At 43.7% G+C, this 927611-nt stretch overlaps 45 protein-coding genes, 2 long non-coding RNA genes and 2 other non-coding genes across 102 annotated transcripts in view; 30 read left to right on the forward strand and 19 right to left on the reverse strand.

Moving 5' to 3' along the window:
• Positions 1 to 42756, forward strand: part of rbms3 (RNA binding motif, single stranded interacting protein) — a 146025-nt gene extending 103269 nt beyond the window's left edge. For 5 of the 6 annotated variants that reach the window (XM_085900734.1, XM_085900738.1, XM_085900737.1 and 2 more), the window contains 9 exons: positions 1604 to 1683; positions 17033 to 17139; positions 19607 to 19650; positions 20531 to 20627; positions 23429 to 23479; positions 30847 to 30957; positions 34722 to 34823; positions 36467 to 36608; positions 37379 to 42756. In XM_085900734.1, coding sequence (XP_085756860.1) covers positions 1604 to 1683; positions 17033 to 17139; positions 19607 to 19650; positions 20531 to 20627; positions 23429 to 23479; positions 30847 to 30957; positions 34722 to 34823; positions 36467 to 36589 — 715 coding nt within the window. In that variant the 3' untranslated portion in view covers positions 36590 to 36608; positions 37379 to 42756. The remainder of the gene's footprint in view (positions 1 to 1603; positions 1684 to 17032; positions 17140 to 19606; positions 19651 to 20530; positions 20628 to 23428; positions 23480 to 30846; positions 30958 to 34721; positions 34824 to 36466; positions 36609 to 37378) is intronic. The other variant, XM_085900733.1, reaches the window with a different exon arrangement.
• An 11128-nt stretch (positions 42757 to 53884) lies between these two features.
• On the forward strand, positions 53885 to 64531 carry tgfbr2b (transforming growth factor beta receptor 2b). Its single transcript, XM_085901198.1, has 7 exons — positions 53885 to 54192; positions 55937 to 56078; positions 56317 to 56507; positions 57912 to 58684; positions 58826 to 58967; positions 62018 to 62142; positions 63494 to 64531. Exons 1-7 carry the CDS (start codon positions 54120 to 54122, stop codon positions 63671 to 63673), a joined length of 1626 nt encoding a protein of 541 aa, XP_085757324.1. The 5' UTR covers positions 53885 to 54119; the 3' UTR covers positions 63674 to 64531.
• Positions 64532 to 69358: 4827 nt separating this feature from the next.
• On the forward strand, positions 69359 to 93277 carry stt3b (STT3 oligosaccharyltransferase complex catalytic subunit B). Its single transcript, XM_085900623.1, has 16 exons — positions 69359 to 69858; positions 77287 to 77395; positions 78932 to 79219; positions 79988 to 80053; positions 80795 to 80894; positions 81183 to 81281; positions 81850 to 81996; positions 84021 to 84069; positions 84499 to 84653; positions 86140 to 86351; positions 86933 to 87120; positions 88095 to 88266; positions 88928 to 89101; positions 89849 to 89962; positions 90866 to 91072; positions 91224 to 93277. The coding sequence occupies exons 1-16, from the start codon at positions 69599 to 69601 to the stop codon at positions 91296 to 91298; spliced, it is 2415 nt and encodes an 804-aa protein (XP_085756749.1). The 5' UTR covers positions 69359 to 69598; the 3' UTR covers positions 91299 to 93277.
• A 2656-nt stretch (positions 93278 to 95933) lies between these two features.
• Positions 95934 to 97322, reverse strand: rplp1 (ribosomal protein lateral stalk subunit P1). The gene is made up of 4 exons (XM_085900214.1): positions 97099 to 97322; positions 96477 to 96551; positions 96287 to 96404; positions 95934 to 96194 (listed from the first exon to the last, which is right to left on the reverse strand). Exons 1-4 carry the CDS (start codon positions 97168 to 97170, stop codon positions 96112 to 96114), a joined length of 348 nt encoding a protein of 115 aa, XP_085756340.1. The 5' UTR covers positions 97171 to 97322; the 3' UTR covers positions 95934 to 96111.
• On the forward strand, positions 96434 to 191741 carry trps1 (trichorhinophalangeal syndrome I). 8 transcript variants are annotated; one of them, XM_085900204.1, is made up of 21 exons: positions 96434 to 100798; positions 100871 to 101018; positions 101143 to 101186; positions 104638 to 104710; positions 105344 to 105439; positions 106175 to 106586; positions 107140 to 107230; positions 107521 to 107631; positions 107817 to 107907; positions 118972 to 119044; positions 139033 to 139104; positions 155290 to 155698; positions 166253 to 166882; positions 167275 to 167390; positions 168290 to 168809; positions 168913 to 169127; positions 169226 to 169400; positions 169477 to 169705; positions 169811 to 170510; positions 188668 to 188790; positions 190016 to 191741. In XM_085900204.1, the coding sequence occupies exons 12-21, from the start codon at positions 155686 to 155688 to the stop codon at positions 191441 to 191443; spliced, it is 4149 nt and encodes a 1382-aa protein (XP_085756330.1). In that variant the 5' UTR covers positions 96434 to 100798; positions 100871 to 101018; positions 101143 to 101186; positions 104638 to 104710; positions 105344 to 105439; positions 106175 to 106586; positions 107140 to 107230; positions 107521 to 107631; positions 107817 to 107907; positions 118972 to 119044; positions 139033 to 139104; positions 155290 to 155685; the 3' UTR covers positions 191444 to 191741. The 8 variants fall into 8 exon arrangements, with proteins under 8 accessions (XP_085756330.1, XP_085756332.1, XP_085756335.1 ...); XM_085900206.1 differs by lacking the exon at positions 107521 to 107631; XM_085900208.1 differs by lacking the exons at positions 96434 to 100798; positions 100871 to 101018; positions 101143 to 101186; ... (6 more) ...; positions 118972 to 119044; positions 139033 to 139104 and adding exons at positions 144991 to 145225; positions 153878 to 153921.
• On the reverse strand, positions 97723 to 103658 carry clptm1l (CLPTM1 like). The gene is made up of 18 exons (XM_085900213.1): positions 103385 to 103658; positions 101991 to 102864; positions 101827 to 101921; positions 101546 to 101735; positions 101296 to 101471; positions 101140 to 101218; positions 100936 to 101053; positions 100777 to 100871; positions 100609 to 100693; positions 100401 to 100504; positions 100162 to 100227; positions 100014 to 100064; positions 99864 to 99946; positions 99762 to 99796; positions 99633 to 99688; positions 99504 to 99548; positions 98368 to 98483; positions 97723 to 98290 (listed from the first exon to the last, which is right to left on the reverse strand). Exons 2-18 carry the CDS (start codon positions 102153 to 102155, stop codon positions 98206 to 98208), a joined length of 1644 nt encoding a protein of 547 aa, XP_085756339.1. The 5' UTR covers positions 102156 to 102864; positions 103385 to 103658; the 3' UTR covers positions 97723 to 98205.
• Positions 103996 to 104067, reverse strand: trnah-gug (transfer RNA histidin (anticodon GUG)). Its single transcript has one exon. It is a non-coding gene; the product is annotated as a tRNA-His (tRNA).
• On the forward strand, positions 105076 to 105147 carry trnah-gug (transfer RNA histidin (anticodon GUG)). The gene has a single exon. It is a non-coding gene; the product is annotated as a tRNA-His (tRNA).
• Positions 191742 to 195311: 3570 nt separating the features above from the next.
• Positions 195312 to 375654, forward strand: csmd3b (CUB and Sushi multiple domains 3b). 7 transcript variants are annotated; one of them, XM_085900612.1, is made up of 76 exons: positions 195312 to 195459; positions 195867 to 195937; positions 204704 to 204756; positions 211716 to 211868; positions 266257 to 266479; positions 279057 to 279169; positions 291248 to 291445; positions 305996 to 306070; positions 306140 to 306203; positions 313617 to 313729; positions 318302 to 318379; positions 321232 to 321319; positions 321403 to 321527; positions 326118 to 326239; positions 329827 to 329930; positions 330047 to 330159; positions 334493 to 334675; positions 334842 to 335168; positions 335649 to 335843; positions 336425 to 336563; positions 336686 to 336873; positions 337002 to 337190; positions 338422 to 338538; positions 338605 to 338820; positions 340031 to 340219; positions 342267 to 342367; positions 342496 to 342564; positions 342642 to 342798; positions 343382 to 343573; positions 344584 to 344710; positions 344776 to 344978; positions 345056 to 345247; positions 345314 to 345452; positions 345652 to 345839; positions 345905 to 346023; positions 346109 to 346184; positions 346282 to 346398; positions 348397 to 348510; positions 348612 to 348707; positions 348816 to 349019; positions 349094 to 349218; positions 349656 to 349752; positions 350875 to 350979; positions 351129 to 351247; positions 351714 to 351783; positions 352291 to 352407; positions 352654 to 352863; positions 353456 to 353644; positions 354275 to 354452; positions 355998 to 356143; positions 358334 to 358414; positions 359043 to 359156; positions 359231 to 359419; positions 359542 to 359700; positions 360894 to 361082; positions 361459 to 361644; positions 361714 to 361908; positions 361990 to 362163; positions 363636 to 363809; positions 365145 to 365330; positions 365718 to 365903; positions 366288 to 366461; positions 367845 to 368027; positions 368090 to 368266; positions 369545 to 369724; positions 369804 to 369977; positions 370050 to 370223; positions 371620 to 371693; positions 371808 to 371919; positions 372001 to 372180; positions 372502 to 372561; positions 373045 to 373203; positions 373292 to 373428; positions 373622 to 373712; positions 373786 to 373921; positions 374098 to 375654. In XM_085900612.1, exons 4-76 carry the CDS (start codon positions 211844 to 211846, stop codon positions 374255 to 374257), a joined length of 10638 nt encoding a protein of 3545 aa, XP_085756738.1. In that variant the 5' UTR covers positions 195312 to 195459; positions 195867 to 195937; positions 204704 to 204756; positions 211716 to 211843; the 3' UTR covers positions 374258 to 375654. The 7 variants fall into 7 exon arrangements, with proteins under 7 accessions (XP_085756738.1, XP_085756734.1, XP_085756735.1 ...); XM_085900608.1 differs by having other exon boundaries at positions 305996 to 306203; positions 365145 to 365318; XM_085900609.1 differs by having other exon boundaries at positions 305996 to 306203; positions 365145 to 365318; positions 373622 to 373709.
• A 750-nt stretch (positions 375655 to 376404) lies between these two features.
• Positions 376405 to 455295, forward strand: LOC147040683 (teashirt homolog 1-like). Of its 5 annotated transcripts, XR_015063002.1 has the most exons (6): positions 376405 to 376683; positions 376829 to 376900; positions 378185 to 378335; positions 430425 to 430531; positions 452336 to 452563; positions 455058 to 455295. XR_015063002.1 is itself a non-coding variant. In XM_085901356.1 (4 exons), the coding sequence occupies exons 2-4, from the start codon at positions 376865 to 376867 to the stop codon at positions 448314 to 448316; spliced, it is 3390 nt and encodes a 1129-aa protein (XP_085757482.1). In that variant the 5' UTR covers positions 376405 to 376683; positions 376829 to 376864; the 3' UTR covers positions 448317 to 449949. The 5 variants fall into 5 exon arrangements, 3 of the variants coding, with proteins under 3 accessions (XP_085757482.1, XP_085757484.1, XP_085757483.1); XM_085901356.1 differs by lacking the exons at positions 430425 to 430531; positions 452336 to 452563; positions 455058 to 455295 and adding an exon at positions 445114 to 449949; XR_015063001.1 differs by lacking the exons at positions 378185 to 378335; positions 430425 to 430531; positions 452336 to 452563; positions 455058 to 455295 and adding an exon at positions 377694 to 377861 and having other exon boundaries at positions 376417 to 376683.
• A 421-nt stretch (positions 455296 to 455716) lies between these two features.
• Positions 455717 to 457056, forward strand: LOC147040684 (uncharacterized). Its single transcript, XR_015063003.1, has 3 exons — positions 455717 to 455795; positions 456111 to 456273; positions 456362 to 457056. It is a non-coding gene; the product is annotated as an uncharacterized LOC147040684 (long non-coding RNA).
• A 2310-nt stretch (positions 457057 to 459366) lies between these two features.
• On the reverse strand, positions 459367 to 472841 carry LOC147040685 (zinc finger protein 516-like). 2 transcript variants are annotated; one of them, XM_085900440.1, is made up of 7 exons: positions 472004 to 472841; positions 469170 to 469283; positions 467683 to 467897; positions 461477 to 462782; positions 460140 to 461195; positions 460003 to 460067; positions 459367 to 459899 (listed from the first exon to the last, which is right to left on the reverse strand). In XM_085900440.1, the coding sequence occupies exons 4-7, from the start codon at positions 462648 to 462650 to the stop codon at positions 459870 to 459872; spliced, it is 2325 nt and encodes a 774-aa protein (XP_085756566.1). In that variant the 5' UTR covers positions 462651 to 462782; positions 467683 to 467897; positions 469170 to 469283; positions 472004 to 472841; the 3' UTR covers positions 459367 to 459869. The 2 variants fall into 2 exon arrangements, with proteins under 2 accessions (XP_085756566.1, XP_085756567.1); XM_085900441.1 differs by having other exon boundaries at positions 461477 to 465942.
• LOC147040686 (relaxin-3 receptor 1-like) lies at positions 467404 to 471971 on the forward strand. The gene is made up of 3 exons (XM_085900442.1): positions 467404 to 468853; positions 469152 to 469327; positions 470014 to 471971. The coding sequence occupies exon 3, from the start codon at positions 470051 to 470053 to the stop codon at positions 471257 to 471259; it is 1209 nt and encodes a 402-aa protein (XP_085756568.1). The 5' UTR covers positions 467404 to 468853; positions 469152 to 469327; positions 470014 to 470050; the 3' UTR covers positions 471260 to 471971.
• Positions 472842 to 472985: 144 nt separating the features above from the next.
• On the reverse strand, positions 472986 to 487047 carry syngap1a (synaptic Ras GTPase activating protein 1a). Its single transcript, XM_085900439.1, has 19 exons — positions 486948 to 487047; positions 483059 to 483147; positions 482815 to 482936; positions 481717 to 481870; positions 481385 to 481483; positions 481074 to 481313; positions 480675 to 481010; positions 480464 to 480608; positions 480240 to 480384; positions 479924 to 480160; positions 479537 to 479738; positions 479277 to 479467; positions 478400 to 478604; positions 477766 to 478347; positions 476962 to 477462; positions 476408 to 476554; positions 476139 to 476350; positions 475795 to 475867; positions 472986 to 475137 (listed from the first exon to the last, which is right to left on the reverse strand). Exons 1-19 carry the CDS (start codon positions 487045 to 487047, stop codon positions 475111 to 475113), a joined length of 3807 nt encoding a protein of 1268 aa, XP_085756565.1. The 3' UTR covers positions 472986 to 475110.
• A 4185-nt stretch (positions 487048 to 491232) lies between these two features.
• Positions 491233 to 493383, reverse strand: vps72a (vacuolar protein sorting 72 homolog a). Its single transcript, XM_085901519.1, has 6 exons — positions 493007 to 493383; positions 492614 to 492766; positions 492384 to 492510; positions 492105 to 492281; positions 491876 to 492020; positions 491233 to 491791 (listed from the first exon to the last, which is right to left on the reverse strand). The coding sequence occupies exons 1-6, from the start codon at positions 493130 to 493132 to the stop codon at positions 491422 to 491424; spliced, it is 1098 nt and encodes a 365-aa protein (XP_085757645.1). The 5' UTR covers positions 493133 to 493383; the 3' UTR covers positions 491233 to 491421.
• A 225-nt stretch (positions 493384 to 493608) lies between these two features.
• Positions 493609 to 495921, reverse strand: LOC147040689 (leucine-rich repeat and immunoglobulin-like domain-containing nogo receptor-interacting protein 1). The gene is made up of 2 exons (XM_085901518.1): positions 495891 to 495921; positions 493609 to 495548 (listed from the first exon to the last, which is right to left on the reverse strand). Exon 2 carries the CDS (start codon positions 495537 to 495539, stop codon positions 493746 to 493748), a length of 1794 nt encoding a protein of 597 aa, XP_085757644.1. The 5' UTR covers positions 495540 to 495548; positions 495891 to 495921; the 3' UTR covers positions 493609 to 493745.
• Positions 495922 to 497038: 1117 nt separating this feature from the next.
• LOC147040690 (polyamine-transporter SLC45A4-like) lies at positions 497039 to 514459 on the reverse strand. Of its 3 annotated transcripts, XM_085900461.1 has the most exons (17): positions 514366 to 514459; positions 513456 to 513582; positions 512888 to 512943; positions 506401 to 507397; positions 503078 to 503266; positions 502039 to 502218; positions 501773 to 501963; positions 501530 to 501716; positions 501039 to 501461; positions 500683 to 500954; positions 500448 to 500609; positions 500287 to 500386; positions 500138 to 500218; positions 499946 to 500076; positions 499814 to 499882; positions 499575 to 499726; positions 497039 to 499456 (listed from the first exon to the last, which is right to left on the reverse strand). In XM_085900461.1, exons 4-17 carry the CDS (start codon positions 506684 to 506686, stop codon positions 499285 to 499287), a joined length of 2595 nt encoding a protein of 864 aa, XP_085756587.1. In that variant the 5' UTR covers positions 506687 to 507397; positions 512888 to 512943; positions 513456 to 513582; positions 514366 to 514459; the 3' UTR covers positions 497039 to 499284. The 3 variants fall into 3 exon arrangements, with proteins under 3 accessions (XP_085756587.1, XP_085756586.1, XP_085756589.1); XM_085900460.1 differs by lacking the exon at positions 514366 to 514459 and having other exon boundaries at positions 513456 to 513667; XM_085900463.1 differs by lacking the exons at positions 512888 to 512943; positions 513456 to 513582; positions 514366 to 514459 and adding an exon at positions 511644 to 512812.
• A 320-nt stretch (positions 514460 to 514779) lies between these two features.
• On the reverse strand, positions 514780 to 524864 carry dennd3a (DENN/MADD domain containing 3a). The gene is made up of 30 exons (XM_085900459.1): positions 524685 to 524864; positions 523337 to 523430; positions 523097 to 523252; positions 522880 to 523015; positions 522680 to 522795; positions 522470 to 522600; positions 522288 to 522399; positions 522057 to 522176; positions 521849 to 521947; positions 521659 to 521778; positions 521483 to 521598; positions 521261 to 521416; positions 521090 to 521186; positions 520905 to 521008; positions 520527 to 520732; positions 520297 to 520456; positions 520077 to 520233; positions 519790 to 520006; positions 519198 to 519277; positions 518954 to 519133; positions 518718 to 518888; positions 518484 to 518613; positions 518246 to 518353; positions 517353 to 517450; positions 516649 to 516803; positions 516488 to 516554; positions 516298 to 516370; positions 516099 to 516217; positions 515883 to 516020; positions 514780 to 515772 (listed from the first exon to the last, which is right to left on the reverse strand). The coding sequence occupies exons 2-30, from the start codon at positions 523415 to 523417 to the stop codon at positions 515578 to 515580; spliced, it is 3798 nt and encodes a 1265-aa protein (XP_085756585.1). The 5' UTR covers positions 523418 to 523430; positions 524685 to 524864; the 3' UTR covers positions 514780 to 515577.
• A 188-nt stretch (positions 524865 to 525052) lies between these two features.
• Positions 525053 to 528313, reverse strand: LOC147040692 (digestive cysteine proteinase 2). Its single transcript, XM_085901487.1, has 11 exons — positions 528133 to 528313; positions 527568 to 527627; positions 527406 to 527498; positions 527040 to 527212; positions 526688 to 526949; positions 526421 to 526616; positions 526150 to 526343; positions 525998 to 526089; positions 525757 to 525918; positions 525501 to 525690; positions 525053 to 525430 (listed from the first exon to the last, which is right to left on the reverse strand). The coding sequence occupies exons 1-11, from the start codon at positions 528179 to 528181 to the stop codon at positions 525243 to 525245; spliced, it is 1659 nt and encodes a 552-aa protein (XP_085757613.1). The 5' UTR covers positions 528182 to 528313; the 3' UTR covers positions 525053 to 525242.
• A 154-nt stretch (positions 528314 to 528467) lies between these two features.
• Positions 528468 to 534863, reverse strand: sh3bp5a (SH3-domain binding protein 5a (BTK-associated)). The gene is made up of 9 exons (XM_085900931.1): positions 534460 to 534863; positions 534035 to 534097; positions 532637 to 532765; positions 530797 to 530961; positions 530502 to 530632; positions 530248 to 530290; positions 529629 to 529833; positions 529271 to 529555; positions 528468 to 529178 (listed from the first exon to the last, which is right to left on the reverse strand). Exons 1-9 carry the CDS (start codon positions 534538 to 534540, stop codon positions 529006 to 529008), a joined length of 1275 nt encoding a protein of 424 aa, XP_085757057.1. The 5' UTR covers positions 534541 to 534863; the 3' UTR covers positions 528468 to 529005.
• An 805-nt stretch (positions 534864 to 535668) lies between these two features.
• On the forward strand, positions 535669 to 539825 carry mturn (maturin, neural progenitor differentiation regulator homolog (Xenopus)). Its single transcript, XM_085900933.1, has 3 exons — positions 535669 to 536041; positions 537861 to 537983; positions 538717 to 539825. The coding sequence occupies exons 1-3, from the start codon at positions 535883 to 535885 to the stop codon at positions 538822 to 538824; spliced, it is 390 nt and encodes a 129-aa protein (XP_085757059.1). The 5' UTR covers positions 535669 to 535882; the 3' UTR covers positions 538825 to 539825.
• Positions 539826 to 540553: 728 nt separating this feature from the next.
• LOC147040695 (E3 ubiquitin-protein ligase ZNRF2-like) lies at positions 540554 to 544303 on the forward strand. Its single transcript, XM_085900932.1, has 4 exons — positions 540554 to 541368; positions 542563 to 542658; positions 542980 to 543085; positions 543460 to 544303. Exons 1-4 carry the CDS (start codon positions 541041 to 541043, stop codon positions 543515 to 543517), a joined length of 588 nt encoding a protein of 195 aa, XP_085757058.1. The 5' UTR covers positions 540554 to 541040; the 3' UTR covers positions 543518 to 544303.
• A 530-nt stretch (positions 544304 to 544833) lies between these two features.
• Positions 544834 to 545903, forward strand: txnl4a (thioredoxin-like 4A). The gene is made up of 4 exons (XM_085900904.1): positions 544834 to 544970; positions 545174 to 545355; positions 545462 to 545565; positions 545649 to 545903. The coding sequence occupies exons 2-4, from the start codon at positions 545203 to 545205 to the stop codon at positions 545818 to 545820; spliced, it is 429 nt and encodes a 142-aa protein (XP_085757030.1). The 5' UTR covers positions 544834 to 544970; positions 545174 to 545202; the 3' UTR covers positions 545821 to 545903.
• Positions 545904 to 548347: 2444 nt separating this feature from the next.
• LOC147040697 (uncharacterized) lies at positions 548348 to 562284 on the reverse strand. The gene is made up of 6 exons (XR_015062892.1): positions 562234 to 562284; positions 560890 to 561013; positions 558815 to 558922; positions 558594 to 558726; positions 557058 to 557160; positions 548348 to 548438 (listed from the first exon to the last, which is right to left on the reverse strand). It is a non-coding gene; the product is annotated as an uncharacterized LOC147040697 (long non-coding RNA).
• Positions 555605 to 562882, forward strand: fam49al (family with sequence similarity 49 member A, like). 2 transcript variants are annotated; one of them, XM_085900677.1, is made up of 11 exons: positions 555605 to 555760; positions 556866 to 556945; positions 558636 to 558757; positions 558821 to 558926; positions 559584 to 559720; positions 559779 to 559856; positions 559990 to 560106; positions 560182 to 560261; positions 560358 to 560484; positions 560925 to 560995; positions 561252 to 562882. In XM_085900677.1, the coding sequence occupies exons 2-11, from the start codon at positions 556876 to 556878 to the stop codon at positions 561313 to 561315; spliced, it is 972 nt and encodes a 323-aa protein (XP_085756803.1). In that variant the 5' UTR covers positions 555605 to 555760; positions 556866 to 556875; the 3' UTR covers positions 561316 to 562882. The 2 variants fall into 2 exon arrangements, with proteins under 2 accessions (XP_085756803.1, XP_085756802.1); XM_085900676.1 differs by lacking the exon at positions 556866 to 556945 and adding an exon at positions 557584 to 557663.
• A 4824-nt stretch (positions 562883 to 567706) lies between these two features.
• On the reverse strand, positions 567707 to 582360 carry trit1 (tRNA isopentenyltransferase 1). 5 transcript variants are annotated; one of them, XM_085900822.1, is made up of 13 exons: positions 582191 to 582330; positions 581378 to 581478; positions 581260 to 581314; positions 577106 to 577248; positions 576471 to 576567; positions 576233 to 576378; positions 575682 to 575824; positions 575448 to 575559; positions 574041 to 574153; positions 573896 to 573973; positions 569815 to 569924; positions 569177 to 569294; positions 567711 to 568752 (listed from the first exon to the last, which is right to left on the reverse strand). In XM_085900822.1, exons 3-13 carry the CDS (start codon positions 581302 to 581304, stop codon positions 568643 to 568645), a joined length of 1215 nt encoding a protein of 404 aa, XP_085756948.1. In that variant the 5' UTR covers positions 581305 to 581314; positions 581378 to 581478; positions 582191 to 582330; the 3' UTR covers positions 567711 to 568642. The 5 variants fall into 5 exon arrangements, with proteins under 5 accessions (XP_085756946.1, XP_085756948.1, XP_085756949.1 ...); XM_085900823.1 differs by having other exon boundaries at positions 581378 to 581475; positions 582191 to 582274; XM_085900821.1 differs by having other exon boundaries at positions 581260 to 581478.
• Positions 582361 to 583413: 1053 nt separating this feature from the next.
• myclb (MYCL proto-oncogene, bHLH transcription factor b) lies at positions 583414 to 588031 on the reverse strand. The gene is made up of 3 exons (XM_085901352.1): positions 587763 to 588031; positions 586553 to 587239; positions 583414 to 585203 (listed from the first exon to the last, which is right to left on the reverse strand). Exons 2-3 carry the CDS (start codon positions 587190 to 587192, stop codon positions 584440 to 584442), a joined length of 1404 nt encoding a protein of 467 aa, XP_085757478.1. The 5' UTR covers positions 587193 to 587239; positions 587763 to 588031; the 3' UTR covers positions 583414 to 584439.
• An 8132-nt stretch (positions 588032 to 596163) lies between these two features.
• Positions 596164 to 608136, forward strand: mfsd2ab (MFSD2 lysolipid transporter A, lysophospholipid b). Of its 2 annotated transcripts, XM_085901013.1 has the most exons (16): positions 596164 to 596245; positions 596435 to 599448; positions 599617 to 599734; positions 601304 to 601429; positions 601792 to 601916; positions 603879 to 604002; positions 604076 to 604154; positions 604255 to 604424; positions 604500 to 604590; positions 604675 to 604793; positions 604872 to 604955; positions 605695 to 605778; positions 605855 to 605967; positions 606035 to 606178; positions 606534 to 606710; positions 606796 to 608136. In XM_085901013.1, exons 2-16 carry the CDS (start codon positions 599435 to 599437, stop codon positions 606845 to 606847), a joined length of 1620 nt encoding a protein of 539 aa, XP_085757139.1. In that variant the 5' UTR covers positions 596164 to 596245; positions 596435 to 599434; the 3' UTR covers positions 606848 to 608136. The 2 variants fall into 2 exon arrangements, with proteins under 2 accessions (XP_085757139.1, XP_085757138.1); XM_085901012.1 differs by lacking the exons at positions 596164 to 596245; positions 596435 to 599448; positions 599617 to 599734 and adding an exon at positions 599769 to 601002.
• A 475-nt stretch (positions 608137 to 608611) lies between these two features.
• Positions 608612 to 611973, forward strand: yars1 (tyrosyl-tRNA synthetase 1). 2 transcript variants are annotated; one of them, XM_085901192.1, is made up of 14 exons: positions 608612 to 608760; positions 609115 to 609188; positions 609251 to 609397; positions 609469 to 609644; positions 609734 to 609863; positions 609929 to 610009; positions 610114 to 610206; positions 610279 to 610414; positions 610487 to 610572; positions 610633 to 610765; positions 610832 to 610941; positions 611016 to 611209; positions 611300 to 611441; positions 611540 to 611973. In XM_085901192.1, exons 2-14 carry the CDS (start codon positions 609132 to 609134, stop codon positions 611648 to 611650), a joined length of 1596 nt encoding a protein of 531 aa, XP_085757318.1. In that variant the 5' UTR covers positions 608612 to 608760; positions 609115 to 609131; the 3' UTR covers positions 611651 to 611973. The 2 variants fall into 2 exon arrangements, with proteins under 2 accessions (XP_085757318.1, XP_085757319.1); XM_085901193.1 differs by having other exon boundaries at positions 610835 to 610941.
• Positions 611970 to 625317, reverse strand: nhsl3 (NHS like 3). The gene is made up of 10 exons (XM_085901191.1): positions 625277 to 625317; positions 624713 to 625051; positions 616455 to 616625; positions 616215 to 616258; positions 616019 to 616139; positions 615847 to 615954; positions 615636 to 615769; positions 615411 to 615569; positions 612644 to 615350; positions 611970 to 612570 (listed from the first exon to the last, which is right to left on the reverse strand). Exons 2-10 carry the CDS (start codon positions 624942 to 624944, stop codon positions 612530 to 612532), a joined length of 3717 nt encoding a protein of 1238 aa, XP_085757317.1. The 5' UTR covers positions 624945 to 625051; positions 625277 to 625317; the 3' UTR covers positions 611970 to 612529.
• Positions 625318 to 627245: 1928 nt separating this feature from the next.
• On the forward strand, positions 627246 to 631151 carry sync (syncoilin, intermediate filament protein). The gene is made up of 6 exons (XM_085900899.1): positions 627246 to 627303; positions 627571 to 628578; positions 628641 to 628852; positions 628919 to 629126; positions 629189 to 629313; positions 629369 to 631151. The coding sequence occupies exons 2-6, from the start codon at positions 627625 to 627627 to the stop codon at positions 629415 to 629417; spliced, it is 1548 nt and encodes a 515-aa protein (XP_085757025.1). The 5' UTR covers positions 627246 to 627303; positions 627571 to 627624; the 3' UTR covers positions 629418 to 631151.
• On the reverse strand, positions 629819 to 634693 carry LOC147040705 (sodium-dependent neutral amino acid transporter B(0)AT3-like). Its single transcript, XM_085900898.1, has 12 exons — positions 634423 to 634693; positions 634034 to 634174; positions 633828 to 633965; positions 633446 to 633627; positions 633268 to 633378; positions 633079 to 633191; positions 632878 to 633006; positions 632345 to 632501; positions 632021 to 632225; positions 631774 to 631933; positions 631396 to 631558; positions 629819 to 631314 (listed from the first exon to the last, which is right to left on the reverse strand). The coding sequence occupies exons 1-12, from the start codon at positions 634556 to 634558 to the stop codon at positions 631102 to 631104; spliced, it is 1848 nt and encodes a 615-aa protein (XP_085757024.1). The 5' UTR covers positions 634559 to 634693; the 3' UTR covers positions 629819 to 631101.
• Positions 634694 to 635421: 728 nt separating this feature from the next.
• Positions 635422 to 639176, reverse strand: LOC147040706 (sodium-dependent neutral amino acid transporter B(0)AT3-like). 2 transcript variants are annotated; one of them, XM_085900960.1, is made up of 13 exons: positions 639115 to 639176; positions 638576 to 638670; positions 638330 to 638483; positions 638117 to 638257; positions 637921 to 638052; positions 637659 to 637840; positions 637487 to 637597; positions 637305 to 637417; positions 636927 to 637221; positions 636578 to 636782; positions 636359 to 636518; positions 636131 to 636293; positions 635422 to 636058 (listed from the first exon to the last, which is right to left on the reverse strand). In XM_085900960.1, exons 2-13 carry the CDS (start codon positions 638618 to 638620, stop codon positions 635861 to 635863), a joined length of 1899 nt encoding a protein of 632 aa, XP_085757086.1. In that variant the 5' UTR covers positions 638621 to 638670; positions 639115 to 639176; the 3' UTR covers positions 635422 to 635860. The 2 variants fall into 2 exon arrangements, with proteins under 2 accessions (XP_085757086.1, XP_085757087.1); XM_085900961.1 differs by having other exon boundaries at positions 638117 to 638274.
• A 1114-nt stretch (positions 639177 to 640290) lies between these two features.
• trappc9 (trafficking protein particle complex subunit 9) lies at positions 640291 to 694869 on the forward strand. 3 transcript variants are annotated; one of them, XM_085901039.1, is made up of 23 exons: positions 640291 to 640421; positions 641027 to 641625; positions 642149 to 642294; positions 642378 to 642503; positions 643078 to 643104; positions 643807 to 643928; positions 644551 to 644676; positions 644749 to 644965; positions 646315 to 646458; positions 648411 to 648537; positions 648991 to 649136; positions 650931 to 651016; positions 651773 to 651899; positions 651971 to 652103; positions 653551 to 653714; positions 655369 to 655521; positions 658598 to 658716; positions 665942 to 666084; positions 669020 to 669130; positions 675003 to 675155; positions 676046 to 676137; positions 694082 to 694305; positions 694469 to 694869. In XM_085901039.1, exons 2-23 carry the CDS (start codon positions 641042 to 641044, stop codon positions 694646 to 694648), a joined length of 3450 nt encoding a protein of 1149 aa, XP_085757165.1. In that variant the 5' UTR covers positions 640291 to 640421; positions 641027 to 641041; the 3' UTR covers positions 694649 to 694869. The 3 variants fall into 3 exon arrangements, with proteins under 3 accessions (XP_085757165.1, XP_085757167.1, XP_085757166.1); XM_085901040.1 differs by lacking the exon at positions 640291 to 640421 and adding an exon at positions 640549 to 640697; XM_085901041.1 differs by lacking the exon at positions 643078 to 643104.
• Positions 694870 to 698150: 3281 nt separating this feature from the next.
• On the forward strand, positions 698151 to 709453 carry kcnk9 (potassium channel, subfamily K, member 9). Its single transcript, XM_085900903.1, has 2 exons — positions 698151 to 698775; positions 707417 to 709453. Exons 1-2 carry the CDS (start codon positions 698184 to 698186, stop codon positions 708304 to 708306), a joined length of 1482 nt encoding a protein of 493 aa, XP_085757029.1. The 5' UTR covers positions 698151 to 698183; the 3' UTR covers positions 708307 to 709453.
• Positions 709454 to 711445: 1992 nt separating this feature from the next.
• col22a1 (collagen, type XXII, alpha 1) lies at positions 711446 to 735049 on the forward strand. Of its 3 annotated transcripts, XM_085901282.1 has the most exons (65): positions 711446 to 711688; positions 715281 to 715424; positions 715487 to 716053; positions 718079 to 718159; positions 719856 to 719967; positions 720158 to 720281; positions 720506 to 720781; positions 720858 to 720938; positions 721121 to 721237; positions 721325 to 721369; positions 721449 to 721511; positions 721665 to 721703; positions 722421 to 722474; positions 722587 to 722640; positions 722717 to 722770; positions 722976 to 723029; positions 723098 to 723142; positions 724024 to 724077; positions 724150 to 724203; positions 724458 to 724493; positions 724567 to 724596; positions 724656 to 724709; positions 724815 to 724868; positions 725768 to 725821; positions 726056 to 726109; positions 726208 to 726261; positions 726334 to 726387; positions 726482 to 726535; positions 726658 to 726702; positions 726785 to 726847; positions 726929 to 726982; positions 727065 to 727106; positions 727178 to 727210; positions 727315 to 727368; positions 727577 to 727630; positions 727733 to 727786; positions 727856 to 727909; positions 727986 to 728039; positions 728139 to 728243; positions 728738 to 728782; positions 728983 to 729060; positions 729141 to 729176; positions 729308 to 729361; positions 729445 to 729489; positions 729567 to 729602; positions 729679 to 729792; positions 730054 to 730107; positions 730197 to 730250; positions 730325 to 730378; positions 730470 to 730523; positions 730678 to 730731; positions 730830 to 730883; positions 730961 to 731014; positions 731092 to 731136; positions 731308 to 731361; positions 731826 to 731879; positions 731989 to 732042; positions 732149 to 732220; positions 732284 to 732319; positions 732409 to 732453; positions 732515 to 732694; positions 732766 to 732832; positions 732903 to 733085; positions 733151 to 733228; positions 733641 to 735049. In XM_085901282.1, exons 2-65 carry the CDS (start codon positions 715334 to 715336, stop codon positions 733832 to 733834), a joined length of 4869 nt encoding a protein of 1622 aa, XP_085757408.1. In that variant the 5' UTR covers positions 711446 to 711688; positions 715281 to 715333; the 3' UTR covers positions 733835 to 735049. The 3 variants fall into 3 exon arrangements, with proteins under 3 accessions (XP_085757408.1, XP_085757409.1, XP_085757410.1); XM_085901283.1 differs by lacking the exon at positions 722421 to 722474; XM_085901284.1 differs by lacking the exons at positions 721325 to 721369; positions 721449 to 721511; positions 721665 to 721703; positions 722421 to 722474.
• A 418-nt stretch (positions 735050 to 735467) lies between these two features.
• Positions 735468 to 746567, reverse strand: col9a1c (collagen, type IX, alpha 1c). The gene is made up of 38 exons (XM_085901528.1): positions 746539 to 746567; positions 745667 to 745737; positions 744946 to 745017; positions 744593 to 744722; positions 742722 to 743118; positions 742560 to 742640; positions 741666 to 741683; positions 741381 to 741470; positions 741257 to 741292; positions 740680 to 740751; positions 740557 to 740601; positions 740437 to 740472; positions 739576 to 739599; positions 739447 to 739500; positions 739266 to 739337; positions 738955 to 738993; positions 738765 to 738821; positions 738621 to 738674; positions 738483 to 738536; positions 738352 to 738405; positions 738234 to 738287; positions 738114 to 738167; positions 737985 to 738038; positions 737839 to 737892; positions 737721 to 737774; positions 737609 to 737653; positions 737495 to 737548; positions 737368 to 737421; positions 737252 to 737305; positions 737101 to 737172; positions 736998 to 737033; positions 736881 to 736925; positions 736784 to 736816; positions 736571 to 736717; positions 736434 to 736488; positions 736171 to 736365; positions 736023 to 736109; positions 735468 to 735954 (listed from the first exon to the last, which is right to left on the reverse strand). The coding sequence occupies exons 1-38, from the start codon at positions 746565 to 746567 to the stop codon at positions 735749 to 735751; spliced, it is 2838 nt and encodes a 945-aa protein (XP_085757654.1). The 3' UTR covers positions 735468 to 735748.
• A 2225-nt stretch (positions 746568 to 748792) lies between these two features.
• Positions 748793 to 761164, forward strand: fam135b (family with sequence similarity 135 member B). 3 transcript variants are annotated; one of them, XM_085901360.1, is made up of 20 exons: positions 748793 to 748845; positions 750519 to 750615; positions 751028 to 751107; positions 752933 to 753075; positions 753823 to 753893; positions 753964 to 754137; positions 754209 to 754335; positions 755481 to 755640; positions 755708 to 755757; positions 755830 to 755985; positions 756555 to 756628; positions 756707 to 756861; positions 756923 to 758327; positions 758401 to 758567; positions 758650 to 758741; positions 758819 to 758916; positions 759097 to 759248; positions 759344 to 759454; positions 759520 to 759633; positions 759720 to 761164. In XM_085901360.1, the coding sequence occupies exons 2-20, from the start codon at positions 750539 to 750541 to the stop codon at positions 759923 to 759925; spliced, it is 3612 nt and encodes a 1203-aa protein (XP_085757486.1). In that variant the 5' UTR covers positions 748793 to 748845; positions 750519 to 750538; the 3' UTR covers positions 759926 to 761164. The 3 variants fall into 3 exon arrangements, with proteins under 3 accessions (XP_085757486.1, XP_085757485.1, XP_085757489.1); XM_085901359.1 differs by lacking the exon at positions 748793 to 748845 and having other exon boundaries at positions 750406 to 750615; XM_085901363.1 differs by lacking the exons at positions 748793 to 748845; positions 750519 to 750615; positions 751028 to 751107 and adding an exon at positions 751783 to 752326 and having other exon boundaries at positions 752389 to 753075.
• A 1806-nt stretch (positions 761165 to 762970) lies between these two features.
• On the forward strand, positions 762971 to 764331 carry LOC147040712 (mediator of RNA polymerase II transcription subunit 30). 2 transcript variants are annotated; one of them, XM_085900901.1, is made up of 5 exons: positions 762971 to 763140; positions 763373 to 763609; positions 763680 to 763838; positions 763936 to 764025; positions 764103 to 764331. In XM_085900901.1, the coding sequence occupies exons 2-5, from the start codon at positions 763385 to 763387 to the stop codon at positions 764193 to 764195; spliced, it is 567 nt and encodes a 188-aa protein (XP_085757027.1). In that variant the 5' UTR covers positions 762971 to 763140; positions 763373 to 763384; the 3' UTR covers positions 764196 to 764331. The 2 variants fall into 2 exon arrangements, with proteins under 2 accessions (XP_085757027.1, XP_085757026.1); XM_085900900.1 differs by having other exon boundaries at positions 762973 to 763140; positions 764100 to 764331.
• A 479-nt stretch (positions 764332 to 764810) lies between these two features.
• ext1c (exostoses (multiple) 1c) lies at positions 764811 to 792029 on the reverse strand. Of its 3 annotated transcripts, XM_085901094.1 has the most exons (14): positions 791947 to 792029; positions 791715 to 791815; positions 791020 to 791114; positions 785735 to 787144; positions 770844 to 770937; positions 768894 to 769001; positions 768186 to 768305; positions 766739 to 766871; positions 766543 to 766661; positions 766375 to 766470; positions 765978 to 766064; positions 765742 to 765902; positions 765390 to 765561; positions 764811 to 765322 (listed from the first exon to the last, which is right to left on the reverse strand). In XM_085901094.1, exons 4-14 carry the CDS (start codon positions 786685 to 786687, stop codon positions 765137 to 765139), a joined length of 2229 nt encoding a protein of 742 aa, XP_085757220.1. In that variant the 5' UTR covers positions 786688 to 787144; positions 791020 to 791114; positions 791715 to 791815; positions 791947 to 792029; the 3' UTR covers positions 764811 to 765136. The 3 variants fall into 3 exon arrangements, with proteins under 3 accessions (XP_085757220.1, XP_085757219.1, XP_085757221.1); XM_085901093.1 differs by lacking the exon at positions 791947 to 792029 and having other exon boundaries at positions 791715 to 791892; XM_085901095.1 differs by lacking the exons at positions 791020 to 791114; positions 791947 to 792029 and having other exon boundaries at positions 791715 to 791892.
• A 381-nt stretch (positions 792030 to 792410) lies between these two features.
• LOC147040714 (putative thiopurine S-methyltransferase) lies at positions 792411 to 794798 on the forward strand. 2 transcript variants are annotated; one of them, XM_085901097.1, is made up of 9 exons: positions 792411 to 792716; positions 792811 to 792922; positions 793068 to 793160; positions 793264 to 793396; positions 793458 to 793510; positions 793587 to 793661; positions 793733 to 793818; positions 793958 to 794002; positions 794697 to 794798. In XM_085901097.1, the coding sequence occupies exons 2-9, from the start codon at positions 792816 to 792818 to the stop codon at positions 794765 to 794767; spliced, it is 663 nt and encodes a 220-aa protein (XP_085757223.1). In that variant the 5' UTR covers positions 792411 to 792716; positions 792811 to 792815; the 3' UTR covers positions 794768 to 794798. The 2 variants fall into 2 exon arrangements, with proteins under 2 accessions (XP_085757223.1, XP_085757222.1); XM_085901096.1 differs by having other exon boundaries at positions 792418 to 792716; positions 794073 to 794798.
• Positions 794799 to 795814: 1016 nt separating this feature from the next.
• Positions 795815 to 811225, forward strand: sdc2 (syndecan 2). Its single transcript, XM_085901038.1, has 5 exons — positions 795815 to 796198; positions 807885 to 807999; positions 808093 to 808265; positions 809150 to 809282; positions 809781 to 811225. The coding sequence occupies exons 1-5, from the start codon at positions 796139 to 796141 to the stop codon at positions 809942 to 809944; spliced, it is 645 nt and encodes a 214-aa protein (XP_085757164.1). The 5' UTR covers positions 795815 to 796138; the 3' UTR covers positions 809945 to 811225.
• A 37978-nt stretch (positions 811226 to 849203) lies between these two features.
• On the forward strand, positions 849204 to 871471 carry angpt1 (angiopoietin 1). The gene is made up of 9 exons (XM_085900796.1): positions 849204 to 849554; positions 858256 to 858411; positions 858509 to 858630; positions 858838 to 859070; positions 862825 to 862940; positions 863729 to 863830; positions 865340 to 865506; positions 868435 to 868565; positions 869974 to 871471. Exons 1-9 carry the CDS (start codon positions 849204 to 849206, stop codon positions 870135 to 870137), a joined length of 1542 nt encoding a protein of 513 aa, XP_085756922.1. The 3' UTR covers positions 870138 to 871471.
• A 2592-nt stretch (positions 871472 to 874063) lies between these two features.
• On the forward strand, positions 874064 to 876457 carry abrab (actin binding Rho activating protein b). Its single transcript, XM_085900782.1, has 2 exons — positions 874064 to 874905; positions 875324 to 876457. The coding sequence occupies exons 1-2, from the start codon at positions 874157 to 874159 to the stop codon at positions 875805 to 875807; spliced, it is 1233 nt and encodes a 410-aa protein (XP_085756908.1). The 5' UTR covers positions 874064 to 874156; the 3' UTR covers positions 875808 to 876457.
• On the forward strand, positions 876317 to 877423 carry LOC147040718 (zymogen granule membrane protein 16-like). Of its 3 annotated transcripts, none has more exons than XM_085901522.1 (5): positions 876317 to 876457; positions 876546 to 876569; positions 876634 to 876686; positions 876759 to 876891; positions 877016 to 877423. In XM_085901522.1, exons 3-5 carry the CDS (start codon positions 876635 to 876637, stop codon positions 877353 to 877355), a joined length of 525 nt encoding a protein of 174 aa, XP_085757648.1. In that variant the 5' UTR covers positions 876317 to 876457; positions 876546 to 876569; position 876634; the 3' UTR covers positions 877356 to 877423. The 3 variants fall into 3 exon arrangements, with proteins under 3 accessions (XP_085757648.1, XP_085757649.1, XP_085757647.1); XM_085901521.1 differs by having other exon boundaries at positions 876351 to 876457; positions 876529 to 876569; XM_085901523.1 differs by lacking the exon at positions 876546 to 876569 and having other exon boundaries at positions 876325 to 876457.
• A 238-nt stretch (positions 877424 to 877661) lies between these two features.
• Positions 877662 to 878773, forward strand: LOC147040719 (zymogen granule membrane protein 16-like). Of its 4 annotated transcripts, XM_085900953.1 has the most exons (5): positions 877689 to 877811; positions 877890 to 877930; positions 878003 to 878055; positions 878176 to 878308; positions 878377 to 878773. In XM_085900953.1, the coding sequence occupies exons 3-5, from the start codon at positions 878004 to 878006 to the stop codon at positions 878705 to 878707; spliced, it is 516 nt and encodes a 171-aa protein (XP_085757079.1). In that variant the 5' UTR covers positions 877689 to 877811; positions 877890 to 877930; position 878003; the 3' UTR covers positions 878708 to 878773. The 4 variants fall into 4 exon arrangements, with proteins under 4 accessions (XP_085757078.1, XP_085757081.1, XP_085757079.1 ...); XM_085900952.1 differs by lacking the exon at positions 878003 to 878055 and having other exon boundaries at positions 877662 to 877811; XM_085900955.1 differs by lacking the exon at positions 878003 to 878055 and having other exon boundaries at positions 877662 to 877811; positions 878193 to 878308.
• A 199-nt stretch (positions 878774 to 878972) lies between these two features.
• Positions 878973 to 880150, forward strand: LOC147040720 (zymogen granule membrane protein 16-like). The gene is made up of 5 exons (XM_085900911.1): positions 878973 to 879106; positions 879203 to 879243; positions 879317 to 879369; positions 879451 to 879583; positions 879706 to 880150. Exons 3-5 carry the CDS (start codon positions 879318 to 879320, stop codon positions 880034 to 880036), a joined length of 516 nt encoding a protein of 171 aa, XP_085757037.1. The 5' UTR covers positions 878973 to 879106; positions 879203 to 879243; position 879317; the 3' UTR covers positions 880037 to 880150.
• An 885-nt stretch (positions 880151 to 881035) lies between these two features.
• LOC147040721 (zymogen granule membrane protein 16-like) lies at positions 881036 to 882776 on the forward strand. The gene is made up of 5 exons (XM_085901554.1): positions 881036 to 881234; positions 881335 to 881374; positions 881472 to 881524; positions 881838 to 881964; positions 882042 to 882776. Exons 3-5 carry the CDS (start codon positions 881473 to 881475, stop codon positions 882349 to 882351), a joined length of 489 nt encoding a protein of 162 aa, XP_085757680.1. The 5' UTR covers positions 881036 to 881234; positions 881335 to 881374; position 881472; the 3' UTR covers positions 882352 to 882776.
• A 271-nt stretch (positions 882777 to 883047) lies between these two features.
• samd12 (sterile alpha motif domain containing 12) lies at positions 883048 to 913628 on the forward strand. Of its 6 annotated transcripts, XM_085901441.1 has the most exons (7): positions 883055 to 883073; positions 883182 to 883221; positions 888158 to 888366; positions 891554 to 891683; positions 894388 to 894528; positions 899288 to 899362; positions 912012 to 913628. In XM_085901441.1, exons 2-7 carry the CDS (start codon positions 883209 to 883211, stop codon positions 912041 to 912043), a joined length of 600 nt encoding a protein of 199 aa, XP_085757567.1. In that variant the 5' UTR covers positions 883055 to 883073; positions 883182 to 883208; the 3' UTR covers positions 912044 to 913628. The 6 variants fall into 6 exon arrangements, with proteins under 6 accessions (XP_085757566.1, XP_085757567.1, XP_085757565.1 ...); XM_085901440.1 differs by having other exon boundaries at positions 883048 to 883221; XM_085901439.1 differs by lacking the exons at positions 883055 to 883073; positions 883182 to 883221 and adding an exon at positions 883328 to 883815.
• The last annotated feature ends 13983 nt before the right edge of the window (positions 913629 to 927611 follow it).

A 927611-nucleotide genomic window follows, 5' to 3' on the forward strand; every position in this document is an offset into this window, starting at 1 on the left:
AAAGGGAATTTATTTTTATAAAATGGGGGAAAACTCCAGCACATAAATCATTGCTTTATAAGAACGTCTCTCTCCAGACACAAGCAACACAAAGAGAGACTGTTCAATGTTAAGATTTCAATTCCGGGCGCAAAATGGATACAAACGAGAGTACATAAACCATAATCACGGCTCAATCGTGACTTTATTTATTCCTGTGAAATACTGATGACCTCCCTTTTGCTATTGCCATTATGTTCTCATCAATTTTCTTACTTTGTGATCCCAACCAGGAAGCGCTAAGACTGATAACTGTCATTCAAATCTTATCAAACCATATCCGCCATTGTTTTTTGACATGCTAACTGAATCTGACTCAATGCTGCTAAAAGTGCATTCGAGGACAATGAAAGGACTTTGAGCATTTGGAGGTTGCCCTAGTATCATCTTAAGTGACATTACAATGGCACGAAATAATGGATGGCGCTGATAAGCTAAAGACAGACCACGCCAGCAAGTGTGAAAGACGACATATTGGAAATGGAGAGAAAGAGCTGTAGCAAAATGGCAGATGATGTACACCAGAGCAGAGAAACAAAAGGGAAGAGCGGTGAGGCAAAGAAAGGAGGGCAAGGACTGAGCGGTGAAACGGTAAGAGATGTTGGAAATAAGCAAGGTTGAAAGACAGCGAGGAATGAGAGAGCCGTCAAAAGGAAGAGGTTCAGACGGGCCGGGAGTAAGATGGATGGGACGGAGAGAGCGATAAAGAAGCTCTGTTAAAAAGAAAAAGAGGGATGACGGGAGAGATATGAGAGAAAGAGGACAGAGAAGTGGGCGGCTGACAGAATGATAAGAGTATTCTCGGTGGTGAGAGCGAATAAAGCACGGGAATCTACAAAGCAATAAATTTTGCAAAAGTATATTACCATGAATGGCTCACTCCTGCTTGAATTTGGAGGCTCTCGTTTTCTGTTTGGCAGGGGTAATCTTAAAAAAAAAAAAAAAAAAAAAAAAACATTCTCCGATTAAACCCCAAGTTTCTCTATGAACTTCTCACTTGGTGAATCAAACCCAATTGGTTGTAATCTCTGCTAATCTCTCAGATCATTTTAGATGAAACGCTTTGGATGTAACTTTTTCTGCAAGGGAAACCAAAGTAGCACGAAGAAGTAGTAATTGCTCTTCTTATTGTTTTGCTCAGGCACTCCCTTGACAACGGCCAAGTTGAACTTACAATTAAGCCACTGTGGTGATTGCAAAGAAGACAATTCTACACATTTATTCTGCTCAATTCATGATCGATGAGCATTTTGGCTTTGACCTGCAGCCAATGCTCACTTAGTTTGTCGCTTGTTGCGTAATGGAACGGTGGCAGTCCAAAGACAATGAGCGGGGTTCCTGAACGGCGCACTGTGCTCTGCTTCGTGCCGATCGATCCTGTTCAGGGTCACAGCTAACTGGGAAGACACCTTGGACTTGGTGCCAGCCAATCAATGACCACCTACAAAACACCATTTGAGTGTTGAATGTATCTAACATGCAATTATTTTACACTCTGTATGAAAATGACAAGATGTGTTCAGTGAAAATATTTCTTTTTTTTAACGCGTCCTTTTCATTACAGGATGGAGTCCACAGAGAAATGTGAAGTAGTGATCCAGCACTTCAATGGAAAATACCTGAAGACCCCACCAGGAATTCCAAGTGAGACTTTTCTACCTGACCTATTTGCCCCTTCATTCTAATTGACTTATGATCATTCCTCATGTCCGATTGGTTGGACGGCATTCTAGATGGCTGGTGTCATCAGCTGCGTGGCTCTTTAAATAGCTGAAGATACCTTCTATCATTCCTCTCATCTTTTCTCTGTCACATCTCTCTTCTTCTTTGGTTTTGCTACTTCTGTAGACTGCAACTTTTCAAATGTGAGCGAGAGAGAGAAAGAGAGAGAGAGAGAGAGAGAGAGAGAGAGAGAGAGAGAGAGAGAGAGAGAGAGAGAGAGAAAGAGAGAGAGAGAGAGAGAGAGCACTTAATATTCCCCCTCATGCCTTTGTGATGTTCTTTGCAATCTTCCTAAGAGCTTGCACTCTTTTCTCCCCTGCTTACCATTGCCATGTCCTCTCTCAAGCTGAGCAAGGGAAGAGCAGACAAGAGAAAAAAAAAAGAAGGTTGAAAGCTCAAATATGCCTACCTTTGGGTACTTTTTCTGTGTGTGTGTGAAGTTGCCTTCTCTGTTCAAAGTCATCATTACTACTCAATATGCTGGAAACAAAATGACAACAATGATGGACCAAGCGAAGACGGAGTCAAGGTAGAAAAAGAAAGAATCAGAGGCCAAGGCCTCAAGCAAGGGATAAAAAGTGCTGCCTAAGCAGTTTTGCTGCCAGCTACCGCTGTGCTTAAAGTCTCTTGTGCGTCCCAGCATGAAGTGGCAGCCACACAAGGCCTCAGCGAGGAGCTCTCCTTCACCCCTGGGGCAATTTCATTAACAATACTCACAGGTCGCTCCAACCAGTATCACAGAAACACAGCCATAAATTGCTTTCCACTCGCCAGTCATATCTATCCGCCAGTCTGGATTTCAAATCTTCATATATGCTCAGCCGCTGCATAGCCAGCAGCTATTAAAGGCAAGGTGAGTAGTTACATTGAAGTTGAGCCATAATAGGAAACCTTTAAAGCTGTAATATCACACTGACCTTCGCCTTTAAGGCTCCATCTGTCAGCGGCTCAGACTTTATGATTGGTAATGGATGCTTCCGATACGTGACTACCTTGATTTAAGGAAGCCGTTTGGCCGAATTACAATTATTGTCACTGACATTGGTTTGTTTTTTATTTGGGGTTACAAGGTTCCTGGCAAAGTAAATGCAATTCACTTTATTGTGTCTCCTGGTGTGTTGGTTGACATCCCACTGTGACTGGACTACCAATCGTTTTGTCGAGAGTATTGCGCAAGTGGCATCGCCGCAATGTAATTTGCACCTTCAGCTTGTTCCTATTTGGAACACACATACTGTATACTGCATTTGTTTTGGCACTGGTGGTATTTCCCCAGGGTCCCTTGCTCCACAAGGCAGCTTCTTCATCCATTGTCCATTGCAAGTCCTGAGAAGGCCGTAGCAGCAAGGCACCGACATGCGTGCGTGCGTGCGTGTGTGCATGTTTAAACTTGTGTGACAGCCATGACCGCTGGTCTGGACCAGCATGGAAACCGCACCAGCATAAATACAGTCATGCTCGGCTAACGTTGACTCCGCTGGAATGTCAATGTGGCTCATGCTGTAATATAAATGCTTTTCCCACCATTTAGCATTTGAAATAGCAAAAAGTAGATGCAGAACTGCTGCACGCACACGTTTGATTTGAAATCAATCAAATAGTTATAATATGAGCTCACAGCTGAAATTGTGTGCAGTCAGCAAAATACTGGATGTGGGATTTTCACTGTTGCAATTTGGTGGTCTGAGGGTGGATCAGCCATTAGACTGATTGATTGACAGGTCTCATCAATGAATGTGTGGAGATCCAGTTATTGATTAGCTTATATTTAAACGCCACTGCTAAAAAAAAAAAGGGTCTCTTCTAAATAGTTGCTTATGCATTCAAGTTGAACGTCGCTCACGTGTAGGCGCATGGAATCAGCTATCCAGGTCAGGTTTGTTCACTGATGCCTGGTTGATATGAGGGCTGCGTCGCTGTCTGACCGACCGGCCCAGGGCCCCACGCCGGCAGCTCTTCTCCGCTCTGCTCTGCCCACGTCTGATTTGGATTCCGAGAGGGGGACATGATCGATAGCCATGATGGAGCGCTACAGCTGTTTAGCAATTCCGTGCAATGCGGCAGCCGCTGTCGCCGTTGTCCAACCATAATCGTGCATCTACTTGCCCACAGACAGATTCAATCTCTTGAGCATGTATGCTCCTAATACCGGCTCGCTTGCATTGTAAGCTCTACGCTTGGAGATTGATGGTCTCATGCAGACGGAACAATCTCTGTTTAGAAAAATGATCCATTTGTTATTTTAAGGTGAGCGCAAAGAGTTATTCTTGTTTTTCCGAGCATGCGGATTTACTCAATAGAGAAAATAAATGAAATCTCTGAAATGTGACTACAGCAATAAACCACAGTGAAGTGAGACCAACAGGGACACATTATGATTTACATTGCAACCCTGAGCAATGGGAAAGTCAAAGGAAGTGCAGATAAAAGTGATTTAATCCGCCTGCTCCGCTGAGCCTGATTAAAGCCTGTCATCCCACAATGCATTAAACAGTTTAGAGACGACACCTTATGGTTAATGTAATTCAAACCGGAGATACATTAGCCGTTGCCGTGTTTTGGCAGGTGAGTAATCGCTCCTACATCTCCTACCATTGTTGGACAATGTTGGCGGAGAGGAAATTGAAAACATTTGATATGCTCTATAGGTGTTGCTGTCAACAGTCAAGCAACAGCTAAACTAGGTGTGCTTTAAGAACAACTCCAAAAACAAATATATACGTACGTAAAAGAAATACATTAATTCAATACATATATATATATATATATATATATATATATATATATATATATATATATATATATCGATATAAAATAAACAAAGCATGGTTTTCAAATCATCTCATTTAATATAATTAATCCATTCCGTATTCATTTCCTTGTGGATTATTGCCACACTTAACCTCCATGGATAAAATATTGGAATGAATAGCGTCCTTTCAAGCATTTCCCCAGGTTTTAGCGCTCTCCCATTAAGAGTCGGGGGACGTGGGAAGTTATTATTGGCAACCCCGGTAAGTCAGACGGCTTCCTGAAAAACGATCAATTTCCCTTGATGCACTTTCTCATTATAACCTTATCTCGGCCGCAGACAATAATCTGGATTTGTCACGCTTTGTTTGTTTCACCGCGGAAGTATATCAGTCGTGAATTAGCCAAGAGAAGAGAAGAAAGAAGGGAAAAATTGAGCGGCCATGTGAGGATGTGTCACTCAAATGTGAAAACTTTTCACCACAGAATGTCAGGAGAGGAGATGCTTTGCTAGCTTTTGCCTCGTATGATGGACTTTGCTCTCCGCTCATCCACATCTAATGAAGAGAAAGGCAGGATGAAAGTGAGCGAAAGATACATAAAGTCGAGTAAATGAGAAAGATGGTGCGTTGGGGCGGACCGAGATGAATAAACGTGACGGGACTGGAGAGGAAGGCCGGCGAGAACAGATGGGAAAGGGCAACGAGGGGGGAAGAAGTGATGGGCGCTGTTGCCAAACAGAGGAGAAAGTTGGATCGAGCCGTGCTTTCGCAAGGTTACGTTTGAGGAAACTTTAGGCCCCTTACATCTGCAGCAGTCGAGATGAAAAGCGTGACATTGACTTTTCAGCTGCTTCCCGAGCTTGACCCGTGTGCCGCTGGCCCAGCTGTCCGCCGCCGTTGATCCCCTTTATCTCTCCGTCTGCTGTAGCAATTCTCTTAGCACCTTTTGTTGTCCTAGCTTTTCCTTCTCATCTGTCGCTCCCTCTCTTATCTTCTGCTGCGGTTGTCTCTTGCATCACGACTGATTTTGAAATATTCACTCTCTCCATTTTGGAACCCAAAATAATGTCTTTATGTCACCTTAAATTATTAGGATTGTTATTATCATCTAAAATTAAGCCTTTTTTTTTTTTTTTACCATAACTAAATGTCCATGACTGGCGGTATATTTCATAGTAACTTGCTCACTTTCTGAAAAGTTTGCAATAACAAAAGTTTCTTGTGGAAGGAGGGCAAAATATTCACTGACTTGATACAAAGGTGTCATGTAATAAGAGTAGCGCTGCAAGTGAATGAAACAACTGCCGTGGCCTGAAGCTTTTCTCGCTATTGAGACGTTGAGTGCCCTCAATTTCGACGCGAGCAACACAAGCAACCGGAGGCTGCTCTTATTTCTCAACAACTTACATTTTCTTTTTCTCTTACTTTTACTCAGTTTTCAAGAAGCTGTTAGACTTTCAAGTGATGCAGTTATAAGGTCGGGTCGAGTGCAACAAGGCCACGGAATGTAGAATGTCCATCAATTCATAATAAATCGGATTAATAATGCATTCTTTTGCAAATGTAGCTGTGTATAAGGCTTGTTGAATGAATGTGAGTCAGGCCGAGATGGTCTTCCGTGCTATTTGAGCACATTAGAGGTTACGTGGAAGGCAAAGATAGTAAACAGTATGCCATTGGTCAGAGTTCATTATATTATTGAAACTATTGAGATATTTTCAGACAATTGCACCTGTCAAACTTGTCACAAAGTTTTATCTGGAGCGCCTTGTATTGTTCCATTTCTTTGTTTTATGACCACTCATAGACACAGATACAATTTGATATACAGTTATTACTCTGAAGATGTAAACTTTTTTATATGTGTATATATATAAAGCTAGGAAAAATAATGACCTCAAGACAGATTGTATCCTGTCGTGTGTATGAGGAAAAAAAAAAAAAAAAAGGCAGGTATCAGTTACACTTGGCCATGTCAATGTCAGTGTGCGGGGATGCAGAGGGCAGTGAGATAAATCAAGCTGCTTCCTCCCCAAAAATAGCGTGCAAACCTCCATTAGAACGGGACACAGGAGGTGTGGGAACAAGCAGAGGTCACGCTAGTCAGCCGAGTTATTTCCGTCGCATCAACAGACCTGCAGGAACGGACAGCCATTCATTCATCCGACACTCTGCCAGCAGGGTAGGAGGCAAACACACACACACACACACAGGCAGAAAGGTGTGTATGAACCAAACCATGAGGCGAGGAAGTTTCACATATGAGGACGGAAATGACACCTGCTTTGTCAACGTTTTGTTTTCTTATCACCTGAGGCTATTTTTGTCATTTTCTCTCCCCACTCTCTCAGCACAGCTGCAGGTCTGCTTGCACTAAATCTAGTATAGCGTGGCTGAATAATTGATGTGCACTTTTATCAGATTACAAATTGCAAACTAGGACTACAATAAGAAGCAGAAAAGGCAATATATCTGATACTGCTTCAGCATAATATAAGCAGGGAGGACTAGTTTAAGCACATCTGTGGCCTAATTCTTTGTAGTGGGCGCTGCAAAATTTGCGCCGTAGGTTCGACCAATATTGAGCATTTGGTAGGTTGGAGGATCTGACAGTGGACGGGCTGCGCCACTGTGGGGGCTTTTACGGCCGATTTTGCTCACTGCTAATTATAGCGCTTGCTTCCTGTCATTCCCTTTAACCGCTTTAAATCTCCAATATGTTATTGATAAGTAGCATCACGGAGACTGAGGTATTCTTTCCCTTGTTTTCGCTCAGCTCGTGGAGGCTGCTGTTGGATAAAGCGTATGTGGCTCTAGTTATCATCAAAGCTCCCCCCCCATCCATCCCTGATGTAGATGGCATTGCAAAAAGCAGAGAAAATCTAAAAATCCCAGCAGCAGAAGAAAAATATTTGTCCCTTGCTACTTGCTTTGTAGTGCTTTCACACACACCCACACATCAATAGTCCATTAGAAGTGTGTTGCTTTCATTACCTCCGGTTTGGCCCTAAGACAGCCTTCAGAGTGAAGTACAGCAGAGCCGAGCTGGCCCAGTTTGCAGCATATAGCCGGAGAAGTCTGGTAATTGCCACTACTGTGTTCTCTCGCTTGTGCGCCAGGTGCAAAGTAGGAATCTGTGCAGTCCCCAATCAGGCACCAGTTAAGGGTGCAAAGCCAGGTCAAAATATATTTGCGACACAATATTCATTTATGTTGTGATTTTCGTCACTTTTGGAAAACAATGCCAGTGGCAAAATAATACATGGGTGACATATTGGATGTTCTTTGGCAGTCATATTGCATCGAGATGTAAAGTAGGCATGACTCCATGCTAGTCGAATTGTTCAATTGAAATGTCTCGCCAGTGATATTCAACACTTGGCGGTGCCCTAATTACATTTGACTCTTCTCTTCCCCAAACACGCAGTTTTGATTTCAAAGCCGTTCAACAGAGCCTGTCCTGATCCTGTTACGCATGCACAAACAGATTTAAGAGCAACATGGAGCCAGTCATTTCTTTTTAGCCACAGACATAATCTAGCCACAGATTCATCTAGATCAATTTTTCAGGATGTCTTATTTGTTGAGTGAGCTGCCGGCTCCGGGTAGGAGGGGCTGAGGAGCCATGTAGTCAGGGTGTATCCAATTTCATGCTGCAAAGTAAATGGCCTTGGAGATCAAGGATTATACAGCAGATTTCCAAGTCCAGCTGCTATTGATTCACGCTGCCCCTGGTGAACTCCTCATTGTAGCTTCTTCATGTAAGCTTTTAAATGCCGCCACCCACCCCACTTGAGAGCCGCAGCGCCACGGTAAATGACCCTTTTGTCCTCCTTCCTGTCCACCATTCAAACTATTTCCTTCATCGATATTTTAGCCAGCATAGGCAATATTAATTTGATGTGCTGTAGTAGCCGAGTAGAATTCTTGGCACCCCTCTGTGCTTTCATGCGCTCTCTCCTTCTCCCTTTCCAGTCTCAGGCAGCGAATTAGCGAATTGTGTCGTCCTGTTATTCAGCCATCTGTTCTTCAACGTCTGACCTTGGATGGACTTTCTATGTTCCTACATGGGAACTCAAACGATACTGTATTGGGTCCAAAAAGTGGGTTGGATGGATGGATGGATGGATGGATGGATGGATGGATGGATGGATGGATGGATGGATGGATGGATGGATGGATGGATGGATGGATGGATGGATGGATGGATAGTTCAGATTTAAACTGCCAACTGCTGGTCACAGTAAAATGTAACTTTGAGGTAATCCCTTCCTACCTACCTTCTATTTATAGTTGAGTTCATTTTTTTTCAATCAACAATTCCCCCCCACACAAAATCGGTAACAAAACACTGGATAAAAGGGATTCCGGCGAGTGTTGAGATCTAGTAACGGGAAATTGGCGTATAATTGGGTAAAATCAACCGTGGGGAGTGTTAGATATTTGCTCGAAAGGAGAAAGCATGTCCAAATCCTCACTGTTCCCACAGCCATTACAAACAAGAGTGGATTAGCCAAGAGACCCCTGCTGAGACAGTGAATGGGAAAGATGAGAGGAGACCGTTCCTCTTCAGCATTATCTAAATAACAGGCCGGGGAATTCAATAAGTACCGGCCTCATCAGACCTCATCAGCTCCCCCAATTAGGCTGCTCGTCGCGGCGGCTGCCGGGTCGGTTGCCGTTGGTGACAGATGAGAGCCGATTCCACCGTGTGCTCGATCGCATTCAGATGTGGGAGTGTAGGATTATGAAACGCAAGCCCGCTTTCGCCATTCCCGGCCGGGCTCGTCCACAGACAAGCCTTCAACTTTGCAGGAAGACGCAGAAGCTACACTTGGGCTCGGGGTTTGGAAAGCTACGAGATATCGACGTTGCCCTCCCGCATTAGCGCTCAGTGTTTTCCCAAGGGTCAGGACACGTGGAGAACATGGCTCTCCCATATTGATTAGCATCCATTAATGCCGGCTGAGAAAAACAAAGCCTTTCATTACGTCTGAGAAATTCAGGCAGACTTAAAATAAGCTTTTCTATCCGTAAAACCTGCCCTGATTTGTATTTTTATTGTGATGCGTGGCCGCTAAAGCTGATGAATAAATAAATGCTACCGAAATCCTGGAATGGAAATGGACAGCCAGGTTGTCTTAATATAGTCAAACAAATAACGGGAGTATAAAAGGGGACATTGTGAGATTTTGCCCTAATCTCCCGCATGACTATGTTACTATCGTCTTTAAATTTAAATCCAGAAAGTAGAAACCGTGTAGCCACAGGTGCTTCTGATCAACCGGCGAAACTCGTGATATTGTGGAATTAAGATGGCCGACTTGGCATAACGCATCGTGTTTCCTGAGACTGACGTGCAAATATGGGATGGCCGTGTAATCATCTGGTGATGAATGTCTGACACTAGAGCTATGTGGATTTTGGAAAGTGAGCTTGGTGTCAAGTTTCTTTTTTTTTTTTTTTTTTTTTTTTTTTTTAGAACAAAGAGAATACCTTAAAATGAATAAATGATTACTCTTGAGGATTTCTAATGCACTGTTTGAAGTTGCATCTTCTATCTGACAAAAGGAGGACAAAATGGATGCTTCCAACGTCTTGACACCTCATGACGTTATTCCCACCTCCTTGTTTCTCTGTTGATGATCCCAACTCTTTTTGTCATTTAAGGGTGGAACCTCCAGGTTTGAACACGATGTGTTCCGGAACGCTCCTCTATTTGTTCCGATTTTGAAAAAAAATTTCTTCTTCGCTCAATAAAATGCTGTTTGAGGCTATGTTTACACTGGGTTCCCTGCGGGCACGGAAGCACTCTGGATAAAAGTCACAAGAGACCGCTCGGGATGTGATGGGCCAACATGACAAGCTGTGATTACTGTGTGTGCCCGGACCTTTGCTTAAATTGTCATAACATCTGCCACGCCAGTCACGGTGTGGATAAGAAACCTTGTCGGCATTTGCGGACGTAACTCGAGCTGACAGTACGTAATAGGGTGGAACACACTTTGGAGATGGTCCATCTTGGGACAGGGAGTATATTTATTCTTCTAAAGCTAAGCCACATGTTTAATTGACTGATAATGTCTGTTTATAAAGCTTTATGTCAAATGTCTGAATGGGAGAGGGCCATGCTCTCTCTTGACTCCTTTGCATGTTTTACAAAAGATGGATTGATGAATTGGTTTTGGACAGGAAACGATTATCAAAGACTAATGAGTGCTAGTCTAGCTTTGGCAGCAAGGCGGCTTTCTGTGTAGCGATGCAATTTATTACAAGAATGGCTTATTGACAGGTTGCGCCAAAATGTTTTTGTCGCGGCCAAAATTCATTTGTGGTGGGCCCGCCGCAGATGAATGTGAAACTTTGCACCCAAAATGCTTGATTAAATGATGTCATTGATCACGGCAAATCAAAGATGTGCATGAAATGCAAACTATTGATACGATCCAGATCAGTGAAGTCTGTGTTTCTCCTTTTGGAAGATGTATCTGCAACTGGTGGTCTCCACTGCCAGCTGGGACAGTGTGAGTGCAGCCAAGCAAATCTTGCGGCTCGCCACAAAGTCACCTGATCCCCAATCAGCCATCGATCCCCGATCCTTTGAATAAAGGGGTGGGTGACCTGTGCGCACACATCCAGAATGTTCCCATTTGGATATTCGGCTTCCCGTCTCGGTAAATCAACGACACGGTCGGTCGGCATTGACCGTCAATCAGCAGTATCATAATTGATCTGACCGTTTGTGCGGCTTCAGCTTCTGACTCTGGTGTATTGATCACCTCTGGATTTTGTTTTGCAGGATCTTTATTGGAAATTCATTTATCAGAGTGTAATTTCATTTTCTTTACTGTCTTTATCATTCTTACTGGACGCACAATGGAAGGAAACTGAGTTAGCCCTTTGTTTCTTTGATCCTGCTGCTTCTTCCATTCATTTTTCAAGCATATTTCCTGCCTGTTGAGCTGTCATAATCAATTTACAGGCAGTGGTAGCCTAAAGGTTAAGGTTAAGTGAAAAGTCATTTTAAATCCCTGGACCAGCACTGATAATAAATGGGAAGCACGGTACCATTTAGATAGGCCCCTAAAATCAAATTTTTCGTTTGATTTCCTCTTTGGCCAACAATAGTGGGCTGTTTGAAATGCACCTTGGGTGTGAATTTGCGTAACTCTTTAAAGGTCAAGCAGCGGTGCCCCGAAAATAGCACGGATGACGGGCAAAGGCTAGTCTTTAAATGCACCCGTGGAGCCGACCAATCGGCTCCCTTATCCCGGTTCTCATTGTCTCATCAAGACGCCTTATCCCACTTGACTTTCTCGCCAGCCGGGATTTGAACCCTGAACCTCAAAACAGACGTGTTGGATCCAAATAAAAAAATGAATCAGTGTCAAGCTCATTTTTTATGGTTTACCTGCAAAGCTGATTTATTCTGTTTCTGCAACAATGCCATCAATAATCTGATAAATGTTTGCTGTGGGTCAGGTGGATGGGCAGTTCCACTGAATTTCAATCTGTATGATTCATCTCTGTAGATGGGAGGTTTCGCAGGTCACCGGAGGCGTCGGCACTGTTATAATACTGGGCTAACAGGGACAGGGTTACTTTCAGCGTCAGCCCACACAGACAGTGACACAGACAGAAGAGAAGCCCACAGGCGGAGTCTGTTCACCGCAGCTAAAAGTGTCGGAGAACAAAAAAAATACAGACTTCAATATTGCACTTTTCGACCAAAGAAAAACAAGAGCAGTCGCGTGAAATTGGTGTTATGGCGTCATTTAAAAGAAATGTCGTTTCTTGAATAGTTAAATTGAGTCTTTTTTAGAGGAACTTGACAGTGTACACGTGTGGAAGGGAAGCCAAGAATTCTGCTGTTAAGAAATATTAAAATGTATTCGTGTGACACCTTTCAAGGATTAATCCCGGGTTTATTGGAAAAGCTCCACCAGATTCATGTTTAAATGCTGGATGTGAATTTTGTTGTGTTTTTTTTTAACCGGGATGTTATTTTGACTCCACTACACCAATAGTGTTTTCATTCTCATAGTATGCTAATGTTGAGCCAAGTACATTGTGGTTACGTGTAATTGGCGCACTGGGCAGCTGTGTAATTTGACTGAATGTTAGTGTTATGGGCCACCGTGTGTGGCGCTAGCCATAAGTTATGCCCCCTTTTAAAAAGAGGAACTGACAACAGAAAAGCATAAAACTACACCAAACTGCTCGCTTTAATTAAATGGCGTTGGCACATTCTACTCGAAATGTTCATTTGTGCATCAAATTTTCCGGATCGGTGGCCATGAGCATTCACATAACTCTTGTTTGTGTGTGATCGCCATGGGAGTGTGACATGCTGAATGAGCAAAAATCCAGTTGAACACACATGGAACAGATAGTCACCAAGTGTTTTTTTTTATTTTTTTTTATACTATATGGCTCTGGTTGGACGGACGGATGCAATTGTGGGAGACAGAAAAGAGACTTCAGTATAGATGGATTAGCACGTCAGCGGTAACCTACATCGCATCACTCTTCAAGTGTTGCAACAGCTCATCGATCAGGCCTCTGCCACCCACGTTCACGGCTCTTCCCTGGCTGTAATCCATAATATCATCTCAGGCTTGAAGTGCTCGCTCGGTGTGCTTTAGGGGCCCTCTATGGGAAATGTGGAGTAATGGCAGATCAATACGCCGCCCGTCGTTTTGATTGGTCGGCAGGCGACGCTTATATTGGAGAAAAACCGCACAAGCCAACATGGGATTTGAACCGAGATCTTTTCGCCATACTCTCAGCATCTGTGGTTGACAATGTCTTATCCCACTTTGTTTTTGCATTCCATTTATCAGGCCTTGTCAGCGAGTCACATGCGCGCCATGCCATCCCCGTCAGCAAAACCTCTTGCGGACTCTTTTAATTTCCATGCTGAAGGATGCGAGGACAGTGCGGCCCTTGTGAGCAGTATGGACTGTGATCTGTCAGAGGTGCACCTTTAGGGCTCCGGCCGGCTGTTGTCTTCTTTTCTTCCCTACTTGGGAACTCAGATAACTGCATTTTTACATTGCGACAGAATGATGGCAGCGCTTTCATTTTTTCAAATGTCTTAAGACAAGGTGGTACCTCGGGATGAAAATGTCAAATGACAAATTGAGTGAACTTAGTACACGTTCATCCTATGCGTACAGAAATATAAATATGTCACTCTCCAAGTAACTGGAAACAATTTCCTGTTTGTCTTTACGAGACCGCTTGATGTTTGCTAGAATTGGGACAGCAGCTGCCGTGTTAGTCAGAAGAGCGAGTATGCGACGTTCTGTGCTGTACAATCCCGCCTCTGTTTCTAAACCAGAAAGTCATGGGTTTTGTTTTTTTTCCCCTTCCTTTGTTCATTGCAGCAATCTAAAAATGCAGAAAATATTGCCACAGAAGCGGATGTCTAAATAAACAGGTCGTAATTCTTCGAAGCAAGCCCGTGTGTTTCATCTTGTTGTGTCTTGGAGAACAATGCTGTCTGCACAGTAATTTGCCATTCAAAGAGTGGACTTGGCATGGTTGCCATGTGCAATTTATTAATCCGGCTCCGGGGCACTAACGATTGTGCTTCTCCAACACTGCCAGGCAGGAAATGCTGCCGCTGCTATTTCAAGCTATTTCAATTTAATTGTGATTTTTTTTTTTAATGAATCATGTTGACTATTTGCCGTCCGAGTGGTTTAGTATATTGATTCTGTAAGGGATATTGGCTGTAATAAAAACACATTAGACACTTAGCAAGTGTACCGTCGTTTATTGTTAGTGGTTTTGGTTTAAAAGGCCGCCGTGCGTGACCGCTTTGGTGTAAGCTACTTGCATGATTAGAAGCTATTTCTTGAAATGTGTTGTTTCTCCTTTCTTCTTCTATTGTCTTCCTGTCAGCCCTGCCCAGCCCGTCCCCGCCTCTCCTTCTTTTCCCATAAATAGTGCCGTCCCAATGTGGACAGACAGGTCAAGCTGGCTGATGGGAATCAGACTGTTGTTGATCCAATTAGAGATACCCCGCCCGGAGCAGCCTCAGAGAACATCTGAATTCCAATAAAACAATGTCTTCTCCTTTCTTCCTTATCCTTGTGCTCTCCAACACACCCTTGCAATAAAAACGGCTCAAGATGTCCAAGCGGAGATGCTTAACTGGTGTAAATTTGAGCCAAGGAGCGGTAGACACATTTAACGGAACATTTCACTGAGCTAAATTGTTTGTTTTTAACTTAAGAGCCTCGAAGAACTGATGTGAGCAAATGTGAGAAGTCAAGTGATACCTGGATTTCCTCTGCTTGGAAATTAATCGAGTAATCAAGTACATTCCTTATTGAAAAATAACCTTCAAAAATGATTTTGCCTTAGTTAAAAAAAAAAAAACAGCGCTAAGAAGTAAAATTTGCAACGTTTTCATTTCAAAGACTAATCTTTAGTACATCTGCACGTATTTATTGACGCAATTTACTGTGAGCTAAAGTGTCTGTTAATGAGCAAAAATCCATTGCTGTCTCTTCAGTATTGAACCATGTGTTGTTTTGCATGGCTTCATCTCAGCGCACACACACAAGCGCATCTGCATGTGTTATCTTTGGTATCAACTTGAAAACTGTTTTTTTCTCTCTTGACAACCTTGTTAGTGGGTGTTGTTGACATTTTTGCAGATTGATTCTTAGCTCAACCTTTTAAACAGCCACAATGCACGTGTGAAATACATTACATGGACAAAGGTAATGAGACATGCCTCTTAATCAATTCCTTAATTAATCAGGGGTTAGACAAACCGTCTCAGATCTTCCCGAATCCTAATTATTGACTCTAACAAGACATTGAGGATGATTATATGTCCAACTTTGTGAGTGTTGTCGCATTATGAAGCTTCACTCCAACTACTGTAGAAACTTGATCAGGGTTAACCCATTTAAATCGATGGCTTGCAGCAGTTCCATAAAGTCTTCGCTAGCTGAAATGACATCAGAAAAAATGAAATCATCCACAAATCACGTTAGCTCATTAATGCCCAAATAATTTCATTAAGCTGCACCAGTCCCTTGTCATGTGCTCTCATGGCTTTTATTGGTGATTTATTGTCCTCAATTTATCGAGCATCATTTTTAGTTTTTTTTTTTTTTGCTTCAGAAATGTGATACATTATGACTATCAATGCCTTGTAACATCTGCGAGCGGAGATTAAAGTGTCAGCAGTTCTTTTTGTTGGTGTCATCTGTGGCACAAGCACAATAAAATGTCTCCTGGCAGCCGTGTCACCTGGCCGGCCAGCGGCGGCGTTGTCACGAGTCGCCAGGCTCGTAATGCGAATGTGATGACAGGAGAGCTGTCAGGTCCCTTACAGGCCAACAGGTGCACGGCAGCACTGTTTGGATAAGATCACTGACTCAATGTGTGCTGGCCTCGAGCTCAGGTGCTCCCTCCCATCTAGTGGTCTAAATCATCTAGTAAAAGAGATGCAGCAAAAACCTTTCCTCGCTGAAGTATATTGGAAAGTCTTGACCAAATGTTTATTATCGTGCTTGTGGTTTGCAGTTGTATACAATTTGACTGCATCATAGGTGTGTTTGGTTTTTTTAACTCAACTGAGGAAGAGAAAATTTGAAAAACAATCAAATACTATACTGTATTTTTTCATAATGCGTAAAAATGCTATTTGAGGATATTTATTTATTTACTCAAAATTTTAATATTGATTTACTTTGTCACGCACATCCTTCCAAAGCTGAAAAAAAGATATACCATCATTAAAAAAAGTAAGGATTTAATACTTTATTTGGGAAAACGGGCTGAATTAAATGTCTATATTAAAAAGATCTATTGCATTTAATCATTGAAAAAGGTTCTACAGAAACCTTTGCTTTGGTCTTTATTTACTCGACATATGGAAGGCCCTTTAGGCTGCAGATACAATGAGCAATTGTGATGAATCATGACCATTTCTAATCACTGCGCAAATCATTTCTTTTGTTTAATGCCGAGTAATTGTACAGGGTAGATGGAAACATTGTTTTGTTTGAATCGCGTAACATGCTCATTTCACATTAATGACGCAGCCCAGTCAGATGATTGCTATGATGGCTTCTCAGCGAGGGAGGAAGAAAAGGCACAACATTTCAAATAAAAGACACCGTGGCTCTTTAAGTCAAACACAAAGGGATTACAGCAAACGGGAACGCCTTGTCGAAATAAGCTTCCTCTGACAGATCGCTCCCACATAACCATCTCAGAGGTATTTACAGGAGCGATTACTATATTATTTCAACAATAGCCGCCAATGCGCTTTCATGCGCTGCCAGCCAGCTTGGGATGGGCTCGGCTGAGCCTGCCAACATCAGCCATCTGGGAATTTTGCCTGAGAGCTCCACACGAGGCCAGAGAGGAGGAGGAAGAGATTTGGAGTGCAGTTCAAAGGGCCACGCTGGGGTCACAGGATGCCGTGGTCCGTCCTCTCTAACGCGCCTTTGTCCTCTCTCTCTCTCTCTCTCTTTCTGCTCCTGCAGCTCCCACTGAGCCGTTGCTGTGTAAATTTGCCGACGGAGGCCAAAAGAAGCGGCAGAGTCAGAGCAAGTACCCTCAGAATGGGAGGCCATGGCACAGAGAAGGCGAGGTGAGTGTCACATAAGTGTGTTTGACAGTTGTGATGAAACAGCAAGGTAGGGACTTGGGGAGATGATTTCTCCTTCCAAAAAAAAAAACCCCAGCAGGCTCTTTGAATGTGTACGCACGTGTCTATCCATCACATGCTTAGCAGCCCTCTAACACCTATAAACCGCTGAAGCGTGTTTAAGGTAAATCACATGGCAAGCTTCCGGGTCTATACATCGACAGGGTCAGATTCGTCCAGGCAGTGTGCAATCAGGCAGTGTGCAATCAGACACCCAGCAGTGCCCAAATGGGAAGAAAAATAAGCACGCTGTCATTTTTCTGTATTTATCCTCCACCCTTTCTGTCATCCGTGAGATGAAAACAGCTTCTTACTGTCTGACCCCAGTTTATTTGCTACAGATTTGTTCTGCCACATATAATTTACCACAGAAAAAAAAAAAAAAGCTGACAGTGGATGTCTTGTTTACGTACCTCAGTAAAATGCTGACACCTCCAAAAAAAAGGACAATGTGATCAATTTGTGGTTTTACAAAGCTTTCCATGAGTTGACTTGGGATTCTTATGCACTGGCAGAGCTAGAAGGGGGGAAGCGGGGGCACTCACCCCCCAGGTGCCAGGCCAGATCGTTGATAGCTAAAAATCGAGCTACTTCACTTTATGACCACAATTATCAGGATTTTCGCTTGTATCACAATATTACTCGAGGTAATGTGTCCAAACTTTTTTTGTCCAAACTATTTCAAACCAATGCTAAAGTGTTTGCCACATTTTGAGCTGACTCAAAGTTCTAAATTCAAATTCATTTGAACTTTTAAAGTGCCTTTACAACTGCAGCACTTTATCCAGTTGTTAGTCATTCCCGCTTGAGGCTCCCGACCAATCTGTGTCTGCTTCTTGAGGGCTAAAGTCGGGGATAGCAGCTGCACATCAGCTCTAATTCCCTGCTTGCCCTCCGCTACAGGAACGAGTGGACTCAAACTCTGGCTGTGGCGCTCTCCAAAAAATTGCCCATTAAACGAAATAAAGTAAATTTGTCAAGGTTAATACCGTTGTGTTGAATTCATTCATCACCTGTCTTCTGATTTGTTTCGAAGCTGTCCTTACTTGATTGACAGTGGTTTAAAGAATTGCCTCACGCAGTTACACAGGCAAAGTAAAACATCAAACACTCCTGACTACCTTAACAGGAATTGAGTCCCTTTTTTTTTCTCAACAGTTCACTTGTGAAAGTTTTGGGGGTCAAACAGCAGCATACGCAGCCTGTCATGGTTCCTCCCTTTATCCTCATTGCGGCAGGCAGCAGAGCCAGAAGCTGACTGCATCAGTAATCCCTCATTGGCCATGCTGAGTCCCTGGTCAGGAGATGCTTTGCTGTGGAATTCATCAGCACATCAAACCAAGGGCAGCACTTAAGGGAGGCTTCGTGTGCGCCAGACAGCTGCTCGTGTTCTCCCATCGCTATTAGTGAGCATGTGAACACACAAGAAGCAGAAAGATACGCATGGATTGCGAATTTCGGAGCTGAAGGCGGGACGCTTCGTAATAATGCCTTCTATGTTGTCTGCAAAGTACTGGAAATGCACACTTATGTGTTCTTACCGTTCAGTCAAGATCCCCTCCCTCGCTTGTGGAATTGGTCCTGGTTGGCTAATCCCGCCCCCTCGCTACCATCAGACACTATTCCCTAAACCACCAGAGCTGAGTGCAAGGGAACCTCGAAAAGAAAAAGGCCAAAAGATTTGGACCGAAAAAATGGTTGAAAAAAACGTGCGCGAGTTCACGTGTGTTGTGTGCGTGTTTATGTTGATGAAATGTGCCGTCCTCAGCAACCTCTGGTTAAAAAGAAATCGGATTAGCTCTCCTCTGGGAGAGAAGCTTCAGGAATGCAGATGACGGATTGCGTTGCGCAGGTTTCTCAACCGGCCTCACAGAGAGCCTTGCATACACAAACACACACACGTTTTTGTTAGCCACCCAAGGGCATTTTATCATTTCATTCATAAAAAGTGAGAATAGAAAAAGAAATCAATTAATTAAAAACAAGTATATAGATATAGATATTTGAGGTATTTCAAAGACCTGTACAAAGCAGTCTGTTCCTACTTTGGTCCCACTCGGTCAAAGATTTGCGTGAAATGAATCATGCAGCAGAATGTGCAGCAAGTCTTGCGAAGTGTAGCAGCCGCTGCTGATATGTTGCTTTGATGCTCACGCAACTATTTTGGGGCTTTTTTTTTTCTTGTGCAACAGACCGCTTGCTTTTGACAAACATATCGTTTCTATACAGAATCCAAATGGTCAGAAGATAGCGTGTGTGAAAGAGCTCCTGATTGAAAAGACAAAAGAGTAATTGACCATAATGATGAAATCATCCAGTGCAGCGCTCAGTTTCAGTGGGCCTTGTTGTCATCTATTTGTGATCCATTTGTCACTTATCCTTTGTGTTTATTCTTTGTCCTCTCTTCTAGACTGGCATGGCGTTAACATATGATCCTGCTGCAATGCAGAATGGGTAAGAGTCTGACCTTGGCATCTTTTAATACACTCACGTCTTGCCAAATGGGAGCCAAATCAATACTCCTGCCATACATAAAGATTAATGTAGTGCCTCCAACTCCTTGTTTGATTAAGGTAATCAATACCAAGCTGTAATATAAGTTTTTCTTTGAAAGGGTCAGCTAAAGAATGGCAGAGGGGCACGAAAGGAGAATGTCTTTAAATAGGTTTGCATCGTGCGTGTTCTCACTTTGTCACCCTGCCAAGATATAATGGTCTTGGATAAATGAATGTCCCAGCAACATGTTGAAATGTTCCCTATCACACTCTCAACCAGAAAGAGTGTACTGAGGCTTTCTTTTTTTTATTATTACTGGCTCCAAAGAGGGCCACAAAATACAGTAGAGTCTTCAGGTTAGGTGAATGGAGACTGCTGGACTAGAATCACAAAGTCTCAGAATCTTAGGAATGAAATAAAGCAGCATATCAGTCCCCCACCCCCCTCCCCACCCTTCTCTGAAGCTAAAGTCAAACCTTGTCTCCTTTAAATGCATGGATTTTTCTCCAAGCTTGCTCCTTAATCCAGACAGCCACAGCATGGTGCTATGTAGGCTTGGGTGTTAAAGAAAAAAATCTTTATACAATGACAAAGCTCCATTTCATGTAGGAAGAAAAAAAAATCTGTGGCAAACACCATAAGGCACTTCAAGGGACTGTGTGAAGTGTCGGTAATATAAAATATGTTGACAAAATCCAGGGTTAAACTACACTGTGTGTGTTTCCAGCCAGAAATACTGATTTATAATCCAGTTTGCCAAGTTTATTTGAACCTTGCAGATCATGTTTGTTTTTGTGGTGCTGCACTCTTCTTCACATCCCCCTTTGACTCTTCTCAGGTTCTACTCCTCGCCTTACAGCATCGCCACCAACCGCATGATCGCACAGACCTCCATCACGCCCTTCATCGCTGCTTCGCCCGTTTCCACATATCAGGTGGGCCACTGCATGATGGAAAATGGATGTGAAATTGCCGGGCCTTTATTTGTCTGTGGAGATAGAAAAGGGAAAAGGGGACAGGTTGCAAAACAGCGTGCGTTCTCTGATCATTTCTTTGCCTGCTCCAGCTGTGCACAATGACATCTGTTTCATAGGCGGAAGGCACAACAGGCGTCGAAAGAAAAAAAAAAGGATAGAAAAGGACCGATCAAGTAGCGTGGAAAAACAAACTCTCCTCCCATCTCGTTGCCTGACCTCTTCCGCAGTCTCTAAGTTAATACTGTGAAGGATTTATTCATTTTGTAAAGCAGTAAAATTGCTAGCACTTCCACGGTGAAGCTCCATATTCCTCATCGCTGTGATCTGTGAGGGTAATGAAACAGAACAGAACAGGATCGTGAAAATTGCCTCGCTAAGATGTCAGGAGTGTTAACCGTTTTCTGTCAGCCCACATTTCACGCAACAGCCTGAGCAAAATCTAAACATCCAGCGCCATTGCCACCATCGCTTAACATTAGTATGCCACAAAGAGAAGGGGATGAAGGACAGATGGAGAGAAAGGAAAGGAAAGTCAGCCGGGGTAGCTGCAATGGCGGGAGCTCCGGTGCTGGAAGTCGGCGGGATGGTGTTGCTGAAGGTTGCTGCGCCCCTCCGTCTTTGCGGCGGCTCACTTGATTAAAACCCGTCAAGGGTCTGCCGTGGAAGGATGGGGAGACGGGAGGGGGAGGAGAAAAGTGGGCCAGTGCGCGCGCGTCTGTAATCTGCCATCGGAAGGCTTCCCAAATTGATTTATCAAAAACAATGGCCGGGCTTTTGAGGAATATTAATCCTTCCGCCACCTAGCCAGTGATTTTGCCCTTCAGCCAGTCACGGCGGGTCCTTCATCTTCTGAAAAGCCAGACAGAAAGGAAAGACAAAGACATTTCAAGCTGCAGCACAAGATCAATGATATTCTGTAATGATTAGTTTAAGGAGTACACAAATGCACATTTTTTCATCTGTCATCCATCCATCCTTCCATTTATACCTTTCACATGTTCAATGAAAGGAAAAAGAAATGGTGGAAGAACCTTCATCCATGGACACAACCTCACCTGGAACATGGTCAAATGAAATCAAATGACTCACTTACTGTAAATGTAATCATATCAAACATAAATCATTGATCCCCATCACAAGAAAAGCAGACATGTCACGCTAGCACATAATCAATCCATCTTTATTTGTACATCACTTTTCATAACAGGTGGCTAGCGAAGATGAGCTACGATCATTCAATTTTAAAAGACACGAGCCATCTCGTGACCTAAATAGATGAGTCAGCTAGATATTGAATCAATTCTCGCCGTCCCCAGCCACCGCAGACGATGAAATCCTCATCATTGTCATCAGCATTAATCTCGGAAATTAGCCTTGAATAAAAACATTATTGTCAATATGGCAGCCTAATTTATATTCGGGAGATATCGCAGGAATGAATAAATGCAGTCAGTCATTTGGGGAACAATTGTGTTTTGTGGTGTGTTCATAAGCACAGTGATGCCATTAATAGTCCATGCATTGTGTTTCCCTCCCAAAAATGAAGTGTCATTGCCCCTGCCGGTGACACATATGCTTTCATCTAAGTGATACAAGTGTTTTTCCTTCAAGCACTTTATCAGCGACATGTTGCCACAGGCATTGTTATTTTATTTTTATACATCAATCCTTTGAACAGCAAACAATACTTTATAATCTCCTCCTCACCCGTAAGCGCCTCAATTTCTGACACTAAATTTCCCCCCACTCCCTGCCACAATTTTCTGTAAGGAGCTATTACTCAACAGGGTCATTGATAAGCCTTTTCTTTTACAAGCTGCTTTTTATTGACCTCAAGTGATTGAATGCGGACATGTAGAAAGCCAATCTTGGAGTGCACATTTGCAGATCGCCTGACTATCAAAGGAAGATTGCATGGAAGTGCATAACCTGATACGTCCATCCGCTGCTGAGAATGTATCTAAAGCCTTAGAGCTGTAAAAATCAATCAATTCATCGACAAATAATTGATGAGCAAAACAATCGAGTCATCGTTTAAAGCCTTAGAGTGGTGAAATCCTCTCAACAGTAATTATTCATTAACAGTATTTTTTTTTTTTTATTTATTCTCAGCTGCCTGACATATTTTGTCAGAAATATACCAACATTTTCATTTTAAAATGAACTCTGCCTGCCTTAGGTAGAGCCGTGGAGAACAAACATTGCCTCTCTAAATAAATAGATTTGGCTTAATTTTGTTGAGCATCATGCTTGTTTAGATGCCAGTCCAAATCACGATTTTGGGTTGACTCAGAGGATTTATTTTTCTTAGAGCAGATTATTCTATGTTTGTCTTTGTTTAATCAAATCATCATTTTAGCAGGATCAGTGGCCAGCCTGTGTGTTTGTCTGCTCCAAGCTGTCTAATTCTCTGCAGTGCATCTAAAAATGGGCTTGTTGCTGTCACTGGCCATATACCTACGTATGCGTGTTGTGATGCTTGGCATTTCTTGAAAACCTTATCCAGAAAAGAAGCAAATTGTTTTTTCCCATCATGGCGTGTGTTCCCCACCTACCATGACTTCATTTGGAATTAATGGCATTATCATAAAAGAGAAAGGCTCTAATTAATGAAGTCTATGCACAAGTCGCAGCGTTCATAATAATGAGGTATATTGTCTCAACCACCTGATTTAAACTATTAAGCATTGTTTAACATCCAATCCCCAGAAATTATGTGCATGTCACTTGAGGTACTTACTGTATGTTGTTCTCTCTAGGTCCAGAGTACATCATGGATGCCTCATCACCAATATGTTATGCAACCTACAGTAAGTCATCAATTATTCATTTGTATTCAGTAGCTGCCCATCAATGGCCACTGGGGTCAATTCAAAGGAACATTTACCATACGTTCAACTCTGGGTCAATAGTGTAAGGTCATTTTGAGGTCACGCATCGCTAAGCCCCAGTGCACGAGGCAAGGTTGGTAATGGTGAAGAAAAGAAGACATCAGCGGCAAAGCATTTTAGCTTTAATTGATCCTCGCGGCATAAGTGTTGTTGTTTAGCTCAATAAAGGTTTTAAATCCTTCTGCCAGAGGCTTTGCTTGGGGCTTTTTGTGTCCCCTAAAGCACATCTAGAGCACTTTGTTCTCCTCTTCTCTCAGTTCATTCATTGAATGTGAGTGGGAATCAGTAATAGCTTCACGTTTGATTCCTTAATATGCTCTTAACTCTACCACAGAAAATGATTAGCATAATAGATGCCTTTGTTAAAGCGCAGTGTGGAGCAGTATTGAAGGAAATGCTCCTCAGAGGAGCTCTCGGCTACTCAACTTCTACCTGAGTCACCCCTCTTTGAGTTCCTTGATTTTAAGTACAGATGCAAACAATCACACTTCAGAGAGCCCCACTCTGCCAATAAACTTTTAGCAGTGTGAACATAAACGTCGTGTGGCTCATTTTGAAGGACCTCCCTTATCAACTGCAGTCTTTTGTCCAAGCAGTAGTGCAGGATCGTTTGGTTTTGGCACACACTTTGTCAGTCTGCAGTGTAGATGTTCAAGGTTAGGGTTACTTACTCTGGCAAAGAACAATGACGCTTTGGGATTATTTCTACATACATGATGTCAAAACGAATGTATGTAGTCGTGATTCCGTTGTCAAAATGAAAAAGAAAAATGCACCACAATTTCGGCCTGTTTTTAGTTGGTCTAAATTCTAGTCTCCAGTCATGCTTACCAGATCAGATGACATGTTTTCTGTGTAAAAATGGTTTTCTTACTTTCAGGACTTGCTTTTTAAACCTGGGTATCGATTAAATGTGTCAGTCGAATTTAATGTTAGCAAGGCGTCAGAGAAAATGGGTTGCTGGTCCAGCACTAACTCCATGAGTGCTTTCAAGCAGTCACATGATGCTGCCTGCTGTGGTCATTTACCACTCAGACCTATCCTTCTCACTCCCACTCCTGCTGTGGGACAGTGAACATGTAATCTGGACCCAGCGTGTCACCAAAGCGGCCGACATACTCTCAGCAGCCGCTGCCCTCCAATCCACTCTCTCTCTACCTTCAATGCGGATGAACTCCTGACTTCTTTGTCTTAACTCACTCTGCCTCCGCTGCGTCAGAGCGTCTAAGCCTGCTTGCATCATACTCTGTTTTTTTTGGGGGGGGACAATTGTGGTCAGCAGAGAGCTACTGTTGCAAAATGTGCTTGTTTTGAAGATTGGAATAGCACTTACATGACCCAGATGATTTGCGTCAAGGACAGACTATCGGTGTGTCGGAATCACGTTAAAGTGGCTTTTTCCTCTAAGCACTAGAAAGAGCCCATGTATCTCCAAATTTGGAAAATCACAACAACTCTACTCATGTGCACGAGACCAAAAATACAACCAAAATGATTTCTAGGTCAGGTCTCAACAGTTGCCACCCTGGGACCCACATTTGTTTGTGACTGCAATAGAATAGGAGAAGAACAATGAAACTGCCTCTGAAAATACATGTACGGTAAATTTTGAAGGGTTTTATAGGTGAAGTTTACCTACAATAATATTGCATATTTTATGTGGGAACTTGCACTGCTCTTAAAATCAAAATACGGATGCATGTATTTTTTTATGAGCTATCAACGACCTACCCAAAATGGGGTGCGGCCCACTTTTGGGTCCCGACCCACATGTTGAGAGTCCCTAGCGATGCAGTGCAATTTATCAGCCACTCAGCAATGAATAAAAAAAAGAAAAACCACCCTCCATTGATTGATTACGTCGTCATTTTTATTGTTGTGTTGATGCATTACCATATGCGTGATTCATAACATGCCAGTTATTCCCATCCAGCCTGTTTGACTGTCTGTTGTCCATCATCCAACAATATGTCATGAGACCTCCTGAAAGCATTGGCATGTTGCATCTTCACACTTTTGTGCCAGCAGGAAAACAGCCATGTGTCCATATCCGTCCCCATGGCCACTCCCCCATTGTGTTTCTATGACTTAGCCGACACCAAACGGCTGCTAGGCGCTCACCCTGGCCATTGGTGCATGATAGCTAGCAAGCTGTCTCGCTTTATGGCCCGGGCTTTACAGTATGTCTGCTCCCAGCCCCCTGAACTGTGAAAGGCCCCTTCCGCACAAAGCTTGCCAGCATCTCATTGAATCACAGCAAATTAGCCAAGCATTGGAGCTCGCTCACAGGGCTACTCAAAGTACTAGGAGGCAAAAGCCTGAAATACAATCGTTAGACCAATATTTAAAGGTCTTTGTTTTCCTTTCATCATAATGAATAAATTATCTCAGCCCAAATAAGCATAACTTGCTTTCATTAAACGTGTCTATTAAATTAAGCTTAGCAGGTTGGTTGTTTACCCGAAGGAAGGAAGGAAAGGAAATGAATTAAAAACCTTGCTAATTAGCTTCTGCTCAGGTTCTATTGTATTGTGTTAAATGTTGTTGTTTAAATAAAAATAACAAAAGGTAGATTAGGTTTTGTTTATAACTACTGGAAACATTGTTGTTGTTTTTTTAATGATTGTTTTAAATTGGCATTTTTGTTTTGACAAATCTATCCACATTATATAGGCGGTAGTAACTGTAACGATAAGATTCAATTCTTCATTGTGTGACTTTTGGGACACTCCACTTCTTGCAACATGTATTTTGTTATTGTTGTTGTCAGTCAGCAGAACTTGCAAGCAAAGAGAAGCAAAAGACAAATAGAGTACACAAAACACACGTATTGCTTGAAAGGAGGGCTAAATCTCCCTTACATACAGATCAGCAGTCACACACAAATTCTCCGACTTCCAAAGAGCAAAGCGTAGCCACAACACCAACCAAGCGCAGCATTGCTGTCTTTCCCCATGACTTAGCCAGACCCCGTTTTTTTTCTCTCTCTCTCTCTCTCTCTCTCTCTCTCTCTCTCTCTCTTCCCCTTCTCTAAGAAGCGTTTGTGCTAAGAATGTGCATTTGCTGGAGTGCATCGGCCCTTACATGCCGTAGGTGAAGTATTGAATTCCTCTCTGTTGCGCCCGCCCGCCCCGACCAGTTCTCGGTGCCAGTTAGATGCTTGCCGGGGCCTCTTGGAATCCGACCGTAACTATCTCCTCTAATCAGACGGGGAGAATCAGTGCACTGTGAGAGACCCCTCTCGGTGCTTGACATTAAAAACACACTGCGGGTATAGAGGGAGGAACATTGTCAATCTGCTATTGAGGATTTGACTGCCGTCTCCTCTGCTTCTCTGTCATCACGATTTCAAGTGCAGCTATTGCATGACTATAAATAAATAAGCTCAGCGCTATAATCTTGATCATCTTGCTCATTCCACACATTGTGACCAAGATCTGACACAATACCAAAAAAGGGCATGAGTGGGAGCCATCCATCATTTCATTGTTCATTTTGCACGCCTTAAGACTTATTGTGTTTAGCTCCGCCCAAAAACTCTGCATGGTTCAATTACCCTTCTATAAAATCACGATTGCCTTCTTGTGTCTGAATCTGCTTTTTGTCTCTATATGGAAGTTGGAGAACTTACTGAAGAGAGCCCGTGGAGAAATAGATCCTCCTGCAGAAATGACAAATAGTGTTACACGCTTCATCTTACATGCATAACACCTTGATCCTCTCACACGTACACATGACTATGCATCCATCCAAATGGCGTCTTCTCCCCAGTAAGAGGGCTTTGATAATTACCTCATTACCATGAGTACTTTGGTTTGATTGATGGAATGTGTTTGAACACAAACTATCACAGTTAAGCTCAAATTGCTTACAACTACAATATGTCAGCGTAATTGGAATTGGAGCCAGCAGTACGTTACAATTGACAATGTTGAGCGAGAGATAAAAAGACGGAATTTTAAATTCATTCCCTGAGATATTGCCCATGTTGGACCAATAAATGAATCAATGGGTGGCGACTGATCCGTCATCTCTTTCAATTTTTTTTTTTTTCATCTGCTGAGGACAAATACCTGGACAGTCGTCAAACATCGAGTTGAATCCTTTCTGGGTGTTTGCCAGTTCCATTTGTAATACTTTTCATCTCTGTTTTCTCCCCCTAAAGAACACTCATGCCAAATAAATAATCGTTTATCGAGAAGAGCGAAAAGCTATTTTCCAAAACATGATTAAAGACCTATTTAAAAAGGATTGCTTCTTCATTGTCCGCGGACTGTATTGGCCTTTCTTTGAGCAAGTTCAGACTGAGCCAATGATGTTTTTTATTAATCTGATCAAATTAGTCATTGTAAAATGTGTCGGTCTGCTTCAAATGTGCTTTTTCTTCCAAAAAATCCAATTGAATTTACGGCGTTTTGAAAATACAGTTTGCTGTATGCGGAAGGTCTCGCTTGATGTCATTATTGACCCTGGCTTATTGTTACTCTTAGATGTTTCTCCACAAAAAAGATTTTGTTGTCTCACCTTGACCAAAAGCTAAAAAATCCACCAAAGGCAAAATCCCCATAAAAGGGAATTAAAATACATACCATACCTATTGTATAAGTGTCCACAAATGATCTATTTGCCATCTTTTTGACTTTTGCAGGCCACCTTCTAAGCAGCTATTTGATGTGAACCCTCAATTTCTCAAGTGTCACTGGAGGTATTTGGAAAGAACTCGTGTGTGTCTCCTACTACGTTGCTAGTCGTGGAACAGCCATTTGTTCCGAGGGTGGGATTCATGCTGCGGATTAGAGTGAAAAGCCCCCCAACATGCTGCTTCTTTTTTCCGGACTTACATGAATAGAAATGTGCCTGAGGGTGGATTCTCTGTCCACAGTCAGCAGACAAAGGTGGTTATGAGCCATTTCTTTTTTTTAACACTGCATGAATAAAACACACAAAGGATGTGAATGTACACACACACACACACACAAGTTGGCAAATATGAACCTTTCAGGTCGACAACGTTGTACTCTTGGCATCCAATCTGGCAAAATATTGAATCATCAATCAGTTAGAGTTAAAGACTTACGTATATGTGACTGAGATGGGGGAATAATAAGTAAAATTTGGTTCTGAGTAACTCATATGATGATCGTGCCACCTTTACACGCACACGGAACATGCTGACATCCGCCGACATGGGGCTCTGAACTGAACTCTGAAAAAGTCATTCCGAAAAAAAGTGTTGAGAGAAGTCGGGGTTCTCTTTCATGTAGATTACATGTGACGCATTGTTTGACTAAGACTCTTTGTGGTCATGTTTGACGTTTGGGAGGATTTGACTGTAACGCATTCCTGGTGTGTGTTGTGAAATCTTTTCTGGCTGTGCAACCTCTGCGGGTCAATTTTGAGATTGTTTTTAACTGTCTGAACACTCGTGTCCGGTGTGAGATTCTCTCTTGCCTCAGGCCATTGAGCCGAGTGTGAGGAAATGATCATCTCTAGCAAGCAGCAAGATGCCAATGAACATTTGAAGCCATGATAGAGTACATACGCCCAAGGCGTCATGTTGGATGTGTTCACCTACAGCGAAGGAGCAGATAGATCAAAATTATTGGATGCGGGAACGCTCACCTCCAGCATTTTAGATAGGGATCAAATAGGATCGAATATCTATGGAGAACAAGACTTTATTTATTTTTTTAGTTCACCGCTCTCATATTTTCTCGAGAATTGTAGTTATGAGCTTCTTGCATAGATATATATATATTTTTCCATTTGCTGTCCTTTAATCATATTTGCAAGATAATGGTAATTAGACTACAAGATCGTGCAGAGATGTACTTATTATGATTTTATAGACAAACAATACTAAGGAGAGTTGGGGGGCGTCGTGAAATATTGTCTTCCTCCTAGGAGGGCATGAGAGAAAATAATTGAGAAGCACATCTCTAAGTAACATCCGGTGAGTCTTTTTCCCAAGGTGTGGGTAGATCTTGTGCTCATAAATGAATCAGTCAGGCAAAACACCTGCTGTGTGTGTGACATTTATCTGCTCTATTGAGCGTGCGTGCAAAGCATCTGATACTGATCAGCAATCCATCAGTCCTTGAAAACGCTTCTCACTTTTAATTGGCGGCCATTAACGAAAACACTGCGGGTTGTAAAATTTCTTATTTACTGTACATTGTGCTAGGTGGTTGAGTGTATCAGTTCTGTTGGCCCGCTATCCTGGTGATCAATATCATCTTAATCGTGACAGCACTCCCCGATAGGCACACAAAAAGATGGAGCTTGGCATTCATGTCAGTCTTTAATTTTCTTTGATAGTCTGTCTGTTCAGGGACGTAAAACCGTACAGACACATGCACGCACACAAAGTGACACCCCCCCCCACCACCAGCATTTTTGCTCTGGCTCGCTCAGACACTCCCTCTCACAAACAGGGAAAATCGAAATCACAAATCGGATTAACTCTACCCTGACACGCCGGTGAATTAAGCCCTTCCGTTGCTCTCCCATCGCCATTATGAAGGCATTGTCAGCGGCTGAATCGGTTACAGGTGCTACTTCCTCCCTCCCTCCCTTTCCAGCTCTCCATCTTGACTTTCTTGTGCTGCCCGTAATCACTGATGCACAAATCAAAACAAGAAGTAAATAGGAAGATGATTTAGTTTTGTTTATGGTTGTACAGTGTTTCAAATATACCGCCGGGTACGAGTCCTTCAATAGCTTCTATGAGGCTTTTTACAGGGGACCTGGAAAATCTGATAATCATAGGTGTCAAACTCGAGGCCCGGATCCAGCCCACCAGTGTGCAATAAAGCATACGTGTTTTACATCACATCATTTTCTATATTTAATTATTCTACACGTTTACTCAAGCGTAAGTTAGTGAAGCTCCAAAACTCCGTTGTAAACCGAGGCCCCCCTTGTGCGTCGTGACACTCTGCTGAAAATCCTTCATTGTGTTAAATTTCCCCACACACAAAGTGAGAAGCGACACAAGCTGAGCTGTGGAAAATGCCTTGAAGGGTTTATGTTCCTCACGGAGCATCAGAGTTTGGAATGAAGAACTCTGATGACAGGGAAAGAAAGAGCAACATGTTTCCCTTGTGTTGGTTGGCAGTGTGAAAGCTTCCAGCATTCTCACCCATCCATTAGGGAAAACCTGCCGAGCATCCAAGAAAAGAAAGCTGCTTGGCAATCAATGAGCCACAGCGGCTAGTATTATTTATGCATCTGCAGTACCTTTTCTTTCTTTCTTTGTAATTCAATTGTTTGTTTTTTTGATCCAGGGTGCAGTGATCACGCCAGCCATGGACCACACTATGTCCATGCAGCCTGCCAGCATGATGGGTCCCCTCACCCAACAGATGAACCATCTGTCCCTCGGCACTACAGGAAGTGTGAGTACCTTTTGCTTGTGGACTGATACTCTTCATTTATATGATTAGATTAGATAATTCTATTTCATTTCAATCCTTGTGCAAAATATGTCAATATTGGTTGACATTGTCAGAGAGGTAGCACAGGCCTTAACGTTTAACCGCAATGTGCGACGTGTCAGCGGCGTGCGTGTTGGTCCTGTCAAGAATGACCAAGCCTCCACGTAATCTGCCCCAGCTGCGCTAACAGCCAGGATTAGACATACTCTAGGCTAATCCACAATGATGGCTTTTGATATCTGATCATTTGTACAAGAGGTACAAGGTAAAAGCTGTCTTGAATTTTCTTTCTGTCTGCTTATTATTTCTCCATCGGTCAACTGCACACACATAAAACACGTGATAGTCGCAGTGGCTAGTTGAGTTAAATGAAGTGGACTTGATGTTGGAAAAAAGAAATAGATGCATGCATGTAATCTGGGGGGGGGGGGGTCATCCAGCAACCTGGTTGGTTTCCATATAAGGCAAGCACGGCCGATGCAGTTATCTGGAAAACACACGCAGTGGTGTAAACTAAATCAGTTTATCATTGAACCGTAGAGCTTGGTGAAAATGCGGTTTAACTGTGAAGGCCAGTGACCTCGTAAGGAGGCGCCACACCTCAGAATACTCTTGGCTGATCGGCAAACTCCGCCTGTGTACGGTTGCGGCTGGACAAAAGAATCCAACGTCCCTGGTTTGGTGCTTTCCGAGAAATGTGTCTTGTTGACAATCAGCTTGGATGTTTGGTCTGTTGTGAAGGAGAAGTTGGGAAAACTTCACCTTGTGCTGAGAAAGTGTGACTCAGTCTATTGGTCATTGCGTTGGAATTTGTTTTCGTTTTTTACCCACCACAAGAAAAGGCTGTGAAAATGAAAATATCAGATGCATTGCAAACGACGCCACCACTTACGTATTGAACAGAATATGGACGTACGCTGATTGTCATGATTTATGTGTCATTTGGGGTCAGAAAATTGAATTTCTAACGTATCGCATTGTCTTCTCTTGGTATGGTGAAGCACTTTAAAGTGTCAAATATCAACATACAGCATAAGTAAAGTCATTATGGAGATGTTTTATTCAACAACCACAGAACGACCATTTTTTTTTTTTATCTTTATAATAAACAGCATTGGTTTCAATGTCATTTGTTCTGATTTCCTCCCTGAATATGTTCGCAGGAGGCTTTATTACTTTGAAACAATCAAAGAACATTGTAGCCCGAGCGTCTGTTAGTGTTTTCACAGCTCACTAAATCTCATATAGATGCAAAACGGCGCTCCCCGGTTGGTGTCAGGTCGCGCTGAATCAAATAGTTGTCAAAACACAACCTGCATGTGTTTAAAGCACTTCACTGTCACAAGCAGTATAGCCTCAACCAACAGCAGCATTTACCAAAGCACCTTAGGCGCGCTAGTTATGGATGACATAGACGTGCCATCCGTAGTTCTTGGTGATTTATGATTCTCTTGCTCATTTATTTGCCACCAGCCAGGTCTCAACACTTAGCGAGAGTCTATCAGTCATGCGTTCCGATGACACACGGATGGCGCATATTAGCTTTTTCCTCTTTTCTTTGGCTTTGCATGCGTCTTTGAGTGGAGGCGGGCGGGCGGCAGTGTTTGACATGACAAGAGGTGACCTTCACTCCGCCGTGTCTATCTATCTGTCCTTTTTCTGTCATCCTATATACGAGCCATGTTTCTGTTGTCATGGTGACAGTGGTAATTGACAGCTTCAATGTCCGTCCACAGAAGACAGATTTGTGAGAGGCACCGGCCATTCCTTTATTGATGGAAAATCGCAGATTCCACTTTTGTAAGCTTTCTCTACAATCTTCTTGATGGTTTCTTCAGGCCCAAGTGTTAATTGGAACTATGTTGTCAAATGTACAGATTCTTATATTATATGATATTATATGATATTATTAGCGCTGCTTAAATAGCTTAACTAATGCTTATGGTTAAAGAGAAAATTTTATTGAATCTTCTTGTTCAAGCAAAATTGAATTCAATATGGAGTTCTGCAGCCAAGCCAAATATAACATTTCAAATGGACAGTCTCCTTTTGACAGGTACATTCCAATATTGCTAATTATCTCTTTCTTCACTTCATTTGCTTTCATGCAGCCTTCAGAAGTGAGTCGGCTGAATGGGTAAATGGGAAGGAGAAGATAAAAAAAAAAAAGAGAGGGAAAAATTGGTATGCATGATTCTGATTTGCCAAGGAGAAGGTCACTTGAACAATTTCATAGGCTCTTTTAGATGATGGCAGGATGAGAGGAAGTGACAGGAAGGTGCACGAGAAGAAGGCTCGTGGTAATGTGTCACCAAGTCTGGCTTTTTCACCTCAGCCCTTTGTGAGCGGGACAATCCAGACAGTGAGATAACCTTAAAGTCACCGAGAGTCACTCTGGCATAACAACTTCCCATCTCGGGGCATCCTCCTGGCCGTGTATAGCAGCTACGTTGGGGAGGGGGGAGGGGGTTAATCATCCATGCCTATGGCCTTTAGCTTCTCTCATTAGCAGCGAGCGGTGGAGCCATACCCGATCCATTAGCAACAGCGCTTGTAATGACACTTCACCGGCACCACCGGGCCTGCAGCCAAATAATGCTATTACTACATCCTACATTGGACTGCTGTCACATATTCTAACCACCAGTAAGGGGGAGGGGGGTGGCTGGGAGAATGAAGCAAGGACTTACACTTCCTTTTTCTGGGCTGGAGTGTGGAGGTGAAGAGGAAGCCCGTTGGCTTTTATCTGATTCCACATCCGTTTGCACTGTATTGCAGCAGCATTATCATCTATGATATGATGCATTGGTGGGGGAGGTCCATCATAAAAAATATGCAGATAAGTCATATGCAGGCATGTTGTCATTAAAATAGCCGGACAAATAAGGCCTGAGTGTTCTTTCATGTTGCATGTGAAAGTGTAACCCAACCTGTGTCACATCTGTAAAACGTCCATCATGGTGCGAGCTAAGAGCCACTTAAAAGGGGCATGGGGAAAGCGTGACTAAAGGAATGGACGCCACAAGTAAGGGGGCCTTCCCTTTCTTCTCTTTTTGCTCCTCCTTTCATTCCCTGTAGCGGCCTCACTTGTGGCCTTGCACATTTGCCTGCCTGTGAAGTCTTGATGATACAGCGGGACATTTCCTTCTCCTCCTCCTCCTCCTTTTTTGCTAGTTTACCTCACATGCTCCTCTCTTTGGCTCTCATGTAGAGTGCTCTGGTATTCTTTTGGCGCCCTCCAAAGGACATTGGGTGAACAAAATGAGTTTTTGAAGACCAACATTTTACACCAAGTAACACACAAAACTCTGAATAAACCATCCTTATGACGCACAATAAAAAAGCAGTCATCCAAATTCAGACAGCAGTTTTATCATTACATTAATATATATTGCACATAACACATAAATATCAATAAAAAGTAATGATTACAACAAAATCATCTATGACAAAGCACCTTTACATTCCGCATTTCCTTGTCTCTGGTCATTTCTTTGTGACAATTGTCTGTGCAAATTAAAATAGGACTTGAATGCAGCTCACCCAAATCTACCTCGGCAATTGTGGCTATAAAATAATAACAAAGACGACAGAGACTCTCCACCCTTCACTTTTCAGCCACAATTATGTATAAAACTAAAAATCTAGTCCTCTTGACTGTTAAGATCATTTCTGAAATGATTGTTTGCAGGGATGCTAATGCATGTCATTTGTGTGTGTTTCAGTATATGACTGCCGCCGCTGCCGCCGCCGCCGCAGCAGCGCCTATGCAAGGGACCTACATTCCCCAGTACACTCCTGTGCCTCCAACAGCCGTCCCTGTCGAAGTAAGACTTCCAGGCAGCGTGTGCTTAGAATCAATAATCGCCAGACAATTTACCAAAAGACTTACTTCATTACTCCTGACAGCCCAATCACTTACGCTCCCATAACATTAACCATTTGTGAACCAACTCACAAATAGCCTCTTAACAAACAATTTTTTTTTAAAGCATACTTTCAATTGCTCTTCTTTTACAAATAAATGCGCTGGCCCACTACCAATAAATATAAATAAAAAAGCACAAGCAAAGCAAGCTGACTCAGAGGTTTTACGAGAAACCCTCTATTGCCGTAACTTTAAAATTGTCCAGGATGTTATTACCTTACTCAGCATGCTGACTAAGGCAAAAAAAAAAAAAACTTTTACCTGATGTCCTCCTTTGCCTGGACTTTGAAATAACGTAGTATTCATTCATTTGGCTGGCATGCAATGTTCCAATGCATCTCTAGGATCATTTCAGGTTTCTTTGAAATTGCAAAAATTCAATGACAACCTTTTTTGCTCAGCAAGACATAAATCTGACTGTCATCCGCACGGCAGTGGAAGGAAATGTCATGTTTTCAGAGGATGGAATTTAGAGGCAGTAAATAAAATTGCTATCTCGGGATATCATCTCCAAAACATGCTCACCCTACTTCCTAGTATTTTCCATTGAAGTAGCTTCTGGAGCATATGACAAATCATGAACGCGGAATGTCTGGCAGCTGACACTGTGGTCATATTTAGATGGACTATCAGTCGTGTGTCAGATGACAGGAGCTCGAGTGAGATGCAGTGCGGCCGCCGCTGTCTCCCTCCCCCCCCCCCCCCCACACACACACACACACACACGCACACACGCTCTGGCATCGTTGGTAGCCGAAACACACGCACATCTATCAGCCGCAGCGCTGTGGCTAGCCCCGCAAGCACAGACAATGACAGTTTCCCCTTGACGGACACATTAGTTTCTCCTCTCTTCTCATGCAGAAGCGGGAAGGCGGCAGAGAGATGTAGTCGTAGTGTCGCCTCAGGCCCCTGTTTAGCGTTTCCATCTTCCTCGCCAGTGTCCACTCAGTGGCCCGGCGGATATCAATGCATCATGTGGTGTCTGGAGGTCTGATATATAGACAGCTTGCAGTATCCTTGAGAGCTTGTTAAAAGTGATTGACATGATGCGGCCAAGCATAGTTCCAAGCTAAAACAGGTTGTTGTGAACAACTGCTTTGTGCATATATTAAAAAGAAAATCTGACGGCTCACTCGCTAGCCGCAAAAATAAACGGCCGCATTCTGTGTGTTATTTGTTTTCTCAATAATGCTATGCACACAGGTGCGTCTGCACTGTACGTTTTTCAATTATGAGCGCACTGTCTGTTTGTCATCCCAATTTCCTTATTAGCTTCATTATTAGATAAATGACATTTGGAAATGGAAATGTTGTTCACTGCTTAAATGAACTGGCTTGCTCTGTAAATGAAATGTTCAAATTCAAGACAGCCTGATACCTGATTATGAACCACCCAACCAAATTGGGAAGCTCTATTGCCACTTGAATCCCATATTTATTATCAAGGCTGCCTATGTGATTATCTCTCCTATTTTACGTATAGTGTGCATGGGGAGCTTGTATTTGAAGTTGACCCTTGACCTCAATGTGGGTTCTCAGGGAGTGGTGACGGATGCCTCCCCCCAGACTCCCTCATCACAGGAAGTGACTGGCCAGCAACAACAGATCCAAGTGGACGGTGGCGCCGACCACGTTTCTGCTTACTCGTACCAGTCCAAGTAAGTCCAAAATGGAAAGAAAGGTCAGTTATGTTTGTTGTTTCCGACCGCTACGCGACTCAATCGGCAGACTATAATATAGTGGGCTTGTGGAATGCATGTGACTATGACACAAGAAATGGTTGAAATTTTATTTTGTCCTTTTAAACTGAGAATACAGTCTAAAGCCTTTTAATTTGCTTGTCTTATTTATTTATTGTGACTATAAAAAGAAATGGCTTTTATTTGAATAGGTTGAACAGCACTATGGAATGTGATTTTAATACGTTCCCAAATGCATGTCATACATAAATTGTGTCCTTGCTGACAACTGACGTTTTTGTTGCACTATAAAACCTGATGAGTTAGTTCATTTCAAATGGTCTGAGGATTGCAACGATTCATTTAGTTGAATACATTAATTAACTCAAATTACAATCATACAATAATGCAGATATTGATTTTTCGACTTCATTATGACTCAAAATAAATTGACTTTCATTTGCATAGCTCTATTTGAACTTTGAGGTACATCTTCACATAGCGATGACACATGGTCAGGAGCAACTTGGGTTTAAGTATCCTGCTTGAAGACATTTCAACATGCTTCGGTTCGGACTTTTGTGACACGTGAAGGTTACGAGTTGAGACTTCCTTGCTACTTGCGTGCCTCTGGCAGTGGCAGCATTTGGAACTTTTCTGATTCTGTTCAGACTGCCTCAGCCTGGAAGGTCATCTTTATTGCTTTTTCTTTTGCTCTATTTTGATTGCAACTGTATCTTTTCTCTCTCCATGTGTTCTCCTTTCCCATCAGATAGCAACGGCCTGAGAGAATGTTCCTGTGACAGCGTTGCCTTGAGACATAAGGTGGCTGCACTGTGAATGTGAGGGGGGAATGTAGGGGAAGGAAGGAAAAAAAAAAAAAGAAAAAGGAGATTGCTTCCAGATTGCCCAGGCACCAAAAAGAGACACTTTTTTTCATTTTCTACCTGGTCAACTAGGAAAAAAAAAAAAACAAGGAAGCATTGGATGCTGAGAAAAAGGGTTTGGGATATTGTGGGGGCACAGTGCAAAGAAATGAAATTTTACGTGTGAAAACCTGCCCAAAGGGCTGGGCTGAAGGAAGGTAGGTAGGTAGGAAATTTTCTCAAAGAAAATTCTCATCCAATTTAACAAACAAAAAAAAGCAAAAACAACAAAAAATACAGAAAAAGACAAAAAAAAAGGTTGAATGTGAAGTTTATTTTGTAATTAGAAAGAGGGAGTCATGTTTGAGATACACACAGAGATTGTCTTCCTCAGATACTAAGCTAAACGTTGTTTTCAATATTTTTTATGTTCTAGTGTTAAATTTTACTTTTCTAGATATATTTGAGGGAAAAAAAGTGTTGGTTTGTTTTTGTTTTTTTGTTGTTTCTTTCTTGAATCTTCATGGCCTTAATTTTAAGGGCGCCAGTGACTTTTTTTGCAAGTTCAAGTCTGACGTCTGGTTGGGGGCGGAGTCGGGGGGCAACACACAACAGAAACATAAGCGAATCAGTATTTTGGACCACTTGGAAGGTTTGAGAAACTGGATGTGTCATTTAAAGAGGAAACAGAATCTATCACATAAGCTGTACAGATTTAATAGAGAAGAGCTTTTTTTCTTTTCTTTCTTTTCTTCACAAGAAGAATGCTTTGATAATGATTATGTCAGATGTAACAATGTGTTAAAAGAACTAAATGCCTGTTGCGGAAAGACTTGAGCTCTGAAGAGATTTTTTCACCATGAGGAAGTAAAAAAAAAAAAAAAAAAAAGAAAACTATAAGGAAACGTCCTGCGTCTCAGATGCAGTCTGTCAGCAAAACCGCTGAACTCGCTTTTTTTTTAATGGTCATCATTATTATTTACCAAGCAATGTTGCTGTCAATGACATTACAGCTTTTTATCTGCCACATTTTACATTTTTTTATGAGCTTTAAGATGTTTTTAGCCCGCTTTGCTTGTCACACTGCGAATCTTAAAAAAAAAAAAAAAAACCACGAGAAAAAAAATGTATAAAACGTACAAAAATATTTAAAAAAAAAATGGCAGTGAAACAAAAACAGTAGAGTATAGGAGCTTATGGTTGAGATCAATCAGTGCAAAAGCAATAGAGGAAATTGTTGACAATTTCTGTAGTCTTTCCTAGTTGTGGATCAAATGCAGCCCATGGACGGCCATTTTTATACCAAAGATGAAGATACACTCTGAACCAGAGGTTGTTGTTTTGTTTTGTTTTTCCCCCGTCTCATTTTTATTTTTTGTTGGTTGTTGTTGATGTTAATGATGTTGTTGATGTTGATATTGCCGTTGTTCTTGTTGTTGATGTTGTTGCTCTTGTTGTTGTTGTTTTTTTTTACCTTGACGGCCGGACCAGTCCTTAAGGATCCTTCATAAGACATGCACACACACACACACACACACTCACATGTCAACTCGTACTTTGATGCATGACGTGGCACCAGTGGCAGTTTTCTTATTTTCTTTTCATTTTAATGTCATATTTTTGATCAAACAGCCTGAGTGAAATGTACTTTTTTTTTTTGAATATCACACAGGGGAAATTTGTGTCAACTGATTAAGGAATGTTGCTCTTGTCCTCTGGTTTTTGCTCTCAATCAACTCTCTCTTTGTATACAAAATTATTAACTTGCCTGTCGTGTTTTAGACACTTCGAAGTGATTTCTAACCAAAATAAAACAAATGAGGGTTATTAGGTCAATTATATTTGAAAGATGAATTTCAGCCATTGAAAGCCCACTGTTCACATATTTATCATCATATGTTGTTATCTTAACTGCTGTTAAACGGTAAGTAGGTACCATTAACCTAACCTGGCTGCCCAGTACGATGAGGCTAAAACGAAAAGAGGAATAACAGAATGTCGATATCACTTACGGCCTTCACCCGACTCTTCTTGGGTAGCACAACCAAACCACAGGTCATCTCATTGAATCATCATCATGTCTGGTGGGCATTCTTGCCCATGTTAAAGCAGCCTTGCACCCCCAAAACGTATTTGTCCCTGCTTCACTGGCACCACTAATGTGCCATAGGCCATGGCAGGTTCTTATTTTCCCTTGACTGTCATTCCCTCCCTTGTGCCCCATCTCATGCCCTCTATGAGTTTTTTGATTTTATTTGGTAGTGCAGAAGCAGAACCACAAACCAATTTCAGTCATCTTCCCAATGAGGCTTGACGGCTTCAATTTGTCTCCCTGTAGGACAATAGTATCCACTCCTGTGTCCCTCAAGATAACAATTTCTTCCAGAAAAAGCTTTGTGTTTGGTGATGATTGTAATTAAGCTGCACTCGGTCACCCAACCCTTCAAATCCGAAGTCCAGTGTTGTGCACTTTATTTTGGGAACTGATAGCAATGGAAAAATCAAGAAATGAAATCAGAGGTCCTTGATTGGGTTGAAGTCTGGGGGACAGTCCATCCACCAGCACATGATTTGACATTGGATCTGAGAATCTCCTCCTGGGACCGAACAGCAATTGGTGTTCTCCACGGCTTTTCCAGACTCGCTCTTGTCTGTGTTATATTCTGTGGCAGCCTGCTCCCGTTTGCAAAGCAAACAGGGCACCGTGGCGAATCTGCTCTATCTGATGTTCTCTGAGAAATGCCCATCAGACAGCTTGGTGCCAGGCTGTGAGCACAAGCCCCACTTGTGGATTTTGGATGAATACACCAACCCTCATGGAGTCTGTTCCTGACCGTTTGAGCAGACGCGTGCACTTTAGTGGACTACAGGGAGTCATTGGCAGTGATCAAGAGATCCAGGTCCTTCTATTCTGCTACGTTGTTGCCTTCCTGGTCTGCTAGCTTGGTAGCTCCTCCACACACGTGATGACAGTGCGCTAAAAGCCACAGCTAACCTGGCCCAAGCACATCAAAATGGGCCACAGGTGGAAGGGTGCTACTTGCGGCTCCTTTGCACAACATTAGGCGGTGAACTTAATTCACCATTGTGCGATAGCATTCGAACTGGATTTAATCCAGGTTGACTTGGACTGTGATGGTTGTGTTTTACTTATGTTCTCACAATCAAACTGTGCATTTAGTGCCTTTTAACTGAGCTTTCATATCATTCTGTATTTAAGAAGTAAAGCACATTAAGGAGCTTGCTTGAAAACTGTAACCTAACATTATCGCTTCGATATGGTGCTAAAGAATTGGCTGTCACTGGCTTGTGCCTTCAACCTCGTTTCATATTTGCCCCGCCCCACATTTGAAACAATCACCATTTTATTTTCCCCCGTGCTGACTTTTAATCGCTCCAGAGGTCAAACCCACAAGATCTCTCACGACAGTCAACCTCGTAACGTTAAGTCAAATCGACCTGCGCTGTCTTGAGTTTAACCTGCCACTCAAGCATCCATAGCTGGGCTTTACATCTTCTGAACTCCCCGGTCCCACTTTTATTTCCTTCCTGTCATTTCTTCATCCCCTGCACGCGCGAGGAGTCGTTTTACAAAGCAATTGCGTTTCTCAACGTGGGTACGGCCAAGGCGTAGCTATAAAGTTCTCCTGACATTAATTATCCAAATAGAAGTCATAATACAGAATGTGCACGTTGGCGAGTATAGCGATTCCCAGAAATGGCCTGAGATTCAATAGTAATGGAATTATGAGAGAGGGAAGAAAAACACCACAAATAGGAAGACATGCATCATTTTTGCTAATGGAGAATCAATGCGGGGAAAGAGGCATGAGTTTGCTCCTAGTGCACATTTATTATAGTTCCCCATAGATCTGAAATATGAGCGAGCTAAACAAACAGAAATGGAGTTTTCTTAATGGCGCGCCATCCGGGTGCTTGCTGCAAATTGTGTCTCATTTACATCCGTTTGTGGCCTCATCCTAAAGGCACTATCAGCATCATTGGTGCATCAATTGAACCCTGGAGTCGCTGGCTGGCTTCTCTTTGAAATGTGTACAGTCACTGCCCTCTGCAGGTGGACTATTTTGCACTCAAGGTAGTGTGGATGTGTCCAAAAATAATCGAATTGCAATTGTTTTTCTTGTATGTCAGGCCACGGGTTAGTCTTACACGAAAATAAAAATAAAATTAACTGCTGGAAGGCTGCCACCACACATGATGGTGTCAGGGAAGGGAAAAAAAACAAAAACAATCTACTGTGGCTTTAGCCATATTGTACTGAGCAGCCAGGACAATGACAGCATTTTTGCAGTTCAATGTTGATTGTGACCCTTTTTAATTTTCCTGGTACTCTAATGTGGTGACAAGTTAAAAAACAACAACACAAATATCAATCATCATGGTGCTTTTCAGTCCAAGTATATTTAAGGGGGGGGTGAATTTTGTCAGTTTGTTGACAATATCCTGCAGTAATGACCCTCATTTGTTTGTCACATCGAGCCTTTTCGTATTTTAAAAACGATACTACCGGAAACATGCAGTAAACGTTGGCAAATTTAGGACAGCTCGAACGTGATGTTCTGCACATGTATATACTGAGATATTTGATTAGAACAAAAAAATGACAAAAAAGAAAAAAAGGTGTTGTATCATCCTGTTTTCCCCTCACAGTTTTAGAATGATGTGCTATTTTTTTTTCCCAGTCTGTCACTCCTCTCACAGAATCTCTTCAGCTCTCCTTAAGTGTGTTAAGTGCGTCACTCTCAATGCACACGAGGCTGCTCCTATTGGTTCACTTACTTTCACCATCGGGTGGAAGCGAGAGACGTGGTTCAATAACTCATCACATGCCAGGCTAATACACACACATAATGCAGCAAGAAAATTGCTCCGAGTGCCCTGGCCAAAACTCACACACACACACACACACACACACACACACACACACACACACACACACACACACACACACACACACACAAACAAAACCCAGCAAGAACAGGGACCTCCTGCTTTTTAATTGATGCTTCGGTTGACTTTTGATGAAAGCTATTGATTGGCCACACAGGGCTCGGAGCGCAGTCATGAGTTAAATCAGCTCCTTGAGAAATACACCATGCATCAATCACTAGGAAAAAGGCTGACCAGGTTGTTGTTGTTATGAAGCGCCATAGGTAGAAGAGAAGAAAAAAAGAGAAAACTGCTACTTGGACAGCAGAGCGACTTTTCTTTTCTGTTGCTTTCTATTGCTTTTTTTTTTTTTTTTTTTTAATTTGTAATTTTTTTACTTCACTTGTCTTCAGCACCAGTCAGGCAGGCAGGCAGGACGTGTTCACGCCTCGCACATGCTGCTCAGTGTGTGTGATCTTTGAGAAGCTACGTGTACATCTGTGGATGTGAACTTGGATTTAATGAGTCTTTTTTTCCCTCTCTCTCTGATGAAGCTTTCAATTAAAAAAAAAACTGTCAAAAAGCACCAAAGACTGCTGTTATCATTCAATTTGCATAATGTGGGTATTTATGGAAGCATTCATTATGCAAACAACTTCCGTCGTTCTCATTTCAGAGGACCACCACGCGTTTGGAAGATGCTATCTTTTCCATATTTGCGATGGAAGCCCTGTTATTATGGGTGTGCTTGATGGCACCTGCTACACGCTTGACCTTGTATCTCAACATCCGGCTCATAATTACAGCCTTGGCAAATGGAGCACCCCCCCCCTTGATGGGATTACCCCCGATCACAGCTCAAGCGTACTTGATTGGGCGTAAAGTGGTCATAATCAAAGATGGAGGAGCATCCCGGTGGTTGGGGAGCCAATCGATGGCAATCAATCTTCCTCTTGGCTCTTATTTAAGCCCAATCAATGGGCGTCCTTGTCACCACCCGGAGACGCCTGTACAGTCGATACGGGCGGATGCGGTCGCCGCTTGCCTGAGAGCTTCTTCCCCCAGCAAGATGAAAGTAATGAGGGGGCCCTCTTTCAGATGAAGGACATCTTAATAGGGAACAATTGACTCCTTGGAATGGATTGAATGAATGTGGACATGCTCTCAAACGTGTCAGACGTATCTTGAGCCAGCCCAATAGTGATGCCTTGGTCACGAACCATCTGGTTCTTAGAGCTCTTTGAAGCCAAACAACCTCCTCGAGGTATATGCGTACATATGTAGTACTTGAGACAAGAAATGTGAAGCAACTGCAATTTAAACACTTTCAAGTGTATCAAGGTAACATATCGTCTTTTATTAGAGATGCACGCCTCTAATAAATCCATCTCTACATAGATATATACTAGATATAGATATTTCTAATACGATAGTGAATACTGAAGTCCCATTGAAAATAAACAGATCACACCTCATCTAATAAGATACGTCTTGACGGTCTTTTGAATTTTCTCTCTTTTAAATGTATGAAACACGTTCTGTTCAAGAGCCTATAAAATGCTTCGATCAGCAAGAGCCCGTATCCGTCAGTTTCCTGCCCTTGTCAAGTCCTCCTAATCTTTCCATATCCCTCTCTTGCCGTCTTCTCAACGACATGGCTTTAGAATGTGAGATAAGGCAGTGAAATTCCACAAATTCCGTCTCACTTCTTTGGAGCCTAATAGCTGTTTTATCAGGTTATAGAGATGTAGCAGAGCAGAGCACCACAAGGGTGCAGCATACCAACACTGATGTTATCTTTGGGTCTAGCACCCGCACACACACTTCAACCACAGCTGGATACAGATCAAGGACATCTCCACCAGGGAAACTTCAACGTCAAGCGTTTGCCATCTGCTGAATGCTTCCATTGATTGAGAAGGAAATTCCCAAGAATGTGTACATACGTATAGCCTCCTTGCTGTACAAATACGACAATCCACTTGTACGTGTGTAGGATTAACAAACCCAGAACCTGGTGTTAAACACCGAGCGGATGGCAAATCTTGGCTGAAGCTTTTACTAGTATATGAAGACAACTACATCCCATACTAGTCTGAGCTTGTTGCTTAGAATATTTATTATTCATGCACCTGTAATGTACCGTATACAGCACTTTTTTGGATTCAATCAACAATCTGCGGTAGTCAGCAAGCAAACAGACACCTGGTGCTCCCTTATTAGCTTAGACAGCACTAAAAGAGTCATCATTAACCAAAGTGCATTGCCGTGCTCGAAATAGAAATGAAACGTGTTTTCAGGACTTGTTTACGAGGCACCTCGTTTATGATATTTCAAGTATATCTGCAGAACTAAATGCTCTCCATTTTCAGTCTTTCAAAACATTTCTGTGACCCTTTCTAGCCTCGTGCACATCAACAATATTTGACCAAATATTCAGAGAGCCCCTTTGTGCAAGGCTCGCAAGGTTCACATCGGGCAATGCTTTTTCAGAGCAAAAAAAAATGATATGCTTTCACAGATAAAATTAATGCTTGCAAAAATTGCAGGTCTGGCCAACAGTCAATTTTACCAGAGCATATTGATTTATAGCGCTTACGCTCTCAAACACACAAACACTCCAAAACAAATGAATCATGCCAGCTGTTGGTAGATAAGTAAAATAAGTCAATGGAGATATGTATATGTACTATACGCAAATATGTATATATGTATACTATATGTATGTATGTATATATGTATACTATAAGTGGTACATACTTTCTATCTTAAAGGCCAGCTCTGTCCATCTGTTAGCACTGCCATAAGGGAGAGAAGAGTAATGATCATTCCAAGGTACCATGACTGACACGTAGTATTTGTGAAGTTTTTCTTGAAGTGGAGAGTTTTTCTGCTTGTCTGTCCGTCTCCACTTCTCAAGATGACAAACGATCAACACACGTCGTGGCCCGCATCAACAATGCATTGCCTGTGGCAACGGACTCCATCAAGTCTCAGCTCCATTCACCATTTTCCCCCACCTTGTGTTGCAAGGATCAGGAGCACGACCAAGTGCATATTGAATGTTATACTGACATTAGTGGAACAATTGTTTCCCAGGAGGCAGCACGGGATCCAGCTATTGTTGTTCCCCAGAGTGTGCCAAAAGCCCCGTGAGGTGAGAATGAAAGCGACACCTCATGACTTTGACGTTAATGTCCCACTTTCTGTCAGCCACTGCTTTGTAACCGATTGGTGTTGCTCAAAAGATATTGTTTGAAATGTGCCCATGCACACTCCATTTTTGTCTATTCTTTACAGAATTGTCTTCTGAAGCTGAGTACATTTTTTAGTGGTTGAACTAAAAAAAAAAACAATAGCAAACATGATGCTACTATTCTAGCAGATCCACATCCACTGACCTTTTGTCTCTTTCCCATCAAGCCGAAACGCTAACAGGAAATGATAAAAAAAAATCGTTAGCATTGTTTCTAAATTTGAAATTGATAGGTGAGGGAGCACCATGAATGTATCCTACAGGAAATGAAGTTACTTTGGATGGTCAAGGTTTGGCTTTTTAAAAAAAAAAGATTAATTTGATTGATTTGCATTATTGCTTTTGAACAAAACATCAAAATGACTCAATATGTTAGCTGCTTGTGTGAATTTCATTCCTCTCAATAAATTGGATGGAGTCCATCAGATCTTGAGGAGTGAGTTGCAAATAGTTCACCGCCACCATCGGGGGAAAAGTGATGTGAGCTACGGCAACAATAAGAAGCCAGTAAATAGTTCCGTAATAAAACACGGGAGACTCAACATGCTCCGGGGGCTGACCCGGCACGCCGCTCGTGCAGATTTGTGAAACTGTGAAGGGAACACTGCTATAGATTTGTAAGGCCATAAAATAAAATAAAAAGCTCTAGCCTCTGGAAAATCTAATGGCCTCCGAGCGTGAGCTCCATGTGCTAAATCAGGCAAAGAGACAGGGAAGAAAAGATGAGGACGCATCTGTACTTTTAAACTCCTTGGCCTGTCCGTCAAAAGTTGGTTCAAAATATTGGCTCATTAAAATTACAATCAGGAGATATTTTAAGCTGTTCAAGAAAATATATGCAAATGATCATGATGTTTGTTTTTGATGTTCAATGTTGTTTCCACTTTTGTCATCGGCATTGTTCCTCGTGTCGATCAATCAGTGCCCACCGGCCACACAGACAAATTTTTCTTTGACTTTTCTTTGTTACTTTTCGTCTTGTTTGTTTATTCTTTGGTATGAGTCTTCCTTGTGCCTTTTGTTTTCTTTCCCTTTTTTTTTTTTTTTTTTGTTTCTTTTCAAGGTTCATGCTTCCTGCGTCCGTCCTACACTTTGGGTTTTCCATTTTTGTTCCAACCTCATCACATAATCCTGCTTCACTTTCTGTTAACCAGGGCATGCGACCAACAACAAAAAGTTGCCAACTAATTTAGCAACAAAAGTCAAAACTCGTTCAAGCCAACTTGGACTACCAAAACACTTCAATAACAATGCGCAAACATGAATACATCAAATTATCAGCATTTATTTCAATATTTCTTTTTGTTGTCATGTTATTCGATGCATATACCTTGACCAATATGATTTCTAATAACGTTAATGAGTATATCCAGTGTTATTGAAAGTATGATTTCTCTGCCTCCATTTTTTTGCCCTAAAATAACACATTGTATTTGTTTCTATTCTCCATATCAGGTTTGATGTTTTGACAGCATGGTAAGAGAATGGCGCCTATATGACAGAAGTCATGCCCTCCCTTGCAGGAATAACAATGGCCATCAAGCAGGCAGGGGGAAAGACCCTACTATAAATACATTACAAGGGCCACTTGGCTGTCCTGGATTTCAGACTCTCCCAAAGCAGTGTCAAGTGTAAGCAAAGGAAATACTCAATGATGTGTGGCACATGTGCAGCACACACATATTTACATACATAAATAGTGTACTCACAGCTGAAATGGATAGCTCTCAAACTGGCTTTTGGAATCTCTCCAGAGTTATGGCGCATGACACGTGTTATGTCTGCGGCAGACCAAAATCGTGCTCCACTACAAAAGAAATCCAAGAGGGGCTTGAACTTTCGTAAGTACTTCCATGTCATTTATTAATGCTGCATGCGTGTCAGCGTCTTTCCATGTATATGCCCGGTTGAGGCCCAACTAGTGAGCCATAAATGTGTTTACAAATGGACGCCATTGAAATGTTGGAAAGAGAAATGTTGGTCTTCCTGAAGAAAACCAAATTGTTAAGGTAATGCCTTAGCTTTTAGTGTCTTGGCTCTGCATCATATTCTGAAGCCATGGAAAGTGTGTGTGTGCGTGTGCGCCGTCTTAGTAAAAACCAAACAGAATCGGTTGGGTTACCATGGTATCAGCTGGACAACAGGGGTACACAGTAGGGAAGATTAAGATGTGCAAACTGGAGCTGGCTCACGCCGTTCCAGAACATTCCTTTTTCCAGGGAAGTATAGAAAACTTCAAGAGGGATTGAAATAAACAAGAGCCAAAAGGGAGAGGCATGGAAAGAGTAGTGGTGATATAACATATGTATGTCTGGACACCATTGGCAGCTGCTCCCCAAGACATCTGGAGACCTCATTAGGCAACAAAAAATGGCCTCACCCTTGAGTGTCTATTATAGTTGATAGAAATACAATCACTGCGCTGATAAGAAGACAGCAAGGGAGTCTGAGATCGTACATCATATTATTTTACAGCATTTCTATTTATTTGATCAACCCAGAGTCCAGAGCAGAATGTTGTTTATGGCAAATGCACTGATTGGATGTTTTGCTAAACTCAGACTGAAAATTCTTTTTGGCCTATATATATATATATATATATTGTTTTGTTTTTCAAGGGAGGTTTATAGTCGTCTAAACTATTCTTTTGAAATACCTTACATAGTTGGGCATTCCACTTTCCTCTTTTAGTGCACTATAAATTCCAGTCTCCAGCACAATAGGCCCACAGAAAAAAGAAAAAAAAAAAAACCCTAGCCTGTAATTTTCTGGTTGATCTCAGGTGATCAAACTGTGGCCAGAAGTACCAGTGGCAGTTTTCCTGTGCATACAATACAACAACAAGCAGCTGCCACCATCATTGTTCTTGCCCTCGGGCCAGCGCTCCGTCCGATCACGCAACAGAGCGGGGGTCAATCGGGAAATCTCATCTTGATAACGACAGCTAGAGCAGCACGTATCCACTGCGCGCACCCTCTTTTCCTTATCAGATTGGAAAGGTGGAGCTGCCGCCAGCGAGGTCTCGGTGGAGGCAAAGGAAACTTCACCTGGCTTCGCAGCTGCACTTGAAACAAAGAGCTTACACAGCAACCTGAGGTATATTCAGTAAGTTGAGCCAGAATAGCATTGCCTTTTAATGAAGCTGGATCACGCTGGCTGCGTTTAAAAAATACAACTGCAGGAAGGTGTATTTCCCCCGCAGAATTGGAGGAAAAGGTCCAGCATGCGGCAAAAGCCCTGTTTTAGTGGGACACGAGTTCTCTATTGAGAATGAGTGCCGTATATTAACTCAGCAAAACAACTTTGACATTTGTTTTTTCTTTGTCACAATTTTTAACCGTCCCCAGGTGCCTTAAGACAAATGAAAACTGCTAGGTCAAAACATACCCAATTTCCCGCCCCTTCTTTTTTTCCTAATAGGGCACTGCCCCAACTCACGACTGGCTCCGTTTAAGGTCAGTTGGGGATACAGTGACCATTTTGAAGTAGTTCATTTGCAGGCCGATTTATATCACATGTCATTTTTTTTTATTATTCTTTAATTGTATTTATTTCTATTTCTTATGTTTCTTTCCAGTATGAACATTGTAAAAATGGATGATTCCGATTAGACTCGTTGATGAAAAGCAATCCGAAACTCCTAAAGCTGTGTTTTTCCGCAACTATCTATATCATCCCGTTATCAGGAGAGGTTGATGGGAGTGCTCTCCTTAAGGACTTTCCTCTTCTTTGCAAGGGAGCTGGCAGTGGCTCTATTTGGATAAACACACTCAGATCTGGCAGAGCGAGATAGTGCCGACTTTACACGTAATTCACTGGCTTTGATGAATACGTGTGAAATTGATGCCTTTGTGCAAATGGGAAAAACAGATCACATTTGGAACACATCGTTGCTTTATGTCGTTTGTTTTGCTTCATGACATTCGCTAACCGAGAATTTCAGCACACAATGATTCGAATTTTGAAATCAAACTGCAAATCTGAGTAAAATAAATCATTTTCTTAAATACTCGAATGGAGTGGACCAAGGATATTGATCACTATCCTTTCTTTGGTTAATGTTAGTTGTAGGATTCAATGCTGCATTTGTGGTTCTTATCAGTGTTGGGTCACGGTGGTATTTCCTGTCTCTAACAAGAGCAGAAGGTGGCACAGGATGAGAGCTACTTCCTTTGTTGGCACACCCAACACGCAGCCACTGGACGCATCCACTCGCCTCTGCAGTGCACAGTGACAGCTTGCCCGACGTTTGATTTCATTGTGCCGAGGTCAAACGGACTTAGCTCAAAGAAGTTCTACTACCATCACTGATGTTGTTTCTGTCTGGATGGATGGATCTTTACACTGGTTTATATTCTTTTTGCAAAGGGCAGACTGGGTGGGGCTGCTGTGACATTGTATATTCCACTTTTTTTTTTTTTTTTTGAAACTGTATATATATGATTCATCTCAATCTTGAGCACACGTGCCCCATTGGTGGATCTCATGGTAGAAAATGTGCAGATGTGGTCCAAATGAATACATGCAGCTGTTGCAAGCAAGCAGGGAGGGCTCGCGCATCAAACACTGGGATGCTGTATATTTATTAGAAGTGGCTTCCTTGGGGAACCGTGATCACTGGGTTTGCTCTGCAAATGTATTTGGACCACGGCTGCTTGTGTGTATTTTGCGAGATGACTTGTTTTTGAAGCCGCCCATTCTTGCTCCCATAATGAGTCAAGTGGAAATGGACATTTGCCTACGGTATACAGTCATTAGTCAGAAAATGCAAATGTGGATGATAAAATGGACTTATTTACTTATGTGTTTACTTATTTATTTGTGTTGGTTTGCTCCTTTTTTTTTTCTAAAAAAATAATATTATTTGATTTAATTTAATTTAAACCAGGTCATATTTTGGATGTACTTTTTCTCCAGAGTAGCCCTGATTTCTGTGATTAATACTGTTATAAAAACTGCCTGTTTATTTCTGGCAATTACAGAGTGCAAAATTGCAGCTGTGATTATTTTCCTGCAGATGTAACATTTGTAACTCTGCCTCATTGCTTACCTCTATTGAAGCATTTTATTGAGAGTAAGTAATAATTACATTTTCTTTTTGCAAAAAAAAAAAAAAAATCTTCTCTCTGTAATTTGGGTTTTGTCAATGGTATGATCATGGTCTTCGTCGTCTGCTGGCCACAGACCAATGAGAGAACATGCTTGTTAGTGTGTGGTACTTTTGAACAGATGCCAATCATCAACTTTTGATGGAAAGAAAAAATGAATAATTGTTTTGGAGATTTGAATTGAATCAATCAATCTTGGGCAGGAAATTTGAAGTGCACATTCACATGAACTTGAGTGAGAAACAGGATGCTTTCCTATTACACAAAACGGTGCTGGGAATACTTGCTCACCATGTTGGGCCGCTTTCCATAACAGGGTTTGGCAAAGTCGTGCCCATTAATCATGTTCACTTGTCCCCAAACAATAGCGCCAAAACTGTTGTGATCTTGTAGCTTGTAACCTTTTGCAACTTTGAATATTAACTTTTCCTTCTTTGTCAAGTTATGCGAGGAGTTAGAAGACAGAGAGAGTTTGTCGCTGTTAGAATAAACCATTGTTTATCAGGAAAAGCACACTAATTCACTGTGTGGGTGATATTGTGTAAGACCGGCTAACTGCCCTTTTAAGAATGTTCTGTGTGTTGGAACAAAAAATACAAAGTCCGTAGAGATAATTCTTCTTATATGGCGCATAGATAGACAACAACGTGGATGGACGTGAGTCAGTCCATCTGTTTGTTTTCTGTGCTTCCAGAGATCAAATGCAAATTCATCTTTCTCCGTGTGTTTTCTTATCGGTACTCTTTTGTAGAAAGCTCGCAATTTGTAAAAGTTTTGACATCCGTTTGAAAGAAAGACTAAAAAAAAGAAAATAGTGACAAATAATCCTTTGTCACTCTCAAACATTTAATTATCTACACGCGTATTGGAGGCGATAAAACCGTTTCCTAATACTGTCGCTGAGGTGACATTATCCTCAAGAAAATTACAAAGAAAAGGGAAATGATATTTTTGTGCCAATATGGTGGAGGGATTTGAGAACTTTGCTGAAACAAATAGGGTGGAAGTAACTCCAAAATCAAGTGAAGTTGTTGCCATCCTTCCAGGAGGGAACTTAAAAGGGAAGCAAGTTGGTCAAATGTAATCACGTAGTACTTGTTTGCCATCAGAATTATCTCAAGGCGTGTGTCCAGAGATTTGTCATCAAGTTTCTCTGTTTGCTTTTGCACTCAAGCAAAGAAGCTTAGTGGGAATGCCAAGCACCTGCTATTGAACATAATACCACTCAGGATGTTTGTCTCGCTTTTGTTTATCTGTGTTTGTGCAATGAGGTGGAAACAAATTTCAAAGGCACAACGACGGGAAAGACAGAGAAAGGCATTTGAGAAGCAACCATATAAAGGTGCTGAGTGAGTGAGTCAGTCAGTGTTGCATGTTTGTTGTTGTAACCGAGCACATGAAGCTAATAAGTGAGTTAGTTTGAGTTTTGAGCTGAGCGAGAAGGAGGTGGTTGTGATTTTATGACATCCCCCCGCATTGAGGGAATAGTTGTTTTGGGCTCAGAGTGCAGCCGGATCTCCACCTTGTGGCTTGGACACCATCTTGCAGTACCTGGCAGACACGCTACAGCGCGCAGGACACGCACACACCCTACGGCCCACACACGCATTCCCTAGCAACTCATGGAGAAACAGTCCAAAAAGTCATTTTCATGTGCTCACCAGAATCAATAGAAAAGTTGTTTCATAAAAAACGAGTGAGCCAGCACTGGGTGGGAGAAAGGGGAGGACGTCCTGTGTGGGGAGTTATAAGCTCTAGGGTCACAAGGTCATGACTGAAAGATGACATCAGTGCTCAAGTATGCAGAGCAACAACAACAACAAAAAAACACACCTACGCAATAATGGCGGAAAAAATATGAGGGTCATAATAGACTTAACCCCCGTGTGTCTTTAATAAAAGTATGAGATAAGAAGATCACAAAACTCCCTTGGGAAGTGTTTCCATTAGTATGTTTGCCATAAATCCCAATCTGGTTTGTGTTTGCCCAGCGGTGTGAATCAGACGCATGACGATAGCTGCCTCAGTCTTGCGTCACAAAAATGTAGCCCACCACTGAGTCAACAGAGGGAGGGGGAAAAAAAAAAAAACAAGACAAACCAGTCCAAACTTTTCATTTTAGATGCTTGTAGAGGGAGATCAATTTAAACACGCAATGGTGACCAACTGGCAGCGGGTTGCCCCAACGACCACCAGCAGCCCGAGGGAGGGCCTCTTCTAAAAATAGATCACCAGTCATGAGCCAAAGCCATTAGAAGGATGATGTAAAAGTGAGCAATTGAAAATGGACACTTGCAGAGATTTATGGAAGAAAAATGGCTGCATATTGGTTATAGTTTCTCCCCTATGAGAAATGAATAATATCGTTTGTCAATATAGTATCATGTAGATCTCAGTTTTAAAAAGGCTAATAACAAGTATTGTTTGTCTTTCTCAAGTTATTATTCTCCTAACATTATTAAGGCTGGTTATTCTGGATTCAATATTACCGCAAAAAGGTAAAGAAAAAAATGCGCTGATTAGGATTAACTCTCAAACTAATCCTTTGCCGCTCACTGAAGTGAGGTCTTGCAAGGTATGATGAGTTCACGCATGATGTGCACATCTTACTGGAAGCCACTGATTTAAATTCCAAAGTTTTTAAAGGTCAAATTCCATACTGTATGACCGTAAATTATAAATTGGTGCTGTAAATGGAATGGCATTCTGCTTCATCAAATCAAAAAATAATTGGGAACACTTTGACTGCAGGTTTACGTCCTCAAGCAAGATTCTTATTAACCAAAGGGGGGGAAAAAAGGCCACCACTTCAATTTTAGAAACACGCATTTTGCACAAATTCACACATTTCCCTCCATATTCAAATGGCATTTTTGTGCGCTCCTATGCACCGCCCCGCCCGCCCTTCCCTGGTATTTGCCCCCCCACCCCTCCAATTTATCATTTAATCTGCCCATCCTCATTTAACGCTTCCAAAAAATACAGTTTACATTGAACCACTACACTTCTCTATTTAGGAAGTAATTGGAGGGGTAAAATAAAATGAAAAACTTTAGCCCCAGTTATTTGCAAACATGTCATTTCAAGTCTTCGCCTCTTAATGATATGCTTCAAGACTTTTGGGAGCAAGCAACATGAGCATGACTAAAGGAAGAGGAAAAGAAAAAAAAAAAAAAAAGTCCAACCCCTCAGAAGATTTCCTGTTTCATGAAGTGCTGGTACAGTGAGTCATATAGAGAACGTCCGTCCTACCAACTTGTGTTTACTCTCTGACTGCAGCTGCAGCTGAAGGGAGCAACAAGCTGGGGAGCGAAGAAAGTTCCATCAAATCTGGATATTAACAAAGCTTCGGCTAATTCATGAGAAAGAGAGGGGAGCATTGTCCGTTTCTTCATGGAGCTACTTCGCTTTTCCGCTTTCTGGTGTGGAGCGATACTCTTTGGTAGTATTGTGCTCGAGCAAGCGGGTGAGTTGAACTTTTACTGTAAAAAAAAAAAAAAAAGTTTTTGTCACTGACACTTTCGTGCTCTTTGTCACTTTTTGAGAAATTCAAAGGGTGACTTTTTCCGCAGATGTTTGAAGCGCGCTGTTTTCTCTTTGTAAGTTTTTGTTGATGACTAAAGTTTAAGACGGCTTGAAATGGTCAATGGTTTTTTTTCTGTTTATTTTGTTGGGGGATCGTCTTTTAAAACAACGGTGGGGCGGACTCGTACACGCGCAGACAGATATGTCCATCTTTGGTGCGCTTCTTTGGTGCGCTCTGGCCACTCAGGTATTATTTACAGGTCGAGCCTGAGATGAAAAAGACTCTTGAGTCTTGTGCATTCATCTGTGTCATTCCCGGCTGGCAGCTCCTAATCCGCCCGCCCTGCAATTAGATGAAGCCACGGGTGACAATTACTACCATTCACCCTTTCTAAAGCCACCCCGATGGGTTGAAATGCCATTTTTGTTTTTGCACTAATCATCAAACCAGCCCAGTGTCAAAAGTTGCGTCATCATGAGAAGACAAAGCAGCGAGATCTTGCAGGAAGAGCATGCATGGGTTGGTTGTCTGTGCGCTGCAGGTTCCAAACCTTAGGGCGCTAAGCCCAACCAGCCCGAGTACTGACAAAGAGGGCTTTTGTGGCAGAGCACTCAGTCCCTCCCTCACACTACCTTTCCCTCTTACCAGTGTGAAGTCAGGCATGTCCAAACAGACAATGAGCGTCAATCTTCGCAGCAAGCGGCTCGGCTCAAGATGGCTCAACAATCATAGTGCACACTGATTTACTATATATATGAATATGAGGACGTGTGTGTGTTTGTTTACATTTTTATTCTAGTGCATTAAAAATATTTCTTATTTGTTCCCCTACCGTGAAAAGTGTCAAAATGAATTGAATAAATTCAATTCAATTGAATTTCCCTTTTTTTTTTTTGTGGTGCTGCACAAAATAGAAACTTGTTAGCATTTTTTTAAATGAAATATTTTCTTGTTTTGGAGGCGCAGCAATAGTACATGACCAGCTACATGGCGCAGTCACAAATAGGTCGCCAATATGCTAGCAAAATAGAAATAACAAAATACACAATGAATCTTTCGCCAACATTAACGGCAGAAGTTAAGCGATCAAATTGATCGTTTCCACGGACTATTTGTCTTTTGACAAGTACATTCATGGAGACATTTTGACTCGACTGACTGACTTTTACTTTCTGACTGGTATGCATGACAAATGAGTGCGAAGATGTCTGCTTTGTTCTTGGCTGTCTGGGTTTTGTCTCCACGATAATGATGGAAGCCTCAGGCACTCCGCCGCAATGGTGTCTGTCTGCTGGCAAAGTCAAGTCAGAACAAGAGCAAAGGTGCTGGATGCGACTGCGTACTCCTCGGTTTCCTTAAAGTCAAGTCGAGTTTCCTTAAAGACATTTAAATGTCGGGAGGAATGTAGCTTTTTTTTTTAAATTACCTCTAATCTAGGGTTGTCACTAGATGAATTGAATAATCAGATACAATTTGATTTGCATTATTTGCAAGTGTATTATTTTTGTCTTCCCCAATCACTGTATACTAACCAGTTATTTTTGTTTATTTGGTATTATTTAGTGATTAAAAAACAATTTAGCATGATCACCCAAGAAAGATTGATGGTCATGACTTTCCAAAGTAAAAGCAGATATTTGCAAATGTCTTCTTTTAACGGACCGAATTGTTTGTTTGTTCCCAGATTCGTATATAATGAAGGTAAGAAGACTATGCAAGTTTTGCGACGTACAAGCAACCATCTGCACGGGTCAAGGAAGCTGCAAGGTGGAGTGTGACATCACCTCCATCTGCACCCATGACGACGACGTGTGCGTCGCTATTTGGTAAGGCTCCTTCCTCGCGGAGCTGAGGTCATGACAGCCCCATCGCAAATACAACATACAGTCAAATACCATCTGGTTAATATTGGAGTCATTCATTTGACCTTTGAACTGTCTACAAACAAGAGCAATAAAGATGACTGTTGCAGACTAAATTTGCCCATGCTCATATTGACAATAGTATCTGAAAAAACGTGCACATTAAAAGGCATCTTTTTTTTTTTTGGTGTCTAATCACAAGGAGGAAGAAAGACGACAATGTCACATTTGACACCGTCTGCCACAACCCGGCTGAGAAGTTGTACGGCCTGGTCCTGGACGACTACAACAACAGCAAGTGTGAGATGAAAGAAAGGAAAGGCATGGGTTCAACCTTCTTCATGTGCTCCTGTTCGGAGGACGAGTGCAACGAAAGGATCATCTTTAACACTTGTAAGTTACAATTTTAATTCATACCACAATTGATTAGGTTTGTCCTTTTTCTTTTTCCCCTCCAAGGCTAGCCATAGAAAACAGTGCACAACCCCCACAGGAAGTTGGAATTTGCTTTCGCCGATCTTTCACAACTCAGTCTGCTTACGTCACAGTTGACCCAGTATTCTAATATCAGTACCTGTCAGTACAGACGTGCACCGCGTTTTCCTCCAACTAAATAATTTCCAAACGCTTGGTTTTAGTAACTTTCAAGATAGCCTTGCAAGAGGTAGCATAGAAATCAAATATTTGTAATGTCGGTCAAATATTTAGTCATACTGTAAACTGTATGGCATTTTCACTTCTTTGCATGGATAGTGACGAATACTAATGTCAGCGGCAAAATTCATTTTTTCCCCACCAAGTGTGATGAAATATGGCTTTTCTGCATTCGTAGTCAGGTACAGTAACAGGTTTGTTTGAAGGAATAGCTTCGCTATGAAAATCCAAACAAACCGTCTGGGGGCCGTGTTGAGGATTTCAGACATGTGGTTTCCTGTTTAGAAAAAAAAAAAAAAAAAACGAGCTAAGCAGGGAGCTTGCCGAGGCAAGCAACGAGATGCCCTCCCCAATACTTCCTCCTCCTCCCTTATTTACACAGCTTCTTTCTGTGCCTCATAACAAAACTTGCTTCTAAACTAAGATTCACTGGTTTGGGTTTGAACAAAATTGGAAAGAACATTTCCGTGTGTTATGTCTGGCGATAACATTTTTAAAGTCGTCTATTTAGTAAGTGCACCATAAAAACGGGGCAATTATAAAAGTTGCCTTTTTTGTCCTCGCCATAGCTAAGCTCCCAGACAGAAGACTTTCCAAATGTTAAGCCTCAGACATAAACCATGAAGAGATACAATATGCGGTTGACTGGGTCATGGTTTGGAGCACTTTGCCTCTGCGGCGGGCGCAAGCCCTAACTTTAGCTCCCTGAGACATTCCTCAGGGAAGGGGCACGGCACGTTCCTCCTCTCTTACTGACAACAAGAATGAGAGGAGTTTTATCATCTATGCAGACAGTTGGAGGATACTGCTTGGAAAGATGTTTTGAGAGCAACAATGACACTCAAGGATGTAAAAAGAAAAAAAGCTCTACAATAATAACAGCAGCAGCAAAATCCACTTGTTTTTATCGAGCTCAGGAGGCAGCCGTATTGCAGTTGCTCAGGGCCCAATCGCAGCTCTTCTCTTGTCTGAATTTGGTCATCAGAATACAGTGTTTGGACTAGTGGCGCCGCTAAGAACACATTATTGGAAAAAAACATTTTTGACTCGACTTCCCCTTTAATGGAGGTGTTACTTCAAGGTTAACTTAATGTTGAAACTTTTTAGTTCTAATGACTAATTCATCTTCTTTTTGTTTCTCAGACATAGATTCCCAGGTTGCTGTCATCATAGTGAGCCTGGTTCCTCTTCTGGTCATGGCCATTTTGGTCATTACTTCTTTCTACTGCTATCGAGTGTACCGCCAGCGGCGAGCAAACGCAAAACGCAAGAAAGGTACCCCTCTGGACTTCAGTGACGCTCACGCCATCATGGGGGACGACGAAGGTTCCGACAGCAGCTCAACGCACGCCAACAATCTCAACCACAACACCGAGTTGTTGCCCATTGAACTGGATATCCAGGTGGGGAAAGGTCGCTTTGCCGAAGTCTACAAAGCCAAACTCAAGCAGGGATCCTCCGTCAGCGACGAGCAGGGTTTCGAGACGGTGGCGGTCAAAATTTTCTCCTACGAGGAATACGCCTCCTGGAAGAACGAGAAGGACATTTTCTCAGATGCCGACTTGAGGCACGAAAACGTGCTCCACTTCCTGACAGCGGAGGAGAGGAAGGTCCAGAGACAGTACTGGCTGATCACAGCGTACCAACCAAGAGGCAACCTCCAAGAATACCTCAGCCACCATATTATCAGCTGGCACGACTTGTGGTTACTGGGAGGATCGCTTGCCAGTGGACTGGCTCATCTTCACAGTGATCATTCGCCGGGCGGCCGCTATAAGGTGCCCATTGCGCACAGGGACATTAAGAGCTCCAACATACTGGTGAAGAGCGACCTGACCTGCTGCCTGTGTGACTTTGGTCTGGCGCTGCGTCTGGACAATTCCCTGTCTGTGGATGAGCTTGCAAACAGTGGACAGGTAATGTTAAATTGAAATGGACCTAAGGACCCTTTGTGGCAGTTCCATAAAATACATCAACATCATGCATTTTCACCAAATGTCATCCTATGAACATTTTCAACACTTCTAATACTTTGGTTATTGATGTTTTGTTCTAAGGTGGGAACAGCCAGGTACATGGCACCGGAGGTCTTGGAGTCCAGGATCAACCTGGAAAACATTGAGTGCTTTAAACAGGCTGACGTCTACTCCATGGCACTTGTACTGTGGGAGATGATTTCCAGGTGCAGCGCTATTGGGGGTAAGATATCGCCACACACTGATAAGACTGCGATTGCATTTGGTTTGGTCACCTTTTTTATGATTGCAAAAGGCGCAAGTGTAACCTTATCGCTATCAGTAACCAAGCACAAATAATGTCCACATATACAACTTGCTTCATTTAGTGGATGTTGTTGATACAAGAGAGAACAAAAGGCACACTTCAGGATTCAAGTCGATGCTGCTCATGTGCCCGTTACGTGTGTTTGTCATCCAGTTGCAAAAACAAGGTCAAATAATAGAAATGGGTGATTATCTGAGGGCAAGCTATTACAGCACTATTTCATGTCAACCTTAGGTCATTTGTTTTCACTTCCGTTTCAAAGTCTCCGGGGGCTTCCGACCGTTCCTGTCTCCATTCTGTCAAGGCGGAGATTGAAAGCTAGCTTGGGCATGAACGTGTCTGCTTGAGCTCTTTTTCCTGTTTTGCCCCCACCCCGGGGGTTCCTTGAAATTGCCCCAAATGCCAAAGTGTCCCACGATCCCACTTGTTTTTCCTTCTCCTTGGTACGTGAATATGTGCATGAGCGCTCTGTGGGTATACTTTGAAAATAAAATCCCCCATTTCCTGTTTTTTTTTTTTTTTGCAAAAGCCCGGGCCCAAGACTGACTGTTATAGTGTCAACTTAACTACTGTGTAAGTTTCAATGTTTTGATTTGCGGATGCCATGTCTCTGCAGACAGAATTTATGTCCGTCGTGACTGACCAGATGCTCTGGGCTATATTAAAAATCTCTCTCGCTCCGTATCTTTTCTTTCTTACTTCCTGTCTAACTCTGCTGCATTTAGGACTGGCAGTACATTTATAGGGTAGCCACATTATTTGTGTTCCCATTTAAACACAACATGGAATACGGCTGTCATTCTGTGCTACTAAATTTGACAGCTTCTCTATATTTCCTCGTGCATCTTTGCACGCCGTCCGTCTCTTAAGTACTTCCTGCCCCGAGGCATCGGATAATGACTCCCCCACTGCATGGAAACACTCTAGAGAGCTTTATTCACGCCAACTCGGTATGTCGAGAGGGACGAGACAAAAGTTTTCCAGCGTGATGGAAAGCAGAATAAGAATTGGTGGCAGACTCGGGCAGCTTGCTAGTTTTATACGCACGTTTTGAGGGGCCGTTAACACTTAAAAGTAGTAAAAATGTGTATTGTAACTAACAGATGTCTACTGACTCATTCTCACAATTAACAAACATGTCCGGCCATGTTTTTGTTTGACGCCGTCATGTCCCAAACAGTTCTCATAAATTGTCTCAGGAGGCGTGAGTCACAAGACTTTAAGTGAATAGCATCTTTCCTGAGATCTTCTGTGGTTCTCAGAGTAAAAAACATAATTAAATCTCGCTAATAGTTCTTAAAATGTATTTTGTCTAGACTGAAAAATGGCAGATTTGATGTTCACTTTTTTTTTTTTTTAAGCTACAAAGTTCAACACGAGTGAGTCATTTGCGTGAGCAGACATGAGTATGAACCTGTGTACATCCCCCCCCCCCTCCCTCACCCCCGCCTGTCCATGTTGTGTGTCTGTGGGCGACAGATGTCGGATCAGTTCTCTGAGTCTCTGTGGCAGGCAGCCACATGGCCATCCTGTCCCAGTTCGCACGTCTTTGGTGTGATCTGAGATCTGCCAGGCGTGAAGGACGCTGTCGTCTCATGACAGCACCAGTCAACTGTTTGTTTTATTTTTTTATTTTGCAAAGGTTCAGTCGAAAAAGGATTGTAGCACTCAAGCAATACGCTAAAACCTTTGCAAGTGTAAAAAGAAGTTCATCTTTATTCATAAACTTCTAAGATGATATTCTAAATTTTTGAATACACAACTTGACAAAATGTAATGTTCCATGGTGATGTTGGCCAAAAGTATCAAATTGTAAGTCAACCAACATTCTTCTTCCCAGAAGTGCATCCACCCAGAGTTAACGCCTTATTGCTCACTCTTGAAGTCTTGCATCACATCATTTAATTTATTTTATTTGTCATTTTTAGGCATAGTCATCACAAAATAATGACGCCCTTAATCCCAAGAGGCAATCAAATTTCACGGCTTTGCTGACACTACTTGAAAAAAGGATCCCAGGAATTGACAGATTCAAATATAATTCCGTTGACTGCAATGCAATTATTTTTTTCTCTCCCGTAAGCTGAAGCAATATAATGTGCCACTATGAATTTATTTATCCTGTTGACCCTGAAGGAACGTTTCTTGTGAGACATTTTTGTATTTATTGTTCCTGAAATGAAATATCCGCCTTTGTACAGAGGAAGCGTTTGAGCATGATGAACACGAGAGACTCAAATGCTGGAGTGGAAGCCTTTTTTTTTTTTTTTTTATTTCCTACAAAATGTCTGCTATATAATTTAGCTGGTACGGATTTAGAGCTTGGAGGGAAAAAAAAAAGCATCTGCTGGCGTTCCTCCGACGGGTGGGGCACGGACGGAGGGAGGGAGAGAGGGATAATGGCGGAGTACGAGTTGAGCGTGAGGGAGACAGCAGACAGCCAAATGCCTGGAGTCCCAGGAGGGAGAGACTGGAGGAGAGGAGGAGAGGTTAGGGCAGCTGCTTTCCAGATGTCAGGGCCACAGCGCTTGCTTGGCGGATTGGTATGTCTTTTGTTTTTGAGCTCACTTGGTTGAGATGAACTGGGTTCTTGTCTTAAGGTAACGGCCAGGGTGATGCCACATAAAGTGACCTCTATTTCCATAGATGCAGTGTGCTTCCACATGAAATGGCGCCTCAGCCACCGCAGTGTAATGAAAGTCAGCGGAGGAGTTGGATTAGCCGATGACTCACACAGACGTTGGGAAACAAGCAATGTTATTGTCATCCTATAATGAAGTCCGCCTTATATCGTATCACTCGCCACTTTTTCAGCGCTGAATACTTTCTCTTATGTCCAAAATCAACCGGACAGTCAAATCAAAGTTAACGGTGCTGTAAAGATTTCACATCCATTCCTTGCTGATGTTTTATTGTTGTAATTTAGATTGTTTTAAATTTTTTGTTTCTTTTATTTGTCCACACAGAGGTGAAAGAGTATGAGCCTCCTTTTGGAAATTTAAGGGAGCACCCATGTGTAGAGAGCATGAAGGACAGCGTGCTCCGCGACAGAGGAAGACCTGAGATTCCAAACAGCTGGCTCAACCACACCGTAAGGGACAGACATCAATTATTTGGCTTGGCATATTTCACGGGGGGCAGTGCCCTTTAACCCCCCCATAGCTCCGCCAGTGTATTCATGCAACAGTGAGGTTAAGTTCCGAAACAATCATTTCTATATTGAGTTTACTCCAAAATATTCTTTCCACTGTGTGTGTGTGTGTGTGTGTGTATGTGTATGTGTATGTGTATGTGTGTGTGTGTGTGTGTGTGTGTGTGTGTGTGTGTGTGTGTGTGTGTGTGTGTGTGTGTGTGTGTGTGTGTGTGTGTGTGTGTGTGTGTGTGTGTGTGTGTGTGTGTGTGTGTGTGTGTGTGTGTGTGAATCTTACCCATCACTGTTATTTAATATACTAACATTAGTTTATGGGTGGTGTTATTTGACTTAAAACATGAAGGATGAGTAACCACGCAACATCACAATTTTCTCCGACTTCCGTCATGTCTGATGAGATGTGATATTATCAATGACAAGAAGTATCCCTGACAAAGCCGGACTGCAATTTGAGGGCTTTTCCAGACACTTCCTTCAGACATGGCTGCATGTCAGCATACCACAATTCTACTACTGTAAGTTTAGCTGCCTTCCAGTTGGTGTGGGACTGTGGGCGGATAGGAATTGCATTGAGAGTCCCCAGACAAGACGAGCGAGCCAGGGCGGGAGGGAGGGAGGGGAAAGTTGCTATGCGAGGGAGCAACAGATGGCGCAAGCCGGGACATTTCACTGAAGGATTGTGTGTTCTGGCCGGATATTGAAGCGTTAGCAGTTAAGTCTGCAGCCATATTACTTACTCCGTCCGCGGTGCTTTCCCCTGCCCATTAGGATTGTTTACATTCCTCGCGTGGCTAATATGACACAAGCTACTGATGCAATCAACTGTGCCTGATACTGGCACTGCGTCCAAGTGCCTTCCCAAAAATCCCCTCACAAGCACCTACCCAAATGTTCTTGGCCCCGCTTGATGCCACGAAACTAATCCGTGCCTGCTTTAGCAAAAATGAATGCAAGTGTCTTGATGTTTGAGTATTGGTCCACAATTGTCTAGAGATGGGGAAAGTGAGTGGATGTTTGACACAGGATGTCTCCTGGCACTATCCACTACTCCTTATTGTAAAATATTTCTTATTTTATTCCACAAATGTTTTCTTGGTCACATTGGATGTTACAATGCTTACAAATGGCATTGCAGTGTTTGCCGTTATTTCCTGTGGGATTTTTTATTTTATTTTTATCAGAGCGAGTATGAAGTCCTGCAAAAACGGTGTGCCCCTGTACACATCCACGGAAATTGGGTGTAAGACACCCACGCACATTTGGACTGACTCCACGTGTGCTCAATCCGCAGGGCATCCAGCTGGTTTGTTCCGCCATCGACGACTGCTGGGACCATGACCCGGAAGCCCGCCTGACAGCCCAGTGTATGGTCGAACGCTTCGAAGACATGGAGTATTTGGACAAGCTCTCCGACTGCTCCGACTCGGAAGAGAAAATCCCAGAAGAAATCATCGTGGTGGATGAGAAGTAGAACTCAAAACACACCGCCCCCCCCTCTCGGGTGACACAAAGGCAAACTGGAAAAATCTGAGTTTAACTCCAAAGACAGATGGACTTTTTGGACTCTTATCTCATATACAGGTTTCACAAAACAAACAAACAGGGATCTCACCGATAAATATAAAGCTTTTAACCAAATACTTTTGCACTTTATCTATGCACACTAAATGAGCAGTGCCTGTAATGTCAGGAGAAATACATTTCAGGCAAGGAATGTTGATTTAGATTGCTAACGACACTAATGTCCCATGTAACTTATATTGACATGGCAGTGACGCATGTTGAAAGAACCCATAGCAATTATTTGTGTTAAAAGCCACTTTGAAACCAAAAAAACAAATCAGCCTCAAAGATTCAAAACTGTCTGCACGTGTGAGTGTGTGTGCACGTGTGTGTGTGGGTGTGTGTCTGTGCATGTGTGTCATCTACAGTAAATGAGGAAGTCTGCTTAATCATTGGCAGACATTAAAAGGGAATAAGGTATGTACAGTCTGTAAAAGTCAAACCTAAAAGTTTCATCCTGCTGCCTGTAAAAAGATGTCTTATTTGTTTTGTTTTTTCTTTTTTGACAGAAACAGGGAATTTACATCCCAAAAATCTATATCCAAGTCATTTGTTTTGTACAGTATAAAAGTATTCAAATATAATTACCATAGGAGATATTAAGTGACGTTCTTGAGGTTTTCATGGGTTTGTCAGCTGGTTTGAGCAAGCCAGTGAAAGATGGACTGTAGTCTATATATTACGCAAGCAATGACAAAAGTATGTTGCTTTGCTTTTTTCATTTGATATCAACTCTGAACCTATATGCATAAACTTGGAAAATGTGCCTTCTCTGTTTTATTTTCCCCCATCTTTGGTCAAATTTCCCAGGAATTCTCTTTGTTTACACTTTGAATGTCAAATTTAGCGTAGAGCAGCTTTGTTGCTCTTTTTCTTCTCTTGTCGTCTCGTCCTGCCTCCGTTAGACATTAGCAGGATCTAAGCCAAAGAATCTCGCATCACAGTTGGTCATTTTCATCTCTGTATCGTTATGATCTTCTGGATTAAACCCTTTTAATCTGTCCCCAGGCTGTTTGGTCCTTTCTGCTAACCTGTAGGAGTGCCCAAATCCTTGATGACTATTATCTGAATCAAACGAGAAGCTCCTAATTATTGCACATTGAGCCCCCAGTGGTAGATTTCTAATAACATGATACAATATTTGATCTAGCTTCAAATGTGTAGTAGCGAGCTAGGCAATGGCCAGAAACCATGGCAACAATAGAGATCCTTTTTTTCCATTACGTGGCAAGCTGTTAAGGTCAAATTCCTCCCTGTTAGACATTTCAAGGATTTCTAAAATGATACTTCCTTTGACTATTCAATACTGTTGCATGTTTGTGTGTGCTTTTTTTCTCGAACCTTTAGACGGAGATATGACCTGGTGAGTTTGTTAGTCAGTATATTGCCTGGAGGGTAAATCATCCATAGCAGATTTTCTATTGGCTCGCTGCTTGTTTGCACGGTGTGCAGTGCCGAGCCACAATAGATCAATTGGACCGTCGTGCACGGATTAATTATTTACCGCTGGCCTTCCGTTATAAATGGATTGCCACACTTGTGTCACAGCCAGGTAGCAGTTGTCATGATTGTTAATGATGCAGTAATAGAATGCAAATTATGCACAGCTTTTATTTATTTATTCATCCATCAATTTTCTATTCCCCCTTATTGTAGCGCCATGGGTGAGCTAGAGCCTCCCTACTGTACATATTTGTATTTGTTAGCATGAATCAAAATACTTTGCACCTATTTTGCGCAAAACACAAATGGCTAGGAGATCTTTTCTAATTAGGAAACATTCCAGTTGGTCAGACAATGGCACTGTCCTCCATCTGAACTGGAAAAAATGAAATATCTTTCTACCAGAAGGGGGCGATGTTGCACTATTGGACACACCCGATGCAGATTGGAGCGATGCAGTCAATGTGCTTGTTGGAATGTGTGCACTCATTGAACAACCATAAGGTACTTGGGGTGTTCTTTGCCATTGTGCCATACGCCACTCAGCAAAAAAAATAAAAATAAAAGTGCATTGAAGCATCTTACTTGGCTTCGTAAACCGTGAAATTTTACTCTGTTGTATGAGCCAACAGCAGGTAAAGTATTTGGCCAAAACCGGCACAACTTGTATGTAAATGTGTGTTTAGAAATGTTTGTATTGAATGTTATGAAAGTGAACCTAATGTTGAGCATATGCTCTTCTAACCCTGAGGCAGACATATAATAATAATCAGAGGGAAATGCTCTCCTGGCACTCATTGTTCATTCCTGTTGCAGGTTGCCATGGGGATGCAGCATACATCAATTAAATGCATTGTGTGGCATAAGCAATAAAAAAAAAAGTCCATGCTTCAATGAAGACTTCCTCCTCAGGTGCAGTAAAAGTGTTTTCATGTGTGGCCCAGTCGGTTCTGCATTTTTTTAAAGGGTGGGGTGCATGTTTGGGGATTTTGCCCTTGTAGCAGTTGATTGTCACAGCTGAATGTACTTTCTCTGCATCATCCCATATTCAGCACAGTGTAACTTTATTTAGGAGATGTGAAAGGTGCTCTGTCACATGAGCGATTGAGGGCAACCTGGAAGACGATCGATGAGACCCGAGCAGTGACTAAGTGGTCACTCTACCTCCAATGCTTGATGTTTTTGGGGAGGTCTGAAAAGAGTTGACACACACATCGATTTTTGGATGAAAGTGATAGAATGAAGGAACCTTCTTTTACTTATGTCGGGCTGGTGGTTAAGAAATGTTCTTGTCTGTAAGGGAGAATTGATTGATCGATTTATCGGTCTGTCTGACTGACAATCTATCCATGTGCTATCATCCATCCATCCATCCATCCATCCATCCATCCATCCATCCATCCATCCATCCATCCATCCATCCATCCATCCATCCATCCATCCATCCATCCATCCATCCATCCACCAGTCTTTTGGTCCATCCCTCCTTTCATTCTTCATCCGTCAGCCATTTCATTTCTTTCCATCGACCCGACCATCCGTTCTCCATCCATCTCGAGCGCTGGGCGAGTTCCTCGTCGTACACGGCCTGATTGTTTTTGTGATCACTGCAGAATAAAGTGCGCAGTCCCAGTGCCGCCGTTGAACATTCATCTGTTGTCGTGGGTATTGATAAAAGCTCAAATAAGCCTCTCAAGAAAGTATCAAGAGGTGTGCCAGTGGCATTTAGATGTAAGTTTTGTCACATCTGTAGTTTGACGTCACCTTCATTCAAAAGTTCATGGGAAGGATTCTTGAAGCAAGTAAAATGTTGATAAGGTGCTGTGAAGATGTTAAATAGAATGTGAGTGTGTGACATTTTGCTCGCAGGCAGTTCAATATCTCCACTTCACTTCTCTTTGCTTATCTCTCTACCTCTTGTCAATACAAAGTGAGACATCCCATCAGACAGTCTGTGAGGCTCCATCTCGTGAAATGTTTGGAACCTTCGTATGCACAGTAGCATGCAAAAGGCCAATATTCACACTGACAGATACTATAATTGGATCCCCCACCCCTTTCTTGTGATGAATGTATTTGGAAGCAAAGTAAGAAATCAAAAGGCAGATTCCATATGGGAAAACTGTCATCGTGTCAGTTGTCGTCGTCTCAAAGAAGCACTAATTCATCATGTGCTTTGCAAAGATGACTAAAAACGTAAATCAAAGCTTGATGGATTAATACATAATGGCCATTGACTGGGCTATTTTACATTCCGTGCGCTGACGTAAAAATAAAACGGGGTTGCCCTGCAGATCGCTCATGTACTTATCTTACTTAACTTATCAAGATAAGCAGCAGCCTGAGCATATAAAGTGAAAGATAGAAAGAAACCAATTTGAGATGAGCTTGTCTTGACATAATAAAGTGCAACAAGCCCGTTTCTTTCTTGGGCCTTACTGTGCCATGTTCACATCAGGATTGAACAACTTCCCCGAGCCCCATTGACTGTCGGAGAAATGAGGCGTGCGCCGAGTGAAATGGGCTGTCACTGATGAGAGCGCACAGGTAAGCATTCTGAAGAATGAGTGGTGCCTCATTATTCCCTCTTTGCATGTGTTTAACCCGCCAGCGCCATTAAAACCTAACTACAAATTATTTTGTGGCAGGACAGACCGTTAAAATGTCATGTACAGTCAATGGAACCAAGTGGCGAAACAATCAATTGTCTCCATCGAGTCTACTTTTTTACTCTACTGTGAGATGACGTTTTGTGTTCAAACCTTTTATGAATTGAAGACATTTTGAGCAAATGCTGTCTACAAATATAGGTTGAAGCTCCAGAGCAAGGTCCAATGAGTATTCCTTGCCAAGTACTGTGCTTTTCCCCTTTCCCCAGGATGGCCTTTGGCAGAGTAGAGCAGTATAAACACCTTGGAATGCCAAGAAGAAAATTGGCTGATGTGTCATGTTATTGGGGCGCAAAAGCAATGCAAATATTCAAGTCTTTTGTGTCGAGACGGCTGTCTTGCCCATTCATTTCATCTGCGTTTGGCATTTTGAAAATAGGTACTTAAAGCAACTCGTCACATGCAAACATGTCTTTTTTCCCATCCCATTTCTACTTACAATATGTTGTCTGTCCGTGTCTACCCTTTGTTTCTGTGATATGATCGTGAACCCCAAACTTGTACTCTTCAAGATGACCCTCAATTCTCATAATAATCATCATCCGCCTTTCATCTACCCATCCCTGTATAAAGCGTGTGATCATCGTTTTATCTCCCCATTCCCTCTCCAGACTATTGCTCCCAATCCACAATTCCGTTAAGACGACTCTAACTTCACTGCGATTTTCTCAACATGAATATTTCATTTTAATGTGAAATCATTTCGTTTTGGGGGGAAGTGGGCTGGCTGTAAATATTATTGCTGCAAAGGAAAGATGGGTGATCGTATTGAAAGATGAATGGCGTTTTTGCCCCATCACAATGTTGCATTTTGAAACCAACCAGCGTGTTAATAGTGGATCACAACTCGTTGTATGCGCATTAAGCAAGGCGTAAGCATAAGCGCACTAAGCGGCTGCATTGGGCTTTGTGACCACGAGAGGGCGCCCAAACGTCGCGAGAGTAATCGTTTTCATACGAACGTCACAATTGTACGTACAATCTTGCGTACAAGTATAGTAGAGCCCTTGCCAGGAGTCAAATGTTGGCTCTTCCATTTTAAAACAACACAATATCCCTTCCCAATTTCAGCATTTATTTTCAATGCTTAAGAAAAAAAGCCCCATTGTTCATCATGGCCTTTGAACTCTTTGATATGTATACTGTAATCCAATGAACGCTGTTCCATGAGGTGACACGAGCATTTCTATTGACATGACTGCACGTGATGCTATTAGTTTCTTTTTAATCAATCTTGCATGTGCATAAATACCACAAAAACATGCACATTATTTTCTATCCTTAGCAGACAGCGCCAGATTGACACCAATTCAAAAAGCTCAAAGTTGGCTGTCAACGCTGAATTTGACTCGGTTTCAAGTGGTGTGTTGTTTCTGTCAGTCAACTCAACGCTGTTCTCCCATTGGTGGAAGGGCAGGTAGTCCCGCCTTCTCCTACCTGTCAATTTGTAACAGGCCGCGACAGCTTCCGGTAACCCCGCCCATCGCATCTCTTCTTCCTCTTTCCACCGGTGCTGTGGAGCGTCGTGCTGGTTCACTCTTGCGGTTTCGGTGCATCGCGGGATGTAACCGCTACCAGTCCAAATCTTATCCGAAAAGCTTTCGAAATTGCTGGCAAGGCAGCAAACCAAGGGAACTTACATCAGGACGGAGCGGAAGAAGATAGGCTAGTTTTGGCTGGAGGGGGGGACTCTAGCAAACCAACTGACACCGCACGCAGAAATGGCGGAGCACCACGCAGTCAGCGACGGCAAGCACAAAGCGTCCGCTAATGCCGGCAGCTCGGTGCACGGGAACAGCCGAGCCGGCGCCGCGGGTGCAACGGGCGGCAGAGGAGGCCTGTCGGGCGGACTGACACAGCCGGCGGGGTGGCAGTCGTTACTTTCGTTCAGCATTCTTTTTCTGGCCTGCCTGGCCGGATTCAGCTCCAGACTTTTCGCCGTCATTCGCTTCGAGAGCATCATCCACGAGTTCGACCCATGGTAAGATGATGATTATCAGTATTATTGCAATACCCAACGTAGTTGCATTGTCCTGTTTGAATGGCTAAGACTGCTCGTTGTCATGCTGTCTGAAGGAAGCATTTCCTTATGTTTTTTTTGTTTTGTTTCCGATAATAATGTCACGGTCCGGACCGGGCGTCCAAGGAACGTTGACATTTAAACATGACGCTTGGAGTCTTATTTAGCTAGCCGGTCTAGTTGACTACTTGTCTCCCTCCTCGTGCTGATTTGGCAGTCTTCTCCCACACTCGTGGTCCCACTGGGACTCAAATAGGAGGTGAGAAATGAATGAGGCTTTGCTTTGTAGCCTTCGAGACTTTTAATGCAATCATAGTATGACGTTGCACAATGTGGAGAGAAATGGCTTCGACCGCTGTGATTGATAGCCAGCGGGGTTCACTCTTATCTTCTAAGTCGTTGGTAATTAGACTGTGCAATGATAAGAAAGCATCATGGAATGGATCGAGGCTTTCGTTGACGTTCCAGCTTGGTGCTCGTCACCACTGCGGACGGTTTGTAACCCGGAAGCACATTGATTCACAATCTTCAGTCTCATTTAGTCACGTGGATCCTGCACTGATCGGACTTCCTCTTTGCGCTCACAACCTCAGTTACGCTAACAGTTCAACTCGTTTTAAAATACTAATGAAACAAGTCACAGCTATCAACAGCTTAATTAAGGGGGAAAGATATGGCTATAATTACTTGGACAAATGCAGAGCTGTAACTATCAGATCACATTTTAATTTCCATCCCCATATTAAAAAACAAACAAACAAAAAACAGCATGAGCAGAAAATGCACAAACATTAAGATCCAATAACTGGTTTCATGCATAATGTGGTACAAAATAGGCTTAAAGGTTGGTCGTTGTTTACCAAAGCCAAGGCAGGGCTTTGCATATGTTTTATTTTGGTTTAACACAAATAGCGTTGTTTCTTAAGAGGCGGGGCCTTGTGCGTGACCTCAGAAAGTGCATGTGTCTCTGAGCACCAGATTTGACCTACTGTGCTGGACTTTGTGACCTTTGAAACATCCCACTAGGACATGTTTCACTGTAGGCAATGGTTTAACTATTTATATTTCTCATGTGAACTGAAGTAACACATAACACACTTTAAAAGTCATCAATTGTGTAATCATCACTTTTTTTTTCTGATATGCTACTATGACTCCTCATTAAGTTTGACTTCAGGTTCTGCGGTCTTCCTCGCTTTGCCCTCATTGGTATGGGTATCCTTTTGAAAGATTAACAGCGGACAGGCTAAGTATGTTGTTAACGTGATGAGAGTCTGATTATTTTTACTTAGTGCTTGGAATTTGCCCCAGGCAATGACCTTAACATTGTTTCTGAGTGTTAAATAGTGCTCAGAGGCTGCTTTCTCTCATTAGAGCCTAGCCACGTAGCATCTGGCTGGTCACACGAGTGTTTTGCCATTGTGCATTTGAGAAACACACTTACACATTGGATTTGCTGCTCGCAGCCAACGCAAAGTCGTGTTCCCCGACTCCAAAACAAAGAAATTGCAAATGGAATATGGTTGGTTTAGATATTTTTGTCAGGTAAGTGGATTACTCATCACATAAGCGAGAAGCACAGCCCCACAGTTTTGACTTTGTGTGACACATTTCGGAATTTGACAGGGTTTACGCTTGTCGCGCAGAATGGCTGTTTCATTGATTCTTGGGGAAAAGCGAAGCGCTGCTATTGGGTTTGACTGGGACCTCTGTCACGTGCCGCATTTTTCATTAACAGTGTCACATTCATTTTGTTGAAGCCTTTTACTAAAATGTATTGAATTAATTTCCCCTCCAAACTCACTCGTGCATACTAAAACAAGGTGACGGGAGCAATTGATTGCACTTTCGGTCTTTTGCCGTGTCTATACTTGTGCATGGAAGATTCTTGAATATGATCTCATTGTTAACGCAGCGTCATGTATTTCTTAAAATAAATCCCCGCTATGCTATGCGCAGGGCTTCGGGGTGGAAGTGTTGGTAGAATGAAAAGCTTGAACGTTGGCATACTGACAGGTGTCAGCATGCAGCTCCGTGGGAGCCCACAACTACATTTGCAACAAAGAAAGATGGGGGAGAGAAATTGCGGAAGGATGCAAGGCGATGCAGAGGGAGAGAAGGATTTAATACCTGTCACGCATCCAATCTGAGGGAGCTTCTATAGATGGAGCCATAGAGATTTCATTGTTTCATGGCTTTTTTCTTGTCGTGCATCTTTGCTTTGTTATGACGCTAGGCGCATTTTTATCTGCCCGTGTGCCCTGTGTAAAAAAAAAAAAAAAAAAAAGTGTCTGTGGCTAAGAGATTTCTTTCAAAAGTGCCCATAAAATAGACACTGCTGAAGACTGGATTGATTTTTCAAGCAGCTGGCTATGTCTTGAAAAAGTTATTTCACCACATCTCAAAGTAATTTTGCTTGCAGTTTCTGCTATTGAGTTTGTTTAAACTTGTGTCAGAGCATGTTAAAAGCTTCTCTGGCTGGCTAGCTTAGCATAGCTTGAAGCTTGCATCTCTTATCAACACAGTAATGATGGAGTGTTGGTTGCATAGTCTTGTTATTATTGTGTACGAAAAATAAAGGGAACGTGAGCTTGACTGCTGGCCGGATAATTGTTTTCCTCCCGCCGGCGGAATTAATGGCCGCTGGAGTCACTTGATGAGGTAAGGGACCTTGGCTTGTATAAAAAATGTTGCTTAGTTGGGACAAAAGTTAATGTACAACAACTTGAGCAAACGTAAATGGTATTTGCAGACAATAGAATAATTAATAGATCATTGCTTCTAAAAATATTAATTAGTGAGTCACATGAATGTGTCCTAATCTTTTTTTTTTTTTAGTCTCAATCAAAATTCAAAAGAACCAAAGACTTCCAAATGAATGTGAATGAATACAGTAGACGTCAGTGGCGTCCATTAAACGGAGAGTGACTGGTGTTGTCAGATAAACTTGAGCACGTCCAGCGCTCTGATGCTCATTTGCAAAGGGGAATGGAGCTATTAAGACTTTGATTCAGACGCCGGGCGGCTGCTTTCAGTTGCACCCATTGGATCGCTCGCAGCTACCAATTACTATTTGTAACATGAAGTGCGTTATTAAAATGAACTGTGTGTCAATGGTGACCGACATGCAGAAGCTCATTAAAACACCTTATTATTACAGCGGTTGTTATTGTCCACTTTAATTGCTCTTTTGTTTGCCTCAGCCGAGAGGATTCCACGCTACTTGAAACCAACAGTAATTGGTATTCATAGGGGTCGGCTACCACAATATAAAAAGGGGCCCGGATCTCCAAATGCTATTAACGTGAACTTAGCTGACTCTTCAAGATAGCTGGAGTCTTTTAATGGAGTTAACGTGGCGTTAGTATTGGTCAAGAAGAAACCATTATTTGCACGCAGGGTCAAACCAGTAACTGAATCATAACAGTGCGATTTTGTCCAGTCAATTTGAAATCATGTCCTGTTTTTAGAAAAAGGGATAAAACAAAATGGCACAGAGCAATTTCCCAATTTTTTTTGGGGGGGGGGAGGTTTGCTCTGTGCCATTTTGGCAAAAGGGATAAAACAAAATGGCACAGAGCAATTTCCCATTTTTTTGTCTTTTAAAAGGTTTTGCCTTAATAGCTTGTGACAAGCGTTCTGTGTCTACTTCAGTGACAAACTAAATTTGTGGCACAATTGTCACTTTTGGCTCCAATTTGATCCAGAGCCCCAAAGTGCGTACTCATCTGTCTCTTTCTCCCTTTCAATGGTCTCATCCAAGCCTCCAAAATACAAGACCTACATGGATGAAGCAAATGGAATTTCTCTGGAGTGAAAATTGAAGTGACAAGGCATTCACAAGATGGCAATGTCGCGGTTCACTAAGATGGCTTTCATGCAGCCGGCGCAGCGGTCCCTCCCGGTCAATGCTGCAACCGTAATCACCTTGTGATTGACTGGCCATCAGTCCAAGGGTGTGGTGCACTTCTCACCTCAAGTCACCTCATGTCATTTTTGCCATTCAGCCATATGCTAGTTTGGCTAAATAAATCAAGGAATTGTCCTCTTTGTTCTGAGACTTTCCAAGTGTCATTTTTTGCAGGGCTATAGGACCAAATTGGGTCATGTCACTGTAACTCATGGCACATTTGAAGATGCATAGAGAATTGATATAAAATCCAACCAGTGTGACTCAGTTAGGACCTTTTAAAAACTCTCCACTGCATGCGTTATGTCGCAGAGGAACTCAATTCTCCGGGTGCCGAGATTAATTTGGGTTTCCTCTGCCTGAGGACGAGCGTAGTATCATCCGTTTAGCCACGAGCCATCCTTCATCCATGCCACCAAAGCCCTTAAGTGTGAAAACTCCCCCCATAACCGGGACGATATAATTGGATGAATATCCAATGCTTGATTTAGAACAGGAACTTGGTTGCCCCCACACACTAAACAAATCAGTGTCCTTTTTCCGTTACTAAATTATGCATGCCGTCGCAGTTATAGGAGTGTAACTTTGTGTTATCTGTATTCTGCTTGGTCGCTCATTAATTTACGTGGATAACGGCTGCTACATCAAACGAGCGCCGCTTTGGGGGTTTCGTGCCGTGGGTCCACGGTTTTTGTCGTCTGTCTTCCGCTCCCCCAAAAGAAAAAAACAATGACCCAGCATGGTTTTCATTACCCTCATTTGTTTTTAGTACTAGAAATTCCTCATGCGCTAATCAAGGTAGTTGACCAAATTGTTCTGGTTGGTTGGCAGGTTATTTCGTATGGATTGTCAAATTACTTTTAAGTGCGCTTCCATAATCGGACATGAAATCATATCTGAATCAGGAGGTGGCAAACTACTCTCACCCCCTGCTTGTTTTTACAAATATGGACATATGTTAATTCTTGGTAGTTGTTAAACAAGTGGAACGAAATAAAAGTGGCCTTGTAACGGAGTTATTGTCAGATGTTCCATTATTTTTATGGCCAAAAGCCATCACGTACTTAGCCTCTGCAAACGCTGCACTCACTTTATAAAGATTCTTGCTTATGTATGGCATGAAGTTTGCCATTCCAGATGCTAGCGCAAACTCAACTGGTCCCTCCACTCCGGCAAATGCACTATTGTCACTTTGATGTAACTCATTACCATCCCGATGTCTACTCTGGAAAACCTGGCAACTACTCCAGCTTTATAACCAACAATGTTTTTCAAACGCAAAGATTGATAGTGAACTTTGTGTCCAACAATGGTGTTCATTGTATTGGATAAGCAAGTGTACCATTCATTTGCCGCAACATTGACTATTAATGCCTCTTGGCCGCACAATCAGGGAAGTTGTTTACATTCAGCTAAGAGTCTTTCCACGTCTCAGTCACTACCTGCGTGACCTATTATCAAGGGTTCTCAGTTCTGCCCACCCAGGATTAGCGATACCCAAATGGCAAGTCTCTTCATACGGCTGGCTATTGAGGCCTTGCATGGGCATTCACTTGATTTACCACATCATCTTAATGATGAAGCTGCAAAGATGTCAGTGTCTTGTTCAATCCATTGGGATGGAGACATATTACACGCGGTCGGTCTCTTAGTGACTTTGCAGTATATAGCGAAGCCATTATGATCAACGCAGGAAAAATAACCACCTATTTTTTTTTTAACACACTTATCAATTGTATGGCCGACAGCTATAAGTGTCCGCTGCTGTACTTTGCTTTATCATCCCCTTTTATGGCCTATTCATTTCCGGAAGATGTATTCTATTTATAAGGAGTTGGGAAAAGGTTTTTTTTTGTTTTGCTTTCCCACCGCAAGTAAATGTTTGGATGTATCAGTTCTGTCCAAGAACAAGATGGGCACCCTGCGCAGGTATCAGATCATTGTGTGGGGCAGGAATGGTCAAATCACTGTCAATAAGAAGAAGATGCAGACCTCAAGTCTAATGACACATGGTGATAGATTAGTGAAAGAACGTTTTAAATAGGCAACAGTGTCATTGAATAGGCATATGAGAGCCTTTGTTTGCAATGTAAAAAATAGCCACCCACCAAAACTGTTTTGTGTCAGTAATTAATCAAAATGTGTGCGATTTAATGCCGTTGTTCCTCCAGTGGCTTATCCTATTTTTGCAATCGCATTTTTTGGGGTGGGATAGAAGCCATTCTTTCATAATCCATTTCCTTTGATTCATATGCCACCGTTTGAATTTATTTGTTTTGTTTTGGGTCTTAGCATTTAATTTTCTTCTTTTGATCGGATTGGCCACAATTTTTCATTTCAAAGAAACCCCCACACAATGTGTCTTGGAACACACCATTTGATTTAACTCTGTTCAGAACATAAATTGGTCCATTTTATAAACATAGTTGCCAAAATGAATTGTGTCTTATTGGAATTTTAATTGACTTTACTCAAGCAAACGTTGATTCTTTTTGGGAGATAATTGGTATAGATTTGCACAGAATGAAGACTAAACAAGGAGCTAAATTTAGCCTGGAACTTTCAGATTACATACCTCCAGAGCATTTAATCAAACATGCCAGCATTTATATTTAGGCTAATGCTCTTTGATATATTTCAAATGAGACTGAAGTGTTTTGGAATCATCGTTTGGGGGATATTTATGGTTTGAACTCATAGTTCTAAAACCGTTTGAGGGGGTTGCAAACAATATATATATTTTTTTTACTATTACCAGTCGTTCATCCTCAGCGGAATTATGTGGAGTTGCAGTTTTGTGCAAACCAGCAGATATTGACACGACTTAGTATTTAATCTGAATCTATCTGGTGTTTGTGCCGTCTGGTTCTTACACATCTGTTGCAAATAAATTCTGTCCATCAGGCATATTCACAAGGAGGATTCAAGCTGACATCCAGTATGTGATTATGGATGCCTATGTGTTTGCTAATAGGATTAAGGATGTGCCCCTTGAATAGTCAACAGTACTATATGGAATCTGAATAGGGTTCGCATCAAAAATAATTTGTTTTTTTTCAGTGTTTGCCTCTGTGTTTTTTATTGTCCTGTAGATTATTGAAATGGTTTAATTTGGTTTGCTGCAACCCTGGCACATGGTTGATTGCAGTTTGAATTATTTGTACACAGCTTTATTCAGCATAATTCTGCAGGGTTTCTGCATTTGGCTGCAATCATTTTTTTTTTCTGTTTTAACTTAGGCTGACCTTAGCAGTTGGCATCACCGCTAAGGCTCAGAGTCAATTGAAGCCTTATCTTCCCTCTTTTTCACAAGGCAAAGCATCTGCTGCTTCCCCATTGTTTCTACTCTCACAAAAGCCATCCTTCTTTGGAAAAGTGTTTTTAGTCCGTCAGCTCACATAGCAATTTGGCAAGCTGCGACGAGGACGAAAATGCGGTGCAGTCACTCTTAACCTTCATCTTTTTTTGTGTCTCCTCAGGTTCAACTACAGATCAACACATCATCTCACAACCAATGGCTTCTACGAGTTTCTTAACTGGTTTGATGAAAGAGCCTGGTACCCGTTGGGAAGGATCGTAGGTGGCACGGTACGTTTTTTTCCTCCGTTGCAAAATGAGGTCGTGCTCCTCATCGCACATTTCTGCTTTTCTGCTAGATTGCCTCTCTAGGTAATAAGAACACATTTTAGCCAGGAAAATAATGAAACCTTTATTGCAATTTCTTCTTTTTTTTTTTTTTTAACGCAGTATCATTTTGAGGCTCACACAAGATGCTCTCTTTGGTCTCACTTACAGATGCTGCATTGAAGTGGATCAAATGCATGTTTAATTATTATTTTACAAATGTCTTTAACAGCGAGTTGGACTCCAATTGCCTTTCATCTGGCTCCTTTTTTGTCACATGCAAAAATATTTCAACGAATGATATGATTTGTAGCAGAGGTTTTCGAGGTGCTGTGGTCTAAGTCGTGCACCATGGCAACATTTCTTCGAATCTGATGCGTCTTAAATGTTGCGAGTTTTACTCCCCTTTGAAGCAGCAGGCTTTCAACATATTTTACAGACTGCCGTTGTTTTGGCTCATTAATAGCCCAGCAGAGTCTGTCAGTCATAGTCGTGTCGTGGCTGGTCATTGCCACAATATTTTCACTTCTGTTGTATCCAATTATAGTAATTCGATTCATAAACAAATTGCACAGCCTGTAATTCCGTCACACTTTTGGCCTTAATGCTCTTTGTTAAATCCCAAATCCCCCATGTCAGTCATGTGACAGTTCTCGACTTTTTTTGCAGATACCATTATCATCGCAACGCCTACTTTAACTGATGATAAAGGGCAGCCGCTTAAAAAAAATGACAGATAATGTTTGCTCATTGTGTTCCGTAATTCACAAAAGCAGCGAGGAATAGCAAAACCTGTCGTCTGCTTATACTCATCGTCAGAGGCTGATGATTGTGAGTTTAGACCTCGTGCACGGTGGTGGGATATGCTAAATACTATTCCAACAGCAATTTCGCCTCTCGCTGACATTGACTCGGCCAATAGGAAAACACCAGGAAATGGTATCAGTGTCACATTAGCGGTTACGTAAGCTAGCTAAATCTAACCTTGCACGCAAATGTGCAGTAATAACTCACTTTCAAATCTGTAACAGGAGCAATATAATTCTGTGCCCTTTATACCACTGCATTATATCAAACTGCTGCCTGCTGGCTTTTTATTTGTATGTTTTAATTTATTTAGATTCCGACCGTTCTCATGAATTGTGTATGCTAACATTAAGGCTCCAAGCACCATTTAGCTTTTATCAGTTAACGTGACAGTCGACTTTCTTTTGAGCCCAGTCCATCTTATTTCCATTTCACTACCAGCCGTCATGCAGGGGAGAAACTGCCAGACATGCCTTCTCCTGACACCAAAGATAAGAAAGAAGTGCTTCTTGAATGTAATGGTCCAAACAAAGCACAATAGAAGCTATAAAGCAAACATTGTTATGATGAAGACCATGACACAAGTGCGTCTTTGGCGAAAGCTTTTTTCTTGCTTCTTATTTTGTTTTTGAAATGAGCAACTCATCATTTCCTCATCATTCAAATGTTTCTTTTCCCATCCTATCTGCCCAGGTCTATCCCGGATTAATGGTGACGGCAGGACTCATCCACTACGTGCTCAACTTGCTTCACATCACGGTCCACATTCGAGACGTGTGCGTTTTTCTGGCGCCGGTGTTCAGCGGTCTCACGGCCATCTCCACCTTCTTGCTGACGCGGGAGCTGTGGAACCAGGGCGCAGGGCTGCTGGCGGCCTGCTTCATCGCCATCGTCCCCGGCTACATCTCCCGCTCGGTGGCCGGCTCCTTTGACAATGAGGGCATTGCCATCTTTGCCCTCCAGTTCACTTACTATCTCTGGGTATGTATGCGCCGTTGGATTTTTCATCTTTCACAGTCCTTTGTTCATGTTGGGTCGACACAGGCAGAAAAAGTGGGCCCCCGTTTTATGTTGTACGGTCTCAGATGATGAATTATAGATCAGCAGTCTTAAAAGGCATGGAGGGTTTCCATGCTGACAGACAGTAATGGCAGACATGAGCAAAAGGAGAGCTTTGGCCAAGCGCATAATCCTCATATTACGTCTGCTGTGTTTCTCCTCTTTTTCTGAATACATTTCATTAATTTGATGCCAATTAAAATGACTGTTCCAAATGATATGTGAATGCTAACTGTTGTCATTGAGTTGAAATATCAAAGGAGAAAGGCGCTAGTTAATATATCTTGCCGCAGGAGAGCCATTCATTGGACATAATGCAATCATCTTGGTGGGACTCACCTTTCACGAACGCTACTTTATTACCTTTCTTTTTTTTTTCTAAATACCTCTAACAGGGCTCGAGATTAGGAGCGCAGGGACCGAATGAGATTATATTAGAAGCACCTATTTTTGGATGTGGAGTTTGCACACGCAGCCCACAGCACTGATTAGGGAAAAAATGCCCAAATTGTAACATAGAAAAATCAAGCATCAACAATCTTGCCTTCAACATGTATAACTCTTTTCTGATGGTTTTATGATCAGAAATGTGAAGAATGTGACAGCAACCTGAGATGTATATTAAACAAATGTATGACTATTGGATATATCTTCACTCCGTCCATGAATGAACTGCTTGTTTTTCCCCAGGTGAAATCTGTAAAGACGGGCTCTGTGTTCTGGACCATTGGCTGTTGCCTCTGCTATTTTTATATGGTAAGTGTCGTTGCACACAAACGGTGACACTGCTGACATTTTGATGTTTCACCCCATGGCTACAGCTGCTATTTGTTTTATTCCATGCCGTCCTTCTGCTGATGTTTGTGTAAGCGGAGAAACTGAGAGTCTATTGAATTGTTAAGTACAGGTTGTTTTTAAGCTCATTGAATTCAGAATGACAATTGCCGGTTGTCCTTTTTATTTTTACCCTCTGAAGAAAGATTTACCGCATGTGATATTGCTCTTTCCTTCCATCGTGCTCAATCTGAATTGGTAATTTGGATTTTATCTGCAGCCCCCCTACTCTTGTTGATACAGTCGTCCTAGCAACAACAACAAAAAAGCTTTTTGGTCGTGAGGCTAAAGTAAAGCATCATCCCGCATTCAATAAGTTTTTTTTTTTTTTTTTTTTTTTTTTTCTTTTTTTTTTACAATCCTGTTTTGCTTTTAACACTGGGTGTAACCGAATGTGACAAGTGCGAGAGATGCATGTCGATAAAAAGAGGTCCTCGATCTTGATATCATCCTCATCGGGAAGGGCGAGATAAGGAAAAGGATCAAAGCGACAGGCTTGGGCTGATGGGGGGAAGCCACCAGAAGTATTCTCGTTGCTGTGCAACCTCTTTTTCTTTCCAGTCGGAAGTGTGCGAGGTTGGAGAAGCATTATGCCCGAATCGCTCTTGCCGACATGCTCGTTCTTCCAGTAATGTGTTTTCAATATATGTACTACTCTTGTAGGTCTCGGCATGGGGAGGCTACGTGTTCATCATCAACCTGATTCCCCTCCACGTGTTCGTGCTGCTGCTGATGCAACGTTACAGCCGAAGAGTCTACATCGGTATGGCGCACGCGTTTGTCGGGACTGATTTGATGTTTACACTTCAATTGGATTTTGAATGTAAATGCATGCAAATACAAATCTCCTCCTCTTATACAACCTACCCAACAGCTGCTCAAAATTCTAATTGAAGATGAAAAAAGATGCTTTGCTTAAAGTGGGGCGGATAATGAACATGGGGGGGGGGGTGCAAGTAGACAAGGTGGAAATATCCAACATTGATATCCCTTTGAGAGTTTGAGCTTGTAATATTCCCCCCCCCCCCCCCCCCCCCCGGTCTCTCTACAGCCTACAGCACATTCTACATTGTCGGTCTCGTGCTATCGATGCAGATTCCGTTTGTGGGCTTCCAGCCGATCAGGACCAGCGAGCATATGGCTGCTGCCGGTAAGTCAGATGTGACCCATGTGATTTACGAGTCCCTAATAATGTGAACTTAAGTTTTTTTTTTTCCCAACTACCACCGCTGCAGTATACTAGTGTATATCTTTTTGTTTGTCTTACTTTGCACACAAACGGCGTTAAACGATTCAACACCTTAAATATCTGCCGCTCACAGCTTTTGGCTTCCCGCTTGCTCCGAGAGACCAAGTATCTTTTATGTTTGCCTGCGTAGCAGCTGCTCCGAACATCTGCTGGTAGCACTTAGAAGAGCGAGTGAGCCATGGAATTGTTGGGACGGTGCCCCCCGTGGCAGCGAAAAGGTGGGATGGAATTTTAGCAGCGTGGCTGCTTTCCAAGACAAGAACGGGGTGATGCACGTTGTCAAAGGAGGTGCTGAAAGCGCTGGAAAGAACTGCTTCATTTCTTTTATATCAAATTCACCAGATGCTTCAAAGGGGGGCAAATTGAAGCACAGTGAATAAAATAAGAAAGACCGATTCAGTGAAAACAAAGAGTGCCATGAATGACAAGAGATTCACTATTGAGTCTTTTTTTTTCTTTTTTCTTTCAGGTGTGTTTGCACTTCTCCAAGCGTACGCCTTCTTGCAGTACTTGAGAGACAGACTGACCAGGCAAGAATTCCAAACACTCTTCTTCCTCGGCGTTTCTCTGGCCGCTGGCGTGGTCTTCCTCACCGTGATCTATCTCACATACACGGGTACGTATGCATTTTTCTTTCATATTTAGATGGTCATTTTTTGCACAGCTTCTTTATCCTCCGCTCTGTTACACTCGGTAATTATACGATTAAAGATTTCATGTAATTACACGTGCGAGCAATTTCAATATTATTCCTGGTAAATGTCTTTGCTTTCTAATCGAATGAATCTGATCTATTGCTCTTTACAATACTTGCCGTAATGTCCTCTTATGCACACAGTGTCATTTTTGCACAAGTCCCATGGCAGATTAGATTAATAAGCGTCTTCTCAAATAGGTCAATGAACTGATCCGGCCGGGATCCTTGCATCAAATAGACTTGCCCTGAGGCTTCGTTTATTTCATGCCACATTAAAGCTCTCATGCGATTGTGAGGCCAAGCAGTCGTGTATATGGATTGCATTTTTAGCTAATATCACAATGTAAACAAAGTGAGCAGGTCATTTTTCAAGTAACTAACATTCTTAGTAAAAGAGAAGTGAAATGCAAATGTACATGGAGAATACTACAGGCCCCTTCACGTAAAAGTCAAAAGAATGTTTTCCTCTTATTGTTGGCGTATTGTACTGAGCAGCTAGCTAGCTACCTGTATGTCACAAGGAATTCTTTTTCTGGTTGTCATCACATTTTTCAGCGATATTCTTTTGTGGTTGGCATGACAAAAGAATAGAGGGAGAAAGGAAAAAAAACTCCCAACTCTCAAAGTTGATGTCTTCCGAGGTTTTGGTGATTCCTCTCAGAATGTGTCAGGGTCTTTTTTTGCTTTTCTCATTTTCCTGGTTAATATTTTCTTGTGTTGTGCATCTCCGCTGTGGTTTTATGACTAGCTAAGCCGCCTACATTTCATGCTTTCTTTGTCATTTATTGATTCCATTTAGATTTTCCCCCAGTATTTCCGAGCTGTAATTTTTGCTGCGGGATGGAGTGGATTTTTTTTTTTTTTTGCAAAATCACATTTCATTCCATTTGTACGAATTAGAGTTGATTTAGCATTTCGGGAGCACTTCTTAGTAAAACTCTGTTTAACATCATACCAAATCAAAGTCCCAGTAAGGCGATGAATGGAATAAATTTACAAGCGCACTCAAATAGTATCCATAAAACGCATTTGATGAGTCTGCCGATCATCATTAAGGGGCGATTTATGTCGTCAAGTCGCTGATAATCAATAGCTAGTTCTACTGAGGTGTACTGTGGAAACAAATGAGTCGCCACTGAAAAACGGGCAACATTGCATTTCTAAATATTCAGCTGAGCTCATTTGTCTCGTGTCGACTGTGCACGTGTACGACGATGAGAGGCCCCCCGAGCAACAATTCAAAGCTGTAATGTATTCCAGATCAAAGCTGAAAATATGGATGCATATATATGTGTCTCATTTGCAGCTTAAATGCTTCCTCTTATGTTTATAAATAAGAGAATTGCAGTCATTAAGTTGTCAGGATACTACTGTAGACACATTCTGATAATCACACGAGCGCTGCATTTTCTGGAGCCCTTTTTCTCAGCCTTTGATTGGTCCGTCCTTTAATATTTTTATAGCCAGCACAAAATGTCTTGCAGGGAATTATAACGGCACAATGGGATAGTTTGATGGTTTAAAGTAGTCTGCGCGTAAAGGGTGTTCCTTTAAAAATTGAAGCACAATTCTAGTGTATTTTCACTGAAGGTGTTGAATATACACAGTTATTTTGTCAGTGTCTAAAAATGGCAGAGATTGCGTTTTCTGCTCTTGGAGAGACTTTTGGAATGGAAGCTGGCTACACAATAGAGCCAAACTCGAGCTGATAGAAGTCATATTTGGCCACAGGGCCGGCCGGCCGGCCGACCGGCCACCCACCAGCCAAATTGGCATTCGTAAAAAAAGACATTCGCAATCTCCCGTGTCAGCCTTGACTCGACTTGACTGATCTGGCTGGCGTGTCTCTCGCCCTGTGTCAGCTGAGAAGAGATTGATTGCACAATAGAGGATATATTGAATATGATTGTTAATGATTTTATTTTTTTTCAATCTATTTTTAGGATACATTGCTCCGTGGAGCGGGCGTTTCTACTCACTATGGGACACTGGGTGAGTTGTACTGAACAAAAGGCTCATCACTGTACCATGTCGCACAGAGGTTTAAACTCTGCGACAGAACAATTTCTTGCCCCCACATAGCAGCATGTGTCCTGTGATCTCCAAAAGACAAACGCGTGTGTGGCAATCCGTTCTCCCATGTTTGCTAATTGAAGTGGTATAGGACTTGTCCTTAGTAGGCTGATAGAAATTCTTTTTGTGGCTGGCTGTCTTTTCTTCCCCCACTATGCTAATCACTAAACGCTTGAAAGGGAAAATATTCCAAGTTTCAGGCTGTAATGAATGAACCGATAGCATAAAACACCAAAGAAAGAGAGAGCATAACTCATCTGTGGTGATATGGCTTCATCCTACCTTATTATTCTGTAGAATTTATTGTATAATCTGTCAAAATGCTCATCTCTGTCCTTTCCCCCTTAGCTATGCCAAGATCCACATCCCCATCATAGCGTCGGTGTCGGAGCATCAGCCGACCACGTGGGTCTCCTTCTTCTTCGACCTTCACATCCTCGTGTGCACGTTCCCGGCAGGCCTCTGGTTCTGCATCAAGAACATAAATGACGAACGGGTGTTTGGTAAGAATCAAGGGCATGCAATGTACCCGCTATGTTTTCAAGAGGTGTGCGCTAACCAACTGCAATCTATCTATCATTTGGGGCATGTTTTACCACTCAGTGGATAGTCACAAGATGAATGAGCCTCATTTGGTCCTGGCATAAGACACTAAATTCTTCAAGTCCCTCGAAGGGAATAGATTTGGGGACAGCGCTGTTCACTTTGAAGTCGTTGGCAGACATCCAGGGTGTGATATCATGAAGTCAGTTTGATGGGGTGGAAAGGAAGGCCAAGGATGTTTTGTTGTTATTTGTAACCAGTTGTAACTGTAAATGTGGCCAGTGTGATTCTGAACAGAAGGGGACCCAACATTAAGCCTTGAGGGACGCCATGTGTAACCGGGTGGACCTATATGCATGCAGGAAAAATGCTGTCCGTGCCAATGTTATGACGTGAGCAAAAGCTGAATTATGGAAACGAAAGGCTGAATTGAATGGAGCGCTAAAGTCTCTCTGAAGCCAAATGTGCTGCTGCAGAAAGTGAATGCTGACAGTTTGATTTTCATTCAGCAGTCTTAATGAAGTGCCAAGTCGCTGTCATTCAGATAAGAAAACACTCACATTTATCTTTTAAAAAAAGGATGTTGAGTGTGGGAAGAAGAAATATTGTTCAATGACTGTCCATCAACACCCACCCCCCCCAAATCCCTCAACGATTAAACATTTACATATTGTGAAATCTAGTGATTGTCTGTCTGGGTGTCGCAGTCACCTTCAGCTCTCTTGCATTGTTGCTGACTAATTTGAAACAGATTGTGCCAAAAGATAAAGGAAGTATGGAATCCACGTATGGCATGGGAATAGCTGAATACATTTTCAATAATAGAGAGAATTTTCTGCTCCGGCAATCTGATCATTGAATCTTTACAACGATGACGGTCCTATTGTTGGCTGGCTGCTGTTTCACCAGCAGCCAGTTGGCGGTCTCGGTGCGACAAACAATGACTGTCTGTCTTGTTAATGGAATTGGGTGAATCACTCCATTTTCACTGATTGAATCAACTGAGGTGATTTTAAGGCAATTATGTGTTATTTTTGACTGCGTCTGAAGGACAACAGAACTAAAGTCACCAAATTATTACAAGCTTTCAAGATGAAAGATGAGAACTGTCCAGATGAAGAGCAGAGAACCTTTAAGCAATAGCAAAGTCCTTCAGCAGTCTGGTTCTCCGACAACTTACTCAGCCAATTATTGCTATTGATTAGCCACTCACTTGTTGAGCCAGGTCTGCGCTTTTCAAGGACGGAAAGCTAGCTATAAAGGCATTTTCTATTCAGGGCGTGCAATGTGGAGAATTAGAAAACTGATTAGCTGAGTCTGGGGCTACTTTTTCACTTTATTCATGGGATTCCCTTTACTCATTCTTTTTTTTTTTTTTGACATCCCTCATATATTTTCAGTCTTATTCTATGAGTCCCCAGGTTTTTGTTTTTCTTCTTCTTGCAGTTGCCCTGTATGCCATCAGTGCGGTGTACTTCGCCGGGGTGATGGTGCGTCTCATGCTGACACTTACTCCGGTGGTGTGCATGCTGTCAGCAGTAGCTTTCTCCAGCGTCTTTGAACACTACATGGGAGATGACACCAAGCGGGAGAAACCCCCCGCCGAAGATAGCAGTGATGAGGATGACAAGAGGAATTCTGGCAATCTCTATGATAAGGTTGGGTACAATCATGGTCCATTTTTTTCTTGTTGACTTGTATTATAACATACTGGGGTGGATTTACTTTGCAAAAAAAAAATTAAAAATCTGCTGTGATGCATAACATACTTGAAAGGCAAAAATTGAAGTGTAAATCCAGCCCTCGATTCAAAGTCACTGCGATCTCTCTATTGTTGTTTGTGAACTTGGCTCGACACCCATAGTGGTGCTTTCGTGCTCAAAAGGAAGCCTGGCAGACAGTCAGCTTTCATCTCCACATCCCACAAAAAGATTTCAAGCCGTTTCAGCTAACCTGTGATTCATCCAGCTATTTGATACTTTTTATTCATTTCCAAGCTTGATCCCCTTTATTGTTTGTTTACAAATGTCAGCCAAAACATTGAGTGCAACCACCACATGTGCCTAATATTTTTCAAATGAGTATCCTCGCCACAACATCCAGACCACTGGCAAAAGCCTGAAACATACTAACAGTGGAATTCTTTGTCTCACATTTGTACAATAGGTACGCCTACACCAATATTGCATGATTTGATCAAACACGAGCACTCTTCAAGACAGTTTGCATATGTCTTCAGGCTGGCAAGGTGCGCAAGCATGTGTCAGAGCAAGAGAAAGCAGAAGAAGGCTTGGGTCCAAACATCAAGTCCATCGTGACCATGCTGATGTTAATGCTCCTGATGATGTTTGCCGTCCACTGCACGTGGGTCACCAGCAATGCCTACTCCAGCCCCAGCGTGGTACTCGCCTCGTACAACCACGACGGGTAGGAGTTGCGCGCTCACTCACACACACACACCTGCTGTAATTTGATAATGGCTGTGAAATTAGCATAAGGAGAGAGTCCAAATCAAGAGTGGTTCACAGTAGCATGGCTCCACAAAGAGCAGCGAGCTGGGGAGTGCATGCATATTTCATCCATTTGGTGAAATATTGATGATGTGCATGACAGCCAAAGCTTTGATATGGCTACTTATTTTCCACTTTCTAGGTCACGACGTAAATGTGTTTGTGTTAAGGATATGCCGCAGTTATCGCCCGTCTTCAGAGAGTAGCGTCACGCTCATTACTGACTTTCTAAATAGACTCGGCGAGACATGATCAAATTGTCGGCTTTATTTATTTTTTCCCCTAAATTCTGAATTTGTCCCAGTCCAGCTACTGTTAAATTTATGTGGTGCTTTATGTTCACAATAGTGGCCGCTGCGCAAATATTTGGCAGCTGCATTGCTAGCTTGAATAAATGAAGCGTCGCATATTGCATCTCAAATAGACGCTGCGCTCTCCCTAACTCCCTCCCTCCCTCCCTCCCTCCCTCGGCAGGACAAAAGAACGACAGGTGGTGCCACTAGGTGGCTGCGATTCCCACTCTGACATGTGATCCACCCAAGTGTCGGTCGGTGGGTGCATGTCATTACTACAGCAAACACCATCTGCAAGGCAGACTCGCTGGTGTTTGTTGGAGTTACAAGAAAAGCTGCTGCTATAAATTCCAGAACGGTGAATTGAATCAATTGATTGGATATCTCTTTTTCAAATCCTTAGCATTTCAGTTTTGTCACCAGCTAACAAAGATGGACTTTTCTTTCTGCCCTTAGCTGTAATTAACACAGGCCTTGCATTGTCTCCACTTGACAAATTCATTTATGACAGGAAGGAGGGGGAAACATGCTAAAGCATCCCCGCATTGATTTAACTACTTCCCTGTAACGCCTTATTTATTGGTCTTTGTGTTGTCAGGTCACGTAACATCCTGGATGACTTCAGGGAGGCGTACTACTGGCTGAGGCAGAATACTGATGAGCACGCGCGCGTCATGTCGTGGTGGGATTACGGTTATCAAATTGCCGGGATGGCCAACAGGACGACGCTGGTCGATAATAACACGTGGAACAACAGTCATATCGCGCTGGTAAGCTATTTATTTTAATTGACTGTCAGACTCGGCTTTTTTTTTTTTTTTTTTTTTTTAATTAAACTGCCAATTCTAACTGTTCTCTCCTTCTAGGCTCGGTATTAGGCATTTAATTTAAGGACACTGCAGTTAATTGGTGTCGCATACTGTAGGAGGTGTTGATTTGTCTCTGTGCTGCATTTAAAAATGTTTTACTGTCAAGCTCCATCTGCTCTTTGACTGCCCTTGCTGCCCGTTGGCTCCTCATTTGTTCTTGGGAAATATAATCACGGCGCATTTGAGGGCGTAATTGGCTACTCCTCGGTGTTGCATTTTATTTGCGCTTTCTTTCATCTCCAACTGTGACAGTGGAGAGGCACTTCTCCCGCACTTTACATGCGGCCAACTTCCTAGATTAAAAGTCGGAATTTGTCCAGCACGCTTTTGAATGTCTTTGTCTGCATCTCTTCCATTTTGGAGGGATGAGGGACTGGTAGCAAGATTAGGAATATATATACGCTGTTAGATTCACATTAATGTTTCATCTATTTTATATTGCTCCATATTTTTAGTCGAGGGATTTTTTTCCCTAAATTCTCCCGACACTAGCGTAAATTAGCTGCGGTGCGACCGGGTTCTATTGGAAATGTATTCAAGGGATAATTTTGCCACACTTTAGGTGGGGAAAGCCATGTCTTCCAATGAAAGCGCGGCCTACAAAATCATGAGGTCCCTGGACGTGGACTACGTGCTGATTATTTTCGGCGGCGTCATCGGCTACTCGGGCGACGACATCAACAAGTTTCTATGGATGGTGCGGATAGCCGAGGGCGAGCACCCAAAGGACATCAGGGTAAGTGATAAGTAAATAATCCGAGATCAAAATATTGAGTCCAGCAGGTTTCAACACAGCCAGTAATGGAGCGCAGAATGACTCGCAACGCATTAACACCTGACCACAACAATGATGGCGAACTGAAGACTTATCAGTTACGCAACGGCAATCTATTTAAATGCCCCCCCCCCGGAGCTCCATCGCCGTAATGATTTTTTGGAGCAAGGTGCAAGCACATCAGTAACTCCTATCGACTGCTGGCTGCCAATGCGAGCTGAATACCAAGAAGGTTTTATCTCTGATGTAGTATTCATAGTTTGTTGTGAACAGTTGTGTCAAACATTTGAAACGGTGGCATGAATTGATCTTAAATTGCCGCTGTCCAACGGTGGACAGTAAATGTCGCTTTTATGTCAAAAGGTCCGATTGGGGCCGAAAGAAAACAAAAAAGTCACTCCGCTTGAATATTTATGGTCTTTGGGAAAGAAACTCTATTGGTTGAAGTTGTGTAGTGTTTCCACCAAATGGCTTTTCCAGCTACTTAACCGTCTACACAGCTCAGGATCAGGATCCTTTCAACTAAGCACCCAGTCTGGATGTTTCCATTAAACACGCTCCAACAAAGCTCAAGTGCAGCTTCACTCCCAAGTGTAATCCTTGACATTCCAAGACTGACTCCTAATAAGTTTTCATTTTCAAGTCGGTGTACTAAACAGTGAAAAGCAAAAGTTCCAATCGTGAATTTGCTGTCCTGTTTTCTTGCAGGAGAGCGACTACTTCACCCCTCAGGGAGAGTTCAGAGTGGACAAGGCGGGTTCTCCCACTCTGCTCAACTGCCTCATGTACAAGATGTCCTACTATCGATTTGGTGAAATGCAGGTGAGCTGAGCTGAGCAGTGAGTTGAAGCTAATGACCGCTTCATTTGGCGCTGTAACTACAACACGTCGAGCGAGTTGCACATCTTCAGGGCACGCCGGCCGGGTCTTGTTAGAATCCACAATAAGTTCCACCTGCCGCTCCGATCCACTTCAGGGGCTGGGATAATGAACGGGAAGTTGACACAGGTCTTGTTATCTCCCAACAACGGTGTGCTATGGCACTTTGTAGACAGTAACAAGCAACCGCCAACGCCACCGCGCTAAAGAAGTCTGACTGGCGCTCGCTCGCTAGCAGGTACCTCGGGAGTCCCCGCGGTGGCTAGGAGGATTTCAAGGGTTATCAGATGCTTTGTGCCGTGGTACTAGATGGATGGCTTGGTCCTTCTTGAGCTGATCCGACCGCTCTAACTGCTGCCTCGGGGTCAACACAGTCGGTTGCACATCTCGCCTATTATGGGAAATTGAAATAGAAGATAACAAATAGCTTGTTTTACTGTGTTATTTAAAAGCCTGGAATATTCCTGGATGGATGGATGGATGGATGGATGGATGGATGGATGGATGGATGGATGGATGGATGGATGGATGGATGGATGGACAAAGCTACTCCTGTAATACTTTTCAGGCCAATCCCTCACAGCACACGGCATTGTTTTTCTACCAAAATCAGATATTGCCTAGCAACCTGCAGCTTCCACAGTTTTTCTCTTTAGTCGGCAAAATGACCCTTAAACCTTTTTCAAGTTGCCCGAAGGTTTGCAAACTGTTGTGCTAGATTCCGCTAAATCTTACATTTGCTTCTCAAGAGAGACAGGTTGCCTAATAAGTATTTTTTTTTTTCTTTTCCATTTTTGTTCTGGGAAATTGTGTTTCTTCTGACATTTTGCTACGCCTCTCCCGCAGTTGGACTTTCGAACGCCCCCGGGCTTCGACCGGACACGTAACGCCGAGATTGGCAACAAGGATATCAAATTCAAGCACCTGGAGGAGGCCTTCACCTCAGAGCACTGGCTGGTCAGGATCTACAAGGTCAAAAACCTTGGCAACAGGGAGCCCATCGACCGCAAGCTTCGCAGCATCGTGCCCAAACAGAAGTACACCTCCAAAAAGGTACAAACAGCTTGTGCGTGCGTGCGTGCATCTATGGAGGTCATTCATTTGTAGTCAAGCTTTGTTTATTTAGTCGTATTATTTAAGTGGGAGGGAGGTTCAGCGGCGTAATCCACCTGACGTGCCTGCCTGCCTGCCTGTTGTCTTTCAGAGTGCCAAGAGGAAGCGTGGCTACGTGAAGAACAAGCTGCTCCTGAAGAAAGGAAAGAAAGTACAAAAAAAGTAACCCAGACGAACTCTCCTCCTAGGAAAACAAATAGAATGCGAAGAAACCTCTGACAAACAATGAAGAAGAGCACCCGGGTGAGGATTTTTTGTGGCACTTGGGCTCAACCGTTTCTCATAAAGAGCACCCCCGTGTGGCCAGGAAGGTGAAGTGTCAAATTCTGGTTTTCCCAGAGAGCCGTTGTCCATTTTATCTCGCGGGGGGGGGACATTTTGTCTTGCTTCTTTTCTCCACTCTTTTTGATTTTGCTATTAATTTTTTTTAACTTTGTACTTGAATGTGTGGCGTGGCATCGGGCTGCTCTGTTGTTTTTTGTCGATTAAAACTGTTGTGCTACACGAACCATGTGATTATCAGTGCGCGTGGTGGGGCAAAGGTTTAGAAGTGGGTTAGGGGGAGGCGTCGAAGCGTTTTGCACCAAAGAGCCATCGACGTGACCTTGCTCCGTGGCACATGTGAACTCCTGAAAAAGTGAGGAAGCGCTCAGGCCTCGTTCCTGACACGTGTACACGTCAACGTATGCGGTATGGAGGGACGTCACATACCTTCACAATCATTTTCACCACCATCATCATCACTCACTCTTCCTTTTCTGATCATTTCAAAAACAATTGGCCTAAAATGTCATTGTTATGTAAAAATCATGTCAAAGGAGTATAATATATTGGATTCTTGTGATTAGTTTGTTTGTTTGTTTGTTTTAATATGGAGTTTTTTTCTCAAATTTTCTTTGGAGTGTTTTATGGATGTTTTTTGTATGGCAGCAAATAGATCAGTGAATGCAATAATTCTTGTACAGAGGGCCTTGAGATTTTGTTAATGGATGGAATGAATGTGTTTTTACAATGCCGCCCATTCCCCCCCCCTTATAAATATTCTAGATTGTACATTTTTGCTGCTAGGGCTTCAAAGAGGCAAGCAACAATATGTAAAAAGTAGGGTTGTTAATAAATTAGCCCTCCCTTCCTGCAGAGGGAGCTCTAGTTGGGTAAGCAAGCCCTAGTGCCTCGTCACTGACTCAGTCTTCCGTCATTTGGTCGTCGTTTAGAAACAGTTGCCTTGTAAAGCGCACGGAAGGGGCTAACTACTGAAACTATTGATACGGAGACTATGTAAAGAGTTTCATCGTTCAGTTTATGCCTTGCCTTGCTCTTCCCATCTCATAGGGAAACACATCACCCCTTTAATGGTTTCCACTCCAGAGCTGTGTCCTGTTGCGTTGGCTCGTCTGCTCACTGGTGTGTAAATGTGTTGCTGTTCTGGGCCACACTGGGAGAAAAATCAAGACCATTTGGCAAAGACAAGTCAACATTTTACAGTTGTCATTTTACACACAGTGGTAGTTCAGTACAAACCTCCGCTTGTAAAATTGCATCAGTGGTAAGAAGAAACTAAAATAAATCAACAGTGGTCATTTTGGATAACAGTACAACTTAATACTGTATTCATAATTTCACTTTTTTTTTTTTCCTGAGCAGTGTGGCGCTTAATAGTCTATTCCTGAAATATCTTCTTAAAGGTGGGAATGACACTCGCGCAAGTATCCTATTGATGTCTTAAATCTCATTATTATGTTTACTGTGATGAGCAATTTTAAAGCAAAAAAAAAAAGTCTTGGTTGAACATTTTCTTTCAATCAGTGATAGAGGTCAGAATTCAATTAGCCAAAGGGTTTTCCATTGTAAAAGTCAACTTTCTTGACTAAATGCACATCTGTCTGCTTCAATATAATGTAACAATGACACAGTTCTGACTGACAGTAAGCTTTTTTTTTTTTTTCTTCCCCCCAAAGACACTGAACTGCGTTGACACTTCATTGTGTTGCCATGTCTGATTTCTGATTCTCGAAGTGCACGCCTCCCTCCACTGTCGTATAGATATGATCATTGTCACATCTGCATCACTGTTGTTGGTAAAAAATGTATTTTTTGTTGTTGTGTAATTTTTTTTTTTTTTTTTTTTTTTTTTTTTTTTTTTTTTTACATTTTCTTTCCTCACTGGGGTTTCTTATCACATCTTGTTTGGCTTTCAGACCATCACCTCGCTTCCTCTTTATAGTTTGCTTTCAAAGGAAGCGTTCAGACTAAGCCTTAATGTGATGTGAGTTGCTTACCCTACTGGGTTTTTTTGTTTTTGTTTTTTTAAGTAACCAAAATTTCCTTCACTACTGCTGTTTTCATTTTTTTGTCTCAGTGCTGTTTGTTCTTGACACTCTTTGATTTTCTTCCGGGTTATTTGTTTGACGCAGTCCTCCTCGGCTCTTTTCCGCCCGCCCGCCCGTTCAGCATCTACACTGTTGCTCTGTTTGTTCAGTCATCTTTAAATATACACTTAAATTAAATCATCTGTGTTGTCATTGTGGTCTTCCCTCTGAACATTTGCAACAGCAGCGTTTCTCCAAATATTTCCTTCCAGGTTTGTCCACTGGGCGGCAGCATTAATCCTCGAATGACGGAACACAGACTGGGAATAGGAGAATTGGCTGTAATGGAACGGTCACCCGTCTTGTCTGCGGGCACCATGAGTTCGAGTCCCGCATATGCTTGTCGGTGATTCAAATAAAAATAAGATAAAGCGTGGTGTTTGGTTTTTACAAAAATATAATAAAGTACTCAGGTTTCAAATGATCTCTTTTAGAATGACTACAATTGTTAAAACACACATGACTTATTACTTTAAGGTAAAAAAAAAAACTTTTACCTAACTATTTTGCAGTAAGGCTGTAAATAGTGGATTCAAAGTGCCACAATTAAATCCTACATCCATCTTCAACACCGTTTATTCTGTTGAGCGTGTGTGTGTGCGTGTTGCTGGAGCCAGGCAGATTTCACCCTAAACTGGCCACCGAAGGGGAATCAATCCCACGATGCCCTCACACAAGTCACGCGAACCATCAGTGACTTTCATTAAATGCATTCAATATTGCTATAAAAAAAAAAAAAAGAACGTGACATTTGTTTACGCTTCGAAAGAGTGACATCCTGTACCACCACTGTGTGGCCGTCAATGGTAGTGCATCTCTAACACTGCAATAATATACTGTACATAAAATACAATTATACACAATATATATATTTGTAATGGTTTAAGCATGTGCTTCATACTTTGACCACGAGAGGGCGACATAGCGATTCAAAACACTCGCCCTCACCCCCACTTTCTGATTGGCTGGTTGATCCGTGACGTCACACGGACACTCCATTAGGTACACCGCCATTTTCAGGTGTACCTAATAACAGGCCACTTCATTAGGGAAAAATCCTGGTCAAAGCTTAAGTGAAAGTGAAAAGTGCCACACCCGCCCTCACCCCCACTTTCTGATTGGCTGGTTGAGCTGTGACGTCACCCGGACACAGGTGTACCTAATCACTTCATTAGGGAAAAAGTTTAAGTGAAAGTGAAAAGTGCCACACCCGCCCTCACCCCCACTTTCTGATTGGCTGGTTGATCTGTGACGTCACACGGACACTCCATTAGGTACACCGCCATTTTCAGGTGTACCTAATAACAGGCCACTTCATTAGGGAAAAATCATACTCAAAGCTTAAGTGAAAGTGAAAAGTGCCACACCCGCCCTCACCCACACTTTCTGATTGGCTGGTTGATCTGTGACGTCACACGGACACAGGTGTACCTAATCACTTCATTAGGGAAAAAGTTTAAGCGAAAGTGAAAAGTACCACACCCGCCCTCACCCCCACTTTCTGATTGGCTGGTTGAGCTGTGACGTCACACTGACACAGGTGTACTTAATCACTTCATTAGGGAAAATGTTTAAGTGAAAGTGAAAAGTGCCACACCCGCCCTCACCCCCACTTTCTGATTGGCTGGTTGAGCTGTGACGTCACACTGACACAGGTGTACCTAATCACTTCATTAGGGAAAAAGTTTAAGTGAAAGTGAAAAGTGCCACACCCGCCCTCACCCCCACTTTCTGATTGGCTGGTTGATCTGTGACGTCACACGGACACTCCATTAGGTACACCGCCATTTTCAGGTGTACCTAATAACAGGCCACTTCATTAGGGAAAAATCATGGTCAAAGCTTAAGTGAAAAGTGCCACACCCGCCCTCACCCCCACTTTCTGATTGGCTGGTTGATCTGTGACGTCACACGGACACAGGTGTACCTAATCACTTCATTAGGGAAAAAGTTTAAGTGAAAGTGAAAAGTGCCACACCCGCCCTCACCCCCACTTTCTGATTGGCTGGTTGATCTGTGACGTCACACGGACACTCCATTAGGTACACCGCCATTTTCAGGTGTACCTAATAACAGGTCACTTCATTAGGAAAAAAATCATGGTCAAGTGTCACACCCGCCCTCACCCCCACTTTCTGATAGGCTGTTTCATCTGTGACGTCACTCGGACACCCATTAGGTACACCACCATTTTTGGGCATTCCTAACGTCACGTCTATATGTAATAGGTTTTGCAGCAGTGTCGCAACACCTTCCATATCATAAGGCAGTGGAGGGGCTGTGAATTGTCTCAATACTAAAATTGCAAGTTGTCTTCACTTTTCAAAAACTAGTGATGTTTCTAGAAATCTTTTAAAAAATGTGATTACTAGTTTTTTATTTCAAAACTAGTTATCCATAAACTATGACCGATGAATTTGACACCCCTGATATTAAATGCTAAGTGAGCAACATCAGACCATTCTTTGCACACCTCTGCATTACAATGCAAGGTGTTGAAATGTGAAAATATAATTATTGTCCTAGTACACATTAGTTACTTTTAGCTAGGCCTTGAAACACACACAAGATTTTTTTGCACATTTTATTGTTTTTAGAAAAACAGCCTGTTTAATCAAAAAGACCGAAGCCCATGTCGTCATCAGACTCTTCAGACTCCTCCTTCTTCTCTTCTTTCTTCTCTTCTGCCTTAGCTTTGGGGTTAACAGACAAATGAACACATTGATGATGAACCCTGAAAAGTGAAGTCCCCACATTGGTTATTATTAATATTATTTTTTTTTACCTGGGGCATCTCCAGCAGAGGCAACAGCTGCTCCGGCAGCAGGGGCTCCTCCGGCAGGTGCGCCACCTCCAGCACCGACATTGCAGATCAGGCTGGCGATGTCAATGTTGGACAGCGCCTACGGGACGCAAAATGCAGCTAAGTTTTTGGTCCTTGTCATTTAGGTGTGGAAATGGCACTTTTACATTACCTTGGCAAAGAGACAGGGCCAGAAAGGCTCCACGGTCACGCCAGCAGCCTTGATCAGGGCATTCAGCTTGTCCTCCTACATACAAAAAGATTATACATCAGTTATGCATTCATATAAGGCACTTCACATTAGTTAAGTTTTAATTTGTAAAAAATCTCAAAATAGGGATTCAAATTAGCTGGACAGGTTTTGAGTAGGGTTGGATTTTACTGGCAACAAAAGTTAAGGTTTGCATTATTACAACATGACTTATTGTAACATGCAACTGAATGTTTGGCGCGCTATTTTGAAACAATTCCACTCTTTGCATTTTGAACTAAGAGCCATCGGAGTGCATTTTTAATCCGTTTATTATTTACTCTAATAATAGTAAATCTTAAAATTCCCGCGTACATACTGTTGACCGTGATCACTCGTGTCCTGCCAAGAGTTAGCCTAGCATTTGCGATAGCAGCTCGACTAATATCTACTAAAAATGTCAAAAGGCAAATAACTATAAATATCGTTTTCCAGCCTTTCCACTCAAAACGTAACTTGAAGTGTGGTCATTGTGCAGCAACTGGAAGCCTAAAAATCAACCCGATTGGTGGCGAGGCTAAAAGGTGGTACGGGAGGGACTTACGGTGACAGTGACTTCATCGTCGTGGAGGATGAGAGCCGAATAAATACAAGCTAGCTCGGATACAGAAGCCATCGTATTAATATGTTTTCACGTTTAGGGTGTCGGATGCCTAACTTAAATGGTGCTAGTCGCCGGATTCCAGGCCTTAGCTTCGGGTGAAGGACCGAGCACCTTAGGCACGTCAACTTCCTGTTAATGGAGAAAGGGACGGTTGAGGGCGTCAATTTGTTTTATATAGTCTGCGTCGCGGGGAGATGACGTCATGACGCAAGGCCAGTGACGACTGACGTCGTCCACACGGGCTTCCGGTGGTTTTTGTTTTTCCGTCGTTCTTTAAACAAATTCAGACGTGCCAAAAATACTTCAGTTAAAAGTACAGTTATATCTTACTACATATAGGCAACAAAAGGTTAAAGCCAGTTTCTGGTTTAGAATTGTTTAAAAAAAAAAAATTACATCTTTGTTTTGATGTGTGTATACAATGTGCAATACAATATACATGTATTTTATTATATTTGACCATTTCCATACATTATTACACTAGCACGAATAAAAAACATCCAAATCAGTTTACATATTCAGTCAGTTTATTTAATCTCAAATAATAATACCAATTAAACCATAAAAAAAAAAAAATCTGCAACTACAGAGAAACCCTGAAATTTGAGAGAATGTTTCTGAAAGTCGCACATTAGCACAATGGAAAGGAATCTAAATGTGACAAATGTGTGATAATACTTTGTCCGTCCATTTCAGTGCCCATTTAAAAACATCCAACAGAGCGACTCTGCTACACGCAAATAAGCTGCATAAACGTTCCAAAAAATTCCTCTCACATTTGGCACTAACACGTTCCATATGTTAAATACTTGTGCAAAATGGAATTAAGTGGTCGCCTGATAGGAATAGGACAAAGCAAACAAAAGATTTATCGAAAATGTCTGCTGGATGCAACAGAGATGAGTCATCTAAAAAAAATTACAAAATTGTCCTCTTAAATCCTCCCAAGAATGATTCGCTCAATATTTGAGGGGAATCCAGTTAAAACCACGTTTACAATCACATAAGGATATTAATGTTACTTCACTTGAATGCCTCATTTTTTTTTTAGTCCTTATGAGATTTCCTTTTGGGATTGTCGTCGTAGGAAATTCCATATTCGTTGACTCTCGTCTTGTCCACTGGGTAGAGCCTGCGGAAGGGTGAGAGCTTTCGCTGAAATGTTGCGCTTGCGTGTGTGCGTGCGTGCGCGAGTAAATGTGTGCTTACCATCGCTGGTAAAGGTAAATGAGAAAGACCGCGTCGTCTCGAAAACAGGCCAGTCGGTGGGATGTCGGCATGGTGATAATGAAGGCAAACACGTCGTCGATGAAGGTGTTGAATGCCTGCCGATATCATTTGATTAAAACAAAAAAAGAAATGACACACTTGCATACATCCTTGTAAAACAGCACTGTCAATTTTAGAATGCCTGCACACTTAAAATCAAATGCGTCAAAGCTAGAATGTTTCAAATGCCAATACTATGGACTTTGGAATTGATTCTGTTGAATTGACTTTACTTTCATAAGTGACTAATCTTTGTACTATTATCTCTTTTACTTATATGTCTCCTACAAAAAAAGAAATCAGACGTTTCAACCATTTTTTCATCTTTATAATAATAATACATTTTATTTGTATGGCGCCTTTCACGGCACTCAAGGTCGCCGAACACACATAAAATCGACACAATTAAAAGAAAAGATGTCTAAAAGCAAAGAGACCTCTTGAGCAGAGCAATAAAATTAGACAAATGCCTGCCTAAACAGGTGGGTTTTGAGGTGAGATTTAAAAAGTTCGATGGAGTCAATGTTTCTGATGTCCGGGGGGAGGGAATTCCAGAGGCGAGGGGCAGAGCAACTGAAGGCTCTGGCCCCCATAGTTGACAGATGAAATGAGGGGACATTGAGGGTGATACTGGAGGCAGACCTGAGAGACCGGGTAGGACTGTGTACATGAAGGAGGTCTGACAGGTCTGGAGGAGCAAGGTTATGGATGGCCTTGAATGTGTGAAGGAGAATTTTATAATCAATGCGCTGTTTTATGGGGAGCCAGTGAAGTTGGTGTAGAACGGGAGTGATATGATGGTAGACAGTGGTTCCAGTGACAATGCGAGCAGTAGCGTTCTGGACCAGTTGCAATTTATGGAGGAGTTTTTGTGGGAGACCAAAAAGGATGGAGTTGCAGTAATCTAAGCGAGAGGTGACAAGTGAGTGGACTAAGATAGCAGCGCTGGATGGGGTGAGTGATGAGCGGAGGCGATTAATGTTACGGAGGTGAAAATAAGCGGAACGGATAGTGTTGTTTATGTGGGAGCTGAATGATAGGTTGCAATCAATTTTATGTCAAAACATTAAAGTCACCTTGTACATGAAAGCCTTCCAGGGCAGATGGGCCACTGATTTCAACTGTTAAATAAAGTTAAAAAAAAAAAAATGTTTTAAATACATATTCATTGATGACAATTGACTGTTAAATAGCTGCAAGCTCACCTTATAGTTGACAAACAGCTGAGGAAGCATGAAGAGGAAGCCAAAGGCATAGACACCTAAAATAAATGACAACAAAAACGATTGAGTTCTGAAGTTGAGCAATAAAAGCAGTTGGCGGTCCAAACCTACCATTAACCAGACTGTTAATGAGCCACGAGTACCAACTACGACGGACACAAACAAGACACGCCATTAGTGAGCACTTCAGCCAACGCTTATGAACTTACCAACCTTTTATATCGCAGGAATATTAGGGCGTAAAGCGCTCCTCCCAAGCACAGCGGGTAGAGAAGGTACGAGAGGTACTTCATGGCCTTACGGGGGGAATCATCACATTCATTAGATTGCAAAACACAAGAGCAAAAATACTTGCGGGGTTACCTGAGTGTCGTATTCTTCTGTTCTTCTCTCTGACTCGTCTAACTTGCCAAACTGCAGAGGAAAAAAATAAAATACTTTGTGTGCAGCCCAGTAGCGTTGCTTGGGGAACACGGCTGTAGTCAATGTTTGTTTGTGGCCCTGAACCTACCAGGAACGTGGGTTTCCCTCCTTTCCAGAGTACCTGAATCTTCAAGGCCTTCTTCACTTTCCACACCTACAACAAACCTCCTCTTAGTCCGAGTTGTACAAGTTAGACGAGCAATGAAATCATCTGGATGCTATTCGTTTTTAAGGGGATGGTAGTTTTCGCTTCATGTACAATTGAAACTCCTAATATAGGAAATGACTTGAAGTTTTGCGCAATTACAACCAAATGGGCCAGCTCACCTCAATAACTGAGCCGATGCCGGCGGGGATGAGGACCAGCAGACTGGTTTGCTCGTCAAACAGGTAAAGGAAGATGATGATGGTGCTGAAGCATCGCCACAGCACTGGCAAAGGAATTTAGTATTATTTTTAGGTATTTTTTTAGAGGCGTGTACGTGTGCCTGTGTGTGGGGGGAGGGGCATTTTGAATATACAATAGTTGTCCTACCAGCTTTGCTTGACATCCCCACCATGCTTTTCTTCTCTTTCCAGAAGCTGATGTCATTCTTGAAGGCCAAGAAGTCAAAAAGCAACTGGCGACAATGGGGAGGAGGACATCTTTTTGACTCTTCTATCCATTTGATTGACCTTAATCCAAAACAAGCACGAGACTCACGTGGAAGGCGGCTACTAAGAAGGTCAAAGCCAGGAAGTACAGGTTGGTGTCGGTGAAGATTCCTTTAATCTCATCTGCATCTTTCTCTGTAAAGCCTGCAAAGGGCAAAAGGCAACGTGAAACGGTGGCACGGGACCAAAGTGATTCTGAGGCTCGTACCAAACTGTTGCAGGGAGTAGACCGCATCCTGCATGTGGATCCAGAACCGGAGTCTTCCCAAGGAGATGGCGTCATAGGAGATGGTAAGAGGAAGTACCCGGCTGGTACTGTTTATCTCCTATTAACACAACATGAGGTGGCAAAATTTCATGCTGCTTTACTTGTCATTGCATATGAAATAATTTTTGTGTGTAACTTTTTTACCAGGAGATCCTTGACGCGGTTGCTGAGCTCATCAACAAAGAGCAGAGGTAGGTAAACCAGCTTCTTGCCATTTTGAAACCTGAAAATAACAACATCTCAATAGATATGGATAGGATAGATACACCTGTAAAGATAAAAAGGTTTGCGGAGCCTCACGCTCGGAGGTAGCGGCGCACGTCACTCGGAACGTGTTCCTTGTCGAAAACAAAATGGTCGCCCACGATGTTTAGCGTCAGGCGAGAGCGCCAGTGCGAGACAGGCTGGTCGGACACGCCTCTTTTTGCTTCTTCTTCTTTGCGTTGTTTGGTCTGGCGGGCTTCTCCCGTCATATCCTGCGAGATGGCAAAGCAAATAAGCAGCTTTGTCCATCCAGAACCGTCGTTAAGCACGCTCAAGGGCACCTCACCTCAATTTGGTCCTCTCGGGATATGAGGGAGATTTCGGGTGGCTTGGGCACCATGTAGGCGGTGAGATGGGCCACCAGGTGCACCTCCTGCGGGTCCTGCCAGGGGGTGACTCCAGCCTGGTGGACAAACACCAGCGCATACAGAGTGCCGTTGTTGCGCGTCTTCTTGGGTAACGAGACGTTCACAGTCCTGTGGAAGAGACCGACACTTATAATGTGGGTTCTCTGTGAAAGCAAAAGTTGCTAAAGCATGGGCTGTTATATAATGATGTCAGCCGGACCTCTCAAACTTTTCGTTGATATTAAAACTCTCCTCTTTGTGAATGAGGGTGTGCCCTCCTTCTGCGTTGGGCCGGAGGGCTGTGTAGATGCTCATCTGGAAGATGCACACAAATGGCATTAAATCACAAAATCAGGTCTTCTTATGGCATCATGCTTTCCTGACCTGGAGCTCAGGGTTTCCTGCAAGGAAAGGTGTGATGCAGCCGGCGCCGCCGGGGGGCTCGCATGGGGTGGTGTACACAATGCCGTACATCACCCAGCAGGTGTGCGCAACGTACACCACGAACACACCCACCACCAGGGTGGTGAATGACGATTTCAGAAACATAGTGGCGGGGCGGTTCAGCGTCTCCTCGGCTAGCTGCAGGGCTGGCCCATCCCAATCTGGATGCCAATAAGCAGCAACTACAACAACAAGGACATTTGGCGAACGTGCTCATCTGGTTTTATCATTGTTGGTGCAGCATTAATCGGATCATCTTTATGTGTGGCAGAATTGAACCGAGGGTTAAGGGACTGAGAAAACATACACCTTTTCAGATTTGACAAATTTGTAGTGGCAGAAACTTTGATTGCTACAGTCTTTGTAAATTTCTGTTTCATTTTGGCAAGTTGAAGCACCACTGCCAAGCTTTGATGTGTGTCTTTGAGTCAGGCTTGTAAGTTTGTACTCGTGCCTATCTAAATAAATACGAAGTACATATACCTGAACATTAATTAATATTTCTACTTTGTTGTTTTACTTGTGCCACCACCTCTGGCGGCTGGGAGAGATGAAATGCATCTCATTTTTAAATGGAGCTCAGGGTTTCCTGCAAGGAAAGGTGTGATGCAGCCGGCGCCGCCGGGGGGCTCGCATGGGGTGGTGTACACAATGCCGTACATCACCCAGCAGGTGTGCGCAACGTACACCACGAACACACCCACCACCAGGGTGGTGAATGACGATTTCAGAAACATAGTGGCGGGGCGGTTCAGCGTCTCCTCGGCTAGCTGCAGGGCTGGCCCATCCCAATCTGGATGCCAATAAGCAGCAACTACAACAACAAGGACATTTGGCGAACGTGCTCATCTGGTTTTATCATTGTTGGTGCAGCATTAATCGGATCATCTTTATGTGTGGCAGAATTGAACCGAGGGTTAAGTGACTGAGAAAACATACACCTTTTCAGATTTGACAAATTTGTAGTGGCAGAAACTTTGATTGCTACAGTCTTTGTAAATTTCTGTTTCATTTTGGCAAGTTGAAGCACCACTGCCAAGCTTTGATGTGTGTCTTTGAGTCAGGCTTGTAAGTTTGTACTCGTGCCTATCTAAATAAATACGAAGTACATATACCTGAACATTAATTAATATTTCTACTTTGTTGTTTTACTTGTGCCACCACCTCTGGTGGCTGGGAGAGATGAAATGCATCTCATTTTTAAAACAAGTACAAGGTAGTATAATATTTGTAAGTGTTTCAAATTCCTTCGTCCAACTGGGCTATTATTTGCCCTCATGCTGGTTCTACACGTAAATATTGATAAGGCATACATGGTTTTGATTCAAACTAACCGGTGTAGAAAGTGTCAGGCTGCCAGTAACCGAGTGACGGGACTCTTGCGACTCTCTCGCTGCAGTCGTTCGCGGCTGTCTCATTCAACGCGACGAGATCATCCTCTCGGCCACTGGTCCAAATATTATGTACGCGAGACCCCTTTCAGCCGCATCGCAATTCAGGGAACAACAAAAAAAAAAAAAATCACATTTGCTGTCGCTTAATGTGAGGTGGATTTACAATACTTCCGTTACGCACTTCCTGGTTTGGGATTTGGACGGGATTTGGACGGCTTGGTTAACGCGAGAAATAGCGGGAATACAAATTCGCTTATGAACGGTAACCTAGAGGCACTTGCATTTTGTCACTGTTGCCTCAAAATGCGACGGAAGGTAGTCTTTTGGCAATCTCTGCTTTTTTGCAATTTTTATTTTTTCCCGTGTCAACATGCAGTATTTGAATTATGGAAGTACCGCGGTGTACAATTTACGCCAATATGCTGTCCCAAACTGCATGTATTCTCATAATGCATTGATTGTATGTCCTTTAAAATACTTCAGGAGTCGTTGTGTGAAGTGATGGAAAATTGATTGAAAATGTTGCTTTTTTATATTGAATTACACGAAAATGCCGTGACCCGGATTCGAACCGGGGTTGCTGCGGCCACAACGCAGAGTACTAACCACTATACGATCACGGCGTGTGTTCGTTAGTCGGAACAAATGTGTAAACTTACATATGACGTCATCAGCCCTGCAACTTACCCAAAATAAGCTTTTAAAATAGGAGCACTGGTTGGAGGCCAGTTTCAACTTTTTAACCCTACTTAATGCTTTAAAACAGTGACTTTTTTTTGAGGGGGGTGTATTTCACATGCATACTGGTATTTTACATACATACTGTATTTTTTCAAATTCTTTTTTTTTTTATGATACATTTTTTATTACCATGTAGCCTTATGCTGGAGCCCAATTGGACTCCCAGCGGCCCGGGCGCCCACGCCCAGTGCCTGGGCAGGCTCCTGGCTTGACTTTTTGGTCTCCAATCTGTCACGCTTCTCATTTACCCATCTCCATTCAGCCCTTATTCTGCAGTCTTGTTTCCCCATGATTAAACAATGGCGCCACCCTGGCGAGTCCACACTATTCTTTTTAATGCTTCCCGTCTGTCCCTCCACCGCGCTGCTCTCCCGCCCGTCTATCGAAATCTTTAACCTCTCGCCATCCGTCTTGCCTTGTCGCCTTCATTATTTCTCTCCTTCTCTGTGCAGCCTCCTGTTCCCTGTCGCCTTGTGATTGAACGAGCTGAGAAGTTAGTTGAATACCCTTCTGCTGTCCTCCAAGGTAACACACTCACATCGGCACACTTGACCTGGCCCACACACAACTATCTATTCATCGACCAAACATGTTGAAGTGAATTGAGATACTTCATTTAATCTTGAAATGAAGTTCCTCAATTGCCACTGGTATCACAAGATGGTTACATTTTCAACTAATCACTAATCATCTTGTGGCACGTTGGTGATGTTTAGACAAAGATAGTGCTTTTCTGCCATCATGTGGCATCTTTTATTTAGAGAAAGGTATTGCTTTGCTGCCCTCTTGTGGCATACTCAGGCAACAATTAGTCTTTTAAGGTGGGTGTCAATGAACAGCTGATGACGTCATATGTAAGTTCACACATTTTTTCTCACAGTCAGACATATGCCGTGATCGTATAGTGGTTAGTACTCTGCGTTGTGGCCGCAGCAACCCCGGTTCGAATCCGGGTCATGGCATTTTCGTGCAATTCAATATAATTTGTGCTGTTTGCAGCAGGGCTCGGTCACTGTCTTCTGTAAATCAATTCTTAATGCAATAATCAAATCACACTTTATTTGTACATTTGGTGTTAGAAGTGGGGTCAAAAACTCAAGTTCTTGCCATGTCCGTTCTCAACAGTAATTAATCATGCACAATGTTTGTGTCTTGAAGTTTCCCACCTCAGGCTCCATCCTGAAGGACCAGTACCGGTGTGGTGGACATGAAAGGAATTCTGGGAAGTCATCTCACACTATGGATGGAAGGGGGGTAAGTGGAATGGCATGCGAAGCGCATCCCCATCGCCAGAGTGAAAGGAAGCTTTCATCCCTTATCCTCCATCAGCTGCCCGTCTTTTTGTCCGCGTGCCCTCCAGTTTCTTCCTGCCCTCGCCCGCTCATAGTTTTCCTCTTTGATTTTTTTGAATGTATATTTCTTGCTCTCATTTGCATTCCCCTTTTCCTTTTCATTTGGTCCCTCCCCCACTCACCTTATTTTGTCCATCCACTCAGCTTTTCCCCTCCTCCCTTCCGCTCGACTCATCCTTCTCTTTTCCCTTCACTGCATGAACATGAAATGATCAAAGTGCCCATTCTGGCCATGACAGTTCCATTTTACCAGGGCACAGCAAGTCCACTCGACACATGCTCACACGTGCAAAGGAGCGAGGCAAGTCGCAATCTGCTTGTAATCTCTTTGAAAAGAAGAGCGGAAATCCAATGTGAACCGGCATCAAACGTTCACGCTTTAAGATGCTCGCAGGGGATCCATTTAGCACAAAAATACATGTATGAAGTATATTCATAAGTCACAGCGGTGATCGCTGAAAACGTACGCGGTGACCTTCCGACAGACACCAACATGTGGGAATTAGTATGCATGCCCACTCAGTAGTACTGCACCACTTTGAAACTCAGCATGTGTGCTTTCTTCACAAGATGTGAGTTGTGCGCCCACCCCACCCCCACCTCCTTCACCTCCTCCCTATTCTGTTCTTTCTTTCAGGTGTTTGCACTATCTTTCACCCCCATCCATCCATCCATCCATCTGTCCATCTGTTCATCCATCCGTGCTCTCTTCATCAAGCTTCACACGAGTGACAAAAGGCTCTTTGACGCAGAGAAAATGACCCGCATCAGATTGGGAAGAGAAGGAAAAATTGAACACATTCAAACGCTGTAGTTCATACTCTATCCTTATTTGCACTCGTGTCCCTCTGCCTTTTTTATTAGACTTCAGACTTATCTTAACCAGACAATTTCAGCAACCCTCACAGATTTGTAAGAGCTGCTCTTCTACTATTTTGCCAGGGAGGGGCGCTGTGGCGCCGTAAAGCAAAAGTATTGACACACCTGCAGTGAGCACTTCCTTGACACAGGTGGATTACAAAGTGGGACGGACACAAGAGTCCTAAAAGGTGACAACGCAGTTTGGAAAAGTGTCACTCTGGAAAAGTGTCACTTTTGCTTTTTACTGGCTTAGGATATGAGATGTGTGTGTGATGGCGCTCTCTTTTGTGCATTCTGTTCAGACAATATATAGTTGCAAATATTTGCTCTCCTTAATGAGCCAGATGGCCAGGCGTTCATTTAGGGGAGATAGATCAATAGTCACTGCTTGGTGGCCCAAATGCGTGTCATCCGTCCACGGCAAACAGGCAGGCCTTTGCTTTGCAGCTGACAAGAGTGTGATTGATGCGGCCTTAGCTCGCGAGCCCGCTTGACGGTGACAGAGTGACTGACAAGCCGGCTTGACAAAGTGACAAAGGCGGCCATGCAGCGTTCATCATTGCCCCGAGCGGGCTTTTGGAGAAGCTTTACTACCCGCCCTGAAATACACACTAGAGTTGTTGTTGTCTTTCTTTTGTTCGCTTTTGACCCATTATGGGACTCACGAGATATTTGCAAAATAAGTTAACGCTGGCAACTCTGCAGAAACTTCCTGTATTCAAACTGTGTTGTCATTTTCAGTCAACAGCAAGTGACAAGATGGCCGCCCCCTGAGATAGATAAAAATTGATGGATTTTGCAGGAACAGTTTTGACTCAACTTCCCTTTTAAGGTAACAAAACAAGCGGTTCAGAAAATGAATGAATGAATGAATAGTTACTTTGCGACTCGGAACAACTTAAAGCGTTCAATAAAGAATACATTTATTCCTGGATTTAGATGCCAACATGCGATAAAGTTGAGCTTGGCCGCATAGGCATACTAGCACACATACACAGTCTGTGAGCGTGCAGTGATGTGTTGCACATTCAAGCGAGAAGTGTGTTATTGTCACCTCGGGCCCCAACAGCATTAACGCGACCCCCCCCCCCCACCCCCCCACTGACATTCGCACACACTAAGAGGTGGTAGCAGGCTCCATTGCCCTCCATTGCAGGTGTGTGTTGCCTGATAAACTTTATCAGCTCAGTGCTTGCTGCTCTTGGTGAAGAAAAGGCAAAAGTGTGTGTGCAGGTGAGTGTGAAGCTTATTCACTTCTGCCTTTTATGCCTGGACTGTTTAGGATGTGCGAGAGTGTACTTAATGTAACCATTTCGTGTTTTCTCTTTTTCCACCTTGGGTGCACATTTTGTTTCCATGACAACTCATCCAGATACAAAAAAAACAAAAGCAAAGTCTTTGTATTCAATCTTTCACAGAGATGCACAAGAAAAAAAAAAAAAAAAGATGTGACAGGACACCACAGCATGGATCTCCTGAAAAGGATGTCGGCCTCCCACCTGCTTGAAGGTAGGTGTCCGAGTGTCTCTGATTGCACCGTGTGAGGGCATCCGCCTTTAGTTGCCGAGTGGAACGGCAAAGATAGACTGAGCCATATTAAAATGGACCCAAATGTACAGTAAAGGATCCGGTGGGTCATAATCAGGACAATGTAAGCACACTCTTGTAAGTAGCTGTTAAATGATGAGGATCATATGTGCTATGTGCTTTCCAGCTCTTCCAAGATGTTGATATCCACTGGATGGCACTGTTGACAAAAGCACAAACTCAGGAGCAAGCTCCTTCCTCCCTTTCTGCTGCCTCCATGCTTACATTAGCCATCTAATGCCACAACGTTGCAATGCGCTCTTATTAGAAAAGCAGACACGCAATCCATACAGACTGAGCCTAAGCGGCGAGTGGAAAGTCGACGTGAGGCAGGGCCGGACTTGATGCAACAAATTCAACTCATCGTATAATATGCCCGGCATCTGCCCACGAGTCCAATATACCGTATGTTCCTCTTGTAAAGTCACTCCATCATTTTAGCACTTGAGTACTTGACAGGAGAGGGTGATGGCACTTTTGTTTGACGGAGGCGGCCATCAGACCGAAACCAGATGCTTATCAAACATTGTGCACAAACTGATCAGCTCCGGGGCAGACAAGCGGTTTGCTCGTCTGCTTCACAATTCTGAAATTATGGAGATATTATAGTTGTATTAAAAAACAAAAAGATACTTTATGCAGTAGTGCTAGATGCTGTATGGAAATATAAACAGTTGATGGGATAGAAGCCTGCTAGCATATCTAGAGTAGCTTGCAAATTGATGCATTTGTCATTGCCCATATCAGAAAAGCCTCAAGACACTCAAGCAGAAGTAAATATTATTTTCTTTGTGGCTAAGATTCAGCACCCAGGTAATGGATTTCATTCCATTATGCAGCTGCACCTTAATGTTGTGTGACAAATCATGCTTCTCAAAAATCTGATGAAAGACACCCGTCAACGTAATTCATGTTTTCCCGCGCATTTTCCAGGCCTGGTTAATAACGAAACCCCCCTCGTCACAAGTCGAGAGTGGACGCGGCGTAATGTTGTTGTGGCGCCACAAAACCCCGAGGAGAGCCGCGCTGGCGGGGCGGCCCGGCCCGCTGCTGTGTACAACGTTGAGAGAGAGAGAAAAAAAAAAAAACGTCGTCTCGACAGCGAATGTGTGGCGCGAGATCAGAAAGGTTGCGGTTTGCGCTCAGAGGGCGTGTTGCATGCTGAGTAAGATGCTTGAAAAACAACATATCCATTCATTGACTCACCCAGACCAATATAAACAAGTGCCGACTGCCACTTTGATCAATAATTTATCTTGTCGGCAAACACCAGTAAAAAGATGTTAAGCTGATAAATACGTGTTTACCTCCATGGAGGGTGTTTTCCAACCCACGAGTGTAATTCGGCAGCTCGGTTATCGTCTGCTTTCGTAAGTGGAAGTGTTGTGGACCTCACTTTCCTTTGAAGGCCTTCCTGCGTTTGCGTTTCTTCTCTCTTTGCGTCATTACTCAGGTCGCATAAAGTGGCTTTCCGGCCTTTATCTCAAAACGTGCCAATCCTTGGGAAGCTCCCAAGTTTTTTTTTGTTTTTTTTTGGCTTGTCCTTGTTGTTACTTTGCTAATTTTGTCAGTAGGCTTAGTTGGATGCGTAATAAATGAGAAGAGTTCCCTCCTCAGTTGAGGACAGCAGAGATGGCTATACATCAACAACATTTCAAGAGTGTTCATCTCTTTCAACGAGCCAGCGCATCAATTTTGCTCTTTTTTTTTTTTTTTTTTTTCCAGGCGTAGCTGACAGTTAAAACACGGCCGCGTTCGCTGCCAAGGAACTAAAAATTGCCGCAAGTCACCAGAGCAGCGCGAGTAAATCATAAATTCATGAAGACGTCACAAACATTTTAGAATAAGTTCGACAGAAAATTGTCGAGTTTGGCATTTATTTGCCGAGGGCGTTGTGAGTGGCCGCCAGAAGTGGTGAAAGCGCCCACAGTCTATAATTACGTAGGTGTGCAAAAAGTGCTGGTTCAGTTCCTGTACATAAAGAAGAAGATATATAAAAGCCCAAGATTCCAAGGACATTTATCTGCTGTCCTTCGTGGTGGTTGAAATAAAAATGAACATTTAAGTAAAGAGCAAATACCTGGAGATATATTTAAGTACAGTGACAAAGTATTTGTACATGTCGCTTCAGTAAGACGGTTTGTTCTGTACTGAAAGTCGCATCTGATTTGCCAGATGGTTTGCCTCGTGGCGGTCGTGTCCAACATGGCCGCCGCTGACGGTGACACCAACTGCCAAATATTCTGTAATCCTGCTTCAAACGAAGACATGAAGCTCCCAGACAAAAGCGGCTTCGACTGCTAAGATCCTTTTTCCTGTGTTGTGTCAGCTATACCGACGTTTGTGCATTTTTAAAGATATATTTTAAGATGGTTTCCTTATGCCATCGAAAGCAAATGCATTATGTCTATTACACTGCCCCCTGGTGGCCAAGACCTACACACATGAAGGATCAACGCAATGTCTATTGATTTGAAGCAAAAATCTTTACATTGAATTTAATGTCGTATGTGTCACGTCTCGTACCCAGCCGTTCCACCATGTGTCTGTTGTCATGGTTTCGGTCTGTGTGCTCGCCCCTCCCCTCCTGTGTGCCCCTGATTAGTTTGATTATTCTCACCTGCCTCTTGTTACCTGTCATGTATATAAGTCCTGTCTGCCCCTCATGCCCCGTCGGATCATTGTCTTTTTGTTGCGGTTGTTTTGTTGTCGTGTCGTCTTCATGTCTTTTTTGGTCCCTGTCGTTTTCAAGTCTGTTTTCGGTTAGTCAGTCATGTTATCGTTTTAAGTCATGTCAGTTTGCAGAGTCTGTCTTTGGTTCCTCCAATAAACCCTGGTCCAAGCTGCACTTGGTCGCCCTGCTCCATTCCAACCGTGACAGTATGTTTTTACCAAGTAGCGATGGTTAGAATGTGATTAGTCACTTAGTTACTTAGGTAAAAGGACCCCTCTTGAATTCCGATTAGACGTCGCGGTATCGGCGGTAAATCCATAAACGTCATCCTCGGCTAATCTGATCTGTTCTTTTCTGAAAGCGCGTAACGGAATGAATTGTAGCGGCGGCGACATCTCGCATGTACAAGCTCCAGTCTTGCCCTTCAGAGCCGCTTGCTATTTGTCATGTTTCGACACATGGCGACCGCTCAGACATTTGTTTCCTGGAATAATATTCCTGGATCATATATGAAGGTGGTAAATTCCGACTCCCGACTCATCAAAGAAGCTCCGGATAATACCAAGCTGGCTCTTTGATCCCGCCGCCGTCTTCCCGTCGACTCGGCGAGCGTTTCGCACTCGCCTCGCTGGATTGCTCGCTGTCCCGCCGAGCTCTTTCAATTCATTTCCATATACGGCGAAGACATCAAACGCCTTGCAAAGTGCACGGCTGATTGCAACGGGAACTTTCAGGTTGAGCTAGTCTGTTTTAGTGTATAAACCTACCACAGTCTTCATCTGGGAGTCCAACAGGTGAGAGCCATGGGACAGATTCGATACTTTGGCACCAGAGCAAATTTTGAGCGACTTGTCGTCACGTCTAATAAGGTCACGATAGGCATCTTTCGTGGCTAGTTGGAGGCATCCCAGTGAGCGGGTCACCTTCAAGGTTCTTATTGGAGAGAAAACTCGCTGAGGTGTCACGGAAGTCTATTTTCCACTCCAAGTGGTGGAGCTGATTGAAAGTTTTGGACTTACCCGAGACCAATTAGCAATCAGCGCACAGCCCGTTTGACCCGTCAATCACTCGGGAGAGCTCGGCGAGGAAGCTCCCCTCGCACATATGGAGGTCAGGGTCAGGTGACTGTACGAGATCCCGGTCCCTTGAGAAATCCACGTCCTCCAACCGAGCGCAAACTTTTCTCGGATGAGACTCAAGGTCATTCATCACTGACTTCCTGTGCTTTTTTTTTCTCCCCAGTCTTCGTCGTGGTCGGTAATGTTGGCATCAAGTCATGTATTTCTTCGCCTGGTGTCATCGTGCGACTCATAAGGAAACTGACTCACATGGATGTGGATGACAAATATCACGAATTTGTAGCAAATGTAAAAGCGTGACTCACTGCTGTTTATTAAAGAGCCAATCTTACCGTCCTCGTGTAGCCCGGAAGCCCAACATCAGTTTCATTTTAACTTTGCGGATTTCCTCTTTGAGCTGAGGCATAGAGTAAAATAAATGTCGTGTCTTACTGGATTTTTTTTAGCTGCTTGAAAGAGGATTAATCATAGATGTGAAGCCCGTCTGAGTGTAACCAGAAGTTATCTTTACCACAAATCTTTTTGAGTCACTTCAGATAAAACAGACCACAGTCAATGTCAAGGCAAGCACTTGTACACATGCAAACACTTTTTTTCGACAAAAATATGTGTTTGCCATTTTTGCAAATCATTACAAAAAGAAAAAAGATGAGCATTAGGACAACGTTGAAGTAACAAGAACAGATATGATACAGCAGCCTGCCGAAGCAACGTCAATGTGGCGGCCATATTGGGCAGGGCAAGTTCCCATCAGAAGCTACTCAAATCAGTCCGAGCCTGACCGAAAATAACGCCGAGTCCATATTTGGAGGTCACAATTGACGAGCCGCCACGACCCCGTTTGGGCCAGATTTTTCCTCGACTCGAATCATCATCATCCTTCTCCCCGTTTATGTTCTTGGAAGCAGTCACCCACATTGTCCGTGGTAGCAGGTCGCATCTGTGAGTGCGTGCGTGCGTGTGAGCGAGCAGTCTAGACGCGGTTTCCTTTGCCGTGTTTGTCTTTCTCGTCTTGCCAGCTGATCTATTCGGCCAGGAATGTTAGCGCTCGCCTTTCCGTTAGCAGGCGTGATGCTCCTCGTCTTTTGGCCCCCTCCATCCGTTCTTGTCTCCTCCCGTTCTTATCTGTGCCTGACTTTTAACCAAGCATGTGGACTTTTTCCCCTCGTCTCAGTTTCCCTTCTCGGCGGGGAAGGAGACGTGCAATTTGTCTTTGTGTGAAATGGTCACAAATGCAGATTTCTGATCTCCGCTGAGCACATTTTTCTCTTTCCTCATCGTGCAAGCATCTCTCGCCTTCTTCCCCTGCAGAGTCATCATTCATTGAGTGTCTTCTGGCAAGAGACCAGCACACCTTAGCATGCGTAATTAGCTGTGAAAGAAAATTCCTCATTTCAGCACGTGCAAGGAGCATGTGTTTTTGCCACTGGTTGACTTTCACAACTTTGCTCTTCCTCTGGGCATTTTTTTCTTTGCCCGAAAAATGCCTCGATGAGGTCACGGTGAATTGCAGCCTATCTATCCCCTGAGGCGAGTTACACCCCGGACTGATCGCCAGCCAATCGCAGGGCGCCGGAACCTATCAGTATCAATATTTTGCGTCCGGCAGTCACTCATTGCCACCAGCGAGCCATCCAAAAAGACCGCACCATCTGCTTAACTTATCAGCAGCCCGGCTAGCCGTTGCCGCGGCAACCCAAGCAAACAGCCAAAAGGAGGAGCGCGATGCTGCCAAAGAGCTCGAATGACTCCCTGTTTTCTCTCCATCTCCTTTAAGCCTGTCGTCCTTTTCCTCACTCACTTTATTTCTCTTCCCTCTGTCACGCGTCTGTCGTCGCTTCTAAAAATGGACTCTTGATCAATGAATTAATCAATTAAGCGCTTGGACTGGAGACCCTCGCTCTCCTTTAAATCTTAATTCGCCTTCCATCCATCCATCCATTTTCTGCCGTGCTTGTTCTCGTGTCAGCATATTTCTTTTTTTTTTTTTTTTATGGCCATTCCCATTGGCTTGATAGGACTCTCAGCCGGAATTGGTACTGGCCATTTTTAACCGCTGTCACAATGGATCCAAATGAAACTACTGATGCAGAGTGTGATGTTTTCACTTTGCTGGAAGGTGTCAAGGTCTCCTGATAGATCCAAATTACATTTTCCAGTGTGTGCGTGTGTGTGTGTGCCAGCATCGCATCAGCATGTTTTGCATAATTTTCACGTACGCCCGGGCACCGCTGCCCTTGCCCAGGGCGGCAAACACGTACGTGACCGTGCGTGAGTGCGTGCATGCGCGCGTGTGGCGGTGATGGATGTTTTAGGGGAGCAGGTTAATCTCTTGCTAATGTAGATGAATCGTCCACCGTCCAGATTAGAGCAAAAGTAAACACACCCAATGCAGTACGGCTAAGAACGTGACACTTGCTGCAGATAGAACCTTGTTAAGAGAAAAATGACTCGTCAATTGACTAGTTCATCTTCATTCGTACAAAATCTGGACTTTATTGTTATAAAATTCACATCTCTGCTTGTAAACACTGTGCGTGATTCTCTTAAAAGAACTACATGAAATTTCTTTTTAATGATTTTCTTATGAGTATAATGTTGTCGTCAAGACACGGACTCAACTATCAGTCCAGAGTGCATCACATCAAAATGCAAAAGCCGAGGTCACGAGTTCTTATTTGAACTTATGCAAATTGTCTTATGAAATATTGAAGGCGAGGCATGAAACTCCAAACCTCCCGAAAGACTTTTTTTTGGCAATTTGGTTGGCAAGCGCGTCTTGAGGAGACACACACACACGCGGGCGTACACACAAGTAGTTTATATTCACCAAGAATAGCTTAAGGAGAGAGGACAAGATCAGAGACACACGCAACTTTTGATTATTCTCTTAGGTCTTTAATTTGTTTCTGCTTTTTTGCTTTCACGTTTGATAAAAGACGGATTATATTTGCTTGTGGTCGTGTGACTGAGAAGAAACCGAAGGAGCTTTTGAGAAAATCACTTTAGGGACGGAACCTAAAATGTTTCCTTCAAAATGACATTGTTGTGAGTTTAGATGTTTCATTTCAACAAAAGTAGTGCTTCGCCACCACTTCCCAACTTCTAAATGCAATTGTAAAAAACCTTTGGCATCATGTGACACCATGACTCACCCCTAACGCTAACTTCGGTAACCCTAAAACGGGTTTAAATTGAAGGGGGTCAAGGTGGCCATTTAAGTTAGGCAGTAAAGTGTTGATTCTTACTGTTAATCATGAAACTTTTTTTTTTTCCTTCGGCCGGCGAGATGTGATTCTCAGATCATGACTCGCAGCTTCTTTGTCTCATTTTGAGCTTTTATTTTGGCTGTGTGCTAGCTGAGGAGCCTTCCATGCCATTTCATTTCTCTGTCTGGAGAGATTTGAACATTTCTATTTCATCTTTCATCGCAGACGCTCAACCCAAAAGAACAACGCAACAACCTTAGTGACCTTTTGTTCCGCCGCACCGGCGACTTTTTTTTCCTCCATCCCTATTTTACTTTTGCAAGACTTTTTTATTTCGCTTCATTTTGTCGCTGCCTTTTTTAAATTTCTCCATTTGAATGCAAGATGAATACCATGCTTCGTCTTCTGCCACATTCAAACCTGAACGTCTTATAAAGATGATGTGAATTATTGATCGGATTTCACTTTTCAAGTGAGTTTCTTGTCCTTTCTTACAATATTACTGCTGTTCATTTTATTGCAGTGTATTTTCTATGAATTTAGGGGACATGTTCTTCCATGTTTCTGAGTCTCCCTCCGCTTCTCCTTCTGTCAATAAATAATGAGATGAATTTCATGAACACATTCAAAGCAGATACACTCAGTGCCTTTTCATTTATTGCAGCTGCTGCTGCTGTTTTTTTTTTTTCCTTTAAAAAAAAAAAAAAAAAAAAATCCAACATCCTTGCTCTAAATTCTATCCAGGCGGCAGTAGGCAATGTCACACTTCACACGTGTCCCAAAATTATTACTCAGTGCCGACGCAGCTTGGTAGCAGCAGTCTCAATAATGCAACAAGGTTGGACATCATCGGTAGCGTCTCTCCTGGGATTTATGCGCTTGCGCAGAAGCAAAAGAAAAAACAACAGCAGCAGGCTTCAGCAAGAAATTGACTTTTCGGCGCAGGTCATTAGATTCAAACCAATTTATGTCCTATGGAAAATCCTGAAAATGGTTGTAACCTTCAATGTGATTAGAATGAATTGTAATTCTCACCAAATTTGAACTTCTTTCAACAAACCAGCTACTGCAGTGCATTCTGGAATTAAAAAAATTTTTTTGCACTGGTGTATAATTGAAGGCTCCCCAATCTTCTGCATTTTGTGTACAAATGAACACTGCCTACTGGTTTGATGATATTGTTCAAAATGAATTTGTATTCCATCCTTGTCAAAAATGTTTTTATTTTAAATAATTGAGCTTAAGCATAAAAATGTCCTTGTATCCCTGACAAATCCCCCTCTGGCTGCTTCTGCTGTGACCACAAGTTCAACTTCCTTTTCAGCACCACTGACAAAGTGGCTGAAGGATTTACGTCCCCCCCCCCCCCCCCCAAAAGTGGGAATAACCTTGTTCCTAACCTTGTTTTGATGTTTTTCGAAAGCTCCGGGAGAGGTGAGGAGCTTAAGATCACAACCCTTACATGAGCAGAGATCATTGGAAAGTTTATTTATTTTTTTAGTCCATTGCTTGCGACGCCAAGGGCCAACAATCCGGAAGCATTTCAAAAGAAAATGTGGAAGGCCTTTCATACTTTTTTGCGATATCCAAGCAGTAGAAGGCTTTGCTTACGGTTCTGGGCCAGACTTGGCCCTCAGGCCCCACTTTCCCCTCCAGTGGCGTACGAGGAAGGCCCGTGTGCGAGCGCAAGCAATAATGTTGTGTTTAGGGCCAGTTAATTTGGTTGGCAAAGAGAGAACGCACGTATAAATATCCCCACGCTCGGGACAGCCTGACGCAGTTTGACAAAAATTATAGTTATGGCCGCGCTCGCATCTTGACAGAATGAGTCAGTTCCGCGCAGGAGTTACGGTTATTGGGGGAGGTGAAGCGAGGACACCGTGCAGCGTACGCCCGTACACACACCAAACTGATTTGGAACACACGTTAAATTATCTTCACACAGACGCTGTGAGGGAACAGAATATTTTACGGCGGACACAGAGATGCGATGTTGCCACTCAGCACTAATCAATACGTTCCTGGCAGCTTTGAAACGCATTGCGAGTCGCAAGTGGAGGCTGCTCGGAGACACGCAAGTTCCCTTGGAAATCTATTTCCATCATTGTACACACTTGATACTTATGCCAATATTTCCCAATGGATATCAAGGATGTGTGTAACAGGTGTTGATTTTTCTCTTGAATAGTTGTGTTAGTGTCTCTAGCCTCATTGAACCCTTTCTCTAATTGACTGACTGCGTGTGAGTTCTCCGTGAGTCATTGGACCCTGGCATCGAGGCCAATTGTGCAACATTTGACGCATGCACTACACTCGGTTAAATGAAGGAGCTCCAGCAAAAAACAATCATGTGCCAAAGGTGGAGCTGGAATGTGGATTAGATGAGTAATAGTTCTAAATGTATCATTTCCAGCCCTAACCACCTCCTGCGTTCCTGCTCTTCTTCAATTCACATCAAACATTGTGTTCCTAGTGAAATGGTGTTTTTTTGTTTTTTTTGTTTTTTTTTGTTGCTGTTTACAGGCAAGTTTCAACTTTGACCTGCACGCCTTCAGTGTGCTACCACGTTGTGCTGCAACAAACCCGGCAGAAATGAAGTTGGCTGGAAGCGATGCTGCTTAATTAAGAGCACAAAGGAGTGACAGAGAAGGTCCCTTACCAAGCGGCCGTAATAGCTGTTTCCAAGACAGCCCAAAGAATATATGTCTGGAAGTGTTGTTGTGAGCTTTGTTTGGATGTGTTTAGAAGAGAAGCATTTGTTAAAATTACCGTAGCATTGATGCTAGTGGCATCGTGGAAATTGTGGGCTCAACTATTCCATCCAGAAATGCTTCCTGAACAAAAAAAAGGTGGAAACATGGTGGTTTATGCAGAATTATATAGATTCTTATATATATTAAGATATATTCATTTGAACAGGTGTAAAACAAACACAAATGTTGAGTAAAAGTTTGCACACCCCTGGTTTATAGGCTGCTGTTGAACAAAATTGTAGAGGCCGTAAGTACAGGGTGTCCTAAAAGTCACGATAGACTTTTTTTTGTACTTCATTTAAGTTACCGCTTTGGACAGAAGTGAGGTCATCAGCATTTGATAGCGTACGCTTTGCTGCTCTTTTTGGAAGCATATCATTCCCTCGCCTCGCCCATGGCGCGCCAATTGGAGCAGTTTTGCAAAATTGCTACCTGACAGACTTTTTCTGTCCCCGACAGCAAGAGTTTGAGGAGTTTCCATCTTGTGTCCCATCCATGCCTACTAACTTGTGACGAGTACAAAAAACTTCATTTCTCCGTAGGCGGGCGACGAGTCGCAGCCATTCCGGGAAAAACATAAAACAAAACGTCCCCTTAAATTGCCACGATTAATCAGGACGAGAGGCCAAATGTATCCGCGCATCACAGGTGAATGAGCTCTAACATGGGAGCCAGTGTCTGTGGATGGAATCTTCCATTCATTTATTTTTGATTTTTTTTTGACGAGCACTGAGTCACGACTCTGACACATACAGTGGCTAATGTGTGTGAGTGGGTGGATGGAAACAAAGTGAAGCTCTGAAATATCAACAAGTTGCCACCAGGCCGGCAGATTTTGGCATCCAAATGACTGATGCCACTTGAGAACAGCACACATGAATTATTCATGGTGTGGAAAAAAAAAAAAAAAAAGGCCCCCCTCCCACCCAGACCCTGCAAAAAAGTTCCGCAAGTTCCCCACCACATTTAATCCATCGCACATGACTGATGTCCCGCTTTAGAACGGCGATCGCTCACTGAGTGTGAATTTATTTTTCATTAAAGCGCCTGGCCGCCCCCGCAGGGGTCATCCATTACGGCACCATACGTATGTCTGCAATGCAAATGTTGGGGGGCTAAAAAGCCGGCGCTCACATTTATTACATTTGTTCCTGTGTGGCCTCAGTTCATTTGTCTGGTCAGATCAACGCTGCAGATTTATCAATGTAGAAAGTTCTACTTTTTAGTCATTTCTCATGTTTGTCTTTCTCTCTTTTTTTTTTGGTGCATAGCTATTTTGAAGCGCAAGGATTTCAGCTGGCCGCATCGGGTCATCTGTCTGTCCAAGCCAATCGGCAACCAAAGGTAAGGATGATGATCAAAAGTTAGAGTGATCCAGGTTTTGTTCAAATTCCCACACAAACACAAAATATCCCCTTTTTCCCTTAATAATAACAAATACCACCTAAATTACAATTTCATATGACTTTTTCCCCCCTCTGTAAAACTGTGACTCCCCCATTATATATTGCAATGTTATTTGGTTAAAAAAAATATTCTCCTCCTTCATAGATATAATTTTATAAATGTGATAATGAGAAATAGTTAATTAGCTCATAAAGAAAGTATTTGAATGCATCCCTTGTAAATTACTCGTGTGTTTGATATTAGTTCTTCATCTAATGAGTAAGTCATTAGGAACATGATAATGGACTACGTATATATCATGAGAGTGAGTGAGGGAGATGGTGTGTGTGTGTGTGTGTGTGTGTATGTGTGTGTGTGTGTTGCTCCATATTAAAACCTACTTGGATCCCTTACAGTTTATTACCATGAATATTTTATTGTCTTTTGACAGAAGCAGTTGTAACAAAACCTTTATTGTGTGCCTCTTATAGCGACTAATGGCTTCCCCTTATGCACGTCTGTGTGTGCGTGTCTTCAGATACTGGCTCGTGGACAGAAACAACAACTCCCCAAAGTAAAGGAGACAAATCGAATAGCAAAAAAAAATAAAAATAGAGGAAGAAATAATCACACACATATTCATAGTACACAGACACCCTTTATCCCTCCATTAGTGTTACACATCCATAGATATATGACAGCTGTGGAAAAGTCTGGGAAGTAGTGTGCGTGTGTGTGTGTGTGTGTGTGTGTGTGTGTGTGTGTGTGTGTGTGTGTGTGTGTGTGTGTGTGTGTGTGTGTGAGCGGAACGTGTCAGCTCACTAGAGCGTTACCATGGCTCCTCATGGCTCCAGTCCCTTTGCCTCCACTGAATGCCCCAACTCAAATAAATACGCCTCTGTCTTGTGGCACTGACAATTCTTGAGGAGAAAAAGGAGGAAAACTTAAGACATATTGGCCTTTACAGTTTAAAAAAAAAAAAGTGGATTTTGCTTATTTTCTGTCGTTTTTTTGCGTATACCTCAGTTTAGCAAGCGTGCGAGATGAATGCCGATGGCTTGCTCTACGGAAATGGTATCAGTGGTGCATTATACTGTATTTGATGAAGCAGCATGTGGCTCATTGCGCCAGATTATTTGTTCCAATTAATTGATCACAAAGGAGCTCAATGTTTATTTGCAATGTGTGACTTCTTGCAGCTCATAGTATTTCCCATTGAAATTGGAATTCTTTCTTTCTATTTTTGGACTTGATTAGATGGAATGCATGCCTATAGCTTCACCCCCACACCGGGGATTACCGGGCAGATCCCGTCAAATTGGCGCAAACCTAAACAAGGCCGGGTCACTTTCCCAATTCCGAGGCCGGTGGGGGAAGAACACCAACGTCGACGGGGAACACACACATTGACGATGGGCCAAGGAGCGACGGAACTGTTGCCGTCGCGCTTAGCCGGCTGGCGCAAACACGCCGACGCTGGCGTGCGCCGAAGCAGGGAGGAAGGCACGCTGTGGCTTTTCCATATTTATGATAGCCGCCTCCCTCCGGGGGATCGTTCCACTTTAATTGTACGTGCGAGGAACGACGCGCCGTTAGCTGCATGGAAGCGTGTCCAGTTCACGTGTGTGGTCCTCCACGTGTGCGTGATGATGCTGGAGTCCAACTGGAGCTGCTTGATTTGATGTACTTCTCGTCAAATCCTGTGCTGGAGCAAATAGAAACGGACTTCTTCCACTTGTTCAGATTGGGCACTTATGTAGCTTCAAAACTTTAACGTTGAATTTTCCTTTGAGTTCCGATCATGCGTTCTGCTCTTCCATTTAGTTCACATAAACCAATAGAAAAAAATTGTTTACCCCCCCCCCCAAAAAAAAGAAGATTATTCTTCTATTTTTTATTTTATTTTTTATAAAAGCAGATCCCTTGTAATTATTTCTCCCAAAACATATTTTCGGTGCTCTTGCATGATATTTTCACCACCACAGCCGCTTTGCAATGTGGACTCCACTCTTTTTATTGCTTCACTGCTGTGATTTGTGCATTTTTCAAATGGCTTTCTACATCAAATCTAATAAGAACAAGACCGAGAGTGAGCAATGCTTAAAAAAAAAAAAAAAACGGGAGGGGGAAAAAAAAGTCAGAGTAAGAAGCCACAAAATGATTTACTGTCTGTTCCGAAGATTTAACCGCAGAATTGATGATATATTAATGTGGTGCTGTGTTTTTATATGGCTGCAGTAAACAGTGGGAGACACACAGTTGTCTTTTTAGTTTTAATATCACAAGGGACTCAAAGTTGTGCGGCCTAAATGTATGCCAGGCGCTATACCGGGTCTTCCCATGAAACATTGAGCTACCTCCAGACGATTGTTTACGGCTACTTAGCCACATGCTGCTTCACCTCATACCTTTGATGACATGTTGTATGTTATTTGTGTATACATGTTCTATTGGTATTGTGGTCAGAATGTAATCCCTCCCTCCTGCATGCACTCACTTGGCCTCTTTTGGTTTTATTATTCACATCAATAATTGGCAGCGCCCTGACCCGAATGTGCTTAATGACACCACGCAGAGTCGAAACACGATCACACAGAGATAAGAGAAGGACATCTGAATGCTAATTAGCACTATTTTATTTCTTTAAAATCTGGATTGGGGTATTTGAATCAAATTTGAAGGTCACTCACAACTAGTGCACTTTGTTGTTACTGTTACTATTCTGTTAAAAAACCTAGAAAACAGATTAGTGAATGGAGTGAGGTTCCCCCTAGGTTAGCAAAATGAGCACATTTTAATTCGATTTCAATAATTCCCTGAAGTGAAGAGTGAGCGAGGCTCAATGTTTGTATCTGGAGAACATGTGTTGAGCACAAAGCTCCTGAGCTATTCCCACAAAACATTCTACGATAAAGTCGAGTCAGTCCTTTTTTTTTTTTTTCTTCATTCATTTTTTTCGCCGCAACATAAATTTCTCCCTCCTTCATCTTCCCACTCAGTGCCTCTGTAGTGGTTTCGACTCGCCGACACCTGGAATCTCTCGTCAGTGTTCCGAAGATGGCTCGCTCGCTCGCTCGCTAACGTCCGCTTAATGGGAATTGTATGCAAATGATGCCCCCAGTCACCCTTCACGCCGCCTGACAGCAGGAGGTGTGTACACCATCTTTGTAGAAAGCCGCCGGGCTAATTCATGGCGCGCTCATAGCTCGTTAACATTCTTTTGGGGAAGGGAAATCATTTGCGTTTCTTCCTGAAAAGTTGGTGATGATCATGTGGAACTCAGACCAAGTTGGCCCGTCATGTGGGCGTCCATCGGTCAAATCAGGTGACTGGTCTGTCAGTCGGCCTATTACTGGAGACTGTTGGCTTCATTGGATATTTTCGGTTATTTTCCTCCACTTTTCCAATCCCTGTATGTTTGTGTGTTTCATGTGTGTGTGTGTGTGTGTTTATGACCAGGTATTTTCTGTGCTGGAACTGCTTGTTAAAGCATTTTCGAAAAAACAGGTGCAGTTTGTCTGAATGACTTCTCTGTTTTCCGCACCAGTCACCCCCTTAAACCTGTGTGTGTGCGCGTGCGTGTGCTTGTGCGGGTGCAAGCTTCTAATGAGCACAACCTCAGCCGTCACGTTTGACAGCCGGCTTCCTGACAACACACCTAAAAAAACACACTGGTGCAGCACGTGTGTGCACACACACACGTGTAGATTTTAAGAAGCGCATGTGTGTTTGTTGGTAGGAGTAAACACTCACTTTGGAAAAGGACACAGCCGACAGATGAAAACATGACGTCTCCAAAGTGTCAACATTTTAGTGGGCGCCCTTTTCTGATTGATTGTCGTGTTTGGCAAAGTGACGGAATGAGACGATGGGAGGGAAGCTCAAAGCGCCAGATAAAGACCCCTTTCACACTTTGCTTTCCTCGTCAAAACAAGTCGTACTGGCAATCCAACGTGTTAGCGAGCATTGTGATCGGTCCGGTCGAGAAGTTCTGGGTTCGAATCTCTGTGTGGACCTTTTCCACGTTTCCACGAATTCTTTCGTCCCTCCAAAACGAATGTGTTAAAGGCAAATGGCTTCAACATTTTTCTCTGTTAAAGAAGCAATTAGAATAGGCGGATTCAAAACCAGCAAAATCAAAAATCTGCATACATCACTAGTGTTCCAGATTGGCTCATTGTGAATTAAAAAAAATCAAATGAATACCTCACACAGATGGGGGACGACAGTCTGTTTGATTAGAACTGCCCATCTGCTTGAGCTAGAACAAATAAAGAGCCTGGTCACACGCACCATGCACGTTTGTATGATGGAAGCGACACAGCAGCCGTCGCTGTTTGGCGGAGAGAGAAGAACAGCAAGCCAGTTTGTGTGGATTTATTTGGAAGCCAAAGTGCGTTGTCAATATTTTGCAGCGCTTTTTGATTTACACGCCGCGCACCCCCCTGCTCCAACAATAATTAATAATTGCCGCTTTGCGACAACATTGTATCGGGCCCGCCTCCATAAAACTAATGCGGCATAATACAACAGGCCATGCAGTAAATCCTCCCTAATGGCGTTCATACTGCGCCGTCACTTTTTGAAAAGAAGATGACGATTTATTTCTGCAGATTTTTTTTTTTCCCCGTGTGTAGCTATTGTGATTTACGGAAGGTTTTGCATGCACCCGCCGATTTTCCCTTCCCGATTTTTTGTTTTGTTTTCCTTCACCACGATACATCGGAGCTGGGGCGAGTGCCTGTCAGTCAACTGGACAAAACACAATGGGACATCCTGGTCTCCGGCCAGATCCCATAACGTTAAACGATGCTGATCAATAACAAATGCCCTGTTGACATCATTTATTTGATACCGTTCCTCACATAAACTGGAATGGAATTGATTTGTTTATCGACTGAAACAAGTTGAAGAAGATGACAGGGCCGCTCTAATGGTTGTAGAATTCATTAGGTATCATTTTATTGCGTCTGACCCTAGTTGTTTCCCAATGGAGCTAATAAAGTTGATCCTGTACAAAGAGCCGCGTTAATTGAGCTGAGTCGCACCAACACACGCCGACGGAGATCAATCCCAGATTCCGTCTGCGGACGTCTACACCGGGACTATACACGCTTCAATTGTAATCGATCCGAGTCGCATGTGTTTGTCATTGATCCAGCCATCCATGTAAATGTCCATGAGAGGAATGCTGTTTTGTAATTTGACGCCCGTAACATTAGCATAACCGTACTAGCAGACCATGTTTGCGATTTATTCACAAAAGGCATCCACGCCAGTGAATGATGCCGCGCTGTGCTCCGATTGAGTGTGGAAGCATAAATGTGAATTATGGCCCGTGCTAGTTTGTGTTTGTATGCATTGAATCACAACGTCAATGACTTCTGGTGAGTCACAGCCATAAACATAGGCATGACTATAAAGCCTTGAAAAATATGAACTTGTGTGAGTGCTATTGATTTATTTCTGATTTTCATATGATTGCCCCCGCAGTAGTATAAATGCATGTGATGGGATGACACACATACACGGACAGAAAACTCCAGAGGGGAGACTTGAGCCGCATGTACGCTGACCTTTTACAACAGCATGGTCTTCCTCATGCTTGTGTGTGTGTGTGTGTGTGTGTGTGTGTGTGTGTGTGTGTGTGTGTGTGTGTGTGTGTGTGTGTGTGTGTGTGTGTGTGTGTGTGTGTGTGTGTGAGAGAAGGTCAATGAGAAGTAAAGTGCAGGATTCATGTCGGCAAGCGTGCAGTTTTTTTGTACTTTTGAAGGTTGGAGCGTTTGGAGTCCCGCTTGCTGTTTTAACAACGCTAATAATTTGTGCGGCGGATGACAAGGGCACACTTAGGTGAGATCATTCAAGAAACTCCCAGGGATCATTTTCACATTTTATCCTCGTTGTGTACGCGGTATATCATACGGGGAAATATTTAATAATGCTCACGTCCAGCTCAAACTTTTTTTTTTTTTAAGCAAAGAGCGTAGCAGCTGCTGGAAGTATAGGCCAGAATGTCAAAGTGTGAAAAACGAAGACAATCATAGTATTTTGTGCCTTAAAAAAGGCAATAGTTGCATTTTTATTCCAATGTAATTGAATGCCTCGTCCTGTCGCCGGCATTCACAAAAAGGCGACACACACCATGTCAGATTGATTTTTTTATTTTCTTTAACCTCAACTTTTATTCGATTGTTGAATCGTCTCATCTTAATAGGAAATTCCGCTGCACTTTCTGCGGCATGCGACAGGGGCGAACATGCCGGCTGTTTATCAAGAAGGGAGAGGGGGTAGAAACGCTCCCACCAAATATGCTGAGCCAACCATTTTCACTTCAGATGATAGACTCCTCTACTGAATACGTGTGTGTGTGTGTGTGTGTGTGTGTGTGTGTGTGTGTGTGTGTGTGTGTGTGTGTGTGTGTGTGTGTGTGTGCTCTTCATACGTGACCTCAATCTAGTTGCTGCTTGCCTTAGAATGCTGTCGTTATTTGTCCTCCAACTTGTTGACATCCCTGGAAAACAGACACCAACTACTAGAATGACTTCTTATTGACACGGGAGAGCAAATCATAGTAATCCCCAGAAATGATTGCCTGGAGACATGTGGGTGACCGTGGAGAACTGACGCTTGCTTTTGTTTTCTTTTTTCTTGTAGCTTTTTATGTTTTTCTTGCTGTTGAGTGAATTGGTAAGAGGGATGATAGATATTTTAGTTAGTGATTTAAACTTTTACACAATCATTTTATGAATTACCTTTATATTGTGGTTTGTGTAATGATTTTATTTATTTATTTATTTATTTATTTATTTATTTATTTATTTATTTATTTATTTATTTATTTATTTATTTGTTTATCTATTTATTTAAAAAGCTGCAAAAAAAAACAACAATTGTGAACAGTATAGGTGAGTCTGGATTGTGCACTTTATTCCATTTGTACTTGCAAATCAAATTTTAGCGAGCAAGCAAATAGCGATCCCCCAACCCCCCCACCCGTCCTTAGTGTAAGAAAAAGGCACCTAAACATTTGAATGATTTACGCCATTTATGTTACGCCGTCCAACTTTGAGTCAAAAGTGTAATGAGTCAATGTGTTGAGTGTGTCGGTATATCACCGAGTCGCCTGCCTGCCTGTGGCACCCAATTTAATCATTGCCCCACTTCACATGCCCTGCTGATGCTGCTGCTGCGCGTGCGTGCGTTTGTGCGAGAGAGTGTGCATGTGTGCACGTGTGCACGGAGAGCAGATTAATTGTGTTTTCATTGTCTCGGTGTCAACCACTCACGGTGGGCTACTTGTTTGCATATTGTTAATTTCCCCCTCTCACTGCACTGGCTCCTGCTGTGCAGCTCGGCGAGTGTCTGTGTGAGCAAGAGAGAGAGAAGTGTGTGTGTGAATAATTCTCTTGCACTTTATTGTTGACGAGGTGTACAAATGTTGGGGAAGCACCATAGTGCTAAAATGCATGAAAATCCGTACTTTCTTGTCCATCTCCTTTGGAGTGCTAAATGATGCACGCACGCAGGCAGGCCTTGGTCAGCTGTCCCTTCCAGGCTCCCCATGTAAAGCGTCGCACGTCGTTCCCAAGGCTCTTTGACTTGGACCTCGGAGGCCACCGTCGAGGCAATTAGGCGGTCACTCCGTGCGATTAAATGTCACTCTGCCTGCTACTGGCCTCATTAAATCAGACCATCATTCAGAGACTACACTGTGCTCTTAATGCCGAGGACTCGGGCTGGATTTATGCTGCAGTTCTAATTTAGTGTCTATATCAGAATGAAAGGGCGAGACTGTTGATTTTTTTTTTTTTGTCGTAGTGTTGCGTCCAATCAAGGAAATTTGGAAACATTACATTTGCTGGATTTTAGTCATATCATAACAATTTGGACTGAGGCCATTATTGTGGATTTAATGTGTTGCCTTGTATCTATGTGACCATCGTCTCTTACTTGTGACTTGCATATATATATTTATATAAGGATTATATTTGGACCAGCAACAAATCAGCCGTTGTTGTTTTGTTGACATTTCAACATGCTCCCTCCGTTTGTTTGTATGCATGAGTGCATGTGTGCTCTGGTTGGCAAAATATGATTCATAAAGTTTGTTCATAAACTACATTACTCACTAGAGTCTCCCCCACCACCACACACACACACACACACACACAAACACAGGAGGAGGTGAGGATGAGGAGGAAAGAAAGTCTTATCTTCAAACACTGTGGCTTCCACTCCTATGAGATTCTTGTGGTGTGTGTGTGTGTTTGTGTTTGTGTGTGTGTGTGTGTGTTCTCTTTCAGATGTGGTTTTGTCGGAACAGAACAACAAGCCTTTTTTAAGCTCCATACAGAAACTCTTCAAATCCTCAAATGGATTGATAATTACAAACAGGACACAAATTATATACTATATATGTATATGAATATCTGTGTGTCATGGGGCTCGAGCTGAACATGTTTTATGAATTTAGAAGGAGAAATAATTACAAAGGGCCCACAGATATAGTCGGATTTGCATGGCGGGGAGGAGAAAAACATGAAAGATGTGAAAAATAGCGGCGACTGCGAGATGCTCAAATATTCTTGGAAAGGGAACAAATCAACAACATCTCAGACTGAAAGGAAAGTATGATGCTTGGGTTTCCACCTCCCAGCTTGCATGGCCTGTAAAACAATCATCAATTGCTGTCCCTGATCGGACGTATCAAGTTTGTTGCCACAAACATTTTGTAGGAAATGTTGCCAAAAATGGCACAAACCAGAAAATCAGTCTCACTCTGCCACGCTGAAGAAAACTACAATTCAGCTCAAGTACAAATTTGCATACCGCTGCCAAAAATTATGGAAGTATTGGAATATCCATTCCAGGCCAGTAGATCCATACCTTTTTTTTTTTTCCTTTTTTAAAAAACAATTAGACAGTTAAACTAAGCAGATATTCTGAAGATGAATGCACGTGAAGCAGCAAACGTCTCTTTGCTGTGTGGAAACTATCAACAGACATGACTTGGTGCATGGGAAATAAGGAAGTCACCTAACTGGCAGTATAGAATTGATTACATTTTGGACTTGCATTGAAATGGATTGGGTAGCCTGTGGAGCTTCCAAATCTCTGCACTGGGGGCAGCAGGTGCACACACACACACACACACACACACACACACACACACACACACACACACACACACACATACACACACACACACACACACACACACACACACTTGCCCCCCCCCTACTTTGTTGTACGCAACACAAAGACATCCATCTAGTGTGTTCGAGGTCCTTAAGGCTTTAACTCGTTTGCTGTGATGGAGTGTTGCACACCTCTGTGGCTCCCTGGATTTTTTTTCCCCCCCCGCTCTCTCTCTCCTCCCTTCATTTTTATGTTCCTCCTCGCCGCTTACTTTGTCACGCACTTGCTCTCCGTCTCACACATTCCGTCTCCCCCTTTTTGTCATACCGTGGTCACGAACCCTTAAATGACACTCGTCATGATGTCGTGAGATTGAAATCATTTGTCTTCTCCCTCAAGTAAATACCACCAAATGTCAAGTGATTGTAATTACATTCAAGAGAAAATAAAAGATTGACTGCATAACCCATTTTAACTGTTGCTAACCAAAACAGCAGCACCTACCATCATTTAAGATTCGACATTATGTTGGGTAACATTATATTTAGCAGTGTTACTAGTTTTTAGAGATTGCTTCATTTGATCTTTATTTCTATTTTTGTAGACATCATTATGGTGTTTCTTTGCTGAAATATTCACCCAAACAAAAATACAAATATTCTGTAATAGGGACCACTGAACGTTGCTTTTGTTCATTTAGAAACTTACCGTAATTCAGTGAAAGAGGAATGAATATTGTAAAAAAAAAAAGATGTTTATTTAAGGTTTTCATTCCAATTGTTTGCTCTTTGCCCTGTGGCAATGCTCTGATTTACATCACTTGTGTTTGTGTGTTGAGAGTGAAAATTGAAACCATTTAATATGTAGACAGCATATTGACAATATGTAGATGGCACGGGGGGAAACTTTTTTTTTTTTCTCACGTCAGAGTAGAGCTTTAAAAAAGTCAAAACGCATCGAGCGGCCAGCACTCAGCGTCTTTCAAGCCTCCTCTGTTGTTTTTATTGTGTTCTCCTTCTCTTTAAATCCACTTGGTTTCATACGCTTGTCATCTCAAGTGCGCTTCTAAATCCCTTTTCTATCTCCGCCTTGGCTTCTTTATGTTGCCACCTTATCCTAAAGCCACATCATCAAACTGGTATGTTAATGAAAATTGATTTTTTTCCCTCTAGGCTGGAGGAGAGATCTCCTTGCCACATTTCTTCTGTGCTGTCTCAGCACAAAAATAAATGTTGGCACATTTTAGAAAAAATATATATTCATTTCACATGTTGTAAATTCATCATCTTGAGACCAATTTATTTCTCTACAGACATGATTTAATGTGTTAAGTAAAAATACTAAAATTAAATGAAATATTAGTTACAGTCAGTAAGCTCTGGAGTGGGGAAAAACTATATGATAAAACAGTCAAAGTGGCCATTAACATATAACAAAATAAACTTGAAAATATGTCCATAAATATTAGTCTTGCACATCACATTGGATGCCTTTAACTCAACAAAACCATAAAAAAGAAAAATTAAAACAAGGCAGCATTTGACCCATGAGCTTTGAATACATTGACATTTTGAAAAATAATAATTTAATACACTTAACACTGTAGGGGGAGCCCTAGATTAGAAAAAAATGACAATTTCTAATCATGAAGGCAGAAATATTTGCCCTTTATGACACTGGATTATTTTCATCCATAATTACAACGGTTGCCTTGAATATTAACGATTTAATTAACTGTTAATGGATTTAAAAAGTCTGAATTAATATAACTTAAAGTGTGATGGCCAACTAAAACACACCCAACAATTGATCAAGTCAAGTTTTGAAAAAGCAGAAGACACATGCACAAACAATCCATCTCTGCACAGCCACACACTGATTGGCAAATCTAAACCTTGAGATTGTTGCGATACAGCAAATTTATTTGATGTGAATGTATACTGTACTGTATGTGTGTGTGACCACTGAGTGGGGCGAATGGTTTGAGTGGTGGTAGGGAGTGGGGGGGGGGGGGGGGGGGGGGTAGGGAGGATCCGGCATGGCGCGCTAGTCATTTCCCTTCTAGACTCAACATCACATACACACGCACACAAGCATTGGAATATCATTACGGTAAGAGGTGCAGTGAGCGGGGCCCCTGACACAAGTGGCCCTTTGTTCCAATGTAGACACACACACTACACACAAACACACACACACGCAGTCAGGCAGGCCTTCCATATCGCCAATATATAATTGCAGCTATTACATGTGACTCAAATATAACTTTACATGTCTTTTTTTTTTTTTCCTCTTCCTGTCCAAGTGCTCCATGTTGAACAAGAAGCATTTGAATGTTTGTGTGCCATGGCATAATGCTGTATAAACATTACCTCAACTAACGAGCGAGCGGTAACTGCGTGAACGTGTGTGTGTGTGTGTGTGTGTGTGTGTGTGTGTGTGTGTGTGTGCGCGTCTTTAACGTCACCATTTGTACAGACGGCCTTTTGTTCGCATTACTTTTGCTTGAGACTCGTAGTATTGCTGTTACTTTCCCCGTTTAAGATGCTTTTAAGTGTCATCTTCCTAATTTTACAAAAAACGACCGTATTTCTGCAGATTGTGGGTCGCTCATTTTCTTAAACCGCCAAATTGCGAACAAGTTAACTATAATTGCTCAAAAGCAAACATCCAAATGAATTAACAGCAAACAAGCTACGGAACCGACTAGCTCCCCCAAAAAAGCAAAGACACAATTTCATTAACCACAAATTCGATAACTAGCTGCAGACAACGTAAAGAATAAAATGGAGGCCTTGCGTGGACGACAATCGCCGTCTGTGTTGAGGAGTGTCGGTGGCAACCGGTAGCGGCGAAGTATGACGCTTTCCTCCACACTGACATGCACTTGTATGTTATGATGTCAAACATAATTGCACTTTTCTCTGCAACATGCATGTGCGTGTATTCCCTCGCTCACTGCTTTTCTCCTTGGCTGTGCTTTTGTACTATGCGCACCGGATGGAAAAATGAGTCTCCTCAGGACAGCCTGGACCTCCGCCGAGGCCAAACAAGCATATCAAGAGATGTTCTGTATTGTAAAATTCTAAAATTGAACATAAATTCCTCAAATTATTCATTTACCCACATACATGTAGACCAAAAAAATCCCCCAAACTAGCTAATAAATAACAGTTTGTTAATAAATAAGATAAAGACGAAAACTGCACTCCTGCTGGCGTTTGAAAGCACACAAGAAGAAGACAAAGTGATTAGTGATTTGCTGACTATTGATTAGTTAAGTGTTTGAAACATCTCTTTTCTTTTAGCCATGACTTTATGGAGCGAATATCATTGCTCACCTGCCACGCTCCATAAATTGTCTCAGGAGAGCTTTTTGCCTCTTATTGCACAATACACCACACTCTCATTTCATATTGTGGAAGTGACAACCCTGATGAATTTGTGTAGTTTTTTCCTGTGTGCACGTTGAGTTCACAGAAAAATAGAAAGACATTTTTTAAAAATAATACCCCAAATGGATGGATTGCAACATTTTAAAAATATGTATAAGCAATTGAAATATAATGGTTGATTTTTATATATTGTAATTCTCTGCGGTGCTTGTCTTCAGGTTGCTGATGGTAACCGGCTCCGATCATTTTGTTTTGAGTGCATTTGGGTTTCAATAAGGAGACTGGAATTTAGTTGGCATGGGTTTAAAAAAAATCTATACATTTTCACTAGGATACACATTTTCAAGCAATCTGCCCTCAGAGGAATGAAACAGCGTTCATTCCTTTATTGAGACAAGCACTGTAATTAGTGATAAGTAATCATGGCGCTCCTGTTATTCAGGATAAACAGCCGTTGCTTGTAATTAGCCCGTCAACTAACCCCCACAAGCACCCTCCATGGCACTTCTGCTTGTTCACTACTCATCATCATCACCATCATCACCATCAACCATTAGGATTCCGCTCTCTATGCTGCACTTACAGAAACTTCCACGCAGAGTCCATTAGCGAGGCATAAAAGCACTCTGACTAATTAGGAACACACATCCGTTGTGCGTTAGGATGGACGGGAAGAAAAAAAAAAATGTTGTTCTTATAAAGCCATCTCGAAGTTAATGCAAGTTTTTTTTTATTTAAAAGAAGGTGAAAGTAAAACATTTTCTTAAAATCTTGCTAATCAATATTTGCAGTTTGCTTGGACTGATAATAACAGAAGATGCTTCCCTACAAAAGTATTGGCACAGTGCGACAATCCCTCTGACGTGCATTCCCTCATATATATATTTGTAATCATATTTGTTCTGTTTAATGGTGACTGTCTGCCAACTCAAATCGATTATTTCCTATTTTGCAAATCCCAGTATGTGGAGGACTGACATTGGAAGGTCCCTGGGAATGGAATAGCAATTGAAAAATAATATAGAAGGGAACAGCCTTATCTAATCCAATTAGGTTTTATTCGGTAATTCTTACCTCGGAGCCTTTCATCCTTTTGCTTCTTATGGCTCTTACGTCTCATCTCTCTCTCTCTCTCTCCTCATCTCTCTATTATCCAATCATGCATTTGTGTGAACCTCTTAACCCTCTGGAGGAAGGCACAAAGGCTGGAATATTGGCTTTCTGCGGCTAATTGGATAGACAATTGGCTTTTTTCCTCCGCCTTCCACCCTCTGGTTTTATTGGTGCCTCGTATGGATGTAATATGTTTGTAAATTCCAGTTTACTGAATACTCATCACGTCAAGGTGTGTATGCAATTTACAGCATCCATTCGTCATCTTCCAAAGTGACTTTAATTAAAATGAGCTCTAGTCGCCTTGTAACATTAAATTGAATATTCCATGAGGTGACAAGGTCGGCCTGTGATTTGGTTGACATTTAGCTCGATTACTGAATAGGAGTCTCGGTCCAAAATTGGCTCTGGTCGGATTGGACGCCGCCTATATCCACCCAAAAACTCCCACTTGGCAGGGGAAGCTTTTGGCCTTTTTTTTTTTTTTTTTTTTTGGGGATATTGTGCGGTTGAGAGAAGTCAAAACTTGTGGCGGCAGTCTGGTGCCAGACACGGCTGTAATGGGAAAAAATGTTCCCTCAGAAAGAGACCATTAATCACTGTTTACACAGGACATCTGAAATTATGAGATGAGGAATTTTGACGAAAACTAGCCATCGACACTGCTTTTTTTCCTTTGAGACTATATCATTAAACTAAATAAACTGTCATCCGTAGAGTGGGTATCTTGCCAAAACGCCCTCGCCTGCTCACTTCATCATCATTGTGCGAGTTTAATTAGCAGTGGTGTTGGTGACGTTTTCAAACCAGAACCCCCCCCCCCTTTTTTTTTTTTTTTTAGTCATCACATGAGGACAAAAATAATAGCACTTCTCGAAATCCTTTGTCGCCGCCTTTAGTTTGACATACGTAAGCTAAAGGTCTCCCAGGTTTGAAAGTGATTGTGAAGTATCGTGACCATGAAAGAGTGAAATAAGAAGCACTCTGTTTCTTTCAAATACTGTATCAGGGCGGAGGGAAGGCATTAAACGTATCACGTGACCATCGGCGCTCCACATAAATCCTCGTTATGGTCACCCTGGAATTTTATTAGAACTCTCATGCGAGGTCGGCAGTGCCTTTCGGGAGGAAGAGTAGCGCTTGGCAGCCGCGCGGGAGAAAACAGAAAATGCAAAGTCATGACGCTGCTATAAAGAACGGCGGTGGCAGTCAGTGATGCATGGCGTGCCATGACTCAGCAGGAGCCATCACGAGCAAACGTGTGATGTCGCGCACCAATGGACCCGCGGGGACTAAAGGTCAGAGCATAAGTAACTCGGAGAAAAGCTGCAGACAGCAAGAAGGGGAAAGCGAGAAGCGAGGTCCAAAAATGGAACAGAACAAATGGCCTCCGAAACCCGAACCTTAACCCAAACCCTTTGGCTTCCGTCTTAAGCGTGAAAGTTTTTTTTTTTTTTTTCTTAGTACTTGACCTTTTAATAAGCAGTCACCCCAACTTCATCTTCTTTCGTTTTTATTTGCTGCCAATATGACCTTGTCCTCTCAAGGGTCCCCGCCCCCGTATTTTCGTTTTTTCTTAAATTTTTCCATTCCTCATCTCGATTGACCTTCCTCAATTTGTTGCCTGGAGCCTAAAAGCATCACGGGATTCCCGAAATGCGCCGGCGGCCGCTCCATTCTCGTAGGTGATGCTACCTCAGACGTCTTTGTCTGATAAATCCTTGTCATTTTTTTTGGGGGGGGGAGGGCGAGGGTCCATTTTACCATCCTACTTATATTTCTTTATTTCCTCTCACTTGTCTCGTTTGCCGTTCTGGCTCCTTCCCTCCTCACATTACCTTTCCGCTTAGCGGGCCGCCCCCTCCTCCTTCTTGTCTATTTCCCTCTCCGTATGCTCAGAAGTAATTCTCTCCTCTCCATACCTCTCCGAGTCTTATTCATCATTGTCGCTGTCTTTCAACTAGAGAATACATGGTGACATTTGAAAGTACAAGAAAGGAAAATTCAAGAAGGAAAAAGTGTTTGTGTCAGTATAGTTTGTGCATGCATTTTGGTTTTTTTTTGCGGAGCTGGAGCCGATTAATGGCGTTTCCATTCATTTTGACGTAGCAATATGATTTGAGATTGTGTTTTCGGTCAACAGCTTTTTTGCGGAGCAAATGAAACTCCAAAGTAACTGCGCCGCTGTGTTATTTTAACTTCTGCTCGTGCTTGTATGACAGTTGTAGTTGAACTTCAAAACTTCTGAAGCCAAAAGTGGTCTGAAGGGAATGACAGGAACGAGACTATAGAGCGCAGCGCTTTTCGGGCGGGGACGATTGATAAATGGACTTCATACGCCGTCGCATGAACTAAGATGATGAATGGCCAAGCTTTACAAGGCAGCAGCAACATGTGTGTGGAACACACCCGTCAGCTTTGCCATAAAAAGCTTGAAGGTTTAATCCATGTAGCCGCAATGCGTGGTTGTTATTATTATTATTTTTTGGGGTATGATCTGCACTATCATCTTTCTTGAAAGTGTGGGATGATTCATAACCACTAATATGATAATATACTGCAATCTGGGTCTTAGTATGCATGACAATATCACATCATCACAGATGTGTGGCATTCAAGCACAATGGATTCATTTGTGTAATGGGGCCGGCCGGTTTGTATTGCAAAAGCGCAGCTGCAAACAGCACATTTCAAAGTCTCATCACTCGCGCCGGGAAAATGTCAGGACTTGACGTACAGACAGATTTGGGAGTGGCAAAGTTATTGTTGTTTTCAGATCATTCAATTGTGCCCAGTGAATCTCATCTGAGTCACAAACTCATTGATATTCCAGGATTATGATACTCCCCGGATAGATAAGCGCATTTCCTGCACTGCCGCCAGATTACCACATTACGTTATGCTCCAATTAGCACTCACGGTGGTGCGTCTTCCACTTTATGATAAATAAACATCTTCCTCCAAGAGCCGCCGCTTTCGTATCTGGAAAAAAAAGCTGTAAATATCTCAGTTCGTAGATGTTGTTATGGAAGTTAATGTGGAATCCATTGCTAACCAAAACAGCAGCATGGACTAAAGCTGTTCATTAAAGTGTGAAGACAGGAAAGATGATCTTGACCGAGCCACCGTTATGACCGACATGCCGTTAGAAATAAATAGATTGACTTTGCGGACGAGACCAAAAGAAAAATGTGAGCCTTTTCCGGGAACTGAATCATATTGTTCAGTTCTAATTGAGGAAAATGTGACGCCGCCGTCATTGCGTAAGCGAGATGAGCCGGGATGCCAAGTTCTGCTCTGGAGGGCGGATTGTAACCCTTTGCCCATCGACCCTCTGGATTGGATTCCCACTGCGGTTTTGATAGCAGCCTGTAAAAAAAAAAAAAAGAGGCGGGCGGTGGCGTGTAGACAGTTGGCACCAGCAAGACAACAAGACGACACGTCGGAGCGGGAGACATTGTGGCTTTTCTCTTCTCATGGATATATAATCACTTTAAAGAGGATGTTTTTTTCCCCCCGCAGTTTTGGCTTTGATGCGCAATCAGATTTGGGGCCGCACTGTAATTCCGTGTCTTTGTCTGCCCCGCTAAAGTCTCCCTGTCACCCGCGTTTGATGTGGAGGCACGCTGGCACATTGTTCTGGCTATTGTGCCAAGTGGAGGGGAGGGGAGAGAGGGAGGAGGCAGGCTGGGGACGGAGATAGATGAAGGGCAGGCTTGATGTGGCACGGAGGCCCTCAGTCAACTTGGCCCAATCTGGTTGTAATTGACTGCCACACGGGCGGGCAGATCTGGGATTCAGCCACAGAGAGAGAGAGACAATGTTCTGGAATGACCTCCTCCAAACTTTTCAATGGCTCCACAAATTCACCTTTTTTCTTTTTATTCCAAATCACTGACCCAGTAGATGTCAGTCTCGCTCGTGACACACATTTTGGCTCGTCACAAAACAAAATCAACCAAGTTATCTATCGTTTGTAAGATGGGGTCGCGATCATTTTTGGGGGGTGCCAATTAGCGTCAGGGCTCGATCCCTCGTCTGCACGGTATCGTCATCCGAAATACCAAACGTCCATGTTTCTAATTATTTCCCCCGTTTTATTTTCGTTTCCATTGTCCTCGTCTTATCTCGTCTCTGTCTGTTTATCTTCAGCGGTGACTGAAGTTCCTCTGGGAGCTTTTTATGGGTAAAAGATTTTTGGACCACGCTCAGTGATGATCTCACTGTTATTATCAGTTGAAGCGGAGCAGGCAGCGAAAACAAACAGCTCAGCCTATTACGTTTCAAATGGTATAACTGGAAATGCATGGTGGCAGGCGACCACAATGCATTCCGCACGACATCGTCCCCATTTTCTCACGCATCCCAACTGCGGCGGAGACACACTGATGTTGATTTGATTTGCTTTCTTAATCTATTCTCATTGGAAGCAGAAGCTTCAGATCCTGAAGAGGAACGTGTACAAATCCAAAACGTAACTTGCATTTGAATTGAGCTGGTGCCGGACACACAGTTGATATCACAACCCGGATGCATATCGCAAGTGTCTCTATTCATTCCAATGAGCCCTCATTCGCTTGAAAATAAGATGTCGCATCGAAAGGCAAGTGTGGGGAAAATGTCACCTGTTACAATCAGCACTAAGTATGTCATTTGTGCGGATGTGTGTGTGCGTCCAACGGTTCGATGGAACATTGCAAATGGGAAGTAGCGAGTGTGCAGAACGAAGATAAAAGTCCATGTTGAGGCGGCAAAGAAGAAGGAGCAAAAACAATGACGGCCAAACCCAAAGAGCATAAATGAGCCAGAATGGTGAGCGAGCGTGAGAGAGAGAGAGAGAGAGAGAGAGAGAGAGAGAGAGAGAGAGAGAGAGAGAGAGAGAGAGAGAGAGAGAGAGAGAGAGAGAGAGAGAGAGAGAGAGAGATAAAGGACAGGAGTAAGAAAGAAAGAATCAAAGCGGGCTGAGGCGGGAGATGATTGATGGAGCCAAAAAGCCGATTTCTTGCTTCATCTGATCTGCATTACTTTGCAATCAGCGCACACACACACTGCAATCAGTGCACACACACACACTGCAATCAAGGTGCAGGTTACTGATCAGACACTGTCATCAACTACACACTCTACATACTTATAGTTTGCACACACACACACACACACACACAGTTTGATAGGGTGGAATAAGATCATCCTCGCATTCTTCTTGAAAGATAGAAACATTTCCCCTCAAATAATTTAGGATGTGAGATGATATGCCACACAAAGATAGAAAGACAAGGACACAGTCTAATGGGATAACGGTATGCATTGCATTTCTATTGTGCATGATGTACGTTTCTTTTTTTCGATAACTATCCCAACGATAAACTCGGTGTCATTAAATGACCACCATTCCCTGACTTGGACCCTAACGAGATCTACGAGGATGGGCGGCATCCCACGCATCTTCACATGAGGATGCAAATGGGAAATGGCACGCTACATTTGTTGTCTTTTAACATTTCATAATCATTCAACCTTAATCAATCAAAAGTGTGTTTTGAAGGCGGCCAACGCTCCTCCCGTAATGGCCTCCCTCAAGTGGCATTTCAACAATCAAGCAAGCAAGCAAGCAAGCAAGCAAGCAAGCAAGCAAGCAGGCAAGCAGGCAGTTGATGTATTGATGCAATGAGGTGCGGCAAATGGAGGGAGCGTCATTCACAAGTTGACTTCAGAGCCCAGCCAGGCATCAAAGAGGCTTTCAAAGCAAAACAGGCGCTTTTGCTTAAGGAAGGAAAGGAAAAAAAAATTGGATGTGAGCGTAATGGCAGTCGCGGAGATCATTAGACCTCGCGGGATTTCTTTTTTTTTTTTTCTCTCTCCGTTGGACAGAATGATTTTTTTGTTACAGTGATAGAAAGAAGCCATTTAGCTAATGCCAAGCCTCGTGTGAAAATAAGACGTTTAGGTCTTTGGCGTGGCTTCTGATGGGGAAAAAACGCCTCTTTGCTCCCAAATATTTTCCCACCCACAAGCAGGGACGAGACAGACGGCGGTGACCCGTAGACGCGGAACGTCTGCACCGGCCCGCCGCCGTTTACAAAAACATCCACTTTCACACCCTGTTTTCAAAATATCAGCATCATAATATACAAAAGACCAACATGGCACATTCCCTTTTCTGCTTCACGATATTATGATCTATTACAAAAGTGGATTTTCCACACAAATGTTTGTCTTGCAAAAGTTAGCCTGCTTGAAAGTATTTCTTTATTTCGTTATGAGTGAATGTAAGTGTTTCTTCTTCTTTCTTCCCATTAGCCCAAGATGGATCCGGCTCATAAAAGAGAAACAAGCAATGGAGCCCCACTCATTTCAACAGTCAGCAAAATGGTAAGTCATCGTTTTTTTTTATGCTCCTCTGCTTTGCATAGTAAAACCCGGTTTGCTTGGGAAAGAGTGTAAAAAGGGGGCTGGCGAGTCACGTCTTCGCTCAGGTGAGGCGACGTCGCTTTTGCTCTGACGTGAAAGATGAAAAATCAATGACGATTCGACGCGGCTGATCGTTTAACAAGGAACAGGTGGCGGGACGTGATTGCAGGCGAGGAGCTGATTGGTTTCGGGGCGCAAAAAGCGGGCCAGATGACAAGGACTGATGCGGCACAGGTGCTTGGGGAGGGGGGCTAGGAAAACACTGCTGGGTTAAATAGACCACAGCTGTGTCCTGATTCAGGGGGTTCACCCGTCCAAGGATCCCAACTATGCTTACTCCATCTTCCTTCAAATGTGTCCTGCAAAGGTTGTGCCAGTTTATCTTTCAAATGAAAGCTGCAATTCAAGATGTTTGTGAATTGCGACATCAGTTGTGTCATTTGCGTGTCCTCTTCCTGCGTCCTTCTGCAAGGAAGACCCCAGGTGCTTTCAAATGTGGCCTCCAAAAGACGCTTAGTACACAGCTCATTGTTTTGTACAGCGCAAGATCATTCCATCCATCCATCCATCCATCCATCCATCCATCCATCCATCCATCCATCCATCCATCCATCCATCCATCCATCCATCCATCCATCCATCCATCTTCTTCCACTTATCCGGGGTCAGGTCGCGATCATTCAATTTGTTTATTCCCAGCTCGAGTGCTTCAATGTTGCCTCTGCTCGTCATCCCACGTGAATAGACACACAAAAAAAAAATCCTCTGAGCAAGCTTCTCTACCTCTGGTTTGACTTCCCCACAAATAAAAAACCGAGGTCATCTGATGAGATTTGTTCTGTGATTATTGTCGTTGCATTCCCCGCATTGGATGCAAATGAGAGCGTACAGTTCAACCGGAGCTGAGAAAAAGATTTTTTTTATATATGCAGGACAAAATGTGTTCAATTCTCATGAGACTTGAGTTGTATGCACATAAAAATAAAAAAAAAGAAAGAAAAATGTTGCGGGTCTTTGTGGTTCGTTGCGGCGTTGGGGAGAAAAGAGACAAAAACAACCAAAATGGAAGGGCGCACAGTTAAAGTAACCTCATCAAAGGATAAAAAACGGAGTCAGATAGAGACACTTTCAAATTGTTTTTTTTTTTTTTACAATGCGGCAGACAAACATTGAAGAGATTTTGGCCCAACTTGAAGCTACCGCTGTAATTGTATCATATGAGAAAATGTCTCGTATATTTGGGAGAGGAATTTTCTGTTGTTGTCATTGGTGGCCTGAGCTAAACGTAGGCACAAGTGTTTCCTGTGTGTGCAACCGCACCCCGAGTGGGAAAAGGGAAGGGCTGCGGGGTACACACATCATTTTGCAATTACGGCTCTAATTTGTCCCCCCCGTTTGTATTTTGATGGGCAATTACATTGTCAGGTGTCGTTTATGCCGCGCACTGTACAGCGCAGACTTTCTCACACGCACGCACGCTCCCACACAATTACGTGTTGTCGTGGGAGGTTAATTATATACTCTAGATACGCTCTATTTTTTATTTTTTTTTAGCTTTTTTTTTGCTGTCGCATGACGTGATGTTGAAGCCCAAGAAAAGCTTGCTTGAATTTGTTGTGATCTGACCTGCTCAGCTCAGAAAACAAAAGTCATTTGGAGAGGACAATTTTATATTTTGTTCAGCATTAAATGTTTATCATCATATCAGAACTCAGGCCAAATCCTCAGATTGTGTCAGAGGCGTTGAGGTGTGGCGTATAAGAGCAAAGGTAGCCATGTACAAAATTGGTTCGGCCGGCTCGCTGCTCGCGCCCGGCCTGGCGTGGAGACTATCGTGCGCATCGGCGTCGCCGCCGACCTCGCCACCTCTCTGGGTTTTCGTGAGGTTCTGCCTGCTGAGCTCGATTTGGCCGGGTGTGCATTCCGAGTGCCAATTTAAGAACGTCATTTGTTCCGCGTCTCCATTTTCCATAGTGCGCCGTTGGGCCGGCCAGCCGGCTGTGTTTAGATGTGTGAGGTCGGCGTGTGCATGTGAACCGAGCTTATTATTCATTGACTTGACATGCAGTGTATGCCCCAGTGTATTCATCCTCTTACAATTTGACTTTAGATTCCCGGAATGCTGGCTTGCCATATAAAATTCTATACTACTCTTGATGCGCTCTCGACATCATGCCAAGAAGGCATTCTCAAATAAATGACACAAAATATAATCTTTGTGTTTTGGAATTTAGCGCACACTGAAAATCGTGATTTTTGTAGGTCACACTTCAGATAAAAAAAAAAAAAAAAAACTAACAATGTCCTTCAAATGAAATTTATAATGCCATTAAGTCATCACAATAAAAACACCACAATTATTTTTGTTTTAAATTCGATTGCTGGATACCAAGTGCGGTTGCAAATTTCTTTTTTTTTGCCAAAGACTTGGTGGCCATTTCTATGTCTCCAATACAGTGATTTATGGACATGTTGGGAACTTTTGACCTGAGCTATGTGATTCCAAGCCGCAAATATTTGACAGAGGTCACCTTGCCTCACCTGCATGAGAAAAGAATGTGAGCGCCGGAGTGGGTGTGGAAGCTTGATGGCTCATTTTATGATGTGAAATTGTTAACGTGTCAATATGAATATATGAAAAATCACAAATATCTAAAAAGCACAGATAAGGCATGTTTGTGATACCAAAAAAGCAGATCTATTGCCCCACATAGATGTAGCTCACAAAGCGATCCTTCTTCTCTGTAATCAGCCCGTCATGATTTCGGACCGTTAGACTCAGCGTGCTAATTAGCGAATCGCAGTCACAAACGACGCATCGCACGCGCGATTTCAAGCTCTCAAACAAAATTGGCGTGACGCGCCGTAAGCATGTTGCTCTGATTAAGCGTGTTTGTTTTTCGAAATGAGGCCGCGGGGGCCAACGGGACGATGTCAAACGAGCCGCGACTGATTACTTACACAATAGAACTTCAACTTGAGCGCGTCCAATAGTCATCCGTGAAGGCAAACACATCTGGAAATATGCGCAGGAATAACAAAAAAAAGCTCTCATAGTAAACGTGTTGAGTTTGAAAGACTGGAGTTGAACAAACTATAATGTCTTCAATGTCTTCTGCGTAATACTATTGTATATTAAATTCAAATAAATCCAGTTCACAATGAACAAATGGTAGCTGAACTCCAAATCTTATGTTTAATGTTTAAAAATGATACTTGTAAAAACAACAGATCAATCCATGAATTAAAAAATACAATTCAAAAGTCAATCAAAGCAGTAAGTCGGATCTATCAAAGTTTTTTCTTCCTCAACAGTAACATCCAACACACACACACATCTCCCCCCTCACTTTATGAGATAACTCCTCCAAACCCTTTAAGCTACTTTGCCATATAAATTCTGTTTTATTGGAAGTGTCCTGGGCAGAGAAAGCAGTGAGAAAAGCAGAGAGATAGCCAGCCGTAAAGTAAGAAAAATATGGATTTCTTTTCCACCCCCGCGTTTGTGTGTTTTTGCTTTTTACAGAGGTTTCAAACATTCAGATACTCTTCGGGAGGTATTTAATTTGATCTGTCTGCTCATGATGGATGACTTGGAAATTGAAACGTCATTGCCGCATTTGTCACAAGAGACATTATGTGTGAATAAATCCACGTTCCTCTGGGGCGACATTGTGCAGTGTTAAAAAAAACAAAAAAAAACAAATCAGCACAATCTCATCGAGATAAATATTGGATTATTTCCTGACGCACGATAAATATTCTCCCTTATTCACGAGCAAAATTTGCTGATATTAACATTAAAAAGTCAAATTTTGTCGTCGTTTGAACTGTAAAGCTCAAAAGACGAGTTCCGTATATTTGGAACAGAACGTTTCAAAAGTGATCTTGCGCAATGATCCACATGCTGCTTCACCGCGGCAAACATACTATTATCCGATCACACGAGCGACCTCAAACTAAATCAAAATGACTTTGCACAATGACAAGCACTGAGGTCGATGCCATTGATGTATTTCCTCCCGAGCGATAATGACGCGAAGACCCAAAAATCTCCAAACGGGAAATGATTTGCTTTGCTGTGGTTTACCGCGCAGAGACAAAAAAAATCCCAATTATTTGTTTTGATACCACATGTTCTATGTTGCTTTGTAACATCAAGCCAGAAATAAAATACAATCTTTGATTGATTGGCCCTGTTTTGCAATCAGATTGTCTCGCAGTATGGCACCAGTGGCATTACGTAACGCCGATGGCGCTACTAATGGCCGAGGCCGTTAAAAGCGGAGACTCCCCGCCATGCTGAAGGCCCTGCTCCAAACACACAAACACCTTCCATGATCTCATCTGTCTGTCACCCCACGGAGTTAAAAGCTTCCGTTCTTGTAATTTTGTAAAGGTTTAATTGTCATCTTTACATGACGTAGGTTCCACATTCCTGTTTCTTTCCTTACTACACGCCACCCAACCTTCATCTCTAAAAGAATTTTGGGATCACCAAAAAGAACCAAATGTCACTACGCAGTATTATTTATTTATTTTTTTGTAAAAAGGCTTAGGCTGGTATGATGGGCCCCCCTTCTGCCTCAGAGATCACTTTCATATGATTGAATAGCTGGTATTGACAAAGTCTCTAACAATGTTATCTTATCTTCTTGTCATTTATCTTTGCTTAAAATCCATTTGCCGATGAATATTTTCATCACGCCGACCCATTTGGCCCACGGTTATTTGCTTAGCGATACCAGATAAGAGTTATTAATATGTATGCTGCCTGCTCTCTGATCAGTGTTTGAGGGCAAACCGTGTTTGGCTTCAATTATGTACACTTTTATAAAGTTACATTGCCCGAGGTTGAGATTAAAGGGATGCGATTATCCCGCTGCAATTTTGATGACATAATTTGCATGTGGCTTGATTTCATATTTCTCTTATCTTTTACTTATAATACTGTGCAAAAGTAACTTTGGTAAAGACCAAGTCTTTCTCGAAGGTATTGTGAATAATCTAAAAATAATCATGAGAGTACCTAGCAAAAGGTTTGGGCACTTTATTGTGGGGGTCACTTCAAGCTATTTGCAAAAAAGGACAGACTTTTTTTTCTTCTCAGTGCAACCTTGAAGTGATACAGTTGGGTTGTCATCGGTGCAGGGTCCAATGATTTTGCATGACTTTGTCCCACACGAACGTGCGTGTCCCTTTAAGAGTCGTCTTCAGATTGCTCCTTGTTGATATTAATAGAGCTGCAGCGCTGTCTTCCTCCGATGACGTCACAGCTCCGACAAAAACAGCAGAGATGTCCTGTCACAGCAAAAGCTGCAACACCGACACACCGATCTAAAAATAACACCCAAAACGTCAACAACAACAACAACAACAACAAACTGGGAGCCGCTCCTCTTTTGTTGGGTCGGGTAACAGGATACTCAATGTAAGCCCCCAACTCAACCTACTTGACGTGTTCTGCAGCGATCAAACTCTTTATTAAAAAAAAAAAAAAAGAAAAGAGTAAAAAAAAACGAGTCGTCCTGCACGCCATCATCATACAAGCAAAAACTACAAAGAAAGAGACATGCAGCCTTTTGTTGTTGTTGTTGTCGTCCCTTTGGCAGTCCTCCGGAGCTCGCCTCCATCTTTTGCACGGAGCTAAAAAGAAGCAAATGTTCTCGTTTGCAGGATCAACAGGTAAGAAACACACTTCAAACTGCAAGTGCAAAGCTCGGGCATCAAGTCTCGCTGTGATCGCCGCTTTTACTGCAACCGGCGGCCGCCTGGTGACTAACGGCGAGCCGCTGGATGAGGGAGGGAGGAAGGGAAGTCAAAAGAGAGAGAGGAGGCGGAGGGAGGAGGAGGAAGAGGAGGAGGAAAGGAAGATCTTTGAATTCACATGGCAGCTCACATTTTCGCTCGGGACAGCAATCCAAAGTTCGTGAGCGAAGGGGGCTTCTGGTTCGGAAGGAGGGGGTACGACTCGGGCTACTGCCGCTGAAGTGAGCCGGGGAGCCCGCAGCGAGAGCAGACGAGACACGGCGGCGGGCGGGCGCTCGCTCGGACAGACGCGGTTGCGGTCGTCTGACAACTAGTAGGTTTTTTCTTCTTGTCTATCTTGTGCTTGTCTTTCAAGCGACTTGTTGCAATGGATCCTCCCTCCTCCAAGTGCGCTCTTTGCGTTCATTGATGACTTTTTTGGCGTGCGTAAAGTGGCTGCAAAGTGTCGGAAGCGGCGCTTGCACGAATCAAAGCACTTGTTTTGCACCTCTTTCATTGTTTCTATCCTCCCCCTACGCCTCCATTTCCTCTTATCAGCTTTGAAAGTGAAACTTCTAATGGACCGATCATGTTTATTGCAACTTTGCATGATGGATGCCCAGAAGCCTTTTTTTTTTTTTGCAATCAACTTTGCTCACAGCCCCCCCCCCCTTCACTACTGCCACCTTCACTAATCTACCCCCCTCTTTTTCTTCTTCCCCTGTGGTAAGAAAGTGTGATGTTCCTTTGAGATAAGGGAGCCCGGGGTAGGCATGACAACTCTGTGGGGAGAGCCGAGTATGCGAGGCCAGCACAATGAGGCACACACTGCGAGCAAGGTTTTTTTTTTTTTTTTAAACACAGTCCTTCCACAGTTCTCCAGCCACCGTTTCACCCCCTTTTTTGCCCGAAAAGAAAAACAGAATTGCACATGTGCGCCCACTTGTATAACATCGATAACCTTCAGAAGTTTTTCCAAAGTTTACTGTAGCCCTCACTGTAACCCTGGAGGAAAGAAAGAGATTTTTTGTTTGGATGTGAAATGTGAAGAAAAAAGTTTTGTTTTTCCGCGTAATTGGACAGCAGTAGTAAGCATTTATGATGTGAAGTTTGAAAGTTTTGACTCAAGTTTCAGCAGCTTAATTACTGATGCATGCAGAACCCCAGTGTCTAATGAAAAGCATGTATAGCCATCCACATTTTGTGATCTTTCATTTTGCTAAGCCCAAAAAAAGTTGTTTTTCAAATGCTACATATTTGTGAGTTAACTTTGTGTCGTTGAAAAAAAGTTATAAACCATGTGTTCCATTTTTAAAATTTCCTGAATTTCAAAATTTGAACATGCAGGTGGAGAAAAAGTGATCAAGCATGTTGCAGCAACTCGGGTTCTTAAAAAGTTTGGATTTCCACATTTTGTGGGTTTCTTTTGTACATTGTCTAAAAAGCCACGGAAAGTCTTTTGTGTAGTGTGTTTATTTTTATCTGCCAGTGAAAATAAGCATCCATGGGTTACTGCGAAACATTTTGAAGTATGTTTCAGCATGCATTAAGACTGTAATTACGGCATTCAATTATGTCTGACGATCAAGAAATGTCGACTAGTTTTATCTTTTTATTTGCAAGAAACAATTCACAACTTTGCAGAGGAGGAAATCAATTGTTTGGGTAACCTGAATTCAGAATAATTAGCAGAAAAAAAGGCTTGTAGTTTGATACATAAAGAAAATTTTTTTTTAGTGCAGCTCAGCTACTTTCTACGTTTTCAAATGGACGTATCTCCATCTTGAAAAAAATACATGCTCTTCATTGAATATTGACAAAATATTGTCACTTCATTGATTATCATGAGAAAAAAATCTGTGCGCTCTGAAATGCCACCAAATAGACTTCCTTATAGATCCTCAGGGCTCCGCGCTCAGTCAACTGTTTTTCTTTTTTTTTTTAAATAGATTTTGGCAATTTTAGCTTCAACTTCTCTCACCTTTCAGAGCATCCTGGTAAAATTCCACCACCCTGAAAGTATCTTTTAATGATGTCAAATATGGGCTTATTCCTTCCAGACACTAGATATCGTCTCACGGCCTTGTTCGAAGCCACTATTAAACCTCAAACCAGTTGATGACCTCTTAAATAGAACGTCTGCTTATAAAACACTTTCCCGTATGTGCGTGTGTGTGTGTGTGTGTGTGTGTGTGTGTGTGTGTGTGTGTGTGTGTGTGTGTGTGTGTTTGGGAGCGAACGCGGCACTTTAGCCTGTTTGTGTGTGTGTGTGGAGACAACCACGGATTACTCATATGGCTGCAAGATGTGAAGCCTCTGCGGTGCAACCGGGCCGAGGAGAAAGTTTCCTGGTCGCGTGGGAGAAAAGAGCCAGGGCCTCGGACTCGGGAGCGAGGGGAGGAAGTCGCGAGCGCTTGGAATGCATCTCGCCATGGTTTTATTGATGGTTTGACGCGCTGTACGACACGGAGGAACAACTGTAGTGATTTTGCGGGCTGCCGCGCGTTTGTCTTTTGGTGGCTTCCGAGCAGCTCGGCGTTACAGGGGGAGGACGATGGGGAGCGAAAGTAGACATTAGTCCTGGCCCGTGCAACGTTTGAGGCTAAATGGCGCCGACCGCGAGCCTGTAGTGCCTCATGAAGTACGACACTAGGTAATTCGCCTCTGACAGGTCTGTACTTAAACCAGTTTGTCGTTTATGTAGAAATTGCTTGAAACTTCCCATCGGGGCTTTGCCTACTTTTTCCGCAGGAGACTCCATTTGAAATTGCAGTATTGTGCTATATTTCAATCGACATTTTTGGAGGGATCATATGTGGAGCTGTGTTGGATTGCGCAGTATCTTTAATGATTGGCAGTACGCAGTGTAAAATGTTGTCAATTTTTGGGTCATTTTCTGTACCACATCTTTGAAATAAAAAAACCTTTTTTTTTCCCCCAAAAAAGAAAAGAGCACAGTCTGAGCATGGATAAAACAAAGCCAAAATAATTCTTTTAAAAGGATAGTATTTTTAAGTAAACCCCCCAAAATTTGAATGATAGTTTTATACTTAAATATGATTTGAAGAAAAAAACAAAAAAACAAAAACTGGTCACTCAACTTCAGTATGCGTAGAACTTAACTTGCTCAGTCAGCACAATCTGTTTGTTGTCAAGTAGCAAAAGATCTGGCTTTCATCTCCGTATGGCAAAATATTTTTTGGATTGTGACAATATGAAATGTTCACCACTAATAACTCGTACCCATCTCTGGTGCTGCTGATTGTGATGAAGCTTCTCAGAAGAGGACGAGCCGGCCATTTCTTACGCCAGGCAAATGGAATGACTGTGATGTTCTGCTATTGTTTCACGTTTGAATTAGTGACGAAAATGCGGTTCTTCTTTTGTGTATTTTGCTTCTCTGATAGCAAGCCACCTCTCGGGGCCTTATTTCATTTATTTTTAAATCGTATGATTAAGCAGATACTTCAATTATTTTTGCTTTGTAGAAGTTCCTGTGAGGCTTCATTGGTTATTCCAATTTTATCACAGTTCTGTTTGATTATCTGGGTAATTATACAGTTGATTTTATTTTTTTTGGGAGGTGGGAGGCTGGTAGAAGCATCAAATCCGTCGAGCTGAACCAACAAATGAATTGTAATTATTGTCATCCTTTTCTGCTGATGTTCAATTTATATTTACGGCTGTCGACAACCTGTCTGTTGCTGTTTTATTTATCTTGATTCAACACGGCGCGTGAAGCTCATGAAAGAAAGCAGCCGTTTGTCTCTCGGCTGGCTTATTTTCAGAAAGTGCATGGATTGTGTAGCTTGTGTGGTTGTTGCTATGTAGGCGCCAACGCTAAGAATCCCGAAGCCGCCCTCTGGAGTTTGTCACCGAGCTTCTTTGGTTTATTTTAGGCTTTGAACGTCACACCGCACATGTTCTTAGTTTACGGAGAAAGTATTATTCTTATTATTTTTAACTCCTTTTGTCGGACATCCCGAATGTTTTTTTTTTTTCATTTTCTCCCTTCTAGTTGCTGCTTTGATCACACAGAGAGTAAACAATCGTGTTGTCAGAAGAGCCAAGAAGCTGATAAAAGTGGCGGCTGAGTGGATGTAGGCGTTTACAAGTGGCAGGTGACAGCAAATGGCTTCCGAACTACTACATAAAAGTCACTCGAATGGCTTTTTCTCTTTTTCAGACTGTAACCGATCTCCGTATTTGTAGATGGCTTAATATTTACGTAAATAACATTCTTGCACTAATTGACACACACAAAGCAAATTGAGTTATGACCTCTTTTCCTCTTTATTGACTTTCAGACAGATGATATCAAATTATGAATTCGACGTGAAATAGAAGGATCCCTTTGTCCTCTTTCGATGGGTCCCGTTCATGGGAAAAACCCAAAAAGGATCCCAAGTCAATTTTCACTAAGTCGCCAATTGTCAAGACTAAAGAGCCGCAAGCCATTTTATTGCCTGTTAACCCGGCGCACATTTCTTGGCCAACTTCTTTTCGACTCTTGTCTGTTGTAACTCACCAGCGCGTGTTTTTCTTTCTTCTTAGTGCGGGTTCCGTCCCAGGCTAAAAAGTCCTCTCCGCTAGGCGTCAAAGCCCGTGCCGTCGTTCAAAGCCATCAATGCACAATTAAGATATTCATGCTTTGGTGTTAGGAGTTCGCTCACATTACAAGACTCGCCGCTTTCCCATGAGTGCAGCGCTAATTTCCTCTGTTTTCTTTCCCACATTAAGCCATCAGACATAGAGACAGAGAAATTAGCTTTGGAAAATGTGACCGAGGCAGGCGCAAGTGGCTTGAATGCCATCGAAGTTGTACGGTTTCTTTTTGTTGGAATCCGACAAGGCCGATGAGGGAAAAGTACTCAGCTATTTTTCCTCCCGCAAGTGCTGGTGTGTTTCTTTTGTATGTATCTGTTTTTGGTACATCCGTCCGCCATGATTCTCCAGTTTACAGGTGGCGTCATCGGTACCTGCTCAGGAAGGGGATTCCTTTCAGCTGCTTTTTAAATCATCGCTAAGCGCTCGGCTCCATTAGCGTTGTCGTCTGGCGACAAAAACATCTGGCGACCCTTTCAACGTAGTTTCTGAAACTGTCCAGGTCAGCCATATTCTGTCTACAGAACAACAGGCCCTTCTATGTTGATTTGAAATGACAGGGTTTTTTTTTTGGATCCTCTTAGCTTGCCTCTGGTCCAGCTTGACATTTTGACAAAAACCCTGAGAGAAAATTCAAAAAGGCAGAAGTTGGAGCGGATGCCCTCAGGCCCTTCTCTCCAAGGAATGTGAACTTTGGCGAAAGTTGGTGGCCCACTAACTTTACATCAAAAGTAGATTATCAAATTGGAAAATCTTCCAGTGTAGATTTGATATCATTTACGGCGACGCCAAAGTTTAGTCTGAAACTGATCCAGATTGCTCGTTTGGTGGCGATGTTAAAATTCCATCAAATAGTACAAATAAGTAAAGACGGCCATAATAACCAATTGATTTTGGATCATGTATTTATTTGATGATATTGAGGCTAGTGAGCCCAAACGATCAGAAACGCTTTGGAGAGAGACGGAACAAACGTCCTTCCTCCTCTGAGATGCCGAGCTTCAGCTACGCTGTGGCTCCACTGCTCAATTCCACTCTGGCATTGAAATAAAAAGTTCAGAACGTTCAGAGCGATGCCATTAAGAAACTATTTCAGAGATGAATTGATCTTTAATGGCCACCCAATTTTTTTTTTTTTTAAACTTAACACGCCACTTATGCCGGCTCCTAATGACTCAAGGGAAGCAAAGTTTCTTGTTGACCTACTGAAAGTTGGCTAATTTGTCGAAAAGCAACGTCGGTGGAAACTTTGTGACAGGACAGAGGGCCGTCTTTCTTCCGTTCGCGCAGAAGAACAGCTCCTAATGTGGCCAATTACCAATCACTCAGTTATGTAAGCATTAGCCGCACTCAACGCTAAGAACAACAGCGACACTCATTGCTGTTTTGTGCGCGGCCTCCACTCAACCACATTCATTATTCAACTGGCTGTGACGATTATTATTATTATTTTTTTTTAAAAGCTGTCGATAATCTCAGCCCGAACGTGGGGAATTTATTTTATGTGCATTCCCAACTAAAATGCCGCTTGAGTAGTTGTGTCAGAATGTGATTAAGGTGGCTCCCCCTATTCTTTTTTTTTTTTTTTTTTTTTTAAATGGAAATGAAGGGGGGCACACATCTGGGGGTCTTTGTGGTAGCAAGACCAGGCGGTGGGTGTCCGAGGCCCACGCTCAGGGAGAGCGTTTGGGAAAAGAGGGAGGGATGAAGAAGCCTTTCTTTTATTAAGGAAAGTGTCGAGAAGTAAAAGACAGGAAGTGGATAGTGGACATCCAAGCTGGCAGTGGAAGGACCACGTTTGTGTACACAAACATTAAAACCATTAGGGAAAAGGACAAATCCCGGCTGAGGTGAAAAGGACGGAGGGGCACAGGGACCAGCCAGGAGCTCATTAGCATAAACAAGAGTGAGAGGAAGAGGAGGAAAGACGGGGGGGCTCACTCGCTTTAGTTGAAAACTTTACGGTTGACAGTTAAATTTACTCATGAGTGTGTGTGTGTGTGTGTGTGTGTGTGTGTGTGTGTGTGTGTGTGGAAGAGGAATTGCGCGGCGAGGGGTGCAACATGGCTTTTAGGCTTTTCACACACACAAAGTTGTCCTCTCGCTTGTCTGCCGAGGACGATTTTGCTTCATTTGATATTTACTGCATTGAAGGCGGGGGTTGAGCGGGTTGAAGTAGATTCAAACAAAACCAAACGAGGCCATTGTGACCTGCAAACTAATTCCTTGTGGCTTAGCGTATTTCTCTCCCCAAATACTCAAGTGAAGTCTGAACAAAGTGCAACATTGGAGAAAAGTTGATATTCATTCATGCGCTAGATCTTTCTTTGTTCTTTTTATTGAACGGCTAATTCCTGCATTGCAAATTTGAGTGTTCCGCCATTTTAATTTCTGAATACGGATGGAGAAAATGTGCAAAGGAAGCGTCGCGGGCAGGAGGAAACGGCATCAGAGCGCGTCTAAACCGTAGCGCCATTAGAAGTCTCTGCAGATGATTATGCAAATGTAATCTGCTTAATAAGCACGTCCGACCAAGCATCCATTACTGTTATTTGCGGCCCACTCTGCCTCCCCCCCAAAAATTCCTTTGAATAGACCCAGCTCGCTTAAATTCAGTGCCGGGGACGCTCAAATGGAATTAGTCAGGGTGGCGCGCGATAATATCCTATGGCAGCTGCATGGGCTGCACCTGTTTTGCTCTTTTTGCCCGATTTGCGGAAATGCTTGCGCTGGAAACGCAACATCGCTTATAAATAGTTCTGTCTGATTAGTTCTTCTGCAGAATGAAATGAAACAGGGACTTTACCCGTTTGAAAATGATCCGGTAATTGGGCTGGCTGACTTGGTCCAAATGACCCAATTTGACCTGACGGTCAGCCGATGCGCACCGATCGTGTCTGAATGGGACGAGACAGACAAACACTCCAGACAATTTCTGACACCCACTTCTGAAATTGACACCGTAGAAAAAACAAAACAAAACAAAACAGTCTGGCTTCCCGATAGTGGAGAAACGGCACTCGGCTCGCCCCTGCAAGCCAATATAAAAGTCAACATTGTGGCTCGGCAAACGTTCCGCTGCGCGTGTGCACGTTAAGTTTGTCCAGATACATTTCCCGTCAGTCGGAGAGGGTGGTGAGGGGTGGGGTGGGATGGGGGGGGGTTCTGCCCCTGCAGGAAACGTCCGCTTCTGCGGGAGTGGAAAAGTCTACGTGTTTGTGTGTTTACACAGGCGGCGAGAAGTTGCGCTACATGGCCTTCTTTCTTTTCCTTCTATGCACGGCCCGGCGTGCTAGTGATGTCATGCTTGAGATTAGCCAGACGCCTGTGTGTGTGTGTGTGTGTGTGTGTGTGTGTGTGTGTGTGTGTGTGTGTGTGTGTGTGTGTGTGTGTGTGTGTGTGTGTATGTGTGTGTTGAACTTGCAAAGCGTTTTGTATACCTGGTCAGGTTTGGCACATGGCACATCTTGTTTGTGTTCCTTTGGCTTGACTGAGGTTTGTTTTCCATCATTTCTGAAAAGGGGAGAAAAAAAAAAAAAAGACAGACGAGGCGAGAGTCAACAATCAACATGTTGATTTATGCCCGCTACAAGTTCCTTCCATGACGCCTACGATTACTGCTAAAAAAAAAAAGTTCCCTGTAATTTGTTTTATTTCATTTTTGAAAGTATGATGCTGAGATACCTGTTGATTTATGCAGCTGGATGAATACGCGCTGTGTTTTGTCCAGGCCGCTGTGAATTGGAAAGCTGCCTGGGCAGCCACGGGCACAAGCAGACATCTTTTGGCTATTCTTGTTTCAGCAAAGCTGCGTCAACTCGTCAAACAAAATTCCATCAATCTGATTCCGTTTTATTTTTTAAATTTTTGATCCTATCTGAAAGCAACACATCAGATTGCATTCATTATTTTGCGCTTGTTTTGAGCCTAACTAGCGTCCATCTATTTTCAGTTCAATAGCAGGCCGGGCTGCGGCGTCCGATGGAATGTTTGAATTGAATGTGAAATATGTTGCATTCTACTCCAGCCTCTAATTGATGGAACCTGGTGCTAAAAATGTTATAAAACTCCAATTCTGACCACATTGCCATTTTAATAGGTGTTGTTGACCAAATCAACAAAAAGTTGAATGTGAGGAATGTCGAACAAAAGTGAGGAGGTAGCAAGCTGACGTGTTGTCTTTTATTGACTTTTTTTGAAAGGGATCCAAACAAAAATCTTCCCGTGACTAATTATCTATTTTCTGCCGTGCTGCCTATCCCAGTCTACAAAAAGCAAGATACACCCTGAACTGATTGCCAGAGACTTCATTCCACCTAACATTTTTTCTTTTTAATTTCTTCCGGCTTCTGATTGCCAGTAATGTTTTTTTTCTTTTTAGATTACGGGTGCTTGCATGAGGTTGGAGATGTGTTGTGCACGCAGGTGAGCAAAGGGGCCTTTCCTGTATAATCGTGTGCGTCAGGCCGTCATGAATGGTGCGTTTGAGACAGAGCGGAGTGTGGAGTTCCTCCGGGCCGGACCAAATTGGAAACAGAAAAACAAACATCCCCCCCGACCCACCACCAAGTCAAGTCACCCCCCCCCCCCCCCCCCCCCCCGTCTGCCGGCTAGCGGCCCGACCCGTCTGGGACAATGTAACGGCCTATAGTCGGACCGGACCACACACGGCTGCGGAGCGCAGGGGGTGTTCCAAGACATCTGTATGTCTGCGCGTGTGCGTGTGCGAGCACGAGCACGAGCACGAGCGTGTCCCGAGTGGGAAAAACAGGCGGCAATCGGGCCAAGTTTGTCGGGAGCTCGCTGACGGATTGATGGGAAAGACAGCGATGGAAAGAGATTTGAAAAGTTGATGGAAGAAAGAACGCCAGTGGAAAGGATGGAGATAAGTCACGGTGAAGAAGGCGGATGAAGAGAAAAACAGAGCAACTGTGATTGAGTCAATGAATGAGGAGCCGCGAGACCCGGGCCGGGCTCCGTGGGGAAAATATTTGTCCATGGGAAAGAAAGTACACCTCTTTTCCTGTTGTGAGAACTTCAATTTTTTTTTCTTCTTCTTCATAAAAGTCACTATTGGCTAAATTATGTTATTATGCGGTCAAGCTCGTAATAACTGGACGCGTTTGGATTTGTACGAAATGTCATCACACAGCAGCTCAAATAGTTGACGGGATTGAATTAGATCGGAATTGCCGTCACTTGCCAGTTTCTGATTGGCCGATATCGCCGATTTCTGAAGTCTACTTTTGTGCTGCTCCTTTGGCGGCCCAAAAGACACCCGCAGTGCACTTTCTTGATGGGAAGGTTTGAAAATGACTCATAATTTCTGTAATGACTCATAATGCGCTTGACTTTTCTCGCCAGCAATCTTGGGTTTCTCCTCCAAAACGCCCCGTATCCGTTTCCACATAATGACTCGCCGCTGCCCTTGTTTTCGACCGTCCAGACAAAAGTTGGATGGATGTGATACTGTCAAAACTAACTCAACATTTATATTGGCTCACCTGCCCATTTAAAAGGTGCCGTTGGCATCTACCAGTTTGGATGAAGCAAAAATGTCACAGGTCACCATATTTCAATGGCGCCTGGATCTCATTTGTGGGATAGATTCGATCGATCTATCCGTCAACGCTGCAGCCGCATTGGCAGCGTGGCACAAAACATTTTTTTTCTTGTGCCGCAGCACGAGACTCAATTTGGGAGTGTAAGGGAGGGAAAATTGTTCCCTGAAAAATTTGGACAAGACATCCTGACGTATAATATAAACTTATTTGTCCTTCTTTCTTGTTCCAGGAGCTTCAGAGGGCTTTTCTTCTTTTTTTTTGTGTGTCTCCCACCCAAAAATTGACGAGGATCTAAACCAGAACTTAGACTGGACGCGCCATCTGTTTTAAAACTTCTCCCGTGGATCTACAACGCGCTCCACCGAACTGCGGCGGTGGACCAGAGCGAGCAGATGCTCCAGTATGTGGAGTTTAAGACCCTCCTAAAGTCCCCCCCCCTCCCCAAAAAAGTTGAGAGCTGAAAGTTTGGCTGCCATGGACCTACGTGGAGTTATGTGGGCCTGCTGAGAAAAGAGCACTTGGAATTTTTTGATTTTTTTTTTTTTTTTTTTTCCGGAGCGGAACCTCCAGGGCCCAACTGAGCCACTTGAACAGAACCGATGCCCAGGCATGTTTTTATAACCTGATGACCAGCAGAGGTGAGACTTTTAAATACTCCTACAATACCGTGCATAATAATCTGATGAATGATTGAAATAAAAAAATACCCTCCATTTTTAATTCCCAGAAGATTCAATATGCAAATAAATTGCTATCTGCGCGTATGTCATTAAAGTGGGGTCATAACCAATATAAACGATGCTATTATTTATATGAAGCATTATGATTGATAAACATGTCAGTAACGTTGCTCGGTATAATGAAAGGTTTTGTGATCAAAGTTTCAAACCCTGGTGGAGGTTTGCCCCAGAAGCAAGGTAAGGCAAAAATAAAAGACAGCAAGAATTTGGATGACTTTTTCTGTCATTGTGTGTTTAGATAAATGATTAGGACAAGCCTGAACATATGGGACAAGGCCTTTTAAGCACGTGAGTGTGTGTGCGTGCGTGCGTGCGTGCGTGTTTGTATGTTTTTCATTATGCGGTCCGGCGGCTTTTGCTCGGTGATGTTATTCAGCAGGGCGGGTTGCTTTCAACCGCTTGATGCTTTTAGCTGTGGTTTGCGTGCGTGCGTGCGCGCGGGCGTGCGTGCGCTTATGTCTGACTGCGACTGTCTACATTGGTGCGTGTGCGCACATTTGTGCGAGTGCGCACATGCGCGCGTTCGCGTCGCTTCGCTTTTGCTTGCCTGTGTTGTGGTGCTGCCACGACTTTGATGTTGCCAGTACGAGTCGGATTTGGAACATGTTTTTGTGCAATGCTCGAAAAAAACAAAAAAAAACAAAAACAAAGGAATGTCAAGTGGAGACAATTCGATGGAACCGAAAAGTCATTGAAAACGCCCGCACGTTTCTGACGTAATAGCACTGTAAGTGCGACATGATCTTATGTCTGTTGACTCTTGCTGAATATTTTTGTGATTGTTTTTTTTTTTTTTGCCAACATTACATCACAGTGAACATAAGTTACACAAATACACAGTTCAGTCATGCTCTGATTTAGTGGCTCGGTTAAACAAACTATCCTATTAACCTAAATTGTATTGTAGCTCTTTTGTTTTCCATCAATGCATCCTGGGAAATGTCGAGGTCTGGTTATGCACTTTGCATCTTGATGTGTATTCGTGTAGCAACCATTGGCATCACTCAAAATTGGACCATTTTGAAGCCCACATTTTTGTCAGTCCCATTATATTAACCCTCACCTCCATGCTCAATCGTACAGGAAACAATTATTTTCCTGGCACAGGCATCTTAAGTTATGCAGACAAAGATGGATAAAGGCGTTGTCACCAGACGTCACCGCAATTAATGACATCATTTGTTAGTTTGCTAATGATCGACTTGTTCAAAGGACGCAGAGTCAATCAAAGCGTGGAAATGACAGATGAGCCTTTGGCATGATGTGAATTGTCCACATGATTTCATAATTGATTCAGTCACTTGGATGGAGTAAGCGTTAACGTGACTTCGGAGTCACTTGCGCACTTTGGGGTGGGTGGGGCGTCTTCATCAGGAGACGAGAGCTCACACAAATTAAGCGTGACAAGAATAATTCACTGTCATTAAGAGTAAACTGCAAAATCAACCATACCCCGTTGACTTTCTGGGAATTTTGGAGTACCACGAGACCATTTTGTTTTTCTTCTATGCCATGTTTGTGAAGTGTAGAAATAAGTCGCAAAAAACGTGACCTTGTGCTTCGCTGTTGTTGTGCTATCAAGATTCTTTTATTTGTGGCCAACCTGCTAAAATTTTCATTCTATTTTTCTGACATGCACAACAAGATAATCATTCAGAGATGAGCTAATTTCTCTCCCTGCCGGAAGAGCCGTTCATCAGACAAAAGCAAGGCCATGGGGTCCAACCTATATTTTCCATTTGTCTGCGTTTGTTCCAAAGCAGGCCGGTCTAAAACGCCTTAATCAGATTAGGTTTGAAAGCAGCCACATTGCCAACGGGCACGCAAACCCAAAACCTCTGCCCCACTGCAAGCTGCATTTGCCTCACGAGCAATTACACTATGTGTCGCTACTCGCTCTCGAGCTGAGCCCAGATCCAAACTCACCTGCTCATACGAGCGCCGCGCCGCCACAGGGCGTGTTGTCTTTTTGTTTTCGCGTTTTGGCGAGCACGGCGTGCCGTGGCCAAGCGAGCAAGTGTTAACAAGCTCCGTGCACACTATATTTATTTAATCCATATGCCGGTGAGCCGCCATACAGCTGCTGCTGCTGCTGCTGCTGCTGCGAGCGCGTCTGGGAGCAAATTATTGCAAAGTCAGCGCAGAGACTGTCGGTTTTCCTAAAGGAATTAAACGTTTAAGCCATATTAGTTACACTTTTTTTTTTTTTTAAAATACCGTCTGCCCTTGTGATCTGAGATGATTGAAGACGTTTGGCAGAGAGCTTTCAATTATTTAATTGTTTTTTTTCTTCTTTTTCTCACTGAAGTCACCTAAGAGATTCAATGCCATTGTTGTCTGTAGCAGAATAACGGCGATGTCGGCAAAAACACTCCGCTTGGAGTCACGCTGTTGTCGTTTGGGTTCTAAACCTCGCAATGCACTCCATTTTGCCTCAAGACGCGATGAATCAATTCCACACAGTCGCTTAATCCGGGGCGTCTAGCTCCGTAAATGGCCGAACACGTTGCCATGTTGTTGAATGTGGCGGCTGCCTGCTCGCCTCCAGTCCGCCGGCTGCCAAAGTTGGGTGGTGGAAGTTACTGGAAGTTTGGATTGCTAGTTTGGAATATAGCATGGAAACACATATCTGCCTTTGAAGAGCCACGCCACAGCCAGCCAGCCAGTCATTCACTGCAGATTGCTTTTTTTTCTCTCTCTCTCTAAATTTATGACCTTACTCTGCTATATTAAAGACGTAATCATGCCAGAACAAGCTAAATATCAGCTGTCTTTATGGGCTTGTGTATAGGCCTCTATTGGAATATTAAATTTGGTACCAATGGATAATTGGGCTAATGTCGAATGTGAGTGTGCAAGTGCGGTAATCTCTATGGCAGGTTCCTTGCCATTAGCGCACCGCCGAACAAGGCAGCAATTCATTCAGCAGATTTAACTGTGTGTGTGTGTGCACGTGTGTGTGTCTGGATGACAGGTTTCTAAATGCAGAGTGTGTGTTGTTTTTGGAGAATTGTTTCCGTGCGCCTGTCTGCACCATATGGCCCTATGTGGAAAAAGGCCTCTTTAGGGGTTTGTGTGTGCACGTGTGTGTGTGTGTGTGTGTGTGTGTGTGTGTGTGTGTGTGTGTGTGTGTGTGTGTGTGTGTGTGTGTGTGTGTGTGTGTGTGTGTGTGTGTGAGTGAGTCTGTTGTGTGCGCGCACAGCGGTCGGGTCTGCCCAGAGTTGAAGCTGTAAAAACAAAAACGTCTTGTGGAGAAAAAAAAAAAAAGAAGAGAGACTGCGCTCTAAGCAGTGATGTCAGACGCTACCTGGCTCACTTTCACTCGTCACCTAAAAAGAAATGCGGGAATTGACGCCATTGCTGAAGATGCTGATTTCAGTACTGTTATCGCTTCTTTGCTGAACCTCAGACAATCAAGATTTTTGTTCAAATCTGAATCCATGTTGCATTACGCCCCGAGTGAGAGCATTGATGTCGTTGGCAACAATATTGAAATATCATATCTCCGGTTTCGATGCAATTCCGACCCCTACTGTCCTCCACTTGCTGAATATGTATTTCCAAGCCCGCTTTATCCTGCCCAATAGTGTTTCTTACTTGTTTTTGGCTTGTTCTGAAATTATCACTTCTTCTTTTTCCTCCCACGTACTTTTCTGGTGTTTTCTTTGTGTCCGTTTTCCTTGCGTCTTTGGGTTTACTTTGGCGTAACCGTCGGCGTAGCGGCCGCCAGTGCCAAGACCTGCGAACAATCAACGTCTCACACATGCAGAAACACTTCAACGCACTCCTCGGCTATCGTTATGGAAGAAGAGCTATGTAAGAAACTTGAAAGTTACAACACCTTCTTTAAACTTTGAGTCGAAAACAAACTCTGGTTAGCTGAATTAGTTAAGTGAACAAAGCAGCCATAGAGCTACTTGTTACTCGAGTGATTATAAACCTCAGACTATGAGGTCAAAGCAGGCGGGCAAAAGCCAGCGCTTTGACGCAAAATCCTTACAGAAGTGGCTCACTAACTCAATTTATATTGTAACAGCTGCAAGAATGGCCTTTTTGTTTCTAATGGCCGCTCTCGTTGGTTTGGTTTCAACATGTTCCGTCTAATGTACAACATCTGTTGGAAGAACAGCCTCTCGTTTTGGTGGCTCCATCAAGTTTCCGTAATGGAGTGCGCTCCCCCCTGCCCCGGCCCAAAAAGAAAAAAAGGTGGGCTTAGACCTCGTTATCATGATCACAGAAAAAGAAATTCTTTATTCACTGGAGGGCGAACCATTATTGAAACACATTGCTGTCAAAATGCAAAGTATGTACCTCCCACTTTTCTGATCTTTTTATCCACACACAAAAAAAAAAGGTCTCATAAAATATGGACTTGCTCTAAGGGTTGCATATTGTCTATGGTCAAGAAGCCCCAGGCATAAGTTAGCAAACCCTGGTCTAGAGGGATGGATGAAAAAAAAAGAAGGAACTTTCAATGTTTTTGCGGCCTCCTTAATGATTTAAAACCCGCAAGCCAGCAAATGATCTCGCACTGACTGTCAAATCAAGTCAGGTAAAGTCCTAGACGTCCTCTGCGAACCCCCGCGGACTTGAATTGGCGCCCGCTCGTAAGATGTCTGATTGGATCTCCCATGCAAATGAAGACCGGGGAGGGAGCAAGTCAATTGTGCTTATCGCCCGTTGATTAAAAAAAAGGAGAAAAGCGCATGGGCGCTCCAGGCAAAAGCCCAATCGCCTGGGGGGCTTTTGATACATTTTTCAGCCCAGTGTAAAAAGTCAAATCAAAAGTCCTGTTGGTGCTTGAAGCCACGATACTAACGGTTAGCCGCCTTTCTTTTAAGCGTCACGTCATTAGCGTTTCATTTGATTTGCGCCACGCAGAAGAGCAACATCCATCTCCTCTGACCTCGACAAACTTTTCAGCATCCCCGCTTATAAACTATAGATTGGCCGATAACAAGTTTCTCAGCACTTGATTAACGTCGGCCGGCGGCCTTCTCCCGGCGTGAACTCTCTCTCTCTCTCTGGGCCGGCGTTGCGCGCCCACGTCCAAACATTTACATTTGCGCTTTCAAGTGCTGTTTATATATGGCCTTATCTGCTATCGCTGGGACGGACGGGGACGCTCGGTGAATCAAACCTCCCTTCGTCGCATTGACATCAACACAGTTGCTATGTCCATAATAGGACAGAGGGAGTCAACGCGGCGAGTGCCACATAGACACAGGGAAGGGAGGCGGATCATTTGCCACCACAGTGTTTTGTGGTGAGCTGACGCATGGAACTTTTCTTTTCTGCCTATGGTGCTTCCAAACAGTCAATGAGAAACATTTGAGAGTTCATTTGCCATCCCGACCCGACTCGGAGACATCCCGACCCCTCGGCATCTCCGTCTGTCCAAAACAAGACAAAAAGGAGAACTCCGGGGGTCTGCAATGTGTCACGCCGGTGCGTGATGGGCCTGGAATTTGACACTCGGTATCTGCTTATCTGTCTGAGAGCGAGCGAGCGAGCGAGCGACCGAGGGAGTCATGGGCCTTCGGTGTGGATGTGTAGTCTGATTGTTATCACGCCGTTTGACTCCCATCTGCTTTTAAGGCAATGAATTCACATCTCGCCTTCCTTCTTGTCTTGCGAGCCCGCCCCCCCCCCCCCCCTCGTTCTCATCTCTGCTTTTAATTTGGCCTCCTTCCCGCTCGCTTTTATCTGACTGTTTCCTCTTCCGAGACTGTCACAAGGCCCTGTTGTGTTCTTTTTTTTTTTAATCTCGAGATTTTATGTAATTAGTGGTGAGACACCAAGACCGAATGCTGAAGTGCAGGTTTGGTGAGAATGATTGTTACCTGAGCCAAAAAAATGAACCGTGAGAGCTTTTATTGTGTCAAGCTGTAGCAAGGATGCATGTTCCTCGGCCCACCTGCGCATCTGAACTTTGTTTTGCGGTCGCCCAACTCAAACACGTAACAGCACTCGACCGACGAGTGATTGACAGTCGCCATTTTATTTTCATTCAGCAATTGACGCACGTGTATCTTCGACACGATACGCCCGACGCTCTTGGCATTTTGACTGGTTCCCCAATGACTCATCCGACTGTCAGCTTTCCAAAATCACGACAAAAGGGAAAGCCTCAGCCAGCACGCCCATCTTATCGTTTCATTTCATTTTTTTTCTAGGTGTGTGATTCATCAACGGCGTGCGAGATCAGTGGAGAATCAGGGCGAGGAATAAAAGGCAAATGGGAGAGGTTCTCAACAAAAGATAGTCCATGAAAAGATTAAGGGTGTAGTAACTGCTGATGTCAGCAGTGAAATCTCGTGCCTTTGTGTGTGTGCGCAATTTTGTATTTTTTTTTTTTCCCCCCATATCTTTGGGTGTACCGGCACTTAAGACGGGCGTGAGAGCAACAGATTGCATTCCTTCGCCATCAAAGATTGTCTAGCTTTGCCTTCATTATGTCTCCACACCTGAATCTATTTTAAATGAGCAACTGGAGTCATTTGAGTTTCATTTTGATTGATGGTCAAAAGGCGACAATAGGTCAAATAAGAAGCACAGTTTGGTCTGTGTGTGCATGCTTTTTTTATATAGACTTCCCTTTTTGAACAAAGCCATGTTTTTTTGGGTTTTTTTTTATGCCCCGTATTGTCATAACTGTTACTCTTTTGGTCAGAGTTTCATCGACTTGTTTTTGCACCAATCTTTTTGTGTGCTGTTTAGTTCCTGCGGGCGGGTCACAGTTCTTGATAAGCATCAGCTCTCGGGTGCATGCGTGTCGACGTGTTTTTCAACATTTTTGTCTTTTTTTTTTTTGAAGGACAGAGGAAATGAAAGCTCAGACTGAGGCCTCCAAGGCTTTTTGAACTATCTCTGTGTCCTCATGTATGTTTGCTGTATTCTTCAAAAAGTGTGCCAGGAAGTGATCCCAGCCTATTGCTACTACATTCACTGTTTTCTATTTGTGTGTTTTGTTGACGTTGTGTTTCTTCTGGCCTTTTGGGAGTGCTTAAGGGGATCACTTTTAAATACTACCAGTTATTAACACTGAGTTGTTAATGCAGGCACATTACAAAGGCTACAATGATCAATTGCAATCCTGCAGAATCCAATGAGAGGAAATGAATCCGGCCCGATCGATCCTTATTGGATGTTGTGTTGTTGCGCAATTTGCGTCCACCCTCAAATGATCACATCATTGCATGTTAACATTTTTTTTTGTCTATTTGAAATGAATTTATTCCCAGTTATTCCATTAGCGGAGGTCAGAGCATGTTTAACCAAGAGCTAATTCATCCACGCATACACCAACGAGAGTTTACGAGCGTGTGCGAGTGCGAGACATCCATATGGGTTGGACTATTGCTTGGCCTGTTTAGCCATAATTAATTACACCCGCTCATTGTGTTAGTCAGAGCTTTCCACACAGTTACCTCGAAGGTTGAATACCCTAAAGGTGCCACGAATTTCAATTTTGATAAATTACCGAAAGGATCAAGTATTATTACTATTATTATGAGTTTCAGTCCATCTGTTAGACGAGAACAAGGGCCGAGCGAACACGGTTAGCAACTCAGGCTAACCACGAGAGAAATGCATTTTATGAAAAAAAAAAGAGACGTGACCACACATGCTATATTTGATGACATTCACACACTCAGACAGCGTATGCTCTAAAGACCGTAGTGGGGGAAGCTTTGTCTGTGCTTTAGTGCATGTGTGTGTGTTTTGCAAAGTCAAAATCCAGACAAGAGTCCAGACTATTCAGTCTTATAAACTCTCAGGTCACAGATTATTGAAATAACAGAAGAGATGCATTGTCTGCACTCGTGCCTTGTGTTTCTGAAATACTCCCAAGTTGCTGAGGATAGTGATCTTTTGTGCGAGTGTTTATTGTGTACACACCGCATCTGACTTTTTGGACCGATACACAGTCATGGTAATGGCCGCTTCAGAGCTGTATTGTACATTAATGCTGATTTCATGCAGATCAATTGTGTCAATCAAGTGTTACCTTAAAACAGTACCTGTACCTTTCCGAGGTTAGTATCCGGACAAGCCAGACAGAGCAAAGTGAAATTGGCAGAACCGAAAGCGTGCCGAATGTTTGCGGGTGTGTGTGTGACGGATTAATTGAGAGCAATGGATGAAGGGTGGAGTGATATGAAGCGGGTCCATTGACAAAAGAAGCACAACTAGCGAGAGAGCAATTTAGTGGTTGAGTTTGATTCGAAAGGTCTTGAAAGTGCCCTCATTAGGCTTGACATTTATGATGACACTTTTGACACGCTGTTACTTCACGGTGCGGAGTTCCCGACCGACTCCACTAACTGGATGTCTCTGTATTTGTGTGCTCCTCGGAGGGGTACGCTTGTGCTGCGGAAGAACTTAGATGGTTCGCTTGGCTGGCTGGGTTGGGTTGGGTGCGTGGTTTTCCAAGAGATCAGTTGGTTCGCTCATTCACCGCCGTAGATGTTTGTATACATTTTTTTGTACACACCCAAGGCTCTTGAGTTTAAATAGCACAAGTCATATGTTTAAAAAAAAAAAAAAAACAACCTCGCTCGTGTCTGATTCCCATTACAGCTTGGCTTGGTTTCAGGAACGCATATGTTTTGTCTGTCTGGGCATGAAAGCGTACGCATTCATACACAGCGGCTTTTATTAACTTTTTGCTTCAAAGAGCGCTAAGTTGAAGTGACAAGCCAACGTAGCCACAAAGTCCCATCATTTGGGCATCATGTAATCACGCGTGACAATGACGTCTAAATAACTGCTTTGTACTTTTGCAGTCCAAGCTTTTTCCATGGCCAAAAGGTAGTTCCAGAAGCGGGGCGACACCTGTTCAGAAGTGCATTCTTGAAACAGGGCGGCTGTGAAGGCTAACGTGCCTGCCTGACTTTTTGGGTTGGAAGCAATTGTCGCTGTCCAATTTCAAGTGATGTGTCTGAGCGAAGCTTTGCATCTTGGTTAGGAGCTAAGTTTAGCTCGGGTTGTTAGTGGAAAAGAAGTCGGCAATTCAAATATAATGTAAAATGAGTTTTAGATTGTAATTTGCACATTTTTGAACAGGCAACAAAACAGCCTTGTTAACTGTATTTCTTTTTTTTTTTTTTGCTTTATCCTGCATGTTACTTAATAGTGCCATTTTTAATGACCGCCCTCAAATCTTTAGTCATAATTTTCTTCAGTTTGGTTCCCCTACTTTGTCACCAATCGGGGAAGTTGTAACGCTCATGTCAGCGTATCCCTCAGCGGTCGTCTCCAGGTCATTATCATCAATTTTAGATAATGGTCCCACCGGCTAATTCACGATGATGGAAACGATTAAGCGTCACATTCATCCTACCTGTCATATCGCGGGGGCGCTTAGCTTTGTTTTTTTTGTTTTTTTCAGAGGTGGGTTGGGTAATTGTAGCGAGGAGCAGTCGCTGACTGATATGCAGTGAAGTCGGTATGTTGTGGTGGCTTGCACCTAATTGCACTTGATCGTAATGGTTCCAGCCTGTGCATACAGCCTGCAGCCTGCGGATCGGCACAATCCAGTCTGAGTTCTGACCCTGATGTCAGGACCCAGAGCCACAATTACATTTTGGATATGTATCTTTCAACATTTGTTTTGTGTCGCATATACCTTCTAAAATCCGAGCCTTCCCGTAATTGGCACGCAAGAGGGACGTTAGCGACCAATTGCTTATGATTAAATTCACAGTTTTATGACCCTCATCTTAATGGACGTCCGTCGAGCGGCAGATGGAAACACACTTTGGCCACTCGTGAGCTCCTTTAAGTCGGGACTTTTTGCGTCATCGCTTCACCACAACGATGTCGTTTTCCACTTTGTGTGTGTGCATGTGTGTATGTGTGATGAATTCTGACTTGGGTGTGGTAAGCATCAGATGAGATTTTCCTCTGCTCCCTGCACTCTATCTCACACACACACACGCACACACACGCTCACACACACGTGCAGACTCTGTGCCAGGCTTGGTTGAGGCGTGGGCCCCGGCAGACATAAATTACTTTATTTTAATAGTTGCGTGGCTAAGAAAGAGAGGAGAAGACTGTTATACAGTCTTTTTGTCTGTATCTCTCTTTGATTACATTGACCCATTTTGCAATATGGGAGCTTATGTATAATTCAGCCTGCAGTCCATTCGTATGCATGCGTCTTGGTGGTGGTGGCTTTTCTTGTCACGTGCAAACATAATCACACTTTGGCTTAGCTGCTGTTTTTGATTAGTTACACAGATATATCTGAGAAAGGCTTTAGTATGACACATTGGTGGAGTTGGCCATTATTATTTTTTTAAGTTGGTTGGAGATGATTTGTCCATACCGTTCCTATTTCTGTCCTGTTGTGTCGTGCATGTTTTGCACAGTATGGTATTGTTTGTTCCCCACCCTTGTTGTCCACAAATAGAAGTAACACGCTACTTTGTTCCATTTTCTCAGCGATGGTAAGGAAGAAGAATCCCCCTATCCGCAGTGTGGGAGGCGAGGAGGAGGAGGAGGAGGAAGAGGGGAGGAGGCCGGCGGGCGAGGAGGAGGAGGACGGCGAGGAAGACGAGGGGCGCGTGGGAGCCGAGGCCGACCGAATAAGTCGCCCCTCCGAGCCCGAGGAGCGGGTTCGGGGCGATGAGGAGCCCGACGAGGAGGAGGAGGAGGAGGAGGAAGGAGAAAGTGAGTGCATTTCCTCGTCTCTCTCGCCCTCATCCGTCGGCAACAAGGAGCGAGGCGGGAGGAGGGGAGGAGGCGGCGGAGGTAGGCCTTCGCGAGGAGGACTCAAAGCGGCCGAGTCGGATCCCGAAGACAAAGCGGGCAAAGGCCATCACCCCGGTTCGGACGCCGGCAGGGCGGAGTCGGCCCCGGACACACCGCCGCTCTCCTCCAGCCCCTCCCCCAAGCTGCAGGACTTCAAGTGCAATGTGTGCGGTTACGGTTACTATGGCAACGACCCCTCCGACCTGGTGAAGCACTTTAGGAAGTATCACCTCGGCCTGCACAACCGCACACGGCAGGACGCTGCCCTCGACACACACATCCTGGCTCTCCACAACATGGCGCCCCCGCACACACCTCTAGGTAACTCCTAGCTTGGCTCGTTTTGCACCCTCTTTGTGCCGAGTGCTCGTAAACGACACAAAGTAGAAAGTAAAACAGTGTGTCCGTGGGGTTTGTCGATGGAAGGCTACTTGATTGAAAATGTCCCCCCTCCCAAAACAGGGCCGCCTTCCCTGCCACATCCGAGGCATCGCGAACATTCATTTATTCACCTGTGACTTTTCAGACACAACTCACAGAAGCGGGACACTCCCCTCCCCGACACAAATTAAAGGCATGGCATTTAACTTTAAGCGACATGAATCCAACCGCTATTTGGCATTTTCCACAACTCACATTTTTGTTCCTGGCCGTCCGAGTCCCACAACCTTTGCAGTTCTGACTCCTCCGTCCATCCTTGTTTGTTGTCACAGTCGCGCAGGGAGGAGAAGGGCCAAGGAACCAAACCAAAGAGTCTGGCGGGGGCAGGCCGGAGCTCCACCATCAGCAACACAGGACCGTGATGATGAACGGCACTTATGACATCCAGGTGAGTACACCTGAACAAAGCCAAGTTAGATTTATCATGTGTGCAGGAAATTTCCTTCCCGTCTGTAGTGGCACAAACGCACCTTCACAGAGTTATAAATAGAAAATCCAGGCCTGTTTATGAAGAAAAAGTTGTACATTAATAAAAAAAAAAAAAAGAAATGAAAGGAATCTCTTTTCTTTTTCCCTTGTTGTTTCTTCTCGCACTCTGGCTCTCTCCCGCACGTGTTTGGAAAGTTCCATGCTGTCATTTGCTAAGACGGGATTCCCGGTGAGCCAGTGAGATTTTAGCGGATGATAGCGATAGGCGGAAAAAAAATGTCAAGGTCTGATGAAGGGTTACTTAAGGAGCCTTTGAAACACCGGTCGATGCCGTGAAGCAGCTGTCAGACACATTTAACACAGCTTTTACGTTTTTTTTTTTTATAGTATCAGATAAAGTTCTCGATTCTAATGCTACGCTCAGTTTTGCCATGTAAGAAAACACGTTTGGTTAAAAAAAAAAACAAATCCTTCGGGTCGAGCAAAAAACATGATGTCATATTTCTGGCTTTTAAATTCCAAATCCTAACACTACATCTGGATTTTCCAAGAGGCTTTCTTTTGCATTGACAAATTGCCGCCGCCGGACGGACCGCCTAGCGTCCGCCTGAGACGGCAGATCTGCTCGGAGATAAATCCACGTCGTACGGTAGTAATGTCATTGTAAGCCCCTGCGCTCCCGATCCGGCCTGCAGCAGCACGTTATAATCACCTACAGTCTACGGGGCCAGCCTAATAAAAAACAGATGGGCGTCAGGTTTCCTTGCCTCATCCCGTGGAAATATATCTTAGCGCTTCGCTTAGTTAAAGTTGCAGCAGCATTTCATTGCATGTACAACGTGCTTTTTCTTTCAACAGGTGACGTTGGCCGGCACGCTGATCGGAATCGGCCGCAAGACCTCCGATTGTCAGGGCAACACAAAGTACTTCCGCTGCAAATTCTGCAACTTCACCTATATGGGGAGCAATTCGGTAGAACTGGAGCAGCACTTCCTGTCCTCGCATCCCAACAAAGTCAAGACGCCGCCGGCCACGCCCCTCCTGAACAACGACAGCCAGAGCAAAGGGAGGAGTCCGATAGTGGACGGGGCCGAGCGAGTGGCGGTCAGAACGGAGGACGACTCCCTGGTGGGGTATTCCGTCCCCGTCCGGGCCGATTCGGCGGGCTGGCCGATGGAGGCGGCGGCGCAGGCGTACTACTGGTGCAAGTTCTGCAGCTGGAGCTGCGAGTGGTCTGGGGGCTCGGCCAAGCTCTTGGAGCACTTTGAGCAGCGGCACAGGATGAACACGGCGAGCCCCAACGACTCCAGAAGGGAAGGCGAAAGAGACCGCGCCTCGGCCAAAAACCGCACCGATCTGTCCTCCGCCGCCAACCAAGGTAATTTCAATCAAAATTCAAAAATGGTACTGTAGACCCCTGAATCACACGCCAGTCCAATCAAGCTCTTGATGGGCCGCCAATCAATGGTCTTGTTTTCCAGGCGACCCGAACAGCGGTGACGCCGAGGCCGTGGTCACCAGCTACAACTGCCAGCTGTGCGACTTCCGCTACTCCATGGCGCACGCCGCCGACGTGATCGTGGTGGCGCCGTTATTGCTGCATTACCAGCACAATCACTCCATCCATCGATGTTGCATCCAGCACTGCATCTACTGTCCGCAGGGCCTCTGTCAGCCGCACAAGCACTTAGGAGAGGTGAGTTCTCAAAATGGGTGATGGCGTCTTTAGGATCAGAACGCACACGGTTCTTCCATTTTCAAATACTTACCGGCAATCGCCCCCTCTCTGAACAGGTGTCCCATCCCTTTGCGTGCCGGAAGCCCACCTGTCCAAAATGTTGTGCCAAATTCCCGCCGTCCAGCAAACAACAAGACGCGGGCGGGTCCACGCCTCCCCCTCATCCCCGAAGCGACCCTAGTGTGACGTCAGCTTCGACGGTTCATCCTGCCTACCCCGTTGCTTCACAAGGTAATTCGTTTGAGTAACTCCGAATCGAGTAGAATAAGCGGGAAGGTAAACGATGAATGTGATGGCGCGTCCTCAGGCGTCACCCACCTGTGCGACCAGTGCGCCTTCGCCACCGCCGACATCGACGTGCTGCTGCAGCACTACGACGGCTGCCACAGCCTGATCAACCTGAAGGGGGCGCCGGCGCACGTTAAGGCCGAGGTACAGGATGGCGGCGGGCCGGGCAAAGAGGCGGGCCGGGAGTATTCGTGTACCAAGTGTCACTTCATCACCGAGGTGGAGGAGGAGTTCTTCAGACACTACAGGTGAACTCATGATGTCACGTCTGGGTATTGATGAATTCTTCACAGTGCATTGCTGCTTAGTGTGAATTTTCTCATGATTTTTTGTTTATCTGTGGATCTGTGCAGACGTGTCCACGCGTGCTGCCGCTGTCGCCACTGCGACTTCACGGCGCCCGATTCCTCGGCGCTCCTCGACCATTTCAACTCGGCCCACTGTCAAGACGCCTCGCTGTCGGCGACCTTGCTGACACCGTCCCTGACGCCGTCGGCCAACGGCTGCTCGGCGCCCTCCACCTTGGCCATCAAGGAGGAGAGCAAGGGGGATCTTCGGCTCCTCTACTCGCTGGCGCCGCCCGAGGGACGTCTGGCCGAGGGGGGCCGCGAGGAAATGGTCAAGAGCGAGGGCGGCGAGGAGAAGGAGAGAGAGCGCGAGAAAGGCTGGGTGCTCGGTGAGACGAGAGGCGGCGAGCAGGCCCACGGTCTCCTGTGGGTGCCCAAGGAGCGCATGGGACCCGAGCCCTCCCTATTCCCCTCACCGTTATCCGTGGCCTTCGTTTCCACCAACCACGAGGCGACCTCGCAGCAGAAGCGCGGCGGCGGCGTGGCCTCGCCCAGCATGGTCTACCTTGGAGATACCAAGTCGTTTTTGGCCGACGCAAAGCTCTACGGCGGAGGAGGGCGGCCGGGCGGAGGAGCCGCCCCCGGCGGTGGGGAGAAAATCAGCCAGATGCCATCTCAGTCTCAGCAGTACGCAGGAGGAGGGAGCGGAGGAGCTCAGGAAGTGAAAGGAGGAGCTGCTAAAGAGGAATCCCAGTCGCTGCTACGGGTAAGGTGCAACACAAGCACACCCCCCCCCCCTCCAAAAAACAGTCCTTTTATACTCCTGTCCATCATGCCACACACTCATTTCAACCCCCCCCACCTTTCTACTTAAACAGTTTAATTGTAGCGTGCTCGCTCCATGGCTGCACTGTCCACATAGCAACACATCCAACCTGCACTTAACCCTGGTCATTTAAATTCCCCAATATTTCAATTCAAATGTTTTTTTCTAAATGACTAAATGTATTCTTAAAAATGTACCATACATTCAGATTATTTACAGCAATAATGCCTATTTGTTATATGTTTTCAATATTCAAATTTTATTATTGCTTCATGGTATATCTATTTTTTCTTTCTTTCAAAGTGACCAAATAAGGTTCCTTACCCAAAGAGCAAAATTTGCTTCCTTGCATCACCCCCGCAGTGATTATCTTGGATTTAGTACACCATCATCCCCAATTGGACAATGTCACGCGGTCGCCTTAGTGATGACGCAAAGGTAAACTTTGACAGTTCCCATGGCAACCCGCCCGTCAAGTTCCACTTTTCCAGATGGGGTGGGTTGGTTTGGAAGGGGGCTCTCGATTCGCAAGTGATGTCATAGGCTGGCAGTCGTGAGATTAGCGGTCACAAATCTTATTGGCTATGATTGCATGTATTTTGCGTGTGGGTGGATGGATATGAAGTCATTGCACCGACACGTCTCCATCCTAATGGCAAAAGTGAGTGTGTGTGTGTGAATGGAGCTCGTGGGGTGCCTGAGAACATATCACTGTGTACGAATACACTGTACTGGCTCGCTTATTATGAAGTGTGTGTGCCCGTCCGCGCGTGTGTGCGTGCGGGATGCGTTGGCAACCACTTGGCAGACAGACAGGCAGGCAGGGTGTGTCGGCAAGGAGCTTTACTCATTTTCTCGGGTGGGGCAAAAAGAAAGGGAAGAACATTTAGATGAGAAGAATCGAGGCGAGTCGTTAAAGAGAGAAAAATTAACCCATTCGGAGGTATTTTTCTCTTGGTGACACTGACTATTTTTGCCGTTTTATATTTTGAGATGATACTCTTAAATCCAAAGAAACTGTGAAACTTAATATGGTAATATTACAATCCACTCTCAGTATGATGTAAATCTTTTTTTTTTTTGCAAACTCAAATAATAAATATGGTTTCCTTCAATGTCAATCACAACTTTTATTTTATTTAGTAAGTGTACTCGTTTGTTTGTGTGTGTATGAAGGCGGCAAAACAAACACTGCGAACGTAACATTAATTTAATCGTGCAGTAAGTGATCATACTTTATTGCTTTTAGCTTCAACACAATATTTACTCTACGTTTCCATGGCGTTCACACACACAAAAGCACACTTCACGCCGCATACGCATTCATGCAGAGCCGCTGTTGACTCATCATTTTGACTCATCGTCGTCAGGCAGGGCAAAGGAACGGCATGAATATTGCATTATTTTGAATATTTTGTTTCTTTGCTCAAACCTCCCCCCAAAATAATACCAATCGCCATGGCAACACCCAGGAAACTACCACCAAGCTTGACATGCACGTATTTTTCTTCTTTCTATCATGCGCTACTGTCAAATGATGTTATTTTTGCACGAGGGAGGGAGGGAAGGAAGGAGGGAGGGGGAGCCTTGGATCAAGCTCAACTGCAAAGAAAGGCCGATAATGATGCATGACAAGATGAAAAGCAGCAAAAGTCATATTTCATTGAAACATGCAAACATTTTTTTTCCGCACGTCCCTGCGCACGTCTCATACGTTTATTCCCCAGTCGCCGCATCGACCCACCTCTTTCTTCCATTTCCTCAGCTCACCTGACAGAGCCAAATCAATAATCGGCAACGACAAGTCCCAGCAAAGAAGAAAAGGCTTAGAGGGCCGGATGCTGGCTGGTGAAACATTACGTCGTCGAGACAGTCCGCCTCCAATTGCGTCGTGATTTATTACACCCACTGTGACTTTCTGCTTCTTTGACTGACTCAATCATTTGTTTCCAGTAGACACGTTAGCAAAGAGCAGCGACAACTTTCATACAAGCCCCATTGTCTTGAAGATTTAGGCATCATTAAGTCAAAATTTGATTCCTGCCAGAAAGGGGTTCAGCAACATCTACCCAGATACGTGGCTGCCTGTGCTTTCGGCACATCAGAGGGAACTTTCATTAAAGTTCTTTTCGTTTACATTTCTGCCTGACAAAGCTAATTATGTAAAAAAAAAAAAAAAAAAAAGACAGACACCGAGTTGTATTTTACATAAAGTTCTCATTACTTTGCGTTCCATTTCCCCTCCTCTGTGTTGCATAAATCCATGTGTGTGTATCCATCTGCGCGACTGAGCCTTCCTCCGCTTGTGTACTTAATTATGTGCGTTGTGTCCTCGCATTTGCATTCCATCTGCGCGTGTGTGTGTTTTGTAAGGAAATTAAAGCTTGAATTGAAGTTATTTTCCGTGCTGATAATTTAACATCCCCTTATATCCGCTACAGGAAATTGTGGAGCTTATGCCTGTCTGTGTTTGTGTGTCTGTGTGTGTACGTGTTTAACGTCTATACTCAAGTGATTTAGCTCCAAATGATGCAAATTTACAGTATTTCAAAAGTTAAAAGTCTCTTCAATCCAGAGTGGCTGCAAATTGTCACAACCTTGGCTTGTCCTAAAGTGACAGTTGTTAACTTCACCATTCTGTAATAAGGCTCAAACAAAACCATGCGTTTTATTTTATCAGCAATGTAAATTGACTTTAAAACCCGCGGGACTTGGCTCTTGTCTGCTTTTTACTCTTGCTTCTTCCCAGCAGGTTGCTATGGTGATGCTTTCAGTTTTGCCCAGTCCTTGAGCGAACCTCTTGTTTGCCGCAGGGCAGCTTGGAAATGGTGTTTCGGTGGCTACGCTCGGTGGCTACAGTTGTGCTCCGAGTTTCCTTTGCTAGGTCTATTCTCGGGCCTTTTGTTCAGCTGGTCCCTTGCTTGCCCTCCGCGGCGCTGCTGGGAATACCTCCTTTCGGGAAACACATTAAACTTAGCATCTCTTCTGACTCGTCCTATTTATGAGGCATATACCGCAGTTGTCGGGAGCCCAACTTTTTCTGAAACGGCGTCTAATTACAACGTGGCGGTTCGCATCTCACAGTATCGGTCGTGGAGTAGAATGAGTTTGACGTGCGTCTAACACCCGTGTCACGTCGCCGCTGGCGCCCGGCCCGAGAGCCACGACGGAGGCCCGGGCCGGGCGCCATGACACAGATGTTCCGCCCCGGCCGCCGGCGCGCCGACCAGGTGTTTTTCATCGCGTCGCCACGGCAACGCTCAAACACAGCGGTCACTTTAGCTCCTTGCTGTAATTTAGGCGTTTACATCAATTACTGTTACAATCAGCTACAGTGCACATGTGTTCTTTTAGTACGGCTTTCATTTTTTTTTTGTGCCCTCGCCTCAGCGTTGTTCGTCCCTCGCTCTCTTTCTTTGTGTGTAGGGCAGGAGCGCTTCACCACAGGCTTGTGTGTGTGTGTGTGCGTGTGTGTTTCACACATGGAACCAATATTGAGGCCAGATGTTCATTTTGCTACAACAAGACCTCTACACGCAATATTAGCCAGCTCCACACACACATGCGCAGGCGCTACATGGCATGCTGGCAGCACTTGTGTAATTAGGAAGCTGATTGGTTCGATTAAATGTCCATCTGACCCCTGACCGATAGCTAATTTGACACCCCCCGATCCTGCCTTTCCACCGTATTTTCTCTTGACAAGACGTCCTTTTGCACAATTTGTTGCGAGGTAACATTCCAGAAATTGATTCTTTTAGCAAGGTTTTTTTTGTTTTTTTTTTACCTTTTTATGTTGAAATGTAGCAATAAATACCTCCACTTTCCGCATTTGCATGGGCTGTCACGACATAATTGGGAAAACAACCGCAGTGCTCGCTAAAAAAAAAAAGCTGTGTCAGCTACAAATTATCGCTCATCTGCTGTCTTGCAGCCCTCAAAGGGTTTGTCACAAATTGCTACGAAGATGAGACTTTTGATCTGGGAAAAAAAAAAAAACCACAACAATGCAGGCTCAAGCCATCATGTTGACACGCTGATCCACTTCTCTTGGGCCGCACCCTGACCCCCCACGTGTGTTTGTGAGCGAGCGATACCATGGCAACCCTGGCCATTCAAGGCCCGCTTGGCAAGGTTGCAGCACTGCCCTGGTCACATGCACATGCACTCCCATTTTCACTCTAGCGCACGCTAAGAGGCGCGCACATTTGATACGATGTGAAAGCTTTTTCTCCCCTCGGCGTTTTCCCGAACTAGTACTCCTGCCCCCTCCTCCTCCGCATCCCCTGTGAGGTCTTCACTCATTAGGAATTCTTGCCTGTGTGAGAAGTGTGTTTATGAATTCTGCTCCATGGGCGCGATGCAGCTTGTATACCCTGATTCTCCCCAAAGACCATTTCGCTTTTTTCTTCTCCCACTTTCTATTCTCTTCGGCGCAACAGGATCACACGTTTTTTTTGTTTTTTTTTACATGAAATATATTGTATTGCGCTTCAGAGGCATGCACTGAGGGAATTTATGAAGGATGGAATCTTCTCGCATTGAAAGAATTGATGAAAGCTGTTGAAGTTATTCCAGGTGCACAGAATGGTTGTTTGGTGACATTGGAAAAGGATCGTGGACAAAGTTGATTCTTCACCAATGCTAGGAAAGAAATTTGCATTTTTTTCTTTTTATGAAGAGTAAACTGCTTAATAAAATTGCGGCCATTCGATATTTTCAGAGTATGAGCTCGGTTCATTTGGACGCCGATCATTGGTAAATATTTTTTTTGTTTGTCTTTGATGAAAAAGATATGAGCGTGTTGCCATCTGTGGGCTGTGCGTGAATAATGACGCGTTTAGTCGTTAGAATGGCGCCTTAGCTTGCTCCCGATTTTGCGTCGTTTTTCAAAGCCTTGTCATCGCCGCAGATGTTTGGCGTCGGAGCTACAGACGCATACAAACACACGCTGATCTACACTTTGCGCAAACGTTCATGCGGTGAAATCCCGGAGCTCCAGCTATCCCGTTCCTTAACGGCCCAGGTGCAATGGAACCATGGCTACGTGCCCTTTATGCTCTGCGAGTGTGTGTGTATTCATAACTACTGTGCTTGCATGTCCTTGAACATTTCTTTTTCAAATTGTTGCGGCCCGCCCAGATATCTTGACAGACCAAGTTTGGCTGCGCCTCTTAAAGTCTTTATGTTCCCCATTAGTGGAATCCATAGCGATGCTATTCTTTCATTATTCTATTGGAGGTGCTTTGTCTTGCACTACACGTTGAGATAAAACGCTTCTAAATAGGCACGACCCCCCCCCCCCATTTGCCCTCGTAAGAAGAGCCGCATTATTCCTTTAATCTCCATGGCTCAGTGATCAAGAACAAGTCTCTCAGCCTTAAGTCTTTTTAGCGTTACTGTTAGAATACATATCGTGGCTGTTCAATGACAAGCTCGTATGTCACATTGTTTTTTTTTTTTTCCCCTCTCTAAAGAGTAACTGTCTGAGCTACATCCATGCAGATATTGTAGAAATTATAATTGTTTCTAGTGTACCTTTCCAGACTTTTAAGGACACTGTTGCGTAACTCTGCAGCATTGTATGCCATGGAACAATGCCTTTGAAACGGAATAGAACTCAGTCTTCAAAATAAAGTGAATTTTGGACGAGGTATGACTCAACTTTTTTAAAAGGCACTCTAAGTATTCAAGAAATAATGGAAGAATGCAAAAAAAATCATCATAACGGTGCGGCGGAAACTGTGAGGCCTCTGAGCATGGCGTGCAAAGCACATGTGGAGGATCATGGTTCTCCAAAGCCCTCTGTTTTGCACCAGCGCCAGGATGCCAGTGTTCTATTAGCTGGAGACCACCGCCAGTGAGGCGCTAATCAAACAACGATGGGAGAAGACAATAAAGACAGAAGGAAGATGGGGGAGGGGAGGGCGAGCGAGCAAACGGGGCAACACAGAGCCATAGTGTGAGTGAGTTGGCAGCCGCTGCCAAGTTGTGAGTGGGGTTAAGCATCACCACAAGAACAACCTAATAAGGTCGGAAACACGCTAGGCAAGCTTTCACTTAGTGACTCGCTTCTGCCCTCCTGCGAGCAAAAACGAACGCTTTTGCCGTTGTTTGGCCTTTGACGGCCAGCATTTGCAAGTCGGGACGCTTCCCACCCCTACGCAATCATCGCCCAGTCACTCAGCGCTAAGACGCTCCAGATGTGAAGCAGCCTCACCTGGTGCGCTTCCAAAGCAAAATTTGACGGATTGAGGCACAAAAATGTCCCCTCAAAACTTCTTTGTCTTACTCCAAAAGCAAAGTGGAAAACATTCATTTCTCATTCAGCGTGGTTAAGGCAGAGCTGACATTTGTAAACAGATTTAAAGCGGTTTGAGGTGATGCACCGCGAGGTTCCCCATGATTCCCTCCAATCTGTTTAAACGTTATTAAGGCTCACATCTTGTACCTGTTAGGCCTCGTAATAAGGCGCAAATCACATTGTATGGGCTCAGCCAATAAGTCCTGATCCACTTTTGGCACTCGCGGTCCACCAGTTCATTTATTTTTCCCTTTGTAATCACGTTTGGTCACGCAAATGCCTCTGCGTCAGTGCGGCCGTGCGTTTCTGCATCTGTTTGTCCGTCCGATCCATAGATTCCCTCGAATCTATTTTTAGCGTTTTTCCCAGCGGGATTCCTTCTAAAATGCGTCTCTGTATTTGAATGCGAGGGAGGTCCAAAAAAGGTCGCGGTGAAAGAATCACTTTTGAGCCGCTCGCAAGGAAGACTAAGTGAGGAATGAAAGCGGACAACCCTGCCTGCTAAGTAACCGGAGAAGCCCAAAAAATGAAACTTCCAGACAGTAAAATAAAATCACACAAATAGTCTCCTGTCTCTTGACATGAAGCCTTGTGGAAAACCAAATGAATAATGGGAGATGGAGGATAAGTTTCCCCCGAGCGCCACAGCTAGCTTTCTCTCCGGCAAAGACCATAGATGAAAAGCTGATAGGAAGAATGACGGGGACTTGTTGCACTTTTTTTTGTTGTTGCCGACATTAACATGAGTCTCTCCTGATGTAAGACACATGTTCTGGTCTCGGCGGCGTGTCGGCGGCTTTTTAAACCAACTTTATCACTCCATCAGCCTGCAGACAAGGAAGCGATTCATCGAGCGTGTTAATAAAACCTTTTGGAATGTCAGACATCAGTTGATTTGCTCTATAGATCTATATTCCTTTTTTAAATTTAGGGCAGTTTTTCCAGAATCGGGATCTGCCATGTTGAATTTTCAAATAATCCACCAGTTAATATTTAATAGAGTGTAATTCCAAATAAAGGATTTCCGCCCTTGATAGATGTCTCCTTTCATCTGTGGTGGAGCAAATACAGTACATGCCCCGGGCAGATGAAAACAAAATTGTATCCGCCTGATGTGAATTGATAGAAAAAGCCAAGCATTAGGGGGGATTTTCACCCTGTATTCCAACTTCTTCTACAGCAAAATGAAGTTCTTACGGTTTGGGCGCCATAGCAACTACAACCTGTTTATTGTCGCTTGACTAAACTACAGTAAAATTGGGCTTTATTTGGGATTAGACATTTTTTTCTTTGCAGTTATTAACATTCTAAATTTGGCTTTCTCGAGCTTGCTTTTAAATCTTATTTAAAGCAGGAACAGAGCAAGCTAGCTGTGAAGATGAAGTCGTAAAGGAAGCATAAAAAATAAACCGCGTTCCAAAAACATTTGAGTAGCTGTTTCTGAAACTATTCCGTCCTTTCAAAGCCCATTCAATAGGACAGCTAGAACATTTTCTTTGTAAGAGAATGCCTGATTTCCATCTTTTTTCATAATTAGGACATAAACAATCCAGGCAAGCAACAAAAGTAGCACCAGTGGCATTTTGTATTGCTTTGATTTTATCTGATGATCCTCTTAGAGGCTGTTTAAATGCTGCCAGATGTTCTCTTAGCACCTGGTAATTTATTTTAATACGCGGCTGATATTCACAAAAATCCCACTTCTCTGTCCTACCCTGTTTGGAATGTTCTTCTCCATTTCACAGAGAGCGGACAAAAGATCGTCTCGCTATAAATTCACCAATCGATGAAAGAATCACAAATATTGTCGGCCGCAGTCACCTTAAGTGTAGCTACAATAGTGGAACGCTTGCATTGAACTCACACAAAGTTTCATCTCCATTTAGATTCTTTGGCCGGTGTGTGTGTGTGTGTGTGTGTGTGTGTGTGTGTGTGTGTGTGTGTGTGTGTGTGTGTGTGTGTGTGTGTGTGTGCGCGCGCGCGTGGTCATCCGTAGAGTTGGATTAAGTCAAGTGTGTGCGAGTTCTTGATAGTATGTTAGGGCTAGCAGATGGACTTTTGGGAAATGAACGCATTTTACTTATTGATACCATTTGATTAAAAGGCATTTGTAGCTGTCTTTTGTGTATTTGAGTGTGCGTGTGTGTGTGTGTTTAGGTATAATGACAAATAGAATAGAGGGGATCGGAGCAATCAGGTTTGAATGATTACTATGGGAGCGAGGGAGCGAAAGAGCGAGTGAGAGGCTTTGGGCTTGGCTAATTCTAACGCGGCGATACAATAACAAGAATATTGCATCAGTTGTCTATCAGATCTTTTATTTATCATTCTTGAACCGCAGCGCCTCATTTCATTCCGTCCCCATCTCCCTCCATCATTTGCTGCCTTTCAGTCTTGTCAAGGCGGCCGCATCAGTGCCAATAATTACAGCCTTTGTTTGCGATACGGCCTTGGCAGCGTACCCCCCCCCCCCTCTCCCTTCCTCGCTCAGCCGTATAAACTCTTCGGGAGAGAGGGAGAAAGTTTCGAGTCGCAAGCCAGCAAAAACGTCATTGCTATTTAGTGCATCCTTTATGTTGTCAACGCTTTTATGACCCTTCTTCGTCATTTACTGTAACTGCAAGCTTTTTTTTTTTTTTCCCCTCACAGAGGTTGGATGCGATGTTATGTTGGAGTTTATTATAGTGAAAAGTGTTTTCATTAATAGTAACAATTGAGATTCTCTTTGAGATGGTGTGGGGATGCCAAGAGACGCAAAGTCGAGATTCGAAAGCAAACCTGGATGAAGGCGATAAATTCTCACTTTATGGTGAAAAATATAAACAAAATCAAATCTCAACCGGGTAGTTTTCCTTGAAATAAATTGTGTTTGTCATTTGGACTCATTAGATCACCGGAGGTATTTTGGGGGGATTACAAGTGATTTTGAAATGGGACTCCCCAGAAGAGTGTCTGTGCACGAGTTTGTGTGTTGTAAAAAAAAAAAAGACAAGGAGTGTCTACATATGTTCCAGCACAGATTCCAGCCTCATAAATCACTTCAACTGGTGTTCAACAGTCAATCTCTTTCTCTTCCGCACTCTCTCTCTCTCTCTTTTTTTTTTTGTCGTTCTCACTGCCAACAGGGAGATTTGTGCTCTGTGTCTGTCGTACAGGATTAGTGAACAGACAAAGAGAACAGAAGGAAAGAATGAGGGAGGGAAGGAAAGTTAAGAGGGGAAGGAGAGAAAAATACGATTCCCCGAAATCATACTGCTGCCTCCATTTTGTGTGTTATCTGTTCTCATGTGCCCGGATGTCATCCAGATGTGCAGTGAGCTACTTTTGCTCTGCAAGTCCTGTGGAGTCGTAGTCCGGCAATTTATTGCCGCGTCGCTTGAGAGCCAACAAGCTAACCCTAACACTTGTCTGTTCGCGTCTAGAATGTGCAACTCCTCATTTTTATTCGAACACATTTGTAATTGTCACAGCAAATTTGAAATAACAATCAATCCATTTTTTGGGGCAAAGTCAGAGTTGTCGTTTGAAATCTAGCTTTATGTCTTCAGCCACTAGAGGGTGCATCATCATTATTTAGAAAGTGGTGACTGAAGCCACTTTGGCGCTGCCTACGAAAGCTGTCAAAGTTCTATTTTCAGAAGTTCTATCAGATGATGAGACCTGTGTTCTGTTACGGCTCGAATGCAAACCTCGGTGAGAAGACGCGAAGCCACACAGAGGAAATTGAATGTGTGTTCTTTACATTTGCAGCGCCGTGTGGTTACTTTTAATATCATCCCGTCTGCCCTCTGTTACGTTTCTGTGGGTCAGCTTGTGTTCCAAGTGATGGCTATCTGTCCTCTTTGCTCCTCGCCAACCTGCAGTGGCCCCCATTGTTTGTGTTTGTTTCCTCCGTGTGGAAGAGATGAGAGAGGTGATATCGCAAGAGGATAAAATCATGAAAGTAAAGCATTAGAAATAAGGGATGAATCACAGCTTTTCCAGTCGGTCTCTCGTTCGGAAAGGAAATCGGACTACTTTTATCAGTCACCTGGAAAATAACCAATCAATTCTGAGTCATTAGTTTGGGTGATTTTTGCAATGTCGCCCACCAAGGGCATCATTTGGATTCAAAGTTTGTAGCGTCTTTGACACCGGCCAATTCAGCTGGCGTTTTCCCGGCTCGCCGTCAAGAACTTTTTACCGTTGAGCCTCTCGGCAACAACGCAACTCGGGTCGCTACGTATCGGGCCCATGTGACCCACCTCTCGCCATACCTTCTGTTCATTCTCATGACAACAACATCTCTTTGAAGAGTCTCTGTGATCACACGCGTGTGCTTGCATTTCATTATTCCAAGTGTGTTTCCGAAGGATGGAAATGAGCCCGTTCTCATCTCGGATTCCCAGCCATCCGCTCTGTTCGTCGCATGATATCAGCCCCCGAGAACAAAAATTGTGCAATCATTTGCTCATCGCCTTTTGCGGTCCAGCTCTCCGTCAAGTTGACTGGGTGTTCTCCGTGCATCTCAAGTCCTTTTTCTCGATTGTTTGTTCTGAGCTTTAAAAGGAGATGCGGGGGAATTCAAAAATGGAGATTTTCCTGACTCTGAGTGACTGGCCACAATTGCTTATTTATTCCACTGTTGAGCGTTTAACACCAGTGACCGGTCCATTGTGTACTCGCTTTCTCGACCCAAATCAACTGGGCCAGACTCCATCCAGCTCACCAAATACTTGAATAATAAAAAGCTTTGTAGAAAATGGATGATGGATGGATGCAACATGGATTTGTTTACGTACGGCATGTTAGCTGCTGTTTTTAGTACACCGCGATGCCTTTGACATAAACTGTAGGCGTTTTCGAATTTGTTGTCTGCTTCGACGATAACACTTTAATGGTTTCACAATTTGAAATACTTGACTCAACGCAATCAGATCAAAGCCCACGCAACGGCATTCTGTAAATATCTGTTGACTGATTTATTTTTTTAAAGTTCCAGAGAGAGGAGGTCAGTGACAGAGTGAGTTAGCAGATTGCAGAGATGAAGGAACGTTACAGAAGCTGTCTAAAAGTAGCGCGCTTCCGTTCCGCCACTTTGGGTCTGATTGACGCCTTTGACGCAATGCCGTTGACGGTGGCAGGGCCCCGCTTGACGCGAGGCCAGGTTTGATGCTTGGATATGTTTGGCTCCAAGCCTCGCGCCAAGACGCTCGCTCAAGTCCAATTAAGGCCTCGGACGTAAAAAGACGGCTCGTACTTCGGTGCCAGATTTGGACGCCCGTTTGAGTCGGCGTGAGGTGCGGCGTGACGATCTGTCAACGTTCTCGTAGCGTTGTCTGAATAACATATCGGGTTGTCATGAGTGGCTTTTTTCCATGTGGCTTACGCCCACTAGACACGCACGCGTATGCCTTCCTCCGAGGCTCGCTGATCCGTTTGCGGGATCGTCAACAGCACGAGCGTTGGGGCGGGAGCTTCAAGAGTAATTCCGATATTGACGAGCGAGGCTCCATCTCCACCCAGAGGCTCCTAATAAGTGGAAAATGTCAGATAAGCCCCAGGTGGGTTGCCCACTTAGTATCAGTGGTGCCTCAGTGCTGACATCGACTAGGAGCTGTGCTCGCTTATGCGTTAAATATGCAAAGGCTACACATGCGTTGCAGTGTAGGGACGGCGACATTTTTAAAGCCTCTTTGCAGTTGAGTATCTTGCGGAAACGTACCCCCAAAATAGTAATTCTATCAAATCTTATGTTTAATTCCAGACTTCTCTGAAAAACCCTCAAAGCTGCCTCAAATTTGGGTTTAAAAAGGTGAATTAAGTTTGAAAATGATTGGTAAACATCAAGGCCTCGCTCAAATGGAAAGCTTTGGGTCACATTTGGGTCGAAAAAGGTGAATTATGTTCAAAAAATGATTTCTGTAGACAATAGGCCTCAAGGTCTCGCTAAAATTGAAAAGCACTTTGATGCTTTTTCTTATTTAGCTGTTTGGTAAGACCACAACAAATGGACGATTGTAATTTAGGCTCATGTATTGCATCGACTTGGTCTCAAGGAATACGGCCCCGCATCTTCCTCGCCCAAGGCCGACTTACATCCAAATCCAAAGTCAAAAGAAGCAATTTTAAGCAGTCTTCTTGTCACGCGGGACCCTCGTAAACCGCTCGCGCACTTTCCAAGCGAGCGTCCGTGTACTGCCAGAGTTTCTCGCGGCAACAAGCCCGCACGCCATAAATAATAATACAACCTCACCGTGAGAGGCTTGCACACATCGAATGTACCGCTCATTCTTTTTTAGCAAAAAGCGAGAAAAAAACGTGTTCTCTCATTATACAGCTGAGAGTATTTTCCATTTGTTTTGTCAGAACTTTGATGTGTTAGCGCTAATGAGCTAGCTAGCCTTATCATTTGTCCTTTTGGCTTCAATTTGATGGAGCACGTCGATACGGGTGAACTACTTAGCGGGCCGCGCAGGCCCGGAGTGTCGCTCGTCTTCGGCGCTCACCCCGGTTTTTAAATTAAAAATATATCAGATGGTTGCATATCCTGGAATGTCGGCCATTGAAAAAGAACACAAATTAGGAATGGCCATGCAAAAATGTTTCTGGCGTGGTAGTTTGGTTTGCGGTGGCCGTTTGTGCTCACGCTGCACTTTCTCTGCTTGTTATTCATCTTGACCTCCTTGCCCACTCACTTTTGCTCATTTCCCGCTACCGTGACCCTTGGCACCCTCACGCCCACCCTCGCTCGCACACTGATGTACTGTTGGAAAATACTGACTTTACCACGGGACCATTTCAGTCAGTGCGTAGCCTTATTTGATTTCTGCTACCAATAAAAGTATCCACAAACAGCAACTTTGGCTGTTAGCTGCTGTATATTCTTTGAAATGTTTGTTCACTCTGTGTGGTCAATTTATAATAAGTTTCACTTTTGGAATAACATCGATTTTTTTTTTCTCTCTATTGTAATTCATCAAAATGGTACTTGTAGCTCAACTTTATGTTGAACTAAAATGAGTTAAGACTGGTTAGCACCATTTTGACTGGATATTTTAATGATCAAATAATTGATTATTAGATGCTTCCAATGAACCGACACATAATAATAATAATGTAGGGAATCATTCAAAGATAGGGTCCAATAGTGCAATAAAATATAAACAAAGATGATCAACAAATAAAGATGGTCCTAACTGTCAGTTTTGTTTCAAAATGTGCATCCCTTTCTTTTTTTTTTTTTGCCATCCGACCTCCTCCCCCTTTGCGCCTCCTCCGTCTTGCTGGTAGCACTAATTGGAGAGATAAAGTCGTTTCAAGGTTTAATACTATAAAGGGCCATCCATTACACGCTTTTGGTCGCATGCCTCGTTCCTTCCCGTCGTCACTGGCTTCTCGTCTTCACCATCCTTTTTTGTTTAACAGTTTGGGCCCCCGCCCTTCCCATCTGCATCCCTCGTTTGCACCACAATTAGGCAAATCTTTGCTTGTCCAAGGACGTTTGGAAATGAAGATGTACAACTGGCGCGGCGGCGTGCGCACCTTGTTAAACGTGCCACCGTGTCAAACAATTAGCGTCGCAGATGTTAGCGTCAGGCTGGGATGAGCTTAATACGTGGCGGCGTTCGCAGCAGTCTTAGTCGGCTTGTCGGGTCAGTTTGTAATTTTCTCTGACAACTTCATCACGACCATTTTTTTTCCCCTGGCACAATCTCCTCATACGTAGTAGCGGCTATTTGCTGGACCCAAATAGTCACGTGACGGTGGGCAGTGTGGGAATGGACCGGATGGCCTCTTCTCAGATAAACAAGAAAAATAGAGAACCAGACAGTTAATTAGTTGTTTAATGCCAGTGGATCAGGCTGCAGGTATTAAGGGCGTGCATGCAATAACTTCCTCGCTGCTCATCTTGCTCGTTCTGCTTTGGGCAGAAGGTTGCGCTGGCCTGGATAAGTAAAGCGTGTTCATGTCCACCTACAGGGGCCTTCTTCCCAGGAGGAAATATGCAAAGTACATTTCTCACCAATCTGGACAGCTAAAAGTGGGTCACTGTTCTCCTGACACCATTTTGTTGAAGGGAGGGAAGGAGGGAGGGTGATAGTGGGGGGGGGGGGTGTCGCACGTGCAGAAATTTGATACAGGAATCCGATTGACCACTATTAATGGAAAAGTATTTAATTGTTCTGCCTGATTTCTGACGTTGCACTGAGTTAGCATGTTTTTTTTCCCCCTAAGAATTCTGACATCAGTTTGGAAATCCATATGCTGGCATTTATGGCCTTTATAAGATTGTTAACATTTTAGCAAAACAGTCCCATGCAGATGAGGTGATCACGTTAGTGCTCAGGTTTTAGCTGCTCCCATTGGCTGCCACCCCAAAAAAAAAAAAAAAAAAAAAAGAATCAAGTGCGTTTGCTCAGATGCTCTTTTGAAACCCCATTAAACACTTCCTGGAGCTCGCCTGGCCGGCGGTGGCCTCCTCATCAACCGACCTGGGCCTCACTTTTGAAAACCCTCTTCCGTATAGCGCCACACAGCCTTTATTGTCTTGCAAAGAGATTTACTCTTAAGCTCCAAAGAGAGAGGAGTAGGGGATGGGCTGAATGTGCTGCAGTGATAGCGTTTGCGTTTCCAGTCCAAAGCCTGCTGGTGCGCTCTCTTACTATAAGCTTGCTTATGTGTAATGGAGCGCACGCTGCAGCGGGACAAACACAAAAAACCTCAAGCTCCACTTGCTTGTTAACAAGTTTTTGTATTGTATCAGTATTTTGGTCTTCTGTGTCATTGTTTTGTAAGAAACCAAGACTCGGTTCATTCCTGGAGAGATGTGATTCCGCAAGCTAACGACGGACAGTGACATTTTTTCTCCACGCCACTGTGCCTGGCATGTGAAGAAATTGACAATAAAGCGGACTTTGATAATGTCATCTGAGCTGATAACCGGTCAGCGGAATTTATCGCCCTGCAGCCGATGATTCATGTCATTTTTTTCACGGCGAGAGATGGGAGCTGTCTCGGCATGCTAGTATTCGCCGTGCTCCTCTGTTGTTAAACGGCCTCCTCGTGTCTTTACTATTGAAGGTGGCTTTGTGTATCGTCTGCTTTGACATCTGTTGGTCCTCCAAAGCGCTCGCTTGCTCCTGCCAAACAAGCGGGATCACCTTTACATCCATTCAACACCAACCTGATGATTCCATCTCCTTCGTACAGTAGCTTGAGTGGAAGCATATGCCGGACACACACGCAGTTGATGGTTGGTAGCATGATTTACAAGTGTAAGATGGCTCCCAGATGCACTTTGCGGTGACTTAGTACCTTGTTGACGCCATGTACGCATTTTCTTCCTGCACGCAATGAAGAGGCTGATCCAGCATCTGGGATATGTGACTCGTCATGACGGAATTTCGTTTTAATTGAGCCGGCGAGTAGTGTTGCTCGTAGATTAAATAATGCTTGATTGAAAGCAAGTCGTCGCGATCTATGCTCCAGAGAAGACTCTGTAAGTGAATCAAATGTAATTTCATTCTGCAAGAAAAGCCTCTTTTTTCAAATCTATGGGAGAGAGACTGCCGGGCGCCCTGATCTCTTTTTTGTGGATTATGACCTTATTTTGCGTAGAGCAAAGCTCCAACTCTTTCTGGCAATGTGCTCTTGTAGTCTGCAATTATATTAGAAGTCAATGACTAAATAGTGTTTTTGAAAAGTCAAAAGTTCTGTTTTGAATTTGGCAACAAGTGTCTTTGCAGACGAGAAGCGTGCTCGAGTGTGGACGTTTCTACCAAAGTGGACGATATTTGTTTTTTTATCTCGTCCGCACCGAAACAAAACGCCCATATGGTCAGTGCGATGATTAGTGTTTGTACGTGCATCTGTTGTCTTGCCTTTCTATATTTGCAGAGCACAAAATCTGGTTCCTGTCTTTATGGATAAATTTTGATTCTGTGCATGTGTGGCGGGCGTCTGTCCCCCCCCCCGTCCATTGTCCCATAAGGAGGAGGGGCAGCTGTGCGGACATATGCGAGTAATTTGGCTCGCTCGGAGAGAAGCTCAATTCTGATGACAGACACATTGTTGGGCTTGTGGAAGACTACGCACACACGCACACACATAGTGGAAGAGGAAGTGTACATCAATCAATCACCTGGCTCTGTCTCGCTACATGTGGTGACCGTATGGTGCACGCTCACACAACACGCAGAGTCCGTTGCCAGCCAGAGGATTTGGATCCGTTCACGGTCCCGTGTCAGAAAGCAACACATGCACCATAAAGAACCCCAATATTAGCCATGTGCTGTTTATTCCATACAACATGTTTTGGAACAGGATGTTTAATCATCCCCACATTGACTCGGAAACGGCTCAACGGAGGATAAATAAACATCTTTGCTTGCAAATATTTGAACTGTCTGATAGTTTGTCAGTCAGCAGAAACCTGAAGGAAAGCGCGGCAAAGCGCCGCTTTAAATCTTGGCTTGGCAAAAAAACGTCATGTCCCATCTTTAAAAGATTGTTGCTGAACAGTAGTAACATTAAACAACCGATAGGAGACGATCAATCGTTTTTAGTAGGCAGCTGTTTTGGGGTATTTGCCGACCAGAGCGGGCTGTTATCATGTGATCGTGTCCTTAAAAATCATTTGCATTCCTACTCCACCGATGCAAAGTTTCCAGTGGGGAGAAAATAAACCTGAAAATGTAGCAGTGGCGTCCGTGCCCATCGGACCCGTCTGCTTTGTAGCTGGCGCCTCTCGGCAGATCTGTTCACGCCTCCATCTGCAACAGCGCCGAGAGTCCACGACATCCCCTAGTGAAGTGATGGCGCTTTTGTGAATTTTTTTTATTTATTTTTTCCCTGCACCGGCTGCTTAGAAGCCCCTACTCCCCAAAAGTATGCTAAACTCTCCAGTCTGTCAGGAGCATAAAGCGGGAAGATGGCGCCGTTGAAAGGAGAAGGTCCCGGCGGATAGTCGACAGGAGGAGAATGCCAAAGATGGCAGGCGCAAAGATGGCAGGCACAAAGATACAGGAATGGCAACATCATGGAGCTAGCTTGCCTTGACTTACATTTGGCTCAACTTCATATACAAACCAACATTTTAATCTTCGTTACCACATGCAGATATTTCATGTGTGATTTATAACAGTTTTTTAAATCATATATATGTTTTTTAATTTTTTAATACACTAAAATTTGAGAACCCACCATTTGTGTCCAAACAAGAATCTAGAAGAGGTATCTGGAAGAGGAAAGAAGTGGTGTATAAATCAAGAAATAAATCTTTTACATTTTTACGGCAGCCATAAAACTTTAAATCACTCTCCTGCAAAATGACAAAAGCGGAGTTATCCCACTCTAGTTCTCCATGGCAATTGCTCTTCATAAAAGCAATTTTCTTTTTCTTTACATACTTAACACTGCTATTTTTCACTTTTCAAAATAAAAAAAATGGCAACGTGCGTGACAGCGATGAGTGCTTTTTCAATTCATTTCCGTTCTGCAAAATTGATCCGAGGTGTCGGGCGAATTAGATGCAAGCCAACCTACCACTGTATTCTCTACAGTCTTTGACGCTTTTAAAAAAAAAGTCAATATAAACTAAAATTGCAAGTGGAGATTGATGGAGCGGCATAAAAGCCAGTGAATTGCTTAGCCGGGTGCGGGAGAGAAGATGAGGCAACGGCGTCGTAAAGGTGGCCACCTGGGGGACCCACGGCAAACTTAATGGCTGTGATGGAGAACGTTGCCATCCATACCCATTGGCCTGTTTGTGTCCTCTGATGTCAATCTTGTGTTTTCTTTGTCGTCCTCCAGCGGCGGCGAGGCAGCGGGGTCTTTTGCGCCAACTGTCTGACCACCAAGACGTCGCTGTGGAGGAAGAACGCCAACGGCGGCTACGTCTGCAACGCCTGCGGCCTCTATCAGAAGCTGCACTCGGTAAATTTCCTCACTCAATTTCATGAATATGAAAAACAGTCAACTACTTCAATGGAGTTTGATACTTTGACAACTTGGTCTATTTGAATTTGATGATTTTGGTCAGTCCTGGTGGAAAGGGGGCTCAGCGGCGTACGGTACCCAGAGGAACCATCCTGTACTTGGCGGCGGAAACGGGCTCGGGTTGCCCGAGGCTCCCGAAAAGCGCGCATCTGTTCACTCTACAAATTGCGCTCTCTGTTGCACTGCGACTCCTGCCGCGGAAACATAATATTGTGGAGAGTATATTTGATTTGGCTGCCGGGGTGTCGCAGTCGGCTTCCTCGGGAGCGCCGAGCTTTGCTACGTGAACCGAGCCGCTCGCTCTCTCGGTCGGTCGGCCGGCCGTCTTCAGCCTGGGGAAAGACGACGGAAATCCCAAACTTAATTAGACGGCATGAATTACAGATGAGATAACGACACCCGGGTTCCGGAATCAGCCGGCTTCGGAGCGCCGATCACCTCAGACGTGCTCGTGTGGAGTTTGGAGTCATTTCACGCATGGGTACATGTTTGCATATTGACTTTTTAAGCTGGCCTTGTTCAAGCGCAAGGTGCTTCCAGTGTAATAAATCGCATTGTTGATTTCATAAAGGCGCCGCCTGCTTGACAATTACAGTTTGTAGCTCAAATCGCGGCCCGGGCAAGCCAAGATGGGTCACGGGGGGATTTTTAGTGGGTCGCAATAAAAATGCAGATCCTTCAAATTTCTGCCATTCAAAATAGATTCCAGGATGGAAACCCCGCCACCTGATTGGTCCCTCCCTTTCGTCCGGTCGCTACGGCGGCCATATTTTACATGGCGCGGTAAAAGTTTTATTTGCTCGACACACATTATTAGCGAGGATCGCTGCTAGTAAAAACGCTGGCGTAGTGAGAGTGCACAGAGAGAATTATGAATATGGAGTCGTGCGCGCGAGCGGGAGGGAGCGTGTCACCGTTTGTCTTCACTCTGTCGACCTTTCGTCGCCTCGCTTTGCTCACTTTTGAAATGGAAACACTTTTTAGTGACGCCGTGAATCACGTCTGTCTTTGCTCACGCAACACTGACGAGCCTCCTTTGACTCTGCATGCATTTTCATTCAAGGTATTTTGGGGTCATTGAAGACTCTACATTGTCAATAGGTGAATTTGTAGAAGAAACCGGATGCAAGCCACACGCTAACGTTTTGTTTTGCCTTTGCAGACGCCCAGACCTCTAAACATCATCAAGCAGAATAACGGCGAGCAAATCATCCGCCGACGCACCCGCAAGCGCCTCAACCCGGACACGCTGCCGCCCGAAAACCCCGCCCCCAAGCAGCAGCGCCCCACCGCCGAGGAGCGGGTCAACGGCGACGAGTCGGACAGGAGCTGCGCGTCGGTCAAGAGCCAGCAGCAGCAGCCGTCGCCGCGCTCGCGTTCGCCGCGCTCCACGCAGGTCTTCCTGGCCAACCAGACGCTGGAGATCCACCGCCGCATGCCGCCGCTGTTGCTCCCGTCGCACCCCGCCCCCTCCGAGGTGGCCGACGTGCTGGCCAAAGTCGAAGCGGGCAAAGTCGGCTCCGGCGCCAGCTCGGAAAGAGGAAGTCCCATCGAGAAGTACATGCGGCCCTCCAAACCGTCCAGTTACTCTCCGCCGGGCTCGCCCATTGAGAAGTACCAGTACCCCCTGTTCCCCGTGCCGCTCCCCCTCACGCTCTCGCCGGACTTGACGCCCGAATCTGACTGGCTGCGCTTTTGGACCAAATACAAGATGGCCGCCGCCTCCGGAATGGGCAACCTGGGCACCGTGACGGGGCTGGCCAACAACGCGCACTACCTGGCTGCCATGGTGGCTCCGGTGCAGCAGCACCACCCGCAGAGCTACGCCGTGCCTTACTGCGCCTCGCCGTACTCGCCGCTCCCACCTCCGCCCGCCCCGGCTCAATACCCGCCCCCGCCTCTCCACCCTCAAACCTCGTCGTCATCCATGGAGAGCGACGCGCCTCTGGACCTCGCCATACGGCAACGGGACGATTGCGCGGAAAAGAGGAAGCGGGAGTCGCCTTCATCCGAAAGCCTGAAAGTTCAGGACGAGGAAAGCGCCGCTCGGTGGGAGGTGGAAGACGGGAACTCGGCCACCCGCGCCACCGCGGACGTCGCCACGCAAGACGAGCCCAGCAACCGTTGCCTGCACTGCGGTATCTACTTCCTGGATGAAGTCATGTACGCGCTGCACATGAGTTGCCATGGCGATCAGGGACCATTCCAGTGCGGTTTCTGTCTTCACGTTTGCGCCGACCGCTACGACTTCACCACGCACATACAGCGCGGCTTACACCACTGCACTGACAAAACAACGCCGGGGAAGGATCACAACGACGTTGACAGCGCCGTGACGCCGAAGAATTTGGATTCGGAGCCTGAAAATACAGGTTTGGATCCGGAGCGTCCGGATCTGACGCCCGAGGATCAGGCGGCAGAATTAACTGGCGAGGAAAAAGATGAAAGCGGTGAAGGCGCCAAAAAAGATATTTCCTGCGACAACTTCACAGAGGCAATTGAGGAAGGTAGCAAGATGGCGTCTAAGGGCAGCAAGATGACGACTGACGGTGGCAAAGAACCCGAGAAGGGGGACACAGAGGCTCATTGATGCCCCGCAAAAACATTACGCACGCTTCCCAAGGCGAGCCATAGTGCACCTCAGAAATAATAAAAAATAAATGCATCCCAATGCTGGAATAAAAATCACCCTGCAAAGTGCTGCTGGGATGGGAGAAAATGATGAGTGGACAGAAATCATGTTGATGGTATCAGAGCTGCTTCACAGCTGTTAAAGCGGTACAACCGGTCGGTCGCTGTATGTTCTCCCACTCTGCTGTGGAAAAACCAAATCAGATTTGGACTCAGTGAAAATGAGTCATGCAAAGTGAGAAAGAGTGTCTTCTGCTTTTGGGTTGGGGGGGGGGGGGGGGGGGGGGCGACGCAAGAATATTTGTTCTGGCGTGGACGCAGCTATCTGCAAACCAGTCAAAAGCACTCCGAAACGGTGCCAACCCTGAACCCAAGTGTTCTCCGTGTCCCATATGGACAGAAGCAAGTGAGTTTATTTTGTACTTTCTCCGTGCCATGATACTAGCTGCGTGCCTGGCTGCCTTTGCCTGCCTGATAATAGAACAAAACAAAACAATCTATTAACCTGCTTAACGTTTGTATCCAACAATAAAAATAGTAATAATAATAATAATGTTCTATTACAAAAAACATGCAATTTCATATACTGTTCTTATATGATGTTATTTTGTAAAGATTTTTTTTTTTTCAGGACTCGGTACTACAAAATTAGTGTTTGTGTGTGTGTGCGTATTTTAGGTTTTCCTTTATGGAAATGGTACATGGAAAATGCGTGTGTGTGTGTGAGTGAGGGTCAAGGGCGCGTCCGTCCCCAATCATGGATGTAAACAAAATGAAGGTTTGCTATTTCAGTCCTCAGGGGTCACGCGTGTTGCACACCAGCCCGCCTGCTTTGGATTTTTATTGTCGGATTGTTTTTGTGATGATTTTTGAACATGTACATTATGTAGCTTATGTTACGTTCTCACGTGGGGAGGGGGTCCTCGATTTACGACAAGTTCCATTATTATGGCGGCTAAGTAACTGAACATTTTTTCTCGCAGTATTACGACTTCAGGCATGTAAAATTGCTGTAGGCTTTTTTTTTTAAATGTAAAATTATGACATAATTCTCATGCAATTATAATTGTTATGCTTGCAAAATTCCCCAATTCATTCAGGTAATCTGCAAAAGTAAACAATTACAAAAAGTAAACAAGTGACTCTTTGCAATATTACGATTAAGAGCATATAAAATGATGCCTTGTAAAATTAACATACTTTTTCTTGTTAAATGGCTGTATTCATAAGGAAATGAAATTTCTTCTCAAAAGATGACTGTAAAAATGTGGCTTTTCCACTTCAAATTGAGAGAAAATAATGTCTGAACAAGATTAGGCCTTTTCTAATGAAATTACAATTATTTTTTGTCATTTTATTTGTAATTTATTCACAAATTTTGTACATAAAATATTTCAATAAATTAAATGACGTATCGACGACATGTGAGAGCACAACTTTCATAAAAGTAAAAACATATTTTTCGGAAATTTCCACCATTATGTTTATAATGGGAATCTATCACTTGCCTATGCTAGCGCACTTGTAAAGTCATTCTCATGCCGCAGCACACATTTGTAACCTTGTCATATATCGGGACCATCGTAAACCAAGGACCCTCTATCTAGTTCAGGTTCTCATCCCATTTGTTTTTAATTAGGTCAACTTATTAAGTGTTTAACATTTGGGTTATAATCAGTAGTCAGTGTGCTACAGGTTACCTCCTCAGTAGTGTTACTGATACATTTTTACTGTGCAATCATTTCACAGGAATCCCCCCCCACCCCCACGCATCCCCCTGCTTTATTTTGTTCTTGCATTTATCATTCTTGTCTCGGTTATTTATCAGCAGAATATTTTTCTACTTCTCAACAGTTTACATTCAAAGTCATGACATAACCAGGTTGGGAAAAAATGTCACCTGCCTTGCTGCCTTAGTTTAAAAAAAAAAAAAAGGTCTAAAATGAAGGAAAAAGAAGCCTTAGAATAATATTTTTCTATCATTGAATGAATTCCCGCCTAGTGCCTGCTCATGCTTTTTTCTACTCACGTTTGACTCTTCGGCTGGATTTGCACCACAGGTCCAAGTGCACAATTCCAAGGACGCAAATAAGCAATCATAATACAAATTCAAAATATTCAACATTGCACTCTGCGCACCTGGTGATTTATGAGGGTAACTTTTGCAATTTTTGCTTTCATAATGGACACACCTCTAATGTAACCTTCTATATGTTTCAATTTCCATGGGGCATTTTTTATGTGTTTTAATGTGTTGTTTTGCCAGCATGCCTCATATTGCAATTCAGCAAAACAAGTCCAAATTGTGCAACTTGAAGTATGCGGTGTCAATCCAGCCTCTGTCTGAAAAAGGTACGTCAAAGTAAAAAGAAATGCCAAGTCAATTAAGTAGGAAATCCTTTCAAAAAATCTATGCTTAAGGTCATATTGGTCATATTTCTCCCAGTAGAAGTCCAAATTTGGAATTATTGACGTTTTTCAAATAAACACAACTTAAATGCTTGTTGTTGATTATCAAGTCTTTATATTTCCATGCAATTTAAAAACTTGAGACATTTTCTTTCGACTAGCACACACAATTGTGCAAAAAGTGCATACCAGTACACAGACCTGGGCATCAAGGATAATAAATTAGTCCTACTAAATTGTAAATGAAGCAGTTAGGAACAAGTCAAGGTTGCACTGTGCTTGCTGCTCGGAGGTCACATGGGCTAAAAAAATAGCTTGAGTCCAAAGTTCATCAGAAAAAAATGCAAAAAATAAAATAAAAAAAAATCCTATCATGTAAAAATATAAAAAAAAAACATTTTTTTTTTTTTTACTCAAAGAATAGTTTCAACCGTGGAAAGTGAATGTGTACTTTTTTTTTAATGCGGACGGTCAAAATAGTTATGTTTACATTTTGGAAATGTAGCAAAAGAAATGAAGTGATGGGGAAAGACTGGAGGGCCTCTTTAGTTTTTTTGTTTTTTTTATCAGCTTGCGCTCTTGGTTTTTGACTCTGCCCACTTTGGTCCTTAAAGACATTGGGAGTTACGTCCGAGTTCAAACGACTTGAATCAATGGCAAATGTTTCTTCTTCAGTCTGCGTCGATAAAATTCACACGAATGGCATTTCACGTCAACGTTTACATCAAGGCCTTCCTTTAACAGTTTGGGCTTTGTGCGTTTAGATATTAAGTTGCAATGTAGCTACATTTCATGGTAAGGGGGCAACACAAATGTCGCTTAGCATGCGGCCTACGGTACGATCATGTTCAAGAAAGGAGCTTAAAGGCCAGTTTGGTCCAAATCATGCATGGGTAAATGTACATTTAATCATTTTTTGTAGAAATGTTGTCTCAATTGTTTTTTCTTAATATAAAATGGGATTATTTTGTTTTTTTTAAAAGGTAGTTTTTCTGTCATGTCTTATTTTATTTCTTTTATCTTTCTGAATGCTATTTGTTAGGTTTGCAAAATTTGTATTTTGATGACATTGGGGTGGGGAGGGGTTGGACGGCCAAGAAAAAAATTGTTACGCAGCTAAACTTGAAAAAAATATTGAAAATGATAATAATTAATAAAAGTAACAAATATCCTGCAAATGTCTTGTCTCTTGTCATCTGGGTTTGTGTCAGATTTGAGCATATTTGATTGATTCCTAATGTAACAAGGTTGTACACTAAAACACTGTTTTGCGCAAGTTTCCATATGTGACAGGTAAGCACAGAGTAAAAATAAATGCATTACATCTATGTGAGAACGACACCTGAGTTGTGCTGCGGCGTTTGCCGTGTTTTGGGAGAAACATTACGTGATTATTCCACAAGGGGGCAGCACTGAACACGCCAGTGCAACTCACTCCCGACCTCAGGTGGAGGAGGAAAATAAAAACCTCATGTGCAAGCAATCTCCCGCTGATGATGTGTCATCACAAACTTTTGCAACAAAAAATGGAATCAGCCCGTTTCGACGGAAGTATAACTTTAGACGGTATGTGTGCAAATGTTTGCTTTCCTTGCAAGACTGCTTTTGTAATGAGCAATATATTTATAATTTCAAAGCAAAGTTGTGCGTTGAAAAAAACAGTACAGTAGGCCGTTTTGCATGCAAGCGCCCCCCAAATTCAATAACGCAAATACATTATTTCTATTAAAACGTAGAAAATATGCAATGCTCACTGAAAATAAAATCATTTCATTGTGCTTATTTATTGGGTTGGGTAATTAATTTATTGCATAATTCATCATAAAATTGTGCGTTGAAACTGACAGTTGGTCATGTTGCATACGAGCACGCCAAAATTAAACAATTATTTTCATGAAAGCGTAGAAAATATGCAATGCTCACTGAAAATAGTCATTTCTTTGTGCTTATTTATTGGATTGTGTGCTTTTAAGGTGCATGGAGAGGAATTGTAGGGCTTGATAAATGGATACCTGCATGGCCACTATCGGGACGTCACCAAAAAGTAAGTGGCTCTTTTTTTTTTTGGGGTACGAAAGCGTGCAACTGCAAATGTGGAATAAGCAATGTCGTTCGACATGCAACTTGAAATGTCAACATAGCCCCCCGTGCAGAATGTTTCCTCCCCCCACATTGACGTTGATCACATCACAGTTGATAAATCACTTTTACTTTCAACGCCCCGGGGTTGGGAACTTTGACAATCAACGTAGTCGGTGTCATCATCTCATGTTTAGCATTATCTATTAATCTGTGTGTTTATTATATGAACATTGATGAGAGTTTATTAACTCTGCGCCTGGAGTGAAATTAAGAGGCAACGGGGTATCATTTGGATGTGTGCGTGTGATGATGATGATTTAGCGCAGATAGATGTCAGACTGGAATGCTAAGCAGCCCGGTGTCTTTGCACAGAGGTCATCACAGAGCGTTGGATGTGCATGTAATTATGATGACGCTGCAAATTAATAAGCAACATCAATGAAAATGATGCTATTGCAAAAAAAGAGAATCATATTTGTGCTGTAGTACCTATAAACAGTTGGAAATGTGTCCAAGCTGGAAACTTGTATTGAAAAAAAATCGAATAAAATCCCCCTATAATAATAATAATAATAATAATAATAATAATAGTAATGATTATTATTATTATTATTATTTCAATGACAAACAACCCAAATAAGTATTTCATTAGTGATAGTGAATCATAAATCTGCATATTTATTGTTATTTTTTAAATCGATGGCACCAAATATTAGTAAATGCTCTCAGTCTGCTTTGGGAGCAAGGTAAAATCAATAGTTGAGAATGAGATGACGACAGGCTTTACTTCTCCTCACTCGCCTCTTACTCCATCCATTATTGAGTATCCCTTCAGGTCAAACAACACCCCCTCGTCTCCTTATCCTTCGGTCTTTCATCCCCAAGTCTGCTTCTCTGTGCCATCCTCCATCTTTGTTTCAAGCCTCCTTCCAAATGTATGATGGAACGTATGTTTCATTTTATGTTGGAACTTTTTATAACCGTTCCCCGGAGGTTTTATTGAAATTGATTACTTTCTTTGTCTTCCCCTCATCTTAATTTTGAGGGCTTTCACATTGCTTGAAAATTCACCAAATTATGCAGGGTGCGGGAAGAGAACATTTTTAAAGAAAGATGAAGTTCACAAGCCTTTTTAGGGTCAATTTCAACCACACATATTCAAGAGAAAATAATTCATAGCTTCTAATACTTGAGAAAGTAGTTGAAGGATCTCTTGCATTAATGACCCCCCCCCCCCTCTCTGAGAGCACTGAGCAGACAACCGAGCACCCATTTTGTTAGCACTGTGAGATAAATCCAGCTTCCCCGCCCTCAAAAACAAATATCCTCGGTCTCCGAGCCATTTAAAAAGTTTCACGATGGGTGGACACATAATTGATCATCCTTTAGGCCACATTGCAAACACACTTCCAAAATAATATAGTCCCCCAATCCCCCCTTTGTCGTACAACTCCAATAATTTGGAAATACTGCTTTTATTCCCAACAAAATGCAACTTTATTCGAATGACATTTGTGTGCACGTAGCCCCTTGTGCACATGTAATTTGACACATTATACATTTCTTGCCTGCCAGGCTACTTATTACCTGACAAGTCACTGTGTAGATCAGGGATGGGCAAACTTTTTGTCTTGGGAGGCCACATTGACTTTTAAAATTTGACAGACGGGCCAGGTCAGCACAAGATACAATACATATAAAAAAACAACAACTGCATTTGTTAACAGTACATATCAAACATAAACAGAAAAAAACATTGAAGTATTAACATACTTTTTTAGTGAGAACAGTGTTGTTGATCACCCATTTTAGCTAGTGCCCCGAAGTCTGGTGGTGATTCTGTTGTGGCAATTCTCAGAACAGATCTGAGGTGTTCATCACTCATCTGGGATCTGTGGGGTGCTTTATTGGTGTTCATCACACTAAAAGTCTGTTCACACACATATGTAGAGCCAAACAACACCAGCATCCTCTGTGCCATCTTCTTAATGTTTGAAAATTTGGCTGTACATAATGAAGCATAAAACTCATCCAGTTTCAGGGCGTTGAACTTGTCCTTTAACACCATGTCACATTGGAGATCAATCAGTTCCAACTGCAACTCCTGTGGCACCGTTTCCGGGTCGTGTGAGAAGGGACATGACACCAGCTGAAGTGCCCTGTCAATTTTTCCAAAATCACGAAACCGACGGCAAAATTCCTCATGCAGGTCATCCATTGATTTCCCATATTTTTTCACATGGTGCGGGACCTCTTTTAACGTAGCCAGTGTGGGGAACACAAAACGGTCGCCCCCTGGTGTTGAAATGCCTGTCATTACGAGTCAAAATGAAATAAATGCAATCATTCACATCAAATCTTAATTCAGTACCAATCTTCGGCGGGCCGGATTAAAAAGACCAACGGGCCGGATGTGGCCCGCGGGCCGTAGTTTGCCCACCCCTGGTGTAGATACTACTTGGTTACCACGGCAACGCACACCATGCCTGCACCAAAGGAATCAATGGGGGTGGTCGATGATTAGTGTGTGCAATGTTTTGATCAAATAAGGAGTGTGAGACGCATTTTCATATCAAACGGTGGTGCCTTGTCGTGCTTGTGAACTCAAAAACGTTTAATGTCACTCCCAGTTGAAGTTTATTGTCAGTCTAAAGATAAAAAAAAAAAAAAGGCAATTACAAGTTTTTGCTAACAAAAAAACACGAGACATGCCACCAGTGTCGCTATGTTGTAAAAGCAGTGGCTAATGTCATACCAACAGTGAAGCAGCACAAGTTGACAGACAATACTAACAGGGATATATTCTTTATCTGATTGATAATACTGTATTTGTTGCTCAAATATTGACATATATATTCTGTCAATTACATACTATTTATGCGTAATCAAGTTTGCATTTATTTGCACCTTCATTGATTTCTATAAACAGAGACATTTTATCAAAACATGTCTTTAGAAAGCCACAAAATCTAATATTACCATGATTACAGCTTGCAGAGAACAAACACACACACATTTAGCCACACAAGAAAATGTAAAGCCCTCCATCTCGCGCAATCAATAGCAGCCCGACACTGCCTCATAACCTTTAAATATGAGCAAATAAGTCTGCGACACAAGGACACGCACACATGGCGCCTCCTTGTAATCAATAGCCATAGATCAAAACCCACGCTCACACATGAACACACCAGGTGTGATTCTATACATTCTGAACAGACAGTCATTTTCCACCATGATGTGATTGATGACCACATTGACGTCGCATATGGGCCATCTAACCCACTGAATCGATTTGTTGTGTGCGTCGGGCTGTGTATGTGTGTGTGTGTTTGTACGTTTGCGTTTGACCTTTTGCCAGTGATTAGCATTCTTGCGTGTTGGGAATAATCATCGCGCTGTCAATCACGTGTAGCCGCGTCAACGTGAATGGCAGAGATATTTGATTTTTGTTCTTAGCCGGATGTTAACTTGTAATAATTAAAGAGTTCTTTTTTTAAATATGAATTCTGACTAAATAAATTCGGTGCAGTCCAAATACATCTGATCGGTAAAAATCGGCAGTATCGAGAGACCACGTGGGACTGCACTCTAAATTTGCACTTGTGTGAAAATTTTTAATCACGTCCCAAATATGAGGAATAAACTCTATCTGCGCTTAAGTAATTGTGGCCATCATTTGGATTATCGGTGCATGTTATCGACCTAGGCGGGCTCATCTGGTTCTCATCTGAGACGCGTAATGGATCTATTCTCCTCCTAATGTGTCACAAATAGAAAATCTATGTGCGTCATAAATATCGAAGCTGGACTGTGTGTGTGTGTGTGTGTCATATGTATGCGTGCTTGTACTGTATGTCGGCATTAAATTTATATTTGATCATTTATAGCTCGGCATGGCTGTTGTGCTTGTTTCATAATTAATGCGCGTGGAAGGATGTCGTCGTTAAAGCTTCCTTGAATGTTTGCATCCCAGCGGAGCGATAGAAGTGCTTATAAGGGAAAGCGATGTCTTTGGTTAGTTGCAGCCAATGCCCCGTGAGCGTCCCCATTTTATGTGGCTGTCAAAGGTGGGACTTGATTAAACCGTTGGCACTCATTCACGCGCATAACCGCATGTGACCTGTACATCAGGACCGGCTTCTTCTTAGCTTACCGTGCTAGTAGATGATCTGAGAAAAGTCCTTTAGTAGGACAGCTCCAGTGAAAACATGCCCATTTGTGGTCTTGCAATTTCCCTAATGAGTGAACATCTTGGACAAGAAGCCCGAGTGTTCTTGGACCGGCTCGTGTCGTAAATCACTTGTGTTCTTGCTGACACGGAAGATTATTTATGCCGCTTGGTCGCTCGGCCACACCTGATTCTGCAAAACGGGCCGCCACAGTGTGGCCGTTAGGCGGCCATCGGGCCTAATGGGCGTGACACGGCGCACTTGACCCGTGTTTACTCGCCGATGCCCGTCACCCATCGACGACCACCCTAAAGCCCGTGCTGCCATTTTGCGAGGCGCCAAAGCGCACTCGGCACTTTGGCTTTGAATTTCCTACTTGGGAACTTGTTGCTAAACAGAAAGCATCCAGCAGATTGAACAAACCAATTGACAATGGATCAGAGAAACGGCGTGGCACGAGGTCAGACTTGTAAAATGTCAGATTTATTGTTGTCTTTGGAGTTGACACCAAAATGCTATACTGCATCCGGCGTCATGCCTCAAGTACGTGTGTGCGTCATTGGCAATAATAAACACATTAGTTGCCCTAATGATCCCTCGATGCTGCCCCAACCTGAGCCGTCCCCCGTCAGGAGCCTGACGCATAATCATAAGTGCACATGCACGTCCTGCCACCAGCGCAACACATAAAAATCTCACTTTAATCATCTCCCCTGCCTCGCTCCCAACTGTGGGAAACAAGCAGTAGCAGCCCACGTGGCCTTCCCCTTTTTCCTGCCCTCATTAAATATGGAGCATCCGAGGGAGCCGTAACGCGCAAGGACGCGTCGCCGCCGCTCGCCGCCTTCCTTGTATATGTCATCCGGATTTAAGCGCGCTCTGTTCTCGCGTCCCGGCTAAGAATTTGCGACACCTTGCCAGTGTAGCATAGCTTCAAATAAATCCGACACGGTAACACAACACGTCTTGCGATCAAATCCGGCGTAAGCCATCACCGCAAAGCTTCGGTCGTGTGTCGAGACACCTGAGCAAAGGAACCGTGGTCGCAATTAAAAACAGCTTAAATGAAAAATGATGTCAGGGATTGGCCCTTTTTGCCTGCGGCAGCGATAATGAGGTCTGAAATGTACCATTTGTGGGGCATCGGTGACGTAATTATCAAACATGATCCTTGGGGTCAAAGACGGATACTGAACTGAGCCACGCACCAGCACCGAGGTTTGATTAATTTACAAAGTGTCCCGTAGATGCTCGTCGGTACCATCACGTCCTTCCTTGTAAGCGGGCCTCTTAATTGACCCGTGCTCATTAGCCCATCTGAACCCGAGCCCTCCACTCTGGAGGTCGCGAGAGGCGCTGTCCGCTAGGACGCCGGAGTTCCTCAATTAGAAATCAGAGTGAGACTTCCAGGCTTTGATGCATCAAAAATCTGCCCCGAGCAGGATGGTCATCTTCTTAGCATCCCGCTTGCACGGTGAATGGCACCGATGGGACAGAGTCGTGCTCGATTTCTATCTCCTCGTTCTCCTTTTAGTTTGCACTCTGAAAACAACAGAGCGGTCGGGTGCGTTCACCTCATCTTGACTCGGCGGCCTTCGCTATCACTGAAGGAGTAAATGGCGCTGAATGTGCATTCTGAGAGCCTCGCTTAGCTTTAAATAAAAAGACTTTCTAATAGTTTTGGGCTTTGCCAAGGTAACTACACGCTCGGCTGCACAGTCACCATAAGCGGAAAATAGACGAGCCCGAGATGACACGCGCACTGGCGCGCCGGCGCACACTTAAAAGGGACAAAGAAACAATTTCCAGCCACTTCTGATGAGACAGCGTAAACTTTAACTGATATCTCGGTGCTGAGAAATAATACAAATGCTTGTATTTCCATAAATAGCTGGAGGCTGTTTACTTACTCAACTGCAGATGGGTGAGGCAGGAGATGCTTATTAGCATCAAATGCATTTTGAGGATAACATTAAATAGCAGCTCCCCTGAAACCAAAACGTGGGATGCCTTGCTTCCGCAGGTGCTGCTGTTTTGGTTGGCAACAGAATTCCAATGGGCTGAGCAGATTTGAATGGTGTGTGAGTCCCAAATAGTGTTACAAATCTTTGAAAGCGCAGCTGCTCATTTGAGGGAAGTCTTTGTTTTCTCAAGAGGACGTTGCTCCGCGCATCTCGAATTTTCAATCGTTTTCCTCAACGAGGAGGCGGCCATATCGTTTCCAACGTCCGAGCGAACATTTGCTAGATGGCCATTGAGCGCCTGTTCTCCGGGCGGCGTTTGTTGAATAATTCAGCGCGTCTATCAGTCAAGCATTTTGGTAAATATGACGCGGCGGCGGCGGCTCTGTCATCTAACGGAATGATGCGCGCAATATTCATTTGTTGCCGGCGCGGCATCATAATCACCTCATCTCCCTGCCCTCCCTCCACCACCACCACCGAGAACTGAGCCATGGCGGCCTCTCGTCGGCCGCTGTTTGTTGTTTAATAGCGGCGTCCTGGTGCGTGCGTATGCATGCGTATGCATGAGGCCATCCGCTGCTGTCTATTACACCCTCTGCTGCCTTTGTGTGTGTGGGGAAATCAGCCACAAAGTCATTTCAGATTACACCCCCCACCCCCTCAAAAAAAAGCACTCGTTTTCTGTACTTCATTTCTCGATCTGATTTGCATTAAGCCTCACTTGAAAGTGACATGGAGTGAAGAGCACTGCTTGCAGCTCATGCATGTAGTATAACAAATGATATATTCAGCAATTAAAACAAATCAAACCTTCCCCAAGCTTTACTTTATATGCATAGTTGACTTTCTTTAGAACTAACAGTCATTTAAAATAAAAGGTAGTTTGTTGCTGTCCAACTGCTGCTGTATCTTCACTTTTGTTATTTCTCTCCCAACGAAAAAAAGTTCCCTTTGCCAGCCAAAAGGATCATATTGCATCCCCACATCTTGAAGTGAATTATACATTGCGCTTCTAAAAGGAAATCGCGGTTCTCAAAGACAACGCGCAGGGTGAGACACTGCGATGCGTCACAGGCCGCCTTTAATAATGCACAGCGTCGATTCCCTCCGAGTCGCCCGTCACCAGTAACAATGTTGATTGTTTCATCTGTGCAGACAACAAGATGTCCTCACATGGCTTGTTTTGCCAAGTGCTTAGAGGTGATTAACTATAAAGCAGCCTGGTTAGAGGACATCAACTGGATTTATTACGATTTGACATTGGTGGCTTTTGCGCTCTATCTGGAAATATTGTGTTTTTCAAATGATGCCTTGTATTGTCACGTAGCGCCTGTTTGTTGCTTGTTTGCTCCAGCGCTGCTTATGCCTCATGGATCATTTAAATACAATATTGCAACATGCGTCACTGACAAATTGCTGGCAAACGAGTCCCCGAGCTCCTCTCGGCTTCCTCGTTTGTGTTTGTTGTGTAGCTGTGTGTATATTGTGGAGAAGTCTCAGCGGAATATGTGCACATGGGTCATATGGAAATGTTCACGTTTGTGTCAGACCGAGGGCCGAGAGGTCACTTGTAGGGTCTACACGCATGATGATGGTGTGCATCATTAAAAGCTGACAGGAAGTCGAGCGGGGAGAGAACTCTGCGGCAAACATAAACAGCAGCACCTACAGATGGTGCATTTTGATCAAATTATTATAAGAACCATTTTGTAAAAATGCAGTTTGCCTTCTTAAGTGCTTCCTCAAACTAGTGCATCGACAGATTTTTTTTTTTTTGCGTGAGAAGGCAAGTGTGCCGCGAAGAGCCTCTGCCTGGGGGGGCGGGGGAGCAAGAAATGGAGTTTGTCGTCACGGGAATCAAAACGGCGAGATGAAAGCATGGCGGCACAAAAGGAAACATGTTTGAACTTGCCGTGATTATTCCGCATGCAAAATTATTGCAACGGCTCATCATCTATACATGCATATTGGATCACAACCAAATGGAAAGATACAGAGAGACTGCTGCTCTATTTGCATTGATGCTAAATTCCTCATCTTGTCGCATTTGGGTTCGTCGAAGGTTTGTTGAGAGGATTGACGAACTGCGTGTTTCATTGATATGCCATAAGACTGGGAACCAAACGAAACGAAGGAGGAATTCTTTCCTCCGTACTTTGCCTTCATTTAACATGACGTCCCGTAGCCCGCAGGAATCATTTGTATATTCAGAAACAATTCCTCATCTTTTTGTACAAACAAATCAGTCTGGATGAGCACGTTGGAAGCACTAGCCGGTTCTCCACTATACTCATCCGAAATCTTAACGAGCACATTTTGTGTTGGCGGACTCATTAAAAGCTATTAGTGTCATCCGGAGACCCCGAGCGAGCAAATTTGAGTCTCTCGGTCCTGGCAGTCAGGTGGCTTCCAACATACCAATGCTTTTGACCCCAAATGAGAATATTTGGAGACCCCCAGGCTCATTACAGCGTATTAGTACCTCTGTCGTGTTGAAGGGAAAGAAGCGCTTTGCTTTCGGGGCGATTATCACACCTGTGCAGTGCAGATCACCATTTTCCTCTAACGTGCCTATTGTATCTTTTTTTGCAGGTCCGAGTTCCCTCTCGTGAGGCTCGGAGACAAACGACGCCAGAGCTAATAAGGTGAGCCAAGCTATATTTGGATCTAAAACTTCCCAACGGCGTCAAACAAAATCCGCCACTATCTTGTCTTTATCATCCCGGTTGGACTATTTTGCCGCCACCCGTCATTTTGTGTTTAATTTTGCCGGCAAAAGGCTTCACCTCATAGGTCAGTGGAAAGTGGGATAATTATCTTTTCTTCCAAGCGTCCTCTCTCATCCTCTTCCTTTTGGCTGCAACTTCCTTTCTCTGATTATCTGTGTCGACACTCTTCCTCTTTCATCCCCTCGTGCTCCCTCGTTTTCTTCCCAACCCTATGTGTGGTTTTTTTTCATCTTCCATTAATCACAATGTCATCCTCCTATAGAAAATGTAGTTAACAGACAGATGACTGCAATCAGCTCTGGTTCAGCCTCGGGTCACCCGCTACATATCTACAGTGTATTATGAGTCTCTGTGTGTGTGTGTGTGTGTGTGTGTGTGTGTGTGTGTGTGTGCGCACGCGCGTCGGCACTTTTGTGTCTTTTAGTAAGGCCGTGATTGACGTGGGATCTTTCATGAGATGCAATGCAGTCTTATTAAATTCCACAGGAGATTGCACCAATCTGCATATATCAGGAATATTGTAAGTGTTTGTGTTCTGATAAATCAACCTCTTCAAATGATCCAAGACTTAGTGTATACAGATTCAAATGATTCTGGACAAGGGGAGGGACAGAAAAATAAGAATGAGCCTCAAAGCTAAGACAAACAGAAGATATAGGGATATATATATATATTTTTTTGCAAGCCGTTAGTTTATTGTGTACAGCAGGTGTTCCACAGGGATCAATTCTATGTCCCTGATATATTTCGTAAGGCTTTTAGAAGCAAGGGTTTTCTCTTGAGTGTCAATGACGAATAACAAGTTCTAAAATTCTAAATGTCACAATTTTAGGATGCTAAAATGATTGATTCGCACTGCACAGAAATAAGTATTACTCTGGTAGATCCCATGTGAAGGAAGGATGAGGAAGCAAGGCAAGGAAGGAGAAGACGTGTGGAAGTGGAGATGAAGGGAGCATGGGCTGAGGGTGTTGCAGGCATACAAACAAGGAGAGAGGTGCTTTGCAGCCCAGATGGGTGATGGGAAACTATCAGGGCAAATGTGGCCTATTTGAGCGTAGATGAAGTCATTTGCGACCGCGCCACACTCTTGGCTTCATAGCGACAAGCGCTGCAACACAAAGGGCCAGTGGGGATAATGGGAAAGCCGGGATTTCATCTGCACCACCGACAAGGATAAGACAAATGGCTGGATAGATGTGCTTTGCTGTAATGGAGCCTCACTGCTGACAAAGTGGCAAAGTTGGACTTCATTTTTTTTTTTTTTCTCAAAAACTCAGCTGAAACATGTCAAATGTATTGCTCGTTTTACCGAACACTACTAAATATCGTTAATAAATTTCATGAAGCTCAAACTCTGTGCTGCCATTAATTAGTCATTATAATTCCACAAAAGAGCTTCTGCTAAATTGAATTTGTTGTTCGCACTGAAAACATGTTTTAAAAAAAAAACTTATAGATTAATTCATGTGACAAGTTTTATCGCATTTAAATGCTTTTCAAACTACCATTGCTGACTCTTCATATAACACTTCATTGTTTTTTTGTTTTGTTTTTTTTCCTTCTCCCTCTTTCAAAAATGTCCCTCAATATGATTAACAATTGCAAATTTTTACCATTCAAATTCCAGCCCTGTTTTCCGGCCTTTGCGGCTATTTTCATGAAGTGGTATGTCGCGAACGTATTTGCATGTGACATTTCCTCTCTTCCTCTCAGCTCTCCTTCCTCGCTGACACCTCGGCGTTGACACATGACACCAGGCAGCCCGGCACGTACGACCTTGTGCCTCCTCTTCCATCCACTCTTCCCTTCTGTTGCACATTTTCAGCTCTGCAGTTTTCAATTACGCCGCTGACATACAGTATGTGTCATGTCATCTTCTCTCTCCTCACGTGCCCATTCCGCTCCCTTCTTGCTTCTTCTTTTCCATTCTGTCCCCTTCACGACTTTCACCCTCCTATTTTGAGTTGTCCTGCGGAGGTGAACCAAGCCTCATTGGTTGAATAACAATTAACAGAAAAAAATAGTTGCATGTCTAAAATATGATTTCCACGAGTCGCACCTGCACGAAAGCGGCTACACGAATGAGCAAGTAGACAACACAGTAAATCAAAGACACTGACCACACTATTGCTGAAGTCGGCGTTTATGGGATGCACTTTATTTTCCAAAGCGGCTCGCTTAATATGGACATCAATCACGGAACAAGCGCTTTAAGCCCTTTAAATCCCCGCCAGCGCGTGGCGTTTCAGCAGAGCCAGTCACGTGACTTTGTCAAAGCTCATGTGCATCCAATAAGCAACAAAGTGTGCGCTCGCCTGATTGTTTGTCCTCCGGAGTTCCTCCTTTGTTCCAAAGTTGAACTGACAAGGCATGCGTGGGGAGCTTAGCGAGGCTACATGCTGCTAATTATCAGGTTAAAGCTTTTAATTTGAGGCTTTTAGTAGTGGGCTTTGAGTGATCAAAAGCATTATTATCTGGCTTGAACTGCCAAGTCGCTGCGCCGATTGTTAATTCTGTTCGGGCGCACGCACAGTCACGACCTGCAAGCTAATTGCTGCCGGAGTGAGTTGAAGAGATGACACCGTTTTACCTTTCCTGTCTCGGAATAACCTGCGTTGGCGATACCAATGTCATCGTCAGCAGACCTCATTTCAAATATTTTGGGGGGGTTTCTTGTCCACCTGTAGGGATAGCGCGATGGAAAACAAGATGCGTGACGTGAAAATCCAATGCCGGTCTACTTACGGAGAAGTTATCGTGCAACAGAATGTCTTATTTTTTTGCATTTAACGGTTCGTTATCTCATTTCAGAGCACTGCGCCTTATGTGATTCCTCTGCTTGGTGAAATTTTCTGACGTTAGTCACTGAACTCATAGCCTGATGCTAAAGCTGCTGCGGCCGAAGTATTCCTGCTGTTTTTAGTCGTGTGTCGTTACTAGGACGACCGGCCCAGCGGCTTGGCGTGGAGTGTTAAAGACCACTCAGCGCTCACGGGAAAATAGATTGCCTTCCCATCGCCTCACCTGTGTCTGCCTCAGTACACCGGGGCCCGCTGTAGACCTTTATTTGTCCCCTAGGGCCAATTCATTCTTCTCTCTTAGCAATAAAAGTGGTCAGCGCCAGGCACGCACGCACACACATACATACAGAAGATACAGGCAGCAAGAAGCAAGCAGGGAGACGGTGGCAGGCGCAAAAGAATTTATTAGTTTTGACAGATGGTTGTCTGAGACGAGAAGCACAGTGCAGGAACTTAAATTCAAAGTGCAAGGGATCATGGGTACTGTCAGATGGAATAATACTCACGACAAATAAACGCCTCCCCGCAAATAACCGCCTCCCTTTTCCCCATCAGAGAAACAACAGGTAGTAAGTGTAATTCTTGTAGACCGAGCGCAGCTAAATGCCATCGCTAACCAAAACGGCAGCACCTACCGAGGCGCCTCAAACAGTCTCTCGGTACATTTACTCGTAGAGTTTTAGCCCGTCTCGTAAACTAGTTCTTTTCGACACCGGCTTAATTGCAATATAGCGGTAACATTGTTGAACAGAATCTGAATGTGAATAAACAAACACCCTGCAATGCTCCGATACTAATGAACAAAACTAATTAGAATGACTGCCGCTTGGCTTTTGTGAGCATTAGAGTGCGAGTCCACTCATTAAAACCCAATTTGGATAAAGCTGTGTGGAGTGTTTGAGATATTATAAAACTCCCTGAAATGATTAGGAATCATGAAAAATGGATTTTTAATTGCCATGGCAAAAAAAAACTCTGATAGCTAACGCAGATAAAAGGCTTCTCTGAAATCGAATTGGCCCTCGATAGATCTATCACGGACACTATCGGGTTATTTCACTTATTTGTATGACTATATTGTCATCCATCTTGTTTTGTGACTGCGGTATTTTAGCAATGTCAAAGTGACCTTGCAAAATATAGTTTTTGAAACTAAATCCAGTGGAGGAAGTGATAAAGGTTTTCAGCCTTTGAGAAATGTCAAAGATCAAGCCCACTTCATAATACGAAACTTCATAAAACACATCTTTTTTTATGGCTCCCGTTTATGAGAGCCTCATTTTAATCAGCTTCGAGACCTTCGCAGTAACAAAGCAGCGTCCACCTTGCGGAAAGTGGTTTTGTATGTTTTTACTGCTGTCATATACGGTGATCATAATAACCCTTGTGAAATTGATATTTATTATTTGATCAATTGACCAAATGGTTCCTCCATGGCTATTTGCAGTCTGGTTGTGTCCTCCTCCCACCTCCGCCGCTGCCTGCTTCTGGCCTTGGTCTGCCTTTCACAGTTCCGACCGTGCGCGGATTAGGGCTGGCTGAGCGGTCATAGCATGAGAAGTCTAATCCATCATTAAGAGACAAGAGGAGTTTGGCAGGATTTGAGAGAAGACGACCTGAAATGTAGCGTGACGTGCCAAGAGCGACATGCAAATGGAGAGCATCCGCTGCAAAGGGGTGTACAACCAAACATTTAGAATCCATTTCAGAATGAAAAACAGGATTTCAGCTTCTACCGTCATTTAGGAAATACGGCCTCAGCAAACTTACATAAATTGTAGACATGATACGTGATTCAGAGTGAAATGTAGCCACCGTCACATTATTATTATTATTTTTTTGTCACAGTCGTGCTGTTGTAAACAGAAATTGTAGCGGAGGAAAGGATGTCCTGTTAGCCTTGTTTATGGCGATAATAAAGCATCGGTTTGCCTTGTTTATGGGCCGCAAACTCGACAAAGGTTAGACGGATTTTGGAAGCCCCTTCAACACCCCTGCGGTTGTGTGTGCGCGTTTGTGCATATGTCTTTGGGGCGTCCGTGAGAGTATTGTGCATGTGGGCCGTGTCACAGTGTGGCCTTTAGAGAAAGGTCGGTCTGTTCGGAAGAGGAATAGAAAGATCACGCCACGGCAGGCACACATGAAGTAGCCCCAGTGACATAGATCCGGCGCAAACGACAAAGAAACGGGAAATTGCGCTATAATTCTCCGTACTGCTTTGTGAGGTGGCGGAGGGAGGGGAAAATATGGACCTGCAAATCCGCCCGGTCAGACCGAATCATATTTCTGTAGCACTCCTTTTGTTGTCCGGAGATGAGGCTTGGTGGTGTCACTCGGATACATGTCAAAAATTCATTGCTACTGCCCCCCTCCCTCCCCTTTCCTACTGCCTCCATCCTGTTTCTTGCTCATTAATAGTCTCCTCTCTTCTTTGCCACATCACTCCATTCCAGCTCATTTCTTAGTCAGATGGGGCTTTGCGAGGCAGAAGGTCACGGAAATATCTCTTGCATACACACAGTCATTCTCGCTCACTCACTCGCTCACTCTCACTGGTGGATTCCCCCCATTTTTTTTTTTTACCCACCCAGATGCTCACATTATTCAATGTCCCCACTCCCTCCCTCCATCCCCTTTGTCTCAACAGCAGTCTTTTCTGAATGCACAGCATTTTTTTAAATTTCTCTCTCTGATTTCAGAGTCCAGAGGAACACGCCGTGATGCCTTTGAGCAAAGCATTTCGCTCCACATGCTCGCTATGAGATAATTCATTCCGGGTGGATGGCGGCTAACTTTTTCTAATTTCATGGCTAAATCAATAGAAGCAGTGATGGCCTTCTCTTGAACAAAAGTTCAGTTGATGGCAAATTATATATGGCAGCCATGTTGATACAGTAGGAGGTATTTGGTCGTTTAAAAAAAACAAAACTATAAATAAATATATATATATATATTGAACCAAATGATTGCGCCATACACAAGTTCTCTCCAACTTTGTCTCTTGGGTGCTAAACTACAAACACGCTCATTTTTCCGATGAAACAATAAACCCTGGGAGTTGTTTGCTGCCTGGCTTCGCTTGCCCTCCCTCCCTCCCTCCCTCCCTCCCTCCCTCCCTCCCTCACGGTGGACATATGTACCTGCAGCAGAGCACCGTCTCCTCCGTAATGGGAAGCTGATTATTAGAAGAAGTGAGGCCTCACTGTGACTTCCCAGTGCGTCTCGTCTCTATGCGTAATGTTGTTTATTCACCGCCGCCGCTGCCGTCGCCATCACTCATTAGCAAACATTTTGCAAACCGCCGCTTGTGGTCTTTCACAGCATGTTTGCAAATGGAACATTATGGCCATAAAAGGCCTTCTCCGACTTTGATATTTGGCTTCAGATCCACTGCCACCTCCTATTTAAAGATGGCAAATGTACTTATGCACTTTGGTCAGAATATGAGAAAGATAAAAACAAATTGTCAGAACACTTCACTGTTTTTTTTTTCCCAGAATGGGTGAAAAGAGAATAACATAAATGACAATAATGTTGAAGTACACGTTATGTAATAATGAAATTAAAAAGTAATTAAAAAAGTCCTGTATGTTCCGAGTGCCATGTTAAAGGAGTAGCTAGGGTTGGCCGCCAGCTGAAAGACGCTCGCCCTTACGGCGAACAGCGGCTTGATGGATCGTTCCAGTACAAGTCCGACCACGGCAAGCCCGTCTAAGCAATTAACAGCTAGACTGGATATCTACAGTTTCGTATTGCCAGAGCAGAAAGAACATTTTCGATAGCGATAATTACATTCTTACTACCCACGAGCGTATCTGTAATTCACTTGCAAAGATCCACCACTGAATTGTAACTGTCTGTAATGAGAAAAGTCATACGCATGAATTGTAAAATAGACTTTGTAATTCAGTTTTTACTTTGAAAAATTCAATAACATCTATCTGTCGTGTCACAATTAGGTTACCGATATCACCAATGACAATGCCAACAACTCGAAATGTAATTGAGACTAGAAAGATGTTAGCTGTACTGAACAGAGTTTTCACATATGAAATCTGCTTGCTCCAACAGGTAGGTAAGAGTCCTTATGGCAAGGACGCCAAAGAAATGGAACATCTCAATGATCCGAAGAAGGATCCAAGGATCCGGAGAATGATCCAGATTGCTATTGGCACTGGCGGACGTTAAAAAGGGATCAGATGATAGCAGCGGCTCAACGTTACGGCAAGTCCATTTAACGATTCATTTTTGATGTATGTATGTAAAAAATAAGAGTGGGTAATTGTGTCAAAAACAAAATATCTTGTAGAATTGGTATATTATTCTGCATCCACACACTCCCTGTGCATTGTTTTGAATGACAACAAAAATATTTTGCTAGCTTTAAACCAGCAAGAAATGATATGACACTTAGTATATGGATCAGTGCATGAAGCGCATGCAGCGGAGCCATAACACCAATCCCTCAGATGGTTACTTTTTTGCCTCATTTGCCTTTTTGTAGCCTCCGTGAACAGTACCCGATTGTTATGTGCTCGCTCAGCAACGCTCGCCCATTTGCATCGGCCCGCCGCTCACTTTTTCTGTCACGTCCGGCCACACGCGTGAAAGTGACCTCGCCTTGATCAAACAGCCGATGCGTTCTTCCGTTTGCTGACACAGCCTCTGTCCTATGTCGCTATTGTGTACTCTTTGACATGCGACACAATATATTGTCAATAAATCATCTGATAGCGCGGATGATCACCCCCCCACCTTTAGTATGCACTAGCTAAATAATAGATAAATGAATAAGATAGGCGAGGTAGTTGTTGTCTCAGCAAAGTGCTAAGTCCTTCACGTATCTGATCCGACTTCCAGGGATTAGAAATCCAATCCACAAATAAACTTTGTGTGGCTGGCGGGAGTGTCAGGTAAATTAGCAGCATTGCGGCGACATGCTTTTGAACATTTTATTGTGGTTCATACTGCTGAGAGATTTATTTAGGAAATAGGTGGCTCATAGAATATACTTGGTCATTTATTTCCCGCTTGATGGGTGGGCAGGCAGTCCGGAGTCCCATTTAGTTCTATACAAACAATAAAAAAGTCAATTTTCCATTGGATAGCACCCATTAAAAAAAAAAACATTGATTGTTGTTACTTTTTAGTGTTGGACACTGTTTTTATTTTACTGTATCTAGCACAAAACAGCTGACAAAGCAGAGTTAGAAAATAAGTCCATTCGCATTGGCGCGAACAATATTGAAAAAAAACCAAGATATTTCAATGTGTTTTCTTATTCTTAATGTTGCGATTGCGATTCATTCTGCAATCTTTTTTTCAAGGTCTTTTTACCATTTATTTTGATATGCACAAGCGATACAATGTTTTCGTTTCCACACTTCTTCCCATTTTACAAATTGAAAAAATTAAGAGACCCTCTCTGAAGCCAAATAGTACAAAATGACCATGGCAGCTAATATTCCATTTCTATTCTGATCATTTTTCACCATCTTCTTCCCTTGAAAAGAATGTTCCTTGGTACTAGTCTCACTTGGTCTCCATGCTCGCCGTGTAGTTTAGCACTTGGTCATCTTGCGATGAAGGCGATACAAAGCTAATTGCCGCAGTAGTGCTATCACACAAGTATTGCGTGGCGTATCTTAGCAACAGGCGACTCTGCCATTTCCATGCCGCGCTTTTAAACTCTCTTCTTCCTGGAAATGGCTTCTTAAATGTTGTCTCCTCACCAAAACGAGCAAATGCAAATCGCAAATGTGCGCGGCCGAGCGGCCAAGCTAATTGGCTTCGGCTGAGAGCGGCGAGACAATAGCTGGCGATGTGCAGAAAAATGGAAAGTCACACAAGGTGATGAACAAGCACACAGCATCCCTTAAAATTGAGGTGACGCTCGGCCGGGCCTCAACACTTACAATCGATGGGGGCGGAAATCTATTGTCGCCTGACGATTCGATTCCAGGGTCTATGATTCGATGAGTATCCTGAATATCGATGGGTTTTGAATCAATGCATTTTTTCTTCTTGCGTGACTTCTTAATTTAAAAAGACTAGTTTATGTTGCAACTGTTGGATTCGATGAACAAATGTTAGGGTCACAGTGGAGTTTTGTTCCCCCCCAGCCTTAGTCTCATTGACCTCAAATTTGAACTGTAATGTGAGTAACTCACTTTGACTTCATTAGCAGAAATTTTATCTGTTTAATTAGCAAGTCCAAGTACAAAATGACAAATGTATCAAGCTCAGGAGAGATGGACTTGCTTCCTGTGTAAATTTTATTCACGCTCCCACAATTTCCATTGCACTCATTTTCACACTCAGTGTATCATGTTTGTTTTGTGTGCATCAGGAGGAGCTGGTCGGCCTCATCTCTGTGAAATCAGGGTGGCGTGCTCAAGCACCTGTAGTCGGAAACTAATTCCACACACACTCGCCCGTACACACACACATGCACACTCGGTCTTGATCCGCCGACGCGGCCTCTCAGGCACTCTTTGGCGCGAGGCGGCAGAAGGGCAAGAAAGAGCGAGCGAGCTAGCTAGAAGTGAATTTGTCGTTGAAGTGTTTTTTCTGGTTTTCCTCCAGCAGGCTTCATTCTCCATCACGCGCGCACACTTGTAAACAGTCTTTGCTTTTTTCTCGCACACACACACACACACACACACACAAGTCATCAGGTGGAAATGACTTTGAGATTGTCTTTTCCACAAACACCCCAACTGGCGCCGAAAGCAAATATTTTTCTGACGGTCACAGTTAGGCTTCATTTATTGTACTCTGAGCTCCTATTTTATTGAAATTCTAACATTAGTATGTGGCGTGCATTTGCCCAAGTAGCCCCTGGTAATATGAGAAAACATTTATCATGCACCGCAAACATCGTCATACAATTACAGAGAAACAATGTTCACGTATTTTCAAACGTAGAAGAGTCGGTCGGGGCCACCCTCGATAAACATTGACATTCATTGCACCGATCAACTTTGGAAAAACAGCCGTCCCGCCATCTAAATCTCCCAGACTCAAACTGGGAAATCAACGTTTGAGCATCCCTCTGTGGGGTCGTGGTCGTCTCATATAGACGAGTGCATCCTGATCAGTGCTGAGTGTGCTCGGACCGTAAAACTCGTGCTGTTCACTTGCCTCGGCGGTGCCATTAACACGTGACGGCATTTAATGGCACGCACGCGAGGCCGCCGGCTTTGAAGGCGCTCAAATGACTCCGCTCCAGCAGTCGTCCAACGGAATGCCTCCGTTTGTTCAGGCAGCACGCGGCGGAATCCGACTTTCCGATCTGCTTACGGAATGACAAGGACGTATCTGGTGTGCTTGAGGTATTACTGCAGACGCTCCGGTCTGTTTCTTAAATCCTGCAGATGGAGAAAACGAGGGGGAGGAAGGAAGCGAGGGTGGAGATAGGGCGGGGCGAGAGGGGGGGGTCTTATAGAAGCGACACGGTGAAAGTGAAGACGAGAGAGGTGTTTTTAGCGAAATGAAATTGTTCCTGGGAGTGACTGGGCCTGTGCGCTCCAACCTAATGGTGATGGATGGCGCTCGGCTGCAATACAATACAATGCGTGGCGCACTTGCGCTCTGCACTCCCGTGGCCCTATAGACGGCTTGTAATGCACACTTTGTGATGATGCGAGCGGAGGCTACAGTAAATCAAAGTGTTCTAATGGCATGGGGGATGCGGCCAAATCTCTCTCGGTGCATATCTCGGACATACTTTGCCCAGCTATTGCCGTTGAATGCCACAGCTGTTGAGTTAGAGTGATATCTAATCCGAGATTTGGAACTTGTTGATATTCTCGAAGTCACCGTTATAATGAAGTCAGCCGACTTTGCGCAAAAGGCGGGGTTGCGCGTCAATCATAGGGCGCATAAATATCGAGCATTCATCCTGTCAAAAGCGTATTTTTGCTCTGCCTCACAAGCTAGTCCATTGTGTGTAATTCACAAGATTGGAATCTTGTATGTCAAAGCACTCATAAAATTAGCTCTCAATTATATTTCATGTCGGCAGTATTTTCAACCTTGATGAATTTATTCCCATTATTTCCCATGGGAAGAAAAAAAAGAAACGTTTAGCAATTATGCCAAATGAAATGTCGTAAACTTGGTATGTCAGAAGTACGATGATGAGAATTTGAAAAGAGGAAAGCGTCTTGGCAGGCATGTCAGCCAGCGCATGTCCACTGGGTTACCTGTGAAGACATTCTCTGTCTGTCTGGCTCCAGATCTCCCTTTCTAATTCTCTCTCCCCAGTGCGCCGTTTCTCCCTCAATCTTGCCCTCGTTTGCTCTCGTCAGTACCTTAGATTCTCCTTGACATTTTTCCCATAATCCTTCACGACCAGGAAGTTAAGCCCTGCGGGGGCTGGGCTGACATTTAGGAACTGCTCTCCGCGCTGGATAGCTGAACTCTGGATTTTCATGCAACACACACACACATACAGTCACACCATCTCTACATACCGACTTAATCCGCTGCTTAAATATGAACCCATAGTAGACTTGTGCTCGGAATGCAATTTGTATTTAATTTTTTAATATTAGCTATGAAAGTCTGTTCTGTGCAAAGATGTTATTCTGCTGCGCCCAAAGAACACTTTAGCAGTCTGGCATTTTTCCACCTATAGCTATTTCTAACGTGTAAAGAAATCTCACAGTTGTTTCACCGAAGCGAGGATTACACTTTACAATTTTCCAAGGCGTTTCGTAATTCCAACCCACGCCGTAAGAATCAATAACAAGTGAAATACTTACGCTCGACATTGTGTTTGTCACAGTTCCACTTAGACAAGCAGATTAGTACTACAGCGACAGCTGGAAAGTTGCCTGGAAACTTTTTCAAAATGGATAAATGTTTAACTCTCTGTAGCCTATATCGTATATTTAAAATCAATCTCTGTCCAAGAGACTTTTTTTTGCTGTGTCTGAAAGTCATCTCTGGATTTTAGATCACTTAGCAAAGAAAATAATGGAGAAGAAGAAATGCGCATAATTAATGGTTTACCAGTCCTGCTAAATTCATCAGTTAATGCTATTTGCCTGTTTTTCTTCTTCTTGTTGCATGTGTTCCCAAACATAAAACATATTTCAATCATTGTCATTGAAATGAATTGGCAGATAAGTCATGAATCTGAATGATAATAAAAAATTCGTTGTGCAATATCGCAATGGGCAAAGGCTTTAATAAAAATACGTATCGCCGGTGCCCTACTTTCAACTGTCAAAACAAATCAAGAAGACAAGGACATTTCTGCTCCCTAACAACAAAGGAACACATTTCTGCTTAAGCTTGTTTTTCATTTTAGCCATTTGTAGTCCGATTTCGGCAGTTTTGAGGTGAATATAAACACGGTGGCTCAACATAAGACGACGACGTGCCGTCGTCGGATTAGCTAGCAAATGCTAGTGATAGCGGTGTATGCATTTTATCATTTCAAGTTAACAATAAGTAGGCTGCACACTGGCAGCACCAACGCTGCAGTGGGATCTTGTAGAGACCTGTCTAGTTCCGATTCAATTTTCAGTTTCATTTGAAAGTGGTAATAGTTGTGAAAATCAGTGACGGTGCCATCTGACTGTTTGTTTTCACCTTACAAGACGGCAAAAGCTATCCGGTGTCGCCTTGGTCCTATCTGAAAAGTCGCAACAGCATCCTTCACATCGTAAGAGTCGCAGTCGTAATTCTGCAAGAAGATTGTTGATTTCACACCAAATTGTCCGATCATTAGATGACCGGTCGGAAGCTTCCAATCATCGGTGGTGCCTCCACTGCCCGACTGACAACGCTCAGCGGGTCTGGAAAGACAGTTGAAATTGTGCCTGATATGGGCTTAATTTGCCCAGTGTTTGCCCGTCTTAATTAAAAAACAGGTTTTAAGCCTTTTTGGGCTTGATGGATTCCCTTGCGCCTCGCCTCATTCTCTCTCTGCCTTTTCTATTCTATCGATTCTTCCCTCCTTCCAAATTCCCAACAGCTTTCTGCTTTTACTCGTAAAGGTTTATTAGAAGCCTTTCTGAGTGTGTGTGTGTGTGTGTTTGTGTGCATTCCAGCCCTGATTATCTCCCTGCCTATCTTTCTCCCCCACCCTGTTCCTGATAACAGCCCGCGGTCATGAAAAGTTTTACAGATGTCAGTTGGCAGTCCTTGTCGGCGGGGTTTGCGCATGCCGCATAAGTGTGTACGGGTGCGCGCTGGCAGACCTTGAGACCCGTCAGCAAGTCCGCGTGTCAAAAGAGGACACTGGCATCCTGCCCTCTCGTCCATATCCACATTTCTCCGACACAAAGAATCGGCAATGGCGAGCAAGCTAACGTGGTAGTGGCCGCACCTGAGCTCCCTTTCTGCCGGCAGTCACACCCTGCCGAGTCGGTCAATTCGAGGCCGTTTATGAACACGCTTAAAGCACGAACCAGAATCGCGTGCCGGAACCGTAGGGCTTTTTTAGATGGTCAAACTGTTCCCTCCCATGCCATTTTGACACCGGAAGGCCAGATGGTGTTTATATCCTGAAAGCACTGCAAAGATATAATTTGTCTTGGCATTTCCGCCTCCAAACAAATTTCTGAATCTGTTTTTTTTTTGTGACTCAAGTCATATAGTGTATATTTTGAGTCAAATTGTATAACGTACGATCATTTCTCGTGACGTAGTGCTGAAGCAAAGTGGACTATTGGATGCATTGGTGAAAATCTACTCCAATGAATCGGTGCAGTGTAGAACATAAAGCAAGGTGATAAGGTCTTTCTAGTTTGACCAAAGGTTTAAAATCCTCCCAGCATGCTTGCGAGGTTAGAGTGACATGAAAATGTCACCTCGCCCTTCTGCCTTTACATCCTAAATGCCGTTTCGAGCCTTTTTTTCCCCGCTGCTCCCAAGTTGAAATTTTCTCCGCTGAAGAAATGAGACAAATGAAATGAGTTGATTTAAAAAAAAAAAAAAAAAAAAGCCTGAGCTGCATTCCAAACGCATTCATAACGGTCGATACCAAGTTCACTTTAAGTCGATTTAAATCAAATCGCTTCAACGGTACTCATGAAATTGAATTTTGGGAAAAATAAAAAACGGGATGAGTGCGGCTATGTTAACGCGCCGCTAAGTGGACATTTCAACAACATGTTCCATTCCCTTTAGTTTTCCCCGACGACTCAGACATCATGTGGCATTCACATGGTGATGTGACCTTCCCGTAAGAATGCGACAGTTGCCTCGCGGGGGGGTGCGTCGTCATCACTGTCCCTATTCTAATGAATCACTTTTGTTTACCCTGCATGCTTTCACCTCCCATATGCCTTTTCTCAACCTGTTCCGTCACGTCGTCTCCTCCGGTCGTCAATGTGGCCGCTGGGAGAGCAGATGGCAGTGATCCATATAAAGCCGGTTAAAGCAGCAGATTTCTTAACGAGGACGGACGTATATATACACGCTCAGGGAAAGAGTGACGAACAGGCTCGGCGCGAGAAAGGGGATTATCAACGCGCTCGCAGCTCTGTCGCGCGACGTTGGGAAAGTTAATACCTCGGGGAATCGTCTCGCTTTCAACATTCTCCTCTACTGTCTGCCCTTTTAAAATATGCAGCACGGTAGACATACGTGTGGGAATGTTCTGGACCATGTAACTCGTGATGGCTTCCATCATTCATTAGTACATTCCTGAAAGTGCATTTTATCTTCAAAATGTTAAGCCCCGAAGACGAGGAAAGATGAAAATCAAGTTCGATTGCTTTCCTACCTCCCAATTCGATGTCCTTGAAATAAAAATTTAGTTCATTGCTTGGCCCCGAGTATAAAGAAAATGAGCGCAACATGTCTTTTTTTTTTCCTGTTCTCATTTAATTAAGGTGCTCTCGCTACGTTTTATATTTTGAATGGAAAGCCCACGGCATCCTTGGAATTGAATTGATGCAACCATAGCGATTCCGATCTTTCATGTTCGCAGTCGGCGGCCGGGATTTACAGTGCGGTCCCAAGGGACGTCGATAAATCAAGTGCCGCGTGTCCTTTGGATCTGGTATGTTATCGGCCCAAGCTGTTTGCTCAGAATTTGGTTCAACTGCACTCAAAGGGCGGGTCATACGATTACTTATTGTACAGTGGCTGGCCATGCTTTGAGTCAAGCATGTAGCAACTTCAAAAAGGTTTGACACAGGAGGCGAACGTTTAATATTTTGTTTTCTGAAATGGGCCTCTTTTTTGAAAGCTTGATAAAAGCCATCTCCCGAGTACTGCCTGCCGCCTGGCTTTAAAAGCAAGGATGTGTGGCGGGGGGAGATTATGTATACAAAATATATCTGGCCACTTTCCAATCTGGCATCCGCCAACGCCGCCGCTGCTGCTGATTTAGCTGCAGGAGGAGGCCATGGCCAGGAGTTACAGCCTGGCGACAGGTTGACAGCGCTGTCACCAAAAGAGCGGCTGAAGGACATCGCTCGGCACAGCCGAGAGTTTGACTAACGCTCTTTGCTCCAGCGCTGCCAGCAAAGCCCGGGCTCAGTCCAAATTTGAGAGTCCGGGCGCCGCTTTGACGCTGCCAGCCCTGCTGCAGACTGAGCGCTTGGACAAGGAGGGAAGGAAAGGACTGCAAGGACGCGATAGAACACCATTGCACACGTTAAATGTCTTGGGACGTCACGCCTTTCCTTAAGACACAACAGTGACCGTTTTTAAACCCTTTGTCTTGTCCCTTTACCTGCTGTCTCCTTTACACGTTTACCCTTCAATTTTTAATCCCCCTAAAAAATGGTAATCTAGTTTGCACACACACACACACACACACACACACACACACACACACACACACACACACACACACACACACACACACACACACACACATAAGGGGAAAAAAGAAACTTTGGAGATAAGTCTGCCCCTTCTCGGAGAGCTGAAATTGCTCTCAGTTGGGAGCGGCTTACTTTGAGGATGTGGCATGTTGGCAGTGTGAAACCAATAAGAATCCATTCCATTGAATTCCCCTCCCGGCGCCTTTCTCTTTGCAGCAAGACCCGCAACGCATGTTCTTGGTTTCCAACACGCTCACCTTGTGTGTCAAACAGCGAGGCGAGAGAAGATAAGGTGCTGATCAAAGCACATCAATGACCGTGATGTCACCAATTTCAAATCTCAGTCAAAATTGGACTTTTCTGGAGGAAAGTTCTTCATGAGTATAGCATGACTCTATGGTAAACATGTTGTTGGAGTGGTCCATCTTCTGAATAACCACCCTTAAATTCAAGTTCTGTGGGTTAAGGTTAGGGGGCTGCTGTTTTGGTTTGCAACAGATTTCAGCTCAATAGTCAACTCTCCAAATGTCTGGGAAATATAGCATTTTCAGTGACCCTAACAGGCGTGATTTTGGCTAACCTTTGTTGAAATGTAATAAAACGCATGCCACTCATCAATGAAGATGATTGTGTATCGGTTTTTAAAGATACCCGTTGAAGACAATTGTGTAAAGCCAAGTCTTTGTGCTGTCCATCAATGTCCTCTAGAAATGGCTTGAAATTATTTTCTTTATTTGTATCGAGCACTTTATTTGAAGCTGAGCCGCCTGATGGGGGGGTTAATTGGCTAGGCGAACGCCGTCGCTACATTAGAAAGTGAGTGGAATACATCTAAGGGCTTTTTAATGGCTCAAATTATCACTGTCGATCGTGAGAATAATGAGGCGTGAACACTTGGAATCTGGTAGAATTTGTCTGAATCAATTGTATTGTCAGGGGCTTCAATGAATATAGCACCGTTCCGTCTCACTTGCACCGAAACAGAAAACGGACCGGACACTTTGAATCGTCGGCCGCATGGCAGGAAGGATGACTCAAACGGCAGATAAGATAAGGAGAACAAATGCAAACAAAAGGTGACTATTAAGAAAGTCGCACATTAGCGGGATACCGAGTAAATGATGCTAGACCCACCGAGGCAAAAAGGAGTAGATTTTATTTCGGCATTGGAGTTTGCTCTCGCAGAATTGAGCTTCATCGTGTACAACCGCCGGGCAGCGCTTTTAGGGTAAAGCAATGAGCGGCGGCCTCTGTTAGTTCACAAACGAGCGATTTGCGCACCTCGTGTACATATTTCATCCTCTATATGGCTTGTTGCACTCCAAGATTAAAAGTCAGAGCCATTGTACCACAAAAGCCATTAGAAATGTGTGCAATCAGCAACTCGGATTGCCTCTCGGAATTCCTGTTGCACACTGGGTCCGCACAGGGTGGCAATTCGCCACCTCCGCTTGTTGCATCTCATCACTTTCAACTTCTACATGGCCCATTACAAGAAAAAATAAGAAAAAGTAAAGCACCTCTCGCATCTGGACCTTGCGCTACTCTTCGACCGTATGTAATCTAATCCGCTTCCTGCATAGCAATGACATCATTTAAATTCCACGCGCATTGATTGGGAGCAGCAGAGTTGTTTGAAATAAAATGTTCCAAAGAAAAGCTTTCCTCTCATCTCCATGGCCTTTGAGCTATGATGCGAGGAGGAAAAATGTTCTGTTTGAGGAATAATGGAAGCCTTGTAATGTATGCTTAATCTGATGCAATTATATTGTCGCTTACCAATGATGGTCAGAGCAGCAGGAATGTAATGAAATGACAGATTTAGCAGGAGGTCTTGTTCCGTTTTGCTTTATTTGGTGCCTGAGAAGAGGCAATAGTTGTGGCAGGACTACACAGCTAGTCCCAGTGCAATGAGCATCTGACAGTTCCTGACCGGGACGAGGTTTGCCTTGCTGGAGCAAATCTTATGAGGTGAAAAATGGAGCATTTTGTGACGTAACTTTATGTTTCTTGTTTTGCCTTTGCATGGCATTATTCTAATCGAGAGTGCTTGGCGGGTATTCGCGGCAACTTTGTTTTGAAGGATTTGGCTGCAGGTACCTAGTGTTTAATTAGTCTCAACATGTACGGTGGAGTTTTTCCTCCAGGTGAATAAGCGTGACTAACTCTGGATCCATCATTGCACTGCCCACGTTGTATTCTTTTTTATTGCTAGGCCCAGTTTGTAATTACCTGTCAGCAAGGCGTTGACGATTTAGGCGACATTGGTTTGTCTGTGGACACGACTAGGCTAAAGGTTTTCGATTTATCATTCTGTCATTTGTTGAAGTGGTCATTAATCATCCTCAGATCAGGGTTTTATCTTTTGAGTTAAAATGTGGTCAAGGTCAAGGTTGCAATAGCCCTTACTTTAAAGCCACGGGAATCAATGGAGGCCGTTACGGAAACCGACCACATTGGACCTACATGGAAAGATTTGTGCTCTCCTTTATACTCATTTAGCTCATTTTTTTTTTGGGGGGGGGGGCGTATGGAAAACAAGACTCGTGACAAGACGGACAAGATGGAAACAGACAACCAAAAGAAAAAAGTTCATTCCTACGGGAAATCTAGAGCTTCCAATTAATTTAGCTCAGAGATAAAATGGAGGTTGTCCCTAGAGGAAAAAGAAAACATTGCAGTAGCCAACCCAAAATAACATCAAGCGTGTATTCCAGTTTAGGCGAGCCTGCTCACTTTCTCAGGCGTCAATCACAGCGCCATTTCCTGTCAGCTGTCACATGACATATTCATCAGCAAGCACATCTGGGCATGAATTTTAAGGAGATTATTTCAACTTTGTACTGTGGTCGTTTCCTCTCTGTCCATTTCTGAACTTTAAGTTGGAGAACCAGCTCAAATTGCTACTAGTTCATTTGGGATCTCACTCTATTGAAAAATATAATTGATTTCTCGGCTATGAATCGAAATTATTTTGGAAGGCGCAGATGGCAAATCAACTTCCTTCTCCTTGAGGGATTGCCTGTGCTGGTAAGTGAATCACCATTTTGTGGCCATTTGTCTTTCTGAAAGGGGTACGCTGCAAAAATAAAATCGTTTGTTTACAAAAGTTAGCAGCTCTATCGCTCGATGACTCTCATCGTATCTCCGGCGCTGATACTCAGAACAACACAGGCTAGTAACAAAAGATTTCCACGCCAAGTGGGCTTGGAAATTAAACCTCGGGTCTAACCCAGTTAAATAGCCACTTAAAGCCGAGCCAAAGTCACAAAGCGTAATGTATCCAGGAGAAATGGCGGGCGGCTGTCCGGTTTTAAAATGCCTCTGTCCTTTCATGTGGCCCCATCTAATCTGGCCAGCCAACAACTGAGCAGAAGAGCTGCTTGAAGTCTGGGATTCAATGTCGGCCTCTGTGGTGTAGCAACCCCTGCCCTCCCTTCAAGTGCTGGCAACTGCTTTGTTCAGTCAGTCTAGGCTGGTTCAGAGGTTCTCTGCGAGGGCTTAGTGGCAGAATAGCGCTTCAAAAACAGCTACCCGGAGGAAAGGAACAGCCCAGATAAAATCTCGTTTTTATCGTGCAGATTTCTCTCAGACTGAGCGGGGTTTTGACGTCAGTGTGTTTTCTTAAGTAGCGCTCCCTTGACATATTCGGGCTTTGATTGCTTCTCCCTACACTTGCTCTGTTTCGGATATCTGCGTAATCCACATCTTCTATTATTAAATGTCTTTCACCTTCGTTGTAAATGCGCATCGTTACAGTAAAGGAATGGATTATGGCCGTCAAGATTTAAATTCGGCGATGGATGTCTCGTTACTCCGACCTGGCGGATTAAGCGGAAAAGCGAGGCCAAACTGCCGCTGTTTGCTCAGTCGGAACGGGATGCAAGGATTTGCGCATAACAACGTATACATTTGTTTCCATTTCAAGATTAAAGGTTTGACCCGACCACAAAGAGTTGGCGCCCAAATAATCTGGGCCAATCGGGTATTGGGCTCACTTTCTGGTCGGCGTGGTGGTTTTTGTCGGCGATTGCCGCTCCCATCTCTGCTCCCTGCGACACTTCTTAACTCTTTTAGCTGAATTGCAACCGAGTTCAACTGTCATTTTCACTTTGATTCCCCTCAAACTCGACTCTTAGAGGAGCGTGGATTGAGGACTAACCGTGGAGTGGTAGCAAGGAACATGTTGACCGTGTCCCGCAAATGTCGTTGCATCTTGTTAATCCATCGCCTGCTGACCTTTGCCTACTGCTGATGGCCTTCCAATCATTAAATGATTCAAGATGGCGCAATAGGGATCAGCTCACCGGCTGACTCACGCTCCGACACGGAAGCGAAGGATTGCACATTTGAGTAGCTTTGATTTGCGCGAGTCATCGTCACTCTTCCCAGGTTGGCTGCGATTCTGCGGCGCATCTGGTGCTGTCATCATGGCTAAATTTAGCGCAGGAAAATTTGCTGTCAATAATGCTCATTCTTTGTCCCCTTTGCAAAATGTTCGTTTTTCTGGTTGTCGTTTCAAAGCGCATTGGTTTTCTTCATTAAATTGAAAGCAATAAATTAGACCATCCCAAACACACACATACACACACAGAGCCCTGATTCAACCTTTCCACTCCCACATTCACAAACACTTGTTATTTATGAGTTTGCGGCTGACAGCTTGTACGTTGGAGCTGGATTAACAGCCGACTGCTACCAAAGGGCTGAGATGGAGACAAACTGCTACAAATTATTTCCTGGATTAAGTGATTGAACCTTTAGATTAGAGCCTCCTCCACGGCCTCCACCTGGGTCTACTCCTTCACTTTACTCCTGTGGGCATTATGTGGGACTTAAAAGTGCGATAAACAGGCTTGGAAGGGACGGACCAAAAGAGAGAGAGCGAAAATTGGACTTCAGTCCAGAATGGCTGAACTAACATTTGGTCACGTCTTGATTGGAAATTAGGAGAAACACACGTAGCACATTGCTTCCATTTTGAATAGCTCAATTAGCATTAGCACACAAGCCAACATCCTCGCCAGGAAACTTTTGCAGTCGATGGGCTTTTCGAGACAAGCGTGGTAAATCTTTCAAGAGCAAATATTTGTCAAGTTTCTTATCGCAACCTTCAAGGTTTCTCCGTGACATCAGAGAGGTCTGCCGCTGACAAAATATATTTGGCAGAAAAGCAGTCTGGGTTCCCAAGACATTCTGTAGTATTTCATCTGAAATGTAATCCTGAAATTTGACGTCAAAATGACACTTTGGGTCTCGTTGGATTTGAAAACGGCCCGTTCAAATCCCGCACCTCATATCATCTATTTCATTCCGGATATTGAGCCTAATGACATCCCTTCCCTCCACCTCATCAAATTGCGTCTGAGTATCTTTTATCACGCCGGAGCAAGTGATATTGTCTCGACGTGTAAAAGCCATCAGTCAAACGTGTGTGTGTGTCAACGGTAGCCCCCGGCATCTTGCTGAAAAGTCGATGACGTTGCCTCTGTTTGTGCAATGAGCCTTTCCGCACTGACACACACACACACACGAATACACCCCAACAATCTGTCTGTGGACGTACCCTCCCCGCGAGCGACAACGGTTGTAAACAGGCAGCTGGGGACAAACAAACACTTGTCTGCCTTGTTGTGTGTGTTTGTTGGAGAGCGTGCGCGCCATTGTTGCTGTTTGCAAAACGGGAAGCGACCAAACCCCCGCAAACATCTTGTCTGTTGGCTCATCTGTTAGCTTTGCCTAAAAAAGCCACAACGCTTTATTCTGCATGGGTTGGTTAGCCTCAGAAACAATCCCGAGATTCATTTATTATCCGTTTAGTTCGACAAAATAAGTTGAGACACACAGGCGAGGAATGAGTTGAAATTTTATTAGCTTCTCCAATATCCTGCTTTTTTTTCTGGCCTTGCTTCCATTTTGTACTCGTTTTAAAATTAATTTGCTAAATGCAGAGCTGGCCTACGAACCAGTGGACTGCCTTTGTTGAAAACCTTGGCAAAAGTCCAACACGACTTTTTTTTTTTATGCACTCCGACTCATTTTTCTGGCAAAGTCTCGCCTTGCGTCCGAGTGTACATAACTCGATGCGAGTCAACGGAGAGGTCGGGGCAAACCACGAACTGCTCGTTTATGCTATGCGTTTTTTTTTCGTATCAAGAGCTGAAATGTTTGGTTTTAAAAAGCGATCCTTGACCCGACTTCTAATCTCTCTCTTCTAACACATAGACGGCCTCTTTCTCCTACCATGCCTGCCTGCCCACCCCGCCAAATTTTGGAATGCCTGTTGAAAAGAGGCAAACAACTGTCGCTCCCGCTTTGTCTCGGCGACCCGCCGCTTGTCAAGAGAAGCGGCATGTCGAAAACACCTTCCGCGCGCCGTAGCCATTTCACATTTGTTTTTGTCAGCGCTCCAATGCCTTCTAGCAGCAAATGTTCCTGCTTGTGTTCCTTTCCTCTTATTGAGGATCATGTTTCACTTGTCTCCATGGCACCAAAGCTTTTGGCAAGCATTTTCCCGCTAGTATAGTATAGATGAAGTTCGTGTGGCAAATTAGAAGTAGGGTTTTTTTTTGTCCATTCAATATTTGTCCATAAATATTTGCTCTCCATGTCCCACGCAAACAATATTAAATATGCATAGAAGAAAATTTTGCTGCTCTCCTTGATGCTTATCTAGCTAGCTAACCTGCTAATGATTGCAACAATTGCAACAGTCTCTCTAATATCGTCGATTTTTGACTTTTTTCCTCTTTGATCTGTACATTTGCCGTAGACATCTTTATACTAGTGAAGGGACAGATCTTCTCTTCCTTTTGCCTTGAGCCTTTACCCGCCGCAGACTTCAATTTTTGCTCGGGTTCCCTTCGCAGACACGGCAAATGACATCGAATTTAGGGCGATAACAAATAAATGTTCCATCTTGACAGCTACAAAGCCGAGGAGTCGTTGGACCGGAATGGGAATGTATCAAAGCCGAGCCGATCGCCGGTACTGAAGCAATTGCAACCCTAATGGCGGCAAATAAATGGGCTGTTGCGAGAGAAGAGTTCATAAATTTCAACTCATTTGATGCACTTGGTGTAGCGCTCCCTAAAGTAACAGCTTCTGTCAGCAGCTTGACTTTAAACAAGTTTGGAGCACCCAAGCAGACGCATCCACGGCCATCTTTATCCGACTCGTTATATCTTGCTCTCCCTTCGAGTCCGAAAGCCTCACGCCCGCCCGTCCGCTGCTTCTCATGCTTCTCATTTTGTTTTAATTGCCTCGTTTCTCTCTGCCTACCATCTCCCCACTCCTCGTCTCATTCGATATTATTCACCCGAGCTCGGTGTCTGCAACCTCCCAGCACTCCCTTCTTGCCAATCCCCCTCCAGCGTCTCTCATCTCTCTCTCTCTCTCTCTCTCTCTCTCTCTCTCTCTCTCTCCTCTCTCTCTCTCTCTCTCTCTCTCTCTCTCTCTCTCTCTCTCTCTCTCTCTCTCTTTCTCTCTCTCTCTCTCTCTTTCTCTCTCTCTTTCTCTCTCTCTTTCTGTGTCTCTCTTTACTGGGACAAGAACCTCACACATGGCTTATTGATTTCTCCGAGCAGCAACAAGCAGCACACGTTAGAGGGAGAAGAGGGCGGCCGGCGAAATCTTTCCACTGGAAGTCTTCAGAAAGCAAAAAGACATAGGTTGCATGTTGGCACCAGACGGAGGGGGAAAAGACACTATGCAGATGAAAAAGCGAGGCGATAGAGTGAAGCGGCTTGGAAGGTTGTTGCAGGAGAGGGTGTAGGGAGTGCGCCTGTAGATGGTAGGAGAGAGCTTCATGAAGCCAAGCGTGCGCACACACAGTCGCAAACACACAAACGTCCATTAACCCCCTCACATTTGCGTCGATACACCTGTTTGGATATCACTTGATGAAATTCTCTCGTTTGAATCCGCCTGCATAGATTTCACTAAAGATGCATGTATTGCTGCATACATGAATGAATCAAAAGCAGCATAATTTAGCTCTTGAATGATTATACCCGGGTGAGAAATTGACTCTTAACTTGATTGGTTTAACCATTGATGCCTGCAAATGTTCTATTTACTGTTTCAAGTTTGATCCGTCTACTTAGCTTTGGAGTTGAACACCTGAGGAGAGCCAAGTCCCGAAATGAAAGCAATTTAATCGTGTAGAGCCGAGGCTCGTTTCAGTATCCCGACTTTGAAACCTTTTCGAAAACGGTAAAAAGTGACCTTTTGCTGAAGGCTTTGAATGAGGTGCAAAGTAGCGCCATCTGCTGGACAGACTTTAAAGTCTCTCTTGCATTTATGATGTTGTCTTGCAGTTCCTAAGCTCCGCCTTAATCAAATACCACTCGACGTAACCTCGAAACATTGTAAACCAAGACCCGCTTGTATGCAGGTGACAGATTAGGGAGGAAAAGACCAACACACAAAGCAAATTGCTCGATTTTAATTCTTGTTCCTGTCATGAAGGAGCACATTTATCTGGATAATGCAGTCTTTAATCCCCGTCATTAAAACTCACCTTGTTACCCGAAAGGCTCTGTCGACTCCACTCTGAAATCCTTAATCGGTGGTTGGCGAGAACCAAAATACTATCATGACGCTGTGACCTTGCACGACAGGCACATGCCATGCAGCGAGTAACGGATGTGATGGGCTGCAATGCAAAATTTATGCATCATATCATATCATATCCTATCACCATATCATTCAGAATTCTACAAATTCTCTGTCATTTCTTTGGTGCTAGTTGCTAGATAAAATATATCTAATATGTCCACTGTGTAGTTTGAATGTTCTGACGAAGTGCTGCATCTGTGAGTGAAAATACTAAAGTCTTTGGGGGGGGCTTCTTTTTTGCTTCAGTCTTTTTCTTGTGCCGTTTGACTCGGCATACTTATATTGCTGCATCGCTTCCCCGGCCCATCCCCTGACCAGTAGTCCCACCCACCCACGCACGCTGCTGGGGAGCTTAATTCGCTGCCACCAACTCCCCAACTCCTTCTTCTATTGACTTGATTCCACGAGACCAGCAGAAACAGCAGCGGAGGAAGAGGAGGGTAACCGAGTGGTTCGTGTGCTCCGGCTCAAACGGCGCACACCGGTGTTCCTTTCCCCCCTCCTACTTCGGTTTTAATCACGGAGCTGCTCGGGCTGTGACTCGCGTACGACTGACGCGCGTGACTTAGGACGCGGGAGCTTCCGAGGAGCACTTGAAGGCAGCATCTCGCACCAGCCCGCCGCACTCGCAGGAGGAAGACGAGGCAGAAGGATGGAGCGGGATACGGCTCCTCTGCTTTGAGACGACCGGGATTTCTTTCCATTTCTTTTTTCAATCCTGGGGGAACATAACTTGAACATAACACGGCAAGACTATTTTTATTTGTTGGTGGGGGGCAAGAAAGAGTGCGGCTGATTGTTTTGCGCCACAGCGAGGACCAGGATGCAACAATTCCCGCATCCGCACATGAAGAGAAGAGTGGAAGAGGCTGTGAGGAGGTGAAAAACTGAAAAAAAAAAAAAGATTTATTTTTTGGGGGAAGGAGGGGGAATACCAAGCATCCAGGGAGCTTGGATGCATCCCAAAGGAGTAAAAATGTGGATTTGACATGCCAAGTCCCCCTTAACATTGATGGCTGATTTACAAGTCACTTCTCCTCTCGCCGTCGAGCGCCATATGATGGATTTATTTAGTCTATGTTAGACGGAGGAGGAGTAGGAGGAAGGAGCAAAGTCGCGCATCCCCCTCTCCCCACCCTCGGCCCCTATCCGCTCTCCTTCCCGATCTCGCCCGTCCCTCGCACCCCCCCCCTCCTCCCCTCCCTTCCCCGTGTTCTGGATGTGAAGCAGCATGCGGCCCGGTGAGAGCTCAGAGGGCTCCCGCTCACCTCGCCGCGGAGGATGCGTCGGAGCCCGCACTAGCGGCACGGAACGCCGTCTGATGGAAGGAGGAGGAGGAGGAGGACGTGTCGGAGGACGACAACGGATGACTGAAGGAGGGATGACGGCGCGCCGTCTCCTGTGGATCGTCGTCCTCGGCTCGCTCTGCACGCACGCGCAAGGTACGTGCATTCAGGGTCGTGGCACTGGTTGAGCACCCCCCCCCCCCCCCTCCATCCATCCCTCCTTCACATGGCCAGCATCCTCCTCCTTGGCCGTTTCTTTGATATGTATGCATGAAGTGTGAGGAATCGGTGAAGAGCTACTGAGCTGTAGCTTCTTCTCCTCTGCTCGTTTTTCTGCCTGCCTCCCGCCCTCCCTCCTTCCCGCCGAGGCTTCGCCTCAATACAGCCATTGAGCCGGTAGCCGATAAATATTCTCGCAGTAGCTCTTGGGCTGTGGCGGCGTGAACGTGAGCTGATTATTCCAAATTGTGTGTGTGCGCAAGTGTGCGTGTGTTGTTTATAGCAATCATCTCCCAGCCTTCCTTACACAGCACTTTTTGCTCCCATAGATAAAACTCACCCTATTTCAGTTTAAATTTGTTATATAATGAAGAGGGTGCCCCCCCCCCCCCTTCTGCCCCCCCTTCCTCTCCCAATTGGAATCATATGTTAAGATATTGACTATGCCGCGTCACATCCTTTGGTTTTGATGACGAGGAAGATGCAAAGTGGTTGTGTGGGTTAAAGAATGGACGGACACCTTGGCCCGACTTTCAGAACTTGCCAGTAGTGGGTGAAAGAAGAAGAAGAGGAGGAGGAGGAGGAGGAGGAGGAGCTTGTACAGGACGTGGGTAGCTAAAAGCTGGATGCCGCTGAGGAGTGTTTGTCACTGTCAGGGCCAAGTGGAGGGCGATCGTTTGGAAACAGAGTCCAAAAAAATTTCCCTCGGCAAAAGAGCAACATCTGCACGAGCACCTGCACCAGTAGGGGAAAAGGCTTCAGTTTAAGTACCTGACTTTTTGCTAAATGGCCATAATAAGACAAGGACGACTCCCTTGAATTCTGCGTCATAGCATCACATCGTATCTCGAGATGGTAGTTCAATCTTGGCTTCATGGCAATGCAGTGCGACAGGATTCCCTCAAACCTGTGAGATCTAATTTGGAGCTGTATTTGAGCATGCCACTATGCCCCTCACACCCTTCCAGAGCTGACTGGAAAGAGCAAGTAGGGGGGCAAAAAAAAGCCTCGGGGCAGATTCAAATTAAGATGAATAAAATGTCAAAGGTAAATAGAGACGTTGGCCAAGCAGCCAAGCAAATAAAAGCCATTAAAAGGCTGAACAAAGAAGAGGTAAATAATGAAAAGCGTTGATAGTTGATGACATTTGCTGACATTTTGGAGAGATTGCGACGCTTTGGCAGGAGTAACCCAATGGAATGGATAGGCAGCTATACGGAGGTGTTATTCTCTCTCCAACCACAATGGGGGCACTCATGCATACCACCCCTTAAAGCTAAACAACCCTAATTTGGATCGGAACCAAAAAATTGAGTGCTTCCTCCTTACATTATCCCGTTGCCAAGCAAACTAACTGTAATAAACCCGTGCAGTGAAAAAAAATCTACGAGAGTAAACTCAAGTGCTTTTGGCTCTCCACCAAGGTTTTCCTTCACAGATTCACAACGTGTGACGTTTCAAATGGAAATGGTCAACTAGTTCACGGTTGCCAACAACCTAACCAATTCAACTGGCTTTGCTAATGAACAATCACAACGAATAATCCCCAATCCAAAATGTCAACATTTCCAAGGCCTACTTGCTGTAAAAGTCATTTTTGTCGAAACCATCTTTCAAATAGCATAGCCATGACATCGAATACGTTTTTAATCAAAGCGTTTATCCCGTTTCTATTTTTAACATTTTACTGTGTAAAGTGTCTAAATTCAAATTATTCATCCATAAGAGATTTTTTATTTTATTTATAACATGTAAAGGAGGTTCCTGTGAACAGAGACGAGGTTTAGTCGTTTAAAGGTGAATTATTTTTACCTTCTTTCCGCCTCCCACCTCCTCCAGAGGCTTAATTTAAACAACGCTATGTCACACTTAAACACCGGGGAAGCCAACCCCCGCATCTTTCAGCGTATTCTAGTCTTGTCCAAAGATGGTTTAAACAAACAAAAAAAACAAAAAAAATCATTTTGCCGTGATTACTATTCACGTGGTTCAAAAAGAGCATTTCAATCCATATTGACGCGGCGTGAACGCTTTGTTCTTTCCAAACGATTGAAACGTAGCCGTCATCCGCGGCCGGGTAATTGAATGCAAGTCCTCGCTGTTAAATTGGACGGGCTGTCAGGTGCGGTGAAGCTTTTTTTCTTTCCCCTAAGCCGTCACCGGATATCGTAGATGGATCGGCGCCCCGCGCGCGCTTATGAATCATTGATTGATGTCAACCATTAGCATGCCATTGCTAATCATTTACCTTATTTTACTTTATTGGTTCGGGGGCACTGTAATAACTTCAGTCGGTAATGTATTGTCATTCTGTTTTATGAGCCGACACCGAGGCCAAACATGATCATACTTTTTGTGTTCTTGCGGACACACTTTGACACACATATAAGCATCTACTTAATTCTGTGGCTTATGGCTGCTCTTCAAGCATCAAGAGAGTTCTTGCTTTCCCATGTCGGCGAGCACGAAGGGTCCCACCCACCCAGCCTGACTGTGAAAATCTGTTTTGTAAACCACTGCAATGAGTCAAATATCCCCGCAGATGCTGGTGTTGCAGCTCTCGGGATTTGAGAGGCTTTTGAGGAGAAGGGAATCTTAGATTAGGCGCTGAATCTTGGCTTGATTATGAAGAAGTTGGAAGTTACACGCTTAGGCCTCTCGCAGTCCAACCAAGTGGATGGTGTCGATGATTCTGATGTTGATGAGTCGGTGTCACTCATGACTCACTCAAAAGCTCAAAAGTTGGAGGTGTCACATAAGCAAATATTAAATAGTATAATCAGTCACTCTTGCGTGACATGTTTCTTTAAATAAGATTGTTTTCTCCTCTTTTAGGTCAGAAACTGGTGTTGCTGAAATACCTCATGTTCTATTGCTGATTACTTAGGGACGGAAACACAATCCTATGCAGGCTCAGGAACTGCTTTGAAAAGGGCCGGCAGGGAAGGTGCCGTGGTGAATCCAAAAATTGGCTCAGTTTTGCTTTTAAACATCATTCAGCATTACTTAAATTAACTTTACTTGCTCAGTCGCAACTTGCAAAAGACGTTGCTGATGGAGAACATTTTTCTTCCACGTGCACGTTGTAATTTTCTTATTGGATTAGGATCTTTCCAGATAAAGATCGAAATTAAATTAACCCCTGTAGCCTTAAAAATATATATGAAAAAATCCTATCTAGGATTCTTTGGATGATGGCCTCCTTTTGATATCAGGGATGAGAGCGCGTGGCACCTGGAATCAGTCCATTTACTTTCTCTTTGAGGCAGAGCGTTGGTTTTCGGGCTGCTCGCGTGGTATTTTTCTCTCTTCGGAAGATGGATACTCACCATCTGGCCTCGTCTTGTTGTGTGTTGCTTTGACTAAAAAAAAAAAAAAAAAAAAAAAAAAGCACTAGCTTATCACTGCAAGTTCCGTGTTTATTTAGGACCTGAGGGCCAGGCGGTGAGAAGGCTCTATTGGAGTCGATTTTTATTCTCCTTCCAATGAGTTTGTTTCTTTTAGGGGGTATCAACATGTCCAAAAACGAACCGATTTTCCCAAGCCAGTTTATTGTAGTGAAAATGGATGCCGTGTATTCTTCACTGATGGACATGAAATTTAAGTCTGCTTTCAAAATAGGACTTTTCTGTTATACCTCAGACATCATTTGCATGAATTTATTGTCCATAATCTTTTTTGGAAGGAGACTGGTTCATGGCATGACTACTTTAAAACAAAATGGCAGACTGCTACCAAATTTTATGTTTATGAGACTCGCTAAATTTTGTATTAAAATGTCAATTTTTTGGTGAGCTTTCTTCCAAGGACTTATGCCTTTGGCCACACAGTGTTTGCCCAAGCACTATTAGTGTAATGCTAATTCCTCTTAGTGAATACAAAGAAGACTTCCTCCAAGAGCCATTGTGAAACGGTACAGAGTGAACAGGGTCAGCGAGAGTCCGCCGTATGAATATATTTTTTAAAGCCCCTGTCACATTTTTGCCTTCAAGATGGCAATGTTTGGGTTTGAGTAGGATCGTCCAAAGAAAAGAAAAAAAGAATGTTACTTAGAGCAAACCTTAAGGGACGGCAGACGAACACCGACTCTGTGATGCAAAATTAACACAGACAGTTTCATATCCAGCTGGTGCCTCCTCTCGACTTGTGCGTGCGTGAAGGTATTTTGGGTTCCTCGCTTAGTAGAAACGGAGCTTCGGATGGTGGCAGGTATTTCCTTGAAGATGGTGATGCAAGTGGAATAGGAAGTCGGATGGGGAGCGTCGGTCAAAGGTCGGATCCCAGTCGACAGCCGGCGCGTGTTGCTGTCAGCGTGTCCTTGAGTAAGACATCCCCTGGCCTTAATGATGCTGTGCTCTAGCCTCTCTCCAGCCCGCTCGGGGAAATACATGACAAGAATTTGGACAAGACATAGTTCAGACTCATTCTGATATTAATATCAGTGCATCTAGAAGCAAGAATAAGTAAAGCTTACATGCGTGCATCCTTTGCTGCCATCAGCTTTCCAGTTTTGTGTTCTTATGCCATGTGTGTGTGTGTGTGTGTGTGTGTGTGTGTGTGTGTGTGTGTGTGTGTGTGTGTGTGTGTGTGTGTGTGCGTGTGTGTGTGCGTGTGCGTGCGTGCGCGCAGGCTTGGTGCCCCCGCAGGCCCTGTCAGGCTGTTGGGAGGTGGACTCAGCTCACAGCTTGAGGGTGCCGCTTTCACCTTCTTACCTAACATCCTCTCTGTCTTCTTTGCCCATCCGAGTCAGGACACAGGGATAATAAGATGCTATATAATAAGATTAAGACTCAACTGTGAATAATTGTATTGGCAGGAATGAACAAATGTGACCTGATCAGAATGTGACAAAAGGAGATCATCCTTTGTAGCCACATTTTCGGATTTTACCGAGTTAATCTTGATGTTAAAGATTTATTAGTATACAAAGACAAAATCAATGTGTCATTATCATAGCAGATGGCCATTAAACTCTCCACGCCATGCATCATCGCTTAGGAATATCTAGCAATAATTTTATCGTTGGAGCGTGAAAAATAAATATGCAATATTTAGATTCAAAATAAGCTGAACTAACAAGCAGAAGGTCAGACAATTATGTTATTAACATCAGTGAACAGCTGCTTCATTATGACCTAAATGCAATTTTTGCAACTTGGTTCTGTGCACGGATGTCCCAAAGCTGCCCCCTCGACCCCCAATGTTGTCAGCCCTCAGCCCCTCCCCTCCCTCACCTGCTCACTTGTGGGTCAGCAGGTCAGACGGCAAGCAGATGCTTTCACTGCATGACTCCAACCAATCCGGCGCTTACACGCTTCCTCTTGTTTACTCATTTCACACACAAGCTCACGCTTTCACGCAGGAGTCGAAGCTAATTGTTTAATGGCACGTTGTAGGCTTTTTACATTGCCGTTGGTGCCTCCGGGTTTGTTTTCTCAAGCAAACAATTGTCATGATTGAAATGTGTTGATGTCGTTGGCAAAGCTGAGCCCGCCGTCCACTTTTTTTTCTTTGTCTTCCTTTCAGTGCCAGTGGTGCTTCACGTTTGATGGGATTGTGTGCGAAAAAAGACAAACAAACAACAAAAGCAGAAAAAAAAGGCTCTTTCGATTCCAATGCAAGCCAAAAGATTTAGTCTCCCTCCTGCTTATTAGAAAGCTCCAATCAAACACTTCCGTTCCTGAGCCAGCTTGTGTTTTCATTTTGTACGGCAATTACATTTGTACTTTGAAGGCTTTCAGCACATCGGTAGACACTGTTCCAATCGTAAACGCTTTGTGAAAGCCAGCTAGCAAGTGGCAAACATAACTTCTTGACAAAACTTTCCAAACTTGCTTGGCAAAAGTTTTTAAGCAACTAAAAATGTTAACCATGTATTCCGGCAATTTTGTTTCTTTTCTTTCTGCGGCCTCCTTATAAAAAAGCAAAATCATTAATATCACAGAGGCCTTAAAAGCACCCCCCCCCCCCCCTTTATATTCTGTCTAGATAAAATAGGTTGGCTTTGCCGCAACAAAAAAAAAGTACATTTATTCTACTCGGCACATTAGGCGGCCCTAATTCATCTCCAGGTAAATCATGAAATCCTAAATGTCAAAGCCACTTTGGCGTCACCGCCACAATCTGGTGGAGGTAATTTACTGTATATTCTCAAACAACACAGAGGAAATAAAAAGGCTTTTGCGTCTGCTCCAACAATCCCAAATACCTGCTCGCGGCTCAGCTCAAATGACTTTGCCGGATCAAAAGACGGCGGGCGATAAGGAAGGGGGGGAATAAAAGGATTTGAGTCGGACGTGGAATCCATTCAAGCCGGCCGAGCGCCGGACTCGCCTCGTGTCACTTGGATCGCATCAGCACGTTTTATCTTACCTGTACAGGTTAAGTCTCTTTTTTGCCTCCTCAATCAAGCCACTCTCATTTGCTCTTTCATGTAAATGCATGTCTTACATAAAAAGAGCAAAACCTATTAAGTATAAGAGTTCTTAAAAGCCAGCTACAGCCTTTTTTTGTATAGTGCCACTTAATGAAGCATTTGAGTGTAATTTGTTCCTGACAAAAATCCATTTTAAAGGAGACATCATTGCATTTTATCATCATTTAAAAGTTCCCAGAGGTCTCGAAAACAAATGTGTGTCTTTCATCAAAATATGAGCCCAACGTGATTGACGTGCGCGGTAATGAGGCCAGGAAAGCTATAGCTTAGAATGTAAGGTACTTTATCGCTTTGTTTGTTTCACAGTGCTCTTGGTTAGAGGCAATTTCATTAAGGGTACTTCTCAAGAGACCACATGCTGGATCTCATCGCTTTCATCTCAACAGAACACAATTTCGGGGACATTTCCGTGAATGAAATGCTTCCAGTGAGCTTAGCAATTTGGGGCTCCATACACCCAGGTGACAAATCTTCTTGGAAAGTCTATGTACAGAACTTTTTTTTTTTTCTTTAATTTGCCAAGTCAAATCAATGTTCACATTTCACTTGTGCTGTATAAAGAATAATTGATGTTGACAGTCTGAGCTTTTGTTTCTCGCTTTGAGCAGCCGACGTTTTTTTTTCAGGCAGGCAACCAGCCGCATTTTAACAAGTGCATCACTCCGCTGGGTTATTTCGGCCTAGCAAGAGAACATAGCAAATCTCCCGTTAATTATAACCTGAGCATCCCTGACTTGTCCTTTTTTTTTTTTGCACGCCAGACTCCCTCAGGTAAATGCATGTAACGCCGCGTGTGTGTGTGACGGGCCTTTTGTCTTGCGGGGATGAAACAGCTGGGTGCGCCTTGCTAATTAACTCGAAAACCTCATGATTACCGGTAGCTACTGACAGAAGGAGGGAGAAGAAGGAAGCCCAAGTGGGACATTTCACTTGGACAAATGTTTATTTACAGCTGACCACGTACGCCTCCCAAGCGCAAATTTATCCACCCCCACATTTTCAACACATAAAGAAGATGAATGAAACGAGAGGAGTTGAAACAAGACGACAAAACAACAAATGGAACATAATTAAGACCGTTTGAGATGTTTGTTTTTCCATAACTGACAATCCAATTATGTGCAGCAATTTTCTTGTGTCTCACAAAACTGGTACATAATGGGGGGAAAAAAAGGTTCCCTCACAAAACAAAGACAATCATTTCTGGCAAGAAAGGGACAAACATGAGACTGGCGAGCAAAAAAACCAAAAAAAAAAACCAACTGGGATGGAGACAGCTTTGTTGTTTCTCCGCAGGCGAAAGGCCACCTCTGCCACGCCGCTCTATCCAGTGTGCGTGTGCTCTTATACTTGTGTGTATGTGTGCTTCCCTGACAAGCATGTTACGTCGGGTTTATCACAACGGCTCGCCTTGGTTGACCTTACAAGCGTCTCAGAAGTCCGCCCTGAAAGGTCACGGAAATCAGTGGGGATATGAACACACAACGCGACTTTTACATACTCTGACGTTTTCATCCTATTCCGTGCATATCGTCTGAATTTGAATGGCGTGCATTTAAAAAATAAAATCTCATTCAGTTGATTGATTCATTGATTTCAGTTTTTGATGATGTGGCACATGTGTTGTTTAAACACAGCTATCACTTATGAATGTCAGGTGTAATCATATTGAGTCACAAATCCAATAAACTGCCTTCACTTATGATTGAAAGAGAATAATCAGCCTTCACACACTTGCGCTTTTTTTTTTTTCCTCTTTCTATTTGTCTGGGTCTAAGCAGCTGGCTATTTATACGAGTGTGTGTAATGGTGTGGTCACGGAGCGTTGATTTTCATGTCACACGCCAGCGTTTTTGTTCTCCACTCAATTACGACACGTGCCCACGGGGCGTCTGTCGGGCAGCCGGAAGACCGCCGGTTTGATTCCCGCCACCGTTCGGGTATCTCGAAGGAAATATTGAACTCCCCGGTTGCTCTCAGTTTCATGTCATCATTTTAAATCTCTCCATTGTGGCTTCTTTTTTTTCCCCTTTCGTTCTGCCCAGTCTTCCCTGGTGGCTTCTCGCCCGAGAACTGTTTTAGTAATTCCTTTCTTTGCTTTCCACACTCAAGCTATTTAATTGCCACTTTGGCCCGAGTTTGACACAACACAATTGCTCACAATAACAATAACGTCAAGTCATTGAAAACCCCCACATAAAAAAAAAACAAAAAAAATCCCAAACACCGTTCCGTATCATTTTTTAAGCTTGAGAGCAATGTCACTGGAGACTTAAGAAAAGTGCTGAATTAGAAGCGTTTCCCCAACGCAAACAAGCAATTGTGTACAAAAAGGCATAAGTCATTTTTAAATTGCGGTTTCCCACCGAGCGGAATCATCATTCAAGAAGCTTAATTAGCGTGTGCGAAACTGGACTTAATGCATCTTGAATAAATTGACCAAAACTGCAGTGAGCAAAGAGAAGTCAAGGATGAGCGATGATATGAAACATATGAATTCATTCACTGCCAGCCCAGTTACGAACTGAACTTTGACGTCTATAGCTGTCAATGGCGGTGAACGAGCCGAACGCAAAATAGTTCTTTTATTTTAAGTGTGCCACTTTGTCGGGTTGCCCTGTACTATCTCCTCTCTTTCTTACTTTTACTTAAAGGTTAATAGTTAAGAAGCAGCCACTTTATGGTCGGCTCCCATTGCACGGCCCAACTGGGATTTGCCTGGCGGCTGGCGTGCACCTTTTGTTTTTTTCTTCTCATTGTGCACTCTGATGCCTTTCAGAAGTTCTTTCTGGATGAAATATTGTACTTTAGTTTTTATGACACTCTTACTTTAACTTTACCGGCCTCGTCTACTCCCACTGCACTTAGCGATCGCCTACACAGAATGCCTTTCAACGGTCCCCAGACACTTTGGGGACCCTGAACTTTTATTCCGGCGAGGTTTTCGCATGTAGGAGGAGAGCTCGGGGAAGCTTCCTTTCAGTGGTCAAACACCTTCAGAAAAAGCAACAAGTACGTCTCGCGATCAGATGCTTCAATCGAGCCGTGGTTCACTTCCTATCTGGAATTTTAACTTTCAATTTCAATGTAGTATGAAATAGCATGGCAAATCAAAACATAAATTAGACAGATCACACTGGAGTCAGTCACATTTTCTCTTCTATTTGTTTAAATGATAGATACTAAAATGTCATCGTGTCATGCAAACACAGTACTCATTGATTCATTTTTCCGTCGTCAACTTTAATGGAAGCCCTTCGGATGGTAACACAATGCAATTATGAGGTGGTGACAGATTCCCGCATTTTATTTGAGCTTTTTTTTTTTTTATCCAGCCCGCACTTAAGAGGCGTTATTGCGATGTGAGAACATTCCCTTTCCAGCTTTTTCTTCACACTGGCGTGACGTGACGCACAACTCCTTTCAAAATGACCACTTGAACTGCGTTAAACCAACTCCACCCTAAGTACGCTTCGTGCATGCCATAGTCATGTTATTATCGCCGTTAAACTTGGAGAGGCAATCCTTTTAGAGAGTCGTAAGCACTCTGCATTAATCAGGTGCATAATAATAGGAACACTATCAGACTGCTCTTAGTTGGATTTGGAAAGCTCCCCGGCGATGGCTGCCTTTCTGACAGTTGCGAGGAAGCCGCAGCACCTGGACTCGGTATCTGTGCACGGAGCAGCGCTAATGTATAGTGATCCCTTGGCTAAGCCCTTTATCGCGGCAATTAGCCGAATGTGTCTTAACGGCCCGAGGAGAAAAGGGCTTTAAGAAGGGCTGGCCAATGTTGGAGAGAAGCCCAAATGGTGGACGGCCATCAAAAAGGCTTTTCAGCGGACGTCAGGGATTTTGATACCAGAGACGCGTCAACATGGCTTTCGCCAGATAGGTCACATCCGCCGGGTGCTGATCTCTCGTTGAAATGTGGATGTCATCAAATCAAACATTTGGCATTTCATGATTCCTACTTTGTTCATGGACAGTTTGGTTTGGGAACCAAATGTTTCTTTTCAATGTTTCAGGCCCCATCGTCTTTTTAATTCTTCTTCTACTGCGATTGCGTAGATTAGTGATAGACAAGGGCCAGTTACATTTGCTTGTTTCCATAGCAACCCCGTTGCCTTATGTTACATACAAGTAGACCCTTAAGTGGACCACAAGTTAGCACTTGTGCACTTTGCTTTTTCACTATTCCCTCCATCCCGACTGCGCTCGGCAACTGCGGGGCATGGTGACTTGTGTCGCTAGCTACTTTGGAATCGGTAAGCCTCCCGAAGCTCTTTAGAAAAGACGTCAGAGAATGAAGTGGAATTATTAAGCTCCGTCGTTCCAGTCGCACCTCAATCAGAGTCGCTCACGGCGGCGCTGGCAAAAAGCCCGTCGGGCTTTGGGCGTTTTGGCTCAAGGTCGTTTTGACGCGGTCAGACCGGTTACCGTCCATTTGCGAGATGGCTCGGCCGCCTCGCCGGCCGTGACGGCGTGACAGTTTAACCGGTGTGAGCGGGATGGCGGCGCCGTGACTCATGGGAGCGCAAACAGCTTTGAAGATGATGTGGAATCATTCGCGTACAAACAGTCATGCTGCGGTGTTGGATTCAGCCTGGGGGTGCGCATTGATAAAACTCTTGCCAGCCAGCCTGATATGTGCAAGGGAATACACCCATCACATTTCTGTAAATATTTTATTACGTCTTTTTATCGGACAGCGCTGAAAAAATGACAGTTTGCTGCCGTGTAAAGTCGGCAATTTATAGCCGCTGTCAAGTTACTGTCCACTTGAAATACTCAAAACAAGGCCTTGAATGTCCAGGCTGATTGTACACCACGCAATTGAAAATGTCCCAATTTTTTTTTTTTTTTGCCATGGCCTGCTATTTTAAGAGGCTGACGAAATGTAACCTCACATTGGCGTTTGTGTGTGACTGGTTAGAGTACATAAGTGTGTTTACTCGTGATGTCGCAAAAGCTCTAATGCCCCGTCTTCAATCTGACAGCGTCTATGCAAATTGTCCTCGGGGACACGCTGTCTCGCTTTCTCGCACACATAAACACACATTTGTTTTTTACACGCCACTTCATGAAAGCAAGTCAGCCTGAATGAAACGCATGGTAGCATTTGGATCTGAACAATGCTTTCAAAGCATCCCCCCCATTTGGATGAAAAATAAATGAGAAAAAAATTAGTACAAAATAGCTCAAACTGACAGTTCCAATAGGCAACATGTCATCATGGAAACTCTGTAAAAAATCATGTGAAATGTCCCGAAAGTTGACTACTTCCCAGAATATGTCCTTGTGTGAATTTAGCCGAAACATCACATCACCATTTTCAGCCCGCGTTGGGTGCTCAGGTACTGTGATAAATGCAAAACCCAAACATTGCAGCAGCATATAAATGAATCAGGCAGTACATTGTCACTAAAATGGAGCGGAGAGATGGGGAACAAGGGTCATACATAGAAAGTAAGGAGAAATCGAGAACAAGCACAAAAAAAGACAATCATAGAGAGGCAGGGGGGGGGGGGGCAGAACGGCTCTTATCAGTGTGTTGCAGGAGGCCGAAAGACGCAACTGGGGAGTGTGTGCATGCGCGCGCAACTGTGTTATTGGAGTGACTTTGGTCAAGTTTAAAAAAAGTGCAAAGTCCAGCTGAGGGAGGGACGCAGGGCCGTGGCAAACATTCTCCTCCTCAGTACGCAGGTGTATTGTCCGTGGCCGTGCATTCGTCAACATCCCTTGAAGATTGGGTCGGTCGGGGGCCGGGGAAGATTCAAAGTCAGACAGCCTCGGAAAAAATCGATGCGGGCCGCTCTCTGTAGACTCCTGTAGCTCTTTGCATCAAATGAGCCAATGAAGCCACTTACAACGCATGAAAAACTTGCCCGCCTTTTATTTCATTAGGCTTACTGTAGCCAAAGCTTTGTGTGATGGCATCTACTCTCCTTTTGTAGTTACTCGAAGGTTGAGCAACTTAAATGCTTGAAAGGTCCGCGATTTTTATCCGTACAAGAGGATTTACAAGCGGATTTATGACAAAAAAGGCCACTTTAAATACGGAGGTAATAAAAATGGTGTGCACGGCTTCTTTTTGGTCGTTTTTTCTCCAGCGCGGTGGTTTCTTTCAGATCAAATTAAAGGAGAAGGCTACACCCATAAATCAGGAATAGGGCAGTTTACTGGAGTTATTTTATTATTGTGACAAATCAAATCTACATGTGAACTCAACATCTAATTAGGATTCATTGAAAGAAGGAAAAGTGTCATCTAAAATCACTTGAATATTTGCTGGCAGGAGAATCACCACCAGACAAACCTATTGCACAAATGCCAAAACCCTTCATGTCAATCATGAGAAAAAAAAAAAAAACATCTCCCCAAGCTAAATACAAGTGCGGTTGTGAGCTTGTTTCATTTTAATGAAGTGATCTGGATTGACAGGGGACTTTTTAAAAATAAGTCTGCGGACAGTAATTATACAAACAAGATGAAAGAATGCCGCTTTGGAAATGTTCCATTTATAGAAGCATATGCAGATGATTTGCTGCTATTTTCATGACTTTTATTTTTAAAGTGCAATAATTTGGAAAAACTGCATTGTGCAGTGCGTACCCCTTGATTGTCCCAGTTACTTCTTCAATCATGTCTGCGTGAGACTCAGATGTGATGTTGACGGTTTCATTCACAGTCTTAGCCACCCGCCTGCCTTTTGATGAGCTTACACACACACACACACACACACACACACACACACACACACACACACACACACACACACACACACACACACACACACACCATCGGCGGTCACTCGAGACGAGTATGACAGTCTTCTTCTCAGGGTTGTCTACTTGTGGGTCCGCAGGTGGGCGTAGAGCCCGATCCGGGATCCACATATTTTTGTGCAGTATGGGCAGGAGAAAGTGGTGATGGATTGTGGGTGTGCTGGAGCCAGTTTTTGTCTTTCCTTACGGAGTTGTCGTTTGGTTTCTGCGACACGGCGGAGTTCCTTTTCGTGATGTGCTGCACCTTCTTGCACCGCTGCCCTCCAGAGGTTCCTGTTCAAGGCGATGCGCTCCCAGTCCTGAGATGTTATTTGGAATTTCTTGAGATTGGTCTTGAGGTTGTCCTTGAAACGTTTCTTTTGCCCACCCGGGGCTCGCGGACCTCTCTCCAGCTGGGAGTATAACATCTGTTTGGGGAGGCGGGTGTCAGCCATGCGGATGAGATGTCCTGTCCATCGGAGTTGGTGCTGCATTATTAAAGTGGTGATGCTCGGTATCCTGGCTTCCTCCAAAATGCTGATGTTTGTGCGTCTGTCCTCCCATTTAATCCTGAGTATTTTCCTCAAGGTTCTCTGGTGGTGTTGCTCAAGAGCTCTTAGGTGCCTGCTGTAGGTTGTCCATGATTCTGCCCCATAAAGTAAGGTGGGGAGAACCACAGCTTTGTAAACCAGGAGCTTGGTGTCAACCCGGAGGTCTCTGTCTTCAAAGACTCTTTTCCGGAGTCTGGCATACGCTCGACTGGCATAGCTCAGGCGATGGTTGACCTCAGAGTCAATGTCCGCCTTGGAGGAGAGAAGGCTGCCGAGGTAGGGGAAGTGGTGGACATATTCAAGTGCAGTGTTGTCCACATTTATGATGGGCAAAGTAGATGGCTGGTTGGGTGGGGGTTGATGTAGCACCTGGGTCTTCTTGGTGTGCACGGTCAGACCCAGGGCTCTGTATGCCTTAGCAAAGGAGTTCAGGATGCCCTGGAGGTCTTCTGCAGAGTGTGCTACAATGGCATTATCATCTGCATACTGGAGCTCCATGACCGTGGTGGTTCTGATCTTGGTTTTGGCTTTGAACCTGTTAAGGTTGAAGAGCCTGCCATCAGTTCTGTACCAAATTGGGATTCCGTGTGGTAGTTCTTTGTCAATGAGATGGAGTATGGTGGCAATGAAGATAGAGAACAGGGTGGGTGCAATGATGCATCCCTGTTTGACCCCTGTCTCTACAGTGAAAGGCTCAGTCAAAGAGCTGTTGTTGAGCACTGTGGCTGTCATTCCGTCATGTAATAATCGCAGTATTCTGACGTATTTATCTGGGCAACCATACCTCAGAAGGATGCTCCAGAGGGTCTGGCGATCCACCGTGTCAAAGGCCTTTGTCAGGTCTATAAAAGCCATGAACAAAGGCTGTTTATGTTCACGGCATTTCTCCTGGAGTTGGCGTGCTGTAAAGATCATGTCTGCAGTGCCTCTAGATGGGCGAAAACCGCACTGCGATTCTGGGAGAACCTCCTCAGACAATGGCAGTAGGCGATTGGCAAGAACACGAGCAAGTACTTTGCCAACTGTTGAAAGGAGCGAGATGCCCCGATAGTTCCCACAGTCCGCTTTGTCCCCTTTCTTGAAAATGGGAACTATCAGAGCGTCCCTGTGCTCCGAGGGCAGTACTTCTTTTTCCCAGACCTTCAAAAGGAGGGAATGGAGGTGGCGCTGGAGCTCTGGTCCACCTTCCTTTAGGACCTCGGCTGGGATCCCATCTGGCCCAGAGGCCTTGTTGTTCTTCAGGCTCCTGATGGCGTCTTGGACCTCTGCTAATGTGGGAGGTTCACCCATGTCTTCCCTGATGGGTCTCTGAGGGATATGACTGAGAAGATCTGGCTGAATTGTGCTGTCACGGTTGAGGAGTTCCTGAAAGTGCTCTCTCCACCGGTTGTTTATGGGCTCATTGCCCTTCAACAGCTCCTGCCCGTCTTTAGAGCGTAGGGGGTTTTGGCCGCGATGGCTTGGCCCGTAGACAGCCTTAGTAGCGCTGAAAAAGCCTCTGGTGTCACCAGAGTCTGCCAAACTCTGGATTTCCAGTGCCCTTTCAGTCCACCAGGTGTTTTTAAGTTGTCTGACCCGGCTCTGGACGTCAGCCTTAGCTCTGGAGTGAGCTTGTCTCTTTGCTTTGCAGGTGATGTCATTTTGCCAGACACGAAAGGCTTCCCTTTTCTTGGAGATGAGCTGTTCTATCTCTGTGTCATTCTCATCAAACCAGTCCTGATGCTTTCTGGGCTTGTGTCCAAGAGTGGCACTGCAGGTATCAAGGATGGAAGACTTGAGCAGGCTCCAGTGTTCTTCAATGTCGTCAGGGTATTCCTGATTGAGGCTTTCTCCAAGAGAGGTCTGAAACAGCTGCAGGGCGGAAGTTTGGTTCAGGGTCTCAAGATTTAGTCTCGGCCGGCTCAACTTCTTTTGCAGTCTCCTCTTCCTCTTGAGTCTGATGGACATTGTGGATCGTATCAGGCGGTGATCTGTCCAGCAGGCCTCTGAATCTATCATGGCTTTTGTGATGCTCACGTCGCGCTGATCCCTGGCTCTGACAATGACATAGTCAATAAGATGCCATTGTTTAGAGCGAGGGTGTCTCCATGAGCCCTTGAGTTTGTTCTTCTGGCGAAAGATGGTATTGGTGATGGTAAGGTCGTATTGAGCACATTTGCTAAGAAGCAAAACCCCGTTGGAGTTGATGTTTCCAATGCCTTCCTTTCCAATGGTGCCCTTCCAGAGGTGGTGGTCACGGCCCACTCTGGCATTGAAATCTCCCAATATAATAATTTTGTCCTCCTTGGGGATTTTTGACAATACCTCATCCAGACAGGCATAGAAGGCCTCTTTTTCTTCCTCATTTGAAACGAGGGTAGGTGCATAAGCACTAAGAACTGTTGCCGTCTGGTTGTTAGCCAGCACCAGACGGAGGGTCATCAGGCGCTCACTGATTCCCACCGGGAGTTCAGAGAGATGACTGATCAGTTGGTTCTTGATGGCAAAGCCAACCCCATGGATCCTAGGCTCATCTGTGGCCTTTCCTTTCCAGAAGAAAGTGTATCCACCCTTTTCTTCCTTCAGATGACCTTCCTCTGCACATCGGGTTTCTGAAAGAGCAGCTATGTCAATCCGGCATCTTCTCAGTTCCATGGCAATGATGGCAGTTCTCCTCTCCGGCCTGTCTCTGGTTACACTGTCCATTAGTGTGCGCACATTCCATGCTCCAAAATTCATGTTTCTGTGTTTTTCACCGCATATTGGTGATCCCTCTGAACGCGGTAATCCAGTCGGGAGGTTTGAGGCAGGCTATGTTTAGGGCACCTTTTCTAGCCCCTTCCCCGTCAGGGGTGAGCAGAGTGGATCCTAAAAAGGGCTGCTCAGTCGTGGATGCAGCTACCCAAGAGCTCTTTCTGCCTCGGTCCAAGAGCCCAACGATCATCTAACATCCACCGCCTGATGTGCCAGTTTGTGACTAGGGGCTTCCAGACTTCACAATCCTGCCCCCGTTGCCACTCACTGGTCGCCACAGGACTTTAATCTGGGATGTAAAATGGATTCCCTGAAAAAGACGCCTGTGCGTGACTTTGTTTAACGTGGGGAGACTGGTGCACAGACAGTCACCACACTGTCCTTGACAGATTGGGGTCAGAATCCAGTGGCAAGGAGACCAAGACGACTGGTGACCCTTTTCTGCTGTAGCCTTCATCCGCCTTCCCAGCCGTTGTGACGCCTCCCCTTAGGTCAGCCATCATCCTCCGCCTGGTCCGCCGTTGAGGTCTTCACTATTTACCCAAAGCTGGGGCTGTTTACCCACAGCAGGGACAGTGGCTGATGGGCAGTAGGGCGTGTCCACACACCGGTGGGCCTACATGCCACATCTCTGGGGCCCACTGCTGCTCCGAGATCCTGCACAACTTAGCCTGGGACCGCAAGGTGCCAGTTACCGTGTGTGGCCACGAGGAGGCGTGTGCAAGTCTTGGCAATGGAGAGGCTATGTACCGGCGGAGGAGGCTTACGCACTCGGCTCCTCTTTTCACCCCCGGAAACAGAGGGCTAGCCGGTGGCGGTAGCTGAAAGCAGAAAAGTGGCAAGCAGAAGCAGCATACAGCATGCACAAACTACAGGCACTACTACTCCAACACTACTGCACTGACGCATCACATGCCCTGTGTACAAACACACACACACACACACACACACACACACACACAGCTAATTAAGAGCATCATTAACGTTGGCTCATGTAGCTCTGCTTCACAACTAAAAGCTTTTTTTTTGGGGGGTGGAGAAAATGCTAGTTTGACTTGCTGTACCTGTTCCTGTTTTATTTAATTTCCTGATAAAGTCCTAAGATAAAATCTTCACGCCAATCTTTTGGCTTCACTGCGTCATAGCTCACTCGATTCAGCTTGTTGCTGCCTATTTACATCATCAGTCCAAAAGATCTCCACTTCACTCCTGCTGCTTTTGATCAGAAAATAAAGTGCAATTACAATGAGTATCATAGGGGGAAGCTCGCCTCGGATAAGACGACCTCTATACGATTTTTCTCACGCAGAGCTTGCCCTGAGGGTTGCAGAAGCCAAAGATGTTGGCTCACTAGGTGGCTGTTGAAAGGGAAGCACTCAAAAAAGACTTTAGTGCAGTGATTATTTTCTGTTTTTTGATTGGGCATGGCTTCCCAGTAGGTTACTATTGTAAAACGATTGCAATCAAGTTTTGATATACAGTTAAATCCATTATGAAATATCTGGATTTGTTTTTTGGGGGCCACTGAGACTTCATTGAAAAATCAATACACGTTATCACCCTCATTCTAAAATAAATCCATATTGCTGTATCCAAAAGTTGAAAGTGGAAGTTGCTAATGGTTTTTGTTTTGATCAGATTACAAGGCCGTTGATTTAACAGCCGCTGGGTTTATTTGGAAAAATACTTTCCTTTGCCGCACGAGTCAGTGGATTTTAATTGAGTTGAGAACAAAAGCAAAACATTTTGATTAGCAGCTTGAGCGAACTTTAGCACATTTGCGGTGGCTAAAGTTGCAGCAAAGACCGAGTCAGCAGTCAAACAAAAGCATATAAGGATCACGCTCCATCCCTGCGGCCGTGCTCCACCACTGATGCGTTTCCTTGCAGCCGTGTGTGTGTGCGTGTGTGTGTTTTGAACCCTCAGGTATCAGCTAGCCTAGTTTTAGGTGAAGCGCGCACACAAACTTGAGATAGCATCCACCTCCTGAGGGCCAATGTTTCGCTGACCACATGAGTTGTTTTCTTTTCATGCAACGAGTGTGTGTGTGTGTGTGTGTGTGTGTGGGTGTGTGTGTGTGTGTGTGTGTGTGTGTGTGTATGTCTCGGGCCTGTGCTATTTTTAGTGTGTTTGCATATGCACATGTGGCTTCTATACGGCTGCAAAAACTGATTTGAAAATTGTAGCCAAGGCAGTAAAGTCTGCCTGTTTTTTTTTTTTTTTGCATTCAAACAGAAGGATTTTTTTCATCTTGGCATCATGTTTATTTTGCTGCACTGTTTGTGTTTCCGTCTTTGTGTGTCTTCAAAGTGAAACGCTGCCCCCCTCTCTCATTATTTGCTAGCCTGCGTGTGTGTGTTTGCCATTGTGTGTATGTGTGTGTGGGCGCTTTAAACAAAGAAATATGGCCGCCAAGTCAATCCTGTTGACCTCACTCAGTTATTCCTCATCTCAATTGTCCTTTTTTTTTTTCTTTTCGGCAGAACTCTTAACGCCGACACATCGGCCCCTACTCACGTGCATCTTTGATTTAGTCAGAACACGATAAAGCCCTTCATTCGCGTTACCGTCAAATTTACATGGAAGGACGGCATCATGTGACTATTAATGCTTCTCGACTTGTTTGTGTTCCAGCCCTCGGTCATTTTGTTTTGGTTTATCCAATGACTTGCGTTCCCGAAGACTAGTTGTCGGCGCTGGCGGTTCCGCCGCCTCTCTCATCTCGGTGACCTGGATTCGCAATCTCTTGCCCCCTCGTTGGTGCTTGCCAGGTGGCGCTGTTAGCACTTTGCGTCCAATACGCGCCTACGCACGTCTCCTCGCTGCGTAATCGTGAGCATATCGTCATGAATCATGTTTGTAGTCTGTGCACCCCGCCCCCCCTTTTTTTCTCTCTGTCCTCAATTTCAGGGCCAACCATTTGCTATTCTTTTTTCCTCCCTTTTGTCTGTTCTTTCTCCTATATGTGCGTCACTCTCACCAGGTGTAGTTTGTCTTGCGCCCGAGGCTAGTTTGTGTGTTAAGAGCGAGAGTGCGAGCGAGAGGATGCCCTACTTCCAGCAGTAAAAACTACAGGAGGGGAATAAAATAAACTGCAATCAAGGCAATAACAATAAAATCCTGATGCGAGAAACTGTAAAGAAAATAAAAGAAAAGGTTGCGCGTGCGTCAATGAGCGTGGTTGTAATCATAATTATGAAGGACGAGGCTCTTCCTCCCTCCCTCCTACCCTTCGCCGCTGCTGCAGAATCACTCGAAAGACAGCTAGCGTTGCTGCAGCGACTCCAGCGACGTTTGCGGTATGATACGGAGGTTCTGTTGAGGTTATGATGTTCCCCGACCCAACTCATTGACATCCCACTTCCATAGAAAAAAAAATCCCTTCAGCCGCTTGCATTACATTGCAATTGAAGAAGGCGGTAGAATGGAATTGGTCGAAGGCTTCCCAAAATGACGTCTTTGAGCTAGCCGATCGCTTTTTATCGTAATTCATTAATAAGGCATGGTGCAAAGGGGGCCCGTTTCCCTGCCTGCCTGCCCGAGGGAACGGGAAGCGGCCAATGGACGAGACCCTTAATTAAATAGTGGGCTTGTTGTCCAATCACCAGGGGTGTCGTTTGGCCTCGGCGTTTGCCGGCTTATGCGTCGGCCGACTTGCGGTCAGCTTGTAATGAGCCAGCGAGGAAAGAGATTAGCTTGAGCGTACTGCCGACATCACAAAAGGCCAAGCGAGCATAAAGCTTGTGTTGGATTTCAGGAGTTGAATGTTGGTCTTGGTCCATGTTAGGCTTCCATTTTGAAGATGTGGCTTTCCCAAGGTGCTGTGTACCTTCTGCACTCTGCCGCATGATGTAACCAAGAGAAATGGCTCACACATCAGAATATCATCTTGTTTACTCGTCCGGCTCCATCATCGCCTGCCTCGTTTTCAAGCGAGACAACGCCTCGCAACGAACCCCCCCCACACACACACTCCTTCCTTCCTCCAATATCTCTCAGCTTCGTTACTTTCTCTTACCCCCCCCCCCCCCCCCCCCCTTCCTTCTCGCCGCCACTCTTGGAGATGCAGGGGGGGGGGGGGGGATTGAAGGGAAGATGAGATTGAAAAGAGGATGAAATCCAGTAAAAGGGGAGATCTAAGACTGTGGGGGGTGGCGGGCATTAAAAAGAGGTGGGGAGGGAGAGGGGATGGCAACGTGAGAAGTCGATCAAAGGAAAGAGGACTCAGGAGAGGAGCTGAATTAAATAGGAGGATTCAATCGAATTAGCATTGAATGGAAACACGGAAAAAGACGGCGGGGGCCTCGGAGGAGCGTATGTGAATTGACTGCTTCATAAAAAAAAAAAGAGCATCTGCAGTCAACAAGGTCTACCATGGATTATTTACACTGGCCACAACAATATTGCATCACTTCAAATTCCTCAGACCCAAAGGTTGGAGGAAAAATGTCCTTTTAAATTATTAGAAAATTGTATTGATGTCTAATATTGACTAATATTAACAAATGAGCCATATCTTAGCCAGTCAAGGCAAAATTTGTGATTGAAACTCATTCAATCGTGCAGGTGTTGTCGCCGATAGGTTTATTTACCAAAACTGTGACAAACCTTCCTCGCCTCCTCCGTGACTCTGTTTTCATAAACACAGCAGGTATCCTTTCTTAAATCTGCAGACGATGATGCTGGCAAGAGCGCCCGTGTCGCGCAGACGCCACATTTCGCTTCAACCTTGCCCGGCTGTCGTACATCTCAAATTCACTGGCAGCTGCCGTGCCTTCGCCGGCCAAGTTTGCAAAGCCGAGGTAGCTGGCGGAGCAACAGTAAAAAAATAAATTAAAAAAAGACACCCGATGTTTGCCAAGCCTAGATTTGGTGACGTCTGCGAAAACTCCCTAAGACGCAACACTTTCACTATCGACAAGTGGGTATTAATTAAAGTGCACGGTGAGGGATTTTACTCCACGATTTAGGGATTGACTGCAGCGGCTCGCTTGTGCTAAGAATTAGCCAGACAAAACCACGTTCATGATGCCGCCGCTGCCGCGCACATTGTTGATATTGATTCAGTCCAAACTTGTTTGCTGTCTACAGCAAGTGCCAAGTAGTCCAAAACGTACTTGACTGGGCCAAAAAGGATTTGTCTGTCTTTACTTGCTCAACTAAACAGGCCCAGTAAATATGTGCGTCAAATATTTCAATGTACTTTTTGTGAGGTGTTTGCAATGAGATTTACAATTTATATATGGGGATATCATCAATCTTCTCACTGAAAAGGGAATTGGGGAATTAGTTTGTGACCGACTTTTTGATGCCATTCCAAGCCCTTTCTCCTAATTAACAATTTCAAATGTACAAGAGTCCATTACTATTCATGAAAGACATGGGCCTGAGAGATAGATAACTAGGGGACAGGAAATAAGACTCGTTGTGACAAGACAGGACCACAGATGTCGAAGAAGTAGACGGTTGGCCTCGCCGCAACATCCACCGCACTTGTTACGTGTTTAAATTAGATGAGAAAATGTCACGGGCTGTCCAGGGATCGCCTTGACGCTAGGTGGAACTTTTCCTTATTTTGGCGCGAGAAACCGACTCAACCGGGGAAATGTCAGCAGTATCTTCCGCGATAATTGTCTCGTGATTCGGAAGACATCTCCTTCATTGACTTCCTCGGATTTTGTGGGACGGTAATGCAAAATGCTACGGCGGAATTTCTGAGGCAATGTTGGGATAACGTTTAGAACAATCGCGTAATTGCGTTAATTTCTTTTGACAGTTGCCGGCAAATAAAACTAATTGTAATATGACATGTTATTATAGAAATGTGAAGCAAAAGTCAATTTCAGCAAGCTGCCTACTTCCAACAAAAGCAAGCGAAGGACCAGTCACACTTTGTTTGCGTAAAAAGCCTTCACAGGCTTCCAATTAATGCCAAACTGCTGATTATTAATTACATCACTGACTGAATCGCTAATGAAATAAAGCTTGTTATAAATTAGCCCACACGCTGTCCCTGAACATTTACCAAGACTTTGTTTTTGTTATTTTATCAGGTTTGAACATTTTAGTGCTCACCTCAGCCTTTTGTATGACGGGCGAGGCTATTTTTAGTCTCCATTAGAGGCTTTTTCTCTAGAAACCATTTGGGGAAACAAACACAGATGAATCGTCGTAATTAGCGATTCGCTTCAATTATTTCTGGTCTTAGATGTCCTTTCAGCTTTTTTAAAAGTTATTTTTTCTATCTCCCTTGACTGTCAAATTTAAATTGGCACAAATATTGACCACCTCGCTTTGTCATATTGAGGAAGACACATAATGACCATTTGCTAACCAAAACAGCCGCACCTTTTGTGGTAAACAAGTTCCTTATATTAGTGGGCCTTTTTGCCCATATTATTGTCACAATTGCTTTCATTATAAAATTGATTTTAAAAATGCCCCCAAGTCTAACATCCTTGCTAAAAAATAGCTTTGGGCACCTCTGAAGACTTAATTCTAACCCTTGACATTTACCCGTAGGAGTGACTCACGCTGGTGAAAAAGACACACACACACACACACACACACACACACACACACACACACACACACACACACACACACACACACACACACACACACACACACACACACACACACACACACAGTAGCAAAGAAATGCGCAAATGGGGTCTTTGCAAGGCCTTGTGGTTTTAACGCGAGCTGTCAGATCTGCCACATTGTTGTGACTCGCAACGCGGAATATTGCCGCCAGCGTGTCTCCTTGTGTACGTCAAAAATAACGCTTTTGTATACGTACTGTAGCATCATTTTGTGTGTGCGTGTGTGTAATGTGCATATCTGACAGGATCAAACAACACAAATATGTTACGGCAATGTGTCAAATGTATAAAATCAAAAACGGAGAACATGCGGATGAGCTTGTTTGCTCTTTTCATTGGTTGTTTTGGCAACCCCCCCCCTACTCGGGATGCTCACAAGGCTGGATGCAAGGCCGATTAAATCACATTTGTTTCAAAGGGAATCGAAGTCAGCGTGCGCAATCTCGAGAGGCGATCGCACAAACGTTCCAATAATCGCTCCCATCTTTGTCCTCCTCTGTGTTCCGGTTTCCCGTCTTTTCTCCATCTGCCTGCTCCACAATCTGATCTGATCCGGGTCCTTCCCCGTGACCACCTCCCTGCTGGAGCGCGGCGGTTAGGAATAAAACAGATAAATAAAATATCTTCCGTCCCCGCGGGGCGAGACGTCATCTGATTCTCGACGACGCTTCGGTTGTGATAGTGTAGCTTCGGAAAAGGCTTGTAAGCGCTTCCCGTCGGAATAAAACATGCACCGCAAAATTACGTCGCAATCGTTTGCGTGAATGGGGCTTTTGAATTGCTTGTATCCAAATAGTTCTGTCTCTTGAGTGTGAAATTGTCAGACCTCGTTCAGATTTTTTATATTTCCGTATGATCATTTCCAGATTGTGTCGTGCAAAATGGTCCATTTTCTATACAGAGGCACTATTAGCTCCGAGCCAAACGCTCGGCAGAGCCGCAGTGTTGTTGGATGCACGCAGCCCTTTGCCATCGTAAGCTCCTTTCACAATGTCTCCAGATGCCAGCTTGTTTCCGCCTTTCGCTATAATCGGCACAGACAGGCCGTGAAGGCGACATAGTCGTCCCATTAATAGCTAAGCCCAACCCTGAGAGGTAGAAGCGGAGCCAAGCGAGTTGTGGCATTATCCCACTTTGCAAAAAAAAGAAAATGCTTTCTGATGTGGAAATTCTCTTTGTGTAAGACTTTTTGGCATACACGGATGGGGGGAAGGGGCGGGGTTGTAATTGCCTGCTAGCAAAAAATGCTTGATGGCCAGCATTTCCTGTTGTGTGCTTCCATTTTGGAACATTTACAAGAACAGAAGTCTTGACCTGGGTTGCTCGTTGGTCTTTTGGGGACATCAGAGATTGCAGTAATGGATGTCGGCGTCCATATCACTCACCGCCTCACGCTATCTGTGTGCTACTTTAGCTCTCGCTGAAACCGTCAGTTGTCGTCCGCTCTCCTTCATATTCACTCACCGTTTTACCTCTCAGTCTGCTGTCAATTGCAGCCATTTACACGTCTAGCGCCTCATGCCGCTGTGGGCAACCTAGCGTGCTCTTCTCACATGTAGCTACATGTGAAATGTGTGTGTGTCTCTACCATGCGAGGGGTGGGAAATTAAAGGCGCTCGTGTGGATCCAAACTCACTCTCGCAGCCTCGCCGATAATTGCATTAAGTCTCTATTTGAATATACGCTCATCACGCAGTGTAATTCTGCCCGTTGCGCCGTGTCCTCGCATGTAATTGAAATGAGTGCGTAATGAATGCATATCTGAATTAGAAGCCCCCTCACTTCATTGACTTGACTGGAGCAAACAACCGACCCCGAAAGCCACCGATACCAGTACTTGGATTTTACTACATTTGCGTATGAAATGGAAACGTACAAGTCATGATATTCTGTGTTTTTCAGTAAAATGACAATAGTTTATTTCAGTCACATGCTGTATTAAGAGGCATTTTATGTAATATAGAAACAATTGGAGCACAACATTATAATAAAAATAAAGAGAAAATAACCTTTGATATCGAATCCCTTTGGTCCACTTTCCTCTAAAACTCTTGTTCCACATTGTGTTGTTTGACACCGCTGGAACAAATAATGCCATTATCTCATTTTCCAAAGGCTTTGGCTAATTGGCATCAGTGGAAAAGTTGAACGTTTTAATGAGAGACTTTCATTAGCATTAGCTCCTCAAAAGGAGCACTTAGCGACGCGCACCCGGTGTCGGAATGTGTGCTCATTACTATTTGTGTTTGGGGGTTTTTTTTTTCCACCAGCTAAATGTCACTTGTGTCATTTGAGAGTGGTATTTAGACTTCAAACAAAGACATTGAAATGGCTCCCGGCGTACTATTATTCCCATGTGTACTTTTATTATTAGCTGCTAGCCTGCACTTTAACCCCATTTAATTTTTAATGCTCTCGGAACATTACATTTCTGACAAATTGTGGCAATAGTTTTCCATGCTTTCAGATCAACACGTTAAGTTAAATTGCTCTGCAAAGCACCTTCCGGTGCACTCGGAGCTTTTGTTTCCAGCTGAGCAAGCAGCATCTTGCGGGCCAAGCCTCGGCAGGATGCTCGACGCACTCCAAACAGGTGTTCTCCGCAGGTGGGCTTTCTGACGTGATTAAGTTAACTATGCAAATTGGCTAATTAAACAAATAATCACCCCATCATCTCGTCCTGTAAGCCATTACGGTCAGTGCGCGGCGCCGTCCAAGTTTTCATTTAAATGCAAGAGGAAGGAAGGAAGGATGAGTGTACAAAGTGGAGGGGAAGATGATGGATGGGAGGAAGCGCTGATGAAGGCGAGGGAGAAATGCATGTGTGCATGGGGGAGGCTGCAGCTAGCTAACCTTTTCTCTCTCTTGCTCTCGTTGCCACTTTCGGCTTAATCAAAATGTCGCAGGACGTGTGGACAGCCGATACTACATTTAAAGCAACAGCTGCATACAGTGCAACCCCTCCCCTTGTCAGTTTGTACCGACTTGAAGAAAAAAAAAAAAGCAACTACCTCAAAGGAGCTCAAATATAAAAAAAAAAAAGTCATTTCTTTTTTTAACCTTTCAAATTTTGCAAGGTTTGCTAGTTGGCTGGCTAATCTAGAATTCAGTATAAAAATGATGGTAAAGGTTTCACCTTGATTTTCCGCTGTTAGCCTTATGCTGCCATGGCTATGAAATTCTGAATCTAAAAATGCGTCGTAATGATTTGGCCAGCCGACAGCAAGGCCCCGATTACATCTTGGCTCTCTCATTAACCTGCCTGTAGACATGCCTTTCTTCTGCCACCGGCATCGGCTGGTTTCATGTTATCACTCGGCAGCGAGCGCAACAACATGCTAATTAGCCAGCAGCCGCGGCCTTCTGTTTGGTGTGCGCGTTAACATGCGTGTCGCACATATTGCCGCTTTGGAAGAAAAAAAAATGTCTACGCGCTTGTCACTTTCCATAAATTCCTCTCCCCACTTGTTTCTCCTTCTCTCTCGCTCTCTTTAATACCATTATTGGAACCATCAGACAGAGTGGTGGCATTTACTGGCCCTGACGTTGGCCCACTCAGACAGGCTCGCTAGCTGTCGCCCATGCGCGTACGCTCGTATACGGGCAGCCTGCCCGCCGCGTGCTAAGTTAATGAGATTGGCGAGTTGCCACGTTGCCAATATCAGCCCAAGCCTGCGCACTTTGGCCTTTTTTCCCCCCTTCCTCTTTCTGAAATGCGCACAAAGGGGAGATTTACGCCTCGGGACGTGAAATCGGAAACAGCCAAAAAGACACGGTTGTCTTACAAGGAGCAGAAAAAGAGGCAGATGAGAGAGGAGAATGGAAGCCGCACCTGGCAACAATTTAGCGCGGCTCGGAACGCATGCAAGCGGATGATTGACAATGTTATGAGGGTCGAGCGACGTTATTTTGTGTACATATAAATTTGGGTGAATTAAGATTCAAGGTCGGAGTAAGCGCCGGGTATTAAATTGGGAATGGGTTGATCTTGTGGTCTAAATGTTGTGTTAGCCATGTGATTGATTTTACTACTTGGACGGCCTGTTGGATGAATTTGTCCGCTGCCTGAATGCGTTGCAGCAAACAAACATTTGGAGCAGGCGAGCTCGAGACTAAGCTAGGGATGAGGATTGATTTGACTCGTGTCTGAGTAAATGTCGGTCATCTGCTCTCCAAGCGTGTTGCGGTAAAAATGGGGAAGTCAAATGTTGACTAAATGGACAAATATTTAGTTGACCGGCTGAACAGCTTGTCGTCAAAACGGAAAATAAAAATGAAAGCAATTTGACTAAATGGCCCAAAATATTGCTGCTAAAACGGGTTAGCTATTTTTCAATTTAAAGCACGAGCACAAGACCCCGCCCCCTCCTCCAAATGCCTTCTCCGTGCTTGAAAGTACTTTAAATTGTTGATGAAGCGGCGGCGACCCGCGAGGTTCTGAAAGTTTAATTGCTAGTGAAATACCAAAAACCCAAATCATCCAAAGATAACCCAATTGTTGTGATCTGTTTTTGGAGTTTGTTGTCTAAAAAAAAACATGTGCTCTTACGTGCGTGTTTTGTCATCGAGGCTTGCCGGCTTGCTTTCTTCCGCCAGTGTTTCTCATCCTTGTACTCACTCGTTCATTATTCCATGAATGATGGACGGCATCAATGTTTTACTGAGTAGGGGTGGGGGGGAGAGATGCCACAAAGCGACAGAATTTGGTTCAATTTGGAGCGCCAGCCAAGCGAAAGTGTCCGTACGTTTTAAGATTTGCATAAATAAGTTCATCTTCAGGAAGCGACGGCTCGGGAATTTCAAGCTTTTCTTCTTTTGTCAGTTGTTTGTGGTTGTTTAATATTACATGAATCATACTTTTGATTTCTTTGCAGTTGTGTCAGAATAGCAGTCGACTCTGTACACAGGAGCATGCAGTCAGGCGCTGTCCATGGTGCTGAAACGACACTGATTTCAGTTGGATTGTTTTATGCTTGACATTGATGGAATTTGTTTGTTTGTGATGTGTCTAGTAAATGAATTATTTGATTGGTTTAAAGACATGAAATGAATTATGCGTAAAATAAAAAATAAAAATAGGGCCAGTCTCACTCAATCGAACTATGCATTGAAAAGTGAGATCTAATCAATGTTCTGAAATATAGATATATGTATTATATATATATATATATATATATATATATATATATATATATATATATATATATATATATATATATATATATATATAAAACACCACGTTGTGTGCATTTTTTTAAACTGTATCAATCACTTGCATATAATGTATTTATGTTTCCGCTTTTTCAGCTCTCGGAGGTCATTTGAAACGTAACAAGTACGGAGGAGTAAGTGCGTCTAGTTGTTTCTTAAAAAGATGCGCTCACACTATTGGCCAGTCAGCGACTTGCGACAAAAGGTTAAGCGTGAGCAAAATCCCTCATGTGCCAGCACGCTCCTGATTTACAACTGTGGCTTTTTGATGTTTGCATGCTGAGTTGACATTTGTCCCGACAATAAGTCAAGCTACTTGACATTTATCATGGTAACGCGCCTCAACACTTGTAAAAAGTCAAACACTGTGACCTTAAAGGTACGTTTAAGACTCGCCGAGCACAGAAGCCAATATGATGATCTAGTTTGGGCATCGTATATTTGCACTGACATGCAAATGAACTCTTAATGATCTTTCATCCCGTGGCGCATTTTTCTGCCATTTCTCCCAATTTGTACACTTCCATCATCGCCTCGTTGTGCTGGCGAGTCAAAAGCATAATTAGGTTGACAATGCGCTCTGCATAATCTTTTTCTTACTTTTTTTTCTTTTTTCTCTCCACCACACTGTGATTTAATATCTAGTTCTGCCGCCTAAAAGCTGGCAACGAGCTGAAAAGTGGAAGGCGGCAGGGAGGCTGGAAATGCTTTCCCAAAAAGTCAAAAGCGGTTGCCAGATTGGATGCTCACATAGTTACAAACAATTTGTGTGTCTTATTGCAATTTTGATTTGGTTTGGTTTTATTTGCCTGTTGTTTCGTTAGCAACATAACGTTTTGTTTTGGTGTACTATCACCTGAAATAATGACACTTATTCACTTTTTTTTTTCCTTCTGTCAAAAGATAGTGAGTGATAAATTATACACAGCTATAATGAACAGTTAACTAAAAAAAAAAGAAGTAAGCTATAATTAATCATCGATCAAAGTGTTCCTTGGCTCCTTAGCGACGGCGTAATTAATCGTCGCGCCACTTTGAGTCCATCGGCAGCCATCGATTTATCAATACATACTGTACACGTGCACAAGAGCCCGCCACGAAAGTGACGGATGACCAAGTGGAGACTCTTTCAAGGTTATGATTAATTTGTAAGAAGCCGAGCCCCGGAGACAAGCGCTGACATAATGAAAATGAACAATTGGCCAGACGGATTCCAGAATTGTGTCTAAAATATATCTTTTGTTGATGCCATACTGGAGGCAATATTTCTTTGAAATGTTTAAGTACTCTACATATTTGTGCAGAATGGCGAAAATAAAATCACGTTTACACCGTGGCAGACTTCTTCACTCTAACAAATTGTCATTTGAGCGTTAGATGCAAGCTTCAAAATCTAATATTGGCCCGTAAAGTGGTGGGCTTTATGAGGTTCGCTTCCTTCCCGCTGAGCTAAAGCATGCATGCTGAGCACGGGCGGGCGTATTTGACAGCCAGATTTTCCGCCCCCCTTCTTTTTTTTTTTTTTCAAATGATTGAAAAAAGAAAAAAGCAAGAACAGGAAGGGAATCCAATCATTTGTCTTGGCAGCCTTGCTCTCGAGAAATGTTTCTGTTTATCCATCGAGAAGAGCGAAATTGAATATATGAGCAGTTTGCGACATAATTTTTTTATTCAACAACTGGAAAATGTTTCATGAGATACATTTTGCTGTGTGTCACGCTGCATTTTAAGTTCCAAATTTGGACTCCATTCTGCTGAGATGAGGGGAAATGGTGACATTTATTACAAAGGAAGTCAATCTATGGAAGTCACACGCATCCATTTCGGAATCTGGGCTGCCAAGGTAGCCATGGTGATTCGGTCCATGAATGTGCGTTAATTAGCCTTAAGTGGTTTTCCAATCTGCACAATTGTGACCTCTCAATTGTTGTACTTGTCCAAGTGTAATTCAGTGTGACATTTTCTTTACGATTGCTCTCTGTTTGAGTTCACTTGCCTCGTCATCATTACCAAAAGCTATACTTGACGTTGACCCAGTTTGTGACACAACAAAATGTACCCTAATAATTCTTAAACAACTTTGTTAAGGTGATGGATGTCTTATAAAATGAACAGAGACCAATTGTGATTGTGAGTCATGGAATCAGTAAATTGTTCCTAGTGCAAAATAGGAAGCGGGGGAAAAAAAAAAAAAAAAAGCTGACTTGGATCCAGCATATTTAGGGCAGCGAGATTGTTGTATTTCTAATGACTGTTCAGCTCCTAATGGAGCCTCCTTTTGTTTTTAAAGTAAGGCTCTGTCTGCGAACAGCATGATGAGAGAAAGTGTGTGTGTGTGTGTGTGTGTGTGTGTGTGTGTGTGTGTGTGTGTGTGTGTGTGTGTGTGTGTGTGTGTGTGTGTGTGTGTGTGTGTGTGTGTGTGTGTGTGTGTGTGTGTGTGTGTGTGTGTGTGTGTGTGTGTGTGTGTGTGTGTGTGTGTGTGTGTGTGTGTGTGTGTGTGTGTGTGTGTGTGTGTGTGTGTGTGTGTGTGTGTGTGTGTGAGTGAGTGATTAAAGCAGCTACGCCCGCCATTAAAAAAGAAAAGGCAAGGCAAGATTGTGGGTTTTTAATACCTTTGCTTGTTTGAATGTGCGCTTTTTGGGGTAAATAACCACTTGGATGAACCTCACCGCAGCCTCCGCTTGACGCTCCCACAGAAGCTGACGAAGGAACGCTCGCTAACTTGTCCTCCCTTGGCTGCAAATGAAGATTTCCCCGCTTTGATTGAGTCTCGCTCACTCGGCTAGCCCACTTTGCACAATTTTCAAGACTTTTTGGCTCTTTTGAATGAAAATGGGTCATTGATTTGTAGTCTCTTATCAAATTAGCCTGTCCTTATCACCAAGATGGTGACAAAGCGCTGCTTTTGTCCTAATGCATCTCCTCAATACAATTCAACATAGTAGTTCCTTGTTACCAAAGCACTATTTTTGTCCAAGTGAAGCACCTCAATAGGTCAAGTTCCCTTCAATATAGTTCCTAGGCACCAAGAAAGTAGCCAAATACTTGAACTTGAACCCAAAATGAGCGGATAATGGAGAATAAGATTCAACAATTAACAATATTTTTACAGCAGCGTTTGGGAGGTTTTTCCCGAGTGATAGACTCGTCGTTGATGACGTAAGCAAACTCCTTACACAACACAGGTGCATAATAGGTCGAGTGTTACCATGGTGACATACCTTCACGAGTTTCCTCAGTAACATGCTCGCAACATCTTCCTTACAAACCAAACAAGAGGCTGTTGTTTTTTGCGCTTCAGGTCTCATTAGCGAGGTCTGCATCAATGGCACTGGAGTAATCAATAGCGCCCCCTTCAGACGACACCTATCAACATCTCATTACCTGCGCCTGTTGCCAATCACAAAGGCTTTAGTGCACTTGTCACTTCCTTGTATGGCTGTGCATGATGGAGGGCCACTTTAAAGATCTTTGACGGATGAAAGCAATCAATCAAAAACTCGAGAGACAATTCTCCCCTATATAACACAGCCGTGTTCCCTTTGAACACTAAATGCCCCTAAAAATGATGCCCGACCACAAGTACCTCTCTGTTCACCCACTTTCAAATGAAGTACTTAAAAAAAAAAAAAAAAAGTTGGTTGGCAAAGTTCAGCATTGAGCCAGCTGCCATTACCGTTAAGGCCAGCATGCTGATAAAAGCGCACATTATGGCTTATTATTATTCAAATGAGGAGTGTTTTTGCTCAATTTCTCTGCCTGCTGCTCGTTAGCCCTAAATTTAACTATGAGGGTATCTTTTCAATATGACAACGTGGAATTAGACAGAATGGCTGCATCATGCACAAATGAAGCCTGGACACAATTTAAATGGCTTGATATTATCCATGTGTGACTTTACGGTGACTTTTCCCTCCAAAATTGAAGTCCAGCTATTTTTTTCACTGTATCAGTTTTTGGGATAACATGTCCGCCGAGTATTTGCAGGTGACATTTCCTTCTTTCACCGACACGACTGCAGTGCTGAATCTCAATTTCAACTTTCCTGCGTCAATCTACTTTTTTACCACGATCCCATTTCGTGTGCTGTTCCCTTGTTTTATCCCTCTCCCTTATTTTTTTTTTTTTACCTTGCCCCTCATTTTTATTCACATCAACTCCCCCCCTGGCCCCTCACTAGTGACTGACAGCCCTAGAAATTGATTTTCAGCCCAGTGTGTTCCCTCTGTCTCACTCTCTCTAGGCATTCCCCTTATTTAGCCTCCACCACTCCAGGGTATAGTGTCGACCACCACCCGTTTGACGGAAGCCGTCTAATTCTTGGTTTGACAAGCCCTGAGGGACATTTCAAACGCGTTTGGTTCCCTGTTGGTGATACCTCTTTTTTCTTTTTTTCGGTTTGACCTTTGACTGCCTGTCTTACTTTTATTCTGTCTTTGAAAAAAATCTCAAAAAAGGGAGCTTCGCATCCATCCAGGGGCGTAGCTAGAATTCTTTTTTCAGTGGGGTGGCCAGGGTGACCCTAATATTTTTCTAACCCCCTCTGTAACCAAGAAGTTGATCATACCATCCACAGTCAGGGTGCTAATTCAGAAACTGGCCCAGGGTGGCCCTTGGCCACCACGTAGCTCCGCCCCTGCATCCGTAAACACCCAACTCATTCAACCACTGTACTTTACTCTGATCTTATCCCCGATAGGTCGATGTTACCGGTGCGACGTGACAGGATTGGTGCTCCACTGGCCGAAATGTACTTATTCATCAGAAATTACAAAGTGCGACCAAATAGCCCCTTCAAAGAGGCAGACAAACAGGAGGAAGATGACGTGAATGGATTGGACATGGACACCGATGTTACGGTGGTTGAGCAAAAGATCGGTTTCATCACCAAATGAGCGTATTGATCACAGGATACCTCCCTCTGCCCCTGTGGAAAATGACAAGCCCGATAATTGATTTTCCTGCATTGTGACAAGCTTAAGACATTCTATTCGTCTTGCTGTAAAGGTTTTAGTTACCAAGACAACTGAAAATGAAAGAGCTCCACATTTTTTAGAGCATAGCCAAACTAGCAAACGGTCTTAACGTTAAAGTCTGAAACAAAATGAATCTGAATACTTTGGGACTTTTCCCAATGAAAACAAAACACATATATAAGATTTAAAGTTGTATGTTATTTTTGTCCAATATCAATGGAAATGTCGCAGTTGGATTCTTTTTCCTGTTCTGTATTACTCATGAATGAGAGAATCGATGGTTGTGGCGCTGAAAAAAAAGTTCAATTCCATTTCTCTGTGATCAAGTGGCATCTAAGACTGTAGTCGAGCATAATGGAAGTGCTGGAAATATACCTCCTTACTTACTGCCTGTGCCAGGTCACCTGCTGTTTCACTTTCCACTCCAATCTCAAGGCGACCGACACTGTCAAGTCAAGTCAAGTTTATTTGTATAGCCCTAAATCACAAGCAGTCTCAAAGGGCTTCACATAGACAATCAATTGACAATTATTCTCAAAGCATCCCCTGATCTTGGGCTCCCAAAAGGGCAAGGAAAAACTCAAAAAACCCTACCAGGGGAAAAATGATAAACCTTGCCACCTGGCAGTGGCTTGCTAGAGCGTGAAGTGTGTTTTGAAGATTTTAACATTTTAATACTAACAAAACATCTTTCTCCAAGTCAGGGCTCTTCAAGTGTACATGTTTACTTGTCACTATCTGAGCTATTCCAGAAGACTTTCTGACTATGGAGAAGTCATTAAATCCTCTCCATTCACCAGCAAGATTTCTGTCTTTAAGCAGCTTTTTTTTTTTTCTTGCTGAGTGGGCATGCTCTTTTCCAGCAAAGCCTTCCCATTCTTCATTAGCTCGCTTGCTTTCTTAGCACCGCCGTGCTCACCCAATTTCTTCCCCGAGTCTTTGACAGTTTGCCAATTAGTGTCTGCGTAAATCCTGCGTAGAAAACTAGTTTGGCCGTTATCTCTTTGACCATCGAGAAACGTCATTTAAGTCCACGAAAAAAACATTTTACGGCTCCTTTAGTGAACACTGCATCGTTTTTTATCGTCTACTTAAAAGGTGTGCTGATCTCAAACCTGAAATGACGCAACACCGCCATCTACAGAGATCTATTTGTCATGACAGTGTTTCATTTCTTATACAAAGCCATCGGAAACATATATTAGTTATACAAATATATTTGCATTGTCTTATATAGTTGTCAAGGTTTGAATTCCAGTTGACAAATATAAATGTCCACAGACCAATGTTTTTTTGTTTGTTTTTGCGGGTGTTAGCCATCGTGCGATGTGATCTAGGGCTCGAAAACAAGGTCGATTGAGGTTAGCGATGGCAAAATGAAGAAACGACGCCATGAGTGATGGGTTCAAGCGGTTGAGGACGCCGGGGAATGATTATACACTCTGGCCGCTTATTTGTAGCTTTGCTTGTGCGTCTTTTATTTTGGTTTGTGCTGTTTGTGTGTTTGTGTTGAGGAGGACTGTCAGTTTCGGTCTGGCAGTCAGCATAATTAGAAATCTCTTTTACCGCTGTGTACTCTTTATTTTCGCACTCTCTCTCTCTCTCTCTCTCTCTCTCTCTCTCTCTCTCTCTCTCTCTCTCTCTCTCTCCCTCTCCATCTTGCATCTTTCCTACCTCCCCCACATATTGCCGCCACCCACATCTCCTGGCTCTGAGTGATGACTTTTAAATAATCTTCCTTTTTTTTTTTTTTCTTCCCCTCTCTCTCTTCTCTCTATCATGGTGAGTAACGTCAGAGAGCGGCAAATGGGAGAAGAAAAAAAAAGAAACACTCCTTTTCTCTGTTTGCTCTGCAGTTCGTTTGTCCCCTTTTCACCCGCCGATCCGATTTAATGACTCCACTTCATCTCAGACCAAGACATCCTCTAATCTATTAAGTTCAGATGAAGCCCTGATGGACTTGTCAGCGAATCTGCCCGAGCGTTACGTTAAACACAGCCAGGGGGGAAGGGGGCAAAGCTAGTCTGCTGGTGTCCACGTTTGGATTTTCATCCATTTTTATTTTGACTGAATGGTGACCAGTATTTCCAAATGCGTCTATTCTGACTAGAATGTAGCGCTCCACATTTTCCTCTCGCAGTAGTGCCACCATAAAAATGAGAAAATATTAACCTCTGGGTTAATATCTTCGGGGAAAATATTAACCTCAGGGGCCTTTTCTCAATGTTTACGTATTGTTCAGCCTCGTGAGATAAAACACCTCTCTGAGAAACAAAATGTGCATCTGAGTCAATGGAAGCAAGGAAACATTTTTGCACATTTGTCTAAACCCCAAATCTCATCTGTTTCCATTCTTAGCATTGTCAATTAAGCGGCAGGAAACTAAAAGTGTTTTTTTTCTGGTCTCTCTTGCAGGTTTTATCTACACTTGCGGCGGCACCCTCAAGGGGCGAAACGGGAGCGTGGAGTCGCCGGGGTTCCCCTACGGCTACCCCAACGGGGCCAACTGCACTTGGGTCATTATCGGGGAAGAAGGCAGTCGCATCCAACTCATCTTCTTATCCTTTGCGATCGAAGAGGAGTACGACTTTTTGTCATTGTACGATGGCCACCCTCATCCGGCCAATTTCAGGACCAGGTAGGCCAACCGTCATTTGGATTTGAACTTTTGTGTCATTCAATCAAAAGCAAAAGCTGACACACAGCGAACGTCAGTGAAACGGCTCCGCCTAGCAAAAGAACGCAGATGCCGGCATTGCATCTGTTATTTTCCACAAAGTTCATTGGTAGGTTACGCCAACGTTAAAAAACCCACAAATGTATATCAGATCTGAATCCAGCACACAGTTATGGCAACACCTGTGTCACCTCCCCCAGGCAATAAAGTCCACAGTTATAATGTCAACATGAGTCAGCAGAATCCCAAAAATCTCCAGGGTTCACGCAAAGGTCTGATTTATTTACTGAGATTAGGCAAGATGAGGAGGAAGCGATTTTAGGTCATCAAAAGATGCAAATGAGTCCTCCAGATAGTTGCTGGAAAGCAGTCCTCTTACCATGGGACGCTTTGGCTGCCATCCCTTAGAAGCCTGACGCAATCAGCATTCTCAAACAAAAACGCCTTTATTGTTCAAATGCCGTGTGAAGACGGCAAAAAAAAAGCAACGGTGAACGTGGGATTCGGGTTTGGGATGCCCAGGGAGGAGAGAAAGCGGGAAAGCTGAAGTAAAAAGACGTCCTGGGTTGACTCGGGACTGCCTCGACAGCTTGCAATTGCGACGGGAAGTCAGTCAGCTCGGAGAGCTTCGTGTGTTCTATGTAGCTGCCTTGCGTTATAATCCGTAAACAAACACAGTGCGGCATTGCCTCTGACTCACAGACGTCATGGCTCGTAATCAGCCCTTGGCAGTACATCGAGCTGGCGTCCAAATGCCATCTGTGTCATTATTGCGCAATAATTGCAACTGTTGGAAAAAAGTTGTCACTGTTTCACTCTTCGGTTCCAAAGTTTAGAATTTTGTCATTGAATGAATGAAATTTTAATTAGCGGGATATTCAAAGAGTGAATATTTGGCACCAATCTGAAAAAAAAAGGTATCGATGTCACGTTGGACATATTTATTAAACAAGCCAAACTTAAGTTTGTTCATATTTCAAAGACACGCTCAAGCTAATCAGCACTGCATCTATTTATGAGTTAACGACTTCAATGGCAACAATTTGTTCTAATTACAAGTTTTCATAATTAATTAAAGGGCACCTCGCTTGTGCCGCATGTTCCGTAGAGCAGTTCCAAGTTGGCCCGCTGACAGCCGCTGGTGTTGTGCACAAAAAAAAAAAGTCTGTTTGGCCCGCAGTATGGCAACATTTAGCCACTTTGGATGACAAACGCTGATTGAAGGACGAGGCGACTCAGCCTTGTTATGTTTATGTGCTCGTTTTTATTTTGAGTGTGTGTGCGTAAGTTGGAAAAGTTACAGCGAGTTAGCGATGCGTGTATTCATGCGACTCCGGGAAAAGTTGCTCATCGTATACCGAGCCTCTCGTGGGATTGACAGACGGGCCGACGCTTCCGCTCAGGTTTAATGCTAATTCAACCTGACACGTTTGCATCAAGTTCTCGCTTTTTTTATTTTCTTGTGCCCCCTTTCGTCATTCCCTCAATTCAGTTCCGCATCTGATGTCTTCCCGGTTATTATTCGATGTGACTGGTTACGTTTATGCGCGTATGCGTGCTTTAAAGACTGGCCCTATTTATTTTTGCACGAGAACAAACTCAATACGTTCAAGGCTCCTCCCGGGGCCTTCGATGCAAAGCAGGGAGGGAGGGAGGGGTTGTGTCGTTGCTTCGATCCGCCGCGATCCGCCGCGTCTCAGCCTGGAATCTTTGGAAATGTGTTTACAGCGTCTGCTATACGAATGTCGTACACATGCGTCGAGCGTATTGCAAAGTCAATAAAGCGGGCTTTTCAGCGGCTGCTGAAATGAAGGAGGCAAACAATATTAGGAAATGTAATCTCCAAGTGGAAAGATGAGGAAAGGAAAAAATCATTCAAACGGTGAATGACTTATTTTACAAAGAAGGCATATCTAGTGAGTGAACTTGGTTGCTGATGATGTGTGGAAAGTCAAATTGTTTGCAAAATAGTTCACTTACTGTTGTCAGCACCCCCCAAAATGTCTGCTATTTCAATAATTCACCCCGAGATTTTACTGCGGCAAGCATTTTGTGTGTGGGTTTTTGAAAGCGCACTTCTGTTTGTCGTCAGTTCATTATTGGCGCCGCCGTTAGATGTTCTGCGAATGCAATATGATGCCATGCTAGCAATGAGGAGCACAATTGAGGTCAGATGAGGCGGGGAAAAAAACAATCGGAAGAAGTTAGAAGCCCTTAGAAAAGCAATCAATGCAAGGGTATATGTGGCGGAGTGTCGGGCATCCGTCTCGAGGCGGGTCAGCCGGGTGAACGACAAGGTTACTTGGGGCTAAAGATGAGCTTGTTGGAGAGGGCCAAGAGGTCGCTGCACTCGCCCGCTAAGTTAAGATGTCGTGATCCATGTTTCCAATTGCAATTGTGCTGGCTGTGACTCCGTTGAGGGGATTTACAAAAAAAAATGCAATAGAAAGTTATTGTATTTGAGGTGAAGAAGGTGAGCAGAGTTGAGGCTGCTTGTCTCGTGTGATTTATTCAGGGTATTTTCACACAATGGCCTCTTAATGGGAATATAATGTTTGCTGTTTATTTTGATTCCAAGCGTCCGCAGTTTAATGAGATTCGGTACGAGTGCAGAGAATTTCACCTTTACTAACGTCATCACGCTCACTTTGTCTTTAAACACGGAGGCTCTTGTCATATTTTGCACTTTAAGCACAGTTTTACTTGAGCACATTTGTATGATCTGTCACCATCCAAAGCGATCTTTGGCCGTTCCACTTCTGACCTGCTTTGTTGTGTGTAATCTTCTGCAATGCCCCCTTTTACACTCAATAAGTCACTTATATTTTCTCCTGCAGGGGGACACGCGGGGGTCACACAACACACAACACAGGACAATGTAGCCCAAAAAAAAAAAACATTCAAAGGGATAAACACAGGAAACGCTAGCATATAAATACAAAGGTCATGAAAACATTTTTGATGCTGGCGCAATATATTTTAGCGGGGATGCCATTGGGTGTGCATGTAGGTGTACACTAAATGGGTGTGTGTGTGGAGTTCCAATGGAGGTGTGTTTACCCCTGAGGTTGTCATATTTCATCTCCTGCCGCATCAGTTCTGCCCTGTAGGAGGGTAAGAGGTGTGTTTGTGTGTGTGTGTTTGTTTTGTTGTGCAGCTCTTTTGTGTTTGTGAATAACGTTGCCTATAGGGTACAAAGATGGAAGCGATAAGAGGCTGCCTTATTTTTTTAATGTTATATATTTTCTATGTATGGGTGATTTAACTCGACCCCTTGTTGCCGCTACCTTGACGATTATGTGCTTAAATATGCCACCAATAGAAGTTGCACTGGCGGAGCTAGGATTTTTTTTCTTAGGTGAATCTTATCCCCCCCCTCCAAATTAACTGTATGCTTCTTCAAAAAATCTGGGAAAAATTGGAAAATCATCTGGCATATTTCAGTGCCCACCGCGCCCCCCCCCTTTAGCTCAAGCCTGAGCAAGTCATCCTTGTACAATGTAATTCCCTGTAAAAAGCTGGAGTAACCATCATGCATTTAATACCAGTAAGTGGATTTTGAGACTATTACAAGGTGAACTAAGGACATTTGGCTTCTCTATCAGCATTTCAGTTGATGTGTTGTAATTGATGTGTAGGAAGATGCAGCTGACTATTTTTGAGGGGGTGGGGGGGGGGCAGGCTTTCACGGCTTTCAAGTTTGGAAGCTTCTAACGGCCATTTAGGAAATGGCTTTTTACATTTTCTTTGAGCGGGCAGCTTCTTGTCACTGGATTTGCTGTAAAAATGAGTAACAGTATTAGGGCATGTCAGGCTTTTGGTTTGGTGTCTGTTATCTAGCATCATCCAGTCTGTCTCTGTCTGTACATGTAATGGACTCCTTCGTCTCTCTTCTCAAATATTACTTCAGTAAGCGCGTCTGTGTCGACTCATTTTGTCAACGTCATTTACTCGCCGCCGATAACCGGGCTCTCGTTCCGTTCAGCCTCAGATTACAATTGTAATCTCCAAAGAACACTGCGGCATTCGGGCAAAGAGTGAAAAATACAGCTAGCGTTGTGTCATTGTCCTTCTTTTTGACGTTTATTAAAAATGGACTCCCGGCTGGTTCTCGCACTTTGCCCGAATCAATCTTGACTTTTACAATGGGAAGAATCATACGACTACCCCAAATGATTTCAGATCGATTTTATGAGCTGACTTTGATGGCATGCTAAAAAAGACAAAATGTAAATCTAGTTAAGTTTTAAGATATTCATGTCTGTCCGTCAGGTTTTTGTGCAACTCTTTTTCCTGACAAGTGTGAAGGGTTTTGATTGTTCAAACATAAAATCCAACAAAAAGGCTAAAATTAGGAATTATGAATCTCTAATAAAAGCGCATAATGTTCCTGGGTGGTGAATCATGAACGGCACATCTTAAGAGTTTTTGGCAGTGCTCGCAGAAAGACAAAAATAAGTACCCACTGCTCCACTTTTCATAAATATGGATCGGCGCCTTTACATAATGGAGCAGGGACCGAGCAAACACTTGTTGGGCGATTGGTCGTACGAGCTCGACGTCTCTGTCGTATTGACGTCGGACTATCTTTGCGACAAGATACCGGCGGGTTTGTCGACTTAAGCGGGGATTGTTTAGAACGGCGGGCCACCGAGAGCCAGCCAGCCAATATGTCTTGGATGACTTTCCCCCGTCTGGTAAATACACTCGGCAGTGTGTCTTTTTGTGCGCATTTTTGGTGTGTGCGGAGCGTTCCAGTAATCCCAGCGGCTAAACTGGTAATCCCCTCAAGCTTCCCATTAGCCTCTTGACGCTCACAACCTCCTTGCGGGTGGTCACCCAGGTGTCAGGCGTGCTCTTTCCCTTGGGAGGGATCACTTTGATGAGCCACAGAGCTGGCCTCTACCCCTCACCCCCCCCCCACCCTTCTCTTTACCGGGGGGATGAGAGCGGATGTTTGGCAAGCCTTCTGACAATTGCAGCCTGGAATCGAAGCAAGCGACAAGGGCCAAAAGACCAAAAATGAGAAAACCGAGAATGGCGCTCAGTTTAAAGTCCAGAGAAGATGATGCGAGGCAGTGGGTGGCCGGGGGTTCTCGTATTAGAAAATGGCAGTGCGGAGGTCATCATTCAATGTCTTTGCAGAAGTCACTTTGTTTTATTTATGAATCGCAGAGTACTCCAAGTATGAATCAAAACAAATTGACAGACCGCATTGCTCTAATGCCATTAGTCATCCTGTTGAAAAAAACATGGCAGGCTTCTGGGGGGGAAAAAAATCCACATTTTTTTTAATTGGAAGGCGACATTTTTTTCCTCTCCATTCAGTGTTTGGTTGTGCAGTCTTTTCTTGAGCCTCACGCCCACCTGACTTCCCACAGGATGTTTAGCGGTGAGCCGCGTAGGCAGGGATCGACGCGCCTGTCTCGTTATTGAAAGACAACATCGTTGACGCCTGAAGTTCTCCTGCATTGATGCCGATGTGGAATTCTTTCCTCGGAGCGTGACTCACAAAAACGGGGTGACTCAATCGTACGGAAGGCTTGCGGGATTCTCGACTGTCCACCATCTGGACTCTTCGATCGTTTTGTTCTGTTCTTTTTGGCTTTGGAGTTTTGGGTGAGCTGGAGGACACGTACCTTGTAGTTTTCCAGCACCTCAACATTCTGTTTGATATTTTCTCTTGTTCTGTGGTTGATTTTTTTTTTTTTATCACAACAGATGAGATCATTGAAATGGAACTGAAAATGTAATTATTTTAAAAAAGGGGTCTGGCTGTGTTCTGCCTTGAGGTTTATGCCCATTTTATCTCAGTGGCACTTAATTGAGTCTTCTGACTTTGACTCGTGCTTATTTTTGTGACCGTTTTGTATATGGGGGCTTCCAACAAGGACAGATAAACATCATTGGACATTGAAAACAGAAGTGAAGTTGAATCAGTTCAACCATGGATTTTTGCTGTTAGCAAAAATATCGCTTACATTTGGCAACTTCTTCTTTTCTAATGCCGTGCAACGATGTCACTAAATCTTGGAAAAGCTCAAGCTCCCTAATGCCGCCCTCATTAGCAAGGAGAAGTTTTTAGTAAAGCATTGCTCTTAAAGCATCGTTAATCGCTCAGGTGTGCGCACATATTTACGAGACCGGCCGTGTTTAAAGATTTTGTGTCGGCGGCCTAATGACGTTGAAACGTTGCCACGGCAGAGGCGAACGATGGAGCGGACGTTCGGTCGGGGAGAAAAAAAGCAGAACGGGAACAATGCGTGTTACTCCCTGCTCCGGTGCTTTGCTCCATTATCCTCGCAGACACAAATACAAGAATTCAATTAAAAAGAGCGTGTAGTGACCTTAACACATGGCCACGGTCCCTTTGTTGACGTATCAATTAATCACCGTCTGTCACTTGACCATTATAGACTGTGTTTCCTCACTGGACCGTGGCCTACTTTTGTGGTTGGTGTGCGGCTTTGTAATGACCATTGTTATCCCCAAACTCTTCAAATGTTAGCGCCACACTAATAAGTCTTTTCAAGTGTATGAGTGTGTGTGTGCGTGTATTACAATTAGTATGCAGCAGCGGTTGCCAGCCTGGTGTTTTTAAACATTAAAACTAGATGACAAAATGTGGCCCGAATGCCTTGGCTAAAACAGAGCACACTTTGCCTCAATCATACAAAATAAGCCCATAACAAATATTTTAGCAAGCACTAAAAATATGCAAATATGGAACAGCGGAAAGTAGCGTTAATGTTGTTTTTATGCATTGATGGGATCAGGGGACCTAATGGCAAATGTACAGACAAATCAGGGCAGAGTTATTATTTATTATTGTTTATTTATATTCAGTTGTGCCAGGCGTGCTCTGGCGTAGCTAGGGTGAGGGATACAAGGGCACTGACCCTCCCCCCAAATATGCTCCCCACGGCTCGGTACCAGATAATCCAAAAACATGGCAGGTGTGCCTTGGCTTTGACGGGAAAGAGCACTTTTGCCAACAGTATGGCCTCATCCGGTGCTGCGTTGATAGCGGGATCCATCACATCTGTTCCCAGTCCCCCAGTAGGCATGCGATGAGGGGTGCAGATATCACGCGAGGGTTGAGGCCAAAACCCATCACTCTCGTAATCATCCCATCATTCAGTGACCCCTGGAGAGCTTTGCGGTTGTGGAACGGGAGCACGGCCATGCGTTTTATTCCTTTTATTTTGCCACCTGTATGTCCGAGCACGCCGCGAATGTCACTGCTTTTATTTAATGGTCGTGTTAATGGCGTGTTTCGCAAACAGCAAGCCCCCGGGAGCACCTTTGACTGGCAAGACTTTAGTAGAAATACATAATACTTGTCGTCTTTTTTTTTTTTTTTTTTTTTTTTTACTTGCAACAAGCATTTTTGTGCCACCAACATTGTTCCCAGTGGTTTGGGTTAAATAAGGCCACTGGGGAATATCTTGCTTGTCTGAATCCGTTGCCATCATCATTAATGTTCTGTGGTTCCCGTTCCTCCATGTCGCTGTTCTTTTCCACCTTATCCGAACTTGACTCTACCTTTTTTGGGACATTCTGACAACCTTGGTAGAGGCTGGAAAGCACAAAGTAACTGAACTTACTTCCGACCACTGCCAAATGTTGAAAAAGCACAACAGCAAGTGTTCAGTTGTGGCCGTATGTGGCGGGAGTTGCGGCCGGCGTGACCATTCATCACGCTGAACGTTGTAAAAGCGTCCACTCGGATTTGCTCCACTTTGCGCCGCGCCGCCGCCTGAAACCGGACTTGGAAGGACATCCTAAGTAAAAGTGATTCATGATGCCAAGTCGGTGAATATATACCGCCGCCTTCCCGATGAAGCTATCTGCCATTTCCAAGGTCGATGTTTACATTTCCATGCAGTATTTTAGATTAGAATGCTGTCCGGAACTTAGATTTAGTGTTTGCTTTTAAGACACGCCGCCGTCGTCTGACTTGTAACTTTATCCGTATGGATGTGTGTCTATGTCATGTTCGGCGATGTGTAAAGGGGCCTTTGGGCGTGCGTTTACTTGTGTGTTTAGTGTGTTGATGTGTTTTCTGCAGGCAAAACAGCGTCACATGATAGACATGCAAAGTCATTGGCGGTGGAGTGCTTGACTTTGGAATGATTTTTTTTTCTTGGCTAACTTTTTGTCAGATTTCCTACCCAATTGTCATGTGGTCAACTTTGTGACCTCCCACGTGTGCTCGGCGCACGCGTTTAATCCCCGGCTGGCCGGCCGGCCATCATATTTCTTCTTTGGCTGGCTCTCTCGCTCTCTCTCAGCATGGCATCTAATCTCCGCTTTCCAACGTTATCGCACTAACGACTGTACCTTTAAGTCGCTGTCAGGCCTGACACCTTCCCTTTGAATGCCAGTGGAGGCATGCAATCTGTCTCTGCCTATCTGACCAACACAGGTGTGTGTGTACGTGTGTGTGTGCACCAGCATGCATGTCCGTTTGTGTTAGTCCCTTTTCCTTATGTGGGTGCGTGTGTGTGTCCCTTTCACCGAGTGTGCCGATGTGTGTACCCTTCCCCAATGCCCGTCAAGTGTAATAGTAAGTGATGGGATAGCCAGAAGCCTAAACAAGCTTTAGTTTGGGGAGTGCGGTGGGGAGGGGGGGGGGGGGGAGAGGGGGGTCAGCAGTCACTATCTATCCAACTGTCTAAAAGAGAGAGAGGAAAAGACCGGGTGCGGGAAGACAGAGAGAGGTACACAACATTTATTATTAAAGAGTGCAGGGCTGTTGTTTACGGATGTTGTTGAAAATACCGCCAGGAAAATCAAGTTTGCTCAAGGAGGCATGTCACAACGGTCCCAGAAGAGGGAGGGGGTGAGCGGGGCAGGGGGGGGGGACCTGTTGATTTTGAAGCTCGGCAGTCATTTTATTTCAGCACGGCATAAGGGCAAATGTATAAAAGTCAGCGGCGGTGTCGTGGGTGCACGGAGAGCGCCATTTTCTATGTGGACTCCATCAAATCCATCCGTGCGCGTTCCTTCCATGAGCAGGTGACATTTTGCAGAAATACTCATTGCAAGGGAGACTAAATGGAAAAAAGGGCTAGCCACCTGTCTTGTTTGCTGTTACTTGAAGTGGAACAACAGTTTTCACAAGATAGCTGGCAAAAGCCTGCCTGATATGCAAATTCATTTTAAGTTGAACAATTTAGCTCCGTCCATGTAGCTTGCCTATTTTTTTAATTGACTATTTCTAGAAATGTGTTCCATCAATCTATCATAACGTCCAACCTCAGCATCTAAATGTTAAAATTAAGAGGCATTGTTTTTTAGATCGATTTTTTTTTTTTTTTTAAAGCAACTAAAGATGCATAGAAAACGCATTTCCTGACAAGAAAAGGCTGCCTTGGTGTTTAGCTTGCATCACGACTTGTCAGTCTGAGTCACAGCGTGTTCCTGTCTGAACCTCTGGGGCTGACAGCGAGGTTAATCTGCTATTCAACCCCCCACGTCAGAGTGCCTCGCTTCCTGGGGTGAGGGGAGGGGGGGGGGCAGTCCACCGAATTCCGAACCTGCGAGGAATTGGCTGTCGGTGCTAAGAGTTGGTGTGACTGCCATTTATGTGGACTATTGTGGGATCTCCACCATGTTTGCAACAAGTTAGCCATCATTGGAGAGTATTTTTCATCTGAACACAAATGGTGCAGCAACACAGGTAGACAGAAAATATTTACTGAATGGCCAATCACCAGAGCCAAGAACCTTGATGTGGCTTGGCGAGTGATTAATTTACTTGACACCGAGGACTCGCCGTCGATCGTAAACACGTCCTGAAAAATGCCTGTGCATTTGTGTGTGACTGCATGTGTGAATATACGTGTGTATGTGTGTGTGCGTATACATGTCACAGAGACTAGTGCTGTTAATCAATCACATGACTCCAGACCCTGAACTTTGCACGTGACTGGGAACATGAATCAAGCTGCAGTCAGGAGAAAAAGTATCTATGGAATGGAATAAAATGTTCTGAACTAATAATTAAGAGAGATTCATGGCTTTTCATCCTCCTTGCACATAGAATAAAAGTTACAAAATGTGAATGTCCGCAGTGAAGAACATGATCGAAAAATGAATGTGTTTGCCCTTGACTCAGCAGCCAACCTGAACAATTCTAACCCCTGGACCTCATCTCCTCCTCAGTGTGCGACTGCGCGCGTGCGCTCGTGTCAACCAGAGTTTATCTGATGATTATATGAATGCTAACGAGATGCCGCATGATGAAACGCGGCGAAATAACAGAAGCAGACGTTTGTGAACTCAGATAAAAACATCATTAACGGCCTTAACGAGGGAAGCGCGCGTGAACGTGCGCGTCTGTGGAGCTGGTGAATTAATGTGAGGTGATGGCTAACGATAAGAAAAGATGTTTGAATGGAAAGGACTTGAGTGATAATAATGTTGATAAAAAAAAAAATTCGGAGATTTTTTTTCCAAAATTGGACGACAGTAGCGCAGTGGGCCCAAGCGTTCAAGGTAGACAGTAAAGCACAGATGTTGGGATGAGAACTTGATTGGACTTTTTGGAAATCCATTCACAAATAAGTGGATCCTTCATGGTAACTCAGCGTTCCTCCAATTTCACTTCATGTTGGTATCATGACTGACACAGTGCCCACCTTTGTGTTCTTCACTCAAGGACGCCACTTAGCGGCTGGCTCAGTTGTCATGGTTACGATGTAAACATACTAACAAAACAGCTACAAGTGGGCCGGGTGGGGTGGAGCAACTCGGTTCCACCGAGTCTGATTTATGTCCGCCGGCAACCCTGCACGCCTGACTTGTCATAAAGCCTCCTGATTAAACGGCATATTCAGGAGCGTTGGACAACCGGGCTGTGACCTACGTCTCGCTATCGTGCGTATCGATCTCATTTTGATGTAGTTTCAAACACAGCCATCTCCGGTGAGGACATTATGTTTACTTTTAATATATTTCAATGTGGATAAGTGCAAAATGCTAGCTTGATGCTCATGTGAAATGCAAAACTCAGTTGTTAAATGAGTAATCGGGCCTTTTTAACAAATACTGTGGTGGTTGTGCTTATAATAGACACGGGTTGGAAACAAGTTCAAGAGTTTCTGCAGCCAGGTCTCTTTCATATTGATCTTCATATTTTACATTCTTAAAAAAAACAAAAACCTTGATACCAATAAATCTATGCTAGAAAAGTGTCTTTGCACAAACAGAGGATGGCAGTTGTTTTCCAGAGTGCAGAAAAGACAGAGGAGACTTTCACTCATGTTTGTCGAAGAAATAAATAAATGGACATGTGGTCTAAAAGATGAAAAGGCATGATTGAAGAGAGTGTTAGGTGCAAGGATAGGTCGGCAACAACAAAGCCAACTGTCAGAACATGTTGAAAAGGGAATTTTCCAAGACGGCTCTTTAGAGCCAAGTGCTTTTTGCAATGGGATCCCTTTTTGGCCTATTTGGCAGCAATAGCGAAAGTTTCTTTTTAGTTCACAGAGGTATTATTTATTATCTATTATTGCCTTGTGCATTTTTGGGTATCGGCACATTGTATCTAAAAATTGTAGAATTTCCTTTTTTATAATGTTTCAGTCAATTAAAACAAAAAGTATGACTTTACGACCCAAGCTAACCGCTGTGGAGATCCATATTAAAGAGTGAAGTCTTTTTCCACACTTTTTATGCACGTAGTTAACACATCCCTTTTCTTATAGCTCTGAAGACAATATTGAAAAATCAATCAAAGTAATTGGGGGAAAAAGTTATGTAGTTGGCTGCCTCCTTTCAGAAAATCCACCATTGCCTTTGTGCTTCCTCTTGGATGTTTTCCTGTTTATACATCAAGCAACGCCATGATGTCACAAGTCCATGAGCTTTAATCTTGTCGCATGATTTATTTAAAAGCCCACTCCACTGAGCTTCCACCCCCCCAACCCCCAGCGCTTCCTCCTTTTTTAAAATGTAGATGTTCTTTGAAATAATGGGCTGAGGGGAGCAAACACAAATAGTGGTGTAATCAAACCGGCCCAGTATAAATAGGAAGATGATTTCCTAGAAGACAATTTGCATGTGCGCCTATTGTTGTTCAACACCGTCTATACTCTTGGTACGGTTACCAATTTTCGACTCGATGATTAAAAACCTCTTAATAAGATGCTAAATGCATTCGTGTGTAATTATGTGCCTTTTCTTCCTTTCTTTTTCTTTTTGTTACAGCAGCTGAAAATGTACTTGATTTATCTTATATCTATTATATGTTATTTATGTTTGATATTTTTTAATTAATAATGTTTTTATTTACTATTTATATGATATATATTAAGTTCCCAGCCGACAATGCACGTGTTTCTAATTTGAGAGTAATAGAATGACACAAATAGTATTGGTAGGCTTACCATTGGTAGAATTTTACATTCGATCAAATAAAATCTGATAATGAAATCAAATAAAGGCCAATAAAATTCAGGTTGTGCTTTGCTGACTATGATCAGAAATGATGACAGTGTTGTTGATGTATTTTCTTTCTTTGCCTGCGTAGGTTAACCGGGTTCCAGGTGCCTCCTCCGGTCACTAGCACCGGGAATGTCTTCTCTTTGAGGCTGACGAGCGACTTTGCCGTCTCCGCACACGGCTTCAAGCTCATCTACGAAGGTCAGAACGTGTCACCGTGTGTGTGTGTGTGTTTGCAGCAACAGGGCTGGGAAAAAAAAATGAGGCACAGCTCGCCTCGATTTGAATAAGTAAAAAATTCTCACAGTTGTTTTCAGTCGAGGCAAGGTTGTGATGGGCGCTCGTATTTTTTCCGTGTTGAATCTGAAGGAGAGTGATAAGAAGAGAATTGTATTTTACAAGCTGCAGAAAAAAGAAAAAAAAAGCCTCAACGTGAGACTCGGAGTGAGTTACAAAATGTCCCTGAAGGCACCGCGTTGCTCTTCGACCAATGCTATATGCGGGCCTCCCTTTTCCCCCCAAGTCCACCATCTTTGAAGGACCTCAGAGAAAGTTCTCAAGGAATTTGACATGTTCACTTTTCAGCTTGTCAGTGGTGACACTTTAATTCCTTCTCCACAGCGAGCTGCTGTCAAGCCCGGCCCGCCTTGTTTGAGCGATGGCGTCGGGTGGTAAAAGTACCACGGTGTGACCCAAAAAGTGGGACATTTTCAAGATGAACCCACTTACCGAAGACTCTTTGTTTCAGATGTATAGGCGAGGAACAAAAAAAAAAAAAAAAAAGACAACTCAGTGCCAGGCCTCCATTTTTGTAGTCAGTGAAAATAGACGGTTTCGAAAGTTGAGCACAGAGCGTGCAAATTAAGCCTGTTCCAAGTGCAATTTCAAAACCGGCCAGCCGACTGACAGATGAATCGATTTAAACTCTGGTTGCTCTCCAAAACGACTGATTTTGTGGGACTCCATTTTTTCGTTGGCCTGGAAAGTAATTTAGGTCATGGCCCATTTTTTTTTTCTGTACTGCCGTGTGGCGCTTACTTCGAAAAATGCCACTGATCAATTTTCCCTCTTCCCATATTGTCCACATTAACTCGTCCTTTTTTGGGGGGGGGGCTTTTACCGGCAGGTAACCAACTCGACGTGATTCTCTCAGATGAAAGCCCAGATAGAAACAAAATAAATACATAAATAAAAATAGCTGAAGCAATGGCTAAAATTAGCACTCATTATGCACCGTCATCACCATGTCGAGATCAAATTTAGATTCGGAAGAACTTTGATGTGGAAGTTAGCGTAAAACGTGTCGGGATGATGCAACTATCTAAACAAGGTGGAAGACGTGATCATGTGAACTCCCGGGGAATGTTATCGTGTGGAAGATTCCTCGATGCTCTCTTCCAATGCATGGAATTTCAGATTAAGAATGAGATTTTCTTGCTTTGATGTCATTGTGGGATATCTCCACACCCGCACTTTTCCCTGTGAAGACCGCCAGACTATCATTAATTCATGGGGCAGCACACATGCACGCTGCATTTGTATGTATGTGTGTGTGTGTGTGTGTGTGTGTGTGTGTGTGTGTGTGTGTGTGTGTGTGTGTGTGTGTGTGTGTGTGTGTGTGTGTGTGTGTGTGTGTGTGTGTGTGTGTGTGTGTGTGTGTGTGTGTGTGTGTGTGTGTGTGTGTGTGTGTGTGTGTGTGTGTGTGTGTGTGTGTGTGTGTGAGAGAAAGGGACTGATGTATTATTTAGCATCATGTCAGAGGCGGTTTGATATTGTGCTGATGAGAAGGAATCACAGATGATCGCGCGGACACCATGTTGAATAATTATTCTTTTTGTTTCCGCTCTTTTCTTTCACATTGTTCACTTAAGTCCATTTAGAATGGCGGTGGCCGCGTTCTGATCACGTGCCAGGGCGGCCAGGACGCCTGCTTTGGGTGTTCCATCTTGGTTGGATCAAAAGTCAGATCATGTGGGAATGTTCGGAATTGCTAATTTTGTTTTGGTTGTGTTATTTGGACTAAATTTGTTCATTATTATGCCCAATAAGCATCCCTAGTTTTGAATGATTGAAAGTTATAATGAGCACTCGCCCTCTGTTTTGGTGACGGGATATTTTCAGCTCTTTGCGAATCACAATTAAATTGACTGAAGTTGTAAGTTTGAGAACTCAATAGGAGAATTAGAAACTCAAAAACAGGAAATCCAACCCATCTGTTTGGTTTGTTTAAATAGTCAATAGGACCGGCTGCGTATTTGCCGATGAAATAAATAATGCTAAACCAAAAACAAGTCAAGCAAAAAACGTTTTGAATGAAAAATCAAAGTTTAATAAATGACATCATAAACTTCCTAGATGTTGAATAGTCAAATGAAAACAATTGTGAGATGCTACCTGGAACTCCAAATATCACCAAGATTTAAAAGCATACTGGGTGTGTAATTTTAAGTGTTGTCATGCTCCTCGTGCAAGCGTGATCAAGTCGCAATATCAGTTGTAGTGACACCGCTGGAGTGTGAGCTGACAAAGGCACTCAGTCATGTAATGGATGTGGCCTTTTCACTGACAGGGAGCCTGTTTTTGTTTACCCACCAAAAAGGAAAAAAAGCAAACATGTCTGATGTTGCCATTGTGGACTTTTGACTGTTTAATATTCAGCTTGGGCTTAAGATGCACATCCCATTCAAAGGAGCTTTTCTTTTCTCAAGAAGATGAAACGGAACAGTCAGCCAAAAATTGGGCTAAAAAAATTGGGACGAAAGAAACACTACCGGTGAATAAAAAGTCATCTATGGCGGCAAGCTTTCTGTAATTAAACATGTAGCCCTGCTTTGCCGCCATACTTGACCTTCTGTGTTAATTATAAAAAGTAAATGTGATCCTATGCGGCTGATGAACAAAGGTGATGCATACGCTATCATGTAGATGACCTGTGACCTTTCAAGTGTGCTTAGAGTTACTGTGGCCGATCATAAAACCTTCATTAACTCTGGAGATAGTCTTAATTTGACTTTTAACATTATTAACTGTCATCCGAGTACAGTGCCCCATCTCGTAATATGATAAATGCCTACAAGGCACTACTGGCGGTGCCAACGCACTGCTTTTGTCTAAATGATGTTTTCTCACATTGGGAATGGGTGTTTAACTGATGTAAATACCTAAACATGTTTTTCTGTATGTGTGTGGCAATTTTAGACCTAACATATGTTTTGCCACCACAGGAGACACGTTTTGTTTTATCCCCCCCCCCCCCCCCCCTACTTGTTTCACATCTATTTCTCTCATCCCTTATCCCCCCCCCCACACACACACACACTGTTACATGCGGCACACCAGCAAATACGCATAAGGGCTGTGCACATGTACACTAGCGTGGCTCGGGTCATGCATTTCAAATGAGGGAGAAAATGTCAGCACTGTCCCCGGAGACAAAAAGGGGGAGGTGTAAAGCCCTGGATTTGAATGCGGAGGCGTGTGTCCGGAACGGAAATACATGTACGCCGCATATTTCCCAGGTTAATCCGTCCAGGTGGAAAGTACACCTTCGACTTGCGCCAACTGGATTGCTATTGTTTTAAGGATTATTAATTGTCGTGCAACTATTAACAGACGTTGCTCAATGGTGTATTATTACATCATAAAAAGTCCGGCCAATGACAGGGTGTCCGTGTGACGATGTAATAATATCCTCAGTAAATGAATCTTGACTTGACAGGACACTGATGAAGTCTCATCGCCAAAACAATGACCAATATCTAATTTCTTTGAGCCTGACAAAAAATGTCCCAAAACGTGGTTATCGGTGGTATTTTAATTAAAGTGTAGCGAGTGGCACAAAAGAAGTTTGATGTGCGCCAGATGATATATTGACCTCACCTGACTCCTTTTTGTCTGGGAATCATAGTCGACTTGAAAATGATTCGTTGATGCCAAATTCAGCCATATATCCAAGCTTTTAATTTCCATCTATGAACGTAATGTTTGAAGTTTTGACGAGCGTGTGTTTGCATGTAATGCTTGTATTTGCCACTCAGCTCTCCGGGGAGGTTGGCGTGACGTCGGATTTAATAAGTCACACTGCAGTAAGCGCGCCTATTAGATACCCACACAGATTGACACGCGCATACTAAAGCTAGCCAAGCAACGCATGCACTGATGGTGTTAGCGCAAAAAAACATATAGCATGTTTCCTCAAATTGCCGCCCTACTTTAATAGATAGTGCCAGGGTAAGTTGTATAATGGGGTGTTAACCACAGGAAAACAATAGTTGCAAGAAGCAGATGCAGTATGCGTGGTCTTCTAACAAACACAATCGTCACATGCAATGGTTACGTGCTGCAGTCATTTCAAATAGTATATTTGAGCTAATGAGCCACCAAGACATTATGTGATCACAATTTGAAGGCTGCTCTGCTAAAATTCCATTGCAGGTCCTAACATAAATGACGTAAATGGTAACATACTATAAATCCCATTTGCAAACTCCTCCCATTTGCTTCAAACCAGTACTAGAACTTTCGAGAAAGTCTTCACCAGTGGAAGAGATTTTTGCAAAGACAGCACACATGCCGGGCGTGTCCCCACTGCCCCTTACGTGTACACGGCGTACTACTTAAAAATTCATCCATCACTTAGCAGCATTAACCTTGCGCAGGCTTCCACTCCTACGTCAACACACTTGCTGTCACTTTCTTTGAGGACAAGTCAAAGATCCGTCTGAAGTGGCTGCTGAAAGGGAGGCTTTAAAAAAGAAGGAAAAAGCCCCCCTCTGGCGACCCCTAGGGGCATCAATGTTCATTACCGCATTCACGTCAAGCTGAGAGACACTATGTCAGTTCTTGGCATGAGAATTACAGGAAAGGTCATAAAGTTCAAGGTGTATGTTCCAAATTTGTAAATGGTAGCTGAAATTTCAACTGGGAGACAGATGAAGCTCATCTCATGAGATCTCAAGACCTACAATGGATTCATGGTCTGGACAATGTGAAGAATTACATTGGAGAAGAAAATGAAGCTAAACCAAGAGGACTTGGACTATATAGAAACATCTACCTCATCTAGTTCTACCAATAGCAGTGCAGAGTAGTTGAGGTCAAACAGTCAGCCCAGGTTGTCCACGGTCACCAATCTGATTCTTCCTGGAACATGAAGACCACCACAGGGATGAACAGGAATGGAACACAACTGGATGCCCTTGACTTTGCACTCAGATAGCCTCTACCAGAGGCGAGATAAGAACATCAGTAGAGACAAGGCTGTGGATCAATACAAAGAAGATCATGAAGATCAACGCCAGTGCCAGAATACCAGTCACGGTCAGTGGAGGCGGACTCATTTGGTCTACCTTGGAAGATAAGACAGAGACATCAGAGTCACCATTGGCAAGGCAACTGTTGTCATGCGGAACATCTACTGTGACTGGGTGGATCAGTTCTTCAACAGACCTTTTGGATTGGACAAGGTATTGTTAGTCTGCAGAGTGAATCTAACACGGTTATCGTATTTAGACAAAAGTTCCACCTTCTCATTGTCCCAAGGCGAAGATACTATGAGGCTCACTTTGACCAGCTCAAGGTTAAGCTACAGAGCATCTTCTCCACGGCACTGAACGTAATAGTGACGATGAAGCCTTGACACTAAAAGCGAAGAAGACATTGAAAGACAAAAGAAGAAAGCGCATATGCGTGTGCACGTGTGTTCAGCGAGCGAAGAAGTGTTGCGCGCTATCGATCAGCTCTGGAGGGCCGCATTCATTTACTCAGCTCTGTTCAATGTCACATATGGCATCTGATCTTTTTTTGGAAATCCCTTTCTCTCAGCCTCTCCGCTTCACTGTGCTGTTGAGTCTCTTAATGGATATCGATTCAATTTTCAGGACATACTGTAGCTTTCGATCTGCCTTGGCTAACCCCGTCCGCCTCTGCTTTCACTATGCGAGGTGACGCCGTCTTTCCAGATGGCACCAATTTCAAAGTGCGTGCGTGCGTGTGTGTGCGTGCGCATGTCTTGCACAAAACGATTTCCTATTGGACGCCGGCTCCGTCCCTCTGGGCCTAACGAGCCGTTATTGATCGAGCCAATTAGCATTTCTCGCCTTTTAATTAATACCCGTGCCTGATATTCACGAGTGCACAAGGCGAGTTTTAATTCACGCCAAGGTGAAGAATGCTCTTTTGTTGTCACTGCCCTCTGAGCAGTGATTCAATATTGATATCTCGTCCTCACTAGTAAAACAATTCAGTGCATTAGAGGAAGGATTGTCACGGTAATATTTTTTTTTTCCCCATGACTGCCTTCCACTGGTGGACGAACTAACTAACCCATATTTGGAATTGGTTGCTTAGCAGCCAACCGTGAATTATTATGTATTTCGCGCTGGTTAGCCTTTTGTTCTTCCAAAGTCGCTAGCTATTAGATGCGCCTTGTGACATCACAGCCATGGCATTTTTCAGTTTACCGTGTGTATTTTTTAAATTGGTTATTTTGCAGCACAGTATATTCCAGGAATCAGAATAATGTTTTTAGACTAGTGGGAGTGCATTTAACATATGACATTTTTTGACTTTCCCTTTAATAGTGAATGAATAAGTTGCAATGGAGAAAATGAATCAAAGCTTAGCAAGGTCTTCAAAAGACCACAATGCCCTTAAATTGTGTCGACCTGACTGAAAACAGCAACATGCCCCTTTTTTAAAATTCCTTTTAGCCTTTTATGTAGCAAGGCTTTTTGCAGTAGGCTCAGCACTAACCTGCTCTTTATCTGGTTGCCCAGAATGGAGCTGAAATGGCCTGGAGTTGCTTACCAACTTCTCAGCTAACCCCGTGTCTAATTGTTCACACGGCACACGAATAACGTGAAGGCATGGATGCTATAAAGCCAGACTCCCCCTCACTGCAGGGATGAACGTGCATTTGCTGCGTAATAAAGATCCAGCGAGACGTTGCTTCCCAGTCCTGTAGCGTTTGATCTCCTCGAGCATTAGCAACACGCTAGTTCTGAAAAAAATGCATCTTCATGGCTGCCAGATGTAGTCGGATGCAATTGCCCCCCCCCCCCCCCCCCCCCCGCTGTTGATGCCTCCATAAATAATGTTAATTGCTTTTAATCACACCGGCGCTGAAGTGGCTGGGACCGTTGCTTTATTAGAGATGTTCATCACTGTCCTTGTGAGGTTGCGCTGGGATGTTGAGTGAAAGTAAGTTGCTGACGTTGCAGCTTTTCCAAAACTTATATGGAGCTTAAGCAGAACTGTACCGCCATGGATGAAAATATGTAATGTGGATCTGTGGACTTGTCACTCTTTTGTTTGACATTTCCCCAGCATGATCATCTTTAAACTGCTTACTTTGACCATGCTTTTGTGGATGTGTCGAATTCCATATTTTTGTTAAACAGCAACTGGCTCATGGCCACATTTATGATCCAATTTCAAAGCCACACATTCAATCATACCATTATCTCATGGCATGTGTGTTTATGTGCACGGCCGTATATTTATGTATGCGTGCTTTCAGCCGCCATCAAAAGAAAAAGAATTTGCTTCCGAGCGCACGTCTGAATGACAGACAGCTCAGCGGATACGTTATTAAAAGTGAAGGCAGACAGACGTCCTCCCGCTGTCAATACTGCTAATATCGCACAAATATTACAGCTGAGCGCATGAATCATCTGAAAGGGAAGAAAAAAAAGCTTTCTGATGGATCTTTTCAATCGGTTTTAGATGGATGTATATTGAAACAAAAGAGGTGGGATTACTTTATATCATCGATGGATGTCACTCAGCTATTCACACTTAAAGTCATTTTATAGACACCTCATATTTCCATATGGGAACTCGTACAATTTTGCGCAGTTTACAAGAAAATGTAAAGACTGCGACGTATTTGTACACCTCCAGTGGCGGAGCAGGAGGAAGGGGTCAGGTGCTTTGGGAAGCCTTTGAAAGTGAGGAGGACTACTTTGAACTTGATGCATGGTGGGATGAGAAGAGCGTGAAGGTTCTCGGGGGCGATAGGAGGGACAGGCCTCTGGAGTGGAAATGGAAATATATTGAAGTTTTCTGCCGGGTTTGGAGCATGAGCCTTAAACATTTGACAACATTGCAAAATAACTGCTAACGTTTTGAAGACATAAAAATCGCAAAGATTTTTGTTCTAGAGAATCCACTGGATGTTTTTTCTCATGCAAAGATTGAGTCAAAGACTGAGCGAGAAGAGGACCGCTCCTCATGTGAATATCTCTCCAAATTTGAAAGATTTTTCACGGAAAATGCCTTTGAATGTTATTTTTGCCAGATTCATCCATCGTATGTATCTTTTGTGCACTCCTTGAGCTGTTCTGTTAAGGTAGAAAAACAAAGATGGCTCCTCTTTAATCCAAGATGGTGCTGACAGACATTTTTTTTGTGTGTGTGTCATCCATTTCAGTAAAAGCATAAAAGCGTCTGACGGTTCTTCCATCATTCCTTTATTATTATTAGTATTTTTTTTTTTCTAGCCGTAACTGTAATTGCTTATCGAGGGAGAAATAAAATTCCAGGTAAATGCTTCCCGGAGTGGAGGTTAGATGACTGTATCCCGGCCGGCCGGCCTCTCCGTATCTGCGTGCGTGCGACGAATGCAGATCAGTCTACAGATGGGCCATAAAAAGCAGCAGCTTGTAATGAAGCGAATGAGACCGGAATGATCGTTATGGCGGACCAAAGGGGGGAGGCGCAAGGGGTGAGAAAGAGCGAGGCAGAGATGGAAAGACGGATCGAGTAATTAGGGAGGAAGAAAAGGTGAGGATAAATAATTGAGGGCGCCCGGCAGTAAACCGGCGAGAGTCTGGCACGACCGCTGGCGACCCAATCGAGTGTCGTGATGGAACTATGAAATGTCGGCAAACTCGGGCAGGCCGATCAAAGACAACTTTACTTTCACAATGTAAAATAGTCAGCCTTTGTTGCGGAATTTTACGCGATTGTTATTTGACCACATTGTGCCGCCACATGCTGTTGCTGCCCAGGTCTGCTAGGTTACAATATAGATAAATGTTCATTAGCCTAATGCTAACATATAATGGGAAAGTCCATAGACAAGCTACTGGAAGACACATGGAGCAGCAATGCACGCAACGGCGACTAGCTACTGCTGCAAGTTGTCATTTATTATAGCTCCACCTCTGAACTAAAGATGCTCAACTCTCAATTCAAACTTACCACAAGGTCAAAATGTAAACACCCCCTCAAAAGTATTGATTTAAAAATTACACACGATAGAGGGCATAAAAGATGAAGAGCAATAAAGCGAGGGTTCACATGCAATCGGGTAGAGCAAACGATTGGAACGAGGGAATGTAATTCAAAGGAAGCCGGGATGAAAAAGTGATGAAAGCAACGTGGCAATATCATGTGTGCGCGTTGTATTAAATGTGTCTGTGATAGGACGACAAAGCGCAGCGGGCATCCACACGCCACGAGGTACACAATCAATAGGCCGGCAGGTCACAACCCGACGTCCAATCACGGTGGGGCCGCCACAATGATGGATGACCCTGCCTTTCTATGTGTGTTGAGATAAACCGGGGGTCCTCAGCGAAGGCGTTCCCGCAAAAAGACTCTACCGGGAAGCGAACTAATGACATAAAAGTATGTTCATTTCCTTTCTGTTTTTTACTGGTTCGTCTGGAGCCGAGACTCGTTTGGAGGCAGATTTATCCCGCCATTAAGTCAATTATGTCCTCGTTTTCTCCTTTCCCCCCAAAAAAAGTTTTAAGCGCCGCGGCCCTCATTAGCCGAGTAATGGATGCTATTCATATCGAGGAAGCTTTTTTCGAGAAAGAAAGAAAGAAAGAAAGAAAGAAAGAGGGACGTCTCACGGCGAGTGATGAGCGTTTCTCCGGCAACAATAGCGAGGCGTCTCAGAGTTAAATGAGCGATCTAGAAGTCGTTAATTGGCGTGATAGCGATCAATCGTCGCCGCCCACCGGCTCCTCGGCGGGGGTTCCCTGTATTTACATCTATTAGCATGTAATTAAACATCTGTTACAGAGTGATTAACCATTGACATAGGCATTAATAATAAAGAACAAAACATTTATAGCAAGAGGGCCTCATTAGGATATCTGAACTCCAATAAAAACGATGTATGGAATGATGAAAAAGCCTTAACACAATAGGATACAAGTTTTCGCTTTACGTAGGGTAGTAACTTGACTTTGACGTAGTGGCTGGGGCTAGCAGGTATGAGGTTAACGTTGGCAACATAGTTGCCCTTAACCAGTCTCGGCGATCATCCTCCTTTCTTTCCTCCTTCCCAGCCGCCCCTCAATCATCCTCCCCCCTCCAAACCTCCCTAAATCCTATCTGTCTGCACGCTTTCATCCTTGTATCAATCACGCGGAAACTGGAAGAGCAGAGCCGGTCCCCGGTCTCCCATCAGCATCCTGCTTTATGGCTCGGAGCATGCTCTGCTCCCACCTCTCGCTCTCCCATTCACATATAGAGTAAATGTGTATACAGTACACATCTGCCAGCAACATATGCACATGGGCAAATTCATCTTGAGGGAGAAAAGTCATTAACTTTAAAGGCAGCATGGCTGCAGCTAATCATTTCCATCTAATTTGGAGTTTTGGGGAATATATATATATATATATATATATATATATATATATATATATATATATATATATATATATATATACAGTGATCCCTCCTACTTCGCGGGGGTTACGTTCCAGACCCAACCGCGAAATGGGAATTTCCGCGAAATAGAAACTAGATTTTTTTGAGCTATTCTTGGAAGATATTCTATTTTTATCGCTGACATCAACCAGCTCGCTGCTAGGGGACTTTCATATCAATGGACTGTGCGCTCCGCATTCATGCCTTAGCGACGAGACTAACAGTGTATTGCTATGTCCAGATGAAGGCCACCGCCGGTGGAGAGTGTTATATCTTTACTATTTTCCAGGTTCTGATGTAGCAAGCATGGTTCGGACAACGACGTGATGGGTACTGCTTTATTCCTTTCATCACAGTCAGTTCACTGGCCGTACATCGCGACACTGAACGTCCCCGAAGCTCCCCCTCCCACATCCGGGGTTTTCCCACTACGGAACATGAGTTAGTCCAAAATATACAACAGCGAGAACGCCCTGAAGTCACATGTGACGATAAAGTATACTGTACTGACTCTTTAATTTATTCATTTCACTTTTAAACGTAAGCTATCATTATTAAAGGAAAATGAAGAAACTCAAGTGGCCGCGAAACCTCGTGAAATGATGAAATTTCTGCGATAAAATAATTCATTTCCGCATTTTTGAAAACCCGCGATATAGCGAAGCCGCGATAGTTGAAGCCGCGAAGTAGGAGGGATTACTGTATATATATATATATATATATATATATATATACAGCCTGCATTGCGCAACCCATAGTTGTTTATCTGGAAACAGTTTCTTCCCCCCCCCCCCCATCTTGATGACATCTGACATCTTTGACTTGCGCCGAGGGATCCCGCTTTTCATAATGGTGCCTGCTCTCAGGAGACCGTTTTTCTTTCAACATGTCCTGCACCTTGACAGAGCTGAAAAACTTGTCAAGGAAGCGGAAGACGAGTCAGTTCCGTTCCGTCCCAGCGACCGCGCTTTCCTCGGCGTCTGATTCTAAAAAAAAGTTGAATAGTGTTTCTTGGCATCTGCCCGCCACGACCGGAGAGCACGCAAATGCTCTCGCAGGACGCGACGGTCTGTGCTGGCAGAGACGACGGCGCACGGAGGCAAACATCTGCTCGACTTCACGGGCCTCGTCTCCCGTTGGCATTGTGTGAAAGTCTGGCTTCCCACGGGGCCTCACGCATGGCGTTCATCAAAACAATCAAGCTAAATCGCTACTTAGCATTGTAATCTTGATTTAGAATTGCTTAACATAGTCTTGTGCGACTCTCGCTGTTAAGAAATAAGAATTTAGGAATTCAGTGACAACTTATTGAAGCTTTTTCAGTCAAGTTGTAGCGGACTGCAAATGTTTCAATGTGGATATGGAAAACTGGACCAGGACCAATATTTTCAGAAAAAACAAAATGCCCGTTAGTTTTGCCTTTCGGAGTGAAATAAAGCTTCGCACTCCTCGGAGTTCCACTCCAGTCATCAACCACTCGCTAATTGAAATCTATAAGCGCTCCGATGGGATGCATTGTGCTTTTCTATGATCATAAATTTGCAGCTGTAGTGACGCTCCGCACGGTTAACCCGACTGACCCCCCTCTCTTCTGTTCTCCGCCCACAGAGCTGCACAGTACATCCTGCGGGAACCCCGGCGTCCCGCCAAAAGCGGTGCTAAGCGGCGGCGGGCGCTTTGCCGTGGGGGACAGCGTGCGTTACGCTTGCGTGTCCGGCTACGTCCTGGATGGCCACGCCACGCTCACCTGTGTGCTCAATGCCGGGAACACTGCCGTGTGGGACTTCCCCGCTCCCATATGTCGAGGTACATGCCGTGCCGCCGCTTGATGTGCTGTAGCTTCACTGAATGTTTTGAGGAGAAAGGCCTGGCACATGCATGTGCATGCGTATGTGTGAGCGAAGGGATCTCGGAATGTTGTTGCGTTCTTTGTTCATCATGTCACAAATCCATCTTTTGGACCATATACACTATTCCCACCCCCTAATTTGAACCCCATCCAACATTGAATCTCCAACGAACCTTGGACACCCAAGCATCAAGCCTAACCCTTAAATTCTTGCCTCAACCCCCAACTATGGATCATCCCAAAATATAAACCCTTAATCCCAACCGTTGACCCTATGTCCCGACCCCTATTCTCCTATCTAGTCCTGAACATGAAGACCTAATCTCTAAACATAACCATGATCCCCAAACTCCTAGACCCTTAAAAATCTCAACTCCCAAAGCAAAAATGTTGTTTTAACTTCAAGCTTTCTAGAAACTGGACCATAATATAAACGTAGCATGTACAAAATCGAGGTACCATACTAGTATCTGCACTTTCATTAGATGTTGTTTTGGATTAAATGAGTCAACAACCAACCCCCAAAAACCAAATAGAAGGCATATATCACTTCCTGGACTCATGCTGCGCCACCTCACTAGCAAGTTTTGTCAACACAAAACGACGGTGGCACACAAACACAACCTCGTTAGAATGTGATAAAAAGTGACTGGTGATGACTGAGAGGCAGACGTCAAACCAAATACTCCCCATGACTCACCAGACAGCCCCTCGCCACAAACGCGACTCAAACGTGGCTTTTGCGAAAGAATCGCAGCGTGAAACGGATTCATGTTTTGACTTTTGACGCCCCCTCTTCCCTCCTATCCTGGAAATGAGTCCGTTAATTGCTCGGATTCATATGAAGAACACAGTGGGTGTCAATCACGGAGACGCGGTGCAAGTCTCGGCAATAGCGGGGGGTCCTGAGGGGGGGTGCGCGTGGTTGCCAACATGATCAAAGAAACCAAAATGGAAGCCGCGCCAGAGACGTCGCTGGTGGCAGAATGGCTTGGACTCGCATTGCGTCTTCCATACAGCCGCCATTTTACCTTTGGTAATTGAAGAAATCTAAGATTGGCTGAGAAGGGTAAAAGAGTTCATTGGCGTTTTGTCTAATAGGGAACATTCACTCTCAATTATCTATATCTGTGTTCTATAACGCTGGTCCTCATTAAGGTCAGGGCTGATTTGGAGCGAGAGGCGGGATGCACTCAGGACTCGTTAGAATTCACGCAGACAAACAACAAATGACACTCAAATTCACTTGGACAATTTAGAGCATGGGGTGTGTTAATTTGCCGCCTCAAAACAAAATGGATGACTTTCTATTTGTATTCATGCATCGGGCCAATACCAGCCTTATTTCAATGCATCGGGTTTCCACCACGTCAGCCGATACCGGTAACCGATACCAAGGTGAAGAACTAACTAACTAACTTCATATAATTTAATGTTCTATTAAAGACACATGATCTCAGTATTGATTTACGCAGCCGATTAGCAATAATATTGTAACCTTTTCCACCGCTCTGCATGATGATAGAAAATGGTGAGTGGAGGGGAAGGGGGATGCTGGGAAGCAGGAAAAGCCACTTGTCACTGGCGGATTAGTAATGTCTCTGTCACTCTTGTCAGCGAGGCTAAGAGGGGTTAAGATAGCACCGTGAACGCGGGGCAGCAGGCTGCAGCCTTTCCTCCCCCCCACACACACAAATTTTGTCATACTTAATTCAAGTTATGAGCAGTGAAACTCGGGTAATCCGTTTTAGAATGAATCATTTGAGCATATTTGTTTTGTGCACGCTTGGATGGCAGCTCACTCTTTAATTTGGAGCCAATTGAAAGGTTGTTTTGGGCTCAAGGAACTTTGTTGAAGTGCGGGGAGGAGTTCCTAGTGCTTTGATGCCATCCTACAGCAATAAGCACAAAGAATGAAATATTAAAGATAATTCGTCAACGTACATGTTTTTAATATCCGTCAGTTTTTCAATGAGATCAGATACATATTTTTACTTGGATCATTGTACCTATTTGTATGGGGAGAAAACACCTTCAAAAGTGTCCTTAATATTTATCTGAGCTCATGACTATTATACTCTTAATGTCTGCTTTAGTGCTTCTCAGTCGGCACACAAAGGCCGGGCCGCTCTGTAAAGTCCGCGGCTTTGGTTCTGGCTGCTGATGCGGGTTGCTATGGCGGCGGCTACTAATGAGATGATGTGCAGCAGCTGGATTCCTTTCACACAACCTGTTCATCAAACGGACGCTTGCAGCCTGCTGCTTCGTCTGTGTTTTTTTTTTTTTTTTACCCTTACAATAACAGACTACAATGGTGTATTAAATAAAGGTGGTCGGGGAAGTCGATGGGCTATGGCTTTGAAATTCCTGAACGCACTTTAGATGCTACATCACTCACTCACTTTTTGTCTGTGGCTATTCTGGTGCAAAAATTAAAAAAAGGGATGTCGATCCGAATAATCCTGTAAAGGGCATGCAATCATCCGCACTTGTTGCTTGATGGAGCGAAGGAAAAAAAAGAAAACAGGTGCTATACCATCACTTGGACTGAATGGAAAATCAATGCCATTATTTGCAAGTTAATGATCAAGAATTAGCAGAATACAGAAGAAAATCTATTAGAAAATATTACAAATCTCCTACCGAGTGATGGACTACCACCTCCACGGGTAAAATTATTTCTTAAATTAGACTCAGGGTTCCATGCACCCCATGGCTCCGCCTTTCGTTTTCAATTAATACCGCCATTGGCCCAGCAGGTGAGGGAGGCGGTGAGGAGTGACTTATGTGCATGAGGTACCACTTTATTAATAAAATCGAAAAGGATTTTCTGACTATTTCACACAAAATGCTGCCACTCTGGGCTAACCCTGTTTGGTATATGCACAAGCTTTTAAGTAGTCTAATTATTGCCTTGCCTCCTTGTGGATGTAAAACTCTGCTGAGTCAAGCGGCTGGAGTAGACGAGCACACTCAACCTACCGAGCAGACATCTGGAGCTCACACACACACGAATACCCAACACACACAGTCGCTACATACCCAAGTCCATCAATTATGACACGTGTCCATTATGTTTGAACGAGGTACGCGATATATTAGCTCCCCCCAAGTCCGCCTCGCTTCTTCTCGCTTTACTGCGTCTCTCCGTAATAGTCCCTTTTATCTGATTTTCAATTCCTGTTTAACGAGACATACATTATAATATCCTGTTCACACTGTTGAATATTCATAAAGGCCTCCCACTTAACAGACAGCCAGCTGCTTTTACGCAGAAATACGGCAATAACATGAGCTAATTCTTCCGTTTGAACTCACTTGTCGTATATTCTCGGCGTAAACATTATGATATCCTGACTCCTTTCCTCCCCTGCTGGAATTTTGCAAATGGTTTTATTTATGTGGCAGGTAGATAGCGAGCCGAGTTCATTTATAAGAACAATTTAAGTGCATGTGGAATTGTGTTTAGAAGTCCATTATTCACACTAATCACAGTCCCTTCCTTACCCGCCTGGCCCTCCCCGCCCCTCCGTCTTCTTGCCTCGTCTCCCGCAGATCAATGTAGTGTCTTGTAGTGACACTTGAAGTGGTCTTATCTCTCTCCTGCAGACCTGCTCACTGCTTCCTACTCTACACACACACACACACACACACACACACACACACACACACACACACACACACACACACACACACACACACACACACACACACACACGCAAGCCACATATTTCATTTCATAGTTCATCCCCTCTAATGTTCTCGTCTCTCATTACTGGGGAAACGGATGCAGCCTTAACAATCGGAGGAGGGAGGGATAAGGATGAGCTTAAGCCCCGCCGTATTTGAATGTTGGGCCCTTGGAAGGTGAACATAACAGTCAATTTGAGCAGGCTTTTAAAATTCATTCACCCATTAAGTAATTATGAATTGTAAAACTTTTAAATGACCAACAGGTAATGTTGAAGTACTTTTTGTATCGCTAATTATGTTAGAAGTGCCATCTTAATAACAAGATTGCATTAAAGCTCTGGCTAAAAGGAAAGTAGTAAGAAAGGGTTTCATCCAGGTGTGCTCCAGGGCTCTATCCCGGGTCCCCTGCTCATCGTCATTCACCTTCATTCACTTTCTGTCAATTCAATATTCCTTGTTGTTGCTGCACAGTTGACAGCCACATGACCTGCAAGCCAGACTTCTAATGTCTCCAATTATTTTCCCTAGATTCTTGTAGAGTTGCCTGTTTGCATCTGTTTAACAATTGTTTGTACGGGCCTCAAGGCTGTAATGGTGTTTGAAAAAAAATAATGCTTAAGTCCCCCCCCCCCAAAGAAAAAGCCTCGACTCCCTCATTTCTATTCAATCACAAATATGCAGCTTGTAGAACTCAATTTGTTTTTAAAAAGAAGACATGCTGGATGGACAATCAATAATCTGAAACAAACACATTTTGCCAATAAAGGCAATCATATTTACACAGTAGCAAGCGCCAGAGTGAAGGCGACAACCAATTAAGGGTGTTTTTAGCGTAATCGCACTGGAAGGCAGGCTGTGCTAAAACGCTCTTCATTTATTGATACGACCCGCTCGTTTGTCTATTTATGGAGGTGCACGTGGTGACAAGCTTGTAAAAGAGCACAATTGCGCGCTACAATGATGGGGACGGCTCGGCTGCTTTAACTGGAGCGCGACGTCACCTGATGCTCCGCCTGATACAGTCCAAATCACCGTCGCTTCACTACGAAACTTTTCAACTTAATTAAACACAAATTAATTTCCTGTTGCATAAAATCATAGGAGTAGCATTCGGGTCCAAGTTGTGCTCGCTTCTACTGTGACACAAAAGTAATAAGTCCAAATATGACCTGAAGTCTCATTTACTGTCAACAAATGTCATTGTGTTTTGACAAAAATATTGACTTCCGAAATATAATCATGCAGAATACCTAATTGATCAAAGCAGACTAACTTGAAGCTCCACACCTGACTTCAGCATAGTAGTTCCCCTCCACAAGAAGGCGCCAAAGCACTACCTTTACACTAGACAAGGTTTTGATCTTCAGTGGGCGAGGAAGACTGTTTTATTATTTTTTTAAATGACTTAAAAAACATGTTATGTCTAATGAGGATTTTGAAATCAGTATCTCGATTTTAATGTCAGGTGCTGTTGGATTAGTGGGTGGATTTAATTCAAAATAAACAAGGCATAATCATTTGTAGAAATGTCTCGTTGTATATGCTGTTTGTTGTTATGCAAGTTTTTGACAAATTTATCAGGATCTTGCATTTGACTTATGACATCACCGTGTCAGTGGGAAAAAAAAGTTTCAGTCGGTGGACTTTATTGGGCTTTGGCGGTGGCGTGTGCAGAAGGCTTATGTCAGGTGAGCTTTACTTAACTCTAATGTGATTGAATTAAAAATGTGTTTACCGCCATGGCTCTTTCTCCGCGACGGGATGCTGACGCTGCAAAGGGGAGCCACAATGCGGACACAACACACATTTTTGTTCACACACACACACACCAAATCACTAACGCAAGCTCAAGCGGAGTATAGTAGCGCTGCTGGAGTCAGCAGGGACTCATTTAGTCACTAAATGATTCAGGATGTTCACTTCCCCATGTGTGTCCTGCGTGAATACAAATGTGTGTAAGCGGTGCAGTGCACGGACAACATGACATACTTTAAGGGACAAAATTGTATTTAGGAGCAAGTTGGAGCTTTAAGATTAGGTTTTGCTCCATCAGCGGAACATTAAAAATGAAATGTGGTGTCCAATCACAAATGTCTTTTCAACAATGGGAGCAGCTAACTCGATTCTTAATATAAAATAGAGAAGCGTTGCGATTCATGCCGGGAGCGAGATGAGGAAGACTTTGTAGGAGCAACATGAAAAGCTTTTTAAGATCGTTAAAATGGAATAGTGACTACTCACTTTTTATCTGCACGTTTTAAATGACGTCTGACAACGCTAGAGTTGTAAAAAAAAAAAAAAAAAAAAAAAAAAAAAACACATTCCACCTTTAAATTTGACTGACCTCCACTAAGGAGCCTGACCTCAACTCAAACCACCAAGCAGGTCTTCAAACTGTACCTAACTTTGCTGCAAAACTTTCAGACAGTGCAGGTCCCATTTTACATCTCCCAGTAAATTTGTAATTATACAAAAGTGAATAATCAGCAAAGCAAGGTCACAGCTCCACCGAGCATTTACCTTGTGACGTGTCTGATGATAATCTCGCTCAATTATTCTTAAATGACAATAACGAGCAATGTGTCATGCATTGCGGTTTTGGAAGTGACATTTCACAAGTGTACTATTTGAATGTTTTGAGTTAATGAACCTCAATGCACCTCGGTGTGCGTGACGGTCGTCGTGTTTTTTTAGCATGCAAACTTTTTCCTGCCCTGGGGAGGGGAACCCCTGGCTGATTGACAGCCTTATCCCCAGTTGTCATGGAAATGATGATGGATGTGTTTGTTTGTTTTTTCGGGGAGGATGGGGGGGGGGGGGGGGAGGTTACCGCCGAGACCACTGCTGTGGCGCTACATCTGCATGCATAATGCCCTTTTTAGCATAAATAGACGAGGCAGCGCGGTGAGACGACATGTTGCTCGTGCGCTATACAGATTAGATGGAAATTTCCGTTAAGTAGGACGCATTGCACGGGAAATGCGCACGTAGTCGTCAAAGCGAAAGACGAAGCGCTTGTTGAAATTTCTGCTTGGCGGAGGTCTGCATTGTGGACTTTGTGATCAAATCAAAATTGCAGGGGAACCAGTCTATTTTTATATATTTTGCCAAGACACCTATTTTCTATGATTTTCCACTAAATTCCCACGCGGCCTGCTCTGACATCACACAGTCAGGTGTGTGAATGCACATTTTCTGATTATTTTCACATTTCTCCTTCCATCCTAGAACATCAATAAATGAAGTGGCGCACAAGTGCTCTTTTCACATATATTCAAGTCATTTATATTCATTTCCCATGGACCGGCTACACATGCGGCATAAAAGTAATCTCACAAACGTACATTCCCCGAGGAGCAACAGTGCGCACGCGTGCTATTTTTGTTTATATTGGACGTTTAGCTCAACTAGCATGAAGGCGCAACGGTGACACGAGAACAATAACCACACACTGTTGCAGGTGAGCCTTTTGTTTGTGTGCACGAGTGCTTCACCCACAGGGAGGCAGACAATCAAGCTGTTCACCTATGCATGGCATTGCAATATTCGGATATTCTATTTCCAGGAAATAGTCAGTGGCGAGCAAAGGGAGGCTAGTTAAGTGGAAACTGCATACTCTGCATCATTATACTTTATTTTTAACCTGTTCGAATGTATGCATTGGTGATAAAATATCAAAAGGGGTTGCTTCATGTCCATTCGCAGGATGTCAAAATATTTTGATCTCTGGTAGGCCATTAAATTTTTAAACTTACATGTATTGAATATTAGAAGTGCATTGCCCCCCCAGCGGACCGCTTTGGCGTCATCAATAATTCAAAATGCGCAGTAACTCGTTGACGTGCGCGCCGGCCTAGCTGCTAACACACTAACGGATCACGCAGGGTCAAATTCTGCATGCGCACCGAGTTGAAAATGAGCTTGTTTTTCTCTACAGGAATGGAGAGGCAGCAAGGAAATAGAGACAAATTTAAAAAAAAGAAAACAAAATGAATGCAATTGGCCTTTCTGTCATGACTCAACAACATGAATAGGAGATGGTGGGTGGTTTACAAATTGGGAAAAATTGATAGAAAAGCCAAAGTAGCGCACTTCTGACTGCGTGATTCTATTATTCATGTTTTTTAAAGAGTTATTTCGTTTTGGGTCAGTAACCTCATGATGTGTGTCAGCCATATTTGCGTCACTGTATATGTTTGTTGCATGATGCCAAATCTCTTCTTCACAACTCTGCGACGGACTCGTGTGTTGGCGTCAACGACAGCGCGCAGCTGTCTCGTTTGGCTTAAGTCATCGCTCGCTTCGTCAGACGTCTTATTAGCCTTCTCATCCGCTATGTCAATTGCGGATTGTGAACAAGCATCCTGCGAGTAAACAACAAGCCGGCTCAGCGCAGACCATCTGGGATTGCTATCTTTAATTTACCTCCTCAAACAATCTTCAATCCTCTTTTGCACTGTGACTATCTGCATCTCAGTTATTCATCTGTCTTCTCATCTACCTTTTGTCTTCCCAACAATCCTCCCGCCCCTCCATCACCGTCTTGATCATCGTCTTTATTCAATATCCATTCGTCTTATTTTACGTTCATTCTCCGGTGGGCCGCCCGCTCGCCCACCCGCTTCCACTGTGACTTCTAATTGGTTTTGCCTTGCCTCTAGCCCCCAACTTTTGAAATCATCCGTCATCATCCCCCCTTTTCTTCCCCTGTCATAAAGAATCTCCCTCGTTGGTTGGAAGTTAGCTTCGAGTGGAGCCAGGTTCTGCGTTTGGGTCTGCCGCAAGGGCTCTGTTGACGCGTGAGTGACGAGGATGGAGTGTGACTTTGTTAGTGTGCGCTCCTGAAGTGGAGAGATACCAAAGCAAAAGAAACATAACATTAACGCAGGCCTTGTTTGATTACAGAGTTCCAATCAATGTGCCCACATTTGTTGGTAGATGAAAAAAAAAGCTTGGCAATTTAGTTTAATATCTCATGTATTGTAGATACATACAATTGAATACTAACATTGGAGCAACACATGGTGACACACAATCTAACCATACTAACAGATCCATATGCTTTGTCCTCTGCAAAAACAAAACAAAAAAGAAACCAACTAAGCAGTTTACGGAGTTACTTACAGAAGTTGTGAAAAGCTTTTTGTTTATGCATGACTGCATGATGCTGCCCCCGGTGGACACAACAGATGGAGCAGCAATGAATTAATCAGGATGCTCAAGCTGTTTAACCCTAAAAGTCTATTATTATGATATATTTTTTCATAAATGAGAAGATTATAGAGTTCCTAAATTCCAAATTGAAAATACACCAGTCAAAATAATATTTTTTGGGGTGGTGGCATCACCTGAATAATGGACTTTACATTCATGTCAATGAAGACAGATGACAAGAAAGATGACAGAGCAGATGAAACTCTTCAGACACAAATTTAGTGAGAAACCAACACTATGCGAGAGAGTAGGACAGGATAGGAGCCCTGCCCTGGATTCGTTTAAAAATAAATACAAAAAATATCTATCTAAGATAAAATAAGCATGCTAAAAGTAGTTTGTTTTCTTCCTGCCATATAGGTCAGGTTCAATAAACTTGTCAAAAAAATAAAGCAACAAAAAAAATTAAAAGCTGCCTTATCGCTTTGGTTGGTTGTCACTTCCCCCGCTTTTTATTTTCGCCCGTGAACAAACAATTGGACGAGACATATTAAAGTTGACCTTGTTTTGGTTTCTCATCTCTGATGACTCTCTCTTCTGTCCATCATCTGGTGGCGTTTCATCCCAGTCTTGACAGGATTACAAGATAGCCTCCTTGTAGGAAATGCCACCACAATCAATGTCCACCGGTGAAGCACTCAGTTAGGACTTTTAACCATTGCAAAGTCCTTGAAACATATGTCAGCTTCTCAATTGCTTCTTTTCATCTATCAACAAGTCGAGGGAAATTGTAGCCAGAAAAGCTGGGAGGTATTTTAGTGCCATCTCTAACCAAGCACAAATGAGTCATTTCACATTGTGACTTTTATCCGCATCTTTATGGGTGCACTGATGAAATAAAATTAGGCATTATATGTGAGCTTGTTGTGTTTTAATGGCACCTTACAGCCTGTATAAACCCGAGGTAGTCTTGAAGGAATTGCCAGGATATGGACAATTAAAAGTTTTTTTTTTGTACGTTGTGAGACGTGTGGCATTTATCTATCAAATCCTTTGTGACAGCATCTTATTAAGGCGGCTGTAAGAGCTGACAGCAATCTGCTAAAAATTCTCACGTTGGAAACGCAAGTGACACTTCTCACAGCGCGGCGTCTTAATTTTTTTTCTTCCTAAGCGCTTTCTTGTCGCGCGTGACCTTTTTTGATGCGACAAACGCTTTCTTCTCCTTCTTCTTCTCTTGCGCTAAAAGTTAATGGGACCCCGGGGATGTTACTTGTAACAATCCACAATGCTTCATGTGGTGATTAACATGGTGGTCTGTGTGATTTTGCTTTTATGATAACCTTCACTGGACACTTTGCACCTGGTCGGTTTGAAGAAATTCAAAGTTGACCCCCCCCCACACACAAATTACATATATTAAAAATAATGTCTTATTAATATTATTATTTTTATTTTTCGAGTTGTTTTTTTTCTGTGATGAAGAAGAATGTGAATTTGATTACCTGCTTGTAAACCCGTGGACCCTTTTTTTGTCAGGGCCGTGATGCGTTCAACTCCCAGGTTGCCGCTATTTGTTTTAGATGTCGCAGATGACATTTAACATTCACCGATAACGGGGGTCTCGCCAAAGTGGTGTTACATCCGCATCCGCCAATGCACCTTAAATGCGTGTGAATAATAGCAAGGGAGATGTGTAGAACGAATGAGCGGGAGAGGCAATCAATCACAACTTTGAGGAGTTAGTCGTCAGGCTGGATCATTTAGAAACTCTTCACAACACCCAAATGAGAAAACGGAGTGGGTGTTTGATTCATTCATCTTGATCCCGCTCCAGATTTAGACAGACACCGTCTTGTCTCTTTTGCTTTGTTTACCCTTAACTTGTACCCCTGCCGCTGATCGTTCTTCTTGGCTGAGATAATTTCCAAAGCAACGGGGGCGGCGTTCGCTCAACGACGGCGAGAGAAATGAAGCGTCGTCGGGACGCACGCAAAATGATTGATTTGTCAACCGCGGTCTCTCTCGTCGGATCGTTTACTCGAGAGGAACGTGCAGACGCAAAACAAAAAGATTCCGGCGGTGGTTGGTGTCTTGCTGTGAGGTGTTAATCACGGGCCCGTTTCACGCAGGGGACCCCTCAAAAGTGGCGCATCTCAGATACTTTGACTTCAGGTTCCTACAGAGCCTTAAAAAGTCATTGAGTCATTCATTCTAAAAAAAAAAAAAGCCTTCAATGACATTGTGTTCTTAAAAAGGGGGTTAAACAATATCAATAGTTGGGGAATGAACTATAGCGGCATAATGACATGCGGATTGGAAATTGAATGTAATCGCGGGTCAAACGCTCGCACTGTCGGAATTAAAAACGCCATCCATTATGGACGTTGTTAGGCATCTCCTCCGTATGATGGAGCGTTCCATGGCGCTTCTGCCTTAATTGGACTAAATGTCGGGCAAGTTAGTTGAGTGGCAGGCAGCAGCTGCTCCTTGATTTGTGGGCAGATGGTGGGCGGCACTGAAGGTCACCGTGTCGACTCTATTTACGCAATGTTGTCACTTTTTCTGATGGTCTATATGTAGAGCCGCCGAGCGAGGGACGACGACTGACAGTAAAACACTCTGACCAGGGTAAATATAGGTATTTAGAAAAGTCACCTGACTATAATACAAAACCTGACTGTAATACAAAAAGGCCAAGGTGGGCTAAGAGAAATTAGCATTGGTTGGGAAGAGGGAGTAAAAGTCCAGATGGCGTCAGATGGCATCAGGTTTCTCGCACAGTATCAATCCAAGTGGAAATGGATTCCCCTCGGAGGAAAGTGAGGCAGACGTCTTTCGTGGAAGTGCTGATGGGCAATGTTGGAAAGCTTCAACGAGCTACTGTTAAGGAATGACCTATGAAGCGTTGTTATTGAAAATGGAGGAAAGTAAAATGATATGGGGAGGTGTGTGGGGGGTGGTCTTTCTACAAATTGTGTCTGGAGGCGTTTGAGATGTTTACTCAACTGCAGATGGGACGCGAGTGAGCAGTTATATTACATTTTATGTCAGGTGAAGTAGAAAAATGAAAAGGGTTGTTATGGAGAAATTCACTGCACATATAGAGTCCATTTAATTGTTCCCAGCAGGTAAACCCGGGAGCAAGCGGTACTGGTCGAGACTGACTGATGGCTATACATGGGGCAGTACCACACACTATAGAAGGCGACCTTGATGGATGGCTGGCTGGATGTAGATAAAGAGCAGTCAGGGAAGAATGGATGAAGCCTGAAGTGGGGAACAGGAAGGGGAAAAAAAGCATATGATGTAGACGGGTCGTAATCCCTTCATACTGACAGCGGCTGATTGAACCCGCGGTGTTTTTGGAATTTGTGTGCCGGAGGGGATCGGAGATTTCACTCGATGCAAACAAGAGCTGGAGTTATAGAGGTTGTGGTAGAAGAGGTAAAAAAAAAGTATTAAAAGCAATCAGCAGCAAGAAGAGCAAAGAGGAGGAGATCTCCGGAAAGCATGCAGCGAGACGGAGAGGGATAAAGAAGAAATACGCCGATGACTGGGATATTGATGACAGCGCAGCGGGGGGTTTATGGTAAACGCAGGCGGGGATAAGCAAGTTAAGAAGCAGGGATCAAAGCCACCAATGCCTCATGAGAAGGAGTGGAGGAGAAGAAAAGACCAGTGTGAAGATCTCCGCTGGGATTCATTGTTGGCCATTGGTCACCGGGTCCCCATTTGTCGTACAAGTCCGTCGTATTAAGCAATGTGAGCGGTGAAAGGGAGGTTTAAAAACAAAATGAAAAGGATTATGGAGAAATGCTGTGAAATATAGCACAGAAAAATAGCACTCATCAATGTACGTTGATGTAAACATGGCCTATTGACACTCGGGTGCTGCTGTTTTGGTTAGCAACTGTATTTGTACACTTTGAAGATGCCTAATTGTTTACACACATGTAGTAGAGAATTTATTCCTGAGCTCTTCTGAATTCTGCAGACCAGATGAACAGCACCAGCTAAGGCATGTCGAAAAAAATTGGTCCACATTGTATTAAAGCTTACGTTGGGTGGAAAATATTCTACTAGACTGCAGGAAAAGGTAAAGAAAGGACTGAAGTGTAGCTCGCTGATGTGATCTGAAACGACACACACGTGAACACACAGAAGTCCATCTTGCGGGTCAATGCTTAGGTGCCGAAACACAAGTTGGGCCTCCCCAGGTTGCCGTGTGCAGCACGAGTATATCACTAAAGTGCAACCGGGCGGCAAAGAAACGCGCTTGCTGATAGATGAACTCTCCGTTGGCCTCTGCCATGAAACCACAGCGGTAAAGTCAGTTCCGCCATTTCCCGCGTGCCCTACGGGTATGTGATAACACAAACACAATACCTAAGGGGATGCTTCCTCTTTCGACAAACCACAGTGATGTCCGTACAGAATGCGGCGGGAGACGGCGCCGGTGTCAGACATTTTCTCACCTTCTGCAAATTGCCAGGTCGCTCCCCCACCTATGCGCAGCTATTTCGAGGGACTTTGAGGCCAAAGGTGTGAAGGCAGCTTACAAATGTTTGTCCTTAAGCAGCCAGGCTATCACGGCGACACCCCCCGGGTGGATGACATTGACAGTTCTGTCTTAAAATAATTCCTTTTAAACATGACCTTTTACGGTGCTTCTTTGATGGTAGGAAACAACATGGAAACAGCATGAACAATAAACACATTTGTTACTTTACATGACTTCAATATTTCCCGTTCCTTTCATCACACATCTTGTTTTGCTTTCACCGACTCGCTCCCGAGATCCCCGCTTCTATTCCTGGCTGGTTCTGTGGCGTACTTCACGTCTACTGTGCGAGTGTGCATGCCTGATGCGGTGACTGTGTTTCGGCTTTTTTGGGGCGGGGCGTTGCCACCCTGAAGGCGGCACCCCCTGCGGCTACCTGGAGGGTGGCGCGCTTCGCTGTCAAAGAACCCATCAGCAATTGCAGTTGGAAGCTTGATTGTTTCTGCTGGGAAACTGCACTTGCCGGTCGGTGTCTGTGTCCTTTGTAAGAATGTGTTGTCGACCCAATTTGTCTTGTGTCTATTCATAAATTATACAGTTATAATTTATATTCACAGTTGAAAAGGGTTTTGACATTGCATCTTTTTCCACTGGGGCACCAAATTAAGCAGCAATTGCAAACTACTAACATCTGATGCCCCAGCGGAGCAAAAAGGTCCAATGGCATATGATGTTTCCCCTCCAACCCCGTCCTCTGTATAAATTATATGTTTATAATTTATGCCGTGTGCACAGCGCCGATCCATGTGTCTTTATCTGTTACGCAGCAAATCAGGCAATAGTCGCCAATTGAGGAGAGAGGGCGTCAAATGTCGACCACGGGAACTGCAGCCTAACCTCTCGCACAAATCTTTAATTTCTGATCATTAACAATTGGCAACTCCATTTTTAACATCAACACGTATTGGGAGAGAGAAGCTGGGGCGTTGGGCTGTCTTGCCTGCTTGGTGTAGTGGAAATCAGTTTCCCATTCCATTTTTTTTTCCGAATTGACCCACCCGTCAAAAGAAAAAAAAAAAAAAGTCTGCCCTTCAGTCCCTCCTCCTCCTCTCCCTAACCCAGGTTTTTCTATTTGTCACTCTGATTTGATTGACAGCTGAGGACACATGTGGGGGCACTGTGCGGGGCGGCAGTGGGGTGGTGACCAGTCCCGGTTACCCCGGCAACTATGGTAACCAGGCCGACTGTACTTGGATCCTATTGGCCGAACCCGGAGACACCATCTCTGTCGTCTTTACAGACTTCCACACTGAGGAGAAATATGACTACCTGGAGGTGGAGGGATCAGAGCCCCCAACCATCTGGTGAGTTCCGCTCATTATCCTGTTTGGATGGCAAGATGTTGTATGACAAATGTCCATTTGAGTTCCTTCAAGGTTAAGACTTGAGAATTGATGAACACTGTTTTTAATTGGATTGTTTATTTATTCACGTTTTCTGTACCGATATTTTCCGTATTTATGATCATGCGTTAAAGTGAGGTAGCGATAGCCTACGGCAGAGCTCCTCCAGGGACCCCTTACAGGGAAGAGAGTTTTTCCAGGGCCCTTTTAATCCAAATGCCAATTGAGCATAAATACCAGGTGCACCACTAAATGTCATGGGAATTATAATAATTTAGCCGCTTATTAGTCAAGAAACCAGAGCATAATGTACTACAATTTATATCGGAACTACATTTGCTTTATTTTGATGCGCAAGAAAGGCTGTGAGATCATTTGATGTCCGATTTGATAGGTCGCAGTCTAATTGGGCCAAAGCTAAGGAAGGGAGGAGTCTTGGTTTAAGGGAGCCGGCTGTAAAGCATTAGCATCTCCCGACCTTGCAGCCAGCGACCACGTTTCAGCCTTATAACAGACTCAATCCCGTGGTCCCGCGCAATCATTTCCTCAAGAAGGTTAGCTTACGCCAACTATGTGTCAAAGTCCACACCGATCTGTCTGAATGGACTACGGTGCACAACTGAAATCCCCCGTCGCATTTATTTTGCAAAAATGAATATTTCAACTCCATTCCGATGTGGAATAAACTAACAATGTCTCCCTGGAGACGTCAGCACATCCCGTCCGCTGTTTAACCTGAGTCACTTCTGTCTTTTGAAAAGATCCTGTCAAAACAACATTTATGTGTGCAAACCAATTTTTGAAAGCTTTTCATAAAGTAAATGTCTCTACGGCATTCACAGAAGGAGAGACTACAATATTTTGATCAATAGTGGCCCGGGTTCACCGTGTATACAACATTACCACCCATCATGCCCCCCCCCCCCGATCAATTACACACTAATAGCCTGCACTGTGATTAGATCCACATTGGTTACAACCTCAGCTAATCAATACCCTAATTTGCCAAAATCGATGAGCAGTTGGGGGCTATGAAATATTGTTTTGAGTCAACCACTTGACAATACACAAAGGCCATTTTGTGTCAAGGAAATCAGGCTGCTAGATGGGATCCGATAATAATGGACTCGGCAACATGTGCCTCATCGCCCAAGGTTAAATGTGGAATCCTCATTCAAGTAATTGTCAACGATTGTGTGTGTTTGGTTAGGAGGCAGTGAGGGAAGAAGCCGCCATGTTAGTCGGAGGACCTTGTGCAACATTCTTGCGTGCACCTCACGCAAACAGCTGTCGCCATCATGTCATGAATCTTTTTTGTGCGACGGCCGTCTTCACACACTACAATTAGTTAATGTTTGTCCTTTGTGTCCCCTGCAAAAACTGCTGAAGCCTCATGTTGACAAAGTGGCTCTGTTGACTCGGCTCTTCCCATTAGCCAGACCGGAATTATTTAAATAAAAAAAATAAAAAATAAAAAATAGCCCCCAAAGGCAATTTGATTTAGCAACATGAAATTAGTTAGCTGTGGTTATTGTGTGGAGGGCCACAAAAAAGTCTCAAGACACCATGGCTAAAAAGATACACCGTCTGCCGTTTTGCCATTTTGACATTATAATTGCTATTTCTACGGAAACTAATCGTAGAGATTATGTCCAACTGCTATCAAATATTTGGCAAAATCGTCAAATGGGTTTTTTTTGCTTTGAATGTGTTTACAATAAAAACAATTCTAAACGTTAACAAGAAAGCTTTATATTATATATTTTTTTTCAATCAAGTTTGCATGATTCAAACACACAACAACCTTTGCATTGTGGTCGTAACGGGATTTTCTCGAAACTAGGTCAGTTTGCCGCTAAACTCCTTGTTTACTAATTTTCCACTGGCAAATTGCGGGGGGGATGAAGGCAGACGCGAAAATGTTCACTTTCTGCCGGCAATTAACATGCAATGGTAATGGCGGCCGCCGCTAATACCGCAAATCGGTACCGAGAGTAAGGTGTTTATCAGACAGCAGCAGTCTTTTGCGCACACAAACGGCCTATTTACATCCACGCACTTGATCTGGCAGCCTCCCTCTCACGCTCATCTAATCAGTATGCAGCGAGTGGGTACTCGTGCCTGCGAGAGGAGTATATCAATATGAGCTAAGTGCCTGTAATCCTAGCCTAACATTACGCACACAGACACACACACACACACAAATGCAAGTGTTGCATTTTGTTGTTTCACAATCAGTTGTCCTTGAAAATGTGTTATCTGCCAGGAAGTAGCCTGCTGTTTAGTGATCTTTATGCGCTTCTACCGCACTTGACAGCACATCACCTTACGCGCGATGCTGCTGTCTGGCCACATGTCGGGCTTCTATGATAGATTTTTTTTTTTTTTTAAGATTTGTTATTAGCATCCTTAGAAATGTGCAGAGTCAGGTTGGAGCTGAAGCCAGTGAAATGTCAAGCGTCGAGGAGTCGGATTGATGCTCCTTGTAAATTATTCCGTTTGCCATCATAAAACTTTTATTTTGAAACATTGTTAGCTGCCATACCAGTGTAGAGAATTCAATGACTGTATAAGACTAAAATGACACAAATCAAGAACATGACTTGCAAATTGGCCCACGTGTTTTTGTTGTTTTTATTCTCCGACCCCTAAAAATGAACTAGCCTAACTGCAAAACATATCAATCTATCGGGAATCCATTAGCGGGACTATTGGCCAAATGACTGTAAACAGACTTAGACTGAGACTATTTTTCCCGGCGGGTTAGAGGCTCCCTGCGACCTTCACATTTACCAAAGCCACCTTCTGCCATGCCGGCGAGTCGCAATCGAGGAGACCATTATGTAGTAATGCGCGAGGTGATGCATCGCCGAGGAAGAGGTGCTTGCAGACCGGCAGAAGGGGCGGGGTGCCCAATTGGGGTCCCCTGGGAGCTAGCTGAAGCTAAAAAGACACAAGAAACTCGTCAAACACAAGAATACCGCAATTAGATTACAAGCGTGTAAGCAATTAAGCGCTAATCCGCCGCCATGCGACTTGAATGTAGCTTCTGTACAGGATTAGCACGTGTGAAATTAGGCACAGAATGGGGGCAAAGGCGACCCATATTCTACTCTGGGTTCTATCTTCAGCTATTAATCTGCCAAACGGTGTAAACATGACACAAGCGTTGGGAAGACTTGACATGTTGCCTATAGGCAAACACACACTTAAATACCCGCTGTGCACAATTGCATTGAAATGGTGCATTGAAATGAATCAGGCTCCGATATGCTTCAAAACAGCTCAATCAAATTTTTCATTGAAAAAAAAAAAAGGAAAGAATCAAAGTCAGGTGTATAATTAGATTAGTATATGTTAATTTGATTGTGTGTGTGTGTGCAAAGAGAGTCACAATCAAAGCACATTAAGAGAAACAAAATAGGTCACTCCTGCTATGGCGGAACTTTTTGTTCTTCACCAGCATCTCTTGTCATCATTACTATGGTGACTTGAACATGTTTTTGAAAAGATTTTGCTTGGGCGGATGGTTTGAATGGAGATGCAGCTATTTCTATGCGGTGACAAAACAAAGTGACGCTCGCCGTTGGGTTTAATCAATGTACCATTGAACTGTTGTCGTGGTGTTTGGTGAATCTGTCGAGAACCAAAGCAGCCACAGCAGAAATGGCCGCTGCTGTCTTTTTTCTTCTTTCTACCCCCTGTAGTAGCTTTCAAGTTTCTCCACCCGATCGCAATATACTTTTGAAGCTCCTATTCGTTCCTCGAACTCACCAAGCATTTCTGTCAATAGTCCACCCTAAAATAAACCATAGTCGATATTGGTATTGTGTATATCTGTGGTCTACGTCCTAGAGCAATATTTAATTAAAAAAAATAGATAAAAGAAAGAAAAAGTGAAATTGCCAAATTGGTCTGCGCCAAAACTGCAATGTGAAGAAATAAAGTGGAAAATAAAAAGTCTGCGTATGTACTTGGATGCTTCTTTTTAGTGTCCTGCCAAAACATTTTTAATGGGTCTCTTGCATCCATTTGTGTCTCAGTGGGGTAATTATCTCATTAAAATAGTGATTTAAAAATAAATAATACAACTACTTTATTGACCCCTTGAGAACAAACCCATACATTTCCAAAGATTTGAAGATAAAAGTATGGAACGGTCCATCAATAGACCGATATATTTATGTTGTTAATTATGATGCATTATTGTATACTCACACCAGGTGTTAGCATGTTAACACGATTAATTCTCATTAGAAATTGCACCAGGGCAATATGTACTGTTTGAAAGTATCTGCAAACACTTTGCCAATTCAGATTGATGACTTGCTACATGCACGCGTGCAGGGCAGATGTCAAACACTTTTGCATCATGTTAGCATCCCAAATTGATAGGTGGCATCTGTTAGCATATTAGCACTTTGATTGTCTTTGTTGCCGTATGAAAGTGCCTTTGCAGGGTTCTGTGTGAAAGGCACATGCAGAGACACCGTGTGAAAGGCCACGCAGACGCACCGTTTGGGTGTTTTATCTCCACAATGTGCAAGTTGATACTCATTCGTCGTTTTATGTTCTCGTCGTACGCTTTGATATGCTCTCGCGTGCCATAGTGTTTTATGTCCTTTGTCTTTCATGAGACCATTTAGAGAAGATAAAGGGGGGGGGGGGTCCCGTTGTGAGCGCTGATTACCCTCTGCCCACTTGAGATTGATAGCAAGTGACACACGTGCGCACACACACACATCCGTCTGCTGTCTGTGCAAACTGATTGATGACGGTTCCACCCAGACTACGTTCGGCCCGGCGGCATACTTTCACCGAGTGCGTACACTCGTCGGTGTGCGCCAGTGTGAAAGTGCGTACGGCAGTTCCCACCTGTCTTAATTAGCCGGGCCTATTAAGACAGATTGCCTGATTAAAAAGCATTCCCCCAACTGTCTAATGGGCGCTCGCACTGTGCAAGCACGTGTGCTAGCCATGTTCCATGTAGTTTGGCCAAACGGTGGAGTCAGAGGTGAATTCTTAATGATTGACAGGTAAACTAGTCCAAAAAGGACAAGGACACACTTTGTTGTGTCATCATAGTTTTGTGTTTGCCATGCTTTAAACTGCTCAATTAGTTCCATTGCATTGTTTGAGTTCTCCTGTTTGAACAAGTGTGTGGTACATTGTTCTTGTCTTTTATTAATATGCTGAAGTCCTAGTAGAAAAGTCGTGTCCAAATGTAGTCCACCCCCGTCTTTGGAAATGTCACAAAGCTCGTCTTCTGTGACACCCCTGAAGTGCTTTATCAGCCATCACTGTAAATTTGGAGAGTGCGTCCGCCGTCGCCAACGCAAACCATGAGCGCAGATTAATGATTTAATAATGCTTTTGTCCTCGTGGCGGAAGTGAAGTCGAGTCCACTTAGAGTCTCCTCATGTTAGGTTTGAGAGCTCCGCTGTGGAGAATGTACTCATGAGGATTTATTCTGATTTATACAATGAAACCGAAGCAGTCAATAGAAAGCAAAATTTCTCATGCTTAGCCTCCGTGCAAGTTGGCCAAGCTTAAATAATGTAACTTGACTTGAATCAGCCTAGCTTGGGGTGACTTAGCCCTCCAGCTCGCCAAGCCTTAGAAATTTTACTTCAGCGACATCTTATGCTTCACTTTCTTTTGGAATCATATTGTCACTTTGCTTCAGGTAACCTAATATTATTACTGTTAGCGTGGCTTCAGGTATTCTAGTTTCAGCTAACTGTGATTGATTAGTTAATTTTGGTTAGTGTTCATTTAATTGGATTTCTTTAGTCAGCTTGGGTTCAAGCTCAGTTCCTTTTGCTCAGCTTCAGATGGCTTTTTGCTTTATTCTACTCACCTTAATTGAGCTCATCTTCAATTACGGTTCACACTGCAACTTTTTAGTCAGCACACACGATGCTCTATAGATTTATGATTTAATTCCTCTTTTATTATTAGAAGGTCTTAGATATGCTTACACCTCAACTTTATATGATGCACTGCTAGTAATAATGTCACTGCCAAAATGAAGCGACTTATTTGGAATACAGAGTATATTTGTTGGCCACCCGTCACAATTATAACTCAGGATGCGCAACAAGCGGCCGTGTTAATCCATCACAAACGTCCGCGAGTCCCCCGGGAGTCTGGTGGCTTTGTCTGTTGTTTATTATAAATTCACTGCAGTAATGTTTTACTGCCGGTGCCTTTAAAAAAGTTACCACGCTAAATAAGTACACTATTAGTTTTAATCTAGTGTGTATTCACAATCATTTAGTGGCAGTCAACGCAATGCTAAATTTAAACAATTATTTTAAATATTAACCTCACTGTATTATATGTTCTCGTGTACAACAAGGTGGTCAATTCCATTATTTCTTTGTGGGGAAAAAAGTACTAATCAATTGCTTTAAGATGAATGCCTTGTACAACTCTTAGCAGCCTCCATTTTCTGGACTACAAGTAGATGGCACTCAAGGTATTGTGGTCCATTGTGCAGGGTGTCTAGTTATTTATGGGATTGTGATATTAATGCAAAATGAAGGTTAAGCACAGCTCACGAGAAGGCGGCCCACTTGACATACTACAAGCTAACAATGTAAAAGCTCTGTGTGGAAAACAAATCACATTTCACTGTGTTGATTCAACTATAAATCATGTATGTTCACTGGCGGGGGAACGGGGGGGTGTCGGGGCACTGCCCCCCCCCTCCCCAAGGGCAGATTATTTGGGTATTTTCTGATTTTCTTTCCCCGGATTGGTTGGGTTTCTTTTTTTTTGTGTGTGGATATATTACATGGTTGATATATCCTTGCTGCCACCCCTCCGTTAAGAAAAAAAAAAGCAACCTCCGCCAGTGTCTATATTTGCGTTTAGTGTAGGTAGTTTCGAGGGCGTCGTCAGCCGGGCCGCTAACTGTACTAACCACTGTGATATTGGCTAGGTCAAATCCTCTCGCCGCTGGGGAAAGCTGTGCAAGAACTATGAAAACGAATGATCATTTGCTCCTTCGTTATGTGCCATTGAGACATTCAGAGCATACTGCGTATAATAATAATAATGACACTAATAATGATGATAATCATCATAATAATCACTTCATGTCACAGCAGGAAAGCCGCACAATTAGACAGTCAGCGTCTGAATGTACGTGCTATAATCCCGGATTTACCAGATTGCAATCCAATCATCGTATTTTGAGTCGTGGTGAAGCAGCATGTGGCTCATTGCATCAGGCTATTCTTGCACACTGTGTTCCGAGCGTGTTGTGAGACCCTTTTAAAAGCTGCCGCTGTCGTTCTGTGACTTTTTGGCGTCTTCCTTGGTGTTTATGGCAGTGTTATAGAAATGTGTTTTTGTTGTGTGTTGCAGGTTGTCAGGCAGCAATGTACCGTCACCTGTCATAAGCAACAAAAACTGGCTGCGCTTGCATTTTGTTACTGACAACAACCACCGGTACCGTGGTTTCAGCGCACACTATCAAGGTGAGTGAGCACACACAAAATATTGGATCACCCTGTCACCAATTTGCCAGTATAAGTATTTGTACATACAAAATCTCGACTCTAATGTAAGACCATTGAATTTTCCAAGTTGTTGTTATGGTTTTTTGAAAGGTTATTATAAAACAGATACAACAAGCACGCCAGTGGAAACATCATAAATCTCTCTTTCATATTTACAACCAGCCAACCATCACTGCGTTCGATACGTGTATTATTAATATCCGCGAGTAGCGGCTAGTGGCTAATATGTGACAGATTTATGATCCCCAGTGAGAATATTCCAAATCTTATATTATCTCTTCATTTTTTAGACATTTCAAACTTACGTGTACCCAGATGGTCTCAATGTAAAGTCATTTATTATTATATTTTAATTATAATGATTCCCCAATGCGAAGCTCTTATATGGTTGTTATGATCGCATATGGCGCCTCACATATCTGTCAGTGTTTAATTAAGTTGATTCAAATCAGCAGTGGTTTGGCTAATGATGTGGAACCAAGTTAAAATAGGGGATAGTGATTGATTTTATTTATATAATTTATTTTTTTTTTTTTTCATTTTTTTCATATTTTCATTTATCAGCAAACCTTGTTATTCTTGTAGAAATCCTTAACATTCTTCGACTTTTTAATTAACTAAACATGAACAAAAACAAATTTTCCACAAGCCTGGCGAAAATCGGTATTTTTTAACGTTTTACCATTTACGATTCTCCCTCCCGATTGGCTGACTGACAAGCTGACCGCCTCCCCTCAGGGTCGGCCTAATTGATCCTGATTGATTGCCTAATTCCGTTTTAAAAGGTTAATCAGGGTTGTTAATGAAGGGTTGCGGTTAGAAAAAGTTCCTTGATTAATCAGCCGCCGGTTCCTTAACGAGCTAACGAGAGCTGTCAGTCATCCCCACTGCAAAAATATTATGATTATTGATTAGAAGGCTTCATACACTCACATCCACTTTATTACTGCATAAAAGAAAATGTCAAACTATTTTCCGTGTAGATGGTAATCAGCATTTTCTGACTAGCTGTCGAAACAAGCGCCACAATTACAAAAGCAAAATTGCTGATAGCGAATCGGAACCCAACGTGTTTGCTGTTACTTGTAAATGATCTAAATTTCCATTGCCTCGCCCTTCAGTCCCTCCCTCCACGTCGGTAGTCAAGGTTAGTTCAGTTAAGCAACACAAAACAATCCCAATATTTCTTTATTTTCCCCACTGCCCGGAGAGACAACATGAGCAAACATACTTTGGCAGGCAGGCGTCGCTTTCCTAAGACGCTCGCTCACTCGCTCGTTCCGAGACCTCCCGGCGAGGCTTTGGCACTGCCAGCGAGATGGTCAGGCGTTCTTTGTGCGACTCTCTGTTTTAGTGTGTGCCTGTTTGTTGAGCCACAGGAGGTCAGCCAATTGGCTCGCATATCCATCTAATTGTGCTTCGGCTTTCCGAATTACGAAGCGGTGAATTAGACAAGAGTGGGGAAACGGTGACATTCAGCCAGGCTAGCTTGGCTTTGTCTTAATATTTGCCCTGCTGTTGTCAACTAGTGTCTAATGAGCATATGCACCGATGCCGTGATAGATGCTCAAATCACTCACGGCCAAAGAGACGTCATTTTAAATGCCATTCGGCGCTTAATTGATGAGAGGACATTCGCACCCCGGTCGCAATAATAATCATATGATGGTGCTATTTATGATGATGTTTGGTTGTCGTGGTGTAGAAATGATGCTTGGCTGTTGTTAATTATAATACATTGTCGATTGGTATGAAGTCTACTACTCAATATTGATCAAATACATCCAAAAATAATAGAATGCTCCATGTATTAAATGTGGTTATAAGATTCTGATTGACATCCATTTTTTCCAGTGGTGAATGAGGTACTAGCCCTTAGGATCATGCAGTGCAGCTTGTACAGCCAGCATTCCATCACCACACACAAATAAGCAAAGTGAATAATGTGCTCTTAGGCCTTGGCCTTGTCAATTACTATTCCATCTCGAAGGCTTGAATCCCTTTGAATAATAGCCTTCTTTCAGTCAGCCTTAATAATGCGCCGCACAAGGGAGGTCCTTGACACGCATGTCACATTCTACCTAAGGCATGAAGCGTGGAGCAGGTTACATGTGGTGCTTTGATGTCCTTCGGCCTGGGGTGGTCATGTGTCACGCGGGAGAAAGGAAAACATGTCCCACTGGTCATGGGACTGCATTGGTGATGCTGTTATTATTATTATTATTATTTGTAGACATAGATATGTATTATACTGTTTAATAAATACAATCATTTCAAATAATATAATGCAATTCATAAATGTATTGGAAAAATTCATTTTAAAATGTTTTAATTACTGTATTTAGCCTCCTGCTAGTGCGAACATGAGAAGAGATGTCCAGGCGGTAATTTCGTATAATCAAGGAGACGTCTCGAGATTTTGCAACTCCCCATCTCACCAGTATGATTTCAAAGACCTTTTGAGTTTTGTTTTTTTAATTATTGGTGTTTTAAAACAATAATTGTTGCCTTGCTTGGATATTGGTGAATTAGCATTTGAGGCCTCAGGGCAATTACACAAAGGGAAAAGGAGAAGAAAAAAAAAAGCTATTAAGCGTGGATTAATTACGGCCCAGGTTTGATCTTTTATTCATGTACGGATCACATCCAAGCGAATGCACCATCGACTGTGTATGAAGATGCATTATTCGCAGGCGATGGTGGTGGCTGCGGCTTTTACTCATTCCCACCGGTAAAAGGAATAAAAGAACATGAATTCCATTAAAGGTGGAATAGCGGCGCACTGCTGGAAGTTGTCAACATGCTCACAAAAATAAATGGCGACAGAAATTTTTCAGTTCAGGTTCCCTGGAAATAGGTCAACATTTGGCATTACTGCTGGAGGGAGCAGGAGAACCTCCAGGAACGACTCGCACACATTTGAGACCTTTTTGAGGGACTTTGAAAGCATAAAGTCTGTTTTTTACTCGTGGACTTGCCAGCGCTTTTAAAACTTTATAAAAGCCATATGCAAATTCAAAGGTAAAAAAAAAAAAAAATCTGTAATTTGGTCCCTGTTCAGCAACATTAACATCAGTGAAAGTGAAATTTTAACGGTGCCAGCGGAACTAAAAGTTTGGCAGAGCTTCCGGCAATTTTCTCGTTCTACCTGTAAACTTCCCAGTTTTAAAAACGAGAACTTTAACCTCCTGGAAATCTCCCGTGTCTAAACCGGTTAGGCGGACTTAAAAGACGAGCGACTTCCATGCGTTGCCGTGCAGTCAGATGCAATAACATCTGAGAAAAAGAAAAACTGGGGTCCTTTGAGGATGTCTTGTGTTAAATACGGCATACTTACCAATTGAAATAAAAAAAAAAAAGCCATTTCAAAGGCGACTTGTATGTCAATCTAGCACTTCTAGTATGTGCCGTGCGATTTTGCAAGTGCCAGGTGCCAACGATGGCGTTTCCTGCCCAAAGGCGCCAGCCACCAATCACGGCGCTTTCCTTGCCGCCGTCCCTCGGCATGACCTATTCATGAGATTCTGTGTCTGCGGGGTGTTACGATCCACTCATAATGAACAGACGACGGCGCAATCCTTCAACCCGTCGCCATGGCAAGGGTCCACAACGACTATCAGTCACTCAAAAAAGGGCAGCACAAAATGGCAAAAATGGAGTTGGCGTTCTCCTATTTTGAAAATTTTTTTTTCCTTCGCCGTGGCAGATAGTAATTGCCATTCTCACGTGGCCACATTAGAACATACACTAAGCTGAAATGTTGTGTTTAAACGGTGCTTGTTTGTGTGTCTGCCTAAATAAGCTCCTCAGAGAACGTGGTGATCTAATCATAAAAGCTCGGCGTTGTTAAAATGTGACTTTCCTCCAAATAAAACGATTCAGCCCTCTGGGTGCCCCCTTTGCTATTACGCTCTTCTAACGTGGTCTATTAATAAATAAAAATCGAACCTAAATTCTCCTTAAGAAGCACCAAGCTAATATTAGACGGCGGACCAGCTTTTTGCCTCACGAAATTTGACGGTTGCTCGAATTCAATCCATTTTTTATTTTTTCACTTGCTTAGTTCTATACATCTTGCCCTCCATCTGCCGTGAGAACGTCGCCATGGGGATGTTTAACTTTGATGCATATTCGCGCAGGTTTTAAGATGCACACTAAACACGGCCAATGAATTAGCTGGGACGGATACAAATTGAATTGGTTTGCAGATGAATATGAAATAATATTGTTTCTATATAGTGGTCAATTCTAATAACTCTATTTTTTTTTCTTACCTGACTTGCTTTTGTTGTTACGCGAATGCGGCACCCTGATATGAAATTGATGTTTATTTATTTGCCTCTCATTTTCTGCTTAGCTTGCGTTCTTCCCTCTCTCAGCATTGCAAGTGGAGGAGAAGCGTCCGCTTTTTACCCCCCCCCCCCTTCCTGGCTTGTCTCTTACGTCCTTATTATGATTCTTATTCATACCTCTTTATCCAATCTGTTCTGATTTCTTTCTTCTCTCTCTGTCTTTTGTTCTCTTCTGCAGTGAAGCGCTCAGTAGATTTTAAGTCGCGGGGCGTTAAATTGTTCCCTGGCAAAGACTCCGGCGGCAAGTTTTCAATCTGTGAGTTCCCATCTTAATGTCACTGTGGCTAATGAACTAACATGTGCTGATTGCCTTGCTTCTTCATGTCTCTGTCTTCCTTTTGCTTGCTTTTTGCTTAAAAAACAAACAAACAAAAAATGGCTTTTCAACACTTGAGTGCCTCAGATCAATCCAATTCATCCAAGCTTATCTGAAGCACAAATATGTTGAAAATCCTTTTGAAGAATGACTTATTTTGCCTGTTTTGTTCCTTGCATCTGGATTTTCTCAGTTTAGCATGTCTTCCTCTAATCATGAGCCTGATCAATTTTTGGCTGGCCTATTTCGAACTTTTCAATTCTCCTCCCTCCGTCGGTGTGTCGTCTTTGTTCGCAGAATGCTACTGACACAGGCTTCTCCATTTACATTTAAATTCCGCTCCTTTGTCTATAGCCGAGAAACATCATGCGCCTTAATCACTAACTTGTAAAATCAGGACATATGAATTCATGGAGGTCTTAAATTAGCAAGGACCACAAATGCAAAGTAGATATTATTTTTAATTATTGGGGCTTGCAATATTTTCTTTGTTCTGACACCTGGATTGAAATAAATCCTGCCCACTGGTCAGCCTCATCGTATACGAGGGCGAGATGATCACATTGTGGGCCGCGAATGCTTCACAGGGCATCTGACAGTGGTTAGATGCGTTGATATGATTCCATGTGGAGTAAAAGCCACATGGTTAGCTTTCCTTTTTTATTGTTATAAGTGACTTGCCAGTCATTGAAGCTGTCAGCGGTCACGATAATCACATATACTGCTCTAGAGTGCTTTCACACATTTCTTTTTCAACTCCCTCCCTGTACTTTCTCTGTCAGACATGCTGTTTTGAGATGTATTTTTTGCACGTAACCACGACGATGCACACTATTATTTTTGCCCTTTTGCTTCATTGACGCTCATTTGGGGTCCCGCGGCCATGCGCGGACACACTCGTACCGTCGTGCGCATCGTTCCAGATGCATGAATACGAGCCAGCGCTACAAGAGTGCGCTCGCCGGCGCTTTTTTGCCTAATTGGATTCAGAGTCCCGTCGTGATCTATTTAGGAATCCAATGTTTGCTCAAAGAGCACAATGTTGTCATTAAATAAGAATGAGCAATGTACTTCGAGAAATATATACAGACGCGCTGCATTTCTGCAAATACTGTCCTGGAGCGGTTATTTACTCAACACCAGGTGGGTGGAAGCAACCATGAGTGAAGATGCATTTATTTGGCTCAATAATCTGCTATTGCAGTTTCCCAAGTGAACTGAAAAGTTAACAAAAGTGACTTTAATGGAGAAATGAAACAAAAGTTGGTGAAAGCACCACAACTTTTTGGAATGACTCCATGTCAGTCGACTGGAAAGCGAATTTTAGCTCCGCGCTTGAATTTCTTATTGAAGTTGCTGCTGTTTTGGTTAGCAACCTTACTGCATTGGCGCAAAAGTTACTTCAAATTATTAATCGGAAGTTCACCATCGTTTTCTTGTCCCGAATATGCCCGATGCCGGTTGAGTTAGTCAACACATTCGTGTTCCTAACAGGTCGCCCAGTCACACTTCCACAGATGGCACTGCCATGATCGCTTCAGATGTTCATTTTCTCCTTTCTGACTAGCTTAGCGATCAAAGTGAGTATGCACGCGTGTCGGGCGTAACCCGGCATTTGCCTCAACGTACGTATGCGCCTCCGTGGCGCCGTTTACGCGCCTATAAGTTAGTCCCTCCGGGGTGCGCCGTTCGAATAGTCCAGATGGCCAAATTAGCCGCTCCAGCAAAGCAACAAACTAGCCCGTCGGCAAAACAACACGCGCGAATCCACTGCCACCTGCTGAGTGTACACTGATGCATTTTTTGCGCTGGCCACGATACCCCAAACAAAGAAATGCCTGCTTGTAATGTTAATGTCAATTCTGCCATGTTAAGTATTTGGAACATGGATTGTGTAGCAGCCAAATTAGGAACATCGTCGCTATGCCAACGCAAATTGCGGCTGATGATTGCAAACAACCCTGGCAGCTATGACTCCCGACGTATTGTGTTTCTTTGACGAGTAAAAACGAGAAAAAAAATGGTCGGACCTTCTGTCTTGGAAACTTTTGACAAGTAAAGTCGCTACCGGGCTTCCCTCCCAAAGCTGCGGGGTACCAGAAGACAAACATTCATATTGTGAATAATAAGATCTAACATCATGAATAATAGAGTTTGTAATTTATCTTCGGTTCAATGGTAACCTATTTCCGCGGATTTAGGAACTCATTAAGTATTATTTTCAACAAGTTATTCAAATGATCTTCAAGTGTGTAAGAAGGCCAACTTCCTGAAGCCCTTCCTGAAGGGACAACGTGTGTTACTGTAGCGCAAACATGACACACCATGGGGTTGTTACTTATTCACGCATTGATGATATTCCAAAGATTTAACGGGGAGAGAAAAAACAAGTTTTGCACTTTAATCTCTCATTCTTGCCTTGACGCGGAAAACGTATTCTCCCGGCGGACAATTGTTTTTGTTGAAACTTTAAGGATTTTGTGTTTAATTTTTTAGCACTAAACTACCTGCTGGTGTACTTTGAGCAGTTACTTTTTGTTTCTGTGTAAGTCGTGCCAACGAGTAATATTAGGGCTACACCCACGAGAGGCCAGACCTCAGCCGAGTCTGAAAAACTGGGTAGAATTTGAAATTCACTTTTCAGATCGCGTCTCCTTTAATCTATGTGATATATTGGGAGAATGTTTTTCCATTTGTATGTTTAGCCACCTGCTTGTCTGTGCATGAAGTGTGTATTTTTAAACTAGCCGCTTCTGACTCTTGTGTCCCTGCTTATCCGTGTGTCCTTGTAGTAAATGAAGGCGGTGTGCGCCAGGCGTCAAACTCCTGCCCTGACCCTGGAGAACCTGAAAATGGTAAACGCCATGGCAACGACTTCAGGTATTGTCTGCACTACACATTGGTCTGTTGTTGTTCCTCAAAACCTTTTCTGCTAACTTGTCTGTTTTTTCTTTTCCACTTAGCATCAGCAGCCTGGTGCAGTTCACCTGTGACGAAGACTATGTCCTCCAAGGCAGCAAGAGCATCAGCTGCCAGCGAGTGGCCGAGGTCTTCGCGGCTTGGAGTGACCACAGGCCTGTGTGCAAAGGTAAAAAAAAAATAATAATAATTACATGGTTGATGTACTTTCTGGCAATTTGGCATTGACGTTCGGGTATTGTCTTTCCATCACAACCAAACTGTAAATAGACAATTTGGGCAAAACCTTGTTTGGCCAAACATACTCCAGTTTTAGGTTTTTTCGGGCTGGCCCGCACTCGCATACAAAAGCCACGCGATGCGAGACGAAGACAGAGGGCATCCGTCACTGTAAATGCCAAAGTCGTTTGTCAACGTTGGCCTTGGGATGGGCTTCAGACTCGGGGGCACGAGACATACCACGAGACGGAAGACAAAATTTATGGGGTGCACGTCCCTTTGTGGGAGAATGAAAGAAATTATTTCATCACTTGACTCATAATAAATCAGGCGGATGCTCAAAGAATGAGGAAAGCATAATTGGAGATATGGAGAGACTTGAACAGTTGGATTCTTATTTTTAGGTCAGGGATTGTTGGACAGGTCGACCTAAACGTTTCGCTATCACGACCCCCCTCAGTTTCGGATTGGCTCACACAACAATCAACCCTATTATCAAAGTCATTATTAGAGATATTAGACTTCTTACGATTGGCAATTGAAGATGGTTAACGCCTGTTAGGGAATCATCATCACCCAAAGATGAAATAATGAGCGTTTAAACGCCTACCATTAAGTCTGGGACGTGACAATTGGTTAAGAGCGCTCCCTCCCGGGAAGCCACCAAATTTAAGAATGTTGCGTAACAGTGATTTGTTTGCAATAAAGCAGCGGCATTATGAGCAACTGCACAGCGGGCAACTTTGTTTGACATGACAGAGTGCTCCGTGCCGCTCCTCCGGTTGTTGCTTAGTAACAAGGCCATTATGTTCTCGGCCTCGCCGTGCGATGTACACCACGGGAATAATATACTCCGGGTAACGCTTAACCGCATATAATGTTAAGTGGCCGTACTCATTCACATTATAATGTGTATGGTGTTTGTCATATTTATGCGGCGTATGAAGAAGGGGTTCAACGGTGCCACGAAATTCAAGGATCCGTACTTAGCGTGGTTTCCAGGTCAGGTTTGAGTTCCCACGAAGGCATCCAAGGACCTTTTTACTTGAATATTTGACATTAGAAATCTCTTTTTTAAAAATATGCAGGTGTGATGCTAATAGTCTTTGTGATTAGCTAATACATCTAGCAAGCGGGTTTGTCGAGATTATGCCGCCATTGGAAAATTCCAGCAGCCTCGCCAACTGCTCTATTGTACCGCAAACGCACGTAATTCCTTTTGGCAATTTTAGTCGAGGCGAGGCGTGTTGAGCTTAAATTGGTGCAAACATGACTGCATTTGAAAAAGAAAAAAAATATAGAAAGGGAATTGTGGGCGGATTATGCTGTCAGCGAAGGTAGCATCACGGTGGGCTCCGGTGAATGTAAATGTCGCATCAGCTCTTCTTTGTCGCAGAAGAAGCTGAATGGAGCCAAACAGGCATTTCATCTTTAAGTCACTTGTACTGCAAAAAGAATGTTTTTTTTTTCCTTCACCTTCCTGTTACATTTATTTGTTTACCGCATTTTCACTATCAAAGAAATGCGGTCAGAGAATCATCTCAACTCAGCAAGACCTAGTTCCTGGCTAGAAAATGGCAGCAAAGCACATTTTTATTCCATTGGCCAGGACACAAAATCAGCAAATTAGCGAGTTATCAAACAGGCGATTGAGCGTGACATCGGGATCACTGTAATGGCAAAAACAATGCAATTAACTCAAAGCCGCTAAGTTCAATAACATCTGAGGATTGACCTTTTCTGTCCGCGGCACTTCGTGTGTAAAAAGGAAGCAATCTGTCGGCAAAGCATCCGGCCAGCTTTTTATAATACGCTCATTCGTGATAATAAAGTCAGCGGGCTAAATAAATAAATAAAAAATGTAAAGCAAAATAAATGGAGAGGAATCGTAATGATCATTTAGTCGCTGTGAAACTCGGCGAAATTAAACAAGGCAGATTGTCCTTCTGTCCACCCTGACTATACTTTTTCAAGACAGACAGACCAAGAGTCCATGTGGCTTGTTGATGAATGGACAGATGGTGAGGCCAGCGAGCCAGAACGATGCGCGTGTGCGTGCGCGCATTTGTGTTTGTTCGATCTCCTTCAATCACCAACCTGAATGAAGGATGCCTCATTGTCCACGTATGTGTAAAAAAAAAAAAAAAGAAATGAATCACTGTCTCTTAAGTTTTTGGTAGGCGCCGAGCCATTTACAGTTGACGCTCGGGATGCCTTGCCAACTTAATGATGTCATCAATCAGCCGCCAAACCGATTGGTCCATCCCTACTTATGTCGGGACGCTTCACAGTGCTCGTTTGGGAGTGCCGCTGTCTAACATAAAAAAAGAAACAAAAAGCTTTAGATATTGGACTTGAAACTTTTCATCATTTACAGAAAAGGAAAATGTAGCATGGCCAATTTAAAAGAAGGAGCTGTAGATGTCGATGATATTAGCCTCGTAGATTGCAGACTTAAAAGTGTATCATCATTTAAAACATGACACGTTTTCTGCGGGGGAAAAAGTCCCAAACACTCGCAAGGACACTCTCGTAATTAAAACCCCCGAAGCGTTTTTTTCCCCATTTTCTTTCTTTTTTTTATGCGTCCTAAAAATAAAAGATGCCCTCCAAAGCTTTTTATCATGAAGATGAGCCTACCTGCCGGCTTTACCTATCATATCCTTGAAATAAAATCCCCCCGGCCTTAAATAATGCATTCCCATTAATTACACTTTGTTCCACTGGTGTTGAAATTGCCATCCTAAAAGAACATTTTACAGGTGTTGATTCATGTCCTGTATACTACATTTAAAAGCTGAGATGGAATGTCACTAAATTTCATGATCGACCCCACATGAGATACACCTAAAGTGAAGGCCCAGAATAATTTAAATGGTGCCGTTGCTGTCACAGTAGCTGTTTGAATGCACAAGTGAGAAAGATACGGTCCAATAAATCCATTGTGCTTCAGTTGTTTCACGACACGATAAATCGATTGCGTGCAATCGAGCGCATTTAGAATGATGATGATCATTTGGGCCAACGAGCCTAACAGAACTTGATTCCCAATCAGCTCTGTGACCAGTTTATATCTCCGAAGTGTGTTTGTTCCAGGACCACCCAGTAACCTTGAAGGTCGAAACCCCTGGAGAATGTCTTTTGTGCTAGCATGAAGAACTCAAGAAAAAAAACAACAATTGTGGATTCCTGCGATAATAGACAAAGATGAAGACTAGTCATGAAAGAGTGTTAATTCTTTTTTATGCTGTTGCTATGGCAACACAGTGCCCCAATCACCTTATTGTGTGCCAATGTTGTGACCATCCATTCAGGCCGCCCTGATTGAGCTGTCAAAGTGTACACATGCATACTTTGTCACATGCAGATGTGCACGCACACACACACATTACATGCCGGTATGGGTGTATAGATTGCGGCGAGCCAAACACGAGAAGGTTGAGAGAAGATGCATTGTGTATGAGCGGCACAATCAGTCAAGGGTTACTTGTGGAGAAGCTGAGGGGCTGAGGGTCACCACGACACACCGGGGGGCTATAGATCGTCTTAAAGGGTCTCTTACTTGTTCCATGGAACACTTCATGGACACGCATTCTTTGAAAAAACACCCTGTGGGATGATTCAGTGCAGCGGTCTATTTTTCTTTTTTTCAGCTGTCAAAAAGTTGCAGGGACCCAAACCCTTAGGTTGCGTTCAAATAGTAATGTACACTATACAACAAATGTGTATATATATTTTTAAATGTATGTCTTTGCATATTGTGTATTTTTATTCAGCACATTTTCTGTCTTCGAAATTAATATGAATGAATATTCTCAGGCACTGCCCAACTTGCCCAAAATTCCCCACCGCCACTGGTTGCTTTTTCTCTCGTGTGATCCAAATGTTTTAAATACAAGGTTTTTTTTGTTTTGCTGTTACCGTGCCATGTAAAGAGAATCATTTAACCACAATATATCTGTGCAAGGCATCCATTGAGAATTTGAGATTAGCATTGGCAAAGATGTCTTGTTTTTTTTTGTGCGTGGTGCCTGTTTCACTAGCCGTGTGCCGTGTGAACAAACTAATTAAGGAACAAACGCCGCTTCAAACCAAGCAGAAAATTACCTCCCGACTCGACCCGGGACGAACCAAGGACGGCGCGAGTTGCGCTTCTTGATGGTCACACTATACGCCACCTAAATGAGACTTTATTTGCTGTGTTAACGACGAGTGTGTATTATTATGTCATCTGGCTGTAAATGAAAACGTGGAAGTTATTGTGTCCTAACTGTGAATTGTTATGTGAATTCAACCACTAATGCGGTCCACTCATTTGTTTTATTTTACGCTTGCGTGAGATCGACTTGATGCGGATACCTATCAGTCAGTAGCGCCATTCCGGCTAATCCCGTGCTATTCCGCAGCCGATCGTCTCCAATTAAGTGCGAGAGATGTCGGTGACCTTATCGATATCTTCTACCTGACCCCTCGGCTTGTGTACTCTGCAATGTTCAGTCAGATAAAAGTTTGAGAATCTCTTTTTGTTGTGGTTTGACAGTCAAGACGTGCGGCAGTAACCTTCAGGGACCCTCGGGGACCTTCACCTCGCCCAACTTCCCCATTCAGTACGAGAGCAACGCGCAGTGCGTTTGGATCATCACGGCATCCAATCCCAATAAAGTAAGTTGCTCTTTATTGACTTGGAATATCTCTCATCTGGGGTTTTACGATTTCATGCAATCTTTGTGGAATTAATGGTGGTTTTATTTGAAATGATTCAATTATACATTGAGGTTCACTGGTACAGAAACTTGTCGGTCCGAGTTAGCATCCACTGTAACTTTAATGCACATTACAAGCATGTACACGCTGACATGCTTTGAATCATTGAAAATGTTACTCGATTATAATTGACGAGGATTATGCGCTTATCGTAGACATGGAGTGCGGCTCTGCGATTGGTCGGCCTCGCGGAGCCGCCTGGATGAAAGAAAGCTGATTGGTCAGTTTGATGTCCCGAGAGGAACGTCGATTGCTATTTGCAGAGTGTGTGTGTGTGTGTGTGTGTGTGTGTGTGTGTGTGTGTGTGTGTGTGTGTGTGTGTGTGTGTGTGTGTGTGTGTGTGTGTGTGTGTGTGTGTGTGTGTGTGTGTGTGTGTGTGTGTGTGTGTGTGTGTGTGTGTGTGTGTGTGTGTGTGTGTGTGTGGATACATTTACTTTTATTTTATCTTACGTTTTTGGTCTTATTTGATTGCATCTGAATTCGATTTGCTAATGTAGTTTATCAAGAAAAATTGTGATAATTTTGTCAGTAGGGGGAAAAAATAGCAGCCGTTAACTTGACGACTAATAGTTTCATCACGAGCTGTCATTCCAGTTCCGTGCGTGAACGACAATAAAAATGGCCACGTTTTAATACAATCCCCGAAGCAGCCTGCGATAAGGGATGACGCGTGAGTGACAAATCCTTTAATTTCACTCCTAATATCCTTCGGTCTTCATTTATTTTTTACATCCTGGCAGGTTTTTTTTTTTAACGTTTTTTTTCCTCGTATTCGTATTAGACTCGTGCGATTTGCCACGTGAATTAAAGATTCATCGTTCCAAAACGTGATATGTAAATGTTCCATATTGCTCATGGATTTTGTGTCAGCGCCATCAGTCATCGTTTTCCCGCCGGGGGTTCAATTCGAAGAAGATTCCAGAAAGGTTTTAATGCCAAAGTAGCGCATCAATCAATCTGGTGAGTGGGGTACTTATCCGACATGTTTAAAGTTCTGAAAGTTCAAAAACAATCCCCTAACTTTTAAGTCACCTGAATCCTGTCTGTACTCATTAACCATGTGACTAAATTATGATCCAATCAGAATGTGTTGTACAATTGGATGTGTATATATAATCCTTTTGGTGATTAAAGCTTATGAATAATATTTTTAGTTGAATTATTTTACATTTTTGAAAGTTTTGTGTCGATTTAATTTTACCACTAATCATATATCACTAATAATGACATTGTCATTATTTGGCATTGATTATTGTGTGATATCAATGTCTTTGTTGAAGTCATATGTTTGTTTGGTATGATGTGATCTAGTTTAAATTTAGATGAATTGTTTTTATAGTATATAAAGTGAAGATGACCTCAGCCAATTATCCGAAAGATACATTACAGTAGCAGACGTACAGATTTCAACATGTTTTAATCCAAGCAGAGCAAGTTTAATAGCTGGGAGCGTATTTGCAATGACTTGCTCCTAATGAGCACACTGATGGGTGAAGGAGGAGCAGCTTGTGGAGGATATTGGATCTCCTCAGAAGGAAATAAAAAATGAACACCAACATCATCCAAAGACGACGGTAGAAGAAGAGAAAGGTGGTCGTGACCCGCACCGGGCTTGGAAATTGTCCCTTCTGAATTCTCCTCACTTTCTTCATTAAGGAGCCCAAAAGGATCAAATTACTAAGAGAGGAAGTGTCGGGTGTTCCACTCATGCGTCCATCTGCGAGGATGAGGAGCGGCAGGTTTTCTTCACGCCGACCCGTCCTCTCTGGTTTCTTTCCGTGGGTGCTTTGTCTCTCCCCTCGGCTGGGGTTAAGTGTTAATGGCCTTCTATGGCTCTCTGACGTTATTGCTTCATTTAGTTTGAGCGGAATGAGCCTTTAGAGCCAATTCATTCCCCCTCTTCTCATTTAACCTTGGGGATGGCGGCGCAGTAAGGCCGTTAGCAATGGCGCCTCCTTCCTCTTCATTCTTCTTCATCCTCCCCCCTTCTCATTTGCTCTATTTCATTGGCTCCCTTCATGGTCCCTCATCTGCCCCCGCGGCCGCCATTTTGAATATTCACTTAATGGCAACGCTGCGCACAGTTTTCGACTCAAATGGCCAAAGTAGATTCAATCAAAAGTTACTAACTAACTAATGTTCTGATTGTCAATTGGACTGCGATACTCCAACGATAATAATCGACGTGGCATCCCGAGAATCATCCCGCCCAAATTTCCACCTACCCGCTTTGCATCACTTCCTCTACCCTCACTTATTTAAAAAAAAAAAAAAAAATGTTTTACCATCACAACCAAAGGTGGCGCTTCATCATGCAGAAATCCAATTCTGCCGGCTCATTGGCCAGCAACCGTAGACGGACTGGCGAGAAGCGGCAGCGGACCGTCGAGGACGGTGAAGGGAAAGACGAATGCTCGCATGGCCTCCGACCGATTAGAGGCCAGCAGAAATATGTCCAAGCGCGCTACACCCAAAAGAATTCGTTACGTGTGCCTTAAAAGTCGGAGCTACAGATTTCACTTTTGTCTTTTCATCCTGTCGCACTTCTCGTTGCTCAAGGTTTTGTACACGCTTTCAAGTAAACAGACTCAACCTTAGTATTTTGATAATGCTTTTGAGGTCATCTCCACGAGTAAGAGACTCGAGATGTAGCCATTTGTCTGCATACTAATTGCTGCTGAAGCTATGTTGGAAAATGAAAACAAAAAAACAGCCCACTGATTGGTGAAAAGACCATCATCACCATTAAGAAGGCAAATTAGCAAACGCTAAAGCTGGAAGCGTGTTGGCATTGAGGTCACGTCAATATCTCGACTCTTTTAACAGCAGATTGAAGCCAGCGAGATGCTTGTGAAGTCCACGAGTGGGATATTGAATCTGGAAATCTGGAAAAATTCCCCTCCAGCAAGAGAGCGGAAGGAAAGAGAGAGAGAGCCAGAGAGCCAGAGAGATAGAACAAGAGAGCAGGCGAGCTTTCAATCTCTCCCCGAGGGTGAACTCAAGTTTGAAATATTCTTACGCAGTTCTCGGCGAGCATCAAAGATGTGCTCATTATTATACACCCACCCCCCTTTCCTCCCGCCTCCCTTTCTTCCCCCTAGTGACCATCATCTTTCTCCTTCTCGGGTTTCCTGTTCTTGTCTCTTCGTGGTCTCACATAAAACAGAAAGTGTTGGTTGAATAATTCTCGATCAGAGTCTTGCTAGATTTGTGCTTCTCTTCACCTTGATACATTTGTGAACTCTTTGGAGCAGTAAAATTCCCGAGAGATCTTGGGCCTTTCTTTTTTAATTATTCAATGATATGAGCCTGTGCTTTATTTTTGTGCCGGTATGATTTTTTTTTTTTCAACCATGGTTGCATATTTGGAGTGGCACGGTGTATTAGTGGGTATCATGTCTGCCTCGCACTTCTGAGGTACAAGGTTCGATTCCCGTTTTTCTGCGGCCTTCCTGTTGGCATACTCTTTTTCCTGTATGCTGCAGGTGATCCAGATTAACTTTGAGGAGTTTGACTTGGAGATCGCTTACGACACGCTGACCATCGGAGACGGCGGGGAGGTGGGGGATCCGACCACCATCCTTCAGGTGTAAGTAGCATCGCTTCATTTCCCGCTGGGGGAACGCCATTACGAGCGGCGATGATGACAGTGTTGGAAATGAGCCTTTCATTTGCAATTAGACTAAAATGTCACGTCTTTGGCAGTCTGTCGGGCAGTTTCGTCCCCGACCTGATCGTTAGCATGACCCACCAGATGTGGCTCCACTTGCAGTCGGACGAGAGCGTGGGCTCCATCGGCTTTAAGATCAACTACAAAGGTGTGTGCGTGCTCGTGTGGAGACGCCATCAAAATGTACACAAAAGATAATCAAACAAATGTGCATGCTCTCAAGTACGCAACCTCTCGAATGTACATCTCGGTGAGTGAAGAGCTTGTGAAGTACGAATCCTCACGGGTAAAAGCCCTCAGCGATATGCATCCTCACGTTTTCATTTTGCCTCATATTGTGTTGTTTTCCAGAAAATAACTTGACCCTATTTTCTTTGATGTTTCATTCTTTTGTTTTATTCTTGCTTCTCGGGCTCTCTCGGTCACTCCCTCCGTCTGATTCGTTGCCTTTTCTTCCTCCCCATGTTTCCATTCATCTATTATTAATGCCAAGTTCACCCACCTGGTAACACTTGGTCTCTGCTGCCAGCTGCAATGCACACACACACACACACACACACACACCCACACACACCGCTATAGATATGAAGCAGCACTGCAACATTATTGACATCACATTTGCATTAAAGATTCAGTGAGTTTGTGCCCGCAATATGAATACACCAATTCGGGCTGCACGGTCCAAACATGGCTCCATTCCATCGCTGAGATTTGTTTCTCCTCTGCAGCGGATATGAATCCACCCGAGCACATGTATAAATTTGCATTTCAGAATTTCAGCAGCCCCAATAGCATAAAAAGTCAAAGTGTTGTCGGATAAAGCCATCAAATATTATTTTGGGCTTGAGGTAGTATTCCTCTTTGAATTAGTTAATATGTAATATTTTGAACAGATAAAAAGTATTACTACACCGTAATTCTCGGGGATGTTCCCCCATTTTCCCGAGTCTTAATTCCGTCTCGTCTGAGATTTTATTTTACGTTCTTCATCTGCTGTTTTATGGCTTTTAATATGATTTTTTTTTATTAGCACCAGAGTTGTCCAGTGTTTTTTTTTAACAGGGTATGGTGACAGTCCTGGTGCAGGCTGAGCGTTCTTTCTCATTTTTATTTTTTTGGGTGCTTTAACAATACGGTTCGCCCATAGAAAGACTTTGAGGAATAGGCAGTTCACAAAAGTTTCTCTGATTGCGTTTAATGTGTGGGCAGGCTCTCTATAGACTCAAGCATGTAACTCCATAATCTCTCTTTAAGGAAAAATTTAGGAGCTTAACGTTATTGCTGACTCGTCCAAACAAATAAGAATGATGCCCCGTCGTATCGTTTTAATAACAAGGAGGATCAGTCTGCGAGAGACCAACAGGATCTAATTTAATTTGGCACTTGGCGTATAATTTGGAGGACAACAAATCTTTTATGAGCATTGCTGAGCTCATTAAGAGACGCTTGTCACCTGTAAAATACAGACGAGGGAAAAAAAAAAAAAAAAAGTTGCTCGTTAATGCTTTTGGGTCCTTCGGCCCCCCCACAAAAGTGCCATAGCGTAGGTCGCTAATTATGAGTATCTTAAAAAGCACTCTTGGTTGATAGCGAGAGACCATGAAATATGACTTTATAAAATATTCAGTCATGGCATGCCTATAAATTTGACGAAGTTTACAGTCGATAAGACTCCCATTGGACATCTGCGTTTGTGCTGTCGAGGTAACCCGCGAAGGACGAACCAGCTTACTTCATCACAAAAGCGTCAACAGGATCTTTTTTTTATTTTTTTAGCTCATGAATTATTGACCTGTGCTGATAAACTAACAGGAAGCAACCGTGTTCCTGCTGCTGCATACAACATTAATTTCTATTTCCCTTCTCTCTGACGATGATCTCATGTTGTATTTCTGGCTTGCTAGTGATTTTCGCTTGCGTCGTCGCCACTTTGCTTATAACATTGGCTTCTTTTGAGGACAGTCAGAAAGCAGAACAAGTCGGACCAGTTTTAAGTACAGTCGCCAAGGTCAAAATGATCTCTGCTCTCACATCTTTGCAAAAATGACTCTCATCTGTAAAATAGACTCTCAAATTGTAGAGCAATTGTTTTAAAGGCGTCAGGGAGTGTCCGGTGTTCAACTTCACAACTTTGTCCAGGTGTCATTGCGCTTCCTTTACAGCTTTGATACTATCAAAGATCATTATAATAAATCCCACAAAACAGCCCCATTGTAAGCTCCACCAAAATGCCGCACCGAACCTTGTAAAGACAACTGAGTGCCCTTTTGCACATAATTATATCTCAATAACACCCGACGCGGGAGAAATGAATGGGTGTTAAACGTAAGCGCCGCGTCTGCCTGTTCCCCATTTACACAGCTGTTATCTCCCTTTTCTTGAGGCTCTGATATGACCTCAAAAGCTGGAAACATTCGCACAGAATAAAGTCGTGGCAGAAGTGAGTGCTGGCTGTTAACCTTCAGCAATGTTTTTAGTTATATATCATTAATAATTCAAGAAATTCCTGTTTGGTGCTGTTAATACAGAATTGCGCCGATAAATCACTGCTTTTCACAAGCCATTTCAAAGTGGAGATTTCCTACCACCCCTTTATTTTTATTATTTCTTACCTAATCTCTTAATGCATCCTGGTCTTTGTTTCGAGCATGTAAAAGCCCAGAAACGGGCGGTTTATTGCACGGAGTAAAAGCTCAGAGCACGCAAGAACGCCATGCTTTTAGCATTCTAGCAGCCAGATCAATTTTACAATGGTCACAAAAGCAACCTGTCCTATTTTTTTCTCCCCCTTTCCCCAAATCTCATTATCCTCCCAAAATCTATTACCCTTCCCTCTTGGATCTTTAAGTGTCATCGCATGGCGTATCCGCGTGAACAATTCGGCCCTGGCGTGATGGAATATTTATACGAGTGGCGAGAGGAGAGCGGCCTGTGCAATCCCCTGACACGTTGTTGTGGAAAAAAATGCGCCTACTGTACATGCGCGTCGTAAAGACGCCTTGTTCCACACGCCGCATACACACAATGGCTGTCGTACTGTAGAATTATTCCTACAAAAGTCATTTGTTCTCCGGTCTTGTGCGTCGGGCGCAGTGATTGGTGGAGTCGGCGCCTCTCATAAAGACGGTGTCATGACGGAAATTAATGCAATATATCACAAAGCACACAAACACACACAGAAGTGTACATACAGCAAAAAAGGCAACCTCCCCCCTCCCATCCGGTAAATAATAGTGAAAGCAGCAACAAGAACCAAAGGGCCAAATAGATTCCCCACAAATGCCATTCGCCAACTTTAAAAAAAAAAAAAAAAAAGACTTATGGCGACACGGTGGCATTTTACGCAGACTCAAACGGGGATCCGTCTAACCTTATCGCCAGACGGCCCACGGTAATTCCTTTGAAACGCTGCGCGGGAAGTGATGGATTCGAACCCGGAGTCGTTTGTCTGACGCAGCAAACGCAGACGGCGTTCTTTCCGCGCCGGGAGAGCGGCGCAGTTTAATGTGACGGGGTTTATATGTCTGCCTCGCAGTTGAGAGGATTCAGGGTTGAGTCCCACGTTGTAAAAACATTTGACTAATGAGGACTTCAGTAAAAAAATAGATGAATTGTGGTTTTATAGTTAACGCCAAACTACGGCCCATTTGCTTCCTGTAGACTTTTGCAGTCTACAATTTGACTCGTGCTCCAAACTAGCATTATCAATTCACCCCTTATACATTAGTTGGAGGGTTAACAAGAAAATGGCTCAAATCTGGCCAGGTTTTATGGAGCCCATATCCTCCTCTTTATTGGATTTAGCATTGACTTTGCTCTATATTGCCTGAGGCAACAACATTGCAATATTTTTTTTCCGCAGCCATTTTTCTCTCGATCCTCAATAATGTCTACATTGCGATGTTTTTTTTTTCTTTAGTTTTTTGGTGTTACTTTTCTCACAGAAATGCACAGTGTTTTTTAACAAGCAGCCTGGGCAGCTGCTTGTGCAAAAGGAGACTCACGGTGAGTCACAATCTAAGCGCCACGTCTTAACGAATGTGAGGTGTGCCACCTCGTTAAAAATAGAAAACGATGAGGCGCAGGCTTCTTTATGTTATCGTTTTTTTTTTGTTTTTTTTAAAGCAGGTCTCCTGTGAGGAGCAAAATCCACAAACGCCTCAGCCCATCTCTTCTCCCTATTGGTTTGTGTATGTGTGTGTCCCACAGCCATGTCCCAAAAGATTTTTAAAGGATGTATTTCTTGTTCCAATTTAAAACAGTTTCCAGGTATTTTTGTCAAAAAAAGCCCAGAGGATAAAGAATTATAGCACATCATTTCATCCAACTACAGTGATCCCCTGTTCATCGAGGGAGTTAGGAAAATCCATTATCTAAAGAGACCGTATTTAAAAAACTGCTTGTTTCTATCCGAGATGTGAAAAAGTATATTTCCCTTTCAAAAATGAAATACAAATGCAAGAACATCAACGTCTTTCCAGAAATAGACAAGGAAAGCTGCGGCGATCCCGGGACGCCCCTTTATGGAATAAGGGAGGGCGACAGCTTCCTGAATGGCGGCGTCCTGCGCTTCGAGTGCCAGTTTGGGTTTGAGCTGATTGGGGAGAGAAGCATCTCCTGCCAGGACAACAACCAGTGGTCGGCAAACATTCCGATATGCATTTGTGAGTTTTCCCCAACTCTCGGCGCCTGCTGCGACGCTGATAACATTCTATCTGACCAGTCGCCATGGCGACCAAGTTTGCCACGGCTCGGAGCAGATGATGACCGGCGATGATGTGGGCATGAATATTTAACAGGAAGCTGCTTTGTGTTCTCCCCCAACTCAAGTCCCGTGCATGTCCAACTTCACGGCTCCTTCTGGAACCGTCCTCTCGCCCGACTATCCGGAAGGCTACGGCAACAACATGAACTGCGTCTGGCTCATCCAGTCGGAACCGGGTTCGCGCATCCACTTGGCGTTCAACGACTTTGACCTGGAGGCGCCCTACGACGCGCTCACGGTGAAAGACGGCGAGACGGGCGACACCGCCGTCGTCGGCAGGTTCTCGGGCGCCGAGAGTCCCTCTCACCTGACGTCCAACACCAACACGCTGAGGTTGGAGTTCCAAGCGGACCACTCCATGTCGGGGAGAGGCTTCAACATCACCTATAGCAGTATGTCACGCTTCTTCTCCCTTTCTGTCTATCATCTCTGATGTTTTTTGCCAACCTTCCTCCAGTTCCCTACGTCCAACTCGTAAACACCGGTGTACCATTTGATTATTTCCGGGCCGCTGAGCTCATCATTTACTTCCCCTTTTCGGGACCGGAGCAACTTATAATACGATGAAGTGGACCATATACCCCAAGGCGGGCACGCTCGCATGATTTTTATCAGCGACCCGATTTGCTTTGCTATCGTCCGCCCGAGCAAGCGAGTAGGCATTCGAGTAAAATCCTAAAAAGGACAAACTGGAATATGGAGCGGATAGATTACAAGGGCACATATTTTTCAAGGCCGACGCTTCCAAGTCGTGAAGCTGAATTTAATCAAAGTGAAGATGCCTGTAAAATATGAGTTTTATCCCGTCTAATGACATTTCCAACCGCAGTCCAATTCCATCTATGTCCCCTTGTAACTTTTCACCCCTAAAGCGTTTGGCCACAACGAGTGCCCGGACCCTGGCATTCCAATCAATGCCCGCCGCTTCGGAGACAGCTTCCAGCTGGGCAGCTCCATTTCTGTGGTGTGCGAGGATGGCTTTATCAAAACCCAAGGAACCGAGACCATCTCCTGCCAGCTGGAGAGAGGAAAGGTCATGTGGAGCGGGCCTATCCCCAAATGTGAAGGTAAAATGTTGACTCACAATCGTATGACCTTGAAAAAGTATTTTTTGAATTTTATGAATGTTCTGAACTTCTGTTTTATTGCCACCTGCATTGACGCCACGACAGCGTCTTCAGCCGACAACTTAACTAGTTTGCACCAAGTCAACAGTGCTTGTGTTCTTCATCAGTGTGTTTTTCCTCACATGCATAACTGATCTGAAAACGCCATGCCGCAGAGTGAGCAGTTTGGGAAAACCCGCAAGCTGCGGGCGCCGCCGAGATGAATATTTGGATTTGGGCTTTAGTCAGATTGGGTCCATCCGTCACTCGCTCCCCCAGCACGAGTTAGTGTTACGAAACAAAGCAACTCCGCCGCTATCCATCTGCTGCCGAGCTGCCGCTCGGGTAGGTGGGTAGTTGTGTCCAAATCCAGGAGAGACTGCGTGGAAATCTGTCCAGCACTAGAGGGATGGGAATGAGCTTCTGTCCATTGCTGCATCGAACAGTTGGCGTGGTTCATAGGCAGCGTGTAGTGCTCCCAACTGGGCCGGCAGCTGGGATGACCTCACAACTTATGGCTATTGTCCCGTTTCTTCCTCCAGCTCCATGCGGTGGACATTATTCAGCCCCCAACGGAGTGATTCTGTCCCCGGGGTGGCCCGGTTATTACAAGGATTCCCTCAGTTGCGAATGGGTGATTGAGTCCGAACCCGGGCGATCCATCAAAATCACCTTTGACAAGTGAGTGGCTTTAAAAACAAAAAAAAACACTAGCACACCGTGTTGCCTTACTGTTTTTTTTAACACTATGCAAATAATTGCGTCAAAATGTCAACAACTGCACTGTCAATCTTTCCCCGCAGATTCCAGACAGAACTGGGTTACGACTTCCTGGAGATCCACGACGGCCCCAACCTCCTTTCTCCGCTGGTGGGCTCCTTCAATGGGACCCAGGTGCCGCAGTTCCTCTTTAGCAGCACCAACTTCCTCTACCTGCTCTTCACCACCGACAATAGCCGCTCCAATGCCGGCTTCAAGATATTATACGAGAGTAAGTATGGAAAAACCTTTGCTTGACCTCACAGTAGGTGTTTGGAATCACATCTCGAACCCGCCAGATGTCCTTTCTAACCTTGATAGCTTCCGTCAGCATTCACCGCGGATTATTTTGTGTTCCAGGCGTCACGGTGGACAGCTACTCGTGCCTGGACCCCGGAATTCCCGTCAACGGGATCCGCTACGGTCAGGACTTCTCCATCGGGTCCACGGTGTCGTTCGGTTGCGATTCGGGCTATAGGCTGAGCCACGAGGAGCCTCTTGTGTGCGAGAAGAACCACTGGTGGAGCCACGCTTTACCAACTTGCGACGGTAAGAAACTTTTATTTTATGATGATACAAATAGTGATAATGTGGTAAATTATGTTGCTATGTTCTTAGAAACCTGTTCCTAGAATTCTATTGTAATGACTGAAAATCAGCAGATCCCCGAAGCCGTGTTTAAAAAACGTTTCTTTCCAGCTCTCTCGCACATTCCATGTGAGCTGATTGATGCAGTAAGACTCTTTGTCTTGACACTAATGCGACGTTGAGGTTTTTTTTGTTTTTATTTTTTTGCCGGAATAAAGAAAGCAACGACAGACATAGGAACTGACAGCAGATGTTGAAGCCGAACCAGCGGGAAAAGGAACAAAAAAAGAAAAAAAGACAATCAGAATCCAAATTTCTCACCCAGCTCAGCATCCAATATTCAGAGCTTCCTGGCAGCAAAGTATAAATAAGTAATGTTGCAGTTCAATGCGGACGCGTGAGCTAGTGTCAGAGCACAAGTGTCAAGTGTCTGTGCCTTTTTTGTGCGATGCGGACTCAATCTCACAACTTGCTCAAATTTGGGATTTTTTTTAGCAGTTGATAGTTTTCTGATTGTGTGAAAAGAAAAAATACAGGATTGTGTTGGAACATGCTGTAGCTTTGTTTGCAGTCTAAGCATGTTTTCAATATCCTGGCAAGATTGTTTGCGGCACCGTCTCCCGGAAGTCTGCGATAATCTGTGACCCCTCCGCAAGGTCCTTCTTCCAACTGCTACTTCCCGACCTTATGGCGTAGCGGTGATGGCGGCCAAACTTCTCTGCCGCCATTGCAGTTTTTGAGGATAACGGTATTTCCGCTGGGGCTTTATTGCCACGGCAATGATGAGGCGACTTGTCCGACTGTAAGACGGAGCAAGCGGAGCGAGCCGCAATGGAGCCGCGGCCCATATGCTACATTAGTATGCGTAAAGCCGGCAACACATCTTTTTCGCAAGAGCCCTCCGTCTCAACTCGGGAGCGCCGCTCGATGCATAACAATGTGCCTGGTTGAATGCCCGTGGGGTCATCTCGGGGTCAATCTGCCTCGTAAAACCATAAATAAAATCACTTGGCCTTGAAGTCAACATAAAATGGATTGTAACCACTAATGACAAGTAACAATTACATTGTTACCGTACTGATTTTTCATGTATATGATCTGTACTTGACTATTTGTTTTTCTCTCAACTGGACATACATTGCTACACCTGAAGAATCAACGGTCAAGATATTTCTGTCATTCTTTCTACTAGCACTGTGCGGAGGTGACGTCCGAGGCCCCTGGGGCACCATCCTGAGTCCCGGCTATCCGGACAGCTACCCGTCCTCCCTCAACTGCACCTGGACTGTGGAAGTCAGCCACGGCAAAGGCAAGAGTCACTCGAGTGTTTTGCGTTTGCCAAAAAACGAACTTTCTGTCTCTGTGCGTCCGACAGGCGTCCAGTTTCAGTTCAACTCCTTCCACCTGGAGGACCAGCACGACTACCTGCTGGTCACGGAGAACGGGAGTTTCCTCCAGCCCCTGGCCCGCCTGACCGGCAACGAGTTGCCTGGCAACATCAACGCCGGTCTCTATGGCAACTTTAAAGCCCAATTACGATTCATCTCCGACTTCTCCATTTCCTACGAGGGCTTCAACATAACGTTTACGGGTAAAGTCTCTCAATAGATGCCGTTTCAAAACTTTTGTATTGGGTTTTACTAATTTCTTGTTAAAGTATGTCAAGTCATTTGTAGCGCAATTCTGAGTGCCTGCAAGCAAGCGATGTCTCCGAAGAGACTTGGATGGGATACGGCAACCCAAATGTGTTAAAAGTTTGGCTCGCGGTTGAGGGAAAATAAATGCGATGGGAGTCCGTTGACGGGATTAGAAACAAACAAGAAAAACAAAAGGGACGACGGCTGAGTGGAGCATCTGGCAATACACATGGCCAGATGTCGTATTAGGATGCGGTCCATTCAGATTTTGGAGTAGTCCAAACTTCTAGGGGAAGGAAGATTTAGCTCGATGTGAAAATATTTCTTGGCTCTCAAGCACATTTTGACCAATCGGCAGCCTGGAAAAGCAAAAGGCCACTATGAGTAGCGAAAACAGAAGGCAGATCCAGTCATCCATTTATGCACATGAGGCTTTGTGAGTAAACTGGAGCCTATCCCAGCTAACTTTGCCAGAGAGGCGGGCGGGGTACACCTTTGACTGGTTGTCAGCCAACCGCAGAAACCTGATCCAAATGCAGTCTAATTAGGTCCAGAGTGAATTCTCACAGCATATTGAAGTGTATCGCATGTATGAATTATGTGGCTTGATGTCATGTTGAAAACGTTTGAAAATCACTATAGAATAAGAAAACCTCAAAAACAAACAGCAGCGATGTTCTTGTGTTTGCTGTCATTTCTATATCTGTCGGCACTTGAGGAGATTTCCCTGCTGTCCAGACGGCGTCGACTGAATGTTCCTTCACTGCTGGTGTCGCAAGACATCTGACTTGCCTTTTGCTAGCACGTTCTCATATGGCGACTGGCTGAAATGTTTTTTACAGTGTTCCCCTGCGATGCTTTGCAATTAAGTTGCCGCAAACACATGCTATTAAAAATGTTCCTTTTTTTCTCTCTTTCGTGAAAATCCCGTTGCATCTTTGAGATCTGAAGTTTCTAACATTTCGCACCGTAATTATGTTCTTTCAGAGAACAGATACCATCACCAAAGTAATTTATAGCCGTTAATTGTCAGGAACAGTAAAATAAAAACAACATTCATGCAAGAGCTGCTGTCAGCCACAGCTCACACCCAGACACTCGCACACAGATTCTCTAACATCACGTACCAAAAATATACATAACGTATTGCGTCTTTTTCCACAGAGTACACGCTGGAGCCATGCGAGGATCCCGGGATGCCGCGCTTCGGTCGGAGAAACGGTTACAACTTCGGCATCGGAGACACACTGTCGTTCTCCTGCAATATGGGCTACCGCCTGGAGGGGGCGCCGGAGCTGATCTGCCTGGGCGGTGGCCGAAGAATGTGGAGCGGCCCGCTACCGAGATGCGTCGGTATGTGCGCAGCGTTCAATTTTAATTTCATTTCATTTTGGTTTTTAATAGTGGAAAATCAAAAACACAACCATGCAAGTTACAGCTTGGTGCGATTTCTGTGAGGCGGCCGGCGTATGGCTTGGCCTTGGGCAGCTCGTGGAGCGAACCAAAACATGCAGCTTTAATGGCCTCCAAGAAAAACGAAAAGGCTGTTAGGGTTAGGACTTTTGACTTTGTGAGCGCAGCAGACGTCTTTACATCACTCAACATCTATTTTAATGAAGTAATAGACTCTGTTCTCAGCAGTTCTCCTGGACAGAATCCAATTTTCGCACGCCTCCGCAGCGGCCGCCGAGCCCGTTTGCTTTTTTTGGCCAGTTTCCGCGATTGCGTTCAACCTCGGGACCCAATCAGCGAGATGTCTACTGTTAGGGATTACAGAGCATGTTCTCGGAGCAAAGACTGTGGATGTTGGCCGTAGATCAGTGAAGATATGCTGGCAATGTGCACACTGCCAAAGCTGTCTTGGAGATGAAGGGAAAAATACAAATACAAGTAAAAAAAAATAATAATCACAGTCTTGCCTCAGCAAGGGATCAGCATAATGGAAGTGTGTGTTTACATAGAGCAAGCACCTGTAACTAAAAAGTGTGAAAGAAATATCCAATTATTGCATACATAATACTCAATTGGCTCATGTATGCTTATTTATGTTTTTCTCTTAGAAGCTTACAGACATTGCAGTAGCACCACAATCTGCAGCCAAGAAGGTTGAAAATGAAATTGGATAATGTCCCCAAATAATAGCAACCAATGAAGAGGGGAAAAAAAAAGAATAAATACAGATCGCAAAATGATTGCTGCCCAAAAGTCACAAGTTTACAAATAGCGTGAAGCAATGGAAAAAAATATTGTGAAAAAATCGAAAGATAGTATCTTAATGGCCAAAGCTAGGTGTCGAGTCATTTTTTATTTTTTGATTATTGTTGAAGAATGAAGTCTTAGTCCGTAAAGTTTCACGCAGTTAAAAGAAAACAGCCTCATTCCGGAGCGGTTCGTGCTTTGCCGCGCCCGTTTGTGGCGACACATAATACAAAGTGACGGCATTGCGTGCCTCTTTTCGTCCGCTATATTTAGTCCCTGTTGCATGGCTGTGTGGTGGCGCGGTCAAATAATTGCGCCTCCAATGAGGCGTTGCTAATTTCCAGTTCTTTTTGTTGTCGTTTTTCCTCGAGTGCTTTGTAAAGTAAAATCGAAACAAATGGATCCATCTATCTATGTTTTTTAGGAGTGCTACAGATTTGTCTTGGCATGTTTATTCCCAAGTAGGTCAAGCGGAGAGAAGTGGTGTGTTTTTAGACAGCATTAAAAGTTCCATTGGCTCTTTCTTTGCCCTCCTATTGTTCCCTGCAATTTCCCACACATTACTTTCCACTTAGCAAGGAAGAGGGGGAACGAAAAGGGGAAAACAGTGAGAGTGATTGAAGTTGGTGAGGGTGAAATAGCATTATTCATAAAGAGGCCGAGCAGAAGGGATGGAGCGTGAGAGGCGGGGCAGAGAGGTAATTTTCTAAATGGAACGTCGCAACGTGATTTATTGACGATATGACAGCTGTAATACGACTATTACACCGGTAGCGACATAGAGGCGGGCTTTGGGGGGGGGGGGGGGGGTAGTAACATGAGACATGCTGATAGATGGTGGAAAGTGGGGTGGTGGGGTGCATCTTTTCCCAGTCGAGCTGGAATTACCCATCGGGATTGCCTCGGTGTCTCATTTTGTCAGAATGGAGGTGGTAGATTGCTGACGACACAGCACTTATGCCCGGTTATTGAATTAGGTGTGCACTAATTCACATCAGGAAGGTTCAATTGTTTATGGGGGTGGAAGGTGATGGGGATCTTCTTGGAAAAGAAAAATGGATTGGGAAATGATACTCTTTGCACGCACCGCCATTTTGCGATTCAGCATTGGCAAATATGCTAACGTCTTTAGGACATTATTTAATACTATTTATTTTACTTGATTATTGTCAAACGTTTAAAAGCAAATGTTTTCATTTAGCCGAGTGTGGCTCCTCTGTCATGAACAACGAAGGAATCCTGCTCTCGCCCAACTACCCGATGAACTACGACAACAACCACGAGTGCATCTACAGCATCCAGGTGAATAGCGGCTGATAAATAATAAATAGCACAGATTTCAGCACAGAATTATTTTTAAGCAGTAAAAAAAAAGAAAAAATAATCAAGAATGCTAACCTCTGCCATTTAATTCTGTGTCACTAAATCAGGTTCAGGCTGGGAAAGGCATCAACATTTCTGCCCGGACGTTTCACCTGGCCCAGGGGGACATACTCAAAGTATGGAGATGTGTATAATACTGACAAAAATAATAATCTGCCCTCACCTTGTCATCTACGCTTTTGTCAAAAATCAGATTCACGACGGCAAGGACAACACAGCCCACGTCCTGGGGGCGTTCACCGGCACGTCCATGCTGGGCCTGACACTCATCTCCACCTCCAACCACCTGTGGCTGGAGTTTTACAGTGACCCCGAAGCCACGGGGGAGGGGTTCAAACTGGTCTACTCCAGTGAGTTGACGTCACTTTCCTTTCATATCCGGACGCTTTAGCCGGGTCGTGCGGCCTCATAAATTGCCAGACGAGCATGGAGCATGTTGGTAAGATGGATGGTGGCACGGGGTACTCTGGGTGAAGAATAACAAAAAGTGGTCAAAGGACATTTAAGGAGGTTTATTCTGCGCTGTGAAACAACTCAGAGGAAACGACTTCTTCCAGGAGTTACTCTCTTTTAACTTTCCGTGGACTCGTATGGCTTACAGAAATCTTTTGCTCAGCTAAACATTTCAAATCATACTTTTCTCCATTTAAATGATCTTCATAGATATTGGCTTGGGTCTCGCCAGGATAAACGCAATTTATATACCGCTTCATATCCTGCTCTGGAAATGGTTGAGCGCAAAAAAATAACAATCTTCTTAATATTACCATGGAAACAGCTCAGACTGTTTAACATCAAATGAGAAATGATTCATACATGCTTGAGTGTGTATCAACACCATGTTTACTAAATCTCAATGAGATCTTCAAAATATGATCCCGAAGAACGTCAGCCTCGCTGATGCTGTTTGTGTCCGTCCGATTTCGGTTGCAGGTTTTGAGTTGTCTCACTGCGAGGACCCCGGCGTGCCGCAGTTTGGCTTCAAGGTCAATGACCAAGGGCATTTCTCCGGCAGCAGCATCACGTACCGATGTGAACCCGGTTACACCCTGCACGGGGCCACCATGCTCAAGTGCATGACGGGCGAGAGAAGAGCCTGGGATAACCCACTTCCTTCCTGTATCGGTACGTCACCACGGCAACCGACCGATGCAACCGATTGATTTTGTTACTTTCGGCTAGTCTGTCATTTATTCATGCCGAGCAGAACTGCCAGGACCCGACGCATGGAATTGCTACTAATGAGAGTTTTATTTACAGATGGCTTTGTGGATTTCCCGGGATATTATCATCCGCTCTAAAAAAGCAGATTCATTCCAAAGATTTTATCAAGCTTTTTCCCCAAACCAATCTATTTGTTTCTTTGCAGTTTTTCCCCTCCGATAATGCGAATACAGTTAGATAAAATCATACTTTTATTTATCTGTCTTGAAGCAAAATTGTTTCGTCAGTTACTCCGACTCGGGTTGCCAGTTCATCTCGACTGCAGCAACAAAAGTTGGGGCAACAGCTTTAGCTATAGCAAATTCTTGGAAAACAGATGGCCGCAATAAGCACAACATGAAACGTAAAAGTTTAAAGAACCTTTTCTCTTCCTTCATCCGCCTGCCCTCAACGCTCTTGATTTGAAATTCAGCTTAATAAGCCTCCGTCCCTCCTCGCTATCAATAATGGAACGCTCATAAAACCGAGGACCGATATTCTGCGACTTTATTTTTTAGCAGTCGCATACTATGACTACAGCGAACCCCTCCCATCTTAATGTTATATTGCTTTTTTTTTTATTACCCCCTTCTGTCTTTAACACCCCCCAAACCTTTGATTTTCTACTTTCTTTTTTTTTTTTTTCAAGTAAGAAGTGGACTCTTAAAATTGCTCCTCATATTCAAGCTAATATATTACACTGAGGGAGGGACGCCGCCGGGAAATGGGAACAGAGGCGCAGAGGGAAAGTGAAGATGGGATGGGAATTGTGGAAATATAGAACGGCCAGATTGTGAGGTGCAGTTCATATTTTGTCATATGTGTGTTGCTTTGCTCCTGGAGAAACATGATCTAGTTTTGCAGTTTCTTTATGCTAAATTGTGAGAAATAGTAAGAATCTGACTTTGAATTCTGAATCGTGTTTACGTTAGCCGAGTGTGGCGGACGTTTCAAAGACGAGTCCACGGGAAGGATCCTTTCTCCCGGTTATCCGTTTCCTTATGACAACAACCTGCGGTGCACCTGGACCATTGAGGTGGACTCTGGAAACATTGTTAGGTAACAAAAAGACCACGGCCAACAAAATACTCTTGAATATCTTCACCTTATTTTCTTTTCCGTAGCCTTCAGTTCCTGGCGTTTGACACTGAGGCCAGCCACGACATGTTACGGGTTTGGGACGGACCTCCCACCAATGAAATGTCTCTGGCGGAACTTAGCGGGTCACTGTTGCCCGAGGGCATCCACTCCACGCTCAACATTGTCACTGTTCAGTTTGAGACAGACTTTTACATCAGCAAGTCGGGATTTGCCATTCAGTTTTCTAGTGAGTAATTAAAACTGAGTACCCCAATTAGGGAGGATGTTGTTTGGGTTTTAACCGATGCGCCCGCCCCCGCGTAGGCTCGGTGGCAACCGCCTGCAGGGACCCGGGGGTGCCCATGAATGGCACCCGCAGCGGCGACGGCCGGGAGCCAGGGGATTCGGTGTCCTTTCAGTGCGATCCGGGATACGAACTCCAGGGGGACGACAAAATCACCTGCATACAAGTCGACAACAGATACTACTGGCAGCCCAGTCCTCCTGTCTGCATCGGTGAGAAGAGTTAGCTTCAAACGAAAGACGTCAAGGAGGGTGATTGAGTATCTATCGCTGTTTCAGCTCCCTGTGGAGGCAACCTGACCGGCTCCAACGGCTTTATCCTGTCCCCAAACTTTCCACATCCTTACCCGCACTCCAAGGACTGCGACTGGCTCATCGCCGTCAATCCTGATTACGTCCTGTCGCTGGCTTTCATCAGGTAGCGATTTCGCTTGAAAAGTTCACCCATCTTTTGTTTTATTGGCGTACTTTACGGGTATCCTCTGGAGAGTGCAAATACAGCAATCGTGCAAGTTTTTTCCCAGAGTTTAAAGAGCACCAAAGTCGGTGAGATTTATACCAGAGAAATAATAATAGCCTAACCTTAGCACGCCTCTCCTAAATCTCCACCTGGCCAGTTTCAACATTGAGCCAAACTACGACTTCCTTTACATCTACGACGGGCCGGACAGCAACAGCCCATTGATCGGCAGCTTCCAAGACAGCAAACTGCCCGAGAGAATCGAGAGCAGCTCCAATACCATGCACTTGGCCTTCCGAAGCGACGGCTCCGTGTCCTATGCCGGCTTTCACCTGGAATACAAAGGTAAAAGCATCTCCTCATCATATTGAGCAAGTGGTAAGGAATTCATTTGTCATCTCGCCATCCAGCCAAGTTGAGAGAGTCCTGCTTTGACCCGGGAGTGGTGCTGAATGGGACCAGACTGGGATCTGACTATAAACTGGGTTCGACCGTAACCTTCTACTGTGAAGCTGGATATGTTCTGCAGGTACGTGATTGGTTGAGTGGAACTGAGAATTTGATGAATGGACTAAATTGGTTCGCTTGGTTTGGGTTTTTTATTGTGTCCTCAGGGTTACTCAACTCTAACCTGCAGCATGGGAGACGACGGCAGGCCCGGATGGAACAGAGCCTTACCGAGTTGTCAGGGTACAGATGGCCGTTCTGTTAAAGACACATCAAAAGGAGATTTCTCCGTTTCAAAGATTCAAGTTGAATTCTTCCTCCGTAACCTTCTTTTATCCAGCTCCCTGCGGAAGTCGCTCCACGGGATCAGAGGGAACCGTTTTGTCTCCAAACTTCCCTCGCAACTACACTACCGGCCAAACCTGCGTCTACTCCATAGCTGTGCCGCGTGAATTCGGTGCGTAGCTGAGAAGATTTCGTGGAATTAAAATTCATATTTGAGGGTCTTAAAATCCAAATATGATTCAGGTCTTCAGTCAACATAAGCCCAAAATAATTGCTCGTCAGTTGTTGGCTAGCACTAATGAATTGTGTGATCGCAATTTTTGTCCTTCCTTATAACTTCATTTTAACAAGCATTTAGATCAAACCTTTGAATGTTTTTACCTTGACTGGGGGAAAAAAAGCCGCGGGACTATAATAGCGGATCAAAAGATGCTGGCTGTCCAGTCATTTCCTTCCAGGTCGGGGTTAATCAGTGAAGCGACGCCGAAAGATGAATCAGCTTTCTCTCTGATCTGCTCGGCTTTTGTGTTACAACACGCCTGTTAATGGTGGCGGCGCTCTTCCATTCTGGCACCTTTAGTAGAGCCACGTCGAAACCATTAAGTCATTGAGCCAACACGCATCCTTGTTTTATGCTTGAGAGCAAACCCTGTCGTCAATATGCAGGATATTAATGTGCGACTTTCATCGTGTACCAATCTCAAGGCTGATGTATATATCACCATCGCCGGCAATATGCTGTCTGACAGCATATTAGCTAAGCTGCTCTGACGTGCAGCCGGTAATTATTTGAGACGGGGTTCAATTGTGCCCAGCGGCGCTGTGTTTAAATAGCAGCTCTCCCAGAGACCATCAACAGTTGCCCGTCTCATTCCATTTAGCGAGCGGCGTACGTCACGTCGCCTCCGTGACGACACTTGCATTTTCTCGGCCTCCGTATTCAAGGCCTGATCCGCCCTCGCAGCCGGCAGCGGCTTGTTTTTCACGTTGCTGTCGTCGCTCATTAACAAGAAAGAGCAATTTGTGCTCGAGAAGGTTACGCCTTGAAATGATGACACTGAAAATGAATGGAAACCCTCATTGACCTTTCTTACCTTGGTCAGTCGGCCTTCACTTGTATTTTTTTTTTTTTTTTTAAGATGCTGCAAACAGTTCAGCTAATTTTGCATCTTGTGCATTTCAAATAAGCAGTAGGTTGTTAACAATCCATCCAAAGTGAAAAACTAGTCTTGCTACGTCTTCGCAGCCCTCCTCAGGTATCATTAAGGATGTCGTTGGCTCGCTCGCTGCGGCTTCACATCCAGCGGTAGATTTTGCAGGTATTATATGCGAGTCCTGGGTGTAATTCCCATTCCACTGCGGCACCTTTCATCATACACCAAGGCGGAGAAGAAGCGCTGTCCTTTTAGACGTTAGCTGGTAATTAATGACCAAGTGCCAGCGGCTCCTGCAGCCCAGATTGATTTTAAAACCAACGCTAAGCCTCCTGATGGCTCTACTGGGCCAAGGCGGCTCGCCATGCATCATTCACAGGGTACCGTGGGTCTTCTCTAGTCTTTGCTTGTAAGAATTCAACTTTTTATCAAATTATGGATGGATACATAGCAAGAATAATTAGCTCTTTCATGAGTCAGGCGTTATTCCAGTTATATTTCAAATTTATTCTTGTAAAAGAATGGTTTTCTTCTTTTAAAATGCTAACTTTCTTAGTTCCGTTTTATTGCGGTAAAATAACGACACTGAGCGTAAAGTACAGTCGAGATTTTGTACTCACAAATTCACATTTTTGTGTTTTTTGAGAACCTATCCTCCGTTATTTGCTAATAACTCATTTATTTTTGTGATCGGGTCAAAGTCGTGTCTCATGTAAAAATATTTACTTGGCATCTTGGTGCTGGGGTAATATGTCAAAGTGAGGTTGAGCAGGTCGTTGAGTCAGGCCATAGCCCTGTCTTGTAAATTGTTGCTGTGTTGGCATCTTTTGGCAATTTAAGCTTTTTTTGTGTGTTGTGTTTGCAAGGGCACAAGGTGGTGTGTATTTGCTGGTGTTCAAGGTTGCCACCAATGGGATTTTACCTTGCAGGTTTATTGTATCCTTGTCGATCCGAACACGCATTCATGTGATTCCCTTCTGTTTTTTTCTCCCCCTTTCCCGTCATCCCTCTTTCAGTCCTCTTTGGTCAGTTTGTGCTTTTCCAGACATCTCTAAACGATGTGGTGGAGATCTATGACGGGCCTACTCAGCAGAGCACGCTGCTGTCATCTCTCTCCGGGTCCCACTCCGGTAAGGACTGATGGATGAGTATGCTGATGGATGAAAATGTTGCTGCGGCGAGGGCAAGGGGCGTCGGCGTTGGAAACGAATGAAATGTTATCTCGTTCCAGGAGAGTCGCTGCCGCTGAGTTCGGGCAATCAGATCACCGTTAAGTTTACGACCGTGGGGCCGGAAACGGCGAAAGGCTTCCACTTTGTCTACCAAGGTCAGCCTATCAAACCAAGCACTCTGTCAATGATGTGATTTTATGTTTCCCGTAGATTATCGAATCAATCAAAAATAATGTATGGTCTCCTTGTTTTTTTTCCACCAGCCGTGCCCCGGACCAGCTCCACGCAGTGCAGCTCGGTCCCGGAGCCACGGTTTGGACACCGCTTGGGCAACGACTTTGCGGTGGGCTCTCTGGTCCAGTTTGAGTGCAACCCCGGCTACGTGCTGCACGGCTCCACCGGCATACGCTGTGAGAGCGTGCCCGATAACCTGGCACAGTGGAACGACAGTCTGCCCACTTGTATCGGTACATAAGCAGCCCCCCAAAAAAATTCTCTCAAAGTGAAATAAATGAAGACAATTTTTTCTTCTCCTCGTCAGTTCCCTGCGGTGGTGTGTTGAGTTCCCGTCACGGCACCATCCTTTCGCCCGGCTACCCGGAACCGTACGACAACAACCAGAACTGCGTGTGGAAGGTGTCGGTCCCCGAAGGCGCCGGAATCCAAGTAATTCACCTTGCGTATCATTGTCTTAAAAGATGAGCAATCGGGCACGCCGGGGGGAAGATAAGAGATTAATAGGCGGGATGACGGACAGATAGATGGAAGGATAGATGGACGGACAGACCGTAAGCAAGCAAAGGAGCATCCCGGCATGAGCTGATAGCTTCTCACGCAAAACAGATAACGGCTGATTGCGTGGGAAGCCGAAGCACTCTCGAGACAATGCGGAGATAACTGTGCCTTTCACGCGTGACAAATTAGGAGACTTTGTGTCGGGCAGACATGAATTGCATCACATTATTCCACCGTTTTTTTGTTATTATTTATTAATCGTATTTATTTTGGTTATGTGTAAATTGTCAACCTAAATAAATGTCCACTTTTTTATGCATTTTCTCGTAAAATTGTGACTGTGGTGACAAGAGGAAATTTCTGTTCAGGTTCAGGTTGTGAGTTTCGCAACGGAGCACAACTGGGACTCTTTGGATTTCTACGACGGCGCCGACAACCATGCGCCGAGGCTGGGAAGTTACTCTGGTAATAATAATAATCCATCATGCTAATGTTAACCATCACCCTGGTACATTACTTTGATCTTACCTTGTAACAGAATCAGTGGTTATTTTTAATGATGTTGCAATGTTGGCCAATGCCTCCAAAATATGGAGGGGCAGGAAAGACTTCATTAATGAGTGACTGATATTTTCAGTCGGTGGTGAACATCAAGGGTGTTCAATTCATTTTCATCACGTGCCATTTCAATGAAATCATATGACTGTACACATGCGACCGTATCATTATGGATTATTTGTGCATAAAATTGCCCTATTTCTGCCAAATGGACTTTTCTATTAACTTTAGATTCTTTTCATTTGTAGATTTACTTGATCCTTTTGGTATCCTGTTTTCATCTTGCGTTTAATATCGACACCTAACTACCTTTGCAACCTGTGCCAAAAATCTGCCATGGATTTAGCCCATTTTTTTTTCATTTGGCCAATTAAATGTACTGCAATTGTACATCTTTTAATGAAATCCTTCCAAATACTCATTATTTATCGAAAAACTCACACCGTTAATTATGCTGCGTCATCCATTATTTATCGAAGTAGGAAAAAATATCTTTATATATTTATAATGTTCTGTCATGGTAATAAATGAGCTTTCCAGTGGAAAGGGAAAAGGAACAGCAGGGAAGCTAATTAATTTCCCTCAATCGCACCAGCCAATCACATCCATCAGCCCACCAGAAGAATAGCAGCAACAACAAAAAAAGCAGGGAAGCACTAACATTACCCGTCAAACTGCTTGGAAAATATCACAGAGCAATATTAACACGGATACGCGGCGATGACATTTTAGCATTGAGTAGCTTAGTGGAGGTTAGTGTTCCGTAACATGAAAGGACGTCACAAGCAGGAACACGGTGAACTGTGACAGCTCGGCTTCAGACGTTTTCTTATTTTGCAACTAGGTCAGGCCAGCATTTCTGCTTTCAAATAAAACATTGGCATCAGGGAAAAAAGGGATCCCCCTTGCATCTTTCTCCAAAGACAGGTTCTGGGGGGTGCTTTGTTGTGTTTGCTGTCGGATGGTCATCAGTGTGACCAGGTGTCTCTTTCTTCTTTCATTCTTTCTCTCTTTCTGTTTTTTTCCCAGGCACCACCATCCCGCCACTGCTTAACAGCACATCCAACAACCTCTACCTCAGCTTCAGCTCCGACATCAGCGTCTCTGCCGCCGGCTTTCACCTCGAATATACAGGTAACAGCCCATCATGACATAAAGGGGCACAGGCGGAACTGCCCCACCAGATATTTGGAGTTAGATGTTCCTCATCACTCGTGAAAAAAGATCATGACTATCCACCTAAAATGTCTTTTTTTCGCATTTGCACAAAATGGCTTTTCCAGCTATCGGTCTGGAGTCGTGTCCCGAGCCCCAGACTCCAAACTACGGAATAAGACAAGGGGATCGTTTTATGGTGGGCGATGTGGTGCAATTTGCCTGTGAGCACGGATATTCTCTTCAGGTAAGCCAACACTGACTTTTTCTTTCATTTGTCTCACTTCCCTCCCCCCCAGTAGTTCAAATTCATTCTTGTAAAATAGCAGCTTTATTCCCATAAAACAAAGACATCATCCTCATAACTTTACAAGACAAGGAGATTTATTGTAAGTGATGCATTTGTGCACTTCTCCAAGGCTACTCTCTCCAGGTGAGACTCTGCGCTTATTACTGAAGAAAAAGAGAGCACATTAAAAAAAAAAAAAATGTTTTAAAGTGTCTCAGCTCATTCTCTCTTTCATTAATCCCCTCGGCTGCACAAAGCAAAAGTACTTAAAACAGTGAATCAGAGGGAGACGTCACTACGCACACGCCGCAATGAATAATAAATGTCTCTACCTCATCTCTGTGTGAGGGGAAAATGTTCAAATGTCATTAATAAGCTTGGCTATGCTTTCAAACTTCATTTCTTTTTGGTTTCATCGTTGTAGGGAAACGCTCACATCACCTGCATGCCGGGCCCTGTTCGCAGATGGAACTACCCCGTGCCTCTTTGTCTCGGTAGGTATCAACATGTGGCGCCTCTGATATTATATGAATTCCGTACTTCAAATACACGACTGCTTTGTTAGCACAGAGACAAAACACGATGTCGCCCAATTAACATTGGAGTGCTGAGACGATTGTTAGAATGCTTCCTGTTAGCGTTGTTCCAATGTCCGTTTTTTAGCTTTTGAATAATGCAAGCAGGCAGTAGCGGAGCAATGCCCGATGTGATTAGCTCTCAGTGTGAGTGAATTTTAAAGGCTGCGGGGGGAAATAAGTGCTCTTGGTCAGCGTGATTGCCCATGAGCTGCCACTGATGCATCTAAATTGGATGTTTATCTTTGACCTTGCGCTGCAAATTAATTGGATATCGTGGCGCCGCGCTTTTTTAGCGAGTGTGACGAGGAATCTATTAAAGTATGCATTTGCAATGGAAAAAAAAAAAAAAGATGCAAAAAAACCAACTGAAAAGGTCCTTTGTGGTATTATTGTCATTTTGTGTTTTGTTTGTGCATCATGCAGCTCAATGCGGAGGGGCACTGACGGACGTGAGCGGCGTGATCCTCAGCCCCGGTTACCCTGGCAACTACCCCAGTGGATTAGACTGCACTTGGACCGTCAATTTACCTGTTGGTTTCGGTAAGAAACTCTTTGTTCGTGAAGTTACTAGTGTGTGACACGTCAACAAGCAGAGAAATTGTTGCCTTTTAGTGGAAAAAATTAAGTTTACAAATTAGTAGTTCACAGTCTTATTCCAAGTGCACTGACTCGTGGACCTGAAACTGAATCTCAAGGATTTCAGATAAAAGCTTCCCACAATTGTTTTTTCCCCCTAATTTATGCCAGGGTCCCTGTAGTGAATCTGTTTTTTTTGTTTTTCTATAGGAATCCATCTTCAGTTTGTTAACTTTTCTACGGAAGCCATCCACGACTACCTGGAGATCCGCAGCGGTAGTCTGGAGACGGGCTCGGTCATCGACCGCTTCAGCGGTCCGCTCGTTCCAAAAGCTCTGTTCAGCACCACGCACCAGACCAGCTTCTTTTTCCACAGCGACTACTCTCAGAACAAGCCCGGCTTCCACATTACGTTTCAGGGTAAAATGGAACGCCGTCTTATTCACGTCACAGATCACAAAAAATGTTATACGTATATGGATAAAGTCGCAGTTTTACACAAGTAATGTTAAAATGGAATTTGAAAAAGTTGGTAATTTTACAAGAAATTCAAAATCGACATCATTAAAAATGAACTACTGTGAGTCATACATTTGTGCAAATTTACATTTTTAAAAAGACAATAGAGATGCTCAAAACCGCCAACTCGCAAGCACTGTTATTGAAATCAAGCAATTAATTTGACTAACTTCGTTCTGGGGAGCTGACTACAAAATAATCATTTTCATCCCGGGGGATTGAAAATAAAACAGGTCGTGACTTTTCAAGCGCCTGCCCGGAAATTACGCCCATAACGATCTACGTCGGGGGGCATTCAATGATGACTTTTGTGTTTATTCTCGCTTTTTCGACCATTATATGTGTTGAGCTTCTCTTCATTAATGTGCAAATTATTATTTTGTGCCAAATAAAAATGGATGATGTTCAGGTACAAACAAAGTCAAGCTACACTCATATAATTTGTGCTCAACGTTAACTAACTTTGTGCTTTATTTATTTATTTACGTGACAGCTTACCAGCTCCAGAGTTGCCCGGACCCCAGGCCATTTCGTAACGGCATTGTGATCGGCACCGACTTCAGCGTCGGTATGACGGTGTCCTTCGAGTGTCTTCCCGGCTACTCCCTCATCGGGGACGCTTCCCTGACATGTTTGCATGGAATCAGCCGTAACTGGAACCACCCGCTACCTCGTTGTGAAGGTAAATGAAAAAAGATTCACTGAATGGATGATAAGTACATAAAACGCAGTGACAATAATAGCGTAATTAATATCCATTCAATTTTCTTTATCTCACTTTGCAGTGCTACCTGTTTGATATGCACAGCGGTTCCCATTCAAAACCTGACAATTTTTATTAGGACTGCTTAATATGGAGAAGCGCTGCAATAAAAGAGGAAATAACGGCAAATGCAATTAGGGGGGAGCGCGTGTGACCTGTAGCTTTGTTAAGAAAAAAAGATTTATTAGGAAAGGCACTAAAAGGGGTGTTGTGATAAAACTGCAGTTAATTGTGGAGGAGGAATCATATCACTGAGCTATAATAGTCTTATTTTATTAGGACTTTTATCCAAGTAGCGTTGGAGTGGCAATTTTGAGGACTTCTACTTTTACTGTATGTCCCTTAATGTGGATTATTCCCTGTTGTGGTGGTAAAACAACACCAGTAATACAGCTAAAAACCAATAGGGAGCTGCAAAAGCTGAAATAAATATACACGTTGATGAGGTGGAAGGCGGCGCCGCGTGCCTTCAAAACTTTAGGAAAGCGGATTACCCAGCGGTCATAACACTAAAATGTGTGTAATGTTTGCTATTATCGCCCCTAACAGCTCTTTGTGGTGGAAACATCACCTCGCTAAATGGAACTATTTACTCTCCTGGTCACCCCGAGGAATACCCCAACTTCCAGGACTGCGTGTGGAGCGTCAGGGTCCCGCCCGGAAACGGGATCTACATCAACTTTACAGTCCTGAGCACGGAGCCCGTATATGATTACATCACCGTGTGGTAGGTGGCCATTGATCTCTTTTCAACGGGGTCACTTCAGTTAAACATGAGTTACAAAACATTTCGGGAAGGTTCTCGTTAAACATTAGTTACGAAACATTTCGGGAAGGTCTTCATGGAATGTAAAATGTCAGGTCTAAGATGAAAATCCCTGAAAATGATTGACTGCCGTCCCGTCGTGCCCTGCCATTAGCCAGCCCGGGTTTCGATTCAGCCAAATTCCATTTGCTGAAATCCCACATGACACTCGCATCATCACGCCCGCCGCCGCAAAACTGTCTCTCGGCGGGGAGCGCCGTTTGCGTGGCGGGAGTGCCATTTTCCTAGCGGCCCTCATAGGGTTCTGGGCCAGATGCCGCTCGTCGACTTTGACTGCTAATTGGTCTCATACAGGGAGCCATCATATACGTAAGTAGAGTCCTCGCTTCGCAGTATGCGTCCGCACTTTAAAAGGCCGGCTGAGTCGACTCCTAATGTGGATCGTGAGGAAAGGCTTGGTGCCAGTGCCCCCCCGAACCTCGTCACTTGTAATTAGCCTCATCCAGAATCGCTCAAACAGCAGGAGAAGCGGGGATGTCACGATGATGCTTTTTAATCACGGACATTGAGCGCCGTTTGGGTAAATTTCATCCGTGCGGCCTGACAGGAGGTGCTCGCGGTGCACCCGGTCCGCCTGGCGGTTGACGGATGACTTCCCGTCTCCGCGCTGTGCAAACTGAGGCTGAAGAATAATGACCCAACACACCGATGGAGTTTACCCAAAATGGTGCTTGAAACCAAAATGTACAATTCATTCCGTTTTTGGCTTGGGTCCCTGAGATGGTGTCCTGTTATACCAGAAAAACGTCTTCACTAATATTTGCCAGGGCCTGACAGAACAATCCCCCCCCCAAAAAAAGCACATTTTCTTTCAATTTTGTTCTCGTGGAAAAGTCATTTTCCAGCACCCTAAAAATGTATTTCTACATCATAAGTGTAGAAAAATGTTCTGTTTTGAAACTAATGTTTTTATGACATAAAAGCCCCGAGCCAAAAATGGGCAGCATTTTTTGGCATGTGGCATTCTTTTAAACTAACGATGCATTAATGAGCACCAAATGTTCCTGGGACGGCAGCGAAGAAGCCAATTTGGTTTGAACCGCCGAGTCATAGAGAGGAAACAAAAACTGCTCGCTTCCAAGCGAGTTTGTATTTGAAGTTTAGCCTTCAGCTACTGCCAATGTTGCTTTGTGATTTTGATGAAACAAACCTTTTTAACACGGAAGGGAAACAACTATATAATGTCCATGGACCTTGTCTTTGCGTATGTTTTTTGGCGCCGTCCTCACAAGGGCACTTGGTCTTTATCTTTAGAGATGGTGGAGCACTTCCAACATTTGTCTCGTAAATATCATCAAAGCGCTTCAACTCTTGCGTCTTGCCCATTTCCTGGCAACAAATGACCACTTAATGAGCGTAATAACTTATGGCCGGTGTTCTCTCCTCCTACGTTCCATAAAGTCTTTGCAAAACAAGTAGTAGCTGAGTTTTCTGTATTCACTGCAGGGATGGTCCGGACCAATCATCTCCTCACATTGGCCATTTTAGCGGCAACACAGCTCTGGAGTCGGTCTACTCCACCTCCAACATCATCCTCATCAAATTCCACTCGGACTTCTCCGGAGCCGGGTTCTTTGTTTTGAGCTACCACGGTAAGCGATGACTTTGATCTGTTTTGGTGTTGCTTGATGTTGTGGATTATTCAGCTTCGTTCTTTAGGTCACTCGCAGCTGTAGGATGAAACGCTTGAAGCGTAGTTCGACACAGAACAATTTCAAGTAGATCGAAACAAAGTTGTGAAATAAAACCTTGTTCTTCTGAAAGTTTTATATATATATATATATATATATATATATATGCCCGTCCACAATAACTGCGTCTTCCGGTTTCAGTGGGAAATTAGTTGGGCTCCGATTATAGTTGATTACAGGAAACATAATTATACTTCATCAACCCCCTGCATTCGAAATGCCCCTCAATCTTATTTAAGCATACAAAAAAAGCAAATAATGAAGGTCATAAAATAAACATAGCTCGTTGTGAAATAGTAAAAGTATTCTTCTTAACTATACTCAAGTGAAGCTCAAACTACTCTGCCCCTTTTCCAAAGTGCAACCTGACCAGATCTAAAGTTCCCCGAGGTTGTCAAGCTCATGACGACTGGTTTTTCAATCTGAGTAGATTCAGAACAAAAAGCAAGGAGCTCACATCTTCCGTCATTATTAGTTGCTCCCTTTGAAATGAACCTTCAAAACGTCATGAATGTTTTTGTCAGAGCCTACCCACTCCTGGAGCTTGACATCAACATCATGAAAACTCGAGATTCTCTAGCGACCCCCTCCAGGCCTCAGTCATCAAGATCCCAACTAAAATGTGAATCAGTCCATCCACCTTGGCAGTTCTCTCCATAAGAGCTTTCATTGATCCACAACTTTTGCTAGTTTCTGAGAACCGTTGCAACCAAGCCAAGCCCAAAAAGACTATCCGTGTCTCAGCAGCTCCCCCCAAACATTGCACCTCTCTTCATATATATTGTAATTTCCTTTTGGGCAAAAAAACTGGGCCACGAGAGCGAACAATTAGTATTACGAGATACGGTTCTGAAGTGGTGCTTTTGTAGCTGGAGGAGCACATTCAACATCATTTTCAAACTCTCTTGAATTCCATTACATTTATCTCGCTGATAAATATGATGCAGTTATTTTCTTTCCTCCTCAAAAGTTGCCTTCCAGGGTGGAATTTTTAATTAGACGCAATTGTTTCTCATGACTTTCTTGACTCTGTTTACCCTTCCCAGCAGTTTTCCACACCAGCACACGTTCTCAGAAATATACATGACGATCTCGTGACCTCTCCTCGCAGCATATTTGTACAATCTCAGGGGTTTGTTATCGTTGTTCTTCTATGCCAGTGTTGTTTTCTTTTCCTTTTTCATGCAGATGTCGGGCCCTTAATGAATCGTGCTCGTAGGTTGTGGCTGTCGAGAAAAAGAACAGTCCCATCTGTCGGAGGGTTTTGTTTTCTGCGAGCTGCTCGGTGATTGTCTTGTGTATTTGAATGAAAAGTAGGACACTTCTTGTTAGCATCAAGTAGTGAAGGTCCACGTCATTTTGAGGTAAAAAAGAGACAGAAAGTCTGCCATTTTGATTTGAAGCAGCCATTTTAGGGCCAAGTTGGCTATTTTCTGGGATACTTCAAAAACTCACTTGACCAAGAGTGTTGACTGCTACAAAATTCAAACCACATATACAAGACGGATGGCTGATGCTAAATTGCTAATCGCCATCGGGTGTGGGCGGAGCAGGGCCGCCAAGTTTGATGACTCGCCATAAAACGTGAAAACTCTTAACAAGGTCAGCTCAAGACAAGAAGGCAAATGCTTTTGAGATTAGTGAGCTCAATGGCCGCTCTCGGGGAGTGCATGTCTTAATCTCCGTGCTTCGGGTATGCACGAGGGCAGCACGTACTTATCGGCAGGTCTGGTTTCCATCGTCACTTTCATCCTGACTTACAGCCCTGGGCTCGCTCCGTCCCTGCATTTTCTCGCCGTCCCGCTCGCTCGCCGGGTTACAAAGTGATCTATGGTCATGCGGTCTTATCGATTAGAGCCTCTCAGCCCGGTGGCTGTTGCCTTTTATGATTCAAGACAAGCAGTGTATTTGTGTGGCCACTTGGGCTTCTTAGCCGATCTAACCACGCGCACATAAAGAGTTCAATCGGAAGGTTAAGTAAAGCATAAAGCAAAATAAATGGTGCGTTTTAACCTGTACAGTGCCTTCTTCATTCATACACGTTTCCCTCTCTGCTTCCTTTTCCGCTACTGTGTGTCATCCATCTTCCAGCCTACCAATTAAGGGTCTGCCAGCCCCCTCCGGAGGTGCCCAATGCTGACATGCTGATGGAGGACGCCGAGTTGGAGATAGGTGAGCCGTCCGTCTATCCGTCTGGCCGTCTGTCTATTTTCAACGCCTCCAGGCATGTCATTTTGAAGGCGGGCTGCAAACGATACACTCTGAACTCCACGGAAGACAATTTATTTTCAAAGGACACAAATAACTCGCCGGGCCACTGCAGTACGCAAAACAAAGAGAACAATGCCAGGTTTTCATCAGAGAGGATTTGAATAGAAGTGAACTATTGAAAAGGTGCAAATCGCATATCTTTTATCATTCTTGATGTGCAACAAAAATTCATTAACTGTGAGAAATTTAAAGTTAATTACAATTTTGTGTGGAGAAAATAATTCAGTCTTTGGCTTCAGAGTCAGTTCACGAGAGCATATTTGCTGAGGAAATAATTCCAGTAAAACAACCATTCCGTGGCTAGCAAGTTATCAGTTAATGTTCGTGATAAGCAAATAGCTGATGAGACCTATTTTAATTTACTCTTGCCAAAATCCTAACTCGTCAGCAGTCGGCGGGATAGTCATTGATAGTGGCAAAAAGCTAATAATAAAAATTGACATGGGCTTCTTAAAACATTTCTGTGGTATCAAATGATTCTAATATTTGCCTCCTTCACACTTTACGAAAACCTTATAATGCCTTTTAGGTGACATCATTAGGTACAGGTGCCATCCTGGATTCTCATTGGTCGGCAGCGATATTCTCACTTGCCGCTTGGGAGAGCGACTACAGATGGATGCGCCCCCGCCGACATGCCAAGGTCTCCGCTTGTACTTTTTTTTTACAGTAACGCACCTATGAGAACATTTCAAACTACTTTCCTTTGGTCTACAGTTCAATGCCCCGCCCACGATGTGCGATATGACTCGACGGGTGTGATCCTGAGTCCCGGTTGGCCCGAGAGCTATCCCAATCTGCAGATGTGCTCGTGGAGCGTCAGCGTGGAGAAGGGCTACAACGTCACCATCACTTTTGAAAGCTTTCATACGGAGAGAGAGTTTGACGTGCTGGAAATTTTTGATGGTAAAAACGGCAGACACTGCAGTTATGGGCTAAAGTCTTGGGACACCACCCAGAAATTCTATTGCCAATTCCTATCCGCATATGACAGTTTGTTAAGCCCCTCCCCCTCTTCCACACTTTAGGTCCGTCCGTCAATGACCCAACGTTGGCCACGCTGAGCGGCGACTTGCCGACGCCCTTCAACATCACCACCTCCGGGCACCAGTTTTTGGTGCGCTGGTCGTCGGACCACGGCACCAACAAGAGGGGCTTCAGAATCCGCTATGTTGGTGAGTACCAAAGTATGTATCCCAACTTTATTTTACTACTAATTTGCATTATCATATTGCATGGAAAAAAATCATCAAAGAGGCAGACAGAAGGATGAACCGTTTCCAAAGTGAGGGTCAGCTATATGGTCAAACAGTTCCCAAGAGCAATTTTAATGTCACATTTGTCAAATTTGTGCGAGAATCCAGCACAAGTCCTGAAAATATGACAATTAAAAATCACTTCAGCACATAAGCCTCACTTCTGACTGCCTCTCAAGCAGTTGAATACATTGTGTAACAGTCAGTCTTTGTCCAAATGGAGCCTGCTGAGCACAGATGGTGCTGCTTTTTGGACAGTTGGACGAGAACTTTTTGTCCGCCGAGGACCCTTTTCCCATGTAATGGGATTTTATTCAAGGAGTTGGGTTTTTTTTGACAGTGAAGGGCAAAATGATAATAGTCAGACCCGCTTCGTTCGTTTGCCCTCTTGTTCGTGATGAATGACAGAGTCAGAGTCCGGGCAGATGTCTGCGACGTTCTCACTCGGCAGCGGAGTATCATTTCTTGGAACTGAAGTATTTGAAACGTCAGATTTTCAGGTCTTTGTTAGGTAAGCTGTGGTTAGGGTTCACGGTTGGGTGTCATGTTGTGTTTCTATTTCGGGCTGGGGTTGCTGGTAAGGTTTTGTGTTCGTAAGTGAACTTCCCTGTAAATACAAATAAGCTTCCCTCCAGCAGGCTTCGGGCTATGCAACCTGCAGAGAGACTTGAACTCCAGTGCTTCAATTATTTTATCTGGATCTGTTTATGAAGTTAGCTTCCCTTTAGCAAGCTCCAGTGCCCATATAATCCAAATATCTTGTTTAGGTTCGAAATCACTGAGGTGAAGTTGTAATTGCTAACAACTGGCATGTGACAAAAACATGCTGATTAACAACTAATTGTTTAGCTCCATTACTCCTGATAAAGTACATGAAAATAAAACCCGTGTTAAATAAGCCCCAAAGGGACTTATTTAAAGTGCAGCAAGAAACGAGCTGATGGTCCAAGTGGAAGTCTTTGACACAATTTAGCAGTTAGCCTATTAGTGTCGTTGCAGAGTGTCATGGTGTTAATGATAATAAGCTTCTAGGGTGTTAGAAGCTGCTTGCAATGTTTTAATTAACTGCCTTCGTCCTCACCACGTGACGTCAACTGGTGGCTTTTTGGAATTGTTCCGTGCAGCTCTGTACTGCTCCACGCCGGACTCGCCGCTGCACGGCTCCATCTCGTCACAGACCGGCGGCCACGTCAACAGCGTCGTACGCTGGGCGTGCGACCGTGGCTACCGGCTAGTCGGCAACGCCACGGCCACCTGCCGCCGCACGCCGCTCGGCTACCATACCTGGGAATCACCGGTGCCGGCTTGCCAAGGTGTGTATGTGTGTGTCCGTCTGCTTGATAAATTAAAATCTATTGCAGATGAAAGTTAAAACATCTACCTAAAAAATATTAACTCGTCATTGACGGATATAGACCTCAAAGATCCATTTTAACTGCCAGTGAACGAGTTAAAAAACAATGAGAAAATTAAATCCCCCCCCAAACAAACAACAAAGAAAGTAACTTCCATTCTGGATTGAGTAAAATATACATGACTAACGTCGCTCTTCTGAAATGATCGCTTGATCTAGTCGTCCTGTACCATCTGTTTGTATCCCAAGCAAAGAACCCATCAAAGCAGCATGCTTGAAAGACACAAGCGGTGCATTAAGTCCACGTGCGCGTGCATCTTTCTGTCCTCTCCAAGCTGTCTCGTGCGGAGCCCCCAAGGCGCCGACAAACGGCGGCGTTTTAACAGCCGACTACTCGGTGGGAACGCGAGTCTCCTACTTCTGCAACGACGGCTACAGGCTCTCCAGCAAAGAACTGACGTCGGCCATCTGCCAGCCCGACGGGACGTGGAGCAACCACAACAAGATCCCGCGGTGCTCAGGTTGGTGCGACGGAAACCCCCTCGATGGCGTCACCTCGGCACGTCTCCATCCTTCTCTCTCCGTCGCAGTGGTGGTGTGCCCCAGCATCGGCTCTTTCTCCCTGGAGCACGGCCGCTGGAGGATCGTGAACGGCTCGCACTACGAGTACAGGACCCGCATCGTTTTCACCTGCGACCCGGGCTACTACCGTTTAGGACCTGCTCACATCCAGTGCCTCCCCAACGGCGTGTGGAGCTGGAAGAACGAGAGGCCCCATTGTCAGAGTGAGCGCTACCATTCCGTGTCATTGAGTTTTTTGTTCCGGCGCCGATGGCTTATATCTGCCCTTTGTCACCTTTCGTCAGTCATCTCCTGCGGGGAGCTGCCGTCCCCGCCTACCGGCAAGAAAATCGGCACGCAGACGACCTTCGGGGCGACGGGCATCTTCGCCTGCGACGCCGGCTTCATGTTGGTGGGCTCGGCCGTCAGGGAGTGCCTGTCATCCGGTCTTTGGAGCGGAACCGAGTCGCGCTGTTTAGGTACGTGGATGTAAACGCTAATTAGCCCTTCGCGAGAACAGAAAGTTGTTCCTTTCGAGGGCAAGTTTTCTGTTTCTCGGCTGTCTAATGAGGACAGGTGTTAAAGGTAGTCGAGGTGACCCCCAGTCCACCTTCATCTGCTCCTACAGCTGCTTTCTTCTGGCCTTGACCTTGCAAGTAAACCATTTTTTTTTTAGTAAAGAAAAAAAAGTGCCAGGCACTGACAGATGTTATGGCTGTTAGGTGCCACATGAACAGCATTTACATTCAATTCCAGTTTGCTTTTTTCTCCCCACTACGAAAAAGCCTTAGATAAAGATAAATACAAAGAAAAAAAGAAATTGAATTTACCTCGAAGGAAAGCGCTCCCTTGTCCTTGGTGGTTTACGCTCATATGCCTACTCCGAGAAGCGAAGGGAAGAAAAAAAAACACTTGAAAGTGTTTTACGTGATTTGACTCTGGATGAAATGTTTATTTGCGGATTAGAGACGGTGTTCAAGCCAAGTTGACATTTGCTTGACTTCTAATGACTTTCCAAGATTATTTCACAAACTTTGTGGCGCACCAGTGTTGCAAATTGCAATTTTTCCAATTCTCTTTTGGGTTTTTTTCCTTGCTGCCTTCCTAGCCCTCTGGTTTTTAGTCCTGATCAAAACACATTACAACTGATTTCTTGCTATATCAAACTGGTATTACATTTTTAATTTCACAGAACCCAGAGACGTGCATGAATCAGTTTGGCAATGTAAATGAGTCATAACTGAGTAAATAAACTAGGGCTTTAATACTCGACGCAGTACAATATTGTGCAGCCCCTCCGATGCCCCCCTGACAGAAGTGGTGCTAATAAACAAAATGCTAATTGCAAATTACATGAATATACTGTAGTGGTAGCGAGTTGTACAGTTCTTATACATTAAACGTTTGGGAAAAGCAAGGCAATGCGATTGTTTGATGGCATGCTTCATATTTAGCACTCCAGGTGGCAAACACAGAATCGATTATCATAGCGAACGAGTGTCAAATAAAACCGATGCCGTTCGTGTCGCAATCATCAAATACGACCGTGAGGAAATTCTTTGTCAACAATGCATTTCATCATCTTTCATTAGCTGCCCCGATGGAATGGAATGTGAACGCCGGAGTTGAAAAGGGCGAGAAGCCCAAACCCAATTAGGCAACCCATCTTCAAAAGAACATGTGCGCCTCCTTTTTTTTTTCCCCCTTGATCTGGAATCAACACAAAAAATCCACTGGAAATACTTGCGGGCCAATTGACCATCTGAGCCTTTTTAAACTGATAAATATTGAAAGGTTTTGCTAATAAGGGCGAATAAATGACATATGAAAAGCGAATGTTGGTTCCATAAGGCGGCCCGAAATCTCGGTTCCCTGCCGTCCTGGCAAATAGGCCTTGAATTTAGCTGAGCTTTTACCCAGCATGTATGTTTCTTCTGTTTTTATGTCGCAGCCGGGCACTGCGGCATCCCCGAGGGTATCGTCAACGGTCAAGTGATCGGGGAGAACTTTGGTTACCGCGACACGGTGGTCTACCAGTGTCTTCCCGGCTTCCGGCTGATCGGCTCATCGGTTCGGATCTGTCTCCAGGACAACCAGTGGTCTGGCCAGCTTCCCATCTGCATACGTAAGTGGAAAAGAAACAAATGATAAAGCTCATCAAAAGCCTCCGAGGCTGTGTCTCCATGACAACCTTTTGAGCCAAATGGCCGACGAGCTCTCGAGACAGCACACGCCTATGTATACATGGCGCTCCATGCACCACAACATCAAGTATGTTTTGTCATCGGAATTATTTAAATTCAGCAAGCAACGTCCTGTTTATTTCTCCAATTGCAAACAGACTTCAGTTAAGCAGCTATGTCGCCCTGTATGGCTTTTCAAATTGAGGGCGGTCAGCAGGCCACAACTTCAGGGTCCTCAAAGTAGTCTGTAATCAATTATGTTTATTATTTTAATGATGCAAAAACATTTCCAAAAAGTCGCACATGATAGGGTCACTCTGGGCTTCCACGTTTTTGGGAGACCTGCTGCAACTTTAAAAAAAAATAATGATAATAACCCAAAAGCAATCTTTTTTTATTTTTTATTTTGGAATGTGAATTTGTTCTTCGTGAAACATTTTATTGTGCTTGTTAATGCAAGAATTCTCAAGGCCCAAAAATTGTTTTGCAGGCAAATGATCTTTTAATTATAGAGATCAGTGGGGCACACACACACACACATACACACATTTGTACTTGTGTGTCTGATGGAGTTAGATTAAATTTGTATGCACAAACTTTTGATTCTCTCCGATGAATTAAAAAACACACACACACACACATCGCATTCTCTCCCGTCCTCTCTCGTCAGCATTCCACGCTCGTTTCCTTCCTCATGCCATCATCCCCCTCCGCTTCCTCTCTCCTCCGACTGTCTCCTCATGCGAACGTCAAAAATAGCCTCGTCAGCGCGGAAACTTTTTAAGCAGCCCTATTGAATCAAGCTAAGGGATGAATAATTACCACGCCAAACAACACAACACTCAAAACCAACACCTGGGGGGTTGTCGAGGGACGATATTTCTTAAAATGACACCCTTGAATTGCCCGTGAGACCCTTTGCCATCGTCTACTGATGAAGGGGATGAATGTCTATGAATCATATGTGAGCCTATTCTTTCTTTTTTTTTTTATGCTCTTCCAGACATCCGTACCTCAAGCCGCCCAATTTGTTTTTCTCGCCAAGGAATCAATCACGTAATCAAAGGAGAAAATGCTTAATGAAAAGCTCCAACATTTATAGCATGCTTCTGAATCACCACCATGTCTCCATAACAACTAAACTTGCTGCTTAGTCGTTTGCTTTATTTGGACCTCCTTAAGTAGGATATATTGAATCTATTCTGCTCTAGCACATTTCTCAACTTTTTTAGGGATTTTCTATTTTGGTGTAAGTTTTGTTGTCCCCATCCTTTCAGCCATCAGCTGCGGCCACCCAGGCAGCCCTATCTACGGCCGCACGGTGGGCAACGGCTTCAACCTCAACGACGTGGTCAGCTTCGTGTGCAACCGGGGCTACGAGATGGAGGGGCCGGCCCGCGCCCACTGCCAGGCCAACCGACAGTGGAGCCACCCGCCCCCAACGTGTAAAGGTGGGGAGAAAAGTTGAGTGTATTCAACCCTAACTGTACGTATGACCAATCATTTGGGATAAACCATTGCTTATCATATCACCCTGACCTGTCAAATTATGTTTATGAGAATGAGATGGCATCTTGACAACAATGAATAGTTTGGCAGATTGTTGAATGCCACTCCCAAACTCATTTGATCAGACCACTTGCAAAAGCCCACAGATAGGCTCATAAAACTAGCATTGACATTGCAGTGTTGTAACTCTTTAAGCAATGGACATTTGAACACACACATTGTAAACCAAAACAAAGAAATAATCAATAGAAAATGGAAAAAGTTCTGTAAAGCGGACGAGAAGTGAGCCTGTCAGGTTAATGCCAAATAACACATGCTTTTGTCTGCGTTTGTGTCCGTAGTGGTCAACTGTTCGGACCCCGGCATCCCGGCCAACTCCATCCGCCAAAGCAAAATCGAGCATGGCAACTTCACCTTCGGCACGGTGGTGTTCTACGACTGCAACCCCGGCTACTATTTGTTCGGTTCGCCTGTGTTGAGCTGTCAGCCCACCGGACAATGGGACAAGCCGCTGCCGGAATGCATCGGTGAGAAACGCACAATTCAGTCAAGGCTGAGGAAATGGAACAATCATCACTCCAAGTTTTTCTCATATAAAATATTTTCACTATGAATAATTTAACCTTACTTGAATCAGTTTGACATTTTTTTTTAGGAATTCAAACCCCTCATGAAAACAGGTGATGTTCTAAACCCTGCTCTGTTGTTTTTTTTTATCACTCGACATCAAAATGAACACAACTCATGTAAATTTATTGCCTTTGCGTCAGTTTTTGGATGGAAAAAAGCCAAAGCGGTGACACTTGCCATCATTGAAATGTTATCCTCGTGTCCTGCAGCCATCTTTTTCCTTTTAAGCTCCATCAATCAGCTCCTTTACAGCCCTCCTCCCTCCCTCTCTCTCGTCCCAGTTGTTGACTGCGGGCACCCCGGCTCCCCCCCAAACGGCGTGCTGAACGGAGATAAGTTTACGTTTGGTTCGACGGTTCGATACTCCTGTCTGGGGGGCAGGCAGCTAAAGGGGGAGTCGTCCAGGATGTGTCAGCTCAACGGGATGTGGAGCGCCCCCATGCCCTTCTGCTCTGGTAAATTAAGAAAAGCACGCATCGGATCAATAGATGGAAAGGATGTATATGGATGCACTTATTAAAAACACACTTAAACTGATGAAATTGCATTTTTAAGGTATTGCTTAGCACATGTCAGATGATCATATCACTTTGAGTTAGCCCAAAGAAGACTCTCTGGCTATCACAGTTCTCCACATAAGAGGCTTAGTGTGCTTGCTTCAAGCACTTTGTCACTTCCAGTTGTGGTAATTTTATGTAACAAAGGTCTGCTGGCTTAAGGCTAACATGGAATGTGACAGGAAAATGGAAGTGAGCTTAGATGTAACATTTTTGAAGCCACGTGGAACATCAACACAGACATACATCTTCAAGTATTTCTCCTTTCACCCCAAACTATGATCACATTATTGGGAAATATAAAAAGTTGATTTTTGCAATTTGTTTTGTTCATTGTGTCCTTAAGAAGCCTTTGAAATGAAATGTTTGGCCTTGATTGAAGCTAAAATAATAACAGGTTGGAGGTGGCTGATAAGTAAAAATATGTCGGCTTTTAATTAAGCTCAAAAGGCACTTTTCAGGGCTAGACTCCATCACATTCATTTTTGCCGCTTTTTCAGTCAGCCTGAATTTCTATTCACACGCAATACTACTTAATGCACTTGCATAATGGATGAACTTGGCAGTATCGCTCGTAAAGCAAACAAAAATGCACTCAAGGAAAAAAAAAAAACTATGTTGGAATGCAAATCATATCTTTGGCCCTGATAATGACGAATGTAATTTGGCCCCTGGAGTTCCCTGACTGATTTTGCTTCCATTTAATGGAATTAATGGACAATTTCTCATTGGCTGGTCTGCATGCTGACTGATTTTGTCATTGACTAATGATAAACAACAACATGGATGGAAAATTTGAGCTGATTTTTTTCTTAATTTAATGTAGTCATTGGAGGACATGATGCCGTCTTTCTATACAAGGTAGCCACAGAGTTGAACTTGGGTTGAGATGGCCAACTGGCTTCGTTAGCTCAAATCAACTGGGTGAGGTCAATATGTGAATACTAAGTCACGTGATAAAGCAACAGCAGCAAGAAAGTAACATTTGTCATTTAAATTGCGTGCGTGTCTGTGTGATACATTTATGTGTATGCCTAAAAGCATCCAAGCACATTTGTCAGGCAGAGTTTGCTGACCGTGCAGTACTCCAAGGACAAAGCAAAGATCACACACTCATGCACACACACACACACACACACACACACACACACACACACACACACACACACAAGCAAACTTCAGCCTCAATTTAAGTACATGAACGCACGCACACACTTGATGCATATATTTTTTTAAATGTTATATTTGAATATGACACATGATTGATTTCCCCCCGGCCAGGTGACATAGCTGGTTCCTGCGGCGATCCGGGCATCCCGTCCCACGGGTCGAGGGAACAGACAGATTTCCGTATCCGCTCCAAGGTGTTCTTCAGCTGCACGGAGGGCTACCAACTGATCGGCTCGGCCGAAAGGATGTGTTTCCCCAATGGGACTTGGTCGGGAACGCAGCCCTTCTGTAAACGTAAGAGGAGGAAAATAGAAGGCATAAAACTGGGGATAATCCTTCCTTTCTTTATTTTCCAGCCATCCAGTGCGGTAATCCCGGTACTCCCAGTAACGGCAGAGTGTTTCGATTGGATGGGACCACCTTCTCCCACTCGGTCATCTACTCCTGCATGGATGACTACCTGCTCTCTGGCGCCACCACCAGGCTCTGTCTGGCCAATGGGACTTGGTCAGGAACGCAGCCCAACTGTACCAGTAAGAAATTGGATATGTATATTATTCTGTGTTTATATGAATGAATGGCTATTTAAAAATTCACCCATTCACAAATATGGACCCAAAGAGTTGTCTAATATTTAAGTATTGCTTTGGCGCCATCTTGTGGTATATTGGTGCCATGTTGAAGTGAGGTTAGGAGCTTTATTTACACACTTGGAATAATGAATAAATAAAGAGGAAATATGGGGGTTTTTTTGTTTTGTTTTTTTTTAAATCGCAGTAGAAATGAAAAGGAAAACACACAGCAAATCAAAACATGAATAAAAAGTTAAATGTCTCCTGCAACAGAAGAGAATGCTCAATTGCTAAATGAGCTTTCCCGCTGTTCTTGTTTTGTTCCTGCCTCGTCATTGAAAGTGAAAGGTGCCTTGAGGTTAAATAGCAAGTTTTATGTGTTGCTAAAAGGAAATATTTACTTTTTCTTTGCAGTCCTGCCAAGCTGCTGATGTGTGATCATTAGGCTTCCTCCCACTTCCCAACCACACTTTAAATTATTCCCGTCTCTGAGTAATGGAACGCTTCTCGGTTTTTCCGTGTCGCTGCCATGCACGTTGAAGAATGACGCGTGCAGCTATGATCTGTGTTTACTTAAGCAAATAGTTGCTTAATGAACTTGAGAAGAGCAAACGTCAGAAAACCTTAATTACGAAGAAGACATGTTAACATGGGTGGGAAAAGATGTCGAGATGTATTGAAGAGCTGGAAGTCAAACATTAATATGGATCTAGGTGGAAAACACATTCAACATGGCCACAAAATCATCAAATCATTTTGAGGGGGAAAAAAAAAAAAGTTTGCGATGTCAAGTTTTGAGAGTGATATTAAAGTGACTCATCAAATCACTTTTTCTTAAAAATTAATTTCTTAAATTTAGTAAAACTTTATGAGGACTTCAACGGCCTCTGATAGAACAAAAGGTTCCCTACGCCCGAGTTACAGGAAGAAGATGACAGGACATCTATTAATAGTCATGTACGCATGCAGTGGCAGCTTTCGAGGAATTCCAAATAGCTATTAGGCTATGAAGGACAGGACTTTATAGGTACAGTCAAGGGAATGCTAATGTGATTCCAAAGGGAGACCTAAGACAACCTCGGCCGCTCCCAGGTGTCACTTCATTTGAAACCACTAAAGGAAATGAGACACATGCTAATACGGGTGGACTTAACGGACAAGGCCCTAACCCGACCCGTGCTCCGAAAACTAATCGTAAGCCCAATCGTTTATTTTTTTTTTTTTTTTGCAATTTCAAAGTGATCAACTGCGGTGATCCCGGAGTTCCGGCGAACGGCCTTCGCTACGGCGAAGACTTCACCATCGGCCAGAACGCGACCCTCCAGTGCCAACCCGGCTACAGGATGGAGGAGGACGGCTCGCCCGTCAGGATGTGTACTCAAAACGGGACGTGGAGCGGGAACATGCCCATATGCACAGGTACCGGGTGCAATGTCACCACATTTGGCCAACTAACTTATCGCCGTATCGTGATGCAATTGATCTCCTCCCCGTCTAGCGGTGACGTGTCCGACTCCCCCCGCCGTCAGCAACGGGGTCCTGCAGGGTAGCGACTTTGAGTGGGGCAGCAGCGTGAGCTACAGTTGCTCGCCGGGCTACGAACTGTCCTTCCCGGCCGTGCTCACCTGCGTGGCCAACGGGAGCTGGAGCGGGATGCTGCCGCAGTGTCTGCGTAAGGCCGCCACGCGTTTGGCTGTCCGTGCAAAATCAACACTGTCTTTTTTGTCTTTATTTGTTTGTTTAGCCAAGTTTTGCGGCGACCCCGGGACCCCAGCCAGCGGTTCTCGAGAGGGTCGGAGTTTCATCTACCAATCAGAAGTGACCTTCTCCTGCTCCCCGCCGCTCCTTCTGGTCGGCACGGCAACCAGGCTCTGCCAAAGTGACGGCAGCTGGAGCGGTACACAGCCCCGCTGTATCGGTACGAATTATGCTTTGTGTTCATGCAAAACTTTTGGGACGCTTAAAGGGACAGAAGTTTGCTTTGCTATTGTTTTGAATATATATATATTCAGGTGGCTTCCAAATGACTGTGTGGGTTTGTCACACATTATTTATGTTTGGCTGCGGATGGCTTATTCCCATTTATTTGTCGCTCAGTGGGGAGCCGTCGGCTATCGCGGATAACGCCGCCGTCTCATGTCCCTCTGCCTTAACGATCAGGGCAATTAAGGGCCCACCCACGTGTAACATTTTGCAGGCTTTTGCTCCCGGTTAAGCCGGCCGCTGCTCATCAAAGCGCAAGTCACACAGACGCATCAAGAATAATAATGACGGAGCACCAGACAGACATGTTGTAAATGATAAAAGACGAGTCACTGCTCTGATTTTCTATAAATAGGGACGTATAGCGCCTTCTTTTTTTTCTTTTTTTGCACATTGAGGAGTTATAATGTTTCAGATGAAGTTGGAATCAGTCGAGGTTGTTGTTAGCGTAGCTTTCGCTGCCCCGGGTCATAGACTTGAGTAGGTTTTTTTAACAACCTAAGTATTACTTTGGCACCCTCTTGTGGAATCTTGGTGCCAAGTTGACATGAGGTTGCTCGCCAGTTGGCCAGATGTGGAGCTCACGACCGAGCTAAAGTCTTTCTCCCTCTCTCTCTTCCTCTCGCCAGTCACTAAAAATTATCACGACATTAAAGGGGTTGAATTAATTTGTGGCTGCAGGCTGAAATGAGGTCTAGTGAGGTACACGTGAAAAAGTGAAAGGCCTCTGCTATTCAGTCAAAGGCTAAACACATGCCGTGCTTGGCCCGCCACTCTGCACACGGGCGTGATTTGCGAGTAGGTGCTTCAGCGTCAAGTACGCCCTGACTCATTATGCTGGAGTGTTGCTTTATACACATCCCACTCACTTAGGTGACTCCAAGTAGAATGGTGGGACAACTTGATCAAATCTCAACACATGCTCACACATAAAACAGACAGACTTCAGAATAAAAGTAGGAAAAACTCAAGGGGATAATGGTGAGATTTGATTTTTGGTCAGTGTGAGAGTTGACTTGAATTTTTTTGTGGACCATTCGAGTTTTTCCAGTGGATGCGAGAGATGATTTGTTGAGTGCGACGTGTTTTTGATGAGTAAGAGGGGTTTTTTTTGGTTCTTTTGTGTAAGAGGCTTTTGGATGAGTGTGGCAGGTAAATGTTATTTTGAGCATGTAAGGTAACTCATCGCCACCTCCTCTTGCCGTTTGGCTTTGCGACGAAACTCTGCTGCTCCCTGCCGGCGTGCCGGTATGCAGCAGCCCCTGTTGCCATGACAACAGAGGACCGGCGGAGAAGACCGAGGGCGTAACACTTGTGCTCCTTCTTTGCAGAGCCGACCAAGACAAGCTGTGATAACCCGGGAACACCCAGATACGGATCCCTCAACCGCACTTTTGGATTCAAGGTAATACAATGTTTTCAGACACAAACACATTGATAAATATAACAAAAGAGAATGAAACTGTGTCTATTCAAGCATCAGAATGTAGATGAAAGTTTTGTGTTTTGCCTGTCCCAGGTGGGCAGCGTGGTGTCTTTCCAGTGCCAGCCGGGTCACCTGATCCAAGGCTCCTCCTCCAGAACCTGCCAGCCCGACCTGAGATGGAGCGGGACGCAACCAGAGTGTATCCGTAAGAGTCCCATTCATCCCCTCCATCTTTTTTTTGTTTTCGTTTTTCTTACTCTTCCTCCCGGCTGTCACCTTGCTGCAGCACACGCATGCAAGCAGCCCGAGAGCGTGCTCCACGTGGACGTGGTGGGCATGGACCTGGCGGGTTTTGGCTACACTCTGGTGTACAGCTGCCAACCGGGCTACTTCCTCGCCGGGGGTTCCGAGCACCGGGTCTGCAAGAGTGACGGCACCTGGACCGGAAAGATGCCGATATGTCGCGGTAAAAAAACACTTGAAGTTAAAATATGAAGAAAAACAAACAAACATGTAAATCAACTGAATGATTGATATTTTTAAATTAGAATACATTAGGAAAAAAAAAACCCATCAGCCACGGATTCGCTTTGTGTGGCCTGGCCTGCAGATATTCCCCCCAAAGGCTTGATGAGCAATTAGCTCCAATCACATGACCAGCACTGAATTCTGATTTTGTGCCACTTGACACATTAAGCCCACATCTGGCACAAGACCACATTTTCTAGCAATTTCCATGTCGTCAGCGGGCGCCAAATGTGTATTCATGTGCTTTGTGTGCTTGCAGCTGGAGAGAAAAAGAAAACCGTGAAACCAGCAACGGGAACGCCGAGCCCCAAACTCAACGGTTAGTCTTGATTCCTTTTTTGCAGTCGCATCGCGGCATGCGCACAGCCCGCAGCCGAGCGTGACCGCCGCTCTCTTGTCCGCCGTCCATGTTTGTGATATTAATTTCTCCAAAGGTCACTATTTTGGCGAGGCGCTAAAGGCTTTTGAATGTGAAGTTGCAGCTGTAACAAATGTTCCCGTTTAGCGCCAAGTGCTGGCGACGTCTGCCGCATAATAAGTGACTATTTACATCTCCACTACATCAAAGTGCATTTCATAGGGTTCACGCGGGGCCGCATTTTACTATGTTGCAGCTACAGAGCACCAATATATGAGCAAAATAAAATCTACCTATCTACTTGAGGCTGCCTGAATTTTATTGATCAATCTATACTGAACTCAACTTTATTTATCGAGCATTTGAAAGCAACCCGAAACAAAGTGCTGTACTGTATTGAGCATCATAGCGCATCTTTTAACCTTTTTTTTTTTTCTCCCGCAGTCCCCGACGACGTTTTTGCCCCCAACTACGTCTGGAAGGGCTCGTACAATTACAGGGGTAGGAAGCAGCCCATGACGCTGAGCATCACCAGCTTCAACGCCAGCACGGGCAGAGTCAACGTCACCCTGAGCAACGGCAACATGGAGCTGCTGCTATCAGGCATCGTTGGATATATGATATATTTGATGAGCTTTTATTTGCCTTTTTTTTTTTCTTCATCTTGTCATTTCTTCTATTCCTCCTCCAGGTCTTTATAAGACCGCCGAAGCACGTCTGCTGTTGCTGATGTACCACGTCAACTACGTGCAGCAGGGAAATCAGCTGAAAGACTCCAGCATTTCTCCCGCCAAGATCATAGAAGACTCGTGGACCATGGACGGATTTGTAAGAACCCACGCGATCGTAGCCGAACAATTCATCGATTATCGTCGATTAATCGGTGCAACTTTGGTTGTTTCAACTGTGACGATACCAGAAACTGCAACAACTCGTGATCCCAAAGCCAAGAATAAATTCAACATTGTGAACATGATCTTTAGTGTGCATTTTCTCCAATTTGATTTATTTACCGTCAAAGGTGTCGGCCGAACCCGACGGGTCCAGTTACGTGTTCCAGGGCTTCATTCAGGGAAAAGACTACGGACAGTTTGGACTCCAGCGACTTGGTGGTAGTTTTGGCCAAATGTCTCGATGTTGACGATGATGATGATGGTCAAGGCTAACTCCCCGCCTGCTTTTCAGGGCTGAACATGTCGGAGAGTCAGAATTCACATCCGCCTCAGCTGGGCACCAACAGCAGCTCGGTGGCCATCGCCATCCTGGTGCCTTTCTTTGCGCTCATCTTCACAGGATTCGGCTTCTATCTTTACAAACAAAGGTTTGTACGAGTGCATGGATTTGTACGTGCCTGGCTTTTGCAAAAAATACATCGTCTTGCAACAAGCTTTCCGACCGTGGCTGAAATGTTCCTGGCATCTTTGGGTATCGAGCATCCCTAGTCGGCGCTTTGTCTTACGACTCTTATCATGATTTTTCGATTCTTTGGGTACGCAGGACCACACCGAAGACCCAGTACACGGGCTGCTCGGTCCACGAGAACAACAACGGGCAGGCCGCCTTCGAGAACCCCATGTACAACACCAACGCCAAGGCGGTGGAGGGGAAGGCGGTCCGCTTCGACCCTAATCTCAACACGGTCTGCACCATGGTCTGAGGAGCTGGAACGGAAAACGCTTTCCAGTATTCCCACAGGTCTCGGTCGCACCGTCTGGAATCTCGCATTGCGGAGAGTAGCAAAAGTTTCTTATAACACAGGGGGAAGCAAAAAAAAAAAAGAAAAAAGAAAACTCATGAGCAAAAGAAGGGATGAGGGCAGCCCTGGAGACAGCACCCTTAATCCTGAGTGAATGGCGGATTAAAGTCAAAAAGGGAGCCCGGGCCCCAGTGGAGCAGATGAGAGCAGGAGGAAGGAAGGCTGACTCACGGAATGCTTAAAGCACTTTCTCATTGCGGTGGACGGAAAGGCCGAAGAGACGCAGACAACCCCGAACTGAACTGCAAGTCGATTAAGCGAATCGTCTAGAGAGAAGCAGGAGCGGTTAAGATCTTCAAATCCCCTCGTAGCTAATCAGAGCAAACCTGAAACTCAGTGGGAGCTGTTTTCACAATGGGAGCCCGATTCCAAATAGACTCCGATGTGAGGCGGACTAACAAAAAAGACTGAGACATATTCCGGCTCGAGCACTTAAAGCACATCGGACAGGAAACTCTTCCTGTCTGCCTCGGAGAACTTTGACGTGATGAGTCTAGGCGGAGAGCGCCGTTGGAACTGAACCCCAAGCGGGCTTTGTCGCCCCGTCAATGTGGGCCGCCGGCGCGGTTCCGCTGTGATCCTGCACTCCGCGAGTGCTTCCTTCTTTATATGTTACTACTGCAGAATCTTCTGATCTGTAAATCTATGGCGAATATATATATATAAATATATATTCGGGAGTGGTCACCACTTATATTTTTGTGCTATATATTTGCCACGGGGGTGAAGACAAAGCGGATCATTGCAGCAGATTATCACGTCTGGTTTAAATATTCGGCCGACTACCTATTCTGTTTTTCTTTCTCCCCTTTCTTTATTTTCCTTTGTGGAATGTGAAGTTGCACACTTTCATGGGTTTTTGTGAGGATTGAAATGAGATGAGCCCTTTTCACTCTGAGATATCCCACTTCTGAACTCAGTCGTCTGTCTGACTTGTTTGATTGTGTTGAAATTTGATGTGTTTGTAGTAGGACTTGAGACCTCAACTTGGAATTTTATGGTAAACAATTGGATGCCCGATGGACTACACTGTGGGGGTTTTTTTCCCCAACTGTGCATTTCAAGAAACACAAGCCTTATTATTTCAGCCTGGTTTTCTTTGTTCACTTCGAAAACAAATTTGTCAGGTTTATTCCAAGGTTGCAACCAAAAGTCCTCCCCTCCCCCTCCCCCCAAATTGGCCAGTCAACATGTTCATATGTGGTCTTTTCTTTAATGAGTGCCAAAGTCAGCATTTAATTTATTTATTATACTTTAAGATGCTGCCAGGAGGACATTTTGTTGGCAGTTCTGTTCTTCCACACTAATTTTGACAGTTTTGAGTGATTGTTGTTGTATGTGTGTTGTTGTCATCGTGCTTTTAGTTGTTGAGTTTTCACAATGAATCTGATACAGTGCCTACCAAAAAAAACAAAAAATTTTGGGGATCCCACCTTCTACGCCCACTTATCCCACTTTCAAATGGTATTTTATCACCGCCACAAGCTTTTCCCAATGACTGCAATAAGATTGATTGGAAGGACCCCCCCCCTTGCCGGACACTCAAATTATTCCGTTTGAGAATTTAAAAAAAAAGAAGAAAAAAAAGAAAAGAAATTATGGTTTAAAAAACATATATATACCCAACTAAACAAAGTGTTTTGTACAGAAATATATTTTTATGATGAGAATATTTGTAAAATGTAATGACTCTATTATGTAAATTTTCAATGCAACGTAAGATTAAAAAAAAGGCTACTTGCTTTTGTAATTAACATGATTTGGGGGTTTTTTTGTTTTGTTTTTTTCCATTGTGTGTTGGGATGGCGCTCGGGTCTATTTTTCAAAAGTTGATCTTGCTGTTACTAATAAAACAAACGGCGGAGACAGTGTTGCTATCTTACCTTGAGATAAAGTCCCCAAATTTTAGCCTGTTCAATTTCTGAGGTTTTATCACCCAAAATGCAACATTATTCTATTACATTTTATTTTTTGTTGCAGTGACTTTTCAGATTTTTTTTATTTTTATAGCCTAACTCCCAAGAACTTTAGTTGAAAAAAGTTTAATTTCTTACTTCAGCTGTGAAAAAGGATTTACAAATTTAATGTTTGACTACTTGCTGTGACCATTTATTTCTTCCATTGAAACTATAGAAATATTCACTTTAATTATGGTGAGGCAAAATTCGACATTTGTGAATAGCCAATGCCCAACGTCAGTAGTGCAACAAGTCACGCTGCCAATTAGGCAATATTCAACGTTGTGATAACGTCTGAAATTTTGATGACATGACTGTCATGTTCTGTTCGAAACGACGCAGATTTTCGTCTTCCCCTTTGCCAAAAAGGTAGGAGTACAATATTTAAGCAATTTTTGCTAATTGCGTCCGTGTGTTCCACAGGTGTTTGTTGCAATTGCACTAGCGGCGTTTTCCCTATCTTTTCTGTTTTTTCGAGGCTTCTAAATGTCACCAAAATTGTGCTTTAATGCAGGAACACGTCGTTGAAGTCCATACTCTGGTGTTTTTTATGCAATGTAGAATAAAGTCTTGCAGCGCCTCTCAGGTAAAATTTCATATATTTAACAAACACGGACTTGTCATACATTGTGGCGGTTTGCGTAAGAGTCGACATTTTTGTTGATATCATTTAGTTGAACAATATCTCTCTATATATAATTTTTAAAAATTGTGTGCTTTAAAATTTCACATACAATTAATTGTGTTCAACGTTTCCACTAATAAGTATAAAATGGCATTTTGTAGGACATGTTGTTTTACCCCTTTCAGCCACTAGATAACGCCACAGTACATGTAATTGTGCAGGAAGCGTCTCGTTTAATGTTTAATTTAAAAACCTACACGAGAAAAAAGATGATTACGGTCCCACATATTTCTCAATATTACCATTTTACCAATATTATTAACGTGAAGATTAAATTAAATAAATATCATTGTTCCTAATGACTCTCAAAGGACTTCATAGTCGTACAATTAAGTAAAAATCGGACACATAAAAACAATCTCTACAATGACATAATAACAGTAAACACTGAAGAATTCCAACAAATTATAGACGATAAATGACGTTTGATTTTATTGCTCGGAGGGCACAATTGTTTCTAAGTGGCAGTGAGAGTAATGTAGCAGAAAACCCGCTAGGTGGTGCCACAATACAAGAAAATCAATATAAAGCACGATTGTGTGAAAAATAAAATACGTTTGAAAAGTTCAAGGTATTTAGAAATATTAAAATAAGCCAAAACATAAACAGAATGTGTTCCGTTCCAATAAATGAGTTTTTAAACTTGTGTTTTCAAATTGACATGTATTTAGTTATTCTTTTTTCACCTTTACAGAAGCAGATGATTGGCTCTGTATACGCAAAGTGCAAGAGGATGAAGTATACATTTTTGTCATGTGGAAATGTTGAATTCTCAACATAATGCAATCTAGAAATAGGATTTATAATCAATGTGGCCCAAGTGTATACTTAATGTACATTTTCAAAAATGTTTCAAAATAATAAAGCTGTAAATATTTAAATTGGAAAAACATTTTTTCAAAGCCGCACCCCCCCCCCCCCCCAAAGAAATCATTTTCTGAGAGTATACTTAATTTTGTGACATGTAGTAGCAGTAAACAGTAAAACTATATTTTGATATTTGTTAAAAAGAAAAAGGAATTATTTGATGAAATCTTTTACAGGGGATTTAAGCACACAATGTTGCATAACCACATTTTCTTAAGGGATGCAACAATACTGCTTTTTTCAGAACATGTGTAAGTATAAATAGCTATATTTTGCCCATACCAAGTATCGATACTTGGCACGAATTTTTTATGACAGGGACACAAAGAAACACAAAGAAAAGCATTGGAAAAAAACATGCCGGAAAGAAATGGAGAAAAATGCTGCAAAGGAAAGCAATGGAGACAAAATACTGCACAGAAAAGCAATATGCAGCAATATCAGTCTTTCTTCACGACTACAAGCCTGAGTGAGTACCGATATATTATGTTTTTGTGTATGTTATTGAGACAATTCTGTTTAAGTTGCTATTTAAAAGTTTACAAAAGACATAATTGCTACATTTTAGCTCATTTATGGCATTTTGTATCATGTGTTAGCATTTTTTTGTTCGTATTTTGTGTTACTTTTTCTATGGTTGGGCAATGATGGAAACAATAATAATAATCAGTGACTTTAATATTGAAATCATGATTAATAGAAACTAAGAGCAGTTTTTGTACATGCATCGACAATCCGATACTGGTATCGGTACGCCCCCTAATGTTTTTTGTTCTTTTGATTCATCAAATAATGTACGGAAGAGCCGAAAGTGTGCGTTAAAAAAAAAAAGTTTTGCAGATGTGCCGGTCCACTTTTGCCACGTGCGCCTCAGTTTTGACCCGTGTGCTTTAAATACTCTGCATGTCTTCCGATCAGTCAGTCGAGCTTTTCCCAGATCGCTCCGTCTTTCGTCTGTCATCTCTCGATCAATGGGGGGGGGGGGGATTCAGTCCTCCGGGACGTTTTATTTCAATAAAGGAGCCCGGCGAGCCGACAGAACGATGTTTTGTAGCAGCCACATTAATTATGCATCCGCTGCGGAAATCAGCCGGCCTTGATCATCCCGTTTTTAAGTTTTATTTATTTATGTATTTATTGTAGTCCAACTTGGAAGGATAGTTAATTGGCAGTCTTGTCACATCATATCTGGCTTGTGTTTGATGCTCTATATGGTCCATGATTTATATTTATTAATGCTGTTTGTGATGACCTCCATGCATATTAATTGTAAGATTTTCAACTTGAGCAGTTAGATGGGAAAGAATGTGTGTCGGAATTTCTGCATTTTTATGCATAGTATTGATTGGCAAATAATACCATGAGAATCAATCATACAGAGAATACATGGAATAAGATTAACATTCAGACTATATTCTTATCAACTGACCATTCTGGAAAATTTGTTTTATATCCAAGTTTAACTTTGACTTTCACCCTGCCCCGTCTCTAAAATAAAAAAATAAAAAACTTGAAAATGTATGTCTATAAATGTTTCCATCCAAAACAGATCTTTTTTTTAGAACTCTGAATTTTTTATACTTTAGTTACTCTTTGCCAACTTTTATCCCAACAAAATAATGGAAATATCCCTCACTCACTTCATGCAATGTGCAAATGTAAAAATTATTCTGACTGGACTGCAGTACAGGACTGTAAATACATTCATGGCCTAAAGAGGGCACTCAAATCCTCTCTGTTGCTGTGGCCTCTGTTGGACACAAGACGTTTACTGACAGATCCAGCTGTAATAAAAAATATCATGTTTTTTTTCCTAATAATAATGAGCAAAATGATGGCTATTAAGCAGATTGACTGCAGGGCTCTCGCTGTTCGTCCGCACGTGTGCACATAGCGCCCCCCTCGGCCTCAAAGCCGCTCGGCATGACCAATCGATGCGCTTGCGAGACAAGCTCATCCATGTCCGACATGGCGCTGCAACCATGTTTGATTAAATGGCCGCCGCATCCTCGCCGGGGCACAAATCAATGGTGTTGATGGGGCGGGAGGGGGGTTCACCTTACATGACGCGGCCCAATGTGGCGCCTGCTCGTATTGACCCGCATAGCAATAAGGAGAATGCCATTTGTCACCTTTGTGTCATTTTTCAAGGTTTGCTCCCTGATGTTTTAAATCAGTTAGTGTTTTCAAACCTTTTTACACAAAGTACCACTCAAAAAAAGTCTTTCACTACTCCAATAATGACCAACATTAAAAGACAGTAACGTAGTAGGTGCAAGTGTTCCCACTCAACACAGCAACCGCTCCTTTACTCACATCATTTTATGTCCTCCATTTTTTGGGACTTTCAGCATCTCCTTTATTTTATAAACTCAAAACAAAAATGATCCAAACAAAAATCTGGAACATTTTATGACTTTGATTCAAATGTAATACACTTTGACAGACTTGATAGTATTTTACATCGAAAAAAGATGAATTTAAATCGAATAGCTAGCTTCTTATTGTCATAACGTGGTGCTAACAAATTTGGGGTCTCCTCCCGAGTTAGTTTTTCCTCAAAAGTATTCTTTTCCCACAGTTTGAGTTTATTCGCTCTCTCGACTACAAAGTAGACATTGTGTCCTCAAAATGCACTTTGTTTCCCGTCCGGCTCACCCCCGCTGCTCCTTTGTTTCATGACGTGAGCGGCTATCATGGTTTTTTTGCTCCATCCTACGCCGCTACGTTAGGATGTCGAGCGCGAGACGCGGCAAACGATCGGCGGGCGGTGTCGGATTGCTCTCGTGCGGGATTTGTTTGACTCGGGTAATTGAAAGTGTTTTAAACTATTACGGCGGGCACAGGGGCTTGTTTAAGTGTCGAGCTGCCAGTCACCGAGGCGGGCGGGCCCCGAGAGCGGCGGCCTGTCAAGGCCCGTCAGTCAGTCGTTGGAAAGCCTTAATGGATTTCTCCATGCTGGAGCTCAGAGACATAGACGGGAAAATCAATGGGTTGTCATGTGCGAGTGGGATCCATCCAACAAGCGGCAGCATAAGTCAGATGGAATGTTTGTGTGTGTTTAGTGTATGCGTGTTACTCTTTGTGATAGTGCTGGGAAAGAGGCCCGTGTCCCACCAAAATGTCTTCTGGCTATCTAGGTATCGAGTTAGCTAGTTATAGTAGCTGCCTATAGACTCTTGCTAGCTAGCTAGCTGTCTATATAATTTTCTAGCTAGCTCGCAATGGAATCTCGTTGCCTAGCAATTTAGAGAACCTTGCTAGTTAGGAGATTGTTAGTCTTGTTTCATACTTGGTTATGTTTTTTTGTTGTGAAAGATTATGTGATACTGGGCTTTTTTTGATTGGCCGTTAAATCTGCAATGCCCTTCAAACTACAGCAAAAGCAGTTGTTGACGAGTTGCAGTAACCTGCACGACATGCGTTGAATGTGTTGTTGCGTGTTTGAATGAGGAAAAGAGAAACATTTGGTCAAATAAAAAGTACCCATCAGTCACGGTGCCCTTTACATTCATATGATGCCACGCGATTTGACATAAGGTCAAGCTGGTTGAGTTTTGTGCAACTCGATCCCATATTTATCCAGATTATGCTGCTCGAATTCCGAACCGTCCAACTCGAGGAAGATTTGAACTGAAAAGTTTCACTGTGCTAACTGTCGAGTCACGGGCGAAGCAGCTTGTAGACAGACGCGTTGGATCCAGACAAGGCTGCGTGTTTTGAGTGTGAAACACAGCACTGAATGATGGCCGAGTTTAGTAGTAGCGCTTGTTTCCACTCATTGCCAACGAGACATACGTAGGTTTGAGTCTTTAACGCAATCATCTACTCAGTCTGCCTGCCACTGTATTTCTTCCATTGCTCGCAGTGAATACCTGCTCTTCATCTCCAAAGCGGCGTCTGTGATTTCTCGCCCGCCACGTCATTTTTCTATTTTTTTTGCCTTTTATCTCTGCCAAACGATGGCATTCGCCGCCGTCACCGCAGTCTAACACGAGGCAGACTCGCATGTCTGTGTTGAGCTAAACCAGACGACCCTGTGAAATGCATCAAATCATTCCACCATGTTGAGAGCCAAAGTGGTAATTACTCATAATTGAGGGTGGCTTCGATTCTTTTTTTTTTTTTTTTTTTTTTTTTTTTTTTCTCACTTTTTTTTTTTTCTAAATTGGATGATTTCCTTTTTTTTCTTCTTCTTTTGAAACGATGGCAGATACCTCATAAGTTTTTGGAAGAAAATTGAAAACAGAGGTTGTTTTACTTGACTTGTGTTAAATTTCCAACAGGCCGCCATTTGATGACATCTCACGTTGTTGTTCTTTTTACATCAACATTGACTGGACTTTTTCCCTCTGTATTTGATTCGACTGAGTGTTTCCTATTTTAAGATTTCAGCAAAACATTATAATGAGTACAAGAACCGCCAGAGAGTAGACCTCGTTTTCCTTACTAATTTTTCACGTGATTTCCAACTAAATTTGCATGAAGGCAGGATTTGGAATCGCTATATCGCCTTTTTTGGGAGAACCTATCCTCCGCTAAGTCAACAACGGTGTGGCCAAAAGGTTCCAAATCAAGTAATCCCGCACGACCTTGTCTGCGAGATGACATCCCACTTGAATCAACATTTTCCTTTTATTCGGCGAGAAGATAACATGACCCACTTTTACGCTCACCAGCTGAAAAAATTGTGCCGGCCAACATCATTTGGATGGGCTTTGACAAATGTGAGCGGGGGCAATGCCTTTGGAACTGTGCATCCGTAGCGACTTTAAAGAAACAGGCTTGGTGTATTTAATAGCCAGCGTGTTTATGTAGGCTCCATATGCTAGGGCTCACTTGGACCACCCCCCACCCCGCAGGCTCGTATCGGATGGGTGGGTGTCGGTGCAGCCCGCAGTGTGGCCTGCCAGCGTCGCAGACATCAAACCGGGCTTTCTTGGCAGCGTCGCATCGCGGCAGCAATAACACGGGGCCGAGCTGTTATTTTTACAAGCGCTATTATGCAGAAACTCAGTATGCGTGTGCAAAAACACACGTGGAAAACACAATGTTTACCCACGGATCTGCACATGTCGCCCCCGCAGCCCCCCCACTTCCCCTCACCTAAGCGGGGAGGGGGTTGCGAGGTGGTCCGACGCCCGCAGTAAATTGCATGCGACACAGCCGAGGTGCGTCTCTTGACACGCTGTGATGGGGCACGCCCCGCCGCATTACGGTCGGCCGGGGCTCCCGGACGCCCAAGCGAGAGAGAGCTTCTTGAATGGAGACGAGCGGGGAAGATCTTTACTACGATGTCGCGAGCAGCCAATCATTTCTTCCAGTCTAATTGGCACACATGGAAATTCATCCTGGAAGGAGCCACGGCGACATGGCAACCGTGCCTGGCCGAGTTAACCCCACGTGCACTCGAGTGTGACCTGAGGTGCCCGCCGACGGCCGCCAGTCTGCTCGTGTTTGCGTCCCCGATGCCGACGGCTCGTCACCTATGCGGCGCCATAATACAAAAATCCAGTGTTCGGCCCTAATAATTCAACATCCTCCATTAAAGTACACGGTAACTTTAGCATTTTAGAAGAAAAAAAAAAACGGGTGTAAATAACAGCTAAAAGCAGTGTGTAAATAACATTAACCTTTCCAATATTTAACTGAGAAGAAAAAAAATTAACCAAGAGTTTCACTATAATTATTTTTTAGCAACAGAAAATGCAATTATGAAAATCGTCGCATTAAAAATGCAGTGGGATAAACCTTTTTGGGATTGAAACAGTAATCTAAATTGGGAATCCAAAAATAGAAATTACTCGCATTTATGGAGACCGTGTTTGTGCAAAATGGCAAGCATGTTTTTTTCCCTCATTATTCTGTAAAGTCCTATTCCAACTTTCACACACATTTTTGAATTTGAATCACAGTATGGTAGTATAAAATAAAATAAGTTGCATAAAAATAGGGCTGCCGTGTTTGTGACCCACAAAATAAAATAAACATTAGCATTTTCCTCAAAAGTTAATTTTAGACTACACCAGAAACCAATAAAAAAAAAAATCTAGAATTTCAAAAAAGCTCACGTACAAAAACAAAAAAACAACCAACATATATCCTGATCTAAAATCTAATTTGAGTAATGCATTCGATTAGAGTACTTTCCTGGCCGTATATGCACAAATGTTCGAAGTACTCGCATTGGACGTCGCAATTGTTCACTTGGTTGCAGGGTCAATCCATATGAGCATGTTAGCCTTAATATATAGAGGAATCCAGAATTTGTATTTCCTGTGTCAGGGCACAAATGACACCCACATTTCTGGGTCCAGGTTTTGGGATGCATCTCCCTGCAGATCGGTTTCGCCGCTGCACCAGAAGCACTAACGTCCACGTCGTCTGTCTAAACACAAGAAGCCAGCCTTTGAAGTGAAGTAACGACGCGGGGGGAAGTTAATTACGTCCCATTATGCAGGCCGGGCGCGACTGCACGCTTAGCAAAGGCCATGTTTTTCCCTTTAATTAACTAGAAAGTCGAGCAGTCGCCTGTCAGGCCGCCGCTAAAAGAGCGAGGAAGGAGCCCTCGGGGCGCTGATGAGAGACCGATAGAGCCGGCCACATGCTAATTGCGCCACGTTAGCGTCTTAAACTGCGTTATGGCTTGACACTTTTTTTTTCAACGTTTTGCCGAAATGTGCAAAGGGATATGTTTTGGTGGGGGGTCCCCGGGGAGCCCAGGAGCGAGGGCCGCCTCGGAACTTTTCAACTTTAAAAACACCACCAGTGCATTTGCCGCGTGAGTTCTTAATTGCAAAGTCCGACAGAGGAACCCCTGATCACCCTGAGCCAGTGGAAGAAACTTAAAAAGAAAAAAAAAAAAAAAAAAGCTTATTAGCAGCAAGAAGGAAGTAAACACATTTTCTAGTTTGTCGTCGATGGGATTCAAACGCAGCAAAGCCAGCTTGAGATTTTTAGATATACAGCATTACTGTTCAAAAGTTTAGAATCACTTTGAAATATCCTTCTTTTTTGAAGTCAAACTTTCTTTGAGTATTAATCTTAAGAAATACAGTACCCATATTGTTAATGTAGTTCAAAAAAAATGAGATATTACCCTGTAAATTACCATGTTTCTCTTTTAATTTTTTTAGGTAATTTCTCAATTTATATTTGTTCATTATTTAATATTAGAGGTAGATGTATTTTTGAGTAATGACCTTTTTCTACATATTTTTAAAAATGTTTCTATTTGTCCATTTTTGCCCCTCAATAATGGAATAAAGAAAGAAAACACAATATTATTGAAGCATGTAGCCCTTGAGTCTAACAAATGACATGTAATCGTTAGTCTCAATGCACATTTAGTTCAACATGCACGGAGGTTAATTACAATACAAAGAAGCCGTTCCCATTGTCACCTGCAACACTGTGCATTGCCAAATGGGGGCGCTAAGCACAAACTAAGATTACCTTCCTTGTTGTTACAATATACAATAGGCACGAGTCTTACTGTTTATGCCATTGTGCAATATATATTTTATTTTATATCAGCACCATATTTTAAATAACCCCGTCCCCACCCATACTCCCCCCCCCACACAAACACACACATGCACAGCCCACAATTTGTGTGTGTGCGTGAGTGAGGCAGGTTATCAATGACAGCGTAGCAGTTATTAATGTCCACTGTGTTGTAATATGTGCTGGGAAGAGGGTGCATCGGCGTCCCGCTCCCTCCCTCCCTGCCCCATCCCTCCGTCCCCCACACGGGGCTCCAGCTGTCTGGCTCCAGCGTGTAAAAAGATCCAGGCCTCATCGCTCCTCTTCCACGCTATCAAGCTCTTAAAAGAACCCCCACCCACCCGCAAAAAAAAAATCAATAAAAAAGCAGCCAACAAGTTGATAAATGTGTGAGCTAGGTTTCATGATGCAACACAATTATGTGCTTTTGCAAAAGGCTCAGGTGTGTCAAAGAAGGATGTCCTGATCCCATATTCTGGATCAGTGTTGGATTGCTTAAGGTGAATTACCACTGTTTTTAAGAATTTAGAAGAGATTTTATTTATTATTTTAAATACAGCGTTGGTGTCAAAATGTAACAGCAATTTTGGCAAAATAATGTATTTTCTCAGTGAAACATACTATAAGATTTATTTTGCAAAGGATAGCACGTAGCGGGACTTGTGCCAGTTGGAGGGGTCAGAGCAGTTGACATCTTTTGGCTGTTCCTCGCCAAACCTCTTCCATGATATAGTCGTCTCCACGTAGCCCGCCACTGCGTCATTCCAAGTCCAAACGCGAGTCAGCTAAGAGAATCAAAGTGGAATCATTTTGACTTTCCATCTGTCGCTCTTTCCTCGCCCTCCCTCCTTCCCTCTCTCGCTGGCTCGCACCCTCCCTCCTTCGCCGCTCCTCCGGATGGGTTCCGGCTGTCGAGCGGGTGGCGCTGGTGGCCGGCGTGACGGCTCGGCTGTCTGGTGTCGCGTGCGATCAGGGCGCACGTCGCGCGGCGAGGCCGATCGGAGCTGAGCGCCTCCGCCTCACCGCGGGTCACCTTTCACGGGCAATTAGTGTCGGAGCACGGGGCGTGCTCGCGGCTTGTCGGCCCCGCTTATTGTGACGCTGCGCTCGGGCCGCCGCTCCCCTCTTCTTCCTGCCGTTCCTCGTTGGCTCTCCATCTCCTTGAGTTTTCCCCTGATGTGCTTTTGCCGCTCTCAGGCTAATGGCTGCTGTCTGGCAATATGTTGTCCAACTGTTCAGCTCTGTCTTCATTACGCACGCTCGGGCTACAATCGTGTAATACTCTACGTATTATTCCAATTACGTCTCACCGAGTTCTTCTTTCTGAGACTTTGCCGTCATGTTTTTTTCCGTACAGTACTTTTGTCGATTCTGCGCTCGGTCGGAGGTTCGACGCCGACCGACTTTTTGCGTTGGACTTTTTCCAGAGACGAGGCTTGAATATTTGCCTCAAGCGTTCCGATTAAACCGGTCTTTGGTTCTCAGACAAAGACACAGCATCGTCGCAAACACCTCGGCATGTACGAGTAATCAACCGCAATCGCGTGTGTGAATCTTAATATACATGGCGACCTCCATACATACATTATCTGAGGCGTGCTCCGATATTTCCGCCGCTCGCTTTAACACGGAAGAGTAGAAATCAAGGAAAAGGGCAAGCTCATTTGCATGTGGGGGGCTTCATTAGATGAAGCTAAGGACGGCAAAGAGAGCAACCTCAGCCACGGTGATGAATCGCTGCTGCGTCTCCGAGTCGCCTCGTCGTCACCCTGATTTGCATATGCTCTATTTCTGTAGATGTTATTTACTCACGTAATAGTGGACACTTATGGGTTTGCTTTGAGAATTTTCGACAATTTATGATACAGTATGATGTTGTGGCACATAATACCTTGCAATATTATGCTAATGAATTCCTCTGATAATTAGACTGATGCTTTTGTGCGGACTTGATCGTTTTTTGCTTATGTCATCACAACACGGTGTTACCGACGGGTTGTTTCTCTCATACGTCTTTCCCTTTCAAAGTGAAAAAAAACATTTGGGAAAAGTTTTTGGTGCATTACTACAGATTTGTACTTAGACCCTGACGAGTTACATTGGTGAAGAAATCTCCTCCATCCAATCATGTTTTCGCGAGCCTCGTAGCTGCTGTTCAAGCGCTAACGTTTTTACCTTAGTGATGGCAAAAATATTAGCTCAACCCAACAAGGTGAGAAATTGAACTTGATTCGAGACTTTGAGCCCTCTAACAGGTGATCAGCGCCGACATCGAATTCCACAGCCGAGCTCGCACCTTTGGGATTACGATAATAAATAAAGTCAAATGTAAACGGTAAACATGCTGAATAAATCATGTTCCCGCTCTTTCATAAAGGCCCCCATGGGCTGTTGCGTCTCGGCGGGCCTCACGCCATCTTGTCTTTTTGAAGGCGAACCTGCGCCGTCGGGCCTCGGACGGCCGTTTCATCTGGTCGTCCGGCGCTTGACGAGATCCGACCGGCCCGGTCCCGCTTGGGTCCTGCATCTCAGCAGCCAGCCAGCCAGCACGTCTGATGTTCGCTCGCATTGCGCCGATGCACATCCTCGGAGGCGAGGCAGTATTGGCCCAAAAGATTCTATGATCTGAAACACATCCAAAGACTGTTTGGAGCTTTAAGAGAGCCTTATTAGCGCTGAAGTAAGCTGACACATACAATACGTGCAGTATCTTCATTGTGAATGTGTCAGCGGGCTTTTTGTTCCTATTTTCGTACCTGGAAAACTCTTCGCTAGTTAGCGAGCACACGTTGTATAAGTGACTGCCAAAAAATTTATGTCCACCATCCAAAGAACAGGCTGCGGCATTCCAAATCTTTTAATAGGCTCCTCGTTTATGTGGCCATTTTATTATTATTATTTTTACCAGCAGTCCGTCCTATGTTTGCCAACAATACTTAGCCCAAATGTTAGTTTCTTTCATACGCCAGTTTTGGTCTTTATCTAATCAGATATCAGGTTTTTGTAGATTAGCATCATTGGTACATTATGTATTTGTTTATCGATGCGAGGAAAGTAGTTTAAAATTTGCAACGAGTCTCGTTTCTGATGATAATCTCCAGATGACTTTGATAATGTAACGTGGTGAAATGGGAAGAGCCGAGGTTTGGAATTGGGCGTTCTCCTAAAAGACCCCGTCCGTCCTCAACGTAGCGCGAAACGATTGTCTACGATTGTAAATACGACCCTTGACCCCCCGCCTCCCCCTACAAGTGTAGCGGAAGGAAGCCGAGGGAGCTCATGTTTATTCAGTGGTCGCAGCAGCCCCCGGGACAAATCAACGCTCAGGAGTGGCTGTCGGCTGCGGCGAGCACCTCTGGGCGGGGAAGCTATATTGGGAAAATTGCACATGATGTGCATTAGATCCAAATGTAAACAATCCAAAATACACACAGGGAAAGAGAAAATCTTTTATCGCAGCCTGCCCGGTATTTCTTCCGCTTAAGTCAAGTTGTCGCCGTTAATGCCGGTTTGTGTTCAATCATGGTGTCATCTTCTGAGAAGCGTCTGTTTGATTGACATATTGAAGAGGCGGCCCGACTGGGGGCTAAACTCACCGAAGAGCGTCAGATCTCAGGCAGGCGGGCGCTCGCCGCCGAGAGTTAGACGAAAGCGTCTGGTCCAGTCAACGCGCTGACAGTGATCGCCAAAGAAGTCCCGTCTCACTTTTTTTTTCTTCTCCACTGTTTGTTTGAGTTGTCTTCCCGCCGTCCACCGGATCAACTACTGTTCGTCAAGTGTTTTTCTCGCCGGCGATTTCCCAAAAGGAACGGCATTTGCGAGAAAGCGCTTCAAGTGATATTGACATGTTGTCAAGCTCGCGCCTCCATCCCGCCGAGGACGTTGACGGGCCGAGGCTGCGATTGCGCGGTTCCTCTTGAACCCCTTTCCTACTGCCAGCTGAGCAGTTCCTGCTCGTTTCTAGGAAGTGATTGGTTTCCCCTATTTTTAAAGTTGCCTGTTGGGAAAAACGCCCGCTGTGCGAGATTGCCGTTTTGAATCTGTGTACTTGAGGCGTCTTGATTGTGTCGTTTTGTTGACTGATATGCTATTGGGCTACAGTTTTTTTGTAGTATAATGATTAATACTTTGAAAATGTCTTCATCGTTTGGATTACTAGAGCCTATTTAAACAGTTCATTTCCTGTAAACCTAGTTTGTGTCTGCAAGCTGCCAATGTGGAAATTAGTATCACATCTGTTTTGCTGTGTGAAAAAAAAAAACAGCAAAAAATATGTATGGCCTCGGGATTGGGATGCCCAGTCAGACTTCTGCAGGCTTCAGCAGCTGAGGTCATCAAGCAAGCAGTTTGACATGATGTTTTTTTGGGGCTTATTGCAGGCCTTCTATGCCCCTCCCTCTTATTCCCTCTCAAAAAGTGCACAGATGACTTGCCACGGACCATCAAAAGACCATAAGGGCAATGAGCCACTAAGAAATGATAGCAGGGTGATGGAGGGGGTGGCCAGCAGGGAGATTCCTGGAGTTGGCTTTTTGCTTTCTGTTGGACGACATCTCCAGCAAGTGCGAAAATGAAAGTGCGATGCGAACTACATGGAAACGTAAAGAAAATCAATCACACGGACCACATGGGAACCTCACTTTGAGTTTGCTCCAGCTGTGGCCTCTAAGCAGCAGGTGGTCCAAAGAGATTGCAAAAAGAGTATCGCCACCATGTTGCCTTTCAGAAAATGTCAGACCTCTGAAAGTATAAGTGATGGCAAAGAAACTACATTTTCTCTTATTGGGGCAGTCCAACAGTTAGTCGCCTAGATATTGTTCATGTTGCTAACCAAAACCGCAGTACCCGCAGAGACACGTAAAGTCAGAGAGACCGGCTGTCTCAAACAATGTCACACATCATTTCTGTATGTACGCTAGACGACAGCAAAAACTCTTCTCTGATCTTACACGCTGACATTTGAGTTGTCACGCCGCATCATCAAAGTATTTTGTATTCTGTGAAAGCACCCCCCCCCTCCTTCCTCACAATATAGCTGCGAGTGCACCTCCGAGCTGTCACGTGCGATGATCGGCGGATGGCAGATGAGAGCTGCCACCGCGGCGCGCCCCGAGAGCCCTCGGGGGCGAAACGGATGGCTGCAACGTGGCGCCCCTTCACTCGAATTTGTCTCCGCTAACAGCTTAGCTCCCGCCATTAGCGCTCTTCGCTCCTGGATGCTTGTTGAAATGTTCTTCTCCTGTTGCTCACTTTGTTTTAATTAGAATCAATCGCTGTGGTAAATCTTAAAAGAAGCATTCGACATGGTCATACTTACATTTCTCTTTGGTTGAAGTCGGATCTTATCGTCCACACTTGTCGGTAATGTGTTTTTCTACGGACTATTCGAGAGCCCATTAGTCACAGCACATCGCTTGTTGCGCCAAATACGGCTAAACTTCTGAGCTGTTTTCCGAGACAAAACATAGCTAGCGACAAACTGCTCATTTCCCACTGAACGTTGTTTTATTTCCCTCGCTCGCTCCCTCTCCTGAGTAGCTTATGCTCATTCAATTAAGCGCCGCCGACAGGCGAAAGTCATTTACGGGAAACTCACTCAATCAACGCGAGCAGCCATTCATCGGGAATCTCAGCGATGCGCGTGATCTTCCCGATTGCCTCGTTTCAGCTCGGACGGCATATTTTGGCCTTTTTGATTGGTCTTTCGGCGGGGTGTGCTCGTTTTTGCACACACACACACACACACACACCCCCCGGCCCCCATTCCGCCTTCCCCCCGTGGCCCCAGCAGGGTGCGGAGTGATGCGCGGAAGCGTGTCATTCCCCGATAAAAGCCGACCCTGATGCTTTTTAATGCATCATCAAGGCAATGGGCCTGTCCAAGTCGCGTACAAGTTCACCAAATAAACACTGACAATGAAATTAATAATGCATATTGTTTGCGAAGGCCTCAGCTGGGTGATTTGACTGATGTATGCAAAGATGGTAATTTATTGAAAGTAAATTCATGTAATTGTGCAGCGGAACTTGATGAAGCAAAAGAAGGTGTCAGCACGGCTTCCGTCATCATCAGAAGAGAGAAATCATTAAAGAGTAAAAACAAATCCGGCTTCAAACGACAGCGCACAACAAACACTTTATTTTATGGATGCGTTTCATTTGGACCAAAGTTCACCACAGCCGTTATGGTAAATATGTCAGATTTGCTCTTAGTTGTTTGCCGATGCCATCGTTTGGGTTTATTTATTTTCCGCTCGGTCCGCCGGGATGTAAACACTCAAGCCGAGTGTATCAAAGTCGTCAGTGTCGTTTTAATTTGAGGAGAACGAGCAACAATGTAGTTGTCATCGTCAAGTCGTGCGGACTCCTCGCTCGGTAAAAATAGTTGACTGCGACTCTGCTATTTTTTATGATAATTGTGATGTCAGCCGAAATGACATCTTGTGTAAGTGATGGCTGACTGGTGTCAGGCGGTGACAAAGTGATGTACACAACGGGACTGAAGCAGACTGATTCTGTTTGGTACGATCCAAGTTAGAATTTTTTTATCGTAGTTTTTATCCCAAAGTGTCTTTCCGATCGGCCCTTCCAGATCGTTCCTCGACGACGTCTTGAGGCGCTTGAACTGGCTAGCTAAACAACGTAGCATAGCTAAGGTTGAAAGCGATTGGCTGTCAAAAATATATATAGATTGCCTTGGAAGTTTGGTACGCTTTCCGCTGACTGACCGACCTGATTAATTCTTACAGTTGAGTTTTGGAAAGAACGATCCGGAACGCCGTACAACGATTAGGAGTAATATGTTGCTAAAGACCCAATTAACTCTGTGTAAGCTGCCATTCCTGTGATGTATGTCTTGTTTTACAATCCACAATGTGTCACTGTTTCGCAACTGTTTCCAAAGCGTTCAACCCAGATTGTATTATGTTTCCCCCTGCCTGATGAAAAATTGGAAAAGCAAAAAAAAAAAAAAAAGAAGACATGTCTTTTGGTGTGTTAATGCGGTTTCAAACTGCCAAACATGGTGTCACGCTATTCTGACGGGGCCTTGGGAAAGAGTTTATCTCATCATTAATTAAGTATCATATTTCCCTACATGCTGCCTGTGCTTAATTAGGAAAGGGGCTGGGGGGTCATTTGGGAGCGCTTATTAACTGGAACAAATTTGTTAAAAGAAAGACACGGATAAAAGAGAGAGGCGGCGGCGTCCACAAAAAGCTTTCGCCTCTCGTGATTGATAACCGCACCGGTCGCAACTCCCGTCCGACACGGGATGATGCGACTGAGTACGTGGGAGGGGAAGGGGAGGAAGGACGAGGGCAGCAGGTGGGGGGCCTGGAAGGAAATGATTGCAGACATATGCTAGCGCTCAAGCCAGATAGACTTAGACAGAGGCTGGGAGGGGAGGGATGAAGATACAAAAACAAAGGGACTGGTGCAAGGAGCTGTTGAACATCACAATGTTTATGTATGAATTGGTATTTTCTTGGGGCTGGCAAACAAGTCGTCCCTCGAAGTTCTGCCTGCCGGAAGTAGCCCGGCGCAGTTGCGTACAAACATTCGGAAATGGTCGATAGTCTTACTGGTGTCTGGGCCAAGTGGGTCAGTGACTGAAACGCTCGCTTTGTAGCCCGCGTTCGATGTCATCGATTTATTTAATCGAGTGAGTCACACGGCCTCGGTGGAGGTCTGATCTCATTTCTTTGACGTACGTCACGTTTCCCGCCCTTTTAAAGTGACGATAAACCGGTCGACGTGTTGCTCATGTCATCGATATTCCAAAGTCTGGAGAAAAACAAACTTTATTAGCCACGTCGTCGCCTCACCGGGATGAAAACTTCTGAGAGCCATTACATGTTTGAAGGCGGGGGCGCCGACGCGGCCGCGTATGATTGACAGGGTTGGCCTTGCCTTAATAGACGATAATTGGGCAATTTTGAAGGGTCTCTGAAAAATGACCAAATAATAACGCGCGACTTGACTCGAGACTTGTTTTCTCAGGTAATTGTGCAAAAAGCATCTGGTGCACCATTAGTTCCATTTTCACATTAGAATAATAATCCTTTGCGGCTAATAGAGTCGCTCAAAATGTCCGCCGCGAGCCTGGGTGGTGCTGTGATGACGGTTGCCGTTAAATACCGTATGGAGGGAATTCACAGACGTAGCCTCCACCTTTTTGTTTCATGCTGACATTTTCCGGTCTTGGGTTTTAGCATGCGTCCGTTGCCATTTGCCCGTCAAATGAATCATTATTACGATCAATGAAGCACTTGAGCGACTCGCTCTTAATAAATTCCGTAACAAAACGAGCCGTCAGCCTATCTCCCGATTCAAAATGTCACAACATTAATGCAATTAACACCTTCTCGGAAATTAAAATATGATAGGAGACAACAACAAAAAACGCGCATACATGATGAATGTTTTTATAATAACAATTACCGATGCTAATTGGGCTGCTGGCATTTTTTTTTTCATGGCAAAAAAAATGCGACTACCTTTTTTTTTTTCTTTTTTTTTAATATGCGAGACAATAACAATCCCCAAGGGTAGTTGCCTTATTGTTCGCCCCTTTCCAATGAGAGATTACACCAATATCGCGTCTCGAATTAAAGGCTAATTAAGACATGTTGTTTCCGAGTTTATTGCCGTCCATAAAACTTTGATTAGGCAAACATTAGCCACATTAAGGCTTTAATGGCCGTTGCCCCTGTGATTACCATCCGCAATTTTTATGTACTGTCGACTTGTGTGTATGTGTGTGGGGGATGAATAATTTAAAATATACAAATGGCAATTGTGGCTTTAGAAAGCAGCGTGCAGGTTTTTAAAAGGTGAAATTGAAATGTCAGGCAAAAAAACAACAACTAGTCCCCTAAATATTGATTCAAAACAATTTGGGCTTTTCATCGACATCAAGGAAATGTTGCTGTTATAAAGATCTGTGAATCTCTCTGGATGTTCTGAATTCCCATTTGAGATTTTGAGACATTGCTGTAAGCAGGACAGCTGGGCACAAAACCGACAGCGCAACAGTGGGAAAAATCATCATTTTTATCCCGTCTTTGCGCACCGTTATTAATGGCGCTCGCTCTTCCGGATCACCTGAAAAATGAGTCCAAGGACGAAGATTCGTGTCGGGAGAGGCGTGGCTGTCCACTTTTTTTTTTTTTTTTTGAGAAACGACGCAACTCCCAACAAGCAAGATTAATGGAACTCAGATGGCTTTTAATTAGCGCAGCTGTGCTCATTAATTACCTGTCCGCAACACAAATATTTTTATATTCGCCCGCTGTTGATTTATTTGATTTTGTTTGCCGCCGGATTTAGATGAATGAGGCTTTCTTTCAAATTTTGCCGACACTGTACGCTGAAGCCGGAGCCAGACATTGTCCTCGCTTGCTCCTCGGTGTGTTTGTTTCCGCTAGGACATTATTCATGGTCCACACCGGTCCGTCTTTTGAGTTGTTTTTGGTCCCTTAAAAAGCGCTACATCAATTATAAAGTTATCATTATTGTTATCAAGAGCGAATCAGCAGTTTTTAGTGGCACTCCAACTTAATGACTGTGTTTTGACGCCAGCAACACAAGACGACTTGGCTACCTGCTCATTCATAACAAATAGTTGAGTCAAGAAACACGTCCAGGATGTTACCGAGGGACTTGGCACTCGTTACAATGATGACGCTATCTTTTGAAACACTGAAATACTTACTTTAACATGATTTTGTAGGTTTAGCCGTTGCTGCTCGATAAATATTCCGTTTAACTTCATCTGTCATGCACATTTCCTTGAAACTCCCGTTCGAGTCGAAACGCGACGGCGAGGACAGAAATTAAAATTTCATTATTTACTGCAACCGGGGCTTTTTTTTTCTTCTTTTTTCTCCGGGAAGGCAAGGCAATTAGCAATGCGAGCCTCACGGCCCAGGGATATTTATTGCTCCAGCCTCTCCTTGCTTTCTTATCTTGTCGCTTTCATCCTGTTTAGCTGCGAAGCGATGCTCATTAGAGTCACGTTGGACAATTTAGACCAACATGTGAACTTTTCAAGCGATTGGGCACGGAAACGATAAATCACAGATGGATTGGGTTTCGGCCTATTTAAACGAGAACGGGTAGTTTTTGGAGAGTGTTTACAGTATATTTTGATAACTGTCAACTTCATTTTTAATAGGGGCTTAATGATTTAATCTGTCAATATTGGTTTCAAAATCACACGCCTTATAGATGTACATAAAATTTCCTGCATCGACTCCACCGAGTCCGTTTCTGCTCCCATTGGCCGGGACGAAAGTCGCATATGTTCACTCCTACAACGGCGCAAACGCCCATTTCTAATCGCACCATTTTATGAAAATACCAAAAGAAAGAAACTTTACCCAAGAGCACAGTTAGATTGTAATTTGCACTAGACTTGCGCTGGGCACGCAAATAAGGCACATTTGACAACAGCAGTAGCCAGCATTTTTTTGTATTAGAGTGAACACATTTCCTCGAACAGGAAAAACATTTTCAAGTTCTTCGGCATTAAATGCAAATTAACTCAATCAAAGGGGACCCGGCGGCAGATCTGAAGGAACGGCGTGATCTGGTAAAACAACATTAAAAGCGCGTCTTAGCATTCCGAGGCACTAACATATTGATCACAGAAGAGGCGAGGTTTTGCGTGGAAAAAAATAAATTTCAGCGAGATGACGACGGCGCCGGGAAGCGCTCGTGGTGGCGTTCATTAAAATTGCATGGCTTTTCAGAAAAAGCGTACGAGAGCAAGATGCAAAAACAAGTGCTTGCTCATAATAGCGCTTATGCATTCCTCCCACTGGTCCGAAAACAGCCTCGTGGGCAGGTGGAGTATCAACAACAACGACAAAAAACAACCTTCCTGTCCAGCTTGTAGGTTTGCTTCGTAGGTAATACAGAGTGATTTCATTATACTGTCGCTGTTTCCCCCTCTTTGACTAATAAGTACTTTTCAAAACCCCCTTCCCGTTTGGAGGCAGCGGCGCTCCGGTTTCTCTGCGAGTTAACCTTAACACGCTATCATTACTGTCACTCTACGTGAGGAAGCTCACTTTATTGCGACGTTGAGCCCGCGCCGCGGCGTCAAGGCGGCTTACAGTTCTTCTCAATTACACGTTGGGCTGTTAAGTCAGGCTCCAAACTTTTGGCAAACAAAAGACAACAACTTTTTGGTCTATGTAAATGCTCTTTTTCAAAGTCAGGTGTGTGTCATAAGTACTCCTGTCTGAAATCTTAACCTTCAGGTTTCAAAGGAGTCTGGCTTAAGCAAGTCATACAGTCTTGCACAAAGCTGAACCAAAAAAGCTGGTAATGTTAGCCGGCATTCTGGATTTGCTCCATGCCGCCCTCCCCCTCCCCAGCATGTGTCATTGTGACCTCCGCCGTCCCGCCCTGTGGTGACACCGCCTGCCCTTGTTAAGTGGCCGCGGCTCCCTTTGCCCGATTTACAGGTGAAATCTATTTTCGCGCACAGGCCTCCAGGGCCCGGACGGACTGTAACAGAATTTTTCCCTCGACCGCGACGCTGAGGATAAATGGCCGAGGTGGCGGGACTGGACAGAAAAATCAATGGCTGTTTATACAGACGTGACAGTGGCGGCGCCCGAGCAATTCTCCCGCTCGCCCCTCCAGACGAGCCTTTTGACTCCCCCTCGCTCCTATAAAATTTGCAGCCCCCCCTGTTAGGATGCCACCAAGGGCCGACACCATGTGGCCGTTTTGCTCTCAATTTGTTCGCAAAGCGTGTTGAGGTCAAGTTAGCGCTTTTTGATGGGCCAACTGTCAACGTTACAGTATGTATGCCAAACATGCCAGACACCTTGGGGCTCGGGCCGGCGGGGTCACGTGTTCCAGATGGACATTCTTTTCTCAGCTGCAACCTTAAAGTGTAAAGGCGCCACGTCTCTCAGAAGATGCGTTCCTATTAAAGCATAAACTTGGGTTTCTTGATGATTTGCCACTTTTGTGCAAAGGCTAACATGTTAATACCAGCAGGAAATTAATTAAAATAAATTAATGCTTAGCATGTTAATATTGGCGAAAGGCAAAAAGATGCATCATGCTTGTAGTTAGGATTTTAAAATTAGCAGTGCGCAAGTAAACATAAACAATCACCTGTTTAGACCTTAAATCAAAGTACGACCTTCTACGAGACTCATTTTTATCTCAGTTTTTTTTTTATCGATTTGCAGCACCTTTGTTGCGCATTCACCCACTTTTGCCACCGATTTACACGAGCTCCCGAGGCAGTCGAGGGGCGGCGGCGGCGCACTTGCAACTCACGTTGATTTATGTCCGCTGTCCAAATAAAAACATAAATCAACGCACCTGCCTCACAAGTCACTCTCGCACCTCGCCGCTGTTGTCCGGTCCTCCCCCCCGGTCCCTCCTTCGTTGACGAACACACAATTGATTCCCCTCGTTGCGTCAATTTGTCGCCTAATCTGGTCATATGCTGATAAATTTTTACCGCTTTGTCAATTAATTTTCCTCCGAGGCTCGGGCCTGGCAGCGACGGACACATCAATACGCAGCCGGTGGAAGTACGGCTGACAAAATTAAGTGATAAAATTTATTGCCCCCCTATGCGGCGGTGTGAAAACATAACTAATGAGGGAGGCAATTAGAGTTGCATGCGGTCCGCTTCGGGGGGTGGGAAAAAAAAAAAGACCTCGGTGGTAATTAGACAAGAGGGAGAGAAGGCATCGGGGAAAACGGTCATCTGAAACAGGGGGGGCTTTATAAAAATAGTTTGTTCCAGCTTTCCGTCACTGTTGTAAAGGGCAAACAAATGGAAGAGGCCTTTCAAGCACAACAATAAGTCACTTGGGCGCATTTCTCCTTTTTGACAAATGCCTTTAAGACGCGCTAGCCGCTCATCACTTCCCGCTTTTGCGCGTTGAAGTACCGACATAAAATCGTTGTCAGTGCATCCTCGCCTAATTAGTCCTCCGCTGACTTTGACGCATGTGTTTTTTTTTTTTTTTGTCACACGCTAGAATAAATTAAACATAGATGCTTGTGTCATCATTTTTTTTTTCCAGAAGAAGGTTGTTAGTGGCGTTATTCCCCAAAGCTGGCTCGACGCATCCTGACGTTCACATCAAAATGGACAACGGCGTCTCGCTTTATTTTCGCATCCGCCGCCGTATAGCCCGATAGAAGTTGCCGAGCTCGTTTTGTTTGACACGTCGCAGTCGTGCTGTCATTCAGAAGACAGAGCGCACTTTGCTTGGCACTTAAGTTGTTTGTGTTTGGTCTAATGGAAGCCGACCGTCCCGGTGGGAACACCGATCACTGTCTGCCGGGCTCTCCGGTCAGTGATCAAAGGTGCCGGAATGCCGCGGGAAATAAACAACCGTGTCGCCACAAACATGGCAAGACAAATAATTTGTAGTCTAATAAAGCTCATCGTCACGTATGACAACTCGTGTGGTGTCTAGGAAGGATGAGCTTACCTTTTTATGAAAGCACCTGAAAATCATCGACGATATTGTTTCTGTCGCCCCCTAGGCTGGAATTCTGCATTTCAATAACAGAAACAAGAATTGTTTTTTGTAGTTTTCAATATTTGAGTACATACGAGTCCCCCGATCACGATTACATAAACAAAGCAAAGTTGAATTAGAAAAGTTCTTACATAAAGTCCTTTGAGTACAAACGCGAGTGGAGTTCATCTTCGTTTTGCACCTTTTAATCCCATATCAAATTTGTAATAGCGACATCTATTAATAATGAAATTACAAATGAGTCATCGTCCTCCATTGGAACAATTCAAAGACGGCACCGGGGCTTTGCTGAGCGCGGAAACTTAAGTTTTTATGTGTCGAAGCACCCCGGGGAGCCGTTGAAAACAAATGGTGTGTTTTGAAGAAAACTCCTTTTTACGACTCCAACAACCCAGGGAGGCGACTTTTCTCAAGAGTGGAATCGCCATTAGCGCCTTCATTAGGAATGCGGCTAGCCATCGACGCCACTTGTTTTTTTTTCTTTGCCGACATTAACGTCTTATCGCTTAATTCTCGACCGCATCCTTCGTGTCCGGCGTAATGAGATCCCTTCATTAAACAAGCGTGCCGATTCTCCGAGGGGTGCTCCTGCGGGGTGAGGGATCCTCACCAACCTTGCTACTGTTTGGCCAAATGAAGCTAAAGTCTTTTTCTGCTTGTTTAATAAGACACCAAGTGTCTTAATATGATCATTTGTTTAAAGTAGTGTACAAAGTGTACCTGGGGTCTCTTTGCCAACTTCTCGCGTTGGGTTTAGTGAGGTGCGAGTGGAAGTCAGCACATTGAGGAGCACAGACGGCGTGTTTATAGTTTCTTTAAGATATGATTTGAACAAAGATTTTGTCTATTTTATGTCGCGGCCGCCATACTTCCGGAATCAAGAGACGAGCGGCAAGTCAACCTTCTGCGAGGATTAAGCAGAAACTGCCATTAAGAATAGGTGTCTGTTTTAAATATGAATCACCTCCTCTTCTAGTTCAAGTTGTTCGCTAAATAATTCAGCGCCGAGGGATGCATTATCCACTTGATGTAAATGTGATATGAGTGGAAATCGGGACGTGTGACCGAGATGATAATTGAGACGATAATGGAAAAAAAAAAGATGGCACAATAGTAACAAATAGTAATGAAAAGCTAAATAAATGATGGGGCTAAAACTGCGAGCGACATGGCGGAAGAAGTTGCGGTGGCGTGCGAAAAGTGAAAAGCAGCAGCTGGCCTCGCTAAAGTCGGAGCTGCCCTCTTAGACCCGTTTCCAACTTTTTGACAAGGCAGCCATTAACGAGATCAAACGCTCGCGCTGTCGGGAACGGCTGACAAGATGGCGTCGCACCAGAGTGCAAACTGTTAAAGTGCGGCGAGCGGCCTCCATCCGCAAGACGTCGGGGCCGAAATGAAGTCGTACACAAAGCGCAGCGTGCCATAATACGGCTAATTTTTATGACTCTGACAAGTATGTAATTATGCGGCACGCTGCCTTTCAGAATGTATCACAGTCAATAAGAGAGCGCGCTAATTTCATTCCTCCTTTGACATATTTACACGGAAAGATTCTGTTTTGGCGGTGGAATTAGGATGCCTTGACGGATGGCTCTTAACCATCTGTGACCCGCCGCCCGTCACTCTCCGCCGAGACGGACTTTGATCTGGAAGGACGGGACATCTCGGGGAAACGCGAAGCCCTTCGCATGCGCTATATGGACAAAAGTATAATGTATTAGTGACCAACCATAAAAAGGTCATAGTTTACATGTAGTATTAAAGCTACCTGGAACGCCTGACACGGTCACTCGGCAATGTGGCGGACGTCCATTTTTGTGTTCAAGGACACAGCGGTCATTTGTATCTAGTCTTAAACACACGTTCCAGTCCGCACGCCCAATGTCGATCCATCCGGTCGCCCGAGCTTTGCGTCGAGTCAACGCCGAGGGGTCCAGCGTGGTGGGAATTGTTGTCCGAAAGCGGGGAAACGCATTCCCGTCTTGCCGCGTCCCTCGGCGGCGTCATAAGAGCAGCAGTAATTACCCAGGAAATTGACAGTGAAATTGAAAAAGTTTGAGGCTGTCCATCCCGCCGTCTCCTTTTCTGTGACAGCCGAGAGCTCCACATTGGAGTGGGCCACACACCGAGAGGTACTTCCTTCGGCGTCGTGACGTAATCAATTTTGAAAAAGAGCATCGAAGGGCAGCGCTGATTGTCTAGCCTGCTATTAACGCACGGTGACATTTGCAAAGATACACGGCGACGTTCACAGCCAAGGAGGCGCCCACTCGCAGCGTTTGACTGCAAGACGAGGCATTAGTACATTATCATGCGGCTTGTCAATAGTCATGAAAGCACGCGGCGCTCAAGAACAGCCATGCGCGAGGACGGCGCCGAGCCAGGCCGGGCCGCTCCCGATCGCTAACGCCAATCTCCATAATCAGGATGAAACCGCAGAGCGGCGCTCGCCGATGAGTGATTGATTGAATATGAAATAATGAGGGTTTTCCGCCGCTCTGCCGGTCATCTAAAATTCCGCATACAAATCAAATGGAAATTTTATGCAATGAGATGGATTAATGCGACTCTGGCAGCGTTTTAAGGTCCTAATGCACGGCAATAAGCAACATAGGTTGTCTGCGCCAGCGCCGACGCTTGTTTGCTGTTGATAGGCCATTTTAGTGCATTACTGTCAAAATAATGCATGTCTGTCGTCGACATCCATTCCACCGGCTTAACGTGGACCAATTACAATACGGCACTTTTCAAACTATTTTAGTGCTAAAGTGCCACTAAAGTCATTGCCAAAAGTTGTTGAATGAAATATTTATTGATGGGGAGGGGGAAATAAAGCCTTTGCTGCAATCTCCCTGTAAATCAAATCCGATTGTTTCATCTCATGTATTGCTTACCGCTTTGATAATGCATTTGCACAATTAATACATTAATAAAGGGATTAAAGCAATACTTACAAATAATTTACTGTTTTTTTTATTTGAAGTACCTTCACTAATGCAGTTTTTAACCTTTTTTTTCTTTTGTTTACAGGTATGTAAAAATAAAAATGTTACTTAAGCGCGTTTAAACTCCTTAATGTTGCTATTGATTTTTTGTATTCCAAAGTATTTTCTGACATTATGAAACCATTGCGTATTGTCGCCACCCTGATTAGCATTGAAGCATTGTTGAGTGGCTGCACACGTCGGCCTGCTTGGTTAATCACGTTGATGTTAAGTGGTATTTACAGATTGTGGCCAGCAAAATAGCATATTAGAAGCCCAATTAACATTTTTGTTGCCCGGGGGACCGGGGAAGTAGATCCCATCTGTTTTTTTTTTTGTTTTTTTTTTCCAGGCAAGCAAGCCCGCTTGCACTGGTGTCCCGTGCAGCAAATTTAACTTTAGGACAAAGGGGACACATCCCGTGATTAGCATGCTCATTAATTTGTCGGCTCTCATTTAAATCTCATTTTAAACGCCTCAAAGCGCGAGCGCTTAAGCGGAATAATATTGTTGTGATTTCAAAACGGAGCGTCACGCCGCCGCACCAGAGGGCGCGGCCGACGTTCACTAGTTCATCGACATGGTGACCATTTGGGGAAACAAAAGAGATAATGTGTGATATATTTTCCAAAGAGTTTTGAAACAATCCAACGGAAGTATTTAAACGCAACTTCCTGTCGCTCACAACATGTGTTGTGTCCAGAAACTGTCTCCTTCAGTAAAATATATAACAAACGATATACTGCACAATCTGTTGTTACTGTACTCAAACTCAAAGTGAACGTTCTTTTAAAAGTTGCCAATGAGTTAACCAATCAATTGGCGCTCACAAATGAGTTGTAATAGCATAGATCAGCGAGACAGATAGCGAGACGCTTTACTGCTCGCGTGTCGTCAGCTTAAAAGCAAACCACGTACGTATGATGGCCATCAAAGCGTCCCACCCCGGATTCAATCGGCTCAGGGCCTTAACGGGAGAGCTCCCCGTCTCGGCTCACGATTGATTGACAGGTCGACGTCGAACGGCTTTTTTTTTTTATTTCCTTTCCGTCCGCTTCGGATGAGACCTCCACCTCCCATGAAAGCGCAGCCTGTCCCACCGTCGGTAGCACCCAAACGATAGCAAACGTGATTAGCTTTTCACTCCGCCGGATTTCCGAATACTGCTGACGGTTGACGTTTTCTCTCTTGGCGGCCTGATAAAATAGTGATGACAATTGTCTTCTTGGGGATTTTGTCAGCATTAGCCTGACTGATAAAATACATATAATGTCACACCAGGGAGACGCTTTGTATCTCAGCGAGGAGACTTGGATTTAATTGTCGCTGTGATTTTTTTTTTCCCCTTGTCGGCACACAGGTTGCAGTTTTATTCCGAATTGCATTCATATTTTGTTTGAAAACGTACAGTGGCTTTCATTGGGTCAACTTTTTTTTGGTTGTCTTTTATGGGACGGCATATATTAAACTCACTGTAGCCGCTGTAAATAGTTTGTTGTAAAGTCGTGTTTGCAAAGGGGCTTGTAAACACGAGCACACCAGCGGCCAGGTCAAACTGATTTCCATTGAGTACTGAGGTAATAAATCTAAATTGCACCGGGAGCGTTTTGGGACTTTGGTGCTGCAATGGATGAGTGAGGCCGAGATGCAAAATATGCATATACTTATTTATTTTTCAAAATGTTTCCATGTGATCTTAGCGTAGTTAGAGAACAACTTTAAAAGTTACTCAGTTTAAATGACGTTCGATACCAGTGACATATTGTATGTGTAAAATGATGTCTATGATTTGTATGAGTGAAAAACATCTTTTTAAGATGCTCAACTTTAGTCCCAATTCATCAAGCCAAATCCCCCGCATGCCAGTCTTTGGCCCAAAGAGCGCCTTGTGATGCTAATTGACACTTATTGATTAATGTTTTAAATCCGGGCATCCACTTAGCCTCGGCGTCAAGGAATCTCGACGTTTGATTTGCTCTTTCATGCCGTTAAGCGGCGCGCAAATGACAGCCGCGCATCTCCCATTCCTTTTACTCATCGCCTTTCATTATGTTTGGCTAAAGCGCCCGCTGGTATCATAAGTTATGAATGAGGCGCTCGGCACAACACATCAACGCTCGGAGCATCGGCGATGACATGACGAGATGCGCGCTAGTCTCCCTTCTGCGTGACTTTGTACGGAAAAAAAAAAAAATGCCAACCCTTTACACGCGAGAGCGGCTAATCGGAGCCGAAGTCAATTGGGCCCATCTCGCCATCGGATGGTTTGTTGCTTTCAAGTTCCGGATGCGAGGATTAAACACATAAAAGCGAGCCGAGTTCATGCTCTGTCACCGTAGCTCTAATGGGATTTGCAGATCATTATGTGAGGCTTTGCAGAAGAAAATCCAACAGTCAAGTTTTGTCACTTGCCATTTTATATATATATATTTTTTTTTCTCCTTACATTTATCTTGCTATTAGTAGCATGTCTGGCTTTATTTGAGTCCTTCAACCTCCTCCTAACATGACTTCATCAGTCCAGATCTGTTGATGGAAGAATTTTGATTAGCATACCAAAAATATAACACGTTTTGCCTTTTATTATTAGCAAATGATTATGTACATATACAATACTTGATCAATTTAGCAGACAACCTGTCACAAAGAGAAAAAATTAGAAGGAAATATGTTTGTTGTTGTCGTTCGGATCCTACTGGCAAATACTGATACCGTAGCTACTGTTTTCGACGGGCTTTTTATTTTTCATTTAAACATCGACACATAAACCCTCAATACCATCAAAATCGGCTCCAATTTAGTCCGCGCTGGGCCCCTTTCAATCGATCTAAGCCAATAAGAAATGTAGCGGAGAAATCAAGGCCCAACACTAATTGCATTTTCTGCATGGAGTATGATCTAAAGCAGACATTTCCCACCGCTCGCCCGGCCCGGCTAGGAGTCACCTGCGAAAGCCCCGTCAATCAGCGTGACTGGCACTCCTCAAGTCAGCCGGCCTAATTTCCGTCTCTTTTTGATTGGTTTGTCAGCTTTTATCTGGGGACCCCATTTGCTTGGCTTTTTTCTTTACCCTGAAAAAGGCGCTGTCAGTCAAGTTGATTGACAGGACTCAGGCCTTGTGTGGGTAAAGCCAATGAAATGCTTTCCAGCAGCTACTCTCGCTGCAATGCAGCATTGTCATAGTGTACTAAAGCTGATTTGAGATATACCAGTGTGTTAAATCAAGGAAAATGGTAGTCATGGGAAGAAACTGTGAACATGTACATTACTGTCTGGCAATGACACTGTCTTTATTTGGCACTTCATTGCAAATTGATAAATGAGACACGTCTTTGGTACTCCAGCTTGCTGCTGCTTGGAAGTCTTCGGCCTCTAAATTCCCAGTGACTCATCATGGAACCTTTCTGCTTACAGTGGTGACTCACAGTCAGGCTAGATTGTGTTTTTGTTGTTGTATGTTTTTCCCTTAGTCTCTGCTGGAAGATCACCAAGTTGCCCAGCTGTTCTGAGAAACAGAAAACTTTCATCGCAACGGTTTTCACCGACAGGGCTGTGATGACCTTTAAATTCTAAAAGTAGTTCAAAGATGACAAAAAAAAAGAGCTTAACCATAACTGTCTGTGTCTTACATGTGACAGTAATCTCACATATGCTACATATGGCTGAGCTACGATTATAATTTTGCAAAAAATGTCAAAGAAATGCCCCCCCCCCCCCAAACATGTGTTGAAATGTTTTATGATGTGATGAACGTTTTGACTCTTAAAAAGTATAGTTAACGTAGAGGTGCAACATCCAAGAGTGAAGTCATCCAACTGTTCCAACCAAGCTGCGCTAAACTCAGTGAAGTCATCCAGCTGGTCTGTGACAAGAGTCCAAATCTGCAATCTGACACTTGATGAAAAGATAAAACAAGGCCGTTAGCAACCTTAAAGAAGAATTTCTGGCGAATTTGGTCTTTGTCCCTACACAATCGCTTGTATTCTTCATACGCTTGGGCTGTGGGCCAAGACACGAGTACATCATCCAAGCTGGACTAAATCTAGCCGTGGTCTGACATCAGCCTTTGGGCGAGCACGAGTCTGTGGTGCCAGTAAGCCACTTTTAAAGGGGAGCGATAGCCCGCGTGTACCGTACTGTAAAGGTCACACTGCAGTCGTCCGTATGGGATCTGACAAGAGCTTTGGCCCAAGTGTCTCCTTTACCCTGTAAGCAAGACCGGAGTTTTAACAGATGTTCTCGAGGAACAAGCGGTCGGGTGTCAAGAGTCACCCAAGGCCATTTGATACAAAGAAAGCAAGCCTACGGTCTCATTCATGGAGATGGAGAGGTCAGCGGCAGGTTAATCTTTCCCCCACAGCACAAATAGCAAGCCCACCATATTTTGCATTTTGCATATGTTTGTGTTTTTGCATTCGTACACTTTAGCATACTTGACCTCTTATTTGGAGATGAGGAATACTTCAAGTATAAATGAATTCTAAACACACTAAAGAGTATTTCTTAAAAGGGATGATAAAGTCTAAGCAGTAAGAAATGTCTATTTGGCAATATCAGTGCGGCGGTTTGTGTGCGGTGCTATCGGTGTACGAGTTGCGCGCTCTTATCGCTGCACTTGCGCTAGGACGTTCTTCCACTCGACCCGCCCGCCCAGAGTTTTTTTTCCTTTTTATCTCTGCCGGTGTTCCTCATTATTGATGGCGGCGTCCATATTGACAGGCGCCGGCGCGTCAGGCAAAGCAAAATAGGAGTTTGATATGACATACTGTGGCTCTCAGCAGGTCCCATAAATAACGTTGACACGTTTTTGTATGCATGGGAAGGCCTCTGATTCAGCCTCCCATAAAAAATAAACTTCTATTATGGAATGTATTTGTCAAGTGGCGGCGTGATGGATGGACTCGCGTTTAGCGCTTGGCAGGTGGATGCGACCCGCCGCTAGCGGAGCCTCGCAGGGGTGGATTCGCTAAGCAAGCCGGGGGCGGGCGGAGAGAGGAGGTTGTCGATGCAATTATTCAACATGAAGGGGGGAATCATCTCCACACCTGCTTTCTCTTTCCCATCATGCATTATGGTGACAGCATCCTTTCTGGCTGATCAGAAACAGTAGATGAGACACAGAGGACGCCACGCCGGAATGTCTCAGGTTCAAATTCAACGGGCAATGCTCGGTGTGTGTAAAATAGCATTTTTCGATGCTCACACACTGGAACTGGACTCTCCTCATATCTGCTCTTATAATAAACGGCAATTTGCATGGGCAAATAAATGAGCTTTCCATCATTCCGAAGGAACAAACGAAGAGCTGGAGTGAGCCCAAAGATGGAAAAATGCTCCTTATTCACTCATTAAGGCGGCAAATACATCAAAAGATCTTTACAATGATCCTCATTCTCATGCGGCGCCGCTCGGCCGGCCCAATTAGGCGGACAAAGGAGGCGGTAATTACAGATTTTTAAGAAGTAGAATGCTGTATGTAATCGCATGGATCAAAACACAATTAAAACTTCAGCTCAACCTGTTATCGCCGGCTGATGAGCCCCCCCCCCTCCCCACTTCTCTGATCTTAATACTTGAAATCATATGGCGGGCGGGTTGTTTGCCGACGGACGGATGAAAAACACCTCCCGCGCCCAACTGTAAATTAATCGCACCGCTTATTCCGCCGCCCCGCGGACGTTTAATGCCAGCCTTTGGAGACGCCGCTCAAATCCTCTTGCTTTGTAATTGGCTGTCGACTTCAATAATTGATTGGAACAAATGTGAAATGGATGAGAGGGCCTAAGTGTTCTCCATCACACGCTTTCTCGGTTCAGCAAGTTCACGGGCGACTGCGCGGAGAAGGCGAGCAGTCGCGAGCGGTCGCCGGTTTCTCGGGGTCTGATTGCGTCATTTGATGCGGATCCAGATAAATCTACATATGGGGATTTTTTTTTTAAACTATCAACACAGGTGAATGGGAGAATCTATCTGAATGTTCTCAACTCCTTTTCCATTCCAGTAGAATAATGCTAAAGCGGGCCGGTCATTAGAAACCTCCTCCTCGCCACTTTGCACTTTCCAATTAATTCCCAATTAATTTACAGTCAACGGCGCCCATCCCCAATGCCGCTCAAAGCAGCTCCTTTTTCTCCTCCCTTGTATCTCATCCCTCGGTCTCCTTATTCCGGCGTATCGCAGCCTCCTTGTCATCACAATGAATTGGATTTGTCCCCTTCAGTGCAAACAACAATAGACGAGCGCCGGGGACCTTCACGGAAAACAAATCGCCGCCTCCCGTCGCCGCCGGGGGAACGCTTGTATACGTGTCTTTGCACATGTGCGCTCGTGTCGCTGATGTGGCTGAGGGCAGCCGTGAGGAAGAGGCCCGTGCCACCGAGGCACCCTGGGTCGTTTATTAACATGTCACCCTCGCCTATCTGCGCGGCGAGCCAGACATCCAGACGAATGATGTTCATAATAATAAGGAGCCCCGTGGTGACACTATGAGGTCCGTACCGGGCGCCTGGCTTTTATTAGCGCGCCATGTGACTCCGTGAGGGTTTTGAGATGCATACTTGGACAGCGTTACTTTTTAGCGAGTTCACGGCGAGTCATCAAACTTCACCGACATTCGGTGATGAAAATGCTGAAGGCTTCAGATTGAGTCGTAGCGAGACGAAATGTCTACGTCAAAGTCTGAAAAAGACAAAATGGCCACTTTGTTCTGACAGTGGCCTGATGATTGACAAGGCTTTAAGTGAAATTGAAATTTTTTTGGGTGTACAGCTGTGTCTCATCTCCAAACGTTTCCATGCATAGTAATAATTCATAGCGGGTGTTGCGCATCGGTCACCATGATTTAAGCTAATTCATTCATATAGGTTGTAACATTTTAAATGAGATGCGCTCATGTGCGAGAGAGGTCCACCATGGTTCCTTTCAATTGCGACTATGAATTAATGATCTCGCGCATGAATTATGGTGGAAGTGGGGGAGGGCTGGTGGGCTTGCAATCTGGCACCACGTTGCTTTTTCAGATGATGTTTTTAGTGACTTTCACATTCTTGTCATGGAAATATACAAAAAGTGAACAAGTCATTTCAGTATTTGCCATAAAAGTGGCCTGTTTAGCAAGACTTAAATTGAATTAATTGATGACATTCAAAATAATTCGACACGCGTGCAAAGAAACAACAGATCAAAGTCTTGAGTAACTATTTTTTTTGGTCACGCTATTTCTTCTTCTAATGCGATGTTTTGTCCCGGCGCTTATATTCTGCTTTCAGCCGACTAGCGTTAAATCTATTAGGTAAATAAAGGAGTCCCGCGATGCCGCGTTTCCTCGAGGCACCCAGAGTGAATTTAGCGTTCGATTATCCGCCGCCATTTGCGCCCAACCTGCGCTTATTAGAAAAGATGCCGTTGTAAGCCTTCACCCAAAGCAATAAACTGTACGCGCGTGCAAATGGTGATTATGATAAGTACGCTAATCTCTTCGGCTCATCGACGCTCGCTTTAGCTGCGGGAATGCCTTCTCTCCCGCATGCTGATAGCGTAGAAATACACCAGCAAGTTGAATGAGAGATGGCAAAAGTGCCAAGACTCGGGACGAAAATTGAGTACTGCTACTTAAGAACAAAAATCTCAATTCCAATTAAATTTGACCTCCCATTGTGTATAAGCATATCTTGGGCCAACGTGATGACTTACATGTATCGCGGAATAAAAAAGGTTTCGCTTTTGATTGTTACATTTCCGACTTTCCGAACAAAAGCTGACAATAACGGTAATTCTGCCCGGCAACAGCCGCACGCCACGAAGGCTATCAAAGTTTTATGTCGTCTTTCACTCACTAACTTGATTTTTAATAAACTGTCCGTCAATGCTAATGAGTCGGTGAAGTAACCGGCGATGCATTTAGTTATTTTTTCCTGACCTTTTATGCCGTAATTCACTCTCCCGCCGTCAATCTGCCGTGTCAAGCGTGCAAGGACGCCGGCGCCGCAGTAAATATTGTTTAAGGACTCCATGCTGTCACCTGTAAACACCCATTACATTACTTCACAGCGCCGCAGTAAACAAGTCCTCATCTGGTTTCTATGGCGGGATTTGCACTGTGTGGTCCAAGTGACACAATTCTGATTTATGGCCGCATCGGAATATGGTCGTGTAAATGTAAAAAAAAAAATAGCGTTAGATCAGAATCAGGCCTCCTGTAAATGAGGATGAAAGAAAATGCACGCCATGCTTTGCCAACCCCTGTTCTAGAAATTAATCATCTAAAAGTTTGCTAGCTGAGAACAATACCGTTCTCTCTGTTCCATGGGAACAAAGATGATTACAAGAGCTCAGTAGGGGCCCTTCTCTTCTTCTTGCTTTTTAATGCCCTGACTTTTTTTGAATGGATGCCAGTGCAGCCCACAGTATGTTAGCGGTCCAGTCATTGCCCGTGACGCCTTTTTGCCAAGGTCAAATGGTGGGCGCTGTTCTGTCATAAACAATATGGGACTGTATGAAAAGAAAGACAACAGCACGCCCAAAATAGATGCGCTTAATTATACTGTGTAATTCAATTTAGATTAATAATTAATGCCTCCTTTCTCAGACTAAATATCTATAATTAATCAACAAGTCCTAGCAAGAGAGCGGGCTAATTGGTTTGAAAACAGCAACCTGAATGCTTAATTTGTGACATGGCTAATTGCGGGCGTAATCAAAGCGCCGCCCTGTGGGATTTGACGAAGAGATTGTTAAATGGAGGTTAGCGTGATCCTTTCAAAGAGTCGCCGTGACGGCTCCATTTAGGGAGCTCGTGCGTACAGCCCGCGACACCAAGCGTAAATGGCAACAGCCGCGCCGCATTTGCCATTCTTCATGATAAACGCCGACGGTTGAATCAGCCGAGGACTTTCCCACCACTTAAGGCCATCTCGGAACTCGGTTATTTCCGTCTCCTGAGTCCTGACTGTCAGTCCAAATTCACATGGAACACCAAAGTCTTTGCGTGTCCTCAGATGAATCTTTGTACTAAAGCCGATCTAGCCGGCAAACACCGTGACCTCGTTGTCCTTTCCGTCACCGTCTTCGAGTACGATAGCTTCCCGTCGTCCGTCTCGAGCGCTCGTGGAGCGCCGCACGAGGGTTAAGGAGTTAATTTCTATAATTGATTCTAAGTGTCGAATGACAGCCAACGGTGATTGATTGGCGTGATGGATGGCCCGGGCGGGTGCACGCCGAGGGCGTCGCGGAAGGAGAGGGTTCAAAACGGGTGCTAATGACAAAAGGGACGTATGCCGATGTCGTTAGCGGTCGTCCTTAATGCTGACTCGGCTAAAGCCGCGTCATTATTTTTAGCTCCGGCCTTTTAGATGTGGGATTGGCAGATGGGCAGGAGTGGAGGAAATGGAACTTATTCCAACTTTTTTTCCTGTACGCGAGTTGACGGACATCTAGACGGGGATTGGATGCTTTTACAGTCGGATGTAACGTCGGCGTTAATTCCTCATTCCCCGTCACCGCCACCTCGGGCGGGGATCAGATTAGCCGCTCGCCAACGTGGCAGGCCGGGACGACGGGGCCTGGGCGACGCGTGTCCGCTCTGATATTTCCCTTCTATCTCCCGCCGACCGATAATGCGAAGCGCCCCTAATGAAGCTATTGTGCGGCTGTCGGAAGCCATTGTCTTCCCGCCGCGACTTCCCCTTTCTTTCCCGCTCGACACATGCTCCCCTCGGTGATGAGCGCACCTGTAATGGCCACGTCGCTCCTCGTCCGTCCCGCCCGTTTTATCCGCCGCCGCCGGCTTATCGTTCTTCTCAATTCCGGACACTTTCTGGCTATCTACATAGGCAATTTATTTTGGTTGTTTTCTTCCTTGCCTCCGCCGTGCCATTTGGCTTTATCTTCATAGCGGAGATTGTTACAGTTTAGAGAGCTGACGGGAGATGAGCTAAATCAAAGCGGTGCACTTAATAGGGCAATTTCTTGTGGGACAAACTTCAAAATAGTTGTCATTGAGACAAACGCCCTTGACTTTCTGCATTCATTGGACGGAAGTTTGGAATCGGGGCCAATTTCACGTCTTCTAAACAGCTCGTTGGTTTCTATCAGAAGAAAACAGTCACACCGGAGCACGTGTGATCTAAGCCGTCGACGTCGTGCCGCTTATATTGAAAACGGTAAAGAAAAGGAAAATAGGAATCGGTGCCCGACGCGCCCGTCACGGCTCGAACCCACGTTGACGTTTAAATGTCACGTTCCGCCGGAGATGTTACACTTTATTTGCACTTGGAAATTCTGCAAACGGATAGCTAGCGTGTGCATGCGCGCGTTAGCCTGTTCATGTGCCTGGCTGCCACTGCTGCCTTTCATTTCCAATTTCACTGTGCAAACACTACGCTTCACGAGGAATATCACTTTCCTTGGATTTGAGCGTAAATTTCTCCTTTCATGCCAAGATTTCCGCGGCAAGCGAGAGTGACGCGTGCGACGAGCGCACTCCCCCCTTCCCCTTGGTTTTTTGATGCTCTGGAGTCTTTGAAGTGCTGAGCGAGGCTGACTTGCGTGGCGGCCTCTCCCGCCAAATTAGCAATGGCACTCGCGATATTCTTCCGCGCTTGCTTGTTGACAGAAGGCAATTCCGTACTGTGCTGTGCATGCACGATATTAAAAGTACAATAGTAGTTTCTGACACATTTGAAGGCTCGGCCTTTGTTTTTGTTTTTTTGTTTTTTTTTTTAAACTTAGTAGGTTAGATATATTTGGGTGAGGCCGTTTTGTGGAAAATGGTTCGGCCCATTTTAATCAATGTTGCCATTGTAATCAAGTCATTTTCCAATCTAAAAAGCATGAATCATTTTTTATCGTATTGACTAAATTCCATCGGCTAAAAAAAGTCCCATTCGGAGACTGTTCGCATATTTGCCCAAAAAAAACAAGAACGCAACAGCACGAGTGCAAAACAAGCGTTTGCGGTGTGTTCTATTTGTCAGGTGTGCCTCCCGGTGATGAAGCCACGAGAGAAGCCCTCGCACTATCGGGGAACAGCTGTCCGGCTCTAATCTTTTTATGAGCGATATGCTGTTTTTAATGAAAGCCCCTCGCAGCACTCGGCAATCAGCTCGCCATATCGCCGCTTATATTTCATCCCGCTATTGTGATGTCATCACCGGGCACGGGCATCATACATAATTCCCCTCGCGTTATGACAAACTGCGGCCCCCGGGGGTCGGCGCTATATATGAAACGCCTTTTGGGTTGGTCGTCAAATCCGACGCCATTTGCAGACGGAATAATCAGCCGGCGGCTCGCGGCAGCGCTCGCCGTCGTCAAATAGTTTTATTCTTCAGGCCGCCGATTTGTCCTTCCATTTTTCCAAAAGCTGCCTCGCTTGTGTTCATTTCCAGGACAGGAATAATTCCAACCTGAATTAAGAACATTTTGTCTACCTACTGCGACGCCTCCGCTACATTTTGCTTCCAAAGACAAAATGTTATTTTTATTTCACCTCGGTATCATTTGGATCCTTTTGATTTCCCGTTTAAGCACTTACGTATTTGCATAGGAAACTAGCCGCATTGATTAATTCCATCGGACGATTTCGGGATGATGGCGTCTGCGTGTCGATGAGCTGTCGGTCTTGGAGATGCTTGTGTGCTCATCTCGCAGTCAAAAAATAGTCTTCTGTTCCCCTCAGGAGACTCTGAAATTGTCAGTGCCAAGCAACAACTTGAAGTTCCCATGAGAAAAAGCAAAACACCTTGGGAATCAGGCATCATTTAGCCCGCCAGAGCCTGGCAATCACTTTTTACCTTTTATGTTCCTTCCTTCCTCCCTCAACCGTGCAATCGTTCAATCTAGTTCGCTCCTCTTTGATTAGAAGTTGAATCTCAGTTGAGCTTTATCCGACCCCATCTAATAGCGTCTCTTTTTTTTTGGGGCCTTTTATGTTCCTGTATGCACTCCATCCTTGACTCTTCTTTTAATGTCAGCTTTGCCCACGAGAGAGTCCTAGAAGAAGAGTTTTTGACTTTTGCGTGCGGACTCAGCTGTAGTTATGTTCGTTCCGCTTTCATTTCCAAATCTTATTCAATCATCGTCGCTAGTCCGGTGTCACATCTGCGTTTAACTTTTCTGTATGCGCTCCATCCTCAACTGTCTGGTCCGTCCCTTTGATTTCAAGTTCGATCTATTTTTGTTCTTCCTGCAAGCCAGTGTCAGTTTTCACCGTTCCTGTATGCGCTTGTTCGTTCCCTCAACTGGACAATCGTGTTTGCTCCTCGTCTCATTCTGATATATACATATATTTCTTTAGACCAGTCCGGTCAGCTATTTGGGGTTTCTTCCTTTTTATCAGTTGGGACAAAAGTGGCGGTGTAATACGTGTCCCCCAAACGTGTTGCATTACAAGAGTGAGCGAGCGCCGCCGTCGCTATCAAGATACGATGACTCAATCTTTTGACAAGTCTGGCAGCGGGCTGAAGGAGGACGCCGGCTGACGAGTAGCTGCCACCGCTCGTTAATTCATCGGCGGGCCGCGCCGCGTTTTGGCGGTGATGTACGACGCGCATCTCAAAGGTTAAGGGCTGGATTGGCGGCGCATTAGCTGACGCTTAGCGGAAAAAACAGCTGACACATTGATGATGCTCATCTTTCGTCCTGACGCTAAACTTTCATTTAGCAGTTGTGCTAAAAAGGGACTTTTTTTTTGCTCATGATGCATTGGTCTATAAACGTCCGCGTTCATCGTGTGGGACGACTTACCAGAAGGGTTATATCAGGTGGGCATCCATTCTGGGGTAACCATGGCAACACAGAACTCTAACCAAATTTCTAATTTGGACTAGTCTTGGAATACCACAGTGCATTGTGTCTTCTTGTACACTTCAGAATATCCCGTATAGTTGATTTATTTTTACGATTGATTTATTCAAGAAAAATATGCTCCAATGTTTTCTATCGATAATCGGTCATTGTCTCGATTGACTGACTGGGTGGAGGGAAGCTTCAAAATTTGTGATCATCTTCGTCACAAAAATCCTCAAATAAAATGAAGATCGTCTAAACCGACTAGGCAGCACCGGAGCCGACGCTGAGGGCGGGGTTTGAACTTCGCTCGGCCTTGTCGTTATTTCAAAATGTATGACCAAAAAATGGCAATAGTCTAAGAACCCAATAGGGAAAGGAAAAACAGCAACCTGGTGTATTCACTGTACGCTCGATTCAAGGTCGCGGCGTGGACACGAGCGCGTCCTCCGTCGCTTATCTCGGCCCAATCCTTGCATCGAAGGCGACAGAGAGAAAATAGCCGCGTGCAATGTATGTACAGTGAGGCGCACACTCATCTCCTGGTAAGGAGATAGAGATAACCCCAGAAAACACACACACACATCATAAGTAGTTCACTTTATCAGCAGCAAAAGAGAGCCGGCAAGCCATCTCGTCGCCATTGTTAATCGCTCTCTCTCGTCGTCATCCGTCTTCCCCCCCTTTCCCTTTCCTCGCTCACTCTTTTCTTTGAAGCCCACAATTTAATAACCTCAAGTGCTGTCAGAGGAGGCGTTGAAAAATGGCTTCTATAAAACATAACGGCCTTAATCAGAGTGTGCCGAGGATTCTCCCCGCCGCCGCTGATTTACCCCCTCCGACACACACACACACCCTCTCCCCCACGATGATCTCCGCCTCTAATGAATTAATGTTGAAATATGCAGGGCCTCAGTAGTCATTAGATGCGCGCCGCTAGATGTGATTTAAGATGGCGCCCTTTTATAAGCGGCCAGATGGAGCAGGTCGGGCCCGGCCGGACTCGCCGGACGGGCTTGAACCCAGCCAGGGTCACGGCCGGGCCCTTTTCTGCTTTTTTGTCGTACGCTCCGGGTGTGATTTATGCGGCGAGGTGTCTGCCGGCCCCGTTCTTGTCTTTGGATCTGTCCCGGTCAGAATGGTCTAGACTAACCTGAGCCTCGTCTCGATTGGAGGCTATTTGTTGTGGTTTTTCTGATTGTTTTTAGCTATGCTCATGTATCAAGCGGAAACAGCGGCTGATAAGTTGAGGAGATTTGTCCTTTCCCCGCCGCTTCTTTGCAGCCCGGTTTGGATGGGCGTTCATCATCACACGCTCCCGCCGCGCCCTTTGACCTGCGCTACCGTATAGGCCCGGCAATCGAATCCCCGCTGTGACGGCGGCCTTAGGTTAAAGCGATGACTTCAACGAGGAAGCATCTTTCTTCCAGGTATCAGCAGATGAGAAGATATTTCGAAGGCGGTATGTGGTTCTAGTAGCCATTTTGATTTTGGCACACATAGTGTAGGTTTAGGCACAGGCATTTTTCTGACATTCAAAGTGTTCGTCGAAGTTTTTTTGACAATGTTTCATTACTGTCGGGCGGCTCTGTAATCTATTTCCTTTGAGACACCCCTGTGAAGTCGTGATCACACAATTTAGCGGCGCTCTCGTCACGGCGGCGGCTACGACGGCGGCCGAAATTAATTAATAAATAAACACCGCATTTCTACCGTTCATCAGCGACTGGTAAAAATAGCTCTCATTATCACAGGTAAATTACCACTTTCATTTTTGTGTCAAAAAATTAATTGTATCCCTTAACAGCTACTCCCAGGAGGATGTTAAAGAAGAGAATGGGGAATGTAAAAAGAATACGGAAAAAAAAAACGCAGGCGACCACCAGGAGTGCTAATTGATGCTTTCAAAGCCTTGCGTCAATGTTGCCGTCTTTCTGCGCCGCCGTACAAGTGTCCCGCAGCGTCGGGCTGCAAGTAGACCCCCACCCCCCCCAACTCCCCGATTACAAATGTGCGGATGTCAAGTGTTGATCTCGACGCCCCGGCAGGAAGCTTCTCTTCATCTTCACTTAACCAGGCAGGCTGACCGCAGAAGGAGCGGGAGAGTCCTTTTTAGCAAAATGGCTGTGTGATGTGTGGCATATTCTCCCCGCTTAGTCGCCTGTCGGGTATGAATGTCGACTTCAAAAAAGCACGACAAGTGCGAGTCAACAAGCGGCGGTGCGTGTGAACAAAGACCTCGTCAATTCATAGATGGTATTGTTCATATGTGGGCGAGGTTACTGTAATCAGGGCGTTTGAACCCCGTTGCTAACCAAAACAGCAGCATCGTCAATGAAATTAATTAGTGTGATATTCACTAAACCTTTTATTTTTTTATTTTTTTTATTGAAGTATCAGCAGCCTTCGTAAATATCTGATATTGAAATAAGGCCAGAATCGGACTGATGGTACCCGCCCATCGCTAACTAGTATTTTATTGGTAATTGTATGAAAAGAAAAGCGCGTTATTTGATGACACTTTTCCCCCTCTTCCAAATCCGACAAAATTCTCGTGACAACACGCCCTCACGTCAAAAAGAATACTTGCCTACTCGGCCGTGACACGAATGACACGGCGAGTTAATGTATCACTCGGTGCCCGTAGCCAACCCACTGATGAATACCACTGCATTAGCTGGGCCATTAGCACGTTTAAGCCGGCTGTAATGCCCGAGTGCTAGTGACACCTCTGGGTCCCCGCTCCACTTAAGCGCCGCGTCAAACTGACGGCCCTGACACGCCAGGTGACGGCAATGCCACTGCGGCCCTGAGCCGAGACCCTCCGATAAGAGCGATTTTTGTCGGGCTGCCGTCTCCTGGAAGAACATCAGGCAGGTGGCTAGTGAGAATTGAGCGTCTCTTCATGCTAGCGTGCATCCAGGAAGGCCTACTAGGCCAACTTGATTCTTTTTCTGGCAGTGATTGTGCCATTCTATGGTTAGAGGTATTCTTGGCAGATATGTTGAATTGGGATTTTGAAGGTAGACCCAAAACTTTACAGAACCCCGCCATAGCCTGCAATGCTGAACTGGACTACTTGAGGAAAGTCACTTTGCACAGTCAGATGATCAGAGACGACCTGAAATGCTTCTTAGCCTCAGCTCAAAGTAGTTTGCACTCCCAGTCGACGGTGAATGTGGCCATTTGATGAGCTAAGTTTGGCCACACGAGCCCTAATGGTCGCATTAAAAGAGGAGAGCGGGCAGAATGATGGCCGCACATCCGTCACTTTAATCGCCCGCTTCATTATTCGGTGGACGGCCGCCACCTGCTCCTACATGAAGGCTGTCAATGGCGATGAGACGTCGCCAGGTCCGGTTTGAGCGAGCGTCTTTATTCCTCGGCTCAGGCACAAGCCTCATTTTTTTTTCCCCCTCCTTTTTTTTCCCTAAGAGGCAATTAATTGCATCCCCGTCGGTCAGATTTATCATCTTAGGTGAGATCATTATTCCGTCGTGTTGGAGTTGCGTCATTGTGATGAAAATCCCAAGGAAGAGTTTTCACGAGAGGTGAAAGGGTGCGGCCATTTTACGATCTGTTATCTTTCATCGCGGCCCTTTTCAAAAAAGGAGGGAGCTTAGTACTTATGGACTTGGAAACTTTGTTTTACAATTACTGATGAGAAAAATGGCAGCATTCAAACAGTCTGATGTCAATGCGTCAGGGAACATCACTCTTTGCAAAAGAAAATATTAACGGTGATGGCTACTGGTCAAAATTCAACTTCAGGTCCAGGTCAACTTTCAAAATAAAAAAAATAAAAAAATAAAATGTCTTTTTAGCCAAGCCCTACTGTTGTTGTTCAATATCCGGTTGAAGCACGGACGAGGTACTGGACCAGTAGCTACTGCTGATATGATACACACACACTCGATAAGAGAGAATAAGCTGTCAGCAGCCCGTGTTTGCGCGTCCTCTACATTCTTCACATTAGCACAGAGGGAACAATGTGTCTCGTGTGGCAGGTGGCCATAGTTCATAATGTGCTGATGCTGACCAAGTGTCACTTTGATCCATGGCGTCGGCGTAGCGAGGGGGGGTGGGGGGACGCCGCAAGCCCTGCATGCTAAAGCGAGCGCTCCTGCGGGGGAAGGCGAGGGCCGCCGCGTCGGGCCGCCGCGTCGGGCTGCCGCGTCGGGCCTGTTGACTGGGGAGGTTGGAGAAGAAGCTAGCAGATGTGGCACTTTTATGACCTTAAGCTCTGGAGACCCACTTCTGCTTCCAGGCCCATCTAGTCAAGAAAGTAAACTACTATCATAACATACTCAAGTGTTGTACTCTGTCGTTGTAATCCTGTCGGAACAGCGAAAAATCCAAAGAGCTTCCTTGTCAGCAGAGATGGGCAACTGAACGGCTTATTTTTCGGCCCCTCTTTCGATTTGAAACGATACCTGATACGATTATCTACGGTGGATATTTTCTAATCTCGTACTGTACCGTAAGCGCAGCGTACTTTTAGGTGTGTATTTCCGACTGATCTGAATTCAAGTTGGCATGGCTGTGTGCAGAGTTGTTTACACACACACACTCACGCACGCACCTCGAGGCAGGTTGTGCAGTCGACGGTGAACATGATCAAAGCGCAGCTGAGCACACACACGTTAACACACACTCATCCGTCCAATTTCCATATTCAACAAACTGTCACGTACACAAACACGCTTCTTTGCGTTTGTTTGTTTGAAAGGCACACGCATTGTGACACGGTGACAACATATTCATGTCACCTAAACAATGCATGTGATAGAACAGCGTGTCGGCGGCTCGCGCCACGATGTTCGCTCAGTGAAGTTAACAGCGTTTAAAGGCGGCAAAACGCCGTCGTTTGTCAGCCGGGCGTCGCTCGGCATCATTGTCTGGATTGGAGGGAGACGCGTGACGGCGGCGGCGGCGGAGGGCCGGCGCGGAAGGGAGCGACGGCGCTCCGTGATCCCGCCTTGTAGCTCTCGTTCCTCCTGGATTTATTGCGCGGGAAAGAAGAGAAAGCACCCCCGGCGCCAGGCGATCTGTCATCTCAACATTATCGGCCAAACACAGCGCCTTCCATACGGCGCTACAAGGGCCGGGCCAAATTGCTATTTTTATGGGACATGATAAAGGAAATGCTTCCTTATGTTCACTTTTTTTTTTTTTTTTTTTTTTTTTTTTTTTACCACCCCTGATGTTGGCGGCCTTACTTGCTATGCTGATAGCCGGTTGGGGGAGGAAACCCAGTATGTATTTTGTGTTAAACCATAAACCACAAATGAAGACCTCATTCAAGTAGACATGTCTGGAAATGTGTTCATTTATTTATTTACACCGTTTATGAACAGATAAACAAATTTTTTTGTAAGTTTGCCGTTCTGCCTCAAGCACCACGTCTTGCTCCTTACCAAATTTGTTTTGTGTGGGAACCTTAGCAACCACCTCATCATATTTCAGAGTTAACTTTACATTTTTGTAATGAGTAATAGTTTTAACATGATGTGTAGAATTTCCAGTCGTACAAGGTCAAAAGTAAACCAGTGTAAGAAATGCAAAATGCAAAGTAAAAATTCAAAAGCTATTAGCAAGTTCCATCTGCAAAAGACAAGTCGGTGTTGACTCGCCCCCCCCCCCCCCCCCACCAACCCCCTCCTCCTTCTCTTCCTCTTCTTCTCCTTGTCGTTTCCTCTCCTTCAATCCTTCCCTCGGCGTGCCTGACAGGCAAACTGACAGGCCCTCAAGCTGCCGGCAAGAAGGCGAGCATTAATTAAGTCATTGCCGGACTGTAATTTCCTTGAGAAGTAAGGGAAGGGGAAGAAGAAAAAAAAAAAAACTCACACGCGAAAAGGTTACCAAGACCTTTTCTGTGTCAGAATTACCATGTGTCATGAATATTAATGCACTTAATGAAGACAACCTTTGCTTCATCAAGAATGTTCCAGTAGCAGGTGCCAAAATGATAAACTCACTCGCTGATGGCTCTTTTCTTTCATGTTATTTTAACTTTTCATTTCATGTCAGATCCTCGCAGTCGAATCAAGCAATCGCGTGTTCGGAAGAAGCTTTCGGCACTTTTGCACGTTCTCGGTCTGATCTTTCAGACTTGAAGCTCATTTAGGTATGGCAGCATTTAGCACTATGGAAAGCTAGATTTCTGGCCACCACGCCTCAGCTGGCCCAGCCTACGCTCCTCCTCGTTTTTCTTCTTCTCCCTCCTCCGCCTGTCTCTTATCCCTGTTGCGTAATAGAAATGCTGAAACATTGACGGAAATCATTTACCGCAAGATTATTACATCCAGACGCACGCTCGCACCGGAGACGCGCTCCAAGAATGCCATTTAAGGAGCCTCTCCAATTGTCTTTTTTTTATTTTTTTTTATACATCCTTCATCCGATGCTGGAGCATAGTAAAAGTGAGCACCACTTTCTTGAAATGGGACGAGATCCCACCTTGCACAAAATCAGAGATCTTTATAGTTTAATAATTATGATTCTTTTCTCACATCTATTTTGGGGCTGGGAAGAGAGAGAGAGAGAGGAGGGTGGATGTTTGTTGATGAGGACCTTTTAGCATAGCGCTAAGCTACATCTTGAATAATCAGTCCATTAAAATATCTCTTGACGCGGCGCAGAAAAGGTTGAGGACCGCTGACCTAGATGACACTCGCAGCCACCCCAGGGGTGGACAAGTGCGTGAGATGAAGCGTAATGCCCATTTGGACACGGTTGGGGGAAGGGGTGCGCCGTGTCTATCCAGATGTAGAAAGAGTACGAGTGGCTTGAACATTTTGGGCAAGACCATCGACATGACAAATTGTTCCAGAAGTTGTAGTAATGACACTTTTTAACGAAAGGGCGGTGCGCCAACTGTTTTGGTCCAACCAAACGGCCACCCGGACGTCTCGTCTTATCTGTCATTGCGGCCGCATTGTGAGGAAGTTGGTCCATCCTCTTGAGACAAAGGACCACACACGCGCACACACCTTCGACGAGAGCTGTGAGGTGCGCTGTCATGCACCTCTCATTAATTCCGAGCTGTCAGCGCGCTCCCCCCTACCGTATCGGCCCCCGGAAAGGTGACAGCTTTCCGATGACTGACAAAGGCTCTTTAGGTGATACGGAGGATCCCCCCGCAGCAAACGCCGGCTTGTGTAAAGTGCCCCTCAAATGTCACTTTTGCCGCCCGGAGACGCGCACGCCCACGGTAAAAAAAAAGGGAAGGAACACAAGAAAAAGAAAAAAAAAAACAGAGGACCGCTCTCAAGTCGTCAAGCATGTGTGACATCCCGAGGCTGCGAGTGTCACCGAGGCATCAGCTCTTAAAGCTTTTAACATCCGAGAGAGGTGGTGTTGTTTGACAGAGCTATTGGTAGATGCTATTGTTGCTTGTCATATTTTTTTCCCCCTCCACACTCCCCGAGTGCTCTGGATTCACTTGTTTTTGTGTGTGTGTGTGTGTGTGTGTGTGTGTGTGTGCGTGCGTGCGTGCGTGCGTGCGTGCGTGCGTGCGTGCGTGCGTGCGTGCGTGCGTGCGTGCGTGCGTGCGTGCGCGCGCGTACGTAAAAAAAGATGTATAAAGCTGAGGCAAACTTTCCCTTCGTGTCCGTTCAGCTGTCACGGCGACAGCGAGCCGTTGTTTGGTGTTGCCGGGCGAGACTGGGTCAGGTAGAAAGAAATTGTTTGGCTGGTATTGACATCCTCTCGCTTGTCCGTGACGACGTTGTTACCGGAGCGACTCACAATTTGGAAAAGATTTTGACTCAGCATGTCAATAGGTTTGCTTGTATTCGATCAATGGACAGTAAAAATTCACTTTTAGTTTGAAACATTCAGGTAGATTGAAAATGGCGGAATCAATTTGGCAACTTAGTCCAAAAGTTCATGGCGCGTGAATACCTTAATACGCGTGGCCTTCACCCTCACGGGCTCGTAAAAAGGCACCCGCTTGTGGCTAATTCTTTTATAATACGTCATTTATTAAGAGCAGCGTATGTTAATCAGAGCCTACCGGGTGAGTTTAAAAAAAATCATAAAAAGTCTGGCAACGGAAAGGTCAATAATATTGTTTAATGCGGCTTTAATGATTTGCAATTTGTTTTGAACATGAAACCAGGCTGCCTCCTTTTTAATGTCTTGTGAAATATACGTGAACATGATGTCCACGTTTTTTGGGATGCGGGTTTGTGTTGACCAGTGTGTCTGTATAAGCAACACCTGCGTGTGTTCAAAGAGAAAACAACAGTAAGAATCAATTTCTTGTTAAAGACGAGTTCAATTTGTGTTCACGTGCACTACAGACTCATCATCTTAAAAAAGCGTTTGCCACCGAACAAACCGGCTGTTGTTTAGACAAACTTACCCCAAAAGCTTGTTTTGCTCTTCAAATATCTCTTTGTCACCCTGCGTGGAAATCGATGGTAATTCTCGTCAGTAATCAAAGGAATAATTGATTAAGACGCCACCAGAGTGAGCAGTAAAAAGATGTTATGGCTCAGATTGAAAGCGTCATCAGCGAGCGTCTCCTTGAGTGCACATGACACCTGGCTCATTTTGCTGCTGGCTACATGACTGATGTGCGACGTGATGACTCTCTCTTTTTTTTTCTGACACATTTGAAGGCTCGGCCGTTTGTGAAGTTTAGCGACGGGCGTGCCGGCGAGCGCTTTAGCGAGATAAGTCGTTTGACACGCGCACATCACAGCCCGCCACTTCTTGTGTGTCCACGCCGGGCGCTTTTTTTTTTTTTTTCCCACTTCTCAGCTGTCACGACTTGACGCTGACGCGCTCTGAAATGCTGTCAAAACTAAAAATACTGTTAAATTGATCTGGGGCCGCTTAATAAAAAATAAATTAATTTGCTATTTAAGACGGCAAAAGAAATCTCCCCCCCCCTTTTAGCACGGCGCTGTTGATTAGAGCAATTAGATGTATCCTCCAGAGTGAAGGCCGCATTGAAGCCGCAGTCATTGAACGCAACACGACAGCTGTTACGGCTGACAGGAGACTTTGTCGCTTTGAGACTTGAGCACATTCATAGTAACACACACACACACGTTAACCTTTGTATTTGTGTATTTACTGAATGTGTGTGTGTGTGTGTGTGTGTGTGTGTGTGTGTGTGTGTGTGTGTGTGTGTGTGTGTGTGTGTGTGTGTGTGTGTCTACTGTATCCTATCTGTGTGGGCACGCACACACACAAAGTAGAGCCAAGTAAGTGTGCCGATCGAGTATTTAAGCGATATGTAAGATTGCGCTAATTGGACCACGTCTGTTCCAACCATGAAAAACGTCGGCCAATTAAAGCAACGGCAGTGTGTTGAACTGACACAAATAGTGACAAAAAACTCTGATTGGGAAGAAAATCCCATTCTATATACTCTACTGGATATAGATTTGGTTTTAAGATGGAGAACTTTTCTTTAATTGCTGTCCATGAACGTGAAAGCATGATTGGACACAATTATATTTTTATGCAGGGAACAGGACATGAGCTTTTACATCGAGCAAATAGGAATTCTCATTAAAAGGCCAATGTGGTGTGTGTTTGCATTTCTTAGTGTTTCTCCGGTCTGAAACACACACACACTTCACGCGATCCCTGTGGCTAAACATCCCCCTCGTCCCCGTATGTGTGACCACTTGTCATGGGATGTTTATGGTCCATTGTTTGCGCTGCTGATGATCACTGTCACTGGGCGCTTCCATTACCAACAACTCTTCTGATGGATGAACACCCCCCCCCTCCCCAATCTCCCAGCCTCCAGCTCACATCAGCACCCTTGACCACTTTAAAGCTGTGATTCCCATCCAATTTGACCTAATTGGTCCCAAAGTTATTTACCACTAAATTGTTGCACATCTCATCTACGTGCACCCTTGAAAATCCACGCTTGTTCCAGATATAGCTTGTCCTTAATTCTCCGTGTCATCCTCTCCCAAAGTTTTGAAAGCGCCACTGACAAACTTAGCGGGCGCACCTTGGCACCACCCACCCATACATCAAATGGAAGCATTGTAGTGTAAATGCAATTTTGGATGGAGAACTTGAAGTGCTAGTTAAAGGAGATGTCTTATCAGCGGAGACACGCAGTGGAACCTCGAACACCGCCCCCTTCGACAGGCGGGGGTGCACCCGGTGAATCCTTAAGCAGCCGCGGCCGATCATAATTGTATTTCATAACTGTCACCGGACGGGAGGTGACGGGAAAGCTATTTGTGTCACTCCGCCGTCTCCATCTCGCTTCTCAATAAAACTCCAATCAGCGGGCAGATTGTTCGCACTGCGCCTCAGAGATTATTAAAAAATCCAAATGGGGGAATTTACGGGTGACAATTAACGGGCGGAGGCTTGATTAATAAAGTTGGCGCGTGGATAGGCGGGGGGAGGATCCGACACGCGGCCGCTTGTCACGGGAGACGACCGTGTCATTCTTTTTGATTAATGGCGCATCATGACCCAGCCTCGATCCCGCCTTCTTCGTCTTCCTATTCAACTTCCCCCGTTCTCACCTCCGCTCGTGTAAAAATAGACCCATTGGACACGAGTATTTCTTTTTGGCCATCGGATTGGGGAAGGACTGAGAAGAAAGATTGAGAAACCAAATTTTGGTCGTCATATCGCGTCACCTAGCTAACCTTGCCACCGTGTTGAGTCAGCTGTGATTAATTATTGCAGTGAGACTGAGCAATTAGGTCAGGGATGTTTGTGTGCACGTGTGCGCGTGCGCGCGTGCGCGCGTGCGCGCGTGCGTGCGTGCGTGCGTGCGTGCGTGTCAAACTTTTGCGCGTGCGTGCGTGCGTGCGTGCGTGCGTGCGTGCGTGCGTGCGTGCGTGCGTGCGTGCGTGCGTGTCAAACTTTTGGGCAAAATGTTAATTACGCCTGCAACTAACAATTATTTGGGTGATCATTTAATTTGCCATTTAATCAGCGCAACGGCAGGCGTCTGAGAAATGTCACAAAAGTCCTGACAGATGTTGGATATAATCAGACACTTGGCGGCCATTTTACCCCCCCAAGTTTACTTACAACGTTATGGTTTTGTGTAAGTTCTTTCGATATGTAAACATGTCGGAGGAAAAATATTGTTTTCAGCTGTTTATTTTTCTCTTTAATATTCATTTGTTTGGTGTACAAAGAAGTTGAATGTATCAAGACTTTTATGACTTACCTTCAAAGTAATATTTACAAACATAAATTCCGGTCGGCATCGTCGTAGCCGCAAGGCGTCAACTACCCGAGTTTAAGGATGAGAAACCCTCGCACAAAACCTTGATCCCGTAACGAGCATATTTAACAATGATGGCTATATATTTCCCCCCCCCCTCCCTCTTTTTCCTCTCCTCACACTTAAAGAGTCACCGTGTGTAATTTAATTCTTCTTTTCAAGTGCGGGCTCCCCCGAGACGTGGCCCATAGCTGCGCCATCATCGCTCTTGGTGATTATCATTAATGAATGTCGCCCAGGACCATCCCTCAATGTGACTCGCCGAGGAAACACAGACCCTAATTAAAGGTTCCTATTCATAAATATATGGCTGGAACTACGCGCATGCTCCTTTGAATGTCAGGAGAGAAACTTTTTTTTTTTTTAATTATTAGTATTATTACGGTGACAGCCGGCAGCGAGGTATCAGTGCAATTTGAGATTTGCAGATTTTGGAATTGCAAAGGATTAGTGTGCGCTAATTTGGCAGTTAATAGCGACTGTAAATCACAATGTCAAGCACACAGGAAGTTTGTGTGTGTGTGTGTGTGGGGGGGGGGGGGGTTCTCTAGTGAATTAAAGTTCCAACCTAATGAGAGCAGAAATGATTTTGAGGGCCTTATACTATTTTAGCAAATACATTCTGAGCTGAGCTAATTATTCCTTTTATTTATTTTTTGTATTGTTTGTTTACCCAAAGAGTAAAAAAAAACATTGACCGGCCAAAACGTTCGGTTAGGTACGCTTGCGAAATGTAATTGAAGTTTTAATGTAACGTGTCGTGCATAAACGGGATTGTGCCGTCACTGCCATCTTTTCATCATTGAAAGAAAATATAGCCCAAAAGTGACAAAAAAAAAAAGAGGTGAGGATTACCGGAGTTTAATTGCATTGTCAAAAGTAGTGAAACCTGTCTTTTTTTTTTTCTCAAGGTGGATGGCGTAAAAGCAGTCACATTCTTTTAATTACGTCCACTTATCTGATAGATGTGTGCAGATAGAACAGAGCTCATGTCAAAGTTAGTCTTTATTAATATTTTTTGAAGACATATAGCATACATATCCCTGGAGTCAGCCTGTCAATCTGATAGCAGCCGTCATTGATTGGAGATTAACGACGTGATTTTTTTATTTCAGGCAGTTCAGAAAAGTTTCAAGTGGAGAAAAAAAAAATACTCGGCTCTTAAAGGTGTGCCATGCAAACTGATTTATTCATGACTGTTAAGAGGTAGGCATTACAATTGTGTCATCATCATTTGCCCCATTAACTTTGCCGTGACTATTAGTGATAAATACTTAATACTATATAAAAAAGAAATCCTCTGAGGAGCCACCTACTTAAACTGCCACCACCAAAAAGCCAAACACTTTTTAACAATAGTTTAAAGACAGTCTACAAAGCGAATCAATTACAAGTTCAATACATATATTACTAAAATAATGTTGTTACAAAATCAAATGGAAATAAATACACCAAATATTTAAAGTCCTTTAAAAAGAATGCAAAATATGTTTGAATAAATTCAACAAAATATAATAAATAATACAAAATAAAATGGCAATATATGTATGCAAATGTAATAAATGGTAATATTTTCAATACAATTAAAAAAAAAACTCTAATCCTACCACACACACATAAAAAAAAGAACATAAAATAGTTTAAAAACCTATTTTAAAAGAAAAGCAAATTTACACTGTCTCTCACCTGGTTTTCTCTAAATGCATCCATTTCGCAAGACAGCAAAAGAAGGGGAAACATGACTATAAATATGTGTCATTTTTTTCTTTGTGTAACTACACGCCCTGGTCACAACATTAAGCACAGCTGAGATATCATTGATGGACAAAACGCACGCTGGGCACATCGTGCAATTGGTGTGTCAGCTTCTACTCCATCATGAAAACTTGATAATTACATAAAAGCAAAGGTTTTTCTCCAACAGGTCACGCACACACACACACACACACACACACACACACACACACACACACACACACACACACACACTACATAAACACACCGGAATGCCTTTCTCTCGGGACCCCATGACCCCCCCTGCTGGCCCGACTGAGACTCCTCCAATGCAGCCTTCAAATCTTTCATATATGACATTAGCATGCCTTTAATATTTCATGTTTTTTGTAACTCAACCTCAACGTGCACTGAAATACAACATGTAATGAGAGCCAATGAAGGGCCTGCATTAAATGCAACTATCTGCATGGTAATGAGAGCTGTTCCTAATTTTTTGATGACCTGATTTTAATACGAAGGCGAAACATACTTAATGCGCCAAACATCTTAAGAAAGAGCATAATTTGTAGACATTGTGCATTTAGTTATAAACACAAACCAAAAATCTTTGAAAGGCAAAATCAGGATTTGATACCTCATTAAAATTCTCAAACAATATATTCTTTTTTTTTTTTAAACAAGCAAATTGGAGCTCAAAATCCGGATTTCAGTTCCACGGAGCACCTCGTTAAAACCAGAATGAATTGTAAACAACACAAAAAGCATCTTTTAAAAACTCAGTCAAATTAAAATTTTATCCAGTGTCATAAAAAAACGAATGTGCTTGATACCGACACACAATAACAATTTATCTACAATATTAGGCACTAAAGAGACAAATGATCAGATTTAGCTAGAGAGTAAAAATGTTGGATTAAAGCTGCTACTTGCATCAAAGTCATGATAGTAAATAATAAATATTATAAGGTATAGAATAAATAGGAAAAGGCACACAGTTAAAAAATACAAAATCTAGAAAGGAGTCATCCTGTGAGATAAAGTCCCCCCCCCCCCCCCCCAACCTCCTCTTGCAGTGACGTCACCTCTCTCCGTCAATCAGCGTTGCAGGCTGCGGTGACAGACGCGGATGGACACGTGTTGTGTTGCGAGGGCGGTCCTTTCCTTTTCGCCCGCGCTTTTTAGTCAGCCTTGTGTAACCGTGGCGAGCACTCACCACCAACTTTCTCCGTCCAGCAGCCACGTATTAATATTCCCACTCACAGAAGACATCCTCCTAAATGTTCATCTCCCGCGCGGAGGCATTAGCGATGTAACCCCGCCGCCGTTTGCCCGCTTATATAAACACTTTGCTAACGCTTGCCAACGGCTGGCTAACATAGCCTCCCCCATCCTCCGCCTCCTGGTGGTGGTGGATCTGGGGAGCCCCTCCCCTCTGCGTGAAGCCGCTGAAGAAAGGTGGAACCAATTCATCTGCCACCACTTGTGTGCCACCAGAGAAAAAAGAAAAACTCATCCAACGCCAACTTTAAAAGTAACTCTGAGACTTGAGTTTAAATCCAAGGTGGGGGAGCGTTATAGAGTCGTCCGGGATATATAGTTGAACAAATGCGTATTCGTATATCTATCATGAGCATCCAGGGGTTCAACTTTTGGCCTAGTAATCCCAGTTCCTGTGTTCCATTGAATGTTCTTGCGGCCTTTTATGGCCCACGTGCCCCATGTTGCGTACCATCAATGAAAATTCCACCTCATACTTTGATATTATTGTCGTTTTGAGATAGTCTGGGTAACGGGGTTGTTGTTTTGAGTTACATCCAAAAAAATTCAAATGAAAGGGCTTGTTTTAAGTCAGCCTGTGGTCAGAGCAATTAATTTGATGATGTCATTTCTGCTGAGTCATGTAGCTTTTTCTCTTCATCTAGATGGCTAAAAATGGTTTACTAACAGGGTTGCGTGTATGTTCAGCATAATTACAATTTCAAATGCGCATGCAAACACAAGTGCAACAATTACACAGAAGCCACAAACCAAAAGAAAGATTTAAAACCTACTTTGTCTGTTATTTGATATGCAAGTTGGTCATCAAGAAGAAGGGGAAACAAGTCATTTTCGGAGATGTAGGAAAACGTTATCTGACAACTGCAATTCACATAAGTGCGTGCTTCTGTATTTTGCGCATCGATATTCAAATTTTCATTGGGTTGGGGGGGAAGGACAGAAAATGTCCTTTGATTTTCTAATGACCCATTTACTGCATAATATCGTTCAGTAGTAACAAATGCATCATATTTTTTTTTTATCAAGCCTCGGGTGGGAAAGATCCTGCGTGCGTGCGTGCGTGCGTCTGAATGGGTGCGTGGTGGTTGATGTACAAGTGACGCCGACCGGTAAAGACTCGGCGGCGGTGGCGGATTGACGGACAGGTGGGCTCCGTCCGTCTTGTCAGGGTGACGCGCCTTGAAGGGGTGGAGTAAAAAAGCAGCCGAGAGGCCAGCCCCGGCTGCGCTGCCTTGCGCGTGTCCGTCCATCAGTGCGAGCAGCGCCGTCATCCTCCTCATCCACGCCGCGGAGGAGCTCTGCTCTTTTTCCGCTTCTTCCACGTCTTGTTGTGTTGCGCTTTGTTTGTTTTGCAATCGCCAACAAGCGTATTGACGGAGAGCGTATGCGCGCGCCTGTGAGCCTCGCGGGCTCGCGCACGCCCAATGACTGACACGCCGTGCGAGCGCAGGCACTAAACGTGTCACTCTCTCTTTTTTTTTCTCCCCTTCTCGCTCCCACAGAGTGTCACGGAAGCTCCCACGGCCCGCAGCACGGAAGCCCCCCCTCGCCAGCCGTTGCCCCCCCACGAGAGTTCATGAACAGCTGCCGTACTTTCGGGGCCGCTAAGGTAGGAAATAGTCCCGTCAAAAGAGGGTCTTGCAAAGAAGGGGGAGGCCCGCCTCCCTTCAGTTCCCCCGAGCTACCTCCGGCACATCCGCACGGAGCTTTCATGCAACTTCGCGGACCTTCACTCCCCCGTTTTGTTTTTTTTCTTGCGGAAATACTCTCCACGAGTAATGCGTTAAAAGCTTCATTTTTATTTTGAAATACTCAAGCAACGCGAAGGACGGATCTACGTGAAGACTCCCAGGACTCGCAGCCGCTTTTTTTTTTTTTTTTTTTTTTTGGGGGGTTGAGCCGTTCGGGGTCTGCATGAAAAGTCCAGCAGCGGCAGCATGCCGAGGAGGAAGCAGCAAGCACCGCGGCGCTCATCAGGTAAACACACACACGCACTCAGCCACCCACGACACGCACTTAGATTGACGCGACGCGAGCGCACTAGAGAGGTGATCTATTTAATTCTAGAATTTTAAAATGTATTTGTAAGGGAAATATATTTTTTTCACGGGGGTTGTCAAGGAACAAGAATATTTATTGTGGTAGGGGAGTAACGTTAAAGTTAATATTTTACTGTTTGATGTATTCTGAGAAGTAACCGTTGTCATTCCCGTGACACTAATAATTAACTAATTGTTCATGAGTTTATGTTAATAGTAACCAAGACAACTTTAGCGTTAGATTGTTTCATTTTCATTTTAATGTTGCTATGAAGAAACAAGTTTCGCCAACTTATGTGTTATTTTTTTCATCTTTTTAATGTGTGAAAGCGTTTTGAAGTGTAAAGATAAAACAGAACCCCCAAAAAGAGCCCAAGTGTCTTATTTTCAGCTGGCTCAGGCATTGCCATCCTCGATTTGATGCTTGATTGATCGCCTGTCACGCCGCTGCCTTTCATCTATTCATTGGCGATAAACATCAACCAAATTGTTGGCTACGCATGCGCGAAGCAGCTGGACTCCATGGTCACCCCTTTTATTTGGGGGGGCGGAACCCCACCTGACAAATTGAAAGAAAACTTCTAAAACTGCGACTGAATATAAGGAGATTAATTCCCCAAAAAGGAATGGGTGTGGGGGGGTCTCCTTGCGTGGGGGGCGGGTGTAGGAGGAAAAGGAGCAGGAGGGTGTTGGGGCGTAGCGAGATCACAGGAGGAAAAAAAGCAGCCTCTTAACGCCGTGACCTGACCTCTATGTTTGGGAGGTGTCGGACGAGCAGGAGTCGTGACCTGATTTGTAAACGTATGAAAAAGTAGCCTCCCATGCCAAGAGTAGTCCACCAAATATCTCCACCAAGGTGGTTTTTGTTTGTGGGACAAATCGTAGCTGTCCGCTTTACTTGGAAGAAAAAATATTCTTCGCTTTTTCCTTTGTTTATCTGCAGTGACTGGGAAACTTGTGATATACTTAGTGTAGTTATTAGCTAGTTTGTTTTTAATTGATCACTTTGTGTTTTTGAATGGTCTAACAAAATTTCCGCCGCAGATTCCCAACAGAGGATCTGACGTTTGCCTTGTACACAAAACCCGACGAGGCGAGATGTCGTCGCACTTGTGCGCTTTCGCACAGACACACGGCGCCTGTCCCGTCATCCGATAAATTTGTGACGTCAGCGGCAATGTCGAACGGGAGATCATGGCGTGTTGTTGTTTGCACGGAGCAGTGGCTTGGTGGGGTGGGGGTCAAAACATTTGATCACTGCGGTCCAAATGATCACGGTTGTCACTTTTATCACCATGATGTTGAAATAGCAGATCGAGCCGGTTTTCTTTGCCTTCATCTTTTGGATGTAGCGTGCTAACATTAGCAAATTCTGCAGTAACGCCAATTCAACGGTAGTTCTACTCGTCTGGAATTGTCATCATGGTCTTACCCATAAAACATGGTCTGCGATTGGGAATCTCTGCCTTAGTCTCATTAAAAAAAGAAAAAGTTGGACATAGCAACACGGATATGATGACGTATCGTACACGAGCCTTCAATATGGCGTAATGGCCAGCTCGTTATTGTCGGAAAACTATTGCAATATGGAATGATGATTTCCTCCAGTCATTCCATCCTTTCAAAGTCACTCAGACGTTCCTCGCCGGGACTTTTCGGGCCTCCCTAAATATCCTGCTCCCCCTTCTGCGTGATTGACACCCAAATGGCGGCGGAAGTCGTTTGAAGTCCACGCCGCGATGGCCAAAGCCGAGCCAACGGAATGCTAAACAGGCGTCGGTGAGGAAATGTGAGGTTAAGCAGACTTAATCAAGGTTGCGGACGCGGACACTTTGAAGCGGTCGTGGCTGTAAGGTCTAATTGACAGCGGGCCGCGTTGACGGATGCGCCCGCCGTTTGAAGAGCAGGCCGCAAAAGAAGGGCGTTTGGTGCCCCGTTGAATCGTCGGCGCTTACTTCCGTCAAGGAGCGTATGGTTTCACTTCATTTGTTTGTGCGCCACTTTGTCTCTGGCGTTCCTTGGAAAATGTCAATGACGTCACATTTCTAGAGCATTGTGCACAAACCGGATTCGATCCGGTTTTGATCAGATAAAGGAAATATTGATACAAATCAGTCATTAGACAAACCTTAATTTTAGGTCACCTATTGGATTGTGAAATAACATAAAAGCGATAAGATACGAGACGCCGCCGGGCTCGTCTATGTCACGGGAGGTTTTCCGGTCCACCAAGTGGCCGACACGCATCCGGCGCATCTAAGCTTACGCCGCCGCCGTCCCTCCCTGGGAGCGTGTTTACATCCCCGGGCAAATCTCACCAGATTTGTACCCTGAGGAGTAAAACAAAAGCAGGCTCGGCTCCCGCAAAGAAAAGAGCCGATTTCAATGGCTCCGTATGTGTGTGTGTGTGTGTGTGTGTATGTGTGTGTGTGTGCTGCTTCCAATCGGCTCGGTTGCATCAGTCGCAGGGATGCTTTTACTCCCTGTAATGGCACTCAGACGTATCTCCTTTATGGCCGCTGACAATACATCAGTGTTCTCTCATCTGGAACCACATTAGTGCATCTGTTAGTTTTGGCGGCGCAGCACAGTTATTTTTATTTTTTTGAAAGTTTATCTTTTTCGCTGCAGTCATTTGTCGTCGTTTACGTGCAGAAGATGGCTGATTAAAATCAACGCGGCTATGTAGAGCGCTTTTTAGGATACGTTCCAGTTTCGAACAGGAAGGCAACAGCAGGCCTTTTTAGTGTGACCGAGCATCCTGAGCCAAAAATGTACGAGTTGAGAGCGATTGCGAGCAAAGTGCCATATTAAAAGTAGAGGTTACTATATTTGTCCGTATCAGGCGCCGCCCCGTTTTTGCTCAAAGTCAAAAAAGGCATCCCGACTCTTGCGTTTGCCAGCCACCAAATCTTAAATCAAAGCTCTCCACTCTTTGTAATGAACGTGTCAACTAATCACTCAAGGTGGCAGAGTAATTACACAATGACACAGATTGCGTTACAGTCCCGTGGGGGAAGAAAAAAAAAAAAGGATGAGCAACAGTCCCATTGCACTCTGGGATGGCGACGCCTCGTGGTTCCCGAATGCTGCTCACAAAATTACAAGATATCATGTTTTGAAGTCGCCCAATGACGGTGCAGCGAGGGAAACCGACTGTTGTTGTTGTTGTCGTTAGCCGGAGCGGCACCCGACAGCTGTCAGCCAAGGAAGGCGGCGAGCTTCGCGCTATTAGCACCTCACCGACGCTCCTATCAGGACGCCATCTGATAAAGCATGCCGCGGCGGGAGGCAATTTTTCAAATACACACCAGAACGCGAGGTGCGCATGCGTGCCATTGTGAACGCATCGCCGAGTTTGTCTGATCCACTGATAAGGAAGCGTATGCAAAGTATCATTAAGGGGTGACATTGACTGAAGCGCCCGTTGGATAATGTCTCCGAATAGTGCCCAGGGGTGTTTATTTACTGGCTCGCAGATGGTTTGTACACAGTTACTACTGGTTTGTGAGGGATGCTTATTAGTCTTGTACGGGGCACGGCGTCTCCCCGGCGGAGGTCACGGTGACGCATGACGGTAGACGAGTAAGACAAGTCAAATATTGCAGAAATTTGGCCGGTCGACCAGGCGACGACGTAAAGGCATTCAGGCCCGCCGCGGCGAGGTAAACCTATCCGCTACTTTAATGAGCTTGAGGGGGAAACAGGAAAGCCTGGCTTTCCACTCCAATGTAACAAAAGATTCCTTGACAGGGAAGCAAGGTCACTTTTTTTTTTTTTTTTTAACAAGCAAAACTTTGAGGCATAAATATACCCTGCAGGTAGGACGTCGTCGCTAATCAGCGTAGCGTTTGATGCTAATTTGCCGTTTAAAGACATGAAAAAAACATCAGAACCGAGTTCAGAGACAAAGTCGCGTGAGATCACGGCACATTTTTAGTTGTCGGAGCGTGGGACAAAAGGGAAGGAAACGCGGGAGAAAAATGATGAGTCGTGATTTAGGCAAGATTTTATGGGCTTGTCATGACAGCGGCTTTGCTCGCAGCGCTTTCACACCTTGGCGTTTTTACGATTGTTGTCCACTTTGTGTTACATTTCAATGCGTGTCCTTGTGTGATTGGCGCTGGCATTAGTTTTATTGCCGCCTGATTTGTTTGCACTTAGTTTCATAGCTGGATTTATGATAATTTTTTCCTGCATTTCTTGTTGTTTTCCTTCAGTTCCAAGTGCGGAATCCATGAATTCTAAAGACAACGTGCAAAATGGCCTTTTTCCTGATCCACAGGATTTACTTGATGCTACGCGACTGCACTCGCGACAGTTGAACGATAGCCATGGAAAGTGACAAACGAACAGCGCTCGCAGCTGTGATTGCCGCCGTGGCTAGGACAGGCGTCAATTAAGAAGTGGTAGCGCAGAGGTGCCCGATGTCTTCTCTCACTCTCTCACCTTGTCAGGTGCCTTTTCGGAGAAAAACGTTACCCTTGTCTGAGTCGTTTGCACCCGGCGGCAGTAGCCGCGCGTAACCGCTATGGTAATCGCTAGCCAGCGTGTTCGTATAATTCAATTCGTCGTTTCTAATCATGATTGTTATTTACTCAGTACTTTGCACTTTATAAAATAGTTCACAATTAAGACTAAGTACTATAAATCCACAGCTAACATTAGAAGGACATAGAGTGAGGACGTTTTCATAGTTTGATGAGTGTGCTATCGCCTAATCAGATCAAGACATGTCATCGGGACATGTCCGCCCCTGTAAGGAAAAAACAGAAAATGCTAATTTGTCTGCGGCATGAAACCCTCAATTTCCCAGCTGATTTCTGTCCTGACATTCCGGTCACAATTTAGCGTCAGTGACTGAAAGAATGAGATCGTCTGGTTGAAGCGAGGCGCCGCCGCCGCCGCTGCCTCCTCCTCCTGTAAAGCGACCGGCCCGGGACGCCCATTGGCTTCCCATCAGGCACCGCTGCGGTCTCTCAGCTGCTTGTACAAGTCATCACTTTGACAGGATGCTCACTTGTCTTGCTGCAGTGTTTTGTTCAAAGACAAGAAAGAAACTTTTGCTGCCGTCCATAATGGCAACACACACTATTGCAATCTTTGCTAGCTATTGAGCGTGAATCTTTAGTCCGTTAATGTATTCGTGGAATAATTAATGACCATCTTAACCATTAGTAACATCTCTACTCTAATTGAAAAACTTTATTGATTGCATTTAATTTGTTGAACAAAGTAACACAAGAACAATCAACGGAATATTTTCAGGAAGACTCGTTTCACGCTCGATGTCTCCTGAGGACTTCCCTCCGGATCTGTTATTTTAATAATAATTGGGTTGATAGTATATGTAAATGTACAAACATGTGAGTGGGTCTCCTCAAGATGTTACTTTTCACATGCGACTACGATTAACAACCGATTCATTGGCCGATGAATAGTGACACCTTTAAAATGATCAACCTAACCAATGTAGTCCTTGTTTTTTGGCTAATTTGATTGTTACGCATTAAAACGTGAGAAAACAATTGTTATCCAAGTATTACAAAATAGTCAAACGCTCTGCCTGTAATTCATCTCTCATTGTTGTAAGCGTTAAGGAACCAAAAAAGAAAATATAGTTTTTATTCTATCGTATCATCACTCAGTGTGAATCCTGTGAGATTAGTTTAGTGTTTACACCACTCGGTATTGGAGTTTAATTCCTCAAAGTAAACAAGTGGGAAAAATCACAGGCAAGCGCCGCTTCTGAAGTCAAAAACTCATGACTGTCACATATTTTCCGAGAGGCCATTTCCTTCGTGCCAGGCAATAAAACATGTCACTCGCCGAGGGAATCAAAGCATATTTCTGTTGGCGGCGCTCGACGTCAAAGGGAAGCCATTGATCGCCGTTTGCTGGAGGTTACGGCAAAGTCGTGGCTTTGTAGTCTCCTGCTTCACCGCATTGATGGGGTGCGGGGCCGTTAGAATCTCGAGATCCCTTGTCTGTTTGACGAAAAGGTGCCCCCCCCCCCCCCCGCCCTTCCAAAAAGTTCAAATCTTTGTCTCAGACTTCCTACAGGGTACAGGCAGGGGGTCCTAAGCCCGGCTCTGTAGCGCTAAGTCGTCTGAGCGAACAAACAGCGGGACATTTCTTTACCTTTGTATCCCATTGAGGGGAGATACTACTGTATGGTTTGTTGGATCTGGCTGGACCAAAATATAAATAAAAATAGCTTCAGAAACAAGTAGATGGTAAAATGACAGTGACATAATGAACATAACAATGCCTTTGCTAATTTTTGTAAGTCATCTTAAAGGAGTCACTTTGAGATGACTCGCTAATTAGTAAGAATTGAATCTGGCTGATTCACGGCATCATTTGCACTTCCATTCTAGCAATTATCCCGAGTTTATTTAGGGGACATCATCTGGTAAACACACGTTGGAAGTACAGTCGTGCAAAGATATCGGAAATAGTCCAAGTAGAAGTAGCGTTGGAACTTAGATGATTTAACCCCATACTGTCAAAACGTAATTTGATGTGGACAACATTTGTCCATTTATTGAGTGTTAAGAATTGAGAATTGTCGAATAATCATTTCAAATGGCGTGCACTACTTGGCTACTAGTATAGCATAGTAAGCTTAACTGTAATCTGAGTGGGGTTTATAATTTGGGGCATCTTTTATGTATGGAGCGGCCTAGACGAAGAAGCACCGGCAGGACAAGGGAAGGAAGAAAGAAAGAGGGGGGGGGGAGAGTGACAGCAGACAAGAAAGAATGAGCGGAGGAGGGGGTGGCAGTGGAAAAAGGGGAGGCCAAGCGACAGAAAGAAGTGAAAGAAAAATGAGTTGAGCCATCGGTGAAATAAAGCAAGTGGGAGAAAAGTATCAAGGAAAATGAGGATGGCAGGGGCGGGGGGGCCGGGGATGGGGGGTGAAAGCATTTGGACGTCGAGAGCGGAGAAAGAAAAAGAGAGGGGAGGATGTCACCCATGGCTGCCACTCATCACTCACAGCCTAATGACGCTGTTTTTTTCTCCTCCCTTGCCCGCCAGTCTCCCCCCCCCCCCTCCCTCCATCCCTCCCTCTCCCCGCCGTGGGAGAGAGGACGCTATGAGAGGAGTTTAGTAGGAGGGAACTCAGACCGACCAAAGGGGGTCACTCAGAGTTCACAACGTCCAGGTGGGGCTCTGTCGTTGTTGTTAAAAGTGTCTGGACGGCCACGGTTTACACGAGATGTCCCACTTGAAAAATGACTTCTAGTTTTGACGTTTTGGAAGAGCTTTTGCATACAGACGCTGTCAAAACAAGCCCTGTGGTAGAAAAGGCTGGAAATGTGTCATTTGCATACCAGGCCAGTAGGGGGTCGTATCCAAAAGCCACCCAGTCATATGTATCGGTTTGGGATTTGACCTTAACGCTGCAGTCAGTCACTTTTTGAATTGTAGTTTTTGTAATTGCTCCCCCTAAATACGTTTTCACAGATGGTCGTTTCTCACATATGCACATAAAGTAATAAAGTCGACTTAGTATGTTTGTTGTACTTGTACGCCGTTCCTGATTGGTGGTATGGAATTTTGTAAAACATAATTTATTTGAAATAATTTGGAGCTGCAGGTGGCTCCCCAGTTGAAGAAGGCCTGCTTTAAAGTTGCTTAAGACCTGACGTGGTACTGGCGTGTTGTTGTTTGATGTGTGTTTGCGTGCAGAGAAAACACTTCCTTCTGGGATTGGCTAGCTTCCCATGCCGAGCTAGTGTGTGTGCGTATGTGCGTGTCAGCTCCACTTTGTCCTCGCCGTTTCTGGGAAGCGTCAGCCGTTTAGAACTCAAACGGTCTGATTCTTTTTTTTTTTTCTCTTCTCCCTCTGTCCTCCACAACCACCACCTCCTCCTCGCTCTCCTCCTCGCACCAAATTTGGGGAACAGCTGGGGCGGCCATGACGATGATTTGTCTCCCTCTGCCCGTCCGCTTGACAGCTTTCAGAGCGCGCACATGCTCGTACGCCGTCGCTAATAAGCACACACACGGCGATACACACTGTAAGACACGTAGCCTTATACAGAGGCCATGTTTTTTCTGGCCGCTGCCAAAACACGGCCATTTCCTTTAAGCCGGGCCAGCCATACATCAGCGTGGGGCCTCCCGGCCCGGATGGCAGGGGCTGACAGAATGACACGTGTCATTTATCAAACGAGGGGGCGCCGGGCCAGGCCGGGCCGGGCGGGGGTCTCAGACAGAGTCCCCGCATCCATAGCAGTCTTTCATGGGATGCATGAACTCAAGTCTCATGATAGCTCAAGAAAAACAAATATATATATACGGTTAGAGCCACATGCACAATCATCAGAGAACTCGAAAAGAATTCTTGACAATGCTTTGAACACATTGGAACTTACTCCAACCTATTCGAGGCAATTCTCACTCCCTTTCTGGCAAGAGACTATCATATATCAAGTAATGCAAAAGTTCTCCATAAAGGAGTCAGACGTGCTTGCTTCAAGCTGGTTTTTTTTTAAATGGATTCTTCTAAAGCAATTGCTAAATGTGCACGAAAGCTGCAAATATCATTTTTCTCCACTAGGGGTCACCATCCTTGCGACGCACACCATAATCTGACTATGACTTTAAGTGTGTGTGGCTTTGTTCAAGGCTTTGCTGTATGTGAGTGCTTTGTGACTCTCCAAGCCCAGTCCTGCACTCTTAGCATGCACGCCGCCACAGTCGCGCCGCCATCCGCCTCTCTCCCTCCTTCATCACGTCCTCTTCTGTGATCTCACCCTCGACCCTCCCCCCCTAACCCCCACCCTCGCCGTCGTCTCCTCTTTCAAGCGCCCGTTCATTTGTCTTCATAAGCCTAATTTATTCGCCGGGCCCGCAGATGCGCGCTGACACACATCAGTCTCCCTCCCACGCCGTGTGACGCACACTCCCTGGGCACACACCTGACCTCCCAACACACATGCACGCATGCATGCGCACAGCATACGCGCACGCAACACGTACTGATGTGTCACGTCGTGTACTACCTCATAGCTTCACCCACTCAGAGCTCCTCCCCCTGTCGCATTCCTGCACATATGTAGCCATTGGTGTGTGTTTGTGCATGTTAATATGTTTTTTTTGGGAGATAGAGGTCACTTTGGGCGGGGAGGGCCGGCTCTTTTTTTTTTTTTTTATGGCGCTTTCCACACCCGCGCAGCCGTTGGTTGTCTGTCCGCGGTGGGATATTGTGCTCCGTTGAAGGATGGCTTCCTCTCTTCCTGCCTCGCTCCGGCTGGGAGGCTGCTTTGAGCCAACGTGCGCGTCCACGTACACGCGCGCACACAGACGAGGCATACATATATACTAGTCGCATACAGACCAATTAGCTGGACATGACAAGCTCACCACTGCATCAATTAAGCCTCAGTCCCTGTTTTTGGTTTTTTCCCAACCTGCTCTACCTTTAGTTCTTGCACACGTAAATGAGGGCAAAATGTGGATATGTGCGATAGATGCCGCCCTCCCGCTTCAATCTCCTACACTAATGTCGAAACGTCAACAGCGAAAACTTTGGCTCATGGAACATCGGCCGTCACTGACACTTTGTCACTGGGTTAGAGAAAAAAAAAAAAAAACGAAGTTGGCCAAGCAGAAAGGATAATAGCTTTCACGGTGCACAATTGGCGGAATTTCCCCGGTGACACATGCGGTTGAAAGCGCTCAAATATTTTGGGACGTCTCGGTCGTCCCGAGCAGACTTCCACCCGGAGGCTTTTTGTGGTTCTAATTAATTTCCCTGAAGTCACTTTTATGGCTATTCATGTTCCTTCTTTTCCTTTTTATTTCCTCTTATTTTTTAACTATCCCTGAAAAGAAAAAGTTGCGTCATACTTGCATTCAATGTCTTTATTTCAATGTAGATCCAAATAAAGAGGAAACTTTGTGACCTGACTCGACCCAACCCAACCGGTTTGGTTTTGGCTGTACGCCATCGCATTTAAACTGTTATAGAAGTATCTAATTGCTATTTATTAAATACTATGTGTTTTAATAATCAAAAGATATACATCTTGCAGATTAGCGTGTTGTATTCTAAGTAGTTGTGTGGCAGTCATCCTTCCTCGGAGCGTAACATTGTTTCCTCCGTCGCCGCTTTGGGTCCCTGGAGTGGAAAAGCTCCATTTGAACGCCTCTATTCATAGTCCAGGGACACACTGGCATTTTTTCACAGATTCTATTGTTTTCAATAGTCGCCGAGCGGTTTTCCCCAGCGCGGAAAAACTTGAAAACTAGTCGGTCAATGCTTTTCCGCTCTCTATTGTCCACGCCGGCGTCGGTGATTTATGGTAATTATCCATCTTTTGGGGGTCATCTGTCAAGCGGCTAGGCGATGGGAGCAGATGTTGTTTAGTCGGCCGCAAGACGGGAAGATGGGCCGGGGCAGCGCAGGTGAACTCAAACTACGGGTGGGGAAGGTGTGTGTGTGTGTGTGTGGGGGGGGGGGGGGGGGGGGGGGGATAAGAAATAATCACCATTTCATTCGTAACCTTCAGTCGTAATACCTGTGATTAACTGGAGTGTATTGGAGTCAAATATGGAGTCCCCAAATGCAATTCCTCGTCCATTCCAGTGCGCCTTAGCTGCATTTAAGCACGCCCGAATGATAAATAAGCGAGAACCCTTTATGGAATATATTGAAGTGTTGCTTGACCTACATGGAGTCAGCTGAGCCAATGTCTCACAGTGGCAACATTTGTAATTAGCATTAGTAACGCTTTATGTGCACTTTGCCTCCAAAAACAAACCAGATGGTTTGGAATGCCTGCGCAGCACAAGAGCACAGTTGTTGTTCCAACCCTCCACTGTGTGTGTGTGTGTGTGTGTGTGTGTGTGTGTGTGTGTGTGTGTGTGTGTGTGTGTGTGTGTGTGTGTGTGTGTGTGTGTGTGTGTGTGTGTGTGTGTGTGTGTGTGTGTGTGTGTGTGTGTGTGTGTGTGTGTGTGTGTGTGTGTGTGTGTGTGTGTGTGTGTGTGTGTGTGTGTGTGTGTGTCTGCCGGGGGGGTTGCACGTGCCACGAGCTAACGGCCGTTGTTTAATCTCAAAACAAACGCTCGTCCGACAGTGTAGAGAAGCCGGCGTTGTGCGCGATTGCTCGATAATGTCAAAAATGTATCAACGGTTTTGGCCTACGCCCTTTTCTCAGACATGGCGGTAGGGTGAAGGTGGACCTAAAAGACGTGAGAAGTAATCATTTCATTTTATTTACAGCCTCTTACCTCCTCGCAGGTCAGTGACACACACTGATCAGGCTTGTCCAAAGCCATCAGAGGTGAGTGGCAGCCAACGAAGGCTGGGTGCGGTGACAAAGCCAAACGAGACGGCGGTCGCAGAAGGGGCTCGCTAAACGCTGCGAGGGGGGGGGGGCCTTAGGCTGGAATGCGGCGAGTAAATCAGCGAGGGTGAAAGCTGGCGGAATTGGACATTAGTGCTGCAAATGAGAGACGGGATTGCCCTCTCGGTGGAGACGACGTGAATAAATGAAGATGCGTTACAGGGGAAGATGTGTTTGTATGTGCGCGCCGCATAGGGCAGCCTGATTGTTTTGGACGGCGTGACACAAGATGGCTGACGTATGACAAGTGCTACTTTATTGGCTAATAAAGCACTTTGGACAAGCAGAAGTAACTCGGTAATTTGGGGGAGATTGTTCACACATGCATTTGTGCGCAAAGGTACTTGGACAACCCTCTGTGTAGCATACCTCAAACTTTCCGGTCTATTAATTGCGTGGTGTCGTCGAGCCATTTCCGTCCATTCCCCGTTAATGTAGGATTTGAATGACGGCCATTTTATATGGCAAGTACGTGAGCCAAGATGGAGTCCGCTACTCAGATGAGCGCAGCCATTGTCCAAATAGCTAAACCTGCGAGCGTGTGTATGCCCTTTGCTAATCTAGCATGTCAGTGTATATGTGTGTGTAGGAGCTAATGTTTTGGAGGACCTCACACGTTTCCCTGCCCTGGGGGAGGTATGTTGTTCTTTGTGGTGTCCCACTGTGGTGTCACCTGTCTGCAGCAGGAAATCCTGGACTGTACACAGCAACAGTGACAGGCTCCACTCCAAACACACAGATGGCATAGCTTCTTACACACACACATATTTTGGTTGTACCTTTTGTAGGCTTTGTCTGAGTACATTTGTAGTTTAGCATTGGTTAGCCCAGTGTTTATTCCCGCTTGTATACTTCCTGTTCCTGCACACTAGTGGATGTTAATGCAAACGATGCAGTGTCAGATAACGGATGAAGATGCCAAGACCTGGGGATTTTTTTGGGCCACGCCCCAAAATATTCTCGCAGTCTGTCAATGTGTGCTAGGTTGTCCGATAGTGCGCAGCTCGTGTGCCGCTTTCATATCGGTGGCCAACAAACTGTGCCTAGGCTGAATTGGTTGGCAGTGTGGAAAAGAAGCAGACACCCAAGATAAAAGTGTCCTGCATTTGCGAGCGTGTTGTAGTTGTTTCACTGGGTTCCCACATCCTCTCCCCGAGTGGGCTTTGTACATTTTTGACTGACAACCACAACAGACACCTCCATTTTAATCCCCTCCCTCGGCCCTCCTCCCTCGCCGTCTTTTGTTCCGCCCGAAAGCAGCCGCGTCAGCATCTTTCCTCATCTCTGATTGCCTTATTAGCCGGAGGTGGCACTCGCAGTGCTTTTATTTATTTTTTTGTGCGTGTCCTACACAGATGGTGGAGAAGCCGTCGTTTGGGCTATTAGCCGTTGTGTGCCGCTCCCACCAACCTTCACGCACTTTCCGAACGCGGTTGGCTCCCCCCCTTCCCCACAGTTTGTTTGTTGCGCTGTCAGCTTAGCTTTTGTCTTTCACTTAAACTCACCACCTCGGCCACGTTTAGATTTCTACGCTTAGACCAGAGCATTTACAATGGGGTCCAATTTGGTGAATGGCCCGAGCCGAGCGTAATTAGAATAGTTGATTGTAAGACAAAAAGGGATGCCTCCAAAAGACGCAGAAAGAGAAAAAAGGAGGAGGGTGCTTGCAACAGTTGAAGCTGCAGCTTTTCCCAGGCAGCTGTGACTGGCACCTCACACACATCAGGTATTATGTCCACTCCTATTATGGGATGGAGTGCAACATGCTGTTTGAAGCTGACAGCACATCTGCCTCCTCGCTGGAGACTCATTCTGGCACCTCAGACAAGCATCTTACCCGAGATGGATTTGGGGGAGGGAAGGCGAAGGGATAGGGGGCTAGCATTTGATTTTTTTATACTAGACCCCCCCCACTCGGCCCCAAACCCCTCCTGGAAATATTGAGTTTCTTTACAATGTCGCCTCATTTTGAGTCAGGCGTCTTTCAAAGCGCGACCGGGCTGTCATGTCCGCTGGCGCTTTTCCCTCGCCCCACGCTGGGAAGACTTCCACCGCCGTAGCCAAGTCCACTCCTCCCCGCCAAGCACGTCTTGGCGAGGTGCCCCGAACTGGCACGCTCTCCCGTTCTCGCACCATCTCCGTTACTGGGAAGGCCAAATCGTGTGCGCACGTCCAGTCCAATTGAAGGATGGTGTCAGTTTTCCCACGTGAGCCGCTACTTTAGATGTTGTGGTATGTTGGATGTTCTGTTTAGCAGTTCATCCATCATTCAATGCAGCTTTTTCCCTTGCCTAGTAATGGTGCAGTATCAGTGGTATCTGTTCTTACCCTTTTAAAGAATACGGAATACCCACTTGTGTTCCCAGCGCACAAATATAATCTTCATGTGATTTTTATTTTTGATATTTTAAGACCTAGAAGTATTGTAAACATTTACGGTAATTCTGACCACTCTGTAATTTTCTTCCCATTTCACTGCGGAGTTGGAACGGCCACGGTGTCACTCCAAAACAGTTTAGAGAATGTCTCAATAAAGTCAAAGGTCCGTTGTAGCTATGTAGGGATGACTTATTTTCCTTCAGTTGGCGTAATGGCCATGTGTCCCAATAGTGTGTCAGATTGAAGGCCAGGTGACCATCCATCCAGCTGCTAAAGCGCCAGAAATGTCAACATGAACATACAATCCCTTCTGTGCATGATTTTGACAATAGCCGCTCTGTGTGTTGTAATTCAAAACCTTCATAGTAATTTGCTTGAAATTAACCAAACATGTTTTTTGTTTTGTTTTCCAGCTTACGGTCCAGAGGACGAATTTGGATCCGACAAGGCAGATGAAGAGGAAACCCTTCAGGATGACGGCCTGTCTCCCGACGGACGGGACACCGACTACTTGTTCAACGACGAGGAGGATCGATTCAGCTGCCAGAATTCGCCGCTCAGCAACGGCACAAACCCGGATGCCGGCTACGCCTCGCCGCTCAGCGCGGCCAGCGACCACCCGGCAGACCTCGAGACGCCCCCCTCGGTCAACGGCGCTCGGCAAAATCCGGAGGAGAAACGCGACGAGACCGTCGAGCCGTTTAACGGCCTCTCTTTGCGGGACAGTTTGGCCAAAATGAAGGCCGTCTACGCAAACCTGATGTCGGACGCGTCGTGGAGCATCGCTTCGGACGTGCCGAAAGCTCAACCGAAAGACCAGCTCGCGTTGGGCAAGAGCAACAAAAGCGAACAACACCACGAGAGCAACGGGATCCTCAACAACCACGGGCGATCAAACGTCTCGTCAAAGAGCCGGTCGAGCGGCCCCTGCGCTAGCGCCAATGCGCCCCCCGCCACTACCGTGGGATCACGAACGGCATCCGACGGCACGGGAGTCAATTCGGGGCTAGCCTACGACTGGCACCAGGCGGCTTTGGCCAAAACCTTTCGTCACACGCCCTACCAGCTACTCCCCGAACCGAGCCTCTTCAGCACCGTGCAGCTGTACAGGCAGAACAACAAGCTGTATGGACCCGTGTTCACAGGCGCCAGTAAGTTCAGGTGCAAGGACTGCAGCGCGGCCTACGACACCTTGGTGGGCCTGACCATTCACATGAACGAGACGGGCCACTACCGCGACGACAATAAGGACACGGAGGACGATCGGGGCAAGAAGTGGTCCAAGCCTCGTAAGCGCTCCCTGCTGGAAATGGAGGGCAAAGAGGATGCTCAGAAGGTTCTCAAATGTATGTACTGCGGCCACTCCTTTGAGTCGTTGCAGGATCTCAGCGTCCACATGATCAAAACAAAACACTATCAGAAAGTGCCTCTGAAAGAACCCATGCCGGCTCTGGCCTCCAAGCTGGTCCCGCCAACCAAAAAAAGAGCCTTTCAAGAGTTAATGTCGCCCGGCTCCCCCGACTCTGCGTCCTCCGGCGTCCCGCTGGGAGAGACGACCAAAGAGCAGAGGCTGAGCAATCCTTACGTGACGCCCAACAACCGTTACGGTTACCAGAACGGCGCCAGCTATACGTGGCAATTCGAGGCCCGCAAGGCGCAAATCCTCAAATGCATGGAGTGCGGCAGTTCCCACGACACCTTGCAGCAACTGACGGCGCACATGATGGTCACGGGTCACTTTCTCAAAGTCACCAACTCGGCCTCAAAAAAGGGGAAGCAGCTGGTTTTCGATCCCTCTAGCGAGGAGAAATTTCAGTCCATCCCCTTGCCTCCGACCACTTGTAAGCTCCCGGTTCCCGACGAGAAGTCGCAACCCGACTCCCCTTTGCGGCCGGCAACGCCCGAGGAGGAGAAAGGCGAGGGAGAGGATGGTGAGGCAGAAGAAGAGACTGAAACGACATTGGAAGTCGAGACAAAAATTAAAGAAGAGAAGGAAGATCCACCTGAGAAGTCAGATAAGCCAGAGGCCAAGTCCTACCAGTATCTCAGAGAAGAGGACTTGGAGGAGGCACCTAAAGGCGGACTGGACATCTTGAAATCATTGGCAAACACGGTGTCGAGCGCAATCAGCAAGGCCCAGACGGGCACCCCGACGTGGGGCGGCTACCCCAGCATCCACGCCGCCTACCAGTTCCAGGGCTCCCTCAAGTCAACGCTTCCGTCTTGCGCTCAGGTTCAGCCTTTATTCAGCAGCACCTCCGTCAAGGTAGCGCCTCCCTCCAACTCGTCGCCCAGCAGCCCTTCGTCGTCGCCAAGCCACAAGAACAACGTGCAGGCCATGGAGAAATTGGTGGAGAAGGTGACTGGGAAAAGCCTGGGGAAAAGTGAGAAAGAAGAGAAAGGCAGGTGCGCCAAGTCGCCGTCTCCCAATTGGAAGGATAAACGTGTTTCGCCCAATTCAGATAAGACTGACAGAATTCATTGGAGAAGTAAAGAGAGTAGAAAAGGTATGCGGATGAAGGAGGAGGAAGCAAGGTCTCCCAAAAAGGCCCGCGATGACGTCCGCAACAACTTGAGCATCATTACCGACCACTCCCCGGAGCGGCCCCTCCTTAACCCCCTCAGCGCACTGCAGTCCGTCATGAACACCCACTTGGGCAAAGCCGCCAAGGTGATCGCGCCCTTCGGAGACCCCTTCGCCACGCTCCACAAGCTCAACGGCAAGTCGGCGGTCACCAAGCCGGCCGACCTGTCGGCCGAGTACCAAAACGACGAGCAGCCCATGGATCTGACCAAATCGAGGAGCGCCCACGGAGCGGCCCCTGCAAACGGTACGGCGGCGAACCCGCAACCGGTCTCCAAAAGCGCGTCCCGGTCATCATCCCCTCCCCTGGGCGAGAACGCTTTAATGGACATATCAGACATGGTGAAGAATCTGACGGGCCGCTCGACGCCCAAGTCCACCACGCCCTCCTCCGCATCGGACAAGTCGGACGTCGACGGGGGGACTTTGGAGGACGGGACGGAGGAGCTGTCCCCCGTCCAGAGGAGGAAAGGGCGGCAGTCCAACTGGAATCCGCAGCACCTCCTGATCCTCCAGGCGCAGTTCGCCTCCAGCTTGCACGAGACCGCCGAGGGGAAGTTTGTCATCAGCGACCTGGGCCCGCAGGAGCGGGTACGCATCTGCAAATTCACCGGTCTCTCCATGACCACCATCTCGCATTGGCTGGCCAATGTGAAGTACCAGCTAAAGCGGACCGGCGGCACCAAGTTCCTGAAAAACATGGACACGGGGCAGCCGTTGTTTCTATGCGGCGATTGCGCCTCCCAGTTCAGAACTCCTTCCTCCTACATTCGCCACTTGGAGTCCCACCTGGGCTTCACCATGCGGGACCTCTCCAAGCTCTCCATAGACTTTCTGGAGCAGCAGACGGTCGGCAGGACGGACGATAAGACCCTGGGTCCGTCGGAGTTCACGGAACACGACGACGACGGGTGCAGACCGTGCGTTAGGCCCTTCGTGACCAAGCACGCTATCAAACTGCACCTGCGCAAGACGCACGGCCACTCCCCCGAGGACCACTTGATCTTTCTCAAAGAGTTTGACAAGCAGTGACTAGGGCGCCTAGGTTGAATCTGCCACAAATGTACAAAGCGTCGTCACGGCGCACACGGTCGTTTTGCCGATCTGTGTATCACGCTTTATTTTCATGTTTAATTGACAATGGAAAATGTTGGACAAATAAACAGTCAAGTATGGTATTTGTTTTTTCTTTTCTTTGTTGTCGTTTAGGTCAAACGCGTCAATTGTCGGGCGATGATGAATTATTTTGTAAAGCATAAGTTATGTTAGAACTGTTGTCTTCTGATGATGTCAAAGGGCAGAATGATCCAACTCCCTCACATAAACATATATATAATGGAAAAAAAAAAAAACGTAAAGATTGGAATGGGTCAGGTTAATAATGTAACTCGCCACAATTTGACCGTCGTATCATATGCAGGACAAACCTTTTTGATAATGACGTCAATGCTGCTCAGTCTTGTGTGTTCAGTGTAGTTGATTGAAATGTAATTGCGAAAGCGGGTCAATGTTGATGTTGAATTGAAAGTTATTGATTTGTTTTTCAATTTTATCCTGGAAATTGAATCATGGAAATAAAGCATGATACACAGATAATAATGCCACATAGTGTAAGAAATCATACTAGGTGGTGCAAGGTGTTATTGGGGGGTCCTTGCACCATCCCAAAACATTGCGGGTTGCTGTAAATTGACCAAAACGGCGTCGCAACCGTGTTGTGGGCGCACTGCATCTTTTATGAGCCTTTGGGAACGCTCCATCTGTCGTTTTAAAAGTGGACCGCCGCTCCCCTGTTTGTGTCACGGTCAACGCGCGTATTATTTATGAGCTTGTTTGTGCATGTTTTAATGTAAAGCGGCGGGCGGGCAAATGTGGAGAAGCTCCATTTTGGAACAATTGACAGCCATTGAAATGAAGGTGAAGTGTTGAAGGATGCTGTAAAAAATGTTATTGTAGCTATTTAAGCAAGTGGCAAGGAATGAATAAATCACAGCCGCTTTAAAAAGAGCAAGCAAAAGAAAGGTAGCATCGCATTAGTTGGGTGATTATTTTAAAAGGAATCAAGTTGCAGTGTGAATCATGAGCAAGCGGATGCTTGTTCCAATGCCACATTGTTTGTACCGTGTAAATTTTTATAATGTTATTTTGTAAACAAAGTTGGCCCAAAGCGTATCATGTTAGGTAGAGTTCTGATTTTGATTTGTCATTAAGTGTGGTTGCCACAAAAGCACTTGTTACACAAAAATGAAGGAACAAATTGATTTTCTTGGAGTTTATCTTGTTCATTTTCAATGATGCTATTTTTGTCTTTGGTTGTAAAATAAAGGCCATGGTTTCAACTTCAACGCTGTCACTGTGTAGTGTACAAAAGGAAGCTTGTTGAAAAACATGGAAGATGATCAATAATAATGTCATCAAAATAATAACGTCATCAAAATAATATACATGTATGTAATAATTAGTGACGTGAAGCGCAAACAAATTGTAATTGTAATTAGATCAATTAATGGGACATAGATTGAATGTGCATATGAAAAGTAAAGGACCATAGTGCAACAAGTTTGTTTAGAACTTAGCAACAATGTGAAGGTCTTCATTTACCATATGAACCCTGTTTCAGATTTCTCCAGAAAGAATAAACAGAAAACACAGTCATAATCCTGACTCTTAGTATGAAGTACCCAAGCGAAATAAATGGAATAAAAGTAAAGTACAACTTAAAAGGAACAGGATATTGAAGTTATGGTTGAACAAAAGTTCAAGTGTAGGTTCCTTAATTGTCAAGCTTGTATTTTCTATCAGATGTGTGTGTTGGATTTTATTGAGCTTGTTATTAAGGAAGGCTTGATAGACTTGTGTTTTGCATTTCCGACCCCCAAATCTCTGCCTGTGTATATTTATATAGGCACCAAAAAAAAAAATAATCCCTTTATAGTGTGGGGTGTTGTAGATAAAATAGAGAGAGGACAAAATGCACTTGTGACGCACGCGCGTGTTTGACGCGGAGCTCGGCTTTGCCGTTCACCAGCAGAGTCGGGCACCTGATGATAAAAAGCAAGAAGCCGCGGCACCGAGGGCATTTAAGTAGACACGGTACCGCCCCGCTCGACTCTTGAAGGTTCGCCTCAGGCGTCTTCGCTCCCGGGAACAATGAAGCTTGCGGTGTCACGCAGCAAAATGGGCCCCCGCCTGGAACTGATGGCTTTTTTGGGGGGGGGTGCTCAGCCTTAGAAAGTCTGAGAGCCATTTAGACACAACATGGAAAGTATTGTTTTGAAGACCCCCTTTATTTGTCAGTGTCCAAAAGCTTATTTTAATTCAGGCCGGGCGAGAATGGATACCAAGTATAGTTATCAAGCGGCCGGCCACTAGTGTCATTCAAAGGTATCGGCTTCTCTCGGAGGCTGCCGATACCAGCCACCGATACTTAAGCCCAACAACTATGACAGTGTTAGTGGTATTTAAAAAAAAAAAAGTGTAGGTGAAAAGGAATCGGTATTAATTGAAGAGGCTGGCCCTATTTGTCATCAGGTTTGTTGATTTCGTGATAGGTGTTTGAGTCAATTGTTATTTGACAGGCCGTTTCGCTATTATGTACCAGTTCACAAGTTTGATGTAACGCAAAGAAGGGATCACCTGTAACAACGTCAGTCAGCCAGCCAGCCAAAGGCTTAGCTGCATTGTTTACAAACGAATATGTGGTTGATATGAATGTTCCCTCCAACAAGAACTGCAAATCCATGTTGGCTCCGAAAGCTTGACAGACTTTGCAAGAGTGACTAAGCGTAGGGAAGACGGGCCCAAAAAGAAGCACCCACCTGGAACGTGTTGACTCGTGAGGCTTTGACTTGTCTCGCTGGCCGTACGGTTGGAAAAATAAGAATTGGCGGGGACACGTCACATGAAAAGTAGGTTGCGGACGTCTCGGGTTGACCACAACGCGGACGCTGACATCACCCTCCCGGAGACATTTGTGCGTGCGCCTTCGAAAATAAATAGGTTACAACTGTCGCGGCTGCCATTTCCTCATTATTCCCGACTATTCCTGGTCGGGTTGTCAAAGGCGTTTCATCCGGCAGCCTCGGCGGACAGCGTGACGAGTCTCATTCACGTGTGGTCCAAATGCTTTGCATGAGAACGGGGCCCCCAAACTCTGGCAAAGTGACACTGGGCCGACAAGCCGTCAGCGGGCGGCTGTCATATTAGCCGGCTAAATTCAGGTGACACCCATCCGCCGGCCTCACCCGGCCCGACCTGACACCGCTTCGTGTTCCCCGCTGTCTTTTTCTGAGGGGCTTTGTTAGCCGGGGTGGGAGCGGAGAGAGGCGGAGGGGGCTTTTTTTAATCAGCATGACGAACCCGTGCACGCACGTGCGCGCACGCGCATACTGGATGTGGGTGCAAGCATCCGCCGAGGGCAGCGGGCCGGCCGGCGTGCCATCATTAGTCCAGGGCGACGCGGCGAGCTCCTGACACATGTCGACGTGAGCTTTCATTCGACCTCCGCAAGGAGCATCGGCATTATGCATAAAGGCGCTACTGTCACCGGGCGGGAAGAAGAGAGACGGAGAGAATTTATTCGAGGCGCTACACCTTGCAGCGGGTCCGCGCGTTGCGACCATATCCAAGTTGCGGAGGGTGGACGACTTAGTCGTGAAAGCCTCCTTACGTGACTTATATGGAGTCCAAAATGTCAACATCAGATATAGAAAAGTATCAGAAAATATGCCGTGAGCTCCGTTGCTGTGTATTTGCTGTTTGCTCTCCCCAAAGGTCAGCGACCTTTTAGAAATGGAGAATAATGAAATGAAGTACATAATCCCCGCCCCCTGTTTTGCCAATGTTGCCTATGTTGAAGAAGGAATTCCATAATGTGTCATTGTTTGCAAAGATTTCATCAACTTGAAATGCCAAATCATTATGTGGAGTCTGAAATGTTTGAATTTATGATGCTTCAAAAAGGATTATCATTGTTGGGAAGCTTCAGCTTGAGTATCTGCCATTGTTGCCATCCAAAGTTATCAGGCCTGAACTTGAACTTTGTGTTGTAGTGCCGGTTCCCATGTCTTTACCTTCCAAGAAGAGCTGGAGAGAAAGATGCGATGGGAGTGAGGCATGTGAAAGAAGACAGCCTTGCCGCCATTCACCTGAGAGCCTTTTAACAATGTTTGGCAGTCGCCGTATCCCCATCAGGTGTGCTGAATGTCCCATTACGTGTTATGTGTGACCTTTGGCCTGGCTGGGGCAGATGAGAGGACACCTGAGAAGTCCTTGAGAAGGTAGGCCAAGAAGATGTTCGCTTTTGTTGACATGCCAAAGATCATCCTGCAACCTTCCAACCGCCCACTCTGATGTGACTCGTTGTTTTGGTGCCCAATTATGAGGAAGCAATTAAAGAAGAAGTCAAATGCGTAAAACGAATATGCAAATGATCAGTGGAGGCGTTTGTCCGATAATGTCGCGTCTCTAAGCTCTTTTATTTGTAAGTGAAATATTCCCTGATCCACCGTGACAAACAAACAGAAGCGATAATCCTATTATGTTATTTTTTGTTGGGGGGGGTGCTTTTTGTTTTCTTTCTACAGTCACTCAAATGTGTTGTTGTTATTGATTAAAAAAATAAATTAAAAAAAAGTGGCGGCATCCGTTTCATGGCTCTGTCCCTGCATTGTTGCCAGCAAAACATTTTGTACACGAGAATTGTAAGAAAATCTTTTGTTCAATGACTGAAGTGAATGCCCAAACAAAAAAATGCCCAAAAAGTAGAATCAAAGTGAGCCGTAATGTTGTTGCTGGAATGCTTCTGAAAGTTTAGGTCAGTGGAAGTCAGAGATGGCCACTGTTGAAGGAAGCTTTTAAGCTATAAAGTACTTGAAACTAAATAAGTTGCGCTTGAGCCGCCAGTGTCACGGGAACTTTGGCACGATGAGGACACCACTGTCATTTTTCCACTAATACCTGTACTAAATACCCCCGCCTGCTCGCTCCCAACGTGCACCCTTTAATCGTGGAATAACGGCCTTTTGAGAGAGAGGGGGGGGGGGGGTAATAAAAAGTGACAATTGAAGGATCCTCACCTCTGTCTGCGGCATAGAAGAAAAGTCTCCTTGTAATTATTGCAGAAGTGTTTGTTGGAATCGTAGGTGACAAATCCTCAAACCCCCGACGACAGAAGACGTCGAGACCCCTTTCATCTCGGGGGGTGAGCCACTGACAGGCTCGGGCGACGCACCTTTCATGGCGAATGTTTTAATGTGTCGTCACGCTCCGCGCGCCCTCCGCTTGTCGCGTAGGCGATGTGGCTCGTATTAGAGGGAGTTCAACGGCAAGTTGTGAGGAGCAGCGCTCCAACTTTAATCATGGGCTCGTTTAGTCAAGAGCTTTCTTTCCGCTGCTGTGAGTCAGCCCAGGCATATGAATGCATAGATTTGGGAATTTGGAAAAGTAGCAAAGTGGACAGTCGTAACACAAGAAAAAACAATGTGCGTGGGTTTAGATTGGCATATAAGAGAAATGTAGGTCAACCCAGACCAATGTAAAGCTTTTCATGTGAAATAGTGATTGTTTATTGCCAGATGACCAATTTCAGGCAAAGCCGTCTGATAGCATCAAAAAGAAAAGATGTTTGAATTTACAGAACGTGTGCAATACTAGCTCCCAATTGCTTGTGACAGCTTCAGGTTGAAGGTATGTAGGACCATCCTTGACCAAAGTCAGGTTCGATGGTGGCATGGCCAGCCCGCTTTAAATGTTGTCAATAATCCTCATTTTCCCGAGCAAAGTCGTTCTAAATGAAGTTTGCCGGTTGGTGATTTTTAGTGTGAATGTTTGCTGTCTCGCACTTAGTAAACAATGTTGCAATTGGGAAGCGGGCGCTTAACCTGTGGTCATGTGGTCCATATGGCAGAGTCAGGGAGCCTCCAGTCCCGCCGTGAGCTCAGCGTGTGGTCGGGACCGTTCATAAGCCTCCCAACCCAACTCGAGCGTCACTCACTCAGACGTCAAAATGTTCCTGCTGTGCCAGGAGGAATTAAAGGTGGAGCCTTTTGATCCTCTTAGAAATGTCTGAACAGTTTGCAGAACAATTAAAAAGCACTAATCAGCAATAGAGTCAAGTCCAACTGTAGTCTTGGGCAATGGCCATGGTTATCTTTGTCCATAAAATAGATCCAAGTCAGTCATTGTTGTTGCACAATGTACTGCGGCCAAATGACAGCAAAGCATGTGTAGTCCAAAAAAGAGCAGCTGTCGTTGCATCAAGGTGACAGCAAATGCAATGTAAGTCAAGCAAAGTGTCCCTTTGTTGTGTTCATGTATATTATGTGCATTGTGTATTAAAAACCAAAGTATGTCATTGTAATGGGCATAGCACTGTTTATTGTAATGCAGCGTTTGGCCACCAGGAGGCAGTACAATACACCAACATCAGTCTGGATAATCGTTATACTTCTAAATGAGTCTGTTATATTTCATACAGCTGAAAAGCAAAAGACAAAGCAACAAAATTCCAGATTGATGGAAGAATAGTAGAACATCAAAGTCATGGGAAGAAAGCCCAGATTGTTGAAAATAGGCTCATAAAAGTCATTAGTCACCAGAGTTGGTATTTAGAGGCCATTAAGATTGGTTAATAGTAGGCGTTGTTTTGTGCTGAATAGCAGAATTTCAGTCCATTAGGGAAGGTAATGCTGAGGGGATGAAATGTCTGATGTTGTATTGGATAGAATTGATAGTTGTGAGAGAAGACCTTTCCACCTTGTGCTGTTTTGGCAGGAACCTTTGGGAAGTCGACTCAACTGGCCATTGTCAGGTGTGGAGCAGAGGGATGCAAGCTGGGCAGCCTGCGCTTCTCCTTCAATGTGGACCCATTTGCCTTGTTGCCCTTCTGCAACATCATGCTGGCCTCGCTGCACACGTACAATGCCAATGCAAAGTCATGCTACCTTCCAGGACATGTCTCCCCCCCCCCCCCCCCCCAGAAATATAAAGATGTGCCTGAAGAATGCTGATAATCCAAAGTAATAATGAATAATATGGCTAAAATGTCTTAAGTGATGTTTTCGTTGTCTTATTGTAGTTGTAGGTAAAAGTGGGTTGAGATGTCTGATTGTGTGAAAGTGTTAGAGAGGTATGCCGAATTTCTATAGTCATTGTAATGGTAGAGTTTAGGTGCAGTAATGTAGCTAATGTACACTAGTTAGTTATTTCTTGTGATTGAAAATAAAAAGAATATTGTGTGAATGTAGTCGAATGTGAAACACAGCAAACCGATTCCTGTCTGCAGCCCGCCTAAGTTGCAAGATGAATGAGCCAGTCTTTGTTTTGTAATTCACAGATCCTGGTCACATACATCATATTTGCAAGCACATAGATTATGAGAGCAAGAGCATTTATCATGTGACATTGGGTGGGTGTTTCCTTCACATGCTGATGTAGTGTTTTTCACAGGTGTGTCCCGTGGAGCGGTAAAGTGGTGTGTGCATAGGTCCCATTCACAGCAACTAGTAATGGGTGAGTGATAGCAGTGTCGTGCTAATGTAGTGTAAGAGCAAAGTTAACCATCCAAAATAAAGACATTGTGTATGTAAAAGGGATGCATGTTTGCTGTATGGAACAAAGGTACTTCATAGAAGTAGTGCAGCATGTCACGTTGATTGGCAATATAAAATAGTTGATAGTTGTTAAGCCATCACTTGCTGCACTGAAGGTCTTTATGTGTGTTAGTAGCTGGAGAAGGAGTGACATGGTGGAATAAATCCAAAGAAGCAAATGAAGGACATGAGTGAGCTACTTTGTTGTCGTCATAGTTGGATGTGTCATTTTCAGGTCCAGGTGAAGACTTCATAGGGGATGCCGTGTGGCTGGCGGTGGCGTGGCATCGTCGGCCGCTCGTTTCTTCCCCGCGGCGTGTGAGAGTGTGCTCCGTCTGTCAGCTGTCAGAAGCCAGCCGCTGATACACAGACCTGTCACTTGTCATCATCCTGCACCAGTGAGGGCCTTTTGCAGCTGCCTTTCTCCAGGGAAGTGTGTGTGAGCATGTGAAACTTTGTGTCTGTGTGTGTTCTTTTTGTTGACAGGGTGGCAAGTGAAAGGCACCAGGGGAAATGAGGAAGGCCAACTTGCAAGTGCCAGAGACTGGAACGTCCCAGCAATGGAAAAGTAGAAAGACACCTGAATGGCCACTCTTGACACACGCTACACTCATTGTTACTTACCCAACATCCAGCCAAACACCAAGTCGTCATACTGCTACACACGGCACTACAAAATGAATGGACGGACGGACGGGGGACACACAGTACTACAACATTAAAGTACAGTCACAGATGGGGAGTCATTGTTGTCTTGCAAGAGAGCTTCTCCATCCAATTAATGGGAGTTAAAGGATGTGACCAACCTGGCCTCCCTGAGCAAAATGGAAGCAACCATGTACTGCACCTGCTGATGTGCAATGTCACATTGCACCACGAGGTGGACACGAGTGTACCCACCTCACCTGTCACTTCTAATGGCACACAAGGGGGGAAGGAAGGTGAGAACATGCAAACAGCTGACATCTTGTAATGTGATCAAAGTGCCAAGTAGCTCACTAGATATCACAGATATGACACACGGCAATCTGTGTGAGATCAGATATCACGGAGGAGTAAATATCACCCACCCACTTCTCAGGTAGAATAAATAAACCACAAAGCAAAAGTGTTGCTGGTATGCGGTTCTGCTCTGGTCCTGGTGAGCAGCTTCACCAATTCATCCATGCTGCAGGAACCAGGTCCTTTGGCCCCACTTAGTGGACAAAAGCAGGAAGAAATACACATGATGATTTTTTTTTTTTTTTTTCAAATATATTTGTACGTTTACGCTGTCGCCGTCTTCAGGTCAGTTAGTGAAATGCTGTCGGTGACAACTTCTGGGAACCCCAAACAAATACCCAGCCGTTTTTTCCCCATTTGTCTCACGTGCTATTTTTCTTATGGGAATGACCATTGAAAATCAAACTTTCGTTCCACTTTTCTTGACTCGTGACAGACAACAAATAAGAAAATGTTCATTTTGCGTTAATAAATAACATGAAGCTGCTCATATTTTGCATGATATCAAAGGTTGATCTTACTGCCACGCTGTGAAAAGCAAAGCATGGAGAGTCTCTGTCATGTTGATGCAAAGATTTGATCTATCCCAAAATCAGTGACGTGCGATGAGGTTCATGACTGGGGAGGCACTGACGTCTAAATATTGTTATCCAATATATTTACTGCAATTTCACAAATAGATTGCTGGTTTGAAATTTGATTTTATTGTTTTAATAAACATTTATGTTACAACTTGTCTGGTGTTTTATTCCTTGTTTATATTTTTGGGGGCATGAAAACAAAACGTTTGATTAACTGCTTTATATGACAATACATGTGTTGGTGTCCCCCACAATAAAGAGCAAGTAGTCAAATACACATTCTTGACACGTATGAAAAAATGCATAAAGTTATTAGGCACCCCTGAAAATGGTGGTGTACCTAATGGAGTGTCCGAGCCTACCTCACAGATCAAACAGCCAATCAGAAAGTGGGGGTGAGGGCGGGTGTGGCACTTTTCACTTTTATTTAAGCTTTGACCATGATTTTTCCCTAATGAAGTGGCCTATGATTAGGTACACCTGAAAATGGCGGTGTACCTAATGGAGTGTCCGAGTGACGTCACAGCTCAACCAGCCAATCAGAAAGTGAGGGTGGGTGTGGCACTTTTCACTTTCACTTAAACTTTTCCCCTAATGAGGTAATTAGGTACACCTGTGTCCATGTGACGTCACAGCTCAACCAGCCAATCAGAAAGTGGGGGTGAGGGCGGGTGTGGCACTTTTCACTTTCACTTAAGCTTTGACCATGATTTTTCCCTAATGAAGTGGCCTATGATTAGGTACACCTGAAAATGGCGGTGTACCTAATGGAGTGTCCGTGTGACGTCACAGCTCAACCAGCCAATCAGAAAGTGAGGGTGGGTGTGGCACTTTTCACTTTCACTTAAACTTTTTCCCCTAATGAGGTAATTAGGTACACCTGTGTCAGTGTGACGTCACAGCTCAACCAGCCAATCAGAAAGTGTAAAGTGCCACACCCGCCCTCACCCCCACTTTCTGATTGGCTGGTTGAGCTGTGACGTCACACTGACACAGGTGTACCTAATTACCTCATTAGGGGAAAAAGTTTAAGTGAAAGTGAAAAGTGCCACACCCGCCCTCACCCCCACTTTCTGATTGGCTGGTTGAGCTGTGACGTCACACGGACACAGGTGTACCTAATTACCTCATTAGGGGAAAAAGTTTAAGTGAAAGTGAAAAGTGCCACACCCGCCCTCACCCCCACTTTCTGATTGGCTGGTTGAGCTGTGACGTCACACTGACACAGGTGTACCTAATTACCTCATTAGGGGAAAAAGTTTAAGTGAAAGTGAAAAGTGCCACACCCACCCTCACCCCCACTTTCTGATTGGCTGGTTGAGCTGTGACGTCACACGGACACTCCATTAGGTACACCGCCATTTTCAGGTGTACCTAATCATAGGCCACTTCATTAGGGAAAAATCATGGTCAAAGCTTAAGTGAAAGTGAAAAGTGCCACACCCGCCCTCACCCCCACTTTCTGATTGGCTGGTTGAGCTGTGACGTCACACTGACACTCCATTAGGTACACCGCCATTTTCAGGTGTACCTAATCATAGGCCACTTCATTAGGGAAAAATCATGGTCAAAGCTTAAGTGAAAGTGAAAAGTACCACACCCGCCCTCACCCCCACTTTCTGATTGGCTGGTTGATCTGTGACGTCACACAGACACTCCATTAGGTACACTGCCATTTTCAGGTGTACCTACTAACAGGCCCTGGCAAAGCCACACTCCACATCAGCATGGGTCCATATGAAGTCTGCTGCTCAATTTCAATTGGACAATCACACTTGAAGAAGCTTTTTATTCTCTTTCTTCAAACTACAAACACTATCAAGTACACAAGACTGTTTCCATTTCATTTGGAATTAATTGTTAACTATCTTGTACAAATTACTTCAAAATAATAAGAATAATAAGAAACTCACTCCCCCTCCCTCCCTCCCCCCAACATATTTGATGGCTTGTTGTTTTGGTACAAACACATTTCCTATGGAGACATACATACAAAACTACAAGTAGAAAGACTACATAAGTCTGCAAACACAAAGACATTAACTGGAATGAGATGGTCATACTAAACAAGTCTTTGGACATGAACGTCATCTGCTGACAAGAACCTACTTTTGACAGATTCAATCAGATTCATGTACTCTTTTTGTGTCCCGTGAAGACGTTTTCTTTTCTTCCTTGTTTCCACACATTTCCTTCGATCATGTTCAAAGACAAGAACCAAATGATAGTGATGCCCAAACTGGTAACATCAATTTGATCATGACTTATGTTGGATTGCTGGCCTCTTCTTTGTTCATTTCTTAACTATACACGACAGCAGTCCTGATGATTCCACCGGATGACATTGCATACAAGAATGTGTCCGTTGCGTCGTTTTGGATCACAAAGTCACGGTGGCGATGGGTGTTCTGTTACGAGGCAGAAGTGGAGCGCCCGCTCACCTGTGGGAACAACAACATTTTGGGAATAAACCTCTGCTTCTTCTCGCCACTCACTTTCTATTCTGACGATCAAGCACGTTAGAGCAGGGCAACGCTAACTTACTTGCTTGGAAGCTTCTGACGAGGCATGGACCTCATTTGCAAAATGTCCGTTGAGCCGCAACATGGCTGGAAAGACAGAAAGAGGCTTTTAGGAAGATTCCCAGGCATTGTGAAAGCTGCTGTGAAAGGGCCACTCACCCCGTGGGTCCAACCTGGGGTCCACAAAGCCCCAGTGCTGGTAAAGAGCCGCCAGCTCGTGAGGACCGTAGCTCTTCAGTAGACTGGTGGCATCAAACTCCGCCGGCCTGTCCGCGGCGGCAATGTTGCTCTTGGCCTGAGCGTAAAGTAACGGCTCAAAGTAGGCCCGGTGCCCCTGCATGCTCACGGCGGCCCAAACGTCGGCCTCTTTGGGACTCGGACAAGGGACCTTCTCGGGGCGCTTCCCGTCCGACTTTGACGACGTCCCGCCGTGACTCAACATGAAGCCCAAGCCCTCCTTTGGAAAGTGTCCCACGGCCGCCGTTCTCCCGGACGAGCTTGCTTTGCCCGCGCCGTCCGCCGAACGCTTGTGCTCGGACTTGGCCCTCCCGCGTGAATCCGAGGTTTTCGCGTCCTTTCCCTGAGCTTTGGACCCCGTGCCCGATTGGCTCTTAGCGGGCACCTGCTTGGTGCCGCTGCCGGCTGGCGCTTGCGTGCGCCCGCTTTTGGGCGCGGGCAACATCGGGCAGTCTTTCCCTTCCAGGAACGGCGGAGCTCCCGTTCGTCTCCACCGCGAGCCCTTTGGACCCCGGGCGCCATTCAAGCACGGTGCCCACTTGGGGGCCGCCGAGCTCGCGTTGCCCACCCTGTGCGACACCCGCTGATGGATCCACAGCACCTCGGGGTAACAGGTGGCGTGGGAACAATACGGACACCGATGCCTCGGCGGCGCTTCGTTTTGTGCCGATTCCGTGCCTTTAGTGTCCGCCGGTGTTGACAAATTCAAAAGAGTGCAAACATCGCTGGCCGTATTGGCCTCGCCGTCGTTCAACTTCTCCGATTTGATGCTCAACTCTCCAGGCAAACCGGGGTAGGGGTTCCAATAAGGCTGACAAAGCAGCGCGCTTCTTTTCCTGAGGTAGTCCACATACCTGGAGCCTTTGCTAAGATTTTGGCTCGCTGTTGCGTCCGGGTGCCGCGCGTGCACGTGAGACGTGAGAAGCGAGGCGTCCGCAGCGTGGAAGTCACAGTGCTCGCACGACAGGGGCTTTGCATCTGGGGGGCAGGAGCATTCAAATCATAAGCTAATCAAAAGTGAAAAGTACATTTGCTGCCATTTCAAAATGAAGACTAAACTATTTTCAAAACATACAAGGACTCAATGATACATTTTCATCCAATACTACAATTGGAAGATGCATCATGTAATTCCATTACACTCCACAAGAGGGCTCCTTAGCCCATTCCTCCATCCTTTCATCCCTCCCTCTTCTCCTCACAAGTACAAGCACTTTGTTTCACTTTCAGATCTACTCTCATGGAGTGTTAATAATTACCTTCCTGTTCCTGAGTCTTGTCTTTGCTGGCTCTGTGTTGCATGGCCTCGTAAAAGGCGCGCCCGAGTCCGTTGAGCAAGATGCGGTCTTTCTGCAAGCTCTTCTTGTCCCAGGCGGTCTCGTCCGCTTGCTCCGCGTCGCCCTTTTTCTTTTTGGCGCTGGAAGCGGCCACGTCGATGGCCTTTCTCTTCTTCTCCGGCTTGCCGGGGACGTATTCGCTCTTGACCGCGTCGTACGCCGCCTGGACGTCGGCAAGTCCCTCCTCCCAGCCGAGACACCGCTCGGCTAATTCCGCCGGTCGCCCCCTCGTGGCTAACTGCCAAGCCTGGTAGCTGCACACCGGATCCAACTGGGGTATTCTCCGGCCCGGATTTCTCTCTGCCTGGGCTTCCTTTGGTGCGACGCAGGCCAAGCGGAGGCTTTCCAGAAAACTGTTCTTGGTCAGCTGCGAGGCCTCGGGATCTTGCCGCGCACTGTGACTGTGTCTGTGTAACCTTTCGTGCGCGCGCAAGGTGTCGCAGTCGGCAAAAAAGTGTCCGCAGTTACCGCACAGCTCGTAGAGGCACTCGTCGTTGGCCAGCGCGGCGCCGTCTTGGGGCACGCCGTTGATGGTGGCGGGCGGCTCGTCCTCTTTACCGGCCCGCAGCTGCGCTTTGACCCGGTGGATGCGCATGTGGCTCTGCAGGAACCACGCCTGGCGGAAGCGGCGCCCGCAGATGCGACAGCCGTGGTCCTGGCCGGCCCGGTGCCGCTTCATGTGCGACTTGAGTAGCGGCGCCTGAGGGAAGTCTTGGCCGCAGACGCTGCAGGAAAAGGGCCCCGTGTCCCATCCCTCCGCCTCAAAGTCTTTCTCTCTTTTCTTGCTCCCTTTCTTCTTCACCATCTCCAGAGTGTCGGCTATTACGGCTTCCGCCTGGCGCTCGCCCAAGCCCAACAGGCCCAGCTTGTGGCTCCGGACGTGCGCCTTGAGGGTTCCCTTCTGCGCCGTCCGGTGGTCGCAGTAGGGGCATTTGTAGGGTTTCTCGCGGGTGTGCCGCCGCATGTGCTGCGACAGCGAGCTGAGGAGCGGAAAGCTGCGGCCGCACACGCCGCAGGCGTGGCCCGAAGCGCCGTCTTCCTCCGTCTCAGAGTCTTTTGGCGGCGCGTCGTCCTGCCGCCTGGCTTTGGCCTCCATTGATCGGCCTTCCTCCGGCGTGGCCGCTACGACTTTGCCGACGAGGTCGCTTTGGCACGGCTGCTAGGTCGTCGGACAAAGCATGACCGCTTTGGAATGGGCCGGCCGCTCTTCGCCGAGAAGAGAGTCAACCTAAAACACAACGTTTTGCGTTTGAACAGCTGCGCTGCAAAAATCTTCATTTTCAAATTCACAACAATGTAGTACAATAAGATTTCCCCCCCATATCACTTCACCAGTCATCTATCACTATTAATTCGGCAACTCGTGGCCTAACGAGCGCTGTCAAGAAAGCGCCGGTTTCCGCTCAGTTTCACTGTAAGCGCACGGCCAAACAAATGAGGTCGAAATAAGCACAAGCTTGCCAGCGACAACCTATTTAGGACAATTTCAGAGCACTCTTGTATAACCTTTGTCCCTCACCGGCAGAGAGGCGGCTGTCTGCATGTATTAGAGCGCCCGCCTCTGTCCAAATTGAGTGTGTGAGGCCAAGCATGAAGAGACGTATTCATTCGTGGGCCAATGAGGATGGGCCCTCGGGGTCAGCGCACTCTAATTCACAATCAATAATCCATTATGTCCTAACTTTGCCCCGCATAGAAAGAAACGCACACTTGTGTCGCGGCTAAGTGCTGACATGACGGCGGCGGCGGCAGCTTGTTAAACGCGTCTGTTTAATGACGGCTTTTTGTGTAGTCTTTTCAAACTTGGTGGAAACTAAGCTCTAAGTAGCTCCGGGGACACGTGCCCCGGCCGGCCAGCCAGCGCACAATGGTGCCTGTTCTGAGCGACATGTGACCGGGCCAAACACACCCTTTTTTGTTTCTGCCAGCCACACAACGTATACTCCGCGGTCCCGTCGCCATCCGGGCAGTAAAAAGGAAAACCTGCTATTGTGTCAGCCGCACCAGAACTGTCACATCGCTTCACGTCTGGGCCCCCGCCGCCTAGGTCAAGGGGGTTGGGGGTGGGTTGGGGTCTTTGTTCCAGCAAAGGAGGCCGCGGCCCGCGTGTCACCGCGACAGCAACCGACCAGCCTTCCTCCACACTCGATTTTTCCGCGACTTGGCCGTCACTTTATCACAAAATGGAATCGCGTCCGGACGTGGCAGCTGTTTGTAGACGCAGTCAGATTAGCGTAGGGCTAATGTGCCACGCTGTCCTCCCAGAAAGTGGAGGCTGGCAATTAGAGGGTTAAGTTTAAAACACAATGGAGATGAAGTCAACAGATGGGAATAAACGGGCCATCGGTCTGGGGGTGGGGGGGGCTTCGCCACCGCGGCACTAAGAGCCTTTGTCGAAGCAAAGCGGAAAACGCCTTAAGTGTCACGTCAAAGGATGGTCAACATGAAATTGGTCAACTCAATCCCAGACAAAAATGGCGCATCCAAATACTGTTCAAGTTGCCGTTCATAACCTTTCGCTGAACTCTTTCGTTTTCGATCCATCTGAAATGCTACACGTTTAAAAGTCTCATTTGCAATTTCCAAGTAGGCATGATAAATGTAGATCTTTTTTTTTTTTTTTCCGCACTTGTTTCCCTCTCATTGCTTGCCCTAGTAGTGCTGCCTTTGGAGGTGTTTCAAGTAATGCTCCCCCCCCCCGTCATATCTTTTAGAATGCCTCGCGCCTCTTTTCTCTCCCTTTTCTTTGGCACATGAATAGGCATGTCCAGTCAGCTGTCCCCACATTGATTCATCCTGACGTCCCACAACCAGCTCAGCACAAACTCCCGCCGTGTGCTCTCATATGCGCGTGCACGAAAATAGCATGCCCCACCGAAACCGTGGGCGTAATTTCCTGCCAAGGACGGACAGCAAATAGCCTCATCGCCAAACGTGACTTTTGGAAGGCATCCAAAATGGCTATTGTGGCTATTTTTAGAAGTGTTTTCTTTTTTTTTTTTTTTCTAACCCACATATGACAGTTAGTGGCTAGATCAATTGATTTGGCGATGAGGTCATCCAAATATTCCCAACAAGCTGCAGTAGACCTGTGCCAAAGCTACCGCTGACCGGAGAGCGAGCACATGACTGTCCTTATGCTTGTGTCCGCAGCCACGCTGACCAAAAAATAAAATCAACCTTGGCCTCGCATCTTCAATTCATTCCATACATTGACACTTGACAGCAATAATATGGATGCTAAAGTGCAAATCCACTTGTCATTTTGGATGATGTCAAAAAAGCCTCGGCAGGCCCGCACATCATTCGGCTCAGCTGTTTCCTCGAGCGACTTAGCCACAATGAAGCCGGTGTGGGCAAACAGCCTCATCTACCTAAGAGATTAGACATCGGCCGGCTCCGCAGTCCCACTTGGGCGCATTTTTCCTCTCCCCTCCCCTCCCCTCCCTTCTTTGCCTTGTCCAAGCCAGGGTGCGGTTACACAACATACACAGGGATTATTACTCTTCACGGCACTGGGGCAAGCTGCTTCGTGAGTGGCCTTTTATCATCACATCCAAAGCCTGCCAGCAAAGTCCAATACCGTCAAACAATACACAAATACTTGATTGACTATTTCACCAAATTTGGTTTTGGTTGGTATTCCCAGGCTAACTTTTGACTGTGTGGACTTTTCAGCGTGGATTGGCTGGTGTGGTAGACACTGGTGTATAATCTGCCAGCATTAACTTGCTCTCTAAAAAAAGCACTCTCAACAGGGGATTAGATTATCGCGGCAAGGTCAGCGTCGACTCGCCGCCACCGTTTCTCTCGGCGGCGCTCTGCTGCCACTTGGGTTTTTCCCGTTTCGAGCCCCCGACCAAAGATGGACACATTGCTATCAAATTTACAAACGACTCCCGAAACGCTAACGATATCATACAAGTCTAAAAATGGGTGGAGACTGAAGCCAAATGTAACATTTCTGCCAATGCCCATCGTGACTCACTGAACAACCTGAGGCACTAGCACAGCTTGGCAGTGGAGCTATCATAGCTAGTGGCTCATCTTCTAAAACGCCAACCCTGTGTAAAAATGCCTTTCCCGCAAGGCGCTATCAAGGTAACGATGGTGGCGATGGAGGTAAGGCGATACGTGCTTCGCCGTTTTGCCCCGCGGCGGAGCACAAGAATGACAGCTGGCGGCAGGGTTTGGATTAGGTTTCCCCGTCGGGGCTACTGCATCTTTTACACCACCCCGCTGCTACGAGTAGAATGGCGCTATAGTAACCCGATTCCCTCGCGCGCTCATCCAATCTCGTCTCGGCCCTCGATGGGGTTGAACTGAAGAAGGGATCGGCGGATGTCTTACTCGGCGCCGGCCCGCCACCTTCCATCTGGATGCCCTGCCTTTGAAAAACAAAGTCATTGTCTGATTGATTTGCACATAGCAAAGCACCTACATATTCAAACAACGAGGAATATTCTTTTTCAACATAGAAAAAAAATCAAGTACAAGTTGAACACAGATGAGCTATTTTTAGGCCTCTCATTTGGTCCTTTGGGGCTATCTGGGATAACATGATCGATGGAAGGCGGATAGATGGATAGATGGATGGATGGATGGATGGATGGATGGATGGATGGATGGATGGATGGATGGATGGATGGATGGATGGATGGATGGATGGATGGATGGATGGATGGATGGATTCCTCAATCCAACGAGGGAAATTAAGTAGAGCCAAGAGAAGCCCAGTTAACAAATATGTCGTCCTGTCTGCTCAGTCAGTACCCATCCCCCCCCAATCGCCTGTCCGCACCCCAACCCCCTGACCCAATCTCCATGATTTAATCATTTTTCTTTAGCCCAAATTTGCCCCCCACTCCACCCCAACCTCTTCTCTCTCTCTCTCTCTCTCTCTCGTCTGGTAGATGGCGCGCACCCTCCTCTATTGATCGTCGTGCTGAGGAGATTACCCTAATAGCTGGGATTACCTCCCCACATGTTGGGTTGGCCACATACGGTGGGCGGGGTGGGGCGGGAAGAGGAGCGCCGCGGATGAGGATGGAAAAAAAGGAGGAAGTGGAATGTAGGCCTTGTTTTGCACAACAATCCAAAATACATGAACTGCAAACGATAACATTATCAAAAACATCTGTAATTAGCTCACTTCATTAGACATTGCTAACCAAAACAGCAGCAGCACCTGCACTGGCTTGTTGCACCTGCTTTCAGCCTGCTATGAACATTTTGGTCGCCATGTGCTTTGATGATTGACTTTATTATGTAAATACATCACCAGATCACCATGTACTGGTTGTTGTCGTCATCGCGTTTGCTTTTATTTTGCTATCCATGTATTTTACCCGCAGATCTTCAGGGCGCACTCATTTAAATATTCAATTTACTTTACTACAGGACGGTGAGTGTAGCAGAAACGAACAGCTTTATTTTGCATCCTTAAAAACATGAATCAACAATCCCACACTGCTCAAAGGATTATGCCTACTCCTACTCTCAAAAGGCTCGAAAAACATCTGTATTGAGCCACTAATTGAGGACTTGCAACTATGTTTTCCATTTAATAGCTACCATTTTTTTCTTTTTTTTGGGGGGGGGGGGGGGGGGGGATCAAATCATTTTGTATGCTTCCCAGGCCTAATAATGACACATTTTGATGGCCCTCCTGTACTGCTCGCTAATCCCTATTTAACCCCCCCGCATGCAAACCTGCGGAAACAACAAGCAACGACACATCATTGCTGGGTTTCCACAAACCAATCGCGCAACATGAATCATTGCGCAACGTATATATTTGACTTTCATGCACACGTTTGAAAGAGATGCAAAGGAGATAGAAAGAGAGAAAGAAAGAGAGAGGGGGAGGTGGTGAAACGAGGCGAGGCGAGGAATGGCCGTTAATCCAGCGCTGATCCGCCACAACGGCAGGCAGCCTTGTTTGCGCCAACTTTGTTGATCAAATGAAGATGGACGAGGCGAAAGCCATCAAACAGTGGTGCAAGTCAGGGAGACAGAAGGGGACAAGGAGGATGCTGGGGGAAGCTAGCTGTCCCGGGACATTGCAAGACCCCCACACACACACAAAAAAGTGACAAGAACCAACTCCAAACTGGAGTCGGACTTACCTCGCTCCGAGGGTTGAAGGCGGAGGAATCCCATCACTACTCGTTCACAATGGCGACACGCATACTTGCTGCTCTTGCAACTTTGTCGCCGTCGAAATCACGGCCGGGGTCGGTGCACCTGAGCCGACCGGTCGGCCCGACAGACAGGCACGGTCCCTCGAAGCCAGCGGTGCTGGTGCTGGCGCTGGTGCGGAGAAGCGGGTGCCGTCTCGTTCCTGGGGGCGAGTGACGCGAGAGATAACGTTATTAACGTTAATAATAGGGAGAGGATGCGCATCTCCGCCTGGTGGCTGAGTTAGTGCGTGCATGCATGCATGCGCGCGGGTGCGCGCGCGACAACCCCACCAGCAAGTAGACGGCGCCGATGGGGCTGGGAATGGAGGCTATCAAAGTGGCTCCTTACTTTTTATTCCACTTGTTTTACACGGAGACCGGTCAACAAAGACAAACAGTACAAACTTTTTTTTAAAGAGACAACACACCTTTCATTCAAAAACATCATTAAAAACATGAAAACTGTAACCCTTAATTTGACGCACGTGACGTCACTACAGATTTAACAATATAAAGACGTCCAGCAGATGGCGTGATTGTGATTTAATATAATTAAAATAATCACAAAAACGATATGAATTTGTCTATTGTGACTTTTTTTCGTCTATCAGTAGTAATGATGATGACAAGCGGTGTAAAAAATGTGAACATTTTCTGACACCTACATTGAACACCCCGACATTACTATTACATCCAGTAGATGGCGCCATTATGATTCCGATTTTAATTGTCACAGACGCGTACGTGACACTATGCAATTAACTAACTTTAACCTAAAGTCAAACAAGTTGGTTTATTTTATTGATATAATTCACATTAATGTCTATTTCTTCATAGATTGACACAGCAACGTTGACATGGTGTGTTCTCTCCAGATTGCACCAAATCCATTTTGGAATCAATACTAGTAATTGATGTTGACTTAGACCAACAATTGAGAGATTGAAATGTAGCAGTTTGCAGCGTGTACTTTATGAAAATGACTTTGTTTTTGTTTTGCTGCCAAGGTGCCATTCATCAATTTGCCATTCACTCCTTGCATCTTCTTCCGCCTGTTGCCGCCTAATCTCATTTGGCGGTTCACCGGCGCTGATGTTGTTTCCACTATCAACGACTGGTAATGATGACTCATTGCGACTACCCCGGCTAACCCCATCAATAGAAAATGACAGATTGCCTTGTACTAAAATTGAAATTTCATTTCATTTGGTAATACTCAAATTCATCATTTATATTCAATCATAAAAATAATACATCACTGTATTGCTAAAAATACATATTTTTTTAAATCGTGTGTCGCGGGACTGATGGAGATAGATATCTTTGTTCAAAAAAAAAAAGATCATCTCAATTCCTAAAATATTCCAATTTTTGGACAAGCACCTGTATTTACAATTGCTATTCCATCCCAATAGTGAGTGCAGTGTCCATACCAGGTCATTTCCAGTGAGGAAGAGGATGGGGTGGAGCATCAATGTGGTGATAATCGCATTGTTCTGGTCCACCGCCTCCGAGATAACTTCCACGTTGGGAGCTGCAGCACAACACTTGTTGAGGGGGAAAGAAAAACAAACAAAATCTGGATCATTCGGTGAGTTTTTCTTTCAATTGCACATGAAATATCTTATCATTTACATTGATGAGCATGATCTGTTTTTTACAAGGTTAAACACTAATGCTGATACGAATTTTTCAAAATGCCTCGTTCGTGCCTCTTTGGATTGCATTCTTCTTCAAGCAATATTTTATTATTCTGACTGTCAAAGGGCGATTGGTTTCCTCTTTTTTGTTTTAGTTAGTGTTTTCAAACAAGTTGCATTCAAGACTTCATTTCCCATTCCTTGATGGGACTCTTGGCAGAGGCTGGAACCTCCTCAACTATTGTAATAAAAACAAAATAAAGGACCCATGTAATTGTTCTTGGACTGGCGAAGCGAGTCAATTGCTGCATTAGCTTCTCACGCTCGATATATTCGGAAGAAGACGCTCGTGTCTTTCTACAATCGTGACTGGTTTGTTTTCATAGAAACATTGAGTAGAATATGCCATATTGCTCTTCAAATCCAATGCTCCTAAAAAATATGATCATAATGTGACTCGCAGTTGTCAATTAACTCGTCCGATGAGAGAAATTGTCTTCTTTGGAGAGGAAAACGGATTAGCAAACTCTGCGGCTAACACTTGGGTGTAATTTGTTTATCTGGCTAATCCACTTATTTGCTCATAAAAGCGCAGCGCCCGTTACGCAATCATCATTTCCTCTTTCCTTCCACGCAGCGACTCATCTCGCAGGTGGACGCCCGGAATCCAGAACATGTCCGACAGCGACGGCAAGAGGATGGAGTTCTTCCGAAACTTCCTGAACGGCTGCGGCGCCTCGTGCAACTCCTCGCACTTGCCGCCGCATAACGACAGCTCCTACACCGGCGGGCTGGAGCTGGCCGGGGACGGCTCACCGTGGTTGCGGACCCTCATCTCGGGGGTCTACTTTGCGGTGGCCACGGCCGGCGTGGTGGGCAACCTGCTGGTGTTGTTCCTCCTCTACTCCACACGCACCATCACCACGGGCACCATCAACTTTTTTGTCTTCAACCTGGCTCTGGCGCACCTCCTGTTCTCCCTGGCGTTGCCCTTCTGGGCGATGGACGTGGCGCTGGACTACAGCTGGCCCTTCGGCGTGGCCATGTGCAAAGCCGTATCCCTGCTCACGGGCCTCAACGTGTTTGCCAGCTGCTTCTTCCTCACCGCCATGAGCTTGATGCGCTACTGCTACGTGGCCGCCGCGCTCAAGCCCAGGGCCTCGGTGTGTAGCGAGCGCTGCACCTCCCCGGCGGTCACCGTTCTCATCTGGGCGGCGGCCCTGGTGGCGGCCACGCCGCGGGCCGTGTTCGCCGACCTGCGTCGCGTGGGAAGCGGCAACGACACGGCCTGCCTTCTCCTCTTCCCGGACGGCACCGCCTGGTTGGGGATAAACCAGCTCCTTCGTGTGGTTCTTGGGTTCCTGCTCCCGTACGCCACCATCATCCTGTCGTACCTTCTCCTGCTGCGCTTCCTCTGCCGCCACAAGCTGAAAGGCGGCAACTGCCGGCGGAAGGCTGACATCTCCAAGTCGGTGGCGGTGGTGGTGCTGTCCTTCTGCGCCTGCTGGTTCCCGTACAACGTGCTGACGCTGTGGAGCATCCTGATCCAGCTGGACGTGGTCGACATCAGCCCGTCCTTCTACGGGGCGCAAACCTACTTCTTCCCGCTGGCTAACTGTTTGGCCTTCACCAGTAGTTGCTTCAACCCGGTCATCTACTGCCTGGTGCGCAAGGAGTACCGAGCGGCCCTGCATAACGTCTTCTTCAAGTTGAGCCTGGCGTTCATGTCCAAGATGCCTTACGCCGTCAACGCCGACGAGGGCTCGCAGCAAGCGGCCCAGATGGCCATCCCCTTGAGCGACGTGCCCAGTCAGACAAGCCAATCGGACTCCAGGCGATACGCGCCCCTCTCCACGCTCCCGACGGTGGTCTCCACTTTGTAATCATGGAGACCTTCGAGCAGGACGTTCAAATTCCAATCAATTTCCCCCGGTTGAGAGCAAGCATGTGAACTAGAGCTTGCGACACGTCAGTCTTTCAAATCTGAGGCTCTTGGTTCTGATTCAGCTGGGGCCCTGTACAACATGATGGACAAGTTGCGCCCGACGCCTCATACGCCAACAGTGCAACAATCGGCCCAGATGGCCATCCCCTTGAGCGACATGCCCAGGCAGCCAGACCAGCCAATCCGACCCGGGGCCACATGCGCCCCCGTCGACACCCCCAACTTAGCTCTCCACTTTGGAGCGATACAATTTCACACCTTCACATCTTCCCATTCCAACACACCATTTCCCTATTGGCATCAAAAGGATATGTTCAATCTTATCCCAACCAGCCGCAACCGTGTAAATCCTCCATTTGAGCCTGGCCAAGATGTTAAAGACGCTTGTCAACCACAATCCGGACCAGGAAGGAAACATCAACAACTTGCAAGATAGCGGCCCTCCAGGACCTCCACAATTGCTACTCCTGCATTTTTGGATGCTGGCGTACGCTCCGATTAATATTCAACTGATGAGTGTACAGTCATATTAAAGCAGGGTTTAGATGCAACTCTCAAAAGCCACATGGTGGTAGTGTTGTTCCTTTCCCTTTCCTCTTCTGGACATCTACACGCCATACTTACATTGATAGCAATGGATATTAGTAAATATTAACACTCAAAATAAAGGAAAAATACTCACCCTTTGTCCACACTTGGCCATTTAATAACTGCACGGGCTGTTTAACGTCGGTCACTGTAAAGCGGTAAACAGTACAAATGATGAAATGCATAGGAGACAAATGAATGATAAAAAGTTAACATTTGTCAATTTCAAAGATTGTAAGGGGAAACGACTCACCCTTTGATGATACCTATAAGAAGCAGGAACAGGAAGGTGCCAAACAAATGTTTACATCTTTGAATGTTTATTTAATTCACTCGGAGATCGGGGTGGGATTACTTTGAAAAATGAATACATTCCTTTAAATGGTCAATCCACGTACACCGATTATCATAATTACAAGTGCAATCGTACCTACGATAATGACCTTTATCAACTTAAAAATCCTACTTGTAACATCCACCGCACAACATCGGGATAGAATATGGCTTTTATCTATGGGGCATGGCTTGTTTCAAAGCAAATGTCAAGTCAATGAAGAAGTTACATCCAGGAGGCCGGGAAAAAAACAAAACCTCTTATTTAGATCGTCTGTGGCACAGTATGTCAATTGTGCCGAATAAATAGCTGCCGAGAAATAAATAATCTACTTTATACATCCTTTTTTGAGATACTTCAATATGTTATTCATCATTGAAAATATACAGATCTTTCCTGTCTTCTGATGAGGTGAATCGCCCAATAGGCTCATAAATATATTTGTGTTATATTAGAGACAATTTGGCATCTTGTACCTAAAGAAGCTATGACTACTTTTCATTCAAAATATTACTACGCAAAGTGCTAATCTAATCACTCATACAAGATTGTTTGTACCTTCCCATATACACGCAGCTGTGCTTTTGGACACACCACAAATTAAAGGTCATCTCTCAAATTTCCCAAAATGAATACAGAAGTAAGAAAATCATAATTAACCTGTATCGTATTTTTTTTTGTGTGGTTTGAATTGGACACTCACGTTTTGTGCTCAAAACACATAAAGCCATTTTAACATTCATTGAATATTTAAAATTGTTCTATTTTAGTAACTGCAAGTTATTTCAGTGATTGCATCTTAATAAAGTAGATTTTTCAATTTTACAGATGTAACATGAAACAAAAGGGTTTTTTTTCCCCTTCACAATCAAAACAAAACCATCGTGCAGGCCAAAGAAAATAAATAGATAGATAATTCTAAACAAAACTGAAACCCATGATTGTATCTTGACCCGGTGCCATCATTGTAAAATTCCTCATAATAATAATAATGTACAGTAAATAATCTGCTTACAACAAGTCTATGCCTGACAGCCTTTGATTATTCAAATACATAAACGCGTCGAGAATACGTTCGACCATTTCTCAGCCAGGCCGACATTAAACTAGTATGTAATGCAGGAAAAAAAAAACATGATAGTATTATGGAGAGTGCATCGTTATCACTTATGTTTCTGGTAACAAACATACAAACCTTTGTATAGTTCATCGTGAAAGAAAACATTTTTAAAGGCATGAAGTTAAAACCGATCCAATAGAAACGACTCCAAGGTACAACACAGTATTCATTGATCACTCGACTACAAAAGAAACGCTTACTTTACAAATGTTACACTGGCAAATGTCCTGTTGGCGTTGTTGCTGTACCCTGCATCCATTTTGTTGTTCTCACGTGTATTATGGCAATCATGACAAATTGTCCTTTTCAAAATGTACATCGCTTAAATATCCTCGCGTTTTAAAAAGCACATGCACATCGATGCCTCACAAACAGATGAGTCCGTGACCTCAGCACTTGCTATAGAATAGATTTGATACAACACTTGTCTAAACCGTATGAATAAAGTTTCTCTGTAGTAGGGGTGGGCAAACTCCATTTTTAAAATGGAGGAAAATTGAAAACAAAAAAAGGTTCAATGTAGATGTCAATTCATATTTTTAGGATAAACTATTTATTATTTACATTCAAGTATACATATATTAACCACAACCATAAACCACCTATTTATTGAAGAAAATGGATCTAACTCAGCTATTTTTGCCCACCCACCCCTGTCCACATTACCTTCCCGCTTAGGAATGCTGGCACATAGTGGGAGGTGTGTATTTCATGGTGTCTACAGGAACGTGATTATTTTTTTTTTTTTCCCCCAACAAAAGCCTTCATTAACCTTAACTATCCCACTTGACATTTGAATCCAGCGTTTATCTATAGTCTTAAAAAGGCCACCGAGACAATAAAGAACATTAGGTGGCTTCACGGTGGGATCTTCAATTGACTTTACTTTCAACTGACTTTATTTGCACATCTTTCTGTAAGGATGGTACACACTGCCAGTATTGCAATTTAAAATATAAAATATATTAAGGACTATGTTGGAAATATTACTGACTACTGGAAGGCAACAAATCCCCTTTAATAGTCATTTCTAACACCCAGAAGATTGTTTAATGAATAATATATTGGCATTTGATAACCTACAGTTGTTATGTGGAACCCATCATTTATCCCGTTTGCATTGCTTTCATGATTCTACACTTGATATTGTTGATTTGGAACATTTCTGCTTTCTGAGGTAGTATCAAAGCCATAACGGCACCAGAAAAGAAATGTAACGTGTTCACGTGTGTAGCATTCGTTCTTGCTAGTTTCACTTGGGGGGAGGAAGGATTTGAAAAAATAAAGCAGGAGAAAAGACTGAGCATGGTAAAATGAGTGTACCCAAAAAAAAAAACCCAAATGTAATCACTACCATTCATGCACTACTCTTTAGGGACATTGGGCTTTCGTTTACAATTTAAAGATGAATCGAAACTGCCTGCTTTTTTTTTTTTGTGCTTTAGGGTGAGGGTAACTTTTTTGAGTGCTTTTTGTAACCAGGAAAAAAAATTCCCCAAATCCTCCTACTCAGGTAGCTTTAGCTCAAGAAACTCGGAATGTTAGCTCCAGTCGGAGTTTTTGTACGCATTGGTCTCCGCCGTGAAGTGATTGTCAGAAATTCTTTGAAAAGTTTTAGTAGCGACAAGGAGCTTGGGTGTGTGTGGTCCTACTTGACTGGCAAGCAGATCTTCAAGCGGAGCGGTGGGCCATTTTGCGCTCACACTTGGATGACCATCACGGATCCTAGTCGCTTTCGTAGCGGCAGTCAGGATCCAGGGAGGGCCCCGTAACCCTGGCAGAGAGACGAAAAAACAATCAATCTCAGGCTGATAATTACCGTGGCAACAAATTACACAAACACATGGATGCCGTTGCTGATGTATTTTAGCAGAAAGGCCATTTTCATTCTATCTGTGGTGTTCTTTAACTTCGCAGTTGGGCGGCGCCGCTTCTATGCTATAAATGGCAAAATGAAAAGTCTCTCATCCTTAGAGATTCTGCCGCTCGCCAAAAGGTTTCAATATTGCTTTCACATTTGAAAGCGGGATACAAACAAATCATTTCTCGACAGTCATAAGTGATCGGCGCTAGAACACGCCGGCCTTGCAGACTAATTCACATGGCCGCAACACTCGAGGCCGCCCGCCGGTGACTCACTCACACGGCGTTCTGAGACACCAATACTGCGGTACATTACTTTATTTTCAGTTTGAGCAAACCCAACCCTCCGTTTTCCCCGGACCGGATTAGCGTTCCGCTTTTCACTCTCACTGAGGATGTAGATGGCAACAAGGTGATGTATGTGCATGACAACTGACTGACTAGCAAACGTGGAAATGAGGTTTTAAGGGCATTTGGAGCGAGTGGCAATGATGACAAAAAAAAAATCATATGTGTATGAATATGTATATATATATATATATGTATACATAAAGACTCAGGCACGAACCTGGTCTGTGAGGATTCGAGGCCTAATATCAGGAATGGCACCCCCTCTCAGCTCATCTTCCACAGCCATGAGTCTGACAAGAGTGAGATAGAAACAAAGCGCTCGTCAAAAAAAAAAGAAAGGAGAGCTACGCTCAAGCATATAATCATGCTTTAGAAATCAAGTTCATTATATTACTACCACCCACTCCAGCTATATGTTGACCACATGCCATCTCAGATACAGCAGACAACATCAACATACGCTAACTGACTATTGGACTGAGCGTTTGACGATCCCGCCCCAAATTCTGCGCGTCGGGACCGACGGGGTCGACAAGGACCAGGGACGGTGGACATTGTCACCTGTTGATGATGCCTTTGATTTGTGAATCCTTCTCCACTTGCTGCTGCTTGAGACGCCGCTCGCTGTCGTCCAGGCGGCACTGGTACTGCTGGAGGATCTTGCTAGTCTGCTGCTCCTGCGACACCAGCCTCTGCTCGTATTCCTCCAGCTTGCGATGGGACATCTTGAGGCGCTCTTTCAAAGAGTGGATCTCCTCCTCGTACTCCCTCACCTGCAAAGGAGGATGCCGTTCATTGGATGAAAGATGCGGCCCGTTTGGGTCGCTTACCCTCTCCAGACGCGATTCGTCCATGCTCTTGGAGTACTCCTTCAACTGCCCCTCGCGGTCGGGCCGCAGACTCTCGATGTCGGCGGAGAGATGCGGCATGTTGGACACCCAGGCCACGGTCCGTTCGTTCAGGTTGGACTGGGAACCCTGAAAACGACAGTTTGCATTAAAGTGCTTTAAGTTGAGCTCATCTGAATGCTGTTGCTTACCAAAACAGCAGCACCTACCAAGACATGCAAACAGTCTTGCTTTTATCACTGTAAAAATTGTATTTTGATAGAACTGGTGAGTCTATTGGAACCTTGTTGCTAACTTAGATCACCAAATGATTCCCGAGCGCGGCGCCGCTGCTGCTCACTGCTCCCCTCTCCCCCAGGGGATGGATCAAAATCACATGGGGATGGGTTAAATGCAGAGGACAGAGCCCTTTGAGACTGCTTGTGATTTAGGGCTATATAAAAACTTGACTTGACTTAACTAAACTAGCAGTACCTATGCAAATAACTTCACCTAATGCGGAGACAATGTCTTTCATGAGACTTTTAGTGACTGACCTGCTTGTTGCCGAGCGGTTTAAGTAAATGTTGCTGAGGAGGCTGCAGCTGTTGCGACTTTTTGCCGCTTTTGGTGGGCGTGTCCGTCGAGTCCTCGGCGGCGGCGGCGGCCGCGACAGACGATGGGTTCTGGTTCTCTTTGGCGGCGCCCGTCTGAAAGGGCAGCCCGGGAGCCGGACTGTCCGTGGCGGCCTCTTGCTGCTGCGTTTGTGTCGGTTGCTGCTGTTGTTGCGACGGCGGCTGAGTTTGCCGCTGTTTGGCCTGGACAAAGTTGCCGTCGTTGGAGTCCAGTAGGAGATTTCTGCTCTGGGGCCGGGCCTTGGGTGGCGTGGCTGTGGCCGGGGTGTTGACGGAGCGCTGGGACTTGAGGAGCTGGGGTGCGATGGAGGACTGGCGCACGGGGTGGACGGTCGTAGGCGGCGTGGCCAAGGAGCCGGGCGTGCCGGTTCCGGTGGCTGTTTGAGAAGTGACGCCCATCATGTGCTGCTGCTGGAGCGACTCCTGACCACACAGTTTGCGAGATGTGAGAGTTCATGAATGCTAGAGAAAAGTCAAGACTTGACTTTTCCTTGAATAATACTTGGGGGAAAAAAAAAGTCCTCACACCAACTTTGTTTTAAAAAAAAGAGAGGCTGAAAAATCCATTGCAGCCCACGCGGCAGGACAGAAATAGCTCAGAACATTACGCTACATAACGGACGCTATCATTACAACCACTGCGGTGGACACAGTGAGTGTGCCGAGTAAAGAACATTTTGTTACATATTATGCATCAGCAGTCACTTTAGGAGGAGTCACTCTTACCTGCACCTGCAGTGAGAGCTGATGCCAGACAAAGTCATTGTTGTGGTTCTGCCGGGTGAAATCATCGCTGTAGCTGTGCGAGTGGACGATGCTGGGCTGGACTAGGCTGTTCTGAGAGCGCAGCGCCGACAGGTCCTCGCTGCGGGAGAAGGCGTTATTGCCAAACGCCGGCGTGTAGTCGTGGTGGCCGTTCTCCGGCTCCGGGGCCAAGAGGAGGGGCGGCGGGGGCTGGGGCTGGGACTGGGCCGGGGAGTTCTGCGCCGCCAGGTGGAAGAGAGGGTTCTGGAAGGACAGCGGGTAGTGCATGGCCGCCGCCGCCTGCTGCTGTTGCTGGGAGATAGACTCGGTGGGGCCTCCGATGTGGCCCATTTGGCTCAGCCTCAGGCCGGAGCCCGCCGAGCCGCCGGGCAGGTGGCCGCCCATTCGGAGGGGGGCGCCCAGGTTGCCGAAGCTGTGCCCAAGGCCGGCGATGGAGGCCTGGGAGGAGGTGAGCATGTCGCCCACCGAGTTCAGGTTGGAGATGCTGTTCATGCGGGAATCTTGGAGGTCCATCATGGACACGCTCTTATTCACACTGTGAACCTGACAACAGAACATAATCACAAACCAAGTCATCAGAAATGGTCTAGCTTACCTTGGGGTCGGGTTCCGTGATGTCCGAGCTGCTGGTGCAGTATGCCGGGCTGGAGCGGGCCAACGGCGGTCGGGTGACATAAAACACCTCCCGGGACGAGCGCAGGTCTCGTTCGGCTTGGCGCCTCATGTTGAGGTTGGACGAAAGCGACTCGACGGCCGACACGCCGGTGGGCGGCGACGGCAGGCGGTTGATGTCTATAGAACTTGAGACACCACCACGCAAAGGTCCCGTTGAGTTGCATTCGTAAAGGTCGTGTCCTACCTCAGCCAGTAGGTGGCGCTTAAGCGATAAAAGCCTAAAATCCTTCTAAAACTTGTTAACTTTCAAACTGATATAAAATTTGTTTGAGGGAGGCATTATTTGATAATAAAGCACTGTGTATCTGCTGCCGGGCTGATTTGATTGGATAACAGCACCGCTTGAATGATTAATCACAGTAAACGCTCTGGGGGGGGGGGGGGGGGGGACAGTCGCAATTACAGCTGTTATTGCTCTTACGTAAAGAGTTCTCATTTAAAGTGTGAGGCTATAATGAGAGTCAGCGTCAAGTGTAAGGCGGAGGAAAAAGGGGGTTTGGCTAAGAGGCTCTGGGAACAGATGGTGCCGGCAATTAGCCCTTGATAAAATACTTCACGCATTCTGAGATAAATTAGATGACATTAGAGGGGTTCTCGAAAAAAATAAGCCTGGCATTGTGTTTGGAGTCATAGAATTCCCATCCTGTGAGTTTTCTCGCTCTGCGCTTCACTGTTAATTATACCCGTGTGACGCCGCGGTGTCACGCCGCGTTGAGAATTACCAGACGCGGTGAGGCCTCCCGGAGGACACAATGATCTATTTTGCAAAATGGAGGAGGGGGGAGGGGCACACCTACCTGTTTAAGTCGCGCATCATCAGACTCTGAAAGTCGGAGGACATGAGACGATTGAAGGTGGGCCGAGAGAAGAGCCGGTCCTTGGGCCGCTCGGGCTGGTGGTTGGTGGCGGCGTGCAGCTGGGGGTTCCGCAGCGCCACGCTGATGTCATTCAACAGCCGAGGCAGCGGACCCAGTTTGAGAATGGCGTCCTGCGGGCAGGTGGGGAACATTTTACGGCGACCGACCAGACAAGGCCTCGGAGACCTATATGAGCCCACCTTGCTGAGCTGACCCATGACCTCCCACAGCAGGCTGTGCAGCATGGACAGCTCCCTGCCGAGGTCGATGTAGCCCTCGAAGCCTCCGGCGTTCCCTCCGGCATCCGTGTTGGAGATTTCGTAGAGGAACTGCTGCATGGAGCCCCACTCCATCTCCAGGAACTCGTTCATGAAGTACAGGTATTCTTCCTTTGGCCCAAACCTGCATGACGGGTATATGACGCGAGAGACATTGGCGCTTTTGTGGAGCACAGTCGACATTATTTCGATCACATGATGCAGACTCGCTTGCAAAAGTTGGCCAGGTACTGCAAGACCTTGGCAATCGATGAACTTAACCACATCTGCTAAATGCAATTTTGGAGACTCGTGATCTTTTCAACTCACTTGTTGAAGCTGGCCAGGTTCTGTATGACTTTGGCGATGAGCGTAAGGGTCCGCGAGGTCCGCTCGGCCGGGTACTCCTGCGTCAGGTTGAAGAGCGACGGAGACATGATGGCCGGGCACATGAAGCGGAGGAAAAGCGAAGAGCTGATGAGGCTGTCGGCCAGCTCCTCCCTCCCGCGCTCGGCGCAGTGGGCCCGCCAGGAGGCGAACACCTCCTTCAGCTCGCGGGGGAAAATGCTGGAAGGAGCGCGACCAGACTCGACGTCAGGAAGAACGCGGCAGATAAACGGAGAACTGGCAAAGATGACGTGCGCACCAGAGGGAGTTGATGATTTTGCAGAGTAAGAGCTCGCAGCACATGCGCAGGTTAGCTTGGTGGTCCGCTAGGACTGACGGTGGGACTCGCATGGGGTCCACCTCACAGTTCTCCTCTGATTCGTATAAAGCTCGGATGAAGTCACCTGAAGGACATCACGCTTGGTTTGGAAGCGTATTTGGCAAGTTAGCCTTGACTTTTGGTGTATCGAGCCTAGGTCCTACCTATGCCTTCCTTCAGGTATCGGTGACCAATCAGCTTGAGGTACTCCTCCACGGCCTTGGTGGCGAGCGTGTTCTCCCGGAAGATCATGTGCTCGCGCTCCATGAAGCGATCCACTTCGCACATGGCCATGTCGGAAAGGAAGTCCTGAGAGCGGGTCGTTCTTTTAGATGGAGATTTTCCCCTTTCAACCACAAGGAAGGTTTTGTTTACCTTAGTTTTGCCGGTGCTTTGGAGGATGTGCACCAGGGCAAAGGCCACTTCCTCTTTGCTCTTGACGCTCAGCAGCGGCTCCAGAACTGCGCACAGTGTTCGGTAGTTGTTGGTGATGTACTCGGCGAACTCCTTGTACAGCTCCATGGGGAGGATGTTCATGGTCTGGTAGCGCGACTTGACGCGGAGCGAAGCGTTGATGATTTTGCCGCTCCCGACGCCGCCGCTCTTGGCTAAAACGCTGGACTGGATGACGGGGTACCACTGCTCCACAAACTGACGGCCCGTGATGCTGGAGATGGGGATGCTGACCAGGCCGAGGTATGTGCTTTTCTCCTAGAAGCGCATCAGCACAATGTGGCCGTTTCTTTTCCAAGCATATTGAGTCGCTAACGTTACCTTGCGTCGCTTTTTGTCCGTTTCCTTGTAGAGGTGCAAGCGAAGGCTACGAATGGTGGGCAGGTTGTTGAACTCAAAATGCTCGCCCCAGAACACGGTGTCCGTGCGAGGTTTGCTGGTGGTGCGCGCGTACAACATGTCGTCCAGGCACAGCTCACAGTAGTAGCGCTTCTTGGTGGGCAGGTCTCGGGCTTCGATGATCCATAACTTGAGCACGTTTTCCACGCGCCTGCTGTTGTCCTGGAAGAGACAAATACATTCAATGAAGAAGTGATCCACTGAATTGGCTTTAAAATGGCTTTTAGGCTGACCTTGTTGGGTTTGACGGCTCTTTGCAGGTTTTCGATCCACTTGTCTCTCTCCGAAGCGGAACGGCAGGCAAAACATTTGGTCCCTGAATTGGTGGTCACCTAAAGATGGAAAAAGACAATTTGAACGAGGAACCGGGTTAGGGAAAAAAAAAACTATTTGGCACTTGGCTGCAGAGTCTATTTTTTGTCGTGGAGGACGGGAAAGAAAATGTTCCTTTTTCTGTCCATTCAATTTACTGCACTCGTGAACAAAGAAGGAAGCTAATTTGCCCGGAGCAATTTTTGGAGTTGACCCACTTCACCCACGTCTTGGCGAATAGGCGAGTCCCCACCTCAAAACAATACTCTTGTCCTAAAATGCTGGAATGGACCGGTTTGATGACGGCGTCTTCGTCCAACACCAAGTCCAACGCCTCGGCGGCGCTGCTGGGAGAAAGCAGTGACTCGTGCGAGTGGGATTCTTTGAAACTCTGCATCAAGCGGGTCCTTGTGAGAAAGAGACAATGACAAAACAAAACATTGACTTTTGGAGCTCCAACTACGCTACAACTTATTCAAGAGACTGATTGAATACACGAGTGAATCGCAGAACCCTGGCACATCACACCTGACAATCGAAATATATTTTTAGAGATGATCCTTTTATAATGACTTTTGGGGGTGGGAAGAGGCAAGAACGCCGGGCTTTCATTTCTTGTTGTTTGCCTTGTTGACGCCACTCGTAGCAAGCGCAGAAAATCTACACAGTAGGAAGTCATTTCATTTCTGATGGAAAGGAAAGTAAGTGAATTACAACTGGATTAAAATTACGGCTGCTATTTTCATTTCAGAGCTGAGTTCGGTGTGTTTCGTGTCAATCGGAAGATGCAGTGGGGGGGGGGAAACAAAGAAAGAAAACAAGAGCTTGGCACGACACTTTGAGCAGCTGCGATGAGAAGAGAGAGTGCGAAGTTGGATGTCGGATGCCTTTGCCGCACCGACGGCGAGAATTAAGCGTGTGTGGGCAGAACGGGAAGCCGGCTGTGAAGGCAGCTGTCAGGCAGCGGCGGGAAGGGCCAGGAAGTCAAGGTGACCAGCATAGCTCTGCTTCTGCTTTAATGTCTTTGGATTCAAAATGGGGATTTTTTGCATCTATAGATAAACAACGTATGTGGCCCCAAAATGTCTCTCGTCTTCCCCCTGTGGCTAGCGTCAGCACAATAGCTCTACTTTCTGCCTCGACATCTTCACTTTCCTCTACGCGTTGTGACTGAATTGTGTTACTACAGCAGAAATTCTTCCGACAAGGCAGCCCGGATTCCTCTGGGACGTGACCCCCCCGAGTTGGGATGAAAAACAAGAAGCTGGCGTCTGGCATTTTATCCGATGTGATCTAACGATACCTTGGAGCCGTTTTTAATGAAATGAGATTGACTAAAATTTTGTCCAACCTCTCTTGATCGGCGCTTCGAAACCGAGGCAGAATCATCTGTCGGAAGCTGCTGGTCCGGTCCAGTTTGGGTTGACTTTTGGCCCTCTTGATGGAGCCCTTCAGCCTTCGATTGAGGAAACTCTAAATGTTGAGGGGAACAAATAAGGTCAATAGACAGCAACTTGAAATCCCCAACTTATTTCACTCAAGAACTTCCCCAAAACATTTTTGGATGTTCACAAATGATCCTTTTGTGCACTGACCGGTTGTCTGAAGGACTGCGGGGTGGCGTTGGGAGGCGTTTCCATGCTTGACTGTCGCACAGAGGCAAAACTTGCCCTGCGGGATTGGTCTGGGTAGACAAAATGGCAGCATAACCACTACTCCATTTGTATTCTTTCCAACATGGACATCACAGGCATTAAAGACTGATGACTTAGCTTTTGTGAGCAGTTCAACCTCTACTTCACTGAGCTTGAGTTCATGACAGATCCACGACGGACAGTAAACATGTCAACAACATGTGGACAGACACTCAAAGCCTCCACAACGGCGGAGAATACAACAGTGACAAAAGTGCCTTTTTATTGACTACCGTTTACATGCTAAAGGAAAAGAAATGCCTTCCTCAAATATATAGCTGCTTTTTCTCTATTCAGAAAAAAATGCACGGCAGGTAAACACAACATTGAGCCCATTTGAACTCTTTTGCTTATCAAAACAGCAGCACTGGCATCAGTTAGCCAGTGTTGAGTGTTTCCTATGAATTACGTTAGGATTTAAAAAAAGAAAGTCGTTGAAGAAAACAATGTGGCAATATAGGAATTGTCCATTTTCCGAGGTTTAAGTTTAAATGAGAGTTGCCTACTATTACATTTGTACTATATTGGCCTTTTCATAATTGCTGTATTTTCAGTGTGGCCCTGATAAGCCTTTTTGTCTTTTTTTTTCATCTACATCGTGAAGTTGTTTGTGATCAAATATTTGTTATTGCGACCCCATGAATCAATTTCCTGTTCCTCCTCTATTCTATTTTGGTCCGATTCTTGTACTTCAATGACTAATGTGAGCAAAAGATACACACTGTCATCCTGTGATTTCCTCCCAAAGCCTGCAAATGGGCCGCTCGCCAGCTTCTATTCTGAAACCCGGGCTAATTGTTTGGTCTCCATGGAAACAACTTGCTCGCATTTGAACCGCTCAAGGTGGTGGCAAGGTACAAACAAAAAACAAACAGACGACGCAGCGCGCGTCCTGAACCTGAGCAGCTTTCCACCTGACCATCTAGTGTGACGCAAAATCTGTGTGTGTGTGTGTGTGTGTGTGTGTGTGTGTGTGTGTGTGTGTGTGTGTGTGTGTGTGTGTGTGTGTGTGTGTGTGTGTGTGTGTGTGTGTGTTGACTCTGTCTTCATTGGAGATGTAAATTGCTGCGTGTGTGGGCGGCTCCAGCCTCCAGCTAGCTGCGATACCGAGGAAGAAGACTACGGAGTGGGTGTTAAAAGAACCATACTCGCCACTTTTCATGAGTCCCTCTACGAACACATGCCTTTTATTTCAATCTCAGTGGAAAGAAATCGCAAAATATTTCCAGAGAATATTTTCCCCTCACAATACTTTTGGACTCGGCGCCGCACTGATGAGTTTTGTTGAAAAGGCGACAGTGGTATTGAGTAGATTTACAAATAAATGTTTCGGGAAAAGACACATAGATGCCACAAGATGGCAGCAAAGCACATTTGTATAATGGCTTGACTAAAAGAAGCGCCGCTCTCACGTCAACATAGTTCCTTGGCCCCAAGCTAGAAATAATGTGGGCACTATTATTATTATTATTACGGCGCAGACAGCCACTAAATGGAAACACAACTGCCTCCTGATACAAATACGGTTCAAGCTAGGACAATACGGGTGTCATAATTATTGACATCAATTAATGATGCAATATGATACAATTCCAGAGCAAACTGAGCAAATCCATCCCAAGTGCCCAAAAGCCGCCAAGACTTAGCGAACAAGCGGCTGATCTGTAAAGTCTACTCTGGGTCTGAAGTGGTTGACGTGCCTTAAAAAAAAAAAGGTTCAAGGAGTCCGAGAGCTCGTTTGATCAGCCTCTGTGACCGTGTTGAGAGCGAAAGAATAAAAAAGAGAAACCCTCAAGGTTTCAACTTGATGCTTCTTTGACAAGCTGCCAGCGTTGCCCCCGGGAGGTTTGAGGCCGACAGTGCCCGAGGGCTTGCCACAAATGAAGCTTGACATGTCAAAGAGTCACAGTTATTTCTTGAACGCACAATACGTAGAAAAGTGACCTTGAAATATGACATTCCAAATCATTTATACAAACAGCAGCTCTGCTGTTGCCTAGGCAACCCCAAATCACTTACTGTACGGATAGTTGGACCGGCCAGGACATCTCGAATATAAAAATTGAAATTCCGACCAGAATTAATTTGTCCTGGAACAAAAAGAAGGACTATTTTATGGCAAGAATGTAAAACAAGCTAAAGTTGATCTTGTAATTGATAATAAACTTTTGATACCCTTCATAATTGGTTTTTAATGCGCCTTCAAAAGCTTTCATCACTTTTCCTATTGCGCGATAAAAATAAATTAAAAAAAAGCCAATTAAAGGCATTTTGATAGCAACTACAGAGCACATATGTGATGCAAAGCCCGCATCTTTAATGACATATTAACATTTAAAGAAAGCGGAAGCTGGGCTCGTGGGGGTTTATGCAAAGCGGGCAAAGAAAGACAAGTGACACTTCCGACTGCTGCTATTTTTAACCCCGCATGCAGCAATCAAGCTAATATATATATATTGAAAAGAAAAATAAGGAGGAGAGGAAAAGAAGCAGCGCTGGAGGATTTGAACAATGTGGGTGGAGGTAACGCAATGTGGGGGCGGGAGGAGGATGCAGAAGGCCGGCTTCTATTGGCTCAAATTTGGACATGAATGGAAGATATCATTATGTCACCTTACAATGAGGGAAATAAGTCTTAATAAAAGACTACTCTGAGAAAAGTGTCCTTTTGGTTGTTTTCCTAGTCCGGCATTGTGGCTTTTCACACACACACACACACACACACACACACACACACACACACACACACACACACACACACACACACACACACACACACACACACACACACACACACACACACACACACACGCAAGCTAGCTGAAGGGACCGTGGCCTGGTTGCTATGGTAACATGGTTTGCTCTCTACTGTATGTGAGTGTGTGTGTGTTTGTTTTAAACACATCTTGGTGGGTTTGCAAATAAGCGGATTTAGCCACACTCGAAACGTCCAAATCATACAAAACCTTGATATGACAGCATTTATGAACAAAAATTCCCCTCACAATGACATTTGCATCAAAATGCGATTCATTTGGAGTGATATTCCATTTAATTCATTGCCTGACTTCATTCTTCTGAAAACATCTTTTCTCGTGGTATTTCTACTTTTTTTTTCATGTGATATCAAAACTTTAATCCTGTAAACAAAATAATTTTTGCACAGCATTCTAACTTTTTCTTTAAAAATGACTGTTTTTGCATACGACAAGAACTTTACTCTCCTAAAAGTACTTTTTCGTGTAATTCTTCTAATGACTTTTTTCCCGCACCACTTTATTACAACTTGGTTCCTGCAAAATGATGACCCTTTTACCACCTAATATTGTCCAACTTTTTCTTAAATTTTAAACTTTTTTTTCTCACATTAGTGATTACTTTTTTGAAGCAGCTATTTCAGACAAATTTCTGGCCTGCAACTTTGACAAAATCCTATGAGGGAATTTGCCCAAATGAGCCTCAATCGGAAGCCCAGACAGATGGGCCAGGCTAAACTGCCAATTGTTTTTTTCCCCTTTTGCCGATGACTTGGCGGAACATGCCGTCAATATTTGACAATCATATAGGCGCACTTGCCATAAAAACAAGTCTGTTCATTCCCAATGACAATTCCCAAGTCATGATTCCAAAAATCCTAGCAAGTTGTCACATACATACATACATACATACAAAAAAAAACGAACCAAGACGCCACCACGTCAAATAGATACAACCTCCACGGCGGAGGCAACGTGAAACACAAGAGACGGTCAACGACGTACAGGAGGACGGTTTTAGGGGGCGCACTCACTTGGGGTTAAAACGCCGGGTCCGCCACAGCACACTTCCACTTGACCACCCAACCCAAACTGACCCTGATGCGGCAGCCACGACTTTGACGACGCGTCCATGCAGCTACAATGCACACACACACACACACACACACACACACACACATACATACACAAGTCAAGTTCTTTATCCTGCCCCAATTTTGGAAGTTGAACTCATCCTGTGTTACAAGTCAAAGCAGCGCAGCTTTTCAAGGCTGCCCTTTTATGGCCTAAATGTCACCATGGCTGCTGCTCAACCTCAAGCTGTTCCTATGATTAATTGATAAGATTTTTTTCTGATTGGCAGGTACAAGCAGGAAGTCAGGAGAGTTTGTTTCACATTTCCAAAGAAATACACTTATTTAGGAAGTGATTAACTTGGAATACAGTCCCTCTCGAGTCAACTGTGGCATTTTGTCACATGCATTATTAATTGGACAAAATGAACCTCTGATTTACACGAGTATCAAAGCTAAAATAAAATTTAACTTGGCTTGGCTAACATTTCATGCAGCCTCATTTCAATTCCAAGTGCAATTGAGTTTTCTTGAATACATACGTACTGTGTCTTCTTCCAGAAATAGATATCTCATTGTCACAAAATGGGATAATACACAACAATAACAACAGAGACCCAAAGCTGCTTAAGTATTAATTGCCACCCATGCAATGATAATATTTTAACATTATGATTCGGTACTATTTGTCACAAGTGGTACTGGCCCATTAAAACTAGTCGAGTACAAAACCTACCACTTTTGAAAAGTTTTCACTATACTACTATATTTTAAGTACTTTAGTGCTAATCATCACTATTGTAGAATATTTCATATTTGGAGCTGATGAGACATTTAGTGTCTCAAGTCCAGTAGGCAAAAGTAACAGGAGACAAAGTCACTCACCGTCTAAGTTATGCTAAATAGTACAGTGACAATTCTAACAGCTAAACGTCTCATTTGTACAAAACAGGGCAAGGTAGTGCAACAGTAATGATAGGAGCATGCATGATCAATTTGGCAGGTTGATGATTTAAAAGGTGAGCCATATTTCTGCACAAAATATACAAACTGTCTTTTTATTTGGATATGCTAAATTTGCATCGCTCTTACATTTTTACCCCTCTGAAATAATCTTTTTTTTTTTTTTTCCACTTTTGCTGAAAATGTGCATGGTTCAGTACGTAATACGAAACAGGCTGCAGTCTGTCCACATCGCATTAGGTGTGCACAGCGGAGTTCCCTAATATGTGATTACGGTGAGCGTAAAGAGCCCCACGTCCCGGATGTTTAGCAGCGACTCACCCAAAAATGATGGGGGGTTGCTTCCCAGTGGTGAAACGTTGACAGCTCAGTCACATCCAAGGCTGCGGACCCACTGGGCCGGTTGTCAGGTTGCCACGGCGACGGCGGGGCAGAGAATCACACCTGAGCGTCCCACTGGAGTGACCCCTCACTCACCCCCCTGCAAGTGTATGCGCGTAGGCCTCGGTCAGGTGTTCTATGAGGACAAGCGTGCGTGCGTGTGTAAATCAGATTACTGAAGCATCATCATCGTCATCACCTCTCTTCTTTTTCCTCCTCTCCTCCTCCAACTCTAGTGAGAACCACCAGGGGCAGCTGAGATGTTGCACTCTCTCTTTTGAGCCTGCTGGCTGTGGACATGATGCGTTCACGGGAACCTGGAAACAATCGGAATTCCCGTTAAGCGTTAAAAACACTCCACCTCCTCACGGCGATGAGCCGCGCAAGCATCCAAAAAAGGTAAACATCCACATGTTTGCGGCATTTCTCTTTCTCGCTTCGATTCAATCAAAGCTCGAGGAGGGCAGAAAAATCCACTATGAGGTCCAGCATCTTCCCGTACCGCAGACCGGTTGCGATTGAAGACGTAGGAAACGAGGAAAGAGTCGCTCGCTCATCGGATGCGCCTCTCCCCGGAGGGCGGCGATAGCGCGTGAGATCGACGGATAGGGGGGAAGCGGGTTGGGGGGCGAGGAAGCACCGCCTACGAGAGACGAGCGAGTCCAACTCTCCGAGTACTCTCCTCCCGCTGGAGGAACCCCACTGCGCCGCTTAATTGGAATGAGATTGGAAGTGTGCGATAGAGCTCAAATTACACCCCGAGTGAGTTTAATCTCCCACACAGATGCGGAAATCACTTATTGCTGCTTTCTATTTTGCATTTGTAAAAGACAAATGGTGACTTTGACATTCCCTGTCGACAGGGCAAGTCTGTCAAGGAACTTTTTCCAGTTATTTCCAAATTGGATCACGAGCATCTACTCAAAGTGCGTCAATTCACTGGATGAGATCCTCAAGTGCGTTTAAGCGCTCAACACAATCACATACTACATATAAAAAGCATAAGAATGCCGTGACTACATTGAACACAACAGGGCCAAGATTGCATTTGGTAGATCGTCTCCAACATTAATTGACAGCGGTCGGACCGCACTCCTAAATATAGACCGCGACTAAGTGATCGCCATGGAAACTGATAACAGAGTCACTTGTCTGCAACAAAAAAATAAATAAAAAAATAAAATATGTACGAGAACAAGAACTTGGATGATGGGCAAGGGTGTATTTTTAGAAGTGGAAGGGCGCGCGGTGTGTGGACAGCACAGCCCACTACTTTCAACTTTTGAACACGCGCACCGCTAAATCTTAAAAGCTGCCTCTTCCGTCCATGTTATCTGCATTATTTCCCCCCCTGGTTAAATGAAACGCGTACCTTCACTCACGCGCATCGCCATGGAAACTGATAAAAGAATAGCTTGCTTGCAACAAGAAAAGGAAAAAAAAAAGTCCATACATGGACAACAGGAGGGTGGTGGTGGTGGTCTTCCAATAGAAGGAAAGACAGAAAACCTTGAGATACATAAAAAATGGCTGACAAACGACTGTGAATTGAATAAGCAAACAACCTGGAGGTGACTAAAAATGGCTGTCAGTTGACACACTTAATAGACATTCTCATCATTCGGCACACATGACAATCCAACTCTATCTAATGAGTGGAGACCGACGTGGGTTAGAAGGATTGTAATGCTGGATGTGCAAGGGATGAGAGTACAGCACAGCACACCGCCTACACTCCGTCACCATGGCAACTGCCACACTAGAACGATGGGGAGAACGCCGTTCTGCCAAGTGTTTACTCTCTTGGAAGAAAGCTGAGTGTTGTGTGGTTGGAGGTGAAATTTAATCAAATTTAATGTGACGGGGAAAACAATACAGGCTCAATCCTGAAGCGGAAGGAGGAAGTTGATAGGCACTAGTTGGGACAATCAAACGTCATCAGCTGAAATGAGGCCTGGTGAAGTTCTCACGTCGCCCATGATGACATTATGTCTCAAATTAGAATATTGAAGCCATATTCTTCCTCTAATAATGTTGGTTGAACTCCAAATTGTTTAAACTCTTTGACATATGCGTTAACCTAAAGGTCCTCCCTCCGTCAAATTGATGTTACACCATTGATGATGATGCTAATTGCACTGGCATGTTGCTGTCACAACACAACTAATCAATTACCCAAACCGGGCCAAGGATTTCTTTTTGTTCTGTCACCGTGACGATATGTTCTTCATAATCACCATCAACTCAACTATTCCTAGCTCATTTGCATCTTGACAAGCAAACGCCAGACTAACGGAACATTAACACTGCTTGGCTCAGCCATGTCACAATAATGCATTCCAATCACGTTTTCTTCTTTACTTACCAGTATGGCAGCAAAGCACTACTTTTGTCAAAACGAAGCACCCTAATATGGATATATTTAATATGACCAATTGGAACAAAACCTGATGCACATACCTTTACATTTTGATGGTCTTCAATGAATTGTACTTTTTACTTTAAGTTATTTATCTAATAGCCCATGCATTTACTTACTGTCTGCAATAGCTGGTGGATGGCCGGCTGGAGGAGGTGAGGATGAGGAGCGAAGAGCATCATCAAAACGAGGCCCAGAGTGCGGAGAGGAGTCAGCATTTGAAAAGTAAAGTGAGTACCCAATTGGAACTGGAATATTAAACAATTTTTTCGTGCATATGTATGTGTGTGTGTGTGTGTGTGTGTGTGTGTGTGTGTGTGTATTGCACTCACCAGCGGACACTACAGTGCTTGTTTACTTTCAAAGTGAGCCGCACTATTTCTTTCCGATGTTTGAGGGGACAAGCAAACCAGCTTTTCATTCATCATTGCAAAATTACTCCCCACCCGTGAATGAAAGAGAAAGACTTGTGCAAAAAATAAACAAACGAATCAAGTTTTATTTGTTGTAGAAAGGTCACAGTTTGCTAAAATAAGAGGAAAAAAAAGACAGAGATTGAGGGAAAGAGTCCAAAGGCATGAGTTAATTCTCAAATTACAGTTCCAGAACGAATCCCCTTTCCATTGTGCAGGTTTATAGCTGTAGTGCTCCCATGCAGACAGAAAAAAAGAATTAGGTGGCGAGCGTGCTCTGCCTGGCCGCCATCCTGTGACGCGCGCCTCTGGCGTCCCGTCCCGTCCCGCCTCCAGACGCGTTGGGGAATCCGTAAGCGGCCACATACTTACGGTAGGCCTCGCGGATGATGCGGAAGGCCCTGGCGTTGGCGTAAGGGATGTCGGTGATCGGGTCCCGGTAAAGCGCCGTCTTGTGGGTGACGGGGCAGATTTCCTGTACGGGGATCTCGGGACTTTCCTGAGCGCTGCGCGGGAAGGCAAATTCAAACGCCTCGTCGTCGCTGAACGTCACGTAGGTGCGTGAGCAGAGTCCGCCGGCGGGTGTGGCGGGATTTGGCGGGGCTGTCGGAGGGACGTCCTGGTCCAACCTTCAGAAGAAAAAGCAGCAATTGTTGAAGGGATGAACCGCTCAAAGCATCCCGGACAAAATCGCATTCCGTGAGCAGATGTACCCTTCCACGTCTACGTTCTCCTCTTTGAGAAGCGACGACGAGACGATGGGCATCAGGACGGAGTGGTAGCGGATGGTGGGGCCCTCAAAACGCCGTTTCTTGTGGACTTGCTTCTTCTTGTCAGCTTCCAAGCGCTCGTAATTTTCTATACGAAAAATGTCATGCTGTAAGGCATATCTGGTGGCCACACTCAATGAAGCGCCTCACTTTAAAAAAAACAAATTGATACCCAATGATCGAATGTTGAGCTCGGCAGTGATCTTGGCCTCGGCCAGAAGCTCCTCTTGGGTGAGGGGCCGGTCGCGGTGAGCCCTCCTGCGGCGCCGGGGGGCGTCCTGGCGCTCCTGCAAGCGCAGGTTGGTCTTGCGGGTGTGCTCGCTGGTGGACTGGCGCACGGATTTACGAGCTACAACAGAGAGACAAAGTTCTCAGCAGCTTTTTCAGTCATGACATTCTTTTTGTCAAAGTGCAAAAAAATGTCGAGGAGGCAATGGTGCGAGGTTAATACCGCCATAGTCTTGAAATTCTTGCGGAATCCTCCGCTTGAGCTCCGCTTTGGGTTTCTTCTCTGTTCTCTTTGTTTCCTCTGAGGGTCTTTTCGGTTTAGGCTTGGGCTTGGCCACCTTCACAGGCTCCTGTAAGGAAAGCACAAAACAAAGATGATAATGGTATTTGGACAGCGTCACATTTTTTTGGAAGCAGTACACGGTGCAAAAGGTTTTAGAACCACTGATCCACCTTGTACGCTTTAGTAACAACTCGACTCTTCCTCCGAGGCGCGTCATCCTCCTGGGCACTGTCTGGCTCGTCTCCCTCGTCAATGTCGAAATCGCTGTCCACCTCGTCCTCCGTGTCTGAGTGATCTTCATTGTACTCGTCATCTCCTGATTCCTGGTGTGGATAAGAAATAAAAGTAAACGCCAAGGTAGACAGTTCACAGATGGACGCAGACACACGAAAGCAGACACTTTGGTTCAATGAACAAGATAAACGTCTCCTCAAATAAGATCAAATGAAAATGTATTCTAATAACGTCATTTGCTAGTTTTTGATGATCAACGTTTGTAAAATATCCCCCATCTCCCAGTTCCGATATGTCCCTAATGATGTGACCACCAGCATCCGTCTTACATCGTTGAAGCCTCCGTAAGTGGTCTTGTAGAACTCATCTTCCTCCTCGGCGTCCAGCAATTTGGACATGCGATTCCCCGCAGTCTTTCGGGGCTCGCGATGACCTGCAAGACTCATTTTCTGCATTGAATAGCAAACAAAGCTACCAAAGCTATTCGCCGGGTGTGTTGATTAGCGCTTGCTCCAAATGAACTTCTTGAAAATACGTGTCAAGGATGTCAGACTATCTTCTCGTATCCATGGCTAAGCAGCTAATAAATGTTAATGACTCGTTTTCAGTGGGCGAATGCATCAAAATCCAAATGGTAACGGACCTTCACTGTTAGCTAACGTTAGCCTCCGTTTGCGAGTAGTCACCGTCTTTTTCCGGGTTAACAAGTGTGCATCCGGTTTCTTTCAAAATAATGGTATAACGATTTGTAGTATAAAATGGTTTATTTTGAAATACATGGAGCGTGCGTATTAAAATGACACATTTTTAAGATTGAAATATTTTATTGCATTTTATTGCACCAGACAAAGGCCAAATAAAACATGTATTAACAATAGTGCATTACGAGTCCTTGACAGTAATTTTAATGTTAAGGTTAACAATCACATTTCTAGAGAAAAATAGAACAGGTTGGTTTGGGCTTGCATATTATTGGATTCAAACACAATCACTAACCATTTAATCATTTGACTTTTGAAATCAACAATAGACTTTCAACTTGAAAAAGAACTTTATTCATGCATGTGTTTACATGAGCTTCATGGTGAATCTGCTCGTCTCCATATAGTTGCTGGCACCGCCATTACTGCTGATGGCAGCGCTGCGTGGCACATAGGCGATGTTGGCCGTGTGCTTTATCTGGCCCCTGCCCTTACTCCAGAAGAAAATGGCCATGAAGCACACGCCCACAGAGCTGAAAAATGACAAGAAGCCGATGGACGCCGCAATCAACAGCGTCTTGACGTCGAACGGCGGCTCCCGTAGGTCCGGTGACAAAGAGGGCAAGGCGGCAGGCCAGCTTTTCAGGTGAAAGGGCTTCTTCTTGGAAAGGCTTCGGACGCTGAGCGAAATGGGCCGCGTGTCGTTTCCCGCCGCATTGGATGCCACGCAGCGGTAAAAGCCGCTGTCCTGCGGCTGCGCGTAGCGGACCTCAAGGGAACCATTGCCGACTGCTCGTATCCTGCCCGCATTTGTTAAAGCTCTACGCCCGGGGTCGAGCCAGGTGACAGATGGCTCGGGACGGCCTTCCGCATCGCAGTGCAACACCGCCGTGTGGCCCTGCTCCACCCACACAGAGTCGGGTTGGCGCGACTGGACACGAGGGGACCGGCACGTGAGCAACTTGGCCATTTCCGCTGCGCCGTAGCCCAGGAAATCCCATTGCCCGCACGTCGGCCGACCTCCGACCAATTCGAGGGACAAACGTCGGCGCGCTAGCCAGAGGAGGCGGCAGTCGCAGGCCAAGGGGTTCCCGTCTAATCCGAGATATCGAAGGGCGTCCGGCGAGTGAAAGACGCCCTCCTCCAGGGTGCTCAGGAGGTTCCTGGACACGTCGAGGAACCTCAGAGCCACCGAACCATAGAACGTTGTCATTTCGATGCGCCGCAACCGTCCCCCGGCTAGGTGGAACTCTTCTAGCCTGAGCAGGTCCCTTAGCTGGTTGCCTTGAATGTAGCTGATTGGGTTAGATGACAAGTCCAGGTTAACAAGGTAGACTAAGTGATGCAAAGCAGCGTAGGGGACTGTGCTGAGGTTGCAATTTCGAATGGCAAGGGATGTAAGATTGAGGCCAACTAGGCTGTTTGCAGACAACGTCTCCAGTCCGGGCCAATCGGCAATGACGAGTTCCTTCAGACGTGCCAAGCCGAGGAAAGCGTAGTCGGGCAACGCGCTGGACTCCAGACGGTGCAGATGTAAAACGGTCAACCCGCCCAAGTGCGCAAAGGCCTCGGTGGGCACCGACGTGAGATTGCAGGCGTCCAGGTAGAGCTGGCGCAGGTCGGTTAAACCCGCAAAGGCCTGGCGAGAGACAAAGACAACATGGTTGTGCAGCGCTTGCAGCACGCGGAGGCCGGCTAAGTCTCGGAAGGTAAAATCCAGGAAGCCGAGGATCTCGTTGCCGCTCACGTCGAGCAGTCGCAGTCTCGACAAGCCGGCGAGGGCGCCGGCCGGAAGCACCTTCAGACGGTTGCGGGCCACGCGTAGATCCAACAAGTTCCGCAGGGCCAGCAAGGCATCGGCTTCCACGTACGCCAGGAGGTTGTCGCTCAAATCCAAGTCTTCCAGTTGCGTCAAAGCCCCAAATTGCTCAGGCGCCAGAGTCCTGATGGCGTTGCGGCTCAGGTTGAGTCGAGTCAAATCCGACGGGAGGCGCTCTGGCACGGCGCTGAGTCCAGCGTAGGAGCAGTTGACGGTGGACACGGCCGCACCGCAGCGGCAGGAGTGAGGGCACTGCCCCGGCGGCGCTTGTGACGCCAAGCCGGCGGCCAGAAGAACGACGAAAGCTCCCCACCGCGCTGTGGAAAGACGGCCTGCCTGCATGGGACAAGACTGAGTCCACCACACACAATGGCCACAACATTAACAGACTTTTTCAGCTACATGTTGGTCCAAGCTTAGTATGATGCAGTATATATATATTCACCATCCATAAAAATGAAGAATGATTCATTGAAAAAAAAAATCTATAGTGTGTAAAAAAAAAAAAAAAGAAATTCCCATTCAATATGCTAAATGGCAAAATTTCCAAAAATATTAAAAATATTGCAGATTCGATTCCTATGAAATAGCTGTTTCTCTACGAGCTTCATAATAAAGTGAACGAAATTCTCAATACCTGTGTACTGGAATATTTTCAAGGAGAAAGAACAAAGATGCAATATTGTGACTCACTGGTGCTTCAGTGCAGATGCCCTTTCACTCTGATTACTCCATCTTCATGTTGTCGCTAGGGAGAGAAAGAAGAAAAAAAAAAAAAAAGACTTTTTTCCCAGACGACACTTTCTTTTTAACAAATATGAAAATAAATTCAACTGGAAATCACCTTCTGCTCTTTCGGACACACAACGAAATGAAGCGGTCGGTGCCCTCGTGGCAGCAACAATGACGAGGAGGAGGAGGAGGAGGAGGAGGAAATGCTGGTTTGCACCCTGGGGGATTATTTGTGCATCTTGGTGGCCGAGGTCCAAGGCTGGATGTGAGGAGGCAGGCCCAGGTCAGCCAAATTAGGAGCAGTTCAAGACTTTTTGCAACAGTGGGCAACAGTGGCATGTATTTGATCCGATACATCATGCAAAATGATCATTACAAACTACCTTGAATAAGAATGACACTATGCAGGTGTACCTAATGTTTTGACCTTGTGCTTGCCTACTGAGTTAGTGCCAGCGCTGAGTCAGCAAGTCGGCCATCTGCTACCTCCGGGGACCCAGCCGCTCTCCGTCCGTGCCCGGAATTCGGGAGGGGTGGGGCCCGAACGACCGGCGGTGGTTGCGTAACAACGCTTTTATTGTCACTAGTTTCCTGGTAGTGGTGGCATTTTGCAGTGATCACACAGGACTGACTATATTTAGCATTTCTGTCAGCAGGAAACAAATAGTAAACATACATTTCAAAGTATACTGCGCCTTGTACAAATTCCATGATTGCCATTGAGGTGCTCCTCCTTGTTCAAAATGTCCATGTTGTCAATTAAGAGATAACATTTGTCAGTGACAACAATAGAAAAGGCACAATATGGAGGATTATTTTGTAGGGTGTACTATATTGTTTTGCACAGTGCTGCTTTGGGGACTGAATCACCTGGCAGACATGGTGGCGGTCCAGTCTGACACAAAACATTAGGAAATATAGAGGGAGCATCCAGGCCCCTTAAGTCAGCATTGCTAGACGGAATCAAAGGGTAGAAGGCTGCTCTCTAGCGGACAAAAAGTTTAGTGCCGACTGCAAAATACCCCTTGGATCAAATTTTGTTTCATTTTATCTCGCAAAAGGTGCTGCACTCAGGGTATGGAAGGATCAAAAAGATGAGTGAACAACTCTACTCGTGCAACAAACAATTTATGGCAATAGATTTTACAATAGAATGTTAATATTTACGAATTTAGAGTGAAAACTCAAATTGCCAGTTGCTGGAAACACTCGCAGGTCAATAGGACCACCTGAAAACATTTCACATAAACAAAGTGAAAGAAATCTGACTGTTGGGATTAAAAAAAAGATAACGGAGTCCTTGTTGGTTTATCTAACAACAGACTTTTAAATTTTTTGTATAGGTGCATTCAATACAGTGTGTTCATCCAGAAACCTAGTCTCATTTATACTCAATAATGTACATTGTGTGTGTGTGTGTGTGTGTATATATATATATATATATATATATATATACATACACACACACACACACACACACACACACGCACGTATATCTATATGTATCTGTATGCATTAGTCTTTTTATACAAAACAATACCACTACCAAAAATAATCATCTTTTTCATAGCAGCAAAAAAAAAAAAAAAGAGGAAAATTAAGTATATTTACAACTCTTTTAGATAACAAGGCATGTAACATTTTGCTTTCCCATTCTTTAAGTTGTTTCATCTAATTCCTTACATATATTTGACTCTTCTTCACGACACAAGAAGTCACAAATGTGATCGAGGTGTCGTCGCTATGGTGAACGGTGGACCAAACATGGCCTCCGTTGGACAGTGCAAACTCCTAGTTGTCTATGTGTGGCTCTGACCTCACATTACAATTAAAAGCAAATAAAACATTTAGGCCAGAGTGGCAGACTCCCACACCCCCAATAAAATTAGATAAAGTAAATTAAAGAAAATAATTGAACAAAAAACAAATACCCAATAAAACTAAAACATCAACAAAACTAGAAAAATCCCGGATAAAAAAAAATACAGTAACATAAAAGTGAAAGACTCCTGATGCAAACGATTACAACTTGAAAGGTGGATGAAAACCAAGTGAGAACAAAAACTGAGACCAGCAATGACTTGTCAACACATCAAAAGTCTGCACACCCCTTTTCAAATGCCAGGTTGTTTTTTAAGACAATGTTGTTGTTTTTTTATTTGTCTCTTGCTTTTTTGTATCACAAAAACCTGGCATTTGAACAGGGGGGGGGTCGACTTTTTATATCCAGCATACCTGCTCACACAATTCTCCCAATGTAGATTTCACCTGAAAAAATAACATGAGGGAAGTTAAGCTAAACAATAAATATCCACAGCTGTTTTTGTTTCTTTACATTTTCATGTGCAAAGATTTGTGCAAAGTCGGCCAGTGCCCCCGACCGTCATTAAAAGAAATCTCAAAACATTCTTCAACATGTAACCTGCTAAAAAAAAAAAAAGTCGGAACTTAAGCTCCCAAGAACGCCGAGCGAGCGCGGCGGGTAACATTCCAGTCTATGGCAGAAGACGAGGAACTAAACAAAAAGCGCTAAGATTGCTTTGTTTTTGTTTCCTTCTCTTCCAAAATATATCAGTAGAGCTAATCAAGAACAGCTTGAAAAAGATTTATACCATGATAGCTTAGCTGTTGCACAGTTATCAGTAAGAGCTATCATGTCACCTGCATTTCACAAAAGCTAACAAGAAGCAGCAGAAAAAACAGCAAAAACTCTCTCGCCTGCTAACATGCAGCATTTTGTCTGATTATCTCACGAGGTCATGCAAAAAATTATTTGGGATTATAATGCCCTGTATACTGCATGTATATATATATTTTTTTCATACGGGTGAAGGTGCCGTCCGTTTATTGTGGAATTTCACTTTTCGCTCAATTAAGAATATTTGATGATAGTCAGCTCCACGCTCACGCTTCCCGTTGATCCTCCCGTTGTCCTGGAACGAGCAAATTCGGACATCCTTTGCAGTCAATGTTGAGGCTGTCTTATTATTCTCATTCGATTTTGTTTTCCACCCACGAGCAGGCTTTGGGCTCTCATTTTTCAAGTATGAAAGTTTGTAAAAGAGTCTTAAAGCTTGAGCAGAGCAAAACATTTCCATCCACAGTGAGGAAGAACGACGATTTTGTGGTTGTTGTGGTCAACAACTGCAGCTTTGAGACGTTTGTTTGTGTGCGTGTCAACAGTCCCCCTGAGGTTTCCTGTCCAGGTATTGCCCCCGAGGGACTCCCCCAGCTTTTTTTTTTTTTTTTTAACCTGCTGAGTACTCACATTGGAATTTGGACAGCGTCATCCCAGAGCAGAAGGATTATTATTATTCTGACAATGATTATTGCACCTTGCTGCACTGGTGGCCAATCACAGTGCAGATTCATTCTCCGTGTGACAGGACTTGCCGGCGATGGTGGTGGTGGTGGCCTTGCCCGCCTTGTTGAGTTTCAAGAAGCTGGCTTTTCCCTTCACTCTTTCATTGGAATCGGTCAGCGTGGTCAACTCCTCTTTTTCCGACGTTTTGGACGATGCTGCATCCCTGCAAATGAAACCCAAGTTACTCAGGAAAAAAAAAAAAATCACTTGTTAAAATAAACCCAAAAACTTGGCCTTCACTTCAGGTACGTTTTCACGATTAAGTTCATTTATTTTCCTACCCGCTATTTGAGGGATAAATGACCAGGAAGCAAGCGGTGAGGAATGCCAACAGAGAGCCCCCGGAGGCCACGACGGGAATGACGCGTACGCTGCCGACCGCTTCCACGATGGAACCCACGGCCGAGGCCACCAGGATTTGGCTGATGTACACCTGCCACGTGAATCACGTCGACATGATCAACGTACGCGTCGTCATGGTATTGATCTGAATGAAGCTAGTGAATAGAACAAGACCCACTTGGCAGGTCAAGATGGCGCAGTCAACACCAAATCCTCTCCGGGAACTACCTGGACTGTGACTGGTGTACTGCAAACAAATCCAGTTTGAAAAATAGGAAATCTCTTCACAGAATGGTTAGGTTGTTGATACCTCTTTCATTTCGTGATACTGTCCAAGCAAGGCGTAGGGACAATAGCAGATACTCATAGACAAGATGCCCATGCTGCTTATCATCACCATGGCAACATACACATTGGGGAATATGGCCATAACAGCAGTTCCTTGAAGAAACAAAAAATAATGAGGCCGTTGGCTTGTCTATCACGTCGATGTTGTTCTTACCTATGGAGAAGGAAAGCGTTCCCAAGATGTAGATGACTTTGATGCTCAAATCAAAGTTGTCAAGGTACTTTTGAAGGAGGGCTAGAGGAATGAAAAAAGGAGGTCAATTCAGAGTTAACGTGGTGAGAAAACCGTGTTGGTTTGGTTACCTGAGCATGTGGCAGCTGTCATGGCGTATATCACCAGACCCCAACATCCCATTTGAACGCCTTTGTGATAATTCATCAAAGCGGTGGAGTTGACAGGAGCCTGCAAAAAGCACATTGACAAATCACACTCAAATGAATGCACGCTTGTGGAAAACACTCACAATGGGATCTCCGTGGTAGATAACTTGGCCCATGAAGTCGGTGAAGAAGACGGCCTCGGCGATGATGGAGAACCAGGTGAACAGGTGACAGCCGCACAGGCGGAGCAGCTCGGGCGGCATCTTCAGCATGGAAAGCCAAAGGAGCCGCACGGTGGTTTCCACCTGACCACGAATAGGACGCCCCGTTAGCCGTCACGACGAGGGTTCGGCGGCGGCGGCCTTTGTGCGCTCTCACCTCGCCCTCCACGCTCTCGGCGTCACCGCTGGACAAATTGGTGTTGTCGCTGCAGTGTCGCTGGCGCTGGCGGCTCTGATGCCTGCGTCTGGCCTCCACCTCCTGCAGGTCGTTCATGCTCCGCGAGAGTTTGATGAGGAAGGCCACGTTAGCGCAGCGGTAGTGGGCGCGGTGGCTGCCCACGCGGCTGTAGTAGGAAAAGGTGCAAGATGGCTGACGGTAGAAAGTGTGATGGTGGCGCGACGGCCGCGTGGGAGCGTCGGCGCTGGCAGCTGAAAGAAAAAAACAAAACAAATCAACATATAGAAATACGCAAATATGCCAAATGAGTTGGGTAGTTAGCATTAGCACAATACCTTTAACCATTGCGGCCCGATGCACATGTCCTTTTGCGCTCAACCCATCAGCCGTGTTTTTAACATCAACGCACGCCAACAAGGGCCCGTTCGGGGCGCGCTGCTCATTTAGCTGGTTGTCCAGCAACGCCTCGTGGCCCTCGTCGTCCTCCATCTCCTGCAAGAACGCCGAGAGGCGGCAAATCTTGGTGGAGCTGCCATCCCGTTTTGGGCTTGGGGAGGGCAGCGGATCCCGACTCTCTGCGCTGCTGCTGCTGCGCCGCATGCCGGCGAGCCGGCAAGGCGGCGTGATACGGTTAGCGGGGGGAGAGCCGTGATAGGGCGAGAGGCGGTCGCTGAAGATGGACGGCTCGATGTGGCAAAGGAACAAGGCATCGTGGTCCGAGGTGGCGTCGGTCACGGCGAGGACGCTGTCGCTTTTACCTAAAGCGAAATAAAATACAGGATGAAATGATGGCTCAAAATGAGAAACGGGGGGGAGGGAAACATACTCCTCGTGAGCGCCACCTCCAGGAATCCCATCTCCATATCTCCTGGTTCGGACATATCGTCCCTGTAAGCGTCGTAAAGGTCGAAGCTGTCCATCGATTTGTCCTCTTCGATCATTTCCAGCCTCGGAGTGGGAAGTCTGGCGCGGCTGTTGGAAGAAGAATGCGGGTGGCTCGGAGCTGGACTCTCCTGCGGGCAAACCTCGTGTTAGATTTCCCGCACGCAGACCAAAAGAAAAGACGTACCAGATCCAGCCGGACGTGCAAGGGGATGTAGGGCTGCTCGTCGATGCTGAACAGATGCAGCACCACCGATATAGAGAAGAGGATGGAGGTGAAGAAGAACAGGATCTGCTCCTGAGACTTGAAGACGGCTCCCAGGAAGGTGTGAGTCCAGTCCAGACCGCCCAAAGCGTAGCCCACGGCGCCGCCGAGACCTGCGCGTGCAAAAACACGGCGGCTCAATGGGATCGATTCATTTCCATAATTAGCCAGCGTTTAATTGGCATGACCTGCCGAGGCAGCATGGATGTTGAGGGCCATGTCTTGGTCGTCGGTGTCAGCCACGTCCAAAAGGTACGCTCTTATCGGCCCCTCCGTTGCGTCGGCGCAGAAGTCCAACACCACCACTCCCAGCACGGTCAGAATAATTCCTATGGGCTGTTTCCCCAGAACGTCACCCAGGGACAAGCCTAAAATGGACAGATTGGAGTTTTGACATTTTGCATTTGTGAGATCACGCAGACTGTGCATGCATTACAATGGAGTGGCACTACTCCGTTGCCACCAGGCAGGAAGTGGACCATCATTGGTTGAAAGGGGGAAGCAAACAGGAAGTAGTTCCTTGTGAACTGCTTGCTCCCATGTTCCCATGTGTAAGTGTACACTGCTGTCAAACATCTCAGCAGAAATATGAATGGGAAACGACAATTGCTCAAATGATTGGTCAGGCTCCGGAGAGTAATGAAAGTAAATCAAAATTTGTCAAATGAAAGTAGATGGAAAACAGAATGGAGCACATTAAAATTGTTAATATGAGGGAAGAGTGTCTTTGTCCTGGTTGTTCAATAAAATCCCCAGAACTGCATTGTAGTGGGCTATATAATGAAATTAAACTAATGCACGGCAAATCACATTGTCTCCTGAGAAGAACAAAAGCAGTCCACATGGGGCCAACAATAACAGCATCCCGACCGGAACCACACAGAGTGCCGTCAATAGTCGATCAAAAGTGTCAATCAATTACTAGGACGTGGAGGCATACAACTTTGAAATGACCTCATGGTGATGTAATCATCGGCCCAGAGCCGAAACCCGGCCTCCGTGTGATGCCGTCTCGCCAGTGGGTACAAGGGAAAAAAAAATAAAAAATAACTCGCTTATTTTTTTTCCCCTGGAACAGAATGCAGGCTTTGTAAGGCCACAGTGTCGCTTGTTTGAGGTTTACATTTACTGTCAAATATGTGCTAGCAATCAGATTCATGGTTTGGTTGAACATATTTGGTGTACAGAGGGCAAACAGGTTCAAGAATAACCTGTTTATTTTCCCACCTATGAGGGCTCCGTTCAGGAAGAGCGCCACTCCGATCAGCGTCCCGATACACAAGGCCAGGATGAAAGGTCTCCGGCGGCCCCAACGCAGAGGGCAGCGGTCACTGGCGGAACCGATCAGCGGGGTGAAGATCAGGCCCAGGACGGGGCTGAGGAACCACGTCAAGCTGTTGTACTGCTCTGGAAGACCTGCGAGAACATTTTGCTTACTAGAAAGCCATTCTTACTGGAAGCAGATTGATTCCACGCAGGGAAAGCCTCAAGACAACGCCGACCGCTCCAATGCAAACGGACCCAAAGCCACACAATTCTGTGGAGTCAGCACGATTCAAGACTGTGTTCCTCTTCCTGCATGGCACGTTTCTCAGGCGACAAGAGAGACGGAAAAGTCATAAACAGGGCTTGAACCCTGCCGCCGTGGCGACCGGGTCTTGGGAACCCCGTCGCCAATGAGACTCCATCATCATGGGCTTCCTGGCTCCCGCGAATACGGCGGCGTAACTCACGCGGCGCTTCCTGTTGTGCGCTTTGGAAAACTTTCCCTCGTTCGTGCTTTTGTCTCACACACTGACGCGCGCGCGCACACTCACGTGTGACTTTGTGTTCAAATAAGTGTTTCAAAATATGAATATAATTATTGAAACAAAAAAATATACCTTGCTCTAATTCAATTATTGGTTAAATAACCACATGGTTAATCAAATTAAATCCACACACACTGGTTTTCTACATCGGTCACTCAGTCAAGAATTATGATGATAATTATTTTTCATCGGACACTTGTGACTCTTTCACACGCACACAGCAGTGTAATAACAATCGGAGCAGAGCAGACTATGACAGGCCTGAGTTCCCACACTTGGCTTGTAGGTACAACCAAACAATACTGAGAGAATTTGCAGGAAGCTTTTTTTCAACCGAGAAACAAGAAAAGCGAGAGAACGGGGAGGGCAGCATGAGAAAGGATGAGGGTCAGACACGAGGTGAGGAGGTGGATACCGGCCCGGGCGCCGCCGTGCATGCGTGTTCCTGAGCTGACCCGGCCGGGAAGGACGCTGGGAACCAAAAGCAAGCGCCATTTCCGTTTTGATGCAAAGCTTACTTTTTGACCCAACGGAGTTTACCAACCTCCCCTGGTGGCCAAAGCTTTGCCGAGATTTTAATCTTGCAACAGTGGATTAGAGTCAATGTGCTTCATGCATGAAATTGGCTTTACAATTTATTTGTCAAATTCAATCGAGACATCGTGACACGGCGACAGAAAATCCATCTGATCCGGCGCCAACGTCTGGTGTGATGTTAAAAATACGAGGCCTTTCAACACAATGAGGCGAGAGGAGCGAGTGTCGGGTGTTAACTTCATGTCCTGACCAGCTAGGGTTAGCTTTCAAACAGGTGTCGTGTACTCTACTTGTCCCTACTGCTCAACTATAAAACTTGTAAATGAGAATCAAAACGCAATGATATAATGCCAGTACTTAAAACACACGCGCTGGTTACAAAACACCACTTGGCCGTCAGTCAGGTGATTGACAGTGTTAAACTCTCACGTCGGAGAAGTTTCCCCCATGGCACGCCGCCGCTAGATATCAATAATGGCTATCGGAGGGAGGCCACGGAGTTGATGTCACAGCGAGCCCTGGGATCAGTCTTTTATTTCTTGATAGAAAAACAAAACAGGATATAACGCTCCTCTCTTTTTGAAATAAATCGAAGTGAATGACGCACTGGATGACGAACGTCTCCATCCGTGTGTTCATTCACTAAAGTCGATTTCCAGGCATGTTTTTTTTTTTTTGCCATTTATCCTATGCCAACAAGCGTCAGTGAGACTGAGCAGATGGTTTTGTATGCTTTTTTTGAAAAAGGCACAAAAACCCTCTGGCCTGTTTGCGTATGAAGCACTCAAGCGTGCGTGTTTGTCTACAAATTAGTCTGCACTTTATGAAAAAGATCTAAAAAATAAACTAACAGATGTCATAGTGGAAGATGGGAACTCTATTTGCTAGATAGAGTGCAAGGCGACTCTCAAAATTTGGGCTATATCGGACTGTTACATTTCCCATGACCTGAGGTTCCATGGTTGGAAACACAGTTGGGCAATATGTGCCTTAATCACAAAAGCCACAGAATGCAATTTTGTCTGGGCTGGCTGCCCTCGCCCGCAGGCCTCTATTTGGGCAGCCGAGGGTCACGTGCCTGCCTGCCTGCCTGCCTGCCTGCCTGCCTGCCTGCCTGCATCGCCACGCTTGGCAGCCTCCGAAACCCTTTAAGGGTGTGTGAGAGTGAATAATGCGAAGAGTAAGAGGAGAAAGTTGGCGCAGAGATTATGTAAGGGCTAAAAATAGGAGGGTGTTTTTAAATAGCCCAGCAGACTGGTGAGCCGCGTCAGAGGTGTGAAAGACGCTGACTGGGGCCAAAATGTCTCATGGAGTCACGGGGAGTGTTGGGGTGGGGGGTCGCATGGCCCGCGGTTTTCATCTCGCTTCCCTTTCCTTCTTCTTGGCTCCCGTGCAAATCAGACCTTTTTTTTTTTTTAAAGGCCACGAGTGACTGAGGGTCAGATTAAGGCGATCAGTGACTGGCTGACATGGAGTAAAGTCATTTACGTAAGGCAAAACCTACTCCCATTGGCGCTCCGTCTCTGCAAGGTCATCTGAGAGGATTATCCTTTCAGCTAACATGACAAGATCATTCGGAGGCTACCTGGCACGGAGAACCACTGAGTGGCTTGTCACCAGGCAGAATTACGCGGGAGCATACATAGCTTTTGTTGATGCTCATCTCAGTTCTTTTTCTTCGTATTATGTGTTCAATAAGAGGAAAAGATAATGCTAGTGTTTCTTGGAAGTAGAAATTCAAAGACAGACATGTCGCATTGTTGCGTTACGGAACAAAATAGCATGTCGAGACTGGTTGCTTTGACAGTAATGATTTGAAAAGAGCACAACAAACGTCTTAGTCATTCTAATTCCGTTGTCGTCTTGAGCGCAACACCTGACCGGGTAAAAGTAGACATCACATTTCAACAAGAGCTCTTCAACCAAACGACACGCATGGATGGAATTTCCCTCCCACCACAGACCTTGAACATCACTTGAACACGATTATTTTTTTTTTCTTCAAAAGATAATTGCTCACTGCTGTTGTTTGTCAGCCTGAAAAAGGTTTTGTTGATGTTGTACTGACTAAACTGACAGGTCATTATAGAATTGATTAAAAAAAGCATTTTGATGTGGTTTTCTTCAGAATAATCATCAACATTCTTAGGTTCTCTCCTCACAGACTAAAATGCATTTTTTTGGGTTGCTCGGGGGTCTTACCGATTTGCAGTAGAACGGGCGTCACGAGCGCCGTCTCCATGGCGTAGCAGAACTCCCGGCCGAACATGATGGCGCCGTGCATCACCCATCTCTTCAGGGGGATGCCCTCGATGGAACCCTCGCTCACCAGCTCCTCACCGCCGCCGCCGTCCGCTCCTGACGATCCGATGGTGTCTCCGCCCTGGTCTCGGTCCGTGGGGTTTTTGGCCTCGGTGTTGGCCACCAGTGATCCCACCTGCATGGCGTCAGTGCCCGTGCTTTGGGGAGGCATGGCGGGAGGGGGCATGCAAGCCTCGGAGTGGGAGGGGACAAGCGTCGATCCCAAAAGCGTCTGGCTGAAACTTACTTTTAAACTCAATTACAGTTAACAAACTTCCTCTAATAATCTGCTATACCTTACAAACAAAACCATTTAAAGTGCTGCAATTCAAAAAGCTCTGTCAAATTAATCTCTACTGGATGCGGGTGAAGATGATTAAAACATTTAAACTTTTCCTAACATCTTCCTCGCCGCTTCGTGGTTGACTCCAAAAAAAGGAAACAAAACTCAAATACCCTGACAAAATCAGCTTGCCCAGAAAAAATCCCCTCAATAAAAATAGGAAGCAGCTGAATTTTCACAGAGAGAGCTTAACATTCAAAGTTTGTGCAATTTTCTCTTGGATGATGTATGCAGGGGTGTGCTATGAATATGGAGTGTCTGCGTGTGTGTGTGTGTGTGTGTGTGTGCATGCGTGTGCATGTGTGTGTCGTGCGTTTATGGCAAATTGGTCATGGAGGTCGTTTGCCGCTCTCGCCTTACTTTTGTTTTTGTCTATTACAGGGGGTAAAAATCCATATAGAAAACCATTGGGTAAATTCAAGTGTCATTTTGTGTATGGAGGGCTGGGGGGAGTGGCTGGAGTGGAGGGGGAGGCCGCAGGTGGAGGTGGGCGGGCAGGCGGCGGAGTTGGTGGGCGGAGCTCCTCGTAAAATCCCCATCGATTGGCTGATGAATCTGAAAAGCAAAAGACGTGTTGAAATGCAAGACAATTCCGAACCGTAATTTTTTTTTTTTGTTTGTTCCATCTGCAGAAACAAATCAATCCCTAAAATTGCACTAAATAGGAAAAAAGCAAAACATTCTTTCACAATGTGGGTCAAATTGCCCCGTTTCTGAAAACAAAACAGAGAAAAAAATCGAAAGCCTCTTCACAATGACTTTGTTTTCCCCCCGCTTTTAATTAAATCCTTAACCACTCATTATTTTTCTACTAAAGACAAAATGTCACATAAGCATTTTTTTTCAGCCTCCCAGCCAGAGAAACAACAACGTGGTTTTTAAAAATGCCCTTGAATAGCCGTCCGTGTATTGATGCTGAAAGGCACACGCTCTTGCCAACACACAGGCGTGTGTATTCTTGCTCTATGAAAAGAAGCCATTTTTTTTTGGGATAGAGTATAACGGGCGCACATGACACTTTTAACCCCTCCGAGACACTTGAATGGACTCGGCCAAAGATCAAATACGTGTTGCGCTGGCGGGAACGAATCTGCAATGTGAAATGACAGAGCCACTTTTATGTTGTCCCTTCATACAAAACAGAGCTCACTTGTTAGCTTGCATTAGCAAATTGTTTTCCTGCTCAAATATTTCTTTTTAATCATGCACAGACACCAACGAGATCTCTGCGTCAGCCAAATCACCTACTTTTGTCCAAAACGAAAACAATCATTCAAGTAAATTTCATTCAGTCTTCCTCGATTTCTCTCAGCTCTCTCACGCCATTAAGATTCATGAAGCTCTCCGGTTGGTCATTAATATTTCATAAACGCGCGTTTGTGTGACCTCACAGACTGCAGTGGATTACATAACAGCCTCTCTCGCCTTTCCAGACACATCGATATACACACACTCAAACCCAACACAACAATACGGACAGAAACACCGAGACACGACGGCAGAGGTCGGATTCGGCACTTCCATGGATTTCAGGTTTGAGGCCGCGAGTGACGTTCGCGGGCAGTTTGTCCCCCACGTCGCAGGTAATCCCGGTCATCGGCACAGGAGTTATCACTCCCTAAAATAGCCCACCTTGTGTGTGTATTTGCAGCCTCGCAAATCTGCTGCGGGTCTATGAGACACGAGAGACGTCCTAACTTGTCCCTGGCTTTGAACTTTCAAAAAAAAAACAACAAGATCAGAAATCTAAAGCCCCAACAGACCGCTGTTACAAATTCGACTTTATCCTTAAGTGGCCTTTTTGCTTTTTTCCATTCTCACGTGCGTTCATTGTTTTCAACCACCCGTGCCCTCCGCAAAAGCTGCTAAGAACTCAAGTGTAATTCCATATAAGCTGAATCTGGGTTGCGGCCACATGCACAAACCCCCTTCCCCCCCAAAAAAAAAAACTTTTCCCTGCAAGTCACATTGGTCACAGCTCTACGTGAGGCACGTGATGCAAAACGTCACACGGCTGACCCATATAATGCTGGATATAGATGACAAGGTTGACCTCGGGATCAGGTTCACACTCCTGACATTGTTTGCACATCATAGACAAGTTCTTCTGACCTACCTGGCTTCAATTTAAATAGGGCATGGGCATCTATCTCAGAATCTTTAGATAAGGCCGTCTGCTAAGCTAAATCTAGCAGGTCTGTTTATTTTTTTGGAGCTTTTGGTAGGTCAATAAAATGTTACATGACAACAATTTTACAGGACAGACAAACAGCAGGATGAGCATGCATGCAAATGACTTTCCCATTCCGCTTCTAAGTATTCCCGAGGAGAAACATCCATATTCCCAGCAGCGGGAAGCAGATGGGAGAGTGATGCATTTGGGTGCAGTGCGGTGCGGTGCGGCGCGGCCGCAGTGCAGCCAGTCAAGTGGAGGCACATGCGCTTCAACGTGCGCGCCGGCGTCAATGACAAATCTCGTACTCGTAACGCTCGGATTACCACAATACTGCCGGTTAGAAATGATGACATAATATACCTGCTGTTCAAGTCTTCGCATTGCATCGGGAGGTCATGAACCTGACCACGTATAGAACAAATTTGACTTTAGCACCGAGTGTCAACTGCTGACAGCTGGGCATACATTTGGATTTGGTAAGAATATCACTCCGTACTAATATTGTCAGTCAGTTTTTGCAACAAATGACAGGAGTTCCACACATGCATGTTTCATGAGGTGGCAGAAACGCTAGCAGCAGGGGCATCGGAAACCAGAATGAATCTTTTACACGGGTCTCTCACCGGCTCGGCAGATTTGCGGCGGGCGCAAGATGGTCGCTGCTAACTAATTCATGGTGCAATGCAAACTTGTCCAAATAAAACCAAAGCGAAACGTATTCTACTAAAACAAAGGCAACGTTGTTAGCGTGCGGTTTCGCGCAAAATAAAAAAGTCTAAGACCCTAACTATGGGAAAATGATTTACAATGGTGGTCATCCAAGCCACAGATTGCTATGCCTCACAAAGATGATCATCTCACTTGCACGCAGCGTAATGTATTTACAACAATGCAACAGATTGCAAGCCTTTTTTTTTTTTTTTTTTAAGAAAAATGATTCATTTATTTTGTAAATGTGGGCTACAAGAAGTATTTGCGAGAGCGTTGTCTGAGGGGAAAAAAACCCAAAACATAGCTCTAAACTGCCTTTGCCTGCGCATGCAGGTTGCTGATAAGGATTCGCAGAACAGCCACTGACTGATAAGTTCACAAAGGGCAAAATAGAAGTCATCGCTGACAAAAATATGTCCTATTAAAGTTGTTCAAATGATCTTGACGAATAATTGGGAGGAGTATTTAATTACAAACGGTGCAGTTCTCAAATCAATTAATCAGATAATTTCACGGAAGCAGCTCAGTCATCCTATCAAAAAAAAAAAAAAAAAGCAGCTATGTTGGCCTTTGAAAAGAAAGCCACTTGAACCCACATCGCAGGTCAAAGTTCACAAGCAAGCCAGTGATGCCAGTTTTAGCTGCAAACCTCCCTACAAGTCCAAACTAACCTTTAGCATACATGTGATTGAAAACGACGCCAGGAATGTGGCCAGTTGTGTAGTGCCAAGCTCAAAACAAAACGCCTGTAACTGTTTGCATACTTGTAAAACTGGTTGCCGTTGAAATAAGTTTGAAACATACGATTTAGCACCTTGCAGACTGACTGAGATGAAGCAAGGCTGCAAAGTTCCAGGGTTGTGTATGGGGACAGCTGTTTTGGATAAGAGTTTGCAGGGGAATTTGCGCCACCTAGAGGCCACTTGCACAGTCATGTGATACCCCGTTAGGGTTCCTGGAGATTTGAATATGCCCATTGTTTTAAGATCAAATCATATCTGCGGGCTCAGCGAGCACTTAAAACAAGCAAAAAAAAAAAAAAAAAAAAAAGAGTTAACTTCCCATTTTTGGAAATGGAATTGTAATGTCCCAATCTGGCCCATGTGAATAATACATGGCAGTTCGAGCCACCATTTTCTGCTCTGGGCCCAAGATGACGTTGAAATGATCATGTTAGAGCCAAAAGGTAAGCAAAGCTGCCGTGTTAGCGCATGTGTTAACACAGTCTTTTTTTTTTTTTTATATAGTTATTTCGCACGAACATGTATGCCCTGAAAAGTTGACTCGAGTTTTTGGTTTCCAAGCCAGTCAGGCCCAAACAATTATGTATACAAGTGCCAACAAATTTATTGCCATGTCTTTCTGGTTAGTACAGAATGTTACAAAACTGCAGCAATGGCCCAAGGGTCATCACAAATGGAATCAAAACATCAAACCTGGAAAGAATCAACTCCACATGAGTCATTTGTTGTTGTTGTTTTTTTTAATTGAACTTTTATGACAGCGTGAATGTCAATACCATGTGACGATAATAAATTGAATGAAGCTTTTTTTGGGGTGGTGCCACCATTGACGCATACGACTCAACACATCCCAAACCACAGGATAATAGCTCAAGAAAATCTACAGCCATCAAGTCTTTGCTGGGTTATTGGAAAGGGTGGAAAAATAATTCCCCAATTGGATGATTAAAACCAGCAGTCAACAAAAATCAAACTACTCAAAATATGGGAGACTAAACCGCGTATTGCTTTTCTTAACAGCGGTTCGCTTAATTTACAAATGATTTTTCATTACGATAATAATCGGAAACATTTCCCCCCGAAAATTGGACAGGTAAAAAAAATAATTACAAAAAAACACACTGTAGCATCCACATGAAGGCCTTCAGAAATGTTGTACTTGTGAACTGACCTTTCAGTATTTGCCTGCTGAGTCCACAAGATGCATTAAACCAAAAAAAAAAGGGACCACAAGGACCCGTTTAATCCTCAGCAGCTCCAGGCTTTTGACTCCAGTATGATTCACGCGACTTCTTTTATAGCCACCGCGCTTTGTGTGCGAGTTTGAGTGAGATGCAAAGGAGATAGACTACCGATGTTATTGATGTGATGAGAGCCAGACGGGCACACCCAACATCGCAATCACACTCTTGGATCAGGTGAGCAAAAACACACCTTGACTTTTGTGCACAAAAACTTCCCACCTATAGAAAATAGGCCAACTTCACAACTTCCTGTTTTTGGATTCTGACAGAACCGGTATGTACATTTTTGTGAACAAAGGTTCAGTTTAGTATGCCAACACATGATTATTAGATCGGGCCTCGACAGCAATTACTGTGGAAAATCGGGAATGCTTTCAAGTGGAGACAATGACGAGCCTTACAATGGCAATTTTACAATTTGCCAACTTGAAAGAAGAGGAAGTTTGTTTACAAGTGCGTCGAATGCTACGTCGTCGGTCGTGCTCACGAGTGCGAGCGCGCTCATGTGACAACTTGCGTGCTTGTCACTTTGTCTGCGTGCTGACTAAGCGGCAGTTGACAGTCAGCAAATATTTCATCAGGAGGAAGTGGACGGCTCCCACTTTAGCTTGAAGCCATCTGCGAGGCTAAACCGCACCGAGACGATTGCACAAGTGCCAACGGTGTGTGATCCGGGCCGTGATTTGAAGAGCCGAGCCATTCAGTATTGTTCTGCTCCTCATCTTTTGTGGCTTGTGTGGCGCTAGAATGCTCGACGCTTTCTTTCTATCTTCAACTTATTAGTCTGCTGACCAACGTCATGAATAGAAAGCAGTGTACGTGCACGTTGCTACATTGAGGGCATCGTTCCGCTAAACGGTCACCTGATGCATCATCCAGCTAACCTGCACGCAATGACCTGTTGGTAAAGTTGAAATCAAAATTCATTTCACTTCTTCTTGTGCATGCTTGAGCTAGCAAAGGTTTCAATCATTCAATTCTTTTTGCTAACAAAAACAGCAGCACGTGCACAATTCGCTCGGGTGAAAAAGGTCTATTTGTGTGAGGACATGTCGATTGCAATTCACCAACCTGTGTTTTTGGATATGAAAAAAAGCTTCCTGCCCTCTGCGGTTGCATATGTATAAGCACCCGCCGCAACTTGTTGCAGACAATAAATCCGGCGACTCACCAAAAAGGCTCGGAAAGCTTCATCAATGTCGTTTTGTGCGAGCTGTCGTGGTGCACCTGCATGCAAACACACACACAAAGGGAAGTAAGACAACAGACAGATAACACAAGACTGCCAAGCTTGTGCGGTGCGGTCAGCCTAATGCAGCAGTTGGCACACCAACGTCCCCCCCCCACCACCACCACTTGCCAGCACGCAAACATCGATTGTCTCCAGCCAATGAGCTCACACACACTCACACTAAAAGCATCACAAAGTCTCGACTTTAAACATTCAATTCACCAGACTTTGTTGCTTCTACTGTCACCTGTGTGCTTAAGTCGCTAAGGAATAAGGATGATCCCTTTGAGTTCACTTTCAATGTCATGAAAAAAGGGAAAGGTTGGAAATGTTTTTTTGTTTTTTTTTATATATATACATACAATAAACGATCTCCTCCTCCTCCCCCTCCCTCCACTTACTGCACCAGCAATCCGAGATGCTGCAGCCGCCGGTCCGGCAGGAGCCTCAGCAGCGGCCGCAAACATCATCACTTCTATCTAGCTCCCCGCGGTTCGGCTGGTCTCACCTCGCCGGCCGGTTCGTGTTTCGCCGCCGCCTGCGTGGTGGTGTCCTCCGTGGTTGGGCTTAGCTGCCGCTTCTCTGCTCCGCTTCGCTCCGCTCTTGCGTCGCAATGGCACCGACTGGCCGCGACTCTGAAGTGCAACGCAAAGGTTTCAAATGCGCCTTTAAAGTCATGTCGGAAGAAGCATACGTCGCGGCGGCTTCCGTCGACGTCACAGGTGTTTTGCATAAAACGGGGCGGGGCTGCTGGAGGAACACAAACAAGCTGGAAACCTTTGCGCAATGTATTGCAGCAAGTAGCGTCATAAAGCCACGTTATGTCACAAAAGAATGCGAAACATTTCAGAAAATATCATTTCTATCCTATTTATTTTGACAGGCATCTTGCAAATAAACTGTTAAAAGGATATTTTCACTTCCCTCTGTTCTCCATCCCCCATTTAAATACAAAGAAGCATTGTGACTAACAACCAGATGGACAAAGCTCTGTATGTATGTATGTGCAATAATGCATATGCTTTATTAGTTCATCCTCGTTGAAGGTCTGCATTCAATTGAGCAGTTTGTGCAAGCAAAAAAATAAAAACTTCTGCTTGAAATCAATGATTGTCAGCATTTGCAATTGGCACAAGATGGAGGCAACATGATCATAAATGTGATAGTGCATTCCAATTTTTCAACGCAATTGCCAATTCAGCAGGCCGTCCGGCCGCTCTGCTATGTGAAGTCAGGTGATCGATCATGTTGCATGCAACAATTTGCAGCAAACATGCTCAGTGCACAATTGACATATTGTTGCAATGAGCTTCTTTCTCACGAAGGCTATCATTTCTTTTGCTAAATGACTTGTCTCGTTCAACAGTGCAAAGAGTTGTCTTGTTGCTCAAAGAGTGCAAACGTGTGTTTGCACTTACCATAAACCAGTGGCTCCCCTCGTGGATTAAAAGGCAACCGATTAAAGAGTGTCAGAACAGAAACCTCACTAATTTGATCCGAGCGGTGAAGGGGTGTGGGATTAAACAGGTTCTGGCACTTTTATAGAACGCAATGAGTGAATGCATGGAAAAACACTGCTGCTTACCCTTTAGACAGTGTCGTCAGAATCTTCAAACTTCCAAGTCATAGAAGTTCATATAGGGGCAGTCGTATGCAAATCAATTAAAAATCATTTGAAGAACAATTTAAATAGATCATTCGTTTACACAATTTTATACATATTGTACAAAAGGTTTCTTCTGCCACTGTTTTGATAGCGTTTACACGGAATAGCAACAGCGCCCTCCTCTGGTGAATGTGGTGAACAAACAACAAATGCACGTTTGAAAGTGTTGATGTTGCACATAATGCGTTTACTGTTAAAAAGAGCTCAAGTACTTATGAATGCCTTCGAACAAAGCATCACATTAAAAACAAGAACAGTACAAACGTGTTAGATTTCTTTCCTCGGCAACAGAAAGTGCCATTATATTGCAGTTAAAAACTCAATGTACAGAATACAAAATGATCTACAAATACAGATTAAATAGTGAGATATAATAAGATTATGTTTGAGGCATTTTATGACCTTAAAGTGATTGTTGTTTGGTTTTCTTTGGTTCATTTGCATTTCTTCATATAAGTAAGGGATGGAAAATCTTCCCATGAAGATTTCTCAGAAATGCTATATCAGACTGGATTTGATTTTGTTCCTTTTATGCAAAAGTGAGGTATTTTTTTTTTTAAAGCTGATCATTATAAAAGACAAAAGTGTCAAGCATGGACCACTGTGCACTTTAGACGGAATTTAGCAAAAGTGGCCATCACTTCTGCAACAATATGACACAAAAAATGTTCTGAAGTTGGGGTGGGGGATGCTTTTTTTTTTTTTTTTACAGGCAGCGATAAAGTGTAATAGTATGGTTCATATTAGCGATCAATAACTTGTGTCAGCTCATGACTGGGTTCATACGAGGTTTATAGTATCTTTTAGCGTCTTTACGACCACTTGGCCAAAGAGGCGCTAGGAATGCAAAACCCTCGAGCAGAATAAAATGTTCCAATAAACTGGAAGAATTCACAGCTGGAGAACAGAAGCCTCCATCCACATCATACTTGTCACAGCGCTGATTGTCAACAACACTTACTACTTACTCCACCTTCCAGATGGCAATCTTCCCATCATGCTTGGCGGCGCCGCTGAGCACGTAGCGGTCCTCGGCCGAGCACAGCGCCGTCACCTTGTCGCTGTGGCCGTGCAGTTCCTTGAGGACTTGCCGGCGCTCGGCATCCAGTACGTACACCTTCCCTTTGCTGGACGAGCGGCCCACTCCGCCGATCCACACCTTTGGAGGGAAGCATTTTTTGTGTCACGGCCTTAGATGATCGCAAGCGCACACAGAAAAAGTCTTCCCCCTTTTTTTTTTTTTTTTGGACTATACGTTTGTGTGTTTACCTGGTTTTTCACTCTAATCATGCAGTGACATCCAGTGCAGTCCTGTAGCGCCACCCGGTGGTAAGGCTTTGATGCATCCTTGGTATGCCAAATGCATACTTGTCCGGAATCTATGCATATACTCCACACTTCCTCCCTCTGACGCAAACATACACATTCACTTTGTAGTTATAAACTATGAAGAGAAATGCTTGCAAATCAGAACCTGTGTTTTACCTCAGGTAACAACAGCACAGCGCTAAATGTGGCTGCAGAGCCTTTGTGTTGCTCGGGCAAGTTCAGGCGGTGCTTTAAACTGCCGTTCCTCCACACCTCCATGATGCTGTCCCTGGAGCCTGAAGGAGGAGATGAGAAGGAACGCGAGAGCTGAATGCATTTCATTGGGGCGGCCTTTTTGGAGCACTGAGACACTTACAGCACCACAGGGTCACGTTGAAGCTGTGCACTGAGTGCAGGCGCTCACAGGACAGGTGAAAGTTTTTCTTCACCTGACACACAATGTTAAGGAGATTTTAGGGAAGAAACAAGGAGACAGTTCTTCACTTATTGTTTGTAGGGGCTCTCATATTAAAATGCAGCTCACCAGTAAAAATATATTTGCTCACCTGCAGTGTGGCAACATCCCACGCCATGACGGTTCCCTCGGCACTGCAGGAGTACGCCACCTTCTGACTGCGAGAACATCAGATGATGATGTCAAACTTCTTTGTCTGCCTACTGTTCTAGAACATGTAGCACCTTTCAGAACTCTGCATTTTGGGTTCACCTGTATTTGTCCGTGTCCAGAGCAAGTCCGGTCACCTCGGACCTGTGATCCGTCAGCTGTCTGTTGCAGACCATGGCCACCATGCTGATGATGTAGATGACGGAATCCTCTGAGCCCATCCACACTTGGTCTTGGTCTACGGCTAGCATGCAGTTCTGAACCAAGGGAATGATGAGACACGGAATGTAAACAGCAGCGCATTGTGTACTTCCTCAATGTCTCCACTAGATGGCAGTGATGTCCCACGGTTCCACTACATTCATTTTGAGCAGGGGCTAAGTTGAACAAAAAAAAGTGATGTTTGACACGCAACATAACGGAAGGGTTGAATGTGCTTTGTCGGACTTTCGACTTTCTTGGTCTATAAAATAAGTCAACTGCAACAGAGATGAATGATCTACCTTGCAGGTTGAATGAAGCGTCGCGCCGAGGTAACGCGACTGAAAGTCCAGCGAGACGGCATAAAACACGTTGAAGGAAGAGGCCGGAAAAGGAGCCAAAGTTAATGGGAGGAAAACGTGTTTATGCGTGACTGATGTCAGTGGCATGCATGTTTAACGGCCCAAGCCTGCCCAGTAACACAAGGCGGCCGGGTGTACTCGGGAGGTCGAACAACATGAGCAATTTGTTACGTGGACATTCCTTTCACAGATGGGGAAAGGTTTTTTTTGTATTGTATTTTCTTTTTTGGGTGCATTTTGTACCAGTTTGGCGTTGCCGACTTGACAAGTGTGCGTCAGGGACCAGCTGGAGGCGTCAAACACCATCACCTTGCCACCGCTCACAGACACCCACAGTTGACCTGAAACAAACACGCAGTTGGTTATCTGGCCATACTTTTATCACCAATGTGTGACCGGCGCCTGTCACGATAGGGAATGTTACAAAAACAAACATAGCTGCCGCCCTTCTTTTGAAAATGACTTTGGAATTTGCATACACCTAAAACGACTTCACCTGCAGAAGGTCGCATTAACCTGTTTACATGTTTGCTATGTCTCGGTAGGGAGCTCTTTGACTTGCTATAAAAAAATCAAAATAAATAATGCAATGGGCCATGTAAGCAAATTTGTTTCTTACAGCAAACAAGGAGCATGAACCACCACCACAGATAGACCAAACTGCTTAGGAATCCAACAAAAAAAAATGTTCTGCTTTAGTTACTAACGGTCCTCTACTCAAAACACGTTGGCGGTGAGGGAGCTGAAAGGAAGCTATTTGACATGAGGAGAGGCAGCGCTGTGGCCAAGCGCCAGGAATTCAACTCCGTGACCTACATTCAAACGAGAGGCTGGCGGCCATCTTCTCAATGGTCACGTTTGTTCTTTTCACCCACACAGATGGCAAAGCGAGTCAGCTTGCCACCAGAAGGACGTCTTAAGTGGCACCGCATGCCACTTGAAGAACATCCTTGAGGATTCAGATACCCACTTGCATCAATAATATGTTTTTTTTTTTTTTTTATTATACGCTTGTTAGGAAAATCAACAGTACGGTAACCAAAAAGGTCACTGTGACCCCAATTCGCAGAGTCAGCGGAGGAGGGAGTGTCCGCACGTGAGGTGATGAGAGGTCAGAATTGTTTTGCATCGCTTACCCGGCGTGTAGAGAAGAACGTCGACGGCACGAGGCGCGGCCAGTTCCAGCGAGGGGTTAATCTTGTGCTTGAGCGTCTCGGCCGTCGTCCTGGGAACCATCATCGGCACTGGAGACACACAAAGAAAGAACGCAAACCTGATGGGGAAAGTATTTGGAGCTCAAACAATAGCTATCGGTCATCGAATCACGTTTATGATGTCATCTGGGGAACCGCTTTTGTTTGGTCGTGGGTCTACCTTCCATTTTGATGCGGTCAAAGTGAGCCAGCTTGGAGGCGGCGTAAGTGGCCTTGCTGCTCTGAAGGCTGCCCACGACGGCGTCCATCAGCAAGGCATTGGTCAGAGCCTGCTGCATGTACTGGGGGTCCTGGGGAAAACAAAAACTCTTGCTATGATGCCTGCTCGCCAGAAGCTAAGCTGCATTGTTGTTGTTTACACACTTTGCGTACACGTTCCGTCGTCGGGCGTTACCTTGTGCTGGTCGGCCAAGTCCCGTCCGGCCCACATTTCTTTGACCATCAGGTTCCACAGTTCCGTCTCCGTCTTCAAATTGGCCTCAAAGGTCTCCTTCCTGCCCCGCACGCGCAGCTTCAAGGTGGGGATTCGCAGGAGCAGGAAAGGAGCCGAGGACACTTTTACCTCCTGCGGGGAAAAACACACAAGTTAAACATGTTGTTGCACGGCTGTCAGAACCTTTTTTGTTGTACCTCCAAATCCCGGTACTGCGCCACCTCCACGTAGCCGGGGCGGCCGTCGGTCAGGAGGAAAAGCCGCCGTTGGGTCATGGCGATCTTGCCCACGCCGCGGCTGGTCTTCACCGAGGAGGAGAGCTTGAAGACGCACTCGCTGGGTTCGATGTGCTCCAAAACAGACGCGGGCAAGCATACCTGAAAAAACAAAAAACACAACTCTTCTATTGTTGCAAAAAAATTTTCTTTTTTGAATACACACCTCTTGTGCCTCAGCCTCAGTTTCTTTCCAGATGGTGTAGAAAACACGAAACAAGTCGGGTCCAACCTGCTTCTGATGGCCTAAAAGGAACAACAAAAGAAACACATATGTTTGTCTTTTGTTGGAACGCGTCACATCGAAACCTCTCACGGGTAGCTTTATGAGGAAAAACAAAACAGAGGAGCCATTTGTGTTCGAACAAGCTGGGGTTGACAAGCTGCCAATAAATGACAGCGTCAAAATCAATTCCACTTTTATGGGCCGTCTAAATAAACAGAGTACAAAGAACAAATAAAAAAAAAAAAAAAAGAGTTACGGCAACATGGAACTCTTTCGGACTCCACCCTCCCCTCCCCCTTGGTGGAATAATATTGACCGTCTCCAGGTCTCTCTTATCTCTTCTTCTCGCCTTGTTCTAATGACTGGCCAGGAATGCGGTCAGGTCACAGCGCCAGCTCTTTACTAAATGGCCCCAAGCAATTCATGCGTCATGCAGTGCAAAGAAAAGAAATTGAATATCAGGATGAATCACAATCTGATATTCTAGCAAATCATCAACCTTGGGGTAGAAACTCCTTGGAGATAAACTTACCAACAGTTAGAGCTTCAAAAAGTCTGTAAATGGTGCCCTGGTCTTTGACCATCCCCGATTCCTGGACGCACTTGACAAAGTCGTCCAGCTGCATGTACTTCTTGGGCAGCTGGAAACGTTTGACCGTGCCTTCCTCGGGCTTGCTGTCGTGTCGCTGGCGCTCCTGGTCCCGCTTGAGGCGGCTGATGAGACGTTTGAGTTCCGGCCGCCTGTCGGCCTGCCGCAAATCCATTGACAGTCAGCAGGATTAAAAGCAGAACATCAAAAGTTCCGCAGATAATAAACACCTGCAGACGCTCGGATTCCGAAAGCGAGTCCACCAGAGATTTGACCATCTGCAAAGGGAAGATGTCCGAGTCGGTCTTGTAAAGACTCTGGAAGTCCTCCAAAGCATCCAGACGCCTGTTTGACACCGTGTTGACCAAACCACGCAGGTAATGATACCTGGACAAAAGCGGGGAAAACGTCAAGAGCTTCAAACTTGTCAACCAAGTCTCTTGTCGTTACCTGGCCAGCAGGGCGGCCTCATCGGGAGCAGTGGCGCTTATGACCTTGCCCAGGCTCGTAACCATTTCCGCGTAATAATTTTGGACGTATTGATAGGCCAAAGGAGGCGGGAATTCGGGAAGGCGGAAAACCATCACGGGTTTCTGAGGAAACTTCAAGCCTGGGATGAAGAAGGAAGAACTCATCAATTGATATGAGGTCATCTTTTTAGCCTGCGCACACGCACACACCAGAGTCGGGGGTCATCTTCCGGAGAGAAGCCGGCCTAAGTGGGCTGATGCCGTTGAAAGATTCGTGGGGCGACTGGTCCAGGTTGGGCATGCTGGCCCCCAGCCGCTTACTGAGTCGGTTATCCGGGCTGGCGTAGCTGCTGTAGCCGTTGCGGGACAGCTCGGACATGGGTGGACGCCGGGACGTCTCGGTCACGCCGCGGTTCCTGCGCGGCGACCGACAAATGTCACAAAAAGCGGGCAAACACGCTCTTATCGACAACGCGCAGTCAGGAAGTTGATAAAGCTCAAGCGAAGACATTTCCCGACTAAAATTGCATTTCCTGCCCGTGACTTTGAGAATGAACGCGCAAAGCGTTTTGCGATTGTCGAACATACCTGTGCGCTCGGTTGCGCGTGTTGAGCTCCATGCGGCTAAAGCTGTCCTGTTTCCTGTTGAGCCTGTCTCGCAGGAATGAGTGAAAGATGTGAGTGTCTAAAACCTGAAAGCAGAACACACACACAAAATTAAAGAAAAACAAAAACAGTCTTTGTGTGACATGCTGATGTAATTCATTGGGTACCGTTTTGTAGAAGATTTGGTCCGCTGGCTCCCTGGTCCGCAAAAACTCCTCGCTGTTAAAAACTCTGTGCTCGTGGTTTAGAAAGTCCTGCACCCCTCTGGTAGAAAACACACGATGGACATTTGAAATTTGGATATCGAAACAAACATCCAGCATAGGGTGGACACGTGCCTGAAGATGTTGACCAGCAGCTCCAGGCAGATGTTTTGGATCTGCTTGTTGAGTCGTCTCTGCCAGACTCGCCGCTGAGCTTGCAGGCCCACGGCGTCGGTGGGCCATCCCAGGTGACACAGCTCCAAGTCGTAGTGGAGCTGCAGCGACTCGGCTCTTCACACGCACACGCGTCATTCTACCGTCAAGCAGTTGTGCCTTGATACATTTCGACGTTCTTACCTTGAAATAAAACACTCGGCTGCGCTCAGAGGAATCACGGCGAGGTCCACGTCGTCGGAACAGGACGACTGAATGATACCGTCGTCGATATTCACCAGGATAAGATCTTCCGTCTCCTGGAAATAAACAGTCAAAGCGTTCATATGAGGTCTCGATGAGGATTTTTTTGGACTCACCGCAGCCACTTCTTCAAAATGACTGATGTGGCAGCCCATCAGGAAGGCGGTGGGCGCCATCAGGAAGTCCAGCATTCCTCGAGACAGCACGGGAACGTAAGGGTGCTGCCAGGTGAGCGGCTGCGTCGGGACGAAAAAGGAAGCGCGATAAGAATTAGGAAAAACAATTCCTCGTTTTTCCCTGACCGACCTGCAGATAGAGCAAGAGGCACTCGGCAACCAGAGTCAGCCTGGCCCAGTCGGATGAGAAGAAGACCAGACGTTGCTCTTGGAGGAGGCAGGACAAGATCTATTTAAAAAACAAAACAAAAAACAGGAAAGGAATGTTCAATAATTTAATAACTTACCCATCATTAGCTTTCCCTGTTGCGTTCAAGTTCAAACTCCAGGAATGTTACCTGAAGGAGTGTTGGATGTGAGAAACACAGCATGGGCAGGTGCAAGTCCACGTCGATGATGGGGCCGTCCTGGTCCTCCCTGGATGGGAGAACCACTAGCAGGGGACGCAGGCTAAAGGACTGAAAACACACAGGTTGAGTGGCTAACTTGAACGCTATTGCTCACCAAAACAGCAGCGCATGTTAACACTCGTGTTAGCCCCTCCCACAATTTTCAGAAAGTTTACTGACCACGTGTAGCTGTCCAGGAGGCGGTAACGGGACGAGGGACAACTTGGCGGAAAACTCCTTCATGGTTTCCGCAAAGTCGACTTGTCTGGCAGGTCGTAACTGGACCAGCAAACTAAAAAGAGTGGCAAGAAGACGCTTCAGTGGTTGGCCTTTAAAAAATGGCAACGCTCCGGGGCTGTTACCTGGACAAGCAGTCCCTCAAGGCGTTGTAGTAGGGCAACTTGGAGATGACGCACACGGCGTAGGGCGCGAAAAGACGACATTTAGATGAAATCCAACGATGGCCGTTCTGGACGGAAGCTTCCTGATAGGGCTGCGCAAACAACCAATCAGAAACCACCACGCAAAAGCACTTGTTCACCAAACAACCTGGTCTTGGAAAATGCACGTACCTGTACGGCTCGGTAGTACTGCGCTACAACTCCGTGAGTTCGGTTCCCCAAAAGGTCGGTAAAAACCAGGAAGTGATACGCATCTTCTCTCTGCTCATTGGACAATTGAAGACCACCTGACCAGCAGGAATAACAAGTGAAAATTGTTTGCTTTTCAAACAACACCCCAATAAGTCATTGCAGGGATCAGACAGAGGTACCGGGAAAACAGAGCTGGGGCAACGCGATAAGGTCCAGATCCTTCGGAACGCTGATGTCCTCTGTTGCCGAGGATACCTCCGAATGATTGGCGGCTTCCCCGTTATGTGCCGAGTCTGGAGCACGGTCCCGTTTCTTCTATAAGAGTGGTCGAAAGGTTTGTATAATGAAAAAAAAAAAAAAAAAAAAAAAAAATGAACGTAGCCACATCCAAAATACCTTTTTGATGAAGCTTCTCCGCCGCTGCACACGGCTGAAGGAAGGACCAATCACATGACTGGAATTAGTCTCCTTGGAGACAAAAGGCGGGATGTAGACCTGCAGAACCTCTGCATCCAGAAGGGGAAATTCCACAAACTTATTTTGTTGATGAAGCTGGTCCAAAGAAAAACACAAACTGTATTCAAACGATTGACACAAAACAAAACGTGTTTGCAACTGCAGACAAAGGATGAATACCTGGTATAGGTCTCGGAGCTTCTCACTGGAGGCCCCGAGCACCACGCATGCCTCCAACAGTCCCGAGGGTAGTTCCGCCATTGCAACGCACACACTGAAAAGAAACACAACGAGAGGTGATGACGCCAAAGTTTACTGTACCCCACCATGAAGCTCACCGACCTCCCTGATGAAAATGATGACTCACTCCAGTTTCCAGTAACACGTGTGGCTCCAAAGCCAAGCCATGAAAACGCAGCGCAATTACCCCATGATGTGGTGACACACACACGTTTGCGTATAAATACACATCCTTTTGCAAAACCTCCTCGGTATTTTGAGGCTTCCGAGGAAAATGCTTCTAAAGTTGCAGCGGTGAGAATAACGCAAGACCTTAGCTTGCAGTTCTCATCTCAAATGCTCTTTTTTGTTTGTCTTACTTAACCTTCAAAAAGTTTTTCTTCATTCCAGCCTCCAGCTGAGCGTGTCATGGAAACGCACACTTAAATCACCCCCTGTGAAGTTTGTGGGAACAAAACCTCAAAACACAAGCTCTTAATAAAATGCAGATGTGATTCTGACACAAACAGCAACAGTTTGTTGCTTACTCCTTCCAGGAAGTGGCAAAAAGCAGCTGGTGCAATTTTTTGTTGTTGTATTTCTACAATTATGGGAAGTAACAATAGTCTCAGATTCTTAGGTGGACTTTGGTGGCCATGGACAGTTACCACATTTTCCTGTTAAGAAGTTCGAGACGTTTGCACTGACTCAGCAGTTGGTCCAAAGTGATCCAAACATTTCTAACTTCCAAATAGTAATGAAGCAGCTGAGCATAGTCGGGGAGTGATAAGGACCAAACAAGTTTAGCCTCATAACTTCTCGTCAGGTGTTTCAATAACACTGGGGACAAGCTGAGAAAGCCCACGTGGACGACCAAAAGAGAATTTTAAAACATTCCTGTTATGTCTCAGGGGGGGCAAACTTATATTGTGTGTATATATATATATTTTGGGATACTTTATTTTACTTTGTATTCAATTGTCACTGTTCTATAGTTTATTTGCATACTACACAGCATGATGTGGATCAGTTTGGACCAAGGCCAAGATTATGCACATTAATAATAATTGTCTACAGTTCTAATTGTACTGACAATAACGATTGGATGAAAAAAAATGCAGGAACTTGTCTTTGTAGTTGTAGATCCGATTCAAAGCATTCTGATCTTTTATATTTGACAGTTTTGAGACTCTTGCATCACCAATCAAAGACCAAATATGCATGATTGAAGCTCTTTGTAAAAGTGACAAAAACCCGCCAGGTTGGTAGTCGTGAATAACAAGCCACTTGGCACACTTCAATCACTTACCTTCAATCAAACGTTTCTGCAGACATATTTCCACCTAGTCCTGCGGCCATTGCGAAAACTTCCACGTTACGAGCGCGATCCAAAGGTGGTTAGTCGTGCTTTCACAGTGAGTGAGTGAAGTTAGTGGCGCGACTGACGCAAATGTAAAAAAAACCCAGGATTGCCCGCTCGAATGTGAAAACCAATTTCAACTTACAGCGTATATCCGGGTAGGCGTTTCAACATTAAAGCAATTTCCTGTTCGGTTCCGGGTGGAAAGAGAGCAAAAAGGTGCAATGGCGCCGTCTGCTGGAAAGGTATACCATTAATCTATTTTTCATGCAGACGCTTATGTACTTATGTACATAATAACGGATTCAGAAACAAAATTATTCACGCTGACAAATTTTATTTCTGCACACTTTTTCACTCATTCATTCACAGGCAACTCGAATGGCGGCATTAAAAAAAAATCTCCCAAATTTAAAGTTCCAGCATCACGTGGTTTCAAATCAAAATGAAGAGCGACTCCATTGATTTCTTTCATCATAAGCACATCATGTATATTGAATATCGTTTCTAAGCTAATGTGACGTAGGTGGCGTCGGTGGTGACGCCGCAGTTATTGTCTTTGGTGGACATGAGGATGTAGCCGTCGTTGCCCCAGTAGGTGGACCACGAGTTCTTTACTAACCAGTAGGGCTCTCCGTTTAAGGTGCCGTATCCCACGGCGAGCACGGCGTGGTCAAGTGAATCGGTGGTGTTACCTGAGGAAGAAGAAAAATGCGTGGATTCCTTTTGCATATTCTTGACATGAATTGGATTGTCTCGTCATACCGCAGGCGGGTTCATAGTAGACGCCGTGGCTGTAGAAGACGAACGATCTGTGCCCGGCGTCGATGCTGATGGCCACGGGTCCGTTCTTGAACAGCGCCAATCTCAGCGCGTCGGCGTCGCCCGACGTCACGTTGGTGTAGCTTTGGACGTGCGCCGTCAGCTGCGAGGCGTCGCCGTGACAAAAGCCGTTCTGTGTGCCCGCGAGAGTTTGATGTTGAATCAAGCTTGAAATGATTTCAAAATGCTATCTTCTCACCATGCCCATATATGCGCCATAGGTCTCGGTCGTGGCGATCCCTCCGTGTTTCATGATCCACTCGTAAGCGCGCCACTCCTCGCCGCCGTCGCAGCCGTTGTTGCCGAAGCCCCACGTGCAGTCCACAAGCATCTGCTGGGAGAGAACCTGCAGGGAACCCGTCTGGGGTGGGGGGGGGAAACAATCATAATGCAAGAAAACCATATTATTCTCGTGAGATTTCATTCTTGATTCCATTAACCTTCAGAAACAGAGCTCCTTCTAAAGCCCCCGTGGTGGCAAAGCTCCAGCAGGAGCCGCAGATGGCCTGGTCCTTCACTGGCGTCACAGCGCCTGTAATTAAAAAAGAAAATAAAGAAATACATGAAAGAGTTCAGGAACGGTGTGACTCACCGTAAAGGCGCCAGTCCAGCGACTCGGGGACTTTGACTCCTTCATATATGTGGGTGGGGAAGGGGCGTCCTCGGTTGGGGGTCTTTCCGCGTTTGCGTCCCCTCATGGCGGCCATCTCCGACATGGTGCGGTCAGACAGGGAGTTGAGCGCCAGCGTGAAGGACAGTCCCGCTCTGTTCTTGGAGTGGACGTATCTGCGTGGAGACGCAACACAAACGCAATCTTTACAAGTGTGGATATCAAAAATGAAAATCAAAAATGGCCCGCCCACCTGAGATTGTGGAGAAAAGCCTGCTCTCTCTCCTCGTGCTCCCTCAGGTCGCTGTACTGACGCTCAAACTTCTCCTTGAAATGGTCGAAGATGCGCCGCGAGTGGCCCGAAGACGACGTGTGGATGAGATCTTTCATGGGATTGGCCAGCATGTGATGCTCCACTCCTGGACCGGGGAATCCTCCGCAAGTCATACCTGTCCAACAATGTTTTATTTTCTTATGCCCTCATTTTTACTTACTTTTTTTTTTTTTTTTTATGGCAAACCTTCTGGGAGGGAGAACACCATGGGGTCCACGTTGGACGAGAACTCCTTATAATCCACCAGGTACTTGTCAAAATGGGAGCCCAGCAGCGTGTTGTAGCCCATCATCTCATAGTGTAGAGGCGCGGCCGGATCCGTCCGTCCGTCGGCCCGCTTCTCCGATCGGGTCACCCACAGCGTGTAGGTGTTCTTCTTGTTGCCAACGGTGGTCACGTTCTGCCAAACTTCACATAGGGTGCCGCTATAGTACTCCATCCTTAGGAACTGGGGAGGAAACACAAATACTCAAAGATGAAGTAGAAATAAAAAAAACAAGGATGAAATAATGGATGTCATCAACAAAAGAATGGAAACCTGAAAGCCGTCCACGTCAGGCAGGGCCGCTTGGGTCTTAACGGGTTCCTCCTTGGTCCCGTTGACCTGGAAGCACTTCATTACGTTGAGCTCTTCCTCGGTGGTCTCGGGGGTGATCTTGTAGGAAACCCCCCACGGCTGCTCGGCCCCCAGCTGGTATGTTGACACTTGTCCTGTTGGAATAGATGAGACGATAACAATGTCACTAAACTGTCTATTGCACAAATGTAAATAGAACGAGGTCACGTGAGATTGTAAGATGATGAGGGAAAAAAAAGAGTTTCTGTTCCGCTCCAGTCGTTTGCATGCAATACAGTGTGGTTTATCGGTTTCACAACCCGCCAAGAATGAAGAAAAACCTCTCACCGTGGTAGTAGTCTATACGGCTGGACTTTGCCTTCAGGTCAAACCAGGCCTCAAAGGGCTCCCTAATTTCAGCATAAGGCAACCAAATCACTCCTGTAAGGAAACATTATCATGAGATAAAGCGCTGATGACAAAAGCAAACAGTGAATTGTTTTTGCTCACCTTTCACATGATAAGCACGCCCGAAATCGGGGAGGGAAGGCAACGCTTTGGCTTCAGAACCTGCAAACAAAGATAAGCTGATTTCTTTTCCAGACAAGACTTATTGAAAGTAAAGGCAAGGAGATAAGTAACTGTGTGTTTACATGATACACAAATAAGATGAACTTAATCTTGTTTTCATTCATTGTAGTGCAAAACAGCAGGAATGACTGTCTCGTGGAAACAATTAGCCCACAGTCAGCCACTTCACTAATCACATCATTTCAGGTTGGCCAATGATTGACGTCGGGCATATTCTATGTGCAAATTAGGGTACCACACCATATGGATAACGTCATCACTTTTTGCTTAAACGGGAAGCAGATTTTAAATGAAGAGATTTATCAATGGATTTTGGTATTGGATTTTGTTTCTTATTTCTTAAATAAACTACGTAAACTTTGCTGTTGGTGTTCATGCAAAATACTGCAATAAAACAAATCAGAACGTTGAGTGCCATGAAATAATGACAAGAATTTCGATGAAAACAATATCATGTCATCTAAGCTGAGCACGGTTGCCTTACCCAAGACAGTCCACAGCAGAACGGCAGCGACGAACCACAACAGCGTCATGTTCCGATTACTATATTAGATTAAAACAATAAAAGATTAAAAAGCAAACGTCAGGATCTACACTAAAACAAGACGCATCTCCAAACAAACTGTGACTCATTCCCACGTAAACAAAATCGGAACCATGGGGGTCATTCCTTTTCGCTGTCCAATCACAGACGTTTCCGAAAGTGTGTTGGCCAATCAGATGGAGAAAAGGCGGGCTCTATTAGAGAGTCATGTGATTGGTAGTCATGTGATCATTTCCCCCTCGCTGACAGACGTAAAAATCAAGAAAAAACGCTTATACTGTATTTATTTGAAGGGAAACTTGCTAAACAATCATATTTCATCCTATTTTTCTGAATACATCTTTCCTTAACTTTGTTGCAAAACAATACACACGAAATCATATATTTATATGATATTTATGTGCTTTTTTATTGTTCACCTAAAAGCACACATTTATTGCTTGTTATTTTGCATTAAACATGAACAACAAACACCCAATAATGTTCAAATACAAGAAGACTATAAATATAGGTCAATGTGCACTAGAGGGAGCTATTCAGCAATATAAAATATAAGCACAATTAAAAAAAAAAACACTTTTTTTGGTTTACTTTGTGAATTCCTCATTTTGGGACTATTTACATGACCTATGGCAGTCCTTAACATGATCAAATTGCAGTATAAGTAGATGAGTTCTCGTGAAGCGAGGAAGATTACGGGAGATGCGGTCCTTAGATGAGCGCTGACCTTTAGATACTTGTTTATTTGCTCACTGGATGGATTCAAATGGCTACACTGTCACCTTTCATGGAGACTGATGGAGATCATCCCGGTTAGACGCCGTTGAGTAGGGGAGAGTTTGACGGTAGGGGGAGTTCATTGCTCAAGTGTTCTGTCTCCTTTTTATCCTCCATGTCCTCATTGTCTTGTTGGGTGTGTGCAACGGTCACGTTAAGCCTGCTCAGGTTCCCTTCCAATGTGGCTTCGGCGCCCTCTGCTCGGTCTCCTGCAGACCATAAGGAGAGACTAACCTTAGTGACATTAAAAGGTCCACTTTGAAATGTATATATTTTTTTAATTTGAATTGTTTGCACCCACCTCTTTCCTGGTCACAGTCCGGAGAGGAGGCTCCGCTGCACTGGCTCCGAGGGCCCAGAAGAGGCGAGCCGTGGGCAGAACCGCACGGCGAGTCTGTGCAGCGAGAGCTGCACGGGCTGGCAACATCCAAGGCACCGGAGCAGGAAGAAGATGGGGAGGATGGTGTGTGGAGAACGGAGGTCTCGGACGGCGGTGAGGGCATGTCCAGGGTGGCGGAGGTGGACGGACTGGATGAGGCGGATTGAGCGTCTTCCTCTGAGTCGTCGTCCATGGACACCGACACCACTGCGCACACGTGAAACGCCACCCAAAAATCAGTTTGAATCAACCCTCACGCTTTTTGGATTGCGACACTCACTTGATATGCCGTCGCAATCCACGGCGAAGCCCTCGAGGTCCTCGCCGTCGAGCTCGGCCCCGACGCCCCGCCCTCGGGTCTCGACGGAGCGGCGCTGGGCGTGGATTTCCTCGGAGATGCTTTCCAGGCGGCGAAGGGCGGCGCGGTACTCGGCTTTGGCCGCCACCAGCTTAGCCTGCCGCTCGTCCACGTGACGCTTCAGTTGCTAAAATGAATTCATCATCAAATTTTTACATTTCATATTATATGCTAGCATTGAGTGAGAAGGTTTCAATATCGTTTTTGTTTTGCGTGTCAGTTTAACAGTAAACTTTAACAGGATGTGGCAAACGATGTCATAAGCAAAGTTAATCAATCAATGGGCCAGTTTGAAGAAAGGTCAATATTTAAACTACATTTCACAGTGATACATTCCGACTTCAGGAGGAAAAAAAACTCAACTACCAAAACAAAGATGACATGAGTACGTGATGCTCACTGAATGGGATTCAAGAACATACTTGGCCTAGCGCCGATCGCGAAAATTATTCGTAAAACAGGAACTAAGACGCAAAGACGATTTGCAGAATGGAGCGGTGAACACCAAATAGACTTTGTGTGTCGTGACGCACGCACGTACCTCAAGCTGGAGATAATACTTTGCTTTCAATTCAAAATATGGTCTGCAGGGGGAGACACAAAGAAGGCAACAAGTGAGTGGGGGAGGAAAAAAACCAACTCCACTCTCACCACTGGCATTCCTGGGCTCTTACAAAAGGCAGTTACACCCCAACAAGTCAGAAGAGAAACATCTGGACTTGATCAACACCGCCCCGTTTTGCTTTGCCTCTCGAAGCGCGCACACAAGAAGGCAAAACAAAAAAGCAGACCCACTTTGATTTGTTGATGGAGCGTTTAAGTTTCTTTTCCAGTTGCTTCATGTGGCTGATGCAGGACGTGTAGTTGGCCGCCGTCGTCTTGTGCTCGGCCTCGCTACGCATTCGGGTCTGCTCGGCCTCCATGACCTGCACAAAAGCATACAAGCCAGTGGCTTAGATAGACAAACTACTCATAGTGACATTTGCAGCAATCAATAGAAAAGTGTCGAGTCTTCTTGTTAAAAGTATTTATCAAGCAAAGATGTGAGGTTTTGGATGTGTGGCAATGTCGCGCGCACCCGCCCACCCACCCTCTGCGTGGCATGATTAAGCATTTCCTGCCAGGCCGAGTCAAACTGGCGGCTGTCCTCCTCCAGCAGTCTCTCCTCGGCCAGGGCGATTGTCTCCTTGGCGGCCCGCAGGATCTCCACCGCCCGATGGAACTCCTGGGTGGCCTTCTGGGCTTCCACCTGGGCCTGAAGGAGGACGGATGTAAAAAAAGAGCACAGACAAAAATATTTGGGACTGAGTGTCAGTGGGATCCTCCAACTCACACTCGCTGTCAATGGGACTGTTTATTCCCATCGTGCCACGCGGCCCACCACCGACATTCATATTTAATCACGCTCAATAGAAAAACTGGATTCAAAATTCAGTGCTTAAATATTTGCCCTCAATAGGATTGTGAGATGCGTCATTCAGATGATAAAGAAATCGTTTTTGAATGCATGATTGTTTTTGGCTGACGTTGCAAAAACAATGCCGTTGGAATGGTGCATTCATGTTTTCATGTTACGTATTGTGCTGCGCCACTCACTATATGGCTGACAGGATAAGGCGCTATAGCGACAACGGAAATTGCATCATAGATGGCAGAGTAAGATTAAAGAAGGCGAAAACAAATTTCATTTAGGTTTGGATGTGTTGATGACTTATTTTGGTAAGAATTAAATGGTGATTGAAAATAGTTTGCTCCTCTGGTTGACCTCTTCAGAAATAAAACTCCACAAATTTTGGTTTTATTTAAAAATGGAAAATTATTCCGCCAATTAAAGTCATTTAAAATACATGAAATCTTTTTTGGTGTTCATTAAAAAGGTTAACAGGAAAAAAGCTGTGTAACATTTGTTTCCCACGCACTCCCCAATCGCCCGGTGTCACGACCACCAGTCGGGGTCACCCCCGACTGAAGATAGCCCCCCAGCAGTGACGTCAGCAAGCGCAAAGGGGACACCACCTGCCTTGACACTGTCATGATATCCAAGGCGAGTGAAGATAACGCTTTGGGTGCGATCTGCTCTGCTCGCTCTTACAAACTGAGTGAAATAATCACTCACTCATTTTGTCAGGGTGGAAGTAAAAAAAATTTTTTTTAAAAAACAGCACACTTCCTTTCCCATTCTGGGTTATGTCACACGATCACAAGTCAGCTCTGCCTGCCAAAAGCAAATATTATTGGAACAATAATAATAAATCTTGGAGACATAAAAAAACAACAACCTGAATTGACATTTTTGTCTTTAGCATTTCGTCAGGAGAATACACGCGCATGCAACAGACAGACAGACAGACAGTGTTGCGCAAGACAAAAGACAAGACAGCTCGGGCAAACTCCCCCTTCTCAAATTTGTTGGAATGTAAGTGGAAAAAAACATGCTGCTTCCAGAGGGGGAGGGCAAATAAAATGCGCGAGCGTGCACGTGTGACACGGTCAGCCAGGCATTTGGATCCTCTCCGAAGTGGGTCACGTTTGAAATATTAAACGTCGCCGTCTATAAATCATAAGCGGACAATATGCCGGATGAACCCTGAGGCCTTCGTGGACTTTGCGTGGTGGTTAAGCCCCCTTTAAATACGCGCACGCACGTTCTGATCCCCCTCACGTGCACTTTGGTCCCATCCCACGTCGCAAACGGTGGCGTCAAATCACACCATCTATTTCTGTTTTGACTGCACGGCAATGACACGCAAGTGTCAAACTGGGTTGACGACTGTTTAGCATACAGAGGTGCTTTAAAAATAGACGTCACGTGTGTACGCTCGCCTTTTAAGTAGATACGAGATGAGTTCTTTCAAGCGTCTCGCAGTTAATCCGCTGCAAGCTTTCTACTTTCCAACTCAGCCAGCATGTGTGTATGTGTGTGTGTGTACCTGTCTGGCTACTTTGCGAGCCTCCCAGTAAGGTTTGGAGTCCTCCACGGCCCGTCCGATCTTTTTCACCTGCTCGTCCAGCTTGACGGTGGCTTCCACCAGCACGGCGCGGAAGCGCTGGCGGAATTCCTGCAAAAGTTTAGGCGGGTTTAGTGTGGGCCAAATTGTTGAGACAAAATGAGAGCTAAATTCCTCTAAGCGCTGTCATGAGGCCAGCGTGGTTGTGCTTTTTTTGATGAAAGCGGCCAAGCTACTCTTGGAGGGACTTGAAGCAGCTGAATCAGTACTTTGGATTGCAAATAAAATTCTCGTCACCAGTGTTGTGATGTACACAATTGTCCGTGTTGTTATTGTTGCTTTGGGCAGGAGCATCGAAGGAGGCCTACTCTGATGTATTCATCGATATGAAAACATAAGTGAGACAACTGCATCGAATTGAAAGCAACGACGAATGTACAATAGGTGTCTGTTTCCAAACTAATGGGACGACCGCTTGCGATTCTGCTGACAAAGCGGTTCTCATAATTGAAGTCGTGACAAAGCCATTTAAAGCGCGTACACTTCAGGATGGCGGCGGCACTTGTATCCTGTTCAGAAAAATGACCTCGAGGGCGGAAACACAGGAAGTGTGCTTCCCTATGACATCACAGCGTTTCCCCACTTCCTGACCCAGCACGTAGCGCCGTTACTTTTATGCTTAGTATCAACTTTGGTCGTGTTAACACATATCAATGTAGTAAACGCAAACAACTTTTCTTCTGTTCTCGGTTGTTGGACTGAATTGACTGCACGGTTGGAAGGGAGTGGAGCAAGAATGGGAAAACCGCAATCTCCGGACTGTTTTGCCAGCGACTAATTTCATCCGGCCACACGGCTAACTACAAGAATGAGCGTGGAAAGTAAAAATGCTTGGCATCCATTTTGGATAGTTGGTTTGTTTTTACAGGAAGGATAGGTTATGTTTATGGGAGACACTTGGGACTCCCACAAGTGTCCCAAATAGAACAAAGTCAACGTGAGGACAGACAAGGCATCGAGAGAATACCATTCAATCGTAGATGCTCTTCACAGAGGATAAAGAATCTGTAGCACGCTACCATGTGTGTTTAAATGCCTGTTGCTTGAAGTATTATGAAACCACGGCAACTGGCAAACTGCTGCTTGTTGCAAAATTAGCATTGCTAGCATTTCTTAGTCCTTATTTGTCTTTTTTTCCAGTCCTTGTTTTTTTCCACACACATCTTTGCACAGAGGAAACTATTTCGAGGTACAGTTCACGTTGCTAGGCAATTTTCGAAAGCATTAAGCCAAATGAGGATCTCTAAATGCGTTTAGGCAAGGGTAGAAAAGTGCACCGTGACTGCGGACGGACTGAGAAAGAAGTCTTCTGTTTATTACCTCCAGCTCGCTCTCCCAGCGATTGATGTCATCTGTGGACTGGTTTAACTTCTCCAGCTCTCCCTGTTTGCAGTAAACACAGATGGAGACAGACACGGATTGGATCAAGGTCAAAAGCAGTTTCTCTTGATGAAATTAGCAGAGTTAGCTATGGCATGAAGACACACATTGCTTACTGATGATTTTAAATGCGCTATATTAGGCGGGTGTCTGATGCACACTTTCATCCAAATACTTTCAATAGGATTGAGAATCACGGAGGACTTTATAGCATATTACACGATTAGTTTTGTAGACAGACAGATGTAGACAGATAATAAACATCACATAGACATGAAGCTGAATTTGAATCATCTATCAACTCCCAGACTGAGTTGTTTAAGTCATTCAAAGTTTTCCATCATATCACCAACAAGTCATCTCACCTGGATTCTTGGGTCAACCTCTTCCTCCTCAGCACCTCGACAGTCTTCCTCATAATCGGTCCCATTTTGCAAAGGCTCCATTGTTATTTAGACTGTCCTCAGCTCACACAAGGCTTGAGTGGGCTGGTGGGTAACCAACCAACCAACCAACCAACCAACCAACCAACCAACCAACCAACCAACCAACCAACCAACCAACCAACCAACCAACCAACCAACCAACCAACCAACCAACCAACCAACCAACCAACCAACCGGGTGTCAGCCAATGATGAGCCGGCCTCCCCCCCACTCTTCACCCGTGGCGTGCATTGGGCTCTTTGGTCTCCGGGATGCTGGAGGGGATCCCTGCACGCCTGTCTGGCCGCGGGGGAGCCAGCCGACACACTGCCGTGGACCACAACCTCAGGGACCCAAGTCGACAGAAGGGAGGAAAGTAGTCAAGTTGGATGATACATGTCATTGCAACATCCGGCGTTTGCCTTCAAATTAAATGTAGAGGGATGTACTTATGATGTCACGCATTTACTTGACGCACGCGCTCGCGTGATCTTTCCGGTATGAGCGCAGGTTCGCGTGGAACTTGATCCAACGCCAATCACACAGGATCAACACCTAGCTGCGCACGCCCTCTTGTGGCGATGAGGAAACGTGCAAGACACGAACATAAATCTACCTATTTTAATGTTATGATTTGTTGATTTGTGTGCTTGACATATTTAATATAAAATGAATAAAATCAGGTGAGAACCACTTGAACTAAAATTAATAAAATGTGAAACGACTTCGCTACCCCAACTAAATTCTATTCAAGTACATCTAATATGTGCTATTTTTTTATGATTGGTTATTTTGAACAATTAACAACTATAAATGACTGTCAATTCATTCAATACACAGTCCACAGTCAACACTGCACTAAATGCAACAGCCTGAAATGATGCAGGTGTACCTAATAAAGTGTCCAGCGAGCCTATTCTTCATCATTCCTGTGCCACGTGGTTCACATAAAGCGTTTGTTTGCATTCACATCAAGTGATTATTGTATTTTTCTGCTCAATATGCGGAAAGGTGCGCACAAAATGAGAGAGGCTAGACGCTCCAACATGGACGCCTGCTTGGATCAGCGTTCGTCATCGCGTTTTTTTCTTCTTCTTTTTTTTTTTTTCCAGCGTCCCCCTTTGCGTGTGCATCATGCACTCACTCGCCTGCCGGACTGCGTTCATAACGGAGCGGAATGGCGCTCTCTTCCTACTGACTTCTTTTCAAAGAGGAGATGCGCAGAGCGAAAGGCGGCTGCTGATGCGACCACCAGCTCGCCTCCTCTTTGTCTCTCTTCAACATCCGCATCGAGGAGCACCTTTGGGCGTCGGAAGAAGAAGAAGGAGGAGGAAGGGAGGCAGCGAGAGGGGGCTAACCGAGGATGGAGTTCAAGCATCTGGTGGAGGCGGCCGAGAAGTGGTGCTCGGGGAACCCGTTCGATCTCATCTTTGCCGAGGAGGACGACGAGAGGCGGCTGGACTTCTACGCGGAGCCCGGCGTCTCCTTCTACGTGCTGTGCCCCGGCGGAACCGACACTTTCGTGAGTGGGCCTCTCGCTATAAATATCCCGCACATGCATGCGTGTGTGTTCGAGCATAGGCGGGGTCCCCGTGGACGCGGAGGAAGGAACGAATGATGTCATGCACCCCGTTCCCCCACTCAAATAAAGCCCCCACCCCCCCCCCCCCACCCCCGCCCACCCGGTTGAATTATGATGCATTCATTAGATGTCACAATCTTCTCGCTGCGGTGTCATATTATGCAATCATGCACCAAACCCAGATTTGCACCATCATCCCCAAGATGGTCAGTCCAAAACAGTGGCGACTGCTGGATTTATGATAGAAATCGTGTCATACGTGTCTTCTACAAAGCTGTGTCAAGGAGGCGGGGGATAAGCATAATAATGCATTAGGCCTGCATGGCTACATGCAGTTAGCTAAGCCTTGTTGCTAAACCAAATTCTGGACAAAGACTCCATGCATTGCCATGTTGGGTTGATCAGGTATTTGCTTCATCACAAGAAGCTTCTTCTCTAACTTTTAATAATAGTTTAGGAGGATTTTTTTTGTGCATCCAGAGCAAAAATATTTAATTGCAAGACACATCAAATGCTCTCAAGGGGGCAACATATATTATTTCTATACGACAAACAATGTGTTGTTAATCTATTGTTACTGATGGCGCATAGTGACGGGCAGAACTATTAAAAGCTCTTCCACTAGATGGCAGACGGCACTTTTAACCTATGCATGCACCTGTTGCTGTCAAGATCACCGTTCCAAATAGTTCAAGTTATTTTGGTTTGGGAGAGTGAGCCATGAGGGGTTTCCACTGGAAAAGACGCGCCTTGGAAAGCAATCCGCTAGAGGACGCTGCAACACACGAACTCCCATTGAAATAGGTCACGCAGGTCACATGATCCTGCGCCTGACCTTGGAGATGTTTCATTGGTCACTCAACAGTGATCCATGCCTTGCTTAAGCAAGAGATCAAGCCGACTCTCTGCACTGTTCCCACACGAGGGTGTGTCCGATAATAGGTGGAGATGCTGATGAATACCAAACGCTCGGGGCGCCCTTTAACAGAATCAACAATGTGAACCACAGATTCAAATCGTTTGTTATTTTCAAACAACACCTCTCAGACCAAACTTAGAAAAGGCGCCGTCAAGTCATTAGCCACATCATTAGGTACGCCTCACTCTGCTCGTCAGGGTCTGGCTTAGTTGCTCAACGTCATGACGAGAAACTGTCTTTGTTTTGTCAAAATATTAGAAGCACTCCTCGGTATTATGCAAGGCGGCGCTGAAAACAGCAATGAGGAGGAGAAGTGAAGCTTGGCCAGTTTATTTGAACACAAAGTTCTGTTGTATGAATAGCAGGTCAAACGGGTGAATGCGCAGGTTAATCGAGAGTTGAAATATAGAAGAAATATTATGATTCATCGTAAATAAATCATTTTCTTTTGACAAGTGCTTTGACTAGGTAAGTGTACGGGACCTTTGGACTGTGTTTAACCAACACTACAAAGCAAGCGCTGCCAATTGTGTGCATCCTAAAAAGTGCAGAAATGATCTTTCATTTCCTTTACTGTAATGAGGAAGTAAATGTGATGGCTTATTATCATATACAGGCCTCATTGATTCATCTTATCAAGGCCCGCTTGGAAAGTTTGCGTGGGGGCTCTCAACATGTCTAAGATTTGCAAGTGTGTATATCTACTTTCCCCTTGGCTGCGCTGACCCTGACCCAGAAAAAAAAAAAGCATAGGCCGCAAACTGGAGCCAGATAGCTGACTTCTCCTCGTGAACATTTTTGTTTTGTTTTATGCTTATGATGAAATTTATTTTTGTACAGCATGTGTGGAGTGAGAGCGAGGACTGCCTACCATTTTTACAGCTGGCTCAGGATTACATCTCGTCCTGCGGCAAGAAGACCCTGCTGGAGGTGCTGCAGAAGGTCTTCACGTCCTTCAGGCCTGTAAGATAAACACTGATTAACACACACACACACACACAAACACACACACACACACACACACACACACACACACACACACACACACACACAGTGACCTCAGAATGCAGAGTTGGCAGCTCTCCCCAAACTGGAACGGATAAGCAATCTTGAATTATTCAGAGTAATAATGTCTAAGTAAGTCACTTGCACCGGATTAGCACTGATTTGAGCAAAAGTGCGTCCAACTGGATCTGGAAAAGTGAAATGGTGAAAAGGTTTGCACTGTTTTAGCAACTTGTCTTCAAACATGGATAATATATTTAAAACCAACTCTCACTTGATAGGCTCTTTAAAATGTAACTTTGAAGCTTCATACATTGAACTGTTTAGATTGAGATATGACTTTTATGTTATTTCATGTGCAAGTTTTTACAATTATTTATTTAATCTCTGTCTTGTTTTTTGATGAACACCTTATTTCGTCTTACTAAGTACAGATGAAGTGCAGCGTGGCTAATATACAAAAAAGGCACTACTTGCTTAAGTAATCAATTTGACTCAATGTTTTTGCCACAGTAACTTGTCCAAAACTTTAAGTTCCTGGAAACGGACTTTTGACTTGCACATACTGAATGTGACTTACTCCCACCTCTTAAAAAAAAAAAAAAAAAAGCAGCCAGGTTATTGACCAAAGTACATGTCGTACAGTCCCGTGTGTGTTAAAACTCCAAATGGTCCGTCTCCTCCCGTTTAGCTGCTGGGGCTGCCTGACATAGAAGACGAAACGTTTGAGCACTACCACGCCGACGTGGAGGGCGAGCCGGGCCCCGACCACCAGCAGATGGGGGTCAGCCAGCAGTGACGAGGAGGAAGGCGGCCGGGGGATTCCTGAGGGCCTCACTACTGAGCTGACACACACGCACGGGGCCAACTTCCTTAAAAAAAAAAAAAAATTGCGCCATCATGTTGTTGAATGTTGCTTTGCTTTCTAAAGGCGTGCACTCGGTTGCGCCTGGTTGAACCCCGAGCGTCCCCGAGCGTCCCCTGCACACAAACACAACAGGGCTACGTGACCTCCGCCAACGCAAACCTATCCAATCATTCACCGTTTTTGGTTAACCTTCCACAGCACGGCAGCGCTTGAGGCACTGCTTCGGCTTCCCGGGAGGCGCATTGTGACCGTTAGCCCACTTTCCGCAAAGGAGATGGGCCCAAATCTTTCCATTTGCCGTCCTCAGTTCAACCTCAAGTGTTTTGACTGTGTTTCCAAAAAGCATATTACGCATATCGTTATCACCAGGGACACGGAGAATTACTCGTTACATCATGGTAAGCTGACTGACCCCCCCCCCTCCCCTCGTTTTTTGCTATCTTGTGACTGTCACAACAAAAGGCCGTGCTGCAGTCGACGCTCTTCCTGGTTCCTGTGTCACATGACACCTTCGTTTATCTGTGGTCTTCCTAGTTGTTGCCTTGCCTCTCCCAGCACAAGCTGTTCACATATACCTTTAAATTTAGCGTACTTTAACCAAATGCTGTACACGGGTAGTCCAGTTTGTACATTTTTGGTCCTAGAAAAGGGCGGAGTCCAGTAAGCACAGGTACATGAGTAAACGGTGTACATAGAGGCACAGAAATGGACTCCGGTTGTATGGCCCAAATTTTCTGATGGTGTAAATCTGATTTCTGTTGCTATTTGCCGCATGGAGCCACCCCGCCACTGCCTTCACCACGGATGATTTATTTTTAGCCTGCGTTAGTGTCATCCTACGCTTCTTCCTCATGCGATGTATCTTAATTGCGTTTGTCCCCTGAGACGTGCGTGCCTGTTTGCAATTGTTCCAATAAAGCGTGTGAACCTAATTTTTGGTTGTTGTGCTGTGTTTATTTTTATTTTATAGTGGGGGAAAGTTTTGATCAGACATTAAAATGATTCATTTTTCAAGATGCTAAAAAAGCACTCACTCAACTTCATGGAAAATGTCCATGCGCATAACAGCAGGGCTGACCAAAGAATTTGGAAAAACAATCATAGATTTTTCCGGGAGGTCAATTTTGTCATGCTTTATTTTTGGGACCATTGCAAAATCACCGAAAACGTTATTGACTGCAGGGAAACTTCAACACGCACAAATGTCCAGCTGCAAATACAACACAAAGACATAGAGCTGAATATGAACGCGGACTCTATTGGGTTTGAGTCTAACCGACGGCTTGGACTTGTGGTCATGTCGTTAATGCAAGAAAAAGATTTGCAAAGGGGTTAAATTGAGCATGAATTATTGTTTGTCTACATCTACCCTGAGATTGGCTATGGCAACAAGTCCTGAGCCAGCAACAGGCCGCAGGGCATCAAGCACGGGTCGGAAACGACGAAAAATTCATGTGGACTTCAAAACAAAACAAATAAACCCACGCAAGCCATAAGACAATTCTATGTACGTATAACTGAATGATATTGCTTCTAATCAAAATGTAACGGTAGTACAAAAAAACTCAAATGTTAAATTGTACTGTGATTTGAGATCAGGGAGTCGGACGTCAGCTTTTAATGTGAAAGACACAAAGTCTCCTCGAGACGTGCGCTTCCGGCGGGAGGAGGAGGAGGGCAATCCCTTTTATTTTTCTCTCCTGACTGTCCACAGTCGAGAACAAAAAACAAACTTGAACTACGTGGGATGCGTGTCAACTCTTGATTATACGCTCGTCTACCGGAGGAGGATCAAGGGATGACGTCCACTTGAAGAGATTATACCTTTCCCCCCCCCCCTCAACCTTTGTTTTGTTTCGGTGCTAAACCAGCGAAGGGGAAGGGCTCTGTCGAGCCGAAGAAGAAGAAAAAAAAAACATCAACAAACAAAAAAACGCCCGTTTGGAAAATTAAAGTTGCGTGTCAGCCAGTGTGCACTTTACGCACAACACTGGAACCTTAAGATGTTGTCTCGACGCGGCAATGTCGCTTTGACTTGCGTTTTCTTTGTTGCTGTCACATCGTCAGGACGGTAAGCATGTGTTAAGCCCCACTCAAGAGCTTGACGAGCTTCGCCCCGATCACAAAAACAATCGAGAAAAAACAGCATGGGGGCCAAACAAAGCAGTCCCGTGTACGACGGCAGAACCCGGGCGTATTCCAGCTCCGACCTGCCGTCCGGACACTCTGGCGGAGGGGAGCACTTCGCCGGTTTCAGGTACACCAATGGACCCGAGGGCCCCCGGATCAGGTACACGGGCGGGGGGCCAACCAGCTCCGGCCTCAGCATACCGGCCGGGGGCAGGCCGGGCTCGCACGCTCTCAATCAAAGTCTGGACGGCACAGATGGCGATGACGAGGGCCAGATGACCCCCGAGGGCCACAGGCTGCTAATAGGGTCTCTACCGGCTCATCTGTCGCCCCGCCTGCTAACAGGTAAACAAACTCAAGATCAGATTGCTCGAGGTCAATGTTGATCATTGTGCAGAGTTACGTTTTTCAGCCTTGTTGGGTTCGCTTCAAATGCATACTCAATTGGGTTTCAGTTTGGGGGCTGCACTGATAGGTGGCTGGCAATGCAAATATTCAGCTGGTATGAGCTCCAGTTGACCCAAATAAAGACATGCACCATAGAAAAGGTCCAAATAAACATTTAATAGTTTTGGATCTGGCAAGTAAACTTGCTAACCACCACCTGCTCATTGTTCTTTTCTGAAAGACACGTCACCTCCGGTGTGGCTGAACTTTATCATGCATGTCCAATAAAAATGAATGTGAGCTCACCGTATGTGTATTTTAACAAGGCTTTACTTGCTTTACTTGTATTTTTCCATCGGTGCATATGGCACTTAGCCATCACCGTTTGATCGCAGCCACAGGTGGCTGTTTTGCTTAAGAGTCCCCCCCCCCCCCCCTTCTTTAACCGTCTTGCAAAACCGGCCTGTTTTTCACGGCGACCGCGAGAGGAAAGAGTGCATAATGTAGGTCAGCAGATAAGAGCTGCCTGCTGGTTACACATTTGCACGCACACACCAACGCACTTCCTGGTGGGGCGTGTCCTCAAGGAGACAAAACACAACTATATCATCGACTTAAAGTGTTTACCGTCTTTCCATGCCGTTTCCTTATTGTGACTTCTGATATGACTCCTCGTGCCGTCAGTGGTGATTTTCCCCACGAGGAAGTGTAATCATTGATGGTCTTCTGACACGTCCCCCTTGCTGTTCCTCTTTTTGTTTTTGGCCCTGCTCGTGGACACATGGTGCGCATATGATGCACGGGAGGCCATTTCCCGATTTGGATTTCATCGTACTCCAGCTAGTGGACGCTTGCCCGGTTAATCTGGCCCAGAAGCTGCTCCAAATCCACATATATAGGCTTGAAATTATGACTTGATTAAACACTAAAGCGCTCAGTCACATGTTGTGTGTTACTAGAAGAACGATTTGTGACGTACAGTATGACCTTGCAAAATTCAAATGAAAAGATAATCGAGTCGAAAATATCGGCGGCGTGCTCTGCAGCCTAAAATGATGACTGTGTGTGTGTGTTTGTGGATGGATGTTGTGTACCTCTCACTTTGAGAGCGCATCCTCTTCAACTTCCTCATTGTGTTCATTTCCTCCACAGGTTTCCACTGTCCTGTGTGCTCCAAGTTCATGGCGTCGGATGAAATTGAGAAACATCTGCTCATGTGTTTCAGCAAATCGCGCCTCACCTACAACAGTAAGAGCCACATTGACTTGACCACCAGCACCACTATGAAAAAAATCATTTACTCATACTATAAATGGACCTTAATTGATTACTGTGCCTATATTGTATGGTAGTGTGTCTCAGGGCCATGCGCACATGTAATGCGATCGCTGCTTGTCGGTTATTAATGATATAAATAGATACGTATAGCCAAATAAGATTTTTTTTTTCTATATACAATGCTTGTATGGGAATTTGATCAGATTACAAAGTTGCAGGGTCCAGTAACTCCTCTGACATTTGACACTATGTCTGTTTATTTGATTATTTTTTTTTCTTTTTCCATCTCAGAGGACATTTTGTCCAGAGATTCTGGGGAATGTGCCATCTGCTTAGAGGAGCTGGAGCAAGGCGACACCATTGCCAGACTCCCCTGCCTCTGTATCTACCATAAAGGGTAATTTATAGACACACGTGCACACTTGGGATCCCTTGACAGATTTTCTATTGGGTTGAGCTCGAGATTGAGGAGGTCACCTTGAAACCCATTTTTTTTTTTTTTGGATATTGGTAAACAAATTCTTCACTTTGGACTGGCCAACTTGTTTTCCAATGGCTGAAAGCGGGTTCACATATTAAAAGAAATTCCCTTGGCAAGCAAACATTGAGTCAGAGCTTAAGTCAACATTCACATGTATAACAAGTCAACCCTTCCATTCTGTTTGGGTCAAATTTGACGGGGATAGAAATACCCTAAATGTCTAAAAGAACGATATCATCTTTTTTTATGAACTCTGATGTAATTTTCTCTGTGTGTCTCTTTATTTCCAGGTGCATAGACGAGTGGTTCGAAGTGAATCGCTCGTGTCCGGAACACCCCTCCAACTAGCAAAGAGCGCAGGACTGTACCCCAACCTTATTTTGAACACTGTACGTTCCAGTGTTGTAATTATGTTTAAGTGCTCATCAGGGATCGTAAAACATGATTTTGTAGCGGATTATTCGTGCGGCCTCGCGGGTGAGACGTCGATGGATTTTATTTTCGTTTTGTTCGGGGTGTTGTGGAGTGTGTGCGAGGGAAACTACTGGTGGAAGTCCGTTTGCGACTCCAACGTGAATGTTCATCGGGCCCCTCTGCTGGCTCGAGCCTTGCCCTAAAAACTGGGGTCCGGCGGGAAGGAACTGTTCTGCGATGAGAGAGTAATGTGACATTTCAATAGAGATTTTTCTGGTTGTTGTCGTTGCCTGTTCTGGACTGGCTGAACAATGTGGGGGGCGGGGGAAAAAATACACAAAAAACAGCCATACAGAATACAAGATGCCTATGTCAGCTTTAAGGGATGATTAGCGTTGATGGAAGTAGTTTCTTGTTTTTCCCCGACATTCAAACAAATGTGTCATAGACCAAATAGTCTTAACACGAAATAGCTTAATGCTCGGCTTTTCTGAACCACTTCCATGCAATTGTGTAGCATGTAGAAGGTGGAATTGACGAAAGGCTCGGACATATCTTAATGGTGATTTGGACGCTCTTTGAAAAGAAGCGTCATAATATGCTGCTATGTCATAGACTGGAAAGTTTCCTATAACCTTTGAATCTTTGTTCAGTGTCATTTCTATTTGTACTGTAATGAATTGCACAAGAAAATAAATGTTTTGTCATTGCGTCTCTTTACGGCGTTACACATGTGACCTTGAAGCAATAAAACTGTCACATAAAAGATGTTTAGTTAAAAACAAAGAACGCCCGACAAGACATAACCAAAGTGCAAGTATCGCATGACAATATAATAAGGTGCATATTCTTGCTGTTGGTGTCAAGAGACATTGGAAAATGTGCTCTTAGTGTCACAAATGTAGTCTATTGTGCCTGACCAAACTAAAGGTGACATTTTGACCCTATTTTACTTATGATAAATACCAAGCTGCTTTGTGAACATTTGCACCTAAACTTTGAGCAACAGTTGAAAATAAATCAATGTCTTGTTTTGCAGTTGATGGTTATGTCATAGACATCTCTCAGGTTTCACTAGGATAAGGAATTTATATAAGGAATAGGCTATGTTATATTTAGTTCACAACTTATTTGACACAAATAATTATTTGAAAAATAAGCACTGCTTCGTTTTGTCTTTTTAACGTTTTTTATTCAAATTTTTGGGTGCTCTAACAAAACATTAAAATCAAAACATCTGACGTCACGGCAGCAATGTACTTCCGTCGCATGTTGATGACGACAGAGAACCTAACAGTAACGTTGTCTAGAATTGCTGTAAACGCGCTTAATTTTGCCTCTTTAAACTATTCATTAGCCGAATAGCTTTTTTAACTAATTTACTAAGGTAAGTCTGTCACACCTATTTTTAACAGTTACTTGATTAAGTGTATTAACCAGACATTTGTAAAACTAACCCGACAGCGCATTAGCCACCGTGCTAGCCGCTAAACACAACTAGGCTTTTCCTCAAATCGTTGCGAATTTTAGAATGATTGTAAATTATGACATTAATTTGTTGGATACATCCGACATCGTTGTCAATTTCAGGAGCGGGGATTGGACAGCGACTTTGGAAAATGTCGTACATGCTACCGCATCTCCACAATGGCTGGCAAGTCGACCAAGCCATCCTGTCTGAGGAGGACCGAGTGCTAGTCATCCGCTTCGGACACGACTGGGACCCGACGTGTATGAAAATGGACGAGGTTCTGTATAGCATCGCTGAAAAGGTTCGTGCAGACTCATAGTAAAACTGTTGCCTAGTCAAAAACGGCTAAACAGTGCCCATTATGGAAAAGTAGTGCATCATTTGCATCGATATTGGTGCTCTGACAGGTGAAAAACTTTGCTGTCATCTATCTGGTGGACATCACAGAAGTGCCTGACTTCAACAAGATGTACGAGTTGTACGACCCCTGCACTGTCATGTTCTTTTTCAGGTAAAATACTTAGGCAAAGGTCAGACAAAAACCTATGAAGGATTTTGTTTCACATTCAAATGTCCTACCTCGCTCTCTTCAAGGAACAAGCACATCATGATTGATCTGGGCACGGGTAACAACAACAAGATCAACTGGACAATGGAGGACAAGCAGGAAATGATAGACATTGTGGAGACGGTGTACCGAGGAGCAAGAAAAGGGCGAGGTCTGGTGGTCTCGCCCAAGGATTATTCCACAAAATACAGATATTGAGTTTTTTGTCATTGATTGGTATTTTTACACATCTGTTGTATTTTGTTTAGTTTCATAAAGTTTTTCCATTTATTTCAACTCTACAGACTAATTGATCAAGGCCTCATTTTTTATAATAAACTTGGATATAAATGGGAACATTGTCTTGAGTAGACTTTCCAGAACTATATTTAGCTGCATAGGTTCTTACACTAAAGCGTTGCCTTTAATTTGTCACTTGCATTGTTTCACTGGAAATCCCTAAGTGCATTGTCGCAAATATTCCACTAGACGACGCCAAAGTAGTGACTAAAAATCCCATCATTTATTGCAGAATAATTTTGTGAAAATCAGGCTTTAGATGCTCAGCATATTAAAACAGTAAAAAAAACTAAACTCGTACCACATCGTGCAATAAACAAAGGTTTACTCCATGCTAAAATAATTTGCTCAACATCTGCCATCAAGTGAAAGAGCATTGAGCCATACGTCACTCTCATAGATGAGTAAATATATTATTTGTTGTAAAAAAAAAAAAAAAGCCCAGTTTCCCACTTGATGATCTCATAATGTCTATGTGGGCTCCAGAGTCCAAACCCTAAAGCTGTGGTAATCCGTGATCTGTTTTCAACTGATAGGGGTGGGGCGTCATCAGACTGTGAAGAGGGGGGACCCAAAGGCATGCCTCTATCGTTGGATAGGAGAGGGTCATTGCCAAAACACCTCCCTTCTCCATCCTTTCCTCATGAGGTCTTTCTATACTTTTACAGCCAACCATTTTTTATTTTTTTTTGCCCACGCGTGGCATCCGAATTTCAGGATTCACCATTAAAACTAACATTGCAGTGGCTTTTCCTTGCCTCTGGGTCAGAAGAAATGAAAAGGATATTTTGAGGAGATAAAATGCAAAAGTAAACCTCCCATTCTATTGACACTTAGCAGTTGGCTTCATATGCCACCCGTCTGCCTTTCGCTCCACTCCAGGCACTGTGACTAAACGGATTTGCATTTCTGTCTTCTCAAAGGGGCATCATTCTCCCAATCTGTTTTGCCAAGAGATTGTGGTGGCAAGTAACAAAGTACAAATACTTTCAGATGTCTGTACCGTATTTATGATGAATACAAATATTCCAACTAAAAAGTAAAATGGCTCAGAATTTAGATATGCACAGGTGAAGAGTATGTAAAGGAGCTGACTCAGCATTTCTACTATTACAATTTTTTTTTCACACTCAAGAGCCACGTGTGGATACTTTTGCCCCCCCTCTGGTTGATTTAGCTCCAAGTGAAGTAGCAGTACTTGGAGAGAGGTGTCACTATGATTTAAACACACACACTGAGCAAACACCTTAGCAGGCTTTCCTCTTGCGCAACCCCCAATTTCATTGAAGGCCAATTAGCACCTGCTTGCTTCGCAAGCGGGCCACAGGAGGTGCAAGACTCAGACTGGCTGCAGCTGAACTAACACAATCTCCGCTCAAAATGGGGCCATTTTCTTCCATTTCAAGCTCTGGCGCATGAAATCAGAATCACAGGCGAGCAGTTGCAAAAATAGTTTGGTCTGTCGAGGAGAAATCCGTGTTGCGCAAAGCGTGTCTGAACGTCTGCTTTTAAAAATGATATATCAAGAATGAAAACAAGCCTTGTGGGGAAATAAATTCAAGCAGACATATGCTAACTTTGGCGACGCACCATCTTTTAACAAATGATAGCGCACTAACTTTCTAGTTCCGCAACAAAGCTCCATTTACAAATCAAATTGATTGTTCCCATCGACAAGAAGTGAAATGCCATTAATCCGTTCCAGCCCCATCATTTTATGGTAAATGTTCTTAGCCAATAAAATAGCACTGTATTGCAAAATATATTCTATAATCAAAGAAAAATTGATTTAATAGTTATTGAGCCAAAAGTCACAACAGTTGTGCAGGTGTCTCTTTAAGGGGCGTGGCCTAACAGGTCACTGCTGATGAGAACTGCTGCCCCCGCTCACCTGCCTACCCACGTTGGCATGACCTCGCCCCCCCCGCCCCCCCTCAATACACACACACACCATCTCTGCCTCCAATGCATTTTGCCCTTATAAGGCGAGAGCACAGGCTGAGCGTACAAGCTACGTGAGCTCCGCGGGGGTGCGGGGAGACCATGGAGACGATGACGACCCGTCGAGATGGGAGGAGGATGGAGGGATGCAGAGCGGATGCAAGCCAATGGAGGGGAGGGTGGGGGGGGCAGGTACTGTTGGTAGGGTGCTCACTTCTATCAATGACACCAAATAGGAGGACAAAAATAGGCACAAAGTGGAGAAGGAGGTGATGGAGGAAGGACACGAGGAAGGGAGGCTGCAGGTCAATGTGCTGCTGCTCATATGCGACAAAGCTACGTTTACGTCCGAGTCAGACACTAAAAATAAACCGTTGCTAAGCGGCAATTTTGTTGAACGGGGTCTGCCAGTGTGGGCCATGATGACTTGCCAAATACTCAACTTCGTCATCAAATATGTCATTAAATGCTCATTTTGTGTCAATGTGAAAAAATTAAATATTTTCTTACCTTTCTTCTTCATTTTGTCCTCTTTTTACAGACATCACATATGCGTGTCACATAGTCCGTCCATTCATCAGTGAGGGACAATTGACCTAAAAAAAAAACCATGAATAATCTCAGCAAGTAACACTCATGCATTAATATTTCCCTTTAATCTCATACAATGCATTTCATCCATGTAAAACGATTCTGGTGTGTTTATGTAGAACTTTAGCGCAAACGGGGACCTTGAATGAGCAAATTGCCAAGTATTATTATTGCATAATTACGCCTGTGACTATATGCAGTATCTCTGGAGGCAAACTTCCCTGCTAATCTCATGCAAATGTAAACTCTGCTTGCTTCGGGCTGCGTACACGGCAACACGGCCGCTGACATGAAATAAATGAATCAAGTATACGTAACGTCAAGCGTTTTGCCACCTCGAGAGGTCACGTGACCTTCATGTGTACAGATTGGATTTCACGGTGTGTTGTGACCCGAACGGATGGATTTGTTCACCGCAGTTGCTCAAATGGGTTTTGGCTTAGGGCCTCGGGTCAGTGTTTCTTCACACACAACGAAAAACCTTTTAAGTGATCTCCCACCCACCCTCTCTCTGTGTCTGTGTGTGCCATAAATTCTTTAAATACAACAACATCTGGTCCAGTGCGAATGGAGCAAAAGTGCATCCAATCCAATGGAGTGGACACATGAAAAAGTCTCAAGAACCCACAAAAATTCAACATGTCTACAAATAAAAATATGATTTTCAATCTGGAAATTCAATGAAAGAACTATAGGCTTTTCCAAAATTCCTTTGCTGTGTGTGACTTTGTGCTGCAGTGCTTCATAAATGTCATTTTGCCTGGATTTATAGTTGGGCAACAAGAGAAAAGTCGTCAGCAGGAGGACCGGTGATGCGACTTTCCTCAGGCGATAGCTCGCAGTCACCCACACAGTGTGCAAAAATACATCCCTGAGTCATGGTGATTCACTTTCACACAACAAGTCAGAAAGAATGCAAACAAAGCAAGGGTTCGCATACCTTTTTGCGTCCTATGAGAAATTTCTCCTTGGAAACGTCATAATTGTAACGTCAGTAAAACATAATTCATTCCAGGAGCTGTAACATTCTAATAATAAATTCAATGTTTATATTCATATTATGGCTGATTTAAAAAAAAAAATCTGCGGAAAAATTGCCTTTTAATTCACTTTTAAAATTTTCTTAAATTGCATAATGTTACAAATATATATTTTTGAAAATAACACCTCGGCTTGACAGTGAACACTTAGGCCTACTATGCTACATTTTAAAATATTGGTCATGATGGTGGTATTTGGATGGCTGAGTATTTTTTTTTTTTAGGTGGCACTTTGTGTCCAATTAGAGTGCCGGTGCTGTAAAGAAGTTTAAAAAAAATAAAAAAGGTTTGCCAGCAGGCAAGTCAAAGACCCGGGAGGAGGGGGGGGGGGGGGGGGGGGGTGTTGTGAGGACATGCATGTATGGTGAGGGTCTTTTGTGAGGTGGGAGGAGAAGGAGGTGGGGGCATGGCGCTCTATTTCTCCTAGCCCAACAGCTGCTGTCTTTAGTGCAGAGAGGCAGAGGAGGGGAGGGCCGAGTGGCGTGAGGCAGTGCGTGCTCCTCCGCGTTCAATCCACAGCCCCCACTACGCAAGGAGAAAGAATCCTCCTCTGAGCGAGACGCAGGGAAAAAGCCAAAGGGAATTCTTCTTCCCCCCTTCCTATAACCCTCTCTCTTATCCTGCCATCCTCCCGCGACTTGATTTTTATTTGCCCTTTTGTCCCTCCACCTCTTTTGTTCCCTCGCATCCCTATCTCGGTGTCGCCTCGAAGGGAAGGAAAAAGGAAGGCGCATCCGTCCTGCACAGCCGGTAAGACAGCAGTCTTTTTTTTTTTTTTTTTTGGACTGTGATGTAGGTTTGTGTCTACTGAGCAATTTGAGGGTTCAGTGGGAAGCTGGCCTGGAGGGGCTTGCCCTCTTTTCACTGCAGCCAAAAAGTGGCTGGAGGATGGACACTTTTCTTCCTCTGACTGAAATCCATCAACGAGCGGTGGATGCTAATGTGCATTAATGGGTGTATCTTTCCACTGATGGAGAATTGGTGCTGCATATGTGACCTAGAAGCATCACGCGCGTCATATATCACATTGATGGAGCATTGATGGTCAGCCAGGCACAATGTCAAGCAAAAAGTGCCTTTTTCCGCTTTTAATTTTTTTCTCATAGGTGCTTCCATGCGCATGGGCTTAAAAACAAAAGCATGCTTAATGAGGAGTGCATGGAAAACAGGGCGGGAAGAAGGAAAGGGAGGGGGGGGGTTATATGAATGGAGCAAATGGAGGGATGAATGAGGTCCCCAAAAATGTTAAGTGCGGGAGATGAGCAACGGAAGATGCTGGATTAAAAAAAAAAAAAATCAAGCCAAAAAGCAAACGCTCAATTGTCACGCTCTGACGTCAACATACGTTCTCAACCATCCGTATTGCCAAGTCCATTATCAGTTCCTGTTACTATAGTTACCATGACAACGGATCCAATGGGGGGGGGGGATGTTGGTTTAAAACCAACAAGCATTCCATCACTGCCTACACAAAGGACAGACGTTGCATACGGCATTCATAGAGTTACACCAATCTAAAAAGATATGAAATGTACACGCGTGCATTTTTTCTTTCTTTTTAAAGGTACAGTAATTTACTGGGCTGTTGCTAGGACACTCCCTTTGAACGTTGCAACGGAGCTGTATGATTGGTTGACTCGCAGCGGTGATGCAAGATTCCCTCACCCTCAGAATCTTTTCAGAGCGCCCATAGAAACATCACGCCGCCTCTGCTCGCTCTCCATCTTCCTTCTTTCCATCATCATATAACTGTCTTGTGGTTTTAGCATGTGGTAGTACTAGTGACATGATCCAAGTTTACTCGTTGCCATCGTCTTAATGAATCGTGCGCAGACATTTGATACAGAAGTAGAAGCGAGTCATTTGACTAATGCAGCCTAGAAGTTCCTTTAGTGCCATAAATGATCAGAGTATGAATCTTAAACAGGCCACGAAGGACTTCCTTACTTCCACCCAAGCTGCCATCTTCAACTACAAGTACTCCCACTAAATCAGTTTTTTTTTTTTTCCCTCTTCGCCCTTTGGTCTATAAGAAGTGTAGTCTCATATTAATGGGGCCAAGCATGTGTCAGCTTTATCGGTTCCGACGAGGCGGAAGACGCCGTTCGGGCTGCGTGGGGAGGGGGGGGATGCTTTGGCTTCTTGCATCATCTATTGCAATGGCGTTCTAATGGGACAATGGTGTCGTGGCGGCAATCTCGCTGTCTTTATTGCACTAAAATGACAAATGATATGCCAAGGGGCTGGCAATTATTGGACCATTTAGTCCATATCGGCCTTACTAGTATGCAATTCAAAATGATTGTGATCCCACGATATTCCTCCAGACAATTTCATGTTACGAGTGAGGCAAAAGTGTATCTCGTTGACTCCTACGTGCCACTAGCGAAGCAATGTCAACTAGTATTTCATGACAGAGGCCCAATCTAGTGCGTTTAGAAGCCGGTTTCATTGTTATTTGCAGTGGCGAGAAGTAAAGTTGACGAAAATGGTGAGTGTGATTGATCGAGACTATCAATTAATTTTGGGACAAGATTCTCCCCCCAAAACTTCCACAAGACTGTCAAAACATCTCAGTGCATGCATCATTATTTCTTCCAGCCTTCACCCAACACAATTTGCTGAGCGAGGCAAAGAAGAAACGTTCGCAGATAACGCTGAAGCCATCTCGTTCACGCCTGAACACTTTTACGTCAAAACATTTTGACTGGCGCAGAGAGAGACTTTTCGCCGGTAGAAACTCCAAGCTGAGTCACAAATTTTGCAGCTGTTATTGGCACATCGGCGCTAAGAATGTGAAGAAAATACGCTTGTCTGCGCAAAAATCCTAAAATTCGTTCATTCGGTGTCCGATCTAATTTCTCCTAATTTTGTCTAGTGAGCAAGTCATCCGTAAAGCACATGTTCAAAACATCTGCTGGCGCTTCCCATGCTTCTTTTATGCTCTTCGCTGGATCACTAGGCGCATTATTGTAAGCTGGCTAGAAATAATATTGCAAATTGACATATGAGCCTTCTTGACTGGGCGATGGTGTAATTTAATCCCGTCGTGTCGGGAATCGGGGATAAATCCCTGAGAGGGAAGATGATCACATTACCAGGGGGGCCATCGTGGTCTGACAGAAGATGCAAGGAGGTGCTTTGAATCCACCCAGAACATGGAGGGGAACTGTAAATAGCGTAACATAAAAATTTGATTTGAACATTTTTGCAAAACGATTTAAAAATTATTCCAACAGGCATTGCTATTTCCTATTGAGTAACAGGAAATTCAAATTCGACAGATTTTTTTTTTCTATTTGTGGATCAATTTTGGCCCAATTCCCCATCCTACGGGATCAATAAGCCCAATTTAGAAGCAAGGTGAAGCCAATTGGCCAAATAAAAGCAGGAAGCCAAATGGCTCAAATTAGCAATTTTGCGAGCTGGTCTAGCTCTTATAATAGAAGCCGATCAACCATTCCACTGGACAAAGAATCACACTTCTACACACATTTGGACATCATTAGAGTGTTTTTTTTTTTTTTTTTTTTTAATGCACCATCTGCTGCGTTCCTTTAAGTGATTGTTCTGCACCGTGTTTCCCCGTGTACAGTGTGCCAGATCGCAGTTAAACCGGCTGACGTTGGGTTCGCTGCGTCTCCCACTGCCACTTTCAAACATGCACGCTGACTAATTAGCCCAGCGTGAGCCACACTTAGGGGAGCCATTTGGCATCTGACAATGAGGAATCATCAAAATAGCAAGAACATCAACACCTCCAAATGTTTTTCACCTGAAGTCTCGGTCACTCGGGCTCAATGTGGCCGAGCGTGACCTGACGCCGGCTGATGTACGATTTGGACGCCAGCAGCCGTATATAGATTCTAGGTCAGGCACGGGTCAGGGGTCCGCCCATTTAGTCCTTCTCCGCGGCGGGACTTTCACACTACATTTATCATTCTTCCGTTTAAGACTGACTACAAAGAAAGGCTCCAACTAATCTGGGCACTGTGACAATCCATCCATCCATCCGTCCGTCCGTCCGTCCGTCCGTCCGTCCGTCCGTCCATCCATCCATCCATCCATCCATCCATCCATCCATCCATCCATCCACTTTCTATACAGTTTATCCAGGAGCTGGATCATATCAGAGCATATATAAAAAAAAAAAATAGAGTACCATGACATTTATTGTCTCTAAGTGGGAAATGAAAACACACATAGGCCAAGTAAAAAAAAATGGCTTACACTGTAGTTATTGTTCCAGAATGGGAAGCAAAACGATGGCATTAAAATAATAGCCACATTCTAATTGAACACTTTTGTGAGCCAATAAATGAAAATGCAGGCCAGGCAAACATTTAAAAAGCTCGACATGACAAAGGAGCCTGCAAAAACACAACTTGCTGCTCCCCCCCCCCCATCTTCTTGTGTCCATGTGAAAAATGACGTCTCAATGAAGCACAATGGAAAATAATCCGTCTTCCAACTCTTTTCTTGAACTAAGACAATAAGCTCCCGTTTACCCCGACTAGCTTTTGAGTTGACTCTCAACTCCTTCCAAACTGATAAGAGAAGTCAAGGCCATTCAGGTTAGGAGAAACTTTAATCAGAGACCTTGAAGTGCATTAATGAGCACAATTGAAAATAGTCACCCAATCAAAATGTGGAGCTAGACCCCCGAAGCGGTTCCTGTCAAATGAGATGAGACGTCTGTTCTCCATTCGACTCCACACGAGTCCATTCATATTTGCGACAACGTGCGTTGGTATCATTTCATTAGCCGCATTCACGGCTATGTTTCGCTATCGATGACGGAGAGGTGCGTGAACTTCATCTTACTCAAAAGTACAACACAGCGGTGCTCATCTCACATTACCGCCATTGTACGAGATTTGACCTATGGGCTTTTAGCCTCCAGCTGACAGGAACAAATCAATACGTATTAGGAGCTTGACTCCAAGGACGGAGTCAAAACAAATCAGCTTCCAGATCTGCGATACGTTCGTCATTGACCCGAGCGTCATCCATGCGTCTATTCATTCAACTTCACCTATCCTGCTCTCGTCGTCATCAGGTGCTGGCCGCTGACAAGCCCCGGTTGATGCAGTGAAGCCTTCTGCCAGTCGACGCAAACATAAGGTAATCATCAAATAAGGACGTACAGAATGGACATTTGAAGTCGCGTATGCAGATTCCAAAAGGCCACGAGAGACCCATATGGAGATTAGATTGCTTGGCTATGTTGGCCAGGGGAGCTGCTTTGTAATGCAGCCCCCAAGGCAGTGACAGGAGGGAGCTTTCAGGGAGAGCTGAAAGGAGGCTGTTGCCGCTCGGCTTCCTGTCTGGGCGCCGGCTTTTTGCTTTTCAGACCATCAGCGGGAACCCATTTGGTGTCCTCTCAGCAGACTGCAGATGAGGGCCCACCGATACACGGCCCATGACCTTTAACGTTCATTACGGCTTTCATTCTGCCGTCGGGATTGCTTCGACACCACCGGCAGTGAGATTAAAAACACTGAGACTAGAGGAGTGTTGAAATGCAGAAGTTGAGCTCAAGGGTATTTTTCGGAGACGGAACTTAAAAGAGAAAGAGACGCTTGTGTTTGCTTGAAGTTAAAAAGATGACCTAGTAAAAAGATGGCCTCACCAACTGGCCTAGTTCCCAACATCACTCACTAAGCCACGCCCCTCAAAGGCATATAGACTATACTACAATGCCTTCACATATAGGAAAGGAGAGCCACAATTGCCAAAGCACTTTTCAGCCGCCTATTGAACAGTACAATTCTGAAGCTGCTGTTGGCCACAGCTCACACTCACTCACTGATGCCAACACACAAACACTACGAAATGTCTTTTCTGTAAAAAAAAAAAAAAAAAAAAAGTGTAAGTTAAAATCATGTGAGAGAGATAAATACTAAGGGGGAAAAAGTTATTAGGTGGTCTCCATATTTTGCATTTTCACCTATTGTGGATGACTTTGAAAAGTCTCCCATGTGAAATAGGGGGCTCACTCGATTAGTGATCTTTGTATCCCAAGAGCTTCTGCTTTCACAATTCAAACTTGAAGGGGGAAAGGCCACTAGAGAAATCCAGCGGCTTTATATAACTGTCTGAAAATGAGAAGTGTGAAGTGGAAGGAGATGCGCCGAGACGCAAAGCGAAACAAGGCGGGAGTGGAAGTTATTCGTGTTGAGTAAGAGCACAGAGAAAAGCCACTAAAAGACCCCGATTCCGTGGAATAACACGCAAAAGGATCCCAAAGAGCTAAGAGACGCATTTTAAAAGAAAAAAAAAATAAGGTAAGCAGCTTTTGTCCATTTGCGGTGGTGTTCCAAAGGTTCATATTAAAGATGGCCGTTATCAGATGAGTGTGAGCTATGCGTGAGTGTGCAGCGGACTTTTTTTTTTTTTTTTCCTCCTGCCAGCATCTTTCGCTGTGAGGCGAATGGACCATATCACCAGGCCAACAGTTACCTGGCAACCGTAAGCCGAACACTGCTCTCAGCCCGGACCGCATACTGCTATGCTACTCTGTGAACATTCATCGGCCACTACATTAGGGACACTTGCATAAGAATGCGGCTTGTTACAGCTCATTTTCGAGGTGTTGGTATATTTTTTGTGGGTGCGGTTTGCGGTGGTGCACTGCGTTGTACTGAAAGTGGTTTTGGGGGGAAAAAAATATGTTGAGCCTTTCAAGTTAGCTACAGTTCAATTGTATTTAACTTTGAAGCATCTGTAAATGTGTGGCCAGAGGTTTTTGGGGAACAAAAGAACAGCAACATTCATCTCTGTTTTTGTTTCTGTTTTTTTGAAAGAACACCAGACAGTTTCATTTCCTCAGCGGGCTCATATTATTAAAGCTTGCATCAGAGTGCCCTGCTGACATTTCATTCAAAAGTGCCTTGGCCAAAATGGGAATATTTCGTTTTCGGTTTTACAAAGTAAGTTGTTATTTAGGGACAGCATCTTTCTTGTATGTGATCTCTTTCCGTTGTAAAGGTCTAACTCATGTTTAAAGGTCCATTACGAGCTAAGCGGGCCTTCATGGTATGGGTACAAAGCATTAGCATGTGGCTATTATATTATATATATTAAGCGTGCGGCGCTTGTTAAGAAATATCTACAGACTGATGTACAGTGAGGAGCATTAGCGGGGAAGACACCAGTGTGCATAGCAGGCTGTTATTAGCTTACGTTTGTCCTGTAAACGGATTAAAAGCTGCTGCCAGCTCCCAGTCAGCCAGCTAAATGATTCACTGCTGGATTCAAACGCCCCCCCCCCCCCCCCCCCCTCTAATCGAATAGGAGGCACAAACAAGGCATCATTTACAAGAAATCACAACAGGGATGTGAGTTTTGTATTTTCTAGCAGGTTTTTGTTTGCTGTTTCCTCCCGTCCAGGTCGCCAGCCATGGGGAACCTCATTAAGGTCCTTGGCAAGGATTTAGAGAACTGTCCTCATTTTTTCCTGGACTTTGAAAGTAAGTAAGAGGTGTGCGTGCTTGGGATGCTAGTGCACGTGGGTGGGTGTGTGTGCGTGTTTGTGAGGACCAGAGGTGCATTGTGGGAGGCGGCAGGGTGGAGGCACTTTACCGGTTTTCTTGATGGTGTGATGGAGTTTGGTCGTGGGTGTTGTTCCTTGTTATCAGACTCTCTCTAGTCCCGCTCTTGCAACATTAGCTAGTTTGATGAAACCCTGCTGAGGGGGAAAACATTTTACTACATGACAACCACTCATAGAAAAAAATAATCATCAGAATTCTAATTCAAAATGGACTCATTCTAATGTTTCCTAATTTTATTTTGTATTCATACTATTAAAATGATGAATTGATTTCTTTGACATCATGAGTGGGATTAAAGGAGTTCTGTGTCCATGTTGCCATGCGCCCACCATGCCATCCCAACAGCTGACTCATTCCCGCTCCCACACACACACACACACACACACACACACACACACACACACACACACACACACACACACACACACACACACACACACACACACACACATGGACACGGATGTGCACAAGCGCGGGTGACACAAGCAAGCGCGCACACCACCCCGTCCCCTCATCACCCACCCACAGATATGTCTCCCCTCTTTCTGTTCCAGGGGGCTCATGGGAAACCTCCTGAAAGTGCTGGCTTGCGCCGAACTTGAGCATGGCCCAATAGTTTTCCTTGACTTTGAACGTGAGACCATCCGCTTCTTATGTTTTTTTGGGGATTTTTTTATTCTTATTTCCAGCCCTCATGCATCCTAGCCAGCTGATCATTTCTGCCTTCAATTTTCTCTTCTGCCCGGGATTGGCATTTGCAAGTTTTTTTTTTTTTCCCGATTGTTCTAAACGTCACAAGAAGTTGACAAACGCACAATAGCGGAATGGCAACAATGACGTTACGTAAGAGCAGCGAATGCCGGTCCTGTGTGGGTTTGTCTCGCTCCGAGATGCCGATGGCTTCATGAAAACAAAACAACCCAGAAAAAAAAAAAAAAAAAGAATCCATCGGCATCTGACCGCCTCCTCATCTCCTTGTGCGTGTGTGTCATCTGTGTATTTGTGTTGTGCTAACTGATGTGTGCGAGCGGGATGATAGAAAGTAAGAAAGATGTTGGAAAATGAAACCACCTCTGTCCTCCCTTTTCCCTCTTTTCCTTCACGGGTGTCTTTTGAAATCTACACTGAAAAAAAAAAGTTCTCATTAACAACTGATTTGATCGCTGAAACATATTCAATAAAACAAAAAAAATTAACTCCTCGGTAAGCTGCGCTAATATTGCTAGTTTTTTTTATACTGTCTGTCTACATGTGTTGCTGCATTCTTTATGGTCCATTATTTACTGTTTAGCGGCATAACAAAATTGATCGTTTTGCATTGTGCGTTAGCATTAAGATGGCATTTGTTCCATTGGTGGCTCAAGCGTGCAGCAGCATCATGTTCGTGAGTGACAAGTAAAATAGCAACGCCGTTCTGCGTATATTAGCAAATAATAGGATGCCTCAGCGGGAAGGGGGAAATCAAATCACGTCGTTTGATAGGATGTCCCCATGCGGCGGCAAATAAAGCTTTTATCGAAATATTTAGGGGTGTCACCCTTTCAGCACTCCTCATTTCCCTTACTTCGCACTTTGACTCTCTCCCCGCCTTCTTTTCCTTCATCAGATGCCCAGCCCACAGAGGCCGAGACAGCCGTGTGGAACCAGGTCAGCGCCGTTCTGGAGGAAGCCCACGGGATCCTGGCTGAGCTGCAATCCTACAACGGTGCCGGCCAGGAGATACGAGAAGTAGGTGTTGGTAAACAGTAAAAAAAAAAAAAAAAACTCATTGTGACTAACATCTACCTGCAGGCCATTCAGAACCCAGGCGACCTGGCTCTACAAGAAAAGGCCTGGAACGCCGTGTGTCCTCTGGTGGCCAAGCTGAAGCGCTTCTACGAGTTTTCACTGCGCCTGGGTGAGCAACCACAATATTTGTTATCATATGGGCACACTCATGTTCACTCACTCAGATAGAGGCAGCGGTTGCTACAGTAACCGTGAGAGAGCAGAGGGAGGGAGGGAGGAATGGATGGATGGATGGATGGATGGATGGATGGATGGATGGATGGATGGATGGATGGATGGAGTGAGACCGAGCCCGGCTACCTCCTCAGTTCTGCCTACTTACACAGCGAACATTGTGTTCCCACTTTAGCGCACAAACAATAATTCGTGCTAATGTAACGGCGCTAATGTTTCCATAGGTGATTCCTTTTTACGCCATGTGTGACTTTCCAGTCAACCGTGTCTCTTGCTCAATCTGAGGGTGAGAAAAAGGAAACACTTCACTTCGTATTTATAGAAGGGCCCTTTTACATTATTAACGGAGAGGACCGGATGCGACACTGTGATGCTTTCTCTGGCTCTCCGGGAGCTCAACTAGAAAGGCTCTCGGGACCTTTGAGGCGGCGAGTCTATTACAAAGCATTTTTTATTTCAGGACCACGGACAGTCACCAATACCTGACTGTTTACCTAATTGACTTACATAAGAGGGATGGCACATTACATACAGCGTAACATCATGTCGGAAGAGCAAATGAAAGCTGACTGCACGTTTTGGGTGTGCGTAGAGAACGCCTTGCGCAGCCTGCTGGAGGCGCTGACGAGCCCGCCTTACGCCCCCATGCAGCACTTGGAACGAGAGCAGGCCCTGGCCAAGCAGTTTGCCGAGATTCTGCATTTTACGCTCAGCTTTGATGAGCTCAAGGTAAAGCAATCTGCCCAAAACATCCAATATTGTCGATTTATTTGTTGTCTGTGTCCAGATGACAAATCCAGCCATTCAGAATGACTTCAGCTACTACAGGAGGACCATTAGCAGGAACAGGCTGAACAACCAGCAGGTAAAGGGCCTGCTGTTTTTAATCGGATGAATATATACGGACATATATTTTTTTTTAATAAAGCGTTGCTGTTCATTATAAGAGATAGAAATTTTGTATCTCTAAGATTTTTTCGATGGCAAATGTGTCACAGTTGGAAGCGGAAAACGAGGTGAACAACGAGATGGCCAACCGCATGTCGTTGTTCTACGCCGAGGCCACGCCTATGTTGAAGACCCTGAGCAACGCCACCACAAAGTTTGTCTCAGAGGTACCTGAGAGGAATGCAAGAAGAAGAATGCAAAAAAAGAATGCTGATCCAAATGTTGAATTTGTGATTCTTCAGAACAAGACCTTACCCATTGAAGACACCACGGACTGTCTGAGCACCATGGCGTGCGTATGCCGTGTCATGCTTGAGACCCCGTGAGTCTATTAGAACCTTTTGAGGATTATCTTCAGGTTTTTCTCGTAGTTATCTCTCTGTCCAATCTATTAACGACAACGGTGCGTGTCTTTTAGGGAGTACCGCTGCCGGTTCACCAACACAGACACCATGTTGTTCTGCATGAGGGTGATGGTGGGCGTCATCATCCTCTATGACCACGTGCACCCCGTCGGGGCATTTGCAAAGACCTCCAAAATTGACGTAGGTAGTTTTCTGCTTGAAAGATTATTTGTGTATGCTTGGCAAACATTCTTACCCCCGAAAATATTTGCCAATATTTTGATCTCAATGAAGCTATAATTAATGCAACATATTTCCTTTGCACCAAAACGCCACAAGGTGGCGGCAGAGGAATATTTGTATTGGTTTGGTGCAAAAACAACTCATTTTTGTTCTTGAATAAATTCTCCAAAATGTGAGGGGCAATCCCAGAGATATTTGACTTTTAGCGCTGTAACAAAGAGTCATCGGTTATTTGTTCCTCCGGGGACACTTTGCTTTTTCATCCTTGACTGCTTCTCAAAGCGCTAGCGGCCTTGAATGTTTGCTGTGTCATTGTTTGGGCTGGCGCTGGCAATGAGGCGGCTCAGAAGAATTATTGCTGACCTTTGCTCTCCGGTGTTGTCTTTGTTCCCGCATAGATGAAGGGCTGCATCAAGGTCCTGAAAGAGCAGCCGTCCAACAGTGTGGAGGGACTTCTCAACGCACTGAGGTATGTTTGTCCATCCAACTGGGAGGGGAAAAAAAAGAAAAAGAATTCACTTGCCTGAAACATACTAACCATGGGATGGGCAACTTCCATTTTGTGGAAGGTCACAATTTCTCGAAAGTGTGTGTTCCAGCGTGAGCAACTAAGACTGCCATCTAGTGGCGATTGGCGGCACTACAACTTAAAACAACATTTGTTAAGCACGTTTTCTTGGGAAATATATGGTCATCACGTGCACGTCTGTGTGCCCCTCCCTCAGGTATACGACACGACATCTAAACGACGACAGCACCTCCAAACAGATCCGGGCGCTGCTGCAATGAACGACGGACGGATGCGGGGATGGGCGCGCACGGAAAACAAAAGAAAGCGCCAAACATCAACGAAGGGCCCGTTTGTTTACGACAAATAGCTCCGAGAGGAAAAAGAATTCTATTTATTGTCAGCTGTCCACCATTCTGTCTCTTGTTTTGTAAAGAAAATAGAGATGATTAAAAAAAAGCCAGAAAAGATAAGATATATATATTAAAAAAATAAATAAATAAAGACAAGCAGCAGATTCAAAATAAGTAGAATTACAGACAAGAGAGGACGCTTTTATTACCAATTTAGGCGCGAATCGACGCAAAGCTGACACTTAATTCCTGCTGTAGTCTCGACCAGTAAGTTTTGCACAGCATCTTTTTGGATTCTCCCGCTGGGCTGATGTACAGTGAAGCAATGTGATGGACCATTTCCGGAGAATTGCTTTGTAATACTTTTGAGTGTTTGTTGAGCATCAGCCCAGTGGAAGGAGGTCACGCACGGTTGGTTCTTTTCAGTCCATTCATTGATTAACGTTGCAGGCTTTTACTTGAACGACTTAGTTGAGTCTCACCTCGCTCTCTGCACGGGTGATGACGTGCTTTTAGCTATCACTGTGCTTACTCGTCACCCAGCTGAGGACTTTGCACTGTTAAGTTTGTTTTCAAAGTGCTTTTTTCTCTTTTTTTTTCTGAAGCCTTAGCATTGCTTTCTGCTACCCGGACTAGTTACCAGAAGGACTTCATCACCCTCCTGTTATTGGTTCTCAGGAACAACAAGGATTTCAATTATGGCACATCGCAATTGAACATTCAAATTCCAAATTAAAACTTATTTACATGTAAGACTGAAAAACTATTCTTTCAACACTTTAAAAATGTGTCCAACAAAATAGGAGAGGTTATTTCCTGATTTCTGATGACATTATTCACACTCACCACTTTTGAAGGGAAGAAGACATGCTTCATCAAATGTGACGAACGAATTTTTCTGCAAGAAAAAAAATGCATTCAATCAACTTGCTTTATTTCTCACATTATTTCCGCTTAGTCAGTCAATAAGAGTCGTATTCAAAATAAAATGGATGAAAAAAAAGAGACTTAAAGAATTTAAAGCATCGCTGTACGTCAGATGTCTATAGGCTTTTAGTCGACATTGATTTGATCTTTGAAATGATATTTTCTATACAGGGGTATGTGCACAAGCATAGTCTGTATAAAGTAGATGGCATGTTGTACCAGGTCGGAGCCAACGTGTGTAAATAAGGTGTTTTTATTCATTTTTAATTGTTCAGTGATGCTGAAAAAGGCTGAAATGTGTCGTCTAAAATCACGTTGACCATGCGTCTGCCTAAATGGACCATCAGACTTGCCGTAGTGGTAGGGGAGGTTTTTTTTTCTTTCTTTTTCTTATTTTCAGGGATTCAACTTTTATCATGGCAAATGAACTGGAAGGTGAAGGGAGGGGGTGAAAGCAGTGTGTGTGCATGTGTGTGTGTGTGTTGGCGTGGGTGCTGGGAGGGGCTATCCATTTGCTTGTTATTTTGTACATTTTGTGCAACAATAAACTTGTCATTTATTACATTCACCCGCTGATGTGTGTCATTACAACATAACATTTCATATTTTGTCAAAATACTGCTCTTTTTTCTTACATTTGTTATCTATATTTTGCATTCCTATTACTCGCCACTAGATGAGAGCAAAGGATTGCTTTGGAAATTCCAAGTCCACACAGAGGAAGGAGTCAGTGAGAGTTTAACATAAGAAACGCATCAAGTCATGACCAACGCTGTCGAGGACTTCTATATTATATGAGGGGAATCCACTGCGGTTGATTTTAACATACCAGTGAGAAGGGGAAGCATACAAACACACACATGGTGACTTGTGAGCTATGCTACTGTAGGAAAATATGCAAGCATACATAAATACACGTGAGTAACTGCAATGCAAAACATGGTTAGTGGCGTAAAGCTGAATCAAGTCGTGTTTGTGTGTGTGTACGAAAAGAAGTGCTCATTTGGCAGCGAGCCCTAACTGTCAGGCCATAATAACAGAACCAGTCTATCTGCTTCCTAAATGGCACACATTCAACTTCAGGGCTCCTCGATTAGGTTCCATTAAATAAGACCTGCATAATGTACAGTTAGTTTAACGAGCAGCCATTTGAATACATATTCAAAACTTCGATGTTTACTGTTACTCTAAAAATATCACCCGAGGGGTTTACTGCTGCTCGCTGTTATGGAGAGACATACTATGACATTGTAAATATTTTTTTACATCAAGCGTTCAAGCATGCACTACAGTGGCATTTTGGGATATTCAAACACGTCCAACTGAAACATTTTGCCCCCGAGCTGTGCTCCCTCCCGCCGCCGTTCCCCTTTGTTCCATTTGAAGCGCACATGAACCACCTCATTTGATCAACAGTCTGTAGTCGTTTCCCTCTGGGAGGTTCCCTTTCCCGCCTTGTAACCAAACGACTTTTTAGGCACCGATCAATGTGAGAAAAACAAAAACGCATTAGTGATTTTTATTTTATTATTTTTATAAAAAAAAGTCTCGACATCCGATTTTCCTTTTGAGGATGTTCCAAATATTCTCAATGGGGTTGAGGTCTGGGGATTTGTCATCATTTATTTTCTTCTTCATAGAACCTAAAGTGCCAACAGTATTTTTTTTTTGACTACATAATTCATTTAAGGTGGAAGTCATGGTGGTTATTTTCATAACATGGCAATAAAGGAACCAGTATAAATTTGTTTTACCCGCTTCAGGCAACCTATCATGTCACTCCCCATAATTTCAGGCCAAAATATCACTCCTCCACTTTAGAAATGCATTTTATGCAACGCAAGCTGTTCCTAATATACAGCCTCTTTCCTGCAGCCAGAAAAAAAATAAAAAAATCACCAACATATGACAAACACCTCTCGATGTTTTTGCGCCAGGACACGTGGCTTTCTCGTGTTACACAACCCCGCCGTGCCGTAACCAGCAGATGCCATAGAAACCTGTGGCAGTTGTCGGACACACGTGCACGGTGGAGTCACCCTGCTTTCAAAACAAAAGGCTGCATTATGTCAAGGTGTGTGTGCTTCAACATTCAAATGGCGCCATTGCCCACAAATAGACACTCTCACGCCATGACTTGGATAAAAGCATCAGGCCGTGACCTCCACCAGGTGTGATACTTGATCCGATACAGCCGAGTTGCGCAACGCGTCCTATTGATTCTTTAGCATGCCCCTTCGTGTAATTGACCTTTCTCCTACAAATATTGATTGCGCGTGCTGCAATAACATGACGAAAAAAGACGCTTGGGGTATACTGACAAAAAAAAAATGTCTGTAACACTATTAAGTCAAAATCAAAAGTTAACACAGCTGCATTGTGTTTTGTTGAATGAACAAAAAGTGTGTCTCCTGAAGTGCTGCCTCTATAGGTGAAAATACAATCGATACATTGTTTTAAATTCCCTTAAAAAAAAAAAAAACACATAATATGGCCTCTGGAATAAATCAGCAAAGGGGTTTAAATCTCCAACTTGAATAAAAAAGATAATAGACTCATTATAGACATGTCCGGCAGTGAATGCGTTAAGCGCTGCGGAAGGGGAGTCTCCCTGCCCCGCCCATTCCATCTTCTTTTGCATATCAGGCGGGAAAGCTGTGACGCTTTGTTGCCGCTCCGCCCCACCACCAAAAAAAAAAAAGAAAAAAAAAAAGAAAACCTCCCACAAAACGCCGCACTGGCGGGAAAAAGAGCCGGCACCCGCCCACCCGCCACAAAGGAGGAAAGCCAGACACGCACTGCCTCTTTTGTCTCACTTGCAGACACACACACAAATCCTATATAAGGTCTGATAGAGGACACAAAGAAAGGTGAGCTACACAAGAAAATAAGAAGCAACCTGAGATTAGTCAGTGTGTCATGGGAAAAGCTGGGAAAAAAACAGGAAGAAGGGAGAGGGAGGGAAAAAGTACCCAACGGCCCCCAAATGACATAACCCAGCAGGAAATATGCAGCCGGCCAGCGAGGAGAGAAACTATAGGCAACCATGCGTCCGCTGCACCTATCAAACTTAATGGCTTACCCCCATCTCATCACATTTCTTCCTCTCGTCGTCCCGACGTTTTTATCTGTTATGGCCGCTACACATTTACTGAGATGGCCAAAAGTCTGCATGTGGGGTTCAATGAGTTCATTACACACATGCATCAATAAGTGATAACCTGCTCTTGGCTCGGATGCATACATCACCCCTCATGGGGAGGGACGTTAAGAAGACATTGGTGTGTGTGTGTGTGTGTGTGTGTGTGTGTGTGTGTGTGTGTGTGTGTGTGTGTGTGTGTGCGCTTGTGTAATCCATAATACACGCGATAAAGGAAGTGCGCAAGCACGCACACACACACAAAGCTGAGTAAGTCACACCTGAGAGTGTTGTGTTTCCCCGCGCAGTTACGCAATTTCCGAACTGTGTTTCTGATAACTGCAAAACACACACATGAATGTTTCAAAGGCTGTAAGTGATTTCAAGTAGAAAAAAGAAATACAATTAGCCTCATGCACGTCATCCGGTAGGCCTCGCTGCGTGTCAGCACGTTTCCTCGTCTCGCCAGATGGCAGAGAGTGTTTAGGGCCATGGGATTAGAGATTTGGATTAACTTCAAATTACCTGGACGCTCAGTCACTGGATGACACACTACTATCTCGGGCCGAGAGCGTCGTCAATTTCCTCAATCCTCATCAAGTGTGTGAGATCAGTGTTACTTTTTTGCTTTTCTTTCTGGTTGCGCTCAAATCTGCTCACTAATGAAACACAACCATTTAAGGATCTAGTCAGCGTCTCGGCCATAGGCGCCCGCCCTGTGATATATGTTGGCTGCTGCAAAAAGCCAGACGCGCGAGCCAGAAATCCAGGGCAAACAGACTAGACGCACAATAAGCATCCTATAAGCTGCAGCCCGGCATTACATAACCAGTCCGCTGGGAACCCCCCCCCACACACACACACACACTCTATGGGCCTCACGTATAGCGGGGGCCTTAACTCGAGGGTTTCATTTGTTTCCCAGACTCAAAATGACAGCAGCTGAAATACCACAAATACAACCCAACCCGCCCAAAAAGTGTTATTTAAAAAAAGATATTTTTTATTTTTTTTGCTGAGGATAAAGAATATACGCTTCTGAGCGAGGCGCCACCGATAGATTTTTTTGCTGCACTGTCTGCTCCAAAGGAATTGTTACACTGTATAAAAAAAAAAATGCAATAAGTGGACTTGCAAAAGTCTTAAAGTGAGAGCTTATTTAAGTTGAGCGTGTAAGATTCACTGCGTCTGGCTGTGCAAATTACTAATTAGCCTTGTGACCTAGCATGCTGCGCTACTTTTACTCCCCCCTCTCCTGCAGGGGCATGTTCAGGTCAGACCTTGTGTCAATGAATTGCTGCAGTTTTCTTTTTTTGGGGTGTATAAATGCCTCAAGGTGGCACAACAAACCAGCTGACAGGATACACATCCTTTAAAAAAAAAAAAAAAAAGAAGTACTTAACAGCACATCACATGACTGAATGAATTCAAAGACTCAAAAATTGGAACATAATGTACAAAGACAACAGAAGGAGGAGGAAACAGCAGCGGGTAAGTTTGTATGAATAAAAAGCCTTCAACAAAAGCGGAAAAAAAAAAAAAGACTCATCCACAAAGAGTGTTGTTTTTTTTTTTTTTTTTTAAATGCTGTTTCATGGCAACCTTTGTTACTTCTGCCAACTTGGTTGTTTCCCGGTACATGGGCCCACCCGTCAAGTGTAAAATTACACAACCGAAGAAATCTTTGGTTAGAAACCTACTTCTTACAATGCGACTTCTGAATTTCCTCTGAATACAGATTTTTTTTCTTCTTCTGACTGGTTTCAATGATTGCAATTTAATTGAATCCCAATTTAAGAATCTTAGGCGACAATGTGACTTCTGGACTGTACCGTTAAGTCAAAGCTTGAGACTTGACCCAATTTTTCAAAGTAGGACACACGTGCTTATTTACAGCTACGACAGCTCTCGGAAATGTTTGGAGCCCTGCGGGCGAGGTGACCCGGTGAGGGCCGGGAATCTACGGGAAGAAGCGAGGAAGGGGAGGGGAGAGGCCACAGGTGACGAGAGCGGAACGGGAGCGCCAAAACAAAGGCCGCTCTGGGCGGACGCCAGATATTGTGTAAGCGCTCTCATGGCCGTGCCGCTGCATAAACAAAGACGACTGGGGAAGAAAAAAAAAAAAAAAAAAAGTCTCTCATCTCACCAACTCCAACGACCTGAGTGTCACAACTCAGCTGACTTCCGCATTAGAGCTACAAAAGGCTAATTACATCTGCCAAGGAGGAAGTTGAACCAAAACAAATGACCGTAAAGGAATTCTTGCACTGCTTTAGTGTAGCAAACAGTTAGCATATCGCTCATGCTGTCAAGATTTTTGTGGAGCTTCAATTCAAATCATTTGGTTTTGGAGGCTGGAAAATATTGCAATGATGTGAATCAATTTAAGGTTTCAATGTTTATTAAATATTCCATGATGGGCTGCATCCATTTAAAGTGAACAATATTTGTGTGTCAGATTTTACAGACAATTGAAGCAAAAATAAAAAAAAGTAAGGCACATTATTTCTTCAGATACATGATGAAGAGTAGCTTGAGTTTCTCTTCCTTTTTCAATTCCTCTTGTTGTAATGGCCAGCTGTCCCAAAACTTTTGTCCAAGTAATGTATGGTCTGTTGTTGCATTGTGTCCGAAAATAGCAATTCCCCCCCTCCCCATTGTAAGTAGAAGATAGTGTGCTCCAAAGTCAAAATGTAATGCAAATATTTTCTTCCTGTTCTCAGTCCAAGTAGGTCTTTCATCCAAGGGTCAAAATATTTGTGTCAAATCTCCTTTGGTGTGTGCCGTACAAAAATATAATTTTCAGGAAAAGAATGCTCTTATTGTCGTGGCTCCAAAAAAATAAAAGAAAGGCAGCGTCATATTTTTTTTCCATTCCTCCACATAATGTCAAACGTCCAAATAACTTTTTTGTCCATATAATGTCTCTAGTGTACTTTTCCACAAAATTCAAGAAGAAAAAAAAATAATCCAAGCTCGAACGGAATCAAAACTCAAGTCTCTGTAATGAAGTGTGAAGTATAAATGATCCGACTAAACGCGGCATCTCGTGGAAATGTTGACACGAGCAGCAGCGGGAAAATGTAGTGCGCTGTGTTTCCATTGGAAAAAGCATTTGAAGCGCAACCATGCGCTACCAAACTTAATGAACTTGCGGCTTGACTGTCTATACGGAGTTTTTCAAAAATGTCAGTGTTCTGAGTTGGTGTCCTGTGAGGAGGATTCCGACCGCTTTGTCTCAGCATCGGACTTGAACTTCTTCCTGACGTGGAAGTGATGTTTCTTGGACTTGAGGTGAGCTGCAGGGCAGAGAACTGCACGTGACGCTGATGTGACCCAACTAATACGGCCCGCCGTGATTAATAATTTAACAACGACAACGTATGTGTAATTTACTGGGTGTGGTTAAAGCACAAAAGCTACAAAAGCTTTCTTGTCAATATGTTTTATGTGCCTCCATAAGTCTAAACACAACAGAATTCACCCGTTTTGATCCATCTCAAGAGGCAGCCATTTTGCAGCTTGCTGGTACCTAGCAACTGTGATGTCATTTGAAGTCGACAGCAAGTGTCAAAATGACCGCCCCCCCCAAGATGAATGAATTTTGCATGTTTCATTCGGTTCCACAACAAAAAATATGAACCAGAATGCTGTTTGGACGAGTTGGGATCCACAGACAAACAAAGAAAGTTTGAATTTTGTCACGCGGGTCCGCAGACTCACCGGCCCACTCCAGGTCGCCGATGATCACTTTGTCGCAAAGGTCGCAGGTGTGCCGGCTGCGTTTGTTCCTTAGCTCTTCCCCATGTAGTCTGATTGGTGGAATAGCGGGCTCCTCACCCTGATGAAAATTTATTTGGGGTGATTTTACAAATAAATAAAACAAACCTGCAATTGTTTTTTACATATTTAGTGATACCCTTGCTTGGTTGTGGTTCCCCCCTATGATACCAAAAAAAAAGGAATTTGTTTCCAGATTTTTTCATTCTTTCGTAATCAGCAGTAGGACATTGGTGGTTTTCACCCAAAACACGAGTTTCTGACCAAAAAGCAGAGAAAACCAACTTTCTGTCAAACTGCTTTTGTGAAACTATAAATGATCAAAAACAAGACTTTTGATCAAATCTTTTACTCATAAACGCATCCCTAAATATGAATCACGCTAAATATGAACCTCACAGATTGAATTTGGAACATATCCAACGCAAAGTAGATAATTCACACAAAATAATATCACTGTACTCAATGATTAGATAAGTGTAAAAAAATACAATCGTCTTAAAGGATGCATGTAGATGTTAAAAAAGCTAAGTGCAAGCAAGAAAGAGCAGTTGAGGCAAGAAGAAGAACGACGGCCCCACCTTGCAGAGACTGTCCAGTATCTGCAGTGCAGGGTCCAGCACCGTCTCCTCCCATCTCGCCACATCCGTCACATCCAAGCCGTACACTGCTGGCACGCTGTCTCCGGGTCCTACCCACACACACACGCACACACACAAACCGGTGGGTCAATCTTGCACACATTATGCACCCTGCAAGGCCAAGCTGATTTATAGCCTGCACATAAAGATCCAGCATACTGATCAATCGTGCGCAATAAAAAGAAAAAGGCCACTTCCATCCCTCGGCGAGCCACGTGTTTGCTTATCAATTTGGTGCGCCGTGAATATCAAACGTCGATTATTTGACATGGTGTTTCGAGGCAGCAGATACGGACGGGGCGCATTATTGGCAACGTTTTTCCGGCAGCGGCGATGCTGTCGGTGCCGCGCCCCATCGGCTCCGTCAACCTGCTGACTCACACCGGCTCGATAATGTCTCCTCTTCCGCCCCCCCTCTTTCGCCCCTCTCAGGTTTTCACTCATTCTCCAACAGTTCCATCCCCCATGCGAGCATTCTGCGTCGGTCAGCAAGTCTCCCGGCTGGGCTGGGCCCGAGCGGCAAATCCCTGCTCTGCTTGTCTGTGTGCCTGTGTTGACTCAAGACATGCAGATGCACCGGGGGGAGCCTGCGGTGAAGGTGACCTTTAAGTGGTGGAAAAACCGAGCACCTCCAAGCAAGATATGCTTCATCCGATGCAAAGTAGAAAGAGGAGACCTTTTTAATAATGACTTCATTAGGTGACAGCACGCACATTGCGGTAAAGGAATTAACTCGTAATAGCCAACTTGATTAAGGGCTAATCTATTCTACACCCGCGCAGTGAAGTCCATGTTAAAAAAAAAAAAAGGTCCCGCTTGAGCAAGAAAAACTGTTATGAAAAACATCACACCTCGCAGGCTGAACGAGATAAACATTTGAGGAAACTCCGAGCAGGTTACTGTATACGCTATACAAAGAGGAAGCAAGCGTTTTTGTTGACGCTACAATCATAGGCAAGGTGGCAGAGCTGCAAAACATTAAATGCTGCAATGGGCAGGATGGGGAATAAAAGCTTTCCACATTTTAGACGGGACTTTGAAACCTAACCTGAAAACGGGCGGTGATAAGGAATCGACAAAAAAAACAAAAACGGAAGAAAGTAACACGGGAGACGCCACGCAGCTGCTGGCCCGTGTTGGAACACTAGTCCACCTGTTGCCACCCAGCGTACCAGCAGTCATTTGTCAAGTTGTGTTTGGAGAGCACGGGGGAGAAGAAAAAATAAAAGGCCCGACGGCCAGCTGCGCTTCGCTGGCCGCCATCCACGCTGCAGCACAACACATGCCTCCATTCACGACCGCCTTCCTCTTTCCTTCTGTTCCTCTTCCACTTTTGTCCCTTGTTTATCACCAAACCGCTAGATGGACAATAAGGCCATCCATGCTTGGATAAAAAAAAGAAAAATTTAGTTTACTGATAGGAATAATAAAGTACTGGGTTTAAATCGGGTGTAGTCCACACAATGTAAAACGCCATAGACAGCCATTTCACACAATGGGTGGGGCAACACATGTAGACAGACAATACTCTCACGCATGTTCTTTATCCTCTACGACACAATGACGACAATTACAGCATCTTAATGAGTCCCTAACACGTAATAGCAGCGAAAAGTGTCACCATGACACTTTCTCATGCTTTTAAATGGACAAACATTTATCTGACAGGGCACATGGATATCCTCCGACAACTGGATGCATCCACGACCTCATTGGGTTTCCGTGGCAACGTTTGAGCTTGCTCTCCCCAGAAAATGTGCATGTGTACAGTACACGCAAGGCTTCAAGGGTATAAACTTGCACCTGTGGCCACGACTCGATCATATTACCTCCACCCAAGCTGTCCATGTGTCACCTGCCTCCCCCTTATGCGTGGACTTCTTCTTTTTAACGATATTGACACCCTTGTTACTTAATGCTCACGAGTCCCCGAGCCTGGGTATGGTTACGGCGACAAAGCGTGAGTCGCTTTGGGATTGAAATGAAAACACCCCTCAAGTCACTGAAGCGTCGCTGCATAAAAAGTTAACATTAAATAAAGTTGCCTCAAATTTCTCCGTCATTATAGATAAGTCAATTGATTCAATGGACCACACACACAGCACAAGCATTAAAATGAATTGATTTTGAGCTTTGCATTCTTACGGCAGCACGGGAAAAGCCTTATCTGGAAAAGTAGGTCAAAGTCGTACCTTACAGGCAGGTGCGTGCGTGCGTGTGAATGGCTTTTGGTTTATTTACGTGTTTAGTGGCTCTTTTAGGGCGTTTTGTCATCCTCACTCGCCTTTGACCCACTCGGGTAGACACGCTCTCGTCGCCCCCCGCCCCCGTCGACCCTTATTTCCCCGAGTCTGTGTGGTCGGGGCAAATTCCCGGCGGCTTGGTAATGCTTCAGGAGATTAGCCTGCTCAAATGCCGTGCCAGTGTGTTGGGCTCAAAGGGAAAAGAGGTCAGTAGTCAGAGAAAGAATTGCAAGACAATGAGAGGTGACAAATTGACTACTTTGGAAAAAAAGTGACTACAGAATTGCTGGGATGCAAACAATTGGCTTTCTGGAGTGTTTGCCCCGCCAGTCAAGTATGAAATTACAAAACCAAAGACAGAAAGTCCCGCATATTTGTGATTCACAAATTCACCTACTTACATTAGGAAGTGTGTTGAAGTGACACATCTTAACTAATAGACATGCTTGGTAAATTGGGGACAAGCCAGGTTTAGCCTGGGTTACTGCGGAAGATGTGGCGAGTCTTCACCCCATTTATTTGGAAATGTAAGGTTGTACATTTTTCTCAAAATAATATTAGATATATTCTATTGTATTTATATAATTTTTTTCACAAATGGCAGAGATGATTATCGTGAATCTCTCCGCCTGATTTCGTTGACATTACAAAAATGTATGACGTCATTTTTGACGTGTGGATGTTTTGGATCATGAATCCAAAACTGGCTTTTCCAAAAAAGGCAAAGGGACTCAAGAGCTGTTTCTGCCTCCATCGCTCACATATCAGATGGTAAAGCAGAGGATTTGCCAAAATTAAATGCAGAAAGTTGATCTTATCCGCAAAAAGATTAGCCCCGTCCCAAAAAGCCACGCGCGCGTGCAACTTTGCCAGAGCGTGGACGAGTTCAGACGGATTACGGACGTATGTCACATGCATGTGGCGCTGACCAGATGGTATGTATGTATGTGCAGGCGCCAAAGATGGAGGTTGAGGGCCTGGCCTGGCGCGGTTCAAGCCGTTTGGGTCTAACGGGATTAGGCGGCTGGGTTACTTTAGGGTAGGCTATGCTGCCGGTGAGACTCAGGAGCAAGCAGGTTCCCACCTTACACCGCAAGAACATACACATGCCAAACCAGCAGTTGATTTTGGCCGAGGTGTGTTTGTTGATGCAGTTTTTAGTGTCGCTGACGGTGGCAGCTAATGGACCACAAAAGCCGGTTTCTGTGGATTTGATGACACCTGGGACTTGGTGGTGGGGGGAAAAAAAAAAAAAGATTCCTGAAGTTCAACCTGCACGAATGGATTTGGAAGCTGGAATGCATCTATCAACTTTTTACAAACCTGCACGTTGACTTGAAATGAGCTTTTCCAATGCAATTGAACCACTGCCCAGCCGATAATAAACATTTCCAATACAGTACATGATAGTTCATTTTTAAAATGCATGAAATAAATATAAGACTTAAGCGAAATAGGTTGGGCCAACCTAATTATATGTTGCGTCAATATCACTTCAACAAACATCATCAGCAAAGAAAATATTTTTTGAATCAGCTCCGGAGTATGAAAACAAACAGGATCTAATCCATTATCAAATACTACAAAAAACTGGTTGTAAGTAAGCATTGTGTGTGTGTTTGTGTGTGTGTGTGTGTGTGTGTGTGTGTGTGTGTGTGTGTGTGTGTGTGTGTGTGAGTGACACAACGGCAAACCTCGCAGCGCTGATATGAATGAATACACATACGCGAGCTACGAGCTATGTAAATTTCATCTTGCAGTGAAGAAGAAGAACTCACGTTTGAGGAAGCGGTTACGGACCCATTTATTTTGCTTGCGAGCGTAGCGCCGCGTAGCAATCTTCAAAGCTTCAACACCTAAAGCGAGATTGAAAGGGAAGTTGTTAAGTACAAAAGATGCAAGAGCATTCCGGAACACCCTGACCTTTTTTTCGGAGTGCGTCTTTTTCCTGCCGGGTGCTGTTTTCGGGAGCCGTCAGGTAGTCGTGGAATTCTTTGAAACCAATCGACTGGAAGATCCCGTGTTGGTAGTTTTGACTGCAAAAAAGGAACGAGTTGCAATGGACGTGTCATGTCATTTTTAATCGACAGCAAGTGGCATTAGAAAATAAGAACCGTCATGCGTTCCAATACTTTTGTAAGTTTGGTGACATCATCTTCAGGTAAGCTCACCCTTGAACATTCTTAAATGACTAGTATCTATGTATCAATAAAAAAAGAGGCAAGAAGGTTGGGCATAAAAGGATCAACACACCCATCGACCTTTCTAGACAGCTTTAATTTCACCTTCCCCTCTTCCGTCTGGGTTTTTTTTTTTTTTCACCCTCCCGGAGCGAAGAATATTAGAGTGAGAAGACGCGAGGTCCTTCAAGGGACGCGGTGACATTAAAACACGGAGCGGTAGGTCAGACAGAAAGCAGCTGCTCGTCCTCGCCAGACAACGTCCGCAACAATTTGCTCAAATCATCCCCGATTTGCGTGAGCTCACTCTGTACCTTTGCGATGATCTATGTCCAGCAACCTGGCCTCTTTCAGATCTGCTAAAATAGCAGCGTAATCTAATTTCAACACCGAGGAAACGGTCGCTTGCAACAGTTCGATTGACCCGCTGTGATACTCGGGACGAGGAAATTGGCAGAATAAATTGGCGGCGGTGCAGGCCCGAGACAGAAATCCGAGAATAGCGACAGAGCGCAGGAAATGTCGATTCAACGGAGGGTGAAAAGCAACGACGGAGGACAGGGGAGAGAGAGATTTGACCTTGATGTCTTGCGGTACAAGCCAGCCGGGGTGTGGGGGGGGGTGGAGTCATGAAAGGAAAGGAGTTGCAGACTGGGCAGGGGGGGTGAGATCATATTGCTGATATGCTACAAGAGATGCTTATGGACTGAAATGGTGGGATGGCGAACAGGCAGCTTCTAGGGATGTGTCCCACTCCCACACAAAAATGAAAAGCAGCAACTACTGGCAGGCACACTGATGGCCATCCCCATTGTGTCCTCCAGTTCTTTGAGAAGGGTACAGTGTGACCTGTCAAGACTGGGTGGGAGGGGAGAAATAATGGCACAGTCGCTTGGCTGAGTTTGCCGCCGCGCTGGCTTCAAGGAGAAGAAGAGATCCTTCCGACGTGATGGATCATTAATTTCCAGAGGGAGATGGGAATGTAGTCTTGAACTTGATGGACCGACAAATCCGCTCACTAACTTAAGGAGGTGGTTAGCGAGATTTGGGACCAAAAAAAAAAAAAGAATTGTTGAGTTGGATATCGATGCTGATTGAAAGTAAAAGTGACTTTTTTTTTTTTTTTTTTTTGCTGCATTGATTTTCTCACCTGTCATTCCGCACTTTCTGCTGATTGAAACGGACATGAAAGTCCCTGAGCTCCTCTATCAACCCGACTGACAACATCTCATCGACACGAGCGTCCAGGCGCTTGTCCAGAGCTGGAGAACAAAGAAATAATGAGGAGGATAAAATAGGGCATGTCTACAACTGTGGCGGGGATCCATCCATCCATCCATCCATCCATCCATCCATCCATCCATCCATCATCGGCCACCCCTACCGTTCACGTCAGCGTGGAGCCAAAAGATGCAAGGGTCCGGGTACCTTAGCGGACCCCCCAGAGCGGCGCCGCCCTGCTGGCCTCGCTGCTCCTCCAGCCATGAGCTGTGAGGAACGCCCGTTTCGTGGTGGATCTGCAAGCTTCTGTGGAGCCAGAGAAGAAAGAGAGGCTTATTATTGGAATCGACAACACTAGAAATCTTCTGACTAGGGTGATGGGCTGGCTGGCCTGCATTTAGTAAATAACAGAGAAGAGACGGATAGAAGCGGGAGTAGGAGCAGGAGCAGGAGTAGGGTGACCTAACCTGCATTGCACAAAAGACCTGAGTGCACAAACTGCAACTCGTCAAATGTGTGGGCCGTGTCTGTGCGTGTGCGTGCGTGCGTGCAAACTAAATCTCTCACTGCCTGACGCTGAGAACTGAGCATTAGCAATTATATGATAATATATATATTTATTTATTTTATTGTTATATTTATTTGAATATAATTATATGATGTATTATGATATAACATTGGCTCTATGGATTTCATTGTGTTATGGACATTTACCTGCCAATTTTGCGCTTGTCGTTGGGGTGCAACATGGCGGCCATTTTGGGGTCCACTTCCATCAATCGCTTGTGCAGTTCGGTTCCTTCCAGTTTCTCCAGTTCCAACTTCCTGTCTGTGTCTCCATCCCCCTCTAAATCGTCCCGCTTAATAGACACCACGGGGAAATAGAAAACATATTTCGATGACTAAAAATGGGAAACGACAGTCATGAAATGCTTAGTAACTAAAAACTCACCCCAGCGTCGAGTAGGACTCGCCACAGCAGGGACTCAATGTAATAATTTGTTCCTCCAACAATGATGGGCAGTTTATTCTGATGATGCATGTCATCGATGTCGGATAGCGTTAAGGGAAAGCAAACTTCTTTCCTGGTTATTATTATTATCCTTTGCGAAGAAATATTCCCGCGAACGAAATAAAAATTTGTAAATGGAATTCTAATGATAACGTGTGATGATGTCAGTACGCCCGTGCCGTTTCTGGACTTCACCCTTCCGACGTTAACTGTCTTTTTTTGTTTGTACCTTCTCTTATCTGTATTTACACCATTTCCCCGTCCCAGTCACTCACAGGCTATTCTCGGAGCTGCCGCATCGCCCTCATCACATCAGCGAGTGGGTGAGTAAGTGAAGAGTGACTCGGTGTGTGTGCTTTTCTAATAATATAGCCTCCTCCCTCCACATCTGTGCGGCAAGCGGCTCCCCGCAGATTGCGCCGGCGACTCAAGACACCTTTTCCTTTTTAGTACAAGCACAAAGCATCCGTCCAATTAGTTAGAGACGAATCGACTCGTCGGAACAGGTGCTTATTAATCAAAAAGGTGACAAGAGGTGGGAGCGTAATGGGGGAGCTAAGACTGTAGGGAAGGATATTAGAGAAAGAGCTTTGTTCCTGAAGTCCACCACCGTGTAGTTGCTAACCAACGGGTCCACAAAGCCGATCATGTGATGGAGGCACTGGGCGCGTTCCTCGGCCGTCACTTTGTTTGTGATGATGTCGAGACCGTGGTACACCTACAAGGAGGGGGGGGGGAATAATGCAAGTATGAATGCAAGGTGTCATAGCAAAACATACATTGGATAAATATGTTAGCTTAATGCTAGTATACGATGCGAAACACCAGAGAGAGGCGACTGTAAGATTTGAATTGGAATTGTTTGTGCAACGGTGCAAGGTGTGCGAGTCCACGTGAAACGGCTTGACATGTGACACCACCTCTGAGCATTTTACAATCAGCTGGTAGGTGGGTCTCCCTGCAGGTATGTGACAGCAGGGTGTCAAAGTCTTGCATTTTTTTCCCGTTTTGATGATCTTGGCTTTTATCATCCTCTTGCTACATTATTTCCTGGAATGCGCAAAGGAAATAAGCAAGAGTTGATCGTGACAGTAGAAGAAGACAAATTTGCCACTGGTGTAGTTGTAGCTGGTGCATAATGGAAGAGCGGCTGTGGTTTGGATTCCAGTTTCCTCACCGAGGTGTCAGGGCCGCTGCGGCGTCGACGCTTCGATGAGTGATTTTCAAACCATCTGCAAATTTTGCAGCCAAGTGGCGAATTTTGATTTATCGCTCGTATCAGATTTGCGGCCGGAAGATACTTTCTAGTTGAGAACTAGACGCCTGATGTGTTGCCTGGCAGACATTTTTTATATTGGGTGCTTTGGATGCCCGTGGCCTTTGACCCCTGGCTTAGAGGTCACATTCTTTCATGGAAAAATACTTGAAATCTATCTTGGTGCCATTTTTTTTCTCCCCAACCACAATAACCTGGCATTTGAGGGTGTGTAGACTTTTTCTATCCAACGTATGTGCGTGTGTATTGGTCTTTGAGTGTGCAGCACGATGGGGCAGAGCAACCCGGCCCGATAAATTATTCACCGATTCACCGCACGACATCACCGTCAGCCACAGGAGGAGTAGATGGGTGCACGGATGAATGCATGGACGGATGAACGGATGTCTGAAGCTTGAAGTCTCTTTTTCCAAAGAAACTTGGCGGGCGGGGAGGAAGAAGAAAAACGGCAAAAAGCCGCCAGAGAGACTGGAGGAGCGCTCGCTGTGTACTTGTTAGAGAGAACAGGATGCTCCCGATCCATTTTCACACGTTATCCATCAGCATCCCGCCTGCCTTTCCTTTTCCACTTTGCTCACCATCTTTTCTGACAGGAGCGAGATTTCGGCATTTCTCTGTGAACCAATCTTTAAACAAACAAACAAAAAAAATCCAATCTCCACTTTAAAGCCTTTTGATGGAAAGTTGACTTTTGGGGTTTGTATACAAATAGTCGAGACTGTGGAGTGCTTGCTGGTGAATAAAAGCCATTTTTGAAGTGATAAAAACACTCTGGAAGCTTTTTTTTTTTTTTTTATATATCAGCCAACTCGTTCACCTTTGCGAAGAGACAATGAGCTCAGTGTCTGGACTAGTCCAAGAGGGCCTGCGGTGGGCCGCCACGGTCCAGCCGCGCAAAACAGCTGTTCCGTTGGCGCACCAAGGCGGAGGAGGAAGAGCGAGAGAGCGAGCGAGAAGGATAAACATTCATTGAGAAAATGAAAATAGGAGTCGGGATGAAACCACAAGAGGATGGAGGGGCGGAGATAAAGCCAGCAGGCTTCACAGCACTACGCCTCATTTCATACAGTGAGCTAATGATGATGCCAAAGATATCATCTCGCTTCCTGCACTTTACAATAAGAGGTTTCTTTTTTTTTTTTTTTAAGGTGCTGAGGGCAGGCACGACTTAAATGTCAGCAGACACCCTTTGTGCCAGACCACTTTTTTTTTCTTATCAAAAATCAGCAAAAAATATATATAGATATTTATTACTGGGGCCTAACCGATTATTCAGCCGATATGAGCTTTTTTTAAATAATAATAATAATAATATTGCTGGGCTGATTTTCGTGGTCGAAAAATCGCCAATGACCACAAACTTTGCCAGCCTCTACATCTAATTTAGAAATTCTGTGTTCTGGTATTCAGCTTTTATTTCCAACCACTTTGCTCAATTAAAAGAAACCCAGTGCGGCGATTGGAAAATTGTTGATTGACTTTAAAAGTGGTCCAAATGACGCAAAAGCCGGTGGCCACTCTGGTTGCATGTTTGCGTGAGACCATGATTACCACCCCCACTGCATCTTCTTCCTCAATGCACCAGCCTTCAACAATATAATCCTTCCATCTCCTCTCTCTTACTCTCTGTGGGGAATGGCCCAGTAATGCCAGACTAATAAATCATTCATGCCGTTGTCCGTCCTGCCTCCTCCTCCTCCTCCATCCATCCCGCCACGTATCCACGCGTTACTGAAGCAGCCGCCGCGCCGCCTCAATGAAAGCGCACGAGCGTGGCGAAAGGAAACGACGACTTGATTGACCCTGTGTCTTCGTTCCGTTTCAACACGGGATCCGGTTATTCATCAGGAAATGTGACGGAGGCGAGTACGTCACCAGCCCAGACAGGTCATAGTCACAGTAGACGTGATGCTGGGAGAGAGGGGATAAATAAGTGCCAAATGGAGGATGTGTTTCATACGTCGATGAGCAGCCGGTGCTGCACATCCGGATAGTCACCACAAAAAAAAACAAAAAAACATGGCCAGCCTGCAATGTGATCACGAGGCGGCGGCGCTGGTGACAAAATGACCTCTGTTGTCGCTAAGCTCACATAGAAAGCAACGCGGCAGCTTTTAGCTCCAAGCATGCGTGAAGTAAATGGTCAGCGTCCACCGCCTCCCCCTAAAGGCTCTCGGACACACGCACGACCTGTTGGCTTGACCCCGAGGGCGGCACCCTGCCCCGCACACGCAGAAAAGACATTGATTTTTGGCTAACAATGTGAGTTAACATATCACACACGTGACTGACTTGCATGTGATGAATAAAATGAGTTCTTTTGGGAGCAGGCGGCTAGAATCTTTGGCTAGCTTTTAGCGGGTCGCTTGGTGTCATGAACTAGTAACCCAGTTCCATCTGAGGGCGGCGTGCACTTTGATGAATTACCAGCAAATGTAGGCCTTGCTCTGTAGCAGCTGATGGGCGCGTCTGCAAAATGGGCTCCCCACGAGGGTCCCCGGACCCCCGCTTTGGGAATCGCCCGTTTGTTGATAGTACAGCCAAACATTGAGTGCCATGGATAGCATGTTCATTTAATGAGGGAATAATATCTCCCTGCGTGTTCAATGGAGTGTGGGTAGAGGGGGCGGGTGGGGGGCACCGAGAGGGGGCGTGATTGCAACACAATGGGAGCGTTAGGGACTGTGGGAACCGATTTTATCCGGGACAATGGGCACTTCCCAGCGGCCATTCACTATCAGCCGCCGGGTCGGCGTAGCGCGGCGCTGAATATGCACCAGCTCAGCACAATGGCGCTTTCTCCCAAACAGGCCTAGACTGTTTCCTATCCCAAAGACAACACGGGCCAGCTCGCACCCGAACACAGTCCTCATTCTCAGATGAACGGTCTCGGTCTCTCCCGTCACGTCCGCATCTCTCGGGCCGGCGCGCGTCTTAACTAGGCCACTCTAAGAGTCAGCGGTCTTCAGAGATATTCCGTTATTAGCGTAACCCAGTTACCCCAACACCAAGTGACTCCCACTGACAAGGACAGCAGGAGTGCGTGGTTAAAGTCGCCGATTAGGACGTTAACGGCAATCGTTGGCGCGAACGGAACCCCGTCATGTTTTTGCGGCCCTGTGGTTGCCATGGTGATGGAGCCTGACAAGGATAGAGAAAAAGCGCTCCAGAGCTCACCGGAGATGCTTCGTTCTTATCTATAAAAACACAGAGAGACATGCGCACGGCGGGGGTTTTCTGAGCAGTGGTGGGAGCATTTTGATCATTCATAAAATACTTGCCTATGTTAGTGGGGAGAAAAATTAATATGTCATCAATTTTACGGATCATTATACACAAGTCCATTTCCCATTATATATCGACTTCAAGAAATAAATAATAAATAAATGTCAGTTTGTGTCATTACAAAATAAATTTGTACAAATAAAGACCTCTCTTCAGGTGAATGATTACCTTTAATAGGTGATTGGTACATTCCACAGTTAAGTGACTAAACATCCCCCAGCCACTAAAGGAGGAAATAAAGTCAGACAAATGATTTGATGATTAAATATTAAAGAAAAACAATTACAGTCTCAGCTTCTCTTTTTACAACGGCTGCCGTTGGATGTGCTTTTGCTTCTCGTCACCATAAATGTCAATCTACAGGAGCACTCCAAATCTCAGGAGCTGCTGGATTGAGATGCAAATGAGAGGAAATCAAGTCAAGAAGTTACCAGTTAAGAGATACCTGGCCTTCATTTTCATAGACAGCATCCAGGATGCTCTGGTTACCATGGTAACAGTAGAACTTAGCTTTTTGCGGCATATTTCTACTTAATCATCAATGACGCGATCATACATTCATTTAGCCATAACGTCCCTACAATACTTAACTATGATGTGGCTCGTGATAAAAGAATATTTTGACACCCCTGATATCACAGCAAATTTCATTGCATATTTTTAAAAGTTGCTATTAATCAACATTAGGTGAATGGAGCAATCCACCCCGGCGGCCCCTGTTCATAACAAAATGGTACCGTCCGTTCATTCGTCATGCTTTACGTAATCTCGGGGTATGTCTCCCAAAAAACAAATACCACACAAATAGTTAATTTTGTGTGGTATGCATAAGTAAATTAAATTGTGCACCCAACACCTTTCCCCTATTTATTAAAAAAAAAAAAAAAGAATCCACATGCATTCACATGCAGGGTACGTGTCGACGTGGGATGTTTGTTTGTCTTCATTTTTACAGCAAAAATCAACCTTTTACCATGAGGAACAAAAGGCTTGCATGCATTTGTTTCGGGGCGTTAAATGTCATTTTTTATCCTTGTTGTCTTATTTAAGAACATGTCACTCCAAGCGGCGTCTTGCACCGCGTTGTCATGCATCTTACCTGCATGGAATCGGCACTAATGATCTCTCCCCGGAGTCGTTTTCCAATCTCAATGGCTAATTTTGATTTGCCGGTACCTGTGGCTCCTAAAATCACCACCAAAGACGGTGACATCGCTCTTCCCAAGGCACGCTTCATGCAGCGAGTGGACGCCGCCATGATACCTCGCTGCAGCCAGGCGGACTCTAACACGCATGCGCGCTTTCTGGCAGGGAGGCGCGTCTACGTTGCTGGGTAACAGGGAGCCGTTGCCAAGGTAACACTAAACGAAACGAGCGTTTCCTCTTGTAGTACATCCAAATGATGTTTAACATTTTTTTTAATTAATTTTTAAATATACCCTCAAAAAGAATGGGAAATTATTGTAGCGAATTTGCCAATAAGTAGCAAAGAACTGTTCAGTTGAGGTTAAAATAATTTAATCACATAAAATACTGTATACAATCAAATTTGTCAAAGGAAAGCTTTAAATATTTTAATTTTTAAAGACTCTTATTTAATACTTGGTCAAAGTGTTGTCGGGTAATCAGACAAACGGGTCCAAATATGATGTCAAACATTTCAATTTATTGATTTTCTGACTGACTCTTCATACATATAGGCTTATGAGGTACAGAAAAGAAACAAAAGTGCTGAAACAAGGCTCCATTAATCACCAACTGCAAAAGTATTAGCAACGTCAACATCTGGCAACAGATACAAATCAAACATTTAAATAAGTGATGAGGCCTTTCCAGAAAGGAAAACGTGGGACAACTGCTGGTTTGTACTCAATTGAAAAGCAGTGAGATAGATGGGGGCTCCTGAGGTTGTTACATACAACAAGATATAAGCCACAAAAGCTATTCCTGAGTGCTGGCCAAGACAGAACATGCTAGTCGGAGCTATTTTAAGTTGCCTCGGGACTGCGGGGAGCAACGAGCATGCAAAAAGCAATAACAATTGGATCATTAAGAAGCTTCCTTTCCCACCAAGACGGTGGGCACAGCTCCTGGGGCTTTTAATCACACTAATACAACGTGTCCACATTCAGCACACAACCACCGGGAAGGAAGGCCCCCGTCAGCTACCTTAACAAAAACTAGCTCACACTGAACACAGCTCAGTAGGAAAATAGAGTATCAAACTTTGTTGTTAAATTACTTTTTTTTTTTTTTTTAAAGCCCAAGACACAGAAAATGCAAACAAGGAGGCATTGTTGTGTGACAAAGTGTTCCATGTGATCCATTTTCAACGCTGCATTTTATTATTTCCTTTTTATTAACAAAAATAGAAGCTTTGCATCATCTCTGGGGGGGAAAAAAAAGCCAGTCAGCTTTATGATTCAAATTGATGGGTGGGTAAGTATAGTACACAGTTCTGGTTTTGGGACTATACAGAAATGGGCTACTATGTACACGTAAGAGTATCGTCTGCAAACTTCGAAAGGCTTCTTCTGGAGGTGTCCGCAGCCAATGAAAAGAAACGTACAAATTGATATACTGAAGTGTTCATTCATGTCATTTTTGGCTGCTTTCCATGGCGCACAGATTCTAGTTTGGAGTGACATAAATAAATTCGAAAAAGTGATAAGTTGCACTTGAACTACAAATGATGACAGCATTTATTACAGGGGGGGGTATGCAGAATGGCACAAAATGGCACTGAAATAAGTGAACTTTCCAGGGGAGTAGTCCTTCAGTCTGTCGGGATCAGACATCACATGGAGTCCCCCAAACGATAATAATATTGGCTTTTTGAATCAACCTAAAATGTCCATTTGACCTTCTCAAAAGCATCCAAATATTCACCGTTTCTGCACAAATTGTTTCTCCCTCAAAAGTAACCGAATGGCAATATTCCCAACAAGATTTTTCTGTGAATCCTCCAGTCCCCATGTTTGAGGGATGACATTGGCAAGGTACAGTTGATTCATTTATTCACAAATGATGACTGTTTAAATATCAAATCCAACTGAACCAGGAAAGTCACAGAAAGGCATTACTGGAAATGAATTTGTCAATGCACCAATCAAAAACCATTTGGGATGATTGGCTATTAGATGATTGATTAAAATGTCAAATTAAGTTCACTTGGAAAATCTACAGTGCATTTTAGACTCATCCTGAAATTTCACTCAAAAGCCCGATATTCCTAACTCGCATGGCCTTCGTCTAATCACTCAGAAGCTAAATGTGCAAATCACAACCCAAAAGAAGAAGAAAAAAAATCCACTCCAACCAACGTATACAATGTCCTTCATTTAGTTTTCACGATCGCTTGAGCTGCGCCAGCCTCTGCAGCAGCTGCGCCTGCTTTGCCTTCAGCTGCTTCCTCTCCTGCGCCTTCTGCCGCTCGCCGGCGTGCAGCTGTCGCAGGTACTCGGTGGCCCGCGTCAGGATGGCCACCTTGGGCGTCTTGGCGCAGTCGGCCAAGCCGGGGATCTCGTCCCGCAGCGACAGAAAGCGCGAGCGCAGGTCGTTGCGACGCTTGCGCTCCAGGAAGTTGTGAGCCTTGCGACGGTCCGTGTCCTCGCAGTCCGACGACTGGGGGCTGGAGAGAGGCGGCGGCGGGGAGTGGGGCGGCGAGGACGAGGAGGAGGACGAGGAGCAATGGGGCGACGACGGCGACACGGGCCAGGTGGGGGACGAAGCGCCCAGATCGGGCGACTCGGAGCAAGCAGCGTGAGACCGCCTGCAGTCCAAGTTCGAAGGGGCGTGGCCAAAGCGGGGTTGGTGGTAGTGCTGACCCGGTTGGTGGTGTGCCGGGACTTCGTGTCGGACCCTCTTTCGGGGCAGGGGCGGTTCCGCCGCCGACGGCGGGAGCGTGTCCGGCGAGGGGGCGGCGTAGTTGTGTTGCTGCTGATGGATGGAGATGTGGAACCGCTTCATGCAGGGGTCCAAAGGGTCCGCCCGCACCGTTATGGTTGCGGGTTTGCGGCTGTTGACCAGCCGGCGGGGTTTGCGGCGTTGCTTGTGCTCCACCGTCACCACGTCGATCTCTTCTTCGTCCTCGTCTTGATCATCCTCGTCATCTGGGATCACAACAGACCACCACTCAGTTACGACTCACTCAGAACTTGCTTTTTTTTTTTTTCCTCTCTCCTCCCAGCCCAAAGCCCGGCCGGCCGGCGCTGCTCAATCTGCCGGCGCCGCACTGACACGATTGGCGCAACGGCGTGTTGAATGGAGGAATGCGGCAACAAGTCCCCTTTGTGACATTCCACGCACAATTATGCACGGTCTAATTTCAACATCACATGCTCGCCTACTTACCGAGCTCGGTCATATGGGTTCAGAGAGTGGAAACAGCGAAGGAGGCTTTCACTTTAGCATGGTTGGTGACTCATTTGCTAATTTGTCTGGAAGGGGCTCGAGGCTTCTTCCCTCCCTGTCGCATGTCAATGATGACCTATGGAGTTGGCGCCATGCGCAAGACGCCACTGCAGAGGTGCGCCGACGTCGTAAGTCAGTCGGAAGGAACAGAGCGGGGAGAGGGAGCAGCTGGTCCGCTGGCGACGGGCCAAGCGGCAGATGTTCAAATGGGCGTGTCGCCCCCCTCGGAGCATGTGTTGCATGCACCAAGGTAACGCAATGCAGTCATGTGCCACACATGCATTCTTTTTTTCCCCCGCTTGAGCGGAGCAGCAAAGCTAAATAGACTCATCATAGATGTTCCATGAAATGAACTTGGCAAAGGCAACATGAATCTAACAATGCTTATTATAAAAAGAGTTGTACTTTGTTGCGGTGTGGAGCTACACTCGCATCTTGGTTGCCTTAGGAGTTCAAAATGAAACATGCGTTACCATGGAGCACTTTTCCACAGCAGTACAAACTACAACTTAGCTTGTTAGCCATAATGTAAACTGGCTCCGATTGGATTTTATGCAAGACCTAATTCTGTGGCTTAAATCTATTTTTCCCCCATTGAAATCCCCGCCCACCCATTTGTCGTCATAGATTTTATAATCGAGGAAAACAGCACCGTATTGCAAAACATAGAGAAAATAAAATGTCCAAAATAAACCGTTTATCCAAAGTGTAATTCAATGGAAAGTCACACACACTCTACGGTGGTACTTTCATTCGTTGAGCCTTTCAGGGGCGTGGTCAAGTCAGGCCATGCTGCAGACCCCCACAGCTAGAGGGCGACAGCACACTTCACATCTCCCAGCCACTTCTTCCTTCCGTGCAGTGGAAGAAATGTTTGCCTAGCGCCAATAAAGTCCAAATACAAAGGAGGAGGTAGGCAGTCTCGTTTTGAGCATGTTTGCAAGTTTCGTGAAGAGCGTACTGTTGATGGAATTTTTCTTACGAAAAAAACATTGCTGGTTTTCAAGGACACTTTCTTTTTTTTCTTTTTTTTGCTGCATACACTGACCTGATGAGTTGGTGCGGGACTCGGACCCAGAAGACACTTGCTTCTTGCAGCCTCCGCCCAATGGGAAGGTGAGCACAGCGGCCGGGTCCACGCAATCGGCCACCAAACAACCCAGAGGCAACGTGTCGGCGGCTACACCCAGCGCTCTCCCCGGGGATGCTCCACTGATCACTTTGGTGGTAACCGGGGCCCCCTTGGCCTGGCAGGGGTGGCAGCGCTCTCCCACCACTCTCTCCAGCTGACGACCGGCCGAGAACCCGCTCCACATGCAGTCCTGGATAATGATAGAGCTCAGGTTCCCCACAGAGTCTGTGGCCGGGGTCACTTTGCAGGGGATGTCCTGCTGCTGCTGCTGTTCATCGTCCTGCCCCAAAAACTGCGACACCCACTCCAGCTTGTCCCCAAGTGTGGGGCACACCAGTCCGAACCTGCCTGATCCCTCCACTGCCCGGATGGGGGACATGGGTGGGGTGGGCACCAGCTCAAATTTCTTCCATATGTCCTCACTGGGCGCCGTGGACTTGAAAAAATCCTCGTCTGGGTTGTGATGGTCGTCGTAGAAGTAATGCTGGTAGTGGTCCAAGTGGTCCATGTCCCAGCTGTCATAGCGGGTCGCTGCGGAGGAGCTGATGCCCGGCATGGAGGCAGTGGAAGCGGGAGGGGGGGCTCACTCGCTGTTCCCTCAGTCTGCAGAGCGAGAGAGAGCGAGAGAGAGAGAGAGGAGCACACTTGGACTGAATTCCATTCATGTGACCATCATCAAATAACTTCACCCCCATACTTGTGCATATTTTCCAATTGAATCGAAAAGGGAAGCCAGTCACTGATAAGGTAAAAATAACAACAAGAAAAGTCTGCCTTTTCCCCTAGCGGAGAACTTTCAAGTTTCGCAACAGTTTCATTACATAACAATGTTTTAGAGTAGTAGACGGTGGCATAACAGAGTGACTGCGAAGAGGGAGGGGACGCGGCGGGGGCACTGTTTGGTCAGCTGATCAGCAGAAAGGTGATTAAATTAGACTTCGGATCATCAATTAGAGACGCAAACTTGAGACCCGCTCCGCTTCCCTTTATCAATTAATTAAACAAGAGCGCGATGAGCTCAGGCGCCGCAGCTGGGGAATTCAATTACCGTCGGAAATCGGTGTGGGAATAAGTAGAAATTCTGGAATGTTGATTGATTCATTTATTTCGTTATTTATTTATTTACCTGCTATGCACGTTGAAAAATCTGCGTGCTCCTTCATAAATCCTGCGTAAAGAAAACAAGCACTGCAAGGCGCGTCAAATGGCGCATGCTTCTTTCTCGTTCTCGTTTTCCTTTTCTTTTCTCTTCTCTTCCGCCTGCGTTGTAAATGATCCTGAAACAAATGGAAACTTGCCGCAGTAGTCACGTAAGGTCCGTCTGCCTTCACTTTCATTTGCAGACTGGCGCGCTATGTGATTTACGGGGAAAGGACACTTGCCTATTATGCATAAGAAGGCGTGTCGTAGTACACAGGCCACGCCCACAATTTAAAGGGACCCTACACCATAAACAAATAGGCTGCTGATGACAAAATATGCTAGAGAAAAACTGAATAGTTGGGCGTTTTAACATTCTAAAACACTAAAACTGTTGAAATAATAGGGAGAAAAAAAATAAGATTTTTTTATTTAAAAACTAAAGTTGGAATCGTTTGAATCAGTCTGTTATTGTTTGTATTCATCCTAAATTCCATATAAGCTTAATTTGTGGGGGGGGTTTCCACTACTGTGTGTCACGAGTAATACAAAAAAATGCATACTTAATGATCTAATGAAAAGAATGAAAAACATCAGTGTCCTCAACAGCTGTACTCAACAAATGCTGACACTGGTTTTTCTTGCCACATGAAACCCTCAAAGTGAGTCATGGAACTTTGGCGCGCGCCGGACTCTCGAGCACGACACTTGGCAAATATCCCAGATATAACGTCTCCTCCAAAGTTCATCAACAAGCAGACAGCAGGGAAATCCCATGGTAAACCCCCCCCCCCCCCCAGATCTCTTGTCATTGCTTCTCAGTTCCTCTTCTTGCCTTCTTTCCATCCTCCCTGAGCCGTCTCGGCTGATCAAAAAGATCTCGACCCGACATAAAACCCCGAGACATTAGAGAGTGAGCTCGGTCTCACAAGGGAGATGTCGAACTAACCGAGTGAAGAAACATTCCGCCAGCGCTCGATTTCCCAGTCAGCGCTGCTTCTCCCTCCTCAGCCTGGCTTTTTCTTTTCTTTCCCTTTTATCTTGTGTGAAGCACTTACTCGTCTTCAGCTTGAATTTGTCATCAAGTGGGCCTAGATGGTGGTAATGTAAAAAGAAGTGTCTCCTAAATAGCTCATCAAAAAATATCTGCTAAGATGAAGAAGACGAGATTTTCGTGTTCCTTTTGGACAACTTTGGCACTTGCGCTTTGACTAAAACTATGTTGGATTTGGGGTTGACATTTTCATCTGGTCTTCTTCCTACAGGTAACTAAATCAATGGCCCAAATGTTTATGACACTAAAAACAACAACAAAAAATGCACTCGAGGGAAGACGGATGGCCTCCTCCTCCTCCAGCGTCCTTCCTCATGTCAACTGACCTGCTCCACCCGACTCTGACCTTCTCGGCTGATCAATGGACAGGCACCGAGTCTGGGAGCCACCCATCAGCGTGTCTGGCCTTCTCCAGGTTCATTTCATGTAATCTAGGAGACCGCACAGGAAAAAAGACAGCTGCTACCTCGCTACATGCCGCTGACCTGCCTCCTTCCCTCACACACACACACACACACACACACACACACACACACACACACACACACACACACACACACACACATGTAGGCAAACACACTCATCAAGCAGGGAGGGGATTGGCTTTCACTCCAGATGCTCCTGACATCCATCTACTGCAAACTGTGCTTCACTTATGCATCCATAATCACACAACCTTTGACCTCTTCACCTTAATAGATACACTTCATTTTCAATGAGACAGTTGCAGGGGGGAAAAAAAAGGTTTTCAGCCACACAGGACAACAAATTAGTTTTTTCTGTTCTAACACAGTTGATATATTCGTAAATTTGCTCTAAATTTGTTATTTTATCTGTTTACGTATGTTGCACCACCGCAAGAAAAAGTCACTTGGGCAACGTTTTAAAGTGTGAAGAAAAAAATGCAAACGCCATCCCTTTTCCGACATATGCCTTTGTTGGAACATGAGTCTGAATTTTGGACTTTCACACAAATCTCCAACTCTAACGGCGGAACGTTTGCGTGATTCAAATCGAGCAATTACAGTTGCACAATGGCCCGTCAGTAATTGGTGACGGGGATGTTTTCGATTACCAGCAGAAAATCAAAATGAACGATTTGCATAAATACAAGAACAACAAGCCGCATGTAATTAAAGGCTATATTGATTTTAATCAGTGGCGCAGCAAATTGACGGGCGGCTAGCAGTGGAATAATGATTGCGGGGAAATGAGGTAATAAGAAGGCCAGCGTGCTTCCGTGGGGCGGCTTGTTCCTGTCCCAGCACGGTATTGACGGGTCACCTCTCCGTCTTGCACCATCATGCGCGACAACCCATCCCGAATTAAGCTACCGCTGACTGACTGACTGACTGACTGACTGACTGACTGACTGACTGACTGACTGACTGACTGACTGACTGACTGACTGACTGCTTTTTCTCAGACAGACGGGGTAGAAAAGGGCAAAAATTTCCAATCGTGTGGATGAGCAAGTGGATGATTCATGCAGACTAATCAACAGTGAGAAGTTCAGAAGAAGACAGAGACAAGCACAGAGGTGAACCAAAAGCTCCAGATGATATGAGGAGGGAAAGTAACATAGCAACCCATCAGGGGAGGTGAAGCGATAACGCCAACATGAAGGAAACTATGCACTTACGTAACTGATATTTGGCAGGGCGATGCTATTGAGCATTCTTCGAGGATGGCTCATGAGAAAGGTGTTCCTAATATTTCAGGATTCAAACAGGGGTGTGTAGACTTTTTATATCCTATACGGGTGGACATAGTGTACACCACACACTATGAGAGTGGTAAGTACACAGTCGGCGTGTAACGATTAGCGTGGCCAGCGGCTGTGCCGCAAATGCAAATGCTCAGTCAATATGGCACAAGACAAACGCCTGTCACAGTTTTACGCAAATGTAAGCAAACAAGGCCGCGTCAATCGTCAATATTCTTGGCGCCATGTTAGGTAACACAAACGTCACCTGGGATATAATCAGTGCTTTGGCGCAATACACAGAGAGATACTCGAAAAACAGCTGACCCGGGATTGTTCAAAAATGGAAAAAAATGGACTGATCCACTTGTATAGGTTTGTACCAAAAACTACACTCAAATTGGGTTCTTTTTGACAAAACTGTTTTATGAGTCCGCTATCTTAAGCGTTTTTTTTTATTTTTTATAAACAACTCATTTTTTGATTTGTTCAAGTCTTTGGGTTGCTACAAACAAAAGGGCACAGACTTTTATGAAACAAACTTCCTATTCTGGGTCTAATTTGATCATCTCTCTCTTTGGGCACATTGCGCTGTTCCATTTGTAAAGCAGAACACGCTGACCCACCGCTAAGTGCGAAAATCACTTGACTCCAAGCTGAAAGTCTAAAACGAGACAGCGCGTCTGTTTTGTCTTCTTTTTTTTTTTTTTTTCCCAAATGTCGTTTCCATATTCAGACCCTCATGTCCTGACGCCACCTGATTTCTCAGAACGTACTCCCTAGTCAGTACTCGGTGTACCCAAATTTAACCTGAAGCAAATCCTAAAATGAAATGAAACATTTGACACATAATCACCACTTTACCTGGAGAATTCTGCAGTCTTGGACTCCACTGTTCTCACTTGCCTTTTGAACACAGAGAAGATGCAACCTTGACAAGCTGATAAGGAATCACGTAACAGTCCTTTAAAAGAAAAAAAAAAGAAAAAAAATTCCTACAAGCACTTTTGAAGTGATACAAAAATTGGCGTCAAAGATCTACTTTTAATGTGATGTCACATTGCAAAAACACTTTGAATGTGTGGTGCTTTTATCTTTGTTGTGTGAAGTCAGTGGGAGGCAGGACTTTAGGATACACCCCTAAACTCATTAGACCAAAATCAATCCCATTTTCCCACTGTGAGTTTAGCATGCTAATTTGCTAAGAATCAAACTTTGCTTTGAAGGGCTGACAGAAAGCCAATTATTTTGGCCTTTCAGTTTAAGGCCATCTCAAGTGGGAAATTGGTCAAATAAAATCCAATGTATAGACAAATTGATTTATGGGGGTTGAATGCTAATATTAGATGTCAATGGCACAACTCCACTGGAAACAGGAGTTCAGACAATTCATAGGTTGTATTTATTGCCTCTCTTAGTTGAGGTTTACGGTCGCACTAGAAATAAAAAAACAGAGGCATGTATTCTTTATTCTCTAAGAGGAACGATGGAGAAGGAACGAATAAAGGACATTTCTATTAATTTCAATCTGGAAAGATGATTTGCAAAATGAACTTTTTGACTTACAAATGTGCTCACAGAACTCATTCAAATCCTATCTCAAGGCAGTAATGGATATTTTGCCAAACTGTCATTCTCTTGCTTTTACGGGCTTGAAAAAGAATTAATGTGTGTGTGTGAGGGGGTTGCTTGGAGAGGTTACTGGTTTTGTCGCCTGGAGGCAGAAGACACAGATGGGTGCAGACACACACATACAAATCTAAGGGAACCTTCAAAAGGCTTGGCTTGTCAACTGAGAAGATGGATAGATTGAGGCATCTGTGAGTGGATGGAGCGAAGAAGACTGACAAAGAGGTCCGCCACCATATTATCACCCTCATTACAATCACTTTAAATAAATAATATCACGGCGGCCTACCGAGACGGACGGCAGCCAGCGGATGTGATAAACGATTTGCCCGCCGCTCCGTCAATTAGACGCGACTCGACTCTGCTCGGTTGAATTTGGCTGGCGAGGCTTTGAGGCGTTTGTAATTCAGATGAACTCAACCACCGGGGATAAAACCGCATGTGCGGTTGTTAGGAGCTATGAACGCCATTGAGTCAGTCGCCTACGCATCCGAGAGGAGATGAAAGCTACCTGGAGAGACCGAGCTCGCCTCGCTGCTATTCCCTAATTAAGACTAATTGTCTCGGAGAAAAAAAAAAAGCGCTCCGCCGTCGTGGGTGTGATTCCCCCACTCAAGGGTGACTCCAAACAAATCGGTTGAGACAAATTAGATCAATCGGTTGTATTGTTTTGCTTGCACTTCAAAATACTGGGTCGAAAATAACCCAAATTGGGACAGCCAACCCAACGTTGGGTCATTTCTACCCGGAAGGTCGTGTTGGGCCCGCAATTGTCTTTCTCACAGCTGAAGAAGACACAATGCTTGATGCAAACAATAGCAAGGTCTTCCCAAATTGTCCTTGTGACACGGCGGGCAAGGGAAGGAATTCCAGCCATGCCGAGAATCTTTCTTTCAAGCAAAACAGTCGACTCACTGGATACACACATCATTGCATCACATGGAACACATTCCTGATTCTGCTTATAGTTCAGGCAATTGTCCCACGATGATCCACAGCCACTTTCACACATAATAATCATCATCATAATAATCATTATTATTCACTCAAAGTATTTTTTTTTTGTTCACTTGCTACTATGCTGATGACATGGTAACATCGTAAGAAGTAAAGACAACATGTCTAGTTGAGCATCAGGAATAGTGTCGAGTAAGGGGTCCAGTGAGACCCTCAGGTTACAATCCATAGAGGTAATTATTGCACTTCAAAGGTTACGACAGCAGAAGCTTCCACTTTTACTGGAAGCTTGCCTCTAGCATTCACAAACACTATGCATGTTGTGTGCATGTGTGTTATCATGCTGTGGGGGCAGATGCATCAACAAGGAGCATCCTGTTACATTAAAAAAAGCACCCTTGTATCTTGGGTGGGATGAGAGCAAAAGTCAAAAGTGGCATGAGTGGAAACTTTTTTTTTTTGCAATGTAGCAGGTTTAACGCAAAGTATTGATTGACAGAATTACCAGCAGATGCGATCGTTGGCAGGCAAGTGATCAGACCTGAGGTGAAGGACTCCTATGGCGGGGTTGTCAACTCTTGGCCTCAGGGACTCTCAGTGGGAGGGGGGGGGCTTCCATTTCTTGGACTTGTCGTGACAGATGTCACATTCTGTAAAAAAAACAACAACAAAAAAACACTAATTCACCACTTATCTGTAAATGATACTGTAGTGATGCATATCCCATCTAGAAAAAAAAGTATTTGCAGACCTCAAAGTCTTAATTAAAGAAACATACAACGGAGCAAATCTGTTATTTCAAAAGTGGATTTTAAAATGATAACCCTTCTCGAGAAATATTCGTCATAAAATGACTTTAGCTGCATCTCCTCAAGTATATTTACGTCCGTGTTGGCATTTTTATACGCAGGTTTTGCCCACACACATTTCTCCATGTGTGTGCACATGTTGCACGGGCTCGGTGATGAAGTATCCGCCAGGGACACCTCGCATCAAGGGTGGCAAATCACCGTGATTGATCAGCCCTCTGCCCCTCCCATCCTCATTTCCATCCAATCCCCCACCCCATTTTGCCACCAAGCCCTCCACGGCCCTGGTGATCAATCAAAGCGTCAATCACACAGGTAGCAATGACAGTATTCAATACTGGCCCCATCCCGTGCCAAGGTTTATGATGACAAAGACAAACTCTTCCCTTTTGGTCCCTGAAGTAATCATGGTGCACATGCTGATAAAGAAGAGGGGAGGGGCGGCGGTGGTGGCGTGAGCACTGGACACAGCTAATGAGCCTCATTAGTGGAGCATTGTCTGAGAGTCACATGAATTGTCCATGTTGTCCTGAATGCCAACACGAGTGAAAATGAGCGTGAATAAAAGGAGGAGCAACACGATGAGCGTCGCTTTCTCATCGATAGTTGCTGTGGTTACAAGGCTCTGCGCCCAGGCCCGTTTTGTTCAGTTGTAAATGCCAAGTTGAGGGAGGCGGGGTTTTTTTTTTTGGTCACAATTTCAAATCATCACAATTTGTTACTTTCTTAGATTGTCCTTGGCCCTCTTTGCTCAAAGTGAGCCACTGCTTCACACACACCCACATGATTTCTTTGCAGCCACAACCTAATATGTGAAAGAATGGATTTTGTTTTCAATCGTGGAGACGGCGCTTCAGGGTCTACTGTTTGCTAATCTGAGCATCTTCTAAATCTCATTGCAGCTCTGCTTATCTTTTGGATTTGATTGATGGTCTTTTCCACCCAGACTAGTTGTGGCTGCAGAAAATCGCTGTGGACTGTAATACTGCTGGGTGCAATCGAAAAATCCCTGTAAAATAGAAATAACAATGTAAAAATATATACATTCTAGTTGTGAAGGCAGCACTTCACTTTACAAATCCTGGATGAAAAGGAAAATGGCGACACACACAATCGATTAACATCAAATGCAAATGGTATATAAAGCATATGAACCAACACGGGTTTACAGTTGTGGAATTCTGCATTACAAGTGTGAAAATGCCAGTTTTACAACCTTGGTATGTGCAAGCAAGCATCCCAACATCAACAAAAACAAACTCAAGGTCTTCGCCTTCATACAAGCGTTGCCTCTGTGCTGACTGGGAGAATATGTGTCGTACCGATGGATGCCAGTCAAGGTCCAACACCACAGCGAGGAGGGGGAAATGAACATGAGGACTTTTTTGGTACAGAATGTACAAAATAACAGTTCAACAAATAGCTTGTTCTAAATTGATAGTCACAACAAGTGCGTGGAACTCTGCTGCCGTCTGCTGGTCAAACTGAGTTATTACAATAACAATCGTCAAGATGTAATTTTAGATGAATGACAGTAGATGGCAGCAGAGTTGCTCAAATGCACAAAATGTGATCAATTGACCAATATGGTTCCATCCCGAATACTACAGTGTATATAAACCAATAAATATCTGTCTTGCATGTAATTCATGTGGATTAAACTGATGAAACATTCTCTATTCATTAGGGGGGAGTGACAGGTTTATCCTAGCTAACACAGTGTCCTAATTTCAACCCTGCAGGGTACATATGAATTCTCACTTACATCAACACCTACTCAAAATCTGCAACTGAGCCCAAACTGAAAGCAAGAAAAGTGAGGCCAACATTGTGACCATGAACAAGTGTGCTACCTAACAATAACTTGACCTATTTTAATGATATCAATGTGTAACAAGGTCGGAAGGACCAGGAAGCAATAAACGTCTATATTATATCTCCAGACAAACAGAGATTGCTCACAGATAAAGATAAGAGTTTACTACTAAAGATAACTAACATTCACGGAAGGAAAATAACAATACTTGTGCAAAATTTGTGCCATATGACATTGTGGTAAAAAAAAAAATGTCAAAGCGTTAAATTTGTCCCAGTGCACACGCACAGAATGCGTCACTGTTTCCATTCTGAAGTCCAATAACCCCCCGAGAGCATAACCATACACAGTAGATTTTGGCCGGACCCAGCTGCTCTTATCTCGTCACATGACGAGTCATTGAACACGACTCAACACGCGATCCGACACTTTACAAGACCGTAGAGTACCTAGGTCAGAAGCACCTTCACCTGTCTGACCTCAAGCTAAATCATTACACGTACGTACACCGTGACCCCGCTGCCGAGTACGGAAAATGTTTGACTCCGTTCGATGTTGCCGCCTGCGTCTATGTATTAATGTTACCAAATAATCACATATTATTTATTGTCTTCTGGGATGCACCTGTTGTGTTCCTGTATGCCACATTCTTTCTCACCATTCTTTTGTTGGGATTCTTTTCCCACAGAGCGGCGTGGAAACAAGCTCCGGGCGGGGCTGAGCTCTGTAACGTCACATTAAGCCACGATCCGGAGACACACGCACAGCCAGCACTATTGACAGTACAAACACGGATTGGGATACTTTTCCAATCAAAAATGTTTGCTCTGCTATGGACGCGTATCGCCTTTCTTATTCAGCTCAACGTTTTGCACCCCTGCAGTGATGAGAATATCTTGGTCTTGTTTGATGTTTTATGGATGCGCCACCATTTTGATTTGTGGACAGCCATTGAACTTTTCTCTATTTCAGTCAACATAATATTTCCTGGTTGCAAAGAGGTCGCTTCGTGTTGACAGCGGTGAAGTTCAATAACAGCCGAGCTTTGGAGCGGTCACGGCAGTTTCCTGAACTTGGACTTTGGGTTTGTTTGTGGCGTCCAGGTATTTGCAGCGCGGCGGAGAGTGGTCATGACCACAGACAGTGTCAACTCTTATTTGTACAAATAATTCAGGCCAAGGTGTGTAAATATTTAAAGGGACGCTTGTTGTGCATTTTGAATCAATTGGTGGTTAAGTTGCATGGCTCTAGTAAGACTTTGTCAAGGATTAAGAGGTAGAGACTAAGTTGAGACTAAATCAACAGCACCTCTGGTGGTTGCACCGATGTACTGCACGCTTTACCGTTGATGTACTGTTGTATCAACTTGAGAATATACATCAACACAAAACAAGAGTCCCTCTTTCCCCTTCAAACACCCTCATGTAGTCTTGTCCATTGACTCTTTGTTTTCCCTCGTGACTTTCCATCCCAGCGATTGGCCCCGATTGGCCCCGTCCCCTGCACGTGGCCCAGGACTGCGTTTGACAACAAATACATGTGGACATGACATGCCACTCATATGACAACACAGCCTTGGTCACGAGGACGACAAGTTACTCGGTGTCACCAGCCGCTGGTGCTAAATTGTGACCTTCAAATCGTCCCGATTGAAACATCAAATCCAGCTTGTTCCTTTCGGACTGAATGGGACAAGTAAGGTGATTCCCTGGGAAAGGACTCAGTTGGATAAAGGAAAGGTCCCGATGACCTTTATGATACAGTAGAGTGCAGAGGGCTTTGGTTTCTATCACTCACCGGCTCTTTCGGAGGTTTCTTGAGCTGACCGACTTGAGTGCTTATATGGAACAAGAGGTTGGTCGGTGGAAAAAAAAAAAAAGTCAAGCAGGAAAAGGGTTAGGGTTAGGGGTTACGCAATACTGAAGAGCAGTGCTGCTGTTTTGGTTAGCGGCATGTGGAAAATACTAATGCCTCCCTCCAGTTGGCTGACATCATGTGATCGCGTTTTGGCAATGCAACAACTTCATTTCAAACGGGATCACACGAACATAAATATCAGTGAAGCAGGAAAAACAAATAGGGCGATGCTAAGGCAACTTGCGCAGGCATTTAAAAAGCCTCTGCCGGGGTCGGCGCTCTACTAATGGAGTGGGAGCAATAACAAATGCCAGGGTGCTTTTATAGCAGGATAACTCAGACTGATCAAACAGTCACTGTTGCATTTGAACTATTGATGTTGCACTTTCCTTAAAAGAAATTTAATTTGTTTACTACGGGTCATCCATCTGGGAATGATTTGAAGCATGATGATGGAGAAGATGTTATTTTGTGGCAACAATACAAGTTACATGAGGATTGCTGTGATTAGTAACAGCGCATCCCCCCCGGGGATGGAACTTTTTTGCGGCTGTTGCAACTTGTATTTTTGCAGAATGTCTCACTGATCGTGATGAAATTAGTCTGAGCACACTTGGAATGACTTTTGTTTTTTCAACACATGCAGCATGTCTGGGACTTGCTCAGATATGCAATAGCTTAAAGCCAGAGGTGCATTATTACCAAATCAGCAGTTTTAATGGCCATTATGATGGTACTCAGAGAGCTAATGTCTTTTTTTTTTGTAATGTGAAGCCACTGCCATACATTGACTTAAACACAATGTGTTGCACAAAGTCAACAAAATCTAATCTGCAGCATGTTGGCACACTGATCGGCACAATAACTAAATATTTCTTGGTGTTAGTGTGCATGTCAACAAATATTTTTAACATAGATAAAGCAACATTTAGCATGTTTGTGCAAAGGGAGGCGCCCGAGTAAAGTCAACGTTGCACATTGCATACGGACGTCTCACCTATCTGCACGCTTACAGTAGCAGCTTGTGTGTACAGTACTTAGAAGCTGTCAGCTTCATGGTGTGTACGCAGCTAAATTGAGAACTTACATGTGCCAGAGCTAAGGAGGCTTTGCAAATAAAAAGCCAATGAAGAAGCCACATGAGAAAAGCTACTCATTTTTCGAGCCAGATTGTGGAATTTTGAGGTTTCTGTGCAGCATTCAAGTCCACGTAAGTAAGACTGACTTTGAACTGTGATAGTTGAAAAGAAACTTGAGTGAGTTTTTCTGGGACATCCAAGCCACGTTGCACGCAAATATTTGGCAACACACAATTTTGCTTTTGACTTTAAAGGGGACACAAATCTAGGAATTGCCTCTGGACCTCCCGCCCCCACTGCTACCTTGCAAGAGTGCAAGATCATGGTCAGCAAAGCAGTTCCAACATAGCCCCACCAGGAGCCAACCAATGAGATCTCTTGGCTGGCTGCCCCCCACCCCCCCACCCCCCTTGGTGGCATATATTCAGGAACTGGACACTGATATGATATGCTTTGATGCATGAACTATGCACCAAGCCGTTTGGAGCACGTGTTGAAATTCATCACCTAAAATTCATCCATTCATTCAGGGCGTGATGAAGCATATTGTAACAAATATATGACACAAGTGTTTGTATATGATTACGGTCAAATGTTATTTCTTGGTTTATTTTTTGGTTTATTTATTTGTGATCGGCCCACGCGTGGTCTTTTTTTTTTTTTTTCCGCCCACGAGCACAAGCGCACGGAGTGAGTGAGTGAGCGCCCGCGAGCGCCGTGCCGGCGTGACGTGTCCAAAGAGGAGCGGCCAAATGTGGGGTGAAGAGTACGTTTACAAATGGGCGGGGAGCTCTAAATACCACTACCTTATCCGCATCTTCTCACTTTGAAATCAGATTCCACGCAAGTGATAGTTGTCAAGCTTAACTGAAATATTTTTTTACATTGCATTATTTTTTGCCCGTTTTTTTTCTGTGTGTGTGTGTGTGTGTAGATTAACAAGACTAAGCAGCAATCCTGATATGGCCAAGGGGGAAGGTAGCGAACAATACTCCAACGCCAGTTTATTAACTAAACCTGGTAACAGCGATGGCATTTCTCTTGGAAGAAAGGTGGGTACTTATTATGATTTTGATCATTATTATTATTATTGCCTTGATTGTAACAAAATCCGGTTTCATGCCTATTGAATGAGGAGAAAGCTTTGTAACGTCCACACCGCCTTTGAATGAATGAACAGAGCAGAGCAGAGCACGCCGGCCGGTTTGAATTGTCATTTTCAAAAGGGAGTGTCTCATTCATTGATTTGGTACGCGTCGCACTTTTCGCAATGTGAGACTTCCCCGGTTATATTTTCATTGATATTACATTTTACATTTAAATTGAGATAACGTTGAAATGACACATTTGATATTCCAGCCATAATATTGAAGATTCTTCATTATGTATGCATAGCTCGTGATATTCTTCAAATACTTCATATTACATTGAAAAAAATTGAAAGAAAAAATAAAAGAGACAGCAAACAATGAAGCCATTGCTTATAATTGCTGTTTTCTTGTCTGCTGTGGTTTTAAATTGGTCGTTACTCGAGTCACTCCAGAGCTAAATTTAAAACCGGAAAATGTCCCTCTTCCTTCCCCCCCCCCCGTCTTTTAGTTTGAATGTACGTGTCCTGATGTGCCTTCATTGTAACGTAGCTCGTGAATTTAATTTGGTCAAGGAAAATCACCTCATTTTATGGTAACATGCAGCGCGTTACCGTAAATTGGCCGTGCGTAAACGGTGCGTTCAAGTGCAGAGTACAAGTGCGTGTGCATTCCAGTTGCAAATTCAACACAATGTCATCCTTATCATTTCAATGTCAACCATTTACCACGTCAAAACTCCTGACAAAGCAGTTAGCAGTGGTTTTGACCTCGTGATCATTTTGATGACCCAGTTGTCACTAAAATTCAGTTGAGTAAACTTTGAATGGGTGCCAGTATCTGCTTGCAGTGTTTTGTCACCTGAACTTAATGGTGTAGTTGTATTAACAACAAGATTATTCAGCTCTGTTGTGGTCAAACAAGAAGCAGCATCATGAATATCAAGTGTTGGAGGAAGACTAGTCAAGTTTGGAGGCTTTTATTGCATTGTAAAACTTATGTGCTCACTAATAAGCAAGAGCATCATGTGGCCAGAGCAAAACAAAATGGTCAGCTTTGATTGGTCAGCCAGGAGGGTGTGTGTGTTGGGACCAGGTCACAGAGGCTTTTCATTCCAGCTGGTGCGCAGGACGGTCCGTTTGCCAAGGTGCCCTCGTCAGACTCGGGCGTGTGACAACACGATGTTTTCATTCCCGGGACTTGAGACACAAAGATCCTTGTTAGCTCAGCAAGTAAAACCAAATATTCATTTTCCTCTCACAAGGTGACACACACATGTCACAGTGGCTCTAAAAAAAACTTTTTAATATCTCAGTGTGTTATTTGAAGCAGATTAAAGTGAACAAAAGTCAAGCTTACTTTCTCGGGAAAGAAAAGAAAAAGAGTCGACGAGGGAATGTGAATATGTTCACTCTTGTTGCATGGGTTGATCCAGCTGTCTGTTGCTTGCCAGAAATTTGGAAACAGCTGCAAATGCTTTCTCCACAAAGCTCATCAAATATGTCTATTGAATTTTCAATTTTTCCCCCTCAGAGCGAGCAAAGGAACAGATTGTCTATCTGCAACAAGCTCTGCTACGCCGTCGGCGGAGCGCCCTACCAGATTACGGGATGTGCCTTGGGCTTCTTCTTGCAGCTCTATCTGCTGGATGTAGCACAGGTTGGTGGAAGCCAAAATGATGATGGCATTCAAGTGTCACAATCCACCTTTTCATCTTGTCACAATCGTACGGAAAGTCGGATCCATTTCTGCGCACATTACATTCCTGACAACAGTCTTGGTAGGCAAATAAAATAGAACGGCGGGGAGCCATTGACTTTCCACTTCATCCCACATCACATGGCCTTGACCACGAGATTAGCGTCAGGGCTCATTAAAGTCACCGCCGCCAACCACCCACCCACGTTTCACTTTATTTCATATGTCATGGCTAACTTTTTTCCTCACATGTTAAGTTCATTCAAGTTCATGGTGCTAGCAAGACCTCTGTTTTCTATTGACATGATCTTCTCCATCGGCAGCTGGATCCATTCTACGCCTCAATCATCCTGTTTGTGGGCCGGGCATGGGATGCCATCACGGACCCCACGGTGGGCTTCTTGGTCTCCAGGAGTCCCTGGACACGTTTTGGACGAATGATGCCTTGGTAGGTTGCTGTTATATTAAAAAAAGAAAAAGAAAAGTGGATTACAGTTGAACCTTGTGTAAACACACAGTGGCAATCATCCCAAGCGAGGTTACCACAGGTTATTTCCTCATTCCGCACAACTCCCAGTTGCTTCCCAATAGTCAAGGCTTTCTCACAGTTGAAATGAAAGCATCACGGGGGAAGGGGGATGCCCCGTGCCAAAGTTGCGCTATTTTCCATTGGTAAATATAACCCTCCATCTTTGCCAATGCAATTTATACACATCCTTAAGCGCCTCGTAGTAGACATTGAGATTTTCTTCGTCTGGTCGTAAGTGCCTGCGAGTGGCCCCCTTTTATTCTCAAGCCAATCCTTTGTAACAACCATGTTAGCATCCTCCCCCCACTGCCAAAACTAACCCCCCAATGTTAAGCGAGGCTGCCTGGAAAGTGTCCCGAGGGTTACTAGTTGGGCGTCGAGTGTCCGAGGGGCTGTCAGCATCCATGTAAATGGTAAGGCCACTGTCTTTATTTTAGTAAGCTGAAGGGCACCAGGGGTCTTTGAGGCCATCTTACGCAACAGGGATTTCGCCTTCTGTGCTTCAGTGCTCCTGAAAAGGTTTTGAAATGGGATATCGCCATTAAACCAGAATTGACAACGTGTAAATCCAGGCAAAGCGTTTAAGAGTGTGCAAGTTTAGGAAATAGACCTTTTATTGAGAAATAGGCTCATTCTCCCGGCACATTGAGCGTGGGGGAGTCACCGGCGGGCGGCTTTCTCGGGAAGCAACCAGGCCACGTCACTCGAGACCAGCGTGGAGAAAAGTCAGCCCCTCCATCGTGCTCGCTCGTGTGTAGAGGGGGAGGGTAGATTAGCGAGGACCGCTTCTGGTTGGCCAACCCGCAACACACCATCACTTTTGAGCCAATGAGAGCGAAGCTCTCAAGGCCTCGGATGTTTGTTTTTTTTCCGCTCTGTCACGTCATGCGGGTTACTCCAGTTCAAGTGATTTATCAGTACAGAATGTTGCAGGTTGCCAAGTCCACAAACGTGTGATTGTTCCAACGAGGAGGTTCTATCAGTACTAGAGGAGATACATATAATGAATATATTTAATCCGACTTCACACGGCTTGCCTTCTCTCAGGGGTACGGTTAATCAGATCATACGGGCGGGAGAGAGGACGCTCGCTTCATGCGGCGGAGACGCCCCTCTCGGTTTGCATTAGTAGAAGATTAATGCAACTGCACGCTGATTTTGCCTTTCCTTATATAGTGGCCTTCCCGCAAATAGGCTCCGTGCCTAAATTAAGTGCGTCACTTTCTGTACAAGTTGTCGTAATTGCAGGTCAAGCCTAAACTTTGTTGCTAACCAAAATAGCAGCACCGCCCTCCCAAGACATTTTTGATCTCCATAGTTCTCTTTTTCTACAACATTAATAATACGCGCTAAACTCAAAGTGGAAATACCTGTACAGTCTGCAAATAGTTTTTTTTGGGAGTATTAAAAAAAAAATGTTGTTTGCCGAATAGCAATTGTTTGATGAATATGATTCATCCGATTCAAAATGAATCCTAGTTCCTAGTTCAGAGGTGCGGTTTCCTTTAGTGTCGCACATACCTGAGGAATGTTGATCAGATTGTCAAACTGGACTTGGACGCTTTACAGGAAGTGGCCGAAAGAATTCCACTTCCCAGATTCTGGGTGGCCTCTTTCAAATCACCTCAGGGCATCACACGGTGATTCAGAGCCTGTTGAAGTAGGTGAACGTCAATCAATGATGAAATTCCATCATGCGTGCGTACAGTGACGTGTCAGAACCAAACCGCACGACTTAGCACTTGGCAGCGTTAGAATGGAAGATGGCCCGCCAATCTTTTCTGTCCTGGGCCTCATTAGGCCTCCATTGTTTATTGCATAGCACGTGCGCCGCACACCAAGAGCTTCACCCACAGTAACCTTTTTTTTTTTTTTCCTCAGGGTCGCCGTCTCGACTCCCGTGGCCGTGATCTCCTACTTCCTAATATGGTACGTGCCCCCCTTTGAGGACGGCAAAGTCATCTGGTACCTTTTCTTCTACTGCCTCTTCCAGAGTCTTCAAACTGTGAGTCCGAGCAAATAAGTGCCAATGTCTGTTGGGAGCATCTTTTGACAGCCCTGTCTCGTGTCTCTTTCAGTGTTTCCATGTGCCGTATTCGGCCCTCACCATGTTCATCAGCTCTGAGCAGAAAGAAAGAGACTCTGCTACAGCTTACAGTGAGTCGCATTGTTTTCCCTCAAAGAAATTTCCTGAGAATAAAAAAAAAAAAAAAAAACCTCTTCCTGATAAATGTTTTTTTTCGACTCCCACAATCAGGGATGACGGTGGAGGTTCTGGGAACTGTGCTCGGTACCGCCATCCAAGGTCAGATAGTGGGCATGGCCAACGCCCCCTGCGTTCCAGGCCCGGGAGAAATTCTGGCGGACACGAGTAACTCATCGGTCGGTCTCAACGGAACGGATCACGTCATTTCTCTGGAACACACGGTACGGCAATGCGACCATTTGATTGAAGGAAGTGCGATCAGGAAATGTTTGGCTCACTTGTGTGTTTGTCTTCAGAGAGCCGCCTACATGATCGCCTCCGGAGTCATCTGCTTGATCTACGTCCTCTGCGCCATTGTTCTGTTCTTTGGTGTGAGAGAGCAAAAAGGTCAGGGGCCATTTTTATTTTTCCAACGAGGCTTTAAATAATGTCATGACCAGAGATGAGATCCATTTTTTTTTTTTTTAAAAGAGACCGGCCGTCCCAAGTCGGAGCCCTTGTCGTTCTTCCAGGGCATCAAGCTGGTGATGGGACACGGGCCCTACGCCAAACTGGTCATGGTCTTCCTCTTCACCTCCTTAGCGTTCATGGTACGCATATACACGAATCTTGAAAGGTGCCTGAATTCCTTTCTTGCTCATCGAATGAATTATTTGTGTCTTGGGCAGCTCCTGGAAGGCAACTTCGCTCTGTTCTGCAGCTACACCCTCGGCTTCCGAAACGACTTCCAGAATATTCTCTTGGTGATCATGGTGAGTGTAAATGCCAGATAGCAAGCAGCAGGTTGTTGTTTCAGGTAGACAGTCGGTTGCCATAACAACTTCCCTGGAAAAGGTCTGGCATATAAATTGCGTGCAGTCACAAAGCTGGTCTGTAGTCCATCAGAGCGCCGCACTGTTCTTTCTCACTGTCCATTAGCATAATATGTGAGCTGGGCCTGAATGCCATCTTATTCCCACAATCTGGTTCTCACCCTGGAAAAAAAAAATCCTTCGGTCGGCATCAATCAGTCTTGAAATAAAAAAAGGCAAACTCGGGCCAAGAGGCGGGATGGGGGAATCCAGGTTAACAGCGTTGATCCGATTAGGCCATTTTCATCCTGTACTTGGCGGGAAGGATTATGGAGCTGACCAGGAATTTATTTAGCCAGATGACTTTATTCACTCATCACGTGGGTTACTATAAACCTGGCACTTCTGACAAAGACTTTCCTGCTTGGATGAAAAGCAAACAGCGCTGATCTCCAAGTGGAAATTTCAAAACAGGAATCAAAAAGCACAATGTTTTTCCGAGGATTTGATCGGTCGGAGTCGAGCAATGCGGCCCCTGTGGAATTCACCCAATATCCTCCCTGGCGAGTTGAACATCTTGTTGAATGTATCCATTGTCATGTCAGTGTTACGTAACGTCACGCAAGCTCGTATCTTTTTGCTCGCACTGTATTGTACTTGGAGTTGCAACGATGAATCGATGATCCAATTTTTGTCACAGCTTTCGGCCACGCTCACCATCCCCTTCTGGCAGTGGTTCCTCACCAAATTTGGGAAGAAGACGGCAGTCTACATCGGCACCTTGGTAAGGCCCCACGTTGAGAATATTTTGGAAATGAATTTATTTTGACGACTATTATTGATATTTGCCCTTTCTCCAGTCTGCGGTTCCCTTCATGATCCTGGTGGTGCTCATTAAGAGCAACCTGATCGTCACCTACATCGTCTCCTTCGCCGCCGGGGTTAGCGTGGCGGCGGCCTTCCTGTTGCCTTGGTGAGACCCCCGACCCCCATCCAACTTTGCCAACACGCCCAACTCAAAACGCTCTTTTGCCCATCAGGTCTATGTTGCCCGATGTCGTGGATGACTTCCAAGTGCGGAACCCAAAAGCCAACGGCCACGAGGCGCTTTTCTACTCCTTTTACGTCTTCTTCACCAAGTTCGCTTCCGGAGTCTCCCTGGGCATCTCCACTCTCAGTTTAGAGTAAGTGCTCACTTAAATTCAGTTTGTTTTATTTGGATGGTAGCAAAGCACTACTTTTTCCTATTGGACAGCACTGTGGCCTATTTCCTCAAAGTATGTTGTTTATTAGGCTGATTTTGGAGATTGCACTCCATTCTTTGTCTGTATGCATGTCAAGATTTTTTTCTCTCCTGTTTTTAATGAGCATGGATCTGAAAGATGTTAATCCAAATCTGACAAATCCTACATCAAAGCTTTTTTTTTTTTTTTTACTTTAATGCGATTCCATTACAATAGAGTGTCATGCTTCTATCACAAGACTGCGTCTTAACTTTTGTGTGTGTGTTTTTTTTTCTTCTTTCCCCTTCCCCTCCAGTTTTGCCGGGTACATCTCTCGAGGTTGCAACCAACCGGCGGAAGTGGACATCACGCTGAAGGTCCTGGTCTCGGCCGCCCCCATACTCCTCATCATAATCGGCCTGATCATCCTCTACACGTATCCCATTGACGAGGAGAGGAGGCAATGCAACCGCAAACGTCTCCAGGAGCAAAGGCAAGCCTCCAGTCTGAATAAGAATAATATTATTATTTGGATTGCTGTCAACATTCAATTTAATGGTGTTTGTTTTTCTCCATAGGGACGAGGCAGATTCCGAAATGGACTCGACAGAATTTTCCAACATGATCTAGCACGTTTTTTTTACCCACAGCCCAAGCGAGACAAGCGGCGGGCATTTTGCACTATCTTACAGACACCGCCTTGTCCAGGCAACGCTCTTGCTGCTGCTGCTGTTGCTGCTATTTCCTTTCCAGAGTCTATAAAACGTGCCAACCCACGCTATTATTTAGTCTCTTTTTTTGTAACTTTCCTTTTTTTTTTGTGACTTTATGAAAGTGCACAAAAAGCCCACTTCCATCTTTTTTCTTTGCTTACTTTGAGCTCTGCGCTGGCAACCTGAAACTTGAACAAACAGCGTCTGTGCCTTAGCTCGGTTCAGTAGCAAAAACAAAACAAAAAAACACAAACACTTTAATTCAAGGTGGGCTATTTCTTTTTACATTGGCCGGTAGACCCAATTTGTCCTGACAGCCTGATTGTTCCCATCTCAATCACATCTTTCAAGGGCTTGTTTGATTTGTTTCATTCCATTCAGTAAAACCACTGCAATAGATTTGCTACTAGCTACTGAGGAAAAGGAAGCGATGACTGAATACTGAGCAAAAAGGCCATAACAGCCAGTAACTGAATATGTGATTTGCGTAATGGAAGTATTTATTCGTTATTGACGTTAAAGTTTGGACAAAAGACATGTCTCGGTATTTAAAATCTATTTAAGGGCGGAATTGCTAAATATGTTTTCATGCCTTTGAACGCGTGGCCATTGCTTCTGTCTGTACGCATTGAAGAAAGGGTGCTCGTAATTGTTGAGTGAGTTTTTGGTTCATATGTCTTGAATGACAAACTACTGTTTTGTGATCTTTGTTCATATCCATTGATATGGAAACGTGTACATACAGCATCCTATGTTATACATACATTGAGCGCATGTTCCCAATTGGGGTACCAATGTGAAGTATTTTGCATTTTTGTCCACTTTAAAAAAAAAAAAGAGAGACAAATTGTAATCCTTACATAATTTGTAGAGGGTGCTATACAGAATGCAATTTTGTCTCTAGTAACGGTTACTTTTGTACATCATATTAATGTCATGTTCTTTGGAGAGGGTTGTGGAATTGCAACTCAACTTCTTTTGGGACTTTCATGAGGCTGTGAACCAAATGTGTGAGCTTTAATTCCCCAGAGACAAATAGATTACACGCACACAAGCCTTGTGTACATGACACTGTGCATATGTATATAGTTGATGTAAACTTGTATATATACCTTTGATATTTGTGGCTGCCAATGTTTTGATGTACTCTATTCTGTAGTTTATTTAAGAAAAAAGATTGAAAACACTAAATATTGGAACAATGAACTGTGTGAAAGTGCTGTTTTATTTCACTTACATTTATTTGATTTAGTCTTCAGCAAACAAAACATCCATGTTTTAGGATGTAGGAGGGAGCCAAAGAACTCATAGTGAAACTCCTAAAACACTGAGTGAACATTTAGGAAACACTGAATGAACCCGGACCTGTTTTGTGGATAAAGTTGAAGCCATATAATTGACTTGAAATCTAGCCATAATCAGAATGGAGGACTTTGGTTTTTTTCATGAAATTACTCGACTTGATTAAGTAAAAGAGTCAAAATACAATTATGAATGACCGGAAAATATGTATTCACCAAATATATGCAGAGAAAACTTTAATTTGAAGAATACAATATTCGCTATGAGGTTTTTCTTTAGCTAAATGCTGACACCTAGTGTATAATTTCTGTAACAACACCATAAGCAATATTCGCTATGTTGGGTTTTTCGGCTAAACGATGACACCTGGTGTATAGTTTGTGTAACAACAGTACAAGCCACTTGGCATCTTCTGCTCGGCTTTCGATTGTTTTTCCTGAGAGTTGACTCAATCGATTGCTGATGCAACCAGAGTTCTGACAGCCACTACCCGGCTGCTTTTTCATTCCCACCGCGTGAGCTCTTGAGGTAAGATTGCATCAACTTGAATACAATTGCATTTTTATTGAACATGTCCTCTAGAAGACGTTTTTGGCCTTTGATACTGCAACAACTGCTTCATCCTTCTTCATGTTGTTGCACATGGCGTTGATGTTAGCCAGCAAGCTAACGTCAGCTAATCATAATTCATATCATAATTAGTTGACGACCTAATTGCATTTATTTTCTAATGTCTGCTCAAAGGCTTAAATGAACACTCTGTAAGCTCTCCATAGATGCAATTTGCCTGGTTGCTATTGCAAATCCTGAATGGCCTGCAAAACCAACAAAGAAAAGTCCAATTTCCATCATTTGTCTCATTAAATGTTTCTGTGGATGCAGTTGGAAAGCCTTTCGCCATGGCGACTCAGCAAAGCTCCGAGGAGAAGCTGCACCTCATCACCAGGAACCTGCAGGTGGGTCACAGATGTTTACACCATGACGTCACGATGTCTTCATTGTTGCTCATTTCACGCAGGAGGTGCTCGGGGAAGACAAGCTGAAGGAAGTCCTTCAGCAAAGGGAGCTGAAGGTATACTGGGGAACGGCCACCACCGGCAAGCCGCACGTGGCTTACTTCGTTCCCATGTCCAAGATCGCCGACTTCCTCAAAGCCGGATGCGAGGTGTGTGTTTCAAAGCTTGCCGATCATCCCGCGGAAGTCTTTCAATTGGTCTCGTTGCATTCCTCATCCAGGTCACCATTTTGTTTGCTGACTTACACGCCTTCCTCGACAATATGAAGGCTCCTTGGGAGCTGCTGGAGCTTCGGGTGAAGTACTACGAGGAGATCATCAAGGCCATGTTGGAGAGCATCGGCGTACCTTTGGAGAAACTCAAGTTTGTGAAAGGAACCGACTACCAGCTCAGTAGGTCAGTTAGCCAGCGATGAACTTCATTGAGCCCGCAGCATCCATTTTAAATACAAAAGCCCTCATCAGAAATGTTTTGATTTCCGTCAGAGAGTACACTCTGGATGTCTACCGCCTATCGTCCATGGTGACTGAGCACGATGCCAAAAAGGCGGGCGCCGAGGTGGTCAAGCAGGTGGAGCACGCTCTGCTGAGTGGCCTGCTCTATCCGGGACTGCAGGTACTAGCATAAAACCGCATAAGTGGTCCAATGTAGCGCTGAATTCCATTCTGGTCTCTCCTCAGGCGCTGGATGAGGAGTACCTGAAAGTGGACGCTCAGTTTGGAGGAGTAGACCAAAGGAAGATCTTCACTTTTGCTGAGAAGGTGTCGCCTTTACGTTCTTGATAAAAAAAAATATGACTTGCGTTAGTGCGGGTTAGTTGAATTCAACCTGATGCATCGGAAAATAATTTGATTTTTATCTGCAGTACCTTCCCTCCATGGGCTATGCCAAGCGCATCCATCTGATGAACCCAATGGTACCAGGACTGACCGGTGCCAAGATGAGCTCCTCAGAGGAAGTACGAGTCAAACCAGTTTGAATGGAACGTCCTAATGTGTGTATTTCATAGTCGCTGCTTTTTCTGCAAAAGGACTCGAAGGTCGACCTGCTGGACTCCAAAGAAGATCTAAAGAAGAAGCTGAAAAAGGTCTTCTGTGAGCCGGGAAACATAGAGAATAACGGCGTTCTCTCCTTTGTCAAATTTGTGCTCTTTCCTCTTCGTGGAGGTATGACACACACTGTGATATTTATTTTTTGCACGTTAAACCGTTTGCAAAAAAATGTCCGACTGTGTTCAGGGTTCTCCATTAAGAGAGATGCCAAGTTTGGTGGAGACAAAGTCTACTCAGCGTTTGAAGACGTTGAGAAGGATTTTGCGGCGGAGGTAAATTGTTGACTGGTTTTATTCGGGCTTAAAAGAGGACTCAAGTTCATCTCTCATCAGCTGATCCACCCCGGAGACTTGAAGGTCTCGGTGGAGGCGGCCCTCAACGAGCTGCTGGAGCCCATCCGCAAGAAGTTCCAGACTGCCGAACTGCGCAAGCTGACAGCCGCCGCCTACCCCGCCACCAAGACGAGTCAGTGTCGTGCCGTGCCATGCGAGCACGTCGCTCGGCTTTACGTTCCCGCGTCTGTCCGTGCAGAAGGAGCGGGAAAGGGCGCCAGGGCGGGAGGAGGACCTGGAGGAGATGAGGAGGAGTTGACACCATCCAAACTGGACATCCGTGTGGGGAAGGTTGTCAGTGTGGAGAAGGTGACTTTGCGCTACCTTTTCATTTGATCGCTTTTCAACAACGTCTTCTAAAAGTGTCCTTCTTCAACCGGAAGCATCCGGATGCCGATTCGCTGTACTTGGAGAAGATCGACGTCGGCGAGGCGGAGCCCAGGACGGTGGTCAGCGGGCTGGTGGCTTACATCTCCCAGGAGGACTTGCAAGACCGACTGGTCCTGGTGCTGTGTAACCTCAAAGCCCAGAAGATGCGCGGCATCGAGTCGCAAGCCATGCTCCTCTGTGCTTCCATGTATGATGCTTCTTTCTGCTTTGTGTTTCCTCGGGTTCCTCCATCTCACCTTGTTGTGTTAATTTTATTTGATTTTTATATTTCTTGTAGCGAAGGGGAGCCCCGCAGAGTGGAGCCACTGGATCCTCCTGAGGGTTCCTCACCGGGGGACCGGGTCTTTGTAGAAGGATACGAAGCAGGCAAAGCGGACGACAGACTCAACCCGAAAAAGAAAATCTGGGAGAGATTACAAGTACGCCTCTTGGCTTTTACATCCAAGCATCCATTTTCAAAAGTTGCTTGTACGCCTTTGAGCTGTTCCATTTGAAATGTGCAATCTTTCTTCTCCAGGTGGACCTGAAGATCTCAGTGGAGTGCGTGGCTCAGTGGAAAGACAACCTGCTGATGACTAAACTTGGACAGATCACGTGTAAAACTCTGAAAGGAGGAAATATCAGTTAGGTACTCACCTTCACCTGCCAGCCACATATTCAAACAGTTGCCATGGGAACAATGGAACATGGATACTGAAAGTCTTTGAGAGGGGGGGCTGTTATGAATCATAATTTATCTGCCAGATTGCACTCTCACGTGAACACGTATGCCAAAGTGCGCTTTCCTACTTGATCAGTGACGGTTTCCTGTCCAGTTGCATCATGGGTAGCGGGACGCATGAAGCAATCATACTCGCATACATTATTACCGTCATCAAACAAAGTGGATGAAGATTGTGGTGTTATCATCTACGCATTAAAAAAATAAATAGCATCACTTTCATAAATGTATGTCAAATTGTCTTTTATTGCAGACCAGGGAGAAATGATGATAAAAGCCTTTGAATAGTTGATCATCTGCAGCTATACAAAAGTGCTTCTGTTCGAAATAACCTTTTTTTTTTTTTTTTTTTTTTTAAATCATCTTTATCGATGCTTTTTCCCTTTGTCTCAACTGAAATTATTTATTTCTCCACGCTTCCCCAAGCAATAACTTTGATTCATGTTAATGTGTGTTAAATTATGTGTCAGGCCACGTCTACATCTCTGTACATGAACACTCCCTAATTCAACCGCTAGGGGCGCCCTCACATAGTATTTACATTTCAGCCCATATTTACACCAGTTTCTCATGAGTGGGCTTTAGTCCGAAAACAGCTTAGAAAAATACTCCAGAATAAAGCTATCATAGGAAATTGGTAGCTATTGATTTGCATAAATACATTTGGAAGGCCATTTTAGGCTAAGGCTTTTTTTTTTCCAGTCCACACAACTCGTGAGCTAATAATTGATGCAGTGGTTCACTTGGTTGTAGGCTTTCCTCTTGGTGAAGCATCCCAAAGTGCTTTTAAAACAGTGTTTCAATTGTGTCTGCGGTCACTCTTGTAGCTAGAAGGAAACAAGAACATCGGTTGGAAACATTGTCAAGATGCAAATCGTGAGTATGATCGCTGCTTCTTACTTGTCTCGGGAAGCGGGATTCCCTTGGAACGTTGTTGTGTTCCCATTGGATCTCTGGCAGGAACGCCGATCTCCATCCTAGCTGGACAAGCATTTTGTGAAAAACCAACGCTGCCTTGTGAAGGTTTCCTGGCTACGGGTGGGGGAACCCGTTCGGACTTTGTCCAGGGGTCGGAAAGCCGCATGAGATCAGCTGCCGAATTTTGCTTCAGGTTAGTTTGACCTTCAGGCGAAGAGCCAGGCCCGGTGGTGTCCGTCACAGTCTTTTTTGTGCTCCTGGAGAAGATGAAGCTCGCAGTAGAAGCCGGTAACCTTTGTGTGTCTGATGATTTGAAGGATAACACCCCCGGTTCCCCGGCACAGTGGTAGGACGCTCTCGTCCCCAGCCGGCACGGAAGACCATCTCTTGACGACAATGCCGCCGTTTTTATACGAATGGCTTCTTGTAATCGCATGGAAGGCGTGTTTGGCGTCACATACTTTTTCACCGCCTGAGGGGAACATTGAAGCGATTTCCGAGTTGGCTTCGGTGGAGTGTTCTGCTGCGGAGACGATTCCGGACTCTCCTCTGTCGTAGTGACGGTGCGTAGTCGGACCATGTGGAGTAGCGACGGGGTGACGAGAGGGATGTTGGCGTCCTCTTTAGGAATGGGCATGCTTTTATGGCGGGCTAAAAGCTCCTTATTCCTGTTGTCTCTGTGGGCGGAACTGGGAGGCCTTCTGAAAGCAAGGTTCTCCATTGGGGAAGGAGTCGGGAGCTGGGAAGTGGTGGGAGACTCACTCCTGGAGTGACTTTCCATCTCAAGAGAGTGTCGCTTTAGGAAACTGCCGGAAGACGGTTGGATTTCTGCAGGACTGTTGGTTGAAGATGATGGTGGTGATGGTCCAGTTGGTCCAGTGTCTTGAACTGGATCTGGGGGTGTGGATTGTCCTGGTTCGGATTCTTCCAAAGGTGTGTCCGAAGTAACCGTCTCTGAAGCACAGCTGTCCTCACCTTGAATATTGTCCGGTGGAGGTGGGAGAGGAAATTCGATCTCATCCCCTCCGTCAAAAACCGATTCTCCCTCCAAGGGAGGCGGGGGAGGCGGCCAAGACGATTCGGCAGCACGACCTTCCTCCTGGATTCCTTCTAACTCAACTGGCAATGTGGATACTGAGGTGGGGGGTGACTTTCTCGAACGAGGCGGCGTAGGTTGATAAGGAGGCGGAGGAGAAGGTGGCGGGGAATTTTTAGGAATGTTTTGGGGTTCTATACAATTTGATTGGACTTCATCTACAGAGTCATTGATGGTGGTGTGGCAATTTTCACTTTGCGGTTCCTCTCTCAACATGTCTTCTTTCAGTTGTGGTTTCTTCATGACAGGGGGCTGCTCTTTTTTTGCGGAAATGTCACAAATGGCAGAATCGTTTGTTCCCTGGCCTTGCTCGTTTGGTGTCGTTTCAATCCCATCATTAGCTGAACATGCTAAGCTAGCTAAACATTCCGCGTTTTCTTCAACCTGATGAGTCGGAATCTCGCAGGACAGTTTCCCATCCTTTGGATTGATTTCTGTCGCTTCTGCTTTGTCTCGAGTTTCCTTTTCAAAACCGGTTTGGCTTCGTTCATCCGTAACGGCGCTCTCCTGTGTCTTTGTTGATTCCGGGACTACTTTGCCGGTTTGGGGGCTCGGACCACACAGGAGTTTAAAGGTGTGGCTGTTCTGAGCCCAGGTTTCGGGGGGAGGAGGACATGGTGCTTTGACCTTGGGAGGTGGCGGGACAGTCCATAGCTCTTTGACTTCCACCCTCAAAGGTGACATGAGTTCTTTTGCGGGCAAGCCGCTTGTGCAAGAATTTGAGACGTCTGAATTGACGGGATCGGACGTCGCGGACGATAGGGAGGTCAGTGATGAGGAAGGAGACGCCGAGGATGACGCCCGAGACGCAGATCTTTCCGGTTTAACTGGTTTCATCTTGTGTTTATCTGCAGCCATGTCTTTGGGGGAAAGCGTCGGGGTGCCACTTTGACTGGAGTAACCACTGGAAGGTGAAATGGTCCGTTCAAATTTCTCACCTTCTGACGGATTTTTGAATTCCGAGATCGACTCTTGAGTGGTTTTTGCCTCGCAAGCAGAATCTTGACTCGCGTTTGAAGACTGGGACTTGGGTTCTGCCAGACAGTTTGAGACAGGATCCGGAATCTTGCTTGTGACTGATTGTAATTCCTCACCTGATACTTTTGTATCTTTACCTTCTGCTTGACTCTTTTGAATCTTCGTCAAATAAAGTGAATTTGATCTTCGCGGAGGTGCTGGGGGCAGCTTGGTCTTGATTACGGAGAGACTCCGAGTTGAATTACGTTTGATCTTTGCCTCATCTCTACTGGAACATGATATGACGGGTTCAGAGTCTGGAGTCAAAGTCTGGACGCCGAGTTCTCGGTCCCATGTCGGGTTCACCCGACTTTCCTCCAGATTGAGATCCGTTTTGTGTGTTGGTGGATTATTGAAGGAACTATCTGCGCGGGAACTGTCACAATCTGATTTTCTGGAGAGAAAAGGGCTGGCTGATGAGGTCACGGAAGCCGCCGGGCTGTTTTTGCTTACTGCGTGAGCACTCTTGACACTGCCGCGCTCAATCTCGATGACTTCAACGCCGGCTGGCAGCACTGCGTTTGGGATGATTGTGGAGAGATAGGTCGCCTGAGGAGATACGGACATCACGGGACCCTGCGGGAAATGAAAAGCTTGTTGATTTGGGGGAACAAGAACGTGATATCGTTTCCTTACCTGGGGTTCTGAGAAGAAGCTCATTAAAGGACTGAAGGTGGTCAGTCCAGGTGCTGCAACGGACTTGGGCCTGATGACTGAAGAACGACAGCGAGGGCTTCCAAAACTCTGTTGGTCATTGTTCTTGGATACTTCTTGAAGATGCTTATCATCAGTTATCTGCCAGGGAGATGTCAAATAAGTTTCAGCAAAAAATGTCTATCAGGGTCAGAGAGTGAGACCTACTTCCAGCTCGGATAGGTGCACCCTTGCTCCTTCCTTGGTCATCACTGGAGTCCCTCCATCAAGAGTTGGAATGATCAAAGAACCCGATTGGTTGTTATTATTGGGTTGCTGAGCGGTTGAGCATCTGTGCAATGCTGGGGAAATTAAAATTGGACTTTCAATGACAAGTCCAATACAAAAAAGAACCAATTATATGTACTCTTGGACCTACCAAGTTCTTTCTGGACCTGGTTGGGTATCCCCATAATGGTAGTCCTTCTGTTCCTCTTCCTGTTCTTTTCTAACCTTTTGACTGAATACAGGGGCTTGAATGTAGAACCTGAAAGAGAGCGTCCAGAATAGAACGACGGAATGATAAACATGACGTTGTCGAAGGTGCTTACTTTGGCGGGTGAGAACAGGTCTGGAAGTTCTGGTGGTATCGTTAATCCCTGAGTTGGACTCCAGAGAGCCACTCTCGTCTTTGGAGTGAAGATCATCATCTGGGTGTCCTTTGTCTGATGACTGCATGATACGTACATAAAATGGATTTAACATCTCAGATGTTGGCTGGACATTTTGTGTTGATGTCGGACTTACAGCGCAGCTTTCATCTTCGCCAAAGTTTCCTCCACTGTCGTGCTCTGCAAATCAACAAGGGCGTGTTAACCTTGAATCGGCTCACGTGGATTAGGGCAGATGTGTCAAACTCGAGGCCCGGGGGCCAGATACGGACCGCCACATCATTTTATGTGGCCCGCCGAGACAAATTTGCCATTGTCAAGATGAAAATGACAAAATTGTCTTCAAAGTAGAAACATTAAAGTCTGTTGTAGATACCTTGGTGATGACCTTCCTGCTGTAATATTTTCAAGCCCTCCCGAGCCTCCGAGTGCAAGTCCTCCAGGTACTGAGGCCGATCGGCCTCGATAAAAACATTCTCCTGGAAGTGTTGCGAGGCCGAGTAGTGCGCTCCCAACTTCTTTTGGTCATCGTTGTTCTTGGTCCCAGCTGTGGGGAACAAACCATCAACGTCGGATTATTTGTAGTCTGCAAACTGCACAACCTGCTCAACAGGTTGGTAAAATTTATCAGCTTTACATTTGAACCCTGTGTGCTGCTTGCCACCTGTTGTAAATGTGACACCACGCCTTGAACAGAAGCTGGGCAGATGTTCCAACCGGACTAATCGCACGATCTGTAATTCTGTGCTAGTCCCAGATTAGATCATTCAGGTTGAATGGGCCACTGTTAAAGAAGTTTCAGGTGAAGCGGTTAGCTTGGGGATGTCTGCTAAATCGACTCTGAATCATGATATCAAGCACGGGGAAATGTTCCCAACAGGTCGGCGTGGGATTACACGGAGGAGGAGACCCCCTGCCTCTTAAGATCTAACAGACTCATGCAGGAGGTTAAAGGCTTTGAGTTGATTAAGACGACCGCCGGTAAAGCCGTTTATTTTATTAGACCCCCAATTTGACGGTAGTTTGTTGTTCTGTGCAAGAGGAGATATTTTAGAAGCGACTCGTGGATCATGAACATAAAGATTGGTGTGAGAAAACAACACTCACCCTTCTTCTTGAAGACTGACAGCAAGGAGTGGATGCCTTTTTGTAAATAAACAACCATCCCGACATCGGCCCATGGAAGATCCTCCCTTCCCAAGAAAAAACAATCTCAGAGTACAAGAAAATAAATCTCTAGTGAAAATAAAATATAGATATCCTGGAAAAGTATTGGAAGTTCCTCCTCCTTGATGAGTCTGTCTTTCTCTGGAAGGATGAGCTCACAATAAAAACTGCTCCCACCCACCCCAGCTGCCTTATCCCCGTGTCTGATACCCGCCAACCTGCCTCCCTCCCTCCCTTCCTCCCTCCCTCCTTTGCTCCCTCCCTCCGCCTCTCCTCCATTTATCGTCAAATAAAGGACTCCTGCTTAGCCCTCAGCTGTCAAAGTTTGGCTTTCAGGCAACATCCACCCCCACTAGCCTCACTATAGAGACACGCGTCTATGCATGCGCCCTCCCCCCCATGGGTTGATGTGATTATGCAGATGTATTTGAATATTTTCTAGGGCTAGGAACAAAATTTTTTTTCAATTTGCTGTTACTAATTGTCGTCACGTCACACTTGGCCATAATAATAAAGGCCTTCAGCCCGTTTCATTATTTTCAGCCGAGGTTTCGTCCTTGCAAATGGAACGGACACGCCCGTATCATCCCCTTGTCTCCTCGCATCACTTTCTCGCCGGCCGCTGCCAATCTCTCCTCCTTCACATCTCCTCTCGTCTGGCCTTTTAGCCTGGCGGCTGCAGAGGCCTTGTTTGATTTATAAATAGCTTTTAATGGCGTCATCCGGTTGCTGCTGTTTCCCCGCTCGCCTCCAATGATCGAGGATGAGAAAATGTGTTTATGGCCAGGTTTGGTATTTCGGGCGTTTGGGTGGAAGATATTGGCCCACAGGGTTGTGGGCAAGTGTTGAAGCTCGCTCGGGTGAGAGCGGCTTTAAAAATGGGAGTCATGCCAGTGGATTAGCTCCTGCACCTGCCTGCACCTAACCTGACACACTTTCTCATCTCACTCTTAACTTTCCAAATGTTGCAGCTTTTCCGAATGAAATCAAGCCCCCCATCCCTCTTTCACTCCCCGCTTTCTATCAATATTCATTAGAAGGTCTAAAGAGACGCCATCTGGTCTTGGGGGACGGGGTCAGAGGGGAGACTTTAATTTGCCATTCCGTAGCACGCTAGAACAACATCTTGGCGTAACACATGCAAATTCCAACCAGTGGAAATGATCAACATGACACGGGCAATTTGTTTTGAAGAATTATGACACAGTAAACATTTCTTGAACAGCTAGTTTAATTGCAACTCGGATGGCAAATTAACTGGGATGCTAATTTGTTCCTATTATGCGCTCCTCGTATATAAGACTCACAGGCCACATGAATAGGTACGCCTGCACAGTCTGAGGATGTGCCCTCGTCTCTGAACTGGAGCAGAGAGTGTAACCAGATACACGTATCCTGTGTGTATTTCCTGTGTGTATCTTACGAGAGTGTATCGGCAGTCATGCGATAGAATACAAATACGCCCTCTAGTGGTTTTGATCAGGATGACATAATAGCCTGGGAATTTTAAATGATGCGTAAAATCCTCTACGGTTCATTTCATTCTGTCCCTTGGGCGAGCCTGTTGAAATGACAGGGCTTAACCTCAGGAGGTTTTTTTTTTTTCTGCCCCCTAAAAAAAATATTTTTAAACGCACAGCTGATGAGTTAATGATAGACCTGCATGGTTCTGATACTGAGGTCAAGTTAGGCGAGCCACTTCCTGCATTTGACTGCAAGCTAAAACAACATCAGAGGCTTCAGAACATGAATTTTCAACACTTTTCTTCGGCCATCCCGATATAAGCTTTAAGTTACTGTGTCAGGCGAATCACACTCGCCGCATTAAGATGGAATAGATGTGGCCTTGTGTCCGCCGTACTCAACATCACACACGCGTGTGCTGTCTGGCCACAGAAAAATCACCAAATTGAATTTGCAAGTGTTGCCGTGACACCTCTTCCTCATCATCATTCGTCCCTAAAAACACTCACGGAGTGACAAAAAAAGGCCAACGGTGTATTTGTGTAGCTGTGTTGCCAAAGATGGAGAACCATCTGCTTGTCACAGATTTTCAGTAACCCGCTGTGACCTGGCCAACATGGAGGAAATATGTCCTGACCTCCTCGCTGCCATGGCTGAATATAGGAATTGTTCAAGCAAATTCCAACGAGTTCATCTTTGCAGAAGATCATGCAGGTTTTTATCAATGGATCCCAGTGTTACGCAACACACGGAAACAAAAATCATCCTAATAAGAAGAATATTGTATTTATTTCAGTTTTTTTAAAATACCCACCCCACTGTTTTATTTTATGTTAAAAATATCTTTAAAAAAACAATCAGCCCCAAAAATTTAACTGAGAAATTTACTTTTTTTGGGTTAGAATTAAAAAAAAAAAAAAATATATATATATATATATATATATATATAATACAGTATTGCAGGAATAAGGTCTTAATGATGTCACAATTTTACTATAATAAAGCTGTATTGTGAGAGAATTTTTTTAAAACTCTGGATAGCGGAAAAACGGGCTTGACGTTTTAATTGGATTTCACTGGCGATGCAGGAAGCCAACACTGAGTCCTTTTATAGTGAAAACAGAGATACATTCAAGATGCACGACTGAGCGGCACCGTGGCTTTTAGTACCATTTGTCATCGTCTTTATTATTATCATTATGACAACAAGAATATTGTCACAGTCACAACCGTGAGATCCTACCAGAACATTTGCAAATAAGCAATTGCATGAGCACCAATTCAGGAGCTTCATTTAGACAAACGTAGCGCTTTGCCGTCAAGGACCTTGTAGTAGATAGAGGCTAATGTTTAGTTCACGATGGGTCCGGGTATCGCTGCAGAATCTTAACGACATAAGAAGCCATGTTGGCCTAAATGAAAAATTCTTCTTCCCTTGATCTGCTTCAGTTCTCAGCAGGGAGTCGACAGCAGCCAGCGGTGAACCAGCTCTTCAAAGTGAGCGTCTTAGCCTCGCTTTACACTATTCCAATGACTTACAAAGCAGCCTAACCCTAAGGGGGGACGGAATATAGAATATCACAACCCGATGAAAAATATTTCTTTGCAGCTGAGTCCAACGTATCTTCTCTTCCTGATATATTCCCCCAACTAGAACTTCCCTCTTTGCATTCACATGGCCTACTTCTGTCTGTGCATTGTGGCTACATTTGATTTTTTTTATGCATTCAGCTCGACTCGGTCCAGATACCAAACAAAGAATTCAAGGTCAAGTGAAAGCGTCATGCAATGTTTCCATTTCACTGCAATATTCTGTTGTTGTTGTTTTTTTTGGTGGGAGAGGAAATAGAGCAGACAAACAGGAGCTGGGATTTAAAATTTGCATGAGTGACCACGCACGCGTGAGGGAATGGCCGGACATCCGGAATCCAAATTGCATGAGGGAACATCAGGTGACCATTTCTGTTTTTTTACACAAGAGGGGAGGGGCCTTTGTCGCTTGGATGGACATGACATCATGACCATGCTCACCTGAGAAATCGATTGCTAAATTAAGTAGCTCACGTTTTTATGCGTGGAAAAAAATGAGTGATGATATTTAATTTTGTGATGATGAGTGTAAAAAATGTGCAGATTAGTGCACGTGGCGCATGCAGTTGACAATTCGCCTAAAAACCAAATTGTCACACAGCCAGTGGACCATCAACTTATATAAGAAGGTCAAACCATAACACAATATTGCTTTTTGTTTTATGACCCTGATGATGTCATCAAACCGAAAGATTTTTCACCCATTTTTTTGCGTGCGCTATTTATCACATGTTGCAACTTTGCCAACACCTAAACTATCAGAATATTGATCAAATGCAGTGAAGCAATTCTAATTGGGGGAAAAAAAAAAACGTGAGGGTCACAAAGGGCAAAGAAAGCACGTTATCTGACAATCAGCGCGTCAGCGCAAAAACGCGCGGTAAACCCGCTCATGTTAGCACGGGCGTCAGAAGATAAGCTGCGCTGCTGGCTGGTGCAACACACAACACACAAACTTGTGCGAGAAGCATGCAGAATGATGACTAATGTGAAGTCAGCTCACTCCAACTTCTCATTCCCAAGCACCATTCCCACATTTTCCAGCAGCACCGTACAGCTGAGGAGTTACCTGTCTTTAGTTTGTCTGTCCGTCCAATCAGCCAGAAGCCTTTTGGTTTCTCCCAGAGTCCAGGGGGCTTTTTCTCCGTCTGCACTCGTTTGTGGATGCCGTTCCCCATTTTTGGGGGGCACTCCCCTAAGCCCCCTCCACTAAACTGTATCCGCTACGTCCATGGTCCCCCTGCCCTGGTTGTTGCTGAATCAGTGCTGACGGATGAGCATGATCCAAATCCGGCTGCTCGAGACAGAGACGGCAGCATCCACTATGAAGTGTGTGCGTGTGTGTGTGTGCGTAGATAGGCAAGTGCCCCTCCCATTCTCCGTCGCTCCAAAGTGGAGCAAACACAGCTGACTGTGCCGTCGCGTAGCTCACCAGATGATTTACATCCGTTGCTAGGAAGCCTGGAGCCATCACTGGAGTTGTCAGAGAGCAAATTTCAAGGGTGTTCATTTGCATGACAGGGAACCTTTAACGTTCTGTCAGTGTGTTTTGTTTTATGTAAGTACAGTAGCGTATAGTAACCCAATAATGAAAAAAAAATGCTGATGGTATGTTCTTTATGGAAAAACATCCCAGAAAAATCAGATAATACCGCAAAGTCATTGAATTGGCCTAGCATTTAAGGGGGGCCAGGGGGAGGAAGCGCCCTTGCAACCCCTCCTCTAGTTCCGGCACTGTATAGGTGCCACAAGATGGCAGTGAAGCATTAGTTTCCCCCAATAATCCGATCTAAGTGAACCAACGGCTGTAGGCAAGAGTCAGAAGTGCTTCGAGAATCTCTGCTGAGGGTCATCGAGAAGCCTGACGATGTCCAGACCAGCGCCGACATTTTGACCGCCGATCAATAGCAGCTCTCCAGAACTAGGCCGCCCGAGACGTATCGCATCGCGAGGGTTATGAAACAGAATATTCCTCATTGGAAAACAAAATGGCGGAGGGGCGGGGATCGAATCATGGTCATCCTGATCATGTCTCATCCCTGACAGTAGATAAAAAGCCTCCCATAAAAAAAAGATTTACAGAGTGAGGAGAGGAGGTGGGTGTGGAGGAGCTGCTCTGCGTCTCGGTGAAGAATTTATAAGCCCCTCCACCCTTTTTATTGCTCCAGGCTCTTTGGAGATGAAGTCTCACTTTCTGCTTTTTGGATGTTTCCCCCCCTTAAGGAGTGACAGGAGTGCGATGACATCACTCCAGCTTTTCCCCCTTGCCTGTGTTTGTCAAGTAATCAGCAGCGGCTGGCATCGAGCGAGACATGATGGAGCGCAACCGCACCCCAAACACGCTGCGCATTCAGCACCATAAGGCTCTGAGTGTGTCTGTGTGTGTGTGTGTGTGTGTGTGTGTGTGTGTGTCCCACATAGAAAAACCCAGCACACTGCATGCACATTAATGGCATGCGTGTGACGCATGGCATCCTCAAAGTGGTCGCCAAGGTGACCACACGAAGACGCCATTAAGGCTTTGATTGGATGCGCGGCCGGCCGTTAAAGTGCGCAACCTACCCCGGGTTAATGACATCCGCTGCAAAATAATAACCATCAATGTGGATGAACTCAAATGACCTTGTACATGACATCTTATTTCAAGTCAGCTCCTCTCAATGTGTCAAAGCCAATCTGCACAGCTCTGCCACCTCGTGGCAAAGCAGTGTCGTTAAAAAACAAAGCTGCTCAACAAGTGTGGCCTCGACAACAGCAACTTACATAACACACCGAATTGGAGTTAACATATAAAGCATATCCTCGGCATATGTTTACTGCCCGGCCTGGCCTCCCACTCCCTTGTGATGTCTTCCAGCTGTTTGCTGTCATCTGCATGGTGAACACAATTGCGGTGCAGTTTGCACGCGTGTGAAACTATATATAAAGAGAAATTATTGCTTCCAAAATGAGCTCTCTGTTTTCAAAATGGATGCAGACTTCTCATTAGCAGCGAGTGATTTGAATCTTTGACCAGAAGGGAACATATTATGCTTATTATCTCAATTGTAAACAGCTCCCACATGTCTTAATAACATGTTGTGACGCTCATTCCTCTAAAAGATGAGAATTAGAGCACATGTTAACACGCCTTCTCTTGTGTTGCTGAAATGAGCATGTTTTCAGGGAGTCAAAAGAAACCACAAAAAGGTTTTCAAAATTCATACATGAAGGCAGCATTGCACTATTCGTGGGAATTTTTGTAAAAATCGTTTGTCTTCTCTGCAGTTAAAGAAATAAACGAGCCAGCCACTACATGAAGATTCACGGCATTGTTGGCTGACCATACTGCTACCATGGCAACAAGCGCCTCACGGAGCCGTCGCCCAGGAGTCGTTTACCTCACGAACGTGATGGATGACGACTGGAGGTATCTGCTTCCCCAGGTAAAATGACCTCCTTCATCAAACTGTGTGTGTGTGTTGTGAATAATGTTTACAAAGGCTTTTGTGTGTGCGGCTCATTCAACTTTTACGCTGTGACCCAGAATGAGAAAGAGTAAGCACAAAACGTTACACGGAATGCAGTCATGAAAAGGTGCACTCTAATTAAAAAAAAGCCCACTGAAAGCTTGTTCCCCGAGAATCCTCTCAAAGTTCTGAATGAGCCTTTGTGATGCGCCCTAATCTCTCGTCCCCATCGCATAACTCCGGCCGTCAACCGGCAAGCCTCTCGCTCCTCAAAGACTGGAGCCGGCCAGCTCGTGCAGAGCTTTTGGATGATGAGTCCGGGCGGCCGGTGCCAGGATGACAACAGTGAGTCAACACAAAGACATGTTTTTAGTCAAGTACGTCTTGGCACACCAGAAGATCCTTTCTTGCGTTAAAGGAGGAGAAAGAAACACACGCCTAGAAGTTGTTTTTGTAAGCAGACTGCCGTGTGTTTGAATTTTTTTTGAGACACGTCCCTTTCCGATTAATTACCATACGTGATACGATTCAACGACGATGTGAATCGAATGAAAGCCCTCTGACATTTTTTTTGCATTTGGTAATATAGTCTCGTGGACACTTTAATTTGCCCAAAATAGTCGTTGTTAATGACCACCCACGCACGTTGCAAAACCACCGCCACTTTAGGCACGATGAGGATTTCAAAAGTTTCCAGAAGTTGCTTCCTACGCTAACATCAGAGAGTGAAAGCCATGATGGCTTTTTTGGAAGTGGAACAAAAACAGGAAACCTCGACGGCGGCCGGCCGTAATCTCCGAGCTGCCGAACAAGCGAACGCATCAGCAAACGGGGAGGGAAAAAAAAGGGAGGGATTTAGAGATCAGCTACATGCATACACGCCGTGGTCATGAGGTCATCTCGTTGACAAAAGTATTGGGACAGTTGCTGGTGTGTCTTTTGCTGCATTTTCAAAATGTCTCACCTTTTGTAGCCTCCTGGCTCTGAAGTCCATCGGACACAACCGGCTGCCTCCCTCCATTATCGAGGCTCTTCTTGGTCTTCTTCCTCCTCTTCTGGCTGCTCCTCAACCAACTGATGGCCTGTCCCAGGGAGCTTCCCGGCTTCCTGTGGCCGCGTTGAACCTTCAGCTCGCGGCCGATGATTTCACTGACGTCCCAGGGAACCAGGTCGCCCGTCGACCTCCTCCGGGACATGACGGAGGTTGGGCCCGGCAAGCTCCCAAGTCGCCGGGTGAGTCAGTTTAATATCCAAATATTTGCGGAAGTTGGACACGTTTGTCCTCCTTGGAGTTCGTTAGCACCTGGGACAATAATGACATCAGCGGGATGAGAAAGAGAGAGGCAGGACAGATAGAAGGGAAACAATTAAAACAAATCTACATCTCAGGTCCAGATTACATGATCAGAACATGATCAGAACTTTCTATTTTTGGGAAGGGGGGGGGGCAGAGAAGCTCAGTGAAAGGCTATTGCGACACAAGCGAAAGCAAATTAGAACAACATGCAAGCAAGACATTCCAACTTACTCGCACGGGTCCACTCTTCCCTCTTGTGTTTGAGTCCTGTGGAGTTTTGTGTGTGAAACTGAAGTTCCATCATGCTCTCTGACCAGTCAGTCCCTCCCTCCCTCTCCTCCTCCTCCCACCTCTCACAAAGCTGTGATCTACACCGACCCTCGCAATCCTGGCCCTCCCTTTTTTTTAACTCATTCAGCGCCATTGACGGTCAAAGACATTAACTCAGTTGGAAGTGTATGAGTTAATTTAGTTTGTACCTCGTATCTTGGGAGTCAGGTGACCTCACACCAGGTTTGATGCAGGATCCAGTGAAATATTACCTAAGAGCATTCCAGTGATGGAAGGAGGCCTGATGGTGTTTTCAGTCACTATGCACTTAGTGTACACACACAACATCTGGGAGTGAGAATGGAGAACGTTACTTCATGCAGCTGGTGGGGAGGGGACGGGAGGTGGGTGGTGGTGGGGGGCAACAGGACTTTCTCATCTGGTTTGCATGTGGAGCAAGACCCACAGGGCTGAAAGTTGTTTTCTTCCGCTGACGACCCAGGCTAAACTTTACTCCTCCCATAATGCAAAGCTGGATGACAGCTTCAAAATGACGGACACCGTGTCTTATCGGGGATTTTCAGATGAACGCACTTCTCGGTTGACATTTTGCCGCGGCAGGAATTCCTGGGAGGGTGTGGCCCTTTTGCGGCTGAGCGACGGGAGCAAAACAGGCTGCAGCTCTCGCTTTTGTCCCTCTGCCTGCAGAGGCTCGCCGCATCTGTTTTCCGTCCACCCGGGGCGGGGGGTCGGCTTTGACGTCACGGGTGACACCCTGGAAACTTTTGTATTATTATCAAAACAGCACAATTAAATACTCATTTATAGTTTTGGAGGAAAGCAATGTGTTAAAAAGTCTGTTTATCTCAGTAGGACTTTGAGGTCTGAAGCTGAAGGCCTTAAATAGTTGACGCCTTCCTGCCCACACACTTTTGAACCCTCCCTCCTCCTAAAAAATGACGCCTGAGATTTTGTCAGTGTTTTGGATCACTTCATTCGTGGACATAATGTCATGTCAATTGCAATCTCCCTCTCTCCCACCCAAAAGCCAGACGTGCCAAAGAACTACAAGTGTGACATCACTGTTGTCACGGAAACCGGATGACAGGACTTGAACTAAACTCACCGTATGTGTAATTAGAGCCACAATGATTCATAATCTTGCGAAATTGAAAGTTAAAGTAATGCTTTGTGCCAGGAGAGGCTCCAGCTTTGTTTTTCTTTGAATTTCCTCTGGCGCCAAACCTGTCAGCACCCTTAAACATCTGATCCTGTAGGCCCTGCTGTGGATTTTGAATGTTCTCCATTGGCTCATCAAAAAATAGTATATTAAAGTATGTGTTCAGAAAAAAAAACAATAATAGTAATAAGTTGCCATCGTACAAAACCCTCCCAGCAAATTCAAAATATGGTCAGGGTTTGACAGATTTGGGATTCGGCTGTGCACGTAGCACCATAGGTAACAATTGTGGTGTCCTCTAGCGCTATCTAGCGGACGCATTTACAAAGCAATCTCATCCTCTAGAGTGGAAGCAAAGCACTGAGTCGCTTTCTTGCAGGGGTCACAAGTTGAGGTGAAATCGATCCTCTCCAAGGGAAGCAGCCACATGTTGGTTGGAAGTTATTTTAAGACGGCTCGATAATGTGGAGGCATGCTTGGAATTCTGATGTCTGAGCACCATCATCATCGTCATTAACATGCAAACATCACTCCTGGGGATTACCCTCGGTGAAGCTTCTTGTTTCCGGGCAGACCAATGAGCGCTCCTGCTTCGGCTCTTCTTTCTCGCCCAGCCTCTTGTGTTTATTAATACACCTAAACAGATTTGAGGTTGTCATAGTCACACATAGCTGCAGTCACAGGGGGGAGGCGGGGTTCTGGATCTTGATACCCGCTCCTACACGTTACACCCGCTCATTCTGCTTTGTCATTTGAACAGCAACCGGATTCATCCACAGGCTGGAAAAAATTACGTGTCCAATAACATGTAAGTGATTTTCACATTGCGGTTGAATTTGGAAAAAGCATGGCAGTGACAATTTACAATGGTGTTAGGTTAAAGGTTACTTGTGGTTATAATGGGCATCTAAAATAGGTCAGCAAATAAATCTTTTGAACTGCATCAAGACAGCTGACACGGTTTGTATATTTACACGAGGCAACCCGAGCGACGGGAAGATTTTTTCAGCTGTCGTTGGCCTACTGCTGTTAGTTGCCAAAGTATTCACACAGACTGTTATTTCTTTTTTTCCAGGGGATGGATCGTAAAATAGACGCAAACGGCGGTTTCAAGCATTAGAGCCTCGCCATGGAGGACGACGGCGATCCGCCGTTTGATTTCGAACCTCTCTTCATCCGAGAAGAGAATGCGGATCCCGAGAGTAACTGGTCGGCTTTTACCAGGACGCAGGTGAGTCAGCCATCTTTAATGGGGACGTACTTGCACGAGATGGACGACTTACTCAAGAGGTGCGAGGAGTCAAATGCAGAAGAGATGCTCGACCAAAGAGAAACATCGGCGTATTTTTCTACCACGGAAGAAGATATGCCCGTCACTTCGGCGGGAAGCAAACTGAGCGACACCATGGTGCGATATGAAGATCAACTCATGGGGATGTTGGCCATGCTGGAGAGCTGTATGGAGGAGGCGGATATCGATTTCCAGTCCGACCAGGAGTATGTCCATGTGAATAAAGTCGAGGAGCTGACGTCGGATAGGCTCAGCGTCGGGCATCAGGAATCTGAATCGGACCTTCACGAGCGTTCCGAGCCAGCGGTTGCTTGCCCTTCCAAAGTGGATGATATCAATGTCACGGAATTTCCACTCGAAGCCTCGGAGATGAATTTTGCAATGGATGGATTCGAGGAACTGAAATGTCAGATGGAGGAGTGCATCGAGGAGCTGCAGTGCTTAGAGAGGAGGAGGAAGGACCTACTGGCGGAAGTGCTGGAGCTGAGGCGGCAGGAACCCCAAGAAGAACCGGAGGAAAATGTTTCAAGCAAAGTAAGCCAGGTGATGGCGGTGTTAAGAAAGGAGGAGGAAGGCCGGAGAGAGGAGAGAAAGAAGGAAGTGGGGCTCCTCAGGTCAGAAGTGGCCGAAGAAGAGCGGCGAGTGTGGAAGGTGGAAATGGAAAAGCAGGAGTTGCTCAATCAGATGCGCAAGCTGAAGATGCAGCTGTTCGCCCAAACCAGGGAGAACGCCTACACCCAGGCGGCCCTCAACAAGCGACGCCACGAAATGGATCTCCAGAAGAGAGACGAGGTAACTTTCAACTTTCAAATCAAATTTCAGAATGTATCCATAGCCTTCAGTCCATTCACCAGGAGAAACTACAGACCTTGCTCCAGCAAATGACCGAAGAAGGCTCGCAGATCAGGTCGGCCCATCAGCAACGTCTTCAGGACCTTCGAGAGGAGCTTCGACTTTGCAACGCCGGCCGGATCTGCGAGGTGACACAGGAGGAACTACCCGAGAGGAACTCCTGCAAGGACATCCAGCAGTACCTGCAGGACAGTTTGAAGGACCTCCAGAACAAGTACTGGATTTCACTCAACAATTCCTGTGTATCGCGATTCCTCAACTTCTCGTCTTGGCCTCGCAGGTATGAACCCGTGTTGCTGGCCCTTCAGAAGAGGAAAGAGACAACAACCAGCGCTTGTGTAAAAGCTAAAGAGCAGACCCGGGAGCTCAAGGCCCAGCTTGGACCCCTGCGGGAGGAGATGCAAACGCAAGTCCTGCAGAGAGCCCGCTTGGAGGAGAAACTCAAACTCTTTCACATCCAGATGAGAGAAGATGCCGGGCACTATGAGGTGATGCCAGATGCTGACGTGTTGAACAGAGCAGACGTTACAAGACACTTTCTTATTTTCAGGAGAACATCCATTGTCTGGAGCGGAGCAGCAGAGCGTTGAAGACGGAGTTGACCATACAGAAAAGAAAAATCAAAGAGGCGGCAGAGTTGCGAGATCACCTTTCCAAACAACTCCTCCTATATAGGTGAGATGTCGATGATTTTTGTTTGGCGTTTTACTAATGCGATATTTTCTGACAGGTCTGCTGCGGGGGACCACCAGACACCCGAACATCAAAAACAAACATGATTTACAGCTCAAGATAAGAGTAGGTAGAAGAGTATAGAATGCACTTTACACATAATTTTGCATTGTTTATCAAAACACTTTGATGTGTTCTTTTAAAAAAAAAAAAAATCCCAATGAAACCAAACTCTGCCTCTGTCCGTGGTCCTGTAGAGCACCAATAAGATGCCCTCTGATTGGACGCTAACCTCAATTTGCAGGGCTTCATCCATGTTGTCCAGTTAAAAGGGGACGTGGCTTAACTATTTTGGTGATGAAAACTGGCTCTGCCAGTGCATCTGTAAATCCTTGTGTAAAGTACAGATAAGCAATCATAGGCCCGACAAGTTACATTTTCATAGGCTACGACGACGGGCTTCAGGAAGTGCCAAACTAGCACCAGGTAAAAAGTGAATACTGTTTTAGAATAGCAATTTATTGATCCTGTTATCCAGTGGCATGATCAATATTCCATTTATTGCATTTGTTTGCGTTTGTGACAATTTATTGCAGAAAAGTTAAAACTAGTTGTAAATTACAATGCAATCAAAATGAGAATATTAAAAAAAAAAAAAAAAGTGCTTTGCCTACTCCAGGTCCCTCTCACTTCAATAAACGACCAATAGAGTAAGATGATTTTATTTCCCATTGCTTTCTACAGATGTGCACATTAGCCGAACTACTGGCCTTTGCCGCTGTTAGACACGTCCACACTCGACCTCTATAAAGATTATTCCAAGTGAAGCCGCTTGTCAGCTGTAAATAATATACCATAGGCTTTTTGTTCTCGGGTTTGTCATTTGTCATTTTATGGTTTCCTTTAAGTCCTTTGCACTTTGCACCTACTTCGATCCCAGCTCACAGTTTTGCGCGTGTGTGCATGTACACCCCCCCAAAAAGATTCAAGATGCTCACTGAGCCCATTTGCACCATAGTTCTTGGCCCTAAAGGTCACTCACTGAGTCATTGAAGTTTCCATGTTAACAGAAGCCATTAAATGGGATCATTCATCCATTCTGTCCACCTGTTTTTTTAAGTCACTTTGTCCTACAATACCACTGAATTAATCATATTTATATTTTTACATTGTTAGTATCATCAAATTGCTTAATCTATTTAATTACTCGAAAGATAAACAGTGACCTCTTCCTCTTTTGACTTAATAAAAGGGCTGGTTAATCACTACCTACTATGAGCGGAGAAGTAATTGAATTGACATTCAGGACATTAGGCAAACATTTTGATTTCCCTTTTGGGCTATTTTTAGATTCCGTGTGTGTGCCCAGAATTGACCCTTTGGCCGAACGGTTGCAAAGGACCCTGTCTACCTTCTGTGGATGCTATGGGAAATTTTGTTGTTGTTGTGTTTGTGTGCGTTTTGAACTTTAAGGCTAAAAAAGCATTTTGTTTGTATCTGTTAAATAAAGTGCAGATTTACACCGGGTTTATCGTTCTACATGATATTGTGTAAGTACGCTCAATTTTTATTATATCAATAGCCTTTGTCTCTCTAAAAAAAAATATCCTTTGTGATGCCAGAATTCCTTCCCACTCCCCCACAAGTCATGAAGTACAACTACAAACTACTCATCTCACAAAAGACCTCAATATGTTGTCTGATTCCTCACAGAAAGTAAGAAGACAAGAAAAAGCAAAGAAGCTTCCTTTTCAGGAATGCAAGGATAGTTCATGATAACAACTGCAGAGGTTACTGCTCCTGATGTTTCTGCGTTTCGATTTCAAAAGCGTCATTGGCGTACGGGTTTAGTCCCTCTCGTGTAGAAGACCTCTTCCTGACCTTTTGGATTCCTTTGTAGAGAGCCATCAGTGGGATGGGAATCACCGGCACCGTACAAAGGAGGACGATTACGGAAAACACAAAGTCTGGGTAGGGCTTCGTCTCTGTTTTGGGAAAGAGTTCCTGAAGCAAAAGATGAAATTGTATACATTCAGGAATCAGGCCATAAATGTATGATTTTTTTTTATTTTTTAGGTTACTTACATAAGCAGGATTCCATGCAGGGTATGTGGGATGTTTCTGGGCTTGGAGGACCACATATGCAACTAACACCACCAGAAGCATTATAGGACTGATGAAAGTCCAACAAAATCTCCAATAAATATTTGGCCTCTTCCCAGTCATGAAATAGATGTCTTCACTGAAACTGAGGACACAAAAAAAGCACACGCAGATGAATTTGGTGCTGCAAACTGACTCGTATTGTGTACACTGGCGGAGCTAGAGGGGGTGCGACGAGGGCGGGAGTATTTTTGAAGATTTCTTTTACTTTGTACGTTTTTGTTTTGCTAAGATAACATTGACAAGGAAAATAATCCTAGCTCCGCCAGTGATTGTGTTAAGAGAAGAAGAAATCAATACTTTTTCATTCCATAGATATAAACAACTCCAATAAGTTCAAAAAGCGCGATAATGAGCAGGGGAACCGAGCCCACGTAGCTGTTGAAGACCTCCACCCAGTAGTTTCCAGAACCCATGGTGAAAATGAGTGAAATCAAAAAGGAAATCAAGCAGAAGGCCCCTGAAAATGTCACACAGAAAATGCACAAAATCATTGACTGGAAACAAATGCAGCCTTTTGACTTAATAGCAAGAAAATGTCAGGTACCTGTAATGAGTGATTGGGGTACCGACTTAGGTAGCAGATTGAGGTCATTGAAGGGCCTTAGAACTCCCTCTGCGTTACCAAACATGCAGGAGAGTCCTAAGCTGAAGAGCATTAGGAAAAACAATAGTGCCCATATCTGCGAACCCGGCATCTCCAGTACCGCTTCGGTGAACACGATAAAAGCCAGGCCGGTGCCAGAAGCGCTCTGTGATTAAAAAGAAATAGTTCACAATTTCTATCTGGTACATTGAGTGCAATTAAATGAAATGGGAGGAAACAACCCCTGTGACTGCACGGATGGATGCGTGTTCACAATGACTTCACCTGGTCAAGAAAAGTTTTCAGGACGCAGGGTTTCAGTTGGAGACTGGCCAGCTCATCTGGATATGTTTGATTCAGATACTTCATCCAGTGCTCATAGTTGTCCCTTGTTATATTCTGGTCAGAAAACTCAAAGTGGTTGGTCAAAGCCAAGATGTTTCTGCAAATAAACATGTCCATTTTTTTGTTATCTTTCTGGATATTTCAAGGAGGCTCCAGCTAATTTATTTTCAGGGCATTGAATTGATCCCCGCTAAACTGTTCTGGTCATCTTAGAAGACTTTTTCGCCTGTCACCCGAACAGGCTTTATCAGTTCATGCACAAGGCTAGGGGAGGACTGCACTAGCCTCTGTGTTGATGTGGACACTCAACTGTTTATCTTCTAAGTTAGTGACACCCCCGCCCCCCTCAAAACCACCAATGGTATCACCCACACCCAAACTATTGCTGTCCCAATGTTGAACTCATGAAGCCTGATCAATATGTCTTCCAAACCAGTTCTATTGTGATCAATTCAATGAGCATCTGTACGTACCCTTTTAGACAGGTGTTAAAACCGGCGTTAGCTTTAAAACCCAGGATGGAAAAGATGGAAATGGCGGCGTATAGGGATGTGGCGCTGTTTATTAATCCCACAATGACTGCGTCCTTCTCGCAGTTGTTTCTAGTACACACAGAACAGTGCCGATCAAAGAGCAAACTACACAAGTACTCGTGAAGAGTTTCTACAATATACTTCTCATTGGCGTAGCTGGAGATCGCTATCAGGCCTCCAAAGGCCACGGAAAGCGAGAAGAAGATCTGGGTCGAGGCGTCTAACCACACCTGAGGGTTCTTCAGTATCTCCCACTGAAAACAGAGACATCAGGCTCTTAGCTTTGGAAGCGTAATGCTCAAATGTTCGCCCAAAAGTGAAGAAACTTACATCAGGAGTGAAGAGATACAACAGTCCATCTGCAGCACCGGGCAAGGTGAGGGCACGGACCAGAAAAATGGTGAGTACCACGTAGGGTAAGGTGGTTGTCACATACACAGCCTAAATTGTATAACATTCATTTAAAGACACGGAGAATTGGTCTTGACCATGTTTGCTGTCCACTGACCTTTCCCACGGACTGGATTCCCTTGATCATACAGATATACATGATCAACCAGGCGCAGGCCAGGCAGACCACTAACCACCACTGAAGAGAACCGCTGATCTCAATGTCAGTGGTGATGTTGAGGGTCTGACGGTACCAGAAGTAATTGACCGGGGTGCTCTTCTTGCATTCGTCATTCAAGTCTGCATGGATCAGTGATAAGGTAACAAAACAATATCTGTGGTTATTCATAAATTGGAGAAATGTTTGACAAAAAATGTAAATTAAAAAAACAAAATGGGACCCGGGGCAGAGCCTTGGGGCACTCCTTTGGTAATGCCCAGAATAGAAGTGAAACTAGCCACATGCACACATTGTCTTCTGGTTGGTATCATGAAATTACCTGTACGGTTATCGTTGAGTGGACACTGGCTCCACGGCAGAGGGTTCTGGAAGGAGTTGAAAAAGTACCAAAAGACCCAGGCCAGGATGGCGTTATAGAAATTGCACACCAGGAACGATACAATCATGGAGCCAATGCCTACGTGGAGAAAATAACATCCAAACAAACTCCCAATTTCATGTAGAGAAATATCCCGGGACACCCACCCACTCCACCCAGGAAGGGCGAGATGTTCTTCCACACTCCGATGCTTCCTTTGCGGAGTCTTTGTCCAATTGCCATCTCCAAGTAGAGCAAGGGGAGACCCTCAAACACCAACGCAATCAGGTAGGGGATGAGGAAGGCTCCTGAGAATGTAAACAGTGGTTCATTTTCTAACTGTCTGAAACGGCTCTTTAATAATAGTTAAGCGTTGTTCTGGGCAACACCTGCCGTGAGAATTAATCAAGCTGATAACCCCCGCTGCACACTAATGTTTGTACAGCTTTGACCTTCACTGTCAACTATGAGGAAGTGAATCAAGATCAGTCCCTTCAGAGCCGGCCGGCCGGCCGGCGCAAGTCACTTGACGTGGGAAGCGGAATAAATCACTCACCTCCTCCGTAAATCTGACACAGGTAGGGGAAACGCCAAACATTTCCGATGCCCACTGCAAAACCGATGCAGGTCAGCATATACTCAATCTTGTTGTTCCATGTGACTTCCTCCTGCACATCTCTTGCTTTGTCCATGGTGCACTGGCCAAATATTGCGGGCCGATTCCAGAATTGTCACTAAAGTCCTTGAATGGTAACATGCACTAAAATGAAAGTTGAAGCTCTCCGCTTTGTTCTCACCTGAGTGTGGTGGTTTTTACTGTGCGGGGCTTGTCTTTTATCAGCTGTCTTTGGCTCCCTTGGGGGCTGTCCTTCGGTGTCCTATCAGCAGCTTCCAGTCAGGTTACTGGTGCAGATGACAGAGTGCAATTCATTTTTTAATTTAACCTTTGTGTACTCTGAGATAAGACTTGCTAGTTTATGACAGACATCAAAGCATCAAACAGCACAAATATGCAGAAAGATGAACCATGATGGTTTAAGCGACTTGCCATTTATTTAATATATGAGCGTGGTAACTTGATTAATGGATAACCTGTCATTGATTTGTTGACCTCAAAATATGCAAAACAAACTTAAAACTTTGATGGGGTTTAATGTCCCGTGTAGTATACAGGAATTTAAGGAGTATATGACGAATGCGGGCTCTTTTTGTTGGAAGGTCAAATAGTTACCAAATGAACATTTCACCGTTTTAAATGTGTCAGCATCAACAAACTAATCTGGATGGAATGCATCAAGGCCAGAAAAGTAACCATTTAGCGCTAATACGGCGCCCTCAGCGCTTTCCATTCTTTTATTAGCTGTAACGTTTTGTACCGATGATTTGTGCGCAAATCCAGAGCGGACGTTTGCAAAGGTTTTGCTTTCCGCAAATGCGTGCAAATTGCTATCTGCAGTGCAAATTGCTGATATTATAATACAATGTTTTGATTCAATCTATTTGATGATGGGATATAAAGTGGAGTTCCCCCTTCTCAGCCAAGGATGCAAGAGAAAACATGCTCAAAGTTTAATATATGTATTCACTCATGTGCAGCATCATCTGATAATTCAATTTGCACCCGTTCAACCCAGAAGGCCACACTTGAGCCAAAGCTCTTTAATGAGACTCGTCATAAACCACCACCAGTAAACCAGCCGTCAGATCAATAAAGATGGCTAGTTGAAAATCGGCCAGCTATTTTACTACACACTGTGTGATGTGGACTTTGACTTACTCTTGGTATTTTTCCATGAAAAAGGTTTAAGACACTTTGTGGTAGTTTTCCATAAGTTCCAATGTCGTTTGTGTGCCGAAAGTACTGACATTAAAAAATAGTCAGGTAAAATCATGATCAAATCACTAACATTCTGAAATTCATTCCATTGTATCAACTGCAAATCTCTTGTATACATGCAGGAAAAATCATGGCGTTATCATGGTGTTAACAAACGCTACATGGACTGCTGCTCCTCCTGCTGGGAATTCGCCATGGTAACCCTGTACGGGTTGACATTACGCCTGGACGTGTTCTTGATGCTGTGGTACAAAGCCACAACAAGGATGGGACTCAAAGGCACCGAACTGAGCAATACGCTGATGGCAATTAACCAGCCCGGGTAAGGCTTGACCTCAGTTTGGGGAAATAGTTCCTAAAAAAAACAAAAACAAAACAGACATCTTTCCAAACTGGGAGTCAAGTGAGAAATGTACAATTTGCTTACATAATCAGGATTCCATGTGCCAAAGGTGGGAGCATGCTGTGCCTCCAGAGCCACGTACGCAATCAATACTGAGATAATCATCACCGGACTGATGATAGTCCAACAAATTCTCCAGTAACGACAGGGATACTTCCCGGTCATTAAAAAGATGTCGTTACTGAATCTTGAGGACAGAGAGGAAACAAATTACTCTTTTTGTTTTTGTTTTTTACAGCAAACAATTCAGACCTTTTCATTCCGCGGACATACGACACTCCAATCACTTCAAAAAATGCAATAATGAGGAGGGGGATGGAGCCCACGTAAGTGTTGAACACTTCAACCCAGTAGTTCCCAGAACCCATGGTGAAGATGAGCGACATCAAAAAGGCAGTCAAGCAGACGAGCCCTGTAAAAAAGAAAAATCCGGACTATCCTTGACTTTCCATCTCAATGATTTTTACGTACCTGTCCACACTTCAACGGAGAGCCATTTGGGAATGACGTCGAGCTCACGAATGGGGTTGAGGACTCCCTCCAGAGTGCCAAACATGGAAGACAGGCCCAAGCTGAGGAGCATTAGGAAAAACAAGGTCGCCCATACCTGAGGGTAGGGCATCTCCAGCACTGCTTGGGTGAACGTGATAAAAGCCAGGCCAGTTCCAGTGGCACTCTAAGGTTAAAAAAAAAAGAAAAAAGAAACAATTCTGAATTGGTATCAGGCCACTGGCAGATCTAGAATGGGTTTGAGGGGAGGGAGCCACGGGGCCACTGGAATAACATGTCAATCCAAAAAAAGAACATTTTTCAGAATTACTTGGTCAAGGAAGGTGCTTAGGTTACACTCTCTCGGTAACAGCGTGGAGTTTATCCCTGGATTTGCCGTCTTCAAAGACTCAATCAACCAGGTATAGGTTACGTTACTCTCTTTGAGAAACTTGAAGTCAGACTGTCCGTAAATCTCCTGGAAGATCCTCACGTACTCGTCCTGACAGTTCTGCAAGTCGTTGTTGGCTTTGAAGCCCAGAATGGAAAATATGGCGATGGAGGCATACAGGGATGTGGCACTGTTTGTAATTCCCACCAAAAGTGCATCCTTCTCGCAGTTATTACTGATTTGCATAGAACCAAAAAAAAAAAAGACAATGTAGCGTACAGTACAACGCACGTGACTTTGTCGATGACATCTTCTTACTGCTCATTGTTGTAGCTGGAGAACGCAATGAGACCTCCAAAGCCCACTGAGAGAGAGAAGAAGATTTGAGTAGCGGCGTCAAGCCACACCTGAGGGTTCTTCAGTATCTCCCACTGAAATAAAAGAATCAGCTGTTAAGTTTGGATCCGGAATGCTTAAGTGAAGAAGCCAAGAAAACTTACATCTGGGGTGAAAAGATACACCAGTCCATCTATGGCTCCGGGCAAGGTGAGGGCACGGACCAGATAAATGGTGAGAACCAGGTAGGGCAAAGTGGTCGTCACATATACTGCCTAAAAACAAAGCCAAGTTTCAATACTTTTAAAAGTCAAACCGAACATTTTGCCAACTGACCTTTCCCATGGACTTGATTCCTTTGATGAAACAGATATAGACCATCAACCAGGCAATAGCCAGGCAAGCCACCAAGTGCGACTGCAGAGAACCGTTGGTCTCAATGTCAGTAGTGATGTTGAGGGTCTGACGATACCAGAAGAAGTTGACCGACGTGCTTTTCTCACATTCTCGAGTCAAATCTACATGGGGGAATTACAATGGTGCAACATTCATTGTCAAATGTTCTTCAAAGAATTCTAGATCCTTCACACAGACACACTTGTGTCATTAACTGGACACTGGCTCCAAGGCAGAGGATTTTTGAACGAGTTGTAGAAGTACCACATCACCCAAGCCAGGACCGAGTTGTAGAATAGGGTAATCAGGAAAGACACAAACATGCAGCTAATGCCTGGAAGAAGAAAAGAACCATGTCAACACAACTCAAAAAGAAATAAAAAGGGGTGCTCACCTACCTACTCCACCCAATATGGGTGAGACGTGCTTCCACGATCCAATGCTTCCTTTGCGGAGCTTCTGCCCGATCGCCAACTCCAGGTAGAGGAGGGGGAGACCCTCAAAGACCAAAGCAATCACGTACGGGATGAGGAAGGCCCCTGGGGAAAGTAGTAACCTTCTTGATTGACAGTCATCGACTGTTTTCAAAATGCTCAATGATGGCCTCTCACCTCCTCCATAGGTTTGACAAAGGTAGGGGAAGCGCCAGATGTTTCCAAATCCAACTGCAAAGCCAATCAAAGTGAGCAAGTACTGCAGCTTGTTGTCCCATTTGATTTGTTTGTCTTCCGCATCTTCAGAGTCTCCATGTTTGGCGCCGTTGAGCTGGAGAAGAAGAAAAAAAAAAAAAACACCACAAGACCTCAATCACAAATAATGCAGCACGAATGAGGCGTGACTGTGATCTCTTTTCTCACCTCTATGTTGGAGGGACTCTCAACCATTGCACTTTTGTTTGTCATTGACTTCTTCAGGCGTGATTTTCACAAGAGTATTGGTTGAAGGAATAATTCTGCAAAAAGCCAATCACATTGAAGTCATGAGGTGAAAAAATTGGGAACACTTTTATTGTTTGTCCATCAATGGTGAGTTCATGTTTTAATCAGAGGTGGGAATTTGGAATGCCTGTTAAATGCAGTCTGAATGCAGGAATCCGTTTCTCTTGAAAGCCTTTTCTGTGTCGTCAGAAAATATATTTTATAAGAATAAAAAAAAAAAAGGAAAGTATTTTTTTTTTAAGTTTACAATGACTTAACTGAACTCGAAAATGAACAATTAAAGACAAAAAGCAGGCCAATGCTTTATATACAGTACATTGTTGGCATAACTCAATCATATTAAAATTAATGACACTAGTATTACACCCATTTAACAATTTTCTTTTTATGTCTTTTACATATTAGGAATATTTGAGCAATTCTAAAACAGAAAAGTTGTGAGAAACAAAGTCACTGACCTCTCCTCGGGAAATCCGTTTTGAAATGCACTGAATCACCAGGCTTGATCCTATTTATAGATTGAACCATCTTTCATTGATACATCTTTAAACCTTTTCGTCTTTAATATGACATCACAAAAGTCACATTTTCTTTGACGGTTCTTTCGCTCAGTGTCATCAGAAAAAATTTAGTGCATTCATTTATATCTTAGACTTTTTTAAAAGATACATTTACAATGCTACTTATATTTGATTCCAAATTTATTCTCTAAATAAGCTTTTAAACACAACATTAGGCCTGTGACCTTTTATGTTTATTAGTATCGAAGACGATTTGACACGTATCACTCGGATTGTGATTTGATTCCATATGGTGTGGCTCAGTTTGAGAGGGTATGATGCAAAGATCCGAATGAACCTGTCAGAGCTGTAAATGTTGCATTTCTTGAAAAGAATATTCCTCCAATAAAAGACAATTCAATATGTACCTTGATATATTTGAAACAAATGATTCTGTTCAGATGAATGCACTCACATTTTTTCATTGAAAGCGATTTGAACAAAGTACCTTTTATCAGCTGCATTTGAGTTCTGGATTTCTGATTCACGCACATAATGACAATAAATATGAGATGGTACAGCAAAATAGGAAAAACTAAATAATGCTTAAAATTGGAATAATATTGGTAAAATAATTCATACAAAATTTCGACAGTTGTTTTTGTTTTATTGGAAAGAAATTGGAAAGCCCTAATGGTATTTGATGATTTTATTTGTTGATTATGTATATACAGATTTTATTTTGTTTATACATTTCTTTTATAATTAATTTTATTGGTTTTTTGTTTTGTGAGTTAGTTTAGTAAAAAAATGTTCTTGTGCACGGTTGACTTTATGTTGAATTTGTGCTCAGTCTGACATTTTTCTGTTATGAATAAATCATTTTGATCAATAAAGGCCTTTAAAACCAAACTAATGTTCCGACATTTGTAGCAGACGGATTATTGTTCTGGATGCAACAGGAAAAGAGGTTTTGCTAATTCAAAATAAAAGCATTGTTTTCGTTTGATCGACGCGCTTTTAGCACACTCGATTTAAGTATTCGTTGCTGGTATAGTTATTATGTTCTCGTAGTTTTTAGTTACACCAGTAGACCGCTAAGTCATAATGTTCTAGTAGCTTTTAATTGCACTCGTAGACCACTATGCTAAGCAACTGTTTTGGGTTGTGCTTTTAATTTGAAATGAAACTACATTGTTGTTCTTCCGTCGCCAACCCGTGAGCCGAAGGAGGAAGCTGCAACGTTTGACAGCTTGCTGCGAAAGGTAATGCAATGCACGAATAAATGGATTAGAAGTCATGATGGTGCCAGTTGAAAATAGATGCACGCTTATGTGTGCTATTTAACCCTTTTGTTACATTGCAGCCTGAGATGTTACCAACGTGACTATTGTGCACCGGCTAGTTGGCTAAGCTACAAGAGAACTGTCAAATGGACATGCAGAACGTTGTGCTGGCTTGAATTCAATTTTCATCATTTAATAATCCAATTTGCATGATTCAATCATCCAAACTCCTCCTGTGCATGACTGTTTAACAGTGTAGGTCAAATATCAGAGCATAAAACGGTGTTTTAAATCTTAATTTCAAGAGAAATCTAATATTTATGAGAATGTTTTTAATGAGGAAGAAGTAATTTTTTCCACAGTTCTGCATTGGTGATTCAAATCATATTGCAAATAAACGAATAGAAATGGAGAGTAACTGCAGATTTTTTTTGTCTTAACAAATAATAATTGTATGCAACACCAAGGTGGAATATCCTTTGCCTCCTTTTTATTTCTTTTCTAAAATAATATAAAAGTCATATTTTCAGTTGATTTTTTTTTAATGTGCAGTCCAGCCCTCATACCTTTACTTCTGCCCCAAGGAACCACATGGGAAAATGAGCGTCCCCGACTACTTGCAATGTGCCGAAGATCACCAGTCAGTTCTGGTGGTGGTCCAACCTGTCGGCCTTGTGCCTGTGGACCAGTTCTTCAAAATCTACAAGCGCATCTCCAGCGTGAGCCAAGTGACCATTCGGGACTCTCAGCGGGTCCTTTACATCCGCTATCGCCACCACTACTTGTCGGAAAACAACGAGTGGGGCGACTTCCAGACGCACCGCAAGGTGGTGGGCCTGGTGGGCGTCACCACCTGCGGCTCCTCCAAGGACTGGCCTCCGACAGCCGAGCGCTTCCACGCCCAGAAGGAAGTGTACGGCTCCACGCTGTACGACTCCAGGTTGCTTGTGTTCGGGCTCCAGGGGGAGATCGCTGAGCAGCAGAGGACAGACGTGGCCTTCTACCCCAGCTTCGAGGACTGCTCCGACGTGGAGAAGAGGGTGGAGGACTTTGTGGAGTCCATATTTATTGTCCTGGAGTCCAAACGGCTGGACCGTGCCACCGACAAGTCGGGCGATAAGATCCCTCTGCTCTGTGTGCCCTTTGAGAAGAAGGACTTTGTGGGTTTGGACACTGACAGCAGGTGAGTGCAAATTTTGTAGCGGTGTCCGAACGACAGCCTTTTGTGGTTGGGCCATAAGGCGGCGCTGAAGCACTTAAATTTGAGAGGACCATAAAGCATCAACACAATGCAATGTTGAGAATGTTCTTTTATTTTTTATTTTTTTGTCGTCTACCTTCCTTTTGGTTTGTTCACCTTGCTTTATTTTGTTCTGCCTTTTCTTTTTCTTTCATACTGTCCTGTGAGTTTATTGTTGGGTGCGAAAAGGTGAGACGCCAGACTCCCTTGGTGTAATCCGTGTCGATCCCAAACTTTCCTCCCCTAGGGTTAAATAACACAGATAGATTGCATAGACTTGGCGTGATAAATTGTAGCAAAACAAAAAAACCAAACATGCTGAACTGTTTATATAGTTGGCTGCAAAGTTGCAATGCCCCCTTTGCCTATGCTCACCCCCCCCCCCCTTCCCAGTGCACCACCTCTCCTCCGCGAGCAAAACGTTTGCGTTGTATAGCTCACCAAGTTCCTCGCCGTTGCTCTTCAGGCATTATAAGAAGCGCTGCCAGGGACGCATGAGGAAACACGTGGGCGACTTGTGTCTCCAAGCGGGCATGTTGCAGGATGCCCTGGTCCACTATCACATGGCCGTGGAGCTGCTCAGGGGGGTGAATGACTTCCTTTGGTTGGGGGGTAAGCGTCCGTGTATAATTTCCCCCCAAAAATCAAAAATCCATCATATAATGTCCCTTGAATTATTTTTTGTTGTTGTCCAGCTGCGTTGGAGGGTCTGTGTTCGGCGTCTGTCATCTTGCACTATCCCGGAGGCACGGCGGGGAGGACGCTCATGCACAAGGCAAATATCTCGCAATCAGTTGATGCGGGCAAACGCCACAGACCAGGTGACTTTTTTCTTTTGGCAAAATGTTTTTGGGCTGGATATGTTTTTTTTTTTTGACTAATCGGCTCCATCTTTTGCTTCCCGTGTATTAACATGCAGTTAACACGGCGTTCCGTTCCAATGAACTGTCTCACTTTGAAAATGGGCCTTTGTGAAGTCAATTCCCATGCTGCACCCTTCACTGAGCTCATCATAAAGGGCCGAGTGTTCCTCATTCACTTTTCATAATTAGGGCTCAGTCGGAGTGATCTGCTTTTATCCACCCCAATCACAGCAGATCAAATTTTTGGCAAGCGGCCTTTCTGGCACGACCAAGACGAGCGCTGCCAGCATTACAATCGCTTCAATCATTTTTTTTTTTTTTTTTGTGTCCTCCCTCGCCTCTCTTCTGATGCTTTTCGATGATGCACAGACACCTCCTGCCCCATAATTGGCCGATTGGATATGAGTGCACGTTATTTTGGAGTAAATAAAGCATACTCGGTGCAATGCTTTTGTTCATCATCGGAGTTACTTGGGCGACTAACACTGCTAACGTTGCTCTTTGTGTCAACCTGCATTCTTTGTCTCTGTAGGGGCTCAGGAGGTTCTCATTGACCCAGGTATGATGGCTTCTAACCAAACGTAGCCGCTTCTAGTCGCCCCTGCATGTCTTTCAGCCTTCATGCCGACTCTTAAGCTCCTAGTTAATTAGGTTTGATCATTGCTGTCCCACCGTTTTATTTTTCTCACGCTATTCTTGAATTGTCTGAATTGAAGAATTATTAGACATTTATAGAGGACTAATCTGTTTTGAGGGGGCGGTCTTGTCCCATGCAAATGATCCGCAGCGACTTTCTGAGACGCTTGAGACTTTAATTCCCATGTTTTGGAGGCACCAGCAGGTGGCAGCGCAACACAGTCCCATAGGATTTGTGCATCCAAAATTCTACTTTTGCTGAAATGGAAACTTTTGTTTTTTTTCTGTATATCCACATTTAGAAGATTTAAAAAAAAAAAAAATAGCAGCCTAGCTTTATTGACAATTCACAATCTATCTGCCTGCAAAATGCAAAATCTTCCATTTGTATTCAATCATATAAAGTGCAAGCAGGCTTCTTGATCACAAATTAGATACGCCGCACGCATATTTGACACAGCTGGCCCGAGTGTTTTGTTTGCATTTATAGATTATTCACGCATTGAGCAGCGGAGTCAAGTCCCCTTCCGCTGGCTTCCTTTCCCCATTTCATCAAGTGTGGCATCAGAGCGTGCCGTGCCGCCTTCCGCCCCAAACTAATCACCTCCTACTTTCCCGAGCGCAGGCGCCCTCACGGCCAACGGCATCAGCGCCGACACCAGTGCCGAGATCGGGCGGGCCAAGAACTGCCTGAGCCCGGAGGATGTTATCGAAAAGTACAAAGAGGCAATCTCCTACTATGGAAAGGTATTTCAAAAATGTGGAATCTGGGCTTTGTGATTTTCATATTTGACCACATCATCATAATTATAATCATAATATGCGTCCTGAGCACCAGGGGGCAGTATTAGATGGATGAGACTGAGTTTGTGGAGCTCGTTGCTTTCGACAGCTGCTGTTTACCGCATTACTCACTCACTCGGACATACATGGGGGAATAATACGAGCAGGTTTTGTCTCCAAACTTTTATGAGTCAGCGAGCGCTCGCCATACTTGCTAGATGTGTCAAAACACAATGTACATAAGAACACGACTGCAACCCATCCCTCGGCGCTCAGCGAGCACCGAATGAAGGCTCATTACCTGTCGAGGACCCGCAGCTTTATCTTCATTATTATAATTGACTTTTTTTTTGGTACCAATTCCCCCTACCTGTAACTGGTTCTTTCACAATGAAATCACACAGCTATTCAGGTATTAATTGAATTTTAATAAGCAGACAATGAGTGTGGAAGTGCGGGGGAAATTAATGGAAGGCATGATAAATCAAATTTTCTTTGGTCTCACGGAAAGTGAAAAGATTGGCTGGCGCAGTCGAACGCACAATTAACTTTGTATCAACCCGCTTCGCCTTATCTTCCCTTTTAGTATAAGAACGCCGGCGTGATCGAGCTCGAGGCCTGCGTGAAAGCCGTGCGCGTGCTGGCCATTCAGAAACGGGCCAGAGAGGCTTCCGAGTTCCTGCAGAATGCCGTTTACATCAATCTGGGACAGGTAGGAGCTCTTCTAAATTCAGATTCCAGCGGTGGAGTTAAATGGCGCCATCTGCTCTCCTCCCGCCGGCAGCTATCCGAGGAGGAGAAGATCCAGCGCTACAGCATCTTGTCGGAGCTGTACGAACTGATCGGATTTCGCCGCAAGTCGGCGTTTTTCAAGCGCGTGGCCGCCATGCAGTGCGTGGCCCCCACCATCCCGGAGCCCGGCTGGAGGGCCTGCTACAAGCTGCTGCTGGAGACGCTACCCGGTTACAGCCTTTCCCTCGACCCCAAAGACTTCAGTAAAGGTAGGTCGCATCACACGGGAAGGATTTCCAAAAGCGCAACCGGTAGTTTGCAGCTTGTCCAGACAAAGGCCGTTGCGCATCACCTACTCGGGTTCGGGCCGTCTTTGGCCGAGTGCCTCTTCAGGCTTTTTGTGAATTCAAGCGCAAACACCCGGCCCCTCCGCGAGCGACTCTGGGTTGCGCAGACTCTCGAGCCCCTCGGCGCTCGCCGCAGCCACTCCACAGCCTTTCGAAACGCTCGCGACATAAAAGATGGAACACAAGAGCTTCAAGGACATCCGTGTTATCTCCCGTGATGGCTATTTGAGAGATGCAGAAAAAGGATTGGTCCGGTACAATGGCTCGCCTCGTTTGCCCTTTGAATGGCAACGAGCTGCAGGTTGATTGAGTATCTTAATACGGCCATCCGAGTTTTACGACTGCAATAAAAATAACACAAATAAGCAGCAAGGCTGCACGATGCTTTCTTTTTTTTTTTTGTAGCAGCCGAACATTGAGCACAATCGGTTTTGCGCTGCCAGCAGAAATGGCAAAATGCGGTCAGTACTCGAGTAAAAGTCTTGAGAATAATATAACTCGAGTGGTCCTTCAAATAATCGCTTGAGTAGGTAGTCGGAGGAAATGCTGAATCATTTCTGATTTTTTTCTAATATTTGAATAATCCAACATTTAACTTTCGGGGTTTTGCTGTGTCGTCATTTTTTTTTTTTTTGCAACCTTCAACTTAAGAGTGTCCCTGTTGCTGATTAAAGTGATGAATGGTCGGTGCGGAGCAAGGTAAGACCTCATCCAATTTTGGTGTAGCTCCAAATCAAAATGCAATGAAAGGAGGCCCTTAAAGTATCTCGTCCAACAATGCAGTCCTTTTTAACAATATAATACAGACAAATGGGCAACGTTTGGAACGGCTCCAAAGTAGAATTGTTCCTTATGTGGTGGGGTGGGGGGGGCGAGTGTGACTTGTGGGGAAAAAAACTGTTGTCAGCCTTTAGGCGGTCGGTGGGATGAGATGTAAGTTTGTCAAGCGGCACGCTCGCTGATGCATTCTAATGAGGCGGATGCACTTGACGGCGATGTGGCACTAATGTCTTTTTAAGTAGCTCAAGACCGTGCTAAAATCCCCAGTGAGCTCACCCTTTTCAGCACCCCCCCCCAGTTTCATCTGACATTTCCTATCGTATTCCCCTTAATGGCGCACTCAATAGACCGCAGTGCTTTGTACACGCGTTTGCGGCAGACAGATGGAAGTCATTCACAAATGTAGCTTTGTGAGAGAATTGCATTTGGTGCACTCGCGGCAAACAATGAGGCACTTTACGGCAGCCTCAGATGTGACTTTTCTCCCGCAGGCACGCACCGAGGCTGGGCCGCCGTTCAAATCCGTCTCCTGCACGAGCTGGTGTTCGCCTCCCGCCGGATGGGCAACCCGGGCCTGTCCGTACGCCACCTGTCCTTCCTGCTGCAGACCATGCTGGACTTCCTGTCCGATCAAGGTCGGTGGACCACACGCGGCGACAGAGGAGAGAAAAGTTAGACGGAAAACAAAAAGGCAGTGTTGCTCCTTAATTACATGTTCTATTTAAACCCAGTGAGGTGCTTCTTAAAAAAAATATATATATATATATATATTTTTGGAAACAGCCACCCTGGCCTTTTGTGATAGCAGCAGCGCGCTCATTAGTGTGCGGCGCACAACAAAGCCGCCTCCTTTTTGGAGCGAGTGCAACATTGTGCCGTGACCAGAAATCCTGCGCCGCCAGTTTGAGCTTTTACCAAAACAGCGTGAGCCAGACAATCTTCTGGCCGCACAATAGAGGCCGGTCGTAATCCTCGCTTGGCCGCCGAGCACGTGAATGGACGCGAGTTAAATTATGACCGAGATGAAACAAGCTTAGCGGACGTTACGTTTGGTTTCAGCGCAAGGAGCTTTGGGCCGGCAAACTGGACATTTGTGAGGCGTCCTTTCAATGATGTACCGTTGAGTTATCAATTCACTTTCTTATTTGCAGTGTTTGAATCTGTTTCCGTTTTGTGTGACTGTCAATTCCATCAATTTATAAATTTCCTCCAAATGACGCGGCTCTGTCGCTTGACTCGAGACTTAAGGTAAAACAGCCGATCCGATTTGCATCGACTCACTTTGGGTTGCCAGAACGTCCACTTCATTTGATTTACAATGAAGAGTTGTTGGCTGAGCTTATCTTTCGTCTTTACTTTGTCCAACTTTGGACGTCTCTCCGGATTGTGTCTCATCGAAGATGTCAGGCAGAGGATTTGAGGTCGCCCGTGCAGCCGAGTAAATCCAGTCGACGCAACGTGTCGGAATGCGTTTGTGTACGGAAAGTTTCAGATGGAGATTGGCAGGTAATGATTTGTACGTCCGCCACGAGCAATAACGCTTTCAGCCCCGAGCGGGATTGGGGAAGTCTGTTAAAAGCCTCGACCTTAGTTTTGATGGGGGATGATTGCGGCAAAATTATGAAGCGTTACAGGCAAGCCGCGTAGCTTTAAGGTTCCATCAAAACGTTGTTTGTGCATTTAGACACAAAAGTGAAAATGCCCATCCATCACGTCTCATTTAACCGCACCAAACTTGAGTTGGTTAAATAAATAAAAATGAAATATTCATGGAGGTTGCAAGAGTTTTCTTTTTTTGTAGCGCCAGTCAAGCAAATTTGCTGTGCTTTTTTTTTTTTTTTTTTACGGTTGCGCAACAATGCTTTCAAAAAAAGATTAATCATGGTGGGCTGAGCAAAGATTTGTGCATGTAAATTAAGCTTTTTTTTTTGGTGAACTCGCACCTAACTCGCACCTACAGTAGTATCCACTGGCGGTAATTAATCTCTTTTGCGGCGCGCGTGGAATATAAAATTAGTACATAACAATGAGTTCGACTCAGCAAACCAAATTTGTGCATGCCAACGCTGTGCATCCAATTGTCACGGGAATAAATGTGTGTGTGGGGGGGTGCATTTCCAGCGGTGTCGATGAAGCTCTTACCACTAATTACGGGTCATCGCGGAGTGAGTGACACCCTCAAGGATCGTATGATAAGGCAGAGTAAGCTTTGAGTAGCAGTCAAGGGTCGACTCGGACGATGATGTCATGAGAGATACGCTCAGCGGATGTGCATTTCGAGATGAGGCGTGGTAGCGCCGTTGAAATTCTTCGCAAGCGAAGTGTCCTTGGACGTACGCCGGCCGCTTCCCAGCCAAAGCAATTTTTACGGCTGGGTGAGCAGTAATGTTCCTTCTTTAAAGCTATTCATGCTACAATAAGGCTTAACGTTTTTATTTCAAGACTCGGCACGGTATTGCTGAGGGAGACTCACCTCACAGGCCATTAATGTTTGGCTTATTTATGGCGCGCCAACACCAAACCTGCACAGTAAAAAATAAAAAAATAAAATCACTTGCTGTTTCTACATTTTTTTTCTTTTTTTTAGAGAAAAAAGAAGTAACTCAGAGCCTGGAAAATTACACCTCCAAGTGCCCGGGGGGAATGGAGGTCATCACCTTACCGGATGGCCTTAAGCTCCCACCGGTGTCTTTTACAAAGCTCCCTATTGTCCGGTAAGTCAACATTTTCACTGGATGAATTACACGAGTGAAATACACTCATTGGACACTTCATTGAAAACAACTCTACCGAGTTCAGCGCAAGTAACTGATGACTCATCGCTCAGTACAATTCAGCAGTCCAACAAGAATAATCATGCTCACAGTGGCAGTCAAATTGGACATTATTATTTTTGTAAAGAAGGAATATTACAGACAGCACAAAGGCTTCCGGTTGCCATTTGAGTTGCACTTATAATGGTGCCAAAACACTACGTTTACCTCAATGAATCTCCCCAAGTTACTTCAACAGACAGTAGTAGTTCCTTGACAGCAAGTTGACACGAAATTACTTCTGCCTGTACGTAAACAAGAAATAGGTGTGATATTGTTGAATATGATTTAAAAATGCAAATTAAGCGGAACACACAGAATATTTTCCCGTTTACCCCCCCCCCTTTCAAATAGGTCGGTGAAGCTACTCAACCTCCCGGTGAGTCTGCGTCCTCACAAGGTGAAAGGTCTTCTGGGTCCCAACGCCTCCACGGCCAGCCCTTTTATCTACTCGCCCATCGTCATGCACAACAGAGGAGAGGAGCGCTGCAAGAAGATCGGTAAAAGCTCTCCGCGCCATACTCGTTCAATCGGCGCCGGCGTACGTATGTCCTTGATATGGCGAGAAGGCGCTTGATCAGGCCAGGAGGTGCGCCCGACTGCATAAAGCGAGGAAGAGCCACGAAGGAATTGATTAAATATTCCGGTTGCCGGCGTCACAACGGAACTCCGCTCGACCGGGCTCGCTCGATCCACTTGAGGCTTATCTGGCACGGCCTTATCAAACAAGATGAGCATTTGGCGACTTTTATAATCCCGCCTTAATTATGCTTAGACGATATTAGCCGACGGCTGTTATCTCCCTCTGCAAACAGACGCTACCTGCAGTCACTTTCCCGCCTTTGCTGCTTGTGCATTATTTGTGCGTTGACTGGCTGCGATGTATTTGCGCAGAAATAAGTCATAATAAAATCAATGCCTTTCTATTTTAATTCAATTAAATTGTATGACGACTTTTGAAAATAGTTTTCTATCAAATTTGGATTTAATGGCACCAAGAGCCACACTGCCTTTTGAATGTATTTGTTAATATAGCAAAAGTTAGTTTGTTGAAGTTTTTTCAAAATTGTATTTGCCTTGAGCGATATAAAATGCAAATAGACTACAACTAAAACTGCCCCGCCCGCCTTGAGTAATACACCAAATCTGACACCGCGTTCCTCCCCGAAGTTCCCTTTTTTTTCCAGCGTAAAACCAAAGTACCACTCGAGGAAAAAACAATCCCGAGATGAAATCCGCGCTTCCTCCCGGGAGCTGCCCGCCAGCTGATGAGGTTTCGATTGCGTCCTCACACTTGCGAAAGGCATCTTAGAAGAACAAATGCAGTCCCGATGTGTTTTGACGCCTGTGAGCACGCATTCATCTCATCTCTGCTACTAATTCAAGCTGAGCTCTTCCCCCGATTGTCACTTTTGTAGTGTCTTAACCTCACTCTGAAGCCGGCGACTTGAAAGACTTCGGAGAACACACCAGGCTCCCCGGTGGCTTGTGATCAGTGGAATAGACGCGCGAGGAGAACTTCATTACGCTCCCTTAGTGGCAAGCGAGCTTTTACGTGGTCCCCCGATGGTCATTAGCATTGTGAGAGACTGCGACTGCAGCCGACGACTGGCGGATGCGGCGCGTACGAGCCATGTGTGTTTTCTTAATCTCCGAGAGACACGCCGCCCGCTCATCGCATCGACGTGAAACAAAGGCTCTTTGCGTTCACTCTGATGTTTGCGATAGGGCCTTTTATCTGATCCGTTGTTCTACGCGACGCATCCCAACGACATTCCCGGCCCGGCCCGGCGCGCTGCGTGTAAACACGCTGTGATGATTTATTTTTGGTGTTATGTTGATGTTCTGTCTTGTGTTTCCACACTGATGCTTGATGCTGATACTTAGTTTCCTATTCACTTCCTAATAATCGATGAAGGATTTTTGAAAATTGATGAATTGATTAGTTGTCGATTAATTTTCAGTACAAAGTCACATTGCACAGTATTATCTCGTATAAATATAGCTTTTAATTTCCCAAGGTACATTGCCGCTGTTGGCTTTCTCCTCCAAGGGTCTGAGAGGCAGATCGAGATCGCAAATGTTAACGTTTCAGTTTATGCTATCAAATCATAAATGATGGCTACTCCACGAGCGATCTGCAATATTTGAAATGAAATGAAAGTAAGATTAAGCTCAATGTCATGATGGTGGTTTTGCTCTCTCAGTCTCTCTCTTCGACATGATGTGACATCATTGACATTGTTCCAGACATTGTACACAAAGGAAATTGATTGAGTCTGTCTTGTTTTTAGACTTCCAGTGGGTCCAAGGAGATGTTTGCGAGGTGCAGCTGATGGTCTACAACCCCATGCCTTACGAGCTCCGAGTGGAGAATGTGGTCAGTGGCATTGATGACACACTCGCACTCATTCAATTTCCAAACACCGATCCCCCCCCCGTCGAGTCATACGTGTTTATCGCGGATAGCCCAATTAACATCCCTTAAAAGCTTTTTCGGACAATGTAATACTGCATCGGCTGGAGGTGAGAGCAAATTACTCACTGCTTGACAGTAAGAGGCCATCGGGGGAGCATCACAGCGCTTTTATGGCTTTGCGCAACCTCTCCTGCCAATATGGAGGCACCAAAGCCCCCCCCCCCATTCATGTATATATTTTCAAAATTTATTTATGATTAATTTATTTTCCTATGTTGTAGGATAAAGTTTAAATTGCGCAATAGCGAGTCTTGCCTCCTTTTATCGTCTAATAGCAGTTTGATAATGTCAGCTTTCTAAGCGCAAATCGTCATTAAACACTGCGATTTATTTAAAAAGCCAATTAACAGCTGCCGGCCCAAAAAAAAAACCAATTACCGGCTCTAATATTTATCTTTTTTTAATGCCGCAATGCAAACGAAGGCTTTTCAATGCGTGATACTCGCCACTACTTTGCATTTACCTACCCCAAGGAGGTTTTACATGAATGTAGGTCAAAAAGCTTGTTTGTCTTTGGCGGCCTTGTCCTTCGTGAGGTAGCGTCTGCTGTTACCGATTGCGTCATCCATCGCGCCGTGTCTCGTGCATGTAAATGCGAGGCCTTTGAATACAGTTAGAGCACCAAAACAGCAAATCAGTGTGCCTTTCTCGACTTAGGGTTTGCTGACCTCAGGAGTGGAGTTCGAGTCCCTCCCCGCTGCGCTGTCGCTGCCGGCAGAGTCCGGCCTCTACCCCGTCACTCTGGTGGGCGTCCCGCGAACCTCTGGCAACATCAACGTCAACGGTGAGTTCACGAATGCCCGACTTGGAAGGAAAACGTAAGGCTAATTGTAAAGTCGGTCGGTCGGATCCTAGGGTACCACACCTCGGTGTTTGGCGTTAGCAGCGATTGCCTACTGGAGGGTCTGCCCGGGGTGAAGACTGACGGATGCCTGGTCGAGGTCATCCCCTCGCTGCCTCGTCTTCAGCTCAGTACATCACTACCACGGTTAGTAGATCATTCAATCGTTCGCTTTGCCAAGGAGGTCATGTTGTTAAGAATGTTTACTACTTCATTTTTGATGACATTTTGAGGATTAGTTCATTTTTATTGATTTAGTTTTTTTGTGTGTGTAGTTTGGCCTTGGTGGAGTCTTGAGGTGTAGTGTGTCCACAAGGTTTCATAGAAATTAGTAGTTTTTGCTTGTTACAGATAAAATAAAAAAATACGTTGATTTTTATTTTTCCTCTTTTTTTTTCTCCCGAATTTTGGGCAGTATTTTTCCCAATGCAGCGTACCCAATATTCCTCATACATGTGCACAATGCTGCAGTAGTTTACAATCATATTAAATTGACTTTTTATGACTAAAATCTAATTCAGTCTATGAAATGACATTTAGAGTGGTTATTTTTTTTTTTTTTTGAGGCGGTATGTGACGCAAATATTTTCCATCCACTGCTCCGACTCGGTCCCTAGGCGAGTGGCCTTCGGCAAAATGAACACATTTTTATTTGAATCCTCTCCAAAATGCATCGAGTTCTCGCCTCACGTCGATAAAGTTTGAAAATTGTATTTTGCGTGAACTCCGGCTGACTAGCAAACAACAAAGCACCTTTTGCTGAGCCATGCTTGGCATGCAAAGGTAACGCCTACTCCGGAGGTCTGTGGTGATGTCTTTTGTGAACTTTGTTCAATGGAAAGCCACAATTAGCAGGGATTCCGGCAAGGGCACATTTGGCCTCTCTGGATTTATAAGAAGCCGTCCCGTTTTGTTTACCTGCAAGGCTTCCCCGGTGAGCAACACCAGAGAGGAAGGGAATTAATCGAACTTAGTGCAAGGAAACAAGCGTCTGATCCCGGGGAAAGCATCACGCCGGCAAAAGCCTCGCTCACACCTTCAAGTACAGCACGTTTGATGTGGAATAGCTTTTTGTTCTTTTTCGGCTTCCGAGAGTACTGTAGCAGAGGCGCGCGGCAAAGAGAATACAAATGTAATAGGCGGTCTCCGGGGTTCTCTGATGGACCTTCAGCTTGAACATCAGAAGAGGCTCCCTAGCATTCACAGGGTTTTTTTTTTTCTTTCCTCCTGCAACAGAACTTGGAGTACTTTTCTTTTGTTGCTAAGCTATTGGCGTTATCTTTAAAGGGTTAGATAGCGAGAGTGATTTCTGATCAATGAATCGTTTAAAATTGTCCAAAGCCTTGAAAGTTCAGCTTATCAACAGTTAGTATTCTCCAAGAGCTGTTATTTTCCATGAAAGCAGATTGATTACGTGCATTGAATAAAAAAACAAAACAAAACAAAAAAAACGTTGGGAAATCAATAATCAGCATTTTTGCCTATTTTTCATGTTATGGACCAAAACAGTAACTGATTCATATATATTTTTTTAAATTGTTCGTCTTGTTTTTTTTCATAAAGGGATAGAAATCAAAACTTTCTCCTCCCTCAGGTCAGCCAACACATCTCAGCCTATGTCCAAAGGGGAGCTGTCCAGCACTGTCTCTGTCCAGCTTTTCAATGGCGAGGGCCAGCAGATGACCATAACCTTGGAGAACATTGGTTCCGAGGACATCGCCAGCTTGGAGCTCACCTCTAAGATAGTCACCACCAAAGGTTAGTCGCTACATCCCAGCTTCATTAGGCCATATTATTTTGAACAATTCTAAAATGCACTGGTGTTGTTTTTAGCTCCGCCTCCTTTCACGTCACTTGCGTCAGACACGTGCCGGCGTCCTCAGATCAATGCGGTCACTTGTCATTATTTTGCAGTCTGACTTTCAGTCTAGCCTTTTTTTTTTTTTTTTTCCTCTCCATGTCATTCTCAGTCAGTGTGAAAAATGCGGAGCTATTTTTAGAAAGAACCCGTTTCAACTTGTGCAGGTGATGTGGCGTATCGCCATTGAAGCAGTTCAGACTGTCCTTGCCGCCGATCATTGTTATTTTATGATGCAGGTTAGCCGCAGTCCTCGAGTTTGTTACAATTACTTTCACGTCACCTTAACTTAAAAATCGACTCTGTCTGGCGCAGTTTTTTCATGACACTTAGTTTCTTCCTTTCATGATAGTTTAAGCAATTAAGGGCATTTTAATGTCAATATGTGAATGTTGTGACAAACTCTTTTTTTTTGGGGCCTTGTCCCTCTTTTAATTGTTTTTTAATTGTCGTAGTTTTCCCGCGAGTGTTGCTTTTAATTGGAACCAAGGAAAGGGCTGGTGAAAATAACCAAAAGTAATTGTTATTTGTTTTCTCTGTGAAAGTTTCGTGAAATGAACTGAGCGATTTTTAACATGAATTTGCGACTGCTGTACGCCGCAACAAACGTAATAGCCTCATTTTATTTCGTTTTGATTCCTATAGAGGAAGCAGATTTGCCAAGGATGACAAATTAAAGGTCAGATGTATAGGCCACGGTGTCACAAGACAGCGCCATGGCGACCAGCTGCATCATCAGTGGCCTTCACGCGTTGTTTGAAACTGTATTGTTTCCTTCGGGTTTCTGACTCCTGGCGCAATTCCGAATTCTCAGCAAGTGCCAGATGAATAAAAGATGCGCGAGTCACCATGGGAAGACACGGAGGGACAAAAATATTTGTCTTTCTGTAGCATGAGCCACACTGGTGCAAGGCAGCCTCCTCTCCGTCTCAAAAGTTGGAGCTGACCAATTTAACCCCCCCCCCCCCCCCCCGTTTGACAATTTAATTTAATTCAAAGTAAATTTCTCTCTCTGCTCATTCTTCTCTTGAATTCATGAATTTGTAAAGCTGGGTGCTATTCATCAAAAAATTAGCAACGCGCATGCAGATCTCGCGGCTTTAAAATCCGCCCGCCTGTTGCTCCCTTCCCGACGACGAGGAGTGGCTCACCTGCACGGAATGAACACACGCTTTATTCAGGTGATGCATCATTCATTTGACGCCCGAGGCTCAAGTGGATGCAGCTGAGTCATTCGTCGCCGGCGTAAATTAGAGCCTGGCGTCGCCGAGCTGCAGACCGGCAGGAGCGCAGCCGGCCAATCAGCAGCTTTGTTATCCCCCAAGGCAAAGAAAACGCACAAATTATACTACTAGCCTGCTGCCACAATGCATTTCTTTTGTTTTGGACAATCGATTCTGGACAGCTATGTGTAAACTCCCAACATATGGCACTTCACCTACTACGATGAAGATTTTAAAACCCGCAATCAAGGAAAAACATGTAGTACTCTCAAACTGCTTTAAGCAAAGCTATTTTGAAATAAGCTTTTTTGTCTATCCTTTACGTTTGCAGAGAAAGTGTTTGGGGATTTTCTGAGTTGGCATCTGGAGGAAGTGGCATCTCACATGCCGCTTCAGCCCGGCCAGGTTGTTACGCTAACAGTCGACATTAACGTCAAACTGGACTTCTCTGGACAGGAGAACCTGTTGCAGGACCTGAATGACGGTAAGCCCAAAAAAACCTCCAGCTAAGAAATATCAATAAAGAATATTTATCTGGTTTGTTTAGTTGGTGATCCTGTAGTTAATTGCGAAGCCAATCGGAGCAACTTTTTGCGCACTATTTGTGCCAACGTACACGACGAGAGCCGAGTTCTCAATTAAGAAGTGCCCTAATTGACCGGAGGCGAGACGAGAGCCGCGGTTACATTTCCCTTCGCCCGCTAATGAGGATCAGGCTGCCTTATTTCACATTCGGCGTAACAGGAGAGAGGTCTTTAAGGTCTCTATACCTTTAGCTGGCTCGCCATATCCTGGCCTCTCCTCTCATTTGTATTCCAAATTTGAAGCGAGAGAAAAAGAGTCTGACCTTCTTGGCTACCTGTGAGCTCGCTCAATATGTTCCTTCCTTTCGTTCGTTTTTTTTTTTCCCCTCTCAAGTTCAAGCTCAAACTCTTTCTTTCCCTCCTCGCTCCAGACGCCTCCCCCTTGCGACTGTTGAACCTCTCGCTCCGATAAATATTTATGAGGGGACCCATATGGACTGACGCCTGCAACACACCGATTTCCACTCGGCGCGTGCGTGCGTGTGTTTGGCCGACGTAGATGAGTGACAGAGTAAACACGTGCGGCGCTGGGTGTTTATCTTCCTTCATGAGGTCATTTCAACGATACCGTTGCACTGTTTTTAATTAGCCGAGAAATAATCGAGGCCCTGAATAATGGAGATAAGGCGTGGTACTGCCCAAGACGAAGCCTCTGACTGCTGTTGCTATGACGCAGTGATGCAGGTTTTTTTTTTTCTTTTTCCTCCACTCAACTCATTTGATGGTGGTGTTGGACTGACATGTCAATTAAATTGCATTATTAAGAGCAGATTAATGCTCTTTTTTTTCTCACCAAAGCAGCCATTCATTATTATATTATATTATATTATATTATATTATATTATATTATATTATATTATATTATATTATATTATATTATATTATATTATATTATATTCAGTATTTTAGGATGCATTGCGACCTACTGGCACTAACTGTATGCATGACCCCCCACCCCGAATTTAGTTCCCCCCTCCAACTCAGTGAGCTCTAGCCAAACCAATCACTGCCTGGTGCCGTAACATGCACCACCAGCAGTGCACCGATGTGTGAATGTCATCACACACCAGATATAAAAGAGAACGGAAAAAAAACCTTCAGTCTGCTGTGAAACGCTAAGAGATTTGCCTGGCAGTCAAACAGCATTTTGGGACCTCGCTTGGCGTAAACTTGAATGCGACAGACGTTCATTCATCTTCCAAAGTTACTGCTATCGCCGTGATTAAATTTGTTTTCACTCAAAACTAAACACAGTTAATCCCTTTCAAGCATAGGTGGCTTAGGCGTCATATGGCTTCCATTATACTCACTGCAACGCCGTTTTGTCCAAATGGAAAAAAGAGAGACGGCAACATTCTGGCTAGAATTTCTCATCCAAGCAAGAATTATGTTTGTTTCATTGCTACACTGTTCCCTGATAAAAATGAATAGCTAAGTCTCTCCGTGACTAATGGAAAGGTCCACTAAACATATAATATGAACTTCTATGTGTTTACAACCTCATTCATTCAATTTAGCTGCTACTCTACAAACAAGACTCGCTATGCAAATTCACGATGAGTCATGTCGTCGTCGATGAATGAAATTAGCAGCATTTTGGTTTAATTACTATTAATGAATTGATTTGCAACGGCACGCTCCGAGCCCGTCGGTTTGTGGCTCACGTGTCAGGCTTGGTGTGCGTCACAGACGCATTGTGTTAACATTAGTGTTTATTTATAGTCCAGATCAGAAGTGACTGATTGTCATGCTATATCGGGGCTGGTAAGTAATCATTTTCTTCTATTTGTATGCACGTATGGAGGCGGTTAATCGATCAACTTGATCTGTGGTTTTTTTTTTTTTTTTTTTTCTTCTTCCCCTGTTGGACCTGATGTCCTTAGATGAGGGGCACATTAGACAAAGAACACAGTCAGGAGGGAACATTCGACACAGGCTGAGCCTGCCCGATATATCCCCAAATGAGTTTATCCCTCACTTTGGCTCCGCCTTGATACGACAACATAACTCAGTACCCGACAGAAGTGATGTCATCACTCGGGACAAATGGGTCCTGACTCCCTGGCAGCTTTATCATGTTAAGTGAGAAGAGTGTCGTAGCTAAGGACAGCGACGTTGCCCCGTATCGATGCGCTCATCGTCTACGTGTAAAGATGGTGGCTCCGCCCACAGTGGCACCTAACTCAATTGACTTGGATATCAAATCAAGTTTCCCAATTGAAATGAATGCAAATGGCATGAATCTGTTCCAGCCCTACCCAAAATCCGAAAGTCACACACCGTAGTATCCGTGTGCGAACTTTAGAGGGCGTAGCCGACCCCACCAGACTCCGCCCCCCTCTAACAAACAGATACGACAACATAACCAGTGTTTGTTCAAAAAGTCCATTTGAAGACGTTGAAATGTGCACAAACGCCGAGCTCACGCAATTCTCCAGAACAAGAGCGATGCGGATCGGTAGCGGGGTGCGGTTATTGCGAGCGCTGCCAGCGTTCATCTGGCCATCCATTACTCACATGGCATGGGACACGGAGAGTCATGTGTGCTCCCTTCAACAGGCTACACATCGTAAAGCGTGAAAGTGTCCGTGTTATTGCTCGTTATACTCCGGCAGTGCCTTGACGGCCGAATCGAATCCCTGACTTTTTTTTTTTTTTTTAAACTCCTATACAGTGTCACACAAGTGCATTTATGGAGTGCATTGAAAGCAGCGGCCATAGTTTTACAGCTGCTTGTGTTTCTGCTTTCAAGGTTGGTGAATCGACACAATTAACAAATCCATGAGGCCGTCTGATCTTTCTGAGGAAAGCAAAGATTTGCTCAGAAGGTCGAAAGGGAGTGTGCTAATTAAGGATATTCAAACACTGCTGATATTTAACTTTGGGAATGTTCTCCTTCCGCTCGCCTCCGCTTACAAATAACCTTGCTCCTTTTGCTGATGCTGCGTCGCTTTTTTTTATTTTTTTTTATTTCAGATGGAATCAGTGTGACAGGCCTGCCAATCTCCAGTCCTTTGCGTCAAGTCCTCAAACCCAGACCCGAAAGCAAGGCTGTCAGCGGCGACTCCGGCAAGAGGGAGTACAGTCATATTAAGGTGAATAAACCTCGTGAAGCGCACGGACGCATAAAGATGAAAGTAGTCGTTGGCTTTTATATGTCCATTTATGAAGAGAGCAATACATGCCAACCAGGCCGCCGCTGGTTTTATTTATCCATAAATTGAATATGTTGTGTCTGCAGATAAACAGAGTTCAGGCAAAGTGCAAAAGTGTGCGACAGGGAAGGAAAACTGCTGCAGTTTGACAGTTAGGATGGAATGTTTCAAACTAGGCAGCTCGCAAAAGATTTGATCTTACTAATATGTGAGTCAAAATTCTATATGTCCACTTTAGCTAATAGAAGTCCGCCCTGAAGCTGAAACCCAAGAAAATGTCATTCCCAAGTGTACAAATAGTACTCGCGTTTGCCACGTTGACGGCACAATGTTCCACTCGCTGACCTTTTTTGGCCGCTCAATCTCGGTGACATTTTTTGCCACTGGCCAAAGACGCATTGGAGAAAAAAAAAAAAAAAAAAACGCGGCACAGAAAAAAAAACTGCCTCCTCCCATGAAAACACCCAGAGCCAATTATATTTAATATGTCTAAGTTTCCAAGACATTTTTTTTGTTCTGGATATCATGTCTTGTTACTGCATGCACAGTCCCATTATTTTTTTTTTAATCAAGTATTGAACCAGAAGAGACAAAAATTTAAATTCAAGCACTTTCTTAGTCTATTTTGCTTTGAGTCTACTTGCTCCTGTCAACTCTGCAATGACAAAGTCTGCAGTGTGTGATAATTGGGACGGTGTTGTTGTTTTAACTAATCCACAAGCAATATTGTAAGATAAAATTGATTGGTTAGGCACTCACTATTTGTTGGAAAACACAACAGAGGTGGCAAAGTGCAGACACAGAAAATAATTCATGACTGTGATGTGTGATTATCATATCATAGGAACAAATTTCCCTCAGACGTTGAAAGACAAAAACCAACGAGCAGAATATTTTTTGTTCCAAATCACAAAAGCATTAAAGCCAACCTGTGTTTGCAACAATAATCAGCTATTTGTTTGAAACTGCCACCGAGCATAATGAGAAACGTGTAATTATCTTGTTCCAAAAGCAGATGGTCTGAAAAGATCTGATTTTTGCCCATATTTGTCACGACCACAGAAAACATCTGCATCCCATTCGAATACAACACGTGCTTGATGGTTCCAGTAGGCGGAGCTTGTTTAGCGCTAATCACATTGTGAGAGGAGGGAGAAAGAAGAAAAAAAAAAAAAAGCAGAGTGGGTTTCGTCCCTCTGCCTGCCAGCCTGAGTGCTATTTTTAGCCGGCGAGTGCCGCAGACGGCGCTTCAGCTCGCCGATCCCAGCTTGTGATACGGATATTTATAACTGCCACAGCTGTCTGCCCAAATGCGATCCTTCGTTTTAGCGACCAAATGACGTTCTCGGTATTAACCCCCCCCACACTTTTGTCTTTTGGCTTGTTTATCATCATCATCATCATCATCAGGTTTTTGCTTTTCAAGGAGGAGCTTTACTCCCAGTGTAGCAGTAGAAATTAGATTGTTGTTTACAAGCTAACAAACAAATCATCTCCAGCATATTTAAATGTCTTAAAATGACGCAACATTTAAAAAAAAGCAAACAACCCCAAAATATTTGCTTGTTGCTTTGATTGGGGATTAAGAAGGGTGCTTTTGCCGTGTAGCTGTGTTGTTTCATAAATTGTTTAGAGGTGTTGTAAACATGGTCTAGGGGAGAAAAAAAAGAAAGCAATTGAGTAGACAACAAACACTCCACCGGTTGTGAATGGGCGCAATGATTCCGCATTATTTATGAAAGTAGGCTGCAGAAAAGTGCACCCTCGCTACCATCCAGACGTGAAGCATTGCGAAAAGTTTGAAAGCCTTATCGGAGTTGCTCTATTTTACGGAGCGCCTCGCTTGTCCTTTTTCCCTCCCAAGCTGCTGACAAACACTGAAAGGTTTGCCCTTATTTAACGCAACTGTGACGCCTTGGGGGGGACGTCAACACGTGGACTAAATAAACCATCCATCCCTCTCGTGGCGGCGAGCTGGGCTGGGCTCGGAGCAGCGCAACGCGCGGCAATCTGTCAAAGGACGTCTATTTTTAGCTCTCGCCGTCAGGTCTCGGAAAGTTTACCGCGCTTTGCCCGGAAATGCGACTTGGGGTAATTGAGACTAATCCAAAGGTGTTGTTTTGTCGTCATTGGCCCCGTGATCCGCTTTATTACCTTTGCCAAAGAGCTTTTTATTCAACAAGCGAGGTTTATTCAGGCAATGTGCAAAATGATCAGTTCATAACGTCGGCACGCCTTCGATGATGTCATAACAACGTCGTGTAATCCTCAGCATATTTGCTGTACTCGTCCAGAATTGGCTCTGGCTGGCCAGAAAAAAAAAGGATGAAGTGACATTCTTGGATGTGTTTGAAGGTTGCAACCGCCATCTGTTGGCACTTCTACCTCCGCCGCTTTATCAGCCCGTCGCAGCCTGTCGACGAGCTCGCCTCAACAGAAAGCACGGCGGCGATAAATGACGACGGGCCATGAGTGAGCTAAAGTGAGAGGATGGATGAGACGTCAGGTACCGGAGAACTCGTCACGGAGAAGCTTCGGATTGTGGAATCCCTCGGGGGGTTCGAGACATTGGCGGTGTCTTTTGCAGAAGCCGCGTTGAACGCCTGGCATCGCCTTACCCCGACCCGAGTATTTGTTTGACAACGTATGTAATTATAGACCTTTCTAATTTTGCTATTCCACTTGATGATAATTGCAGTGTATTAATCACTCCGGTGCATTTGACTGCAGATGTCGAGTGGTTTCCTGGAGGAGTCCCGCTTCCACTTAGATAGTCAAATTAAACCTTTGGGAGACGATAAAAAAAAAAAAAAAGGCTTGCTAACGTTTGAGTGAATTGAAGTAAAAACGGTGCACTTGACTCGACTTCCTCGGTGAGTCAGCAAACCTGTTGGCATGGCTTTGTCATAACGGCGTTGGCGGGGAGTCAGCGCGGCATTTTCCATCCAATTCATAGAGCGAGCGAGCGAGCGGGCGGCCATTTCATTCTGGCAAGACCGGAGTTACGGCCCTGTTAGGAATTGGGATATTTCCAGTTGGATCCTTTTTTTTTTGTTTCTGGACATCTCGTTGTTTTTTTTTTTTTCTATCACATGGAAGCCAATAACATCTTGTTTTATGTGGCGGGGTGCCTCCCTCGGGTGCCACGCGTCTCGTCCATTGCACTTGATGGCTACGGTGGACCCTTTGTTGACCCGCTCGCTCTCATGTCTCGTTATTAGCTCCGTTGTGAATCTCCACCGTTTCATATTTTGGTATTTTTGTCATTTTATTGGTTTACCACCGGGTCTTAAAAGGTCTCGGGTCCAGGGTTAGCACTTTTGAGGACACTCAGAATCCCGCTTACTGACTGAAGCAAGGACGTGCATTTTATTTTTTCCACAGAGATGTGAATAGTACAATAGTCAGAGCCATTTGAGTGGATATCGAATACAGGAACATTTTACACTTCATGTTTGACATTTCAGAGTTAACAGCGGCCTCAGAAAATGCAGAAATTTTGAACCCATAACATTTATTGTTACAGTACCACTCAAGTAATCTTCTGGGGGTTGCATGGGGGGGGGGGAATGAGTCAGTGGGTGACAAATGAGTGATGCATCATAACTTGCATCCTCTGGCTCTGCGGTTTTTTGTTTTTTGCATTCTAATGAATCAAATTGTAGGCAGATGATTATTTTTCTAACCCTACGGAACTTATTCAAATCATTATGACTTTTCCCAAACGGCAAAAAGTGACAATTTTGTGTCGATGTATTTTGGGGACGCTCAAGATCGAACCCCAGAAGGTTCACGAGCCACATTTTGAGAACCACTGCTTTATTAAAAACTTCATTGCACTTTGTTTCCAGTCTGCTCACCTTCGAGATACCTACCGGGGTATTATTATTCATTACTTTGCAAATAAACTCGACGCTATCGTGTCGGGATGAGGTCACAGAGAGTAGCAATTATTTTATTTTTATTTTTTTTTTATCTTTATGATCCATTGCTCCGGACACTCCGCAACGGGTACAGAATCCACACAGTCATGAATCACGATAAAGTTAGCTTTGTTGACTCCCGGTGCCGTGCCTTGCATGCAAGGCTGCCAGCATGTAATTAATAGAGAGTCAAGCATTTCATCATACTTACTAGACTTCAATTCATGTATGAAATCCAGTCAGCCTGGCCGAGCGTAGCTGTCCGACCGTATCGCAGTCGCCCACAACCAGGGATTTGGATGCCACTGTGCTGCGCCATCCATTCCACTTGCGTTCTTACTTGACAGGTAATTGTTGCGTGCTTGTGTGTATCATCCACGCTTTGTAGCAATACAAGCGTCTCGCCGGTGCGTCCAGGTCTATTTCGTCATCGTTTCAAGCTTTTTGGACTGTTTGGGTTTCAGATTCAGTTTTCTTATTTTGAAAAGTGAGAAGTACAAGTAGTAGTAACTGAGTTAACGAACTTTTTACCATGTCTGTGCTTGATAGTTTCATTTTTTCATCAATTTTGCATTTTTTGGTGACTTTGAGCAAAGCGAGGGTCACATCTTTTTGTGAGCATAAAAATAAAACTAATAGCGAGTGCATAGCTGTGATTTTTTTTTTTTCCGCCACCTGTGTCCATCTCTGAATCTAACTTCACAGTTTTGTGGCTGCCTGGAAATTTGTGCTTCACAGTCCGCCCTGGGCGCCAAACTGGCTTTTTTTTTTCTGTGTTATGGGGCTTGCTGGTTAATGAAGTGACACCTACAAATAGTGCAAGCAAAAAAAAAAAAAAGAGCTCCCCTGTTTGAGGCACCCGTGGGTTCGATGTTCGCCTCGCCTTGACTCACACGTGAATGGAGGCTTTGCCAAGTCTACTTAAAAACAACTTTCATTTCCAAGCTATATCTTCAAGGCAAAAAATGCAGGGTCAGCCGTTTTGATCGGATGATTCCAAAGCTTTTTTTTTTCTTAGACGGAAAAGAAGTATCAAATGTGGCATCTGGTATTAGAAAATCTCCCGCACAGGGCAATAGAATCCTATCAACAGGATGTTTTCTTCTAAACTTCACACTTTTGTATGGCAACTGAGCACCCTGGGGGGCGAACTGATTGGTTCAGTGATTGACACTCGCTGCACACACGAGATGCGGTCCCAGCAGATAGCTATATTGCATCCCAATGCCCTCCAGTCATCACTCAAGTTTTCCACAGGGGCCCACACCGCAACGTGACTAAATATCTCTCCTGGCTGGCGGCTTGCTTTCGTTCTAGCGAGCAGATGCTTCCTAAGCAGGGTTCAAGTCTTATTTTAAGGACAATTAGGTACACAGTCAGCCTTTGCGTAACCTCATCAAAAGCCATCAAAATGATCTATCTGGCTTTTCCAATACTGGCGAGAAGAAGTAAGTTGTTTGTGTCGACCCTGAAAAAAAGAAGAAAAAGGAGAATTGAGTCGAGGCTCGGTGCTAATTCTAATTTGGTTGTATGCATTAAGATAAGGACGCTTCTGCCTTATCAACCAGCGGAAAATAAGGCTGGCGGGGAGTAGTTATCGCCATTAGCTTGTGTGTTAATAAAGGAATCTACAAACGGGAGTACAAGAGAGATAATGACGGCGGCACACGTTTCTTCATGGTGATGTATTTTTGGCAAACGCACCCAAATGCCATCACAGATGTTCTTTTCCATTTCACCATTACACCGATTCCCACGAGATGCTCCTTTACCTCCTCAGGCGAGAAAATTTGGATGTGTGGACCGCTTAAACCCGCGGCACACTTGTCATTTTTGCTCCCTGGCACTTTTAAATCAAGGAGAAGTCATCTGTGTTTATGGATGCCGGTGACGTATGGCAGATCGAGCTCGTTTTTTACTTTGACGGCTAGTTTTGCAAACGCTTCTTTGCTCCTTGTATGGATTTTCACAAGCCCGAGGAACAAAAATACAATTTGATAAGACATAGTTGTTGGGGTCAAAAAGTTTGAATGGAGATTCTCCAGCCAGCCAAACAAACAAACAAACAAACAAACAAACAAACAAACAAACAAACAAACAAGTCATCCTAATCTCGTTGACCCGGCGTACGTGGTCGGCCTGTTTGATGGAGCTCGGCCCTGCGACACGCTCACTTCTGCCGCCGTCGGCTTATTACTGCTCGGTCCGGTGTGATTGAAAAAAGGCTTCCCGAAGAGTTGGAGAGCTGACAGAGAGGGAGCGCTTTGAACAGATGTGGAACTTTAAGTGCGTTGCGCTCGGCAAAAAAAGGGATACGGGAATCAGTGTTTGCCGGCGTCTCGGAGACAACCTCCGGAGACTCGTGCTGAGGCCATTAGTGCCATACAGGCAGCCGGCGGATCACAGCTTCCTGCAAATTATACTCTGCTTACATTCCCTGTGCTAGCATTTTCTATAAAATGTGGAAAAAGTATCGGAGAAAACATTTGGCAGAGGCGCCGGTGTCACATCGACAAAGACTTTTTTTTTGTTTCACCCCATGAAATATTTGCAGCCCGTTATCGGCACAGCCTGTTTTTCCTCTGCCGCTGTGCAAATAGAGTTAAAATGTCATTCTGTAACTGCATTGTTATTAAAGATTTCAGCGAAAGATAGTTTGGGCTATTTGAATCCGGCTGCTTGGCACTGTTTGTGTGTTGTTGTTTTTTTTAATGTGTGTGTGGGTAAACAGAAGCCATCAGCTTTGCTAGCTTTTGCTGCGTGTAAATAGAACCTCAGCCAAGTCAAGTGAAGTGCTGGCAAAAGAGATGTCCATAAAAAAAAATGTCTACGCTGTTCCTTTCTCTCGACAGAGGACTTTGTGTGTTCACAAAGCCAGCAATTGGCGCTCAATCTTCTCTCCTCACAATTTAGGAAGCCACATGTTGATTCCAAATCCTGGCTTTGAGACACCAATCAAAGCGTCTGCCTCTCGGCTCAAAGCATTCTGGGTGTAATAGCACACTTCCATTTCATTAAACAACACAATAGCTGCGCTGCCATGCATTTCATATTTTTTTTTCCCCACCGTAATGACTTTGGATGCGTCGGTCTTAAAAGCGGCAGTAGCGCTTGGGCTGATGGAATGGCAAAATAATGCGCTGCCTCCAATCTGACCCCCATTACAACATGTTCTTCCATGAAACACTATTATTGTGGCATATTTCTTAGTTTCGTGTTTTTTTTTGTGGTTTTTTTTGCAGACTTTAGAGGCGGTTCTCAACTTCAAGTACTCCGGCGGAGCTGGCAAAGTGGAGGGCTATTACAGGGAGCTGTCCGTCGGGGTCCATGTTGATGTTGAGCCGTCTGTGTTCTTCACAAGGGTTAGCACCCTGCCCGCAACCAGGTAACATACAGTGAGGAGAATTGCTGTCAATAAAAAATAAAAAGTTGTGGGAATAAAGTGCCCACACAGCGACAATCTGGGTTAATTTGAGCATTTTCCTTCCCTGGTGATGGATTTCACTCAATGTGCCTCGTACACTACGTTCGATTCCTTGTCACTCTTGACTTTTCAGCTCCTCCAGTGGACTCCCTTCTGAAACTGGGGGTGGGTGGGGGTTGCGATCGTCGTGGCAGCGTAATGGGCGCTTGAGATGAACCATTAGCCGTAATAATACCCAGAGCGTACGCCATCCATCTTGAGGTCAGCGTTGATAGATGGATGGCTCGCCTGTCAACCGTTGAGGCATCTCGGGGAGGATTAGCTCCCTTATCTGATCATTTCAAGCTCAAAATATTTGGCAAAAATCAAGATTTTAAAGGCACGTGAAGGTTCATTTGGATATTCCAATATTGCAACAAAAAAAAAAAATCTAGTTTAGAAAAAGGACGGAATATTCCAAAAGTTAATCTTAGAATATATAATTTTTTTTTTCTTTCAGATGTTTTTGTATTTGGACTTCTAGTTTGACCTGTTTCCCAATGATAACTGTCATCAATTTTGTCACCCCAAACCACTTAGAGCTGGTGTTGCTCCTTTTGCACACTCTGCACTTTCTCACATCTTATTTTATACTTACGCTATGTCTTTTCTCCAACATTGCTCTCTCTTTTCTCACGTCATCATTTAGTCAGCACATTTGACTTTTTTTTTTGTTCCCGGGGACTTTTGATACATAAAAACATGTGGCCGTAAATTCCATTTAGCGGCTACAGCATCATTTAAACAGCATTTTTCTCCAACCTGGCTGCAAGGCTCCTCTTTGACCTTTCCCCGTGCTGGGAGTGACACCATTTTGTTATTTTCCTCCGACTCGCTCTTCCAGGGCTTTGGCCGTATAAAAGGTGTCAGATGTGTTCAACGGAGTGGCAGTGAAACGGCACGTGTGAAATTTGCAGTGATCTATACTTTGAAGAAAAAAAAAAAGACATATACTTTGTATGTTTTGCGCCTTGGGAATAAAATGTCTTTTTTCCACCAAACTCTCCCTTGGGATTACACGGAAGTCAGTTACAGCAGCAACATTTGTTGCTTTGTGTCGCCAACAGCTGATGGATGTGCAAGCCGTGGGAAATGGTCCACTTTTACTTATGTGCTGAAAATGTGATTTCCCTACTACAAATCCGTTTATTTATAGCCTAGCCAGCTAAAGTAGCCCTTTGTGACACGGGTGCTAGGTTTTTATCCATTTCCACTTGCTTCAATAGAATGCACATTTAGTGGAGTTCCTACTGCAGAGTGGCAACATCAGCACTTCCAGACTCATTGATCAATCTCGTGCTTTTTTTTTGTCTTCTCCACCAACCTCACAACCCACCAACTTCCACATTTTGCCCTGTTTTTTTCAGATTTATGATCTGACCTGGAATGAATGGTCAGGACTAGCTTTGAAGACTTTTCACAAGATCCTCCTCTTCATTTGTTAGCAGAAATCTGTGAAACAGACAGTGGCATTCATTAACTTTCTTTTTCTTTCCCCTCTGACACACTTGCCGCTGTACCTGAAATAATCACGAGTAAAGGTCGTCTTCCTTAGTCACCGCCGCGTATACGCTCGAAGTATAATTTTACCTCGGTGTATCAAAGTCGGGCTCACCCGGCAGCGCTTTCACGTTCGTCTCATTCTTTGGCATTCCGGCAACGGCGGGGAATTTAATCCTTTTACCGTTATCAAAATGGAAGACCTTATTGGCAGTTTTGAATCATTTATCCACTTGAAATCTACGTGCCCTCCCTTGTAGCTCAGATGAATGCTTAATACGTTTGGGCTCCGTCAGGTGGAGCCTCCGCATCCACTATTGCTCCGTGTTATTTTAGGCTGGCGTTATTGTTCTTTTGGAGCAAAACTAGCATCCAGAAATCCACATTGTCTGCTGTTTATATCCCCGTCTTGATCTGGGTTGGACAGCGCAAGAGCAATGAGTCTGTGGTTCTTATCGGGTGGCTCTGATTGATTGCCCCGGCTTACTGCCCCGGCCTATAAATCAGTAGCTCGCCCCGCTCGGCCTGTTAATCACGTCTGCCGACAGAGACAACAAGACAATTAAAGAAACATAGGTTGGCCTAAAAAATATGCTCCTTTAATTGCCGCCGCAGTTTATTAGCGACTTGGGCGAACGCGCCGTAATCCTCTATTAACTCGAGGATTGGAGAGACAGAAAGCGAGCTGGGAATGACTTTCCCTATTGCCCGGAGGCAAAACGAGCTGATGGGATGTTTAATTTACACTAAGCGCGTATGTTTTTTTTTTTTTGAACAACTTCTATATTTTCCTTTGCTTTCTAGACACTGTAATTACGGCTCATCCTTTGTGTTTTGTGTCGTGGGAAGTGGCGGACGGTAAATTCCCCGTGCAGTCGAGATGAATATATTGAAACAGGAGGTCCTACGACATCACTCGGAAAAAAAAAAAAAACGTCAGTCTAATTCCCTTTCTTCCATCATTACCAGAAGACGAAATATCCACTTAGCTTAAAAGCCAGTATGGTCTCCTCCCTCCCGTTTGATCTCAATCGCAAATTTGGCCCCTCTTATGTTTTTTCCCCTATAAAGAAAGTGGCCCGCTCCAACCAGGCCTCCACACTCTCATGAAAGCGTCGTTTCCTTTTTGATGTTCTGACAAAGATTGATGGAGCCTCCAACTGGGCTTCAGAACCTGTTTTAGACATACAGGTGTCAGTGAAATGTCTCTCAAAAGTTTTGCCGTGAGCGTCACTTTTAACTCATTCACTGCCAACTCAGTTCATATCTTTGGCGTCTATAATCATCAATGACACAGAATGTGTTAATTTAACTGACTAACATGTGGGGTTTTTTTTTTTCTTCTTCTTCCCCACAGCACCCGTCAGTGCCATCTCCTGCTGGATATCTTCAACCCAACAGAACACGAGCTCACCGTCAGTGCCAAAAACAACCAAGACCTGGTTCTCCATGCCAGCGAGTGCCAAAGGTAAGCAAACTTCTAAATCGGGAGTGGCGAACAGGCTGCAGCACCCCCGCAAAATCTGCGCCATATGATGGAAATTACATGTCGCCCGTCAGGGTATACTTCAGTTTTTTGCTCCAGAATTTTTTGCAAAGATGAAACGGCCACATCGAACAAAAATTACCGACTGAGGCGAGACATTTACATTTCACTACTTCCCCCATTTTGTGACCCCCATAAGAAATATGCATCAATTATCTCACGTCTTAATATGTCTTATTTTGGTGCTCCTTCACTGGGAAATATGTCCCCATTTCTCGGCAGAGTGGCAAATTATGATTACTGTCAGTATTTTCTCTCAGTAAACGGACCGGCAAAGGCACGGTGACTCATAAACCTTTTCCCACGGGGACGGAATGTCATTGTGTAAAATGACTTGGATAGTCAGCGTTCTAGGAAAAAGGAATAAATACACTTGAAGCGATAGAAGCAAATGAAACGCTTTTCATTTGCGGGTATGGTGGTGAAATTTATTTTCAGCGTGAGCCGTTATTTTCTGGAATTGAAATAGATAACAATCAAGTGCGCGTGTATGGAAATGTGGCCCGTGTAAATTCTATTAGGCCATCCGTCGCCAGCGAATAATCTCGGACTTGCTACCTGTGGTCATTTGTCATTGATAAAAGCCTTGAAATAAAAACATAAAATCAAGAAATACATTGAACATAGGGACATAATCAGGATATTTAAGACAGTTTTGCTCGCAATATTTGTTGCCTGTTTTCTGATATTACGGACCGAACCAGTAGCGGCAATAGATTGATGATTTTGCATACAGAGCAAAACAAGGCTATAGGCTGGCGAATCTCCCGTCTCGCGAGGCACGCGTCGCATCATCACGCCCACCTCCCCGCGTGTCATTTGGTATTTTGCTTCTGCCTCGTGATGAATGAGATGTCAGGCTCAAGATGTTTTCTCAAGTCTTTGCATCCACGATGCGCAAAGGGTTGGCTTTTGAGCCCCACGAGCCGGAAAAATGATTTTGTCAATCACCCACGTGCTTCATTGTATGACTAGCGAGTCAAACGCTAACTTCCAGGTTAGTGTGTTTAAAACAACGGTATGTCTTCTTCAACTCAGAATCGAGAGTCCTATCTCCAAAACTTGGTAAGGTCGTGGCCTAGCCAAAGGGCGCTTAGGAGACTACCCGGTAGTGTTCCCATTTGACTTTGCATCAGTGCCCAAAGCATAAAGACATGGATGAGAGAGTTTTGTGTGCACAGAGCCTTGACCTCAACTTGATACACCTTTGGATGAATTGAAGCAGAGACTGACAGCCAGTCCCTCTCGTCCAATATCTGTGTGTGACCTCGTAAACATGCGATGACTCAACGGTCAACATTCCCGTGAAGCCTTCGTGAACAAAAAATGCATTTCAATAGCCATCAATTATATGCGATCCTACGTTTTCGTCACAATTTGGTCTCATTCTGGAAAGGCAATTTTTATGCATGAGAACCTTTTGCGCAATATGGTGTTAGATTTTTCGCGCCCTTGAATATGGAGTAGTCCACAATATTTTCTCAGAATTTAAAAGCAATTTACAAGAAAATAATGCGTACAAGTAGCTTTTAACCAAATGGAACACCAAGAGTATGAAAAGAAGAAAATATTACATTCAATCGACATTTTTATGGTGTTGAATGTAAGGATATAAAAAAAAAAAAAGAGAATGTTTCGTTTTTTGTCCAGTAAATGACATTCTTTGACGTGAAGGCAATATTTCACATCGGAGTGTTGCTTCCTGGTGTCACTGAGTGCAAAGTTATTACCGGTTCTTTATCTTCTGGATGATGTTGGTGGAGTGAGACATCGAAATGGCTTTTGGCACTGTGTTGTTTGCTGTCCCTGAAGTCTGACGCTACATCACACAGCGAGGCGCAAACCATAATCAAAACTTTTGTGTGCGTTTTTGTACTCCCGTGTGCTTGTCAAACAATATTAGTGTTGTTGGGTTTTTTTATTTTTCAAGTGTCTCACAAAAGTGTAAATGGCACTTTTGCGATAGAAAATAATCTGCTTGCACAGCATTTTTTTTTTTACTGTAACTAAAAATAACTTTACACAACCGTTGATGTCAAAACGCTGACAACAGTTTTTTTTAAATTGACAATGTATTTTTTGATTTTGATATTTGACTCTTTAAATAAACAGTTAAATAATACAGTTAAAATAAATGAAGTATTTTTTTATGATATCATAGTCGAATAAAGTCTAATATAGTTGGCCCGGCCACTTTGTGTTCAAACATTTCTCCTTCGCTTTTATCAACAGACGTGTCCACGCCTCAGCGCATGGGCTTTTCAAACAAAGCTTGTTTCCATGGTGACCACCTTCACCCTTTGTGGTTGCAAGGCACATCATGCATTTGCAGTCAGTTATCCCGTCGATTCTCAGTAAATCCCAGTTGGACATGAATACTACCATTTTTTTTCTCTCTCCTGCTCCTGCAAGGATGTTTGCTCTGCCAGTCTCATTTAAATTTATGAAATGCTCATTACATACACAATATGCAGTGTCGTGTTCAATAAAGAAGAAAATAGCTGTGCACGCGGGCTATGGGAGCAATGTTTTCTGAAAACGACGAGAGCCGACAGTGGTGATGCACGTCTCCCAGGGATTCACAATTCCCAACTTTGTCATATTTGCTCGGTGGAAAATTATGTTTTTCCTCTCAGCAAATGTTGGCGAGATAATATCTTCCCCGGAGATGTCTGTTATCCCCAATGGTGCCGGCTAAATGAGATTTGCTGGAGTTACTGCAAAATCAGGAGGGTTTTTTCCTATTTAAAAAAAAAACCCCATTTAATTAAAAAAAATCTTTATTAAGACGTGCTTTTGAATGTAAGACCAATTTATAAGCTGCCTTTTATTGAAGACATTCTGAAAAGTTCTTTTTGTGTTAGTCTTGATTGGTCCCACTGTCGTATGGTGTTCCACAGGGTTCAATTGTGGGGCCCCCTTCATTGTTTTATTTTGACACACAGCCCACAAAGAGAACATTCAGACGTACAATCTCTGCACTTTGATGTAGCGCAGGCGCAAGACAAGCAAAAGGAACACTTTTGTCCTAGCCATCTGTCACAGATAACGAACATAATATAGTGTGCATCTGCCAATTGCCTACTTTCTCCATTCAATTTAAATATTCATGAAGACAGATACGCAGAAGGAACTTTTCCAATCACCTGTGATTTGATCTCCCCTACGGCAAAGCCATCGGCTCCGACCGATAGTCGCGGATCAGACGTGTATTTTGTGTCACCCTTTATTTTCAGCGAGAAAAAAAAAAAAAAAATCCCCCGCTTGAAATCCAGCTGTGGCTTTTCCTGCATGATATCGCCTTCATTCACCCCTTGTTAAGGCCTCTCACTTGCGCGTGACGCCAACCACCCACCCACCCTCCAGAAGAACCTTCTGGCTTTTAACAGCACAAACACAAATAGCCCGCTCTTGTCAGCCCTCGTAATAGCCTCCCACCCCTCACTTTTAATGACGGCCGGCGCATTAGAAGATTGTCTGCACAGTAACCTCCGAGGATGCGCCCGTGCGTTCCGTAATTGGCAGTGTGAGGATTTGTTTTGGATGTAGCTCAGCATATTGAGTGAGGCAAGGATGGAGGCAAGGAGGAAGGGTGGTTGGAGCCGCCGCCACCACCGCCACCGCAAACAAAGGGTTACACCAAGTCAGCCGCAGTCTAAAAATAGACGCTCGCTCTCGCCTGCCTCTGCATAGGCTTCCATGGATCTCCGCCCTAAGCTCTCGCACGTGAGCTAAATATAACCCGCCCAAATGAAAACAGGAGCTCACGGCTTCTTCCCCTGCGGCATAAACTCGTTGGAGCCTCTTCAGAAAAGATGCAAGAACGGCTGTCGTGAAACGCTGCGTGGAAATCCGCATTGGGATGGGCAGGAGTCCGATCGCTTCTCACATACGCATGTAGAAGAAACCTGAAATGAAAAAGATATACAAGGTTATAAAATAAGTCAGATGTGAAAGAAAGCATCGATGTGGCATTGTCATCTCTCCAAACGCAAATTCCGCCATTCTGCAAATACGTGCTCCATTGCTCTCCGTGGCTTTTTGTTGACAACGGCAACATTTCAGAGATGCAAGCGGGCCCATACGCTTTGATATAATCATTGTGTACTTTTGGTGGAAAGGTAACATGACATTTAATTAGCAACGGGTCGCTTCCCAGCGACCTTCTGAGCTGGTGTTATTCCCGACATTAGACCGGCATCACTGCCAAGTTATTGTGAGATGGCGGTAATTAGAAGCACAATGTCAGAGGTCAAGCCCGCCGGAACCAATGCTTTTTGACGTGTGTGGTTTTTCAAATAGATGTGTGGCAGGCATCTTCGAGAGCGTCTTCCCGTTAATTAGTAAAACCGCTGAAGATATAATAGTCTCTATTATACCGCCCCCTGGAGGATAAAGTGCACACACCAGAAGGAGCAGCACAATGACCATTGAATTGATACAGTGCATATTTTTATGAAGCACTGCACAATATGATAAAACATTACAGCAATTAGATCACAAAGCCATTTTACAGTTCGAAGCATTTCAATGGATGATTCAAGATGCGGAGGCGACTAATCTCACGAATAAAAGATCACGCATTCATTCCCGTTCATTGTCAACATTTCACCCTTCTGGCTAACATGATGAGGGCGTAGCACCTCTGTATTTGAAGAGGACTGTCAGCAAACAAAAGCTTCTGCGAAGGGTGCCAGACGGCGCTGCCTTGAATGGATTTCATCAAGCAAAATAGCCCGAATAATCATCTTTGAATTGGATGTGCTGATAAATGCCTTCAGCTCACCTCTATCTTGCCGTAAAACTCATTGGGAGTCACGAAAATGCCAATGAGATACACTCAGCTTGGCAAGCCAAGCCAAAAGAAAATAGAATTGACTATTCATAGACAGATGAAATTACAAAACAGATGCAAACTTGCCTTTCAAAATCTGTGTACGAATATCCAGATCCTAAGCGCTCATTCCTTCCTCAATCCAAGAAGTCGAATTTCATGAAAGGCGTTATCGAGCCAGACAGGGAGACAAAATCAACTGCGACGTTCCACGCCGGCCACTCCAGCACGCACTGTGTTATTGAAAGTCTCGTAACGGTTTAGATTGGTTTGCGGGATGGCCTAATCCTGAAAAAGATGACACAATCATATCGCCGAGAAGAGACGATAACGTGTTGTGCCTGCAAATTTCTCTCTTGCCATACCAAGAGATTGTTCTGGCTGGTAAAATTGGTCCATCACGTTCATGGAAGCATCTTACACGGCTTGATGTTTGTATTGACTGGAATTATTAACTCATTTGGTACGTAGAAACTATAATTTGTCGGTATACGTTTGATATGAACTGCTGCAATATTTAGGAAGAACAATGAAATAACCTTTTCAGTTCTCTCCCGTTAGTCTCGTTTGAAGTGTAACGTCCGTGGTCGTGCGTAATTACTTCTCCCGTGTCCATTTGCCTTGCGGTATTTTTAGTTTTAGTGTGTGCAATGTGTTTGAAGAATGACAAAGCAGCAGCCATTTGAAAACGGGACTTCAGTCGTTGACATAAGCCGTACGCCGCTAATCTTCAAAGGTGAGTGTTGTTCTGCTGCAAGACCTGCCGTTTAGCCGCCCGCCCATGTTGTTTTGAAGCATCATTATCTCATTTTTGCTGCTTTGTTGTAAAAGCTGCCTGATGATAATTGCAATGTTTTCTTCTTTGATGCGTCTCTGGACACAATAGATTTTTTTTTTTTTTGTGTGTGTAAAACAGTACGTGAAGAGATGTGACAGATGAGATCATTTTCTTTCCTCCAGGATGGCCATCCAGGTTGACAAGTTTGACTTTGATAGTCTGCCGTCGCCCGACCAGGAGACAATTTGCTTGACTAGCCTCAAACAGCTGGAGGAGGAGCGACAGCATGCTCAGGGCTGCCAGATCAACAGCAAGCTGGGCATCTGTTGGAGCATCATATCCTTTTCCGCTGGCTTGACGTAAAACACGTGGAATGGAGTCTTTGGATTTATGATTCAGTCTTTAGCCGCCTCACTCCATAAGGCAGCCATATATTTTTAAAGGTGTCGGAAATCAGACGAGTGATAAAAGACATCTGGAGTCTACATCTGGAGGCCCTCTGGCCAGCGGGGAACTTGTTCCTCAGCGCTGACAGATGGCGACGCTTATGGGCTCCGCGCTTGACACTTTGACACGGCCAAGCAATGTTCTTGTGTGTCAATCTGAACGCGGAGCCATTACTCACACCGACATTGTTGCGGGCTTCTTGAAAGATAGACTTGGAGACAGTCTGGTCTCTAAGACAGACGTGTCAAACTCGTTTTTAGTCAAGTGGGCCAACATCTGAGCCCTGAGGAACTCCATTCATTCATTATCTCGTCAATTTCGTGTCAGTGCGTCACTCGTATTTTACTCGAGCTTCTTTGGACTCGTCGCTCGCTGTACGGCGAAGGTTAATCGAAGTTTGTCGTCGCACCATATCTACCCCGCATCCAAATGTCAGCCGTGTCGATTATCGCTGTATGTTATCTCGATAATTGCTCCGCGATAGCCATATTTGCTGCGGCGCAGTATTGATTCGTTTGTTACTACCTCTGGAGTCCGCTTACAAAAACATATTTCCCAGCAGTCCTTGACATTTTGAGGTGAACACTGATAGCCGTAATAACCCGACATTAGTTTGTGTCATTAAAAGCGGCGCTCTCGAACAAACCACCGCGGACATTTCGTAACGAGCTGCGAACATTCGTCAGAGTCCGAACCGAGGGTGAATTTCAAAATCAAGTTCATCAAGTCGATCCCAACGGCCTAAAGCTTCTGGGTAGTGTTCCTTAACCACAGCCCACCCTTCCCTGCGGCGTCACGGCGAGGCCAGCGTGGAAGGAGTCCTCAACCAGCTGGTCCTGGAGCATCTCCAGCTCGCTCCCTTGCAGTGGGGTGAGTCTCATACGCCATGTTTGTTTTTTGGCCAAACAAAAGTTGGCTTGCCATCGGTCCCCCGGTTTTCCAGTCACCTCATTACCTGTCATTTAGCATGCGAAGTCTCGCAACTGGTCTCAAGCCATGTTTTTATTTGCATGTCTAATGGCCCGCAGTCTATTTTGGAAAAGTAGCGACAGCAGCTCGGCTAGCGTGCGAACCTCCAGAGATGCGCTGAGCACTTTTTTCGTTCGCACCATCTGCGATCATCATCACTTTCGATGTACCAAGGGTGGCTTTTTTTTTTTTTTCTTCAGTGACACTTTGTATTGGGCAGCGCCAGCTTTGTGATTAGTCAGCTGGGGCTATTGTGTCTTTTTTTTACCCCCGACAAAAAGAAAGCAATCTGCAAAATGAGGCAATGGAGCATATCAACACTGTCGGAAAAGGTCTTTTTTTTTTTTAACATAAGCGGAAGGTATTGTGAAGAAGTCACCTCGATCTTCCCTCCTTAGGGTAAAGTCTGAGAAAAAAAATGTTTTGCTTCTTTTCCCGTCATCCTCTCGGCATAAAGTTGCCCTCACACTTCCAGTCTCGGCCTTTTCCGAGCCTTGCTGATTATATGAGCCGAGTAATTTGCTTCAGCCCATTAGGATGCCTTTATCTGTGTTGCCAAAACTATCATAGGCTCAATTAGCGATGGAATTCAAGCTTTTCCTCTGCGCCTAAAATTGTAAGTCTAATTGGATGCTTTGACTTGCTTTTTTTTTTCATAGCGTTACACGTAGAGAGTAAAATTAATAAGCCCTTCTTGCCAAACATTCCATTTGTAGTTGCAGTTGTTTTCTAAAAATCGCATTTTTTTTTTTTTTTTCCACCTCTGGTGTTTTTCCACCTTTTGACAATTATCAGGGAAGAAGATGCTTTTTAACTTTGTTATCCGCGTTGAGAGAGCAAATGGAGGCCAAAACATAACCTTTTGAAAAAGTCAAAGTCATCGGAAGTTTTTAACAATTCCGGCACATCTCTTATTGCAAATCGGTTCCCGCAGCGCGGAAGAGATTTGTTTTATTTATCTGCAAAAAGCCGCTGCCGGGCTGCAACAAAAGAAAGTTGAACTAAGAGCGCTCACGTCTCCGGTTTGCCAGCTTGAATCGATAATATGAATCTTTGCTCGGGTACTTTCCTGATTTCAATAGATTCTTTGTGAGATTCATTTCATTTTAATTTTCCACCTCAGCAATCAAATTTGACTTGTCAGATCTTCTGTCATTTCCTCGACAAAATTTCAGGGCGGCCGAAGCCCACCAAATTGTATGCGTCAAGCATCGATTTCCTCGCGTGTCTGAAAAGGGTAGACAGTTTTACAAACCCCCTAAATGCCAGAAGCTTAGTCTCCGAGATGCTCGGCTAATATTTTTCTGAAGGTTACTGCCTGACTGTTTTTATTAGTATCTCTGACAACATTTTATTGCACTCGCAGACATCATAAGGAGGCCACTCTGCCTTCCCGCAAGTGTTCAGAGGTTTGTCGTCGGGTTGGCAAGGGAACGAACGAGGAGCTGTCAGATTATGGATGTCACTTATATACAAGCGCTATCCATGCGTAGATTAGACCACCCGGTCTGAGATGCAAAAATCCGTTGAACGGTGAAATAGTTGCTGATTAATGTGTATTGTTTCACTTGTGGCTTATGCATAGCGTTGACTCAATCGGGTTTTCCTACTTTTGCTGTACTTGTGTTTTCTCTCAGCCCATTATAGCAAAACAAAAACGCTATAAATCAGCTCGAATCGGCCCACGCTTTTTTGGGCAATATATCAACCATGACAAACTGCGCGATACAATATCACTGCAACTTTAGGGAGTTAACAAAAAACAAAAAAAAAAGGGAAAAATGTATTTTCATCGCCCAATTTTTTGTTTTTTTTCGAACGTCAAAATGAATACAAATAAATGCGTTGATGTAAGTTTGAAATGAATGATAGCTGTTGCAAAATTGCAATGCTGAGTGAAGTTCAACACGATTCAAGGCGTGAGATTGTCGCCGTACGTGTTAGAATACTGTTTTGGATTGCAAATCTTTTTTTTTTTTTTTTTTTTTAATTATGTCACTCATGCATATTCATTTAACAACAAAATACCACACGGTGTAACATTCTTAACTTGAGATGTCACAACAGGTGTTTTTAAATTGTCTTTTGCAACCTGCCGTTATGTAGATAAGCGTATTGATGACAGAGTTGCCGCAAAGCGGTGCGCTTGGTCACGAGGCGTCTATATCAACTTAATGGAGTGTCGCTAAACACACAGTCCGCCCGGCCCGTTGGATGGAGGTGACGCTCGCACACACTTCAGAAAAGCACCGTCACATCATATAAAGTACGCAAAATAAAATCAATGTGCAATTTTAAACCGTCGTGTCTCGCTCTCACTGTTTTGCTTAGAGCAGCAAAAGCAGAAATCGCCCCCCCACCACCACCCCACCCTTTCTCAATGGAATACAAATTCACCCATGAATGGAAAGACAAATGTTTAGCCTGGAAGAGAGATGGAAAGAGGAAAGGTGGGGGCCAAGCCCAAGAGATAATCTAATAAAACACCACTTGCAAAGCAACTCACATGGTTGCAGTTTTATTCACCCCCCCCCCCCTGCAAACACCCCCCCCCCCTTACTTCCTCACACAGATGGACATTTGGCTTTTGAGCACACACAGGGGGATCTTACCTCTTGATGTAATATGCCTCCAAGCCTTTGTCAGGTGCCCAATTGGCATAAGTGATGCAGGCTGACAAATGGTGCTGTTGCTGCTGCTGCTGCTGAGTAGCTCAGCCCCGCCCCAAGCACCAAAAAAAAAAAAAAAAAAAGCCTGGCTCACTCCAGTGGTGACGCTGATGAAATCTGCCACCTGAGAAGGATGATTGCAAAGCTCGGCTGCAATGAAACAAGCTGTCTGAGTGCACACGTTACTGCTCATTTGCACGCGGATACACAATCAGAGATCCGACAAGCACGGCTATCGAGCCTTCCCAAAGCCCGCGTGCATCCGCGAACACGTCGTCAATTTCCTATAGTCGATCAGTTCTTTGGTCAAGTGCGCACCTCCAGCCGGGCCCTGGCTATCTAATTCCGAGTTAGTATTCCAGCGGATTGAAATTTTCCGTCTGCTTTGAATGCTAATAAGACAACATTCCCTCAGAACTAATTCTCCCGTGCGTCCGTCGGGTCGCGCCGACCTAATTGGCGCGCGGAGATGTCGGGTTAACTGTCGATAAAATTTCAGGTGTAAAGGCGGATGCTTTATCGCCGCGCTCGCTTCCTCACTGTCCGACTGGCGGAAGAGAGAATCTTAAATTTGCAAGGAGAGCTGCCCATTTAGCTGATTGATTGGACCAAAGAGGAGCACTGCCTGAGCAGAGTTGGATTTATCTGCTTGTTTTTCACCTCTCTGTCGCCCGTCCGTGCTCTGTCAATCCACCCCCCCACCTTAAACAGCGACCGGGGTGGGCGGGCGCGCCTTTGTTGGGGCCCTTTTCCTCCACGGGCTTTAAATCTATAGGGGCATGTCTCAAATGGTCTGGAGGTTATTAGGGGAAGTGTTTTATAAATAACACCTTGATCTGGAACTTTGTTTGTCCACATTGAGGGCGCTACAAATGTATTTTGGCGGTATTGTGATTGCGTCTCTCTCTCTCTCTCTCTCTCTCTCTCTCTCTCTCTCTCTCTCTCTCTCTCTCTCTCTCTCTCTCTCTCTCTCTCTCTCTCTCTCTCTCTCTCTCTCTCTCTCTCTCTCTCTCACACCTGTGTAAGGGAAAATAAACACAGCCGTGTTATTACTCCGCCGGCAGTACGCGTCATCAATCCTCATCAGGAGCAAACGCAAACAGATCATCGCTCGCGTGTCTCGTTGAGGCTCCACGAGTGGTAATGCTGCCAAATGATGGAACGACTCCGAACAAAGTGCCGTTTCTCGGCTAAGAAAGCGAAATCAGAACATGGAAATTAGTCACGTCTTGAATACAAATGGAACAGTTAACACTGAAAACAACGAAGGCTTAAAGAGAATTAGTTGGGTTGGGTTATTTATTTAATATTTAAATTTAAGTATGAAATTTAAGTCTGAAAGATTTCTTTCATAATAATAATCATTTTTATTTAATGAAGTCATCACTTTACATGGGGCTGTTTCAACAAGCCCCAGGGCGCTTGGCCTCCCGTGGAGCTCGCCAGTCTGACGGCGAGAGGCGACAACCAGAGACGAGTCCCTTATGCCACGCTCATCCGTCACCATTGATCTTCATTAAAGATACTCCGTCATTCTCCGTATGTTGCCGAATAACTTTTTTTATCGTGCGTAGGTACCCCATAAAATGGGCAGATAATTGACCGTAATAAAATCGAGGAGGGAAAGTACAGAAAGTTTAATCTCACTTTTATCTGGGTGTCCTCTGTGTGCAATCCAAAAGTCAATGTTGATTTGGTTGTAAAAGCCTTATTGTTTTTATTTAAATTTTTTCCCGACCCCATTGGTAGTAGTGAAGTAGTAAGGATCAACCATGATTGACTGCTGATCAGTCCAGTCAGTCAAATGTCAAAGACAAATGACAATATTAATAATGGCTGTGGACAGTTGGGGGGTGAAATATTTTCTTCTTCCTGGGCGGGCATAACTGAAAATAATTGAAAAGCTCTGCTCTAGCCAAACATTGATTGATTTCCCAGAAGGGTTTTGTCTTTCATACACATTCTGCGCGTGATTTTCTCACCCCGAATATTTATTTTGCACTTAATTGCATTTTAACTAGACTGGCATTAAACAAGGAGCATCATTTCACTTGAATTTAATAAGTTTTCCGTCGCCTATAAACTAGCATGCAATTTATTATTCATGCAGGGATGTCATATTTATGTTTTTTTTCTTTAATTGGTTCAAAACTAAGCAAGGGAGGAGGAATTGGTTTGATGCTGACGATGCAGTGTTAATATTCATGTTCAAACCACAGACGGCTGGCTACCTGCAGCTGTCGCATGTCTTGGACTTTTTTCTTTTTTTAAGATAGGTTGAGCACAATCCTCCACGGCGGAATAGCAAGAGCAAGAAATTGTCTGGCTGCAAGAAAAATGCTTTAGCGGGTGACAGCATATCATGTGTGCTTCGGGTGCCACGGAACATCGGCGCCGCCTCCCGTGGTTTTCCTGCAAACTGCAGGAGGATGTATTTTTGGTAACACTTGATGAGAATACATTGTCACTTTTTTTTTTCTTTCTTTCTTTCTCCCCCAGACCTTTATTTGCATTTGCTGGCTGCCTCTCGCTTTCGCGCAGGCGCCCACGCACGGGTAGTAACAGTGTCCCATATGACACATTTGAATCTGGTGTTATTGCCTCTAATGGCGGCGACGGTAATTAACGGGTTCACAGAGGCTACGCTGACGAATGTTGCAGCCGGATTAGAATCTATGCGGGTCAATGTGCCGTCTCCAACGCACTGATCAACATGACACATAACAGCTTTTATTAGCTTTTTCATCTGAATGTCCAAAATATCTGATTGCTTTTGGCCAAAAAATGGACAAAAGCTATATTTGATTGAGTCTGAATTGATTCCAACTAAGGGAGAACAAGCCCGTATGAATCATTTATGATTCTTTTATAATGCATGGAGAATTTTCAGCACGGATAAGCTCGGGCATGGCACTTGTGTCCTCGCGCATACAAGCGAAACACTTGAAAAGTCTGAACGCCCCGACGGCGACCATTCATTCGAAAGGCGTCCTTAAATAGACGGAGAAGGAAAATAATTTGTCTGCCGAGTTGCGAGTGAATCGATGGACGGGGGGGGGTCATATATGTTGTTTGCTCTCGAAACACACGCGGGATTTCGGGAGCCACAGTGGAATGTACCGATCCGGCGTATTGACAGCCTTGCGCAAATGGGGACGAGGGAGGCCCTTTCATTATGAAAAGCGGGGCTTCGTCTATAAATCACACGCTTGGCTTCACTCCCGGGGATTATGTATGAGATTGAGCGTTTTAACGATTACAGGTTAAGACGTTGTGATTCCCGAGCAGCGTGTCATGACAAATCATCAGGGGGTCCATCGGTACCAAAATGATTTTATTAGCTATAAATCATATTGCTGGTGATGTATATGGTGACGGGGAGAACAATCAAAATGCTTTTTCAATAGATAACAAACACAGAGTTAAGTGATAATTGTCGTGTTTTTAGTGAAAGCTAATATCTCCATGGTCCGTGGCCTTTGTACATACAGCAATTTCTTTGCGGCTGATTCACTCTGGTATCAAACTGCACTGAGCCTTTGTTCCCCTCTTTTGTCCGCTCTTGTCATTGTGCGAAACACCTGGTATTTCAAAACAATCACGCTTTGACGAGTAATTATAAGCGATCCCTTTTGCCCGCTGCTCTGTTGTCAATGCGGCTTTGTCTCCTAAAACAAACCCCGAAAACCACTACAGGTGCTTCAGTGCCGTAATGCCGTTTACGCCAAGCAGTTTGATTAAAAAAAAAAAATGGTGGAATACGATGATTGGAAAATGATTGGGCAGCTTGTCGCCTCTTCGCTGTCCATTAAAAATGACATCATAGTGCCAAAGATAACGGCCAATCGCGGCTGGCCTGTTTTCTAGGTTTATTTTGTCTCCACTGTCTATAATGAGCATCTACAATGGGCAATCCATACATTTGTTCGTGAGGATGGGCCAGCAGCTTGCCATCCGTCCAGTTAACCGATCCCCTCGGCTCCCACGGGGGCCTGTGTTGTGCCCTATACGGTGGCAAAGGTTAAGCGCTGAGTCAGAAGCACTGATGACAGGTAGATCCGACTGTGGCCGCACGCGAGCGAGCGCCTGCGGCTCGCTCGGCAAATCAAATCTCACGGGTACCAGCAAAAATCCAGTTTAAAAACATTTCATGCCAGCATGAACAAAAACATGACCAAATCATTTCCGATCATGCCTGTATTCATCCATTACCGTCAGCATTGGGTTATTTTAAAATCCATAACGAAAATGTATTAATTGCTTTGGAATTTGCATTTCGATGCATCTCAGAATCGTTTTTTTTTTTTCGATTGGTCTTAGATATATCCATTTGAGTTTGACCAGAAATAAAGAAGATAAGATGGCGCAAAAGCAATGAAGAGATATTGATTTTCCACACAGATGGATGTGCTGAGCCCTTAATGTTTATTTATTTTGATTTTTGTGTGTGTGCATGTGTGTGCAAGCTGTCATCCATTCACACACAGGTTCTTTTTGCACTGTATTATTTTTCTCGCAAATATCATCTACCCTGAAGAGTTCTTTTCACAATGGACTACTCGAGACCTCGTATAGGTATGTGCGTCGTTGTTTTGCCTTTTCAAAAAAAAAAAAAAAAAAAGCAATTCCCCTGAAAGTATAGACATGAAATTGTAATTCCGCCGAGGACAAATGGTATGCAGCGTAGCTCTGAATTATAAATGAAAGCAGAAGGACCTCAGCGCTGTTGCTGCTCGTGATTCAAACACTTTGTCGTGCGCACGACAACACGCACACAATCTGTTCGTGTGGCTTATTCTTACATTTAAAGAAAAAAAAAAAAAAAAGCTGCTCCAGCCATTCTAGTTTGGAAACACAATCCTAAATATAAAATGCATAAATCAAACATGTCATAATTTTCCACAATGTCCCTCCAAGTCCTTTGCTTAATTTATTGGCGTTATTGCCGTGCGTGTTTTCTCACGGGGCTTTTAACCAGACAATAAATTGAAGTTAACGTGATATCACAACTGTGAGACTGAGGCACCTTTTATGGTCTGAGAGTCAGCTAACGTGGCTGCTTCGGAACGCCTCGTCGTCTGCCGCAAGTGCACGCACGTCACGGTGAAAAAAAAATGATGTCGCGCATCTCATTATCTGAATGCGTCCTATGCACACAGCAATGATGCTACATGCTACACATAACATTCATCTTTGTCAAGGTAGTCCAAGTCCCCAACGCTCGACATTCCTTGACCGGCATGCCGCAGCAGTTGTAATGTCGTGACAAAAAAGCCTCCGACTCACGCAGCCCACACACGCGCACACTTTGGCGGCAAAATGACATACTACAGCGGCAAACGTGGGCAGCTTTTTCATCGGAGAGATGGAGGGATGAGAGATTCAGTAAAATGTGAGCCTGGAAAAAAAAAAAAAAAAAAAATCATCATAACATCACATGTCATAGATCCAGAGGACTGGAGGCTCTTCTAACATTGTCAGGCAAAGGCATTTTTTTTAGTTTGTCGGCTCCCGTTCTCGCCTTTGGCAGTCAGCTGTGACTGGTTTACCGATATGATGAAAAACACAAAACAATTTTTTTGTTTGAGGTTTCTGGAACATGGCGTCCATTATTATTATATGTGGTTAATATTTTTGTTCGTATACTCCAAACAATCAGCACGTTTACAATTTCTTAATTGAAAGTTTTTGTAGCGTATTGCTTTGACATTGAGTCATTTGCATGCGCCGGCCGGGCCTCCGCTTGCTTTCTTTCTTTCTTTCTTTCTTTATATAGACGGCCAATGAAAGACATTTTAATGTCACTCTGACCTGCGTGGCTGTTTACTCAATGCCCTCGACCCATCTGCCACTCTGAGTTAGTTTCACTCCATGATCCTCGTCCTTATGGCACTTGAAAGAGAAATGCCTGCAAAAACATGACACAGCATCATAGAAAAAGGCTTCTTTTCAAAATATATATATATATATATTTCAATATACTGTTGAAAAGTGCTTTTTGGTTTATATGTCTTTTGATGAGACATATATATCTATTTATATATATATATATATATATATATATATATATATATTTTTTTTTTATTTTATTTATTTATTTATTTATTTTTATTTTTTTAACGACACAATGTTGAACCATGGGCTAAATTATTTCAGACTGCAACAACCATAAATGCGAGCCAAGTGGAAAACAATACAGTTCTCAAATAAAATATTCATCATTTAAAAACAGTTCATATGAATAAGCAAAGTATTCAACCCTTGATATCGATTTCATACTATTTTATTTCAAACAGCCAAGGTCTCTGAGGCAACTGAAAAACATCAAGGGCAAAAAGACCACAGAAGAATTTGAAAATGCAACAGAAAAAAAAAAAAAAAAAATCACCTTCAATTCGTTATTCAGCGGGAGGGATCATTATTCTGTTAGCCGACTGCTTAACGCTTTCATATTTAGCCGCCATATTTAGCCTACATCATAAACCTCATGTTGAGATTTTTTTTCTTCAATTGTAACATACTTGCTTGACAGCAATTACGACTTTCCAATTGTCTGCGACTTGTATTGTTACGAGCTGAAGGTTTTCGTCGCAGATTTTTCTAATTAATTATATTCGCCGCTGGAAAACTCACTGCCCGGCCTTAGCCTCCCATTCATAAATATGTAGTGCTCATTAATACAAGGCAGCGTGTGGCAGAGAAATACCATCAATGCATCTATTTTTAAATCCAGTTCAACTTGCTTACAAGGCACCTCTACTGGTTTTATGGGTACCCGGTAACAATTGTTCGTGCAAGAAAAAAGAAAAAAAATGTTTGGGTGTAACCATGCTGTGCATTTTGAACATCACGTGGAATTATTCAGCTAGTTTTAGAGTGCTTGGAAAAACAAATGAATAATGCAACAGCACTCAGTGGCTGCGGTGGGCCTTAATGAGATTTTTGGGTAGTATGTGCGCACCCAGTCATCTTGCATTAGAGGAAAACTGGAAAGGTGACGGAGGGGTTAAGCTTGCCATGAGGTCAAAAGGTCTGCTAAGGCTGGCTAAATGGCATTAGGAATGGCGGAATGATAAATTTTTATTTTTTTTTAATTATGGCTGACTGTTTTTCATCCAACAGCTGGAAATTTGAAATGATAATTGGGAAATATTGTCGACGGACTTTCCGTGGCAGATTGCTGGAAACACACACATTGCGTGTCAAATCGTGCCCAATTAGTTTAAAAAATTGACAGTAAAAGTGTCTGACACAGATATGCAAAAAAAATAAATAATAATAACCTCAGCATATTTGCAACCACAGTTTATTTCAAATACAACTCCCAAACGCTTCAGCGCCATTGTGATATCTAAATTGGTTTTACATGACCGAGAATGTAAACAAAAGACCTTTTGTCATTCAGGCACGCGGCTGAGTGACTCAAAGTGCAGACTCAGCACTCGGAGGTGGTAGACTCCATTCAGAAAACGGGATTCGATTTGGAGCAAATCTTTATCTGCCAGCGTATGAGTCTGATGAACCCCATTTGGTTTTCAAATGGACACGATGTGAGAGCTCCAGAATGCGCTACCTGATTTATTCCAGACAGTCAGGCTGGAATCGTGATGTTCCCATTGTTATGAAATTGGAAATGCAATCATGGTGGAGTCCGTGACTAAATGATGACTTTGGAACTAGTCCAAAGGTGCAACCTAATGTAAAGCAAACATGGCAGAGCGCTAATTGAGCTTTCAAACTCTCAATTAAAGGCAACACGAGGTTGACATTTTGCCTTTAGAGATGAGCTGTTATTTCGCTTCATTTACATTTACAAAGACCTGCGCACGCTCTTCAGTCCGTCTGTCCGTCCACTTGCATCCACTCCAGCAGATTTGCTGGAGCGTGATGACGCTTTGCATGATAGACCGTTCCGTCCATCGTTATGAAGCACCGTCTTGAGTTTCTTTATCATTTTCAACAAGATTGATGAATTTTAAAACGCAATTCACCTTTTTAGACGCCAGTCGTGAATCGTTCGAGCGTAATATTCATGGTCCTCGGAGTAATGAGGGTTTACTGTATTAGGCATTACAGGAGCATTAAAAAAAATCATTACCAGTACATTTTTATAGACCCGGCTCATGGGAAGTATCTATTTAAAACCACACTCGGATTTAATTCGGGTCTAATGGCACATACATGTCGTGCATTTCACTTTAATGCAGTTGGGGGACAGATCTGAAATTGATGAGGGAATTATTGAGGAGCTTATTTAAGTTTAGCGATAAACAGTATAGAAAAAGGATGGAAGTCTATTAACGAGTGCAGTAAAATAAAAGATAAAATCTTGCGGTAGACCTTTTAGACATTATGGGGGGAAAAAAAACAGATCTTTGTCGACCAAAGCGTTTGGACTGATAATTGGAGTCCAATCCGCACTGTCTGTCTAATTAGCGCGCCACATGTGTTTTTATGACTAAATCGGTTCTAACATTTGTTTACTAGTTGTGGTTTTATGATGACACTGAGCAAAAGCCGGTCACTGCTGCTCTCTCCATGTCATCGTGCCCTCGTGTAGTTTTCGCAGCCGTTGAGGGCGTATCATCGTATTTTTAATCGTATCATAATGCTGATTTCCTCTTGTATTATGATGATGATGATCATCATGCTGTTTGCTGTCTTTCTGCCGAATGGCAATTTGGAAGGGTTCCAATATTAGCGATCGAGTCAGATTTTTCGCACAAACTCTCAACTCAGGATTGAACGTACAAAAAATAAATGTTTTGGGTCCTGAATCGTGTATTTTGATAGCTATAAGATAGCTAGCTTAGCCAACTAACTTCTTGCTGCAGATATTGAAAATGTAAGCAGAGGCGAGCTGAGCTGTTCCTCCACTTTATTTAGAAGAGAAGAAACGTGCAAACGGCCGCATCTTGCCGCCTTTTTTTATTTTTATTTTCCCCCCTCGCACTTCATGAATTTGTTCATTTATTCAGCGCACAAGTCCTAATCTAATTTCTGTCTCGCTCGTTCATCATGCAGGGGGGCATTGCCTCCTTCAGCGTCTGTCGCCGCGGCTCCAGATATTAGTCATCAGAAAGGATGAGGAAAGAAACTCCTACATCTGCAACGGAGTCAATCAGTTCCCGTGACGTCCAAATAGTTGTCAGATCCCCGCCTTCAACGGGCTTTTTGCTGAATGACTCACTGACAGTAAATTTGGCCGTGGCATTTTTCATTTTGAAGATTTCCAATGCAAAAGCCAAAAAGTGGTATTTAGACAAAAAGACTCGCAAAGTAGGCATGATCAAGCAAAACCAAACCACGGTGTAAAATTCATCCCCCCAAAAATTGCAGGACACTTTATTTTTTATTTTTTATATATATATATATATATATATCCTCAAACATGACCGGTTGTGTCGATTCAGGGCTTCAGGGTTCTTTTTCCCCAAATAACACAGTGCTCATTGCCAATGCACAAATCCCAGCCGTGTTGCACTCTGAAATGGGGCCCACAACCCACAGTTATATATTTTTCATCAATAGACTATAAATAATAGAGTGTTTATTTTTGGACATCAAGCTAGATTTGTTCCAAACTTTTGACCATTCAAGTTGTTGTTCTCTATTCCAAAGGGGCAGAATTGGCAACTATATGTTGAGTGTTTAGTTGAGCAATAGCGGCTGCGTGTACATGCGAAGATCTTTACGGCTGTCCTCAACACGAAACAAAGCTATCAGAGCAGTCGCATTTAAATTGCAGCCTGGCAGCTAATCAATGTGTTGGATCCTCATAGCTGAGTCAGCCAATAACGTCTTATTGGTTGGACACCACAAGTGATATCTCGAAGGAAAAGTCAGTTGTTGTTTTTTTTCCACAGACAATCTAAAAGTCTACACACCCCTGTTTAAATGCCAGGGTTATGTGTAAAAAAAATAATTGCTACCATTATTGTACTAATTGCAAAAAAAAAAAAAACAGGACGTTGTACAAGTGCGCACACCCTCCAATAGCTGTGTTGATAATGAGCCAGTTACATTCAAACTCACGTTTTAATGGGCATCAGAACACAACTGCCGAAAGTGCTTTTGATTTAGAAGTGGTCTTTGGACATTGGGAAAAAAGAAAATCTATACTTTGCAAGTCGTGTGTGTAACTAACGAGCCAATTGGCAATGTAGTTTTTTTTTTTTTTTTTTCCCATTGCTTGTATAGGCTTTCTTTCTTCAACTAAAAGCTGACATCAGTCTTTTCTTGCAAAGATCCCAGCGCGGGTCCGTTTCCTGTAACCATATTCATCAGAGAGCAGAGCATTAGGATGCTCCATGCCCTCCCGCTCCGGCAGCTTATAGCGGCTTTGCTTTTCTTTACTCGTGAAGCTGTGAGTATTTGTTTTTAACAGCCACAGAAAAGGCTCTTAAAATGAAACCCACTTGCCCTTTTCGCTGTCTCTCCCATCGGGGCGCGCGCAAGCGAAAAACTACTGATGAGGAAGCCAGACAGACTTAAAACACTTGTAGAGACATTTTTTTTCTTTTTTTTTTCTTTCTCGCTTTGCCGATTGAGAATTTTTTACACAAACTGAATTATTCGCATTTTAACAGTTTTTACCTCGGCGGTTTCATTTCATGTCTTGTGAGCGTCTATGTGACAAGTTCCATCTGGAACAATTTTCAAATCGTCTCGTCTTCTATTCTGACAGAAGCGCATCAATAAACCAGTGCGTGTTTGTAACTCGGTGCCATCGTTGGCAGAGATGTCTGGGCCGCTTTGGACTCAGGTTGTATCGAAGCTGAATAATTAAAAACGGCCAAGCCAAGCTGCTAAACTGCCAACGGGATCAGACAGTAAACACAAGCCTATCTTTGTAAGCGCCACTTTATTATCCAGGTTAGACGTCAATTATTTGAGCCGCAATTGGAAGCGCCGTTTCGTGACACTATTGGATCGCTACGATAAAAAGCTCGACGTAATAAGCCCGGAAAATATTGCACTTATTTCAGGGCTATTGCATTTGATTGCCATTAGCAAAACGGCCATTACAAGCTCTCGTGTGTGCAGATGGAAAAGTAAAAGGCCAGATGTAGAGGTACTAATGTACCTGGATTTAGCATCTGCTTTTTTTTTTTTTTCCTCACCCCCCGAGCAAATTTCAGCAGGCGTCGCCTTTTTATAACTATCGCTTTGCATAAATAACTCGAGGCTAGCAGATTATGAATGTTTTAAATAATAAATGCTTGCGTCTCCCTGCAAGGGCTTTCAGAGAGAAATTTTCCAAATGTGAACTTACTGTATGTAAGTGCGTTCATTCTAAATTTAGAATAGTCGACTGAAAATTGCAAATCAGTGTCGCCGTTATCGCAAAACGGCAAATAACACAGGAAAGCTAAAGAGGGCGATTTCAAAAAAACCTGATGAGTTGAGAAGTGACAAAAAAAGAAAGTGGTAGGAGGAGGCTGATGCAAAGAGCGCCGACTGTTACCTGCTTTTTGTACGCTTTGATTGATTGCGCGCGGCTTCAGACGCCGCGCCGTTTGCCTCTAATTTGATTCCGAGTCACGGAAAGCGGGTTTGCATCTTTGGGCAAAGCAGGAGGCTTTGCATTATTCAGCCATTAATCACTTGGAGGACTGATGGGACTCTACAGATATAGACGATTTGATTTCCATTGAAATCTTACAGTACCAAAGGATGACCTGATTTCTTATTTATTTTTTTACGACATTTAGCGAGTATTCAAGTTTTCAGCAACAAAGCTAACATGTTGCCTGTGATTAGTGTTGTTGTTGCAAAATAAAGCTCAAAAAGTAGAGTTGCTTTTTAATGAGATGACTGCGTCTCATCAATCCTCAATGAATCATGTGAGGCACAGCAGGTGACTGAAGAAGTCATTTTGTTTTTTCAAAGACATTGATTGCCATTTGTTCTGTGGAGGAAATAATAATGTTGTCGGTAGCTGTCTTTAGTGATTTGGCCCCAGGGTTGGACTTGTGACAGCTCATTACCTTTGCAAGTTTTGCTTGACTGAGATTTTGCCACTAAAGTTAGTTTGGACAGTCTACTCAAGTTCCTGAGATTGTTGCCGTCCCAGTAAGAAAAAAGTGCTTGCTAAGCATTAATAGCCATTAATAATTAATTTTCCCTTCATATGCGTCAGTTTTATTCTTCATGTATTTTTTTTTTTTTTTTTGCAGCTGCGGGATTAATTTAGCTTTAACATAATAGCCGTTTAAAGGCAGCCTTTTCTTTAGAGCATCGTGGCACGGCAGATTGTGAGTGGGTGAGTCGTCTGGGCTTTTGTGGTGCTCCTTTTTTTGTTAACATGAGAAAATGACATTGCCTTCAAACGCAGCGCCTTTAGCTAATGCCTGGGAAATCCTCTTCATGTCACCCCCTTCGTATGCGTCATCAGGAGCAATTTTTACATGCTTTCAGCCTCCCACATGACGGCTTGCTCGACTGAACGCACGCGGGAATATGGCCATAGTGCAGAGCCTGCGTTAAGGCGAGCGAGCAAAGCAGTGTCTTTGAAATTTGATTTTCTTTAATAAGTGTAGTTCAAAGGAATGATTCCCTTTTATCATATGCAAACATATTGCAGGCATCCTGTATTCTTTGAGTTCAAACCCGGTGTTCCACAAGGCTCCGTTTTGGGGTCCTTGCTGTTCTATTGTATTTGCATTTTAGAGAAATGAACAATCTGCCTTTTGCCCAAAAGTCAAATCTGCAGATAATGACGGTGGATAGATTGATGGAGTTCAAATGCGTGAGGCACAGATGGCCGCTATTAAACGTCATCATACTTAATCAAATGTACAGTAGGATTAGCGTGATTGCTGGTCTCTCGTTATCGCCCGCAATGACGCTCTGACTGTTATCAGTGTAACGATAGCTAATCACGTAAGTAGCTCAATTTGGGCTATTAAACAAACATCTCGCATGTCAGTAAAAAAAAAAAAAAAAAAAACATCAATACATTCCGGCTCCCTGCCTAAGGTTATCTATACATATTAAAGTTTTATTGTTGAAGGTAAAATCGATTCATTTGCATAATTACAGTTGCAATGTATCAAGCGCCCAGGCAGGCAGGCAGGCAGGCGAGTAATGAGGCGGGGAAAAGGGAGCCAACGTGCGGCTAGGCAGATGACAGACGCCGTGTTTAGACCTCGGCATACAGAGCAACTCTCAGAGGAGACGGGCTAATGACTTTTATTTTATTTTTTTCTTCCCAGAGATGACTCAAAACAATGGCGGCCTTCCTTCATTTGGAATCGTAGCCTATGGAATACAAAGTATCGTTGCATAAATGTCATATAAAGAAGTCAGACGGGCTCGTTGTTTACATCGAAAAAAGGAATTGTACGAGTGAGTCGTCACCGTCATTCACAATTTCTAGTTTTCGCAACAGGCTTGGCATTCATTAATTGGAATCAATGAATTGGACTTTAGCCACATGTAGCTTGTAAATTTTTCCCATTTATTCAAATTGGGAGCAATCATTAGCAGCTCAATGGAATAACAGCCTTAAGAGAATTCGACCGTTTTTCTCATTACCCAAAATGGTTAAGTACTTAAAAAATGTGATTAAATGATTAAACCGCAGGAAGCATTTATATGTTGTATATAAAAACTACTGTTTTTCACTCGAGGTAAATGCACAAATAAGTTTCTTTGTCCGCTTGTCACATGTAATTCAAGCTGTCTAATGGCGCTCCATTATGTGTTGACAGCGTCGGCTTGAAAGGAAATGCTTTTTTTCCAGAAGCACTGTGCTTCTTATGCAGCCGTAGAAATAAACACAGAAGAAAAGCCCAAACATTTGCGGCCAGACTCTTTGGGATATTGTCATTCAAATGGGGTAGGGATAGTCAGTCAATGCGGAAGGAAGGATCAGAACATGCTGTGTTTTCTTTTTACAATGTTGTCGTGATGCCAATCTCTTCATCTTTGCGCTACTAATAGAAATGTTTGCATAATTAGTTGAAAATGAAGAATGGAAAATGAGAGCTTGAGGCGTGTGAGACGATTCTGGAGTCCCATTGGATGGCGCCGCACTTTTCCACAGTCATGAGCTGACACCACACCTGTCGTGACGCACACCCCAAATCCAGTTAGCGGCGGCAAATCTCCAAAGTCTTACTTTCCATCCTCCGCTCTCACATCTGGCATCTGCTCCGGCGACGGGCGGAGTGCTTTTTTAATCTGCGAGTATCAGTTTGATGTATGCTTTCTTTTTTTTTTTTTTTTTTTTTTTTTTTTTTTTTTTCTCATCGCCTGACATAACCATCACCTTGTTGCTGTGGCGACTCCTAGCCTTGTGTCAGCACCACAAGTTGATTAACAAACACGCCAATGGCAGTTATGAGCGTATCCAAACACAATCAAGCAGTTCATTAGAAGGTCACATGAAGTGCTGCCTCCGCAAATGAAAATTCAGGATTGCCCCTCCTCTCCTCTATAAGAAGCCAATTTCAGTCAGGTTGAAAAGCTTTTCTCTCTATTGTGGTGGAGGCTGCCCCCCACCCACGCTCAGCAGCTTCACCCCAATATCTGTCCATCTCCAGACCCCCATGCCCAATACACTTTCCAAACAGCACTGGGCTCTTTCATCAGCTTGTCACAAGGCGTCAGCTGCTGTGACTCACAGTGTTTATCGCAGCCGCGGGCGTGACACCACAACGCGTGTGACATTTGCTCCGTGTGTGTGCTTGCGTGTGTGTGTTGTTGTTTTTTTCTGAGTCGGCTTGTTCAAATCAAATCGCCCTGTTGGCTTCTGCATCTGGGCCAAGAAGGGCCACATCATGGGAGGTTAGAGAGGTTAGCTCGGACTCGCTCGTCACTTGTCTAAGACAAAAGCCACGTGTGCATGGAAGCGTTTAATTATGACTCACAATTGTGGCAGCGGGAGAGGAAAAAAAAAAAAAAGTTGTGTGAGATGATCTGAAATAGCTTTTAACGCACACCGATAGCCTTCAAATGTTTCTTCCGTTATTAACGAGTTGTTCTTTTTCAAGGTTTCAAATGTGCTTTGTTTTTGCATAATAGGCTTTAATGTACTTTAATTTGCACGTCGAGTCATCAAAGTAATCAACACATTTTGAAGCCTCTCGAAAAGGCATTTTTTGGCACAGCGTACGTAATGTTCCAGGGCAAGGCTAAATCCATATTTCCATTTTGGGGGATCTCTGCAGACGTGTTGGTGAACGGCAAGCCGTGCGACTGCGACGTCATCGCCGACTGCCAAGTGGGCGACGGCGTCTCCTTGGAGATCAAGCTGACCAATCGGAGCAAGAACTCGGTGGGCCCGCTGGCTCTGACCGTGGTACCCTATCAGGACTACCAGAACGGGGTGCAGAACTACGACCTGGGCGACGCCGTCACCTTCATCGGCTCCAACACCTTCTGCATCGACACGGTTACTATACACGCTCTTTTGCTTGAGGAATGTGATTGCTTCATGCTAGCACGTTATGGAAATGGAAGCCAAATAAACTCTCGACTCTCGGCGTAGACATTTGAAAGAATGAGTCAAAGGGAATCTGCTAATAATTCTTCCTGCTTGTCTCCACTCGGTGCAGGTCAAACCCAAAGAAAATTCCATCTGCGTGGGTGCTCTGCTTTTCCTCTACACTGGAGATTTCTACCTTAACATCAAATTTCAGGACGACAGCGCCAGGCGAGAGCTGCCTTTGGCCTGGTTCACTCTTCCCAGCGTCCACATCAGGACAATGGACGCCCATTTAAAAGACGTTGCTTGACGAACCCGCCAATCTGATCCATTTAGTGTTCATATCTGTAAATAAAGTAGAACATCACATGTAAATGTCCTTTTTTTAAAACATGAAAACAACCATGTTAGGAGTTATCTTGCCAACTAGCCTGGCTAGCTACCACGTGCCAGTCTGTAGCTCGGATGTACACCTTGGTAAGTTTTTTGTTTTTTTTCGTCCCAACTGATTTACAGATAAATGTAAATAAATGAAATCCATAAAGTTGTTTTTCCCTATTGCCCGTTGTCATTCTAACGATTTGCAGCTCTTCGGAAAGGTACGATTTTAAATTCTGCTTCATTCCTGCACGTGTATTTGGACACTATACCTGTGTGGATCTCTTTTACTCGGCAGCAAGATGACAAAAACGGGATTACGCTCGGTCGTACGAGCCCCCGAGGTGTCGTTACGTCTCGTTGCAGCACCAAAGAGATTTGACCTCAACTTTGTTCTTTCAATGCTTGTGACGGACAGGTGAGTTTGTGTTTGAAATGTAAGTACACTGATCATTTTTGGCCCTTAACACATCATTGAATCAGAGCGAGTATATTTTGATGCAATCACAATCTCGATAGCACTCAGTAGGCCACGCCCCTTAAAGCATTTCACTTAGCGAACATTTATCGAGTGCGACAGCAGCCCGAAAGTTCACCGAAATTCTGACGACAATGCAAACGAAGCACGACTTCAATTAAAGCCGCTTTTACTTTCCGCAGGGAGACTTAATCGTGTCCACTGCCAAAGTCCCACAACCTCCCTACCTTGATATGTAAATGATCCCACGCTGGCCTTGTTTAAAGTTAGGCTAGAAGAATCCCCATCAGCTGCTTATTCAATGGCTTGACTGTCCATGTGTGGCTGGAAATGATATGCTAAGCGACTCCGTACAAAGATTGATCGCTGATAGAAGATAAGCGCGCCGTCCCCATGACAACAGAACAAACGCCACACGCTGATGGCGCAGCATGAGACGCCACTTGTGGCCCTTAAGGCGCACACTCCATAAAGTTAAGACATTCTCAATGTCACTTGGGGATTTTCACTTTCTCATTTGGCATGTTTTTTTTTTATGCTACGAGCTAATGGGCGCCCTTCAAGAAAGTGCAAATTGGCACCAAATATAGTGATGTGACCGAGCTGTTGACCTCTGAATAGTTTGGTCAAGTCGGCATTTGAGCGCGAGCGGTCCTTTGCATGGCACTGTATTCATGTACAGTAAGTAGTGTCATCCCTCAGCAAACGCAGCACAAAGAGTAAAAAAAAAAAAAAAGCTTGTTAGCGTCGATGAGTGATGGGCTTTGTCTGCGTCTATCAGCAGCGGCCGCTAAAGGGCTCCTCCATCACCGGGGCGTCACCGCGTCTTGTAAATCACGTCATCAATCAAAAGCGTGTATGCAACACAAGGTGTCATCAAAATGATCTGCCTTTTAGTTGCCTTACTGTGATCGTAGCGAAGGGCGGCGTGTTTTTTTTTTTCGTTTTTTTTCTTCCACGCGTCCCATCGCAATCAATTTGCCACGTTAGCTCGCGCAGAAATATATCATGAGGAGCTTGTTAGAGTTTGCCGCTATTGAGGTCTGACAGAGCTAACAAATCATCTCGGAGACAATGACGTATCTCCCAGCGGCCAGTAGAGCAATATGCATGTGACTAAATCCTGCAAGTCAAATGAGCGTAGATCATATTGACGTAAATTTCCGTCTAAATCCGGCTTCCTGAGTTTGATCAATCACAATTCAAATGTTATATTTCTTGAGATCACCACACAGCGCACAAAATATAATCATACTGCAACTTCATCGCTATGGAGACGAAGCAAGGCGCTTGCCGTAATTAAACTTTTCTTTTCCGAGCGTCTCCACCGCGAGTGCATTAGGAGTTCTGTGGGCGTTCTGCGTTGGCCCGAGACTTGAGATGTTGACCACGGGGGAGTTAAATATAGGCCGTGCTTCAAGATGCTGTTGATTGGCCGTGAATGTGTGTTGAGGCCGATATGGAAGCAAATAAAAAAAAATGACAGCTATTTCAACAGCCATACGTTTTCCCTAATGTTTGTCTACATTCCATTAGTGCGTAATATAACCACATTATGGTGGTGTAACTAATACTGCCACCCGTAAGGACATTTTCTGTTTTGACACCCAACAAAAAGAAATCCACCATTTAAACACCTGCAAAAATGGTTTGCAATTCTGATTGGCATTGCAAACTTTTAACTGCTAACAACTACATTTCGGTCGACTAGTCTCCTCTATTTTAATAGCGATGATGATAAAACGTGGTTGTAAAAAGTTTTAGAAGCATTGCAATGTAGGGGCAAGGACCCAACTGAGACCAGGACAGCTGGTAACTATTGACTTGAGTCAAAAGAAAAGTGCTAGCATTCATTTAAAGTGCTTTATAAAATTCAGATAGTGTAGTCGTCTTTCCCGAAAAGTGTTTTGTTTTTCAAGAATTATATGATCTTCTTAGATTTTCACAAGATTTACACATTTATTTTTAACTAGTCAGAAATACATCCAGCAAAAATAAACGTGTTGCCAAGAGTGAGGCGTCCCCAGCAAAATGCGCTATTATGTAGTTCAGCACCATGGACAGCTCCATTGCGCATTCACTTAGTGCGATTGGGAGGGGTCAAGCGCTGAAATTCAAATTTGGCCTGTGTACGGGAGTGTTGAAGGAGCGGAATTTGTTACATTTGTGTCACGCATTTAGAAATGTGAAGTAGAAGCTGTGACACCCTCAAATCTTGCGCTATAAGAGCGCGCGGAATTAAATTAACGCGTGCTCCACTCACTCCAGACGCTCCTCTTTGCACGAGCGCACGCACACACTAGTTTTTATTTATTTAGTTATTGTTGTCTAATTGAGTTTGTGAAGGGAGGGAGGGAGGGAGGGAGGGAGGGAGGGAGGGAGGGAGGGAGGGAGGGAGGGAGGGAGGGAGGGAGGGAGGGAGGGAGGGGTGGAGGGGTGGAGGGAGGGAGGGAGATCCGTGAGCGGCTCACCCACGGCCCCCACCTCACCCACTCAGAGTGCCGCGGTTGTCACGAGCGCACGCACGAACGCACACGGGGAGCGTGCGGGCTGATGTCCTTTTACGCAGATTATTTGTCTTCACCCCGAAAACGTCACACACGCACAAGAAAGCGAGTGGAAGCTCCTCTCTCTCTCGCTATGGAACCTGTTGTCATTCGGCGAGCGTGGAATATTTGAAGCTCGCCACAAGTGGCACTCACTCCACGGCTTCTTTTGACCACTCAGCACATTTTATCGGGATGCTCCCTGGGAGATTTTTAGGATCAAAAGAAACAACTGTGTTGCTGTTGTCTTTGCCTGCCTGGAGAATGCGTGCGTAAACCAAAAAAAAAAAGTGCATGCCGGAAGATGTTGAGGCGAACAGGTTGCTTCTGAAAACTTAAGGAGGATGCTTCCACACGCTCTGCGCGTGAATATTAAGATGTCCAGATGATTCGCTGCGCGGTGTCGGCGGAACCCAGCAGGTGGTACTGACAGCAGCTAGTTGATGGCACTGCGCACCGGGAGGACTTGGTTCGGACGGGTGTTGCGCAGGGTCTCGCGGCTGCAGGGTTCCTGGTCCAGACGCTCCAGCAGTCTTTTGTGTCTCTCCACCAACCAGGAGCACGATCCGGGCTTCTCGTACCGCTGCCCCAGCCCCGCAGGCGCCCACCTCGGCCACCGTCATCGGAGCGCGCCCCTCCGCGCGTCCACCGCCGCCTCCAGGCGCAGTGCATTCAGCTTCTTCCCTTCTCGTCGCACCATCCCGGGGAACACGAGGGGACATGAGCCCCTCACTCGCCGGCTCCTCGTGGCCATGAAGCGGCAAAACGTGCGGACCTTATCCCTGATCATTTGCACGCTCACCTACCTCCTGGTGGGGGCCGCCGTCTTCGACGCCCTGGAGTCCGATTTCGAGATGAGGGAGAAGGAGCAGCTGGAAGCCGAGGAGCGGCGCCTCCAGGGGAAGTACAACATCAGCGAGGACGACTACCGCAAGCTGGAGACTATCATCATGGAGGCCGAGCCCCACAGAGCCGGGGTGCAGTGGAAATTCGCTGGCTCCTTTTACTTTGCCATCACGGTCATCACCACCATAGGTAAGGAAGTGGCCGTCCGCGCCTCGGATAGCATTTTAGAATGCAATCCGAGCCTTTAGCTGTCCGTCCGTTCAAACAAAGTTTTCGCATTGTTACTCTGCAAGTGTCATGAGTTGCAATTATGCAACATGCGCTGCCTTTGACGCATCTAACTCAACTTTTGCACAACGAGGATGCACGACACGATTCATTTTTAAATTGTTTTACAAGTTGGACGGATTTTTTTGTGTTGTTGAGGGCAAGAATCGCGCATATAATTAGCCGGTGACGTCACTGCCGATGCCTTGTCACACGTGCGCGCCCCCCCCCCCCTGGGTCAATTTATTTGGATGGACTGCGCTGCAATTGTTCTGAGAGGTCTTTGGAATATTTTGCTCTTGAGCCAGTGTGATGCAATACAAAGTGTGGTGCCATGCAACAGTTTGCATGTGTTTCATAGATTGTACAGCTTCATGCCAACCAATGATTGCCATGCAAAGAAGCTTAAGTGTTTCTTATAAATTGATGGGTCGGCTGCAATAATTGACTTTAATATCCTGTATGTGAAGCAATTTTAGAGTATATGCATATAAATATACATCCAGATAGATATATTTCAATGTGTAATATATATACACGCACGCAAAATGGTGCGGGTGTGCCTAATGTTGTGGCCGTTAAGATTTGAGGGATGACACGTCACGATAGGCCAATCATCATCAGTTATGATTCCCTCCCGCCCCCTTTATGGTCTCTCTTTGGAAGAGCGCAACAAAAAAGGGAAATTAAGGATGAACTGTGAAAGCTCAGAATGATCAAACATATATCATATCTCTATTTTTTCCTCCCTTCCCTTCCTCTGTTGTGTTTTTATAGCTTGCGTTTATGGTTCATGATAGGCCCTCAAAGGGAACATAAGTCACCCCAGTTTGACTCTAATTGCCGAAGCGCATTTGCATCTTGAAGATTTATTTGGAGCACGTTTTCTTTTCACGCGCCGGTGGGTGTGTCTCAGCCGTGTTGTTGGATTGACTGGGTTCGACTTGTTGCTTGTGCGGAGGTTACTGGGCCCCTCCATTATGGGGAGTCACATGCTGTTATTCAAGGTGAGGGCTTGAGAGGCTAATGCACCGCAGGGCCCTGTCCTCCACATTTTGCCAGGCAACACTTGAGAGCGGGGTTGCAGCCGCCAGTCGCGGGCGACGACTCTCCGCTCGCTGTTGTTTCCAGGCTACGGCTAGCGGAGCCACTGTAATATTCATGTTCCTATCGAGTGCTTGCATTCTCTGCGGCCTGCCTGTGGGATAATGAGGACGCCTTCTCCAAAGTCTCCCGATGGTGCTCTTGATTTGTGGGCTGTTTGTGGCTGGACGGTGGATTGGAGTATCCGAGGCCCAATGAGTCGGCATGTGTCTGGCAAAATGGTTGCACTGGGATCTGATTGTATTGTGACTCGGAGCCAAGCTCGTCCGAAAGGTGGGCCGAGGTTGAGTGCAGACTCTCGACCGCGTTCAGCTCACGGCATCGAGACTTTTGTTTTTGTCTTATCAGCCTTCAAGTACGAGGATTATTTTCTCTGCGAAATAATGAGACGGCGTTGCGTGCCGCGCCTGGGATCAAATGTTGATTTGGGCCCGGTGAAATTGAACAAGTGGAAAAGTCGCTGCGGCGAAGATAAGGGAATCATTTGGCCCTTGTCAACGGCGCTGTTTGTGGAAACTAATTATATCGGCCGTCATCGTGCCGCTCTGGAAGAAATACAATAAGATATCTATTAAGATAGCTGATGCTTTGTGTTCCTGCTCAAGACCTGAGCCAGGTCAACAAACATCCTAAATATGCCATATTAGAAGAATAAAGTAAAACACTGCCCACTTATAAGAAAGACAGAAGATTGTTGTCACGTATACTAAACAGCCAGTACTTGCCAGCAATTCCGGCAACGCTTATTATATATCCGGCTGTAAATGTCTGCCCACTAGAACTTCTGAACTTTATTTTGGGGTTCCCCAGGTGCACACTAACTTGTGTTCATTCAGAACATATCAGCAGTGACAATAGGGTGCACTTAAGCGTTCAAAAGTCATGGAGATTACGCTGGTATATTGGAAGCCAGCGAGCGAGCAATATGCTGTAAATATATTATTTTGTTGAAGTGCTTTAAAGGGATCTCAGGGCCATTTAGGTCCATTTCCTGCATCGTTATCATGTAGCACTAAAGTCGTAAGGCCATTAACGATTGCAATTATGTCTCATTTGATATGCAGCAGACTTCACAGCCAGTAGTCGTAGTGCCCACATACTACGAAAAATGACCTATTTCTAGTTCGAAATGCATTACCATCACGTGTTTACACAAGGAGTATAATGACCTTGTTTTTTTTTTTTTGTTGACTTCAACTCCAGTAGTAATAGAAGTTGAGGTCGATATCAGGATTAATTGTCTGGCTTTGAATATCAAGGCGAGGAGATAAAAAAAAGACCATCAGCCGGAGGTGTCGCTTCACAACACTTCATTGATAAGGAGATTCTTACCTCCTCATTATTGTCATAGATCTGAAAGAAATTCTGAAAAAGTAGCCATCTCCAGCCCCAAACGGCGCTCTCCTCCCCCTCCTGCTTTTTATCATCCCTTACTGACCTGCAGCTTGACTCTGTTGATTTCAGGGAGTAATTGCACAGAATGTGACACTTAGCCACGACAGCTGCAGCAACGTCTCTCGCTACAAGAGTGGCCGCGGCTACATGGGCGACGCGCCACGTTGCCGGGAGACCAAAGTCATCTGGGCTAAATGTCGGAAATATCAACACGGCCGTATATATATGGTGTGCACTGAGCGAGATCAAACACAAAAGTAGAGATTTCCATTTGGAAGGAAAAGTAATATCATGCGGTCGTGCACTGGCGGGGCTAAGGCTTTTTTTTCTCAAGGGGGCCCTCGGGGCAAAAAATATCTTAGACTTGCCAAATAGTGCACCAATGCAGTCTATTAACCTCGTATCACTCATAAGAAGAGCTCACTTGACGGCCAAAGGGCAGACTGTCACACTCCGAGGGGGTCCGTCGCAGGTCCACACCCGTCGTCTCCGGCGCGTCCCAATCCCACAGCGATCACCGGCACAGCGGGAAAATATTCCCATCGATCGGCGCCAAAGTCCCCATCAAGCTCCCGGCGGGCGGCCTCGGCAAAGTGAAAATAATCCACTGGCAGCAAAATGCGCCGGCACGACATTTTTCAATAAGTAGCCCGTCACGCTACGTGAACAACTGTCTGTCTTCTAAGAGGGATGAGGAGCGCAGATAGGGAGCCAATGTGTTGATGGTGACATGCAAATCCTATCATCAACTGTTGGGCTCAGCAAATGGAAAAGGTAAATCAAAATTTTTTGATTGTTGTTCAGATTATGTTTACAAAGTTTTTCAATATTTGCACAAAAACATTTTCAGGTCATAAAAATCATCCTGTAAAGTTTTTGTTGTGCACAGAATGTTGGACAAAGTATGCAAAGTCCCCCAGAGATCAATTATCTCGTTTAGGGTTAGCTTGCCCTGCGGGGACATTCTGCTGTTTTTTGGGCTACTTTTGGGGGTTTGCAAATTAATAATGGATGTGGCCCATGAGAGAGACCCAAAAAAAAAAATCTCCAAACTTGTTTTGTTGGATATGGGATAAGTCAAGCCTTGGCTGAGCTAGCTGAAGTTAGCGAGCCTTCACGAATCTAATATGCACAACATAGTTTATTTATATTATTTATTATCAATTATTACGAGTATTTAATATTTTTCTTTATTTTTTGCAGTCTGTGCCATTTACCTACGAATTTTTACTCAACAGAATGAGAATAATCATTCAAGACATTCAAAGGTGAAAAGAAAAAAGAAGGTGCTATGATGCATGAGTACACCTGGAGATGTGTCTCTGCAGTATTTCGTAATTGGAAGTGGCTTGATAATCTGTCTCTGGTGTGCATCACTTTGCCACTGGGCTCAACACAAGCATGCACTGACAGCTAGGAATAAAAAGCAGCTATCACAGACAGACACAAAGAAAGAAAACAGGCCAAACAGGATTCGTGCTTAGCTTTGACGGGCTTATTGTTTTGCTGCTTTTTGGCAGCACCCCCCCCCCCCCCCCCCCCAAAAAAAAATGACGAGGTCGTGAAATGAGGAATACGTTACTTCATTCCAGCAAAACGATCAGCCGAGACAACTGGAGAACTTTGGCTTCAGTAAACAACAAAACAAAGATGACCTTGACATGACCTGCAATTATGCTGTTCGGCGGAATCATATGAAGTGAATTGAGAAGCTTCGTTTCGACAAAAGTAGTCCTTTCCCGCTAGCTTCTGGCATCTTTCGGGGAAAATTACAGAATAAAGCAGGGCAGGGGAAAGACGTTATGATATCAGTGATGATTATATGACCCACATGACTCCAGCGGACCACCTGCTGCTAATTCTCTCCTTCCGGACGGTGACAATTATCTTCCCCGCAAAGAAATGGCGCTGTAATGCGCTCCCACGCAGTTGTCTCACAAGCACTTGATTTGGTGGGAGTGTGTGTGCATGTGTAACTCTTGTGAGTTATCGGCGCCCAACAGCAGCATGAAAACCTGCGTTGGCGGCTGGTGAACAGTGTGCGGTCCGCTCGCTCCGAATTGCTATTTTTTATTTTTTTGGAATAAGCGCGAGTAGTGCCTCTGTTGCTAAATGCGGCTCCTCTGCAGGGTGGAAAACAAATACAAAGAAGCTGGCACGAGCGCTGACCCACACAGGTTGGAAACCTGTGAGATGAGCATCGTGTGCTTTGTTTTTTGATTTGCTTTGCTTTTGTCATTACTCATCCTGTCTGATGAAGTTGCTCAGTTTTGATAATGCTATGAGAATTAAGCTGTGGCAGTACAAGAATGAATAAAAAAAAAAGAATGATTTTAGACAGATTATAAAAAATAATTGAATGACTTCTGGAATATATATATATTTTTTAAACATTGCAATATTTTGTAAATGACTACTTTTCTTGTGTAATGCAAATGCTGCCCATTCTTGCTCATGTGAAGGTTCAAAATGATTGCCGACGTCAGGCCGGAATCTTACAACGTAACAATGTCGTATATTTTCTCCCCCTACAAATCTATTCTATTGATCGGTTCAAATAAAAAACTCTGAAAGACTCTTCAATGAACTATTTAGCACATTAAAAAGACAACGACAGGCAGTTTCATGCCACTTTATGTTAGTTTGGGAAAGCACCGGCCCCAAATCACAACCTAAACATAAAAATGTTGGTGATCAGACTCAACTACCTTGTTGCCAGCATTAAAACTCAGTTTTGGATGAGGCAAACATTGCTCTGGTTTTATTCCACACAGCTCAGCAGACATTAATGACTTTTAAATAATTGACCATTCATTTGCATCCCCTTTTGTCTCTTTATGACGGCGGCGGCCATGTTCAAGTTTTGAGCCGCACGACCAGTCACGTGACTCACATTGATTTCAAAGTGCAGACTTCAAATGTACACTTGCATCTTGGATTGAGGGTCTGGGACCTTTGGAGCATGCGGGTCATGGTGGTCACCGGCAGCCTTCTGCCAAGACACCCAATCACAGTTCAGAGTGTGACAAGATGTCACACGGCAGAAAGGCGGCGAGGCCGCGTGCATCGTCTTGACAGCTCCTCGCATTGTTTGGCGTGGCCACGTGCATCTGTTGCCTCCTCATCGTTCATTGCTGAGGGCCATCTATTTTCCTTCCTCCCGAATCTTTCAATTATTTATCCTTCTAACACTGGCTGGGTGATGCTCTTTAACATTTTTATGCTAAAATATGATTTGCAAAATTTCCTAATGCAGCCTTCTCTGCTTCACTGGCGAAGCTAGGATTATTTTTTTTGCTTTGGTCGGAACATCTTCGAGAGTCTGCAAAACAAGCAAAAATACCGCATATCTATGTTCTCGACAGCTTTCCGACTTTTTCCAAGAGGCCATCAAAGACGGCATAGCATGAAATGAATTCATTCCTGTTCATTTCGCCAATAATTGCCCGCGCATGCAACCCGAGGCTTCCTTTTACAATAACTAGGTGAGCCTGGTCTAACTTAGCCGGGGAACATGAAATGTGAACATCTGAATGCAGGCTGCGTGCATTCTTCCCTGGGGTACTTGAATTTCATACCTGGTATGTCTGATAGCCAAGACGTGTTCCTCATCACACTTGTCCCTCACACAAAAGAAAAAAAAATCTATCTCACACACACACACAAAAAAAAGAACCTGTGAAAATCTATCCAATTGAATTATCAAGCCAATAATGATTACATTTGATATATGTTTAGTGTGTGTCCTCAAGTCCAACGCAAAAATGAATCCCGGGCAGATTTGCTGACAGTTGTCAAGCTCCCGGTTAACCCGGGCAGCCCCCTTAACTGGCCTGACGTTCTTCTGTCTCACCTCTGCGCTCCTCTTGACCTTCATTAAAATGCCAAAGCCCGCAGCAATGCACACCTCTGGGCTACCTGAGAAGGTTGGAGGCAGATGAAACGTGGAAAAGGCGCTGCCGGTTTAAGTGAGCGCTCTCCACTTGTAGTCGCGGGCGCTAATGAGTGTCAGCCTTGACTACTTTATAAATAATTCATGACAAAAAAGGGAAATTTTGTATGACTTCAACGTTTCTTGTATTATCATTGATGTCGAGTCATTTACACACATTTTGTAGTGTCAAAAAGATTTTGAAACCCATTTGGCCTTTTTCTGGCGACTGAGATTTAAAACAGTCCTTTGCATCAATAGGTGCGCTCTACCCCCCTTCGACCATCAAATGCCACGCTGTGACACCCCGGAGCCCAATTATCTCCCTAAAAATCAAAAGCATCCCCATTATGGCTCCCAGCTGTTTTTGTTTTTTGTTGTTTGAGCTAAAAGGGGTGATTTCTAACAGCCAGACTGAAAAGCCCCCATAAAGTTGGTCTGCTTTGCCCGCCGGGATGCAAGTCAACCATGAGGTGGTTTTGTGTTTGGAGCTCTTGAAAAGCACTCGTTCGGCTGTCCCGAAACTCTCAATCAATTTGGTGATTATTCAGGAGCCAGACCGTTTTGATCAAATGATTTATCGGCTCGCTCACATGTGTTTTGTTTCCGACATAACTCAACAATTGTTTGGTCTAATTGAGGTGTTAGTCCTTGGTGAGTTAAGAACTACCCAGTGAATAAGTTAGACGTCAGCCAGGAATGCAAGTCATTTTAATCTCAATCAACCAGTGAGACCGAGGCCTCGTGTGACTGCTATACTTCATTTATTTATTATTTTGCAGATTTTTTTATTTTTTTTGAGGCCAACTGTTCATTTGGAACGATTTAACAAGAACTGCTCCCGCAACTGTTAACAAAAGTGAAAGAAAACAAAAAGCACACTGTAGAGCAGATTCATTTGGAACATTTTAATGTGGCTCTGGGATGATTGAGTGAAAAGGGACTGAAGTCATTGTGAAGTACTATGTGTATAATATGCAGTCGTCATCTTATAGCTTGTTAGAGCCGCGCACGTATTCTCATTTGTCTTCTCACAGCGATGAAATCTGCCGTTCCGTGTTGATGTATTCATTAGGCACTTGCCATTTGCATGAGGAGATAATTGAAAAATGTACCATCTTAGAATGGAGCCACATGGGAATAGATTTTGCCCTTTCATGCCATGTCAGTTCAATTTGAGCATGAATGAGTGAAAAGTCCAAGACTTTTGTGGCCCTGGTGGAGGTGTGGGCAGACGCTCCAAATAAGTGCAAAGGAGTTGACTCATGCAGTTGTAGAACATGGGAGGCGCTTTGTTTCTCACCCGTGTTGCATTATGGACTCGGTCAGTTGATCGCGCCATCGATTGGAGCCTTTTTTTTTTGGAAGTTCAAACATTTGCACGCATCATTGGAGCATATCGCATTTCGTTCCTTTCTTTCATCCTATGAATGTTTACATCATTGTCTAGTGATGTAACATTGGCGAGCGGTCCCCAGATGATTTCATAATTGTTTGCCTTTACTCGCAGACTGTCTTTTCTGATTTGATTTGAAAGCAGTCTCTTTGTTTTTTTTGTGGCTTTGGACAAACACACACGAGCATCACCTGTGCACACACACGCAAAGCACAAAAGCACTTGTGCCCGCCCGACACAACAAATACGAGCGTTCCCAAGACAACAACAAGACATCATTGAGTCGTTTTGAAACAAAAGCGCTTTCAAGCGACACTGTACTTGAGAGCCTCTATAATAATCTTTTCTTTTTTTTCCCCCGCGCGACATTTGCAAAAAGAAGCGGTCTAGTGATGCAAACGCCAAATGACACTTATTATTGTCCGAATAGCCTCGGCCGGCTCGACGCGACATCTGTTTGCGACACATTCCCCGTAATAGAGTTTTGAAAAGTGAAATATTTGCGATTGTGAGTCAGCAGCTTAAGTTTCATTAGCTAAAAGCGTCACTGGCTCCGCATTAGTTTCCCCTCTTCCAAACTCATCTACCTCTCGGCAAACTAATTGGATAACCCCACCCCGCCCCACTGCGGTGCGTGCCAGTTCCACCTCTGCTTTTTTTTTTTTTTTTTTAATTTTGGCAGCCTGCACTGTAAACAAAAACTTCCAACTCATGCATTTCTTTCTTCTTCCCGTCAGGCTACGGGCACGCGGCGCCGGGGACCGACGCGGGCAAGGCCTTCTGCATGTTCTACGCCGTCCTGGGTATCCCCTTGACCCTGGTGATGTTCCAGAGTCTGGGCGAGAGGATGAACACTTTTGTCAAGTACCTGCTGAAGCGCATCAAAAAGTGCTGCGGGATGAGCATCACCGAGGTCTCCATGGAGAACATGGTGACGGTGGGCTTCTTCTCCTGCATCGGCACGCTGTGCATCGGCGCCGCCGCCTTCTCGCACTACGAGGATTGGAGCTTTTTTCAGTCCTACTACTACTGCTTCATCACCTTGACCACCATCGGCTTCGGGGACTTTGTGGCCCTGCAGAAGAACCGGGCTCTTCAGAGGAAGCCCCTCTACGTGGCCTTCAGCTTCATGTACATCCTGGTGGGCCTGACGGTCATCGGGGCCTTCCTCAACCTGGTGGTGCTGCGCTTCCTGACCATGAACAGCGAGGACGAACGGCGGGACGCCGAGGAGCGGGCCTCGCTGGCGGGGAACCGCAACAGCATGATCATTCACATTCAGGACGAGTCGCTGCAGCGAGGGCGGCGGCGAGGCGGTCGCGAGAACCGCCGCGAGGAGATGAGCGACTTGCACTCGGTGTGCTCCTGCATGCGCTACCGCTCGCGCGAGCTTCCCGTCCCCGGGAGGCTGATGGGCGGACTGGGATGTGCCTTCTCCCACCAGAACTCGCTGGGCTCGCATCTGAACCCGGGCCACTACTATCACTCCATCTCCTACAAGATCGAGGAGATCTCGCCCAGCACCTTGAAGAACAGCTTCTACCCGTCGCCCATCAGCTCGGTGTCGCCGGGCCTCCGCAGCTTCACCGAGAAGCTCCATCTCATGAGGAGGAGAAAGTCCATCTAGGCCGCCCTGGCTTGGCCAAGCCCACTTTCCCGTTTTTGGTTTTTGCTCCTGATGGAGAACGCGCTCATGGGATGCAAAGCATGAAGCATGGATGTCTATTTTTTCAAGGGATTACAACTTACAAACATTTGTTAGACCTTCCAGATGGACTCTAGAAACTTGGGGAGATGCTATTTTTCATAAAGGAGGACGCACGCTTCACCTCAACTTGAAGAACCCGTCGCTGATGATTTTTCTACAAGCCATCACACACAAACATTGTCGCGACTATTAGCATGTGCATCTGATAATTGGTAGTTTTTGTGACCTTCTTTTGTCTGTCGCCAAGCGGCTTGGTTTGGAATCCAAAGGGTCATACTGCTGTTGTTAATTCCATCCTCCTTTTATTCTCCTTTTGCAAGATCACATCTGGCCCCAAAAAAAAAAAAGATGTCAGGAAACAGGTCAAGAGGGAGACGACGGTCCGAATGATGAGATATGGGCATTTGAAATTCCTCACAATGATTTTGATGGAACTGCTACTAATCATCAGCATGATCCTTTGGGGTATATTTGGAATGAATGTGTAACTATCAGCACTGGCGGAGTGAGAATTGTTTCTTTAGGTGGCCCGTTTGTGTGTAGGGGCAAGGATATCTCAGTGAGGTGTCTGCAAAACAAACCTTTTTTTTTAATTTATTTTTTAACAAACCCCCCAAAATCTTCCAAAAACGGATGAAGATTCATTACAGGTTAGGCAGACCGATGGCAAATTTGGGCTATTTTGGGGGGCAGTGCCCCCATCAGGTCCCCTCTAGCTCCGCCAGTGACTATCAATCAGTCCATAGCTAATTTACAACAAGTCCCTTTTGCATTTTGTGTTTGAACCAGATCTGCTTTCCTTCGATGCATTTTAACGTCCCGCCTGGTCAAACTCGCCAATAACTGCTCTCAGGTTTGAACCAAGCGCCTTGTTTGGCTTGTTTTGCTTTGCTCCTTTTCAAATGACACACAATGTACATACCTTCGTTCTTCTAAAAAACAAAATAATAATAATAATAATCCAAGAAGTTTTCCAAGAAAGACTACTGAGGTGCATCATCTCGCCAGGCCAGGTCTCCTTTGTAGATATTTGAGACCATTCCGGCCTGTTTAAAGCCCAATCTGCCTTTTTCTCTCTCTCTCTCTCTCTCTCTCTCTCTCTCTCTCTCTCTCTCTCTCTCTCTCTCTCTCTCTCTCTCTCTCTCTCTCTCTCTCTCTCTCTCTCTCTCTCTCTCTCTCCTCTCTCTCTCTCTCTCTCTCTCTCTCTCTCTCTCTCTCTCTCTCTCTCTCTCTCTCTCTCTCTCTCTCTCTCTCTCTCTCTCTCTCTCTCTCTCTCTCTCTCTCTCTCTCTCTCTCTCTCTCTCTCTCTCTCTCTCTCTCTCTCTCTCTCTCTCTCTCTCTCTCTCTCTCTCTCTCTCTCTCTCTCTCTCTCTCTCTCTCTCTCTCTCTCTCTCTCTCTCTCTCTCTCTCTCTCTCTCTCTCTCTCTCTCTCTCTCTCTCTCTCTCTCTCTCTCTCTCTCTCTCTCTCTCTCTCTCTCTCTCTCTCTCTCTCTCTCTCTCTCTCTCTCTCTCTCTCTCTCTCTCTCTCTCTCTCTCTCTCTCTCTCTCTCTCTCTCACACACACACACACACAGCTGGTCTCTGAACGCAAGGTGAAAGCATTTCAACTGTATATTGTTTATATCTCAATTTTAGCTTTTCATATGTGGCACAAGACTAAAGCGCTCATTCCTCTATTAAGTTCTAGCCAATGTAAATATATTTACGAGTTCAACTCTTTGCCCATCTTGCCTTGTCTCGTTCAATGAGAGAAGTCATTTTATTTTGGATTCAATCTGGATGGGGCTCAAATGTACACAGGCAAGGCAACGGTGAGTGAGATAAACATTGTTTCGTTATGGGAACACGACCGGCTTATATGTTTGTATCAAGCTCGAGAATAATTACAACAAGATAGAGGCATATGTATTTTTACACATTTGCGTAATATCTGTGCCTTGAAGAAACCGTGGGCATCTGTACATATTTTCAAACGGCAAAATTCAAATCAAAACGGATATCTTAGGATCTTTTCATCATTTTAATTATGATCATTCAAACAGTAGTGATTGACTCCTACATACGTATTGTATTATTTTGGAGTAAATATCAGCCTCAACTAATTTGTTCACCTAAATGTCAAATCAATTTTCCAATGCCTCCCTCGCCCCCCTACTCATCCACCACATAGAGTATGACTCTGATTGGCCCGTGCCACATGTTAGGTCCTCGACAGACGGCGCGGACACGCACGCACGCACGCACGCCATCGCCGGCATAAGGCTCGTCGTGTTTCCACCCTAAACATTGCAAAGCTGAGAAAAACCGTTAGATTGCATGTGGGGACGTTGTCCACACTGGCGGAGCTAAAAAAAATAAAATAATTCTCCTTCTGGGGGGGTAGCTACATCACTTTTAAAAAAATAAACCCCTAAAATTCTTCACTGAAAAAAAACAAAACAATAAATATATGTGAATAAAAATACCCTGAAAATACTCGTATCTGTCACTTGGGGGCGGCCTAGCCTATTTAAGATGGGGGGGTTCAGTGCCCCCGCGCCACCCCCTCTAGCTCCGCCAGTGGTTGTCCATTCCTCTGTTAGCTTCATATGTCCCATTACCGCTGTTTATGTTCCATCCTCTCTGTGATTGAACAAATCATGCCTACCCTATACACGATCATGCCTAAAGTCAGCAGTGGAGGAAGAGAAAGCCCAAGGTAAAGGAACATTCGACCTAGTTGATTTCAAAGTTTTTGTTGCTCTTTTAAAGGATGTGTGCATGATTCGGTGCGGGTGACTCACTGGGTGGCGTGGCACAGCTGGGTGAAGCCATAGCACACTTGAATAATAAAACAAACAAATGCTGAGCTTTTAAAAGCCTTCTGTCTTCTATCACGGCTGCAATACCGGAGCGGGTCTGCATCACAGTCAACGGGTTCTCTCTCGCTTTGAATCTCTGCAATTTGCATTCTTGCTCACCTGTGGACATCATGAAGATATGCGGATTGGCCAATCACAGCCAAGAACAGAGGTGTGTTGAATTCAATGATGTTTTACGAGATGAACCATTTCACCTATGTTGGGGTCAAAAATACAGCTTGATCTTTCTCCAGTGCAGCTGTGCGTTCAGTAGGTGGGAAAATGAGCAGTGGCCCAAGTTGGCGTAATTATACCGCACGCTACACAAACGTCAGGCCAACCAGAGGGCCACACAATTAAGAGCACTAGCAGAGGGGCGTTCGGGGCCTCCTCGCGCTGCAGAGCTGTAATTTGTGGAGCCGAGTTGCCTTGAAACCCTGATGGAGCTCCGCAATAAGCAGGTGCCTAGTTTCTTTTACCCATTTTTGTTTGTCCAGTGGTAGAGGATTTTCATGAAATATTCCATCAGGATGCTCAACTGCTCCGGTCATCCTCCCAAATTCAATAAATGAGGCTGAGTAATGGAGTTAAAATGGAAAACAGCGAGCGGGCTTGTTGAGCTTGCGTGCATCGACACTTTCCTGCAGGCTTGTGTATATTTTCTTTCTTCCATATTGAGTTGCACAATGCTGCCGGCTTGCATGGTGAATCTTGTTCATTATCACGCTTTGATTAGAGGAAGATCCCAGAAGGAATGAAACAGGAGAGAATCTAATCAATGCATTTCATCAAATGTGATATTGCCTGTAATACTCAAGGCACTCTAACCATTTACATATTTAAATAGCTACTTCAGGAAGGCCAAATTGGAATTGGCTAAAATGATTCGTTTTATTTTCATCAATATACAAATACAAGTGAACTCTAATCTACTTTTTCTGTTATTTTTGACATTTCATCTTTGTATGACTCACGATTTCATTTCTCCATGTCTCTTATGAATAGGCAAAAGTGAATTGTAGGGAAAAAAGTTGTGTTTTTAACTTCTGAGGTGGTCTTTGGCATCATCTAGTGGCAAGATGAGAAAAATAACTACAAGTCACATATCAGCTGTGTGAATCTGCCACTAGTTGAAAATTAATTTGTTTTTATGAATGCACTGAAAATAACATAATGTCATGAAAGCAAATAAGCAAAGGGAAATCAATAAGTCACAAAGTAAACAAGTCAAATTACGTAATACGTGTTTTGTTGAAGAGGTTCGTATAGTACGAGTTAAAAATACGCCATTGCGTCTGAACGGTTTTGCTTAGCGACTAAATATGGCCTCCATTCAAAAACACCTGACTGCCATTTGTCAGCGACACTTGGGAAGGAGGCCATGGGTCAGCTTACTTTGTCCCTCGAGGTCAGAAGAGGACCGACTGTGGCCTATAGATGCCACAAGGTGGCGCCAGAGACATGTTTCCCTATTAGACATAGCTATGGCATAACGAAACCAAAAGCGAGATGCAACTCGATAGCACAGAGGTAATATTGCTACATTGGACGGCGTCCGTGGCGTGCATCCATCTATACATAGCCTGGCTGGAAATAGGCCTGGATGGAATGGCTCTGTTATTTCTTGTCTGTCACATTCAAATGTTGACGCTCTGGAGATTTATTTCCTAAGATTGTGGCGGATGATTTAAAAAAAAAAAAAGAAGTAACATAGAACATTTGAATATGTAGAAACGTTCAAGCTTTACTTGGCTTTTTGGCTTTGACCTGCAAACGTTCAGGGTGTAACCCACTTCAAAGGTTATGTGGATTTTGTTTTCCGTATTGCGTCCCTTCCTTCGCACATAACGCATAATGTCAACCTTTGAGGGAAAATGTAATGTGGGATGGACAATTGTTTGCTTGATATACTCCAAATGGAGATGGAACATGTGGTTAGCACTTTAAAGGGGTTAAATCATTTTCTGTTTCGAGGTTCTCTCTCCTGCTTCCTCCCACATTCAAGAAACACGCATGTTGTGTTAATTAAAGACTCGCAATTGGCTCGATGTGAGTGGGAAATCCTCTTCTAGCAATGGTAGTCAGTTAAAAAAAAAAAAAAAAAAAAAAAAAAAAATGGAAATGCATGTGAAATAAGTCACTGAGAACTCAAATGGGCTAACTAGTTTGAGCTTGCAGATAAAAACTAAATCAACATTGATGTGCAAATTCACATTGACATTATGACTTTTTGTAAAGAGCTTTGTTATGGCAAAAAATTGCTAGATAAATAATAAATAAATTGTAATTTCGCTGTAAATCGACAAATAGTTTGTTGAAATGCGCCCTGTGATTAACTGGCCATCAGCCCAGAAGGAAAAAATCCCAATGTAATGAAAAAATAAAAAATAAAATGACAGATGTTGTGGTCCAATCCATGTAAACCTGTCAGAGCCGCACTAAATTTGCGTAATAGGATCAGAGAAGCAATGGAAGTTTCTCCATCTAACGGCACGTCGCAAGTAATGCTGTTCTGTAATCATTGGGCCAACTTAAACACAGGCCTGCTTCCACAAGCGTGCGGCCCCTGCCCTGCCCCGGCCCGGCCCGGCCCGGCCCGGCCCAGCGGGAGCAGCCCCAAAAGGGCGTCGCCACCGTGCCAATGTGGACTCTTGTGGTGGCGGCAGGATGCTCAAAAAGTAAGAGAGGCTCTTCAGCTTGAAAGGAACGGAGGGGAGGGGAGGGGGGGAGAAAAAAAACGTAAGAGGGGTGGGGGGGACCAAAATATCCTGAAAGTTGCATCTATAATTGGCCTTGCTTTTTATGTGTGAGCGAAGCATAGGCCACCTCGTTTTTAAAGCAGTACCATGAAAGCCAACACCCCTCCCTCCCTCCCTCCCTCCCTCCCACCACTGTTCTGCTCCCTCCCTCTCTCCCTCCGCAAGGTTCTTTCAAGCCATCTCACATTTTGAACTGCACACTGGATTTTCACCCGGGAATATTTCAACACAATTTGACGCCACTTTAGCGTAATTTGGATCAAGATGCTGCAGGCCTGCTGATACGGGCGGGAAGGGCCTGGGGGCAAGGGGTCGCACTTTACGGGGCAGGTAAGAACAAGTCTTAAAGTTTTTTTGTTTTTTCCTCCCCCAAAAAACCCCACGTTTTTAATTTCAATTAATGAACCGCCTTTTTTTTTTTAAATGACTTTTGTTGTCTTTTCTGCTGGGTTACAATGAGAGAAAGAAAAATCTGATCTGCTTTTCACATGACGCCTCTGTTAAATGCATCTTCGCTTGCATTCCCAAGTCAACCATTGACAGAAATGGAAAGGAAATGGGAACAAGCATCAAGATTCATTTCCAGCAACGCTCAGCTTGATTATTGCTTGAACATATTACAGGCAGGACTACTGACAACCTGTGTGTGTGTGTGTTTTGGAGAATTGGCCGGCGTTCCCAGACAAATTGGTGGTAATTAGTTGCTGTAACCTGGCCAATACGGTGAATAGGGCCAGTGAAACCAAAATAACCAAATGGCCCATCAGATAAGAACAGCAAATAATGTACTCCACCTCCAATTTCATTTTCTGACTTAGCGACTGAATTCTAAATTCTATAGCGATCGCCTCGGACGTGAGGCATCTTTTCCAGAAGGGATGAGACTGTTATGGCTACGAGCGCTCACGCATTTGCCAAAAGGGTTTTGTGTTGATGTGACACATTTGTGTCATTGCCACACAGGCAGGCATGCAGAAGATGCTCCTACGATATCATCTTCCACAATAGTGAATCGTATTTCTAATTGCAGCCAGTGTAAAAAACTGCAAAGTCATATTTTCTTTTTTGGACATGGTCAAAGTAGTTTGGCACATTTTCCCAACAATTTTTGGTGAGGCCAGTTTCCTTTGGGAGGCTCGTGTATTTCGGTCGTAGGTATTATTATCCTGAGAATAGAGGACATCCTTTGCCAAAGTTCAGAAACTGGACAGCAGATGAGAAGACAAGGCAGAAAGCAAAAATTAAAATTTGATCCCAGTTACATTTGGCCGCTCATGTAAGGTTGTTTCCACAGACCACAGACTTGCATGGTGCTTGTAAAATAAGGAGAACCAAACCAAGACCAAGATGGAATTCCGACTGGGATGTAGGATCACACTGGTCTTGGTCATCCTGGCCGTGACTCTTTCTGGAGAGAGAGCAGAAGCTCAGAGGGCAGGTAAGACAATTTGGGCTAGGTTTAGTTCAGGACGACGTTGATGTTTCTTTTGTTGGCATCAGGGTGCAAAAACGTCCACTACGACTTGGCGTTCATCCTGGATACCTCGTCCAGTGTGGGCAAGGAGAATTTTGAGAAGATCAGGCAATGGGTGTCCAACCTGGTGGAGTCTTTCGACGTGGCTCCGGACAAGACCCGAGTGGCCGTGGTTCGCTACAGTGACCGGCCCACCACCGAGTTCAACCTGGGGAGACACGGGAGCCTGGAGGAGGTGAAGCAAGCGGCCAGGAACATACGCTACCTGGGGGGGAATACAATGACCGGAGATGCTATCAGCTACACCACCAACAACATCTTTTCGGAGCAAAACGGAGCGAGGCCCGCCGCCAAGGGGATCCAGAAGGTGGCCATCTTGCTTACGGACGGCCGAAGTCAGGATTACGTCCTGGAGCCGGCCAAGGCTGCCGCCCAGGCTGGCGTCAGGATGTTTGCGGTGGGCATCGGGGAAGCACTCAAGGTGGAGCTGGAGGAGATTGCGGCAGAGCCCAAGAACGCCCACGTCTTCCACGTGACGGACTTCAACGCCATCGATAAAATCAGGGGGCGACTCAGGAGGAGGCTGTGCGAAAGTAAGTCACTTTCTTTACAATTTTTCACTTGGAAAAGGATTTGACTACTTGGCAATGAGAGAGAGACAGATTATCAAAAGTCTACACACCCCTTCCTGCTCAAACGCGACCTATAATCGATACAACTCAACTGAAATTTGTTTTCACAGATTTCGGGACAGGTAGCACAAATACAGAACAGAAATGGTGTGGTTGCAAAAGTGTGCACACCCTTAAATGTCAGAAAAGGCTTATCTGAAAACGCTAGTCGTCTTCATTTGGATCACAAATGATTTGGACCCAAAAATTCTTCAGAGCAACAAGTGGTCAGCCTATACCGCTGTGTCTACATATTGTTCTTTGTCGTGCATGCTTTTTGTCGCGTACCTCAGTGGTTGGTGCCTGACTATTTTTCCCAATATAAATACGCCACAGGGAATGATGGATGCGTTCTAGTCCAACACATGAAAATTCCTGCCAAAAATAACCCCGGGAGGGAAGAAAACGAGGCCTTGTGTCTTAGGCGACAAAGAGGAAATGCACTACTAATTTTACAGGATCTGATTCTCGGGTTTCGCTGTAACCTGTCACTGAATTGTGTCACCGAGCTAAAAAAAAAACAAAAGAAAAACAGAACGCGATTCTTTGAAAGCTCGGCTATTCATTTCAAAGCATCTGCCCTTTAACCTTGCATAACTGACCCCTTGGGTGGCGGCAATTCCTAAATGTAGACGACAGCGGGAGGTGAAGTTTTCCCTACCAGCAAGTTTTTATTTCTGTAATCTCTCAAACGACCACAAGTGAGCCTGTAAGTATATCAGCGGTGGAGTCGCTTGAGCAGTGCAGGCTATTTTCACCCGGAAAATTACAGCTCTCCTTCTTTTAAGTGTGTCCGCCCTGACGTCAGCGTTCAATTACCTTATAGTCAATACTTGCAACAACAACAAAAAAGAATCATCGTATGCGTCGACGCGATCGGACAGAACTGGAATGACCAAATGAAATCCATCGGTTGAAATTCAAAAGTAATAAGAGCTGAATGAATACGTAGATTTGTAGTTGTTGTAAAAATCAACATTTAGCTTCCGCTGATCAAATAAATTGGCAAATACGTCTGAGATATTCCCTTCCATAGTGCAATCTTTTTTTTGCATTGCTACCATTTTAACTCGCAACCGGATCCTTAAATTATAGCCTGCAGGGCCACAAGTGCAGGGAGTAGCTCGGCCGTTCGTGTCCGGCGTGCCGAGTGTCATGGCAGCGCGACTTCCAAAGCGGTGACGCGCACTTGTGCAATTTCTGCTGGGAAACAATGAAGACTCCTCAAAATGGAAATAGTAAAAATGATCAACCATAGGTCAGATTTGATTGAAATTTCATAATCGTAGCAATTGTCTCATGGCAATTAAGAGCCATGCATGCAGTAAGCACAAAACCCCTCCCACTTGCTAATGCTAATCAAGGCTAACACTGCAGCTCTGCATACCTTGTGGCCGGATTGCGAAATTGCAACATCTTGTCCCTGTGTACAGCTAAGAAAACAAATGACTTCTTTTTCTAAATGAATTATTGCTGCTATTGTCAAGAAACCCATGTTGTGTTTTTGCAAAATGTCCCATGTTTGTTTTGGCTTAACAGAATCAACAGAATGTGTTTTGGGGTAACAGAGCTGCCGTCTTTACACAAATAGCAAACCTGCCATTAAATTCCACCGGTGTTGTCTTTCCTTCTGTCATTGCAATGTGTAAAATACGTTTGCACAGAAACGTAAGACTGACTTTGGAGTGGGCCCCCTTGCGCTGGACCAAAACAACCTCCTCTGCTCTCAGACAGTCAAAAGGCATTCGTCTTTTCTCCACGTCACCTGTTAGAGGGTCGAGGGGATTTTTCAAAACATCACAGTGACACCCGTTCAAAATGGGAATGTTTACTGAAAAATCACCTATTTGCCTTTTTGTGCTCAAGCCATGTTTAACGCAAAACTATCCAATGTTTTAATAATAATAATTGCTTTATCTGTATGCTAACGTGTCTTTTCCCCTTCAGACGTATTATGTCCAAACATGAACGTGCAACCTGATCGCTTTAAACAAGACAGCCCAAGTTATGGCCTTCAACAAGTTCCAGGTATGTGCAAAACCAAACACGTGATCATTCATACTTGATATTCATAGGTGTTATTAAATAATGCAGGTGTACCTAATGAAGTGTCTGGTGCATGCTTACTTTCTGTAGCATGTTCACGTCGACATGAACTTCTCATGTAACCTGCGTGCCTCTGAGACATACGCTTTCCAAATAGGAAAATGACTTGATATCGGCACTCGAATACTCATAGGACTTCTAAAACGGTTAAACTGTACTCTGGGATTCCAGTTCAACCTTTCTCAGAACCCTTGGACAGCATTTCTCCAGAAAGTTGGGATGTTGTTACTCGAATGTCTTTCGGGGCGATGCGAGTTCCTGTCTGGATCTCCCACCCACGTGCATCGCGTCGAGAGAAAAAACAGATGCAAGGACTTAACTTGCGCTCCTGCTACCATTGTGGAATGAGAGCCGCGGGCCGGAGTTACTTTTTGCGGGGGGAAATTATTCACCCACTCGTAGTAGCCTGTTTCTCTCTCGTGGGGTCATTCATTAAGATGGATTCTATTCCTTAGTCCCTAGATCACGCTCATTATATTATTTTTTATATCATTATATTTCATAATATAATCATATAATATATTTAATAAACAAATATTAAAATAAATAAATGAATAAATGTAATATATTTTAAATTATTTATTTATTATTTTTGGCTGATTCATAACATTCCAATCAAGCCCTGCTGTCAAGAAACATGCTCAGAAAGTCAAAAAGGAATGTTCTGCTTTTCTAGTGCAAACTTTAGATTAGTTTACATATCAGGTTGTGACCACTAAGTTCCAGATTTGTATTCACCCTGGGCCGTCTGGTCGGCCCCTTCCGCCTGAACGTGTTGCATGGTCGCATCCGCCGGTCCGTGAACTCATCTGGCAGATTCCCCCCCCCCCCCACACACCACCACCACCACATCTCTCCCAACAAATGCTCGTTTTTCTAGCCGTCCAAAATAACTTTTCCGACTTGATTATACAGCATGAATGGCCAGTCCAAATTACAACTCTGAGCAAGGAAGGCCTCCAAACAACCACACAGAGGCGGCGTGGTGTGCAAAATGGTGACCTGCAAACAGGAAAGCCAGCTATGCATGCAATGGTGCTATGTGCTGAAATAAAAATGCTATAAAGGTCAAATCAGACAGCTGGAAAGAGACATGTTTGCATTTTGTCAAACCAAAGACAAGGTGTTCCTTAGCCCGTCAATGGTATTTCCTATTATCTGTTCGTGTTAAGCTAATTGGACTTTTATGGAGGGCAAAGCTATGTTTAAAAAACAACAACAACAAAAAAATGCTAGATAAATAATAACCTTTTGTAACCCTGCCATGGATTTACAATTTCTATTAATGTGAGGAATTTACAAAATGGCCGTCGGGTCATCTGGAAAAAATAGTCGTGGGCATCAGCAGCCGTTGTCATAGCGACGGCGTTTGTTTATTTTATGAGGGAGTGTCCAGTCCACGCCGCACGAACGTATGGTCTGTGGTCACGCCACTTCAAGCGACAAACTCGCACACACGTGCACTTAAAGGCAGTTTAGCCGTGATAGTGACTCGTTTTTTCCTCTCGCTTCTAACACAGAAACCAATGTTTGACACTGACGTTCATATAAATCCTGACTTGACCTCAATGCTGGCCAATGACGTATGTGCGCTTCTCCTGTCTTCTCGTGCACGCAGGCTTCGACCTGATGGAGTACTTCAGTGTCCGAAATATTCTGGGCACCAGACAAGACGAGGGTCAGAGTGCGTACGTTCGGCTCGGCACCATGCCCATCGTACAGCAGACGGAGTGAGTCGCCGAGCACACATCCATTTTTATCAGCCCCCCCCCCCCCGAGGGAGTTTTCATACACATAGGTTAGAAACACACACAGGATCCAATGTTCTCAAGGCCACCCTCAAACTGTACATGTGATTAATCCACGGTCATTCGAGATGCTATTATTTGTAATGGTGCAAAATGTGCTTTCCTTCCATAGAGGCGTGTACCCTCAGGGGCTGCCAGATGAGTATGCCTTTGTGACAACGTTTAAATTCAGGAAAACTTCAAGACGAGAAGATTGGTACCTCTGGCAGATCTTTGACAAATATGGAATCCCACAGGTGGGTCACAAATGCAATAAATGGCTCGATTATGATGTTTTTGACTCAGATCCGATCACTCCACTCGAACTATTATCATTATTATTATTATTATGACTCTATATTAAGACTTTTTCTTAGCTGATTTCATTTCATTTGAATTATTGTTCCAATTTTAGAATTAATTTTAGAGTGTGAATATTATAGCGCTCCAATTAGCCACTGTCTTCTGTCCGTCCTGTCAGGTGTCCATCAGGCTGGACGGTGAGAACAAGGCGGTGGAGTACAACGCCGTGGGCTTAACCAAAGACGCCGTCCGAGTTGTGTTCAGGAACTCGGAAGTGGACAACCTGTTTGACCGCAACTGGCACAAGATAGGGCTGAGCGTGCAGGCCAAGACCGTTTCCCTTTACCTGGACTGTCAACACATCCAGACGCTCCCCATCGGCGACAGGGAGGACATCGATATCCAAGGAAAGACGGTCATCGGGAAGCGATTGTACGACAGCGTGCCTATTGATGTGAGCGTCTCCGCCAAACATTCTCCATCCGAATAGGCGGCAGCGTCGCTCACCTGTCTCTCTCTTTCCGGCGCAGTTTGACCTCCAGAGGATGGTTATTTACTGCGACTCCAAACACGCCGAGCTTGAAACCTGCTGTGATTTACCCAACGGGCCTGTGAGTACTTGGATCTTATTTTGGGCCTGCTTCCAGTGAAATAGTGCAATATTCAGTCATATCCTGACATGCAACCACAGCTCATGTTTTCTAACCAAGCTTCTCAAGATGACCTTTTTGCATGCAAAGAATTTTGATCCATTTTTCAATATATGCTGCAAATGACATATGTCTCAATCCAGTGCCCTAAAAAAATTGCGACCGAGGCTCCTCCCATCGCGATCCCCACTCCGACCTCAACCTCGGTGGAGCAGCAGCGAGGCCCTCAAGCGAATTGCTCCTGCCCTGCCGGAGACAAGGTGAATGACTTCTTTCCTTCTGCTCGTCCTCCTGACTTGTAATCCCGCAAGGCTTTTTGTTCTTGAATGGTTTTTGATTCCTCGCAGGGAGCGGCTGGCGCACCGGGCCGTGTCGGTCTCAAGGGTGAAAAGGTCTTCTGCGCCAATCTCTTAGTCATAGTTTGGTCAAATAATTGATGGTGTTGTTTCAATGTCTGGACTATTTTTACAGGGTGAAGCCGGCCCTCGAGGTGCCTCCGGTCTGCCGGGCCTTAGAGGAGAAAAAGGAGAAAGTGTATGAAAAAAAAAAAACAAGCAATTAAAGATAGAATCATTCATTTGACTGGCAAACACACAAGTCATTTCAGAGCGCATGCTTCCCTTCTGTCTCTTCTGGCTTTCCGCCAGCCTCGATAATAATTAATCCCTGTCGATTAATTATTTGCAGGGCAAGGTCATCTCTGTTAGAGGTGAAAGAGGTGAGAAGGTAAGTCAAACCTGTGGCTCGCTCACTGCATGGGCCTTATTAAACACCATTTGCTAGCAGCATGCTTGCTCATTAACGACATGTTGCCAAACATCTCATGCAAACATCCCAAATAGACATTTATTGACTCTTTAATGACATGAACTGCATGAAAAAACTACCTTCATTTTCATTTTTCCATTTTCCCCTCCCCTCTCCAGCCTTATAGCTGGGCACAATTTGTTGCTTAAACAGCAAAAAATTGTGACATAAACCAGGCCTGCACTGCGTCTTAAAAAAAAACAAAAAAGCCATTTCGGTCATTGAGTTGCACGGGAGTGAAAGTGACCTTCTCCCGCTTTCACTGGCTCTAATTGCACCTTTCAGTGGCGTACTCACAAGGGCAATCCCCTTGTGAGCGGAGACAGTCTTTATCCTAATCTGGGATGAAAGAAATGACGTGTGTTCAAATTACAGTCTATACGTTTGACCTTGTTCGACCTTAAAGCCATTTCTCCAAGACTTTTTTTTTCTTACTAAAGATCCAGGTACTAAATCCATAGCAGGCTTCAATAAATCAGAGCAAAATGGAGTCCCCCCCCCCCCTGTTCGCTAATACTCATAACCAATTTTGACTTTTGTGGCGCTAACAGGTCGTGACAGCACGCCGTCGTCTCCCCGCATGCCCGAGCGAGTGTGGCTGGGTCGGCGTGAATAACGCCAATTTTGTTTTAACAGGGCGATAGAGGCAGCATAGGCTTGACAGGTGCCCCCGGTCAAAGAGGAGAGAAGGTCTGCCATTGCTGAACCTGGACTCGCAGCCCGTTTGCTTTATCAATCCAAGCAGTTTGCTGACCCGTCCTGACTTTTTTTTGTTTTTGTTTTTCTCTCTACGATGTGACAGGGAGTCAGCGGTATTCCCGGTATCGACGGCGAATCTGGAGACAAAGGCGAAAAAGTAGATACTCGTTGTGCAGATTTATTTTGAGATTGAATTGGAAGTGGTACACCTGTTTGTTTTATTGCTTTGATAGGGAGAAGCTGGGCGGGCTGGCATTCCAGGACTTCCTGGTCTGATTGGAGAAAAGGTGGGTGATCCACTTTCACAATAAAAAACATCATTTTAGCATGAACAGTACTGATTTGGCGGCCCCTCATCGCTAAGCAAACAATTTGAGGTGAGCTGAGGAGCTTCGTTTAGACTAAAGTAATCCTTTGGCGGCCTCCGGTGGCGGTTTTAGGCAATGACAAACACTTGTTCCAATCAAATGATTGTGTTTTTCTCCGATTCAGGGCGTTCAAGGTGATGCAGGTTATCAAGGATCACCGGGACCAAAAGGCGTCATCGTGAGTGTCTGCATTAAATGATTCATTACGATAAGTATTGTAAGATTTCTTTTTGTGTTTTCTCGTAGGGTGTCGATGGGAAAAAGGGTGAAAAGGGATCAACAGGACAAAGCGTGAGTGATGCTGCATTTGCAATCTGCACCTTTACTTTGTTTTATTTTGTTAAAAATGTTTTCTCACTTGGCTTCTTCCTCCTTTTTTGAGTAATCCACTCATAAAAATATGCAATCCGGCCGTGGGAACAGGTTCCTTATCCACGCATCTGGTAAAACGATGAAAAGGTGAAGTTAAACAAGCACATGTTGTGCTCCTGCCTGAGGGCCAGTGAGAACGAGAGCGGTTCCTCTCGGCAAAAGCCAGGGACATCAAATTGCGTAAACAGATGTGACTTGTTTGATTCCGCTTTGCATGCGGGGGCTTATTTTGGCTCCAGTGCAGCTCATTCCCAAACGCGCAGATACTTTGTTGACGTCTGAGGTTTCGGCAAACAAACGAAAACACCTCAATCACCGCCATGCGAGAATGGTCCAGCCACCTGTGGACCGCCTGATGCTTTTGCCACATGGCGGCGACGGGGATGTGGAGCAGGTTGTCAGCATAGTGAAATGCCATTAAAAACATTTCTTGGTGACATGTTCCGCACGTTCAAGCTGCAAATTCAGCATTTTTTTTTTCCTTGGGTCAAAACTAAGAAAGTACTTGAGAAAGCGATGAAGGGACTTGAAGTCATTTACCTGACCTCTTTTGTTCATCTCTGACTATTCTAGCTTTTTGTGGTATAAAAGTAGTACTTTGGCACCAACTTGTGGGGTTTTAAGGAATGACTACATGATGATGAATTGAGTTGAGTCAAATGTAGTGATTTGGCGCCATCTTGGTACCAGTCATTGTGAATTGAGGCACTTCATCGGGCTTTGCTGTCGTCTCGTGGCAGCTCGATATGAAGTGACGAGGAGCTTCACGTTGTGCTTTGCCGCCATCTTTCTCCTTTTAGGGTGCGCGCGGCTTGGATGGATTACCTGGAAAACCTGGCATTCACGGCAAAGACGTACGTTGCCAATAAAGTATGGAATATTTGCGTGTCGTTGTCGTCGTCTTATTTTTTTTCTAAATTGTTCAGGGCTTGAGGGGTCAGGCCGGCTTGCCCGGGGCCAGTGGGGTCAAAGGTGATAAGGTACGTTTCCAACAATAATGTCTCTGTCAATCATTTGGTAACAGCTTTTTAAAGCCGGCTTGTAAACACTCCAGACATTCCTCTGTCTGTTTTGGTACCATCCAAAGTCAGCACCCTCATTTGTCTGCGACTTTCTCGGTCTGGTCACGCCCATGCGCACACATTGTCATCGGGAACTACTCGTTATCATGTCGCCCGAGGAAATGTAGTCATGATGTGCCTTTTTTTTTCTTCTTGCGGGAACTGCCTTGTAGGGGGAGCGAGGAATTCCCGGATTACCCGGTGATGTGGTCAGTGCCAAAATCACCCACACACACATTTGAATAAATAAGTGACGACTAATCATTTTTTTTCCCCCCCTAGTTCCAAAAAGAGGGTCTAAGAGGAGAAAAGGTGAGTTACCATGGTAATATAATTTTGCTACATGCTAATAATCATGTGAACAATTTCAGGGAGAACTTGGGCTTCCAGGGCCTCCTGGGGCCGATGGCCCACCGGGACCACCTGTAAGGATTGATTTCATTCTTCCCGCATGATTCCTTTTGGGAAATGTTCAGATGCACGCGGATGCTCACCAAGGCAGCGATGTAACCAAGCTTTCTGCTTCAAAGGGTCCTCCGGGTCGACAGGGGATACCGGGGGAACCGGGGGAGTTTGGGCAAAGGGTGAGGATTTTGTTTTTCAGCCATTATTAAGGAATTCCCATCATATGCACCATCATTCAGATCTGCACCAAAATGATTCCCTGACCGGTTCCTTTCTAAAGCCGTGCTCCACAAGGGAATGAAGCTAATTGCTAGCAAACAAACAACCATGAGAGCTCCGGTTGGACGGTTTTCCTCTCCTGAGATGTTCTCCGGCGAACCAAACATAAGGCCCATGACAGCAGACAGAGTTTAATCTCATTGCTAAATGAATCGTAGCCCACAGAGACGATTTAGAAAACCTCAATGTTAATTCTTTGCGCTAATTAATGAGCAGAGTGTTCTTTTTATGTAGCATCCACCAAGTGGATCTTTGGTCCCAGTGGTTTTCAACTTAAAACACAGACAATCGGAACTTGCAGAATACAAATGAGGACAGAGACTTCTTTCAGACTAGTGGAGCTCAAATTGTGTTGTAGGGGCTCCCTCTAGTGGTATGAGTAATAATGACTGCCTGAATACAGTTCAGTTGTATTTACCTTTTGGATCATTTATTTTAATTCAACCTTTAAGAACCTTTTGTTTTTAAATGTTTTTTTTTACTTTTCAGCTCAATTCCTTGTTAATACAGTTATTATTTTATTTCTTCCTATTTGTATTTTTTCTTCAATTTGTGCATAATTTTACCGCTGAATTTAAATGTTGATTATGAATGCAGTGCTTAGAGAGGATTATTTTTTTTAACTTGGTATAAAAAGTTTTAGAACCCCTGACCACTGAGTGCTGTTAACTTTATAAACATGAAAATGTGCTGCAATTAATTTTATTTTAGCTGCTCTACTAATGTGAGTCGTTATTTCTCTTCCTAAGCAAAAATTTATTTTTCATCTTTGGCTTTTTCTTCTTAATTTGTTTTCCAGGGAAAGAAGGGTGAAAGTGGATTGCCCGGAGTGGACGGACTCCCCGGACCGATCGTAAGGACGTGTTTCATTTTTGTAGAATTAAGCAATGCGCATTTATTTCATATTTTAACACTACGGACTGCTCAATTATTCAAAGTAGTATTAAAAAAAAAAAAAAAAAAAAAAGACTTGCTTCTCTGGAGGGCGTCGTTGAGCTTCAAATTAACTTTGCAGGTTGTGTCAAATAATTTTGCTGCAGGCTTTCACTTGTAACTTATATTCAGGTTGTAAATGTTTATTTTGCAGGGTCCAATAGGTCCACCGGGACCGCCGGGGAAAAATGGCAACACTGGCCCACCTGTAAGCAAACATAATTCTGTATTTATTTATTAATAATAACAAGACACATCATATACCTGACTGGTTTATTTGATCATTTCCTTTTTTTCATTTGAAAGGGTCTGCCGGGTGAAATTGGATTTTCCGGCAAACCTGGCGAGGCTGGAAAGGCTGTAAGTTGAAGTTGAATTATTAAATTTAATTAAAACAACACTGTAATATTTCATGTCTGTCACCTTCAAAAGGGTCTTCCCGGTAAGGACGGGCTGGACGGTGCTCCTGGAAACGATGGCGCCATGGTTTGTGTCAATTATATTGTGCAACTTGAACTGAGGCAAGGAGGTATTATTGGACCGTACAATACCAAGTATGACTTGTTTGATTTCTTGAAAGGGGCCCAGAGGAGAGCGTGGAACGGATGGTTTTCCTGGCAAAGCTGGACCAAAGGTTCTATGACGACTCTGAATCTCACAATTTCATTTTTTTTTTTTTTTTTTTTTTTTGACGACTTTCCCGTTATGCAAATCTTCCAATTTAATGTCCATGTGATTCCCCTCAACACCTTCTAGGGAGATGAAGGGCCTCCAGGACCAAGAGGGCCTCCAGGGGAGCGAGTGAGTGGATTTTTTTTTATCCATTATGTTTTTTCTTTCATATTCTGAATTTAGAAATGAAGTTTTTTATTTTTTGAAACAGGGATTAGCTGGCCCGCCCGGTTTAGCTGGTGCTGATGGAGCAAGAGGAGAGAGGGGAAGTCCTGTATGTATAGTATATAAGTATATATAAAAACATAAGAATAAAAATGTAAATGATTAATTCCATTTTATTTTATATATTTAGGGTGACAGGGGACAAGTGGGACCTTTTGGCCCAAAAGGTGAAAAGGGTGACAAGGTATAGAAATTGTCATTGTTAAATCGATGGTGACCCAATATTAAATAAATCAAGCTAAATTGTCTTCTTCTTCTGCTTTCAGGGTGAAGTAGGAGACAGGGGACTGCCCGGCGTGCCTGGAAATGTAAATTGCATTGAATGATGTTCTCCAAAAGTATAATTAAAATACATTGGGATTTTTTTTTTTCTTCACAGGTAGCAGAGGTCATTCCTGAGCCAGGTGAACCTGTAAGTTGACAACAATACCATGAAAAAAAAAAGTTTATCTCCAAACAGAATGATGAAATATTTAAAGGTACACAAAAGTGACAATGTTCCATTATTTTATGAAGGGAAAACCAGGAGAAAAAGGAGAGAAAGGGGACCAAGGAAAGACTGGAGAGATGGTGAGATATATTTTTGACGTCTCTCGAGTATTCCTTAAACTATATTTTTTGCAATGTGCAAAATAATCCACAAGATGTCATCAAAGACACATTAAGAAACCTCATGAAGTTGTACTGCTCACAGCTGGACAACACAGATACTGATAAATAATAATAAATAAATTGCTCAATTAAATCAAGCGTGCTAATACATATACTTTGCCTGAAGGGCCCAAGAGGATTACCTGGTGAGCAAGGCTTTAAGGGTCCACCTGGACTACCGGTAAGACTTGGTTTGTAAAACCACAAGAGCAATTACAAAAAAAGGATTCATTAATTAACCAATCAATGAATCATATTTGGGTTGACCTTTCTTCCTTGTTAGGGTTCAAAAGGAGACACAGGACTTCAAGGAGAGACAGGACGTGTTGGGGACCCAGTGAGTTGAAAGTGAGAAGCCCAATAATAGTGCATAGTATCGTAACCACTAATGTGTTTGCTGCTGCAGGGGCCTCCTGGTGTGGCTGGTCCTGAAGGGCCTCGAGGGCTACCAGGCAATGCGGTAGGTATGCATGCACAATTTGATATCTGACTAAACACAAGTCTCGCTTTATAATGGAACTGCTTTTTTTTTTTAGGGCATACCAGGCATCATTGGGCCTCCTGGTCCTGCTGGAGAGAGAGGAGACAAGGTCATACATTTCATTTCCAAATCAGTGTTCCTGGATAAACAACAAATCATTTCCATTTTGGTTAGTAATATATCATCATGAAACATTTATTTTCTTTAGGGGGAGTCGGGCAAAACAGGGCAAGCAGGTCAACGAGGACTCCCCGGAGAACCTGGTTTGATTGGACCCCAAGGACCAACAGGGAAGGGAAAAGATGGACTAACTGTAAGAAATTGATTATAAAATTGGGTTTATTGTTACACTTTGCAGTGTTCCACCTGGCTCGTATAAGCGTCAGTAAATGTTCATCCATCATTTATTTATCTTCTACTCCCACAAAAAAAAAGACATATATTTTCTTCCACATGTGTTGTGCATATATGTTGAACCGCAACACAACAAGCCTGAGTTGGCACATTTTGTGCTACAGCACAACGTGTGCCTCCATCCATTTTTTTTTTTTTTCTTCTCCCACCTCAGAGCTGCTGACGAAGCGCAGGCAAACAGGAAGCTGTCTTAATTTTCATTTATTTATTTCATTCTTCTTTTTACAGCAGCCAGGTGCGGCCCAGAGGTCTCCCTCTTGCCGTTTATGTGCATTGAGGAATGAACCCGTACACACTTTCTCATGCTAATGCCTAATGATTTGGTCTTAAGAGATTTATATGAGGTGTTTGTGTTTCCGAGCTGTTTAATTGACATCGTTTGTGATATGACAGGGAGAACCGGGACCACGGGGAAATGAAGGACCCCCAGGGCCAAAGGTAATAGGATTTTATGTTTCTCTGTGTATGGTCAAGGGTGGACACAGTTGAACACAAGTGTTGCAGCAACACATGTAGACAGACAATACTTACAGGCATGTATTATTTATCCTCAGTAAAGAACTACTGCTTTTACTACTGCTCACATACTTTACTGAGGATGAGGAGAGTGGCTAATAAATTTGGTTTGTGTCTCTCAGGGTCCCCCGGGATTAAGAGGAGAGCCAGGGTTACCAGGGGACAGGGGCTCCCCAGGGGAAGGCAAAATAGGACCTCAGGTATGATCGCCAAAACAAGCCATTTTTGTCGTACTGTGCCGCTCATATTTCGACCATCTTTATAATTTGTCTTTTTATAGGGGCCCCCTGGAAATAATGGGGATCCCGGATTACCTGTGAGTTGAATTTCCGGATTTTTTGCAGTTTTGTACTGTATCTTATGTTAATGTTAATATTTGATATTATTTTTGTGTTATTATTTTTATTGATTGTTTTCTTCCAATTTGTTTTCTTTCCTGATTTTCAGGGCCTGAGGGGCTTGCCTGGCATAGCTGGTCCCGACGGACCCGCGGGGCATAACGTGAGGCGAAACTTTTATTTGTTTTTTTAATATGGACTCAATGTGCTTCATACATGTAAACCACCATTTTATTCTCCTTTTAGGGACTACCTGGAAGACCAGGCGAGAAGGGATCACCTGGAGAGCCTGTAAGAATGGATCAAATGATCTATTTATTTATTTTCAATGACAATTCAGTTTGATACTTTATGATCATCTTCTGTAGGGAAAAGCGGCAGACCTTTCCGACATCAAACTGAAGGTAAGCACAGCTACTTGTTTTGAGAGAATTAAAGTGTACAGTCAAAACTAAAAGCGCCTTTTTTGGCATCATTTAGGACATTTGCTCAGACTGCCCAGCAGGTCCTCCTGGACAAGCAGGTGTCCCGGGACTGCCGGGCGATAAAGGACAACAAGGACCTCCTGGGAAAGATGGTCAAGATGGCTATCAAGTAAGACACAGTCGTTTGTATTCTGCATCAATATCAGCTTTGCCTTCATGTAAAGTCAATGGAATGTGTGTTTGCGTGTGAGTGCATTCATTAGACCTAAAATGAGGCATGAGGTCCAAGTTACTAATGTGTGCTCATCAATCAAAGTACGCCCAGACGCAGTCTGCGTCGTTAGTCGAGCCTCTTCTGGGGGCACTAGTGAGCAATTAGGCCACGCTTAGTCTTCCAGGACAAGATTGAGTGTCTGCTGTGTCATTACAGGGCGCAATGGGCCTACCGGGACCTCAAGGACCTCCTGGAGCTGATGGAGGAAAGGCAAGTTGGCACATTAACGCTTTTCCTTATCGCAGAAGCAATTTTTATTTTTTTTTTACATATATTTGTTTGTCAATTTATCCACACAGGGACTTAAAGGTGACCGAGGTACTTCTGGAATGCCAGGAGATAAGGGAGAAAAGGTGAACAGACAAACATTTTTGACCTCAATATTTCAAATATATTATGGTTGAGTCATTTCTTTTTTATTTTGCAGGGTCATCCTGGACCTCCGGGGAATCCCGGTCCTGCTGGAATGATGGGCGCAGCGGTAAATCGCTCTTTTCTCTAATAGATGCACCAAATATTCTTAGAAGATGTGCAACGTTGGCTTGATTTGAAAACATTTTGTCTATGTTCAGGGCAATGACGGACAACCTGGTCCTCCTGGTCCCCAAGGACCCCCTGGAGAGAAGGTGAGTCCAGAATCTTCTACTTTCCCACTTATAAAAGCGACATAGTCTGCAGACCTGCTTTCCTCAATATAGGTCACACCGTGTAATGTGCCTCGTTACGCTGTCTAGTATTCCCTTTTTCTTTTTAATGACTCTTCCTATCTGTTTTTAATAGGGCAAAGAAGGTCTCAAAGGGATCCAAGGTCCTCCGGGTCTTCCTGGCGCGATTGTAAGAATTATGATGCAGCAGCCAAACTATAAAGAACTGCAGTCTTGTCCAAACTATTGTTGTCCTGCTTGATGACAATCCATTCCACTTAACTGCAGGGTCCTCCTGGCAAAATAGGAAAAGATGGTATCCAAGGTGAACAAGGAGAACCGGTAAGTAGAATATTTTAGCCTCGAGTAATGTCGCCTGACAGAAGCTGTGATGATGAGAGTCATTTTTTTTATGCCAGGGCAAACAAGGTGAACCTGGACCACTTGGAAATCCCGGTCTCCGTGGACTCCCAGTAAGTAGCCTCCATAAACGAAACCTGTCTAAAAGACCACAAAGGCAGCGAGTTGATCACTATTCCTTTCTATTCAGGGCTTCAAGGGTCACAGAGGAGAACCTGGTCCTCCTGGGTCAAACGTGAGCAAAGCAACAAAAATATAGAATATTTTTATCATAATAATAATATAGATTTAAAATTCTATGCACAGTATAGAAGTGTTCCTAAACAGAATATACTCTGTAAACAAATACAGTGCTGCTCAGCCTCTGGTTAGTCAATGTCATGCGATGATTTTATGCGTCAAACAGGGAGAAGATGGAAAACCTGGATTACCTGGACGGGATGGCAAACCTGGAAAGGAGGTACCGTGTGTTTATTTATATTTTTTAATAAACTCTCTGTCATGACTAGTTTGTCATATGAAAAATAGAAAGTGTACTTTTTTTCCCTCCAAGAGAAGTGGGAAGCATAAAAAGCTTGTAATAAAGGAAAAAATGTAGTCGTGCCTCACAGCCACGCTGTATAGTAGAGATAAATATTGGGCCATAGAAAATCCTGGCCTGTTCAAACTGCATAAAATATTCTTCAGGCTGCAGCATTGCTTCCCGACATCTTCTGGAATCCAGCCCAGCGATGATTCAAGCAAGCTTGGAGCAGAGTGCCAAAATAATCTTTAATCGTGTCTATATTTTACCGTGGAGCCGCTGCTGGAGCTTTCTACATTATGAGATTTTTGTCCCATTTATCGTCAAGAGGCGACAAGCTCGCTTTTAACCCATCCGCCGGTGAAGCTGTATATTGGCAAACTGTTGTTTTGTTGTGGCAGGGTCAAAAGGGGCCTCCTGGACCTGAAGGACTCATTGGACCAAGAGGCGAACCAGTGAGCATGAACACACCACTCAGCTCATCATGTCAAGTGGAAAGACACGTGCAGTACATTTATGGAACCGAGTCCATCGCTCCTCTTTCTTGGTTTGTTTACTTTCCAGGGCAAGCAGGGTGAACCGGGGCCGTCGGGTAAATCAGGTCTCCCAGGAACTCCGGTGAGTTGTCTGTCAATGCACCATCATTCTGCAAAAACAATATCACACTCATATAAACACGGCAATTCCCATTGTTTATTTTTACAACGTCTTTGCCGCCATTCAGGGTTTGAGAGGGGAAAGGGGAGAACCTGGAAATCCAGGATTACCAGGCTTCAGTGGGCCAAAGGGGCCTTCGGTAAGTGTCTGGGAATTAGAAGATCTAATCTACACAATATTGACATTTTTGTTCATTTTCCAGGGTCCGCCAGGTCCTGTTGGTCCAGAAGGGAAACAGGTAGCTCACACCAGTATTTTATATTTAATTTAATGTCCAGTACATATTGCATTTTTTTTTTTTTTAAATACATCTTTGGGGTCTTGTAGGGAATCCCGGGCCGAGCAGGCGATCGTGGCTTTAAGGGGGAAAAAGTAAGTACCGGGATTTTGAGTCAAGTTCTGCCAAAAAACACATCTCACAAATCTATTATAGGGAGACGGGGGCATCAAAGGTGATAAGGGACAATCTGGAGAACCAGGTATACCGGGAAATACAGGACCACCTGGCAGAAAGGGCCACACTGGGATGATGGGAATGTCAGGACCACCAGGTGAAGTGGGATCTCCTGGGCCACAAGGACCTTCTGGCAATCCGGGAATACCAGGACCCAGAGTAAGTATCAAAAAGCCTGGATGATGCGTTGCAGACAATTCAGTCATCCGGAATCATCCGCATCTCCTCAGGGGGAGTCCGCATCAGTGGAGCAGATGAGAAGGCTCATTCAGGAGGAATTGTCCAAGCAATTGGATGGTGAGGCAACAGCTTCACATCATATCGGAAGAGTCCATTTCCTCATGGAGTCTTTCTGTTGTTCTTCTAGCCAAATTGGCCTACCTCGTGGCTCAGATGCAACCAGCCCATGTGAAGAGTTCCGCGGGACGCCCGGGAGCGCCCGGCCTTCCGGGTAAAGACGGCAACTCTGGGCGACCCGGCCCACCCGGGGAACCGGGCATGCCCGGACAGAACGGAGGCGAAGGATCGAGGGGACCCGCGGGTCCCAAAGGTAGCGGCCCGCAACTAAGACTTTCAGATGACACAATCCACTGAGCCTATTTGTGTTCCTTTCAGGTGAAAGAGGTACTAAAGGAGACAAAGGAGATTCTGGGGTTGGTGAAAGAGGAGAGCAAGGTCCTCCTGGTGCAATAGGTAATATCACAACTAAAAACATTCACACTAGACCAGTGGTTCTTAACCTTGTTGGAGGTACCGAACCCCCCAGCTTCATAGACTCATTCACCGAATCTCTCTTTAGTGAATAATAAAATTATTTTTTTCCAATTCAAGACATAGATGTTTTTTACTGGTGCACAAAATGAGCCGTGCATGACAAAACCAACACAATGCATGAACTCACAAGATCCTTACAAATCAGTGTGACTTCTACTGTTGCCTTTGCAAGACTAGTTCAGATATGCGTTATCACGAATCAGGTGTGTGCAGTGCTGAACCCCTGAGACCGACTCAACGAACCCCTAGGGTTCGATCGAACCCAGGTTAAGAACCACTGCACTAGACGCCTCTCGATTGATGCTAAAGCGATTCCGTCTCCCGACCACAGGCCCGGCTGGTATGCCGGGTTATGGGAAAGACGGCAGCCCGGGACAAGCCGGAGCTCAAGGGGAGCCAGGAAACCCCGGCCCCACCGGTCAACCGGGCCCTCAGGGACCTACCGGGCAATGTGACCCCTCCCAGTGCGCCTATTACGCCAGCCTTGCAAACAGACCTCACACCAAAAATGTCAAGGGGACTTAAAATTAAAAGAGCTTGAAGTACAGCTGTATTTATGAACATTGTAGCGTCTGACTAAAGAAGATTTTGGGGAGGGTTCCAACCTCACCTTTGGAGGACTGATGATTATTCTGTGTTTTCTTTTTGCAAATGATGGGGGATTGGATGCCAGGGACTTTTGAAGATAGAATGTGGGGTAAAGAGGGCAGCTAAATATGTTTTCCTGACTTGCATGCTTCTTGTCAAATATATCAGGAGCGGATGATGCAAGTCTCTCCAGGTATGTCAAACTCGAGATTTCTCTCACCGCTCGCTGCTCAATCTGTTGGGTATTTTGCTAGTATGGGATGGGGTGGGACTTTGGGAAGGCATTTTGAATTCTTAGGCGGTATTGACAATGATTGTTTGTGGGAGTGATGGCGAAGCACTTTTGTGCTTCTTATGTTGCCTTGAATGGGATCATTTTGCCCTGCTTGTCCAAAATGGAGGTAAGTAGTACTATCCTCTTTTTGATATGCTTTAACTTTTAATGTTGGAATAAAATCGACGGCCATGCAACTGGCCTCCCAAACTCCCAACTCATTGATTTGAGCTTGACTACCTCTGGGAGAGTTTTGAATTCCAAAATGTGGTTTGCTATAAAAAGAATTGATTTGGGAATCAAAGGGAACAGCGCTTTTTTTTAAAGCAATTTTCATTTATTGAACAGGAACAACTTGCGACATTGCTATACTTTTTTTTCTTTTTCTTTTTTCAAAAGGCTTGTTGCTTCAAAGCGCTTTCTCATGTGCCACTTTATAACTTAGTGTTAGGCCTTTTAAGAGCTCACGCCAACGGGCCCAAGTAAGCTAATTTATTTGTCCACCAGTTTATTTATAGACTTCTGTCTCTCTCTTTTTTTAAATAGATCCCATTTGGCTTTTACATCGGTTCTTAGAAAAATGAATTCAAGGAGTAATTTTTCAAATACAACCCTATTTAAAAGGTCAAACCATTAAAGTAGATTTAATGGTCTTGTACTTTTCAAAAAAATTGGTTTGTCCTTCGTCAGACATGCACAAAATACAAACCCATTTAGTGACCTTTGCTGATTAAAAGAATATACCCCAAGTGCTTTTATTCCACAATATACTGTTTTGTTTATCTGGTGAAAATGGTGCAAAAATCCTTTTAAAAATAGTAGCATATTGTAATTATTTGAAAGACTCGTGTAATGTACTGTACTGGAATAAATTCATCCCAAACCACGTTGGCAGACTTTAATTGTGACGAGGCTACGGCTCAGCTAGTTTTGTTATGGTCATCAAACAATTGATTGCAGCGTTAATCACCTGTGCTCCGTTTTTACGGCTTGTGCTGTCTCACCCTTGTGCACACGACCTCGAACTGGCTGGAACGTTTGATAAGATTGTCCTTGATGTTCTTTTTTTTTTTCTTTTTTTTTTTTTTACGTAAGCTAATGGTCATATTTGAACTAAATGTTTGCAATGTGTCCACATGGGAGACAATGTTGACTTTCCTTTGTATCCAGGCAACGCCCGAATGACATCTTGACTAACCGTTTCTCTCCAAAACTAATTTATCTGGAAAGCTTGACATAATTGTGCCAAAAAAAAAAAGATGATTCGTTGGCGCTGTGACAGAAAAACTCTCAGATTGTGAGGTATGCAACACTATTGAAAATGAAATACATGTAGTCAAACAAATGTTTTCTATTTTACAGTTTGTTAAAGCTCGTTCACCTTCAGATAAACTCCCATTAAAGTCGCTCCTCACAAGTCTATACAATTTCTACAGTTGTGCCGTGTCTTGTTGCCCTTTGTGTCGCTAACATCCCCAGTTCCAATGTAGACTCCTGAAGATCAAAACTGGACTTGTGGACCAGCTTAGAACCGCCGTCCGTCACTTGAGGGTTGAAGATCCGGGTGCGTCCATGTCTCACTTTTTTCTGTAAATGGATGACTTCTTCCCACCGTACATAAAGAGAGGTGGTGGATTTCGGTTTATGCAGGTTGATGGGTCACAAAGACCTGGTGGACCAGTGGGACCCTTTGGACCGACTGCACCTGGGACACCGGGGCTTCCTTGTTCGCCCCGTTCTCCGTTCTTGCCATCTTTGCCGATGCCGGGAGCACCTGGAACACCTAAGGTAGTTTTGAAGCACATTTGTTTTGACATGTCGCGTGGTAAGCCTGAGTGTTTTTTTTTTTACCTGGTGCACCTGGTACTCCTGCACTTCCTTTGATTCCAACGCCATCTTCACCTTTATCTCCTTTATCTCCCTTAGCTCCAGGATCACCTACAAAAGGAGCTAGTTGATTGGGATCCTACCCAAGTCTTTGGGTCATCTCAAACCTGACCTTTCTTTCCCGGTACACCTGGCATGCCAAAGTAGCCCGGATGGCCTTTGACCCCCATGGGCCCTTGAGCTCCCGGTGGTCCCGGCGCACCGTCAGCTCCAGCAGGGCCCGGTGGTCCCGCTTGTCCTGGGACGCCAGGAGCTCCCAATGCGGCGGGCCTCTTTAGGAAATCTTTCATGAATTCTCCTAATTGTTCTGCAAAGTCAAGATTAAGGAACAAATCATTTTGTCCCACCATTTCAAGTGAAAACGTACAAACTTACCTTCAACTACAGCCGAGCACATTTCCCGAAGCTTGTCATCGTTAACTCTTGGGCCCTGTGAGGAGTTCATAAATGTGGATAAGCATATTTTATTTTGAAAAGCAACTTCTGGCAGAGTCAGCAGGCGCAACGCTTACAGGCAGACCTCTGGGACCCGGTGCCCCAGGTAAACCCGGCTCTCCCTCCAGCCCTCGGGATCCCATTGGACCAGCCACGCCCTCATGGCCTGGCCGACCCGGTCTACCTTCTGGTCCGGTTGCTCCTCTGTCACCCTTTACTCCATACTGAGTAGAACAGTGTAAATCAAAGCCAGTCCACTCTGGTTATAAACCTGAAAAAAATATTTATACCTCTCCTTTAATTCCAGGAATTCCAGGTGGACCCTGATGGAGAGATGCTAGGTTTAATATTTCATTCAAACCAATGAAACCACAATACAAAACATACCTGATCTCCCTTGACTCCAGGATCTCCGGGAAGACCTGTAGCTCCCTGAACAAAAGAGGAACCATACGTTTTGGTCATTAAATACAAATAATATTTTTGCAATAGAGGTAAACATACCAAACTTCCTTCTGGTCCCTCTGGTCCCATCGGCCCCTATCGACAGAACTTTAATCAATACTTTTGTTTGCTTTCTGGCATTTTAGTAAGAAGATCATCCAACCTGATCTCCTTTGTGTCCAGTGTGACCTTTCATTCCACTTTCCCCAGTGTTGCCTTTCTCGCCCTTTCCACCCTGCGAGCATCGATTTTGAAACCAGTCCCTTAATTTGTCATCGCCACAACCCCAATGAAATTTAAGAAGGTGTTGTTACCTCGATACCCGGAGGACCCGCTGGCCCCACTGGCCCTTGTTTCCCTGGTTCACCCTAGAAAGCGATCACATATTCAAAATATTATCACATAAAATGGGGAGTCAATATCAACGCACAGTTGAGCCTTTTTCTCCTGGTTTTCCATCTTCTCCAGGTTTCCCGTCCTCACCCTGTCCACATGTGGGATATATTATTGTAATGTACAGCAAGCATGAATTGAATGTCCACGTTCAGGAAGCTCACGGTTTTGCCCGGAGGTCCAATTGGCCCAATGGCTCCATCAGCACCGCTGTCGCCCTAAAGATAGTATGCACGTCATTTTGTCATTTGGATAAATTATTAAAATCAAAATGTTACCTTTTCACCAGTAGGTCCAACTAATCCTGGCTTGCCTGGAAGCCCCTGGAAAAAAAAAAAAACACTTCTTAGGTAATACCCTTAATAAAAATAAAATATGAAGGGGACTTACAGGAATGCCCACAACCCCCCTGACGCCAACGGTTCCGACCGGCCCGGGCTCTCCCTGTGGAGTAGATTGACAGTTTAGACACGAAAACATATTGATTTATTTTGAGCTGACGAGTCACCTTGGCACCATCAGTTCCAGGAATTCCATCCAGGCCGTCTTTGCCCGGCGCTCCCTGTCATAGCCCACCGCACAAGTAAAAAAACAAAACAAAACAAAACAGATTTGAGTGCTTTAAAATGTAAAAATGTAATCAATCCAACTTACAACATCTCCCGTATCTCCTTGGGGACCCTGCACCCCTTGAGGTCCCATTGCGCCCTAATCAAACATAAAATCCAAATGAGAAATATATATTTTTTTTCAAATATTCTCCAGCCAGCATGTTGCACTCACTTCATCACCCTTGGGTCCCTCAAAACCTTGACGTCCACGCAATCCCTCTACACCCTGAGGACACAAATTCACTCTTCAAGACTTTCCTTGTGGGTGTCAATGCAAGGCAAGATTACTCACAGGAGCTCCAGGTGGGCCGGTGGGTCCGGGCATGCCATTGAAACCCGGAGGACCCTATAACAGAAACAGGACTTACTTTAACACGAATCGAATATAATCGGAGCTAAATTGAACGTACTCTGTCTCCTTTTTCTCCAGTTGTACCAGGAGGTCCAATGGGTCCTCTTTGTCCCTGACACGGACGGATATCACATTATAGACAAGTCATTTACACACTGTTAGCATAATTGTGACAATTAATAGTCTTACGTCGTCTCCCATGTGACCTGGGGCACCTTGAGGACCTTCAGGTCCAGAATCTCCCTGTGGATCGAATGAAAATAGTCATATGGTCAAACTTGATTGTTTACATTCAATATTGTTTATGGTGTCAATCAAACTGCGGACCTTTTCTCCGGGTATACCATCTTTGCCATTTTCACCAGGCATACCTTTGTGTCCCTGAGAGCAACAATACCGTGACAATAAGTAAATAAAAACCAACCCAATAATCATAATAAATAAAAAAATAATAAGTTAAAAAATTCTCACCTTCATGCCTGGTATCCCAGCCAATCCTTGAGGTCCAGCAGGGCAGGCTGCAGGGCACTACAAATGTATTCCAAACAAAACAAAAAAAGAAATACAACTCAACGTTTTGTCACGTCAATGACGAGACATTCTCTGAGAATTTCCTAGCCATGCATCCAAGAAACATGTTGACAGGCTGAAAGACACTCACAGATTCCCCACTTCCCTCACCACTGGGACCAGGAGGGCCCTAAAAACACAGCAGAGTCACATCTACAACACCCAAAGCAGCTTAAGGTGTTTACACAGATCAAACAACCAGAACAGAGAAATTCCCAGTGGAATTCCCAAGTGGAAGAACCCGAGAAGAAAAGCATCTGTGTGTGAACAAAATTGACAGACCAACAGACACAAGGGAGAAGTGCATTGACCAATCAGCAATAAGCATTTTTGAATCCAAATTTAGCACCCAGGAAACAAACCAGCAACCACAAATAATGATTTCAATCAGGCTTTTCTTACCGCTGGACCAGGAGGTCCTGGAATCCCTGGAGGTCCTGCCTTTCCAGTATCCCCTTTGGGTCCTGGTGCACCCTGCAAAACGCGTCATCAAAACATTTATAAATAAATTTAAAAATTGCTTAGATTACTTAGAAACACATTTATTCTCATCTTAATATGCTTGGTTCATTCCCTGACTGACCTCAGGCCCGATATTGCCTTCATCGCCCGGGATTCCCGGTTTTCCCGGTGGTCCCTATCGGAAACACAGTCAGTTAGAGCAGATCACCTTCACTGCACCAGACCAAATTTGGAAGGTTTGAACACATACAGGAGGTCCTTCACTTGCTGGGCCCTGTAAAGACAAAATCAAACATAAGATCATTGATGACTTCATGATTGATGACTTAGATCAGGGATGGGCAACTGGTGACGCTCGTGTACACTTGGAGTGGCCCTTGATTAATTGATGTTTTGGAATTAAAAATAATTTGTGTTCCTGAGGAATTGAAACTTGCAATACCGCTATTAACCACAAGGTAGCAGACATTGCTATACTATCTCTCTATCTCGGTTGGAATTGTAAAGAAGAGCAAGAAAAATACCTATGCACAAATCAAGGTGAGGTTGACATTTAAAATTCACGAGTATTTATTCAATGAATGTTCTTGAAAAAAAAATGGATGTAATCAAGGTTGAATAGTTTTACAAACGCGTATGGTTGCTTAATTGGACAAGTGGTTGCTGTGACAGACGCGCACAGGTGAGTAAGACAGGGAAAATGACAATAGAAGATGCACAAACAGAACATTTGCATTTAATATTGCCTCGTGGTTTTGTAGTTTTGTGTGATCTAGTGGGAATTTTTATGCAAGAGCGCAGTTTAAATGGGGTGCACAGTTTTCTGTGGTTGTTGATTTTTTTTTTTCTGTCGTTCTTCAATGCATTTTTCCATATGCAATTGAAATTAAGGTATATAAAGCTACTTTTGCACATTGCTTCAATATAAAACACTTTGAGATTCTTTTATGAAAAGCGCTTTGCAAAGAAAATTTATTATTATTATTATTATTATTATTATTATTATTATTATAAAACAGACGTGCCACACGTAGTACTGCACCCCTTTATCAATTAAGTTGACCATCTTTGAGCTAGCATTATTTGTATAAAAAAAAAAAACTTCACTTACAGCAGGACCTGCAGGCCCGGGAAAACCAGGAAGACCCTAATGAGTTGGGAACAGACAGTTCAGATGAATTAATCTTCGTATTGCGGGAACATTTATACAGCATTTTAAATAGTTCCTTACTCTCTCGCCCACTATCCCTCTGGGACCCATTGGGCCAGGAGAACCCTGTGGGAAATAAACAGATGACAATGTTAGTGTAGTACATACCCAAAAGACTTGATAGTAATGGATGGTGTTTTTTACACTAGGTCCTGGGAGACCAGGTAGGCCTCGCTGGCCAGGAAGTCCAATTTCCCCCTGCTCGCCTTTGCTGCCCTGCCAAGCACACACAAAACGCAAATAGGAGAACTTTATCTTCATCACCTCACAGTCTCTCGAGTGTGCAAAGGTAGTGACAGTGAGCATTCATCATTGTTTCTCAGCTTGTTTAAGGCGGAATGGGACTGAAGTTTTACAAGTGATGATCTGACCTTTTGCTTCTGCTAGTTCATGTTTGTAGTGATGGCGATGGGCTGGGAGTCATTGATTATGTATTGATGGCGTAACTTTTAACTGGCGTGAAATGAAGGGAATTACGGGCGTATTCCATCATGTGTGGAGGCTCTCCATTATCAGGCTGCCAAATTGATGGTTTGCCTGCTCCGCTCAGCCTTCCAAGGCTGACACTTTGCGAGCCATCAAGAGACCAAGGTTTACGTCTGTGGGTGTGCGAGTCATTTTACCTTGATTTAAAGTCATGACCCCCCAAAAAAAAGAGCTATGGAGGAAGAATGGTTCTATTTTCGAAGGGGCAGTTTATTTTTATTTTTTGTATACTTACAGCCGGACCTGGGCTGCCAGGAGACCCCGGAATACCCTGGAGACAAATTAAAACTGTCAAAAAAATGCTTTAAATGCCAGACATATTTTTTATAGATTTTTTTTTTTTTTTTTTTTTTTTTTACATCTCGTCCATCTCGACCGTCTTCCCCCGCAGGCCCGCGAGGACCCTCGGGGCCGCTGACTCCAGGGGGGCCTTGGATGGATCTTTCAGGCTGCGACAGGAAATGGACAGTAAGTCATAAAAATGGCTTGTAATGATTAAGTATGTCAAATTTAGTGGATTTCTAATAAGATGTATGAATTATGACATCTGAAAAGAATATTGCTCGGAAGCTATTGTGTGCAATGAGGCGCCCAAGCAACCGAGATTAAGCAAAACAGAGTAGATAGAGTGGATAGATAAATACCTCAGCATTGGCAAACATCTGAAGGAGCCAAAGAAATCAGACCAAGAAAAAAAAATTGCAGTTAGTGAAAGTGAACACACCCCCCGTCACCATAAGAGCCAGCAGAAGCGCATCTGCTCAGAATCATTGCAGTGAGTTGTCATGCTCTCATTTCAATACAAAGCTCATCCGTCATACAAAGGTACCCGTCGCTAGGTAACCGCCTCCCGACATGTTAGCCTGGATGAACACTTTGCGAAGATGCAAATATTAATCCCACTCCATTTCATGACACCCATTGAAATACTTGTCTGAGGCGGAAGTTTCATTTCATGAGCGACCAAAATGTTGGCATCACAAGCATGCTAATGAAATAAATTGCTATCCCAAACGCTAACATGCATACTCGGATAAAAAGTTATCCTCTATATTTCATTCACAGTATGTTGGAATGATAGACATGCTGTTGAAAAGTTTCCTTTTCTCCATAATTGCAGAAGATTAAAAAAAACATATCTAGCTGGATATGCGGCTATTTATTTATTTATTTATATATATATATTTTTTTTAATAAAACACGGTCTAACAAGATCCTTGTTGTGCAAGAAAAAATACACTTTACTTTTAAAATCCAGATAAAACAAGAAAGTGAGTGCAAATGTCAGTAGTGTGGTTGCCCTCTTTGTGGCAGAAACCAGAAGTGACCACAGGTATATGTGGAATGAATTAACCAACAGCTGACTTTGTAATTTCCCCTCAATTAAGATTTCATAACGATGAAGGTTTCTTGTCAGCTAACTTTGCGTTCCGTCAGCGTGTTGGGCGATTCCATCTCTGCCTGGTTCCTTCCCGGCATGCAATAGGGCGGCTCGCCTCACCACAAACCGCAGCTAAGCGCATCTGGGTCCAGCGTACCTCGGTGGCTGGTAACTCGTTGCAGCTCTCACGCTGGGCTCTCTTTGGGTCGCAGTGAATCAGCATCCACTGGAGCTCAAACTGAAACAAGACACGACAGCGGCAGGCTAGAAAGCCAATGGTGGGGAGTCTCTGTCACCAAAATACGTTGACGTGGCTTACCACCACAGACGCTTCGGGGTCAGCGTCAAGCCTGCCGATGAGTGTGTCCCCCTCTGTGTTAATGGGCCCCTTGCCCTTGATGGGCTTCTGGTCCACGGGCTGGCAGTCCACGTAGAGCGTGACCTGCTCGCGCTCGACACCGATCATCACCTTGTGCCACTTGGTGTTGAAGAGCACGGAGAGGCCGGGGAAGGTGACGGTCTGCAGGTTGCCGTCGGGGCTGGTCAGGAAGTACTCCAGGGACTGCTGGTCCCCGTTGAGCCTCAAACCGGCTTGCTTGCGGCCGTCCTCGTCCACGATTTGCCAGACGTTCCACACTTTGCTCACGGTGTTCTTGATCATGCGGAAGGTCACCATGAAGGAATACTCATCGGGGAAACCGCGAGGGAAGTTCAGCCTAAATCCATGATTGGAAAATTCACAACAAATCAGAAATTGTTTATTCGAATACAAATGTTTGTTTTATTTTAAAAAAAAAATGCATTCATTAAATCACATCTATTCCATTATCGAGGGAAACAAAAACTCAATGAGATTATGTTTTTGAAAATTGTTCAGCCAGAGTGAAAGTCATGTCAAAGTTAATGTCGAATCACACCTGGCATCAAAATATTGAAATTAGATTCACCAGCTAATCATGTTACTCTATTATGGCGTATTCAGGCACTGTGGAATATGCTGCCTCGGTGGGTGTAATTCAATCTTCCACTTTAGGCCAGCCTCCGCTCGCTGTGTTTTTTAATGAGTCAGATTCACACTAGGTGGCGAATTCAGATCTGTGACTTGGTTCTTTTTTTTTTTAACATCTTGTAAACAACAAAGGTGAAGCAATAAAATAGGTTTCCTGTTACCCAATAAAACAAACGGGGCTCTTTCTAGTATCGTCTCAAATATGTGCTGACGGAAGGGAAGAGGATGTGCTGTCGAAAACACCTCGGCGAGGACGGACTTTAAAGTGGCAGCCGGCCGACCGACCGACCGGAGAGCCAGTAAACACGTATTAGCATTCAGTGTGACCGGCGTTACATAACAGCATGTGACCCGCGGGAGGCTTAGCGTCCATGTAGACCAAGCCGAAGGGTCGCCGGCTTTCATTATGTAAAGTGCCATTACCTGAACAAACTCTTTAATTCACTTCTGTGAAATGGCGTGGTTCGCTTAAAAAAAGGTGAGCCTGCAGGGCTAATATGAAGAGATAATCACCCAATAGCAAGGCATTCATTACACACCGCTTATTTCTTCTAGAAGTTCACATTCACTTGCTTGATTCAATCCTGATTCCTTGTTGGGTCTCATTTGGAGGCCACAGTTGATTTGAAGCCACAAAAAAAAAAAAGCTAATCCTGCTGCCAAATCCAGCCTTTAATTAGGAACTCGTGAATTTTTTACAAGAAGCTAGTGATGTTGTCAGCACTCGTTATTTATCTGGCTTTTGTTTCATAGCCTTGAAGGAGCACACGCAGCAGAAGATAAATCATTACCAAAAAGGCGTGTCAAGATTTGTCTCTGGGAAGGTGTTCTCATGATTTAATTGGATTTGGTGCATTATAATTACCATCTTAAATTCTTAATTTTCTTCAAACCCGACGGTACGCCTGATGGATGGATCTCAAATAGACGTTGAATACATTTTGACTTATTTCGTAGAAAAGAAGAGCATCTTGTTTTGTTTTTTTCCCAACTTCTCCCCAGAAATGCATCATAAATCCTCCCTTTGTGGTCGGCGAGATGTCAAATATGTTCAGACACGTTTGCACTATCAATTATATGTCCCTCGCCATACGCTAACATCTGCGGCCGACCTGTAATAACGCAACACCTGCAACGGGAGCACATTGGCGTATGCTCTTTGAAAAAGTTGCACCACTCACATGGTTGGAATTTGGAAGTTGGCCTCCCGATCCAGGCGGTAGGCCACTTGCAGGGGAGTTGAGCCGTCCACCTTCCTCACGCCTTTCAGCGGGATGACATCAAGCTGGAATTGGGTGATCAAATCAAAACCTGAGTAGAAATGCGCAAAAATGGAGATTTGTTACAATGGGCTTGAATGGAAATTATTTTAAAGACCTACAAAAGCTCAAACCAGAATGAAATTCCTAAGCTAACTTCAACATAGTTGCTTGGCACATAGGTGGTGCCAAAGTCATACTTTGATTGCCAATAGGGCAACCTTTCATAAAATAACAAGATATGCCCCATCCCTCCCCAAAAAAAAGTTTTTCACCCGGAAGATCATCCTGTCCGCTTCTCATAGGTGGGCAGACGGTGTCTCCATCCAGTCGGTTAAAGTCCAGTTCTGAAAAGACAGAAGGTGCAGCATTTATTGATGAATTTTATTATGATCATTTATTATTATTATAGGCATTTGGAGTCACTCCAGTCAACAACCTGAGGAAGCAACTGACACATCTGGAAGCCCTTCAGCAAGCCCACATATACGCTGAGACATGAGACCGAGCGGTGAGACGGAATTTATGCCATTTATTTTTTTACTGCTGCGAAACACTTTTCTTGACCACACGCTCAACTTGTTAAAGTTACCATCTTTACACGGGCAAAGCCACTCATTACTATAACGAGCGTGCCACGGACCGCAATGATGTCACGTGGCTTCCCGTGTGCACTTTTTGAAATAAAAAAAAAAAACCTGCAGCTTAGCGCAGTCATATTACATTTAGAGCTTCTGTAAACAAGTGCAGACAATGGCATTGTTGGGACTGTCAGAGGGGGAACGCTTAATCTCATTTAATCCTCTGCACGACACGGACCACTAAGGCACGGCTGCTATTTCGGGCCCCTTCGCTTGGTGACCTCGCCATGCTACAGGAACTGAACATTAATTGCATACATTGCGCGGCCACTTCATTAGGTACCCCTCCACGGTCTCATCGTCCTTTTGGTCTTTGGATAGACATTGTTAAATAAGGTGTTGCACAATGACTTACGTCCAAGTGCGGGAGCAAGCAGGAGAGCCACCAGGGCCAAGTGGACAGGCGAGTATGTCCATGGATGCTTTCTGCACAGAAAAAAAAAAAAAGATTTGCAATAGAAGAAAGCATCATTTAGCATTTCAGCCCTACATATGACCAAAAAGTCAATTCTGCTCTTGGTTGCCTCTCATCCATCCGAGAGAGCCATGCTCCGGCGGTGCCGTCAAGGGCCTAACCTCTCTCGGTGTTAACTCTCTTGCAGATTTGTGTGAACCGACGTGTGAGTGAAATGCCAAGAGAGGGAACGCGACCGGCGGCCTTGTCAGCAGCAAGGTCTTCGCGGGGCCAGACGTCAACCCAGAGAAGAGAAGAGCATCTTCAAAGCCCCTCGGGGTCTCGCCGGCATTTTTTTCATTTCAAAGGTACCGGCGCATCCGTAATTTCTCCATATTTTGAAATAGTTCTTCCATAAATGAATGTAGTGGGTGGTAATGAGAGTCGGCGGCAACCGTTTTCCTCCAAAGCATTTGTTGTTCTCACATTAGCACCTAATTGTTTTTTTTGTGTGATATTTGACGCTTGGGAAAAAAAAAAAAAAGGAACAAGCACATTCATATTCACATGAGACAAATTAATTGTGCGATCTCTGTGAGAACGCACGGAATAAATCTCCCGTTAACCCTTTGGAGTTCCCACCAATGCAAAAAAAAAAAAAATCCATATATATTTTTGGATGAAAAAAATGCTAATACTGAACTGGCCCCAAAAATGTATAAAACATTTTCTTCACGCCACATCATTGCCTACTTATTGACTAAAGAAAGGCTTTTAGTGTGGAAGGTCACGACAAAGCTGAGTGATGAGAAGCCTTGACGTGAGTTATTTACCTGGTCAAAGCAGAGCAGCGGAAGGCCATGTTTGACTGTCACGGAAGCTGGGCTGGGCTGGGCTGGGCTCGGCGATGCTCTGCGGATGCTGGAGTTCAAGTCGAATCGGAATCCCCCACCCCACGGCCGGCTCCTACCTGCGCATGTTGACGAGCGAGTGAGTGAGTGCGGGCGGGCGACGGCGCAGGGGATGTTCAAGCATTTTTCGGAGGCCAAATAAAAGTTGCCTTAATGGCCTCCCATTGGCCAGGAGTTCTTGAAGGAGGTGGTGTCACCGTTTTATTACCGACACTTAAAAAGATGCTAGAGCCCCGGGGCCCCATGTGTGTAAACTGGCTTTTTTTTTTTTTTTTTTTGGGTGCCCCCTAATGATATGTGCAGCCTGTATGTAATTCTCTTAATAATGATCCCGGTAATCGTGAAGATTGAAGAAGCAGAGCTCCAGTGATGATATGTGCATTTTATAAACACGTGTTGGGCCTGGGTTTGCTCGAGGAATGCACGTCGGTCGCCCCTGTTGCGTTGACGTAAACTCGCCTTGTTATTAAGCCCGCGCGCAATTTATGCTCTGCGCCAACCGGCCGCAATTCTCCCTCGAACAAAAAGCTCCCTTCGCCAAAAGGCGCTTAATAGGGACGGCGTGCCCGACCATGTGTCCAGTTAACATAATTAGAGCAAGAACATACAGAGCCAGCAGTAAGAAAGAAAAAATAAAAGTTTTTTTTTTTGTTTTTGTTTTTTTTCCTCCCCATCAGGCCTCGTGACTAGTACACTCATGACCTGTGGGTGTAAGCAGCCCCGCCCTGGAGCTGGACTCCAGCTGGATCTTCCTTGTAAATGTCACAATACACGGAAACATCTACAAGTTGTTACTGTATCCAGGTCAGTGATGGAATGTTGGTGCTAAGTCTAGCTTTAAATATTCAAATGTGATTGAAAGTCTTCCGTTTTATTACTCTTGGATGACCTGGATGTCGGCGTCCTTGCGGCCAAACCTCTTTGAAAATTCCGCCAGGCTTTTTCGTCCTAATAGTACGGCGGACATTTGGGGAAGGGAAAAAAAAATAATAATCAATAGCGCTTCCATCCTTAATCAAGAGTGCTCCAAGCCGATGGCAGAATGCCATGTGCGAAAAGCTACGATTGACTTTGGCATTTTAAAAGCAAGGTGAAGATGGGAGGGAGAGCCTTAAAGGAACAGCGCAATCATTTCATCTATCAAATTAAATGTGTTGTTTATCGATCCATCTTGCGTCCGTCTGTCTATTTTCCTACGCTGCCGGTCAGGGTCGTTGAATTCTTACACCAGGGCTGGAAAATGAAATGATTAAATAATGAAATCATTCAAATGCTATTTCATTATCTTGCTTTGAAAAGTATCTATCTATTCATCCCTGACCGTGGATAATATGAGAAAAAATGACCAGACAGTTACAAAGGTGGTTGTGACCTTGCGCCAAAAATAGTACTCACAACTTTTAGTGCTTTTCTTTTTTTTTTTTCAACCGTCAGCGACCTTTAGTTATTTGATTAAATCGTCTGGTAGATTTTAAAGCTACTGTGTGTTTCAAATTCATCTTCTTGTAGCCTGACATGAATTGACAAGCGCTTCCATGGCTGTCACTTGCACTGACTGCCCTTGAACTCAGCATGGATGCCGTTTCAGACATGCATCATAATAATGAGCACATTGGGTTACTTGAACCCAAGGTTCGGCAAATGATTTCTTTCCGCCGCTAATCTATTGTGTTGATCTTTTGCAGGTGGCATCGACACATTGCCAGCATGATTGATCTTTTTTTCCCTCATTTGAAGGCTCACTTTAGCTTTTAGTGGGCTGGCTCTGATGTCAGCCGGCTGGTTGGCCGGCTGGCCGCGCCGTGCGAGAGTGCAGCAGCAGGACACCAGCGCTCACACACACACACGTCGCCGCGTCTGCACGCTTTACTATTAATACCGCAGAAGCCAGTGGACTGGATGCCGGAGGGCGAAGGCGGATTAAGCAACAGACGCCCAAATTTGGCATCCCACTCACCCCCCATCCTCCTCCTCTCCGCCATGTGGATTGGAGAGACACGGATTGATGAAGAGCGATAGAGCACGCGCGGGAGAGGGAAAGTGGGGGGGACTGCAGTACACGCAGAGTCTGGATGAATAACCATGGCAACAGCAGCGGCAGCAGCAGCAGCAGCGGCAGCAGCAGCCGCCGCCGTCGTAGTCCTGCAAGCGGAGATATAAACATTGCACAGGAGCGCATCCATCTGCATTAACTCTCTGGATCGTCTCACTTCCTGCATCACTGTTAAGGTAAGCACGGCGGAATCGGTGGCGGGTTCGGACAGTACCGAGCAGACGTGAAAGGTCTTAGTATAGACAATGATGTTGAGCATCACTAGGTGACCGCTAACAACGCTTGTTTGTGTTTAACTTTCACTTAAATGCATCACTGTTGATAGTCATCAAACTAGAAGTTCAAATCAAGTACTTTAGGAATATGCCGTAACTAGAAGATGGAAAGCAAAATATGCAGCGGAATGTTTGCATACGTGTTGGCGTGCAGACGAGCAAACAGGCCCTGACCTCCACCAAGGCTTGAAAGTAGATCCTACTTTGTTCGATAAAGTACAGCAGTGCACAGTTTGGTGTTGACAAATTCACTCATTGGTCTGTTAGTGCCATTTCGGGGCCAAACAAACAATGCTTAAGAAGGGGGAGGAGCTACGATATATCATCACAGGCCATAGCCTTGTCTAAAATAAAATATCAATAAAAAAATGAACAGTAAATTAAAAAAGATATATATATTTAAATTAATAAAAACATTTAATGTCTTCTAATTAGTTTTGCACGGTTCCAAACATCTGCACTGTTGCGTTCATGTGACTGCAACAGCAGAACGGGAGAGCACGAGATCGTGTGGCTGCGTCGCAACAAGCGGGAGAACAAATGGTCACTGTCATGCCTAGCCTAGCACATGACAGATGGAAGAGCACACCAACAAGTTTGCAAAGAGGCGGGTGGCGACAGCGGAAAAATCTTCACCTTATTACATTCCTTCGCCACAGTAAAGAATCGATTTTTTTGCCCGGTAGTGGAGATGACACATGACGTACAGAACATACATGTCCAGGCAGCGGCCAAGAGCTTAATACGTCACCATGTGTGTGTGTGTGTGTGTGTGCTTCAGCAAAGCTTATGACATCACATGATTTCTGGCTCAGTGTTTTCCTGCCAAGGACACATTGTCTCGGCTTTTCTGGGAACTACATGGCTTTTTTTCTGCAAAAAACAAAAACAATTGCTCAGGCATAGAATGTAAAAAAAAAAAACCAACTTCAGATAGATTTGCAGCTCACAAAATGACATAAGATACTTTCTCATGTCGTCATCAACCAACGGCAGTCGAGGGCCTTTCTTGTTGTCTGCGCCGGGCTCTTTGCTGACATAATTAGCCGATTGATGAATTTTCAAGCTATTAATAAAGTCGCTGACGTCTGCCTTGCCTGTGTGTGCCGGCGTTATGTAATAAGCACATGACAAAGATAGATTGGTTTAAGGGGGGAAGACGGCAAGTAGGTACACAATGTTCAATGTGCCCACTCAACTTGTTTCTTGAGAGAGGAGGCGGCAAAATTATTGACAAGTGAAGGGATTAAACGACAAAAGTCTTTGAACCCAAAGCTTCTGTTCTTGGAAGCTGCACGTGCCCGTCATTGTCAAAAGCAAGTGCAGAGTCGGCACATTGAGAGAAAGCAGTTTTTTTGGCCTCTGGTATATTTCCACAATCCATATAAAATGTCTGCATGGTTTTGTTTTTGCACATCTTTTGTCCAAATGAGATCCAGACATTGTTGGTTCAACAGAAAGCAAACATGCTTTGTTTGTGCCAGTTAAGCCGCAGGCTGTGTGTCATACACTGATGATATTTTTAGAATTTTATTTGTAACTAATCATGATGTCATTGTATGTTCTGTTGACAGGTGATGACTGGGATGATATCATGTCTGAAGTTCAGGGATCGTTGGAGTTTTCCATAGAGTTGCACAAGTTTCACAATGTGGACCTTTTTCAGAGAGGGTAAGACATTTACACCAAATAATGAAGCTATTCAATAATTGAAAGAACAAAATGGACACTATATTCTCTGAACTATTTGCATCTCTTAACTGGTATTGACCCAAGTGATGCTATTAACATCTATTATCTATCTATTGACTGTCTGAAAAGCGTTTTGTATGCTCGCCTCTGTCAAAGCTTTCATCTTTGGAATTGTTGTCATTGCAGCACTGATGTGATGATTATCTTTACGGCCACATTTTGCTCCCTTAATTGTCCAATGTGTCCCCGGAGACGTAAAGCAATATCGATTTTAATTTGCTGTTCTTGATTCCCATCGGCTGGGGCGCCCTGTAAAGAAGCCATTTTGAATTCTTTTTGGATTTAAAACTTGAATCTGTACTTGTTTTTGTGCACAAATATGTTCCATCAGGTTCTACCAGGTCCGAACGGGGTTGAAGGTTTCCCCTCGCGTGCTCCACAGGTTAATAGTGACGGCGCAAGGCAATGCAGGTGAGTGCCAATTTAAATGAAAACTCAATATAAACAACAAATAGAAATGTAAACCACAATATGGAGTCTACTGGAGCAAAATGGCTGCTAGATCGCTTCCCGCTCGCAATCAATGATCATTCAAGTATTTTCACATGACGACTTCCTCCTCTATACAAACGTGAAATACAATCACGCACGCTCAATTTACATACTTTTTTTTTAGCCTTGCAATCTGCTTCCTCAGCTATCCAGGAAGCCGATTCACTGACAATAATGATTCACAGGAATAACGGTTATTTTTAGCCTCCCCGGACTGGCGAGTCGTGTGTGTGTGTGTGTGTGTGTGTGTGTGTGTGTCTTTGGCAGATTGTGGGGATCTGGCTCTTAAAAAAAAAAAAAAAAAAAAGAGGTTGTTCTTTAGAGGACAAGGAAAGATTGAGCAGAGAGGAATGAAAAAAAGACAAATTTGCCACACTATCACAAGGTCACCAATTAAGGCAGCTCACCTCGCAGGCTGATTGCAAAAGAGAGCGGGTGGGTAGGTGGGCGGGGCATACACAGCAGCATCAGAAAAAGAGCAGCGAGCATTGGGCCCCAGACGAGCTGGTCGCGTGCGTGACGGATTGCGTCAAACACTCAACTGAAGCGTTTAACGACAGCCGTTCGCTCGCAATAACGTGATGATCTTCAAAGCGGGATGTCGTAGGATCACCAAGAGCAATTGTACGCTGAGAGTTTTTTTTTTTTTTATTGTTAGGACACACACACACACGCACACACTAATACACAGCAGATGTAGCATAGCGGAAGCTCTAAACAGATTATTTCAGGCACAGAATGACTGTGACTAAAGCTTAGGGGCATTTGAGCAAGTTTTAAAGTGCAGGATGTGATAACGCCCCAAAACGTGTACAGACGGAAGCGTCTCATTATGCAATAAGCGTTTGATGTGTGACACGTTCGCAACAAAATGTAAGAATATTGCGTTGTTTTGATTGACGCATGTCTTGATGGCTTTTAACATACGTTTAAAAGCTGCCGTCGGCGTTCATTAGTGTTTCGGCCTGGTCTGAATTAGTTGAGAGAGGCTGTTTAAAATTAATGGCTGGCTGGCTTTGAACGTCACAATTTTGTTTGTTTTTTAAAATCACTGATGAAAAATATGTCGTTTCATTGGGAAAGGGTTTTGTCAGCTCTTGCATCATTCCTAAGTTGGGTACATAACTCCAAAATTCAAGTAAGTCTGCAAAACAATTTTGCATTTCAATTGCAGTCTAAAACTAGTCATCATTTTTTCAGTCCGGCACTCGGGTCTCCTTCACACATCCAACAAGTCTTTGACACGAGTCACACACTCCCACTCGTCAGCATTGAGGCCGTTTGATGCTACAGGGAGCGGCGGCGGCATTATCAGGAGCGGGCCTCCCCCCCACCCCCCACCCCACCCGTGGAGAGAGGCAGGCTTTAAGACCCAAACAGGCACACCGTCTCTGCGGGACGTTTCAAAGGCCTCTCGGGCCTCGCAGCTGGAGGCCGATGCTGCTTGTTTGAAAATAGCACGAGACCAAACAAGAGAGCATATCATGGGAAGATGTGTGCGGTCTTGATCCCTGCAAAAAAGAAAATAAAAGAAATAGAAAGAAATCTTTTATTTAGGATACAATGCAACCTTAAAGTGCAAGATGTGTGCTGTTATGGTCCTTGCAACTAGCTAAATAAATCAATCTTTAATTTATGATCCAGCGCAACCTTGAAGTGCAACGATTGACAATTTGAAATATACATCAAACATCCAATTTGCATATGTACAGCGACATCCCGTTGTGTTGTCATGTATGCCCAGTAGGCGAATGCAGCTTCAGCTCCCCGGGGGTGTACGACGGCGTCGTGTTCAGCCGGATCTTCCAGATCCTTTACAGGAACGAGGATATCGCTGTCAACGACAGCATGGTCTTCAAAGTGCATCTGCTGCTGGATGGAGAGCGGGTGAGTCACGCCGGTGACATTTTGTGTGTCACCTTATTAGATGGTGAAACTGAAAACTTGTGCATCTGGTTATGTGCGGTGCGAGCCGCATTACCAACTCATTTTGTGCATCATTTGCTTCCTCGCATCATTTAGCATTCCGCGTCAGCGTGAAGGTGACGTGCACAAAATCCTCGTTGCGTCGGAACTCCATGTGGATATGAATTATTACCAAAAACATTGGAGAAGGAAAGTCGACAGACACAAAATGACGTAACGACACGCCGGGTGTCGGCGGTGAGATCTCCCAAAGGCTTTCGGCTCATTAACCTTCCGGAGGTTATCTGCGTTGGGCTCATATCCGGAGATAACGCAGACCAAAATAGCCCCTCTTTTCCCGGCTTATTGGCATCTGTGCCTGATCGATGGCGATGAGGAAAAATGGCCGCCTTTGCCGTTGTTTGGGACGCAGCAGGGGATGGGCTCTCATCGTCTATTAACACCACCAACCTTCAAAAGACTCCATTAGTTCTCTTTCATGCTGGCTTGTTTTGGCACGACGCTGGGCACCTTTGATTCCTTGTTACTTTAATTCTCTTGCTTTGCATAAGATGAGAAGACACGTAGGACGTCACATGATAGGCAAGAACACATTTGCAAGCCAGAGAGAACATGATTAGAAATGCTTTGAAAGACTTTAATCAGATCAGGTTTGATCCCTGGATTTACCGCACGATGGGAATCATCTCCATGTTCTTGCCTTTGTAGCTGGAGGAGGCCCTCGGCGAGGTGGACTTCCAGTTGAAGCTGGATCTTCACTTCACCGACAACGAGCAACAGTAGGCGGCGTCACGGGCGATTTTGACAATTCGGATTATTGTCATCCTGATCGATGGCTTTCTTTCCCAGGTTGGCCGACATGGTCTCGGTCCCGTTGATCAGCAGCCGAACCCTCAACCTTCACTTCCACCCGCAGAGAGGCTTGCATCATCACGTTCCCGTCATGTTCGACTACTTCCACCTGTCCGTCATTTCCGTGTCCGTCCACGCCTCACTGGTTGCCTTACATCAGCCTCTGATCAGGTAGCACAAAGTTCTACGGATGTTCTTCTCACGTGATCTTCTCGGACATACTTTGTATCTTCTCCGTCCAGCTTTGCTCGCACGGGGAAGGGCTCCTGGCTGGGAAGAGGCTCGGCGGAGAGCACCGCCGAGCCAGCTGCCATCTCTGTGGAAAACCTCGTCTTGGGAGCGGGCTACTGCAAGCCCATCATCTCCGAGGTATGACGCGGGAAGTCCCGCTCTGAGTGAGCGTTATCCCCATTGACGTAGGAGATGATCCCTTTGGAGACTTGCCGGATTTGCTTCGGGTCGCCATAACAAATCGGAGTTACTGATTTTGGATGTGTGTCATCCTCTGGATTGGTCACGTGAGGCAGATTACGAGGCTTAAAACTCAGATGAAGAGTGCAACAAACAGACTTCATTTTTTTAGGTCCAACCCACAAACTGGGTTCCACTAATATCTAAATTGACAAGTGTACGGTTTTAGTTTTTGAAGCCGGCAACTCGTGTTCCTTCCGACATCACCGTCTCTCCATTGTAAATCTTAATGAGCGACCCCATCTTGCTTTTATTCCCACCCCTGGCTGGCCACTTTAATAAGCTCGAGACCAGGAAGAGGAAGGGAGGGAGGGAAGGGAAGGGAAGGGTGGTGCTGAGATGTCTTCTTTTGATCCCCGTAATGAGTTTTTGCTCTCAAGCGCCACGTACCAAGTCGCTGCAGGTGAAAAAGATTTCGCACTCGCTCAACTTTATATAGTCAAATGGCGTGAAGCCAATTTTTGGTCAGTCCAACCGAAAAACTGTTTCTTGGATAATGACTAGTTCAAACAAAAACATGACTTTTTTTTTTTCTTCTACCTGTCACGCTGCTTATAGGTGACGTGAATTATGAAAGTAAACATACAGATGTTCCTTCCTGGTTTTCTGATACTGAGCTGCTGCGATTACAGAGCGCATGCAGGTATGATGATAGGGCCCCAGAAGGAAAATTACAGTATGGCCGCACAAACGCCAGGCATGAGCCATTTGGGATTTTTTTTTTTTTCTTTTTTGTTTGGATGGCAGAACAAAAACATCCCAGAAAGCAGCTCTGGTCAAGGTCGAGCAGATATCAGATATGAAGCCTCCTCCAAATGATAAATCTAAATGACTTTTTATATTCGGTTCTGTACCAGGCAGACATCCCGACGCTAATCGAGATGTGTATTTCAAAAGCAGTCTATGTCCTGGCAAGCTGTGTTTAAGAGCCTTTTTTTTCTCCCACGTAATGACCACAACTTTGCTAATGCACGTGGCGGTAAGGAAAGAGAAGTTGACGACCGACCTACAAAGCGGCTGACATTTGGCTCTTCTCTCCCCAGGGGAGCTTTTATGTGCCCAGTGAGGACTGCCTGCAGAGAGCGCACACTTGGCACAGAAGACTCTGTCGCCTTCTGCTGGCGGCGCACGCTGCGCTCAACAGCTATTGCACGGCGCTGATGAAGGAAGTGCCGCAGCTCCAGCAGATGCCGGTGGACACAGGTAAACAAAGTTTGAAAAAGGTCGAATGATGATTAGAATCTGATTGAAATATTTTGATGACACTCAGAAGTCCTGCCAGTGGAAGAAACGCTAAATCAGCTGGCAATAGAGTTACAGGTATGTGAGTGTCGGAAAAGGGAAATGGCACTTTGAGAGGAAGTCATACGTGATAAGTTGTGTCCACGCCAGCTGCAAGAGGGCCGCGAGAAGGTGGCCGAGCAGATCAGCACAGACGTGGGCCACCTCTGCACGCAGCTGAACGCTCTGTGGAGTGGCTTCCTGGAATCGGCCGTGCTCAACCCGCATGTCCTCTCCTACTTGGCTCAGGAGCACCACACGCTCAGGGTGAGAGCTAACAAAACTGGAATTCAAATTGATGACTTTTTTTGACAATTTTAAAATGTTTTTTTTTTTTTTTTTTTTTTTTTTTTTACAATTTTATAATGTGTTTTTTTTACAATTTATATGCATATATATTTGAGCAGTTGCATTTTTTTTTATTGTAATTTTTCTATCTTTTTTGGTCATCCCGTGATTGTACAAAAAAAAAAAAATGCTGTTTTGCCGACAATTGATTATATCTTCAGCGGCAAGTGCTGCGTAATCACCGTCCCATTTCAAATGAATACTTGTTGGCTGTGTCTCTCTCGGCGGGGCGATTGTGCTTTGTTGCATTTGTCTGAAAGTAATCAACATATTTGCTTTGCTTTTGAAGTACCCCGTTGTGGCGGGATGCTGGCAAGCTTTCACACGTCAGTGGAATTTCAATTAACTCATTTTCTGTAATTATCTTTTCTTGGGCGAGAAGTCTTGTCCTGCCGGCGATTTGTTGTCAGCGACACGTTTTGAAATGAGAGAATGACACAATCATCAGCCCCCAATTACAGCTCAGCGCCATATTTTGTTCCTCATAGGTGAGGAGATTTTCCGAGGCGTATTTCTTCACAGAGCACCCCAAAGAGACATCGCTGCTATTTCAAGAGGAGTTGTAAGTATAAGAAGCAGAAAAAAAATCAAACTCATCTGGATGAGCCTCTTGATGAAATGATTATGTGTACGTGGCAAGAATCAGCAGACAGGGCCAGATTGCCGCAGAAGTGCGCTCTTCAGACTACTTGGCCAAAATGCCTCCTTTACCTGTCGAGTGCCTGGACATTGATGGAGACTGGAACAGCCTTCCCATCATCTTTGAGGACCGATATGTGGACTTTGCTCAAAAAGGTAAACAAAATGTCTTTGGCGGATTTGCTCTCAAAGTGTCATGACAATTTTGTCTTTGCAGAGTCGGCGCCTCGCGCGACCACATCCGACGAGCGCATCGACTCGGACGCTCGCCTGAGCGCCAAATGCTTGGAAATCTCCCAGGATCCTTCGGATAGTGACGACTGTATGGATTTGACCACCTATGTGTCGCTCATAGGAAAGCAAAGCAGACTTTCTCAGGACATTATCCCAAGGGAGGAAAGAATAGTAGCAGAATCCAAGGACATCTCATCAGTCGAGGAAAGCTCAGCAGATCTCCATTCTCGTCCAACAGAAGAAGTTCTTGTTCCAGAAGATGCCATCAACCCCGATGATACCTCAAAGGACAACGTGAGCCAAAACAGTGAGGACGCTCCAGTTAGCACCCCCGTGGTCTCCACGCCTTCTTTTTCATCTTCCTCTCCCGGCGGTCTCTCAAAGGAGGCGCCCCATCGAGGAGGCGCGATCATCTCCAAGATCATAAAGCGCTCGTCCTCGGTCATTTCGGACTCTGGTATCGAGAGCGAGCCCAGCTCCGTGGCGTGGCCCCTGGAAGCGGCGCTGCGGGCTCCGCCCCCTTTGGATTTTTCCAGCCAACGGGAAATTGGTCGGCAGAAAGCGCTCCGTCACCCGGTCCTCCGTAGCTCTTTGGAGGGCCTGCAGATGGAGAGCAACGGTAGCGGAGGTATACAGGCCTCGTTGACGTCCATCAGCTCGTTGCCTTACGAGGACGAACGGGAGCAGAGCCACGGCGGCAAACTAACCAAATCCATGTCCGCGCCGCAGATCAGTAGCCCGGATGACAACGAGGAAGAGCGCGGGATTCAAATTCAGGATGCCTCAAGTCGTTTCGAGCAACAGACCCCTTTTCCTTTGAACTCGGACATTTTCCACGCAAGTTCTGAAACGGCAAATCGTCCTCAAAAATCCAGCTCGGCGCTAAGTTGCGAGTCTGCGGGGGGACCCGGCGGTCCGGTTCCGAATCATCACATCGGCGGGGTGAGTGTCTCTGTGGAGGATGTACATCTTGCCGCTTTGGAAGCACTCGATGGACATCGGTTAAGTGCTCATAAAAGCGCAACGGGGCAGTTGAGTGTCATCAATGTTGATGAGACTCATAACCAGGAAGGCTCCGATGAGATGGCTCGCAACGGGATAACGGCCGGCGAGAACGATGAGCCCACCAAAGCCTCCAAGGCGCCCAACTCGGGGCTGGCCTTCGTCAATAAGAAGATGGTGGAGGTGGTGAACATGTCGGTGTCCTGCGCGCCTACTTGCCTGCCCTTTTCTAGTGTTCTAAAAGACTCTCCGTCCATGAGCGGCATGTCCACTCGCCCGACTACCTCACCGATCACCAATCAGCCGCTGGGCTCGTTCGGTATCATCTCCCCGACGTTAGCCAACCAGCTCGGCATCGACCACCAGGCCAACGAACGCATGCTGAGGTTAGTTTTTTTTTTTTTAATGCATTTGTTTTTATTTTTCTAACATTCTGTTATGATTTGCTTCCACATCCAGTTTCTTTAAAGCCAAAGAGGAGCTTTTTAAAGGGATGAGCTTCCAAGGCGGCCTATATAGCGACCTCCCTCTGCTGGCGTCCGACCTGCCCTACTTCCCCCCCGAGGAGGACGACGAGGAATTTGACGACGGCATACATTTGGTGGTGTGCGTGCACGGCCTAGACGGTGAGAGCCATCTCTGCTTATCAAAAGAATTCTGACATTGTGCCTGATTCGATTTTTTTTTGTTTGTTTGTTTTGTTTCCAGGAAACAGCGCAGACCTTCGCCTGGTGAAGACGTTCATTGAGTTAGGCCTGCCCGGATCCCGGCTGGACTTTCTCATGTCGGAAAGGAACCAGGTACGTTTGTAGATGAAGTCAGGTGAATTTGAATAAATCGGGAAAAAAAAACATGAAATGTTTTTTTTTCTTTGCAGACTGACACGTTTGCTGATTTTGACACCATGACGGATAGATTGCTGGATGAGATTATTCAACATATCCAGTTGTACAATCTCACCATAGGCAGAATAAGGTCAGTTTGCACAATATGGAAGGCACAATATTAGGTACTCCTGAACTACAGATATTTACATCATAAATATGAAGATAATTATTGTTCTGGAATTGTCATTCAGAGCCAAAATGCTTCCAACATATACTTGATTGATTGACAGCTAAGAAAATGTCTCGAATCGGACGCATTGTTTTTCAGCTTCATCGGACACTCGCTCGGGAACGTCATCATCCGCTCGGTGCTGACGAGGCCTCGCTTCCGTTGTTACCTGCCCAGGCTGCACACGTTCCTCTCGCTGTCCGGCCCCCACCTGGGCACGCTGTACAACAACAGCACGCTGGTCAGCACGGGTGAGGCGGAGAGAATGAAGCTTTTGAATTTCCAATCATGTGTCCTCCTACCTCCTCCGAATTTCACAGGAGTGTGTCTTTGTGTGTCTGTTAAGGTCTGTGGTTAATGCAGAAGCTGAAGAAATCGGGATCCTTGCTGCAGCTCACCTTCAGAGACAATATGGACCCGCGGAAGACATTCCTTTATCTCCTCAGTCAGAAACCGGGTAGGAAAGCCACCAAACCCCAAATCTATAAGCCTATTTATTTTCAACTCTTTTATTTCCGCCAGGGCTCCAGTTCTTCAAAAACGTCGTGCTGGTGGCGTCACCGCAGGACCGTTACGTTCCTTTCCACTCCGCCCGAATAGAGATGTGCAAAACGGCTCTCAAAGACAAAACCACAGGTATTTATCCATCAAAGAAAAAATAAATGAATACATTTAAAATGATAAGTAAATGTCATCCTTTCTATTTGTCCCCCCTCACCCAGGTCCCGTGTACACAGAGATGATCAACAACCTTCTGCAGCCGCTCGTGGAGGCCAAAGATTGCCGGTTAATCCGTCAGAACGTTTTCCACGCTCTGCCCAACACGGCCAACACGCTGATCGGCCGAGCCGCCCACATCGCCGTCTTGGACTCTGAACTTTTCCTGGAGAAGTTCTTCTTAGTGGCAGGGCTGGACTACTTCAAATAACATACTGTCCATGTACATAAGGAACGAGGTGAATATTTTGTGGGTTAGCGTTAGTGACTGTTTGACGTGCTCACCTAGCGTGAGTGTGACGACTAGTAGCCATGCAAATTGTAACATAAACATGGAACATCTATCCAGCAGAGATGCTTGCCTTATCACTAACCTCTCCACGTGACCTTTCGGAAGGAATTCGACTAGCGTAGCCACTTTATTAGGTACACCCACCCGAATTGTCAAATGCGAGATCTCGATAAGAGATCTGCTAATAATGCCATCTTTTTGACATCCCGTTATGTAGCTTTAATCATACCTCTCTAATTGCGTCAATCATATTTGACTATTTTCTTGAATATCATTCCAAAAGTTTCATCTTACTCCTGACTTATTGATCTATATAAATAGAGTATTGATCGAATGTCATTTAACATACTTAAGATCATATACTATGCGAACATGAACAGAGCTAAATCAAAATATCATCCATGTGCCCCCAACCATGAATGGGTATGTCTTAGCAAGTATAATCTTGTACTTAACTGTTGTGTGCAATACTACTTGAAATGTTTTTATAGGTGAGGCACTGTAAATGTATGCATTCAATAGACACAAGAGACGTAAATGAAAAACATTTGCGCAACACAAGATCCCCAAAATAGTGGTTTGGTGAGTCGAACCTCAATTACAATTAAACACACACACACACACACACACACACACTGGAAACTTTGGTGAATAGTCTTTCTCAGAAAAGTGAAAGCTGTTGTAGCTACAAATATATTTTCATCTATTGTTGAATGTTATCTTTGTCCATTTATTTATTATCTGTATTGTCTTTTCTTTATTTTGTTGATGAAGTTTTCATGATGTCATTTGGATCACTGCCTCAATTGGAAGGAAGTCTTGTTTGACTTTGCAGGTTTCATTGCAAGTTTCCACTAATCCTCGGGAAGTTTATAAATTGATAGATCAATGCATTTTTTTTTTTTTATTCGATTGCCTTTTCCAGCAAGTCCATTATGGGCCCCTTGGGCAGTTTTCCGTCACGCGTGTGAAAAGGTGTTCTCATTGTCAGGAAAGTCCATCATGTATTTAAATGAATGTAAAAAAAAAAAAAAGTCTAACATCACTGTGAGCACTATGTATTTATTTCATCCAAGTTATTTTGAAATGTATAATATGTAAAGTACAGAGAGAACTACTTCGTCTGTGCCAATACAGTGCAACTAAACAGATACAGTAATAAAATGAATTGTTTTGCATTTGTGTGATTCAGCTAACAATGACTTTCAAATTACTGAAACCGTCATAATAAATCGGGAACATATACCGCACCCACCCCACTTAAATCTTCATTCATGCAAAACTATGGAAACATTGACATCTACCGGCAAGAGAGCGCAACTGCGGTAGAAGGGCGTTATTCTTTATGTGACCTGCGGGTGGCAGCTGTGCATTTTACCCGCATATACTGTGGTGATGTGCATTACAGTTCTTTTAAGTGAACTGAATCTTTAGGATCAGTTCAGTCAAAAGATTCGTTCAAACGAATCGTTTTTTTTTTAAATAAATCAAATAATCAAAAATCATGGTCAAAGTTTAAATGAAAGTGAAAAGTGCCACACCCGCCCTCACCCCCACTTTCTGATTGGCTGGTTGACGTCACTCGGACACTCGATTAGGTACACCGCCATTTTCAGGTGTACCTAATCACAGGCCACTTCATTAGGGAAAAATCATGGTCAAAGCTTAAGTGAAAGTGAAAAGTGCCACACCCGCCCTCACCCCCACTTTCTGATTGGCTGGTTGATCTGTGACGTCACACGGACACAGGTGTACCTAATCACTTCATTAGGGAAAAAGTTTAAGTGAAACTGAAAAGTGCCACACCCGCCCACACCCCCACTTTCTGATTGGCTGGTTGAGCTGTGACGTCACAAGAACACAGGTGTACCTAATTACTTCATTAGGGAAAAGGTTTAAGTGAAAGTGAAAAGTGCCACACCCGCCCTCACCCCCACTTTCTGATTGGCTGGTTGATCTGTGACGTCACTCGGACACTTATTAGGTACACCGCCATTTTCAGGTGTACCTAATCACAGGCCATTTCATTAGGGAAACATCATGGTCAAATCTTAAGTGAAAGTGAAAAGTGCCACACCCGCCCTCACCCCCACTTTCTGATTGGCTGGTTGATCTGTGACGTCACACGGAGGTGTACCTAATCACCTCATTAGGGAAAAAGTTTAAGTGAAAGTGAAAAGTGCCACACCCGCCCTCACCCCCACTTTCTGATTGGCTGGTTGATCTGTGACGTCACTTGGACACTCTATTAGGTACACCGCCATTTTCAGGTGTACCTAATCACAGGCCATTTCATTAGGGAAACATCATGGTCAAATCTTAAGTGAAAGTGAAAAGTGCCACACCCGCCCTCACCCCCACATTCTGATTGGCTGGTTGATCTGTGACGTCACACGGACACAGGTGTACCTAATCACCTCATTAGGGAAAAAGTTTAAGTGAAAGTGAAAAGTGCCACACCCGCCCTCACCCCCACTTTCTGATTGGCTGGTTGATCTGTGACGTCACTCGGACACTCCATTAGGTACACCGCCATTTTCAGGTGTACCTAATCACAGGCCACTCCATTTGGGAAAAAGCTTAAGTGAAAGTGAACAGTATTTGTTGGATTGTAGTTGATGGTGTTATAATACCGAATGTGTTTGTGTTTGAATAAAAGGTTGAAAAAAAAATCCGTTGTTGGCCGACATTTGTTATTTTGGGGGACACCAACTCATATAACGTAAAACACATACCTACATATTGTCATATAAAGCAGTTAACCAAATGTCTGATTTTTGTTTTAATTGGCGAATATAAAAACAAGGAATAAAACACCTGACAAGTTTGAACATAAATGTTTATTAAAATAATAATAATAATAATAATAATAATAATAATAAAAGTACATTTCAAACCAGCAAGTCATATGAACTGAAAAACTTTAGGAAGTGATTCGTTCACTCTCGTTCACTGAAAAGAGTCGTTCCTTTGAACGAATCGTTCACTCACGAGCCAACACTACATCACAGAAGTAGAATAAGCCGTCCAAAAAAACAACAACAACCCGATCGTTTCTTGCAAACCAAAACAAAAATACGCCGTTAACCCAAGGATTTGTTGTCATAATTCAGCCAAGGGCATCGGAAGTCGCGGTATGCATTGTCTATATCCTTCCGTAAGATACAGATTGCTTGGTAAAAACGTTCCTCTTTGTTCGGATACGTTAGCATTTTAGCCTCGGAGCTAAGCTACCAAAACAATTTCGCACTTCATTTGTCTATCTTCTATTTAAACCAATCTATCGTGGATCGATTAGTTTTGATCGCGCTCTGAATAGATCATGATCCCGACACCTTCGTTGATCTCTCTCCCTGTCTCTCTCAGCTTGGTGTGGTGATGGCAGCACCTTTGCCACAGAAGACGAGCATGGCAGGAATGGCCACACAACAGCAGCAACAGCCACCTCACGGTGGCGCTATGGCAGCAGCAGGTCAGCCAATGCCACCCCAGGGTGCCCTCAGAGAGATCTCTCCCGTGTTCCTCTGTCGGATTGGACAGGAAACCGTCCAGGATATCGTCACTCGGACCATGGAGATCTTCCAAATCACACGAGCCACGCAAGTAAGGAAAGATATCCAAACTCAAGGTCAACTTCATTCATATCTGTTGTCCCTTCTTATTTCGATTTCAGCTTCCCAATGGTGTGACTCAGAGTCAGGCAATGTACCAAGACCGTTTTGGGAAGCTCCAAGAGCACTTGAGGCAGCTGGCCCTGCTCTTCCGTAAACTTCGTCTCCTCTACGAACGCTGCGTGGAGATGACGGCTGACCTGCAAGAAGGACCTGCGGAGGTCAGAAAATATCGTCTGCCTAAAATGTTTGATAGTTGAGATATTAAGCAGAAAGACAGATAACATAATATTGACTCGACATATATTTTTTTATCAGCTTGTGCCCTATGTTGGAGAAGAGCTGGTGAATGTCAGAGTGGAGCCTTGTAGTCCGTCAGTCCACCAGGAACGAAAAGAGGTCCTTGAGGTAATATTTACAGGACAGGTTGTAATGTATTATAATTCCTCACTTACTGTTTAACTTCTTGTCACTATCGGCAGAAGGTCCGTCAGAAGAACCAGGAGATGAAGGTTCTGATGGATCAGATGAGGAACTTGCTGTGGGACGTCAACGCCATGTTGACACTGAGGAAATGATCAAGCTTGACGGACTGCGCGGGAAAGAAGCGACACCACATTTCCACTCTTTTCAACCCTTGCAAGAATTTATGAATGCCTGTTTCAAAACCTCAATTCTAAAATATATTTTTCGGTTGGCTCACAGTTGAATAACCTTCAAGGCAGCTAAATATTTTTTACTGACTAAGTTATGAACACATTTACGGCAACAGTTTCTGCTGTGGTAATACCTGACGCATCCAATCACAACAGGTAGATCTTCCAAAAAGCACAATGTGGAAATAATCTTGTGCTAATGATGCTCTTTTTGAGAAGTTACAGGTGGCCCACCGGCCCCTTGGCAGCTATGTACAGTACGGCTCAGGTGTTTTGTATACTGCCAGTGTGTGTGTGTGTGTGTGTGTGTGTGTGTGTGTGTGTGTGTGTGTGTGTGTGTGTGTGTGTGTGTGTGTGTGTGTGTGTGTGTGTGCTTATCGAGTCTTCCTCACAAACTTGTTCTGGTTTGTGAATGTCATTTTGTTATATTTGTTTGAGTCAAATTGTTTTTCTAATAAAAATACTTGAAAAGAAATCCTGCCTTTCATTTCATGCTCAATCAGGAGCTTGAAGAAAGCGTAAAGTCAGCATTTACAAACGGCTTTATTTCTTTGAGTTGACTTTTTGCTGTTTTCCTTGGCAGCAGCCCCTGCTCAGTAATCCCGAGACAAGAATAGCTCCAGAGAACATGGCACTGGTACCACCTTCCTAAGATGGCGCTGACATTCCCATGCACAGCGACGACGCTCGTTCCTCGACAGGAGGTCTCGCGTCTTCACGACTGGACGGATTCAAGTTCACTTTACACTCAACACGGCTTTGCATTGATCCACAATCCAGCAGGGGTTCCTCCGATTGTCCACACAGTTTATGAGTCCTGTCTCCATCCCAATTGGACATCATGGAAGCAAGGTCCATCTCCTCTATGCCCTCTCAAGGTCTTTATATTTCTTGCGGAGGACTGACACTTGATCTTTGAAAAGCACAGGGTCGAGGCGAAATTGAGAATGGACCAGAGGCATGTAGCCAAACCAGTTGGCAAAGGTGTTGACGCACTCCTGGCGCTGGTTGAAATGCTCCGGGTTGGCCCAGGGGACATTCTTTGTGGACTAGTGGGTCAAAAAAAAAAAAAGCTCACACACTGAGTCAAATTGGACTTAACACACACTTCCTTACCTGTGGACTAGGCAACTCCTTGTATTGCTTCCTTTGAGCCACTTTGATGGGTGGTGAGTGAGTGACAGCAGAAACCAGGAAGTTCATCAAGATGTCCTCGCAGTTGGAGGTATGATCCACCAGGGTTCTCAAAGACTGCGGCAGGTAGTGCGAGAACAGGTAGTGGTAGTACCTGTGCAGATATAATAGTTTGTTCATTATAATACTCACAAAACCTAGAATAGGTTGGACAAAATACATCATAGTATATAAATGAATAAATAAAATAAGAATGAATAAAATAAGAATAAATAAATAAAATAAAATAAATAAATGTGCAAACCTTTAGAAAACATAGTGCATTCCGCTTTACCTGTGGTAGAAGGCCGCCCCGGTCAGTACTATGGAATAGTCATTGGTCCATTTGGAGGTGTAGCCCCAGGCGTGCTTTAAGGGATCCCAAAAGTGACTCCGAGGAGGGTAGCCCACGATCCGATCAGGGAAGCTGCGCCACACCAGGAAGGCAAAGTTCACCTACAAACAAGTACACGGAGGGGTTACAAGCCGACTTCATTCTATTTTGAGATTGACTGAAATCCTGCGCCACACCTCACTCGTCAGCAGGACCGTATCCTCATCCAGACTCAGCACCGCATCAGTTTCTATGGCAACATGAGGCAGGAAGCGACTGGTCGTCTGCGAGAGCGATACAGCAGTCAATCTTACGGCACCGCAGGCCACTTTTTTTTTTTATTTGCCATGTACTTTGTGAGATCAGGAGAATGAGTCTGAGATGATCTGGTTACAAGAAATGAGCTTTTGCCAGGGCGGCTGTAAAAACTAAATGACTGACACAAATTGTAATAAATGCCACTTGTCAGATAAGTAGGGATATGAAGCTAGATGACAGATGTCAAAATGAAAGGCTACAGAAGAAGTGGTTCAGGGCAAAATAGGGACTTGCAGATTGTCAGTCAAATATGAGCATAGCCAAGGCGACACTGACCTTCTTCTTGCCGTCCGTCACAATGAGGGGAACTGGCATGGGAGGCCATTTGCTGCGACTGGGCGGCGCTTTCTCGCTGTTCCAGAGGATGATGATCTAATATGGCACAGAGAGATCATTTGAGCTGATCCAAATCAGCTAGTAACACACAACAGCTTGCTGACTTACCTGGGAGCAGTACTTGGATTTTGACACCACCTGGAGCAACTTCATGATTGGCTGAGATTGGGACACCAATGGAGACACGGCGTGGATGACAGCAGTGAACTCCTGATTTGGACTGATACCTTCAGCAGAACACAAATACTTTGATGTGCACATATATGAAAAGAAAGATCGATTTTAAAGGCTGGCTGCTCTTTACCTAAGCTCAGGTAGTAGAAAGGGAAATGTGCAAGGTGAGTGGAATATTCTGGCAGGACAAGTAGACCTCCTGGCAGAGAGTTCCACATGTATTTGTTCCTTGATATGTGAGAAAAGACACGATCCTTAATGATCTGCAGAGGGGGGATATGAAAAAGATCATTTATTGTCAATATAGGATGAATTCTTTTCGGTGGTGTTGACTTGATATTGTACTTCTTATTTACAGCAACAGGGGGAGTCCTTGAGGCGACAACTGTGGTATCCCACTACATGGCCCTGTGCTTCACTGACCTCAGGCTGACTGCACAGCTGTCTCCCATGGGGAGAGGTCCCCCCCCCCCCCCCCCCCCCCCCCCAAACACCCTCCTCTCCCACACAACCCCCCTCAGCTTGCTGTATGTATATAAGCAGCTTATCACCAACCTCCAGAACCTTTCCTTTATTATCTCAAGCATAAATCCCCAGCAGCAAACACACTTCAGGCAGACAGACTTGAGCTTTTTTTGAAACATGGAAGCGCTAAGGGAACATGCATTGCTCACCGTGTGGTCTTTGCAAATTTCACAGCAGTGTGTGTGTTGTCTGTGCTAAGACAAAAATAAACAAACGTCCTGTCTGGGATACTATCAAGCAAATTTACGAGGTGAGGCGGAATCGGACAGGTTTGGACTGAGATTTGTAACGTAATGATAGTTTGTCCTGTCTGTACATTAAAGGGGTTCTTTGAGACTGCAGGCACCTCAGGTGTGTGCTTTGAAAATGGGTCTAAAAAGCAAGAACAAAGTCAAACGTGAAAAATTGGGAGGACTGATCGGAATTCAACTCTATAATCATAACAGAGTAGCGTTTGATTCAAATGGAACTCTTTTCCAGAGAGGCTTTTCTAAAAGCAGCAATCGTGGCAGCGGGGAGGTTTTGTGCGCATGATTGCAAAGGAAAAGTTGTGTTTTCATAGGACTTGGTTGCTTCTTTTTGCAGACATTTTCATTGCAAATGAGAAGATGAGATGCATTCCTGTTAACGGAGAGGCAGACTAGTATTCACCAGTCACAATACTTTCATGTTTGAGCTTAGGAGAAAGTATCCACAAGAAGTTCAAAAAAAGAAAGCACTTAATGTCCGTGCGGCATTGGATATTGTACCATTGCTGTGTTTTATATTTTATCCCTTGATGAAAGTGTACATGACGATGTCCATGCATTTATTTGTTTTATTTTAAATATTTATGTATCCATCAATTAATGCAATTATTTATTTACTTTTTTGTTTATTTATTTATTCATTTATTTATTTGTGTGGTTGCATATTTTTATATTGTATTTCTCATATTCAGGGAATAATTATGCAATTTTGATTTTAAAATAAAAAGTTGTGTCAATAAGTAAAAAGTAAAAAAAAGTGCTGATTTCATTTGTTTTTATCTTCAGAATGAATCTCGAGTTTACCTCCAGTGTGGTGAGGACTATCTTGTCCACAGAAGAGAAGTAGGCTTCCCATAGCATCTGCGTTCTCTGTCTGAGAGCCAAAACGCGTTCATTTCCGACAGCTCTCACTGTAGATGGCACCTAAAGAGAAAAGAAAAATCACCGCCAAAAAATAAATGAAAGCATTTCAAGTGTGTCTTATTGCTTCTGTCACCATCACAACACATTCAAGTTTATGTTAAAGCCTCCTATTACCTCTATTTTAAATGAATGCTCATTTTTTCTTGGTTCCTGCATTTCATGCAGCCTCCCTCTTTACCTTGGAGAGGAGGAATTTCTATAGTGTGGCCTTTCTTCAATCAGCTTCTCGTGCAAGAGTGTCACGCTCACGTGTTACGGCACGATGCGCAATGCTACTGATGAGGTCAAGCTCTTCATGTGCTATAGTCGGAACCAAATTGAGCATGTCTCCTCTCATCAGACCTTTTTGCTCTTGTTTGGGTTCATGTGCACGGCTCCATTTCATGTACACAATGAGAAAAATGACTCTCGTTAAGAGTGCACCCATTTTGGTTGTCACAGAGAGCCAAAAGGGGGCATGCAGATTTTTTGAATTTGAATTTTCACATTTCAAATAAAAAATTCAAATAAGAAAATCCGATGAACATTTTAACACCTTTTCAAGATGCTTTTGGTGTGGGGACCATCCTGGCAGATTTATTTTGTTACCTGCAACAGTAGTCTCTCATCCCCTTCAATGACAGCTTGGTTCCATTGTATGACGTCAGAAAATGGCAGCTCCCAGCCGTTGCTTAGCAACACGGGTATACACGCCGCCTGCAAGCACATGATACGATCGATGGTGAGAAAAGAATACACAGACTTCCAATCTTACACTTGAGATGAGTCAATAGATCTTTTGGAACATTTGAGACTTTTGCAAATATAATAATTGGACTGAAATGCAACAATCCAGAAGTGATTTAATACACAAACTTGAGAGTGCGTGACCCCAAGAGTGACATCACAGTGAGTAAGAACTTCAATTTATTCTGTCCTACGACGCCCTGCAGGTTGGACACTTGCAACACACGCAAAGCAATCGTGGGCAGTGGTGCTGACTCTTTGGTGTACTAATGAGCAATAGCCACTCGGGGGATGTAAACCAGGAGGGAACTGGTGCGGAATAAAAAGCAACCGTTTTGATACACGAAAGACTCGTGCTTTATTGGAGTTGACTTTTGATGTTGCCTCATCCATCTGACTCACTGACAGCTTTTTTTTTTGAAGTAGCTCTGCTTTTTTTTCCCCAACTTCCCCGGCCCTCCTCCGGACTTCTCCATTAGCCCCTGGGTGCGTGTTTGTTGATTTTTTAATCTCTTGGCGCTCTCTTTTAATTTCTACTCAGTGTGGTCTTCTGATTTTTATAGGTCCGATTTTTTTAATTGCTTGGTTAAAGCAAAGTAGTGGCGATCAAACACTTTCACCATCTCTCACCGTGACATTTCTTCCTAGAATAGACCTGCCGAAGGACAGCCTGGGAATTTGTGTGTGTGTGTGTGTGTGTGTGTGTGTGTGTGTGTGTGTGTACGTGTGAGATGCCCCAGGTTACAAGGTTGCGGTGATAATCCAAATTCAATTCAGCTATGCAAATGGAATTGCAGCCAAAGGCTTGTGTGAGTCCTTTGACCCAAGAGTGAAGTGCCCTAACACCCTCCACAAGCCAAAATGGAGGCTCCGTTAAATGACTGGAGCTGTTTTTAGAAGCCGGCGCACGTAGTGTACTGTATGCACGAGCCGGATTGTCCGTGTGTATTTTGGAACGCTGGCGTAACCGCTTTTGTAATTGCCAGTTCTTTGTGGGCTCGGTTGGTACGGAAAAAAATGGGAAAAGTGGTGTGAATGGAGAAGAGGAAAGTGAGGACGGAGGGTCGAGACAGAAGGAGCTGCGTTTGGTGCCAAGCCTTGTGGCTTGTGTGCAGATTTGTCCATTCAGCCTCAATCTCACGCACACACACACACACACACACACACACACACACACACACACACACACACACACACACACACACACACACACACACACACACACATACACAAACACTCAGCCAAGGGAGCGCAGCAGCAGCAGCAGCAGTAGCCAGGGGAGCTCAGCAATGATCAAATCTAAAAACAGCCACTACTGTTTCCTGTCGGGGCGCGAGAACATCGACTTGGGTGGCAGGAGGAGAAGTGCAGCATGCAGAATTCAACTCACTCAATCCATTTTCCCCTATGGGCAAGAGCATATGACCACAGTGTTTGTTAACGGCGCGTATGCGTCAGCGCTTGTTTATGGGCTCATTTTAATTTAAAGGGCCCGAACAAATGAAACTTGATGGCCACATTTCCATTCAATGGTGCAATGCTTTGGATAGACCATTTTGCAGATGTGGCTATTAAGGTGTCTACAGACAACATCAAGCAAAATTGGTCATTATCTGCAACTTGTACGACTCCAGGTTCACTCTGCTATTTGCTGTACATCACTGAAATGTATTTTTGTTGTCCCTCTACTAGCACTGGCGAAGATAATATTTTTTTCCGATAGGGGGACCAAGGATAAAAAAAAGTTATAAATTAAAAAAGATTTCTCAGAAAATGCTGATAGATAAACAGTATATTTTTATTTTCATTTACCTGCAAGGACTCAAGGAAGCGGAAGGAGCCCAGGCGTCGACCTCTAGGCACCAGACAAAAGGTGGAATTATGGAGCAGCTCTTGGTAGTCGAACCTAAACAGATAACGGGAAAATCATTCAGCAACAAGAAAAATGCTCTAAAAAAATATCTATATTTTATACAGTCACACTCGTCAAAGCAGAACTTTTGCAACTTAGTCATAATAGTCCACCAATAAATCATCCAAGTTGTCTTTTTTTTCTCACCCCCAGGCATGTTGGCACGGCTAAATCTAATATGCAGTATGTTGAAAATAAAAAAGCCACATAAGCAACTACGGCCTATTGATTTGTTGCTGCTGCAAAAAAAGACATTTTCCCTGCAGTGCCTAGCAATACATTACCTGAGGCTGCTCATATTTCATAGCGCCGCTATGTAAAAGAGCCCAAAAGCAAAGCCTGTGCATCAATCATTCCTTCAAGCGCTACCAGCGACAGGTGCTTGCGTATGGGATTGAAACCTGCATCTCATCTCTTGCAAGAAAAAAAGGAATTTGTAGAGATGTAGAAGCAAATGGACAACGTGCACATACGAAACGTAAAAAAAAAAAAAAACCTTAATGAATGCGCATTCACTGTTTGAGGATGACAAATGTGTTTAGGGGTGAACTGGTGAGTGTGACCCACTTCTGTCTTTTTGTTGCTGTTTTTGTGCATGCCACAATGCATGACTTGGGGCCATATTGTGAATGTTACACTTTTTTTTTTTTTTTAATGAGACTCTATTGTCTTCAGGCGGAATTTTATTGTGTTTTTTTTTTTGCATGGCGCTTAGCATAGCTCAGGTACTCGAGTGGCGGACGGAAATTTCAGAGTATATTTTTGAAATATTTTTGACAGCGTTCTTACGGTGAACCAATCGGGTGAGTCAACCACATCACCGATTTAATGTGTAATATTGCCATGATTTATTTGATGTTACTCGGCTGCAGTTTGGCAAAAGTAGAGACATTGGCTGCAGTGGTGCTCTCGCCACAAGATACGCACGGCACGGCACGGCACGGCACAACACAGCGGGATTGCTCTATTTATGTCAAGGCAATCGGCACAGTGTGAGACCAGACGGATCAAAGCTGGTTGGTGTGTGTGTGTGTGTGTGTGTGTGTGATAAGGAAGCTTGCCCTCTTTTGAGTGCTTTTACCATCTTCCAATCTCTTCCACTTAGTTTTAACCTCCTTCAAGTTTCTTTTCTTTTCTCCGTGTTCATTATTGATTAGGTACGCGACCTCTGACCCTTCATGTTTACTCGAGTGACAGTTAAATAGATATCGACCCGGGTGCGAGTCAAGAGTGATGGGAAGCAACAAAGGGGCGGGTGCGATGGAAGCTGTATGATTGACAGCAACTTCTGCTTAGTTGATCACTCTAAAGGTCAAAGGTCATCAGAAAGGAACCGCACTAGTGTATTTGTAAATTATGTGCGGGGTTGACCAAATTTATGGATTAACTGCCACCGTCAGAATTTATAGATTTTGTTTTTTTCAGATCTTCTCTTTTCCAAATTCGTCTCAATATCACTTCAACCAATTTTTTTTTTGCATCCCGGTGCTTAATCCTATCCCGCAGCTGTTCCGCACACGTAGGAAGCATCCTCCAATGGCAAACTCACTGCGTCTTCTTGTGACAGATGGACGGATTAGCCACCTCCTCCAATCGCTCCTTCCTATCCGTCTTTCATTCCACACTCTCTCCGCACCTTATCTTGTCACAGAACTAGAATGCTGACTTAATGTCACTGAGTAAACAAATTCTGTTACACGGATAGAAAAAAAAAAAAACATTATTTTTTTTTTGCACACAATTCCACAAAGATATCAAATCAAGATCCCCTTTAGCCCTAGGAGAGAAAAAAATCCTGGAGTCAAATTCAAACATGTTTACAATGCGATAAAAGGGTGTTTACGTTAATACTTGCTGCACACACACACACACACACACACACACACACACACACACACACACACACACACACACACACACACACACACACACACACACACACACACACACACACACACACACAAACGTCCACTCCCATATCCTGTTAATACACAATTCCTCCTCTGCTGGGACCATCCCCTGCTCTTTGTCTTTATCGGCCTCTCTCCCTCCATCTCTCGTTAATTACACAGAACGAAGGGACTAAGCTCTCTAATCTGAAAAGATACGACCCCGCAACCAGCTCATCCCTTAACACTGTTACTTATACCTCAATCCAGTACTCGCACAGACCAACGCGCACACACACACACACACACACACACACACACACACACACACACACACACACACACACACACACACACACACACACACACACACACACACACACACACACACACACAGAGCTACAGGCGAAATCAAAAACATGCATGCAAGATGTTTTTGCACAAAAAAGGGCACATGGAGAAAAGCCTTCCAAAACATAGATCAGAATTTAAAGTGCATCCCACATCCACTGACTGCCAAATTTCCAGCATTATGCAGATTACAGCAATATTAAATACTGTACTCCTAAGTAGTTCCAGCCAGGCTTATGAAAGTGCATTTTGCCAAATCTATTTAATGTTGATTTATTTTCCCTTGAAACCATTTTCACTATTCACCCTGAGGTGTTTAAAAAACTGCCATGTTTGTGATAACAATTAGATAGAGCTAGCAGATTGTTATGGCTATTTTTAATTGTAACAAAAATACCGTGCGTATTAATACAGTGGTCTGCTCGGTGGAATCGCGACTGAGTGGGTGTGACAAGGCTCATCATGCGCCGTCGTTTGGTTATATATAGAAATGGGAGCACAGCTGTCTCTCCATTAGGCTAAAAGCACAGCAGCACACTAACATGGCCATGGAGTCATCAACCAGTTTGGCATTCTTGCACAAGGAAAAAAGTCGTATTTGCTCTGCCTGTTGTTGATGAGTCCGATACCAAGTCACAGATACCTAGCATGTAGCACCAATACCTACTTTTGATATATGAAATCAGCATTTGAAAAATATCAGTGTAGAGTCATCTTGACAGTTTGATAAGGCTCCATAAAAAACAAAAAAAGATTTCTCTATAGGTAAGAAAATAAGGCAGGAAAAAGCTCATTGTGTTTTTTTAGGCCCATGTCTCCCAGCATCCACAATGTGTCTGCTGCAAGTCTAGCGTGACTGATTTCAAATCAGGTTCTCTGCTTAGAAATACAGAGCAAGGCGAAGTTATTCACCCACATGCACAAAAACACACACACACACGCACACACGCACACACACACACACACACACACACACACACACACACACACACACACACACACACACACACACACACACACACACACACACACACACACACACACACACACACACACACACACACACACACACACACACTCTCAGCAGGCGCAAGAGCCAAAACCTTGCTTTCATTTTCCATAGTGGATGCTGAACGGAAAGTGGAGAAGGCTAAGGCCTGCCATGGGACTTTGAAGTAAGGATTTCTCCCTTACTTTCCTCCATAATTTATGATATTAGATAAGATGGAAAAGGGGCGGGAACAAAGATGGCTGAAAGGAGCAGTGAACAAGCATTAAGATGATCTTCAGAGTGAGATAAAAAACACAATTTTATCATCAACTTCTTAATCTCACGGAGCAGCGTCGTTCAACTGAATCCATTTTGTTGGCAAAGCAAGCGGGAAGCCGTTTTAACAGCACAAAAAGCAAATGCGGAGCCAAACAGAACAACAAACATGACATCAGAGGAATAACGCTTGGCATTAAAAGCTCTGAGCAAACATTTGCTACATATAGACAAGCAGCTGCACTAAGAACACAGGTGGGGCCTACAATAGGTATGGCTGCCATGCTGCAGCTTCTTTTCAACTCAAATGTGTGGGAAAGTTTGCAGAGACTGCTGGATCATTCGAGAATGTCTGTGGCCATCACTCAAATGTATAAAACCTTTCTTTCCAGCTCTTGTAAAAAAAAAAAAAAAAAACCTGCAACTATAAAGGCTCGAATGTTTTTTTTTCTTTCTTCCCTCTTTTAATGAAATGTGCGTCACGAGAGATTAGCCTCCAGCCTGCAAAAATAGAGAACGGCAACTCCTTGTCAGACTTCAAACGGCGCCGACCTTGTGTTTTACGATGGTTGGACGGCTGTTTGTTTTATGGAGCCACCTCTAAATAGAGCCGCTATTCATATAGTGGTCCCATTTATCATAATATTTCACTTTTCCCGACACGGCCTTGTGTGGTAAAGTGTTGAATCTAAAAGTTGAGCACTGCTATGGTGACGCAACCGCACAGCGATATTACATTGTAGCCACACCAAGAAATATGTTGATGAAAAATGTTGCTTTAGATGAAATATGTGTAACACGAGACTCTAAACATCACCCGGGTTTCAATGCGCTTGAGGCTGCCCTAATAAGGAAATTGAGGAAACTATGCAGCAATATTGTGCTGTCTCTTTCAATATATATTGTTATGGAAATGATAAATCAACAAAAATTCATTCTCGTTTATGTAATCTTAGATTTTATTTTATAGCTATGTTACCTCACTGTGAAAAAACAGTCTCAAACATTCACACTAATTACTTTTGTCACATCTATTCACATTTGCAGTCATTTCTAAATCTGAGCTTTCACCTGCAAAAGGATATTGAGCGGGCTGGAGACAGATAAGTGGAGCAGAAAAAAGGGAGTACGAGCACGAGTCAAAGAGACAGTACAAGGTAGGCAGAAAACAGATGTCTTTTTTTTTTTGCAAGGGTCATAAACAAGGAGTCATTCAAGTTTGAAGTCGGCCGAAGGCCACGGAGAATTACAGAGTGCCAAGGCGAGAAAAAGAGATAAATTACAATGCGGCAACAAGAGTCAATTCAAAATGTTCAGTGATGGAGGAGAAAAGGGGGAATATATTCGTGGAGGAAGCATTAAGTCAAGCAGTAACAAAGAGAGACTAAAGGGCTTGTGAAATCAATCAATGGCGGCGTTGGCAGCTCCTCTTCACCGCGGCCTTTACTTCACGCTGTTGACATTGCCAATGTGCAACGGGCTTCTTGAAACGGGGTCGCATTTGAACATGTGGCCCGGGGGGAGATTTGGTGCATATGCATATTTACAAATCCATGCTCACATAAGTGTGTCTAAACCTGTTTGACTGATGCAAACGCCTGAAAAAAAAAAAAACGCCCTATGGAAACCAAAACCCTGAAAAAAAAATATATATATATACTGATTTTGTAATCGACTGTGTGGTATTAACTGATGCATTTAAATTTGGCTGATGTCATACAAGAGAAATTGTAATCCCGTAAACTTGATTGAGTCCTTCATTTAAAATGTACGAGCAGATAATAAGAAGCCACCAACACTTCTTTTCTTACATTTCACCACCACTTGACAAAAGCTGCTTCACCATCTTCACTCAAGTGGACGCACAGCGCATAAATAATTGACAAGCTTCCTTCTGTACATCGGAATTAAAGATGTATCGAGTAGATGGCAACGCTTTCAAACCCTAGCTGAGTGGTGATTACATGCCGTCTCGAGGGATGACGAAGGAGGACGAGGCCTTTAGGGAGGTCAGGTGATTGTTGATCTACATTTCCGCTAAGCAGTTCTGATTTGAAGTTATTATGCTGTTATCAATTAGATCAGGTGGACTGATACATGTTAAAGAAAGATGGAAGGCATCTTGGAAGGCTTATGGACGGAATTATGGATTCCTCAGACAAAAAGCAGACAAGGTTGAGTGAGTCAAGTCAGGCCGATTGATTGGGCGCAAGTCTAATGCATCCGCAGCATACAAACAACTTTCCATTTTACAAAACAGCTTTTACGCACATTCACACAGTTGATTTCCGTTTGAATATTGACTGTGCCAGCACTTGTTATGCAATTAACAAACAAAATGAACATTTGCTCCGAAAGCTTTGTCTGCTTTTTGCAAATTCCTGTTCAAATATTTTTTTTGTCAGCAAACTCAAACAAGATAGTAGGAGGGAAAAAAAAAAAGAATATTTTTGTGAACTGCTCTGAATGCACTTGTAATCCAATGAAGAAAAACAATTAAAAAAAAATTAGCTGAGCAACCACTCACATATGAATGGCCGAAAGGCACGTAAACATGATTGACAACTCCGGGTAATGACAAGAAAGTAATTATATAGAATTATAAATTCCATTCTTAGCGTTCAGCATTACTCCACAAGAATATTTTTCGCATCTAAGATGGAAAACATTAACATTTGAAATGGATCCCCCGCCCCCGGGATGTTCACAAACTATACATACATTCATGCAGACGGACCATCCAGAGTTTGAGTAGCACTAAGAGTGCTGTGGAGACAGTGGCTGCACTGTGGAGGACTTGGACTCATTCCAGAGCCTCTCCAGAACATTCCATTGAGAGTCTGCTGGCTGGCTGGATAGCTGGATGGCTTGGAGGCCGGTAAACATGCACAATAACAAACAACTACAAAAGGGGAATTGGATTATCAACATTTTATCATATTGGGAATTTAATCATAAAAAAATAATTATATATTTATGATAACATCTACTGAAGTCATAAAAGTCCTCTAGTATGTTTACTATGATTGAAATTTGAAGTAGTCCGTGCTGCATGATAGCTACAAATGTATTTTTCCTTGAAGCAAACAGAGGAGGAATGATAAATTCAATCAAAAGTAGAGAAACGGCAAAATTTCCTTGAACTGCCCTCCTCTTGATTGACAGCATCGAAATGAACGACGCTGCTAGCAAACAACTGCGACTCCGCTCGCATCAATCACGACGTTATGTGCTGGGACAGCTCAAAAAAACTTGGACATGACCAACATTTCAGATTGGGAAATAAACAACACTGCTGAAATTTTCTGCTGCTGGTTTTCAGATTAAAAAAAGTAGAAGTTTGAAAGATAAGATTTGCATTATGAATGACTAACTAGTGCTGTGGTTATTCCAGCAGCTCTCTTGTTGCTGTTCTGTTCATAGAATTAGTATCCAACAAACAAAAACAAGATATACCCTAATAGCCTTTCATGTGAGGATCTCTGCACCGTTACTTTGAGATGAACGTTTATAGGCGCACCACTAACAACAAAATAACTCAAGCGTTTTTCCACCGGCATCTTCCCACCTCCTTAACTGCATTTCAATAGTGCATATCCCATTTTGAATAATTTAATGAAAGCAGCATGATAAATCAGACCTCCCCCTCTTTTTCCTCACGCACCCATGTAACATAAACACGCAGATAATGGAGCGGAAAGTTAATTAGACGTGGAGTTGGGAGTGTGCATTTTCCAGCGGCGACACAATCATCGACAGTATGCTTGTGTTGTTCTGTAGCACTCAATTCTGCCCCTGTGGAGGGTTCCAAAATAAGGATCCAGACATGGAAGAAATATAATGACTCAGAAGCTCAAGTCCGTGTTGCAAAGCAAGCTAAACGGTAGAAACACAAATTATTATCGGCTCTGGGATGACGTATAACCTTTCATTGTGCCAAAGAAAACATTCAGTAGTTGGCTGCCTCAGGTGTAAAATGTCAGAGGTGGCGCCACAAGAGAATTTTTTTTTTTTTAAGGGCAAATATGGCTGCTTGGCTTGGCTGTGCTTTGGAGTATATTATTGAATAAGTCTGCCCTCAGGGTTACAATAATAACAAATCACTTTCCAAGGGCGCAAGATATAATGGCTCTCAAAATAAGATCTACACTCAATTGGCTGTGTGGAAATAGTAAGCTCAAAACTAAAATAATGTTACCATAATACTATAAATGAACTTCCACATTTTGTTTCGGCGTATTTTTAGAATTCACTTTTAATTAGGATGTTTGATACCGATACCAAATACCGATACCACGAGAACTTGTCATGCATAAAATTTCACATAACGCAATGACTGATCATTTTATCTTTCTGATGCAAATTGTTGTTTCGCTTTAAGTATCGGTGGCTGGTATCGGCGTCCTTCACGAATGCTCGATACCTTAAAACAAAGTCGCCTGATGCCGTAGTCTGCCTGAGTATGAAAAACCAAAAACGTGCATGGCAGCATATAAATATTAACAGAAAACTGTACAGCAGGAGTAACAAGCTTAAAGTGAGGAATAAACAAAGGGAACATTTCGAATAAATGAGTAACAGTGGGACCTCCGGATAGATCAAATATGACAAAACAACATTTGTGCAAGAGCGAGATACACAAACTGCCTTGCAAAAATCTCTCAAATTGCTCTCCTAAGAGCATAAACAGCAACATGTTGCATTTAATTAGGGCAAAACACTCGCACTGTAACCTGAGCCCGGCAGGCTTTCACGAGATCTCGCTAAGTTTTAAAGACAAAAGGACACCGGTGCAAATCAGCATATTGGCGCTGTCTCTTGGGAGTTTGGCTTTGTTTTAATAGCAAATATGAAAAGCTGGGAAACTGTAGATAGCTTTGGAACTAAACAAGCAAGCACACCGGGATGCTTCCCTCCATATTCCATTTCAAGGATTCCATTACATTCCTTCCCAGCTGTCCTGAAACCACTCCCTTCCTGAGAAGGCCGACATATTTGAAATGATTTATTGACGGTCTCGCTCAAGTGTTCCCAATGAATGTCGCTCAATTAAGGCCAGCTTTCAATTTTCTCTAGGTGGCTAACGTCTGTCAAAGCCGGATAAGACCCAGGTGTTTGATGTCAGGACTGAGCACCGGGGGTCCGGTTTGAGCCTCGCTCGGTGCTTGTCTAAAGGGACCCGAAAGCTCTTTGGGAGAAAGCAAAGACGAGAGAAGGGAGATTGAAGTCGGTCCAAATTCCGCCTCAGAAAGTGACAGCTGAGAGATTAGTGGTTAATTAGCTCTGACCAGTTTACTGGCAAGCGAGGGAAGTGCCCCATCGCTTTGCTTTACACGGAAAAGGCGAAGAGAATCAGTGCTGCCTCTGGAGGGGAGCCAGTTGAAAAGAAGAGACTGGAGCCAAAAGTAGAATCAAATACTTCCGTACTCAAGTTTCTCATCCCTCATGAACATCTGGGGAGGCCAGATAAGGAAGATGTAATGAAAACAAAGTGGTGATTGACACTTTGCTCGTTATGCACAAGTAAATTGTTATTTTTATGCAAGTGCGATATACAAAAAAAAAAAAAGCAGAGGAGGAAAGAATGTGCCACTTGCAAATTGAACTGTAATGTGTTATCCCTTTTTGTGGTGCATGTAAAAACAAATACTTGAAATTCAAATGATTAGAATGGAAGCGGAAAGTTACAGATTCAAGAAAGTGGCTTCCAGTGGAAACTCATAACTATTATAATCTTGTCACCGAGTTATACTGTTTACTAGTGCCAGTGTGGAAAATAAACTCCAGACAGCACCTTTTAATCAGCTACTGCATTAGTCACAAGTCGGTTGCTGCTGAAGCTTTCCAATCAAGAGCTGCCTGGGATTTAATGAGCAACATAATGCTTGAACTGAGACCTCATTATGTTATCTCTCACTCTGAAATACAACGCCATTTCCAGACTCCATAAGGAGGTCCGGGAAAGAAGGACCACGGAGTCCCACTAAGACCAATTAAAAAACAAAATGAAGAGATACGTTCAAAAAGTAGATCCTCAGTGTCCAATGCTTTGATTTTGAACTCATCTCTTGTTAGCGCTGATGTCGTTAGCAACATTTGACAAGAATAGTCCAGCAGGGATGACGGGTAGAGCTTCGGGGAAGTCAATAAGCGAGGAGGCGAGGAGATGAATAAAGTCAACAGCCCCGGACGGGGCATAAGGCAGAGAAAGCTTCGGTGAATTAGCAATTTTTTTTTTTCCCCAGCATGGATCAATGATGCATTACGGCAAACAAGAGGGAGGGGGTGAAAAGAGAGTACGGAATAATTTCTATCTCTCTGTTTTGTTTTGTTTTTTGCTCCCAATTGGTAACCAAACAAGATGGCAGGACAGACAGCAAATAATCACCCGACAAAAGCACATCAGTATTCTAAGGTAGCAGTCTCACGGGATGACAAATGTTTTTGTGTGAACCAGAAAGACCTGTATTTTATTTATTTTGAAGATAGAAATGGCCTACGGGCACAAATGTGCTGTTTCACCTTAAAGTCAGTGCACATTCAAATATTGTCAGTAGATAAAACCAATTCATCGATGACTCGGATACAATTTTATTTGCATTCATGTATATTGGAAAAAATCTTTGATTACTTTTTATCTACTTGTTTATTTGTTATTATTTCGTGACTCATTAAAAACAAGTAAAAAACAGTTTAGCGATATCATACAAGAAGGATTGATGATCACGCTATTCCATAATAAAACACGATGTTTACAAATCTCTTATATTGATTAAGCAAAAGAAAAATCCAACCTAAGTGCTGCTCCTTTTTTATGAATGACTTACCGCACTTGTTCTACAATAGCTGCTTAGTTACCAGAATTTTTCCACCGGGATCAATAAAGCCCACCCGCAAGTTTAATCATCATCATACATTAACCTTGGAAATCAATGCGGCACAGAGAACACTTATAGGAGCGTATGTTTTATGACACAATAACATTTCTAGTCTCTCTGGCCCATCTGCTGTTGTTTTTATGTCAACAAATGCCACGTTGAAGACAAATACAGGCGCGTTTAGTTTAGTTTGCTAACAAACACATCATTAACTACAACGAGACGCTAAGTTACCAAATATGCCAAAACTTGTACTTTATATATTTTTTAAAAAGAGAATAGTCTGAGCTCGTTGCAGTATGGATTCCTTTTTGCGGAATACATCACAAGACTTTTATTGGTTCCACGGATTCCCTGGAGTTCATGGAGGTAGAATTGCAGAGACGGAATATAGATCCACCCTACTTCTGTCTACGGAGCGCCTCCGATTAGCCTATTAGAGAGCATGATGGAGTGTGACAGTGTGTGTAAGTGCTTGCTTGGCTATTGTGAGGGAGGAGACGGCTTAATGCACTGAATCCGAAATGTGATACAATAAATGGCGCTGTAGCTTTTAGGGCTCTAATTTGGATGGTCATTAGTGCATGTGCTTTGGAAATGGCATGCATGCCCTATGCAAATACGGGGGAAAGTCATTTATAATGACAATCATTTGGGGTGATTTTCCACCAAATTTTTCAATGTCATTAAACTCTCCGTGTGGGTTCGACAGAGTGGAAACGTATGAAAGTAGCAAGTTCGAATCTTCTCACTTGCATGACTAATTGAATGTCATGTTTTGCTCAACTGGCTCATGTTACCTGTTGCAGAAGATTATTCTTTCTTTTTTTTAATTATTCTGAATGTCATCCACATTGCACAACAATGAACCGCCACATTTTTGCCACTCTTAAATTTTCGCTGGGCTCGCAACTTGCTTCTCATCCATCAAAGGTGATAAAGAAGGAGCGGTCCCACTGCAGCGATCATTAAATTAAAGTTCAACGGCAGATCTCATGAGAAATTCATGATGTTTGCTGCAATTTTCTTTCCAGCTGTGTGCAGAATTTAAGAGCGTCACACATGCTTTCCTGTAGGGTAGCTGGGATGACAACAACTAAAAGTATGATCTAACAAGAAAAGGTCACCAACGAGAGAATGAGGTCAAATGTCAGTGATTGCTTTGCTCGTACGAGCATAACAACAGAACCCCGCATTAATTTGCGCTGTTAAAAATTCGACAGATTTACCTCATTCATTTGCTGTACAGTAAATACCAGTTTAACCCCAATACCTTGCAGAGTTATTAAAACCTCTGTCTATACTGGAGATCAGATTAGTGCAGCATACATTAGTGAGTCTTCTGTGGTTTGGATTATCATGACAAATGATTGCGTTTCATTTGCCGTCCAATGAGTACAACTATAAAATGATTCCGAAAAAAAATAGATATTAAAAGAACTCAAATTGGCAATTTGATGAATATGATAAACAATACTATTTCATTCATCTCAAATCTATATGAATATTAAAAACTCCCAAATAAATAAATAACATCACAAATATGTCAAGCCTTAAATTGTACTTCACTGGAATATTAGACATCAGAAATAAAACAAATAAGATTTGCTTTCCAGATCGTTACAAAAAGCAGATATGATGGGGTCAGGCAAATGCTAACCGAGTGAAAACAGGACACTGGATTCCTGTTCCTTAAGGAATTTGTCTTGCTCCATCCCTGCCTTCCTCCCTACGAACTGTATTGTCATTGTCAAAGCCTTTCCGCTCCAGTTGGCCCGGACAACAGCAAGCAAGGTTGCCAGAGGCCTTTCCTGCTATGATCCCGCCAGCGTCAGCAAAGGTTGATGGAGAGCCCGATTAAGACCCTGAATGGACACCCATTAGGTAGTTATCCACGTCCCTCAAGCGATTCCTCGCTTTCTTCGGACAAAATTTTACCCCAAATGAATATCGGCTTCAAAATATCGGTACTGAAGAAAATCAACATGATTCCTTATTAAATCTGACGAATGGAACAACCTGACCTTTGCATGCATAGTGGAAGAGCGGCATAGATTGGACTATATATACATGACTTTAGCTAGCATGGAGTGCAAAATGTGCAAGTCACAAGTGTGTGTCAAATCTTCCAGACCAGAAAGTTTGCCTTCACAGGGAGAAAGGCAAGAAGTTACTGTTCCATTATTCATACTGGAACTGAGCATGATGTTCGGAGACTTGCAGTCAACTGTTAAGAGGCAGCAAGGGGAGGGACGTTACAATGTGACAAGGGGTTCAAATTGGGTCAAACACAACAAATCATTTCAGCTATTTACCTTGCATGTGTAAATAAGAATATACCCTATGCAAGTTTCCATTCACAATCCTACTTACAAGTACGGAAGATTTAAAAATACTTTCAGCCTGTCCGAGCCGGAGCATTAATCCGGCTTGACTGTGATTGGTTGGAAACACAAGGCAAGTGTTACCTTTAATGCCCCCAACCATAAACGCAAGCTACTTAGAGAGGTGGAAGAATTGTAGAGAGTGAAAATACAACACACAATGCAAGGAAGGAACAGCAAAGCAGTTTCGAACCGACATTTCTTGTTTTTTCAAGATTGACGCATCAAATGTTATTTTTGGAATTTGGGAAGCCGCAGTCTGAGCAAAAAAAAAAAAAAAAAAAAAAAAGGGGAGTGCAAAGCAAAGTCAATAGTGAGCGCTTTTGCATGCTGATTTATTATTTGCTATTTTGTTTTTGTGACCGCGCGAGCATGTCCTCATGTTAGATGAAACGTGTTTGCTTTATAGCTGTGGTCAGAACAAGATCTCCATTTAAATACTGGAATGTGGGGACTCATCAAAGCTCTGAATATAAAATTTGGAAACATTTGCTTCTGCATCCTGCAAATAACTATTTCTATCAAATAAATGAAGTAAAAATAATTTTAGTTTTTTTGTAAAGTTGTTCTTGGTGACTCAATATTGAATGTCGGGTGAAGACTGACATGCGGGATCCAAAAGTATGAGCTGGCGGGTCGGAGGCAACAATGGAGAACAGTGTGTTGAAGAGCCACAGAATCACAATGATTCCTCTCTTTTCCAAATATCCGAAAGCGGACTTGCAGACACATAGAGAGAGACCACATCATCTTGGAAAGATACAATTTCACTTCCCCTAATTATAGTGAGCTGCCGCATTTCTCGTCTGGGTTGCCCGAAACACTTCACTTGCTAACGTTTGACACACGCATTTACTTGTCATGGGGGAAGAGAAAAAAAACGTTTTGTTTTTTTCTTGGAAAAAAAACAAACAAAACCATTTCCATTCTGTTGACATTTCTCTATGTCTTTTTAATCACAGGTCCAAATTGAACTCAGGTACACTCTGGCGTTTTTGCATATCTCAGTGGCCACCCCGAGTCTGGTTTGACTCGCCGCCCCCTCCTCCCGCTCATTTGCATTCACTGTTCCTCACTTTCTTAGAGAACGGTCCAAAGCGAAGCAAACTAGGCCATTAGGTTGCAGCACGGCTTCTCTTGTGCTTTAAGTTGTGCCTCTCCTCCCATTTGTCACCCATTCTTGCATAAAGTTGTTTGAAGAAACCCCAAGTTACTTTTACTTTTTTGCGGTGGCTTTATCTAATGACTTGTTCCCCGTCTTCTTGATGCCTTAGGTAACAGAACAGCATCTAACCTCAAATCTGTCTCTTTTTACATCTCTAAATTTTGTGGTTCTTTTTTTTTTATCCTTAATGCAGCACAAATAACTTTCGAAAGTAAATCTTGATTTTGGAGGTTATTGTACTGGCAACTTGGTTGTTACTCAGCAGGATTGGATGAAAAAAAAATCCTGAGAAAATTATGGTGGATTAAAATAAATATCCAATTAGATTTGATGACAGCGATTTGTTCATTTCAATCTATTTCACTAGCCCCGCCTCCTTCCCAGCATCCATTGCTTGTCCCTTTTCAACCCCTCCCACTTTCTCCTTTTGACGGATCTTGACCTCGTCCCTCCAGGCTAATCTGCCGGCGGAGCAGATGTATCCGCTCATTAACCTGCTACCACCTTCTAAGAGCCTCATTAAGCCTGGCACAGGTCCAAAAGCTCATGACAAGAATAGTAGTGATTATCCGCAGGTTTTTTTTTTTTTTTTTGGGATAGATGGCTGAAATCACACATCTACAAAAAGCACTCCCGCTAGTGTCCTTCTGGCCGCTTCTTCTCAAAGCCACTGCAGAGTTTCAATAATGGACTACATGGAATAAATGAGCTCCTTCATTGCACTCCAAAGCAATTTCATCCGTTTGCTGCCCACCTCCCAATGTAAACAAGCTCCAAGACTGCCGTTTCAGCGTAAATGATGTTTTGCGGTTTTGAGATTAGTCATTTTTTGGACACTGACTGTCAATCAAGCTTACCTCTCATATTCCAGGTTGTCATGGTCACAACGGGCATCTTTATGCTTTTCCCAGTCTTTCCCGTGGCGGCACGTCGTTAACGACACAATGTCCTTCCCGTTGTGGATGTGATGGAGAGCGTTTCGGGTATCTGAGCCGATGCCTGTCAGGTAGCGTTTGCCTTTGAACATCAGCAGGTACTTCCTCCGCGGCGGGGTGGTGTTCCTCACCAACCAACCTCGCTCGCCACCCTTCTGCGGGTGGTCCTTTGAAAAGAGCGGGATGGAGATATCAAAACCTGGTCGGAAATGTTCCGTATTGAGGCTGGCTCGGGCCAAGATAGCCTGGCCTATGTTGAAACCCAATTCCTCTGTATAGTTGGGCCAAGTGCCCGAGTAAAGGTTGAAGATCAGGTGATTCCGCCCATCATTCCAAAGAGGGTAACCCCGAATGCGTTCGTCCACATTGTGCACAAACTGTCCTGACAGCTGGTCCCTGTCCAGGGTGTCGATCCCGAGCACAAACAAGCAGGCTTCGCGTGGATCCGGCGTGTAGTATCTGGACTCCGATATGGACGTCAAGATCTTTTTGTAGCTTTCAGAGACCCGGTCGTTTTTTTCCGAAGGGTAAACGTACACCCCGAATCCTTCTCTCCCTCGACGCCGACACCGCGAAAAGTCAAAACAAGTCTCCATGCGGCAGTGGCTGTCCTTATAAATAACAGACCAGGCTTGTCGGCGTTGCCGGGGCGACTCGGACGTCCCGGGGTCGGTCTGGAGCTCGTTCAGGTGAGCGTAACAAGGCAGGAAGGCCCGGTCGGTCCAGTTGGGCCAGGGTCGCGCCGTCTCGGCCTGCTGGCTCGTCAGCATCCGGAGCAGACGTACAGGTAGCCGGACTCCCCTACCGAAGTAAAAGAGAACCAGCCAGCAGAAGGTACACAAGCCCAGCAGAACATATTTCTTCCGCGCCTGCATGGGGGGGCTTGTCACAGTCTTTTTCTTCTCTGTGGCTGACTTTTCTTCTTCTTCTTCTTCTTCTCCTTTGCCCCTCAGCTTTGAAGCCTCACCGGGGCAGCGGCCAGCCGAGTAGTGATTTCTAACAAGGAGCTTCTAAAGGAGGGCAATGTGTTAACAAGGACATCACCGCTTCCTCCAAGTGTGGCCTGGTCCTATTTGCCATTTAGGAAGAAGACGCAGCAGTCCCAGTTCACCGTCAGTCAATCCTGGAATGTCTTTCCCATTTGTTGTCAAGGCTCAGATGGCGGGATTGAGCCGGCTGGATTGTGGAATGCGTGGCCTCCGCCGATGCTGTGTGCATTTCTTCTCCGGCACCGCAGCCCGCTCGACAGGAATGAAGGAAGAGTTCTTGGCTCCCTCCGGCCGAGCTTTCTGCCTCATGGTGCTAGGAGCAACTGCTGTGGGCAGGCCCCTCCTATGAAGGAACAAACAAACAAGAATACACATTAAGTACACAGAAAGTTGCCACTCCTCAACCAAAACAAAGTTTGTTTCAATGAAACTCACGTTACGGTTGATGAAGAATTGATTCCATTACTTTCATGAAATCATGATTTCATTTATTTGGTATTATTTCGTGCTTGAAAAAACAGCGAAGCAACATCACTCAAGAGGTATTGATGGTTCTAAAGAATGAATCAGTATGCTAGATAAATCATATCATTATTATTTTTAGAGCCTGAAATCAGGAGATTTGGACAATCTGTGGTGTCTAAATCATTATTCCATTCAAATACGAGTCGATGACATGAATAATGGATTTGTTGTCGATTCATCGATTCATTTTGACACCTTGTGTGTGTGCTTCAACATAAAAGCCCAAACCGTTTGGAGTTGAGGTGGAGTGAGGAAAAAAATAAATGTCTAGCAGTTTAAAAAGAAACATGGGGGGGGGGGGGAAGAAGAACATCTCTATTCACTTTCACATTTTCAGTTAGATCCTTAACGGTTAACTTTTTTTTGGTTCTCTATATGTACAGTATATGTGTGTGTGTTCTCACAGTAGAGGATAGTGTTCCTACTGCCAGCTTCCACACAAAGGCAGCTTTCACGACTCACCTGCCCACGTCCTCCACCACTCATTCGCATTCCTCACTACTCAAGCCAACAAGTGATGGCGGCCACACCGTGTGAGAAACGTGGAGAAATAATACCCTGACTCATATGAAGGTAGTTGCTAGTTGGAGGAAATATATAAATTGAAGTTGGGTGTGTTGTTCAACTCATTGTACACGTTATGCAAAGACATTTGACTGAAATTACGTCGCATACCTTTATGCAAATATTCACACAGCATAATTTAAACACTACAGTAATTGTTTTTTTTCATCAGGAAACAGTTGGAAAGCCATGACATAGAGTTGTTATCAATAATTCACAATTTCCTAATTAAAACATTGATTTCTCCTTTGTTTTATCTGCTTTTAATGTCCTATCACAAATAAAACTTGATGGCAAGGGGTCATACATTTATGGGGTCATAAATCAATATAAAAACACATTCTGAATGTGCAAAATGTGCTTCTTCAAAAAAAAAATAATGAAGAAGTGGAAATGCTTGAGCGAATTCCTTGAAGCTACAAATTAACAAGGACAGATGCACTTATGGATGGCCACAAGTACCTGGCTCTAAGTAGCGGCAGAGGTCCGTGGGTCACACATCAATCACGGACCATTACGGTGGCGACAAGCACTGGAGGAAAAGCCACGAGGCTCCATAAATTGCACCCAGGCGGAAAGAAGAGGTTCAAGGTGAGTACACTTTGTCATACGATGAATCCCAATAAGCCATTCAAATTATTCGCATGTGATGCCCACACCTGAATCGTAATATACGACTACTGCATGTGACGTGGATGGAAAATAGCAAATGCAGGATATGATGAATATTTTACAAGTCCAGGATGGCTTCTTTCTTTTCATCTCGACCTTCGGGGCTGCGGTTTTCCGCTCGCGATTGGGCAGGGTCATTCTTATTCTGTTTTCAGGTTTGTTATTGTGCTCATGTGGTTTCTGCAAAGACCTCAGCCAAACCCAATTGTAACTGGACCCAGCACCAAATTGTTTGTTTTTCGATTTATGTTTATATTGACGCCGTGTTGTAACCATGACGACGTGGCCCGTCTTGAAAACATGTTTGACATAGCAGTTTGGAAATCTCGACCTAAAAATAGCACCACTCATACCATTGTTAAATAGCAGCAGACGTTTAGGTGACTTTGTGTCCAACACACATCTGGCAGTGTGTTTTTACTGGCTAAAATGTGCCGACGTATAACTTCAGCGAAATGAGGTGTACTGAGGAAAAACACAAATTTTGCGGTGAGGCCCGGGCTAAAATTAAACGCTATGATTAAAGGCCTCGGATGTGACAGTAGTGCAAAAGAACCCCGAGGGGAACTGGACTGACCTGAGTAATTGCAGAGGTGCCCAAAATGTTCGCATGCTGCATGGAATATATCAAAAGATCAAAAAGAACCTTTTCTATATTATCATCCATCTCGATTCCTGTAGCTAGCAACTTTTATTTCCATACCTAAGTTTCGTCCCAAGAGAGCTTCTTAACACGATGTTTATATCAAGCCGCAACAATTGTGCTCATCCTAATTACAAGCTGAGGTTGATGAATTAAGTCTCAACAAAATGCTCCACTTCAACAACACAAGGGCTAATTAACACAACGTTGATGAGCAGAAACACTCTTGAGGATGTCAACGCCACCTCAATAAAACTGTCAATGATGTTAACGGGCCGGGTGAAAACGAGCAAATCTGCAGCAGGGGTGGGAGGAAAAAAAAATAAAAATCAGTCCTGACAATCAGCTCTGGGCATACGCTGAATATAAAAGAAGAGGAAATACAAAGTGCTCAGTTGTCAATAAACAAGAGCGGGAAGCAGAGTTGATCAAACATGCAGCGCATGGCACGCAAGCTCAATTACATCGACCTACAAACAATCAGACCAAGACCTGTTGGTGACAAGAAAATATACTGAAATGAGTTCTTCAAAATTAAAGGTGGCACACACACACACATAAAAATATTAATTACAGAATATTTTTTTTTATGATAGGAGGAAGGTTTATGAAAGGTCAAATTGCATCGACACAGTTCTTTTAGTCGCCTTTGTCCTTTTCATTATCACTTGAAAATGAGCACAATTATTTCTGAAGAGTCCGACTCTTGTATTTAATAAAATGTCAAGGTGTATCTACCGTTGAAAGGATCATCTTTAAAAGCTGACACTTTTCACCTCAATTATTCATGACCTTGAATAAAAGGATCAAAATCACACATGCATGGAAGACTTGGCAAAACAAGGATTCATTTTTGCAATGGAAATAGCGAACGGCGTCTATATCGGGAAGCACCCAGACGAGATACGAGGGAGGGGGCGGGTTACAAAGCATCATATGGACGTCAAATTGCTATTAAGATGAAAAGCTGTCATATCCAAAGAAACATCTCATCAATCAGAGGGAATCTCTGCACGGCTTGTCAGAATGCGCCTTCCCACGAGAGCCCTTCCACTGCAGCCGAGATAATGATGACACTTTATTCCAGGAAAGTCTTTTATCAAGAAACAAGTCATTGCCAAATATAATTAGAATGCGTGTTGCTTTGAGATTAAAACCAAATGGAAAGCTGGTGTTTCGTGATTTTTTTTAAATTATGATTATTGTGTACATGATCGGAGAAGTCCAGATAAAAAAAAAATACATGCAGAATTATAGAGCTAATTTACTCACAGGACACTACATTAGGTACACCTAAGCAATTCACAATAATCATAAAAAAAATAGAATTCAATAAAAATAAATAATAAATTCATAAAACATAAAATGATAAAAATGATCCCCACAAATTCATAATTCTGCCTTTACAAAAACTAATAAGAAACAACAGCTATTAGTTTTAATAGTAGCATGTACTGCAAGCATACTGAGCGCTGATTTTATTATTATAACAACACCAAATGTAAGCTAGCCTTCGAAGTACGCTGGAGTGCAATTGTACACGACTACAAAGCGTGGTTCAGAAATAAATATGTCGCTCAACTCCAAAGGCATGTAGACAAGCACACTGTGGCACACTCTGACACTTGGCTTCTTCACCATTCCAATGTCTCCAATGCAGACTGTAATAAATTTGGAGCTTCAGACAACTTTCCATCTTCTCCTAAATTGTTCAAAATCAAGCAAGGCATGAACACAAATTGGAAGTTATGCCCCCTTATAGGTATGTCACCATTTTTTCCTGCAACGTTTGTTGTATACTTTTATATATTTACCTATTTTCAGGGGGCGCTTATCCAGTCCAGGAACACGGAAAGCTGACTTCAGGCAAAAAGGTAGACGACCCCCCCAGGATTGTTTTCGATCCAGTCTGAGGGGACAACAATCTTCTATTTACATATCAATGCAGAGCATCATCAGTCAATTCCATAATGGAGACAGATCAGCTACATTTGGTTATTGTACTCCAAGCAGCACTAAATGTTTAAACACCCCACTTGAGATCAGGTAGCGGGGTCCATGTCGGACGAGAGCACCGACTCCACAGAACCTGCTGCATCGTGCTCTGAACCTTAATAATAGGATTGCAGCCAAAACATAATGCACCCTATTGCTCCCACATCCACCTTCTTCTATAAGAGCATCCTGAAGCACACATCACCCTCCTGCTCCACCACTTCATGAATAGAGAGCGAGGTGATGTACTTGAGTTCAGATAAAAGACTAGACGAGAGTCTTATTCGATTTGCTGCTGCAAAGAATACAATGTTTTGATAGGTGGGCTTCACACTTTGCAAATAAATCTGTTGCCCATTGCGGTGTGCTGACAATGGATGGAAAGAAATGAAAAGACAAGCAACGCTGTCAAACTTGTTGAAATGCATGCAATCCTATGGATCAATGCAGCATCCAAACATCAACATAGGAGCGGCAGAAATCCCACACTTCATCCGACGCTCACGGATCTTACCGGATAGACAGACAGACGCCAAGCGAACTCTAGTGCGTGCTTTTCCTTTTCACGCCACGTCCGAACATTTGAGAAGGAATTCAGCAAAGGAACGCGAGTCTCTTCATCGGGATATGAAAAGAGAAGATGAGCGTTAAATGATCCATTTTTTTTTTTTGCACATCTACCACGGTAGCCAGCCTTTCGCGATCCGCCCCCGGGCGCGTGTGATTGGTTAAGACGCTCCACCTACGTCTTGACTGTATGGTAAAGAAAAACACTCCATACGCTTCTGGATGCGACCCGACCCGGTGCTGTGGGTTCTATGACCCAATTACGCACGAGGAGCAAGCTGGTAAAGGGAAACCAGTTTTTTTTTTTTGCAGGGTAATGTCTATTGCAATTTGAATGGGGAGGGGAGGGGGGTGCAGTTTTTTGGGGGGGTCGTATGAACCTGCACGCGCTTCCTAAACAGAAGTATGAGAGTAACATTTTCAATGCATATATAAAAATTCTGCTATCCCACCCAACAAGGAAGGTTCTAAAGCATTGCAGATCTGTTATATTTGCAGGTGCTACCTCGCATATCGCCCAAATACTGCTGGGATAGACTGTAGCACGCCCGCGACCCTAGTGAGGATCAACGGTACGGGAGATGAATGAATGAAATGCAATTTTGGACAAACAACGAGTTTTTTCTGCGACATTTCTGTGAATCTAGCACCACCTTGTGGTGCAAAGGTGTAAGCAGCACTCCCCAAACAGTCTGATAAGCCTTATTTGGAAGAAACAACGACACCTAGTGGATGCTTTCAGCATAGGACCAGGAAGCTCCTCCCAACAATAAATAGAGGGTGAATTTTTCCCATAGTTTAGAGTCACAGGCATATGACTCTTTATGTATTTCACTACATGGATTGCCTAACAGACAAAATGCAGTGTACTTTTCACCACAAAACTTTTGAGCGAAACGGAAACTGTGAAATTAATATTTCACGGATTCCTACTTGCAAAGACTGTCAGGTAAGTGTGTAATATTGTTGTGCAATTGGATTGCATTTTTTTTTTTTAATATACATATTTTGACACCTGTTTTTATTTGCTCTCTGTCCTGCAGATATAATGGGCGACATGCTGGAAATACAGAAAGATCGAGTCGTTCAACTGGAAGAATGGGAGCAACGCTGGGAGGAAAACAAAATTGGCTTTCATAAGTCACACGTACATGAGTAAGATTACGTATTTACACTTTATGAGTGCAATTACAGTTTGCAAGAATTAATCAGGCATCATTAAAAAGCATCACCTATAATTCATTGAATTTGCATGATTTAATAAAAAACAACAACTATTCTTTTTGCTTCTAATTTCCAGGATGCTGGAAAGTAACATTGACAAAAGTTTGTCCGGGCGAACAGGGGTTCGCTTCTTATTTCCTCTCTGTGGGAAAGCTGTGGATATGAAGTGGTAAATAAAATCCGACTACAAACTCCATTGTATTCTAAAACCAATGACCAAAGTGCTGTTTCTGACTTCAACTTGTTTTGTACTTACTTCATCATGATATCAGGCTAGCAGATATGGGCCATTCAGTGGTTGGAGTGGAAATAGCTGAAAAAGCCATAAAACAATTCTTTATGGAGAACAACTTGACCTACAGTGAGGAGCCCGTCCCAGCTATACCTGGAGCAAAGGTCTTCAAGGTGAGTCCATACAAACATGTCAAAGTCCTTGTATTCTAACTAACTCGCATTCATTTTGCAGAACTCTGAGAAAAACATCTCCTTGTATAACTGTGATCTGTACAGCATATCTAGGTAAGTAAGTTATGCATACAGCATTTAAAAAAAAATAAAAAAAAACTTGGAAAATGTTTCTCCGCCTTTCCCACAGTTCATTTGTAGGTCAGTTTGGGGCGATTTGGGACAGAGGATCATTCGTGGCCATTAACCCGAAAGACAGAGAAAAGTAAGGCTTCAAATCTCTAAATGTAAAAATGTATAAATCATCATGTTGAAATGATTGTTTGAATTCTACAGGTATGCTTCGCTCATTATTTCTTTGATGGCCAATGACTGCAGATACCTTTTGTCCACGTTGATGTATAATCCTGAATTTTACGATGGTAAATGTGTTTAAAATTTGAATTACTTCCATTGTTAGTTTTTGGTTCAGTGTCAGAAAAATCGATTTTCAGCCTGAATAGTAAAAAAATGAAAAATAAATCATGTACGAGTAGGTAAAATTCATTAACTAACTTTCAGGCCCTCCCTTTGCCGTGCCTGGTGAGCAAGTACATAACTTGTTTGGTGAGTAATCCATTTTTTTTTAATACAAGTAATATGCATCTTAAAAGGTTTTGATTTCCCCCCCCTCCAGGAGAACGGTGCAATGTAGAGCAGCTCATATCAGAGGATGTCACCGAAGAAAGACATCGTGCTTGGGGTGTTGACTACATGATTGAGCAACTCTACCTCATCACTCCAAAGATTAGTTAAAACATGTCATAGCTTTAACAAAATTAGCAATGATTTATAAAATGAGTGATGCATTGCTGTTTTTTTTGTTGTTGAAACAATTCACTGATATTGTGAAATCAATCAAACTTACCAAAATAATAGATTCTAAACCATGGATGTGTTATCTGTATTCTGAGAATTGATTTAGTTTGTTTTCAAATGCCATATCAGGAGCACAGATGTTCAAATGTCCTCACAGGAAAAAAAAAAGGAGCAAGTTTTCTTTGTTGGGTTGTTGCCTGGTTACAGTGTTTGTACTAGTGAAGAGTAGAGGTGGCCTGCAAAGTTAAAAAAAAAAAAAATCTACAGAGTAGACGGGAAAAGGTAAATTGTCTATTTTGCAAGGATGTTCGACTTGGATCAAAATTGTATGTAGTTACTACAATCAAATAATAAGACTTTTTTTAATGGTAATATTGTGTCAATGGGGTAAATGATCAATCATTCTGCTTAAATTGGCGTACTTCTGCATTTTGAACAACAGACGGCGCCAAAGCTCAGAAAAGAGCCCATCTGAATCCATACCTGTCTTATTTTTTCCTTCACATCCAATAAACACATTTTATTGTTATATCTCTTCATATTATATTGTTACATCAAGTGTATGATTTCAATATTGAACTCATTCCAGCATCCCTGTTGAATGTAGCATGCGTCCTTCTTGACGAATATACAATCGATGCATTTAAATTCAATTGCAATCCAAAAGAACAATTTCTGCTGTGGGGAAAGTCATCCAAAACAATTTGTGTGTACGTGCCTCAACAGTGGACTGATAAATCATGTCTGGTGATGTTTACATATGTAAGCACGCACGCACGCACGCACGCACTGACAAGGCTCAATAGCAGAAGGAGCTTTGCCTTCATCCTAATTGGCTGCGTAATCTGGGCCACCAGGAGCAGTGTTAAACCCTGTGAAAAGCACAAGGACACCAAGACCGGGCATCTTTTACACTAAGGAGTAGAAGGGAGGATTGGATCCCTCGATTTTTAATTACTTTCCAAAATGAACATCCTAACGCTCTCCTCGGTTCACCACTATTTTTGGCCTGGGTCGCAGCAAAACCTGCTACCTGGTCATTTTCACCTTATCCATTGTTGGAGTCTGTCACCTTATTCTCGACTCCCTATTAGAATTTTATTTGGGCTTTATTTAGGTGTAGGGTATTCTATTCACCAGGAGAGAGAGACATTGCACAGAAATGATTCGACTTAATGCGATTGATTTTTGTGTCGGTAGAACAATAGGATGCTGTTTAGCGACTCATAAAAAGTCAAATTACAAATACACAGATCTAAACATTGCAATATGAAGAAAACAAAACATTTTTCAGACAATTCATGCAAATCAGTCAAACATGCCAACCAAATAGAATTTCCAGATAACAAGGTTCCTCATTTTCAAACGGATGTAATTGTAAGAATTTGGCAATACCGTAATCACTACTTTTGTCGTAAACACGCGCAGCTTTTAGAGAGAGAGGGAGGGAGGGGAGAGCGAGGGGGACAGAGGGGGGGATAGAGAGAGAGAGAGAGAGAGAGAGAGAGAGAGAGAGAGAGAGAGAGAGAGAGAGAGAGAGAGAGAGAGAGAGAGGGGGGAGCTCAAGCGCCCTACGTGTCTCGCGTGGATTTTACCAAGCGAGGCAGCGCGCGGCGGACTTTGGTTTTATTCCCTGCTTTATTCCTGCACCGATTTGGCAAATTTGCCAAGAATTGATCAACATAACAAATTGCATAGGGGTTTTGAGAAGGACTAGGGGGGGGGGAATTATAAAAAAACAAAAACAGAAAAAAACGCAACACGTATCCGCTAGTGGTCTCACGAGCGGAACGACGGGACTTTGGAGACCGACGTGGAAAGCGCAGGCAAAGTAAGGGACGGTGAAAAGAAGACATTTGGCTTGCTTTGCAAAGAAACGGAATAATGAGGAACGTTTGCTTCATTGTGACCCTCGGCTTGGCACTCTACCTCTCTGGGGAAAGGGTAAGTTTGTTCAACAACTCCAAAACGGGTGTTGCGGGGAGGGAGCAAGAAGACAACTTGGGTCCAGGGCAACTCAAGATTTATTTTTTATTCTGTTTTATGCAACATTTTGGATCATCTGATGAATCATACACTATTGACAATGCCACGTTGATCCACTCAACATCTGATGAGACAAAAGAAAATCTGGTGTTCATCTTAAATAAACTTGCACAATGCAGATTTTTTTTCGTAAATGGACCTCATTCTTTCTCCTAATCAACAGAAACTTGTAAAAGGCTTAAATTAGTATTACTATTTGCGTGTCAAATTGGAAAAACTGCGGGGATGCTTATTTCTAAGCAGCAAAAAATCAAGGCGTCACGTGCTATTGGGGACGTGACGTCAGAAGAGACGCGCATAAATGTCATTTTAAGCTGTATTTACAATTTGACCGATTTTTAGTGGCATCACAATGAAGACAATTGAAATGATGTTTTCCATGAAATCAACTCCATTAGTAATGCAATCAGCAAACAAATCTATTTTCATCAGACTTCATAGCGTTATGTAAATTCTTCCAAGCATTTGTTTTTTTTTTCTCAGATGATTTTACCTCCAAGTGTGTGTGTACTTTTTGCAAATTAGTCTGGTGCTTGCAGTGACAGATTCTGGCAGCATCATTACTGCCTCCTGTTGTTTCCCCCGGTGGGTTGTGACTTGCCGCTTGGCTCATTGCCTGGTCCTGTGTCAGAACCGGTGGTCCAATTAGCCACATCAGACACTTGGTGACCCTCTGTTCAGTTTTTACATGAATACTTTGAGCTGTTCCAACCGTAGGTTATTCATCATTGACATGGTGTTAGCATCAAAGTCTCTTATTTGTTGAACTTTACATACAATAGGATGCCATGCAAATAAAAGTTGAACCCGATCAATATCACTCTCCTCTTTATCAGTGTCCCCGAAAGGCCCCGCTGCCACTTGACACATGACATTGATTCTCATTTGGCAACAACTGTCAACGAGTGGTAGATAACCTGCTTCAGGCTTTATTAGTTTGAAATCCCATGGACACTATTGAGTGGCCATTTGAACATGTGGATACAATTCTGAAGCTTTCTTCTATTTACATACTGTTGGTAAATTGGAACTGATCAATTCATTCTCAAAATATGGTAAATGTGCAACAACAACAAAAAAAGAGTAAAAGGTACTGATTGTCGCTGCAGCGGAGATTTAAGACAGAAGCAATCACGAGATGAACAAAGTGCGCTTAGCAATTTTCTCAAAAGGGCACATGAGGTCAAATTGCGGTGATAAACTACTGAACTACCTTGAAATAGTCTGAGCTGATTACTAATGGTACTGAATGTGGCATTTCAAAATGGCGTTTTGTATTGTAATGAATGTGTTAGCTCATTTTCTATCTTAAATGATACTTGTGTAAATTGATTTGGTGGCCCTGGAACGCTGACCTTTGAACAAAATACATTTCTCAGGTCAACACGAAAAAAAGTTGCAGATTTATTACAAGGCTGTATACTATTCAAATGTCCTTTTTTATTTTCCACTGAAAATTGTGAGATGATAAAAGAGCAAGATGGACCAGCTCCAAAAAAGTTTCTTATGTAAACGTTGTGACGGAGGAATGAAATGAAAGCACATGCTGTCACGTCGAAAAAGGAAAGCCAGATGCTGTTCTGTGACTGCAGCCACTGCTCTTGTATATTTCATGATGTTCTTTTTTTTTTTTTTTTTTTTTTGCATTAACTCACAACTCATCAAACTGCAAAAGTCTTATATTGAGGTATCGCAAAACCCGGCAGCTCCTGTTGTTTGTTTTTCCACCATTCATTTCTTTCATTTTATTTAGGGAAGGGGGTGGTGAGTTTTGCAAACATCTGCTGGACGTACGTAGGGTGGTCGAGGGGGTCGCTTTCCAGCACACAGCTGCCACGCTTTGCATCCGATTAACCCCAAATGAAGTTTAGATGTTCTAGGAGGCTTTTTCTGACCTTTTATAAAAAGTTTCACGGTTTCATGTTTACTTTTGGCAGCAGTTATGAACACAAGTAACTTCCATACTTGCAACCCACATGATCTCAGATGTTGATTTTGACTTTCTATATTTTCAATTGACTGAGGGTAAACATTTTTATCTCGGTCTTATTATTGGCTTGAGAACGCTCAGCTTTTTCTATCTCCTGTTGTTTTTTTTCTATCAAATAAAAAGCTGAATTTAAAAAGTAATTCTTTAATCTGGCTTCTCTTACTGAGCAGATGGAAACGTTGGTGGTAACGTGGTTGATGTGACACAAAGAAATGCGGGGAAAACCCTTGTGTCAGGACGTCTACCCCCACCACCACCAGTTTCATTCGGATTTTATTGCCTGACTCCAGTTTGGGTCGAAGAGTCTCTAATTGGGGAGGGAGGGCGGGAGGGAGGGAGGGAGGGAGGGAGGGAGATGTTTCTGTTGCTGGGGGTGGGGGAAGGTTAAAAGTGTGAAGTCTGTCTCCCTTTTGGTGTTCTCAAGCCAGGACCTGACTGCCTGTTTGTTGTGTCAAGTGTGAAAAATGTCTTACTTGGTCGGGCGGAGGAAATTGAAGCATGTCTTTGCTGTCTGATGATCTTACATTGCATTAAGCAAATACAATACATGGCTGGAAATGGAAAGTAGGCCAAGTCGTCATCAAAATAAGAACCACATGCTCATTGTCCTGAGATGTCAAGATACATAAAAGCTGGGTCACTCCACTTGTATCATGAGAAAGTTTGTTCCACACAAGGATCGCCTGCCTTGTTAAAGAATCTCAAGCAACTTTGTTCTCTTAAACTTGATCTGAGAGCCAAATGTGTTCCATGGATTTCTCCAAAAATGACATCGATGACATCAGCTGGATTTTTTTTTTTTTCCAATCTGAGATCACTGTGGAAGAAATGACCCCTTTCACACATTTGTGCTGATCCTACTTATGAACTTGTTTTATCATCTCAGAACCGGCCTTTCTATTCCATCCCCCAAATTGCACAGTGAGTAAATGAAGGCTTTTATATGCATTGTACAATTATACTTAATGGACATCACTTCATTTAGAAGCATTTGCGTGAGTAAATTGGTGTTCTAGAAAAAAAAAGAGCTCACGCGGTCTTATCAACATTTTGCAAAGAACAAGGACAAATGTTCTTTTGAAAATATGTCAGCGTGACGTAAATATCCATGCATATTCAGTGTACAAACATTAAAAGTCCAATAGCGAGCTTGATCACACCCGAAATCTGGTTTCTCCATCATGGTTGGTTGGTAACTTAATAGGGTCACGATATATGTACGGTGAGTTCTAGCAGGCAAGTTAATCTTTACTAATGCACTCTGTTAACGGCCATCTGTGTTCTCAAATGCTGTGTGTAAACCCTTTCAGCTGAATAACCCGGCACACCAGTGTGCTATTATTTGGAGATTTGGGCTGTATTATTCAACACATTTGGATTTTAAATGCAAATAATATGGAAGCACCACGTTTCATTTCAAGATTGAAGCATTGACATTACAACAATGAGTATTAATATTTCAAATCTAGATGCATAGTTTTTTTAGATTAGTGCAGGGCGTTTGCGCCGTTGTGGGAGCGAACGCAGCAGACTCCCGGCCAATCGGAGCGGCTCCCTTTATTTCATTTAAATTCAGTGCAGAGAGAGTTCACTAAAGTCGGCCTCAAGTTGACTAAAAGTATCTTTTTAGATGTTGCCGTTCACAAATAGTGTTTTCATCATACAATTCAGACTGGCAGAGTCGGACGATTTGTTTTGTCAGTGATTTCTTGACATACCTTGGCCGTGAAGTCATAAAGACACAATTAGGAAAGAGCTTTCTATAATTGTCTGACTTGAAACTGCTTGAAAGCATCTGGCGAAGACGAATCTCGCAACAGCTGTTTACGGCATGCAGCGCTGCCTATAAACTCACCTGATTGCAAGTGGTTCTGTTTCCATTAAGCACGCTCGCACTTAGCTATGTGCGATTCGTTGACCGCACGAGGCTTTTAGTACAACTTTTGTTGAGCGTTAAGTGCAAACGCTGCTGTAAACATCTGTTGCCTGGTGCGTTTTGATAGCGGCTCTATCCTCGGATTTTCCATTAGACTTGTGTAAATGATGTCACTTCAATTGTGTCGACGTTTTTATTTTGCACTTACTCGACACCATATCGTCTATAAGTCGAAAAAGAAGTTATACATGGAGGCCTGGGTGGAGTGTTCTGAGAAAACATTGTGTTGTTTCAGTAACAGTCTGCCGTCTTTTGAAACCACACATTCTTGCAGAATTACAGCACGGAGAAAGAACTGGAAATGAGCATGTAGCTAACTAGAAAATCGAGGATTGGCAGACGCAGTCAAAACCATGCTTAGCTGCTGGAATTTTGTTTTTAATCTTTCACCCGAGTCCACGTGAGGTGGTTTAAAAAAAAAAAACATGCTTGGCTTTTTTTCAATTGGAAATTCCAAATCCATCTTCGTTGTTATTGCACACAAAATAATACCACATGCATCTCACCATTCCAGTTGAAAAGTTAAAACTTGGTCTTTCTTCATGGACAGATTGAGCATTAGTCAGCATTGTGCGTGCATATGGTTTGAATAATCCATAGGATGAGCTTTAACGTGCCAACCTGCCTCAGTGGGCTAATGTCCAGCAAGTGGCATCAGGTCATCATGTGACTCAATAATGTCGTTAATCCACATATGTAGGTAAATAGGGTTTGGAGTTGAGGCAGTCTCTGCATTTGTATTTAAAATAATTTAATTTATTTATTTATTTATGCCAGTAATTTGGGGGGGATTATTTATTTATTTATTTATTTATTTATTTATGCCAGTAATTCGGGGGGGATTTTATTTATTTATTTATTTATTTATTTATTTATTTATTTATTTATTTATGCCAGCCAGTTCTTGGAAAATGTGACACTTTTTTCATGGAGTTGATTAAAGGAGGATTAAAGTGTCCGAGAACAGAGATATTTTTCATCCCCAAAGCCTTGATAATTTTCATCCTCGGGCACTTGTGACCCAGACTGGATTAGAGCGACTCGATGACGCCTCGTGAGAGTATTTGAGATGAGCTGATATATGACGTATGTTATGTTACCATCATATGGTACAAATTTCCTGCCCTTTGATGTAAATATGGACACGACAAAGACCATTTTCCTTTGACAGGTTGACCTTAGTCATCAATTGTTCTACCTTTTTTTTTTTTTTTTATCTGATCTGAAGTTGTCATTTTGTAAGTGGGGGTGAGCTGCAAAGTACAAAGTTGACAGAGCTGAAGTTATTTTAAGACCAGGAAAAAATCCATCACATGAATAAAATAGAAGAGAAAAAAATAAATAGAAAAAGATACTGTATTATCCCTTTCTGTCACATTAGGTTCTAAACAATCCCGGCTGAGAGAGCTCCACCTCACGGGTCAGCTTCAGGCGTGATGCTTCATTCAGTGTGTAAAAACAAACATGCCAACACGTTTGCCAACAAAGTTAGAAACGTGCAGGGCAGGATTAGCCTGGGATAATGGGATCAGAGAGCAGCACCTGTCACACCTCTCCTGTCATGTCACACTTGCAATGCTTCTTAAACTACTCTCCTGATTTTTTTCTTTCCTTTGACAGAATATATGTGACTTGCTCTCAAAATAGACAACATGCATAGCAGTAATATCTTACAAACAGCATTTCTTTTTTTTAACTTTGCTTGGTCAGTGCAGATTTTTATTCCCCAATCTTTTCCTCCTTTTTTGTGTCTTTATTATCCATTCCATCATGGGTCGGTCCCCCTCCATGGACTACCCCACACCCCGCCCGCCCGCCTGCCATCACCAATCCAAATCCTCTTAAGCAAAGGCTTGGATGGAAATTCAATTGCTGCAGCGGGGATTGTATCAGATCAGTCAACAAAGCGGCAAAATCATTCTCCTTCCCCCTCCCCTACCTTGCATGCCATTGCTCCATCTGCTTCTTTTCACTCCTCCACCTTTGTCTTTCAACTCATGTCATATTGGGGCATTTGCCAAAGCTGAAAAAGTATGTGAGGAATGTGGGTCATCAGTGAAAAACTTTAAGTGGCTCGTGTCCATCTTGAATGATCTTCGAGCCCCCAAGTTGCCTCTGGCGCTAACTCCAAATATCCAAAATATATCTACCCGTCATAATTATATGGCATTAATCATTGTGTGACTGTGCAGAGGTGCTTTCAGTTCATTGTAAGATGGAAAAGTGAAGAACATGAAATATTCATCCATCTCTGTCTGCAGTTGTATTTGCAGTGTTTTGTACAGTGAGGAAGACTTTAATGAAGCCATTCAATTCTCAAGCACATTTACAGCTAGGTGTTAATGATGCGGCCGTGAAAGGATGTTTATTTATCTTCCTTTTGTTCATTTGAAAACAACATGGATCGTTTGTAAAAAAAAAGAACATACGCATTTTTTCCTGCTTAAAAAAAACCTTCTTGCTAATTTGACACTGTCCGCAAAAATATTAATGAGTTGAAAAAAATAGAGGCAATCAATTTCCGCAGTATTTCTAATTTTCTAGAATTGTTGATATTTTCTATCAAAAAAAGTGTCTCTCTTATTTTGAACAATTTTGAAGGTTGCTAACCAACGTGCATCTCCATGGAAGCCAACTTTGATTCGCAATTGAACTGACACCCTTAATTGCTTCCCTTTATAAATAAGCCTGATAATCACGGCAACGACTTGAAATGATGCAGATGCTTTCCAACTGAAATCGCTCACTTTTCCCGCTGACGGGCCGACACGTAACGTGCCTCAGTTCCCAAATGATCACGAGCACATATGCCGCAGACCGTGTTGCTTTAACCTGTGCACTGACCGAATACACACATATAGATTCAAAGCATTTCTGATTCAACTGTTGATGATGTTCACTTTGAAACTAACAAAAGCTCACAATAAAAATATCCTGATGTATATCACTAGAATTTGATTTGTTGAAGGAGTTTCAGCTAACCACAAGACATACATAACATAGTATTGTGGTACGCTGAACCAAGGGTCACATCGCTGGCCTGAAACATGAGAAAGCCGTAGTGCTAATGTCTTTTTAAGCATCCATCTCCATGTGAGTTTTGCATCATCATTTGTTATTATTCAAAGCTCAGCACGCTCCCTATGCAAAAAAAAAAAAAGTGCCACGATAGTATCAGGCAACATTTGATCAATGGTGGGAATTTAAAGCTGAAGATATTTTCAAAACAAATTAGTTGAGATCTTGACAAATTTGTGAAATAATAGCTTTGAGCAAAAAAAAGGAACCCAGAAAGGAGAAAACTAATGATGCACTTGACATCTAATTGCACTTCTTTCTTTTGTGTCACCTGCAGTTGGCCTTTACTAGTTTAGCACCGTGTTCTTTGTTACGGCGCTGCTTTTCTTCTCAGCTCGGTGTAAAAGATCCTTGGAAAGACACGCGGGCGTTATATTACGCAATATCAGTTTGAATAATCTTTTTTACAACATAACATGGACGTTTCGCCATTGAATGATATTCCTTGGATTTTTTTTGAGAATATAACTAATTAAAAATGTACAAATATAAATAGAGAATATTTGAAATTTTTTTGGATGAGAATTTACAAACAGGCACAGCCAACAGAGGTTTCACCATTTATATAAATTCCACAATTTCACACATTATCTCCCTGTTTTTTCAGGTCAAACATTCTCTTTAAAATTTCATATTTTCTCACTATCTGGAGGGAAGAAAGATGGCGTGGTGCGGCAAATCTTTCTCTCCTCTGTATTAGATATGACTGGAAGGTGAAGCCATTTCCCAGTGTCTCGAATTTCACAGCTGACAAAGAATGAACCCTTTTTTTTTTTCCACGTATATCAGGAGTCATTTAACCAGGCTGAGGAATTTCCCCAATTCCCAACCTGGGGAGCAAAAGGGAGCAGTGGAGCTTGCGGGGGTCTGGGAATTTGCTCCTTGTTGTGCAGACTGCAGAAAGCCAGTCATGCTTGCTGAGTTCAGATAGCACAGCACTGAGGTATTCTCGAAATAAGGCCACATGAGCCCCGCGTTGTTTTCTTATTCATGAGATCTAGCAGCACTGGGTGAGAAATGTTATCAGGTGGCTAGCAAATCCCATCCCAGAAGCTTTTAATCACTTGCAAAATTAAATCATTCGTAATGTGTCGCAGAAGGTTGGCTTTTAAAAAAAAGTGCAAACTATTAAAGCATTCCTTCATGTGATTCCTCTCTTGAAACATTCAGAGGCATGGAGATGGGAGTCATTATTTCTTTAGATTTTTTTTCCATGAAATGAACTTGACTGGCTTTCCTGTGAGGAAGCAATATAGAGCAAAGGGAAATAATAGCGGATGTATTTTGTGTCTAAGAGGAAGGGAAATCCAGTCAAGCGTATCTTATGGTACTGCCTTAAAAGTTAAGCTTGACTAGTGATGAATATGTTCAAATGGGAAATAAGTAAAAAAAAAAAATGGCCAATGTGCTTTTTATGCTCTCTCGGCCACACGCAAAAACAAAAAACAAAAAAAGCGCTGGAGGAACAGACGCAAAGAGTTTAATTTGTGTCAACTTCCTACAGGAACTTCCTCTCTTCTGAGCCCGCAGCTCAAAGACTATCAATTAGTTCCTTATTATGATCCCCAGGAGAGCTATAAAAGTTTGAGCGGGTTCAAAGAGCACATTTACAAAAGTGTTTGAAGTCTAAAAATAGGTATCTTTTCCGAAAAATTTGGAAGAATTCTGGATCGTTGCATTTTTTTTCTGTCACCCACCCACCAAGTCAGTCTGAGATTCTCGAAGTAGAAAGAGTCGAAAAATCAGAGCGAATTTGAATTTACGATGTGTCTGCCAGCCCTCTTGCACTTGTTTTCCTTTTTTTTTTTCTCTCCTTCCTCTCTGAAGTTAGTTTTGATGTGCCTGTGTATTCATCTCAGGCCTTGGAGATGTGAAAGCTGGATGTGTGTGTGCGTGTGTTGGCACATAAATCCATCCCGTGGGTGCTTTCGTGGAGATGCAGATGTTGCTGCGCATTCTTTGAAGGACGGCTACTTCCTTTGACCTGACACGGATTTGAGTTCATTTTTGGGCCGTTGGGTGAGAGCAATTCATCCCAAGGTCCGTCCGTCTGTCCGTTGCCTGCAGGCACTCCACTATTCTATCTCCCTCCTATAGAATCAAATGTAAATATTACCCCGACGCATAGCGTAAGCCATATTTTTCTCTGTCTTTTCACACAGCTGCCTCCAGGCTATGGTATTGTCAGTAGCAGTAACGGGTTATTGGGTCCGTCCTTCTTTCACAGCTTTCTCATCCCTCATTTGTCCAGCCTGCTTTTGCTCAATGCATATCTGTGGTTTCTTTTGTCCAGAAAGCTTCACTCCGGTTTACAGGTCACGAGAAGAGCGGTTGTTTACGATCTCGGGATTGTTCAACGTGTTTGCATGTTGTGTTTATGTAAGTGTTGGATTTTTTTCTTGACAGATGTTGAGAGGTTTGACTTTGAAAATGTGCGCCTTTGTGTGTTTATGCTCGGCTGCACAATGAGCTTTACTCAAGTGCATGTTTGCCTCCTCCTTCTTTTGCTTGGAGACTTTTTTTTCTTTGAAAAGTGGACGTTTATAGCTTGAGGTGCGCTCCTAAAGCTTCAAGAGAGACTTTTGAAGGGAATTTCTCTTTCCTGTCAACAATATATTGTGGGGGATTTTTTTTTTTGAAGTCCCAACAATTACAAAATGATGGTTGGCTAATCATGATTTCTTTTTAGAATTAAAATAAACGTACAGGTTCAATATGATTCTGCACAGTCGTACTTGTTCTGATTGATGACGTGGACAACCCCAAAACTTTTAAACTTCTCGGACGAATTGCAAAATAAAAAACACCACAAGTCATCCTAAAAACTTTTTTTTTTTTCAACCGGCCGTCAAGCTCTTCAATCTTTTCCATTAAAAGTGAAAAATGAAAGGAGTCAAATGTTTGTTCAACAGCTATAAAAAATAGAGCTGTTGTAGCATAACTCAAGATTCATCCATCAGCAAGCACTCGACATTGGTAGTTGCCAGACTGCTGTCTAGTCCGGCTCAAAAAAAAAAAAAATGTGATAAGAGCTGAAAGGAGTCGCAAATGTCAACACTCTGATAAAAAAAAAAGAGCAAAGTTTATCAGAAATGTCCGTGACATTGAAAGTTTCTCTTTCCTACTTTTAGATGTTTATGGTTGTCATTTTATGAATGCAACCGAGGATTCCCATTCAGAATAACAACTAAATGGTGGTCAAAAGAAGAAATGGATTTAAAGCTCCAATCAATATCGTTGGCTGTAGTAAACACCGCATACATTAGTCACACTCTCCAGACTTGAATGCCCATGCGGTGTCAAGTTAACATGCTCAATTGCTTTCCGTCTATGTTTCAATGAATTAATGAAATAGTCGCTAATGTTTGCACGGCTTCTACTCGGTGACGAGCGTGTGTGGCCTGCCTTTATCTCATTAGCATCCTTTTTGTCAGCATGTGAACTGCCCAGGGCCATTGTGGAGCCAACGGAGACATTGAATGGCTTTGCTTGGGGGTTTGCATTGGAAAGACCAAAAGCCAATAAGGTGAAGATAAAGTTGCTTTCAACAAATTCTTTCTTTGATCAGACGGCTGAGCAATGGAGGGGCTTTCTTTCTCAAGACACTTGACTGGGAAGGAATGGTATTGTTCCCATTTCATTTTCTTGGTCTGGCTTTCGCGCCGTGGACTGCTGGCGTTTTTTTTTGTCATGGAAATATGTACAATTACTTGAAAGAACCACATGGGAATACTTAGGGAATTGGAGTCTGTGGAATTTTGGTTGTCTGATCGTGACGTCAAATGGTCTGATGATTTTTTTTCCCCCTGTCACCATTTTTGTTTACCCAAACACAGCTGGTCTTAAACAAGCATGAGTGTGGCCTAATTTCTCATTAGCCAATTCTCATCTATTCTTTTGCAGCTAACAAAAGAACGCCCCTCATTGGTCTTTCTGTCACGCCAATTGATTGTTTCCTCTAATCCAATGTCTTTCAGCTTGAGGTTTATCAGCACAACTTCCTTGGAGCTGACCTGGAACTGTCGCAAATAGATCCCCACAATGGGATGATATATCGTTTTCTTTTTCTTTTTTTTTAATTCCCATTCTGAGCAGGATTGTTATTATAGAGAAGGTCCAATACAAATGAGTCAATCAGACCTGAATGGATGTTGCCATGGATGCCGCTATAAGTATTCAAGTCACATATACGCTCAAGACAACACAAGATATCCCAAAAATTCAATATTATCGAGTAGCCTACGGAATGAATACAACTGTTTTTGTTTTTTTTCTGGCGAGAGCAGTTATTGATTTTCTTGTTATATCCTGTTATGTCTTCAATCACACATATGGCGAGAAGGAGCTGTTTTTTTTTGTTTTTTTTAACGAACTTTTCAGGTCTTTTCATTCCCATTAAGCCGTAATACAAACCAGTCAGGCCGGTTGTCACGAAAGAGATGATCCGAACTTGCTGTGTCAGTTGTCAACAAATGCTGCATTAAAGTTACATATACCTTTTTTTTTTTAATTTATGAGTGATCAAAGCATGAAATGTTACAATTCTCAATCGCTTCTTCTTATTTTTAATTTTTTTGCAGATAGCACAGGCAGCAAAGACTTCCTCCCAGGCTGACGACTTATACCTGGATGACGCAGGCTCAGGAGGTTACTACCCTGAAGATGATGATGATTTTAACTCAGGGTCAGGCTCAGGTAAAACATTTCAAATATGCCTATTATTCTGTATTTTATGCACTCAGTGTGAAAGAAACATTTTACAAATGGACAAATACAATTATCTCCCAGGTGCAGGTGAAGAAGTGGTTGAAGAAACGGTGACCGTTAGTATGGTGTATATTGCACCCAAAGCAGAAGAACCTACCAAGGACTCCACCAAAGATTTCACCCCCAAGGTGGAGACGGCCACAGTTCGAGAAACTGCCAGGGACAACACACCCAAGAAGCCCTTAAGAACAGAGGTCAGTAGAACACAAGTTGCACTTCTGTTGTTTTGCTACTGACGTAAGTCGGTGACATCAGTGAAAAAGCTCAGTAGTGATCGATGAAGGATTCTGTATTGTGATAGAGATTATTTGAAGCATCAGAGGTCAATCGATTTTTCCAAAAGAATTTGGCCAATCCCCTCAGCAAGCAGCACTGTTCTCATGGTAACGTCACAACATTTCACCCACCCACGCTGTTGCTTTTGAGAATTCATCCTTGCTGTCACTCAAGCTAGTTCAAATTAGTAGTTGTTTTCAATTGAAAAAGGAGAAAGACATCACTCATGTAGTTTGCTCATTATAAAGCGCCGTGAGGACAAAGCGGAACAGAAAATGGATTGATGGATGGACTGTTTACCAAAAATGATGTGCCAGAATAAAATAATATATTAATATGATCTATTATAATATAATCACAGCAGCCTGTTATTATTTTTACCCTTTCTGGGCTAGGAACTATTTAATTTATTAATAAAAATAATAATAATAAAAAAAAGAAATACAAATGATCAGGTTACTCTTAGGATAAAGATTTCCATTTGTTCCGCTACACAACAGAGTAGCCTACATCTGTTTGAGATTAGTCGTCCAAGGAAAGCTTCCCTGAAGAAAGTCCTACCTGCTGTCTCCTGACACAAAATCACGGGATAACCTTAACGCCAACCTGGGCTCAGTCCAGATGCAACTGTTCTTCTTCAATAAATTACACTAATCTATACAGGCAACTTGGATCCATTCCAGTTCAATTCTTAGCCGGCCAACTGTTTTCGCCGGCCCTCTTCTCTTTGCGTGGCTAACCACATTAAAAAACAAAAAGATAGTTCGCCTAGATTGATCCATTATATTCCCTCTAAATCCAGGCACCACCGTTGCCTGTTACGGAGGACATGAAGAGGAACCAGATGACCAGCACAACCGGTGCCCCGGGTTCGGCTCAGGAGCCCATCGAGGTCCGCACGGAGAACCTCTTCCAAAGGACGGAGGTGTTGGCAGGTATGTGCCATTCGATGACAACAAATGCACAAATCTGCTGTCAGATCTTCCATTGTCGAGAAAGGAACGAGGAACGTCTCATTTGTTCTGCTTTTACTATTTTGAACAATTATGACTAAGTTTCCCTTTTTCTGCCCATTTGGTCTTCCTCGCTGTAGTCTCACATCTCCTAGCCACCTGATCCACTTCTCAAAATAGATGCTTTTAATAAAATCCATCTGTTTTCCTCCACGGGACCTTGTGGAGTTCACACCGGCGTGGGTGTTCAAAGCACTTTCTGCCTTGTTTGAGAACACAGATAGCGCACCACGTCTCCTCCCTGCATGTCTGAGTTTGAGCACATTTGATTGGCACCTCACTTCCATTCTGTCTCAGCCATCCGCCTCGGATCTTTTTATCCAATGCGTAGTGGATTAGAATGACAATTAGAAACATCTCTTCATTATTTATGGACCAATTAAATGATATGAATATTTTTTTTTTTTTTTTGCTTCTCAGCTGTTATCGCCGGAGGGGTGATTGGATTCCTGTTTGCCATTTTCCTCATCCTACTCCTGGTTTACCGCATGAGAAAGAAGGACGAAGGCAGCTACGACCTGGGCGAGAGGAAACCTTCCGGTGCAGCTTATCAGAAAGCCCCAACTAAGGAGTTTTATGCATAAAAGCCCCCGCCCACTTCTCATGGGATCAACAAAACACAAGCGGCTGCCCCCGAGCCGCAGCCTCTGGCAAGAGCGAACACGAGAAACAATATGTTACAATGTTGATTTATGGAAAAATAGCATAATGGGAAGCTTTTCATAGCATATTGTTGTTAAGATTTTTTCCCTTTTTAAAAAAGACAAAAAAAAAAAACAAGCTTTCCTTGTTTTATGGCAACTGTCAGTGTATTGTATGAAAATAATTAAAAAAAATAATAATAACAACACAAACCGGATCTGTAAAGGTGAGAAAATCAACCGCATCTGTCTTCTGTCTAAGGAGCTTGTGTTTAGCCGCTGACTACTTTTAACTGCAGCAGTATGTTATTTGTAAAGGAAAAAAAAAAAATCAAACGTGGAAACAATTGAATATAATTATTCTGTATCAATCCTACTTTTATTTCTTTTTTTTATTTTATTTTGTCTTAGCATGTCTGATGTTGATCGCTAAAGTTGTATTCCATTAATTTATCTTTTCTCTGATGTTGATAAATGCCTTTGTAGTTTTGATGAAGCTCTTTTTGTCTTCACATTAACGCTGTTAATAGTCAATGTAAATTTTCTCCCTTCAGGTTGCAACGTTTCTTTTTTTTTTGCTCTCACGCCCATTTTTAAATAGAGGTGAGCATGACATCATGTCTTGTTTATTTGTTTTATCCTTTGTGGGTTTTTTTTTTTTGGGAGGGGCGGGTGAACAGCATTTTATTTTTAAACACAGGAATTAGTCTGAGATGGAGGAAGAGTTGTCTAAAAAAAGAAGAAAAAAGATTGCACACGATTGTTTTGGTGTCGGAAGTCTCTTATTATGATTTCAGTCACCTTCCCCATCCTTGCCAAACTAGCATCCTTCAACCCTTCCCCGGGCCTCTTTTTCTCTCTGTTTACCATCCCGCCCACCTTCTTTTTTAGTCCGACTGGAGCACGGCCAGTTAAGCTGTCAATGGCCTGCCCCACTTCCTGCTTTGGGCCTAAAGACGTGCTCAATGAAATAAAAGGCTTTATTGGACACAAACACCAGGCCACATGCAGAGCACATACCACGCAGGGGGGGGAAAAAAAAAGCAAAGACACATGTGGAAACTTCTACACAAGTATTCATTTTTTTTTCTCAAATGAAAAATAAGAAGGCTTAAAAATGTTCAATGTTGCCTTCCAACACGTGGCCGTGTATCACCTGACTGTGTGTTCATTAATATTCTCTACCCGGGCAAAGGTCATGATAAACCCAAAGACTCAACCCAATCCTGTGTGTTTATTTTATTTTTTTCTCAATTAAAGAGGCCTGCCCTTCCAATAGCTTATTAGTATACGGAAAGATATATAAATACAGTATATATAATGTATATTCACAAATGTTTTAAACCTTCAAAGTGCCTACCATTTGGATGAGATCACGCTCGCAGTGAGCGCGAAGCAGGTGTCGAAACAGCTCGACTGGCATTCAGTGTGCATGGATGACTGTAATGGTAACATTTTTTTTTTTTTTTTTTTTTTTTTAGTCTGACAAAAAGCTGACAGTATTGTACCTATAAGTTGAAACAACACTACTGAATAAACATTGTGGCCTAATAACCAATTGCCTTTGTGATTTTTGTTTTTTTCCACACCTCAAGTCGTGACTCAAATCTGCTAATTGGTGTGATTTTTCCAAGTAACTGAAAAGCATGTCGAGGAACGGATACTATAGGGATTGTGTGAAAATGATGGGAGCAATTAACAACTTGGAACATCCAAAGCATGCCTGATTACTAAAGTGTGAATCTTTACCACCCCCAGGAGGAAAAATACAACAACAAGGGGAAGAAAGGACATTTTTGTTTTGATTTATTGAAAGAAATGCACAAGTGCAGATCATAACTTTTACATGCATATCATTATTGTCACGTGAAAAAAAAACCGATGTACTGTAATCAACTAAAATTTGTTTTTAGCAATCTTTTTTTTTTTTTGTCAAATATTGGCTTCATCTTGAGCAAGCCTTGTATGAAAGAACACAAATTCCTGTACCTTTTTTTAAAAAATTGCACTTGTCACTCTTCACCCATTTGCATGATATTTGCATTACCGCTGTAATCATCACCATGGTTACAAATCCCACAGCGGAAACAACCATTTTTGTTACTACAATACGAGTTGAATTGAAGAATATTGCTTGATGGAATGGTGGACACACACAAAAAGTACATGTACAATACAAGCATAGGATTCAAACGACATAAAAAGCTGACAGACTGTGACCTTCTCACTAATGGAAAAGACCTTTTTTTTTTTTTTTTCAACATGACAGAAAAGTGAACTGAGCCAACATGCACCGATAATTCTTCCGAATGACTACGCTCACATGCACGTATTGTGTCCCATGTTGTTTTAGTTGAACTCCCCTTTTCATTTCTAAGGAACCGGGCCAATATGGTACAAAATGGCGATGTGATTTTTACCCAGAAGCAATCTGTACAAGGAATATATAAACCCAATGTAAAAGTTTAAAGTTGAGATTTTTTGCCCATGAAAAAAAAAAAAAAAAACACCCCTTTGTTCATTCTCTTAAATGTTCCGTTTTCATCTTTTCATCCCACCCTCTTTTGTTCCGGTCCCTTTGTAGCTCCAGTTAATTTAATAAAGCTCACGGCTATAAACTGGCAGTCAGCATCAAACCATGCAGAAATGTCAAAGAAATGGCACCCAAGATAAACAAGCTGTCAGCCCATGGCTGGAGACTTTAAGCCAGAGTCCGACAGAGACTGGACATGCGCCACTTGCTGACCCGAGCAGTACACACACACACACACACACACACACACACACACACACACACACACACACACACACACACACACACACACACACACACACACACACACAACTTCACATTTTGACACCACGTCATAATTTTACAAATACAGTCTGACTCCGATGTTTTTCCTTCAACCTCAATCGACGCATGCAATTTGCAACCTGAGAACTAAGCTTCTGCCTCAAACAAAGTCCAGATGTAACATGGCATAGTCTCCACGTGCCATTTTGCAACTTCTTGAAAATGTTTTGTGGCCTTGCACAAGCGGAATATTTCTAATATTACGATTTGTCCACCCAATGACACAAAAGACAGAGAATTAGATTTTTCTTGAAGTTCTAAAAATTCACAATCTATCAATATGATAAGAAACAAGCTTGTTGACAAATGTTCCCAAAAGATGGCCACACCCATGAATCAGAAATGCTTCTCAACCATGTTCTTAAGATGACCATTTGAGATGACCCAGTTTTTCAGTCCAGCTGTTGTCTTATGTTGCTTATTGGCCAGTCAGGAAAACTATTCAATCTGCATTGCTTACAGCTGGAATGCTTCCCGGAACATTCCAACCCAATTGCAAGTTCCTCCCCATTACAATCTACACAACATACACAAAACAAGATGTACTCTTCAGTTAGATGTCCAAACATTCATTTTGACATTCAAATATAAAATGAACTCATTCAATGCCAGCTCAGTACAAAGTAATATTAGACGTCTATTCTCGTCAAACTGCCAGTTTTAAAATGGTCTTCAAATTTCTTTCATGGGATATTTTTGGGAACATTAGATCAAATATTTGAAAAATATCGAAAACACCATAGAGGAAGGACTCAGTCGTGCTAACGGCGACTGCACCGTGTAAGAATATGTCACGGTAATGTTCTACTTGAGCAAGTCCCTGACTTTCCGACTGAGCTTTCAGTCACTTCTCATCCATTCTTTATAGCTGCACCACTCAGTGTAGAAATGTGTCTGACAGCCATTTGACACTGACAACCTCAAAGCAAAATTAAAAGCCATGCTAGAAAAGATGACAAATGTTAGCAGTACCACTACCTTGCCAGATTAGCACACTTTCACATTTCCATATAAATCAAGTCAATTCAGAGGAATGTTTTCCACTTAATCACAGACTTCCGACTGATAATGATTGCTAGTATGCCATCTTGGCTCCCCTTAATAGGATTTGGAAATCTTTTCATTCCTCTCAGCTCCCTCCCATGAAGGTTGTTACATGATATTACTGGTGTTTGATTTCCCCTTTGCTGAGTGGAACGCAATTTTTGTTTTTGATTAAGGTTGTGATGATGTTCAATTCTTAGGCGACACTGAAGAGTGGAATAAGAAGAACTATGGTTAGAGCACATCGCTTTTATTTTCCCCAAAATATGCATGTGCAAGATTTAGGGTATATTGGATCATGTGAAAAATTCTCAACTATAATTTTCAGCTAAAAGAGATCATCACAGGACATAATGTGCTATAATTTTATCAATTAGAAATAGTCGTTGCAGTACAAATCTCCCTCATGGAAGGTGCAAGGTCCCTATTTGGCATCGTAACAGCATCGAAAAAAACCCAACAACAATGTATTAGGCAAACAACTATAGTACTGCAATTTGAAATCAGTCTTGTGTGCAAATGTCTGTAATAGTGGACAGGACAAAGAAGAACTAGCTTTATTACTTTTTAAGAGCCTGAAATTAGGAAACTCTGACAATCTTTAGTTGGAAAATGTCTTCAAACGATTATTCATTAAAATATGAGCCGATTGCTTTGTTTGCCGATTAATCGATAAATATTGATACCTAATGTATAATACGTATGAAAAATAAAGAGTCTTAATGGATTGCTTTTGGGCAAAAGTCAGACATAAGACTTTAGACAGCATTGTTCTAGATATCGATTGGAAAGCGGGGTGGAGAAAAGGAAAAGATGAGGATGACCTGCAGCAATATGGTGAGGAAGAACGTGGGAGGGATGACTTGAGTAGTAGGCGGTAGTCAAATCGCCCACGGAGACACTTTGTTAAGATAACAGAGAGTTATCTGTGCCAGGGAGCATGATGGGAGGGAATCACCATCTCCTTGGGAATGTGCATACTCGTGTCCCTGAGTGCCTGCAACTCAACCTGTAGCTACTCACAACACACATGACCAAGCGTCAATGACCTCACGGACGGACGGAAAAAAAAAATCCCTGAACTTCAAAGTGCTAACTGGATGGACCACCACGGTTCATTAGAAATATTATCAAAGGTGAGGTGGAGAAAGAACGAGAAGGTTTTACAAATAGGCTCAAATATAGCATCAAAAAGGAGCGTGATATGCTGAAGCTGGTGGTCCCCCGTTTTTTTTTTTTTTTTTTTTGGGAGGACACTGGTGCCGTTCAAATCCCAACTCACTTCAAAGACTCTTCATTAAAGCTCTGCCTGGAGTCGAGTCCATCCCAAAAAAAAATCATCCTCCTGCTGCTCATCTCCCCCTTTTTTTTTTTTCAGACTGTCGAGTTGTCTTGCTCACTCTACTCATCAACGGCTTCCACTCAGCCATTAAGAAGCAGCATGTGAACAAAATAAGTGAGAGAAAGGCAGTGTGAGGAAGAGATGGAGCACAAAGGAAGGCAGATCAAACAGCTCCTATGAGTGATAACCCTTTAATAGGATTCAATGGCTTTTGTTGTTGCTCATGCGCAATCAGTGAGCAAAAGGTCTTTGGCTCAGTACCGCTCATTTGGTAACCAACTGCAATAAGAGAATGAAAAATATATAGATTTGATTGATCAGGTCTCTGATCAAAGTTTGGTTGAATCGCACACCCCCAAATCAGCTGAGAAAGATTCCAACTCAGCCGTGACTTTCATGAGCAATCCAGAAAATGACTGGCCGGATGGAAGTTTTGCCAAACTGGCTTTGTTTTCATACTTTCTGCATGTGCTGTTGTGTGGACTGCGGTCAAGGCTGGACACGCCTGAATGCAGCTCGGGATGTCATGGAGTGGGACAAGAGGCCAGCCATGGTCGGGCAGCTACCGGCCCGCCGAGTCTGTGTGATTGCAGGCCTCTTCTCCAACAGACCTTTTTTTTTTTTTTTTTTTTTTTTAATGTTTTGTGATGCAGATGGACAGAGGGAGATTAATGACTAGAAAGAAAACAGTCATGGTCACATCTTGTCTTCTGCCTATTTGAACATGTCACCACAGTAGAGAAATGATTGCAATGATATTTTATTTACAAGCAATTGATGCATCAAGTCCTAAAAATCTATAAAAGGAGTGTGGGGGGGGGGGGGGGAAATATGGCCGTCTTCTTCCTTTATCAATGTCTCACTGAGTCAGAAGATGTTCTGCCTCATGCCTGGAAAACAGCTTTGATTGTTAATCTATAAATGATTAACTGGAGTTATATTTTTAGCAGGGAGTGAGAGAGCCATTTTGAATGAAGTGAGCCATTCACTGTGTCCATATTCAAACCAAAGAGATTTTAACTCGGGATGCTTTGAAATATTCATTTTATCGCCATGGATTTCAATCCCCGGGGGATTATAAAAGGAAGAAGCTTTTACATATGGTAGGTGAAAAAGATCAAATATGATTCGGGATTATTTCTCCTGCAGCCGTTTTGTAAGGACTGTCTTCCGTGTCGTACCCAAAAAAAATAAAATACTGAGTTATTAGCTAACTGTGGAATGTTTACTGTTTCACTTGAGATGACGCCATCTTTGAAAGCGGCTTCTATTCAGGCAAATCCAGGAAATGGATGACTGATGGGATGAAGGTAGGACAACTTTGAAAATGGTTTCAAAGCCCCGCACAATAGACGAAGTGACTCAACTCGTTGTTTATTTTCCAGCATTGAAGCCACAATGTGGGTACTAATATAGCTGTCACTACAGCAGACAAGAACCTCCCACACCAGCACATTTGAAATTTGCTGCAACAATTATCAAAATTATATTTGAGCTGTTCCTCCTTGGAGTCTCCTTGATGCATCGTGGAGCGACGATAAAACATTAGATCATCAAACATAAGGACCGGGGGCCAGATACGGTCCGCCACATCATTTTATGTGGCCCGCGAAGACAAATTTTGCATCGACTTTGTGTCATTACTAAAATTGTCTTCACTTGGAAAAAAATGGAGATATTGCCATGTCTTGCTTCCTTTGTTGAACAATGCCGAAATATTCCCCGAAGAAGACAAATGAGCACAGAGCGTCACGTCATTATATATATGTTTTAAGTTTAAGTTTAAGCAGTAACTCAAAGTATATCCACGCTCTTATTTTCTTTTCTATGGTAATGCATTTTTGAGCTCTCGTATTACCTAAAACTGGCCGTAATGACTGAATGCAAATCATATTTGTAGCGTGGAAACGAGTGGGTGGTGGAATGTGAAGGATCTTTTATTCCTCTACAACCGTGAACATTTTGAGTTGATTATTTTCTCTTATTATGCGACAATCCGCTAATGTTATGCATTCATTTCAAAACATACATCTACTAGGTTATAGAGTGCATTACAAGGAAAGAGGCGGACAGCTGTTTTAATTGCATAACAATAATAATATTGTGGTATTAAATATGCTGAGATTCAACAAACCAGATGCATCAGATTCAAAATAGATTCACTTTCAGTGGTCACGTTGCACACTTTAACGCCATCATTGACAAAATTCACAAAAGTTGCCATAGTAACTTCTTAGAAAAGGTATCACTAAGTGAATGAGAACTGAAGAAACACTTTAGGTTTACAATGAAAGGAAAAAAGAAAAGAAAAGGAAGGCCAGATGATGAAAAGAAGTGCATTCGAACGAAAAAGGTTGCGTTTGAAATAGTTTTGGAGCAGCATGTACGCTGTGTCATCGGAACATTGACAGCTAAAAATGCATACAGAGCTAAATTTGACCTCTCATAACCTCTCGTCCAACAGTAGGCTGGATGCTGTGGTTATCGCTAGCAGCGAACGTGGCGTGGCGTATCGCTCTCTCAGCCAGATAAATGAAAACGAAATGAAAGTCTCTCCCGATGGTCGGAGCGTTGCGCAAGTGGGGCACCGAGCGAGGTCCTGGGATAAGCTGATTACGTGGCAGACCCGTATTCATTTCCACATGCCTTTAAGAGCAGAGTGACATGGCTAAGCTTGTCCGGTTCCTCCTCTCTGCTGGGTACAGTTTGGGCTTCTTTTACTCATTTCCATACACTTACATAACGGTAGAAAAAAAAAAAAAAGCCTTTACCAGCCTTAAAGCCAATAATTGTAAAGGCGTGAATTTTTTCGGACCATTTCATGAATTCATATAGCTCCTATATTTTTGCTGTTTGTACTGGTCAGGTAATAACGAAATGTTATACCAAGAACAAAGCTCAAAGGGCAAAGAAATTGGGGGAAAAAAATATATATTTTCAACACGCGCTTGTTGGTGCATATTCCTGCACACTCATGTTTTCAACACCTCACATGGCTTCTTCTCCCAATGCGTCACATGGTGTAGCAGCTGAGAAGCAGAAAGACAGCTGGGGATGCTCTTCAATTGTCAGAGGCTCTCATTTAGTGTACAGAAGCTCTGCTTAATAGAGGTCAAAGGTTGACATCACAGGCATGGTGTGAGCACTTGCAGAATGTGTCATGGTTCCAGGTTATTAGCTAATAGTTTATTGGTATTTATGTGGAAAGGAAAGTATAACAGGTGGTAGCACTTGATCCGTTCTTTTCTCTTCATTATAGGAAATGCGTGTGTGTTTGGATGTCACGTAGAGGCCAAGCTAATCCTCTGATGAAGCCGCAGCATATAAATGCAACAAAGCTCCCAACCACCAAAACCATGGGACTATTTTTATTTATTTTTTTGTGTGTCTTGGCGTCATCCCTCATCACCTTTCTCCCAAGCAAACCCAGGAATGTCCAGTTCTTGATTTTTTCCAGACGATGTTATTAGAAATGTGTAATCCCCAAGGCTACTTTTTCTATGTGTCAGTCTCTTAATGATTTCAGTGACTGGAAAACACACGTTACCTGCCAGGTATTCAAGTAGTGTCACCGAATGTGCTCATTAGCTTCTTTCTGCCCGCTTTTCTGTCTATTAGCCTCGCTCCTATTCGGTCTTGTGGCATCTCTGTCCATAGAAAGAGGAAAAAAATAAAATAAAAGTATTATAGGATGGTGGCTCAATTGCCAGATATTTTTTTATTTAATTTTTTTAAGTATTTAATAAATATTAAATTATAAATATATATATATATATATATATATATATATATATATATATATATATATATATATATAATAGGATATAATATATTAAAATATTTAATATAATTTAATTAATTTAATATAATTATTAATAATTATTTTGATTTTTTTTCTTACTGTATGAGAAAGTAGGTAAAAGAGTCAGTTGTGCCAAGAACACAAACTACTTTTTTTTTTGCGTGTGTGTGTAGACATGATTTGACTTTGGCAATTAGGTTTGACTGATTGCCATGGCCGAAAACGTTTTCACTTGAAATCATTTGAGATAATCATGCTTTTCCTGAGAACTGCGAGCGCAACACTCCATTACTCTCAATTTGTTGTATTTGTGTAAACATTTGCACACACATCCAAACAGAACATGACAAATATTTGACAGAAAGTAGGAAAATTAATGACACGTGTGTTTGGATTTCGAGTCAAATCATAATTTGCATGTGACATAAATGTGCTTGTTACATTTACATCTAACAGAAAGAAATATAAACTAGCTATCTTGCATACCCCAATGCATATTTTTAAAATACTTTGCTTATAATCACTTGAGTCAAGGAGTACTTTTAAGTGGCTCCATGAACTCGAGGATAAGAAAGGTGAAGGCGAAGCCAGCGATAAAGCATTTCAGATTGTGCGACTCCTCCGGTCTGTCCGAGTGGAGAGACTGACTGGTACCGAAACACTGACAGACATTCAGGATTCTGATAAACGGCTCTTTTCTCCCACTGCTGCTATCTCGACACACTCACCCTTCTTAGCCTCCACACCCACATGATGCATTTCACTCTCCTCACCATCACTTATTTTTTTGATAGACTTTTTTTCTAGCTCAATCCCATGCGAGGTTTTGGTGTTGGATACATTTTGACCACAACATGACCAGACAAAGTGTGCGGTTTGCCTTTAAAATTATCGGAGGGGGGGGGGGGGTTATGCATCAAAAACACCTTGTATAATAAATATAATATGGAAATGTCATGAAACAAATGTATCTTAGAATTAATTTTAAAAAAAGTTGACATAGAAGCAGTGGGCCACATGCCAAAGCATAAGTCCATAAATCTTTACCTCACTAGATTTCCCTGGTGGTAAAAAAAAATAAAAAATAGGTTAACAATTTGTCTTCTCTTGTTATAATTGTAACGAAAAGCCACGAAGCACTGCAGTGCGCATCTTTTCACAGCTTTGAATGCATTGCCAATAAAAGTATGAATACATAGTTGGCAGTGAATGAGTTATGCATGTAACAATGATGACTGTCATCAGTTTTTTTTTTTTTAGCACATATCCATTAAAGGTTTATGCCTACTTGAGCTACTTTTGTATCTGTAAAAAGCAGTAAACAGAGAACACAGCTGGCTTAAACAAGTTAGGACATCTGCCTCTTTTGCGATGGCTCATTAAATTGTCAACAAAGTCAAAGCAATGCAGTTATTCCATTAACACTAACAGTCCAACAAAGGCCAGAACCTTGCACATGTGGGTGTATGATGTGCTTTCTTATTAGCAGCCAGCCCCCCCGCCCCCGGCAACTTCTCATTATTTTTCAGCACTGCTGCTATTGCTAATTAACTTACACACTTAATAAATATTACAACAGACTGTGGAATGCACAAGCTGTAAAAAATGTGTTGCAATGGCAAAAGACAATGTTTAGGACAAATTAACAACTATAGTATTAGATTAGTAATACATTTTATGGAGTGGATCATGTGAAAAGTCGCGTGACGTGATGAGAGACAGAAGGCAAGTGGTTGCATGTCTTGGAAAAATAATGATGATTGATCAAGTTTTTATGGTGATTATTTTCAGGTCATCCCAATTATTACAGGAATTAAAATATATATTTTGAGTTTTTGAAAGAACATCTACCACAACAGACACTGTATTTGTGGAATGATGCCACCTCTTCTAACTAGTTCAGGGATCTTCCATTGCCCTCCTCTTCCTCCAATTTCATCCTTTCATCTCTTGCCTGCACATCTCTGATCTGCATTACTCACCCCATTGTTGATGGAGAAAATAAAGTGAGCTTCAAAGGTATTTGTGACTCTTTGGAGGAAGTGTCAAATCAAATGGGGCACTAAAAAAGCCTTCCTTCCATTACCAGCACGATAAAGCATTTAGTTCTCCCAATGCGTTGCTTTCTCCTTTAATCAGCGTCCTGTGTGCTTTTTCATTGTAAATTGGTTGTCTGCAACGGCACATGGAAGCTACGTATCGCAATGTGTGTCTCTCTAGGTGTTAACAATGATCTCCATCTGGCCAGGCATGTGCTGCTTGTGCCTGGATGCTATTATCACAACATGTCAAGAGTGCATACGTGGGAGTGTGTGCTCGGGTCACATGAGAACAGAAGGTTGATGTGGATAATCATAAGGGGAAAAAAAAAAAAAAAAAACGATATTTGGCAACAGACATTGTACATGTGTGAATAATCTGGTATAAGATGGTGGATTTACATCAGAAGGATGGGCCAGGTGGAAGGTTGCTACTACAATGACATTGATCCCATTCTGAAAGCCGATTTATTAGCAATTCTAATCTTCTTTTCTGCCACACAAAATTGGTCAAGTAAGCAAGTCAACCAACACTTATTTACTGCCACTAATTGCTATTGACGTCAAAGAACTATTTTGACTTGGCTGCCAGTGAGTGAAGGTTCCAAAATAATTAATTGAATGATAAATTACGATTGGTATCGGGATGACATTCGAAAAACAAATCAAAGAATCTTAAGACGTCATGACGCTGCTGTTGAGACGGAAAACTGCCTCATGATTACATAGGCTGGATTTTATTTTTTAATCCTGCTCCCGCTCCAGACACCACAGTGTAGACACACACTTTGTCAGACACTCCTAACAACCAGTGTCAGGGAGGCATACTATGAAATATGAACATTAGACCCAGACGTAGTTAAGAGCCAGGAAGAGGAGAGTGGAAAAGAGACAAACGTTGCATCCAGCGTGTCTTGCAAATAAAATAAGAAGGACATAAAATAACTTCCTGTTAGCCAAGACTGAAATAGCCTTGGCTGCTTATTCAGCGTCTTTGCGGTAGTATGGTCTAGCGTGTAACGTCAGGGTTCCTTTTTAGTTGATTGTATGTATTTATTTAAAGACCTGTGAGTATGCGTGCGTGTACACATAAACACCACGGACAGCGACATGAGCTGCCAGTTTAAAATACTAGGCAGCGTATTTTGGGTTTGGGTGAAAGGCCAGCAAGTCATGACAGAACGGAGTGAAAGATGAAAGACATTTGGCATGAAGAAGAAAAATAGAAAGAAATCTCACATCTATAAATTCTGTGCCGTCTTACCAAGGATATTTAATGGAATTTTTCAAAACCGAATGTTGAACTCCTATACGGAATAACTCAACTATTTCACATGGTATCATGCACTTGCCCTTTACTTGGAATTAATTCGCACTTCCGTTTCACTTTTCCGATTCTGTGAGGCGCTGGCTGCCAGCCGCTGATGTCAGCCATGGCGTGGAAGCCGGCCAGGCCACTGTTTAAATGAGTCGACTGGCTTCCTGAAGTTTTCCTCTGGATGTGCCCATGGGCAGATGGAGTGAGGAGGCAACAGGGGAAGAAATGTGCAGTAAAGCGTGTTGAGGGCTTAAGGGCAGGTGTGTGACAAATGATACAGTCAGAAATTTCTCTTGCACACAGCCAGTATTATTCACTGACTACTAATCATTTGAAAATCCATATACCTGAAGATGAAAGCTTTTACATTTAAAGCCAGAGATTAAACCGGACAAAAATATTGAATTTGATTCATATTTACGAACAGACAATGCTCGTGCCATGCTACTGACAATTCCTGCAGTTGAAACAAATATTTGTTTAGCAAGTAAGCTAATATAGCTAACACACTCATTTACCGCCACTGACGGCTATTGATGTCAACGATCTATTTTTTACATTGCGTTATGAGGTGCAGTCGAAATGAACATTTAGAGTATTTTTCCACCTTCAGTCTATTTTTTTGGGAAAGTTTCATGAATAGGGTAGACTGGGTCAAAAGGCAAACAATAACCTTTGCAAACAAAAGTAGAAAGTTTAAGGCACAATTATACAGACTGCGAAGCCAGAGGATAGGTTTACAACCGCAATGGCAAAAAAGAATGGGCTTATAACTTTCCAGTCACAAATGCCCTTTTTTTCCTCCACCCCCAAGAGAGCTTTATGATAGAGTGCGGTTTTTCAGGCATGCGCGGAAAACCTAAACCGATCTATAAATTAGCTCGCAGGCCATGCGGTCAGCTGAGCAAGCAACCAGGTCTGCCAGCGAGTCTGAGATGATGACAGCCGCACTGCCGGGTACCTACCATGTATTTTCATCAATTTTCTCATTTCCTTGTGTTTATCACATTTTTTTGCGAGTGTTTAATATATCGTTTGGAGATGGCCCCTGTTATTTGTTATTCCTGATTCTCAACGTCGCCTTGGAACTTGATCCTTATCTTCCGCCTGCGTCACTGAATACTAACGTGTATCGAAGTCACTCTGGGTCTGACCAACTTTGTACTCTGGATCATGACCCCTTAGTGACTTGAAGTCAACTTTTAAACACAACACAATGTACAGTGGGAAGGAGGAAAAAATGCTAGCAGTAACTTGTCCTCAGACAAATAAGTGTGTGGTATTTTTAGAAATGACAATCCAGAATAATTTACAAATCATTGCAACACAGCCTCTGCTCTGACTACAAAAACAGTTTGGAGGCACCTTCAGGAGGTGGAAAAAAAAAAACACTCTTTGAAAGAAACGTTTCCTCAGCATAACACAGGGATGATGTCATCGCCTTTTTTAACTTTCATCCTCCATTAGGTTCACCAGGGGGAAAACTGTTTAAAGACTGACTTAATGACTCCCAAATGTTTATCAAACTCTTCTTTGGCTATGAGTAATGATGACCTGGGCAGTGATTGCCTCAGTTGTTCGGGCAAGGAGGAACTTTGAACCTCAATGAGATCATTGACGTTGTCATGGATCAGCTGTTGGAAAGTCCAATTGAACTGCAAAGTTCTGTTTTGCTTTGAATTCCACTTACTGGATCCACTTAACAGAGAAATGAATAGCATGATAATTACCAGCTTTTGATTCAGCAATTACTCGACCTCACTCGTTTGGGTTAACCGCGGTGACGGTTGTATTTTCATCTTTTGGTTTTAGCATTGCCGGGATGCCACGTGGCTTTGGGTTGCTGGGATGCGCATGTGTTAGATTTGTTCAACGTGCGCTGTTGATACAATACTCTGAAAATATCACGGTGGCCTGGAGCGGGACTTTTTTGTGGCCACGTTTGACATTTGAACACCTTCGTTAAAACCAAGTGGAAGTTTATTTTTATTTACGTGATTCCATGTTGTCCCCCCCCCCCCCAGACTAACTTTGTTCCTTGATCATGAAATATGTATCTGCCCTTGAGCAAGCGCACAACATCCGCCGCAGAGAATACAGGTATGACAACCGTGAATCGATCCGTGGCTTTTCCTGTTAACTTGCTCAGTGAAGCAAAGGCTGAGAATAGATCAGGGGTACTTGTCTTGAATTAAATTATCTTTCTCATCACTTTGCCCTTGCAATGTCTTTAACAGATCATATAGCGTTCCCTGAGAAAGTTTGGTTCGGAAAAAAATATCTTTAGACTGTTCTGAATTGAACCCTACATATTTGAATTTTTTTTGTTTGTTTTACATTTGTTAACCAGAGGACAATCTTTGGGTGGTCCTTGTGATGTCACATTTTTTCTTTTTTTTCTTTCTCTGAAGCAACCCATATGGCGTAACATTTCGAGGGTCTATTTACCTTTGTGAGTGAAGTGAAAATGTCCTCATTAATAACGGCGGACTGTTTTGTCTGAGAGCTGTCAGGCTGGTGTCGCTTGGCAGCCAGTTACTAAGAACACACTTTGTACGGAGATTCAACCAAAATGGATGGAAGAAAAAGATGGAATTAGATTTATATGACAACTGGTGTATGGACATACTGTAAGTGTGTGCTAGCATGTATGTGGGACATACATATTAGTATGCCAACAAGGCTCAGGAAAGGGGATTGAATTTCAGATGTTTTGATGACGAAGGTAATTCACCAAAAAGAGGGCAGGTGTCAGGAAGGGGACACAGCTGGCAAAAAAAAAAAAAAAAAAGTCACTACTCTTCTCTGAAAAGTCATCATCCGTGTCTGTCTGGGAAAATATGAGATGCAGAATATATCAATTTTCATTCAAGGAACTTTGCATCTGATCTGTGTTGCAATCTCAAGGCACAGCAGGATCTGTGCCGCCTCATGGATTCACTGCACAGACTCAGATGTATCATCTTCTACTCCGATAATTGACTTTTTTTTTTTGTTTCAGTTGCGCTCGTGGGAAACTGCAAACTGTTTTCAGAGCTATCGCTAGTGTTTCACAAAGTAGAATTGCCTGAGTGGGTGCATACATAGTTTCATATTTCAGGGGTTGAAAAATGATTATTTCTGAATATTATTTTTTTCCAATTCAATTTCATCTGATTCTGTCCAACATATGCAGTCAAGTGGGTAGTATTGCCTTGTGCCTCTCCTGCGAGCCTTTTCTCACGATGATACCACATGAAAAAAAGAAAGACTTTAAGATGCATGAGTCAGCCTCACAATTCATTCACCCCTGATGTGTGACATCAATAAAATGACCCGACAGCACTCAAATACACCTTTCTGCTGCTACCAATTTCATTTCTGCTTCAGATATAATGGTGAAGGGAAAAAAAAAGCTGGAGTGCAGAAAGGCTGGATATTGTACAAAGACACCAGGAGATCGTGTGCTTGCTCGGGGTCCTTAGGCAGAAGCAATTCACATAGGCAATCAACTTACACAGAAAAACAAATATAACACAATAAAGTGTGCAGCAAAGGGCATCTAGATTACATTTAACATAAAATCTCCAAAGAATAATCTAATCATAAGAATAAAAAAAACGATGTATACAAAAAATGATCATTGGAGGGAGTCAGAAATAAATAAAAAATATGCATAATAAAATTTAAATAAAAATAAACAAACAAAAAAATTATTAATTTGAGTGAGTCAAGCTCACCGGTAGACAACAAAATAATATTGCAAATGTGTTGATCCCGATGATTCATCAAATGAATCCCCTGCACGACAGCAGGAAGGCAATCTCCGATATGTTGTCTTGACAGTCCATCAAATCCCAAACGCTGTCTCGCCGCTGATTCTTTCAGCTTCATTTTGAATGTCATTGGGTTTTGATTTTAATCTGTTATATGAAAGTCCTTCTATGCCATAGAACAGCGTCTCTTTTCTCATTGCGTCTCTTTCTTTCTCTCACCCACCTACTCCCAAGCTGCTCTCATTTTAGCCTGGTTTGTGTGTGGCCCTAAATAGCTTTCTTTTTCTTTGCTCCATCACTTCAAGATAAAATGTGCACAAGGTCCAGCGCACACATTGAATGATGGCACGATTTTTTTTTTCCTGTGTGGTTCTTCTCTTAGGCCATGCTTGCATCTTCTCTGTGGTGACCAATGTAGATGAATCATTTATCAGTCTGTCCTGGCCCATCTGTGTGGGCACATCAGCAGCGAAAAGAAGTGATTACCATTATTTTTTCAAGAGGTTTTATTTCATGATGTAACGTGGTTTGAAGACTAATGATTGTTGTTTTGCAATTTTAATGAATAACTTGCAAGTGTTTGCAGTTTTTAAATGTTTTCCAGCTTTTTATTTATATTTTTTCATATTTCAAGCAGTCACTTTCGAATTAATTTTTTTCTCATTTACCCCTTTTAATGCTTGTTTTTTCTCTCGAACAATTTGTCAAACTTGTCTTTTGAATTTATTATGTACTTCAATTTTTTTTACAGCTTCTTGGGATTTTTTCCCCCCCGATAGTAGGTGGCTCACCTAAATTTGCCATCAGCGTAAAATACCACCGTTAAGATTTAGCACCATCATCCAATGTGCAGCGACTCATCCTTTGATTGAAATATGAAGTGCCTTCAACTTAGTTAACCAAAGAGCAAGTTTATCAAGTTCAAGTAGCTACTCTGTAACCCAAACTTGAACTTATTTCATGTATTACAAAGAAGCCAAAAGTGACAGAAATATTCAACTTGTGGCCCTCACTGAGGTAGTACATGTTTTGGTGTGTGTGTGTGTGTGGCGGGGGGGGATCTTAAGCTATGTAAATGACTTTTTTTTAAGTGAGTAGTTCATCAGGGGGTCAATACTAAAAAGGCACAAGGTGATTTATGATTTCTGCTGGAGGACAGGGGAAGGGAGGAGGGGTGAGGGTGGGAAGAGGTGGTGATGTGTGTGTCTGGGGGGGGGGGACTTCACCCCCATTCAAAATGTTTTGGCAGCCTGCATGTTGGTGCCCTTGCTATGGTAAAGTATATTGGTGCAATGGATAGAATAGAGACAAAAATACAAAAGTCATAAAACATTGGCTCGCTGCTCCATTTATTTTTTGGCATAAAATAGTTGATAATATATACCTCAGAATTAAAAGTTGCATGCAGATATGAAACTAAAAGGCAAAATTGATGACAGAGGTTTTGCAAAAAGCATAATTGTCAGTGCAGAAAGGATTATTCAACTAATGCCAGGTGATCATAATGGCCCCCATTGATCTCATATTCCAAGTTTATGACACTGTAAATGATAAAGTGGCAAGCTAAATATTAGTAATCATAGAGGCTGCTTGTTTGGTGCACTGCACCAAAATTACAGAGACCCCTTCAAGAGCTAATTTCCATCTGCTTGCAAGTCAACTCTGGTGTTGTTTGGTTCAGCAAAGCTCAATATGGCTGAGTTCAAGGGATGAAAGAAAGCAGTTGCAGATTCAACTGCATTGTCTGCAAATAAGATTTTTTTTTGTTTTTTTTCACAGAACTGTTAATTAAAAACTGGGTGTATTTTAAAAGTCACCTTTAGATACATGAAAGAATTTCAGCAGCTCACTTCACAACCCAAATGTTTTTTGACTAGTTTGACTGAGGGAACATGCTTGGGGATTTGTGGGAAACACAAAGAACTTGTAGAATCCCCAAAAACAGATTGAAACTGAGGCAAAGGAAACAGTCTCCTTGAGTACCTTCTGGTTGTCTGCCTGTCACCAAGTGAGGGTGATAAACTCAGGTGCACTCAAAATAAATCAAACTGCCGATGAGTTAAATACCAAGAAAGCTCGAGCTTTTGTTTCAAAAAGAATGCATTGAAATATTTCACCCTCTTTATTAGCAGAAAGATTGTTTTACACATTAGAGACTTGGGTCAATGTTGAAAAGGCTTCTGTCTTTTTATCTTTTTTAATTAGGCTCATCTGGGAAAGAAATTGTCAAACCTGTCAGAGATTAAACAGACAGGAAGACGCAATTAGCAAAAACAGCCCCAGAAAAACAACTTTCTACAGGTTTTATATTTTGAAACACGGTGTCAATTTAAGGTTCTGCTTATCTACCTTTAAGACTGAAGTCTTTTATTGTATATAAAGTATAAACTGTTGCAATTTGAGTCCAATCATTTTCAGTTAGCTCTAGGATTCCACCTGGCTCTGTCTTGGGGCCCCGTTATCTTCCCACTATTAAATACAGCTCCAGTAGGAAACCAAAATGAGCTGTTTAGCTAATTAATTGACATGTGTTTAAGTGAAACAAGCACGTTTGTTTTGCTTTTAAACAACATTTGCTCACACATAGGATCTGGTATCGCACGACAATACAAATGAAGGATTCTCTTTACTTTCAACTCCATGGAGTCTTTCATTTTCTATTTATTCTGCTCTGTTGTAGTTAATAGCCAAAATAATAAGGTTTATGGAGAGACACACATTTGCAGTCAGTGAGTGGGAAGTGAACCCAGCATTTCTTTCTCACGTGAGGCAAATGAACCAGTGACTTGCTTCCAACTCAATCCCCTAAGAACACAATGACTCTGTATTTTTAGCAGTAAATATTTACATTCATTTGACCATCGGTCATGTTTACCGTGCACTGTATTTTTGTTTGTAGAATCACTTCTGTGCGTTCTCTGTGAATATCATGTTTGATGTGGACGAAAAGACTCCAGCAGGTTGATGAATGAATATTTAAAGAGACTCAGTGAAGTGGTGGGCCACAGAATGGTGTGCTTGTCTGCTCTGCAAGTCACTCAGTCATTTAGCCACAGGTATGTCATAAAAACTAAAGCGACATCACTCATGCTAGGAAAGAAAGTGGCGTACAGGAAAAAGCCTGTGCTGTGTTGAGAGACGGTTTCGGAGAGTTGGCAACAAAAATATAATTGGTTCAGGGTGGAATAAGGGCCATGGATAAGAGTTTATAGCATGCATTTATGTATTGATGTGGTCGATTATTTGATGACTCTTGCAGATGTCGCCAGAAAATATGTTTTTAACCTTTGTTGAAAATAGCTACGAAAATAAAAGTCCGACATTAGAAAGCCTTTCGGAAGTTCCAATTTGAACAAAATTAAAATCCATGTTTGGGCAACATCTGCAGTAGTAATATGGACAGTACGTTTTTTTTTTTTTCTTTTTTAACTTAAAATCTGAAGGAATCCATCTGAAGGGCGTTTAGATTCGGAGTTTCCAAAGCAAATTTCGCACCGACTTTGAATATATGGAATAGTGTCATAAATTGGCACGCAAATAAACTTTAGAAGAATAGGTTCTTTGGAAAAGACTTTGGCTTGGACTGCTACTATTATAGACCATTAAAACCAGTAAATCCTTGCTTGACAAAAAAAAAATTATACTGTATCCTGTCCAACACTGCACAAAAAAAAGATTACTGACGTGATTAGTGGTTACTGTGGGTTTTTTCCTGTGAGCTAGTTTCAACAGTATTGCTAAAAACTTTCTTTGCCTTCATTGGGAAACTCCTGCTCAAAGTCTGCTTTGTACTCCATGTTGCATAAGTACATGTGTGCCAATCCTGCAGTCAGAGAGGCACTGTTGTTGGTCTAAGCTCCAAAAACTGCATCCGCATGCAATGTGAACTGTGCTCCACTTCTTTTTTTTTTTTTTGCTTGAACTGCATCTTTGTATGATTCTAATATACATGTTGGATCAAGTTTCTTTGAGTAAAATGACAATAAAACATCAAATGGATGACAATCAAATATTAAAGAAAAATAAATCAACAACTGGATCCAATCTTTTCATGATATTTATCATTGTGGGGCCTGGCTTTTAAACAAGTCCTGTGTACTCATCTCTGCACAAATTGTCTTTGGGAAATCACATCCCTGAGGTCATTTGACGATAAATGTTGTGAAGACCCTGAAATACTGGTGCTATTCAGTCATCTGGAAAGGAAGATGAGCACCAAAGCTCAAATGGAGACAGGAGTGATAAACACGAACGTGCGATCCATGGAAACTATTTTGTTTTGTTTTATCTCGTTGGTTTGATGCAATGATTCATTTTTTTCCCCCTGAAAATGTTGCATTTACTGAAATTCCCATTTCGGGTGACCTGAGATGTTAAATATAAAATAAATATATTCAGCAGTGATGCATAGAGAAACAGTGGTTCCCTTCTCTCCATTATTGCTAACAAAAAGTCGAATTTGTGACTTTGAGTGCTCCATTTAAATTAGCCGGCTATGAAATATCTTTATCTTAATTATTGTCCAATACCCTGTGGCAGAATTTTGAAGCCAAATCGATAGAGTATTGACCTTCAGCATGGACAGTGCTTGGCAAAAGGAAAAAATCAATATGGTTGCCCCAGCAATTGCTGGTAAGCTAAACTCGCTATTCTATTTGCATTACAACACCTATTCATACTTTTTCATATTTATGAAAGATTGCAGTTCCGCGATTATTCAATCGATGAGTTTGAAGGTTAAAAATAACGTCATTCAACATTTTTCATTGCGTGCAAAACTTGTCATAATGTTGACTGCTAAAGTTGGTTTGGCTGTCAACGTCTGCAGCCACTTTCAAAACCATCATTTCTCATTTGAGACATTTTATGAGGGTATGTTTATTGTTGGTTTAGATTTTCTAAAGCCCGCTGATTTCCCCGAAATGTTTATTTACTCTGAAAACATGGCGGAGGGGTCATTAGTCACCAGATAAACAAGGCCACAGGTACGTGGCGTTCCCGTTAGGTTACCATTAATTAAATATATACAACAGCGTACTGTCAACAACTTTGCCCATACTTTTAAGAAAGCGCACAGACCTTGAACAAATTCACACGCTTTTGGAGTAGCGCAAGGAGAAGTCATGCCCACAGAGGTGTGATCTGCCCGGCAAGGCTGCAAAAACAACCCCAAAAAGCAAATACAGACTCACAAGGCCAGGACTTGTTCCAAGGCCAAAAGTTTGGGCACCTATCCTTACATCTCTGTGAGAGGTGAAAAAGGCGCTGGATGAGGGATGGAAGGAGGAGAGCCAATGACGACAAGAAAAAAAAAAAAAAAAAGCAAACAGTTATCACTACCGATAGAAGATTGCAAGTTCCCACAATGCATCATACCTTGGAAAAAAAAGAAGAAGAAAAAAAAAAAAATTATATATATATATATATATATATATATATATATATATATATATATATATATATATATTTTTTTTTTTTTTTTTAAATAAATGTTTGTTGGAATTAGAGCGCAATGAACTAGAACAAAAAACAAACGGAAAACCACACACATAAGGTAAACATTGACACTGTAAAACAGCACCACATAAAAAAAAACTGTTAAATATTTTACTTGGTTTAGTTCTGGCATTTGATTCTGGTATGTAACATTTGTTTTTGGGGGGTGATGCAAGAGAAGCTCCAATTTTCGCCTCACATTCTATTGAGGCGACAACAAGTGTGGAATCCAGCGTATTATTTTTCCTCCCCTCACTTCTCTGTTGAAACACAGTGGCACTCTGTTTTCAGAAACGTGATCTTGTTATGCTTCATGATCTGCAATCGGCCTTCTTTTTTGATACGTTGCCTCGCAGACCGCGAGAGAATCCTTCAATAACAGCTTAGTGTCCAGAGAGGCCTCCCATTTGTAAGATAAAGATTTTTAGTCTTTTGAAGAAGGACAAAAGACTTTTTGTCTCTATGGCCAAAAACATTTCCTCATAAAGACAAATATGTCTGGTTATATGTGAGCAAATGATCCTTTTCCAAAGAGGGAAACTTGACTCTGATTGGTTGCCAAGATGTTCTTGGCTGCCTAATTTTTTTGAAATTGCTGTACTCCAAAGTGTTCGAGCCTACTAAATTGTTTCTACTACAGGAAAACTACGTTTAGATCTCATGTTGTCTTTTTCACGCAGTAAGCATTTGTTATCTATCACCAATTCAGCTATGAAACACCAAAGATGCCGTAAATGCAATTGTGAATAAGAAAGATAAACAAAGGAAAGGAATTCTTCTTGTGTCATGGAATTCTTGCAACTTTTTTCTAATGCCATCACATTCCTTTGAGTCTATGTTTTTTGGAAGCATTTCTGTTTGTTATCATTTGCACGTGTCTAAAAATGGCCCGAACCCTTCTGCAAGGAAGCCCATTCTCACCGAGATCCACAAAGACAGATTATCTCTGGCATTCCACATCTGGAAGCAATTGAAAGTCGACTTGCTGTTTTTTTCTCCCAAATACACAAATATGTAGGACAAAGTGCACATGAAAGGAAGAGAACTGACTCTTACTGTACACTATGACGTAGATGTTTCTTGATGACATTTGAAATCAGGCTTTGTTGAAAAAAAAAAAAAAATGGAAAGAAATCCAACTGATACTCTTCCTTTTCATTTTCTGGTTGTACTCATTAAGAATGTTTGGTGCTGAGAATGATGCATAGAGGTCCCCTTCGTCTCTGAGGTAATCAAAGTCGTTCTTCAGTTCTCTTCCTAAATCAACGCTTTCCTCCTGGTTATGTGAGTCCTAATTGGAAGCATGTGCACTCTCTAATCTGAGAGCTCTTTTTCAACCCCTGACATTTCAACAACGAGTTGCACACTCTCATTTACTATTTGCTTTTTTTCCCTATGTATGCACGTACATAAATGTATTGTCTGAAATGTTCAGCGAGTGGTTGATGGCTTTGTGAGAGGTCATCCAAACATTTTCCATATATGTTTGGCTGCCAAAGCAGAGAGCGGGCCTGACAAAAGCTAGAATCAACCACTGTGGTCTACACATGGCTGAACATACACAGAGGCTTTTGTCAAACATTTGTGCGGTTTCTTCTTTTTACTCCAGCAGCAGTTGAGCTTGGAAAGCAAGCACAAGTTTCATTTTGAAATTCAAGAAAGACTGCACAATGGCTCCTCTGATCACCAACGGCATGCGGTTACCTCAAATCTCAAAGGCGGGCGTGATTCCAGGATAACGGGGGTGATCTTAGGTCACGCCATTCGGTGGGAATCGTATCTCATAACGATGATGGGATTTATGCCAAACGATTCGCTATATAGGTTCACTCGACAGACGGTCGGCAGAGAATTTTCCGAATGAATCATTTTCGGCTGATTTCACACCGGTTACATCACGATGAGGCATTGTATTGCGACGCAGCTATTTATTGCTTTGTTTATAACTTTGTCCACAGGTTTCCTCCGGAAAAACAAATCAATATAAATTTACATGCAAAAATAACAAAAACAGTCTCATCAAGGGCACGGTTTTCTTTTTCTATCCCGCACAACAAACTATTGTAAAAGGACTGGGAGGGAGACTCATTCCGGACTCATTAATCTTCAGCGGTCCGTCTCCGGCTTCCCCTCACACACCTGCTTCCTCACGAGACATTACCTCGGTTCATAGGGGGGGAGATAAGAACCGTTATGTCATTACATCCATCTTGCGCCTACAGCTGCTCCACAAAAGGCATGCAAGTTTACCTGTGCAATTAGCATTTATTGTTACTGCTCACTGGTGTGTTTTACGTTTTTGGAATACCGAAGGCTGGTGGGAAAAGTGTGGATGAGCGTTCTCGGCCCTGACTGATGTTCATCCAACAAATGTTTGCTAGTTCGCTGCTAACAAATGCGTAGATTATTGTCTTCAGTGCCCCCCTGTTGGGTGGTAAAGGTAGTACAGTTCAAATTAAATTTTGGAGGATGCAGCTGGAGTATTCCAACCTGACTTATTTATTTTTTTCCCTTGTCTTGACTCACACGTTGTCAAATGATGTGATAGATTGTAAACACATGGGTGCATCCCAGTTGCGCACATCTGTTCAGCCTCTGCACAGCTGGCGGAGAATGACGACAACGCTGTTTGACTTTTGAAATTGAACGAGCAAACTGAGATGTTTGCAAGTCTTGATTAATTCACAAGTCAATCAGGAACGTGGCTCATGCGACAAAAACCGAGGATGACATATTGAGCGCTGTGCACGATAGGGAGTGACATGTAATTAACATTTGCCATTAATTAGAATTTCTTCAACCTGTCAAATGAAACAAGACTTGGCTAATATTATTGTTGTGAGATTTATGTCACCCAGTTTCCCATCATCATATGAAAAGATCCATACCATGAAAATTTTCTTTCATCCCCATTGGAATTTCCTCTCAAGTTATTCATATTTTGATCAATCTCGACAATAAACGGCAAAACTATTCCCAGGAGAAGAAAGCAGGCCAAATCCACTTGAAAAGCAACATGTCAGCCATAATGTGATATCATCCTGCTTCCTCTCCTGCTGTCCCAATGGTCTGGATTAATCTTTGGCTTCAATATGATGACGTTCTCAAAAAACGGGGCACTAATCCAATATTGGGAGACAGAAAAAATAACTCCCATTGCGTTTCCCGTAGTGCGTCAATGTGGATATTCACCTTTTTCAAAAGAACATACAGTGACACAACGTGACATTACCAGCTCAGGTTGCCTCCGAAATTAGATTGACTTAGTTTGCTTTGGCTTGGCTCCGCACTCCACAAAAACCTGCACGGTGTCTGGACTCGCCGACTGATTCTAATGACAGACATATGGTGCTGAAACATTACCCAAAAATGGAGATTGCTGTCATTTTAGCTTTATAGCATGCAAACATTCCCAAGGCTCTCATTAGTTTGCATGGTTCTACTGCAAAGTGGTAGAATAATTGCATTTTTTTTATAGTTTGGATCTAAAAAAATAAAGCTAGCAAAACAGAATAAACATGGCCATGTAAAAAGAACAAAAAAATGCACAAACACAAAACAGTCCTTTGTGTCAATCTCCAGATGCTCATCGATGAAATAAATGCCGAACAATCGATAAAAGGCGCTTTGAAAGAAAGCAGAACTATATGTGAAAGTGCAAAACATGAGCGGGGACCTTTTAGTTAATGTCAGATGACAAAGGTGAGAAAACACACCGTCAGTGGGAAATCAGATTTTCCGAGTGGAGTCAATAGTCTCATGGGGCTTCAGACATCTTGGCTGCTAAGGAATTCACCATTACGTCCACCCTGCCGTCAAAATGTTGTAACCCTTTTTGTGAACCATATAGAGACAAAAGAGGAAAGCTTCTTCGCAAGATCTGAAATGATGCGGAACAGATTGCATGGATTGTACGTGTCATTTCTTTTAAAGGGAGTTAAAAATAGACTACCGGCAAAAAAGGCTGAAAGCTTATCGGATAAGATGTTCATTCCGACTGTGTTGATCTAATCGTATATTTAAATTGCTTTTTAGCTGTACACAACTCAGCACACATTTGAAATGGCATTTCATGTTTTGGCAGGAAATGTGAACTGAGATTAATGTCAGGCAAAGGATTCTGACGGTCAGACACAATCAAACTCATGCATCATAATTAAACATACTAAGACGGACGCTCTCGGAGGTGGATTGCGCAATCGTGCGCGGGAGAAAGAAACCAAGTGAACTTTGACGTTCGGGGAAACTGATTAGCGCTGACATTTATGCATCCATTTTGTGCGATGATAATTGTAGGAAAAAGTGAACAAACAGATTGAGAGAGGAAAAAGGTTGCTTATCAATTCCGAAGCTTCGTTCCAGCAAAACTAGAAATATCCCACCAACAATAACGAGGATGGAAATATTAACCGCTGACACAGAACGGTGTTGAAAAACAATGTTTGCTCACTCCCATTTTCTCCCACACGCTCCTTCTAACCTTCTTCAGCAGTGACTCCATGCAAGGAAAGCCCTTTAGGGGAAATGCACGCCTTGTAAATACTAACACTATTAATCTTAATAGCAGCACAACGAGACGTCTCTGGAGGTGTCTCCTCCTCAAAGGCAACAACGCACCAGCTGTAAATCTTCACACAGTGTTGTCCTTCGTGTCATTCTGTAAATTTACCAGAGCCTCCCTTGTCTACATGCAAATGTTTGTGGGCAGCTAAAAGAGATGTGTGGGCAACAAGGATATCATTGACTTATCAAGAGGTATGTTTATGACCAGATAGTGGATAATGAAGGCTTGCATTTGAAATCACATACAGTACTTGTAGGCTGGACAAATGACTCACGTACATGATATATTTACTTCATCCCCTAAGCAGCATGGACTATTAGTTAACACCACAAGGTATCCTAGTCCAGCCACTCAGGGCAGGTGAAGGATTCTCCTTTGTCCCATTACACCCCACGGCCCTTGGAGATGCCATTTTCCATGACATCTCGTGGCTCTGAGGGATACCATTTTCAGGCACCCTCTACACTCACGGTTCCAATCCAAGCACCCGTCCTGCCCCTCCACTTCCCTCAATAGTCTGTCCTATCACTCCGAGCCTAGAGAGGGCAGCATATATACCTTTTATTGTTGAATATAACAATATATATAACATATAACAACCCAACATCACATAATATGTTCCATACCCAAGAAGCTTTAGACAAATGATCCCATTTGCTAAATAGCTAACAAATAACACATTTGTGAATCTCCAGCCAAGTAACAGGAAGATGCTGCATTCCAACTTTGGCAACATTACATTTCAACACATGCACACCAGAGATTCTCAGAGGGTGGCCCACAATAAAAAGCAGATTTTACTTGCACAATTTGACATTGGACAACGACAAATCAGTCGAATTTATCCCTTTTAAATCCTCACTCTTTGTCGCGGAGAGGCACGAGTTTGCTCGGTTGTAATTGCGGACGGCAAATCATATTTTAGTCAGATAAATAGATAATTGATGCGTAATACGTGGCCACTGGTGTCAATCCAAGTGTAATTTTTGCATTTGTTCTTTTTCCCCCTTATAACCTTGCTTACTATGTGGTGGGTTTGAATTCCAAACTCCCGCTGAGGTGAAGGTGGACGGCCAAACCCACGTCTCCCTTTATATAGAAAAGACCATTGTGTAAGCCCATCAGGCCATGTAACTATTTGCTAGCGCTCAACCTCGCCATAATAACAGAGGCGCGGCAATTTGCGGTGAAAGGCCTCCCATCATTTTCTCATTCCTCAGTGCGACTAATGCCAAGCCACCCATCACTCCATCCCAGTTGAAAAAACACAACCAAAAGTGGCCATGCAATGATTGCTTTAGCCTTCGCCGTAGTGAAACCTGTTCTTGCTGCTCTCGACACTTCATCATGTTTTTATTGATATACTTTGAGCTGATTCATCGCTACTCGTCCGTCCACGATGTACCTGCCGGGAGTTTCCACTTACACTAAACTACACACATTGAGATATTTCGACTGGGATTCTGGAATAGAAAAGAGATTTCCCAGCTTCAAAGAAAAGCGATGATTATTCTTCTGAAATAAATGTTGTGTGCATGATAATTTGCAGATTTTTAAACATTTTTTTTAAAGATTTTTTATTTTTAAATGAATGTTGTGTACATGATAATTTGCAGTTTTTTTTTTTACATTTTCTTTTTAAGATTTTTTGTTTTTTTTAAAGATTTTTTCGATTAAATTGTAATGATTTCAATCTATTTTTGTATTTTTGGCACAACTGCTAGCACATGTGTGACGACAATTATAACTGTCGAAAACCACCAACAGCTTTTTTGGCAGGCAGAGATAAGAGTGAGAGAGAAATGACTCCCTTAACCCATGAGAAATCTGCAGAAATATTGAACTCTTTTCATTTCTAGTGAGGTGATTTGACTGTTTCTTGGATGAGCTATAAGTGGCTCAAACCACTGGAGAAGCAATTGTGTTTTATACGCTAATTATAGCTCAAGCACACTCATATTCATTTGAGAGAGGTGATTATTGATTTTCATCCAGGGTAGTTTTGAGGCCAAAACAACCAGGTAGGTTATTTTCTTCAGGCCAAAAATAGATGACAGTCCTAGATTAATATTCATTTTGAAGATATAACGTTCATATGTGACTACAATCCTTTTGCATAGCTTCTTTTTTTTTTAAATGTGTACAGTGTTTTCGGAAAAAAGAGAGGTGGAATTAGGAGGTGGTAATAAAAAGCATCTGTTTTCCATAATCCCTCTTTTCCTTACTTTTATCAATTCAAGATTCTTTTCCGTTGCTTTTACGCGAGAGCAGTTTCAACAATGGTTGCAAAGGGACAGATCATTTCCAGTAAATTCAATAAAACCTTCCAGAAACTATCCACAGGAAGTTTAAGCAAGACATTCTTGAAATACTCCACACGTTCAAACTGTTTCATAATTGTTTCATCCTGAGCAGAAATCCCAATAGACACAATTCAGTTTAAAATAAAACAAAAAAAGGGTTTATTGAATATGAATTCTCCTCTCACAAAAATGTTCTTTTGATATCATGAGAATAACTTTAGAGTGTTACACGAGCTGTGATTGGCCGGTGCCCAGTCTGGCGTGTACCCCTCCCTCCTCTAAACTGTCAGCCGGGCTCGCCTCCAGCTCACCCGTAGTGGTAACGAGAACAATCCCAAATGGATACATTTCACAAGGCAAAAAAAGATCTTAGCCATAAAACCCAAATGGTCTCCAATAAAACAAACATTCCCTCTAATAATAATAATTAATATTCACTTTTGGTTAAAAATCAAGTCATCAGTCCTGTATTACATTCTGACTAAAATGAGTGAAACACATAAAATCAAATAAAATGCTGACACGGCGACTTGCAGGTGTGTGGCAGCGTCTATAAAAAAAAAGGTGTGTTATTCCAGGTGTGTTTAACCCTATGTTGACACACACTCATTCCTTTGCTGACAGGCTGCTCTATGCTTCCCTTGCCTCTCCGACTCTCGAACGCTGCGAGCAGGGGATATGACATTATGACTGAACTTCACTTTTCAAATGACTAAACAGGTGTCAGACACTTGGCACGCGATATGAAATCACCACTCTGTGTGTGGGTGTGATGAATATGTATGAAGGCTCGCTTACCTAACGCTTCTCACTCACACTAATCTTATTGTGCTCATTACAAAAAGACATTTTAGGTTTGGCATATTTTTTAGGGGAGGGCAGTGCCCCCGTGATCCCCCCTCTAGCTCTGCCAGTGCTCAGAACACTGAGACTGATGTACCATTTCGGCCTTCATGCTAGTGTACTGAGATGTGCTTTCTTCCAGTCTGAAATTCTTTTGTCTTCTTTCTCAGCTATGTAGACAGGAAGTGGGATGTCTTTCTTCCAGTCCTTAGGTTCCCTTTCCAACACTGTGGAACGAAATATGCACAGCGGCCGTGTAAAGTGGAATGTAGTTAAAGTTGAGTCTTTCATTGGCTGCAGGGTCCAGCCAGGCTCTTGCCAGATACCGGCCGATCAGTCAGCCACGTCGAAGCAGCAAGGCAACTGATTGTTATTTTCTCAAACTTGTCAGTGTATTGGTTGAACATACTATGTTAAATTCACATTTGAGATTTATTTGCAATTCATAATAATCGATAGCACCTTATCACTTAAACTTGTATATATTGGTTTTACTCTGGCACAGCTTCATGTGCTCTTGAAATAGTGACATTACCCTGTAATCAAATTGACATCCTGTATGTCGGCTCAACCTGACAGAGCTACGGCGACTCCCTGTGTCTCTCCACAAAACATGGACCAGTTTGTCCGGTCATCTTGCCTTGGATCATCATATCCAGTGGAATACCGTGTCATCAAGATTTGGGAAGGGAAAGCATCTGTACATGTAGAAAAAAATATGAATTAAAAATTGGAAGCTATTGTGTTGTGTTTGAAATGCCGCCTTCATGTGTAAAAATATTTTTTTTTCTTCACTCTTGTTTTCCTACTACCCTATTGTGGGCTCTGCTCACTCAAGAAGCTGCCCGAGTTGCTATGGCAACAAAAATCTCACTCGCCATTACCTCAGCAATAAATGGGGTGGGGTATATATTCTCTTCCTTGCAAAAGACAGCCTTATTTTATCTATGTAGCAAATTCTTTCTGTTATATAATATATTAAAAATAACACATTTTAATGAGTTGATTTGGAGCACACCCAAATTCATTTACTATAGTGAATAATTCATTCAAGTCATATAAGGCTATCAGTTTATGTATCTGTAATATATAGCAGGGACTTGATTGCCTCCTCCCAATTAAGCACCCCACTAATATTTGGGTTTGTATTCCAATTATGTGCTTCTTAATTAAAATGTTAATTAGCCTCCACTGTAATTGCATATTAACTGGACGAAGAAACTCGTGTGTGTGTGTGTGTGTGTGTGTGTGTACATTATTGCATTTGTGTATTAGGTGAGTGGTTGCAGATGAAAAATAGCTCATCAAGGAAGATTAGAAATCAAACTAATGACTCGAAAGGTGAGCTGTTGACTTTTTCGGTGCAAGACAAGGATAATCGCTCTTAGTAAATGTCAGTCAAACTTTAAAGAGCTTATTACAAGTTGAAAATGAAAACTCTTGTTTCCTTTTGAAAGTAAATGGATTTATTGCAGGAATAAAATGTAGTCACTATAAAGCTGAAAGATTGTAATTACATTAAAAGAGATGCATGGTGATTTACCGAGACGAACTCAAATCAAGCATGCCGATCATATAATTACGTAAAAGATCATTCAACCTTTCAAGGGATGATTGAATTTCACGAGGATAACTAGGGAAAATTAAAATGAGTGAAAATTATAGATAAATATGTCTTTCAATGCTTGGTTGGTGTCAATGGAAGATACTAATTTTAGATAAAATAAAAATGCTTTTTTTTTTTTTTTTACTCACTCTCTTGAAGCGCTCTTGTTGCTGCATTTCGAGTATTCAGATATTCATTATTGACTTTTTTGGCCTTTCTCTAGCAAAGCAAGACAAAGTAGGAGAAAATCGCGAGAATACTCATGACCTTCCTTTTCTTATCTTGATATGGAAATGATTCTTCCAGTTGTTTGAGCGAGGGAGGCTTGTGCCACCTCTGCATGCATCAAAAAATGAAGTAAACACTTTTGATGTTGTTTATAAACTCTCTCACAAAAATATGACTGGCAAAGTAACAATAATAAGCTTAAATGAGCTGCTATTATGGCTGATACATTACAGAGGCTTTTGCTATTGTGTGATAGTACAAAAATATTTTAGAGGGGGGATGCAGTGCCCCCGCATCCCCCCCTCTAGCTCCGCCAGTGCAGTGGACACTCTCTGGTCTAAAATTAAAGCACACCTCATTAAAATCAAAACTATTTCTCAGCTACCGCCTAGAAAGCCACCACAAACTGTTAGGGTCGATCTTTGCCAGTCAACATCTCGGAATAGTAAAACTCCTGACGCAGTGTCCGTCTCGGATGCTTTGGCTCTCTCTCATGTGGCTGTCTGGCCCTTTCTCCTGACCGTCTGTTTTGAATTCCCAACGGACACAAGATGGAGAGATGCACAAGAGACTCAGTGTGCAGGCTGACTGGAAGCCCGGGCTCAACACAGGCACCTTATCAAAGCTCTGGGAAAGCCATGTTCCAAGCTGAGTCAACTTGGCTGCTTCGGAGCTCAAATATTTGAGCAGCCCGAGTACCACTGGCAGAGCATCACAGCATTTCTCTTGTCCAAAACAAAAAAATCTGGAGAGTGGAAGGGGTGGAGATGAGGTTAGGGAGGGTGATTGAAAGCTGGGAATGTTCATAATTAATATTTATGCTGAATGTTCTCGCTGGCTTCTCATCCAAACTTCAGTCAAGAACGTATTTGATTGACTCGATGAAAATTCATGGAGATCTCACTGACTGACTTCATATTTTATCCTGTGCGGGCATCCAAATTCGTCAATATGAGGGCTCTAATCTTTGTTCGGCTAAATGGAGAAAATTAGATTTTTTTCCCCCCCTAACTGAAAACATACTGTTCCAAATCAAGTGTCATACTGGTGACTCACTGTTATTCCATTACATTTATAGATTATAGTGGGAAGAGTTTCAGCATAATTTCAGGGCAATCCGTTTATAAAGTCGTATTTAAAAATTTCACACAGACAAATTTCATACAGACTAATATAGTTTAAATTGCATCTGCCAGCATTCCTAAGGCCAAATGAAATGATCATGGATTTGACCCACTACCCCCAAATAAAATCAAAACATTGACTTTTTTTTTGCCACTGCCTTGAGTTGTATATTTTTCCGGATTTCCGCATATGCAGCAAACATGTAGAAATTGTAAATTTTGTTCTATCCTCCTCTGGATGAGGAATATATTGAGTGCTAGTGCCATCTTGTGCTTGACAAATATCATACAAACAAAACTTGGAAAAAAAAACACACATGGTCAAGGTTAAAAATATCAAACAATGTTACCCTCATTTGTTTTTTAAAATTGATTACATTTTCCACACTCTGGGGAGCTATACGAACGGAAAACGTGGACAGTCAAAAACTACAGAGCCACTTGCAACATTGCTGGTGTCAATTTAGACTTTGTCTCCATCTAGTGCAAAGCAACAAGGCGACTGAGTCAGTGAAATTCAATGAGGCATTGCAATGTATGCCTGCAAAGCATGTCCTGCAGATGGCAATCATGCAACACTCTTTATTCTCCATGATTAAAAACTGAAAGCAATCCAGGAAACAAAAAAAATATAGCAATATGGCAATATTGATTTGTTTCATACTAAACCAGATAAAAATCCTAATAGAAATACATTGAATAGTTTTAATTCTTACAATCAAAAGAGCAGCTGTCAGGTCACATTACAAAATAACAAGAGCCTGGACAAGATGTCCAGTAGCTGGAAGATTGATGGAGATGATCTCTAACCACAAGAACTCTTTGGTTCCAACACAAAACTTCCTTTTCCGTTCTTTAGAGAGCTTGGTTGCACGGCTGGCTTCAACAAGCAGTATGGCACTGCTCCAAATGTACTCAGCCATTGCAAACACATGGAAGGTGTATAGATGAGAGCCGTCTGCCAGGAACCGGCCACGGAGCCTCTTTTGTTGACCTACTTAATGCCAATAATGGCTGTTGAGCTCCAGAGGGAAAACAAGAAAACAACAGCTCCCCTCCATAAGCTGTCAGAGTGGAGGAGGGAAGTTTGGGAGGACCAGCGCCAATGTATGGCTCTTTCATTGCATTCCATTCATATTCGGAAAAATGTGAAAGCAGTTTCAAACTGTGCGATTCCGGCAGATAAAGAATATACGCACGTGCCGCACAGAATTTTAACAGGAATAGGTGACAGAGAGCAAAACAGAAGTGAAACTGGTCGACTAAATAGACTCTGAAAAATTAAATGGATGAAAGACATCTGTCTGGAAGAGGAGCTGATTGGCTGGGAAATGTTGGGCGGGGCTTAGGTGACGTCACTGACAAGACAGGTGAACTCAATCTCGAGAAGGTGTGAAAGACAAATCCCCCCCAAAACATTTGGGGTCACGGGTGAATTGGAAAAACATAGACAAAAAAATCATTCACTGTCACATTCACACCTATGCTCAATTAGTGTTCAAATAAACTTTCTTGGGAAATCTGGCAAGATTTTTTAATTCAGTGGTTCACAATTTGAATTTTAATCTTCAGTGAATGCGTCAGCGGCGCTTATGTGCCTCTCTTCCTTGCCATTTATTTTTAATTTTTTTTTGCCAATGTTTTCAATAATGAGGTAGTGAAAATGATCCCTGTGAGTCACAGTGACAACATTTTACAACATAACTTGACCTTGAAAAGCCATGACAAATCACCAACATGATGGAAGATAGCACACTTTCTTTTCCTCCATTGCCCCCAAACATTCAAGCAAAAGTCTGGAACTCATTTCTTGTCCACTTTCAGATAAGAAACTGCGTAGGACTTTTGTGACACTCCGCAGAAGGCAAATCCCAGTCACTGGTACAAAGAGTCTATTCAGCGACTATGGGAGCGGGATATCTTTTCAACACAGATGCCATCTTTCAACTTCCATATGGGACACTCGTTGTATTTTGACACTTCAGGCATTTGCGGTCAGGAGAAAAGGGAATGAGAAGAAGCAGCGCTCGGGACTTAACCACTAAAATTGATGTCAGATTTATTAAGGAGCGCTCGGGGGGAACCCATTAATCCCATTAACTCATGCGCAGACACACAGTGGGTCAGCAAAATGAGCTAAATTGACCACATAGCCTGAAACGTTCTTAATAATTCCTTCAATTTGCTGATCAGAATGCATCGGACTTGTCAGAAGAGCTTCCATGCGCCGCTACACTGTCCAGCTGTCAGTGGGTTGGTAAAAATAGACGAGTGAAAAGACAGTCAGCATACTCTCCTGTGCTGTCCTGACACCTTTTCAACAGATAGGAAGGAGACGTAACTGTACGTACAGGAGAACTCGTGTGTGTGGACACAATCTGGTGACACCTCCTTGACACCCAGCCTCAAGGTGGGAGCCTCAACCCTCTCCTCCAACTTTAGATTGATTTATCTGAAACATCCCAAGTGGGTTCAATTCCGTTTTCAAGACGATCGAAACAACACCGTAAATGGAGATAAAAGCTCTTTCATTCGGGGGATTCAAATTTGATCGAGTAAAGCTGCGTTGTGAACTCGGAATGCCAAAATGGAGATATCCTTCAGCTGTCGAGCTCTTTTTTTTTTTTTTTTTTTATGTATTCATAATATTCAAAGCCATTATCTTTATGGTTTTCCACAAATTAAATCTAAGTCATGCCCTCCCATTGGACTGGTCTAAATCCCACAAAAAGTTCAACACCTAAAATGAATCACTCATCAAAGACTGTGGTTTCAATAGCATGACAGTTTTCTTTGCAAATACCAGCGTTGTTTTTACATTTTGTAATCCCCAATACATTTCAACATGACAGAAATCAAATAGTCCACATGTTCCGTATGAAAGGTGGATATGAACGTTGACTTACGACCCCAGAAGAGACTCCTGGTTAAGTGCTGGGGGGAAAAAGAAAAAAAGCTGAGTCATTAATTTCTTCATTTGGGAATTCACCTTCTCACTGGGCACTTTGGGATTAGCACGTATCTTCCTGAGAGTGGTGTTCCATATAATCCCCATAAATAGCCTCGACAAGCCAAGTGGGATTTAATAAAGCGCCGAGAGGCCATAACGTCGGGCCCGATCTCCACGTGTGGGGCGCTTTTTTGGCAAGCTCGCCTCCGCATATGAAGGTGTTTAGTCGAAAACATCTCAATCATCGTAGTCGGAGGATGAATGAGAGCGGGGAATCTAAAAAGTCAGCAGGGGTTGCGATTGATGCTATCGATGATGTCAACCATTTCCTTGCGACACACATTTGGTGTTGATTACCGTTTTGTAAAAGCGCATATGTATGCTACATTCTCAGATAGACCGCAGAAATTCGAAAATCTGCCGTCATTAGAAAAACCTATGACAAAGAATCTTTGGTGTTTTTATGAATTCCGCAAAGAAGAATTGAAAACATGTGCCATCACATTTTGGCAGTCCATACTAAAGTTTCCTGTTTTTATTCTGTGGGAGTACCATCCATAGCAAATGAAAATATCACAAAAAGTATCAACACTAAAATAAATATAATCCCTCATCAAATTAGTCACAAATTTACTGCGACGTGAAATGTTTTGACTCTTTCAACTGAAGTAACAAACAACCAGAGAAATCATCAAGTTGGTCAAACCCATGGGTCACAAAGGTCAAGTACCATGTGGTGGTGCTTTTGTTCCCTATTTGCTAAATTAGTTTCCATTTATTTTGACTTGGTAACAGCAGCTCCGGAGCGTGACACATTCACAAGCATCGAGGGCCGTGACTCGCGTGTCCTAAAGGCAAAGCGAGCGGGCCGCTCATTGATTGTGTTTAGGGCCGGTCCTCTGACCCATAAAAAAAAAAGGTGACATGATGTAAACCATTTCAACGCCGCTGCCGTTATTTGGTGCGACAGAATTTTGTTAAACATACACATCATGCGGGCAAGTTTATAGCACCTGTCCAACGTTGAGCTAATTTGCTGACATGAAACCGATAAGGTCAAATTACTACGAGTCAAGAGTGCACAAAATAACAAAACGACTGATATTTAAAAAAAATCATCAATCATGACAAAAAAAACACCCAGAGCATTTTTTATTACACTCTATTCTTTTTACCACACACCAGAAATAACTTTTTTTGTTGTTGCTGATATTAGCGTAACTTTGTGGCTCAAGAAAAAAAAAGTATTGTGTAACAACCAGCGTGCAGAATCACAATAATATAAATCCAAAACATATTTTACTGTCAGATTTTGAATATCATTTTGCTTCTTGCGCAACAGAAAGTCCGTGCAGCATTATCAGGACCTCACTACTGTCCAAACAGACGAGAACCACCCTAAATGGTAAAAGCATGTCAGGCCCGTATATTTATTTGTTCAAGTCGGTGCATGAAATGACTTGTTTTTATTTTTTCAATACTCTGTCATGCTCCGTTTATATGAAGCTAAAATATGATGAAGCTTATTTTTGCAATAAAATCAATTTACAAATATACAAAGGTTGGCAGAGTTGGCACGAAAACTCCAACGTATGATTACAGCTCGGAATCGAATGTGTTTTTGTGGATCGACATTGCCGTGTGTTTGTTTAAAGCCAAATGAGAAGCGGCGCTCCCGCCAAATCCCCAACTGACCTTTCCGGCAGTTTTGCGGCAACAAAGGTCATATTTTGTTTGTACTTGTGTTCACACACTCAAGTTTATGATTGAAAATTGCAAACAGGGCTCGAGTGACGTCTTAATGGTCAAATATGATTGGGACAATATTGTTTTTGGGAACGGGTCCGACATTTCAAGTTTGTGCGGCCGTACGTGATTAGCCTCTTTGAAAGTGAACAAAGCAACAACAGATGCGGTCGTAGCACGTGGTTAGCAACAATATACAAAACGTCAACTTGAACTTTTACAACCATTTTACTGTACTAATAAATGAGGAATAGAACTTGTAAAACACAAATTTGACTCGTAGCTGTGTAACTTCCCGGCATCGCAATAAATATATATTCAACTGCGACAAGTGTTGCGTGAAATGAATCAAGTGCAACAGATCATTATCAAATGATATATATTGTATATTCGGAATAGCATTAGTTTGTGTGGCCCCAGACGTCACATTGGAGGAATTAGGGATTGGGCACGATTGCTTTGACATCAGATATAGACCAGGCTTGCGGCGAGTACGAGCGGGTTAATGAGGAATAGCAGCCATCGTGTGTTAATGGCTCCTCACCGTTATGACATCATTATTCTAATTGGCACGGGTCACAACAATTTCTTCAAGTAATCTGTTAAAGCAGAAATTTGATCTAATCACCGCTAAAAATATTTTTTTCTAAAGAAAAAATAAACAATTGTAAATGTGCCTTATTGTCTGAAAATACATTGGAACATTTTAGTCAAACTTTTTGGCGGAAAGCGCTGATGAAAATAATGTTTTCATTTGCTGACTCTTTTCAGGAAAAAAGATCAAACTGAAGAAACAGTGGTTGTGTTTGTTCTGATTTTCAGATAAAAAGAAATTTTTAGGTAGAGGTCTATAGCACGTTCCTGGTGTGCTATGTAAACACGTAAATATTGCTGCATTGTGTAGCCGTAGCCACATCGAAATCATATTGGAATGTCTAATTACTGGTTAGCGTCAAATTATTATGCATAGCCAACGGGCACATTGACAGTGATTGAAAAGTAAGCCAATGGCAATATAAAGCCTAGACAGTGACTGTGCAAGAAAGTTTAATGAGTCACAATTCCGTGGAAGAAAGTCAAATGAGGTCATAAAAGCCTGAACCGTTTAAATCTGAAAAAAAAACTCAGCCAGATGCCTTTTGAGAGAATTCTTTCGGGAACATGTTTCATCATGTGCTGTCCTCTGATGGATGTAACAGAGAATCCAATCAAATATGAATTAATTCCGATGTTCACACTTGCCTGTTGGTTTCAATTATGTCCGAAAGACTCGCTTTCCCTTATGATGTTATTGGGGCCTGGATTTCTGAACACCAGCAGAGTACATCAAGCACTGGGAGAAATATTTGCACATGCTTTTTGTCTTACACAGTTCGGGTATTCGGGGGGTTTTGTTATCTTGGGTCGGCCTCGTGCATTTGTTCACACCAAGCCTCGGCTCCCACACAGAGGAACTAAAATTGTGGAAATTAAACAGAAAGTGGAGGAACATTTGGAATGGTGAGGTGAAGAAACAGACCCGAGCAAGTCGAGTAAAATTTCATTGTTAAACATAATCATTTTTTGCCAGAGCCAAAAAAGTAACTCATTAGCCACATTAGCCACCAGTCCGAGCGCTTGTAAGCCGACTCTCACAGGCTAAGCACATCCTCTGTGCTGGGGTCCGTTATTGCCAGGCACACACACACACACACACACAATACACACAAACTTGTCCATGCACACACTCACATTCCTCCGCAGGCTCTACAAGGGGCAGGCTCAGAGTGTGCTGGAAGCTTGGAACTGTTCTTCAGTGAGAGTATCTCTCACTCCCTGCAAGTTGTTAAGCCAGAGAGCAAAAGGGAGAAAGCACAGTGGGGGGTGGAAGGTCTACCGGCACCATCCCAAATGATCCAGCACCTATTTTAAAAGTGTTGATTGACTGATGCACACTTTTTTTTGCTGACTTTGGCTTACGTGGAAGAAGATAACCAAGTTGTCACCCTGCACGAGCTGTGCAGAAGGTTTGGGGCCTGCAAGGAAACTTGAAGGAGCTATCTCAAGGACGACAGTGGCTTTCAATGGTGGCGCTCCAATGTAAAGATGGACTGCATACATCTGAGACCAACAATGTTCTTCACAGCCTCTTGATGCACATCCAAAGTTCAGCTAAGCAGACCAAAGAAGATCAAGGGCTCCTGATATGATGCTGTGCCACACTTTCCTATCTCACCTGCTGTCTTTGGCGGCCATTGTCGTGATCGTGAGCTGCGGAGGAGGCGAGCAAAGGCGAGGGTCCGATAGCACCAGCGGAGGAAGCGGCAGCAGACGCTTCCATAAGATCCAGCATGGCCAGTGCACTTACACCTTCATATTACCTGAAGGAGGGGCAGCCGGGGACGGTTCCTCCTGCAGGGAGGCCAAAAGCGGAAGCCCGCAGTATAACGCCAATTCCCTCCAGAGAGACTCGCCGCCACCTGAGCCAGACTTTCCAAAACAGAAGATCCAGCAGCTTGAACACATTATGGAGAATTACACCCAGTGGCTACAGAAGGTGAGGAGGTGTTCAAGTTCGGGAGAAAATCTTGCATCACTGCTTGACGAAAATAGAACAGCAGTGAAAAAGGCGTTGCAGCTTCAACAAGCCTTGATGGATTTCGTTTGAAGTGGCTTTGCTGGAGAGTGTTTGTTGAGATGGTTGTGTTCCCGTGGGGTGTGTGGTCTCTGCAAAGCGTCTGTTTGTGGCTTTGCCCAATTTATTGTTTGGGTTTTAAAATGAGACTTCACCGAGCAGTGTTTGCTGTTTTCCGAAAGTTTCCAAGAGTGTTTTGTGCTGCGGGGTCAGTTTTAGTGTGAAAAGTCAACGGGGAGGACCTATTGCGCAATAGGCTTACAATTCCAGTAATAGGGTCAGTTCAAGCAATAGCGTTGTATAATCCTCCGTAATTACCCTTAAACAGTTTTGTGGAAAGGGTTCTTTTCAAAATTCAGCCTCTTTCGACTTCTCTATGGCGACAAGTCGTACATCCAACATCTTTGTTTTTGTTTTGTCAACAAGTGAATGATGAATTCAGTCCGTTACACTGAGTCAGCCAGAGAGCCAAAGTAGTTATACGTCAGTCACCCCCCCCCCTCTGTTCTCTAGTGGCTTGTCTCTTTAATGGCAGGAAGTCAGTGAGAGCCCCAAGAGACACCAGAGTTGGAGAAGACAGAGTATCTAAATGCTTCCTTTATTTATTCAAGACAAATATGAGTATAAAAAAAGATTAGATTCAAAAAATGATATACATTGAAAATGGTCATTGAATAAGATCAATGAAATCATTTACTTGTTGAGAGCAAATGGACATTACGAGTCTGTAATAAGTCCTCATGGATTTGATAGATGACAAAGGAAGCGCCAAATTCATCACCTTGGGTTTCTTTTCTAGCAACCGCAATGTTGTCCCAGCAACACGGCAGAGTGCCTGCTTTCCATTTTCTCTTGAAAATGCTTTTCACTCCACACGGTCGAGCAGTTTTTCATATTTTTATTTGTTTTATCGTTTTTCTATGTGTTTGTTCAAAAGCAGTGAGCGTGCCACAAAAGGCCAGGGGTGAAATAACACCAGCTTTATCTTTAGTGTGGTGGACCCCACAATTCCAAGATAGTCTAAGTGATACTAAGAAAACAGCAAAGCGGCGTTGGGTGAATGACAGATTGACTAATGAGACCTCATTAGAGGATAAATCCTCCGTTGTAAAAAAATGGAAGCATATGAGGACGCTTGCTACCACTGCTAATATAGTCATAAGTCTTCCCTGAGTAGATTAGTATGACAGTTGGGCATTTGGCAATTGACACTTTGGAATACAATTCAAACGGGCCTGATGAAAGAGGTGTCAGAAAAAGATGAACCTGTCGAGGAAGCATTTTAACTTGGATGCAGGGGAGACTATATGGACCCTGATAACATTCCTGACCAGTCAAAAGGTGCCGTGTGTTTGTCTAAGGATTACTTCCCCAGCCTGCCCACCGGGGAAGAATCTCAGACAAGCCGGGCTCTGATCTCTCAGACGGAATCGGCCACAGGAAACAAGCTGCTTCGCACTTTTAAAAGTAAATAGTAAACATCTCAATAAATATTGGGATGAAAATGAGCGGTATGAATGCCTTTAGAGATGATTTAAAAACAAAAACAAAGGTTAAGTGAGCACTCCGCTTGCTTTTTTAAAAAAAATCACAGATACTACACTTCTAAGATTTCAGCGATAATGAAAATTTGGCAAAGGTGATCAATTAGCAAGCCAAACTTTGTCTCGGCCCTCGGGAGTGTAAGTAATAGATCTTCTCAGTCAAAAGTAGCACAGACCGGGATTTGTTGCGAACGACAGTCCGTGCCAAACTAAGCTGTTCCACAAAGAGAGGGGAGGGAAAGGGGAACGGGGGACGGGGGGGTGGAACGTCTTATCCCTGTGAAATTCTCATCATTCTGCCTCTCAAGCAGCATGATGCGCTGGATAAACACTGATTTAAATTTTTTTTGAGGGATCATACAAGAAAGGGTGAATATTTTTTATTATATTTTTTAGATATTTTTTATTTCTATTATTATGACTATTATTTGTATTATTATTATTTCTATTTAAGGTTATCAGAGGGCCAAGCAGTACAGAACCAAGAAATAACCTTTCCAGTTTAGGGACAACTTCCTCTGCTGTAGTTTATTTTCAGTAAAGTCGTAGGCCAAAAATAACAATTGGATTATTCCGATAGACAAGGACATTCTCCGAGGAATAAAAAGCTCTTCCTTCCTGACCCGACAAACAAGTCATTGACAGGACACAGTGGAAATTACAGAAGCACGCGATGCACACCAAAAAAATCCATGCGACGTGACAGAAAAATTGCCAATAAAGGTTTCAGTAAATCATCCGGATGGTCGCTTGGCTTGACATCACGGTTTACATTTTGCAGCTGTAAAGAAAGCACCGTGTTTGCTTTCTATGCGTCAATATACAAACGTACTCTCTCGGGGGTGCTTTATTTTGTTTTAAAAACAGCCTTGTACAGTTCTGTGATTTATATGGCTTCTGAAAACATGGCTTGGAGCTTGGCATCCAGTGAAATGTTGAAGGTGACACTTTGCTCTTCATATTTACCCTTAGGAACTACACAACTTTAGATTTCCACTCTGTCGAATCAAATACTTCTCAAATTGCCCAAGATATCAAATAAATGTTAATTCTTCTTCTACTATATTTTACTGTGTTTGTATACACTGGTTTCGTTTTTGGAAAATTCCAAAAATCACAACAATAGCCTCCTTTTACGATGGGCAATATTATTCTATATAATATTATTTCTTTTTGAAATGTATATTTTTTGCATCAGTATTTCTTTTGGATCTTTGTAATGTGGATGCCACCCGGCATTTGAACTCAACGATGAGCTATCCGTCCATTTTTTTATACTCAAAGGATAATATTGAGAAATTGTTCCTTTTATTGCTGCATCTGGCAAGGAAGGTGCTTTGTGGCTGATTTATTACCCCCCCAGTGTGTTTTTATTCATTGCTCTTGATTACGTTCCTACTATTTTTACATTTACGGTAAGCACTTTTGTTTGATTCCTTCGCATCCAAAAATTGTCATTTGGAGTGAAGTTGGGCGAAAATTCCTCACGCCTCCCCACATAGTGCTTCTGAGCCCGAAACCTCCCCGCAGCGTCTTTTTAACTCTCCTCGACACATGTGCTCCGAGTAAATGTCTTTGTCTGTCAACACCGAACCTCTTTCCAGAGGCTCCCTAGGAAAAAAAAATGTTGCCTTCCATTCGAGTTCATACGGGTAGATTAAGAGTTGTTTTTACACCAAAGAATCACAATCAGATGGTTGATAGAGGTGGTACATTTGGAAAAAGAAAAGCTTGTGTGAAGTCGATGGCATGACTCTTTGTAAAGATACAAAGCGAGACAGAGGGAGATACGGAGTGAGTGCGTGATATTGGGGAGAAGATAAACTGTCTGGCTCCCCCACAGTGTGGACGAGAAATGACTAATGGGGTGGATGGCTCGGTTTTGGTCGCAATCTTGCTTGGGTTTCTAAAAGCAACACTCAGATACGCTTGTTTCCTTTTTTGCTCTCGAGTTGCCCCTACAATGATGAAATATGACTAAAGCCATGGATGGCCAGCTATCAATGTCAAACAGAAAATGAAGCTATTGAAAAAGACAAACAGTAAAATTGCAGTGCTCTTTTTTTTTTTTACAGTAGCCAAAAGATTAATAAGTGTTTTTCGCTCCCTGTCAGATAGTTTACAAAAATTCCCTCATAAATCCGTCAGTGATGAAATGAGGTGAGCGTTGCCTCTCGTCTGGTCTTCCACACCTGCAACACAAATGCTTTTCTTGATGTTTATTTAACATGACATGTCTGCAGCTCAGCTCAGCTCAGCTAGACAGCAGCACGTAATCCTTGTGTAAATTGTACAGCGTGTGTGTGCGTAGATGATCCCATGTCACACTCCTGTCCATTTTAGCAAATGTGGATGAGGAGGACTGTTTGACAGTTGCAAGTCCATGTTTGGATGAATTCATCTCTAGTTTAAGTAATGGCCTGTTCATCATCAAAAAGGATGATCTTCTTCGTGTAGCAAAACTTTAAAGAGGCTGTGACAATGTGTCCAACATCACAGTTTCTAACTATACATTTTGCCTATTATAGATTTTATTTCTCTATTTTTATAGTGAAGACATTTGGTAATTTTAGTATTGCGGGCCATATAAAATGATGCGGTGGGCCGTATCTGGCCCCCGAGCCTTAGGTTTGACACATACGTGAAGACACCTGTGTTAAGTGAAGACACATATTAATTAAGTCGGCGTGTTTATTAAAGAACCCGCACGCAGCAGTAGCAGTTTCATTGAGTGGTGTCAACAGAGCTGACCGACCTCCTCGTTTTTTATTTAATTTTATTTCATATACGTATATACATTTTCGGGACCTCGGCGTGCATTTGCATCAATCATCCGTTGAAGGTCGGACAGCTGCAAGTGTTTCAAATGGAAGCTGGCTGGACAGTAACACAATAGTGGCCATGCATGAAGTGCACATTATGGTTAACAGCGGCATCTATTATCCTCTTCATAGTTAAACCCCAGGTCACACTAAAGCACTTCCATGTGGCCATGTTAGTCAGGCTACCGCAACTCGTCTTTCCATTGCGCGTCATTTAGAAGTCATTTCGTCATACGTGATCACACAGTTTAAAAAAAAAAAAATTACCATTTAAGCCAAGACAGACAGTGGTTGATTTGAAAATGGCTTGTGAGAAACAGTCTGGCCTCTGTGTGATAACCTAAGAGTCTGGTGAGCTCACTAAAGCAGACATTATAAGAGAGATATATTATACAGAGAGGCAAGGGGAGAAAGTGAGAAAACATGGGCTTAAGTTACAGCTCAATTTGGAGCTTTTTGTGATGGTACGCAACTGCAAATCCTAGACATCATGCAAAATTGGATGAAAATTAAACAAACGGGATATTGTAGGATTAAACGTCCATTCATTTTCACCAAAATAACCAAAATAAGCGCAGCATCTGGAGAACGTAGCTTTAATGTGTGTATTTGTCTGAGGCTAACTGTCATTGTCTGGAGCGAATGACACAAGAAAGCCATAATCAGGCGCATTCCTGACTCAATGTGTCCCATAGGAAAGATTCTCTTATGGCGTCACACATCTAAATCTTTCTTAAGCTACTATTACCATTTCTAGATGAAGAAATTGGTCAAAGTTTGTTGTTGTTTGGTTTGAAATGAATTCCCATGTCCCACGCTTGTCCTTTCTCGTATGAATATCAAGAACTGGAGTGTAACCGGATAATATGGGAAAATAGACTTGTGGAAAATATATATGTTTATTTGAATTCATATTTATTATTTGATGACCGTATATAGAAATGAACAACTATCATTATAGTGGATTTTATCAGTTGAGCTTTTGTTTTCCCGGATGCCCTTTCTGCCTCAGAAGAGATAAGACGTGATCAAGACCACCTGGTTCTCTGCATGTTTTTTCTCCGACTACCTACAACGCCCATTTCCAATATGTCCATATAAAACCCACAAGGTCCCTTCTTACTTTTGTATTTATGTTGCTTCTTTTTTTTGACATGATACGAGAAACCCAAAAAAACGTGGTTGAGTCAACGACTGGCGTTTTGCCACTGGGGCAAAAAGGTCAAGCAAGTCAACTGTGAGTTCAGACAAAGTTGTTACTCACCTAATCTTGACAGCATTTAAGACAGAGAGCTTTAAAAGTGGCTTTAAAAACAAACACCATGTAAGGCCGCTTACAAAAATGGGACCATATCCTTCTAATACACAGCTGAAGGAGCGGCGCTCTTATTTAGCAAGATCATCGAGGGGGTGTCAAAAAAAAGTTGATGCTAAATATAGATTGACGACTTGATTAGTATCACGGGCCGAATGCCGTATCGTCGGTATAACGGCAATATTGACGTTATTTGAAATCTGCTTCAACAAACATTGGAAAATTGAAAGACACGGGAGGTGTGGGAGGTGATACGCTTTTCATGAATCTTACCCACAAAGTAAGGTAGGGAATTTCCAGAATCGGGAAAAAAAGGATGAAGCTGGAATGTCAACAAAAGAGGAATTTCCTAATTGGTTGGGCTAGGAATTCCAACTTGTAAACCTGTAATCTTAATAGACAGAAGCAGTAGACTAAGTCAGATAAGGAGGTGAGTGCAACCAAAAACTGTAAAATTTATATCGTTTTTTTTTTATGTGACTGCTGAAATTATGGCCAAGCTACCTTTTAATTTGGCCTGTTTCATCGAAATGGAGTCCTAATATTAACTGTACCACTACCCCAGATGTTCTCATTTGTTTACGTGGTGACGACAGACACAAAGCAAATTTCATATATCTCTTCGCATATTCTCACTGAACTGCGGCTTGCATTCTTGTTGAAGCCCTGATGTCACTCAGTCACTGGCGGAGCTAGTATTTTTTTCCATGGGGGGGTCAGGGGGGGCAAGTATATCTCAGGGGATCTGCAAAACATTTTCTTATATTTTCAGATCGTATGTTCCTTTCAGGTGATGGGTTAAAAGGTGGGGGAATAATTCTCAGAAAAATCGGAAAATACCCAAAAGACGGTTATCTAATCTGGGTGGGGTCCAAGCATATTCCCGCCCGTGCACTCATCACTTACAGAAACACACCAGAATAGTGATTCATTCAAATCAAATCTGGCAGCACAGTGTTTAATGGTTGCTAACAGTTACGATGAATCGTAAAAAATCTTTTTTGAAAATGACGCCTTCACAAAACACCACCTGAAAGTTTTGAATACATAAAGGGGTGCTGATTTGAGTCTAGGTGGTGGAGTGTCCATTTAAAAGATTCGGAATGGTTTCTTGAGATACATCCCAGAAGACAGGTTACCCCATCATCATTCCAAACACACACACGCATTCACCAGCAGAGACGTAACAGATCCCCAGTCGTGTTTTCTACAATTTCCAACTCTTCACTCCTGCTGTTTAGAAAAAGCTCAAGATCCCCCCCTTTGCTCTAAAAGCGAAACGTCAGACAAGTGGTAAACATTCACAGTAATCTGTAACAATGATGGCAGGGAGTCATATCTTGCGAGATAATCCTCTTCTTGGCTCCCAAGTGAAAGCAATTTAGCAGTTGTGCCGTGATAATGCACAGCGTATATACGAGGGGAGCTCATACGTCCATTCTGTGTGTGATGTTCTTCAAACTGTGCACACATTAGAGTACGTTCACTTAAACACTTGTCCTATAGCCATTTGGATCTTGATTTATGCTTTTATGTGACACGCATTGTTATTTATGTCAGGGATAACATAAAACGGCTGTTTTTCTGGAGGTCCTAGCCAGTTCTAAAATGTCTGACTAGAATATATGGATGAAGCTGTATTGACATGAAACATTTAGACTGCTAATGCGATCAGTCTGGTAAGTGCAGGTCAAATTGCATCATCGCTAAAGTCATATGTTACATGTATGATCCAAAAGGATTCGACATTGGTGGAAAGAAACATATGCAGACTTAAATACTCCTGTTATTGCACCTCTTGGAATGTCTCTTTGGAAGTCTACATTGTTATTGAAATGTATTTCTATGGTGTTTTATTTGAATTCCTCTCTTGCAACCTTCAACCACAGAAGGGAATGTCGACATATGTTCTACTTAAAGATGCAATAAAACACACGGTTGGCGTAATAGCTTGTATTTAGGGATCTTGGAAACCGCATTTCACCGTCTGGTGTAATCCAATTTCAATTCATCAAATGACCTAAAATAACCGCAGTGATGCCATATTTAATGTGCATTCACCAGGTATCTGTCGCTAATGCTGACAACGGAATATTTTCGACTAAATAAAGGCTTTGAGTGCGGTCACTTCAAATCGGCATATTTCGAGGACTGGGTGTTTTCGGACGATTTTGTTTCTTGGCGTTTATTACCGGCGCAAGTACGTTTAGTCAGCAGCCTGTCACATTTCCCCAAAGACTGCTCATAACTGCTCAAGTTTCCGTCAGCCATCTGTGCTTTCACTACCTTTTTCTTCTTTCAAGGTGACTTGGATTGTCACACGAGATCCTCAACAGCTGGACAAAGCTCCAGCTTTTACATTTAAAAAACAACCGACACTATCTGCAGACTTCGGTGGTTTTACGTTTCACAATGTACTGAAATCATTTTTAAACAAAGTCATGCTATATGATTCACTACAATGCCATGTAATATTATAATTCCAAATTACTTTCACTGTCTATTTTTCTGACGAGTCTACAGTAGACGATTTGCTAATATTTGTGTAAAATAAATAAATCGGAGAGTGTCCCACGGCTGTAAAAAAAAAAAAAAAGAATGTTTAACTTTTTCATTTCTGCCAAGTGAGGATATTACTCCGACAAGCGAACACAACTGCATGTTTTAGTTGGAAAACACATCTTTTTATTCCTATTACAACAATCCATCCATTATATCTGTTTATTTTATTGAGTGGGGTATGGAACCTATCCCAGGTGATTCTATAAAACAAAATATATTCCTAAACATATCCACCAGATGGTACAATTTATTATATTGTGTCTACATATCATCCAATAAAAGTGTCAATTTATTTTGGGACACCCTTGGTATTAAAAACCAAAATCATTAGCGAGTCGATGGTAAGACGTATGATGTTTTATTGTCTATTTTTATTGCAGATTGAGAATTATATCAAAGAAAGCATGAAAACAGAGATGGCTCAACTGCAGCAAAGCGCCGTTCACAATCACACAGCAGCCATGTTGGAAATGGGCACCAACATTCTCTCTCAAACTGCAGAGCAAACACGGAAACTGACTGATGTTGAGACACAGGTAATTTTCTGCTGTTAATGCTTTGATTTTTTTTTTCCCCTCCTCTTTGCTAAACGCCAAAACCGTTTTTGTGTGTGCACGTGTGTCTTTATCTCAGGTTTTGAATCAAACGTCGAGACTTGAGATCCAGCTGCTGGAAAATTCTCTTTCCACTAACAAGTTAGAGAAGCAGTTAATGATCCAGACAAATGAGATCAACAAGCTCCATGACAAGAACAGGTAAACAACAACAAACAGTACAATTCAAACGAACAAATCCAGCCAACTCATAAGGAAGGAAGGTTTGCAGAGGGTGCAAACACGTATAAAAAATAGTAATATTTATTTATTTATTTATTTATTTATTTATTTATTTATTTATTTATTTAAATTTAAAAATATATATTTGTTTTAATCTATTTATGTTTTTCTTGAATCTTTTCACAGTCTGCTGGAGCAGAAGATGATAGACATGGAGACGAGACACCATGAAGAATTGGAGACACTAAAACAGGAGAAAGGAAGTCTCCAGGTTCTTGTTGGGAGGCAAAGCGGGGTTATCATAGAGCTGGAAGCCCAGCTGAGCCGGGCCACTGGAAACAGCACTGCCCTGCAAAGACAGCAACAGGAGATGATGGACACCGTCCACAATCTGCTCAATCTTTGCTCCAAAGATGGAGGTAGGGTACATAGTTACCCTGATCTTATTTTTTTTTAAATGTAGACACCATTTTGGTGACCCCTGGGCTTCTCCAAAAGAATGCCAATCAGTCCTCGTCAGACCACACTGCAAAGAAAACTGACTAAATCCTGAACCAATGTTCCTTGACCTTGTTTTGAAGTATTTTATTTCTCTGGGCAGATGCTCCAGATTTTCCAAACTTTCTGAAATTCTGATGACACCATTCGGTAAATCTTGTGGAAAACACAGGGATAGAGTGACAATAAAAATCTCAAGCAATGAAAGCAGCATAAAGCCGGCAATGTGTTTCTTGTTTGAACCTGGCTGCTTCTGTCAAAGAGGCTTAGTGGCTTTCAAAAAGCATCGTAATACAACAATTGATTTCCAAAGTTTATTTATAAAACAGCTGCGTGTAATTATTGATAGGAATGTCAAACACAATGCCATTTAGAAAGACAAAGTATCATTTGATTCCTCTTGAGCCTGACTCACGTGTAATAACATAAACTCACAAATTTTCCGTGAAGTCAAACTTGACCAGTTCTTATTTTCATCAAATAATATTGATATAAAACTAACACGGAATTCTAAACGACAGATTATACAACACGCATGCATCATTTTACGAGTTGCAAGTTGGCCATTTGTGGACTTCTCAAGAAAATGCTTGACCAGCCCTAAAATAAAAATGATATGCCGCGGTTAGCTGCCGAACATGATTAATGGACATTGCCTGCTTGCATATTTTTAATGGAGCATGCAATATAAGGTCAGGGGTGTACTGACCTACTTGTAATCTATCCGTTTAGTCTGGATTTGTTTATGCAACATTTAATTGCCAGAATCCTTAGAGACTGTCTTGGCTTTCCTGCTGAATATGTATTATCTCAGCCTCTTAATGTCGATCCAAATGTAGCACATATAAAAATTGCTTTACTGGAATTGTCAAGTTGAATGAGATTTCCCGTATTCGTATTTTTTTTTCTTATTTTATTTCATTTTTTGAATTTTTATTATTATTTATTGTATTTTATATATTTGATTATTTTTATTCTAGCTCCTTATCGACCACTGCTGCCGTGTGGTGGGTTCTTCCATCCACTATCGAGCGTTTCAGGGTTGAGGGTCAAAGGTCACCCCTTTCCTAACCCCGGCCTGAATAAGTCAAACTGTAATAGTTCCTGAGGGATGAATGAGGTGACGCGCGAATGGATTGATCTCGGTGATCATTCGACACACTAGCTTTTGTTTTTATAAGACATTCAAAAAAAAAAGATGTTAGCTCTTTTTTTTTTGTGGTTAGAACAAGTGTAGGGATTATGTTTGTAATCACAGTTTATAAACTGTGGTCAGCGGTTTGTGTTAACTGCTGTATATTGACATAAAATTGCTGGAGAAATCAAAAGCAATTTTGGGGTTATTTTCCTAATAATATGCTGACTCATGTCTGCTAGTCATTTCATTTTTCACAACACTAATCTTGCACAGAGTTTTGTCCAAAAAGTACAACTTTTCCATGTGTGTTTCCCAATATTGCAGTGCAAAGCGATATTTTTGATGTGGGTAGATGAGGCAATTTGTGGAAATTGTATTCATTACCCAAAGCTCATTAGGGTGCAATGAGCCGCAGACTGCCATTAAAAGTAATTGAGCACAGCTTTAGAACACTCTTTTAAAGTTGCTGGCTACAAAATAAGAATTTGTTTTACAGTTTTCTGTTATCTCGTGCAATTGGTGTTATTCGTCACTATTATAGCTTCTTACGCAGAGGGTATGAAGGGGATTTATTTATTTAAAAATGCATTGTATGCATTTAGTATAATGAACCTTACCTCATGTCCCACCATAATCAAATATGATTAAATATATCATTTGATATCTGTTTCAATATTTTTTAGAACAAGTCTTATATTTTATAGATGTATATTTATTTATTTATTTAAATTAATATTTATAACAAGTCCCAAACCAAACTTTTAGCCATATAAAAATGTAATTATTATAACTTTGAATGCTAATAAAAAAAAAATTGCCTGTGTGGGAGTGTACACGATATCGTGAAATAGTACTGACATAATTTTGTCGCGCTGTGCATCCTTCAAACAAATATGTGGATAAAAAAAAAAAAATTCATTGGCTCATGTAGTGAATCAAGCTTAGCTGTACTTAAAGACTGATTGCAGTCACATGGGAGCACTGATGTCTATAGCAGTCCATTTAGTTCCAATTTTCACTCTCTTCACTTCCAGGATTTGGGCTCATTTGGAACAAGTACTGATTTATGCAAACACCCAAGGCCTATTGGTCTTTTCACATGAACCCCCTGCTGAATATGAGTCCCCACTGAATCACTAAATATTTTACTGCACACAAATATTGGGACATAAATAATATTTGGAGATTTGGGCAGCAAGCGGTACAAGGGAACCGATCTTACGGCAGCACTTTTAATCCCACGGCGCTTTTCTTTGACTTTGGGAAATGGGAGTAGCTTTAATTGTCATTTTAGGGCCCCAAAAAAAAAATCCAGTAATATTAACCTCCCATGCTGCTTCAAAGTACCCCGCTGTCATCCCACTCGGAGTAAATTACCGCCCGACAGGGCTATCCTTTGTTGTATTAGAGTCTGGGGTGCAATGTCGACCTGTCACAGCAGGAGAGTCTTGTCACCGACACCCAATACTTTGTCAAAATGGCCAAATAGTGTAGTGGACCCAAATAAACGACTTGCTTCCAAAAGGCGGATCAAAGTAAAAGCAAAGGATGGCTGACTCATATCACTTTCCAATGACATCTTCTTTGACTCGTCAATTATAAGAATAAAAACAATGAGGTGAAAACTGACGTGAACCTAATAAGTGGGAGGGAGAAGAAAGACGATTTTAAAAAAGAAAAGCGAAAGGAATTTCCATCAGTATAACAAGGGCTTGGAAAGTAAATATAAACCACTTGTTATAACAGGAACTTGAAATTTATAGCTTGTAGTATTTTGTCCATAGCCTCATGCTTAGTTTCAAAATAGTGCAGCCATAATTATCTACAGATGGAAATGGATGCAGCTGCTCTGTCAAAAGTTTGAAGCCCACTCGGAGAGAAAGAGGGAAATCTGGACGGTGAACTCGGGTTCTTCTGCTAATAAGCTAGTTGACCTCAGATTTTATCTTCAAGTTACGAGATACTCGCAAAGAGACTTTGCTGTCTGCCTTCTGATTCTCCGATCGCGGGTGAAGCTTACTCATGCTGAACTTTATATAGGAATATAAGGGACTAATAAAATTAAGGGTCGTAATCGGGAAAAATATACTTTCTAGCATTTATAGGAAAAAGTAGTGCTTTTATGTGGAAAAAGTGGCGGGGCACCAACCACATAGGTAGGCTACATTCTGCAATAATATCATAAATCACACTAGCAACAAAAGTCAGTAATGGTTTAACAAAAAAAAAAAATTGCAATTAAATCATATGCTGTGCATTTATTCACAAGTGTTGTAAATGGTTACCCAGCCACTTGTTTCTCAAATCCAAATCAATAAAATTAAATCACACCCACCCACCGACCCAATAAAAAAAGGTGTAAAAATAAAAGTAGCACACTTTACCAGATATATTATTGTTCTGGTATGTGTGAAAATGTTTGGCCGTCCCTGTATTTTGTAGTGATACCACCACCATAAGACGGTCTGCAAAAAAATTATATTTCCAATATTCTCTTGTGGTTTGTGCCCTGATCTTTTTAATTTATATACCCGCAGTCCCAAAGGTCCTGGATGAAGAAAAGAAGTTCCGTGATTGCGCTGACCTTTACCAAGCTGGCTTTCATAAGAACGGCGTCTACAACATCCAAATCAATTTACAAGAGAACAAAAGGGTAAGATGGAGTATTTCCAAAAATCAACTACTTCTATTCTTCGCCCGAGATCAAAATGATAGCGAGCCACCGTGGGACATCTACCACCGATGAGTCCAAGCTGTGAATACTCTCGGCAGCTTTGAGGTTATGCCCGTGATGATATGTTCTTAACCTTCACCACCAACTGATTGATGAAGGTGATAATTTGATAAACGGAGAGGTTTCAAGTAGGCGTGAGTGGACGATATCCGTCATTCTCCGGGCCACCTCTGGAATCATCTGTTTGCGTTTGAGATGGATGCGTCTCCTGGAAATAATCGTGTCGGGGCTACTTCCTTAATTAGACTCAGCCAGCGTTCATGTATGTTCAGCTGTGTGGGCTGAGACCTTCCCTTACCCCACATGGGTTCCTCAAACTCAAAACAACGTGCAACCCCGCAGATAGACTCACAGCTCTGCATTATCAGCTTACGCACACCGAGGTCCAAGGTTAAGGGCCATATTACACCCAGGTGTCTCCTGGTATGTGTCCATCCCGGACCTCCACTTTGATCTGGACCCTGTGATGAGGAACACCTCCAGGGGAAAAGGAGATGCTGATTAGTTTTGAGTGGGATGTAGATACAGCGAGTTCTCAAACATGACCTTTCATTGTTTCGGAATGCCGCTGAGAATCGGGGCAAATATTCAATTCATCACGTTCCAGTTGTATAGTATTACTTGTAATAAATGAAAAAAAAAATGGCAGCCCTTTGGGTGCTATCAACGTTGCACTGTCAAAGTCTATTGTTTTTTTTTATTTATAGGTGTATTGCAACATGGAAACAGCTGGCGGCGGATGGACCGTCATCCAACATCGAGAAGACGGCAGTGTGGATTTTCAAAGAACGTGGAAGGAATACAAAATGGTGAGATCTTCATCGACACAAAGGGGATATTATCGGTGGTCCTTTTTTTACACATAAAACAAACAATGTGATGTTATGAGCACAACATCCTGTGGCAACAATAGTTTTAATGAGCTTTTTGGCGCTCAAACGTGTTGAAAAGGTTCCATTTGGAACATTTCAGCCAGATGTTATTCATCCTCAACTTTTTTTGTATTAGAAACATTGTCTAGGGTGTCTTAGACCCGCCAAGATGTTATCCTTCCCCTTTTCAAACAGGAAATTATTGTGTGTAAATATGACAACAACAGTTCCCCGCCTCTGTTGCAGCGCGTTTTGCATGTGTTTGTCATCACAAAAAGTATCGACGCGTATTTAGAATGGCAGCGTTAACATTTTCAGTCTACGCTCAAATGTTGATTTGCAGTTATTATTACTGGCGGTCAAAATGGTGACTTTGCTGTATAAGTCACCGCAATATGCCCCCTCCGATAGCTGAGAGTTTATTATCAGATGGACTATATGTTTATACTTTGCTCTATAATCTGCTTTCTGTCTCTAGTTTAATTTCCCCTTCAGTCCTTTTGGACTGATGTATAATTTACTTGTCAGTATGAAAAGGAGCTCAATGACATTTTGAGATGGTACGAGCGAGAGGAATACCAAGTCAGATTGTATTACGCAGACTGCTGTTGTAAAAAAAAAAAAAAAAAAGGGAAATATTTGGTTAGATAATGCTATTAACATCTGGGATTGAGAAAAGTTATAGCTGGTGACTTTTTAAGAGTGAAAATAAAATCGCTTCTGTGGGCTTCCCGTAAATTAGGCGCACTCCTGAATTGAAGAAAGGACTTTCTTTTTATTGTTACGTTCAAAAATAAAATTTGGGATTGGAAACATGTGCAAGCAAAAAGACTAAACTCCTTTGAGAATAGTCTTGGAAATCTTCCAGCATCAAACAGGTGCACAAAGTGTGCATTACGTTCCACGAGGGGTACCCTGAACTTTTCTTTGACATTGTGGAAAGCAAGGAAGGTGACTGATGGTCTTCTTCTTAAATAGCAACTATAGAAAAAGTTTTGGTTTTTTCCTCAGACTAATATTGACATGGATTCTGTTTCACAACAGGAGCCCGACCTGATATTCACTCAGCGGTGAAATAGGTTGTATAGAAAGAAGAAGAGGCGATAAAAAGGGGGCCCACTAACTTACTCTTCCACTCACTCTGCAGGACATGTCTAAGCCCCCAAGAATGCGCCATATTTACTTTCCCTCCTTCCCATTCCTCATCACCACACACGCTAAGCACAAACACAGACTTTGCCTCCACCATTATCATCATTACCCCACTTCTTTCCCCAATTGGGTCACTTTTGTCAAAGCTGTGATGTCCTTCCACTTGTTGCTATTAGCGTCTGCAATCCACAGAGCCATGCAGTACTGTATTAAAATAGCATTTCTTTTATTTCAGTGTAAGGTTACAAAATCTATTTTCCAGTACCAATAAGACTTGGTCTGCTTTGATTTCAGGGTTTTGGAAGCACGTCGGCAGAGCACTGGTTGGGGAACGAATATGTTTACCTGCTGACAAGCCAAAGGCAGTACATTCTCCGCGTTGAACTGACAGACTGGGACGGACACCAGGCCTTCTCACTATATGATCGCTTTCAAATTGGCAGCGAGAAACAGAACTACAGGTAATTCTCACCATACTCGTTTTTGTGCAATGCTCTGTCATTTTTAAGATGATTCCACTCTAAGCCACTTAATTATTCATTTTTGCAGCTACGTTTGCTTGTGTAGTTGTTTTTCATGAAGTCTCCAGCAAACAAGAAGTTTCTACCTTCTTATTGATTGGCAATGGTTAACAAACACAATTTTTACTTTCTGGACACGGATGTGGTTTTAAAAGGCAAAACTTGAAATTTGGAAAGGTGTGTGTGCTATTTATTGACTGGTCGATTGATGGGATTGGAAACACCCGAGCAAGCACACACACCTGTCAGTCACGTGACCCAATCTTGTTCCAAATAGGTAGGTTCAAACCAGATCCAGATGTAAACACGCGCAGATGAAATATGAAAGGTTAATCTCTAATCTCCAAACACCTTCAAATGTTTTGGTTCTTTGCTTTTGGTACAGAAGGATAAGAACCAAATATGATGTAGGAACCAAAAATCGGAAACATTTTAATTGATGAAGTGAGATAAAAATCTTCCTAAGGACAGAAACATTTCCAATCAATTCAATCTTGTTATGCAATCCTTTGGAGTGACCCTTTTCGATACGGATTCAATCCAACTAAAATAGATCACTTTGTTGTCTGTGTAAATGTCCTTTGACGGACATATTTGATGGTGTAGAATGTTTCTGTTTATTCTTAAGAGGGTTCGTAATAACACCCCCCCAAACTGCAGCAGATGCTTGGGATTCTCAAAAAGGGAAAATTGCTGTGAAGTTTCTCAAACGTTCCAAGAAATCGTTGACTCCAATGAAACGTCCTGACATCTTCACTTCTCGGGTTTTCACAGTATTGCTGGTTCCTGTCAGAAAACAAGTCTCTTTTGTTGTGAAAATTGGAAAATCATCGAGATTTCGTGACATATGAAGACCTTGACCTCAACTCGTTTGAGAGAAATATTACTTGAAGTCTCCCAATAGTGTGGAGCTATTTGCTTTCTTGCCATAGTTAATCTGGAGAAATGTATTTTGAGGACAGCGCTTCATCTTGTGGCTCTTGGGGACTTAAATGATGATGACCTTTTTTTATTTTTCTCTTAATTTTAACCGTGTTCTGTGATAAAATGGAACGACTTTGGACTTTGTTCCTAAGAAAGACTTTTTGTAGAACATTTGCTCATTGCTTTTCTAAAACATGGGCCAACAGCAACTAGAAGGTCCTGCCACATTCCGCGTTCAGGGACCTCGCTCTGTTTAAATGTCATAACTCACGAGCGTACGTTTTGCTATTTATTGAAAGCGATGTAAGTGAGTAACACAGTCTGCTTTATATTGAGTTTAAGATTATTTTTGGTACCGTTCAGGTATGAATAGTTACAACAAGAGTCAGATGATTGATATCGATTGATAAGGTCCTTGTGAAGTACGGACAATTTTAGACGGAGAGAAATATGAGCAGTCCAAAATAACCGAGCCAAGAAAACATTCTTGGTATTACCTGGCAAGACAAAGTTGTGTTCATAAAGGCTATTTATTGGTTTATTTAAAATAATCAGGATTCAGGTATAATATGAATCTATGAATCTAATCCAAGACATTTCTCTCGCGTGTTTGAAGAAAACTCAAAAATGTTCTTCGAGCTCCAGTCATCTCTTCATTGGTAATTAGAAAATTGAAAGCGAAACATTCCGCATTCGCTTGTCTCTAATATCAATTGGAAGGATATAAAATGAAACCTTTTGGGTTTTGGCCCAAATTTCTTTTAGCGAGACTTTGATGAACGTGTTTTTATAATCCAACGAGATATCAATCACCGTGACCTAGTTTCGCTTGGAAATGGTGTCAGGCAAACAATTCACAGACATCTGATGCTGCCTCTGACCATGTTGCAGTTGTTTTCTTTTGTATAGCTTTGATAGCGGAGTGAAATGCTTTGTTGACACTTTTGAGGATGAGATGGTCTGCTAAATATGCCGGACCTCCACTAAACACAGACGTGTACTATCTAAAGCTGCCTGTCAAAGTGTCACGTCGAAAATCCCTGTCGATGATTTGCCTCGGCAATTGGCGAACGACACAGAGATTGTGGCGGCTTTGTAAAATGAAGAGTTAAAAGTGAAAGTCTGGTCTTTATCAGAGTAGTAGCAGACCTTATCCTTGACACAACATGTTTTGTTACTCGGAATTAGGACTTACGGGACGTTCTACTCGTAAGTGAGTTGGTATGTTGTCTACTACCACCTAATTTTGTTTCCTGTAATTTTTGGAGACTTGCATAATATTTGCATGAGATTTTCATGGATTAATGGCCAGGAACAAAACGTTATTCCTGATTATTTGGTCTGCACCACATTACAGGTTTCCTCCGAAGAGCGAACAACTTAGGATATAAGGTCTCCATCCTTCATCCTATTTCCGAATGTTTTTTCTCCTCCTCCTTCGACACATCAATCTTTTACACAGCTGTATAAATAAAGGCGTCTTTTTTTAAGCGAAATGACTTTGTTAAAGGGATTTTACCCCGTCTCTGAGGTATTTAACCTACTGAAACGATGGTCGATCGTCATACATAAAATTGAAGGGGTTTTTAATCAGAGGTCGAAAGGTTCACATGGATTCCGATTTTTTTCTGCTAAACAGATCCATGCTGATTCCAGTAGGAACGATTGGGATCGGTTCCGATTAACCCATGATGAAACGATTTTTTTTTTCTTGTCTTCAATTTAACATCTGCTTCTAGTGCCCTTTGAGTTGTCATTTTATATCCAGTCAATCTCCCGAATGTTGTTCCAGGTGTTCTATATAAGCTCCTTCCCAACAACAAAACATCTCTCAGGAGACATCTCCTGCTACATGTTGTGTCTTTATTGCCCTTCCGTCACTCACACTCCTCTTCACCCCGATGTGTTTTTCGTCCGGCCTCCCTCCTTCCTGATGCTTTTCAGGCTGTTCCTGAAAAGCCACAGCGGGACGGCAGGCAGACAGAGCAGTCTGGTGATCCACGGAGCAGACTTCAGCACCAAGGACGTGGACAATGACAATTGCATATGCAAGTGCGCCCTTATGTTCACGGGCGGTGAGTTCTGTTCCACACGTCAACATTTTCATCTTCTGAGTCCACAATGACCACATCGTATTAGTTCTGTAATATATATAATAGGCTAATGTTACCGTCTATACCGTGATATAAAAACACAAGTTGGAAAATGAGCACAATATAAAACCGCACAAAAACATCAACGGGATTGAAAATGACACGTTGAAAGTGGAACCTAGTGACCCTCGCTGCTCCTCAGCTGCTTTCTGGCAGCTTATCAAGCATTTCAAAAAAGTCAACCCATCATTTTTGCTACGTGTCAATATGAAATATCAAATACGCTGAGTGGAGAACACCCATGAATTCTGTCTTACTCAGCAATAATGACAAAATTAGCAAAACCTTTGCACATTTATCTGCAAACGCCCTTGAAGTCATGTTTTAACTTGAACACATTTGTTACACCGTGTACTCCTTTGAGAAATGAGCTCATGGTCCCATATAAAATTTAACCGACTCTTGTTTCCGGACATTTTGGTTAATTTCTCACGAAACATGACATGGATATTGGCAAGCAAAGGAATACTCTATGAAATGATATACAGTTTTGTCAGCTAGTTATCCCATACTTTTATTGCCGTGCACGTGTGTGTGCTCACGTGTACTCGGCATCACTGTGATTAGCACGAGCAACAAGGGCAGCGCGTTCCCAGTGATGGCTGACAAGTCTTGTGAAATGTCACAGGCCAAAGTCTCACACACAAGGGAGTGCGTGACACATGCCATGCCTTGCATATGTTCTATATCTGACCGGATCACTTCACGAGGCGCTGATTGAAAATATGAAAGTTGCATTGTTGACATATATATATTTTTTTTAAAACGCTTTCATGTACACATTGTCAAGTGTATTGGACTCTTAGAAGTGAATTTCTCTTGATGGGAAAAAGGGATTTTGAATTGTGTCACCTTGAAAGTGGAATCTGATTTTCCCATGCCATCACTTGGCAGTGATCCGCAGTGTAGCTGGTGCACACATGCTTGTGTGCTTTAAATAGAGTGAGGTATCGAAAGAGTTCAGCAACAGGTACTGGCCTGATATTGAACTCCAGTGGCAGTAATATGTTGACAGCAAAATCGGCAAAAATCGCCAAAATGGACAATGCGGATTCAAGCATCCTTTATAACAGCTTGTTGCTATTCAAGCAAGACTTGAACTTTTGGTCCTTACAGTTGAGATGTTGAATTTCTGCTTATTCTAATTCATTGCCAAAAATCATACACATCTGGATCCTCGGGATAATGACATGACAAATTCTCATCCAGTATACACACAGTGAATTTGGATCAGCTTGTTTGTGATTCCCCCCCCCCTTGCTATCACAGCTGATATATTTTGTACAAAACACATCTTGCAGTTTTATGAGCTTTTTTGTCTTCTTCTTAGGTTGGTGGTTCGATGCTTGCGGGCCATCCAACCTTAACGGCATGTACTTTGTGCAAGGACAGCACGTAGGGAAGGTAAACGGTATCAAGTGGCACTACTTTAAGGGTCCCAGATATTCACTACGAGCCACGGCCATGATGATCCGCCCGCTGGAATTTTCCTAGCCGTTCGATGGCTATTCAACACACCAATGGGACCTTTCCAGATTTGTCCTCATCTCATTTCACCGGCCATGCTTCATAACCTTTTCCTGCGCAATGAACTGAGAAATAGCCGTGGGGGAAGAAAACAGAAGGAGGCATGATTTATGCTCCTGATCAGATTGACACACAAATTTATTTAAGGACTCTCTAAATCAAGTGTGCTTCTTCTCCCCGCACTGGGATCGTGTTCAGGTTTTCAAAACACACATTAAGAAAATGAAGATTCTTTTTTTCCTTGTGAGAATGAAGACGTTGTGAATTGGATGAAGGACAGAGCGGCGAGGACTCACAAACTGCGGGACAGAACTGAACTTTTATGCTCTGAGGACACAACTCACATTTTTGTCTCTTTTTTTTTGTATTAAAATGTCGCTCACAGAATAAAATGCTTTAATTGTTATAAAGATGATGTGTTTTGAAGTATTCATCTCGTATGGCAACTGTATACAAATATCCACCATCACGTGAATGTATATTACAATATATTGTATTATGAATCTATATTTTTCATGATGAATGAAAAGCACGCTCAGTTTGAAGGTGACCTTTATTTTTATGAGTGATGATATTCAATGTTGTTTTTGATGTGTTGTGGTTGGAGATCCATTTGGAGAAGTGAACGACTGACTCGTCTGGTAGAAAATGTTGCTTTTATATCTGCACATGCATAAAAAGAACAAAATACATATTCAAGCCATGTGAAATGATTCTGGTACATTACGGATGTCATTCACCATTTAAAAATAATATATAAGGGCTTATATTAAGCTGGTTGTCATGGTTGCAAATTTAACTGATGGTCATTCCATCTGTCCTGTATCATCATAATGCAAACTAAGATAAAGCTTTTTTTTTTTAGGTTGCATCAACATGACACTTCATCAGTGTTTCTGTTTTCTATTCATGCTGCTGGCGTTGGCTATGAGACATGTAAATTCAATGTCCCAGCAAATTTTTCATGGGAACATATTTTCCTAACTTTTACCTTATGACAGCAGAATGTGTTGTTGGAGCATTCATGGAAGGTAGAAATACAAATTTGATGTATCTGGAACATATAAACCTACCACTGACATGTTTGAATAACATTCGGATCCATTGAATGTGTTTGTATATAAATCAGCTTTCAGGAAAGCTATTTTTTTTAATGTTGGATTAACAGAATGAAAAAAAAACACTAGTCACAGGTGTCACTGATAAACTCTGCTTTTACCTCATTAAACTGTAGATGTACTGATTTATTTAAACATCTTTTGTATCATGTGCTCAGTGTTGTGTTGCTACCAAATAAAATGTGATGCACTAAGATTTGCATATTTCAAAATCAAGTTATGAAAAAAAAGGTCTTTTTCCCTCCAGGCCAACCAGATAGTGCAAAGTTAACTTCCTTGTTCCACACATAATGGAGTTTTAAAGGTTTCAAGTACATGATGGTGCCATTGACAGCTTGCCAACGTGCCGAAAAAAAATGCTGTCAGGACCTGTAGTACCTCTTCATAGTTTAGATTCCAGGGCCAAATCAGAGGTTAAACAAATTCAAGCAGCCAGCAACCTACTATGAGCCCGTCAGCACCTGAATTGACCCGACACCTCCGGCGGAATGTGATCAATAGCGGCTGAAGTGAAGTGTGAAGAGCCTCCGTACAAGCATTTGGCCTTTGTTGGTGTCCGGAGACGACACTACTTTGAAACTTTCCCCTCCATAATTGTGTCATTTGCAGCCTCATTTCTGTAAATTTGTATTATTAAACGTCAAATGACAGCGTTTGATTTTCTTCTCAGAAAAGTAGTTTGCAATGTTCTTAAACTCTTACATGTATTTATACTTCTCCTTGTGAAAATCTGTTATTGTTTTCAAACAAAACATTCACTTTGGATAGATTGTCAGCAAATCAGTCAACATTAAATGTTGAACCCACAAAGACCTTTGTCTCTCTATAAATATAACATCCTCGCCGGGGAAAGATGTTGACTTGGGCCATGGTCAGCAGTTTAAATGTTAGATATACTTGGAACGACTTACATGAGTCACCCGGGCAACCGGGGCCAACATTTGTTAAATACTTTAACATGATGCGAACGAATTCTAAGAATCTCCATGAACCTCGATTGTATTTTCTCATTAGCGACCGTTCGACTAAACAATGGAAGACACACTCTGTTTCTGACATGAACACGAGTCCACCGTCAGCGCTGACTGACAAAAGCGGCGGTGCTCGAAACCATTAAGCGGTTATCAGTGACACGGGGGAAAAATTTCCAACATTAAACAGCACTATTCATAGCTTCAACCACTGTAAACACTTGCCACTCTAAAATGCTTTTGTTTTATCATATCCCTTCCTCTTCGGCTTCCACCCTCTTCATAGTGTAAAACACAGTCATGGAGGCTGTCATATAAATCTAAAGCAGGAACTTTTAACTTTCCCTCAATGTCTGACGACTCCATCTGGTTTCAGTAATGCACCCTGTCCTCTCGTTGGACTGGTGACCGTGACCCCTCCCCGCCCGCAGCCTCTTGGTTGGTCCTCTCTGATCCGTATTTTAGACTTGATTTAATTTTTCCTAATAACCTAATCCTTCTTTTCGAGGGCCAAACAATAACACATCACTTCTTTCTAAGTGGATAATATAGAGGTTTACGTTTGCTTGCTGAGGTCAGCTTTAGAGGAACATAACGGGGCCGTGTTTGCGTTGTCAGATCGCACTGTTTGGGGCGGCATTTTTTTGTGTCAGGTGGGGTGGCGGCACAAGCCATAAAAAAAAAAAAAAAAGCAATAGGGAGACATAGAAAACATGCAGGACACCGGCCGGCCTTGCCGAAATCTCACCCCAAAATCCAAATTGATTCCATAATGGCATCAGAGTGACATCTGCTGGTGAGGAGTTATCCTCACAATGTTCTGCCAATGTTTTGAAATAGGATGAAATAATTGGCCAGTTTTAACTTGCTTCATTTTACTTGTTTGAATCCTTTCTGAAGTAAGCTGTTTAAAAAAAAAACACAAGGAAAAAAATAGCTTCAAATGTATACCATTGATTGGTGCCAAGAAATGACAATATAATATTTACTGTTACTCATTAGGATTTAAAATATGATTTTGCAATCATGAAAAGTTTCATTCAAATTATTAGGCACAATCATGAATGCAGAATGTATTGTCCAATAGTGGATTTTCAACTCATTGAATGCCAGCTGTCTCATTTATTGTCTGCTCACTTTGATCAGTTCCGCACTTTAATTAAAGTGGATTTATAACAACAGTGAGTATTGGAAATAGATCACGAAACCCATAGAACATTTCCGAATCTGACTTCTGCCTGTTTATTGCATGAGTCACTCTGGTCTTCTCTGACAGACTGCCAACAGCTGCAACTGTGCATTCCGTGCCAGTGTCTATAAGATTCAAACTCCTGGATGGAAAAAAAAAAAGTGTAATTTTCTGAAAATGATCACACACTGCTCTGTACACTAAAAGTGTGAAAAATATTATATCTTCCCTGCACTCTTGAATCAACTGTGCTCTAAGCGGCATTGCAAATTGAAACCATTACATGCGTCATCTCGCTCTGCACTTTCTTTTTCGGGACAAGAGTTGCTTCATGGTACTTTCTATCTTTGCTGTCTCTCAATTCTATCTACGGGGTCCTCTATGTACTTCAATCTTGCCTCTCGGAATGTCCTGATCAAAATAGCCAATCACCTTCTCTTAAAATGTTACAAGTAAAAAACTGAGCAATGCAAAATATATGCAGTGGAGCGTTCTAGTGTTGAGGCACCGGGATGAAACATGACTCTGAGTTGGGGTGAGGAGTGTCGGGCAAAGGTGCCTGGAATGGAACCCTGCTTTCAGAGACCAAACGTCAACTGGTCGGGTAGGCTTCGACAGAGTGTTTACAAAGGAAGAAAATATTGTTAGAACCTGACAGCTCAGTTAAGGGACTATTCATGCCTTAAATTTGTTTTCACAACGTGCGTAATGATGTCGAATCAACAAACGGGTCCAGCCTCTCCATGGAAAGCATCCAACAAGAAAAACATCAAGAAGCTTCGAGCCATCAGCTCGGTGTGTGGCCTGGCAAAAAGTTGGCAGCAGTGGATATCAGAGAATGAGAAGAAGCAGGCTGCAGAACCGAGTGGATGGTGTCCAACGCAGGGAGATTCGGCAGAGGAATCCCAAAAGACTTGGACGGATAAAAAATCCATCGCCATTCAGAGGACGGAGGATGTTCTCCCTCATGTGGTTGCTTCCAAAGGATTATCTGACCCTCCAAATTTGCCTGAAGATAGAACCCAGATTGAAGATGTAAACAACTCTGAAGTAGTGATGATTACCTCCTCGATGAAGATGACGCTGGTGAAGAAGAATGTTACCGGTGGGCATCAAAACAGAAGTGTAGGAGTTAAGTTACTGACAATTGAGAAAGGAGGATCAGGTGAAGATGCAGAGAAGTTCCTAGAGAATAAAAGCTCCCCTACGTTCCACAGAAAGTCTTCCGATGTGGTCTTACCACTCACCCCAACTGAGATTCAGGTGGAAAATGAGCAGGAACCCGCAAAAGAAGATCTTTTGAAACAAGAACAGAATCTTGACCCTGAGGAGGATAGTGGACTTTCTGAGTTAGAAAAGGAAACACTAAACATAGACAATGAAGCACCCCCGAGTAGTTCAAGAAAAGTCTGTGACGGAGAGTCAACAATGAAAATCAAATGTCCGCAAATCGCATCGTGAGTAAAAAGATTTTGCCAGACCTTGTGTTACTCAAGAGATTCCAAACTGAGTAAAATTATCGGGGCGGTAGTAACTCGATCAGCAAGTTCTTGACTTAGAAGTAAAATACGGGACTGGTCATTGAACATATGGTAGCTGCACCTTAAGAGGGTACAAACCTCTGAAATCGTACCGATCTGACCTTGGTGTCTTTTGTGATGCATTTCATATATTCAATTGGTGCAAAACCAGTGGCCGCCCACTCATGAAATCTTGTGTACGCTGCAAATGTATAGCAAAGGCTACCGTTCATTTGATACCCCCGAGGGACCATCAACCACAAATCTTTTTTTTTCTTTTCACGTCTGGTTTAACATTTAACACGTCAGTTTGGTGTGGTTTTACCTAATCATTCAATCTCAACATCCTTTTCAGGTTCGGAAAGGAAGCTGTGGATGCCAATAAGATCAATGCTCTCTCCAAGAAATATAGTTCTGTCGGGAATCTCAAGAGACGCTGGCAAAACTGGGCTTCGGAACACACTGAAAACCAGAAACTAAACCCATTCAGTGAAAACTTTGACTACGAATACTCCAGGTCCCTCCGCCTCCAAAAAGGTCAAGACGGATACGGACGCCCTAAGGAGGGCACCAAAACAGCTGAGAGAGCCAAACGTGCTGAGAAACACATCCGTGGGGAGATCTCAGATATGTGTTACGTGATCAGAACTATGGCTGATCCGGATCAAGACGGAAAGACACGGATTACGTTTGGAGAACTGTTTGACAGATATGTTCGTATCTCTGATAAGGTGGTGGGGATTCTAATGAGAGCCCGAAAACACGGGAAAGTCCACTTTGAAGGGGAAATGTTGTGGCAAGGACAAGATGATGGAGTGATCATCACACTGCTGGTGTGATAACATTTTGAACTAGTACTAGCATAACAAAGATGCAACACTATTGTCACCATGTTGGGCAACGGGTTTGAAATATCCGCCCCAAATGCCAGGTTTGCATTCCCAATCACAAAAATAGGTACTACCAGATGCTTCTAGCATGGTTTTAGGGGTTCGAAGTTAAATGAGAAGATAGGCTGAGCTTAACCAAGTGTGATGCTAAAGTATATCAACAGGGGAGACTTATTCCGGAGTTGATAACTGGCAGATACAATTTTAACTGTTTCAAAAAACTCTCAAAGGTTATATAACAGATACTGAATGATGTGCATTGTGTTGATCGGGTTTGTCATTTGACATTGATTGTTTAAAGATTAGTTTGTGTTTGTTTGGGGTTTTCGGTTTCACCTGTGAAAACTGTCCATGATATGCCGTGATGTCATAGAGTTTTTAAAAGATATGTCAATGTCAAACAGAAAATGCAGGCAGAGCAGGTTGGACATGTAGATGAATTCAAAACATACCTGAAACATTTTTTTGAATACTTAAGATCCTCCTCTACTCATTTTTAAACCCATATCTACTTGAAGGAAGGGTCAGTACAAAAGGTGGGAATAAACGTAAACCAGTGTAACCTGGAAGGCTAATACAGAAACTTCCTTACTGTTGAGGTAATTTGAAGAGTTTTTCTGCATTCCTCTTTTAAAAATGTAATGGTTTTATTTGAGTTCATTTGTTAAAGGAATCCTCTAATTACAGAGAAAATTCCCAAACGAGCAACAGGTAAGGTTGATTTTTGTTCGTCTAATATTTATGATTATTGACCTCTTATCGTTTGTTTTCGCAGAATGATTTTTCTGGTCTTTATTGCACTTCTCTCCAAAATTGCTTTGGCTGACGGTAAATGAATTCACTCATACTTGTTTGCGTTTCGATCTACCTTAAAAAGTTGATGAACGTATTTTTTTGCAGACTGGCATGAGGCTCAGTTCTATTCGTTCTCGCCACAAGTTGGCTCAGGACACGGCGTCTCATATGTCATCACCGGCATAGGACGGATTACGGGTGTCCGAGTGTGGGAGGCCTACAACAGTGTCATTTATGGGTGAATGATTGATTCATATTAAATGTAAAAAAAAGGTATTTTATTTATAATACATTGTTTTCATTGGACAGCAACATTTCTATACTTTTATATACATTTCAAGTGACCATTTTATCTTCAACAGCTTCCAATTTCGCTATGACCACACCTGGACCGATGTGACGGGCCGCGAGGTGGGACAAATACAGGAAATCGAATTGTTTGACGACGAGGTCATTGTGGCCATCTCCGGAAAATACACACACAACATTCAGTCTGTTGTATTCACTACCAATCTGGGTCGTTCCCTCTTCGCGGGCCAACCTTCCGGGCACTCGTTCAACATGTACCCGGAAAACGAGAAGGCCGAACTGCGCTTCATCAGCGGTCGGTTCCAAGGTGCCATCACCGCCATTGGGGCACACTGGGCAGTTGTTACAGAACCTTATGGAACAAATGTACACACAAATGCAACACACTTGTAATTTCATTCATTATCTGCATTTGACCTATATTCAGTAAATATCAATAAAATCTTCTGACTGAAACTTAATCATTGTGTGTAAGGCTTATTTTTAATCAATAACGTCCTGTCATTTAGATTTGAAAAAAGGAATATCTAAAGAATTGTCTCACAGATAAACTCCAAACTTAATTTAAAACTGAATTTGGTGAAATAGCTAATCGAACAATCTAATGCTGGGTGCAAAACAATGCTCAAGGAAGCAGATTTAAAATAAGTGCAAGCAAAGCAGGTTCTACGTGGTCGGAACTCATAAAGAGTTAGGAAATATAATCGAGTCGCAAGCACCTCCTCCAGCCATCTGGGCCTCGACATCATCTTGAAGGAAGTGCTGGTGCAAAAAGTATAAATAGTCATTGGGAGTTTAATCTGATGGACTAATGCTGGTACTTCCTGATCGGGAATACACGTTTTATGTGTAAGCTTGATCAAAATATTGATTTATGAATTCCTGCTGAGACAAACAAACTAAATTGTGATTGTTTTTTTATGAAAGGCATCCTCCAATTTCTGAGAAAATTAACAAACAAACAACAGGTAAAGCTAATTTCTGTTCATCTGATATTATTTATGATAAAAAAATGTTTTCCTCTATATTTGTGCTCACAGAATGATTTTTCTGGTCTTTATTGCATTTCTCACCGGAACAACTTTGGCTAATGGTAAATCTGCACGACATGTTTTTATGACATCATTGCCATTGACGCTTATAGACGTCAAAGATATTTACTTGGTTGGCAGTGGTTTTATATCTTTCTTGTTTTTGCATGTATTCTTGGCAGACTGGCATGACCCTCAGTACTACTCGTTCTCGCCTCAAGTGGGCTCAGGAAAAGGCCTCTCATATGCCATCACCGGAACCGGACGGATTACAGGTGTCCGAGTGTGGGAGGCCAGAAACAACTTCATTTACGGGTGAATGACGAATCTTTGTAATACATTGTTTTCATTGGACAGCAATTTTACTATTTTATCTTCAACAGCTTCCAGTTTCGCTACGGCCACACCTGGACGAACGTGGCGGGTCGCGAGTTGGGCCAAAAGCAGGAGATAGAATTGTTTGACGACGAGGTCATTGTGGCCATCTCCGGAAAATATGCACACAACATTCAATCTGTGGTGTTCACCACCAATCTGGGCCGTTCGCTCTTCGCGGGCAGGCCGGTAGGGCACTCGTTCAACATGTACCCGGAAAACGAGAACGCCGAACTACGCTTCATCAGCGGCCGGTTCCAAGGTGCCATCTCCTCCATGGGGACGCACTGGGCGGTTGTTATAGAACCATATGGAGCAAATGGAAAATACTTGCAATGAATCTGTCATCTGCATTGGACTTTTTTTTTTTTAAAATATCAATAAAATGTTAACCAATTTGCACCACATTTCTGTCCTTATTGAACAAGTGATATCATTATTTGATGACCTAATTTTGCTTGTTTATTATTGATATTTACTATCAAGTGGAAAAGGTCAGTCTAGGTTATGTAATATTTAAAAGACATGTCAAAGCCACACAATAGGTGTAAGCAAAGCAGGTTCTACATGATCGTAGCTGACGAAGAGATTGAAGTCACAAGCACCTCCTCCACTCATCTGCGTTTTGACATCCACTTGAAGGAAGTGCTAGTGCGAAAAATTGTCTCTTGAGATAAACTGCCAAAAATAGTCTTTCGGAGTTGAACCTGATGGACTAATGCTCGGACTTTCTGACCGGTAATACACGTTTTATCTGTCATCTTAATCAAAATATGAATTCCTGCTTGGACAAACAAACAAAATTGTGATCGTTTTTTTTTCTTTTTTTTAAAGGTATCCTCCAATTTCTGAGAAAATTACCAAACAAACAACAGGTAATACAAATTTTGTGTTCATCCTATATTTATAATGAATTCATTTATTTTATCTCTTATTTTGTTATCACAGAATGATTTTTCTGGTCTTGATTGCACTTCTCTCCAGAACAGCTTTGGCTGACGGTAAACAGATTCACTGATGCTTATGTGCTTTTAGATCTACCTGATTCTTTATTCAAAAGTTTGTACATGTATTTTTGGCAGTCTGGCATGACGCACGGACCTACTCATTCTCGCCACAAGTTGGCTCAGGACAGGGCCTCTCGTATGCCATCACCGGAACCGGACGGATTACAGGTGTACGAGTGTGGGAGCTTAACAATAATTTCATTTACGGGTGAGTCAATCATTCATATGGAATGGCAGAAATTAAATGTACAAAAAAAGTTCTTTTATTTATATGACATTGTTTTCATTGCACATTTTTTTTATACTTTGACTTTGTTTTATCGTCATCAGGTTCCAACTTCGCTACGGCTACACCTGGACCGATGTGGTGGGCCGCAAGTTGGGACAAAAACAAGAGATAATATTGTTTGACGACGAGGCCATTGTGGCCATCTCTGGAAAATATACATTCATCATTCAGTCTCTGGTGTTCACCACCAACATGGGTCGTTCGCTCTTCGCGGGCAGGCCGGTAGGCCACTCGTTCAACATGTACCCGGAAAACGAGAATGGCGAACTGCGATTCATCAGCGGCCGATTCCAAGGGTCCATCACCGCCATCGCGGCACACTGGGCGGTTGTTACGGATCCGTATAGAAGGAATGGAAAATACTTGCAATGAACCTATCATCTATGAAGACAATAAAACATTTTCTCTTCATCATTATTTGACATCTTAATCAAATCTCTGCCCAAATTGAAATACGGAATGTTGATTAAACTGTCATCTGCTGCATTCAATTGTGTGTGTTTTTTTCAAGTCATTTTGTTTAGTGCTTTCTTGAATGCCAATAAGTTGCCATTCTTTTTAAACGAATAAACAATACGTGCATGATTTGAAAAAAAAAAAATGGCTGACAAAATACAACTTGACTTTTAGAGATTCACCTTTGTGGTAAAATTTCAAATGTAGTGCAACCATAATTTGATTTTTTAAATCTTTTGAATACACCAGTCCTACTTTTCTGGGTTTTTTTGCAACCTGTTGCACAATTTGGTAAAGAAAAAGGGGTGGAATGGAAAATGTGCTTGTTTCAGGAATCCATCAATGTGTTTCCTGGTTCAGTTCACTCTGAGCTATTCTAAGATCAGGAGCCATTTTTTGATTGAAGTCTAGAATTGCGAGGCTATTGATCAACTCTCAGATAAAGAGCCCATGAATGTTATTGGCAGCACCAGTTGTAAGTTTTACAATTCATTGACTTGTCAGAGAACCAAAAGTTGAGCAAAAAGGACTGAAATAATAACGAGTTGGGAAATTTCGAGGGTGTCAAATTAAGCCGGCTATTTTAGGTTCACGTGTTTGGTAAATAGTGTTATGTTAATTGCCAAATAGTTATTTTATTCTTACAGCACTGATTTATTGTTGATTGTTTTAGCTACCATTGTCTCATTCTCAAAACATCAAGAAACAATTTGAGCTTTTACATAATACCTCCACTCTTTTCAGGCTTTCAACTCTACAGTACATACTTTGCACTCTAGCAGGCGAATTAAATGAAATAGCTGAAAACTTGTTTTACAGCTGTTCAACCACTTGTCAAAAAAAAACAAAAAAAACAATGAAAATGAGTGACTCAGTCATCCACACCCATAATTATCATAGTTATTTCTATTCTGGATCCACAACGGGCAGCAGTGGCGGACCAGTAAAGCAGCTAGCTGGGTGGGTGGTCATAATTATTTCCTTGTTACGGCTTCAACCAGAATATCTTTATCTCGAATCAGCATTCGACTCAGGCGTCTCTCAAGGCTTGTTTAAAAGCTCTTCCCATAATACAAACGGAAGCAAATTTTTTCAGCCCTTGCACAGAAAACCTGTGAGTAGAATTTGTTTGATTTTCTGACAATTTATGATCTATTGATAATATAAGTTTTGCATAAATGTTATTTTCTATTTTGATTTTTCTGACGAGGTAGATGCCAGAGCATTTGCTGGGTGTTCCGACAAGTCAAACAGGTAACAACAGAGGCTGCTTAAATACGTCACAAATGTATAAATCAACTAAATATATAGCTATATTTATATTTTGCTTTATTTTGTTTGTTTTTTACAGAATGCCAAACATTGTAAACACCGCCATACTTGTTCTTTGTATATTTTATAATGGTAAGTTATTTTATTTAGCATTACTGTACACCATTTTGAAAACAATTCCCAAAAGATTTGACCAAGATGAATATTTTGTGATCAAGTAAGAAAGCTACGATTCAAAATATTTTTTTTTGGGGTGGAACTTCCTGGTTGTTGTTGTCGTTCATATTCCTATGCGAGATTGTATCTTTTTAAAAGCAGAACATTCTTTCTGCGCTAAACCTACACAGTCCTTTCCGTCTTTAATTTTTCCATTCTGCAGTTTAGTAAACATTTGGTTTTGATAGACAGATTGACTGATCGATTTTATTTCTTTTTTTCCTTCCAGTCCAGGCAGAACCGTACGCCTTTTCCCAGCCGGTGGGCCCTGGGGGAGGTACATCATTCACTCTCGGTGGAGATGGGCCCATCACAGCTATCAGGCTATGGGAGCGATACAACAGCTATATCACTGGGTAAAATATTTGATCAATGCAATCGGGTAGGACTGGAGTTGCCTACACAACTAACATTTGTTTTGTTTCTCCATCAGTATCCAGTTCCGCTATGGTAACATTTGGTCAGAAATAATTGGCATTGAATTAGGAATGGCCAAGGAGCTGGAGTTGTTCAAGGGTGAAACCTTTATTCAGGTTTCTGGAAAGTTCACCAGTCTCATTCACTCGCTTGTGTTCGTCACCAACAAGGGTCGAATGCTGCGGGCCGGACAGCCCGTTGGCAATTCCTTCAACATGTATGCCCCCACCAAGGACACTGAGCTGATCCTCATCAGCGGCCAAAACCGTGGAGGCTCAATTACATTCTTTGGGGCACATTGGGGCGCACCTAAATATTATGTATAGCCTCATTTGAATGTAACCTACCCTCAGCTTGGTTGTTGAAAAATGAATAGGTATTCCTATCTAAGAAATTATGGGCTTTCTTTTTTTTTTTTACTCTTAACTGGATTAATCAGTTTAAATGTGATTTCTGAGATTTAATTGGACCTTGTGCCTGTCAGAATTATAACAGGTAGCCTATAAATTTGCTTTATTATTTTGATTTTTTTTTTATTAAATATATACAGGACTTGTCTATGTGCTGGCTAAGCATAATAGAATGTGAGATAAAAAAAAATGGAAACAAAAGGGCAAGCAAAGGCATAACTTTATTGACAAAAAAAGTTGTAAAAATGAAATTTTTTCCTCAAGGCATCACTGATTGGTAAATGTGTCCTCAGATTTGTGGAATTTGCATTTCATTCCAATAAACTCAAATCTTAATAGTCTGTTGATCTTGTTTTGCTTTCATTTATTTTGCTGTCGTTTTCTTTAGATGTCATGAGAATAAGCATAATCGATAAGAATAATTGATAATCTTGCACACCAACCTGGCAAACTAAATAATAACAATAGAAGAATAAAAGAAGAAAAAGAAGAAGACAAAGAAAACGTCATAGAAGATTCAATTGAAAAGAATTTTTCATTATCTTCTAATATATAAAAACAAAACTATTTAAGGAGGGAATGAGTGAGTCCTTGAAAAGTCAGCGAGTGGATGACTACATTGCCCATAATGCTTTGAGGTGCGACAGCAGCGCTGCACTCTGCTTTGCCCGCAGCAATGAAAGCAATGAAATGATAACACGGCACAACAAGGTTGACTTTCCAATTTTCTCCATCTCCTCTGCCAGTGATGCCCTCATCTGTGGAGTGACGTCATGGCCGTCGAAGGTAAGGTGACATGAATGATGTTTGCTTGTGTGGAGGTCGGGGGGACAAATAAAGAAGAAAAAGGAAATAGTGCTGCGTGCCCAGACTTAGAACGGGTCAAGTGTGAAAGCTCGTGATTGGGTAATGCTTTTTTTTTTTTTTCTTTTTCCGCATCACTGTGCCGGTAATCTACTCATGACAGCACACATCACTTGCAGACAGCACGCGCATTTTCCATTGTTTCCGATTGTGCGCGTGATCGTTTTGCAGAGTGACAACCACGACACAGCCTCCGTTAACAGAGTGGGCTTTTGTTTTGTTTTTTGCACAATCATCTATCTTATTCGGATGATCCACTTCCGATTTGTTTGGAAAGCCACGGTGGCTTTGTCACCTGATTTGTATGTGTGAGCATTTCCCTCCAACTAGTCCAGCTCATCCTGCAGCAGGTGGTCTAACATGCCCATCATCTATCTCGCTTGTAATTGAGAGCTACTGAAGCTGCATCTCTGAGGGCTTTTTGAGAGAATCTTCTGGACTGGTTGTGCTTTGCAATGCTCGGCAGGTCTCCTCACCTTATTGGAGGTATCTTATGGATCCAGAATCCCATGAGAGGTAGGCTCTTTTTAACTGTACATTTGTTTCCTGACTTGTAGTAGTTTTTTTTTTTTTTTCTCTCTCTCTCTTTCTGGGTGTATGCTCTTGCTTGTATGACTGGAATGAGCCTCCCCAGCATACCTTTCTGTCAGACACTAGTAAAGGAAAACAAATGTTCGAATCAGAACTTGACAGTCTTGTTTCTCCTAAAAGACACGATGACGTGTATAGTGTGGTTGCCGTGTAAGAACATGCCGTGCTTCATTGTTATTGAATAGGTTGAGAAGATGGAAGGAAATATGTTCTAAATACACCAAAGTGACCAGAAGAGCCATATCAAGTATCATTTTTAAAATAGGTGCTTTCCCATGTGACTGTGAATTTTGAAGACTTGCATCAACACATTGAACGTCACATTTGGTTTCTATATTTCTTATATATATCTTATGATGAGCCAAATTCCAAACGTCAAACTGCAAAGATTTTCCATCTAACCTTGGTTAAATCAATATCGTTATCTGTCAGAACCATCCATCAAAGCACATACTAGAACGTGACTCCTCCATTTACAGTAATGAGGAAGAAGCCATAAGTGACGATTGATGCAAGAAGGGTGATGGCTTGACACAACTGGGAAGAAATAAAAATCTTCTTGAAGAAACACTCTTTAAAACTGCTGGACTGATCCAGGATGTTGGGGCTATTTGAAACTTGCATTTTTGTTGTTGCTTTAGCAACCTGGTGTAATACTAACTTGCTTGTGTCATCCCTGCAAAAGCTTGAATTTATAAATTGGCCACACAGGCTAAAAATAAGATTGTTATTTTTAGAAACACTCCAAGCTCTTTAATTAAGCCATCCCTGTGGCGTTCATGGTCAAAACTCACTCCAACACTTCAATACCCAACGTTTCAGTTCTCATTTGATCATACTGGAGGAAAAATAACACACCTTTCCGGCATGACGCTTCTCTTCCAGACCCTCAGACATGGAAAATAGGTCAACTATTTCATCATTTATCACACTTGAGAAGACCATTTTTGAAGAGCTTTTCTAAATTCTTTTGGAAGTAAATGCCACTTTAAGCTTCAAAACGAAACCTTTGCATACAAAAGCTGTTTGAATTAGTTTCTTTATCGAGGAAATATGTATTTCCATGAGCCTTTAAAGGCCAGAATGAATCCAGTGTAAAAAATACAGTAAAACAATGATGGCAGATGTCAAATTTAGGTAAAAGACTCCGATTAAAATCAATGAAACGGTTGATGCTAAGAATGCAAAGCCGCAAGGTGCCGAGTCTGGCCCAAGCAGTTGTTTACGCCTGTGGCTAAATGTGCTCATTTGCGCATCAAGCTTCCTTAATGGCCTCCTCTGCCTGTCTTGTGCATTCATTCAGAAAAATCCATTCCCAGATTTAATAGAGCAATAGAATTAGTGGAATCCAAAAATGTATTAGCGTCTGTGGTTAAAGGATTACATCTGTTAGGTCGTGACAACAGGAAGGAGCATCTCTTAAGTCTTGTTGACAAAAAGAAGGATTAGAAAAATATTCTGGCAAAATTACATTGAATAAATTCAATTAAAGGGAAAAAAAAATCTTTTTACATATAATTCTATAAGCCGTTGGTTCTTTTTGTGTTTTCTTAAACCAAGCTAAGAAATAAGGCTGGATAATATTCGGGTATTTTCCCTCCAATGTTGTTCCTTGTTCATCGTGAATTTACTTCCTCCCTCATTGTCTGTCTGATCATTTCACAAGATACTACTGGAAAAGTCAACATTCCAACTGCATAGAAATGCGAGCGAGTGAATTGAACCGCCCAAAATACCGTTTTTGACCTTATTCAGTTATGCATTTGTCACATTGTGATTGTCTCTCGTCAAAATGTGACTTCCTGTGTTGTAAAAGGACACTTGAAAATCTACCAGCCCTGATGTCAGCCCGTTTGAAGTTTTCAAGCCCATGTAAATGAAACTCTGCAGAGCAGAGATAAGTGGAATACTTATCATCTCGGCGACAAATGACTCACAGCTTTTTTGTGACTATTTCACATCGTCAGTGATGTGGAGTGGAGCAACCTCACGGCCCAAAATGAACTGGCTCTGCAGTTTTGAAGCTGCTGAAGTGTTAATTATGTGATATCCCTATGGGCATGGATGGCGGAGTCAATGTCAGGTGAAGGAAATGAGATTGTAAACAGAAAACCAAAGATTCCCCCCCCCCCTAATATTAGAACAATTGCAAATGTTGGCCCTTTGAGCGAGTTTGTTCCTCTTATCAAATATTGAAATGAACAAGTTCTAAATTAAGACCATCTATTTCTGGAGCATTTCCGCTGCTTGAGTTTGAAGCCGAGAGCATTTCTGCATGCTCTAAAGTGAGTCAGAGTTAACTGCAGTTTATATTTAGCTCACCCGGCTTTGTGCAAAGAAAAGTGGGCCATTTGACTGCTTTGTTTTTTTGTTTTTTTTTTATTAATGGATGCGCCTCACTGACTTACTTTGACTCTAGTTCTCCTAAACAAAGAAACTGTGGCTTCACTTCAGCTCCTCCTATTCTAATTAGCACTTTAGTGTGCTGAGCAAACACTGATTTCATTTGTCTTATTCATGTTTTAGTCTGACAGTTTTGTTTTGTTTTTTTTCTGTGAGTGAAGTGGGTGGACTTGCTTGACACCATCGTGCATATTTGTTAGGCTCGCTGCGTTTCTCAGGGAATGCATTTGGGGTTTGTTCATACGCATGACTGTTATTTCCATATGCATGCACACGTTTGCAGCAGAACGTCAATATTTCACGACTGTGGTTGCTAGAATGATTCAATCAGTGCTTGACCCCTGTTGCTTTAACTGATAGGCCAAAAAAAAAACATATTAACAGCATTTAACTAAAAATATATATTTTTAAAAAAGATCATATCTGGTAACAAATATTTTTATTGCGACTTTTTTCCCCACTTTTTTTACTTTGACAATTTTTAAGTTAAAAATATATCTAGTTACATTCAACGTTTAGTTTCATTGTTTTTTTTTCTTCATTTTAGAAAGTAGTATGCTGTCTTCCATTATTATTATTATTATTATTATTATTGAGAGAATATAATAAAAAGGAGGCCAACACCCCCTTGTTTGCCTTCCCCTCCAACATTCACACATCGCATGCCAGGGTGGAGAGAGTGACCATCGTAAATGCTATTTATAGTAACGCTTGCTGATTTAAATAAAAAGATTATTGCCCCTCCCCTGCACTCGTCTCATGATAGGATTGGGGGCAATTCAATAGTCCTCTATCTTCATCTTGTCTTTGTTGATAGTCTAAATTCCTGTCATCATGTTGTCATCCATCCGCTTCTAAATGTCCTTAGCCTGACCACACTCTATGCTTCTCTGATCCTTTTTAAAGGAAGACTGCAATTTCTCCTCTGTGCGATTGTATATCAATCGCCATCTCCTGAAAGAGTGAGGCCAGACCAGGGGAGGCGGTGAAGAGGGTGCAATGTTTCGTGCCACGCATTTCAATTGCATTCACAACCTGGCTCACTTGTCTAGAATCTTCCTTGCACGCTGAAGGAATGCATCTGGGGTACTTTGATGAGTTTCAAAAAAATGATCCAAGATGAATCAATCATAAAATCTCATCTTCACCCTAAAATTATAGCATAAACTAAAACCTAGCAAGAAAGATTTTTGTTCAACATGACCCATCTATTCTAGGGTTCACTAAGTTTCCACAAAGCAGGCTAATCGTGATTGCGGTGATCGGGTGTGACGCAACGTGTGACGGGAAACCGATAAATACATCAGTCCTTGAGGCTTCATGTGCATTCACTTCCTTGAGTGATTCTTCTATGACAACAAATCATTTTGTCTTCCCCCACAAATTCCAAATTTGTTTCCAGCCAATCACTATACGGTCTTTTTCCGTAAGAGACACAATGGAAACTTTCAGACAACACGGAAGGAAACTTTTGGTTTAGATTTAGACGACAAGCTGTTGAAATTTCCATAGGCTTGGAAATTCAGCAGTATTTTATTTTTATTTTATTTATTTTTTGCAATTTGCATATCTCCTTTACCAAATAGTTTTATTTATATATGATTAGATGATCTCTGTGCAAATAATATTTCCACTGCCTTGGTTGTTTGATTATCCAGATGCAGAAAGTTGAGTTTTATTTTAATTGGTGGAGTGTTGCAAATGATATTGGATTCTTCCTTCTCATCATCCAAAACTATTCTCCGCTGAACTGTGCAGTCACCACTTGATGTGCTTTGTCGACATCTAGCTGTAAAGTGCAGAGTCACATGTAATAATGTGGTTTTTTTTTCACTAACTTGTGTGTGCTCTCTGACCCGCACAGCTGTTCACTGCAACTTGAGCCAGAATGGCATCGACCACCAGATGTACCCAGAAGACGTTGAATCGCAGCTGGATGAAGAGGAGGAATCCGTGGACGGCCCAACGCTGCTGCTGGATGACGACAGCCCGAGCTACCGTGACATAAGCCCTTCCATCTTCCAGCGTCGCTTGCCACCACATCGCTCAGTATCCGAGTCTGAGCTCACACGGGTGAGACGCCGTCCAAAATTATTCCACCTTGAAGTATCTTGCTTGTGTGTAATGGTCTAATTCCACCCTATGTCGTCACGGTAACATACTATAGAAAATAGTAGTGGTAGCAAAATGAAGCTTCAGATTTGCGTATCTCATCATCACTTCTGTGGTAGGCCTCACCTGGCACAGTTTGTAAATCTTCATCTATCTCTAATAAGACGTCTCATTAAATCATTTAACATTGTGTGTTATTCTACACGTATCAACACAAGTATGTTTCCATCCAGTCTTTTCATATCATTGAATAATTAACTTTCATCTCCAGCTCAGCTTAAATGAGTGAGACAGGAAGGGAAAGAATGAAAGGTGAAAGCAAGCTTGGCAAGGATGCTAATTAGCTGTGAGGAGGAGATCAAAACTGATGACGAGATCTCAAATCGGCTCTTGCTCAGTCAACAGTTCATTTCCGTGCAATCCCTATAGAACACCTGCACTGCCCCGTGCGTGACACTAGAGGGCACTCTAAAACTGTATACTATTTGAATATTTCAGAAGAGGGAGCGCTTGTCCTCAACCTTGCAATTTAATGACACTATAAATAAAATACATATTTCAGCAAGCAGCTAAAATGATGCCCCATTGCTCAATATCATATATTCTAATATATTCTTCTTTGGAGTTGTAAAATGAGCTTACCCTGTTGCTTTTATGAAGATAATGGCAAATATAAATTGCTCAGTTTGGACTGACCAGTTTATTGAAATTTTCATTTAGGTTTTGACTTCTCAGGTCATATTATTGTGGTCGAGGGGATAAATAAATGTAAATAGTATTCAAGAAAAACCATTACATCAATAAGTATTACATTTTAGAAAGAAAAAAAATCACCAGTTGTTTCTTAAATGACATTGAAATGTGTTGTGCGTTCATTCCAATTCACTCCGTTGAGTGCCACCATCAGGTTGAAACATTCAGCCACACGGTGCATTTAATTCTGAATTACACACGGCCACAAAGAGAGGTGATTGTCTCTTGATTCATTTAGCTGACTCCGTCCATATTGGATGTTTAAATGCATATCAGTGTTGGAGCAATTACACGCTTCATTATGTATGTTATAGTTTGCAGTTAGTTACTGCGTGGCTGTTTATTCATGTCAGGGTTGCGTATTTTCCCCCCCAAGGCACTGCAATATCTTGTCTTTAATTTTTGAGCGTGTCCTTGCAGCGTTGCTAAGGTAACCTGAAGAATACTGGTGAGCCGTGCCGGGCTTTTAGTTATCAATTAAAGCCAAGGGCAACACAGCAGGGAATGTTTTGTTGCCGAGAGTCTTTCAAGTTTCTCATCATACTGCTTCTTTTTTTTTTTTTCTCTTATATTGCACATGTTGGTCACCAATTTGCCACTTTTTATGCGCATCTTGTTTCCAGATGTATTCAATTTGGGGGGGGAAAAAAAAACCTTTCTCTTTTTACACCCTTGATGTGTCACTCAAAGTTGTAATTGGCTGAGAGTTTTTGCCAACAGCTCTTTGTGTCTCTCCTGCTGTTTTCTCCTCATCCTTTGGATCTGCTTGCTGACTGCGCGGCACCAGCTTACCTATTTCCCGCAGCCCCAGGAGCGCTGCTTTGGGCTGAATCGGAGTAGAATGTAAAACAGAGACGGCCATTGACTCACAAATGGGTTCACAGAAAATGAGTCTCCTGTGTCAAATCCGTTTGTGAGGTCCTGGCATTATTTCTTTCTTTTCTTTTTTTCCCTCCTTTTTAGCCTTGTCCGTCAGTGCAGCTATACACACGATCCTCTTGTTTTGTTTTTCAGTCAGTCAAACTTTTTCTTACACAGTCTTTCTGAATTTAGTCTCACTCTCCCTTTTGTTGCCTCGGGCTCCTCGTCGGGGGTTAATGAACATTGGGTTGAGCTGTGTTTAAGAGTTAATGTGGTTTTGTCCTCCATCCCACACCTTAATCCACCCACCCTCACCTCCCTGCAGAATCAGCAGCAACGCGAGTTGCCAAGCAATCGCATTAAGTGCAATGCGGACCGGCCTAACCTGCCTTCTCGCTTGGTTTGGCCATCTGTCACTTTGACTTCCTGCTCGGAATACAGACTACTGGACCGTAACTCCTCTTATTGGGTCTGATAAACTAAGATGCCAAATGGAATATTAGGAAGAGCATCCAGGGTTCAAGTCGATTTTTAAAAGGCTATGAATCCATCCATCTAAAAGCAAGGCCTTAACTGCCCAACACTTTTTACAAATTGACCAATTCATTAATTAACCTTAGCCTAGCTGTCGAAATTCCGGGTGTCTGTGAGCACTGCGGGCTATTCATTTGATGAAACCTAGCAGCCCATTCCCCCAATTATAATCATTCCAGATGAATATTAAATTGGAAGGAGTGACATAGAGGAGAGGTTTTCCATATTCAGGGAGAGATGAGAGGCAAAATGGGGAATGGCAAGTGAGATAGAGCTGACGGGGATGGAATATGGCTGGGAGGAAAAGGACAAGAAATGCATCCAGTACCTGTAGGTCGATGCACTCGGTGAAGAAGAGAAGGAAAGAATATCATTGCTATGCTGTACCACGGTAAAGCCGGAGGGCAAGCTAAAGTGAAAGGTAGCGCTTGTGAAATTTTAATCACCCCTTGCTTGTTTGTGATGGGAGTAGCCGCTCAATTAGAATCAAAAGCGTGGGCAAAAAACTTCAACGTTTTGCTGCCTGCTCAATGTTGTACTTTACATTCTGCAGTCTCACCGAGCCGCCACAATGCACTGTTTGTTTTGTTCGCCCGCTCGCTCGCTCGCTCGGCCCTGCTCTCACATGTCCAAGTCACAGAGGGGGTGGGGGGGGGGTCGAGAAAAGCAAACATTTTCAATGTTCTGTCTGCGGAAACAATTGCATGAAATCAAGGCACCAAATCAAAGGTGTTTATTTTTCTTCCCAGTTGTAGCTGAGTGATTAGTGAAGAGCTGCCGATAAATTGTGTAGCTGCCACAGAGCGAAAAAATCTTTTTGGAAATCGAAAATACATATTCATAATGATTACATTTGCATTTGGATGATTCCTCCAACTGTTGAGTATTTTTTTTCACTTGTACAAATCGAATTAGAAGGCTCTCAAATTGGCGGCCCAACGGTTCCAAAACAAAAACACAACTATGTCAAATGTATTCTGAAATGATTTACTTCTCACAGCCCGGTTATGTGAAACTATCCAAACCAGTGGCCCTGTGGACCCAACAGGACGTTTGCAAATGGCTGAAGAAACACTGTCCCAATCAACATCAGATCTATAGTGACTCCTTCAAACAACACGATATCACAGGTAATGCATGACCATTCTGATTCTCAAATCCATATTGACTGTGTGAATATTTATGAAGATTTTTTTTCTTTTATTTTCTACCCATAAAACCTTGAACCAACCCGGCCATCTTGCACTTGTCACAAGCCAGATCTGATTGGTTTTGTCCGCGCCAGCCACCTGCAGCCTCATTTCCACAGTCAAAACGTTAGCACAGACATTTGCCACGTCAATCATTTTCCTAACAAGGATCCTCAAGGTCACCCCGCTGTGAGCAACTCTCGGGTCCTCATGGCAACAGACGAACGTTAATTGCCATGCACTCCACCTCTCGGAGCGCGACTGATCATGCTAATATGTTTGTTTGTTGCCGTCAAGGGCCCCTTCGATTCAGCAATGGTCTAGCAGCGGAAAATCGCTCCGAGGTCACCAAGAGTGGCAGAATGATGATCAGTCTCGTTTTTGCCCTTAATGCATTTTTTACCATTATATCTTTTGAAACTTTCAATCATGCGCTTGGGACATTTGTTTTCATTTTTTTATCATGTTATGAAATAGATGGCCAGTATAGCGAGCTAACAAATATGCAATATAATAAAAATAATAAATCGTGTAAAGACAGGCATATTTTTCCCCAGACCAAAGTCACATTGTGTCTAATTTTTGACTAATTTCTCGAGAGAATTGGGAAAATGGAGCTCAGCTTCATCACATTATATTAACATTGGTTTGTTGTTCAGGTATAATCATGTTACAGAAAACAAATACACATTTGCACACGTACACACATACGCATAAAGGATATTCCTAATTGCAATTTGGAGATAATGTTAGGCTTGAAAATCTTCAAGTAATTTAGTTTGTTTCCACTACAAGGACTAATTACGTGAACACAGTTTAAAAAAACAAAATCAGGCCATAATTCAATCTTTAACATAATGTACAGGTCTACATGCAATTATCGTGTACAATGGGGAAATAAATGGAAGAAAATAGATTTAATTATATAGATGCAACAACAAACATACAAATGGATTTTTGCTTGTGTACATACAGTAATTAAGATGTGTTGATTGATTCAAATGCATTTCATGTAAACCGCCTTTTTGTGATGATGCAGTTTTGACTTTAGTATGCAGCCGTGCTCCTGTACCCAAAGAATCAATGCGTCCCATCCTCCCACCATCGCCTCCCTCGATCTTTACCTCCCATCCCTAACAGAGACACCCAGATGTCATTAAAAATGCATTAAAGCATATTAAGGTATAATTACATATTAGTCTCTAATCTGTTGTAATTACAAGATCCGGACTCTTTTTATAAAGGAATAGCTTGGTGCCATACATAAATGACTTCAAGGCACATTTTCACTGCATGATATCTCTAATTAGAAGAAGAAAAAAAAAAGACAACAGGATAAATTAGTTTCTGGAAGTGGGCATCCATCTATCCATCCATCCATCCATCCATCCATCCATCCATCCATCCATCCATCCATTCATCCATCCATCAAGAGGCTATATAGCCTTGTGCGCAATTTGTGTGTGTAACACCTCAATTTGCATTTTCTTCTGAATCCCACAAAATTCATTGTGTTTGTATGAATGTTCATGCACTTTCCACTCCCATTCATCAAAGTAGCTTTTGCTGGGGCAGGCAGGGCTCAAGATTAATCTGCCTTCTTGCAACACTGCTGCCGACACACCACTCATTAATCTGGCACTTGTGTGAACATGTATCTTTTTTTTTTTTCCTAGTGTACGTTTTTAGGTTTAGGGGGTTGTGAATTTTACAATATAATGTAAATAATCAAATATGTTATCCCCACAAAAGAGCAGGGTAAGAAATGTGAAGAAGTGTTTACCTCATTCCAGAGGTGACTGATAAGTAGGATTGTGAAAAAGTCATCTGAATACAAAAATGATAATGGAGGAGCAGTATAGAGAAGAAAATTGGGGTGATAAAGCCATCTTATTTCCATTCTCTTATTATGCAAGTACACATTTGGTTTTTCGCCACTCACTCGCATATAAAAATGTTTCCGTTGTTTTTTTAATTCAACCCGAACCACAATTGGTTAAACAAAAGAGTGGTGGCCTTTCACTTTGTGTTTACATTGTTAAATCAATGGTTTCAACAGCAGCTTAATAAGGGATCTTGATGGACCTTGTGTTGCTATTGATTATATGGTCCCAACACATAATTATAAACACGCCACCACAACATGATTTAGTATTGAAAAAGTTTTAATAGATTTCTGTGGGATGGCTTTGGATTCCTCCCAGACACAAATGTCTATTTTTCCAGTATCACGCTTGATTGTGCTTCCAACAGCACTGACTCACTCACTGCTCTTCTCCTTTCTGCATTATTGTTATTTTCATCACCAGTTGGCGTTCATTAACTTTTCTTGCTCCCTGTGTGGTTGTACAGAATAGAAAAAAAATTTGAAAAAGGCTCGTTGCGGTCATATTAAATTTGGCAAAAGCAGTTTTTTTTTTTTTTTTTTTACTGTAACTACACCATGAGGCTACTCGGCTTCTTTAAATTTTCTTACATAATAGAGTTGAAATTAAGCTCTGCTTCTCATAATGAGCTCCAATTGAATGAGCAAATGAGCCAACATATATGGAATTACATTTCACACTAATCTGCCGCTATTGAAAAACATGTTGTTTTTTTTAAATGACATGATGGAAACATAACTTTATTCTTTCTTTATTAGGGCGGGCTCTGATGAGATTGACAGATCGAAAGCTGGAGAGAATGGGCATCATCCAGGAAGCGGAAAGGCAAAATATCCTGCAGCAGGTCCTGCAACTCCGTGTCCGGGAGGAAGTTAGGACCCTTCAGCTCCTAACACAAGGTCAACTTTTGTTTTTTTTCAATATTTGCAAACACTACACACTCAAGTTTTTTTTTTATTATTTCCAATTTATTAATTCAAATGTTAACAAAGCCACCGACTTTCTAGATTGCTTTTAGCAGAAAAACCTTTTCTGATTTCCGTGGTCGCTTCCTGCCCTCCTCCATTACCTCCCTACTTCACCATCACCTTGAGTACACTCAAAAACAGAACTTAGCCTCCGGGGTTGAAGATAGATTCTAGGAATTGTACTCACTAAAATGTGGAGTGTGTGAAATACCAACATGGGCGTTGTGAGTTGTGAATACAAATGTATGGAACAAGGTCAATGACCATCGTGCCTCAGGTCAAATTACAATATGCACTCTTTGGAGTTGAAGAGCTACTGTAGTATGTAAAGCTCATCCCCAAGTGGAATGGGAGCTCATGAAATCCTTCTGGGTTTTTCAAACACCCCTTGGGCTGTTTTTCTTCTTTTTTTTTTTTTTTTTACAAGAACTGGAAAGCAGGTTGGAGAGAAAGCAATGTATTTCCATGCCCAGGGCATCCGCACCTTGAGCTGTTGCTCGAGGCAAAAAGACTTGTAACCACTTGGGATTAGAACTACAGAGAAGGGAAATGAGATAGATAGCAATGGAGCGGCTGGTGATGAGGCATCATGTTAAAAAAAAAAAAAAAAAAGAGAGAGAGAGGTGAGACGACAGATGGGTGAGATCGAGCAGAGAGGAAAACTCAAAGGTAGGTGGGATGAAAAGTGTGTCAGACAGAACGCTTGGTGGCAAGAAAAAGAGCCCATATAGGATTTAAAAAAAAAATATAAAAAAACACGGAAAATAAGAATAATTAATCTTACTCATGAACTGTTTTTATAGATAAACGCAAGACCAACAGTACATCAAAAATTAGCCATATTGTACAAAACAAAAAAGTTTTTATGACTATTGATAGTTCCCTTCATACTTTCCCCACTTTATTATTTATGATGATCATTAAAACAAATGTGAATCTCAGTTAAGATAACCCAGCAGGTGCAATTACAATCAGGTATTTCATCGAGTCTTTCATTTCTGTCCAGGTAATTTGGGCCCGAACGTTATACATTATACTAGACGACTAGACAATTTTTTCAAAAGGTATCTATGGAAACATATTTGTGGAAGATTAAGCTGTGTGTAAAGATGTTAATATAGCCAAGACAAAGAGGTGTGTGTTTAAATGTCAATGTGAAAAAAAAACAGGTCATATCTAGACAGAGAAAAATAGTCCAATATTTTTGCAGCAATAATAAGGAGACGAGACACATCTATTATCGACCACGACATTGCGGCACAAAACACTGATGGAGGAAAATAAAAAAAGAGAGAGAAAATGAGCTGTTGTAATTACTGCAGTGTGTGCCCAGACAGGTCCGGCTAGACGGACACTGATTGACCTTTAAGGGTTACTGGGCCATGCGAGGGGAATAATTAGATTTCCCCGTGTCCCCCGTGTCAGTGCCAGTGGAAGACAACAGAGATCTGCGAGGTTACAATTATCTGAGAAAGGTCAAAGGAACAACAGCAGTCTTTGTTTGCGTAAACGGAGAAAATGAGCACCGGCAAGTTCAATTAGGAAAACTACCATTAGTGATATTTGGGTGGGTAGGAATGTTTTCAACACTTTTCAACAGTATACACTCAGGAAATGAAAAAAAAAATAGTAAACAAAGCAAAAACAAGTACGGGGAAAGAAATTGTAATAACAAGGATCGATAGGTAACAGAAAAAGCAATAAACTCGTGTCTCATAAGAAAACATCGGAGCGATTCTCACATCTCTGATAGACCCACAAGCTATAGACTTTATATTAACCTTGCATCTAGTATTGAAACAAACAACAATATTCCTTCACCTGAGATAAGATGTCATGAGGGAATGGAAGCCGGTTGTAGATTTACATCAAACCTTAGACAGGTCCGAGACAAAGAAAAATATGATGAATTATGGTGGGGTTTTAAAAATAAAGAAATCAAAGGTCCTTTAATGGCTACACGGACTCGCTCTTAATGAATATAAATGCAAAAAAAATTGAATAATTGGTGTTGCGTTGCTTTCCTCGTCCCCAAAAAAAAAAAATCCAATTTTCAACTTTTTCTGGATTCAATTTCATGCTCGGGACCGTAATGACGTTTTCAACCCTGGTGCTAATAAATAAGCTATTAACTGGCTTGTGAAATCATGGCTCTCCAAAAAGCTACTTGAATTACACAGCTGACGGCGCCCCGCCACCAAAGCGCTTTTCAGAATAGGCCACGCTAATCTGGGCATGTAGACATGGCCAGAGTGTTTATGCTTCATTTACTCAAACAAAGACTCATTAACAGTGACAAAGACAAATGTGGGGGGGCAGACAAATTCTTTTAAGTATCCCTAAATAAAAAAAAAATAAAAAAATCACATTTGCCTATTTCATGCTCCAAACAAATTTTACCACACACGTAGCGACTCATTCATGACAAGCAGCAACTATTAACTAGTAAACACGATGGAGTGTCAATGCGAATACTATTATCAAGACCAAACAATGTTAAAAAAGAAGTGACTGTTCCATTATTGTTGTTCTGTATTCCTTTTATTGATTACACAACAGGAGATCAGGGTTTTTTATTCTGGAATAGTGATGTTATAGTGGAGAGAAGAAAAGTTGTCATGTCTTTTTCTACCTCGGCTTACAGTAAGTCATTATTTGGAGATCTTCCCGTTGTGAATCAATGATAGTGTTATTGCTGACATTTACATTTATTCTGTTTAGAGATGAACGATAAAAACTGAAAATTAAACTCAACTCAGACTTATTATAAGGACATCATTGAAGCAACAGGCAAAATGTATCTTTTTTGCAAATGCCAAAATATAATATGCCCTAAAATGGATTATACAGTGGGTAAAAAAAAAAAAAAGACTGGAGGCGCTTCAGTATGACTTCTGTTCTTCCTTTGGACTTTCCCCATGTATCAGATGCCCGGCCGGCGCCGGGTGCGCGGCGAAGCGAGAGCTCTCATTAGCCCAGCTCTCCCTTCGGGACCAGCGCATCTCTGAAAGCCCTTCAGCCTTACGGTTTTCCCTTGACTTCATCCGTCCTCACTGCGCTCTCCAATGTCTCCTCCCTCTTTTTTCTTCCTTGCTTATTCTTGCCGGGAGGGAAGGTCAAATTAATTCTTTTTCATCATTTCCTGTCAGTAAGATTGCTTCTGCAGAGACTTCCATTATGGCTCAGCGCTTGAAAGATGTGAAAGTGAATACCTTTGACAAAGTGCTTTTTTTTTTTTTTTTTTTTAACCTGTCCCTTAGATATAAATGTGGTCTATATCTTTTCATAAACTGTGCCCCTGCTTAGATGCCATAGTGCACCATAACTTTAAAATAATGAGTCACTTAGGCCTTCAATCCTATTCAGGAGATACACGGAGAGATTACACAAATTTTTAGCGTTTTTTACTAGGAAAGAAAAGAAAAATTGGATAATAGCAGTCATTCACATGTCCTTCATTCTGACAAAAAGAGCTTTTTATTTTATTTTTTTAAATAACAGGACATGATGGGGATACACAATAACACACATGAAAGAAAATAAGGAATTAGCTTATTGACTAAACATAAAAAATAATTTAAAAAAAGAAAAATATCAAAAAGAAAAGAAAACTCTTCTCCACCCACACGCACACCACTGTTTTGTTTTTTTCCTGGAACAAAAGAGCTGTGAGGCAGAAGAATAATGTCAAGGTTAGACACACCATGTGTAAAATAATTTTACCTATATCTATGTCTGAATATGACACTAGTGCTGAACTTCATTTGCAATGGTTCAGAGTGGCTACAGAAGAACTACCGACGCCATCTTCATTCAGTTATCGCCAAATGAGATTGCATTAAGCGCTCCATCTATAGTTTGCCTGGTTCCACTCAGTCTGATGCAGTCTCTGACCACAAGCGGACATCCAGGAGCCCAGACAGCAGGGACTTTCATGATCTTACAAAACTGGATCAATAGGCCCGAGCGCACTTACTGTACAAGCCATCATTCCATAAAGCAGCTTTTGCAATGCTCTTTACATGGAATGGGAAGTAGAAGAGGAAATATTGGTTGTCATGGCGATGCCCGGGCTATACCAGTTAGAAAAAGAATGGGAGAATATTGGATCGTTTGAATAGCCAGAAGTTGAGTTGGTTCATAATGAGCTTTTAAAAAAAAATAAAAAAAAACGACTTGAACCCGTCAGTTAAGTCTGTTTTCTTATTAAAAGCGATAAATGGTGCTCACGGGGAGGTAGAATGGTTCAGCGGTCATTTTTTTTTTAATCTGTGCTGTGTCTTCTGGTGCAAAATCACATGCCTTTGCTCCAGTGCTGTAATTGGCTTCTTTATTATTCAAGGCCGTACATGAATTAATGGTGATCAAAGATGGAAACTGCTAATGAGCTATTGACTTTCTCCTTGTTTTATGTTAATTTCACGGAATATTTTCATGGATGTCTTTAGATGTTATAATGTAGTCTAGCTGACAATAAAAAAAAAAAAAGAATCATTGATAAAAATACATGTTTGATTATTTTTGGTGTCGATAAATGACAATTATATTTTCTCATGCAGTAGAGTTGGCTTTAGTATTATTTGCACAGATCAGTCAAATATTAGGCAACAAAATGTGTTTGCTAAATGGAAGTGCACATGATCTGGACCATGAATATTGGTCTTCAAAAGAAAATTCATTCTTTTTACAGTCCCCTCAGAGCATTTTGTACCATGCAACACAAAGGGGTGTGAGGACATTGAGCGCTCAGCAAAAAGAAGCCAAGGTTAGTCGGGTTTTTTTTATTTTTTATTTTTTCCAGGTACATAGGGTACATAAAGAGGATATGATGTATTTTATGCCTGTTTGGGATCAGGCTGCTCTATTGATGATTGATGGCAGCGTAGTTAGCAATAGCACAGCAGCGCACCTGATCATCCATTATTATTTTAACATCTTTCACTTTAAGGGCAGACATGATTGATGGAGAACTTTTAATGCCTTTGGCTTGAAACTATGGCTCACAGTGCTTAAGAAGAGACTGTAAAGCAACTGGATACGAATATTTGATGGCATTTTTCGAGTTACTGAGATGAATATATGCTGGGGATTGTAATGTATTGTGGCTGTGGTATGCAGATGTAGGATGTTCTGAAACATTTATATCTTCTTTATTGTTCCGCAAACTATTTTCTCAACTCAAATATGCTTTGTGTGTGGGCCAGGAATCCATTTGATGTCAGTTTCATTTTCTGTGTGTAGTCCATGTTGTGAGACTGATGGCGGCCGGGCAGCGATCTTTTGCCCCCGCCAGTGGCTTCTCTTCAGGGACATGCCTATCTTTTGATTATCCTCCTGTCCGACCTGAGTATGGCCTGGCCTTGTAACTATGCCGGCAACCACCGATGCACCTAATGAGGGACGCCTCGTTTTTGCTACCTACCTACCGCAAGGATAAATCCTTTATATACTCTTTTACTCGGTCACACTTCTGTAAATCAGAAAAGAGAAAAAAAAAATGAAGTTTCAAACTAATGCACCTAAGTGCCAGTGCTTCTTTAGCACGGGGGAAGAGTGCCAATGCGAAATGGCAGGATGAATTAATGAAAGTGCGTGGCGTTGTGGCAGTAGAACGTGTGCCATCACTCACAGCGGGGGGGGGGGGGGGGGAATTGCTTTATTGCCGTTTCACTTGCCGAATTGCTCTTCATAAATCTGTCATGACATTAACAGTGAAGATCAGGGAAGAATGCCAAACTGGTTGTAGGACATCCATGTTAATGAAGGGACACCGTTACAGTGGAGGGAGGCCTAATTGAATGACAATAATAGTTTTATTTGTATAAGGAAAAACTGAAAAATATCATTTGCGTGCAATTCATTCAGTGGATGAGCAGGATTTTTTTTTTTTTCCCCCCACTTTAGTCTCCTGTCATCTTTTTGGGCTACAGCTTGTGGTGTTGAATTATAGCTTGTCGGTGTGGTTGAGTGATGTCAATACAAAAGAAAATAGGTAGGGAATATTTGATGAATAAATGATGCAAGTCTTCTGCTATGGCAGTCATTTACTACGCTACGTTGCACGCTCGGGTCGTATGACACCAAATCCACCCACCGGCTATTTATAAGCGACGTATTAGTCTTCATTAGGCAGCCATCATATCATCAGTCAGAAAATATTGGAAGTCTTTCATGTATCTCATTACCCCCTCGGGGCCAGCAAACACATTTGTTAGTGTTTTATTTTATTGGCCAATTATGGCAAGGAGTCGGATGAAGTTCACCTTTTGAGTGCCTTTGACTTTGACAAGCATTGAGCAGATTGCCGTTTAACCTGATCCCGTGGGATCTTTTATCTCTTTATTTATGCTTAGTTGTCACTTTCCCTTTTTTTTTTTTTGCTGCTTTGCAATTAAATTATATGGAGCACTGTTATATTGGATAATTTGTGCCAATGAAACTCCAAAATAAATGACAGGGCATAAATTCGATACAATTTATGATTTGAGCGAAACCCGTAATTTTATCGTCAATAGCGCTAAAAGCAAAGATAACAAATAATTCTCAAAAATTGCATTGGACAACTAGGAATTCATTTGTGGAAAGACGTAAATATCCCGTCTGACAGAGAGCGAGCGGCCTTGCAATTCTCTGTGTTTTCTACGAATGCTCACTTGAAACAGAGCGGCTGAAGCCCATCTCGACCTCATTTCCCTTCTTGTGTGTCGTCAGCGTCGTCCTATGGCGGAGCGTGTGTCATGTCGTTGTAATTAAGCAGTTGGAGCGAGGAGCTGATTAGGATTCTCTCAGTCCTAATTTGCTAAGTTATTAAAAGGTGAGACTTAGACAAAGGTTTATTGTGATTCAAAATGAAAATCTGCAGTGTCAGTTTTAATGCTCGCCTAATGACTGGAGTGGGATCGGATATTACCATTGACCGCCTTTGCACTGCCAAGTCAATCTGCTAAAGACTAGCGGCTAATGATGGTCCCTCTTGAGAAGGATGTGTTGAAATTTATGTCTGATAAAGGAAAAGAGACAGAGAGGAGGAGGAGGAAGAGAAGTGTTGCAAAACATTTTGTTGGATGCGGCGTCCAAATGTTTGTTTGGTGCATTTTGGTTCAGTAAATGCAAATATTTGGCCGGCACAATGCTGAGAGGAATTGTTTTTGTTTTTAAATATCCCATCTGATAGGTCCTGTTATGCGTTACCATGACAATACAGAAGGAGGACGATTGGGGTTTTTTTTTTTGCTCATGTAATCATTGGTGAAATGCCAGAAATAAAAACAGTTTGTAATGTTTCCACTTCAAATCTGTCTCCATGGAGATGTCAGCTATACTGTGTGTATTTTCTTGCTTTCCAATAAATCCATCCCTGGCGTTAAAATGACAGATGAGATTTGTCAGCTTGCCACGGCCCAAAAGGTGTGACACTGAGAACGACAGAAAGACTTTGGGAGAGAGGTTTTTTTTTTTTTTTTGCGCTCTTCCAAACTCTTGGGAAATCTAAGCCAGCAATATCCAAACAGAGATGCCACCGTTGCCCCGCACAATTACAATTGGATGCGACAAAGATATTGAGCGGAGTTCTCCTGCTATTTCTAGAGATGTGCTGTGCCCAGCCTGAGCCAACATTTTATGAAAAACTACCAACATTGTATTAACTCTGATTTATTGAAAAGATCCAGGCTGAGAGTCTCAGATCAAGACATATCGGAGGTAATTTAGTCAGCCAATTCATTTTTTTTGAAGAGGGATTTTTCCCTTCATCTGATCTCTTAAAGGTTGATTCATAGGAGTAAATTACCAAGATGTGTAATATATCAAATGAAGCAGAAGTATTTTTTTTTTATTCCAATGCCACCCACTTGCAACAACTTTATATGAATTTTTACTAAACAGAATTGGATCTGACAAATCGAAGTTCTGCAACTAGTATATGCGAATAGGTAGACATCTGTTGCCAACAATGCGCACAATCTGTTCCAGCGTGGGAAAAAATTGCAATCTTTGTAGATCAAGCCAAACATGTTCATCAACATTGTATGAGATGTTAGTTCCTCATCAGAGTCAAACTTTATATGAGTTATTTATTTGTGACCACTGCATACTCGATAAATTAATAATAAATAAATGGAAACTAATATAAGGATGTCACATATTGTACATATGGAATCAATTATTTAAAAATACACAAGGGACTGTTTGGCATCTTGTGCCATCATAAATCCATCAAGAAGGTACAACCATCCCGAATTGAATTGAACAGGCCCATGGAGAGGTTTCTACATAGCACGCACTGTGCTTTTTCCTCTGGCCTCTAAGGAACTCAGTCAGCGTGTGTGTAAGTGAAGCTCTTGTTAACCTCCATTACCCTTTGCAACTGTACGTGGAGGCGGGAGGGAGGGAGAGAGCAAGGGAGGGGAGGATTAACAGAATACAAAGAGCCTCTCTCTAACTCTGTCTTCAACACTACGGCAAGCTCAGTTGGAGATGCTGACGATGAAGCTGCTGGGAAAAAAAAATGGACTGCAGGCAAGACAGGTGTTGCTGCATGCTAAGCATGGGCCCTGCTGTTGCTTGTTAATGGTGGGAAGCCAGAGGAAGGTTAGAAAGGAAGTTGTCAGCAGAAGTGGTGCCATGTAACCTTGCCATGTCCCAAAAAAAAAAAAATATATATATATATATATATATATATATATATATATATATATATATATATTATTTTATTTTTTTTTTAAATATTTTTATATTTTATATATATATATATATATATATATATATATATATATATATATATATATATATATATATATATATATATATTATTTATTTATTTACCAGCGGAAAAAAACATAATTTGCCCATTCAAACAACACTGCCTTGAGGTACAAGTGCCCCTGTTTACATATTTTTTTTAATCATTGCCTAATAGATGTTTTTTTAATCAGTCCCCAGCTTTATTGGAGGTATCAGCATAATACGGTGTATCAAACTAAATTGCTAATCTTTTTCCATCCCCTATCATCATTCTTCCAGTGTGTCTAATATTATACTCTTTTGTTGTTGGCAATACATGCACATTTTGAAGCAATCATTTATTGGCACTGGCTCAATTTGATTTCATTCTCCATATTGTGTAAGGAATCGCTTTGCTATGCTTCCACAGTTAACAGACTTAAACAGTGATTAGCGCATAGCCTGCAGCCTTAACCCACTTTAAGCCAGCAATCTCATTCATTCATTTCATTTGTCCATACTTGACTTTCCGTTTACCTCTAGCCTTCTTATCATCCGATTATTTTGCATTGACCCGTGGCAATACATCATTTCTATCATTATTATTCCATTGAGCCGCCATCTACTTTCTTTCACCGTCCAGATCGTGGCTCGGTTCCATTTTTTGTTTGCCTACGTGGAATTGTCATATTCCATTGTGCGCCCAGGACCGAGGGATGGTCTCATGGCTTTTATTTCCAAGCCAGAGGCTGCTGCTGCCCGTCACTCGTGAGGTCGCAGATAACAGTGTCGCAGGAGCCTCTGTACTTTGCAGGCTTGTGTTTCAGTTGAGTTTCAATTAAGGGGAAGTGGCCCCTGGGAGAAGAAGCGCTGGCCATACACGGAGCTGCAGGCACACTCTATTCCCTGAGACTGATCGAACGGGTCCACGGTATACAACACTACTGATAGTGCTCAGCCTGATGGAAAATTGGAAAACCGGTGAAAACAACGCTCGACGTGTCTGCACGTGTGTGCAAAGAAAAAAAAGTTACTTGCAGCCGATTCCAAATCAGATTTTTTTTTTTTGAGTTGGAGGGGATTTTTATGTTGTTGGTTTTTTTTGTAATATTTGATGCGCCACGCACACATTGCGTTGCTAGGCAACTTAGTCAAGTCTGTCTCCCGAGTGTGTTATGAGCACGGTATTTTGATTACATTGCTATGGATTGATTAAAAAGTGAACATAAAATCAAGCTCCTGTGGATGAGCACTGGCTAAGGTCACATCCACTGAAAATGGAATTCACATGTCATGAAAACTCCACGCCTTTTCATACAGCAAATGTTGAAATCTCGTTGCGTCAGCACTCCGGCACGTGATGAGCGATGCTAATTTCTCCCAATTCTGCTAGGAGCGCAGCTGCTTTTTGATGATGTGAACACCTTAGTTTATCACCACTGCTTTCAAATTGCCTGAAGTGGCTGCTTCTGTAATTAAGAGTTGGCTCAAAGGACTCAAGACTCCAATATCAAACAGAAAATTACCTTTTTGGCCAAAAATATGAAATGAAGAAGTGTTCAGACATATTTTGTTTAACGTGACAGTTTTAGACACATGAAAAAGTGCCCAATAAGATGCAACAACAAATCAGCCCAGTATCCAAATAGTGATTTTGGCATTTGCTTTTAAGTCAAGCTGCTGGGGAACTGGGTCAACCTCAAAGTTGTGAGTCGTAATTATTCAAATTCAGCAGTACTCGACAGAATTGAAAAGGACAAAGTTTCAAAATTGTACAACTTCCAAAGAACATGCAGTGACAACAGTATTCTTCAGAACAAATGGTAGCTCATCCCTTCCAAAGACTAACAATGTCTATTCACTATCTTTCCAATTCTTCTTGTCTGGGTTGTGTTTTTTTTGTTTGCCTTTTGTTGGGCTTTGCGGCTCATGTCTCTTCATCTCCTTACACAGCAAGGCCTGCGTTCAGCCATCAATCACACCAGTGTAGTAGTAAGTCAAATGGGAAGATAAAGAGGCCAGAGCTGTAATTCTTATTTGTCCGTCAAGCGTCTCCATCTGGCAAACATGAGTCACCACACGCTCGCCATGTTGTGCAGTGTGACAACGATGGCCTTTTGTTTTTGATTGCCCCTTGTCGGGTTGTCACAGTAAGTGGCCGAATTGGTTTGTGTACAACCTGCTTGCTTTGCAACTAGTGATCCATGAAGACAAATTCATTTTCTCCTCCGCCGGTAATGAACAATGAAACGCTTTGGTTTAATGGTGCTGAATTTAGCACACGATTGTTTTTACTCACGTCTGCGAGCAGAAAAGGTCAAGTAGATCTTGTTTGAGTGCCATGTGCTCACTCGGCTAGACAAGTGATTTACTAAAAAAGGTGGCGAGTCGGTTTGCTGCACATTTATTTATTGATTATTTATTTGTATAAATATTTGTATTTAATATATAATATATTTAATATATAAATCGTTATATATATTTTTATTAATATTTATTCATATTATTCATATTTACATATAATATTTATAAAAAAAATATTTGTCTAACAAAATATTACAAACTTTAAAGTGTTCTATATTTGAGTTTCCACTGCTAAGCATCAATTAAATATTGTTTGTAAACAATTGAGGGTTTATTTCAAACAGGCAACCATACCGGGAATTTCTTCTTTCACGATGTCCCTTGATTTATGTTGTTCTAAACGTTTTCACTGTTACTCAAGCCATCTGGTATATTCATGCAAGTCCAAGCTGTTTTTCCAAATGTTTGTCCATTGTTGTGTTTTAAAGGCTTTGTATTCCACCCACTACGGCTACTACTTTGTTTCCTTTCTCTTTACCTTCCATCTGTCTGTAGAGTTCCTTTGTCCTGATGTTGTTGTCTCCCCAGAGCTTCTCCTACTTCCACCTTGTATCATCATACCATCCATACTCACAATGAGCTTTTATTCTATTGTCCTAAAACAAACAAGTTTTAAATCTGATCTGCTCTTCAGGCTTGCTTACTTGTTTACGCAGAAAAAAAAAATACATCCACAGATGTCAAGCCATCCTGAAATGAGTATGAAAAATTTTGCGGGTATAAATATAGGAGTTAAGTAAGTCTGCCATCCAATAACATAGCATAACGTCCGCTTCAGTGCAATTACTCAGTGTCGAGTAGGCGGTGAAAACAGGTGACAGGTTTATTTGTGGGGCATGCATGCAGGCTCTTGGACAATTATTCATCATTTGTGCAAATGTTCCCAGTCTTCACTTTCACTTGGCTAAGACACTCATCTTGATTTAGCATTGCGTTGCATTACAAATGCTTTGGCATGATACACTAGTGTTGTTTGCATAAGAAACACGGGATGTATGGAAACTGCAGCAGGACAAAGGAGAGTTGCTAATTAACTCTGACTTTAAAGCATTTAAAAGCATAACCAAGAAGTAATCCGGGGACCATTGCTTTGGCGGAATATTATTTAAAGATAGACAAGCTATTTATCTATTTTGGGTATCTCGGCTACATTTGACATAATTTGGAAGGGGTAAATGATTCACAAAATTAGCTTTCATTGAATAAATCAATATTATTTTTTAAAATGTTACCATTAGTTTCCATTTCTAATTTCGCGGACCACTTGCAATACTGACAGGGACCACTAAAGGACCGCAAACCACCGGTTGACAAAACCTGTTCTCGATTATTACATTTGACGGTTTACATAAAAGTGATAAATTGTGCTACAATAACTGAGCAAATTGAGATGAATTCAGTCAGACTTAAGACACTCAGCCATTATAGATAGAAACATTTTTGTTACGCAAAAAAAGGAAAATGAAAAATGACGTATTCCGCCTTTTCCGTCTGTTATACAATCTCAGAAAGGCATGATATTTATGCATATTTGTTGAAGCATTCCCTGACGCCGCCGTTTTAAAACAACATTCGTGATTTCCCGGCAGTGAAGCAGATCAACTAATTGATTCCATTAGCCTCCCCCTGATTTCCCAATGTCTGTTGACCCAGACCTATTACAAAACTACAGGTAGATGCCAGTGAGAATATTTACCACAGCAGCGTGAAGGTACGCTGTGCAGTTTGCTGTTGCAGCCCAGTGATTGTGTAATCTCAACACGAAAAGAAAAGAAAAAAAAAAGCTAACTGTGTCCATGCCGGAGGGTATGCAGGAACATGGCGCCCTATCTCGGCCTTCCGCACAGGAGTACTGATGCTTAATGAATGTGTATAGTCGAAATCCCCCAAGGTAATACTTCACAGCCATCCCTGGAGTCCCTCCCCAAATCCACACGCAGGGTGTGATTAATATTCATGGCCTGGCTCCTCCACCCCTCCAGGTGCCCTCTTCTGTACTCACTGGGACCTGACCTGACCTGACCTGACAGTAACACGACGTACATTGAACACACGGTGCCGCGCATATTTAACAGTGGCGAGCTCAAGGGCGGCGCTATGTAACAACGCCAGGTTTGATCCTCGTGGGAAAGGAGGAGCCTGGTCACGTATGCGGATCCCCGGCTGGTTAATATACGTTTAACGCCACGGAGTTGGCGAGGGCACGCGCTATGTACGGAATACGCAATCAATCACGAGTGGAGGTGTGTGCATGGGAGGAAGTGAATCAGCACTTTTGAATGAAAAAGGAAACTACAATTATTCTAAATAATCACATTTATCAAATCATATTTTGATCATATTCAATACATATAGTTCTATAATTTATAAATAATTAATAATAATAATAATTTGAAGCAAAGATATCGATTTCTACATGTGTTTGAAATGCAGATAGTTTTGCAGAACACCTTATAACGCCTTCAGAACTAGCACTGAAATGTGTCTACACAAATGTTTGCACAGATGCATTTGCCCACTCATAAAAATACTCAATGTCACACTTTAACAAACACTTTAACAAGTACGACCAGCTTGATACGCACCGGCGGCACTAATTGTCGGCTTTATCTCTTATTTAATTACCAGACAAGCACATTAGATTTAAACTCCCCGAATTCTAAAGACACTCAACGACAAATTAGTGTTTTCAGAAGTTCTTAATAGAGCAAAAATTACAACTTCCTTTTTATCATCATCATTACAAAGATGCCAACATAAGATTATTAGATGATATCTATATCGTAAAATAATTGTATTTTTATCATTGTTATTATTATTATTACTAATGTTGTGTTTCTGCAAATACAAAACCCAAACTTAACCTCTATGTATCCAAAATAATTTAAAGCGACTTGGCAGAACCATTATTTTTTTAAAAGCTAATTTGTTCTGCTTCCAGCATGAATTTAATCATTATTAATTTGTTCCTATCTTCTGCACTAATCCTCAAAGCTATTGGAAAGACCCGTGCTCTACCGCAAAGACTACCTTCTCCTGATCATAGATAATTTAGGTATGGCTCATAAATCAATTACCACTGCATGGACGTCTCTCCGCGTATTGAATAATTTGAAAGTGTGAACGAGGAGAAAAAAAAAATAACACGCAGTGCCGCCTTTTCACTATGGAAAGGCTCACCGTTTGGAGGCGAGCAGAAATGTGAGCGGAGACAATACGATCCCATTATGGCTGCGGCAATAGGAAATAATAGTAGATGGGCTTTCCGAGGCTCGGCGCCATGTGAGGTCGTCGGGGCCAGCAGCGAGTGAGACAAAAGACCGACCGAAAAGTAGACTCAAGATTTTCCAGTCACTTCCTTGTATGGATCTCTTCCTATCTTCTTCATCCCCACAGCCCAACAGACTGTCGAGTCATCACATTTGATACCCCGTATCCTACACAGTGATGACCCCCTTTTAACCTCAGCTACTGAATCTCTTCTTCAAATCGGTAGCCGAGCCTTTTTTTTTTTTCGTCTCCTTGAAGGCCTCTCAGAGCTAATGTTGAAGTGCGATCAACTCCGAGCATGCCCCCGTTGAAAATCGTCTCCTTCAAGTATGCTCAAAAGACACTTGACGGATGTATCCAAAGGGCAAAATGAATATCGCCAGATTGTTTTATTTCCCTTACATGGCTTAAAAGCTTGTCCTTGAAACACAAGTGTTGCTGTAAGACTATTCACCTTGAGCCATTAAGTACCTCTGGTCACCTGACCTCGAACACGATCGAATAGTCCAATCACTCGGCAGCATGGTAGAAATTCATGTTGGGGACTCAAAATAATATTTTCACAAATTGAAATAAATTCCAATAAATTGTGCTGGACCTCTAGCAATGGTGCCATTTAACCAAAGTCATATATTTGCTGCTGATATGAATGGTTGCTCTTGCAATTGATTGTAAAATTTTCGAGTAAAGGTGAAGAGAGAATGCAAGTATATCACCAGTTGGAAACAGATAGTAAAAGAGCAGAAGAATCTGATTTTGGACGTATATGTGGCCGTACTCTAGGGGAACACAATAGCGGCTGGCACACTTAAGCTAAATAAATGATCACGGGAGCTATTTTTAAGCGGAAGTGTAAATGCGGTAATCCTGGGAGCTGGAGCTGCAAAGAGCCAACAAGACAGAACAGAAGCCACTTGGGGAATGCAGCTATGTGCCTGGTTAAGTCTCTCTCTCTCTATCTCTCTCTCTCTCTGTCTCTCTCTCTATATCTCCTCATCCCACAATTTCATCTTTTATTTCTTTTTTTTTTTTTTTTTTTTTTTTCCCTTTTTTTTTTAATTTCCGTCCATGGCTTTGCCTTTCATATGTTAAACCCTTCTGTTTTGGGTTTCCGACTATTTTGCTTATCCCCGAGCCCTCTTTGGGGACTATAGCGACAATAACAGACCTTTAAAGAAATCCTGAAGGGGAAACATTGTATTGGCACAGAACAGGAGGTCATATTTGGTGCATGTAAACACAAATAGGAATTTTTGGCAAATATTTTTAATGGGTATATCGAGTTTTACTTTTATTTTTGTTATCAGATTTTCAGTTATGTGCAAATTTGAACCGATAGAAATACAAAGAGCACCGGCATTTTTTTTAATGTTCCAATTTCGGTTCTGTTAAACCCCGAAGGACACGTCTGCACCCTCGAGAGAGCTGGATTACATAATAGTGTCCAACAGTTAAGAAATGGGACTGCCAATGAAAGCAGTAAATATGTTTGGGAAATCACCTTAAAGTGAAGAATGTAAGAAAAGTATTTGTTAGCCTCATTTATTTAACATATTATGCTTATTATGTAAAATAATTGGGTTCTACAGCAACAGGGAAATTTACACGTTAGTGTTATAAAAGCGAAATGATGTGCCCTTTATTTTTTATCTACATTGCTGTATAACATAATGGTTGTGAAAATGTCAGCTTTTATTCGTTTTACAGCAGCAATAATCTTTCAAATATTGCGTTTATGGTGATCTGTGGAGGATTTGTAAGGAGGGGTTGTGTGTGTGAATGAAAATGCAAAGAAATTACAAAATTAAGATTCACATCACACCACTTACTGTTTGGAGAAGCGTGTAAATGTGTGGCCTCTTCACTCTATAGCTGACAAAGCAAAGCTTCCTCAAAATGAAGCTGTAGACAAAAAAGCCTTGGGGCACTTTTCCAATGCAGGGTAAACTAAGTACTTCTGCTAACATTCAAAGCTCTAAAATCATTTCCTCTGCTCAGAACTGCAAATGAAACTATCATTAATGCATTCAATCTAATTTTAGTTTGTTAATTTAGACTTCTGTATTATTCATTAAAAAAAAGTTAATGATAAAATAATTGTATTTATTTTTAATCAATAAAAAAAATAATGTTTTGTTTTGTTCTATTAGGCTTCCAGGGAAAATAATATTTTCATAACAACCTCCAAGACTGAATCTAGGTTTTGTTTTTTTGCCAATGTAGTTTGTCCAAGTGTTGTTGCCATATCACAGATAGGATTGTGACTGTGTGCCATTGCAACAAAAGAGGGTGCTATTATTAAAGTAGACATGTCGACAGCATAAACGGTGGCCTGTCAAATTGTGCGGGAGGGAAGGAAGGACAAATGCGAGTCCGAGTGCAGTCAACAAATACTGAGGGAAAGAAATCATCCATCATCATCCCTAACCCTAACCCTAACCCTTTGACACATTTTGATTTTAGCAGTATAATAAAGTAATGCAGTCAAATCAGATTTTTTTTCTCCTCCATTTTGCAGCAGCTACTTTTGTGTTGTTAAGAGAATGACTAGCACCCATCTGTTTGTTGTGGTCGCACGCGCTGACTGAGTTTGAAATAATGCCATTTATCTCGGTCCGCTTCATTTCTCCCACTTATTCTCCCGTTTTTACATTTGAAAGACTCGACGAGAAGCATGTGTGCCTTTTTTACGGACGCTGCTGTGTCTCAGTTCGGCGGACGCCCGGAAGCACAAAGATGCTCGCCGCATTGATATATTTCGTGCTTTTTTTTTTTTCATAATTATGTGCCCTGGCTTTTTATCCGTTCTTTCTCTCTTTCATGCCGTTTCTCTTATCTCTCGGCTCTCTCTTTTAGTGTTCTAATTCCATCCTCGTGATCCATTTTTATGCCTCGCTGTGCCTATGCTTGTTATCTCAAGCCCCTTATTTTTTTGCTTGTTTGATCTCAAATTCCATATTTCCACTATCGTCTCAGTTTCTCAGTTGCTCTACCGTTTTCCTGTGATAGTTGTCACCCCCACTTTTCCTTATTTTTCTTTTTTTTTTTTCCTTCTGCAGGATCCCTGGAATGCGCCCCACTTTCACCATAAGCCAACGACTCGGCAAGCCTAAAAGCAGACGACCTGTGTGATCATCCGACCTCTTCTTGGACTTTGTACAGCGCTCTGTGTCAATTTATCCATGAGAAGATTAGGAACTCATACATTCTTCCCAGCCACTCCTGAAAATCCTCCCCACAAGTTCCAACGCGATCTTTCCTCGTAAACCAAACAATCGTGGCGGCATTGTGGAGTCTGACCAATAGTTTCCATCACGTCAATCCAATATTTTGGGCAATACGCTACTTTGGGGATTGTGTGTGGCTGTAATTCATCCCAAAAGGCTATTTTACAGTAACACCTTAAAGACACTACTTGAAAGTGTCACTCAAACTTCACAGTAGCACTTGAAGGTTTATGTTCCCCTCATGGGAAGGCTGGTCCTAATCCAACTTAGCGCTTTGGAGATGTGGCAAGGCAATTACTGTTCATAAATCCTCCATTCTTCCTCTAATTATAGCCTAATAAGCGCAACAGGGACTTTACACAAGCTCATCCATGTGCGGACCGTCGATGCTGTCGTCAATGCGGCGATGTTGCAGTATTTATGATATAAAATAAAAAAAAAATGGGAGCAATGTGTAGAGAAAATATTTAAAGTAATGCAACAAATTATAATCAAACAAAAAAAATCTAGTCAAAGCACAAAAACAAGTCAGTTTAAAAATTGGTCAGGCTGGACCATGAGAAGGAAAATCCCCGAGGTGTCCTTAAAATCCCTCGTCCCGAGTAGCTCAACAGCTTTAAGCGACTAACGCCAAGTTACGACAGAAGCTGAACCCAGGGATGCTCTGACTTGCAATGGTTACCCAGGAGCCATGGAGAAAGACATCACAGACTTCCTTTTTCCTCTTGACACATCTCTGTATGGCTCTGCTTTATTTATTGTTTTGTCAGCTTCTCCCAAAAACTATTTTTAGGTGCGCTATATTGAAAATAGCAAGCTCCGACAGCTGCGTCTGTCATTGAAATGTCTCTTTTGTCATGTTTATATAGAGAAACCATCGCTAATGTGAACGTGAACGAAGGCCGCTCACTGTTAAATGATAACGTGTCTTCTTTACTAAGCCGAAAAAGCACACGTCTGTCCGTCTGTGTGTCTTGTGCGTGCGTGACTGTACATTCATGATCCGTAGCAAACAATGTAACAACTTCTAAATATTGATGTTTATATTCAAATCCTAATCATAATAATAGCCAGGACAGTCAACCAAGCCGCCTGCGTGCATGCGTGCGGTCATTCATTGTCGGGATATAGCAGCTGCAGCAAAGACCTGCTAGATGATTGAACAGTATTGATCGGGCCTCCGCTAGGATTACAAAATCCTCAAGGTATGTGTACGTACGTGTTTCTGTCAGAGGATTGGATGGATTACAAAGCATTTGTCACTTTTTATAATTTCATGCAAATGGGCTGGGTAGGACGTCTTTTTTTTTCTATTTCATGATTTGACAGGGATGTCATTTTTTTTAAATTGGGGATTTTTTGACGCCAAATTGACCGATACTTGCCCTCTATGGTTGTACCTGTTTTGAAAAAAAAAAAAAGCTGAACTCAATTCTACGTCAGCAACAAGATCCTACTATGATTATGTCTTATCTCAGTTAATCCATGCATGGCATGATGTGGCCGGTTCATCCGCCACATTCAACCGGTCCACAGTGACATTGCATGTTTGAATCCTATTCACTATGTTGAAGATGCCTGAGCATATTATCACTATCTATATAATAAAATAAAACGAATAAGATCAAAATTATCTCTGACAGGAATGTAAATCAATATGATCGCTCAGACAGGTGCATTTGAACACATCAGTGTTATGAAATGATCGACTTCTCTGTCTTGAATTTAAAATACGGGAAGAGGTAAAAAAAAAAAAAATTAATAAAATAGAACACTGCCACTTAAAGCTCGGGAAAGATTGCGATAAATAAATACGGCAACTCTGCACGTGCTGTATAATAAAAGGGCCAAATAATAATAATTAAAAAAATGTATACTATGTGTTTATTTGTATTTGATTTTCTTTTTCATGATTGTACTGTACTTTTAATTGTGTTTGGCTCTGATTGCCCATTGCCATTTTACCGCATCATGACTTTCAAATATTTTCAAAAAGCCCTTTTTTTTTCCTGATTTTAATTGGAAAAAAAATCGGAGCATATCTTCCCCGCTGCGGAAGGTGAACCAATTAAAGTAGCCAATCGCGTCACACATCCAACACTTCCATCATCCGCTACCAAGACTTTCTGTCAAAACGGCATCTGTATGAATTAAACATTGAAGCGTGTCATGCGGAACAAAGATGATCTGATGTGGTCCTTTATGTTCCTACTCTGACAAAAAAAAAACAAAGTTTATGTTGATGCATCCTCTTGTTTCTATCCACTCTGAGCCTTTGCCATTTTTGCATACTTTTATCCTTGGGTTAGTGATCTCTGCATTTTTTGTCCCACTATTTGTCTTTCATCTGAGTTCTCTTCCTTTCATCCCACATCTCAGTGATCCCTTCAATATGTCTGTTAGGAAGACTCCCTTTTTTTTCTCTCTGTTGCTTATTTTGGCAAGCATCCGCTCATATCTCGGTGGGCTTTGCGTGTCAGTGTCTCTGTGTGTATCATTATCTCGACATGTGTCAGCATCTGCGTCTGGAGGCGTCAGTGCACTCCGACTTTTTTTTTTTTTTTATATATGTACATACAGTTATCTCCACATAACTTGAAAGTGGGCATCAGGAGATCGTCTTCTCCAACTTAAGCCGTCTTATCGGGGGGGGGGGGCTTCTTGACTGCGTGTTGATTCTGTCTAGATGAAGCTGACATCTAGCCGCCTGCGAACTCCCCAGTCAGTCTCCCCTCATCTCCAGCAGATACTTTTCTTTGGGGTTTAATCTTGCCAGCTTTGCCACAACCAGTGTCAGCACTGCAGAGGATAATGCTCATCCATCTCTCTGACTTTTTTTTTTCTTTTTTTTTGTGGCAACCTCTTGAACCGCTGCAGGTTGCAATACAATACGAGTCACTGGAGATATGGAAAAAATATTGAATCATCATGACAATTACTTTGTCATGTCTCTGGAGTGCTTGCCCTCACACATCAAGTATAAAAAAAAAAATGTGTGAGCTTTTGACTAGTTTGACTTCACAAGTGGTTTCCCACCCTGCAAATATGTAATTTTGAGGTTTTCAAAAAGGCCTGCCAATTAGTGGACTCTGACCTCCAAATGGGTTTGCACCACGCTGCTGGGTAATGATGGCCACGTCTCCAACGGTGCCGCTTCAATTAGACCAGCTTGACATTGACCGCAAGCAAGCGAGACCGCTGCTCGACATCAAAAGTATTAGTAACCGCAATGTTTATGTGTTAATTAATTATAACGCTGGTTCAAAGCGAAAATATTTGATTTTCCTTGCAACAATATCCTTTTTCTAAGTATATACATGCATCAGCCCTGGTTTCTCCACAGGTAGGTCAGTATGGAAAATAAATCTCAACCACTAGCTATGTTCAACCATGATGAAGCAGAACCTGGAGGCTTAAAGCCAGTAGGCAACCCGAACAATGGCGTGATGCTGCGAGCGTGCTCGTTAAAAAGACTTTGGACCAAGGCTAATGACGTCCACTGGTGTGTTTTCTCTCGCTCTCCTTCTTCACTCTCCATCTCTCCTTTCACTTTCACTCCACCTCCAGCATTCCTTCTGCCTGTGCTACACCCCCCCCCCCCCCCCCCCCCCCTGCTCCTGAGATTTTTTTGCCACCATCTGCCTCTGTGCTCCTCCTCTCCCTGCCTCCCCTCTGTTTGGTTGAGTTCTCGTGGAGTGGGGGGGGGGGGGGGGGGGGGGGTTCTGTCACACTTGCCTTCTAATGAGCAGTTTCTCTGCATGCAGCCAGTTCTGAAAGAGCCAAAATAGCAGAAACATTTCACTCTGCTGGGCCTTGATGTGTCAGCTCTGAGTGACTGCATTTACCGCTTTACTCTGGATTGATCCCATGTTGGGGGAAGAAGAAGAGAAAAGTGATGTAACGTGCAGCCTTTGGGAGAAATTGATTAATCTTGTTTTACGTTGCTCACAGACGAAGGGCAGTCAAACATGGAACTTGTCGTTTCTCAAGAGTTTAAAGTACATGCTCCTCACTTTCAAACCAAGGATGAGTCGATATTCATTTGGAAACTCTTCATTCACCGTGCCCCTACCTGCATTTGAGTTTAGGGTATTTCCAACGGACTGGCAAATGGTTAACAATCATCTCACGTGTTGAACATTGAAACATCAAAGAAGCAAGGAAAATAATTGACTTGGAGTCTTTAGGCATTTTTCAATTATTATTATTATTTGAAATTATTATGAGTGTTTTGTTTTGTTGATAAAGTCACAGCAAGGAGATATTTTTTTTAAAATACTTCTGCCGGGGTGTTTTCAGAATATGAATGATCAATTATGAATACATCAATTATTATATGAATATACAAATAATGATTATACTATATCAATGATTGTAATTGCCACTGGTAGATTTGTATTTTTTTTGCAAATGCTTCTGCGTGGGTGTTTTCTGAATATTTGTGCCACTTGTATCTGTCTTTAGATCAGGTTTGCGCCTGAGGACAGAGGCCCCAGAGATGAGAGATTGTCTTTATCAGTTGAAAAACCGGAATTTTATCCATTCTCGTGCCACAACAAAACCGCATCAGTTCCGAGCAACAATGTCAGATGACATTCATCTTCACAACACGTGAACCCATACCAGGAAATGAAGTTCTCTTTCAGGGCCATTATTTTGTCACGATTATGATCTGGAAGAAAATAGAATTGAATCGAAATCCTCAGAATGTCGTCTTTCAGGTTTCATGAATGTATCACACAGAGTTGTTGTTTTTTTTTTTTTTCTGATAGCAATGCTTGAGGTCTTTAGAAGGCCTGATTTGGTGGCCGGACTGTGCCGTCTTCTCGGAGGGATGCAACAGATTCCCGTACGTTGGGGCAGCGTGATGTTGTTGACACTGCGTGTTCAGCTCCAGTCGAGCAAACCTGCCAAGTGCGTGTCAATGAAAAACTTTGTGGGTCATGTGTGCGAGTGTCTTTGTGAATTTCTATCATCTCGGAGCTGCTGGTTCCATCTGGCATCCTCTGTGCTCTGTGGTGTCAAACTTTGGCACACATTCTCCGTTGTGACAGCTGGGACATAATACCGAGCGAGACCCAGAAGTCACAGCAGCATTTTCCAAACACCACCACAGAGTTTTTCATTTGAAAGACATAATACACTGTGAAAAGTACAATTCCCATCTCACCGATTTTTCACCGCAACGGGTCATTGTGACCTTGAGCCTCGCGCACTGGCGTGTAATCGTTTCTTCTCGGTATCCATGTCAATGTTTGCAAATTGTCAAGCATTCAAAAAAAAAAGATGAGGTCACAGTGACCGTGATTCTTTTTTCATCCTTGAGGCAACAATCGTTTGAAAAATTGGATTATAATAGTAATGAAAAACTAACAGAGTCAAAGTGATTTCAGTAGATAGCAAAAGTCTACACACCCATACAATCCCGGAGTTTTCCTCTTCATCATTTTCAGTATTGGGATTTTTTGGGAGTCTAATAACTTTCTAGTCTGACTCACCCATAATGAATAGAGTATTTTTTTTTTAAATTCTCATTTTTCTATCAAGTTACCCAGGTGCGTTTAAAACGCATCCAGATCCAGAAAGTAGCAACCCTACCAGAGTTTGGCTTTAGCCACAGGTGCTTTTAATAATAAAGAATTCAGATGCGCTGTTATTATTACACATTCCTCTTCCTGGTTTGTTTCAATAAGAAACATAACAAAAGAAATTCCGGGATCAACTGGAGGCCTTGTCTATATGTATTGTTCTTTTCCTGTCATCAATTCTGGAGTGCTTTCATATTCTTGGCAATAACCATGTGCGGACATATTTTTCTTGTTTGATTGATATAGTCATCACAGTGTTCCATATGGTAAAGCTTTATTTAAGGGGGGGGGAATTGCTCGCTTTTTTTTTGCAAATATCTTTGAAATCAGTACAAGTGGACATGTACTAATAAATCTGTTCGGCACGTTGTACATGAAATGCGCTATATAAATTAAAGCCGCCTTGCCTTTTATCAAAGATCCAAAATATCCATCACCCTCCTGGAGTTAATCAAATGTGCATGAGCTAAGAACAAGCTTTTGTTCTTGTGCTCTTGGTAAATAATGAGCATCAAACAAGAACAGCATGTACCCGGCCGGCCGGGTACTTGCGAGCGGCCGCCCGACCCAAGTCAACTGGGATAGGCTCCACTTCAACCGTGACCCTAATAAGGACAAGGATTCTAAAAAATGGGAGGTGGATATAGACAGAGTCTGTGGTTATATTAAGCCCGCTAGAATTATCTTTGCAAGTGAGGTATTTCTTTTTTGACAGATTATCACTGTCATATCAAAAAGCAAACAAGCTACTTTAATGTCAGGTTGCAAGCAGTATAGCAAGCAGTAGTCGGGCTTATTTTGGAATCGATAGATGCCGGTGCACTTAATATTCCTTCAAATACAACGTAGAAAAACATATTTATAAAAGATGATTTGGATGAGAAGTCTCAGCGTTGAAATATTGCAGCATGATTTCCGCGCCAAACAAGATAAACAAGTCATCAACCTATTTCCAGCACAAGTGGGAGATAGGAGTAGATGGACGCAGCCAACCTCAAGAACATTACCGCCACCATATCTAAGGTGGAAAAAATGTATACCTACTATTATAACATCAGTGTGTGTTATCACCCTGATATGTTTTGACAGCTTAGAGTCCATCAATATTAAACTCTACTGAATATGGAGTGATAAAACAGCTGGGCCACGAGGTTAGGTCCACATTTCAGGCCTTGCTCTCTTGATCATGCGCGCTCGCTCGTACACAATGGCATTCATACATAGTGTAGAAAGAGCGCATTCATTTTTTACATAGCCACCCACGCCTTCACTGTGAATAACTCTCTGGCATCGTACGAACAGATAGATGTACAGTATGTACTGCTCTTTATGAAAATAAAAAAGATATATACATATATATTTATATCATATATATTGATGTATTTATACACATATATGTTTATTTATATACATATATGATTCTTTTTTGAGATATTTATTTCTATATATATATATATATATATATATATATATATATATATATATATATATATATATATATATATATATATATATGAACTCGTTTTTTTTAATGCAGGTTTAAGTGGCTGCTGTATCTAGGTTACGCTGTGCTCAAGTCCCCCATTCTGTTCCAAAACTTTAAGTATGGAGACGTCTACTTTAACTTATTGTGAGCAAAAGCAGGATGATGGAATGGACCCAAAATGTTCTACTTGGTCCTCATGTGGAACAAACAACAAAAAAAAAGTAATTGGGAGTACATGCTCATTAAAACTTTTTAAGATGAATAATGAAACACAAGGGCCTGTGTCATTGTCCAAAAAGTGAAATGAGGCATCCAGGATGTTGTCATGCTTTTGCTTTTTAGCATGAAAGCTGTAGTTCATTATGGTCTGTCTGATGTTGCCTGTCTTAAGGCTGAAAAGACAGATTTCTTTGTCAAGTCCACACTTAGGCGTCTTTTTTAATCGCCTCTGTGGGTGGCATTTTGAGCATGACATCAAAATGTTCTCGGAATTTCAAGTCAGTGGAATCGTTTAGTCATCCATTGTCTATATCCCCTCGAAATAAAATCTTCTGGCTCTTTTTTAAATGGCATCAATGGAATCAAACAAAAGAATATAATCATAGCATTTAGATGCAATCCGTGAATTTTTTGATAAAGAATATTTTGGGTGATTTTGTCCTCCATCCAAGAAAGCAGAAGTCATTTCCTTTTAAGGAATCTTCCATCCTGCCTCGGGGTTGCGTTGTATACGCCTACAGTTTGGTCTTTTAAACGTAAGCCATTTCTTTTTTGCCGTCTTTATTCTTTTGTGTTGATTCTGTATTTTCTTTGTTCTTATGTGCATTCATGAGCAAAGTGGTTTTCAGTCCGTATCCCTTAAAAGTAGCTTGAGAGCCTTTCATTTCCTTTTTTCATCCGCAATTGTGATTTTATTTTTCTAGGAAAGGAATATTATTAGCTCAACCCTGGAAAGAATCAAAGGAGTTCTGAGAAATAAAATGGAAATGTTTGGAGAGAAAAAAAAAAACAAGGCCCGCATACGTCAAGTAATCGTTTTTTGTGGTATCTCAATGCAATCTGCAACAGATATCCTTTATCAATATTTCAAGATTTCATGGTCGTTACGGCTAGAAAAAAAAGTTTCTAGCTCACTCGCTAGCTTCAATGTAGTTTACACTCACGACGTGTCCATAGTTAAATTATCAATTATTATGGATTATCTGAATATCCAAGAATAGATAGCTGGGCTGCAATAGACAACAAACGACATGCAGTAGGAGTTTTCATTGACCTCAAAAAAGCTTTTGACACAATTAATCATGAAATACTATTTAATAAATTAGAAAAATATGGGATAAGGGGATTAGTATTAGACTGGATAAAAGATTATCTGCGAGAACGGCAACAATATGTAAAGTTGGGTAATCACTGCTCTGGATATTTGGACATAGCCTGTGGTGTTCCACAAGGATCAGTTTTAGGCCCTAAATTATTTATTTTGTATATAAATGACATGTGCAAAGTCTCTAAAGAACTAAAACTCGTAAATTTTGCAGATGACACAAATATCTTTTGTTCAGGTGACAACATTCAACAAGTGGAATCAGTGTTGAATGAGGAAATGAAAAAAATCAAAATGTGGTTCGATTGGAACAAATTATCATTAAATGTAAGTAAGACCAAGTTTATGGTATTTGGCAAAAAGAACAAAAAGATACGAATAGAAATAGATGGGACTGAAATTGAAAGAGTGCAGGAAAACAAATTTCTTGGGGTTATAGATGACAGGCTGAGTTGGAAGCCACACATCGAACACGTAAAGTCTAAAATTTCAAGAAGCATGGCAGTTATATACAAAGCAAAAGAATTAATGGATTATCATTCACTTCGTACACTTTACTGTTCTCTTGTCTTGCCCTATTTGCATTACTGTGTTGAGGTTTGGGGGAATACTTATAAAACTTCACTACAGCCACTTATCATTCTGCAGAAAAGAGCAATAAGGACTATTCATAAAGTCAACTACTTAGAACACACAAATCCACTTTTCATACAATCCAAACTATTAAAATTCACCGACATAGTATCTTATCAAACAGCAATCATCATGTATAGGGCGAAAGCAAAACAACTACCAGAAAATATCCAAAACTTATTTTGGAATCGGGACGGAGGTTATAAGTTAAGGGGGCATCACAATTTCAAAATCTTAAACATAAGAACAACCTTAAAACGTTTTTGTATCACTATAACCGGGGTCAAACTATGGAACAATCTAAGTGAGGAACTCAAGCAAAGTCCAAATATCCACCAGTTTAAAAGAATGTACAAAAATATGTTGTTTAGCGAGTACAAAGGCTAAAAGTGCCAAAGGGCTACATGCAAGTAAAAATGAAACAGAAAATAAGTGTGAAAGTGTGTCTACTTGCGTTCTGTGGTAGAATTACAGTATATGTTGAATCACTGGTTTAATGGATAAAGTGAAAAAGGGGTAGGCAAGTGTGTCTACTTGCGTTCTGTGGTAGAATTACAGTATATGTTGAATCACTGGTTTAATGGATAAAGTGAAAAAGGGGTAGGAATCTAAAAAGCTATGCTTCCTCCTACTCCTTTTCGAGCATTCTTTATTGGTCTATTTATTTATGTATTATTATTATTATTATTTTTTTTTAAAATAATTATTCTTTCTGTTTGTTGGTTTATTTTTTGTTTGTTGTATGGACTTATATATGGCACTTCAAGTGCTATCTGTTTTGCTTAATTTTCTTTTTGTTTTGGATGTTCGAAATAAAGATATGAATCAGAATCAGAATCAGATATTGTAAAGCTTCATTCGGTGTATGACAAAAATACACTTTTTCTTTCATATTGCCCAAGTTACTTGAGCATCATATCGCCCTATAACTATGTTTTTAATTAGTACTAATAATTATGAATTTTGTAACACTGTTTCTCGAAAAGCAGTCCTTGTTTTTTGGGTTTTTTTTTTTCAAAATGTTCATTGTGTAAGAGTTGCATGACGAAAACCATGACGCCCCGGTGACCAGGGTGCCCTTATTTGTTTAAGTGCTGACACGGCAGCCTACCAGGGAGTAATAACGGAAACCTCAGATGAGAAGTCAACCACACCCTGGACAAGACGTCGCTTTGTTCACTTTACAAAAGCAGAGACGGTAACACAAAGATAATCGATGTGACCTTTAATGACTACTAGCTGGGAAATTCTTTTAATTACTAGCTTCTATTTGATGATGGCAAATTGCATTTCATGCATGCTACTGATATTTTCCATTGTAGTGTGTTTGTCCTCATCAGGGTCAAAGATGAGTTTAAAGTTATCCTAACTGGCAATTCTTTGCCATTCCAAAATGTATATATATATATACATTTTTTTTTTTTTTTTTTTATTATTTTTTTTTTTTTTTTTTTTTTTACCCGCTGAGCGGCACAAGTTTCTTTTGCTTTTCCTGAAGCGTGAGATTGAAGTAATGTCACTATACCTCACGGGGCCGGTCCGGTGTAAAGCATGAGTGGTTTGTTGAAATACCCTCAAGAATCATTTCATTTTAGCAACACAGGGAAAAAAAAAAGTCCAGCAGATGCGTAGAGGATAAAGGAAATTTCGACATTGAGTGAGAAAGTCATGTAATGTCACAACATTAACATTTACTCTCTTTGTAAAGTAAGAGATGGGCGTCTGCGCCATTGTGGGTGTGAGATTTCAAAAACAAATTCTCAAACATAATTAACAAGGCTTGTACTTTTGCGTCAGTTCACATGTACTATCAAATGAATGTAGATCCTTTTTAAAAACCGGCTTGACACTCCCAAATAATGACAAACAAGTCGTTCCCGGAGGAGTCCCACAAATATGTTACCACTATTTCGAACAGAATATAAATAAATCATTGTGAAGGATTTTGGGGCAAAAATCATGGGTTTTGTCAGTGTTCTGAATTTTCTGTCAGTATTATATATCATCAGATACACACAGAAAAAAATCAAACTTGATTTCCAAGTCCGCAGTTTTTCTTCCTCCATACTTACATTTGAACGAACAATAATCCTTTCCTCTTCACGCTTCACAAATTAGGGTGAAAATGATGAATGAGACCAGATGGCTGGATTCTTCGTGACAAAGCAAAAAATTGCCCTCCGCTACCCCAAACGCAAACATTCCAGAGCTATTTGCTCACTTCCAAACCCAAACAACCCAAATAATTCCCACTAAATAAAAGGTGGCGATGAGTCAAATGAGGAACTAATTAACTTTAAAAAGTCAACGCTGGTTAAGAATCTAATAACGACTTTTCTGCAACCTGTAATCTCTGCACTTCACTCGAAACCAGGTGTTACCTTGGCACTGTCCCATTGAATGTAAAACCACATTCCCACAAGGTCATTGTGGGGAAAATCTAAAGGGCGTTTAAGTGCCCTATATGAACACGGAAGTATGTGACTTGTTTTCTCACATACAATGAAACGTCAGTCTGTAAAACCACCGAGTATCATTCAGTCCAAGTTCCCTGTCAACCGTTGCGGGAAAAAAGCCAATAGAAAGTAAGACCGAGAACCTCCGGACACTTTCAGGGGGATAACTTTCAGGAAAGTAAGCTTTTAATATGAACAGAGACTGTTGTTAACTTCTTACGTTAGTGAACTTGTTTGAAATCCTAAGTGTGGAACTGCGCCACCCGTTGTAACCTTTAGCAGTAATAAAACATAAGAGAAGCGGAGCCGAGGGGCAGGCGAGGCCTCGGTCGTCTCTTCGACTTAGTGTTGAGTCCTCGCCAACACTAAGAGGGCCATCCATAATTAACCCCGCACTGTCAAGTTAAGGCAGAACTCAAAACATGTTCCCACATGTCAGTCTAACCCTTTGCCTGCATCCTTCTCAGCTGTCTACCCATCTATCCGTTCTTTTCTGTTGGGAGGTTGGATGTGAATATAAAATTCACAATGTGATAAAAACAAAAAAAAACCAATGTTGTTTTTTGTTGTATGTTCAATCACTATTAGGCATTCAAGCCACAGTTATGAAGTGGAAACAATACGCCCAATGTCTTGAATGCATTTTTTCAATGGGCTGAATGGAAAAGTGAAGCAAAAATATTCACTTTGTCATTGAGGTGTGCCGTGACTCTAATAATTACATTGTTTGTGAAACCAACGTCAAGGTATACTCTTCTAAAGGGCAAAATGCAAAATGTTCACACCTTGGGTGTGGACCGATTGAGCAACCCCTATGCTCTCAGCATCTTCGCACGACATGGCCACAAATGTTAATTGCTGCTCATCTCAGATATTTCCTTTTCCAATGGTACAGAAAGTTTTATTATTTATCTATTTATTGTATTTATTATTTATATTTATTTATATATTTTTGAAATGTATTTCTTTAGTTGGGTTTATTTTTTTTTTTACTGGTCACAAACAATTTATTTTGCTGATATATAGTTCTCTATTCATTTTTTTTTTGCGGACATTTCTGTGTTTTTCAGGGATGTATAATCTGTATTTCTCATCGGATTTGGTTTTCACTGACTTTCCCGTTGCCTTTTTTTCTCATTCCATATAGCATATCAGTCTATATGGTCAAGTCTTGGAAAATTACGCCCGCGGTCCCTTCAATAGAACCACATACTAACATTGTATATTCTTACTTTCAGAGAGAAGAAAAATGAGTCGGTCATATTTGGCGACCTCACATTGCTGTCAATAATGCTGGCCTGCAATATCAAATCGCCGGCAGCTTTCTATGAATGCGATGTGGAAGAAAAAAAAAACAATCAAAAAAACAACTGGTCGCTAGAGTGGACAATGGGTTAGAGTTTAAATGGCCCGAGAGTGGACACTGCAGGACATTAAAAATTCACTGTGCACAGAAGAATTTCACCCCTGCATATTGTGTTCATCATACCGAATTCAAATTGAGACAATTGCCGTGGGTGTTGGTACTTTATGTAGAAATATGTGCATGTGTTGACGCTCGGGTTGCTAAATTTGGATTTGTTAATTTATGCTAGAAATCTCACTATATAGGGCTATAGGTGCCGCCATCCATGTTCCTCCGTAGCTGTGGAGAGTCCATTCGTCAATCCATATGAGAGCAAGCTCACATACGTAAATGTAAACGAAGTGGATTACCCGTGCAGAATAGTCCAAGAGGGATTTGTGAATGGATGCAAAATCTAAGCCCACTCTAGGCGGCAGGTCTCACGACATCATCAGCACTTTTGGAATTCATGATAGCAGCATGAGCTCCTTTTGAATGCTACTGATTTGATCAGCTCGGTAGATTTAATGACCCTGACGCAGCTCTCAAGTGAGGATGACAATTGAAAGTGATTGGCGCATTCAGCAGAAAGTCTGCTGGATGGTGTGTTTATTGGAACATAAAATAGATTAGAATAACAAAGTTAAAAAAAAAAAAAAAAAAAAAGCAAACTCAGCATAACCTCTGAGTGCCTCAAACTGGAAATTGACCAATAGCCGTTTTTGTGTGAGCGTGCCAAGACACAATAGAGCAACATTTCGTCTGGTCGTGTGCATGACAAGACACAATGAACCGGTATTTCGCCCCATTGCTCATAACTAAAACATTTTGTAGAAAACATACCTTCTCAGGCTTAAACAAAATTTTTTTCTTTCTAAAACGCCCTAAGATGCAGCTGATAGTTGACCAGTTTGACAGCATCACCATGGAATGGAATATTCCAGTATCAGCTCCTCAAAGGGTTATGTTATTCCCCCAAATCAAACTAAATGATAGCACACCACCATCATTTCCCTCGCATATGCAATATTGCATTTCAAGAACACTTGCGAAGGCAAAACGACAAGATACATTAGTCTCCGCTTGGCTTCGGTGGCCTCGTACGTATCAGCCAAATCTCCTGCATCAAAATCTACTTCCAATAAATTCCACTTGAATAATAATAAGGTGGTCAGAGGCTTTCTATTTTAATGAGGACAAAAAAGTATCAGGACTATCTTACCTAAAAGGCTTCATTTGCTGCCGGCTGCCAGCTGGCGCATCCCAGAAGGATTCCGGGGTTAAAATCGCAGCGTTTCATTCGAGGCCCTCCCTGGCAACAAACGACAGCCTCCCTCCTTTTCTTCCCACTCCTCCAAACATTTAAACCCAGCTCCATTTGCCCGTAGCAATTTCAGCTCAGGAGCTGAAAGGTCAGTTCAAATAAATAAAGAATGGGAAGATCACTAGGCATCCCACTCGCAGAGTTGAGCAGCACTTTGTATGGATAGCCAAGATTGAACCATTTAGTATTCCGTAACCTGAAGCAATCCGCCAGACTGGCAGTCTGAGAAGGGAAAGTCCAGATTGACTGCCATTCACTTGTCACAGCTACATTTGTCACATTTTTGCAAAACTTCTCACCCATTTGTCACGGTGCTATTGGACATTCTCAGTTTTGCAAGGTGATGACATATGGAAGCTTAAAATTTGGACAGTATAAAAAGGCCTTTCAAGATGGCCGACTTGGAGTTAGCCAGTTAGCTCTGCCTGCATGCAAACAATCTCTCACGGTCTGCGTTTGTGACATCACGCAGTTTATCGGCAACCAATCGAAGTACACTGAGCACTCTCAAAGACTGTTTTGTCTTCCCTTTGCCTGAAACCCGCTGAACCATCAGATTAGCATCCAGTCTGGGGAATGTGTTTTCCGCAAGTTGAATATGCAAAGTTTTCATCACGTTGCGGATGCTCTTTTCAAAACAGCGTATTGTCGTTTCACCGGCTTTTTGGTGCGGTTCCATTTTTCTCACACAGATGGCTAAATATATCCCGTTATCAGATACAGATAGCAGTTGGTCTTATCACTTGATTCAAATGGTTTTTGGCTCAAGTAATAAGTAGAGAGATCTTCCTAATCCATTTGCCAACATCTTTGCAAGCATTACGTTGTCGACCTTTTTTTTCTATTTCGGGAATGACTGAATAATGTACTCTCTGAAGGCTCGGGGCGTTGAAAAGCAGGTGCAGGAAAAGGTCACTTGAGCTCAATGGGATTCAATATGGGGGTGATTTTGAGCAAGGCCTAAACGATTTTCAGAAGGCCATGAAAACATGCTAAATATGCCGCGTTAGACACAATAGTGAATTTCTACAATCATATTTTTAGATGCTACTGGAACCTTATTTGACAATATTATATGTACATTTTTTTAAGATCGGAAATAAGTCTAAAGACTCTAAATAATTAATACCTGTGGTAATAACGGACATTTATTGATTTAACAACAACAAAAAAGATCCCTAACAGATGAGCTGGACTACTCATAAATGGTTGCTAAGCTACAGTTTGGTTTATTTATAACTGTGTACTTGTCGTTTTTTTAATAGATTTACAGGAG

The sequence above is a fragment of the Syngnathus leptorhynchus genome, chromosome 20, assembly GCF_054491065.1.
Source record: "Syngnathus leptorhynchus isolate UIUO chromosome 20, UIUO_Slep, whole genome shotgun sequence".
NCBI lineage: Eukaryota > Metazoa > Chordata > Actinopteri > Syngnathiformes > Syngnathidae > Syngnathus > Syngnathus leptorhynchus.

What these genes read in the sequence shown, in the direction of transcription:
- abrab (XM_085900782.1), top strand. Translation starts at nt 874,157, where the DNA reads ATGATGTCGAATCAACAAACGGGTCCAGCCTCTCCATGGAAAGCATCC. An exon ending in AAATGTCCGCAAATCGCATC is followed by an intron (nt 874,906 to 875,323) that starts GTGAGTAAAAAG and finishes CATCCTTTTCAG; the next exon opens with GTTCGGAAAGGAAGCTGTGG.
- LOC147040721 (XM_085901554.1), top strand. Translation starts at nt 881,473, where the DNA reads ATGCCAAACATTGTAAACACCGCCATACTTGTTCTTTGTATATTTTAT. An exon ending in TCTTTGTATATTTTATAATG is followed by an intron (nt 881,525 to 881,837) that starts GTAAGTTATTTT and finishes TTTTCCTTCCAG; the next exon opens with TCCAGGCAGAACCGTACGCC. An exon ending in TACAACAGCTATATCACTGG is followed by an intron (nt 881,965 to 882,041) that starts GTAAAATATTTG and finishes TTTCTCCATCAG; the next exon opens with TATCCAGTTCCGCTATGGTA.
- col22a1 (XM_085901282.1), top strand. Translation starts at nt 715,334, where the DNA reads ATGGAATTCCGACTGGGATGTAGGATCACACTGGTCTTGGTCATCCTG. An exon ending in CTGGTCCTCCTGGGTCAAAC is followed by an intron (nt 731,137 to 731,307) that starts GTGAGCAAAGCA and finishes TGCGTCAAACAG; the next exon opens with GGAGAAGATGGAAAACCTGG. An exon ending in CGGGAATACCAGGACCCAGA is followed by an intron (nt 732,695 to 732,765) that starts GTAAGTATCAAA and finishes GCATCTCCTCAG; the next exon opens with GGGGAGTCCGCATCAGTGGA.
- syngap1a (XM_085900439.1), bottom strand. Translation starts at nt 487,047, where the DNA reads ATGGACGCGTCGTCAAAGTCGTGGCTGCCGCATCAGGGTCAGTTTGGG. An exon ending in GACAAGAGTATTGTTTTGAG is followed by an intron (nt 481,484 to 481,716) that starts GTGGGGACTCGC and finishes TTCCATCTTTAG; the next exon opens with GTGACCACCAATTCAGGGAC. An exon ending in ACGAATCGCGTCTGGAGAGG is followed by an intron (nt 476,351 to 476,407) that starts GTAAGCGACCCA and finishes CCTCCTTTGCAG; the next exon opens with GTGAGGGAGTACGAGGAGGA.
- trps1 (XM_085900204.1), top strand. An exon ending in CTACCCCGTTGCTTCACAAG is followed by an intron (nt 169,401 to 169,476) that starts GTAATTCGTTTG and finishes GCGCGTCCTCAG; the next exon opens with GCGTCACCCACCTGTGCGAC. An exon ending in AATCCCAGTCGCTGCTACGG is followed by an intron (nt 170,511 to 188,667) that starts GTAAGGTGCAAC and finishes GTCGTCCTCCAG; the next exon opens with CGGCGGCGAGGCAGCGGGGT.
- LOC147040714 (XM_085901096.1), top strand. Translation starts at nt 792,816, where the DNA reads ATGGGCGACATGCTGGAAATACAGAAAGATCGAGTCGTTCAACTGGAA. An exon ending in GATCTGTACAGCATATCTAG is followed by an intron (nt 793,511 to 793,586) that starts GTAAGTAAGTTA and finishes CCTTTCCCACAG; the next exon opens with TTCATTTGTAGGTCAGTTTG. An exon ending in GCAAGTACATAACTTGTTTG is followed by an intron (nt 794,003 to 794,072) that starts GTGAGTAATCCA and finishes CCCCCCCTCCAG; the next exon opens with GAGAACGGTGCAATGTAGAG.
- dennd3a (XM_085900459.1), bottom strand. Translation starts at nt 523,417, where the DNA reads ATGGCGGAACTACCCTCGGGACTGTTGGAGGCATGCGTGGTGCTCGGG. An exon ending in CTCCTGGACAGCTACACGTG is followed by an intron (nt 522,177 to 522,287) that starts GTCAGTAAACTT and finishes GTGTGTTTTCAG; the next exon opens with TCCTTTAGCCTGCGTCCCCT. An exon ending in CTGGACACGGACAAATACAG is followed by an intron (nt 516,555 to 516,648) that starts GTGAACCCAAAA and finishes ATGTTCTCGCAG; the next exon opens with TCAGAAGGTGGCGTACTCCT.
- LOC147040689 (XM_085901518.1), bottom strand. Translation starts at nt 495,539, where the DNA reads ATGCAGGCAGGCCGTCTTTCCACAGCGCGGTGGGGAGCTTTCGTCGTT.
- trappc9 (XM_085901039.1), top strand. Translation starts at nt 641,042, where the DNA reads ATGAGCGTCCCCGACTACTTGCAATGTGCCGAAGATCACCAGTCAGTT. An exon ending in GGGCAAACGCCACAGACCAG is followed by an intron (nt 642,504 to 643,077) that starts GTGACTTTTTTC and finishes TTGTCTCTGTAG; the next exon opens with GGGCTCAGGAGGTTCTCATT. An exon ending in GGACTTCCTGTCCGATCAAG is followed by an intron (nt 646,459 to 648,410) that starts GTCGGTGGACCA and finishes TCTTTTTTTTAG; the next exon opens with AGAAAAAAGAAGTAACTCAG.
- stt3b (XM_085900623.1), top strand. Translation starts at nt 69,599, where the DNA reads ATGGCGGAGCACCACGCAGTCAGCGACGGCAAGCACAAAGCGTCCGCT. An exon ending in ATCCACGAGTTCGACCCATG is followed by an intron (nt 69,859 to 77,286) that starts GTAAGATGATGA and finishes GTGTCTCCTCAG; the next exon opens with GTTCAACTACAGATCAACAC. An exon ending in ACAACAGTCATATCGCGCTG is followed by an intron (nt 88,267 to 88,927) that starts GTAAGCTATTTA and finishes GCCACACTTTAG; the next exon opens with GTGGGGAAAGCCATGTCTTC.
- clptm1l (XM_085900213.1), bottom strand. Translation starts at nt 102,155, where the DNA reads ATGTTTCTGAAATCGTCATTCACCACCCTGGTGGTGGGTGTGTTCGTG. An exon ending in ATCAACGAAAAGTTTGAGAG is followed by an intron (nt 101,736 to 101,826) that starts GTCCGGCTGACA and finishes TCTCTTCCACAG; the next exon opens with GACTGTGAACGTCTCGTTAC. An exon ending in ACCGCGTCAAGGATCTCCTG is followed by an intron (nt 101,054 to 101,139) that starts GTAAAAAAGTTA and finishes TTGTGTTAATAG; the next exon opens with GAGATAAACAGTACCAGCCG.
- LOC147040719 (XM_085900952.1), top strand. Translation starts at nt 877,774, where the DNA reads ATGCTGGTACTTCCTGATCGGGAATACACGTTTTATGT. An exon ending in CGGGAATACACGTTTTATGT is followed by an intron (nt 877,812 to 877,889) that starts GTAAGCTTGATC and finishes TTTTTATGAAAG; the next exon opens with GCATCCTCCAATTTCTGAGA. An exon ending in AATTAACAAACAAACAACAG is followed by an intron (nt 877,931 to 878,175) that starts GTAAAGCTAATT and finishes TATTCTTGGCAG; the next exon opens with ACTGGCATGACCCTCAGTAC.
- LOC147040695 (XM_085900932.1), top strand. Translation starts at nt 541,041, where the DNA reads ATGGGGGCCAAACAAAGCAGTCCCGTGTACGACGGCAGAACCCGGGCG. An exon ending in GTCGCCCCGCCTGCTAACAG is followed by an intron (nt 541,369 to 542,562) that starts GTAAACAAACTC and finishes TTTCCTCCACAG; the next exon opens with GTTTCCACTGTCCTGTGTGC. An exon ending in CTCTGTATCTACCATAAAGG is followed by an intron (nt 543,086 to 543,459) that starts GTAATTTATAGA and finishes CTTTATTTCCAG; the next exon opens with GTGCATAGACGAGTGGTTCG.
- LOC147040690 (XM_085900461.1), bottom strand. Translation starts at nt 506,686, where the DNA reads ATGCCCCCTCCCGCCATGCCTCCCCAAAGCACGGGCACTGACGCCATG. An exon ending in TCGGGCCGCAATGGTTAAAG is followed by an intron (nt 500,955 to 501,038) that starts GTATTGTGCTAA and finishes TTTTTCTTTCAG; the next exon opens with CTGCCAGCGCCGACGCTCCC. An exon ending in AACGCTTTCCTTCTCCATAG is followed by an intron (nt 500,077 to 500,137) that starts GTAAGAACAACA and finishes TGTTTCTTCAAG; the next exon opens with GAACTGCTGTTATGGCCATA.
- LOC147040686 (XM_085900442.1), top strand. Translation starts at nt 470,051, where the DNA reads ATGTCCGACAGCGACGGCAAGAGGATGGAGTTCTTCCGAAACTTCCTG.
- trit1 (XM_085900820.1), bottom strand. Translation starts at nt 582,349, where the DNA reads ATGGCGGCGTCCACTCGCTGCATGAAGCGTGCCTTGGGAAGAGCGATG. An exon ending in TTAGTGCCGATTCCATGCAG is followed by an intron (nt 577,249 to 582,190) that starts GTAAGATGCATG and finishes CCCTCCTTGTAG; the next exon opens with GTGTACCACGGTCTCGACAT. An exon ending in AGACGCACTCCGAAAAAAAG is followed by an intron (nt 573,974 to 574,040) that starts GTCAGGGTGTTC and finishes ATCTCGCTTTAG; the next exon opens with GTGTTGAAGCTTTGAAGATT.
- LOC147040712 (XM_085900900.1), top strand. Translation starts at nt 763,385, where the DNA reads ATGGCAGCACCTTTGCCACAGAAGACGAGCATGGCAGGAATGGCCACA. An exon ending in TGCAAGAAGGACCTGCGGAG is followed by an intron (nt 763,839 to 763,935) that starts GTCAGAAAATAT and finishes TTTTTTTATCAG; the next exon opens with CTTGTGCCCTATGTTGGAGA. An exon ending in AACGAAAAGAGGTCCTTGAG is followed by an intron (nt 764,026 to 764,099) that starts GTAATATTTACA and finishes CACTATCGGCAG; the next exon opens with AAGGTCCGTCAGAAGAACCA.
- txnl4a (XM_085900904.1), top strand. Translation starts at nt 545,203, where the DNA reads ATGTCGTACATGCTACCGCATCTCCACAATGGCTGGCAAGTCGACCAA. An exon ending in TGTATAGCATCGCTGAAAAG is followed by an intron (nt 545,356 to 545,461) that starts GTTCGTGCAGAC and finishes GTGCTCTGACAG; the next exon opens with GTGAAAAACTTTGCTGTCAT. An exon ending in ACTGTCATGTTCTTTTTCAG is followed by an intron (nt 545,566 to 545,648) that starts GTAAAATACTTA and finishes GCTCTCTTCAAG; the next exon opens with GAACAAGCACATCATGATTG.
- col9a1c (XM_085901528.1), bottom strand. Translation starts at nt 746,567, where the DNA reads ATGGCCTTCCGCTGCTCTGCTTTGACCAG. An exon ending in CAGGAGAAAAAGGCTCAACT is followed by an intron (nt 737,306 to 737,367) that starts GTGCGTTGATAT and finishes ATCGCTTTCTAG; the next exon opens with GGTGAACCAGGGAAACAAGG. An exon ending in AGGTGTACCGGGAAAGAAAG is followed by an intron (nt 736,110 to 736,170) that starts GTCAGGTTTGAG and finishes CTCCTTTTGTAG; the next exon opens with GTGATCCTGGAGCTAAGGGA.
- angpt1 (XM_085900796.1), top strand. Translation starts at nt 849,204, where the DNA reads ATGATGCTGTGCCACACTTTCCTATCTCACCTGCTGTCTTTGGCGGCC. An exon ending in ATTTACAAGAGAACAAAAGG is followed by an intron (nt 862,941 to 863,728) that starts GTAAGATGGAGT and finishes TTTTATTTATAG; the next exon opens with GTGTATTGCAACATGGAAAC. An exon ending in AGCGAGAAACAGAACTACAG is followed by an intron (nt 865,507 to 868,434) that starts GTAATTCTCACC and finishes GATGCTTTTCAG; the next exon opens with GCTGTTCCTGAAAAGCCACA.
- csmd3b (XM_085900608.1), top strand. Translation starts at nt 211,844, where the DNA reads ATGATAGCAGCGGCTCAACGTTACG. An exon ending in CGCCATGGCAACGACTTCAG is followed by an intron (nt 321,320 to 321,402) that starts GTATTGTCTGCA and finishes TTTTCCACTTAG; the next exon opens with CATCAGCAGCCTGGTGCAGT. An exon ending in CGCTTTACCAACTTGCGACG is followed by an intron (nt 337,191 to 338,421) that starts GTAAGAAACTTT and finishes TCTTTCTACTAG; the next exon opens with CACTGTGCGGAGGTGACGTC.
- yars1 (XM_085901192.1), top strand. Translation starts at nt 609,132, where the DNA reads ATGGCGACTCAGCAAAGCTCCGAGGAGAAGCTGCACCTCATCACCAGG. An exon ending in TGCTCTATCCGGGACTGCAG is followed by an intron (nt 609,864 to 609,928) that starts GTACTAGCATAA and finishes GTCTCTCCTCAG; the next exon opens with GCGCTGGATGAGGAGTACCT. An exon ending in ATGCTCCTCTGTGCTTCCAT is followed by an intron (nt 611,210 to 611,299) that starts GTATGATGCTTC and finishes TATTTCTTGTAG; the next exon opens with CGAAGGGGAGCCCCGCAGAG.
- LOC147040720 (XM_085900911.1), top strand. Translation starts at nt 879,318, where the DNA reads ATGATTTTTCTGGTCTTGATTGCACTTCTCTCCAGAACAGCTTTGGCT. An exon ending in CAGAACAGCTTTGGCTGACG is followed by an intron (nt 879,370 to 879,450) that starts GTAAACAGATTC and finishes TATTTTTGGCAG; the next exon opens with TCTGGCATGACGCACGGACC. An exon ending in AACAATAATTTCATTTACGG is followed by an intron (nt 879,584 to 879,705) that starts GTGAGTCAATCA and finishes TATCGTCATCAG; the next exon opens with GTTCCAACTTCGCTACGGCT.
- vps72a (XM_085901519.1), bottom strand. Translation starts at nt 493,132, where the DNA reads ATGCAGAAAATGAGTCTTGCAGGTCATCGCGAGCCCCGAAAGACTGCG. An exon ending in AGAATTTCAAGACTATGGCG is followed by an intron (nt 492,282 to 492,383) that starts GTATTAACCTCG and finishes TCTCTGTTGTAG; the next exon opens with CTCGTAAATCCGTGCGCCAG. An exon ending in GCTCAACATTCGATCATTGG is followed by an intron (nt 492,021 to 492,104) that starts GTATCAATTTGT and finishes TTTTTCGTATAG; the next exon opens with AAAATTACGAGCGCTTGGAA.
- LOC147040705 (XM_085900898.1), bottom strand. Translation starts at nt 634,558, where the DNA reads ATGGACAAAGCAAGAGATGTGCAGGAGGAAGTCACATGGAACAACAAG. An exon ending in GAATCCAGTCCGTGGGAAAG is followed by an intron (nt 633,379 to 633,445) that starts GTCAGTGGACAG and finishes TATACAATTTAG; the next exon opens with GCTGTGTATGTGACAACCAC. An exon ending in ACCCCAATCACTCATTACAG is followed by an intron (nt 631,934 to 632,020) that starts GTACCTGACATT and finishes TGACATTTTCAG; the next exon opens with GGGCCTTCTGCTTGATTTCC.
- kcnk9 (XM_085900903.1), top strand. Translation starts at nt 698,184, where the DNA reads ATGGCACTGCGCACCGGGAGGACTTGGTTCGGACGGGTGTTGCGCAGG. An exon ending in CACGGTCATCACCACCATAG is followed by an intron (nt 698,776 to 707,416) that starts GTAAGGAAGTGG and finishes TCTTCCCGTCAG; the next exon opens with GCTACGGGCACGCGGCGCCG.
- sdc2 (XM_085901038.1), top strand. Translation starts at nt 796,139, where the DNA reads ATGAGGAACGTTTGCTTCATTGTGACCCTCGGCTTGGCACTCTACCTC. An exon ending in TCTACCTCTCTGGGGAAAGG is followed by an intron (nt 796,199 to 807,884) that starts GTAAGTTTGTTC and finishes ATTTTTTTGCAG; the next exon opens with ATAGCACAGGCAGCAAAGAC. An exon ending in AAGGACGGAGGTGTTGGCAG is followed by an intron (nt 809,283 to 809,780) that starts GTATGTGCCATT and finishes TTTGCTTCTCAG; the next exon opens with CTGTTATCGCCGGAGGGGTG.
- LOC147040683 (XM_085901356.1), top strand. Translation starts at nt 376,865, where the DNA reads ATGCAATGTAGAATAAAGTCTTGCAGCGCCTCTCAG. An exon ending in AGTCTTGCAGCGCCTCTCAG is followed by an intron (nt 376,901 to 378,184) that starts GTAAAATTTCAT and finishes TTTTTATGACAG; the next exon opens with GGACACAAAGAAACACAAAG. An exon ending in CTTCACGACTACAAGCCTGA is followed by an intron (nt 378,336 to 445,113) that starts GTGAGTACCGAT and finishes TTTGTTTTCCAG; the next exon opens with CTTACGGTCCAGAGGACGAA.
- mturn (XM_085900933.1), top strand. Translation starts at nt 535,883, where the DNA reads ATGGAGTTCAAGCATCTGGTGGAGGCGGCCGAGAAGTGGTGCTCGGGG. An exon ending in CCGGCGGAACCGACACTTTC is followed by an intron (nt 536,042 to 537,860) that starts GTGAGTGGGCCT and finishes ATTTTTGTACAG; the next exon opens with CATGTGTGGAGTGAGAGCGA. An exon ending in TCTTCACGTCCTTCAGGCCT is followed by an intron (nt 537,984 to 538,716) that starts GTAAGATAAACA and finishes CCTCCCGTTTAG; the next exon opens with CTGCTGGGGCTGCCTGACAT.
- mfsd2ab (XM_085901012.1), top strand. Translation starts at nt 600,769, where the DNA reads ATGTGCTCACTAATAAGCAAGAGCATCATGTGGCCAGAGCAAAACAAA. An exon ending in TGGTGTGAGAGAGCAAAAAG is followed by an intron (nt 604,591 to 604,674) that starts GTCAGGGGCCAT and finishes TTTTTTTAAAAG; the next exon opens with AGACCGGCCGTCCCAAGTCG. An exon ending in TCACCTCCTTAGCGTTCATG is followed by an intron (nt 604,794 to 604,871) that starts GTACGCATATAC and finishes TGTCTTGGGCAG; the next exon opens with CTCCTGGAAGGCAACTTCGC.
- samd12 (XM_085901439.1), top strand. Translation starts at nt 883,755, where the DNA reads ATGCTCGGCAGGTCTCCTCACCTTATTGGAGGTATCTTATGGATCCAG. An exon ending in CCTTCAGCTCCTAACACAAG is followed by an intron (nt 894,529 to 899,287) that starts GTCAACTTTTGT and finishes TTCTTTTTACAG; the next exon opens with TCCCCTCAGAGCATTTTGTA. An exon ending in CTCAGCAAAAAGAAGCCAAG is followed by an intron (nt 899,363 to 912,011) that starts GTTAGTCGGGTT and finishes TTCCTTCTGCAG; the next exon opens with GATCCCTGGAATGCGCCCCA.
- myclb (XM_085901352.1), bottom strand. Translation starts at nt 587,192, where the DNA reads ATGCCGGGCATCAGCTCCTCCGCAGCGACCCGCTATGACAGCTGGGAC. An exon ending in GTCCCGCACCAACTCATCAG is followed by an intron (nt 585,204 to 586,552) that starts GTCAGTGTATGC and finishes TTGTGATCCCAG; the next exon opens with ATGACGAGGATGATCAAGAC.
- LOC147040706 (XM_085900960.1), bottom strand. Translation starts at nt 638,620, where the DNA reads ATGACAAACAAAAGTGCAATGGTTGAGAGTCCCTCCAACATAGAG. An exon ending in TCCAGCTACAACAATGAGCA is followed by an intron (nt 637,222 to 637,304) that starts GTAAGAAGATGT and finishes TATGCAAATCAG; the next exon opens with TAATAACTGCGAGAAGGATG. An exon ending in GCACATGGAATCCTGATTAT is followed by an intron (nt 636,059 to 636,130) that starts GTAAGCAAATTG and finishes TGTTTTTTTTAG; the next exon opens with GAACTATTTCCCCAAACTGA.
- LOC147040685 (XM_085900440.1), bottom strand. Translation starts at nt 462,650, where the DNA reads ATGGAGGCCAAAGCCAGGCGGCAGGACGACGCGCCGCCAAAAGACTCT. An exon ending in CCCCAGGTTGGACCCACGGG is followed by an intron (nt 460,068 to 460,139) that starts GTGAGTGGCCCT and finishes CTGTCTTTCCAG; the next exon opens with CCATGTTGCGGCTCAACGGA. An exon ending in CGTCAGAAGCTTCCAAGCAA is followed by an intron (nt 459,900 to 460,002) that starts GTAAGTTAGCGT and finishes TTGTTCCCACAG; the next exon opens with GTGAGCGGGCGCTCCACTTC.
- LOC147040718 (XM_085901522.1), top strand. Translation starts at nt 876,635, where the DNA reads ATGATTTTTCTGGTCTTTATTGCACTTCTCTCCAAAATTGCTTTGGCT. An exon ending in CAAAATTGCTTTGGCTGACG is followed by an intron (nt 876,687 to 876,758) that starts GTAAATGAATTC and finishes ATTTTTTTGCAG; the next exon opens with ACTGGCATGAGGCTCAGTTC. An exon ending in TACAACAGTGTCATTTATGG is followed by an intron (nt 876,892 to 877,015) that starts GTGAATGATTGA and finishes TATCTTCAACAG; the next exon opens with CTTCCAATTTCGCTATGACC.
- ext1c (XM_085901094.1), bottom strand. Translation starts at nt 786,687, where the DNA reads ATGCAGGCGCGGAAGAAATATGTTCTGCTGGGCTTGTGTACCTTCTGC. An exon ending in GCTTCCTTGAGTCCTTGCAG is followed by an intron (nt 769,002 to 770,843) that starts GTAAATGAAAAT and finishes ATGTGCTTGCAG; the next exon opens with GCGGCGTGTATACCCGTGTT. An exon ending in ATGAGAGACTACTGTTGCAG is followed by an intron (nt 768,306 to 768,893) that starts GTAACAAAATAA and finishes TTTTCTCTTTAG; the next exon opens with GTGCCATCTACAGTGAGAGC.
- tgfbr2b (XM_085901198.1), top strand. Translation starts at nt 54,120, where the DNA reads ATGGAGCTACTTCGCTTTTCCGCTTTCTGGTGTGGAGCGATACTCTTT. An exon ending in GACGTGTGCGTCGCTATTTG is followed by an intron (nt 56,079 to 56,316) that starts GTAAGGCTCCTT and finishes TCTAATCACAAG; the next exon opens with GAGGAAGAAAGACGACAATG. An exon ending in CAGGTGCAGCGCTATTGGGG is followed by an intron (nt 58,968 to 62,017) that starts GTAAGATATCGC and finishes TTGTCCACACAG; the next exon opens with AGGTGAAAGAGTATGAGCCT.
- sync (XM_085900899.1), top strand. Translation starts at nt 627,625, where the DNA reads ATGGAGGACGACGGCGATCCGCCGTTTGATTTCGAACCTCTCTTCATC. An exon ending in ATCTCCAGAAGAGAGACGAG is followed by an intron (nt 628,579 to 628,640) that starts GTAACTTTCAAC and finishes TCCATTCACCAG; the next exon opens with GAGAAACTACAGACCTTGCT. An exon ending in TTGAAGGACCTCCAGAACAA is followed by an intron (nt 628,853 to 628,918) that starts GTACTGGATTTC and finishes TTGGCCTCGCAG; the next exon opens with GTATGAACCCGTGTTGCTGG.
- LOC147040692 (XM_085901487.1), bottom strand. Translation starts at nt 528,181, where the DNA reads ATGACGCTGTTGTGGTTCGTCGCTGCCGTTCTGCTGTGGACTGTCTTG. An exon ending in TCTGCTGTGGACTGTCTTGG is followed by an intron (nt 527,628 to 528,132) that starts GTAAGGCAACCG and finishes CTTTGTTTGCAG; the next exon opens with GTTCTGAAGCCAAAGCGTTG. An exon ending in GCTTTTCTCCACAATCTCAG is followed by an intron (nt 526,344 to 526,420) that starts GTGGGCGGGCCA and finishes GTCTCCACGCAG; the next exon opens with ATACGTCCACTCCAAGAACA.
- rplp1 (XM_085900214.1), bottom strand. Translation starts at nt 97,170, where the DNA reads ATGGCTTCTGTATCCGAGCTAGCTTGTATTTATTCGGCTCTCATCCTC. An exon ending in GGCCCTGTCTCTTTGCCAAG is followed by an intron (nt 96,405 to 96,476) that starts GTAATGTAAAAG and finishes TGCGTCCCGTAG; the next exon opens with GCGCTGTCCAACATTGACAT. An exon ending in CTCTGCTGGAGATGCCCCAG is followed by an intron (nt 96,195 to 96,286) that starts GTAAAAAAAAAT and finishes TTAACCCCAAAG; the next exon opens with CTAAGGCAGAAGAGAAGAAA.
- fam49al (XM_085900676.1), top strand. Translation starts at nt 557,591, where the DNA reads ATGGGAAACCTCCTGAAAGTGCTGGCTTGCGCCGAACTTGAGCATGGC. An exon ending in AGTTTTCCTTGACTTTGAAC is followed by an intron (nt 557,664 to 558,635) that starts GTGAGACCATCC and finishes TTCCTTCATCAG; the next exon opens with ATGCCCAGCCCACAGAGGCC. An exon ending in GGACTTCTCAACGCACTGAG is followed by an intron (nt 560,996 to 561,251) that starts GTATGTTTGTCC and finishes CCCCTCCCTCAG; the next exon opens with GTATACGACACGACATCTAA.
- fam135b (XM_085901359.1), top strand. Translation starts at nt 750,491, where the DNA reads ATGATGTCATTGTATGTTCTGTTGACAGGTGATGACTGGGATGATATC. An exon ending in TTCACCGACAACGAGCAACA is followed by an intron (nt 753,894 to 753,963) that starts GTAGGCGGCGTC and finishes TTTCTTTCCCAG; the next exon opens with GTTGGCCGACATGGTCTCGG. An exon ending in TGTGGACTTTGCTCAAAAAG is followed by an intron (nt 756,862 to 756,922) that starts GTAAACAAAATG and finishes TTGTCTTTGCAG; the next exon opens with AGTCGGCGCCTCGCGCGACC.
- sh3bp5a (XM_085900931.1), bottom strand. Translation starts at nt 534,540, where the DNA reads ATGGAGCCTTTGCAAAATGGGACCGATTATGAGGAAGACTGTCGAGGT. An exon ending in CTCGCAAAGTAGCCAGACAG is followed by an intron (nt 530,962 to 532,636) that starts GTACACACACAC and finishes GTCCTCCTTCAG; the next exon opens with GCCCAGGTGGAAGCCCAGAA. An exon ending in TTAATCATGCCACGCAGAGG is followed by an intron (nt 530,633 to 530,796) that starts GTGGGTGGGCGG and finishes GCTTTTGTGCAG; the next exon opens with GTCATGGAGGCCGAGCAGAC.
- nhsl3 (XM_085901191.1), bottom strand. Translation starts at nt 624,944, where the DNA reads ATGTCCCGGAGGAGGTCGACGGGCGACCTGGTTCCCTGGGACGTCAGT. An exon ending in ACCTGTTCTCACCCGCCAAA is followed by an intron (nt 615,955 to 616,018) that starts GTAAGCACCTTC and finishes GCTCTCTTTCAG; the next exon opens with GTTCTACATTCAAGCCCCTG. An exon ending in TGCACCTATCCGAGCTGGAA is followed by an intron (nt 615,570 to 615,635) that starts GTAGGTCTCACT and finishes TCTCCCTGGCAG; the next exon opens with ATAACTGATGATAAGCATCT.